Source organism: Bufo gargarizans, chromosome 5 (genome assembly GCF_014858855.1).
Source record: "Bufo gargarizans isolate SCDJY-AF-19 chromosome 5, ASM1485885v1, whole genome shotgun sequence".
Classification (NCBI taxonomy): domain Eukaryota; kingdom Metazoa; phylum Chordata; class Amphibia; order Anura; family Bufonidae; genus Bufo; species Bufo gargarizans.
The window spans coordinates 86,713,451-87,866,883 of record NC_058084.1 but is presented as its reverse complement, the minus strand read 5'-3'; the positions used below and the strand labels follow the sequence as shown (position 1 = coordinate 87,866,883).

General features: G+C 44.1%; 2 protein-coding genes and 1 long non-coding RNA gene across 4 annotated transcripts; 1 reads left to right on the top strand and 2 right to left on the bottom strand.

Annotated features, from left to right (window-relative positions):
* Positions 1–443,534: 443,534 nt before the first annotated feature.
* On the bottom strand, positions 443,535–935,671 carry CPQ (carboxypeptidase Q). Of its 2 annotated transcripts, none has more exons than XM_044293689.1 (8): positions 935,570–935,671; positions 879,438–879,891; positions 799,747–799,954; positions 769,437–769,644; positions 628,942–629,053; positions 567,425–567,516; positions 502,312–502,513; positions 443,535–443,936 (listed from the first exon to the last, which is right to left on the bottom strand). In XM_044293689.1, the coding sequence occupies exons 2-8, from the start codon at positions 879,865–879,867 to the stop codon at positions 443,776–443,778; spliced, it is 1,413 nt and encodes a 470-aa protein (XP_044149624.1). In that variant the 5' UTR covers positions 879,868–879,891; positions 935,570–935,671; the 3' UTR covers positions 443,535–443,775. The 2 variants fall into 2 exon arrangements, with proteins under 2 accessions (XP_044149624.1, XP_044149623.1); XM_044293688.1 differs by lacking the exon at positions 935,570–935,671 and adding an exon at positions 910,891–910,951.
* LOC122938282 lies at positions 860,190–865,890 on the top strand. Its single transcript, XR_006389998.1, has 3 exons — positions 860,190–860,406; positions 865,451–865,607; positions 865,732–865,890. It is a non-coding gene; the product is annotated as an uncharacterized LOC122938282 (long non-coding RNA).
* A 107,209-nt stretch (positions 935,672–1,042,880) lies between the features above and the next one.
* On the bottom strand, positions 1,042,881–1,147,051 carry SDC2 (syndecan 2). Its single transcript, XM_044293615.1, has 5 exons — positions 1,146,738–1,147,051; positions 1,050,485–1,050,593; positions 1,047,870–1,048,012; positions 1,045,860–1,045,974; positions 1,042,881–1,043,767 (listed from the first exon to the last, which is right to left on the bottom strand). The coding sequence occupies exons 1-5, from the start codon at positions 1,146,795–1,146,797 to the stop codon at positions 1,043,604–1,043,606; spliced, it is 591 nt and encodes a 196-aa protein (XP_044149550.1). The 5' UTR covers positions 1,146,798–1,147,051; the 3' UTR covers positions 1,042,881–1,043,603.
* Positions 1,147,052–1,153,433: the final 6,382 nt, after the last annotated feature.

Sequence of the window (1,153,433 nt, the reverse complement as noted above, 5' to 3'; positions counted from 1 at the left end):
TATGCGTTCCAGACTTCAGGCTGTAATTGACTGCAAAGAATTTACAACAAAGTATTAAAAAGTGAAAGTTTAAATTATGATTATTATTATGTCCCATTACTTTTGGTCCCTTAACAAGTGGGAGGCACATATGCAAACTGTTGTAATTCCTACACCGTTCACCTGATTTAGATGTAAATACCCTCAAATTAAAGCTGACAGTCTGCAGTTAAAGCACATCTTGTTTGTCTCATTTCAAATCCATTGTGATGGTGTATAGAGCCAAAAATGTTAGAATTGTGTTGATGTCCCAATATTTATGGACCTGACTGTATCACGCCTCTCTGGATCTCTCTCTCTTTATCATATTGTGTTTCAGATAACAACCACCATACCTGACAACATTTGAAGTCTTAAATCTAGTGTGAGGAACTGGACAAATCTCCTTGCATCCAATCTCCAAAACAATGAGAAGAAAGGTGGCGGCTGGTACAGAAAAACATTGATGGAACATGGCTGTAATGATAGAGGTACATTGGACATGGTTAATTTTGTAAAGGCTCTTTAACAGCTTTTATTGTACAGGGAGTGCAGAATTATTAGGCAAGTTGTATTTTTGAGGATTAATTTTATTATTGAACAACAACCATGTTCTCAATGAACCCAAAAAACTCATTAATATCAAAGCTGAATATTTTTGGAAGTAGTTTTTAGTTTGTTTTTAGTTTTAGCTATTTTAGGGGGATATCTGTGTGTGCAGGTGACTATTACTGTGCATAATTATTAGGCAACTTAACAAAAAACTAATATATACCCATTTCAATTATTTATTTTTACCAGTGAAACCAATATAACATCTCAACATTCACAAATATACATTTCTGACATTCAAAAACAAAACAAAAACAAATCAGTGACCAATATAGCCACCTTTCTTTGCAAGGACACTCAAAAGCCTGCCATCCATGGATTCTGTCAGTGTTTTGATCTGTTCACCATCAACATTGCGTGCAGCAGCAACCACAGCCTCCCAGACACTGTTCAGAGAGGTGTACTGTTTTCCCTCCTTGTAAATCTCACATTTGATGATGGACCACAGGTTCTCAATGGGGTTCAGATCAGGTGAACAAGGAGGCCATGTCATTAGATTTTCTTCTTTTATACCCTTTCTTGCCAGCCACGCTGTGGAGTACTTGGACGCGTGTGATAGGAGCATTGTCCTGCATGAAAATCATGTTTTTCTTGAAGGATGCAGACTTCTTCCTGTACCACTGCTTGAAGAAGGTGTCTTCCAGAAACTGTCAGTAGGACTGGGAGTTGAGCTTGACTTCATTCTCAACCCGAAAAAGCCCCACAAGCTCATCTTTGATGATACCAGCCCAAACCAGTACTCCACCTCCACCTTGCTGGCATCTGAGTCGGACTGGAGCTCTCTGCCCTTTACCAATCCAGCCACGGGCCCATCCATCTGGCCCATCAAGACTCACTCTCATTTCATCAGTCCATAAAACCTTAGAAAAATCAGTCTTGAGATATTTCTTGGCCCAGTCTTGACGTTTTAGCTTGTGTGTCTTGTTCAGTGGTGGTCGTCTTTCAGCCTTTCTTACCTTGGCCATGTCTCTGAGTATTGCACACCTTGTGCTTTTGGGCACTCCAGTGATGTTGCAGCTCTGAAATATGGCCAAACTGGTGGCAAGTGGCATCTTGGCAGCTGCACGCTTGACTTTTCTCAGTTCATGGGCAGTTATTTTGCGCCTTGGTTTTTCCACACTGCTTCTTGCGACCCTGTTGACTATTTTGAATGAAACGCTTGATTGTTCGATGATCACGCTTCAGAAGCTTTGCAATTTTAAGAGTGCTGCATCCCTCTGCAAGATATCTCACTATTTTTGACTTTTCTGAGCCTGTCAAGTCCTTCTTTTGACCCATTTTGCCAAAGGAAAGGAAGTTGCCTAATAATTATGCACACCTGATATAGGGTGTTGATGTCATTAGACCACACCCCTTCTCATTATTACAGAGATGCACATCACCTAATATGCTTATCTGGTAGTAGGCTTTCGAGCCTATACAGCTTGGAGTAAGACAACATGCATAAAGAGGATGATGTGGTCAAAATACTCATTTGCCTAATAATTCTGCACTCCCTGTAGGTTGGACTATGGTTGGAAGAAAAAATTGAGGATTTATTTCTTGGACAGCACAAAATTTGATTGAGGCTTGACACCTAAACCTAGTTGGTACAGTCAACAAAATATTGAATGGTCATCTGTAAGTAAGCACTCCCCTAGTGCAGGAAATACAAGAATATTAACGGTGTGGTATTCATGGTATTTCCCCCATGGTATTTCCCCCCTACTGTTCAGTAATTACCCACACTTTCATATATCACCCATATATGCCCATAAATACATATATAAGGACCCTTTCTATAAGCACAACCAAACTTGAGATAAATTTAAAGTTCTAGTCCAATTAATGCAAATATTATAGCTTTATTGTTACATTGTACTATGTAACAATAAAGCTATAATATTGTTATTAGTTGGACCAGAACTTTCATTTTTTATCATGCTCGGGTGACCCACACTTTTGCCTAAAAAATTAACAGCTACTGTGCCAATGAATAGAATCATTAAGACATGTTTTGAACAATAATTCTCAGTTCACATTTGTGGGGTTCGGAGTGTGTTCCCTTGTTCTTTCCTACACTCAAGGAACAGAAAAGACTACAGCTTATTTTCTCCTTTTAATTGTTTAACTGTTTTGTATGTAATTTTAGATCTCTCTTTTGTATTTTCTGTAAGCACGTCCCATTTCTGTAAAAGCTTGCTCCTTGTATGCACTAAAATAAACCATAGCCTTTCATACATTGTTTTACAATTTGGCTGCTGACCATTTTTTTTTCTAAGTGGTGGCCTTGTACATCTGGGTTGTGTGGACTGTATTGGGGTGTGATTAATGGTTAATGAGTGGAAAGTGGGTGGAGATAGAATAACCACTTGCAATCACACCAATGTCACGTGCTAAGACAGTGCATACATGTACAGGACAATGTTGATGTAATTTGCTGATTGCACTGATTTTATACAACAGATATGCTTCTCCAGCAAAAGTTTGGGGCTTCAAAGAACTTTTTGTGCCCACTGGCTACCCTTACTTGCCCTTCCCAATACAAGGAGCGTGTACCTAATGAATTAGCTATGTTTGTGTATATTTCTTCTACTTTCACTATAATTAACACTAAGCAGCTTGTATTATCCTGTTTTTCAGATAGATTAAATGCCCTACAGCTGCCCTATTTGGTTAATGATAAAAATGAAATGTAAAATATATTCATTGTCTCTAATTAAGTTCTCCGATCTTTGATAAAAAATCATTCTCATTACAAATTAATTCATTTTTATTCTGTTGAACTAGTGGCATTCTAGCCTAATTAGTATCCACAATGTGGTTGGTGACTGATGAAAATAAAACCTATGTCAGGATAGACTCATATTGTGAGATTTTAATTTTTTATATCATTTTAATTATATATTGTATTAATTTGTAGTAACGGTTTAAGAAAAGAAAGACAATGTGCAACCTCTGCTCTTCAACACTTTGTATTACCAGTATTACATGCTTGACCATTCATGTTTTCAGGCACCATGTAATACCTGCAGTGGCCACTGAAATCTCCAGTCATCCACAGCTTTCCTTGGTCATAACAGCTGATCACAGTTGATATTTGCGTTTCAACTATAGACCCCCAAATCAACTAGAAAAGGGGGGTTGACCAGGTAGGACATCCCCTTTAAAGCATACATTTTACAGTGCTGTTGAATCCCAAGTATCTATGTGAATATTTTCCTTCAAAGTTAAGCTGTTTGTCCAAAATTTGACAACAGAAAGTTCCCTCTCAACTTAACACTCTCACTTTACAAAAATGAGACTGCCTACTTGAATCTGTGCCATTGCTGCTGTGATCACAAGACTTTATTAGCAGTGAGTTTTCTCTACAGAGACGCAAACAGCTTGTAATGCCCTGTTTGGGTAATTTTTTCAAGTTATTTTACTTATTTCTCTATCTGCTTCTGAAGCTGACATCAGTAGGGAGGAAGTACTGCAGTTATTCACGTCGTGTTCTACTTGTAAAGAGTCAGACCTTACCCAAGATCTTTTTGGCCAGTGAGAGGTGTAAATGACTTCGCCACCACCTGCAGTCTAGCAGGGTATATCATGAAGTACTGCAGCTGTAGTTGTCGCAGCCAGCGTTTGACATCAAGAAAACGTGCTTGCTTCTTCTGGACTTCCGCAGAAAAGTCAGGAAATAGAGAGATCCGGTTTCCATTGATTGTAAGGTCAGTGCAGTCTCTAGCGCCTCTCAATATGGCATCACGGTCTCGAAAATAAAGAATTTTAAGCAGCAGAGGATGCGGCGGTGCCCCAGGTGGTGGATGGTGAAACGGAACCCGGTGCGGTCGCTCCACAGAAAAGAGTTGCGACAACTTGTCTTTGCCTATCTTCTCTGTCAGCCATTGTTCCACAAATGCAACGGTATCAGCACCTTCAGTACGTTCAGGTGCACCTATCATGCGTACATTATTCCGGCGCAGCCTGTTCTCCATATCATCAGTTTTAGAGATAAGCATGGTAACATTATAACCCGCTGCATGTCACGTTTAACCGGCGGCATCTGGTCTTCCAGGTCACTTAAGCGACCCTCCATTTCGCCTATGCGCTCTTTAACTTGCCGCATATCCTGCCTGAGTAGCCCAATGTCCTCCTTGAGGCTTCCCACATTAGTAGTGAGCGCGGCCAGTGCAAGATTGCATTGCATCACCGCTGAAAAGACATCCTTTATAGTAGGCTCAGGCGCTACAGAGGCCATCTTGCCCTTAGCATCACTGACCTCCATGTCCTCTGCTGAGGAGTCCTCATGGGACAAGGGTACAGGTAAGTTCCGACTAACAACAGCAGCCTCAGGAATCGGAGCAGGATTCATCGGCTCTGCAGTGTGAGCAAATCGCTCTAGGCGCGACGCCACGTCCAACAGTTTCACTGCCTGTCTGGCGCCATTTTGCTTTACAGGAGTGGCGCCATCACCGTCCTTCTCTTCCTTTTATTTCGCCTTTTGGCGCCTCATTATGAAACCAGAGGTAAGCGGCGCACGAGAGGACCAGCTTCAGACCGAACAGAAGCAATGAAAACCCCAGATGAGCAGGGGTAAAGGTAGTTTACAGGATTCTCAGCCGGGAACCAAGCGCTGCACGTCTGCTCACATTCCTCGTCAGCCCACACCCCAGGTGTACACGAATTACCAGTCAAAGATGGCAGTAGGATTCAAGAAGACTCAGTGGTAATCTGGAAACAGCAGGGAGGAAGTACTAGTCTGCAGTTATTCACGTTGTGTTCTACTTGTAAGGGGTCAGACCTTACCCAAAATCTTTTTGGCCAGTGAGAGGTGTACATGACTTACCACTCAAAGATGGCAGGAGAATTCAAGAAGACACAATGGTGATCTGGAAACAGCAGGGAGGAAGTACTAGTCTGCATTTATCTACATTGTGTTCTACTTGTAAGGGGTCAGACCTTACCCAAGATCTTTTTGGCCATACCTTTAGTTCTTTCATCTCCCAGCACTTCTTTCTCTTGCTTGATTGACAGGGCCAGGTAGACGATGCCTGGCCCTGTCAATAAAGCATGAGAGAAGTCTAGTTTGCATATGGATTAAAATAAAATTTTCTCATGATTGCAGGGTCAATTCTGGGTATATTATGAGGAGGCAGCCCAACCAGGCATTATGCACAGTTTAACATCTTAGTGACCAACCATATGCCTTTTTACGGCGGTCACTAAGGGGCCTTAGGCTGGGCCGCCCTAACCCTGCACTAACAGCCTGGACCTGCAGGAGTGCCGATCCGGGCTGTTTAACACTTTACATGCCAATGCCAATGGTTCCCGCCGCATGTAAAGTGCTGACAGAGCGGACTCCCATTGGCAAATGCGATCGCGGGGTGCTGATGTGTGTGAAGGCTGGCTGCGGCCTCATTTAGGCCCCAGACCAGCCTTGAGTAATTTCCAGCAGGCTGCGCCAGAGAGGTCAATGTCAGAATAGCACATTAAAATGCAATGCACTATAGGGATAATACATTGCATTTTAAAATCAATTAGAATGTTGTCTGTTATAGTCCCGTTGTGGGACTATTAAATGGTAAAAAAGTAAAATTTAAAAAACACATTTATTCAATGAAAAAAATTAAGTTTTTTTCCATTGAAAATACGCTTTTTAATGAAAAAAATTGCAAAAAAAAAATAAACTACCCCATATGTTTGGTATTGCCATGTCCTTAACGACCTGGAATACATAAATAGCATGTAAATTATCCCCTATGGTGAATGCTGAAAAAAACAAACAAAAAAAGAAAGAATGCCACCGAAAAAACGCAATAACAAGCGATCAAAAAGTGCCATGTACTCCAAAATAATACCAATGAAAAATACAAGTCGTCCCGTAAAAATCAAGCCCTCACACAACTCCATAGAAAGAAAAATAAAAAAGTTATGGGTCTTGGGAAGGGGCAATGGAAAAACTTTTTTTTCTTTTTAAAAAAAGGGGATTTTATTGCAAAAAAGTAGTAAAACGGAAAAAAAATAACTATATGTATTTGGTATTAATGTAATCATAGTGACCCAGAGAATAAAGATATTATGTTATTTATAGCGAAAAACGAACATATTGCTGTTTTTCCCATCTCCCTCCCAGAAAGAGTTAATAAAAGTTAATCAGAAAGTTATGTGTAACCCAAAATGGTGCCATTAAAAACTACAACTTGTCCTGCAAAAAACAAGCCATCATAAAGCTATATAGACAGTAAAATAAAAAAGTTATAGCTCTTGGAACGTGACAATGAAAAAAAGGAAGAAAAACGCTTGGTCAGTAAGGCCCAAAACAGGCTGGTCACTAAGGGGTTAAAAGTGAATTTGGTTCTGATAGAATCCATATAATGATTACAACAGTCTTACAAGACAGAACTGATTTGATGGTCACAGAGTCTCTTTATAGGCCAAAGGCTTGGATGTTCATGGGCATGGCCAAGCAGAGTATTTGAACGGACACATGGAGGAGAGCTCCCGCACAGCATCCTTATAATATCCTCAGCATCCTGCCCTTTTTCAGCCTTCTACCAGAGAGCCTTGATACCATCTCCGGTACCAGTATGACCTGCAAAAACTAAGAGGGAGCTCGGTAGAGAGAGCCCAGGGAGGAGAGCCTTGCTAGGCCTGTGCACCCACCTGGGAAGCATGAAGTGGAAAAAGCAGCGGAGGTGGCATCCAAACTGATGCGTTTTGCCAGGACAGCCAGCCAAGAACCTGGAGGTGAAGCTGCTACTGAGGATTGGGGGTGACAGGTGATCTTGCAAAGGACTGGCAGCTACAACATGCAGGCCCCAACCCTAAAATGGCCACTGACGCGGCAACCTCAAGCTCTCATCAGCATAGGAAGCAACCAGGGGAAAGATGAGCGGTCTCAGGATCATGCGACACAAGAGGTCAGTACTGTTGATCCTTGCCCCGCGGACCCCACTTTGAAAGATGTCCTTGCAGCGGTAAACCATTGTAATACCGCCATTTTCTCTTTGAGTAACATTATGGGGAGCCTTAAGCAAGATGTCGATATAATTAGACATGACCTCTGAGCGCATGACAGAAGTGGAAGGGAGGGTGAGCACATTGGAGGACTGTGTGCCCCCTATGAAAAGTCACATGCAAAGAGTTTTAACTAACATAGCCATGATTGCTGCAAAGTCTGACGACATTGAGAATAGAATGAGGCGCAATAATATTAGACTGATTGGGGTACCTGAGAAGGTGGAAGGATGTGACCCTAGCATGTTTTTTGAAAAATGACTGCTGGAAACTTTTAGAAAGGAGTCGCTCACCCCCCTGTTTGCAGTGGAACGTGCTCACCGAATACCCACGAGGCAGCTATCTGCTCCCCTCGACCTGTACTGATTCGGATTCTACATTACAGAGACCAGGACATTATTCTGCGTAAGGCACGTGAGAAGGGTCAGATTGCTATTGACGGCAATAACATTTCCATATTTCCAGATTTTTCAGGTCCAACGCAGAAGGGCCCAATATGTGGATGTTAAAAAACGCCTACGAGCCTTACAAGTGGAAAATTGGATTGAACTGGCACTCATATGGTTTATTGGATATAATTAAACTAAAGGTATTGTTACCTGTCACATACATTTTCAATAAAATACAATATAAATGCAATAAATCATATGTTAAAATCTTAAAACATCAAAAAGTATGGTGCAGGAACCGATGGCACCAGACGTCTCTGGACCTGTATGGTCCTAGCTGTTATGTTCAATAGACAATGGTGCCGCCGGTTTCTGCCACCCTGAATGGTATTCCCCTCAAGCAACGATTTCCATGTATTATTCCAACTTTCACAGATTTTCAAATAGAGCAATTTTCAACAGGACAGTCCACAATGCATACACGCTGTTGCAGACCAACGTTAACAGTCCGTGCTTAAAATGGTTCCTCCACGGTAACTTTCAAAAAACAATGTAACAATTTTCACAGCTGACACTGTTGCGAGCTAATTATCCGCTGTTTGTATTTGCCGGCAAAATAAGTTCTTTAGTAGAGGGCTATTAGTTAATCCGCTGTGTTTTATGTCATATAGTGCAACTTAGTAGCTCTGTTCTTTTCTCATATGGTAACAGCAGTAATAACTGTGATCGAAGTCACTTTGATTAGAGGAATGTTATACCTCCTGTGTATTTCCCCACAGGTGTGGCCTTGCCTGCGCTCTGCTCGATGGGACCAGTAGATAGTCTTTTATGCCGCTTGATGCGCCGGCGTCCCGGCTGCGGTGTTAGCGTCCCTCGTGTCTCTTCACTGCTACTTCTCACGTGATGTTCCTACGTGAGGTATGCAGCCACTTGTTTCTGAGCGCTGGCGGGATAACGTGTGGCGGGATGACGTGTCCGCTCTTTTCCAATAGGTATCCAGGAAGTCCTTCTCTTTACGAAAAAAGTGCACTTTTGCTCCAAATGGGATTCGGGGTCTTTAGTCCAGGATATTACCTAGATGCTCACCAAACGCGTTTCGGGGAGACGCTCTCCCCTTCCTCAGTGGTATCGCCCCGATTCCATTGTACATGTGTTTTATAGTTGCTGTCGGTATTTTTGAAAATCCATTTCGGATCCCAGTTGAATCTAAAATCTGGTCTGGATCTCCAAAATTGCATGTTATTCGTCTTTATTGCGGTCTCAGTTGAAATTGTGATGTGGTTTTTTCACACTGCGTTTTTTCTATATGTGTATAGGACAACACATTATAATACATTGTTTTTATATTTGTACCATTTACCAATACTAAAATTCATGTTCTTCACATGAACAGATCATGTGAGACCATGTATATATATTATTATATTAAAAATCACTATAAAAATATAAATATAACTATTGTGCAGGTCAGAAGTTTCAACGGATCCTTCATATTAATATAAATACATATACAGGTCCTTCTAAAAAAATTAGCATATTGTGATAAAAGTTCATTATTTTCTGTAATTTACTGATAAACATTAGACTTTCATATATTTTTGATTCATTACACACAACTGAAGTAGTTCAAGCCTTTTATTGTTTTAATATTAATGATTTTGGCATACAGCTCATGAAAACCCAAAATTCCTATCTAAAAAAATTAGCATATCATGAAAAGGTTCTCTAAACGAGCTATTAACCTAATCATTGGAATCAACTAATTAACTCTAAACACCTGCAAAAGATTCCTGAGGCTTTTAAAAACTCCCAGCCTGGTTCATTACTAAAAACCGCAATCATGGGTAAGACTGCCGACCTGACTGCTGTCCAGAAGGCCATCATTGACACCCTCAAGCAAGAGGGTAAGACACAGAAAGAAATTTCTGAACGAATAGGCTGTTTCCAGAGTGCTGTATCAAGGCACCTCAGTGGGAAGTCTGTGGGAAGGAAAAAGTGTGGCAGAAAACGCTGCACAACGAGAAGAGGTGACCGGACCCTGAGGAAGATTGTGGAGAAGGACCGATTCCAGACCTTGGGGGACCTGCGGAAGCAGTGGACTGAGTCTGGAGTAGAAACATCCAGAGCCACCGTGTACAGGCGTGTGCAGGAAATGGGCTACAGGTGCCGCATTCCCCAGGTCAAGCCACTTTTGAACCAGAAACAGCGGCAGAAGCGTCTGACCTGGGCTACAGAGAAGCAGCACTGGACTGTTGCTCAGTGGTCCAAAGTACTTTTTTCGGATGAAAGCAAATTTTGCATGTCATTCGGAAATCAAGGTGCCAGAGTCTGGAGGAAGACTGGGGAGAGGGAAATGCCAAAATGCCTGAAGTCCAGTGTCAAGTACCCACAGTCAGTGATGGTCTGGGGTGCCATGTCAGCTGCTGGTGTTAGGTCCACTGTGTTTTATCAAGGGCAGGGTCAATGCAGCTAGCTATCAGGAGATTTTGGAGCACTTCATGCTTCCATCTGCTGAAAAGCTTTATGGAGATAAAGATGTCATTTTTCAGCACGACCTGGCACCTGCTCACAGTGCCAAAACCACTGGTAAATGGTTTACTGACCATGGTATTACTGGGCTCAATTGGCCTGCCAACTCTCCTGACCTGAACCCCATGGAGAATCTGTGGGATATTGGGAAGAGAAAGTTGAGAGACGCAAGACCCAACACTCTGGATGAGCTTAAGGCCGCTATCAAAGCATCCTGGGCCTCCGTAACACCTCAACAGTGCCACAGGCTGATTGCCTCCATGCCACGCCGCATTGAAGCCGTCATTTCTGCAAAAGGATTCCCGACCAAGTATTGAGTGCATAACTGAACATAATTATTTGAAGGTTGACTTTTTTTGTATTAAAAACACTTTTCTTTTATTTGGTCGGATGAAATATGCAAATTTTTTTAGATAGGAAATTTGGGTTTTCATGAGCTGTATGCCAAAATCATCAATATTAAAACAATAAAAGGCTTGAACTACTTCAGTTGTGTGTAATGAATCTAAAATATATGAAAGTCTAATGTTTATCAGTACATTACAGAATATAATGAACTTTATCACAATATGCTGTATTAGGATACATCCGAAGGTATCAATTTTTGCGCTGATTCCTTTTTCTCATGCTGTAGATTTTTTATGGGACCTCTTATTCGGGCATTTTTACCAATACTTTTGCAGATAGTTTTTGAATTATAGAAAATGGAGCCTTACAAGTGCCCTATTCCATGTTTTATCCAGCAAGGCTCCGAGTGGCAGCTAAAGGGTCTACACATTTCTTTGATTCACCAGTAGAGGCAGCGTTTTGGCTAGACACTTATGAGGCCCAGTTAAGGCAGGAGGCACAGTGAAGAGTGACCCCCGGCTGGGAGGCCTGGAAAACGGTATTACCTGGAGAGTCAAGTAAAGAGGACTATTATGTTTATGGCTCTGTTTAAAATGTAGATGTTTTCTATATTTCATATTTAGTGACAGGGTGCCTATTGTATGTTCGCTATAGTGCAGGGAGAAGTGATAACAAGAAAGCTAGGCCGTATCTTAGGTCTTATATAAGTTCACGTTGCCCACGGCTGCTGGGTATATTTTAGTTCTGCAGCCGTAATCCCCATGTTACAGTAGGGAATGTGTTTATTTGCTTGTATTTTGGTTGTATTTTGTTTTGGGGAACCGCACCATAACCGCACCACTCTTTTATTCTGCTATACTGGGATATTCATCTGCTACAAGTTAGAGAAGGGAAATGATATACGGAGTAGAAAGTCTGTTATCTGGGGACCAGCAGATCTTATCTCTAGATTTTGATGATAAGGGTTAATGTATTAGCCTGGAATGTGAGGGGCCTTAGGTCAACCAGCCATTATCTGCCTGTCGGAAACACATCTGACATTGCTCCTGGATGGGGCATGCATACCACTCTACGTATTCTACTCACGCCAGGGGGTCAGTGTGCTTGTACATAAGCAGATCCCCTTTCAGTGTTATAAGAACAGTATAGACCCCTATGGTCGTTATGTATGCCTACACTGCACTATATTTCACTGAAATTTATTCCCCCTCTGTACACGGGAGAGGTACTGAATCACGTGCTAACCTTTGTGGCTGTGTCTCCGTGTGCCCCCGCACTTATTGTTGGAGACTTCAACATGGTGCTTGACTCTAACATTGATAGGCACCGTGGGGTTGCTAATTCGGAGGAGGTGTTGTCAAATATGGCGAAAGTTCTCATGGAAACAGCGCTCAGTGACATCTGGAGGGTTCGTAACCGTAATGTCAAACAATTCTCCTGCTATTCTAGTTCCCATAACACATTGTCCCGAATTGACCTAGCAGTGGGTAACCAACAGATGCAGCGGCTTGTACGTACAGTTGAGTATATGCCCAGAAGTATTTCTGATCATTCCCCTATCAGGGTCAAGCTAAGCTTTGGCCCTAAATCAGCGAGAGGTAGAGGCCTCTGGAAGTTAAACCCATTCTGGCTGACACTACTATAAGACTCTGTGGGTGTACTGGCAGAGAAGCAGGAATTTATGTAATTTAATATTGGACCTACATCTCGGACTCTAGTTTGGGATACCTTTAAAGCTTTTGTTAGGGGGATATTCATTAAACATATTCAAGGCCACAAGTGAACCGGTCTAACTGGACCGAGGCACAACAGACCTACAGGGATCATCTGTTGGAGGTAGCAGATGGTAAAAGGCTTTTTTGGAAACAGAAATACTTTGAGGAGGGAAAAAGCGCAGGACACATGCTAGCCACCATTATCAGGACCCAACAGGATGCTTCCTACATAGGGTGTATCCAAGACTTGGAGGGTTGTTTGGTAACGGCAAGCCCAGACATCCTTAAGATATTTAGTGACTACTATAAACGACTATATTCCTCTAGGCTTCAGCATAGTGAAGGAGAGATTCAGAGTTTTCTTGCCTCTGTACGGCTGCCAGTATTGACAGCAGAGCAGAGAGCGGGTCTTGAAGAATCTCTAAGCTTAGAAGAACTTGAGGAGGCTGTGCAGGGGCTCCCAAATGAGAAGGCTCCTGGGGCAGATGGCCTACCAGGGGAATTCCTAATGAAATATAGGGACTTCTTGTTACCACAACTTTTGGTAGTCTTTGAACAGGCAGAATTGCTAGGCAGACTACCCAATTCCATGGAAGAGGCCATAATAATAGTGCTGCCTAAATCTGGTAAGGACTCTACATGCCCATATCTCTACTATGTACAGATGTTAAACTTTTGGCCAATATTTTGGCTAATAGATTAATGAAGGTCGTCCTTAGCTTGGTTCATAGTGATCAGACTGGCTTTATGCCGGGTAAGTCTACCGCAATTAACATTAAGAGACTGTATCTCAATCGGCAGATGTCTAGGACCTGAAGTGGGGGGGGGGGGGGGGGGGGTCACACAGTTTTTTCACTAGACACTGTGAAGGCTTTTGACAGCATTGAGTGGAAGTTCTTGTGGGGGGTGCTGGCAGCCATGGGCTTCTTTCCCAGATTTATATCCTGGGTACAGTTGCTGTATTGCTGACCGAGGGCCTGTATACGGACGAATGGGTTGTTGTCTGATGCATTCGCTTTGGGGAGGTGCACACGTCAGGGTTGTCCCTTGTCACCCCTGCTCTTTGCGTTGGCTATAGAGCCCCTGGCTCAGATGATATGCATGGATCCTGGGGTGATAGGTCTAAAACACAGAAGCATAGAGGAGAAAATCACGCTTTACGCAGATGACATGCTGAAATTTTTGGGTAAGGTAGAACATTCTCTGCCCTATGTCATGAAACTGAGGATTTTGGCACATATTCTGGTTTAACCATAAATTGGGACAAATCAGTGATGCTCCCTTCGGAACCTGTGACAGCTTCATTTATGGATAAAATGGCCCCCCTGCAAATGGCTACATCAGGGGTGCAGGTGTCATAATTACATTAATCTACTTGATAAGAGCGCTAAGAAGGTGACCAGTTGGTGTAAGCTAGCACTCTCAGTTATTGGGCGAGTCAACTTAGTTAAGATGGTGTTGATGCCACAATTTCTTTATATACTACACAATAGCCCTGAATGGATACCAATGCTCCACTTTTATAAAATCCAGGGTTTGTTTCGATCCCTAATATGGAACAAGCAGTCTCAGAGAATCCGCTTAGAAACCCTACAAAGAGATAAGGGCAATGGGGGGTTGGCAATCCCCAACACATGGCTGTACTTTCTGGCGGCACAAGCCCAACAATGTAAAACACGGGGTCTAATGGGCAATTTGGGTCTGTGGGTGCGCTGGTATCTTACTTAATGGGAGGGAAGCCACCAAGGTATATACTGGAGCTTGGCTCCATTATATGTCCCCCAAACAATGTCCTGAGTGTGCATCTATTCTGTAAAATTTTGCAGAAGCTGAGAGATATTACTAAACTTTCGGGATACAGCACCCTTACCCCACTCTGGAACAATCATAATTTGCCAGAGCTAAAGGGATTAGCTGGTTTCGGTACATGGGAGAGCAAGGGCATATACTAGGTGTCACAATTGTACACAAATGGCACACTTAAAAGCTGTGAACAAATAAAAGCAGAGTTTGGCCTTCCGAACTCTTTCTTTTTACAGTATTTACAACTTCGATATGCTCTAGCAACACAGAGCAAGAAAACTGATCTTACTATACATACTTCTATGGTGGCGGAGCAGATTAGAAGTGGGGGAGGGAATAAGAGGTTGATCTTTTTTATAAACTATTGCTTTCATTTTATCAGAAATGTATTCCATTGTCCGTAAGAGAGAAGTGGTCTCGGGATATGGGTCCCTTAACAGATTCACAGTGGTCGGAGGTGCTATCTATGGGTCCCTCATTGTCACTGTGTGAGGCACACAGACTCTCACGACTATATTTGATACATAGGGTCTATAGGACACCCATGTTCCTTCATAGGTTGGGTATACGTGACACGTCTAATTGCCCGAAATGTGGTATTCCTGACACACATCTACGTCATATGTTCTGGGAATGTACCACTCTAGGTTCTTTCTGGCGTGCAGTACTGGGTGTTATTTTTTAGGTATATAGAATTAGACTCACTGCTGAACCTGTATATTGGGCCTACTGCAGGATGACTCAGCAGAGGGACCCAACATTGGTATAAGTAGATTACTTGGTTTTGGAAGTAGATTACTATATCAAGCCAGGAAACTTATAGCCAAATACTGGATCAGCACCACCGTACCAACCAAAGAGGATTTCATTGCACGTATAAATGTGATTATTGGGCTAGAGAGGGGAGTGTATTATTAGAGAGGCACTATTAAAAAGTTTGACTCTATATGGGGACCGTGGATCACAACACCGGGATTGCCCTCCAGGCGCCTATTATCTCGTTAATTGGGAAGGGGTATTGCTTGATAAAGACAAGGTGGGGACAGTTTAGCTTTGTTGGACCTTTAGGATTTACTTGTGATAAGAAATGTATCATTACAGGTCGGGGAGGGAGAGAGTCATGGCACAAGTGCGCTAAGGGGTTGGGTTAGGTAATTGGGGTATGTTTTGTTTATGATTGTGGATGTACCCAATGTGGGTCTTTATTTGCCTTTGCACATGAATCTGTGTTATCTTTGTTTATGTATAAAAGCCAAAGAAAATCAATAAAAAATTATGGCTTGGCTTAGCCTATCCGGTGACAAACTCTAGTCTTCACAGTACACCCAGCTCAATGGGTGTTAAAATATTTGCCCTGGAGTCTCCCTCTAGTGGCAGTGATGAAGATGACTTATAGGCTGTAGGTACTCTCCATGTGGCGCTCACTCTCTTCACCGGTATGACCACAGGTAAATCTTTTCCATGGGGCACAGATACATGCTCACAATCCTCCAGTGTAACTCTCTTTCAGCACCTATTTGTCCACAATTACTGTCTCTACTTAGCACAGTCTTGTATGCCAATCTCTATGTAGACATTACTCACTGGCTGGTCTGTTCCTCCAGACCAGGTCTATTAAAGGTCCTCTGTATGCGTGTGAGTGTGAAGGCTAGGAAGTGCCCCTGCTCAACAATTCCCTCTGAAGTGGGCATTACTGCTCCGACCTTTATCTAGGTCCCAAGGGTGGTGCTCCAATTTGCAAGAGTTATTCACCCTTACTTGCTAGCTAACTACAAATCAGTACAACAGATGCTCTCTATACAAGGACCTGAGGCATTTTCTAAGTGTTTTCTACATGCTCAGTCCTTCTAAATATCACTATTTATCAACTCGAGGAACATGCTACACAGGATGGAAACAGGGGTGTAGCTAAAAGACCCTGGTGCAAGAGTTCAGTTTGGGCCTACCTTCCCTTAGTGCTTTGTACTGGAGCTCCACTGGACCGTGAATAAGAATAAAAATATTCTTATTTATTATGTCTTATATGTGAGCACCACTACAAATTTGGTTTGTTGCAACTTTTACTCTGGTTTTATTACCACAAAAATATTTTCATTATTTTCACTTATACTCCCTTTTAGACTTGATAAAGGGGTCCGTAGTACCCCGAAACGCGTTGTCTCCCAATAAACCTTATCTATATATTTAACACCTTGTTGTGATCTTGCGTCTTGTGTCCACACGCTCACTTGACTTTCACGGTCCAGTGGAGCTCCAGTACAATTGATTATCCGGTCAGCGGTCTTGCCCCCGCCAAAGGAGTCTTCGGACGGAATCGGCAACACCAACCAGTAACCTGTAATTTCTCCAGCTGGCCTTCATTAGAGTTGCACCCAAGACTGGTGCAACCTAAACAGGTGAGCATAATTAACTCACCCTTGTTTGAAGGACACCATATATCTGACATACTCACCCTATGAATGCCATTATCTCCTTGTGGCCATCACTTGCTCAGTGCTTTGTGGCAAGGAGCAGGGGTCTATCTAGTATTTCTTTTGCCAGAAGCAAAAATTGAAATGGCACACCATGCCATACCCCTTCCCTCCAGCCCTACTGTTAAAGACATACTTGGAAAACATTACAGTTCTACACCAGCACCACATACCTCTTACATCCAGTGATGTCTCCTCTGATGTAGACATTCTCTTTCTTCATCTTCTCAATCAGACCAGACTGCTATGATGATTTCTTTCAGGCATGTCTTGTCTTTGCAGAGTTTGAGAAACAGACATCTTAGTTTCCTACTTTTCTATCATTCTCCCACCTTCTCAACACCTCATCCTGCCACCCCCAATACTGTACCCACTGTGCTACCCAATACTATAATGCAGTCCGTCTGAAAATACTAGTACCATAGAGATAGCAGGGGTGTGGAAATCGTATCGCCCGACGCCCGGGACATGCAGTTCCGAGTGCCGGGCAGGTGGTTTGTCGGGTAGCTTAGCCCTGCTGCGGGCAAATAGCATGGCTGAGATGGCTTTGTGGAGCAGTGGATGCAGTGGATCGGCGACAAGCTGGGGGCGTGGAGCGGCAGTGACTAGAGTTGAGTGAACCAGGTCAGAGGTATTACCATGGTGATGGGAACGCTTAAAGTTAAAATATACCATCGGATTGGAGAAAACTCAGATCCGATGGTATATTCTAAACCCGAGGTGTTCCCATGGTGATGAAGACGCACCTCTGACAGGGCGCTACCATCCGCGGCAGCTGAGGGGTTAATTGCGCGGACGGCAGCTCCCTGTCAGAGGTCAGGTGCCGGGAATGTTTCTACAATGTTTGCATTGGTGGGCAATGCGCTCCCCCCCTCGGTATTAAAATCATTGGTGGGCAGTGCGGCCCCCACCCGGTATTAAAATCATTGGTGGGCAGTGCGCCCCCCCTTCCCAGTATTAAAATCATTGGTGGGCAGTGCGCCCTCCGCTCTCCATCATTGGTGGCAGCGGCAGTTCCGATCGGAGTCCCAGCAGTGTAATGGCACTGGCTACTAAAGTCCTGTCTGCCATGGTCAGTTACTCAGCAGCATTATTCTTACATGCGCTGTGGCCGCCCGGCGCTCCTTCTTGTAACTCACAGGTCTGTGCGGCGCATTGCTATAAGCATGACGGTGGTATTTGTTATCAGCCGTCCGACCCCTAGCCCTACTCCATTCTTTTCCCTCCAGTCCCCATATCTTAACTCCAAACAACTGCAAATACCCCACTGGGTAAGCCATCTTGCCTCCAGCCATTGCCCACCAGCTCAGAAGCACCACTGAATGGCCACTTTTAAATCAGTCACCACTGGGAGTCCAGCCCCAACCATGGAGCCCTCCCAGCATCCTACTCTGTGAATCTGACCAACTTCAAGGACCTCCCCCCGCCACCGACGCGCCGACTTGACTGCCTTAAGTCTGCGCGTTCCTCCACAAACGCAAGGCTACCTCAATCCCCTCCTGGATTGCTAAACTCCACATGTCCAGGCCAACCGCATTTAAATGCACACCGTCCGCCCGCCAAAACCCCCCTACACCCTTTTCAAGTTCTATATGCCTCACTGCCACTGCCCCATTCCTTGCCATGAACCTGCCCATTGCCCTATTTACCTTAATACGGGCCCTGTTCACACCCACCACTGAACGTGCATCCTTCCAAACCATCCTCGGAACTATATCCGACCAGACCGTCACCATCCGCTGGAACAAAGTCCATATCCGCAGCAAATCAAATTTAATACCCTGCAACAACTCGTGGAACGGCCGCGCCACCAAGTCATTACCGCCCACATGCAGAACCAACACTTCGGGTGCCCTATCCTGCCTCACAAACCTGTGAATCTCTGGCAACACCCCTGCCCAAACCATACCTCTCCGCCCTAGCCACCTCACCACCGCCACGGACCTCGAGCACTTCAGCTGCTGACCATCCGGCCGAACCGCTGCCCGGACAGCCCCCCAAAAGACATAAGAATGCCCGAGGATCCAAACTAGGGCCGGCACTGCATCTGCAACGAAAAACAAAAATCCAAGAACAAACAGTAATGACATTGCATATATACCGCCTTCCTATCCATCCACCTTCCCCCCCCGGCCGTTCCCCTATAAACTGTGCAAATGAATGTACGATCTGAACTGCATAGATTCCCACCGCCCAATCCTTTTTATAATCTCGTCTCCCAACCCCCACCTCGCTGCTTCCGTTGCCGCCCCAATCCTAAAAGAATGACTCGAGTACCCGTCCGGCCCCAAACCCAACCGAACCAGACATTTCGAAAAAACCGCCGCAAACTGAAAACACGACAAAAAGGAATCATCCCCATGCATCCCTCTCGCTCCTTTTGCCTCCCCAGTAGTCACGTAAACTCAGCACCGGGCACATGGCGCAATCCGGGACCCCAAACAACACTACTCTCCGCCCCGTCGTTCAGCATCCGTCTTAGACCGACGAATAACGAACTCCAGCCTGTCCTGGAACAGCTCCACATCCGCCCTCTGTAGCCTTACGCACCGACGGACTAACCAACTCCCCTACCCACCAATGAAAACGCCAAACGGAACAACCGGACCTCTGAAGCAGAACTACACACCACTCCCAGCTGCTCCCCTAGTTTCAACAACAACCCGAAGGACACAGGTCTCCTGTTGTCTCCCCCCCGTACTCGCCCTGCGCCACCCCTTCAACGCCCGCATTACAAAAAATGATTTAGTCACATCGGGCCGTTGTCAGCATTTAAACCCGAACGCCAATCCGGCCATACAACTATTCATCTTTGCCACGGACCAACCTTCCTCTCTACAGTGACCCACAAACAACAGCATCGGGACCTCTAGCTCCCCCTCCCCAACCCCCAACTTACTGCACCAATCCTCCCAGTACCGCCACGATTTCAGATACAACTCCCACGTCCTAGGCGCCAGCGATGCCTGAATGAGACTTGCTACCGTTCTTCCAGTACCTCCCATAGACAACTCGGGCATTCCCTCCCAAACTCCTCCGCGCCTGGAGCCAACTGCCGGAAACGGTCCCACTGTGAACGAGAAAGAGCGTCAGCTATGCCATTATCCACTCCAGGAACATGAACTGCTACCACCCACGCATTGATCAACAGACACTCCAACACCAACCGCTGCAACAACCGCACCACCAACCCTGACGATGCTGACAAACCATTTATCGCCTGCACCACACCCAGGTTATCACAGTGAAACCGTACCTTTCTATCCCGAAACACCTCCCCCCACAACACCACCGCCGCCACAATTGGGAACAGTTCCAACAAAGCCACGTTCTTCACCCAACCTCTTTCCACCCAGCTGTCCGGCCACCGCCCCGCACACCACTGCCCCCGGCAATAGACCCCAAACCCCTCGCTCCCCGCTGCATCCGAAAACAACTCAAAATCAAACAAATTCACCACATCCCCCATAAATAGAGAGCGACCGTTATAACGTTCTAAAAAGGAACCCCACACTCTCAAGTCCGCTCTCAACTCCTTACCTAAACGCACATAGTGATGTGGTGAGACCACCCCCGCCGTCGCCATAGCCAACCTCCTACAGAACACCCTCCCCATAGGCATAATCCGACACGCAAAATTGAGTTTACCGAGCAGCGACTGAAGCTCCCGCAACTGCAGTTTCTTCAAACGACACGCCCTCGCAACTTCCCCCTTTAAATCCCCCAACTTATCTAAGGGCAACCTACATTCCATCCTATCCGTGTCAATCACTATACCTAAAAAACTCAACTCTGTGACCGGCCCAACCGTCTTATCCGTGGCCAACGGTACATCGAAAGCCCCAAACAACGACTCCAAGGTATGCAACAACAAGGCGCACACCCTAGAACTAGACGGACCAATACATAGGAAATCGTCTAGGTAATGAATAATAGACTCACAACCCGACCAATCCGCCACCGCCCATTCTAAAAATGAGCTAAACGCTTCAAAATTCGCGCAGGACAGGTAACAGCCCATAGGCAAGCACCTATCCACAAAAAACTCCCCCTCCCAAAAACACCCCAACAAGTGCAAACTATCCGGGTGAACCGGCAGCAACCTGAACGCAGCCTCGATGTCAGTCTTTGCTAATAGCGCCCCCCTCCCAAACTTCTTAACCCACTGCACTGCCGCATCAAATGAAGTATAAACCACCGAACATAAGGCAAGGTCTATACCGTCATTGACCGACGAGCCCTTCGGAAAAGACAGATGATAAATAAGCCTAAACTTATTCATCTCCTTCTTCGGAACCACCCCCAACGGTGACACCCGTAAATTCGGCAATGGCGGGGCCGAAAAGGGGCCCGCCATCCTGCCTAGACTGACCTCCTTGCTAAGTTTCTCAGCCACCACCTCTGGATGTTCCAACGCTGACCTCAAATTTTTCCTAACCAAAACCGCTTCCCCCTGAACAAACAGGATCCGAAACCCAACTGAAAAACCTTCCCGCAATAGAACTGCCGCCTCCCTATCCGGATATCTGTCTAGAAACGGGCCCATCCTTCCCAGACGTACCAGCATCTCCACCTTTGCTATTGAAATCCCCCCCTCTGTCTGTTACCACTAAAGCACCGCACCGCACCGTGTGAACCTCCGCACTCGTGTTTAAACGTACACTTTGCTCCGAATTTACATGTTCCGTCATTAAATGCGAAACAAAGCCCCTTTGCTGAAGCTGCCGCAACATTGGGCTGCCCACTGCCTCCTGCCTCCCCCCGAAAGTACTGGCCCTGTCTTACCGGCGCGGTAACCTTTAACCACAAAGCTATATCCTTGTGATCCCACTTAATTTCGGGCCGGAACTGCCGGAACTGCTCGTCGTACCGCAGCCACGCTATCCCCCCATACACCCTGTACGCCTCTCCAACTGCATCCAAATAGCAAAACAACGCCGAACAGCACTCCGGCGCCTTCTCCCCAATCACACTCGCTAATATCGCGAATGCCTGCAGCCAGTTTGCAAATGTCCGCGGTATCAGGCAGTACCTTCGCTTCTCCTCCTCCTCCTTCTTACCCTCATCCCGTCTCGCCCTATCCAGGTTAAATTTGTCTAAGGGAGTCAAAGAAAAAATCTCTACGTACTCCCCCTCCAAATCTTTTCCCTCACCTCCTGCTTCAAAATGGGCCCTCAAAGAAAACATATACCTCCCCCTTGCCCTATCGTCCATCCGAACCATCTCCTCCTCAACCGCGCCCCCCGCCTGCGTCTGCACCGACGCCACCGCAGACCCCACACCCGAACTGGCCCCCCCAACCGCACTCGCTCCCCCAGAGGGCCCGGACACCCCCCACGCTGGTAACGGAGACGCCCCCCCATACCCCATCCCGCCAACAAACCCACCAACCCCCCTAACAATTGCCCCAAACCCCTGCTAACATCTACTGGGGACCCCCCAACACCCCCAACAAACTGCGCTAACGTTCCCCAAGAGGCCTCACCTGGCTGCCTGGGTGCTGTGTCCCTACCAGCCGTAGATCCGGACTCCCGCTGATCATTCCTTCGCGTCACCACCTCTTCCTACAGTCTCCTAGCCAGGCCCAGGCTAGAGACGTCCGGACATCCATCTTCCCGGGCTGCAGGAGATTGGGCGGAGCATCCTCTTCCTGGAACTGCGATTACCGCAGACAGGGGCCTGCCACCGGACACCATTTCGGCTGCAGCAGCCCCGTTCCTCCCGATGTCCTGTACCTGCCGGGGGGTCACAGCCTCCGATCCCGGGCTGGCAACCCCGCACCTGGCCACCTCGCAGGCTCTGCCTACTAGTCGGATTCCTCCCACGCCCGGGAGTAACGGAGGAAGCGTTCCCCGCCGTCCCCCAGCGTGGAGGGTCCCTTGAGGGGCTCCGTTTGCGGTGCTGAGCCTTGGCAGGGGGCTGAGCCGACTAAGAAGCCAGCGGGCTGTAGCGCGCCGGCGGCCTGGCCTGCCCCGGCCGGTTTAACACTGGCTGAGGCCCAGCCGGAGCCTCAGCCGCCCCCTGGAGCATCTGCTGCACCTGCGCCTGGATCCAGTCAATGCCGCAGACCTCCGCTGCTGCCCTCAACCGAGCGATGGTCTCCACCAGCTGTTCCATGATGGTCCCCAGCTCAAATTCACAGGTACCAGCTCTTTCCAGGATCCTACAAAATGGCCCCCGTTCTTCCCTCAGCTACCCTATTTAACCCCATAACCACACCCCTACACTCAAACCACCCAATCCCCCACTTTCTCCAATTCCTCCTCCCATCCCCTCTAAACTCCACCTAACCTACTAACTGGGGTCTCCCTAAACCTAAACCAAACCCCCGTCATGATGCCGTCCCCTAAGGCTACGCCCCTCAGTCCGGCCATAACTTAAGCAATGCGCCGCACAGACCTGTGAGTTACAAGAAGAAGGAGCGCCGGACGGCCACAGCGCATGTAAGTACAATGTTGCTGAGTAACTGACCAATGATTTTAATACCGGGGAGGGGGGGAGGGTTCACTGCCCACCAATGATTTTAATACCGGGTGGGGGTGGGGGGCGCACTGCCCCCCATTGCAAACATTGTAGAAACATTCCCGGCACCCGAGCTGTGATCACTTTAAGGCCTCATTCACACCAGGCAGTGCATTCCGGCCTGATTCTGTCCAAATTGCACTGCATCCCATTGCAGCCGGCTAACTATATTGTGGGGCAGGAGGGGATGTAGTGGTCTGTTAAAGTGATTGGCACCATAACCATGCCCAACGGCTGCAATGCGATAGGCTGCACAGGATTGCAAGCAGCATTTTGACCGGACCTCAGGCATAATTGTGCCTTGCGATCCCGTGCATCAGATCGCCTACGGTGCCATTCACTTCAATGGATCGTCACGCCACAACATAGTGAGCCGGCCGCGATGTAGTGCATTCTGGACAGAATCATCTGGTGTGAACGAGGACTAAACTTAGAGTCATTTCACACCACAAAGACTGGAACGCAAGCCAGCCACCTCCCTGCATAAGGAAGCGTGGCAGTGCATTGAAATATGGTTTTGATTTAAAATTATTTTTTGTATCAGGACAAGTATTTTTTTTTTTATTTCCACACCCCTGGATAGTGCCCCTTCAATAATTATTGGCACACAGAAATAAGTAGATTATTGGTCCTAAATAATAAGTAGATAAGTAGATTCCCCGATAGTTCTCCCCCCCCCCCCCCCCCCCCATAGTGGTCCAACATCTTGGTGCCAAATAAACAATAAACTCAAATACTTACCTCCTTGCAGCTGTCATTGATGTGGTGCAGGCCACATGCAGCAGCTGTACACTGCCCGGCTCAGGCGGCACTATGATGAATAGGCCTGAAGCCTATTAGAGGGGAAGACATCGCTCCCGTGCCCCGCCGCAGCATTCAACTGTATCATCCGTCTGAGTACGTTGATGCATAACTGGTGGTGTGCCACTGGCAAGGGGGGCCATGTGGGCTCCGCTGGCTTAGGCACTCAGGTGCAATTGTGACTGCTGTGAGCCCTATAGTTATGCCACTGGAAGGAAATGTTCTAGGCAGGACCCTCATGCTGATCCCTGACTTGCTCCTGAATTGCGGCCAGCATGGCAATGAACCCCTTACTTGCCAACAAGTTAAAGTACAGTTTCTCAATATACACAGTGTGATGCACATCAAATACAGTGTGGTTTCACACACATATTGGTAACGTCCATTGGCATTCTGTCTTAGGGTGTATCGCTCACACAACCACAATCCCATTTTCACAGGCCACCTGTTAAATCACCACAAACAGCATACATCATCTACATGGAATCTGTACTCAGGGCGTTTAACACCCAGAGTTGCATGCATTACTTATCACCCTGGCGTCTCACAATGGCATCTTTCTGTTATTTCTCCTGGAAATGCATGAATAAATTGATGTCTGGGTGCTACTATCCTTGTCACTAGAGATGAGCAAAGTTTAGAAAAATTCGATCTGGCAACTTTGCCAAAGTTAGCCATGAAATTTGATTTGTTCAAAATTAATTAGTCACAAACCACTATAAATCAGGTATACCAGGGTTACGCTGCCTTAGGGTATGGCCACATGGTGCGGTTGTGCTGCGGACGGGTTGCGGCCATACTGCGGTGAAGAACCACATGGCCAATTAGTCCTCAGATGCCTTTCATTTAATAATGAAGACCACACTGTATAGTCCTTCTTCATTGTTCATGGCCGTGCGGCACCTTTAAACAGGGGCTGTTGCAGGCTATGGCTGGTTAGATGGGGGCACAATATGCATATTATTGCTGTTCTTGCCTACAGGTTATTTGACAGTAAACACAGAATATTAATCAACTCTGGCATACCCACTACTCAAACCCGAGCTCCCTCCTGCACTACAGGTGGGAGCCCTTCTTCTGCCATCTGCTTTCCTCCTTTTCCACATCATCTAATATCAATGAGAATTTGTCATCAGGAACATCCAGCTCCTCCTCTCTCTTCATTTTGCTGACTTTTCTAGGACTCGGTGACTTTGACGGATGATTTGGAAGAAGTAAAGCCAGCAAAAGATGAGGATGGTCATCATTAAGACCTGGCCCCCTAAGGGGTGCAGACTGGATGGTATTGGTTGGCACGCTGGCACCAGAATAATAACGGCCTCCGTCTTATTGGTATTGAATTACATTTATGGCTGATGTAGGAATAAGTAAATGTAGGAATAAATAAAACTGATGCAACATAACTCTCCCTGCAGTCTCTCTAAACTCTCCCTCTCCAATATTCTTCTATTAATCGGTTTCAGCAGCACTGTCCTTAGTGAATGAGCGCTTGCCATATCTCTCCCTATGCTCAGCTCACAGGATAATGGCGGGGACTGTGAGGGATGAGGGTTTTATAGGCTGAGACATTACAGGGGATGGCTATCTACTGATTTGCTGGCTGCTGGGTTATCTCGCGTTCCTGGGCTTCTTACTTTTACTTTGTAACATGTGCAGCCACCATGTTAGGAAAACTGATTTGTTAATACAAAGCGCGATGGAATTCGGATTAGTTGCAAAGTTTTCCTAAACTTTGGACCGAATTCCGCTTCGAAAGCTTTGCTTTGCTTAACACTACTTGTCACTATCAGCTTCATTTGACAGTGTCAGAAAGTCGCCATTGACAAGGGACCATCAAGTTGTCAATCTCTTTATACATTTCCAGGATGAATAACAGAGAAACAGTACAATAGCAGAGTTGCAGCACAAGATGCTCCAGCAGAGGCGTTCAAGTATTTACTAAGAACAGACATGTCATTATAGCCCGCAGATCCTCTTTAAATACATAGCAAAAAATACTTTTTGTGAGTTTGTGCTGTCACAGTTGTCTCTGGCATGGTTAGGACGTTAGTGTCCTCTGGCTATCTTCTCATGTACAGATCTCACTGTGTCCTACTGGGCACATCTTTCGGCAGGTAAATGCCGCTAATGATTTCGGTCTAAATTATACTGATGTGGTATTTCCCTTTTATCCTTTTTGACTGTAATGCTATCAGAAATGCTTTATCTTTTATTGCTGTGCACGTTTGGGCCCTTCTGCATAAAACATGGCATTTCCATTAGATTTATTTTAAACTTTAAAGTGGTTTTCTGAAATTATTTTGTTTTTCGACATCCATCATAATGCTTCGAGAAAGCTTGAATTTTTCACTTCAGTTTAGCAAACACCATCAATAACTAGAAATTAAGTGGTTTTATAAAGCTGTATTCTGGCAGGTGAACGAATATCAAACTGGTCTTCCTCTTCTTCGAGGCGATGGTATTCTTTAAAATTAACTTTAATGCAAGGGTGATAAGTTAGATTGAGATTCCTCTGAGAAGCACATATGTCAGGTTAACCTGGTCTAGATGCTTTCAGCTTTTGATATGATTATTCCATCTTACTTCACCTTTTTAGCAACTCAGAATTTAACAAAAAGTTTCCTTAAAGGGGTTGTTCGGGTTCAGGGGCCTTTCTTCTGGCCTCCCGACATTACCGGACTTGCAGAGAGAAGCATACTTACCTGCTCCCCACTGGTAGGGTCTCTCTGAGGTCCTCCAGTCAATGCTCTTAAGCATCCCGTTTGATGGGGGTTAAGTGGGCGCTGCAGCCAATGACTGGCTGCAGCAGTGGTGTGTCCACCATGTGTCACATGACCCTGTGAAGTGATGCGTGGATGATACATAACCACTGGGCCAGTCACTGGCTGCAGTGGCCATGTGATCCCTGGTAAACCAGATTTTTAGGAGCAGGGACCAGGGTGAGTCAGCGGCTGCTGGGGACCAAGGGAGGTGGAACCCAGTGGCAAGGAGCAGGTAAGTGTGCTTCTCCTCATAGGTCCAGCAACATGGGGCAGGCTGAAAGGCGTCCTGAACCTAAAAAAAGACACATTATATTCGGTAAGGGGGCAGCAAGTGGAGCTGTTAAAACGGGATGTCTCCCACCACATAGGGGTGAAGCGTAGCTGCTGTAACGGATAATTGCATTCCCAGAATCTGAAATCCAGCACCTAGATGGCACTTTTGCGCAACAAAGGCAGTACTCTATGAAGACAGAGTACAGGACAATACGGCCATCCCACAGTAAAGTCACTGCTAATGCAAGAAGAGAGCAGGGGCCCTGATAATAAGGAATGTAGGGAGCCATCTTGAAGGAGAAGGGCACTTTCATTGGTAGAGCTTGCACCACCCTCTTGCTGGGTATATAGGCCATTAGGCCTACTGCAGTGGGTGCTGCAGCAGGAGAGATGTTGACAGTGTCTTCTCCAGCCATAAGGGAACAGACACAGAGGACACTGTTCCCCATGAATGTGATGTAGTAGAACGAAATTCCTCCGCCAGGGTTGCACTGAAGTAAGGCCTGAGTGGTTAATGAACTTTACAAGGCCATAGTGTGGAGGCCTGATGTAGAGTCTCTGGCTACAGACAAGTTGCAGCGGTTACCATGGGTGTGATGAATGTAAGGTGGCTGTAAGAAAAAGATAGAAATGGTCCAGAGTGCTGCTGCTGATCCTGCTGAAGAATCTACTGCATTTGTGATGATTAATCATATGTCATATGAGAAGAGCTGGGTCACCTGAGAGTGAAGAGGCAGTGGGAAAGGGGTTAGGGAATGGCCACACGGTCAGGTTTCTGCATACAGTTTTGGAAGCCAAAACCAGCAGTGAAGTTATATCTGTCCTTTATACTTTCTCTCCTTTCATGATAAAGTCTTGATTTTAACTTCCAAAACTGTATGCAGAAACATGACCATGTGGCCATACTCTAAATGTTGCCAGACTGAGGAGAAGACGGAGCCTCTCAGTGAGAACTGCTAAGCTTGCTGAGCCCTTTTAAGAGACTTGCAACCATTAAGAGTATTGTGCCTTTAAGAGACTCTAAATATCTGTTGTTATGCAACATTGCAAATAGTGTGCCCTCCTGAGGAGTAATTATATGTATATACTTGTATAGGAAAGCTGTATCGTTTTGCTGCAGAGTATTTGCGTGTCCCCGTCTGCGATTTATTTAGCACCATCAAAACAACCTGCATCCCCTAGTCGTTACAGGCAGAGCAAAACTGACAGAATAGTAGCCATCATACTTAAAGCCATGTTAGAGTATAAACAAACTGTTTACACTGCACAGTTTCCTGGCTGTGGTGTCTTCTTCTGTGCACCAGTCCTGGACTCATCATTGGTGGCAGCGCCATAGTTGTAGTTCCACCCTTGCCTTCCTACACGTACACCGCCCGAATGGCCGAAAGCTGAGCAAAATCGATTGAAGCCAAAGGGGAACAGTAGTCAAGTGAGCGGTACTGCTCCCTTATTTCGCGATTGGTAATGGTTTCGCCAACCAGACCCCACCAATTAAAACTTCTGCCATATCAGTATTCCTGAAATGGTGGTAAAAATACTCACCTCATCCATTTGCTCACAAAGGTGCCGTTGCAGCCATCTCGATTGAAGAAAATGCGCCAAATCTCTTGCATGCTGACGTGTGACGTGATGACGTTAACCCTGAAAGGCCTCAATGTGAGATGTCAGATGCCGCAATCAGTGTTGAATGCGGCATCTGAGGGGTTCAATTGCTGTTCCCCATCATTGCGCTTGCTGCATACAATGGAATGTGATTCATGACAAGTAATTAGTAACAAATCGAATTTCATTGTGATCTTCGGCAAATCAGCCGAATCGTATTTTTGATAACTTCGCTCATCTCTTGTAAGCACCTTTCCATACTGTGAGGCAGTGACAGGCCTCATATATAAAGGACGGTATGTATCTCCGAGAATAGTGCAAAAAAACTATTAAGGAGATGCATATCGAGGTTTGCTGTGGTGCACCAGAGACGTGCCACCAAGGTACCCGGCCTTGGTGGAGTAAAAGCCTTTAGCTTGTGCGTCCACTAGAAGAGATAGTGGACGCTCTTGTTAACTAGCATTGCTGGTTTCAGCTAATCCGGGCCTGGCTTTTACTGGGAGTAAGCAAAGAGATGGGTGGGTGCTTACTCCCCACTGTCCACTCCGGGTTTTGTCCACGATTGTGTTTAAAAGTGAGCAGCAGGAAGCAGGGTGTGTCTGTGGAGTGAGAGGCTGCAGATCACACACTGCAAGGCACGTGTGAAGGAAACACTGACCTGTGGACTGATTACCTGACCTGGCTGTGATCCGGCTGTAACTGGACTGTAAGTTGGCTGGAGCAATAAACAGTGTTAAAGAGACTTTGTTGTGTCCCTGCCTTTCTTCAAAACTGGTCCCACGGTATTGCAATACATTTTAGTTAGATGATGGAAGAAGATGATCTACATAATTACTAAATCGGTAGCCAATCCTTTAGAGCATCTGTGGAGTTATATAATGTAACGGCACCGTTTCAGCAGACAAGGGGTTAAGATCCGTTTAGGCGATATGCCCCTTTCCGAGAGACAGGCACAGCTACTGCAGAACACCAACCTCCCGAACTGGATACAAAATAGCACTCCAAACTGGAACCTCACAAATAGCTGCCGGCAGACGAACAGGAAAAGCGTATCCGTCAGCTTACACTCCTGGCAATCAGTCTCCAACAGCATACAGGGAATCCCCCCAATAACGAGACAAGGCTCCGTCTTGAGGGTCAGCAGTGATCTGACTGTACTTCAAGTACAGCCTCTTTTATTGATAAAAAAACAAACATAGTACTGCCCACAGGGTTTTGAAATCCAACCAATCAGTAATTCACAACACACACAATGTAAATACAGCAACCAATCGTTCCCGCCCCCTAGAGGACCAGAAGGGAGACTGCGACACAGGACAGATACAACATATCCCCACAATGCATCATGGTTTCCTCCTCTCTGTCCCGGAGACAACCGAAGCAATCCAATTATCTCTCAGGACAAAGGGAGATCACCAATACACATGTGGAGACAACAGGATAGACATCACCATTTACACACACAATGGCACACCCCCACAGCAAACACAGACATTTAACATATCCCCAGATAGCTCAAGTCTGAGTGCATATCATTAGGTGAATGGCACTCAGAATACACGAATACAATACTATTAGCTATCTGGGTGCCCTCACATAACATACAATTTAACCGAACGCATAATAACATAAAATACAATTGCAACACGCCAGACCTGCAGGGGATGACGAAGTGAGGTCACAGTTATGGGCAATCGAGGGTACTCACTATATTTGAAGAACCCTGGGCAGGCGCGTGGCAGTGAAGGAGAGGTAGACACAGTTCCTCTGGGGCACGCTCTGTAGATAGGGACCAGGCCTGATGGTAGTTGAGGTGCCCTGGATGTTACAGGTATTTTGTGTGCCTGGGGCAAGGTCCCTGTGGTATTCGTGACGCCAGTGCCTTTGGCCGGTGGCACGCCGGTTGGTGGTTGGAAAGATGAAGGTACACAAGTATGCAGTGAACCAAACTTAAACTTTACTGGACAATCCAACTTTGTACAGCAGGGAGTAGTATAGTCTCTGTATTACAGTTCCACAAAAGGGGCTTATTCACAAATATGGCAGGCAATAGTCATGCAAGTTACACTGAGGGTAAATTCCACAAGCACTCAGCAGCAGGTTGTACTTTTCCTAGAATCACTGTACAATGTCCTTTCTAGAACTCCTGCTCTGGCTTTATATCTCCCAAGGCCCGGATGCCTAAAAGGGTGGCTTATATCCTTGGTTACTTTCTTCCTCAGGTATTATACTGCTTGCTATGATTCCTAAGTTCCTCTGCCTATCAGGGTCACTTCGCTTACCCTGGGATGCCTCCTCCTATCAGGTGGGTAACTGTTGGTTTCTCCCAGGAGGTTGAATCCTGCAACTGGGGTATCTCTTCAGAGCTAACTTAGGCTCTCTTGTTCTTCAGGCAGGCTGGAGCTTCTCAACAGCCTCCTGGACATCACTAGCAGCCAGGGCTATCCAGCTGCATGTCAGGAGCAGGCTTCTTAACCTCTGTCTTCTCAGACTCCTGACTCTGCACTCCCTCTCTCTGTCTGGGCCTGGACATTTATACTAGGGGCTCCCTATCTCCCTCTAGTGTCTGGGATGTCTAACTACACCCAACTAGGCCTGCTGCTGCATTAGACAGGGGTACATTGCATCTAACAACACAGTAAAACATACATTAAATGCAGAATAAAATATGACATTTCTGTTCCTTGTAAGTAAGAGTAATGCGCACACCAATTGACCCTTGTGTAGTGCCCACCCATACCTAGTGGGACACTACATACCCCCACGCTATAACGTTGCCCGTCCTCGGCGCAACATGGAGGGTCCCTGCACAGCTGGATACTGCACCTGTAATGAGGACAATAAAGCAAAGCAGGAAAACACATCTACATTTGCAAAATATACATTATATGTATACATATATTAGGCAGTTCCACTGGAATAGGAGCAAGTAATGGTGAAAAGGGGCGTCGTTCTCTTCTCTCAGGATAAAACAGTGGGAACAGGGGCGCTGACCTGGCACAGCGTACCAATAAATACCAGGATAGTCCATATAATACTTTTTTAAGTGCAAATTGTCCATGATAGAACAGTTGTAGTCCATGGGAAATGTAAACATTAAATAACAGTTCTTTGGAGGCTCAAAGCATTTAAAATGAGTCCGTACCCAGGTTCTTTTCTTTTCGTTCATTCCACAGCTAAGTAGAGATATAGGCAGAGGCGACCATAAAGGGCAGTAAGAATCACAGAGGCTCGCACGGGGTGGAGTCCATCTCTGGGCACAATACTTTAAAATAGTAGCAAAATCTCAGAGGCTCATGTGCATTTGAGTCTATCCCTGGGCCCAATTCTTTTAAACTCCAGTTGCATAATAAAATAGCAGCACATAAAATAGTCCACATTATTTAAATGGCCTACACATCAAAGTAGTGCTGTAATACCCTTAATCAACCTGAAAAGGGGGTTAAAGGGTTAAAAGGTGCAACATGGAAACAGGCACAACTGGGTTTTCACTCTGAGAAAGCAGGCAGGAGGTCCTGTAAACAAGATGGCCTTGCTGCACGTGGTACTTCAGTGGCTTGCCGCCTTCCACTGAGCCGTGGGCAACTGGCAGCAGCAACAGAGGGCCAAAACAATGAAGGACTCCTGTCCTGAAAGGGTTAACTCTTCTTTTAGGATCCCTTGGCAAAACAAGCAAACATCAAGGGCCTAGCAGGCCAATTCACAGGGGCATATCATATCCACTTTGCATTTCAGTGGTGCTCCCTGGCTCCATTTGTATATTGGGCCTGTACTGAGGTTCAATCGATGGATGTGCCCACAACACCGTATTGGGGGGCAACTGAAGCATAAACGGACCCCTAATAGGTATAGGCCCCATAGGCCTAGGGGTCATCACAGTCGCTGACCTCACCGGAGCAGGCATGACAATCGTAGGCTGCTGCACTGGCCTGGGTACCGCTGCTGCAAGCGGTCCGGTGGGTTCTGGGACGACTGGCTCTGTGCGCCGGTGCACAGCGTAAGAGGATCCCACCGCAGGTGCCGGTACTAAGGAGGGACGACTGGCAGGGACAGATACTCTCACCTTAGACCCGGAGACGTCCGAGTCCTTACGTTGTAGGCCAGGTGGAGTCCGGATCCTGGCGGTGGCAGCCTGGCGTAGCTCCCGCAGTTTCAGCTCCAGCCGCACGATCTGGTCGTCCAGGCTTTCGGAGTCGGGATCGCTGGTCTCCGCTGTCGTTGTCGGCACTTGAGCGGTGGGTGGTTCGTCCTGCGCAGCCGCTGCAGGCTCAGGTGAGGCGTCCGCTTTCCTCCCTCTGCGGATATTCTCCAGGGTAGCTCTGAATCTCTCTGCATCCTGAAGCTCACGGACAGTTTTCTCCCTGCGAGGCAACTCAGGTGAGGGCCATGGGCTTACCCTCTTCTCTACCACTGTCGGCTGCCAGAACACATTCGGGCCAATGAAGGAGCCCCTTTCTTGGAAAGCATGATGGGCCGGTTCTGGAGAGCACATAGGTTCTTGCTCGCAGCCAGGGTGGTCCTCATCAAGGTCCCAGTCCTCTGTCTTCTTCTTAGGACGGGACACGGCAGTGGCGTAGGGGCCTCGCAGGCCCTCAGCAGGGGTAAATTCAACCTCCTCTCCCTCGCGGAGGTTGTGGAGACGTTCTGGGAGGTAGCTCCGCTTGACGGACCTCCTGTTGACATATAAGTCTCGTCCAGTCAGGTAGTCTTTTATGAAACCGAAGCCTCGGTCCTTGTCAAAGGCCACAACCAACCCCATCCTCCTTTCCAGGCGGGGTTGTGTGTCAGTGTGGCACTCGTGAACGGTCTTTGCCAGTTCTTCGTAGTAAATCTTAGTTTTAGTCGTCTTCTTAATTGCGGCCTCCCGGATCTCTGCCATCAATGCGGACCACTTGAACGAGGGCTGGAAGAAGTCTCTCCAGGAGCCGTAGTAGGTCTCCGGTTGCGTCCTCGGTGGCGGGCAGGCGGGTCTCTCCGGTCCCGGAGAGTAGGCCGGTGGAGCGTCCTCTTGCTCAACACCAGTCATATTCATGGTTAATAAATCAGGCGCGGACATATCATCAGGAAAGTCCTCACTCCTCAACATGCTCGATCCTTCTCTGGAGAGCGACAGGGTGGCGCCAATAAGTTCAGACAGATCCTCCCATTGCACTGGGAGGCCGCCCCCCAGGTACTCCAGTATGGGGGAGGCGGAGTCCATTACAGCAGACATGCAAATGTCCAGACAGGGCGGTGGCGCCAGCATACAGCCTTCCCGCACTTTTAGCAGAAGGCGCCAATTTTTACCGCCAATTTATGATGAAGATGACGCAGCAAACAATTTCAAGCAAGCTCAGCGGCCATCTTTGAGCAAAATAGCTGTCTATTCACTGACAGCAAGCAGTGGCTTAAATAAGCAGAAAACAGTCCATATAGCACAATCTTCACACCGCAATTATTACAGTTCACTTTGGCCCAGCAATTTTCAATAAAACAATTGGGGCATGTCACTTTAAGACAATTTTCAGCACACAGTTTTTAAATCCGCTATGGCGCAGGAATATTCGGATCCTGTTCGTGACGCCAATTTATGCAACACGCCAGACCTGCAGGGGATGACGAAGTGAGGTCACAGTTATGGGCAATCGAGGGTACTCACTATATTTGAAGAACCCTGGGCAGGCGCGTGGCAGTGAAGGAGAGGTAGACACAGTTCCTCTGGGGCACGCTCTGTAGATAGGGACCAGGCCTGATGGTAGTTGAGGTGCCCTGGATGTTACAGGTATTTTGTGTGCCTGGGGCAAGGTCCCTGTGGTATTCGTGACGCCAGTGCCTTTGGCCGGTGGCACGCCGGTTGGTGGTTGGAAAGATGAAGGTACACAAGTATGCAGTGAACCAAACGTAAACTTTACTGGACAATCCAACTTTGTACAGCAGGGAGTAGTATAGTCTCTGTATTACAGTTCCACAAAAGGGGCTTATTCACAAATATGGCAGGCAATAGTCATGCAAGTTACACTGAGGGTAAATTCCACAAGCACTCAGCAGCAGGTTGTACTTTTCCTAGAATCACTGTACAATGTCCTTTCTAGAACTCCTGCTCTGGCTTTATATCTCCCAAGGCTCGGATGCCTAAAAGGGTGGCTTATATCCTTGGTTACTTTCTTCCTCAGGTATTATACTGCTTGCTATGATTCCTAAGTTCCTCTGCCTATCAGGGTCACTTCGCTTACCCTGGGATGCCTCCTCCTATCAGGTGGGTAACTGTTGGTTTCTCCCAGGAGGTTGAATCCTGCAACTGGGGTATCTCTTCAGAGCTAACTTAGGCTCTCTTGTTCTTCAGGCAGGCTGGAGCTTCTCAACAGCCTCCTGGACATCACTAGCAGCCAGGGCTATCCAGCTGCATGTCAGGAGCAGGCTTCTTAACCTCTGTCTTCTCAGACTCCTGACTCTGCACTCCCTCTCCCTGTCTGGGCCTGGACATTTATACTAGGGGATCCCTATCTCCCTCTAGTGTCTGGGATGTCTAACTACACCCAACTAGGCCTGCTGCTGCATTAGACAGGGGTACATTGCATCTAACAACACAGTAAAACATACATTAAATGCAGAATAAAATATGACATTTCTGTTCCTTGTAAGTAAGAGTAATGCGCACACCAATTGACCCTTGTGTAGTGCCCACCCATACCTAGTGGGACACTACATAATTCTACAGACAGATTTAAGCTGTGCGGCCAGTCTGTCTTCTCCTTTAAAGTTACTATGGGCCATAATCCTGAGGCAAGAGGCTTTTAAACAGCCCCCTCCAAAACCCAGTGGCGAGGTTGGTTTCGCCACACATCTCCCCCCCCCCAGGGAAGACTAACCAGATACCTGACCTCACGCCGGTCGGTACCTGAGTTAGTCTGGCAGCCCACCCACAACAAAATACTGGACCTGCTGAATTTCGTAGCCTGTCTCTGTCCAGTGAATCCACCAAGATTATATTTGTAGCTGGTACTCCCGGTCTCTGAGTTGCTCCCTGGCTTGGAGTGGAGGTTGCTTTGTTGGCAGGGATCAGCGGTACTCTGCCCTGGTGCCAGCGTTACCACGGAAGAAGCCTGGTTGGAGTCTGGTTGTTGGAGGGGGAAACCGACTGTCTCCCCTTTGGCTAAACAGCCCTGTTGCTGGGGGACAGGACCGACTGTCCCTACCCCCTGTGCTGTAAGTGCAGAGACCACGGTCCCATCTGCACTGTTGTGGGGCTTACTGTCTCCCCCTGGTGCGTTAAGCTGCCGCTGGGAAGAGGGGGCAACGTGCTCCTCTCCCATACATACTTCCAGCCACTGGGGAGGGCGACCGACCGCCTCCGCTCCCAATATAGTGTCCTGCTGCTGGGGAAAGGAGACTGGGCTCTCTATTCCCTGTAGGACACTCTGCCGCTGGGGGACAGGACCGACTGTCTCTGCCCCCTGTAACTCCGCCTGCCGCTGGGGAATGGAGACTAGGCTCCCAATTCCCCAAAAATCATGCTGCTGCTGGGGGGCAGGAACAACTACCTCTGCCCCCTGTAACTCAGCCTGCCGCTGGGGAGGGAGGACGTTGCTCTCCTCTCCCTGCACTTCACACTGCCTTCCCGGCATATCACTCTGCTGCTGGGGGGCAGGAACAACTACTTCTGCCCCCTGTAACTCAGCCTGCCGCTGGGGAGGGAGGCCGCTGCTCTCCCCTCCCTGCACTTCACACTGCCGCTGGGGAATGAAGACTGGGCTCCCAATTCCCTGCAGGACCGGCGGAGAGACCTCGGTCCCATCTCTACCGGCCACCTGGGGTCCTTCCCAGTAACACTCTACAATATCTGCCCAGCTGAATGGGTCTGGATCTGGGTCTGTCACCTTACCGTCCTGCTGAGCCTTCTCAATGGAGTGGAAGAGATCTCGGTAGTCCTGCTCCAGTTCCCACTCCAGGGTTGCTAGGTGAGCCAGGTCTTTCTCTACTTCATGGGGGTCATCCCACTCATGCCTAGCCTCCCTCTCATAGAAAATGTCCTGAAGTCTGGACTGTGCAGGGCTCCCGAAGTCAGGCTCTGCAAAGGACTCCCATAACAAGCCAGGACCATCAAACTCCTCTCCCTCTGGCTTGTCATGCTCAGCTGTCCAGGGTATAAACTGTGCCACATACCACCAAAGCGCCTGGTAGGCATCCTCCAGCCATAGCTCCTGCCATACCCGGTGCTGTAGTTCTATCACCCATTCCTCCAGGGGCTGCTCTCCCAGGAAGGACATCCGCAGGGCCACTTGCTTCTGCAACCGCTGCTCTTCACTGGGGAGACTCTCACCTCGCTGGTATTGTACATTATCCAGGGCCTGGTACCAGATGCCTTTCCTTAATGCATCCCGGCCATCCAGGTCCTCCTCCTCGTATAACACTGCTGGTTCCATCCTGGTGCTTTTAGGGTCGCTGTACTGGGACATGCGTTGCCCTTAAATTGTAGAATCCAAAGAAATGGTGTCTCCTGTAGCTGTCCTTCTGGCTGTAGGAACGATCCCGCTGCTTGCCACCAATGTAACTGCACCGTTTCAGCAGACAAGGGGTTAAAATCCGTTCAGACGATATGCCCTTTTCCGAGAGACAGGCACAGCTACTGCAGAACACCAACCTCCCGAACTGGATACAAAATAGCACTCCAAACTGGAACCTCGCAAATAGCTGTCAGTCAGACGAACAGGAAAAGCGTATCCGTCAGCTTACACTCCTGGCAATCAGTCTCCAACAGCATACAGGGAATCCCCCCAATAACGAGACAAGGCTCCGTGTTGAGGGTCAAGCAGTGCTCTGACTGTACTTCAAGTACAGCCTCTTTTATTGATAAAAAAACAAACATAGTACTGCCCACAGGGTTTTGAAATCCAACCAAACAGTAATTCACAACACACACAATGTAAATACAGCAACTAATCGTTCCCGCCCCCTAGAGGACCAGAAGGGAGACTGCGACACAGGACAGATACAACATATCCCCACAATGCATCATGGTTTCCTCCTCTCTGTCCCGGAGACAACCGAAGCAATCCAATTATCTCTCAGGACAAAGGGAGATCACCAATACACATGTGGAGACAACAGGATAGACATCACCATTTACACACACAATGGCACACCCCCACAGCAAACACAGACATTTAACATATCCCCAGATAGCTCAAGTCTGAGTGCATATCATTAGGTGAATGGCACTCAGAATACACGAATACAATACTATTAGCTATCTGGGTGCCCTCACATAACATACAATTTAACCGAACGCATAATAACATAAAATACAATTCTACAGACAGATTTAAGCTGTGCGGCCAGTCTGTCTTCTCCTTTAAAGTTACTATGGGCCATAATCCTGAGGCAAGAGGCTTTTAAACAGCCCCCTCCAAAACCCAGTGGCGAGGTTGGTTTTGCCACATATAACTTAAAGAGTAACTAAACTTTTGATTAACTTTTTGGTAAAATGTCCCTAATGCCATAATTATTTTTGAATAAACAATTGGCTTAGCTCTCCAGATCCTCTACCACGGAGCACAGTCCACTCCCTACCACTAGAACGTTTAAAAAGCTTCCAACATCAAATACCATATGACTGGCTCACATAAATCATGCATTTATTAACTAGACATATTGCGTGCAATTCAGCATACTTTGAATACTGCAAAGGTCTGTACAGAAGTTAAAAAATATAACTAATCAATTAATATACATTCGCAATTAATGCTATAACACACAGACAATAGTACATAAAGCTTAAAATATAAAATAGGTCTTGGTCCCACCACTTCTATATCATGCGGAGCTCTCGTAAAAAGTAAAATAAAATAAAAGATGAAAAAGTAAAATAAAATAAAATGAAATTGCTTGATAGTGGTAGGGAGATGGGCATCTCCCTTACCACTATCAAGCAATTTCATTTAATTTTACTTTTTCATCTTTTATTTTTATTGTCATTTATTTTAAAAAAAATTTTTTTCCTATTTTCACAATTTTATTTTTCAACTTAGCATTTGTATACTTTTATAAACTTTTATATTATATATATTGGTATAATCTAATAATCAAAGAAAGGATATAATCGCAATGTATACGACTGTTGAGTATGAACTATGGAGAAGGTCTTGAGTCCCAACCAGAGTTTATCATGATCTTAAGTCCCACCCAGGTCTTATTACGGATCTGAAGTAAATAAAAAGGAAGCAATGATTCCCCCTTTTTTTATTTAATGCCACTGAGGAAGGAACGGTGTTCTGAAGCGCGTCTGGTGTGAGAGGATAAGCTGCAAGATATTATTTTGTACAATTTGTACCGTCTATGCATAACTCATACCTATGTATCGAGCCTCCGGAGGTTTTAGCGTGGTTATAAGTTACACCACCCATGCGTGCCAACTAAACAAGGACAATCAGGCCGAAAACATCATCGGTTAGAGATATTATATATATTACTAACCCGGATATAAACTAGCAGCGGGGGACCTCAGATTAGCCCATCAGACCCTTATCAGACCTCAGATTAGCCCATCAGACCCCCATCAGGCCTCAGATTAGCCCATCAGACCTCAGATTAGCTCATAAGACCCCCAATGGACCTCAGATTAGCCCATTAGACCCCAGATTAGCCCATCAGTACCCCCAATCAGACCTCAGATTAGCCCATAAGTACCCCCAATCAGACCTCAGATTAGCCCATCAGTACCCCCAGACCTCAGATCAGCCCATCAGTACCCCCAGACCTCAGATCAGCCCATCAGTACCCCCAGACCTCAGATCAGCCCATCAGTACCCCCAGACCTCAGATCAGCCCATCAGTACCCCCAGACCTCAGAATAGCCCATCAGACCTCAGATCTGAATAAAATAAAAAATCAATCGACTCCTCTTCAGCTGTCGCGCTCCCATCTTCCCAGCCTGCGCTGCACTGTCACATGACTGCGTGCAACGTCAGGTCCTTATGCGCGCACTACATCCTCACTGCGCCTGTGCCGAAGGAAGGAAGCCGTCAGCAGGAGCGTGTCCTTCACTCCCTGCGCCGAATATTAAGAGGGACGGCGCAGGCGCAGGATTTGCAGGGACACTGAGGAGAACTCGAAAGTCAATCAACTGGACCTGGGCGTGCCAAAGGGTGCGTAGACCGACCCTCTAGGTCAGGCATGCTCAACCTGCGGCCCTCCAGCTGTTGTAAAACTACAACTCCCACAATGCCCTGCTGTAGGCTGATAGCTGTAGGCTGTTCGGGCATGCTGGGAGTTGTAGTTTTGCAACAGCTGGAGGGCCGCAGGTTGAGCATGCCTGCTCTAGGTGCTGAAGCAACGCCCCACTAGCACCTAGAGGCTCATTAGCATATTTTAAAAGTCTTTATTTTAAGAGAACGGCGGCAGGCAGGGAGTTATAAAGCACACTGTTATGTACTGCTGACATTAGCACATCGCTACATAACATTATTTCTCATGACAGAAACCCTTTAATTCTGGCATAGCACATGGGTACCCTGTAACCATGTGCTATGCCAGGATTAGCTAAGCAGAGCGGGCCCCTGTCTGTGCCTGCTTCGCTAAGCTAAAAGCTGACATGCAGGACTTTTAGTTTAGCGAACCAGACTACTAATTTCCTCCAGTAAACTCAAGTTTTGACTCATAGATGGACCTGAAATATCTAAGAGAAGGTTAGACTTGGTGTTGTTTTTATCTCTTTGGTACATAGTGAGTGGCTCTGAAGCTCCGAGTACTTTCTCAAGACAATTTTTACCTGTCGGAATAAGTGGTGCATGGGTTTTATATCCAGGATGATATGATGACATTGATAATTCTGCCACCAATTCAGCTCCATTTATATGCGAATTATTCCATAAAACCATAGAGATAATTTATAACTTGTCTGCTTCTAATATAACGTTGGATCCCTAACAATCAGATATTGGAGGGTACGATTTCTCCTTATGGATAGCGTCTAGCAGGCATAAGGAGTCTTATAGGCCATGTATTTCTCCTCTGTGAAAAAATGTATGCAAATTAGCTCTCCTACCAAAAAATAAAAAGGTTCAATTTTCTTTTCTTTTTGAAAAGAGGCTATTTGCATAGTCAAGGCTGGCGTCAGCACTCGGCATACCCGAGAAAGTGCCGGGGCCCACAGCCCAGCTGCCAGAGGCCAGAAGCAATGAGCGCTTCCATCAATACAGATGGAAGCGCTCATTGCTGGAGCGCAGGGAGCTGATGTCCTGTCACTCACCACTCAGCTCCCTGCGCTCCTCCCCTCCTTCAGGCCAGCAGCGCACAGAATGGTGAAGCAGGAAGACTTCTCCTGCTCCACCATTCAGCCTGCAGACACAGATCGCGCTGCTGGCCTGTGTGGGCGGAGCCTTCACCCCGGTAATCTGCACAAGCTCTGCCCACACAGTGCAGCAGTGCGATCTGTGCCTGCAGGGAAGATAGGACTGTGAGCTTCAGGAACGGGACAAGTTGAGAGGTTACTGTGTTTTTTTGTTTTTAATACAGATGGGGCATAGAGGAGTTTATTACTATGGAGGTGGCACAGAGGACTTTATTACTATGGAGGGGGCACAGGGGTATTTATTATTATGGAGGGGGCACAGCGGTCATTACTAACCTGGAGTGGGCACAGTGGGCATTATTAATGTGAATGGGGCACAGTGGGCATTTCTACTATGGAGGGGGCACAGAGCCAGAGGACATTATTACAATGAAGGGGGCACAGTGGGCATTATTACTGTGAATGGGGCACAGTGGGCATTATTACTGTGAATGGGGAACAGTGGGCATTATTACTGTGAAGGGGGCACAATGGGGATTATTACTATGAAGGAGGCACAATGGGGATTATTACTGTGAAGGGGACACAGATAGGGCATTACAACTGTGAAAGGGGCACAGAGAGGGCAAAACTACTGTGAGAGGGCACAATGTGGGCATAACTTCTGTGAGAGGGCACAATGTGGGCATAACTACTGTGAGGGGGCACACATCTGTACAAAACTACTATGAAGGTTGTACAATGAGGACAATACTACTGTTTCAAATCTGTTTGACCACAGCACTCTTCCTTAACGCCTTAAGGACTCAGCCCGATTTTACCTTAAGGACTTGGCCATTTTTTGCAAATATGACCAGTGTCACTTTAAGTGCTGATAACTTTAAAACGCTTTGACTTATCCAAGCCATTCTGAGATTGTTTTTTTGTCACATATTGTACTTCATTACACTGGTAAAATGAAGTAAAAAAAAATCATTTTTTTTATAAAAAAATACCAAATTCACCCAAAAAAATAAAAAAATTGCAAATTTCCAAGTTTCAATTTCTCTACTTCTATAATACATAGTAATACCTCCAAAAATAGTTATTACTTTACATTCCCCATATGTCTACCTCATGTTTGAATCATTTTGGGAATGATATTTTAATTTTTGGGGATGTTACAAGGCTTAGAAGTTTAGAAGCAAATCTTGAAATTTTTCAGAAATTAAAAAAAAAACTATTTTTAGGGAACAGTTCACGTCTGAAGTCACTTTGCGAGGCTTACATAATAGAAACCAACCAAAAATGACCCCATTCTATAACTACACCCCTCAAGGTATTCAAAATGTCTATAACCCTTTAAGTGTTCCACAAGAATTAATGGAAAATAGAGATACAATTTCAAAATTTCACTTTTTTGGCAGATTTTCCACTTTAATAATTTTTTTCCACTTACAAAGTAATGGTGAACAGCCAAAAAAAACTCAATATTTATGGCCCTGATTCTGTAGTTTACAGAAACACCCCCATATATGGTCGTAAACCGCTGTACGGGCACACGGTAGGGCGCAGAAGGAAAGGAATGCCATATGGTTTTTGGAAGGCAGGTTTTGCTGGACTGTTTTTTGACACCATGTCCCATTTGAAGCCCCCCTGATGCACCCCTAGAGTAGAAACTCCATAAAAGTGACCCCATCTAAGAAACTACACCCCTCAAGGTATTCAAAACTGATTTTACAAACGTCATTAACACTTTAAGTGTTCAACAAGAATTAATGGAAAATAGAGATCCAATTTCAAAATTTCACTTCTTGGGCAAATTTTCCATTTTAATCCATTTTTCCCAGTAACCAAGCAAGGGTTAACAGCCAAACAAAACTCAATATTTATGGCCCTGATTCTGTAGTTTACAGAAACACCCCATATGTGGTCGTAAACTGCTGTACGGGCACACGGCAGGGCGGTTTTTGGAAGGCAGATTTTGCTGGACTGTTTTTTTTACACCATGTCCCATTTGAAGCCCCCCTGATGCACCCCTAGAGTAGAAACTCCAAAAAAGTGACCCCATTTTAGAAACTACGAGATAGGGTGGCAGTATTGTTGGTACTAGTTTAGGGTACATATGATTTTTGGTTGCTCTATATTACGCTTTTTGTGAGGCAAGGTAACAAGAAATAGCTGTTTTGGCACCATTTTTATTTTTTGTTATTTACAACATTCATCTGACAGGTTAGATCATGTGTTATTTATATAGACCAGGTTGTCACGGATGCGGCGATACCTAATATGTATACTTATTTTTATTAATGTAAGTTTTACACAATGATTTATTTTTTTAAACAAAAAAAATCATGTTTTATTGTTTCCATAGTCTGAGAGCCATAATTTTTTCAGTTTTTGGGCGATTACCTTGGGTAGGGTATGATTTTTGCTTGATGAGATGACGGTTTTATTGGCACTATTTTGGGGTGCGTGTGACTTTTTTATCGCTTGCTATTACACTTTTTGTGATGTATGGTGACAAAAAATAGCTTTTTTTACACCGTTTTTAGTTTCATTTTTTACGGTATTCACCTGAGGGGTTAGGTCATGTGATATTTTTATAGAGCAAGTTATTACGGATGCTGCAATACCTAATATGTATACTTTTTTTATTTATGTAAGTTTTACACAATGATTTCATTTTTGAAGCAAAAAAACCCATTATTTTTTCAGTTTTTGGGGGATTACCTTGGGTGGAGTATGATTTTTGCGGGATGAGGTGACTGTTTTATTGGCACTATTTTGGGGTGCATGTGACTTTTTGATCGCTTGCTATTACACTTTTTGTGATGTAAGGTGACAAAAAATGGTTTGTTTAGCACAGTTTTTATTTTTTTTATTTTTTACGGTGTTCATCTGAGGGGTTAGGTGATGTTATATTTTTATAGAGCTGGTCGATACGGATGCGGCGATACCTAATATGTATACCTTTTTTTTATTTATGTAAGTTTTACGCAATAATATCAATTTTGAAACAAAAAAAATCATGTTTTAGTGTCTCCATATTCTGAGAGCCATATTTTTTTCAGTTTTTGGGCGATTATCTTAGGTAGGGTCTCATTTTTTGCAGGATGAGATGACGGTTTGATTGGCCCTATTTTGGGGTGCATATTACTTTTTGATCGCTTGATATTACACTTTTTGTGATGTAAGGTGACAAAAAATGGTTTATTTAGCACAGTTTTTATTTTTATTTTTTACGGTGTTCATCTGAGGGGTTAGGTCATGTGATATTTTTATATAGCCGGTCGATACGGACGCGGCGAGACCTAATATGTATACTTTTTTTTATTTATGTAAGTTTTACACAATAACAGCTTTTTTAAAACAAAAAAATTATGTTTTAGTGTCTCCATATTTTGAGCCATAGTTTTTTTATTTTTTGGGCGATTGTCTCAGGTAGGGGCTAATTTTTTGTGGGATGAGGTGACGGTTAGATTGGTACTATTTTGGTGGTCAAACGCCTTTTTGATCGCTTGCTGTTGTACTTTTTGTGATGTAAGGTGACAAAGAATGGTTTATTTAGCACAGTTTATATTTTTTATTTTTTACGGTGTTCATCTGAGGGGTTAGGTCATGTGATATGTTTATAGAGCCAGTCAATTCGGACGCAGTGATACCTAATATGTATAAAAAAAATTTTACCATTTTTTTTTTTACTTTATTTGGGGAATATGACGTTTTTGTTTATTTTTACTTTTTTTGGGGAAAACTTTTTTTCCCTTTATTTTTTGTCCCACTTTGGGACTTGAACTTTTGGGGGTCTAATCCTTTACAATGCATTCTAATACTTCTGTATTGGAATGCATTGGCTGTATGAGTAAGGCCCCATGCACACGGCCGTTGTTCACAGCCGTGTGCGGGCCGTGGAACCGCGGCCTGGATCCCTCCTGAGAGCAGGAGCGCACGGCGTCACTGGTTGCTATGACGCCGTGCGCCCCCTGCTGCCGGCACAGTACAGTAATACACTGGTATAGATCGTACCAGTGTATTACTGTGCTGTGCCGGCAGCAGGGAGCGCACGGCATCATAGCAACCAGTGACGCCGTGCGCTCCTGCTCTCAGGAGGGATCCAGGCCGCGGTTCCACGGCCCGCACACGGCTGTGAACAACGGCCGTGTGCATGGGGCCTAATACTGTGTGTATTACTCATACAGCTTCCGGCCTGTGAGATCCAGGGGGCTGGATCTCACAGGGTCATCACCGGAAGGCAGTGTGATGCCTTCCTTAGGCATCGCGCTGCCTTCCATGCCATCGGGTCCCCCTCACAGCCGCATGGGGACCCGATGGCACCGACACACGCAGCCGCAAACCGCACGTAAAGCCGCAAACCGCAGGTCTGAATTGACCTGCGGTTTGCGGCGATCGCCGACACGGGGGGTCACGGGACCCCCCCGGCGTTGTGACAGGATGCCCTCTGAATGATTTCAGCGGACATCCTGTTCCTATTAACCCCCGCCGCAATTTAGGTTTAAAGTTATGACGTACCGGTACGTCATGGGTCCTTAAGGACTATGGAAACATGTTGTACCGGTACGTCATAAGTCCTTAAGGGGTTAACCTGTCAGAATTGGGTGCACGTCCGGGTTTAATTCTTAGCTCCGCCTCAAGAACTGTATACGTCGTGTAGATTTAGACAGCACTCCAACAGCAGTTATGATGCTTAGTGAATTTTATTTCATATTATTTCAGCCGGGAACAGTGGTACACCAGAAGCAACATTTTGGGCTAATATAAGCCCTTCATCAGGCAGAAGGATGCAACCGGCGCTGGTTGCATCCTTCATGTGGTCACGATTCCGCCTGATGAAGGGCTTATATTAGCCGAGATGAAGGGCTTATATTAGAACAGAGAAAAGGACCTGCCCTGGGTTCCAAACACCGTAGGCATGCCACTGAAGCAGGGAACTATTTGCTTGCCAATTCACCATTGAGCCGCCAGCGCTCCACAGCAAGCAGCAGCAGGGGCAGCAGAAGGGGGCACATCTGGGCACATATCTTGGCATATGAACAGTAAGAGGGCACATATCTAGGCATATCTACTGTGAAGGGGGCACACATCTTGGCATATCAACTGTGAGGGGGCACATATTTTGGGATATCTACTGTGAGGGGGCACTTATTTTGGGATATCTACTGTGAAGGGGCACATATCTTGGCATATCTACTATGAAGGGGGCATATCTTGGCATATCTACTGTGAGGCATATATCTGTGAGTAGACCTGAGGGACTGAAATACTGAGTAGAAAATAAAAGTAGGCACATAAGGACTGATTCACATATATCCGCTCTGTAGCATGCTCTGTGTAAGGTATTTAATCTATAATACATGCAGTTTTCTTGCCTCGTGTGTTGTGCAAAATGCCACAAGGGGGCCCACTGAGACTTTATCACCCAACATGAACCTGGAGCCGGCCCTGTGCATAGTATTCACAGTTATGTGTCGTTCACCTCAACAGGCAGATTATATATACATGCATGATGATTTCATCAGTAGTTGTCCATGGCAATTTCTGAGGTGCTTAAATGGGTTGTCCCATAAAAAATATTCTACATTTTTCAAACCAGCACCTGGTTCTGAATACATTTATAATTGCATGTAATTACAAATTTTGTATAGTCCCAGAGCTACTCAATAAAATGTATCTGTATAGCGCCACCTGCTGCTTGCTCTTTTCCTTATTCCTCTGTCCACTTTGCTGAGGTGGACGCACATGCCCATTTCCATCCTTCAATTGCCACCAGCCAGATCTACTGTTGAAGATGTGACAGTTACAAGGACACCCCTTGAGCTGTGAGATTGAAATAAATCTAGCAGAACAATTGGAGCTATGAGTGGGGAGATCTCTGGATCAATGTGAGGTACAGGGCTGGTTCAAGCTTTATTAGAAAGAGGATGTATGATGTATGAGTTTCCTTTTTTACAATAATCATGGGATAACCCCTTTAAAGATGTTTTTAGTAATACTGATATTTTAGAAAATGCCCGCAGCCTGCCCCTTGAAGAAGATTCATACTTACCTGCTTCCCATCGCTCTGGTCCTCTGCACTGCTTCTGCTGTCTCCATCTTCTGGTTGCCACACTGTTTCCTTCTGGCAGTACATGGACATGGTCATATGCACCACTCCAGCCAATGACTGGCTTCAGCAGTGACGTGCTTTGCGGCCACATCATAGCTGAAGCCAGTCAATGGCTGGTGTAGGGCATCTGACCATGCCCATGTACTGCCGGAAGAAAACAGTGTGGCAACCAAAAGATGAAGACAGTGGAGGACCGAAGTGGCAGACAGCAGGTAAGTAGGTAAGTATGAATCTTCTGTTTCATGCGGCAGGCTGTGGGCACTTGCTTAACAAATCTGTATTACCAGAAAACCCTTAGAATTCCAGATTCCACAGCAGGTAATCCTGAAAAACACTATGTTTGTCAGTGAGAATTGAACGCCTGCTGTATTTTTCATCAGTCTCTTTGGTGCCAGTAGATTACTTGTGTATCCGCAAAGCTTGTAGCGGTGGCCAGCTCCAGCAGACTGATGACATCATGCAGCAGTAGGTAGTCAGTGTGCATTGCTAGAATTTCATTTTTTTTATCCTGCAGTCAACATGATAATAAAGCCAGTTCTTACTGGCCAGTTAACCCTTACCTCTATTGAACTTGCAGTGAACAGGGTCATTTTAGTTTATTCATAAAAATATCAAATGCCTACAGCATGTTGCCATACTTACTTAGAACTGAACAAAACTTTAAGTTGCTCTTTAGAATGTAAGACTTCATCACTGGTTGAAATTAATTTCTTGCTATAGATAATAATTGTAACAGCGGCTGCTGTGCGCCGCTGTTTCCTTGCTTTCCACTGCGGTCCCAGGCGCCATGCTCAGTGGTGATCTGTGGCCAGAGCTTCCCATTTACCACTGCAGCTCTGGGCTCTGTTTGTGTAGGTGATGTGGTTCTGAGGATCTGTTCCACAGTTTCATCTCAGCCCTGGGCACAGCATGCTTGCTGACGTTTTTTTTTGCAGCACTTCCTTAAGTGCCGGCGCACGTCACTTCCTTGGTTTTATGGGATAGATCATGTGACCTCGCTGACCAATCCTAGCCCTCATGTGCATATATAAGTGGCTAAGCCCCTTTCCCAGATGCCTCAGTGTCAATGTCCTTGTGCTCTGCTTAGGTTCCTGATAACCACTTGTGTTCCTGACTCGTACCTGTGTTCCTGGATTCTGTTACTCGTCTGATCCCTGCCAGCTTGCCTTGACTCTCCTGTTGCTGATCTGGATTGCCTGACCTGTACCTGTGCCACCTGCCCTGACCTTTTGCCTGTCTGACTATGCCTCTGCCTCATCCTTCGGTCTTGCACTGTTGCTTCTGGTAACGACTCTGCCTGCCTGACTATGCCTGTCATTCTGGTACCTTTCTCAGGTATCTCCTGGTCCGCCTGGACCAGCTGCCACTGATTGGGGGATTGCTCTGGAGTAGCCTCTGGCAACTACCCCAACCTACCCTCCTCAAGAGGTAGCGACCTGGTGTTCCCCTCCGAAAAGCCTATCCCCACCATCAGGGGTATTGTGAAGAATCGAGGGGTTCACTTAGACAATGCCCTCAGAGGAGGTAGGACACAAGTTTCACACCCGCTGGTTTGTGACAATAATGAATACATAGCCTATTCAAAGTATAACCTAATACAGTGAGCCCATGAGGAGCCGGTTGAGAGGATTGGAGTGGTAGTAGCCTTGATGAGGTGCTGCTGCACAGTGTACTCCTTCGGGCTGTTGCTCCCTGGGGGCTGGTGCTGTGGAAAGGTAGTCTCTCTTTATTTAATGCAAAATATAACTTGTAACACATCCAGCAGTATTAAGTACAAAGTGCAGTTTCTGGCACCATATGAGGAGGTATGGTGGCTGGTTATGTGGCAATTAAATGGCATTTGCAGGCACTTGTGGATATAGATCTCTATTGTGTGATACAAGCTTGAAGTTGGTATGGACGAATAATTGTTCTAGGTGATGGGTGTCTAACCAGTTTTCCCTCACCAGCAGCAGGGTCTGTGACGCTATGGTTTTGCTGATCGTTTGTAATCTAGTACCCATCCTCCATTGTGCTGACAAGACCACATTCCTGAGTGATCTCAGAGACATGGGTTCTGCACTGGAGGAGAGGCTAAAAGGTTTAAAATCTGGGACACACATACATGTGAAATTTTCAGAATAAATTTGGTAAATGTGCTCCGCATAGAAACTGCATTTCACATTGGGTGAAGCAATTCAAAACCACTGGCTGTTTGTCTTCGGAAAAGTCCAGACCGCCTAAAAACTCTGAAATAGACAGCAAACAGAATTCAAGTCGTGTAAAATCAAAGTCCTAGAAAGTCGACCAGGCTGACTGGTATGGAGCTACAAATGCCACAAACCACAATATGGCTGAATATTGAAGCATGACCACCGCTGCTGGATTGCAAGGTGTTTATAACCATGGAAACAAGAAGTGTACAGTTGTGGTCAAAAGTTTTGAGAATTACATAAATATTGGAAATTGGAAAAGTTGCTGCTTAAGTTTTTATAATAGCAATTTGCATATATTCCAGAATGTTATGAAGAGTGATCAGATGAATTGCATAGTCCTTCTTTGCCATGAAAATTAACTTAATCCCAAAAAAACCTTTCTACTGCATTTCATTTCTGTCATTAAAGGACCTGCTGAGATCATTTCAGTAATCGTCTTGTTAACTCAGGTGAGAATGTTGACGAGCACAAGGCTGGAGATCATTATGTCAGGCTGATTGGGTTAAAATGGCACACTTGACCTGTTAAAAGGAGGGTGATGCTTGAAATCTTTCATTGTTAACCATGGCAAAGAAACGCGTGCAGCCATCATTGCGTTGCATAAAAATTGCTTCACAGGCAAGGATATTGTGCCTACTAAGATTGCACCTCAATCAACAATTTATGGGATCATTAGGAAACTTCAAGGAAAGAGGTTCAATTCTTGTTAAGAAGGCTTCAGGGCATCCAAGAAATTCCAGCAAGCGCCAGGATCGTCTCCTAAAGAGGATTCAGTTGCGGGATCGGAGTGCCACCAGTGCAGAGCTTGCTCAGGAATGGCAGCAGGCAGGTGTGAGCGCATATCTGCACGCACAGTGAGGCGAAGACTTTTGGAAGATGGCCTGGTGTCAAGAAGGGCAGCAAAGAAGCAACTTCTCTCCAAAAAAAACATCAGGGACAGATTGATCTTCTGCAGAAAATATGGTGAATGGACTGCTGAGGAGTCATATTCTCCGATGAAGCCTCTTTCCGATTGTTTGGGGCATCAGGAAAAAGGCTTGTCCGGAGAAGAATAGGTGAGCGCTACCATCAGTCCTGTGTCATGCCTACAGTAAAGCATCCTGAGACCATTCATGTGTGGGGTTGCTTCTCATCCAAGGGAGTGGGCTCACTCACAATTTTGCCCCAAAACACAACCATGAATAAAGAATTACCATTCTTTATTCATGGCTGTGTTTTGGGCCAAAACACCCTCCAACAGCAACTTCTTCCAACAATCCAACAACAGTTTGGTGAAGAACAATGCATTTTCCAGCACGATGGAGCACCGTGCCATAAGGCAAAAGTGATAACTAAGTGGCTCGGGGACCAAAACGTTGATATTTTGGGTCCATGGCCTGGAAACTCCCCAGATCTTAATCCCATTGAGAACTTGTGGTCAATCCTCAAGAGGCGGGTGGACAAACAAAAACCCATTAATTCTGACAAACTCCAAGAAGTGATTATGAAATAATGGGTTGCTATCAGTCAGGAATTGGCCCAGAAGTTGATTGAGAGCATGCCCAGCCGAATTGCAGAGGTCCTGAAAAAGAAGGGGCCAACACTGCAAATACTGACTCTTTGCATAAATGTAATGTAATTGTCGATAAAAGCCTTTGAAACGTATGAAGTGTGTGTAATTATATTTCACTACATCACAGAAACAACTGAAACAAAGATCTAAAAACAGTTTAGCAGCAAACTTTGTGAAAACTAATATTTGTGTAATTCTCAAAACTTTTGGCCACGACTGTATAACGTGATAGAATAATTACTCAAGCCAGCAATATGGACAATCACAATACTTTAGTAAGTGTCTTGTATTAACTTTGTTTACATGATAAATGCCATTTCCTGAAGTGAGACTATCCCTTTAACCACTTCCCATCTGGGCCATTTACCCCCTTCCTGACCGAGCCATTTTTTGCAAATCTGACATGTGTCACTGTGTGTGGTAATAACTTTGGAACGCTTTTGCTTATCCAAGCCATTCTGCGATTATTTTCTCATGACACATTGTACTTCATGGTAGTCATAAATTTGAGTCAATATATTTTACCTTAATATATGAAAAAAATCCCCAAGTTACCCCAAAAATTTTAAATTTCACAATTTTTAACATTTCAATTTCACTGCTTTTAAAACAGAAAGTGATACCTCATAAAATATTTATTACTTAACATTCCCCATATGTCTATTTTATGTTGGCATAATTTTGTAAATGCCATTTTTTTTTTTTAGGACATTACAAGGCTTAGAATTTTAGAAGCAATTCTTAAATTTTTTAAGAATATTTCCAAAACCCACTTTTTAAGGATCAGTTTAGGTCTTTGTAGTGGAAACCCACCATAAATGACCCCATTGTAGAAACTACACCCCTCAAGTTATTCATAACTTATTTTACAAACTTTGTTAACCCTTTAGGTGTTTCACAAGAATTAAAGGAAAATGGAGATTACATTTCAAAATTTAACTTTTTGGGCAAATTTTCAATTTTAATCAATTTTTTCTTTAACACATCAAGGGTTCACAGCCAAACAAAACATAATATTTATTTAACACCCCACATGTGGTCGTAAACTGATGTAAGGGCACACTGCAGGGCTCAGAAGAAAAGGAGCACCATATGGTTTTTGGAAGGCAGATTTTGCTGAGCTGGTTTTTAGATGCCATGTCCCATTTGAAGCTCCCCTGATGCACCCTTACAGTAGAAACTCCCCCAAAAAGTTACTCCATTTTGGAAACTAGGGGATAAGGTGCCAGTTTTATTGGTACAATTTTGGGGTACATATGATTTTTAATTGCTCTATATTATGTTTTTTGAGAGGAAAGGTTTTGGCACCGTTTTAATTTTTAATTTTTTACAACATTCATCTGACAGGGTAGATCAAGTACTATTTTTATAGAGCAGGTTGTTACGGACCAATGATATCAAATATGTCTACTTTCTTTGTTTGTTTGTTTCAGTTTTACATAATAAAGCATTTAAAAAAAAATATTATGTTTTTGTGTCTCTATTTTCTGAACGCCATATTTTTTTATTTTTCTTCAGATTTTCTTGTGCAGGGGCTTGTTTTTTGCAGGAAGAGTTGACATTTTTATTGGTACCATATTTTGGTACATATGATTTTTTGGATCATTCATTATAACACGTTATTGGGCAAGGTGGCCAAAAAATTGGTTGTTTTAGCACATTTTTTTTTTTACAGCATTCACCTGAGGGGTTAGGTCATGTGACATTTTTATAGAGCAGATTGTTACGGATGTGGAAATACCTAATATGCATACTTTTTCTCATTTATTTAAGTTTTACACAATAATAGCATTTTTTAAACCCAAAAAAAATGTTTTAGTGTCTCCATAGTCTGAGAGCCATAGCTTTTTATTTTTTGACCGATTGTCTTAGTATGTCTTTTTTTATTGCTTTATCTGATGTTAGGTGACCAAAAATGGCTTTTTTGGCACTGTTTTAATAAAAAAATAATTATGGTGTTTATCTAAGGGGTTAGGTTGTGTGATATTTTTATAGAGCAGGTTGTTATGGACGCGGCAATTCCTAATATGTCTACTTTTTATTTATTTCACTTTAACACAATAATAAGAGTTTTGAAGCAAAATAAATCATATTTTAGTGCCTCCATTGTCTGAGAGTCATAGTTTTTTTAATTTGTCTTAGGTAGGGGCTACGTTTTTGCAGGAGGAGGTGACAGTTTGATTGGTACTATTTTGGGGGGCATACACCTTTTTGATCGCTTGGTGTTGCAATTTTTGTGGTGCAATGGCTTTTTTAGCACAGTTTTTATTTTTTTATTTTTTACGGTGTACACCTGAGGGGTTAGGTCATGTGATATTTTTATAAAGCTGGTTGTTACGGACACGGCGATACCTAATATGTATACTTTTTTTATTTTATTCACTAATAGCATTTTTGAAACAAAAATATTGATGTTTTAATGTCTCCATGTTCTGAGAGTTACAGTTTATTTTTATTTTTTAAGCGATTTTCTTATGTAGGGGCTCATTTTTTGTGGGATGAGGTGATGGTTTCATTGGTACCATTTTGTGGGACATACACCTTTTTGATCACTTGGTGTAAGATGACAAAAATGGCTTTTTTTGACACAGTTTTTTTTTCTGTATGCTGTTTATCGGAAAGGGTGGATCATGTGATATATTTATAGATCTAGCCATCATGGACGCGGCAATACCAAATATGTCTATTTTATTTTTTTATTTTCTATTTAAAAAATAATTATTATTACTTAATTGGGGATTTTTTTTTTTACATGTAAAACCTTTTTTTTTATAAAACACTTTATTTATTTTTTTATTTTACACTTTGCGTCCCCCATAAGGTCATACAAGACCTCTGGGGGACATTTAGCGTCACTTTTTTATTTTTCCACTATTGATTTCTCCTGTAAATGGGGCGCGGAAATACAGCCCCCAAAGAGGCTGTACAGCAGAATACTGCGCTGTACAGCCTCAGTGCAGGGCTGATCGAGGTCTGTGAAAGACCCTATAGCTCCTGCACTCTCCCGATCTATGTGGTCACATGACCACAGGGACGGGATAGGAAGCGCGTAGTGTTGAGCGCTGTGTATGCAGCAATCTAGAAGGCAGGGACACCTGGGAACTGTCCCTGCCTTCTCCCTGGGGTGCCCTGCTGTCACTGACAGCGGGCCCCTGACACAGCAGCTGCACGACTAGTGTGCAGCTGCTATCTCTGAATGGATGTTTCAGAACGTCCATTCAGAGATAGACAACCACTACCCAGATGTTTATAGTCAACGGGCAGATCTGAAGTGATTAATAGTAGTATATCTTAGGGCGGTCATCACCCTAATGTGAATAATATTACTTAGTTTCCATTCAGTAGAGCAAAGTATCTGTATTATTGATGCTGTATATTACCTCGTAACTAGGCAAAATTATTGAGCTGCTAGAAAGTCTACTTTATTGTATAAGCCCAATTGATATCACTAATGTAATTCCAATGGGCTAAATACTGTTCTTATATTATAAGAGCCTGCAATGAAAACTGCTACATGATAGACGGTCATCATTAACTATTGATATCGACTAGCCACAGAGACTAATGTAAGTAATATACTTAACAACTTGACTGTGTGTCATGGATCAGCGGCTGTGAACCCACTGTGCCACTGACTGGCTATACTCTGGAGGGGAGTGTTTAGGCAACTACCTGGTTTTCACTAGAGCATCTGGTGTTAAGGACAGCCGTTAGAGTAGTTGCCAGGGACTACTCCAGAGCAATCCCCAAGTCAGTGGCAGCTGGTTCGGGGTGTACCAGGAGATACCTGAGTAGGTATCAGAAGTACAAGCATAACCAGCCGGGCAGAGATGTTACCAAGAGCAACGGCTCAGGACCGAAGGATGAGGCAGAGACGTAGTCAGACCTGCAATAGGTCAGGGCAGGCGGCACAGGTACAGATCATTCCGGTTCGGCAACAGGAGAGTCAAAGTAAGCAGGCAGGGATCAGACGATAAGCAGAGTCCAGGAACGAAGTACAAATTAGGAACACAAGTGGTTATCAGGCTCTTTAGCAAAAGAAAAGGACCTTGACACTGAGGCATCTGGGAAAGGGGGCTGAACCACTTAAGAACATGCAAGAGAGCCAGGGTTGGTCAGCGAGGTCACCTGACCTAACCCAGCCAGCCCAGGGAGTGTTCAGAGAAGAGATGAGCGAATCGAATCCCACAAAGTGGAATTCGATCCAAATTTCAGGATAAATTCGATTTGCCAAGAAGCTGAATTTCCTCGTGCTTCGATTTAACCTGAAATCGTATAAAAAACTAAAAAATTCCAACTTGCCTCCTCCATTTGCTCGCGACGGGCCACCAGCCTCCATCTTGCTTGAAGATCTCAGCCAAAATCCTGTGCGGCGCGAGATTACATCATCATGCTGGCCCACCACGCCAGCTGGCGTGATGACGTAATCTTGCGCCGCACAGGATTTCGGCCGAGATCTTCAAGCAAGATGGCGGCGTCTGGCCCATCGCGAGCAAATGGAGGCGGTAAGTTTGATAAAAAAACTGTATTATTAATTTTACACTCAGATGCCGCGATCATGTATAAATGTGGCATCTGAGGGGTACAATGACGGAGGCCGCGCTATCGCAGCTCCATGTCCTTGCACACTCTACTTACAAAAAAATGTGCTTTGTGATGAAGTAATTCGTCACTAAGCAAATTTTTTTGTGAAATTCGGTGAATCAGCCAAATCGAACTTTTAAGAAATTCACTCATTTCTAGTTCAGAGCATAGAAAGGACAAGATGAAACTTAAGATTCACTCTGGATATACAGTATAGCAAGAATAGCTAATACCATGTTCCTATTTTTATTACAATGCATAGGGAGCACCAGTCCAATAGCTCAATGCACCTTATTTCTTGGTAGGCCTTCATCTCCTTAGAGGATGCTTTGAGTCCTTCTCTACCTGGGTACTCGGAGTCCTCAGATGCCTCCATCCAATATTCCTATTTACCTACTCTCCGGCCCTAGTGCTTGTTCCTGTTCTTCATGTGATTTTCTTGTGTTTGACATGGCTTTGCCTTGACTATGCTTGATCTGATTTATCTATGTACCGAACCTGAACCTGACCAGGTCTCCTGATACCAATTAATGGCCCTGCTCACCTGTTTACCTGTTCAACTCAGTAGTGGCACTGGTTATGTATGGTCCCATTTTGCTCTCAAACAACTTCAGCAAGTAAACCAACTTCTCGGTCTAGTCTGTACAATCCTGTTACTTTCTGTGCCTGCTACACAGCTCTACTCCATGTCACTCAGAGATGTCACCTAACTTTTGACTACGCTAGCCAGGAACTGACATCCAGGAACACTCCTAGACTTATTGTCTACCAAGTGTTACACTATGCCAGGGCAGTAGGGCACATGTTTGGCAGAGCCAATGGCAAAGGGAGGACATTAACTACAAGGAAAAAAAGAAGGTGTGTGGGGTTTTGGGTCCAAGTTCGAGGCTTGGGGCTCACTATCCATATTGGGTCCTGAATTTTGGCATCTGAAGTAGTGATCATGCGCATTCAGGAACATTAGGTTGGGGGTGTTTGGCAGCAGGTTCTAAAGTATATAAAGAGGCAGGGAATATGTCTGAAAATGTTGCTAGAAAATTCTTCCTGATATAATTATTGAAAGTAGGCAGGTAGGCCAATGTTACATTTTATTAAATTCATACCACCATAAATTCTTCTCAGTTTTATTTATCTTAATGGATTGCTTCCATCTTTAGAGCTATTCTGTATCTAGAGTGTGCAAAATCCTCTCTTCTTTGTGTTTTGTGGTCAGTGTTAATATTCCGTTTGCTTACAAGGACTATCCAAAAGAATTGATTTCTGTTCTAAATATCCTGTGGAATACATCTACAGGGAACACAGTGGTCTACAACATAATCCTCACTTGTGTTATCCTGGAGGCCTGGGCCCAATGCTATTTAGTTTGGACAGTAAAGCGTTCTTCAAATTGACAGTTTTACTGGTGCATCTTTCCAAGCTGCTCAGTCCATACACAGATTTTATATATATGCTTTTTTATTGAACGCAGGAAACTGTTTGCAATGCAAATGTAAAACTGCTAATAAAGTTTCGGAATGTTCAACTGTAAAGTTAGGAAATTAATCTGTTCCTTCTTTATTGCTTCACAGGAAGAAATAGCCGCATCCAGATATCATTATTGCCAAAACTGGTGATTCAGTCCGAGGCTCCTTCCAAAGCCTGAATATGCTAAAGAGCTTTATCCCGACTCTTTACTCCACATTACTGTTCATATTCAGAGATGTGTAATATTCTGATCCTGGTTCCTCTGCACATCATGACAGATTCACAATGTTTCTATTCTGTACCAGTGATCCTTTAAATCCTCACATGCTTATTTATTGGTCCATGTTCACAATAGGTTTCTCGTTTTGGGACAGTGAAGGGTCTGTGTCCTTCTTTGTGCCTTTAAGCCAAGCAAAACCTTGGCTAAATCTTTTGTCTCCGTCTAATATATAAAGCTGAGGTTATGTGTGTGTGTATGTATGTATGTATGTCCGCTAAAGGAATCTGCATCGTCGCATTTACAATTACAAATTTTGGCACACAGGTACATCAGGTGCTCGGTAAGGTTTGAGACCGGGTCTCAGCTGTCTAGCACGTACCGTTCCTGAGAAATTCACAAAAAATGAATTAGCCAATAGAAGCCTGGTCACATGACCCTTATCAGCCAATAGAAGCTTGCAGGCCCTTAGTCTCCACATACACACAGTTTTACACCAGGTTTCCATAACAACCCAGCCATTTTTCTTCACTGCTGTAGGTCAGCTTTAAAGGGGCAGGGCGCTGTAGATGACACTGTTAAGACAGACTTAAAAACACCGCCCCCAGGTCCCACTAAGCCACACCCACTCCACAGCTGATGGGGATTGAAATATCCGGCCCTGTGCCGGATGGAGGACAGGGAGTCTGAAAGCCAGACTGTCTGGCCTAAAACCGGACCTCTGGCCACCCAAGGGGCAAGCTGCTGTGGAGGTCACAGTTAAGGGGACGGTCCACTATGGAGGTCAGTGTTAAGGGGATGGGGTGTTGTGGAAATCACTGTTAAGGAGATGGGGTACTGTGGAGGTCTCTAATAAAGAGGCGACTGCTGCGGAGGTCACTGTTAAAGGTGACGAGATATTGTGGCATGGAGACCCTATGTTCGTCTGGATGAGCCCTTACTTTGAGGCAGTTGCTATGCAAATGCCTTCCATCTAAATTTGCTTCTATTCTGGTATCAGTTTGCTTAGTTTGGCATTTGTTGGGAGGGTTTTTTGATTGCTAAATGTCTTTAGTTTCTGTGCCTCTTTGTTAGGTATACAGTAGCGATAGCTCTGGCAAGTTTGTCTCCAAAGTCTTGGATCCTAGTCCATTGGCTTTGATTGAGTGTCACGAACCAGTGGGTGTGAACCCACTGTGCCACGTGTCCTACCACCTCTAAGGGCGTTGTCTAAGTGAACTCCTCATCCTTCGCAGTACCCCTGATGGTGGGGGATAGACTTTCCCGGGAAGAACCACAGGTCACTGAGGAAGATTAGCACTCAAGTGCAAGGTACCAGAGGTACAGACGTAGTCAGCAGCAGGGCTGTGGAGTCGGAGTTGAGGAGTCGGAGTCAATTTTGGGTACCTAGAGTCGGAGTCGGAGTTGGCAAAAAATGAACCGACTCCGACTCCTACTAAATTTAAATTGGAATAAAAAAAAAAAAAAAAAGCAAGTTTAAATGTCCGAATTCATAAACAGTTATAATTAATGACTTCTCTACTGTAAGAATAAAGGCCAATGCATGCAGTGCCTCACGTAACCGCAAAACAAACGCGTTCAGTGATGTGAAGAAGCATGCTTCACTATATGGCACGCAATGCACAATTAGGAGTGGCAATACATATACTTTCCATTGTGTTGTGTTCTGATGTTACAGGGAACACAATGCCCATGGTTTACCTAGCCTCTCACTGATAAGGGATTAAGTAAATATGTGTTTTGCAGGACTAGAGACACTTGTATAAGTGAAGGGAATGGAGGGTCAATAGTTCAAGACTGAAGCTGTAAACCATGGATGTCAAACTCATGGCCCTCCAGATGTTGCAAAACTACAACTCCCATCATTCCCTGATAGCTGTAGTATGCCCAGGCATGATGGGAGTTGTAGTTTTGCAACAGCTGGAGGGCCACGAGTTTGACATCCCTGCTGTAAACCATTGGAAAAACTGCTGTCATTCAGCTAAGGCTATAAAACGTGTAAACTCAGAATGTTATCTTAAACTTTAAACATGACTATGGGATTCTTCTAGGGAAATCATGTTTTAAAATAAATGTCCCTTCTTGGATCCTCCCACTGCCCTGTCTTCAGCAGAAGATCAGCACACAAAGGAGAAGGCAGCAGCTTCTGCCCAACTACCTCTCTGTGCTAGAAGAGCTTAGAAGAACTTCTTTCTTTCCTTCAAGGAATGTATAAAATACATTCGCATATTAAATACAGAGGAGTCGGAGTCGGAAGTACAAAAAACTGAGGAGTCGGAGCATTTATCTACCGACTCCACAGCCCTGGTCAGCAGGCCAAGTCACAACCAGAAGCAGCAGTGCAGCACCAAAGGATAAGGTACATTCATCACTCTTTATCTGTAGGCCATAGCTGTCTGTTCCATTTTCTGACTCTATCTTTCTGATACGTTGCCACCCTCATTCAGTTTTCTGTTATCTATCAGATTAATCTGATACATCTTTTGTATGTCTTTCCTGCCGACCGCCTGGTTGTTATGTAATTTTGGTCAACGCAAGTCATAGGGACATCTGAGTATCAAAAGTCATAGACAGGACTTGGGAAAAGGAACTACTGTAGGTGGTCAAGTTCTGTAGTCTTGCAATCAACCAGTGCCTTACACTTTAAATGCCTGTGCGAAAATATTTTCATATTCACTACCATTTACGCCTGTTTCCAGATATAAATGATGTCTGAAATCTACGGCAGTCAGCAGTAAAGGCCCTTTCAGCCAATCACTAGCCTTAGCAGTGATTGACCAGTGATTGAGTGGCTCTTTCTTGCCTTTTCTTGTTGACCCGGAAATGGAGAGCAACAGGGGCCAGAGCAGCTTGGGAATAGCAGCAGCAGGGGATCGGTGGAGGTGAGTAATCTTAAAATTGTCTGGTCCTTTTTTAATTTTTTTTTAAAGTTTATCCCTTGAAAACTCCTTTAATATATAATCAGTAAGAAGGAAGCTTCTAAACACCCCTAGTGCCAAATGAAGGAGACAGAATTTTATCATTTGACTTTATGGTTACACAGGGGCTTTGTATTTGGAAATCAGAGCTCTGAAGCTCTAAAGATAGTACCTTCACTTATAACCTTTTTTTTTTCAAAAGTAAATTGTTGGAGAACTTCGTCATGCCTGAGAACTTTGCCTGATTCTTTTAACTAACGTTGACCAGCCATTAGGAAGTAGGGACCTGAGTGCTAGGCACAGTTCCTGGGCGTACGTATGAACAAGGTTCCATCCACATCTGCATTTGGTAAATCTGTTAGTCTGTTCTGGCAGTACTGTATCTGGCATAGCCAGACACCACTATGGCCCACAGGATCCCTGTTTACTATAATAGGATCCGTCAGCATGCAGCACTATTTTTCCGGCAGAAATCCGGCATTCATGCCAGAAAGCTGCCGGAAACCTAACGGATCCCATTATAGTGAATGGGGAACCAGTGTGTCCTGGCAGTGTCTGGCTGTGCCGGATAAAGTAATTTCAGTAGTCTGCTCCTCTGCCGGAACAGACTATCAGATTTACTGAATGCTGATGTGAACCTACGCTAAGGAAGTGATCATTCCCTTGTGTAGCTCTGTGGAAGATTTTGAACAGCTAATTCTAGAACAGAAAACGAGTGGTTAAATAATATGAGCACCATATCGCTTGTCTTGACTTCACTTCATTTGTTTGCTATCATGATGGCATCGGAGGTGCACTTAAAGAAATTAATGACCACCAAATTTTGGATCTAAGAACAACTTGGTGTTTAAGTAATGATCTAAGCTGTTGACCTCAAATCATTCCCCTATAGTATATCAAGAGGATCGTTTGTGTTTACCGACTCTTTTAACTATTAGATATTACTGGAAGTGAAACAACATGGAAGTGTTTGCTCTTTAAGTTCATTTTGAGGAGTGGTGAGCACAAGGCTGTTTTATGTACGCTGCTGTTTTCATCACTGGATGTTTGTACATAATCACCCGCTCTCTGCTGCCGGGAAAAGGGGCCTTTCTTCTCTGAGTGGTTGCTTTGGCATCGTTACTGACCCGCTTCTCTTACAGTAAATAGCAGGAATGTGGAAATGCCACATTTACAAACCCCCATTTAAGAAAGAAACGGCAACAGATTTTTATATTTTTTTATATTTTGTGTAAGTAAATTAAACCGAAGAAAATATATGAATGATGTTTATTATGTTAACAAAATATCTCATGTGGAGGAGCGAACGTGGAATACTAACATAAAAATAAACCTTGCAGGTTAGGGAAAATTGCCTAAGGAGTTTAGCCCACATATGCTATATTTACCGTATGTACTGTATGTATATATATATTATATATATATATATATATATTTATATACACACCTTTGTACAGTATGCAGTTTTCTATGATTTCTTGTAAAACACTTGTTTATAGCTGAAAGTGAATCATGTTATTTAATGTCATTTTGAATTACAAAATTCTGTGCTGATTGATTTTTTAATACACCTTTATAGCAATCAAAGCTCAATTTTTAGATACAGAGCTCTAAAGTATCAAAATCTAGGTGGTCATTTATTAACGGTTAGTTGCGCCACAATCTGTGACTTCTCCCCGCTCATGCCAGGTCTAAAAAAGTGATTGTGGCGTGGGGAAGGGGATGGCCCAGCACACCCATCTCATTAATCATTATTCCTGATTTAGGTGTAGAAAATGGTCTGCAGTAAATGTAAGCCAGCTAGGAAGCTGTCTTACATTAAGAAGTTGGATACGCCTAAGTTACATAGAAACCGGCGCCTCTTCATAACTTCAGCGATCCACCGGCAGAGCAGGGGCTTTAAAATGTCTAAAACGCTGGTCTTAAAGGGTAACTGTCATATTTTTATTTATTTGCTAATTTATTAGATCTAGGCATGTATACTTGAGTTAGCCTGTCAATGATTGTCAAAAGATCTGTAATTACCTTATAATAACAGCTTTCATTAACCACCTCCGGACCGCATAACGCAGATCTGCGGTCCGGAGGCGGCAGCACTGCGCAGAGTGACGCATATACGCGTCATCTCGCGAGAGCCGTGACTTCCTGTGAACGCGCGCACACAGGCGCGCGCGTTCACAGGAACGGAAGGTAAGAGACAGGATCTCCAGCCTGCCAGCGGCGATCGTTCGCTGGCAGGCTGGAGATGTGATTTTTTAACCCCTAACAGGTATATTAGACGCTGTTTTGATAACAGCGTCTAATATACCTGCTACCTGGTCCTCTGGTGGTCCCTTTTGTTTGGATTGACCACCAGAGGACACAGGTAGCTGTGTAAAGTACCACAAAACACTACACTACACTACACTACACCCCCCCCTGTCACTTATTAACCCCTTATGAACCCCTGATCACCCCATATAGACTCCCTGATCACCCCCCTGTCATTGATCACCCCCCTGTCAGGCTCCGTTCAGACGTCCGTATGATTTTTACGGATCCACGGATACATGGATCAGATCCGCAAAACACATAAAACACATACGGACGTCTGAATGGAGCCTTACAGGGGGGTGATCAATGACAGGCGGGTGATCACCCATATAGACTCCCTGATCACCCCCCTGTCATTGATCACCCCCCTGTCATTGATCACCCCCCTGTAAGGTTCCTTTCAGACGTCCATATGATTTTTACGGATCCACGGATACATGGATCGGATCCGCAAAACACATACGGACGTCTGAATGGAGCCTTACAGGGGGGTGATCAATGACAGGCGGGTGATCACCCATATAGATTCCCTGATCACCCTCCTGTCATTGATCACCCCCCTGTCATTGATCACCCCCCTGTCAGGCTCCATTCAGACGTCCGTATGATTTTTACGGATCCACGGATACATGGATCGGATCCGCAAAACACATACGGACGTCTGAATGGAGCCTTACAGGGGGGTGATCAATGACAGGGGGGTGATCACCTCATATACACTCCCTGATCACCCCCTGTCATTGATCACCCCCCTGTCATTGATCACCCCCCTGTAAGGCTCCATTCAGACGTCCGTATGATTTTTACGGATCCACGGATACATGGATCGGATCCGCAAAACACATACGGACGTCTGAATGGAGCCTTACAGGGGGGTGATCAATGACAGGGGGGTGATCACCTCATATATACTCCCTGATCACCCCCTGTCATTGATCACCCCCCTGTCAGGCTCCGTTCAGACGTCCGTATGATTTTTACGGATCCACGGATACATGGATCGGATCCGCAAAACACATACGGACGTCTGAATGGAGCCTTACAGGGGGGTGATCAATGACAGGGGGGTGATCACCCCATACACCCCTGTCATTGATCACCCCCTGTAAGGCTCCATTTAGACATTTTTTTTGGCACAAGTTAGCGGAAATAGATATTTTATTTTTATTTTATTTTTCTTACAAAGTCTCATATTCCACTAACTTGTGTCAAAAAATCAAATCTCACATGAACTTTTGGGCCCCTAAAATGCCAGGGCAGTATAAATACCCCACATGTGACCCCATTTTGGAAAGAAGACACCCCAAGGTATTCCGTGAGGGGCATATTGAGTCCATGAAAGATTGAAATTTTTGTCCCAAGTTAGCGGAAAGGGAGACTTTGTGAGAAAATACAAAAAAAAATCAATTTCCGCTAACTTGTGCCAAAAAAGAAAAATTTCTATGAACTCTCCAGGCCCCTCATTGAATACCTTGGGGTGTCTTCTTTCTAAAGTGGGGTCACATGTGGGGTATTTATACTGCCCTGGCTTTTTAGGCGCCCGAAAGCGTGAGAAGAAGTCTGGGATCCAAATGTCTAAAAATGCCCTCCTAAAAGGAATTTGGGCCGCTTTGCGCATCTAGGCTGCAAAAAAGTGTCACACTTCTGGTATCGCCGTACTCAGGAGAAGTTGGGCAATGTGTTTTGGGGTGTCATTTTACATATACCCATGCTGGGTGAGAGAAATATCTTGGTCAAATGCCAACTTTGTATAAAAAAATTGGAAAAGTTGTGTTTTGCCAAGATATTTCTCTCACCCAGCATGGGTATATGTAAAATGACACCCCAAAACACATTCCCCAACTTCTCCTGAGTACGGCGATACCAGATGTGTGACACTTTTTTGCTGCCTAGGTGGGCAAAGGGGCACACATTCCAAAGAGCACCTTTAGGATTTCACAGGTCATTTTTTACACATTTTGATTTCAAACTACTTCGCACACATTAGGGCCCCTAGAATGCCAGGGCAGTATAACTACCCCACAAGTGAACCCATTTTGGAAAGAAGACACCCCAAGGTATTCCGTGAGGGGCATGGCGAGTTCCTAGAAATTTTTATCTTTTGTCACAAGTTAGCGGAAAATGATGATTTTTTTTTCTTTTTTTTTCTTACAAAGTCTCATATTCCACTAACTTGTGACAAAAAATAAAAAATTCTAGGAACTCGCCATGCCCCTCATGGAATACCCTGAGGTGTCTTCTTCCCAAAATGGTGTCACTTGTGGGGTAGTTATACTGCCCTGGCAATTTAGGGGCCCATATGCGTGAGAAGTAGTTTGAAATCAAAATCTGTAAAAAATGGCCGGTGAAATCCTAAAGGTGCTCTTTGGAATGTGTGCCCCTTTGCCCACCTAGGCTGCAAAAAAGTGTCACACATCTGGTATCGCCGTACTCAGGAGAAGTTGGGGAATGTGTTTTGGGGTGTCATTTAACATATACCCATGCTGGGTGAGAGAAATATCTTGGCAAAAGACAACATTTCCCATTTTTTATACAAAGTTGGCATTTGACCAAGATATTTATCTCACCCAGCATGGGTATATGTAAAATGACACCCCAAAACACATTCCCCAACTTCTCCTGAGTACGGCGATACCAGATGTGTGACACTTTTTGCCGCCTAGGTGGGCAAAGGGGCCCACATTCCAAAGAGCACCTTTCAGATTTCACCGGTCATTTTTTACACATTTTGATTTCAAACTACTTCGCACACATATGGGCCCCTAGAATGCCAGGGCAGTATAACTACCCCACAAGTGACCCCATTTTGTAAAGAAGACACCTCAGGGTATTCCGTGAGGGGCATGGCGAGTTCCTAGAATTTTTTATTTTTGTCACAAGTTAGTGGAATATGAGACTTTGTAAGAAAAAAATAAAATAAAAAATAAATCATCATTTTCCGCTAACTTGTGACAAAAAATAAAAAGTTCTATGAACTCACTATGCCCATCAGTGAATACCTTAGGGTGTCTACTTTCCGAAATGGGGTCATTTGTGGGGTGTTTGTACTGTCTGGGCATTGTAGAACCTCAGGAAACATGACAGGTGCTCAGAAAGTCAGAGCTGTTTCAAAAAGCGGAAATTCACATTTTTGTACCATAGTTTGTAAACGCTATAACTTTTACCCAAACCATTTTTTTTTTACCGAAACTTTTTTTTTTATCAAAGACATGTAGAACAATAAATTTAGCGAAAAATATATATATGGATGTCGTTTTTTTGCAAAATTTGCAAAATTTTACAACTTAAAGTGAAAAATGTCCTTTTTTTTGCAAAAAAATCGTTAAATTTTGAATAATAACAAAAAAAGTAAAAATGTCAGCAGCAATGAAATACCACCAAATGAATTCTCTATTAGTGAAAAGAAAAGGAGGTAAAATTCATTTGGGTGGTAAGTTGCATGACCGAGCAATAAACGGTGAAAGTAGTGTAGTGCAGAATTGTAAAAAGTGGCCTGGTCATTAAGTGGGTTTTAGCTAGCGGGGTTGAAGTGGTTAATGTCCCCTGTACCTTTCCACTGCTCCCTTAACCCCTTAAGGTCCCGCGCCGTACATGTACATCACTGGTGGACGTGACATATGGACTAGTGTTGATCGAGCACCATAGTGCTCGGGTGCTCCGGCCGAACACATTGGGATGCTCGGGTGCTCTACTGAGCACAATGGAAGTCAATGGGAGAACCCGAGCAACAAACCAGGCACCCCCTGCTCTGAAGAGGGGAGGGTGCCTGGTTTATAGGAAAAGGTCAGAAATTGATGGAAACACCGCCAAAATGGTTCAGGAACAGCATTGGGAGGATGTCTGGATGCGGCTTGGACTCCCAAGTCGCTGCTGGGAACGATGTTGTCCAAGTAGTACGCCACTTTTACAGACTGACAATAATACGCACCAAACCAAAAATAAAAATCGATTTTAGAGGAAAAATTGTTAGGAAACATTCGTTCCTGTATATTTACTTGTATATAAAGTGCAAGTGCTGCCAAAAATTACAAGGAAGAGGCACTCCGATACAACCTGTATATCACATAAAGGAGGGCCTCATTCACATTGTGGTACAATTGTTCAGGTAGTGGGACTTCTACACTCATAAAGCCTATGCACTAAGTGAAAGGGCTGCCAATTACAAGGAACCGGCACTCCAATACACCCTTTGTTACACATAAAGGAGGGCATCATACACAGCCTTGAAAAATTATGATTGATGGCCTGCTGGTGACACTCAAAAACATTTGGAGCAAGGACCTGCTGATCTGACCATCTAAAACATTATGGGTGAGGGCCTGCTGCCGCTATGGTGACTCTAGATAACCTGGGCCCGATCGCACGTCCCCGTGACGGCGACGATCCATTCGGATGTCTGCCCTTTCAACTTACGCTACCACTTCCAAGCAAGGAGTATGGTTGCAAAGCTGAAACTTAAAGGAATTGACGGAAGGTCACCACCAGGAGAGGAGCCTGCGGCTTAATTTGACTCAACAAGGGAAACCTCACCCGGTTGAGGGTTGACACAGAAAGGATTGACAGATTGATAACTCTATCTTGATTCTGTGGGAGGGGGGGAAGGGTGCATGGACGTTCTTATTTGGTGGAGCGATTTGTCTGGTTAATTCCGATAACGAACGAGACTCCTCCGTGATAACTAGTTACCCGACCCCCGGCGGTGAGGATTGTGTTGACCAGACTCTTGGATAGTGAGACTGGACTTGTAGGTGAGGGCCTGCTGGTGATCTGACCCTCTAAAAAACTATATGCGAGGGCCTGCAGGTGAGCTGACCCTGTAAAACATTATATGCATGGGCCTGCAGGTGAGCTGACCTTGTAAAAGATTGTAGGTGAGGGCCTGCTGTTGAGCTGACCCTGTAAAACATTATATGCAAGGGCCTGCTGGTGAGATGACCCTGTAAAAATTTTAGTTGAGGGCCTGCAGGTGAGCTGACCCTCTAAAAAATTATATGCAAGGGCCTGCAGCTGAGCTGACCCTGTAAAACATTATATGCGAAGGGCATATATGCGAGGGCATTATATGCGACGAATAAGCATGTTGATATGATGGAAGAGGAGAAGGAGGATGAGAAAAGGAAGATTCAACCATATACCCTTGTTTGTGGTAGAAGGGGTGCATGGGAATACAGTGTATTCAGTACATTATAAACAACACAGTGCCTTTATGTTCATCAGCTTCCCTCTGGTGGAGTCGATAAGTCATGGTCAATCCAGGCCTTGTTTATTTTGATAAGAATCAACCTGTCAGCATTTTCAGTTGACAGGCGGATACGCTTATCTGTTATAATGCTCCCAGCAGTACTAAATACCCGCTCAGACAAAATGCTGGCGGCAGGACAGGCCAGCACCTCCAAGGCATAGAGCGCCAGTTCGTGCCACGTGTCTAGCTTGAACACCCAGTAGTTGCAAGGCACTGAGGGATCATTGAGGATGCTGTCATGGTCTGCTATGTACTCCTTCACCATCTTCCAAAATATTTCCCTCCTTGTGACACTAGGCCGTGCATCAGGGTGAGGGTGCTGGCGGGGTTTCATGAAACTGTCCCAAGCTTTGGAGAGTGTTGCCCTGCCTCTGTTGGAACTGCTGTGTGTTCCCCTTGTCTCCCCTCCTTGGTTGGCCAAGGAACTACCGACTCTGCCACCAGCGTTGTCTGATGGAAATTTTTTAGCAATTTTTCAACAAGGATCTTCTGGTATTGCACCGTTTTGCTCGTCTACACCACAGGAATGAGAGATGAGAAGTTCTCTTTGTAGCAGGGGCCGAGAAGGATGAACAACCAGTAATGTGTGTTGTCTAAAATGCATATAATGCGCGAGGCGTGGGAAAGGCAGCCTAACATGAAGACAGCCATGTGTGCCAGAGTACCAACAGGCAAGACTTCACTGTCGTCATCAGGAGATCACTCTCAATCTCCTCATCCTCCTCTTATGCCCACCCACGCTAAACAGATGGAATTAAACTCCCATGGGTACTTCCCTCTGGAGCCGAGGCAACCGTATCCTGCTCCTCCTCCTCTTCATCGTCTAATTCACGCTGAGAAGACGAACTGAGGGTGGTCTGGCTATCACCCTGTGTAATGTCTTCCCCCATTCCATATGCAAAGCATCATCCTTAATTGTGAGCAGCAAGCGTTTGAGTAGACACAGAAGTGGGATGGTTACGCTGCTAATAGCGTTATCGCCACTCACCATCTGTGTTGATTCCTCAGTTTCTTAAAACCTCACAGAGGTCAGACATCCATGCCCATTCCTCGCTTGTGACTAGCGGAAGCTGAATGGAAAGGTGACGACTATGTTGCAGCTGGTATTCCACTAATGCCCTCTGCTGCTCACAAAGCCTGGCCAACATGTGGAACGTCAAGTTCCAGCGCGTGCTTACGTCGCACAACAGCTGGTGAGCTGGCAATTTCAAGTGCTGCTGCAGCGTTGACAGACCGGCTGAAGCTGTCAATGACTTGCGGAAATGTGCACACACGCAGCGCACCATCACCAGTAGCTCAGGCAAATTGGGGTAGGTTTTGAGAAACCGCTAAACCACTAAGTTTAAGATGTGTGCTAAGCATGGGATGTGTGTGAGCTTGCCGAGCTCCAAAGCCGCCACCAAGTTACAGCCATTATCACACACAACCATGCCTGGTTCTACGTTGAGTGGCGAGAGCCACAGCTCAGTCTGGTTTCTTAACCCCTGCCACAGCTCTGTGGCGATGTTCTGTTTGTCCCCTAATCATATCAGCTTCAGCACGGCCTGTTGCCGCTTCCCCACTGCAGTGCTACACTGCTTCCAGCTACTGACTGATGACTGACTGGTGCTGCACGCGGATAATTCGTAGGTGGAAGTGGAGGAGGAAGCGGAGGAGGAGAAGTGTGGGTTGGAGACACTAACGTAGGTGCTGGTGGAAACCCTGATCGACAAAGGGCTCGCAATCCTTTGCATCGATAGCACCTGTGCCATCCTAGGGTACGACTTGCTCCCGGCCTCCACAACATTCACCCAGTGTGCCGTCAGGGAAATGTAGCGTCCCTGGCCGAATGCACTTGTCCATGTGTCCGTGGTTAAGTGGACCTTCCCAGTAACTGCGTTAGACAGAGCACGTGTGATGTTACCGGACACATGTTGGTGTAAGGCGGGCACGGCACACCTTGAAAAATGGTGGCGGCTGGGGACTGCGTAACACGGGACGGCCGCCGACATGAGGCTGTGTAAGACCTCAGTGTCCACAAGCCTAAATGGAAACATTTCCAGGGCCAGTAATTTGGAAAGCTGCGCATTTAGTGCTATGGCCTGTGGGTGGGTGGCTGGGTATTTGGGCTTGCGTTCAAATGCCTTGGGTAAGGACATTTGTACGCTGCGCTAGAACACGGAAATGAATGTGGTCGCTGATGGTGCTTGCAAAGGCAGGGCAGGAAGCATCTGGGCCTGCGCCTTCGACAGGGGATTGGCCAGCACGTAACACAGGGGAAGAGGAGGCAGTGGTGTGACCCACAGACACAGATTGTGGACCCAGGGGTTCGTCCCACTTATTACGCTGCTTGGATGCCATGTGGCAGATCATGTTTGTGGTGGTGAGGTTGCTAGTGTTCACACCCCGGCTCATTTTGGTACGGCACAGGTTGCAAACTACTATTCTTTTGTTGTCCGCACTTTCCTCAAAAAAGCGCCATACTGCGAAACACCTACCCTTTGGCAAGGGAGATTTACGCAAGGGGATGCTCCGTGGAACAGTTACAAGCCTGTTTGGTGTGGCCCGCCTTCTCCCTTTTGCCACCCTACTGCCTCTTCCAGCCTGTTGCGGTGCTGCAGATCCCTTCCTCTCTGTATTGCTGTCCTTGCTCGGCTTTCCACCTTACCAGGTTGGGTTCATCATCCACCACCTCCTCTTCCACTTCCTCACTCTGCTTATCCTCCTGACTTGTTGACCTAACCACTACCTCAGTGATTGATAACTGTGTCTCATCCTCTTCATCAACCTCTTGAGACAGTAATTGCCGTTGAGTTATTAGCAACTGTGTCTCATCATCATCCACCTCATTAAACAGTAATTGCCGTTCCCCACATTCATCTTCTTGTGATTGTGGATGCTTAAGAGTTTAGGAATCAGGGCACAAGATCTGTCCCTGTTCAAGTGTGCTTGGCGAGAGGGCCAAATCAAGGAATGGCGCTGAAAAGAGCTCCTCGGAATATCCGAGTGTGGGATCACTTGTTTGCCCAGACTCTCCATGGTGGGAATAAGGAGGATCAGGGTGAGGATTGGGTTGAGCAGACTCTTGGCTACTGAGACTGGACTTAGTGGAAGACAGGGTGGTGCTTAACCGACTGGAAGCATTATCTGCTGCAATCCAACCGACCATCTGGTCGCACTGGTCTGACTTCAAGAGTGGTGTCTTGCGCTGCCCTGCAAACTGGATCATGAAGCTAGGTATCGTGGATGATTGTTTTTCTTGTGCTCTGGCAGCAGGCACAGTTTTACCGTGCCCAGGGCCACGGCCTCTGCATGCACACAGCATCACGGCCACTGCCCCGTCCCATACTGTTCGCCTTCTTCATATTAAATGTTATATATGATTGAAAGTCTGTCACACATACAGTAGTGTAGGATTCGGAAGTGTATGCGCAAACAAATTTAAAAAGGTATTTGGGATATGGAAACGTCACACAGGAGATATCCCGCAGATAATGTCAATGCTGTCACCAGCGGCTAATGAAAAATTACAGGGAATGCCACAGGTATTTGGGATGAGGAAACGTTATACAGGAGAGGTACCACCGGTAATGTCACTGTCTGCATCGTCTACGCAAAAAAGTACACTGTAAGTCACAAATAAATTTTAGACGCGCACACGTTACACTGCAGATCTGGCGCTGGTAATGTCACTGTCCGCAGCAGACACCGTCTACGGAAAAAGTACACTGTATGTCACAGATAAATTTTTGAAGTGCACCCATTACACTGCAGATGTGGCGCTGGTCATGTCACTGTCCGCAGCAGACACTGTCTACAGAAAAAGTACACTGTATTTCACAGATAAATTTTAGAAGCGCACACATTACACTACAGATGTGGCGCTGGTAATGTCACTGTCTGCAGCAGACACCGTCTACGTAAAAAGTACACTGTATGTCACAGATACATTTTAGAAGCGCACATGTTACACTACAGATGTGGCGCTGGTAATGTCACTGTCCGCAGCAGACACTGTCTACGGAAAAAGTACACTGTATGTCACAGATAAATTTTTTAAACGCACACGTTACACTGTAGATGTGGCACAGCTAATGTCACTGTCTGCAGCAGACACCGTCTACGAAAAAAGTACACTGTATATCACAGATAAATTTTAGAAGCGCACAAGTTACACTGCAGGTGTGGTGTTGGTAATGTCACTGTCCATAGCGGACACCGTCTATTGAAAAAGTATGAAAGGAAGTTTGGCCGGCACACGCTGGGGTGCACACCGCACGGGATAGGATAATTACCACGTGTAGTAGAAAGAAAATCCCAGCAGACGTGTCTTCAATGCTTGTGAAGTTTTATTGCATATAACAATATGTCCGTAGAAAGGACGCGTTTCGGCTCAATTGCCTTTCTCAACATCTGTTGAGAAAGGCAATTGAGCCGAAACGCGTCCTTTCTACGGACATATTGTTATATGCAATAAAACTTCACAAGCATTGAAGACACGTCTGCTGGGATTTTCTTTCTACTACATATTGAAAAAGTACACTGTATGTCACAGATATTATTTGGATGCGCATACTTTAGCTGCGCCACATCTCCTGTTTAATGTCACTGTCCGCAGTGGACACCATCTACGGAAAAAGTACACTGGATGTCAGATATTTTTGGGATGCGCACACTTTACACAGGAAATGTGGCGCAGCTAATTTCACTGTCTGCAGCGGACACCGTCTATGGAAAAAGGACACTGGATGTCAAAGATATTTTTTGGATGCGCACACTTTACACAGGATCTGTGGCGGAGCTAATGTCACCGTCCGTAGCGGACACCGTCTACGGAAAAAGTACACTGGATGTCAGATATTTTTTGGATGCGCACACTTTACACTGGAGATGTGGCGCAGCTAATGTCACTGTCCGCAGCGGACACAGTCTACGGAAAAAGTACACTGTATGTCACAGATATTTTTGGGATGCACACACTTTACACAGGAGATGTGGCGCAGCTAATGTCGCTGTCTGCAGCAGCCTAACTATTGTACGCTATTTAGTGCAGGATGAGCTAAAAATAGATATTGCTGCCACACACAATAGTCCTTAGAAGGACTTTTGGGTCTGTAAAGTTTTAGCTATTTAGTGCAGGTTGCGCTAAAAATTTAGATATTGCTGCCAGACGCAATAGTCCTTAAAAGGACTTTTGGGTCTCTGAAACATTTTGATGGTAATAATATTCTTAAATTACTCCCTACACTGTCTGTCCCTTCCTTAGCACAGCTCTCCCTGACTAAGAATGAGCCGAACATGCTTCATCGGGTGCTATATAGGAGCAGCCAATCACTGTAATGCCATCAGCCAACATGGCTACGGCATTACAGTGAGGGCAGTACTTACCTGCACGTTTATTGGATGCGTAGCCGAATACCGTCATGTGCCGAGCATCGAGATGCTCGAGCCGAACAGGTCTTCGGCCGAACATGCTCAATCATCATTATTAAGGACCAGCGCCATACATGTATGGAAGGCTGATCAGGCGGGTGTAGGTGCCACTGACAGCCGGACCCCTGCTGCATACTGCATGCTGAAAATACCGATGTCAGCGCATTAACCCCGTGTATGCCGCTGTCAAAGCTGACAGCAGTATGCACGGGGTTTGCGGAGGTACGCGTGCCCTCCGCTTCCCCAACGGGTCCCCCCGCTGCAGTGACGGGGACCCGATGGCCGAGAAGGCAGCCCGATGCCTTCAATAGGCATCGGGGCTTGCCTTCTACGGAAACCTGTGAGATCCAGCATTACAATATACAATATACAACGCATTACAATATAAAAATAAAAAGTAAAAAAAATTTGTTTTCCATAATAAAAAATAAAGTGTCAAGTAAAAAAAAAAAAAAATCCCCTTTCCCAAAATAAAACATAAAATGAAAAAAAAATATATATATATATATAGAAAAACAGACATTTGGTATCGCCGCGTCCGTAACGACTGGCTATATAAAAATATCACATGACCTAACCCCTCAGATGAAGACTGTAAAAAAAAAGTAATAAACACTGTGCCAATTTTTTTTGTTATCTTACATCACTAAAAATGCAATACCAAGCAATCAAAAAGGCGTATGCCCCCCAAAATAGTACCAATCTAACTGTCACATCATCCCACAAAAAATGAGCACTTACCTAAGACAATCGCCCCAAAAATAAATAAACTATGGCTCTCAGACTATGGGGATACTAAAACATGATTTTTTTTGTTTCAAAAATATTTTTACTGTTAAATGTAAAAAAATAAATAAAAGTAGACATATTAGGTGCTCTATAAAAATATCACATGACCTAACCCCTCAGGTGAACACCATAAGAAAAAAGATATATAATAAAAACGGTGTCAAAAAAGCTATTTTTTGTCACCTTACATCACAAAAAGTGAGCGATCAAAAAGTCATATGCACCCCAAAATAGTGCCAATCAAACCATCATCTCATGCCGCAAAAAATGAGACTCTACCTAAGACAATCGCCCAAAAAAAACTGTGGCTCGGATGTGGACCAGAACAACGGTCGTGTGCATGAGGCCTTATCCAGTGAAATCTGCCCTCCAAAAACCATATGGTGTTCCTTTCCTTCTGTGCCCTGCCGTGTGCCCGTACAGCAGTTTAGGATCACATATCTAAACTACAGAATCAGGGCAATAAATATTGAGTTTTGTTTGGCTGTTAACCCTTGCTTTGTTACTGGAAAAAATAGATTAAAATGGAAAATCTGCCAAAAACTGTGACATTCTGAAATTGCATCTACAGTTTCCTTAAACTTTTGTGGAACACCTAAAGGGTTAACAAAGTTTGTAAAATCAGTTTTGAATACCTTGAGGGTTGTATTTTCTAAAATGTAGTCATTTTGGGTGGTTTCTATTATGTAAGCCTCACAAAGTGACTTCAGACCTGAACTGGTCCTTAAAAATTGGGTTTTGGAAATTTTCGGAAAAATTTCAAGATTTGCTTCTAAACTTCTAAGCCTTCTAACGTCCCCAAAAAATAAAATGGCATTCACAAAATGATCCAAACATAAATTAGACATATGGGAAATATAAAGTAATAACTATTATATGAGGTATCACTATCTGTTTTAAAAGCAGAGAAATTGAAATTTGGAAAGTTGCAAATTATTCAAATTTTTTAGTAAATTTGGAATCTTTTTTTTTTTAAATAAAAATGAAAAATATTGACTGAAATTTTCCACTATCATAAAGTACAATGTGTCACGAGAAAACAGTCTCAGAATGGCTTGGATAAGTAAAAGCATTCCAAAGTTATTACCACATAAAGTAACACATATCAAATTTTCCAAAAAACTGCCTTTCTCCTTAAGGTGAAGGGGTTAAAAGACCGTTACTAGGACTTGTTTGTCTCCCAACTTAATGTAAACAGAAGACGGAGGGGCAGTTCTTTCACACTGCATGCCTGTATTAGGCTTCAGAGTGGCTTCAGAGTCAGCAGGTGTGTCTCTTAGTAATCCAATCAGATTGTCTGGCAGGGAGCTGCTGACTACAGCAAGCGTGTATGGGAAGTGAGGGAAGCAGAGAAAATCGTAAAAAGTGTGAGATCACTTGTTCGGCGCTGCTAGCATATGGATAAGTCCTCGGGATTAATAATATTCTTTTATTGAATTCAAGTCAACGCGTTTCAAGGGCGGAACGCCCCCTTCGTCAGGACAATTTACAGAATACAAGTTTGCTCAGTGCTAGGCGGGTTAATCTAGGGAGGTTCAAAGGCAGGAGCGGGCGTGTTTAGCATAATGAGGCTCCTTGTCTGTGGACCTCATTACCATAACCCGTCAATTACCCTCTATTATACTGATTGGGGAGTGAGATAAACATATGTACTAAGTGTTGCACATCGAGGAATACATGGTATTTTGTTTTATTCCAAGCTTCAGGGGTGCTGCAACGAGCGCTTCATCTCCTATCTCTACCCATCTATTAAAGGGCTTCTGTCACCCCACTGTGCCGAATCCACACAGGCGCGCGATTTTTGAAATGGAGGAGATCCCGGCTGGCCCTGTCAATCAACACGACGAGGGGGCGGATTTCTGCAGCAGCTATCAGCAAGTAGCCGCCCTACTTGCTGGTAGAGACCGAATTTACATATATTAAAACTTAGTTTTTTGCAGAAACTGCTGGATCAAAGTAAGTAACACAATTATATTGTCATATATCGCAATATAACTAATTTCACTAGCCCAAAAAAAAAAAATCACTTTAGTGGGGTGACAGAAGCCCTTTAAAACTGATGTCTCCTCCACAGCGCTGGCCTCCCAGCGGCATCGCACACACACAGTTACTTTGTGTAGCTGCGAAGCTGCTTTATGTCCATTCACACTCCCTGCATGAGCCTGTGTGCGGCGATCTTGTGAGGTCCCAGCGCCGCGAGGTGTCCCGACTCGCAGCATCGCAGCGCACACAGCGCACACAGCGCAGAAGCCACTCGCGTCAGTTCCCGTTCCCTGCACGGGCGCGTTTGCGGTGATCCTGTGAGGTGTGGGACCCGTCTGCGCCCGAAGGTAAAATTCATATCTCTGGCAATATTTAGCCATTTCGCGGCACAGTTCTTATGTGTGTCATGAATCTGGGTGCGATTAAAATTAAGCTCCGGTCAATTCTGTATAGCAACATCAGAGGACAGAGCTAATACAAGGCATTAAATAAATTCTTAAAATTATAACTAAATTAGAAACATCTGCTGTACAATGAATAAATAAATAGATAAATCGCAACAGTAGTGATAATATGTAGATGAATCGCTATACAGCTCCGTAATAGTGACACAAATCAAGTACATGAATTGCCAGAGGATAGAGCTAATAAAAGACATTGAATAAATAGTTAAAATTATTGCTAAAGTAGAAACATCTGATGTACAATAAATAAATAGATAAATCGCAGCAGTAATAAAAATATATAGATGAATCACTATACAGCTCTGTAATAGTGACACAAATCAAATACATGAACTGGTGTATGAAGAGCAGAAGTAAGGTGGGCTTATGTCATATTTTTAGGGAAGTATGGCACCGTTTATAGCAGGCATCCTTAAACTGCGGCCCTCCAGCTGTTGTAAAACTACAACTCCCACAATGCCCTGCTGTAGGCTGATACCTGTAGGCTGTTCGGGCATGCTGGGAGTTGTAGTTTTGCAACAACTGGAGGGCCGCAGTTTGAGGATGCCTAGTTTATAGCGATATTAGTAGCGGTTCATTATAAAAGGACAAAGGTGTGTTTGTTTGTTTTTTGTTTTGTTTTTCTCCCCCCATTATCTTTTTTTTTTTCTACTTTCTTTATTATATTTCAAATCTTAACAACAATAAAATAGAAACATATAGATCTTTACATTTTTTTTTCCCAAACAAAAATAACCTCCCAATCACCTCCCATGGTGCATCCTCCGTCTCCACCCCGTAACACGACGGGGGAGAGGTGAAGAGGACTAGAGAGCTAGAGAGAGCGGAGGAATCTCTAGGGTCTCCAATCTCCCGAAATTATAAGCAATTTTGTCTCGCTATTTCTTTGCTTGTATAAAGTGTATTCATATCTCTTATTAGTGTTTATCATATTTAACCAAATATTCATACTAGGAGCATCTCGTGAAAACCAAGATCGTGCTATTAACAATCTGGCCAAAAACATTATCTTATAAAGAAGTTTTTTTTTATCCTGCTGGCATCCCACCTTGGCAAGATTACCCAATACCCAACATTCAGCAGTAAAGGGTATCCGTACACTCAGCTTTCCCTCTATGTATTCATGAATAGTCCCCTAGTACTGTTTCAGCTCTCAACAAGACCAAAAAAATATGCAAACAATCCGCATCAGTTATATCACACCTCGGGCAGTTGGAATCACATCTAATACCACATCTCCTAAGCCAAAGAGGTGTAACATAGAGTCTATGCAAAAAATTAAACTGCACCACAACATGATTGAAATTATGTGAAACCACTTTTAAATCCTGAAATACCTCTTCCCTGTCATCCAAAGAAGTCATTGCACATTATTTTTGCCAAGCCCTCTGTCCTGGAGAAAGAGTATCTAGGAATCGTGCTCTAATTATATTTCTGTAAAGTTGGGAAATCTTCATCTTATGCCCCAAGTTCCCTATCAACTCATTAAAGGGACACTGACAGGCCCAATAACCATAATTAGCTGTACATATGCATGCACAGGTCTTCTAATGTGCATTAAAAACATATAAGTATAACTCCTGTCCACATTATGAATACAGTAAACTCATGTTTTATAACCTGAAGTAATCGCTGTTCTTTCTGCCCAAGGGCCGGGGTTTCAGCTCCACTTGCGCCCAGCCAGCATCAGCCCAACTGCCGTTTTGAAGTGCCGCCCAGCTCATCAATATTCACTTCGCTGTGCGGCTTCTGCTGTCCCCGACCTTCCGAGATCCGGCGCATGCCCAATAGAAAGCTATGGGCATCGTACTCACTTTCAGCTTCTGCGCATGCGCCCGGCACCCATAGCTTTCTATTGGGCATGCGCCGGATCTCGGAAGGTCGGGGACAGCAGAAGCCGCCCAGCGAAGTGAAGATTGATGAGCTGGGCAGCGCTTCAAAACGGCGGTTGGGCTGATGCTGGCTGGGCGCAAGTGGAGCTGAAACGCCGCCCCTTGGGCAGAAAGAAAAGCGATTACTTCAGGTTATAAAACATCAGTTTGCAGTATTCATAAGGTGGACAGGGGGTATACTTATATGATTTTAATACACATTAGAAGACCTGTGCATGCATATATATAGCTAATTATGGTTATTGGGCCTGTCAGTGTCCCTTTAAGCTGTGTAGAATGGTGTATTTCAAGCCTATCTTTTTTTTTAAATACTTAAAAGTGCCGATCTTAACTGTAAGTAACGAAACCATGTTAATTTCTGTGTTCTTTCTTTTTGTGATAATACCGTAAATGAAACTATATCGACGTTATCTACTACCTGTGTGACGTATAATATATAACTTTTTTGCCAATATGAATCTCTACCTAATTCAACTAAAGTTTGAAAGTGCCTATTGTACCACAAAGGAGTGCAACCTATTGAACCCTTCAATCCAAACCAAAATCGAATACAATACCATGACTTCATAAAAAGGTTCCTGGCGGATTTAAATTCCTTATCGGAGTTGGTCAATTGATCTGACTCCAACAACGAAAAAAATTATCATATGGGGATTTATTCAGTAAATACCTAAATAGCGGGCTATCATTCCATTCCCAAAAAAAGCAAAGCTGAATAGCTAAGAAATATCCCTTGAAGCAGGGGAGATTAAGTCCTCCCCTCTCCAAGGGTTTATACCAATGCTCTAGTTTAAAGGGAACCTGTCATGTGGATATTTGATTATAATCTAACTAATTATATACAATCATTAACTACTAAAAAGTACCTTAGATGTATTCACTTACTATTGTGACAGATGGTTACCTCATAATATCACACAAAGATGCCGCATGCTAATGAGCTGATTCGAGTCCGGCGTGATGTCATTGAGTCCAGCGTATATTTAATTCAGAGCTATAGCCACTCCCCTGCCCACCTGCTGCTGATTCATATGGAAACAAACTGTCATTCAGCAGCAGGTGGGCGGAGAGAGTCAGAAGCTCATAAATATTCATGACTCATCATTATCAGCTCAAGCTTTTCAATACAAGATGTTGGCAGATTGACTGGGTCAATTAAAGAAAGTGACCCAGCATTTTGCTAAAAGAATCAGTCACTTATTTATTGTGCCCTTAGTTAGGACACCATAAAACTGGTGACGGGTTCCCTTTAAGTCTGACACGTTAATAATTCTCTCTATTAATTTAAAGAACCTATCCCCGATCCAAACTGGAGAATTCCTAAAGAGATAAAGTAGCTGGGGGAGAATCACCATCTTGACTAAAGATATTCTATCGGCCTTTGATAGCGATAAGCGAAGCCATGTTGTTATTTTAGACCTCAACCTATTTTAGATTCAGCGGGATAAAATCTTCCACCCTTGGAGAGATTGTAATACCTAAATACTGAAAGGACTTTTAACGTAGGGATTGCAGATTTATCTAAGGAGTCATAGAAAAACTTCTTGTAAGATTGCCATTTATATTCAATCTTGCAGTGGGAGATCTATACAGAAGTTTGATCATATTGCTAAATCTGGGGCTGAAGCCCATCTTCAGAAACACTCTCCAAAGGAACCCCCACTCAACCCTATCAAAGGCCTTAGAGGCATCAATAGACAATATGGAACGAGAAGACCCTCCGGAAGACTGCAGGTTGGCAAAAAGCCGATGGAGATTGTAATAGGTCCCTTTATTAGGCATAAAGCCATTTTGGTCTGGGTGTATAATTGATGTCATAACGTTGGACAACCTCCGCGCCAAACTTTTAGCTAGAAGTTTAACATCTGTATTAAGGAGAGAGATAGGTCTATATGACCCCAAATCGTTGGGATCTTTACCCTTCTTTAATATCACTGTAATCACCGCCTCTGTCATTGTTTCTGGAAGATCTCCCTCCTTTATTGAATCAGAGAGTGTTCTCCACAAATAGGGAAGAATCACCTCCCTATATTTACGATAAAACTCATATGGGAGTCCATCCAGTCCAGGGGAGGAATTACCTGAACAGGGGTCCATTGCTTCCTCTATCTCCTGAAGAGACACATCCATCTCCAAGCGTTCTTTTTGATCATCTGTAAGCGCTGGAAGGGAAATAGAATCCAAATATGAGTCCATCGTTTCCTCTGAGAGAACACTCTCTGATTTATACAATTGAGAGAAGTGATCTATAAATATTTCTATTATTCCCTCCTGATCTTCAATAATTGTCCCATCCGGGGCACGAATACTACGAATCTCTTTTTTTGGATCCTGACTAGCTATTACCCTGGCCAGCATCTTCCCAGGACGTCCTGCCTCAGAAAAATATTTTTGTCCTCTAAAAAATAACCTCTGATGCGCTTTATCCAGAAGGAAATCAGAGAAGGCCTGACTGTGTCACCACCAGATCTCTGAGAAGTTCTGATAGAAGTTTTTCAGTACCTTCTGCATGATCTTCTTTTGTTTTGCTTTCGCTTTGACATCTCTCCTCCCTCTCCCAGCTGTCATCTATTAGCAGTGTTTGCCTCCCTATATATCTCCTCCCATACTGCCTCACTTTGCGGTTTATATTACTTCCTGGATTGTGTTCTCTGCTTGAAGTTGCTACAGCTGGTTCTTCAGATAAGTTTATTTCTGTATTTGTTGTTTTCCTGTTGGCTTGATTCTAGGTGACCCTGACTCCCTCCGTATTAAGTGGAGGGAGACGGTGGTCGTGTCCCCTCACTATTCTAGGGTTTGCAGGTGTCACTCAGTCTAGGTACGTGGACATGCAACTTTCTATCACTGAGATCTTTGAATGGGCTGAGAAGACAGGGAGAGCTTCAGGGCTTTAATAGAGCTCACCCTTTTGTTCCCTAGTTTTGGATCAAGCCAGTCGGATCCTTATTTGTAACTTCTTGTTTTCTGCTACACCATTCGTGACATTATAAACCGCCAAAACCATCTTAAGCATGGATCCGGTTTTAGCCTTGACCGACCGCATGCAGGGTCTTTCACTGGAGGTCGCAGAGCTCCGTAAAACTGTATCTCAGTTTCAGGTGACCGGTTCTGCTTGCGTTCATGGAGTTTGTTCTGAGCCTAAGATCTCGCTTCCGGATACCTTCTCTGGGGGTAGTGAGAATTTTGTTCGGTTTAAAGAGGCTTGCAAACTCCATTTTCGCCTACTTCCCCATTCCTCTGGTGATGTGGAGCAGAGGGTGGGGATCATCATCTCACTGCTCAGGGATAACGCTCAGTCTTGGGCCTTTTCGCTGCCGGTGGGGGCACGGCCCCTCCGATCAGTGGATGATTTTTTTGTAGCCCTGGGTCAGATATATGATGATTCATATCGTATTGCTCTGGCTGAATCTAAACTGTGTCTTTTATGCCAGGGTAAACAGCCCGCAGAGATATACTGTTCAGAATTTCGGAGATGGGCAGCTGATACTGGTTGGAATGATGCTGCACTCCGAAGTCAATTTTGCCATGGTCTTTCAGAGGGATTGAAAGATGCATTTGCCTTTCATGAGAGACCTACCTCCTTGGAGTCTGCCATGTCTCGGGCCGTTCGTATTGACAGGCGTCTTAGAGAGAGAGGAGAGATCACTCCTTCCTGTCATACTCAGTCCAAGGACAGTGCGGCGGTCTCATTCAGTGCACAGGGGTCTCAGTCGCTCTCAATCCCCTCTGAGCAGGAGCCCATGCAGCTGGGTTTGCTTGCCTCTGACAATAGAGGATTCAGCTCTCAGAGGAGCATTTGTTTCTGTTGTGGAGGTATAAATCATTTGGCAAATGTTTGTCCCTCTAAGAGATTCAGGCAGTTTTTTGACAATAATAAAGAAACAAAAAGAAAAAAGTCCTCTAAAAACATTCCATCTGTTACTATTGGCAAGGTTGATGAGGAAATTGAAGGTTTTCCGTTTGCTTGTAGTTCCCGTTTTGTCCTACCTGCCAGGGTGGTGCTAGAGAGCAAGAACATTTTTTGTGAGATTTTTGTAGATAGTGGAGCAGCTGTCAATCTCATTGATAATCAATTTGCTATAACACATGGTTTCCAGGTATGCACTTTGGGAAAGGACATTCCTGTTTTTGCTATTGATTCCGCTCCACTTTCTCAAAAATCGTTAAAAGGCATAGTTCACAATATCCGTTTGATTGTGAGTGATGCTCATGTTGAGGACGTGTCATGTTTCGTCCTAAGCGGGTTACCTACTCCTCTAGTATTGGGGCTACCCTGGCTCACTAAACATAACCCCACCATTGATTGGCAAGCGAGGCAAATAAATGGTTGGAGTGACTTTTGCAGAGAGAATTGCCTCTCGACATCTGTTTCAGAGGTTTCTACTAAGACTGTACCATCTTTTCTCTCTGAATTTTCGGATGTGTTTTCTGAGAGTGGTGTTCAGGAGCTGCCCCCTCACAGGGAGTACGATTGCCCTATTAATCTCATCCCAGGCGCCAAGCTGCCTAAATCTCATTTATACAATCTCTCCCAACATGAAAGGGTCGCTATGCATACTTATATCTCTGAGAGCCTGAGAAAGGGACACATACGTCCCTCGAAGTCACCTGTTGCCGCTGTTTTTTGTTAAGAAAAAAGATGGTTCTTTAAGACCATGTCTGGATTTCAGGGAGCTGAACAGTATCACAATTCGTGACCCTTATCCGCTTCCTCTGATCCCGGACCTGTTTAACTATATTGTTGGGGCTAAAGTTTTTTCCAAGTTGGATTTAAGAGGGGCATACAACCTGGTCAGGGTCAGAGAAGGAGACGAATGGAAGACGGCCTTCAAATACCCCTGAGGGCCATTTTGAGAATTTGGTTATGCCTTTTGGTTTGATGAATGCTCCAGCCGTCTTCCAGCATTTTGTGAACAGCATTTTTTATCATTTAATGGGGAAATTTGTACTAGTGTATCTAGATGACATTTAGATTATTTTCTCCTGATTTCAAAACTCATAAGGACCACCTACGTCAGGTCTTGCTCATTCTGCGGGAGAATAAATTGTATGCTAAACTGGAAAAATGTGTGTTTGCGGTTCCAGAAATTCAATTTCTGGGGTTTCTTCTCTCCGCTTCTGGTTTTCGCATGGACCCCTAGAAGGTCCGCGCTGTGCTTGAGTGGGAGCTTCCTGAGAATCAGAAGGCGCTGATGCACTTTTTGGGTTTTGCCAATTATTACAGGAAGTTCATTTTGAATTATTCCTCTGTTGTTAAGCCACTCATTGATATGACTAGAAAGGGGGTAGATTTTTCCTCCTGGTCGGTAGAGGCGCGTAAGGCCTTTTCTAGTATCAAGGAGAGTTTTGCTTCCGCTCCCATCTTGGTACAACCTGATATCTCTCTGCCCTTCATAGTTGAGGTGGACACTTCTGAGGTGGGTGTGGGTGCGGTCTTGTCTCAGGTTCCCTCTCCTGCCAAATGGCGACCGTGTGCCTTTTTCTCGAAGAAACTCTCCTCCGCAGAGAGAAATTACGATGTGGGAGATAGGGAGTTGTTGGCCATCAAGTTAGCTTTTGAGGAATGGCGCCATTGGCTAGAGGGAGACAGACACCCTATTACCGTGTTTACCGACCATAAGAATCTGGCCTACTTGGAGTCAGCCAAGCGTCTGCACCCGAGACAGGCCAGATGGTCTTTGTTCTTTTCAAGGTTTAATTTTGTTGTCACGTTCCGCCCTGGGGTTAAGAATGTGAAGGCGGATGCCCTGTCACGTTGTTTTCCGGGGGGGGGGGGGACTTTGAAGACCCGGATCCCATTTTGGCTGAAGGGGTGGTTGTGTCTGCTCTTTATCCTGAATTAGAGGCAGAGGCTCAGGCAGCCCAGGCAGAGGCTCCTGATCTTTGTCCTCCTGGGAGGTTGTTTGTGCCTCTCGCTTTACGACACAAGGTTTTTAAGGAGCACCACGATACTGTCCTTGCTGGGCACCCGGGGAGTAGAGCCACAGTAAATCTCATTGCTCGGAGATTCTGGTGGCCGGCTCTTCGTAAGTCGGTTGAGGGTTTTGTGGCAGCCTGCTAGACCTGCTCTCGTGCCAAAGTCCCTCATTCACGGCCATCGGGTCCTCTCCTTCCGTTACCCATTCCTTCCCGTCCTTGGACACATCTGTCCATGGATTTCATTATGGACCTGCTTCGTTCCGCGGGGAAGACTGTGATTCTGGTGGTGGTGGACCGTTTTAGCAAAATGGCGCATTTTGTTCCTTTTCCTGGGCTGCCCAATGCTAAAACGCTGGCGCAGGCATTTATTGATCACATTGTCAAACTGCATGGTATCCCTTCAGACATAGTCTCTGATAGGGGCACGCAGTTTGTTTCCAGATTCTGGAAGGCCTTCTGTTCTCGCTTGGGGGTTCGGTTGTCATTCTCTTCTGCTTTCCACCCGCAGTCGAATGGCCAGACAGAGCGCGTCAATCAGAATCTGGAGACATATCTGCGCTGTTTTGTGGCGGAGAATCAGGAGGATTTGTGTTCTTTTCTCTCCCTTGCTGAGTTTGCTTTAAATAACCGTTGCCAGGAGTCCTCTGATAAGTGACAATTTTTTGGTGCATATGGGTTTCATCCGCAGTTTGGGACATTCTCTGGAGAGGGGGCTTCTGGTTTACCTGATGAGGAGAGATTCTCCTCGTCTTTGTCATCTATTTGGCAAAAGGTTCAGGATAATCTAAAGAGCATGAGTGAGAGATATAAGCGTGTGGCGGATAAGAGACGTGTGCCTGGTCCGGACCTGAATGTTGGTGATCTGGTGTGGTTGTCTACTAAGAATATCAAATTGAAGGTTCCCTCCTGGAAGTTGGGTCCTAAGTTTATTGGGCCTTACAAAATATTGTCCGTCATCAATCCCGTTGCCTACCGTCTTGATCTTCCTCAGACTTGGAAGATCCATAATGTTTTTCACAAGTCCCTATAAAAACCTTATGTCCAACCCACTGTACCCTCCTCTTTGCCTCCTCTTCCGATTGTGGTTGATGGTAACCTTGAATTTCAGGTCTCTAGGATTGTGGACTCTCGTATTGTCCGCGGTTCTCTTCAGTACCTCGTTCATTGGGAGGGTTATGGTCCTGAGGAGAGGATGTGGGTTCCAGTGGTGGACATTAAGGCCGCTCGTCTTCTCAGGGCATTCCATAGGTCCCATCCTGAGAAGGTGGGCTCTGAGTGTCCGGAGTCCACTCGTAGAGGGAGGGGTACTGTCACCGCCAGATCTCTGAGAAGTTATGATAGACGTTCTTCAGTACCTCCTGCATGATCTTTTGTTTTGCTTTCGCTTTGACATCTCTCCTCCCTCTCCCAGCTGTCATCTATTAGCAGTGATTGCCTCCCTATATATCTCCTCCCATACTGCCTAACTTTGCGGTTTATATTACTTCCTGGATTGTGTTCTCTGCTTGAAGTTGCTACAGCTGGTTCTTCAGATAAGTTTATTTCTGTATTTGTTGTTTTCCTGTTGGCTTGATTCTAGGTGACCCTGACTCCCTCCGTATTAAGTGCAGGGAGCCGGTGGTCGTGTCCCCTCACTATTCTAGGGTTTGCAGGTGTCACTCAGTCTAGGTACGTGGACATGCAACTTTCTATCACTGAGATCTTTGCATGGGCTGAGAAGACAGGGAGAGCTTCAGTTCTTTAATAGGGCTCACCCTTTTGTTCCTTAGTTTTGGATCAAGCCAGTCGGATCCTTATTTGTAACTTCTTGTTTTATGCTACACCATCCGTGACAGACTGGTTCTTTGCATAGTTTCTCTAGCTTCCTCTGTTTTTAACCTAATAAAGCCAGCCATTCCAACCGCGGCTGCTTCCTCCAATTCTTTCTCCCTCCTTGAATAACGCTTAGTTAGATCAGCAATTGTACTAATAAAAATCCCTCTCATAACCGCTTTAAACGCGTCCCAAACAAATTGAGATTTGGCTGAAAAAATATTTTTATCCCAATACGAAATAATGTCCTTTTTTATCTGTTTATGGTTGTCAATTATTAATATCCAATGGGGATTCAGTCTAAATGGGGGTTTCAGTCTAACATTATTCCTCACCGTACATAGCTCTATAAAAAAGGGAACATGATCAGATACGGACCTGGTCTCATATTTCATCCGTTTAATACAATTCAAGTATCCTTTATTTATCAAGGCCAGATCAATTCTAGACATAGAATTTCCCGATTTACTAACACAGGAGTAGGCTCTTTTTCCTTTGGATGGGTATTCCCAGACATCCACGAGGCCCACCTCTTGGCAAAACCGAGCCAAGGGGGACCCCTGGGATGGGGAATAACCATTCGCCCCCCTAGAAATCCTATCAGCCTCAGGATTCATAACACAATTTAAATCCCCATTGACCACTACCATACATTGCAGCCACTGACCCACAAAAACCATCAAAGAAGTAATTATTTGCATAGAAAAAGGAGGATGGATATAAATAAAGGCCAAAATACATAACTTGCCATCTAACCTACCATGGAGAAAGACATATCTCCCCCGTCTATCAACAGAAGATGCCAAACAAATAAAATTTATCGGTTTATAAATTAAAACAGTAACTCCTCTAGAGTAACTGGTATATGTAGAATTGTAGACCTGGGTGGCCCACCTCCCCCCTAGACATAAGATCGTCTCCTGTGTAAAGTGGGTTTCTACTAGGCTAACTATAGCTGGCAAGTGTCTCCGTATCAAATCCAGAACCACCTGCCTTTTTTTCTTCTCCCAAAGACCACCCATTCCATGTTAATATTCTTGTAGTCATTATTTAATAATGGAACTTCCAGTTAATAGAGTCCCTGACATCCCTCCGCTCCCCACCTCTAAAGAAAAAGGACACACCATAGCCCACCCTCCCCCATTACTCCCCCCCTCCCCCTCCCCCCAACCCCAAATTCCCCTTGATCTGTAACAAAAAGTAACAGACCTCTTAACTGGGATCGTCCCTTCCCCACTCCCTCAACCGAACCTCCCTCAGTCAATAAAAAACATTATTTTTTATTTTTTTTAACATTTTTCCTCTCTATCCAATCAGTGGCCGTATCTGGAGTATCAAAAAAACAACACAGTTTCTTTAAACACAATCCTTAATTTGGCTGGATACAAAAAGGAGTATTTAATATCCATGCCCTGAAGGCGTTTTTTAACGAAGGTTATCTTGAACCTCTTTGGAAAAATTAGGAAAAAAATGGAGTTTAGCCCCATTATACGAAATCGGATGGGAATCCCGTGCTCGCCTAAGGATCATATCTCTATCACAGGCAGCTCACATCTTATTAATTACAGTCCTTGGCGGCCTCCCCGGAGTAGGTTTTCCACCAGGGATTCAATGGACTCTTTCAATTAGAAACAATGGTGAAAAATGTTCCTTCCCAAAATTATCCAAGATTATGGATTGTAGAGTTCCTACTAAATCTTTTTGATCTGAAGATTCTGGTAGGCCAATAATTTGGACATTGCATCTTCTTGACTGACCTTCTAAATCCACCTTTTTTTTTTTTTCAGGTGATAATAATTTTTTTATATTATATTCTCCTCTTTTAATATTTTCACCTCTTTCTCTGTGTCGTTCACTGTGTTTTCTAATACTTTAATTTTATCACAAATCTTTATCAAATCATCTTTTATGAGGAGGACATCTGTCTGTACTGAGCCCAATTGAACCGCGATATTTTGTATCGCCTTTCCGTTATTTTTAACAATAGATAGAATCTCTTCTATTGGGGAGGAGTCATCTATAAGCATCTCCCCATCACCGATATGGGGGTCCCCCTCAGGTGCCTCCTCCGATCTATGTCCAGGGGTATTTTTTCTTAGATTGATGTCCTGCCTCCCTTTTGGACCCAACTTAGAACTCAAATTTGGTGATCTCAAAAATTTATCAATTCTGGAGGACTCTATTTGTTTCTGTCCTGCCTTAAACTAAGTCAGGTCCGTTGAACGTCTGTTCTGTTTAGGGGCCATTTTGTTTTTTATCAATCTTTTGTGTTTTTCCACTTTTTTTTTCTAGTCTCCTTTGAATAGTCTTTTTTTTTTTTTATATACTCTTCGGTCTCTCTCCTCACCGCCCATCCTTTTTTTATTTTTTTATTTTTTTTTACTTCTCCCTTGTCTTCTCTGGTCCTTTTTTGTTTGTTTGTTTGTTTTTGTTTTTCTTCCTTTTCAGTTGTTTTCAGCCTTTTATTATTATTTTTTTTCCTTCCCCTATCCCAGTCTAAGTTTTAATATCTCCTTTTTTTTTTCTCCCTCTCTTCTTCCCTCTTACCGGCCCTCAGGCTTTAACAGAAGGAGTTAGTATTATAATTAATAAAAATTTTTTTTAAAAAGGGGGTTAAGGGGTTTAGAACTAAAGTTCAGTGGGGTCAGGAATAGTTTAGTAGGGCTAGGTGAGGCAGCGAGACACCAGGAGAAACAAGAAACGCAGCAAAAGAGGAATCCAGACCAAGAGAAAATAACAGGGGTAGATCTCACCAATCCGGGGTCTTCAAAGAGTGTCCCACTAGGATTTCAGCCCACAGACCAAGTCCAAAATATACAGCAGGACAGCTACACGCCCAGAGGAACGGGACCAACGATGGAGCAGTCAGAAGCAGCTATGCAGGCAGGATCAAATTTGGACGGGTGACGTAGCAGGAAAGAACAGCCGCCAAAGTTCAGAAAACATCCCATTCACTAAGGGGTCCCGCCCAGGAGACACACGAGTGGAGCACCACCGAACACAGACGGCGGCGCCTCTACCCCTCACACAGACAAGTACAGTGGAAGCTCTGCAGGAAACGGCAACAGCAGGGTAGCGGTCGGTTGGGCAACTCGCACTGCTACAATCAGACGCAGCATCCACTCAAGCTGCGGAGGAGATCCGGCGTTTGGAGGAGGGGCGAAGAGCACAACGCTACCACCTCACGTCATCGCGTCCCTCTTCCTGAAAGACGATCTAGATTGTATCTTTCATTATACACATCATGGGTATCTCCTCGCACACACACACATGCATATACCATATTTACTGCATACGTGTATGAGGAGGCACCCATACATACACAAATGTGCAGATACAAAGATCTAGACTGAATGGAAACCAATAATAATGATGCTGAATCGAATAATTAACACATATGGCATAGATAAGGCTGAATTTCTCTAAGAGGGTGTTATATGAGGGTATTATATACATATTCATATGTATATGATTGTATATTGTTATCCATATTGTGAGACAGTGACAGGTCTCACGCAGGTTGGAGGCAAGGAAGGGGTGGATAGTGCGGTCCACACCCCTGTTCCACCACAGGTGAGACATGCTGGAGGTAATCAGCCTGGCATAAGGCACCTCCCAGAGTGTCAGAAAGGGGGGAGTGTGTTGCCTGTAGACAGACGCCTGGAGGCTCTGTCTGTGTGGTCTCAGCTGGGCTAGGGTGAGGGACCACGAGGCTAAGTGACAGCCTGGAATTTGGGGGACACAGTGACTCCTGCAGTACAAGGGCCACGAGGTCAGAGTCGGGAGGACTGCTGGACCACAATCCCCCCCAAAGGGACTTACATTTGCTACAGCCTGGAGGCTGCTGGGCTAGCTGAGAAAGCTGCATGTTATAACTGTGTCTGAACAGCACTCTATAGGTGAGTCAGGGATTCTGCACTATGTTTAGTTAGAGCCCAGCCGGGCAGGTATTTGTTTTGTATTATGTTTGTTTTGCTAAGGCGCCAAATAAAAGCGAAGTTTGGACCTTAAACTTGGTGTCTGGCAAAGATATTTGTGTGAATGACCCCCGGAGAAGAGCTAACCCCCTACAATATGTATCTAGTTGCATCTTAATGATTCTTCATATATGGAATGAACATAACGGACTGCCATGGTGTAATAAATATATATATTTTATTTAATATTATTTGTATTATCCTTATAATCATAAAATGGTCTCGCTGATTTAGTTCAGACCTCGTGGGCTCAGTGTATCTAGTTGGTACATCCAATAGACTTCTCTTTTTTTGTAGTTTTTCAAAGCGATTCAATGGGTTCTCTGGTATGAAGTCAATGGGGGTGATTCTTATCCCATGGTTATCTTTTTCTGGGGTGGACGCGCAATGTCTAGGGACCCCATGCTTCAGGTATTGTCTACGAATGTTATACCTGTGCTGGTTAACCCGGCAGTGGAGGGCTTGTGTAGTGCGGCCTACATATTGTAGGCCGCATCCACATTCGATAAGATAAATCACATAGGTGGAGTGGCATGTGAGATGGTATTTTATTGGGAATGTTGTGCCATTATAGTTCGAAGTAAAGGAGGTTTGTTTGTATGTCATGATTTTACAACACAAGCAATTCTTGGCTACGCATTTATAGCTCCCTTTTTCCATACACCGACTCTGTCTGCTTTCCCCTGTTGCTCGGGTATGTTGTTTGGCTTTGCTCGGGGTTAATATATTCTTTATGGTGGGTGTTGCATCTATATGTGATTTTCGGTATACTGGAAAGGTGTTTAGCTATGTGTGGATCTTGTAGGAGGATATGCCAGTGTTTTTTAAGAATTTTTTGTATCCGTCTATTAGATGTATTATACTGTGTAATAGGCCGGACTGTTTCTGTTGATTCTTGAGGTTTGGTAATAGTTGCTAGGCACTCCTCCTGTGATTCTAGGCTACTCTTTTTTTATGGCGTTTTTCACGAGTTGTTTTGGGTAACCTTTGTCTTTAAACCTTTTTTTCCAAGATCTTTGTCTGTAATTTAAAATCCTCATTTTTTGTGCAATTTTGTCTGATCCTTTTACATTGGTTATAGGGTAGATTTTGTAGCCACTTTTTATGGTGGAAGCTTGAATAATGAATATAACTGTTGGTATCTACTGTTTTAAAATAAGTTTTTGTGGTCAGCTGGGATTCCAGCAGAAGATGATGATATCCAAAAATTCTATTTTGACTTTGTTATAATTCGAGGTCAAGGAAATTCCCCAGTCTGTTTCGTTCGAAGAGTCACAAAAGGTTTTTGCTATTTCTTAATCCCTGTCCCAGATGATGAACAGATCATCAATATACCTCTTATAGTATACAATCTGTTTCTGGAAAACGGGGTGGTTAGAGATGAATTTTTCATCAAATTTCCCCATAAACAAATTCGCAAAAGCCAGCGCTACCCGTGTCCCCATAGCGGTCCCCTTGCATTGATGATTGACCGTATTATTATATATAAAATAGTTGTTTTGGAGTATAAAACGTAGGCTCTCGAGGAGAAATTCTATTTGAGGGGATGTTAGTGTAGCATCATTTCGCATATGCCAGCAGCGCCGAACAAGTGGTCTCACACTTTTTACAATTTTCTCTGCTAACCTTTCTCCTGGAACTCTTGGAATTGAGACAGGAAGAGACCTAGAAAGCAGCACGGCATTTCCTGATGCTGGTGGGGATAGATACCAGCTAAGGCATATACAGCTGTTGTGACTCCTCACAACAACATCCGGTAAGCGCAATATGCACCATACAACTGTATTATTAATAAGGCGGTACCGCACATGAGGCGCTGTGTTTTTTGTCTCTCTTGTTTGAGAAATGGAGGAAAACAGTTTTGGCCTCAGAATACTGGCAGAGTAGCCATCTTGAGAAGGTCCTCATATTGTAAATGTTTAAACAGCCGTAACTAAGGGAAAAACTCAAGGAAAACAGTGGTATGTGAAGAAACTAATGCTGCGGCAGTAACATATGCTAAAATAGATTTTTTGATAAAAACATGACAGTTACCCTTTAACCACTTCAGCCCCGCTAGCTGAAACCCCCTTCATGACCAGAGCACTTTTTACACTTCGGCACTACACTACTTTCACCGTTTATCGCTCGGTCATGCAACTTACCACCCAAATGAATTTTACCTCCTTTTCTTCTCACTAATAGAGCTTTCATTTGGTGGTATTTTATTGCTGCTGACATTTTTACTTTTTTTGTTATTAATTGAAATGTAACGATTTTTTTGCAAAAAAATGACATTTTTCACTTTCAGCTGTAAAATTTTGCAAAAAAAACGACATCCATATATAAATTTTTCGCTAAATTTATTGTTCTACATGTCTTTGATAAAAAAAAAATGTTTGGGCAAAAAAAAAAAAATGGTTTGGGTAAAAGTTATAGCGTTTACAAACTATGGTACAAAAATGTGAATTTCCGCTTTTTGAAGCAGCTCTGACTTTCTGAGCACCTGTCATGTTTCCTGAGGTTCTACAATGCCCAGACAGTAGAAAAACCCCACAAATGACCCCATTTCGGAAAGTAGACACCCTAAGGTATTCGCTGATGGGCATAGTGAGTTCATAGAACTTTTTATTTTTTGTCACAAGTTAGCGGAAAATGATGATGATTTTTTATTTTTATTTTTTTCTTACAAAGTCTCATATTCCACTAACTTGCGACAAAAAATAAAAAATTCTAGGAACTCGCCATGCCCCTCACGAAATACCTTGGGGTGTCTTCTTTCCAAAATGGGGTCACTTGTGGGGTAGTTATACTGCCCTGGCAATTTAGGGGCCCAAATGTGTGAGAAGAACTTTGCAATCAAAATGTGTAAAAAATGACCGGTGAAATCCGAAAGGTGCACTTTGGAATATGTGCCCCTTTGCCCACCTTGGCAGCAAAAAAGTGTGACACATCTGGTATCGCCGTACTCAGGAGAAGTTGGGGAATGTGTTTTGGGGTGTCATTTTACATATACCCATGCTGGGTGAGAGAATTATCTTGGCAAAAGACAACTTTTCCAATTTTTTTATACAAAGTTGGCATTTGACCAAGATATTTTTCTCACCCAGCATGGGTATATGTAAAATGACACCCCAAAACACATTCCCCAACTTCTCCTGAGTACGGCAATACCAGATGTGTGACACTTTTTTTCAGCCAAGGTGGGCAAAGGGGCACATATTCCAAAGTGCACCTTTCGGATTTCGCAGGCCATTTTTTACACATTTTGATTGCAAAGTACTTCTTACACATTTGGGCCCCTAAATTGCCAGGGCAGTATAACTACGCTACAAGTGACCCCATTTTGGAAAGTAGACACCCCAAGGTATTCCGTGAGGGGCACGGCGAGTTCCTAGAATTTTTTATTTTTTGTCGCAAGTTAGTGGAATATGAGACTTTGTAAGGAAAAAAGAAAAAAAATGAAAAATCATCATTTTCCGCTAACTTGTGACAAAAAATAAAAAATTCTAGGAACTCGCCGTGCCCCTCACGGAATACCTTGGGGTGTCTTCTTTCCAAAATGGGGTCACTTGTGGCGTAGTTATACTGCCCTGGCAATTTAGGGGCCCAAATGTGTAAGAAGTACCTTGCAATCAAAATCTGTAAAAAATGACCGGTGAAATCCGAAAGGTGCACTTTGGAATATGTGCCCCTTTGCCCACCTTGGCAGCAAAAAAGTGTGACACATCTGGTATCGCCGTACTCAGGAGAAGTTGGGGAATGTGTTTTGGGGTGTCATTTCACATATAACCATGCTGGGTGAGAGAAATATCTCGGCAAAAGACAACTTTTCCCATTTTTTTATACAAAGTTGGCATTTGACCAAGATATTTTTCTCACCCAGCATGGGTATATGTAAAATGACACCCCAAAACACATTGCTCAACTTCTCCTGAGTACGGCGATACCAGATGTGTCACACTTTTTTGCAGCCTAGATGCGCAAAGGTGCCCAAATTCCTTTTAGGAGGGCATTTTTAGACATTTGGATCCCAGACTTCTTCTCACACTTTCGGGCCCCTAAAAAGCCAGGGCAGTATAAATACCCCACATGTGACCCCATTTTGGAAAGTAGACACCCCAAGGTATTCCGTGAGGGGCATGGCGAGTTCATAGATATTTTATTTTTTTTGCATAAGTTAGCGGATATTGATTTTTTTTGTTTTTTTTTCACAAAGTCTCACTTTCCGCTAACGTAGGACAAAAATTTCAATCTTTCATGGACTCAATATGCCTCTCACGGAATACCTTGGGGTGTCTTCTTTCCGAAATGGGGTCACATGTGGGGTATTTATACTGCCCTGGATTTTTAGGGGCCCTAAAGCGTGAAAAGAAGTCAGGAATATAAATGTCTAAAAATGTTTACGCATTTGGATTCCGTGAGGGGTATGGTGAGTTCATGTGAGATTTTATTTTTTGACACAAGTTAGTGGAATATGAGACTTAGTAAGAAAAAACAAAAACAAAAACAAACAAAAAATTTCCGCTAACTTGGGCCAAAAGAAATTCTGAATGGAGCCTTACAGGGGGGGGGGGGGGTGATCAATGACAGGGGGGTGATCAATGACAGGGGAGTGATCAATGACAGGGGGGTGATCACCCATATAGACTCCCGGATCACCCCCCTGTCATTGATCACCCCCCTGTAAGGCTCCATTCAGACGTCCGTATGATTTTTACGGATCTATGGATACATGGATCGGATCCGCAAAACACATGCGGATGTCTGAATGGAGCCTTACAGGGGGGTTATCAATGACAGGGGGTGATCAGGGTGATCACCCCCCTGTCACTGATCACCCCCCCTGTAAGGCTCCATTCAGACGTCCGTATGATTTTTACGGATCCATGGATACATGGATCGGATCCGCAAAACACATGCGGACGTCTGAATGGAGCCTTACAGGGGGGTTATCAATGACAGGGGGGTGATCAATGACAGGGGGGTGATCAGGGAGTGTATATGGGTGATCACCCGCCTGTCATTGATCACCCCCCTGTAAGGCTCCATTCAGACGTCCGCATGTGTTTTGCGGATCCGATCCATGTATCCATGGATCCGTAAAAATCATGCGGACGTCTGAATGGAGCCTTACAGGGGGGTGATCAATGACAGGGGGTGATCAGGGATGTATATGGGTAATCACCCGCCTGTCATTGATCACCCCCCTGTAAGGCTCCATTCAGACGTCCGCATGTGTTTTGCGGATCCGATCCATGTATCCATGGATCCGTAAAAATCATACGGACGTCTGAATGGAGCCTTACAGGGGGGTGATCAATGACAGGGGGGTGATCAATGACAGGGGGTGATCAGGGAGTGTATATGGGTGATCACCCGCCTGTCATTGATCACCCCCCTGTAAGGCTCCATTCAGACGTCCGCATGTGTTTTGCGGATCCGATCCATGTATCCGTGGATCCGTAAAAATCATACGGACGTCTGAACGGAGCCTGACAGGGGGGTGATCAATGACAGGGGGTGATCAGGGAGTTTATATGGGGTGATCATGGGTTTATAAAGGGTTAATAAGTGACGGGGGGGGGGGTGTAGTGTAGTGTAGTGTTTGGTGCGACTTTACTGAGCTACCTGAGTCCTCTGGTGGTCGATCCTAACAAAAGGGACCACCAGAGGACCAGTTAGCAGGTATATTAGACGCTGTTATCAAAACAGTGTCTAATATACCTGTTAGGGGTTAAAAAAATCAGATCTCCAGCCTGCCAGCGAACGATCGCCGCTGGCAGGCTGGAGATCCACTCGCTTACCTTCCGTTCCTGTGAGCGCGCGCGCCTGTGTGCGCGCGTTCACAGGAAATCCCGGCCCTCGCGAGATGACGCGCATATGCGTCGTCGTGCGCAGGGCTGCCGCCTCCGGACCGCACATCTGCGTTAGGCGGTCCGGAGGCGGTTAATAAATGACCCCTCTAGTACCTGCAGCCACCACTAGGGGGAGCCTAGAAACATATGCCCTGATTTATCATGCCTTCTCTCCAGAATTCTGATTTCAAAAAGTCACAAAATGGGACCTTTGCAACCTTTTTTTTTTTCCACCTCTGAGATCAATATCTATTAGGGGACGTTCACATGGCGGTTCTATAAGCAGAATTTTTGCGTGGACAGCTACGCCGAAAACCTGCCGACAGGACATCCTCTCTGCCTACCATACATCTCCATGAAAGGCAGCGCTGAGGATCGCGGAGCAGTGGCTTGCAGCCACAGCCGCTCAGAGAAGGCTTCTTTACAGCAAAACATAAAAATGCTGCAAAAAAATTCAACTAAAAATGCAAAAGTGCACAAAACACCACAAAAAAATATGTGTGCACACTTTAAATATGCCATCAGTATGAAATGCCCCTTTAAAGGGTTTTTACCATCACATACAATGGGGGCATATCCCTAAGATATGCCCCCCATTGTCTGATAGGTGCAGGTCCCAGAACAGAGCGGGGAAATGAATGGGGGGCGCACTGGGCATGGGCAGCCGCCCTTCATTCATTTCAATGGGGCAGCCGAAAATAGCCAACAGCTATTTCCGTATGCCCCATAGAAATGAATGGGAGCAGGGGCCGCGCATGTGCTGTGCGCTCCCATTCACTTATATGGGAGCAGCGGGGAGCAGCGCTTAGTGGTGAACGGACCTTCAGCCACAGCTCCGTTCTCCTTGTTGGTGCGGGTCCCAGAGGTGGGCACACACCTATCAGACAATGGGGGCATATCCTAGCGATATGCCCCCATTGTATGTGATGGGAATACCCCTTTTAAGCTGCTCCCCAAGAGTGTCTGCAGACAGCCAGAATTTTATCATTTACTTTACAACTCTGTATCACAGGCTACTGAAATAAAGAGATTTAAAAAAAACTGCACACAAGTTTAAATATGTTAAATGGGGTTTTCTGGTTTGCAGCAATATAATTATATATGAAGGTCGCTGTAATTATGTACTGTATTTCTTTTACCTTTATTGCTCCTATCTCCTGTTCTGGGCTGTAGTCACAGGACCGTGTCCATGCAGTTCTTTCTTATTTCCTGTGATGTCATGTCCATGGGTGTGTCAGTGATAGGGTAGTGTCTATGTAACAAGCTGGGTGGGAGGAGCTATAAACTAGCTAGGTTTTGTTAGGGCCAAATGAGAGACATAGAGTGGTCAGAAGACAAGCCAGGGTCAGAGGAACGCGCAATCCAATACGCACAGGAACCAGGAACACAGCTAGTGAGTCAAAGACTATCACTGGTATATGGCCAGGAAGGAGTTTAGATAGAGCACCGAGTCCCTGGATCAGAACCCGATAGGACATGACTCGGCGCTCCATTAGTCAGAACACTAGCACACAGGAACAGAGCAGCTGAGCAATCAGCCCACTGCTAGTCTCCTTCAGCACACGGCCGCTGTGGGGAGAAAGAGCATTGCATCCTGTTGCTAAGGACGCTGGCATGGCTTAGCAGTATGTCTCTCCCAGCGCAGTCGCACCGAAGCTGGAGTCCGGACAAGTAAGTTTGTGACAGCTGCATTTACAACTCTGCAGGCTTCAGAACTAAAATCTCTATTGCGGATTCAATATCTCCTTCTGAGTTTGCTTGGGTGATTTGAAGTTTAAGGCCTTGTTCACACTTCAGTGTTTAGTCAGTGATTTCCATCAGTGATTTGTGAGCCAAAACCAGGTGCAACTCTAATCACAGAACAGGAGCAGATCTTTCCCTTCTACCTCATGTCTGTGGAGGCTCCACTTCTGGTTTTGGCTCACAAATCACTGATGGAAATCACTGACCAAACACTGAAGTGTGAACGAGGCCTAAGTGGTGTAGTCTTTATACAGGTGCTGGACAGTGATTTGATGTAGGAAAAACTAACTGTCTCATTGCAGTATAAGAGCTTGGCTAAACTGAAAGAGCGAGATAATTAGTACAGGGTATTGCACTAATTGCACTTGGTGTTGCACTTGGTTAACTATTTTCCACAGTTGCCCAGAGTTTTGGTCTATGCTAAGTAGAATAGAATGCATGATAGTTTAATTTCCATTCATTATATTCAGTGCATTAAAGGTGTGGAAAACGTGGCTATTATACCTGGGCACCTTAAGATAAGACTGAGAGTTAAACGAAGAGTTCCTGACTGTACACTACCGTACAGTACACCGTACCTCTGCTATAGTAATTACTGTTTTGTGTAATTGTTCATTGAGTGTCAGTCAGATCTCTCCAAAAATAAAGTGTGGACTCATTACTTCCCACTCACACGCTGTTAATTGGCACTGACAGCATTCACGTAGGATTGGCATAAAGAATGGGATATTTAGAAAATGCGACACAAGACTTAATTCAAAGTTTGGGGACATTTTTTCTTAAAGTGTTTAAAATAAAAACTAGTTACAAAGAAAGAGTACACAGTACATAATCTTACTAAATGTTAACTGAACCTGCTCGACTAGATAACCATCTAATGTATGTGAGAGGCTCCCATCTCTCGCCCAACGGCAGATGTCAGGGGAGATAAGGATCAGGCAGTTGGATTTCAACATGTCCAATCCTTTTGTCCTTAGAGGGATAAGCTTCTGACAGAGGTGTCTTTACTGAGACCTCATGCACATAGCTATATGGCACCTATGGCTGGCTTTGGACCCATAATGAACCATCTTATGGCTCCATTTTTACATGCAGGCACATAGATGCTTGTTCTTTTGGATTTGCTATGGAGGAAAGTTGACTAGTCGGCCTAGAGAACTGATACTGAGCCAATTAGGCTTCTGGCTTCAGAGTCTAATTAGAGGGCTTTAGGTGAGAGACTTAAGTCAGGCACTAACTCTTGGCCAGTGATTTTGTATGTGTCCTGGCTCCCTTTATTCCTACTGTGCTTAGTACTCATTACCTATTCTTCCTTAGATATGCTCCATCTACAGACTGTGGCTTGGCTCCTGATCAACCTGTTGTCTACTGATTTGGCTTCTACTCACTCTTTAGGTTTTGACCCTGGCTAGCTAATTACTCTTTTATTTCCCTTTTGTCAGCAGTATGGTCTGGCTACTTGTGAGCTCGCACTTGTTTTATGTCACCTTACTCCATAGAGGTAACCTTGGGTCCCTTGCAGCCAAGTACATCCAGCCTTGCGGTGGGCTCTGGTGAACACTTAGGGGGTTGCCTTAGATTCTATTAACCGGAGAGGTTCAGGAAGATTGGTAGCAGTTTTGAGTTTCCTGGTTGGGGTTCCAGATGGTTACCTTTTGTGGTTTACCTTACATGAAATGATCTTTGAGTGCCTACAGGTCCATACAGAGATTGCTGCGTGCACAGATATGGTACACGAATTCCTATATATTACAGGCTTCTAGAGAATCCATGTGCCACCACATGGTGTCTCAAGAGTTACACTCTTCTACCTTCACAATATAGCATGCAATTCTGCATGCCAAGCTTTTTTTGGCAAATCCATCATCTGTAAGAAAGTAGCACATCTTCTAATAACCTTCGCTAATGTACTAGTAATGGTGATTGTTATAATTACTACACATTTATCAGTATCATAGATAGTGGAGAACATAATGTGTGGCGCTTTCTCCAGTTTCTGATAAACCTGAATATAACAATCCTCGGCCATTTCATAATTTCCAGGAAGATAATTCATCTGCACCAGCATAGATAGGAAGTAACCACTAAAAACTGTCAACATTTATCTTGTACTTTTGAAATGCAAATGACATGTCATTGATGGAGTTAATTAATTAAATTTATTTAACAGACAACCTGCAGGTAATGTGTCTCTTAATGCTAATTTAATAGCCTAAATTAATGTCAAAGTTTAATTTTGTGCCAAAGCACTTTATTTCCCTTGCGTCCTTTCTTGTTTTTTCGACGATTGTTGTTGTTATAGTTTATTTTATAAACCTCAAACATTTAAAAACTTCAAAAATGTATTTCCTGCTCGTAGATTGAGGACAGAGAAGCTGTAAACTTAGCATTCCCGTACTATGTCCTATGGAACGGCGAGACCTCCATTTGATGCTATACAATGCTCTATCAGGTGCCTCATGTATGGAGCTAGAAGTAATGTTTTTAAAAGTAGATACCTCTGTATACAAGCCACCAAGTACTACAGGCCATCATTGTTTCTCTGTTGCACTAGTTCAGAGGCTGTGCCTATGAAATGATAGGCATTCAAAGGACAGCTGCCCATTGCCACCGAAGCCCTGCTCTTCCCTGTGGACACAAATGCCATGCTATTCGCCATGCTGCTGTCTCCATGCTTCTGCCTAGTACTCTCTGTCTCCTTAGGACCTCAAAGTGCCAGTGTGCAACCTTCCAAATCCTTCCCCAGCCAATGGCCAAAGCTCCCTGAGTATTTAAGGCATGCTCTCCATGCAGAAGGTGCCTGAGCATTAGGTTCCATGCTGACAAGCCAAGGTGTTTGATAGTCTAGCGCTTTTGTGATTTACCTGTATTTATTTACTTGCGTTATTACCTGCCTGTGTTCCTGTCATACTTCAAGTTCTGTTTCCATCCTGCCTGTGTGCTCCTACACTTCCAGTCGCAGTTATGTTCTTAAGTTGACCCTGTCCTGTGTCCTCATTCATCTACACTACCAGTGTGCAGTCCAGATCTAGTAACCTGCATCTAAGTATAAGTGACTGCGTTTTCTGTATCCTGAGCTCCCAGTGCCTGCATCGGAATCCCTGATGCCAACGGGTCAGCTGCCAACTACACCAGGACTATCCCTGGAGGTAGAGGTTTGGTTGCTTCCCTGCAGTGAAGGTCAGATCCCTGTACAGAGTTAAAGGGTGAATACCAGGGGAGCGCCAGAATAATGCCCTTAGGGTTAGCCCTACACAAAATTAGTTGGCACAGTGGGTCCACAATTACTGTCCCATAACAACTATTACAGCCCCATACTAAACAGAACCATAATACATCTATGTTCATGTGACCAAATCAGGTAAGTCCACATGTAGCGACTTTTTTCCTCTACAGGATTAGTTACAAATCAGCAACAAATCTTTGGCAAAATATGTATGCAAATTTTACTACAAATTTTCTCTTGTATTCACCTTATGCATTTCAGAGATAAAAAAAAAAACAAACATGCAATTTCCACAAAAGAATGAGCATACCGTGCAGCTGAAAATCTGCAGGGTGCTCTGATTTCTTGCATCATTTTCTGCTATGTGTGGATGGAGTTTTCTAAGGCTACATTAAGATGACTGTGAAAAATGTCAGTTTTAGTAAAGAACTTCACATCGCCATTTTTAGACACTGTAGAAGTCAGTGGGGTTATTCACGTGGCTGTTTTTTTTTATGGCCCAGTGAATAGCTGCCATAAAAAAATAGAACATCCTATTTTTGGCCGTTTTCACTGCCAGACGGACCCCATTAAAATCAATGGACTATTTTTAACGGCCATTTAGACAGGAGTCCAAAGGGTCTTTCATAGGTTAAAGTCGTCAGTTAATAGCTAGCGTTTCCAGAGGATGCTATGGCCAGCCAGATATTTTACCATTTTACATATTGCAGGGGAAATTAAGTATTGCATGGTGGTCATTTGCTATAGATGTATAAAGGGTCTGTGACTTGTCAGTGACCCTCTGCTCTGGCTCACAGAATGGGGACCCTCCGTTATAACCATATGCTTTAACAATGACAAGGGTTCTGATTGGACAGAATGTGCTGTCTCAACAGCCTGAAACATAATGCGAGTGTAAAGCAAATATATACTGATATATATACACACTGTGTACACATATATATATATATATATATGTATATATATATATATATACAGACGTGGACAAAATTGTTGGTACCCTTTGGTCAATGAAAGAAAAAGTCACAATGGTCACAGAAATAACTTTAATCTGACAAAAGTAATAATAAATTAAAATTCTATAAATGTTAACCAATGAAAGTCAGACATTGTTTTTCAACCATGCTTCAACAGAATTATGTAAAAAAATAAACTCATGAAACAGGCATGGACAAAAATGATGGTACCCCTAGAAAACACAGAACATAATGTGACCAAAGGGACATGTTAATTCAAGGTGTGTCCACTAATTAGCATCACAGGTGTCTACAACCTTGTAATCAGCCATTGGGCCTATATATATGGCTCCAGGTAATCACTGTGTTGTTTGGTGATATGGTGTGTACCACACTCGACATGGACCAGAGGAAGCAAAGGAAAGAGCTGTCTCAAGAGATCAGAAAGAAAATTATAGACAAGCATGTTAAAGGTAAAGGCTATAAGACCATCTCCAAGCAACTAGATGTTCCTGTGAGTACAGTTGCACATATTATTCATAAGTTTAAGATCCATGGGACTGTAGCCAACCTCCCTGGACGTGGCCGCAGGAGGAAAATTGATGACAAATCTAAGAGACGGATAATCCGAATGGTAACAAAAGAGCCTAGAAAGACTTCTAAAGAGATTCAAGGTGAACTTCATGCTCAAGGAACATCAGTGTCAGATCGCACCATCCGTCGTTGTTTGAGCCAAAGTGGACTACATGGGAGACGACCAAGGAGGACACCATTGTTGAAAACGAATCATAAAAAAGCAAGACTGGAATATGCCAAACTACATGTTGACAAGCCACAAAGCTTCTGGGAGAATGTCCTGTGGACAGATGAGACAAAAATCGAAGTTTTTGCCAAGGCACATCAGCTGTATGTTCACAGACGAAAAAATGAAGCATATCAAGAAAAGAACACTGTCCCTACTGTGAAACATGGAGGAGGCTCTGTTATGTTCTGGGGCTGCTTTGCTGCGTCTGGCACAGGGTGTCTTGAATCTGTGCAGGGTACAATGAAATCTCAAGACTATCAAGGAATTCTAGAGAGAAATGTACTAGCCAGTGTCAGAAAGCTTGGTCTCAGTCGCAGGTCATGGGTCTTGCAACAGGACAATGACCCAAAACACACCGCTAAAAACACCCAAGAATGGCTAAGAGGAAAAAATTGGACTATTCTAAAGTGGCCTTCTATGAGCCCTGACCTCAATCCTATTGAGCATCTTTGGAAGGAGCTGAAACATGCAGTCTGGAAAAGGCACCCTTCAAACCGGACACAACTGGAGCAGTTTGCTCATGAGGAGTGGGCCAAAATACCTGCTGAGAGGTGCAGATGTCTCATTGACAGTTACAGGAAGCGTTTGATTGCAGTGATTGCCTCAAAAGGTTGCGCAACAAAATATTAAGTTAGGGGTACCATCATTTTTGTCCATGCCTGTTTCATGAGTTTATTTTTTTACATAATTCTGTTGAAGCATGGTTGAAAAACAATGTCTGACTTTCATTGGTTAACATTTATAGAATTTTAATTTATTATTACTTTTGTCAGATTAAAGTTATTTCTGTGACCATTGTGACTTTTTCTTTCATTGACCAAAGGGTACCAACAATTTTGTCCACGTCTGTATATATATATATATATACAGGTCCTTCTAAAAAAAATTAGCATATTGTGATAAAGTTCATTATTTTCTGTAATGTACTGATAAACATTAGACTTTCATATATTTTAGATTCATTACACACCAACTGAAGTAGTTCAAGCCTTTTATTGTTTTAATATTGATGATTTTGGCATACAGCTCATGAAAACCCAAAATTCCTATCTCAAAAATTAGCATATTTCATCCGACCAATAAAAGAAAAGTGTTTTTAATACAAAAAAAGTCAACCTTCAAATAATTATGTTCAGTTATGCACTCAATACTTGGTCGGGAATCCTTTTGCAGAAATGACTGCTTCAATGCGGCGTGGCATGGAGGCAATCAGCCTGTGGCACTGCTGAGGTGTTATGGAGGCCCAGGATGCTTCCATAGCGGTCTTAAGCTCATCCAGAGTGTTGGGTCTTGCGTCTCTCAACTTTCTCTTCCCAATATCCCACAGATTCTCTATGGGGTTCAGGTCAGGAGAGTTGGCAGGCCAATTGACCACAGTAATACCATGGTCAGTAAACCATTTACCAGTGGTTTTGGCACTGTGAGCAGGTGCCAGGTCGTGCTGAAAAATGAAATCTTCATCTCCATAAAGCTTTTCAACAGATGGAAGCATGAAGTGCTCCAAAATCTCCTGATAGCTAGCTGCATTGACCCTGCCCTTGATAAAACACAGTGGACCAACACCAGCAGCTGACATGGCACCCCAGACCATCACTGACTGTGGGTACTTGACACTGGACTTCAGGCATTTTGGCATTTCCCTCTCCCCAGTCTTCCTCCAGACTCTGGCACCTTGATTTCCGAATGACATGCAAAATTTGCTTTCATCCGAAAAAAGTACTTTGGACCACTGAGCAACAGTCCAGTGCTGCTTCTCTGTAGCCCAGGTCAGGCGCTTCTGCCGCAGTTTCTGGTTCAAAAGTGGCTTGACCTGGGGAATGCGGCACCTGTTGCCCATTTCCTGCACACGCCTGTACACGGTGGCTCTGGATGTTTCTACTCCAGACTCAGTCCACTGCTTCCGCAGGTCCCCCAAGGTCTGGAATCGGTCCTTGTCCACAATCTTCCTCAGGGTCCGGTCACCTCTTCTCGTTGTGCAGCGTTTTCTGCCACACTTTTTCCTTCCCACAGACTTCCCACGGAGGTGCCTTGATACAGCACTCTGGGAACAGCCTATTCGTTCAGAAATTTCTTTCTGTGTCTTACCCTCTTGCTTGAGGGTGTCAATGATGGCCTTCTGGACAGCAGTCAGGTCGGCAGTCTTACCCATGATTGCGGTTTTGAGTAATGAACCAGGCTGGGAGCCTCTTTTAAAAGCCTCAGGATTCTCAGGAATCTTTTGCAGGTGTTTAGAGTTAATTAGTTGATTCAGATGATTAGGTTAATAGCTCGTTTAGAGAACCTTTTCATGATATGCTAATTTTTTGAGATAGGAATTTTGGGTTTTCATGAGCTGTATGCCAAAATCATCAATATTAAAACAATAAAAGGCTTGAACTACTTCAGTTGTGTGTAATGGATCTAAAATATATGAAAGTCTAATGTTTATCAGTACATTACAGAAAATAATGAACTTTTATCACAATATGCTAATTTTTTTAGAAGGACCTGTATATATAGTTGTTGATGCCATGATGCTATGAATTAATCCCAACCACTTGCGATTTTACCACAAAATGCAGCATTTTGTGATGGATTTTATTGGCACACCACTATACCCACGCCTTCAAACCACTACATGCGGTTGTATTTGCTTGGACACTTGCTTATTTTCTATCCTGTGAGATATACTGTATATTTGCCTATCATTTTCCTTCACATGCATACATTTAGAGGTGTAATCAAAAAAGCACCTATTAAATCATATTTTTAGGTTAAACATATTTTTTTTTACCATTTTTGCTGATTTTTTTTTTCCTTTTAAATTCCCATGTCTCTATATTTAAAAGTCCTAAAATTATGATTTTTTTTTAACTGCCCAATAATTCTAATAATAATATATTGAGACTTCCTGTTCTGTAGACTTCCCTTTTCATTGGCCCTCACAGGCAGGATTGAAATGGCAGATAACACAGCTTATCTACTCCCCCTACCTGCCCAATGACCTCTGTACAGGTCATAGAGCATGTCTAGAATACTCTCCTAGAGAAGTCAATGAGTAATCTCCTGTCTGTGGTGTCTATGTCCCATGTTGCTGCTGTAAAACATATCGCAAAATACTGTTAACAGCAGCTCAGGCAGGATGGCCGCCTCTATAATCATGTCTGGGAACAAAAAGAAAAAAAAATCAAACATTAAAAAATCTAACTGATTAGGGAAAAAGGTTATGTGTCACTATCTGGTTTTAATTGGCAGAAAAGATTATAGGTGACCCATTCCCTTTATCAGTGGAGATGTTATCATCACTTGGTGCTAGAACATGATATCCTTGTCCACTTAGTTCAATGCTGCATTTATTGAAGGTACCACGTGCTCCAGCAGTTCTTACCTTGGTTGAGGAAACATCTACCACAAAATTCCCATTCATTGAGGCATGTCAGCAATTAAGCCTGGCAGGCAAGGCCATGGCCTATTTGATCTAGACCTATTATAAAAATTGAGGCTTTAGACCATACTGTCGGCCAAAAGAACTTACCCATGCACACTGTGAAATGTTTTCAGTGTGCTTTTTGTCCATGTCAGTAGCTCTTTTGAAGATATTCCAAAAATATAAGTTTTGTAAAAGCTACAGTTTGTTCTGCTTCTATTGCAGTATCCTTGGGTGGCCTTGGTTTGCACCTGTGAAAGGCAGCCCCCTCCTCTTGATTCTGTTATTTTGGGAAGCTGGAATTATGTCTTTGTTTAAATTCTTTTCCAGCCCATGGGCAGCCATCTGCCAGTGACTGAAGAGGAATTTCTCCTATGGGCAGACTGGCTTATTTCCATTATTTTGAATGTACGTATTGTGCTTATGTATGTACTCGCCTTTACATCACTGCCTAGGCACAACACAATGTAATGCAGAAATCAGAGCTGGGGTGTTGTCATTTGATTGGTGATTTGCAATGAAAGTGTAATATTAGAAGGCATGCTCTGTGTATTGCATTTTCTTTTAGGCCCCTTTCACACGGGCGAGTTTTCCGTGCGGGTGCAAAGCGTGAAGTGAACGCATTGCACCTGCACTGAATCCTGACCCATTCATTTCTATGGGGCTGTGCACATGAGCTGTGATTTTCACGCCTCACTTGTGCGTTGAGTGAAAATCGCAGCATGCTCTATATTGTGCGATTTTCACGCGACGCAGGCCCCATAGAAGTGAATGGGGTGCGTGAAAATCGCATAGCATCCGCAAGCAAGTGCGGATGCGGTGCGATTTTTCACGCATGGTTGCTAGGTGACAGTCTATTCACTGTATTATTTTCCCTTATAACATGGTTATAAGGGAAAATAATAGCATTCTGAATACAGAATGCATAGTAAACTAGCGCTGGAAGGGTTAAAACAAAATAAAAAATGGTTTAACTCACCTTAGTCCACTTGATCGCGGCCCGGCATCTGTCATTTGTTGATTAGGACCTGTGGTGAGCATTGCAATAATTACAGGACCTTTGACGTCACTCCGGTCATCACATGGTATACGTCACATGATCTTTTACCATGGTGACATACCATGTGATGACCGGAGTGACGTCATCAAAGGTCCTGTAATTATTGCAATGCTCACCACAGGTCCTAATCAACAAATGACAGATGCCGGGCCGCGATCAAGTGGACTAAGGTGAGTTAAACCATTTTTTATTTTGTTTTAACCCTTCCAGCGCTAGTTTACTATGCATTCTGTATTCAGAATGCTATTATTTTCCCTTATAACCATGTTATAAGGGAAAATAATACAATCTTCAGAACATCAATCCCAAGCCCGAACTTCTGTGAAGAAGTTCAGGTTTGGGTACCAAACATGCGCGATTTTTCTCATGCGAGCGCAAAACGCATGACAATGTTTTGCACTCGCGCAGAAAAATCGCGCATTTTCCCGCAACGCACATGCCTCTTATCCGGGCCAAAAATATGACGCACGTGTGAAAGAGGCCTTAAAGAAATGGCACAGTGGCACGCTATGATACTTCCTATTTTCCCTGATATTGTTCTCTTTCAAATTGCAATCCCTAATGTAACAATTACAAACATATGTCTCCTGTATTCTCCTTTTTATCTTCTGGGAGGTCGTTTCTTTTCCTCCTTTTACTTCTTATCCTAGCTGACCTTTGAGAACAATAAGCAGGGGTGCACCACCAATGAGGCCAGGTGAGGCGATTGCCTCGGGCAGCACCAGGTAGGGGCAAGAAGGGGGGAGCGGAAGGGACATGGGCAATGAGTGCTTTTCCATGCCTAGGTTGGCATGGAAAAAAAAAATCCCCTTACTGAAATTGTTAGTAGGCAAAAATGAATCGTCTTGGTTAAGTGAAAGTTGTCCGAGTGCTAAGACCACCAAGCGCTAGAAGAAGAAGATGCGCCCCCACATAGTGCTCTTTCTCGTCGCTGCTGATGGGCTAGATGGGCTGGAAAGTTTTTGAGCCAGTCTCCAGTCCATCAACTGCAGCGAGAAGTCGAGGAGAGCTATTATCAGAGAGTACTTCTTTGTCCTTGTTCTAGCAATGATGGGTTTCAAAACTCAGACCCCCACCGATCAAAACCTTTGATAGTGTATGTCACTATGACATATCAAAAGTTTTGCTAAAGTGCAGATATACTTTAAAGGGCATCTGTCAGCAGATTTGTACCTATGACACTGGCTGACCTGTTACATGTGCACTTGGCAGCTAAAGGCATCCAAGTTGGTCCATGTTCATATGTGTCCGCATTGCTGTGAAAAATAAAGTTTTAATATGTGCAAATGAGCCCCTAGAAGCTCATTTGCACATATCATGACTTAATAAAATACAATGTTTTATATGGGTATTATGTGAGCTCCATTTTTTGTCTTAGTTGTTCTGTATACTCGGGAGCTCGTATCGGGTTATTTGATTAGGTGTACCCTTTTTCAGCCACAATAATTATTAATACACTAAGTTTTGGCAATAGGGACATCTATGGTCGGTTTTGGTATTGACTTACTTGTTCTAATGTTGGATATCTTCTTAGATCCTCTTCAAAACTTTCTGAGATAACTTGGCCAAAACAGTCGTGGTGTTGTGGTAGTGGGTGTGGAACCACTACATTAAACAATGGATTTGACTTATGGCTAAACCTAATGGGTAATCCTGGTGGTTCCCTGGTTTTCACCCTTTAACCCCTATACAGTGATCTGGACTTCTCTGCAGGGACAGCACCAGGCCTCTACCTCTTGGCGTAGTCTCCATGTGGTTGTCTCCTGACCAACAGGGATCAGAGATGCCGTTTCAGAGAACCGAGGGGTCAGGGACAGGCCGAGGTCAGATTTGTGTAATACAGTAAATGGTCCAAAGTCAGGGCAGGCAGCAAATGGTTCATACGGCAATCAGGAATCAGGGAGTGGTTTCTTCATGGGCAAGCTAAAAATAATGCTCAGGCACCCTCCCAATTCTCTGAGAACAGATAATGGAGTAAATGTTATCTGCAGTCACGTAACACAGTGAATATTGTGTTATTTGGGGTGTTACATAGGACTGCAGGGAACATCTACAACTGCGCTTACAGCTCGCGCATGTGCAGTAGGTTAAATGAAGCTGAAGCCGGCAGAGGGATTGCAGACCGCTCAGGTGCTCAAGTGACATCTTTTTGCGTCTGCGCGAGACTACAGTGCAGGGTCTGCTTGACGTCAGAGGAGCTGGGAGTGGACTTCAGGATGAGGGGAGGTGCGGGGTTCACTCAGATTAGGGGCCACTGGGCTCCACTAACCATTAGTACAGCCCCTTGGGCTCTTTTCACAGGTAATTAGCATAAATATAAAATCGTTTTTTTTAAGATGAACAACAGCATTTATATGTCAGACACAGGTATAATTCTAACATACTGAAGGAGACCTCAGTGAACCTGTTGGCAGCGTAAAAAAAAAATCATGCGGACAGAATCCCTTTTAGAGGCGTACAGTGTACACCTCTTAATAAATTAGGTGCCTCTTTTGGCAGTCTATGCAACTAACTGCAAAACAATGGCAGCTATGAGCTCTGCCAAATTGTGCTCTGCTAACAAGGGTACTGTCACAGATGAGATCCGAAATTCTCTCTCCTACTCCCATCAGAAACACACATGTAAAATCTCATTCATTTTGATGGTAGTGTATAATGCTTTGGCCTTTTCACACAAAAACCTGCATGGAAAAATTTGCGTAATCTGCAACGTGTGCAGTTACCCTACTGCAGTAACATCAGTCACTTATGTAAGTTTCCAACCCAACTGGCCACCAGTGAGCAATAAAGTGAATTTCATACACAAATCACGGCCAAAAAGATAGGGAATTAGGCGTTTAAGAAAATATGTTTTTGATTTCACTGCCTAGGGAAACGCTAAAATAAAACTATTGGTATTCAATTAAAATCTATAAAGGGGTAGGGAAATTTCAAGTGAGCTTCAGTCAAAATTGGTAAGTGCGGTGACTGAAGTCAGTATAATGACAGCACCACCCAAGCCAATATCAGGTGCTCGACGTGACTCAGTTAAGCCTCATTCACACGTCAGTGTTTCACGGACAGCACAAGTCCCTATTCATTTTAATGTGTGTATTCACACATCAGTGTTTTAGCACGGTCCGTGGGTCTGTTTTTTTTTTTTTTTTAAGCACGGATGCATGCTCTATTTTGTCCGTGTTCACAGATCCATCACGCCCATTATGGTCTATGGGTCTGTGAAAACCACGGCTGCCATCCGTGTTGCATCCATTTTTCACGGATAATTAAGAAGAGATTCTTAGAAAATAATTTTTCAGCTGTTTAGTGTCAGTGAAACACGGATTCAACACGGACAGTAAAAAACGGACACACGGACCCAACACGGATCCTTCATGGACAGCTTCACGGATGCATCACTGACCACCTACTCACGGATTTGAGCACGGACATGGACGTGTGAATGAGGCTTTAGGCCTGGTGTGTTTTGCGGTCCGCAAATCGCGTATCCGCAAAACACGGATGGCGTCCGTGCGCGTTCCGCAATTTGCGGGAATGGCACAGACAGCCTTCAATATAAATGCCTGTTCTTGTCCGCTATTTTTTTAGCCGGGCCACGGAACAGAGCAACTCCGTGTGTGATGTCCGCATCTTTTGCGGCCCCATTGAAGTTAATGTGGCCGCATCCGAGCCGCAAAAACTGCGGCTCGGATGCGGACCAAAACAACGGCCGTGTGCATGAGGCCTTACTCACACCAGGCACCCTGTATATAGAGGCTATAAATTGATAAAGGGGTATGTCCTTGCAGTTTGGCTGCCGCCAACAACCAGTTGCAGTGATCAAAGGTTCAGGAACTGAGCACAAATATATATTTTCTGTTGAGAGACTAATTTTTTGCTACCTCACTCCTCTCAGTGCTAATCTTATACCCTAGCCTTATGTGTATTATCACCTCCGTCCACATACTGTCACCTGAGTAAATATGTAAAATGTAATCACCTAAGTCCATTCAGGTCTCTTATTCAGCCTTCAGGGGGCTGTGTGGCTGCTGCAGTCAGTGCTCACTGCTTAGGCTTCAGTTTTAGGCTAGTCAGGGCCCAGGAGCAGGAGGTGGTGGTAGCGCTCACAGGGCAGTACAGTAGTCACAGCACTCCTGCCCCCTCCTGGCGACACAGCTGGTGCCTGTCACTGCTGAAGTGTGTGTGAGCGGAATGGTGGAACAGTAGTTCCCACTCACTGCTGCTCCACCATCTTAAAGGGTTGTATCACTTAAGCAAATGACATTTACCATGTAGAGAAAGTTAATACAAGGCACTTACTAATGTATTGTGATAGTCCATATTGCTTCCTTTGCAAGCTTGATTATTTTTTTACTACTAAGAGCACTATGGGGGTCCTTTTACTACTGAGGGGTCTGTAGATAGCGTTATTACCACTGGGGGGACAATAGGGGGCCTTATTTCTACTGGGGGCTCTGTAAGGGCATTATTAATACTGGAAGCTCTTCTACTAATAGAGGCACTCTTGGGAAGCATTATCACTGTTGGGTCCAATAGGTGGCAGTATTACTAATGAGGGCATTCTAGAAGGGAATTACTATTGATGGGACTATGAGGAGCACTATTACTATGGGGAAGATTATCTGTAGGGCACTCATTTTTCTTCAGGATAGTATTTGGGGGTACAGAAAAGTGAGGAAGCTAAGATGTCCGTGTGTCACACTCTGCAGAGACGAGGCGGCTGAGAGAAGTTGTCCGGACGGAAAGGAGAAGATGATGACAGAGAAGATCTACATCAGAGGAGACATCACCTGGGAGGCCCGGGATGTGAGAGGTATGTGCTGCTGTATAGCAAGTACAGCAAAATGTCTTCAGTGCTAGTGTTTGCAGGGGAGGGGTGGGTTGCGCTTGTTCAACTAAGAGAATTGGGCAATATGCATTGGTGTTTGGGCCCTGAATCTTTTGAGACCCTAGCAACGCCCCTGACAATGACGTCATCACAGGTCCTTCAGCTTTTGCAGTGTAGCAAATTCAGAGCAGGGCCTAATCAGTAGTCATTGCTGTTGTGTCTGTAACTCTCTTGTTCTCCCTATCAACCCTTGGCAGAGCACCACAACTGCACCACCCCTTTTCAGGGGTGACCAGGGAGGAGAAAGTGAGGGGAAAAAAATGAAAAACTCTCTCTGGTGCTGCCCCCTCTGCTGGGATGCGCCCTAGGCATGTGCCCTTAGGTGCCTAATTGTAAAAATATGACCCTGACTACAGCAACTTCATTCTGAGCATCGTAGAAACCCCTTTTAGTGACCCCCTTGAAAAGAGTTGGTTTGGCTGAGATTGCCCCATAGAATAGGAGAAAATTATTCAACAGAGATGGAAAGTTGCAGAATAATTTCTGTGAACACTCCAGTATATTAACCTGGTAATCACTGTTTGTATAAGTATGATGTTCGGGGCACTAAGCAGCGTGTACCAACACAAGGCAATAAGTGAGCGATTTAGAAGGATATGTATCTGTTTGCTGAGTAGATATGAGGTCAGTATTTAGGTTACTGGAACCTGCTTATTATAATAATTGTGACGGGAGAATACAATCTCTGTGCTGTAGAATCGTTTCTGAAGAAAATTAGTATTTTTCCCATTTCCTTATCTTCGCCTGCCCTCATTATATGGCATTATTACTGTGCCTTTTATCTACTTGAAAAGTAATTTAAAAGTCCTTAGAGATTCAGATGTTGTACATCAGTGTCAGCCGGGGATTTATTGTTATGTAAAGAAATTATGTATATAAATATTTACTGAATGTCTGATAGGAACTTTCGGGTATGATAAGCTTTAGAAACAGCTTTGGCATTACATATACACACGTGGACGAAATTGTTCTCACCCTTCCGTTAAAGAAAGAAAATCCCACAATGGTCACTGATATGAACTTGAAACTGACAAAAGTAATAATAAATGAAAATTCACTGAAAATCAGATAATGAAAATCAGACATTGCTTTTGAATTGTGGTTCAACAGAATAATTTATACAAACTAATGAAACTGACCTGGACAAAAAAACGATAGTGCCCTTAAAAGGGTTCTCCGGGAATTAAGAAAATGAAAATACCTAAATATTACTTTATTATAAATATATTCCCAAATACCTTTCATTAGTTATAATGGCTTGTTTCGTCTAGGGAGTGATCATTAGGAGAAATAAAATGGCCGCCGTCCTATTAGTTCACACAAAACCTGTCCTAATCACACAGAAGGACAAGTTACTTCACAACACTGAGCTAAAGAGCTGCCTCATCCTCCTCTCTGCTCCACTTGTCAGGGATTATGATCCTGAATACAGCTAATACGATCTTCAACTGAATATCTGTAGGAATGGAGTTCAAGAGGAGACATGAAATAGAGAGAGAGGAGGTGGGAGTGTGGCTAATGAGCAGCAGCACTTGTATTTAGTCTCAATTACCACAGCCCCACATCACCACAGGCTGTCCTGTCCATCCTGTCTGTACTTTATGTCTCCTCATCAACTCCAGTCCTACAGAAATTCAGCTGAAGATCTTATCATCTGTATTCAGGATCATAACCCCTGACAAATAGAGCAGAGAAGAGAATCAGGCGGCTCTTTAGCTCAGTGTTGTGAAGTAACTTGTCATGCTGTGTGATTAGGACAGGTTTTGTGTGCACTAATAGGACGGTGGCCATTTTATTTCTTCTAATAATTGCTCCCTAGACAAAACAAGCCATTATAAGTAATGAACGGTATTTGGGAATAAATTTATAATAAAGTAATATTTAAGTATTTTCATTTTCTTAAATCCTGGAGAACCCCCTTTAACTTCATATTTTGTTGCACAAGCTTTTGAGGCAATCACTGCAATCAAGCGATCAATTTCTGTAGCTCTCAATGAGACTTCTGCACCTGACCACAGGTATTTTGGTCCACTCCTCGTAAGCAAACTTCTCCGGCTGTCTCAGTTTTCCTCGTCAGTTATCTTCTATTAAGTCCACTAGACAGTGATGGATGGTGCGACCTGACACTGATGTAACTTGACTTTTGAGTTCACCTCTAATCTCTTTGGAAGTTGTTCTTTGGTTACCATTTGTATTATCCGTCTCTTCAATTTGTCATCAATTTTCCCTTTGCGGCTATGCCCATTTTTTGGCCGGAGAGAAAACCGTAGCATGCTGCGATTTTATCTCTGTCCTGATCAGTCAAAAAGACCGAACTGAAGACATCCTGATGCATCCTGAATGGAATGCTCTCTATTCAGAGAGCATTTCAGAATGCATTCAGAATGCATGGGGATAAAACCTAATCAGTTCTTTTTCAGTATAGAGCCCGTAGGATGGAACTCTATGCCGGAAAAGAAAAACGCTAGTGTGAAAGTACCCTTAGCTTTCTTTGGTCCATGTTCGGTGTGGTACACACCATGATACCAAACCATACAGTGACTACTTTTCACCCTTTAAATAGGCAGACTGACTGATTACAAGTTTAAAGACACATGTGATACTGACTCTGAGCCCAGTCACGCCCACTGTGAAGGAACCCAGCACCGCCTAGCATCCTCCGAATGTCCTCCTTGCTCACCGATGTCACAAAGCTAGAACGCCGTAATCTCACGATGCGCGAGCTAGCGCATGCGCAGTTCGTTCTCTGAGGCTGATGCCAGCACAGGGAAGGAACACTATGCCGACCCTGTGCATGCGCTAGCTTGCGCATCGTGAGATTACGGCGCTCTAGCTTTGTGACGTCGGGGAGCAAGGAGGAGATTCAGAGTATGCGGGAAGGTGCTGGAATCCTTTACAGTGGGCGTGGCTAGGCTCTGGAAATGTTAGTAGCCTCATTTAAATATATATAGCTATGTGTAATGGATATTGCGGATGTACTAGCGGCAATCTAGCAGCCCATGTCCTCAGCTCTATACCCAAAATCCAGATGACAGGTTCCCTTTAGGTATCTAGGCCTAAATAATATTTGTGTGGACCAATAAATTTAAAACAACATTGTAACATAGTTTATAAGGCTGAAAAAGGACATCTGCCCATCCAGTTCGCCCTGTTATCCTGCAAATTGATCCAGAGGAAGGCAAAAAAAAAAAAAAACTGAGGTAGAAGTCAATTTTCCCAACTTAAAGGGGTTGTCCCACTTTGCTAATTCATCCTGAGCTGCAGTCACTCTGCTGGTAACTTCCTGCTTTGTGCAGATAAGGCTGGGCGGGCTTAGGCAGCTAGAGTGAAGGACGGCCACGCCTCCTTATGACATCACACTGAGAGCTGATTCCTACGTGCTCGTTCATGTGAAAAGTATGACTCACCAGTTTGGCTGGCACCAGGAAGTGTCTGTGAAGCTCATCTCTCCTGCTGTGGACTCACATCAATCCGTGGAGCAATGGTCAGTGATTTTATTGACTACCATTTAGATGACCTGAATACTAACTACACATAAAAGTTTTCATATCTATTCCAAAGCCTATCTGTGCAGCATAAACTGTAATTTACTGCAGCCCAAATGCATGTCTGCTAGTATCCATATGATTATTTTTTTAGTCTCCTATAAAAAAAAAAAACACTGAACAGCACAGATGCAGATTTGTTACCATTAGAGCTGTACTACATTAGAGTAATAACGTGCATATTCAACTCAGCCACATATCAGTGTATTACCCTATCTCTCCACCATTCTTTATATGCCATATATTGATAATCCCCACCTCACCAATCACTAAGAATGTACCAGCGCATACCTAGCACTGCTACATATGCATTTTATGTCAGTCCTACACTTGTAATATCTCACCACCATTCTTTATATGACATATATTGAGAATTCCCACCTCACCAATCACTAAGAATGTACCAGCGCATACCTAGCTCTGCTACATATGCATTTTATGTCAGTCCTACACCTGTAATATCTCTCCACCATTCTTTATATGACATATATTGAGAATTCCCACCTCACCAATCACTAAGAATGTGCCAGCGCATAGAGTTGCCCCCAGGTGTCCATACATAGCATAGAGTTGCCCCCAGGTGTCCATTTATAGCATAGAGTTGCCCCCAGGTGTCCATAGATAGCATAGAGTTGCCCCCAGGTGTCCATAGATAGCATAGAGTTGCCCCCAGGTGTCCATACATAGCATAGAGTTGCCCCCAGGTGTCCATACATAGCATACAGTTGCCCCCAGGTGTCCATACATAGCATACAGTTGCCCCCAGGTGTCCATATATAGCATACAGTTGCCCCCAGGTGTCCATATATAGCATAGAGTTGCCCCCAGGTGTCCATACATAGCATAGAGTTGCCCCCAGGTGTCCATACATAGCATAGAGTTGCCCCCAGGTGTCCATACATAGCATAGAGTTGCCCCCAGGTGTCCATATATAGCATAGAGTTGCCCCCAGGTGTCCATACATAGCATAGAGTTGCACCCAGGTGTCCATACATAGCATAGAGTTGCCCCCAGGTGTCCATATATAGCATAGAGTTGCCCCCAGGTGTTGCCCAGTATTCAATAATCGTTGGTGGATTAGTGGGCCAGTAGATATTATACTTACCTTTTAGGAAATAGTATCCCGTTCCTCTGACGTCCGTCCGCTCACTCCGCTCACTCGCCCGAACTGTTCGGATGCCCACGCATGCGCAGCTCTATCTCAGACGCGCTGGATATACTGCGCATGCGCGGACGTGCGCGTTCTCGTAATACTGAAGAGGCTGGCCGATGAATGTCTTCGGCTGTGGTGCGCAGGCGCGGCATATGGATGCGGCCGGCGAGATGAGGCCGTATCCATGGGAGACAATAATAAACAAAGGGTTCTCATAGAACCTTTTTTAGGACGAATGCGAACTTTTTGAAAATGACATATATAGGAGGATATGTTCAGTGGGGGGAAATGAATTAGTTAAACCCTATTTAATGAAGTGGGACAACCCCTTTAAGGTTGAAAGAAATTCCTTCCCGACAATCAGACAATCAGAATAACTCCCTGGATCAACGATCTATCTCTAGTAACTATAGCCTGTAATATTATTACACTTCAGAAATACATCCAGGCCCCTCTTGAACTCTTTTAGTGAACTCGCCATCACCACCTCCTCAGGCTGAGAGTTCCATAGTCTCACTGCTCTTACCATAAAGAATCCTCATTTTTGTTTTTGCACAAACCTTCTTTCCTCTAGACGCAGAGGATGTCCCCTCGTCACTGTCCTGGGGATAAATAGATGATGGGAGAGATCTCTGTACTGACCCCTGATATAGTTTTTCATAGTTATTAGATCTCGCCTCAGTCGTCTTTTTTAGGGAATAACCCTAATTTTGATAATGTTTCTGGGTATTGTAGTCCCCCCATTCCAGTTATTACTTTAGTTGCCCTCCTCTGATCCCTCTCCAGCTCTGCTATGTCTGCCCTGTTCACAGGAGCCCAGAACTGTACACAGTACTTCATGTGTGGTCTGACTAGTGATTTGTAAAGTGGTAGGACTATGTTCTTATCATGGGCATCTATGCCCCTTTTGATGCAACCCAGCTGTCTGACACTGGTTTCTACAGCTCAGTTTGCTGTTCACTAAAATTTCTAGGTCCTTTTCCATGTCAATGTTACCCAGTGTTTTACCATTTAGTATGTACTGGTGACTTGCATTATTCCTTCCCATGTGCTTAATCTTACATTTGTCAGTGTTAGACCTCACCTGCCCAAGCCTCTAATCTATCCAGATCCCTCTGTAGTAGTATACTGTCCTGTTCCGTGTTAATTACTTTACACAGTTTAGTGTCATCTGCAAAGATTTATATTTTACTGTGCAAGCCTTCTACAAGATCATTAATAAATATATTGAAGAGAATAGGGCCCAATACTGACCCCTGAGGTACCCCACTAGTGACAGTGACCCAATCTGAGTGTGTACCATTAATAACTACCCTCTGTTTTCTATCACTGAGCCAGTTACTTACCCACATACAGACATTTTCTCCCAGTCCAAGCATTCTCATTTTATATACTAACCTTTCATGCGGTACCGTGTCAAATGCTTTGGAGAAGTCCAGATATACGACATCCATTAATTCGCCACTGTCAAGTAAGTCTAGAACTTACCTCCTCATAGAAACTGATTAAATTTGTTTGACATGACCGATCCCTCATGAAGCCATGCTGATATGGCATTATTTTCTTATTTTCATTGAGGTACTCCAAGATAGCATCTCTTAGAAAACCTTCAAACAGTTTACCCATGGCAGATATTAAACTTACCGACCTATAGTTTCCGGGCTCTGTTTTTGGACACTTTTGGAACATTGGCACCACATTTGCTATGCACCAATCCTGTGGAACACTCCCTGTCAGTATAATCCTAAATATCAGAAATAAGGATCTGGCTATGACATTCCTTACTGTAATTCTCTTAGGATAAGGGGGTGTATGCCATCTGGTTCCGGTGATTTGTCTATTTTAATCTTTTTAAGACGCTACTATACTTCCTGGGTCACACAGGGCACTTTTAATGGGGAATTTACTTTTACATTCTGCATTTTCCTCAGTGAATACATGGAGAAAAAAATATTTAAAAGCTTTGCTTTCTCCTCAACGCTTTCTGCAACTCTTTAGAGGACCGACACCTTCAGATTTATACTTTTTACCATTTATATAATCAATGAAAATTTTAGGGTTACTTTTGCTCTCTTTGGCAATTAATCTCTCGATCTCTAGTTTGCTGCTTTTATTTGTTTTTTACATATTCTATTTTTTTCTTATAGTTTTTCAGTGCTTCCTCGCTACGCTCCTGTTTTAGTGATTTAAATGCATTATTTTTTGTCATTTATTGCTTTCTTTACAGTTCTATTTATCCACATAGTTTTTTGTCTTGTTCCTTAATCTTTTATTCCCATAAGGTATGTACCTCTCACAATTAGATTTTAGGATGCTTTTAAAAATATCCGATTTTGTGGCTGTATTTTTATTTTTGAGGACTTTGTCCCAGTTAGTTAGGCTTTTGGCCTCTCTCTTAGTTGGCTAAATTTAGCTTTTTTTAAGTTTGGTATTTTTGTTCCTTCCTGAAGAATCACTCCTTTTGAATGACAATTGGAAAGTTATTACTTTATGTTCATTTCCCAGGTGTCCCCCAACCTGCACATCTGTTGTTCTATCAGGTCTTTTGGATAATACTAAGTCCAGTATGGCTGTCCCTCTAGTCGGGTCCCGAACCAGTTGGGAAAGGTAATTGTCTTTGGTTATTGCCAAGAACCTGTTTCCTTTATGAGATGTACAGGTTTCAGTTTCCCAGTCTATATCTGGGTAGTTGAAGTCCCTCATAATAACGACCTCATTATGATCTGCCGCCTCGTCTATCTCGTTTAGTAGTAGATTTTCTGTGGACTCTGGTATATTAGGTGGTTTATAATAAACTCCTATTAGTATTTTATTATTGTTTTTGCCTCTATGTATTTCTACCCACAGTAGACTCCACATGTTCATGTCCCTCACTTATATCTTCTCAGACTGTGGTCTTTAGTCAGGACTTTACATACAGGCAGAACCCTTCCCCCTCTCTGGTTTTGGCGATCCTTTCTAAACAGACTGTAACCCTGTACCTTAACTGCCCAGTCATAGCTATCATCCAGCCATGTCTCAGTTATTCCCACTATGTCATAGTCCTCCTCACACATCACTAATTCCAGTTCACCAGTATTATTAGTCAGGCTTATGGCATTAGTATACATACAATTAAGAGGTTTATGTATATTTTTTACCCTACACCTTTCCTTATGAACTGTTCTAGTCCCTCCTTCCATTCTTCCCCCAGTCCCATTACCTTTCCCCCGGTCTCTATCTGCACTATCTTCCCATCCTATAACGTAATTACCCTTCCCACCAGTCCCTAGTTTAAACACTCCTCCAACCTTCTAACTATCTACTCCCCCAACACAGCTGCCCCTTCCCCATTGAGGTGCAGCCCATCCCTACGATGGAACATGTAGCTGACAGAGAAGTCGGCCCAGTTCTCCAGGAACCCAAACCCCTCATTCCTACACCAGTGCTTGAGCCACTTGTTAAGCTCCCTAATCTCCCGCTGCCTTTCTTGTGTGGCTCATGGTACAGGTAGTATTTCGGAAAACACTACTTTTGAGGTCCTTGCCCTAAGCTTGTGACCAAAAGCCCTAAAATCATTTTTAAGGATGATCCACCTACCTCTAACTTTGTCATGGGTTCCGATATGGACCATGACTGCTGGATCTTCTCCACCCCCTCCCAGTAATCTTTCAACCTGATCCGCGATGTGTTGAACTCGAGGGCCAGGAAGACAACACACCGTTCGATGATCCCGGTCTTTTTGACAGATAGCCCTATCTGTACCCTTAATAATTGAGTCTCCCACTACCAGCACCTGTCTGGCCTGCCCTGCTCTCCCCATCCCCTGCTTACTGGAGCTGACATTCCCCTGACTGGCAGAGGAAGGGTCCGGCTGAATCGGTGCTCTCCTTGAACTGACATCCCCCTCATCTGCCAACCTTACAAACTTGTTGGGGTGTGTCTGTTCAGCGATAGCCTCCCTGGCACTCTTCCCTCTACCCCGCTTTCTGTTATCCAGCTAGCTACCTCACTTTCCTGAGCCTACTCGCTACCACTTTCCTCCACATCTACCCTATAGAGTGCTTGCTTAGTGAGCAGCAAACTTTTCCAAATTGTCAACGCTTTTCAATGTTGAAACTCGCCCGGTTAGTGTCAGGAAGCAGGGGGTGTTACCCCTACTCTAGGACCACGGGCACGGCGCAGGGCACGGGTTCCCCTTCAGCTCGGTAGAACACCTGGTGCCCGAGGTGCGGGTGCACGGCGTGTGCGCAGTACACAGGCTGCTCGCACATTTCCGGGTGCATAGAGTTCCTGCATTATCCGGCTGTCAGGTGTGAGCCTTGCTGAGGGAGATTCCCAGTACACACCTTCCACCTTCCTCGCCTGCCATTGGTTCCTGGGGAGGGTGGTTCCTACCTTCCCTGGCTATAAAGACCTGGCCTGAGCTCTGGTTCATTGCTGAGTTATTCCACCTTATGGTGAACACCTAGCCTCCCTGCAGATCCTTCTATTGCCTGTTGTTTCTTTGTATCCTTCCCGGCTACTGACCCCTGGACTGTCTTCCGCCTTGAACCTTCGCTGCCTGCCTCGACCCGGATTGGACATTGACTACCCCTCTTGGATTATCCCTAAACTTGTACCGCATTCTGGGCTGTCAGCTGCTTACTGCCAGTGGGTTCCTCATCCCACTACTGGCTCCCTGGGAGGTTCTGACATAATAACTCAGCCTTCACCATGGAACCCGCAAAAGCAGTGGATCCCATGACGGCCATGACCCAGCAACTTAACCTCATGACGCAGGCCTTTCAGGAGATGCAAGCGAGTCATGAGCACCTGCTGCAGAGGGTTGCCACACAGGAGCAGCGCATCGCAGAGCGCACCTGCGCTACCACCCTCGCCTCCCCCTACGCCGGCGCGCACCCTGGAAGTGGTCTCTAGCGAGCCGTCAGTCAGCCTCCCTGAGCGGTTTTCAGGAGATCGGAGGAAGTACCGCTCCTTCATCATCTCCTGCGAGCTGTTGTTTTCCCTGAAGCCACGTACATATGCCACGGACTTCGTCAAGGTACGCACGGCAATTTCCTTGCTCTCAGGGCCTCCCCAGACCTGGGCGCACCAACTCCTACTAGCCGATGACCCAGTGCTGGCATCTTGGAAGTCCTTTGCCGCAGCTATGCAAAGACTTTATGATGACCCCCTGCGTTCTTCAACCGCCAGGGGTACCTTGCGCACCCTCCGCCAGGGCAGACGTCCAGTGGAGGATTACATCATGGAATTCCGTGAGGTAGCCCCGGATACGGGCTTGAACGAGGTGGCCTTGATTGACCAATTCCGCATCGGTTTGTCCGAGCAGCTCAAGGATGAGCTCGCCCGCATTGGGGTGCCGGGCTCCTTGGGGGGCCTGATGGACTCAGTAACCCACCTGGATCGCCGCTTCCGGGAAAGACGACAGGAGCGACAACAGACCCCGCCTCTAATGGAGCGCCGGTCGGAACCCTTAAGGCTTCCTGTTCCTGTGGCAGCAGACGGTAACCAGGAGGAGCCGATGCAGATCGGGGCTGTTCGGGGTCCCCTGTCCACGGTGGAGAGAACCAGGAGAAGAACCTTGCATCTGTGTTTATATTGTGCAAAACCGGGCCATTTCCTGAAGGACTGTCCCATCAAACCTCCCGAAGGTAGGCCGGAGACACCCACGGTATGCATTAACCTACCTATGTATAACAACTCGTCTCATCTCACCATCCCTGTTTCCCTGCAGCTGGGCAACAACAATATTGATCTCTCTGCCATCATTGATTCGGGCGCAAGCAGCTGTTTTATGGACAAGGATCTGGCTTCCCAACTAGGCATCCCGTTGCGCCCTAAGAAGAACCCATCCCAGCTGCATCTGGTGGATGGCAGCACCCTAAAGACGGGACCTATCGCCATGGAATCACATCCCTTGTTCCTCCGCATCGGCCTTTACCATTCCTGAGAAGATCGTGTGGGACATCGTGCCTTCCCCCTTGTTTCCAGTCATTTTAGGCATCCCCTGGCTTAGGAGACACAACCCCACGATTAACTGGACCTCTGGCTCCATCACCTTCACGCCCCCCTCCGGTTCTCCTGTTCACGCGTCTCCGGCTCCAAGCCCTCCTGCGGTTCTGGGCACCGTTGAACACAGACTACCTGACAAATATCGGGACTATGCAGACGTTTTTGAAAAAAAAGGAGCAGACGCCTTGCCGCCACACAGGCCTTATGATTGCCCCATTGACCTGCTCCCTGGAGCCCCACTGCCGTACGGGCGCTTGTACAATCTGTCCGAACCCGAGACCAGGGCCCTGAAGGACTACATAGAGGAGAGCCTAGCGAAGGGGTTCATCCGTCCCTCGACCTCTCCAGTTGGGGCCGGCATCTTCTTTGTGGGGAAAAAAGATGGGGGTCTCCGGCCCTGTGTCGATTACCGGGCCCTGAACGACATCACCAAGAAAAACCGGTACCCACTCCCTCTCATTCCCGACTTGCTGGACAGAGTCAAGGATGCCCGTTTCTTCACCAAGATCGACCTCCGTGGGGCCTACAATCTGATTCGTGTCAGGGAGGGGGATGAGTGGAAGACAGCATTCCGCTCACGGTTTGGGCACTACGAGTACCTTGTCATGCCCTTCGGGCTCTGTAACGCCCCTGCCACATTTCAGTGCTTCATCAATGACGTCTTCCGTGACCTGTTGGATACCCATGTTGTGGTATATCTGGACGATATCCTTGTCTTCTCCAGATCACTGCCACAACACGAACGGCATGTCAAATCGGTGCTCCAGCGTCTGCGGACCCACAGTCTCTATGGCAAGCTTGAAAAAAGCACCTTCGAAGTCTCGTCCATTGAGTTCCTGGGCTACATCCTATCCCCAGGTCGAGTGGAGATGGACCCCAGGAAGATCCAGGCCGTCCAGAATTGGCCTGTCCCCCGCAATCGGCGGATGGTGCAGCAGTTCATTGGTTTTGCCAATTTTTACCGCCGATTCATTCGGAACTTTTCAGCGATCTGCGCTCCCATCACTGCTCTGACCAGGAGCAACACCCTGTTTGAATGGACCCCGAAGGTCCAACAGGCATTCCAGCACCTTAAGAGGCTGTTCACACAGGCACCTATACTGGTACAACCGGACGCCTCTTGCCCGTTTTTTCTGGAGACCGATGCCTCCGAGGGGGCTATCGGGGCTGTTCTCTCCCAGGTCCAAGGGGAGAAGCAGCTTCTCCATCCCGTTGCCTTTTATTCCCGCAAACTCACCGGGGCCGAACGCAACTATGATGTGGGTGAGAGGGAGCTGCTCGCCATCAAGGACGCCCTGGAGGAATGGAGACATTTGCTGGAAGGAGCCGAAAACCCTGTGGTGGTGTACACCGACCATCGCAACCTCGAATATCTCCGCAGTGCCAAGCGACTGCGTCCTCGACAAGCCAGGTGGGCTCTCTTTTTCTCCCGTTTTCGCCTCCAGATTACCTATCGACCGGGATCCAAGAACGGCAAGGCTGATGCCTTGTCCCGTATGTGCTCCTCCGAGGCCGATCCTGCACCTCCGGAACCGATCCTGCCAGCCGCATACTTTCTAGCCACCCAACACTCCTTGATCGAGAGGATCCGACGGGCCAGCATGCCAGCTCCAGAGGAGGCAGCCCATCTGCCAATGAAGCAGGGGCTTTGTTACCACCAACAGTGGATCTACGTCCCAGTCTCCCAGCGACTGCCTGTACTACAGCATCACCATGACCACCCCACAGCAGGCCACCGAGGTAGGCGCAACACCATGGAATGCATCCTACGTCAGTTTTGGTGGCCCTCTTTGGCAGCCGACGTACGCTCCTTCATAGAGTCTTGTTCCGTGTGTGCACTCTACAAACGTCCCACCTCAAAACCTGTTGGGTTATTACAGCCTCTGCCAGTGCCAACCCTTCCATGGCGCAACATAGCCATGGATTTCATTGTGGACTTACCGCCTTCACAAGCCTGTACCACCATCATGGTGGTGGTGGACAGATGTACCAAGATGTCCCACTTCATTCCGACCTCCGGTCTCCCGACGGCCCAAAAAACCTCAGAGTTGTTCCTCCAACACGTGTTCCGGTTGCACGGGCTCCCTGATTCCATCGTCTCAGACCGGGGCTCACAATTCACCTCCCGCTTTTGGACCCAGTTTTGCCGTAGCCTTCATATCACTCGCAGCCTGTCTTCTGCCTATCACCCCCAGTCCAATGGGCAGACCGAAAGGACCAACCAAACTCTCGAACAGTTCCTTCGCTGTTACACATCCCATCTACAAGACGACTGGGTGAGCCATCTCCCCTTCGCGGAATTTTCCTTCAACAATCAGCTTCATTCCTCCACCGGGCTCTCACCATTCTATGCCAACTATGGCTATCATCCCGCAACTCTCCCGGATCTCCCCCTTGATGTCCCAGTGCCTGAAGTGGCTCAACGGCTCCGGCTCCTACGAGAACTGAGGCGGACCCTAACGCAACAACTCCAGGCCGCTCAGCAGCGGCACAAGATGCAGGCAGACCGTAGACGCACAGAATTCCCCAGGTACAAAGACGGGGACAAGGTGTGGCTTTCCACACAGCACCTCAAGCTGTCCTGTCCCTCCCGAAAACTGGGACCCCGTTACCTTGGTCCCTTTGAGATCGTGAGTATGGTCAACAACGTTGCAGCCAAGCTCCAGTTGCCTACTTCCCTGGGAATCCACCCGGTATTCCACGTGTCCTTGTTGAAACCACACCGTGCCAACCCATTCCCGGACCGGGCACCTGCTCCACCACCTCCCATCCAGGTGAATAACGATGATGAGTATGAAGTCCAGGAGATCCTGGACTCCCGCCGCCGGCGTGGGGTCCTGGAGTATCTCATCCACTGGAAGGGGTACGGTCCCGAGGAGCGTTCCTGGGAGCCCTTGGGGAATGTCCATGCGGCCGCCAAGGTGCGGGCGTTCCATCGGGCTCACCCCGAGAGGCCTTCCCAGGGTCGCGTCCGGAGGCCGCTCCTTGGTGGGGGGCTCTGTCAGGAAGCAGGGGGTGTTACCCCTACTCTGGGACCACGGGCACGGCGCAGGGCACGGGTTCCCCTTCAGCTCGGTAGAACACCTGGTGCCCGAGGTGCGGGTGCACGGCGTGTGCGCAGTACACAGGCTGCTCGCACATTTCCGGGTGCATAGAGTTCCTGCATTATCCGGCTGTCAGGTGTGAGCCTTGCTGAGGGAGATTCCCAGTACACACCTTCCACCTTCCTCGCCTGCCATTGGTTCCTGGGGAGGGTGGTTCCTACCTTCCCTGGCTATAAAGACCTGGCCTGAGCTCTGGTTCATTGCTGAGTTATTCCACCTTATGGTGAACACCTAGCCTCCCTGCAGATCCTTCTATTGCCTGTTGTTTCTTTGTATCCTTCCCGGCTACTGACCCCTGGACTGTCTTCCGCCTTGAACCTTCGCTGCCTGCCTCGACCCGGATTGGACATTGACTACCCCTCTTGGATTATCCCTAAACTTGTACCGCATTCTGGGCTGTCAGCTGCTTACTGCCAGTGGGTTCCTCATCCCACTACTGGCTCCCTGGGAGGTTCTGACAGTTAGATACACGATGTGCTATTCCAAGCAGGAAATTTGCTCACATTTTGAACAAAGATATGCACCCTTAAATGGCTGTTCCAGGACTGCATACATTAGACAAGATGTGCACTGGACTGCGCTGTCAATAATGGAACACATACTAAATGGGGAATACACAAGAAAAGAGAACAAAATCATATATAGTGCAGTGATAAGAATCTAACTTACTGTAGGCCCCTCCTAAAGTCCCTGAATCTCAAGTCACGTAATCTAAAGTCACACACTTAATACAAACACACACTTGAAATCAAACACGCGAACGCTCACAAACACGCGTTGTTTGTCTGCTTGTATAAGTGTAGCTCTCAAAACAGACAGATTTTTTTCCCCTAAAAAGATAGCTTCTGTAAATAGTGCTATTTAATAAACTGCCAGTGTGTCAGAGTAAAACATGGCTGCTTGTAAAGAGGGAGTGTGTCTGTATTTCATGATGCCCATAGTTTGGTTTCGATTTCACTAGACGGGAAGTTGAAATTTAACCTTTTTTTCTGTCCATTAACACAGCTCATATATCCCCTACTTACAGTATTTAAAATGGTATTTACAATGGTATAAGAAAGGCAGAATAATGTAGGTCTTTCCATAATTCAGGAGCAAGGGAGCTCTTCCTACATGTCCCTTAGGGCCCACCACACGACCGTTTGCACTCTGAGACATATGGTCCGTGAGAGGGCCATATGTCCCGGAGTAGCATTGAGCATGTGCACGGGAGAGCACAGCAGCATAGGTTACTATGACATTGTGCGTGGGACTACTGTCCTGCACTCATAAAACATATGAGTGCAGGACAGTAGTCTCACGGGCTGCCTGACGTGCACAGCATCATAGTAACCTATGATGAAGTGCGCTCCTGTGCACACAATTAATGGACTGTATGCCTCGGAGGGCTTCCCGTCGTGTGCATGGGCACTTAAATGCACCCTTATAAATTCTGTATGTTTTAGTACACACCCAAAAACACAAACCTGTTCCTTAAAGGGGTTTTCCAGTTTGCATCAACATTCTTTAAAATAATCATTATGAAGGTCGCTGTAGTTTTGTAATTTATTTATTTTGCATTTATTGGTGCTATCTTTGGTTCTGGGCTGTGGTCACATGACCTTGTCCATGCAGCTCTTTCTTATTTTTTGTGATGTCATGCCCATGAATGTGTTAAAGCAGCAACAGGGGCAGTGTTAGGGGAGGGTCTATGTAACTAGCTTGTTGGAAGAAGCTGTAAATGAGCTGGGCATTGTTATGGGTGATGCTGGAGCTGTGGCAGAGAAGAAGGGCAGCACCGGTCTGGTTGGCTACAGCAACAGGAAGTGCTACATAGAGGATGTAATAAACCAGTAATTTGTTTACATGGTGAAAACAGGTCAGGACAGTCTAAATAGATTAAGAACAGTATGGGGAAGATGTATATGAGGTAAACCACTGCCAGAGCTTATCTGTTAAAAACCATAGTAATCCTGGAAAACTCCTTTAATATCCCTGTATGCCTTTTCCTCCCTTGCTATTTCCTCTTTTCGTAACACAAGATTGATCAGGCCAGTTCCAAAAATAAGAATACCTAATCCAGCTGGTGCAGATAAAACAGCCCTGGCAGAGTTGTATGAGGTTCTCATGGTTCGTGTAGTATGGAACTCTTGACAGAGCCCCCTTAAGAAACCTATTCATAAACTAATACCCTTAAATTCAATGACCCAAAGCAATTATTGTTTGAAGTTATTTTTGTTAATGACATCTATCAGCAGGATCAATCCTATTAAACCAGTCATACCTCATAGTTTCTGTTGATTAAAATGATAATTTCGTAGCCCAAATCCTAACTGGTATTTCAGAGATATCTCACTTTTAATTAATGTACTAATAAGGGCTTCAGTGGGGAAAACCTGAAGGGGATGCGCTGTGCATGCGGCGATCACTACCTTTATGGCTCATGTGTGAGGTTACAGGGCCAAACAACAGCACAATGATTATACTTGGCAATGTCAGTCAAGGGAACAGGGTGTGACTAAGTAGGGAAGTAGAGAAGATGTTAGGGGATAGAGGGCACATCGCTCTTATCAACCCTAGCAGGCAGTATGCTTAGGTTAACACAGCTAACCTCTTTATAGGTGGTTACTGAATTATAGGATGAACCTATTCCACCCCCCCCCCCCCCCCCACGCCCAGATTCTTTATGAATTTCACAAAAATTCATGAATCAAAGACTATTGCAATTCATTTCGGATGAATCGCATACTGTGTAGTTTAAAAAATGTTACTACAAAAATTGCATTTTATACACGTGTTACTGAACACATAGTTCAAAGACATTATATTACAAATATTGCATTATTACCAAAGTAAATTGTCAATACCAGTGTGCAGTATGTTTGTAGAAAGTGAGGGACCTTGCATTACAGAAAACATACTTGGAATTTTGCTATTTCCTTTTTATAATGTGTGTAACAAACCTATGACTTTCCATTTATAGGAAACCTCATAATAAAATGTCTGGAAAATGCAAGTGTGCGAAATTAAAGACCCAAGACTCATCATCCAAGAGTCAGAATGTGAGTAGTAGCAGCAGTAGGAGCACCAGCCATCTGGCCAGTAATAGTAGTAGGGCACAGTTCTTCTTCTGGTAGGCTCTGCATTATTATTGAGGACAAAGAGGATGAGATTGCGGCCAAGGTGGCTCGCTACTCCTCTTAGTCATATCAGGATGATGTGGATGTCACTTCTGAGCCTGAGACTGTGCCTTGGAGCCAGGGTCACATCAGTTCTTCTACTCCTCCACCTTGCAACCCCAGAGAAGCCTTTCAGTTGCACTCGCTCTGTCTTCAATGCCCCCTCTTAGCGGGTGCATTATTTTTTCCTAAGAAGAGGCAACAAAACCCCATATGCTATGGAAGATACTCAAGACAGTCCCCCTGTTGATGACGTGTGAGAACAGTCAGCAATTAGGCTGCCATGAGGAAGCAGTTAAGGCAGAGTCAGAGGACCCCATCTCCTATCTATCTATCTATCTATCTATCTATCTATCTATCTAGTACCTCGCCATCTACAGTATCTATGTACCTTCAGGATCTAATATCTATCTATCTATCTGCAGTGTCCCACTACTCTCGTGGGTACTGCAAAGTTGTTGTGTTATGCTTTGTATGCTTTACATAACTTGTCTTATGCTGCAATGCATCTTTATGCATAATCCCTGCCTACAGGTGTATTAGATTGCATTACACTGAGCCTACCACTAGGGGCAGATAACACATCCTATATATATATAGCCCAGCTCAGGCCTAGTTAGTCAGTCTAGAGTGGTATTCCAGTTCAGTTTGAGTCTGCAGTCTTTATCTCTCAGACAGTTTTCAGCCCAGAGCTGAAGTGGGCCACATACTCAGCAGTATATTAATTCAGAAAACACTAAAGAAGCAGACCCCCAAAGGGTTACGGCCATCGCTATACGCGCCTTAGGACCTTTGGAGTTGCAAGTGAAGGATTTACCAGCAGCCTTACTAACCTGCACTGGGATAACATAAAAATCTATATCATTTAATAGCTTGAGAGACAGACATCACACCTGTCAGCAGTGGACCTGTTGCAGCTTTACCTCTGTCCATCTTAAAGAGACTGTTTTCTATATGGATGTAACTGTCACTAGGAGCAACGTTCAGTAAAAGTTATGTTGTATTGCACCATCCTTGCCTCAGTCTCCAGTTCCTCAGTTAACACTACAATAAATGGTTGTACCACCATAAAAGGTACTGGCGTCACGAGTTTAAGGGACCTTGCCATAGGCACATTAATACAGACCATCAAGGGCACCTCGAACCACCTTACACCAGAGGGTGCCCCAGAGAATTCTTGTGCCGTTCTCCTTATCACGTATGCGAGCCTGCCCAGGGACGATGTAACCGTGAGTAACCAGAACTGTATTTACCTCGGTCCACCTTTTGCTCACACCGTGACCTCACATGTAATTCCCCTGTTGGTCTGGCATACTGCATAATAAATTTTGGCGTCACACGAACAGGATTCAATACATTTGTTTATGCCTTTAATGAACTGTATGAACAGCATTTGCAAAACCCTGCATCATTATAGACTGAATATTGTGAATGAGCCCCAACTGTTTATTGCTTTTATTGGGCCAAAAGACTGTTTAGGCTGCTTATATACTGTCTGCATGTATTGCACTACACTTCTACTACAAAACCGCATCTTTAAAATCGCAAAATTGTGGATTTTTCAAGAGTCAATAGTGCTGCTTGCTTTATTTGAATGGACTGTTTTGCACTTAAAATGGCCGCCTAAAGGACTTGTAGTTTGCTGCGACATCACAGAGCAGCCTGGCGGGAAAAACTAAGTCACACCCCCTCTCAGAGCAGACAAAGTTGGTGCACCGCCCCATATGCAAAGAAATAAGTGCCGCCTACCACTCCTGTAGCGGTCCGGGGACACCGGGCTGTATGCAAAGTGTAGCACCGCCCCTTCTGGCTGTGGATAGCGGTGAAGAGAGACACCACGCACGGGACTTGTAACATAATAACATAGTACATAAGGCCGAAAAAAGACATTTGTCCATCCAGTTCGGCCTGTCATCCTGCAAGTTGATCCAGAGGAAGGCAAAAAAACCCTGTGAGGTAGAAGCCAATCTTCCTCACTTCAGGGGAATAAAAATTCCTTCCCGACTCCAATCAGGCAATCAGAATAAATCCCTGGATCAACGACCCCTCTCTAGTAGCTATATCCTGTAATATTATTACGCTCCAGAAATACATCCAGACCCCTCTTGAATTCCTATATTATACTCACCATCACCACCTCCTCAGGCAGAGAGTTCCATAGTCTCACTGCTCTTACCGTAAAGTATCCTCTTCTATGTTTGTGTACAAACCTTCTTTCCTCCAGACGCAGAGAATGTCCCCTCGTCACAGTCACAGTCCTGGGGATAAATAGCTGATGGAAGAGATCTCTGTACTGACTTCTGATATATTTATACATAGTAATTAGATCTCCCCTCAGTCGTCTTTTTTCTAAAGTGAATAACCCTAATTTTGATAATCTGTCAGGGTACTGTAGTTGCCCCATTCCAGTTATTACTTTAGATGCCCTCCTCTGGACCTTCTCCAGCTCTGCTATGTCTGCCTTGTTCACAGGAGCCCAGAACTGTACACAGTCCTCCATGTGTGGTCTGACTAATGATTTGTAAAGTGGTAGGACTATGTTCTCATCACGGGCATCTATGCCCCTTTTGATGCAACCCATTATCTTATTGGCCTTGGCAGCAGCTGCCTGACACTGGTTTTTGCAGCTTAGTTTGCTGTTTATTAAAATTCCTAGGTCCTTTTCCATGTCAGTGTTACCCAGTGTTTTACCATTTAGTATGTACGGGTGACTTGCATTATTCCTTCCCATGTGCATAACTTTACATTTGTCAGTGTTAAACCTCATCTGCCACTTATCTGCCCAAGCCTCCAATCTATCCAGATCCCTATGTAGTAGTATACTGTCCTCTTCAGTGTTAATTACTTTACACAGCTTAGTGTCATCTGCGAAAATTGATATTTTACTATGCAAGCCTTCTACAAGATCATTAATAAATATATTGAAGAGAATAGGGCCCAATACTGACCCCTGAGGTACCCCACTAGTGACAGTGACCCAATCTGAGTATGTACCGTTAATAACCACCCTCTGTTTTCTATCACTGAGCCAGTTACTTACCCACATACAGACGTTTTCTCCCAGTCCGAGCATTCTCATTTTATATACTAACCTTTTATGTGGTACAGTGTCAAATGCTTTGGAGAAGTCCAGATACACGACATCCAACGTGTGTGATGTACTCTCGCGGATCACGATATATGGCAGGCGAGCGAGAGAGAGGAGGACAGTCGCAGTTATCAGCCAACCTCCACGGGATAAACGCAAGTACAGGCCCCGACCTTACAACTCAGCCTGTGAAAGTCCCCCATCAGTAACAAGGAGGCATTTAGTAAGACATTTTCTCAATTGTATCTCCGGCCTGCATCGCTCGTCTTAAAGGGCCATATACCCGCAACGGTTGCCCATAGCAACCCCATTCAAAAAGGGTATAAAGTCAAATTTAGCCTGCAGCATTTAAATAAACTGTCATTATCATGTCTGCTCAGGAAGAATCCGCGCAGCCTGACCTCAACGGATCCCCTGTAGCAGCTGCAGCTGGCTCCAGTACACCGCCAGCCGCTGCAGCAGCCAGCATGATGCCACTAACAATGCCCTACTACTTTGGGGCCCCTTGGTTCCCCCGATACTCTGGGGAAGCTCACACCCTAAGACTTTAAAGAGAAAATGTGTGCAAAATGGCAAATGGAGATACTTCTGTATAAGGAAATACTTCTAGCGCAACTTGAGGTGAAGTCCTGGCCTAGCTCTGAAAGGAGAACACTGGGACATATCTTTGAGAGACTCTACACCACCTTCAAACCCAAGACCGTGTCAGATGTCAAAATGAGGTTCTTCAGCACGAAACAACAAGCCGGTGAGTCACTCAGAGACATTGCATTGTCTTTACAAGAAGCCCTTAGAGCTGTGGTTCAGGTAGACCCCCATGAGGCAGAGAACCAAGACAAAACTTTAAAAGAACAATTCATTGAAGTCGTTAACACTGATAACCTAAAAAGCCAATTGAGAATGTTAGCTGCACAACACCCAAGTGTCACCTTCCTAGACTTTAAAGAGCAATCCATTAGCATTCTGGGAAAGAGTCCACAGCCAGAGCCTGCTAAAATTGCTGAAACTCTTGTCCACACGCCTGCTACCCCTTGCAAGTGTTGTCCGGTAGCCAGCCAGGCAGCTCAAACTCCAGTCCCTGATGCCATAGCAGCCTTGACAGAACAGGTTAACTTCTTGACAAAAAACCTGGAGAAAGTGTGTCAGAAATTAGAACAGTGGGAGAAGCCTTTATTATTGGAGGATGAGACACCTGTATGAAAAGAACTTTTCCCTCCTGACTACAAAGATATATATCCCAGAAGTCCTGGCGGGCGCCCAAATGACCACTCCAACGCCCGCAGGTGACCTATTTGCACCTACTGTCATAAGATAGGGCATACGGAACCAATGTGCTGGCAGTTAAAAGAGAGACCCTTGAGGCTAAGGACCGCCCCTCGAGAGGTAAACCAGTAGGTATCCCAACTGGATGCCCAGATACGTAGGATCCCGTCCGGGAGTAGCAAGCCGAATTAACGGAATTCCCTTTGTCGCCCCCTACTGGACACCGGATCTCAGGTCACTACCATCCTACGGCCTGCATTTGATAAATACTGGGACCAGAGCCAACTTACGCAACCACCAGAATCCTGGTTGGATCTTACAGCCAGCAACGGGAAACCTGTGTCACTTCATGGTTATTGAGAGCCAACTCTGCAAGTAGGAGAAACCACCCTACCTTGACAGAGTATTATTGTTCTACAAGATGGAGACAAAGGAGGCTCTGCAGTGATCCTAGGAATGAATGTCCTTAGGAATTGTTACACTGAGATGCTCGAGGCATTACGCCAATCTATGCCTACTGGTTCACCTGCCTCCAAAAGGGTCATACAACAGACCATCCGTGTGCTAAGCACACAACAGAGATTCACCAATGAGAAAGGGGAAATCTGCTGTGTCCGCATCCGAGGTAACCAGCCTGTGATCCTTAAACCAAATACCGAGACACTCATATGGTGCCATGCCACCCTGGGAATTCAAGGTCAAGACTACCAAGCCATGGTAGAGCTCTTCGCGTTAGATGATCATCCCTTAGTCAGAGCTGCAAGGAGCTTAGTGACTGTTTCCCAAGGTAGAGTGCCTGTCCGTCTCATAAACCTGAATGATCACCACGGTACCCTCACTAAACATTATCCTGTTGCTCAGTTATTGCAAATCTCTTTCCAGGATGTTATCAGCGTGCCTACAATTAAAGTAGAACAATCTGTGCAGGGCTCCAGTACTCCAGAACATGCCCCGTCTGCCCCATGGTGGAAAGAACTTAACGTAGGAGAAAGCTCTACGCCTAAAAAACGAATTGAACATCGTGAAGGAACATCATCAAGCCTTCAGTAAGCACTCTACTGATTATGAAGAAGTCCATGGGATCAAACACACTATCCCTACCGGCTCTCACCCTCCAATAAAAGTAAAGGTACCGGCCTATACCAACAATGATGTACCAATCTGTGAAACAAATGATCCGAGAGATGAAGGATTCCAATATTATCCAAGACAGCCATAGTCCATGGGCTGCACCCCTAGTTCTTGTCCGGAAAAAGGATGGCAATATCAGGTTCTGTGTGGATTACAGAATTTTTTTTATCAAATTACCCACAAGGATGCCTATCCCTTACCCAGAATTGAAGAATCCCTGACAGCACTGGGGTCATCAGTCTATTTCTCTACCCTTGATCTGACCAGTGGATACTGGCAAGTACCCATGGCTCCTGAAGACCGAGAGAAAACAGCTTTTACCACCCCCATTTGTCTATTTGAGTTTAATTACATGCCCTTTGGACTTTGTAATGCACCAGGAACATTTTTAACGACTAATGGAACGCTGTTTAGGCCATAGAAACTTTGAGACTGTCCTACTCTATCTGGACAATGTCATTATTTATTCCAAATCCTACAAAGACCACTTGAAACACCTTGCAGAAGTCTTCCAAGTCCTCATTAAACATGGACTTAAGATCAAACCATCTAAGTGCTACCTGCTGAAGCCAGAAGTCAAGTACCTGGGACATGTCAGTGCAGAAGGTGTTAAAGAGGACCTTTCACTACAATAAAAAATCTAAACTAAGCATACAGACATGGAGAGCGGCACCCAGGGATCTCCCTGCACTTACTATTATCCCTGGGCGCTGCTCCGTTCTCCCGGTATAGGCTCCGGTATCTTCAGATTTACCCGCCTTGCTAACTACAACTTCACTGTAAAATACAGAACGGGCAAGTCCAACGAGAATGCAGATGCCTTATCTCGCCTGCCTACCAAGGGAGATCCTACTGCACATGTAGATGTCTGGGAAGAAGTGGAGATTTTCCTAATTTATACAAAAACTTCGCACAACAAAGCATCCTCTCCATCAAAAACAAAAGAGTCCTAAATCTACAGAACAATCCAGAATCTCAAATTGAAAAGGAGAGATGGATCAAAATTCTGTCAGAAAGTAGAGTAATCAGGGAACTACATGACTTCCTCACCAGTGGAAGAACACCTGAGAGATTCCGCAGAAGAAATGCAGACCCAGAACTGTTGAAGCTGTGGAGACACCGGAAACAACTCTTCCTGCAGAAGGGCCTACTATTTAGAAGAAGCCTGGATCCAGTTACCTATGACAAGGTATACCAAATCCTAATACCCCTCTGGGATGCAAGCATCATTCTCGAGATGTACCATGACAAATCAGGACACTTTGGCGTGCAGAAGACAGAAACTACCGTCCGTAGACGATTCTATTGGATTGGAATGCGAGGAGACATTAAGAAGTGGTGTCGAGAGTGTTCCGCCTGTGCTATTGGACGAGGTGAAAAGCATGACCAAAAAGCACCCTTACATCCTATTTTAAGCCAGACACCGCTAGAGATCGTTGCAATTGACCATGTGAAGCTAGAACCAAGTCGCTGAGGCTATACGTACGCTATGACCATCATTGACCACTACACCAAATTCATTGTAGCCGTACCTGTTAAGGACTTGACCTCTAAAACAACTGCAGATGCCTTCTGGAAACATCTCCTGTACCATACGGATGTCCAGAGAAAATTCTTACAGATCAAGGCTCTGCCTTTGAGTCGCAACTCTTCAAAGAACTGTGTTCACTTCACAATTGCCAGAAAATCAGAACGACAGCTTACCATCCCTAAGATAATGGACTTTGTGAAAAAATGAACCAGACCCTAATAGAAATGCTTAGAGCTGTGCCACCTGCTACCAGGAATGATTGGCCTACTCTTCTACCTCAATTGATGTATACCTATAATAATACCATTCACTGTTCCACGGGGTATACACCTTACTATCTCATGTTTGGCCGACAAGGTAAACTACCTGCTGACCATACTTTGTCAGTACGTACAAGTGCCTGATGCCATCAATCCATTGCCGAAAAACTGATTGGGTGAGCGAGCACCAAAGACGTCTAGCTGATGCACAAGAAATTGTTCACCACTGCATGGAACATGCTCATAAAAATAGCAAAAAGATTATGACTAATCTGCCAAAGCAGAGCCTCTTGAAATTGGTGATTTCAAGAGGCACCAGCAAGTTGGACAGTAAGTGGGAAAGAGATCCTTACATTATTTCAGCTATCCCCAATTCAGCAACTGACACCTATGAGATCACCAGAGAAAACAAATTGCCTCAAATAGTACATCGCAATCGCTTGAAAGATACTCCAAGGGGAATCCTTCCAGATGAGACTGTTACAGAGGAACATCAGCCTCCAATTCAAGTGCCTGAACTACCAGTTAAGTCTGTAGAGCCTATGCAAACTGTTGAAAAACTAATGACGGAAGCAGATCCTCTAAAATGGTTCCTTACACCATGGTTAAACATGGCTGTACCTGCTCCAGTCAGTACAGTGTCACGTCAGCCAGTGGAGCCATCTCAGGAAGAAGTTTCAGTAGTGCAAGAAATTCCAGATGTACCAAGTCCCCTTCAGAAGAAGGACCGCCACTACGCAGATCCAGTCAGATTACAAAGGGACAACCACCTGCCTGTTATAGGGAGTATTTACTTCAGAATCAGTGGAGAATGCTTCCAGCCATCCCAGTTTAATGTGGATTACAATTTTGCTTCTTGGTGAGACTACAGAGCCTGAGTAAGAGACTTCTTGACTCTGATTATTTGCTTTACTCCAAGGACTCTCTACAGTCTTCTTTGTTTTGTTGTCGCAACGTTCAAGCCTTTGCCCGGAAATAGACTCAAACATACCTGAGCCTCTGTGTTCATCATCTTTACTTTTCCTATGCTCAGGGAACGGACTCATGCCCTGTGAGCCTCCTGATTTTCACCCATGTTCATTATTTCCCCCATTATGGGCTATTCTGGTGTATAATTGTTCTGCTGTGCCAGGTCAGCGCCCCTGGTCATTAGTCTCCAGAGAGAAGAAACAACGCCCCTTTTCACTTGTTTATTACCATTTTTGATGTTTGCCTGATATTTACAATTGTGCCTAACCAATTGCTTTTCAGTCTCAAGAAATATAATTGTTATGGGTTATGGTACTGTTCTTCATGCCTGCAGGATTTTTCTCTTTTTGTATTTTTCAGGAGACCATCATCTTCGTGTCGAGGTCTACACGGGTTAAACAAGGGGGTATGCAGTGTCCCACTACCCTCGTGGGTACTGCAAAGTTGTTGTGTTATGCTTTGTATGCTTTACATAACCTGTCTTATGCTGCAATGCATCTTTATGCATAATCCCTGCCTACAGGTGTATTAGATTTCATTACACTGAGCCTACCACTAGGGGGAGATAACACATCCTATATATATAGCCCAGATCAGGCCTAGTTAGTCAGTCTAGAGTGGCATTCCAGTTCAGTCTGAGTCTGCAGTCTTTATCTCTCAGACAGTTTTCAGCCCAGAGCTGAAGTGGGCCACATACTCAGCAGTATATTAATTCAGAAAACACTAAAGAAGCAGACCCAGCAGCCTCCAGCAGCCTCACTAACCTGCACTGGGATAAGAGGGACCAGCATAAAAGTCCTCCACTAGTAAGCATAAAAATCTATATAATTTAATAGCTTGAGAGACAGACATCACACCTGTCAGCAGTGGACCTGTTGCAGCTTTACCTCTGTCCATCTTAAAGAGACTGTTTTCTATATGGATGTAACTGTTACTAGGAGCAACGTTCAGTAAAAGTTATAAGTTGGATTGCACCATCCTTGCCTCAGTCTCCAGTTCCTCAGTTAACACTACAGTAAATAGTTATACCACCATAAAAGGTACTGGCGTCACGACTTCAAGGGACCTTGCCATAGGCACATTAATACAAACCACCAAGGGCACCTCGAACCACCATCTGGCCTGTGTCCCTTACACCAGAGTGTGCCCCAGAGAATTCTTGTGCGGTTCTCCTTATCACGTATGCGAGCCTGCCCAGGGACGACGTAACCGTGAGTAACCAGAACTGTATTTACCATGACCACCTATTGCTCACACCACGACCTCACATGTAATTCCCCTGTTGGTCTGGCATACTGCATACCTATCTATTTATTTATATATCAACTATTTTTATCAATTATTTGATATATTATCTATCTGTCCATCTGAAACCATTGGTAATTATACAACAGACATTTGGAAATACTTCAGCATGACTTTCTTTCTATGGACAGACCATGCAGACAGCAGAGTTTACATCATGTAGAGTGTTATTACAGGTCATCTGGACTGGTAATAACTGCTATATATACGATTCTTTCATTCGCAGCAATTAAATTTTTTTGGAGTTTTAAGCACCAATAATCCCATTGCCTCTTTCTTCATGTTAACAGCTTCCAGATGTGTGTTCTTTGGATAGTATTTTTGTTCCAGAGAGTGGAATCAGCCTACGTTCAGACCCCAGATGTGCTGTGAGTTCTTCCCTGCACACATCTGGTCTCTGACATACAATACAATACGTCATTGCAACGTGGCAGGCTAGGAAGCGTATTGACTAGTGTTGATCGAGCACCAAAATACTCGTGTGCTCGGGTGCTCTGGCCAAACACATCGGAATGCTAATGGAAGTCAATGGGAGAACCCGAGCATTAAACTAGGCACCCCCTGCTCTGAAGAGGGGAGCGTGCCTGGTTCATAGGAAAAGGTCAGAAATTGACGGAAATACCACCGAAATGGTTCGGGAACAGCATGGGGAGGATGTCTGGATGCATCTTGGACTGGTAGGTTGCTGCTGGGAACGATGTTGTCCGAGTAGTACGCCACTTTTACAGACTGACAATGATACGCACAAAACCAAAGATAAAATCGATTTTAGAGGAAACATTCTTTCCTTTATATTTACTTGTATATAAAGTGCAAGTGCTGCCAAAAATTACTAGAAAGAGGCACTCCAATACAACCTGTATATCACATAAAGGAGGGCCTCATTCACATTGCGGTACAATTATTGATTTAGGAGGACTCCTACACTCATAAAGCCTATGCACTAAGTGAAAGGGCTGCCAAAAATTACAAGGAATTGGCACTCCAATACATCCTTTGTTAAACATAAAGGAGGGCTTCATACGCAGCCTTGAAAAATTATGATTGATAGCCTGCTGGTGACCCATAAAAACATTATGGAGCAAGGGCCTGCTGATCGGACCATCTAAAACATTATGGGCGAGGGCCTGCTGCCACTTTGGTGACTCTAGATAACCTGGGGCCGATCGCACGTCCCCGTGACGGCGACGATCCATTCGGATGTCTGCCCTATCAATTTTCGATGTTATTTTTAGCTCAAACTATGGTGACCATGGGTAACAGTAAATCAGTGTTCGATTCTGGAGAGGGAGCCTGAGAAACGGCTACTTCTACCACATCCAAGCAAGGCAGCATGCGTGCAAATTACCTATTAGGCATAATTAGGTGAGGGCCTGTAGGTGAGCTGACCCTGTAAAAGATTTTAGGTGCGGGCCTGAAGGTGAGCTGACCCTGTAAAAGGTTGTAGGTAAGGGCCTACAGGTGAGCTGACCCTCTAAAACATTATATGTGAGGGCCTGCAGATGAGCGGACCCTGTAAAAGATTATAGGTGAAGACCTGCTGGTGAGCTGACCCTGTAAAAAATTATATGTGAGGGCCTGCTGGTGAGCTAACCCTGTAAAACATTATATGCTAATGCCTGCTGGTCAACTGACCCTGTAAAAGATTTGAGGTGCGGGCCTGCTAGTGAGCCGACCCTGTAAAAGATTTTATGTGCGGCCTGCTGGTGAGCTGACCCTGTAAAAATTTATATGCGAGGGCCTGCTGGTCAGCTGACTCTGTAAAACATTGTAGGTGAGGGCCTGCTGGTGAGCTGGCCCTCTAAAAAATTATATAAGAGGGCCGGCAGCTGAGCTGACCCTGTAAAACATTATATGAGAAGGGCATAAATGCGAGGGCATTATATGCGACGAATAAGCATGTTGATTTGATGGAAGAGGAGAAGAAGGATGAGAAAATAAAGATTCAACCATATACCCTTGTTTGTGGTGGAAGGGGTGCATAGGAATACAATGTATTCAGTACATTACAAACAAAACATTTAAAGTGCCTTTATGTTCAGCCGCTTTCCTCTGGTGGAGTCGAGAAGTCATGGTCAATCCAGGCCTTGTTCATTTTTATAAGAGTCAACCTGTCAGCATTTTCAGTTGACAGGCTTATACGCTTATCTATTATAATGCCACCAGCAGCACAAAATACCAGCTCGGACAAAACACTGGCGGCAGGGCAGGCCAGCACCTCCAAGGCGTAGAGCGCCAGTTCGAGCCACGTGTCCAGCTTGAACACCCAGTAGTTGTAAGGCACAGAGGGATCATTGAGGATGCTGACATGGTCTGCTATGTACTTCTTCACCATCTTCCAAAATTTTTCCCTTCTTGTAACACTAGACCACGCATCAGGGTGAGGGTGCTGGCGGGGTGTCATGAAACTGTCCCATGCTTTGGAGAGTGTTGCCCTGCCTCCTTTGGAACTGCTGTGTGTTCCCCTTGTCTCCCCTACTCGGTTGGCCAAGGAACTACGAACTCTGCCGCCAGCGTTGTCAGATGGAAATTTTTGGAGCAATTTTTCAACAAGGATCTTCTGGTATTGCACCGTTTTGCTCTTCCTCTCCACCAGAGGAATGAGAGATGAGAAGCTCTCTTTGTAGCAGGGGTCGAGAAGGGTGATCAACCAATAATCCGTGTTGTCTAAAATGCGTATAACGCGCACGTCGCGGGAAAGGCAGCCTAACATGAAGTCAGCCATGTTTGCTAGAGTACCAACAGGCAAGACTTCGCTGACGTCATCAGGAGGATCACTCTCAATTTCCTCATCCTCTTCCTCCTCTTCTGCCCACCCACGCTGAACAGATGGAATTAAACTTCCATGGGTATTACCCTCTGTAGCAGAGGAAACCGTCTCCTGCTCCTCCTCCTCTTTATCGTCCAATTTGCGCTGTCTAATGTCTTCCCCCATTCCCACCTCTTCCACATGCAAAGCGTCGGCCTTAATTGTGAGCAGCGAGCGTTTGAGTAGACACAGAAGTGGGCTGGTGACGCTTATAATAGCGTTATCGCCACTCACCATCTGTGTTGATTCCTCAAAGTTTCTTAAAACCTCACAGAGGTCAGACATCCATGCCCACTCCTCGCTTGTGAATAGCGGATGCTGACTGCAAAGGCGACGACCATGTTGCAGCTGGTATTCCACTACTGCCCTCTGCTGCTCACATAGCCTGGCCAACATGTGGACCGTTGAGTTCCAGCGCGTGCTCACGTCGCATAACAGCTGGCAATTTCAAGCACTGCTGCAGCATTGACAGACCGACTGAAGCTGTTGATGACTTTCAGAAATGTGCACACACGCGGCGCACCTTCACCAGTAGCTCAGGCAAATTGGGGTAGGTTTTGAGAAACCACTGAACCACTAAGTTTAAGACATGGGCTAGGCATGGGATGTGTGTGAGCTTGCCAAGCTCCAAAGCCGCCACCAAGTTACAGCCATTATCAGACACAACCATGCCTGGTTCTAGGTTGAGTGGCGAGAGTCTCAGTCTCAGTCTGGTCTCTTATCCCCTGCCACAGCTCTGCGGTGGTGTGCTGCTTGTCCCCTAAGCATATCAGCTTCAGCCCGGCCTGTTGCTGCTTCCCCACTACAGCTACCAACTGATGACTGACTGATGCTGCACATGGGTAATTTGGAGGTGGAAGTGGAGGAGGAGGCGGAGGAAGAGAAGTGGGGGTTGGAGCCACAAACGTAGATGATGGCGGAATCCCGGATGGAATTAGGGCCCACAATCCTTGGCGTTGGTAGCACCTGTGCAATTCCAGGGTACAACTCACTGCTGGCCTCCACAGCATTCACCCAGTGTGCCGTCAGGGAAATGTAGCGTCCCTGGCCGAATGCACTTGTCCATGTGTCTGTGGTTAAGTGGACATTCCCAGTAACTGCGTTGGTCAGGGCACGTGTGATGTTACGGACACATGTTGGTGTAAGGCAGGCACGGTCCACCTTGAAAATTAGTGGCGGCTGGGGACTGCGCAACGCGGGACGACTGCCGACATCAGGCTGCGGAAGGCCTCAGTGTCCACAAGTCTAAATGGCAACATTTCCAGGGCCAGTAATTTGGAAATCTGCGCATTTAGTGCTATGACCTATGGGTGGGCGGCTGGGTATTTGCGCTTGAGTTCAAATGCCTAGGGTAAGGACATTTGGACGCTGCGCTGAGACACGGAAGTGGATGTGGTCGCTGATGGTACTTGCGAAGGTCCAGGTGCAGGGTGTGATGCATCCAGGCCTGCGCCTTCCACAGGGGATTGGCCAGCACGTAACACAGAGAAAGATGAGGCAAGGGTGTGACCCGCAGACACAGATTGTGGACCCAGGCGTTCGTCCCATTTATTATGGTGCTTGTGCGGTACGCAGCCCTGCAGGGTATTGCGATGGTGAGTTCACGGTTACTTAGGCAAACGAGGGTTGCTCTGGGTTACTCACAGTTCTTGAAAGACCCTGGGCAGGCGTACAGCAGTGATGGAGAGGCTGGCACAGGGGACCTCTGGGGCACTCTCTATGTATAGGGACCTGGCCTGATGGTAGATGAGGTGCCCTGGATGTTGCAGGTGATTAATGTGCCGGTTGTAAGATCCCTTTAAGATTTGTGACGCCAGTGCCGGTAACGGTGGCACACTGATTTGTAATAGGAATAATGTTGTGGTGAACCAAAACTTCCTTTTACTGGAAACAGTCAATTATGTACAGTCTGGGTTCAGTTCCACATGGCAGTAGCAATAATAAGCAGACTTTATATATGGCGGCACAATGTTCTTGCAAGATACTCAGAGGGTTAAAACAACTTACAGACCAGGCTGCACTTTTCCTCAGAATCCTGTCTGTCTTTATCCCAAGGCCCGTATGCCCTATTGATGGCTTTATTCTTGGTCACCAAAACGTCAGGTATATATCCTTGCATTAAGTAAGATCCTTCTGCCCTTCAGCCCTCAGGTTGGCTGGTTACACTTCTATAGTGATGTCCCGAACTATTCGCCGGCGAATAGTTCCCGGCGAACATAGCTTGTTCGTGTTCGCCGCTGCGGGCGAACATATGTGATGTTCGGTCCGCCCCCTATACATCATCATTGAGTAAACTTTTACCCTCTACCTCACAGTCAGCAGACACATTCCAGCCAATCAGCAGCAGACCCTCCCTCCCAGACCCTCCCACCTCCAGGACAGCATCTATTTTAGATTCATTCGGAATCTGCTTTCACAGAGAGAGGAGGGAGAGTGTAGCTGCTGCTGATTCAATAGGGAAAGCATTAGCTAGGGCATTGTTCTGTGTCCACAGACTCATCTGCTGTAAGGACAGCATCCAGACAGAACCCCAAAAAGCCCTTTTCAGGGCTGGTACATCAGTCTGCTTTTTTTTTTTTTCATATATATATATTGCAGTTGCCTGGCTGCCCGTGTGTGAGAGGCTGCAGGCTCAGTCATAGACAGCACTGTGTGCACAGTGCACACCATTCATACAGGGTGTGACAGAAAATACCTTGCAGATAAAAAAAAAAATTCTATTTAATATTTTTCTGTGATCTAATCACATTTGCAAGCCCGTGTGTGTCAGGCGCCCACACATACTGTATTGTGGCCACTGGCTAGTGGCTGGCTAGGCCTGCACTCTTACCATTACAGGGTGTCATTCAGTCAAATACCTTGCAGAAAAAAAAAAATTATTTAAAATTTAACTGTGATCTAATCACATTAGCAAGCCCGTGTGTGTCAGGCGCCCACACATACTCTATTGTGTCCACTGGTTAGTGGCTGGTTCGGCCTGCACTCATACCGTTACAGGGTGTCATTCGCCCAAATACCTTTCAGAAAAAAAAATTATATTTAAAATTTAACTGTGATCTACAAACCGGATTCCCAAAAAGTTGGGACACTATACAAATCGTGAATAAAAACTGAATGCAATGATGTGAAGGTGCCAACTTCTAATATTTTATTCAGAATAGAACATAAATCACGGAACAAAAGTTTAAACTGAGAAAATGTACCATTTTAAGGGAAAAATATGTTGAATCTGATTTTCATGGTGTCAAATCCCCAAAAAGTTGGGACAAGGCCATTTTCACCACTGTGTGGCATCTCCCCTTCTTCTTACAACACTCAACAGACGTCTGGGGACCGAGGAGACCAGTTTCTCAAGTTTAGAAATAGGAATGCTCTCCCATTCTTGTCTAATACAGGCCTCTAACTGTTCAATCGTCTTGGGCCTTCTTTGTTGCACCTTCCTCTTTATGATGCGCCAAATGTTCTCTATAGGTGAAAGATCTGGACTGCAGACTGGCCATTTCAGTACCCGGATCCTTCTCCTACGCAGCCATGATGTTGTGATTAATGCAGAATGTGGTCTGGCATTATCTTGTTGAAAAATGCAGGGTCTTCCCTGAAAGAGATGACGTCTGGATGGGAGCATATGTTGTTCTAGAACCTGAATATATTTTTCTGCATTGATGGTGCCTTTCCAGACATGCAAGCTGCCCATGCCACACTCACTCATGCAACCCCATACCATCAGAGATGCAGGCTTCTGAACTGAGCGTTGATAACAACTTGGGTTGTCCTTGTCCTCTTTGGTCCGGATGACATGGCGTCCCAGATTTCCAAAAAGAACTTTGAATCGTGACTCGTCTGACCACAGAACAGTCTTCCATTTTGCCACACTTCATTTTAAATGATCCCTGGCCCAGTGAAAACGTCTGAGCTTGTGGATCTTGCTTAGAAATGGCTTCTTCTTTGCACTGTAGAGTTTCAGCTGGCAACGGCGGATGGCACGGTGGATTGTGTTCACTGACAATGGTTTCTGGAAGCATTCCTGAGCCCATTCTGTGATTTCCTTTACAGTAGCATTCCTGTTTGTGGTGCAGTGTCGTTTAAGGGCCCGGAGATCACAGGCATCCAGTATGGTTTTATGGCCTTGACCCTTACGCACAGAGATTTTTCCAGATTCTCTGAATCTTCGGATGATGTTATGCACAGTTGATGATGATAGATGCAAAGTCTTTGCAATTTTTCGCTGGGTAACACCTTTCTGATATTTCTCCACTATCTTTCTGCGCGACATTGTGGGAATTGGTGATCCTCTACCTATCTTGGCTTCTGAGAGACACTGCCACTCTGAGGAGCTCTTTTTATACCCAATCATGTTGCCAATTGACCTAATTAGTGTTAATTGGTCTTCCAGCTCTTCGTTTTGCTCAAATTTACTTTTTCCAGCCTCTTATTGCTACTTGTCCCAACTTTTTGGGGATTTGTTGACACCGTGAAAATTTGAATCAACGTATTTTTCCTTTAAAATTATACATTTACTCGGATTAAACGTTTGATCTGTCATCTACGTTCTATTACAAATAAAATATTGACATTTGCCATCTCCACATCATTGCATTCAGTTTTTATTCACAATTTGTTCAACTTTGTTCAACAATGTGTCCCAACTTTTTGGGAATCCGGTTTGTAATCACATTTGCAAGCCCGTGTGTGTCAGGCCCCCACACATTCTGTATTGTGTCCACTGGCTAGTGGCTCGGCCTGCACTCATACAGTTACAGGGTGTCATTCGCCCAAATACCTTTCAGAAAAAAAAAATATATTTAAAATTTAACTGTGATCTAATTACATTTGCAAGCCCAAGTGTGTCAGGCCCCCACACATACTGTATTGTGTCCACTGGCCAGTGGCTGGTTCGGCCTGCACTCATACCGTTACAGGGTGTCATTCGCCCAAATACCTTTCAGAAAAAAAATTATATTTAAAATTTAACTGTGATCTAATCACATTTGCAAGCCCGTGTGTGTCAGGCCCCCACACATACTGTATTGTGTCCACTGGCTAGTGGCTAGGCCTGCACTCATACCGTTACAGGGTGTCATTCACCCAAATACCTTTCAGAAAAAAAAAATCTATTTTAAATTTAACTGTGATCTAATCACATTTGCAAGCCCGTGTGTGTCAGCCAGGCCCACACAGACTGTACTGTGCCCACTGCCCACCACTTATATAGAGTGGCACAGTACCTTGCACGCATAGTAACACTTAGGGTCCATTCACACGTCCATTGTTTCTTTCCTGATCTGTTCCGTTTTTTGCTGAACAGATCTGGACCAGATCTGTACCCATTTATTTTCAATGGGTCCTGAAAAAAAATCAGACATTGTGCTGTCCGATTTTTTTCAGGACCCATTGAAAATAAATGGGTCCAGATCTGGTCAGCAAAAAACGGAACAGATCAGGAAAGAAACAACGGACGTGTGAATGGACCCTTATGCTGTGATTTCCACTGGCCCTGGAATAATGCCCAGTGTTCAGAGGCCACATACCCTGAACCCCAAAAATTCTGAGAAAATAGTTGACTGGCTTACACAGGACACCCAACCTTAAACAGCTTCCGCTAAGAACCTTGACGCACCATCCTCCTCCAGCTCAGCTTTGGTCACCACTCTCCCGCCCGCCGCCACCACCACAGTCGCTTCACTTGATCCCTCAGAGGAGTTATTTACACATCAGTTGGATGAAATTAGTGATGCGCAACCATTATTGCCAGGGGATGTAGATAACAGGGATATGTCTCAGTCAGGCAGCATTACACACATGGACGTACAGTGTGATGATGATGATGATGTTGTACCCGCTGCTGCTTCCTTTGCTGAGGTGTCAGATACAAGTGAAGTGGTTGATGATGACGATGTGTCCGTGGATGCCACGTGGGTGCCTGCTCGAAGAGAAGAAGAAGAGGGGGAAAGTTCAGAAGGGGAGACAGAGAGAAGGAGGAGACGAGTTGGAAGCAGGGGAGGTCGTCGCAAGGAGCTAGTGGCACAGTCAGACAGCATGTATCGGCACCCGGGGTCAGCCACACAGCACGCCAATCAACGCATGCTGTTGCCACCACCAGAATGCCGTCATTGCAAAGCTCAGCAGTGTGGCATTTTTTTTGTGTGTCTGCCTCTGACAACAGCGATGCCATTTGCAACCTGTGCCAAAAGAAACTGAGTTGTGGGAAATCCAACACCCACCTAGGTACAACTGCTTTGCGAAGGCACATGATCGCACATCACAAACGCCTATGGGATTAACACATGATGACAAGTAGAAGCAGCACACAAGCTCAAAGCCACCATCCTCCTCCTGGTCCAGCATCTTCAGCCACGTCAACCACTGCTGTCCTCCTTGCCCCCTCTCAACCACCCGCCACTCCGCCTCTCACCTTGAGCAGTTTCATCTCATTTGCCCACAGTCAGGTGTCTGTTAAGGAAATGTTTGAGCGTAAGAAGCCAATGTCACAGAGTCACCCCCTTGCCCGGCGTCTGACAGCTGGCTTAACCGAACTCTTAGCCCGCCAGCTTTTACCATACCAGCTGGTGGAGTCTGAGGCCTTCAAAAAATTTGTCGCTATTGGGACACCACAGTGGAAAGTACCCGGACAAATTTTTTTTTCTAATAAGGCAATACCAAACCTCTACTCGGTGATTGAAAAGGAAGTCATGGCATCTCTGGCAAACAGTGTTGGGGCAAGGGTCCATCTGACCACTGATACCTGGTCTGCAAAGCACGGTCAGGGCAGGTATATCACCTACACTGCGCATTGGGTCAACCTGCTGACGGCTGCCAAGCATGGAATGCGTGGCTCTGCAGCGGAGTTGGTGACACCGCCACGACCTGCAGGCAGGCCTACTGCCACCTCCTCTACTCCTCCTACTCCATCCTCTTCCATAACCTCCTCGGCTGAGTCCTCTTCTGCTGCGGCGTCTGGCTGCACATCAACTGAACCCCCCAGCTCCCCAGGGGCTATTCCACATCCCGGATACGACAGTGTCACGCTGTCTTGGGGTTGACTTGCCTGAAAGCAGAGAGCCACACCAGACCAGCACTCCTGTCCGCCCTGAACGCACAGGTGGATCAGTGGCTGACCCCGCACCAACTGGAGATCGGCAAAGTGGTGTGTGACAATGGAAGCAATTTGTTGGTGGCATTGAATTTGGCAAGTTGTCACATGTGCCGTGCATGGCACATGTGTTGAATCTCATCGTACAACGCTTTGTGTCTAAGTACCCAGGCTTACAGGACGTCCTCAAGCAGGCCAGGAAGGTGTGTGGCCATTTCAGGCGTTCCTACACGGCCATGGCGCACTTTGCAGACATTCAGCGCCGAAACAACATGCCAGTGAGGCGCTTGATTTGCGACAGCCCGACACGTTGGAATTCAACACTCCTAATGTTCGACCGCCTGCTCCAACAAGAAAAAGCCGTCAACGAGTATTTGTATGACCGGGGTGCTAGGACAGCCTCTGCGGAGCTGGGAATTTTTTTACCACGTTACTGGACGCTCATGCGCAATGCCTGTAGGCTCATGCGTCCTTTTGAGGAGGTGACAAACCTAGTCAGTCACACCGAAGGCACCATCAGCGACCTCATCCCATTTGTTTTCTTCCTGGAGCGTGCCCTGCGAAGAGTGCTGGATCAGGCTGTAGATGACTGTGAAGAGGAAGAGGAAGAGTTTTGGTCACCACCAGAAACAGCCTTGTCATCATCGCTTGCATGACCTGCGGAGACGCTGCAAGAGGAGTATGAGGAAGAGGAGTCAGAGGAGGAATGTGGCTTTGATGAGGAGGAAGACCAACCACAGCAGGCATCCCAGGGTGCTTGTTGTTGTCACCTATCTGGGACACGTGGTGTTGTACGTGGCTGGGGGGAAGAACAGACTGTCAATGACATCAGTGAGGAGGAGGAACGGGAAATGAGTAGCTCGGCATCCAACCTTGTGCAAATGGGGTCTTTCATGCTGTCATGTCTGTTGAGGGACCCTCGTATAAAAAGGATGAAGGAGAACGACCTGTACTGGGTGGCCACGCTACTAGACCCCCGGTATAAGCAGAAAGTGGCGGAAATGTTACCAAATTACCGGAAGTCAGAAAGGATGCAGCAGTTCAAAACCAAACTAAAAAATATGCTTTACACAGCTTATAAGGGGGATATCACAGCACAACAGGAATCTAACTGGGGAAGAGGTCAAAGTAATCCTGCTCCTACCACGACCACGGCAAGGACAGGACGCTTTATAGATGTATTGTTGATGGAGGACATGCAGAGCTTTTTCAGTCCTACACATCGCCACAGCCCTTCGGGATCCAGCCTTAGAGAACGACTCGACCGACAGGTGGCAGACTACCTCGCCTTAACTGCAGATATCGACACTCTGAAGAGCGATGAACCCCTTGACTACTGGGTGTCAATTCCCCTTTCGTGATCGTTACCTTGTTGTGGTGAAGGGGCTTGCGTATCACAAGGAAGCGATCATCACCTCTATGAGTGTGTTGGCAATGTTGCCACACCCCAGATGATAAGGCCGTTGCTTCATTATGATCAGACCAAAAGCGATCGGGACGGTTGGATGTTTTTTCATAGAAAAAACTTAAATTTTTTTAATTATCTTTTTTTAACTTGTATGGGTGGGTTTTTAATACATAAAATAAAAAAATCATAATAAAGTCTCTTAATAGTTTATTAGAAATAATGCAGACAATTTAAAAAATCCCCAACAATTCCAATACAAATCAAGCTCAGAACTAAATTTTTCCAGGATGTCGTAATGGTTCGTTAATTCAACAATGGTTAATCAATTCGACACACGTCCCCGGATAGGGGACGTAACAGGGTACAGGGATTAAACTGATAGGAATAGGACTAGTTAAGACACCACTCATATAGGGTGTCACAGCACATTGCTCCGTGCACGCGCAGTGCCACTTGGGAGTAAGAGGACCGACCAAGCTGCTTTTTCCATCTCCCGGTTCCTAAAATCAATTCAGTTTGGTTTATCAGAGTTTGGTCTGTCACTGTGAAGGCAGTCGAAGATACCCGGCCTAAATTTTTTTTCACAAAAGGCAATCCCACCCTGATATGGGATGTAACAGGGATTAAACTGATGAGAATAGTACTACAGAAAATAGCACTCATATCGGGTGTGACAGTAAATTGCACGGCGCAGACACAGTGACCGTGGTGTAGATTCAAACAAAGGGGAGGGAGCCAGCAATTTTTTAACCATCTCCCCGTTCGAAAAATCTATTTAATAAATGGACCCCAGATTGGGGACATAACAGGGATTAAACTGATGAGAAGAGAGAACTACAGGAAATACCACTCATATCGGGTGGGACAGTAAATTGCACGGCGCAGACGCAGTGACCGTGGCGTGGATTCAAACAAAGGGGAGGGAGCCAGCAATTTTTTAACCATCTCCCCGTTCGAAAAATCTATTTAATAAATGGACCCCAGATTGGGATGTAACAGGGATTAAACTGATGAGAAGAGAGAACTACAGGAAATACCACTCATATCGGGTGGGACAGTAAATTGCACGGCGCAGACGCAGTGACCGTGGCGTGGATTCAAACAAAGGGGAGGGAGCCAGCAATTTTTTAACCATCTCCCTGTTCGAAAAATCTATTTAATAAATGGACCCCAGATTGGGGACGTAACAGGGATTAAACTGATGAGAAGAGAGAACTACAGGAAATACCACTCATATCGGGTGGGACAGTAAATTGCACGGCGCAGACGTAGTGACCGTGGCGTGGATTCAAACAAAGGGGAGGGAGCCAGCAATTTTTTAACCATCTCCCCGTTCGAAAAATCTATTTAATAAATGGACCCCAGATTGGGGACGTAACAGGGATTAAACTGACGAGAAGAGAGAACTATAGAAAATAGCACTCATATCGGGTGGGACAGTAAATTGCACGGCACAGACGCAGTGACCGTGGATTCAAACAAAGGGGAGGGAGCCAGCGTTTTTTTAACCATCTCCCCATTCGAAAAATCAATTCAATTCACCTTTCCGGGACCCTTGGTGTTGTACGTGGCTGGGTGGAGGAAGAAACCTTCAATGACATCAACAGGACATGGCTAGCTTGGTACCCAACCTTGTGCAAATGGGAAGTTTGCGGTTGGGCAAATGGACTGTTTGCGGTGGTTTGCGGTGCATTAAAAGGGGAGTTTGGTCTGTCAATGTCTGTGAAGCGGGCGTAACCCTTACACTACCTGATCAATACAACATCATACCTGATCGTATACATGCACTGGATGTTTTTTTTTTTTTATAATTGTTTATTTTAATGACTTTTGTCAATAAAAAGTAATACAGGCACAATGTTATATTGCATATCATCAATATCAAGAGTGTACATAGATACTGAGAACATATATTTTCATCAAATGCCAATGATCACAGTGAGAACTGGTACCTGAGAGACATAGGATAAAGACAAAGACACGACACACGAGGACCAAAAGAAAAAAAGGGAGAATACTGATATCCAGAGGACCCTTATTGTAGACGATCAAAAGTGTCATCCCAGGTCTGCCACACTTTTGTAAATCTATCAACTGAGTTAGTAATGCAAGCAGTAAGATATTCCATTTTCCTAACCTCCATCACACTGTGAACTAGGTCCCTTCGGGTAGGCGCTTCCGCCTTTAACCAATGACCTGCAATTAGGCGTCTTGCCGCCGTTAACACTTGGAGGACCAGAAGCAAAAGATGCTTTTTTAATGACATTTTGGGCATATTCAATAAGTAAAAGAAAGATGTGAAAGGAAATTGAATTGCGAGGAGTTGAAAGAGAACCGAGCCCACCATTCTCCAAAAGGGTTCGATCACTGGACACTCCCAAAAAATATGTATATGGGACCCTTCACCTATCATACATCTCCAACATTTACCAGAGATATCTGGGTTGAAATGTTTCAGTAGCTGTGGTGTATGATACCAAAACATTAGCACTTTATATGTATTTTCCCTATGTGTAATACATGAGGACGACTTTGCTGCTCGTTCCCATATCTGCGTCCATTCTGCTTGTGTTATATGGAAGCCAAGGATTGCTTCCCATTTAGTCATATAGGAGTGAATAATAGAGGAGGATGATAGGATAAGATAAATATCCGAGATGAGACCTCGTGTAGTAACTGTTAGCCTACATAGCTTCTCAAATGGTGTAGGGGTTGACACTTTCATTGAGTGAAAGAGGTCTGAAAAAAAAGTGGCTCATCTGCATGTATTGGAACCTAGAAGACTCCGGTAGTTGATGCAGGGATCGTATCTCATCAAATGTGAAAAAACCCAGAGTCCTATAGTTTACAACATCTGCAAATCGGAACAGTTTTTTGGGAAACCATACCTTAAGGAAGGTTGAATGCATTCCAATCGGGAATAATGGGTTAGACAAAAAAGAGATCATTGAGGATTTTTCCGACGCCAATGAAAATAATCTGTTACACTTCAGCCATATGTTGCAGGTAAAAGACATGGGGCCTAATAGATCTGGTCTAAGCGAAGGCTGCAGGGGACACCAGATGAGTGAATTTGGATGTACAGGGGCTATCCACAACTTCTCTATTTCCATCCATCTGGAATATGCATATATATTAGACCAAGCTGGCACTCTCCTGAGGTGTGTGGCCCAATAATATTTTTTAATATCTGGGACTGCTAACCCTCCCCGAGTTTTCGGTGACATTAAGATTGAGCAAGCAATGCAATGCCTCTTCCCATTCCAGATGAACTTGAGCATACATGACTGGAAGTTGCGCAACTCCTTCTCCGGAACAGGGATTGGGAGGGTTTCAAACAAATATAATAATTTAGGCAAAATATTCATTTTGACTGACGCTATGCGGCCCAATAGAGAAATGGGAAGAGGCATCCACTTAATCAGCAAGGTTTTGAGTTCTCGAAACATAGATGGGAAATTTTGAGCGTACAACGAGGAGTATGTAGGGGTCAATTTAACCCCTAGATACCTTAGCGACGTTTCCTTCCATTGAAATTGAAAGCTAGATTTTAAAGTGGCCAAACTATCAGATGGAAGGTTTAGGGGGAGAGCTTCCGTTTTTGTGGTATTAATTTTGTATCCAGACAGTCTGCCATAGGTCTCTAGTAATTTAAAAAGGTTGGGAAGTGAGGTATGCAAGTCAGTTAGTGTTAGCAAAATATCGTCTACAAACAGTGAGAGTTTGAAGTCTACTGTGTTCACTTTGATCCCATGGATATCAGGGTGAGAACGTATGGCCGCTGCCAAGGGTTCTATGCATAAAACAAAAAGCAAAGGGGATAGCGGACACCCTTGACGCGTACCGTTTTTTATGGGGAAAGGTAAAGAATGGGCATGCTTCATCTTCACCGTCGCTGTAGGATTGGCATAAAGGACATGGAGGGCTGAAAGGAAGGGGCCACTCAAACCAAAGGCCTTCAGGGTAGAGAACATAAAAGGCCAACCCAAGCGATCAAACGCTTTCTCCGCGTCTAGACTTAGCAATAGAGCTTTAACCTGGCACTTATGTACGATGTCAATCAGATCAATGGTCCGCCTAGTATTATCTCCACCCTGCCGATCTCGGACAAAGCCCACCTGATCCTTATGGATCAATTGAGGTAGCCAATCCGAAAGTCGATTAGCCAAAGTTTTAGTGAAAATTTTCAAATCAGGTCTTTGCCTGGTTTAGGTATTAAGGTTACATAGGAGTGTAACATTGAAGTGGGTATTGGAGATCCTTGCAGAAAAGAGTTAAACAGCAGTGTCATATGTGGTAGTATAATGTCAGAGAATGTTGAGTAATAAATATATGGCAAACCGTCTGGACCGGGGGCCTTATTATTGGGCAATTGTTTCAGCACCTCCTGCAACTCTTCTACAGTTATAGGGGTATTCAATGAGGTAAGAGCGTCTCCCGATAACTGGGGAAGATTACATTTAGAAAGAAAGGAGTCCAAAAGGAGTCGACTTCGCTCCGGGTCAGATGGAAGTTGTTGGGGGATAGAGTAGAGCGTTCTATAATAGTCATGAAACAATTTAGAGATCACGTCAGGGTCATATACTATTGCACCATCTCTTCGCCTCATAGCGGTTGGAGTATTTGCAGTGCTAGATTCCCGAAGCTGCCGAGCCAGAAGGGTATGTGGCTTATTCCCCCACATATAAAATCTCTGTCTCGAGTATAATAGTTTTTTCTCAGTCTTGTAAAACATTAGTTCCCTCAATCTGGCACGTAGGATAGTAATACGTCTAAGCAGAGGTCGCGAGCATCGGGATTCCAGCAGTCGCTCTAAGTCCTTCAGCTGTGAGGTGATAATGTGTTGCTGTAAAGCGCAGTCTTTTTTTAGTCGGGTTCCCATAGCTATACAAGTGCCTCTAAAGACCGCCTTGTGTGCTTCCCATATCATGGGAATAGGGGGACCTGAGGATTGGTTTAAAGTGAAATATTCTATAAGGCTATCACGAAGCTCTTGTCTGAGCGGCAGTTGATGCAAAAGGGATTCATTGAGCCGCCAATGGCAAACCCTAGAGTGATATCCCAAAGTTTTAATAGTAACTGAAATAGGAGCATGGTCAGACCATGTTATAGGTCCAATGTCAGCATCAGCAAGCATCCTCAAAATTGGGATATTGCCAAAAAAATAATCTATGCGGGTATGCGTATTATGCGGATGGGAGAAAAACGAAAATGTTTTTGCAGTAGGATAATTAATCCTCCACAGATCGTATAATTCGAATTTCCGTATGAGGCGCCTAAAACGGCGCGCGTTTCGACATTGATCTCTGGTGGATGGTCTATTCTGGAGAGTCAATCTGTCCATGCGTTCTGAAAAAGAGAGATTAAAATCTCCCCCTATTAGTAACGCCGCCGGAAGCAACTTAGATAATTTCGAAAAAACCTTATTAAGGAAGGGGATTTGAGCAGTGTTTGGAGCATATAGATTGCACAATACATGTGGACTGCCATTGAGTGTAGCCTTCAGTATAATATACCTGCCAGCAGGATCTATGATGGAGGCTTCCACCTGTAAGGGGCAATCAGCTGATAAAAGAATAGCTACCCCTGCCGACTTCCTCCCTGATGTGGCGGAAAATATACGGGGGTATAAGTGTTGCGCAAATTTGAAAGAACCCTGTTGATCAAAGTGAGTCTCCTGCAAGAAAATTATGTCAGCCTTTTGAGACCTGCACTCAGCGAGCGCCAAGCGTCTCTTCACGTTAGAATTAAGGCCTTTCACATTAAGCGAAACATATTTAATCATCTGTAAAACATGGGGTAAATATACTTGCTATGTGATTGTCGCAGATCATTTTCAAGGCGGGTGGTCGGATGAGAACACTGTAGTGCACTCGTTCACTTGAGAGTCGGACTCTGGGGACCTGAATATGAAGAATACAAAAAAGAGGACACAAGAGGGAGAGGGGGGAGACACAAGACCACACAAACATGGAAGAAACACCGTATAGTATTTGAACATTGGATGATAGCACCCAGATACAGATCAGTAAGAAACAACTAGCAATAATAATGTCGGCAAACTGCCATCCCTCTATCCCACCCAATAAAGGCAGGAGAGAGAGGGTGAAACCACTGGTCTGCTTAGGGGAAGCATGACTGGACTGGCACAGGATAGGCCAGTTTTCAGAGCTTATAAGAACTAGGAGAAACCAAAGAATTGAACAGAAAATCAATTCTATCATCGTCAAATCAGACATACTGAACTAAAGGGCCGCCGAATCAAGGCAAGCAAAAAACAAAACACAACAGGAGATATAAATTGAGCAGATGATGTCCACGCAGCATTCAAGTGGGATCATCTTGTGGTTCACGTGAAGGGGTCCCTCCAGCAGGGGACGATCTTCTTCTCTTTTGCCTGACCGGTTGCCAGATCGGACCCAGGGCAGGCTGCGGATCTGGTAGTTCCCAGTCCATGATAGATGGAATTTCAATGCCCAAAGCTGCACAAAAATCAGGGAGATCTGCATGTTGGCGTAGAATGGAGGACCTGCCATTTTTTGTAACTATCAATGCGAACGGAAATCCCCATCTATAAGGCATCTTCTTTTCCCTCAGCAGTTGTAGTAGAGGCTGTAAAATTCTTCTTTTCTGGAGTGTCCACCAGGAGAGATCTTGGTACAGGTGAACAGAGACGCCATGAAAGTCAATGGAGCGCAATTCCCTAGCTTTAGACATGATGCACTCCTTCAACTGGAAGTCATGTACACAGCAGATGACATCTCTGGGCTGTGAGGAGGAGGACTTTGGACGTAGTGCTCTATGAGCTCGGTCTAGCTTAATAGGCTGGGGTGGCTGAGTGCCTAGCAGAGTGTTGAAAAGGTCGGACAGCAGCTCCTGCAAATTTTCCTCAGCAGTAGGCTCAGGCAGACCCCGTATACGTATATTATTTCTGCGTCCTCTATTGTCCAAGTCTTCTAAGTGGCGCGCATTATCTCTAATGACTTGAGATTGAGAAGCAATAATAGATTGCAGATGCGCTACACTTTTACGGGTGTCATCATGATCCAATTCAATAGTGTCCATGCGATCTGCTAAATGCTTCAGATCCTGCCTCAAAGATGAGATTTTTGATTTACAGGCATTTCTGACTTCCGTAACCAGCATTTTGAAATCTTCCTTGGTAGGTAAGTGCTGTAAAGTCTGCTGAAGAATCACAGAGCCCTGGGTGGGTTGCAAAGAATCTTCCTCACCCTCATCCATATATTCAGACCCCTGCTCCCAGACAGCAGCTTCTCCTTCTTCTGCACCTTTCTGGTGCCTTAGGCTAGGGGGATCATCAGCGGAATCGGCCCATTCCCGTCGCTTCTGGGACGGAGTAGTCAGATGCTTGGCTTGCTTAGCAGCCGATTTGGGTGGCATAGTGGCGATTGTGTCCCCAACTAAATGCTGCTCTACTCCCGCTTCAGTGAATCTCAAAAATGTCCCCTTTACACTGCTGGGTATGAAGGTCTTTGCCGCTGGGGATAGGGAGGAGGAGGTAAGCTTTAAAGCGGTATCGCCGCTGGTACCTGGCAGCCGCGTGTGCGCACTCGACTCTTCACTGCTGGACGCGCCTGAGGCCTGAGGTAGAAGCAGGCCGCGATCAGCCGAGCTCGTGCATGGTGGCCGATTCAGGTAGGAGTCGAGCGTCTTGTTTACCCAGGCGGACGTTCGGGTAAAACTGGAGGGCTTGAGAGGCAATTTCTTCCCCATATGCTGCGCTGGCGTGGCAGGAGAATCTCCTTCAGTAGCTAATGGCGGCGGAGCTCTGTCTTCATGCGGCCATTCCGGAAGACGTCCAGGCCACGCCCCCAAGACGTCCAGGCCACGCCCCCCTGCACTGGATGTTTTAAACCACGTTGTTAAAAAAAAAATGGATTGTTAGGTGACTTATGCCCTTTATGGATTAAAATCCAACTCTGCGTCAACTATGTAATTTTCCATGGGAGTTTTGCCATGGATCCCCCTCCGGCATGCCACAGTCCAGGTGTTAGTCCCCTTGAAACAACTTTTCCATCCCTATTGTGGCCAGAAAGAGTCCCTGTGGGTTTTAAAATTCGCCCGTTCGCAAACATTTGGGAAAATTTGCGTTCGCTGTTCGCGAACGGAAAATTTTATGTTCGCGACATCTCTACACTTCTACTCTGCTATGCACTTTGGTTGTGGGAACTTTCTTAGGGGGTAACTTCTTCCCCTGGAGGCAACTTGAAGCTTGAGCTGTCTAGCTGCATGTCAGGGGGTGGTCCTCAGCTCCTCTCTGCTGAAGTACACACTCTCTTCTGTCTTTACACAGACCCCTGACTACACAGACCCCCTTCCCTGAACAGGACTTGACTATTTATACTAGGGGTTCCCTAGCTCCCTCTACTGTCTAGGAGGAGGAACTACACCCTAACAGGGCTGATACACACATAACAGGAAAAAATACACATAAAAGCATAGCAATAAACATTAAAATGGACTGTTAAATACAATGCCACTGTTCCACAGGAGGTGGAGAACAACGTGGCCTAATTGACCCTTGTGTAGTGCCCACATTTACCTAGTGGGACACTACACTTGGATGCGATATGGCGGATCATGTTTGTGGTGGTGAGGTTGCTAGTGTTCACGCCCAGGCTCATTTTGGTATGGCACAGGTTGCAAACTACTATTATTTTGTCGTCCGCACTTTCCTCAAAAAAGCGCCATACTGCGGAACACCTACCCCTTGGCAAGGGAGATTTCCGCAAGGGGGTGCTCCGTGGAACAGTTGCGGGCCTGTATGTTGTGTCCCGCCTTCTCCCTTTTGCCACCCCACTGCCTCTTCCAGCCTGTTGTGGTGCTGCAGATCCCTTCCTCTCTGTACTGCTGTCCTCATTAGGCTTTCCACCTTCCCAGGTTGGGTCAGTGAATTCATCGTCAACCACCTCCACTTCCTCACTCTGCTCATCCTCCTGACTTGTTGACTTAACCACTACCTCAGTGATTGACAACTGTATCTCATCCTCTTCATCAACCTCTTGAGACAGTAATTGCCGTTGAGTTATTGGCAACTGTGTCTCATCATCATCCACCTCATTAAACAGTAATTGCCGTTCCCCACCGTCATCTTCTTGTGATTTTGGATGCTCAAGAGTTTGGGAATCAGGGCACAAGATCTGTCCCTGTTCAAGCATGCTTGGCGTGAGGGCCAAATCAAGGAATGGCACTGAAAAGAGCTCCTTGGAATATCCGAGTGTGGGATCACTTATTTGCCCAGACTCTCCATGGTGGGAGGAAGGAGGATCAGGGTGAGGATTGGGTTGAGCAGACTCTTGGTCGTACTGGTCTGACTTCAAGAGTGGTGTCCTGCGCCGCCCTGCAAACTGGGACATGAAGTTAAGTATCGTGCATGATTGTTTTCCTTGTGCTCTGGCAGCAGGCACAGTTTCACCGTGCCCAGGGCCACGGCCTCTGCATGCACCTTCACCATCACGGCCACTGCCTTGTCCCTTACTGCTCGCCTTTTCATATCAAATGTTATATATGATTGAAAGTCTGTCACACATACAGTAGAGTAGGATTTGGAAGTGTATGCGCAAACAAATTTAAAAAGGTATTTGGGATGTGGAAACGTCACACAGGAGATATCCCGCGGATAATGTCAATGCTGTCACCAGCGGCTAATGAAAAATTACAGGGAATGTCATAGGTATTTGGGATGAGGAAATGTTATACAGGAGAGGTACCACCAGTAATGTCATTGTCCGCAGGGTCTAAGCAAAAAAGTACACTGTATGTCACAGATACATTTTTGAAGTGCACACGTTACACTGCAGATGTGGAACTGATAATGTCACTGTCAGAAGCAGACACCGTCTATTGACAAAGTACACTGGATGTCACAGATTTTTTTTTGGGATGCGCACACTTTACACAGGAGATGTGGCGCAGTTAATGTCGCTGTCTGCAGCGGCATAACTATTGTAGGCTATTTAGCGCAGGATGCGCTAAAAATAGATATTGCTGACACACACAATAGTCCTTAGAAGGACTTTTGGGTCTGTAAAGTATTAGAAATTTAGTGCAGGTTACGCTAAAAACATAGATTGCTGCTGCCACACACAATAGTCCTTAACCACCTCCGGACCGCCTAACGCACATGTGCGTTCCGGAGGTGGCAGGCTGGCGCACAGTCACGCATATATGCGTCATCTCGCGAGACGCGAGATTTCCTGTGAACGCGCGCACACAGGCGCGCGCGCTCACAGGAACGGAAGGTAAGCGAGTGGATCTCCAGCATGCCAGCGGCGATCGTTCGCTGGCAGGCTGGAGATCCGAATTTTTTAACCCCTAACAGGTATATTAGACGCTGTTTTCATAACAGCGTCTAATATACCTCCTACCTGGTCCTCTGGTGGTCCCTTTTGTTAGGATCGATCACCAGAGGACTCAGGTAGGTCAGTATAGTCGCACCAAACACCACACTACACTACACCCCCCCCCCGTCACTTATTAACCCCTTATAAACCCCTGATCACCCATGATCACCCCATATAAACTCCCTGATCACTCCCCTGTCATTGATCACCGCCCTGTCATTGATCACCGCCCTGTCAGGCTCCGTTCAGACGTCCGTATGATTTTTACGGATCCACGGATACATGGATCGGATCCGCAAAAAGCATACGGACGTCTGAATGGAGCCTTACAGGGGGGTGATCAATGACAGGCGGGTGATCACCCATATACACTCCCTGATCACCCCCCTGTCATTGATCACCGCCCTGTCATTGATCACCCCCCTGTCATTGATCACCCCCCTGTCAGGCTCCATTCAGACGTCCGCATGATTTTTACGGATCCATGGATACATGGATCGGATCCGCAAAACACATGCGGACGTCTGAATGGAGCCTTACAGGGGGTGATCAATGACAGGCGGGTGATCACCCATATACACTCCCTGATCACCCCCCTGTCATTGATAACCCCCCTGTAAGGCTCCATTCAGACGTCCGCATGCGTTCTGTGGATCCGATACATGTATCCATGGATCCGTAAAAAATCATGCGGATGTCTGAATGGAGCCTTACAGGGGGGGTGATCAGTGACAGGGGGGTGATCACCCTGATTACCCTGATCACCCCCTGTCATTGATAACCCCCCTGTAAGGCTCCATTCAGACGTCCGCATGCGTTCTGTGGATCCGATACATGTATCCATGGATCTGTAAAAAATCATGCGGATGTCTGAATGGAGCCTGACAGGGGGGGTGATCAGTGACAGGGGGGTGATCACCCTGATTACCCTGATCACCCCCTGTCATTGATAACCCCCCTGTAAGGCTCCATTCAGACGTCCGCATGCGTTCTGTGGATCCGATACATGTATCCATGGATCCGTAAAAAATCATGCGGATGTCTGAATGGAGCCTTACAGGGGGGGTGATCAGTGACAGGGGGGTGATCACCCTGATTACCCATATCACCCCCTGTCATTGATAACCCCCCTGTAAGGCTCCATTCAGACGTCCGCATGCGTTCTGTGGATCCGATACATGTATCCATGGATCCGTAAAAAATCATGCGGATGTCTGAATGGAGCCTTACAGGGGGGGTGATCAATGACAGGGGGTGATCAGGGAGTCTATATGGGTGATCACCCCCCTGTCATTGATCACCCCCCTGTCATTGATCACCCCCCTGTCATTGATCACCCCCCCCCCCCCCCCCCCCCTGGTAAGGCTCCATTCAGACATTTTTTTTGGCACAAGTTAGCGGAAATTTTTTGTTTGTTTTTGTTTTTGTTTTTTCTTACAAAGTCTCATATTCCACTAACTTGTGTCAAAAAATAAAATCTCACATGGACGCACCATACCCCTCACGGAATCCAAATGCGTAAACATTTTTAGACATTTATATTCAGACTTCTTCTCACGCTTTAGGGCCCCTAAAAAGCCAGGGCAGTATAAATACCCCACATGTGACCCCATTTCGGAAAGAAGACACCCCAAGGTATTCCGTGAGGGGCATATTGAGCCCATGAAAGATTGAAATTTTTGTCCTAAGTTAGCGGAAAGTGAGACTTTGTGAGAAAAAAACAAAAAAAAAATCAATATCCGCTAACTTATGCAAAAAAAAAAAAATTCTAGGAACTCGCCATGCCCCTCATTGAATACCTTGGGGTGTCTTCTTTCCAAAGTGGGGTCACATGTGGGGTATTTATACTGCCCTGGCTTTTTAGGGGCCCGAAAGTGTGAGAAGAAGTCTGGGATCCAAATGTCTAAAAATGCCCTCCTAGAAGGAATTTGGGCCCCTTTGCGCATCTAGGCTGCAAAAAAGTGTCACACATGTGGTATCGCCGTACTCAGGAGAAGTTGGGGAATGTGTTTTGGGGTGTCATTTTACATATACCCATGCTGGGTGACATAAATATCTTGGTCAAATGCCAACTTTGTATAAAAAAATGGGAAAAGTTGTCTTTTGCCAAGATATTTCTCTCACCCAGCATGGGTATATGTAAAATGACTCCCCAAAACACATTGCCCAACTTCTCCTGAGTACGGCGATACCAGATGTGTCACACTTTTTTGCTGCCAAGATGGGCAAAGGGGCACACATTCCAAAGTGCACCTTTCGGATTTTGCAGGCCATTTTTTACACATTTTGATTGCAAGGTACTTCTTACACATTTGGGCCCCTAAATTGCCAGGGCAGTATAACTACGCCACAAGTGACCCCATTTTGGAAAGAAGACACCCCAAGGTATTCCGTGAGGGGCACGGAGAGTTCCTAGAATTTTTTATTTTTTGTCACAAGTTAGCGGAAAATGATGATTTTTCTTTTTTTTTCTTTTTTCCTTACAAAGTCTCATATTCCACTAACTTGCGACAAAAAATAAAAAATTCTAGGAACTCGCCATGCCCCTCACGGAATACCTTGGGGTGTCTTCTTTCCAAAATGGGGTCACTTGTGGCGTAGTTATACTGCCCTGGCAATTTAGGGGCCCAAATGTGTGAGAAGAACTTTGCAATCAAAATGTGTAAAAAATGCCCTGCAAAATCCGAAAGGTGCACTTTGGAATATGTGCCCCTTTGCCCACCTTGGCTGCAAAAAAGTGTCACACATCTGGTATCGCCGTACTCAGGAGAAGTTGGGGAATGTGTTTTGGGGTGTCATTTTACATATACCCATGCTGGGTGAGAAAAATATCTTGGTCAAATGCCAACTTTGTCTAAAAAAATGGGAAAAGTTGTCTTTGCCAAGATATTTCTCTCACCCAGCATGGGTATATGTAAAATGACACCCCAAAACACATTCCCCAACTTCTCCTGAGTACGGCGATACCAGATGTGTGACACTTTTTTGATGCCAAGGTGGGCAAAGGGGCACATATTCCAAAGTGCACCTTTCGGATTTCACCGGTCATTTTTTTACAGATTTTGATTGCAAAGTACTTCTCACACATTTGGGCCCCTAAATTGCCAGGGCAGTATAACTACGCCACAAGTGACCCCATTTTGGAAAGAAGACACCCCAAGGTATTCCGTGAGGGGCATGGCGAGTTCCTAGAATTTTTTATTTTTGGTCGCAAGTAAGTGGAATATGAGACTTTGTAAGGAAAAAAGAGAAAAAAAAAAATCATCATTTTCCGCTAACTTGTGACAAAAAATAAAAAATTCTAGGAACTCGCCGTGCCCCTCACGGAATACCTTGGGGTGTCTTCTTTCCAAAATGGGGTCACTTGTGGCGTAGTTATACTGCCCTGGCAATTTAGGGGCCCAAATGTGTGAGAAGTACCTTGCAATCAAAATGTGTAAAAAATGGCCTGCAAAATCTGAAAGGTGCACTTTGGAATATGTGCCCCTTTGCCCACCTTGGCAGCAAAAAAGTGTGACACATCTGGTATCGCCGTACTCAGGAGAAGTTGGGGAATGTGTTTTGGGGTGCCATTTTACATATAACCATGCTGGATGAGAGAAATATCTTGGCAAAAGACAACTTTTCCCATTTTTTTATACAAAGTTGGCATTTGACCAAGATATTTTTCTCACCCAGCATGGGTATATGTAAAATGACACCCCAAAACACATTCCCCAACTTCTCCTGAGTACGGCGATACCAGATGTGTGACACTTTTTTGCTGCCAAGGTGGGCAAAGGGGCACATATTCCAAAGTGCACCTTTTGGATTTCACCGGTCATTTTTTACACATTTTGATTGCAAAGTTCTTCTCACACATTTGGGCCCCTAAATTGCCAGGGCAGTATAACTACGCCACAAGTGACCCCATTTTGGAAAGAAGACACCCCAAGGTATTCCGTGAGGGGCATGGCGAGTTCCTAGAATTTTTTATTTTTTGTCGCAAGTTAGTGGAATATGAGACTTTGTAAGAAAAAATAAATAAATAAAAATCATCATCATTTTCCGCTAACTTGTGACAAAAAATAAAAAGTTCTATGAACTCACTATGCCCATCAGCGAATACCTTAGGGTGTCTACTTTCCGAAATGGGGTCATTTGTGGGGGTTTTCTACTGTTTGGGCATTGTAGAACCTCAGGAATCATGACAGGTGCTCAGAAAGTCAGAGCTGTTTCAAAAAGCGGCAATTCACATTTTTGTACCATAGTTTGTAAATGCTATAACTTTTACCCAAACCATTTTTTTTTTTGCCCAAACATTTTTTTTTTATCAAAGACATGTAGAACAATAAATTTGGCGAAAAATGTATATATGGATGTCGTTTTTTTTGCAAAATTTTACAGCTGAAAGTGAAAAATGACATTTTTTTGCAAAAAAATCGTTACATTTTGATTAATAACAAAAAAAGTAAAAATGCCAGCAGCAATGAAATACCACCAAATGAAAGCTCCATTAGTGAGAAGAAAAGGAGGTAAAATTCATTTGTATGGTAAGTTGCATGACCGAGCGATAAACGGTGAAAGTAGTGTAGTGCCGAAGTGTAAAAAGTGCTCTGGTCATGAAGGGGGTTTTACCTAGCGGGGCTGAAGTGGTTAAAAAGACTTTTGGGTCTCTGAAAAGTTTTGGTGGTAAAAATATTCTTAAATCACTCCCTACACTGTCTGTCCATTCCTCAGCACAGCTCTCCCTGACTAAGAATGAGCCAAACATGCCGGCCAGCCAATCACTGTAATGCCAGCAGCAAACATGGCTTCGGCATTACAGTGAGGGCAGTACTTACCTGCACGTTTATTGGCTGCATAGCGGCCAAGAAACATGCGGGGCGGAGACTCAAGCACATGCAGTATTTGGCCGAATACCGCCATGTGCCGAGCACCGAGATGCTTGAGCCGAACTGGTGGTCGGCCGAGCATGCACGATCATCACTAGTATTGACGGATTGCCAGGTTCTAATCATCAACAGTCTTCCATCTGGTCCCCTAGGGGAGTGTCCACCAGATGGGGACCTGCATAAATACGGGCGGGTAGCCCTCAATAAAAAGTTCCTGTTTTACCCTTTACCATGTTGAGGCTGGTGTTTGGGTAACTGATCGACACTGGGGGATTGCTATACGCTGGAGATTTGCTGTACTCCTCTGGCATAACTACTAGCTCTTTTAAGAGCTGTTCCTGCTCTCTGGATGTAGGAGAAGTTCACCCACTGGAGCCTGGAGCCTTGTCGTAGGTCCAGGGTGGGTAGGAGACGGTGAGACCTCAACCAAGCTTCGGCGGTTCGTGGGGTCTGCAGTGCGTACGGTGTCAAGTGGAGTGCTTGTAGTCCTCGGGAAGCACTAGGAGCATCATTCGACGGAGGTACCCGGTCGGGGTACCAGGAGATCCGTTACAGGGCTTAAGTAAAGATAATCAAGAATAAGAAGGTTGGAGATTAAGTTAAAGGAGGGAAAAGGGAACTTTAGCAGTCAAAGTTTATGTGGAGTCAGGTGCTCAATGTGCTGGATAATTATTGCAGTATATGTATTACAAGTGTATATAGTCTCCTTATTCTGACCAGGCATATTGTAATTGTATTGTAATACAGTAAATTGGGCCAATAAATTGCACAACTCCAGCTGTTTAGATTCACGTTAAAGGGAATACTTAAAAAAATGCAGCAGAATGGTTTAAAAAAAAAAAGCAAAGAATCACTTATTTCACTACTGTTCCGACGCTGCTCAAGTTCCCACTGTTCTTGACTTCCTGGTCCAAGGTTCGAAACACAGGAAATGGCTTGGACTGACTATTCAGCCAATTACTAGTTGAGGTGTGTCACCAGTGTGGCCAGTGATTAGCTAAGTGGACAGTTCAAGCAATTTCCCGTGTGTTGATTTAGTGCCCTGGAACAGGGGCACTTTGAAGTCTGGACATTTGTGGACATTTGCTGGTTTCCCCTATGCAAAGCAATCAACGCCATACTTAATTTCACTGTAAAGGGTTAACTTGCACTGACGTACTGCTTAATACTGAGGAACTGCATTTTGTATGTACAGGTCCTTCTAAAAAAAATTAGCATATTGTGATAAAGTTCATTATTTTCTGTAATGTACTGATAAACATTAGACTTTCATATATTTTAGATTCATTACACACAACTGAAGTAGTTCAAGCCTTTTATTGTTTTAATATTGATGATTTTGGCATACAGCTCATGAAAACCCAAAATTCCTATCTGAAAAAATTTGCATATTTCATCCGACCAATAAAAGAAAAGTGTTTTTAATACAAAAAAAGTCAACCTTCAAATAATTATGTTTAGTTATGCACTCAATACTTGGTCGGGAATCCTTTTGCAGAAATGACTGCTTCAATGCGGCGTGGCATGGAGGCAATCAGCCTGTGGCACTGCTGAGGTGTTATGGAGGCCCAGGATGCTTCGATAGCGGCCTTAAGCTCATCCAGAGTGTTGGTTCTTGCGTCTCTCAACTTTCTCTTCCCAATATCCCACAGATTCTCTATGGGGTTCAGGTCAGGAGAGTTGGCAGGCCAATTGAGCACAGTAATACCATGGTCAGTAAACCATTTACCAGTGGTTTTGGCACTGTGAGCAGGTGCCAGGTCGTGCTGAAAAATGAAATCTTCATCTCCATAAAGCTTTTCAGCAGATGGAAGCATGAAGTGCTCCAAAATCTCCTGATAGCTAGCTGCATTGACCCTGCCCTTGATAAAACACAGTGGACCAACACCAGCAGCTGACATGGCACCCCAGACCATCACTGACTGTGGGTACTTGACACTGGACTTCAGGCATTTTGGCATTTCCCTCTCCCCAGTCTTCCTCCAGACTCTGGCACCTTGATTTCCGAATGACATGCAAAATTTTCTTTCATCCGAAAAAAGTACTTTGGACCACTGAGCAACAGTCCAGTGCTGCTTCTGCCGCTGTTTCTGGTTCAAAAGTGGCTTGACCTGGGGAATGCGGCACCTGTAGCCCATTTCCTGCACACGCCTGTACACGGTGGCTCTGGATGTTTCTACTCCAGACTCAGTCCACTGCTTCTGCAGGTCCCCCAAGGTCTGGAATCGGTCCTTCTCCACAATCTTCCTCAGGGTCCGGTCACCTCTTCTCGTTGTGCAGCGTTTTCTGCCACACTTTTTCCTTCCCACAGACTTCCCACTGAGGTGCCTTGATACAGCACTCTGGGAACAGCCTATTCGTTCAGAAATTTCTTTCTGTGTCTTACCCTCTTGCTTGAGGGTGTCAATGATGGCATTCTGGACAGCAGTCAGGTCGGCAGTCTTACCCATGATTGCGGTTTTGAGTAATGAACCAGGCTGGGAGTTTTTAAAAGCCTCAGGAATCTTTTGCAGGTGTTTAGAGTTAATTAGTTGATTCAGATTATTAGGTTAATAGCTCGTTTAGAGAACCTTTTCATGATATGCTAATTTTTTTAGATAGGAATTTTGGGTTTTCATGAGCTGTATGCCAAAATCATCAATATTAAAACAATAAAAGGCTTGAACTACTTCAGTTGTGTGTAATGAATCTAAAATATATGAAAGTCTAATGTTTATCAGTACATTACAGAAAATAATGAACTTTATCACAATTTTTTTTTAGAAGGACCTGTATGTTGTGATATATATCCTGTTCATGTGCACTGTATTTACACAGCATTGTGGAAACGGTTAATGAATACTGAGAGACTTTTGGGACTTTGAATGAGAAGCTGGTAATTTTCCACTGCTGTAATAGGGTTTAAAGAAGAGCATGGTTTGGAGGAAAAAAGCCATAGCAATGTGCACCTGCATAGAGGGCTGTGCTGACTGATCCCCCGACATTTTTTTCTTTGTAGTATATATTGGAGGCATGGCGATCTCCATGCAGTCATGCACACCTGACCAGTTAGTCTGCCCTAGAGGCTGGTTTTAAAGTCAGTATAAAACTGAGTCTGCTTATATAGCACCTACCAGTAGCCATTTAGCTCCAGGAGAAGTATATAGTGGGCTCAGCATGCATGTTGGTACTTGCATCCCTGGATCCGATGAAAGCTGTAATGGCACCGGATGGGGTTAAAAGCAGAGTGTTCTTGGCGTGCATGCTGTACCTGCGCTCCCTGTACTTTGTGTGGCTGTTATGGCCCATAACAGGTAGGAACTAGTGTTAGGGACCACTCATGGAGGCGACCTTGACGTGGTGAGTGGCTTATTACGCTTTGGCCAAAATGTACACCAATGCCTCATTCAACATCCAGCATAGAGGCAGGGCAGAGTGCTGGTTGCAGAGTGCGATTGCATTTGTGTTTTTGCGTTTTGTATCTGTATTTCGCCATAGCGATGTGCACCTGCATACAGGGCTGTGCTGACTGAACCCCCCACAAAAAGCCAAACTTGTTTACCACCAAAAATAGAGATACTGACCTTTTGGATGTCTGGTTTAGCTCTGTTATTATGTCTGAAAACCAGTTTTTGTCCCGAAAAACTGCTGTGTCGGTGCCATTGAGTATCATTGAAGCTCTCATGTAAGTCTGTGTCAGACAGGAGTTTTAACATTGTAACTGTTTATGCTGAGTTTCTCCAGTCCACCCCATCCACTAGAAGGTTCTAGTTCAGCCAGAAACTGTATATAAGGAGAGCAGTCAGTGCTCCTAGTCTGCTACAGTTAGGGAACAGTGCTTAGAAGAGGAAATTCTGCCAAACTATTGAGTGACCAGAAGAAGACGCTGAGACAGGGATACTCTGCCACAAACCCTGGATCACCAGCCTTTGGCCAGGGTACCATCCTTCTGAGAGCTAGAGGGACAGCTAGCTCAAGCCTTTACTCAGCACCAAACCGTTCTTCTGCCAGGGAGAAGACTGGAGAAGCCAGACCTATGCCTCGCCTGTATTGTTTTGCACCTGAATTCCTGCAGTCAAGAGGCATACTGGCTTACTACAGACCCTGACTCTCTGGACCTAATTCCCATTGGGTTGTAACAAGCCTTACCATCCTTTCCAGAGAGCAGCAACATGTGGTGACACTTCGAAGGTGACTAGGGGACCCAGCATAGCATTGGGGCCACCTCAAACCTGGCCACTGCATTTAGCCTAAGAGCAGGATGTTAAAAAAAAGCTGGGACTGGAGCAGCAGTGGGACTCCAGTGGTGAGGGATCGGTGAGGTAAGTAAAGATTTTTATTTTTAACCCATTCTATACCCCTTTAAAAAAAAAGTATTCCCTCGAAATCCCCTTTAAAATTATACAGTAGTAACAAGTAGCTGGTTTATCCATACAGTAAGGCTGGGGCTACATCTTTGGCCGTCACACATGCCACATTTCCACAGATCAGTGTAGCACTACCTGGTTTAAAACTAATGAAACTGAGTGGGGACTTGTGACCTGCAACTTACAACACAATACTTGTAAGAAATCCACCAAATGCAGGTTGCTATGCATCCAAACCCACCCTGTAGGTTTAGTTTAAAGGAGATTTTCGAGAATTTTATACTGATGATCTATCCACTGGATAGGTCATTAGTATATGATCGGTGGAGGTTCAACACCCGATACCCCCACCAATCAGCTGTTTTAGAAGGCATCGGCATTCGCAGTAGCACCATGGCATCACAGCTTAGTCTAGGTCATGTGACGTCACGTTCATCAGTCACATAGCTTAGGCGCAGCTTAGCCCCATTCACTTCAATGGGGCTGACCTACGATAGCAAGCACAGCCATTATACAATGTATAGAGCTGTGCTTGGTGAGCTGAGAGAAGGCCGCAGGACTATTTCATATTGCTAGAATATGCCATCAATTTAAGATAGGTGCAGATCCCACCTCTTGGACCTGCACCTTTCTCTAGAAAGGGGATTCCAATGCAAAGGAGAGTGCACCACACATGCCCAGTGTGCTATTCATTCACTTCTATGGAAGTTTTGAAAACAGCCGAGCATGCACTCATCTATTTCCGGAAACCCCATAGAAGTGCATGGAGGACGCACTGCATAAGAGCAGCCACCTCTCCATTCACCTCTATGGGAGTTGCAGAAAAAGCTCGGCCAGCGCTTTTCAATACTCCTTTAGAAATGAGTGGAGGATAGGCGTCTTTGTTCACTTTGGGGACTCCGTTCTAGAGATAGGTGTGGGTCCTAGAGGTAGGACCCACAACTATCTGACATTGGTGGAATACTGTTTGGATATATCACCAATGTGTGAGATGGGCCAAACCCTTTAAAGCCTGTTTCAGTCTTGACTATTCAGCAAGAGGTGCTGTCACACCTATGACAGGTCTTAGAAGGTCTGAAAAATTATCTGCACATTAGTGATCTGACAGCCACTTTTGGTTTCACTTTGTCTGTGTGTTGCTGGTATGTCCACACCTCCTGTTCAGGTGTGGATCAAGTGACCTTTACCTATCCCTATTTAGTCTGACTTTACCCATCACTCCTTGCTCTGGATAGCTTCATTTGGTTTTGATAGAGCTGGAGTGTGGTTCTTGTTGAAGTCCTGTTCATCCATCATCCTCAGGAGTTAAGTGTTCCGCTTGTTGTGTTTTGTATTCCCCCCGCTGGTTGATTACTAGGCCTCAGCTAGACGCTGGTTCCTTCACCAGGGAAGGAACTGGTTGTCTCTGCCCTGTTATTACCTTTAGGGCATCCGAGGGTCACCAGGGTTTTCTAGGTTCCTGTGTATGGGCATCTCTACCATCGAGAGGTGCCCATAAGGATAGGAGTTAGGGCCAGGAGCAGGGTTTTATAGGTGGTGACCCTTTTTCTTCCCTAGGGATGAGGCCTAGTGTCTTTCCCCTTCCTTCTTGTTGTCTTTTGGTGTTCTCCCCTACTACATCCGTGACAGGTGCACCGCCAATTAGGCGAGGTGAGGCGATTGCCTCAGATGTCTCTACCCCAGAGACAAGTAGAGGTTGGCAGCAGGGCTGTGGCATAAGAGTGCTTCCATTATGGAAGCACAGGTCTCTCTATATTCAACTGCATCATAGTAATCAGGATGATAATACAGTTGAATGCAGTGAAGGGGCATGGGAACAATGTCTCCCTTCCCCATTCCCTGTCCCAAATTTGGCAGCACTGTCCCTGATTTTCAGAGACAGTTCCGTCAAATTAGCGATGTCCCGAGAGGAAAATGGGTGGGCTAACGCAAACCCTGCCCATACGTGGGTGTTCCCAGGGGAGGGGCTTAAATGCCCCGATTTTACCAACTGAAATGTTGGTAAGTATTCTTAGAAAACTAAGACGTCTTATTGTCATACTCTGCACAGACAAGACACGGCTGTAAGAAGTTGGTGGTCTGGTCCAAATGGAGAAGATGAAGAAGGAGAACATCTACATCAGAGGAGTCGTCACTGCATGTAAGAGGTATGTGTACTAGGGCTCATTCACACGACCCTGTGGTCATCATGCCTGTATTGAGGACCGTAAATAGCGGTCCACAATGCACCGGCACCAACCATGTGAACTTCGTGCTGCAGTGCGGACCCATTGACTTGACATGCACTATCTTTGGAGGTGCGGAGTCACAGATCTGTAAGTGTTTCCATGAGCTTTTAATCCATGCATCCGCTCAACAAAGATAGCACATGTCCCATCTTTTGTGGCATTTTGTGGATCGCAAATCCATTCAAGTCAAAGGGGCTGCCTCCGCAGCACGGAGTTCACACGGCTGGTGCTCGTGTATTGCGGACCCACTGTTTGCGGTCCACAACAGCCATACAGTTGTGTGATTGAGCCATTACCCTGTATGTTTTGTAGCGCTGTATATGAAATGTTCAGAGGGAAGGGGTTAGGTTGAGAATTTGGCATGGGGGGAGGGTGCGGTTTTCGCCTCAGGCAACAGAAACGCAGGGTGCACCCCTTTATTCAGCCTCCATCAAATGGCAACTTTCAAGGTGCCACATATTAAAATGCATTTACCGGGATCAGACCAAATGGCTTGTTCACTGGACATCAATCCTTTTATTTAGCAATGGGCAGATGTTCAAAGATGGCTGATTGGTTCCTGTGGATCAGTGGAAATTTCTTATAAATAACCAAGTGAGTATGATAATATTTGTATGCCTAAATATGAAACATGAATCATGTAATGACATCTTGCATAATGCCTTATGGTTTCATTGAGATAAATTCATTGAGATAAATTCCACTAAGGATTTGCATATTCTCGAACAAGCAGGAAGGAAACACCGTATCACAAGACAAATGGAAAACAATTAGAGAAGCTGGATCATATTCTACATCTCTAACAATTGCACATGGTGCATTATTAATAACATGAATGACACAGTTTAACCATGCACAGCAACATATCAGGATTCAACAGTTCTACATACTGCAGCATCAAAATAATCAGCCAAATTTACAATGGAAACAATTAGCCACTGCATACATTAGCGCTATCCACTCACATTACAGCCTATTCTGTAGTGACAATAATTTCATATCTCACCTAACTCATGGTCAAATGAAATAGTCAAAATTATAAGCCACTTCACGATCATATCAAGTTTTAAAAAAAATGGCCAAATAATTGCCCCCTTGGCAACATAAACACCTTTCATTATTTTCGTTTTTAATACCCTGCCTTCCAACAGCCTGTTATGGTGGCAGTTTGTGCCCACCACCACTCCTCACTTGCTGGTGGGCACGGCTTCAGCCGCTCCATAGCTGAAGGGCTCTGACGTTTCAGTCCCTCTGGATTCTTCTTCTCCCTGCCTGATGGTCCTGGCTGCAGGGGCGTAGCTATAGCAGGTGCAGAGGTTGCAGTCGCTTATGGGCCCAGGAGCCTAAGGGGGCCCAAAAACCCTGGTGCTGCATAAGAAGACTCTGGCTAGAGGGAAGGGGTTTAGTCAAGAATTTGCCATGGGGGTTGGGGGTGCAGTTTACGTTTTTGCCTCAGGCAGCAGGAAGGCTATGTGGTTCCCTGCCCCGGCCACAAAGCACTGAGGGAAGGGAGGCCCAAGCTAAACTCTTGCACCCAGGGCCCATGAGCCTTTAACTAAGCCTCTTATTGTCAGGGCCCCCTCAACAGTAGTTTACAATGATGATATAAATAATTAGGGCTCATGCACACGACCGTATGTATTTTGCGGTCTGCAAAAAACAGATCCGCAAAAAATACGGATAATGTCCGGGTGCATTTCGTATTTTGCAGAACGAAACAGCTGGCCCCTAATAGAACAGTACTATCCTTGTCCATAATGTGGACAATAATAGGACATGTTCTATTTTTTTGCGAAACGGAAACACGGACATATGGAAACGGAATGCACATGGAGTAACTTCCATTTTTTTGGGTTCCGTATACGGTCCGCAAAAAAAACACGGAACGGAACGGACGCGGAAAGAAAATATATTCGTGTGCATGAGCCCTTAAACTGTAGGAAATGGACAAAGCAGCTATTGGGCCTTGTTTGAGAGAGCTTTCTTGACTAGCCACAGGAGTGGGAGTTGCACGGGAGGAGAGGTTTGAGAAGAAGTTTCTGGGGGCTGGGGGCCCGTTAAAAAATTTGCTGTAGGGCCCAGTTATTTCTAGTTATGCCACTGCCTGGCTGCCAGAGTAGCAATGCTCCTTCCATTCAGATGATGGCCTGCTTCCTACCAGCATGCCTCTCTCTGCCTGTAGGGTGTGCACACATGATTCCTCTGGCTCTTAAGGGGTCAGCGCATCTGCAGTCCCTTATCTTTCCCAGCCAATGGCTGGTTACCCTGGGGTATTTTAAGCATCTTACCCTATGGGAAGGTGGATGAGCAATAGGTTCCAGTTCGCTAGTTTCCTGCTGAGGTATGAGTGCTTATTTGCCTGTACCATGTACCTGACCTTTGACTCTTTTTGGGTGTCAGAGGGAGCCCCTTCCTCTAAATGACCACTTAATTGTCTCCAATCATGGTCACTAGTGATAGATGAACATCGGCCGAGACGATTCGCGAACGCGATCAAATGTTCGCGAACCGCAAGTTCGCTGCGGGCCCTATTCACTTTAATGGCAGGTGAACCTGAAAAACTTTCAGGTCATATTTGCAGCCTTCAAATACTTACTAGAAGTGCACAAATCATTCCACAACATGGACAGTGACATACCAGAGGGGGAACAATGGCAAAAATTCCCACAAAAAAAATGTATTTTAATCAGGGGCCATTTGTATGCGTCTTAAAGGGAAACTGTCAAAAATGTGCCCTGCTGGAGCCTAGAAATTTTTTATTTTAGACCACGGGAGTACAGGCCCCAAACATTAGGCTTTCACTGGACAGAAAACATCAGATGATTATGTGGTTGGAGGTATATTAGACGGTGGATGGATATCAATTTTACTGCAGGCCAGTGGACACAGGCCCCAAAAATTATTCATTCACTGTACAGAAAATAACAATTGATAATGTGGCTGGAGGTACATTAGGCGGTCACAGTATAACAATTTTACTGTTGGCCAGTTAGATTAAAGGCTTAAAAAATTATGCATTCACCGGACAGAACAGAAAAGATCAAGTGATTATGTGGCTGGAGGTATATTAGACGGTCAATGGATATCAATTTTACTGCAGGCCAGTGGACTACAGGCCCCAAAAATTATTAATTCACCGGACAAAAAACATCAAGTGATTATGTGGCTGGAGGTATACAGGGAGTGCAGAATTATTAGGCAAGTTGTATTTTTGAGGATTAATTTTATTATTGAACAACAACCATGTTCTCAATGAACCCAAAAAACTCATTAATATCAAAGCTGAATATTTTTGGAAGTAGTTTTTAGTTTGTTTTTAGTTTTAGCTATTTTAGGGGGATATCTGTGTGTGCAGGTGACTATTACTGTGCATAATTATTAGGCAACTTAACAAAAAACAAATATATACCCATTTCAATTATTTATTTTTACCAGTGAAACCAATATAACATCTCAACATTCACAAATATACATTTCTGACATTCAAAAACAAAACAAAAACAAATCAGTGACCAATATAGCCACCTTTCTTTGCAAGGACACTCAAAAGCCTGCCATCCATGGATTCTGTCAGTGTTTTGATCTGTTCACCATCAACATTGCGTGCAGCAGCAACCACAGCCTCCCAGACACTGTTCAGAGAGGTGTACTGTTTTCCCTCCTTGTAAATCTCACATTTGATGATGGACCACAGGTTCTCAATGGGGTTCAGATCAGGTGAACAAGGAGGCCATGTCATTAGATTTTCTTCTTTTATACCCTTTCTTGCCAGCCACGCTGTGGAGTACTTGGACGCGTGTGATGGAGCATTGTCCTGCATGAAAATCATGTTTTTCTTGAAGGATGCAGACTTCTTCCTGTACCACTGCTTGAAGAAGGTGTCTTCCAGAAACTGGCAGTAGGACTGGGAGTTGAGCTTGACTCCCTCGTCAACCCGAAAAGGCACCACAAGCTCATCTTTGATGATACCAGCCCAAACCAGTACTCCACCTCCACCTTGCTGGCGTCTGAGTCGGACTGGAGCTCTCTGCCCTTTACCAATCCAGCCACGGGCCCATCCATCTGGCCCATCAAGACTCACTCTCATTTCATCAGTCCATAAAACCTTAGAAAAATCAGTCTTGAGATATTTCTTGGCCCAGTCTTGACGTTTCAGCTTGTGTGTCTTGTTCAGTGGTGGTCGTCTTTCAGCCTTTCTTACCTTGGCCATGTCTCTGAGTATTGCACACCTTGTGCTTTTGGGCACTCCAGTGATGTTGCAGCTCTGAAATATGGCCAAACTGGTGGCAAGTGGCATCTTGGCAGCTGCACGCTTGACTTTTCTCAGTTCATGGGCAGTTATTTTGCGCCTTGGTTTTTCCACACGCTTCTTGCGACCCTGTTGACTATTTTGAATGAAACGCTTGATTGTTCGATGATCACGCTTCAGAAGCTTTGCAATTTTAAGAGTGCTGCATCCCTCTGCAAGATATCTCACTATTTTTGACTTTTCTGAGCCTGTCAAGTCCTTCTTTTGACTCATTTTGCCAAAGGAAAGGAAGTTGCCTAATAATTATGCACACCTGATATAGGGTGTTGATGTCATTAGACCACACCCCTTCTCATTACAGAGATGCACATCACCTAATATGCTTAATTGGTAGTAGGCTTTCGAGCCTATACAGCTTGGAGTAAGACAACATGCATAAAGAGGATCATGTGGTCAAAATACTCATTTGCCTAATAATTCTGCACTCCCTGTATTAGATGGTCATTGGATATCAATTTTAATGCAGGCCAGTGGAGTACAGGCCCCAAACATTATGCATTCACCGTACAGAAAACATCAAGTGATTATGTGGCTGGAGGTATATGGATATCAATTTTACTGCAGGCCAGTGGACTACAGGCCCCAAAAATTATTCATTCACCGGACAGAAAACATCAAGTGATTATGTGGCTGGAGTTATATTAGATGGTCATTGGATAACAATTTTACTTCAGGCCAGTAGAGTACAGGCCCCCAAAAATTATTCATTCAATGTACAGAAAAGAACAAGTGTTTATGTGGCTGGAGGTATATTAGACTGTCATTGGATATCAACTTTAATGCAGACCAGTACAAATACATGTCAAATACATATGTTTAAATTAACTAAAAATATAAAATTGGATTAAAAACATGGCTAACAAAACCCCCCCTATTGAAAAAAACCAAAATGATAATAGTTGAAATTAGATAACACACGGTCATCACAGGTGTTGATTTCCTCCCTGGCCCCAAACATTAGGCATTCACCAGACAGAAAAGGCCTTTTATGCTACTGTATTTACATAACACAGGAACCATTATTTGTTCTATGTGGTGGCGGATATGTGTGCGCTGGCATGAGGAAATTCAATTAAACGTGGTCGTCAAAGGTGTTGAATTCCTCCGAGATCCATGCCTCATTCATTTTTAGAAATGTGAGGTAGTCCACGATCCCCCCTGCTGCGCTGAACGTCCTTTCGGACAGGACACTCGACAAGGGGCGAGCCAAGAGTTCCATGGAAATTGTGCCAGCTCTGGCCACAGGTCAAGCCTGCACACCCAGTAGTCAAGGGATTCCTCACTTTTTAGAGCGTCCACATCGGCCGTTAACCCGATGTAATCGGACACCTGTCGGTCTAGGCATTCCCTAAGGCTGGATCCGGAGGCCAGCTGTCGATGGGTTGGCTGCAAAAATGATCTCATATCCGAAGGGACCAACACTTCTTCAATCCGCCCTCTTCTTGCATGCGCTGTAGGATTGGTACCCGCAACTGTTTCTCTGTGGGTGGAAATTCCCTTGCCAGCGCCCGCAACAGCAGAATGCAGCATCTTTCGAAGCAAGGCCTTGAAATGCTGCATTCTGACAGCCCTCTGTGATGCTGGTAACATATCCGCCATTTTGTATTTGTACCGGGAGTCTAAGTACGTTGCCACCCAGTACTGTTCCTTGCCCTTTATGCTTTTTATACGGGGTCCCTCTTCAAACACTGGAGCATGAAGGCCCCCATTCTCACTAAATTGGAAGCGGTGGAGCGGCCTGGCTCCTGCTCATGTCCCAGGAGAATGTCGTCCTCAGTCTCCTCCCCCCAGCCACGGACAACACCAGGAATCCCATAAAAGTTTAAAGCCTGCTCTTTTTGCTCCTCCTCCTCCTCCTCCCATCCTCCTCGAACTCCTCTTCAGACTCCTGCTAACTTGTCTCAGATCGAGTAGCCCCCCTCAGGAATTCATTTAGCATTGCGACTTCCTCATCTTCCTGCTCCTGCTCCTCGACAGCTTGATCAATGACACGACGCAATGCATGCTCCAGAAAGAAGGTGTAAGGTACGATGTCATTGATGGCACCCTGGCTGCGACTGACCAGTTTGGTGATCTCATCAAATGGGCGCAGAAGTCTGCATGTGTCGCGCATGAGCAGCCTCTGGCACGGTGAAAAAAAAACAAGCTCCCCAGAACCTGTCCTGCCGCAGAGTTTGTACATGTATTCATTAATTGCACGTTTCTGCTGGAGCAGCCTATCAAGCATATACAAGGTGCAGTTCCAGCGCGTTGGGCAGTCACAAATCAGATGTCAGCAAGGCAAGCCATGGCCGTGTAAGATCTTTTAAAATAGTCAGAGATTTTCCTGGCCTACCGCAAGACGTCCTGGACCCCGGGGTATTTGGCAACGAATCGCTGCACGACTAAGTTCAGGACGTGTGCCATGCACGGCACATTTGTAATTTTGCCCTGTTTCAGCACTCTCAGCAGATTGGCACTGTTGTCGCACACCACTTTACCAACTGTCAAATTGAGCGGTGTTAGCCACTAATCGTCCTGTGACCGCAGAGCTGAAAGATGTGCAGGAACGGTGTGGTTCTTGGCTTCCAGACACAACAGGCACAGCATGGCAATGTCTCACCTGGCACGTCGAATAGGTTCTGGGGTGCAGCGGAAGAGGCGGTAGCAGTGGAAAAGGAGGAGTCAGCCGAGGAGGAGACGGAGGATGAAGTAGGAGGAGGAGAAGAAGAGGCAGGCCTGCATGCAATCCGTGGCGGTAACACCAAATCCACACAGGTGTCCCACGGGTTGCATGCTTGACAGCCGTCAGAAGGTTCACCCAGTGGGGAGTAAAAAGTTATGTACCTTTGCTGCCCTTGTTTGCTAGACCACGTGTCTGTGGTCAGATGTATCTTAGCACCGACACTGTGTGCCAGAGATACATTCACTTGCCGCTGAACATGGCCATAAAGCTCTGGGATGCCCTTCTGGGAGAAATATTTACTTCCGGGGACCTTCCATTGCGGTGTGCCAATGGCCACAAATTTTCTAAAGGCCTCCGAATCCACCAGTTTATATGGCAGTAGTTGGTGGGCTAGCAGTTCTGACAAGCTGGCGGTCAGCCGTTGGGCAAGAGAGTTATCTGGCGTCATCAACTTTTTACGTTTGAACATTTGGGCCACGGAAGCCTGCCTTTTTCCAGATGAACGTGACGATGGAGGCTTTGTAGGTTCTGATGGTGTTGCTCCCACTGGGCTCGGTGATGGGAGGCAAGGAACCTTCTTAAGGAGGTCGTCCCTAGGTGAGTGTTGGGCTTACCGCGACTTATGAGTTGACAGCACAGGCTGCAGATGGCAACACTATTCTCAGCAGCTCACACTTTTTTTAAAAAGCCCACACTGGAATCCTGGGAGCGCCAGATGTGACCATGCATGGTGGATGGCTCGCTCCAAATACATTTGCAGTCTGCTTTTTGCCTCCTGTGCCCTGCGAGCTCTGCCTGCTTCTCCTCCTTCTCCTCCCTATCTGCTGCTCCATCTCTTCCTCTGAACTCCCCTCCTCTTCCTCTCTTGTGGGCACCCATGTGACGTCCATCAACACGTCATCATCGTCACCTTTACCACCACTGACATTAGAGATCTCGGAGTAGGCAGCAACAGCGGGGACCACCCTCCTTGGGCTGATCTGGGTACTGTCGTCAAACCGCTGGGTGGTGGCCATTTCTACCTCCTCTTCCTCATTCGATGCCAAGAATGGGTGCGCATCGGTGAGGTATGGGAATGGATGGGAAAATAATTCCTCTGACTCGAGTGGAGGGGCTATGGTGGGGGTGTTGGTGTCTTTGGGGGTGCACACAGCAGAGAGTGAGGAGGCTGCTGATACAGAGGATGAGGAGGGTGCAGAAGCGGAAGGCTGAGTGAGCCACTCAAACAACTCTGGTGCGTCCTTTGACGTAATCGCATGCACCTTCTCCAACTTCCCACTTAGGCTCCGGCCTGGTGCACCTGCCCGACCCCTACCACCCCTGCGGAATGGACTGTCTCTTCATCTGCCTGTCATTTTCAAATTGACTCTGTGACAAAGTCCCTATAGAGGAGCAGTATTTGTGGAAGCAGGTATATCGCAAGTCTCATTCAATATTTGGTGGAAGCCGGTATATCAATCCCCTCTATCAGTATTTTGTGGAAAAGGTATATAGAACCCAATAATGAGTATTTGCTGGAAGCCGGTAAATCAAACCCCTTAATCAATATTTGGTGGAAACTGGTGTATCGCAGGCCTCAATCAATATTTGTTGGAAGCAGGTATATCAATACCCTCTATCAGTATTTTGTGGAAACAGGTATTTGGAACCCAATAATGAGTATTTGCTGGAAGCTGGTATATCAAACCCCTTAATCAATATTTGGTGGAAGCTGGTGTATCGCAGGCCTCAATCTATATTTGGTGGAAGCAGTTATAGCGCACCCCTTAATCAGTTTTTTGGGAGGCAACAGGTATATCACACCAGTTGCAATTAGTTATTTGAATAGCGTTTGTCACTCCTATATAGCTTCGGTATCTCAGCAGAACCTCACACAACTGCTGCACAATAGAAATGCACTATAATATACTGTACTCTCTATGTTAGAAGGTATATTATAGGTATATCACACCCCTCTATAATTTTTTTGGGGGGAGAGGGGGGGGCAACAGATATATCACACCAGTTGTGATTACTTATTCCAACAGCATTTGTCCCTCTATCTAGCTGCGGTATCTCAGCAGCACCGCACACAACTGCTGCACAATACAAATGCACAATAATATGCTTTCTATGTTAGAAGGTATATTATAAATATATCACACCCCTCAATCAGATTTTTTTTGGGGGGCAAACAGGTATATAACACCAGTTGCAATTAGTTTTTCCAGTAGTGTTTGTCTCTCTATCTAGCTGCGGTATCTCAGCAGAACCGCACACAACTGCTGCACAATACAAATGCACTATAATATACTTTCTATGTTAATCACACCCCTCTGTATGTCCCACCTATCGATAGCACACCTATACCAATCCTTAAAAGGACTTTTGTGGCCCTATTAGCCAGCGTTTGGTGTCCCTAACAGTCTGTCCCTGCTCCACACAGCAACCTCTCCCTACACTAACAAAAAACAGAATGTAAAATGTAAAATTTATACAGTAGGGGGGGTGTCCATGTGCTGAAACATCTCATTTGGCTGTTCTGTTCCACCTGATGGATGTGTCATGGGTCAAAGTTCTGCACAATGCAAAGAATATGGCGCTGGTGGACATCTCCATATGTTCGCCTGTTCTGCAAACCGCAAATGAGGAAAGTTCGCCGCGAAACGACCGCCGTGCGAACCGCAAGGCCATCTCTATGGTCACTACCAGTGGATGTACAACAGATGTTGCAAAGGGTTGGCTAAATGGTTATCTAGTCCTCCAGGACTACAAAATAGTGGGGTTTCCAACTCCTAGCAACCTTAGTGATCAGCTGAATGGAGAGGCCACAGCAGATAGCACACCGTGCCCTCAAAAAGATAGAACATGTCCTATTCCTGTCCGTACAGGCCTTTTTACAATAGTACAGGATGTGCGGAAAAGAAAAGTGCAGTTTCCGCAGAATGAGCTGCAGTTTGTGGACTGCAACAAACATGGTTGTGTGCATGATTCCTTATTCGGGGGGGTCGCAAAGGGGCAGTATCTGGAGTTTCCGCAGTATGATCCAGTTTGTGGACTGCAACATACATATGGTTGTGTGCATGAGGCCTTATTCCGAGTTTTTCTATAAGGCCCTTTTAATTCTCTAAATATCCCTCTCCAGATAAATCAGCCACACAATCAAAAATACAAATGGCGGTCCAGGAAATGTGGCCATTTCTAGTTGTGCCCCTGATAGTTTAACTTTTTTGTCATGGTTTGCATTTGCTGGAGTACATTAAACCATCAAGTTGGAACTGTTAATATTTTGTTGAGGGCTTTTCTATGTATCACAGGCAATGCTGCGGGAGATTAGCCGTCTATCTCCCTGATCTGGAGTGCAGATTATCTTGAGTTCTCTCAGATCACACTGATAACATTATCAAAATTGTTTATTTGCTTTTAGCGTCTTAAGGGAAAATATAATCTCTTCATCGTCACTTCAGTGCTTTCTATCTGATTCTTAGAGTTGTTTCTCCTCTTAGATGAAAATATTGATGGCAGTCTTTGAAGCACTCATTAAAAGGATGTCATACAAAATTCTCTACAGCTGTGTGAACTGAATCAGATTTCAATGCCTGCTTTATTTCCATAAGAGGATAAGAAATGGCATAAAAGATTGACTGTCAATATGGAACTGAAATAAACAGCTTATGTGTAAATTAGCAGCATAGTTATGCAATTTAGTAATTACATTAGTATCCTTTTTTATTTAAAGGGAACCTGTTACGTTGAACGTGGTGTCTGAGCTGAAGGCAGAATGTTATAGAGCAGGAGGAGCTGAGTAGACTGATATATAGTTTTATGGGAAAAACCTGAGTATAGTCTGTTTTTCATTCATTTAAATACCTGCTCATTCTGGGCTTTGAAGTAAAGAAGGTGGTCCTATCAGTGATTGACAGCCTTCGATCTATGACTGTGTATACAGACATAGCTGTCAATCACTGTGGCAGGCGCAGCACTATGAAGTGCCTTTTGCGCTGTGGCATTAGAAGAATTCTGATATCTTTGACTTTTTAGTCTAACCAGACTGTCTATTACTCTGTAATTCCTCTATCGCAGTTCTATGGAAATAGTAAGTTTAAAGAGCACACCAAATGCTTGAAATAACTTCCTTAATAACTTCAACTTTTCTTCATATACAATACTGCCGCCTCCGCAGCAGATAGTCCATGTACATAACACGTGTTGAAAAGGTTTTAAAAAATGACGGTATGCATAAAATGGTGGTTCAACTGTTCAATCTTGTCATTCAACATAAAATGGTGAATATATTTCTCTTTTCAGTATCTGTACTCTCACTTTAACCCCTTAAGGACTCAGCCCTATTTCACCTTAAGGACTTGGCCATTTTTTGCAAATCTGACCAGTGTCCCTTTAAGTGCTCATAACTTTAAAACACTTTGACTTATCCAGGCCATTCTGAGATTGTTTTTTCGTCACATATTGTACTTCATGACACTGGTAAAATGAAGTCAAAAAAATTATTTTTTTTGCATAAAAAAATACCTAATTTACAAAAAATTTGGAAAAATTTGCAAATTTCAAAGTTTCAGTTTCTCTACTTCTGTAATACATAGTAATACCCCCAAAAATTGTAATGACTTTACATTCCCCATATGTCTACTTCAGGTTGGAATTATTTTGGGAATGATATTTTATTTTTTGGGGATGTTACAAGGTTTAGAACTTTAGAAGCAAATATTGAAATTTTTCAGAAATTTACAAAAACCCAATTTTTAGGGACCACTACAGCTCTGAAGTCACTTTGCGAGGCTTACATAATAGAAACCACCCAAAAATGACCCCATTCTATAAACTACACCCCTCAAGGTATTCAAAACTGATTTTACAAACTTTGTTAACCCTTTAGGTGTTGCACAAGAGTTATTGGCAAATGGGGATGAAATTTGAGAATTTCATTTTTTTGCCTAATTTTCCATTTTAACCCATTTTTTCCACTAACAAAGCAAGGGTTAATAGCCAAACAAGACTGTATCTTTATTGCCCTGACTCTGCCGTTTACAGAAACACCCCATATGTGGCCGTAAACTACTGTACGGCCACACAGCAGAGCGTAGAGTGAAAGGTGTGCCGTTTGGTTTTTGGAAGCCAAATTTTGCTGGACTGGTTTTTTGACACCATGTCCCATTTGAAGCCCCCTGATGCACCCCTAGAGTAGAAACTCCATAAAAGTGACCCTATCTAAGAAACTACACCCCTCAAGGTATTCAAAACTGATTTTAAAAACTTTGTTAACCCTTTAGGTGTTGCACAAGATATAATGGAAAATAGAGATACAATTTCAAAATTTCACTTTTTTGGCAGATTTTCCATTTTAATATATTTTTTCAAGTAACAAAGCAAGGGTTAACAGCCAAACAAAACTCATTATTTATGGCCCTAATTCTGTAGTTTACAGAAACACCCCATATGTGGTCGTAAACTGCTGTACGGGCACACGGCAGGGCGCAGAAGGAAAGGAATGCCATACGGTTTTTGGAAGGCAGATTTTGCTGGACTGGTTTTTTGACACCATGTCCCATTTGAAGCCCCCCTGATGCACCCCTAGAGTAGAAACTCCATAAAAGTGACCCCATCTAAGAAACTACACCCCTCAAGGTATTCAAAACTGATTTTAAAAACTTTGTTAACCCTTTAGGTGTTGCACAAGATATAATGGAAAATAGAGATACAATTTCAAAATTTCACTTTTTTGGCAGATTTTCCATTTTAATATATTTTTTCAAGTAACAAAGCAAGGGTTAACAGCCAAACAAAACTCATTATTTATGGCCCTAATTCTGTAGTTTACAGAAACACCCCATATGTGGTCGTAAACTGCTGTACGGGCACACGGCAGGGCGCAGAAGGAAAGGAATGCCATACGGTTTTTGGAAGGCAGATTTTGCTGGACTGGTTTTTTTACACCATGTCCCATTTGAAGCCCCCTGATGCACCCCTAGAGTAGAAACTCCAAAAAAGTGACCCCATTTTAGAAACTACGGGATAAGGTGGCAGTTTTCTTGGTACTAGTTTAGGGTACATATGATTTTTGGTTGCTCTATATTACACTTTTTGTGCGGCAAGGTAACAAGAAATAGCTTTTTTGGCACCGTTTTTTTTTTTTGTTATTTACAACATTCATCTGAAAGGTTAGATCATGTGGTAATTTTATAGAGCAGGTTCTCACGGACGCGGCGATACCTAATATGTATACTTTTTTTTATTTATGTAAGTTTTACACAATGATTTCATTGTTAAAACAAAAAAAGTTTTAGTTTCTCCATAGTCTAAGAGCCATAGTTTTTTCAGTTTTTGGGCGATTATCTTATGTAGGGTCTCATTTTTTGCGGGATGAGATGGCTGTCTTATTGGCACTATTTTGGGGTGCATATGAATTTTTGATCGCTTGCTATTGCACTTTTTGTGACGTAAGATGACAAAAAATTGCTTTTTTTAAACCGTTTTTATTTTTATTTTTTTACGGTGGTCACCTGAGGGGTTAACTCATGTGATATTTTTATAGAGCCGGTCGATACGGACGAGGAGATACCTAATATGTATACTTTTTTTTATTTATGTAAGTTTTACACAATGATTTAATTTTTGAAACAAAAAAAATGATGTTTTAGTGTTTCCATAGTCTAAGAGCCATAGTTTTTTCAGTTTTTGGGCGATAATCTTGGGTAGGGTCTCATTTTTTGCGGGATGAGATGCCGGTTTGATTGGCACTATTTTGGCGTACATGCGACTTTTTTGATCACTTTTATTACCTTTTTTGGGAAGTAAGGTGGGCAAAATTTAAATTTTCTCATAGTTTTTATTTTTTTATTTTTATGGCGTTCACCGTGCGGGGAAAGTAACATGACCGTTTTATAGATCAGGTCGTTACGGACGCGGCGATACCAAACATGTGTAGGGAATTTTATTTTTTTCATTTTTAATTAGTGATAAATGTGTTTTTTGATTTTCACTTTTTTTTCACTTTTTCTTACTTTTTTTTTGACCCAGACCCACTTGGTTCTTGAAGATCCAGTGGGTCTGGTGTCTGCATAATACAGTACAGAACCTATATATGTTTCTGTACTGTATTTTACTTACACTGAACAGATCTATGCTTTCAGCACAGATCTGTTCAGCACCATGGACAGCAGGACGCCTGAGCAGGCGTCCTGTTGCCATGGGAACCTTCCCCGTCTGCCACAACTTCGCAGACGGGGAAGGGTAAGGACTGGGGCTTCGGGGGGCTGTCTGGGGGCTCTCTCCCTCTCCCATCGGGGGGCTGCAAAGGCACAGCAGCCCCCCGATGGGAGAGGGAGGGAGCCGCATCTTACTGTTAACTCTTTCCATACAGCGGTCCGTACGGACCGCTGTATGGAAAGGGTTAAACAGCTGACATCCATTCACAGATGTCAGCCGTTTATACCAGGGTGCCAGCAATGTGCTGGCACCCTGGTATACCCACTAGAAGCCAACGATTATTCGGCGGGAGGCGGGCGGGGGATCGCGATCCCGCCTGCCGCACCGCCCGCCTCCCGCACCGCCCACACCGCCCGCAACACCCCCCCTGCACCTCCCACCAGGCTAAAATCATGCAGGGGTGCAGGGGGGGTGATCACTATAGATTTGTGCCACACTAAAGTTTCTGATCGCCGCGGTCAGGGACCGCGGCGATCAGAACCAGCAGAAATAGCAACAAACCGCAGGTCTGAATTGACCTGCGGTTTGCTGCGATCGCCGATACGGGGGGGTCACATGACCCCCCCAGGCGTTGTGACAGGATGCCGGCTGAATGATTTCAGCCGGCATCCTGTGCGGATTAACCCCTGGGGCGCCACAATCTCAATTTAAACTCATGACGTACCGGTACGTCATGGGTCCTTAAGGACTCGGGAAACATGCCGTACCGGTACGTCATGGGTCCCTAAGGGGTTAAGTTATTTAAGCACTTTATGATCTCTCTGAGAGATATATCTGATGTTAACCAATAGTTCACTTGCTCTACTTGGTTTGCAGTTTGCTCTATACAATTGCTTATGATCTGGTATGAGCAGTTCGCATTTACATAGTAACATAGTACATAAGGCCAAAAAAAGACATCTGTCCATCCAGTTCGGCCTGTTATCCTGCAAGTTGATCCAGAGAAAGGAAATAAATAAATAAATAAAATTTGTGTGCAATTTGTTTGGATTGTATGATTGTATGGCTCAGTAGTTCATTTGTATGGTGGAACTGTAAGTAAGCATACACATAATCAGTTCAGTATACAGTTCTAATCACTATATTAACAGTAGGAACATTATATAACTGTTTTAAATACCTATTTTGGCCTCTCTGCTTCCATAAACACAGCTCTTAGTGGAGTGAATGTCTGTTCAGCTCCTCTCCTCTGGTGTAATAATTCTAAATTGGTCAAAACTCTTGTGTGTAAGGCTGGCTGTGATTGGTCAAAACTCCTGCCCAGCAACAACAGTATAACTCTATGCTTTCTGTTGTTTCTGCTGCTTCATTGAGCTTACCTTAGTTTTATGACATCCAAACATGAAGTCACTGTAAATAACTCTGCTTTTGTCTTTAACACACAAACATAGGAACTGTATTAAGGATATTGGCATGTTTAGCTGTATAATTGTTGCTGCCAACAATTCCAGTCCACGTTTGTTCACGTGTAAACCTATCATGGTGTGTCACCCATGAAGGTACTACTGAACAGTTGAGACGTGTTGTCCCTGCACATAAGTGGCCACGTACTAGGAACATGGTGTACTGTGGGTCATAAAATAAATAACAAATAAAAATAATTAACTCTTACCCAGCCAACACCCTAGTGCCATGATAAGGTAGTGACATATTTATTTCTGTTATAAACCGGATACACAACAGTAAAACTGTTCCTTTGCTCCTAGTACCTTCATGGGTGACACACCATGATAGGTTTACACATGAACAAACGTGGACAGGAATTATATCCCTGAGTTGTTGGCAGCAACAATTAAAAGTGGATAGTTCAATATATGAGAAGCCAATATATTTCATATCTCACTGAACTCTGAAAGTTTTAATATTAGGTGTTCCTTTATAGAATTAGTGAATCACGATTTTAATATTGAATGAATAAAGATATACTTTTATATTAGTTACAGACCCCTAAAGGGATTTTTCGGTCCGTTGACCGCACATTACATTGATTACGACATCCCAAGGGTCCCTATTAGGGCTTGTGATTGGACTCACTATCAACAGTCCAACACCAAATTCCTTCAGCGGGGACATTTCATGTGATATGACAGATAGGTGCTCCCATTCATTGGCTGTTTCACAGGTAGCTATGAGATCTCAATCTAGAGGTATATCTTATTTTGTATGAGCTAGAGGTAGATCTAATGTGAAGTTTGAATGAATTCCTCTAACTCTCAGTCCTTTGACCCTTTGACTGTTCACTACTGTGTCTCTCCCCGTCATTGTGGAGAGTTTGAGCTTCACTGGTTCTGTAGCCACTTGTACTTTCTTGCAGATTTCTTGATCAATGAAGGTAACGTCACTCTTGGCATCCAGTAGCGCATAGGCGTATACCTTCTTGTTCCTCCTTTTAGAATTTGAAATGCAAACTGGTACAACCATTAATGTGCCGTTACTTTCTCCTTCCCTCACTCTGCAAGAGAATACCGATACTTTCTTTCCTTCCTCAGTATCTATAAGTATTGAGGATTTATCTTTCTTTGGACGTTCTTCATCTAGTGGTGTAGGATGGTGTCCTTTGCAAATGCTGCATGTGGCCTTTTTCTTACACTCCTTAGTAACATGGCCTTTTCTTAGACATCCGAAACACAGTTGGTTATTCAGTACAATTTTTTTTCTTCTGGGGACTTCTCCTTCAATTGTTAGCACTTGTGTATGGAGTGGTTCTCTCCACAGAACATACACTTGAAGGTAGTCTGAAGATTTGTCGGTTCTGTGTCACGCATACTGTCACGGCAGAGAGTAGGGGAAACCCCCACCGTGCGGTGTCAAAGGATAAAAGGGAATCAGCCTGGTCAAAAGGAGTAATAAGGGAGCAGGTCACCTCCTACAACATCCCTAACCCTACTCCTCACCGTATGAGCGGACCCCGATGGTAGAACGACTGATACTTTGGATTCCTATAGACCCTAAGTTGCCCTGGTAATCCCTCACCAAGGAGCAGGGAAGAGACGACCTGTTCATCCCAGTCATGGAGGAACAGGAGTCTCTATCTGAGGCCAGGCTGCAAGGAGAGGGGAACACATACAGCATATGGAGATGGCAGGTAAGCGAAACCATAACACACTTACCTGCCACAGACACACTGACTGGAACCCGTGCTGGTGTCCACACCAACATCAAAGGACACAGCACACACCACAAACCACACAGGGACCCAGGACACCCATAGCTGCAATAAATATAAGACAGGGGAATGTCTAGTAAACATGACACCAAACACCACAAGACATGTAACACCAAACTAGACATTCAAACACCCTGCACATAACCCACTCCATACAAATAGGGACAGGAAGGGAAGGAGACACCGGGATGACATAGAACATCTATGACCACAAGGGTGGCCCTCACTGGACAGATGGAACAAGCCAGGAACCGTGAACCACCAGCATACACCAAGGCTGGAGGAACCCCCAGCAACAGGCTTCCAGCAGAGACTAAATAGCCCTAGCAGCCACACCCACAAACACATAAACCCAGTGTTCACAAAACACTAGTAAGGGAGTTAACCCTTCCAACACCAGACAGAGGAAGGAAGCCACTTAAAGGGGGAAGTGCACACACAAGCATACCAATCCACATGTTACCACCAGCAACAGCATGCGTTGCAACCATGTCCCGGCAATCACCCAGAAGGCAGAGACAATGCCACCGCATGCTCTCACAGCAACACGTTGCAGCGGGCAACTGCAAGTGTGGCAACAGTGTCACAGCATAAACCAAAGGCCGTGACATTCTGTCTCTCTACTGATCCTAGTAGTAACTTTGAACTTGCTCTTGTAGGTATCTGGACCTTTAGCTGGTGTGTTGGTTGCAAAGCTAGTTGCTCTTGCATGTCTTATCTCTCTTGCAGGCCTTTCTTCTAAGGATTTTAAGATGTAAGATGATGCTACTGGATTACATGCTATCCGTGCTTCCTCATTGACAAACTCTGAGAACTCTTTTAAACTTGGGACGTTCTTACATAGATCTAACTTTTTATTCACATAGCGATTCCATCTAGAATCTACTTCTTCAGCTAGCTTAGTTAGCATCCTGTGGTTTTCTAGTCATTCAGTACTTCCAGTCCTTGAACATGAGGGATGGCATTGCTGCATGCTTGCAGGAAGTCACCATACTTTTGGAGTTTGAAGTGTTCTTTAGGACCTATTTTAGGCCAGTTATTCAGTCTCTCTCTAAAGGCTCTTTATACTAAGAAAGAATGACCATATCTTGCATTCAATTTTTCCCAAGCTTGCTTGTAGGCTTCTTCATCTCTTCTATAAAAGTTACCTTCAAGAACTTCCTTGGCTTCCCCACTAACATATCTCTGAAGGTAGAATAACTTGTCAACTGGACTGAAGCAATGATTCTCAATGATCATTTCAAAACTTGCCTTCCACTCTATAAACTTCAGTACGTCTCCTGAAAATACAGTAAGTTCCGGAACGGGAAGTCTAGCAAGGACTGTTCTCTGTGGTCTTTCTGGGACAATGGTTGTAACATTCTCCTGACCGTTGCAGTGACATCTAGGAATAGAATCATCCAGTTCTGTTTTCTCATTTAGTTCTGAATTAGGGGAGTCCTCTTCTTAATTTTTTCTGTTAGAGTTAGAAGGTAAGTTCACACACCTTTTTCCTAACACTGGACTAGGTCTCTCTTTGTCTTTCTGAGCAGGGATGGAAGGATAATGACTTATTTCCTCACTCAGTGCTGGAGATTTCCCTCCATTCTCCTGTGCGTATGGAGGAAAATAGGAGTCAGTTTCTTCAATTAGTACAGATTTGAACCTAAGACTACTCTGATTCATATCCTCTTTGTGTACTCTAAGTCTGGCTTCTATGATCTTAACTTCTATTTGCCTTTCTAGACTTTTCATCTGTTAGTGCTGTGCCTCGATTTCAGCCTTCTTTTCAGCCACCAGTTGGCGCTGAGCCTCGATGGCAGCTTCCATCTCAATTTCTGCTCTCTTGACAGCAAGTTTTTTAGCAAATTCTTTTCTTTTGGCTGAAGCACTTCTGCTAGCGAAGAAAGTCCCACTTGTAATTGTGGTACCACCTAAGGACCTAGCATGGTCTCTCATAAAGAACTCGTTCATTCTCCTTCTTGCCTTAACGTCATCATAGTTTTCTACAGATGATAGTTCTCTCATAAGCTTTATTAAATCTTTAGTGAACGCAGTACATGTGTCCATGTTCTTTACAATGTCCTGGGAAGGTGTCGTAAGCGACCACAGGTTGACATATGTTGCCATAAGCTCTGATTCAGATTCTTATGCCGTCTCTACCAAATCACTCAAGTTTTATACTTTATTATTTTAACTTTCCACAAATGCCTTTAATGTATAATTTCGACTTCTCATACATCCTGGCAAACTTTTTTCCTTTTAATGCTGCTTCTTGCTCCAAATTTTCCAGCATCTTTGAGGTCGGTTTTCTGGCACGTGATGAACGTCTTAGTTCATCTGCTTGGGCGATATTTGTTTGAGGCAAGACTAATGCTGCATCAGACTCTTCTAACGCAGACAGGTTCTCTTGCTCTTCAACCTCTACTCTATCTATCTTTGTATCCTATAATAGTGGCATGGTAATACTAGGCTCAGACATTTTATTTTAAATGCTATAATAATCAATATGAATATTAAAAGACCTTTCACTTTAAATGCAATACTGACAAAATGCATAAATAAATTACTTTCACTTTAAATGCAATAGCAATAGATGCAGGCAATAAATGACTTTCACTTTAAATACTTTAGAGTCCATATACTACAAACTGTTCTTTGTTTTTACTTTAAAGTCTCTTATTTCTGAACAGAATAAAATGTCACTTTATGCCAAAGCCTATATGCAATGATAAGTAATAAAAGGAAAGCTCTGACATTATTCTGAAGAGCAGGAACAAATGTCAGTCTTAAAGGAGACGTGTCTTTTCTTGATATGATGCGATGCTCTGTGCAGACTTGTGATGCGCTGGCTTGGATACGCTGCTTGCAGGCTTTGGGCCTAGTGATGGGAAACTAGCTGGCTGCAGTTCGTAGTCTCTCCATGGATAGCAGTGCGGGCACTCTAGCTCTGGACTATGGCCTCCCACCACGTCTCTCTTTCTCTCTCTAGGGATCGCAGGAGGGTTGTTGCTCTTTCCTTGACTATTTTGCCTTTGCCGTTCTGCAACTTTAAGAGTCGGCTGCAGTTTGACTAATGCACACATTCTATGGCCTCTATGATAGCTCCGCTGAGGTGTCTTTACTTACTCACTCAGGGGACAATTGCTGTGCGGCGGTATATGCTGCCGCTCTGCTGCTCCAATGCGCTCTTTACTGTGCAAGTTGAGGAGCGCTATCACTTTGCCCTCTGAGGGTAATAGTTCCACTGTGGCAGGTGCAGCACTATGAAGTGCCTTTTGCACTGTGGCATTAGAAGAATTCTGATAATCGCTGACTTTTTAGTCTAACCATACTGTCTAATACCCCGTAATTCCTCTAGCGCTGTTCTTTGGAAACAGTGGGTTTAAAGAGCACACCAAATGCTTGAAATAACTTCTTTATTAACTTAAACTTTTCTTCATATATAGGTAATATGTGGCGCACAGGACTGACAAAATCTCTGGTGGAGGTGCTCACAGTACAAGAGGAATCACCCTTCCTCTCAAGATATAATAAATAGAAAATAGAAAATACTGGGCACTCTCACTAGCTGTGAAACCACATCGTTTAATGAGATAATGTTTAAAATAACAGTAATGGATACAATATCAAACTATAGTAGCAGTATATTAAAATATGGATACAATATCTAACTATAACACTCTGTATGCCGATATATTATATAAAATGCATACAACACTTAAAATGACACATAAATCATACAGTGGAAAATCCTGAATTTTGACTTTAAAAGCAGTATAATACCGCCAGATGGTTGGGTTGTAGGTGTCCTAAAATGTTCACAAAGTCTGTGGAAAAGTGCAGCAGTGCAATCTCTTTGAGATATGCGATCCTAATGTTAAAACCTCTTGCTATCAGAGGATATCAGTTGGTGATTTAGTTACAGTGATGGGTATGCGGCGTCCCGCTGTACTCACTGTTTGATTCAAGTTAAGTTGCTTTTCTTTAGTTGCTTTATCTTGCTGGTGTTCCGGTACACTGGATGTCTGTGTCTGGTCCTCACTCGTGCTTTTCTTGTTCCTCACGATCCCTTGTGACTGCCGCTCCGTAGATGTAAGAGCCGGCACTCCGCGCTTGGACTTTGTTTGCACGTGTGTTTGATATCTCGTGCTTCTATGTCCAAGTCCTCTGTAGATACGCGTCCTGGGATATACGTGGGCACTGGAGGTATCACCGCAAGTAAAACTGACGTCCGTCAGGGGGTCTTTTTGCACCAAACGCGTTTCGGGGTGTTAATACCCCTTCCTCAGTGGTAATGACTCCCCCTTGTAGCCTTCCTTATAAAGTCTTTTCTTAATTGGATTTTGCAAACCTGCTGTGCAGCTTAGTTTTTTTCTTTTTTTCCCCAAATCCTGGTTTGGATTCCCAGTGGCTATTTGCTTACACATCCATCTAAATTAGCAGCGTTATAACATTATATTCTGTGACTTCTACATTTCATTATAATATATACCAATAGTTACAAAGTTAAAAAGACATACAAAATTCATGTTACCAATAAATATATATATATATATATATATATATAAAGAGATATATACTAAATGACAGATCCGCTGGTAGTCTCATCAGTGTGTGATCAAGAGGTAACCGCACCCTTGGTAAAAACCTGCGTTATTCATGCGGCCTTATACTTTATATTTTTATGTAGTCTGCCCTTCTCAGAGATATTTCTATAATACCTTCTCTTCCTCTTTCTCAATATATGGGAATCCACATGTGCGAAAACACATAGCCCTTCATAATTATTGTTAGATCTTTTTCATTCATATTTTCTACATGTTTTCAGTCTTGGTTTTGCCATATATGTTGCATAGGGGAGAGGTATGTATATGGATACGCGGTTCATATATGAATTAGGCGGATCATGAACAAGAAGGATCGGTGGATGTCAAGCACGGAGACAAGGGAAAGGGAAAATAAAGACACAAATAAACACATTAATTTTGATATTCCAATACATAATAGATTTGAGATACTTGAAGAAAGGGAGCCTTTTTTAGATCGTACTCCCCCACATCATCGTACTCGCACGAGACACACATCACCCCCAAGAAGAGCACAGAGAACATATCACAACCCTCCAGTAGATCACCAATACAATTTGAGGGACAGACCCCACACACAATGGACACAGCAGGAGTACAGGATCCCGAGAATAGGGAAGCAACATCACCACAATCCCAAACAACACAATCACAACACGCAATACAGAAGATACCACGAAGAAAGGGAAAGACAAGAAGAGGAAGGGGAAAGAGAGAAACACTATCACAACTAACAGATACACAAGTAGAGAATGATGCCATTATAAATCTAAGCTCTACTGTTCTAACGGATGTAGAAGTCGACTTCTAAATAAAGGTTTAAAATTAGCTCCAACTGAAAAATTAAACAAATTTGCAACTTTTATTGGGGTTGAAAAATTTATAAGACAATTATGTCTAAAGAAATATTTAGCGAAAAACCCTATTGCGGGGGAATCAGAAGTTAAAACTCAACATGATAAATATATCCATACCACTTTAAAAAAACGCTCAAAGAAATACCCTAGAAACGAAATCAGCCAGGAAATGGCAACGTTTAGGGAAAATGTGGAGAGTGATTTACGCAAAATTAAAGACACCAACAAATATAAAAGGCAAAATTTATCGAAAGGGGAGATTGCTATTCTAAAACAACTACAGAAAGATAACAACATCATCATTCGCCCCGCTGATAAAGGGGGGTCAATAGTAGTACAAAATGTAGAAAAATACAATTCAGAATGCATGAGACAATTGTCAGATATTAGAACATATCAAAAAATATTGAAAGATCCCACAAATGAGTTTTATATGGAGCTTTTTAACCTATGTGAAGATGGAAGAGATAAAGGCATTTTAAATGAGGATGAATATAACTTCATTTTAAACAAACACCCAAGAATCCCAGTTTTTTATTGCATACCAAAGATTCATAAGGATGGGAAAAATCCACCAGGGCGTCCAATTGTGTCAGGAATAGACTCATTAACATGTAACCTGTCAAAATATATTGACACACTACTACAACCAAAAGTTAAAAAGATACCCTCATATACAAAAGATTCTACAGAAATAATTCGAACGATTGAGAATTTGAAATTTGAGGAAGGATGGTGGATGTGTACATTAGATGTACAGTCATTGTACACAATAATTAGACATGATCAAGGTAAAGAAGCCGTGAGCACCCAACTAAGAAAAGAAGGTAGCCTAAAGGATGAACAAGTTGATTTTTTAAATAAGGGGATAGATTTTATATTGACACACAACTATTTTTATTATGAAGGAAATTTTTATTTACAGACCCAGGGCACGGCGATGGGCACCAGGTTCGCCCCCAGTTATGCCAATCTGTTTATGGCAGAGTGGGAGGATCGGACTATTGCCCCCCGACTGGGGACGGACCTGGTGCTCTGGAAAAGATATATTGACGACGTGTTTTTTATTTGGAAATCGGGGAGAGATAATTTGGAATTTTTTTTAAAAGATATAAATATTAACGATTTGAATTTGAATTTTACCCACAGTATTAATCAGGAGACTTTGGAGTTTTTAGATTAAAAAATATATGTTGAAGATAATATACTAAAAAGCTGCACATATATAAAACCTGCCACAAGGAATAGCTACATCCTGTACAGTAGCTGTCATCTCCCCAACTGGTTGATGAATATCCCACAAGGGCAATTTCGAAGAATAAAGCGCAACTGTACAGTAGATGAGCAATTTGAAAAAGAAGCGATAAAAATGCTTTTAGAGAAAAAGATTACCCGGAAGACTTAATAAAGGGATCCCTGGAGAAAGTAAGAAGAATGAACAGAGAGGAATTCTTTGAAACTAAAATAAGGGAGGGGAAAGAAGTTAAATCTGATCAAATAAGAATAATTTTGCCATTTAACAATGAATATAAAAAGATTCAGGGGATACTATGCAAACATTGGCATATTTTAAAAAAGGATAAAACTATAGGTCCCCTAATCTCAACTAGTCCCTGCATTTCGTTTACTAAAGCCCGAAACTTGGCAAATATTGTGGCACCTACAGTTAAAAGGGATAATAACAAGAAAAGTGTACCCACTGTACAAAGTTGGATTAATATGGAGGGATTCTATAGGTGCGGACACTGTGGAAATTGCAAAATCACTACATTCCCACGAAAGATAGGAGAGATTATATCAACAACGAATAAACATAAACATGTAATAAAAGACTTCATAACATGCAGCTCCGAAAATGTAATATATATTATAGAATGCCCATGTGGGAAACAGTATGTGGGGAGGACAAAAAGAACCCTAAGGAAACGCATCTCGGAACACATAGCAAATATCAAAAAAGGTCTAGAAACACATGTCCTGTCAAAACATTTTAAAACAATACATAATCAAAATCCATCGGGCATGAAATTTGTTGCAATAGATAAGGTTACTAAAGAATGGAGGGGGGGAGACCACATAGGTAAAATGTCGAGGCTGGAGACGCAGAGAATATATGAACTGAATACACTCATACCAGGCGGACTGAACGCAGAGTTCGAATTATTTGGATTCCTGTGAGATAGGTGGGTGCCCGCCGCTGGGGGCCGGACCCCTTCCAGTAACTATATGTCTGGGGGGGTCCGACCCTTTGCGGTGGACATCCACCGGTCCTTCTTGTTCATGATCCGCCTAATTCATATATGAACCGCGTATCCATATACATACCTCTCCCCTATGCAACATATATGGCAAAACCAAGACTGAAAACATGTAGAAAATATGAATGAAAAAGATCTAACAATAATTATGAAGGGCTATGTGTTTTCGCACATGTGGATTCCCATATATTGAGAAAGAGGAAGAGAAGGTATTATAGAAATATCTCTGAGAACACAAAAAGTAGATTTTTATAAATTAGCCCACGAATTTAACTGGATTGATGTTTGGCGCCTCCAGAACCCGGATGAAAATATGTATTCCTGCTACTCCAAAACACACCAAACCTGGTCTAGAATAGATATGGCCTTGGGAAATAAAAATTTGATGTCCTATAATAGGATTAAAATAAAGTATCTCCCTATGGCTCTATCAGATCATAATGCCGTGGTATTGGAACTAGATTTGAATAAAAAGAAGGCCTCACTACCGTTTAAGCTTAACCCCCATTGGTTACCAATGATTCCAGATAAAGAAAGTATAATGGAAGAATTAAATTTTTTTTTTAGGGAAAACAACTACTCCGCAAGTAGGTTAATTGTCTGGGATACGGCTAAAGCATATCTAAGAGGATTGCTTTGTAAAAAAGTGAACCACTGGAAAAAAACTACTAGGGAAATGGGGATTGCTTTGGAAAAAAAAATCCAGGAATTAGCTATAACATGTATGAGATATCCCACTGACTATAATAAGAAAATATGGGAGGAAGAACAGGAAAAGCTAAAGGTATATCATATGGAGAGAAGTAGGAAAGAATTAATTTTTCAAGGGATCCGGTTGGCCACAGAGGGAGAAAAAGTTGGTAAAATCTTGGCAAATATAGCAAGAAATCAAAGAGAGAAATCCTGGATAGGGGTGATTAAAGATAAAATGGGTGAGACAATTAATACACCAGAAGGAGTTAAAGAGGTGTTTTTAAAATATTTCCAGGAGGTATACAAGTCTAGGGCACAATATTCAAAACAAGAATTAGACTCGTATTTAGAACATATCCCTCTTAGGGAGATATCCCAGGCCCAAAAAGTATTTCTAGAAAAATAAATATCAATTGCAGAAATAAATAAGGTCTTGGGGCAGGTAAAATCTGAAAAAGCACCAGGATGTGATGGGCTCCCTTTTGAAATTTATAAAACCTTCTCCCAGGTTGAGGCTAAAAAAATTGGGGACCTACCAGACTCTATGAAAGAGGCAATTATAACATTAATTCCAAAAAAGGGCAAAGAACAACTAGACCCGGGATCATATAGGCCAATATCACTTTTAAATACCGATGTTAAAATTCTGGCAAAAGTTTTGGCCGATAGACTTTCGAGGGTGGTTAAGGGTATAATAAACTTAGATCAAACAGGTTTTATACCGGGTAGAACGATATACTCAAATATAAGAAGGTTGTATTTAAATATTGAAGCTAATAGAATAGAAGCGGGGGAGAAAGCCATACTATCATTGGATGCCCAAAAGGCATTCGACTGTATTGAATGGGAATATTTATGGGCAGTATTAAAAAGGGTCGGTATAGGGGAAGGATTTATAAGATGGATACAATTAATATATAAGGATCCGCGGGCTAGAGTGATGGTGGATGGGAGCTTGTCCCTGCCCCTTGCCCTATATCGGGGCACTAGGCAGGGATGCCCTCTCTCTCCACTATTATTCGCTATCGCGATCGAACCTATGGCATGTATAATAAGAAACGATAGGGAAATTATAGGCTTTCACTATGAGGGTGGGGAGGAAAAATTGTTAATGTACGCGGATGATATTTTATTATTTTTGCACAATACTGGAGACCAGTTTAATAGAGTTATAGATATAATAGATAAGTTTGGTTGTTTTTCTGGTTTAAATATTAATTGGGGGAAATCATATATGTTGATGTTGGGAGATGCACAACCACAGGGGTTTCTAAAGGTGCAGGTGTTAGGAAAACAAGAAAATTTTAAATATTTGGGGATACAAATCTCCGGAAACATAGGAGAATATGAAAAATTAAATGTACTTCCCCTAATAAAAGAACTTAGGGCCAAAATACATGTCTGGCGTAAATTACCAATTTCAATACAGGGTCGGATAAACTTAATAAAAATGGTTTTTCTCCCCAAAATACTATATGTCCTTCAAAATGCCCCAGTCAGGTTGTCGCAGGATACCTTTAGATTGCTTGATAGGTTAATGGGAGATTTTCTTTGGAAAGGTAAGATTCCCAGAATAAAGAGAGAGATACTTCAACTCCCAGTGAGAGAAGGTGGACTTGCAGTTCCGAATTGGTTTTTCTATTATATAATTACACGATATGGTCAAATAAAGAGTAGTTTGGATGGGTTGGTGGGTAGTCAGGTAGTAAATAGATTGGGATGGAAAGAAGAATGGAACTTTTTAGAGGTGTTGGAATCGGGTACACTGGGAGGAAAAAATACAGGAAATAGAGTTTTAGACTTAATGGAATATATATGGGTGGAGATTAAAAAAATACTAGAGATTAAAGGGTTTTTGCAATATACACCTATATGGAAAAATATTAACCTTAAGGAACTGCAGGGGATTAAAATGTATATCGACTGGGAGAAAAAGGGGATGAAATACTTAAACCAGATATTTGAACAGGGTAAATTGAAAGACTTTAATACAATGGTCAGAGAGTTTGGTATACCGTATAGGGACATATATAAATACTTTCAGCTTAGGAATGCCTTGAGGTTAGTTATGCAAGAGGATAAATATAAGATGGAAAGATCCGAGATATTACACAAATTTACTAATCTGGGTGAAAGAAGAGGAATAACGGCAAAAAGATATAAGATACTGATGGGGGGAAAAAAGAAACGGGTTACAATATTAGCTAGGAAAAAATGGGAGAACGAACTGGAATTTTTTACGGAAGAAAAATGGAACGATGCATTAAAGAACTATTCTCGAGTTTCAAATAGGGGTTCACATAAGATTTCACAATTTTTTGTGGTTCATAGGTTGCATAGATCCCCATGGATATTAAAAAGAATGGGCGTTAGATCCTCGGATGATTGTATAAAATGTGGGGGAGAGAGAGCTGACTTAATGCATTGCTTCTGGAGATGCCCCAGATTGTTTAGATATTGGACAGAAATAACAGATACTATATATCGAATCTTGAAGGTTCAAATATCAGAGGATCCGACGACGTGTGTTCTGGGGGCAATCGAACATCTGGGTTTAAATAGAGATATAAGTATGGTCCTTAGTAAGGTTTTATTTCAAGCTAGACTCTTAATACTCAAGAAATGGGTAGGGGTTGACCCTCCAACAGTTCGGCAGTGGAGAAAAGCAGTAGAGGACATGATTAAAGAAGAACGGGTGATGGAGGGCCATAGTAGAAAAGGAAAAATTACAGATGAAATATGGAAGTGCTGGTTACTTTAGGGCTGGATAGATAGTTTTTTTTTTTTTTTTTTGTTTTTTTTCCACGTCTCCCCCTCCCCCACGTCTTTGGGGGGAAGGTAAATTGGAGAGTAAAAATAGTTGGGTATGTATAGGATAATATACGTTAAATTGAATTATGGATAGTCTTAAAAAATATGTCTTTAATTCGATAGTATTAAAATGATAGGCTCAACAAATTAACTGTGTAATGACACAAACCTCTCCAGGAGGACAACAAGAAAAATAAATTGCCTGCCAACTATAGTGAACTGGTCAGGTATGGAAAAATGTGGAGCCAGGAGGTGTGAACGCTGGCCCACTCGGAGGAGTGAGTTGGAGAAAAATAAGGAGATAGATATAAGAAGAGGGAGACAGGTGCTGGGTCTCAACCCCTACAGTTATCCCTATGTTCATGGATGTATAACTCCTACCGTCTGACCCTAGATGGCCCTCAGACCTAAATGTTTGACTGCCCAGCTTCGTCGGAAGTAGAAAGGACCAGTCACTTCTAGGAAATCAGATACAATAAATGAAAAAGAAAATGGATTGTCCCTACGCGTTTCACTGGCTTGCGCCAGATCGTCAGGGGACTCAGATATCACCAGGACCTCGGATGAATAGTGACAGGTAATATGCGCCTGTCTCAGCTTTCAATATTACGCTGCAGCAGCAACAGACTTAATCCTATGTATGACAGGCAGTACTTAGCTTTGCTCGGTTATTCAGCTCTGGTCCAGGGTCCGCACCTAACCTGCGTGTGGCAGTGGCAGCGGATGTATCGCGCTAGCGTCCTTTTAAAGACGCGCGCGTCCTCAAGACTCCTCCCCCCCAGGTACCATGTGATCGATCACGTGTCTGTGACGTATCCGGTCGCGTCACTCGTTGTCGTCACGTGATCGAGGGCGGTATCAGGCCGTCCATGCTAATGCGGCCATCTCACTCTTAGGTGATTGGTCGCATGGCAGGAGGGGGAAGAGTCCCCAGGTGGAGTCTATTCGTGGCTATGTGGAGGTGAGCCTCTCCCACTCCCCACCATAGACCCTATTCCTGACTAGTCAGGTAAAGGTGCGTCACTCCCTATTGTCATGGGAGGCGCTACCAAAGGTATTTAGGGCAAGTTAAATGTGTAACAGTCTGGATGGCCAATTGTAGGTGGTATAGAAGTGAATGACCAAAGAACATTGAACATTAAAAACACAAATAGAGTGTGGACATGAACAGATAAATAAATACCTGTATATATAAAACAGCTCCTCAGCTGTATTCAAGTGTCATAATATTTATAATAATGAATACATCAAAAAATGACGCACAATAGGGAGATCAAAAATCGCATCTGGGATACAAATTGAAATTGATGTACATATGAGCAAAGTATAGATGTGTACATACAACATAACGTCCAAATGTGTACGCGCAAAGTAACGCCCAGACGGACGGATCTCCGTAGTATGGCGTAATAGATGTATAAAAATGACAATGTGTGAGAGTATGTCATGTCATGAAAATAAAGCAATATGTCATGGAAATAAAGCACCCACTAAGTATAGATTTTTAAATTCCATGAAATAAGGAGTATGTCATGGAAATAAGGCACCCACTAAGTATAGATATTTAAATTCCATGTGATATGCCAAGCTCATAGAGGAGATCTTGTGGGTTTGTCTAAAGGGGATACAGGGATACAGTGGATAGTGAGGATGCAGGCTAGTGTGTGGATCTAGATTCCTCAATGAACGAGCTAAATGAAAGCTGCTCATTGAGGCCTGTAGGATGAACCGTTTTAAGCTCAAAAATCCACCACGTCTCTCGCTGTAATATCCTCCTGTCCCAGTTGCCCCCTCTCTTCAATGGGGGGATGGATTCAATACCCATAAAGGTAATGCCTTTAAAGCTACCACTATGGCTAATTTCGACATGTTTGGCGAGTGGGGTGTCCCTTTTGTTCCTGATGTCTCCGAGATGCTCACCCACTCTCCTACGAAGCTCCCTTGTGGTTTTACCCACGTATTCTAGTCCACAATGGCAAGTGGCCTTGTAGATAACTCCCTTAGATCTACAATTCAGGAATTTCTTGATACTGTAGACCTTATTCGTAATGTTACTTTTGAAGGTACATCCTTTTTTGATGTACGGGCAGGCCACGCAACCACTGCAGCGAAAGCAACCCACCTGCGGTTTTAACCAGCCTTCTTTTCGGTCGTCGGTCTCGTTACGTGACAGACTTATACGCAGCCACTTCAGCGAGACCGACGACCGAAAAGAAGGCTGGTTAAAACCGCAGGTGGGTTGCTTTCGCTGCAGTGGTTGCGTGGCCTGCCCGTACATCAAAAAAGGATGTACCTTCAAAAGTAACATTACGAATAAGGTCTACAGTATCAAGAAATTCCTGAATTGTAGATCTAAGGGAGTTATCTACAAGGCCACTTGCCATTGTGGACTAGAATACGTGGGTAAAACCACAAGGGAGCTTCGTAGGAGAGTGGGTGAGCATCTCGGAGACATCAGGAACAAAAGGGACACCCCACTCGCCAAACATGTCGAAATTAGCCATAGTGGTAGCTTTAAAGGCATTACCTTTATGGGTATTGAATCCATCCCCCCATTGAGAGGGGGCAACTGGGACAGGAGGATATTACAGCGAGAGACGTGGTGGATTTTTGAGCTTAAAACGGTTCATCCTACAGGCCTCAATGAGCAGCTTTCATTTAGCTCGTTCATTGAGGAATCTAGATCCACACACTAGCCTGCATCCTCACTATCCACTGTATCCCTGTATCCCCTTTAGACAAACCCACAAGATCTCCTCTATGAGCTTGGCATATCACATGGAATTTAAATATCTATACTTAGTGGGTGCCTTATTTCCATGACATACTCCTTATTTCATGGAATTTAAAAATCTATACTTAGTGGGTGCTTTATTTCCATGACATATTGCTTTATTTTCATGACATGACATACTCTCACACATTGTCATTTTTATACATCTATTACGCCATACTACGGAGATCCGTCCGTCTGGGCGTTACTTTGCGCGTACACATTTGGACGTTATGTTGTATGTACACATCTATACTTTGCTCATATGTACATCAATTTCAATTTGTATCCCAGATGCGATTTTTGATCTCCCTATTGTGCGTCATTTTTTGATGTATTCATTATTATAAATATTATGACACTTGAATACAGCTGAGGAGCTGTTTTATATATACAGGTATTTATTTATCTGTTCATGTCCACACTCTATTTGTGTTTTTAATGTTCAATGTTCTTTGGTCATTCACTTCTATACCACCTACAATTGGCCATCCAGACTGTTACACATTTAACTTGCCCTAAATACCTTTGGTAGCGCCTCCCATGACAATAGGGAGTGACGCACCTTTACCTGACTAGTCAGGAATAGGGTCTATGGTGGGGAGTGGGAGAGGCTCACCTCCACATAGCCACGAATAGACTCCACCTGGGGACTCTTCCCCCTCCTGCCATGCGACCAATCACCTAAGAGTGAGATGGCCGCATTAGCATGGACGGCCTGATACCGCCCTCGATCACGTGACGACAACGAGTGACGCGACCGGATACGTCACAGACACGTGATCGATCACATGGTACCTGGGGGGGAGGAGTCTTGAGGACGCGCGCGTCTTTAAAAGGACGCTAGCGCGATACATCCGCTGCCACTGCCACACGCAGGTTAGGTGCGGACCCTGGACCAGAGCTGAATAACCGAGCAAAGCTAAGTACTGCCTGTCATACATAGGATTAAGTCTGTTGCTGCTGCAGCGTAATATTGAAAGCTGAGACAGGCGCATATTACCTGTCACTATTCATCCGAGGTCCTGGTGATATCTGAGTCCCCTGACGATCTGGCGCAAGCCAGTGAAACGCGTAGGGACAATCCATTTTCTTTTTCATTTATTGTATCTGATTTCCTAGAAGTGACTGGTCCTTTCTACTTCCGACGAAGCTGGGCAGTCAAACATTTAGGTCTGAGGGCCATCTAGGGTCAGACGGTAGGAGTTATACATCCATGAACATAGGGATAACTGTAGGGGTTGAGACCCAGCACCTGTCTCCCTCTTCTTATATCTATCTCCTTATTTTTCTCCAACTCACTCCTCCGAGTGGGCCAGCGTTCACACCTCCTGGCTCCACATTTTTCCATACCTGACCAGTTCACTATAGTTGGCAGGCAATTTATTTTTCTTGTTGTCCTCCTGGAGAGGTTTGTGTCATTACACAGTTAATTTGTTGAGCCTATCATTTTAATACTATCGAATTAAAGACATATTTTTTAAGACTATCCATAATTCAATTTAACGTATATACACTTTGGGCGTCATTACATACAAGTGTGACCAGCTTCCTATTATAGGTTGTGTACATCAACTATGTATAGGATAAGAATGGAATGTTTTTCCTTTCCTTTTTTTTTCATCTTTTTCTGACGGCTGTAAATAAAAAGTTGTAAATTTTATCCAATCTATAGATGGATATTTTTGAGACGATGGTAACAAAGGGATATTTGTAAAGGGGAAAAGGGGGGAGGGTGGAAGAAGGGGAAAGGAAAAATAAATATACCCATATATTGTTATTATATATAGTACCTTATATTGTTATTATAAATAGTGATGCACTTGGGCGGGGTGGGGGTTGGGGGGGTGGTAGGGGTAAAAAGTTAATTTGAATGATTATTGTACGACCTGTTGGACGGTCAGATACTGTATATTTAATGTGTTTTGTATAACAATAAAGAAATATTAAAAAAAAAAAAAAAAAAAAGAGAAGGGCAGACTACATAAAAATATAAAGTATAAGGCCGCATGAATAACGCAGGTTTTTACCAAGGGTGCGGTTACCTCTTGATCACACACTGATGAGACTACCAGCGGATCTGTCATTTAGTATATATCTCTTTATATATATATATTTATTGGTAACATGAATTTTGTATGTCTTTTTAACTTTGTAACTATTGGTATAAATTATAATGAAATGTAGAAGTCACAGAATATAATGTTATAACGCTGCTAATTTAGATGGATGTGTAAGCAAATAGCCACTGGGAATCCAAACCAGGATTTGGGGAAAAAAAGAAAAAAACTAAGCTGCACAGCAGGTTTGCAAAATCCAATTAAGAAAAGACTTTATAAGGAAGGCTACAAGGGGGGGTCATTACCACTGAGGAAGGGGTATTAACACCCCGAAACGCGTTTGGTGCAAAAAGACCCCCTGACGGACGTCAGTTTTACTTGCGGTGATACCTCCAGTGCCCACGTATATCCCAGGACGCGTATCTACAGAGGACTTGGACATAGAAGCACGAGATATCAAACACACGTGCAAACAAAGTCCAAGCGCGGAGTGCCGGCTCTTACATCTACGGAGCGGCAGTCACAAGGGATCGTGAGGAACAAGAAAAGCACGAGTGAGGACCAGACACAGACATCCAGTGTACCGGAACACCAGCAAGATAAAGCAACTAAAGAAAAGCAACTTAACTTGAATCAAACAGTGAGTACAGCGGGACGCCGCATACCCATCACTGTAACTAAATCACCAACTGATATCCTCTGATAGCAAGAGGTTTTAACATTAGGATCGCATATCTCAAAGAGATTGCACTGCTGCACTTTTCCACAGACTTTGTGAACATTTTAGGACACCTACAACCCAACCATCTGGCGGTATTATACTGCTTTTAAAGTCAAAATTCAGGATTTTCCACTGTATGATTTATGTGTCATTTTAAGTGTTGTATGCATTTTATATAATATATCGGCATACAGAGTGTTATAGTTAGATATTGTATCCATATTTTAATATACTGCTACTATAGTTAGATATTGTATCCATTTTAATATACTGTTATTTTAAACATTATCTCATTAAACGATGTGGTTTCACAGCTAGTGAGAGTGCCCAGTATTTTCTATTTTCTTTTCTTCATATATAACACTGCCGCCTCCGCAGCAGATAGTCCATGTACATAACACGTTTTGAAAAGGTATCACAAAATGGCGGTATGCATAAGATGGTGGTTCAATTGTTCAATCTTATCATTCAACATAAAATGGTGGATATATTACTTTCTTCAGTATCTGTACTCTCTCTTTAAGTTATTTAAGCACTTTATGATCTCTCTGAGAGGTACATCTGAAGTTAACCAATAGTTTACTTGCTCTACTTGGTTTGCTCTATACAATTGCTTATGATCTGGTATGAGCAGTTCGCATTTGTATGCAATTAGTTTGAATTGTATGATTGTTTGGCTCAGTAGTTGGTTTGTGTGGTGGAACTGTAAGTAAACATACATATCACCAGTTCAGCATACAGTTCTAATTACTATATTAACAGTAGGAACATTATATAACTGTTTTAACTAGGGATGAACGAACCCGAACTGTATAGTTCGGGTTCGTACCGAATTTTGGGGTGTCCGTGACACAGACCCGAACCCGAATATTTTAGTAAAAGTCCGGGTTCGGGTTCGGTGTTCGGCACTTTCTTGGCGCTTTTTGAAAGGCTGCAAAGCAGCCAATCAACAAGCGTCATACTACTTGCCCCAAGAGGCCGTCACAGCCATGCCTACTATTGGCATGGCTGTGATTGGCCAGTGCAGCATGTGAACCAGCCTCTATTTAAGCTGGAGTCACATAGCGCCGCCCGTCACTCTGCTCTGATGAGTGTAGGGAGAGGTTGCAGCTGCGATGTTAGGGCGAGATGAGGCAGTGATTAACTCCTCCAAAAGACTTCATTCAGTGATCGATCTGCAGCTGTGGATAATTGAACTGCTGCTATTCAATTGCTCACTGTTTTTAGGCTGCCCAGAGTGTTTTTCATTCACTTTTTTCTGGGGTGATCGGCGGCCATTTTGTGTTTTGTGGTGCGCCAGCACACGCTGCCACCAAGTACATTTAACCCTCAATAGTGTGGTTATTTTTTGGCTATATCCTACATCAGGGTCAAGCTGTCACCAAGTGCATTTAACCATCAATAGTGTGGTTATTTTTTGGCTATATCCTACATCAGGGGCAAGCTGTCACCAAGTGCATTTAACCATCAATAGTGTGGTTATTTTTTGGCTATATCCTACATCAGGGGCTTGGCTGTGCTTGCTATTTTATTGAGGGGTGAAATAAAATTGCCAAAATAGCAGTACCCTAAATCTGGTGTTTCAGCTGTGGCTAGCCAATTGTAATACCGTCTGCTGTCTGGCAAAGGATATATTTTTGTTCAGGGTTGAAATACAATTCCCAACTTAGCAATTTCCTAAATTAGTCGTTTCTGCTGTATCAGGGCTACTTTAAATCTATTCATTAAAAGGGTATATAAGATTCAAGGTGCAGATAGGGTCATTCTCAATAACTTTACACACACGCTACTGTGCAATTCCAAGTCTAATTCTGTCCGTAAACGTATACCTGTCACCCAGCGCCTAAATACTAGGCCTCAAATTTATATTCAGCTAAATCTGTCGTTACTGCTGTGCCTTTATTAGCGTAATACGGTACCTAAATAGATAGCCAGATAGTGTTAGGTGTCTGTAAAAAAAGGTCTGAATTTGAATTCAATACATTGGGCCAAATAATATTTTTCTTATTGTGGTGAACGGTAACAATGAGGAAAACATCTAGTAAGGGACGCGGACATGGTCGTGGTGGTGTTAGTGGACCCTCTGGTGCTGGGAGAGGACGTGGCCGTTCTGCCACAGCCACACGTCCTAGTGTACCAACTACCTCAGGTCCCAGTAGCCGCCATAATTTACAGCGATATTTGGTGGGGCCCAATGCCGTTCTAAGGATGGTAAGGCCTGAGCAGGTACAGGCATTAGTCAATTGGGTGGCCGACAGTGGATCCAGCACGTTCACATTATCTCCCACCCAGTCTTCTGCAGAAAGCGCACAGATGGCGCCTGAAAACCAAGCCCATCAGTCTGTCACATCACCCCCATGCATACCAGGGAAACTGGTGAGCCTCAAGTTATGCAGCAGTCTCTTATGCTGTTTGAAGACTCCGCTGGCAGGGTTTCCCAAGGGCATCCACCTAGCCCTTCCTTAGCGGTGGAAGACATAGAATGCACTGACGCACAACCACTTATGTTTCCTGATGATGAGGACATGGGAATACCACCTCAGCATGTCTCTGATGATGACGAAACACAGGTGCCAACTGCTGCGTCTTTCTGCAGTGTGCAGACTGAACAGGAGGTCAGGGATCAAGACTGGGTGGAAGACGATGCAGGGGACGATGAGGTCCTAGACCCCACATGGAATGAAGGTCGTGCCACTGACTTTCACAGTTCGGAGGAAGAGGCAGTGGTGAGACCGAGCCAACAGCGTAGCAAAAGAGGGAGCAGTGGGCAAAAGCACCCGCCGCCAAGAGACTCCGCCTGCTACTGACCGCCGCCATCTGGGACCGAGCACCCCAAAGGCAGCTTCAAGGAGTTCCCTGGCATGGCACTTCTTCAAACAATGTGCTGATGACAAGACCCGAGTGGTTTGCACGCTGTGCCATCAGAGCCTGAAGCGAGGCATTAACGTTCTGAACCTTAGCACAACCTGCATGACCAGGCACCTGCATGCAAAGCATGAACTGCAGTGGAGTAAACACCTTAAAAACAAGGAAGTCACTCAGGCTCCCCCTGCTACCTCTTCTGCTGCTGCCGCCTCGGCCTCTTCTGCTGCTGCCGCCGCCGCCTCGGCCTCTTACTCCGCCTCTGGAGGAACGTTGGCACCTGCCGCCCAGCAAACATGGGATGTACCACCAACACCAGCACCTGCGTCACCAAGCATCTCAACCATGTCACACGGCAGCGTTCAGCTCTCCATCTCACAAACATTTGAGAGAAAGCGTAAATTTTCACCTAGCCATCCTCGATCCCTGGCCCTTAATGCCAGCATTTCTAAACTACTGGCCTATGAAATGCTGTCATTTAGGCTGGTGGACACAGACAGCTTCAAACAGCTCATGTCGCTTGCTGTCCCACAGTATGTTGTTCCCAGCCGGCACTACTTCTCCAAGAGAGCCGTGCCTTCCCTGCACAACCAAGTATCCGATAAAATCAAGTGTGCACTGCGCACCGCCATCTGTGGCAAGGTCCACCTAACCACAGATACGTGGACCAGTAAGCACGGTCAGGGATGCTATATCTCCCTAACTGCACACTGGGTAAATGTAGTGGCGGCTGGGCCCCAGGCGGAGAGCTGTTTGGCGCACGTCCTTCCGCCGCCAAGGATCGCAGGGCAAGATTCTTTGCCTCCTGTTGCCACCTCCTCCTACTCAGCTTCCTCCTCCTCTTCTTCCACCTGCTCATCCAGTCAGCCACACACCTTCACCACAGCCTGGGGTAAACATCAGCAGGCCATTCTGAAACTCATATGTTTGGGGGACAGGCCCCACACCGCACAGGAGTTGTGGCGGGGTATAGAACAACAGATCGACGAGTGGTTGCTGCCGGTGAGCCTCAAGCCCGGCCTGGTGGTGTGCGATAATGGGCGAAATCTCGTTGCAGCTCTGGGAATAGCCGGTTTGACGCACATCCCTTGCCTGGCGCATGTGCTGAATTTGGTGGTGCAGAAGTTCATTCACAACTACCCCGACATGTCAGAGCTGCTGCATAAAGTGCGGGCCGTCTGTTCGCGCTTCCGGCGTTCACATCCTGCTGTTGCTCGCCTGTCTGCGCTACAGCGTAACTTCGGCCTTCCCGCTCACCGCCTTATATGTGACGTGCCCACCAGGTGGAACTCCACCTTGAACATGCTGGACAGACTGTGCGAGCAGCAGCAAGCCATAGTGGAGTTTCAGCTGCAGCACGCACGGGTCAGTCGCACTGCGGAACAGCACCACTTCACCACCAATGACTGGGCCTCCATGCGAGACCTGTGTGCCCTGTTGCGCTGTTTCGAGTACTCCACCAACATGGCCAGTGGCGATGACGCCGTTATCAGCGTTACAATACCACTTCTATGTCTCCTTGAGAAAACACTTAGGACGATGATGGAAGAGGAGGTGGCCCAGGAGGAGGAGGAGGAGGAGGAGGAGGAAGAGGGGTCATTTTTAGCACGTTCAGGCCAGTCTCTTCGAAGTGACTCAGAGGGAGGTTTTTTGCAACAGCAGAGGCCAGGTACAAATGTGGCGAGCCAGGGCCCACTACTGGAGGACGAGGAGGACGAGGATGAGGTGGAGGAGGATGAGGATGAAGCATGGTCACAGCGTGGTGGCACCCAACGCAGCTCGGGCCCATCACTGGTGCGTGGCTGGGGGGAAACGCAGGACGATGACGATACGCCTCCCACAGAGGACAGCTTGTCCTTACCTCTGGGCAGCCTGGCACACATGAGCGACTACATGCTGCAGTGCCTGCGCAACGACAGCAGAGTTGCCCACATTTTAACGTGTGCGGACTACTGGGTTGCCACCCTGCTGGATCCACGGTACAAAGACAATGTGCCCACCTTACTTCCTGCACTGGAGCGTGATAGGAAGATGCGCAAGTACAAGCGCACGTTGGTAGACGTGCTACTGAGAGCATTCCCAAATGTCACAGGGGAACAAGTGGAAGCCCAAGGCCAAGGCAGAGGAGGAGCAAGAGGTTGCCAAGGCAGCTGTGTCACGGCCAGCTCCTCTGAGGGCAGGGTTAGCATGGCAGAGATGTGGAAAGGTTTTGTCAACACGCCCAGGGCCGTTTGAAGGAATTTGGGGGCCCCAAGCAAAATAGACATGGAGGCCCCCCCCCCCTCCACACCTTACGCACGCAAAGCCTACAGGAACCACAGTATAGCCATACAGTTTAAGTTCACCCACACTTTATATAAATAAAAAAGGAGGTTTACAGTGCAAATACTGCTGTTGCATTTAATGTGCATGAAATTTGAACAGTGCCATCCACAGATCCCCCTCCATCTAAACAGTGCCATCCACAGATCCCCCTAAACAGTGTCATCCACAGATCTCCCCCCTAAACAGTGCCATCCACAGATCCCCCCTAAACAGTGCCATCCACAGATCCCCCCCTCCCCTAAACAGTGCCATCCACAGATCCCCCTAAACAGTGCCATCCACAGATCCCCCCCTAAACAGTGCCATCCACAGATCCCCCCTAAACAATGCCATCCACAGATCCCCCTAAACAGTGCCTTCCACAGATCCCCCCTCCCCTAAACAGTGCCATCCACAGATCCCTTCTCCCCTAAACAGTGCCATCCACAGATCCCCCCTCCCCTAAACAGGGTCATCTACAGATCTCCCCCCTAAACAGTGCCATCCACAGATCTCCCCCCTAAACAGTGCCATCCACAGATCCCCCTACAGTGCCATCCACAGATCCCCCTCCCCTAAACAGTACCATCCACAGATCTCCCCCCTAAACAGTGCCATCCACAGATCTCCCCCCTAAACAGTGCCATCCACAGATCCCTCCTCCCCTAAACAGTGCCATCCACAGGGGGGATCTGTGGATGGCACTGTTTAGGGGGGAGATTTGTGGATGGCACTGTTTAGGGGAGGGGGATCTGTGGATGGCACTGTAGGGGGACCTGTGGATGGCACTGCCATCCACAGATCCCCCTACAGTGCCATCCACAGATCCCCCTCCTTGACGCTCACAGCAGTATATTTATAAACTAACTAATCAGTAACTACTTTAACTTTAATCATTGCTCATTGCTGAGCTCTTTACCTGGATTATTTGGATATCTTACTTTGTCTTAGCTCCGGTAATAGCAGGCAGTGCGGGGGGCGGCGCTCACTCACTGACGTCACGCGCCTGCGCCGCCTAGTGGGAGGAGCAGGCGCGTGACGTCGGTCAGTGAGTGAGCGCCGCCCCCCGCACTGCCTGCTATTACCGGAGCTAAGACAAAGTAAGATATCCAAATAATCCAGGTAAAGAGCTCAGCAATGAGCAATGATTAAAGTTAAAGTAGTTACTGATTAGTTAGTTTATAAATATGCTGCTGTGAGCGGCGTGGCCCTGTATATTCTAACCCCCAGGCAAGCGTCCCCGTCACCATGGGAACGCCTGGGGGTTAAAATATACCATCGGATTTGAGTTTTTACGATCTCACTGAGCTCGTAAAACTCAGATCCGATGGTATATTCTAACCCGCAGGCAAACGTCCCCGTCACCATGGGAACGCCTGGGGGTTAGAATATACCATCGGGCACCGGCTCTGCTTGGCCCCGGGCCAGCTCGGGGCCCCAACCAGCTCGGGGCCCCAAGCAATTGCTTGTTTTGCCTGTTGGGTAGCGACGGGCCTGAACACGCCACAGCTAACTGCACCACCACCTGATACGCAACGTGTTAGCAGGAGGCAACATTTCACTAACATGGTGGAACAGTACGTGTGCACACCCCTCCACGTACTGACTGATGGTTCGGCCCCATTCAACTTCTGGGTCTCTAAATTGTCCACGTGGTCAGAGCTAGCCTTTTATGCCTTGGAGGTGCTGGCCTGCCCGGCGGCCAGCGTTTTGTCTGAACGTGTATTCAGCACGGCAGGGGGCGTCATTACAGACAAACGCAGCCGCCTGTCTACAGCCAATGTGGACAAGCTGACGTTCATAAAAATGAACCAGGCATGAATCCCACAGGACCTGTCCATCCCTTGTGCAGATTAGACATTAACTACCTCCCCTTAACCATATATTATTGTACTCCAGGGCACTTCCTCATTCAATCCTATTTTTATTTTCATTTTACCATTATATTGCGGGGCAACCCAAAGTTGAATGAACCTCTCCTCTGCCTGGGTGCCGGGGCCTAAATATATGACAATGGACTGTTCCAATGTTGGGTGACGTGAAGCCTGATTCTCTGCTATGACATGCAGACTGATTCTCTGCTGACATGAAGACTGATTCTCTGTTACGGGACCTCTCTCCTCTGCCTGGGTGCCTGGGCCTAAATATCTGACAATGGACTGTTCCAGTCAGGGCCGGCTCCAGGTTCATGTGGGCCCTTGGGCGATAAATCCCAGTGGGCCCCCATGAGGCATTTTTTTACATTGACATGTCCCCCTGTGGCTCCCACACGGTATAATGACTACTAGTGGCCCTTCACACAGTATAATGACTACTAGTGGCCCTTCACACAGTATAATGAACCCCCATTTCCCCCCCCCCCACTGTATAATGACCACCTGTGACCCTGCATTCAGAATAATAACCCCCAGTCGCCCCCATTCAGAATAATGACCCCCAGTAGCCCCCACACTGAAGGAATACTGTATGGAGGGGGCTCTGGGGGTCATTATACTGAATGGAGGGTCATTGGTGATCATTATACTAAATGGGGGACACTGGGGGTCATTATACTATGTAAAGGGCCCTCACAGTATAATGACCCCACAGTGACCCTCCATTCAGAATAATGACCCCCAGTCGCCCCCACACTGGGGGTTATACTGTATGGAGGGGGCACGAGGGGTTATTATATTAAATGGGGGCTCTGGTGGTCATTATGCTAAATGGAGGGTCAATGGGGATCATTATACTAAATGGGGGGCACTGGGAGTCATTATACTGTGTAAGGGGCCCTCACAGTGTGATGAATGACCCCCCAGTGGCCCCCTCACATACCTATCATTGCAGGGGAGCAGGGAGCCGGCGGTCCTGTCATTCACTAACCGCAGCTCATCTCCCTGCGCTCCTTCTCAGTGTGGCGTGGCGTGGCCCTACCCTACCGATACCGAACAGACTGGACTGAGCCTGACCTAGTGGTGACGGTGTGTAGCAGGTTAACTTAATAATAATAAGGTACAACTTACAAGTAGTGACTGAGTGGACTGACTAAGTCTCTTTCTATTCTAACTAGAGAGATTAGATCTGACTCTGACTGAGTCTGAGAGGAGAGCTGGCTGGCGGCTGCCCCAGAATCTTCCTGATTTAAAAGTTAAAGGGGTTCTGCACTTTAATTTAATTGATGATCTATACTCTGGAAAGATCATCAGCTTCTGATCGGCGGGGGTCAGACACCCGGGACCCCCGCCGATCAGCTGCTTGAGAAGGCACCGGCGCTCCAGCAGCGCCGCAGCCTTCTCACTGTTTACCGCCAGCCCACTGACGTCACGACTAGTATCAACTAGCGTAGGAGTGGCTAAGCTCCATTCAAGTGAACAGAGCTTAGCCGCGCTCAGGCTAGTTGATACTAGTCGTGATGTCAGTCAGTGGGCCGGCGGTAAACAGCTAGAGACGCCACTGAGGGGAGGCCGCCATGTACTGACAGAGCGCTACCTGGTCCTGGTGGTCAGGGATGAGGATTATGTTTACCAAGGATCATTTTCTACTGGGAAATACAGGGCACAGTATAATACACTAGAATCTATATAATATAGATATTAGCCCTACCCCCGAATAATAATACAATTAGGGGGTCATTTATTATATAGAAATACGTCTATATTAGGCGTATTGTGGCGCAAAGGTCCTTAGCACCGCACTCTGTATCTTTTCCCGCTCATGCCAGGTATAAAAAAAAGTGGTGTGGGCATGGAAGGGGATACAGTTATGGCCATGCAGTTATTGGATACCACCGCCATATAGTGATAACACCGCCATACAATGATAAAACCACCATACAGTGACCGGATAAAAGGGTATAAGAGGGCACAGTACAGGGAATGACTATGGGCACTGGACAGGGTGTGGTAAGAGGGCACAATGCAGGGTATAAAGGGGCACAGTACGGGGTGGGGGGCACAGTCACATGACCCTGTGACGTTAGAAGGTCCTTATGGTGAATGCGGTTCAGATGCCACCATAATGAGAGGCAGAGGAGTGAGACAGGGGCCCTGGATGGACAGGAGGGGTGGACACAGCAAGTAGGTTAAAGGGGCTCTGAGGGGGATTCATACAAGAAGTAGGGGCAGGAGGTCTGTGCAGGGCAGCAATAGGAGATAGGAGGGTGAAACAGGAGCTCTGGATACATGAGGGAGGAAAGGAGACAGCAGGGGCCCCATGAGGATGAGATAGGACAGGATATGGGGTGGGGGGCAGATGTGGGGGGGGGCAGGTATCATGGAGGCAAACTGCTTAATGAAACAGTAATACAACTAAATAGAATGAAGCAGCAGCAGATCGAAGAAGTCCCCCCCCCTTCTGTCCCACAGACAAGAGACAGTCACAGTGCAGACTCACTCACAGACTGTCTTCACACTTCTCTGCTCCAGCCCTGCGGTCTCTCTCCTCAGGCAGCATGTGTCCTGTGTAGAGGGGGCGTGTTCTGTGTAGAGGGGGCGTGTCCTGTGTAGAGGGGGCGTGTTCTGAGTCTCTGCAGCTCAGAGGGCCCACCAGGGGGGTACTGCGTAAGTGAAGTGACAGCAGTGAGAGCTTCCATCTGTATTGATGGAAGTGCTCATAGCAGCTCAGTGGGCCCCCCCAGGAGCATTGGGCCCCGGCACTTGCCCGGGGATGCCGGGTTATGACGCCGGCCCTGGTTCCAGTGTTGGGTGACGTGAAGCATGATTCTCTGCTATGACATGAAGACTGATTCTCTGCTGACATGAAGCCAGATTCTCTGTTACGGGACCTCTCTCCTCTGCCTGGGTGCCTGGGCCTAAATATCTGACAATGCACTGTTCCAGTGTTGGGTGACGTGAAGCCTGATTCTCTGCTATGACATGCAGACTGATTCTCTGCTGACATGAAGCCAGATTCTCTGTTATGGGACCTCTCTCCTCTGCCTGGGTGCCGGGGCCTAAATATATGACAATGGACTGTTACAGTGGTGGGTGACGTGAAGCCTGATTCTCTGCTATGACATGAAGACTGATTCTCTGCTGACATGAAGCCAGATTCTCTGTTATGGGACCTCTCTCCTCTGCCTGGGTCTAAATATCTGACAATAGTCTGTTACAATGGTGGGTGATGTGAAGCCAGATTCTCTGCTATAGGACCTCTCTCCAATTGATATTGGTTAATTTTAATTTATTTTATTTTTATTTTAATTCATTTCCCTATCCACATTTGTTTGCAGGGGATTTACCTACATTTTGCAGCCCTCTAGCTCTTTCCTGGGCTGTTTTACAGCCTTTTTAGTGCCGAAAAGTTCGGGTCCCCATTGACTTCAATGGGGTTCGGGACGAAGTTCGGGTCGGGTTCGGATCCCGAACCCGAACATTTCCGGGAAGTTCGGCCGAACTTCTCGAACCCGAACATCTAGGTGTTCGCTCAACTCTAGTTTTAACCCCTTCAGGACACAGCCTTATTTCACATTAAGGACCAGGCCATTTTTTGCAAATCTGACCAGTGTCACTTTAAGTGGTGATAACTTTAAAACGCTTTGACTTATCCAGGCCATTCTGAAATTGTTTTTTCATCACATATTGTATCATTTTTATTTATTAAAAATACCAAATTTGCCAAAAATCTCAATTTCTCTACTTCTATAATACATAGTAATACCTACAAAAATAGTTATTACTTTACATTCCCCATATGTCTACTTCATGTTAGGATCATTTTGGGAATAACATTTTATTTTTAGGGGACGTTACAAGGCTTAGAAGTTTAGAAGTAAATCTTGAAATTTCTCAGAAATTTTCAAAAACCAACTTTTTAAGGACCAGTTCAGGTCTGAAGTCACTTTGTGAGGCTTACATAATAGAAACCACCCATAAATGACCCCATTCTAGAAACTAAACCCCCAAGGTATTCAAAACTGATTTTACAAACGTTGTTAACCCTTTAGGTGTTCCACAAGAATTAATGGAAAATAGAGATACAATTTCAAAATTTCACTTTTTTGGCAGAATTTTCATTTTAATATTTTTTTTCCAGTTAAAAAGAAAGGATTAACAGCCAAACAAAACTCAATATTTATGGCCCTGATTCTGTATTTTACAGAAACACCCCATATGTGGTCGTAAACTGCTGTACGGGCACACAGCAGGGCGCAGAAGGAAAGGAACGCCATACATTTTTTGGAAGGCAGATTTTGCTGGACTGTTTTTTTGAACACCATGTCCCATTTGAAGCCCCCCGATGCACATCTAGAGTAGAAACTCCATAAAAGTGACCCCATCTAAGAAACTACACCCCTCAAGGTATTCAAAACTGATTTTAAAAACGTTGTTAACCCTTTAGGTGTTTCACAAGAATTAATGGAAAATAGAGATAAAATTTAAAATTGTCACTTTTTTGGCAGATTTTCCATTTTAATATTTTTTTCCAGTTACAAAGTAAGGGTTAACAGCCAAACAAAACTCAATACTTATGGCCCTGATTCTGTAGCTTTTTTACACCGTTTTTATTTTTATTTTTTTACGGTGTTCACCTGAGGGGTTAGGTCATGTGATATTTTTATAGAGTAACTTATTACGGACGCGGCGAAACCTAATATGTATCCTTTTTTTTATTTCTGTAAGTTTTACACAATGATTTCATTTTTGAAACAAAAAAAATCATGTTTTAGTGTTTCCATAATCTGAGATCCATAGATTTTTCAGTTTTTGGGCGATTATATTGGGTAGGGTATGATTTTGGCGGGATGAGATGACGGTTTGATTGGCACTATTTTGGGGTGCATATGACTTTTTGATCGCTTGCTATTACACTTTTTGTGATGTAAGGTGACAAAAAATGGTTTATTTAGCACAGTTTTTATTTTTTATTTTTTACGGTGTTCATCTGAGGGGTTAGGTGTCACTGCCACTTCTGTGAGAAGGTCTGTTAGATGTTCTTCTCTACCTGCATGACGTTGTTTTGGTTTCATTTTGTCAACTCCTTTCCTTCTCCCAGCTGTCACCTATTTATACTAATTGTCTCCCTTTTATATTCCCTCCCATACTGCCTCACTTTGCGGTTTATACTTCTTCCTGGATTGTGTTCACTGCTGGATGCTGCTTCTGCTTATTCCTCAGATAAGTCTGTTTCCTTTATTTGTGTTTCCTTGCTGGCTTGATTCTAGGTGACCCTGACTCTGTCCGTATTAAGTGCAGGGAGCCGGTGGTTGTGTCCCCTCACTATTATAGGGTTTTCAGGTGTCACATAGTATTAGGTACGCGGAAATGCAATCGTCTACCATAAAGACCTTTGCATGGGCATAGCAGTCAGGGAGAGCTCTAGGGGTTTTATAGGGCTCACCCATATGCTCCTTAGTTTGGGATCAAGCCAGTCGGATGTTTATTTATAAGTACCAAAAAAAATGATGTTTTAGTTCTGAGCCATAGTTTTTTTATTTTGTGGGCGATTTTCTCAGATAGGGGCTCATTTTTTGTGGGATTAGGTGACGGTTAGATTGGTGCCATTTTGGTGGCCGTACGCCTTTTTGATCACTTGCTGTTGTACTTTTTGTGATGTAAGGTGACAAAAAAAAGGTTTATTTATCACAGTTTTTATTTTTTACGGTGTTCATCTGAGGGGTTAGGTCATGTGATATGTTTATAGAGCCGGTCTATATGCACGCGGCGATACCTAATATGTCCCCCCTATTTTTTACCAGTTTTTTATAACCTTATTTGGGAAAAATTACGTTTTTGCTTATTTTTACTTGAAACTTTAAATTTTTTGGGGGGAAACCTTATTTTTTCAACTTTTTTCCACTTTATTTTTTGTCCCACTTTGGGACTTCAACTTTTGGGGGTCTAATCCGTTACAATGCATTTCAATACTTCTGTATTGGAATGCATTGGCTGTATGAGTATTACTGTGTGTATTACTCATACAGCTTCCGGCCTGTGAGATCCAGGGGGCTGGATCTCACAGGCTCGTTACCTGAAGGCAGCGCCGATACCTCAGGAAGGCATCGCACTGCCTTCCATGCCATCGGGTCCCCCCTACAGCCCCATGGGGACCCGATGGCGCCTCCGCCCGCACAAAAAAAAGCCGCAAACCGCAGGGCTGAATTGACCTGCGGTTTGCGTTGTTCGCCGTCATGGGACCTCCCCATGCATATAGCCGAGGTGCCTGCTCAATGATTTGAGCAGGCACCGGCTTCCGATCACCGCCCGCCGGTGATCGGAAATACACAGGACGTACCGGTACACCTGTGTCCTTAAGTACCAGGACATCAGGGCATACCTGTACGCCCTGTGTCCTAAAGTTAAATAAATACCTATTTTGGCCTCTCTGCTTCCATAAAACACAGCTCTTAGTGGAATGAATGTCTGTTCAGCTCCTCTCCTCTGGTGTAATGATTCTAGCAGCTCCAGCTAGGGGAATTTCCCACACAGGCTGTGTGCGAGGCTGGCAGTGATTGGTCCAAACTCTTGCTGTGTGTGAGGCTGGCTGTTATTGGTCAAAACTCCTGCCCAGCAACAACAGTTTAACTCTATGCTTTCTGTTGTTTCTGCTGTGTCATTGAGCTTACCTTACATTATGTTATGAATCTTAAAGGCATATTATCTTTTCTGCTTCTTCGAACACAATATATAACAGTTTTATGACATCCAAATATGAAATCGCTGTAAATAACTCTGATTTTGTCTTTAACACACAAACATATTGTATTAAGGTTATTGGCAGGTTTAGCTGTATAAACATATAAGCTATATTAGCAACCTAGGACAGGTCTTAGCTGGCCAGCTACAATCACTGATAGGACCAAATCCTGGACTTCAAAGCACAGAGAGCAGAAATTTAAATTCATATAATACAACTCATTGTTATGGCAGTTGGTAGGGAAGACACAGACAGTGAGCCCTAACTGGAACCCCGCCCACTTTCTCTGGGAAGACACTCTGGGATAGCGAAAGGAAAGTTTAGAATAGGGTGAGCCACCGATAAGTTTGGGGCGATTCCTCCGCTTTTAGGCAGGGTATACTAATACATTTAGAAGAATTCCCAAAACCCAGCCTAAAAAAGCGAAAATATCATCTGACGGCAATGTGGTACCTGGCATCTGTTTTTCCAGACCTTAGACATTGGAACCACCATGCCTTATTGCTACTCAGTCAAGATAACTGTGAGTGCCCACAAATGTGGCATAATTCCAGTGAAATCTAAATATTTACCGAACCTCTCTCTTCCTGAACTTGTATTTGAGATTATCCCTAGAGTGAATAATACTTTTCATTGATATATGTTTGTTGTTTTTCTAGTGGGACTTATCTTAACAGCATTAAGTAAAAGTTATGTTTTAAGTAGATTTATTCTACAGTGAAAAAAAACACTTTCCCTGCGTACTTGCAGTGCAAGCCCTAGACAGCTAGTCCGCAACTGGTCAATGTTCCCTATCCTACTAAGGTGCAAGACAAAATACAGAGACAAAACTACACAAAAGCAGAGTCATACAGGAATGGGCTGGAACCAGGAGAAAGATACAGTATCAAATCAAGAGAAAGAGGATAGTCAAATAGTCATGACTCGGCCCTCCATTAATCAGAAGACTAGCACAGAGGAATAGATCAGCTGAGAAATCAACCCACTGCTAGTCTGATCCAGGACATACCTGCTGTGGGGAGAAGGAGCTTTGTAGCTCATCGCAGGGGTGTGGCCCGGCAGCTCGTCTCACCTGGCGAGGCTGCTTCCGAAGCCAGAGACCACAGCGCTGCAGCCCGAACATGTTCGTGACACTTAAAGGGGTTGTCCGAGTTATGAAAAAAAATAATATAGCACTGAAAGTCTGATATGTAACTGAGCTAAGCAAGTTTTATGTAAAAAATATATATAATTTTCCTTATTTCCCTGGTTCTTTTCTGGCCCTTTGTTTACATGCAATAAAAACAATCTCTGCTCCTCCCCCTGCTCTGCTAAGGGAGTGGATACAAGAGCTGCCCTGAGTGACATGTCTGACTGCTGGGAGACTCTGCAGCATGTTGTATGTGTAGGACTAAAAGTCCAAGCTGTACAATGACACTGCTAAGGGAGTGAATACAAGAGCTGCCCTGAGTGACATGTCTGCCTGCTGGGAGACTCTGCAGCATGTTGTATGTGTAGGACTAAAAGTCCAAGCTGTATAATGACACTGCTAAGGGAGTGAATACACGTGCTGCCCTGAGTGATATGTCTGCCTGCTGGGAGACTCTGCAGCATGTTGTATGTGTAGGACTACAAGTCCTAGCTGTACAATGACACTGCTAAGGGAGTGAATACAAGTGCTGCCCTGACTGATATGTCTGCCTGCTGGGAGACTCTGCAGCATGTTGTATCTGTAGGACTACAAGTCCTAGCTGTACAATGACACTGCTAAGGGAGTGGATACAAGAGCTGCCCTGAGTGATATGTCTGCCTGCTGGGAGACTCTGCAGCATGTTGTATGTGTAGGACTACATGTCCCACCTGTATAATGACACTGCTAATACACACAGGATCTTCCCCCTACCTTCTTGTGTAATGCTCTCTCTAGTATGTCAGCTCCAGTGCCCAGAATTGTCTCCTCGATCACTGCCTGCAGAGCTGTGCAGCTGAAGGGGTTAAGAATCCTAGCAGAGAGTAGACGGCAGTGAAGGGAGGGGGGCAGCACAGTGACGTTACAGGATGTAAAGAACCTTTATCAGAGCAGAGAGAGAAGCTGACATCACAGGTCATGTGACCCTCAGTGAAATCTGAGAAACCAGCCACTGGAGATAAAGTGAGTGAATTGGAAAGCTGTTACATTTGCTTAGTTAGGAACATAGAAAGAACAAAAAAATAACTCGGATAACCCCTTTAATCTTTTGCCATAAAACTATCAATCTGCTCAGCTTCTCCAGCTCTATAACATGCTGCCTGCAGATTAGTTTTCAATTTCATGGTGACAGGTTCCCTTTTAAGGGGTTGTCCACTTTGGATAAAACATTTTTGTTAGAACAGTTCCCCAAAAAATAAGCTGATCAAAAGGTGTCCCACTGAAAAATCCCTAACAATCAGCTTAGAGAGAAAACTCAACTCTGATAATTCGGTTTTTCTACAGAGCCACCACAGGAGAAATTAAGTCTTAATTGAAATCTGTCTCATGAATCGGGACCTCCGTTAATGAACATAGAATCTCCTTACTTGAAAATAGTTTCTTCTTTTTTTTTTATTGGAATAACCGCTTGAGAACGTAATAACATAAAGGCCCAGGACCATTGATGGTTTAAAGCTGGCTTTAGGCAGATATTCCAGGTAGCAATTATGAATCTTTTTTTACGTTGAAATACATATTTGTCTCAGATGAGTTTAAGGAGACCTTAAAAGTCAGTGTTATGGGACTTTAGGTGTATACACAGTCACAGTTACTAGCAGGTATCGGGTCCTATCCACAGATATGATGATTGTACCAATCCAGATAATGAAATAAGCACAAAATACTGATTAAGTTACACCAATACTCACCGAAAAGGGAACTAAATACTTAACATTATGAGAGCGCCACCTGCTGTTTCTATTGAGCTGCATTTGTGTTTACCTCAGTAAATGTGCTAAGGTGGACACACATACTCATCCTTGCCCTTCTCTCTGCTCCTTCAAGTAGGCATAAGGATCCCTGATGTGGTGACTCTGCTGCTTCTGAAGCTGCAGTGTCGTCTTTGCTTCTCAGAGGAGATGCTGAGGAAGTGCAATTGCAGTGACACCGTCCTACTCTATTATTACTTGCTTGGCATGTCCTCTGAGAAGAAAAAAATGAGCATGTCCACCTTGGCACATTTACTGAGGTGGACACAGAAAAATTGTTTATTAGAAACAACAGTTGGCACTAGACTAACATTATCCCTGGAATATCTGAGGATATACATTAAGCATATTTTTTTAATTAGAGTTTTTGTCTTCTTCTGGTTCAACTTTTCATGATAATAAACAGAACTTGATGGGCATATGTTTTTAAGTCTTATAAATTACTTTATGGTGCCCATGGAAGAGGTAGAATTACCTCAGTAATATGGCATTTGATGCTATGATTTTTGCATAAATCCGTGAGATAAAATCTTCTCATTCCTTTGTGGAAAATCAGAGGCACACCTGCCTATAAGGCATTAAGGCTGGTTTAGATGAGCCGATGGAGCAGCCGATTGTTGGGAAGGAAGCGTTCGTTCCTGACAGTCGGCTGCCGCTCGGTGAAGGAGACTGCTGCATTTACATACAGCAATCTCCTTCACAGTATGAGGATGAGGGATATCTATTGTGATCCCTCGTCCCCTTAAAGAATCATAGTTTTTTGACAGCTCCCTGTTTAGACAGCACGATCTGCTGCCCAGAAACTATGATCGGTGGTGCCTGCACGAACGACAGGATCACCCCATGAACGAGTGTTTTGCTCGTTCATCAGGTGATCATCGGCACATTTTAGATTATTGGGAATGAGCATTCTCAGAAACTTTCCAGATAATCTAGATGATTATTTGTTCATCTAAATCCACCTTTACAGTCTATAAGGCACCATATTATGGATACATATAGCTTGGAGCCTAATTTTTATTTTATTTTTTTGATTGAAGCACCCTTACCATTACACCTTTTACATACATGGTACTATGACACAATTTATGCTGTGGGGTAGCACCCAATAAATACTCACTGTCACCATTCCAAGTACACAGCACATTATACAGTACAGGCTAGCCTACACTATACAACATACTGCATGCTACACTAACATTCCTATGTACAACCAAAAAAAAGGGAACCGTTACCCACAATGAGCTCCAGGACATGAAGAGGGGAAGAGGGGGAAGGGACATGAAGAGGGGAAGAGGGGGAAGAGGGAAGTGCTTCACAAGCCCGAAGCTTTATTGAAGGATGGACACATTGGGAGAGAGGGGCTGGGTAGAAGGAGAGGGTTTAAATCATCAGCAGGTCTCAGATGTTGTAGTTCTTTAGCAGGCTATGAATTAGCCTGCGGCAGTCCTGCACGGACATAGTCACTCTCCAGAGGATGAGGCAGTTCCTGGCCAGCAAAATAGCATCCTTAAAACAGTTCATAAGTCGCTAGGCCTCCTAGATAGCGCCTTCGGTGTGAATCCCAGGAAAGAGTCTGTAGAGCACTGACGAATGCTAAAGTCTGCTCCTGGGGACTGAGTCCTCGAGTTCATGTTCCAAGGCTCCAACAGTCCTTGTGCAAAGGGCCTATTGGAGCCTAATACCACTCTAAATTTTCATCTTGCTGGCACTGCATCTGCCTTTTATTCTTTATCCAGTTCTGTTGCTCTTTTTTTCCTGGCACATAGTTGAATTATATACAGCAATGCAGTTATATTGATGCAAAACTAATAGCACACACTGGGCCAGATTTATCATGACTCTGAAAGCTCACTCCACTTTAACATATGGCTAAAGTCAGTTTTAACCAAGTCAGATTTATGATCGGCCCTTTAAGACTGTAATAAATGTGGTTTGACGGTAGCAGTTTATCCGTCAGTAAGCAGCTTTACAAAAGTCGCACATCTTTACAAAAAAGTCGCACGTTTTTATGAAAAAGTCGCATGTTCTATAAAAAAAAGTCTCATAAGATAAGCATGGTCCTCACTGGAGTGAAATTGCAACTTTTTTGCGACTTTTTAAATAGTCCCAATAGTAAATCTTGTTAAAAATTTAGAAAGGCTCCACCAGAGGAACACTATAGGGAAACAGACACCCCAGCCAAAGATTCCTTGGTCATTTACCCTATCCAAGGAACCACATCTACCATTAGAGTCACACAAAGAGGTAATATTAGCAACACACAAGTTAGACCCAATATTGAATATGCAGCTGAAAATCTTCACAGCACAAGCCCAGATACACAATCCTTTCACACAATTGAACACAATTACACGAAAAAGAGAACACGAAGAAGTAGAACTAAACGAGGGTCCACAGGTAAAAATAGTGAAGTCACAGGAGACAATATAATTAACTTGAGCACAAGGGAATTAACCCCTTCACAAAAGTCATTACTGTCAAAAGGTCTAAAATTTGCCCCTAGTGCCAAGCTCAATAATTCGATTTGTATATTGGAATCAAAAAATACATCAAAAAATTATGTTGTAAAAAAATTATTTTTTGAAAAACAGTCAATTCCAATCTGAAGAAGTGACAACTAAGTATCAGCATGTTGATGTGAGACTTCAATCTAGGATGTATCCCAAACAAGAATTAAGTAATGAAATGGCTACATTTAGAGAAGCAGTTGAGGCAGATATAAGGAAACTTAATCCAAAACAGAAGGGAAACATAAACCTTTCCCAACAAGAAATACAGGCAATAAAGCAACTACAGAAAGATCTTGAGATCACAATACGCCCAGCCGATAAGGGAGGGGCGATTGTGATCTTAGACACCAAAGCATACAATAAGGAGTGTTTGAGACAGTTGTCTGATATTACAACCTATATCCAACTATATGAGGACCCTTTAATCCCATATTTCAAACAACTGTCATCATTGTGCAATAAAGCAAAAGAAACAGGGATTCTGAATGATACAGAATGTAATTTTATTTTGGGTACACAAAAAAGATTACCCATTTTCTATTGTATCCCCAAGATACATAAGGATTCGGTCAACCCTCCTGGAAGGCCGATTGTCTCTGGCATAGGATCATTAACATCCAACCTGTCTCAGTATTTAGACAGGTTTTTAGAACCCTATGTCAGAGACACTCCTTCGTATCTTGGGGATACCTCTACAGTAGTGACACTATTGGAAAATATGTACTGTCACCCGGATTGGATGCTTGCTACATTGGACGTGAGTTCTTTGTATACAAGCATCAATCACGATCAAGGCATACAGGCAGTGTCAAAAATTCTGTCCCAAAAAGGGAATCTGACAATTGAACAACTCCAATTTATACTGGATGGGATCAATTTTGTGCTTAATCATAATTATTTCCAATTTGGGTCCAATTATTATTTACAGACTACTGGCACCGCCATGGGTACCAGGTTCGCTCCGTGTTATGCCAACTTATTCATGGCAGCTTGGGAACAAGATACCATCACCCCAAAACTTGGAGCGGACCTGGTTTTTATGGCGGCGCTATATAGATGACATTTTGATAGTCTGGAGGGGATCCCACTCAGCATTGTCACAATTTATAAATGACATCAACATCAATGAGTTGAATCTGAAATTTACAGCCAATATTGATCCACATACAGTAGATTTTCTGGACTTGCACATTGAAAAGAAACAGGAAACTTTTGCCTGTAGTACATATCAAAAGAATGTGGCCAAAAACAGCTTCATTCTGAACACAAGCTGTCATCTTCCAAGGTGGCTCTTGAATGTACCTTTTAGTCAATTTAGGCGCCTAAGAAGAAACTGCACAGCAAATGAGCAATTTGAGGTAGAGGCACAAAACATGAAAGCACAATTTTTGCTAAAAGAGTATCCCAATAAGCTACTAGTGAATTAAATCCAAAGGGTGAGAGAATTGGATAGAGCTTCGTTCTTTAAACCTAAAGAAGTACCCATTATTACACAAGAACAAGACATTACAGCTAAAATAATTTTACCATACAATAAAGATCACAAGATGGTAAGTAGTATTGTTCATAAACATTGGCATCTATTGAAGGATGATAAAATGTTGGGTTCTAGACTTCCGGTACATCCTCCAATAGTCTACACCCGGGCCCCTAATTTGGGACTCCAAGTGGCTCCTACCATAAGGAAGAACCAAACTAAATCAATGATGACCCCATGGTTTAACCTAAAAGGTTTCTTCAAGTGTGGTTGTCAAAATTGCAGACAAACACACTTTGACAGAAACATAAAACAAATAACATCAACTTCCAACAATTTCAAATGGGAAATCAAAGAAATTCTGTCATGCAATAGCAAAGCTGTCATTTACATTATTCAATGCCCATGCCCAAAGCAGTACATTGGACGCACAAAAAGGGTATTCAAGACCAGAACATATCAATAATATTAAGAAACAATCTGAAACGCATCCCCTATCCAAACATTTTAAACTACACCATGCAGGTGACCCCAGCAAAATGAGTTTTATGGCCATACAATCGGTCAAACAAGACTGGAGAGGAGGAGATTTTGTAGCCAAAATGTCCAGACAGGAGTCCAAGAAAATATTCGAGTTTGAGTCCTTGATGCCTCTAGGTCTCAATTCGGAGATAGAAATCTTCGGGTTCCTGTAGGTGAGATGGGCGGGAAGGGTTGGTTTACACGGGGAGTCGATGCCGGGCTGTTTTTCAGCGCACTGACTCCTCCTGCATCCCTTCCCTTCTCCCCCCTTTTGCCACACTCCAGCATGTGATATACAGACGTGGACAAAATTGTTGGTACCCTTTGGTCAATGAAAGAAAAAGTCACAATGGTCACAGAAATAACTTTAATCTGACAAAAGTAATAATAAATTAAAATTCTATAAATGTTAACCAATGAAAGTCAGACATTGTTTTTCAACCATGCTTCAACAGAATTATGTAAAAAAATAAACTCATGAAACAGGCATGGACAAAAATGATGGTACCCCTAACTTAATATTTTGTTGCGCAACCTTTTGAGGCAATCACTGCAATCAAACGCTTCCTGTAACTGTCAATGAGACATCTGCACCTCTCAGCAGGTATTTTGGCCCACTCCTCATGAGCAAACTGCTCCAGTTGTGTCCGGTTTGAAGGGTGCCTTTTCCAGACTGCATGTTTCAGCTCCTTCCAAAGATGCTCAATAGGATTGAGGTCAGGGCTCATAGAAGGCCACTTTAGAATAGTCCAATTTTTTCCTCTTAGCCATTCTTGGGTGTTTTTAGCGGTGTGTTTTGGGTCATTGTCCTGTTGCAAGACCCATGACCTGCGACTGAGACCAAGCTTTCTGACACTGGCTAGTACATTTCTCTCTAGAATTCCTTGATAGTCTTGAGATTTCATTGTACCCTGCACAGATTCAAGACACCCTGTGCCAGACGCAGCAAAGCAGCCCCAGAACATAACAGAGCCTCCTCCATGTTTCACAGTAGGGACAGTGTTCTTTTCTTGATATGCTTCATTTTTTCGTCTGTGAACATACAGCTGATGTGCCTTGGCAAAAACTTCGATTTTTGTCTCATCTGTCCACAGGACATTCTCCCAGAAGCTTTGTGGCTTGTCAACATGTAGTTTGGCATATTCCAGTCTTGCTTTTTTATGATTCGTTTTCAACAATGGTGTCCTCCTTGGTCGTCTCCCATGTAGTCCACTTTGGCTCAAACAACGACGGATGGTGCGATCTGACACTGATGTTCCTTGAGCATGAAGTTCACCTTGAATCTCTTTAGAAGTCTTTCTAGGCTCTTTTGTTACCATTCGGATTATCCGTCTCTTAGATTTGTCATCAATTTTCCTCCTGCGGCCACGTCCAGGGAGGTTGGCTACAGTCCCATGGATCTTAAACTTATGAATAATATGTGCAACTGTACTCACAGGAACATCTAGTTGCTTGGAGATGGTCTTATAGCCTTTACCTTTAACATGCTTGTCTATAATTTTCTTTCTGATCTCTTGAGACAGCTCTTTCCTTTGCTTCCTCTGGTCCATGTCGAGTGTGGTACACACCATATCACCAAACAACACAGTGATTACCTGGAGCCATATATATAGGCCCAATGGCTGATTACAAGGTTGTAGACACCTGTGATGCTAATTAGTGGACACACCTTGAATTAACATGTCCCTTTGGTCACATTATGTTCTGTGTTTTCTAGGGGTACCATCATTTTTGTCCATGCCTGTTTCATGAGTTTATTTTTTTACATAATTCTGTTGAAGCATGGTTGAAAAACAATGTCTGACTTTCATTGGTTAACATTTATAGAATTTTAATTTATTATTACTTTTGTCAGATTAAAGTTATTTCTGTGACCATTGTGACTTTTTCTTTCATTGACCAAAGGGTACCAACAATTTTGTCCACGTCTGTATCTATTTTAATTTTTTAAGTTTTTGTTTTTAACATGTATCTGTACAATGTGACATTGTAAGGTTTATGATACAATGTATTGGTGTTTAACATTGATTATTCATGTATTTAAACCAATGCATATAGGGTGAGGATTGGGATTGTGCAGCCAGCATAGTCCACAATCCGATCCACATCTTATATCAAACCCCAATGGGGTATTTAAAGACATGACTTATGTCCCCATTCAGCATTCTACATTTATCTACTGAGGAAGGAACTTGATTCCGAAACGCGTCTAGTGTGTACTAAGACCTGGCTATTAGTGCGTTTTTTATAAATGTGCAAGAAGAGAACTTTTTCCAATTCTTTTCAACTCTTTTTAATTATTGGAAGATGTCTTATACCACTTTAGAAAACTCCATCTACTAACCATCGACAAGATGGACTAAATTTATGTTGATATATTACCAAGCAAACTCTGCTGCATCTACTTCCGCTGATCTAACAAGCTCAAGCAACCACAAACTCAGCTGTACTAACTCCCGTTAACCCGACGGCTCCAAGCGCCTACGTCATTCAACCAGCAAACCAACATCCAGCCGGTCACGTGGGACGCTGTGAGAACGGGTCGGAAGTTCGCTCTGCAGGAAAAGTAAGTGGAGCATCACTGATCGGAAGCGGTGCAATTACTATTGCCAAACGACATCTGAGCATAGAGTTTTCTTTGTAGGAGACGGCGGCAAGGACACTGTCTAACAAACTGGTAAATCAGCATATAACCCTACGGACATTCGAGTGGTTTAATTGAATAACTCTTGCAGCCACACTTTAGCCATAAGGTCTTATTTATTTTGGAGTACTCCAGTCAGTTAGGTGTGTGCGTGAGCTCCGCACTTTATATACCTATCTTACACATTTATGTATTGTTGCTGATATGTTGACATTAAGTTAGCTTTGTTTTATTTAGTGAATTAATAAATTTTATATGCAAAAATACTGTGAGCCAGCCTATATTATTATTGATTTATTCCAATAGTAAATCTGTCTAGAGATCTATTTACATAAGAAAACACGCCCACTTTCAGAAAACTGGCGAGCATAGTGCAGAGCAGAAAAAAGTCGCAAATTTGTGCGCAGTTTGTTTTAGCGTTTGGGACTTTTTTGGGGACTTTTTCACTCCATTATTCTGACCTGAGCTAATGATAAATCTGGCCCAATGTATTTATCACAATGCAAACACAAAAAAGACAGCAGCAGGTGCTGAAAATCAAATATTTTTTTTCAATGTAAATTAACTTTTGAAGCTTATCTCAGCCTAATAAATCACATGTAAATACTTTCATAAAAAAGAACTCAATTAACATTGAAATTTAATTATCACACAGTAGAAAGCATAAAAAAAAAAAAAAGCCCTACAAGGTCACGATAGACTCTTAATGTAAAATGTGTTTATTAAAAATTCAAACTGGCTATTGTAGAACATATTTTATTAGAAAATTATTGAAGAAATTATTTAAAAGTAGGTTAAAATTTTGTACTGAAGAAAACTTGAATAATTTACAACTTTTTTAGGGGGTGGGGGATGGCAAAAAATAGTAAACTCATTGTTTTGGGGAATCTTTTTACAACATTTGCCTTGTGTAAATAATACGTTATCTTTATTCTACAAATTATTATGGTTGTGTGGTACCATATATGCATTTTTTATGCTTTAGTATTGTAACTAGGGATGACCTAATCGACTTCAGATGAAAAATCCAAAGTCAATTCACATAAAACTTTGTTTCAATACTGTACGGATCGAGCGCACCGTAAAGAGCATTAAAATTTATTGAAAAACAAAAAATGCCCAATTTTAGGGCCCTCAGGATAATTTCACAAGTACTCAATTCAGTCAGTGGACCGACAAAAATCCCTGTAGGGGTCCTAAACTAAATAACTTTATTGTAACATATCTAAAATCTAAAGACCTACAGGGATAGGTTAAAACTATCAGGAATGAGAGGGGGGTGACGGTTCCTCACTTGCAAATGGTGCCACATCACACTTTATGGACCATTTGGTTATTTTATGGGCGCAGAGCCTGTCACAGAACTGAGGATAGCTAGACTGCACCTAATGGTTTATTAATGAACTCTCAGTCTCGCGCAGCAGTACCACACATGTAAACTACACCTGATCCTTAATGTAGTCTAGCAATCCTCAGTTTTGTGACAGGCTCTGCGCCCATAAAATAACCAAATGGTCCCCAAAGTGTGAGGTGGCACCAATTGCAAGTGAGGAACCGTCACCCCCCCCCCCCCCCTCTCATTCCTGATAGTTTTAACCTATCCCTGTAGGTTTTTAGATTTTAGATATGTTACAATAAAGTTATTTAGTTTAGGACCCCTACAGGGATTTTTGTCAGAAATTGATTGATACTGTAAAAAAAAATCATTTCCCGAACTCGGGTTGGGTACCAAGTGGTACCTTGGAACCGGACCTACAGCAGTGAAGAAAAATGGCTGGTGTAAAACTGTATGTGGAGACTAAGGGCCTGCAAGCTTCTATTGGCTGATAAGGGCCTTGTGACCAAGCTTCTATTGGCTAATTCATTTTTGGGAATATCTCACAAACAGTACGTGCTAGAGAACTGAGACCGGGTCTAAAATCTTCCAGGACACCTGATGTACCTGTATGCTAAATTTCATGATTGTAAATGCGACGGTGCGGATTCCTTTAGTGGACATATATACACTCAGCTTTATATATTAGATATATAAAATTACAGGGAGTCTGTCAACAAGTGCACAATGGGTAGTTCTGAGCCCAGCAAATGCTCAGACTCTCTTCACTAAATCCTGCTTGGTGCCTCCCCATTGGTCTTGATTGATAGTTCCAGTGCTGACTAACATGGACATTCTACTGCACTGAAGTCATGACCAAGGAGGAGCCATGGGGCAGGGTTTAGTGAGGGGAGCCTGAGCAGGCATAAGACTACCCATTAGGCATTTAACAACTCATTTGCATATCAGATCAAATTTAATTTTCTTGGCAATAGAATTTTTTTTTCAGTTTTCGATGGGTTTTCACATGCATGAAGGAAAATCGAAGAAAACATTTACTAGCAACCGTTTTTCATGCAAACCTTATTCATTTCTATAGGGCCAGAGCACAATATAGAACATGCTGTGATTTTTCCTAAAAGCAAAAATGATTAGTGAAAAACATTGCTCATGTGCACAAACCCATTTAAATAAATGGGTCAGGATTCAGTCTGGATGGTATCCATTCACAACATACATTGCATGTGGATGGAAAACTCGCTTGTGTGAAACAGGCCTAACACCTCTGATTAAATAACACAGAATCCACCATTCACAATAGGTGATATCACAGCTCACCAGCTCCCTCCTGACCTCTGTAGGCAATTAGTCATTGAGTCAGCTCCACCAGCAGTCTGTCCTAGAATGTAAGCAGGACAGTTTGCCTCCACTTGAAGAGCCGCCTAGAGGAGTGAGGGGGCGAGGCCTCACCACACACATTACTGTGCACTACAATAGATGGTAATCATGTCATCCTGCCTATGATATGCAATCGTGGCTGAGCAGCCTGACAGGAAAACTCACCAATATGTAGCATATGCAAGAGCTAGAGCATCTTGTGTAGTGAGGCATCGCCCTGTCACCCCGTGTGGCAGCTCTGCAAGTGGTGGCAGCCAGTCCTGCTAACATTCTAGGACAGGTTGCTTGCAGACATTTTAAATAATTCAGGGAGAGACGCTTTAAGTCTATGTGTTATGTATTTCATGTGTAACAGAAACTACAACTCTGTGATGAATCCACCACATGATGGGCACCAGAATCTGAAATCTGCACTGGAACTTCCAACACAAATGTGAACAGAACATTAGCAGCTTGAAGTACATGACCTCATTCTTGTCTGATCACTACTGTTGTCAATGATAGGCTAGCCTTAAAAGGATTTTCCTATGGGAAAATATAGTGGTAGTGGGGTCAGAGGGTAATAAAAATAATAAAAGAACTGATATACACCAATATCATGCCACTTTCATTCTAATTACCTTGGTCCCCACTGGTCTCTACTTTCTGGTCCCTTCTTGATACTGTCACAGTGTGGCTCACTGTGACACGGGTTGCCGTATTTGCTCACTTTGGTTGCTCTGGTGTACTGGCTACGGTGGATGCCCTGTATGCTGCTTGCCATGGGCTCCGTGTAGTTGTGGAAGGCTGTGTGTGAACTGCTCCTTGTGTATGTATGCTCCCCTCCCTGTTGTCTCGGTACTTGTGGGGCTAATCTTCTGTTCTGGTTGTGTCTGCTAGGTGTCAGATGACCTCGTTATAGTAACATAGTAACATTGTAACATAGTTTATAAGGCCGAAAAAAGACATTTGTCCATCCAGTTCAGAGTGTTATCCTGCAAGTTGATCCAGAGGAAGGCAAAAAAATAAATAAACTGTGAGTTAGAAGCTGATTTTCTAATCAGTCAATCATAATAACTACCTGGATCAACGACCCATCTCTAGTAGCTATAGCCTGTAATATTATTACCCTCCAGAAATACATCAGCTGACTATAAACGCTGTAGCTTTTCAGGAAAGCCGTATCTAGGGTATTCCTGCACTCTCTCTGTGTATCAGTCTCAAAGGAGAACTGGATCAAAATCCTGCTCCCTAACACTCTTGGAGCAAGAGCTCCAAACTGTGCTTCCTTCCTCCCTCACTGTCCTATCTAGAACTTCACTTCCTGGCAGGAAGGAGGACCAGCCCTTTCCTACCAAGAGGGGAGGAACAAGGTGGTTAACCCTGCCCCTGCCAACCATACCATTTCAGGTTGGTGTACATAACAATGCATAACAAAACCAAACAAATGCAGATACCCCCAGGTCTGGGGTACGGCACATCTTAGACCAAATTGGTTATATTTAGTGGTTCCACTATCTTGGTGCATTAAAAAAAAACAGCAAGCTTTTGAAAGATATGCAGCAACAACTTTGGATGGCTGAGTGGCACGGCATATATATTTGGGTATTTATTTAAACAAAATAAGGTAACCGAACTGCCACTGATTCTGGATCATTATAAGCACATGTTCATTATGACACACCTTCCAAACTGCAACACACTACACTGTTCCTCACTTAAAAATGATTTCTCTCTGAGACACGAAAATAGAATTTTTTATTTATCAAATAAAACAAAAATAGACTGGTGCATTTGTAGCTGTCTAACTTCGGAATAGCAATAATAAAAAAATTGCATCAGAAAGACGTTATTGGATTGGAAGTTCAGCATATAGGTTATTATGAATGAGGCATTTTCTTCTCACAATTTATAATCTTCCCGCTGATTTTTCTCACTTATTTTGTGGAGCCGTACAAGTTCTTTCACTCATTCACAGCACGTCATGTTTAGCCAAGCATAACCAATTCCTGATCTAAAAAACATTCATGTTTTATCCCAGCTCTCCCACAGAACTTTCACAGAATTAAAAGAACCAAGTGTTTAGTGGTAAAATAATACAGTTGTTACAGCGTGATAACATAACTGGACCTCCAGAGGGACTGCAAATCACTTCAATAGTTCTGCTGAAGAAAGCACAAAGACAGAAATTAGTGGGATACGACCAGTGTAGGACTGGGGTGCCTAGGGCCCACCAGTAAAATTCATTCTGGGGGCCCACTTCACAGACACATGCAAATATTATCACAGCGGCGAACAGCAGCAAGACGTTACAAGGTCATTCATTATAAGGGGTCCCTGCCGCGACTTCAAGAAGATAGGCGCCTACCTAGGAAACGAGGATACTGGTTGGCCTGCCTCAGTGTCTAGAAGTCATCTCAGCCACCCGATGCAACTATGATAATCTGTTAAATAATCTACCCAGTTTGTTATATGGACAGAGGCTGGTTAAAATACTAGTCTATGTATATGTAGTGTAGTCAGTCTACTGAGCCACATGCCACATGTGCAGGGGGTGGGAGACTAGGGGTCCACCTTGCTCACGAGCCCACCGGGGGATTCACCTGTACCCATGTGGGCTAGTCCGAGCCTGGATATGACTCTTCTGCAGTCATGGGTGCACAGTCACTAGCAGATATATCAAATAGCAATATCATAGGTATATGGGTTGCAGTGGTAGACGTTGTCCCTACGTCACATATAAATACCCTAGTATTATAAGATACACCTCTGGTAACAACCATTTGGAAGTCCTACAAAACAAACATAGCTATCTGATTCATATCTACCAATGTCTGAATCTAAAATAGTGGGATATTTTAAATACCGCACCTTTTAATGCAAATTATCTGAAATGCTACCCCTCTGTGGGAGGATACCTCAGAGATTGCCAATAATGGTGCTCAGCCATCTCCGGAAATCCCAGAGATCAGATACAGCGATAGTGCACATCTTTAACTCGTCACTCATTTATTTTGGAGTATGGGCCCCTTGTCCTAATGATCAATGTAGGTCCCAGTGGTCTAACCCACATTAATCTACTGATCTAATAGTTATCTCAATCTTGTGGATTCCCCTTAAAAGATTTTCTCAGGAAATTTCATTTTTGCACTCATTTATGTTTAACGTTCCTCTGCCAATGCGAAGTTGTAGGGACCTCACGGATAGAAGCTCCTGACATTTGTTGTGATTGTGGGAGACAGGTTGTTTTGATGCCTCAAAAAATAAAGTTAGGAAGGAGGCGTGTATTTAAACAAATTAAGATTTTATTTTATTTTATTTTTTACAGTGGGTACATATACATATTTGGTTGTTATGGACACAATGGGCACTAAGCATAACAGTTGCAGTCACTCAAAGAGGGCAAGACACTTGGTAGTAGTTTTCACAGAGAGGCACAGTTCTTGCAGCCCAATGCAGTCCACATAATACACTGAACCCTGGTTCAGGGTTGATGTTTAGGCCTTTAAGGGCACTACATCTACCAGCTCTGCTCTGTGGCACCTGTTCCCTGGAAGCTGACTATGGCATCCTGTGGGCAAACTGGAAGTTCCTTACCAGCCCCTTACCATTCCAGATGCTTCAGTCTATGCTTCTGCAGGCTACACTATCACGCATTGCCTCATGTGGCCGTTGGCTGATCACCACCACCCTGGTGACCACCACTATTCATTCAAGTCAGGGACCTTCCTTCAGGCCTAATCTACAGACTTCTGGGTTTAGTATGAGTCCTAATTGTCAACTCACCCCTGGAAGAGGAATTCATTCCACCCCTGGTGCTTCTACACCACTTTCTCATCAGTTGTAAGTTCTCTGATGCACGCCTTTCAGCAGCAGGCCCCAACTAGTGCTCACTCCCAGCATGGGCAGTGAGTACATGCTATATGGATCACTGGGTGACCCTACTCCTCATGGCATTGGGCCAAGCTTCTTATCGGGCCACTTCTTCTTACTTTTCAGAGCTGTGACACCAGTTAGCATGTCACTACTTAAATCAGCAATAAGGGCTGGCTCTTCCCTGCTCAGCGACCAGCATAGAGCTGAGCAGGCTTCCCCGTGGTGCAACAGCACTGTTCATACTCTTCAAGGGGCCAGACACATCCAAGTTCATAGTGCCACAGCAGCCATGCCACTCAAAATCATGATAAGTGTGGCACTTTTAACATCACTCTTATACTTTTTATTGCAATGATATCACAAAATGTGATATGAAAACAGTGCTCAGTAATCCTTCAGTCAAAGAGCCCATTTATTAACTAAATAAGCCTGAAAGGGGTTGTCTCACTTCAGCAAATGGCATTTATCATGCGGACAAAGTTAATACAAGGCACTTCCTAATGTATTATGATTGTCCATATTGCCTCCTTTGCTGGCTTGATTCATTTTTCCATCACATTATACACTGCTCATATCTAGAGGTTACGACCACCCTGCAATCCAGCAGCAGTGACTATGCTTGCATACTCCCGCAGTCTTGGCCACCAGAGAGGCTGGTGCTTTTTCCTATAGTGTGCAAAAGCATGTAACCCCTAGATACAAGCAGTGTATAATGTGATGGAAAAATGAATCCAGCAGCAAAGGAGGCAATGTGGACAATCTCAATACATTAGTAAATGCCTTGTATTAACTTTATCTACATGATAAATGCAATTTGTGGAAGTGAGACCATCCCTTTAATATAAGTTATGATATAAGTTAACCATACACTTATCAAAGCCAGCTGAACCCATCGGTGAGATTGTCCAACGAGGTCATGTATTTAGCGGCTTTCTGGATGAAACCTTGTGTCAGGGTAATGAAGGATCAGGCATATTGGATTTCAACATTTGCTTTGTTTTGGTACGAGATAGACCACTGTCTAAGTTAGCGGCTTCTTAGGCCTCTTTCACACGAGCATGACGGATTCGGTCCGGATGCGTTCAGGGAAACTCGCACCATTTTGCAAGCAAGTTCAGTCAGTTTTGTCTGCGATTGCGTTCAGTTGTTCATTTTTTTCCGCGCAGGTGCAATGCACTTTGATACGTTTTTCACACACGTGATAAAAAACTGAAGGTTTACAAACAACATCTCTTAGCAGACATCAGGGAAAAACGTATTGCATACGCACTTACTTACGTATGCAATGCGTTTTTCACTGAACCCCCATTCACTTCTATGGGGCCAAGGCTGTGTGAAAAATGCAGAATATAGAACATGCTGCGTTTTTCATGCAACGCAGAACTGATGCATAAAAAAAAACCTCTCATGTACACAGACCCATTGAAATAAATGGGTCCGGATTCAGTGCAGGTGCTATGCGTTCACGTCACGCATTGCACCCACGCAGAACACTCGCTCATATGAAATAATAGGCAAGCTAATCCATGCTGAGTGTGCATATTTATGGGGACAAAACCCTAATCCAGGCCATTGAACCTCTGAGCTTTGTAGTCTGGATTTGTGTCCCTTTAACTGTAGACCAGCATGAATCCAATACATCAGTATGGTAAGGTCAAAAAATGTCCAAAAAAAGAGACTGCATTAATCTTGCCTAATGCACTTTTATTCTTCTTCAGCGCCAGTATCCTTTTCATTTAACAAGTGAGACTGATTGTTCATTTTATGAACGGAAAAAAATAATGATGATGAAACTGCACATTGGTTTGTCTTTCCTGGCACAATTTATGTGACATTAGAGGTCCATTTCCAGTGCTCAGCATTGCCCGGGAGCCCCATTTTGTCAAGAGTCTTTATTACACTGCCTTTTCGAACACATTAAGACAACTCTAAAGCAGCATTAAACCCACTTTAGGAACTTTCTGAGCATCGTAAGTAAGGACGTAGTTAACAAAGCCTCTCATATTGTAGATATTAATGTCACTCAAAGTTCAATGTCTAGGATGGATTTTCCAAAGGATGTATTAATATATTAAAATAAATCAAGATGGAATGGTATGTGTATAAACAAAAAGATATTATTATGGCTTTTAAAGCGCAATGCATAATCATACATAGTCATTACTATATAGAAAGAGCACAAAGCAGAAACATTATTGGGAAGTGATAGGTTCTTTATTTCGGATTCCAAGTTTGGTAGGCATATTTAGAGTTTTGCTTGAAGATATTCCTAGCACATACGCAGTGAGCCCCAGAGAAGCTGGTGCAGAGGATGGGAGTGGTAGTGATAAAGTCTTGTGTCATGGTGTACTCCCTCTGGCAGTTGCTCCCTGGGGATCGGTGCAGTGGAAATGTAGTTTCAAGAATGAGGCCAGAAATGAACATATAACAGTCTTTTTTACTAAGTGCAAAATATTACTTCTGGTACATCCAGTAGCAGCAGATTCAAAGTGCAGTTCAGTTGTTGGCACTGGTAAAGCAGGTATGGAGGCAGGTTGGATGAGTGTAACTTGGCACTTGTAGATATAGGTGTCCATTGTCAGGTCTAGATTTGAACTTTAATGGGCTTAGTAGTACTTTTGGGTGATGGGTGTCTGAGTTGTAATCCCTCACCTTGCAGCAGTGTCTCTTATGCAGGTTTTAGCTGTTTACTCTTGTCGCTCAAGTGTTTTCTTGAGACTCAAATTGGTCTCTCTGGATAATCTTAACCAGGAGCAGGAGCTCTCACACGTGCTTCCTCTTCTCCCTAAATCTACACAGCAACTTCCCCTCCTGGCAAAAAGGAGGACCAGCCTACTCCTACCAAGATGGGAGGAACCAGATGGTTATCCATGTTCCTGCCAAAAATATCTCTTCCTGGAAATATATACGGCCAAAACATAAAATATATACATTATAATACTAAATAACAAACAATTTGCAGATGCTTGTAGGTCTGGGGTACGTCACATAAACTAGACAGCTCCATAGACCACTACAGAGTGTTCTTGTAGCATCCACTGAGAAGGTTTATATCAGTATACATTTTGTTACTGTAAAGGAAAGCGCAATCATGTAGTACCTTCTTAAACATAGAAGCCTATGGATCACGTTTGCCATTGTATGGTTTAGAGTATACATTGAGGCCTTATGCTTGTAAAATACATTGGGAGATCCGCCCAATTTAGACCCTAAGAGTAATGTGAACAGAGCGTAACACTCTCAAACTTTTGCATGCCTCTTGTTGCGCTAATGTCTCATCAGATATGGACAACTAAGAAGAGAGCAAGATTGTCATCAATATAAGGAATCAGATGCCAAAGTAGAGCCAAGAAAAATCAAATAAATTGTTAATAGTCTCAGTTTCCGGATCATAAGTGACACCAAGTCCATGTGACTGCTATAGGGACTAGGGGAAGGGGGAACCCAGTGTGGAACTCTTTCTTCTGTTCCTGACATAAAAACACTGCATTTTCATTCACTTGGGGGAGCTCAATGCAAATAGATTTATAAAGCTTCCATTGCAGTCATACTGCACAAATTCCTATGCATTGAGCTCCCCCTAGTGGTGGCTTCAGGCAGACAGTATTATAATACACTGAGGAAAGCCACAGATGTAGAGCTGTATGGGGATATTTATCGGTGTATTTATGCATACTTGCCAACATTTTAGTTGGTAAATTCGGGGCATGTAAACAGCACCCTGGGAACCCCAATTTGGGTGGAACTTACATTAGCCTGGGACAGCTTGACTTTGCTGTCTCTGCACAGCACAGTTGGAAACCACGTTTATGCCATGCATCTGGTGTAAGTGTGTTAAAAAAAATGGTGTTTAGAATAAACACCATATTTATGAACCAGATGGAGGGTGACTTTTTTTTAATCACAATTTTTATTAATTAGAAGTTCATCTGCTTGATAAAGCAAAAAAGAGTAAAGTCATCTAAAATCTAAATGCTTTGTCTCCCACATTACCTACAAGTGTTTGACAAATGCAAACTGGGAAACTTGGTGGGGCAAGGGGAGCCCTTGTTATATTTTGCTAGGGGATCTTGTGAAATCTGTGTATGCCCCTGTCTGGATGGATTCATCCTATTTTACCAGAGTCACTTTCAATCCACTGATCATCATTGCTGCTCATCAGAAGAATGTATGGTTGGTAAGACTGTGCCATAGCAAATAGTGATTCACATTCCAGTGTACATTACAGCGTCTGCCAAGACCTTGAGCAGTTTGATGTTTGTTGTATTATCCTGATACCATCGTCAATGCCTTTCACAGTATAATTAAGCAGCACTAATGCTTGGTTTTGGCAAGCAACAATTTAGTCTCTTTGTTGTCATGCTGTCAGTTACATCTCCCAGTTATGTAAAATAATCAACTTAAATCTAAAAGTTCGACATTGCACTAAATGCCACCTCATGCATATAATACACATCTATTCTAAAGGGAAGGTAAACCTGTGATTTTAATATATTGTGTTAAAACAAAGGCTTCCCTGCTTCGCTTCTCACTACATGGGTTTGGTTCAGTTGGGGAATGAGTGATCTGGCACATAAGAGAGGAGATCTAACATGTACTTTATCCCGTACTAATCCTAAATTACAGCCTGCAACCCACAGCAGCAGTCACTGTTCGTGGTTGTTTTTCGAGACAGTCAGCAAACTTGCAGACAAGTTTGCTAAAAGCTTTCTGGAGTTCCTATATTGCAAGTGGGAAACGAATGTTTCACTAGAGTGACCACACAAAGAAGAGCTGTATATAGGTGGACTGGTATGAATTCATAGAAGAACTGATGAATGGACAGTGGAGAGATCTGACATATACAAGCTTGAATTTGAGTGCTCTAGCACCTCAAGCTGGCCATACACATCTGTGAACTTTCGTCATACACATTTTGGTCTACATAAGACCAAACGTGTTAAATGAAACTAGGCGACAGATGAAAGATCTTTCTAGGAACGTTCTTTCAAAGAAAGATAATTCGTGAACTAAATATCTTTTGTCCGACTATTGGCCGGAAATATTAACTTCTTTTCAGGTTGTCTTTTATAGATCAGCTAAAATGATCATTCGTTGCTAAACTTCCCTCGACGAACATTTGTTTTGGCTGAAATATTCCGTTTTGATCAGTTTTAAGAGTAGTGTGTATAGCCATATTAAGGGAGCTGGTGAAGGAGCATTATGGCTCAATAAACCGGTGATTAAGCACTGGTGGAGAACATAATATAGATGGGAAACGGGTGGTCTTGTGTAAAGGAGCCTAAGAAGGTCATCTGGAAAAGGATTGGTCTGACATGTGGGAGAGCTGGGGAAGGAATGATCTGGCACTCGTTCAGAAGTTACTAAAAGAGGCAAGGAATGGTGACATCCATACTAGAGGAAAGTAGGTGCTTATCGCCTTAACGCTGAAGTCAAATTTGTGAATCTTACAGGAGACCATGTGTAGATTACAATCATTATCCAGAGATTCCCAGACACTCTCTGTGGGAAAAGTGTATCCATCTGTGGAAAATGCTTCTCTACTAGGGCGCTGCTATATGCATCTTCCATAAAAGATGACATCAACTAGTTTAAAAAAGTGGCTATATTGTAAACTGGTTTATTTGAATGAAAACCATAAAACTATAAAACATAGAGGCTACGCCTTTTGAGACTGGACCAATGCCTTCATTAGGCCAATATTTTGAATACATGTGCCAACAGGTTGACATACATCATGTGACCATGGTGGCAATCTGCCATGAAGATGTCACCATTGAACAAACTGACATATTGACATGGAGGCCAGTCTTGAGATGCTTTGCCAACTCAAATATTTGTAGCATTAGCTTTCTTATATATTTTCTCTTTGTTACAAGGATCTTACATTTAAACTCATCCATGATCCTCGTTTCCACTCATCCATCATCTAAGGTCTATGTTTTTTTTGTTTTTTTGGGGGGTGTGGTGGGAGGGGATTTTGCCTATTTTGGCTCTTGCTTTCTATTTGATGATTTTAAATATGACATTTTCTTTGCAGCTCTGCCTGTAGTTCAGCATCTGATGTACTTGTACTCGTACTGTACATCTTGGACGTCTGCTTCTTTCTGGATTTTTTCACTTCATTGGGACCAGTGGACTCAATGTTTAAATGGCCCATCAATCTACTCAGAGCTTGTGCACGTTATATTTCCACTGCATGTTAGACTACTGCCTGCTGTTATCATTGGACACACAGGCTTGCATTCAACAAGTTTCTGTGTGAAACAACTTCATAGGTGTATTATTACACATGCTGATCGAGCCTCAGGTAATGCTCCCAGTTTTTGCTTATTGCCAAGACGCACATGGACTGCATATTTGTTTCGAGGGTGGCCTGGCAATTAACATGACCTGAGTTATCTTTAAATAGGGTGGTATTCTGCTGGACTTTTTAGGCCTATATTTGTGGTTTAAACCAACGTCCATCTGTGGATCCAGTGGTATTGTGGTGGGCCAGGCTTACCTTGAGTGGACCAGTTTGTGTGAAATGTTCAGTTTTTTGTCTGAGACATGGAATATCCTTAATTACACAAAACAATAATAGACTGATGTTCTTTTAAAGAATGCTGTTTAGTTTTGCCCATTTGTACCCCTAGACTTAAAGGGGTTGTCTCACTTCAGCAAATAGCATTTATCATGTAGAGAAAGTTAATATAAGCCACTTACTAATGTATTGTGATTGTCCATATTGCTTTCTTTGCTCTCTTTCTTTTTCTTTTTCCAATCACATTACATACTTTCTCTACATAATAAATGCTATTTGCTTAAGTAAGACAACCTCTTTAAAGGTGGTCATACATATTAGACTTACAACTTTCACACTTTTACCAGCCAACCAATTAATGTGTATAAAAGGTTCGGTCAATGTCCATTTGGCATATGTTAGGGGTAAAAAAGGATCGACATGCCCAATATTTTGTTCTCAAGAGAGATACGCGACTGCCAGGCATCAAGCAGGCAGTGCATGTGCAGTTCATAAGGAATAGCTGTTGGCCAAACAAAAGTTTAGCTGCCAGCTATTGAAAGTGTATGGGCACCATTAAACTTTGTAAAAAGCCAATGTACTGCATACCCAACAACCCAAGGAAAGGCAATTTATGTATTTTATCATGGGTTTAATAATGGGTTGATGTTTTGCTAACACAATTATCAGGATTTCTCTAATGACTATTCAGCATTTAAATATGAGCAAGGGCTCTTTCACACGAGCTTGTCCCTTGCGGGAATCACGCTTCGTGAGAGAGAGGGGTCATACTGTCTGGACTACGGAAGCGCCTGGCATTATCATGACTGACATAAAGCTGTCAGTATGATTCTATTACAGAAAGGTCAGACTGAGGCACACAGCACAAATCATGATAATGCCGTGCTCTTCTGTAGTACAGACTGCACTATCCCTCCCTCACACAGGACAGGATTCCCGCAAGGGACACGCTTGTGTGAAAGAGCCCTAACGCTGTTTAACAAGGCTGAAATACTAGAAGAGGGTTGTTCCATTAATTATTTCATATAAAAAGTTCTGAGAGGCTTTTAGTAGCTGTGTTAGCCATTTCCAGTGTTTCTAGTGTGTTTTGTCCTTGGAAATGCTGCTCATCTGTACTGTGGGGAATGGCTTCTGAACAGAATCAGTCTCCTTCCCCCTCTGGCAGCAGACAATATAGTTACCGTACTTCTTACTTCCCCTGCAGAAGGAGTCTACCCCTTCCCTGTAAGTGAGTGGAATAATAAAAAAAAAGTGATTTTCCAGAAAATATACCTTGAGGGTCTGTCCTTAGTATAGGCCTTCAATGAGTTATCAGTGAGGGTCTGACTACACTACCTCCATCAGCTTTGTACATGTGATTGTGCCTGGTTTTGCAGACCAGCTCAGTTTACTTGAATTTAATCTAATGGCAGGAGCTTCATTTTATTATCATGGCGGGGTTAAAGGGTAGGCAAAAGTGGATGACCACTTAGGGTCCCACCTAGTTACAGATGTCGGGGTGCAATTTTATTTACAAAAAATTGTGCCACTCAAGTTTTTAACCAATGAGTTTTTCCACCAGTCATTCAGTGATGGAGGCACACGTTAGAACAGGAAGTTCGGGGAGCAGTGAGCATGGCGGCCATTACTAACCACTTCTCACTTCCCAGTCTTCTTCTGCTCTGAGTGCTGAAGCTGCACTCGATCCTGAGGTTGTAGGCATTGCAGCTCCTAAACCAAAAGTGCGGTGACATCCAAACCAGAAGTGCAAGGGGCCCAATATGGTGAAGTGGTGTCTGGAGCATAAAAAGAATTAAAAAAAGGTGAGCAATTTATTTTTACCAGAATTTTCCTGAATTTAGTTCAGTGGGATCTGATCTGTGACCTGCATTTATTCTTTTCTGGGGGTTTATATTAATTTGGGGGTGTGATTGGGGATCTATTTTAAATTGGGGTCTGTCCAGGGGTCTGCATTAGTTTTGAGGTCTGGTGAGAGGGCTAGTATTAATTTTTGGGTTTAGTCTAGGGTGTCTATTAATTTTGGGTTCTGGTCTGATGTGAGTATTAATTATGAGGTATGATCTGGTGGTCTGTATTCATTTTGTGGTCTGCATTAATTTGGGGTCTAAATTTTTTTTATTTTTGCTTAACTGCTTAAAATAATAGAAAAAGCCATACGCATCTCACCAATGTCCTATCACACCGGTTCCAATATTTCCTAGGTCCAGGTCTGTACTTCCAACATGAACATTTGACCTCTTTCGCCAGTTAGTGTTTGCAGTGGTCACATGTCAGGATCTTATCACTGGATGAGGAAGAACAGAGACCAGTGACTGGCAGAATTTAGGGATTATATTATTTTTAACATTTCAGGATCATTTAAATGGCTGAACAACCCATTAATTGGTTCTGATCTGGAATCCTTTATGGCATCTGGTCTGAAGTTTGATCCCTGAAATTTACTTTGGGGCCCAGCATGTTCAAGGTATGCACATGCCTTCTACTTTATCTGCATGGGCACTTTTATTTTGGCATTATAGCGTTTGAGGTTATTGGGCAGCACAGTAGGTACAGTGATGGGTGCACTTGGGTCAGCAGCAGGTACTGTATTGGTGGGAGCAGCAGGATCACAATGTTAAATTGGTCAGCAGGATAAAGTATCTCTCTTGTTTTAGAGGGCAGCAGACACAAAGTGCCGAAATCAGAGGTATACCATGAATCATCTGGGGGACCAATGCAAAATTTGTAACCCACAGGTCAACTAACACTTCTGCAGTCCCCTAGCCAAAGATGTCAGGTCAATATACATTTGCAGCCTTCAGGAAAAGTTTTCATGGAGGACTGGGCCGAAGTAAAGGAAAGTGTTAAATCAGAGGAGTCACTGGATAAATATTTATGTATTCTGCTGAAACGACATCTTTTAAAACGTGTTTAAATCTCTTTACTGTGACAAGTAATGTCATTTTGAATTGTTTTCCAAGTTAGGCGTGCAGACTCTTTTATCTCAGAGAATTTCTTTAAAGGCTATGTACACCCTTGGAGGCAATTTTTGTTCATTATTGCATTCTACTCATTTTTGGCTAAAAATCATATTTTCATTTGGCCTTTATTAAAAAAAAAATTGAGCCATTCTATCACAAAGGGTTAATAACCCTCATCTCTAAACTACTGAGAGGTCATAAACGCTTATTTAAGCCACATTCTTATCAGTAAGATAAAGATTGAGCTATATGAGTGTTAATAATAGCAGAGAATAGAGATAAGGAGCCCATCAGCTCCCTGTCTGTTGGAAGAGAGAGAAAATCTAGAAGCTGCTACTAGAGCATCTTGGCTCTGTACAGAAAAAAGGGCTCCATATTGTTAATAAAGACCAATTAAAAAAATGATTTTTAGTTCAAAATAAGTACAATGCAATAATAAAAAAAATTGCCCCCAAAGGTGTACATAGCCTTTAATGAATAAAGTTCCAAATGTATAACTTTACCTTCTCTCATCCTAAATGCAGGTCAAGAAAGATCATGTCCACTCAGGTTTTCCTGCCATTCTCTGGTGATCTCATCCCAGCATCAGGACTTTTTTTTGGCAGTACCAATAATTCTGAACTATCAGGTTGCAGACTACCTGAACTTTAATTCCCTCAAATGACTCTTGGTTGAATGACTAATATTACTGATTTGGACCTGTCTTCTTTTCGTTTCTCATCCGTAATTTTAGCGGCGTAGAAAAAAAACTTTTATGTGCTTTTTTTCACACAAGACATTTAGGGCTCATGCACACGACCAAATGCTGGCAGGGCACCGACTGTGGGGCAGCCGCATGTGGATTGCGGACCCATTCACTTGAATGGGGCCCACGATCCGCATCCAACGGTCGGCACCACAAAAAAAAAATATGCATGCGGAGGCGTGGCCAGAAACACCACGGAAGCACTCCGTAGTGCTTCCGATCTGTGCTTCTGCACTGCATCTACGGGTTGTGCGGGGTGCACACGGCTGGTGCCCCGTGTATTGCGGACCCGCCGTATTCAATGGGCGTGTGCATGAGCCCTTAGGCTAAGGCTTTCATAAACAGACTAAAATTATAGTAAATGTAACGTGTTCAAATAAGAAATATTGAACAGGTCCTTGCCCCCCCAATTGCTGGCAAGAAGGGAGCTTTTGAACAAATATGCATGTATTGACATAAGATACGGCAATTCACATTAAGAAATATTGAATATATAGTTATGAATTGCATTTAGTTTTGGCATTTCCATTGCTTAGGTCAATGTCATTGGCAGAGCTCGTTTTGTCATTTGGCCCTCTCATTGCAATATAAAAAAGGAACACATTTTTTCGCTAGGAGCTCTTTATTGTATAAAATGGCTGAAAATTTACCAGATGTGCTTCATATACATACACAAAATGCATACTTGGCCGCACTCGTAGAGCATTCAGGAGGCTCTTGGAAAAAGGGAAGACCTCTTGCACTACTGGGAGTGTTGGCAAATCTCCCGTTACCACAGAAACATCCCAGCATCTTCCAGACAGCAGCCAAGACTGCAGAGAACAATTAGCACCAATAGGTTAACCCACGCCCTGCCGCTTCCCATAATAACTACACATGTAAGGTGCAGGCCACGTGCGGAAGAATATGTGCAGTGTGTTAAAGGAAATATTAATAATTAATATTTTGTGTTAATATTCATAATTAATATTCATAAATAGAAGTAAGTCGTCTATTGATAACTCTGCCTATTTATGCAATAAATACTAATAACTATCTTCCTTGTTGCTCTACCTTTCTAAACTACGTGCGCTATGTTATGGCGGCGACTACAAAAGACTACAAAACTGTATTTTAATCAATAAAGGAATTTATTTAACAAATACACATCTACAGTCTATAAATTCTACTATATGTATATATATTTATATCAATGGTTATAAATATATATACATATAGACATACACCGCAATACAGTAACACTAAAATACACCTAAACTACGCTAACACAACACACTCCCAACTACAATTCCACCCCACGAGCTATCTAAATAACACACACACTATTATTTAGCAGCTCCCACCCACCTGGCTACACACTGTCCCTACGGAAAACAAGGGGTTAAATGCAATCAGGGCTTGTAGGAGTGGTCCTGCAAGGGTGGCAAATGCGTTGGTGGTTATTGATCAGGGCAATGCATTAATATTGCAGGGGTTAATGCAATGCCAGGAATTGTAGGGGTTAATGTGTGGTAGTGGGCTGGATATGGAAGCAGTGAAGAGGTGAGGTATAGGGTATGGATTGGTGGTTCAGGGGTTTGTTGGTCTAGGGGGCAAAGGGTTACTCAGCCAGTCCAGGGGTTCTCCAGGAGTTAATTGCTCATAGTAGGGGATGATCCTCGCTTGTAGATACTCGTCTTGCAGGGGTTGATTCTTAATTGGGGCTGCTCAGCTCAATTGCAGAGCGCAGAGCTGCCGGACTATTTAAATCTGGCGGCTCTCGCTCCTTAGAGGCCCGCGCTGCAGGCAAGTCCACGTGGGCTGGTGCTGTGATATGATGTCACCGCACCAGCCCGCTTCCAGGCGGGGGATGCTTTGATCCTATATCTATAATATATTATACACACACACACACACACACATATATCACTGGGCCCACATACACCCACAAGGGACACATGGGCAAATACTGGGCCCATACAAATATATACACAGGGGATATATGTGTATATATAATGTAACATATATCCCCACTAGCCATTCAGGGCTAATATATATGTATATATGCATATTCTAATAGAGACATACAGTATATACATACAGTACATATCTAAATCTCCCCCTTCCCTCTACACAGTGTCTGGATTTTAGGTAAGACTTTACTGCAGACACCTGGCCGCAATGACGGGGAACGGCAATCATGCCGAACCCCGTCATTTTACCCCTCAGCTGCTATAATCAGTGCTGATCGCGGCACCTGTGAGGCAAGGCAAAGGGATGCGCCTCCCTCTGCCTTCTGATCGAAGCACCAGCAGTGAAATCGCGGGGCTCTGATCGTTTATCATAGCAACCTGCATGCTTGTGAAGCCTTCCAGGCCTGCCGTGGTATGCTCCCTGCTGCTGTGTGCAAAAATCACAACGCAGCAGGGAGCATGTGAAAATCCTATTCACCCCAATAGATCTTTATTAGGGTAAATAAGACAAGGGATCAAAAGATCCCAGATTCTAGCCCCCTAAGGGGGATAATAATTATTAACTAAAAAGTAATTTTTTTTTTTTAAATATTAGAAGTTTAAATCGCCCTCCTTTCCCTATTTTAGGCTACTTTCACACTCGCGTTTGGTGTGGATCCATCATGGATCTGCACAGATGGATACGTTCACATAATACAACCGCCTGCATCCGTTCAGGACGGATCCGTTTGTATTATCTGTAACATAGCCAAGACGGATCCGTCATGAACACCATTGAAAGTCAATAGAGGACGGATCCGTTTTCTCTTGTGCCAGATTGTGTCATAGAAAATGGATCCGTCCCCATTGACTTACATTGTGCGTCAGGATGGATCCGTTTGGCTCAGTTTCATCAGGCGGACACCAAAAAGCTGCAAGCAGCGTTTTGGTGTCCGCCTCCAAAGCGGAATGGAGACGGAACGGAGGAAAACTCCTAAGGCTACTTTCACACCAGAGTTTTTGCTGGATCCGGCAGGGTTCAGCAAAAAACGCTTCCATTACTGATAATACAACCATCTGCATCCGTTATGAACGGATCCGGTTGTATTATTTTTAACATACCCAAGATGGTCAGATGGATACGTTCACATAATACAACCGCCTGCATCCGTTCAGGACGGATCCGTTTGTATTATCTGTAACATAGCCAAGACGGATCCGTCATGAACACCATTGAAAGTCAATAGAGGACGGATCCGTTTTCTCTTGTGCCAGATTGTGTCATAGAAAATGGATCCGTCCCCATTGACTTACATTGTGCGTCAGGATGGATCCGTTTGGCTCAGTTTCATCAGGCGGACACCAAAAAGCTGCAAGCAGCGTTTTGGTGTCCGCCTCCAAAGCGGAATGGAGACGGAACGGAGGAAAACTGATGCATTCTGAGCGGATCCTTTTCCATTCAGAATGCATTAAGGCAAAACTGATCCGTTTTGGACCGCTTGTGAGAGCCCTGAGCGGATCTCACAAACGGAAAGCCAAAACGCCAGTGTGACAGTATCCTTACATACCAAAATATATTAACAATAAAAAAATAAACATATCAGGATCCGCATCTGAAATCGTTTGAACAAGCTCCATGCCGTAAAGGAAAAAAATATATATGTATTTGCCATTTTTTTGTCACCAGAAAAAAAAAATTGAATAACAGTGAACAAAAAGTCGTACGTACTGTACCACAAAAATGGTGCTAATAAAAACTACGTCTCGCACTGCAAAAAACAAACCCTCACACAGCTCTGTAGATGGAAATATAAAAAAGTTATGGCTGTCAGAAAATGGCAATGTAAAAGTAAAAAAGTTATGGCTATTGAAACGTGGGGAGGAAAAAGGGAAAATGCAAAACCAAAAATGGGATTGGAACTTAAGGGATTAAACAACTAAATAACTGACTAAGGCTACTTTCACACCAGAGTTTTTGCTGGATCCGGCAGGGTTCAGCAAAAAACGCTTCCATTACTGATAATACAACCATCTGCATCCGTTATGAACGGATCCGGTTGTATTATTTTTAACATACCCAAGATGGTCAATGGGGACGGATCCATTTTCTATTGTGTCAGAAAAAACGGATCCGTCCCCATTGACTTGCATTGTCCCCATTGTCTTGCTCCGCATCTCAGGACAGAAAGAAAACCGCAGTTTGCTCTCTGGTATGAGAACGGAACTGAATGCATTTTGGAGCATTCTGTTCTGTTCAGTTAGATTTTGTCCCCATTGTCAATGAATAGGGACAAAACGAAGCGTTTTTTCCAGTATTGAGACCCTATGACGGCTCTCAATACCGGAAAATATTAATGTTAGTGTGAAAGTAGCCTAACTTTAGGGGGAAGGAAATGACGCTTGGTTCCTCTTCCTATACTGTGAGAACGTCCCGCTCCAGGAAAGGCTATACTCAACTAGAGTTGAGCGAACACCTGGATGTTCGGGTTCGAGAAGTTCGGCCGAACATCCCGGAAATGTTCGGGTTCGGGATCCGAACCCGATCCGAACTTCGTCCCGAACCCGAACCCCATTGAAGTCAATGGGGACCCGAACTTTTCGGCACTAAAACGGCTGTAAAACAGCCCAGGAAAGGGCTAGAGGGCTGCAAAAGGCAGCAACATGTAGGTAAATCCCCTGCAAACAAATGTGGATAGGGAAATTAATTAAAATAAAAATTAAATAAATAAAAATTAACCAAAATCAATTGGAGAGAGGTTCCATAGCAGAGAATCTGGCTTCCCGTCACCCACCACTGGAACAGTCCATTCTCAGATATTTAGGCCCCGGCACCCAGGCAGAGGAGAGAGGTCCCGTAACAGACAATCTGGCTTCATGTCAGCAGAGAATCAGTCTTCATATCATAGCAGAGAATCTGGCTTCCCGTTACCCACCACTGGAACAGTCCATTCTCAGATATTTAGGCCCCGGCACCCAGGCAGAGGAGAGAGGTCCCGTAACAGACAATCTGGCTTCATGTCAGCAGAGAATCAGTCTTCATATCATAGCAGAGAATCAGGCTTCACGTCAGCCACCACTGCAACAGTCCATTGTCATAAATTCAGGCCCAGCACCCAGGCAGAGGAGAGAGGTCCCGTAACAGACAATCTGGCTTCATGTCAGCAGAGAATCAGTCTGCATGTCATAGCAGAGAATGAGGCTTCACGTCACCCACCACTGCAACAGTCCATTTTCATAAATTTAGGCCCAGCACCCAGGCAGAGGAGAGAGGTCCCGTAACAGAGGATCTGGCTTCATGTCACCAGAGAATCAGTCTGCATGTCATAGCAGAGAATCAGGCTTCACGTCACCCACCACTGCAACAGTCCATTTTCATAAATTTAGGCCCAGCACCCAGGCAGAGGAGAGAGGTCCCGTAACAGAGGATCTGGCTTCATGTCACCAGAGAATCAGTCTGCATGTCATAGCAGAGAATCAGGCTTCACGTCAGCCACCACTGCAACAATCCATTGGCATATATTTAGGCCTAGCACACAGGCAGAGGAGAGAGGTCCCGTAACAGACAATCTGGCTTCATGTCAGCAGAGAATCAGTCTTCATATCATAGCAGAGAATCAGGCTTCACGTCAGCCACCAATGCAACAGTCCATTGTCAGATATTTAGGCCCAGCACCCAGGCAGAGGAGAGAGGTCCCGTAACAGAGGATCTGGCTTCATGTCACCAGAGAATCAGTCTGCATGTCATAGCAGAGAATCAGGCTTCACGTCAGCCACCACTGCAACAATCCATTGGCATATATTTAGGCCTAGCACACAGGCAGAGGAGAGAGGTCCCGTAACAGACAATCTGGCTTCATGTCAGCAGAGAATCAGTCTGCATGTCATAGCAGAGAATGAGGCTTCACGTCAACCACCACTGCAACAGTCCATTTTCATAAATTTAGGCCCAGCACCCAGGCAGAGGAGAGAGGTCCCGTAACAGAGGATCTGGCTTCATGTCACCAGAGAATCAGTCTGCATGTCATAGCAGAGAATCAGGCTTCACGTCACCCACCACTGCAACAGTCCATTTTCATATATTTAGGCCCAGCACCCAGGCAGAGGAGAGAGGTCCCGTAACAGAGGATCTGGCTTCATGTCACCAGAGAATCAGTCTGCATGTCATAGCAGAGAATCAGGCTTCACGTCAGCCACCACTGCAACAATCCATTGGCATATATTTAGGCCTAGCACACAGGCAGAGGAGAGAGGTCCCGTAACAGACAATCTGGCTTCATGTCAGCAGAGAATCAGTCTTCATATCATAGCAGAGAATCAGGCTTCACGTCAGCCACCAATGCAACAGTCCATTGTCAGATATTTAGGCCCAGCACCCAGGCAGAGGAGAGAGGTCCCGTAACAGAGGATCTGGCTTCATGTCAGCAGAGAATCAGTCTTCATGTCATAGCAGAGAATCAGGCTTCACGTCACCCACCACTGTAAGAGTCCATTTTCATAAATTTAGGCCCAGCACCCAGGCAGAGGAGAGAGGTCCCGTAACAGACGATCTGGCTTCATGTCAGCAGAGAATCAGTCTGCATGTCATAGCAGAGAATGAGGCTTCACGTCACCCACCACTGCAACAGTCCATTTTCATAAATTTAGGCCCAGCACCCAGGCAGAGGAGAGAGGTCCCGCAACAGAGGATCTGGCTTCATGTCAGCAGAGAATCAGTCTGCATGTCATAGCAGAGAATCAGGCTTCACGTCAGCCACCACTGCAACAGTCCATTGTCATAAATTCAGGCCCAGCACCCAGGCAGAGGAGAGAGGTCCCGTAACAGACAATCTGGCTTCATGTCACCAGAGAATCAGTCTGCATGTCATAGCAGAGAATGAGGCTTCACGTCAGCCACCACTGCAACAATCCATTGGCATATATTTAGGCCTAGCACACAGGCAGAGGAGAGGTTCATTCAACTTTGGGTAGCCTTGCAATATAATGGTAAAATGAAAATAAAAATAGGATTGAATGAGGAAGTGCCCTGGAGTCCAATAATATATGGTTATGGGGAGGTAGTTAATGTCTAATCTGGACAAGGGACGGACAGGTCCTGTGGGATCCATGCCTGGTTCATTTTTATGAACGTCAGCTTGTCCACATTGGCTGTAGACAGGCGGCTGCGTTTGTCTGTAATGACGCCCCCTGCCGTGCTGAATACACGTTCAGACAAAACGCTGGCTGCCGGGCAGGCCAGCACCTCCAAGGCATAAAAGGCTAGCTCTGGCCACGTGGACAATTTAGAGACCCAGAAGTTGAATGGGGCCGAACCATCAGTCAGTACGTGGAGGGGTGTGCACACGTACTGTTCCACCATGTTAGTGAAATGTTGCCTCCTGCTAACACGTTGCGTATCAGGTGGTGGTGCAGTTAGCTGTGGCGTGTTGACAAAAGTTTTCCACATCTCTGCCATGCTAACCCTGCCCTCAGAGGAGCTGGCCGTGACACAGCTGCCTTGGCGACCTCTTGCTCCTCCTCTGCCTTGGCCTTGGGCTTCCACTTGTTCCCCTGTGACATTTGGGAATGCTCTCAGTAGCGCGTCTACCAACGTGCGCTTGTACTCGCGCATCTTCCTATCACGCTCCAGTGCAGGAAGTAAGGTGGGCACATTGTCTTTGTAGCGTGGATCCAGCAGGGTGGCAACCCAGTAGTCCGCACAGGTTAAAATGTGGGCAACTCTGCTGTCGTTGCGCAGGCACTGCAGCATGTAGTCGCTCATGTGTGCCAGGCTGCCCAGGGGTAAGGACAAGCTGTCCTCTGTGGGAGGCGTATCGTCATCGTTCTGCCTTTCCCCCCAGCCACGCACCAGTGATGGACCCGAGCTGCGTTGGGTGCCACCCCGCTGTGACCATGCTTCATCCTCATCCTCCTCCACCTCCTCCTCATCCTCGTCCTCCTCGTCCTCCAGTAGTGGGCCCTGGCTGGCCACATTTGTACCTGGCCTCTGCTGTTGCCAAAAACCTCCCTCTGAGTCACTTCGAAGAGACTGGCCTGAAAGTGCTAAAAATGACCCCTCTTCCTCCTCCTCCTCCTCCTCCTCCTGGGCCACCTCCTCTTCCATCATCGCCCTAAGTGTTTTCTCAAGGAGACATAGAAGTGGTATTGTAACGCTGATAACGGTGTCATCGCCACTGGCCATGTTGGTGGAGTACTCGAAACAGCGCAACAGGGCACACAGGTCTCGCATGGAGGCCCAGTCATTGGTGGTGAAGTGGTGCTGTTCTGTAGTGCGACTGACCCGTGCGTGCTGCAGCTGAAACTCCACTATGGCCTGCTGCTGCTCGCACAGTCTGTCCAGCATGTGCAAGGTGGAGTTCCACCTGGTGGGCACGTCGCATATGAGGCGGTGAGCGGGAAGGCCGAAGTTACGCTGTAGCGCAGACAGGCGAGCAGCGGCAGGATGTGAACGCCGGAAGCGCGAACAGACGGCCCGCACTTTATGCAGCAGCTCTGACATGTCGGGGTAGTTGTGAATGAACTTCTGCACCACCAAATTCAGCACATGCGCCAAGCAAGGGATGTGCGTCAAATTGGCTAGTCCCAGAGCTGCAACGAGATTTCGCCCATTATCACACACCACCAGGCCGGGCTTGAGGCTCACCGGCAGCAACCACTCGTCGGTCTGTTGTTCAATACCCCGCCACAACTCCTGTGCGGTGTGGGGCCTGTCCCCCAAACATATGAGTTTCAGAATGGCCTGCTGACGTTTACCCCGGGCTGTGCTGAAGTTGGTGGTGAAGGTGTGTGGCTGACTGGATGAGCAGGTGGAAGAAGAGGAGGAGGAAGCCGAGAAGGAGGAGGTGGCAACAGGAGGCAAAGAATGTTTCCCTGCGATCCTTGGCGGCGGAAGGACGTGCGCCAAACAGCTCTCCGCCTGGGGCCCAGCTGCCACTACATTTACCCAGTGTGCAGTTAGGGAGATATAGCGTCCCTGGCCGTGCTTACTGGTCCACGTATCTGTGGTTAGGTGGACCTTGCTACAGATGGCGTTGCGCAGTGCACACTTGATTTTATCGGATACTTGGTTGTGCAGGGAAGGCACGGCTCTCTTGGAGAAGTAGTGCCGGCTGGGAACAACATACTGTGGGACAGCAAGCGACATGAGCTGTTTGAAGCTGTCTGTGTCCACCAGCCTAAATGACAGCATTTCATAGGCCAGTAGTTTAGAAATGCTGGCATTCAGGGCCAGGGATCGAGGGTGGCTAGGTGGGAATTTACGCTTTCTATCAAATGTTTGTGAGATGGAGAGCTGAACGCTGGCGTGTGACATGGTTGAGACGCTTGGTGACGGAGGTGGTGGTGGTGGTGTTGGTGGTACATCCCCTGTTTGCTGGGCGGCAGGTGCCAACGTTCCTCCAGAGGCGGAGGAAGAGGCCGAGGCGGCAGCAGCAGAATAGGCCGAGGCGGCAGCAGCAGAAGAGGTAGCAGGGGGAGCCTGAGTGACTTCCTTGGTTTTAAGGTGTTTACTCCACTGCAGTTCATGCTTTGCATGCAGGTGCCTGGTCATGCAGGTTGTGCTCAGGTTCAGAACGTTAATGCCTCGCTTCAGGCTCTGATGGCACAGCGTGCAAACCACTCGGGTCTTGTCGTCAGCACATTGTTTGAAGAAGTGCCATGCCAGGGAACTCCTTGAAGCTGCCTTTGGGGTGCTCGGTCCCAGATGGCGGCGGTCAGTAGCAGGCGGAGTCTCTTGGCGGCGGGTGTTCTGCTTTTGCCCACTGCTCCCTCTTTTGCTACGCTGTTGGCTCGGTCTCACCACTGCCTCTTCCTCCGAACTGTGAAAGTCAGTGGCACGACCTTCATTCCATGTGGGGTCTAGGACCTCATCGTCCCCTGCATCGTCTTCCACCCAGTCTTGATCCCTGACCTCCTGTTCAGTCTGCACACTGCAGAAAGACGCAGCAGTTGGCACCTGTGTTTCGTCATCATCAGAGACATGCTGAGGTGGTATTCCCATGTCCTCATCATCAGGAAACATAAGTGGTTGTGCGTCAGTGCATTCTATGTCTTTCACCGCTGGGGAAGGGCTAGGTGGATGCCCTTGGAAAACCCTGCCAGCGGAGTCTTCAAACAGCATAAGAGACTGCTGCATAACTTGAGGCTGAGACAGTTTCCCTGGTATGCATGGGGGTGATGTGACAGACTGATGGGGTTGGTTTTCAGGCGCCATCTGTGCGCTTTCTGCAGAAGACTGGGTGGGAGATAATGTGAACGTGCTGGATCCACTGTCGGCCACCCAATTGACTAATGCCTGTACCTGCTCAGGCCTTACCATCCTTAGAACGGCATTGGGCCCCACCATATATCGCTGTAAATTCTGGCGGCTACTGGGACCTGAGGTAGTTGGTACACTAGGACGTGTGGATGTGGCAGAACGGCCACGTCCTCTCCCAGCACCAGAGGGTCCACTAACACCACCACGACCATGTCCACGTCCGCGTCCCTTACTAGATGTTTTTCTCATTGTTATGGTTCACCACAACAACAAATATATTATTTGGCCCAATGTATTGTATTCAAATTCAGCGGGATATAAATTTGAGGCCTAGTATTTAGGCGCTGGGTGACCGGTATGGATTTAGTGACAGAATTAGACTTGGAAATGCACAGAAGCGTGTGTGTGAAGTTATTCTGAATGACCCAATGTGCACCTTGAATATTATATACCCTTTTAGGGATAGATTTCAAATAGCTCTGATATAGCAGAAACCACTAAATTATGAAATTGCTAAATTGGGAATTGTATTTCAACCCAGAACAAAAAATGTGCTTTGACGGACACTAAATATCTTGCCCAGCTACAACAGGACAGCGGTAACGAGAGATTTAGCAGGATATAAATTTGAGGCCTAGTATTTAGGCGCTGGGTGACAGGTATGGGTTTAGTGACAGAATTAGACTTGAAAATACACAGTAGCGGGTGTGTGTGAAGTTATTCTGAATGACCCAATGTGCACCTTGAATATTATATACCCTTTTAGGGATAGATTTCAAATAGCTCTGATATAGCAGAAACCACTAAATTATGAAATTGCTAAATTGGGAATTGTACTTCAACCCAGAACAAAAAATGTGCTTTGACGGACACTAAATATCTTTCCAAGCAACAACAGTACAGCGGTAACGAGAGATTTAGCAGGATATAAATTTGAGGCCTAGTATTTAGGCGCTGGGTGACAGGTATGGGTTTAGTGACAGAATTAGACTTGGAAATACACAGTAGCGGGTGTGTGTGAAGTTATTCTGAATGACCCAATGTGCACCTTGAATATTATATACCCTTTTAGGGATAGATTTCAAATAGCTCTGATATAGCAGAAACCACTAAATTATGAAATTGCTAAATTGGGAATTGTACTTCAACCCAGAACAAAAAATGTGCTTTGACGGACACTAAATAACTTTCCCAGCTACAACAGGACAGCGGTAACGAGAGATTTAGCGGGATATAAATTTGAGGCCTAGTATTTAGGCGCTGGGTGACAGGTATGGGTTTAGTGACAGAATTAGACTTGGAAATACACAGTAGCGGGTGTGTGTGAAGTTATTCTGAATGACCCTATGTGCACCTTCAATATGATCTACCCTTTTAGGGATAGATTTCAAATAGCTCTGATATAGCAGAAACCACTAAATTATGAAATTGCTAAATTGGGAATTGTATTTCAACCCAGAAGAAAAAATGTGCTTTGACGGACACTAAATAACTTTCCCAGCTACAACAGGACAGCGGTAACGAGAGATTTAGCAGGATATAAATTTGAGGCCTAGTATTTAGGCGCTGGGTGACAGGTATGGGTTTAGTGACAGAATTAGACTTGAAAATACACAGTAGCGGGTGTGTGTGAAGTTATTCTGAATGACCCAATGTGCACCTTGAATATTATATACCCTTTTAGGGATAGATTTCAAATAGCTCTGATATAGCAGAAACCACTAAATTATGAAATTGCTAAATTGGGAATTGTACTTCAACCCAGAACAAAAAATGTGCTTTGACGGACACTAAATATCTTTCCAAGCAACAACAGTACAGCGGTAACGAGAGATTTAGCAGGATATAAATTTGAGGCCTAGTATTTAGGCGCTGGGTGACAGGTATGGGTTTAGTGACAGAATTAGACTTGGAAATACACAGTAGCGGGTGTGTGTGAAGTTATTCTGAATGACCCAATGTGCACCTTGAATATTATATACCCTTTTAGGGATAGATTTCAAATAGCTCTGATATAGCAGAAACCACTAAATTATGAAATTGCTAAATTGGGAATTGTACTTCAACCCAGAACAAAAAATGTGCTTTGACGGACACTAAATAACTTTCCCAGCTACAACAGGACAGCGGTAACGAGAGATTTAGCGGGATATAAATTTGAGGCCTAGTATTTAGGCGCTGGGTGACAGGTATGGGTTTAGTGACAGAATTAGACTTGGAAATACACAGTAGCGGGTGTGTGTGAAGTTATTCTGAATGACCCTATGTGCACCTTCAATATGATCTACCCTTTTAGGGATAGATTTCAAATAGCTCTGATATAGCAGAAACCACTAAATTATGAAATTGCTAAATTGGGAATTGTATTTCAACCCAGAAGAAAAAATGTGCTTTGACGGACACTAAATAACTTTCCCAGCTACAACAGGACAGCGGTAACGAGAGATTTAGCAGGATATAAATTTGAGGCCTAGTATTTAGGCGCTGGGTGACAGGTATGGGTTTAGTGACAGAATTAGACTTGAAAATACACAGTAGCGGGTGTGTGTGAAGTTATTCTGAATGACCCAATGTGCACCTTGAATATTATATACCCTTTTAGGGATAGATTTCAAATAGCTCTGATATAGCAGAAACCACTAAATTATGAAATTGCTAAATTGGGAATTGTACTTCAACCCAGAACAAAAAATGTGCTTTGACGGACACTAAATAACTTTCCCAGCTACAACAGGACAGCGGTAACGAGAGATTTAGCAGGATATAAATTTGAGGCCTAGTATTTAGGCGCTGGGTGACCGGTATGGGTTTAGTGACAGAATTAGACTTGAAAATACACAGTAGCGGGTGTGTGTGAAGTTATTCTGAATGACCCAATGTGCACCTTGAATATTATATACCCTTTTAGGTATAGATTTCAAATAGCTCTGATATAGCAGAAACCACTAAATTATGAAATTGCTAAATTGGGAATTGTACTTCAACCCAGAACAAAAAATGTGCTTTGACGGACACTAAATAACTTTCCCAGCTACAACAGGACAGCGGTAACGAGAGATTTAGCAGGATATAAATTTGAGGCCTAGTATTTAGGCGCTGGGTGACAGGTATGGGTTTAGTGACAGAATTAGACTTGAAAATACACAGTAGCGGGTGTGTGTGAAGTTATTCTGAATGACCCAATGTGCACCTTGAATATTATATACCCTTTTAGGGATAGATTTCAAATAGCTCTGATATAGCAGAAACCACTAAATTATGAAATTGCTAAATTGGGAATTGTACTTCAACCCAGAACAAAAAATGTGCTTTGACGGACACTAAATAACTTTCCCAGCTACAACAGGACAGCGGTAACGAGAGATTTAGCGGGATATAAATTTGAGGCCTAGTATTTAGGCGCTGGGTGACCGGTATGGATTTAGTGACAGAATTAGACTGGGATATGGCCAAAAAATAACCACACTATTGCTGGTTAAATGCACTTGGTGACGGGCGCAGCTTGCCCCTGATGTAGTATATGGCCAAAAAATGAACAGACTATTGCTGGTTAAATGCACTTGGTGTCACAGCTTGACCAACCACACTACTGAGGGTTAAATGCACTTGGTGACGGGCGCAGCTTGCCCCTGATGTAGTATATGGCCAAAAAATAAACAGACTATTGCTGGTTAAATGCACTTGGTGTGACAGCTTCACCCTGATGTAGGCTTTAGCCAGAAAACAACCACACCATTGAGGGTTAAATGCACTTGGTGACAGGCGCAGCTTGCCCCTGATTTTGTATATGGCCAAAAAATGAACAGACTATTGCTGGTTAAATGCACTTGGTGTGACAGCTTCACCCTGATGTAGGCTTTAGCCAAAAAACAACCACACCATTGAGGGTTAAATGCACTTGGTGACAGGCGCAGCTTGCCCCTGATTTTGTATATGGCCAAAAAATGAACAGACTATTGCTGGTTAAATGCACTTGGTGTGACAGCTTCACCCTGATGTAGGCTTTAGCCAAAAAACAACCACACCATTGAGGGTTAAATGCACTTGGTGACAGGCGCAGCTTGCCCCTGATTTTGTATATGGCCAAAAAATGAACAGACTATTGCTGGTTAAATGCACTTGGTGTGACAGCTTCACCCTGATGTAGGCTTTAGCCAAAAAACAACCACACCATTGAGGGTTAAATGCACTTGGTGACAGGCGCAGCTTGCCCCTGATTTTGTATATGGCCAAAAAATGAACAGACTATTGCTGGTTAAATGCACTTGGTGTGACAGCTTCACCCTGATGTAGGCTTTAGCCAAAAAACAACCACACCATTGAGGGTTAAATGCACTTGGTCGCAGCTTGTGCTGGCGCACCACAAGACACAAAATGGCCGCCGATCACCCCAGAAAAATGTGACTGACAAACGGTCTGGGCAGCCTAAAAACAGTGAGCAATTGAGGATCAGCAGCTCAATGATCCACAGCTGCAGATCGATCAGTTAATCAAGTCCTTTGGAGGAGTTAATCTGCCTAATCTCGCCCTACTGTCGCAGCCGCAACCTCTCCCTACGCTAATCAGAGCAGAGTGACGGGCGGCGCTATGTGACTCCAGCTTAAATAGAGGCTGGGTCACATGGTGCTCTGGCCAATCACAGCCATGCCAATAGTAGGCATGGCTGTGATGGCCTCTTGGGGCAAGTAGTATGACGCTTGTTGATTGGCTGCTTTGCAGCCTTTCAAAAAGCGCCAAGAAAGCGTCACAAAAGCGCCAAGAAAGCGACGAACACCGAACCCGAACCCGGACTTTTACGAAAATGTCCGGGTTCGGGTCCGTGTCACGGACACCCCAAAATTCGGTACGAACCCGAACTATACAGTTCGAGTTCGCTCATCCCTATACTCAACATCTGTTACCTACACACCCATGTCACTATGGCTGATGGCCCTATGGTCCTCTTGGAATTCCCTGGTCCCTGTCGCTGGCAGTGAGTAAACATTGGAAGTTCCTAAAGCGGCAGCCGAAGAAAGAGGCTCAACCACAGGTACCAGCCCCTTTTAATACTTCACTAAAGGGAGGGTAGGAGGAAGCTACCAAGTAAGGCTGGGTTCACATCACATTTTATGCCTCCGTTTGATGTATACATAAGAAAAAAAAAATACAAAAACGCAGCACACCACGTTCTTGTATTCTGCACAATCCGGTAAAAAAAAGTATTTATTTATTTAGTTATTTTTTACAATGGAACTCTATGGTGAACGGATGCCACTGTATGGCATCAGTCTAAGGCTACTTTCACACTAGCGGCAAGAAACTCCGGCAGGCTGTTCCGGCGGGTGAACAACCTGTCGGATCCGTGCTGCCGCTAGTGCACGCGTGCCCCCGGCTACCGCTTCGGCCCCATTAACTATAATGGGGGCAAGCCGGCGTTCCAGCGGCAGCATGGCAAACATGCTGAGAGGCAGCTGGAATAAAACGACGACATGTTGGAGTTCCTTGCCGCTAGTGTGAAACTAGCCTAAGCCGTTTAACGTATATGTTTTTTGTATGCGTTGGATGGGAAAAACATGGTGTGAACCCAGCCTAACATGTACAAAAACCGTATACGTTAACGGATGCCTCAGACTGATGCCATACAATGGCATCCGTTCACCATAGAGTTCCATTGTAAAAAAACAGACAAAACAAAAAACCAGATATGTTAACACATACGTTTTTTTACCGGACTCTGCAGGATACAAAAGGGTGGTGTGCTACGCTTTTGTATATTTTTTTTTTACAACATGATGTAAACCCACCCTTAGTCTGCCACAGACAAACAAGGGGGCAGACATATGCCAGGGGTGGGATTAAAATTTTCAACAGGTTCCCTTCTCAACGGCAGACATGCGCCATCAAGACACACGTTTACATATACATACACCATTCATATGCGACACATACACATAAATACACCATATACTGTACATGGTACACATACATAAATACACCATATATACACTACACACACATAGCACCCAACTAAGGAGCTAAACTATCAGCCGTGCGCGAAACAATAGAAGTGAACATCTCCAGCTGCCCTGTCGCCGCCAGAGCACCGGATCGGGACTCAGCCGTTAACACGGTTCTCCGATTCAGTTGTAATTTTAACAACTGGATCTGGAGACCTGGAGGGAACTGGCTGAATCCCATAGCTGGGTATATGCAATCCACACAGCCCAACACCTCTGTGGGATATCATTTCATCTTTTACAACAGTTTCCTGGTGTAGACGAGCTCTGAAATCTACGTCGGCCAGGTCCTGGGTTCGATTTCCGTTGAGGTGCACAGACTGCCAGATGCTGTGGTTTATGACGAGGCATATGCGTATTTCGCTGGGCTGTGATAAACCTCCCCCATTAATTTTTGGGAGCACATCATACTTAAAGCGGTCTTCTGATGACTATTGCACTAGGGTCATGTTTATGCATGCAAGCGGGTTCCCAACTCGTAAAAATAGGCAACTTTTTTCCTGTGTTCGTGATTTTCTGGAGGCTGGTGGTACCAGACTAGATTCTCATCATTTTACAGCTGACAGTACATGCTGGTAATGAGTTCTTATCAGTATACTGAGCTTTAGACATTTATACTCTATCATTCCTTACCATTTTCCAATTTGTCTGTAAAAAATGTTGGCTGTCTGGGAATTTGAAATAAGTTGTCCAGTAAAAAGAAACATTCTGGTTGGCAACCCTGGCTAGCACCCCACTACTTCCATGGCAGCCACACATAGGCCATACATTAGTCTCCACCGGCAGTCAATGGGCAGATATATTGGAGATTGTTTTTTGGTTCCTTATCTTTTATTTCTTAATGATATGTTGGAGGTGATATTGCAAGCAGGAAACGTACAGATTTAGTTATTTATAGGCTTCAGTTTTGTGAAAGCCAATTATATTTATTTTTACCCAGAGAGACTTCAAAGGTCATAGAATATATTTAAGTGAATGTATTACCTTTTTTTCCTTTAAAACCATTTCCATATCTGTCTTATTTTCTGATTGTACATTTTCTTTGATCTTATTTTCTGTACGTGATTACAGGACGACCATCTTGCTTAAGCTGTTGTGACCAACATTTAGAGGTATGCTTTACATCAGCCACTATGGACCATAGGCATAACAGACAGGAGAAATTAATTGACTTCAAGAGACTGTTCTAGGCATGCTCTGTGACGAGTGCAAAGATGAGGAAATATATAAGCTGTTACCATCACCTATGGTGAATGGTGGACTGTGTGTTATATATCGGTGGTATCTTATTGTAATCTTGTCTTTGATGATAATGAGATGACTGCTGAAAAGTGATCCCTAAAGTATATTGACAAATTAAATTAAAAATAACCTCAGCAAGTATTCCTCAAAAATATGTTTAAGACTACATTCAGACTGCCCTAAGTGTTTTGCAAACCGCACATGGCCGGCACTATGATAGAAATGCCTATTCTTGTCTGCGATTTCAGACAAGAATAGGACATGCTCTATCTTTTTTTGCGGGGCCACGGAACGGAACTGTGGATGTGGACAGCACACAGTGTGCAGTCTGCATGCGGCCCCATTTGAATGAATGGGTCCACACACGTTCCGCTAAATTGCGGAACAGATGCAGATCCATTCATATGGTCATCTGAATGAGCCCTAAAGGGGATGTGCATCTTTGCAAGGGATTTGGCAACCTCCCCTTCTTGGGCAGACCTGTGAAGGGATGTATAATTACCCGCTTCCGGCTCTTTCTCCTTCTCTACCCAATCTTGGCTTCTCTGCTGCACTCCCAGGATTTAAGCTTCCGATTTGAAGCTGCTGAAGCCAATTGTTGGCCACAGTGGTGACCTGCTCCCTTTGCATCATGACAAACGGTCATGTGATGCAAGTTGAGTAGTTCACCATTGTTGCCAGCAGTTGGCTGCAGCAGCATCAAGAATGAAGTTTACACCCTGGGAGACTTCAAAGAAAACACACTAAACTTTGTGGAACTATAGACCCTAGTATACATAGAGAACACACTCAACTAGAACACGATTTGAACAAATGAAAGGAAATGCACATGGCAAACACTGTACACAAGCAATAGCAAGGCCTATATATATATATATATATATATATATATACAGTACAGACCAAAAGTTTGGACACACCTTCTCATTCAAAGAGTTTTCTTTATTTTCATGACTATGAAAATTGTAGATTCACACTGAAGGCATCAAAACTATGAATTAACACATGTGGAATTATATACATAGCAAAAAAGTGTGAAACAACTGAAAATATGTAATATTCTAGGTTCTTCAAAGTAGCCACCTTTTTGCTTTGATTACTGCTTTGCACACTCTTGGCATTCTCTTGTTGAGCTTCAAGAGGTAGTCACCTGAAATGGTTTTCACTTCACAGGTGTGCCCTGTCAGGTATAATAAGTGGGTTTTCTTGCCTTATAAATGGGGTTGGGACCATCAGTTGCGTTGTGGAGAAGTCAGGTGGATACACAGCAGCTGATAGTCCTACTGAATAGACTGTTAGAATTTGTATTATGGCAAGAAAAAAGCAGCTAAGTAAAGAAAAATGAGTGGCCATCATTACTTTAAGAAATGAAGGTCAGTTAGTCCGAAAAATTGGGAAAACTTTGAAAGTGTCCCCAAGTGCAGTCACAAAAACCATCAAGCGCTACAAAGAAACTGGCTCACATGCGGACCGCCCCAGGAAAGGAAGACCAAGAGTCACCTCTGCTGCGGAAGATAAGTTCATCCGAGTCACCAGCCTCAGAAATCGCAGGTTAACAGAAGCTCAGATTAGAGACCAGGTCAATGCCACACAGAGTTCTAGCAGCAGACACATCTCTAGAACAACTGTTAAGAGGAGACTCTTGTGTGAATCAGGCCTTCATGGTAGAATATCTCCTAGGAAACCACTGCTAAGGACAGGCAACAAGCAGAAGAGACTTGTTTGGGCTAAAGAACACAAGGAATGGACATTAGACCAGGGGAAATCTGTGCTTTGGTCTGACGAGTCCAAATTTGAGATCTTTGGTTCCAACCACCGTGTCTTTGTGTGACGCAGAAAAGGTGAACGGATGGACTCTACATGCCTGGTTCCCACCGTGAAGCATGAAGGAGGAGGTGTGATGGTGTGGGGGTGCTTTGCTGGTGACACTGTTGGGGATTTATTCAAAATTGAAGGCATACTGAACCAGCATGGCTACCACAGCATCTTGCAGCGGCATGCTATTCCATCCGGTTTTTATTTAGTTGGACCATCATTTATTTTTCAACAGGACAATGACCCCAAACACACCTCCAGGCTGTGTAATGTCTATTTGACCATGAAGGAGAGTGATGGGGTGCTGCGCCAGATGACCTGGCCTCCACAGTCACCGGACCTGAACCCAATCGAGATGGTTTGGGGTGAGCTGGACCGCAGAGTGAAGGCAAAAGGGCCAACAAGTGCTAAGTATCTCTGGGAACTCCTTCAAGACTGTTGGAAGACCATTTCAGGTGACTACATCTTGAAGCTCATCAAGAGAATGCCAAGAGTGTGCAAAGCAGTAATCAAAGCAAAAGGTGACCACTTTGAAGAACCTAGAATATGACATATTTTCAGTTGTTTCACACTTTTTTGTTATGTATATAATTCCACATGTGTTAATTCATAGTTTTGATGCCTTCAGTGTGAATCTACAATTTCCATAGTCATGAAAATAAAGAAAACTCTTTGAATGAGAAGGTGTGTCCAAACTTTAGATCTCTACTGTATATATAAAGGCTCAACCATCAGCAACTCCACCCTAATTAGCCAGGCAAAGCTAGTCGATCACCAAACCCACTATACAAGGCAGTTGCATAGTAACTGCCCAAATGAAATTATTAACTAAGTGAACATAAAGCAACAGCAAAATCCCTGTTGCCCGTAACAGTTACAAGTTACAGACAGAGCCTGGCTGATGCTACATCATTCCTGGGACCTAGTGGTCATTTACCAATTCTAGTCAAAAGCTGTGGGAAGCAATGCACTCCACAAATATCTGTTGCTAGGCATACACTATACCTTGTCTTGGGAACTGGCTATACTATAAATTATAGGAGGATGAAAATTCTAGACTGGTACTGTACTATGTATCAATGTGACAATTACACAGGCAATGAGTTATATCGCTAGTGCCACCTATTGAAAGGAGCTACCTGTGAGTCCCTTGTCATAACTACACGGGAAAATTAGTTTTCAGTTAAAGAATACGTTCAATCAATATATTCCCCATATTATTTCATGACAAGTTTACTTTATGCAAGAAGATAAAATTAAATTATTTTTATATATATATATATATATATATATATATATATATATAGATATAGATATATAGATATACTGTAGATATATAATAAAAAAAAAACAAACGTAATTCTTTGTAAACAATGTAAGGATATGTGATTACAATACAACTGCTCACAAGAACGCAGTAGTTCTAGACGTCAGATACAGTCTAGCGAGTGCCTAATGTTCCTCTTATACTATAAATGATGATTGATTGGTGTGTTCTTTTCTGAAGATTTGCAGTCTGAAAAACCTATTTATATGGCTTTTGGGGTAAATGAGAAATGAGTCCTAGCGAGAATTCAGCAATGATTTGATATTTCATTCCGGTTAGCAGTAGAATATTTTATGGACTGGCTGAGAAGCTGAATCATTTTTCTCTTGTCTTCTGCGCCACCATTAAAATAAATGTACTGGAATGAATGTGATCGTCTTCATAGAAGGAGGTAAAATTACCCCCAGGATCAAAGGGTTAAGAAGTATAATGTTCTTTTGATGTTATACTGGTGTACCTAATATTGCTTCATCTTCTTTGCCATAAAACCTTCAGGGGTTACGTTCTCATGTTGTTTGTGATATGTCGTGGCTACAGATCTCATAACGTTCGCCAGACAGCTGAAATATAAAGGTGACATCGATTCTGTGCAGTCTATTAAAATTAGGACTTGTTGTCTCTCTCTTAAAGTTTTTGAATCATAAGAAAATTGATGTAGTCATAAAATCTTCCTAATAATCCATTTTCTTTAGAAAATACAAGTTTTTACAGTGTTGGAAAGAAAAACTGCTGGCATTCAAACTTGAAAATAATGGGACACGTTTATCAATAAAACCAGTCTATTAATAAGTTCATGCTTATTGTACTTGTTTTTGTGCTTCTTTTGTTTTATGCATCTTTTAGATGTACAGCGCCTTGGATCTAATGGTGCTTTAAAATAAATAATAATAATGATATTTGTACATTGTAGGTCTCCATCTTTTTTACCAAACTGAGGGGCACATATATTAACCCCTTCCCGACATATAACGTAACAGTACGTCATGGCGGCAAGTGACTTGCCGAATTTTGCCGTACTATTACATCATGGTGATCAGGCGGGCACCGGAGCGGTGCGTGTCCGATCACTGCAGGGGCCCAGCAGTCCCTGAGCTGACCGCGGCATAGAAGGCGCATGTGGCGGTTAAGGGAGCCCATCGGGTCCCCGCACTGCTGTGGCTGGACCCGATGGGTGACAAGGCAGCCCGGTGCCATGCACAGGCTTCCCAATGCTTTGCACAGCATCGGGACCTGCCTTCTACTGGGGCCGAGGAGATCCATCCCCAGGCTGCGTCTTCTAGGCAACCTGTTAGTGTAATACACTAACAGGCAATGCATTACAATACAGATGTATTGTAATGCATTGCAGGGGGGATCAGACCCCCAAAAGTTAAAGTAAAAAAAAAAAAAACGTATAAAAAAAAGAAAAGAAAACACTCCTTCCCCCTGATTTTATAATAAAAAATAGAAAAAAAAGGAAAAAACACACACATTAGGTATCACCATGTCCATAACGACCGGCTCTATAAATATATGACATGATCCACCCTGTCCAATAAACACCATTAAAAAAACGTGCCAAATAAATGCCATTTTTGTCACAAAAACTGCCACACCAAGTGATCAAAAAGACATATGTTCCGCAAAAGGGCACCAATAAAACCATCATCTCATTCTGCAAAAAATAAGCCTCCATATAAGAAAATCGTGCAAAAAAAATATAAAAAAACTATAGCTTTCAGACTATGGAGACACTAAAACATCATATTTTTTTTTCCAAAAATGCTATTATTGTGTAAAACTTAAATAAATAAGAAAAAGTATACTTATTAGGTATTGCTACATCCGTAACGATCTGCTCTATAAAAATGTCACATGACCTAACCCCTCAGGTGAACGCTGTAAAAATAAATAAATAAAAACTATGCCAAAACAACCAATTTTTTGGTCACCTTGCCCCATAAAGTGTAATAATGAATGAGTAAAAAAAATCATATGTACCCAAAAATGGTACCAATAAAACCATCAACTCTTCCTGCAAAAAATAAGCTCCTGCACAAGACGATCGGCAGAAAACTAAAAAAATATGGCGTTCAGAAAATGGGGACACAAAAACATAATTTTGTTTTCAAAAATGCTTTATTATGTAAAACTGAAAAAAACGAAGAAAGTAGACATATTTTATATCATTGCGTTCGTAACAACCTGCTCTATAAAAGTAGCACATGATCTACCCTGTCAGATAAATGTTGTAAAAAATAAAAACGATGCCAAAACAGCCATTTTTTGGTTACCTTGCCTCACAAAAAAACTTAATATAGAGCAATTAAAAATCATATGTACCCCAAAATAGTACCAATAAAACTGGCACCTTATGCCCTAGTTTCCAAAATGGGTTCACTTTTTGGGAGTTTCTACTGTAACGGTACATCAGGCTTCAAATGGGACAGGGCATCTAAAAACCAGTCGAGCAAAATCTGCCTTCCAGAAACCATATGGAGCTCCTTTTTTTCTGTGCCCTGCCATGTGCCCTTACATCAGTTTACAACTAGAGATGAGTGATATGGTAAAAACAGAGTTGCTTAATGGATTCCGTTAACATGGACCATAACCCAATTCTATGATGGAATGCATAACGTAATGCCTTTAAAGGCATTCCATTATTCATTCCATCATAATAGAAGTTTATTGCCTGCATAACGGATTCGTCCCGTTTCCGTTATGTGGGGGAGTCCTCTCCTGCATAACAGAAACGGGACGTATCCGTTATGCAGCCCATAGACTTCTATTATGACGGAATAAATAATGGAATGCGTCTAAAGGTATTCCGTTATGCATTCTGTCATAGAATTGCGTTATGGTCCATAGTAAAGGAATCCATAACGCAACTCTGTTTTTACCACCAAACGAAGCGTGAATACATTTTATAACATGAAATTCGCTCATCTCTATTTACAACCACATGTAGGGTGTTTCTGTAAACCGCTGAATTAGAGTAATAAATATTGAGTTTTGGTTGGCTGTTAACCCTCGATGTGTTAAAGAAAAAAAATGGATTAAAATGGAAAATCTGACAAAAAAGTGAAATTTTGAAATGTAATCTCCATTTTCCTTTAATTCTTGTGGAACACCTAAAGGGTTGACAAAGTTTGTAAAATTGGTTTTGAGTAACTTGAGGGGTGTAGTTTCTACAATGGGGTCATTTATAGGGGGTTTCCACGATGTAAGCCCCACAAAGTGACTTCAGACCTGAACTGGTCCTTAAAAAGTGGAATTTGGAAATTTTTAAAAACATTTTAAGAATTGCTTCGAAAATTCTAAGCCTTCTAACGTCCTAAAAAAATAAAATGACATTTACAAAATGATGCCAACATAAAGTAGACATATGGGGAATGTTAAGTAATAAATATTTTATGAGGTATCACTTTCTGTTTTAAAAGCAGAGAAATGTAAATTTAGAAAATTGTGAATTTTTCTAAATGTTTGTTAAATTTTTTATTTTTTTTCATGAATAAAGGTGAAATATATTGACTCCAATTTATGACTATCATGAAGTACAATGTGTCACGAGAAAAACAGTCTCAGAATGGCTTGGATAAATAAAAGTCTTCCAAAGTTATCACCACATAAAGTAACACATGTCAGATTAGCAAAAAATTTACTGGGCAGGAGGAAAAAAACTGGCCTGGGGTAGAAGGGGTTAAGACCAGTGTTTCAGACGCCAGTCTTAATAAAGGCCGAAAGGTGGCGGTGGATCCACCGAAGTCATGAAGAGACGCCGGCGTCTACATAACTTCGGAGTATCCAGCGCCAGTTCAAAATATAAGACAGCTTCCTAGCTGTCTTACATTTAGACCTTTTTTTACGCCTAAAAACAGGCATAAAAATTGTAAATCAGACAGGCCTACTCGCCTGTTCCCTTTTCCAGCCACTCCCACTTATTTGAACCTGGCGTGAATGGGGAAAAGTTGCAGATCTGTGCCTGAAATACGCCTAATTTAGGCGTATTTCAGATTAGTAAATGACCCCCTTGAAAACCGATCTTCTTCTTGCAATCCCCCATTCCCTTAAAGAAGCACTCCGTTTTCTTGTTTTTTCTTTGCCTATATAGCGCAGGGTAGACCATTATAAAAGGATATAAAGGATACGATAGGCTCATGTGTATGCCTTGTGTATACCTGTTTTATTTGATGTGTAATTTGTGGGTTGTCACTTATAGTTTTGCTAATGAATCCTACATTTACCACCATGTCTGCAGAAACAGAAGGGGTAGAGTCTCATCACACCACACTGCTCTGTGTAACATAGTAACATAGTACATAAGGCCGAAAAAAGACATTTGTCCATCCAGTTCGGCCTGTCATCCTGCAAGTTGATCCAGAGGAAGGCAAAAAACAAACTGTGAAGTGGAAGCCAATTTTCCCCACTTTAGAGGAATAAAAAATTCCTTCCCGACTCCAATCAGGCAATCAGAATAACTCCCTAGATCAACGACCCCTCTCTAGTAGCTATAGCCTGTAATATTATTACACTCCAGAAATACATCCAGGCCCCTCTTGAATTCCTTTATTGTACTCACCATCACCACCTCCTCAGGCAGAGAGCTCCATAGTCTCACTGCTCTTACCGTAAAGAATCCTCTTCTATGTTTATGTACAAACCTTCTTTCCTCCAGACTGCAGAGGATGTCCCCTCGTCACAGTCCTGGGGATAAATAGATGATGGGATAGATCTCTGTACTGACCCCAGATATATTTATACATAGTAATTAGATCTCCCCTCAGTCGTTTTTTTTTTCTAAAGTGAATAACCCTAATTTTAATTATCTGTACCGTAGTTGCCCCATTCCAGTTATTACTTTAGTTGCCCTCCTCTGGACCTTCTCCAGCTCTGCTATGTCTGCCTTGTTCACAGGAGCCCAGAACTGTACACAGTACTCAATGTGTGGTCTGACTAGCGATTTGTAAAGTGGTAGGACTATGCTCCTATCACAGACATCTATGCCCCTTTTGATGCAACACATTATCTTATTGGCCTTGGCAGCAGCTGCCTGACACTGGTTTTTGCAGCTTAGTTTGCTGTTCACTAAAATTCCTAGGTCCTTTTCCATGTCAGTGTTACCCAGTGTTTTACCATTTAGTATGTACGGGTGACTTGCATTATTCCTTCCCATGTGCATAACCTTTGTCAGTGTTAAACCTCATCTGCCACTTATCTGCCCAAGCCTCCAATCTATCCAGATGCCTCTGTAGTAGTATACTGTCCTCTTCAGTGTAAATTACTTTACACAGTTTAGTGTCACCTGCGAAATTTTTTATTTTACTATGCAAGCCTTCTACAAGATCATTAATAAATATATTGAAGAGAATAGGGCCCAATACTGACCCCTGAGGTACCCCACTAGTGACAGTGACCCAATCTGAGTGTGTACCGTTAATAACCATCCTCTGTTTTCTATCACTCAGCCAGTTACTTACCCACATACAGACGTTTTCTCCCAGTCCGAGCATTCTCATTTTATATACTAACCTTTTATGTGGTACAGTGTCAAATGCTTTGGAGAAGTCCAGATATACGACATCCATTGATTCGTCGCTGTCAAGTCTAGAACTTACCTCCTCATAGAAACTGATTAGTTTGGCATGACCGATTCCCTAATGAAGCCATGCTGATATGGCGTTATTTGCATATTTCCGTTGAGATGCTCTAACATAGCATCTCTCAGAAAACCTTCAAACAGTTTACCCACTACAGATGTTAAACTTACCGGCCTATAGTTTCCAGGCTCTGTTTTTGGACCCTTTTTGAATATTGGCACCACATTTGCTGTGAAGATACGAGATGTGCAGCACCTGAAACTACGGATACTGGAGGCCTGTGCTAGCATTTCTCCTGCAGTGTTGCTATCAGTGTGTGAATGGTGGGAGAAGAGGGTTGCATTGACAATCCAACTCAATGGGTAGCACATTGAACACATTTTATAAGTGGGCAGAAACTTGTAAATAACTCATGAAAGAATAAATTTACGTTAAAACCAAGCACATCATTGTTTTTCTTGTGAAATTCCCAATAAGTTTGATGGGTCACATGACCCTCTTCCTATCGAAAAAACAAAAGTTGGATTCAAAATGGCCAACTTCAAAATGCCCGCCATGGTCACTACCCATCTTGAAAAGTTTCCCCCCTCACATATACTAATGTGCCACAAACAGGAAGCTACTATCACCAACCATTCCCATTTTATTAAGGTGTATCCATATAAATGGCCCACCCTGTACTTCTTCCTGGGTCAGACAGGACACTTTTAATGGGGAATTTATTTTTACATTCTGCATTTCATCTAACAGTTTATTTTCCTCAGTGAATACATTGGAGAAAAAAATATTTAACAGCTTTACTTTCTCCTCGTCGCTCTCTGCGACTCCCCCCTCATTACTCTTTAAAGGGCTGACACCTTCAGATTTATACTTTTTAACATTTATATAATTGAAGAACATTTTAGGGTTAGTTTTACTCTCTTTGGCAATCGATCTCTCGGTCTCTAGTTTGGCCGCATTTATTTGTTTTTGACATGTTCTATTTTTTTCCTATTTTTTTCCATAGTTTTTCAGTGCTTCCTTGCTACTCTCCTGTTTTAGTGATTTATATGCTTTTTTTGTAATTTATTGCTTTCTTTACAGTTCTATTTATCCATATTGGTTTCTTTTTGTTCCTTAACCTTTTATTCCTATATGGTATGTATCTCTCACAATGAGATTTTAGGATGCTTTTAAAGATATCCCGTTTTGTGGCTGTATTTTTATTTTTTAGGACTTTGTCCCAGTTAGTTAGGCCTATGGCCTCTCTTAGTTGGCTACATTTAGCTTTTTTTTTTTTTAAGTTTGGTATTTTTGTTCCTCCCTGTAGAAACGCTCTTTTGAATGATAATTGGAAGGTTATTACTTTATGATCACTATTTCCCAGATGTCCCTCAACCTGCACGTCTGTTGTTCTGTCAGGCCTATGGGTAATACTAAGTCCAGTATGGCCATCCCTCTAGTCGGGTCCTTAACCAGTTGGGAGAGGTAATTGTCTTTGGTTATTGCCAAGAACCTGTTTCCTTTATGGGATGTACAGCTTTCAGTTTCCCAGTCTATATCTGGGTAGTTGAAGTCATCCATAATAACCACCTCATTTTGATTTTCTGCCTTGTCTATCTCGTTTAGTAGTAGATTTTCTGTGGTATATTAGGTGGTTTATAGTAAACTCCTGTTAGTAATTTATTATTGTTTTTAACTCCATGTATCTCTACCCACAGTGACTCCACATGTCCATGTCCCTCACTTATATCTTCACGGAGTGTGGGCTTTAGACAGGACTTTACATAAAGGCAGACCCCTCCCCCTCTCCGGTTTTGACGGTCCTTTAACAAACAGACTGTACAGACTGTAGCCCGGTACATTAACTGCCCAGTCATAGCTATCATCCAGCCATGTCTCAGTTATTCCCACTATGTCATACTCCTCCTCACACATCACTAATTCCAGTTCCCCAGTTTTATTAGTCAGGCTTCTGGCATTAGTATACATACATTTGAGAGGTTTATGTATATTTTTTACCCTACACCTTTCCTTCTGAACTGTTCTAGTTCCTCCTTCCATTCCTCCTCCAGTCCCACTACCTTGCCCCCGGTCTCTATCTGCACTATTTTCCCCTCCTATAACGTAATTACCCTCCCCCAGTCCCTAGTTTAAACACTCCTCCAACCTTCTAGCCATCTTTCTCCCCAACACAGCTGCCCCTTCCCCATTGAGGTGCCACCCGTCCCTACGATAGAGTCTGTAGCCGATAGAGAAGTCGGCCCAGTTCTCCAGGAACCTAAACCCCTCCTTCCTACACCAGTTCTTGAGCCACTTGTTAATCTCCCTAATCTCCCGCTGCCTTTCTTGTGTGGCCCGTGGTACAGGCAGTATTTCGGAAAATACTACCTTTGAGGTCCTTGTCCTAAGCTTTTGACCTAAATCCCTGAAATAGTTTTTAAGGACTCTCCACCTACCTCTAACTTTGTCATTGGTGGTGTCAGAAGTGGGATCCGAACCCACGCCTCCAGTGTAAGGGCAAACAGATTAGAGACGCTGCTGCTATCCTCTCTCTATGTTTTCCTTTGTGATGCAGCTTCAGCCTGTCTGCCCTCTTTGTCCTGACATCTCTCTCTAACTTGTCAGCTCTTACATGCAGGAGGCAGGGGGACCAATGTGAAGCTACATCTCATAGACTACACTGGGGAGTCAGCACACACAGATAGTACAGGTAGGCAGTGTGAGTCAGGAGGCTTATATAACTGCAGCTAATCACTGTATACACTCCCCTACTATATATCTGCATTCCTGGTACTTTAGAGGGAGACATTATATCTTGAACAGAATACAGAGATATACAGAGGAGTGTGGGGAGGGGGAGAGCTACCAGGAAGGATCTGATTGGTGATGATGTCATCCTGTAATTTATATGACGTCAACCACAGGGAGAGACGGAGCTCCTGTTTACACATTACAGCAAGTAGTCAGACTTGAGATCACAGGACCAGTTTGCTATAACAAAAATGTTCAAAATGTATAGATGCAATGAGTTAAGGTGTAACAAATTACACTGCTAGAATACTGGTGGTGACTTAGTAATATTTATGAAATAAAAAAGAAGATTGCTTCTTTAATTACTTTAGATGCCGTTCTTTGGATCCACTCTAGTTTAGCAAATGCCAATGAACCCTTGAGGCTGATTTATTTGGGTACAGGAGGAACTAAGTTGTCCAAGGATCTTGTGTTTAACCAGTACTGAGATGAATATAGATGGTATAAAAAAATTGGAATACTGGAATACCGCTGGGACCCACACCTATATCGAGAACAGGGCCCCGCAAGTAAAGGAGGGCGCACTGCGCATGCGCAGCCGCCCTCCATTCATTTTCAATGGGGCCGGCAAAAATAGCAGCGTTTTTTGTGGTCAGTGTTTTGGTCAGTGTTTCACAGCACCGTTTTATTTTCGGTTCTTCTGATCCATCAGAAGAGCAGAAAAAAAAAATATGGATTCTGTAGTTCAGGAATCTGTTATGCACATTTTTCATCCATTTTAGCCATTTCTGTGTAAAATAACAGATTTCAGCTAGAAATGACTTAAACAGATGCAAAATATGCATAACAGAAGCCTAATATACAGGATACTTTTTTCTGCTCTTCTGATGGACCAGAAGATCGCAAAACGAAACGGTGATGTGAACCCAGCTTCACTGATGCTCAAAATAACAGATCCTATTTTTTTTGTTATTCTGACGGATTAGAAGAACGGAAAACAAAACGCTGATGTGAGCTCAGCCCTAGAGTCATGCACACAAAGGGCCTGTGTGGCCTGTACCCAAACAACGGGTCCGCAATATACAGGCACTGGCCATGTGCGTATTGACTTGCCGGAGTGAAGGCACGGAGCTGAAGCCCGCAGAAGCACTACGGAGCACTTCCATGGGATTTTGGTCCATGCCTCCGACATGTCCTTTTTTTTTTTGCTGCGCAGATCGTTCATTGCAGACCGTAATTTGCAGTCCACAGCACGGGCATGGGGCACACACGTTCGTGTGCAAGAGCCCTTATTAGTTTTTTCCTCATGTGTGTGAAAAACACATGCAATCCGGATACGATATGGACGGAAAAAACGCACACACTGAACGCAGTCACAGAAAAAATCTACTGAACTCGTGTGCAAAACCATCAGTTTTTTCCTGAACATATCCTGACACAATCCGTTTCGCTCGTGTGAAAGATGCCTAAATTCAGTGTGCAGGTAGCCTATAGGGTAGAGCAAAGTATTTCCAAAGCTGCTGCGCATTATGCATAATTTCTAAAATGTTAAATGCTGCACTAATATATAGTACATTCAGAACTAATAGAAACATGTATAATATAAAGAGGCATTGCTTTAAGATACTGAACCCATCCACGCCTCGTTTCTTGTTGTGCATGGACTGTGCTTATTGTTTTTGCCTGAGGTGTTATATGCAGTATCTGAGGTTTTTCCATTGTTCCGTATCTGAGTTTTTTTTTCTCTCTGATTTAAGTCCTCCTGCGTTCTGTTATTGCACAAAACATATCCGTATGGTTTCCATCTTTGATCCGTTTTTTGCAGATCGTATACAGAAACAATAACTTATTAATCACCATACACATGAGCAATATGGGCTGGACATAGCATTTTTACAGTATGGATCCGCAAAATACGGATGAAATACGGAAGTGTTCCGTGTGCATTCCGTATTTTTGGCAGACCCATTGACTTGAATCGTGATTTGCGGACAATAATAGGACATGCACAATTTTGCAGAATGGCCATGCAGACAAACAGAAACGGAATGCACACGGAGTAAGGCCTCTTGCACATGATCATATGGCTTTTTCAGTATTTTGTGGTCCACAAAAAACGGATCCGCAAAAAATACGGATGACGTCCGTGTGCATTCCATTTTTTTCGGCACATAACAGCTGGCCCCTGATAGAACAGTAGTATCCTTGTCCGTTTCGTTATGCAGACAATAATAGGACATGTTTTATCTTTGAACGGAACGGAAAATGGAAATACGGAAACGGAAGGCATACGGAGTACCTTCCGTTTTTTTTGCGGATCCATTGAAATTATTGGTTCTGTATATGGTCCGTATTAAAGAACGAAAAAAACGGAACGTAAACGGAAAAAAAAACGTTCGTGTGCAAGAGGCCTTAGGCGAGAATTCTGCACTGAATTTGGACCCATTCACTTCAATGGGGCTGTGCAGATGAGCGGTGATTTTCATGCATCACTTGTGCGTTGCGTGAAAATCGCAGCATGCTCTATATTCTGCGCTTTTCACTCAACGCAGGCCCCATAGAAGTGAATGGGGCTGCATGAAAATCGCAAGCATCTGCAAGCAAGTGCGGATGCCGTGCAATTTTCACGCATTGGTTGCTAGGAGATAAGCGACCACACACCGCATTAAAGTCTATTCACTGTATTATTTTCCCTTATAACATTGTTATAAGGGAAAATAATAGCATTCCTAATACAGAATGCTTAGGGCTCTTTCACACCTGCGTTCTTGTCTTCCGGCATAGAGTTCCGTCGTCGGGGCTCTATGCCGGAAGAATCCTGATCAGTTTTATCCTAATGCATTCTGAATGGAGAGAAATCCGTTCAGGATGCATCAGGATGTCTTCAGTTCCGGACCGGAACGTTTTTTGGCCGGAGAAAATACCGCAGCATGCTGCGCCTTTTGCTCCGGCCAAAAATCCTGAAGACTTGCCGCAAGGCCGGATCCAGAATTAATGCCCATTGAAAGGCATTGATCCGGACCCGACCTTAAGCTAAACGTTGTTTCGGCGCATTGCCGGATACGACGTTTAGCTTTTTCTGAATGGTTACCATGGCTGCCGGGACGCTAAAGTCCTGGCAGCCATGGTAAAGTGTAGTGGAGAGCGGTGGAGCAGCATACTTACAGTCCGTGCGGCTCCCCGGGGCGCTCCAGAGTGACGTCAGGGCGCCCCAAGCGCATGGATCACGTGATCGCATGGCACGTCATCCATGCGCGTGGGGCGCTCTGACGTCATTCTGGAGCGCCCCGGGAGCCGCACGGACTGTAAGTATACCGCTCCCCCGCTCCCCACTACTACTATGGCAACCAGGACTTTAATTGCGTCCTGGCTGCCATAGTAACACTGAAAGCATTTTGAAGACGGATCCGTCTTCAAATGCTTTCAGTTCACTTGCGTTTTTCCGGATCCGGCGTTTAATTCCGGCAAGTGGAGTACACGCCAGATCCGGACAACGCAAGTGTGAAAGAGGCCTTACTAAAATGTGCCTTGAGGGGTTAAAAAATAAATAAAAAAATAACTCACCTCATCCACTTGATCGCGCAGCCGGCATCGTCTTCTTTCTTCTTCTTTCAGGACCTGCAAAAGGACCTTTGATGAGGTAATCGCGCTCACAACATGGAAAACCGTTTATTTAAAGTAAAGATGCCATTGAACAGACTATACCTTCCACAGGGAGAGATGAGCGGCGTCTATGTGCGATCTATGTGTGTGGGGGGTTTCACGGTTATTAGGGATGAGCGAATTTTCGGTTATGAAATTCGTTTGCGATTCGTTTACTGGTAAAAGTTGAATTGCGTTATGGATTCCGTTACCACGGATCATAACCCAATTCTATGATGGAATGTATAACAGAATGGCTTTAGAGACATTCCGTTATTCATTCCGTCATAATAGAAGTCTATGGGCTGCAAAACGGATCCGCCCCATTTCCGTTATACAGGAGAGGACTCCCCTGCATGACGAAAACGGTGAAGATGGCGATATATGGTCAGTGGTAATAAGGTTCAGGTTGGTATGGCTTTACATTATACCATCTGACCCATAACCACCCGGGCCCTGGAGGAGTTTTTGACATTTCCCTTAGACTATAATGGGGTCCGTTATGTTTCTGCTCAGAAGATGATTTTAAAGCGGAGACAAAAGTCCTGCATGTACAACTTTTGTCTCCGCTTTAAAATCATCTTCTGAGTGGAAACATAACGGACCCCATTATAGTCTATGGGGTCCGTAGGCTCCGTTTGGCTCAGTTATGTGCCTTCTTCGCCCTTTTCGTTCTCCTGCTTCTAAACGGAGCAGGAGAATGGAAAGGCTGAACGCTGATGTGAACGAAGCCTTAGGAAAGTGAGTGAGTCTTCCTCTGCATGAGGGAGGTTGTGTGGTGAGAGACTCGCCCCTGCCAGGTGAGCTTTGCTTAAGAAACTAGCCAGGAAGAAGTTCCTAGGAGCACAGATAAGTGAGACAGACAAAGAGAAAGATTGCAACTGACTAAGCAGAGTTGTGAAAGCTAATTCAAGGAAGATTGCCTGCCATATGTACACTAAAGCCTGCTGGACAAGACTCTGTAAACCGTTTTGAAGACAAGTTTATTCAAGTAAAGTTGCGTTTGCATCTTCTAACAAAGTCTGGACTCAATTCATTCCATCACCATCCAAGTTCAACTACCCTTTGCTCTGCTTAGAACGGCCACGTCTGGGATCTCAAAGGATATTCCAGGTAGGAGCATCGTAACACAAGCATCTAACATCTGCAGGGACACTGTAGACCGCACTACACTGCTCTGGAATTCCTACCCCTGGTTATATCACCATCACACTACTTAAAGGGGACACCGCGTCCTCGTTGCTGGAAGGCAACTGGTGTCACGTTAAACTATATCACAGAGGAACATATCATCGCAAATACCTCTTAGAGGGCAACCCCAGATGCAGAACGGGCGTTACAATTGGCACCATTCTACCGGCCGGGCGTCGCACATAGTCCTAAGGGCTCAGTTATGTGCCTTCTCAGTCCTTTCCGTTCTCCTGCTCCTAAACGAAGCAGGAGAACGGAATGGCTGAACAGTGATGTGAACAATCCTAACTTTATTATTTACATGCCTAAACAAAAGCAGGGAGTAGGCATGGTAATGCCACTCGGGGCGTTACATATGCACCACTTCTCATTGCTATGTAACCAGAGTGTCCTTCGTTTCACAATTGCTTGTGCTATATTGCTCTTATACATCAATGTATTTTTCCTCTCTAATCTCCTCTTATTCTTGTCTCATCGACTGTATATCTACGGCACCATTGTCAGGACTGTCACTATAATTCATTCATTTCATTAATACAAAGAACATTTTTAGGAGAAAAGATATAATTATTATTTTAATATTTAAGTGAGACTAAATCACCTCCCTTCAGCAGAATTAGATTTAGCACATCTGCAGGTTTCACAAAAACACCTCATGGTTCATAGGGCTCATGTACTAAGACGTACAGAGCAAAGACAAACCAACTGCTCGTCCAATCTGGTGATCTTACTTTAGGAAAAAAAGTGATGTTCTGCAGCTATTTATGAGTGAATACTCCATCCGGTGTTGTCATCTTCTATGTGTGGTGGGGATTCTTAACATTATAGTAAATGCACCACGTATCATGACGCCCTACTAAGGGAATCTGTCAGGAGTTTTATTCTGCTGGGTTCTAACAGCTCAAGTGCATGCCAACAGGTCCTGATATTCATGAGCTTCTGACTTTCTCCACCCGTATACCACTGATTGACAGTTTTTTCCAACTGAATTAGCAGCAGAGGGTGGAGAAAGTCATGAGCTTATGAAGATTCAGGACTCATTGACAAGATTTGAATACAAGATTTTATCAAAAGGACTGGGACAATTAAACGCTTCCTTACCGGGTGGTTTTCTGTTTTTGTGCTTTCATTTTTCACTCCCAGCCTTCCCAGAGCCATAACTTTTTTATTTTTTCATTAAAATAGCCATAGAATGGCTTGTTTTTTTGCGAGACAAGTTGTAGAAGGAAGCTGGAAAAAAATTCCAAATGGGGTGGAAAAAACACAATTCCATCATAGTTTTATGGGTTTTGTTTTTATGGTGTTCTCTGTGTGGTAAAACTAATTTTTCCTAAGTTTTAATACAGATTTTTTTTTAATGACATATTCTGACCCCATAGGTTTTTCTTAGTTATGTCTACGGAGATGTGTGAGGGTTCATATTTTTTGGAATGATCTATTTGGGACAATAGTTTTTATTGATACTGTTTTGTGGTGCACATTTGCAGTGATCCTCTGAGGAGCCAGTGCAGAGGATAGGAGTGGTAATGGCACTGATGAGATGTTGTATCACGGTATACTCCATCAGGTCATTGCTCCCTGGAGATTGGTGCAATGGAAAGGTGGTATGAAGAATGTGGCCAGAAGTAAAGCAAACTATAACATGTAGCACATCCAACAGTATTAAGTACAAAGTGTAGTTTCTGGCACCAGATGAGGAGGTATGGCGGCTGGTTGGATGGAAATTTAATGGCACTAGGAGACACTTGTGGATATAGGTATCCACTGTCAGATTCAGAATTGATGTTTGTGGCTTGGTGGTTATTATCCGAGTAATGGGTGTGTGAGCCGTAGTCCCTCACCTGCAGCAATGTCTGTAAAGCTTAAATTGTGCTTATCACTCTGCTGTCTTGTCACACTGATACTTTCACAGAGCAGTGTTCTTGATTTAGATGATCTCTTTGGAGTGATGGTTTCACAGGAGAATTGGATATGGTTCCTAGGAGTAGGAGCTCTAGCAAGTGCTTGTTTCCTTTCCCTTCACTGTCTGAACTGGAACTCCTCCTCCTGGTAGGACGTAGGACCAGACCTCTCCTACCAAGTGAGGACAAACAGGGTGGTTAGCCCTATTCCTGTCAATGACTGCCAACCATTAAATCCTCTCGCTGAAATAAATGGCCAATACATAACATTACATGACACATACGACACATTTTAGCGAAAAAATTTTGTGGGAGGTGAAGCAACAAAAAATGACGAGTTGGCCATTTTGCCTTTTTTTCCATTATGCCAATTACAGTATGGGATAGATATTTTTATATTTTAATAGTACAGACATTTGCGGACGCAGTAGTGCCCAAGATGTTTTTTTTTTTAATTGTTTATTTTTATTCTGGGGAAAGGGGAGTAATTAGAATTTTTATATTTGATATATTAATTCATATTTTTAAAACCTTTTTTATTTAATTTAACTTTTTAAAGTCACTCTATGCAAAAATAAGAAGCAAATCATTAAATTGCTTCTGCAATCGATTGTATTGGTAAAGCAATTCAGTGTCACCACTGAGGCTAGTCATTGGCTACAGCAGCGCACATGGCCTTATCAATGTAGGAAGATTACATGTGGGGACCAGAAGGACAGTGAAGACACTCCCGGATTTACAGATCTAGAACTGAAAGGTAGGGAACAGTTAACTATAAATCCCTTCACAGGTCCAGCTGGATGGGGGAAATAAAATAAAATAAAAAAATGGAAAACCCCTTTAAGACTAAATGGCTCAATACCAATCAGGTGGTCTACCAGAGATGGAATAAGGGCCCCCACCAACCTTAAAGGGGTATCCGTTCTCAGTGTAGACAATGGGGGCATATCCTAGTGATATGCCCCCATTGTCTGAGATGGAAAAACCCCTTTAAGGCCCCTTCAGCCACTATTCCTTCCCTATAATTGCCTGCTCATCAGAGGAAGTGAAAGCTGCATTTACATGCAGCAATTGATCATCTCCATAGAGAATCATTGTTTCTGGGCATTAGATCCCTGTTTACGCAGGACTATCTGCTGCCCAAAAACAATCATTGTGGTGTCCGCATCAAGGATGCCTTCAAGCAATGAACCAGTGTTTGCCTGTTCATTGGGAGACACCTTTACAGATGCCAAATATGGGGAATGAGAGTTCCTCATAATCGGCCTGATATTCTGCCCATGTAAAGGGGCTTGTAATCCATCTTAGCAGTGTATTCAGCTACAAAATTTACAGAATCAAGCTTCATTTCCAGTGTAGCCAGATAAAATCTTTAATTTCTACATCATAATGCCATCCATCTTTCATTCGGATCGCAAAATTAAAGAGCATCTGTCAGCAGTTTTGTCCCTATGACACCGGCTGACCTGTTACATGTGCACTTGGCAGCTGAAGGCATCTGTGTTGGTCCCATGTTCATATGTGCCCGCATTGCCGAGAAAAATGATGTTTTAATATATGCAAATGAGCCTCTAGGAGCAACGGGGGCGTTGTCATTACACTTAGAGGCTCTGCTTTCTCTGCAGCTGCCGCGCCCTCTGCGATTTGATTGACAGGGCCAGGTGTGATCACTTTTTCACTACCTGGCCCTGTAAATCAAAGTGCAGAAGGCATGGCAGTTGCAGAGAGAGCAGAGCCTCTAGGTTGCTCCTAGAGGCTCATTTGCATATATTAAAACGTTACTTTTTTCAGAAATGTGGGCACATATGAACATGGGACCAACACAGATGCCTTCAGCTGCCAAGTGCACATGTAACAGGTCAGTCAGTTTCATAGGGACAAAACTGCTGACAGATTCCCTTTAAACTTTCCATTCTGTATTATAATGCCAACTTATCGCTATATTAAGTACAGTAAAGTTACTGGAATTTATCGCCTAGGGGGAGTTGTTCGGTCCTAATTAAACCCGGGATGTAATTGGCTCACTAAAGCAAGAAATGATTCATACCGTTCCGTTGTGTTTCCTTTCTCTTTCTGTGTAACTGGTAATCTGTTTCCCAGTGTGTAATACTGAACTGTTCTGAGAACCAAAACATACATCAAGCCATTTGGGCCATTGGCAGTGACCCCGCTGTCAGGTTTGTATTCCTGTACGAAAACAAATTGCACATTCCCTGGAGGCCTGAGACGCGAGATAGCCTTCAGAATTACAGTCAGCCCACTTACTTCTGTCAGCTTATTTAATGTCCCCAAGACATTTTTTTTTTTCCTCTCCATTTGCTTCGCAAAATGCCAAACCTGTTTTCAGTTGTAAACAATGAGCTTAGCAGGTGGACAGGGTAACATTTGCATTTGCGGATTATAAATGCCACAGGTAACTAGAAAGTACATAAAACCTTAATAATGCGAGCAGCAGAAAAACAAAGTACAAAAATAGGCACGGCTAGAAAGTTGACAAACTCAAAATGTAAATGCAAGTCGATTGCTGGAGAGCACTTTATTCATCTACCGCATCCGTACTTGGGTGTGGATTTACTTTTCAGCCTAACTCTTTATTATTTGCAGTAAAATAATTTTTACGATTTTCTATTTATATGACTTCGCAGTGCATTTAATTACTGAGCAGATTTCATTCTCTTGGCTTTTATAGGCAGTGGAAATAGAGGAGCTCAAGGAAGAATTTCTTAATGAGAAAAGTAGATGCAGGTTGGTATTTTTAAAATTAAAGAGGACCTTTCACCACTCCTGACAGGCCTGTTTTAATAGCTTCATGCATTCCCCATGTAGTAACAATTCTGGAGCATCTATTCTTAAGGCTCTATGTTGTCCCATTCCTTTATTATTTCTACTAGAAGTTATAAATGAATTGTTAGCAGTCTGCAATAAGGGTACAGAGGGGAGGTAACCAGTTGGAGATGTGTATCTGCAGAGTCTGAAAACGACAGCACGAATTGGATAGAGTGAGTCTATGCAGCTACTCACCTCCAACTGGTAACCACCGCTCTGTACCCTTACTGCAGACTGCTAGCAATTCATTCACAACTTCTAGTTGAAATAATAGAGGAATAGTACACCATATAGTTATAAGAATAGATGCTCCAGAATTGTTATTCCACATAGATGTCTACAGAACCTGTTCTATTAACCCTTTCTACCCTGGGCCAGTTGTCACCTTCCTGCCCAGGCCATTTTTTTGCAAATGTGTCGCTTTATGTGGTAACTTTAAAATGCTTTTACTTATCCAGGCCATTCTGAGATAGTTTTTTTGTCACATATTGTACTTCATGATAAAGTGATAAAATTGGGTCAAAAAATAAAAATGTTATTTATTAAAAAAATTACCAAATTTACAAACAATTTGGAAAAATTTCCAAATTTCAATTTCTCAACTTTTATAATAGATAGTAATAACTTCAAAAATAGCTATTACTTTACATTCCCCATATGTCCACTTCATGTTTGGATCATTTTGTGAATGCCATTTTATTGTTTTGGGACGTTAGAAGGCTTAGAAATTTAGAAGTAAATCTTGACATTTTTCAGAAAATTTCCAAAACCCACTTTTCAAGGACCAGTTCAGGTCTGAAGTCACTTTGTGAGTCTTACATAATAGAAACCACCCATAAATGGCCCCATTTTAGAAACAACACCCCCCAAGGTATTCAAAACTGATTTTACAAACTTTCTTAACCCTTTAGGTGTTCCACAAGATCTAATGGAATTATTTTTATTTTTTGGACGGTATTCACCTAAGGGGTCATGTGATATATTTATACATTTTTTTAACTTTATTTTGGGGAAAAAACTTTTTTTTTTTACTTGAAACTTTTAATTTTTTTGTAAAACGTTATTTATTTTTTACTTTTTTTTTTAACTTTATTTTTTGTCCCACTCTGGGACTCCAACTTTTGGGGGTCTGATCCCCTTTATAATGCATCGCAATACTTCTGTATTGTGATGCACTGGCTATAAGTGTATTACCAGAGTAATACACTTACAGCCTGCTTCCTGTGAGATCCAGGAGACTGGATCTCACAGGCTTTCCCGGAAGGTAGCCACGATGCCTAAGGAAGGCATCGGGCTGCCTTCCCTGCTGACGGGTCCCCATCACAGCAGCGCGGGGACCCGATGGATACTCTGATCCCAGCATGGACATCGCACGTGCCGTGGTCATCAAGGGTTACTGCGCCGGCATTGGTGTTTTCACCGATGCTGGCGCATACAGCAAAGGTCCGGCGCTGGGAGGCAAGTCATGTCCCGCTGTGCCGTACTATTATGGCACTGGGCGGGAAGGGGTTAAATGCTTATACAAGTAGAGTGCCCGACACAATGGAGATGGTGTCAGCAGTAAGTTTGTGTTGACGTCACTGATTATTTTGCCCTTCCTCTGATCCGTCAGAACAATAACCCACAAAAAAACGGATCCTGTCTATGGAGCATCCGCCTTCTCTCGTCAGCATTTAGTCAGTAATCCATCAGTATTGCTAATGCAATAAAAAACAGGAGTGGATCCAAAACAGAGATAACACATGAACGGAATAGTTGCATGTCTTTTGCGTTTTGTACTCACTCCTGCTTTTGGCTACCAATTCATAAGCCAATTCTGATGGGACCATACAGGCCTTACAGCTGATACACAGAGAAGGATCCGTTGTGCGTCTCATTTTTCCTTCCTTCTGACAGATCAGAAGATGGGTCAAATAAATGATGATGTCAGCCAAGCCAAAAAGGCCCTATGACATAGTGGTGAGGTGGACGCAGCATGAGTAAACCACAGAGTGGCCCAATTACAGAGTCTGGAGGTGGTGGCCGCCTCAGGAGGCCACAGAGTGGCATAATGACAAAGTGTGGAGGTGGCGGCAGCATCAGGAGGCCACAGAGTGGCACAATGACATAGTGTGGAGGTGGCGGCAGCATCAGGAGGCCACAAAGCAGCAAGGTGACATATTGTGGAGGTAGAAGCAGCATCAGGAGACCACAGAGTGGCAAGGTGACTGTCACAAATAAAGTGGAAGGGAGGGACACATAACTAGGCCTCAAGGCTAGGGAGAGGAAAAAGGTCACCTCCTAGGAAGCCCCTAAACCTGGCCCTGACTCCTGTCAGTATGTATAGACCCTGAAGGTGGGAAAATACATATGTCGTAACCTAGACCCTAGGATCCCTGAAAAGCCCTAGGTAGTGGCAGGGGATGAGACTACTGGTTCCTTCCCAAGTGAACGAACCAGTGTCTCCCCGAGGCCTAGTAACAACAAGCACAGGGGAACAACCAAATACAAAGAGCAGTCCAACTTATTTTATAGAAATGGATGATCAGGTACACAGGTAAGGTCCACACACCAACTCTTCCAAATCCAAGCAGAGAATATCAACTGCATGGTATGAAGTGTGAGACCAAACTAAGTAGGGAATGCAGTAATGACCATGGGCTGCACCTGACAAGAGGTGTGGTCATTACCAAACCACAACACTGAGAATCAAGAGACTGTCAGTTAACCTCACGTGCAGTCAGTCTCTCTGATCTTCTAACCTCTGTCACAGAAGGTACCGTGACAGTGACAGTGTGGAGGTGGCAGCAGCATGAGGAGGCCACAGAGTGGCACAATGACAGAGTGTGGAGGTGGCAGCAGCATGAGGAGGCCACAGAGTGGCAAGGTGACATAGTGTGGAGGTGACATCAGCATCAGGAGGCCACAGAGTGGCACAATGACAGAGTGTGGATGTGACAGCAGCATGAGGAGACCACATGGTGGCAAGGTGACATAGGGTGGAGGTGGCACAGCATCAGGAGACCACAGAGTGGCAAGGTGACATAGTGTTGAGGTGGCGGCAGCATCAGGAGGCCACAGAGTAGCAAGGTGACATATTTTGGAGGTAGCAGCAGCAGCAGGAGACCACAGAGTGGCAAGGTGACTGTCACGAATATAGTGGAAGGGAGGGACACATAACTAGGCCTCAAGGCTAGGGAGAGGAAAAAGGTCACTTCCTAGGAAGCCCCTAAACCTGGCCCTGACTCCTGTCAGTATGTATAGACCCTGAAGGTGGGAAAATACATATGTCGTAACCTAGACCCTAGGATCCCTGAAATGCCCTAGGTAGTGGCAGGGGATGAGACTACTGGTTCCTTCCCAAGTGAACGAACCAGTGTCTCCCCGAGGCCTAGTAACAACAAGCACAGGGGAACAACCAAATACAAAGAGCAGTCCAACTTATTTTATAGAAATGGATGATCAGGTACACAGGTAAGGTCCACACACCAACTCTTCCAAATCCAAGCAGAGAATATCAACCGCATGGTATGAAGTGTGAGACCAAACTAAGTAGGGAATGCAGTAATGACAGTGACAGTGTGGAGGTGGCAGTAGCAGCATGAGGAGGCCACAGAGTGGCAAGGTGACATAGTGTTGAGGTAGCAGCAGCATTAGGACACCACAGAGTGGCAGAGTGACATAGTGTGGAGGTGGCGGCAGCATCAGGAGGCCACAGAGTGGCAAGGTGATATATTGTGGAGGTGGCGGCAGCATGAGGAGGCCACATAGTGGCACAATGACAGAGTGTGGAGGTGGCAGCAGCATGAGGAGGCCACAGAGTGACAAGGTGACATAATGTTGAGGTGGCGGCAGCATCAGGAGGCTACATAGTGGCAAGGAGACATATTGTGGAGGTAGCAGCAGCATCAGGAGACCACAGAGTGTCAAGGTGACATAGTGTGGAGGTGGCAGCAGCAGCAGGAGGCCACAGAGTGGCAAGGTGACGTATTGTGGAGGTAGCAGCAGCATCAGGAGACCACAGAGTGTCAAGGTGACAGTGTGGAGGTAGCAGCAGCAGCATGAGGAGGCCACAGAGTGGCAAGATGACATAATGTTGAGATAGCAGCAGCATCAGGACACCACAGAGTAGCAAGGTGACATATTGTGGAGATAGCAGCAGCATCAAGAGACCACAGAGTGTCAAGGTGACAGTGTGGAGGTGGCAGCAGCAGCATGAGGAGATCACAGAGTGGCAAGGTGACATAGTGTTAAGGTAGCAGCAGCATTAGGACACCACAGAGTGGCTAGGTGACATAGTGTAGAGGTGGCAGCAGTATCAGGGGGCCACAGATTGGAAAGGTGACATAGTGTGGAGGTGGGTGGCAATACCAGTACCAACTGAAAATGGTGGGTGAAAAAAGGAGCACTTGGCATCAGATGTGTGGCATCAGGTAAGTGACAGCATCAGAATAGTAGCTGAGGCAGGTAGCCAGAAATAACCAGTCTCTTTTGTCAAAGTGTTGGTGTGGCACCATGGTTGATCTAGTCTGCTGCATCAGGCATTGGTGGGTGGAAATTCTGATCCACGCCTGATTCATCTTGACAAATGTCAGTTTTTCCACATTTAGGGTGGACAGGCAAATTCTCCTTGGGGTAACTATGGCCACAATACTGGCTGGGTAGGACAGCTTTTTCAGGGCAAACTTGGCCAGTTGCGGCCACAAATCCAGTTTGGCTGCCCAGTAGTCCAGCAGATCTTCAATAACGGCTGGCAGGGTGCACTCCAAGTTTGGTACCACCTGCTGGTTCCGGTTCTGCTCGATTTCCAGTTGTAGCGGAGAAAGCCAGGATTCGATTTCTTACTGAAGGACATGGAGCAGTTCCTCCCCTGTGTGACTCTGTTCGACCAGGCAAACCAGGTGCAGAATAGGCTGAGAGTGATGAGAGGGTTCGCAAATGGCTTGCATACACTACATGCCTCCAACATAATTCTTGGATCTCTACATGAAAATAATGTATTTGCTGTAAATTGCGAGAGGGGCATAGCTGGAGACATTGACTTCACAAGAGATACAGAGCAGCAGAGTTCAGCGACCTAAATTTGCTTCCAGCTGTTTACTGCTCCTGAATTAAAATGAGGGCAACCAGCTTCAGCTTCCTCTGATGTGTATGCCTACGGAGTCCATTTGTTATGGCTTTGCACAGGGAGCAAGATTGTTACGCACAATTTTGATGGAACTCCTGATCTTAAGAAACTGGACTTGGACTCCAAAGCAGAGACTCTCTTGTCATGTCTTGTGTGCTGTGGAGTTCGAATGCAGACAAAGCAGATAAAAACACATGAATGTTTTCAACTTACTGAAGCTGCTCGATTTAATTGTGAATAGATGGTAAAGGCAAAGTCTGCTGGTGTGTTGTCATCAGCGTCTTCATTATGTTTACTGCAAGACCCATGATGAAATAATTCAGTCTATACCGCAAAAGGAGGTGTACAATCACCCATAAATTTTCCTGAAAAAAGGCTGTGTCACATAAAAAATTTCACCGCAAAAGGGGATTTAACACATATAACTGCACCACTGAACAGCAAATAGGCCCTTATTTTTTAAACTTTTACACTACAGAAGGCCTTTCAACATATACGTGCAATGCTGATCACCAAATATATTTTTCATTTGCCTACAGAGTCCTTTTTGTATGGCTTTGCACAGGGAGCAAGACTGTTAAGCACAATTCTGATGGAACTCCTGATCTTAAGAAACTGGACTTGGACTCCAAATCAGAGGCTCTCCTGTCGTGTCTTGTGTGCTGTGGAGATCGAATGCAGACGGAGCAGATAAAAGCACATGAATGTTTTCAACTTACTGAAGCTGCTTGATTTAATTGTGAATAGATGATAAAGGCAAAGTCTGCTGGTGTGTTGTCATCAGCGTCTTCATTACGTTTACTGCAGGACCCATGATGACATAATTCAGTCCATACCGCAAAAAGGAAATGTACAATCACCAATAATTTTCCCGAAAAAAGGCTGTCACATAAAAAATTTCACCGCAAAAGGGGATTTACCACATATAACTGCACTGCTGAACAGCAAATAGGCCCTTATTTTATTTTAAAATTTTTTTACACTACAGAAGGCCTTTCAACATATACGTGCAATGCTGATCACCGAATACATTTTTCTTTTGCCTACGGAGTCCTTTTCGTATGGCTTTGCACAGGGAGCAAGACTGTTACGCACAATTCTGATGAAACTCCTGATCTTAAGAAACATGACTTGGACTCCAAAGCAGAGGCTCTCCTGTCGTGTCTTGTGTGCTGTGGAGATCGAGTGCAGATGGAGCAGATAATAACACATGAATGTTTTCAACTGAAGCTGCTCGATGTAATTGTGAATAGATGGTAAAGGCAAAGTCTGCTAGTGTGTTTTTATCAGCATCTTCAATATGTTTACTGCAGGACCCATGATGATATAATTCAGTCCATACCACAAAAGGAGGTGTACAATCACCCATACATTTTCCCAAAAAAACCTTTGTCACATAAAGAATTTCACCACTCTCCATACAGCAAAAGGAGGTCTATAATCACCCATAAATTTTCCCGAAAAAAGCCTATGTCACATGAAAAATTTCACTGCAAAAAGGGCTTTACCACATATAACTGCACTGCTGAACAGCAAATAGGCCCTTATTTTTTTCAACTTTTACACTACACAAGGACTTTTAACATATATGTGCAAAGCTGATCGACAAATAAATTTTTCTTTTGCCTACCGAGTCCTTTTGTTTTAGCTTTGCACAGGGAGCAAGACTGTTACGCACAATTTTCATGGAACTGCTGATCTTAATAAACTGGACTTGGACTCCAAAGCAGAGGCTTTCCTGTCGTGTCTTGTGTGCTGTGGAGATCAAATACAGACGGAGCAGATAAAAACACGTGAATTTTTTCAACTAAGGCTACTTTCACACTAGCGTTCGTCGGTCCGCTCGTGAGCTCCGTTTGAAGGGGCTCACGAGCGGACCCGAACGCAGCCGTCCAGCCCTGATGCAGTCTGAATGGAGCGGATCCGCTCAGACTGCATCAGTCTGGCGGCGTTCAGCCTCCGCTCCGCTCGCCTCCGCACGGACAGGCGGACAGCTGAACGCTGCTTGCAGCGTTCGGGTGTCCGCCTGGCCGTGCGGATCCGTGCGGATCCGTCCAGACTTACAATGTAAGTCAATGGGGACGGATCCGTTTGAAGATGCCACAATATGGCTCAATCTTCAGGCGGATCCGTCCCCCATTGACTTTACATTGAAAGTCTGGACGGATCCGTACGAGGCTATTTTCACACTTAGCTGTTATATGCTAAAATAATGCAGACGGATCCGTTCTGAACGGAGCCTCCGTCTGCATTATTATGATCGGATCCGTTCAGAACGCATTCCGATCGAACGCTAGTGTGAAAGTAGCCTTACTGAAGCTGCTCGATTTAATTGTGAATTGATGGTAAAGGCAAAGTCTGCTGGTGTGTTGTCATCAGCGTCTTCATTATGATAACTGCAGGACCCATGATGAAATAATTCAGTCCATACCGCAAAAGGAGGTGTACAATCACCCATACATTTTTTTTTCTTTTGCCTACGGAGTCCTTTTCGTATGTCTTTGCACAGGAAACAAGATTGTTACGCACAATTCTGATGGAACTCATGATCTTAAGAAACTAGACTTGGACTCTAAAGCAGAGGCTCTCCTGTCGTGCCTTGTGTGCTGTGGAGATCGAATGCAGACAGAGCAGATAAAAACACATGAATGTTTTCAACTTAATGAAGCTGCTCAACTTAATTTTGAAAAGATGGTAAAGGCAAAGTCTGCTGGTATGTTGTCATCAGCGTCTTCATTATGTTTACTGCAGGACCCATGATGACATAATTCGGTCCATACCACAAAAGGAGGTGTACAATCACCCATACATTTTCCTGAAAAAAGCCTGTGTCACATAAAGAATTTCACCACTAAGTAATTCGGTCCATACCGCAAAAGAAGGTGTACAATCACCCATACATTTTCCCGAAAAAAGCCTGTGTCACATCAGAAATTTCACAGCAAAAAGGACTTTACCACATATAACTGCACTGCTGAACAGCAAATAGGCCCTTATTTTTTTCAACTTTTACACTACACAAGGCCTTTCAACATATACTTGCAACGCTGATCGACAAATACATTTTTCTTCAGTTTACATAGTCCTTTTGTTATAGGTTTGCACAGGGAGCAATACTGTTAAACACAATTTTGATGCAACTCCTGATCTTAAGAAACTAGACTTGGACTCCAAAGCAGAGGCTCTCCTGTCGTGTCTTGTGTGCTGTGTAGATCGAATACAGACAAAGCAGATAAAAACACATGAATGTTTTCAACTTACTGAAGCTGCTTGATTTAATTGTGAATAGATGGTAAAGGCAAAATCTGCTGGTGTGTTGTTATCAGCGTCTTCAATATGTTTACTGCAGGACCCATGATGATATAATTCAGTCCATACCACAAAAGGAGGTGTACAATCACCCATAACTTTTCCCCAAAAAACCTGTGTCACATAAAGAATTTCACCACTAAGTAATTCGGTCCATATCGCAAAAGGTAGTGTACAATCACACATAAATTTTCCAGAAAAAAGCCTGTGTCACATCAAAAATTTCTTAGCAAAAAGGGCTTTACAACATATAACTGCACCGCTGAACAGCAAATAGGTCCTTATTTTTTTGAACTTTTACACTACACAAGGCCTTTCAACATATACGTGCAATGCTGATTGACAAATATTTTTTCTTTTGCCTACAGAGTCCTTTTGTTATAGCTTTGCACAGGGAGCAAGACTGTTACGCACAATTTTGATGGAAATCCTGATCTTAAGAATCCGGACTTGGACGCCTGCAGTGCGGGAAGGCGGGAACAAGCGTGCTGGGTTTAAATAACCCGGCAGCGCTGCGCTACACAGTAAACCCCCACCGCCCCAGAATAGGAGAACACAGGCTGTGCTCTGGAAGAGGCAGCGCTGCGCTACAGATCTACAGAACCCACACACTCCCTGGAAGAAAGAGTGCAGGCAGCCATGCGCCGGGCTGCGCTGCGCTAGCATAGTGAAGACGCGACCTGAAGAGAGTGCAGGCAGCGCTCAGAGGCAGTGACCACCTGATCCGCCTAGAAGGAAGCACAGGCACCTTGGACGACGAGCATAGGGGCGAGGATCATCCCCTGGAAATGAGCAGTGTTAACCCCTTAAGGCTGGCTTAGTATAACCCCTATACCACCAACAAATTAACCCTGGATAATCCCTGCTGCCCACTGCCACCAATCACCTGTAATAAATCCCCAGCCCAGAGTCCCCTATAACCCTGCATAACAAAAAAGTGTGAAACAACTGAAAATATGTCATATTCTAGGTTCTTCAAAGTAGCCACCTTTTGCTTTGATTACTGCTTTGCACACTCTTGGCATTCTCTTGATGAACTTCAAGAGGTAGTCACTTCACAGGTGTGCCCTGTCAGGTTTAATAAGTGGGATTTCTTGCCTTATAAAATCAGCTAAGTAAAGAAAAACTAGTGGCCATCATTACTTTAAGAAATGAAGGTCAGTCAGTCCGAAAAATTGGGAAAACTTTGAAAGTGTCCCCAAGTGCAGTCCCAAAAACCATCAAGCGCTACAAAGAAACTGGCTCACATACGGACCGCCCCAGGAAAGGAAGACCAAGAGTCACCTCTGCTGCGGAGGATAAGTTCATCCGAGTCACCAGCCTCATAAATCGCAGGTTAACAGCAGCTCAGATTAGAGACCAGGTCAATGCCACACAGAGTTCTAGCAGCAGACACATCTCTAGAACAACTGTTAAGAGTAGACTGTGTGAATCAGGCCTTCATGGTAGAATATCTGCTAGGAAACCGCTGCTAAGGACAGGCAACAAGCAGAAGAGACTTGTTTGGGCTAAAGAACACAAGGAATGGACATTAGACCAGTGGAAATCTGTGCTTTAGTCGGATGAGTCCAAATTTGAGATCTTTGGTTACAACCACCGTGTCTTTGTGCGACGCAGAAAAGGTGAACGGATGGACTCTACATGCCTGGTTCCCACCGTGAAGCATGGAGGAGGAGGTGTGATGGTGTGGGGGTGCTTTGCTGGTGACACTGTTGTGGATTTATTCAAAATTGAAGGCATACTGTACCAGCATGGCTACCACAGCATCTTGCAGCGGCATGCAATTCCATCCGGTTTGCGTTTAGTTGGACCATCATTTATTTTTCAACAGGACAATGACCCCAAACACACCTCCAGGCTATGTAAGGGCTATTTGACCATGAAGGAGAGTGATGCGGTGCTGCGTCAGATGACCTGGCCTCCACAGTCACCGAACCTGAACCCAATCAAGATGGTTTGGGGTGAGCTGGACCGCAGAGTGAAGGCAAAAGGGCCAACAAGTGCTAAGCATCTCTGGGAACTCCTTCAAGACTGTTGGAAGACCATTTCAGGTGACTACCTCTTGAAGCTCATCAAGAGAATGCCAAGAGTGTGCAAAGCAGTAATCAAAGCAAAAGGTGGCTACTTTGAAGAACGTAGAATATGACATATTTTCAGTTGTTTCGCACTTTTTTGTTATGTATATAATTCCACATGTGTTAATTCATAGTTTTGATGCCTTCAGTGTGAATCTACAATTTCCATAGTCATGAAAATAAAGAAAACTCTTTGAATAAGAAGGTGTGTCCAAACTTTTGGTCTGTACTGTATATTTATAACCGTTGATCTATAAATATATATAGATATAGCATAATAGACTGTATTTGTATTGTTCAATAAATATTTCTTTATACATAACATACAGTGTATATTGTTTTTCGTGACCGCCGTATCAGGGGCGGACACAGACAGCAGAGGGCCCCTGTGCAAAGAATGTGCCTGGGCCCCCCCAAGCCAAATTTGCAACCTAACCTATTCCGTCCTAACATTACTTATAGCAATACAAAATATACAGGGTAAGGCTACTTTCACACCTGCGGCACTACGCTCCGGCCACCTGATCCCACAGAAAATGCAAGGAGTCGGCCGGACACAAACCACAGCATGCAGCAGTTTGTGTCCCACAGATTCTCAGCATTTTTGCAAGATTGTGGCCGGATCTCTGCCATACCCCATTATAGTCAATGGGGCCGACGGGATTTCTGTCTGCATCCAACAGTGCTGGATCCAGTGAATTCCAGCCGGCTGTTCTCTGCTGGAACAGCCTGCCAGAATCACTAATGCAGATGTGAAAGTAGCCTAATACAGGTCCACATACCTCTTCCTTCCAGTGACATCTCCTTTGATGTAGATGTTCTCTGTCCTCATCTTCTCCTTTCAGACCAGACCTCCATGATGATTTCTTTCAGCCATCTCTTCTCTCTGAAGAGTTTGACAGACATCTTAGTTTCCTACTTTTCCATCATCCTCCTACGTTCTGAACACCCCGTCCTGCCACCCCCAATACTGTGCCCGCTGTGCTCCTTATACAAGTTACACACAGATAGTTCCCCTTCAATATTGGCACACAGTGTCCTGAAAAATAACTGTGCCCAGGAAACAGTGTCCCTGACACTAATAGTGTAAACATAATGTTCCCCAAAAATAATTGTGCTAAGCTGATACCGTGCCAGGGTGCCCCCCACAGAATACTGCTCCCCAAAGTCCCACCAATAGAAATAATTATCTACCAGACAACACGTATAAGTAATAATTTCCCACTGTGTCCCAGAAGTAATAATGCACCCATAGTGCTCATACTAGTATTTATATTCCTCATAGTCCCGCAAATGTAATAAAGACCACCATAATGCCACCGGTAGTAATAATTCTCTTCATAATGTGTTACAGTAAAAATAAAAATGCCCTGTTGAGTGGCAGTATAAAAAATACCTCCTCCCCTGTAGAGCCTATGTCCCCATAGTACCGTCATAATGTGTGCCAATGCCCCCTACTGTGTGCCCAAAAAACCCTCTTAGTGCCCCAAGTTGAGACAAGGTCCCCATAGTGCCCTATAATTTGCGCCAGTATAAAATACTCCTATATTGTGCCCCCCCTTATCCCCATTGTGCCTGACAATGTGCCAGTATACAATTCCCCCATAATGTGTGCCAGTATAATTCCCCTATATAATGACCCCAATAGTGATCCTCTCCCATTTTCTCCATAGTGCCCCCCATGTGTATATAAGATAGGGTCCCCAGTAGATGCCCCCATAGTGCTCCCCTTTCTCCATAGTGCCCCCCATGTGTGCTAGTATATAAGATAAGGTCCTCAAAGTGCTCCTCCCCTCCATAGTGCCCCCATGTCTGCCAGTATATAAGATAGACCCCCCATATCAGTTGCTCATTCAGGCCCCCCCCCCCATATGTCACTTGCTAAGGACCCCCACCTCCCATATCAGTTGTTTATTTAGGCCCCCCATATGTCAGTTGCCCAGGACCCCCCATATCAGTTGCTCAGGAGGACCCCCCCAATATCAGTTGTTTTTTTATTCAGGCCCGCCCCCATATGTCAGTTGCTCAGGTCCCCCCCACATATGCTCATTCAGGCCCCCCAAATGTCACTTGCTCAGGAACCCCAGAGTCAGGCACCCCAATATGCTCATTCTGGCCCCCCATATTGATGTGACAGACCCCCAGGGCCCCATCAGACCTCAGATCAGACTAAAAATAAATAATTAAAAGTTACCTCTCCTGCTCTGTTGCTCTCCATGTCTTGATGTTAGTGCCTGCCCTGCTGGTCTCCAACAGCCCGCGCTGCACTGTAACGTGACCTGACTGCGTACAGCAGTCAGGCTGGAAGAGACCAAGGAGGAAGCGGAGCCGGAGGGGTAAGTAAGCACCGATCTCTTGCATACTAGTGAGCACTTCCAAAAGTGCTCACTAGTATGAATGGGCTCCCTCATACGCCAGGCCCCTGTGCAGCTGAACCGGCTGCACCGGCTTATGTCCACCCCTGGCCGTAGTATAGTAGTAGTAAGTTGCACGTAGTTCAGTGTAGTGTATAGGCAACAGAGGTAGCTAGTTAGTTAGACAATTAGCTATTTAAGAGAGTATTCCTTTTATAGTATAAATAGGAGGAGTCATCACTAGACAACTCACGCCTATTTATGAATATAAATTATTGAGATTACCCTAAATTTCAATAATTAATATTTCCCTTTACATTGGCGAGCCAGGCCCACTGCTAAGAGTTTGTTTTCTGTGTTTGGTTTTGGTGAGGAAAATCGCTTTTGCTGTGAACTAGTCAGATGAGAGGGACGCGGTCAGTGGATTCTGAGCGTCCAGGGCCTGATAGTTCGGATAGGTAAAGCGGTTTTCTCAATCAGAACTAGACACAGGGCAATATCTACAGCAGAGAACCTAAAATCTTTCTAATCTTTTGTGTATTAACGATTTTCTGATTGCCTTGCATGCCCACTGAACACTGGACAGAAGTCGTCACATACGTCACTGAAGAGAGGACCATCACTGTTGGAGCTGAACAGAGAAGTCCGGCTGGTCGGGAGAAGGTGTTCCGGATATTAAAGGACCTCCTCCACGCAGCACACAAGGGACAACAAAGGACAGCACCAAGGAAGATGGCCTCTCATCAAAACGTAAGTATGGACTTCTCCACACTACACCACCTAGCTAAGCACAGCACTTTTAACCCCATCCTCCCCAACACTTACAAGTCAGCAAAAATGCTGTGGTCCGATTTGTTAGGACAGGCTTGTAGTTACGACAAGCTAAGTGTTAACAAACAGACGGTGTTGAACAAGGCCACCAAACGGCTTCAGATGCTAGCCAAACTTGTTTGTACATTTGAGGTTAGCATCTGCAAGTCAAAGGAAGTTGCCCTGGTATCTCGGTCAACGGAGACAATTCCTCCGACCATTCCCTGCCAATGCTGTGCCAGTAATTTGGACCAGATTTCGACATTGCAGGCACAGCTGGCGGAGAATGTACAGTCTACCGTTAACCGAGATGCGCAGGTGGCTAGGATAGAGTCACAGTTAGTAGAGCTGCAGAGGCAGAAGGAGAAAATTGAGGCTAAGTTGACTCAGTCTAAGGCTACATGGACATGACCGTTGTGTGTTTTGCGGTCCGCAAATTGCGGATCCGCAAAACACGAATGGCGTCCATGTGCATTCCGCATTTTGCGGAACGGCATGGACAGCCATTGATATAACTATAAACTGACAAGAATAGGACAGATTATATCTTTTTTGGGCGGGGCCACGGAACGGTGCAACGGATGCGGACAGCACACGGAGTGCTGTCTGCATCTTTTGCGGCCCCATTGAAGTGAATGGGTCCACATCAGAGCCGCAAAACTGCGTTTCGGATGCAGACAAAAACAATGGCCGTGTGTATGAGTCCTTATGCTGAGATTAAGGCTTTCAAGGAGCGGACTGCCTCTACTGAGGTGACGGTAGCCAAATTGAAGGCTGAGGTTGCTGTAAGGTCCCAGCTAAGGTCTGGCATGCAACAGGTGCCGGCCCTTTCTTTTTCGGTAAAGTCAGGGCCGGAATCTCCCAAAACTTTGCCCTGTCCAGGGCAAAAAGGGGGGGGGGGGTAGTCTGTGACTGGTCAAATCAGACAAAGCCTGTCCAGACTAACAGAGATTTTTCCCTGACTTTGGGAAAAAGAAATGTTGTGAAGAGTGCGTCGCTGAGGATGGAACAATTCAGGAAATGGGAGCACGATTGCAGTGTAGACGGACCTAAGCCATACAGGCAAACATTAGATATTTTGCATTTGGTGGCTTAGGTCATATAACGAAGCACTGCAAAACAGGTAAGAGCAAAACACAAAAGACAGGAAGCCAGGTCAGGTGCTTCAGGTGTGGGAACAAATGACACATTGCAAGGAATTGCCCTTGTGCAAGTAATTGCATTGTGTCAAGCAGTAGTAGCCAGGTAACAAATTGTGCAGTGGGGTCTAGTCAGCTTGGCCATAAAGGCGTTACATCTCAGCGGCATACGCCTCACCAGGTGCTGAGGGGTCAGAATGGCCAAGCTAGGCTAGGCAACATTCGACACACCTGTACTATTTGTTACAACATTTGTTCCCTGTGGATGTCCATGTTATCTGTTTTTGTTATCTGTTTGTATGTTTTTCTTGATGTTGATGGTGGTAGTCCTGTCCACGACTGTGTTACAACCTGCTGATTTTTGTAGTTTACATTCCTTGCTGTGAGTCTAGTCACTGCTGTTTCTGATTCATTCTTGTGTCCCCTTTGAGTAAAACTGTGTTATACTGTGGATCGAGAAAGTTGTTGGATTGCGGAACGGGTGACATTGGAACACGGTTTAGTGGGTTGTCACGATTAGCAACCAAGGTTTCTGATCGATACAGGTAACACTGTTTTGCTCAAGGTTTTCGGTAGTGCTGTGTTATACTGGAGACTGGGGCGGACAGACAACATTGGTGTAATGTTGTGCTGCACTTTTAATTCGAGTCGGATCATGTAACACAGCTCTGATTGGGATTGGACACAGAGTGATTGGCAGCAGAGTGTGGACTGTGTTTTTGTGTTGTAGAGTCCTGAAGAGTCAGGGCGGATACACAGCTGATAGTCCTACTGAATAGACTGTTAGAATTTGTATTATGGCAAGAAAAAAACAGCTAAGTAAAGAAAAACGAGTGGCCATCATTACTTTAAGAAATGAAGGTCAGTCAGTCCGAAAAATTGGGAAAACTTTGAAAGTGTCCACAAGTGCAGTCACAAAAACCATCAAGCCCTACAAAGAAACTGGCTCACATGCGGACCGCCCCAGGAAAGCAAGACCAAGAGTCACCTCTGCTGCGGAGGATAAGTTCATCCGAGTCACCAGCCTCAGAAATCGCAAGTTAACAGCAGCTCAGATTAGAGACCAGGTCAATGCCACACAGAGTTCTAGCAGCAGACACATCTCTAGAACTGTTAAGAGGAGACTGTGTAAATCAGGCCTTCGTGGTAGAATATCTGCTAGGAAACCACTGCTACGGACAGGCAACAAGCAGAAGAGACTTGTTTGGGATAAAGAACACAAGGAATGGACATTAGACCAGTGGAAATCTGTGCTTTGGTCTGATGAGTCCAAATTTGAGATCTTTGGTTCCAACCACGTGTCTTTGTGCGATGCAGAAAAGGTGAACGGATGGACTCTACATGCCTGGTTCCCACCGTGAAGCATGGAGGAAGAGGTGTGATGGTGTGGGGGTGCTTTGCTGGTGACACTGTTGGGGATTTATTCAAAATTAAAGGCATACTGAACGAGCATGGCTACCACAGCATCTTGCAGCGGCATGCTATGCCATCCGGTTTGCGTTTAGTTGGACCATCATTTATTTTTCAACAGGACAATGACCCCAAACACACCTCCAGGCTGTGTAAGGGCTATTTGACCATGAAGGAGAGTGATGGGGTGCTGCGCCAGATGACCTGGCCTCCACAGTCACCGGACCTAAACCCAATCGAGATGGTTTGGGGTGAGCTGGACCGCAAAGTGAAGGCAAAAGGGCCAACATGTGCTAAGCATCTCTGGGAACTCCTTCAAGACTGTTGGACTACCTCTTGAAGCTCATCAAGAGAATGCTAAGAGTGTGCAAAGCAGTAATCAAATCAAAAGGTGGCTACTTTGAAGAACCTAGAATATGACATATTTTCAGTTGTTTCACACTTTTTTGTTATGTATATAATTCCACATGTGTTAATTCATAGTTTTGATGCCTTCAGTGTGAATCTACATTTTTCATAGTCATGAAAATAAAGAAAACTCTTTGAATGAGAAGGTGTGTCCAAACTTTTGGTCGTACTGTGTATATATATATATATATATATATATATATATAGTGTATATATCATACATATATATATATATATATATTTATTAATTATGGATATATTATTTGTAAGCGTTGGTGGTATAGTGCGTCTAAATATACTTTTTGTAAATAATGGCTCCCTATTTCGTTGGTGGTTGTAGTGGCTGCATGCTTATTAGGCAAATACTTACCTGAATCAAGCATCAAGCGACGTCACCGGACTGTCCGCCTCCTTACCAGCGATGCCGGCATCTTCTCTTCCGGGTTTAAGGCTGACGTCATTGGCGCAGGTGCACTGAGGAAGAAGCAGCCAAGTGAGCGTCCTTCTCTCAGAGCACCTGCGCCGAATGAGGACCGGTACGGCGCAGGCGCGGGATTTCAGCTTCCAACAGGGCCAGCGGAAGGAGAAGAGCGCTCGCTGGCCCTGTCAATCAAGTGGAGGAGGGGACGTTTTTTTAGACCGAGGATGCGGCGGCTACCAGCAAGTAACCGCCCAACTTGCTGGTAGTGAAGAAATTTGCATATCACAAAAGTACTATTTTTAAAGAATTTAAAGCACAGTGTCACGGGTAGAGTCACGGGAATCAAGATAGAGCGTAGGTGCACCCCTTGAGCTGCCACCAGGTCCCCTGTCCCTGCCTACTTGCACCACCCGCCCTAGGTGACGGAGCGCAACTGGGTGACAGTCCCTAACCTACTAAGTGCAAGCAGAGAGAAAGAGACAGCAGGGAAGAGGACAGCCACTGAGAAGTTACACTAAGCGGACAAGAGGTAGAACAAAAACGGAAGGCGAGGCTGGTCAACTAGCCGAGGTCAGTCCAGGAGGTCACGTCAGAACAAGGAAAGAGGCAAAGACAAAGCCGTAAACAAGCCGAGGGCAAAATCCGAGAGGTAGCGACAAGGTACAGGGAGCAGACAGAAGAGGTGTCAAGAGGTGGATCATGGTTCAATTCCAGAGGTAACTAAATAACAATAAAGTACACAGCCTATAAGACGAAAATCACAGGCCACCTGTAGCCAGCAGGCCGCCTGTATTTATAGTGGGGAGTGAGGGTCATGTGACGTGGCCAGCGTCACATGACCGACAGCCAGACAAGTCGAGCACCGAGTGATCAGCTCGGTGCTCAAGGCAGACCTAGGAGCAGGGAGCCTCCCAGCTAGCAAAGCCACCCTAGGAACGAGGCCAAACACAAATCCTCGCTCCCGAAGCTAAGCAGCAGGTCTGCGGCTGATGGGAGACCGAGTGCGCCTTTCGGCGCCCCGTTACACACAGCCAGAGGAAGAGGGGTATATATGGATTATGCGTACATTAGCAATTATATTAAGTCCAATACTGAAAATTGCTGTTTGGGGGGGGTGACAGAAGCCCTTTATGGAATATATGGATGTGTTCCCCTCATCTGACCCCGAGAGTCTACCGCCCCATAGGTCTTACGATTGGGCAATTGAATTGGTAGAGGGTGCCAGGTTTCCCAAGGGACGCATCTATAATCTTTCTAGGCCTGAACACAAAGCCATGGAGAAGAGTCTCAGTAAGGGGCACATTAGGCCTTCTGTATCTTCTATGGGTTCGGGATTTTTCTTTGTCAAAAAGAAGGATGGAGGCCTCAGACCTTGTATCGATTATCGGGAATTAAATAAGATTACGATTAAGAATCAATACTCCCTCCCGTTGATTCTCGATTTGTTTAATCAAGTGCAGGGGGCTTCCTGGTTCTCTAAAATTGATTTGAAGGGGGCATATAACTTAATTCGAATCAAGGAGGTAGATGAGTGGAAGATAGCTTTCAATACTCCAACTGCACATTTCGAATATCTTGTAATGCCTTTTGGACTCAGCAATGCGCCGGTGGTGTTCCAAAATTTTATGAATGATATTTTTAGAGAATTCTTGGGTAAATTTGTGATTGTTTACCTTGGAGAAATGTATTTTTAGGGTACAAGAGATATTATAACTCGGGTACCTTCTCACTCCTCACTCTTTAAAATGGATCCTAGCAAGGTCCTAGCAATTATGGATTGGGTAAGGCCATTGTCCTTAAAGGCCTTACAACGTTTTTTGGGATTCGCTAATTATTACCGTAGATTTATAAACAATTTTTCGGTAAACCCTTGACCGCCCTCACCCAAAAAGGGGCGGACGTGGATAACTGGTCTGTTGAAGCTACTGAAGCATTTGAAACTCTAAAATTATGACGTGGGGAATCGGTAATTGCTAGCCATTAAATGGGCGTTTGAAGAGTGGAGGCATTTTCTTGAAGGGGCGAAACATTGTGTCACCGATCACAAAAATATAATGTTTCTTGAGTCTGCTAAGAGGTTGAATCCCCGTCAAGCCAGATGGACGTTGTTTTTTACACGTTTTAATTTCTCCATCACTTTCAGGCCAGGAAGTAAGAAGGTGAAGGCCGATGCCTTATCTCTGATTTTTTGTGCATTTCAGCCTACGGAGGCACCGCCTGAAACCATACTGCCAGCTAAGGTCTTTTTAGCAGCCTTGTCCCAAGATCTTACGGCTCTTATTAAGGCAGAACAACATCTGGCCCCGGCACCCACACCAACAGATAAGTTGTTTGTCCCCGAACAATTCCGTCTCCAGCTGTTGGGTGAGTGTCATGATTCTGTTTTGTGTGAACATCCTGGTATTGAGAGTACTAAAGAGCTGGTATCAAGGTCGTACTGGTGGCCCACCCTATTCAAAGATGTCAAGGCCTATGTGTCGGCCTGCGAGGTTTGTGCCAAGTCTAAAACCCCTAGAACTTGCCCTGCTGGTGAGTTGCAACCCCTACCCATTCCCAGTAGACCCTGGTCCCATATTTCTATGGATTTTATCATGGAACTGCCACCTGCGGAGGGTAAAACTGTGGTTTGGGTAATGGTCAATAGGTTCAGCAAGATTTTTCTTTTTCCTAAGCTTTCCCATGTTAAGACTCTGGCCACTGTATTTGTAGAACAAATTGTACGTTTTCATGGTATTCCCGAGAACATTGTGTCTGATAGGGAGGTCCAGTTTGTGTCTAGGTTTTGGAGACCTTTCTGTCAGAGGTGCCAAATTTCATTGTCTTTCTATAATATAACAAATAATGGTCCCTGTCTTAGGTAAATAAAGTGGCATTATAGGTCTTTTCTGTCCGGTGAATGCCTAATGTTTGGGACCTCGGAGGAATTCAACACCTGTTATCGAATTTCAACTATTATCATTTGTTTTTTTTTCCAAGAGGGGGGATTTCGTTATCCATGTTTTTAATCCAATTTTATATTTTTTGTTCTTTTAAACATATGTATTTGACATCTATTTATACTGGCCTGCAGTAAAATTGATATCTAATGACCGTCTAATATACCTCCAGACACATAATTACTTGTTCTTTTCTGTCCGGTGAATGCCTAATGTTTGGGGCCTGTACTACACTGGCCTGCAGTAAAATTGATATTGAATGGCCGTCTAATATACCTCCAGCCACATAATCACTTGAATACATAATTTTTGGGGCCTGCAATCTAATTGTTAAACAGTAAAATTGTTATATGGTGACCACCTAATTTACCTCTAGCCACATTCTCAATTGTGCTTTTCTGTACGGTGAATAAACAATGTTTGGGGCCTGTAGTCCACTGGCCTGCAGTAAAATTGATATCCATTGACCGTCTAATATACCTCCGGCCACATAATCACTTGATCTTTTATGTACGGTGAATGCATAATGTTTGGGGCCTGTATTACACTGGCCTGCAGTAAAATTGATATAGAATGGCCGTCTAATATACCTCCAGCCACATAATCATTTGAATACATAATTTTTGGGGCCTGTAATCTAACTGGCCAACAGTAAATTTGTTATACGGTGACCGCCTAATTTACCTCCAGCCACATAATTACTTGTTCTTTTCTGTCCGGTGAATTCCTAATGTTTGGGACCTCGGAGGAATTCAACACCTGTTGACGACGACCATGTGTTATTGAATTTAAACTATTATCATTTGAGTTTTTTTCAAGAGGGGGGATTTCGTTAGCCATGTTTTTAATCCAATTATATATTTTTTGTTCTTTTACACATGTGTATTTGACATCTATTTGTACTGGCCTGCAGTAAAATTGATATCCAATGACCTGTCTAATATACCATCAGCCACCTAATCACTTGATAGTCTCTGCCTAATTTTTGGGGCCTGTACCCCCGTGGCCTAAAATAAAAAATTTCTAGGCTCCAGCAGGCCACATTTTGACAGTTTCCCTTTAAGATGCATAAAAATGGCCCCTGATTAAAATACCTATTTTTTGTGGAAATTTTTGCCATTAACCCCTTAGGGACGCATGACATACCGGTACAGCATGTTTCCCGAGTCCTTAAGGACCCATGACGTACCGGTATGTCATGAGTTTAAAATGAGATTGTGGCGCTGCGGGGGTTAATCCAAACAGGATGCCGGCTGAAATCATTCAGCCGGCATCCTGTCACAACGCCAGAGGGGGGGTCATGCGGGGATCAAACTTTAAAATGCCCCAAATAAAGTTTTATTCACCCCCCCCCCCTGGAAATTGAAATTTTGCCCACCTCACTTCCCAAAAAAGGTAATAAAAGTGATCAAAAAAGTCGCATGTACGCCAAAATAGTACCAATCAAACAATCATCTCATCCCGCAAAAAATCATACCCTACCCAAGATAATCGCCCAAAAATTAAAAAAACTATGGCTCTTAGACTATGGAAACACTAAAACATGATTTTTTTGGTTTCAAAAATGAAATCATTGTGTAAAACTTAAATAAATAAAAAAAAGTATACATATTAGGTATCGCCGCGTCCGTATCGACCGGCTCTATAAAAATATCACATGACCTTACGTCACAAAAAGTGCAATAGCAAGCGATCAAAAAGTCATATGCACCCCAAAATAGTGCCAATCAAACCGTCATCTCATCCCGCAAAAAAATGAGACCCTACTTAAAGGGACACTCACAGGCCCAATAACCATAATTAGCTGTACATATCCATGCACAGGTCTTCTAATGTGCATTAAAAACATATAAGTATCTCCCCTGTCCACATTATGAATACAGTTAACTCACGTTTTATAACCTGAACTAATCGCTGTTCTTTCTGCCTAAGGGGCGGGGTTTCAGCTTCTCTTGCGCCCAGCCAGCATCAGCCCAACCGCCGTTTTTGAAGCGCCGCCCAGCTCATCAATATTCACTTAGCTGGGCGGCTTATGCAGTCCCCGGCCTTCCGAGATCCGGCGCATGCCCAATAGAATGCTATGGGTGCCGGGCGCATGCGCAGAAGCTGAAAGCGAGTCCGATGCCCATAGCTTTCTATTGGGCATGCGATGGATCTCGGAAGGTCGGGGACTGCAGAAGCCGCCCAGCTCATCAATATTCACTTAGCTGGGCAGCTTCTGAAACGCTTCTGAAAGCGCTTCAAAAACGGCGGTTGGGCTGATGCTGGCTGGGCGCAAGAGAAGCTGAAACCCCGCCCCTTGGCTCCTCCACCCTCACCTACATACCTTAAATATCGTGCAGCTCCTCCTCCACTCCTCTTTTAGTGCCTTCAGGACTAGGAGGGGGGAAGTTAAACTGCAATGGTTACTGCCACGAGCCACATGGGGGGCAGTGTGTGAAACAGAACTAGATGGTGATTCCAGTCACAGGGAGGGAAGAAGGAGAGTTTAAGTACAGGAGCTTTATGTTGGGGCCCTGAGTATTGAGTACAGTGCGTCTATGTAGGATGAGGGTGAGACTTGTACCTTCATCCTCAGATTCCTCAACAATATAATTTCAGCTGTACAGTGTTTGTTGGGAGTGGCCTATTAAATGTAGGAGGGGCGTATAACAACGGGCGTGGCCAAAAATTGCACAGCGCACCGCGCTTGGCAATTTTATTTTTTTCCTCGGGCTCCCCCTAAATTTCGGGGTGCTCTCCTGCACATGACTCCATCTGGAAGTTTAGAGGCCGGGACCAAAAGATCATGCACTGGAGCAAAGGAGCCAATAGTGGGCAGCGGGGAGCAGGTGAGCCTGAATTTTTGATTAGGTACAACACACTGCTGGGGCTAGTTAAAAACAAGCATAAGGCTAGACAACCCCTTTAAACCAGCGAATGTCAGGGATCAGACACAGCGCATGTAAGATGTGCTTATTTTGTCAGATTTCATGACCGCTAGGCAGGTAATTCTCTATTCTAGCAGAATGATAGCAATCATCGCACATTCTTCCTCATCTTGACAGCTCACAAGATAAACTCGTCAGGAGGAGATTTGCAAATACTTTCCCATGAAATTATAACTCAAGTTGGCAACAGTGCTGGCTTTCAAAGGGCTACGCATGGCATGGAAACAATCCGTAGCAGAAAAGTATGTTTTCACTCCTCGCTAGCTTTTACGTTCTAACCATCCAAACAAACTAAGTCCTCATTATCACTTGCATTTCTCAGTGTGTGCTTCACATCGTCCCCGGGGATTCCCAGTACATTCTGTATAATTCAGTGCAGAGCAGAAAAATACACAGACCCCCGGTTACATCCCCATATCCCTATTACTATTATCCACTACCATACAACCAGAAAACCATTGATGACACAAGTCACCCTCTATATAGACTCTATGCAATATACGGTACTTTTTATATTCCTTACATATAGTAGCTCTACACTCCTCTGCTATCATTTGTATTAAGTGTAAGGTTCTGAGTGCACATAATAACCATATTGTAGGGCCAATCTATTGTATTGGAGATCTCATTCGGATGAATTACTTCAGTAATGGGAATTTTAGAAGGGAATTTATGGAAAGGTAACCAAACGAATCTATCAAAGTGTAACTGTTTTGCTAGTTTATTAGATTAATTAATGTTCATTAATGTCCCCTGTCCCTTTCCACTGGTTCCTTAAAAGACCATTGCTATGACTTGTCTTTCTCCTGCTAATTGTAAACAGAAGACAGAGGGGCGGTCCTCCACACTGCATGCCTGCATTAGTTTTCAGAGTGAGGAGGCGTGTCTTTCAGTAATCCAATCTGATTGGCTGGCAGGAAGCTGCAGGCTAGAGCAAGTGTGTATGTGACCTGAGGAAAGGTAGTTTTGGCCTCAGAGAGCTGGCAGAGGACCCATTCTGAGAAGATCCTCATATTGTAGGGGTTAAAGCAGCCGTAACTAAGGGAAAACCCAAGGAAAACAGTGGTATGTGAAGAAACTAAAGATTGCTGTATGCATAATGCTGCACTAAGAGTAACATATGCCAAAACATATTTTTTTTATGAAAAACACTTTAAAACATATCAAAACATTGGAGAAAAGGAGGTGATGGCCAGCCTATGACTTTTTGAAATCTTGTCACAAAAAATGAAACTTTAAGCCTAAAAAATTGAGTCTGTCACCAGGAATTCCACTGGTAAACCAGTAAACCATGCACACTGCCTTGTAGGGCTTGCTCAACTGAATGTAATGATACCACTTTTCACTTTGAGATCTGTGGCATTATTCTGGAGAAAAAGTACTTTCAACCCATGTACAAATGAGCAGTTAAGTACTCCAAGGGCAGGTCCAAACCACTCTGTGCACCCTTGTCCCCCTACTTCCTCTTCTAACACATCCCCCTCCTTCTCAATTGACAGGGCCAGGTTCCTGCACAGTCGTCCTTGCCTGGCCCTGTCAATCTACTTGAAATATGACCTCTAAAGACAGACACAGAACGTATGAATAGAAGTTTTTCTCTGCATACTTCATAAGCCTTCAGTGTTGCTCCATTTTATTAGACAATAGTACTGATCCTGCAGTCCTCAACACACATTTTGGTTCTGTTCACACTCAACATGTATAGGGTCTACAAGGTTTAAGGTTGAACGTCTTGAATCTTCGACTTTAAGAATAGCCCTGCAGAGCACTACCATCAAAATTCCTGAAACCACCGATGATGCCAAAACTGATAAAGTGAATAGAGCTTTACTGTAAAGGTCACCTCCAATTGGCATTCACTCGTATTGAGCTCCGAATCAGGGTCAAATAAAATAGGAATACTAGATCTGAAAAACATATAACTGAATTATACAGTATGTCCTGGCCCTGGAAATCGTTGAGAAATCAGTTGACTAAGATAATGTGTTTTTTTATTACCATCAAGTGATGAAAGATCTTTATGGAAAATTAATCTCCTGTTTCTAGCACATTCACAATAACTGAAAGTTGTCAGACATTAATGAAAGCCTCGAATGCTGGGGCAAATTTTAATAAACCATCAGATTGCATTCAATTACATAGAAAATAAGATTCATGTTGTTTTATATTTATTTTATTCATTTTCTATTAATAAACATAAAATACTTTTATTGGATAGTCACACTCATCAGCCATTTCTAGGGTAATGACTATAGTGGCTCTGTTAACAGGTCGCTAGGGCAGGGATCAGCAACCTTTGGCACTCCAGCTGCTGTGAAACTACAACTCCCTCCCTGGCTGTTCTTCTAACTCCCACAGAAGTGAATGAAGCATTTTGGGAGTAGTAGTTTCTGAACAGCTGGAGTGCCAGAGTTTGCTGATCCCTGCTCTAGGGGATGTAGTCCTGGGAATGGGCAAGGCTTGACCTCGACATGGCTTTGCCTTAATTGTTCATTCTATCTTTCACTGGACATAAAGAGTATTTGGAGGTGCACCTGCTAATACGGGGGGGGGGGGGGGGGAAGGATTCTGCATTATAGGGAAGCCACAGGGAAAGCACATTTCTGAGCTTTATAGGCATGAACCAGTCTACTGCTTGCTGGCTGGCACCATGGGCAAGGAGAGTGAAATTAGATTCCCTACTGTTTACATCACTTCTGCTGTATGCAGGGGCGGATTGGCCATAGACCCTACAGGGAAATTTCCCGGTGGGCCGATGCCCCAGGTGGCCACCCAAGTCCTCCTCTATGCAACTGACCAGGTACCTAATGACCTCTCAACAGTAATTAACGCTGTGAGAATCACCCAGCCAGCGACCACACATGTCCTCCTGAATTCAACTGCTGTGGCCCGCACCTCACCTCCTAAGCCCCCTGCTCCATAGACAACTGGAGGAAGAGGACAGAAGATGGTAGCTATTGATGGCCACCACAGAGGACCAGCTTTTGGGGCAGTATATTGTGCTACACTGTGTGATTTGGTTCTGCTGGGATTATATTTTGCACTATGGTATTGTTGATCCTGCCTACTTGTGTTGACCAATATTCTGTTAATTTGGACCTGTCTATAAAATAGGGCCACTTATTTTTTTCTTCCCAGGGCCACTTTAAGTACCCAGTCCGCCCCTGGCTGTGAGGTAGATGCAGTGGCATGGAAAGACCGGTTGGCCCCTGAGCAACAGTTAAATAGGGCCCATTCTTGGTGCTGATTCAGGTCACCATGCTATCCAGGACAGGCTAGTGCTTGTTGATCCTCCTGTCCCTCTTTTGCAGAAAAAAGGTAGAGTTGAAACAAATGGGAGCCATTGGGGTTTTTGGGTTAAAATGCTTTGTAACTCTTCTTCTAACTAGTCTACATTGTGAACCTATTTACAAAGTGTCTTCTACAAATGAGAAGCGTTCTCTCATAAACAGAAGGTAAAAAACGACAGACAAAGGCCTCATGTATACGACCGTTGCCAGGCCGTGCCCGTATTACAGCCCGCAGTGCATCTGCAATATATGGGCCCCAGACATTAGTGCAATGCATCACAGATGCGGACCCATTTACTTGAATGGGTCTGCAATGTGGAAGGTGCGGATCGGAGGCACAGAACCCCACGGAACCATTATTTTTTTGCAGCGTGGTTTGGATCCACTGTGGTAAACGCAAGAATGCTGCCCATTGGTCCCCAATGTATGGAATGGCCGTGTGCATGAGGCCATAGGCTGATTTACCATGAGGTGGACTTCGTTCACATTACCGGATTTACCAAACTGAGATCTGTTCCTTCAGAGAAGCAGACTACCGAAGTTACTGTATCCAGCATGGATGGACACTGTTGAGCACCACCGAATCCCAATTCACTATTATGGGATCTTGCATGTTTCTGGCACAAATGCCGGATTTCTACCAGGGAAATATCGCTGCATGCTTCATATTTTTTTTACAGCAAAAAGCCAGCATTCTTGCTGGAAACCCGACAGATCCCATTATAGTGAATAAGAATCCTGCTGGATATGGTAATTCCCCTAGTCTGCTCCTGTGCCAGAACACACTACTGGAATACAGTGCCGCAGATGTGAAACTACCTTTAGGCCTCATGCACACGACTGTGCTGTTTTTTGCAGTCCGCAAACCTTGGATCCGCAAAAAACACAAGCTGCCCGTGAGCGGCTGCCCATTATAGACATGCCTATTCTTGTCCGCAAAACGGACAAGAATAGGACATGCTATTTTTTTGCAGGGCCTCAGAATGGAACAACGAATGCGGACAGCACACAGAGTGCTGTCCGCATCTTTTGCGGCCCCATTGAAGTGAATGGGTCCTCATCTGAGCCTCAAAAACTGCGGCTCGGATGCGGACCATAACTACGGTCGTGTGCATGAGGCCTTAGACACAGTAGACCTGTTGACAGATGCACCAGAATTATCACAGTGGCTTAGGTTGTATGATATATCTTGCACATTTGAGGCTGCCTTTCCAAAAGTTTAAGTCAGCTTTTAGTTGTCTTGCTTTTTTTTCCTTTTTTTTTATGGCAGATATTTTGCCGCCAAAAAAGCTTCATTTTTAGACAATTTTTTTTTTTTTTTAGTGTGTGGGGAAAAACACTATATGTGACTAAATACGCCAAAATCGTAGACAAAATTGAGGAGCAGATACTTTACTGAATCTGGGCCTTTACATGATCCATTAATGTGCTTTATTTATTTTAGATTATAGAAAACCTGTAGGGATATATGTGCAGTACCTGCAATTGTTATTTTATTGTACAGTTTATAGTTATGTATTGTTATTTTATATTTTGGCTGTAATTTCCAGTAAGGATATGATTGGTAAAAGGTTGGCAGGAACAGAGTTTACCACCCTGTTCTTCCGCTCTTGGTCGGAGTGAGCTGGTCCTCCTTCCTGCTAGGGTGGGAGTTGCTATGTAGATTTCAGGATTAAAGGAAGCACACTGCATAGCTCCTGCTCCTGGTAAAGATTCTTGAGTGAGCTTCAAGAAAACACTTGAGAGACAAGACAGGAGAGTAAACAGCTAAGGCTACTTTCGTCATAGGATCTCAATAGCGGAAGAAAACGCTTCCGTTTTGTCCCCATTCATTGTCAATGGGGACAAAACTGAACTAAACGAAACAGAATGCACCAAAATGCATTCCGTTCCATTTGGTTGCGCTCCCATCGCAGACAGAATAATGCTGCAAGCAGCGTTTTTCTGTCTGCGATGCGGTGTGGAGCACAATGTACAGTAAGTCAATGGGGTCGGATCAGTTTTCGCGGACACAATAGAAAACGTATCTGCCCCCATTGACTTTCAATGGTGTTCATGATGGATCCGTCACGGCTATAGAAGACATAATACAACCGGATCCGTTCATGACGGATGCATGCAGTTGTATTATGGTAATGGAAGCGTTTTTGCAGATCCATGATGGATCCTCAAAAAACGCTAGTGTGAAAGTAGCCTAAAACATGTGTTACAGAGGAGGAGTGGACTGGTCGTGCTTCCTGCCAGGAGGAGGGTTTCCTGGGCAGATTCTGAGAAGAGAGAAGGTACATTGCAGAGCTCCTGGTTAAGGTACTCCAGAGAGACCAGCTTGAATTATCCTCAAGCAAATACTTGAGAGAAAAGACAGCAGAGTGAACAGCTGAAAACTTGCACAATAGACAATGTCGTAAAGCAAGGGACTACGACTCAGACACCCATCACCCAAGACTACTACTTGGCCAGTGAAAGGGAACCTGTCACCTGGAAAACACATATTAAACCAACCACAGTAGAGAGGAGGTGTAAGAGGCATGCTTATCATGTCTTGAAGCAAGGAGGCCGCTGCCCCCTTGACTTCAAGCCTGACTTGGAGAAGGAGCCAACAGACATTAAAACTGAGAGGAGACAGAATGAGGAAAATTATGATTAGCAACACACTGGGGGATACAAACCGGATTCCAAAAAAGTTGGGACACTAAACAAATTGTGAATAAAAACTGAATGCAATGATGTGGAGATGGCAAATGTCAATATTTTATTTGTAATAGAACGTAGATGACAGATCAAACGTTTAATCCGAGTAAATGTATCATTTTAAAGGAAAAATACGTTGATTCAAATTTTCACGGTGTCAACAAATCCCCAAAAAGTTAGGACAAGTAGCAATAAGGCTGGAAAAAGTAAATTTGAGCATAACGAAGAGCTGGAAGACCAATTAACACTAATTAGGTCAATTGGCAACATGATTGGGTATAAAAAGAGCTTCTCAGAGTGGCAGTGTCTCTCAGAAGCCAAGATGGGTAGAGGATCACCAATTCCCACAATATTGTGCAGAAAGATAGTGGAGCAATATCAGAAAGGTGTTACCCAGCGAAAAATTGCAAAGACTTTGCATCTATCATCATCAACTGTGCATAACATCATCCGAAGATTCAGAGAATCTGGAACAATCTCTGTGCGTAAGGGTCAAGGCCGTAAAACCATACTGGATGCCCGTGATCTCCGGGCCCTTAAACGACACTGCACCACAAACAGGAATGCTACTGTAAAGGAAATCACAGAATGGGCTCAGGAATACTTCCAGAAACCAGTGAACACAATCCACCGTGCCATCCGCCGTTGCCAGCTGAAACTCTACAGTGCAAAGAAGAAGCCATTTCTAAGCAAGATCCACAAGCTCAGGCGTTTTCACTGGGCCAGGGATCATTTAAAATGGAGTGTAGCAAAATGGAAGACTGTTCTGTGGTCAGACGAGTCACGATTCAAAGTTCTTTTTTGAAATCTGGGACGCCATGTCACCCGGACCAAAGAGGACAAGGACAACCCAAGTTGTTATCAACGCTCAGTTCAGAAGCCTGCATCTCTGATGGTATGGGGTTGCATGAGTGCGTGTGGCATGGGCAGCTTGCATGTCTGGAAAGGCACCATCAATGCAGAAAAATATATTCAGGTTCTAGAACAACATATGCTCCCATCCAGACGTCATCTCTTTTAGGGAAGACCCTGCATTTTTCAACAAGATAATGCCAGACCACATTCTGCATCAATCACAACATCATGGCTGCGTAGGAGAAGGATCCGGGTACTGAAATGGCCAGTCTGCAGTCCAGATCTTTCACCTATAGAGAACATTTGGCGCATCATAAAGAGGAAGGTGCAACAAAGAAGGCCCAAGACGATTGAACAGTTAGAGGCCTGTATTAGACCAGAATGGGAGAGCATTCCTATTTCTAAACTTGAGAAACTGGTCTCCTTGGTCCCCAGACGTCTTTTGAGTGTTGTAAGAAGAAGAGGAGATGCCACACAGTGGTGAAAATGGCCTTGTCCCAACTTTTTGGGGATTTGTTGACACCATGAAATTCTGATTCAACACATTTTTCCCTTAAAATGGTAAATTTTCTCAGTTTAAACTTTTGTTCCGTGATTTATGTTTTATTCTGAATAAAATATTAGAAGTTGGCACCTCCACATCATTGCATGTCCCAACTTTTTGGGAATCCGGTTTGTACATTAAGGTACTGTGGTTGGTTTAATATGTGTTTTCCAGGTGACAGGTTCCCTTTAAAGCTAAAGTCTAGACTGTATAGTGGACCTCTAAATTCACAAGTGCTAAATTGCAGCCATCCAGCAGCATCCATACTTCCATACTGGTGCCAGAAACTGCACTTTGAATCCGCTGCTATTGGATGTACCAAAAGCTATATTTTGCACTTATTAAAAAGAGACTCTTGTAGGTTTATTTCTGGCCTCATTTCCACTGTACGGATCCCCAGGGTAAATGGCCTAAGAGAGTACACCGTGACACAACACTTCATCAGGGCCACTACCACTCCTATCCTCTGCACCAGCTTCTCAGGTGCTCACTGCATATGTATCCCTTCTCATTATAATTACAGGATAATACATGAGCTTGAAAACTGTATAGGCCCACTCCACCTAAGCTGTAAAGGGAATTTGTACCTCTGTCGTGTGAACGTCCGTATGTCTTGGTACGTCCGTGACAGGTATTTGGCTTTATTGGGGTGGTATAATGTACCACAATATGGTATTGCTAGCCCCGCCTACTTGTGTTGGCCCTGCCTTCCATCAATTTGGACCCGACTACAAAATGCGCACTTTTAATATTTTTTTCTAGGGCCACTTTAAGTTCCCAGTCCACCCCTGGCTCTATTTATATGAAAGCTGCACTACACAGACTGAGTAGGCCTAGCTCTGAAGAGCTTGAACATGGAGGTTTTCACTGTAGCACAGCTAAGAACAGACCCCCGTTCCCCGTGCCTTGACTAACCAGGGTCTGTACCCAGGTCCAGCTCGTGGCAATCTAGCAGAGTAACCCAAGGTGTTAACCATTAGTTGTCCATACAATGCTATTAAGTACACAAATATAACAAATCCCAACATTTAACTTAGCAATATATAACATCAGTTAACCCAGTTAATCAGCATTATCCCTCCTCCGCCAAACTTTACAGTTGTTATAATGCAGTCAGGCACATAACGTTCTGGTGGCGTTCACCAAACCCAGACTTGTCCATCAGACTGCCAGATAGTTAAGCATGATTCAAACAACACAACACATTTCCACTGCTTCGGATAGAGTGGCCACTGGCTTCACCCCAGAAAGCCGGACCTCACCGGCCAAGCCCTCCTCCATTAAGCCTCACACCCCATCACCGGGCCGGGAAGAAAAGGGGGGGAGGAGAGGGAAGAACTTCTTGAATGGAAGGTGAGCTGGGGGCATCCGGGGTGCTTCTCTCCCCCTCAGCCAGCCGCAGGGAGCCATGTCCGCGGCTCTAGTGACTGACTGGGGGTGAGAGAAGCCTCAGTCACTTGCTGCAGCTCACGCTCAGACAGCGCAGTGCTGCTGTCAGAGCGTGAGCTACTGAAAGGGTGGACAACCCTGTGTCCGTCCAGGCCCTGCGCCAGACGGAGGACAGGGTTCTAGAAAACCGGACTGTCCGGCCTAAAACCTGACGTCTGGCCACCCTAGCTCCGGAGCAGGTTTGACTAGCCCACCAGAATACCAGAGGTTCCTCCACTGGGCCCAGGCTTTAATACTATAGTGGGCCCTAAATATAATTAAATAAACATTTGGCTGCTATTTGAGCCAATCACTTCCCACTAGGGTCTATTTCTTTGATTCAAAACTTGTTACACTCTATTGATGATATAGGATCCAGGCCCAGAGAATAATTTCTTCTGGTGGGTCAAAGGAACCCCAGTCTGACACTGCTCCATAGTCCAGTGGTTATGTGTTTTACACCACTCCATTCGACACTTGGCATTGTGCTTGGAGATGTATGGTTTGCATGCAGGTGCTTGGCCATGGACACCCATGCCATGAAGCTCCTGGCACAACACAGTTTTGGTGCTGATGTTAATGCTAGAGGAGGTTTGGACTCTGCAGTTATGGAGTGAACAGGGCATTGGTGACTTTTATGCACTAAGATCCTCAGCACTTGACATCACCACCCTGTAATGTTATTTGGTCCCAACTTTGTGGCTAAGTTGCTGTGGTTCCAAAACACTTCCACTTTGCAATAATACCACTCACAGTTGATAATCGAATATCTAGGTAGAGAGAAATTTCATGAGCTGACTTGTTGCAGTGGTGACATCCTATTACAGGACCAATCTGGAATTTATTGAGCTCTTTAGAACATGCCATTCATGCACACATGTTTATTAAGGCAGACTGCAGGAGCTGGATTTTATACACCTGTGGCAATGGGACTGAAGGAAACACCTGATTTCAATGTTTAAGAGGTGTGCCTCAATACTTTTATCTATACAGGGTACATTGCATAGCCCCTACTGCAATCTGGTGGTCTTTAAGTTGCAAATGCTACATATAAATGACATATCAACATCAATTATAATTACTGTTATTTCGCAGCTGCTTTACATGCAATGGAGATTTTACCAGTTGCCTTTTGTAAGAGAGATGATAAAAACTCACATTTGCTATCTTACATCTGCATTAGGTATGCACAGAGACAAAGGGCAGTTCATCCTGAAAGAGCACAGTGTAAGGAATCTATTAAAATGTATAATCACTGAACAAGTCTATAAACCTGGAAAGGAATGAGATTGCGACAGTGAACAGATTAGAGCGCAGGGAAATACATTGTCCAACCAAAGAAATAAATGGAAGTCTTATCTTAAATATTGGTTATCTTCTTTTTTTTTTTTTTCACATACTGTATATTCCTCTCCGGTATGGTTATCCATAGCCCTGGAGTTAGATTTGTGACGGATCTGGGCTGCACACATCTAACTTCCATTTTCTAATATGAATTACCATTTCATAGAAGACTTGTTTGCTATCAGATTGTTCTGCAATGTACAATACTATTATAATTACTCTCAGTAAATGAGTCTGCCTTATCCAGACACCTGCACACAAAGGCAGGACAATGACTAATGTGATAATCGTGATCAGATAGGAAGCACTCGGTCACAGAAGTGTCCTTTAATACAGACTTGAAGTTCAGTCCCATGTAAACGACATTATATGTTATTAATTAAACTGTATTTGCAATCAACAGCATCTAAAAGAGTTTTATTACATAATAGAATAATTAACTAAATTCAGTGTTAACCCATCAATACCAGAGACTCAGGTTTTTAATTTAAAAGAAAATAGGAAGGGTGGCTCACTTGCCCACTACCAGGATGCAGGTGCTCTAATCAGTATGATTCACCCACACATACCGTAAATAGAAGTAAATGATCGGCACTCTCTCTGGAGTCACACTGGAACATATATTAAAAAATATTCTTTATTGAGCCAACTAAAAAATATTTATATAATACTAAGAATATAATATAAAAAAATAAGATCAAAATGCATTCAATTAGAGTGGAGACCGCAGTTCAAAACACAATAAAAAAAATTATAATAAAAGGAGATAACCATATATGCATATATGTGTACACAATTATAATGCCGATGGTATACAGGTGATGATAAAAAGCTTACACAAAAAAATAACAATAATGTACACTCACCTAAAGAATTATTAGGAACACAATACTAATACGGTGTTAGACCCTCTTTTGCCTTCAGAACTGCCTTAATTCTACGTGGCATTGATTCAACAAGGTGCTGATAGCATTCTTTAGAAATGTTGGCCCATATTGATAGGATAGCATCTTGCAGTTGATGGAGATTTGAGGGATGCACATCCAGGGCATGAAGCTCCCGTTCCACCACATCCCAAAGATGCTCTATTGGGTTGAGATCTGGTGACTGTGGGGGCCATTTTAGTACAGTGAACTCATTGTCATGTTCAAGAAACCATTTTTCCAGTCTTCAACAGTCCAATTTTGGTGAGCTCGTGCAAATTGTAGCCTCTTTTTCCTATTTGTAGTGGAGATGAGTGGTACCTGGTGGGGTCTTCTGCTGTTGTAGCCCATCTGCCTCAAGGTTGTGCGTGTTGTGGCTTCACAAATGCTTTGCTGCATACCTCGGTTGTAACGAGTGGTTATTTCAGTCAACGTTGCTCTTCTATCAGCTTGAATCAGTCGGCCCATTCTCCTCTGACCTTTAGCATCAACAAGGCATTTTCACCTCAGGACTGCCGCATACTGGATGTTTTTCCCTTTTCACACCATTCTTTGTAAACCCTAGAAATGGTTGTGCGTGAAAATCCCAGTAACTGAGCAGATTGTGAAATACTCAGACCGGCCCGTCTGGCACCAACAACCATGCCACGCTCAAAATTGCTTAAATCACCTTTCTTTCCAATTCTGACATTCAGTTTGGAGTTCAGGAGATTGTAATGACCAGGATCACAACCCTACATGCATTGAAGCAACTGCCATGTGATTGGTTGACTAGATAATCGCATTAATGAGAAATAGAACACGTGTTCCTAATAATTCTTTAGGTTAGTGTATATGAATATTGTGAGGATTTGCTCTGGTAGGCAGGGTAAGCGGACGCAGTACAGAGGCAAAACAAGTTCGGAAATCAAAATGTCAGTGTTTATTCACACAAAAGGCAAAAGAAAAACGACTCATTACAGTCTTGGTGTTAATTCACACAATGAAAAAGTCCAAAGAACAGACACGTCACCTTGCTAGCCGTTTTATCCCCAGCAGTCCACAGTAGAGATGTCGCGAACATAAAATTTTCAGTTCGCGAACGGCGAACTGCGAATTTCTTTAAATATTCGCGAACGGGCGAACCGGGTGAACCGCCATAGACTTAAATAGGCAGGCGAATTTTAAAACCCACAGGGACTCTTTCTAGCCACAGTAGTGATGGAAAAGTTGTTTCAAGGGGACTAACACCTGGACTGTGGCATGCCGGAGGGGGATCCATGGCAAAACTTCCATGGAAAATTATATAGTTGACGCAGAGTTGGGTTTTAATCCATAAAGGGCATAAATCACCTAACAATCCTAAAATTTTTTTGAACAACGTGGTTTAAAACATCCAGTGTGTGTATACGATCAGGTATGATGTTGTATCGATCAGGTAGTGTAAGGGTTACAATGTAAAGAAATGTGGATGGGCACTCATATATGAAGATATAGGATGCAATTTATTCAAACAGATACTGTATCACAATAAAATACACTGAATTAAAAATATATATAAAATATATATAAAAAAAACAAATAAAATTTGATATCCTTTGGGTGGAGATGAAATAGCACAAAAATCCTCACTTAGTTTTCCCCATATATTTCTGTGATTCACAGAGAGGGGGGGAGGACAGTGGTGCAATTAGTCTCAATTCAAGACAAATGTTATTCTTCCAAAGTTAATCGACTGATTCTAAAAAATGGCATAAACATCCAATTCATAAGAACATATTAAATATTACATAAATGTCCTATATTCAAATATAACAATGCACACAAGTGCTGTGTTGCCACTGATTAGTATTGGTTATTTCACAGGTAGCGTTCCACATATGTAACTTTTCCTTTGTAATTGATATTCTTTTGCAAAGTGTGTCCAATCTCTGTTACATCCGCAGAGTGATATTGCAATTCAACCTAATGAAGGTTGCTAGCATGGAAAAGTCCTTAGCGTGTTACTAAGTGTAGTTTGTTGTTTCTCCTCAACATAGCATGATGTTTTGCCTCATAAGATTTTTACCCAGAATCTGGGCTTACCTTTGCCTTGCTCTTTGTTTGAGGGGACTTGCGAATGAGTTACTGCTCCGTGTTGAGGGCCGGCGTCCCGGCTATGGAGTTTCTCGCGTCCCTCGTGTGCTTCCCAGCTGGTTTCAAGGGCTGGCTCGATACAAGAATTCCGTACTTGCAGCTTTAGGCGCAGGTCAATGACATAATGAGGTCTTTCTAAAGTAGCAGGAGACTTTTTTTTCTTCTTCTTTATAGTGCACTTATGTCTGTAGGAAACGGGGTATTTGTCCAAGATTTCACACCAGACGCGTTTCGGGGAGACGCTTTCCCCTTCTTCAGTGGTATACCCCGATTCTGTGAGTCAATGTAATTTATACTGAATCTAGGTCCTATTCAAAACCTGGTCTGGACCCAGAATTCCACCAAAAAGCCAATCTGGCCCAAGATTTTAGATCCCATTCTTATCTCTATAACTTGCTTGCGTTTTCAATGCGGTTTTCTTTCATAGGGATGCGTTTTCTCTGTTATATTTGCAATATTGTGTTTATATTTTAATCCACTTATAATTAATTGAATAGGACATTTCGTTCTTAAGATATAGTTCTTAATATATTGTTATATGATATAAATATACAATAAATGAATCTAAAAAGGTTGGAACGTGTATATATAAAAATACATATAGAATCACATAAAAATACATATGGAAAATGTATATAATGTATACATATACAGGCTAATTGCAAATTTCTACAGTTTCTAGATGTGGAAGATGATTTTCTTATAAATGGATCTTTTCTGAATCAATTTCATCAAAAACGCATCTGCGTTTTTGTTGCGTTTTCTTCAAATCGCTTGTGTTTTTATCTCCTATTGGTGTTTTTTCATGGAAATATCTTAAATGGTTGAGAGAATGTTCAAAAAAATGTTTCTCATAGGAGATGTATGAAATTTCTTAAATGATTCCTTAGGTGATTCCTTAAATAATGTAGAGAGTGGGGGGCCCCTGACACAACTGAGATTGTGGGCATTTTAGAGGACCTGGATGTCCATAACCATTGGATTATGGGTACATTGGACGTCCAGTCCCTCTATACTATCATTGACCATGATCAGGGCATTACAGCCCTGAGAGAACAACTATCCGGGAATAAATTGTGGAATAAGGATCAAATTGAATACCTATTAGAGGGAGTGAATCACATCTTGCACCGTAATTATTTTCTCTTCTTGGATAAATTCTATGTACAGAGGAGAGGAACCGCCATGGGTACCAGGTTCGCCCCCAGTTATGCCAACTTGTTTTTGGCACATTGGGAGGCTAGTAACATCGACCTCGAACTGGGGGCGGACCTGGTCCTATGGCGGTGATACATAGATGATATTATATTCATTTGGGGTGGAACCAAAGAAAATCTAGATACATTCCTAAACAAAATTAATGACAATGTGAACAATTTGAAATTCACCTAGAATATTGGAAATGAGAAGGTAGAATTTTTGGATATCGAGATCACACGGAGAGAGAATAGATACGTGTGCAATACTTTCCAGAAACCAACAGCTAAAAATGGATACATTCCTTTCTCAAGTTGCCACTTGCCAAAGTGGCTAACGAATGTTCCTTTCGGACAATTTCGCCGTATAAAACAGAACTGCACGGAAGATAAAAAATTTGAGGAAGAGGCCAATGTCATGAGAAATCAATTTAAAGAGAAAGATTACCCAGAATCCATTATAGATGAAGCCTTGGTGAAGGTAAAAAGCCTAGATAGAAAAACCTTCTTTAAACCATTACAAAAATCAAGGGAGGAAGAAAATTTGGGCTTTCGTATTATTTTGCCATACAATACCCAGGCAAGGCAGATTGAATACATTGTAAAATCCCATTGGCATCATCTACATAATGATAAAACCATAGGGTCACTTCTGCCCCCAATACCTAAAATAATATATTCAAAGGCTCCAAATTTGGGAATACAGATAGCATCATCAATAAAATAAAAATCTAAAAAAGGTCTCATAACGAATTGGCTTCAACCAAAAGGCTTCTTTAGATGTGGGAGATGCTTCTGATGCAAAAGAACCAAATTCCCAAGGAAAACAACATCAGTTACCTCCACACAAAATTCTCACTTTATGAATATTAAACATTTCCTCACTTGTGACTCCTCCAATGTTATATACCTGATCCAGTGCCCATGTCGGAGACAATGCATAGGTAGGACCAAGCGAGCCTTGAAAGTTAGGATAGCAGAGCACCTGAACAACATCACTAACACTATGACAAACACTCGCTGTCCAAGCATTTCAAGGCCGTACACAAACAGGATCCTAGGGGTCTCTCCTTCATGGAGCTGGAAAAGGTGGATAAACATTGGCGAGGAGGAAACCAAATTGAAAGACTATCAAGGGCGGAATCTAGGAAAATGTATGAGTTCGGCAGTTTATTGCCGAGAGGATTAAATGCAGAACTTGAGATATTTGGGCTTATATGAAGATAGGGTGGTCCGTGTGGGTGTCGATGCAGAGTTGCATGTCGGGCTGTTATTCCAGCACGGCAACTCTTCCTCTACCCCACAGGGGCCCCCTGCTCTCTACATTATTTAAGGAATCACCTAAGGAATCATTTAAGAAATTTCATACATCTCCTATGAGAAACATTTTTTTGAACTTTCTCTCAAACATTTAAGATATTTCCATGAAAAAACATCAATAGGAGATAAAAACGCAAGCGATTTGAAGAAAACGCAACAAAAACACAGATGCGTTTTTTGATGAAATTGATTCAGAAAAGATCCATTTATAAGAAAATCATCTTCCACATCTAGAAACTGTAGAAATTTGCAATTAGCCTGTATATGTATACATTATATACATTTTCCATATGTATTTTTATGTGATTCTATATGTATTTTTATATATACACGTTCCAACCTTTTTAGATTCATTTATTGTATATTTATATCATATAACAATATATTAAGAACTATATCTTAAGAACGAAATGTCCTATTCAATTAATTATAAGTGGATCAAAATATAAACACAATATTGCAAATATAACAGAGAAAACGCATCCCTATGAAAGAAAACCGCATTGAAAACGCAAGCAAGTTATAGAGATAAGAATGGGATCTAAAATCTTGGGCCAGATTGGCTTTTTGGTGGAATTCTGGGTCCAGACCAGGTTTTGAATAGGACCAGGGGCGTAACTATAGGGGGTGCAGAGGTAGCAGTCACTACCGGGCCCAGGAGCCTGAGGGGGCCCAAAGACCCATGTGCTGCATAAGAAGACACACAAAGCACTGAGGGAAGGGGGGCCCAAGCCTAACTCTTGCACCAGGGCCCATGAGCCTTTAGCTACGCCCCTGAATAGGACCTAGATTCAGTATAAATTACATTGACTCACAGAATCGGGGTATACCACTGAAGAAGGGGAAAGCGTCTCCCCGAAACGCGTCTGGTGTGAAATCTTGGACAAATACCCAGTTTCCTACAGACAAAAGTGCACTATAAAGAAGAAGAAAAAAAAGTCTCCTGCTACTTTAGAAAGACCTCATTACGTCATTGACCTGCGCCTACAGCTGCAAGTACGGAATTCTTGTATCGAGCCAGCCCTTGAAACCAGCTGGGAAGCACACGAGGGACGCGAGAAACTCCATAGCCGGGACGCCAGCCCTCAACACGGAGCAGTAACTCATTCGCAAGTCCCCTCAAACAAAGAGCAAGGCAAAGGTAAGCCCAGATTCTGGGTAAAAATCTTATGAGGCAAAACATCATGCTATGTTAAGGAGAAACAACAAACTACACTTAGTAACACGCTAAGGACTTTTCCATGCTAGCAACCTTCATTAGGTTGAATTGCAATATCACTCTGCGGATGTAACAGAGATTGGACACACTTTGCAAAAGAATATCAATTACAAAGGAAAAGTTACATATGTGGAACGCTACCTGTGAAATAACCAATACTAATCAGTGGCAACACAGCACTTGTGTGCATTGTTATATTTGAATATAGGACATTTATGTAATATTTAATATGTTCTTATGAATTGGATGTTTATGCCATTTTTTAGAATCAATCGATTAACTTTGGAAGAATAACATTTGTCTTGAATTAAGACTAATTGCACCACTGTCCCCGTCCCCCCCCCTCTCTGTGAATCACAGAAATATATGGGGAAAACTAAGTGAGGATTTTTGTGCTATTTCATCTCCACCCAAAGGATATCAAATTTTATTTGTTTTTTTTATATATATTTTATATATATTTTTAATTCATTGTATTTTATTGTGATTCAGTATCTGTTTGAATAAATTGCATCCTATATCTTCATATATGAGTGCCCATCCACATTTCTTTACATTTTAATCCAATTTTGAGGGGTGTCTCAAATTTTGGGTGGTGCACCAGCCCTGAGAGAGCAGAGGTGAGCGGATCTCTGAAAAAAACTTTTTTCAATTTTGAGTGTAAGGGTTACGCCCGCTTCACAGACATTGACAGACCAAACTCTCCTTTTAATGCACCGCAAACAACCGCAAACAGTCCATTTGCCCAACCGCAAACTCCCCATTTGCACAAGGTTGGATACCAAGCTAGCCATGTCCTGTTGATGTCATTGAAGGTTTATTCCTCCACCCAGCCACGTACAACACCAAGGGTCCCCGAAAGGTGAATTGAATTGATTTTTAGAACGGGGAGATGGTTAAAAAAACGCTGGCTCCCTCCCCTTTGTTTGAATCCACGGTCACTGCGTCTGCGCCGTGCAATTTACTCTCACACCCGATATGAGTGTTATTTTCTGTAGTTCTCTTCTCATCAGTTTATTCCCTGTTACGTCCCCAATCTGGAGTCCATTTATTGAATTGATTTTTTCGAACGGGAGAGATGGTTAAAAAAAAATGCTAGCTCCCTCCCCTTTGTTTTAATCCACGGTCACTGCGTCTGCGCCGTGCAATTTACTGTCACACCCCATATGAGTGGTATTTTCTGTAGTACTATTCTCATCAGTTTAATCCCTGTTACGTCCCCTATCAAGACGTGTATTGAATGGATTTTAGACAACCGCAAACAGTTGTCAAAAGTTGACAAACTCCTTGCAGAAATGTGATTTATCTGTGTGCGTCCTTCTTGTTACTTCCAATTTGGGGCACGGCGCGTGCGTGTCACCACCAGACATTTGAGAAGCTCTGACAGATGTCTTTCAGAACCTCCTCCTTGAGCTTCCTTTTGTTTTGCTTTCATTTTCTCATCTCGTTAGCCTCTCTCAGCTGTCATGTAGTTGCACTGATTGCATCCCTTTAAATCCCTTCCCAGACTGCTTCACTTTGCGGTTTATATTCCTTCCTGGAGTGTGTGCATGCTGATTCTACTTCTGAGTCTTTTACAGTTAAGTTTTGTTTATTCATTTGTGTTTTTCTGTTTGCTGGATCCCAGGTGACCCTGACTCCCTCCGTATCAAGTGTAGGGAGCCGGTGGTCGTGTCCCCTCACTATTATAGGGTGTTCAGGTGTTATACAGTCGAGGTACGAAGATATGCGATCATCTACCATTGGTATTTTTGCATAGGCTGAGCAGTCAGGGAGAGTGCCAGGTCTGATGCAGGGCTCTCCCTTTTGTTCTTTAGTTTTGGATCCAGTCAGTCGGATATTCATTTTGTGTCTTCTAGTTTCCTGTACACCTTCCGTGACAGTGCGCCGTGCAATGTACTCTTCCACACGGTATGAGTGGTGTGTTAACTAGTACTATTCTTATCAGTTTAATCCCTGTTACGTCCCCTAGCCGGGGACTTGTATTGAATTGATTTTAGGAGATGGAAAAAGCAGCTTGGTCGGTCCTCTTACTCCCAAGTTGGGGCACTGCGCGTGCACGGAGCAATGTGCTGTGACACCCTATATGAGTGGTGTCTTAACTAGTACTGTTCCTATCAGTTTAATCCCTGTTACGTCCCATATCAGGGATTGCCTTTTGTGAAAAAAAATTTAGGGCGGGTACCTTCGACTGCCTTCACAGTGACAGACCAAACTCTGATACACCAAACTGAATTGATTTTAGGAACCGGGAGATGGAAAAAGCAGCTTGGTCAGTCCTCTTACTCCCAAGTTGGGGCACTGCGCGTGCACGGAGCAATGTGCTGTGACACTCTTAATGAGTGGTGTCTTAACTAGTACTATTCCTATCAGTTTAATCCCTGTTACGTCCCCTGTCCAGGGACGTGTGTTGAATCAATTAACCATTGTCGAATTAACGAACCATTACGACATCCTGAAATAATTTAGTTCTGAGCTCTGTACTTGCTTTGTATTGGAATTGATGGGGATTTTTTGAATTGTCTGCATTATTTCTAATAAACTATTAGGAGACCTTTTTTATGTATTAAAAACCCATACAACTTAAAAAAAAAAAAAAAGAAGATTTATGTTTTTTCTATAAAAAATTATCCAGCCGATCGCTTTTGGTCTGATCATAATGAAACAACGGCCTTGTCATCTGGGGTGTGGCAACATTGCCAACACACTCATAGAGGTGATGATCGCTTCATTGTGATACCCAAGCCCCTTCACCACAACAAGGTAACGATCACGAAGGGGAATTGACACTTGTATTGTTTTGTTTTTGCAGCCATAGTGCAGCACCAGAGGACAAAAAAATTAGGCATGTACACATGCCCGAAAAATAATGGTATTGTTGCAGCCGCTGTTGTAGCAGCGGCCGGAAAAATTGATGTTTTCCAGGCAGAAAGGTGACTAAAACATTGCGGCTTGAACCCTAGTTGGTGGCGGAGAATTCACGAAAGTCATCCGGTATGCAGACATTAAATACAGCAGCGTGGGGACCATTTTGAGGCCAAGGCATGTCATCAGGCCTTTTGTTATTCAACGTATCCCCCACTGTCAGTCCCTTCGGGATCCATGCCTCATTCATCTTAATGAAGGTGAGGTAATCAACACTTTTTTGACCGAGGCGACTTCTCTTGTCAGTGACAATGCCTCCTGCTGCACTGAAGGTCCTTTCTGACAGGACACTTGAAGCGGGGCAGGCCAGAAGTTCTATCGCAAACTAGGATAGCTCAGGCTACAGGTCAAGCCTGCACACCCAGTAGTCAAGGGGTTCATCGCTCCTCAGAGTGTCGATATCTGCGGTTAAGGCGAGGTAGTCTGCCACCTGTCGGTCGAGTCGTTCTCTAAGGCTGGATCCAGAAGGGCTGTGGCGATGTGTAGGACTGAAAAAGCTCTGCATGTCCTCCATCAACAACACATCTGTAAAGCGTTCTGTCCTTGCCGCCGTGGTCGTGGTAGGAGGAGGATTACTTTCACCTCTTCCCCAGTTAGATTCCCGTTGTGCTGTGACATACCCCTTAAAGGCTGTGTAAAGCATATTTTTTTAGTTTGGTTTTGAACTGCTGCATCCTTTCCAACTTTCGGTAATTTGGTAACATTTCCGCCACTTTCTGCTTATACCGGGGGTCTAGTAGCGTGGCCACCCAGTACAGGTCGTTCTCCTTCATCCTTTTTATACGAGGGTCCTTCAACAGACATGACAGTATGAAAGACTCCATTTGCACAAGGTTTGATGCCGAGCTACTCATTTCCCGTTCCTCGTCCGCACTGATGTCATTGACGGTCTGTTCTTCCCCCTAACCACGTAAAACACCACGGGTCCCAGATAGGTGACAACAACGAGCACCCTGGGATGCCTGCTGTGGTTGGTCTTCCTCCTCCTCAAAGCCACATTTCTCCTCTGACTCCTCTTCCTCATACTCCTCTTCCAGCGTTGCCGCAGGTCCAGCAAGCGATGATGATAAGGCTGTTTCTGGTGGTGATGGTGACCACAACTCTTCCTCTTCACGCTCATCTACAGCCTGATCCAGCAATCTTTGCAGGGCACCCTCCAGGAAGAAAACAAATGGGATGAGATCGCTGATGGTGCCTTCGGTGCAACTGACTAGGTTTGTCACCTCCTCAAAAGGACGCATGAGCCTACAGGCATTGCGCATGAGCGTCCAGTAACATGGCAAAAAAATTCCCAGCTCCGCAGAGGCTGCCCTAGCACCCCGGTCATACAAATACTCATTGACGGCTTTTTCTTTTTGGAGCAGGCGGTCGAACATTAGGAGTGTTGAATTCCAACGTGTCGGGCTGTCGCAAATCAAGCGCCTCACTGGCATGTTGTTTTGCCGCTGAATATCGGAAAAGTGCACCATGGCCGTGTAGGAACGCCTTAAATGGCCACACACCTTCCTGGCCTGCTTGAGGACGTCCTGTAAGCCTGGGTACTTAGACACAAAGCGTTGTACGATGAGATTCAACACATGTGCCATGCACGGCACATGTGACAACTTGCCCAAATTCAATGCCGCCAACAAATTGCCTCCATTGTCACACACCACTTTGCCGATCTCCAGTTGGTGGGGGTCAGCCACTGATCCACCTGTGCATTCAGGGCGGACAGGAGTGCTGGTCCGGTGTGGCTCCCTGCTTTCAGGCAAGTCAACCCCAAGACATCGTGACACTGTCGTATCCGGGATGTGGAATAGCCCCTGGGGAGCTGGGGGGATTCAGTTGATGTGCAGCCAGACGCCGCAGCAGAAGAGGACTCAGCCGAGGAGGTTATCAAAGAGGATGGAGTAGAAGAAGTAGAGGGAGGTGGCAGTAGGCTTGCCTGCAAGTCGTGGCGGTGTCACCAACTCCGCTGCATAGCCACGCAATCCATGCTTGTCAGCCGTCAGCAGGTTGACCCAATGTGCAGTGTACGTGATATACCTGCCCTGACCGTGCTTTGCAGACCAGGTATCAGTGGTCAGATGGACCCTTGCCCCAACACTGTATGCCAGAGATGCCATGACTTCTTTTTCAATAACAGAGTAGAGGTTTGGTATTGCCTTTTTTGAAAAAAAAAATTGTCCGGGTACCTTCCACTGTGCTGTCCCATTAGCGACAAATTTTTTGAAGGCCTCGGACTCCACCAGCTGGTATGGTAAAAGCTGGTGGGCTAAGAGTTCCGTCAAGCCAGCTGTCAGACGCCGGGCAAGGGGGTGACTCTGTGACATTGGCTTCTTACGCTCAAACATTTCCTTGACAGACACCTGACTGTGGGCAGATGAGATGGAACTGCTGAAGGTGAGAGGCGGAGTGGGGGGTGGTTGAGAGGGGGCTGAAGATGCTGGACCAGGAGGAGGATGGTGGCTTTGAGTTTGTGTGCTGCTTGTACTCATGTGTTGATCCCATTGGCGTTTTTGATGTGAGATCATGTGCCTTCGCAAAGCAGTTGTACCGAGGTGGGTGTTGGACTTCCCACGACTCAGTTTCTTTTGGCACAGGTTGCAAATGGCATTGCTGTTATCAGAGGCAGACACACAAAAAAAATGCCACACTGCTGAGCTTTGCAATGACGGCATTCTTGTGGTGGCAACGGCATGCGTTGATTGGCGTGCTGTTTGGCTGACCCCGGGTGTCGATACATGCTGTCTGACTGTGCCACTAGCTCCTTGCGACGACCTCCCCCTGCTTCCAACTCGTCTCCTCCTTCTCTCTGTCTCCCCTTCTGAACTTCCCCCTCTTCTTCTTCTCTTCGAGCAGGCACCCACGGACACATCGTCATCTTCACTTGTATCTGACACCTCAGCAAAAGAAGCAGCAGCGGGTACAACATCATCATCATCATCACACTGTACGCCCATGTGTGTAATCCTGCCTGACTGAGACATATCCCTGTTATCTACATCCTCTGGCAATAATGGTTGCGCATCACTAATTTCATCCAACTGATGTGTAAATAACTCCTCTGATGGATCAAGTGAAGCAGCTGTGGTGGTAGTGGTGGTGGTGGCGGCGGCGGCGGGCGGGAGAGTGGTAACTTGAGAGCAGGTGACCGAAGCTGAGCTGGAAGAGGATGGTGCAACAAGGTTCTTAGCGGAAGCTGTTAAAGATTGGGTGTCCTGTGTAAGCCAGTCAACTATGTCCTATGTGGAAATCACGGCACCGCGACCACGACGGCCCCTGCGGGGTGGCCTGCCTCTGTCTGTACTTTTTTTTAGATAAGTGGTACTATGCGTGCAAGGTACTGTGCCACCCTATATAAGTGGTGGGCAGTGGGCACAGTACAGTCTGTGTGGGCCTGACACACATTGGCTTAGAGAACAGTCGTTCTCTAAGGCTGGATCCAGAAGGGCTGTGGCGATGTGTAGGACTGAAAAAGCTCTGCATGTCCTCCATCAACAACACATCTGTAAAGCGTTCTGTCCTTGCCGCCGTGGTCGTGGTAGGAGGAGGATTACTTTCACCTCTTCCCCAGTTAGATTCCCGTTGTGCTGTGACATACCCCTTATAAGCTGTGTAAAGCATATTTTTTTAGTTTGGTTTTGAACTGCTGCATCCTTTCCAACTTTCGGTAATTTGGTAACATTTCCGCCACTTTCTGCTTATACCGGGGGTCTAGTAGCGTGGCCACCCAGTACAGGTCGTTCTCCTTCATCCTTTTTATACGAGGGTCCTTCAACAGACATGACAGTATGAAAGACTCCATTTGCACAAGGTTTGATGCCGAGCTACTCATTTCCCGTTCCTCGTCCGCACTGATGTCATTGACGGTCTGTTCTTCCCCCTAACCACGTAAAACACCACGGGTCCCAGATAGGTGACAACAACGAGCACCCTGGGATGCCTGCTGTGGTTGGTCTTCCTCCTCCTCAAAGCCACATTTCTCCTCTGACTCCTCTTCCTCATACTCCTCTTCCAGCGTTGCCGCAGGTCCAGCAAGCGATGATGATAAGGCTGTTTCTGGTGGTGATGGTGACCACAACTCTTCCTCTTCACGCTCATCTACAGCCTGATCCAGCAATCTTTGCAGGGCACCCTCCAGGAAGAAAACAAATGGGATGAGATCGCTGATGGTGCCTTCGGTGCAACTGACTAGGTTTGTCACCTCCTTAAAAGGACGCATGAGCCTACAGGCATTGCGCATGAGCGTCCAGTAACATGGCAAAAAAATTCCCAGCTCCGCAGAGGCTGCCCTAGCACCCCGGTCATACAAATACTCGTTGACGGCTTTTTCTTTTTGGAGCAGGCGGTCGAACATTAGGAGTGTTGAATTCCAACGTGTCGGGCTGTCGCAAATCAAGCGCCTCACTGGCATGTTGTTTTGCCGCTGAATATCGGAAAAGTGCACCATGGCCGTGTAGGAACACCTTAAATGGCCACACACCTTCCTGGCCTGCTTGAGGACGTCCTGTAAGCCTGGGTACTTAGACACAAAGCGTTGTACGATGAGATTCAACACATGTGCCATGCACGGCACATGTGACAACTTGCCCAAATTCAATGCCGCCAACAAATTGCCTCCATTGTCACACACCACTTTGCCGATCTCCAGTTGGTGGGGGTCAGCCACTGATCCACCTGTGCATTCAGGGCGGACAGGAGTGCTGGTCCGGTGTGGCTCCCTGCTTTCAGGCAAGTCAACCCCAAGACATCGTGACACTGTCGTATCCGGGATGTGGAATAGCCCCTGGGGAGCTGGGGGGATTCAGTTGATGTGCAGCCAGACGCCGCAGCAGAAGAGGACTCAGCCGAGGAGGTTATCAAAGAGGATGGAGTAGGAGGAGTAGAGGGAGGTGGCAGTAGGCTTGCCTGCAAGTCGTGGCGGTGTCACCAACTCCGCTGCATAGCCACGCAATCCATGCTTGTCAGCCGTCAGCAGGTTGACCCAATGTGCAGTGTACGTGATATACCTGCCCTGACCGTGCTTTGCAGACCAGGTATCAGTGGTCAGATGGACCCTTGCCCCAACACTGTATGCCAGAGATGCCATGACTTCTTTTTCAATAACAGAGTAGAGGTTTGGTATTGCCTTTTTTGAAAAAAAAAATTGTCCGGGTACCTTCCACTGTGCTGTCCCATTAGCGAGAAATTTTTTGAAGGCCTCGGACTCCACCAGCTGGTATGGTAAAAGCTGGTGGGCTAAGAGTTCCGTCAAGCCAGCTGTCAGACGCCGGGCAAGGGGGTGACTCTGTGACATTGGCTTCTTACGCTCAAACATTTCCTTGACAGACACCTGACTGTGGGCAGATGAGATGGAACTGCTGAAGGTGAGAGGCGGAGTGGCGGGTGGTTGAGAGGGGGCTGAAGATGCTGGACCAGGAGGAGGATGGTGGCTTTGAGTTTGTGTGCTGCTTGTACTCATGTGTTGATCCCATTGGCGTTTTTGATGTGAGATCATGTGCCTTCGCAAAGCAGTTGTACCGAGGTGGGTGTTGGACTTCCCACGATTCAGTTTCTTTTGGCACAGGTTGCAAATGGCATTGCTGTTATCAGAGGCAGACACACAAAAAAAATGCCACACTGCTGAGCTTTGCAATGACGGCATTCTTGTGGTGGCAACGGCATGCGTTGATTGGCGTGCTGTCTGGCTGACCCCGGGTGTCGATACATGCTGTCTGACTGTGCCACTAGCTCCTTGCGACGACCTCCCCCTGCTTCCAACTCGTCTCCTCCTTCTCTCTGTCTCCCCTTCTGAACTTCCCCCTCTTCTTCTTCTCTTCGAGCAGGCACCCACGGACACATCGTCATCTTCACTTGTATCTGACACCTCAGCAAAAGAAGCAGCAGCGGGTACAACATCATCATCATCATCACACTGTACGCCCATGTGTGTAATCCTGCCTGACTGAGACATATCCCTGTTATCTACATCCTCTGGCAATAATGGTTGCGCATCACTAATTTCATCCAACTGATGTGTAAATAACTCCTCTGACGGATCAAGTGAAGCGGCTGTGGTGGTAGTGGTGGTGGTGGCGGCGGCGGCGGGCGGGAGAGTGGTAACTTGAGAGCAGGTGACCGAAGCTGAGCTGGAGGAGGATGGTGCAACAAGGTTCTTAGCGGAAGCTGTTAAAGATTGGGTGTCCTGTGTAAGCCAGTCAACTATGTCCTATGTGAAAATCACGGCACCGCGACCACGACGGCCCCTGCGGGGTGGCCTGCCTCTGTCTGTACTTTTTTTTAGATAAGTGGTACTATGCGTGCAAGGTACTGTGCCACCCTATATAAGTGGTGGGCAGTGGGCACAGTACAGTCTGTGTGGGCCTGACACACACTGGCTTGCAACTGCGATTATATCACAGAGAAAAAATAACTTGACTGGCCTGTTGAAAAGGTCAAACATTGAAACATTGTAGGACAGCTACCTTACATCTGGTGGTACTAGAGGCACAGATTTATTTTCTTTTTAGAAAGAGATCTAATTTGCATACCCTTTTCTCAGAGAAGCATTGCATGGTCTTTAAGACTTCTCATGCCTACAAGGCACTCTGAAAGTGAGCAATTGTAACCCCTCCCAGATCTATAAGGATCGCTATTATGTTCTTTTAACAGCTGTTTCAGGAAAAGGATTGCAATACCTCCATAACAACAGCTACAGAGTTTCCAATCATTTTGTACCAGATCAGCCAAAAAAAACTCTCCATGACCTTACATTTCACAGCTGCTCTAATGTCTTCTTTGTAATGCAGGAGTACTGCAGTGTATATCAGAGATAAACTCTGGGACTAAAAATAAGTAAGAAAAATTTGAATGTTTAAATATTGTGACACAGTGAGAGGTTGTGTCTGGCAAGGCAGGTATTTTCCTCCCAGCATGTGCGGCTGGGCTGGTTTCCAGCCAGGTAAGGTCAAATACCGGACCAGAGTTTAAGTGCCAGTCCGGGTTTTGGAAGCACCTGGCTGTCCTTAAATAGGCAGCTGGGCTCAGCAGAGATGTCTCAGTTTTTTGGATCTGAGGCTTTGTGCAGTGCTAGAGGGCTGAGAGCCGCATGCTGAAGAAACAGGCACCCTAAAGCCTGCTGTGGACTACTGGAGGCAGAACTGCCAGCAAGGTGACTTGTGTTACATGAACTTGCCATTGTGTGAATTAACACCAAAAATGCTAAGTTACATGCTGTTTTGTGCAATTGCCTCAAGTGTGAATAAACACTGACGTTTTGAGTTAGGAACTTGTATTTTGCCTCTGTACTGAGCCCGCTTACCCTATCTATCAGAGAGAAACCCCACAATTGGTGGAGGATGCGGACACAAGCAGTGAGGCTGGCGTAAATGACGATATTTGTGTTTTCTGCATTTTTTCCAGCATGGTTGTTAATGTTGAGCGAACATGCTTGGCCGAATACCAGTTCGACTCGAGCATCGTTATGCTCGGCACATGGCGGTACTTGGTCGAGTACCGCTTGTGCTCGAGTGCAATGCTCGACTCTCCTCCCCGCACGTTTCATGACTGCTAAGCAGCCAATAAATGTGCAGGTAAGTATTGCCCTCACTGTAATGCCAGTAGCCATGTTGGCTACTGGCATTACAGTGATTGGCAGTCCAGGACGCGTTATCGGGTGATGTGGCGCGGACACTTAAATTATCTGCGCCACAACTCCTGTTTAAAGTGTGCACTTCCATAAAATACCAGTGACATCTAGTGCACTTTTTCTGTAGACGGTGTCCCCTGCGGACAGTAAAATTATCTGCGCCACATCTCCTGTTTAAAGTGTGTGCATCCCTAAAATATCATGTTTGTCATGAGGAAGGACCCATATACCTCAGAGGTCTGAAACGCGTAGATTGTTTCATGTACACCTGTACGGATTTTACTTCGCTGGAATAAAGTTATTATACTTCATCTGAAGAGTGCCGGATTTTTCTCTTTCTTATATTGGACTTTACCGCACCCAGGGGCGGCATCCGTGCACCTCAGGTGATTCTACCATTGCTGGTGAGAGCTGCCTTAAAATTTTCAAAAATATCAGTGACATCCAGTGCACTTTTTCGTAGACTGTGTCCGCTGCGGACAGTTAAGTTATCCGGTCCACATCTCCTTTTTAAAGTGTGCACATCCCTAAAATATCAGTGACATCCCGTACACTTTTTACGTAGACAGTTTCCCCTGCAGACAGGAAAATTATCTGCACCACATCTCCTGTTTAAAGTGTGTGCACCCTAAAATATTGTGATTGATATAGTAAAATGCCTATTTCTCTTATACTTTTATACTTTTTGTACTTTATATATGTGTTTTATATCGTGTTAAATCCCTTACTCAAAAATAGCCACTATGCAACGCTCCCCCTCCCATCAAGAAAAGGAATGTGAGATCAAGGTGGAGCCTTCATCCGGAGACAACCCCCAAGAGGAAACACAGTCTTGGAGAAAGTTTTACCTTATAAGGACATGACCAATCAGAAGCTTACAAGTAGCCTTTGTACATGACATCCGCTGCTTGTATGTTTAAATCCCCTCTGCCCCAACACATTAAAGAAAGGAAGTTCATAGACTGAACATGGTGTCAGTGTGAATTCTTCTGATGTATGCATCCTTAACAAAATAGCAAATATTTCAGCGAATATTTGTCTGGATCCATTTCAGCTGGCGCCCAACGTGGGGCTCTAAGTTGTGAACCAACGAACAGCGAATGAATGGACGCAGGAGTGGACTAACGCGAACAGGACAGAGACCGATCACCTCTGTGGGATATGGTAAGACTTGTTTTCTTTCTTATCCTGACTTCCAGGTGATCACTATATAGATCTATGTGTTTTTTTACTCATTATAAAAGTATATTATAAGTATATCACACCCCTCTGTGTATTACACCTATCGATAGCACACCTATACCAGTCCTTATAAGGTAGGGGGTATGTCCATGTGCGGAAACGCTTCAATTGGATTTTGGAATTCAATGGATGTTTCATGGGTCAAAGTTCTTCACAATGTAAAAGAATATGGCTGGTGCGAATATCTCCATATGTTCGCATGTTCGGCGAATCGCGAACACACAAAGTTTGCCGCGAAACGACTGCCAGGTGAACTGCAAGGCCATCTCTAGTCCTAAATGTCTTTGTGGGTTAATGTGTGGTAATGTGTGAGCCTAGTGAGAGAGAGAGAGAGAGAGAGAGGGAGGTGAGTGAAGAAACTTTGAGATTTGCATTAGAAATAGGATTATATGGTGAGATTGTGATGTGTGTGCTGACCAGTACAGGTTATCAGTTTTTTTGTTGTTGTTTTAACTTCTTTGTTTTTGTGTAGCTTTTATGCTACTGTGATTTTGTAAGAGGTGATTTTGGTTTGTAGAGGCAGCATTTTGTTTTAGTGTTTGTACAGAAGAGACAGCATTTAGAGAAGATTTTTATACTGTTAGCCTGTAAATCACCCCCAGAGTGGAGGTTTGTTCTGGTTTCGGGGGTGGGGCACAGGGTATAGAGAAACAGTTTTGCTTAATTTGGTTTGTCTATTGCTGAAATCATCTTTGTCTTCCTTTGTGTGTCAAGCCATGTGGTTTTGTCGGCCATGATTGATTTCCTTTGTGTGAAGACCATGTGGCTTTGGCAGACATCTTGGTTAAATAACCATGCAGAGAAAAATGGAAAAGGCGGCACTCACAGATGTTGATAAAACGATTTTTTATTCATTCATTAAAATCTTTGGGCAGGAGCATACGGTGCTATGAGACACAGAAAAGGTTCACGGCGACGGCAGTTTCGCACTGGTTTGCGGTTTGTCTGGCCACAATGCGAAAACTAGCGCGAAACGGCCGTCGCCACAAACCTTTTCTGTGTCTCATAGCACCGTATGCTCCTGCCTGAAGATTTTAATGAATAAATAAAGAATCGTTTATCAACACTGGTGAGTGCCGCCTTTTCCATTTTTCTCCGCATGGTTATTTCACTTGATTTTGTGGCTGCGCACCACCTTGTGTGTTTAAAGGGACAGGTAGTTGAGGACCCAGTGCACTCGTTAGTGACACCTGGCAGTGCCGCCTGATTTAGATTTAACAAAAATTATTGTGGGATTAAAACTTGTATGCTGTCTTGTTATAAGAATTTGATTGATCACAGATTGAAGATCGGGCGGCGTTGGAAAAAATATCATAACACAAACAGAGATCATCAGCGATTCTGGTTGTGGTGTGTCTGTTTCCAGGAAAGCTGTGATTGTGCTGCAAGTTTTAGGATGAAACAAAGAAAACTGTGTGGGATGGAACTCATAAATTATTTAGTGGAATGTGAATGGGTGTGGCTCTGAGTTGTAGTTGAGTCGAATATATGTGAAGACTGATGGATGCTTAGCAGGGTTGTGTGTGTGTGTGCAGTATAAGTGCGTGGTCTGAGCTGTTTGTCGAAATGACTAAATGATACTGCAGCAAGAAATGCACAAATGAAAATGTGAATGTGTATGGAGAACGGTATTTGTTTTTATAATATGCGCATTAGGGGATTTATTAAATTTTATTTTTTTTCTTGAAAGATTTTAGGTTTTTATTGGTGCCAACATTTTTAAAGGGAACCTGTCACCAGTTTTATGGTGTCCTAACTAAGGGCAACATAAATAAGTGATAATGATGAGTCATGAATATTCATGAGCTCCTGACTCTCCCCGCCCACCTGCTGCTGAATGACAGTTTGTTTCCATAGGAATCAGCAGCAGATGGGCAGGGGAGTGGTTACAGCTCTGAATTAAATATACGCTGGACTCAATGACATCACGCCGGACTCGAATCAGCTCATTAGCATGCGGCATGCGGCATCTTTGTGTCTATATTATGAGGTAACTATCTGTCACACCAGTAAGTGAATACATCTAAGGTACTCTTTAGTAGTTAATGATTGTATATAATTAGTTAGATTATAATCAAATATCCACATGACAGGTTCCCTTTAAATGAGCACTACATTTTTTTTAATTTAAATTCAATTCAACGCTTCGCATGGGCCTTTTATGTGTTCATGTCTGTGTTGTCGGATCTGTTAGTTTTTTCAAAGTTTGTAGTTACGTGTTATACGTTAAATGTCCTGTTCACACCAAAGATCTGTTCTCATGAACAGTTGAGCCAATACTGATTAAAAGAGGGAGGATTACACCGTCCAACCGGAAGGGGTGGACTTAGATGACTTAGGAGGAGGGCAAGGAGAAAGCGGAGAACAAGGCGAAATCCAGTTTCAAATTTTCCAGGTAGTCAGTAAGAAATGACCATTTAACATGACACAAAAATATGATTGTCAAAGCATTGATAGGTATGAAAACAAGGGTTTGGCAAATATTCCTGGTGTACCACTCAATAATCCTTCTTCTGAGTATTTTGTAGATGGCTCAAGATCATGGGACAAGGACCAAGGAAGATTTATCACCGGTTTGCCGTAGTCCAAAATGGTGAGGCAGTGATACGGAAACCACTCCCTTCTAGTTGCTTGCCACAAGATGTGGAGCTGAAGGCTATCACTGCAATTGGTAATCTGCATGAGGGAAAAGAGGTGAACATCCATATGGACCCAGGGTATGCGTTTGGTGTAACACATCATTTTGGAGCCATTTGGTGGAGCTGCAGTTTCTGGAGCTCTGTAGGTGTGTGGGAGTGTCTGAGTGTATTGTACGTGGTTATTTTTACAAAACCCTGTGGGTGGTAACCTTGTTGGAAGATGTGTATAAATCAATGCTTGTGTGTTCAAATAAAGGTTCCTGCTTTACCCCTTCATGAAGTTTTGGCTCATGTTTGGGGAATGGGATAACTACACTCTTGGCAATTGCTATATCACAATACTCCCCTGAGTATAAGCTCTTGTAAGAGCTTTTTCATGGTTCCTGCTCTCTGGATTTAGGAGAGGTTCACCCACTGGAAGCTGAAGCCCGGTCTTGGGTCCAGTGTGGGTGGAGAACGGTGAGACCCCAACCAAGCTGCGGCGGTTCGTGGGGTCTGTGGTGGTTATGGTGTCAAGTTGAGTGCTTGGAGCCCTCGGGAAGCACTAGGAGCATCGATCTACGGAGGTACCCGGTCGGGGTGCCAGGAGATCCGTTACATTGGTGGCAGCAGTGGGATGGCGTCCTAGTGAGAGGAGAAGCAGCTCGGAGACACTGTTCGTGGATTTACAAAATTGAGGGCAATGCTAGTATCCATACAGCGCCCCTGGCTACAGCAGGATGGAATCGGCTAGTCTTCAAACAGCGTTTGGCTAGACAACGCTTAACAGGCACTCTGGTGGTATGTGAGTCGGCACTCCCCCTGGATTGCTGAGCACGACAGACCCGAGGGTGAGGGTCATGATGGCCCTGGCCTGTTGTTTAAGGCCTTTGCAGAACCGGAGTTCGGTGATGCTGGAGAGTCCCGGTTCTGGGATATCTATGACTACAGGGAGGCTATGCATGATTGGGCTACAGCAAGAGAGGTGAGACAAGACCTGACATCTCTAGTGACAAAGGAGTGGGAGCTGGAGCAGGATTACCAATACCTCTTCAGCTCAATTTGGTCCCAATAAACACTGCCAGAGAGCTGGGTGGCAATCCCAGATCTACAACCCTACAGCTGGGAAGACCCGACTGAAGTATCCCCTGCTTCAGTACCAGCTACAGAGGTAGGGGACCTCATAGACTGGTCCTGGGGGGAAACTCATATGGCAGGTGGAGATGGGCCCGAGATCTCTCCACCAGCCCTACAGGGATGCTGGGCAGTCGGCCCAGATCCCCAACAGCAGCCGGAGTTTCAGGGAGTAGGGACAGTTGGTCCTGCTCCCCAGCGGCAGTGTACTTTGAAGAGAGAGGAGACAACCGGTATATCTCCCCAACCACAGGGGGACAACACCCCTAACTCTAATGGTGCAGATGGGACCGCAGTCTCTGCACCAGGCCGACCGGGATGCTGGACGGCCAGTACAGATTCCCCACCAACCCCGCAGGAAAGCCAGGAGGAGGTAAGCGATCCCTCCTCTACACAGCTGATCTGCAACAAGGTCCTGAGGTTGGATTCCCTGACCCCATCCCAGCAGAAGAGCTGGCATCTGGGCAGAGCGCCGCTGGCCTCTGCCCTAACTTTCCCTTTGTCACCGGGCAGGACTATACCCCGGTTGCTCCAGCAGAAGAGCTGGCAACGGGGCAGAGCACAGTTGGCCTCTGCCCTCATTTGTCCCCCTGTCCCAGGCTTGTCTATCTGCAGGTTCCCCCAGCTGAAGCGCTGGCACCAGGGCAGGGTACCGCCGGTCTCTGCTCACTCAGCGACCCACAAAGCCAAGAGACCAGTGCCCATCACAGCCATAGTGAAGCCATGGGACCGAAACAAGCTACAAAATTGCCCGGGTGCAGTAACCAAATGTTGGGGGGGGGGGACTGCACTGCGGATTGTATATTATTGTGGGGGGGCTGCCTTGTTGATTGTAATTTACTGTGGGTGGGTGACTCGACTAACTCAGGCACTGACCGACAGAAGGTCAGCTACCTGGTTAGTCTCCCCCCGAATGGGAAGATAAATGTAATGGATCTCCTGGCACCCCGACCGGGTACCTCCGTCGATGGATGCTCCTAGTGCTTCCCGAGGGCTCCAGCACTCAACTTGACACCATAACCACCACAGAACCTGCCGCAGCTTGGTTGGGGTCTCACCGTCCTCCACCCACGCTGGACCCAAGACCGGGCTTCAGCTTCCAGTGGGTGAACCTCTCCTAAATCCAGAGAGCAGGAACCATGAAAAAGCTCTTACAAGAGCTTATACTCAGGGGAGTATTGTGATATAGCAATCCCCAAGAGTGTAGTTATCCCATTTTCACAAACATGAGCCAAAACTTCATGAAGGGGTAAAGCAGGAACCTTTATTTGAACACACAAGCATTGATTTATACACATCTTCCAACAAGGTTACCACCCACAGGGTTTTGTGAAAACAGCCAATAACCACGTACAATACACTCAGACACTCCCACACAAAATCCTCCCCTCTGCCTGTGATACAATTACCTCACACTGGGTTGATGCAATCATCACAGGCAGGAGAATACACAATAGTCTTCTGTCCTGGAGACAACTGAGATGTAATTCAATTATCTCTCAGGACAAAGGGACATCGCCAATACACACAGAGAGACAATGGAACAGACCCCACTACTCAATGTATACAATGTCCCACCCTTTGCAATAGACATTTAACATCCCAAAATGGCACGAATTAGACCAGGGGTTCAAGTTAGTACAAGTCCTTTGTGAACAAAGGAAGCCTGGCTGATGAGAGGGCCCGTAATCCAGGGGCAGGAGGCGGGCAAACAGCCCCCTCCAAAACACCGTGGCAAAGTGGCTTTCGCCACAAAGCCTATATAGAATGCTGAGGCTGCATGGCAGCTATTGGACTGATATTAAATAAAAGGGCAGCTGTGGTGAAGGTGTCAACACACACCAAAGAGCAGACCCTCTGAAACTCTGATGAATGCAGTGTCAGATCAGGCGGCCAGAAAGACAGCATTACTCCCCTTGATGGTGGCTGCCCCATCGGCCGTGCCTGCAGTAGAAGTAGAACTGCTATGGACCCTCCAGAACCATACATCCCCTCATAAATAAGAGGTATGGATGGAGGGAGGTGCCATACAAGGAGAAGGAGAGTCCTGGTGTATACACACTAAGGTTTGTCTGCCCTGTTGTTTGTTTTCCATGATGGCTGTCCTGTCCCAGTCAGTGGTCCATAACTTCAGGTACAGAACTAGTTTTCCCTAGGGTTTCAGAATGCAGCAAGAAAAAGTTGTACAGGGATGGCTTACATGTGTAAGGCATAACCCTGGAAAGCCTACCCGAGTACCCAGGAAGAGCACCACGAGAACAGGTACCCCGTTTCAGAGATTGCATGTGGACTACATACAGCTCCCTAAGGTGGGTAATGCCGTGCATGTCTTGGTCTGAGTAGACATGTGCTCTGGATGGCCTACCCCGTGAAGAATCAGACTGCAAGTACAAGGGTGTAACGACAAGGGGGTAAAGACTCACTTTAAAAATAGAGAATTGTCGACCTGTATGTTCTTATTCTATGTTGTGAAATAATAAAAATAATTTTAAAACAAACAAAAATAGAGAATCCCAGCCCCGCAGGTGATGCAGGTATTTATTGGGTAGGCAGAACTGTACTTTCTGGATCTGCATCTCGAGGAAGACTACAACTAAAAGATATGTATAAATCATCGGAACCAGTAGTCAATCCCCTCAGACCCTCCATTCGTACCATACAAGACATGGTGGCAATAGCAAATCCCACCTTCGAGGACACTATAGCTGCAGAAACAGGTTTTTCTGATTGATACCAACCTATGGCTTGAGTGGATGAGATTCAGTGCCAGCCAACACAACAGAAGTAATTGCTATGTCTGTGGTAGTGCTAGGCCACATTTAGGGACAATTCCTCTCCAGATCCCACAGAACAATGAGAAATGCATCCTTAGTTTGTACACTAACACAACTACCAACCGATCCACATGTGAAAAATGGAAAAAGGAGTATCCCATAGTTACCCAAACTCCAAATCTAGGCGAAGGCATCACCATTTACCCAGGAAATTATACCTGTTACACAAACTACGAGGGTAAAGGGAGATTCCTGGGTAACTTCATAGGAGGCTATTGTTCAACTTATAGAAGTGTTTCTGGGAATAAAGCACAGAACCAGAACCAGTCCCTTGGTGATGTGTATTATATCTGTGGGGATAAAAAAAATAATAATAAAATTAGAACAAGGCTAGAGGGAACCTGGACTGGTGAATGTGCCCTGGCAAAGGCTATCATGCCTCTCCATATCTTGTTATACAAACTAAAAAGACAGGGTGGCATTAGCAGGAGGTGCTCAAACCCACATGCAGTAGTGCATATATACAGGGGAGCAAATCCTGCACTTGTGGCCCGTTGCTAATGGCGATCCCCAGCAAAATGCATACGGTGGAGGATGCCCGCGGCGAACCACAAGTACCACAATAGACATCTCACACAAGGTAGCAAGTGTGGATGTCATAATGAATATAACAATATAACAAAACAATAGCAAAGACAGGTGCACTCTGCAGTCTCACTAAACCCTCAAACTGATTTTAAAATTGAGAGATTAGTCAACATGTCCTACGGTGTAGAACATGTCTAAGCCTGGGCACCACGCCAAGGTTTCTCAAGTAGCCCGGGACCTAACACTCTCCTACCTGAGCCGTATGGGCAATACCAGGAGCCAGTGGGCAAATTACAGGAGCATGAGGCCGACTCACAAACAGCTCACCAGTTACCTCCAGCATGTAGCCATGCTTGCAATGGGAGGAGGGAGGAGTCTGCGAGTCCCACTCAAGACTGGCTGATATGGCCCAGGCCTCACAGGTGCACCTAAATGTGGCCTGTAGATGGAAAACAGGCACATTTAAATTGGAGTTTATACACCTCCAGGAATCTATATATACAAACTAAAAAGACAGGATGGCATTAGCAGGAGGTGCTCAAACCCACATGCAGTCGTGCATATATACAAGGGAGCAAATCCTGCACTTGTGGCCCGTTGCTAATGGCGATCCCCAGCAAAATGCATACGGTGGAGGATGCCTGCGGAAAACCACAAGTACAACAATAGACATCTCACACAAGGTAGCAAGTGCGGATGTCATAATCAATATAACAATATAACAAAACAATAGCAAAGACAGGTGCACTCTGCAGTCTCACTAAACCCTCAAACTGATTTTAAAATTGAGAGATTAGTCAACATGTCCTACGGTGTAGAACATGTCTAAGCCTGGGCACCACGCCAAGGTTTCTCAAGTAGCCCGGGACCTAACACTCTCCTACCTGAGCCGTATGGGCAATACCAGGAGCCAGTGGGCAAATTACAAGAGCATGAGGCCGACTCACAAACAGCTCACCAGTTACCTCCAGCATGTAGCCATGCTTGCAATGGGAGGAGGGAGGAGTCTGCGAGTCCCACTCAAGACTGGCTGATATTGCCCAGGCCTCACAGGTGCACCTACATGTGGCCTGTAGATGGAAAACAGGCCATCTACAGGCCACATTTAGGTGCACCTGTGAGGCCTGGGCCATATCAGCCAGTCTTGAGTGGGACTCGCAGACTCCTCCCTCCTCCCATTGCAAGCATTGCTACATGCTGGAGGTAACTGGTGAGCTGTTTGTTAGTCGGCCTCATGCGCCTGTAATTTGCCCACTGGCTCCAGGTATTGCCCATACGGCTCAGGTAGGAGAGTGTTAGGTCCCGGGCTACTTGAGAAACCTTGGCGTGGTGCCCAGGCTTAGACATGTTCTACACCGTAGGACATGTTGACTAATCTCTCAATTTTAAAATCAGTTTGAGGGTTTAGTGAGACTGCAGATTGCACCTGTCTTTGCTATTGTTTTGTTATACTCTCCATATCTTGGCAGAAAACGCCCCTGAGTTACACTCCAACTCAGCACCCCGACCTTCCTGAATCAAAAAGACAGAGATTTCTACAGGTCCTTCTAAAAAAATTTGCATATTGTGATAAAGTTCATTATTTTCTGTAATGTACTGATAAACATTAGACTTTCATATATTTTAGATTCATTACACACAACTGAAGTAGTTCAAGCCTTTTATTGTTTTAATATTGATGATTTTGGCATACAGCTCATGAAAACCCAAAATTCCTATCTAAAAATATTAGCATATTTCATCCGACCAATAAAAAAAAGTGTTTTTAATACAAAAAAAGTAAACCTTCAAATAATTATGTTCAGTTATGCACTCAATACTTGGTCGGGAATCCTTTTGCAGAAATGACTGCTTCAATGCGGCGTGGCATGGAGGCAATCAGCCTGTGGCACTGCTGAGGTGTTATGGAGGCCCAGGATGCTTCGATAGCGGCCTTAAGCTCATCCAGAGTGTTGGGTCTTGCGTCTCTCAACTTTCTCTTCCCAATATCGCACAGATTCTCTATGGGGTTCAGGTCAGGAGAGTTGGCAGGCCAATTGAGCACAGTAATACCATGGTCAGTAAACCATTTACCAGTGGTTTTGGCACTGTGAGCAGGTGCCAGGTCGTGCTGAAAAATGAAATCCTCATCTCCATAAAGCTTTTCAGCAGATGGAAGCATGAAGTGCTCCAAAATCTCCTGATAGCTAGCTGCATTGACCCTGCCCTTGATAAAACAGTGGACCAACACCAGCAGCTGACATGGCACCCCAGACCATCACTGACTGTGGGTACTTGACACTGGACTTCAGGCATTTTGGCATTTCCCTCTCCCCAGTCTTCCTCCAGACTCTGGCACCTTGATTTCCGAATGACATGCAAAATTTGCTTTCATCCGAAAAAAGTACTTTGGACCGCTGAGCAACAGTCCAGTGCTGCTTCTCTGTAGCCCAGGTCAGGCGCTTCTGCCGCTGTTTCTGGTTCAAAAGTGGCTTGACCTGGGGAATGCGGCACCTGTAGCCCATTTCCTGCACACGGTGGCTCTGGATGTTTCTACTCCAGACTCAGTCCACTGCTTCCGCAGGTCCCCCAAGGTCTGGAATCGGTCCTTCTCCACAATCTTCCTCAGGGTCCGGTCACCTCTTCTCGTTGTGCAGTGTTTTCTGCCACACTTTTTCCTTCCCACAGACTTCCCACTGAGGTGCCTTGATACAGCACTCTGGGAACAGCCTATTCGTTCAGAAATTTCTTTCTGTGTCTTACCCTCTTGCTTGAGTGTGACAATGATGGCCTTCTGGACAGCAGTCAGGTCGGCAGTCTTACCCATGATTGCGGTTTTGAGTAATGAACCAGGCTGGGAGTTTTTAAAAGCCTCAGGAATCTTTTGCAGGTGTTTAGAGTTAATTAGTTGATTCAGATGATTAGGTTAATAGCTCGTTTAGAGAACCTTTTCATGATATGCTAATTTTTAGAGATAGGAATTTGGGGTTTTCGTGAGCTGTATGCCAAAATCATCAATATTAAAACAATAAAAGGCTTGAACTACTTCAGTTGTGTGTAATGAATCTAAAATATATGAAAGTCTAATGTTTATCAGTACATTACAGAAAATAATAAACTTTATCACAATATGCTAATTATTTTAGAAGGACCTGTATGTGGCAGAAACACTCCATTGCAGTCCCTCCCTGTGAAGTATAATGCCATTAGGAACAGCATCTGAATGCCTTATCACAAAGTCTGTGGCAAGGGGGGGAATAGCCATCGCCTGTCACAAAAGAGTTGCAAGGTGCAAAAGGCCAGATGAGTTAGGCTCTCAGGGACAGAAGGGTAAAATAGTCATTTTAAGGGGGGACTGTGAAGGATATAGTAAAATGCCCATTTCTTTTATACTTTTTGTACTTTATATATGTGCTTTATATTGTGTTAAATCCCTTACTCAAAAATAGCCACTATGCAACGCTCCCCCTCCCATCAAGAAAAGGAATGTGAGATCAAGGTGGAGCCTTCATCCGGAGAAAACCCCCAAGAAGAAACACAGTCTTGGAGAAAGTTTTACATGACCAATCAGAAGCTTACAAGTAGCCTTTGCACACGACATCAGCTGCTTGTATATTTAAACTCCCTCTGCCCCGACACATTAAAGAAAGGAAGTTAATAGACTGAACATGGTGTCAGTGTGAATTCTTCTGATGCATGCATCCTTAACAATATAGCTAATCAGGACAGGGGCAGATATTCAGCAGACATTTGTCTGGATCCATTTCAATATCAGTGACATCCAGTGTACTTTTTCCATAGATGGTGTCCTTTGCGGACAGTTAAATTATCCGCGCCACATCTCCTGTTTAAAGTGTGCGCATCCCTAAAATATCAGTGACATCCAGTGCACTTTTTCCGTAGACGGTGTCCTCTGCAGTTAAATTATCTGCGCCACATCTCCTGTTTAAAGTGTGCGCATCCCTAAAATATCAGTGACATCCAGTACACTTTTTCCATAGACACTGCGAACTGTGACATTACCTGTGGTACCTGTCCTGTATAATGTTTCTATCACAAATACCTTTGTAAAAAATTTTGCACATACACTTCCAAATCCTATGCTACTGTACGTATGACGTACTTTCAAGCATATATCCCATTTAAAATTAAAAAGGCGAGCAGTAAGCAACAGGGAAGTGGCCGTGATGCTTGATGCTGCACACAGAGTGCGGAGAAACAGTGCCTACCAAAGCACAAGAAAAACAATTATCCAAGATATCTAGCTGAATGTCCCAGTTTCCAGAGCGGCACAGGACACCACTCTTGAAGTCAGACCAGTGAGACCAGGTGGTTGGTTGTTTTCCAGCAGATAATGCTTCCAGTCGGTTAAGCACCACCCTGTCCTCCACCAAGTCCAGTCTCAGTAGCCAGAAGTCTGGTCAACACAATCCTCACCCTGATCCACCTTCCTCCCACCATTTACAGTCTCGCTAAACAAGTGATCCCACACTTGGATATTCTGAGGACCTTTTTTCATCGCCATTACTTGATTTGGCCCCTTCGTCAAGCACGCTTGAAGAGGGACATGGGATCTTGTCCCCTGATTCCCAACCTCTTGAACATCCACAGTCACAAGAACATGATGAAAGGGAACAGCAATTAGTGTTTAATGAGGTGGATGATGATGAGACACAGTTGCCAATGAGTCAACCGCAATTACTGTCTCAAGAGGTTGATGAAGAGGATGAAACACAGTTGTCAATCACTGAGGTTGTGCTAAGGTCAACAAATCAGGAGGATGATCAGAGTGAGGAAGTGGAAGAGGAGGTGGTGGACGATGAGGTCACTGACCCAACCTGGGAAGGTGGAAAGGCGCGCGAGGACAGCAGTACAGTCAGGGAGGGATCTGCAGCACAGGCTGGAAGAGGCAGTGGGGTGGCAAAAAAAGGGAGAAGGCGGGCCACACCACACAGGGCCGCAACTGTTCTACGGAGCAACCCCTTGCCAAAACCTCCCTTGCCAAGGGGTAGATGTTCTGCAGTATGGCGCTTTTTTTTAGAAAAGTGCGGACGAAAAAAGAATAGTAGTTTGCCACCTGTGCCATACGAAAATGAGCTGGGGCTTGAACACTATAAACCTCACCACAACCAGCATGATCCGCCACATGGCATCCAAGCACCGTAATAAGTGGGACGAACGCCTGGGTCCACAATCTGTGTCTGCAGGTCACACCACTGCCTTATCTTCCTCTGTGTTACGTGCTGGTCAATCCCCTGTCAAAGGCGCAGGACTGGATGCATCCCACCCTGCACCTTGACCTTTGCAAGCACTTCCATGTCCCAGCGCAGTGAACAAATGTCCTTACCCCAGGCATTTGAACGCATGCGCAAATACCCAGCCACCCACCCACAGGCCATAGCACTAAATGCGCAGCTTTCCAAATTACTGGCCCTGGAAATGTTTCCATTTAGGCTTGTGGACACTGAGGCCTTCCGCAGCCTGATGTTGGCGGACTTCCCTCGTTACGCAGTCCCCAGCTGCCACTATTTTTCAAGGTGTGCCATGCCCGCCTTACACCAACATGTGTCCCGTAACATCACACTTGCCCTGACCAATGCAGTTACTGGGAAGGTCCACTTAACCACGGACACATGGACAAGTGCATTCAGCCAGGGATGCAACATTTCCCTGACGGCACACTGGGTGAATGTTGTGGAGGCCGGGAGCGTGTCGCACCCTGGGATAGCACAGGTGCTACTGGCGCCAAGAATTGCGGGCCCTATGTTAGTGGCTCCAACACCCACTTCTCCTCCTCATCCTCCACTTCCACCTCCAAATTATCTGCGTGCAGCACCAGTCAGTCATCAATTGGTAGCTGGAAGCAGTGTAGCACTGCAGTGGGGAAGCGGCAACAGGCCGAGCTGAAACTGATATGCTTAGTGGACATACAGCTCACCGCCGCAGAGCTGTGGCAGGAGTTAAGAGACCAGACTGAGCTGCGGCTCTCACCACTCAACCTAGAACCAGGCATGGTTGTGTCTGATAATGGCCGTAACTTGGTGGAGGCTTTGGAGCTCGGCAAGCTCAGACACATCCCATGCCTAGCCCACGTGTTCAACCTTGTGGTTCAGCGGTTTCTCCAAACCTACCCCAATTTGCCTGAGCTACTGGTGAAGGTGCGCCGTGTGTGTGCACATTTCCGCAAGTCATTAATAGCTTCAGCCGGTCTGTCAACGCTGCAGCAACGCTTGAAATTGCCAGCTCACCGGCTGTTGTGTGACTTGAGCACACACTGGAACTCCACGTTCCACATGTTAGCCAGGCTTTGTGAGCAGCAGACAGCAGTAGTGGAATACCAGCTGCAACATGGTCGTCGCCTTTCCAGTCAGCTTCTGCTATTCACAAGCGAGGAGTGGGCATGGATGTCTGACCTATGTGAGGTTTTAAGAAACTTTGAGGAATCAACACAGATGGTGAGCGGCGATAACGCTATTATCAGCGTAACCATCCTACTTCTGTGTCTACTCAAACGCTCGCTGCTCACAATTAAGGATGACGCTTTGCATGTGGATGAGGTGGAAATGGGGGAAGACATTACACAGGGTGATAGCCAGACCCCCCTCAGTTCGTCTTCTCAGTGCGAATTGGACAATGAAGAGGAGGAGGAGGAGGAGCAGGAGACGGTTGCCTCCGCTACAGGGGATAGTACCCATGGAAGTTTAATTCCCTCTGTTCTGCGGGTGGGCAGAAGAGGAGGAAGAGGATGAGGAGAATGAGAGTGATCCTCCTGATGACGACAGAGAAGTCTTGCCTGTTGGTACTCTGGCACACATGGCTGACTTCAAGTTAGGCTGCCTTTCCCGCGACCCGCGTGTTATACGCATTTTACACAACACGGATTACTGGTTGTTCACCCTTCTCGACCACCGCTGCAAAGGGAACTTCTCATCTCTTATTCCTCTGGTGGAGAGGACGAGCAAAACGGTGCAATACTAGAAGGTCCTTGTTGAAAAATAGCTAAAAAAAATTCGATCTGACAACGCTGGCAGCAGACTTTGTAGTTCCTTGGCCAACCGAGGAGGGGAGACAAGGGGAACACACAGCAGTTCCAACAGAGGCAGGGCAACACTCTCCAAAGCCTGGGACAGTTTCATGACACCCTGCCAGCACCCTTACCCTGATGCGTGGCCTAGTGTCACAAGGAGGCAAACATTTTGGAAGATGGTGGAGTACATAGCAGACCGTGTCAGCGTCCTTAAAGATCCCTCAGTGCCTTACAATTACTGGGTGTCCAAGCTGGACACGTGGCACGAACTGGCGCTCTACGCCTTGGAGGTGCTGGCCTGCCCTGCCGCTAGCGTTTTGTCTTAGTGGGTATTTAGTGCTGCTGGTGGCATTATAACAGATAAGCGTATCCGCCTGTCAACTGAAAATTACTCTTATAGAAATTAACAAGGCCTGGATTGACCATGATTTCTCAACTCCACCAGAGGAAAGCTGCTGAAAATAAAGGCACTTTAAATGTGTTTATAATGTACTGAATACACTGTATTCCCATGCACCCCTTTCACCACAAACAAGGGTAATATGTTTGAATCTTCCTTTTCTCATCCTCCTGCTCCTCTTTCATCATATCAACATGCTTTTTCGTCGCATATATGCCCTTCGCATATAATGTTTTATAGGGTCAGCTCACATGCAGACCCTCGCATATAATTTTTTAGAGGGTCAGCTCAACTGCATGCCCTCGCATATAATTTTTTAGTGAGTCAGCTCACTTTCAAGCCCTCAAATATAATTTTTTTGAGCATCAGCTCACCAGCAGGCCTTCACCTACAATATTTTACTGGGTCATCTCACCAGCAAGCCCGCACATAAAATCTTTTACAGGGTCAGCTCACCAGCAGGCCCGCACCTCAAATCTTTTGCAGGGTCAGCTCACCAGCAGGCCCGCACCTCAAATCTTTTACAGGGTCAGCTCAACTGAAGGCCTTCACATTTAATTTTTTAGAGGGTCAGCTCACCTGCAGGCCCACACATAAAATCTTTTACAGGGTCAGCTTACCAGCAGGCCCGCGCCTCAAAATTTTTACAGGGTCAGCTCACCTTAAGACCCAGGACGATCAAGCGGCCGACTACCAAAAAGTAAAGGGTGAGATTTTGGCAAGACTGGGGGTGAATGTGTTGGTCCGGACCCAGCGTGTACATCAGTGGGGGTTTAAGCCGGCTGAGCCTGCGAGGACCCAGTATTATGACTTACTCCACCTCTTGCAAAAGTGGCTACAGCCTGATGTGCTGAGTCCCACGGCTATGCTGGATAGACTATTGGCTGATATGTTCTGGAGGGCTCTGCCACCCCCTCTCCAGCACTGGATCGGCCAGGTGTAGACCTAGAAACCCCCTAGAAATGGTGGACCGCTACAAGGCTACTAAGACTGTTACAGGGAGTTCTTTTGGGAGGGGGACAGTCAAACACCTATAAATCTCAATGCCAGACCCCGCGACTTGTACCAACCAAACCCACCCGGGGTGTACCCTCTATGGACCTGGCTCCGATAGTCTGCTGGGGGTGTCAGGAGCCGGGCCATGTAAGAGCTGACTGTCCCCATCAGGTGGAACCCATGGATACTAACTATGGTTACCGTCAGTCACTATATGCCAGGAAGCTGTGTGCAGCAGATATCCCCAAAACTCTAAACCACCTGTGCCAGGTCGAGGTAGGAGACACTCCAGCGGAGGCTCTGCTGGACTCGGGGAGTCTGATGTTCCTTGTAAGGCCTCCTCTGGTACGGTCAGCAGAGTATACTGTCAGGGTCATGTGCATCCATGGAGACTTAAAAGACTATCCCACAGCCCTGGTATCTCTAATCACAGAGGCTGGCAGATGGACTCACGAAGTGGCAGTTGCCCCAAATTTACACTACAAACTTATAATTGGGAGAGACTTCCCTGGCTTCCCGGCACTGTGGCCTGCTATGAGAGTGACTGATACCCATGAGACAGGGTACTGTCAGGTGCCCTTAACGGAGGCTGCCAAAGAGAAAACTGCCTTCAGGAGCTGTATCAATATAAGGTCTTACCCTTCGGTCTGCATGGCGCCCCCACCACTTTTCAGCGACTAATGGACATTGTGCTTCATCCACATCGTCGGTACGCTTCGGCTTATTTGGACGATATTGTCATCCACAGTACAGACTGGGAAAGTCACCTACCCAAAGTGCAGGCTGTAGTGGACTCCCTTCGGAAAGCTGGCCTAACCGCTAACCCCAAAAAATGTGCAATAGGGTTAGAAGAGACTAAGTACCTGGGGTATGTCATTGGGCGCAGAATCATGAAACCCCATGTGAACAAAATAGAGGCGATATGGAGATGGCCCTGACCTGTCACCACTAGGCAAATAAAGTCATTCCTGGGACAGGTGGGATATTACATGAGGTAAGTTCCCTACTTTGCTACTCTAGCCGCACCCTTGACGGGGCTCTTTAAGGGACGAAAATCAGTGATGGTTCACTGGGATGATTGGGCAGAAGAGGCTTTCTCCGCTTTGAAGTCGGCCCTGTGTGGGTCACCAGTTTTGGTGACACTCGACTTCAAGAGGGAGTTCATGGTACAAACGGATGCCTGCGAAGTAGGCCTCGGTGCTGTACTATCTCAGGAAGTCAATGGGGAGGAGCATCCCGTTATCTTCCTAAGCTGCAAGCTCACCCCAGCCGAAACCAGGTACAGTATATTGGAGAGAGAGTGCCTGGCTATCAAGTGGGCACTCAAGTCTCTCCGCTACTATTTGTTGGGGAGAAAGTTCCGCCTGGTGACCGACTTCTCCCCTCTCAAGTGGATGAGCCAGACCAAAGACAGGAATGCTCAGGTCACCAGATGGTTTTTGTCCCTGCAGAACTTTAAGTTCTCGGTAGAACACAGAGCAGGCTGGTTGCAGGGAAACACGGATGCCGTGTCCCGGATGCATTGTCTGGCGTGTGTCTACCCCCTCAGGGTTGAACAAAGGGGGGGTATGTTACACAGTGAGGGGTTATGTCTGGCATCACAGGTTTTTTACTCCTAGCATGTGCAACTGGGATGGTTTCCAGCCAGGTGAGGTCAAATACCGGACCTGGAGTTTAACCCCTTAAGCAGGCTCGGACTGGCCCACAGGGTTACAGGGGAATCCCCCTGTGGGCCCATGAGCAAGGTGGGCCCCTAGTCTCCCATCCCCTGCATAAGTGGCACATAACACATTAGATTTACTGTGCTACATACATATATTCAATGTACAACAACCAGCCTATGTTCATATAAAAAACTTGTTAAATTATTTATTATATTCGAATGTATGGTACGGTGGGCCCCCAAAATACATTTTTACTGGTGGGCCCTAGGTACCCCAGTCCGACACTGCCCGTAAGGACTCAGCCCTATTTCACCTTAAAGACTTGGCCATTTTTTGCAAATCTGACCAGTGTCACTTTAAGTGCTGATAACTTTAAAATGCTTTTACTTACCCAGGCCGTTCTGAGATTGTTTTTTCGTCACATATTGTACTTCATGACACTGCTAAAATTGGGTCAAAAAGGTTAATTTTTTTGCATTAAAAAAATACAACATTTACCAAAAATTTGGAAAAATTTGCAAATTTCAAAGTTTCAGTTTCTCTACTTCTGTAATACATAGTAATACCCCCAAAAATTGTAATGACTTTACATTCCCCATATGTCTACTTCATGTTTGTATCATTTTGGGAACTATATTTTATTTTTTGGGGATGTTACATAGCTTAGAAGTTTAGAAGCAAATTTTGAAATTTTTCAGAAATTTTCCAAATCCCACTTTTTATGGACCAGTTCAGGTCTGAAGTCACTTTGTGAGGCTTACGTAATAGAAACCACCGAAAAATGACCCCATTTTAGAAACTACACCCACCCCTCAAGGTATTCAAAACTGGGTTTACAAACTTTGTTAACCCTTTAGGTGTTCCACAAGAGTTAATGGCAGATGGAGAAACAATTTTGAAATTTCAATTTTTGGGAAAATTTTCCATTTTAACACATTTTTTCCAGTAATAAAGTAAGGGTTAACTGCCAAACAAAACTCAATATGGGATGCCCTGATTCTGTAGTTTGCAAAAACACCCCATATGTGGTCATAAACTACTGTTTGGCCAAACGGGAGGACATAGAAGGAGGGGAACGCCAAATGGTTTTTGCAAGGCAGATTTTGCAAGACTGGTTTTGTTTATACCATGTCCCATTTCAAGCCCCCCGTTGCACCCGTAGAATAGAAAATTCAAAAAAGTGACTCCATCTAAGAAAGTACACCCCTCAAGGTATTCAAAACTGGGTTTACTAACTTTGTTAACCCTTTAGGTGCTCCAAAAGAGTTAATGGTAGATGGAGAAACAATTTTGAAATTTCAATTTTTATTGGAAAATTTTCCATTTTAACCCATTTTTTCCAGTAATAAAGTAAGCGTTAACTGCCAAACAAAACTCAATATGGGTTGCCCTGATTCTGTAGTTTGCAAAAACACCCCATATGTGGTCCTAAACTATTGTTTGGCCAAACAGTAGGATATAGAAGGAGGGGAACGCCATATGGGTTTTGTTAGGCAGATTTTGCAGGACTGGTTTTGTTTATACCATGTCCCATTTCAAGCCCCTCGTTGCACCCCTAGAATAGAAATTTCAAAAAAGTGACTCCATCTAAGAAAGTTCACCCCTCAAGGTATTCAAAACTGGGTTTACAAACTTTGTTAACCCTTTAGGTGTTCCACAATAGCTAATGGCAGATGAAGAAACAATTTTGGAATTTCTATTTTTCTGAAAATTTTCCATTTTAACCCTTACTTTATTACTGGAATAAATGGGTTAACAGCCAAACAAAACTCAATATGGGTTGCCCTGATTCTGTAGTTTGCAGAAACACCTCATATGTGGTTGTAAAGTACTATTTGGCTAAACGGCAGGACATAGAAGAAGGGGAACGCCATATGGTTTTTGGAAGGCAGATTTTGCTGGACTGGTTTATTTACACCATGTACCCTTTCAAGCCCCTTGATGCACCCCTATAGTAGAAACTCCATATAAGTGACCCCATCTAGGAAACTACGGGATAAGGTGGTTGTTGTTTTGGGACTATTTTAGGGTAAATATGATTTTTGGTTGCGCTATATTACACTTTATTGAGGCAAGGTAACAAAAAAAATTTAATTCTAAAATTGTTTCTACATTCGCTATTTAGTTTTGTGGAACACCTAAAGGGTTAACAAAGTTTGTAAACTAACTTTTGAATACCTTGAGGGGTGTAGTTTCTTAGATGGGGTCACTTTTTTGGAGTTTCTAGTCTAGGCTACATCAGGAGGGGCTTCTGATGGGACATGGTGTAAATAACCCAGTCCATCAAAATCTGCCTTCCAGAAACCATATGGAGTTCCCTTCATTCTATGCCCTGCGTGTGGCTATATAGCCATTTTTCTGCAAACTACAGAATCAGGGCAATAAATATTTAGTTTTGTTTGGCTGTTAACTCTTGCTTTATTACCGGAAAAAAAGGATTCAAATGGAAATTTTATTTTATATTTTTAACGCTGTTCATCCGAGGGGTTTGGTCAAATGTTATTTTTATAGGGCAGATTCTTACGGACGTGGCGATACCTAATATGTCTACATTTTAAAATGTATTTAGATTTTACACTATATTATCATTTTAGGAACCAAAACAATTTTTTTAGTATCTCCATAGCCTGGGAGCTACAGTTTTTTTTTTGGGCGACTATCTAATGTAGGGGCTAATTTTTTTGCGGGATGAGATGGCGGTTTTATTGGCACTAATTGGGGGTGCATATGACATTTTGATCGCTCGCTATTACACTTTTTGTGAAGTTAGGTGACAAAAATAATTGCCGGTGCTCTCTCACTGACGCCAGGCGTCTGCTCCTCCCACTAGGCGGTGCAGGCTTGTGACGTCAGTGAGTGAGCACCGCCCACACTGCCTGGAGGCTAGAGCTGACTAGCTGAGTAAAACTAGAGAGAGAGACTCTCTGACTGGGTAAGACTAGGTCACTATCACTATGAGCAAATTAAGTTAAAGTTACTAGGATTACAGTTTAAAATAATGTACAGTTTACACTCCTGTGAGTGGAGGGGGATCTGTGGTGGATGGCACTGTTATGGGGAGTGCTGGGGGATCTGTGGATGGCACTGTTATGGGGAGGGGGATCTGTGGATGGCACTGTTATGGGGAGGGGGATCTGTGGATGGCACTGTTATGGGAGGGGGATCTGTGGATGGCACTGTTATGGGAGGGGGATCTGTGGATGGCACTGTTATGGGGAGGGGGATCTGTGGATGGCACTGTTATGGGGAGGGGGATCTGTGGATTGCACTGTTATGGGGAGGGGGGATCTGTGGATGGCACTGTTATGGGAGGGGGATCTGTGGATGGCACTGTTATGGGGAGGGGGATCTGTGGATGGCACTGTTATGGGGAGGGGGATCTGTGGATGGCACTGTTATGGGGAGGGGGATCTGTGGATTGCACTGTTATGGGGAGGGGGGGGATCTGTGGATGGCACTGTTAAGGGGGATCTGTGGATGGCACTGTTATGGGAGGGAGATCTGTGGATGGCACTGTTATGGGGAGAGGGATCTGTGGGGTTGCCCAGACTGCTAGGCCCTTCACTGTAGTTATTAACCCCATTCACCAGTCCCCCATTCACTGAGGGGAGACCGCTGAAAGGGGTTAATAACTACTGTGAAGGGGCCCCCCACACTTTTGGTGGTGATGGGGGCGTGGCTTCATGGGATGGGGGCGTGGTTTCACGTGGGCTCATGCCCCGGATGTCTTCAGACCCTAGCAACGCCCCTGGTTCGTCCCTTCTTTCCAGTATGGGGGACCACACCTGGAAAATGTTGGCCAGGGACGATCTGGGCGCCTCCAATTCCCGAGGTACTCCGGCCTGCTCTTTCCCGGTCCGAAAAGATCAGGTCCTTGAGGACTGCCTCATAGAATTGGAGGAATGTCCCTGTGCTGCCAGTGCTTCGGGATAGTACAAAAGAGTTGTACATGGCAACCTGCACCAAGTAGACCGCAACTTTTTTGTACCATGCCCGGGTTTTGCGCATGGCAATATATGGCTTGAGGACTTGATCAGAGAGATCAACTCCTCCCATATACCGATTGTAGTCGACGATACAATCGGGCTTGAGGACCGTTGCCGCGGTACCTCGCACAGAGAAGGGGGTGGTGCTGTTACCTTGGATTTTGGACAGTATAAGGACATCCCTCTTGTCCTTATACCTGACCAGCAACAGGTTTCCACTGGTAAGGGCACAGGTCTCACCCCTGGGGATAGGTACCTGGAGGGGGTAGGTAGGGAGGCCACGTTGATTTTTTCGCGCGGTCCCACAAGCGAACGTGGATCTGGCGGCAAGGGACCTGAACAAGGGAATGCTGGTATAAAAGTTATCCACGTACAAGTGGTAACGGTTATCCAGCAGTGGGTACATAAGGTCCCACACGAGTTTCCCGCTAACACCCAGAGTGGGGGGACATTCTGGGGGTTGAATACAGGAATCTCGCCCCTCGTACACACAAAATTTGTAAGTGTACCCTGAGGTACTCTCACAAATTTTGTACATTTTCACGCCATACCTCGCCCGCTTAGTGGGAATGTATTGGCGGAAACTGAGTCTCCCCTTGAACGCAATGAGTGACTCATCAACTGCGACCTCCCTTCCAGGTACGTAGGCCTGCACAAATTTGGCCCCGAAGTGATCGGCCGTATCTTATACAGACGGTCATGGCAGGATTACCTCGGGGGAAGGGGGGACATGCTGCATTATCTGAATAATGCAGACATTTCCGAATGGCCTCAAACCGGGCACATATCATGGCCATACTGTAGACTGGGGTCTGGTAGAGGACGTCCCCACTCCAGTATTGCCTGACACTAGGTTTTTGTACTAGACCCATGTGCAGCACGAGGCCCCAAAATGTCCTCATCTCGGCTGCACTGACCGGCATCCAGCCACCGGGTCTAGCCAAAAAGGAGCCCGGGTGCTGAGCAACGAACTGTTGGGCGTACAGGTTCGTCTGCTCCACCATCAGATTCACAAATGGGTTACTGAAATATGGGTTACTGCAAGTGGCAGGGGGGGTCTAGGGTCTCAAAGCTGAAAAAAATTAAAGTTTAGATAAAAGTGTTTTTTATTTATTTTTTCCTAACTAACTTTTCCCTTCTATCCCTGCCTAACGGTGCCTCTCCCTCACTTACCCTAACCTACCTGGAGGGTGATGGGTGCCGATGGGGGATCGCAGGAGCCTGGTGAGGACGGTGCTGCAGGGTGCAGGTGCTGAACAGGAAGAGGAGGGGAGAGAGGAGCGCTGAAAGTTTGAATCTCGCGCCTCTCTCCCTGCACCAAACAGCACCCTGGACAGCAGGCATCAGCACTACGGCCAGCACCGCCTCTCCCAAATGCATGGACTGTGATTGGTGGTGTGTAATCACACCACCGATCACAGTCTTTTTCCGGTTCATCGGGTCACCGGAGACCCGAATGGACCGGAAACGCAGCAAACCGCAGGTCTGAATTGACCTGCGGCTTTCTGCGATCGCCGATGCAGGGGGATCACATGACCCCCCAGGCGTTGTGACAAGATGTCCGCTGAATGATTAACCCCCGCCGCGCTGCAATCATGATTTAAAGTTAGGACGTACTGGTACGCCCCCTGGGTCCTTAAGGGGTTAAGTGCCTGTCCGGAATTTGGCAACACCTGGCTGTCCTTAAATAGGCAGCTGGGCTCAGCAGAGATGTCTCTGTCTTTGGGATCTGAAGCTGGAGGGATGAGAGCCGCATGCTGAAGAAACAGGCCCCCTAAAGCCTGCTGTGGACTACTGGAGGAAGAACTGCCAGCAAGGTGACTTGTGTTACATGAACTTTCCATTGTGTGTGAATTAACACCAAGACTGCAAAGTTACGTGCTGTTTTGTACAATTGCCTCAAGTGTGAATAAACACTGACGTTTTGAGTTAAGAACTTGTCTGTACTGCGCCCGCTTACCCTATCCACCAGAGCAAAACCCCACTATAAATATATATATATACATATATACTTAGCAAATATTTTTTAAATTTGATCATTTACCTTCCTCAGAAATGTAATTAGTAAGACCTACAGTATGTACCCCAAAATGGTCGCAATGAAATCTACAAACAGTCTTACAAAAAAACAAAGATAAAAAAGTTATTGTTCCCAGAATGTGGTAAATAGAAAAGCAAATAATTTTTAAGTCTTTTTATTGTGCAATAGTAGTAAAACAATAAAAACTGTACTAATTTGGTATTGTAATTGCTTTAACCATAAATTTAACCTGTCATTTATACTACACAGTGAGCACTGCAAAAATGAAACACTAAAAAACAGTGCTGCTGTCATTTTCCACCTCCAAAAAGCATTTGTAAAAGATTCTCAATTAATTATGTGTGCTTAAAAATTGTGCTATTATAAAAATCAAGTGTCCTGCAAAAACAAGGCCTAATACAGCTAAGTTAATGCAAAAAATAAATATGATATGGCTCTTAGGATACAATGATAAAAAAATAAAATAAAAATCACTTGGCTGAAGTTAGTAATGTGTGTACAGTTTGTGGTATAAATTGAGCCAAAATGTGGTTTAACAGGAAGGGACCGTAGCCTAATGTGCCACATATTGCACCAAAATTGTGTCACAATTCTGGCATGAAATTCTGTCTCAAAGTAAGGCTACTTTCACACTCGCGTTTGGTGCGTATCCGTCATGGATCTGCACAGATGAATTTCTATTGTGCCAGATTGTGTCATAGAAAACGGATCCGTCCCCATTGACTTACATTGTGTGTCAGGACGGATCCGTTTGGCTCAGTTTCGTCAGACTGACACCAAAACGCTGCAAGCAATGTTTTAGTGTCCGCCTCCAGAGCAGAATGGAGACTGAACGGAGGCAAACTGATGCATTCTGAGCGGATCCTTTTCCATTCAGAATGCAATAGGGCAAAACTGATCCGTTTTGGACCGCTTGTGAGAGCCCTGAGCGGATCTCACAAACGAAAAGCCAAAACACAAGTGTAAAAGTAGCCTAAGCCAACCACTATTTGGTATACAGTTAGACAAAAATGTCTATTCCTGCAGCAGAATTATCATCCAACCTGAGCTACTGTGATACATTTAGTGCAGATCTATACAGCCAGCAGGGTGGATTGGCAATATACCTCATCGATAAGATTCCCGGTGGGCCGAATGCCTCCAGTGTGCTGTGGGCCGCGCCCTTAGTACATCTGTCCATCCAGTTCGGCCTGATATCCTGCAAGTTGATCCAGAGGAAGGCATAAAAAAAAAACACTGTGAGGTAGAAGCCAATTTTCCTCACTTTAGGGGAAAACATTCCTTCCCGACTCCAATCAGGCAATCAGAATAACTCCCTGGATCAACGACCCCTCTCTAATAACTCTAACCTGTAATATTATTACACTCCAGAAATACATCCAGGCCCCTCTTGAACGCTTTTAGTGAACTCACCATCACCACCTCCTCAGGCAGAGAGTTCCATAGTCTCACTGCTCTTACTGTAAAGAATCCTCTTTTGTTTGTGTAGAAACCTCCTTTCCTCCAGACGCAGAGGATGTCCCCTCGTCACAGTCACAGTCCTGGGGATAAATAGATGATGTGAGAGATCTCTGTACTGACCCGATATATTTATACATACAGGGAGTGCAGAATTATTAGGCAAATGAGTATTTTGACCACATCATCCTCTTTATGCATGTTGTCTTACTCCAAGCTGTATAGGCTCGAAAGCCTACTACCAATTAAGCATATTAGGTGATGTGCATCTCTGTAATGAGAAGGGGTGTGATCTAATGACATCAACACCCTATATCAGGTGTGCATAATTATTAGGCAACTTCCTTTCCTTTGGCAAAATGGGTCAAAAGAAGGACTTGACAGGCTCAGAAAAGTCAAAAATAGTTAGATATCTTGCAGAGGGATGCAGCACTCTTAAAATTGCAAAGCTTCTGAAGCGTGATCATCGAACAATCAAGCGTTTCATTCAAAATAGTCAACAGGGTCGCAAGAAGCGTGTGGAAAAACCAAGGCGCAAAATAACTGCCCATGAACTGAGAAAAGTCAAGCGTGCAGCTGCCAAGATGCCACTTGCCACCAGTTTGGCCATATTTCAGAGCTGCAACATCACTGGAGTGCCTAAAAGCACAAGGTGTGCAATACTCAGAGACATGGCCAAGGTAAGAAAGGCTGAAAGACGACCACCACTGGACAAGACACACAAGCTGAAACGTCAAGACTGGGCCAAGAAATATGTTGAGATGTTATATTGGTTTCACTGGTAAAAATAAATAATTAAAATGGGTATATATTTGTTTTTTGTTAAGTTGCCTAATAATTATGCACAGTAATAGTCACCTGCACACACAGATATCCCCCTAAAATAGCTAAAACTAAAAACAAACTAAAAACTATTTCCAAAAATATTCAGCTTTGATATTAATGAGTTTTTTGGGTTCATTGAGAACATGGTTGTTCAATAATAAAATTAATCCTCAAAAATACAACTTGCCTAATAATTCTGCACTCCCTGTAGTTATTAGATCTCCCCCGAGTCATCTTTTTTCCAAAGTGAGTAACCCTAATTTTGATAATCTTTCTGGGTACTGTAGTCCACCCATTCCGTTATTACTTTAGTTGCCCTCCTCTGAACCCTCTCCAGCTCTGCTATGTCTGCCTTGTTGACAGGAGCCCAGAACTGTACACAGTACTCCATGTGTGGTCTGACTAGTGATTAGTAAGGACTATGTTCTCATCACAGGCATCTATGCCCCTTTTGATGCAACCCATTATCTTAGAGGCCTTGGCAGCAGCTGACTGACACTGGTTTCTACAGCTTAGTTTGCTGTTCACTAAAATTTCTAGGTCCTTTTCCATGTCAGTGTTACCCAGTGTTTTACCATTTAGTATGTACAGGTGACTTGCATTATTCCTTTCCATGTGCATACATTTGTCAGTGTTAAACCTCATCTGCCACTTCTCTTCCCAAGCCTCCAATCTATCCAGATCCATCTGTAGCAGTATACTGTCCTCTTCAGTGTTAATTACTTTACACAGTTTAGTGTCATCTGCAAAAATTGATATTTTACTGTGCAAGCCTTCTACAAGATCATTAATATATTGAAGAGAATAAGGACCAATACTGACCCCTGTTGTATCCCACTAGTAACAGTGACCCAATCTGAGTGTGTACCGTTAATAACCACCCTCTTTTCTATCACTGAGCCAGTTACTTACCCACATACAGACATTTTCTCCCAGTCAAATAATTCTTATTTTATATACTAACCTTTTATGTGGTACAGTGTCAAATGCTTTGGAGAAGTCCAGATATATGACATCCATGATTCGCAGCGGTCAAAGTCTAGAACTTACCTCATCATAGAAACTAATTAAATTAGTTTGACATGACCGATCCCTCATTAAGCCATGCTGAAATGGCGTTATTTGCTTATTTTCATTGAGGTACTCCAAACCTTCAAACTGTTTACCCACAACAGATGTTAAAATTACCGGCCTATAGTTTCCGGGCTCTGTTTTTGGACCCTTTTTGAATATTGGCACCATATTTGCTATGTGCCAATCCTGTGGAACACTCCCTGTCAGTATAGAGTCATTAAATATCAGAAATAAGGGTTTGGCTATGACATTACTCAATTATCTTAGGACACGGGGTGTATGCCATCTGGTTCCGGTTATTTGTCTATTTTAATCTTTTTAAGACGCCGCTGTACTTCTTTCTGGGTCAGACAGGACACTTTTAATTTGGAATTTACTTTTACATTCTGCATTTCATGTGACAGTTTATTTTCTTCAGTGAATACAGTGGAGAAAAAAAATATTTAATAGCTTTGCTTTCTCCACATCGCTCTCTGCAACTCCCCTCTCATCACCCCCTTCATGTCAAATATTGTGGCATGATAATTATGTTGCATCAGGCCCTGCTCCGATGTCATTATCATGATGCCAGCCCTGCTCCTAACAGTGTGCGACCAGTACTGCTTGCCATCAGGTCCACTGACTCCCAGCAGAGACCAGTACTGCCTTCCATCAGGTCCATTGACTCCCAGCAGCCAGGTACAAGTCACAAGTCAGCTCTCTCTGGGTACCAAAGGACTGCAGGCTCCTCCCACTCCCAGCATCAGCGTGCCACTGATGATAGTCTCCATACCTACTCCTGCATATAAGGGCCCTAGGTGAGCATTACTTTTTTTTTTATGTTGAAACTATAGGAGGGGCACTAAGGGAGCAACATTACTTTGATGGGGCAGCACTACTGTAAGGGGGCATAACTACTATGTGGGGGCGCAATGGGGGCATATATTGTGTGGGAGCAGAAAGGGGGCTCCTACTTGGTTTGGCTCCACCTTTTACCAGTTTGTCCCTGTCTACAACATGGGGCAAAATTTTACGCATTTTTTCCAGGGCCCCTTTGAGTTCCTATTACATCCCTAACTGTCTACGTGTATGCCATCTATAGGATAAGTAAATGTGTCCTCAATGTGTCCTCAAGGTCCAAAATTACTGGCATCGAGTTCAACATTTTATACTTATAAAATTCAGCTTATCCAGAGAAAGATATAAAGCAACAGTGAATGGCATAGATAGAGCATTTGCCACAGAGGTGTAAAATTCCTTAAGGTTTATGCTTTATGATGTTTTCTTGCATTTGTATAAATTGTTGCATAGAAATTAATATGTTTGTTCTAAGGCCCATATTATATACTGTCTCCTGCCACAGAAGGCCCGATTCAGGTTTACCAAAGAGGTCAGTGGTTAAATGGGTTTTCCGTGATTTTAGAACTGATGACCTATCCTCAGGATGGGTCATCAGTATCTGATCGGTGGGGGTCCGACACCTGGGACCACTGTCGATCAGCTCTTTTAAGAAGGCACCAGTGCTCACAGGAGAGCAGCGCGGTACTGTGCATTGTATAGTGGCAGTGCTTGGTATCGAGTTCAGCCCCATTCACTTCAATTGTCGTCCAAGATGACAATCTTCAAAGACCAACCTTGATAGAACAGCCATTGTAAGAAACAGTAGGTGCGAACCCACTGTGTATGCTAACTAGTTTGCCTTTGGGGTAAACCTAAGGGTGTTGTCCTGGTGTTTCCCTGGTTTTCACCAGGGATGTGGACTTTACTGCAGGGAACCAACCAGGTGTAGTTGGATGCTGACCAACGGGGGTCAGAGACACTGGTGCGAAGCACCAATGAACCAGGCAAAAGGCATTGTCTGAATACAGTCCAAGGTTAGGGGAGGCTGAGTATGTGTGTAATCCAGATAGAAGTTCCAAGGTCTGGCAGTAATGGTATTTACATTACAGCTAATTATGATTATTGATCGCTTTGATCATGATGTTCAAATTATCATTCTATACTAACACTGCTTGTTACAGAAACATATGTTCCGTTCCTCATTCACTTCACACTTGTTTTTTTTTTACCTGAAGAAACTCAAATTAGAGAAAGCTAGGGGCGGACTGGGAATTTAAAGTGGCCCCGGAAAAAAGGAACTAAAAGTGGCCCCATGTTGTAGGCGGGTCCAAATTGACAGAAGGCAAGACAACAGTTGTAGGCGGGGCCAGCAATACTGTAGTGCAGGACCAAATACCACCCCAATAGAACCAAGTACCACAGTGCAGCACAAAATACTGCCACAGCAGAACTAACTACCACAGTGCAGCAATATATTTCTGCCCACCCCACAGTATGAAGCTGTGCCTAATGCTCCTACATTAATTAATGCTGAGAGCATCAGATCTTTATGTACATTGCTGACGGCTAAGAAGAGGGATTAAGTGGACCCGAGCATGGGCCCACCAGGAAATTTCCCTGTAGGGTCTATAGCCAATCCACCTATGGAGAAAGCATGTTTTACACTTAATGTGTATTAAACTAATGATGTAAAATACATTATTTAAGTCAACCCATGTCTTATGTTTTGGAAGGAATACTATGCTTCTTAGCCTGCCAGGAAAATGTGACTCATAGTGGCAAGAAGCTAAAGATATCAGCTCATTTACAGCATCGTACACCAAAACCTCCTTAGAATAAAAAAATGTGTTTTTTTTAAATTAATTATTACCTTTTTCTACTTATTTTTCTTTAGTCAGCACCTCCCTAACGGCACATTGTCATGTGTGGCTTTTTCACCAGTCCAGGCTGATGGAGGTTTGCAGCGAAACGGAAAAGACTGTATCTTGTTTGGCAATCAGACACAGAACAGAGCTAGGGAGTCTGAAGACAGCTGCCTCTCCAACTAACTGGACCCAAATTAAGAAAATGTCCTGCCAAAATGTTGAATTCCTTCAGTTGTGCCAAACAGTGATATTCAAATATATCATGTACACCTGCACTTAGTCTAAACATACTGTACACTGGAAGAAAATATGGGAAAAAGACCTAGTAATCCCAGTGGTACAAAAATATCAAAAACATTTTGATAACAAAATCTTTTTTTGCATATAATGTGCATATAGTATAAACCAAAGAACGGAATTAGCCACTAGATGCACTTTTCATCAGACTTGTATTACTGACATATCCCTACATTCCTTGGAGAGACCAGCACTAGGATAATAATTAGAGTAATCGGATTAGTTACAAATTTCCCAAAAGTTTAGGATTTCAGGCAATCTGAAACTTCCGGGATTCATCTTTCACAAATCATTCAAAATGGAGGCTGCCATTTTACAGATCAAAAGACAGAGAAGAAGGATCACATGACCTTAGGCGGTGGACATTTTGACATTACTAATGCAGTCTCGGCTTTGAAGAACTTCAAAGGAGTTGGCTACAGCCCTAGGGGACCTCAGAATTCCATACAGATCTTTTCAGGACAATTGGGGCACTTTTGATTAGGACCAAATTGAATCTGATAGCCAATTTGATCTAATCAAACCCAAAATGTATATCGGGAAATGTTCTCATCTTTATTAGTGATTTGAAATATGTAGGTTCTGAACAAAATATATTTTTTAGATTATTATTATTATTGCATTGGAATATTGTATGGCAAATATCTCACAACCCTTTCCAGACCTCCGCTGTACATGTGCAGCGGATGTCCGGTCTTTAAAGTGTAACTGTCATATTTTTTTTGTATTTGCTAGTTTATTAGAGCTAGACATATATACCTGATTTAGTCTGTCAGTGATTGTTTACCTTACCTTATAATAACAGCCTTCATTAATGTCCTCTGTCCCTTTCCACTGGCTTGTCTGTCTTCCTTTTAGTGTAAACAGAAGACAGAGGGGCGGTTCTCCACACTGCATGCCTGCATTAGGTTTCAGAGTGAGGAGGTCTGATCTGGCTGGCAGGAAGCTTCTGGCTACAGCAATTGTGTATGTGAAGTGAGGGAGTTTTGGCCTCAGAGGCAGTTTTGGCCTCAGAGAACTGGCAGAGGAGCCATCTTGAGAAGATCCTCATATTGTAAGGTTTAAAACAGCTGTAACTAAGGGAGTAACTCAAGGAGAATAGTGGTATGTGAAAAAAACTAAAGATTGCTCCATGCATAATGCTGCAGCAGCAGTAACATATGCAAACATTTTTATTTTGTTATGAAAACATGACAGTTACACTTTAAAAATGGCACCTGCTCTTGTGCGCTGCAGGCATTATAACCACTGGGTTTCTGCTGTTTTAAAACGCACACACCCAGGGTTAATGTCTGTGATTGGCGATAACGTTAATTGCAAACATTTAACCCTCAGATGCTGTGAGACAGCTTTCCCCAAGACTGTTGCACAAGAGGCGCAAATGGCTTCCCTGTGCTGAGATTGGGGAAGCCATTTGTAGGTGGTGGTGGCGTGGAGACTGCTTAAGGCTACCATGCCTACCACAGCGGCAGTGCAGAAGTATACTGAATCTCCCAAAAGCTGCATTCTTAAATAAATACAGTCTATGGGAGAATCAATCTAATGATCACATGTTAAAAACCCTTATGGGTAATGTGAAAAAAGTTTTAAAAAAAGTTTTTAAAAATGTAAAAAAAAAAAATTATACAAATTCAAACAACCCCCTTTCCCCATATTAAAAATAAACCCAAAAAGTCATGAACATTAAAATATGACTATTATAATATGAATGTATTTATCAAGTAGGGTGAACTCCGTAACGGAAAAAGAAAATCAAAATAGCAGATTTGATGGGTTTTTTGTCGCTTCTCCTCCCCCAAAAAAATTATAAAAAGTGATCAAAAAGTCATACACACTCCAAAATGGTATCAGTAAAACTATAGCTTGCCCCATAAAAAATAAGCCCTCCCTCAGCTCCATAGACATAACTATGAAAAAGTTATGGGGGGTCAGAATATGGCAGTCCAAAGGGATTTTTTTTTCAGTATGGAAAAAAAAAACTACGGTATATAAATGTGGTATCACTGTAATCATAGTGACCTGGAAAATGAACTTAACGGGTCAGTTTTACCACATAGAGAACTTGGTAGTAACCCATATAACTGGTATAATTGCATTTTTTTCCAGATCTACCGCATTTGGAATTTTTTTCAGCTTCCCACTACATTGTATGCATTTTTAAATTGTGCTATTAGAAAGTACAACTTGTCTTGGGGAAAAAAAAATACCTCAAACAGCTATGTGAATGGAAAAATAAAAAAGTTATGGCCACGAGAAAGCAGGGATTAAAAACTAAAAAGCAAAAACAGAAAATCACAAAGGTCCTAAAGGGGTCCTTTGATGAAGCAGCAGCTTATTGGTGCAGAGATGCAGAGCTAACCATTGAGCCATCATGTTGTAATCATTCCCCTTTTTTGCATAAGCAGGGAGAATCTCCTCTCACACATAAACTGTTAAATATTGTATTTCAGAAGATATGTGCTGCGTGACATTAAGCAGGACAGATTCAAGCACTTTTGCCAATCTTATTCATAAATAACCAAAGTGCAGATATCTGAGGCAATGATGTCACTTTCAAGTCACTGATCCAAGACAAAATACGCCCAGCGATGGGAAATATTAACAGGATGTCTGAAATGCTACAGGGTCAGTGTAGGAGAGCCTGACAGCATGTCCATGATAGCCGTGCGGAGGCTAAGATTAAGTCAGCGGTATTGCTTAAAGGGAATGTGTCACCTATCATTTTTTCTGCCAGTTAAAGCCAGATAGCGATACAGATGCTGTTTTCTAATGTTTTTATTTTCTGATTGTAGATTTTTTTAATTCTGTTTCCTGAAAATGATTATGGGGGCAGCCATCTTGCCTGAGCTGTTAACAGTATTTAGAGAAATTCTTTACAGGAACCGCCATGGGCCATAGAGGAGACCCCACTGACTTTTATGGGAGAGTTTTTGTGGCATGCTCTATAACCTGTGTAGAGGTCATTGTACCAGGAAGGAGTAGATATCATCTATTGTGAATGGTAGATCCTGTCATGTCCTGCTATGCCAACCAGTCAAGCCAAAGCAGGTCGACCTATTAGTGAGGCTAGAAGGCGCGCCAATCAAGTTCCTGGCTCAGCATCCCATCCCAGAGCTAGACAGGGGATTTAAATCTGCTTCTCAGCCATTGCTAGCTAGTGGTGATTGCATATGTATCAACACTCAGTGTAGATCTCTGTGCTTTGTACATTAGCTGTAGACCTACTCGTTTACCCTCTGTGTACTGACCATGGCTAGTTTCTGGATTAATCTCTTGTCTGGTGAATTGGCTTCTTTTGGTCCTCCTGATATACTGAACCACGGCTAGTTTCTAGATTAACCACTCATCACCTGAATTGACTTTTTCTGATTCTCCTGGTAATATGACCGGGGCTAGTTAACCCTTTGTCTGCTGTGTGGGCTTGGTTCTGACCCTGCTTGTCTACCACTATTTGCACCCCAGTGCTTCCAGTGAGCTTGTTCCAGTTTCCTGCTACCTTACTCTGCAGACAAAACCTGGGTCTCTAGCAGCCAAGTCCATCCAACTCTGGTAGCCTTAGCTTCCTACCACATGGAGTGGTTAGGAAAGACTGGTAGCAGTCTATGAGTTTGCTTAGGCTGTTGCTCTGGACAGTGACCTTCCTTACAACTTAGTGGCCAGTTTGAAAATTGCAGGATTTTTTTTAAATATAGATAGTGGCATGGAATATAAAAAATAACTATCAAAATATTCTTGAAAAATATGTTTAACATAAAAATTTGATTTAAACAATAGATCATTTTCTGATAACACATTCCCTTTAATTCTGCTGCACTGGTCTGACCCATTGAATGGATGGATAAACCCTGATAAGAAAGAAAAAAAAAACCTTGATGTGTAGGAAAAGAGCTTACTATAACATATGCTGGGATGAAGTGATAATTTAGGCAATGTATAGACTGCACATCTGTATGTACTCCTCTATTACAAGGATGTGCAATATCAGCTGCCACTTCTCCAATACACTCTTGGATTCTAGGAGAAATATAGTATTCCATGCACCCTACAGTCAGTGTCATGTACGGTCATTATTGTTCCTTATGGATGGTGTACCAACACCGCAGTTGTCATGCTCTGCTTATAAGCAGATGACAGATCTGTCAAATGTCTATTTACAGCTGTGGCAGCTGACAGTCAGACTCTTGATAATAACTCTATAGAGAATTCTTCCACCCATTTTGTCCAGTGAAACCATGAACCAGCAGGTAATGATCGATCATGCAGCTGTAACCTGGAAAGATGATCACATAGGGGAGAATTGTCCTGATTTCCCTAGGTGGGACTCAAAAGCGCATCCCAGAACATAAACAACAAAAATCCACTGAAGACTTTACCAGATACTTCCTGTCACCGACCAGACTCCACGCTAATAAACTTCTGTCCAGACAGTGCTGTTAAAAATGTTCACATCAAGAAGGAATCTCATCATAACATGATTTCATTGAAATTACCGTCTGCAAGTATTTTGAAGGAATATCGTGATTATATTCGTAAAGGGGGTTGGTCGCTTTAAGAGCATTTTCACAAATACAACAGTATTATAAGGCACTTACTACTATATTATTACAAGGAGATCAATGCTGATGTCTCCTTTGAAATGTCCTGCCCATTTTTTGAACATCGACTGCATGGTAATCTGGTCCTAAACATAAATGTTGATTGAGTGGGGCATGACCCAAGACACCAGTTGTAGCTTTACGCAACAACATTGCGCACTGCAATGTGCAAGCGCACGTATTAAAAAAATATTGCAATGTGCAAGCGCACGTATTAAAAAAATATTCTAAACTTTTTATTTTCTTATTGTATATTTTTTTAAATGTTATCTTCTGTACATGATTATGGGGCAGCCATCTTGCATCATCTGCTAACTGCATTTAGGAATATGCATTACCGCAACCACATCAATCATACAAACTAAGGGCTCATGCACACGAACGTATTTTGTTTCTGTGTCCGTTCAGTTTTTTTTGCGAACAGGATGCTGACCCATTAATTTCAATGGGTCCTCTAAAAATGCAGACAGCACACAGTGTGCTGTCCGCATCCGTATGTCTGTTTCGTAGCCCCTCAAAAAAGATAGAACATGTCCTATTCTTGTCTGTTTTGTGGACAAGAATAGGCAATGTTACAATGGATCCCGCAAAAAATGGACGCAATATGGATGTTACACAGACGTCATCTGGATTTTTTGCAGATCCATGTTTTGCGGACTACAAAATACATACAGTTGTGGGCATGAGCTCAAGGATGAGTGAGCTCCTTGAAATGTTCCATTTACCGAATTTGAAAAAGATTTGATTCGTACCTGTATAATTTGTCATGAAAATTGGTATATAACACCCTCTAGTCTCCTAGGACTCCGATTTTTTTTTCAGGACAACTTGGTCCGTTTTGATGTCACAACGCCCCCAGCTGCACGGAAAGCACTCTCTAGAGGCTCGGCAAGAGAGAGAGAAAGCATATTATGTCAATTTGGGTTACTGTTACAGTCTACCTGCCAGAAGCTCCTAAAGTCAGGGAACGCAGTATGCGTCTGGGAAAAGCCACAGAGGAAAAAGAGAGACAATGCAGCAGCACTCTGCAAATCAGACAAAGTACAACAATCTGCAGAGAAAAAAGGGGGTCAGTCAGCACATCCCAAAGCGCAGGTGCACGTTGCTATGGCTGAGAACAAGACTGTTAAACAAAACAAGGAATGCAACAGCTCACTGCAAACCAAATAAAGTACAAAATTGCATCATAATATCAAATGCTGAACTAATAAGTTAGAGATATTTGGCAAATCGTTTTGTACAAAATTATTTGAGCCCGTCTGCCGACCGTCAAGGCAATCTCTAGTTAGACGGGTTCCTAACACTAAATATATCTGTTATGTGCCATAGCAGCTATCATACAATTCAGAAAGTGCAGGTTCCACTTACATGCTGGATCCGCCTGAATTTCCGTCATTTTCGGTGCCAAAATGGCCTCCACTATATCCAGGGAAAGCAGTCACCAGCATGCACGCCGGGCCCACTCCACACCACCCCCGGCGCCACATGGTCACCAAGGACTGCAATGAGAGTCCACACACTATCTCTCTCCTGGTGCCATGTGGCTTCAGTGAGTGATGGGGAGTGGGCCAGGCTATATACTAACACTAATTAAAATCAACCTGCGGGACAAACGAGCTGGTCAGGAGTGCACGACTAAAGAGGCAGCCACACCTCCAGCACAAACTGCAGAGAAAAAAGGGGGTCAGTCAGCACATCCCAAAGCGCAGGGGCACGTTGCTATGGCTGAGAACAAGACTGTTAAACAAAACAAGGAATGCAACAGCTCACTGCAAACCAAATAAAGTACAAAATTGCATCATAATATCAAATGCTGAACTAATAAGTTAGAGATATTTGGCAAATCGTTTTGTACAAAATTATTTGAGCCCGTCTGCCGACCGTCAAGGCAATCTCTAGTTAGACGGGTTCCTAACACTAAATATATCTGTTATGTGCCATAGCAGCTATCATACAATTCAGAAAGTGCAGGTTCCACTTACATGCTGGATCCGCCTGAATTTCCGTAATTTTCGGTGCCAAAATGGCCTCCACTATATCCAGGGAAAGCAGTCACCAGCATGCACGCCGGGCCCACTCCACACCACCCCCGGCGCCACATGGTCACCAAGGACTGCAATGAGAGTCCACACACTATCTCTCTCCTGGTGCCATGTGGCTTCAGTGAGTGATGGGGAGTGGGCCAGGCTATATACTAACACTAATTAAAATCAACCTGCGGGACAAACGAGCTGGTCAGGAGTGCACGACTAAAGAGGCAGCCACACCTCCAGCACAAACTGCAGAGAAAAAAGGGGGTCAGTCAGCACATCCCAAAGCGCAGGGGCACGTTGCTATGGCTGAGAACAAGACTGTTAAACAAAACAAGGAATGCAACAGCTCACTGCAAACCAAATAAAGTACAAAATTGCATCATAATATCAAATGCTGAACTAATAAGTTAGAGATATTTGGCAAATCGTTTTGTACAAAATTATTTGAGCCCGTCTGCCGACCGTCAAGGCAATCTCTAGTTAGACGGGTTCCTAACACTAAATATATCTGTTATGTGCCATAGCAGCTATCATACAATTCAGAAAGTGCAGGTTCCACTTACATGCTGGATCCGCCTGAATTTCCGTCATTTTCGGTGCCAAAATGGCCTCCACTATATCCAGGGAAAGCAGTCACCAGCATGCACGCCGGGCCCACTCCACACCACCCCCGGCGCCACATGGTCACCAAGGACTGCAATGAGAGTCTAACTTATTAGTTCAGCATTTGATATTATGATGCAATTTTGTACTTTATTTGGTTTGCAGTGAGCTGTTGCATTCCTTGTTTTGTTTAAAAGTACAACAATGCTTACAAAAATTATTGTGCTAATACTACGCTTATTTATAAAAGCGAGATGCTTGGACAATGGATTTTGTACAAAACCATCTAAGCCCGTCTGCAGAACGTCAAGGCGATCTCTGTTAGACGGGTCCTAACACTAAATACTACCTGTTATGCGCCATAATGACTGCCATAAAATTCAGGGAGTGTTGGACCCACATGCATGTTGGATCCACTCTGCCTTTTTCCATTTTTTGTGCCAAAATGGCCTCCATTGCAAGGGATGCAGGTACCAACATGCATGCTGAGCACACTCTATACCCTTCCTGGTGCTAGACAGCTTCCAATGAATGTAGTGAGAGCAGGCTACAGTTTTATACTGAAAGTAATTAAAATCAGCCTATGGGGCAGACAGGCTAATCAGGAGTGCACGACTCGCTGGAGTGCCACATCTCCAGCATTGTAAATCTGCAAAAAAACAAAGGGGGTCAGTCAGCACCTCCCAGTGCGCAGGTGCACGCTGCCATGGCAAAGACCTAGAGGAAAGAAAGAGACAATGCAGCAGCACTCTGCAAATCAGACAAAGTACAACAATGCTTACAAAAATTATTGTGCTAATACTACGCTTATTTATAAAAGGTCCAACACTCCCTGAATTTTATGGCGGTCATTATGGCGCATAACAGGTAGTATTTAGTGTTAGGACCCGTCTAACAGAGATCGCCTTGACGTTCGGCAGACGGGCTTAAATGGTTTTGTACAAAATGCATTGTCCAAGCATCTCGCTTTTATAAATAAGCGTAGTATTAGCACAATAAGTTTTGTAAGCATTGTTGTACTTTGTCTGATTTGCAGAGTGCTGCTGCATTGTCTCTTTCCTCTAGGTCTTTGCCATGGTAGCGTGCACCTGCGCACTGGGAGGTGCTGACTGACCCCCTTTCTTTTTTTGCAGAATTACAATGCTGGAGATGTGGCACTCCAGCGAGTCGTGCACTCCTGATTAGCCTGTCTGCCCCATAGGCTGATTTTAATTACTTTCAGTATAAAGCTGTAGCCTGCTCTCACTACATTCATTGGAAGCTGTCTAGCACCAGGAAGGGTATAGAGTGGGCTCAGCATGCATTTTGATACCTGCATCCCTTGCAATGGAGGCCATTTTGGCACAAAAAATGGAAAAAGGCAGAGTGGATCCAACATGCATGTGGGTCCAACACTCCCTGAATTTTATGGCAGTCATTATGGCGCATAACAGGTAGTATTTAGTGTTAGGACCCGTCTAACAGAGATCGCCTTGACGTTCGTCAGACGGGCTTAGATGGTTTTGTACAAAATGCATTGTCCAAGCATCTCGCTTTTATAAATAAATAAGCGTAGTATTAGCACAATAATTTTTGTAAGCATTGTTGTACTTTGTCTTATTTGCAGAGTGCTGCTGCATTGTCTCTTTCTTTCCTCTAGGTCTTTGCCATGGCAGCGTGCACCTGCGCACTGGGAGGTGCTGACTGACCCCCTTTCTTTTTTTGGGAAAAGCCACAGTCATTTAGAGAACGAGACAACAGTTTTTTTTAAAAAAAATGGACAGCTGGCCAAAAGGACGAATATCATACAGCAAAATGAAATTTGAATAAAGGTGCTGAAGTGCAACACATTACTGTAACAACAAGACAATTTATACTTTTGCTTGCCTGGACAAGAGTCCAACACACCACACAGGCTAGAAACATAAAATATGAGTTAAAGCACAGTGTGCATATTTGCAGAAAGATGAAACAATTTATACTTTTGCTTGCCTGGCCATGAGTCCAACACACTACATAGGCCAGAAAAATGTAATTTTGGAGAAGGCACGGAAGTGCGCCACAATTCCCACAACTAAGTGGTACAGCAGCAACTGCACTGTAAGCAACTTGGCCTCATGATGGAGCCGAGGACAAGGAGGAGTAGCCTGTGCTGGAGTAGATGTGACTGATGATGACAATGACACTGTACTGCTTGAGGATTCAAGCTGGCTAACACAAAGAAGACCGGGAAAAGAAGAACAGACTTGTTCTGATTCGGAATACTGGCCAGTTCTGTTTTCCCACCAGGTCTTTCCCACAGTGATAAAACCTTATGTGCTGCAATAGAGCCCTAGCACGTTTTGAGCTTGCACCCACAGTATCAGCAGCATCACCAGTTCCGGAGCTGACCACTAGCACGTTTTTAGCCTGCACCCATAGTATCAGTGCCATCACCAGTTCCGGAGCTGACCACAACAGAAGCAGATCTGGCCCTGCCAATTTTTTGGGGAGTTATGACCATATGCTGCCTCTGCTCTTTATTGCCGCTTCAGCCACCACCCTTCTCCTCTGATGTCACCTCCTTCTCAGCACCCTGAACCTCCTCCCAAGTCTGGTCCAACACATAATTATCATTATAGTCCCCATGCTCCCCGCCACTTTTATCAGACTATGATATGTCATTGTGGGTCCCCAGTTTCCTATAAATGAAAAGTGTTGGGTTTCATAAATGAAAAGTCATGGGTTTGGTACACGAAGATTATTGAATGGTACTAGCAAAATTGCAAGTATTTTTTCTGCAATTCAAACACAGAGGTGCAATTAAATGTCCCAAATCCCTTCTCTTCCACACACTGCATGTCACCTATTCTCTCCCTATAATTTTCTTATACTGTCCCTAGCTCAGTGTTTCAGTCTGTAGAAGCAGAGCCAGAGAGCAAAGCCTCCTGCCAGATTGCAAGGATCATTGCAGAATGACGTTGCCCCGTGATTTGCTGATCTAGGCTGTCAGTCTGTGAGCCGATAGGTCAAGCCCTCTCCCCCACGTCCTCCCAGTCTCATGTGAGCATCCTTCTTCTTCCTTCCTTGTAATATTTCCCCACCAATTCTGACAGTAAAGTGGCACTGCCGCCGTAGTATGCAATTCGTCCAAAACAAATCAGAAAAACTTCGGACAACTTTTTGTGAAATTCGTAAGAAACCCAGTTTGCTCATTATTAAAACAAACCTCTAGAAGTTAGTCCATTGACACACAGGTGAATATAATACAAAGATAAAAACGGTAATCAGATATATTGGCAAAGAAAGTATTTTTAATAGAGGAGTTGCCTGTTTTGGACAGTTTCTTATTAGAAGGGCTACCAAAATAAGCAGATGACAAGTTGTCTCCCAGCTGGGTAGCCACTATTATAATCAGCCTCTCTGTATTTTCATCTCACTGTTTGTTCATTTGTTTTGATATCTCGTCATCTTTCTTGTGTGTTATTTTGTATATTGTCTAGGGGTGCAGAGTAGGTTTGTGCTCTAAAAATGAAAATTATGGGGGACATATATTATCCAGATATATGCTTCTGCATCTAGGCGGGAGATTTCTCTGCTTTTAGGCAGGGCCTAACAGACTAATAGGGACAAATCTCCTAATACCCTTTCTATATTTAAAGAGGGGTTATGAAAATTGCTATATCTAAATCTCTTTGGACCCTGTCTACAGCGGACGACTCAGCAATCAAGCTCCACAGATCCAAATGGAATTACCATCAAATACGCCTTCCTTTTCAAGACCCAGAGCCACCACATCAGTCTGAATGAAGTGTACATCTAACCGTGAGTGGTCAAAAATACAGTGTCAAAAAAATACATTATTGCATGTTGAATGTGGTGCCCTGTACCTATATACATATGTAACTTTCCAGATAACCAATGCAGTTATTGCAGTCATCTACATTATTTATCTTTTTGGGGGACTTATTTTTAGAAAGTAAAAATATAAAAGTAAAGTTTTAAGTAGGCTAAATTTTCAGTGATAAATAGATATCTGAAGATATATACCTACACTTAAATGCATTAAATTACTCCTGTGAATTACTAGTGTAGCTCTTCTATAGTCTTTTACAAATATACCTTTCTGGGCTAATCCTCTTTTCTAACCAAAGAACACATTTTTATATATATGCTAATTAGGGGGAATGAGCCCAAAGGACTGTACTTAATCGGTGCTGGAGCCCAGCCACTTCATTTAGAATGGAGCCCCACTCCTTCCCTTCTCTTCTTCTCTCCACCTCCTAGCCTCGACGACATCTTCATGAGTCCACTGGAAATCTCGCATATGTGCACTATCTGTTAGCTGCTTACACAGGGGCTTCAATAACCGAAAGGAATAGTGCTGACACGTGTAGTTCAGTTATTGAAGCTGCTACTCGAAGCAGGTAACAGACCGCGTAGGCACACACATAAAGGAGGTGTGGCCTTGTAAAATATTTTCAGTGTCCTCATGATGAGGTCACCAAGGCTGGGAGGTGGAGAGAAAGTGAGATGAGGAGTGAGGCTCCAACACCAATAAGTATAGCCCCTTGGGTTCTTTTCACCGAATTAGCATATTTATTTTTAAAAAATAGTGTTAGCACATAAAGGAAAGGTACAGTATATTTTTAAAGGACTATAGGGGAGTTACACTGCCATCCGAACAGTTACAAGTGGTCCTGGTTGGTGAAAGACTCCCTTTAAGTCTGATACTGACTGTTGTTTTTTCCCTCTGATCCTGTTAGTTCTCTGTGCTCAGAACTGTGCTGCATTTCTGTTGGACCTTCCTGTGCACTGACTTTTTCTCTGTATTAACTCCTCAGCTACTGAATTGGCTTTAACTGTCTCTCCTAGTAAACTGTTTAGGGCTTGTCTCTGGATTAACCTCTTGCCTACTGATTTGGCTTTAACTGTCTCTCCTAGTAAACAGATTAGGGCTTGTCTCTGGAAAAAACTCTTTGTCCACTGATTTGGCTCCCACTGACTTTTCTGGCTTAGGCTAGTTTCACATTAGCGCTTAGTATGTGGCAGGCTGATTAAACATCACTGCCTGGCCCCATGCCGGATACTACACTCTAGTGTGAAACTAGCCTTAGACTACATCTTGTACATACTTCTCTCCTGCTACTCCTTAACATCAGACAGGTCTTCTAACAGTGAGCTTGCACCTGTTTTCTGCTGCCTTACTATAGAGACATAACTTGGCTCCCTAGTAGTTCAATCAGCCTTGTGGCACAGTTTCTGAACACCTAGGGGAAGCCTTAGCCTCTACTAACCAGAAGATAGATAGCATATTTAGAGTTTTCTGGTGGTGGTTCCAGATGGTGACCCTGTATTGTTCCTCACCTTGGCTTCTTTACATTATTATGTAATATATAGACACACCCGGTCCTCCAAAGAGGTAACAGGCTAAGGCTAGTTTCACATCTGCGGCAGGCTGATCCAGCAGAAGACAGTTTGCTGGAGTTCTCAGGGTCCAGCATTCCCAGATACTACCGCCTGCCGGACCTCATTGACTATAATCGGGTCTGCCAGAGAACTGGCCGCTACCTTGCAAATATGCAGCTAATAGGTCAAACAAAACACCATGCACGCAACATTTTTTTGTCCAGCCAATTCACGGCATTCTCTGCTGGAACAGTGAGCCTGAACAGCCGGCAACAGATGTGAAAGTAGCCTAATTAAAAATACTTTCTTCTAAACTAGACACCTCTTTTAATTAGAGGATTGTTCTATGCTTTCTTATAAAAGGTCGAATTAAGTTTCTTGGTTCCTTGTTCTTAAATTCTAAATAAAGAAATGACTGAAATGGGGGACGAATGATCAGTAACACATTATAATATTGTAATAACAGGGTAGGTTAGAAATAGCACTCTCTGCTCAATGACATGAAGTAAATGATCAAAAGTATCGAGCCCATAATGTGCTAGGACACTTTTTCAGCGTAGTTAATATTAATTATACATCTTGAAAAGGTCCAATAGCTGCTAATTGTACTCAGGAAAAGATAGGAGAAAAAGGTAAATGATTCACCAAGCCAAAAGAGGAAGCAACCTATGAATTTTTTGACATACCATTGACTTCAAAGAGTTCTGTGAGAAATGACTCTTAATTATCTGTTCCAAAAGCTAAATTATTCATGTAAAAAGAAATGGTGGAGTGGGGATGTGCCTGCCCTTAATCCATTCTCAATACACCGGGATGTCATTTCCTTGTTAAATGTCCTCTTATAGCATTAGCATTCAGGGCTCAGATCCAGCTAATGATTTGGCTGACAACGATGACCTTGTTAAGTTAAAAGTGAAATATTTTAGGTAAATATTTTCCCCGATTTTTCCCATTAAACTCATCTAGCTTAACCGTGACTTTCAACATATTTGGAGATGTCATTTGGGATTTAGCCTGAATGTGTCTTAAACCTGGAGCATTAACTATTGCATAGCAGAAGAGTTCTGTGATGTACAGAACATACAAGAACGCAGCTGCTTCTAGAAAAATAGGGGAGTAAAAAACTCATATCTAGGATTTCTTCTGTTACAGGAAGTATTAAGGGTTAAGAGCCCACCACCCTTGTGGCTCAAAGGTAACAAATGTCTAAACTGGAAGTGCTCATGCATTTGACCTTTTTACCAATCCTATTTACTCATAATCCACCTCCATGTGCCTCTCTAGGTTTAAATGGAATCCATGAGAACTACAATTGTGGCTCATTCCACCTGAAAAACATACAGTGGATATAAAAAGTCTACACACCCCTGTAAAAATGTCAGGTTTCTGTGATGTAAAAAAAAAATGATACAAAGATAAATCATTTCAGAACTTTTTCCACCTTTAATGTGACCTATAAACTGCACAACTCAATTGAAAAACAAACTGAAATCTTTTAGGTAGAGGGAAGAAAAAATATAAAAATAAAATAATATGGTTGCATAAGTGTGCACACTCTTAAACTAATACTTTGTTGAAGCACCTTTTGACTTTATTACAGCACTCAGTCTTTTGGGTATTAGTCTATCAGCATGGCACATTTTGACTTGGCAAGATTTGCCCACTATTCTTTGCACAGATTTTCAATCGGATTCAGGTCTGGGCTCTGGCTGGGCCATTCCAAAACTTTAATCTTCTTCTAGTGAAGCCATTCCTTTGTTGATTTGGATGTATGATTTGGGTCGTTGTCATGCTGAAAGATTAACCACTTCAGCCCCGCTAGGTGAAACCCCCTTCATGACCAGAGCACTTTTTACACTTCGGCACTACACTACTTTCACTGTTTATCGCTCGGTCATGCAACTTACCATACAAATTAATTTTACCTCCTTTTCTTCTCACTAATAGAGCTTTCATTTGGTGGTATTTCATTGCTGCTGGCATTTTTACTTTTTTTGTTATTAATCAAAATGTAACGATTTTTTTGCAAAAAAATGACATTTTTCACTTTCAGCTGTAAAATTTTGCAAAAAAAACGACATCCATATATAAATTTTTCGCCAAATTTATCGTTCTACATGTCTTTGATAAAAAAAAAATGTTTGGGCAAAAAAAAAATGGTTTGGGTAAAAGTTATAGCATTTACAAACTATGGTACAAAAATGTGAATTTCCGCTTTTTGAAACAGCTCTGACTTTCTGAGCACCTGTCATGATTCCTGAGGTTCTACAATGCCCAAACAGTAGAAAACCCCCACAAATGACCCCATTTCGGAAAGTAGACACCCTAAGGTATTCGCTGATGGGCATAGTGAGTTCATAGAACTTTTTATTTTTTGTCACAAGTTAGCGGAAAATGATGATGATTTTATTTTTTTATTTTTTCTTACAAAGTCTCATATTCCACTAACTTGCGACAAAAAATAAAAAAGGAACTCACCATGCCCCTCACAGAATACCTTGGGGTGTCTTCTTTCCAAAATGGGGTCACTTGTGGGGTAGTTATACTGCCCTGGCAATTTAGGGGCCCAAATGTGTGAGAAGAACTTTGCAATCAAAATGTGTAAAAAATGACCGGTGAAATCCAAAAGGTGCACTTTGGAATATGTGCCCCTTTGCCCACCTTGGCAGCAAAAAAGTGTGACACATCTGGTATCGCCGTACTCAGGAGAAGTTGGGGAATGTGTTTTGGGGTGTCATTTTACATATACCCATGCTGGGTGAGAAAAATATCTTGGTCAAATGCCAACTTTGTATAAAAAAATGGGAAAAGTTGTCTTTTGCCAAGATATTTCTCTCATCCAGCATGGGTATATGTAAAATGACACCCCAAAACACATTCCCCAACTTCTCCTGAGTACGGCGATACCAGATGTGTCACACTTTTTTGCTGCCAAGGTGGGCAAAGGGGCACATATTCCAAAGTGCACCTTTCAGATTTTGCAGGCCATTTTTTACACATTTTGATTGCAAGGTACTTCTCACACATTTGGGCCCCTAAATTGCCAGGGCAGTATAACTACGCCACAAGTGACCCCATTTTGGAAAGAAGACACCCCAAGGTATTCCGTGAGGGGCACTGCGAGTTCCTAGAATTTTTTATTTTTTGTCACAAGTTAGCGGAAAATGATGATTTTTTTTTTTCTCTTTTTTCCTTACAAAGTCTCATATTCCACTAACTTGCGACAAAAAATAAAAAATTCTAGGAACTCGCCATGCCCCTCACGGAATACCTTGGGGTGTCTTCTTTCCAAAATGGGGTCACTTGTGGCGTAGTTATACTGCCCTGGCAATTTAGGGGCCCAAATGTGTGAGAAGTAACTTTGCAATCAAAATCTGTAAAAAATGACCGGTGAAATCCGAAAGGTGCACTTTGGAATATGTGCCCCTTTGCCCACCTTGGCATCAAAAAAGTGTCACACATCTGGTATCGCCGTACTCAGGAGAAGTTGGGGAATGTGTTTTGGGGTGTCATTTTACATATACCCATGCTGGGTGAGAGAAATATCTTGGCAAAAGACAACTTTTCCCATTTTTTTATACAAAGTTGGCATTTGACCAAGATATTTTTCTCACCCAGCATGGGTATATGTAAAATGACACCCCGAAACACATTCCCCAACTTCTCCTGAGTACGGCGATACCAGATGTGTGACACTTTTTTGCAGCCTAGATGCGCAAAGGGGCCCAAATTCCTTTTAGGAGGGCATTTTTAGACATTTGGATCCCAGACTTCTTCTCACGCTTTAGGGCCCCTAAAAAGCCAGGGCAGTATAAATACCCCACATGTGACCCCACTTTGGAAAGAAGACACCCCAAGGTATCCAATGAGGGGCCTGGCAAGTTCATAGAATTTTTTTTTTTTTGCATAAGTTAGCGGAAATTGATTATTTATTTTTTTTCTCACAAAGTCTCACTTTCCGCTAACTTAGGACAAAAATTTAAATCTTTCATGGACTCAATATGCCCCTCAGCAAATACCTTGGGGTGTCTTCTTTCCAAAATGGGGTCAGTTGTGGGGTGTTTGTACTGCCCTGGCATTTGAGGGTCTCCGCAATCATTACATGTATGGCCAGCATTAGGAGTTTCTGCTATTCTCCTTATATTGAGCATACAGGTAATGAGATTTTTTTTTCCGTTCAGCCTCTGGGCTGAAAGAAAAAAATGAACGGCACAGATTTCTTCATTCGCATCGATCAATGTGGATGAAAAAATCTCTGCCCAAAAAAAAATAATGGAGGGGAAAGGCGTCTGCCAGGACATAGGAGCTCCGCCCTACATCCATACCCACTTAGCTCGTATGCCCTGGCAAACCAGATTTCTCCATTCACATCAATCGATGTGGATGAATAAATCATTGCCGGGATTTTTTATTTTTTTATATATATATATATATACAAAGTGCTTGCCAAAGCATAGGAACGCCGCCTCCTCCTCAGCTCGTATGCCTCGGCAAACGTATCTGTCACTGCAGAGGAGAAAATCCCGTCTTGCAGCGCCGCATACACCGACTTGCGTGTAATCTGACAGCAGCGCAATGCTTCTGTCAGAATGCACATCGGTGCTGCAGCTAGTCAATCGGTTGGTCCACCTGGAAGGTAAAAAAGAAAAAAAAAAAAAAAGAAAAAACCAGGCCGCAACGCAATAATTTTATTAACTTTGCAACAGAACATATAAACTTTAACTTTTTTAACTGAACATTAACGTGTTTGCTTACTGGTGTGTTTGTTTTTTTTGTTTTTTTACCTTTATAGAACAAACCTCTCCTTCCCCATGGGTCAATGTGCAAAGCGCAAATCGCCCAAAGATGTGGCGAAGTGCGTTATGCACTTTGTCCCATGTGAAAGGAGACGTTTGCAGCAGCAGTGAGTGAGTGAATGGGCCCTAATAGCCCTGTGTGCCTGTCCTGGTGAGATGATCCCTATGCTAATAGTGTACCTGTGAGTGGTACTTCCGGAAACACTCTCCAAAGCATAGGGCAGGGTGGTCCGGACAGTCAGGACAGAAATAGCGGGTGTCACGCCTTATTCCACTCCTGCTACAGACACGACATCTTTTTCGGGGTGACGGTTGGGTTGAGGTACCAGGAACGACATTGGGGAAATGTCGCTCGTGTAGACGGCTAACTACACTGGTGGTTGGGGCCACGGAACCTCCTGGATACAGGAGGTTCTCGATGATCTCTTCCTGAAATTTGAGGAAGGATCCAGTTCTCCCAGCCTTACTGTAGAGAACAAAACTATTGTACAGAGCCAATTGAATTAAATATACAGACACCTTCTTATACCAGCGTCTGGTGCGTCGGGAAACTAAATACGGAGACAACATCTGGTCATTGAAGTCGACCCCTCCCATGTGGAGGTTATAGTCGTGGACTGAGAGGGGCTTTTCAATGACACAGGGTTGCTCGCTCAATTTGTATTGTCGTGTCTGCGTGAATGGAGGAGAGCATGTAAACGTCACGCTTGTCTCTCCATTTCACCGCGAGCAGTTCTTCGTTACACAGTGCGGCCCTCTGCCCCCTTGCAAGACGGGTGGTAACGAGCCGTTGGGGGAAGCCCGCGCGACTAGTTCGCGCGGTACCACAGGCGCCAATCCGTTCTAGAAACAAATGCCTAAAGAGGGCCACACTTGTGTAAAAATTGTCCACATAAAGATGGTACCCCTTGCCGAATAAGGGTGACACCAAGTCCCAAACTGTCTTCCCACTGCTCCCCAGGTAGTCAGGGCAACCGACCGGCTCCAGGGTCTGATCTTTTCCCTCATAGACCCGAAATTTGTGGGTATAGCCTGTGGCCCTTTCACAGAGCTTATACAATTTGACCCCATACCGGGCGCGCTTGCTTGGGATGTATTGTTTGAAGCCAAGGCGCCCGGTAAAATGTATCAGGGACTCGTCTATGCAGATGTTTTGCTCTGGGGTATAAATATCTGCAAATTTCTGGTTGAAATGGTCTATGAAGGGCCGAATTTTGTGGAGCCGGTCAAAAGCAGGGTGGCCCCTGGGACGGGAGGCGGTGTTGTCACTAAAGTGCAGGAACCGCAGGATGGCCTCAAAACGTGCCCTGGACATGGCAGCAGAGAACATGGGCATGTGATGAATCGGGTTCGTGGACCAATATGACCGCAATTCATGCTTTTTTGTCAGGCCCATGTTGAGGAGGAGGCCCAGAAAAGTTTTAAGTTCGGAAACTTGGACTGGTTTCCACCGGAAAGGCTGGGCATAAAAGCTTCCCGGGTTAGCGGTGATAAATTGTGTGGCATACCTGTTTGTTTCGGCCACAACTATGTCTAAAAGCTCCGCAGTCAAGAACAGCTCAAAAAATCCCAGGGCCGAACCGATCTGAGCCGTCTCAACCCGAACTCCAGACTGGGCAGTGAAAGGGAAAACTACAGGTGCGGCTGAAGTTGGGGACTGCCAATCAGGGTTTGCCAGCACCTCTGGGATTCTAGGGGCTCTACGGGCACGTCTTTGCGGTGGCTGCGACGGGGTCACTACTGCACGTGCCACCGTACCAGCTTCAACTGCCCTTCTGGTGCTCGCTACTTCACCAGGTTGTACGGCAGTGCTGGTACTAGGTCCAGGGAGGGCTGGGCTGCTGGTGTATGCCTCACCACGTAATCCGACAGCACCAGCCCCACTCTGCTGCTCTTGAAGCGGATCTAGCGACACGGGGCCGGGTACGCCTGGTGCTATCAGGGACCTCAGCCTCCTCGTCCGAACTTTGGGTCAGAGAGCCACTGCTTTCTACAGGTTCGTATTCTGACCCGCTGGATTCATCAGATGAGGGTTCCCACCCCTCATCCGACTGGGTCAGAAGCCTGTAGGCCTCCTCAGAAGAATACCCCCTGTTAGACATGTGGGCAACTAAATTTAGGGGTATTCCCTGAGACTACCCAAGAAAAAAAAAGCAAGCCTGTCTTACAAAGGCGAGGCTAGCGAAGTACCGGAGGCCGCTGCGGTTGATAAAAAATATCAAAACTGATTTTTTTATCGCCGCAGTGCGTGTAAAGTGAATGTGCAGTGATCAAAAAAAAATTTTTTTTTTGTCACTGCGGTGGGGCGGGTGTGGGCGAACGCACGTGTGGGCGACCGATCAGGCCTGATCGGGCAAACACTGCGTTTTGGGTGGAGGGCGAACTAAAGTGACACTAATACAATTATAGATCTGACCGTGATCAGTTTTGATCACTTCCAGATACTATAAAAGTACAAATGCTGATTAGCGATACGCTAATCAGCGAATAACGGACTGCGGTGCGGTGGGCTGGGCGCTAACTGATCGCTAACTACCTAACCAAGGGACCTAAACTATACCTAAAACCTAACGGTCAATAACAGTGAAAAAAAAAAGTGACAGTTTGCACTGATCACTTTTTTCTTTTCACTTGTGATTGACAGGGGTGGTCAAAGGGGTGATCAAAGGGTTAATTGGGGTTCAGGGGGGTGATCAGGGGCTATAGTGTAGTGTTTGGTGTACTCACTGTGAAGCCTGCTCCTCTGCTGGATCCAACCGACGAAAAGAACCAGCAGAGGAGCAGGCAGCCATATATCAGATCATATTTACTAATATGATCTGATATCTGGCACTTTGATTGGATTTTTTAAAAATCAGCAACCTGCCAGCCACGATCATTGGCTGGCAGGTTGCTGACAAAATACTTCTCGATGAAATGCCGGCGCGAACTGCGCACGCACGGGCGCATACTCGCGTCATCTCGCGTCTCGCGAGATTACGCGTATATGCGTGACTGTGCGCAGCGCTGCCACCTCCGGACCGCACATCTGCGTTAGGCGGTCCGGAGGTGGTTAAGTTCCTCTTCATGTTCAGCTTTCTAGCAGAAGCCTAAAGGTTTTGTGCCAATATTGACTGGTATTTGGAACTGTTAATAATTCCCTCTAGCTTAACTAAGGCCCCAGTTCCAGCTGAAGAAAAACAGCCCCAAAGCATGATGCTGCCACCCCCATGCTTCACTGTGGGGATGGTGTTCTTTTGGTGATGTGCAGTGTTGTTTTTGTGCGAAAAATATATTTTGGAATTATGGCCAAAAAGTTCAACCTTGGTTTCATCAGACCATAACACCTTTTCCCACTTGTTTTTGGGAGACTTCAGATGTGCTTTTGCAAAATGTAGCCTGGCTTGGATGTTTTTCTTCGTTAGAAAAGGCTTTCGTCTTGCCACTCTACCCCATAGCCCAGACATATGAAGAATACGGGAGATTGTTGTCACATGTACCACCCAGCCAGTACTTGTCAGATATTCCTGCAGCTCCTTTAACCCTTTCATGACCAAAGGTCATTGATGCCCCAGTGTCCAGGTCAAAATTTACAAATCTGACATGCGTCACTTTAAGTGGTAATAGCTTTGGAACACTTTTACTTATCCACGCCATTCTGAGATAGTTTTCTCGTGACACATTGTACTTCATGACAGTCATAAATTTGAGTCAATATATATCACCTTTATTTATGAAAAAATCCCAAATTTACCCCAAAATTTTAAAAATGTGCAATTTTCTAAATTTCAATTTCTCTGCTTCTAAAACAGAAAGTGATACCTCATAAAATATTTATTGCATAACATTCCCCATATGTCTACTTTATGTTGCCATCATTTTGGAAATGTTATTTTATTTTTTTAGGACGTTACAAGGCTTAGAAGTTTAGAAGCAATTCTTAAAATTTTTAAGAAAATTTCCAAAACCCACTTTTTAAGGACTAGTTCAGGTCTGAAGTCACTTTGTGGGGCTTGCATAGTGGAAACCCCCCATAAATGACCCTATTGTAGAAACTACACCCCTCAAGTTACTTAAAACCAATTTTACAAACGTTATTAACCCTTTAGGTGTTCCACAAGAATTTCTTAATTTCACTTTTTTAGCAGATTTTCTATTTTATTACATTTTTTTCTTTAACACATTAAGGGTTAACAGCCAAACAAAACTCAATATTTATTACTCTGATTCTGCGGTTTACAGAAACACCCCACATGTGGTTGTAAACTGATGTAAGGGCGCACGGCAGGGCGCAGAAAGAAAGGAACACCGTATGGTTTTTGGAAGGCAGATTTTGCTGGATTGGTTTTCTGAACGCCATATGTTTTTTACTTTTCTACCGATCGTCTTGTGCAGGGGCTCATTTTTTGCAGAAAGAGTTGAGGTTTTTATTGGTACCATTTTTGGGTACATAGGATTTTTTGATCATTCATTATTACACTTTATGGGACAAGGTGGCCCAAAAAATGGGCTGTTTTGGAACAGTTTTTTTTTTTTTTTTTTTTACAGCGTTCATCTGAGGGGTTAGGTCATGTGACAGTTTTATGGAGCAGATCATTACGGACGTGGCAATACCCAATATGTATACTTTTTCTTATTTATTTAAGTTTTACACAACAATAGAATTTCTGAAACCAAAAAAATGATGTTTTAGTGTCTCCATAGTCTGAGAGCCATAGCTTTTTAATTTTTTGGGCGATTGTCTTAAATATGGGCTCATTTTTTGCAGGATGAGGTAACGGTTTGATTGGTACTATTTTGGGGTATATTTGCCTTTTTGATCGCTTGGTGTTGCACTTTTTCTGATGTAAGGTAACAAAAATGGCTTATTTTTTTACACCGTTTTTATTTTTTTATGGAGTTTATTGGACGGGGTTGATGATGTGATATATTTATAGAGATGGTCGTTATGGACACGGTGACACCTAATATATGTGTTTTTTTGTGGGGTTTTTTATAGGAAAAGGAAATTAATTTTTTACATTTTTATTTATTTATTTTTACTTTTATTATTTTCACATTTTTTTTATCAGTTCCCTCTTGGATCTTGAAGATCCAGTGGGGCTGATGGTTGTACTATACTTTGCAATGCTCTTGCATTGCAAAGTATAATACAATCAGATGCCTGTAGGTGGCAGCACTGGACGCCTATACCATGGCAACCGGACGCCTTTGCAGCAGCCCTGATGGCTGAGAGAGAGGGAGACCCCTCAATCTATTAACCCCATGGATGTCGCTACTGTGGCATCTATGGGGTTACAGCAGTGTCAGCATAGAGCTGACACAGGCTGCTGATGGCGACGGCTCAGGAATGGAGCCGCCGCCATCACACACACAAGGGGGACCGCATCGGGGGCAGGGGACAGCGGACAGGGGGCAGCGCTGGAAACGGGGGAGGGTGCAGCATTTTACTTACAGATCGGGGCAGGAGGGGGCGGACTGCATCGGGTGGGCAGGATAAGCAGATTGACATAAAGGGGGCACAGATCGGGGCGGACCGCATCGGGGGCAGGACAAGAACAAGGAGGGGGCTTCAAGGGGGCACAGATTGGGGGCTTCAGGACACCGATTTCAGGCTCTGATCTGATCAGGCATTTTAACACTGCACAGACTAACCAATCGGATCGATTGCCGGCAAGGGGCCACTCTGATTGGTCCCTTGCCGGCATTACGGCACTGTATGCTGTCCGTGACAGCATACAGGGCAGAGGCAGAAGCTTTAATCCAAGCGCTTTGCAGCGCTTGGATTAAAGAGCTGCCAGAACGTATATATACGTGGTAGCTGCACGGGGTATGTGCAGCTATCACGTATATATACAGACGTGAAGGGGTTAATGTTGCTGTAGGCCTCTTGGTAGCCTCCCAGACCAGTTTTCTTCTTGTCTTTTCATAAATTTTGGAGGGACGTCCAGTTCTTGGTAATGTCACTGTTGTGCCATATTTTCTCCACTTGATGATGACTGTCTTCACTAATGCCTTGGAAATTCTTTTGTACCCTTCTCCTGACTGATAGCTTTTAACAATGAGATCCCTCTCATGCTTTGGAAGCTCTCTGTGGACCATGGCTTTTGCTGTGGGATGCGACTAAGAAAATTCAGGAAAGAGCAACTAGAGCAGCTGAACTTTATTTTGGGTTAATCAGAGGCTCTTTAAATGATGGCAGGTGTATGCTGACTCCTATTTAACATGTGTGTGGCACTATATAAAGAGGGCACATTGCATGTAGTAATATACAGTACCTTGCAAAAGTATTCACCCCCTTGACTTTTTCGTGTTTTGGTGCCTCACAACCTGGAATTAACATGGATTATTTGAGAATTTGCATCATTTAATTTACAGAACATGCCCAAAACTTGGAAGTTATTTTTTTATTTATTGTGAAGCAAACAACAAATAGGACAAAATAACAGTAAAAGTCAATGTGCATAACTATTCACCTTTCACGGCAATCACAGCTCCAAGTCGCTTTGGATAAGTCTCTACGAACTTGCCACATCTTACCACTGGGATTTTTACCCATTCCTCCAGCTTCTTCAAGTTGGATGGTTTGCGCTTGTGAACAGCAATCTTTAAGTTTGACCACAGATTTTCTATTGGATTGAGATCTGGGCTTTGACTAGGCCATTCCAACACATTTACATGTTTCCCCTTAAACCACTCAAGTATTGCTTTACCAGTGTATTTGGGGTAATTGTCCTGCTGGAAGGTGAACCTCCATCCTAGCCGCAAAAATTGCGGATCCGCAATACACCCGGCCGGCACCCCCATAGAAATGCCTATTCTTGTCCGCAATTGCGGACAAGAATAGGACATGTTCTATTTTTTTCCGGAGCCACGGACCGGAAGATCGGCGGCGCGCTCCAGAAATGCGGATGTGGACAGCACATTGTGTGCTGTCTGCATCCATTCAATCCCCATAGAGCATGAATGGGTCTGCACCTGTTCTGCAATTTGCGGAACAGATGCGGACCCATTATTACGGACGTGTGAATGGAGCCTAAGACGCACCTAGAATTTTGAGAAGGAAAATAAGAAAAAAAAAATATTTTCCATCAGACCTCAGATAAGAACCTCATCGGACCCCCAAATCAGACCTTCATTCTTCATCAGACCTCAAATCAGACCCCCAAGCTCCATCAGCCCCAGATCAGACCCCTCAACTTCCATCAGCCTCCCAGCCTCCATCAGTTTCAGATAAGACCCCCCAGCCTCCATCAGCCTCAGATCAGACAACCATCACATCCCCCAGCCTCCATCAGTTTCAGATAAGACCCCCCAGCCTCCATCAGCCTCAGATGAGACAACTATCACACCCCCCAGCCTCCTTTAGCCTCAGATCAGCCACCATCAGACCCACCAGCCAAGATCATACTCAAATGAGACCCCCAATCAGCCTCAGATCAGACCCAATAACTCAGATCGGACCACTTAGCCCCCATCAGACTCAGATCAGACCCCCAATCAGACCCTATAAGCCCCAGAATGCACTCCTCAGCCTCCCATCAGACCCCCAGCTCCCATCAGCCTCTGATTGGACCCCCCAGCCCCCATCAGCCTCAGATCAGTCCCTATCAGACCCCCAATCAGACCCTATCAGCCTCAGATTGCACCCCCTAGCCCCACTCAGCCTCAGATCGGACCCCCCCCCCAGCCCCAATCAGAATCAGATTAGCCCTTATCAAACTCAGATCAGACCCCCAATCAGACCCTATTAGCCTTAGATCAGTCCCCATCAGAGTCAGATAAGACCCCATGAGACTCAGACCGGACCCCACAGCAGCACTGCCCTCACCTCCCCTTGCCTCCCACATGCTAATAACTGCTTTGATAATGGAAGAGGTCATTAGCCTTCAGACTATAAGACACACTGCCATTTTCCCCACTTTTTTGGGGGGGGAATTGCATATTATAGGCTGAAAAATACGGTATGTATCATGCTTTCTTCTGGTGCTGTATTTATGTAAAGGGCTTGGTTCTAGTGTAGTATTTATGTATGAACTTGGTCTGGTGCTGTATATATCTACCGTTCTTGGTTATGGTGCTGTATATATGTACCATGCTTGGTTCTGGTGCTGTATTTATATAATGAGCTTATTATGGCACAGTATCTATACTACTAATGTATCTTAAACAGAGTAACCATATCCTATTCTGTGAGCAGTCCCATCAAAAATGCAAGCAATAAAGAGGTAGTATGTGTATGGGGCACAAATAGTCGTATTAATAATCATTTTGTCCCGATATAGTTTAGATCGGGCCTCGTAAAGGTTGTTTAAATGAGCACTGATTAACTTGTTTTATTGACTGTGGCTGTGCAGTGGGCTTACCTACAGTCCTTATTAAGACCAGACCATGGGGTTATCGTAGAACATTGCTCCAGTTGACAGACCTGGCTCGGCTGAGTTCACATACTCGCATCTGCCACATCCAGACATCTGTTAAAGGGTTGTAGAAATTTACTCATTGCAGTTTTTATGCTTACAAACACCCGCCGTCTCTTTTCACTTCAGAAGGTAAGAGTAAGAAATACGACATAGCCATACTATGGGATGTTTCAACACAGTTGCAGGCCAAAATCTCAACGCAAAATGAAATTGTTTGGGACCTTTGGCTGACTTTTGGTCAGTTCGAATCCAGTCATTACAATATGTACAACTCAAACCAAAGCAATCTATACTGATGCAATGCGACAGGTTTGTAATTCTCATGCATTATGGCGCTCATGGTTCATAGGGGATCAATAAACCCCAGAATAGTGCTGAAGAAAAATTGCAATCGCACAGCCTAAAGTTTAGTCACCAGTAAAATCTATTATATAATAAAACTATAAAATGATTGACTAAATGTAATCAGTCCTACAAAGCTCTAATCCACTCCCTTGTGGGACTCCCTACGGTTCCTTGGAATCTGGTCAGGGATTCTTAAGAAGACAGCAACACCATGAGCTGTGACTTTTATAGTGGAGATGGCAAGACGATTCCAGCCTCCTCCGAGATGCTTTGAAGGGGGCACACAAAGCAGACAACAGATATATAGTAAACCCAATCACATACATTTTTCAAGGTTTCTGTTGCTCTCTTGCTGTCATTCAATGGGAATTTTCATTGTTGACTTCCAGTGGATAGGACTATGCCCCGACCAGGCCTGGGACTTGTTACAATATGTGCTTCAGAAGAAGTAACAAGTTTGTCCATTAAATGATCATATCTTTACCCAGTGGACTTAAACAACGAAGATCCATTTTGAATGACGACAAGCAGAGATCTTGAAAACTACAAGATTTTTTTTTTTACAGAAGCTATATTGGAAGATTGTATAACTTTTATTTATACATAGAATAACATCTAAGTGGAATACCCCTTTAAGTACCAATAGAAGGCTCCACCAGCTCATGTTTCCGTGTTCTTCCCATACTTTGATTAATTCCCATTGGGCTCTCCATCTACTTCTCCTTCCATACCTCATCTGTAGAATAGCTTTTGGAGTAGATTGAATACATTTGAAGCTTTATTTTCCACCACAGAGTAAGAGCACATTTAGTGCTGTGTTTATGTTATTACGTGGAACCCCTTAAATTATGTGGTCTTTTTTTATATCGACAAAATAGCAGATGCGTCTCCCCTAATACTGTGCGACCTATGAAACTACACCATGTCTGGGCTGGGCTCATACATCCCAAAATTTTAATCCCCTTTCGTGGGACATTTAAAAGGGTATTCCAGTTATGGAAAGTTATCCCCTATCCAAAGGACAGGGGATTACTATCAGATCGGTGGGAGGGTCCTACTGCTGGGACCCCCACCAATCACAAGAACAGGGGGCCCCGTACCCTATAAAGCTCCCCTGAAATAGACAGAGTGGCAGGTTAGAAAAGCGCGCCGCCACTCCATATATTGCTATGGAAGCGCTGGAGATAGATAGTACAGAAATGAATGGGAGGGCAAGCATGCTTTTCCGACCAGCCATTCCGTACATTTCAGTGGGGCTGCATCGGGTATGGGGACCTCATTCTCCTGATTGGTGGGGGTCTCTGCAATAGGACCCCCATGATCTGTGGATAAGGGATAACTTTATTTCAAAGGAGCGCCGATGTCTTCTTAAACAGCTGATACGCAGGGGTCCCAGGTGTCGGACCCCCACGATCAGATACTGATGACCTATCCTGAAGATAGTTCATCAGTATCAAAATCTCCGAAAACCCCTTTATGTCCCCAATTCATTGAGATTGAACCAAACTTCTTATAACCTCACCAACAAGCTGATTTTGCCATAGTAATATGACATATAATAGTATAAAACGGCGGCTGTTAAAGTGAAGGTGTTCCTGAAAAAGAGACAATGCTTGTTAGCGACTCTCTGTTCTGGCCCATAGAGGTGCCCAAGTAGGGCATATGGGCAGGGGACTTTATGAGGCATGCTCTTTAACGGGTGGGGTGCCACAGATTGCAGACCATTTGGTTAGAAACTGGGGGGGGGAGTCGCAGATTCAGTCACAAAGGGGATTTGCAGTCGAATCTGCAATTTTTCCCTGCTTACTCCAGATTATGGGCGGGCTGGCCGGTCCCTCTTATAATTTTCTATTCCTGTTTTAGGTATAGAAAACTATCTAAATCTATGCCAGCAACGGAGCTGGCATAGATTTAGGCCGGATGTGCATGCGCCTAAGTTATGTAGAGGCTGGCGCAGGTTGGGGGCCACTGGTCTAGAAACCCAATGATCCAGCGGCAATGAAGTTACTAATGAGAGGAATGTATTTGTCATTGCTGCCTGCACCGAGTGCCTGGGACAGCAGCTGGCTGACGGCAAGACGGCTGAAACAATCGTTTCAAAGGCTCCAGGAAAGATAGAATTTTTATGAGGCAAATGTGTAATTCTTTGGGACTCCCAATGCAGCAAATCTGTTTTACATTTCCACTCGTTATTTATATCTGAATAAAACCTATTTTTGGCCCTGGGCGACATTCCTCATGTGCCGCAACATAAAGATGTTAGGTCTCTCACAGAAAGGAAATGGGATTACGTGAGTCAGTATTAAGGATCAGGGATGTCATACATACAAATCGGCTGCTTGCGGGCGCTGATAATAATGCTCCTGCGGAAATATTCAGCTCTGGAGTAGCACTCTTTGGACACATGTGAGATAAAAATTAGAAACCAGCGCATTCAATTAGCCGTAAGCTACAGCTATAAAATCACCATCACAAAATGAAGTCGACATTAAAGGGGCTCTCCGGGAATGATTTAAAATGGCCACAAGCAACCTTTCCTAGAATGTGAGAAGGACTGGTTGCCACCAGTTGCAGAGCTGCTTAAGGCAAGTGAGGGGAAGTGGCCTCAATACATACTGATGATGTTTTGTCCCAGGCCCCAAATGTACTACCCACCAGAGATATACAACTGTATCACCGTTCTCAGGATGGCGACACAATTGAATCACTGTGGCAGAACATGGGAGCCAATTGCTCCCTGTCCTGCTGTTCTCTCTCATAGGCCGCAGGCAACTAGGCCTGAGGCCTAGGAGAAGTAGTATAGTGCAGGTGGCGCAATGACATCATCAGTCTTGACGCAGGCACCGGGTTGACTTCAACGCGAGCGCCTAAGAAGCTGTGAGCTCATCACGGCTTCACTGACAGCGGTCGGAAATCAGGTGAGTATTTATTTATTTTTTCCTTAAGCATGGGGGCATTATAAGATCTGGGGCACTACAGGAGGCCACTTCAAGGTCTAGGGGCACTACAGGGGGACAAATTAATGACTGGGGGCACTACAGGGGGGCAGATTAAGGACTTGGGCACTACAAGGGGGCTCTAAAAAGACCGGGGACAGTACAGGGGACAGTTTAAGGACTATTTGCACTACAGGGGGGCACTATAAAGACTGTCCACACTACAGGGGGGCACTATAAGGACTGTGGGCACTTCATAGGGCAGTTTAAGGATTGGGGGAACTACAGGGGCACTATAAGGACTGTGGAAACTACAGGGGGTTACTATAAAGACTGTTGGCACTACAGGGGTGAGTTTAAGGTCTGGGGCACTATAAAGAATGGGGACACTATAGGGGGTCTGTAAGGACCATGGGCACTATGTGGACAGTTTAAGCAATGGGGTCACTACAGGGGGGGCATTATAAGGACTGTGCACACCATATGGGGTACTATAAGGTTTTTGGGCACTAGAAGGTCTGAAGACACTATAGGGGGCAGTTTAAGGAATGTGTGCACTACAGGGGGGGTACTATGGGGTCTGTTGGCACTGTAAGGTCTGAGGCACTATAGGGGCATTTTAACTATTGGGTGCAATCTAGGGGGCATTTCAATTACTAGGGCACTATAAGGGGCATTATTACTAGTGGGGGCACTCTCAAGGGGAGCCCTTTAGGGGTGTCTTACTAATACGTGGGGTGCTATAGAGTTGCCTTATTACTACTGGGTGCACAATAGTGGGCATTATTATTTGGCACAATATAGGAGCACTACTAATGGGCACACTTGGGGAGTATTATCATTATTGGGGGTACTGTTACTAATGAGGGCACTTTGGGACAGATTTATTGCTGTTGGTGGGACTTTTGAATTCCTACAGGGGGGACTATTTGTGTGGCAGTATAGTATTTAGGGACATTGGGGAGTACAGCGGGCACAGTATTCGTGACAGCAGCAGCATGACATTGTTGTGGCATCAGCGTCGGGCAGATAATGATAGAAAAGTGAGGAACCTAAGATGTCTGTGTTTCAAACTCTGTAGAGACGACATGGCTGAAAGAAGTTGTCTGGGCCGAATGGAGAAGATGATGAAAGATAACATCTATATCAGGGGAGACGTCACCTGAGAGGCACTGGATGTGAGAGATGTGGTGCTGTACAGTCCTATATGTTTGATGCAGCAAGTAAATTGGGGCTTGGGCACCAGATCTTTTGAGACTCTAGCAACGCCATTGTCACAACGGACTATTTCCAGAACTATATCTTACATTGGAAAATGCTTGCTACCCACAGTGGTGAGAAGTGATACTGCAAAAACATATATATTTTGAGATACTTTACTTCCCCTTTAAATGAGTTAAAAGTAAAGTCTTCTCTTACTGCATCCATCTATTTTATCTTAACTGGAAACTTCAACAGATTTCGGCAGCAAACCCAAACATTGACATCCACAAATTATGTAAACTACTGGACCGATTTAAGAGTAGGTCCACCATAAATATCCAACTATAGACTAAACACAATATCAGCTGTCAGGAGAATACAAAACCCATTAGGGCTCCGCAATCTTTCACAGCACGTGAATATTACACTATGGGTTTCTCATGAAACTTTGAGAAAGTAGCAGGTTGGCACCTAGCTTTCAATTATTTATGCATGCAGTCATCAGCTTGAAGGATTTTTATTTTCTGCTGGTTTTACACTGTAAATGGGTTCTCCGGTACTCTGCAGCAGAATGAAAGTGTGGCTTGTAATATATGGCTTATTTTGCTTGCGCTGCGATGATGTAAATGTTTTCCAGTTGTTAGTCATGACTTCAGAATGACAAACGGACAGTGTCTGGGACATCACTCATCCTGGACATGCTCTTTGCTTTTGCTGTAAGGCATAATGTACTTGTATTTGATTTACTACACCTACACTGCACTTAAGGCAGGAAATAGTATTTACATATAGCACATCACATTCTTAACCTACAGGCTGACAGGTATGATGTGTATAGTAAAGGGTTGACTGGTCATCCGTGTGTGGACTGAACCATTATTATAGTTATGGATGGTTGACCTGTTGTAGGTATATGGAAATTGTTTAGTTCACCACCCTGCAACTTTTTCACGTTCTGTGAATCCTACAAAAGTTCTATGAAAAGATGTTATCAAATTTTTAAGAAAAACCTTTTGATATGGAGGTCATTGGTGGCCAGCTGGGCACCAGGAGAGGTAGAATATTGAGTGAGTTCAGTATATACAGGCGAGACTGCCTTTCATAAATTAGTTGGAGACTGGTTGGCACCAAAAGAGGTAGGATTTAGCGTAGGTTCCCATCCAAAAGAGGTCACCTTGCAGTGGTGGATAGGCACAAATTATTTTTATCAAAATATTGATTATCAATATAGTGAGTATAGCATTAGTTTATATATTCTGTGTATATTAAGTGCTGATGCACTGTGTTTGATTTGGTATTTTCAGCCATGGTGACGCAGACTTGTGCATTATGATGCCTTTGCTTTTTGTCTTTGCAAAGACCTCTACTAGAGTTAAGCGAACCTGAACTGTAAAGTTTGGGTTCGTACTGAACTTTAGGATTTTTGGAACCCGGACCCGAACTTTTCAGTAAAAGTTTGTGTTTGGGTTCAGTTTTAGGCGAGTTAATAGCGCTTTTTGAAAGGCTGCAGATCATCCAATCAACAAGCATTTAACTTGTCTGCCCTTAGAAGTCATCACAGCCATGCATACTAATGGCATGGCTGTGATTGGCCAATGCAGCATGTGACCCAGTCTCTATATAAGCTGGAGTCACATAGCGCTGCACGTCACTCTGCTCTGATTAGTGTAGGGGTAGGATGCTGCTGCTGTGATGGAGAGAATAGGAAAGAATCTTTAATCTGAAGTGCTTGTTAACTCAGCGATCTACCTAGATTTTGTTTTGTGGGTGCAGTGCACAATCTTTTTACCCTGCCCTTAGCCCAGTGACACAGAAAAATAACTTTTATCCGTCTGTTAGTAAGGTGGGTAGCGGCAGCCATTTTATGCAAGTGCGTTTGTGACAGTCAAATAGAAGCTTCAAATACTGCAATTATTTTCTGGGTTTAAAAAAATAACCCATTTTTGGCAAGACCCTACATCTGTGGCCTTTGCAGCATTTGTCATTGTTAAAAACAAGCTTGAAATACTGCAATAATTTTCAGGGTTTAAAAAAGCACCCATTTTTGGGCAAAATACCAAATTTTACAGCCCTTGCTGCATCTGTCAGTGTGAAATACAAGTGTTAGATACTGCTGTCATATTATGTTATTAAAAAAACACCCATTTAGGGCAAAATCCTAATTTTGCGGCATTTGCTGCATCTGTTATTGTTAAATACAAGCTTGAAAAACTGCAATAATTTTCTGGGTTTAAAAAAGCGCCCCTTTTTGGCAATATCATACATCTGGGGCCTATGCAGCATTTGTCAGTGTGAAATTTAAGCTTGAAATACTGCTGTTATCTTATGTTATTAAAAAAACACCCATTTTGGGCAAAATACTAAATTTGCAGCCTTTGCTGCATCTGTCAGTGTGAAATACATGCGTTAGATACTGCTGTTATATTGTGTTATAAAAAAACACCCATTTTGGGACAAATACTAAATTTGCGGCTTTTGCTGCATCTGTCAGTGTGAAATACACACGTTAGATACTGCTGTTATATTCTGTTATTAAAAAAACACCCATTTTGGGAAAAATACTAAATTTGCAGCCTTTGCTGCATCTGTCAGTGTGAAATATACACGTTAGATACTGCTGTTATATTCTGGGCAAGATCCATTTTGGGCAAGATCCTAAATTTGCGGAGAATGAGGAGAGCGTCGAATAAGGGACGTGGCCCCGGTCGTGGTGCTGCTGGTGGAGCTCCTGTTGAAGGAGAGGACGTGGTCGATCTGTCCCAGCTACATGCACAAGTTAAACACCTTCCTCAGGTGCGAGTAGGCGACAGAACCTGCAGCGTTATTTAGTCGGGCCTAATGCGGCTCTACGAATGGTGAGGCCAGAACAAGTACAGGCAATAGTAGATTGGGTTGCTGACAGTGCCTCCAGTTCCTTCATATTGTCTCCCACCCAGTCTCCTGCTGAAAGATCAGAGTTAGCACCTGCAGCCGATGTCCATCAGTCTTTCACCTCACCCCCTTTTAAATCAGCCAAGCAGTCTGAGCCCCAAGTCATGCAGCAGTCTTTTCTGCTTTTTGATGACTCTGCTAGCAGGGTTTCCTAGGACCATCCACCTAGCTCTACCCCAGAAGTGGAAGAGATTGAGTGCACCGATGCCCAACTACTTATGTTTCAAGATGAGTACAAGGGAGGACCATCGCAGCACGTATCGGATGATGACGAAACAGAGGTGCCAACTGCTGGGGCTTTCGAAAGTGTGCAGACCGACAAGGAGGGCAGGGGTGAAGACTGGGTGGAAGATGATGTGGAGGACGATGAGGTCCTCTACCCCACATGGAATCAAGGTCATGCGAGGGGCCTGTGTAGTTTGGAAGAAGAGGCGGTGGTCGACCAGAGCCACTAGCGAGTGGTTTGCACACTGTGCAATCAGAGGCATAAACTTTCTCAACCTGAGCACAACCTGCATGACCAGGCATCTAAATGCAAAGCACCAGAGCTGCAGTGGAGTAGACACCTCAAAAACAAAGAAATGTCTCAGGCTCCTCCTGCTTCCTCTTCTGCTGCAGTCACGGCCTCTTCATCCACCTCTGGAGTGACAGTGGCACCTGCCATCCCACAAACAAAGGATCTGCCAGCAACACCACCACCTGGGTCACCAAGCATCTCCACAATGTCCCACGGAATCATTCAGCTCTCCATCTCACAAACACTGGAGCGGAAGAGAAGTACCCCCCTACCCCTGAAATCCCTGGCCCTGAATTCCAGCATTTCTAAATTACTGGCCTTTGAAATGCTGTCATTCCGTCTGGTGGAGAGGGAGAGTTTTAAAAGCATTATGGAGGTGGCTGTCCCACAGTACGTCATGCCCGGCCACCACTACTTTTCCAGACGAGCCATCCCTTCCCTGCACAACCAAGTGGGGGACAAAATCAGGTGTGCCCTGCGCAACGCCATCTGTGGCAAAGTCCACCTAACTACGGATACGTGGACCAGTAAGCACGGTCAGGGAAGTTATATCTCCATAACAGCACACTGGGTAAATGCAGTGGCGGCTGGGCCTGAGGCGGATAGCAGTTTGGCACATGTCCTTCCACCACCAAGGATTGCAGGGCGCTTCAGTTTGTCTCCTGTTGCTTCCTCCTCCTACTCCGCTTCCTCATCCTCTACCGCCTCCTCATCCAGTCAGCGCAACATCTTCACCACCAACATCAGCACAGCCAGGGGTAAAAGACAGCAGGCATGTGTTTGGGGGACAAACCCCAAACCGCACAGGATCTGTGGACGGGCATGGAACAACAAACCGATGAGAGGTTGCTGCCAGTGAGCCTCAAGCCCGGCCTTGTGGTGTGCGATAATGGGTGAAATCTCGTAGGAGCTCTGGGACTAGCCGGTTTGACGCACATCCCTTGCCTGGTGCATGTGCTGAATTTGGTGGTGCAGAGGATCCTTAAAAATTACCCCGATATTTCAAAGCTGCTGCAGAAAGTGCGGGCCGTATGTGCGCGCTTTCGGCGTTCTCACCGTGCTGCTGCTCGCCTATCAGTGCTGCAGCGTAACTTCGGCCTTCCCGCTCACCGCATCATATGCGACGTGCCCACAAGGTGGAACTCCACCTTGCACATGCTGGCCAGACTGTGCGAGCAGCAGCAGGCAATAGTGGAGTTTCAGCTGCAGCAAGCACGGGTGAGTCGCTCGGCGGAACAGCACCATTTCACCACTAATGACTGGGCCTCCATGCGAGACCTGTGTTCCTTGTTGCGCTGTTTCGAGTACTCCACCAACATAGCCAGTGCCGATAACGCCATTCTCAGCGTTACTATCCCACTTATACGCCTCCTTGAAAAAACACTGCTGGCAATGATGGAAGAGGATGTGGTACAGGAGGAGGAGGAGGAGGAAGAGGGATAATTTCATAGGGTTTCCGGCCAGTAATTCACAAGTGGCTCCGAGGGTGGGTTCCTGGCACCTAAAAACACCAGGTACACAATTGTCCAGCCAGGGCACAGTTCTGGAGGACGATGAGGTGGAGGATAAGGAGGAGGAGATGGAGGAGGAGGAACCGTGTTCACAGCAGGGTGGCACCCAAACCAGCTCATGGCCATCACTGGTGCATGGCTGGGGGGGGTTACAGAGGACACAGACGATACACCTCCCACAGAGGACAGCTTGTCGTTGCCTCTGGGCAGCCTGGCACACATGAGCAATTACATGCTGCAGTGTCTCCGCAACGACCGCCGAGTTGCCCACATTCTAACTTGTGCTGATTACTGGGTGGCCATGCTGCTGGATCCCCATTACAAGGACAACGTACCGTCCTTAATTCCGTCACTGGAGCGTGATCATAAGGTGCGCGAGAACAAGCGCACGCTGGTAGACACGCTGCTGGTGGCATTCCCACCTGACAGCGGGGGCACAGTGGAAGCACAAGGCGAAGGCAGAGGAGCAGGAAGAGGTCGCCAATGCAGCTGGGGCACCACCAGCACCTCAGAAGGTAGGGTTAGCATGGCCGAAATGTGGAAAAGCTTTGTCAGCACGCCACAACAACCAGCACCACCAGCTGATATGGAACATCTTAGCAGAAGGCAGGATTTCACCAACATAGTGTAGCAGTATCTGTGCACACACCTACACGTACTGAATGACGGGTCTGCCCCCTTCAACTTCTGGGTCTCCAATTTGGGCACATGGTCTGAGCTTGCCCTTTACGCCTTGGAGGTGCTGGCCTGCCCTGCAGCCAGTGTATTGTCTGAACGTTTGTTTAGCATGGCTGGAGGGGGTTATAACAGGTTATATTTCCCAATGTTTTAGGGTGTACCTGAATTTAAACAAAAACAAATAAAAAATAAAACCAAAAAGCAGTGTAGGCTACCGCCTCATCCTCCACCGCCGCTTCCACCGCCTCCTCAACCTTCTACTCCATATGGACCTCGTCCTCTAAGATCAAGATTAGAATTTTTTATTTTTATGTATTTTATGTTATTTTTAGTAATTTCCCTATTTGCAGCCCTCTAGCCCTTTCCATGACTTTTTTTACTGCCTTTTTAGTGCTCCAAAGTTCGGGTCCCCATTGACTTCAATGGCGTTCAGGGTCAACTTTTTTGTGAAGTTTGGACGAACCCGTCGAACCCGAACATCCAGATGTCCGCTCAACTCTAACCTCCACCAATCGCTAGAATGAGGAGAGAGACACACTCACATATCATTCTCTTTATCTCCTCATTGCAGGATCTGGAATCGAGACAGCCCTAAGACTTTCTATTGAGACCGCCTTCTGCAACGAGAAGAGAAAGAAAGAGCTATTTTAAACAAAGGGCCAGATCAGAACTAGGGAAATGAGTAAATATATATTTATATTTATTTATTGCCTAAAACTTGTTTAACTGTATATATTCCTGACGATCTGATTTACAGTGCTGTATTTTTTTGTTGTTTACATAACTCAGACAACCCCTTTAAAAGAGCTCTGGGGATATGGCCACTTTTTTATTATTTTTTATTATTCATTTTGCACTATTCTACTGTAACTAGGGCATCCAAAGAAGCACCATTTACAGGGACATTGTACACGGGCAGAACTTCTGTCTTAAAGCCGAGCCCCACGTGCCATACATGTACGGTCCTAAGTTGTTATCAGGTTAAGAAGTTGTCTGAAACAAAAACTTCTTTGTTGCCCATAGCAACCAATCACAGCGCAGGGGACTTAAAGTGGCCCTAGAAAAAGAACCTAAAAACAGCTCCATGTTATAGGCGGGTCTAAATTGGCGGGGCAACACAAGTAGGCTGCATCAGCAATAGCATAGCACACAATACTGTCCCATCAGAACCATATACCACAGTGTAGCACAATATATTGCCCCAAAAGCTATGCCTATATGGTAGCCATAAATAGATGCCATTTTCTGTCCTCCTCTAGTTGTCTGATTAGAATATGGTGCAGGCTTAGGAGGTGAGATGCGGACCACAGCCGTTGAATTCAGGAGGACATATGAGATAGCTGGCCATGTACATGAGTACCCGATTCTCACAGCTTTAATTATTTCTGAGAGCCAATCCAGCTTGTGGGCTGGTTCAACAATGAGATGTGGCACTCACAGTCCTCCACTAGACCCCGGTGTATGGGAATCGACCAAAACTCAGCCTCCTTGTTCCAAGACAGTATCGGTGGTGCTCAGCCCTATATAGAGTATGATGATACAGGTACGACCATGTAGAGAAATGAAGAAGGGCAGCACTCCCCAATGTACAAACTTTGACTGTTGCTTTATTCAAGACGTTGCAAAAGGCTTCGTCAGGCTGCTACGTCAGAGCGCAGATGCGCTCCACCTTCTTAAGCCGTGGGATCGATGCATTACCTGGGTGACCAGTGACGCTGCCACGCCACTCCCCGAAGAGATTTAAAAAGATAAGGTATACAGAAACAACAACACATAAAGAAACAGCTTTGCAGAGACTTTTCAAAGAAACATGCTTAAATCAATTCTGTTGTTGAGGCCCAATTCAGCCGCCACTTGGGTGCGGAGTATCCACCTCGCCTCCCGCTATAGGAGAAGCCGATGTCTATCACCCCCCTGCAGCGGTGGTTGCACCACCTCTAATCCTGAAAAAGACAGGGAACTAATATCCCCGCCATGTACCTTTCTGAAATGCTCTATTACCCTGGGGCAACCTTTACCAGAGGTTACAGAGTTAATGTGTTCTCTTATGCGCTCGTATAAGCATCTAATTGTCTTGCCGATATAAAATCGGGCAGATTTGTAGTTTAAAGGATAAACCACAAATGTACTTCTGCAATTAATAAAACTCTGCACCCCGTGGTGTACCCCTGCAAAATCAATAAATTTTTTGCAAGAATTGTATTTACATTGGGAACAATTCCCACATCTGAAGTTCCCTTCTGGTCGACTAATTGTCAGCCACTGACTAGACCGAATGGGAACCAGCCTACTCCTTACAAGTTTATCTCTCAATGTATGGCTCCTTCTGAAGGAGACTAGTGGTCTTTGCTCAGTTACCTCACTCAGGGTACTATCTCTTTTTAGTATGTCCCAGTTCCTAAAAATCGCAGAACGGATCTGGTCGGCCATTGGGCTGAACCTAAAAGAGAAGGCAAATCTGCCTGTACTTCTGTCACCATGACCCGACCCAGGCATCTCCACCATTTTTCTAGGTTCCCTATTCTTTTGGCAGTAAATCCCTTTAAGAGAATTTTTTCTAAACCCTTTCCATGTCTCTGCTGACTTCACTCTCTGGGTATCCTCTTGCCACCAACCGTTGTTTTAACTCTAACGCCTGCCGTCCATATCCCTCTAACTCACTGTTAATCCTGCGTAGTCTAATAAATTGTCCGTACGGCAACGATTTCTTGACAGTTCCGGGTTGGAAGCAGTCATGGCGGAGCAAGGAGTTGGTCGCCGTGGACTTGCGAAAGCCCTCCGTGACCAACCCATCACCCCTAGCCATGACAACCACATCCAGGAACTCCAACCGTGCCCCCTCAAAATTAAGGTTGAATCTCATCCCCATATCATTCGTATTTAAGTACCGGACAACTCTTCACACTGTACCTTCGTTCCAGACCAAACAATGAAGTCATCATCAACAAAACGTAAGAAAACTTTTAAGTACTTTAAAAAACGTATTAGACACGGAAAACACGAATCTGTCTTCCAGTCTCGCAAGCTACATGTTGGCAAATGTACATGAGACGGGGGTACCCACTGCCGTGCCCAGCTTCTGTCTAAACCACTCACTGACGAACTGGAAGACATTATTCGCAAGTATGAAGTTCAAAGCCCCACAGACAAAATCACAGAAGAGGTCACTCCTCCCCACATTCTGTAGGATGACTCGGATCACCTTCACACCCGCATGATGGGGGATGCGGGTGTAGAGGCTCTCCACATCGAGGGACACCAGCTGGTAGTCTTCTTGCCAATGTACTTCACCCAGGGACAACAAAAAATCATTGGTGTCCCTGAGGTAGGCAGGAGCACTGGGAAGTAATGGTCTGAGGAGCCAATCAATGTATTTTGATAAAGGCTCAGTCACCGAGCCAATCCCTGGGACGATGGGACGTCCCGGGGGTTGGCTCGGTGACTTATGGATCTTGGGGAGGAAGTACCAGCAGGGTCTAGAGGGGAATGTGGGTACAAGTTTGTCCACCATGTTGTCACCTAGGAAACCCTTTGCCACATACCTGAGAACAAAACTTTCAAGCTGGCGCCTGATTATCAAGATGGGGTCCCCCCGTATCACTTCATAAGTGTCAACATCCCGTAGTTGACTAAGGGCTTCATTGATGTAATACACCCTCGACATAAGTACCACATTGCAGTGTGTGCATGCTGGATGCTACTACTGATTCTTCTACAGATAAGTTTGTTCATTCATTTGTGTTTTCCTGTTTTCTGGATCCTAGGTGACCCTTACTCCCTCCGTATTAAGTGTAGGGAGCCAGCGGTCATGTCCCCTCACTATTATAGGGTGTTCAGGTGTCATACAGTCGAGGAACGAGGGTATGCAATCATCTACCATAGATATTTTTGCATAGGCTGAGCAGTAAGGGAGAGAGCTAGGGCTGTTACAGGGCTTACCTTTTGGATCCAGTCAGTTGGATCTTCATTTTGTGTCTTCTAGTTTTCTGTACACCTTCCGTGACATTATAAACCGCCAAAACCGTCTCAAGCATGGATCCGGTTTCACTTTTGACTGAACGCATGCAGGGTATTTCATTGGAGGTAGCAGATCTCCGTAAAACTGTATATCAGTTTCAGGTGACCGGTTCAGCTTGCGTTCATGGAGTTTGTTCTGAGCCTAAGATCTCGCTCCCGGATACGTTCTCCGGGGGTAGTGAGAATTTTGTTCGTTTTAGAGAGGCTTGCAAACTAAATTTTTGCCTACTTCCCCATTCCTCTGGTGATGAGGAGCAGAGGGTGGGGATCATCATCTCGCTGCTCAGGTATAACGCTCAGTCTTGGGCCTTTTCGCTGCCGGTGGGGGCACTGCCCCTCTGTTCAGTGGATGAATTTTTTTTAGCCCTGGGTCAGATATATGATGATCCGGACCGTATTGCTCTGGCTGAGTCTAGACTACATCTTTTATGCCAGGGTAAACAGTCCGCAGAGATATACTGTTCAGAATTTCGGAGATGGGCAGCGGATACTGGTTGGAATGATGCTGCACTCCGAAGTCAATTTTGCCATGGTCTTTCAGAGGGATTGAAAGATGCATTTGCCTTTCATGAGAGACCTACCTCCTTGGACTCTGCCATGTCTCGGGCCGTTCGTATTGACAGGCGTCTTAGAGAGAGAGGAGAGATCTCTTCTTCCTGTCATACTCAGTCCAAGGACAGTGCGGCGGTCTCATTCAGTGTGCAGGGGTCTCAGTCTCTCTCAATCCCCTCTGAGCAGGAGCCCATGCACCTGGGTTTGCTTGCCTCTGACAATAGAAGATCTAGCTCTCAGAGGAGGGTTTGTTTCTGTTGTGGAGGTATAAATCATTTGGCAAATGTTTGTCCCTCTAGGAGATCCAGTCAGTTTTTTGAGAGTAATAAAGAAACAAAAAGAAAAAAATCCTCTAAAAACGTTCCACCAGCAGTCGAATGGCCAGACGGAGCGCGTCAATCAGACTCTGGAGACATATCTGCGCTGTTTTGTGGCGGAGAATCAGGAGGATTGGTGTTCTTTTTTGTCCCTTGCTGAGTTTGCTTTAAATAACCGTCGTCAGGAGTCCTCTGATAAGTCACCATTTTTTGGTGCATATGGGTTTCATCCGCAGTTTGGGACATTCTCTGGAGAGGGGTCTTCTGGTTTACCTGATGAGGACAGATTCTCCTCGTCTTTGTCATCTATTTGGCAAAAGATTCAGGATAATTTAAAGAGCATGAGTGAGAGATATAAGCGTGTGGCGGATAAGAGACGTGTGCCTGGTCCGGACCTGAATGTTGGTGATCTGGTGTGGTTGTCTACTAAGAATATCAAATTGAAGGTTCCCTCCTGGAAGTTGGGTCCTAAGTTTATTGGGCCTTACAAAATCTTGTCCGTCATCAATCCTGTTGCCTACCGTCTTGATCTTCCTTAGACTTGGAAGATCCATAATGTTTTTCATAAGTCCCTATTAAAACCTTATGTCCAACCCATTGTACCCTCCTCATTGCCTCCTCCTCCGATTGTGGTTGATGGTAATCTTGAATTTTAGGTCTCTAGGATTGTGGATTCTCGTGTTGTCCGCGGTTCTTTCCAGTACCTCGTTCATTGGGAGGGTTATGGTCCTGAGGAGAGGATGTGGGTCCCAGTGACGGACATTAAGGCCACTCGTCTCATCAAGGCTTTCCATAGGCCCCATCCTGAGAAGGTGGGCTCTGAGTGTCCGGAGTCCACTCGTAGATAGAGGGGTACTGTCACCACCAGACATCTGAGAAGCTCTGACAGACGTTCTTCAGAACCTCATGCTTGAGGTTCTGTTTTGCTTTCGTTTTGTCATCTCATTTCCCTCTCTCAGCTGTCATCTAGTTGCACTGATTGCATCCCTTTAAATACCCTCCCATACTGCATCACTTTGCGGTTTATACAACTTCCTGGAGTGTGTGCATGCTGGATGCTACTACTGATTCTTCTACAGATAAGTTTGTTCATTCATTTGTGTTTTCCTGTTTGCTGGATCCTAGGTGACCCTGACTCCCTCCGTATTAAGTGTAGGGAGCCGGTGGTCGTGTCCCCTCACTATTATAGGGTGGTCATGTGTCATACAGTCGAGGAACGAGGGTATGCAATCATCTACCATAGAGATTTTTGCATAGGCTGAACAGTAAGGGAGAGAGCTAGGGCTGTTACAGGGCTTACCTTTTGGTTCCTTAGTTTTGGATCCAGTCAGTCGGATCTTCATTTTGTGCTTTCTAGTTTTCTGTACACCTTCCGTGACAGTTTCACTACAATATTATCCTGTGCACAAAGCCAGTCTAGAGCCTGTCGCTCCTCACTACTGACATTGTCCTGTGCTCTAGGATACACAATAGCACGCACATCCCTCTTCACCTGGGGGGGGCAAAATGTGGACCTGATCCCACCTGTAAAGGTGGTCTCACCCTCTGCTACTGATTCTTCAGTCACCAGACTGCCTTCAGAAAGGAAATAGTATATAAGTGTACAGGGTGATATATCTACAGTGTTGAGCAGAGTTAATCACTTGCAATATAGACCCAAAGGATGAGATAAGGAAAAAAGAGCGCCAAACCCCGTTCTAGAACACAATTGTAAAGGAAATAGGAAGCACCACTTGCAGTGATGGCGACTATATGACACTGAATGTATACATAACAATGGCGTGAAGTACAGATGGTAAGTACTCAAGATAAAGAACCGTGAACACAGACACAGCTATAGAGAAAAACACGAATAAAACCATATAAAAATAATAATATAAATGGTATAGTTAGTAATGATCAAAACAAAAATAACGTTAAGTGCCCCTCAGGACAATTTCACACAAGTAGCACTCACTTCACTGGAGGGTAGTCATCAGGATAAGCACATGACACCTGTGACTTGAACCCCCCGGCCAGGATCGCACGTAGAGTCATAGTGATGGAAGGCAGCAAGAATCCAGTGCTTCTGATCGATCTTTAATACACATATGTGGCTCAACGCATTTCGGGGATACCAATTCCCCTTCTTCAGGAGCATTACATAACCAAATGACAATGAGACAAAGGAATTTATGCCTTAATAACCCTGAAAAGGGCGCGTTTTTCGAAAGACTGGAAGTGGTATGACCACATTTCCGGTATTTGGAACGCATGTGCGTTCCACATGGTAGTTACAAATAAAACTTCTAAGAAAATGGTAACATAACAACAAATGATAGAATATATAATGAAGTAGGCCAATTCATAAATAGAACGAACTAAAAAGATGCATTCGGGGTTACCCTTTGTCTAAAAACTATGTCTAACAACTTTAGGGTATCGGACCGGAATTGCCCCTGACTTCCGCTCCGTGGAGCGCAAGCGATGCGCTCCACTGGGGGCGAGAGCCAGGGCTCACGGTGAGTGGCAACAGGAGCCACACAACCTAATCAGTGTATCCGTTAATGGGGGTTACTTGCCAGTGTGAATCCTTGCGCCAGGCCAGGTTGTGTTGGACCGGAAGTGTTCCCGACTTCCGCTCTGTGGAGCGCACCTGATGGGCTCCAACAGAGACAAGAGCCAGGGTTTCCGGTTCGTAACGTCGGGGCTCTGGTGGCACGCACCGTGCGGTTCAAGGAAAACCCGCGATAGTTTACATTTAATGCCTAATGAGAACAAGGGGCATATAGGAATATCAATAGCAAGCAGACAGAACAAAATTATATAATATACAATAAACAGACAATTAATTATGGACAAACAATGGGACGTGATAATATGCATATATAGTAGTATAAAGGTATAAAGAAATTATTTAAAAAAAAATATATATATATATAAATATATAGTGTATATATAATGCATAAATATATATATATATATAAACATATATAGACAAAAATAGAATAAAAATTAAAATAATAATAAAAAAATAATAAAATAAAAATCTGTATATATAGATTCCATTCATATTATGTAATTCATGATTAAATAGAATATAATTTGTGTTTAAATAGAAAACGAATAATGAATAAATAGTAATAGATAAATAATAACTGGAAATGGATGATAAAATAGGTTAAGTAGTGGGAATCAGATACCAATGAGTAAATGAATAAAAATAGGTTAAATAGTAGAAATCAAATACCAATGAATAAAACTACATATAAAAGAATAGACTTGAGTCACATGATCATTTCCTTGCAACAGAATGGCACTCCACCTTAGGTACTTGCACCTACTGTAGGTGATAGGTCTGGATAACGGGCACAATGTATTGATACTGAAAATTTGAAAAATGTGAGGGTATAGTATAGCCCTAACAGCTATCTTGACTGTAAGAGCTGTCATCATTACCGTTGGAAAAATAACATTCCATACGGTCAAATGCGTAGAATACAGAGGAATTGATCATGTGACTCAAGTCTATTCTTTTATATGTAGTTTTATTCATTGGTATTTGATTTCTACTATTTAACCTATTTTTATTCATTTACTCATTGGTATCTGATTCCCACTACTTAACCGATTTTATCATCCATTTCCAGTTATTATTTATCTATTACTATTTATTAATTATTAATTTTCTATTTAAACACGAATTATATTCTATTTAATCATGAATTACATAATATGAATGGAATCTATATATACAGATTTTTATTTTATTATTTTTTTATTATTATTTTAATTTTTATTCTATTTTTGTCTATATATGTTTATATATATATATATATTTATGCATTATATATACACTATATATTTATATATATATATATTTTTTTTTAAATAATTTCTTTATACCTTTATACTACTATATATGCATATTATCACGTCCCATTGTTTGTCCATAATTAATTGTCTGTTTATTGTATATTATATAATTTTGTTCTGTGCCCCTTGTTCTCATTAGGCATTAAATGTAAACTATCGCAGGTTTTCCTTGAACCGGACGGTGCGTGCCACCAGACCCCCGACGTTACGGAACGGAAACCCTGGCTCCTGTCTCTGTTGGAGCGCATCAGGTGCGCTCCACAGAGCGGAAGTCGGGAACACTTCCGGTTCAACACGACCTGGCCTGGCGCAAGGATTCACACTGGCAAGTAACCCCCATTAACGGATACACTGATTAGGTTGTGTGGCTCCTGTTGCCACTCACCGTAAGCCCTGGCTCTCGCCCCCGTGGAGCGCATCGCTTGTGCTCAACGGAGCGGAAGTCAGGGGCACTTCCAGTCCGATACCCTACCCTAAAGTTGTTAGACATAGTTTTTAGACAAAGGGTAACCCTGAATGCATGTTTTTAGTTCGTTCTATTTATAAATTGGCCTACTTCATTATATATTCTATCATTTGTTGTTATGTTACCATTTTCTTAGATGTTTTATTTGTAATTACCACGTGGAACGCACATGAGTTCCAAATACCGCAAATGTGGTCATACCACTTCCGGTCTTTCGAAAAACGTGCCCTTTTCAGGGTTATTAAGGTATAAATTCCTTTGTCTCATTGTCATTTGGTTATGTAATGCTCCTGAAGAAGGGGGAATTGGTATCCCCGAAACGCGTTGAGCCACATATGTGTATTAAAGGTGATTGATCAGAAGTAGTGTTGAGCGAACTTGTGTTTTAAGTTCGGCGTCTAAAGTTCGGGTTCAGGTTATCGAAGTATCCCGTTATGGATTCGGCTACCACGGACCATAACGGAATTTAGAATCCATAACGGGATACTTCGATAACCTGAACTCGAACTTTAGACGCCGAACTTAAAACACAAGTTCGCTCAACACTAATCAAAAGCACTGGATTCTTGCTACCTTCCATCACTACGACTCTACATGCGATCCTGGCCGGGGGGTTCAAGTCACAGGTGTCATGTGCTTATCCTGATGACTACCCTCCAGTGAAGTGAGTGCTACTTGTGTGAAATTGTCCTGAGGGGCACTTCACGTTATTTTTGTTTTGATCATTACTAACTATACCATTTATATTATTATTTTTATATGGTTTTATTTGTGTTTTTCTCTATAGCTGTGTCTGTGTTCACGGTTCTTTATCTTGAGTACTTACCATCTGTACTTCACGCCATTGTCTTATGATACATTCAGTGTCATATAGTCGCCATCCCAGGAGTGGTGCTTCCTATTTCCTTTACAATTGTGTTCTAGAACGGGGTTTGGCGCTTTTTTTCCTTATCTTATCCTTGGGGTCTATATTGCAAGTGATTGACTCTGCTCAACACTGTAGATATATCACCCTGTACACTTATATACTATTCTGTTAAGTCTCTGTAGTCACAAACACTTTGTTGAGCTGCCTCACCCTCCCTTTTCTTTCCCTTTTATGCACGATCCTAACCACCCCTGTCGGCGCCCAGAGTTTTTCATTCCTTTGGGATATGTTGGGATCCCTAAGGGTCTGAATTAACTTCCGCTTCTTTTTTTTCTGTTCTATATTCAGAAAGGAAATCCAGGCATTTTACTTCAGTTTCATTAAACTTGGTAGATATAAAAAAAAAGCCATGGGGTCGGGGCAAAGTGGCAGCTGCCCCTCTGCCCTGGGGGTTGCCCCCTGAGGTGTGTTTTTGAACATGTTGTGCAAATACAATTTTCTGACAGCCTTAAAGAGGTCAAGCTGTACCCGAGCCCCCTGCTTAGGGCTCGCGTACAGCCCGGGGGCAGCTCACGCCCCGTCAAATTAACCACCAAGTTCTCATCAGTGGACTGTGTGTCACGGGAGGAAGAAATAACTATTTCCTCCAAGACACTCATTTCCTTGTGCGTCCCGATTTTCTGATTTCTTTTTGCCTTGGCTCCTTCTGACGCATTTTCTAAAGGGCTGCTCTCTGCCCTATTGGAATTGGGTTTAGGCTGATTCTATTCATCTGACAGACTTGAATCGGACTCACTTGTCCAATAGTCACTCTTTTGCCAACGTCCAAATCGCCTTCTCTGTTGTCTTTTTTGCCATTACTCCAATCAAATATGCGACCAGATTCATAATCTTGCTTATCCCTGACAAATTTGTCTTTTATCCTCTCTTTAATCTCTGCTTGTATCCCCACCAATTTTTTATTTAACTTTTTGCCTGTGGGCTGGACTTACATAAGTCCCACACATTTTCAGTCTGGGACAGCCTGAATTTGCAGGCACCATTCTTAAAAATTAAGGAAAGTCCCTGCAAATTCAGGACTGTTGACAACTATGTGACCACTGCCCGCATCTGAATTTCTACAATTGCCTACAATTGGCAAATGATCATCAGAACTGGACAATGAAACAACAGAAGGAGGTGGCCTGATCTGATGAATCATGCGAACAGCCGGGGGCATGTATGTAGCTTGGCCATTGGGGAAGAAAGAGCAATAGGATGCATTATGGGAAGAATACAGTGGTGGAGGCAGTGTGGTGATCTTGGCAGTGTTCTGCTGGAAACCTTGGGTCCTGGTATTCACGTGGATGTTACTGTGATATGTACCATGTGATGGCAGTGGTCCACTGATTAGGGGGTTAAAGTGTTTTTTGTGCAACGCTTGTTTGTATGTTGTAAACAGATTTAACACAGCGCAGTTAGAAAATGTCACTAAGAGAGGCTGTTCCACCCTCCTGAGAGTGTCTTAGTTTGGCTAATACACTAAGTATAGTCTGAGACAGTGAAGAGTAAACAGCCCTGTGAGAGAAGCAAAATGTAGAGACAGCTTTACATCAGTTTAAGTGGATAGAAAGTGCAAAAGACATATTTGTAGGGATGAGCGAACTCGAACTGTATAGTTCGGGTTCGTACCGAATTTTGGGGTGTCCGTGACACGGACCCGAACCCGGACATTTTCGTAAAAGTCCGGGTTCGGGTTCGGTGTTCGTCGCTTTCTTCGCGCTTTTGTGACGCTTTCTTGGCGCTTTTTGAAAGGCTGCAAAGCAGCCAATCAACAAGCGTCATACTACTTGCCCCAAGAGGCCATCACAGCCATGCCTACTATTGGCATGGCTGTGATTGGCCAGAGCACCATGTGACCCAGCCTCTATTTAAGCTGGAGTCACATAGCGCCGCCCGTCACTCTGCTCTGATTAGCGTAGGGAGAGGTTGCGGCTGCGACAGTAGGGCGAGATTAGGCAGATTAACTCCTCCAAAGGACTTGATTAACTGATCGATCTGCAGCTGTGGATCATTGAGCTGCTGATCCTCAATTGCTCACTGTTTTTAGGCTGCCCAGACCGTTTGTCAGTCACATTTTTCTGGGGTGATCGGCGGCCATTTTGTGTCTTGTGGTGCGCCAGCACAAGCTGCGACCAAGTGCATTTAACCCTCAATGGTGTGGTTGTTTTTTGGCTAAAGCCTACATCAGGGTGAAGCTGTCACACCAAGTGCATTTAACCAGCAATAGTCTGTTTATTTTTTGGCCATATACTACATCAGGGGCAAGCTGCGCCTGTCACCAAGTGCATTTAACCCTCAATGGTGCGTTTGTTTTTTGGCTAAAGCCTACATCAGGGTGAAGCTGTCACACCAAGTGCATTTAACCAGCAATAGTCTGTTTATTTTTTGGCCATATACTACATCAGGGGCAAGCTGCGCCCGTCACCAAGTGCATTTAACCCTCAGTAGTGTGGTTGGTCAAGCTATCACACCAAGTGCATTTAACCAGCAATAGTCTGTTCATTTTTTGGCCATATACTAAATCAGGGGCAAGCTGCGCCCGTCACCAAGTGCATTTAACCAGCAATAGTCTGTTCATTTTTTGGCCATATACTACATCAGGGGCAAGCTGCGCCCGTCACCAAGTGCATTTAACCCTCAGTAGTGTGGTTGGTCAAGCTGTGACACCAAGTGCATTTAACCAGCAATAGTCTGTTCATTTTTTGGCCATATACTACATCAGGGGCAAGCTGCGCCCATCACCAAGTGCATTTAACCAGCAATAGTGTGGTTATTTTTTGGCCATATCCCAGTCTAATTCTGTCACTAAATCCATACCGGTCACCCAGCGCCTAAATACTAGGCCTCAAATTTATATCCCGCTAAATCTCTCGTTACCGCTGTCCTGTTGTGGCTGGGAAAGTTATTTAGTGTCCGTCAAAGCACATTTTTTGTTCTGGGTTGAAATACAATTCCCAATTTAGCAATTTAAAAATTTAGTGGTTTCTGCTGTATCAGAGCTATTTGAAATCTATCCCTAAAAGGGTATATAATATTCAAGGTGCACATAGGGTCATTCAGAATAACTTCACACACCCGCTACTGTGCATTTCCAAGTCTAATTCTGTCACTAAACCCATACCTGTCACCCAGCGCCTAAATACTAGGCCTCAAATTCATATCCAGCTAAATCTGTCGTTAGTGCTGTAGCTGGGCGAGTTATTTAGTGTCCGTTCAAGCACATTTCTTGTTCTGGGTTGAAATACAATTCCCAATTTAGCAATTTCATAATTTAGTGGTTTCTGCTATATCAGAGCTATTTGAAATCTATCCCTAAAAGGGTAGATCATATTGAAGGTGCACATAGGGACATTCAGAATAACTTCACACACCCGCTACTGTGCATTTCCAAGTCTAATTCTGTCACTAAACCCATACCTGTCACCCAGCGCCTAAATACTAGGCCTCAAATTTATATCCAGCTAAATCTGTCCTTAGTGCTGTAGCTGGGCGAGTTATTTAGTGTCCGTTCAAGCACATTTCTTGTTCTGGGTTGAAATACAATTCCCAATTTAGCAATTTCATAATTTAGTGGTTTCTGCTATATCAGAGCTATTTGAAATCTATCCCTAAAAGGGTATATAATATTCAAGGTGCACATTGGGTCATTCAGAATAACTTCACACACACCCGCTACTGTGTATTTCCAAGTCTAATTCTGTCACTAAACCCATACCTGTCACCCAGCGCCTAAATACTAGGCCTCAAATTTATATCCTGCTAAATCTCTCGTTACGCTGTCCTGTTGTGGCTGGGAAAGTTATTTAGTGTCCGTCAAGCACATTTTTTGTTCTGGGTTGAAATACAATTCCCAATTTAGCAATTTCATAATTTAGTGGTTTCTGCTATATCAGAGCTATTTGAAATCTATCCCTAAAAGGGTATATAATATTCAAGGTGCACATTGGGTCATTCAGAATAACTTCACACACACCCGCTACTGTGTATTTCTAAGTCTAATTCTGTCACTAAACCCATACCTGTCACCCAGCGCCTAAATACTAGGCCTCAAATTTATATCCTGCTAAATCTCTCGTTAACGCTGTCCTGTTGTGGCTGGGAAAGTTATTTAGTGTCCGTCAAAGCACATTTTTTGTTCTGGGTTGAAATACAATTCCCAATTTAGCAATTTCATAATTTAGTGGTTTCTGCTATATCAGAGCTATTTGAAATCTATCCCTAAAAGGGTATATAATATTCAAGGTGCACATTGGGTCATTCAGAATAACTTCACACACACCCGCTACTGTGTATTTCTAAGTCTAATTCTGTCACTAAACCCATACCTGTCACCCAGCGCCTAAATACTAGGCCTCAAATTTATATCCTGCTAAATCTCTCGTTAACGCTGTCCTGTTGTGGCTGGGAAAGTTATTTAGTGTCCGTCAAAGCACATTTTTTGTTCTGGGTTGAAATACAATTCCCAATTTAGCAATTTCATAATTTAGTGGTTTCTGCTATATCAGAGCTATTTGAAATCTATCCCTAAAAGGGTATATAATATTCAAGGTGCACATTGGGTCATTCAGAATAACTTCACACACACCCGCTACTGTGTATTTCTAAGTCTAATTCTGTCACTAAACCCATACCTGTCACCCAGCGCCTAAATACTAGGCCTCAAATTTATATCCTGCTAAATCTCTCGTTAACGCTGTCCTGTTGTGGCTGGGAAAGTTATTTAGTGTCCGTCAAAGCACATTTTTTGTTCTGGGTTGAAATACAATTCCCAATTTAGCAATTTCATAATTTAGTGGTTTCTGCTATATCAGAGCTATTTGAAATCTATCCCTAAAAGGGTATATAATATTCAAGGTGCACATTGGGTCATTCAGAATAACTTCACACACACCCGCTACTGTGTATTTCTAAGTCTAATTCTGTCACTAAACCCATACCTGTCACCCAGCGCCTAAATACTAGGCCTCAAATTTATATCCTGCTAAATCTCTCGTTAACGCTGTCCTGTTGTGGCTGGGAAAGTTATTTAGTGTCCGTCAAAGCACATTTTTTGTTCTGGGTTGAAATACAATTCCCAATTTAGCAATTTCATAATTTAGTGGTTTCTGCTATATCAGAGCTATTTGAAATCTATCCCTAAAAGGGTATATAATATTCAAGGTGCACATTGGGTCATTCAGAATAACTTCACACACACACGCTACTGTGCATTTCCAAGTCTAATTCTGTCACTAAATCCATACCGGTCACCCAGCGCCTAAATACTAGGCCTCAAATTTATATCCTGCTAAATCTCTCGTTAACGCTGTCCTGTTGTGGCTGGGAAAGTTATTTAGTGTCCGTCAAAGCACATTTTTTGTTCTGGGTTGAAATACAATTCCCAATTTAGCAATTTCATAATTTAGTGGTTTCTGCTATATCAGAGCTATTTGAAATCTATCCCTAAAAGGGTATATAATATTCAAGGTGCACATTGGGTCATTCAGAATAACTTCACACACACACGCTTCTGTGCATTTCCAAGTCTAATTCTGTCACTAAATCCATACCGGTCACCCAGCGCCTAAATACTAGGCCTCAAATTTATATCCCGCTGAATTTGAATACAATACATTGGGCCAAATAATATATTTGTTGTTGTGGTGAACCATAACAATGAGAAAAACATCTAGTAAGGGACGCGGACGTGGACATGGTCGTGGTGGTGTTAGTGGACCCTCTGGTGCTGGGAGAGGACGTGGCCGTTCTGCCACATCCACACGTCCTAGTGTACCAACTACCTCAGGTCCCAGTAGCCGCCAGAATTTACAGCGATATATGGTGGGGCCCAATGCCGTTCTAAGGATGGTAAGGCCTGAGCAGGTACAGGCATTAGTCAATTGGGTGGCCGACAGTGGATCCAGCACGTTCACATTATCTCCCACCCAGTCTTCTGCAGAAAGCGCACAGATGGCGCCTGAAAACCAACCCCATCAGTCTGTCACATCACCCCCATGCATACCAGGGAAACTGTCTCAGCCTCAAGTTATGCAGCAGTCTCTTATGCTGTTTGAAGACTCCGCTGGCAGGGTTTCCCAAGGGCATCCACCTAGCCCTTCCCCAGCGGTGAAAGACATAGAATGCACTGACGCACAACCACTTATGTTTCCTGATGATGAGGACATGGGAATACCACCTCAGCATGTCTCTGATGATGACGAAACACAGGTGCCAACTGCTGCGTCTTTCTGCAGTGTGCAGACTGAACAGGAGGTCAGGGATCAAGACTGGGTGGAAGACGATGCAGGGGACGATGAGGTCCTAGACCCCACATGGAATGAAGGTCGTGCCACTGACTTTCACAGTTCGGAGGAAGAGGCAGTGGTGAGACCGAGCCAACAGCGTAGCAAAAGAGGGAGCAGTGGGCAAAAGCAGAACACCCGCCGCCAAGAGACTCCGCCTGCTACTGACCGCCGCCATCTGGGACCGAGCACCCCAAAGGCAGCTTCAAGGAGTTCCCTGGCATGGCACTTCTTCAAACAATGTGCTGACGACAAGACCCGAGTGGTTTGCACGCTGTGCCATCAGAGCCTGAAGCGAGGCATTAACGTTCTGAACCTGAGCACAACCTGCATGACCAGGCACCTGCATGCAAAGCATGAACTGCAGTGGAGTAAACACCTTAAAACCAAGGAAGTCACTCAGGCTCCCCCTGCTACCTCTTCTGCTGCTGCCGCCTCGGCCTATTCTGCTGCTGCCGCCTCGGCCTCTTCCTCCGCCTCTGGAGGAACGTTGGCACCTGCCGCCCAGCAAACAGGGGATGTACCACCAACACCACCACCACCACCTCCGTCACCAAGCGTCTCAACCATGTCACACGCCAGCGTTCAGCTCTCCATCTCACAAACATTTGATAGAAAGCGTAAATTCCCACCTAGCCACCCTCGATCCCTGGCCCTGAATGCCAGCATTTCTAAACTACTGGCCTATGAAATGCTGTCATTTAGGCTGGTGGACACAGACAGCTTCAAACAGCTCATGTCGCTTGCTGTCCCACAGTATGTTGTTCCCAGCCGGCACTACTTCTCCAAGAGAGCCGTGCCTTCCCTGCACAACCAAGTATCCGATAAAATCAAGTGTGCACTGCGCAACGCCATCTGTAGCAAGGTCCACCTAACCACAGATACGTGGACCAGTAAGCACGGCCAGGGACGCTATATCTCCCTAACTGCACACTGGGTAAATGTAGTGGCAGCTGGGCCCCAGGCGGAGAGCTGTTTGGCGCACGTCCTTCCGCCGCCAAGGATCGCAGGGCAACATTCTTTGCCTCCTGTTGCCACCTCCTCCTTCTCGGCTTCCTCCTCCTCTTCTTCCACCTGCTCATCCAGTCAGCCACACACCTTCACCACCAACTTCAGCACAGCCCGGGGTAAACGTCAGCAGGCCATTCTAAAACTCATATGTTTGGGGGACAGGCCCCACACCGCACAGGAGTTGTGGCGGGGTATTGAACAACAGACCAACGAGTGGTTGCTGCCGGTGAGCCTCAAGCCCGGCCTGGTGGTGTGTGATAATGGGCGAAATCTCGTTGCAGCTCTGGGACTAGCCAATTTGACGCACATCCCTTGCTTGGCGCATGTGCTGAATTTGGTGGTGCAGAAGTTCATTCACAACTACCCCGACATGTCAGAGCTGCTGCATAAAGTGCGGGCCGTCTGTTCGAGCTTCCGGCGTTCACATCCTGCTGCTGCTCGCCTGTCTGCGCTACAGCGTAACTTCGGCCTTCCCGCTCACCGCCTCATATGCGACGTGCCCACCAGGTGGAACTCCACCTTGCACATGCTGGACAGACTGTGCGAGCAGCAGCAGGCCATAGTGGAGTTTCAGCTGCAGCACGCACGGGTCAGTCGCACTACAGAACAGCACCACTTCACCACCAATGACTGGGCCTCCATGCGAGACCTGTGTGCCCTGTTGCGCTGTTTCGAGTACTCCACCAACATGGCCAGTGGCGATGACACCGTTATCAGCGTTACAATACCACTTCTATGTCTCCTTGAGAAAACACTTAGGGCGATGATGGAAGAGGAGGTGGCCCAGGAGGAGGAGGAGGAGGAGGAAGAGGGGTCATTTTTAGCACTTTCAGGCCAGTCTCTTCGAAGTGACTCAGAGGGAGGTTTTTGGCAACAGCAGAGGCCAGGTACAAATGTGGCCAGCCAGGGCCCACTACTGGAGGACGAGGAGGACGAGGATGAGGAGGAGGTGGAGGAGGATGAGGATGAAGCATGGTCACAGCGGGGTGGCACCCAACGCAGCTCGGGTCCATCACTGGTGCGTGGCTGGGGGGAAAGGCAGGACGATGACGATACGCCTCCCACAGAGGACAGCTTGTCCTTACCCCTGGGCAGCCTGGCACACATGAGCGACTACATGCTGCAGTGCCTGCGCAACGACAGCAGAGTTGCCCACATTTTAACCTGTGCGGACTACTGGGTTGCCACCCTGCTGGATCCACGCTACAAAGACAATGTGCCCACCTTACTTCCTGCACTGGAGCGTGATAGGAAGATGCGCGAGTACAAGCGCACGTTGGTAGACGCGCTACTGAGAGCATTCCCAAATGTCACAGGGGAACAAGTGGAAGCCCAAGGCCAAGGCAGAGGAGGAGCAAGAGGTCGCCAAGGAAGCTGTGTCACGGCCAGCTCCTCTGAGGGCAGGGTTAGCATGGCAGAGATGTGGAAAACTTTTGTCAACACGCCACAGCTAACTGCACCACCACCTGATACGCAACGTGTTAGCAGGAGGCAACATTTCACTAACATGGTGGAACAGTACGTGTGCACACCCCTCCACGTACTGACTGATGGTTCGGCCCCATTCAACTTCTGGGTCTCTAAATTGTCCACATGGCCAGAGCTAGCCTTTTATGCCTTGGAGGTGCTGGCCTGCCCGGCAGCCAGCGTTTTGTCTGAACGTGTATTCAGCACGGCAGGGGGCGTCATTACAGACAAACGCAGCCGCCTGTCTACAGCCAATGTGGACAAGCTGACGTTCATAAAAATGAACCAGGCATGGATCCCACAGGACCTGTCCGTCCCTTGTCCAGATTAGACATTAACTACCTCCCCATAACCATATATTATTGGACTCCAGGGCACTTCCTCATTCAATCCTATTTTTATTTTCATTTTACCATTATATTGCGAGGCTACCCAAAGTTGAATGAACCTCTCCTCTGCCTGTGTGCTAGGCCTAAATATATGCCAATGGACTGTTGCAGTGGTGGCTGACATGAAGCCTGATTCTCTGCTATGACATGCAGACTAATTCTCTGCTGACATGAAGCCAGATTGTCTGTTACGGGACCTCTCTCCTCTGCCTGGGTGCTGGGCCTAAATTTATGACAATGGACTGTTGCAGTGGTGGCTGACGTGAAGCCTGATTCTCTGCTATGACATGCAGACTAATTCTCTGCTGACATGAAGCCAGATCCTCTGTTACGGGACCTCTCTCCTCTGCCTGGGTGCTGGGCCTAAATATATGCCAATGGACTGTTGCAGTGGTGGCTGACGTGAAGCCTCACTCTCTGCTATGACATGCAGACTAATTCTCTGCTGACATGAAGACAGATTCTCTGTTACGGGACCTCCCTCCTCTGCCTGGGTGCTGGGCCTAAATATATGCCAATGGACTGTTGCAGTGGTGGCTGACGTGAAGCCTCATTCTCTGCTATGACATGCAGACTAATTCTCTGCTGACATGAAGACAGATTCTCTGTTACGGGACCTCTCTCCTCTGCCTGTGTGTGTGCTGGGCCTAAATATATGCCAATGGACTGTTGCAGTGGTGGCTGACGTGAAGCCTCATTCTCTGCTATGACATGCAGACTAATTCTCTGCTGACATGAAGACAGATTCTCTGTTACGGGACCTCTCTCCTCTGCCTGGGTGCCGGGGCCTAAATATCTGAGAATGGACTGTTCCAGTGGTGGGTGACGGGAAGCCAGATTCTCTGCTATGGAACCTCTCTCCAATTGATTTTGGTTAATTTTTATTTATTTAATTTTTATTTTAATTCATTTCCCTATCCACATTTGTTTGCAGGGGATTTACCTACATGTTGCTGCCTTTTGCAGCCCTCTAGCTCTTTCCTGGGCTGTTTTACAGCCTTTTTAGTGCCGAAAAGTTCGGGTCCCCATTGACTTCAATGGGGTTCGGGTTCGGGACGAAGTTCGGATCGGGTTCGGATCCCGAACCCGAACATTTCCGGGATGTTCGGCCGAACTTCTCGAACCCGAACATCCAGGTGTTCGCTCAACTCTACATATTTGTGGAGCATATCAATGTTAAAAGGTGGTGTATGCAGATGTTCTGTGAAGATAATCTGTCTTATTGACTTTTGGACTCTGTAGATAACTTGTCCAGGAGATGTAAGAAATACTTTAGAGGCAAACTGGATCTGCTAAAGACTACAATCCCTCAGAGGAATCCTGTAGTACTGTTTACTGTGAGTACAGTAACCTGAAAAGGGGACAGAACTTAGGCCTGTTGCACCCAAACGTTGTGTGCCCTTGGCCGTATTGCGGCCTGCATACGGTGGGTCCACAATACAAGGGCACCAGCCTGTGTGTGCTCCGCATCACGGATGCGGACCCATTAACTTGAATGGGTCCGCAATCACAGAGATGCAGAACGGAAGCACGGATCGGAACCCCAAAGAAGAACTACAGACTGCTTCCATGGTGTTTCTGTCCATGCCTCTGCGCTGCAAAAAAATAGAACTCGTTTTATTTTTTTGTGGTGCGGACGGATCACTGACCCATTCAAAATTAATGGGTCTCGATCCCTCCCGGCCGCACGGAATGGACCCACAATGGCCGTGAGCAAGAGGCCTTAGGGTCCATTCAGACGTCCGCAAAATGAGTCTGCAATTTTGCGGAACGGGTGCAGACCCATTCAATTTCAATGGGTCTGGAAAAGATACGGACAGCACACAGTGTGCTGTCCACATCCGCACTTCCATTCCGCGGCCGTGCAAAAAAATAGAAAATGTCCTATTCTTGTCCGCAGACACAGACAAGGACGAGTGAATGGACCCTAAGTCGGAGAGGGGGACTGCCCCATGGTTGTACAGAGAACGTGTGTGTGCTGGAAGCTGCAAGAGATGGCGTACCCCTATTAGGGCTTCAACTATCGACTATTTTTGTCGAGTATTCTATTGATTAATCCAACAATTAATCGAGTACTCTAATAACAAAAAACTAATTAAAAGAACATTTTTCTTTATAAAAACTGATCAGCTGCCCCCTCAGTGCCATCAGCCGCCACCTCAGTGCCAACAGCCGCCCCCCCCCCTGTGCCACCAGCTTGCTCCCCAAGTGTCACCATCTCCCCATCCTAGCCATGCCCCCAGTGCCTGTACTTACCTTTCCTGTAGGGGCGCCACTCCACAGCTCCTCCAACTTCTCGTCTTGATGTCACAAAGCGTCAGGTCATGACCTGACGATGTGTCAGGATACAGTACAGTGAAGCGCGGTGCGGGCCAGCGGGTGACCACGGAGTGGTGAGTAATAACAAGCGCTTCACTCCTGCTCTGTGGTCACATGACACATACAAATCCTCGATGCAAAAAATTAGCATTGAGGATTTCTTTGTGTCGAATTACTAGATTTAATCAAGTAATTGTTTCCGCCCTAGCCCCTATTTCTGGATGCTAAAGCTACAGCAGAAAGGCAATGTGAGGAAGTTTGCTTCAGAGAAAGATCTGGGCCTTTCAACTACCTTTGCAGCTGTAAGCGCTATAAAATCTGTGAAATTGCAGAATTGTGGAAGGTCTGCCAGTCCATGCATGCTGAGAACTGTGACTGCTGTAATTGAACTTTATCTACCAGTAAGGAACCATCTATCTGTTAAACCTGCCTCATTAATGCTTAAACCTCAGTGAACCCTGCCTTGCACCTAAGAATTCATCACCACCAAGGGCACCCGAACCATCACCAGGCAGAAGAACCCCAGAAGCCTGTGTGCCCTGAAGGGAAGAAAAGGTGAGCCCTTCCCATCACTGCACAGCCCAGGGGATTGTCAGAGTGAGTAACTACTACCTATTCCTACTACTACTATCCTCTCCCCTCTCCTGGGCCTACTGCACAGAAACCTAAATATTGTGCAAACCGCATACCTCCCTTCATGGCAGTGGTATTGTCTAATGGCAGTGGTCTCTTTCAGCAGGATAACGCCCCTGCAAATATTCTTCATGAATGACTGAGGAGCATGGCAAAGAGATCAAGGTGTTGACTAATTCCTCAGGTCTCTGTTGGATCAAGCATCCGTGGGATGGGCTGGTAAAACAAACTTGATCCATGGAGGCCACACCTCATAACTTATAGGGCTAAATGACCTGCTGCTAATGTCTTGATGGCACAGAACATTTTCAGAGATCTTGTAGACTCCATACCTCGATCAAAGTTCTTTCTGCAGCACAAGGGGAGATCTATAGGCAAGTGTTTTTAATGGTATGGCTAACTGCTATGAGAGCACATTAAAAGGGGGGTCCAGGACTTTGAGATTGATGGTTTATACTTTTTTTGTTTTTGCCATAAAAATAACTTCATATAAATGAAACAATCATTTACATGTACCCAAAAATGACACCTAAGGCCTGTTTCACACTGCTGGCAGTAGTTCTAGCAGAGAACAGTCCGGAACTCTCTGGTTACGACATTGCCGGATGTTACCGGAATGCATACAGCTATTTTTGTCTGGCTGCATCCTGGCATATTTGCCAAACTACGTTATAGTCAATGAGGCCAGCCGGCATTCTGTTAACATCGGGAAATGCCGGGTCCAGAGAGCTCGGGCAGACTGTGGTCTGCCAGAACTACTGCAGGCAATGTGAAACAGGAACAAAAATTGTACACCCCCTCGCAGAAAAATCTTATACAGCAAGAAGACAAAAAAAAGGAATTACTGTTGAAATGTAGGTAGATGGAAACTAAAAACATTCCATTCTTCAAGACCAAGATTGTCCACTTCCTGAAAAGGATACTGTATAGTTATAGTTTTGTGGGCACCTTATAAGGGTTGTGGCTCCTAGTTCTAGCTGTGAAGCCAGGTATGGCTGATCTATGTCCTGTCCATAGGACATCTGTGTAATTACTGTACTGTACTGCTGTAGTTCCACACATCATCTCTTGCTTTGATGATATCTTTCTCGAGAAAGTCACTTCCTCTAGTATCTAAAAACCTTTCAGCAGAAACATTTTCCAGCATGTACTCAACAACTGTAGGATAAGAGAAGCCTGCACTGGCCAAGGATTCTTTCTTCTGTGCTGAATTCCATACCGTGGTTCCAAGAAAATCCCAGAACATTTCACTTGGCTCTTTCTATTCAAGGAGTCTAAGCAGTCAAACAGACTCTTATCTCATAAGCAGCTGCAGGACTGGCAACAGGCAGAGGCTCAGAAGACCAGAGGAAGCACTTGCCTGTCTCTAGTACTGTATTTCCAGTGCAATTCGCACACAGTACTATTAAATTCATTCATTATTAACTAGCGCCACAGAAAAAATAATCATGGTAAGATAAAAGGGCAGAACTTATCATACAATGGTCTAGTCCCTGCACTGGCAGTGGATGCGCCTAGTTTATGATGAGGTGCATCCTCCGGTATTCCATACGTCTGGAATTAAATCTACAGAAGCTCAGGGCTACCATAAAACTGGTGTAAAGGAAGATAAATTCGCTGGGCCGCTGGTGAAAGTGGCGAGTGAATGGGCCTGGACTGCAGTCTGCAATACTAAGCACAACCGCTATACATTGTATGCTTGGTAATCTGAGCTCCACAGCCTCTTCAAACAGCTGATTGGCGGGGGTGACGGGGGTTGGACCCTCTCTGATCAGATAGTGATGACCTATCCTGAGGGTAAGTGGTCAATATTCTACTCCCAGAAAACCCCTTTAAACCAAATTGAACTATATTCGGTAATATTAAGGCAAATGCGGATTACATACAATTTTTTCTGACAGATTTTTATGCAGAGAAATCTCAGCGTAGTACAGTACTAGCAATTTGAAAGACATTTGCCAAATCTCATGTTCACTTTGAATATTTTTTACATACGGAAATTGATCTGCAGTGTGTATTTTGAAATCCGCGGCATGTTAGTTGTTTCTGCAGATTTTTACTGCAAATTTCGTCCTTTTCAATGCAAAGGATGGGATCATCGCAACTCAATAAGACTTAGTGGCTGGGAGCCAATTTCATGCCAGATGTTTTCTATTTTCTCTGTGAAGCAGGTGGCCAGATCTTCAGCACAGTGGTCTGTGATAGGCTCCTGCACTTTACAACTGAGGAGGGAGTGAAAAGTGTCAACGTTTTTTTGGGTTGTTGGACAGTGAGGAGATTAGGGTGATGAAGTAGGTCTGTTTGGCGAGGTGGAGTTATAGGTTCTTAGCATAAATTTGTAATGGAGGAAATTTTCTGGTGTGCGAGCTTTTCTCCATAGGTGTTCGGCACTCCTATTGACACAGTAGCAAATAAAAAGACTTTCTTACATCAGAAAAATGATGTAGGGGGAACGATAAATTCCCCCAAGTATTTTTGGAAAGTTCCAAGTGACATTCTGGAATTTTATACTCTTTGTCCCCTTGTGTTATGTCTGTGCTTTTTACTAGTTTGTATCAGGGCGAGTTCACAAATCAGTGAATTTTTCTGCATAAAAATCTGCAACAAATCTGTAATGATATCCACTTATGTTGCATGCCAGTTTCATTCTATATTCTGGCGTGGGCTGTGCCATGGATTTCTCTCATGGTATGAAGTAAATGGTGAAACTTCACACCATTTCCAAAACAGATAGGGCATACTTGGGCACACCCGTCCCACATCGCACCCTCTTTTCAGGAAAGTGGTGAGAACGGCGTACAAATGCCACTTGAATCTGCTGCCATGTGAGTAAAACTAACATTGTACTGTGCTTTGTTGCAGAATTTCGCTTTCTCCAGCGTTGCTCCAGGAGTGCCCAACACCTATGTAGAAAAACTCGCACACCAGAAAATTTCCTCCATTACAAATTCATGCTAAGAACCTATAACTCCACCTCACCAAACAGACCTACTTCATCACCCTAATCTCCTCACTGTCCAACAACCCAAAAAAAACTCTGACACTTTTCACTCCCTCCTCAGTTCTAAAGTGCAGGCGCCTATCACAGACCACTGTGCTGAAGATCTGGCCACCTGGTTCACAGAGAAAATAGAAAACATCTGGCATGATTGATTTGCGATGCTCTCATCCTTTGCATTGAAAAGGACGAAATTTGCAGTAAAAATCTGCAGAAACAACTAACATGCTGCGGATTTCAAAATACACACCGCAGATCAATTTCCGTATGTAAAAAATATTCAAAGTGAACATGAGATTTGGCAAATATGTCTTTCAAATTGCTAGTACTGTACTACGCTGAGATTTATCTGCATAAAAATCTGTCTGAAAAAATTGTATGTAATCCGCATTTGCCTTAATATTACCGAATATAGTTCAATTTGGTTTAAAGTGGTTTACTGGGAGTAGAATATTGACTACTTACCCTCAGGATAGGTCATCACTATCTGATCAGTGAGGGTCCAACCCCCGTCACCCCCGCCAATCAGCTGTTTGAAGAGGCTGTGGAGCTCAGATTACCAAGCATACAATGTATAGCGGTTGTGCTTGGTATTGCAGACTGCAGCCCAGGCCCATTCACTAGAATGAGACTGAGCTACAACTAGGCCATGTGACCAATGAACATGACGTCTCTTTCCTGGAAAGATGCCACAGCGCTCCCCGATCGCATGTCCTGTACGTGTTATCCGTCTTTTTTTTTTGTGTGTGTGGCATGGCCTGACCACAGTTTAAAGAGGACCTGTAACCTCTCCTGACAGGTGTGTTTTAGTACATGGATTCCCATTGTAATTAAAATCCCTGCACAGTTTGACACTATTCAGTCAGTGCTGCCAGTGTCAGACTGTGCAGGGACACACTGCCAACTCTAAAACCCAAATGTATCTTTATTTCAGACTGCTGGCTGACTTCTAGTAGGAATAATATAATAATGACACAATAAAAAGCCATAAGAATAGATGCTCAATTGTTATTTCATGGGGAATGCAGGTAGTTATGCAATGATGGACAGAACACACGGCCGGGGGTCCCTTAGAGTGAAAGTTTTTGTTGTGACTCCAGATGCAGTGAAGCAACAAGGGACAGAATCCCCTTAAGTAGATGTGTTGGTGATTGGTACCCAGGGTAGGAATGCCAGAGTGGTGTAGGGTGGCCTAATGTCCCTTAATGGTGTTGAACTTGTCACGGTGCTCCTACCTGGATACACTGGAGCCCAAGCATGGCCGTCCATTGCAGAAAAATGGGTGGTTGAATGGTGGGATACAGAAATAAATTGGAGTCCATACTTGGTATAACGCTGAACAACAGCTTTACTTGAATAAACTTCCATCAGAGTAACAATCTTTCAACTTTGTCTTGATTACCAGCAGGCTTTGGCATGAATTCTGGCAGTCAAACACACTCGGCTCTGATACATCAGTTGCTCTCTGGCTGTGCTGTGTAGACAGGATTACATGGGAACTTTCCCTTTTTTATGTACTTAGCCTTCTGTAGTCTGACTCTCTATCTTTTTTTTATCCAGGGAACTTTTACTCCTGGCTCCTGAGGCTTGTAGCTTGGGCCTCCAGGTCCAGCAGAGCTGATGGTGCTGGGACAAGGGCCTGCTTCCTTCCCCTTAGTGGGGGTACTCTCAACTGACCTTCACTAACTAAAACTCCTCCCTCTCTAGAGAGGGCCAGATAGGAAAGAAAAGCTCCATTCCAGGTAAACTAGCTCTGCCATTACTGCCGCCATCTGCTGGTGACCAGGTCCATTACATCAAACATAACAGCTAAATAAAAATAAATATACACATTTTGTAGGACCTGGAAATAAGTGCATAGATGACGTTATATCAGCCATAAAAGCTAGTAGAGAGACGTAAAAGGTGGTAATGCACCTCTGGGGCGTTACATTTCCCAGCACTTGAGTCAAGCCGCCCTCGGCTTGTGCTTAGGGTATATATATATATATAATGTATATGCTCTCAGGGTACCTGGAAAAATACAACGTGCTGCACGAAAATACACACATACCTGGACTAACATAGAAGACGGCTACCTACAGGCTCCTGACTGAGAAGGGTGTCTTTCAACGGTTTTCCCTCTCGCAGCGAACTGAACCAATAAGTACTCTATAAGTACTACTTTACTGCTCTAAGAGCTCAACACTCCGTGACGTGGCCATAGTCATATATGGAGCATGGGGGGGGGGGGGGTGTCATATACTGTAATCCCTCCACATTCTTTGATACGCCTGCAAACAGAAGGGTGGCTTCATCCTGTAATCCCTTCCAAGCACCAAAGTCTGAAAATAGCTTTTCGCACGGTCACCTTGATGACTAAACTGGTAGCTAAACACACATCTTCCTTAAGGCAGGACCCCTTGCCTTAGGACACACTAAACAAGGAGGAGTAGCCGGTTCTCTCTCCATACACATAATAGCAGCAGGATCACCCTTCACGATCTTAGACCTGCTTGTGACGTATGTTAACGTCCTCAGAGGCAGTCCATAATAACTAAGCAATGACATAAGGTGCTGACTATCTGGTTAACTGGATAATTACACAAAGGTCTATACAAAAGTGCACCTGCGGCACCTGAAAAAGAATACGCACAATGGGCAATAGACTTGAACATTGCTGAAACTTAAAAGGTTAGTGCAAATATTTAATGCAGGCACATTTTTGATGCAAGAAGATAATGCAATAATTAAGTGTAATAATAAAATCACATTAGAGTCTCTTCTCTTCATGCTTGAAGGTAAAGTGCACTGAACTGGAACTTTAAGTGCAACAAACTCTCCTAAGTCCAAAAGACTAATTTGTAATCCATAGGAAATAATTAATTGAAATCCCAATGAGGCATTAATTGTAATCCATGGGAAACAATGTAATTTGTGATCCAAATAAGGTAGTAAAAGTCACTTGTAACCCACATAAGGCAATAATGTAATTTGTAATCCACATATGTAGCAATATAATATAGCAGCACAGGTCATGAGAACCGTTAAGCAAAGAGGCTCCCAAATAACCTGAAAAGGGAGGAAAAAAAGGGAAAAATTGGCACTGTTAGACGCAACTGGGATTTTTGGTAGCTGGGGGGTGTCCTAACTCACATAGCCATCCGGGTGAGGGCTAAGAACAAGGGTAACCTGAAACATAGATAAAATGCCAACAGGCCCTCACCCTTCAGGTCCAGTCCACAAAGTGGCCTGTTAAATGGCAAAGGTGAGGTTCTTTAGAGAAAGGACCGGACGTCCTCCTCGCTGCCGATCCTGACCTTCTATATTCCACCTTGGCTTGAGTGGTGGAGTGCCACTGCCCCCTTGTGGCTGAACTTGGTATCGACCGGTTCGTGACACTTTTCCCAGAAGCTGTCATCTTCTGCTTCATAGGTGCGGCTGCTCTGGCCATCCCAAAGGGGTCCAGTACTCCGGCTGTAGGGGCGCCGGCAAATAGTCCTCTTCTCTGGGGGGCGAATCCTGTGCTGCTGCCCTCTTCATAGGTGCCTCCACATTTCATGGTAGCTGGTAGTTAATTACCGTCGGGCTTATGGTTACTGACGTGGTGGACATGCATGCCTGCGGAGCAAGGGGTGTTGGGGGCGCTGAAAGTCCGAGGATGAGTGGCTCTGGCTCTAGTTGGGGGTCTATCCTGAAAGCGGAGCACTCCATAAGCTGTTTCTTGCAGGCAGAGCACTCTACCGGTGGCACTAGGATCGTCCGGCCATTCTTCAGGTGCGGTCAAAGGCACTAGGGTTTTGGCAAACAGACCATGGGGGTGTATTCCACGATGTCCCCAGGTAAAGGTTATGGCGGGCTTGTGGCAAGTAAGGACGCTTTACAGAGAGTCTGGTAAAGTAGAGCTCCCGGTCAGTCTTATTATCTTGGACGAATCAAGACCCCAGTTCTACAGAAAACCATACTATGCCTCCGCTTCTCCTCTCTGGGGTACCTGGGCTGTGGCCTGTCCCAGACCCTGATAGCCCAGTCTTCCACAGCCTTGTGGTACTCCCACATGTTACGGGCATGGGCAGTAATCTCCCTGGGAACCATGGGATTAAGTCCCTCAAATGAACCATGTTTTCTGGGTGGTGTAGTGGAAACTCTGACTGCCATCTCCGCGCCACCTGGCACGGGGAATGCCCTTGGCCTCTCTAGTGGGGTTCACTGTACCTGCGATACGTAGATTTCTTCCAGCGGAGACTTCGACTCTGGGGTCCTCATCTCCCCACACCAAGCCTCCCCAGTCCGGCTGTCAAGGGCGCGCCATGTAGCCTTCTCTAACGCCGACACAGACAGGAAATGAAGGAGGAGCTTCCACTTTCTTTCTTCACACAGTAACATCGCTCCCAGTAGGCAGGGCTAGACTTTCCTGCTCTAACTGGGGGCGTTCCTGGATTTTCCCACTTTAGTTGGGCAAGAAGACACTGCGCCATCAAAGTCAAAGGTGGCTGATTAACTCTTCAGATGCCGGTGGCATGGTTCTGCGCTTGCTGCTCCGCAATAAACGCATTAAAGTCATTTTTAAAGGTAGTTTTGTAAATCCAATAGGTTAGACAGTTCATGGGCACACAGACTGACCCCGTCTGGATCCTGTTTGTGATGCCAAAATGCAATGGCGGACAGGACACGCGGCCGGGGGTCCCTTAAAGTGAAAGTTTTTGTGAAGCAACAAGAGACAGAGTCACCTTAAGTAGATGATGTTGGTGGTTGGTACTCAGGGTAGGAATGCCAGAGTGGTGTAGGGTAGACTAATGTCCCTTAATGGTGTTGAACTTCTCAAGGTGCTCCTACACTGGAACCCCAAGCGTGGCCGTCCATTGCAGAAAAAGGGGTGGTTGAATGGTGGGATGAAGAAATAAATTGGAGTATAATGTTGAACAACAGCTTAACTTGAATAAACTTCCATCAGATAAACAGGTCCTGTTTAACTGACCTGAAGTCACAGCATCATAATGAAGTATGATGCTGTGAGTTCGGGTCAGCTGGACCCACAGTTGGTTTAGAAGACTCATTATCATCTACCCTATCAGATAATTCTGAGTTAACAAAATAAAGTTTCTCTTTTGGGGCCACTATCACATAACTGGAGCAGAGATTGGAGGCAAAAAGTGTTTCTCTTTCTGGAGCCAAGACATCTGTGGTTATATGGGCAGTGCGTTTTTCCCCCTTGTGGTGGCACCGCAGGGAAAAGGTTAGTTTACTGAAGGCGTTCCAGCAGAGATCAGTACAAGAACCATAAGGCCAGACACACAAAAGCGAGTTCAATGCCAGGAACTAGCAATGTGTGTCAGTGTGAGGTCTGACCTCCTCTCCTCCGACAGCGTTATGTCAGTGTAATTCAATAGATTCCAGGACTGTCAGGGTCACACAGCATTATAAATCATTACAATGCTGTCAGAGGAGCAGAGTTCAGAACAGGACCTCTCACCAAAACACACGCTGCAGGTTTCTCGCACTGAACTCGCTCGTGTGTGTCTGATCTAAAGCTCATATGATCATGGTAGATACCAGAGGAGGACAGGGACTTGGGTTGGTAACTACTGACAGTGTCGGACTGGGGTGCTGAGGGCCCACTCTGCAGCTACATGCAACTACTACCTGCTCACAAAGTGGTGCGGCAGCAAAAAAAATCTCAGGATAATTGGTTATGGGGGACCCAGGCAACAACTTCAAGAAGGTAAATACCTGGGTAAAGAGGATACTAGTTGGCCTACCTGTATATTTAGAAGTCATCTTCACCACTGGATGCCATATAATAAGGAACTCGGTACTTTTTATATAATTTATCTACTCAGTTTTTTACATGGATATAGGGCTGGTGAAGATGCCTCCAGGACTGGGGGCCCAGCTTTGTCAGGGGCCCACCAGGGTATACACCTATTCTCCTGCGGGCCAGTCCGAGCCTGAGCTTGGGCCGGAAACCCAACAGAGAGAATGTCTAGGACCCTAAACCAATAGACAGTAGAAACTGGATCAGCAGGACCATTAAATGTCAAAAGCTACTGAGACACTAATAAAATTGTCATTAATGATAGCAATGATAGCGAGTCATGAGGGCAGTGCTCTGAGACAATCTCCTCTCTTTTGGCAAAATATCTCTGGTAGATAAGAGTCCATGTGACATCACAAAAGCATTCCTCACAACTTTTTAGATGGTCAAAGAGGGACACTTACGGTTCATTGTGTGAAATATCCAATTTTTCCTGCATATCTATACACTTCAATAGTTTTCTCTTACGAAATAGCTCAAAAATAATCGGAATGTAGAACTTTCTAAAACACCAACTGCATTAAATAATGAAATTATACACAAGGCAGGCTCTAATATACAGAGAGGAACCAGACAAACACTTTCTGGTTCAATGTTGTGAATGTAATAATGAAAATCTGTACATCAGATCAAAAAGAGGGGCATTTAAAGAGCTAAGAGGGACTTGGGTCAAAAAGAGGCACTGTCCCTCCAAAAGAGGGACACTTGGGAGGTCTGCATAAGGGACCTCAGCTGCCTGTGTCCAGCCCTGATATGTTCTTCATCTATTTTCTAAAATGTTACTGGAGTAAAGGTCTTTGGGAGCAATATGAAAGTACAGGACCTACATAATGGGGGAGATTTATCAAAAAGGAACACTGCTTAGTGGCCCATAGTAACCAGATCAGATACAACTTGTCATTTAACAAAGGAGCTGTTGTGCAACTAAGGCAGTTTTCCTTACACCAGTTTAATAAATCTCCCCCACAGTGCACTATAGAAGGCACCGCAATTACTCTGTGGCTATGATAATTATAGCTTAATTCTGCATTCATGAACATTAATCTGAGCAATCAATTATTGATATGAAGACTCTGAATATCAAATTCTTACCATAGGGCTCCAATGAATCGTTATAATCGAATGTGCTTATTCCACGCACCATCTATTAACGTCAGCTGCTGGTGTTAAAGCCTGTGGCAATAATACAGAGTTAATTTGTTATGCCGCTCCGTTCTAGGTGTCATATTGATATAAGTGGCATTGGCTTATATGACACTACTTATAAAGAGACACACGCTTCCTTTACAGATGTATGCAGATTCTGTAGTAGAGCCTGGAATTGGTACTACTTATAGAGGAAAAGGTCTATAATCACAGATACAGATGGATCCTCCCTTAAAGGGGTATTTCCATCTCAACCATTCGGGGAAGCCATGGGTGGCTGGAGTAAGCCGACTGAGCTACGCTGTTTCCATAACTGACTCTTTCTGTAGCGATCATTCAGGGGTAGACTGGCCATAGACCCTACAGGGAAATTTCCTGGTGGGCCGATGCCCAGGGGGCTGCCCAAGCCCTTGTCATAGCTGCCAGCCAGGAACATAAAGATCTGATGCTCTCAGCATTAATCAATATAGAAGGCCACAGGTGCCCTCCTGAATTCAACTGTATTGATGTCTTCAGGACGATGATCCCGCTTCATACAGTGCAGCGAGTGGAAGTATTTTGTGCTGCACTGTGGTATTACCCTGATAACAATGGGGTCCAGGTGGTCGCCAGATATAGATTCGAGAAATCTGTTACAGATGTTCCACCAGTCGTGTTGTGACACTGATATATATGTACTGTATTTTAGTCAGTCACTGGTACGTCGGTACATAATATTCATAGGGCATCGTAGGGAAAAGGTATATACATAGTCCAGGATAAAGTCCTCGAATGTCTAGACCGCAGTAGGGTTCACAGCTATCCAGATATCATCAAATAATCAGATGTAGCAAGGGTAACACACACACTCTTAACTCAAGTTTCTTAACTCATCGCGTTATCTTGAAACAAAAGCCATTGAAAAGCAATTGCTTAACGCATTTAGTTAAGATAACATGTCTCATAAAGCATGTGTGTTAACCCTGCTACATCCATAGGTCCATGTGTCTACAGAACAGCATAGATTCACAGCTGTCTAGACGTCATCCGGTACATCAGGTCCGACGCATTTCTTCCCAGATCAGTACTCTGGGGTTCATCAGGGACTCATGAGTAAGAAAATGGACATCAGGTCTACTGGGGAAATAGACCAGATATATCCCTCCATATTAATCAATATCTGCAGTTATAACGCCAGTATGTCCAGGATTTAGTGTTCAGTGGCCGCTAGGGTGCATCATTTGGATATTACACTTAAGGGTTATATGATATTAACTCCCAGTGGTGAAGACGTCACATCCTATGACACTATATACTATAGCCCTGCAGGATAGTCAGGGCAAAAAGCAAAAATACACAGACCAGGGCACGCACCCCGAGATGACAATGCAGCTGCTGGCAGGTGTCTAATAACTAGTGAAAGTAGGCTCAACGATACATCTCTGTGTTCTATGCTCCTAGGCTTACAGAGACACAGACCAGGCAGTCAGGTAGGTTTCAGCACTTATCTTCTTGGCCCCTTCATAGGGGTAGTGGTCTGTTGAATGAAGACTCCTAGTTCATACCTCCCAACCGACCCGGATCTGGCGGGACTGTCCCATATTTTAGTGGCTGTCCTGCGGTCCCAGTACGGGTGAGCTATGTCCCGCTCTCAGGCAGCTGTCTCTGCTTCCATAGGACGCTGTACATAGTGTTCCTCTTTTCAAAATTTGGGAGGTATGGCCTACATCATGGGGGTCCTAGAATCATAGACAGGTTGTTGTGCTTTTCCGGATGAGGAGAGCACAGTATGGCAGCTTGTCATATGGAAGCAAGTTGTTAGGAGGATGTGTAAGGCAATCCCAGCCCAGGATGCTCTCCAGTCCAGTGGTGCAATGAAGCCTGAGCAACACAAGGACATAGCAGAGCTGAAGTGCACCCAGAACAACAGAGTTAAATTTGTACAGCAGACTTGAGTTTGCCACCTGGGTCAAATGGCCAGCAGTGACTGCTGTGAGAGGGGAGGAGGAGCAGCCCTGGGACATTTGATTGGCTGACAGTACACAACACAGCTCTTACATCACGTCAGGAAATGCTCAAGTGGGATTTACAGACACCAGCAGAGGAAAGGGAGGCACACATTTCTGGTTGCACAACAGTGATTCAAGGAAACTAATAGTTTTTCGAATGATTTACTTCAAAGAAAAAAAAAAATCTTTCATACATTGTCAGTTATACATTCACATATTTCTATAACATAATGCTATTTTCATTTTATTTATTTTATTACATCCCTGATGATGTCAGCTTTGCTCCTGGTCAGCCTGTTTGCCTCATAGGCTGATTTTAATTAGCATGAGTATAAAGCTTAGTTTGCTCAGCATGCATGTTGGTACTTGTAGACCAGCATGCAGGCGGAACCTATACCCCCTGAACTTCATGGTCGCTGTCATGGCACTTAACAGGTTATACTTAGTGTTAGGTTCCCGTCTTACAGAGATCGCCTTGACGTGCGGCAGACGGACTCAAATAATTCTGTACAAAATGATTTGCCAAGCATCTCTAATTTATAAGCATAGCATAAGCAATGTAATTCATTTTTGTACTTTATTTGGTTTGCAGAGAGCTGTTGCACTGTATGTTATGTTTTCAGCTATGGCGAAGTGCGCCTGCCCACTGGAATGTGCTGACTGACCCCCTTTTTTCTTAGCTTTGCTCAGTCACGTCAGGGTTATGACCGTTGAATAAAAGGGAACCTGTTATCAGAATTGACCAACAGCAATAATTACATATTCCTATTATTCATCCTCACATCATTCATAAACTGGCCTTAAAGGGGTTGTCTGGGCTTTTAATATTGATGATATATCCTCAGGTCATCAATCCTCAATCAGCTAATGAGGAGATGGCGCGCGCAGTGTGCACGTGCCGCCTCCTGTCTCTCTTCCTGTTTGTTGCTGTTTTGCCATAGACAGCAGCAGTAAGCAGGAAGAGAGACTGGAGATGGGTGTGCAGTCTGCTCATACAGTTGATCGGCGGGGGTGTTGGGTGTGAGACCCCCGAATATCTGATATTAATAACCTGGACAACCCCTTTAAGCTCAAAAGTATTGCCTTTACGTCAAAAATCAAAATGTACCCGACATCATCTAGGAATCTCATAGAGTCCCTGGGGTTTTGTGCTGGATGAGGCGCTAATCTCCCTCTCACAGACCACCCCTTGCCCTCCTGACGTCAGCGCCTGGCCAAGTGTAGAAGACCTCCTTGCGCTGCCACGATCCAGACATGCTCAGTGAGTGGAGGTGTATACACCTCAGCTTCAATCTGCAGCGGGCGCCTCCCCCCAGTGCCCTTTAAGAGGTAAAAAAAAGTGCTTGTTTTCGTGACGCCAGTTGCAGTGAAGCAACAAGGGCACAAGGCCCCTTTTACTAATACTGTGGATGGTACCCAGGTGTAGGAATACCAGACTGGTGTAGGGTAGCCTAAATGTCCCTTAATGTTGGTGCACGTGTCACGGTGCTCCTACCTGGATATACTGGACCCTAGGCGTTGGCTCCGCAAAAAATGAAAAGGGGGGTGTTGATGAAGAAATAAATGGAGTCCAGACTTGGTGATGAAGTTGATAACAGATTTACTTGAATAAACGTTTCTCCAAACAGACTTTGTCTTGGTTCCAGCAGGCTTTGGCATTAACTGTGACAGGCAAACTCCTCTCAACTATGTCTGTTGCTCTCTGGCTCTGCTGTGCTGACAGGATTGCTGTATAATTTAGCTTTCTCTGGGTGCTGCAACTTCTCTCTTGTAGTCTGAATTCTGCTACACCTGGCTCCTGAGGCTCTAAGCTTCTGCCTCCATATCCAGCTGGGCTGAAGGTGCTCCAGCTGGCTTGGGCAATGCACATCCAGCAGGGACGCGCACCTGCTGCACACCCTCCCTTGGCAGAGGGTAAACTAAACCCTTCCCTTAGCAGGGGGTAAGCTAGACTTTCTAGAAATGGTCTCCACCCTTCCTGCAGCAAGCGGGAGAACGCCCACCACACCACAGAGGTACCTGTAGCTCTGCTATTTATGCTGCCACCTGCTGTTGAACCAGGTATATTACATTTAAACCGTTACATAATAAGAAATATGAATACACATTTTGCAGGACCTAGAAATTAATACATAGGATGACACGTGGTTAATTATAGGAGATAGTGGCGGGGTTCAAAAGTGGTAATGCCACTTCCAGTAGGTAATTCGCTCTAGGTCAATTCTGATGACAGGTTCCCTTAGTGCTTAGGCTCAGGCTATTGCTCCTTCTATGCCTGTGTCCTTCACCATGCTTTACAGTGCAGCTTTACTTGTTCAGGTTGTTCACTATGGATGAACAAAATCCTACACTTCGCAATAACATATTTGCCAACTAAGCCAAATCAGATTTTCAGAGACAGTTATAGCAAATTCGTGCTGTCCCGGGCTGAAAACAAGCGGAGGTAACTCAGGTGTTTCCAGGTAGAGCTGGGGCATTCCCACGGGCAGGGCTTACATGCCCCGATTTTACCAACTGAAAAGTCGGTAAGTCCCATAAAGACAATACCAAATTTACGCAGAGGTGACAGCAAGGGTATGACAATGATAACATACAAGCAAATTAAAAGGGTATTCCCAATAACCTGAGCAAGTATTGGCCATTTTATACAGGAATGTGGGAGCAGGAAATGTACTGGTACATAATTAGGCAATTATTTTTTTATAGCTCTGGGTGATAACCCTTGTCGGTGCCATAACGGCGGCCATATTGATTGCCATTCAGGTCTCTCACAAACTCAAGGAGTTCAGAATATTTTAGTCATAATGATTTTAGCTGCAGGGAAGTTGTAGTATTACCTGCTGTCATTCAAATTAATGTCTGACCATGCAGTTCACGGAGCTCCAAACCTATCAGAGCAACAACCATTGTTTGTTAGCGGCTGTTCTCTAGCTCATAGAAGGGGGGCCTGAGCTGCATCTTCTTGTTTACAATGTATTTATGGCCTTAAAAAGCAGATGAATAGGGGCTGTCTCTTGTCCTTGTGAGGTAACCCTGTTAAAAATTTTCTTCCAGTAAAAACAACTTTTCATAAATTAAGGCCCCCTGCACACGGCCGTGTTTCACAGCCGTGTGCGGGCCGTGGAACCGCGGCCTGGATCCCTCCTGAGAGCTGGAGCGCACGGCGTCACTGGTTGCTATGACGCCGTGCGCTCCCTGCTGCCGCCGCAATACAGTAATACACTGGTATGATCTATACCAGTGTATTACTGTACTGTGCCGGCAGCAGGGAGCGCACGGCGTCATAGCAACCAGTGACGCTGTGCGCTCCTGCTCTCAGGAGGGATCCAGGCCGCGGTTCCACGGCCCGCACACGGCTGTGAAACACGGCCGTGTGCAGGGGGCCTTAGGGTTCAAGTCAGGGATGCTCAACCTGCGGCCCTCCAGCTGTTGCAAAACTACAACTCCCAGCATGCCCTAATAGCTGTAGGCTGTCCAGGCATGCTGGGAATTGTAGTTTGGCAACAGCTGGAGGGCCGCAGGTTGGGCATCCCTGGTTTAAGTGAATATAAGAAACTCTGTAATATATTTCAGTAGAGGAAAAAACCCTCTTTCTTCACGGCTGAGATGCTTTTCAGCTTTACTTAGAAGCCAGGTTACTGTACCCCATAGAAATATATGAAGAGGGGAGAGGGACAAAGAAGCAGTCGCTATGGTGTCTCTCATACAAAGCACACAATAAAAACAAGAGTCCATTCTCCTTATATCTCCCTAGCACAGCAGTATTGAGGATATTATACAGCAGCACTGAGCAGTGTTGCTGTGAATCCAGCACTGGGTGAGATAGAACACGTGTTAGAGACTTCCGAAGTCTCTTTGTGTATGTCTGTTCCTCTCTCTTACTTTACAGCTGCTTCTTCTTTTCCATACTTTCCCCTATCTATAGACTTCTATGGATAGCGTTTAACTTTAAAGGGGTATTCCCATCTGAGACGATGGGGGCATATCGCTAGGATTCATTTCTATTCATTTCTTAGCTAGTATAGGCGGTTCATTAGAAATGCATGGAGGGCGGCTGCGCATGTGCACTGTGCCCACCGCCACTTTCAGGGCTCCATTCTCAGTGAAAACCGGGGTTCTCCAGCCACCATTTTCCCCGCTCTGTTCTCGATATAGGTGCAGGTCCCAGAGGAGGGTCCCGCACCTATCAGACAAAGGGGGGCATATCCTAGCAATATGTCCCCATTGTCTTAGATGGGAAAAACCCTTTAAGCTAGAAAGTACCCTGCTCTATGGAGATGGATTTTATAATTGAATGCAGAGTCAGTGACCAATTTAGGAGATGGGTGGAAAGGAGGCTGAGAAATGGAGAAAGACATTTTCTCAAATAAGATACGCTGTAAACTTTTTTTATTAACTTTTTTCACTTGTACTACTGAATTATGGAAAGTTGTTTATAATCAGAAATGCACTTTAATTGTGTAAACTAATTATAATTTTTTGCTAATTATTGACACTTGTATGTAATCCGACTCATGCAATACCTAATCTATGCTGAATATATTATCTGCTTAACAGCAGAAAGGTGCTAAGAGATAGAAAATAGGATTCACACCATTCTTTAAGCTCCTTGCTGCGCTCTATTGTATATGCATAGAATTCAATGAAAGGAGGCATTTGGTATAAGATAGCAGGTTCAATGCTATAACCTGCAATCCTTCACAGTACTAATAATGAAATGTCAGCTTAACTTAGATTGAAAATAAGTGTAAATAAAGAAAGATTGTACATAATGATCTACACAAGGTTCATAGGAAGGACTGGCATCAAACTAGCAAAAAACTGAATTACTGTAAGCAAAAAAACTGGGACAAAATATCATGCATGAGTAGTGTTGATCACGAATATTCAAATTTTTATCGCAAATATAGGTACTTCGAAAATTCGCGAATATTTAGAATATAGTTATATATATTCAGAATTTCGAATATTCAAATTTTTTTATTTTTTATTTTATTTTTCGATTTATTTTTATTTTTTAATCAGTACACATAATCCCTTCCTGCTTCTAGCTTGTGGGCCAATAAGAAGGCTGCAATATACTTGACTTTAGGAGTAGTAGTGTTTGCGAATTTTGCTCTATATTCGTTTTTTCGAATATTCTTGTTTTAGAATATTACGAATATTCGAAAAAACAAAGTTATAGCAATATAGCGAATATTTGAAAAAAACAGATATAGAGCAATTTAGCTAATATAGTGCTATAATCTTTTTTTTTTATAGTTGTAATTTTTTTCCAATCTGAACTTCAGATGAGAAAAAAAATTACAACTATTAGACAAAGAAGATTATAGCACTATATTAGCTAAATTGCTCTATATTCGATTTTTTTTGAATATTCGCTATATTGCTATATATTCTTGTTTTAGAATATAACAAATATTTGAAAAAACAAAGTTATAGCAATATACAGACGTGGACAAAATTGTTGGTACCCTTTGGTCAATGAAAGAAAAAGTCACAATGGTCACAGAAATAACTTTAATCTGACAAAAGTAATAATAAATTAAAATTCTATAAATGTTAACCAATGAAAGTCAGACATTGTTTTTCAACCATGCTTCAACAGAATTATGTAAAAAAATAAACTCATGAAACAGGCATGGACAAAAATGATGGTACCCCTAACTTAATATTTTGTTGCGCAACCTTTTGAGGCAATCACTGCAATCAAACGCTTCCTGTAACTGTCAATGAGACATCTGCACCTCTCAGCAGGTATTTTGGCCCACTCCTCATGAGCAAACTGCTCCAGTTGTGTCCGGTTTGAAGGGTGCCTTTTCCAGACTGCATGTTTCAGCTCCTTCCAAAGATGCTCAATAGGATTGAGGTCAGGGCTCATAGAAGGCCACTTTAGAATAGTCCAATTTTTTCCTCTTAGCCATTCTTGGGTGTTTTTAGCGGTGTGTTTTGGGTCATTGTCCTGTTGCAAGACCCATGACCTGCGACTGAGACCAAGCTTTCTGACACTGGCTAGTACATTTCTCTCTAGAATTCCTTGATAGTCTTGAGATTTCATTGTACCCTGCACAGATTCAAGACACCCTGTGCCAGACGCAGCAAAGCAGCCCCAGAACATAACAGAGCCTCCTCCATGTTTCACAGTAGGGACAGTGTTCTTTTCTTGATATGCTTCATTTTTTCGTCTGTGAACATACAGCTGATGTGCCTTGGCAAAAACTTCGATTTTTGTCTCATCTGTCCACAGGACATTCTCCCAGAAGCTTTGTGGCTTGTCAACATGTAGTTTGGCATATTCCAGTCTTGCTTTTTTATGATTCGTTTTCAACAATGGTGTCCTCCTTGGTCGTCTCCCATGTAGTCCACTTTGGCTCAAACAACGACGGATGGTGCGATCTGACACTGATGTTCCTTGAGCATGAAGTTCACCTTGAATCTCTTTAGAAGTCTTTCTAGGCTCTTTTGTTACCATTCGGATTATCCGTCTCTTAGATTTGTCATCAATTTTCCTCCTGCGGCCACGTCCAGGGAGGTTGGCTACAGTCCCATGGATCTTAAACTTATGAATAATATGTGCAACTGTACTCACAGGAACATCTAGTTGCTTGGAGATGGTCTTATAGCCTTTACCTTTAACATGCTTGTCTATAATTTTCTTTCTGATCTCTTGAGACAGCTCTTTCCTTTGCTTCCTCTGGTCCATGTCGAGTGTGGTACACACCATATCACCAAACAACACAGTGATTACCTGGAGCCATATATATAGGCCCAATGGCTGATTACAAGGTTGTAGACACCTGTGATGCTAATTAGTGGACACACCTTGAATTAACATGTCCCTTTGGTCACATTATGTTCTGTGTTTTCTAGGGGTACCATCATTTTTGTCCATGCCTGTTTCATGAGTTTATTTTTTTACATAATTCTGTTGAAGCATGGTTGAAAAACAATGTCTGACTTTCATTGGTTAACATTTATAGAATTTTAATTTATTATTACTTTTGTCAGATTAAAGTTATTTCTGTGACCATTGTGACTTTTTCTTTCATTGACCAAAGGGTACCAACAATTTTGTCCACGTCTGTAGCGAATATTCGAAAAAAAATCGAATATAGAGCAATTTAGCTAATACAGTGCTATAACCTTCTTTGTCTGTCTAATAGTTGTAAAATTCACAATAAAAATTCGAATCCGAAAATTCGCATATTACACAATCATTACCTTGCCGATTTTTTGAGTAAAAAAAACCCCCGTGAATTTTCGAATATTCGACGAATATTCTAAAAAATATCGCGAATTCGAATATGACCCTTGCCGCTCATCACTATGCATGAGTAGATAATTCTAATATACGGATGTAGTAGGGTTAAGACTCATGCTTTATGAGATGTGTTAACTAAACACGTTAAGCAATTGCTTTTCAATGGCTTTTGTTTCAAGATAACGCAATGAGATAATGCAATTTGAGTTAAGGGTTTGAGTGTTACCCCTGCTACATGTGTACTATACTAACATAAGGAGTAGACCTGATACTAGTTCACTATACTATGAGTAAACATTAAAACACTGTAGTAATATCAAGGTTTGGATAAAGTAAATCTAATTAGCCCCTAATACATTATAGTAATACAATAAGAGTAGATAATACACAATAGTAATATAAAATGATTACATGCGATACTAATACACTATAGTAATTTAATAAGAGTAGATACTAATACTGTAGTAATATAAAATTAATACATACTAATATTAAGCTTTTAGGAAGATGCACAATAAGTAAAATCACATGAGAAATAATCAAATATTATCTAATGAAATAAAATATACATCATATGAGCATGCTGAGAATATATGAGGCAAGAGATGAGCGAATGTCTTCATGGTCCTCAGTGTGGGATGCCCTTCACATCTCTTACTTCTCATCATCTTGGCAACATTTCCTCCAAGTCAGCAACTACGTAAGCAACGACGGTCCAGATGGCTGCACAGAGGTTCATCCAGATGGGGTTCTGGACTGTCATCGTGTCTCCTTCCGAGTGATGGAACCAGAAATATTTGCTTATGTCATCAAGAAGACTTGCCCCTAGGACGTAGATTATATAAGGTTAGGTCATGGTTTTCAGTTGTAATACCGTAAAGCTTTAGATAGCTCACATGCTTTGGAGAAAGTTTTTGAAAACTCACAGTAACCCCAAAACAATGCCAACCACAGTGTGCTTATAACAGTTACAGTTTTAGTATCCCGATAGCTATAGCCGCCAAAGTGGCCCCTAACAGTATCAGCTACTGAACCCTCATAACAGGAGCAGCTGCAGTGCTCCATAATTGAAATAAGGTCAACCCAAAATAGTTCTTTCCACAGTGTCCCCAGAACAGTAGCAGTCTTTTCACTCCCATAGTTTTAATAATAGTAGCAACCAGAGTGGTTCAGTAACAGTAGTAGCAACAAGAAGCAATAGTACAATAAACTTAGCGTTCTGTGCTCCTGTGTCACTCTCCCCCTCATTAAAGGGGTTCTCCGGGAACAGAAAAATAAAGATAAACATACCAACACACAACTCGGCTGTTCCACAATCACTTAGGGTAATTTCACACTTGCGGCAGGACGGATCCGACAGACTGTTCACCATGTCGGATCCGTACTGCGGCTATTTCGCCTTGCCGCCGCTCCGTCCCCATTGACTATAATGGGGACAGGGGCCGAGCTCCGGCGCAGCAAGGCGGTGCAAGGCGAAAGCTGCCGGACTAAAAAGCCTGACATGCAGTAATTTTAGTCCGGCGGCCTTTCACCGTGCTGCGCCGGAGCTCCGCCCCCGTCCCCATTATAGTCAATGGGGACAGAGCGGCGGTCCAGCGGCACGGCGAAATAGCCGCAGGACGGATCTGACATGGTGCAGCCGCAGTCCCTGCCTCCAAAATCTTGTCAAGCTGCTTGTCAGCCCGAACAGGAAGGAAGTAGCGGCATGCAGTATTATGCCCTCCTTCCCCATGCAGGTCTCGAGAGGCATTCAACCTATCCGACTGCCATTATAGGACAGGTTTCTGACACAGGATGACATTTGAGTTCCCCTCATAAAAAAAAAATGCTTTGGTTGCTTATTAAAGTTATTCAAGGGTTTTAGTGCTGGCCCAATTTTTATATTTCCAGACAACCCCCTTTAAGAGTAGGTTTAAATATGATCGCCAATCTGCTCATAGAAAAATAGAACTCATAGTGCAGAAGTGAACCCAGCCTGTTTGTGAGCTTTATGAATCATATTGACGTAGCTGATTATTGGGGTACTAGAGGGGACATTACATATCTTGCAGCGCTAGGCTGCTTGAGTAGCTCCCATTCACTGCTATGGCAGTTAGGGATACAGAGGAACGCAGCCGGCTCAGATGTTTCCGTATCTCCAGCCAACCCTGGCCGGCGCTTACTCTGATTCTGAGATGAGAATAGCCCTTTAATACTAATTTTATGATAGCATTATTTAGACGTTGGACATCACCGCTATTAGATTGTGTCTGAAGATGTTATTTGGTCACTGTATGTTAGTATTATTTGAGCACTATATGTGGCAGTATATTATATATACAGTATATACACAGTCTTATGTGGCTGACATATGGCAATATTATTTGAGCACATACCATTCCACACTTCTTTGTATTGTTATTTGTATACTATTTGACAGCATATGGTCCCAACAGAATCTACTACATCCGACACCATCCTTCATAAGGCCATCCCTATTCAAGACTATTTGCAGAATTGCTTTTTTTTTTTCTAGATGCACCGATGCAACAAAAATATTGGTTGCAAAAGTATGTCTACCCTTTAAAGAACATCTCCACCTCCATAATCCTCTATTTTCGCCCTGGGACTTATTTACAGATCAATCAAATATCAATTAGACAAAGCCTTCTTCACTACTGAAGAGATTCATCTGAGGTTTCACGAGTGAATGATGTGTCCATTTAATTTAAGTATAAACTATAGTCTCCTCATGTGGACATCCCATTGAGGCAAGACAAAAGAACGAGAGGTCTGATTTCACAGAGTATTTCTTCCCCTTTAGAAAACCTCAATTACTTACATTCCCCTACTTTGCTCTGTGAGCTGAATTTACATTTTGATTTCTTTTCCGAGAACTCGCCATCTCCACTCTTATCCTGTGATAATAATTACTTTGCCACCAATAGAAACCATACAGTACCTTAGGTAAAGTGGCAGTTAATTAAACTTGAACACCCACTTCAAAGTTTAATGAATTATCTAGTAAAGGTCTTATGTAATATAATACCGACTGTAATCACAGTGGCTTAAAGAAAACTCATTTATATTGACCCTGATTGAAAAAAAACCCCGACATTTATTAAATATGACAGCTTGAAATATATTTCTGTAAGAATAGGAAGATGGGGAAACTTTGTACAATGCAAGGCAGAAGGGAATTAGATTGGAACTGTAGGCGTGGAAATAAAGTGAGCTCTGCAATGGGGACGCAGGAAATAGAGGTTATTAAAACGGTGACTTTTAGCAAAAAGAAGAGCTTGTGGATAGACTTATGTGCCAAACAGTATAAGGGCTCATGCACATAAACGTATCTTTTTCCGCATCCGATTCACATTTTGAGTTGGATGCGGACCCATTCACTTCAATGGGGCTGCAAGAGATGAGTGTGCTGTCGGCATCCGTATGCCCGTTCCGTGGCACCCACAAATAAAATAGATCATGTTTTACGGACAAGGACAGGACTGTTCTATATGGGGCAGGACGTTCTGCTCCCCAAAAAATGTGGAATGCACAATTTGTAGGCTACAGTCATGTTCATGAGCCCTAACCCAGAGGGCCAATGACAGTGGTTTATGCAGTTATATCATTATGGAATCCGAAGGGTATGCGTTTCTATTAGGATAAATTTATCCTTTCACCACCTGCACAGCCGGAATTTGTGCATCCTACATATTAATGCAAAATATGTAGCAAGGTCCCTTACCTACCATATGCAATTTATAATACTGATGTCCAGGACGTACACAGACCTCATAGGGGTTATAGCAAAACTTTGGGGATCATTTATGAATAGATAGATGCCAATTTTTGTTGTATATCTGTCGCAGATTCGGTCACAATTCGGTCAGGGATTTGCGGCCGAATCTGCAATTTCTTTCCCATCCACTCCACGTACTCCAGTTCTGAAAAAAGGGGCATGGCGTGGGGGGCCGGCCAGCCTGTATTATTTATCATTTTCTACACCAGTTTTAGGGTACTTTCACACTAGCGGCAGGATGGATCTGACAGGCTGTTTACCCTGCCGACGCTCTGTCCCCATTGACTATAATGGGGACGGGGACGGAGCTCCGGCGCAGCACGGCAGTGCGCGGCAAGAGGCAGCCAAACTAAAAGTACTGCATGTCCGACTTTTAAGTCTGGCGGCCTCTTGCCGTGCACTGCCGTGCTGCGCCGGAGCTCCGGCCCCGTCCCCATTATAGTCAATGGGGAGAAAGTGGCGGTCCGGCGAAATAGCGGCAGGACGGATCCGACAGGGTGAACAGCCTGTCGGATCAGTCCTGCCGCTAGTGTGAAAGTAGCCTTAGGCATATAAAATTATCTAAATTTATGCCAGCAAGGGAGCTGGCGTAGATTCAGGCAGGCACCTCTACATAACTTAGGGGCATCAAGTGCCACTGCAGGCGTCTAAAATGCCGGTCTTAAAGGGCTTCTGTCACCCCACGAAACCGTTTAATTTTTTTTGGGTTTACTTATAATCCCTATAGTGCGATTTCTGCATACATAAGCTAAATAATCATTTCGGTTCAGTAGAATTAGTTAAAAACGTAATTTTAAAATATGCAAATTACCTTGCTACCAGCAAGTAGGGCGGCTACTTACTGGTAGCAGCCGCATTCTCCGATCCTAAAGACGCTCCCTCCGCATGTTGATTGACAGGGCCAGGGAACGGGATCGTTCTCTGCTGGCCCTGTTTGAATTCAAAATCTCGCGCCTGCGTCCGTACCTATCTTCAATCGGCGCAGGCGCACTGAGAGGCGGCCGCTCGCTTCGGCCGCTCCATCCTCAATGCGCCAGCGCCGATGATGTCACATCTACACCCGGCGCATGCACATTGAGGATGGAGTGGCGGCCTGCCTCTCAGTGCGCCTGCGCCGATTGAAGACAGGTACGGCGCAGGCGCGAGATTTTGAATTCAAACAGGGCCAGCAGAGAACGATCCTATAACTTTTACCCAAACCATTTTTTTTTACCCAAACATTTTTTTTTATCAAAGACATGTAGAACAATAAATTTAGAGAAAAACATATATAGATGTCGTTTTTTTTGAAAAAAATTACAACTGAAAGAGAAAAATGTCATTTTTTGGCAAAAATTTTGTTAAATTTCGATTAATAACAAAAAAAGTAAAATGTCAGCAGCAATGAAATACCACCAAATGAAAGCTCTATTAGTGAGAAGAAAAGGAGGTAAAATTCATGTGTTTAAGCTAGGGGAGCTGAGGTGGTTAATATCACACAAAATTGCAAGCTTTCAAGACTACTCACAAAAATACATGAAATAGTAAAGCAGATGAGACAACTGATGTAAAGCGGATCAATATAAGTGGAGGTTAAAACAAACATTTGCAGCAGTAAATTGTTGTAGCAGCTATAGATAAGGAGTGGGAACATTTAATTTTTCCCTGATATATATCCAGTCCATTAATGCACTAAACACAGGAGGTCTGGGAGCTCATGACAACCTTAACACTCATAAGGAATGAATGTGTCGCATGGATTGATGTCCTTCTACATCTCTTAAAGGGGTTGTGTTATCTTAGACATTAGTGGCATATTGCCAGACTATGCCACTAATGTAAGGTGGGTCCTCCTTCTGGGGCTCACGGTTATAATAATAATAATAAATAATAATAAAATGTATTTATATAGCGCTACCATTTTCCGCAGCGCTTTACAAAATCATAGGGTTCATGTACGAAACAAAACTAACTGGCTAATATACAACTGAAACACTAGGAGCAGGGCTCCAGATGGCGACCTAGAATTTACAAATGACGACAAGACTTTTTAGTCTTGTCGCCATTTGCGACTAGACCTGCCGCCGCAGCTCTGCCGTTGAACAGCAGCGGGGCACAGGAGATGATAGTTCTCTGCCCCGCCGCCGATGTTCTCAGCAGCGCAGTGGAGGAGTCTCTCCCTCCCCCCTGTGCTGCTGCCGCCGCCAACGCCAATAAGAAGAGAGACGGGAGGAGGAGGGGGAGGGGCTGTGGCCACTGCGCCACCGATGAAGATAACTGACCTGTTAATACAAATACAGGAGGCGGGTGCCGGAATCAAATAGCCGGCACCCGACCTCTGACAGGGAGCTGCGATCAGCTGTACCTGAGGGGTTAACTGCCGCTGATCGCAGATCCCTGTCAGAGGTCGGGTGCCGGCTATTTGATTCCGGCTCCCGCCTCCTGTATTTGTATTAACAGGTCAGTTATCTTAATTGGTGGCGCAGTGCGCCCCCCCCAACCCCAGTATAAGAAACATTGGTGGCACAGTGGGAAGTGCCAATGAGGGTTAAAAAAATAAATAAAAATTAACTCACCTCCTCCAATTGATCGCATAGCTGCCGGTCACCAATGTATATTATATTGAGGGGGGCACACTGCGCCACCAATGTTTATTATACTGGGGTGTTGAGGGGGCGCACTGCGCCACTAATGTTTATTATATTGGGGGGGCGCACTGCGCCACCAATGTTTATTATACTGGGGTGTATATAATGTTTATTATATTGACCTTCTACTAAGCATTCTGTATTAAAGAATGCTATTTTCCCTTATAACCATGTTATAAGGGAAAATAATACAGTGAATAGACTGTCACCTAGCAACCATACGTGAAAATCGCACCGCATCCGCACTTGCTTGTGGATGCTTGTGATTTTCACGCAGCCCCATTAACTTCTATGGGGCCTGCGTTGCATGAAAAACGCACAAAATAGAGCATGCTGCGATTTTCACGCAACGCACAAGTGATGAGTGAAAATCACTGCTCATGTGCACAGCCCCATAGAAGTGAATGTGTCCGGATTTAGTGCGGGTGCATTCCGGTATTTTGAATGCCGGATCTGGCACTAATACATTCCTATGGGGAAAAATGCTGGATCCGGCGTTCAGGCAAATCTTCAGTTTTTTTTCGCCGGAGATAAAACCGTAGCATGCTGCGGTTTTATATTTTGCCTCAAAATGACTGAACTGAAGACATCCTGATGCATCCTGAACGGATTACTCTCCATTCAGAATGCATGGGGATGAAACTGATCAGTTCTTTTCTGGTATTGAGCCCCTAGGACGGAACTCTATGCCGGAAAAGAAAAACGCTAGTGTGAAAGTACCCTAAAATATAAAGTTTAAATCCCCCCTTTCCCAATTTTACATATAAAATATATAAACAATAAATAAATAAACATATTACATATTTTGCTTTTCCCCCGCTGCTAGATGGTTAGGATTGTCTCGTTGAATACGAGAGGTCTACGTGAGAGAGTAAAGAGATATGCTATCCTTGAGTGGATGAAGAGGTTCCTGCCAGCCATCATCTGCTTACAGGAGACACATTTGGATAAGAAATCTTTAAGATGGTTGGAGAAGAGATGGATAGGGGAAAGTTACCATTCCGTATATACCACTTATTCAAGAGGGGTCTCAATTTTGATTCATAAAATTAAATTTGAGTGTCTGGCATGTGAGGCCGATGAGCATGGCAGGTACCTCTTTCTAGATTGTAATATAGAAGGGGTTAAAATGGTAATTGCAAATATTTATATTCCTCCACCATATAAGTCAGATGTTTTGTATCAATTGTATGGATTTATGTTGAATAGACAGGAATCGATAATGATTGCGATAGGAGATTATAACGCAGTAATGGATCCACTCAGGGATAGAACGTCTAGCAGGGGGGGAAGAACACAAAAAGTAGATTTTTATAAACTAGCCCATGAATTTAACTGGATTGACGTTTGGCGCCTCCAGAACCCGGATGAAATCATGTATTCTTGTTATTCCAAAACACATCAAACTTGGTCTAGAATAGATATGGCCCTGGGAAATAAAAATTTGATGTCTTACAATAGGATTAAAATAAAGTACTTGCCCATGGCCCTATCAGACCATAATGCAGTGGTAATGGAACTAGATCTGAATAAAAAGAAGGCTTTACCACCTTTTAAGTTCAACCCCCATTGGTTACCAATGATTCCAGATAAAGAAAGTATAACGGAAGAATTAAATTTTTTTTTTAGGGAGAATAATTATTCCGCGAGTAGGTTAATTGTTTGGGACACTGCTAAAGCATATTTAAGGGGATTTCTCTTTAAAAAAGTGAAGTACTGGAAAAAAATTACTAGGGAAAGGGGGACTGTACTGGAAAAAAAAGTTCAAGAAGCAGGAATAACATGTATAAGACACCCCACTGATTATAACAAGAAAATATGGGAGGAAGAACAGGAAAAGTTAAAGGTATATCAAATGGAGAGAAGTAGGAAAGAATTACTCTTTCAAGGGGTTTGGTTAGCCACAGAGAGAGAAATTCTGGATTGGGGCGATTAAAGATAAAATGGGTGAAATAATTAATACACCTGAAGGAGTTAAAGAAGTATTCCTGGAGTATTTCCAGGAGGTATATAAGTCCAAGGTACAATACTCAAAACAAGAACTAGATTTATATTTAGACCAGATTCCTCTTAGGGAGATATCCCAGGCCCAGAAAGAATTTTTAGAAAAAGAAATATCAATCGCGGAAATAAATAAGGTTTTGGGGCAGGTAAAATCTGAAAAAGCACCAGGATGTGATGGGCTTCCTTTTGAAATATATAAAACTTTCTCCCAGGTGTTAGTACCCGAATTAAAAACAACACTAGATGAGGCCAAAAAAATCGGGGATCTACCAGATTCTATGAAAGAGGCAATTATTACGCTAATTCCAAAAAAGGGCAAAGAACAACTAGACCCTGGATCATACAGGCCAATATCACGTTTAAACACGGATGTTAAAATTTTGGCAAAAGTTTTGGCCGATAGGCTATCAAAGGTGGTTAAAGGTGTAATAAATGAAGATCAAACAGGCTTTATACCTGGTAGAACGATATATTCAAATATAAGAAGGTTGTTTTTAAATATCGAAGCCAATAGAACAGAAGCGGGGGAGAAAGCGGTACTATCACTGGACGCCCAAAAGGCTTTCGATTGTATTGAATGGGAATATTTATGGGCAGTATTAAAAAGGGTCGGTATAGGGGAAGGATTTATAAGGTGGATACAGTTAATATACCACAATCCTCGGGCTAGAGTGATGGTGGACGGGAGCTTGTCCCTGCCCCTTGCCCTATATCGGGGCACTAGGCAGGGATGCCCTCTCTCTCCACTATTATTCGCTATTGCGATTGAACCTTTGGCATGCATAATAAGAAATGACAGGGAGATTAAAGGTTTTCACTATGAGGGTGGGGAGGAAAAATTGTTAATGTATGTGGATGACATTTTGTTATTTATGCACAATATTGGGGATCAGTTTAATAGAGTTATAGACATAATAGATAAGTTTGGTTGTTTTTCTGGATTAAATATTAATTGGGGGAAATCACATATGTTGATGTTGGGAGATGTACAACCCTAGGGGGATTTAAAGGTGCAGGTGCTTGGAAAACAAGGAAACTTTAAATATTTAGGGATACAAATTTCTGGAAATATATATAATAGAATATGAAAAATGTAATGTACTTCCCCTTTTAAAAGAACTTAGGGCCAAAATACATGTTTGGCGTAGATTACCAATTTCAATACAGGGTCGTGTAAACTTAATAAAAATGGTTTTCCTCCCTAAAATACTGTATGTTCTTCAAAATGCCCCAGTTAGGCTGCCGCAGGGTACTTTTAGACTACTTGATAGTTTAATGGAAGATTTCCTTTGGAAAGGTACGATTCCCAGAATAAAGAGAGAGATACTCCAGCTCCCAGTGAGAGAAAGTGGATTAGCAGTTCCAAATTGTTTTTTTTTATTATATAATTACACAATATGGTCATATAAAAGGCAGTTTAGATGGTTTAGTGGGTAGGCAGGTAGTAAATAGATTGGGGTGGAAAGAAGAATGGAATTTTTTAGAGGTGCTGGAGTCAGGTACACTGGGGAGAAATAGCATTGGAAATAGAGTTTTAAATTTATTGGAATACATATGGGTGGAAATTAAAAAAATACTAGAGATTAAAGGGTTTTTGCACTATACACCTATTTGGAAAAATATTAACCTTAAGGAACTGCAAGGGATTAAGACGTATATAGACTGGGAAAAAAATGGGATGAAATATTTAAACCAGATATTTGAACAGGGTGAAATGAAAGACTTCAACACAATGGTTAGAGAGTTTGGTATACCGCAAAGGGACATATATAAATATTTCCAGCTTAGGAATGCATTGGGGACAGTTATGCAAGAGGATAAATATAAGATGGAAAGATCTGAATTATTGCACAAATTTACCAACGCGGATGAAAGAGGAGGAATAACGGCAAAAAGATACAAGATTTTGATGGAGGGAAAAAAGAAACGGGTTATAATACTTGCCAGGAAAAAATGGGAAAATGAACTTCAATTTTTTACAGAAGAAAAATGGAACGATGCTTTAAAAAATTATTCTGGAGTTTCAAATAGGGGCTCACATAAGATCTCACAATTTTTTGTAGTTCATAGGTTGCATCGATCCCCATGGATACTGAAAAGAATGGGTGTTAGAGCTTCGGATGATTGCACAAAATGTGGGGGAGAGAATGCTGATTTAATACATTGTTTCTGGAGATGCCCAAGACTGTTCAGATATTGGACAGAAATAACAGATACTGTATACCGAATTTTGAAGGTTCAAATATCAGAAGATCCCATGACTTGTATTTTGGGGGCAACCGAACATTTGAGCCTAAATAGAGATACACGAATGGTCTTGAGTAAAGTGCTATTTCAAGCTAGACTCCTAATACTTAAGAAATGGGTAGGGGCTGACCCTCCAACAGCTCGGCAGTGGAGAAAAGCAGTTGATAATCTGATTAAAGAAGAACGGGTGATGGAGGGCCATAGTAGAAAAGAAAAAACTGTTGATGAAATATGGAAGTGGTTACTTTAGGGCTGGATAGATTGAGGATTTTTTTTTTTTTTTTTTTTACTACACGTCCCCCTCTCCCTCCCCCATAAGGGTGGTAGGTGGGTGGGTAAATGGGGAGGGAAAATATTTGTCTATGTATAGAAAAAAATTAGAATGTTTCCTTTTTAATGGTTTAAAAAATTTAACTTTTTTCTATTGATGATGAAACTTGAGATGATGGAAATAAAGAGATATTTAGAATTAAAAAAAACATAGCGCTGCGTCAGAAAAGTCCAAACTATTAAATTATTAAAAATATCTCCTATGCGGTGAGCATTTGCCATTTTTTAGTCACCTTGTCACCCCAAAAAATAGAATAGGACTGTTCTATTATGGGCCGAACGTTTCATAAAATGCGAAATGCACGCAGCTTTTTTTGGTGTTTTATTTTTTTCCGCGGTATTGAGTTTACAATACTTTTTTATGGTGACGAAAGCGAATCAAAATTTTGGTATTAAAACCCCCCTACGCCGATCTGATCGGCGTAGCGTTGTCACGATACCAAAATCTTGATTCTTTTTGATTTGGCTCCTAAATTTTTCAGTTTAGGAGCCAATGGCTACTAGTATTTTTTTTAGTCTGGAGCACTGAGGAGTCAGGGCCCTGCTTGCAAGAGCTTACAATATATGAGGAATTGGGGGTGACACATAAGGTAGGATTTGAGCCATTTTTGAACTGACAGGAGTGGTGCCAGACGATCTGCTTCGGGTTTCGGACTACTAGAGGTTCGAGTTCAGGACAGAGGAGTTGGTGGGGGGAGGTTTAGGTAGCTTGATAAGCCTGCCTGAAAAGATGTGTTTTTAAGGCACGTTTGAAGGTAGAGAAGTTGTGAATTGACCTAGTATTCGGGGCAGAGTATTCCAGAGAGTAGGTGCAGCTCGTGGAGAGCTTTGTGGGTGAGGGTGAGAAGTTTGAACTGTATTCTGTGGTGGATGGGCAACCAGTGAAGTGACTGGCACAGATTAGTAGCATCAGTATAGCGGTTGGATGGATAGATGAGGGGGGAGAGTTTAGTGAGAGGGAGACCAATTAGTGATGCGTTGCAGGAGTCAAGGCGAGAATGAATCAAGGCAAAAACATTTTTGCAGTTTCCACCGTAAGAAAAGGGCGGATTCTGGCGATATCCTTGAGGTGCAGACGACAAGAGTGTGTAAGTGATTGAATATGGGGAACAAAGGAAAGATGTGGCCCCAAGACAACGGGCATGTTGCAAAGGAGTTATGATAGTGCTGCAGACCGAAATTGAAATATCAAGTTTAGGTGGGTTAGTAGATGGGGGAAAGACAAGAAGTTCAGTTTTTGAGAGGTTCAGTTTTAGATACAGAGAGGACATGATGTTAGAGACAGCTGTCAAATTATTACTGGTGTTTTGGAGTAAAGCAGGGGTGATGTCAGGGGATGAAGTGTATAGTTGGGTGTCATCAGCATAGAGATGGTATTGACAGCTAAATCTACTGATTGTCTGTCCGATGGGGGTTGTATAGAGGGAGAAAAGGAGAGGACCTAGTACTGAGCCCTGAGGAACGCCAACATCAAGAGGAAGAGAAGAAGAAGAAGAGCAAGCGAATGATACACTAAAGGAGCGACCAGAGAGATATGAAGAGAACCAAGAGAGAGCAGTGTCCTTAAGGCCAATTGAATGGAGCATGGTGAGGAGTTTATGGTCTACGGTATCAAACGCTGCAGAGAGATCCAGCAGAATCAATAGTGAATAGTCACCATTTCTTTGTGCTGTTAGGAGATCGTTAGACACTCTAATAAGGGCAGTTTCTGTAGAGTGAAGAGGGCAAAAGGTAGATTGTAAGGGGTCAAGAAGAGAGATTGCAGAGACATAGCTTATTAAGTGAGAGTAGACAAGATGTTAGAGGTTAGAAACAGGTCTGTAGTTAGCAGCACAGGTCGGGTTAAGAGATGGTCTCTTTAGTACTGGGGTGATAATAGAGTGTTTAATAGAGGAGGGAAAGATACCAGAAGAGAGAGAGAGGTTAAAAATTGTGGTTAGGTGAGTGATGACAGCCAGGGAGAGGGACTGGAGGAGGTGTGATGGAATAGGATCACTGCTACAGGTTGTGGGTCGAGAAGAAGAGAGAAGCCTGGAGAATTCTTCCTCTGTTATAGGGTCAAAAGAGGAGAGAGAGCATGTGGAGGAATCGGAGGGAGGAGGATTGAAATTATTTGGGGACTAGGAGATTATTTCCTGCCGGATACTGCCAATCTTGTCTCTGAAGTAAGTGGCGATGCCATCAGCGCAGAGGTCAGTGACAGGTTCTGGAACTTTAGGGCTTAGAAGGGAATGAAAAGTGTCAAAGAGTCGTTTTGGGTTATTTGAGAGTGATAAGATAAGAGAGGTGAAGTACTTTTGTTTGGCAATGTTGAGAGCCGAATTATATTTTGAGCATAAATTTATAATGGAGGAAGTCTGCTGATATTCGCAATTTTCTCCATAAGCGTTCTGCACATCTGCAGCAGCGCTGTAGAAAACGTGTTTCAGGTGTGTGCCAGGGTTGCCGTGTTCTGTGTCGAGAGGGACGGATTGATATTGGAGCAACTTCATCTAGAGTGGTTTTGAGGGTCTGGTTGTAATGATTGCCAGCCAAGTCTGGACAGGGGAAGGAAGAGATTGGGGTAAGAGCTAATTGTAGGGTGCTAATAAGTTGCTGGCAGTTAATGGTAAGTAGGGTTTTGTAAATGTGAAAAGTATGATTGCCATGAGAAAAGTGAGAGGTCTTTATGGTAAATGAAAGAAGATTGTGGTCAGAAAGTGGGAAGGATAAGTTACTAAAGTTTGAGACTGAGCAATGACAGAAGAAGACTAGATCAAGTATATTGCCCTCCAGAATGGGTCTCATTTTTTTGTGAGATGAGATGACGGTTTGATTGGTATTATTTTGGGGGGCATACGCCTTTTTGATCGCTTGGTGTTGCAATTTTGATGGTGTTTATCGGACAGGGTGAATCATGTGATATATTTATAGAGCCGGTCGTTACGGACGCGTCAATACCTAATATGTGTGTTCTTTTCTTTTTCAATTTTTTATTATAAAATCAGGAGAAAAGGGGCGTTTTTCTTTTTTTACTTGAAACTTTATTTTTTTAATTGAAAACACTGTTTTTTACTTAATTTTTTAGTTTATTTCTGACTTTAAATAACTTTTGGCTGTATTATCCCCTCTGCAATGCATTACAATACATCTTCAAAGACAAAGCAAATACTGCAGCGCTCACCTGTGTAGTCTGTTAAGGGAGGCACGGATGAAAGACCTGGAGAGGGTCAGACAAATCCCAAAAAGCAGCAGATCCAGCAGATCCAGAATTCTTTGTTTATAGCAGATAAAATCCAAACATCAGTGTAGTCTACGCGTTTCTGACCCTAGACATGTTGGTCCTTCATCATGCTGCTTTTTGGGATTACAATACATCTGTATTGTAATGCATTGCCTGTTACACAGAGTAATACACTAACAGGTTGCCTAGGAGACCCAGCCTGGGGCTGGATCTCCTGGGCACCCGTAGAAGGAAGGTCCCGATGCTGTGCAAGGCATTGGGCAGTCTCTGAATGGCATCGGGCTGCCTTCTCACCCATCGGTTCCCCGCCACAGCAGCGTGGGGAGCCGATGGGCTCCCTCACTCGCAGCAAACCACTTATATGTCACGGTCAGCGCTGACCGCGGCATAGAAGTGGTTAATGCACCGGCTGTAGCGCTGTCCAATCGCAGCACAGAAAGTCACAGCCAGGGAGAAGGTAATTTTTTTTCTCCCTGGCTGTGACGTTCTGCCCTGCGATTGGACGGCGCTACAAGGAACGCCCACAGAGAAAAGCTGATGTCTCCTCCCTGGTGTTCCGATGCTGTTACTTAGCATACAGCATGGAAGAATGTAACGGGGGCCACAGCGGCGCAACAGAGCAGCGACCAGAAATAATAGTAAGTGCAGGGACATCCCCCATGTATGCTCTACATGTCCTGCTACTTAACTACAGAGGGGAGTTTTATTCAAATTTATATTGCTGAAACGTAAATATTGTGGAATATTAATTATATGCCAGAAACGATCAAAAATCTGGAACTTAGTAACTACCATGGAAAGCTATATATCAAATGTCAGAAAAAGTGGGCCGCATTCTTCTAAGGAAAGAGACTATGGCATCTTCAAAACGTGTCTAAAAAGACAGTGGTCTGTATAGTACTTATATCGCTCCCATGTTTCTACAGCAACACTACAAAAGCATATTTTTACCACAGAACTGTTATCGTTCATCTCTGAAGCTGGCATCTCGAAGATTACAGAGCTCATGAGTGAAGTCCATGAAGACCGGAGTGGATGCATTACAGAAAGACATTCGAAAGTGGGTGAGACCAAATCTTATTGCTCGCATTTCAGATCATGTGCATAGCACAAGGGATATCCTGGCTAATATTCTTACTGTCCAGAAAAATTCTGTACAAATGATGGTGGTTATTGAAGGTGCACACTCAGATTGGGTCACCGTCACTAGTGGGGTACCACTGGGGTCTTTATTGGGTCCTATTCTCTTAAATATATTTATTAATGATCTTGTAGAAGGCTTGGACAGTAAAAATCTATTTTCAGAGATGACACTAAACTGTGTAAAGTAATTAACACTGAAGATGACAGTATACTACTACAGAGTGATCTGGATAGACTGGAGGCTTGGGCAGATAAGTGGCAGATGAGGGTTAATACTGACAAATGTAAGGTTATGCACATGGGAAGGAATAATACAAGTCACCCGTACATACTAAATGGTAAAACACTGGGTAACACTGACATGGAAAAGGACCTAGGAATTTTAGTGAACAGCAAACTAAGCTGTAGAAACCAGTGTCAGGAAGCTGCCAAGACCAATAAGATAATGGGTTGCATCAAAAGGGGCATAGATGCCTGTGATGATAACATAGTCCTGCCACTTTACAAATCACTAGTCAGACCACACATGGAGTACTGTGTACAGTTCTGGGCTCCAGTGAACAAAGCAGACATAGCAGAGCTGGAGAGAGTTCAGAGGAGGGAAACTGAAGTAATAACTGGAATAGGTGGACTACAGTACCCTGACAGATTATCAACATTAGGGTTATTTAGATTAGTAAAAAGACGACTGAGGGGAGATCTAATAAATATGTATAAATATATCAGGGGTCAGTACAGAGATCTCTCATCTATTTATCCCCCGGACTGTGACGAGGGGACATCCTCTGCGTCTAGAGGAAAGAAGGTTTGTACACAAACATAGAAGAGGAGTCTTTACGGTAAGAGCAGTGAGACTATGGAACTCTCTGCCTGAGGAGGTGGTGATGATGAGTACAATAAAGGAATTCAAGAGGGGCCTGGATGTATTTCTGGAGTGTAATAATATTACAGGCTATAGCTACTAGAGAGGGGTCATTGATCCAGGGAGTTATTTTGATAGCCTGATTGGAGTCAGGAAGGAATTTTTTTTCTCCCAAAATGAGGAAAATTGGCTACTACCTCATGAGAGTTTTTTTATGCGCCTTCCTCTGGATAAACTTGCAGGATAACAGGCCGAACTGGATGGATGTCTTTTTTCAGCTTTATAAACTACCTTATTTTTCGCCCCATAAGACGCACTTTTTCTCCCCCCAAAATGGGGGAAAATGCTGGCAGTTTTACATCGCTGGTTGCGATGCACGGTATGCGAGAGCGGGGGGAGGGACTAGGAGGAGGAGCTGGGGGCCGGCAATAGCAGCGGGGCGGTGCAGTCAGTGTACTATAGCCCCGCCCCGCCGCTCCGGTATACTAATATAAAATGTCTTATTTAATTAATAGTTATTAAACATGCCCCCTCACTCCTAATAGTACCTTACATCCTAACCGCTTCAGTAGAATGCAGGCCGGGCGGGCGGCAGCGTAACTCCCTGATGTCACGTGCCTGCGCCGCCTACTTTATGAATGAAGCAGGCGGCGCAGGCAAGTGACGACAGTGAGTGACGCCCGCCCGGCCTGCCTGCGTTGTACTGAAGCGGTTAGGATGTACGGTACTATTAGGAGTTGGGGGGCATGTGTAATAACTTTTAATTGAATAAGACATCATATTAGTATACTGGAGCGGCGGGGGGGGGGGGGGCTGTGGATGACATTTTTATGGGGGACATCTGTGGATGGCACTGTTATGGGCTGGGGGGGTCTGTGGATGGCACTGTTATGGGCTGGTGGGTCTGTGGATGGCACTGTTATGGGTTGGGGGGTCTGTGGATGGCACATATATAACAGTGCCACCCACAGATCCCCCCTGTAACAGTGCCACCCACAGATCCCCCTGTAACAGTGCCACCCACAGATCCCCCCCTGTAACAGTGCCACCCACAGATCCCCCCCTGTAACAGTGCCACCCACAGATCCCCCCTGTAACAGTGCCACCCACAGATCCCCCCTGTAACAGTGCCATCCACAGATCCCCCCTGTAACAGTGCCATCCACAGATCCCCCCTGTAACAGTGCCATCCACAGATCCCCCCTGTAACAGTGCCATCCACAGATCCCCCCTGTAACAGTGCCAGCCAGATCCCCCTGTAACAGTGCCAGCCACAGATCCCCCCGTAACAGTGCAAGCCACAGATCCCCCCGTAACAGTGTCCGCCATCCACAGATCCCCCCATAACAGTGTCCGTCATCCACAGATCCACCCCATAACAGTGTCCGTCATCCACAGATCCCCCCATAACAGTGTCCGTCATCCACAGATCCCCCCATAACAGTGTCCGTCATCCACAGATCCCCAGTAATAGTGCCATCCACAGACCACCATTAGTTCAAAACCTACCAAAAGCACACCTTTTGGTTAAAAAAATGTTTTTCTTATTTTCCTCCCCAAAAACCTAGGTCTTATGGGCCGGTGCGTCTTATAGGGCGAAAAATACGGTATGTTCTTATGTAACTATGATACACCTTTTATAACAAAGATGCAGCCAGTTATAATAGTGCTATATGTCCACATTTATTATACTGCTCTGTATATGTGAAATTATTAGAAACTATTCAGTACACCAGCTAATACTGTACATAGAGTGGCCCATAATCATTGAACATTTCTGTATAAAACAGAATTACTGGAAACATTTCACAAGATATAAGTTGACATACAGGTTAAACTCGAAAAATTAGAATATCGTGCAAAGTTCATTTATTTCAGTAATGCAACTTAAAAGGTGAAACTAACATATGAGACTCATTACATGCAAAGCGAGATATTTAAAGCCTTTATTTGGTATAATTTGGATGATTATGGCTTACAGCTTATGAAACACCAAAAGTCTCAATTTTGCGGTACCCTTTGCTCAGGGGGTATGAATTAATTAGCTGACTGGAGTGTGACACTTTGAGCCTAGACTATTGAACCTTTTCACAAAACTCTAATTTTAAGCTGCATTAATGCAATTCCTTTTAAAGGTAGTCTTTCACCTAAAATGACCATTATATACCACAAACATCATGATATCCATTACATTCCGCATATTATAATATTACCTTTCATATTGCTGTTCATCGCCTATTTTCTCTTAAAAACAAATTTCTTCCATATGCTAATTCGGTTTTGAAGGTGCCCAGGGGCGGCGTTTATGCGGCCAGTGCCCAGGCCCCACGGCGCAGTTCAAATCAATTCCATCCTCCTGTCATTGACAAATCCGGCGCCTGCGCTGTTCAACATAATCCTCACGCCTGCGCACTCCATTACCCACAAGGGCAGAGGCAGCAGAGCTTTTAATGAGCATGCGCCGGCCCGTACCTCCTGATCTAGCCGGCTGAAGTAAACTGCCGCAAGGTCGGGATGTACGGGCCGGTGCATACGCATTAAACGCTCTGCTGCCTCTGCCCTAGTGTGTAATGGAGTGCGCAGGCGCGAGGATTATGTTGAACGGCGCAGGTGCCGGATTTGTCAATGATGGGAGGATGGAATCTGAAGAACCTAGGGCGGGGCAGTTGTAAGGGGAGGGGTTTCATTTGAACAGCGCTGTGGGGCCTAGGCACCGGCCGCATAAACGCCGCCCCTGGGCACCTTCAGAACATAATTAGCACATGGAATAAAATAGGCGATGGTATAACAAAAACAAAGACAGGTGCACTCTGTGGTCTTACTAAGCCCTCAAACTGGTGTTAAAATTGAGAGATTAGCCAACATGTCCTACGTGAGGACATGTCTGAGCCCGAGCACCGCGCCAAGGTTTCTCAAGTAGCTCGGGACCTAATGCTAAACCTACCTGGGCCGTGTGGGCAATACCAGGAGCCAGTGGGCGAATTACAGGAGCGCAAGGTCCGACTCAAAGCAATCTCCCAGTAACCTCCAGCATGTAACCATGCATACAATGGGAGGAGGCAGAGAGCTCTGAGCCCCACACAAGACTGGCTGATATAGCCCGGGCCTCACATGTGCACTAGAATGCTGCCTGTGGATGGAAATAAAGTCACATTCAGACTAGGAGTTTCTACACCTCCAAAAAATTCAAAATACAAACTACAAATTGGCGTGGTATTAAAAAGCAGGAAGTGCTCAACCCCATATGCAGTGGTGCATCTATACTGGGGGGGCAGATCCTGCACTTGTGGTCCGCTGCTAATGGCAATCCCCAGCAAAAATGCATACAATGGAGGATGCCTGCAGCGGACCACAAGTACCACAATGGACATCCTACACAGGATAGCAAATGTGTGGATGTGATAAACAGTATAAATAATATAACAAAAACTATTCGCCCACTGGCTCCTGGTATTACCCACACGGCCCAGGTAGGTTTAGCGTTAGGTCCAGAGCTACTTGAGAAACCTTGGCGCGGTGCTCGGGCTCGGGCTCAGACATGTCTTCACGTAGGACATGTTGGCTAATCTCTCAATTTTAACACCAGTTTGAGGGCTTAGTAAGACCGCAGAGTGCACCTGTCTTTGTTTTTGTTATATTATTTATACTGTTTATCACATCCACACATTTGCTATCCTGTGTAGGATGTCCATTGTGGTACTTGTGGTCCGCTGCAGGCATCCTCCATTGTATGCATTTTTGCTGGGGATTGCCATTAGCAGCGGACCACAAGTGCAGGATCTGCCCCCCCAGTATAGATGCACCACTGCATATGGGGTTGAGCACTTCCTGCTTTTTAATACCACGCCAATTTGTAGTTTGTATTTTGAATTTTTTGGAGGTGTAGAAACTCCTAGTCTGAATGTGCCTTTATTTCCATCTACAGGCAGCATTCTGGTGCACATGTGAGGCCCGGGCTATATCAGCCAGTCTTGTGTGGGGCTCAGAGCTCTCTGCCTCCTCCAATTGTATGCATGGTCACATGCTGGAGGTTACTGGGAGATTGCTTTGAGTCGGACCTTGCGCTCCTGTAATTCACCCACTGGCTCCTGGTATTGCCCACACGGCCCAGGTAGGTTTAGCGTTAGGTCCCGAGCTACTTGAGAAACCTTGGTGCGGTGCTCGGGCTCAGACATGTCCTCACGTAGGACATGTTGGCTAATCTCTCAATTTTAACACCAGTTTGAGGGCTTAGTAAGACTGCAGAGTGCACCTGTCTTTGTTATATTATTTATACTGTTTATCACATCCACACATTTGCTATCCTGTGTAGGATGTCCATTGTGGTACTTGTGGTCCGCTGCAGACATCCTCCATTGTATGCATTTTTGCTGGGGATTGCCATTAGCAGCGGACCACAAGTGCAGGATCTGCCCCCCCCCCCCCCCCCCCCCCCGGTATAGATGCACCACTGCATATGGGGTTGAGCACTTCCTGCTTTTTAATACCACGCCAATTTGTAGTTTGAAAATAGGTGATGGACAGCAATATGAAAGGTAAGATTATAATATGGGGAATGTAATGGATATCATGATGTTTGTGGTGTATAATTGTCATTTTAGGTGAAAGACTCCCTTTAATTTGCATTACTCAAATACATAGACTTTTGACGATATTCTAATTTTTCGAGTTTCACCTGTATATTAACACAGCTATCACTAGGGTACGGCAGTTAGCTAGATCTATATCAGATATACACTGCCTGTCCCAAAAATCGCCACCTGGATTTAACTAAGCAAATAGTTATGAGCCTCCTATTGGATAATTACTGCATGGGCGATTATCTTTCAGCTGCCAATAAGTTATTTAACCCCAACTGGTGCAATGAGTTGCTTCTCATTTCTTAAACAACCATGTCGAAAGACACATCTCGTGGTCATGGAAAAGATGTAGTCTGTTTGAGAAGTATCAAATCATTGGCATGCATCAAGCAGAGAAAACATCTAAGGAGATTGCAGAAACTAATAAAATTGGGTTAAGAACTGTTCAACGCATTATTAAAAACTGGAAGGATAGTGGGGACCCATCGTATTCGAGGAAGAAATGTGGCAGGGGAAAAAATCCTGAATGATCGTGATCGGCGATCAGTTAAACGTTTGGTGAAATCAAATCGAAGAAAAACAACATTAGAACTCAGGGCTATGTTTAATAGTGAAAGTAAGAGCATTTCCACATGCACAATGCGAAAGGAACTCAAGGGATTGGGACTGAACAGCTGTGTAGCCATAATAAAACTACTAATCAGTGAGCAAACCAGAAAAAAGGCTTCAATTTTCTAGGGAGCATAAAGATTGGACTCTGGAGCAATGGAAGCAGGTCATGTGGTCTGATGAGTCCAGATTTACCCTGTTCCAGAGTGATGGGCGCATCAGGATAAGAAGAGAGGCAGATGAAGTAATGCACCCATCATGCCCAGTGCCTACTGTACAAGCCTGTGGGGGCAGTGCTATGATCTGGGGTTGCTGCAGTTGGTCAGGTCTATGTTCAGCAACAGTATGTGCTCCAAGAATGAGGTCAGCTGACTACCTGAACATACTGAATGACCAGGTTATTCCATCAATGGATTTTTTCTTTCCTGATGGCACGGGCATATTCCAAGATGACAATGCCAGGATTCATAGGGCTCAAATTGTGAAAGAGTGGTTCAGGGAGCACGAGACATCATTTTCACACATGGATTGGCCACCACAGAGTCCAAAACCTTAACCCCATTGAGAATCTTTGGGATGTGCTGGAGAAGGCTTTGCACAGCAGTCAGACTCTACCATCATCAATGCAAGATCTTGGTGAAAAAGTAATGCAAAACTGGATGGAAATAAATCTTGTGACATTGCAGAAGCTTATCGAAACAATGCCACAGCGAATGCGTGCCGTAATCAAAGCTAAAGGCTTTTTTTTGGTGGCGACTTTTTTTTGGGACAGGCAGTGTATATTTAATGATAATTATTAATTACTGTACTTTATGCTGATTTTATAGTACATTAAATTTTCATTTTATCTGTATTACTATTCATTTTATTTAGGCAGTAGGCTGAACCCGGACATATCCCCTTTTTCACCTAGACACCCCCTCTGAGTTGAGCATCAAAGCATTTCATGCTCCGATGCTCTCCCTTGCCCTGCACTGCATCGCGCAGAGCAAGGGCTGTTTTGTTTATATTTTTAAACTGCTAGGAGGAGGCTTCCGCCTAGCAGTGTTTCCGGTTATGTAACTGGCAGTAATGGGTGGGCTTTAAGGCTGCCCTAGTCTGTTTTACAGGCTAGGGCAGCACGAAAGCTCGCCCATTAATGGTGACATCACCGGGCTCACTGCTAGGTGGAAGCCTCCACCTAGCATTCCCATAGTGAGAGCCGATAAGTCACTGGATCTGCTGACAAAGCCCTTGCCCAGCTCCGATGTTCAACTCATAGGGGCTGCCTGGCTGAACAAAGGGGTAATTTCCAGGTTCAGCTCTGACCCCGCACAATCCCTTTAAATGTAACTTGACGTATAAAAGTGTCAGGTTACATTAAGATCTGCTAGCTCCCCCTGGTGCTCCAGATCGCTGTGACCATGCTGTTACTATACCGCTGTTGTCACAGTGAAGACCCCGGCGACCAATCAAAGTGGTATGTAGTCTGTCTGTCACAGTGATCGATAGTAAAAAAAAAATAAAAAAAAGAATTACAAGTAGTTACAAAAGTATTCAGCGCCAGGTGCTGGTTTGAGAAATGTAGAATATGTTTTGTGACACAATCCTTTTACATAGTTATTTGCGGTTAGATAGGCTTATTGCTAAAACTGAAAAAGTTGGTCTGGTAAGGAAAAGGAGTAACACTCTGGTAATGAAGTGTGACCTTGAGAGTCTATTTCTTTAGTTATATAAAGTTTGTGAAGGTTGTTTGTAGACAGAAGTGACTTTGTATGATGGATTTACACAGGGAGAGGACCAGCCGATTATTGGGAAGGAAGCGTTCCTTCCCGACTACTGGCTGCCTGTTCAATAGGGTTGAAGGGTAAATACAAAAGGGTTGTATTTACATGCAGTGATCACCTCCACAGTATGAGAACGAGAGATTGCTCTTCCTCATACAGCTGCATTGTTTCTGGGAAGCAGAGTGCTTAGATAGGACAATCTCCTGCCCAGAAACGGTGATTGCTGGTGCCTGCAGAAACGACGTTTCAGTCGTTCATCGGGTTATCAGCTGCACTTTTAAACGGGCAGACTGTCGGGAATGAGTGTTCGTAGGAACGTTCATCTACGATAATCTGCCCAACTGTCAGACTGTGGAAACCCGCCATTACAAACTCCCCTACCTATAAAAAGTGCTACTTATAGAAAAAGTATCTCAGGTAAACGGCTGTTACATCACAACTGTGTTTTCATTATCTAACGGCTGTGATATCAGTTTTGGTCAGGTAAGCTACATCACAATTGTTTCCATCAGCTAAGTTACGGACCAGTAGCATCACAAGTGAGTTTCAGACTGGATAACATGAAGTGACAAGACTGACTCAGGTGAGCTACTGTGACATGACATCTAGTTTTAGTCAGATGAATGACTGTGATACCATAACAGTGCTTTCAGTCAGACAAGAAGCTGTGCCATCATAATTCTCCTTTTGTCACATAAGCATGTGGGACATTGCTGTGACATCACATCACGTTTTCTGTCTGGTAAGGCTACTTTCCGTCATGGGCTCTCACAAGCGGTCCAAAACGGATCAGTTTTGCCCTAATGCATTCTGAATGGAAAAGGATCCGCTCAGAATGCATCAGTTTGCCTCCGTTCAGTCACCATTCCGCTTTGGAGGCGGACACCGTTTTGCTGTTCGCTTGACGAAACTGAGCCAAACGGATCCGTCCTGGCACACAATGTAAGTCAATGGGGACGGAGCCGTTTTCTCTGACACAATCTGGCACAATAGAAAACGGATCTGTCTCCCATTGACTTTCAATGGTGTTCATGACGGATCCAACTTGTCTATGTTACAGATAATACAAATGGATCCGTTCATGATGGATGCATGCAGTTGTATTATTGTAACGGATCGGTTTTTGCAGATCCATGATGGATCCGCCCAAAACGCGAGTGTGAAAGTAGCCTAAACTACTGTGACATCACAATGAGTTTGTTCAGGGATGATCATATTATATGGACCATCAAAATAGCTGCTGGAAATTAAGGAGAGCATGTACTGTTCTTGCGCAAGGGGCGTCTGTTTTTGGTGCCTGGTCCCTAACATGGAGACACGTTGATATGTACAGGAGCTATAAACACAAAACAGATGGACACTTTTCAGTTTAGATATGTCCTTGAGTCATAAAAGTAATAAGATTTAAAAAATTAGATTCGGATGCTTCGCTAAATTTTTTCAAGAAATTTGCTTCGTTCTGAATTAGTTTGCGTGCTAAATCAGCTACATCCCGGCCTTGCATAACTAGTCCTTTCTGGTAGTGAAACAGTTACAGTGGCAGATATACACCCCAATAACAGCAGAATTAGACAGCTTATTCACCCCAATTTGAGAATCAAGAAATAATAGAATTGCTTATCTATTGAACAAGAAGGACACTGTTTAATTAGATAGCTCTGTGCCCTAAACAAGGATTGATGCAAACTGCAGCTTCAGATGACAGACCCTGCACTGTCCCTACGATCTCCCTACATTGTCCCTGCACTCTCCCTATCCAATATTCCACAATTAAAAGCTTTTACAACACTGTCCATAGTGCTTGTCACGTCTCTCCTTAACCTCAGTTTACAGTGAAATGGCGGAGACAGCACAGGATGAGGCTTTTAAATGGCTGTGAGATCACAGGGGCTGGCTAGCTGCTGATTGGCTGTCTGCACGGCATTATGGGTGATCTCGCATTCCCAGGCTTCTTACTTTCACTTTGTAACATGTGTAGCCACCATTATAGGAAAAAATGATTTGTTTCCACGAAGCGTGAGGAAATTTGGATTTGTTGCGAATCAAATTTTTCCAAAACTTCTGATCAAATTCCACGGATGTTTCGATTCTCTCAACACTAGTAATAATAATAGAATGTCTTTCATCATGTCACTTGCTTAAATATTCTCGATGTTCTATTCATCACATATCATTTAAACACGACAGGCATGGAGAAAACCATGGCCATTCTTTCTTTTTGCCATGCTGGCTTGGATTACGTTTATGAGTGGATATTATTGCTTGCTCTGAAGGTTATCACTGCTGAACGACGCTTGCAAGTTCTGAATCACCGCTATATTACAAAGAAATTGTATTCTAATGGAAGAAGACTGGATCCAGGCTAGATGAAGATGAGATCTCTTGACAAAAGCCATTCCATTCACATTGTTTCCGATACATATTAAAAGATATGTGAACGAGGAACCATCCTGTGAGTCGCTCTTCATGTCAGGCTGGTGACATAAAGGTCATGCATTGTAAGGGGATATCGCCAGAGCATTATCAGCTAATTTCCAATCATGTCTTCCTCTTTTCTATCAGGTGAATGTTTTTTAGAATAGGTTTTTATAAAGAAGTGAATTGAAAAGGTCACACGTTTGTAAAGCACAAAATATGTAAAATCCCATCTTATATTGGTTGTTGCTTGAAATATTAGGAATCTGGGTTGCTGGTGACTAAATATAAAGTCCAGTTATTAGTCATTACCGTCCGTCTGAACTTACAGGCGTTGTCCTATCTGCAAATTAAGCTGTCCAGACACCGGCTGATTGATGCTGGTCTGGTTTTGCTAATCTCCAGACATCAGCTAAAGGGAGAACACTATGGCCGCTCTGCAACAGAAATGTATTAGTATGTGGTCACCCATTCATTATCGTTGGTAGGATGGAGTTAGCTGAGGCTCTCCAAATGGGCTCATATAAAATATAACCTGCAAGGGTGAGGGGTGGCCAAATAATATCCATACGCCTTGAGTTGGGCTTTCCCACTAGGGTAAATAGCACTGTGAAATGGCGCAGTGTAAACTCACTACTCCTCCATATGTCTTCTACGTTTGGAATGTTAGCTGCTGATGATGACCACTGATGGCAACCCCTTCTCTATCCTTGACCCTCGCCAGTGGCTCTGTGGATGTGAAAGCACGCACCACTACTAGGTTCCCTATGCAGTTGAAGGACCATGCATCTGCCGTGAAAAAATTTATGCAGAGACTGAGGCGGCACAATAACGTCATTATGTCCACCCCGGCAAAGACGCAAGTCGCGCATTGCTTTCATGGTCACCAGGGGAAGACTGGGAACTCAAAGTGACCCCGGAAAAAAACATAGAAGTGGCCTCATATTGTAGAAAGAGCTAAACTGACAGAATGTGTGGCCAAGCCAAGTTGGCAGGGTTTTTTGAGGGGCAATCTGTTTTTTTATTGATACCATTTTGGACTGTAAAGAGAGAAAATGGTAGCTGTGCTCACCTGTGTTAATTCTCAAGGGAAGCATAGACTGTGCTAGGAACAAAGCACGATGCACGGCGAAAAACAAAAAAAGTGGGGAAAAAAGAAGGGGAAATCCAGCTTTGAAAAAAAAGGCGACAGCCTTTATTCGATGTGCTAGATAAAATCCAATTCATCACGTCTATGCGTTTTGGATCGTACAATCGTGATCCCTACTCATAATCATGAGTAAGGATCACGGTTGTATGATCCGTAACGCGTAGATGTGGTGTCTGAATTGGATTTTATCTAGCACATCGAATAAAGGCTGTCACCTTTTTTTGGAAGCTGGATTTCCTTTTTTTGCTTTTCATTTTGGAATGTATATGCCTTTTCGATGATTTTTTTAATTCAGTTGTTTTGGGAGATAAAGCGACAAAAAAGGGGTGAATCTGCAATTTTGTTTTTTCCATTATGGAATAAATACATTTATATTTTAATAGTAAGGGCATTTTGTGCGCAACAAGGGAGGGCCTATGACAATTTACTCACACCGATGACAGACAGTCAGACACTATTTCCTGTGATGAGTACAAATTATTAAATTTTACTTAAAATAAGCAAGTTCCATTTAAAGGGCATCAGTCCACTCCAAAACACCTCCTAAACTAGACTAAGAAGTGTATAGGGTATGTGGTGCTGAGTCCGGTTATGTCATTTTTATCTTCATACTGACTTGCATTCTGACACTGTGCTCCAACAAACAGCAGTAAAATTAATTGAGAGGACTCCTCTTTGAGTCCTCTCCATTATGCGTGTGAGCACAGCAGTCCTCTCAATGGTTTGTGGGAGCACAGTGTCAGAATGCAAGTCAGTATAAAGATAAACATTACATAACCAGACTCTGCATCACTTACACCACTTACTATAGTTTTTTTTTTTTTTTTTGGGAGAGGAAAGATTCCCTTTAACCACTGATAAAATGTCTTACATGGGATCCTATATACACCTCCTTGGTTGAACTTGATGAACTTATGTCTTTTTTCAACCGGATTAACTATGTAACTATGCTATAATGTTCGGGTTGCTATAGTGCTTTATATATTGCCCCCACTCTCTGCATGGCAGCTGTATACGCGTACACTGCGTCCTATAGCGTTGTATGTACATGTGGGATAACTGGGATTTTCTATGCTTGTGTCCTCGATCGTCATCTCTCAGCTCTGACCTGCGCTAAATTACCAAGTAAATTACTGGAGTACCGGTAACTTGCGACTGCATCATGTTTTACATATTTTTTAAAGCACAATTTTCTTATCAAGAATGTAAATTACATGTTCCTTCTTTGCCGTAATTAGCGAGACACTATTCATGCATAATTTAGTCTTTAAATAAATTATAGGCAGAGGGCTGGATAATTGGAATGACCAAGCCGCAATGAATCAACTTTACACAGTATTTTTTAGCTTGTTATTAGAAATTAAGTCTTTTTTTTTGCTATTTAATGAGATGAATTATTATGGTCACATAGTCCGGGAAGACAATATATCACTTCTTTGGCAGACACGGTGCTGGCCTCCATCTTAGGGGGCCAAAAGTAGACTTTTTGCTAAACTTTATTATGGAGATTTATCAGACGTGGGATGTTGATACTGTGGGAGCTAATAAATCAGATTTCAGTATAGTGCAAGTAGGTAACAGATAATACATCAAATATCAGGTGTAAATACATACTCCGTGCTCATGAGAAGCATTCGCCATGGTTCAGGGAGTCATTTGCAGTAAGTCAGGTATCAATAATTTGGATATTTGCATATTATTCCATCCAAAGAGGTTTATTTTAACCATTTTATAACCAAGGGGTTTGGGATTTGATGCCTACAGCAACATTTTACCTTTTGGGAAAAAAAAAAATGTCCCCCAAGTTCTGTTTTATGGTTGCTGGTTAACCACCTCCCGACCGCCTAACGCAGATATGCGTCCGGGAGGTGGTTGCTTTACTCCTCCTGGACGCATATACGCGTCATCTCGCGAGACGCGAGATTTCCTGTGAACGCGCGCACACAGGCGCGCGCGCTCACAGGAACGGAAGGTAAGCGAGTGGATCTCCAGCCTGCCAGCGGCGATCGCTCGCTGGCAGGCTGGAGATCCGAATTTTTTAACCCCTAACAGGTATATTAGACGCTGTTTTCATAACAGTGTCTAATATACCTCCTACCTGGTCCTCTGGTGGTCCCTTTTGTTAGGATCGACCACCAGAGGACACAGGTAGGTCAGTAAAGTCGCACCAAACACTACACTACACTACACCCCCCCCCCCCCCGTCACTTATTAACCCTTTATGAACCCCTGATCACCCATGATCACCCCATATAAACTCCCTGATCACCCCCCTGTCATTGATCACCCCCCTGTCATTGATCACCCCCCTGTCAGGCTCCGTTCAGACGTCCGTATGATTTTTACAGATCCACGGATACATGGATCGGATCCGCAAAACGCATACGGACGTCTGAATGGAGCCTTACAGGGGGGTGATCAATGACAGGCGGGTGATCACCCATATACACTCCCTGTCATTGATCACCCCCCTGTCATTGATCACCCCCCTGTAAGGCTCCATTCAGACGTCCGCATGATTTTTACGGATCCATGGATACATGGATCGGATCCGCAAAACACATGCGGACGTCTGAATGGAGCCTTACAGGGGGGTGATCAATGACAGGCGGGTGATCACCCATATACACTCCCTGATCACCCCCCTGTCATTGATCACCCCCCTGTAAGGCTCCATTCAGACGTCCGCATGTGTTTTGTGGATCCGATCCATGGATCCATGGATCCGTAAAAATCATGCGGACATCTGAATGGAGCCTTACAGGGGGGGTGATCAGTAACAGGGGGGTGATCACCCTGATCACCCCCTGTCATTGATAACCCCCCTGTAAGGCTCCATTCAGACGTCCGCATGTGTTTTGTGGATCCGATCCATGTATCCATGGATCCGTAAAAATCATGCGGACATCTGAATGGAGCCTTACAGGGGGGGGGGTGATCAGTGATAGGGGGTGATCACCCTGATCACCCCCCTGTCATTGATCACCCCCCTGTAAGGCTCCATTCAGACGTCCGCATGTGTTTTGTGGATCCGATCCATGTATCCATGGATCCGTAAAAATCATGCGGACATCTGAATGGAGCCTTACAGGGGGGGTGATCAGTGACAGGGGGGTGATCACCCTGACCACCCCCTGTCATTGATCACCCCCCTGTAAGACTCCATTCAGACGTCCGCATGTGTTTTGTGGATCCGATCCATGTATCCATGGATCCGTAAAAATCATGCGGACATCTGAATGGAGCCTTACAGGGGGGGGGGGTGATCAGTGATAGGGGGGTGATCACCCCCTGTCATTGATCACCCCCCTGTAAGGCTCCATTCAGACGTCCGCATGTGTTTTGTGGATCCGATCCATGTATCCATGGATCCGTAAAAATCATGCAGACGTCTGAATGGAGCCTTACAGGGGGGGTGATCAGTGACAGGGGGGTGATCAGGGAGTCTATATGGGTGATCATCCCCCTGTCATTGATCACCCCCCTGTCATTGATCACCCCCCTGTAAGGCTCCATTCAGACGTCCGCATGTGTTTTGCGGATCCGATCCATGGATCCGTAAAAATTATACAGACGTCTGAATGGAGCCTTACCAGGGGGGTGATCAATGACAGGGGGGTGATCAGGGAGTCTATATGGGTGATCACCCCCCTGTCATTGATCACCCCCTGTCATTGATCACCCCCCCTGTAAGGCTCCATTCAGAATTTTTTTTGGCCCAAGTTAGCGGAAATTTTTTGTTTGTTTTTGTTTTTTCTTACTAAGTCTCATATTCCACTAACTTATGTCAAAAAATAAAATCTCACATGGACGCACCATACCCCTCACGGAATCCAAATGCGTAAACATTTTTAGACATTTATATTCCAGACTTCTTCTCACGCTTTAGGGCCCCTAAAAAGCCAGGGCAGTATAAATACCCCACATGTGACCCCATTTCGGAAAGAAGACACCCCAAGGTATTCCGTGAGGGGCATATTGAGTCCATGAAAGATTGAAATTTTTGTCCTAAGTTAGCGGAAAGTGAGACTTTGTGAGGAAAAAAAAAAAAAAAACAATATCCGCTAACTTATGCAAAAAAAAAAAAAATTCTAGGAACTCGCCAGGCCCCTCATTGAATACCTTGGGGTGTCTTCTTTCCAAAGTGGGGTCACATGTGGGGTATTTATACTGCCCTGGCTTTTTAGGGGCCCGAAAGTGTGAGAAGAAGTCTGGGATCCAAATGTCTAAAAATGCCCTCCTAAAAGGAATTTGGGCCCCTTTGCGCATCTAGGCTGCAAAAAAGTGTCACACATGTGGTATCGCCGTACTCAGGAGAAGTTGGGGAATGTGTTTTAGGGTGTCATTTTACATATACCCATGCTGGGTGAGAAAAATATCTTGGTCAAATGCCAACTTTGTATAAAAAAATGGGAAAAGTTATCTTTTGCCAAGATATTTCTCTCACCCAGCATGGTTATATGTAAAATGGCACCCCAAAACACATTCCCCAACTTCTCCTGAGTACGGCGATACCAGATGTGTGACACTTTTTTGCAGCCAAGGTGGGCAAAGGGGCACATATTCCAAAGTGCACCTTTCAGATTTCACAGGCCATTTTTTACAGATTTTGATTGCAAGGTACTTCTTACACATTTGGGCCCCTAAATTGCCAGGGCAGTATAACTACGCCACAAGTGAACCCATTTTGGAAAGAAGACACCCCAAGGTATTCCGTGAGGGGCACGGCGAGTTCCTAGAATTTTTTATTTTTTGTCACAAGTTAGCGGAAAATGATGATTTTTCTTTTTTTTTCTTTTTTCCTTACAAAGTCTCATATTCCACTAACTTGCGACAAAAAATAAAAAATTCTAGGAACTCGCCGTGCCCCTCACGGAATACCTTGGGGTGTCTTCTTTCCAAAATGGGGTCACTTGTGGGGTAGTTATACTGCCCTGGCAATTTAGGGGCCCAAATGTGTGAGAAGAACTTTGCAATCGAAATGTGTAAAAAATGACCGGTGAAATCCGAAAGGTGCACTTTGGAATATGTGCCCCTTTGCCCACCTTGGCTGCAAAAAAGTGTCACACATGTGGTATCGCCGTACTCAGGAGAAGTTGGGGAATGTGTTTTGGGGTGTCATTTTACATATACCCATGCTGGGTGAGAGAAATATCTTGGCAAAAGACAACTTTTCCAATTTTTTTATACAAAGTTGGCATTTGACCAAGATATTTTTCTCACCCAGCATGGGTATATGTAAAATGACACCCCAAAACACATTCCCCAACTTCTCCTGAGTACGGCGATACCACATGTGTGACACTTTTTTGCAGCCAAGGTGGGCAAAGGGGCACATATTCCAAAGTGCACCTTTCGGATTTCACCGGTCATTTTTTACACATTTTGATTGCAAAGTTCTTCTCACACATTTGGCCCCTAAATTGCCAGGGCAGTATAACTACCCCACAAGTGACCCCATTTTGGAAAGAAGACACCCCAAGGTATTCCGTGAGGGGCATGGCGAGTTCCTAGAATTTTTTATTTTTTGTCGCAAGTTAGTGGAATATGAGACTTTGTAAGAAAAAAATAAAAATAAAAAATCATCATCATTTTCCGCTAACTTGTGACAAAAAATAAAAAGTTCTATGAACTCACTATGCCCATCAGCGAATACCTTAGGGTGTCTACTTTCCGAAATGGGGTCATTTGTGGGGGTTTTCTACTGTTTGGGCATTGTAGAACCTCAGGAAACATGACAGGTGCTCAGAAAGTCAGAGCTGTTTCAAAAAGCGGAAATTCACATTTTTGTACCATAGTTTGTAAACGCTATAACTTTTACCCAAACCATTTTTTTTTTGCCCAAACATTTTTTTTTATCAAAGACATGTAGAACTATAAAGTTAGCGAAAAATTTATATATGGATGTCGTTTTTTTTTTTGCAAAATTTTACAGCTGAAAGTGAAAAATTTCATTTTTTTGCAAAAAAATCGTTACATTTCGATTAATAACAAAAAAAGTAAAAATGTCAGCAGCAATAAAATACCACCAAATGAAAGCTCTATTAGTGAGAAGAAAAGGAGGTAAAATTCATTTGGGTGGTAAGTTGCATGACCGAGCGATAAACGGTGAAAGTAGTGTAGTGCAGAAGTGTAAAAAGTGGCCTGGTCATGAAGGGGGTTTCAGCTAGCGGGGCTGAAGTGGTTAAATCAATAATGATTAGTATCAATTAGTGATGAGTGAACCTCCTGAAATTTTATTCTGTTTCGATTTGGCCAGATCGGTCCAGCCGATCTGATTCGGAACTGAATAAATTCAACCTGAATTAAAAGTGCTCCAAATGTCCTGACTGTATGCAACTTTTTACCAGCTCTTTAAAAGGGTTTTCCAAGACTTTAATACTGATGACCTATCTTCTGGATAGGTCATAAGTATCTCATCGGTGGGGGTCAGACACCCGGGACCCCTGTCGATTAGCTGTTTGATATAGCAGAGGTGCTCCTGTGAGCACCGTGGCCTTCTCTCAGCTCACCAAGCACAGCTCCATACATAGTATAGCGGCTGTGCTTGGTATCATGTTCATCCCCATTCATTTATATGGGGCTAAGCTGCTCCTAGGCCATGTGAGCGATGAATGTGATGTCACATGACCTAAGAAAAGCGGAGAGAAGGCCATAGTGCTACTGCAAGCCCCGCTGCCTTCTCAAACAGCTGATCCGTCACCTAGTACCTCCCACCGATCAGATACTGATGACCTATCCAGAGGATAGATCGTCAGTATTAAACTCTCGGAAAACCCCTTTAAAACCAAGACAGCATTAATAATATTAAAGTGACAGATATGGCTATGAGTAAATTTTTTTTTTTTTATAAATGCCAGAAAATTTGTTGAAAATTTGGGACAAATTTGATTTATTTAGAATTAATTTGCTCATCTCTAGTGTAATGCCACAAATAAGATGTCTCCATATTACTGAAATCAAAGTTCTACATGTATTCCCCGAACGCATTCGCTTTAGAGGTGAAGACATTTTTACCTACTTATCGCAGGACGATACCGTCACAGATAACCCAGTTTTTTCAGTTCTAAGTACCTGAATACAGCAACCTGGATCTCTGCTTCGTTAATTCCTAGGATGAAATGAAGGGTTGTGGACTGGTACCTTGTGCACACTATAAGAAAACCTCACTTTAGGTGTACAAATGTGTCCTTCCTTACCTTTTTTCATGGCTCATTGTATACCCTGAGTTGTGTGACGGGAGATGAGCAGCTTTTTAATTGGTCCAGAGAAGCCCCCAATTAAAGCATGTTCAGCCTCACTGCAGAGCTGATCTGGGTCTGCTAAGACCCAGCAGCTTATGAAGATACCCGGCCCTCAGCAATTGCATGATAGTTAGGACTAGTGGCTGAGCAATTGCATGATAGCTAGGACTAGAGGAGGAAGCGTTATTGTTGTTTCCTGATCTGTATATACAGCGCTCATTTTGCGCTGTGTATACAGTGATGGAGAAAGAAGGAATAGTAAAAACCTGCCATCAGGGCCTTCTCTATGGAAAGCACTGCTGTTACTGACTGCAGGCTCCCTGCTCTCCATGTAGCTGCTATCTCTGCAAGGATGTTCAGGTATGTCCTTGCAGAGATAAATGGCAATCGCCCAGATGTTTATAGTCAAGATGGTTCACAAGTGGATAATCATGATTTTGGGATATTATGTCATGCGTTGTCTATCGTATATGTGTTTATGTGCAGCCACCCAGTGGTTGGGCTGTGTATTACAGTCTGTCAAGGTTTTGCTACCATGTAGCAATATTGTGCTAAGTTTCTTTCATGAGAAACTGAGTTTGTATTGCTTATCTATCTCTCTGTACTAAGATGGTTACAGTATGTAATTTTGGGGCACCCCTTGTACCAGGAATGGACATACAGTACCAGGCAGCATATGCAGCTGGAAATGGCCCCATTACTGGCAAACTAATATATTAATGATTTGCTGATCCACAACAAGCTCCTCACGTTCATCAGTAGGACGTTAGGACTCTCTATACTGGACCCTTGCTATGCTTGTCCACCATGCTTTGCCCATATCGCCTATTACACTGGACATGAGAGATTCAGATCACATATTATACAGTAGATAAAGGAAAGAGTATCGTGTGATTACTTTTATCAGAAAAAAACAGAGAGAATAAGAAATATTTGATTTCTATTTAATCTCTGGCTGAATATTTGCCTGTGAACAGCTGGGGACGTAATAACTTTCAGACTGAGTAAATATCATAGTTCTACATGGATCTACTTGGAACTTGGAACAGTGTTAAAATGCTAATAAAATATCAGCTGACATTTAAATACTATTTTTAATCACAAATTAAATGCTGTTTTTCTAAAGAACCCTTAAATAGAGGCGCGGTGAAATCATAGATATAAAATAACAAAAAATGTCCCGGCACATAAATACCCTTATTTATTCGCCGAAGCGGAACAGTTACAAAAACAACTCTTGCTTTGGAGGACCTGGCGCATCTGTGTATTACATGGGCAGCTCACTCATTAGAATGGGCACAATGTCATTCCTAGTTTCCCCTGTGGGGGCGCTGCAGAATAATTGAACACTTGTTGTATTCCATTAGGGTGCAGTCACTCATTCTGGTTTTTTTATGCAGTTTTTGAAGCCAAAACCAGGAGTGGATTCAAAAGTCGTATCTGATCGTAATACAGTAATACTTTTTATAAAAATTTTTATGATCCACTACTGATTTTGGCTTCAAAAACTGCATCAAAAAACCTCATCGCGAGGGGCGTGGCTAACTGCCGGCATGAGCGGTCGCATCTGATCTGAGCTCCGGCTCCCGCTAAGCATCCTGACTAATCCTGAGCATTGACACAGTCTGCAAACTTACAGAATTGTCGGGTGACACAACGAGACCCCATAGAGTCCCTGCAAATCTTTATTATGGGTCCCAGCAAAGCTCAAGCGGCGGCTGACCGCCTGAAGGAATATGCGCGCCAAGACTCCCAGCATGGCGCCGCAACGTCCAGCACGCCCCGCACTCAACACACTCGCGGCCAGGCGGCACAGCAGGCGATTGATGAGGAGCATGATACCCCAGAGCTCTCGCCGAAGGAGGCACATGAACAGCTTTTGACAGCGATTCTGGCCTGTCAGACCTCCCTCACCACCAAGATTGACGAGGTGCGTGTGGATGTGGGCCTTCTTAGACAAGATGTCCAGCAGCTCAGGGAGCGTGTGAAGGGAGCGGAGGAGAGGATCTCTGACTTGGAGGATCTCACCCGCCCCATGCCAGCCAAGATTCATGCCCTGGAAGACTCGGTCTCCTTGTGGAGGCAAAAGTGTGATGACCTGGAGAACCGGGCCAGGAGAAATAATGTGCGCATCTTGGGCCTGCCGGAGCGCTCGGAAGGGTCTGATCCTGCCACTTTCCTAGAAGCCTGGTTTAAATCTACCTTCCCAGAGGCTGCCTTCTCCATGGCGTATGCAGTAGAGAGGGCCCACAGGGTCCCGGCTCGCCCACCGCCACCTGGAGCTCCACCTAGACCGCTACTGGCACGTATGCTGAACTGGAAGGATCGCGACCTTATCCTTACGCAGGCGAGGAAGAAGCAGACCATCATGTATGAGAACACCAAAGTGTCCCTGTTTCCAGATTTCTCCGCGGAGCTTCAGAAAAGGCGTGCGACCTTTGTCTCTGTCAAGAGAAGGCTTCGGGACATGAACTTACCTTACTCCATGGCGTACCCAGCCAGGCTGAGAGTGGTGGATGGGGAGAAATCGTTTTTCTTTACTGACCCTAGAGAAGCGGATGATTGGGTCGCACGGAAATCGCGCAGAGTGGCGCCATCTTGAGGTGCAGTATGGCTGACTCCTTTACTCTCTGTTTCCCGCTTTTTCCCTGTTCCGGGACTTTATCAGCGGATCCTGTTGCTCTCTGAGGGTGGTGTGTGGATACTTACGTTTGTGGACATGTTCTAGTCCTGGACTTTGCAGCGCCCGTGACACCCATCCCGGAGTGAGTTTTGCTTTTGCCTGATTTTGTCACGTGTTATGTGTCATTATGCTATACAATATTAGGGGGGCTGGTCAGATACCTGCATGGTTTTACTACCATCTTGTACTATGCGGGTCCCTGACTTTGCTGCCACGGGGACAACAAGTTCCCATTCTGGGCGAAATGTATGTCACTGCATTATTTGTTCTTGGCATGTCTTGTTTTGCCTTATGTTTGTATACTTAGTTTGGGCATTAAGTGGTACACCATTTAGTACAATTAGTAGAGGAGGTGCGATTGGTGAAGTGGTGGGAGGAGACTATTCGACTTTGCAGCGGGAGGGTGGATCCGTGTTGATATGTGATGTGCGGATGCTATGGCCGCCCTGACCTTAATGTCCTGGAACGTGAGAGGGCTTGGGGATGCGGGTAAGAGGCTGTCTGTTTTTACACATGTCCGTCGCTATGCTCCTCACATACTCAGTCTTCAGGAGACCCACTTGACACCTGATACTGACGCTAGGCTGCGGAAACCGTGGGTTCAATGTGCTTATCATTCATATGGTTCCTCTCACTCCAGGGGCGTGTCTTTATTAATCAATCGTTCTGTTAGATGGGAGCTACACACAACTGTGAGCGACACGGAGGGTAGATATGTGTTTGCTTATGCGCATGTGAATGGCGCTCCGTTTGTGATCCTGAGCGTTTACTGTCCCCCTCCAGCTGACCTAACCATACTACAGACTGCACTCCTGTTTGCAGCTCAATTTCCGCATGCCAAGCTTTTGTGTGTGGGGGACATTAATATGGTCATGGATTCACGGAAGGACCGCTTCCATGCTTCCCCGGCCTCGCCGGCTCGTAGTCACCCTACTTTGCTGGCGGCTTGGGCTGGAGAGGTGGGCTGGCTGGACTTATGGAGGGAGAAACATCCAGACCTGATAGAATACTCCTGTTTTACTCCTTCCCAGGGAGCCTTGTCCAGAATAGACTACATGTTCGGTTCCCCTGATGCTTACTTGGAGATATCTGACGTCTTTTATGGCCCTCAAAATGTGTCTGACCATGCGCCCCTGATTGCGCAGTTTAATGTTGCACAGGGAACGGTCTCCCGTTTGAAAATGAGAATTCACCCATTTTGGTTGACCCTATTGAAGGAACAGGATAGGATACCGGACCAATTGCAGGTCTTCCTGGGAGTGCATGATGCTGAGACGAATGCTCTCCTTCTTTGGGAAACAATGAAGGCATATTTGAGGGGATGTCTTAAATCTTCGATTTCATTCATCAAGAGGGATACTAGGAAACAAGAGGACTCCCTCAATGCTTGCGTTAGGGAAGCTGAAGCTAGGTTCCTGTCAGACCCTTCGGAGACACATAGGCAGGATTGGCTGTTGAAAGGCAGGATGTACTTAGTCCATCTGCATGAAAAGAGTAGTCGCAGGCTATTCTTTTATAAGCAGCAGGCCTTTGAGGTAGGAAATAAGGCGGGAAGGCTTCTGGCTCAAATAGTGCATAGAAACACCTCTGCACCACCGGTTTTGCGTATTCAGGCGCTGGATGGAGTGATTAAAGACTCTGTGTCAGACATAGTGGCTTGTTTTGCTGAGTTCTATCGTGAGTTATATCAATCACGAGTGTCCTACACTGAGACTGAACTTGAGCATTACCTGGATGAGATTTCTTGTCCGTCACTCTCAATGGAAGACAGCAACCTACTTGGAGGAGGACATAACTCTGGAGGAGATTCAAGCCGCAATTGCTGGTTTGGCAAATGGGAAGTCTCCTGGTCCTGACGGGCTGCCTCTGGAGGTATACTCCAGGTATGTTGACATCCTTGGTCCTCAACTGAGAGAGATGTTAAGGGAAGCTTGGCGTCTTGGTACACTTCCGGACTCCCTATATGAAGCATCCATAGTAGTGATTCTCAAACCAGATAAGGAGCCGACGGACTGTGCTTCCTATCGGCCGATATCTTTGCTGAATCTGGATTACAAAATTCTGACAAAGATTTTGGCCAATAGGTTGAACAAAGTGGTTTCTAGCATAATACACTGCGATCAGACTGGGTTCATACCCGGGAGATCCACTTCTAGTAACATCCGCAGAGCGCAAATCATAGCCCAACTTGGAGCCTGCCAGGGGAGACAATGGGCGATGGCCTCGCTAGATACAGCCAAGGCCTTCGATTCGCTGGAGTGGCCGTACCTGCTGAGGGTGTTGGGGAGATTTGGCTTCGGTCCTAAGTTCTTACAATGGATTCGGATACTATACAATAATCCGAGAGCTAGTATTTTGGTCAATGGCACGGCCTCCCCTTGCTTCCCATTGCAGAGGGGTACGAGGCAGGGTTGTCCTCTTTCTGCCCTCTTATTTGCAATTGCCATTGAACACCTGGCCTTACGTATCCGCCTTGACTCATCATTCAAGGGGGTTGGTTTGGGGGGGAGAGAGGACAGAGTGGGTCTGTATGCAGACGACCTCATACTATACATGAGTGACATGGATACCTCCCTACCTCGAGCTATTCACGATTATAGAGCAATTCAGCCATTTCTCTGGGTTGCACATTAATTGGGCTAAGTCTGCCCTGATGCCTTTATGGCGTTCCGATTGGCCTGCAGTTCACCATAACCTGAGGGTGGTGGACCACTTTAAATATCTGGGGATTATCATTACCAGAGTACCAGGTGACTCTTACTCCAGGAACGTTGCCCCACTAGAGGCCGTATTCACTGAGAAGTTCAAGGTGTGGAAAACCCTCCCGCTGTCTGTTATGGGCAGGATCAATCTGATCAAAATGGTCTTGTTGCCTAAAGGGCTGTACATTCTGGGACACGCATGCACCCCTATACCACGGAATCTATTGGACCGGCTCCACTCCTCAATGACTCAGTTCCTATGGGGCAGAGCCAGGCACAAACTTGCCTTGAACACATTACAGCGACCTAGGTCACAGGGGGGGGCGTCGCTGCCGAACTTCCATTTGTATTTTTTGGCAGGACAGCTAAAGTTTTTGGCTGGGTGGGTTAATGGGAAGCCCTTGCAAAATATGGACTATTATCTGCAGCAGCACTTGGACATGTCTAACTTGTGGCCAGTGCTGGAGAAGGCTAGCTCCTTGTCGAGACGGTTACTACCGGTACACAGGTTGGCACAGCAAGTCTGGAGGGATGCTAAATTGAGGCAGTATCAGGACTGGGCCGACACCATACCTCTGTGGGATAACTCCTTATTCCCCCATTTGCAAGGGATTGCAGGTACGCATGCATGGGCAGAAGCCGGTGTTGTAGCTTTGCGGGATTTGTACAGTGGAGGCGTCCTACGCTCATTCTCTCAAATCCAGGAGCAATATGGTTTGGCACGCACCCAATTCTTTAAATATCTACAGATTAGGCATGCTCTGCAGGAGCAATTTAGAGATAGAAACAGGGCCATATCTTCTTACCCCCTCATAGGAGTTATTAAATCTCAGGGACCCCGGGGCGTAGTGTCTGTGCTCTACACCCATCTCCTAGAAAATCACATGTCCGCACAACCTATACTTGCTGAGGCACGGTGGAAAGGGAATATCCCGCTTCTTTCGGCGGAGGATTGGTCGGAGGCGTTAGAGGCGGTAACCAGGGTATCTCCCTCGATCAATAACAGGTTGATCCAGTTATTTATGCTGCACCGCAGCTATTTGACCCCCACTAGATTGCATAGGATGGGGAGACTTCCCCATTCCAACTGTTTGAGGTGCTCTCACAATAACGCGGATTTTTGGCATATGATGTGGGAATGCATTCACATTAAGTCATATTGGCAGGCAGTACTGGGTGTGCTCTCCTCTTTGGGCCTAGGTCCTGTCCCGCTCTGCCCTAAGGTGTGTCTGTTGGGTATCCTAGACAATGATGGCTGGACTCATTATAACAAGATATTCCTGAGTGAATCTTTGTTCTTGGCCCGTAAGGTTATTGCCCTCAAATGGATGGCGGATGATTTCCCAACTTTGGGGATATGGAAAAGGTTGGTTAATCAGGTGATCCCCTTTAAGAAAGTGATATTTGTCAATAGAAAATGTCCAGATAAGTTCCAGAAAGTGTGGGGACTGTGGTGTGACTCGCACTTAACAACCTCAATGGGGTCTGCGGTCTCAGTCGGTCCTGGACAGGATCGGTTTTGAAAAATTTTTTCTTTTTCTGTTCTGCCCTATTTGATCTATGGTATCTATGCTGTGTAAGCCCTGAAATGATGTACCCTCTCTGTGTTTGAGTAATTGTGGATGTATAAATCACTGTCTTTACGTGTGACCAGACCTGTACTATGTTTTTGTATCCTCTATGCAATTGTACCACTGATGTGCCTTGTTACTCTTGTTTCAATAAAACGAGTTTAAAAAAAAAAAAAAAAACCTCATCGCGTGGCAGCATCCTTAGTCCTGTTTAACACTTACGGCAGGAGTTCCAGCAGAAAACAGCCTGCCAGAGCTCTCTGGATCCGGCACTGCCAGAACTTACTATAATGCCTGCAGGCCTCATTGACTATAACAGGGTCTGGTGGAGATCCGGCTGCTGCCCAGTAATTATGCTGGGATTTGGCCAGAAAGATACCCTTTTTGTGCAGCAGTATTTGTCTGGCTCAATCCCAACATAATTGCCAGATAGCGGGCAGTTCTCCGTTGGACCCCGTTATAGTCAATGAGGCCAGTGGGCATTCCAGTAACGTCTGGCAATGCCAAATCCAGAGAGCTCTGGCAGGCTGTTCTCTCCTGTAACTCCTGTCGTGAGTGTGAAACAGGCCTTAGAGAGGAATTTTGGGGTCAGAGGAACCTAACAAGAAGGGATTGTTCAAAGTGAATAACCCCTTCAAACCGAGGGATTACTACATTTTATCTGAAATGTTAGCCATGGTTATAAAGTCGGTACCTTGTTAACTGCAACTCTAGAATTCTTCATTAACCCTTTCCCATTCTGAGCCAATAAAGTACATCACCGTAGGAAAGCAGATAATGTTATCGACGTACTGTTATGACGGAGCTGTGCCTATGCTATGCTGTGGTTGCTGGCTGCATTACATAGCTGGCACTCAACTATAATGGACAGTATAATAAAATGGCACTTACCACTTCTATAGAGAGATACAGTAAAAAAAAAAAAATAGACTGTTTGGCCTATTTAGAGTGCAAAAATTGACATTTTCCACCAGAAAAGAATTATTTTTTAAAACTCAATATTCATAGATTTTTTTTTATTTATTATTATTATTTTGGCTTTTTTTTTTTTTTGTGCTAATTTCAGCAGTACTATGAGCATTGAAGACTAAATATAAAATATTGTCCTTAAGCAGCAGTCAACTCAGATAGATAACGTTTCTCAGTGGAGAGCAAAGTACTCTCAATTTATGACTGCTGCACAGGGAAGGGATTATCTGCAGGGTAATCCTCATTAGAATAGTAGGTGGAGGACTGGAATGAATGACAGTTCTGTTGTTTTGCCTAGATAAAGAAGCAAACAGAGGCGCATTACATTGGTTGGTGTCATGTCAGAAGCCCTGACTAGCCATACTACTAGGATAACAAAGGTGATACATGTTGTTCTAATTGAGTTACCACCCTTCACTCCTCCCTGGTCTGACTGATGGTCTGACAGAGTATTAAAAATGCTTCCCATCAAGACAACTTATCCCCTATCTACAGGATAAGGGATAAATATCTGACTGGCAGGGGTCTAACCAATGGGGCACACACTAATCAAGTGAATGGTGGCCTGTGCTCTCCGTTTCAATGGAGTGGCTGCAGCAGACCATTCAACTATATGGAACTGCTGGAGATAACTGATTACAAGTGCTTGGCTACCTCTGGAAGCCCCATAGCATTAGTCATTCAAATGGGGAAGCACGGGCCATCATTGTCATGATCAGTAGGGAGCCAGTAGTCGGACCACCGCTGATCAGACATTTATTCCCCATCCCGTGGATAAGGGGTAAATTGTCTTAATGGAACAACCTCTATAAGTGAGCTCCTCTGCCATGCTAAAATGTCCAAAAAAGAGGAAATTAAAGACTTAGGACAGCAATTAGAATACATGCACCCAATTTTAATAAAATAAAAAAATGCATAGTGTATATACAGGTCCTTCTCAAAAAATTAGCATATTGTGATAAAGTTCATTATTTTCTGTAATGTACTGATAAACATTAGACTTTCATATATTTTAGATTCATTACACACCAACTGAAGTAGTTCAAGCCTTTTATTGTTTTAATATTGATGATTTTGGCATACAGCTCATGAAAACCCCAAATTCCTATCTAAAAAAATTAGCATATCATGAAAAGGTTCTCTAAACTAGCTATTAACCTAATCATCTAAATCAACTAATTTACTCTAAACACCTGCAAAAGATTCCTGAGGCTTTTAAAAACTCCCAGCCTGGTTCATTACTCAAAACCGCAATCATGGGTAAGACTGCCTACCTGACAGCTGTCCAGAAGGCCATCATTGACACCCTCAAGCAAGAGGGTAAGACACAGAAAGACATTTCTGAAGGAATAGGCTGTTCCCAGAGTGCTGTATCAAGGCACCTCAGTGGGAAGTCTGTGGGAAGGAAAAAGTGTGGCAGAAAAAGCTGCACAACGAGAAGAGGTGACCGGACCCTGAGGAAGATTGTGGAGAAGGAACGATTCCAGACCTTGGGGACCTGCGGAAGCAGTGGACTGAGTCTGGAGAAGAAACATCCAGAGCCACCGTGTACAGGCGTGTGCAGGAAATGGGCTACAGGTGCCGCATTCCCCAGGTCAAGCCACTTTTGAACCAGAAACAGCGGCAGAAGCGCCTGACCTGGGCTACAGAGAAGCAGCACTGGACTGTTGCATGTCATTCGGAAATCAAGGTGCCAGAGTCTGGAGGAAGACTGGGGAGAGGGAAATGCCAAAATGCCTGAAGTCCAGTGTCAAGTACCCACAGTCAGTGATGGTCTGGGGTGCCATGTCAGCTGCTGGTGTTGGTCCACTGTGTTTTATCAAGGGCAGGGTCAATGCAGCTAGCTATCAGGAGATTTTGGAGCACTTCATGCTTCCATCTGCTGAAAAGCTTTATGGAGATGAAGATTTCATTTTTCAGCACGACCTGGCACCTGCTCACAGTGCCAAAACCACTGGTAAATGGTTTACTGACCATGGTATTACTGTGCTCAATTGGCCTGCCAACTCTCCTGACCTGAACCCCATAGAGAATCTGTGGGATATTGGGAAGAGAAAGTTGAGAGACGCAAGACCCAACACTCTGGATGAGCTTAAGGCCGCTATCAAAGCATCCTGGGCCTCCATAACACCTCAGCAGTGCCACAGGCTGATTGCCTCCATGCCACGCCGCATTGAAGCAGTCATTTCTGCAAAAGGATTCCTGACCAAGTATTGAGTGCATAACTGAACATAATTATTTGAAGGTTGACTTTTTTTGTATTAAAAACACTTTTCTTTTATTAGTCGGATGAAATATGCTAATCTTTTGAGATGGGAAATTTGGGTTTTCATGAGCTGTATGCCAAAATCATCAATATTAAAACAATAAAAGGCTTGAACTACTTTAGTTGGCGTGTAATGAATCTAAAATATATGAAAGTCTAATGTTTATCAGTACATTACAGAAAATAATGAACTTTATCACAATATGCTAATTTTTTGAGAAGGACCTGTATATTATTAATATGTGAAATTATATATATTAATATGTGAAAAAATTTGATGGAAGTGTACCTTTAGAGAAGATTAAAACAGAGGATGTAAATGATTACACGACAGTATAAGGGCCCTTGCACACGACCATATGCCCTCCGAGACATATGTCCCGGAGCGGCATTGATCATGCGCACGGGAGCACACAGCATCATAGATTACAATGATGCTGTGCATATCGGGCAGCCTGCGGGACTATTGTCCCGCACTCATAAGATCATATGAGTGTGGGACAATAGCCCCGTAAGCGGCCTGACGTCCATGGCATCATTGTAATCTATGATGCTGTGTACTCCCGTGCGCACGATCAATGCTGCTCCGGGACATATGGCCCGCTAACGGACTGTATGTCTCGGAGGGCATACGGTCGTGTGCAAGGGTCCTAAGAAACAAGACACAGATGTAGCAGGTAGTTCCTGGTGCATTAACACACAAACTTATTGAACTGGCTTAGTTTAACAATGTGCGAGCTTGTTAAACTGTCGGGTTAATGCATTAACCCCCTGATGTTGTCGCTTGCTAGATCTGTACCTTCTCTCCCCTAGCTATTAGAGCAATAATACGACGGGTAAATAGGGCTTTGTATAGGCACAATGTTGTCTAAAAATGTTTGTCCTTTCTATTATTGTTGATTATTATTCTATTGTATTAATATAACTGCTCCAAATTACAAGGCAGCAACAAAGTTTAAAAAGTGAAGCTGATGAATCCATAAATACTGTTTTTAAATGTACTAAATTTTGCACGTTACATTATCACAGTCGGAGAGGCCTGAATATAGCGGTAATTGACCATTAGCAGGCTTTCTCTCAATTAACTGCTGGATGCTGTAGAAGCTAAAGACATGGTTTACCGTAATTCAGAATTGCTAGAAAATGTATAAAATACAGACTTGCCTTAGTTCAGACGTGCAGACACGAACCTATAAATTATACAGAAGTGGCTCTCTTTGGCTACTACTTACTGTAAGTGCATATCCTTTTGTCTTGGTTGCTCTTTAGCTCAGCTACATTAGGATGCAGCTATGATCACTGGATGCTTTAGGAGATTAAATTAGTCCCAATTTCATTGTGAAGACTAACTGGACAGTGCCAGACTCTTTAGGGACACACCCTACGGACAAGGGGAATGTTTACCATAGTTATCAATTCATTTATACACTTCCGAGAGTTATAATAGAGCAAACCTGCTAAGAGACACATCACTGCTGAAGTCAGTCACTGGCTGCCGTGGCCACATGACCACTGAAGCAATCAATATCTGTCGCATGGACAAACCCTTTAAGGGTTGTTTATATAAATCTGGAAGACCCATTTAAGTAACAGCTTGAAGAGAACCCCACTTTGTGAGTACTGACAATTAGATTAGTAATGCTCAATTTAATGTATTCACTTCTGTAACCACGAGGAACAAAATATTTTTGGAATAAAAATAACGGTTTTGACTGCAGATCCATTATGACTTGTCGACAAGCATTTTTCTAATTATAAAACTGTCAGAAATAAATGGAAGAACTTTCTCTAGAAATAGCTTTAATTAGAAAAAATAAAGTGAAAAAAATACAACCTTTAATTAAGTTTACTATTCTTTCTTTTGACATTATATTATACAATCGAAAACAGAACATTTGCACTGCTTATAGAAAGTGCTAATGAATATGTCATGGCTTCAGGAATGTACCGACATGGTCGAGGGAACAGAGAGTTCTAGAACAGTGATGGGCTTGCGGTTCGCGTCAAACTTTGCCAGTTCGCGATCCGACGAACATGCGAACATATGGCGATGTCCGTGCGCGGCATATTCTTTTGCATTGCGCCAAATTTTGACCCATGTGCAATGCGAGTTCTGCCTGCTTCTCCTCCTTTTCCTCCCCATCTGCTGCTCCGTCTCTCCCTCTGAACGCTCCTCCTCTTTCACAAAATAGTGATAGAGGTTTTCCATATACCTGAGTCCACAAAATACAGATTGCGGGTTTTGATATACCTACTTCAACTAACAACTGATTGAGGCCTGCCATATATCAGCTTCCACAAAATAGTGGTAGAGGTTTACCATATATCTGTGTCCACAAAATTGAGATTGCAGGTTTTGATATATCTGCTTCAACTAACAACTGATTGAGGTCTGCCATATATCATCTTCCACAAAATAGTGATAGAGGTTTTCAATATACCTGCGTCCACAAAATTACTGCTTGAGGGTGATATACCAGCTTCAACTAACAACTGATTGAGGCCTGCCATATATCAGCTTCCACAAATACTGCTCTTCTCTAGGGACTTTGGCACAGGGTCATTTTGAAAATGACAGGCAGAGGAAGAGGCAGGCCATTCCACAGTATTAGGGGTCTGGCAGGTGCACCAGGTGGGAGCCTAAGTGGGAAACTGGAGATTATGTCAAAGGACGCACTGGAGATTATGTCAAAGGAGTTGGTTGAGTGGCTCACTCAGCCTTCCGCTTCTGCGCCCTCCTCATCCTCTGTATCTGCACCCTCCTCACTCTCTGCTGTGTGCACCCCTAAAGACACCACCACCATAGCCCCTTCACTCAAGTCAGAGGAATTATTTTCCCATCCATTCCCAGACCTTACCGATGTGCAGCCATTTTTGGTATCGGATGAGGAAGAGAAGGTAGCAACGGCCGCCACCCAGCGGTCTGACGACAGTACCCAGATCAGCCAAAGGAGGCTGGTCCCCGCTGCCTACTCTGAGATCTCTAATGTCAGTGGTGGTGAAGGTGACGATGATGACGTATCGATGGACGTCACGTGGGTACCCACAAGAGAGAAAGAGGAGGGGAGTTCAGAGGGAGAGACAGAGCAGCAGATAGGGAGGAGAAGCAGGCAGAACTCGCAGTGCACAGGAGGCAAAAAGCAGACTGCAAATGTATCTGGAGTGAGCCATCCACCATGCACGGTCACATCTCACGCTCCCAGGACACTGGCACATGGCTCCGCAGTGTGGGCTTTTTTAACGTGTCAGCCTCTAACAATAGTGTTGCCATCTGCAGCCTGTGCTGTCAACGCATAAGTCGCGGTAAGCCCAACACTCACCTAGAGACAACCGTCTTAAAAAGACACCTGGCCTCCCATCACCGAGCCAAGTGGGAGCAACGCCATCATAACCCACAAAGCCACACTCCCGGCTCTCCACGTCCTGCCTCTTCTCCTCCCATTTGTCCTCCACCTTCCACCGTGCCGTTGTCGCGTTCATCTGGCACACGGCAGGCTTCGGTGGCCCAAATGTTCGAGTGTAAAAAGAATGATGACGCCGGATCATCCGCTGCATAAATGTGCCGTTAACGACTACCTGTACGAACTCTGCGGCAGGACAGGTTCTGGGGAGCTTGTTTTTTTTTTTACGCACCAGTGGCTGCTCATGCACGACGCATGCAGACTTCAGCGGCCATTTGATGAGATCACCAAACTGGTCAGTTTCAACCAGGGCGCCATCAGTGACATCGTACCTTACGCCTTCTTTCTGGAGCGTGCATTGCTTTGTGTCATTGATCAAACCGTCGAGGAGCAGAAAGATGAGGAAGTCGCAATGCTGAATGGATTCCCAGGGGGGGCTAATCCATCTGTGACAAGTCAGCAGGAGTCTGAAGAGGAGTCAGAGGAAAATGGTGGCTGGGGGGAGGAGGAGCAAGCTTTAAACTTTTATGGCATCCCTGGTGTTATCCGTGGCTGGGGGGAGGAGACCAAGGACGACATTCTCCTAGGCGATGAGCAGGAGCCAGGGCGCTCCACCGCTTCCAATTTAGTGCAAATGGAGGCCTTCATGCTCCAGTGTTTGAAGTGGACCTGTACTGGGTGGCAATGTACTTAGACCCCCGGTACAAACAAAAAATGGCAGACATGTTACCAGCATCACAGAGGGCTGTCAGAATGCAGCATTTCTAGGCCTTGCTGCGAGAGATGCTGCATTCTGCTGTTGCGGGCACTGGCAGAGGAACTTCCACCCACAGCGAAACAGGTGCGGGTACCAATCCTACCGCGCCTACAAAAAGAGGGTGGTTTGAAGATGTGTTGGTCACTTCGGATATGAGATCATTCTTGCAGTCAACCCATCGCCACCGCCCATCGGATACAGCCTTAGGGAATGCCTAGACCGACAGGTGTCCGACTACATCGGGTTAACGGCCGATGTGGACGCTCTCTGAACCCCTTGACTACTGGGTGTGCAGGCTTGACCTGTGGCCAGAGCTGGCACAATTTGCCATGGAACTCTTGGCTTGCCCCTCGTCGAGTGTCCTGTTTGAAAGGACGTTCAGCGCAGCAGGGGGGGATCGTGACCGATAAGCGCACTCGCCTAGCTCACGACAGTGTGGACTATCTCACATTTTTAAAAATGAATGAGGCATGGATCTCGGAGGAATTTAACACCTGTGATGACCACGTGTAATTGAATTTCTTCATGCCAGCCCACACATATCTGCCACCACCCAGAACAAAGAATGGTCCTTGCCTTATGTATATACAGCGGCATAAAAGGCCTTTTATGTCAGGTGAATGCCTAAATTTTGGGGCCTGTACTAGCCGACAGTTACATATTTATCCTGTGACCGCCTAATGTACCTCCAGCCACAGAATCCAAAGTTCTTTGCTGTCAGGTGAATGCCTATTGGCAAATTTTTGTGGCCTGTACTGGCCGACAATTACATTTTTATCCTGTGACTGCCGAATATGCCTCGAGCCACATAATCCAAAGTTCTGTGCTGTCAGGTGAATGCCTATTGGGTAATTTTTGGGGCCTGTACTGGCCGACGGTTACATTTTTTATCTCTAGCCACATAATCACACCCTTGGTAGCGCCGTGTCAGTACATGGCGGCTTCCCCTCTCAGTCACACTGCTCCGCTGTGTACTGGTGCCTATTATGACACTAGGGCTGTGTTTACATCCTATTTTTGCCATCCATTTAATGCATACCAAAAATATATGTATTAACAGATCCCTCAGACTGATGCTGTACAGTGGCGTCCATTCACCATAGAGTTCCATGGTAGAAAAAAAAATGACATTAACATTAACGTATGCATTTTTTTAATGGACTCTGCAGGATACAAAAATGTGGAGTGCTGCACATTTGTATACATCAAGCCGATAGGAAATAAAATCCTCCTAGGCTCCAGCAGGGCACATTTTTGAGAGTTTCCTTTTAAGATGCATAAAAATGGCCCCTGATTAAAATACATATTTTTTGTGGGAATTTTTTTCAATGATCCCCCTCTGGTATATCACTTTCCATGTTGTGTGACTATTTGTGTACTTGTAGGAAGTGTTTCCTGGCTGAAGGTTTTTCAGGTTCACCCGCCATTAAAGTGAATGGGGCCCGCCGCGAATGCGCGGTTCGCGAACATTTGATCGTGAACGCGCCTTCGTTAATCATCCCGGCCGATGTTCGTCCATCACTATTCTAGAACTCTAAACCTATTTAATTAACTCTTTAAGGCAAACAGTTATGATAGCTTTTCCCTCATTTAATAATGACCTGTCCACTAGATAGGTCATCAGTATCTAATCAGTGGGACCCCCGCCGATCAGCTGTTTAAGAAGGCACCATTGCTCGCAGTAGCACCGTGGCCTTCTCCAGATTTTCCTAGGCCATGTGATGTCATGTTCATCAGTCACATGGCCTAAGCGCATCTCAGTCCCACTGAAGTGAATAGGACTGAGCTGGGATATCGAGCACAGCCGCTATACAATGTACCACACTATTCTTGTTAAGCAGAGAGAAGGCTACAGCGCAACTGTTAGGTGGGGGACCCGCTCGTCGGACACCAACTGATCAGATAGTGATTAACTATCCAGAGGATATCCTGGAAATATTTTTTTCCTCACTGTGTTTTTATTTCATTTGACGAAAAGCCTTTCTTAAAAGGATTGTGGCAAGTTTGCAAACTACCCCCTATCCAAGTGAACTCGTTGCCTATAGCAACAAGTCACATTCTAGCTCTAATTTGTCTGAGTTTTTAAAATAAAAGTTTGCACAATGGCTGTGTTTCTTTGTACACTGTGAAAGAGCAGGTATTTTTGGGGCTTCTCTAATGTCTTCCTAAGCCATATTATTTCCTGTTTCAGCTGCACAGATAGATGCATTTCACTCAGCAGCAGGGGGTGTATCCCTTCTGTGGAATCTGCTAGTGTACTGCTGTAATGTCCTTTCCCTTACTCCCCACTATGTTTGTTTTCAGCTCCAGAGCTCACTGAACAGATAAGGAGGGGAAATCACATTTACAGACACACAGGAGTCTCCTGTGATCTTCAAAAGCTGTGTAGAAGCAGTTGCTATATCAGGCTTAGGATCTCAGCTAGCTGTGACATTCCCCCACTTTCTCTCTGCTACCTTCTGTATCTCTGTTTCTAGGGGCAGATCTTGCCTAACAGGCAGTGGACTAAAAATTAGGTGGAAGTGAGACCCCTAGTGGCCATGACTTTCTTCAGGCACATTTTTTAAATGAAGTGATTTAGAAACTTGCTAGTTACCCCATTCTCTATTAAATAAAATGAAATTGTGTGAATGTACCGTGACTAAGTGCAAACTAGGGAGCGTCCTTAAAAGGTGCTGGGAGGTTGGTTCTAAATTATTTCGTACATTTCTTTGAGACAGTTTTAATACATTTCCTCATGTGTTACTTATTTATACCACTTTAAGGGTTATATATGGGTGGTCATTTTTCCAATAAAAAGACTGCTAGGACCAGAGATTTTAGGATATAGAACTGAGTCCAATGTAACACACCAAGCCAAAAATGTCAAAATGTTATAATTCAAAAACTTCTTTAACATCTAACATAGATTATTTCTGAATATATTCAATCCTAAGAAACTCTACTGCGATTTCTTAAAAAATAAAAAAATGGAGGACCATATAATTTCATACATGAACCCATCTGACCTGTTAGGAATCCCCGGCTATTTTTATACATTGGCCCAGGAGAGATTAATATAAAACCTAAAGCTTAGAGGAGATTTTCTTTATTCTCTGGGAAAATAATCCAAACTGTTATTAAAGAGAAACTCACATACACTGGCAAATGAGACAAATGATATCTGAATGATACAAAATGCTCTTGGATTCGACTCCTAGAAACAAATTCACCCAAAACTGCACCTTCTACAGCAAATTTACCATTTTAATATTAGTGTCCATAACCTGGTACCCTCATGACTAGAGATGAGCGAATTTCATATTTTGAAATTTGTTCACGCTTCATTTACTGGTAAAAGGTGAAATGCGTTATGGATTCCGTTACCACGGACCATAACGCAATTCTATGACGGAATGCATAACAAAATGCCTTTAGAGGCATTCCGTTATTCATTCCGTCATAATAGAAGTCTATGGGCTGCAAAACTGATCCGTCCCGTTTCCGTTATGCAGGGGAGTCCAAAATATTATAGGAGGCATTATAACTACTGAGGACAGGGTTTTATTACTACTGTGAGCATTTTAGGGGGCCTTTTTACTAACAGGAGCACTTTAAGAGGTCTTATTACTACTAGGAGAATTTTAGGGGGCCTTATTACTGCTGGGGGCACGTTGAGTAGCTTTATCACTACTGAGAGAACTATGGGGTGTTATTACTACTGGTGGTACTATGGGGAGTTTGATTATTGGGCAAAATATGGAAGGCTCGACTACTAATGGAGGCACTCTCAGGGAACATATTTACTGTAGGGGATTTTAGTAATGAGGGCACTCTGTGAAAGACTTACTATTGGTGGGACTTTTGGGAGCACTATTTATATGTGATGGACTGTTTGTATGGTACTGTTATTTCTTAGTATTTAGGGGCAATGGGGAGCATGAAGGGCAAAGTTTTGGGGGTAGCAGCAAGATATCACTGTTGGGGCACCAGGATAGGGGATGATGGAAAGGTGAGGCAAACTCTGCAGAGACGAGACATAGCTGAAAGATGTCATCATGGCGGTCTGTTCCCAATGGAGGGAAGAGAAAATCTACATTAGAGGAGATGTCACTGGATATATTAGGTATGTAGAGCTGTATAGTGTTTAGTAGCGCTAAATGTAATGTTCATCCAAATATGCCCAAACATATTTCACATTCACCACACAGCAAGTGGGCCTGTCTGTTTTAAAATGCCAGGGCTCAATTTCATTCCCAGCCTGGCCTTGATCAAATCATTGGGGGTCCGACTCCCAGCCCCCTTCAGCTGTTTGAAGGGACGCAGCGCTCTCAAGCACAGCACTGTTAATGGTATAGAGGCTGTGCTTGGTAGGTTGAGTTACCAATAAACATTGTGACTGACATTACATCAGTGGCCTAGGACGAGGCCACGGCACTTGCAGATTTTTTTTATTATTGCATTATACTCCTTTTGAGCTAAAAATAATTTTAACCACTGTCTTTGTGCAGTCTTGAGTTTATCTAGTAGCAGGATCTGAATTTTTACTGTGTTCCGTCAGACAGATCAGCTGACGGCTCCTTATCTCTGATCTTATAAACATACGTTATAGCTCAATTCTTACTTTACTGATGAGAATTTGGCTTAAGGCACATTTACATGCCCAGATGAGCAGCAGATTGTCAGGAAGTAAGAGTCCTTCCAGGCAGTCGGCTGCTCATTCAGTGCAGGTGAAGTGCTGCATTTACATGCAGCGATTACCTCCACAGTATGAGGATGAGGGATCACTATTGCGATAGCTCATCCTTATACAGCTGCATTGTTTCTAGGCAGCAGATTGCTGTTTAGACAGCACAATCTGCTGCCCGCACAAACAATAGTTTCACCAAATGAACAAGCATTTTGCTTGTTCATCAGGTGATCTGCTGCACCTTTACATGGTCAGATTGTCAGGAACGAGCGTTCGTAGGAACATTTGTTCCCATTAATCTACCCGATTATCTACACGTGTAAATCCACCTTTAAGTAAGTGTTTATGACCTTTTAGTGATTTAGAGCAGTGTTTTCCAACCAGTGTGCCTCCAGCTGTTGCAAAACTACAACTCCCAGCATGCCTGGACAGTCTTTGGTTGTGCAGGCATGCTGGGAGTTGTAGTTTTGCAACAGCTGGAGGCACACTGGTTGGGAAACACTGATTTAGAGATAAGGTCTATTAGATGACCAGCACAAGGTGAAAGTAAAAAGTACCAGTCACACAGCTAGAAAAACAGTTAACACTTTGTGACAGAATGGCTGAATATTCTTAATAAACATCAATTGAAAAAATGATTTTTAGCCCAAAATGTGTAAAATGCAATCATAAAAAAATTGCCACCAAGGTGCACATGGCCATTAAAGACACATGAGTTGGGTTAGCAGCCAAACCAGAAACAGCCATCTGTATAGAACACTGTTTCAGCCTCGCTGCGCCACATCAGTACAGAGAAGGCGTCTGGTTAGCTGTGTGAAATGCCATATGCACTTCCTCTCAGAAGATATTAAAGCTTGGAAATGCTCTTTAAAAAAAATGTGTATTTCATGCAGATGTTTTCTGGATTTCTTCTAAGCCTTTCAAAAACAGACCAAAAAATTGCACTGACAAGCCTGACGCATTTCATGGTTTTAGAAGGGATTATTTTAATTACTGCTGGGCCAGTGCCTACATATGGGTAAGCATCCATAGTAAACACTAAAACAACAAAGGAAGTTATAATTTTTATGGAAATCACAGATGAAAAAAGTTTTCCTTGATCCAAAGGCTTTTTGGAACAATTAGAATATTTTTCTTGCAAAATGAACTTACAAGACCAATGCAGTTCTGTATGGAAATTCCCATATGATTTCCATTTGAATTTATGCATAACAATAACAATAATCTGCCAAATCATAGAAACAAAGGACATCATACAGATGTTTGTTAGCAACCATATTTGTCATTTTTACAATTTTATTTTACCTCCAAGTTTACACCATTCATATCAGTTCCTGCTCTAATGGGGTTCACAATCTAATATCTCAAACACACACCTGGGCCAATTTCGTAGGAGAAGTGCATCATCAGTGATTGGTTTACATGGTGAAAACAGGTCAGGAGAGTCAAAATTGAAAAAAAAAAAATCATGGGGAAGATGTACATGAGGTAACAACTACATGAGCATATCTGTTAACCAGTTCAAGACCGGTCCATTTAGGGCTCTTTCACACGAGCAGATGCCATGTGGGTAATCTGCTGCGTGAGCCCTGCTCTGGACAGCAGAGACACGGAGCATTAACATGACTTTATCTCACTGTGATTTTGTAGTAAAAAGATCACAGAGAGGCACGGAGCATTATCAGTCATGTTACTGCTCCGTGTCTCTGTGTCCGGAGCGGGGCTTGGCTCTCTTTCACGCAGCGGATTACCTGCACAGCATCCGCTCTTGTGAAAGAGTGTTTACCCCCTTCCTGACTAGGCACATTTTCAGGTTTTTTTTTTAGCACGAGACTTAACTGAAAGCCCTAACTTTTTTTTCTATTCAGTTATGTTAATAAGTTTGGTGGTACACAAGGCTTTATTTTTATATAATCTTTATTTTAGTATTTTTGTTTTTATTTTTTATAACTAGTAAAATGTTGAAAAAAAGAAAATAGTCTGGTTTTCAACATTTTTTTGGGTTAATGGCACCGCGTGCAACTAAAAATGTTTTTTTTTTTATTATTTATTATTATGTTCCCTTCCCTGGTTATAGTTGCCAGGGGCCGGTCTAGAATAGTGGTGGTGGCATGTGGTGGCATTTTTTTTATAATTTCTTTGTAAATGTATTTTTATTTGGTAATTTTTGTCTCTGATCTGGGTCTGCCAAGATCCAGCAGCTCATGTAGACACCCAGCCCCTGGCGAACACATGACCTTTGGGATCAGAGCAGGAAGTGGCAAAGGGGAGCTCAAAGAGGGTGAAAACAATACAATTCTGTATGGAAAATCTTGCTGTCATTGCTGACAATTAGTGTGCAGCTGCAATCTCAGCAAAGACATTTAGAAACATCTGTGCAGAGTTAACACTGACTACATGGACTTACAGTATATAGTCAACGGGCAGTCGGCAAGAAGTTAAAAACCACAGTGATCCTAGAGGCCCCTTTCAATATGCAAATGGCCATCATGTGTCCATTGTTTTGTATTGGGAAATAAAACTCCGTAATAGAAAATACACCTAATTCCTATGCAATAAATATTTACTGTATTGCACGTACTCTGCCTGCGCCGAGTTCGGCCTGTTTATCTGATTTTATGCACTCTGCCTACCCTGACCTCAGCCTGTCTCTGACTACAGTTTTGCTTAGACTAAACTTCAGCAGCACTTGAACAGAGATGACACCACGAGGTAGCAGTCTAGTTGTTCCCCTGCAGCTAAGTCCAGATCCCTGTTTAAGGGTTAAAGGGTAAATAAAAGGGGAGGCACTTACATAATGTCCTTGGGAGTAGCCCCAGGCCAAATCTGTTCAAGTGACACAGTGGATCCACACCAGCTTTGTAACTCCTACACAAGGGCATATTATGTAGTAGCTATAATATGGCACCCAAAGTACCTCTGGTGGTGTCCGATTGTATATGTGCCCTCTGATGTCTAAATTAATTTATCCAGTGGAGAATAATTCTGTAACCATATGCCAGAACATAGAGTGCCTAAGGCTCTGTAGTAAGAAGTTACTGGGATTCTATTTTCCTCCCTACAGCACGAAGCCTGAAGAAGAAACTTAAAGGGGTTGTCCGGGTTCAGAGTTCATTTTCACCCCAGCAGCCCCCCTGACATGAGCAGTTCATGTTCTGATGCTCTCCTTTGCCCTGCGCTAAATTGCGCAGGGCAAAGGCATTTTTAGGAGTTCCGGTGATGTACCGGGGCTCTCCATGGGGCTGCCAGGAACCCCGGTGACGTCACCGGCACTTATGGGCGGGATTTAGCTCTGCCCTAGCCAGTAAAACGGCAGTGGGTTATTGAAAACAAAAGAGCCCGTCGCGCAGGGCACGGGAGCGCATCGGAGCATGAGATGCTCCGATGCTAGCCTCAGGGGGGCTGCCTGGGTGAAAATAAGAGTATGTCCGGGTTCAGCTCTGAACCCGGACAACCCCTTTAATGAAGGAAATACAATATAGATTTGTCTTAGATAAAAAGTATTTTCTCCTGTAGATGCTCCTTCTTGGGCATAAGACATTTCTTCAATTCACACTTTAGACGTTTTTTCTATTATGTGAAGTGTGTGAAGTGTTCTCTTCGCTGCCTTATTGTTCTATAACGATGATGCCGCGTGTTTTGTGGCGTCAATCAAACAGCTCCATAACGTAGACTCTCTGCGATGAGATAGTTGCGAATGTGACAACATATTTATTGGAAGACTGCACTTTGTGTTCCCATCTGTCAGTCACGTGCCGTCCTATTTTACTGCGGAGCGGAATGCACTGACCCTATCATTCTTTGAAATAATCTTTAATTATACCTCATAAAACTTGGCAGAAAATAGTCTCTGTGGGCAAGAAGACTACTTAGACAGTGGTATAAAAAGGAGTTATTTTCTGCTACATTAAACTAATGCAAATGGCTTAATATGAACATAAAATTACAGATTTGAGGCTAAGAATGCAAATATACATTTCTTGCATAGCTGCTGAGATATGTCACTTGTTTTCACTAACGTTCATGAATTGCAATTTAATTGACAAGCTAATGTTGCGGATTTCATGTGCTCCTTCAGTTTTCCTTCTCAGAAGTTAAAATTGATCATTAGTTAAATCTTAACCCAGGCTCATCTTGTAACTGGGTGCCCTGGTGGTTGCAATTTATGGTGCCACAACACCACTCTTGGGGGTAACTAAGGGTACTGGATGCCAGGTAGTGCACAAATAAACCACTCTATCTTGCAAATAGTGCAAATATGAATGTCTCTGATCATTTGGAATCCATTGGGTCTGATAAAATTTCTCTTCCCTCTGAATGAATTGAAGACTGTTTGGCAATGTTTGTACTTGAGTAGTTAGGCCTCTTTCACATGGGCGTAACGTGTGAGGGCTGGATAGGATGCAGGTACGTCGTGGGAAAATGCGCGATTTTTCAGCACGAGTGAAAAGCGTTTTAATGCATTTTGCACGCGTGTGAGAAAAATCGGCATGTTTGGTACCCAGACCCGAACCCGGACTTCTTCACAGAAGTTCGGGTTTGTGTTAGGTGTTCTGTAGATTTTATTATTTTCCCTTATAACATGGTTATAAGGGAAAATAATAGCATTCTTAATACAGAATGCTTAGTAAAATGTCCATTGAGGGGTTAAAAATAATAAACAAATTTAACTCACCCCATCCACTTGGTCGCGTAGCAGATCTCCTCTTCTTTCTTCAGGACGTGGGTAAAGGACCTTTGATGACGTCACTGTGCTCCTCACATGGTCCATCACCATGGTGATGGATCATGTGATGGACCACGTGATGAGCGCAGTGACGTCACCAAAGGTCCTTTACCCAGGCCCTGAAGAAAGAAGAGGAGATCCACTACGCGACCAAGTGGATGGGGTGAGTTAAATTTGTTTATTATTTTTTAACCCCTCCATCCCGTATTAAGAATGTTATTATTTTCTCTTATAACCATGTTATAAGGGAAAATAATAAAGATCGGGTCCCTATCCCGATCATCTCCTTAGCAACCATGTGTGAAAATCACACCGCATCCGCACTTGCTTGCGATTTTCACGCAGCCCCATTCACTTCTATGGGGCCTGCGTTGCGTGAAAAATGCACAATATAGAGCATGCTGCAATTTTCACACAACGCACAAGTGATGCGTGAAAATCACTGCTCATGTGCACAGCAGCATAGAAATGAATGGGTCAGGATTCAGTGCGGGTGCAATGCGTTCACTTCACACATTGGACCCGCGCGGAAATCTCACCCGTGTGAAAGAGGCCTTAAACTGTGTCCCTGTTATTTGTCTTAACTGTTTATTTGAGACCTTGTATATTTCTGTGGGATGAAATGAAACAATTGGTGTAGAAATGTTTGTGGAAGGCTACAATGAGCAAAGAAGACAGGTCTGGAATGTGTACCAGGTATTGTCTCATTTAGTAGAAGACCTCTAAATGAACAAGGACTTGGTTGGAAATGTGTGTGTAGGAGAGTTAGCATTATCTGCATAGTTTGTCTAGGAATACTGACTTATTGCGGATCTGAGAATTGGTCACTCCAAGGTCCAAAATAATACCAGAAAACTAAGATATGCATAGTGACAATTGGATTGTGTAATCTAGCTACATTCCATTAGGGGTTGCAGCTCTTTGGTTAAAACAGTATTAAAGCTGGACTGTTTCAGCAAGCCATCGGAGTTCATCTATGAGATAGACGTATCTGCTTAGAAAATTGTTGTTCCCAATAGAGTCTCTGGTAGTCTCATTGAACGGACTCCCCAGCTGATGTGTGTTGCCATCAGAGGATGTTAACTCAATTGGTGATGTAAGTACGCGTACCTTCACTCTGGATGCAGTTAGGACTCTAGATGAAGTGTGGTTGTAAGTGTGTAATTAGGAGTTGTGTTATCTTTTGTCTAACCCCTTATTGTTTGTAAGTTTTCCCTTTGGTGTTGATTGTATTTACCTAATTTTGCTAAAAAGGACATATATTTGCCTAATCATCCTTATTCCCTTAATAAATGTACTTAATTGTTTTACCATTCTTAAAGTGGTGTGGGTTGTCTCTCTTTAAAGAGTATCTGAACCTGAAATGGTGTATTTGTTAGCAAGTTACCTTATGTGTTAGCAATACAGTGTGAGAACAACTAGCTACTACTATATGACCACTGTGCTATCAGAACCAAGGTATGAAGACTTCTGCTTACCTGGGACACCAGCTTCCATCCAAAAACTAATGTCGGTTCCATCAGCATTGTCATAAAGTTTGGTTATGTTGATGGGTTCCAGTAGCTGCATAATGTCGGACATTATGGCCCGAGCCTGTGGCTTGCCAGAAAACTGCATACCCAGTGGCATAAAGGTACCCGAGTCTGCTTCCATGACAAGGTCCATGTTGGCAATGTCTTTCTGGTAATAAAAGGAATATAAAAGATTAACACAATCTGTGTATTATTTAAAGGACTTGTCTTCTTACATCATGAGAACAGGGGACTCCACATTTCTCCGTTTGAATGGAACAGTGATCATGCATGCATGCTACCGCACCATTCACACAGGGAAAACATGGGCCCCCCTTCCCCAAATCAATTGATAAGCGTTTTTAATGGGACAGTCCAAGCAGACAATTAGATCATATCCTAGAAAATGTCATCAGAAGACTTTAGCCCTGAATCAAGAACTTGGGGTCCAGAGTTGTACAGACAGCTTGTGATTGCCTATACAAACACTCACATTGGCAGTTTACTCTGTGGAAGACCTAAGGACACTGATCTCTATGTTACACAGCCAACATACATTGGGGGAGATTCAACATGAAGGGAATTTTTTTTAAAACCGTTTTTCTTGAGTTTGCATTGCCATAATTTGCACCAAATATATCAAACTTTGAAAATTGTTTGATATCTTTTTTGTACTTTTTAAAACATCGCATTTGATAAATCTGGCGTAACTTCCTTGCCTAGCTAACCACACTCACTTTCACACCCACCATAAAGGTTTTCTGTATTCTGGTTGTTACAAGTTACTACTAGATAGGTGGGGGTGCTACCGCTGGGACCCCACCAATCATAAGAACAGGGACCCCTACCTTTTGGAGCCCTGTGAAATTAATAGAGCGGCAAATCATGCATGCAAACTGCCATTTCATTCATCTGTATGGGAGTTCTGATAATAGCCAAGTGCTATACTCGGCTCTCTTCAGAAGTTTCTTCCAAAAAATCAAGGGTATTAGGGACAACCAACGGCTGACCTGATCACCACGCAGGGGAGCCATGCCGACCACAGGAGCATATCGCTCCCAGGGAAAAGCCTTTCAGATGCTGTGGTCACATTTGACCTTGACATCTAAGGGGTTACCGTACATTTCTGTGATCGGCGTTATTGCCAAATGAAGACATTAGCCCCAGGTCTGTGAAACAGCAGGCACCATCTTTAACCCTTCAGGACCGGGTAATTTCCAGTTTTTGCATTTTAGTTTTTTATTCCCTGCTTTCCCAGAGCCATAACTATTTTACTTTTCTATTGACATAGCCATATGAGGGCTAGTTTTTTGTGGGACAAGTTGTACTTTAGAAAAACATATGGAAGCAAACCTTAGAACACAAAAATCTTTAATATTATTGATATCATTAAAATGACCATGCTGGTCAATCAATACTCAAACCACCCTATTCAGGATAAAATAAGGGACCAGGGGATGGGTTATGTGAGGAAAACAATCGTTTGGGAACACCACTTTCCCTATTGAGATCCTGATTGGTCCTCAGCCCGGAGGAGTCACCTAAAGGTGCATAACATTAGATTCCACACAAAAAATATATTAACCCTTTGACAACATGCACCATACATGCATGGCATAGGTCATCTCTTTGAAGTGGCATCAGTTTAAAGATGGCTGTGTTTCACAGAGCACCTGGAGTTAATGTGTGTGATTAGCGATAATAGAGGTCACAGACATCTAACCTCTCAAATGCCATTGTTAATAGCGATCGGGAGAGCCGTTCATTCCTTGTGATAGCCTCAATCACAGCAGTAGTTCCTATGGAGGCCTGCAGGTGGCAGGGTTCTATAGGAACATAGAGCAACTCCTATAGGCAGCAATGATAATTCATTGCAGTCTATAGGACATGCACAATAAAAATCACTTGTTAGAGTCCCATAAGGGGACTTAAAATATGTTTAAAAAATAAATATGTTGTTAAAAATAAAAACAAACAATAGAAACAAAATAAAATTTGCACCACCATTCCCCTACAATGCCTGTATTATTAAAATATAAACAAATTTATCCCATATGAGCGGTGTCATGGAACAAAATTCAAAAGTGCTCAAGGTTCAACTTGTACTTTGGGGGGAAAAAAGGAGAAGGTGTCAGAAGCTGCTCACTGTCCGGAGTCTGCTAATGACATGGAAGTCCTAATCCTCTATTATTACCCTCTCCACTTCCCTGGCATCCACCTATAGTGCTTTTCGCCGTGATTGCTCCTCTAACCTATCCTTACTAGAAGAATAAAATCCTCTATATGTCATGTCAGTCTGTAATTTGCAGCCAGAACTCTACATCATGTCTCAGTTCATACATGAATTACACTTTCCACTGAAGATGATGACGATATATCCGATCCGGTCTGCATGCTGACTTATAACTGTATCATTTAACTAGTAAAAATAAATAGCATTTCACTATTTCACTACTTCTATGTAATTAGTAAGATGTATAAAAGAGATTTTCTGTACTATATGGATTGTCTGGTTTATAAAAACTCATTTTCAAATATCTTTTGAGAAAGTCCCTCATTTGTGAATAGCATTTCTAGCTCTGGAGGACCCAGTACATGCAGGCATTACATGAAGGACCCACTGATTTTTTCATTTTTTTCTTTTCAAATCTCTCTTTATTCAAAGAGAGAACAATATAAACGAACAAGGCATGTCAAATTAAAATAACGTGTCAGTACGGTCAAAAAGCAATTATATAGTGGATATCAAGTGTACAATAAATTGCTAAATAATCTGCAGGCAGCATGTTATAGAGCAGGAGGAGATGAGCAGATTGATGTATAGTTTTATGGGAAAAGATTCAGTAAAACTTGTATTTCATTCATCCTATCAGTGATTGACAGCCTTCCCTCCATGAGGAGGCGGTCCTATCAGTGATTGACAGCCTTTCCTCTATGAGGAGACGGTCCTATCAGTGATTGACAACCTTCCCTCTATGAGGAGGCGGTCCTATCAGTGATTGACAGCCTTCCCTCTATGAGGAGACGGTCCTACCAGTGATTGACAGCCTTCCCTCTATGAGACGGTCCTATCAGTGATTGACAGCCTTCCCTCTATGAGGATACGGTCATATCAGTGATTGACAGCCTTCCCTCTATAACTGTGTATACAGAGATAGCTGTCAATCAGTGATAGAACCAAATCTTGGACTTCAAAGCCCAGAATGAGCAGGAATTTAGATAAAGGAAATACAAGTTATACTGAATGTTTTCCTACAAAACTAAATATCAATTAGTGTTGAGCGTGAATATTCGAATAGCGAATATTTTTTGCGAATTTCGCAACTTCGAAAATTCGCAAATATTTTGAATATAGTGCTATATATTCGTTATAGCGAATATTCTGCATTTTTTTTCCATCTGAACAGTGAACACATGATTCCTCCCTGCTTCTTGCTTGTGGGCCAATGAGTCATCGGCCCACAAGTAACTTAAGCAGGAAGGAATCATGACTTCAGATGGAAAAAAATGACGAATATTCTAAAAAACAAATATATAGCACTATAGTGAATATATTTGTTTTTTAGAATATGCATCTTTTTTTTATCCTGTACAGTTGTTCCGGTGTTCCGTGATATTTCACCAACCCGTGAAATTTCCCTACCCTCATCACTTCCTGTTGTGACGCGGCCGCACCGGATATGACGTTCCCAGCTTTGGAAGGAGGTGTGCCGAGCCGCGCAGGCGCACAATGACGGGGTAGGGAAATTTCACACCAGAGTTGGGAGAAGGGGCCACCTAATGCGCTTGCGCCTTACCTCTCAGCTGGACACCGGTCGACACTGCGAATGTGCCGGAAGCCTCACCAGCGGTTAGAAGGTAGGGAAAAATTACGGGCCAGTGCGCAGGCGCGGTTAACTACTCTAGTCAGGATACACCGTGCGTGCGTACCAGCGGACAGGGCGATCTCTTATACCGAACATCCATCCGATCACCGTGCCTGCGCAGTGTGAGGGTAGGGAGATCTGATGGCCATTTGAGCTTAGGTGGCCCCTTTTCCCCAACTCTGGTGTGAAATTTCCCTAGCCCGTCGTTGTGCACCTGCACGGCACACCTCCTTTCAAAGCTGGGAACGTCATATCCGATGCTGCCGCATCACAACAGGAAGTGACAAAGGTAGGGAAATTTCACGGGTAGGGAAATATCACGGAACACCGGCAAACTCCTCCCTGACAAGCGTCCCCGTCACCAAGGGAACGCCTGGTGGTTAGAATATACCATCGGATCTGAGTTTTCACGATCTGGAGTATGCCAAAGTGAAACAACTGTACAGGTAGAAAAAAATGACGAATATTCGAAAAAACAAATATATAGCACTATATCGAATATAGTGCTATATAATTTTTTATATATATTTGTTTTCAGAATATTTGCGAATATATAACGAATATTCTACAATTTTTTTTTTAAATATCACGAATACGAATATGGCCCCTGCCGTTCATCACTAATATTAATCTGCTCGGCTCATCCTGCTCTGAAGCATGCTGCCTGCATCTCTGATATCATTTCAACCTCACAGGTTCTCTTTAAAGCTCCATTAATTCCATCTACATATATAATATAAGACAACTGCAATAAGCATGAAAAAGACAAGTTACAAACTGGGGCAGACGGAAGGGTGACCCTGCCTGTGAGGGCTTACAATCTACAAGGGATGGGAGATACAGTAGGTGAGGGTAAAGCTGGTCATACGGAAGTAAAGTGGCAGCAGGGTTACTGTAGGTTTTAGGCTTGTCTGAAGAGGTGGGTCTCCAGGTTTCCATGGTAGATGAACGTCTTATACGTTGGAGTACAGATTTCCAGAGTATGGGAGATGTACGGAAGAAATCTTGGAGGCAATTGTGGGAAGAGCAGATAACAGGAGAGTAGAGAAGGAGGTCTTGTGAGGATCGGAGATTATGGGGTGGAAAGATAACGGGAGATCCGGTCCCAGACACATGAAGGGGACAAGTTGTGCACGGCATTGTATGTCAATGTGTTTTTGTACTGGATTTGCATAATTACATTTAGGTTGGTAAAACTGAGACATTAAAAAACTCTGTCCCCAGAAGGCCCAACTCCACCCCGAAACACTTATTTGTGGATGCGGTTATCATTAGTCCCTGCTCATATTCGGCCTAGGACAGCCCAAATTTGCCGGGAATGTCTCTGAAAACCAGGTTCAGTCCCTGCAATTTCGGATGAGAGGGCAACTATGGATTCACTGGGCAATGGGGAACCAGTGAAGGGGTTGGCAGAGAAAAGAAGCAGAGGAGTAACAGGGGGAAGAGGTGGAGTAGTCAGGCAGAGTTGAGTTTAGCAGTTTTTGTCCTACAGGGTAAAAAGGCAATCCTAAAAAAATTGCCCCTTAAGGTGTTCATACCCTTTAACACCACTATTCCACCGCTATCTGTTAACATCAATGCAATGGGCACTGCAGGGACATGTCACTATAACAAGTCATTAAGCTATATGGGGTTCCCCCATTCATTTCTGCTGCATTATGGCCTCAGTAGAGATACTGGGGGGATTTTATTAAAAAGCACATGTCAGCAGAGCCAACATAAAGCAAATATACTGCTTGAAAAGTTGATCCTGCTGATTAAAATGATACCTAGTTGCAGCGTTCCCAAGAAGAAAAAAATGTATTTATGCAAATGAGGGTTTCAGTGCACTGAAGGGTAGGGACAAGTTTCGTGATGCACATCAGCTTCTCAGCTTTCCAGTGCTGGCAATGCCCAGGCTTGGACTGGCCCATAGGGGTACAGGTGAATCCCTCGGTGAGCCCCTAGTCTCCTACCCCCTGCACAGGTGGCAGATAACACAGTAGACTTACTGCACTACACATATATTCAGTGTACAGCACCTCAACCAGCCGATGTTCATATAAAAAACTTGATAGATTATTAAAGAAGCTCCCCAGTGTATTATTATAGACTCGATCAGAGCTGAGATGACTTCTAGGTATAGAGGAAAGCTGCCAGTGTCCTCTTCTCCCCAGGACCTACCTTCTCAGAGTCACTGCAGGGGCCCCCACATTCAATCATCTGGTAGCGTCTTCCTGCTGTGTGAGCAGGTAATATAGGAATGTATCCGTACAATGACCCCCAAAAATAATTTTACTGGTGGGCCCTAGGCACCCCAGTCCGACACTCGGTCATGTCCCTCGGTGCAAATGAGGCCCTCAACTGCTGCACAAGACAGGCATCATTTTAACACTACCAGGCAGTATACCTGGGATAAAAGGGTTGATCCTGCAAGATACGGTAGGTGCTCTTTTAGTGCTCTTTCACACCTGCGTTCTTGTCTTCCGGCATAGAGTTCCGTCGTCGGGGCTCTATGCCGGAAGAATCCTGATCAGGATTATCCTAATGCATTCTGAATGGAGTGAAATCCGTTCAGGATGCATCAGGATGTCTTCAGTTCCGGATCGGAACATTTTTTGGGCGGAGAAAATACCGCAGCATGCTGCGCTTTTTGCTCCGACCAAAAATCCTGAACACTTGCCGCAAGGCTGGATCCGGTATTAATGCCCATTGAAAGGCATTAATCCGGATCTGGCCTTAAGCTAAACGTCGCTTCGGCGCATTGCCGGATCCGACGTTTAGCTTTTTCTCAATGGTTACCATGGCTGCCAGGACGCTAAAGTCCTGGCAGCCATGGTAAAGTGTCGCGGGGAGCGGGGGAGCAGCATACTTACTATCCGTGCGGCTCCCGGGGCGCTCCAGAGTGACGTCAGGGCACCCCATGCGCATGGATGACGTGATCGCATGGCACGTCATCTATGCGCGTGGGGCGCTCTGACGTCATTCTGGAGCGCCCCGGGAGCCGCACGGACTGTAAGTATACCGCTCCCCCGCTCCCCACTACTACTATGGCAACCAGGACTTTAATAGCGTCCTGGCTGCCATAGTAACACTGAACGCATTTTGAAGACGGATCCGTCTTCAAATGCTTTCAGTTCACTTGCGTTTTTCTGGATCCGGCGTGTAATTCCGGCAAATGGAGTACACGCCGGATCCGGACAACGCAAGTGTGAAAGAGGCCTTAGACTAGCATTTCAAACGGCAGTAAGATAACCAAATGTGGTACATCTTTGGGCTGTCCATGTGCCAAAGAAGCAAATCTAGGCCAGCTATAATCTGAAGCTCCACAGGAGGCCACATCCCTCCCACTAGGTCTACCCAATTTTTTCAAGCATAAAATTGAAAGAAATGAAATTTTTGTGCAAAATGCTGCTGTACATGACCAAAGAGGTTTTCAAACTTTAATGAAAAACTCACAAATAATTTGCAGGTCCAAACATATATTGTATTTCTTCCCAATTGTTGCCTGTAATGTTCCTATTTATAATGTAGCAGCATACGTTTGCATTTAATATGGAGCCACCCACATATTACAATCACATTCCTGGTAAAATAACAGCTCCCATACCTGGCAAACCACTGGAATCGTTTAATATAAAATGATTCTACATATTTATTAGAGAATGAATGGGAAACAAGTGTAATAATAAAGTATACCGTATGTAAGAAACATTTAAATACTAACCACACTGCAGAGACTAGGTATAGGGCTAATTTCACACTTGCATTGTTAATTCTGGTTTTCAGATCCAGCAGAGGATCTTAAAAGTGGAATTAAACAGACTGTGCTGTTTATACATCAGGATGCATCAGTTTCAGACAGATCCAGTTGTATTAAATCAAAACTGAAAAAAAAACAGATGTGGTATGAAAATCATTGTAAGGCCTCTTGCACACAACTGTATGTGTTTTCCGTATTTTGCGGAACATAACAGCTGGCCCTTCATAGAACAGTACTATCCTTGTCCGTAATGCGGACAATAATAGGACATGTTCTATTTTTTTAGCGGAACGGAAATAAGGACATACAGAAACGGAATGCACACGGAATAACGTAGTTTTTTTTTTCCAGACCCATTGAAGTGAATGGCTCCGCATACGGTCCGCAAAAAAAACGGAACGGACACGGAAAGAAAATACATTCATGTGCAAAAGGCCTAAGTCAAGCGGCACCGTAAATTTTTTTTTTCTTAGGTGGCATCATTCACTTACATTGACTTTCATGCCAGATCCGGTTTGTTCCATTTCGCAAACTGGATACAAAACTGCAGCTTTTAGTGTTTTGTGTCCGCCACCAAAATGGAACGGATTCATACTTATGCATCCTGATCTGTTTTCTCCCTATTTACAATGAATGGGGACAAAACAGAATTGTTTAATTCCGGTTTTGAGATCTTCTGCTGGATCTCAAAACCGGAATTGAAAACGCAGATGTGAAAGTAACCTAGCACGAGCTGAGCTCAGGCCGAGGCAGGGAGGTGTATGGCTACAGAAGGTGGCCTACATCTTTATTTTGCTATGGGTTTCCACCTCATTAGTAGAGTACAGCAAAATATACTAAATGACTATAACTAACAATTTGGGGTGTACTATCTCTCCTTGAGAAGAGTGCCTTAATCAGCATGAGGAGAATTCTGGGAAGAAAGGGATATAAATGAGCTCTTAGCAAACTCTGCCTCTGATGCCACCCGATGTAAGGCAGCTATCCTATAAGTCAGTGTTCCACCCTTTAACCCCTTAGGGACCGGGCTAATTTTCACCTTAAGGCTGGGTTCACACCTGAGCGTTTTACAGCGCGTTCCTACGCGCTGTAAAACGCACAACAGGCAAGAACCAATGATTCCCTATGGGAATGGTTCTCACCTGGGCGTTTTACAGCACGTACGATCGCGCTGTAAAACGCCCGACGCTCAAACAAGTGCTTGAGCTTTTTTTTGGGCGTTTGTCGCGCGTTCCCACACATAGAAATTCGGGAACGCGCGACAATGTGTAAACGCCAGTCTCTGTATGCGCGATTGTAAACGCCCGTACAATCGCGCATACAGAGTGCTCGTTTCAGAACGCTCAGGTCTGAACCCAGCGTAAGAACCAGACAATTTTTTGCAAATCTGACCAGTGTCAATTTATGTAGTGATAACTTTAAAACGCTTTGACTTATCCAGGCCCTTCTGATATAGTTTTTTCGTCACATATTGTACTTCATGACACTGGTAAAATGAAGTTAAAAAAAAATAATTTTTATTTATAAAAAAATACCAAATTTACCAAAATTTAGGAAAAATTTGCAAATTTCCAAGTTTCAATTTCTCTACTTCTATAAAACATAGTAATATCTACAAAAATAGTTATTACTTTACATTACCCATATGTCTACTTCATGTTTGGATCATTTTGGGAATGCCATTTTAGTTTTTGGGGACGTTACAAAGCTTAGAAGTTTATAAGCAAATCTTGACATTTTTCAGAAATTTTCAAAAACCCAATTTTTAGGGACCAGTTCAGGTCTGAAGTTACTTTGTGAGGCTTACATGATAGAAACCACCCAAAAATGACCCCATTCTAGGAACGACACCCCTCAAAGTATTCAAAACAGATTTTACAAACGTCGTTAACCCTTTAGGTGTTCCACAAGAGTTAATGGCAAATGGAGATAACATTTCAGATATTCGATTTTTTGGCAAATTTTCCATTTTAATCAATTTTTTCCAGTTACAAAGCAAGGGTTAACAGCCAAATAAAATGCTACATTTACTGCCCCGATTCTGTAGTTTGCAGAAACACCCCATATTAGCCGTAAACTACTGTACGGGCACACAGTAGAGCGTAGAGGGAAAAGTGCGCCGTGTGGTTTTTGGAAGGCAGATTTTGCTGGACTGTCCCATTTGAAGCCCCCCTGATGCACCCCTAGAGTAGAAACTCTATAAAAGTGACCCCTTTTTGGAAACTACAGGATAAGGGGGCAGTTTTGTTGGGACTATTTTTAGGGTACATATGATTTTTGGTTTATCTATATTACATTTTTGTGAGGCAATTTTACCAAAAATAGAAATTCTGAAATTTCATCTCCATTTGCCATATACTGTTGAGGAACACCTAAAGGGTTAATTTAATACCTTGAGGGGTGTAGTTTCTTAGATGGGGTCGCTTTTTTGGAGTTTCTACTCTAGGGGTGCATCAGGGGGGCTTCAAATGGGACATGGTGCCAAAAAAAAAAAGGCCAGCAAAATCTGCCTTCCAGAAACCATACGGCGTTCCTTTCCTTCTGCGCCCTGCCACTTGGTCATACAGCAGTTCACGACCACATATGAAGAGCTTCTGTAAACTGCAGAATCAAGGTAATAAATATAAAGTTTTGTTTGGCTGTTAACCCTTGCTTTGTTACTGGAAAAAAAACTGATTAAAATGGAAAATTTGCCCAAAAATTGCTGTTTTGGCAATGTTTTTATTAAATTTTTTTGACCGTGTTCATCTGAGGGGTTAGGTCATGGGGTATTTTTATAAAGCAGATTCTTACGGACGCGGCGTCAACTAATATGTCTACTTTTTATTTATTTATTTATGTTTTACACTATATTATCTTAGTTTTTAGCCGATTATCTTAGGTAGGGGCTCATTTTTTGCCAGATGAGAGGATGGTTTTATTGGCACTATTTTGGGGGGCATATGACTTTTTGATCGATCGCTTGCTATTATAAAAAAATACCTTTTCTTGCACTGTTTTTATTTTATTTTTTTGATCGTGTTCATCTGAGGGGTTAGGTCATGGGGTATTTTTATAGAGCAGATTCTTACGGACGTGGCGATACCTAATATGTCTACTTTTTTTATTTTTACTAAATAATATTTTTTTAAACAATTCTTGTTTTCTTTTAGTGTCTTAAGTCTGAGAACCATAGTTTTTTTTATCCGATTGTCAGTGGCTAAATTGGGGAGGGGAGTATAAATTTAGTACTCCATGGAATTGTGGTACTCCCTGAAGCAACCGTCAATGCAGAGGCCCGGATGATCGAGGCACGTGTCACAATGAGTGGTGGTGTCCTTCCGTATCCCCCTCCTGTGACACACTCTGCACTTTTTACCTGAAGTACTGGCAACGGGTGCCGCTACGACTGGCAACGGAGTGGCGGGTGAGGACAAGCCAGCGACCCTGGCCTCCACTGACTCCAATCTGGATTGTACCCCGGACACGGAGGAGGTAAGGCTGTTCAGCATGACATGGAGCTGAGTTAGTGAGGTTTGAACTGTGGCCATGGAGACCTCTTGCTGAGACGGTTCTGCGGGGTTGGACACCAATAGCCTATACAACTCTGCTTTCCGGGCCCCAGCCGGGAAAGGAACGCCTCTCTTGGCTAACTCAGACATGAGTTTAGGCACAGTCCAACTACGCAGAGAAGGAATACTGCCGGATTCCGATGCCCTAGAACCCAGATCTTCGCCAGAGGCATCCACAATGTCTGAGCCGTGAGACATGATCGTACTGTGAAATAAGCAAAATGACGGACCGTCACTAACACTATTAGGTGCCAAGATAGACTAACACCCGTGCTCCGACCACCACCGCCACTGCAGAAATCAACATGCAAGAAAATTGACCCTGGTGACCACCTGAGGTAAGAAAAAGAGGGAGGACGTATGATAGTGGATGAATTAGGAGCAAAAACCTTACCAAACCAGACAAGACGCTGTTATGAGAAGAACGCAAGGGATCGACCGTAGAAGTAAACCTGTACGTATGAATGAACAAAATAAGATATTTTTTTTTTTTCTTTCAGCCAGTATACAGATGACCCAGACTGGGCGGCGAGGCACGACTGCCTGCTTGCTGAAGTAAACGCGGGGTTGGCCGAATGGCTGACGAGCCTGTGCCAGAAACAAGGGGCTGGCAAAAACGTGAATACCAGCACCTGAAAACTGCCCAGCTGTGGTGGAACCATGCGTATGATGCCATGCAATGTGCCGGGTCTGGCGTGCCCCGTTTATTGAACGCTTGTAACCGGGGGTGTGTGCCCCCAACAACTCCTCACCACCACACTGCATGGCATGGACCCCCCCCCCCTCTTTTTTTAACCCTACCTAACTGACAGCACGGCGGCCCGTGCCAGACTTTTACCCCCCCCAAAACCATGTTTTTTTTTCTTTTTTTTCTTCACAACCAGGCCCAAGATGCTACGATGACAGCCCCCTGGAGATGGCTACGTACAGGTGAAACCTGTGGTGCTGTGCGATTCCCACCGGACACCATACTACACCTGCCCTGGCCTTTGTCAAACTATACACCAGCGCCACAACAGGGTATATGCACCCAAAGCAAGTCACATGATACAATTGGTAAAACACATGGTACAAAAGGTGCTCTGTCATGTGACACCACAATCATTATAATGAATCCATTTGTCACAAAAACTCCATGGTTGTGCAACATCACTGAATACAGTGCAGACAGAAGTGTTACGGATAAGCATTGCCAGTGCCTCACTAAACACATGAGCCGGCTGAAAAAGCTCCCGACTGCGAACTGCTATGCTCACATCCCCCCCCCCCTCCACCCCTCTCCCGTGCCGTCGGTCACTTATACTCAGAACCACAACCAGACCTGGAAGGAAAGAAAACCCTGGAAACGAAATCGGAGTCCCGCTGACTCCTGCAACCTAAGTGCAAGTCACGTGGGAGCGGGACGTGCTGCCAGACTGCCGCTCCGGTGTGGGGATGTCCCTTTCTTACCTCAGAGGGACCGACCCCACCGACCGGACTGATCGAACCGATGCTGCGCTGAGGCAGCAGCTACTCACCCGCCGCACCAGGACGCAGGACCGCCGGAGGGAGCGCGAACCGGAAGTGACGTCGTGCGGCCTAGGGAACGCTGATGCTGTCCGCTGTAACCAGGAATATCGCTGCCGTCCGGTGCCACCTGAGGAGCTATGAGACAGATATAGGCCAGGACGCCCCTCCCACAAATACAGGCCAATAAATCGGCCTTGCTACTTGTCTATGTGAATGCTATATATCGACGAGTCCAAAGATGTCACATTTCAGGCCCGTGTGGTTTTTCCAGTTTTTTAAATTATGGCTTTATTGAGGGCTTTATCGATTGATCCCAGGAAGGGCTCACTTCAACTCTAGAAATTACCTATTTGCTATCAATAAAAGAGTTGGTGCATTCTGTACATTTACACGACCATATGTATTTTGATGTCCACAAAATATGGATTCGTAAAATACAGATGACATCCACGTGGATCTGTTTTCATTTTTGGACCCTGGTATGTGGTCAGCATTTGTGGGCAAAAATAGGGCATATTCTTTAGCAAAATGGACATATGGATGTGGAAACCACACGGAAGACATCCTTATGCTTTCTATGTCCGTTCCGCAAAAGACAGAACATGTCCTATTCTTGGCATACCACGGACCCATTGAAGTCAACAAAAAAAAACAAAAAACAATGCCACACAGACGTCATCATCTGTATTTTGCAGATCTACGTTTTGCAGACAACAAAATACATACAGTCGTGTGAATGTCCCCTAAAGGTGAGCAGAATTTACTGAAACCTCCAGTATTTAGGAAACCATGACACACAACAGACACCAATGGTCCGCCATGGACTGATTGACCTGTAATAGAGTTCAGCTGAGGTGTCCACTGTTTTGGCAGTAAAATATAAGCTACATGCAGTGTTTTTTATTTATTTTTTGCAATGGAATTTGATATTGATGTGAACAGCACCTTACAAAGGTGTCAGAGACAATTCTTTTTTTAGGGGTATTCCCATCTGGGCCAGGATATGTCATCAATGTAAGATAGGTGCGGGTCCCATATCTGGGACCTGCTCCTATCTAGAGAACGGGGCGAAGCGAAGGAGAGCATAATGTTCATGCGCGGTGTGCTCTCCAGTCATCACTACGGAAATTACGAAATTTGTTGAGTGAGTGCACTTGGCTTTTTTTTGGGGGGGGGAAGTGCCATAGAAGTGAACGGAGGGGGGCCGTGAATGCACACCTGCTCTTTTTTCACTTCAGGGGGCCCAATCTGGAGATAGGAGCGGGTCCTAGATGTGGTACTCGCACGAACATTGGTGACATATCCTAGCGATGTGCCATCAATGTCCCAGATGGAAATACCCCTTTAAGTAAAAATAAATAAATTAGGACCTCCAGATAATGTTTCAGGGACCCTCTCTTCTGCACATCTTTTTAAACTAGGTAAATTTGTGGAACGGGGGCCATACATGTAAGAAGACTTACTGTATGGGAGGGCAGATCTCCCAGACATGATGCATATGATGAAAAGGCCCTACATGATTGTTGTTCAGAGGAACTGCCCATTCCCATAGATAATCTGTGGTCCCCTTAAAAATGTTCTCTCTGTTTATAAGTCTTTTTGCCCAGACACATGTAAATTTTATTAAGCAGAATCATAATCCATAGTTTAGGCAGTCAACAGCAGTTTTATAATAAAAGTGAAGGTGATTGCAAGCAACAGTTCACAAAAATAAATCAGCCTTGCTTGGAAAGACAAAAAACCTGTCAATAAGGCTACATTCACACGACCGTATGTGTTTTGCTGATCCGCAAATTGCGGATCAGCAAAACACGGATAGCGGCCGTGTGAATGTAGTCGGCCCTATGATAGAAATGCCTATTCTTGTCCGCGATTGCGGACAACAGGACGTGCTCCATCTTTTTTGCTGAACGGATGCGAAGCCAAAAATACGGTCGTGTGAATGCACCCTAAATCTGTTCCATTAACAATGCACGTGTTTTGCATGACAGAATAAAGGATCGTTTTCTAACATAGTATAAAGACAGTGAACCCGTCCTACATATATTTGTAATATTGGCAGAAACAAAAAGGCAATTACTCATTATCTGTAATTAGGACACTGGATGCAGCGACAGGTTTTCTGATTCTGTCTTCTGAAACCTCCACGTAACCAACACAAAATTAAACTATAGTTCAAGTATGCAGTTACAGTGCCAAAAAGTCATTCTTGGCAAGTGTTTATGGAGCACAATTAAATGTTTGCAAAGGGCATAAGTCAGAGGGCTAAGACCTGAGCTATCTATCAAAGAGAGCTACCAAAAGCATTACATAAAAGCCTGCTCCGCTTTACTTTACAGAGCCGAGAAAATTTAAAAAATTAAATTTTTAGTACATAAAAAAAACTAAAACAAAGGGGGTCATTTACTATTCTAAAATACGCCTAAATTAAATCTGCGATTCCGCCCCGCTCACGCTAGGTCGAAAATTGTGGGCTTGGCTTGGTAGAGGAAGGGGACGGGCTGGTAGATGTAAGACATATAGGAAGTTGTCTTACATTTAGAACAGGCACTGGATGCGCCAAAGTTACGGACAGGTGTGCGCCTCTTCATAACTTTGGCGGATCCACCGCCAGCACAGGGCCTTTATTAAGACCGGCGTCTAAAACCCCAGTCTTAATGAATTTGCCTCAAAATTACAGTGGGATGTGAAAGTTTGGGCAACCTTGTTAATCGTCATGATTTTCCTGTATAAATCGTTGGTTGTTATGATAAATAATGTCAGTTAAATATATCATATAGGAGACACACACAGTGATATTTGAGAAGTGAAATAAAGTGTATTGGATTTACAGAAAGTGTGCTATAATTGTTTAAATAAAATTAGGCAGGTGCATAAATTTGGGCACCACAAAAAAGAAATGAAATCAATATTTAGTAGATCCTCCTTTTGCAGAAATTACAGCCTCTAAACGCTTCCTGTAGGTTCCAATGAGAGTCTGGATTCTGGTTGAAGGTATTTTGGACCATTCCTCTTTACAAAACATCTTTAGTTCATTCAGGTTTGATGGCTTCCGAGCATGGACAGCTCTCTTTAAGTCACACCCCAGATTTTCAATTATATTCAGGTCTGGGCACTGAGATGGCCATTCCAGAACGTTGTACTTGTTCCTCTGCATGAATGCCTTAGTGGATTTTGAGCAGTGTTTAGGGTCGTTGTCTTGTTGAAAGATCCAGCCCCGACGCAGCTTCAGCTTTGTCACTGATTCCTGGACATTGGTCTCCAGAATCTGCTGATACTGAGTGGAATCCATGCGTCCCTCAACTTTGACAAAATTCCCAGTCCCTGCACTGGCCACACAGCCCCACAGCATGATGGAACCACCACTATATTTTAGTGTAGGTAGCAGGTGTTTTTCTTGGAATGCCGTGTTCTTTTTCCTCCATGTATAACGCCCCTTGTTATGACCAAATAACTAAATTTTAGTTTCATCAGTCCACAGCACCTTATTCCAAAATGAAGCTGGCTTGTCCAAATGTGCTTTAACCCACCTCAAGCGGCACTTTTTGTGCTGTGGGCGGAGAAAAGGCTTCCTCTGCATCACTCTTGCATACAGCATCTCCTTGTGTAAAGTGCGCCGAATGGTTGAACGATGCACAGTGACTCCATCTGCAGCAAGATGATGTTGTAGGTCTTTGGTGCTGGTCTGTGGGTTGACTCTGACTATTCTCACCATTCGTCGCTTCTGTCTATCCGAGATTTTTCTTGGTCTGCCACTTCGAGCCTTAACTTGAACTGAGCCTGTGGTCTTCCATTTCCTCAATATGTTCCTAACTGTGGAAACAGACAGCGGAAATCTCTGAGACAGCTTTCTGTATCCTTCCCCTAAACCATGATGGTGAACAATCTTTGTCTTCAGGTAATTTGAGAGTTGTTTTGAGACCCCCATGTTGCTACTCTTCAGAGAAAATTAAAAGAGGAGGGAAACTTACAATTGACCCCCTTAAATACTCTTTCTCATAATTGGATTCACCTGTGTATGTAGGTCAGGGGTCACTGAGCTTACCAGGCCGATTTGAGTTCCAATAATTAGTTCTAAAGGTTTTGGAATCAATAAAATGACAACAGTGCCCAAATTTATGCACCTGCCTGATTTTGTTTAAACAATTATAGCACACTTTCTGTAAATCCAATAAACTTCATTTCACTTCTCAAATATCACTGTGTGTGTCTCCTATATGATATATTTAACTGACATTTTTTATCCTAACAACCAACGATTTATACAGGAAAATCATGACGATTAACAAGGTTGCCCAAACTTTCGCATCCCACTGTACTACTTTGGGAGCTGAGATTTAGTATCCTCACACTACTGCCAGGCTCTGATGACCAGATGTCCACTTCTCATTTCAGTTGTCCTCATGAAGCCCTTAGGAGAAATGGATCATTCCATTCGTGCCACAATTGTGGTGGGAAAACAAGTCGCAAACTGGCACTTGCCATTTTGAGCACAAAAAATTTGCTAATTTAAGAAAGTGGGCACAGTTAGCCATGGTAATTAGGTGATGACCAAATGTATTTACAGTTTTTGGTGACTTGGAGCCACACAATGCCCCTATGACACATGAATAAGGGATCATGCCTATGAGCGTACTTGCTCAGTGCCCATGCTGAGGACCACAAATTGTAGTTCGCAATGCACGGGCACCGGCCATGTGTACTACACTTGCAGATGCGAACCCATTGAATTGAATGGGTCTGGGATCTGCAACATATGGCCAAAGATAGAACCTGCTCCATCTTTTTGGATACACAGATCAGAAGCCCACGGAAGCTTTCGACCTGTGCCTACCCTCCGCAAAAAGATAGATGAAGCCCTATCTTCGGTCGTATCTAGCGGATGCAGACCCATTAAAGTCAATGGGTTCGCATCCGTGATACCGAGTGCACGGAGCCAGTACGCTTGTGGGAATGAGCCCTAAAGCATTGAGAAGAATTCTGAGATTGTTGAAATATTGCATGTCTGTACTGAGATATGACCACTTGGAAAAAAAGTCCCAAAGCTTGAGGGTCCAATCAGACGGAGAGATTCTGATGACATCATGAACACCAGTGTGGTGTTTTCATCTTGTGTAGGTACAAATCACCAAAATCATATCCGTGTGTTAATTACTAAATTTGAAAAGTCTTAGTGACCCTATAACACTGCCAACCACAGTGCTTGGCACGGGGCCGCTAGTCAGATGGGTCCAAGTCATTCTGTGAACCCTTGCTCCTTCTGGCTCCTCTGCCATCTGCTCCCTCTGGGACTGGTTTCCTGCATATTATTCTGATCTGGCTCTGTCAATCAAGAAGAGGCCGTGACTAGAAGAGGATGCAGGAGGAGCAAGGGTGCACAAAGTGGCTTGGGTCCGCCCTTGGTGCACTTAACTGCTCATTTGTATATAAAGTAAAAGTACGGTAATTTTTCTCCAGAAAGAAGCAAAGGATTGCCAAGTAAAAGGTATCATTACAATGAGCTGACCTTAGCCCTACAAATCGTTTACCAATGGATTTCCATGGGAGAGACTGCCTTTAAACATAACACTTTTGTCTGGAGGAGTAACACTATTCATGCCCCCTCCAACAAAAGTAAAATTTCTCCTTTTCTTTGGTAGTTCTTTTTCAAGGGCCCATTAATATTGAAAGCAAGCTACCAAGATTAGCAGGTAGAGGGATATATTTTTTGCATTTCCTTCTGGAAAACATGCAAAACCATCATCGACATTATTTTGACAAGCACAGATTAAGAGGGCCATTAAGGCTTATCAAAAATAGGCTTGGATGGTTTTTCACTCTTGTAAGTAGTTCAAGTAAAATAAGATTACTTTTCAAACATCTTATAAATGGATTGACTGATGGTCCAGCTGCTTCTAATGAATCTTGCCTAATGCATTTATAAATTTAGATCTTTCAGCATTGAAACGACTGCTGGCACTTCGTATACTATTGGCCGAGAAGACGGTTTTATGCATTTGTGGCTTTTAGCTTCTGCTTTTTTTTCCCAGGGTCTGGTTTAATGGCCTAAACATTCCAAGCCACCCAGCACCCAACTAATTCAACATCTGGTGAGTGCCAAGAAAAACCTCAAAACATTAATATCTATAGCTTGGTTGGCAGATATGAGCAAATGTACAGAATACAGTTCAGAATGGAAACATTTGTAATGAACTTGGAAACAAGTGAAAAATGTAAACAATGTTACTAAAATGTAATATCAGGATGGATAATGTGGCCTAAAGAGAACCATTGATGTTCATGCTATTATGCTTAAAGGGGTTTTTCAGGTTACTGATGACTTATCCTTATCCTATCTCCACCGATATAAGATCAGTGGGGGTTCAACGTCTTATACCCCCACCGATCAGCTGTTTGATGAGGCTGCGGCGCTCCCGCCGCCTCAACACAGCTTTTCAAGCACAGCGCCATACATTATATTAGGGGTACTCAACTAGTTTTATTAAAGGTCCACATACCTGGGTCTGCAGTCAGGTGGAGGTCCGAGTTGAATGCCAACAGTAAAGATGAACGCCCCCATTAGTGCCCCCAGTAAGAATAACGCCCCCATTAGTGCCTCTAGTAAGAATAATGCCCCCATTAGTGCCCCCAGTAAGAATAATGCCCCCATTAGTGCCCCCAGTAAAAATAATGCCCCCATTAGTGTCCCCAGTAAGAATAATGCCCCCATTAGTGCCCCCAGTAAGAATAATGCTCCCATTAGTGTCCCCAGTAAGAATAATGCATCCATCTCCGGTTCCCTACAGCGCGAGCAAATGGAGGAGGTGACTGTTTTTTGGGGGTTTTTTTTATTAACACAAGTGGCGGTGGAGTTAAAGGCTGCACTAATGAGCGCTACGTGATGGAAGCGCTCATTAGTCACAGTCTGTATAGGAAAATACTGGCAATTAATATTACCGGTAGAAAAAATTACTAGAACCGGCAGGGCCACTAAAATACCGGCCTTGCCGGTGAGCTACTGGCCGGGTGGCAACCCTAGCCGCAGAACAGACATGTATTTTTGTTCCACATCCATAGGATGCGGACCCCTCCATTTCAATGGGGCCACAAAAGATGCAGACAATACACAGTGTGCTCTCTGCATCTTTTGAGCCCCATTGAACTGAAGGGGTCCGCATACAATCCACCAATAATGGGTATTGGATGTGGAACAAAAATACCATGGTGTGAAAGGAGTCTTAGCTTTATTTCACCATTAGGCTTCTTTTACACTTGCGTTTTTGCTGGATCCGGCAGGGCTTAGCAAAAACGCTTCCGTTACTGATAATACAACAATGTGCATCCGTTAGGAACGGATCCGGTTGTATTATCTTTCTGTTTCTGACCTATCTTTAACATAGCCCAGACGGATCTGTCATGAACTCCACTGAAAGTCAATAGGGGACGGATCCGTTTTCTATTGTGTCAGATTGTGTCAGAGAAAACGTATCTGTCCCCATTGACTTGCATTGTGGGTCATGCCGGATCAGTTTTGCTCCGCATCACATGACTGAAAGAAAACCACATGCTGCGGTTTGCTCTCCGGTATGAGAACGCAACCAAACGGGACGGAGTGCATTTTGGAGCATTCCATTCTGTTCAGTTACGCTTTGTTCCCATTGACAATGAATGGGGACAGAATGGAAGCGTTTCTCTGGTATTGAGAGCCTATGATGGATCTCAATACTGGAAAAGAGAAACGCTAGTGTGAAAGTAGACTTAAAGTAGAAAGTAGCGGCACAGGCAAGATGGGAACATGCCATTGACACTGTGGAGTCCTTTCCCGCAGTCAGTGATGCTTTCCCGCCCTGTCTGTACCCCTAATTCCCCTCCAGCAACACCCCACCCAAGTTGATTTTACCTTGATTTTTTCAACCCCCGCGGCTGCGGAGTGGGAGGGGCGCAAGTGTCCCTTGGAGCTTGAAAGCTCCCTTACATGCAGCTGCTGCAGGAGAGGAGGGACTGAGCGCGCTGAGGGAGGAAGCTTCGTCCACGTGCAGGCGCCGGATGAAAGCACTGAGAGAGACAAGTTCTGGTGCCTGCAGCGCGCGCTCATCCCCCTCCATCCAGTGCCTGCAAGGGGAGAAGCTTGTGCCCCAGCTCTTTCCGGCGCACTATCAAATAAGGAAGCAGCCTAAAGTGCTGCTTCCTATGGAAGAGGGGTATCAGGGGTCCGGACAGCTGGCGTCTGCGGTCCGTACTTGGTCCGCGATCCACCAGTTGAGTACCCCTGCATTATATAGTGGCTGTGCTTGGCATTAATTTTAATGGGGCTGAGCTGTGCCTAGGTCATGTGACTGATAAACATGATGTCACTGGCCTAGGAAGAGGCTGTGGTTCTCAACAGAGTGCCACGGCCTCTTCAAACAACTGATTAGTGGGGCTGCCAGGAGTCAGACCCCACCGATCTGATGTTGATGAAGATAGGTCATCAATATTAAACTGGACAACCCCTTTAAACTTAGTTTCCTACTGGCAATGGGTCATGTCCCAGTGCTGCCAGTGTCAGACTGTGTAAGGAACCCATACATGAAATAGGGTCAGGGGCGTACTGGCTATAAAAATGAGAAGAAAGGATCACAGCGGCTGACCCTCACTCCGTATGGAAAAGGTGCTCACCCTCCGGTCCTACCCTCAGGACCTGAATAGAAGTGCAAGTGTAAATGGGAATTGAGGAGGCACACTCAAACGGGAATCACTGATTGGATGATACAAAATATTTTAATACTTTAAAAACACTCCCTTAAAATACATATAAAATACATATAAAAATATACATCCGTAGTCAATATAATGTAAAATGTAAAACACTCCTACACAATGACTTATATGCAGCAGTAACAAAGTCCCAATCCACTATTCATATATTGATATTATCAACAGAGTCCCGATATATTATATTCCTTGCATGGCCCAGTAGCCAAATCCCAACGGAACGATGTTGTAGTGGTGGCACTGTGGCCTGGTGAGTGGTGTCTGTGACACTGTGGCACTACGGCCTAATGAATGGTGTCTCTGACACTATGGCAAATCCTGATAGCCCAAAAACTTGTAATAATATCCCGTAATGTCCAGAAATGTTAGCGCTTTAAAGGTGTATGACAGTGATTGGACTGACAGTCCGATTTACTTACAGGCTCTTGTGGTTTGTATTGCTTCAGTGTGAACCCGGTCTAAACCCAGTCTTACCCTTCTTCACTGCCTGCCTGCAGCACTGGTTTCTCCGGCGGCCGTACACGCGCAGCATCCCGCGTAATGTGTTTGGCCGTGCGTGGCGTCCCACGTGACCAAGTTGTCTAGGGTACCGGATAGACGCTGGGTTGACGTCACTGTTATGCGACTCGTACTCCGATGTCAGGAGTAGTTCTTATGCACCTTTGTACTTTGTTGTCCGGCTTCTTTATTCTCTTTGTGAATCCTCGCTCACTCTGCAGTACCAGACGCGACTGAGGAAGGGGCGTAAGACCCATTTACACGCGTACTGGCTATAGACTCTACAGGTAAATTTCCTGGTGGGCCGCGTCCAGGGGAGCCAACCAAGCCCTCCCCACAGTGGCTGGCTGGGTAGATAATGATCTGATGCTCTCAGCAGTAATTAACGCTGAGACCATCAGGTACTTATGTACCTGGCCGATGGTCGCAGGTGCCCTCCTACATTCAATTGTATGGCTGTCCTCAGGACGTTGATGCAGTTGAATACTGTGGGAATCCATGGCTCCCTGCCCGGTTGTTCACCCTCAAAGGCCATATTCCAATATATGAGGCAGTGTACAAATGGCGCAGGGACACAGGCCTCTCAGGCCACAGGCTAGAAAAGGCCTATGGCCTGCACTAGAGACTGCGACATGGAATGGTACTCAGGTATTTTTCTTTTTTCCTTGGCTACTTGGGGAGCATACTAGTGGGACACTATAGGGGTCATTATTAGGGGAAGTCTAGGCAGCATGCTGAAGGTAGGGCTGGCTTGGTGCTAATATTAGCTCCATATCTTAGAGATAATTAGAGGAGGAGGACAGAATGTGGCAGCTATTAATGGCCACCACAGAGGGACAGTTTCTGGGGCGGTATCTAGTGCTGCACTGTGGTATGTGGTTCTGCTGGGACAATATTTTGTGCTGCACTATGGTATTGCAGACCTCTGCCCACTTGTGTTGGTCCTGACTACTTGAGTTACCCTGTCTTCTGTGAATATGGACCGATCTACAACATGGGGCCACTTTTAGTTTTTTCTAGGGCTATTTTAAAGGGGTTTTCTCATCTCAGACAATAGGGGCATATCGCTAGGATATGCCCCCATTGTCTTATAGGTGCGGGTCCCACTGCTGGGACCCACACCTATATTGAAAACGGAGCCCCGAAAGTGAAGGAGGGCGCACTGCGCATGCGCAGCCGCCCTCTATTCATTTCTATGGGGCCGCTATTGCCGTCTGCCCCATAGAAATTAATGGGAGCATGGGCCGCGCATGCGCGGCACACTCCCATTCACTTCTATGGGAGAGGCAGGGATTAGCGTTTGGTGGTGGATGGACCCCGCAAAATCTGGGGTCCTTCAGTCACAGCGCTCCCCGCTCCGTTCTCGATATAGGTGCGGGTCCCAGCGGCGGGACCCCCACCTATCAGACAATGGGGGCATATCCTAGCGATATGCCCCCATTGTCTAAGATGGGAATACCCTTTTAAGTTCCCAGTCTGCCCCTGAATAGGGTGCATGTTCCCAGGGGACTGACCACTCTCCAATTCAAAGCAGAAAGTAGAGAGGCAAATCAGAGTTTTGTTTTAGGGTACTTTCACACTAGCGTTTTTCTTTTCCAGCATAGAGTAGGGGCTCTAGGGGCTCTATACCGGAAAATAACTGATCAGTTTTATCCTAATGCATTCTGAATGGAGAGTGATCCGTTCAGGATGCATCAGGAAAATGTCAGTCTTTTTGACTGTTCAGGACGGAGATAATACCGCAACATGATACGGTTTTATCTCCGGCCCAAAATAGGAACACTTGCCGGAATGCCAGATCCGGCATTTTTTTTACATACAAATGTATTAGTGCCGGATCCGGCACTCAAAACACCGCAATGCCGGACCCGTCGGAAAGACGGATCCGGCATTTCAATACATTTGTAAGACGGATCAGTCTTAAAATGCCATCAGTTCCTCTGCAGCAAGTGTGAAAGTAGCCTAATCTGTCATTTTTATTTGACACTTTTGGGTTCATATGCAATAAATACACTGCTTTGAACATCAAAGGAATTTCTTGTACAACGTTTTGGGTGGTCAACCCTTCATCGGGCCATAATAAATGTATAGGGAAACCAACCCTATTGACAAAGGGAGTGGTAATGCCCAGTTGTCATTTTATGCATGCATTCCCAGAAGAAATAACAAAGGAATGTCCTAATGCAGAATCATAGGAAAAGGTGCTCCAGGATTGTTAATTCATGGGAAATACAAGGATTTACTAACGCTAGGGTTCAGACCTGAGCGTACTGAACGTACGCTCTGTATGCGCGATCGTACGGGCGTTTGCAATCGCGCATACAGAGACAAGCGAACGCCCATTGTCGCGCGTTCCCGCTGAAGTCTATGTACAGGAACGTGCAACAAGACGCCCCAAAGAAGCTGCTGTACTTCTTGGGGTGTCTGGCGTTTTACAGCGCGATCGTACACGCTGTAAAACGCTCAGCTGAGAACCATTCCCATAGGGAATCATTGGTTCTTGCCTGTTGAGCGTTTGAACGCTCAGGTCTGAACCCAGCCTTAAACAGACAAGAGATGCCAGAGAAAGTAAATCCCATGCAGTCAAAAATATAGGGGGTCATTTACCCGTGTCATTTATCATTTTCTACACTTGTTTTAGTCGTAGAAAATAGTCTAAAAGAAGCTGTTTTACATTTAGACTGTCGCTGGATACGCCAAAGTTATGCAGAGGCCAGCGCCTCTATATAACTTCGGCAGATCCACCGCCAGTGCAGGGGTTATTAAGACCGGTGTCCAAAACGCTGGTCTTAATAAATGACCCTCATAATCTATAAATGATGTATTTTCCAAATGATAATTAGAGTAGTCCATATAACAAGACCTTCAATCAGAAATCCACCCAGTGACGTACCTCCAATGGAAACAGACTGCTTATGGAGCCTGGCGCTGAACTCCTTCTATCCTCGACATTAAAACCCTGCATTTTCATTTAGACACCACTAGGTGGAGCTCAGTACAAAGAGATATTTACAACTTCCATTGCAGTCAATGGTAACTGTATAAATTACCATGCACTGAGCTCCCCCCAGGGGTGGCTTCAGGCAGTTTTATAATAAATTAAGGGAAGCCGCAAATATAGAGCTGTATGGAGGAGATTTATCAGAGTATTTATGCCATTTTTCTGCTGTAAATACATTGAGAAATATGTTGTTCAGATTTAGCACTATAATTATGAAGCCCCTGTTCCACTTTTTCTGATAAAGAAATCGGATAAAGTGGGATAGGCAGAGGACGGCTTGTTTTTTATTCCATTTTTTTTCTTTTCTTAAAGAGGTTGTCCCATTACATGAAATAATTCCTTCCCTATCCACAGGATATGTGTCTGATCGATGAGTGTTGGGGGCCTGTGTTCCCCGTTTGGAGCGACAGACACACATTCAGCGCTATGGGATTACCACATGGGAGTGTTTGCACGGGTACTGGGAAACTTGGAGCACTGAGGAAGGTCAAACCCACTGACCATGAAGGTAATAAATAGCCCCCCTGTGTATACTGTAAGCCTTGTACCCAATATCTATCAATATCTAAACATAATCATGGTGATCGTGTTGTACATTGTGCAGTCCCTGGTTGCACATGAACTAGTGGTGCAGTGTCCACTACCCGGTAACCCTGGGTGGGGTGTAGTGGCTATCCTGTGACTATAACTAGCTCAAAATTAAATAAGTGTGAAAAAAGAGTTCAGTTATTTCTGTACTCATTTCTTATATTTATAGACTGAAGACTGGCAGAGTGCCAGTAGAGACAAAAATAAAACTATGAAGTGGTGGAATAGTCTGGATCGTGTCTTAAGGGAGACAGCAAGTAACAAAATAATATAAAGGATTAGAATTAAAGGGGTTGGCCACTTTCTGGCTGCTTGTGACCAATCTGTATGTAAGATGACTATATGAAAATTGGCAATATATCCTTTCTTGATATTAGTTACCATTTGCTATATTTCATAGGCCATGGCCACTTGTCTTTCTGTGCTGTCCACATAGAGGTCCTGTCTATAAGATGGCCGCTGATGGAGGGTCAAGTGACCAGGCAAATCACCCCCATGTGATGTCTCCTGCATTCAAATACACTGTATCTGCCCTAAACTCCCAAAATTGCAAGTGCAGATTGCAGATGCAGTGTATTTGAACAGAGGAGACATCACATGGAGGTGATTTGCCTGGTCACATGATCCTCCATCAGCGGCCATTTTTTGGACAAAGACTTGGCAAACAAGGGAGCATACTTTCTGAAATATGGAAAATGGTGCAGAATTTCAACAAAGGCTATATTGGTAAGTGCCATATAATCCACTTACAAACACATTGATCAACAATAACCAGAAAGTGGTCAACCCCTTTAAGTACATGAAACACTGTTCGTAATTAATTATCACTAGGGGTCAAAAAATTACTTTTGCCTTTAAGGGATTGTCTAAACTAGAGACTCAGGGGGTCATTTACTAAGCTGAAATACACCTTAGGCCTCTTTCACACTTGCGTTGTCCGGATCCGGCGTGTACTCCACTTGCCGGAATTACACGCCGGATACGGAAAAACGCAAGTGAACTGAAAGCATTTGAAGACGGATCCGTCTTCAAAATGCGTTCAGTGTTACTATGGCAGCCAGGACGCTATTAAAGTCCTGGTTGCCATAGTAGTAGTGGGGAGCGGGGGAGCAGTATACTTACAGTCCGTGCAGCTCCCGGGGCGCTCCAGAATGACGTCAGAGCACCCCATGCGCATGGATGACGTGCCATGTGATCGCGTGATCCATGCGCTTGGGGTGCCCTGACGTCACTCTGGAGCGCGCCGGGAGCCGCACGGACGGTAAGTATGCTGCTCCCCCGCTCCCCACTACACTTTACCATGGCTGCCAGGACTTTAGCGTCCCGGCAGCCATGGTAACCATTGAGAAAAAGCTAAACGTCGGATCCGGCAATGCGCCGAAACAACGTTTAGCTTAAGGCCGGATCCGGATCAATGCCTTTCAATGGGCATTAATTCCGGATCCGGCCTTGCGGCAAGTCTTCAGGATTTTTGGCCGGAGCAAAAAGCGCAGCATGCTGCGGTATTTTCTCCAGCCAAAAAACGTTCCGTTCCGGAACTGAAGACATCCTGATGCATCCTGAACGGATTTCTATCCATTCAGAATGCATGGGGATAAAACTGATCAGGATTCTTCCGGCATAGAGCCCCGACGACGGAACTCTATGCCGGAAGAAAAGAACGCAAGTGTGAAAGAGCCCTAAGGGTACTTTCACACTAGCGTTTTTCTTTTCCGGCGCTGAGTTCCGTCCTAGGGGCTCAAATCCAGAAAATAACTGATCAGTTTTATCCTAATGCATTCTGAATGGAGAGCAATCCGTTCAGGATGCATCAGGATGTCTTCAGTTCAGTCTTTTTGACTGATCAGGCTTTTCAGAAAACCGTAGCATGTTGTATTTTTACCTCCGGACAAAAATCCTGAACACTTTGACTGAACGCCGGATCCGGCCTTTTTCCCATTGACTTGCATTAATGCCGGATACGGTGCGGTGTGTTCGGTGAAACCGGATCCGGCTTTTGCATGTTAAACCAGAAAAATGTGAAAAAAAAGTTCAAGATCAAAATCCTGATCAGGATTCAAATGTAATCCTTTTTTTACACGTTTTTCCGGATCCGGCGGGCAGTTCCGGTGTCGGAATTGAACACCGGATTTAAACAACGCTAGTGTGAAAGTAGCCTTAATTTGGCGCATTTCAGGTGCAGATGGCAGCCCAACGATTAAGTTGCTCCACTATCTGCGACTTTTTCCCGCTCACGCCAGTTCTAAAATTGTAGGCATGGTGTGGGCGGGGAAGAGGACAGGATGGCAAGCCCGTCTTATTCACCATTTTCTACACCTGATTTAGGTGTAGAAAATGGGTCTAAATGTAAGACCGCGAGGAAGCTGCCAACTGTCGCTGGATACGCTTAAGTTATGGAAAGTCCGGCGCCTCTTCATAACTTTGGCGGATCCTCTACCAGCTATGGGGCTTTAATAAGACCGGCATCTAAAACGCTGGTCTTAATAAATATGCCCCTCAGTTTTTATGAAGCTTATTAGAGATTTTTTTTAAAATAGGTCATCATTATCAGATCGTTGGGCGTCCGACTCCCGGGACTCCTGTCGATCAGCTGTTAGGAGAAGCTGGGCGCTCCTTGGCCTCATCCTATGTCATGTTACATCACTGTACATTGGTCACATGGCCTACTTCAAGCTCATCCCCATTGAAGTGAATGAGGCTGAGCTGCAATACCAAGCACAGCCACTATACTATGAACTCCCAGGAACATCTCATCAGCGAGGGTGCCCCAACTCAAACCCCTGCCGATGCGATAATAATGACCTATCCGGAGGATAACTTCAAGGTGAGCCACCTTACAACAGACAGGCAAAAATGACATGTCCCCGTTATCCTGTGGGTCCGTTTTATAATGTTGATATCAAATTAATAAACAGTAGTTATTCTTATGTTTTATTACATCTAAAAAAATATAATAAAAAAATAAAGTATATTACAAAAATGATCAGAATCAATGCACCTACATATTACATTACAAAAATAAAGAAGACAGTTATACTTTATTGTTAAGGGGTTGTTACAATAAAAATATTCTACAGTTTTCAAAATGGTATCTGGAACTGAATACTTTTGTAATTGCATGTAATTAAATATTTAGCATAGCCACTGAGTTATTCAACAAAATGTATCTGTATAGCGCCACCTGCTGTGTTTTTTTTCTTATTTCTTTGATCTCCTCACTGAGAAGGTTGCACATGCTCAGTTTCATCTTTCACCTGCCTCCTGAGCTGTGATAAGGAGAGCCGAGACACGCCCCCCTGAGCTGTGATAGGGAGAGCATGGACACGCCCCATGAGCTGCAGCAGAAAGGACACTCCCCTGAGCTGTCAGCTTGATATACATCTAGCAGAGCAATGAATGGGGAGATCTCTGGTTCCATGTGAGGTACAGGGCTGGTTCCAGCTTTGTTAGAAATAAATTGTCATGTACATTATGATTTCTGATTTTCATTTTTTACATTAGTCATGGGATAACCCCTTTAATCGTGTGGGAGAAATAATTTTCATTTTGAATAGCTTGAACCTTTATGCGTGCGGTAATACCAATTACAGTATGTTTCTGTTTATATTGTTTCGATTTTCACACCATAATTGTGAAAAGTTTGGTGTTTTAAATCTACAGGGTGGGCCATTTATATGGATACACCTTAATAAAATGGGAATGGTTGGTGATATTAACTTCCTGTTTGTGGCACATTAGTATATGTGAGGGGGGAAACTTTTCAAGATGGGTGGTGACCATGGCGGCCATTTTGAAGTCAGCCATTTTGAATCCAACCTTTGTTTTTTCAATAGGAAGAGGGTCATGTGACACATCAAACTTATTGGGAATTTTACAATAAAAACAATGGTGTGCTTGGTTTTAACGTAACTTTATTCTTTCATGAGTTATTTACAAGTTTCTGACCACTTATAAAATGTGTTCAATGTGCTGCCCATTGTGTTGGATTGTCAATGCAACCCTCTTCTCCCACTCTTCACACACTGATAGCAACACTGCAGGAGAAAAGCTAGCACAGGCTTCCAGTATCCGTAGTTTCAGGTGCTGCACATCTCGTATCTTCACAGCATATGCTGTGCAGCAACTGAAACTTGTAAATAACTTATAATAGAATAAAGTTACGTAAAAAACAAACACACCATTGTTTTTCTTGTGAAATTCCCAATAAGTTTGATGTGTCACATGACCCTCTTCCTATTGAAAAAACAAAAGTTTCCCCCCTCACATATACTAATGTGCCACAAACAGGAAGTTAATATCACCAAGCATTCCCATTTTATTAAGGTGTATCCATATAAATGGCCCTGTACATATATATATATATATATATATATATATATATTTGTTCCTTAAAAGTTGCTATGGTTAATCTCAGTATAACACAGCTTCCCGCATACGTTCTCCTGCGCAGTTTGTGTATCTCCCATTTACTAAAATGGGAAACAGCATATTACCGACCAACTTGTTTCTGGAAACCTATCCGCCAGGGGCTGGCGCTTAGTCCTATTTCGGGGTGGAAATGGTGAGACGGGACAACCCCTTTAAAAGCAGAAAGAAATTAAAAAAACACAAAGGCAACATTTCAGAGCTGATTCAGGAGCCTGTGAGGTATTTGGAAATCAGAAATCTTGAAGTAACCTTCTAAGAGTTTCCAGGAATGCCTCCAATCCAATAGTCTATCTAAAGGTCCTATTATACGGAGCGAATATCGTACAGATTCTCCTCCATGCGAGTGAAAATGAACTAAAATCGTGTTATGTAATAAGTATTAATGATTCAAAGATGAGCGACAAATCACTTGCTTCTCCTCCATCATGATCTTTCAGCATGCTAAAAAATTGAGATGAGCGAATTATTGAAAAGTTAGATCCGGCTGATTCGCTGAATTTTACCCAAAAATTTGCTTTGTGACGAATTTCTTTGTCACGAAGCGCATTTTTTTGTAAATAGCGGGGTGCAATGACAGGGAGCTGCGATAGTGCTGCTTCCCATCATTGTACCCCTCAGATGGTGACGTCATCTGTCACCACGCACGCGATCTTCAATCAAGATGGGGGCTGGCGGCCCGTCGCGAGCAAATTGAGGCGGTAAGTTAGAATTTTTTTGTTTTTTACACTATTTCAGGTTAAATCGATTCGCTACCAGGAAGCATGAGAAAATTGGGCTTCAAGGCGAATCTAATTTATCCTGAAATTCGGATCGAATTCCACTTTGTGGGATTCAATTTGCTCATCTCTACTAAAAAATTCTCACGCCTCGTTAATAGATCCGTTTGTCTAATATGGAGTCAGTCTACTCGCTAACGATCTCTTTGACCAAGCGTCTGTCCCCCATCTTTACATGTAATAACATTGAATGATTTAAAAGCGAACGAGTAACGACCGCAAATACGAAAGAGTATCTATGTGTATAATAAGCAAAATTATCTTTGTTAACGAGTCGCTACATCTTCGATCGTTTATCGTGGTCGGTATGACATCTGCTGGTGTAATAGTACCTTAAGACATCTAATTCAACATTCTAGTCTGAAGACTAATCTGGCGACTCTTAAATAAGCAGAGCAGTCGTATAACATAGTGCGGTATTATCACCTGGATACAGTATATCCTGTTTATTATGCAGGATCACAAGATTTCTCTAAATTACTCATTCAGAAGTGGCAAACAGTCGCTATAGCTTGACCTTTGCCAAGAATAATTAACAGGGTCTGCGTGCACAGATTATCCCGGTGTGACATTAGACAGTCAGTGCCCTAAGAAAAAGATGACATCGGGGAAGGAGGGGGAAGCTTAATTACGTGACTCACCGTTGCTGCTACTGGAGCTGTCAGTAGGTGGATTACACAAACACATAATAAAAACGACAGTACATCTGTCCAGGGTTTAGTGTGATATTTGGCAAACGCTTGCACTTAAAACTCTGGGAGATTAAAAGGTATAAGAAGCCATGTGAGTAGTCAGAGTCATGACAACATAATGACTAATAACTTCTAGGAATGTTTTCTCCAGTTATCTAAAAGTATGTAAGGCGGTTAGATCACTCTAGAATTGTAGAATAATATCCACATATGAACAACACATCTTTTTTTAGATCAATCAGTGTTTATTTCTGAGCTCCAATTTCCCTGCAGAGAGTGAAATGATAAAATTCATACCACCACTAGGGGGAGCTTAAGAACTTGGTGAATACAGTTCTATGACTGAGTTTAATTAATTAACATTAGGCGGAAAACTTTCCCCTAGCGGAGGCTGAAGACAACTCCATTTCATCATTGAGAGTGTACCTGTTACTTTCAAAAAAACTTTTTATATGCAGTGGCGCAAGGTTTTGATTGGTGGGGGGTCCAAATGCTGAGACCACCATTGATCTCTAAAGCAAGGAGAAAGAAGCACTCACATAGAGTGCTGTCTCTCCTCGCTGCTGAAGACAGCCCAATAGAAAATCTATAGGCCTGTCTCCAGTTCATCTCAGGCAGCGCTCTATCAGTCAAATGGAGCCCCAACCTCTATATAGTAATATAAATAACACAGGTGGATATTTGTTTTAAAGGGATTGTCCAATGAAAAATATTCTACATTTTTCAAACCACCATTTGGATCCGAATACTTTTCTATTGCATGTAATAAAAAATTTAGTATAGTCACTGAACAATAAAATATATTTGGATGGCGCCACCTGCTGTTTGCTCTTTTTCTAATTTCTCTGTCCTGCTCACTGAGATGGAAGCACACGCTCAGTTCTATCCTCCAACTGCCACCAGCTGCAGCAGAAGGGCACACACCTTAGCTGTCAGCCTGAAATAAATCTAGCAGAGCAAGTGGAGCAATGAATGGGAAGATCTCTGGATCCATGTGTGGTACAGAGTTGGCTCTAAGTTTGTTAGAAAGAGATTGGCATGTACTATATGATGTCCGATTCTCATTTTTTACATTAATTATGGGTTAACCCCTTTAAGGTTAGAAGCAGTTCACTGTTCATTGCCTTTATCCACAGAAGACAGAAGTATAAATGCAGATAAACATGGTTCTAGAATTTTGTCTAGCATCTTTGAGAAGAAGGTGGACCACCTATGTCCATGTGCTTGTAAGTGAACACACCCACACCATGTTAGCCACAACAAAGAGCCACTTCAAGAGTGTCTCCTAGTCTGGCAGAACAATAAAAGTTGCCCCTGTGGTTCCAAATTCCCTTCCCCAGAACACAAGCGATAACCAGACCTGTCACTGTTACAGTAGGGATGGCAAACTCAAGCTCAAAGATGCTTGACAGAAGACATCCAAACCAGAACCCAGTCATAAGGAATGGACTCCAAACAAAGGTTTTATTTGACCTATTTCAGGATAGGTCATCATCATATGGTGGGGTTCGACCACGGCACCCCCAGACGATCAGCTCTGAACTGCGCCTAGGCCATGTGACTGATAAATGTGATGTCACTGGCCTAGGAAGAGGCCGCGGCGCTGACCGGAGGGATGCCGTCTCCTCAAACAGCTGATCAGTGGAGGTGTCGGGAGTCAGGCCCCCTCCAATAAGATATGGATGACCTATCCAGGGGACAGGCCATCAATATAAACATCCCCTTTAAATCTTCATTCACACAGTATACACAGATAAAAGGTGATGCAACTGAGCAGAAAATACATAAATAAATTGATCAATCATTTCACTGTCTGGAAGATCACCTATAGGCGGAAGAGATTTTAGACAGCTATCGACTTGATGCTTAGGACAAGTGCAGCCCCTAAGTGGTATGCAAGATGGTGAAAATAAGTCTCAGAAGCCCAGAATTTCCCTACCGGACCAACAGGTAGCTCTCACCTTTACTAGCGTCATATGGCATGATACCTACATGGGAGTTGTGCCAGGAGGAAACCTTTGTTGCCCAGCATCAAGACTAGAGGTTTCCCATGAACTCCTAATAAAAAGATGGCATTTTTCTACAAGTATCTGACATAAACTCTAAAGCTTGGTGGAGAAAAAGAAAGCTATGGTTTGGGGTTGCTTTGCTTTTTTAACCTCTTTGCACTATATGGTGGATATATCTGTCATATGCAACTGAGTATACGTGGATTGTGCAAAGAAACTCTACAGCTTGTCCTTCAAAAAAACAACCCTCACAGAAATGAAAATATTAAAAAGTTAAGGATTTTTTTTTGTTTATTTTTACATAGGTTTACATAATAAAAAATTATTTTAAAAAATCACTAATTTGGTATCATATTATTCATACTGACCTGCAGAATAAGCTCAACACAAACAAAAGCCAAAAAACAATGTCAGCATTGTGTTTTTTATTTTCAATTTCACCCCACAAAGATTTTTTTTTCCATGTTGCAATAAATGTTATAGTATATTAAATGGTGCCATTAAAAATACTTGTCCTGCAAAAAACAAGCTCTCATATGCTCATATGTGAACAAAAAATGAAAAAGCCATGGCTCTCAGAAGCAGGAGGAAAAAAAACACATAATTCAAGTCTTTACACTACGTGCAGAATTATTAGGCAAATGAGTATTTTGACCACATCATCCTCTTTATGCATGTTGTCTTACTCCAAGCTGTATAGGCTCGAAAGCCTACTACCAATTAAGCATATTAGGTGATGGTCATCTCTGTAATGAGAAGGGGTGTGGTCTAATGACATCAACACCCTATATCAGGTGTGCATAATTATTAGGCAACTTCCTTTCCTTTGGCAAAATGGGTCAAAAGAAGGACTTGACAGGCTCAGAAAAGTCAAAAATAGTGAGATATCTTGCAGAGGGATGCAGCACTCTTAAAATTGCAAAGCTTCTGAAGCGTGATCATTGAACAATCAAGCGTTTCATTCAAAATAGTCAACAGGGTCGCAAGAAGCGTGTGGAAAAACCAAGGCGCAAAATAACTGCCCATGAACTGAGAAAAGTCAAGCGTGCAGCTGCCAAGATGCCACTTGCCACCAGTTTGGCCATATTTCAGAGCTGCAACATCACTGGAGTGCCCAAAAGCACAAGGTGTGCAATACTCAGAGACATGGCCAAGGTAAGAAAGGCTGAAAGACGACCACCACTGAACAAGACACACAAGCTGAAACGTCAAGACTGGGCCAAGAAATATCTCAAGACTGATTTTTCTAAGGTTTTATGGACTGATGAAATGAGAGTGAGTCTTGATGGGCCAGATGGCTGGATTGGTAAAGGGCAGAGAGCTCCAGTCCGACTCAGACGCCAGCAAGGTGGAGGTGGAGTACTGGTTTGGGCTGGTATCATCAAAGATGAGCTTGTGGGGCCTTTTTGGGTTGAGGATGGAGTCAAGCTCAACTCCCAGTCCTACTGCCAGTTTCTGGAAGACACCTTCTTCAAGCAGTGGTACAGGAAGAAGTCTGCAAGGTAAGAAAAACATGATTTTCATGCAGGACAATGCTCCATCACACGCGTCCAAGTACTCCACAGCGTGGCTGGCAAGAAAGGGTATAAAAGAAGAAAATCTAATGACATGGCCTCTTTGTTCACCTGATCTGAACCCCATTGAGAACCTGTGGTCCATCATCAAATGTGAGATTTACAAGGAGGGAAACAGTACACCTCTCTGAACAGTGTCTGGGAGGCTGTGGTTGCTGCTGCACGCAATGTTGATGGTGAACAGATCAAAACACTGACAGAATCCATGGATGGCAGGCTTTTGAGTGTCCTTGCAAAGAAAGGTGGCTATATTGGTCACTGATTTGTTTTTGTTTTGTTTTTGAATGTCAGAAATGTATATTTTTGAATGTTGAGATGTTATATTGGTTTCACTGGTAAAAATAAATAATTGAAATGGGTATATATTAGTTTTTTGTTAAGTTGCCTAATAATTATGCACAGTAATAGTCACCTGCACACACAGATATCCCCCTAAAATAGTTAAAACTAAAAACAAACTAAAAACTACTTCCAAAAATATTCAGCTTTGATATTAATGAGTTTTTTGGGTTTATTGAGAACATAGTTGTTGTTCAATAATAAAATTAATCCTCAAAAATACAACTTGCCTAATAATTCTGCACTCCCTGTAAGGGGCTAAAGGGGTCTGAGACTTATTTATTGATGAACTACCCTCAAAATAGGCAGTCATTACAAGATCAGTTGGGGTCAAACTCTCGGCAACCCCCCACCGATCAGCAGTTGTCACAAGCTCTGGCACTGGAACCAGGCACCAATGCTGATCACAGACGCTCTCCATCCAATCTGACTGAGCTTGAGATATTTTGCAAAGAAGAACGGACAAACATTTCAGCCTCTAGATGTGCAAAGCTGGTAGAGACATATCCCCAAAGACTTGCAGCTGTAATTGCAGTGAATGATGGTCCTGCAAAGAATTGATTCAGGGGGACTGAATACAAATGCACGCCACACTTTCCACATTTTTATTTCGATTTTTTTTTTTTTAAACCATGTATCATTTTCTTTTCACTTTACACATACCTGATACTTTGTATTGGTCTATCACATAAAATACCAATAAAATACATTTAAGTTTGTGGGTGTAAAGTTAATTAAAAAGTGGAAAAGTTCAGGGGCACGGTGTCTACCTATCTAATATAATATCTATCCATCTATCGATTTCATATCTATCTATCTAACCTTATCTATCATATATATATATATACAGACGTGGACAAAATTGTTGGTACCCTTTGGTCAATGAAAGAAAAAGTCACAATGGTCACAGAAATAACTTTAATCTGACAAAAGTAATAATAAATTAAAATTCTATAAATGTTAACCAATGAAAGTCAGACATTGTTTTTCAACCATGCTTCAACAGAATTATGTAAAAAAATAAACTCATGAAACAGGCATGGACAAAAATGATGGTACCCCTAGAAAACACAGAACATAATGTGACCAAAGGGACATGTTAATTCAAGGTGTGTCCACTAATTAGCATCACAGGTGTCTACAACCTTGTAATCAGCCATTGGGCCTATATATATGGCTCCAGGTAATCACTGTGTTGTTTGGTGATATGGTGTGTACCACACTCGACATGGACCAGAGGAAGCAAAGGAAAGAGCTGTCTCAAGAGATCAGAAAGAAAATTATAGACAAGCATGTTAAAGGTAAAGGCTATAAGACCATCTCCAAGCAACTAGATGTTCCTGTGAGTACAGTTGCACATATTATTCATAAGTTTAAGATCCATGGGACTGTAGCCAACCTCCCTGGACGTGGCCGCAGGAGGAAAATTGATGACAAATCTAAGAGACGGATAATCCGAATGGTAACAAAAGAGCCTAGAAAGACTTCTAAAGAGATTCAAGGTGAACTTCATGCTCAAGGAACATCAGTGTCAGATCGCACCATCCGTCGTTGTTTGAGCCAAAGTGGACTACATGGGAGACGACCAAGGAGGACACCATTGTTGAAAACGAATCATAAAAAAGCAAGACTGGAATATGCCAAACTACATGTTGACAAGCCACAAAGCTTCTGGGAGAATGTCCTGTGGACAGATGAGACAAAAATCGAAGTTTTTGCCAAGGCACATCAGCTGTATGTTCACAGACGAAAAAATGAAGCATATCAAGAAAAGAACACTGTCCCTACTGTGAAACATGGAGGAGGCTCTGTTATGTTCTGGGGCTGCTTTGCTGCGTCTGGCACAGGGTGTCTTGAATCTGTGCAGGGTACAATGAAATCTCAAGACTATCAAGGAATTCTAGAGAGAAATGTACTAGCCAGTGTCAGAAAGCTTGGTCTCAGTCGCAGGTCATGGGTCTTGCAACAGGACAATGACCCAAAACACACCGCTAAAAACACCCAAGAATGGCTAAGAGGAAAAAATTGGACTATTCTAAAGTGGCCTTCTATGAGCCCTGACCTCAATCCTATTGAGCATCTTTGGAAGGAGCTGAAACATGCAGTCTGGAAAAGGCACCCTTCAAACCGGACACAACTGGAGCAGTTTGCTCATGAGGAGTGGGCCAAAATACCTGCTGAGAGGTGCAGATGTCTCATTGACAGTTACAGGAAGCGTTTGATTGCAGTGATTGCCTCAAAAGGTTGCGCAACAAAATATTAAGTTAGGGGTACCATCATTTTTGTCCATGCCTGTTTCATGAGTTTATTTTTTTACATAATTCTGTTGAAGCATGGTTGAAAAACAATGTCTGACTTTCATTGGTTAACATTTATAGAATTTTAATTTATTATTACTTTTGTCAGATTAAAGTTATTTCTGTGACCATTGTGACTTTTTCTTTCATTGACCAAAGGGTACCAACAATTTTGTCCACGTCTGTATATATATATATATATATATATATATCTTATATAATATCTATCTAGCCATCTATCTACCAGGATTTCGATCACAGAACAGCACTGCAGGTGCAGGTCTGAACAGAATAAAACCAATATGAACTGAAGGTATAAATCACCAGGCACCGCCGTCTTCCCTCACAGCAGTCTCATAATGAAACACTCCACAAACTCTTTTCCTGCATAGGTCACTACCATAAAACTTTAAGCGGTTGAAGTTAATTCAAAATTATGTAACATCAACCAAAATTTAAGAAATCTGAACACACTCGACAGGGCCTAACCGAAAATAACTGCGAAGTGTCAGGCGGCTCTTATGTATAAATATTTCTAGTTGGATAAATCTCTGACCTCCAAACAAATCTGTTTTGGGAGTTAAAAGCAGAATTAATAAAGTACCTTTAACTCCTTCCTGCACAGCACTTCATATATGACATATTGAGCAGGTAGTTAGTATTGTGTATAGTACAGGGGGGGGGGGGCCCACGAAAAAGTAGCCCACCGCCAGTCGAACCAGACTCTAAATTCAAAGTTTAGCTAATGGTTTTGTTCTTGTTGGGAAAGGTCTCTTGCATTTCCTTAATCACTGCAATCACTACTCACTGTTCCAGGGAGAACACCAGCTATCTGACACAATAGGCCACTTTTAACACACTGAATAATGAATAAGTCTTAGTTGCCCCTAGCAACCAATAAGAGCTTAGTTTTCAGTTCCTACAGGGCTCTGAAAAAATGAAAGCTGATTTCTGATTGGTTGCTATGGACAACGAAGACAGATTTACTATTAGGCAGTTTGATTTGGAGATATTAGAGGGGGGCTATATTTTTGTGGGCCACCCTGTATTATAAAATAACAATAACTTTTAGAAAGACAGGTGCACTTTGCGGTCCTACTAAAGCCTCATACTGATGTAAAACTGAGAGATTAGCCAACATATCCTACTGTGGTGGACATGTCTGAGTAATTTGCCCACTGGCTCCTGCTATTGCCCATACGGCACAGGTAGGTTTAGCGTTGGGTCCCGAATAGGGTGGCCACTGGCTTCACCCTAGAAAGCCGGACCGGCCCAAACCACACCCACAACGCCCCTAAACCACTCCCACAATGGCCTAAACCACGCCCCAAACCACATAAAGCCACGCCCCATGCCAGTGAAGCCACGCCCCCACCTTCGGCTGGAAAACACGGGGGAGGAGAGGGAAGAAGTTTGTGAATGGAAGGTGAGCGGACGTCTGGCCACCCTAGTCCCGAACTACTTGAGAAACCATGGCGCGGTCACATCCGCACATTTGCTATCCAGTGTAAGATGTCTATTGTGATACTTGTGGTCCACTGCGGGCATCCTCCATTGTATGCATTTTTGCTGGGGATTGCCATTGGCAGCGGACCACAAGTGCAGGATTTGCCCCCCCCCCCCTTCCCCCGGTATAGATGCGCCACTGCATATGGGGTTGAGCACTTCCTGCTTTTCATTACCACGCCAATGTGTAGTTTACACCCTGTATTATAGTATTGTATCAGCATGCTCCTCGGATTCCACCATGAATACTGACAGGCACACAGGGAGTTTTCACAACTAATGGGTTGTTATGGCAGCTGGGAGTCATAAGGCATAGTTGCCAACTGTTCTGAATATAGCGGGACTGTCATTTTCAGAGACAGTCCAGGCAAATTTGCGCTGTCCTGTGCCAAAAATGGGGACCCATGTGTTGCCTGTCAGTCAGGGCGTTCCAATGAGAAGGTGCTTAGAAGCCACGATTTTAACAACTGAAACATTGGTAAGTATGCTAAGGGTAGGTTCACACATCCATTTAACTGATCCAGCAGGCTGCTCCGGCAGAGAACAGCCTGACGCAGTTCACTGGAGACTGCTATCCACTGCTGAACCCCATTGACGATAATGGGATCCGGGCAGTTTCCAGCACAAGTGCCGGGTTTCGGACAGACAAAAACCGCTGTATGCACCGTTTTTTGTCTGTCCGGTTTCCGGCTCCCACGTCGGAAAGCAGCCAGATCCCATAATAGTTAATAAGGTCTGGCAGTGAACGCCATTAGTTAAATAGAAATATGCATCTACCCTTACAATGGCCCACAGGTCTGCCACGTACAAGAGCCTATTAAACCAATGTTCTATGAAAAAGATTATTGAAATTTTTTTATTTTTTTTTACCTGTTTGCTATTGCAATGTGCATAAGAACCTGCACTTTAGTTATCCCACAAGGTGAACGTCATAATAAAAAACCCAGAAATATAAAGTAATCAAAAAGTTATATGTACCCCATAATGGTACAAAAGCTATAACTTGCCACACAAAAAAAAAGTCTTCTTACAGCTCTGTCAAATCAAATCAAAAACGTTACGGGTACTGGTATATGGCAACACAAAAACAAATTATTTACTCAAAAATGCTTTTTCAAAAAACATTAAAAATTATAAATTGGGAATCGTAATTTTAACAACCGAAATTGTAATTATACTAGGCAGTAAAGACTATTAATACATTAATAAATGAATCAAAATAGTAAAGCTCTATTTATAGATGAAAAGGGTAGTCGTAGAATTATTAAGTCAATATCACTGAAATACGACTACCTAAAATTTAACATTTATTTAGGTCAATTAAAATTCCCTGAATGAGGGACACCTTGTACCACAACACACAAAAATACATACAGTACAATAAACACACGAACGAGCAAGATCGGACAGGTAGATTAGTATGAGAGGAAGAAAGGGGGGGAACGCGTCAGGGCAACCCGTGCCATAACACACTCAATCCCTACAATATCCCTTTAAAACTTCTCCTCAGCCCGGAGATGTGTCTTGATGGTAGGCACACTCCGTCCCCGTACCTATACTGTCTATCCTTAAATTGCCCTTTATACACTATCCCATATGGATATCCGGGTAATAGTGTATAAGAAAAAAGATATCGCTTGGATAATCACGTGTCCCGACGCGTTTCCCCCCTTCCTCTCATTAAGGGGTTCATCAGGGGACAAAAACAGTGTCCATCGAACATATAAAGTGTTCAACAGTCGTCTGATAGATATCAGCCGAAAACGAATCTTAAATCTGGAGGCCACAAAACAAAAGACCAAAGGGCCAAAAAACTGACAATAGAGGGAGTCAGTACATAGTTATGTATAGATACACAGACTTATATTCCAGTAAAGAGTATACTTAGCTGGCACAGCTCCAAGTCAGCAGGTCCAGATACACCTGTTGTGTTGTGAGGCCTCCAGGGGGCAAGATGTGATGTAGCTCCAATATGTATGGAGTTCCCACTGAAACTATATAGCCATGTGGGGTTAGTCCCAACCATGGGGGACCAATCAGTGATAGTGGTAATGATCATGTGGTACTCTAAAGAGGAGGAGCCACTCTAATGTGCCGAAACTATTGATCAAAACTATAGATAGGGATCAGGCATAGATCGATTGCCGCCAGACTTTAATAAGCTATTTAGGTTATCTCAAAATATGTGCATCTACTGTAAAGTGGGGCGTACCAGCCGTCCGGGATACTAGTGGAACGCACGCCAAATGGTAACATGGCTGTGCGTTCCAACTTAAACCAATGGGGACGTCACCGGAAGTGCGTCACCGGAAGTATGTGAATGGAGCGCACGCCACAAGGGATGACCGTGCGCTCCCCCAGCGGCCAGTAAAAAGTCGCCGCCAGCAAATGGTGGAGATAAAAAGATAAACAATGTATCCCCCCATTAGGTAGGACGTACAGCCTGTAGGACGTACCGCCCGTCCGGGATGACAGTTGGAACGCACGCCAAATGGTAAAATGGCCGTGCGTTCCAATTCCAACCAATGGGGACGAAACCGGAAGTAGCTTGATGGAGCGCACGCCACCGAAAAGATATCGTGCGCTCCACCAGCGGCCAATCAGGAGCCTCCGCCGTCCAGGAGGATAAACCCTATCTCCCCTCATTGGATGAACAGGCCCTGCAGGGGCGCAAAAACCACTGTGCTATATGATGAAAACGAACTCCAGAGTATTTAAAAAAAGATATAAGTCGCAATCGAGAATACATGATTAAGGGCCTCCTAAACCATAGATAAATATAATTAAAAGGACGGTCATAGAGGTATGTATCCGCCAGACAATTATTATACCAGGTGATTATTAAACCTATCTATCACAGAGTGTGGAGGGCGGTCCGTAAATCCTAAAGTACATTGCGATAGGAGTTCATCAATAATTATAATTCGACACCAATCATTATACTACACTTATTGTCCACCGGTCCCTTATTACGATCTTTTTGGGGAACTACCACATGATAATAAATAACGGTGTAATGTCAATTAATGTTATGTTCTTGGCACAAGCCAGATATGGCATAAGATAAAAAATGGGTAATAGATATATGTCACCCCTAAGATAAACACAAAAGTGACACTTTGCGTGTCGATGATAATTCTATCCCTTATATTAGGATCAAGTGCATAGGAGTATGCTGAGTGTTTCCAATAGTGTCTGTCTAGACTCAAAAATTGCCAGTCTAGAGAAAACATGTAAATACAAGTTTTTCATTCAAACCCCTAGGGGACTGGGATCGCAACCGATGAATCCATTCGGCTTCCTTCTGTAGGATCTTGCGGTCCCAGTCCCCTCTCCTAGGGGATGGTCTAACGATCTCCAGAGCTGCGAATTTAAGTGATTTTGGATCCCCATTGTGGCATTCCCAGATATGATTGGCCACAGGGGTTTCTTTGCGCTTTTTAATATCATTAATATGTTCCAGGATACGTCTACGGAATTCTCTGAAGGTTTTTCCCACGTAGTCAAGAGGGCATGTACATTGCGCCAGATAGATCACTCCTTTGCTCCTACAATTCGAGAAATCTCTGATGACATAGTTCGTGCCAGTCGCCGAACAAATATTAATTTTTGTGTTATTGATATAACTACATGCCATACATGCCCCGCAACGAAATGTTCCCAAGGGCTTACGGTCCAGCCACGTGCCCTCAGGGGTTGGTCTTACATAGTGGCTGTGTACCAGGCGGTCCCGGAGACTACGACCCCGCCTGAATGTAATGCTTGGACGTGCAGGAAGCACGTCAGCGACACCAGGGTCCATCAAAAGGATGGGCCAATATTTAGTGATGATTTTGCGGATCTCCCTATTCCTAGTGTCATAGGTAGAAATGATCCTCATAATGTCATCATCCTTATTGTTTAATTCCCTGGGTACTAATAAAGTCTCGCGATCCCTAGAAACTGCACTCTGGAATGCTCCCCGGAGTACGTTCTGTGGGTAACACCTCGTTTTAAAACGTTCTTGTAGTTTTCTTGATTCTTGGTAGAAACTATCGTGACTAGAGCAATTTCTTTTCATACGCAAGTACTGTCCTCGTGGAATGCCTTTTTTCAGACTCATGGGGTGATAGCTCTCCCAGTGAAGGAGGCTATTCGTGGCAGTTTCTTTTCTAAAAGTGGTGGTAACCAGTTTGTCACCGTTTTTGGTAATTCTAATATCCAAAAAGGTGAGAGATTCATGGTGGAATTCAGATGTGAATGCCAGACCTAGGTCGTTGGTATTAAGTGCTTTTACAAAAAGCATGAATTCCTCCTCATTACCATTCCATATTATAAACACATCATCGATGTATCTTGTCCATAATGTGATCTTCTCTGCCCACCATGTCTGTAAGTCTGGGAAAACCACTTTGTCCTCCCACCAGCCCAGGAAGAGATTAGCATACGACGGGGCACATGAACTCCCCATCGCTGTCCCCCTGAGCTGGTGGAAGAAACGCGTATCAAAAAGAAAAAAGTTATGCGTGAGAACGAATTCCAAAAGCGTCAGAACAAAAGCATTATGGGGTCTATGTGAGACAGCTCTGGTTTTCAGGAAGTCGGACACCGCCATCAGACCCTTATCATGAGGAATACAACTATATAAGGATTCTACGTCTATGCTTGCCAACGAGCATGATGTTTCGATACTAATAGATTCAATCTTTCGTAGAAAATCCATTGAATCACGAGTGTACGAAGGGAGAGCTGATACAAAGCCCTTAAGTACACGGTCGATATAAATCCCGCTATTTTGTGTTACCGAGCCTACCCCAGATACAATCGGGCGTCCCTTTAGTGGGGAAGTCCCTTTGTGGATTTTTGGTAAACCATAAAATGTGGCAATCTGGGGTGTGCTCGGCAACAGAAAGCGGTATTCCACATCAGAGATGACCTTTTTAAAGAGGCCATCCTTCAAGATATTTTCCAATTCATTCAGGAAAATGTCTGTGGGATCCGAGGGCATATTTCGGTAACAACTGCGATCATTCAATAGGCGTTCACACATATGTTTATACTCTACGTGACCCATAATCACTAGATTTCCCCCCTAGTGATTATGGGTCACGTAGAGTATAAACATATGTGTGAACGCCTATTGAATGATCGCAGTTGTTACCGAATTCTGCCCTCGGATCCCACAGACATTTTCCTGAATGAATTGGAAAATATCTTGAAGGATGGCCTCTTTAAAAAGGTCATCTCTGATGTGGAATACCGCTTTCTGTTGCCGAGCACACCCCAGATTGCCACATTTTATGGTTTACCAAAAATCCACAAAGGGACTTCCCCACTAAAGGGACGCCCGATTGTATCTGGGGTAGGCTCGGTAACACAAAATAGCGGGATTTATATCGACCGTGTACTTAAGGGCTTTGTATCAGCTCTCCCTTCGTACACTCGTGATTCAATGGATTTTCTACAAAAGATTGAATCTATTAGTATCGAAACATCATGCTCGTTGGCAAGCATAGACGTAGAATCCTTATATAGTTGTATTCCTCATGATAAGGGTCTGATGGCGGTGTCCGACTTCCTGAAAACCAGAGCTGTCTCACATAGACCCCATAATGCTTTTGTTCTGACGCTTTTGGAATTCGTTCTCACGCATAACTTTTTTCTTTTTGATACGCGTTTCTTCCACCAGCTCAGGGGGACAGCGATGGGGAGTTCATGTGCCCCGTCGTATGCTAATCTCTTCCTGGGCTGGTGGGAGGACAAAGTGGTTTTCCCAGACTTACAGACATGGTGGGCAGAGAAGATCACATTATGGACAAGATACATCGATGATGTGTTTATAATATGGAATGGTAATGAGGAGGAATTCATGCTTTTTGTAAAAGCACTTAATACCAACGACCTAGGTCTGGCATTCACATCTGAATTCCACCATGAATCTCTCACCTTTTTGGATATTAGAATTACCAAAAACGGTGACAAACTGGTTACCACCACTTTTAGAAAAGAAACTGCCACGAATAGCCTCCTTCACTGGGAGAGCTATCACCCCATGAGTCTGAAAAAAGGCATTCCACGAGGACAGTACTTGCGTATGAAAAGAAATTGCTCTAGTCACGATAGTTTCTACCAAGAATCAAGAAAACTACAAGAACGTTTTAAAACGAGGTGTTACCCACAGAACGTACTCCGGGGAGCATTCCAGAGTGCAGTTTCTAGGGATCGCGAGACTTTATTAGTACCCAGGGAATTAAACAATAAGGATGATGACATTATGAGGATCATTTCTACCTATGACACTAGGAATAGGGAGATCCGCAAAATCATCACTAAATATTGGCCCATCCTTTTGATGGACCCTGGTGTCGCTGACGTGCTTCCTGCACGTCCAAGCATTACATTCAGGCGGGGTCGTAGTCTCCGGGACCGCCTGGTACACAGCCACTATGTAAGACCAACCCCTGAGGGCACGTGGCTGGACCGTAAGCCCTTGGGAACATTTCGTTGCGGGGCATATATGGCATGTAGTTATATCAATAACACAAAAATTAATATTTGTTCGGCGACTGGCACGAACTATGTCATCAGAGATTTCTCGAATTGTAGGAGCAAAGGAGTGATCTATCTGGCGCAATGTACATGCCCTCTTGACTACGTGGGAAAAACCTTCAGAGAATTCCGTAGACGTATCCTGGAACATATTAATGATATTAAAAAGCGCAAAGAAACCCCTGTGGCCAATCATATCTGGGAATGCCACAATGGGGATCCAAAATCACTTAAATTCGCAGCTCTGGAGATCGTTAGACCATCCCCTAGGAGAGGGGACTGGGACCGCAAGATCCTACAGAAGGAAGCCGAATGGATTCATCGGTTGCGATCCCAGTCCCCTAGGGGTTTGAATGAAAAACTTGTATTTACATGTTTTCTCTAGACTGGCAATTTTTGAGTCTAGACAGACACTATTGGAAACACTCAGCATACTCCTATGCACTTGATCCTAATATAAGGGATAGAATTATCATCGACACGCAAAGTGTCACTTTTGTGTTTATCTTAGGGGTGACATATATCTATTACCCATTTTTTATCTTATGCCATATCTGGCTTGTGCCAAGAACATAACATTAATTGACATTACACCGTTATTTATTATCATGTGGTAGTTCCCCAAAAAGATCGTAATAAGGGACCGGTGGACAATAAGTGTAGTATAATGATTGGTGTCGAATTATAATTATTGATGAACTCCTATCGCAATGTACTTTAGGATTTACGGACCGCACTCCACACTCTGTGATAGATAGGTTTAATAATCACCTGGTATAATAATTGTCTGGCGGATACATACCTCTATGACCGTCCTTTTAATTATATTTATCTATGGTTTAGGAGGCCCTTAATCATGTATTCTCGATTGCGACTTATATCTTTTTTTAAATACTCTGGAGTTCGTTTTCATCATATAGCACAGTGGTTTTTGCGCCCCTGCAGGGCCTGTTCATCCAATGAGGGGAGATAGGGTTTATCCTCCTGGACGGCGGAGGCTCCTGATTGGCCGCTGGTGGAGCGCACGATATCTTTTCGGTGGCGTGCGCTCCATCAAGCTACTTCCGGTTTCGTCCCCATTGGTTGGAATTGGAACGCACGGCCATTTTACCATTTGGCGTGCGTTCCAACTGTCATCCCGGACGGGCGGTACGTCCTACAGGCTGTACGTCCTACCTAATGGGGGGATACATTGTTTATCTTTTTATCTCCACCATTTGCTGGCGGCGACTTTTTACTGGCCGCTGGGGGAGCGCACGGTCATCCCTTGTGGCGTGCGCTCCATTCACATACTTCCGGTGACGCACTTCCGGTGACGTCCCCATTGGTTTAAGTTGGAACGCACAGCCATGTTACCATTTGGCGTGCGTTCCACTAGTATCCCGGACGGCTGGTACGCCCCACTTTACAGTAGATGCACATATTTTGAGATAACCTATATAGCTTATTAAAGTCTGGCGGCAATCGATCTATGCCTGATCCCTATCTATAGTTTTGATCAATAGTTTCGGCACATTAGAGTGGCTCCTCCTCTTTAGAGTACCACATGATCATTACCACTATCACTGATTGGTCCCCCATGGTTGGGACTAACCCCACATGGCTATATAGTTTCAGTGGGAACTCCATACATATTGGAGCTACATCACATCTTGCCCCCTGGAGGCCTCACAACACAACAGGTGTATCTGGACCTGCTGACTTGGAGCTGTGCCAGCTAAGTATACTCTTTACTGGAATATAAGTCTGTGTATCTATACATAACTATGTACGGACTCCCTCTATTGTCAGTTTTTTGGCCCTTTGGTCTTTTGTTTTGTGGCCTCCAGATTTAAGATTCGTTTTCGGCTGATATCTATCAGACGACTGTTGAACACTTTATATGTTCGATGGACACTGTTTTTGTCCCCTGATGAACCCCTTAATGAGAGGAAGGGGGGAAACGCGTCGGGACACGTGATTATCCAAGCAATATCTTTTTTCTTATACACTATTACCCGGATATCCATATGGGATAGTGTATAAAGGGCAATTTAAGGATAGACAGTATAGGTACGGGGACGGAGTGTGCCTACCATCAAGACACATCTCCGGGCTGAGGAGAAGTTTTAAAGGGATATTGTAGGGATTGAGTGTGTTATGGCACGGGTTGCCCTGACGCGTTCCCCCCCTTTCTTCCTCTCATACTAATCTACCTGTCCGATCTTGCTCGTTCGTGTGTTTATTGTACTGTATGTATTTTTGTGTGTTGTGGTACAAGGTGTCCCTCATTAATAAATGAATACCTTTTATTCATAAAAATACAGTACATGTCACCCATTGTTATTCACCCATTGTTATTGAATAAAAAATATGAATTTATTAATGTATTAATTTTGATGCTTTTGGAAAAGCATTTTTGAGGAAATAATTTGTTTTCGTGTTGCCATGTTCCAGTACCCATAACATTTATAATTTTGACATAGCTGTTAGAAAGCTTTAACCCATTCAGGACACAGCCATTTTTCACCTTCAGGACCCAATTTTGCAAATCTGACATGTGTCAATTTATGTGGTAACTAGACATTAAGCCCGTTACAATAACGGGCGCTAGAACACTGTTATGGAGGGGTACCTGTGGAAGACACTGTTATGGGGGGTACCTGTGGATGACACTGTTATGGGGGGTACCTGTGGATGACACTGTTATGGGGGGTACCTGTGGATGACACTGTTATGGGGGGTACCTGTGGAAGACACTGTTATGGGGGGTACCTGTGGAAGACACTGTTATGGGGGGTACCTGTGGATGACACTGTTATGGGGGGTACCTGTGGATGACACTGTTATGGGGGGTACCTGTGGATGACACTGTTATGGGGGGGTACCTGTGGATGACACTGTTATGGGGGGGTACCTGTGGATGACACTGTTATGGGGGGGTACCTGTGGATGACACTGTTATGGGGGGGTACCTGTGGATGACACTGTTATGGGGGGGTACCTGTGGATGACACTGTTATGGGGGGGTACCTGTGGATGACACTGTTATGGGGGGTACCTGTGGATGACACTGTTATGGGGGGTACCTGTGGATGACACTGTTATGGGGGGTACCTGTGGATGACACTGTTATGGGGGGTAACTGTGGATGACACTGTTATGGGGGTGTACCTGTGGATGACACTGTTATGGGGGGTACCTGTGGATGACACTGTTATGGGGGGGTACCTGTGGATGACACTGTTATGGGGGGTACCTGTGGATGACACTGTTATGGGGGGGTACCTGTGGATGACACTGTTATGGGGGGTGTACCTGTGGATGACACTGTTATGGGGGGTAACTGTGGATGACACTGTTATGGGGGGGGGGTACCTGTGGATGACACTGTTATGGGGGGTACCTGTGGATGACACTGTTATGGGGGGGGGTACCTGTGGATGACACTGTTATGGGGGGTACCTGTGGGTGACACTGTTATGAGGGGTACCTGTGGATGACAATGTTATGGGGGGGGGTACCTGTGGATGACACTGTTATGGGGAGGTACCTGTGAATGACACTGTTATGGGGGGGTACCTGTGAAGGACACTGTTATGGGGGGGTACCTGTGAATGACACTGTTATGGGGGGGTACCTGTGGATGACACTGTTATGGGGGGTACCTGTGGATGACACTGTTATGGGGGGGTACCTGTGGATGACACTTATGGGGGGGGTACCTGTGGATGACACTTATGGGGGGGTACCTGTGGATGACACTTATGGGGGGGTACCTGTGGATGACACTTATGGGGGGGTACCTGTGGATGACACTGTTATGGGGGGGGGGGTACCTGTGAATGACACTTATGGGGGGGTACCTGTGGATGACACTTATGGGGGGGTACCTGTGGATGACACTTATGGGGGGGTACCTGTGGATGACACGTACCTGTGGATGACACTGTTATGGGGGGGTACCTGTGGATGACACTGTTATGGGGGGGTACCTGTGAATGACACTGTTATGGGGGGGTACCTGTGGATGACACTGTTATGGGGGGGGGGGGGCATCTGTGGATGACACTGTTATGGGGGGGCAGCCTGTGTGTGTGTGTGTCCGTCCGCTGCGCACTTCTATAATCGGCATCCACGCACGGACACCAGCCCTGAGCACGTATACAGGGCTTTTATTAGTATAGATATATATCCTCTATAATAAAGTCCCTGTGTGCATGTGCGACCGTGCGTGTGTGACGATAAGTGCGCATGCGCGGCGGCCAATCAACACACGGCGCTCCGCACGCACCGCCCACCCCTACGCATCGGCCAGTTGCTGTGCCCAGCTCCACCGTGCCTCCTCCTCCCCCTCCGGTTTCCTCTGCAGCTGACTGACACCCCGGGATCTGGGCCCGGCAACTGCCGCCTGCCACAACGTATCCTTCACCAACACCCTTATGCACTGCCCACACCTGCACACCGGGCAGAGAGTGGCCCGTACCTGTTGCAGCATTGCATACTGGAGTTCATAAAACTCCCAAAGAGCCTGGGAGGACAAAGCTGGGAGCACTGGGGATGGGGACCTCCTATTCTGGACTCCGGGTATCTGTCAGCACAGGGGGCACATGTTAGTCTCCGCAGCGGCCGCATCCTACTCGCTCCTATCTCACCCTAACCCCGTCCACCAAAGTCAGGAAATGGCCGCACAGTAGCATGTGAGGGAAGCTATCACAGGCAGAGAGCATTACACATGTATTACACTCCAACCCCCATCATTACACTACAACCCTCATTGGAGTGTAATGATGGGGATTGGAGTGTAATGTGTGTAATGATGGGGGTTGGAGTGTAATATGTGTGTAATGATGGGGGTTGGAGTGTACTATGTGAATAATGTTGGGGATCCTGGGGTGTAAGGCGTCTACAGATGAAGCTGGAGGGGGAGGAGGAGTCACGGCGGAGCTGGGCGCAGGTGCGGGCGGCGTGTGGAGCGCTGTAAGCTGATAGGTCCCCGCGCCACGCATGGCCAGTATAACAAATGGCGCACACACACACACACTCACGGACACAGGGCACTCACACAGGGATTTTATTATATTATGTAGGATTACACTCCAGCCCCATCACATAAAATCGTCTGTGTGCCATTTGTTATAGTGAGCATGCAGGGACCCATCAGCAGCCCCCTCTGGTAACTCAAACCCACCCCCCCCCCTCCCCAGTAATAATCATTGGTGGCAGTAGCCACAGGGTCCCCCTCCTTCCCCCATCATTGGTGGCAGTGGCCAAAGGGTCCCCCTCCTGCCCCATCATTGGTGGCAGTGGGCAGTTCCGATCGGAGTCCCAGCAGTGTAATACTGAGGCTCCGATCGGTTACCATGGCAGCCAGAAGTCACGCTACTGAAGTCCTGGCTGCCATGATATGTTAGTGAGCAGCATTATACTCACGTGCGCCATGGCCGCCGGGCGCTCCTTCTTCTCATAGGTCTGTGCGGCGCATTGCTAATGCTATAAGCATTAGCAATGCGCCGCACAGACAGAAGAAGGATCGACCGGCGGCCACGTCGCATGTGAGTTTAATGCTGCTCTCTGCTCACTAACATACCATGGCAGCTAGGACTTCAGTAGCGTGACTCCTGGCTGCCATGGTAACCGATCGGAGCCCCAGCATTAGGCCTCATGCACACGACAGTATTTTTTCAAGGTCCGCAAAACGGGATTCCGTTGGTCCGTGACCGTTTTTTCGTCCGTGGGTCTTCCTTGATTTTTGGAGGATCCACGGACATGAAAAAAAAGTCGTTTTGGTGTCCGCCTGGCCGTGCAGAGCCAAACGGATCAGTCTTGAATTACAATGCAAGTCAATGGGGAAGGATCCGTTTGACGTTGACACAATATGGTGCAATTGCAAACGGATCCGTCCCCATTGACTTTCAATGTAAAGTCAGGAGTCCCTTTTATACCATCGGATCAGAGTTTTCTCCAATCCGATGGTATATTTTAACTTGAAGCGTCCCCATCACCATGTTAGAATATACCATCGGATTTGAGTTACATCGTGAAAACTCATATCCGACAGTATATTCTAACACAGAGGCGTTCCCATGGTGATGGGGACGCTTCTAGTTAGAATATACTACAAACTGTGTACATGACTGCCCCCTGCTGCCTGGCAGCACCCGATCTCTTACAGGGGGCTATGATACGCACAATTAACCCCTCAGGTGCCGCACCTGAAGGGGTAAATTGTGCGTATCTTATCCCCCTGTAAGAGATCGGGGGCTGCCAGGCAGCAGGGGGCAGTCATGTACACAGTTTGTAGTATATTCTAACTAGAAGCGTCCCCATTCAGTTTGAATATCATTGAAGCGTCCCCTCCCTTTTCACTAGAAGCGTCCCCTCCCTTTCCAGTTTGAATATCATTGGTGGCCAATGCGGCCCCCCCTCCCTCCCTCTATTGTATTATCATTAGTGGCACAGTGTGCGGCCCCCCTCCCTCCCTCTATTGTATTTAACTCATCGGTGGCACAGTGTGCGGCCCCCCCTCTATTGTATTAAACTCATTGGTGGCACAGTGTGCGGCCCCCCCGGCCCCCCTCCCTCTATTGTATTTATATCATTGGTAGCACAGTGTGCAGCCTCCCCCCCCGCCCCCGATCATTGGTGGCAGCGGAGAGTTCCGATCGAAGTCCCAGTTTAATCGCTGGGGCTCCAATAGGTAACCATGGCAACCAGGATGCTACTGCAGTCCTGGTTGCCATGGTTACTTAGCAATATTAGAAGCATCATACTTACCTGCTGGCTGCTGCGATGTCTGTGACCGGCGGGGAGCTCCTCCTACTGGTAAGTGACAGGTCTGTGCGGTGCATTGCTTAATGATCTGTCACTTACCAGTAGGAGGAGCTCCCGGCCGGTCACAGACAGCGCAGCAGCCAGCAGGTAAGTATGATGCTTCTCCGCTGCCACCAATGATCGGGAAGGGGGGGGGGGAAGGCCGCACACTGTGCCACCAATGAGTTAAATACAATAGAGGGAGGGAGGGGGGCCGCACACTGTGCCACCAATGAGTTAAATACAGTAGAGGGAGGGGGGGGGGGCGCACGCGCGTCGAAAAAGCTTGGCGAAACGCGCGTCAGGGGTCCGCTCACCAGGGATTGAAGGTTTGTTTCCCAGTACTTGTTATGCGTCATCTATATGTGCTGGCTTAGTTTGTGTTGACGTGATATGTAGTTGATGCAGGTTATATACCATGACATCCTTAGTGGATGTGGGACTCATATACTGCTCCTACTGTTTGGCTCACATCCCTTTACAAACATGCCAGCACCTGCATTCTGATTCTAGCCTGTGTCTCCTCTGAGCCGATGTTGAGATCATTTCTCTTGTTAATTTGGGCTGATTGGAGACAAGGGCTTTGGGCTCATATAACATTCCTTGTGTATCCATGGTGGGGCGTTGTTCTGTAGCGCCACCACAATACTGCACTTTATATTATATTCATTATTAATTGTAATTGTGTCGTTTTTTAAGTGACATATCAATAAAATATTTATATTTCATATATATGTGTGTTCGTTATTGGTTATCAATTAGTTAAATACAGTAGAGGGAGGGAGGGGGGGGGGGGGGCGCACTGGCCACCAGTGATATAAATACAATAGAGGGAGGGAGGGGGGGCCGCACTGGCCACCAATGAAATTGAAACTGGGGAGGGAGGGTGGTCTGCCCCCTGCTGCCTGGCAACCCCGGATCTCTTACAGGGGGCTATGATACACACAATTAACCCCTTCAGGTGCGGCATCTGAGGGGTTAATTGTACGGATCACAGCCCCCTGTAAGAGATCGGGTGCTGCCAGGCAGCAGGGGGCAGTCATATACACAATTCGTAGTATATTCTAACTAGAAGCGTCCCCATCACTATGGGAATGCTTCTGTGTTAGAATATACTGTCGGATCTGAGTTTTCATGAATGGGTCCGTGAACCGTTGTCCGTCAAAAAAATAGGACAGGTCCTATTTTTTTGACAGACAGGATACACGGATCACGGATGCGGCTGCAAAACGGTGCATTTTCCGGTTTTTCCACGGACCCATTGAAAGTCAATGGGTCCGCGAAAAAAAAAGGAAAACGGCACAACGGCCACGGATGCACACAACGGTCGTATGCATGAGGCCTTACACTGCTGGGACTCTGATCAGAACTGCCCACTGATATGGCCTCTCACCTCCACTCACAGAGACTGCCGCCGGACTCACATGTATGGGCGCTGAAGGCGGTGTCCGTACGTGCGTGCCGATTGGCCAGCGAGCCGCGCATGCGCACTTAACAAATCGGCACACACGCACGGACACCACGTACACAGGGCTTTTATTAGTATAGATAACTTTAAAACGCTTTTACTTATCCAGGCCATTCTGAGACTGTTTTCTCGTCACATATTGTACTTCATGACAGTGGTATATTTGAGTCAAAATATTTCAGCATTATTTATAAAGAAAAATACCAAATTTACAAAAAATTTGGAAAAATTAGCAATTTTCTAAATTTCTATTTCTCTGCTTTTAAAACAGATACCGTAGTGATACCTCCTAAAAAAAGTTATTACTTTACATTTCCCATATGTTTACTTCATCTTTTGATCATTTTGTAAATTATATTTTCTTTTTTTGGGACGTTAGAAGGCTTAGAAGTTTAGAAGCAAATCTTGAAATTTTTCGGAAAATTTCCAAAACCCACTTTTTAAGGACCAGTTCAAGTATGAAGTCACTTTGTGAAGCTTACATAAAAGAAACCACCCATAAATAGCCCTATGTTATAAACGACACCCCTCAAGGTACTTAAAACTGATTTTACAAACTTTGTTAACCCTTTAGGTGTTCAACAAGAATTAAGGAAAATGTAGATAAAATTTCAGAATTTCACTTTTTGGGCAGATTTTCCATTTAATACATTTTTTCCAGTAACAAAGCAAGTGTTAACAGCCAAACAAAACTCAATATTTATTGCCCTGATTCTGTAGTTTACAGAAACACCCCATATGTGATCGTAAAAAGGTGACCCCATTTTGAAAAATACACCCCTCAAGGTATTCAAACCTGATTTTAGAAACTTCAGTAACCCTTTAGGTGTTCCACAAGAATTAAAGGAAAATGTAGATGACATTTCAGAATTTCACTTTTTGGCAGATTTTCCATTTTAATCCATTTTTTCCAGTAACAAAGCAAGGGTTAACAGCCAAACAAAGCCTGAGGCCTCATGCACACGACCGTTGTGTGCATCCGTGTCCGTTGTTCAGTTTTCCGTGATTTTCTGCAGACCCATTGACTTTCAATGCGTCAGTTGAAAACTCAGAAAATGCACCGTTGTTCATCCGCGTCCATGATCCGCGTTTCCTGTCCTATTTTTTTTGACGGACAACGGTTTGCGGACCCATTCAAGTCAATAGGTCTGTGAAAAAACACGGATGCACACAAGATTGTCATCCGTGTCCGTAGGCTACTTTCACACGGACAGATCGCAGATCCATCTGCATTAAAGCTTTTTTCAGAGCTGAGTTTTCACTTTGTGAAAACTTAGATCCGACAGTATATTCTAACACAGAGGCGTTCCCATAGTGTTGGGGACGCTTCAAGTTAGAATATACTAAGAACTGTGTACATGACTGCCCCCTGCTGCCTGGCAGCACCCGATCTCTTACAGGGGGCTGTGATCCGCACAATTAACCCCTCAGGTGCCGCACCTGAAGGGTTAATTGTGCGTATCATAGCCCCTGTAAGAGATCAGGTGCTGCCAGGCAGCAGGGGGCAGACCCCCCTCCCTCCCTCCCCAGTTTTAAATTCATTGGTGGCCAGTGCGGCCCCCCTCCCCTCCCCTGTATTATCTTCATTGGTGGCCAGTGCGGCCTCCCCTCTCCCCCCCTCCTAATTAAAATCCCCCCTCCCATATACTATGGCCCCAGTTGTGCCCCCATCTTTATATTATGTCCCAGTTGTGCCCTCATACATATACTATGACCCCAGATGTGTCCCTATACATATATTATGGCCCCAGTTGTGCCCCCACAGATATATTATGGCCCCAGCTGGTGGCAGCGGAGAGTTCCGATCGGAGTCCCAGTTTAATCGCTGGGGCTCCGATCGGTAACAATGGCCCAGCGATTAAACTGGGACTCCGATCGGAACTCTCCGCTGCCACCAACTGGGGCCATAATATATCTATGGGGGCACAACTGGGGCCATCGTATATGTATGGGGGCACAACTGGGACCGTAATATATGTATGGGGGCACAACTGGGGCCGTAATATATGTATGGGGGCACAACTGGGGCCGTAATATATGTATGGGGGCACAACTGGGGCCGTAATATATGTATGGGGGCACAACTGGGTCCGTAATATATGTATGGGGGCACAACTGGGGCCGTAATATATGTATGGGGGCACAACTGGGGCCGTAATATATGTATGGGGGCACAACTGGGGCCGTAATATATGTATAGGGGCACAACTGGGGCCGTAATATATGTATGGGGGCACAACTGGGGCCGTAATATATGTATGAGGGCACAACTGGGGCCATAATATAAAGATGGGGGCACAACTGGGGCCATAGTATATGGGGGGGATTTTAATTAGGAGGGGAGGGGGGAGGCCGCACTGGCCACCAATGAATGTAATACAGGGGAGGGAGGGGGGCTGCACTGGCCACCAATGAATTTAAAACTGGGGAGGGAGGGGGGTCTGCAGAGGGCAGTCATGTACACAGTTCTTAGTATATTCTAACTTGAAGCGTCCCCATCACTATGGGAACGCCTCTGTGTTAGAATATACTGTCGGATCTGAGTTTTCACGATATAACTCAAATCCGATGGTATATTCTAACATAGAGGCATTCCCATGGTGATGGGGACACTTCAAGTTAAAATATACCCTGACTTTACATTGAAAGTCAATGGGGGACGGATCCGTTTGCTATTGTGTCAACGTCAAACGGATCCGTCCCCATTGACTTGCATTGTAAGTCAGGACGGATCCGTTTGGCTCCGCACGGCCAGGCGGACACCAAAACAACTTTTTTTTTAACTTTCCTTCATGTCTGGTGATCCTCCAAAATTCACGGAAGACACACGGAAAAAAAAACGGACAGGGATCACGGAACAACGGAACCCTGTTTTGCGGAACGTGAAAAAAAACTGTCGTGTGAATGAGGCCTTATTCTGTAGTTTACAGACACACCCCATTTGTAATCGTAAACAGCTGTAAGGGCAAATGGCAGGGCGCAGAAGGAAAGGAACGCCATATGGTTTTTGGAGGGCAGATTTAACTGGGATAATTTTAAGTTGCCATTTCACATTTGACACCCCTAGAGTAGAAACTCCCCAAAAATGACCCCATTTTGGAAACTACAGGATAAGGTGGCAGTTTTGTTGGTACTATTTTAGGGTACGTATGATTTTTGGTTGCTCTATATTACACTTTTTGTGAGGCAAGGTAACAAAAAATAGCTGTCTTGGCACCGTTTTTATTTTTTGTTATTTACAATGTTTATCTGACAGGTTAGATCATGTGGTATTTTTATAGAGCAGGTTGTTATAGACACAACAATACCAAATATGACTAACTTTTTTGTTTGTTTGTTTCAGTTTTACATAATAAAGCATTTTTGAAAAATCAGATTGGGATCAGATTGACCGGACAATCATATTCTCGATGGGGAGGCAGCTCCAGAACTCCACCCTTCGAGAATACGTCCGCAAAATCAGAGAGAAACTGAGGTAGGACCGTAGTTGACACCCCTGAGATAGAAGCACAAAGACAGTTGTCCAAACAAAATTCACTCCAGCTACAGATTTGTCTTGTTTGCCAGTCAATAGTAGGGTTATGCTTTATCAACCAAGGTAAACCCAGAACCATCGGAGCAGGCAAGCCCTTCATAACAAAACAAGAAATGGACTCAACATGTAAATCATCCACCCTTAACTGAATGTCATGAACGATATGAGTAAGACTCTTTTGTGAGAGAGGGGAGGAATTAATAGCAAACACAGGTATCTCTTTATCTAAAGTGCTAGTTTTAAAACCAAGATTTTGGAGAAACTGAAAATCAATAAGGTTTTCCCCCGCACCACTGTCAACAAATACCTCAAAATCCAAATTTCCTGAGTCTAGCGCCACCATGACAGGCAGGAGGAAACTGGTATTGCAAGGAGAATGCATATTTGCTTGCTCAGACTCCCCCATTCACACTACCAAGAGTCAGGGAAGTCATTTTTTTTCTCTTTATGTGAATACCTCCGTAGTTTTTAATTACCGCTTTGAGGTTTAACAAAAGGACACACACAAACAAAATTACCTTCTTTTCCACAGAAGTAACATAGCTTATTCAGCTTCCTAAAATCCCTATCACCGGAGCGAAATTAAACCTGGCCCAACTGCATAGGCTCCTCTCCTGCCCCAGATTCAAAAGTCATATTACCCCGGGGACTAGGTAGGACGGATCCACATACCGACGGGACACCCCGCTCGAGAGGAAACTTATACCTCTCTCTAAGACGTCTATCAAGCCGCACTGCCAAAGACATGGCCGTCTCCAAAGAATCGGGATACTCATGAAAAGCAAGGGCATCTTTCAACCTCTCGGCCCTTGACAAAATTGACTCCGGAGTGCAGGTTCATTCCACCCAGAGTCAGTTGCCCATCTTCTAAATTCTGCACAATACGACTCCGTAGTACGTTCTCCCTGTAACAAACTGCGTAGCTTAGATTCAGCCATAGAGAACCGGTCTGGGTCATCATAAGTCAAGCCCAAGGCTCTAAAAAATTAATCCACCGACTGGAGGGATGGTGAACCAAGTCGGCAGAGAAAAAGCCCAGGACTGCACATCCCCTTTGAGCAGAGATATAATGATCCCCACTCTTTGATTCTCGTCACCAGATAACATCGGCTGCAGATGAAAATACAACCTGCAGGACTCCCTGAACCAAATAAAGTCATCACCACCCCCTGAGAACCTATCGGGGAGAGCGACTTTAGGCTCTAAGCAGATCTGATTTCCTCCAACGGCGCCAGACGCCAGAGCATTCTGACACCGTGCAACAGAACAGCGGAGATCAGCAACCTCCAGCAATAATCCCTGCATGCGATCAACCAAGGCATTCATAGCCTCCATTTCGCATTATGACCGTTTTTTTGGCGGGTTATAATGTCACGATAGGTAGGTAAGCGAGGAAATAACCAAACACAGGAAAACAAACAGAACAAATGACTAGGCCCAAAAGCTAGGGAGAAAATTGTCACCTTCTAACGATCCCTAAAAGATTTCCCTAAACTGCTGTGCCCATGTGCATACCCTAATGGTGGATATGCACATGCCCTTGTGCCTAAACCTAAACACCCTGGGCAAATCCCAAGCAGCAGGGAAAAGGGAAGAGGCAACCTGCTTCTTCAAACCAGGAGGAAGCAAGCGTCTCCCTAGAGACCTAGATAAAACACAAAAAGGGAAATAAAGGAAAGGACTTATCTTGAGCAGAGCTGGAGCAGACAATCCACCATAAATCAAGAGCTCCCAGGAAAGAACTATAACCTGCACAGGCCACTGGGGGAGGAGTAATAAGTAGCCTCACTAAGAATGAAACCCAGTACACCTGAGGGAAGGTGGATCCAGCTCAAACCCAAATCAAAACAAAAAGAGAAGTCAGACATGTGCAGCTAGTCTGACAGACCTCAGCACATTCACAGGGCAAGGCGTGACAATGTCTCAATAGCTAAAGTGTCTGGTCAGCCTTAGGCTGGGTTCACATCTGCCCTTTCAACTCAGGTAGACAAAGAATACTATGTAGATGCAGCATTTTTTGTCCATTCGAAAGCTGGCATATATGACGGAAAGTGTCCAGACCCCCAACCCCCCCCCCCCCCCCTCGGATCTAAATACAGTAAATAGGGATATGGAGGTGCGCGGTGGTATCCGGCTATGCCAGATACGCTGAACTCCGGGAGTTTGTGCCTTTGCTGGAACAGACTGCCAGAGTTAAAAGCGCAGATGTGAACCCAGTCTTGGCCCTCTTTTACACCCAACCAGTTATTTTGACTGCTATTCTTACTGCTCTTCTGATATCAGCAAAAAAAAAACACTCATAACATCTCTGGTGTTAGCTGAAGATAGGCATGATGAAAGCTCTTTCCTACCCTGACTGAGTAGAATTCAAGTCACCAGTTCTGCAATAGACCACACGCCAATTAACCATCAAAATACAAAATAGGTCATGGATATGTCTTTGGACAGTGTGATTGTCACGGCTGAGTCACGGTCTTGTTGTTGTGTGCCGTGACACATTAGCCATGCATGCTGGTTGCCAGGGGCAACGCGTTGTGGTGCAGCATGTTTATGCTTATCCTTCTTTTGGTTTTTTCCCTGTCTGGTACTGGAGGGGTAAACTTCCTGGCTAGGTGTGTTCTGGGTGTGGCCTCTTGGCTCTTCTTAATCTGGTGCTGTGAGCGTGAGGTCAGTAGTTATCCAGCCTTGGTGTGTGCTGGAGCTATGCTCCTGCCCTGGATATTCTATCCTTCCAGTGTGAGGTCCACCTAGTTAGACATCGAGGTCTTCCGATGTCATCCTTATGTATTTTCCCCTTCCTTCCCTTGTATATGTTTGGTGAGGGTTTATGTACAGGGTGTGTTGTTATGTCTAGTGTTGTGTTCCATGTCTGGTCTGTTTGGTGTGTTGTCCAGCATGGTTGCTAGACATTCCCCTGTCAGTGAGCAGCTCTGCCTGGGGCCACCATGCATTCTGTCTGCATGGGGGTCCAGGTAGTCTTGGTGCTGAAGTTCCACCCTGTTGTTGAGGCAGGTAAGTGCTTGTTGTTCCGGTGTGTTGTCATATCACTGGGTTCTTACCTGCTGACCCAGTTGCTGCTCAATGTCTTCCCTTACCTTTGCTGCTTGGCTTGTGAGACTCCTGTTCATCTGCGTTCTGGAGGTACAGGTTGTCCCTAGCTCCTAATCTTTATTCCGAAATCATCAGGGCGACTCAGGGTCCGAGGTTCCTGTGTATGAGCCCACCTACCATCTGGGTCTGCTCTTATGGTTAGGAGTCTGGGCCAGGATTAGGGCGGCTTAGGACGTGACTTGCTCCCTTTTCCTGATGTCCAGGCCTAGCTGCTTCTCCGTTTACCCGCGCTATACGGTGGGGAATTTCCCCCACTCCCCATCATGACAACCATAGGCTCATTGTGTCGCTATGTTTATGCCATTGTGTCCCCACAGTAGTCTCCAACATCATCTACTGTTGGTCTGATTCCAAACCTTAATTGTAAAATCATTAACCAGAAGTAAAGTCATGCAAATCAAAGATCACAGTTGTCAAAGTTCATGTTCTCATAACAGACTGTTACGATCTGTGGATGTGCATCAATTGTGCCAACCACCAGGCTTTGTAGGCTGTTGATTTACGGGTTTTAGAGACACCAGAGTGGAGGACCAGAGGAAACAGGCTAACTTGTAGTCAGAGACAAGCTGAGGTTTAAATTCCAGGAGGACAACTGTTAGTATACCGACAGGTAAATGGATCATTGCTCAGATAGCAAGGTAAAGCAGGACCTGTAGAAGCATATAGCAGGACCTGTATTGATCAGCCAAAAAGTGAGTGGGATAAGCAGGTATTTATAGGGGAGCTAATGAGCTAGTTAGTAAGTAGCTGGACAGCAACATACAGAGCAAGGAGAGAAATGGTATATCCCATGCAGTGCTGAACCTGAGGTGAGAGACACTTAACTAAGTTCCTGTTCACACAAACACGGGACAGACACATAGCCGACTCAGGCCACTAGCGTAACACAGACAAATATAGGCCGGGTAGCAAGCCCAAAATATACAAACTACCTAGCCTCAAAATCCTCCATAAATTTATTGGAACCAAAGAACATTTTTTCTTTAGCCTGAACGTTCTGAGAAGGTTTAAATAATCTAAGGTACTCAGACATGGACTGAGCACCAATGGCCGACATCTGCTGGCCCTTCTAAGAGGCTGCTCTGTGTGCATCACTATGGAGAACATCATTGTTGGTTGGTGTAAGAACTGTAAACATTTTTGTACTGGTCATTTAGGGAACCATCAGATCAATGACTATATCATGCAACTCTGTAGGCACATGAACAGGAGATGATGAGTTCTAAAAAATAATAATCATGGAATCTTGTCAAAAGGGAATTGCTAAGGAAGAATAAAGTGCAATGTTTGCTTTAGAGCTTATGCTTTGAGCACGACTCTGGAGATGTTAGACCTTCTGTATATCACATTGTTAGTCTCTTCTCTTAGCGCTGTGTGAGCTCTTATAAACAGTCTGTGATTTAGAACAGAAAACCATTTGCAGTTTCATTTCTATGTACATCATGTTTCTTAGAAACAGCAAGTCTCTCTGTAACTGCACTTTGGCGAGGAACAACGGGGCAATGACACCACCCAAAATGTGCAGCCAACAACATTCCTACATGGGAAACAAATCCGACACAGCTTTATGCCTTCTTCATGACATTACTCATCTCAGCTTATTTAATTAGTTATTATTTGGGGAAAATTCCAGGTAAAATGTAGATTAAAATTACAACTGGGTGACTTGTCATTTTAATAACTCCACTGAGCTGGCATACCAACATTTTACCAATTTACAGCTCAATCAAGTCAAAGGCTACTGTAACAAGACAGGTAATACAAATCTCCATTACTTTCAATATTTTTGAAGACCATTTTTATCTTGAAGGTCAACTAATTCTTTAAAGGGCATCTGTCACCAGGTTTATGAGCATTAATCCAGCAGACATGCAAGATGTGCACTTGTCAGCTGAATGTAATTCTTTCATTCCCATTACTTTATGTGGGTTCAATGTGTAGAAAAACAATATTTTGTAATATGTAAATGAGCATGTGGGTGCAACAAAGGTGGTGTCATTCCACCCAGAGGCTACACTCCTGCCCACTTTGCCCCAATCCCACCGTTAGGAATGACATGCCAGGTACTTAGTTCGGTGAGCTACATCCCTGTACAGTGCCCGTGCCAAACGTGCTCCCACAAGACTTTAGGGCTCTTTAAGGTGACATCACCGAGACATAATTCACCTAGTACCTTGCGGCTCTCAGTAGTCACCAGCAGCATCAGCATGGTCCACCAGAGTACCAAAGGATCCTCTGATGGGTGCATCCTCTGTTACAATTTTGGTCTCCAAAGTCTTAGCAGAAGACAACCCCTTTAGGAGATGACTTTGGAGCCCATCACTGAGGACTGTTTATATCAGACTCAGACTCCTACTTACCTTAGTCTTCTGGGTAAGAAGGATCAAGGGAATCCTTTATTCTAGAGACTGGTCAAGATAGGTGATTGCATTTCCCGGGAAAGCCCTCTATAGGGATTTTCTAGGTTCAATATATTGCTAGTCTATATTCAGGATAGGCCATCAATATCAGATCAGTGTGGACCCGACTGTCACCATTCCTACTGATCGGTTGTTTAAAGGGGCTGTAGCACTGCTCAATCTTCACCTTTTACTTCGGTGTGTCTACCTACACACCGTAGTGGCGGTATGGGTATAGGGTATTGCAGCTTCTTTTGTTCGCTTCAATAGGGTAAAGCTTCAAAATTCTGCACCACCTCTTTAAATTAGACAGTGTACAGATAGACTGACTGAGGTAAGCAATGAAGAAGCAGGGGTCCCTTCATCTAGCTGATTGGAGGGAGTGCAAAGAGTCACACCCCTCCGATTTGATACTGATGGCTTTTCTCATTATCCGGACCCTAGTGAGAGAGCAAATAGTCAGAGCGCCCTCCCCTGATAAACCATCAGTATCCTGAACCTTTATGTAAGATATCCAAAACGGAACCCTATTAGCATTGCATAGATATAAACATGCTATGTACTGTGCATTTCAAGTGTCAATGTATCACTTAAAGGGCTTCTGTCACCCCACTAAAGTCATATTTTTTTTTTTTGGGCTAGTTACATTCCTTATAGTGCGATATCTGAAAATATAATGGTGTCACTTACTTTCATTCAGCCGTTTCTTATAAAAACGAAGTTTTATAATATGTAAATCAGGTCTCTACCAGCAAGTAGGGCATCTACTTGCTGGTAGCTGCCGCTAGAAACCGCCCCCTCGTCGTGTTGATTGACAGGGCCAGCCGCGATCTCCTTCCTCCGGCCGGCCCTGTCAGCATTTTAAAAATCGCGCTCCTCTGTTCATTCGGCGCAGGCGCTCTGAGATGAGGAGGCTCGTCTCCTCAGAACTCCCTCAGTGCGCCTGCACCGATGACGTCTTCTCTTTCGGTGATGTCATCGGCGCAGGCGCACTGATGGAGTTCTGAGGAGACGAGCCTCCTCATCTCAGAGCGCCTGCGCCGAATGAACAGAGGCGCGCGATTTTTAAAATGCTGACAGGGCCGGCCGGAGGAAGAGATCGCGGCTGGCCCTGTCAATCAACACGACGAGGGGGCGGTTTCTAGCGGCAGCTACCAGCAAGTAGATGCCCTACTTGCTGGTAGAGACCTGATTTACATATTATAAAACTTCGTTTTTATAAGAAACGGCTGAATGAAAGTAAGTAACACCATTATATTTTCAGATATCGCACTATAAGGAATGTAACTAGCCGCAAAAAAAAAAAAAATGACTTTAGTGGGGTGACAGAAGCCCTTTAAATTACCTGTGCAAGTGGGCAAAGGACCCTATAATTGTATGTGATTATTGAAAACCATTAGGGCAAATTTTGCTGCATGATTTTCACTCAAAGCCAAAAGTGGATTCACAAGGAACAGAATAGCATGTTTCATGCAAGCATATAAAAAACATGCTTGTGTCAGTACATAGGCTGCTCATATCCCATTAAAGAGGTTTTCCAAGTGTTTATACGGATGATCTATCCTCAGGATAGGTCATAAGTGAATAATGGGGTCCAACTCCTGGCACCCCTGCTGATCAGCACCGGAGTGCGTCAGCCTCTTCCTAGGTCAATGATGCCACAGTCATCGGTCACATGGCCTTGACACAGCTCAGTCCCATTCAAATGGATGGGGATGAGCTGCAATGCCAATCACAGCTGCTATCCAATGGACAGCACTGTGCTTGGCAAGCCGCAAGGAGGGCGTGGTGGTCACTGGAACGACGGGGTCTCCTGAGACAGATGGTTGGTGGAGGTGCCATGAATCAGACCCTCACCGATCAGATATTGATGACATATCCTGGGAACAGGTCATCCGTATTAAACACTCAGACAACCCCTTTAATAATAATGTTTATCCATAGCTGTTCATTGGGGGCTTTCAGAGCTAGAATGTGAATATTCAATAAACGTCATATAACATGTAAGGTAATATACTCTTTCATTGCAGAAACTCCATCGCAGGCAACAAATGTTTAACCAAATTTTAAAAATTTTATAGAAAATTCACAAACAGCACATTGTCACACAGCAAAACTGTACAGACATGACCCCTTACCTTGTGCATATCATAATACTGACTCGCGCCAACTCCTCCTTGTTCTTCTCCAGTCCATAGTACCAGGCGAATTGTTCTTTTAGGACGTAGACCTAAGAAATGAAAGAAATACTGGATTTATAACCATCATCTTTGGAACATGAACCTGGGGTGATACTGACAGCTGTATGGCTCCTCGAAGACAAATGCTAGTGATAGGAACAATATGCAACACAAGCAGGACATCATTTGGAAGTATGAAAGTACACTGTAAAGAAAAGGACAAGGTCGAAGACAACTCGGGTATGAGTTTGTGATGCACAATATTGAGTCTGATGTATCATAAGATTTGCATGGACTGGTGGTTTGCCATGTGCAACTGTGGCTACGTTCAATAGGGCCCAAGGTCAAAGATAAGGCAGATATGTCAATTCTTCCAGGAAGCATCAAGGTTTTGGGCTCCCTCTCCTGGGCGCCTGGACACAGGCCTCCCCTGCACACCAGCAAGACAACAAACCAGGACACATGACTGGTTTGTAAAGCAAGGAAACGGGGCAAAATAGGTAATAAAATCATATTATATATATATATGTTAGTGTGGCCAGGACATGTTTAATGGAATATAAATGCTTATACCTTGAAAACCCCTTTATTGATATCCATGTCCCCAGGACAATTCAGCAGCTGTCACAGTGCTAGCGATACAAAGGATCTATTAGTTCCCTGTCCTACTATTGCCAATTTTTGTCTTGCAGGCAGCAGAATGATGTCATCGGGTCACCTATGACGTCCTGCAGGAACAGGCCTGAACAGATCAGGATGAAAATATGGTATCGGGGACAGTGAGTATCTCTATACAGAGTGTGTGAAGACAGAATGTATGGCTCTATATACAGGGGGCACAAAATGTGTGGCTCTATATACAGGGGCAAACAGAGCATGAGGCACAGGGCATAGAACATATGGCACTTTATATAGGGGCACAGTATGTGGCACTATATTGAGGGAGTAAAGAATATGTTGCACTATATACAGTCAGAGCAGAACATATGGCACTATATACAGGAGGTAAAGAACATATGCCACTAAGTATAGGGGGCACAGAAATGAATGATGCTTAGCTTCTAGGTTGATAATGTGTGATGTATAGGGCCTAGGCTAATAATGTGTGATGTGTAGGGCCTAGGCTAATAATGTGTAATGTATAGGGCAGTGATGGCGAACCTATGGCACGGGTGCCAGAGGCGGCACTCAGAGCCCTCTCTGTGGGCACCCGTGCCTTGGAAAAAGTCTATGGCATACTAATATGCTTTAGACTTTTCCTGCCATTCATCAGCACAGGACGCACTATGAACAGCACAGGCAGCGCACTGAATGTAGGCTATTAAGCTATTATAGCTAAATGATAAAGTACATGGAAGATATACTATATTGGTATTCAGGTTAAACTGCTGTGTTGGCACTTTGCGATAAATAAGTGGGTATTTAGTTTCAGTTTGGGCACTCGGTCTCTAAAAGGTTCACCATCACTGGTATAGGGCCTAGGCTAATAATGTGTGATGTGTAGGGCCTAGGCTAATAATGTGTGATGTACAGGGCCTAGGCTAATAATGTGTGATGTACAGGGCCTAGGCTAATAATGTGTGATGTGTAGGGCCTAGGCTAATAATGTGTGATGTACAGGGCCTAGGCTAATAATGTGTGATGTACAGGGCCTAGGCTAATAATGTGTGATGTACAGGGCCTAGGCTAATAATGTGTAAAGTACAGGGTAAGGAAATACAGTTTGCATCAAATCAGAAGTGCAAAGAGCAGCAGGTGCAATAAAAACATTTTATATAAAGATAAGGATAGTGTAGAAAGTAGGAATATTTATGTATAGATTATGTACAAATAAGTTAAGAATACAGGTGTTTATATTGCTATATAGAGAGCAAATATACAGATGTACGATGGACAAATATACAGATGTACTGATGTATACATATATACAGTGTGACACAGCGAGAGGTTTTGTCTGGGAAAACAGGTATTTTCCTCAAAGCATGTACTGCTGGGCTGATTTACAGCCAGGTGAGGTCAAACACCGGATAGGATTTTAAGTGCCGGTCGGGTTTTGGAAGCACCTGGCTGTCCTTAAATAGGCAGCTGGCCTCAGAAGCCAGGTCTGTGTTGGGATCTGGGAGCCTTGTGTCTGGATGAAGGCTTGCTACCTGTTTGGCATGAAAACAGGTTGGTGCTGCTATGGTCAAGGTCTCTTTGAGGTAGAATTGCTGCATGGTGTGAATTACCACCAGCACCGCAAGGTGACTTTTTGCTGGTTTATGACAGCTTGTTTTGTCACTTGCCTAAAGTGTGAATAAAACAGTGAACGGTTTGATCCAAAGAACTTGTTGTTGCCTCTATACTGCGTCCGCTAATCCTGTCTACCAGAGCGACACCCCACAACAGATAAACTGTTCTATTGCTATACAGACGGCGAATACACAGATGTACTATGAACAAGTATACAGATGTACTATGAACAGTTATACAGATGTGCTACATATACAAATTTACAGATGTATAGTAAACAGATCTGCAGAGTGCTATGAATATAGCTCCAGAAGTGGCGCTATGGACAGACTGTAATAGTGAACAATGTAGTGTAAGTACGTACTATAGCAGAGACTTATGCTATGACAGTGTCCCAAATATAGCAGTATCCATTATGAACATACCGTGAATGTTGAGAATGAATGAATGAAAGTCATGATCATGGTCATAGAAAGGGATGGAGGGAGGAGGAGTGTAGAGGGTTAAGTGAGTATGGATGTGTAATGACCGGCAACACACACAGGGAGGAAAACAGGGAAAGCCCTGCACAAGGGAGAGGGAAAGGTGGTGACCCCTAACTCACCTTGCAGCTGGTACCTGCCTGCCCTGTCGTCCCTAGACGGGTTCCTCACCCGTGCGGCGATCACGTGCCTAAACCCTGGCTTTCCCTGAAATGAGCCCTAGATAATGAACGGGCCGGTGGGATCGCTAGTCCTCACCACTGCACTAAGAGGGAAACACCAGGGAGAGGACAGACAAACACAGACAAACACAAACACCCAGGTGGACGGCAACAATTGTCCACAAAGGTCCAACAGGGATCCGGAGGGTAGCGTTCTAAGGCAACACTCAGAGAACGCAGCAACACAGCTCCAGTGGGTCAGAATAGATGTCCAGGCAGGAAGCTCTATATCTGGCAACCAGAGAAGTGTGAGAGGGGAATATAAGGAGGATTGGGAGTGCTGGACAAGGAACAGCTGAGAGAAGGAGCTACGGATCCCTGAGTGAGCCAAAAGGGTTTGTAAAGCAAACCCAGAAAGCTACAATAAGGAAACTTCCCTATCTGACATAGAGCGTGCAGCCAACCGCTGCGACCTCCTGACCCCGGGTACAACGGAGTCAGGCGTGGCTCTTGACACCCTCGTGACAGTACCCCCCTCTCTACGAGGGGCCTCCGGACACTCAGGACCAGGTCTCTCAGGATGAGAGGCATGAAAAATCCGGACTAGCCTGTCGGCGTTTACCTCAGATGCAGGAACCCACATTCTTTCCTCGGGACCGTAACCTCTCCAGTGCACCAGATATTGGAGAGAGCGGCGGACCCGACGAGAATTAACAATTTTGGATATCTGAAATTCCAAACTACCATCCACGACAACAGGAGGGGGTGGCAGCGGTGACGGTTCTAGAGGTGGAACATATTTTTTGAGTAACGACTTATGAAAGACATTATGGATTTTAAAAGTCTGAGGTAGCTCCAGGCGAAAAGCCACGGGGTTAATGATGGCTACAATCTTGTAAGGACCAATAAACCTAGGACCCAGTTTCCAAGAGGGAACCTTCAACTTGATATTCCTTGTAGACAGCCACACATAGTCATTCACTCCTAGGTCCGGACCTGGCGACCGTCTCTTATCAGCCATGCATTTGTATTTACCTCCCATATTTTTCAAGTTAGCTTGCACCTTCTGCCATACTGATGAAAGAGATGACGAAAACCGTTCCTCTTCGGGAACCCCAGAAGACCCCCCCTCTTTGAAAGTACAGAATTGGGGATGAAAACCATATGCACCAAGAAAAGGTGACTTGCCAGTGGATTCCTGACGGCGATTATTTATGGCAAACTCAGCTAACGGTAAATATGACGACCACAACTCTTGGTTTTCAGACACAAAACATCTTAGATATGTCTCCAGGTTTTGGTTGGTACGCTCAGTCTGTCCATTCGACTGAGGATGGAAAGCTGAGGAAAAGGACAAGTGAACCCCTAAACGGGAACAAAAAGCTTTCCAAAATTTAGAAATAAACTGGGTTCCCCGGTCCGAAACAACATCGGAGGGGACCCCGTGAAGCTTCACGATCTCACTGACGAATACCTGAGCAAGAGTTTTAGCATTAGGTAGTGCGGGTAACGCAATAAAGTGTGCCATTTTGCTAAACCTGTCCACTACTACCAAAATCACTGTTTTACCCGCAGACAAAGGTAAGTCAGTGATAAAATCCATAGACAGATGTGTCCATGGTCTATTGGGAATGACGAGTGGTAATAGAGACCCTGCAGGACGTGTATGTGAAACTTTTGCGCGCGCACAGGTAGAACAAGAAGACACAAAATCCAATACATCCTGACGCAACCTTGGCCACCAAAAACGACAAAACAATAGCTCTAAGGTTGCTTTACTACCCGGGTGCCCAGCAAGTGCCGAATTATGATGTTCCTTTAATAATTCGAGACGTAGGTTCAACGGTACAAACAACTTCTCTGAAGGGCAAGAGACCGGGGCGTCCCCCTGGGCCTCTAACACCTTCCCCTCCAAGGCAGAGTGTACCGCAGAGACAACTACTCCTCTTTGTAGAATGGGTACCGGATCACTCACATTACCCCCTCCAGGGAAACAACGAGATAGTGCATCAGCCTTGGTATTCTTTACCCCAGGACGATAGGTAATCACAAAGTTAAACCTGGTAAAAAATAGCGACCACCTAGCCTGTCTAGGGGTGAGACGCTTAGCTGATTCGAGGTACAGCAGATTTTTGTGGTCCGTAAACACAGTGACGGGGTGGACTGCCCCCTCTAAAAAGTGACGCCACTCCTCAAACGCAAGTTTAATAGCTAACAGTTCCCTATTGCCAATATCGTAGTTCTGTTCCGCTGCAGATAGTTTTTTAGAAAAGAAAGCACAAGGACGCCATTTGCCAGGAGACGGACCCTGAGACAGCACAGCCCCCACTCCCACCTCTGATGCATCGACTTCAACAATAAAAGGCTGAGAGACATCAGGTTGGACTAGTACAGGTGCTGAGGTAAACCTCTCTTTTAGAGAGGAAAAAGCAACTTTAGCGGCGTCAGACCATTTAGAAAAATCAGTCCCCTTCCTAGTCATGTCAGTAAGGGGTTTTACGATCACCGAATAATTTTTAATGAATTTCCTATAGAAATTCGCAAAGCCCAAGAACCGTTGTAGTGCTTTGAGGTTCTCAGGAAGATCCCAATCCAAAATTGCCTGGACCTTCCTAGGATCCATACGGAAACCTGACGCAGATAAATAATAACCTAGGAATTGTATCTCCTGAACGGCAAAAACACATTTTTCAATTTTAGCATATAATTCATTCGTCCGTAGGACCTGTAGTACTTGTCTGACATGCTCCTCATGTGTTTTCAGATCAGACGAATAAATTAAGATATCATCTAGGTATATTACCACAAACCTGCCGATTAGATGACTAAAAATGTCATTAACGAAATGTTGAAAGACGGCAGGAGCATTGGTCAGACCGAAAGGCATAACTAGATTTTCATAATGCCCCTCAGGGGTGTTAAAAGCTGTCTTCCACTCATCCCCCTCCTTGATACGAATCAGATTGTAGGCCCCCCTAAGATCGAGTTTGGAGAACCACCTAGCACCCGCAATCTGGTTAAACAGGTCAGGAATGAGAGGAAGAGGGTATGGGTCTCGGATGGTTATCCGATTTAATTCACGAAAATCTAGGCAAGGACGCAGGCCCCCATCTTTCTTTTTAACAAAGAAAAACCCTGCAGCCACGGGTGAAGAAGAGGGTCTGATGTGTCCCTTAGCCAAACTCTCGGAGATATAATCCTTCATGGCTTGTCTCTCTGGACCTGAAAGATTATATAACCTGGTCTTGGGTAATTTTGCACCGGGAATGAGGTTAACCGGGCAATCATAAGGACGATGAGGTGGTAACTTCTGACAACCCTTTTCAGAAAAAACGTCCTCAAAGTCCGAAACAAATGTAGGTAGGGTAGTTATGGAGGCGACTAAGCAATTGCTATTTAAGCAATTTTCTCTGCACGGCTCACTCCACTCCAATATCTCCCTGGCCTGCCAATCCACCACTGGATTGTGCGCTACCAACCAGGGTAGGCCCAGCACCACCGGAGTGGGAAGCCCCTCCAGAACATAACATGAAAGCATCTCGTTATGGTGGTCCCCTACCCGAAGGTGTAAATTATGAACGATGTGGGTGAGGTTTCTCTGAGACAGAGGAGCAGAATCTATAGCAAATATGGGAATAGGTCTCTGTAACGTACAGAGAGACAAACCCATAGTGCGGGCAAAATGGGCATCTATCAAATTTACCCCTGCTCCACTGTCTAGAAAGAAAGAAACAGTCTCTGTCTTATCACCAAAAACAATAACCGCTGGCAACAAAAATTGCGATGTACGTATGGAGGAAACGTATACTCCCCGGCTGACATCCTCCACACAGCCTGGGGTTAGTAGTTTTCCGACGGTTTTTTTGTTTCTGAGGAAAGAAGGACAGACGTTAATGAAATGACCCCTCTCCCCACAAAAAAAACAACCCCCACGCCTACGGCGAACCTCAGGAGGACGGACCTGACGAGTAGTTCCTCCTAGCTGCATAGGCTCGTCTAAGTCCGTACAGACTAACTGCTGCTTGGGAGGGGTTATCAATGGCTCCGGTTTTTTCAACCTGTCCCTAAGGCGTCTATCTATACGGATAGAAAGGGACATAACTGCATCAAGGGAAAAGGGGGTCTCATACAATGCAAGCGCATCCTTAACCCTTTCGGATAACCCAGAGCAGAACTGACTCCTGAGAGCCGGGTCGTTCCATTGGGTATCCGTAGCCCACCTACGGAAGTCAGAGCAATACTCCTCTACCGGCCGCTCTCCTTGTAGGAGTCTCCGTAATTTTGATTCAGCCAGTGCGACTCGGTCAGGGTCGTCATATATGAGACCCAAGGCCCCGAAAAACTCATCCACTGACCGAAGAGCCTGGGAATCAGTAGGTAAAGAGAACGCCCAGGACTGCGGGTCCCCCTGCAGCAGGGAAATAACAACACCCACCCGCTGTTCTTCATTACCAGAGGAGTAAGGACGCAGTTTAAAGTATAGTTTACAGGCCTCACGGAACGTCAAAAACTTGTCCCTTCCCCCAGAAAATCTGTCAGGGAGAGGGACCTTGGGTTCCGCAACAACCTGGTTACCAGTAGCAACCGCTGGGCTTGCGGTCTGTTGTAATTGCTGCTGTTGCTGGAGGACCGACGCCTTCAATCCTGCCACCTCCAAAGACAGGCCATGAAATTGTTCGGACAGAGCAGCAATTGGATCCATACTGGATTCTAAGTAGGTAAAAATTATTTTTTTTTTTTTTTTTTTTTTTTTTTTTTTTACCTACACAAAAATAAGGGCCAGATATAATGTAATGACCGGCACACACACAGGGAGGAAAACAGGGAAAGCCCTGCACAAGGGAGAGGGAAAGGTGGTGACCCCTAACTCACCTTGCAGCTGGTACCTGCCTGCCCTGTCGTCCCTAGACGGGTTCCTCACCCGTGCGGCGATCACGTGCCTAAACCCTGGCTTTCCCTGAAATGAGCCCTAGATAATGAACGGGCCGGTGGGATCGCTAGTCCTCACCACTGCACTAAGAGGGAAACACCAGGGAGAGGACAGACAAACACAGACAAACACAAACACCCAGGTGGACGGCAACAATTGTCCACAAAGGTCCAACAGGGATCCGGAGGGTAGCGTTCTAAGGCAACACTCAGAGAACGCAGCAACACAGCTCCAGTGGGTCAGAATAGATGTCCAGGCAGGAAGCTCTATATCTGGCAACCAGAGAAGTGTGAGAGGGGAATATAAGGAGGATTGGGAGTGCTGGACAAGGAACAGCTGAGAGAAGGAGCTACGGATCCCTGAGTGAGCCAAAAGGGTTTGTAAAGCAAACCCAGAAAGCTACAATAAGGAAACTTCCCTATCTGACATAGAGCGTGCAGCCAACCGCTGCGACCTCCTGACCCCGGGTACAACGGAGTCAGGCGTGGCTCTTGACACCCTCGTGACAGGATGATAGGGTTCAGCAGGGAACTGAGTTCAGTAGGGTGACAGCTGTGTGGAAGAAACTGTTTCTAAACCTGCTGGCTTTAGTCTGAAGGTTCCTGTGGCGCTTTCTTGAAGGAAGTAACGAAGAGTTTATTGGCAGGATGAGAGGAATCCCTAAGAATGATGCATGCCCTAATGATGTGTGATGTGTAGGGCCTAAGCTGATCATGAGTGATGTGTAGGGCCTAGGCTGGTCATGAGTGATGTGTAGGGCCTAGGCTGATTATGAGTGATGTGTAGGGCCTAGACTTATCATGAGTAATGTGTAGGGCCTAAGCTGATCATGAACGATGTATAGGGCCTAGGCTAATGATGTGTAGGGCCTAGGCTAATGTATAGTGATGTGTAGGGCCTAAGCTGATAATGAGCAATGTATAGGGCCTAGGCTAATGATGTGTGATGTGTAGGGCCTAGGCTGATCATAAGTGATGTGTAGGGCCGAGGCTGGTAATAAGTGGTGTATAGGGCCGAGGCTGGTAATGAGTGATGGGTAGTGCCTAGGCTAATCATGAGTGATGGGTAGTGCCAAGGCTAATCATGAGTGATGTACAGGGCCTAGGCTAATGATTTGTGATGTGTAGGGCCTAGGCTGATAATGAGTGATGTATAGGGCTTAGGCTAATGATGTGTAGGGCCTAGGCTGATCATGAGTGATGTGTAGGGCCTAGACTGATACACAGGGTCTAGGATGATGATGTGTGATATGTAAGGCCAGGGATAACAGTGTGTGGGACCAGTAATATGCAAAGTGTACTTATTGTACATATAGAGTTTACCTACAAAGCTACAAGCAGTGCATGTAAAAGCCCCAGTAAAAAGGACGAGTGATATGAGACTACAGCCACGTTTACGTGGAAATATTACAGAGGCTTTTACTCCTCTGTACCCCAAACACTCTGCTGAAATACAATATATAATAATGAGATCCCCATGTGTGTCTACAGTGAAAGGAATTATGATTGCAAAGGAAAAATGTCCGCCCTTTGCCCCTTCACAATGGTATGTAAAGAATGGCATATAATAGCAAGACCGTTTCTACATTTTCTTTTAACAAGGCCATTTCGTATGTGATGTCTTCAAGGCACCACTGATGGTTTCTATCGGGGTGACAGGTCAATTTTAATTAATACAATGACATAGTTGGATAGTCTATCTTATATCATAGTGTGTTGCTTTATACAATATATACAAAGCCGGAAGATGCTGAGGTCGACCAAAGTGCAAGAATAAAGGAGGGAGGCATAGTGAATATCCTGCTATAAATCATACCAGATATCTGTCTATGCTGTGTAGTAAGCTATCCCTACAGACATAACATATAGAATAACACTAGATTGGAAGTGGTGCCGTATAAATCTTCAGGTCTCAAAACTGCTATATAATAGACGCCATTGCTCCTAAGACACTCTAATGACTGATGAAAGGTATTCCTTCGCTTCAAGCCCATGCTGGAAATGAAGACATACCTAAGTTGTCTTAGAGCTTGCTATAAGAAATTGCCGCACATTCCTGGGCAGGCTACCCTGCAGCGCGCTATATGTCAGCTACTGTGAAACAGGCTAGTACATGCACAATAAAATGAGCAATAGGTTTGCAGTAGTGTTATATTGTCCTCATCCTCGGTCCTGCGGACGGTACATGGATTAATGAGCACACAGGGAGAGGCTGTTTATGACCCTAGGATTCAATGTGGTATTGTCTATCACCATGGCAAAGAAATGCTGCTATTATATGCACAATACATACTTGTAAATGAGCCACACAAGGAAAGTAAGTGTAATGCTGTATAATATCAGTATGTATCATTATCTCCATCCTAAATCATTGCTTCTTAAAGGGGTTGTCTGTTTAATATTGATGACCTATCCTCAAGATAGGTCATCAGTATCTGATAAGTGGGCATCCGACTCCCGGCACCCCTGCCGATCAGCTGTTTGAAGAGGCCAGTGCGAGGCGTAGCTTCTTCCTAGGCCATGTTATGTCACATTCATCGGACACGCGGCCTACGTACAGCTCAGTCCCATTCAAGTGAATGTGCCTTGACTGCAATACCAGCACAGCTGATAAGTAATGGACGGCGCTATGCTTGGTAAGTTGCGAGGAGGCCACAGCTCTCACTGGAGCACTGCTGCTTCTTCAAACAGCTGATCAGTAGGGAGCCAGGTGACAGACCCCCACCAACCAGATATTTATGCCCTTCCCTGAGGATGGGTCATCAGTATTAAACTTTCAGATAACCCCTTTAAAAGGGAATTTATTGCCTAATTTAAAAAACTTTTTTTTTTTGCTTTTTAAGACACACCTGGCCATAAGACTCACCTAGGTTTTAGAGGATGAAAATAAGAAAAACATATTTTTCATTAGACCCCCAATCCTCATCAGACCTAAGATCAGACCCCCAATCTTCATCAGACCTCAGATCAGACATAAAATAAATGAAAGAACTTACCTCTCCTGCTCCGAATGGCGCCACCACTCGGGAGATCCAGCACGCTCTTCCAGCAGAGTTGGACTGTGACCTGACATTGCACAGCAGCAGGTCATAGTACATTACGTTCTGACCCTGTAAGCCAGGGGTGGGGAACCTCCGGCCCACGGGTCGCATACGGGATAATTTCATGTGGCCCCCGGCCCCCTGCCAGAACATATTGTGAAAATGCTAATGACTGCTCCCATTATGGAAGCGGTCATTATCATGTCGGACGCAAGGTAAGTGAGAACAGAACTGCACTGGTTGGCCTCACCTTTCCTGGCTTTCTTCCAGCCCCGCACTGTGTCCTGACACATACAGTGTCAGGAAGTAGTGCACGTAGATGCGCACTATGACCTGATGCTGTGCGCTGTTAGGTCACAGTACATAGCGGCGGGAAGACAACCAGGGAGGGTAAGTGAATCTGCCAAGAGGCAGCGCCACCCGGAGCTGGAGAGGTAAGTTTATTTATTTATTTTAAATGTCTGATCTGAGGTCTGATTGGGGCTGATCTGAGGTGGGGGGTGTCTGATCTGAGGCTGGGGGTCTGATAGGGGTCTGATCTGAGGCTGGGGGACCTATTGGGGGTTTGATCTGAGTCTGGGAGGATGATCTGAGGCTGGGGGGTCTCATCTGAGGCTGGGAGGTCTGATCGGGGTGTGATCTGAAACTGGGGGTCTGATGTAAGGCTAAGGAGGGTCTGATCTGAGGATGGGGGGTCTGATCTGAGGCTGGGCGTCTGATCTGGGTCTGATCTGAGGCTGGGGATCTGATGGGAGTCTGATCTGAATCTAGGGAGGGTCTGATTGGGGTCTAATCTGAGGCTGGGAGGTCTGATGGGAGTCACATTTGAGGCTGGGGGGTCTTATAGGAGGCTGATTTGAGGCTGATGGAGGTCGGGGAAGATCTGAGGCTGAGAAAGGGACAAACGCAGGGACAGTTGTGAAGAAAGATGCAGAGACAGTGGCAGGGTGAGTGAAAACTGGGTGAACCCCTCTCTGGACCCCCCTGGGCTGAGTTTGGCTGCCATTAATGCCAAATAAAGAACTAAATGTGTAACATTCTGAACTTAAAAATTAGATGATGTGTGGTCAAAATGGCGCCTATACTATATGTAATATATATAGTGCAGGCGCCATTTTGTGCTGCAAAAATACAGTGCTCTAGATTTTTTAAAATTGAAGCGCAATTACTGTAAATTACCCCTAAGTCAATTATATGTTTGACCAAATACAGAAGTCAAATTTTTAAGCTGAGAATTTTGTATGGCCCGCGAATGATGTTACAAATATCCAAATGGCCCTCGGCAGCAAAAAGGTTCCTGACTGCTGCTGTAAGCAGTCAGGACACAGCACAGTGGGTACCAGCAGAAGACCAGGGAGTGGAAGTATTATCAGCACCAGGAGCACTATATTCACTACTCCCCTGTGTACTAATAAGTGCTTCCATAATGAAAGAGCTCCTTAGTATTCACTTCATAAAAAATAATTCCACTTTTCCCCACTTTGGGGTAAAAAATTAAAGAATTATGTGATCCCATCTTATGTGCTTTCAGCTTTATGATAGTGGAGTTACCATTCACTGTAATCCTGCCCCCTAATAAGGTGACTTCTGATCCTGTCCCCGAAGTACAAAGCTGAAAAAAGAAAAGACGTGTCCAATCTATTGTGTGAGAATTCTGCACCAAATAGGAGGGGCTAAAAGGTTTAAACTCTGTGACACACATACATTCGGGAGACTCCACCTAGAACTTCATCCTTGGTAGGATGTAAGTATTGATTTACCCTATCTCTTGTACTCCATGTGGTGTCGGTCATGTGTTATAATGTGATAGACAGACATGTGTTATAGCATGATCGCAGAGTATCATCCCATATTGCATATTTAGGCTTTTTATTATTTAGTATGCAATTTATCTGTGTTATCTTATATTTAATCACACTTCATAATTATATTTATTCACTTAGCCTGCGTAAGCTAATTGATTCTCAAATCTTTTGAATTCACGTTTTGAAACAAAAGTAAAAAACCACTTTAAGAACTAAAAGCGAAGAACTCCTTAGGGTACTTTCACACTAGCGTTATTCTTTTCCGGTATTGAAATCCGTTAAGGCCCCTTTCACACGGGCGAGTATTCCGCGCGGATGCGATGCGTGAGGTGAACGGATTGCACCCGCACTGAATCCCGACCCATTCATTTCTATGGGGCTGTTCACATGAGCGGTGATTTTCACGCATCACTTGTGCGTTGCGTGAAAATCGCAGCATGCTCTATATTCTGCGTTTTTCACGTAACGCAGGCCACATAGAAATGAATGGGGTTGCATGAAAATCGCAAGCATCCGCAAGCAAGTGCGGATGCGGTGCGATTTTCACGCACGGTTGCTAGGAGACGATCGGGATGGAGACCCGATCGTTATTATTTTCCCTTATAACATGGTTATAAGGGAAAATAATATCATTCTGAATAAAGAATGCATAGTAAAATAGCGCTGGAGGGGTTAAAAAAAAATTATTATAATTTAACTCACCTTAATCCACTTGATCGCGCAGCTGGCATCTCCTTCTGTCTTCATCTTAGCTGTGTGCAGTAACAGGACCTGTGGTGACGTCACTCCGGTCATCACATGATCTTTTACCATGGTGATGGATCATGTGATGGACCATGTGATGACCAGAGTGACGTCATCACAGGTCCTGTTACTGCACACAGCTAAGATGAAGACAGAAGGAGATGCCGGCTGCGCGATCAAGTGGATTAAGGTGAGTTAAATTATTATTATTATTTTTTTAACCCCTCCAGCGCTATTTTACTATGCATTCTGTATTCAGAATGCTATTATTTTCGGTTATAAGGGAAAATAATACAATCTACAGAACACCGATCCCAAGCCTGAACTTCTGTGAAGAAGTTCGGGTTTGGGTACCAAACATGCGCGATTTTTCTCACGCGAGTGCAAAACGCATTACAATGTTTTGCACTCGCGCTGAAAAATCGTGAGTGTTCCCACAACGCACCGGCACATTTTCCCGCAACGCCCGTGTGAAACCAGCCTAAAGGGTCTCAATACCGGAAAAAAACGCATCTGTTTTGTCCTAATGCATTCTGAATGGAAATCAATCCGTTCAGTATGCATCAGGATGTCTTCCGTTCCGTCCCTTGTACGGTGTTTGACTGGACAAAATACCTAAGCATGCTGCAATATTTTTTACGGCCAAAATCACGGAACAATAGCGCACTTGCTGGATCCGGCATTAATTTCCATAGAGATGTATTAATGCTGGATCCGGTACCAAGTGTTTCCAAAAATTCGGCATCGCCGGATCCGGTTCTCCGGTCTGCGCATGCTCCGGGACATAGGATGAGTTATTTTTGCTTTTGATCTTTAAATACCAGTCCGTTATTCCGGATGTTACCGGATGAGATGGATCCGGTATTTCACCGGATCTGTCTAACGGATCCGGAAAAAACAGCTTTCCGTTTGTACATGGCTTGCCGGATCCGGCAGGCAGTTCCGTTGCTGGAACTGCCTGTCGGAATCAAAAAATGCTAGTGGGAACATTTATAGCATATCCACTAGCATGTTAAACATTTATAGCATATCCACTGGTTATGCTATAAATGTTTCATAGGTGCATCTTTACACCAGCAATCTTCCAATGCCTGTCTCTCCTGTTGTTCTGGGCTGTTTTTAACAACTCCTAAAGAAATGACTGGAGAGAACCGCACATGCTTGGACACCCCAGGCACAGGGTCTGGGGGTTCCCATCTACAAAGTAGGTGCAGATCTCAGAAGTGGACCTATGGATATGGTATAAATGTCAAGATGAGAATAGCTAATTAAAGCATTCATCCAGCTTTTGGGCATTTTTTGCCTGTCCCCAATTTTTGCAATTTGAGCTGTTGAAAAAAACATACTCACCTACCTCCCATTACTCCATTCTGGCTTCCTTCGCTGTTTTTCCAGTCCCCATCATGTAAATTTCCAGGCAGATAGGTTCAAGTCCTACAAAAGCCAGTTTCCATATCTTGATATTTTGATGGCTGTATATACAGTAGGTCAGAATACTAGCTGTAACAGGGACTGCTGTGCGCCGCTGTTCCCCTGCTTACCGCCATGGTCCTGGGCGCCCTGTTCAGCGGTGATCTGCTGCTTGTGCTTCCCATTCACCGCTGCAGTCCTGAGCTCTGTCTGTGTAAGTACAGTTGTTTGCTTTCAGCCCTGGTCACAGCATGCTTGCTGTTTGTTCCCTGCAGCACTTCCTTAAGGGATGTAAATCACTTCCTGTGCTTTATGGGTTAGATTACGTGACCTTGCTGACCAATCCTAGCCCTCTTGCACCTATATAAGTGGCTCAGCCCCCTTCCCAGATGCCTCAGGGTCAAGGTCCTTGCATCCTGCTAAGGTTACTGTTATCTCTGCTTGTGTTCCTGTGTACCTGACTTGTGCTTGTGTTTCTGGACTCCGCTACCTGTTTGATTCCTGCTTGCTTTGACTCTCCTGTTTCCGAACCGGATTGCCTGACCTGTACCGCCTGCCCTGACCTATTCCCTGTGAGTTCGCCTCTGCCTCATCCTTCGGTCCTGCACTGTTGCTCCTGGTTACGACTCGGCCAGCTGACTACGTCTGTACCTCTTTTACCTTGCTCAGGTACCTCCAGGTCTGCCTGGACTAGCTGCCTCGTGTGCCAATCATCCTCAAGAGGCAGTGACCTGGTGTTCCCCTCGGGAAAGTTTATCCCCACCATCAGGGGTACTGTGAAGATCGAGGGGTTCACTTAGACAATGCCCTTAGAGGAGTTAGGACACGTGGCACAGTGGGTTCACACCCGTTGGTTCGAGACACTAGCTCTCCAACACCCTGATATGAGGACTAGTATATGGAAATGACCATATTAAAGTTTTTTTTTTTTCAAACAAACCCACCATTCATCTCCACCGAGTCTACCAAATGAAAAACAATAGTGACCTAACAAATGATGTAGAAAATGAATACTATTACATTTCATTTTAGGTTCCTGCCCCGAGATAATATGTAATGTAACCACATCTGCAAGCTATTACAAGCAGTAATTTTTAATATAGTAAAAGGAAATGTTCGTATATTAAATCATTCATTCTTAAATGCAGCGAGAGTTAAAGATGGATCCAAAAAATGTAACAATTCCTGAATTGTAAACAGATTTTTAACGTATTAACCGCTTAAGGACCAAGCCTATTTTTAATTTTTCTGTCACAGCATTCCGATAGTCATAACTTTTTTAATATTCCATCAATGTAGCCAGCGCTCAGACCCCCACTGATCTAAACTTTTGATATGTCGCTATGATATATGAAAAGCTTTTTGAAAAGTTAGTGACCCTTTAAATAAAGTAAAATAAAGTTTAATCAGGTTTCTTAAAAAATAAAGATTCTCATTGAAGGAGGGCATATTTTGTAGGATGTTTTATTTTTCATTGGCACCATTTTGGTGTGTTAATTTCATTACTGTTTTTCCTAACTGTAACTCAGCGCTGTTTTTTTTTAACCCATTGAAAGTGTGCGCCTCCTCATAAATTAGGAGCATCCTCTGGCAGCGTTGGGGCTATTAGAGACTGGAGTAAAACACAAGTCTCTGATAAATCAACCCCATATGTAAAATAAAAAAAAGACATGGGTACATAGAGGAAAGAGATAGGAGACGAGAGCTTGTAAATTTACGATGTGGAGAGTCTGTTGCTAGAGATGGATTTTACTTAATAGGCAGTAGACAGCAAGTTCGACATAAGGGAGAAACCCCGAGGCTGGCACTTTGGAGCAATTTTTTAGACAGAAAATGTCAGTTTCAGTAAATCAAGTAAAAGATTTTGACGGACATTACACTATCTATTTTGATGAACTATTACTTTGCATAAGTTTGTTGAAACAAGATCGACCATTTAATAAAACCATTTTGTGGTATATAGTGATTATTAACTTTTATTAGTTTGCAGGGAAGAAGGGATAGAAAAAAAGCAATTCCGCTGTAGTTTTTTTTTAATTTGTTTACATTGTTCACTGTGCAGGGTAGATAATACAGTATGTTAACTTTATTGCACGCGTTATTAGGACTGCGGTGATAACATATAGTATCTGTGTATTTGTGTGTTGCAAAATACTAAGACCCCCACTAATCTAAACTCTATGACATACCCATTTTTTTATTTTATTTTTAAACTCAGTGACCCTTTAAATAAAGTTTAATCAGGTTTATTAAAAAGAGGTTATCTGGAAAATAATAATAATGAACTATCCTCCAGGTCCCAGTCCTGGTACCCCCACCATCAGCTGTTCCAGGGAGCCACCACACACCCACCAGAGCTCTGATGAGCACAGCCAGCTCCCTGCATCTCTCCGAGCACAGCACTGTACATAGTACAATGGCTGTGCTTGGTATTGCAGCAGCTCAGCCCCATTCACTTGTATAGGACTGAGATGCAACTAGGCCATATAAACAATGTGCGGTGATGTCATATGGCCTAGGAAAAGGCCACATCGCTAATGGAGAGCCGGCTTCTTCTTTCAGCTGATCAGCGTGGTCCTAGGTGTTTGAACCTCACCGATATGATATTGATGACTGAATAGTCATCAATATTAACCTCTTAGTGACCACCCCTATGTGTTTTTACGGCGGTCACTAAGGGGCCTTAGGCTGGGCCGCCACTTTTTCACATTAGAGCAGCGGCCCTGCGCTAACAGCCCGGACCGGCAGGAGTGCCGACCTGGGCTGTTTGACACTTTACATGCCGTGTGCAATGGCGCCTGCCGCATGTAAAGTGCTGACAGAGGGAGCGGACTCCATCTCTCTCCCATCGGCATCCCGCAAATGCGATTGAGGGGTGCCGATGTGTGTGTGAAGGCTGCCTGAGGTCTGATGTAGGCCCCAGACCAGCCTTCAGTAATTTCCAGCAGGCTGCGCCTCTCCGGCGCAGCCTGCTGGTCAATGTTAGAATAGCAATGCAATGCACTATATCAGTGATGGCGAACCTTTTAAAGGCCGAGTGCCCAAACTGCAACCCAAAACCCACTTATTTATTGCAAAATGCCACTTTCTTTGTATCCCTGGTGTCATCATGGACTTTATTTGCTTCTAAAGAGAACATCTAGGGACTATATTCTATATAAAAATCAAATAAAAGTTAAGTTTTAAATATAAATCACCATTCTCATTCTCCTTACAAAAAGTGCCAACAAAGCAATTTAACCTGAATACTTCAGTCCAATACAGTATATCCTCTATGTACTTTATCATTTAGCTATAATATCCTGCCTACATTCAGTGTGCTGCCTGTGCTGTTCATAGTGCGCCCTGCGCTGATGAATGTCAGGAAAAGTCTAAAGCATATCGGTACACCATAGACTTTTTCCAGAGTGCGGGTGCCCACAGAGAGGGCTCTGAGTGCTGCCTCTGGCACCCGTGCCATAGGTTCGCCATCACTGCACTATATGAATACTGCATTGCATTTTAAAAGCAATCAAAAAGCTGTCTGTTCTAGTCCCCTTGTGGGACTATTAAGTGGTAAAAAAAAAAAGAGTTTAAAAAACTAATTTATTCAATAAAAAAATCCCATAAAAAAATCCCATAAAAAAATTACGTTTTCCATTGAAAATACCCTATTCAATAAAAAAAATTGCAAAAAAATATCTACCCCATATGTTTGGTATTGTCTTGTCCGTAACGACCTGGATTACATAAATATCATGTAAATTATCCCCTACGGTGAACGCCGAAAAAAAAAAAGAAAAAAAAAAGACAGAATTGCTAATTTCTTAGTTGCCACCAAAAAAACAAGCGATTAAAAAGCGCCATTTACTCCAAAATCATACCAATGAAAAACACAAGTCGGCCCGCAAAAGTCATGCCCTCACACAACTCCATAGAAAGAAAAAAAAAAGAGTTATGGGTCTTGGAAAGTAGCAATGCAAAAGCATTTTTTTCTTTAAAAAAAGAAAAGGGGGTTTTATTTAAAAAAAAGTAGTAAAATGTAAAAAAACTTTATGTATTTGGTATCACTGTAATCGTACTGACCCAGAGAATAAAGGTATTATGTTATTTATACTGAAAAATGAACGCCGTAAAATTTAAAACACAGTGGCAGTATTGCTGTTTTTCCCATCTCCCTCCCAGAAAGAGTTAATCAAAGTTAATCAGAAAGTTATGTGTACCCCAAAATGGATCCATTAAAAACCACAACTTGTCCCGCAAAAAACAAGCCCTCATAAAGCTATATAGATGGAAAAAAAAAAAAGTTATAGCTCTTGGAACGCGACAATGAAAAAAGGAAGAAAAACTCTTGGTCAGTAAGGCCCAAAACAGGCTGGTCACTAAGGCGTTAAGAGATAACCCCTTTAAAAAATAAAGATTCTCATTGAAATAAAAAAAGTAATTTTTAACCTAAGTAGTGTTTTTATTTTCAAAAGTTAGTGACCCTTTAATGATTTTTTAAGCCCTACTAAGGGACTCCAGAAACTAACCACCTTGATCACTTCAACAATGCTTTAGTGTACTCCTGAGAATAGGTTATCAATATAGAGGAAAAGCTCTTTCAATCAATATGCCAGATTATGGGACCTTTAGGATTGAAGGTCCCCATGTGATTCTTCGGCATCTGAAGGAACGGTATATATTTATGATACTTTTTTTGCATCGAGGCCATCATGTGACTTTAATTGCTTTCTATAGGAAAGGCAATTGAGACTATTAAAAAGAGTAACCATATGCTCGAGCTGATTACGATGAAATAGGATGAGTTCCATGTACATTTTGTGAGATTTTCGAGAAATTGTGCAACATATATAAAAAATGGCTAAAAAATTGTTAAAGTGTAAAACGACTCGAGCCACATTCATGAATGGCCAAGGAACACAGCGGCCGTGTGGTAATTTGCAAACAAGGTCATCCCAGGTTGTAAGTTGGTAACACTATACTGTGATTAGGAATGTAAAGTCTGAAATGTATGAACACGTCTCACAATATGCTTTTAATTAAGAAAGACTAAAGCTTCAAAACTGTATGAAAACAGGTCTTCCTGTGGAATAAAGTACCGTAGGCGATTATAGTAACACAATTATTATTTTTTATGAAAGCACCATTCATTCCATAGCGCTGTACATATGAAATGCTTCAAAATGACCAATAGCAGGCAACTGTCTATTACCCGGACAGTTATTATGCATTCCACAACTTCTACGAGAAAGATTAGTCAAGAGAATATATCTTAGACATCAATACCTAGAAACCGGGCTACTACTCACCCCCTCATAAAAATAAATCAGGTTAGTCAGACAACTTTTGTCCTTGGTAAACCCATGTTGGATATCACTTATAATATTATTAACAGTCACAAACTCCTGTATATAGTCCTTTAAGAGTCCTTCATGCATTTTTCCCACAACAGAAGTTAAGCTTACTGGTCTATAATTACCCGTAGACTAGGACCTCTAGCCCTTTCTGAATATGGGCACATTTACCTTGCGCTAGTTACTTGTCACTGTACCAGTCCCCAGAGAAAATTATGAAAAGGGAATTCTTTAAGAACTCTTGGGTGTAATCCCTCTAGACCCGGAGCCTTGTTCACATTTACCTTGTGTAAGGGATTGTCTCTTTTCAGGGGGTCACACTCACAGATATCTCACCAGACAACGGATTTTCATGTCCAAACTGTGCATTTATTTTGACAGTCTTCTTATAAAGGATAGTCCAGTTATACATCACTGGGTGGAGTGAGGTTCCCGCACCGCCAACACTCAAAACACAAATAAACTCCTGCCCGTCTAGGCGCTAACTAAACAAAATACGTCCCTACCTCACTCATAAAGCTCAGTTCACACATGGACATTATATGCAGCTTTCCTCAGCCAACATCAATACTGCGGCCTCAAGGCTGTGGCAACTCCAGTACCTTTTGGGGGAGTGTGGCCCAGTAGTCCTCCAGACGCTGGCCATGCAACCCTCGTTCTCTAGGTGTCACTAGGTCCTCCAAACCTCAGGCTATTCAAAGCCTTGTGGCCCCTCAGTCCTCCTGACTGAGACCACACACAGAGCCTCTGCTTCACAAAACAGTCTTGCTCTCCCTCCTCAGACTGACCTACTCTGAGGCGCTTTATGCAAGCCTGATTACAGCAGGCCTCACATGCGATCACCTCAGGTAGAAAGGAAAACCCATACTGGAAGGGTGTGGACTGGAAACTCCCTTTACCAAGTCTAGCCACCAGTCCAAGTAAAATCCAGCCCAGAAAATGTATACAAAAATGTCTCAGCAAACTATGCTTTGCTGAGACTACTGCCACTCTCTGGATTTTATCTGTCTCACATATCTGAGATACCTGAAGTGGGACAACACACCTTCCAGCACTGTTCACATTACCACACTTGTTTAACCACCTCCCGACCGCCTAACGCAGGGATGCGTCCTGCGGGCGGCCGGGTTATTCCTCCTTGTCGCGAGACGCGAGATGACGCGCATATCCGGCCTGCACATGCGCAGCGCGGGTCGGCAAAAGGCGCAGAAGGAGTTGGTCACCAGCCTGCGAGCCAATGATCAGCGCTGGCAGGTTGGCGACTTTTAAAATAACGAACCACTAGCCATATAACACATGATATTTATAAATATAATGTGTTAAATGGCTTCTGTGCTCTCTGCTGGGTCCTTTTCGTCGGTTGGTCCCAGCAGAGGAGCACAGATCACAGTGAGTACACCAAGCACAACACATTTAGCCCCAGATCACCCCCCCCATCACCCCAATCAACCCCTTGATCACGCCTGTCAATCACTAGTGAAAGGGAAAAAAGTGATCAGTGTAAACTGCCACTTTTTTTTTCACCAGTATTGACTGTTAGGTTTAGGTTAGTTTAGGCCCTTTTGGTAGGTAGTTAGCTTCAGTTAGCGCCCAGCCCACCGCACCGCAGTCATTGATTCACTGATTAGCGTATCGCTAATCAGCATTGGTACTTTATAGTATCTGTAAGTGATCAGAACTGATCACAGTCAGATCTATAATAGTATTAGTGTCACCTTAGCTCGCCCTCCACCCAAAACGCAGTGTTTGCCTGATCAGGCCTGATCGGTCGCCCACACGTGTGTTCACCCACGCCCGCCTCGCCGCAGTGACAAAAAATATATATATTTTTTTAACACTGCACAATCACTACACAAGCGCTGCGGCGATAAAAAAATCAGTTTTGATATTTTTTTATCAATCGCAGCGGCTTCCTGTACTTCGCTTTTTTTTTTTTTACCTTCTAGGTGGACCAAGTGATCGACTAGCTGCAGCACTGATGTGCATTCTGACAGAAGCATTGCGCTGCTGTCAGATTACACAAAAGTCGGTGTATGCGGCGCTGCAAGACGAGATTTCTCCTCTGCAGTAAAAAAGATACATTTGCCGAGGCATATGAGCTGAGGGGCAGTGTTCATATGCTTTGGCAAACACTTCATATATAAAAAATAAAATTCCGGCAATGATTTATTCATCCACATCGATTTGATGTGAATGGAGAAATCAGGTTTGCCAGGGCATATGAGCTGAGTGAGTTTGGATGTTAGGCGGAGCTCCTATGTCCTGGCAGACGCCTTTCCCCTCCTTTTTATTTTTATTTTTAACATTTTTGGGCAGAGATTTTTTCATCCACATTGATCGATGCGAATGAAGAAATCTGTGCCGTTCATTTTTTCTTTCAGCCCGGAGGCTAAACGGAAAAAAAAATCTCATTACCCGTATGCTCAATATAATGAGAATACCAGAAACTCCTAATGCTGGCCATACATGTAATGATTGCGGAGACCTTCAAATGCCAGGGCAGTACAAACACCCCACAAATGACTCCATTTTGGAAAGAAGACACCCCAAGGTATTCGCTGAGGGGCATATTGAGTCCATGAAAGATTGAACTTTCATGGACTTTACATTCCTAATCACAGTATAGTGTTACCAACTTACAACCTGGGATGACCTTGTCACAAGTTAGCGGAAAGGGAGACTTTGTGATAAAAAAGAAAAAAAAACTTCCGCTAACTTGTGCCAAAAAAATAAATAAAAAAATTCTATGAACTCGCCATGCCCCTCACGGAATACCTTGGGGTGTCTTCTTTCCAAAATGGGGTCACATGTGGGGTATTTATACTGCCCTGGCATTTTAGGGGCCCTAAAGCGCGAGAAGAAGTCTGGAATCCAAATGCCTAAAAATGCCCTCCTAAAAGGTACTCATTGGAATTTGGGCCCCTTTGTGCACCTAGGCTGCAAAAAAGTGTCACACATGTGGTATCGCCGTACTCAGGAGAAGTAGGGCAATGTGTTTTGGGGTGTATTTCTACATATACCCATGCTGGGTGAGATAAATATCTCTGTAAAATGACAACTTTGTATAAAAAAATTGGAAAAGTTGTCTTTTACAGAGATATTTATCTCACCCAGCATGGGTATATGTAAAAATACACCCCAAAACACATTGCCCTACTTCTTCTGAGTACTAAGATACCACATGTGTGACACTTTTTTGCAGCCTAGGTGCGCAAAGGGGCTCAAATTCCAATGAGTACATTTAGGATTTCACAGGGCATTTTTACGCATTTGGATTCCAAACTACTTCTCACGCTTTAGGGCCCCTAAAATGCAAGGGCAGTATAAATCCCCCACAAGTGACCCCACTTTAGAAAGAAGACACCCCAAGGTATTCCGTGAGGGGTATGGTGAGTTCATGTAGAATTTTATTTTTTGTCACAAGTTAGTGGAATATGTGACTTTGTAAGAAAAAAAAAAAATTCAATTTCCGCTAAGTTGTGACAAAAAATAAAAACTTCCATGAACTCACTATGCCCATCAGCGAATACCTTAGGGTGTCTACTTTCCGAAATGGGGTCATTTGTGTGGTGTTTCTACTGCCTGAGCATTGTAGAACCTCAGGAAACATGACAGGTGCTCAGAAAGTCAAAGTGCGTAAATTAATTTTTTTGCACCATAGTTGTAAACGCTATAACTTTTACCCAAACCAATAAATATACACTTATTGCATTTTTTTTATCAAAGACATGTAGAGAAAAATTTATATAGAAATGTAGTTTTATTTGAAACATTTTACAACAGAAAGTGAAAAATAACATTTTTTTTGCAAAAATTTCGGTCATTTTTGATTAATATCAAAAAAAGTTAATTTTCTTATCATTATCCCATTACTGTGAAATAACTGTGTGCATTATCACTTTGCATAGGGGAGATCAACATAATCATACCATCAAACCTCATTACTTGCAGTTGAAGGTGGTCATTGTAGAATGGGACCCCTACTGACCATACACCCTACAGGGAAATTTTTTGGGACGCCCAAGAACTCCTCATGGCCAGGTATATAAAGACCTGACACCCAGTCTCTCAATGTTAGTTAACACTGGAATCATCAAGTACTTATGTACTGGGCCGGTGGCCACAGGACCCCCTCCTGAATTCAATTGTATCACCGTCCTCAGGATGGTGATACAGTTGAATACTGCAGAAGGACATGGGAGTCAAGGGTTCCCTGCCTAACTATTAACCCTTATAGGCCACAGACCAATAAATAAGGCAGTGTACAAATGCCATAAGGGTGCAGGTGTCTCTGGCTGTAGGCTGAAAAAGGCTTGTGGATGCATGGCACAGGACTCATATATTTTTTTCTTTCCTCAGTAACTAAGGGAGCATTTATAATATTGGGAACAATATAGAGGCATTACTAGTGGGGCCACAATAAGGGAATTATAATTGCTGGAGGCACTATATGGCATTATTATTTTTACTGGTGGCACTATTACTACTAAGGCCACTGTAGTGGGGCATTATTAGTATTGAGGGGACTATTTTTTCTGCAATATCGTATTCGGGGGATTGGTGAGCAAAACTTAAGCATGCTGAAGGTAGGGCAAGTTTGGTGCCGTAGCCTGCGTCTCACCTCCTAAGCAACCTGTTCCATATCAATCAGAGGCAACTGGCGTAGGAAAGAACATGGCAGATGATACTGACAACCTCAGGAGGGCAGCTTCTGGGATGGCATTTTGTGCTGCACTGTGGTATTTGTTGCTGGTGGGATGGCATTTTGTGCTGCACTATGGCATTGATGACCCCTTCCTAATTGTGTTGGCCTGCCTTTAGTCAATTTGGAACCACCTATTCTTTCCAGGCCACCCGTGAGTGATGACGATCTATGTACAGCACTGCAGAACATGTTAGTGCTATATAAGCAACAGAATTTTTTTTTTTTTTTAAAGTCACGCAGCAGTCCCTGTTTAGCTTGTGTACAATAGATTAATAAGAAAAAAAATACAGTGTCCGTCAGTGTGATCATTGTAGATTGCTACTTTAGCCAGAAAGTATTTCATCCTCTCTATTTGTGCTGCAAAGCACAGAGAAAATCATCATACTTAATCCAGCAAGACTGAGATCCCTGAGGAGTCTCTTTTATAATACAGTACATTTAGAGCATGCACAGCAGCTGGACACATAGACAAGAGGCGCAGGGCATAATAGATATGAAGGCTGCTAAACAACACAGGGAACGCTGAGGACAGCAACTATAGGAACAGCTGCAGACGTAGTGCGCATACAAGCGGGCAAGTAACACAGCATATGCTGCTGTATATGTGGCAGGGACATGCTAAGATCCATGGCAGACAACCGATGGCAGACAGATGTTTGCCAATACTTAGAGTCTGAATATCACCGCTTAGTAATCCACAATAGCCCAGACGAAGCAACGCTGGTACTTCTCAAATGTGTACATAGTCATAAGCAGCATGAAAAACGGACAAGTTAGAACATGTTCTATTTTTTCATGTCCGTTATTCACTGGCCGTCAAAAAAAAACTGTTGTGTGAATAACCCCATAGTCTCCCATTGGTCTTAAAACAGACATGTGATGGCTGTACATCACATGTCATGTGCATGTGGGCTAAGGCTCCCAGCGCTGTACATGTACGGTGCTGGGAGGGTCTTTATACATGGCACCCGCTCGCGCATGCAGGGGGCACCATAGACGGCAGGTCTCTGCTGTTTCAGACAGCAGAGGCCCATGGGTAACGTGCGACCATAGCATCTAAATAGCAAAAATCCAGAAGCATGCACTTCCGGGTTAAGACCGGCATCCCCATGTCACGCATTCTAATACGCTGAGTCTATCTGAAGGGACCCAGCGTGTTAGAACTGCAGTTCCTATTTTGGCCATCAGGAAGCAGGTCAACATAGGATATTTGCAAAATAAACTTATACTGCCATTAAATGGGAACACAGTATATAATTTGTCATCAATCTGAGTACTGTATTTTGTATCCTCCTTTGGGACTATAACAAGTAAAAAAAAAAAAAAAAAGTAAAAAAATAACAAAATATAAAAATATATAAAAATTTTAATTCCCCCCCCCCTGTTTTTCCTAGAATAAAAAGTACAGAAACAATAAACAGTATAAACATCATGGGCATCGCCACATCCAAAAATGCCCATACTACTAAAATATTCAAATATTTATCCCATATGGTGAATGGCGTAATGGAAAAAAGTATCAAAATGGCGATTCACCATTTTTTCATTGCTTCGCTTACCCAAAAATTGAATAAAATGTGATCAAAAAGTCACACACACTCAAAAATGGTATCCATTAAATCTACCGTTCATCCCGCAAAAAATGAACCCCCTCACAGCTCAGTAGAGATAATAAAAAAAGGGGTCAGAATACGGCGATGTTAAAATATAATTTTTTAATCAAAGTTTTTATTATTTTTTCAGTATTCAAACACAAAAAACCTATACATATGTAGTAATAGTATCATTGTAATGGTACTGACCCAGAGAATGAAGGGCACTGGTCAGTTTTTCCGCATAGAGAACACCATAGGGACTAAACCTATTTTTTCACCCCATTTGGAATGTTTTTCTGCTTCCCACTACATTATATCAAAAATTAAATCATGGCTTTAAAAAGTACAACTTATCCCGCAAAAAACAAGCCCTCATACTGCTATGTGAATCAAAAACTAAAAAAGTTATGGCTCTGGGAAAACAGGGAAGAAAAACAAAAATGCTAAAAAACCTCCGGTATGCAAGGGATTAAACAAAATTCTGATGCTAAAGGAAGTGGGGTCATTTTTAAAGAATAATGCATCTAAGTACTTCCAAATCTATGATAGGGATGTGGTCAAGCAGATGCTGTATTACATGGTTATCATTCCCAAAAAGCATTGCTTCTGGGGGCTGGACTCCATGTACCCTCGTTCTGGTCTATGACATGTGTGTGATGCCTTCAAGCAATCTACATATCAATCAAAAACTACCAAATGTTTTGGAAATTATGCCTCTTCACATTATGGATGGTGGCCATATTTAAACATTTTTTGGCAAGTAATAAATCTTTCTATCATTGCCTATAGGCTTCTAAATGAGATACACAAGATTGGTTTGATATCCGTGACTGTGTGAGGCCGCCACGTCTGTAATGCAAATGCCAAATCATTTTGAAAAAATCCCTTAAAGTTGGATAAAAAAGAACAAGTTGATGCAGGGCGGTGGGATGGAGAAATAAGCTATTGTTCGAAGGAGAAAACACATATTGGATTGTTTAGTCCAAGACGTGAACAATCTCCTCACGTATGGCCAGTTAATGAGAATCAGACAACGTTCCTAGTTGTATTCTTCCTGTGGATCGAGTGGTGTGTTTGCTTTCGTTAATAGTATAATATAGTGCAGGCACAACAGACGGCAGTTACATTGCTATAGATCTCTGACACCTGACTGTAACCGGTCAGTAAATTTTTCATATGCCTGTCTTCAGTTGTAAACAAAATGTTTGCAAACCCCATGTAAGTGAGTCCATGTCGGCATCATAATTAAACTGTTATGCTGGCGGCTCATGTCCGCCGCTGACATGCAACCATAGGTATCGCTCCATTCTCCCTGTGTGTATTGGGACTAGTGCTCAGTGAACTTCCTTTCAGAGTTCCTTCCTGTGCGAGTTAATCCTTTCCTCCTGCCCCTGTCCAGGTGCTGGTTAAGTTGCTGATCAGCCTCCCTATCTACCTGAGCTGTGAATCCACCTCCGCGCCTGAGCTTTGAGGTTGTCTACTTGCTAGTAACCAGTGAAGGTAATCTCTTGTCTGAATACTCGTGTGCCGAACCCTGTCTGACTACCGATTCTGCTCCTTGCCGCCTGCCCCGACCCTGGAACTGTGACCTGGATCACACTACTACTCTGCCTTACCAGACCTTGGAATTGCTATTTGGAACATGCAAGTACTCAGTCTGCCCTGATTTTGGGCTGTTTTTATACTACGCTTTTTGCCTTGTTTCTTTGCATTGGTGTCTCACCGCAGGTCAGCTGCCAACTTCACCAGGACTACTCCAAAAGCTAGTGGCCTGGTTGGTTCCTTACGGTAAAATCCAGATCTCTATATAGCAGTTAAGGGTCCATTCACACATCAGTATTTTATAATCCACATCTGTTCCGCAAATTTGACATGCGGAGTGCATCAATATTTTATCCACAATTGCGGATTCATTTCAAGGAAATTGCAGAAACACGGATCCGCAAAAAAGGAACGAAAATCTCGAAAAGAAAAATACTGAAGTTTGAATGGACCGTTAAGGAACCACCAGGACAAGGCTCTTAGGTTTAGCTCACAGTTAAACTGGTTAGTTGGCACAGTGGGTGCACACCCGCTGACCGTTACATGACCCATGGTGGATAAAATTGGTTGATGGCTTAGGATGAGGTTAGGGGGGAATGAATGGTGAATAGTTACATTAGGAGAATTCATAAGCCACCCTAAAAAATATGTTTTTAGCGAGTGCCTAAAACTCTGTATGTTGGGATTAACTTAACTCCTTGCAGAAGGGCATGCCAGATGATTGGAGAACTCTTGGAGACTGTAGTGAGAGGTTTGGATTAAATTGGATATTACAAGATGAGAATGAATCAGGGCAACAATGAGTTGTTGTTTTTTTCCAGTGCCACACACAGAGAAATATGCGGTGAATGAAAGTTAGTATATGGAGGATAGACAGTCAGCAGACAGTTGGTGTTCTGTTGTATGGCTGGGATGAATGGTTTAGTTCGGTGTGATCAGCATAGAGCCGAGAATGAAAACCAAATCTACCATTAGTCTTTCCAATATGGACTGTGTAGAGAGAAAAGAGGAGAGGAGCTAGGACAGAAACATGAGGAAAACTAACAGCAAGAGGAAGAGGAGGTTGAGTAGATCCAGCAATGACAACCTGAAAGAGCGGCCAGAGCTATAGTAAGAAAACTAGGAGAGATCAGTGGCCTTGAGACCAATACATTGGAGCATGCTGAGCAGGATTTGGTGATCAAGAGTGTCAAATGCTGCAAAGAGATTCAGATGAATGAGTAGACAGTGGTGATCATTGCATTTGGCTGTCAGGAGGTCATGTGTCACTTTGGTAAGGGTAGTTTCTGTAGACTGTATATTTTAATGGGTCAAGGAGATAGCTAGCAGAGAGATAGCAGATGAGGTGAGAATAGACAAAGTGTTCCAGAGGTTTACAGATAAAAGAGAGATTAGAGATAAGCAGGAGTGTACTGGCCATAGACCCCCTAGGAAAATTTCCCGGTGGGCCAAAGCCCACTGGGCCATGCAAGGCTTACTCATGGACGCCAGTCAGGGACATAAATAGCTGATTTTCTCAGCATTAATTAATGTAGGAGCACTTATGCACCTAGCAAGTGACCTCCTGAATTCAGCAGTACTGCTGTTCACATGACGATGATTCAATTTCATACTGTGGAGCAAGTATCTGGTTCTGCTGAGGCAGTATTTTGTTCTGCACTGTGGTATTTCTGGCCCCGCTTACTTCTGTTGTCAATGCCTACATGTGTTGGCCCTGCCTACTTCTGCTGAACCGCCTTCTGTCAGATTGGACCCACCTATAAAATGGGTGACTCTTAGGTATTTTTCAGGGGCACTATATGTTCCCAGTCCGCCCCTGGAGATAAGTCTGTACCTAGTTCTGCAGGACGAGTCAGTAACAGGTTTATTACAGAATGATTGAAAGAGAAGGGGAAGATACCAAAAGAGATTGAGGTTAAAAATTTGACTTGGGTGAGTAGTGACAGCTGGGGAGGGAGACTGGAAAAGGTGTGAGGGAAAGGGTTAGTAGTGCAGGTAGTAGGTCGAGAAAAAGAGAGGAGCCTGGAGACTTCTTTTTCTGTGATTGGATCAAATGTATAACAGAGAACCAGAGGAGGGGGAGAAGGGAAGGGGATCAATAATGCTTGGAGATTGGGAGATAATTTCACACTGGATGTCTTCAATTTTCTCTTTGAAGTAGGTGGCCAGATCTTCAGTGCAGAGGTCTGTAATAGGCTTGGAGGGAGGAAAAGTGTCAGAGTTTTTGGATTATTGGATAGTGTACAGATGAGAGGTGAAGTAGGTGTATTTGGCGAGGAGGAAGGAATAGATCCTAGTACCACGGTTGCTCTTCTCTGTTGGGAGATTCTGATCGTAGGGGCGCTACTTCATCCAGGGTGCTTCTGAGGGTATCACTGTAGTTTCTTGTAGCCAGATCAGGACAGGAGAAGGAAGAGATAATGTAGAGTGTCTATAATTTATTTGGGTCAATGGCATGTAGATTTAGAAGTGCGATAAGTAGGAGTGTGATTATAGCTTGCTGCTTTACCAAGAGCTGATCTACAAGAGCATTGGAGATATTCAGGAGATACTCAGGATGTAATCTGGAAGTGGATACAATCTAAACAAGTAAGATTTGTTTGTTTAAAATATTTCCCCTCTTTACAATGGCAGACCTGGTTCTGTGCAGGAATTGTTGTGCTTTTCTTTCAGGTTCCACTCTTCAGAGGTTTGGATACTGTCTGATCTGTAGACAGCTCTCCATAATGCAGCAGGAAATTACCTTTTTGAAATATGAGATTTTTAAATTAACCACTAAACAAACTCAGGCTGAGAACATTGCAATGCCACTGCCACAGAGGCCCCCTAGAAATGGAAGATGGGTTACTGTAGGTTCTGGTAGACTGAGAGTTGTGGATAAAAGGCATGTCCCACAGTCTGTGGCTCTCCATAATTCATTTGCAGCACTTTCAGAGTGCAAGAGCAACATGGAGGATGTCTCAAGCACAGTGGGTGAGAAACAATCATCTCCCATGCCTAAAGTATGTAAGACTGCAGCCAAAGACAAAAAAGGGAAGGTGAGGATTGATAGTAAGCAGATGTTGGTGGGCGATTCCATCATAAGAGGTGTGAAGTTTGAGGAGAATGGTGTTGTGAGATGTCTCCCTAGTGCTACCGCTAGCAGGGATAGACGACGGATCCTTTATATTGTTAGGCAAGCAAAGCAGGAAAGGGAAGTGGATGTTATTCTCCATCTTGGGACAAACAATCTGGCTTGCAATGAGGTTTCAAAGGTGAAATAAGCTTTTCACACACTTGGAAAGGATATACGGGAGGTTGCATCAACTGTTTCATTCTCTGCAGTTTTGCCTGTGCATAACCTTCAGCATGACAGGAAGATGCGCATTAAGGAATTCAATGTATGGCTTGGTGAATGGTGTCTGAACCAAGGGTTTGGCTTTGTGTCTCATGTTAGCTCTTGTTGGAATGGAAAAGAACTGTACAAGAAAGATGGTTTGCATCTTTCTCTCAAGGGAATGAATGTCCTCGGTGAACAGTTCCAAGTATTTGCTAAGAAGCATTTAAACTAGGAAAGGGGGGCAAAAGAGTGACAATCCAGCAGTCCAACTGCCCCCCGGAACAATGCCAGAAGAGGCCAGTAGCACAAAGGTTAAGAAATGACAAGCTCAGAGTCTTGTCTACAAATGCTCGCAGTCTAGGGAATAAGATCAATGAACTTGAGGCTATAATGGCATCTGAGAATATAGATGTAGTGGCTGTTACTGAGACGTGGTTCAAGGGGGGTAACGAATGGGATATATCAATACCAGGGTTCTCTCTATACAGGAAAGACAGAGAAGGCAAGAAGGGGGAGGGGTGGCCCTGTATGTGAAAGATAGCATAAAATCTAATTTTAACAAGTTAGCGAGAACAATTTAGAGTCAGTTTGGGTTACCTTGCAGCCTGATAACCATAAGGTAACTCGTGTAGGTGTGATATATAGACCACCTAGCCAAGTCAAAGAATTAGATGATCTACTAGTTGAGGAAATAGCTAAAATGACATTGAAGGGGGACGTTATCCTTATGGCAGACTTCAATCTTCCAGATGTAAACTGGAAAACCAAAATAGCTAGTTCTGCCAGGAGTACAGATATTTTAAATTCCCTACTGGGATTATCTCTACAGCAAGTAGTGGAGGAGCCAACCCGGAAGGAGGCCATTTTAGATTTAGTATTCACAAATGGGAATTTGGCATCTGATATTACTTGTAGGGGAAAGCTTGGGATCTAGTGATCACCAGTCAGTGTGGTTTACTATAAGTACAGTGACACCACTGAAAAACCAAAGTTTTAGTTTTTAGAAAAACTGACTTTTCTAAAATGAGATTAGTGGTATACGAGTCCCTATCACACTGGAACAGTTTCATTGGAGTCCAGGAGAAATGGGACTACTTAAAAGTGGCAGTATTGAAGGCAACAGATAATTGCATTAGGCTTGTCAGTAAAAGCAAAAAAAGGAAGAGACCACTGTGGTACTCAGCAGAAGTGGCCAAAATCATTAAAAACAAAAAGATGGCATTTAGGAATTATAAAAAAAAAAAAAAAAAGCGAGGATGACAGACAAATTTATAAGATTCAGCAGAGGAGAGGCCAAACAAGTTATAAGAGCTTCTAAAGCACAGGCAGAAGAGGAATTAGCTCAGTCAGGGAAAAAAGGCGATAAGGCATTCTTCAGATACATAAATGAAAAAAGGAAACTAAAACAAGGAATTGCCAAATTAAAAACAAAAGGAGGAAGGTATATGGAAGAAGATAAAGAACTAGCTGACTGCCTCAATGAATACTTCTGTTCAGTTTTTACAAAGGAAAATTAAGGAGAAGGACCTCAGTTAGGAAAGAAGACTAATGAATCTTTTGATGCATGTGTCTTTACAGAGGAAGAGGTTCTAAGTCAACTGTCTAAAATTAATACAAATAAGTCACAGGGGCCTGATGGGATACACCCAAAGCTATTAAAAGAGCTCAGCGGTGAACTAGCAAAACCATTAACAGATTTATTTAACCAATCACTGGCAACAGGAGTCGTCCCAGAAGATTGGAAATTAGAAAATGTTGTGCCCATTCACAGGAAAGGTAGTAGGGAGGAATCGGGCAACTATAGGCCAGTAAGCCTGACATCAATAGTGGGGAAATTAATGGAAACCATTCTTAAGGAGAGGATTGTGGAACATCTAAAATCCCATGGATTGAAAGATGAAAAACAGCATGGGTTTACTTCAGGGAGATCATGTCAAACTAATCTTATTGATTTTTTTGATTGTGTGACTAAAATAATAGACGAAGGAGGTGCAGTAGACATCGCTTATCTAGACTTTAGTAAGGCTTTTGATACTGTCCCACATAGAAGGCTTATCAATAAAGTGCAGTATTTGGACTCCCATATTGTTGAATGGATTAGGCAGTGGCTAAGGGACAGGCAACAGAGGGTTGGAGTCAATGGAGTATATTCAGACCAAGGTCTTGTTACCAGTGGGGTACCTCAGGGATCTGTTTTGGGACCCATATTGTTTAATATCTTTATCAGTGAAATTGCAGAAGGCCTCGATGGTAAGGTGTGTCGTTTTGCTGATGACACAAAGATTTGTAACAGGGTTGATGTTCCTGGAGGGATACACCAAATTGAAAAGGATTTAGGAAAACTAGAGGAATGGTCAAAAATCTGGCAACTAAAATTGAATGTTGATAAGTGCAAGATAATGCACCTGCGACGTAAAAACCCAAGAGCAGAATATAAAATCAGTGATACAGTCCTAACCTCAGTATCTGAGGAAAGGGATTTAGGGATCATCATTTCAGAAGACTTAAAGGTAGGCAGACAATGTCATAGAGCAGCAGGAAATGCTAGCAGAATGCTTGGGTGTATAGGGAGAGGCATTACCAGTAGAAAGAGGGAGGTGCTCATGCCGCTCTACAGAGCACTAGTGAGACCTAATTTGGAGTATTGTGCTCAGTACTGGAGACCATATCTCCAGAAGGATATTGATACTTTGGAGAGAGTTCAGTGAAGAGCTACTAAACTGGTACATGGATTGCAGGATAAAACTTACCAGGAAAGATTAAAGGACCTTAACATGTATAGCTTGGAAGAAAGACGAGACAGAGGGGATATGATAGAAACTTTTAAATACATAAAGGGAATCAACAAGGTAAAAGAGGAGAGAATATTTAAAAGAAGAAAAACTGCTACAAGAGGACATAGTTTTAAATTAGAGGGGCAAAGGTTTAAAAGTAATATCAGGAAGTATTACTTTACTGAGAGAGTAGTGGATGCATGGAATAGCCTTCCTGCAGAAGTGGTAGCTGCAAATACAGTGAAGGAGTTTAAGCATGCATGGGATAGGCATAAGGCCATCCTTCATATAAGATAGGGCCAGGGGCTATTCATAGTATTTAGTATATTGGGCAGACTAGATGGGCCAAATGGACCTTATCTGCCGACACATTCTATGTTTCTATGTGATGGGATAGATGAGGATTTGTGACAGTGAAAGAGAAAAAGTTGTGGTCAGAGAGCAGGAAAGGATAGTTTGTGAAGTTAGAAACAGAGCAGAGACGAGAGAAAACCAGGTGTGTTACTGTCTTTATGCATCTGAGACTAAATGAGAAAATCTCATTTATGGGATTTTAGAGGGGATGATCACATCACATATTATCTATTGCTATAAGTTTCTAAAAATTCCAACACATTTTCAAATTACATGGGCAGGGTAGATTTGTTATATTTTTTTTTTGGGGGGGGGGGGGGGTGATAGTAGGGGGCTTTTAAAGACTTTTTTGGGTGTGCGGGTGTTTTTTTTTTTAGTGAAGTTGTATGTGTGGGGTGGTTTTCTTTTTTTGAGGGTGGGTTTTGAGGTGGTTTCCTTTTCGGTGGGTTTTGCCCACTTACGCCTTCACCTTTAGTTACAGGAGTAACGTGTGGTTTCTTCCTCACTTCTGTTTGGGCCCCTCTCTTTGGGGGATTTTCTCCATAATTTCATAATTTTTTACTTTTATCATTATCAATATATATTTTCACAGGTTTTCTGTTTATTACAGTGGCACTTATTTGAGCACAGCCATGATTTTGGGAGACTCATAATTTACCTGTCGGGTTAGCACAGAAATTCTCCTGAGAATGTGAAAGACATCACTCTCCTTCAAGAAAAGCACTACTCTACTACAAGAATGTGATGAAGAACAGCTCTCTTCAGAGTGTATGTTGTGGGGCTTTTTTCATTACTATTACAAGTGGGTTTGCCATATTTGTCGTTTTAAGTCCCAGGCAGTACATGTGTAAATAAGTAATATGAGTATATTTAAATACTTTATAAAAAAAAATTAAAAATCTAATACTTTACTGTTTGATAATTAATTCACCACCATTTTTTAATATATTTTGGTATGAGTATATTGATAGGTTGCTCAATATTTGATTACACGCTTTTCATTCACGATCATGATTTTGGTGGTATTTGTTTCACAGCTGTGGATACAGTTGCTATTAGTATTATTATTTTTTACAATTCTTTTATGTTTAATTATTTTATTTTATGTTTTTAATATATAACTCCTGAGGAAACTAGTATTTAACAATGATATTCATAGAACAGAAAATGTGCGCGTTTTAGCCTCGACTCCTTATCATATTGTATGGTATATACTTGTCTTTTACATTTGATATCATGTATGTTATTTTTCAGGATTTATTTTTTTACTCATGGTTTGTCTGTGCACCATCATTATTCTTATTGATAATTAGGTATTGTATGCAATAAACTTCTTGTGCTGTTGGTGACTTTAATAAAGATTGTCATAGTTTAATAAATGTTTGGATGTGCAACTTTTGATGTACCCCTCTTTTTTTTTATATCCTTTATGCATTGGGTACGGTAATGTGAGTCTAAAGGTCTCTGGCATAGTGAGTTTTGAAGGGACAATAATTGCAGTCAGATGCTCCAATCAGCTTGAGATACCAAAACTCAACCCAGCCTTACATATCAGAAAACAGTTGGCCAAACGCTCGTTTATATGACAGCCATCTCTCTCGATCCTTCCATATGCATGCATACTCCATTCAGCCCAAAGGCATACACAGATCTCATAAAGTCTCATTGCAAAACTTTACTATAGGGGTCTCCCTGTCTCATCCAGTTTTCCAATATGTGGGTCTCAAACACTCCCAGGCAATGCAAAATGTAAAGTGTGACTCCCTAGATTTTTTACAAATTATTTTTTGAATTAGGTGAATGAAATTTTTAAATTGAAAAAATTGTAAATAAAAAGTCACCCTCTGCCTCTTTATCCAACTTCTGCCAGTAAAAAGAGGAAGCTGTAAATTTCTTTGCACTGACATCCCCTTGGTGGGGGCTGATGGAAATAGTCATTGTTTTATTTCAGGAACAGAAAAAGTAGTTCAGTGCTGGACTCCCCTCTCTCGGGCCCCATAGCAGTCATGTGGTCTACCTCCATGGAAGGTATGAAACTGGCTTGGCAAACAATGCACTTGTGAATGAGAGGGGGAGAAAACTGGTGGCAGATAGTGATGAGCGGGAGGTGCCATATTCGATTTCGCGATATTTCGCAAATATTCGAATGAATATTCGTGTTATATTTGTCGAAATCGAATATTCATAATTATTCCAATTATCACGAATAATATGCGATTTAATTAATCGCGTATTGCGATTATTTCTTTTGATAGTATAAGGCAACGTTCCTATGCTAATTGACTATGGCTTGGCTAATATGTGTATTTTACGAAATTTCGTAATATTGCTCTAACTTCGTCTTTTAGAATATTACGAATATTCTAAAAGACGAAGTTAGAGCAATATTACGAAATTTCATAAAATACACATACAGATTGTAATTTAGCTAATATAGTGCTATAATCCTTTTTTTTTTCTAACATCTTTTTTTTGCCTCTTCTGAACTTAAGTTTTGTAAAATATGAACACTATTAAAAAAATTACTATAGCAGTATATTAGCTAATTTACAATCTATGTGTATTTTACGAAATTTCATAATATTGCTCTAACTTCGTCTTTTAGAATATTCGTTATATTGCTCTAACTTCGTCTTTTAGAATATTACGAATATTCTAAAAGACGAAGTTAGAGCAATATTAAGAATATACGTAAAAAGTTGAAATCGCAATGCGATTAATATAACTCGAAGTAATCGCATGGCGATTTCAACTTAGCACTGCTATATTCCATATTAGGCTAGAATTAACGAATATGGAATATAGCAGTGTCAAGTTGAAATCGCAATTCGATTATAATAACTTGAATTAATCGGATTGCAATTTCAACTTAACACTGCTATATTCCATATTCGTTAATTCTAGCCTAATATGGAATATAGCAGTGCTAAGTTGAAATCGCCATGCGATTACTTCGAGTTATATTAATCGCATTGCGATTTCAACTTTTTACGTATATTCTTAATATTGCTCTAACTTCGTCTTTTAGAATATTCGTAATATTCTAAAAGACGAAGTTAGAGCAATATAACGAATATTCTAAAAGACGAAGTTAGAGCAATATTATGAAATTTCGTAAAATACACATAGATTGTAAATTAGCTAATATACTGCTATAGTAATTTTTTTAATAGTGTTCATATTTTACAAAACTTAAGTTCACTAATATACTGTACAAAATGACTTTTCATTAGAGTACTAATTAAAATTCTATTAGAAATGTACTCAGGACCTGGGGTCCACAGAGTAAAGGAAGAAGGTCACCTTGGAGGAAGGAGGTTACGTCAGAGTACCAAATGTTATAGAACAACCATATGCGATGTAGAGTACGCTGAACTCTCAACCAATAAAAGCACTTAAGGGATGACTGGGAAAATATCACCAAGTCTGGATGGACTGAGGTACAGCCTTAATAATAATTTTTTTAAAAGTTAACCAACTGCCAGGGCCACTATCTAGACTGCATACACTGGAACAGAAACCAGAAAATGCAGAAAGCTCCAATTACAACCCTTTAATGAAACCGCCAGTAATATTTTTTTCTAGCTAGCATAACGCACTTTCAAAAATATTGTTCATTCTGAAACATGAATACTAATGAATGCAGAAAGAGGAGTTGATACAAAGCTCACAGACACTGGCACAGAATATCCTCTTTGAAGAACCTTTCTTTGCAATGTTCTTCCTCTAAGTGAACATTCGAAAACCTATTATTTAGAGAATGATTTCCATTAATTGAATGTTAGAGAGAGCATAGAAAATAAGAACAGAGCAGAAACCATTAATGGCAAAGTTTTGACAAGCATTGTATAAGTATAAATTATACTGCAAAACAAACAATAAGATGAAGGGAGGAAGAAATTACAGAAGGCGATGTACAAGTTAACACAAAAACAGCCCCTAAAAAATACCATCAACCACAAGTATTTTAAAAAGATTGTAACTGGAGAATAAACATCAAGAAGCTGATCTGAAAACTGTTTAAAAGCAATGTCTGTATTTCCATGTGACCATCTACCTACAAGGATTGTAGTGTAACTACTATCATGCTCAAAGATACAATGTTATTGTTACGGACAGTGTTCGTGGACCTACGGTGCAAACTAACAAATTTGATTAGGGCTAAACCTAAGGGAATTGTCCGAGTGGTTCCCACCCTTTAACCCCTCTACAGGGATCTGGCCTTCACTGCAATGAACCAACCAGGTTGCTATCTCCTGGAGTAGTCCTAGTGTAGTTGGCAGCTGACCCAAGAAGCTCAGAGACACCAGTGCAAACCATGGAGGGCTCAGGGAGGGCTTGTAGTAAGGAAAGAAACAGAGATCAGGACAGGCAGAGTCTTCACAAATCCGTAAGTCAACTCCAAGATCAGGGCAGGAAGCACTAAGTCAAAACAGAACAGGGTAATGTTAAGATAGGCAACAGAGTATCAGAGACATATTGGCTGGTCAACTAGACACTTAGGAACCTAAGAGCTCAGGCACCACCCACTGGGGGAAGGTGCCCTAAATAAACACTAATGTCCAGCCATTGGCTGGAGGTAACTTAGGTGCACATGCTGACCCTTTAAGAGCTGGGTAGCGCATGCACCCTAGTGACAGGCCAGGAGGCCTTGACAGAGAAGCACAGGCAGAGGCCTGCAGAAGACACATGGAGCGCCGGCGGCCATGGATGCCACTGGTGAGTAGCAGAGGGTGAGGGCACCCCAGCCACTGGTCCAGTAACAGCAGGATGAGTGATATAGCGCCATTGCCAAAGATTTATTTAAACATTTGATGGCATCCTCTAGGTAATGTTTGCCAGTGAGGTGGACCTGATTGTTGAGATACCATCCTTGAATAGGTGTTGCATGCCTCAAAGTATTCTGGATTCAGGAAGGCAGCCTCAATGTCCCAGTACACAACAGTACAATCCCAACAGAAGCAATTAAAGAGCCCATCATCAAGGAAAACAAGTTAATTTGTGGCAGAAGAGGCAAAACCTAGAGATGGTAAGAATTGTGTTGACTGGGGACTCTATTGGCTGGCACCACAAGTACCATGGCTTAACAGAGATGGCTGTCATAACTTTTTTTTATTTTTTTTCCTCCATGCCTTCCAAAAGCCATAACACCATAACCTTTTTAATTTTACTATTCATACAACAGTTTGAGGGCATGTCATTTGCTGGACAAGTTGGACAGTTTAATGGTACCATTTAATTTATAATACCATATCTTGTATTAAACAATGGGGAAAAAAATTATTACAGCAATATTAAAGGGGTTCTGCAGTTTGTTTAAACTGATAATCTATCCTCTAGATAGATCATCAGCATCTGATCGGCAGGTGTCCGTCACCCGAGACCCCCACCGATCAGCTGTTTGAGAAGCTCCAGCAGCGCCGCTCACTGTTTACCGCTGGCCCAGTGACGTCACGACTAGTATCAATGGCCTGGACGGGGCTAAGCTCTGTTCACTTGAATGAAGCTTAGCCCCGCCCAGGCCAGTTGATACTAGTCGTGACGTCACTGGGCCAGCGGTAAACAGTGAGAAGGCTGTGGCGCTGCTGGAGCACAGCTGCCTTCTCAAACAGCTGATTGGCGGGGGTCCCCGATGTCGGACCCCCGCCGATCAGATGCTGATGATCTATCCAGAGGATAGTTCATCAGTTTATCAAACTGCAAAACCCCTTTAACTTTATATAGTTTTTCTCCTGTTTACTATTTTTTTAAAAAAGTTAAAATGTTTGACTAATTAAGGTGATCAAGCAAAATTTATTTTATATGTTGATAGTTCAGCCACTTTTGGACATGGGGATACCTATTATGCTTATTTTGTTATTGTTTATTTACTTTATCGTGTAATTTTAACACTTTTTTTATCATTTGAAAAACGATTTCTAGGGGACTATCCTTTGATTGCTTATACTATACTATAGTATTTCATTTTAAGGTGCTTGTGATTTCTTTATATTAAGCCTTGCCACAGGCAGGGTTTAATAGGAATGCTCACATGGCAAGCCTGCCATGTAAGTATTCTGGTGGACTGATGGTATAGTTGGCTTTCACTAAGGAGGTCAACCACTGGGAAGGCCAACGTTTAGTTCATTTGATGCCTTCGCCATCTGCACAACCACCATAGAAGGCATTCCATGTACCTGGTAAACAGTAAAGGGGACATAGTGCTCACTGAAGCACTTTGGCCCCTTTAATCAGGTAACAGTTGGTGTGTCGGGCAACCACTGATTTGATGGTCTATCCTAAGGATAGGTAATCAATATGTAAATCCCTGAAACCCCCTTCACTCTAACTTACCTTGGACTAGCAGGCACCTGCTCATTTAGGAAGCCTTCTGGAACATATAGGGATTCGTTCATTTGGCTATAAGAGCATCTGGAACATGCAATCGAGTCTGCGAGCTGAGATGCGTCACACCCCTATTATAGACAGCTTCAAACTGCTACCATAAAATTAGAAGTTCAGAATTCTCTTAAGTGCCATTGTCTACATCACCAGTTTCACCAGGAGGCTATTTTTTCAATCTTTAATTCGACCTACTGTATTTGTCAACATGAGGTACGCCACTGCCGCAATCACATTTCTGTAATGACCGACGTCACGCACAGGGAGGAAAACAGGGAAAGCCCTGCCCAAGGGAGAGGGAAAGGTGGTGACCCCTAACTCACCTTGCGGCTGGCACCTGACTGCCCTGACGTCCCTAGACGGGTTCCTCACCCGTGCGGCGATCACGTGCCTAAACCCTGGCTTTCCCTGAAATGAGCCCTAGATAGTGAACGGGCCGGTGGGATCGCTAGTCCGCACCGCTGACGCTAAGAGGGAAACACCAGGGAGAGGACAGACAAATACAGACAAACACACACACCCAGGTGGGCGACCACAGCAGTCCACAAAGGTCCAACAGGGATCCGGAGAGTAGCGTTCTGAATCAACAATCCGAAAATGCAGCAACACAGCTCCAGTGGGTCAGAATAGATGTCCAGGCAGGAAGCTCTATCTCTGGCAACCAGAGAAGTGTGAGAGAGGAATATAAGGAGGTTTGGGAGTGCTGGACAAGGAACAGCTGAGGAGAAGGAGCTACGGATCCCTGAGTGAGCCAAAAGGGTTTGCAAAGCAAACCCAGAAAGCTACCATAAGGAAAACAGCCCTATCTTAAATAGAGCGTGCAGCCAACCGCTGCGACTTCCTGACCCCGGGTATAACGGAGTCAGGCGTGGTTCTCGATACCTTCGTGACAGTACCCCCCTCTCTACGAGGGGCCTCCGGACACTCAGGACCAGGTCTCTCAGGATGAGAGGCATGAAAAGCCCGAACTAACCTGTCGGCGTTTACCTCAGACGCAGGAACCCACATTCTTTCCTCGGGACCGTAACCTCTCCAATGCACCAGATATTGAAGAGAGCGGCGGACCCGACGAGTTGGATATCTGAAATTCTAGATTACCATCCACGACAACAGGAGGGGGTGGCAGCGGTGATGGTTCTAGAGGTGGAACATATTTTTTGAGTAACGACTTATGAAAAACATTATGAATTTTAAAAGTCTGAGGTAACTCCAGGCGAAAAGCCACGGGGTTGATGATGGCTACAATTTTGTAAGGGCCAATAAACCTAGGACCCAGTTTCCAAGAGGGAACCTTCAATTTAATATTCCTAGTAGACAACCACACATAGTCATTCACTCCTAGGTCCGGACCTGGCGACCGTTTCTTATCGGCCATGCATTTGTATTTACCTCCCATATTTTTCAAGTTAGCTTGCACCTTTTGCCATACCGATGAAAGATATGACGAAAAACGTTCCTCTTCGGGAACCCCAGAAGACCCCCCTCTTTGAAAGTACAGAATTGGGGATGAAAACCATATGCAGCAAGAAATGGTGACTTGCCAGTGGATTCCTGACGACGATTATTTATGGCAAACTCAGCTAACGGTAAATATGATGACCACAACTCTTGGTTTTCAGACACAAAACATCTTAGATATGTCTCAAGGTTTTGGTTGGTACACTCAGTCTGTCCATTCGACTGAGGATGGAAAGCTGATGAAAACGACAAGTGTACCCCCAAACGGGAACAAAAAGCTTTCCAAAATTTAGAAATAAACTGGGTACCCCGATCCGAAACAACATCGGAAGGGACCCCGTGAAGCTTCACGATTTCACTGATGAATACCTGAGCAAGAGTCTTAGCATTAGGTAGTGCGGGTAACGCAATGAAGTGTACCATTTTGCTAAACCTGTCCACTACTACCAAAATAACTGTTTTACCCGCAGACAAAGGTAAGTCAGTGATAAAATCCATTGACAGATGTGTCCATGGTCTATTGGGAATGACGAGTGGTAATAGAGACCCTGCAGGACGTGTATGTGAAACTTTTGCGCGCGCACAGGTAGAACAAGAAGACACAAAATCCAATACATCCTGACGCAACCTTGGCCACCAAAAACGACGAGACAATAGCTCCAAGGTTGCTTTACTACCCGGGTGCCCAGCAAGTGCCGAATTATGATGTTCCTTTAATAATTCGAAACGTAGGTTCAACGGTACAAACAATTTCTCTGAGGGGCAAGAGACCGGGGCGTCCCCCTGGGCCTCTAACACCTTCCCCTCCAAAACAGAGTGTACCGCAGAGACAACCACTCCTCTTTGTAGAATGGGCACGGAATCACTCACATTACCCCCTCCAGGGAAACAACGAGATAGTGCATCAGCCTTGGTGTTCTTTGCCCCAGGACGATAGGTAATCACAAAGTTAAACCTGGTAAAAAATAGCGACCACCTAGCCTTTCTAGGGGTGAGACGCTTAGCTGATTCAAGGTACAGGAGATTTTTGTGGTCCGTAATCACAGTGACGGGGTGGACTGCCCCCTCTAAGAAGTGACGCCACTCCTCAAACGCAAGTTTAATAGCTAATAGTTCCCTATTGCCAATATCGTAGTTCTTTTCTGCTGCTGATAGTTTTTTAGAAAAGAAAGCACAAGGACGCCATTTGCCAGGAGACGGACCCTGAGACAGCACCGCCCCTACTCCCACCTCTGACGCATCGACTTCAACAATAAAAGGCTGAGAGACATCAGGTTGGACTAGTACAGGTGCTGAGGTAAACCTCTCTTTTAGAGAGGAAAAAGCAACTTTAGCGGCGTCAGACCATTTAGAAAAATCAGTCCCCTTCCTAGTCATGTCAGTAAGCGGTTTTACAATAAGTGAATAATTTTTAATGAATTTCCTATAGACATTCGCGAAGCCCAAGAACCGTTGTAGTGCTTTGAGGTTCTCAGGAAGATCCCAATCTAAAATTGCCTGGACCTTCCTAGGATCCATACGGAAACCTGAAGCAGATAAAAAATAACCCAGGAATTGTATCTCCTGAACGGCGAAAACACATTTTTCAATCTTAGCATATAATTCATTCGTCCGTAGGACCTGCAGTACTTGTCTGACATGCACCTCATGTGTTTTCAGATCAGACGAATAAATTAAAATATCATCTAGGTATATTACCACAAACCTGCCGATTAGATGACTAAAAATGTCATTAACGAAATGTTGAAAGACGGCAGGAGCATTGGTCAGACCGAAAGGCATAACTAGATTTTCATAATGCCCCTCAGGGGTGTTAAACGCTGTCTTCCACTCATCCCCCTCCTTAATACGAATCAGATTGTAGGCCCCACTAAGATCAAGTTTGGAGAACCACTTAGCACCCGCAATCTGGTTAAACAGGTCAGGAATGAGAGGAAGAGGGTATGGGTCTCGGATGGTTATCTGATTTAATTCGCGAAAATCTAGGCAAGGACGCAGGCCCCCATCTTTCTTTTTAACGAAGAAAAACCCTGCAGCCACGGGTGAAGAAGAGGGTCTGATGTGTCCCTTAGCCAAGCTCTCGGAGATATAATCTTTCATGGCTTGTCTCTCTGGACCCGAAAGATTATATAACCTGGTCTTGGGTAATTTTGCGCCGGGAATAAGGTTAACCGGGCAATCATAAGGACGATGAGGTGGTAACTTCTGACAACCCTTTTCAGAAAAAACATCCTCAAAATCCGAAATAAATGTAGGTAGGGTAGTTATGGAGGCGACTAAGCAATTGCTATTTAAGCAATTTTCTCTGCACTGCCCACTCCACTCCAATATCTCCCTGGCCTGCCAATCCACTACTGGATTGTGCGCTACCAACCAGGGAAGGCCCAGCACTACCGGAGTGGGAAGCCCCTACAGAACATAACCTGAAAGCATCTCGTTATGGTGGTCCCCTACCCGAAGGTGTAAATTATGAACAATGTGGGTGAGGTTTCTCTGAGACAGGGGAGCAGAATCAATAGCGAATATGGGAATGGGTCTCTGTAACGTACAGAGAGACAAACCCAAAGTGCGGGCAAAATGGGCATCTATCAAATTTACCCCTGCTCCACTGTCTAGAAAGAAAGAAATAGTCTCCGTCTTATCACCAAAAATAATAACCGCTGGCAACACAAATTGCGATGTACGTATGGAGGAGACGTATACCCCCCGACTGACATCCTCCACACAGCCTGGGGTTAGTAGTTTTTCCGACGGTCTTTTGTTTCTGAGGAAAGAAGGACAGACATTAATGAAATGACCCCTCTCCCCACAAAAAAAACAAACCCCACGCCTACGGCGAGCCTCAGGAGGACGGACCTGACGAGTAGTTCCTCCTAGCTGCCTAGGCTCGTCTAAGTCCGTACAGACTAACTGCTGCTTGGGAGGGGTTACCAATTTCTCCGGTTCTTTCAACCTGTCCCTAAGGCGTCTCTCTATACGGATAGAGAGGGACATAACCGCATCAAGGGAAAAGGGGGTCTCATATAATGCAAGCGCATCCTTAACCCTTTCGGATAACCCAGAGCAGAACTGACTCCTGAGAGCCGGGTCGTTCCATTGGGTATCCGTAGCCCACCTACGGAATTCAGAGCAATACTCCTCTACCGGCCGCTCTCCTTGTAAGAGTCTCCGTAATCTTGATTCAGCCAGTGCTACACGGTCAGGGTCGTCATATATGAGACCCAAGGCCCCGAAAAACTCATCCACTGACCGAAGAGCCTGGGAATCAGTAGGTAAAGAGAACGCCCAGGACTGCGGGTCCCCCTGCAGCAGGGAAATAACAACCCCCACCCGCTGTTCTTCATTACCAGAGGAGTAAGGGCGCAGCTTAAAATATAATTTACAGGCCTCACGGAATGTCAAAAACTTGTCCCTTCCCCCAGAAAATCTGTCAGGGAGAGGAACCTTGGGTTCCGCAACAACCTGGTTACCAGTAGCAACCGCTGGGCTTGCGGTCAGTTGTAATTGCTGCTGTTGCTGGAGGACCGACGCCTTCAATCCTACCACCTCCAAAGACAGGCCATGAAATTGTTTGGACAGAGCAGCAATTTGATCCATACTGGATTCTAAGTAGGTAAAAAAAAATATATATTTTTTTTTACCTACACAAAATAAGGGCCAGAGATAATGTAATGACCGACGTCACGCACAGGGAGGAAAACAGGGAAAGCCCTGCCCAAGGGAGAGGGAAAGGTGGTGACCCCTAACTCACCTTACGGCTGGCACCTGACTGCCCTGACGTCCCTAGACGGGTTTCTCACCCGTGCGGCGATCACGTGCCTAAACCCTGGCTTTCCCTGAAATGAGCCCTAGATAGTGAACGGGCCGGTGGGATCGCTAGTCCGCACCACTGACGCCAAGAGGGAAACACCAGGGAGAGGACAGACAAATACAGACAAACACACACACCCAGGTGGGCGACCACAGCAGTCCACAAAGGTCCAACAGGGATCCGGAGAGTAGCGTTCTGAATCAACAATCCGAGAATGCAGCAACACAGCTCCAGTGGGTCAGAATAGATGTCCAGGCAGGAAGCTCTATCTCTGGCAACCAGAGAAGTGTGAGAGAGGAATATAAGGAGGTTTGGGAGTGCTGGACAAGGAACAGCTGAGGAGAAGGAGCTACGGATCCCTGAGTGAGCCAAAAGGGTTTGCAAAGCAAACCCAGAAAGCTACCATAAGGAAAACAGCCCTATCTTAAATAGAGCGTGCAGCCAACCGCTGCGACTTCCTGACCCCGGGTATAACGGAGTCAGGCGTGGTTCTCGATACCCTCGTGACAATTTCAGTTCCTTCACGGCCTTCTTGGTTTGTATGCAAGGGGAAGGAATTCATGCACTGAGGCAGGAACACTCACACGTGAGAGTCATGGACCTGACCTGAGAAGAATGAAACTTCTCTGGGGGTTTCATTCATTACAATGGAAGTAATAGTCAGGCAGAACATGGTTCTAATATTATAATGTTTTACTAGGATACATTTTATTATTTTAAATACCAGTATTTTTATTTTTGCAAAAAGGGCAATGCACTTGCCATATGATAGCACACATAAAATATATCTGTGTGTGGATGTATCACTAAAAGAAACAAGGCGGGCACTTACTAAGTTGATAATAAATAAGGAATGATAGCTCTATTATGATGAGCGTAAGGAGATGAACAGGGAGCACATAGTAAAGATGGATAGGTGGCTGGTTGCTTGATTGTCTGATTGACATACCCTCCCTCCACCTCTGTAATAGAGCATCAAGCTGGATAGACAGCAATAACCAATAGGCAATCATGCCAACTTTGATGTACAGTATTAAAGGAAGCGTCTTCACTGATGTGACAGAGGTCAAAAGCTGAAAGATAGTGGAATAAATAAGGATCAGAAATATATGAAGAAGAATGAGACATTTCCTTGGGAGGAGTGCTGAGAAGAAGGTTACATATTTGAAAGCCTTCTAGAGGTTACGGCTGTGTAAAAAAAAAAAAAGAATGTAGTGTCTTATATACAAATCATGTAGTAAATGGGACTGTGTTTATGAGCAGAGGAAGGTTAATATCAAAAAGACTTTCTGTTACCAAGGAAAGGTGAATATTGGTAGCAATTATGACCCAGCAGAGATGACACAGGCAGGTTACTGCAAATATCACAAGGAGTATATCGACTGTAGCCACATGGTAAGCTGAGTCTCGTATTATACTAAGAATTAACAATAAAGGGGTACTCCCATGATGGTGGCACATGATGAGGTCCAAAAACTACCATCTGCCAACCCCTGGGGTGTCTATTCACTTGAATGGATCTACATTGCACTCTCCTGCACAGCTAGGAGCATCAGTGCATAGGGAATGGTTGTTGGACATGCAATGGGTGGAGAGGGTGGTCCTGTGATTTCAAATGGTGGTTAGCATGTACAACAGGATAAATGCATAGATTAATACATAAGCAGAAATAGAAGATTGTGCAAAGCTTTACATCCTAATATATAATGGATGCCGTACCTGGCACTTATGCCACCCTCCTACTGATACTTGTACAGAGGAGGGATATAATCTTCAGTTGGGTTCCTTATGTCTTGTTTGGTAACACTGTTATATCTGTGGAGAGAAGAAGCCCCAAACCAGCTTATAATGAACAAAGGAGATTGGTCTTATTTGACATGTACCGGTAGTCTACCGCTTGAAGGTTACCTTCAGGTGCAGAATGTTGAACCGCAATTTTTCATCTAAATATAAAGAAAGTAGTATCTTCTGTAACATACTTTTTCACTGAGGGGTTTCCGGTCTATTAGCAATGAGGTATCAATGATGTTTTTTGAAGACCATTTGTGACCTCTAGGTGTTAATCATGAAGAATATTTAGGAGGGGCTTTTGTCTCACCACGATAACTCCATTATAGATTGAAGATTGTCACGTGGCTACAGAAAGCAGGACTACATGTTCCCACCACAGGCAAAATGTAGTATTACATATTCGCAATTTAGTTATATCAATAGGCCTGATGCAGACATGTCGAAAGGGACTGTCTTCAGGGGACTAACCTGTTAACCGAAAATGGGTCCTGTGAAAACAATTATGTGAAATTAAATAAAATGTCATACTCACTTTAACAATCCTCTGAAGCTCCCGTTATGACTCCTCTTGAATCCCTATCAGTCTCTACTTCCTGGCCCCTTTTGAGACAGGGAATGGGATTGCTCAGCCAATAATTAATTAACTACAGCAGTGACCAACCTCAGATAGTCAAATTTTTGTGTCAAGATGAAGGAGGAAGTCATGACCAGTGGGGAACCGGTAAGGTGACTACTGACTTATTTTATACCATTCTGAGCCTTTAAAAAAATATTTGTAATATGTTAGATAAGCTTTTAGGATACATATCTTGGTTGAGTCACAGTTGTAAATAAAAATGTTCAAGTCACATTTGTTACCGATAGAACCTCTATGCAGACATTTACATTAGACTAAGAACAGTTAGTTGTCTCCCGTATCCTATTCCATTTTATTAAGAATTTCTGTCAACGGGTTTAAGTAATATATGACGGGTACAAGGGACAGCAGACAATTTATCTGAATCAATATGTGAAGGAAACAGTCAACTGTAAAGAATCATAAAGTGCTGTGTGACTGGAAAAGTTCTCCATCACATAGGTCACTAGAGAAGTCTGAACATATTGAATCTGCGATCCTACTAGTCTGTCGAAATAACAGAAGTGTGTGTTATCTTAACTCTTCTAGCCAAGGGAAGGTATTTCTGGAATTATTTGCACATCTTTGATGTTGAAAAGCCTACTGCCAGCACAAACGTTCATGGTTTATATATAGATGAGAGTGAAAAAGTCACTATATAAGAAGCACTCTCCAGGTTCAAAGGAGCCCAGTGGAATCTCTAGGGAAAACTAGATAAAATGTTGTGTATCCTTCATGAAGCACAGCAATAGAGGATGATGGCATTTAAAATGAACCAATCAACTTTCTATCTTTTTCCTTAAATAGCATCCACAACAGTGGTTTTGATGCCATGTGATATATATTCAGTAGTTGCCACCAATTTGAACAGATTAATTAAACCTGGGCAGTAAAAGATAAATGAAAACAGGGCATCGTGGTCTCCAAGCCTCTTTACTCATTCTCAGAACAGATGTGATGAAGCTTTGTATGAAGACTGAATAAATGGACTTACTGAAGTCCATCAAAAAACAAAGATTTGCAAAGGTGTTGGTATAGTGCAGTGGTGGCGAACTTACGGCACTGGTGCCAGAGGCGGCACTCAGAGCCCTGTCTGTGAGCACCCGCACTCTGGAAAAAGTCTAAGGCATACCAATATGCATTAGACTTTACCCGCCATTCATCAGCGCAGGGCGCACTATGTACAGCACAAGCAGGGCACTAAATGTAGGCAGGTTATTATAGCCAAATGATAAAGTACATAGAAGATGTACTATATTGGACTGCAGTATTCAGGGTAAATTGCCGTGTTGGCACTTTGCGATAAATAAGTGGGTTTTTGGTTGAAGTTTGGCACTCGGTTTCTAAAAGGTTCACCATCACTGGTATAGTGTATCTCCAGTAGGACAGTAAGTGCTCACCCAGTAAGTCAAGTCCCATCCTAGCCTTGAAAAATAAGAATCGGTGACCATATACCTGTAAATAAAACCATCAGCCTTTGTATTTGTGCTCATGTCAGGAGGTTCTAATGCTCTTGGTCTCATCTTCCTACATGTCCACAATTCTGAAAAATACTTGTACTTCATTGTATCTCAAGACTCACTCATTTTCTTTGCCTGCCACATTCCCACCGCTTTGACTAACAAGACCAGGCAGCGTAGAGGTAATTGTGCCTGGCCCTTAAATCTCATGGCTGGGCAGTACATGGCTGGAGATTGCCAGGCAGATTTACAGTACACATTCCATCTGACTGGCAATCTCCAGCAATGTACAGTCACGAGATTAAAGGGCCAGGGTCCATTACCCCTACACTACATGGCTCGGTCAGTCAAAATGGTGGGGACGTAGCTAGCAAAGAAAATGAGTGAAGCCTCGGGTGCAATGAGGTGCAACAGCAATGTCCTCCTTGCACCTAGGGAATAATATACATACCATTAAAAAGCTTATTTCTCAGAATTGGAGGCACTTTAAGGCTGTCTGATCCTTACATTCTTGAGGAATCTGGCAGCGGCTTCCTCACTGAGAACAAATGCTTGCTCAGGCAACACAACTTTGCTGGATAATATGCAATGACTGAGGTGGTGTAGAAGATGGGTAGTGGCCCTGATGAGATGTGTCACGGTGCACTACCTCTGGCTGTTGCTCCATGGGAAACGGTGCAGTTTAAAGGTTAAGAGCCAAGCCAAAAGTAAAAGAAAAAAGATGTCTTTGCAAAAGATAACTTGTAGTACATCCAGCAGTAGTTGGTACAAACTTCTATTTCTGTTCCCAGATGATGAGGTATGGTGGCTGGATAAAGGGCAATTTATGGCACCTCTGATATACTGGCGCTTGTGGCTATAGGTGTCCACTATGTAATGCAGGCTTTAAATTGTCATGGATATTATTTATGTGGTGGGTGGTTAGCCCTGTCCCTGCCAAGTATACCTCTTCATGCTGGTGTACTTATACGTAACATTTGCAGATACCCCCAGGCCTGGGGTACTGAAAATAGACTGAACAGGATGGAGGTAGTGGGATGGAGGTAGTGGGAAGACCAAGGGTGCACAGAGTGGCTTGCGCTCGCCCTCGGTGCACTTATCTTCTCATTTGCATATAGCGTAAAAGTACTTTTTTTTTTACAAAATGAAGCAACGGATCTCCAAATGAAAGGTATTACCATTCAGCTGAGCTAGACCCGCATTACATTGTGCCTGGTTTTCCAATGAATCTCCTGGTAACAGACCGCCCTAATGTTTCCATAGAAAAAAAGTTGAACAGATTAAGTTCAGAGTGTAATATTTGTTAAAAAATGTAGTTTTACATAGGATTAATCAGATTCCAGCACACAAATATTAGATCACAAGCACAGAGCGTTTCCCAAGAACCTCAAGACTTATTTTCTAAGGCTTTTTAAACTATGGAAAGTTTTTGCTGATAATGTGAAAACTGAGTGGGAAGTAATCTAATGTTTCCTATTATGTCATCCCTTCCTTCTAAAGCTCATATATGAACATATATGGGAAATATCCTAATATTTCCATGAGTTTGTCTCTCAGACCCTTCTTTTCAGCAATGAAGTTGTGGAACTTATGTTTCATATTCTCACTAATTATCTAACATGTTTATGCACTGTAGAAAAGTCAAGATTCTGCACATTTTTCAAAAAATTTTTAATTTGGATCCGATTTCATTCTACCTGAATTAAATATGATCCAATTCTACTGATTCGGAATTCATCCCCCATTTTCCAAAAATATTCAGATATTAATAAAACCAGAATTTTTGGTGATTCATTTCAGGTGATAGAGAGAGAGGGAGAGAGCATCCGTGTGACAGACTGAACCGTCACTGGGGCTGCTGGAGAAGCCTGAGGGCCAGCCTCCTTCCTACGGACTATGGACCCAGAACTATGGAGACCCCCTCAGACCTTTTGGGGTTACAAGAAACTATGAACCCGGATTTATGTGTGGAATTTATATGCCACATATCTCCTATTGCCCATTAAAGGTGCATGGTGTGGATTCAGCAACACAAATAGGGCTAACTCTGCACTGAGAATCCCACCGATTGCGTTAGTGATGGGATTAAGATAGCTATAAGAGCATGGGGGTCTGCCCCAGGTGCCCGCTCTCAGGGAGGTGCCAGAAGCAATGAGCGCTTCCATCAATACAGATGTAAGCACTCATTGCTGGAGCGCTGGGAGCTGATGTCCTGTCACTCACCTCCCGCGCTGCTCCCCTCCTTCAGGCTGCCAGCACTCTGAATGGTGAAGCAGGAAGACTTCTCCCTGCGATCTGTGCCTGCAGGGAAGAGAGGTATGTGAGTGTCAGGAATGGGACAAGGTGAGTAGTCTGGTTTTGTTTTGTTTGTTTTTTTAATACAGACGGGGCACAGAGGTCTTTATTACTATGGAGGGGGCACAGAGGGCATTTCTACTATGGAGGAGGCACAGAAGGCATTACTACTCTGGAGGGGGCACAGAGGGCATTACTAATGTAACGGGGGCACAATGGACATTTCTACTATGGAGGAGGCACAGAGCCAGAGGGCATTACTACAATTAAGGGGGCACAGAGGGCATTATTACTGTGAAGGGGCACAATAGGGATTTCTACTATGGAGGGGGCACAGAGGGCATTACTAATACAGTGGGCATTACTACTATTAAGGGGGCACAATGGGCATTATTACTGTGAAGGGGCACTGAGGGCATTACTACAAACCGGATTCCAAAAAAGTTGGGACACTATACAAATCGTGAATAAAAACTGAATGCAATGATGTGGAGGTGCCAACTTCTAATATTTTATTCAGAATAGAACATAAATCACGGAATAAAAGTTTAAACTGAGAAAATGTACCATTTTAAGGGAAAAATATGTTGAATCAGAATTTCATGGTGTCAACAAATCCCCAAAAAGTTGGGACAAGGCCATTTTCACCACTGTGTGGCATCTCCCCTTCTTCTTACAACACTCAACAGACGTCTGGGGACCGAGGAGACCAGTTTCTCAAGTTTAGAAATAGGAATGCACTCCCATTCTTGTCTAATACAGGCCTCTAACTGTTCAATCGTCTTGGGCCTTCTTTGTTGCACCTTCCTCTTTATGATGCGCCAAATGTGCTCTATAGGTGAAAGATCTGGACTGCAGACTGGCCATTTCAGTACCCGGATCCTTCTCCTACGCAGCCATGATGTTGTGATTGATGCAGAATGTGGTCTGGCATTATCTTGTTGAAAAATGCAGGGTCTTCCCTGAAAGAGATGACGTCTGGATGGGAGCATATGTTGTTCTAGAACCTGAATATATTTTTCTGCATTGATGGTGCCTTTCCAGACATGCAAGCTGCCCATGCCACACGCACTCATGCAACCCCATACCATCAGAGATGCAGGCTTCTGAACTGAGCGTTGATAACAACTTGGGTTGTCCTTGTCCTCTTTGGTCCGGATGACATGGCGTCCCAGATTTCCAAAAATAACTTCGAATCGTGACTCGTCTGACCACAGAACAGTCTTCCATTTTGCCACACTCCATTTTAAATGATCCCTGGCCCAGTGAAAACGCCTGAGCTTGTGGATCTTGCTTAGAAATGGCTTCTTCTTTGCACTGTAGAGTTTCAGCTGGCAACGGCGGACGGCACGGTGGATTGTGTTCACTGACAATGGTTTCTGGAAGTATTCCTGAGCCCATTCTGTGATTTCCTTTACAGTAGCATTCCTGTTTGTGGTGCAGTGTCGTTTAAGGGCCCTGAGATCACGGGCATCCAGTATGGTTTTACGGCCTTGACCCTTACGCACAGAGATTGTTCCAGATTCTCTGAATCTTCGGATGATGTTTTGCACAGTTGATGATGATAGATGCAAAGTCTTTGCAATTTTTCGCTGGGTAACACCTTTCTGATATTGCTCCACTATCTTTCTGCGCAACATTGTGGGAATTGGTAATCCTCTACCCATCTTGGCTTCTGAGAGACACTGCCACTCTGAGAAGCTCTTTTTATACCCAATCATGTTGCCAATTGACCTAATTAGTGTTAATTGATCTTCCAGCTCTTCGTTATGCTCAAATTTACTTTTTCCAGCCTCTTATTGCTACTTGTCCCAACTTTTTGGGGATTTGTTGAGAACCGTGAAAATTTGAATAAACGTATTTTTCCTTTAAAATGATACATTTACTCGGATTAAGCGTTTGATCTGTCATCTACGTTCTATTACAAATAAAATATTGACATTTGCCATCTCCACATCATTGCATTCAGTTTTTATTCACAATTTGTTTAGTGTCCCAACTTTTTGGAATCCGGTTTGTACTATTAAGGGGGCACAATGGGCATTATTACTATAAAGGTGGCACAATATGGATTATTACTATGAAGGGGACACAATGGGGATTATTACTATGAAGGGGGCACCATGGGGATTATCACTACGGTATGAAGGGGGCACTATGGGGATTATTACTGTGAAGGGGGCACAAAGAGGAAATTACAACTGTGGAAGGGGCACAGAGAGGGCATAACTACTGTGAGAGGGCACAATGTGGGCATAACTAATGTGAGGGGGCACACATCTGTACAAAACTACTGTGAAGGTTGTACAGTGAGGGTAATACTACTGTGAGAGGGTACATTTAAAAAAAAAAGTATTGTGTGTGGGGGGGTGCCAGAGAAAGGACACGCCCCGGGTGCATGCAACTGAATCTGCATGTTTCTGCAATGCATAAACATGCTAGATAACTACTCAGAATATGAAGAAGAAGTTCCACTTATTTACATCTGAAGAAGGACTTTATCTTGACAGACTGTGGTGTCATTCCTTCTTTCTGGATTTCCAGACAGAATTTTTGTTAAGAATACAGATGACAAAGGGTAAAAATAACAATCATTACTCACCTCCACTGCTGCATTTCTGACCCTGCTCCAGTCTTGTTGCTTCACACTTTCTGTCCCAGCTAGAAACCCTGGAACCTGGAATTGCCAGGAACATACTGCTTAGCCAATCACAGACTAAGGCAGAATTCCAACAGGTAACAGCAACATAACCAATGGCAGCAGCAGGGAATTCAGTGGAGGTGAGTAATGATTCTTTTAAATTTTTAACACCTTCTGAACCATATTCTTAAACAAAAAAATCTCACTGGAAAATCCATTTATCTCCTATGTAGCAATATGCTTCAAAGTGGGAAATTGATGGAGGAAACAGAAAAAAAGTGAATATACATTATATAAACGGTGATATGAAGCAAATTAAAGGGGATGTTCATTATCACATTTCCTGTTTTATGCCACTGCAACTCTGTGACAAATCTACAGTGGATGCCCTCAGCCCAGATTAGCAGTTGAGTACAGTGCGAATTCTGTCTAAAAAAAATATATAATCCACAACAAAGTACAGTACAATTCATATTAGTAGTGTTCAGTTCTTGCGGATAACGGACTGGAAAAGTCACTATAGATTTTCAAATCCATCCCTAGTATCCAGTTAATTTGATCCTTTACATTGCACTAAAGTCTCCTCTGAAGCTGATCAAAAGGTTTCCTGCTGCCGGGACCTGCAACGGTCAAGTGTTCAGTAGCACAGCAGCACCACCGCAGGGGAAATGAAGAACTATAGCGTTCCCTTTAATAGAAATGGGCTGTCCATTTGGACAGGGTGATTCCTACAGACTGAGTGATATTCAATGTATCTATTCTCTTCTCTAAGTGATAAATGAGATGCTGAAAAGGGGACTTCCTCAGTTGGGTAAAGGTAATGTCACCTGTTCTCTGGTACCATCATTAAGGGCATCATAAACTGATGATCGATACCGTTAGAAAAACAATGGGACACTTGCTTAAATTGAATCAGCCATAATCGGTAGTGCTGGGTCTAGGCCAGGGATGGCCAACCCGAGGCTCTCCAGCTGTTGCAAAACTACAACTCCCAGCATGCCCAGACTGTTAGTACTGAAGGCACTATAAGGGGTAATGTTATTACTTGGTGGCATTGTTATTGCTGGAGGCACTGTAGTGGGCATTATTAATACTGGGAGCACTATAAGGGGATTGTTATTCCTGAGGGCATTACATATGTTTATATGAGTATAAACATGGGACGAATGGAGAAGATGAGGAAAGAGAACAGCAACATCAGAGGAGACGGCACTGAATGTAATAAATATGTAATGCTGTATTCTCCTGTATGTTTGGTAGTGCTTAAAAACAAGGCAACATCCTGTTGATTGGGCTTCCTTGGTGCTGTGCGCCATGTTTCTCCTGCTCAGCCCCCTCCTCGTTACCTTAATTACAGACAAATGGAGGAAGAGTAAATAAAAATTTGGCATCTGCCACTGGCAACCAAAGAGGGGCAACTTTCGGGGGAGTTTTTATTTTTTTTGCTTCTTTTTTGTACTACTGGGACAGTATTTTGTCTGCCGGGGCAGTATTTTGTGTTCCGCTGTGATATTTGGTGCTGAAGGGCAATATTTTTGCACCACATTGTGGTATTTGGTTGTGCTAGAGCAGTATATTGTGCTGGACTAAAGTATTGCCTACTTGGGTTGGCCCCCTACAACATGGAAACACTTCTACTTTTTTTTACAGGGACATTTTAAATTCCCAATTTTCTAAGTACAATAATTCAGTACAGATTAAAGCAAAATTTCCTAGAAATTTGCTAAGGGGATCTATCACCATTTTTCTAAGGGGCTGCCCCCAGATAGGGAACAATAAACTCAGAATTTTATAACAGGGTATTTGACAATCAGAAACTGCTGATGAAACCCGTACTAGGTTGTACGCCTTCCGATGCCGTCCACGTTTGTTAAAAGGTGAATGGTGTTATTTATCAACATATTTCTACTTAATTAGGGCAATTAGTGTGGCTTCAAAGACATCCATCCCAACACTCATTTGTGTAATAAATTACTATGAATTTTAATAATGTATGCATCCATATTTAGCAGGAAACATGAGTCGAAGCATTGCGTGCCAAGGATTAAAATAAAAATGAACATCTGGATTTACAAGCAGTTTTACCACTTTCAGTGCATTATTGAAGCCATATGATAGAGGCATCAATATAGGACATTTTCAGAAAATTGGTAAAAAATAAATAAATAATAATTTCTGCTCCATAAGACACATTTTCCCCCCCAAATGTGGGGGGAAATGGCAGTGAGTCTTATGAAGTGAATACTAGTGAGTGCTTCCATTAGGGAACCGCTCACTAGTATACAGTAGGACCAGACAGCGGGCTTTACTCACTGCTACCTCATCTTCTTCCAGCGCCGCGCTGTGTCCTGAATGCGTACAGTGTAGGACGTAGTACACTATGACCTGACGCTGTGCAACATCAGGTCACAACGCAAAGCTGCAGGAAGAGCGCACTGGATCTCCAGAGTGGCAGCCGCTATCCAGAGCAGGAGAGGTAAGTTTTTTTATATCTTTTATGTCTGATCTAAGGTCAGATAAAGATTGAAGGTCTGATTTGGGGGTCTGATCTGAGGTTGTATGGTGATTGGGGGTCTGATTTGAGGTCTGATGAAGATTGGAGGTCTGATCTGAAGTCTGATGAGGATTGGGGGTCTGTTGTAGGGTCTGATAAAGATTGGTGGTCTGATTTGAGGTCTGATGAAGATTGGAGGTCTGATATGGGGTCTGATCTGAGGTCTAATGAGGATTGGGTGTCTGATCAATATTTTTTTTTCTTATTTTCCTCCTCAAAGACCTAGGTGCGTCTTATAGTCAGGTGCATCTTATAGAGTTAAAGATATGGTAGGTTTCTTAGCTTCATGCAGTCACACACAAATACCAAGGTCAACTCCACTGAAATCCAGATCTATATGTGTTCTGGAGTCTGAGAATGGATGTTCATACTTCTTACTCTGAACAATATATTAGTTCAGTAAGGATAGTTTTGCACATTTGAAAATGTACACAATTTTCATAAAAGCAATGGCAAAAATGCCACATCTTTGGAAAACTGTTGCATAATAGACATGTGCAGGAACTGCTGGTCAGTTCTACAGAGTCAGTGTCACTACGTGTGCCTCTACATACTGCTTTGTAGGGCACCATATTATAGAATTACTCTCCTAGAACTATATATATATATATTTATTACAGTATCCAATAAAGCATGTTATAACGTTTTGTTGCAAAAATTCAACATAAAAAGCCTCTGTATGAAACTGGAGGCATCCAGAGGTACAGTCAGGTTTGGACTGGCCCACAGGGGTACAGGTGAATCCCCTGGTGGGCCCATGAGCAACATACAACAGCAATGCTTTCAGGAAAGAAACCCTGTAAATGCAGCCTACGAGGACCATTGACCAATTCCGTATGTATCCAACAGAAAAATATTGTGGAGTGTTCCTTTAGACTCCATATGTGTAGAGGTCTGTAACCTAGTCTGTGCTTTAGCACACGGAGGCTGTACAGCCACATACCGGGGAGCACTGCGGCCTTTGTGCACTGCTGTAGATGCTGCCTTTACAAGGCTCTGTCTTCTTGTGCTTTGCCCTTAGACATGGAGGAAGGAGAAGAATGCAAGTAGAGAGCTACAGAAAGTGGCTGATACCGGATGATACATTTTGTGCCTCTTTAAACAGTTTTGTCTAACTTTAAATCACCTACTGGCTGGCTTACTTTGTGCCAAAGTTTTGGCACACCTTAAAGAGGACCTGTAACTACTCCTGACATGTCTGTTTTAGTAACTACCGTACCTGCATCCTCCTTGTCTTAACATCTGGAGCATCTGTTCTTCTAACTCTATGTTGTGCCATTCCTTAATTATTCCATCTAAAAGCTATGAATGAATTACTAGCAGCTTGCAGTGAAGGTCCAGATGGGTGTTACCAGTTGGGGGGGTGTCCGTGCACAGTCTGACAATATTCAATCAGCGCTGCAGCTTGTACCGCTCATCTGGACCTTCACTGCAGACTGCTGAAGGAAGGAATAACAGAGGAATAGCCCGGCATAGGGTCAGAAGAACAGATGCTTCAGAACTGTTATTACAAGAGGAATGCAAGCAGCTGCTAAAACAGATGTGTCAGGAAAGGATATGTAAAGAGGACCTCTTACCACTCCTGGCATGCCTGTTTAACCCCTCCAGGACCGGGCCATTTTCTGTTTTTCCGTTTTCATTTTTTAATCCCTGTCTTCCCAGATCCATAACTTTTTTATTTTTCTATTCACATAGCTGTATGAGGGCTTGTTTACTGCACGACAAGTTGTACTTTCTAGTGGCACCATTTATAGTTGCATACAATGTAGTGGGAAGTGGGAAAAGTTCCAAATGGCGTGGATTTATATAAAAAAATAACACAATTCCTCCACAGTTTTATGGGTTTCGTTTTTACGGCATTACATATACGGTAAAACTGACCTGTTACTTCCATTCTCCGGGTCAGTATGATTACCACATATGAATTGTTTTTCTTGCATTTCAATATTGAAAATAATAAAAACTTTGGGGGAAAAAATTGTGTGTGAGGGTGCATTTGTTTGGGGGATGATCAGTAGTTTTTATTCATACAATTTTTGAGTACGTGTGACGTTTTGATGAACTTTTTCATACATAATTTTTTTTTTACACTTCCTAACAGTTCCCCCAGGGAACTTGAACAAGCAATCGTTAGATGGATTGGAATCTATGAGAATTTTACTGCTTTCAGGCAGGCTCTCCATAGGAACCTATGTGCGGCAGCCTCGGATCATTCAGGAGGACAGAGGCTGCCGCACACACCATCTGGTTCCCCCCCCCCCCCATCCTCACTAGGGGTGGCCGGTGCACGGCTGGGAGGCACGCTCCTGGTTTTTGAGCTCCCACGTGCCGTGGTCACATTTGACATACATTAGCCCTGGGTGTCTGCTGTTTAAAACAGCAGGTACCCGGCGGCTATGGTGCCTGCTGCGCTCGCGAATGGGCACCATCTTTAAATACCCGACTGGTGACATAAATTTTGAGCAGTTGGGAAGGGGTTAGTTAACTATTTGCATCCCCCTTGTCATAATAATTCATCCCAGTAGAGGTTACAGGTCCTCTTTAAAGGGGTTTTCCAGTATTTTGATATTGATGGCCGATCCTCAGGATAAGTCTTCAATATCTGATCGGCGTGCGTCTGACGACCCTCACCCCTGGAACTACAAGGCTTGTGTAGTGGACCACCACCCACTACTAGTTGTGTAGTTTCAGGGGCTACTTCCAGCGCTAAAGCTATTCCTGAACAGCTGATTAATGGGTGAGGGTGCGAGGCGTCAGACGACAGCCAATCAAATATTCATGGCCTATCCTGAGGACAGGGCATCAGTATCAAAATAATGGAAAATCCCTTTAAGCCATGACCTGTTCACACTAAACCATGCCCCTTTCCCGCTAATGCTAGGGATACATTGCCATTTTGCCTGTTCCAGCATAAATCCTGGCTGTCGGCTGGACAAAAATAGCTGCATGTACTGGTATTTGTCAGGATAAAAGCCGGCATTTGTGCCTGAAACCGGCCAGATCACTGTCAGATGCTATTATAGTCAATAGTGCCTAGCTGTGTCCGGCAATGTTCTCTGCCAGAACAGTCTGCCGGATTTCAAAACGCTACTGTGAACTTAGCGTTAGTCACTCCCCCAGTGTTAAAAGTGTCTACAACGCATAACAAGTGTGCTGAAAATCGTAGCTTAGCAAATCTCCCACTTTGTGTTGTTGCGGAGAACAGGGCAGGGGTGCACCACAAATGAGGCAAGGTGAGGTGATCGCCTCAGGCAGCACCAGGTAGGGGCAAGAGGGGGGCAACGGAAGGGCCATGGACAATTAGCGCTTTCATTGTGGAAACGCTCATCTCTACATATTCCACTGCCTCCCTGTAGTCAGGACAGCAATACAGTTGAATGCTGCGACAGGGAAGCACCAAACTGGGAACAGTATTAGAGGAGGCAGTATGGGGTGTTCAAAAGGTGGGAAGGAGGATTGAAAAGTAGTTGTCAAACTCTGCAGAGACAAGAGATGGCTGAAAGAAATAATCATGGCGGTCTGGTCTGAATGGAGAAGATAAAGAAAGAGAACGTCTACATCAGAGGACACGTCACTGGATGTAAGAGGTACATATGTGGTACTGTATTACCCTGTATGTTCTGTAGCACTGTATGTAATGTTTTCCACCAAGTATGTCTGTAATGGAAGGGGTTAGGTTAAGATATTGGCACGGGGGAAGGGGGGCCGTTTCAGTTTTCGCATCAGGCAGCAGAAAGGCTAAGTGCCCCCCTGGAACAGCGTACCCCAAAAAACACAGAAATGGGGCTATGTTGACTGAAATTAAAGAATGCACATAGGCAACTCTTTTCCCTACAGTTGAAAATGGGACACCAATCCAAATTTATACAAGGGTCAACCACTGTATCACCACTATTACACGATACTCATTAGATCAATAAGGAAATGTCAGAAGACTATCAAAGGAACAGTAAAAACTAAAAACACAAAAAACACGTCTCTCAGCAGCTCTAATGACTGAAAGCTAAATTCAGCGCAGGCGCGATGTTTAAATATTTACCAAGATCTTTAATGAGCGACAGCGCTTCCCATGAGATAAAGGCTCCACCACCATCATCCATGGCTCCTTGCCCAACATCCCAGCTGTCCAGATGTCCGCTGACAATCACAACCTGCAACGAGGAACAAACAGATGAGAAAGCGCTTTCCAAGTTTCGCTTCTATCATTCCTTCATTAATTCTACATGCACAAGTATAAGGGATACATTTCTAGCATTATCTTTGGAGACCTTACAACGTGTTGTACAAGATTCCTGGCAGTAAAAGTGCGAGGCTGTGTCATAACGGGATGACATGTTCATTCTGGAATGGGAACAGATATTGCAAGAGCCGGAAACTAAGTCTCTCAATGTGGGTGTAATTCCTAATAGGGCTGTGAAAGCCATTTGGACACAAAGTTTCGGCGAGGAACTTCATGAGATCATGAAATAACTTCACTTTTTTTTTTTTACCAGAAAAGACTGACCTATTTTTGGAAATGCTGCTATATATTGCTAAGACCTTAAGTAGCCAGGGTCTTTTTTTGGGATTTTTGCAGAGACCCTTTGTCTGACATGAGTTATACTGTAGCACTGATCATTTTCCAAAAAGTCCACCCTTACTTTTACTGCACAGACAAGAGGAGCAAGGTAGGCAATTCGTACAGTTCCATAAGAAACATACGTACAATTCCATAGCACCTCTTTACTCAATGCAGGTTTAATTAAATCAGTTTGTAATTAGATTACCAATATAATTAATGGGCCATTGAGTTTTCCCCAAAAAAACTTTTTTTTCTTTTTACACAATGGAACACTATGGTAATGGATGCCTCTGTATGGCATCTATCTGAGGCATCCGTTAACGTATACGTTTTTTAAAAAATATGTTAAAAGTATGACAAAAACGTGATGCGGTGAGCGGTTGTATTAACCAAAGCATCTAAGGGGTTAAACTGTCGGGATGGGAGTTATCACCATGACGCACTATTACGGCACAGAGTTAAAACAACTTTCTAATATACAACTATTTATAATTATGATCACAGACCTTTATAATATCCGTGCATTTTTCCCTAAAGAGAAAAAAAATGGTACAGTCCATTTAGCCATGGTCAATGCATCCATAGAAGAGCTAGATAGGACTAAACATGGCGTCAAGTGAGCCAGGGGTGCACCTAACCATTATGCGGCCTGAGGCAAAAATTTAAATGGTAAATTTTTATATGGTACAATACTGGCTACTGGCACATGATTGGGGGGCCATCTATGGGGGGTACTTGTTGCTGGCACATGATTGGGGGGCACTTGTTACTGGCACATGATTCGGGGGCCATCTATGGAGGGCACTTCTTACTGGCACATGATTGGGGGGCCATCTATGGGAGGCACTTCTCACTAGCACATGATTGGGGGGCATCTATGGGGGCAAATCTTACTGGCACATTATTGGGGGGCACTGTGGGGGCATTTATGGGGGCACTTCTTACTGGCACATTATTGGGGAAATTTTTACTGGCACATTGGGTGGGACTATGGGGGCACTTCTTACTAGCACATTATTGGGGCATCTACTGAGGCCACAAAGAAGGAGTATATTATATGGGGGGCTCTGCATAGGGGCATTTTATAATGGGGCACATTTTGGTGGGTACTATGGGGAAGGGGAGAGACGTGTACTATGGGGTCATCTACGGGGGCACTAAAAAGGGGTATTTTATACTTGCAAATTATGGGGGAAACTGAGGATATCTACTGGGGCACTATATATGGGGCATTTTATACTGGTACATTATGGGGGGCACTAGGAGGAAGCGGGGAGAGGAGCACTATGGGGGTATTTTATACTGGCACATTATGGGGGCACTATGGGGACATTAGCTCAACTGGGGGCATTATGGTGGGCTTTATTACTACTGGGGGTCTAGGGGGAACATAATTACTAGTATGGGCACTATGGGAGCATTATTACCTCTGGGGCACAGTGGGGACATGTTGGGGGCACTGTAGGAGCACTATTACTACCATGTGTGCTCTAGCAATTATTCCTATTGGTGGGACTTTTGGGAGCACTATTACTGTGGGGGCACCTTGGCACAGTATCAGCTTACCACAATTTTTTGGGGGGACGTTATGTTTACACTATTAGTGTCAGGGGCACTATTTGCTGGGAGCAGTTATTTTAGGGCACTGTGTGCCGATAATTATTAAAGGGCACTATCTGCATGGTACTACTATTATCAGGGGGTTTATCTGTTTCTGCAGTATAATATTGGGGAGCACAGCAGGCAGAGTATTGGGGATGGTAGGATGATTTGTCCAGAAGATGGGAGAATGATGGAAAAGTAGTAAACTAAGATTTTTTTTGTCAAACTGCAGAGACGAGAAATGGCTGAAAAATGGTGGTCTGGTCTGAAGGTCTGAAAGGAGAAGATGAGGAAACATCTACATCAAAGGAGACGTCACTGGGTGTAAGAGGTAAGGGGCGCTGTATTACCCTGTATGTTCTGTAGTGATGGGAGGGTGGATATAGAATTTGGCCCACCCTGCCGCGTCCTGGCCCCAGACTTCAGGTCACACTGTGCGTGTTCTGAAATCTGGGGGCTCACACCCATCTACTACATTATCTGTACACAGAGTTATCACCGTGTTATCTGTGGTGTTACATAGGACTGCAGGTGATATCTACTACATTATCTGTAAAAAGGGGCATGGCCACAGGTGGGGGGGCGCAATACTTGGCTTGACCTGGGTGCTGACAACCCACGTTACGCCACTGGGTTGAGCAGCTATGACGAATGAGCCTCTCTTTCTATAGAGGACCCAACATCTGTGCATTACATGGATCATTAATAATGTAATCCTTTCCCCTGTGAGTGGCGCTGCAGAGGTACTGAACGCTCCCTGCATTACAACTGATCACTGGGGGTCTTAGCTCCGGGACATCTTGCGGAATATGAATTGCCCAAGCAGGCAACCCCATAGACCAGGCATGCTCAACCTGCAGCCCTCCAGCTGTTGTAAAACTATAACTCCCAGCATGCCAGAACAGCTTACAGCTATCAGCCTACAGCAGGGCATGGTGGGAGTTGTAGTTTCACAACAGCCGGAGGGCTGCAGGTTGAGCGTGCCTGTCATAGACAATGCTGTATTATTAAGGGGATCTTCCCCTGACAGGGTTATGTGGGGGCGAATACAGATGTAGCAGGGTTAACACACAAACTCTTATTTCTTAACTCATCGCGTTATCTTGAAACACAAGCCATTGAAAAGCAATTAAAGGTGTTTGCTTAACGCACTTAGTTTAGATAACACGTCTCAGAAAGGCCTCTTGCACACGACCGTTGTTCGGGTCCGCAGGTGCGGACCCCATCACTTCAATGGGGCCGCAAAAGATGCGGACAGCACTCCCTGTGCTGTCAGCATCCCTTGTTCCGTTGCGTGGCCCCGCAAAAAAAATACAGCATGTCCTATTCTTGTCCGTTTTGCGGACAAGAATAGGCATTTCTACAATAGGCCGTCTGTTCTGCAAATTGCGGAAGGCACACGGACGGCTTCCGTTTTTTGCTGACCGCGAAAAACGGAACGGTCGTGTGCATGTAGCCAAAGTATGTGTTTTATCTCTACTACATCTGGGAAAGACATACTTTAGCATATTCTGGGTGCTAAAACGTGTCCGTTCTACCCACTGACACCAAGTGCGTCGCACACACTGGTTAGCCTGTCTTCTGATTCGCCTCACGCCTCAGAACTGAAGGTCTAGTCACGGGCTGTGTTGCCTCTTTATATCAATTTAGCAATGGTTTACTCTGGCCCGGCTCCATAGCTGAAGCATCCGTGTCTCCGAGTGCTGAATTAAAGGCCTGTTCGGCCACAAATGAGCGTGAAAGCTTGTTTTGCCGCCGTATATTTCCTGCTTAATAGTTTCTGTATGTGAGACAAGGCTAATATTGGTTTTCCACTAACCTGATTTTCGCCATGAGGAAGCCATTAAGGCAGATTTATGACTTTATGTTTATTACATATTCCACGGTTCAGCAATAAGGGTAGAGATAATATAGGAGGAATTGTAATCTGTGCAGAGCGCTGCGGTATATGTTGGGACTATATAATCACCGGGAAATACAGGTAGATTATGAATCTTTTTAAAAAGAAAAACCTCATTGCAACCAACAGGGGCAGTTTGGGGCTTTAAAGGGGTTATCCAGCCCAGTAATGCCCCCGAGAATGTCCGGGCAGAGCATACAGGTTATACTTACCCTGCTCCCCGGCACCTGTCTCGCTGCATCTCCCCGTCGCGCGGATCAAAACATCTGGCAACGCAGGGGAAGGGGGATTTGGGGGGCGGACCGCGATGGTAAACGAGCCTTCCTGTGCACGACGCTAGAAAAGCTTGTTCCCGTCACGGCCTGCTATTGGCTGCCCACCCCCCCCCTTCCCGTTGATGGATGTTTTGGTCCGCACGACGGACACATGCAGCGGCGGCCATGCAGGCATCAGGAGCAACGTGGATGCCAGGGAGCGGGGTAAGTATAACCTGTATGTGGTGCCCGGGCATTTTGGGGTGCATTATAGGGGTTGGATTAACCCTTTAACAAGGACCTGTAACCTCTCCCTCCTTGTAACTTCTGGAGCATCTATTCTTATCATTCTATGACATACAACATTCCTTTATTATTCCTGCTAGAAGTTATGACTGAATTATCATATCTCCCAACTTTTGAAAATCTCAAAGAAGGACAATACATGTGGCACACATCATGGCAGTTTTTATTTTCCATATTAGGCCACGCCTCTAACTCCGCCCACAGCATAATTACTGACTTGGTTACGACTGCAGCAGCCGGGATCGGTTAGGGGAGTGTAAGTTCTTTTATTTATTTACAGCATGTGCAGCCCCTGGGACAATTCTTTTCTTGCGCTTCAATAACCATTTAAATATTAGCACATAAATCATCAGGTTATAGATATTTTAAGGTCCAAATTGCACAAAATAATGAAGTTCTGGCCTAATATACAGGTAGAAACCATACAGACAGACACTTTAGTAAGGAGCAATTTAGTAAATATATTAATGCACATTTATGCATTACCATATTTTTCGCCCTATAAGACGCACCAGCCCATAAGACGCATCTAGGTTTTTGAGGAGGAAAATAAGAAAATAATTTTTTTTAACCAAAAGGTGTGCTTTTGGTGGGTTTGAACTAATGGCGGTCTGTGCATGACACTATTATGGGGGATCTGTGGATGATGCACTGTTATGGGGCGGGGGATTTGTGGATGGCACTGTTATGGGGGAGCTGTGGGTGGCATTATAATGGGGGGAGCTGTGGGTGGCATTATAATGGGGGGAGCTGTGGGTGGCATTATGATGGGGGGGTCTGTGGATGGCATTATGATGGGGGGGATCTGTGGGTGGCATTATGATGGTGGGGGGGATCTGTGGATGGCATTATGACAGTGGGGGGGATCTGTGCATGGCATTATGATGGTGGGGGGATCTGTGGATGGTATTTTGACGGTGGGGGGGATCTGTGGATGGCATTATGACGGTGGGGGGGATCTGTGGATGTCACTGTTATGAGGTAGTGGATCTGTGGATGACACTGCTATATGTGTAATCCACAGATCCCCCCCCATAACAGTCCCATCCACAGATCCCCCCCCCCATCATAATGCCATCCACAGATCCCCCCCCCCCCATCATTATCCCATCCACAGATTCCTAGGGAGGGACTGTAGTAGGCCGGGAGAGTGGCGGGCCGTGCAGGCACTGTACTCTGGCCCCGCCGCTCAGTATGTACTGTATTATACGTAGTGTTAATCATCATATCTAAACTGCGCTCCCCCTGCTCCCCATCTGTACCGTACTTACCGGTACACACATGTCACGCTCCTGTAGTAAGCACTAGCAGCTAGCAGGCAGGCCGGGCGGCCGTAACTCACTGAGGTCATGTGCCTGCTCCGTCTACTTTATGAATGAAGCAAGCGGAGCAGGCACGTGACCTCATTGAGTTATGACCGCCCGGCCTGCCTGCTAGCTGCTAGTGCTTACTACAGGAGCGTGACATGTACCGGTAAGTACGGTACAGATGGGGAGCAGGGGGAGCGCAGTTTAGATCTGATGATTAACACTACGTATAATACAGTACATACTGAGCGGCGGGGCCAGAGTACAGTGCCTGCACGGCCCACCGCTCTCCCCGCCTACTACAGACCCTCCTCACTAATGAATCGCAGACTGCGATGTAAATTGCCAGAATTCGCCCCATAAGACGCAGGGGCACTTTTCCCTCACTTTTGGGGGGGGGGGAAGTGCGTCTTATGGGGCAAAAAATACGGTAATTCCCCAGGTCAAAAAGAGGGACATTTATGGATCAAAGAGGGACAGAGGTACTTGGGTCAAAAAGAGGGACTGTCCCTCCAAAAGAGAGACACTTGGGAGGCAGTTTTCAATGAAGGTGGAGATGGGTGTTCCAGTTGGGGGGGGGGGGGGGGGTGTCCCTGCACAGTCTGACATTGGCAGCACTAATTGGACAGTGTCAGAATGTGCAGGGACAAACCCCCAATGGGTAACACCCAGATGGGCCTTCATTGCAAACTGCTAGCAATTTGTGAATGACTTCTAACAGGAATAATAAAGAAATGGCCCATCATAGACTCATAAGAACAGATGCTCCAGAATTGTTAGTACATGGGGGATGCATGTAGTTACTAAAACAGACATGTCAGGAGAGATTACAGGCCTTTAAAGCATACTTGCCAACTCTCCTGGAAAAAGAGGAGACCTCCCAGACTTCTGGAAGAACTGGCAAATGTCCACCACAGATCATGGCAGGTGCTTTCCCCTAGAAAGAAGCTGTAACTGTTTGTTGTCCTAGGATGCTGTGTCATTAGAGACAGTCCTGGCACCCATACATGCTCTGAAGGGGTGTGACGGGGCACAAAAAGGGGGATATGTATTTGATAGTATAACGCATGGTCCAAATGCTATACAAATACAATGGATCAAATTAAAGCGGTTGTCCAACGCAAAATATTCAGCAGTTTTCAAACCAGCCCCTGGATCTGAATACTTTTGTAATTGCATGTAATGTATTATAGCTACTGAGTTATTCACTGAAATCTATCTGCTCCCTGAGACGGAACTGCTGCAGCAGAACGGACACGCCCCCTGAGAAAGGACACGCCCCTGAGCTGCTGACTTGAAATAAATGTAGCAGAACCATTGGAGCAATGAATGTTGAGATCTCTGGGTCCATGTGAGGTACAGGGCTGGCTCTAGTTTTGTTAAAAAGAGGTTGTTTTGTTAATTTTAATTTTTTACATCATTTATGGGTTAACCCTTTTAAAGTAGAGGGACGTCTTCAGATCGATGCTGCTTTGGCTATTACTAGATCACCACATGTCTTGCCCCTGACCCCTGGCAATCATCCAAATATGCTGAAGGGAGGGGGAAGGGGGGGGAGTAACTTGCCAGACATACTACACAACTCTATAGCTACGACCTCCTGCAAACCGCAGATCTGCAAAATATGGATACCGGTCACATGCATCCCATAATTTCTGCTGGCCCCATTGTCATAATGCCTATTCTTGTCTGCAAAATGGGCAATAACAGGACATGTTCTGTTTTCTTTGAGGTACATACGGATGCAGATTGCACACGGTGTGCTGTCCGCATTTTTTGTGGCCCAATTTAAATGAATGGGTCTGCAAAAAAACGCGTCCGTGTGCATAAGGCCTAAATGGCATCCTTTCAGATGACTGACCATCAAGGTCACAGCTTGAGTCCGCTAGACCAGCTCTCCATCTGGCTCATAGATGGTTCTGGGTAGGCGATTTCCATTCTGACATCCATTTTTTTTTCTAATAACATATTAATAGCAGTTGTCTTCATGAAACAAACCATTTCCAATCTTCTGCATAAAAAAAATCTAAAAAATAGACTTCTAGCAGACAAAAACGACATATTAGTTACGACTGTGAGAGAATTTACATATTTTGCTCATTTATGGTTTAATACCCAGATATATGAAAGCAGTAAATCCAAGCAAGTTGGGAAAATAGTCATTAAGATGACAGAGAATGAGATCCAAAATGTTTCACTTTACGGCTAATTCCATGTGACTAATTAAAGTGTACCTTTCAGCTTTACCGAAGGACGTTACGTGTGAATTATTACATCACCGCAGCTGTTGTTTCATCTAGTAATAAAAGAGAGATGGCGGAACGCAATAACTTCTCAGCGTCGTGAAGAATAGTAAGAAAAAAATAAGAAAGTCTTTGGAGACAAAGCAGGGGCAGATGACTTCCCGTTGCCTTATTCATTTCACGGGCAATCAGACAGAGCAGGATTCACGGCTCCTGACGCCAAAAGCCACTACAGAATCATCAAAAGGTGAATCCAGACTGTGTGCACAAAAACAGCTCCTTCCACAACTGTTTTCGAGAGGCAACAGCATTTATGAATCCTCTGCCACTAATACTGGCGCCTCTGTTTTTCTCTCCCTCTGGCAACAACCCAACGACTTCAGGGATGAAGAACACAGTTGTGTCTTTTAGAACATTTCATTCCCGAAACACGGAGGCCTCTCTGTGCATTAAGCTAAACAGCGACATGCTTCAAAGACTCGAGAAGTCCAGGCGTCTTCTCGTCACACCATGGAACGCCGCGGCACCATGAGCGGTGGTTTGTACCTGCGCTGCTATCTGTGTACAAAGTCAAACCTGTTTCCAGAGGCTCGGAGGAAACCATCGGATTAGTAACAGGAAAAGAGGGCATTGAAGGTCATCATTAAAGCGGTTGCATCACGAAACATCTTCTACATTTTTCAAACCAGCACCTGGATCTGTATACTTTTGTAATTTCATGTACCGTATTTTTTCGCATGTACTGTAAAACGCACAGGCTCATAAGTCGCACCTAGGTTTTAGAGGAGGACAATAAGAAAAAAATATTTTTCATTAAACCTCAGCTCAGACCCCCAATGTTAATCAGACCTCAGTTGACAGCCCCAATCAGACCCCAATGTTAATAAGACCCCAATAAGATCTCATATCAGACCCCCCAATAAGACCCCAACTCAGCCCCCAATGTGAATTACTCCCAATCAGACCTCAGATAAGGCTACTTTCACACCTGCGTTTAGGTGCGGATCCGTCTGGTATCTGCACAGACGGATCCGCACCTATAATGCAAACGATTGTATCCGTTCAGAACGGATCCGTTTGTATTACCATGAAAAAAATATGCAAAGGATCGGTTTTGACTTACATTGAAAGTCAATGAGAGGCGGATCCATTTTTTATTTGCACCATATTGTGTCAGTAAAAACGGATCCATCCCCATTGACTTACATTGTAAGTCAGGACGGATCCGTTTGGCTCAGTTTCGTCAGACGGACATCAAAACGCTGCAGGCAACGCTTTGTTATCCGCCTCCAGAGCGGAATGGAGGCTGATCGAAGGCAAACTGGTGCATTCTAAGCAGATCCTTATCCATTCAGAATGCATTGGGGCTGAACTGATCCGTTTTGGGCCGCTTGTGAGAGCCCTGAAACGGATCTAACAGGCAGACCCAGAAACGGCAGTGTGAAAGTAGCCTAAGAGCCCCATCAGGCCCGACTGCCTCATGTATGCCGCCCCCAGCCTCATGTATGCCGCCCCCAGCCTCATGTATGCCTCCCCAGGCCTCATGTATGCCGCCCCAGGCCTCATGTATGCCGCCCCCAGCCTCATGTATGCCGCCCCCAGCCTCATGTATGCCTCCCCAGGCCTCATGTATGCCGCCCCAGGCCTCATGTATGCCGTCCCAGGCCTCATGTATGCCGCCCCAGGCCTCATGTATGCCGCCCCAGTCCTCATGTATTCGGCACCCAGCCTCATGTATGCCGCCCCAGCCTCATGTATGCCGCCCCAGGCCTCATATATGCCGCCCCAGGCCTCGTGTATGCCGCCCCAGGCCTCGTGTATGCCGCCCCAGGCCTCGTGTATGCCGCACTAGGCCTCATGTATGCCGCCCCAGGCCTCATGTATGCCGCCCCAGGCCTCATGTATGCCGCCCCAGGCCTCATGTATTCAGCACCCAGCCTCATGTATGCCGCCCCTGGCCTCATGTATGCCGCCCCAGGCCTCATGTATGCCGCCCCAGGCCTCATGTATGCCGCCCCAGTCCTCATGTATTCGGCACCCAGCCTCATGTATGCCGCCCCAGCCTCATGTATGCCGCCCCAGGCCTCATATATGCCGCCCCAGGCCTCGTGTATGCCGCCCCAGGCCTCGTGTATGCCGCCCCAGGCCTCGTGTATGCCGCACCAGGCCTCGTGTATGCCGCCCCAGGCCTCGTGTATGCCGCCCCAGGCCTCCTGTATGCCGCCCCAGGCCTCATGTATGCCGCCCCAGGCCTCATGTATGCCGCCCCAGGCCTCATGTATGCCGCCCCAGGCCTCATGTATTCAGCACCCAGCCTCATGTATGCCGCCCCTGGCCTCATGTATGCCGCCCCTGGCCTCATGTATGCCGCCCCAGGCCTCATGTATGTCGCCCCAGGCCTCATGTATGTCGCCCCAGGCCTCATATATGCCGCCCCAGGCCTCATGTATGCCGCCCCAGGCCTCAGGTATGACGCCCCAGGCCTCATGTATGTCGCCCCAGGCCTCATGTATGCCGCCCCAGGCCTCATGTATGTCGCCCCAGGCCTCATGTATGTCGCCCCAGGCCTCATGTATGTCGCCCCAGGCCTCATATATGCCGCCCCAGGCCTCATGTATGCCGCCCCATGCCTCAGGTATGCCGCCCCAGGCCTCATGTATGCAGCCCCCGGCCTCATGTATTCAGCACCCAGCCTCATGTAAAATAAAAAAAAAAATATAAAAAAAACCTCTCCTGCTCCAGACGCCGCTGCTCCTCACATCCAGAGCTCTTCCTGCTGTGCCGTGAACCAACGCGCACAGCGTGAGGTCACAGATCACCCTCATGCTGTGCGCAGCTACAGCACAGCCGACGGCAGAGGACCAGGAAGTGGTACGTACAGAGCCTTCACTGCTTCCCGATCCTCCGGTTCCATAATGGAGGCGCTAATTAGTACTCGCTCCATAAGATGGAGGGACATTTTTCACCTTTTGGGGGGAAAAATTGCGTCTTATGAGGCGAAAAATATGGGAATCAAAAACTTATTTATTTAAACTTATTTAAATTATAGCCACTGAGTTATTCACTGAAATCTATCTGTATAGCGCCGCCTGCTGTTTAAGAATAATATTTATTTATATAGCGCCACCATATTCCACAGTGCTTTACACATTCAGAGGGTTCATGTACAAAACAAAATACATCACAATGTAACTGGCTAGTATACAACTGAAACACTAGGAGTCAGGGCCCTGCTCACAAGATCTTACAATCTGTTTGTTCTTTTCTTAATTTTTTGTCCGTCTCACTGAGCTGGTCGCACATGCTCAGTTTAAATCTTCAACTATAACCGGCCATATGTACTCTTAGAAGCTGTGGCAGTTATAGGGCGAGAGCTGCAGGAGAAAGGACATGCCCCTGGAATACCAAGGTGAAGATAAACTAGCAATGAATGGGGAGATCTCTGGACCCATGTGAGGTACAGGGCTGGTTCTAGCTTTGTTACAAAGAGATTGTAATGTCTATATGATGTCAGATTTTTATTGTTTACATCAGTCATGGCATAACCCCTTTAAAGGGCAAAACTGCAGGTCCAAATAATGATATTTCAATGTTCTAGAGCAGGGGTCCCCAACCACTGGGCCGCGGAGCAGTGCTGGGCCATAGATCATCTGGTACTAATCTGCAGGGAGCGCCGGAGTTGAATGGCGGGGACAGGAACTATTGGCTCCTGTGGCCCGCCATTTAGCCTCATAGGCTAAAAAGCCGCTAGGCCTGAGGACAAGAAATAGAAAACATGGAATAACTTTAAAAAGTTATTATTCCTAATCTCCTGCTCTCTCACCATCTGCTGATGATTGGCAGTTCTCTCCTAGAGGGAAATAGAGAAAACTAGGTAGAAGACTGCCAGTCATCAGCAGGTGGGCAGGAGAGCAGGAATACATGGATAACCAGGACTCTTCTCAGGTGGCCGGGACTCTTTTCCAGGCCCAGTCTGCAACGATTGTGATGTTGGTTTTCGGCAACCACTTACTTTTAACTTTTAAATGACAGAGCGCTGAAATCAACTCACCTGTCTGTACTTTATTCTGCCGTTAGTATGGGCAACACAAAGTTGATGACAGGTTCCCTTTAAGTTCCTCCTGGTCACTGGTGCTTGTGAAGTCCCTTGGCTAGACTCAGCTCTAATCTTCACTAGACTTGCTTTATATTCGTACATAGAGTCACTTGTCTGTGCTGGGCTGCTGTGACTACTTGGTCTGTCCTCTCCAGGCTTGATCAGGGCCCAGAGGAAAGAAAGGCAGCTACATCTTGGACTTTTTCTGTTCACCTCCTCCATTAACTTCCTTCTCCTCTCTCTCTCTCAACTTGTACAAACTTTATTAACAAACCCCAGACTATATATAATATGTAGGGCCAGCACCACCTAGGGGCGAATAGATGTAATGACAATGCCAGCCTGATATTAGGAAATACAATACATTAAACATGACAGTTAGCAGCAAAAGTTTAAAGTGCCCACATATCGTATAGCACATAGTGGGACACTGCATCTCTCCTATCTATATTGTATCTTTATTTCTCATATCTATCTATACCTGTCTGTCTATTATTAATCTACTAATTATCTGATATCTATCTAATCTATTGTATCTATCCATCATCTATCTATATCGTATCTTTCTTTCTCATAGCTATCTATAACTGTATGTCTATTATCTATCTACTAATTATCTATCTGATATCTATCTAATCTATCATATTTATCTATCATCTATCTATCTACAGTATATCGTATCTTTCGTTCTCATATCTATCTATATCTGTCTATTATCTATCTATTGTATCTCTGTATCGTATCTATCTAATCGTCTATCTATCTACACAACGTTGTATCATCTATTCATATATCTATTTAACCACCTATGTATCTCTCTAGCTAGTTATCATGTCTATCCAATTATTTATTTTTTAATTCAGTTTTATTGGCAGGACTAAATACATATTAGCATTGCCAAAGCAAGTGGGAAATAATAAGGTAGGAATGGGGAATTGGGATGGGGACACGTCTAGGGTGGGGGTATCTGAGTCCATGGGATATCAGGCTCCTCTCAGTCTATGGCAGGCACTGACATATTGTGCTACTATGGTCGCTGTGTTCTCCTGTTCCCCCAGCAGTAGTGAAGTCCTCCATGGAAGTGAAGTCTGGGAAGATCAGACAGTCTCCTGAAGTAAACATCCCTCACTGCTGAGTATTTGGGCACCACAGCAGAAAGTGGACCTCATCCTCCACAGCCTCCTGGTCTCACTGCTGGCACTGTCTGCTCTCTCTGGGCATGTAGCTCTGTCGTTGCCGCCCGGATTTAATGAGCAGGCTGTGGGCACTCAGTCTGTACCGGCTCAGGATCTGTTGGTCTATGGGGTTTGGTAGTTTATCCAGATATGGGACCACTTTGTACTCCCTCTGAAGGCTCTGGTATATTGTCAGTGTCTGTGATGTTCTTATGTCATTCCTCCCAATGCTAATATATTCCTGTTTGCTCTTGTGTCTTGTCTTCTGGATTTCCACCTTTTGTCAAGCTGTACGTGTTGGTGGCTTGGTTATGGCTGGGTATGGGTTACTTGGTTACAGGGTGCTTCGTTTTTCTTGGGCTTCTTGGTGTAGCAAGGCTTTGTGATGGTAGGAGCTGGGACTACTGCTATGTAAATAGGCTCTGAATGATAGCGCCCTCTTATGGAACAATTCACTGGAAAAAATATGTCTATAATTGGTAGGTAATATAAAGTATCACTGAAAAGAAAAAAACTACTTTTAGGGTCCATTCACACGTCCGTTGTTTCTTTCCTGATCTGTTCAGTTTTTTGCGGAACAGATCTGGACCGGTTCTGTACCCATTCATTTTCAATGGGTCCTGAAAAAAATCGGACAGCTCAATGTCTGATTTTTTTTCAGGACCCATTGAAAATGAATGGGTCCAGATCTGTTCCGCAAAAAACGGAACAGATCAGGAAAGAAACAACGGACGTGTGAATGGACCCTTAAAATGTAACGTTTTCCAAATATTTTAGTGTATATTTATTAAAAGTTACATTTTAAGAGTAGTTTTTTTTCTTTTCAGTGACACCGTCTCATGAACAGCACAATAAAGTGGGAATCTGCACTGCTCTGCCCAACAAGGTGCTGTTAGAGGTGCTCTGATGAACCTGGAGAAGGTGTTTGAAGAATTGTAGGTGGAATATTTCTGTTGGCCCAGAGTCCCACTTTGACCAATCTGGGAATGTATCTGGTCCCCAGACTTAGCTGCCATACAGGAGGATTAGGGAGATGTATGTATGATGCTATCAAAGATTTAAAATCAGTGAACCATTTAGTCCCTGGTTCATTGAGATGATACAGATGCCTTCTGATGGCATTGAAAGTTTTGCACGCCTTGTCTTGCAGTATTTCTATGGTTTGCTTGAAACTCCCTGATTGGCTCATTTCTAGTCCCAGGGTGGTGTACCTGTCGGTTTCTGTAAGTGGACAGTTGTTTAGAAGAAAGGGTGGATGCCTGGCTGTTTGTTTGTTTTGTCTCTCTTCTGGAAAAGGGAATCTCTATATCTATCTACCATATTTTTTGCCCTATAAGACGCAACTAGATTTTAGAGGGTGAAAATGGTAAAGAAAAAATATTATAACAAAAGGTGTGTTATAACTTTTAATAAAATAACAGACCAATATTTTAATATTAATAAGGGGATCACTTTATTAGGGGGAGGGGTCACTTTATTCGGGGGGGGGGGGACCATTGTGAGGGCACTTTATTGGGGAGGTCACTTTATTGGGGAGGTCACTTTATTGGGGGGGTGACTTTATTAGGGGGGGGTCACTAGGGTTACCTTAGAGAATCTTTCTGTCAGGGCACAGCTCTGCACTTAGCCAGGAGCAGGCAGTGTGACGACTGAGAGGCGGAGCAGGAATGTGTGACAGGGAAGTCTGCTCCGCCCCTCATCTGCCTGCTCCTGCGCTCCTCAACTTTCCTCCCCCTCCCTTCTCCATAACAGCGCTTTGCGCGGGCCGATCTTTACCACCCAGCACTTGCTGAGGCCGGCAGGTCCCTTTCACAGACAGCCCGCAGAGGCAACCAGCCCCTGCATCCCAGCAGCGCCCGGTACCTGCCACTGAATACCTGCAGCGTGTCCGGCTCTTTCGGCACGCACCAAGCACTAGCAGCGCGGCCGGCCCTTTGATCATCGCAGCGCATGTTTCAACCCTATATTCACCCCATAAGACGCACCAACTCCCCCCCCCCCCATTTTGGGGCAAAAAAAAGTGCATCTTATAGGGTGAAAAATACGGTATCTATCTATTCACATATTTATTAAATCACCTATTTATCTATTTAGCTAGCTATCCTATCTATCCAATTATATATCTATCTATTGATCAAACAATCAATCAATCTATCTAATATCTATCAATCTATCTGATCGATCTTCTATTTATCTATATATTTATCTAGTTCACTATATTTCCAGGAGTTGGGATTGTTCCTACAGCCGCTGGCACCTGTCCCGTTTTGTTTTTGCGGTGCTGCCTATGCTTCTTTTGTCTTTCTATATATATATATATATATATCTATCTAACTATCTAACTATCTATCCATCCTATCTCATATCTATCTATCCATCCTATCTCATATCTATCTATCTAACTATCTATCCATCCTATCTCATATCTATCTATCCATCCTATCTCATATCTATCTATCCATCCTATCTCATATCTATCTATCTAACTATCTATCCATCCTATCTCATATCTATCTATCCATCCTATCTCATATCTATCTATCCATCCTATCTCATATCTATCTATCTAACTATCTATCCATCCTATCTCATATCTATCTATCCATCCTATCTCATATCTATCTATCCATCCTATCTCATATCTATCTATCTAACTATCTATCCATCCTATCTCATATCTATCTATCCATCCTATCTCATATCTATCTATCCATCCTATCTCATATCTATCTATCCATCCTATCTCATATCTATCTATCCATCCATTCACCTTTCTATCTTTCTATTTCTGTATGTCTGTCCACTTATCTATCTATATAAGTTTAAACAAAAATAAAAAAACTAAATTGTATAAATGATTATTCTGTGTGACGAGTGAGAGGCATTGTGTGTCTTTTCTACATTTGTGTCGCCTCCCTCCACTAGGCCTATAATTATAATCAGCCCTGGAAAACAGCTATACATTTTATTTCCTGAGCTAAATGTGACATTATTCGTATAAGAAGTGATCATGTATGTAATTGAAAACCCCAAGAATTAGCGGATGATTTTTCCTGCATGCGGCTTTTGAGAGATTATTGTTATTTATATGACATTGGCGTATTCCACGTACAGTTGTAAATCTGCAAATGTAAAGTGAATATGATTAACAATACAGCGCAATTAGACAGCAGGGGCGCAGGCTTGGCTCCCTACTAACGGCATTCTTCAGTGAACAGCAAAAGTTTCCAATGTCTGCAAATACATTTACAGAAGCTATAGGGTGATAAAAATGTAGCAATACTTTAAAGAGGACCTTCCCTATTCAGCTGTTTGCATAGACACAACGCTGTAGATCAGCTGATTAACACGCTGTTTTTCCGAGGCTTCAAATTATAATTTTTCCTAATATGCAATTAGGCATTTGGTGACAGACTCCTTCTAATGTACATATGGAGCACACAGAAGAGTTAAAGGGACAATCCAACCATAAACATACAGTTAGTCCATGGATGTTAATAGCTGGAATAGCTCTTAAATATCCCACCTGGACATTCATAGCATAGCCACAGAATATACCATAAATGTCCGATACATGTGGGTCCTACCTCATCTCGAGAACAGGACACCATTTTATGCTTACTCAGCTACTATCTTTAGTGCTGCATATATGCTGATAATAAATAGAATAGATGGCAGCTCACCCTACACAACTGGTGGGCCTAGGTGCTCTTGTGCCAGGTCTGCCCCTTGAATCATTAGAAGGTATATATTAGATGAGTATATGGAGTGGTACAGGCACTCTATCACCTGAAGCTGCAGATAAGGATTTCTATAGGTAGTTGCTAATGTTGCAGAAATGCAGTGTTTTAATAGAGTGTGCGCTGAGACATATGTATGAAGCTTCGAAACGCGTCTGGCCTACTGCATTATCCTCAGAGAAACCGTATCATACCACACAAACTTTAAGGGTTTAGCGGTACCAACTGACAGCGTGCCAAAAACATTTGAATTCCGTCCGAAACACCGGTCATGTGGGACACCACGTGACCCGCTGGCAGACACGTGACTCACTACCCGGAAGCAAGCCGCAGCCTACAGAACTAACTCCAGGCCGGGACAGAGAACATCACCCCAGCACGCTGACCCACAAGAGGGAAAGAGACGCCGGGGATACGGTAAATGGTCTGAAACTACGAGACCAGGTGAAATACTTTTTTACACACTAAAAGGCTCTCCCAAACCACAACAGATCCAAATAAGCAAAGTGGATCACAGGGGATACACCTTGTGTAAACACCCAGAGAGTGGAACTCACCCCACCTCCCACAGCTGGTACCTCTACATAGGAGATTTACTGGGATACTATATATGAATGAACTACACCTACAGGACTATATATACCCATTCATCTGCAATCGGACTATTTTTAATTTTTTAACCATTTTTTATCCTTTCCAACCCCTTAATTTTTAACCTATTTTGAGGAATTCATGCGAATTATATGTCCTATTAACTAAATAAATATATTTTATCATACATATGTCTCAGCGCACACTCTATTAAAACACTGCATTTCTGCAACATTAACATCTACCTATAGAAATACTTCTCTGCAGCTTCAGGTAATAGAGTGCCTGTACCACTCCATATACTCACCTAATATATGCTGATAACTTTCCGTTTGCGGTGGTACGAGATGGGGCCCCGTTCCTGATGTAGGAGTTGTCTATGGAGATGGGTACCACAATTATCACACATTTATGGCATATCCTGTGGATGTTCCATAAATGTCCAGATGTCATTCTGGGTAGGATACAAGATAGAAAAACACACAGAAAACCACAAAACAAGCGTCTAGGCCAGAAGCTGGGAATAAAGGTCACCTCCTGACAATTCCCTACCAGCTCTCCCTGGACTTCTGTGCCCACGTTCAGACCCTAAAGGTGGGAATCAACGTGCCACCATGCCTAAGGCTGTAGATTCCCTAAAGTCCCTAAGATGGTGGAAAGGGGGAAAGAGGCAGCCTGCTTCCTCTGGACCTGGAGGAGGCAGGTGTCTCTCTAACAGCCTAGACAGAACACAAAAAGGAAAACAAAAACCAACTTATCTTGTAGCTGAGCAGAAACAGCAAATCCACCTTTCCTCAGAGCAAGATAGATGCTATAACCCACACAGGACACTGGTAAGGGGCGTAATTTAAACTCACACAAACGACCCCACCCAGTGCACCTGAAGGGAGGCGGATACAGCTCAACTCCAAACCTAAAACAAACAAAAAACTACATGCCAGGAGCCGGTCTGAAATCAAATGCAGTCACCGGGAGCAGGCAGTTCCGAAAACAGCCCGATGAAGGCCCCCGGCGGCTGTTCTTGGAACTGCCTGCTCCCGGTGACTGCATTTGATTTCAGACCAGCTCCCAGCACAGGCACAGGCAAGGGCTTACCTGTGCATTGCTGGACAGGTGAGTCTACCTTACTAAAGATAGCAGTCCGCATGTGTTCGCTGGCAACACTGCGAACTGACCATCACTGCTCAGGACCACATAAACATGTATTTATCCAGCTAGTAGATCAAGTGGTCCGGTTCATGTGATCGCGCTGCCAAAAAAAGTAGTCGTCGTATGGGTAGCTAGCTAAGACAGTTAGTTTCATTGGGATTTGACCTTATGAAGGGAATGTCCGCTCCTGAAATACCTTGTTCCAATAAAATGAACCTTCTTAGCAAGCTACCCATTTGACATCTACTTCTTTGGCAGCACGATCACACGAACCGGACCACTTGATCTACTAGTTCACTGGTGTGAGGAACTTGACCATTGTAGCAGCCTTATACATGCTCTTCATAGTGTTGTGCCAATTGTACAACCATTTAAGGTGAGGACTGAATTGTCTTGCTCTATGTAATTGTCTTGCTCTATGTTGAACACTAGGATGTACTGCACTAGGAGCGTAGTGTCCCTCTTTTCTCTATGCTTTCTTCCAAAAACAGCACACAGGTTCAAAAAATGTGTGTTATTGCAGCTCAGACCCATTCATTACAACGGAGCTGAGCTAGAATACCAGACCCAACCCATATATAGGTGTAGAACTGCTTGTTAAAGGACACAGCCATGTTTTCTAACAACCCCTTTACAAAGGAATTGTCCCTGTGGCTCCAGATATGGCTGTGTCAATGTTTTTAGGGAATCTTCACGTTTGTTCAGAGACAGAGGTCACAATAACGCCTGTACAAGCGTCTATGACGCTTGTTCAGGCCATTTTACTCCCTGGAAAAAGTCTAAGGCGTACCAATACGCCCTAGACTTTTCCCCCACATTTATCAGTGCAGTGAGCGCTGTGAACGGTACAGGCAGCGCAGCGATGTTGCCTGTGACTGAAGTAACCAATGACAAAGCTCCTTAGAGCAAGGAGCTTTGTTACTGGTTGGGCATACAGGTCGGGTCAGGCAGAGAAAGCTGGCGGGAGCTGGGAGGAGAAGGGGCCGGCTCCTGAGGATGGATGTAGTAAGGAGAGTAGGGCACGCTGCCCAAAGACCTTCGCAAACATGACAGGGCCGCTGGAGAGCTAACAAGCCGTGGACTCATGTGACTGGTCCCCGGTCTGAGAGAAGAACTGCCCCCGGACCTGTGTCCTCCCCGACCCCTAGGTGGAGCGGGCTGGGGGTGTGGGAGAGTTGTGGCAGTGAAAAGCTCAGTCTGTCAGTCTTCAAGTGAGTGATTCCCCCCTCCCCCAATCATGGTTCTGTCCAGTCTTCCAGTTCTCTGCTCACCCTCCTCCTGTCACCCCACTAGTAACCCTGCTCCTCCCCACTAGTGACTCGGCTCCCCCCTCCTCCTGTCACCCCACTAGTGACCCTGCTCCCCCCTCCTCCTGTCACCCCACTAGTAACCCTGCTCCCCCCACCAGTGACCCTGCTTCCCCTCCTCCTGTCACCCTACTGGTGACCCTGCTCCCCCCTCCTCCTGTCCCCCCACTGGTGACCCTGCTCCCCCCTCCTCCTGTCACCCCACTGGTGTCCCTGCTCCCCCCTCCTGTCACCCATTGGTGACCCTGCTCCCCCCACCAATGACCCTGCTCCCCCTCCTCCTGTCACCCCACTAGTGACCCTATTCCCCCTTCTCCTGTCACCTCACTAATAACCCTGCTCCCCCCACCAGTGACCCTGTTCCCCATCCTTCTGTCACCCCACTAGTGACCCTGCTCCCCCATTCTCCTGTCACCCTATTGGTGACCCTGCTCCCCCCATCCTCCTGTCACCCCACTGGTGACCCTGCTCCCTCCTTCTCCTGTCTCCCCACAGGGAAGAAGCCGAACAGACTCTGCCGACTATGATGGTATCCATTCAGTTTCCGTTCAGGATCCTGTCTTTTTACCGGACCAAAAAGTCCTGATATGAGGCTTTTTTGTCTGGTCTTTCAACAGAATCTGCAACAGAGGCTCCAAACGCAGCCTCCAACGCAGATGTGAGCGTGTGAAGGCCTATGCATTATGTATTTTAATTACCGCAACTTTCGTACTCCTCCTCGGGTAAAAATACTCCTCAAAAATGGTCAGAGGAGTATTTTTACTCTTCTGGAAAAAACTTAGTGCGACCTCTGTTCAGAGATGTAACTAGGTGGAGCTGGCGGCCATGTCTCTAGATAACGACACGAACAAGTCCCTCTGCCTTGGCTAAGGTATCTACTGTAGACTAGAACACAGAACTGAATCTTTCCCCTGGGTGAAGTAAAGCCTAGCTAGTTCTTTGAGATTCTGATATTAATGACCTACCCTCAGTATAGCTCATCAATATCTGATTAGTGGGGGTCCTACTCCAGGGCTCCCTCCTCCCTATTAGCTGTTTGAAGAGGTCAGTGACATCACGTTCATCAGTCAATGGCCTAGGTGCAGCTCAGTCCCGTTCAAGAGAATGGGACTGAGCTGCAATACCAAGCATGGCCACAATCCAATGGACGGCGCTGTGTTTGGTAAGCTGCTAGAAGGCCACGGTTCTAACCAGAGTGCTGCGGCCTCCTCAAACAGCTGACCTGCATAGTTGCCTGGTGTCGGACCCCTGCTGATCTGAAATTAACCAATTCTGAGGATGTCATCAATATTAAAATCTCAGGAAAAACCCTTTTAGTTCTTATGTACACGACTGTATTTTTGGTCCGTGTCCGATTCACGTTTTTGCAGATCGCACGAGGACCCATTCATTTCTATGGGTCCGCAAAAAAATAAAATAAAAATGGCTGTTAGCATCCATGCAGACAGGCGACAAATTTTTGAACCTGTCCTATTCTTGTCCATTTTGCAGACAAGAAAAGGTTTTTTTACAGTGGATCCCACGAAAACTGCAGGGTACATATGGACCGCAAAGGAGTCTTTAAAAGGTACCAAATTGCTTGTATAAAGGTGTTTTTGATTGCGCCAGAGGTGCAGCTTTCTGATGCAATTCTACCAGTCATTTAGAGCAGGAAAGGATGCCAATTATAACCCTGCAATAGATCAGGGTAGAAAAAAGGAAGAAAATAAATCTAATAACTATGAGATACAAAAGTTCACAGAGTAACAATGTGCATGTCAAAATAATTCTACTAATGAGCGAAGTGGCAAGCTGGAGAAGACAAGAGAAATTCTTACCACTGGTGGAACATGCCCGCGGCAAGGAAATGAGACCTCAGAACTGTCATTTACTGGGCATCGAGAGACAAAACTTCTCATTTACAAGTAAAAGTGAACACGTTTCCTTAAATCTGCCATGTGTCAGGCAATAAGGGGAAGGGGGGAAGGGGGGGGGGAAGTAGCTCTAGGACTAAATTATAAATCCAGCACAGTCTAAGTGAATGGAGCAGGTGCACAGAGACGGTGACATTCCCACATGGGGTCTGCCCACCTACTTCCTCCTGAGGAAACAGGACCAAAAGATGAGCAGCAGGGACCTGGAGACCATAACCCACCCCATAATAACTGCCTGGTCAGGGGACTGGGTACATTTAACTAGAAGTGGCGAAAAATGTCCATGAAGTTTTTGGGCTAAGAATACTTTTGAACGAATGGCAACAAATCACCTAAACAAATATTAAAAATAAAGAGCACATGTCAGTATGATCAACCCCATCAACCTGCTGATTAAAAGCATACCTTTCTAATGCAGATGTGCTTCATTAGGAGAGAAAGCCTCATGCAAATGGATACTTCAGGGGACCGAGGGCATGTCCGAATCATTCTGTACATCAGCTTTTACCTCTCCTTCTTGATTTGCAGGAGCAGGTTCCTGCATAGTCATCTCACCTGACCCTTGTCAGTTAAGATGGAGAGGGAGACAGAGGAAACAGGAAGAGGAAGGGTGCACAGAGTGCCTTGGGCCCGCCCTCGGTGCACCGAACTGCTCACATGCATATTATTTATTTCTTCATTTTACTCAGTTATATAGCGCTGACATAGTCCGCAGTCTTTTACAGCGTCATGTCTTTGAATTAAAAGGAAAGAAACTGGAGTAAACCAACGCAAAAACAGGAAGAACATACAAACTCCATGCAGATGTTCTTGGTTGGATTCGAACCTTGGACCCCAGGCACCAGTTCTAATAACTGAGCCGCCATGCTGCATATGTTTTCTCCAGAATGAAGCAATTAAAATGTAGAAGGAAAGTATGGTTTTAATCAGCAGGGACAGCCCTACCAGTCAGTGTGCCTGGTGTATTAGGGTTGATTCTGCTGACAGATACTCAAGACAGGGGTGCACAACCTTTTTTCCGCGTTGTCACATCGCACTATTTCAAGCGGCCGCAAAAAAAAAAAAGTTAATCAGCGCTTGATTGCATCAGCCTGTTACACAGGCTAATACAATGTGACTGGGGAGGAATGATCACTACCGCAGTCATTCCTCCCTCATTCACGTCTATCGGTTATCGGTAGCACATTCCTGATTACACGGTGAGATGGGCCGACGATAATTGTACATCTTTCATCCTGATAAAATAGGCAAATCAACCGACAAACGAGTGATTCCTTATTTATCGGCTGATCAGCGGCACAGTTATACTGGCCAGATATCAGGAATGAATGAATATGAATCTTTATGTAAAAAACTATATATATATATATTGGCGTTGTGAGACAGTGACAGGTCTCACGCAGGTTGGAGGTAAGGAAGGGGTGGATAGTGCGGTCCACACCCCTGTTCCACCTCAGGTGAGAGAAGCTGGAGGTAATCAGCCTGGCATAAGGCACCTCCCAGAGTGTCAGAAAGGTGGGAGTGTGTTGCCTGTGGACAGAGGCCTGGAGGCTCTGTGTGGTCCAAGCCAGGAGGGCTGACAGACCACGATTCCCCAAGAGACACTGGACTGGAGGCAGTGGGCGTACTGTGCTCTGTACAGCCAGGAGGCTGTGGGACATTGGCTCAGAAAGCCGCACGTGTTCACAGGGTGTGAACAGGGCCCTAGGTGAGTCAGGGATCCATTTGTTAAGTTAGAGCCTGGACGGGCAAGTGTTTATTATTTTGTTGTTGCTGGTGTTGCACAATAAATGCACTGTTTGGACATTATATCCGTGTCTGGTGAAGTAACCTGTGAGAATGACCCCCTAAGAAGAGCTAATCCCCCACAAATGGTGTCGGATGCGGGCAAGCGTCCCTGCTGAAAGGAGATAACTGGTTGCTAGGGGCAACGGCAAGAGCAGGTGCTGCTGAATTCTGCTATGTTGCAAAGGAAATTGCTGTGTGGATTTAAAGGGCCAGCAGCCCTGGGAAAGAAACTTTAATGTCTGCAATGAAAAGAGACTGTGAATGCTGAAATTGTCTCTTGAGAGTGAGACACCTGGAGGCCTGGTCTCTGTTAGTGGACTTGTTGCTGAAAATTTTTCTGGTGCCTGGGCTGTCTGTTGCTATGGGGTGGATGGAGGATCTCACCGAGCAGCTGAGGCAGGCCAATCTGGAGGCTACCCAAAGGCACTTGAAGTGGCAGCAGGAGCATGAAAAACTCATGGAGGATTATGAAAGGCAAAGAGAACTCCTAACCCAAAGTGTTTCCCAGGGTAACAGCTGTGCTGATGCTTTGAGGACGCCATTGCAGTGGGCCCTGGAGAAAAAACCTGAAAAGCTGAGTGGACAATGTGTAAAAGTCCAAAGTGTCGGTGATGCGGCTGAAAAAACTGTAAAAAAGGTGATGTGTGCCGTTGCCAAGGACAACCGTCGGGAAGAAAAAGATGTCCGGAGGAGTTGTGATGCGGGTGCTAGGTGCAACCAACCACGACGGCAGGCAGCTGTCCTGCAACAAAGAGAGCGCTGCTGGAGATGCCGTCAAGTCACAAAGTGTGAACCTGATTGTCCTATGGTCAGAAGTCAGGTAACCAGGAATCAAAGGCAGGAGGTTCCTAATGTCCAGGAGGAGGACGGTGACCTTGGGGAAGATGTTCCTGGCTCTCCCTCATCGCCTAAGGCTGCCGAACCAGTGACGTCTGTGGGTAAGACTGTTCCGTGTTTTTCTGGTGTAAAAGACAAAGTGACAGTGAGCACGGTTCTGGAGACTGAGCCGCAAATGATAGATGTGTGGGACAGTCATGCGGATAATAAGGACTATCCGGTGGTTCTCACTCAGTGTGAGACTCCAGTGAGAACTGGGTATTGTGGACCTGATGTTATAAATATGTTCATATATGATGTGATGTTGGGCTGGGATATTGTGTCGTTGTTGTGGGGTAAGGTAGACACTTCTGCAGATAGTGAGGAAACTCCTGCAGAACCTGTACTTGTCCCTTTAAGTGAAGGTCTAAGGGAGCTGCACTTTGACCTGCATGGGGAAAGAATATTGACCATTGAAAACAATGGTGCTGGTAAAGTGCAAAGTGATGGTGACAAGAGTGTGGAAATGCATAAGGACAGTGATGCACCTTTTCCGTTGCAGGTTGTGGTCAGGGGAGAAGCGCCCCCTGGTGGTAAAAATGTAAATGATAATGAAACTTTATTTTCTGCATCTGCTATGTTTCATGAAGTGCTATATGACTTGATCAAAAGGTTTGAAGACATGCATATAAGTAGTGTGGAGCAAAGCCCAGCTCCAGCTCAGTGTTTGAAGGTGCAGGAAAATAGGATGGGGTTAGAGGGTGTACCGCACGGACCAGAGGTGGAAATGCAGTCTCCACAATGTTGGTTGGTTACTAAGGAAGTGTCCCAGGTGGGGAATAGCTCAGCAGTGCCCCTAGAGGTCAGAATTAATAATGACACGAGCGGTATAGGTGACGTATGTGCTGTGACTGATAGCAACCCAGAGAGTGAAACAAAGGTGGTTACTAGTAGCAACCAGACAGTTATATCTGACGAGATGGGAAAAAAGTCGGGTGACATCAGCCTAGTGTCTGAGGCCCATGTCCAGGCAGTTATAGATGACCTGACCCGACAGTACAGCTGCAAACAGGAGAAGTGTGACTGGCTCCTAGCTGAAGAGAAATACATTTCGGCTCGATATGGTGAAAAACGTGACCAAACAGAGACTGATGCTTGGGAAAAGGAGACCAAGGCCCTCTCCTTGGCTAGAGCCCTGGAAGAAGCGCTTGAGGAGCATGCTGAATTTGAGAGGCTGAACAAGCAACTCCGAGCAGAGACTGAAAATCTCATGAGCTTAAAAGATGAGTTTGAGAAATCTAAGGGTACTCTCGAGCAGCAGGGAGAAGGTGAGAAACCTGAAGAGGAGAGTTCTCTGCAAGACGTCATGAAGCCAGAGCCTGTTAAAAATGGTACTGGAGATGGTGGCGCTGTGGTGCTGGCTGTGGCAGAGAAGATGGAAGATGCTTCTGCTGAACCAGTTGATGGGGCTGATGTGGATGCCGAAGACCACAGACCCGTGGGAGCGTGTAGCCCAGGCTTGGAAGATGTCCCCTCTGCATACAAGGCCTTCCAAATAGCCAGCAGCATGCTGGGGAAGAAATACGAGGAGGTGAACGATCAGTTTTTGGATCCGGGCTATTACGATGGGCTGTATGTCCTGACTCCTCCCCAAAAGGAGAACAGTGTCCTGGGTGAGCCTCTGGAGAAAATGACAGAAGACGAGGAGTCTGCTAAAGACCCTGGTGCCTCCTGCCTTGGTGAGAAAGAGGGGGAGGAGTTAACAGGGCAAGTGTATGGTGCCATGTCTGAGAAGGATGAGAAGGCGGTCAAAGAGACTGGAGACTTCGAGAAGACAAAGGCTGAAAAAGTTAAGGCCGATGTGTTGGTTGACATGAAGTCCCCAGGTGCTGCAGAGACCAAAGTTAAGCCAAAGGGAGCCGCGGCCAAAGTGGAAAAAGCCGCTAGAGAAGCAGAGGTCTCTGAAACTGCCATCGTAGCTGGGGTAACTACTGCAGGAAAGAAGGAAGAAGTGACCCAGATGCACGTAAAAGAAGCAAAGGAGAAAGTGTCGGGACATGACCATGACTGGGAACGGTTCAGGCAAGAACTGCAGCAGTCCAAGAAAGGACATGAGGCCTTTAGGCAGATTAGATTGGGCAAGAGGCTGGTTTGGGTGATAAACCAAGCGCTGTTGTCCTGGGTCTGGCAGAACAAAGGGAAGGTACGTGTCACCGAGGTTCCTGGCCTCGGTGAAATAAGAACCGGTAAATTTATATGTCAGCGGCAGCTAGTGCTCGCTGACACTGGGTTACTTAGTGTGGCTGTAAAGCCAAGCTGGGCCGGTTCTTATTGGGAGCAGCCAAAGAGCAGGGTGGGTGGCTGTTCCCCACGTCCAGGCCTGGATGCCCTCTCGCCAGCCTCCCGTGGTTATGCAGGTGTTCACCCTCACAGGCTTGAACAAAGGGGGGGGATATGTGAGACAGTGACAGGTCTCACGCAGGTTGGAGGTAAGGAAGGGGTGGATAGTGCGGTCCACACCCCTGTTCCACCTCAGGTGAGAGAAGCTGGAGGTAATCAGCCTGGCATAAGGCACCTCCCAGAGTGTCAGAAAGGGGGGAGTGTGTTGCCTGTGGACAGAGGCCTGGAGGCTCTGTGTGGTCCAAGCCAGGAGGGCTGACAGACCACGATTCCCCAAGAGACACTGGACTGGAGGCAGTGGGCGTACTGTGCTCTGTACAGCCAGGAGGCTGTGGGACATTGGCTCAGAAAGCCGCACGTGTTCACAGGGTGTGAACAGGGCCCTAGGTGAGTCAGGGATCCATTTGTTAAGTTAGAGCCTGGACGGGCAAGTGTTTATTATTTTGTTGTTGCTGGTGTTGCACAATAAATGCACTGTTTGGACATTATATCCGTGTCTGGTGAAGTAACCTGTGAGAATGACCCCCTAAGAAGAGCTAATCCCCCACAGCGTACATAGAGAAGTAAGGTCCCCATAGCAAAAATCAAACCAGGCCCCCAACACAGGACAGAAGGGTTTCCGCCTAAACCCCTTTCAATGACCCTCTTCAGAGGATAGAGTCCTGACCAAGTTTTCAGCCCCAGTAGAAAAGGAGACGATCCCAACTAGGCCCCCCTCTTGCCCTGGGCCCCATAGCAGTCACATGGTCTGCTGCTATCGTAGTTAAGCCCCTGTGTGTGTGTATATATATATATATATATATATATATATATATACAGTACAGACCAAAAGTTTGGACACACCTTCTCATTCATGACTATGAAAATTGTAGATTCACACTGAAGGCATCAAAACTATGAATTAACACTTGTGGAATTATATACATAACAAAAAAGTGTGAAACAACTGAAAATATGTCATATTCTAGGTTCTTCAATGTAGCCACCTTTTGCTTTGATTACTGCTTTCCACACTCTTGGCATTCTCTTGATGAGCTTCAAGAGGTAGTCACCTGAAATGGTCTTCCAACAGTCTTGAAGGAGTTCCCAGAGATGCTTAGCACTTGTTGGCCCTTTTGCCTTCACTCTGCGGTCCAGCTCACCCCAAACCATCTCGATTGGGTTCAGGTCCGGTGACTGTGGAGGCCAGGTCATCTGGCACAGCGCCCCATTACTCTCCTTCATGGTCAAATAGCCCTTACACAGTCTGGAGGTGTGTTTGGGGTCATTGTCCTGTTGAAAAATAAATGATGGTCTAACTAAACGCAAAGCGGATGCAATCGCATGCCGCTGCAAGATGCTGTGGTAACCATGCTGGTTCAGTATGCCTTCAATTTTGAATAAATCCCCAACAGTGTCACCAGCAAAGCACCCCCACACCATCACACCTCCTCCTCCATGCTTCACGGTGGGAACCAGGCATGTAGAGTCCATCCGTTCACCTTTTCCGCGTCGCACAAAGACACGGTGTTTGGAACCAAAGATCTCAAATTTGGACTCATCAGACCAAAGCACAGATTTCCACTGGTCTAATGTCCACTCCTTGTGTTCTTTAGCCCAAACAAGTCTCTTCTGCTTGTTGCCTGTCCTTAGCAGAGGTTTCCTAGCAGATATTCTACCATGAAGGCCTGATTCACACAGTCTCCTATTAACAGTTGTTCTAGAGATGTGTCTGCTGCTAGAACTCTGTGTGGCATTGACCTGGTCTCTAATCTGAGCTGCTGTTAACCTGCGATTTCTGAGGCTGGTGACTCGGATGAACTTATCCTCCGCAGCAGAGGTGACTCTTGGTCTTCCGTTCCTGAGGCGGTCCGCATGTGAGCCAGTTTCTTTGTAGCGCTTCATTTCTTAAAGTAATGATGGCCACTTGTTTTTCTTTACTTAGCTGCTTTTTTCTTGCCATAATACAAATTCTAACAGTCTATTCAGTAGGACTATCAGCTGTGTAGCCACCTGACTTCTCCACTACGCAACTGATGGTCCCAACCCCATTTATAAGGCAAGAAATCCCACTTATTAAACCTGACAGGGCACACCTGTGAAGTGAAAACCATTTCAGGTGACTACCTCTTGAAGCTCATCAAGAGAATGCCAAGAGTGTGCAAAGCAGTAATCAAAGCAAAAGGTGGCTACTTTGAAGAACCTAGAATATGACATATTTTCAGTTGTTTCACACTTTTTTGTTATGTATATAATTCCACAAGTGTTAATTCATAGTTTTGATGCCTTCAGTGTGAATCTACAATTTTCATAGTCATGAAAATAAAGAAAAATCTTTGAATGAGAAGGTGTGTCCAAACTTTTGGTCTGTACTGTATATATATATATATATATATTTATTAGTTGTGCTGTCACATCAGAATGTGCTGAAAATACTATGGTACAGAATTTATAGTTCAGATGGGAGCTAAGCTTTTCTTTTCTCCTATGCCGACCTCTCACATAGGAAGAGGAAATTACATGGCTGCTGGCTGCTGGTAGGTCAGATAAACGAGGACTCCAGCACTTAGGAAATGGGCAGAACATAAGTATGTATTGAGGCATTGAATGAAACTTTGGCAGGGGTGGACTGGGAACATTAAAGTGGCCGTGGGAAAAAATCTAAAGGTAGCCCTAATGTTGTAAGTGGGTCCAAATTGACAGAAGGTGGGACAATACAAGTAGATAGGACCAATACAAGTTGGCAGGGTCAGGAATACCATCATGGAGCACAGAATACCATCCCACTTTACCAAATCCCACACAGTGCAGCACAAAATACCTTCCTGGAAGCCATATGTGATGGCCATCAACAGCTGTTCTGTCCGCCTCCTATTATTTCTAATATGGATATGGAGCAGAGGGCTTAGGAGGTGAGATGTAGACCACAACATCAAGCCAGCCCTACCTTCTTCATGCTGTCTGGACTTCCTGTAATAACGACCATTATAGTGCGTTGTGCAGTGGACAGAGTTGGTTCCTGCAGCACTGCTCTCTTTCGAAGTGTAGGAGGGCGTTGGACCTCTGCCGATCCGATACTGATGGCCCATCCTGAGGAGCCTCATGTCAGTACATATCTATTTTACAGGAATGCATTACACCACATAAAGTAAGCAGTGTGAATCTGCCTGCTGGCAGAAGTGACAAGGTTCCCCCAGCTTCCCCCCCAGTGCCACCAGCTTGCTCCCCAGTGTCACCAGCTGCCCCCTCAGTGCCACCAGCTGCCCCTTCAGTGCCACCAACTTCTCTCCCAGTGCCACCATCTCCCCCTCCTAGCCATGACCCCAGCGACAGTACTTACCTTTCCTGTAGGGGCACCGCCCCACAGCTCCTCCATCTTCTTCTCTGCGCGCTGCACTGTCGTCCTGACGTCACACAGCATCGGGTCATAGTGCACGCTTACGTGCACTATGACCTGACGATGTGTCAGGAAGAAAGTGCAGGGCTGTGCGGGCCTGGAGGGTGACCACGGAGTGGTAAGTAATAGCAAGCGCTTCACTCCTTCTCCGTGGTCACATGACACAAATGAATCCTCGATGCAAAAAATTTGCATCAAGGATTTTTATGTGTGAAATTACTCAATTCAATCGAGTAATCGTTTCAGCCCTATTGGGGAGTGGACAATTCCAGCCTTTCCAGCCAAACCCGGAAGTGGATAGCAGACGGGACCAGAGCAAAGTTGGGATGGCAGAAGTGAGCAGAGTAATGTTTACTTTTAATTTTCAGTAATCTTGGTCTTTTTTTTTTTTTTTTTTTCAAAAATTGCTTTCCAGGCAACCCTGGTAATGCCTGACAAGATTTGCCTGACTTTGAAGCAATAAGTACTTATTGTGGGGGGTTTTTGTATTGTAAAATCAAATATATTAGTATTATTTTTCAAGCAGCCTTCATGTCTCACCTTCACTTGCTTCTCGAGAGAACATGAAAGACAAATGATGGAAAGTAGATAGATTGTGGTTTGGGATGTAGGCTTTAAGACAGGGGTGTAAAAGGGATGTTAAATAAAAGACTCAGTGATGTGTGAGTTGCTGGCACCACTAGAAAGAACGCACACAATGGGTGCACTCTCAACACATGGGGGCTGTTTGGTTTTTGTTTCAGACGTAGTGAACACTGAAGTCAATGACTTGAAGATTTCATTAGTTTGTTTTGATGGATAAACCCAGTGATAATAGATCTGGATATGACTGAACTACACATTAATGAAGATTAATGTAAAGCTAAAAGATGTCACCACAATCATGATGTGAACGTACTGAAGTGCATAAATATCATAAAATATCCTACTATATAAATCAGAATGAGTACATCCTTGGTTAATATTGCCTTATGGCTCAATTTTCACATGGTCGATGGACAAGAGAACGGGTAATACCATCATCACTCTGACCTCCTCCCCTGCCCGCAATGTTTCAGGGGATTCCGCATCCTTACTCACAGAAAGAGAGCAGAGTCCTCTGAGAAGCTCCATGGCATGGAAGAGATCGGCGTGATGTTGGACTCAACATCCCTCATGTTTTGTCAGGTTTCAATTCGAACATGGAATCTTTCGCAAGTTAATAAATGGAATAAAGGTGATTCACCCATGATTTGTGAGTATAAGATTAATTGCTCACCAGAGAATCCTGAAGAACATGAGATAACTCTTTTATGAGTCTACATACATTGAAAGCCCCTAAATGCAGCCACTGGCTCCTTTGCAACAGTCTCTACGACTCACCAGCCTCCGCGTCTCTCTCTTTCTCCAAGTCACTTCTCTGAGAGCTTTCAGCTCCAGAACGCATCTCACAGGCTTCGATCCTCCTTAGGCATTAGTCACTCTCCTGGCTTCTCTCTCTTAGGGCTCATGCACACGAATGTTCCCTGTTCCCGTTCGTGTGCACGCCGTTTGCGGATGCAGACCCATTCACTTGAATGGGTCTGCGATCAGCAAGAGACAGTCCGCACCTCTAAAAAATAGGACATGTTCTATTTTTTTGCAGTGCGGAGACACGGACCGAAATCACATGGAAGTGATTTGTGGTGCTTCTGTGGGCATTCGATCTGTGCCCCTGTTTCTTATGTTGCGGATCCATTCAAGTCAATTCTGTATGCGGGCCATAATACGGCATGGGACACACATGGTCATGTGCATGAGCCCTTTAGGTCTTCATCCAATCCACATTTTTTGTGGGTCAGATGCGGACAATTTGTGGACCACAAAACAGCCAACAATCATGTGCATGAGCCCTTACCCCACTGGAGGACTACTTGGTGGCTGACTAAACCTAGACCTCCGCTCAATCCCCAGAAGGTTTTACTGCCTCTCATGTTATCACTGTGAACATACTTTCTAAAGGCAGGAAAGCAGTTATATGGATGCATCTCAATCCCACCTACAGATGATGCACACTCCCGATGCTGCAACTTCAATCACTAGTGGAGTAACTAAGAATGACTGGGCCCCAGAGAAAAGTTTGACTCTTGTGGCTAGTCAAAATCGCTCTCTCAGACCAAGTGAGGCAACGTCTCCACCTGTTTCCTATACGTATATACTGTAAACCATGTCACTCTATATAATGTCATAGTATAATACTGTTAAGGGGACCCTGACAATAAAATATTTCAGTCTGCCTCCCGGGTGGGCCCCTTCTGAGTTCGGGCCTTGTAGCAGCCGCTTCCACTATAGCTATGCCCCTATCAGCACAAAGCACCAATTAATAGACCTTCTACAGTAATTGTTGACTCCTCCTCCTGATGGATGGCATCAAGTAACAATGTTCCTGGTGTCATTACCTAAAAAAGGAATGGCGACACCACAAAGACAATGTTTTCCTGCTCCTAGTACACATGCCAGAGGGTGTCACGGCAATAAACAATACAGTACTAAACAATATACCATCATCACATGATGAAAGGCAGCCCAAGTTGTTTCTACCATGTTGATCCTGTAGAACAAGAAGTCGGGAGAAGTGGAGACAACAGCAGAGGTCAATCAGCACAACTGGTCGTTTAGGTGTGTACTGGCTGTTTATTATATTATCCCGCTTTGACAATGTTTTAATTAAAATTGTACTGTTGGAATATCCCTTTATGGGTAGGTTTTTATATGAGGTAAAGGTATTCCGGTAGTCTGTTTTGGCAGAGGAACAGAATGCCACAGTTACTGTATCCAGCATTGCCTGATACTGCCATGCCGAATCACCATTGATTATAATGGGATGTCTTTCCGGCATAAAGGTCAGCTTTTGGCCAGCATTTATGCCGGAAAACCGTCAGACACCATTACAGTCAATGGAGATCTGGCAGTGTGCAGCGATATCCGGCTATGCTAGATACGGCAACTCCAATAGTATGTTCTTCCACCAGAACAGACTACCAGATTACCTTTACGGCAGATATGAACGTAGCCTAAGTTTGGTAAATATCTATTTATGAGTTGACTCCAGCTGTTGTATTTCTAAAAGATATAGCAGCCTTCAACTCAAGATAAGAATTTACAAAATTCAAGGCTGGATTTACACTGGGAGAACAAGTTGCAGTTAAAAAAATAAAAATATATATATCATTTTCCACATATATTTTTTATAAGTGAAGTCTTTCATGTGTTTTGCTGCATTTTTTTTTGTTAATTATGTACAGATATACTGTGTTTTTGCCATGTTTTCACATTTCTGCTGATTCTGTTTGCTGGTCATCTTTTTGCATTGTCATGTGTATTGCTTTACTAGTCAGCCACAGCCTGGACTATAACCAAGTAAGCTTGCCTATCTACATCCTAGCTGTTGGAGCCCTCCTGATGACCTCCAGTGGAGACTGAACAATGTGGACAACTATGCCTTCTGTCCTGCACATTTATAGTCTGTAGATTGAATGCAACTTTCTCTGCTGAGGGGCAACTAAAAACTGACCAAGATGCTCCCCTTTCATGTATTTAAAGGGTTTTTCTTAAGCAAGTAGCATTTATCATGTAGACTAAATTAATTCAAGCCACTTACTAATGTATTGTGATTGTCCATATTGCTTCTTTGCTTGCTTGATTAATTTTTCCATCATATTATACACTTCTTGTTTCCTTGGTTACGACCACCCTGTGATCCAACAGTGGTGGACGTGGTTGCAAACTTATAGACAGACACACACTTGTAGACTTGTACCAACAGATACTAACCCCACTGGAGCTAATATGGCTGATAGAAAGTACTTGCTTTTTGTGTAAGAACCTGAAGGCAACAGTCTGGACCATAAGCAGCTGTGCTTTCTAGAGATAGACTACACACTGCAACTACAAGTATTCAGAAGATTTATCAATTGTTCATTTTGATTAGAAGAATGCTTTATTATGGGATACCACTCTGCTGGGATCAGAGAAATCACTTGTAATCTGTGGGAATGCTATGCTGGGTCCCCCGGACACCTGTCGAGGTGTCACCACATGTCGCTGCTCTCCAAAAGGGATGGTAAGCCAGTGTGCTTCTTTATTGAAGGAATTTAGGTACAAAACAATAGAGGCGAGGCATTGGGCTGGTTTCTCCAGTCTCCTCCCTGGCAGAAGAAGGGTTTGATGCTGAGGAAAGTCCTGAGCTAGATATCCCTCTCTCTCTCTTCAGAAGGCTGGTACCCTGGTCCAGGGCTGGTTATCTAGGTCTGTGGCAGCATATCCTTGTCTCAGCGTCTTTTTCTGGTCACTCAGTAGTCTGGCAGAGTCTCCTCCCTGACAGAAGAAGGGTTTGATGTTGAGGAAAGGCCTGAGCTAGCTGTCCCTCTCTCTCTCTCAAAAGGCTGGCACCCTGGTCAAGGGCCCACGGTCTGTAGCTCAGTAGTCCGGGCGGCTCCTTGGTCACAGGGCTAGTGACCTATGGTCTGTGGCTCAGCGCACCTATCTCAGCGTTTTCTTCTGGTCACTCATGCAGGCTGGCATGAGTCTCCCCTCCAAGCACTGGTCCCTAAATGCGGCACACTAGAGGCTTTGACTGCTCTCCTTATATACCGTTTTTGCTAGACTAGAGCCTTCTAGTGGGAGGGATGGAGTGGAGAAACTCTGCACAAACAAATACATTGTTTCTACTCCTGTCTGGTATAGACTTACATTTGAGCTTCAATGATACTCAATGGCAATGACACAGCAGTTTTTCCAGACAAAAACAAGTTTCCAGACATAACAACATAGCTAAAACCAGATATTTAAAAGGTCAAACTGTCTGCTTTTGGTGATAATCAAGTCTGGGTTTTTCACTCCAAAATATGGTGGTAAACAAGTCTGGGTTTTCCCTCCAAAACATGGTCTTCTTTAAACCCTATGGCAGCTGTGGAAAGTTACCAGCTTCTCAATCAAAGTCTTAACAGTCTCTCAGTATTCATTAACCCTTTTCACAGAGCGATGTAAATACAGTGATAATGAACAGGATATATATCACTACATACAGTTGCAAGAAAAAGTATGTGAATCCTTTGGAATTATATGGGTTTCTGCACAAATTGGTCATAAAACTTGATCTGATCTTCATCTAAGTCACAACAATAGACAATCACAGTCTGCTTAAACTAATAACACACAAAGAATTAAATGTTACCATGTTTTTATTGAACACACCAAGTAAACATTCACAGTGCAGGTGGAAAAAGTATGTGAAACCCTAGACTAATGACATCTCCAAGAGCTAATTGGAGTGAGGTGTCAGCCAACTGGAGTCCAATCAATGAGATGAGATTGGAGGTGTTGGTTACAGCTTCCCTGCCCTATAAAAAAACACACACCAGTTCTGGATTTGCTTTTCACAAGAAGCATTGCCTGATGTGAATGATGCCTCGCACAAAAGAGCTCTCAGAAGACCTATGATTAAGAATTGTTGACTTGCATAAAGCTGGAAAGGGTTATAAAAGTATCTCCAAAAGCCTTGCTGTTCATCAGTCCACGGTAAGACAAATTGTCTATAAATGGAGAAAGTTCAGCACTGCTGCTACTTTCCCTAGGAGTGGCCGTCCTGTAAAGATGACTGCAAGAGCACAGCGCAGACTGCTCAATGAGGTGAACAAGAATCCTAGAGTGTCAGCTAAAGACTTACAAAAGTCTCTGGCATATGCTAACATCCCTGTTAGCGAATCTACGATACGTAAAAGACTAAACAAGAATGGATTTCATGGGAGGATACCACAGAGGAAGCCACTGCTATCCAAAAAAAACATTACTGCACGTTTACAGTTTGCACAAGAGCACCTGGATGTTCCACAACAGTACTGGCAAAATATTCTGTGGAGAGATAAAACCAAAGTGGAGTTGTTTGGAAGAAACACACAGCACTATGTGTGGAGAAAAAGAGGCACAGCACACCAACATCAAAACCTCATCCCAACTGCAAGTATGGTAGTGCGGCATCATGGTTTGGGGCTGCTTTGCTGCGTCAGGGCCTGGACGGATTGCTATCATCAAAGGAAAAATGAATTCCCAAGTTTATCAAGACATTTTGCAGGAGAACTTAAGGCCATCTGTCCACCAGCTGAAGCCCAACAGAAGATGGGTGTCGCAACAGGACAACAAACCAAAGCATAGAAGTAAATCAAAAACAGAATGGCTTAAACAGAAGAAAATACGCCTTCTGGAGTGGCCCAGTCAGAGTCCTGACCTCAACCCGATTGAGATGCTGTGGCATGACCACAAGAAAGCGATTCACACCAGACATCCCAAGAATATTGCTGAACTGAAACAGTTCCGTAAAGAGGAATGGTCAAGAATTACTCCTGACCGTTGTGCACGTCTGATCTGCAACTACAGGAAACGTTTGGTTGAAGTTATTGCTGCCAAAGGAGGTTCAACCAGTTATTAAATCCAAGGGTTCACATACTTTTTCCACCTGCACTGTGAATGTTTTCATGCTGTGTTCAATAAAAACATGGTAACATGTAATTCTTTGTGTGTTATTAGTTTAAGCAGACTGTGATTGTCTATTGTGACTTAGATGAAGATCAGATCACATTTTATGACTAATTTGTGCAGAAATCCATATAATTCCAAAGGGTTCACATACTTTTTGTTGCAACTGTGTGTATACATATATATATATATATATATATATATATATATATATAATGCAGTAACACAGTAATAAACAGTATAAGTTAACCCTTTCAAGAGAAATAAAGTAAGAAGTTTTAACTTTGCATAGGGGATATAGGAAAATGTCCATAAATGCCCAAAAGTCAAAGTATTCCCTGCTCCAGGGCACTACATCTACACCACACAACCTCTTAAAATAACAAGAATAATGGGCAAATGTCTCAGTCAGAAAAAATACCATTCTCACGGCAGCTTATGCACCATTATTTTCCATTATCTCCACTTCTGCTGTGTTGAAGTGTGTGTTCATGCATTTATTTTTAACCCATCCTACAGACGTTTTTTCAAGGCATTTGTGGGATTGTCTGAGTGCGAATGCCAGTCACGACTGAGAATACACTGAAGAGGAATGCATCTTAGATACTGTTTTTTTATAACTCTGAGATACTGGACTCAGCCCAATCATCTCCACAGTTACCAAAAGCCATTCTGATTAGATGGTCATACACAATGAAAGAGAGTGTACTCTTCTGTTACATCCAATGAAAACACCGAAGTAGCCCCCTAAGCAGCGTAAGCTTTTCTTTCAGAGAGCCAGGATCACTTCTGAATTACATGACTAAATCACTTCACTCATGTCGTCCTAATACATCAACCTGACACAGTTCCATTATTAATACACAACGGCTGACTACGGGTGGATGGGTCATTCTTGGCTCAAGTTAAAAGCCTAGATCTTTACGCATTGTATTACTGCCTGGATAGCTGCTGACATTTTCAGAAGTTATCCATTTAATGTCTTTCTTCAGAATCCGAGATTGTGCTTTAAATCCTACCACTGTACAAAAAAAAAAAAAAAAAAAGTGTCTCCAATTACAAAACACAGAACTTGGAAAACAAGCCAAGGGAGTTTGGTTAATGGTGTGTGAGCAATCACCCAGAACCACCAGCACATGACAAGATTGGCGTCCACCACCACATCTCTGCCAGATGTTCCCAAGTTGCTTTTATGGTGGTGAATTAAAGGTGTTAAAGGGATAGTTCCTCAAGAACTTTTTCTACTCAATCCATTAAGCCATGCCCTTTTAGACACAAGTCCTGATTCAAAAGGCCATCCAATTTAGTGGACGAATGCCATTCTTTGTGGATGTTCGTATGGCGTCCATGTGCATCTGTTTGTTTTTTTGCGCACCCATATGCTTGAATGAAAGAGTCACAAAATAGACAAGGATAGTGCATGTTGTAAGTTTATTGGCATAGACCAATAGTAACCACTGACAGGACCTGTGTGTAGTCCAATGCAGAAACAGAACACAGACTTAGAATGCTCTTATTTGAATGAGGCCTTATCTTGATGGCCACACTGGTAATGATGGCCCAATGTCTGCTATATTTCAAGTCTTCCTCATTTATTATTCAACCTCTGGCTATCTGTCACGGATGGTGTAACAGAAAACAAGAAGTTACAAATAAGGATCCGACTGGCTTGATCCGAAACTAAGGAACAAAAGGGTGAACCCTATTCAAGCCCTGAAACTCTCCCTGTCTTCTCAGCCCATGCCAACATCTCTATGATAGAAAATTGCATGCCCTCGTGCCTCGACTGTATGACACCTGAACACCCTATAATAGTGAGGGGACACGACCACCGGCTCCCTACACTCAATACGGAGATAGTCAGGGTCACCTAGGATCAAGCAAACAGAAAAACACAAATCAATGAACAGACATCTGTAGAAGCAATAGTTGTAGCATCCAGCATGTACACACTCCAGGAAGGAATATAAACCGCAAAGTGATGCAGTATGGGAGGGGATTTAAAGGGATGCAATCAGTGCAACTAGATGACAGCTGAGAGAGGGAAACGAGATGATAAAACGAAAGCAAAACAAAAGAACCTCAAGCAGGAGGTTCTAAAGAACGTCTGTCAGAGCTTCTCAGATGTCTGACGGTGACACTATCCCTGTCGCACTCCACCAGTCCTCCACCTCTTAGATGCTAAAAAGCCAATTGTAATACCATTGGTGATCTTCCTATCCTGTTAGACTCCAGTTAGTGGTTGTTGCACCCAAGGTGTAGGAAAAGCAATATCATTCCCACCACAACTCAGCAATGCAAACTCAGATTCTCTAGAACATACATTAAAAAGGCCATGAAAAGCACTCATGCACATGGAAAAACCACGTGCACAGATTCTGCATGCTTTCATAAGTTTTCTCTGTAATGTGCAGTCCTGTAACCACTCTACAAACAATACTTCTAGATATGGGACACGCACAAAATCTATGGACTCACGAATTTCCTCTTGAAGATTTTCTCTAGAAAATGTTTTTTTTTCAAAACTATATAAAGGACAATAAAAATACATTAAAATAGAATAATAATATAAAATAAAATTACGCCATAAAATCCCCACAGCGAAAATACCAGATGCACTCGCACGTATATTCCCCAGTATATGTAGTTCAGTTTTGTGGTCTTTAACCTTGCGGTCTTCTTGATATTACACAATTTTTCAGGGGTTAAGAAACTTGCCAATATCAACCCACATAAAAAAGTTTGATTCAAACAGTCTGTTGCCAACTATCCCACATCCAATTTTACCATGTGGAAATTGGATTAGACATCCTCCTTGCTGCACCTTATCTATGTCAAGAACACGCTCACCGTTCCATCAGGTAAGTAATAGAATAGTTTACTTACAGTCTGCGTCTGTCTGTCTCCAATTGTGGCGTCCCACATGGACAGAAGAACAGACTCACCTATACCCCGTTCTGCGTTGGTCCAGAATGAGCCCACATATTTTATTTGTATCCCCCATCAGATTTGTTGAACCGAGGTATGCAATACAACTGTATGCCTAAATAACCACTGTGAGGTTTAATCAATTTGCTCACTCACACCCATATGCCCAGAATCCCTCGTGCATGCTGCTGTTATTAAGCCACACCTCAGCACCCGCCCAATTCTTATCCATATACACCCAATCCCACCTAGCCCCCTTTGGACCTCCTTAAACAATAATAGCAGCCCTTGGTGCCCCCCATACAGTAAGAATGAGACCTTACTGCTCCCATACACACACACCGTATGGATGTCCCCTTAGTGCCTCCCCACACAGTAGTGAATGTCCTTTAGTGCCCCTTCACTGATGTCCCTGGACAATCTATTGCAGGCATGTCCAAACTACGGCCCTCCAGCTGTTGCAAAACTACAACTCCCAGCATGCCCTAATAGCTGTAAGCTATCCAGGCATGCTGGGAGTTGTAGTTTTGGAACAGCTGGAGGGCCGCAGTTTGGACATGCCTGATCTATTGGGTCTCAGGAGCAAATTAGTGCTGGATCCTTTGGTCTAACAAGACAGAACATTTTGGCAGGAAGTTGAAGGAACTAGGAAATGGGGCTCTATTTTATTCTTTTCTATGGGATCCTATCCATTTCTGACCTGTTTCATGTGCGCTGGGTGATCGTTCCATGAGATGAGCCAAATGTTTTTTGTGCAACAAACTTAGCAGCTGAAGTCCCAAAAATGTAAACTGTCTCTAAGGAGGGCTTTTATTTGTTACAGCTAATGACCCTTTAAAGCTCTTAGAGGTACTAATCCACTTATATTCGGCTGTATGAGAAAATTGCCAATTATCACTATGACATTTCATTTTTGCACATTGAAACCAGGATTCACTTAAACATACTTGGAAGGTAATTTTATTCTTAATTAAGAATAATTATGGTGGACTCTTTTTTTTTTATTTGTTAAATGTATGCATGAGCAAATTAATTAATATGGCTCTTATAAGTAAAATCTATTCACCGCAGTGTGATAACTAGAAAATTACATCCGAAAATATAATGCTTTTTTCAGCATAAACACCGTAAGAGGTGTTACAAATGGCACAATCTGTGCCAATCATTGTTAGTGGAGGCACCAGCTGGGCAATCCAGACTTGACCGAATCAACTGATGATCGTTCTCTATTCACATGCATTTATGTCCGAAATAAAATTTTTGACAGATATACCGTATTTTTCGCTTTATAAGACACACTTTTTTCCCCCAAAAGTGGGGGGAAAATGGCTGTGCGACTCATAAAGCGGATACTTCGCTGGCCGCTATGCTGCACAGCGCGACCAGCGAAGTATCAGTGTGGAGGGAGGAGGCGGGGACACTCATGGCAGGGCCCGGTGCAGTGACTCTAATACTCTAATACACCGGGCCCCGCAACTGTTAAGTACATTCAATCCGATCCATATCTTAATGTATACCACACTGTTCTGTACTTACTGTAGTACTGTATGTATAGCATTAGGACGGCGCAGACCGGCAGCTCCCTCGGTCATGCGCCGCCTGCCCCAGCTCCCTCCTCATGCACCGCCTGCCTGTTCATTCATAAAGTGAGATAAGCAGACAGGCGGCGCATGACCGAGGGAGCTGCGGCAAGCGGGGCAGGCGGCGCATGACCAAGGGATCTGCCGGTCTGCGCTGTCTTAATGCTATATATAATCCCCCATCAGTGTCATCCACAGATCCCCCATCAGTGTCATCCACAGATCCCCCATCAGTGTCATCCACAGATCCCCCATCAGTGTCATCCACAGATCCCCCATCAGTGTCATCCACAGATCCCCCATCAGTGTCATCCACAGATCCCCCATCAGTGTCATCCACAGATCCCCCATCAGTGTTATCCACAGATCCCCCCATAACAGTGCATCATCCACAGATCCCCCCATAACAGTGCGTCATCCACAGATCCCCCCATAACAGTGCGTCATCCACAGATCCGCAATAATAGTGTCATCCACAGATCTCTCATAACAGTGCCGCATCCACAGACCACCATTAGTTCAAAACCTACCAAAAGCACACCTCTTGGTTCAATATATTTTTTTCTTATTTTCCTCCTCAAAAACCTAGGTGCGTCTTATCATCAGGTGCATCTTATAAAGAGAAAAATACGGTAATTATAAATTAGACAGTTTTGATAAATAAAAGCACAATGAATGCTCTCTGCTGTTTGGCTATATTCACACTTGAATCAGAGCCTCTGCAATTCTTTTCAGGTCATTGCAACACTATTCTAGCAGTCAAAGTCAGTAGGATCTGTTAAGCACCATTGATGTCCATAGAACCAGCACTTTTCACCAGTGACATCACGACTAGTATCACTGGCCCTGGAGTGCCGCTGCCTTCTCAAACAGCTGATCGGCGGGGGTCCCGGCTGTAGGACACCCGCTGTTCGAATGCTGATGATCTATCCAGAAGAACTGTTGAACCCCTTCAAGCCTTGAACTTAAGAATTCTGGCTTCAAAAGTCACAAAATTAGGCTTTGAACTTTTATTTGCACAAAAAATATGGACATTTCCAATTTTTTCCACCACTCCTGGTTTACAACTTGGGTAGGTGTAAAGCAAGGTTTTAATTGGCCCTTCCCCTTTAATTTCTTTGTAATGTAAATGGTTAGAGATGTCCAATACCTCGCCACATTCCTGGAGTATGAAGTAAGTGAAGTGTACCTGCATACTGACCTTTAGGATGGGGCTAGGAGGGGCCACAGGACTAGAAAACACTTAGTTTTGTAACAGAGTTCAGCTCCACTGAAGACATCATCGGGGTAAGATGTCTTGCTACTATTACCGCTCTATATCATATGGGCGTCGGCCAAGTGCCACGTTGGGCACTGGTCAACAGGCGCTAGCTCATTTGTTTACACAACTTTCGGTGACTTACTTTACTTTATCTTTGTATATCATAGTTTAGTAAACTCTTTATGCACTGAAGTGTTGTTAAGGCTTCATTCACATCAGCGTTCAGCGTTTCCGTTCTCCTACTCCGTTAGAGGGGCAGGAAAAACAGAAAGGACGAATTCGGCACATAACTGAGCCGAACGGACCCTACAGACCCCATAGACCCCCATAGACTATAATGGGGTCCGTTTACGCTCAGAAAATGATTTTGGAGCGGAGACAAAAGTAGTGCATGCAGGATTTTTATCTCCACTTCAAAAATCTCCTCTGGGCGGAAACCTAACGGACCCCATTATAGTCTATGGGGTCCGTAGGCTCCGTTCGGCTCAGTTATATGCCGAATCCGTCCTTTTCATTTTTTCCTGCCCCTATAACGAAGTAGGAGAACGGAAAGGCTGAATGCTGATGTGAACTTAGCCTTAGTTTTTTTATTTTTTTTTGCTGAACTTCAGATCTCATGATAATACAGTAGGAAAGTGGCACGGTTAGCCTATCCAACTGATTTTAGCCAGATTTATCAACAGAGACTTTAAAATTTCACTAAAATTGCAGCAATCTTACTCTAATTAAGGGGTGGCATAGAGAATGAATTAAGATCTGAAGACAGAAGTTTTAGACTTAAAGGTGCACCAAATATATCAAACAATGTACGATATTTGATACATTTGGCACAAATTATGACGGCCCAGGTTTCTACTAAATGGACTGCAAAAATTTCCCTCATCATAAATTTCCCCATAGATTCTTCCTTTCTAGAATCCCTGTTATTGGCCACTACCCCCACGGAGAACTTTCCAGGGGTTTTCTGAATTACTATAACTATAGTAAATATCAATTTGAAACTAAACTAATTCTTTACGAATTTCCCCAAAACTTTGGTTTCCAATTAGTATGACGTTTTTGGAATTCCTTCCAACAGAACAGGTCAAAATAGCATCTGCCAGCTTATATACAGTATCAGAATCTAGGGTAGATGAGAAGATTAAGAAGGAGGATCGTATGATCTATCCTGGCGGGCTTTCCCGTAATGTCTTGCTGTCAGCCTCAGCCAATCATCAGGGACTATAGCTGTGATATCAGTGGATGTGTCATAAGAGCCCAGGCGGGATCTGTCATACTTTTCTGGGTTCGTATATTGGAAAGATAGCACGTCGGTTAGCTGAAAGAGATCTTAAAACACAAAATGCAGCTAGCTGGATTTTATAATGGACAGAGACAGTTTGGAATCTGAGTGTTATTGTGCAACTTAAGCTGCCTCAGAAATGCTGGCACCCATTTAACTGAGAGCTACAGCATTTACAGATACAGCGCTCAAATTATTATTAATGTGAATAATCCCAACATCCCAATTTTCATCACATAAATCACAATTACAGACCGCCAGGGAGGCGGTCAGCTGTTTTACTGGATGCTGCTTCACAGTTCTGTCTTGCAATTATAGTGGATTTCATCCAACTGCCAATTTTTTTTTAAAGTTAATTTAAAAAAATTCATCATTTTATCAAAGTGTGCCTGCAGCCTGATGTATAGTTTTAGTGTGTCATACTGAATGTTACAGGCAGGGAGTGTGCCAAACAACAGTTTTGACTTTAGGCTAGTTCTGAGGGCGTTATCCTGGCCGTTCCCTGGTTTTCATCCTTTAACCCTTATACAGGGATCTGGCCTTCACCACAGGGGAGTCAATAGGCCTTTACTTCTTGGAATATTTCAGATGTGGTTGGCTGATGACCCTCAGGGTCAGCATATGGAACAGGCATGGGTCAGGTCAGATGGCAGACAGTCAGGATCCCGGAAACAGGCAGAAGTCACTACACAGGGAATTAATCCTTGCAGTGCTGCAAGGAAAGTTGTCTTCACTGACCTCTCCTAAGAGACAACACCCCTGCTAATAATTTCAGATAGTGGTCCTGTTGATGAGTTGTATGAGAACAGTCAGCATTTGGACTGCCACGAGGAGGCAATTCAGAAATGGAGGAGGACATGATGACTGAAATGTATAGCTGTGTATAGCTGTGTTGGTGGTGGTAGTAGTGACACTTGTAGCCATGATGGTGGTAGTGGTAGGGGGACAGGTAGCCATGGTGGTAGTGGCGCTCAGGACCAATACAGAAGTAGGAATCATCAAGGGGCAAGGAGCCCAAGACAGTTTGAGAAAAGTATTAGGGATGATGACGACGATGATGACTGTGTGTAGGATAGAATCTGTGAACCCATTTAGGGTGACAAGAAGGTTATTACATAAGAGGAAGAGGGTGGTGATAAAGAGTGGAGATGACACACGGCCAACACATCAAAAAAAAAAAAAAAACTCCCAGAAGCAGATCCGCTTCTACTGTGGTCAGCTCAGGAGCAGGGGATGCCGCTGCTGTTGTTGGTGTAGGTTCAAAAGCTGTCAGACCTAGGGCAAGCGCAGGTGGTGGTTGCTCTGTGAGGGCATCTCTCATGGGGAAATTATTCTCTATATTGTCAGCAGCTCCTTCAGCAAATGAAGCACAATCAAAATTCCCCAGGGTGTGAGCAAGATTGCCCTCTTCCTCCCTGTCATCACTGAAGTAGCCAGGCCACATCCGTAAGTAGTACAACGTTGCTGTTTTCATAATCAACATCAAAATCATCAACTACTGCTTCTCCTGCTCCGACTACTCTTCTCCACCTCTACTCCACTGCCAGTCACCATAACAGAATGCATGGGCAGGAAACAACAATATGCTGACGCTTATACTACCCCATTATGCTTTATACTGTGCTGTTGCCACTACTTATACTACCCCTACACAGCCGCACATTTCCTGCCTCGGTCAACATGATACATACTGTGCTGCTGCTGCCACCAATACAATTTTAGGAGCATACAATCTACCCATAGCCATATATGGCACCATGGGCGTAACTACAGGGGGTGCAGAGGCAGCAGTCGCTACTGGGCCCAGGAGCCTGAGGAGACCTAAAGACCCTTGTGCCACATAAAAAGACACCGGTATTATACAAAGTGCATGCTGGGAGGGCTCGGTTATAGATTGTGCACTGGAGCCCAGAATCTTCAAGTTACACCTCTGGCTGGAGGGAAGATCAAGTATTTTTGCCTCAAGCAGCAGGAAGGCTTTTTTTCTCCTCCCCCTTGCAACAAAGCACTGACAGAAGGGGGCCCCAAGCTGAACTCTTGCACCAGGGCCCATGAGCCTTTAGCTACGATCCTGTATGACGCTGTGTCTTGAGGTTAAGGACCTAGAAGACCCCAAGACTTTTCAGGACCGAATCGAATCTGACAGCCAAATAGAATTGGAACCAAAATGAACTTCAGGAAATTTGTGTATCTTTACCAGCAAACAATTTTCTTTGCATCTAAATATTAGGAGGAGAAGCACTTCTGTGTCATTCTGCTAACTCCTTTGCTAAGGTCACTTTCATAGTATTAGGTCAGCATTTTGCATCAGTATTTGTAAGGCAAAAATAGGAGTGGAATCTGCAGAGGAAAAGTGTAAAGGAAGAATTTGTACTTTTCTGTGGTCAGGACCCTCTTCTGATTTTGGCTTACAAATAATGATGAAAGATACGAAACAATACTAACTATGAAGTACCATATTACTTATAAGAAAGACGTACTATATGTAGTATTATGTGGAAACAGTATGGAGGTATTATTTGGACATTGTATGCTTATAAATGACTGTTTTGTGTGGGCATGGTATGAAAGAATCATTTGGCAGCATTACATATTATGAGGAAATGAGACCAAAATGTAGCTTGTTGCCGAGAGATATATAAGATAGTTTTATAGATAGATTAGACAGACAGGCTGACATAATGTAAGAAATTAGGCAGTTCTCCAAAGTTTTTGAATAAAATCCTTTTAAGATGGTATACGAATGAGCTGTTAGAAAGCTCTGCCTCTACTGCTACCAGATGTAAGGCAGCTATCCTATAAGTCACTGACTCCTTAAAAATAGACCTTGAGACATGACTTGGATAATAAATAAGCCAGCATCTCATCTGCACACAGATGTTTCAGGTGATTGTCCCTCATCAGTTCACAGCAGAGAGAACTGGCTTAACTGAGTGAGAGGCTTAGGTGAGGATCTGAGGGATACTATATTTCTTTATGGAGTGTTGCCTGGCCTACAAGACTCCTCAAGCCGTTTAGGGGTTCTCCATAATATAGTATCACCCCCCCCACACACACACACATACAAATAAAATCCTTTTATTCACTCACGTGCAATGCGAATAGCGAATAAAGGGAAATGCATATTTGTTTCACCACATCTTTCGGAGTGCTGCCTCATTTCATGGAAGGTATCTAGCAGGACATTGGCCTTGAGTTTTGGAGTGATAGATAGATAATATCACAATACTTTAGGTTGCCCTGCCCTTTACAATACAGTAGCATGCTCATGCTTTTCTCATATATCTATATAAGTTATATATATATATATATATATATGTAATATATGAGTAATCTCGCACCAATGGTGCTGAATTCATCAGTTCAGGCAGCTCTGCCAAACTGCTCTGCTAATTCTTTTCTCCGTATGGTTAGAGCAAGTCATCACGTCTCTGTTTGCCACATACTTATATTTATGCAATTCTGTCTATGTGAATTTAATCTTAAGCAAATATCTGTATTGCAACAAACTAGGAATTTAAACTTGATGGTTAATGCGTTAAGTAAAAAATGACACAAAAACACCTTAATAAAAACTTATTGACTTTGAAAAATGACACAAAAAAGTTAACTAACGCTTTCAATTTATTTCAACGGCTTTTATCAAACGATGGCAGGAGATTACACTAGCACTTGTGTTATCAGAGTCAATTTCAGCTCGGCTACATCTGTAATGTAGAGCATGTGCTGAGTAAGGGTCCATTTAGGGCCGGTGTCAGCACCCGGCATACCCAGACAAATGCCGGGGCCCACTGCTCCAGCAGGGAACTATTCGCTCCCCGCTCCACCATTGAACCGCCGGAGCTCCACATCAGCAGCACGATGTCCTCACACATCGTCCTGTGTGGAAGGAGGAGCGGGGCAGGCGGGAATTATCCTCTGCTCCTCCTACACAGCAGCGCCATGTGTCACAGTATCCTGCTGCTGATGGGGAGCACAGATCATGCGAAGGGGCACATCCACTGTGAAGGGGCACATCTGGGCATTACTACTGTGAGGGTACACATATCTTGCATAACTACTGTAAAAGGGACACAGTGTGGGCATAACTACTGTGAAGGAGCACATCTGGGTATTACTACTGTGTGCTGGCACAAAGGGGGAATAATTACATCCTGGCTCTCAGCCAATAGTAGCTGGCGGCTCTGTGATCTGTAATAAAGCCACTAGGTGCCAGAGCGGAGTGTGAGCAGCCAGTCAGAGGAGGCATCATAAGCAAAAAGTGGGGCTGTCAGGACTTGAACCCAGGGACTCCTGTGTCCCAGGCTGCAGCTATTCAGCTTTCTGGACAGCTCCTGTGCTGAACTGAAGCCTAGTTCCCTGTGCCTCTAGTTTCAGTTCCCGCCTCCCTGGTTTGCTCCACCCTGTTCCCCGATTGAACATCCAATTTAAACCCAGCCTTGCACTTCCTGCCTTGCGAGATTATTGTGCTCTCAGCCTGTAATCTAGGCTCTACTGCGAATACTAATGCTCATCTTGTGCCTCGACCACTGGCTTCCTCCTGACTACGTTATCGGCCTTGCAATTACCCCAAGTAGTTGCAATAAAAGATTACGAACCAGACCCGGACCGTTACAGGGGCAGTGTGTCTGTGGGGCAAAATGCCCCCAGCTCAGCAACCCTCTCCCAGTTTGCAGTATATTCAATGTCTGTAATATCTCTTTAGAGGGTTTACAGTTAATAACGGAATATTGTGAGTAGACCTGAGGGACTGAAAAACTGGATAGGAAAAAAAAAAAGTTGGCGCATAATGACTGATTCACATATATCCGCTCTGTAGCATGCTCTGTGGGGGCCAACTGAAACTTTATCGCCCAAGGGCCCACATGAACCTAGAGCCAGGCCTGGGTGCATTTACACCAGCAGATTATCTGCCAGATTTTCTGACCAATCAGTGGTCAGTTGGCGGTTTGCACACACATATCTTTTGTTAGACGCACCAACTATTGGTCTGATTGGATAGAAATTGGTCAGATAATCTGTTGGTGAAAATGCACCCTAAAAGTCCCTTTACAGAAGGACAATATTACAGCAGATTGTCAGGAGGGAAGCGTTCCTTCCCGACAATCTGCTGGTCATTAGCGGAGGAGACTGGTACATTTAGATGCAGGAATCTCCTCCAGAGTATGGGGAGGAGCGATCGCTAATGCCATCGCTCTTCCCCATACTGGCTAGTTGTTTCCCGGCAGGAGAGTATGTTTACATATACTGCCGGCAAACGATCATTTTTTCGTGCGCACAAATGGTCGGATAACCCGATGAATGTGTCCCTCTTTGTTTGTTTACAAAGTTGGGAGGATTATAGGTGGCCATACACCTTAGGGTACATATGCACATAACCGCCCAGTGTTTTGCACTCCACAAATTGCAGATCTGCAAAACACGGATGCCTGCCGTGTTCATTCCGCAATTTCTGGAAAGGAAAGGGCCACCCATTCTAGAAATGCCTATTCTTGTCCGCAGACACGCCACGTATAGAGTGGGCTCACTGAGCAGCCAGCTCCACACATTACCTCAACCACTATGACATACAGGTATGTGTCACGGTGGTTGAAGAGGTTAATACATTCAGCGGAAAAGCATTGTTTGCTGTTACTGTCCCCATCTAGGACTCTTCTCCCTATTTACATACATACAGTATATACACAATGTCGGACTGGGGTACTTAGGGCCCACCAGTGTAACTGATTCTGGGGGCCCACCTTAGAGCTCCTGCACACAAACTTATTTTTTTTTCCATGTCCGTACCGTTCCCTTCACTTTAATGGGGCAAAAAAAAAAAAACATTTTTCCAGTCTTCAACAGTCCAATTTTGGTGAGCTTGTGCAAATTGTAGCCTCTTTTTCCTATTTGTAGTGGAGATGAGTGGTACCCGGTGGGGTCTTCTGCTGTTGTAGCCCATCCGCCTCAAGGCTGTGCATGTTGTGGCTTCACAATTGCTTTGCTGCATACCTCGGTTGTAACGAGTGGTTATTTCAGTCAACGTGGCTCTTCTATCAGCTTGAATCAGTCGGCCCATTCTCCTCTGACCTCTAGCATCAACAAGGCATTTTCACCCACAGGACTGCCGCATACTGGATGTTTTTCCCATTTCACACCATTCTTTGTAAACGCTAGAAATGGTTGTGCGTGAAAATCCCAGTAACTGAGCAGATTGTGAAATACTCAGACCGGCCCGTCTGGCACCAACAACCATGCCACGCTCAAAATTGCTTAAATCACCTTTCTTTCCCATTCTGACATTCAGTTTGGAGTTCAGGAGATTGTCTTGACCAGGACCACAACCCTACATGCATTGAAGCAACTGCCATGGGATTGGCAGAGAACCTGGTGTTATTACTGGAAAACCGTGTGTGCTGATAATGACTGCGTATGATGAAGTGACAAAAAGAGCTGATCTGTTGGGTGCTTTTAGGCAATGACCTGTTCTCCAGCATGATCTGAGCCCCAACTTCAGTGCCAAACTCAAGCACAATGGGTAACCTATCTAATATCCAAATTTTCTGTCTGTTTCTCTATCTAATATCTATCTCATATCTTATCTAATATCTATCTCATACAGGGAGTGCAGAATTATTAGGCAAGTTGTATTTTTGAGGATTAATTTTATTATTGAACAACAACCATGTTCTCAATGAACCCAAAAAACTCATTAATATCAAAGCTGAATATTTTTGGAAGTAGTTTTTAGTTTGTTTTTAGTTTTAGCTATTTTAGGGGGATATCTGTGTGTGCAGGTGACTATTACTGTGCATAATTATTAGGCAACTTAACAAAAAACAAATATATACCCATTTCAATTATTTATTTTTACCAGTGAAACCAATATAACATCTCAACATTCACAAATATACATTTCTGACATTCAAAAACAAAACAAAAACAAATCAGTGACCAATATAGCCACCTTTCTTTGCAAGGACACTCAAAAGCCTGCCATCCATGGATTCTGTCAGTGTTTTGATCTGTTCACCATCAACATTGCGTGCAGCAGCAACCACAGCCTCCCAGACACTGTTCAGAGAGGTGTACTGTTTTCCCTCCTTGTAAATCTCACATTTGATGATGGACCACAGGTTCTCAATGGGGTTCAGATCAGGTGAACAAGGAGGCCATGTCATTAGATTTTCTTCTTTTATACCCTTTCTTGCCAGCCACGCTGTGGAGTATTTGGACGCGTGTGATGGAGCATTGTCCTGCATGAAAATCATGTTTTTCTTGAAGGATGCAGACTTCTTCCTGTACCACTGCTTGAAGAAGGTGTCTTCCAGAAACTGGCAGTAGGACTGGGAGTTGAGCTTGACTCCATCCTCAACCCGAAAAGGCCCCACAAGCTCATCTATGATGATACCAGCCCAAACCAGTACTCCACCTCCACCTTGCTGGCGTCTGAGTCGGACTGGAGCTCTCTGCCCTTTACCAATCCAGCCACGGGCCCATCCATCTGGCCCATCAAGACTCACTCTCATTTCATCAGTCCATAAAACCTTAGAAAAAGTCTTGAGATATTTCTTGGCCCAGTCTTGACGTTTCAGCTTGTGTGTCTTGTTCAGTGGTGGTCGTCTTTCAGCCTTTGTTACCTTGGCCATGTCTCTGAGTATTGCACACCTTGTGCTTTTGGGCACTCCAGTGATGTTGCAGCTCTGAAATATGGCCAAACTGGTGGCAAGTGGCATCTTGGCAGCTGCACGCTTGACTTTTCTCAGTTCATGGGCAGTTATTTTGCGCCTTGGTTTTTCCACACGCTTCTTGCGACCCTGTTGACCATTTTGAATGAAACGCTTGATTGTTCGATGATCACGCTTCAGAAGCTTTGCAATTTTAAGAGTGCTGCATCCCTCTGCAATATAGCTCACTATTTTTGACTTTTCTGAGCCTGTCAAGTCCTTCTTTTGACCCATTTTGCCAAAGGAAAGGAAGTTGCCTAATAATTATGCACACCTGATATAGGGTGTTGATGTCATTAGACCACACCATTTCTCATTACAGAGATGCACATCACCTAATATGCTTAATTGGTAGTAGGCTTTCGAGCCTATACAGCTTGGAGTAAGACAACATGCATAAAGAGGATGATGTGGTCAAAATACTCATTTGCCTAATAATTCTACACTCCCTGTATCTCCTATCTATGTATATCTATCTATGTATCTAAAGCTACTTTCATATTAGCGGCAGCCTTCTTCCAGCGGGTGAACAGCCTGCCGAATCTGTTCTGCCTCTAGTGCACGCGTGCTGCCGGAAGTCAGAAATTCAGTTCAAATACAAATCAGCTTTCCCATTGCCAAAGCAAGTGGGAAATAATAAGGTAGGGTTGGCGGATGGGGACACATCCAGGGTGGAGATATTGGGTAGGGTGGGGAATGAGGATAGGGACACATCCAGGGCTAGGAGTCCATGGGGTATCAGGCTTCTCTTAGTCTATGGTAGGCACTGACATATTATGCTATTACGGCCACTGTGTTCTCCTCTTCTCCCAGCATATGGAGTTTCTCTTCCTCTTCCATGTAGCTGAAGTCTGGGAAGAAATCAGTCTTCTGAAGTTAGTGTCCCTCACTGCTGAGTACTTGGGGCACCACAGCAGGAAGTGGAGCTCATCGTCCATGGCCTCCTGGTTGCACTGCTGGCACAGTCTGCTGTCCCTGGGCATGTACCTCTGTCGGTGCTGACAGGATTTGATGAGCAGGCTGCGGGTGCTCAGTCTGTACCGGCTCAGGATCTGTCAGTCTCTGGGATTGGGGAGTTTCTTCAGATATGGGGTCTGTACTCCTTCAGCAGGATCTGGTAGATTGTCAGCTTCTGTGATGTTCTTTTGTCATTCTTCCAGATGCTGATATACTTCTCATTGCTCTTGTGTATTGTCTTCTGGATTTCCCTGTCAGGATGTACTAGTTGTTGGCTTGGTGAGGTTGAGTTTGGGTGACTTGTTCTGGGGTGCTTCTTTTTTGGGGGCTTCTTGGTGCAGCAAAGCTTTGTCGTGGTAGGAGCTGGGACTGCTACTATGTAGATGGGTTCTGAATGATAACGCCCTCTTCTGGACAGCAAGGTATAGTGGGAATCTGCCCAGCTCTGCTCTACAGGCACTGTTAGAGGTGCTCTGATGAACCTGGAGAAGGTGGTCATAGAATTCTAGGTGGAATATTTCTGTTTGCCCAGAGTCCCACTTTGAGCAGTCTGGGCCCCAGACTTCGCTGCCATATAGGAGGACTGGGGGGCAATGATGCTACCAAAGATTTTAAGCCAGGTGGTCATTGATACTTGGGATGAAACAGATGCCTTTTGATGGCATAGATGGTTTTGCACGCCTTGTCTTTCAGAGTCTCTATGGCTTGCTTATAGCTCCCTGACTGGCTAATTTCTATTCCCAGGTACGTGTACCTGGCAGTTTTTGAAAGTGAACAGTTGTTTAGCAGAAAGGGAGGATGCCTGGCTGATTTCTGGTTTCTCTTCTGGAAAACCATGATGTTCGTTTTCTTTGGATTGATAGGCAATGCCCACGTGGTGCTGAATTTCTCCAGAATTTCCAGGTTATCTGGGAGACCTTTCTCAGTTGGCGACAGTAGCAGAAGGTCATCTGCATAAAGCAGATATTTCATCCAGGATTAATTGAGGGTGAGACCAGGTGCTGAAGAGGACTCCAGAGCCACGGCTTGCTCACTGATTTAGAGTAGATGTTGAAGAAGGTTGGACTGAGGCTGCAGCCCTGTCTGACTCCTTGGATCTGCTGGAAATAAGATGTTCTCTTCCCATTTACTTTCACTCTGCATCTGTTCTCAGTGTACCGATGTAGTAGAGTTAACACTCATGCTTTCTGAGATTTCTGAGATGTGTTATTTAAACTAAGCAAACACCTTCAATTGCTTTTCAATGGCTTTTGTTCCAAGATAACACGATGATTTAAGAAATTTGAGTTAAGAGTTTGAGTGTTAACCCTGCTACATCTGTAGGAGCTTCTGATGACATATGTTTTTCCTCATATTCTCCTTTACAGAAGTTTCAAGAATAGGTCTGGGTGCCACAGTGAGTCAAAGGCCTTCTTAAAATGCACAAAGCAGGCATACATCTTTCTATGCTTTGTATTGTGGACATGGCTTTTGATGAGGCTGTACAGGGTGTGGATGTGGTCCGTGGTGCAGTAGTTTGGCATGAAACCTGCTTGACTTCTGTTGTTGGCTGAGGAAACTGAGGATCATCTTATTCAGGATGCTGCTGAAGAGTTCCCCAGGTTGCTGCTGACACATAACTCTCGATAGCTGGCCGGTTCGTCTCTGCTCGTGTGTATGGGGGTGATGATTCCCTGTTTCCAGCTCTGGGGGAAGTAGCCTGCACTCAGCACAATATTGAAGAGTTTTACTTTTGTGGCCAGGAAGGAACTTTTTTTTTTTTTTACTGTTTATCAATTAGATCTTCTAGGTCAGGCATGCTCAACCTGCGGCCCTCCAGCTGTTGCAAAACTACAACTCCCAGCATGCTCGAACAGCCTACAGCTATCAGCCTACAGCAGGGCATTGTGGGAGTTGTAGTTTTACAACAGCTGGAGGGCCACAGGTTGAGCGTCCCTGCTCTATGTTATCTCCTGCAGCGTGATTGGTGTATCCAGAGGGTTTTGGAAATATTTGATTTTTTCCTCCATATCCTTCAGTTTTTGTTCTGGGCTTTGGTCCTCCCTCGGAATGTCTTTGTAAAGGTGCTTGAAGTACTGGAGCCAGATGTTGCCATTTTGGATGTGGAAGTTGGTTATCTTACTGTTTTTGTCCATGTGGTTCCATAGTTCCCAGAAGGAGTTGTCCTAGAGAGCGCCTTGAAGTTGAGAAAGCTTGGTTGAGATGTAGCCTTGCTTTTTCTTTCTGATGATTTTGAATTGCCTTTGTATGTTGTTGCAGGTTTCCCTCAGAATGGGATTGTTTGGGTCTTGTTCTCAGCGGCTTCCTAATTATCTACAGTATCTATCTAACTATCTATACAAGAGATGAAAAGCACCACAGTAAGCAAGTATACAGGAGTGCCAACGGCTGTAGAGGTGATCCACCAACCATGTACTAGATAAAAAGCGAACTCCACGGCACTTCCAAAGAATGTGTACATTTATTAATAAACTTACACATTATTTAGAAGTGCCTTGGAGTTCGCTTTTTATCTATCTATCTGATATCGACCTCTCTATCAAATATATTATGCATACTGGCAATCTTCTTTGAGAAGACCCACCTTCTAAAACAGTTTTCAATGCAATCTGAGTGGCCCTCTTAAAGGGACTCTGTCACCAGTTTCTAACCCCCCCTTTTAAAACTATTGTTCTCTCCATGGTGCCCTTGTCATTACAAAGCTGTTGTTATAAGATAAATCCGCCGTGTAGTTTTGATAAAAATCGCTTTTATCTAACCTGCCAATCTTCTTGATAAGGTGCCCAGGGCGTTTCTGAAGGTCTGAATCTGCCGCTCTCCACCGCCGCCGTTGGTGCCCAGCTCCTCCCATGATCCTTTCAGCGCCACCTCGATGCGCACTTCGCTCCACGAGGCAGAATCTAAAAGTACGCACGGGCGCATCAGGCACAGGCCTGTGCGCACGCGCGGGATCTTTGAAAAGGAGGAGGGGGCACTGAGGAGAGCCGGAGGCGGATTTCATTACATCGAGGTGGCGCTGAAAGGATCATGGGAGGAGCTGGGCACCAACGGCGGCGGCGGAGAGCGGCAGATTCAGACCTTCAGAAACGCCCTGGGCACTTTATCAAGAAGATTGGCAGGTTAGATAAAAGCGATTTTTATCAAAACTACACGGCGGATTTATCTTATAACAACAGCTTTGTAATGACAAGGGCACCATGGAGAGAACAATAGTTTTAAAAGGGGGGGTTAGAAACTGGTGACAGAGTCCCTTTAACTATTTTTCTCGAAAACGGACTATTCAATTTTGCTTTGCAGTTTTAGAGTTCATTTACTAGAGCACATGGCCAATTAACTAAGGCCAGTTTCATAAATCAATGTATCTGCTGTGGAATTTCAGCTGTGGAATCCACTGAAAAAATTCCTCAACAAAGTACAATGTAAGTCAATAATTTTTTAACTAACCCCATTCATTATAAAGAAAAATCTTCTGCAGATTGCAGACATGTTACAGATTTTCATATCTACAGCATGCCCGATTTATTGCAGACATGCAATGTAGCGTGTTAAACTCACAGCAAAGTCCACGTGTAACATGAAGATTTTGTCAAACATTTTGGTGAGGATTTCAAAGGCTTACAAAATAACATGGTGAGTCACTGTCTACTTCATCATGTTCCTGGCATCAGCAGAGAATGCATCCTTCTTACTTGTATGTAAAGATTGGGGAGGGAAAGGGTCGTTACAAACTCCTACAGATCTCCATGATGATATCCTTTAGGGGAAATGTTGTTGTCCCCATTTCAAAGGCCTCTATGTATGATAAGGAGAATCCACTAGATCTACAGCAAAGAAGCTTTCACCCTTGTCATTATTGTTCTTTACGATAAGAGCAGTAAAGCCTGTATTACGCTGGCCGATGGTTGGCCAGATTATTGCTAATGAGCATTTGTAGGAAAGCTTTTTAGTTTGTGTGAGGAATATGGATTAATATTTACTGTCAGCCATGTCCTCACACCCACCATTTGCTGAAAGATGGCAGAGGAAATAAAGCTCCACAGGGGGGCCCTGCTTCAAAGCCGCAGCCAGATAGCAGGCCACATTTGTTACATTTCACACCTCCAGTCAGACAGCAAGGATCCTGCAGGAAAACCCCCAGCAGGAGGTATCAGCCCTTGCCAGGATCAATGATACCTCCCAGACATTTTGGCACCTACATTTCATAAGGGATTATGAATCGCCCGGCCATCGCAGGTGCAAAACGGGTGCATATTTGTGTCTCGTGGCCACAATGAAAATGCCCATGGTCTTTGTTTGAGGGTGGGATGCCGGGGAAGGGAGATATCCATATCTCCCCACAGAAATCCAATAGTAGCACCATGTTTGGACTCTAGTTGTAGCCGGAACCCAGGTGGATCTGTTAGTCCTAGAACCATCTCCCTGTGACTTTCTGGACTAAAGGGTTTTGTGGGTCATTTGCAGCCAGTCCAGCAAAGGGTTGTGGACCCCTCCCAAAGGCCGGGAGGGGCTGGCTACAGGTTAACAGGCTTGTGCCAGCAAGCGGGCGGGTCTTTTCTCTGAAAGGGGGTCACATCTTGCAATGTGTTTGGAGGGACCTGCAACCAGCTGACATCACTGCCTCCGATGTGAATACAGCTAAGAACTCATCACTACCCAAAGGACTCATATCTGGTAAACTGACTTATTGCTCTGCTCAAACCTGTTGTACATATATAACCCGTATCTGTAACCTCAGACCACTGTATATATTCTCTGTGTATATTGTGTTATATCTAGTGTGCCCTTAAGGCGATTAAATATATAATTTAATCTTGTGCTGTCTTGTATCTCGATCACGAATCCCCAAGTCCGTGTTTTGGCCTAGTTATAAGCTACCGCAGGTTGGTTTATCACCCTATATAATCTGTGTAAACTGTACCAAGCTGACCGTACCTGCTCCTCTGGAGGGCGTAACGTCACACTTTGGTAACCCATGACCATACCGCGTCTCGTGAGCTCGACGTAGGTGACGTCAAGCATGCACAAGCTGTGGCATTAGTCACAGTGAGGATCTGGCAGTGTAATACTGCCGCCGATTACCCAAAGAACGAGCAAACTCTTGTTCATTGGGCAATCCGGATTTTTAAGCATGCTTAAAAATCATCGATTGAGCTGTGTAATCAATCACGCTCTGCTGTCGGCAAACAATGATTCTGTTTGGGGACAAGCCATGGCATTAGGGATCGCTCCTCCCCATACTGTGGAGGAGATCGCTGCATGTAATAGCAGCGGTCTCCTCCACTAACGAAAAGGTGATTGCCAGGAAGGAACGCTTTCTTCCTGACAATCGCCTGCTAAATCTTTTAATGTAATACAGCCCTAAGACTATGCATGAAAACATATTTGATCTTCAATGGCTTTTAGTTTGGCGATTGCCCTAATGAGATTTTTTCCCCTCCTCTGGATCAACGCTGTTAAACTAGATGAACTTCTGTCTGATTTTCAACCTATTTAATGATAGTAGAAATGCCAATTAAATGTTGCCACTTTGCAGAATACACTATTTAATGAAAGAAGACAAGTCCTAAAACGTACTCTGCAAGCACAGATATTCTATAGCACGCTGGCAAATGCTCAATGCATAAGTAAAGTGTAATAAATTAACATTGTCTGGTAACATTATGCCAACATATGGCTTGGCACAGCGAGAAGTGTTGCTTTTCGCATCACAGAAAATGTTCTGCTGTAGTCATTCAATACAAGACTATTTTTAGTCTCTCTCTGTATAACACATTACATTATTAATATATGCTACAGCTACTGAGTACCTCTGACTTTTGATTTAATTACATTAAGCTGGTAGACATACCATGTATTGTAATGCACTGGGTAAAAAACAACCAAAAAAACAGAAACACGACTTTTCTGAGAAATATTCTGCACACTATAAGTGAGAGCAATTAAAGGGGTTGTCCGGGTTCAGAACTGAACCCGGACATACCCTTATTTTCACCCCGGCAGCACTCCTGAGCCTGGCATCGGAGCATCTCATGCTCCGATGCGCTCCCGTGCCCCGCGCTAGATCGCGCAGGGCACAGGCTCTTGTGTTTACAATAACACACTGCCGGGCGGTAACTTCCGCCCAGCAGTGTGTTCGGTGACGTCACCGGCTCTGAGGGGCGGGCTTTGGCTCTGCCCTAGCCGTTTTACTGGCTAGGGCAGAGCCAAATCCCGCCCATCAGTGCCGGTGACGTCACCGGGGTTCCTGTCAGCCCCATAGAGAGCCCGGTACGTCACCGGAACTCAGAAAAATGCCTTTGCCCTGCGCGATTTAGCGCAGGGCAAAGGAGAGCATCGGAGCATGAACTGCTCCGATGCTCATGTCAGGGGGGCTGCCTGGGTGAAAATGGAGGGCTGTCCAGGTTCAGCTCTGAACCTGGACAACCCCTTTAACTATGCAGGTCTTGGACGTACAGGTTGACAAATGAAGCTATGCTGCAGGTTGACTTCACAGCAGGTGCATGGGGCGCCAATGTGCAGGGAAAGAGAGTGAAGGGACCACATTGCTGACCCTTTCATTCTCAGGATCAGTGGGGGTCCTAGAGGTTGGATAATAGCAATATGCCATCAATTTATGAGATGGGAATGTCCCTTTAAATTATCTAAACATTTTAACTAATAAGAAAGCAGCTTAGAAACAGTCTTATTGTCCCAGCTGATGCTATAGATCAGTGGTGGCGAACCTATGGCGTGTTATGAACAGCACAGGCAGCGCATTGAATGTAGGCAGGCTATTATAGCTAAATGATATAGTACATGGAAGATATACTATATGGGTATTCAGGTTAAATTGCCATGTTGGCACTTTGTGATAAATACGTGGGTTTTGGGATGCAGTTTGGGCACTTGGTCTCTAAAAGGTTCACCATCACTGCTATAGATGTATATAAAGAAAGTTACAAAATGTATATGCACAAAATGACTACTGGATTCTGATCCTTCAGATGTAGAATTGACTAGAAAATCTGATAGAAAAGATTACATAATTTCACAATAAGTCCCAGGATGTTGATAAACTAGGGGTTGTTTAGGCAAGGGGTCCCATATGTCACAGTGTAGAGGGAGGGGAGGAACACCAGAATGACAACTGAAGGAAAATGACCAGGAACTAGGCCTCAAGGCTAGGGAAAGGGTGACCACCTACGGAAACCCTAAACGTAGCCCTGACTCCTGTCAGTATGAATAGACCCTGAAGGTGGGAATATTAATACACTGGAAACCTAGGCCCTAGTAACCATGAAAACCCCTTAGGATTAGTGACAGGGTCTGAGACTACTGGTTCCTTCCCAGATGAAAGAACCAGCGTCTCCCTGAGGCCTTGTAAACAACGATCAAATAGGAACCACTAAATACCAAGAGAAGTACACTTATCTTTAATAGAAAATGGATGAGCAGGAACTCAGATGAAGACCACACACCAGCTCTTCCAACTCCAGGCAGAGAATATCAACCATATGGTATGAAGTGTGAATCCAGACTAAAGAGAGGAGCAGTAATGACCACAAGCTACATCTGAAACAAGAGGTGTGGTCATTACCAACAACAACACTGCAACAAGTGAATACAGATAGGCTGTCAGATGACCTAACGTCCAGCCAGTCTGTCAGGAATTGGAAGACATTTAGCAGGTAAGTGAAGGTGCTGCTACCTGGATAATTTTAAAAAGTGTTGGACAGCACCCTTAATATGAGAGAATAGTTACTTTATTTATTTATAAAATGGTATCCATACCATTTTCTAATATATATGGGAAACACTAAACATGGAGAACTCTCCCTCATGCCTCTCATAATGTAATCAATGCTGGGGAACATATATACAGTCATGTGAAAAAATTAGGACACCCTTTGAAAGCATGTGGTTTTTTGTAACATTTTTAATAAAAGGTTATTTCATCTCCGTTTCAACAATACAGAGAGATTAAAGTAATCCAACTAAACAAAGAAAACTGAAGAAAAGTCTTTTCAAGATCTTCTGTAAATGTCATTCTACAAAAATGCCTATTCTAACTGAGGAAAAAGATAGGACACCCTCACATGTATTCCCTCTTAAATTGGCTCAGATCTCACACAGGTATATCACACCAGGTGCACATAATTAGTAGATCGTTACTCTGCATGTTGAATGAGGCTTGCCCTATTTAAACCTCAGACATTTAGTTTGGTGTGCTCCTGACTGTTGAAGTGAGAGTGAGCACCATGGTGAGAGCAAAAGAGCTGTCAGAGGACTTCAGAAAAAAGATTGTAGCAGCCTATGAGTCTGGGAAGGGATTTAAAAAGATCTCAAAAGATTTTGAAATCAGCCATTCCACTGTCCGGAAGATAGTCTACAAGTGGAGGGCTCTCAAAACAACTGCCAACATGCCCAAGTTCACCCCAAGAGCAGACCGCAAGATGCTAAAAGAGGTCTCCAAAAACCCTAAAGTGTCATCTCGAGAACTACAGCAGGCTCTGGCTACTGTTGATGTAGAAGTACATGCCTCTACAATCAGAAAGAGACTGTACAAGTTTAACTTGCATGGGAGGTGTGCAAGGAGGAAACCTTTGCTTTCCAAGAGAAACATCGAGGCCAGACTGACATTTGCCAGAGATAAAGTTGACAAAGACCAGGACTTCTGGAATAATGTTCTTTGGACAGATGAGTCCAAAATTGAATTATTTGGACACAACAGCAGAGGACATGTTTGGCGTAAACCAAACACAGCATTCCAAGAAAAGAACCTCATACCAACTGTGAAGCATGGAGGTGGAAGTGTCATGGTTTGGGGCTGCTTTGCTGCAGCAGGACCTGGTCAGCTCACCATCATAGAATCCACGATGAATTCTACTGTGTATCAGAAGGTGCTTGAAGAACATGTGAGACCATCAGTTAGAAAATTAAAGCTGAAGCGGAACTGGACCATGCAACATGACAATGACCCAAAACATACTAGTAAATCAACCAAAGATTGGCTGAAAAAGAAGAAATGGAGAGTCCTGGAATGGCCAAGTCAAAGTCCAGATTTGAATCCCATTGAGATGCTGTGGGGTGACTTGAAAAGGGCTGTACGTGCAAGAAACCCCTCAAACATCTCACAGCTGAAAAAGTTCAGCATTGAGGAGTGGGGTAAAATTTCCTCAGACCGATGTCGAAGACTGGTAGATGGCTACAAGAACCGTCTCACTGCAGTTATTTCAGCCAAAGGAGGTAACACTCGCTATTAGGGGCAAGGGTGTCCTATCTTTTTCCTCAGTTAGAATAGGCATTTTTGTAGAATGACATTTACAGAAGATCTTGAAAAGACTTTTCTTCAGTTTTCTTTGTTTAGTTGGATTACTTTAATCTCTCTGTATTGTTGAAACGGAGATGAAATAACCTTTTATTAAAAATGTTACAAAAAACCACATGCTTTCAAAGGGTGTCCTAATTTTTTCACATGACTGTAACTCCTCTCTATGTGTCTTAGAAGATCAGACACGTCCCCCCCTTCCTCCTTCTCACAGTCTTGTTTCTTGCTCTGAGAGAACTGGCTGCAGCAGGAGCCTCCCGACCAACGCCTTGTCTGCAATAGGAGTCAAAGAACCTATAACTGTGACCCTATGTCGAAACCCTTCTTCTGGTCATCTGCCAGAGATATGGAAGGGACATGAAGGAAACTAACCCCTGTCTTCTATGCAGGATTTCTATAAGAGTTTCATGAGCACTGCAGCCTGAAAAGCTGGTGGCAGGTTTATCTCTTGTTCATTTTATCATTCATTTCTATGTTTAGTGCTCCTTTAAAACACTGCTCCCTAACCTTTCTTATACTAGTGCAGTAGACCCTCGGTGAAATTGACTGGTTTGGCCCATGCATAAGGCCTGTGTAACTCACCATGGGCTACCTGAATAGGACTAAACATGACATCAGTCCTGTGGCCCCCGCCATTTCGTTACTAACAGGGATAACTAACATAAGCATCTACAGTACATCGGATCAATTGGCACTGGCATGATGTTTGGTCCTATGTATCAACCTGGGATATGCAGCCATGGCCTTTTCCATTTGACTGTGCAGAGACAGAGGTCTTCTGCACTGGTATAAGAGGTAACGTAACAGTATATTGCACTCATGTTTAAAATTATATGGTTTGCTGTTGTATACATAAATAAAAAATAAAAAACTGAATATCCCTTTAAACTACTGTGATAAGAACAACCCTTGTAGATATGTCCTATTGAACATTGGGAATATTAACATCATTGGCATCCTTCTTTGCATGCTGGAGTGAAGAGCCCCTGACTCGCAGCAGCTCTCGCTCTGGCATGATCAACCCATCTATGTACGGTATTCCATGGATGGACAAACATTTATGGCAGCAGCCCTATAAAAAAAATCAACTCTTTCCCAGTAGTCTCAGAAGCCAGACCAATAACAAGCAGCTGTCATGTTAAAGGGGTTGTCTATAATAAGACAGCCCCTTTCATGTCAGGTCTTGGTTGGAGAGCTACTCAAGTAGTATCCAATGCATGTGTTTTTTTTTTCTTGACTAAATGGCTTAGAAACTGTATGATATTTTCTGGTAAGCCTTCACATTATATGCAGATTGTTCCTAGAAACTTTTTTTGTGCTATGTTGGTCATTGTGATCTCATACTTGGAATATCTATCCATGTAGATGGTCACTGCTTGATGTAGGTCCTTTTAATATGGCACCAGATTCTCGATGGAAAAAAATAAAGAACAGTCTGGACTTCGTAAAACACGATCTACCACCTGAAAATCTCCTACCACATGAATACTGAGCACAGTGGAAACCAGTGTAATTATATTTTTCAACCAACCATAATGATATTTTTACAGCACTTCAGGAATCTGATGATGTCATTATACATTGAAGCCTATAGTTTGCGGTCTTCCTTTCAGCCCTGGTTAACAGTTTCACGTGGTAAAAATAATAATAATATTACTTATCCTATGCTTTCCTGGCATGGAAATCATTCTTTGAATAATCAGGCAGAGATCTCATATTCTCATGGATGAAATGTGGTTAAATGTGTTTTTCCAGACATTTCCCATGGAATCGGGACTGATGACGTGCATGGATGAAAAACACTGCAAACTTCACACATTGACTTATTACTGGGGATTATGCTTTAACTATGTATCATCCATGTCCTACTTTCATTTTTAGTGTGCGATTGTATAGCTGTACATGCATTGATGTCAAATATGTTGTAATAGTATAGGTACAGAGGAAGCCTTCTACCAGCTCAGGCACCGTATCCCAGTCGGTGGTGTGAACCATTAATGGACTTGTTTCTTCCCCAAATTTTGGACTGTATAACACAGCCCGATGTGGCAGACGATTGCCGGGAGGGAAGCGCTCCCTTCAGGCAATCGCCTGTGCGCTAGCGGAGGAGACCACAGCTATTACATGCAACGATCTCCTCCATAGTATGGGGAACAGTGATCGCTATGCCATCACTTGTCCCCATGCTGTATAAAATATTTGGATTGCCCAATTTGCTCGTTCATTGGGCAATCGGTGGCAGTATTACACTGCAAGATGATCGCTAACGCGTGTTCATGCGAATGCTTGTAAAGGTCTCTTTACACGGGACGATGTACAAGCGGATTGTCGGAAAGGAAGCATTCCTTCCCGAGAATCTGCTGATCGCTAACAGAGAAGACCGGTGCAGATCTCCTCCAGCTCCTCCACAGTATGGTGAGGAGCAATCGCTAATGCCATCGCTCTTCCCCCTACTGTCTCGTTGGCGCGATATGCCACTGGGAAATGATAATCTTTTGTGCTGCACAAAAGATCCAATCACCCGATCAATGAGCGTTTTGCTCGTTCATTGGGTAATCGGGGGTGCATTTACACTGTTAGCTATAATCTGTTCAATTGTCGGCTCATGTAAAGGGCCCTTTAGTGATCATCTGCTGAATAATTAGCAGGTGTAATACAGGCTGTAGGTTTTTCCTTTGTTTTCAAACACCTGCCTGCTGAAGGGATCGTTTAAAAAAAAAACTGTCAGACAAACCCCTTTAAGTGCATTCATGCACAATACACACATTTGCTGGGTGAAAGTTTCTCAGTTCTAAAAATATTCACAATCCAAATGACGAGGAATAAAGGGAATGAAAACAAAGAAGATACATGTAGAGAAGACTGAAAAATGAGCCCACTGTCTGCTGCACCGCTGAGGAACCGCACTGACCTTTGGTATAAAGAAAACATTTGCTGTGATGAGGCAGATCCACGGCTCGCATGGGGATTGTAATCATGTGAAGAATGTGCTCTAATAATAAACAGAATAATCACATAGGTAGAAGAGAAAACAGCCATGTGCCGGGGCAATTAGCCTGGCTAGAAGTCTGCACAGCGTGGTATCCGTTACATTGATGTCTGTCAGGAAATTCCCGTCTGAGCATTGGTGCCGTCACAATATTTTATGAGAATATCCACCAGTCCACAAATACTTGAGTAATTACAGGCACAATCCATCAAAAAGGGCCAAATAACCAATCCAAATACAGTATAATAAAACTTGGTGGCAGGGTTATATCAAGTCTTTACACAGAATCAAAAGTCTTAAAGGGGTGGTCTCAGTTTAGCAAATGGCATTTATCATGTTGACAAGGTTAATACAAGGCATTTATTTATTTTATGCACTTATATAGCGCTACTATATTCCGCAGCACTTTACAGACTTTAGCATTGGGCTCACAATCTAAGTTCCCTATCAGTATGTCTTTGGAGTGTGGGAGGAAACCGGAGAACCGGAGGAAACCCATGCATACATATTGTGTTCAATATAATAGCAGTCAGACATCACTAACCTGATCAAATTATATTTCTACATGGCAAATAATTTACCAGCAGGTGTAGTAGAGTAATAGAAACCCAACAGACCCAACAGTCATGACATGCATGCAGTGTGGAGTTCAATGAGTGAGGTCATTCATTCTTTGAAAAACAGGTGGCAATTATTGCCCTTATTTAAGGAAGGAAGGAAGCAAATGTTGTACAAGCTGGTTACAGTGCATTTCTCTCTGAAATTCTGAGGAAAATGGGTCGTTCCAGACATTGTTCAGAAGAACAGCGTACCTTGATTAAAAAGTTGATTGGAGAGGGGAAAACATATAAAGAAGTGCAGAAAATGATAGGCTGCTCAGCTAAAATGAGCGCAAATGCTTTAAAATGGCAACCAAAACCTGAAAGACGTGGAAGAAAGAGAAAAACTACCATTCGAATAGATAGAAGAATAGCCAAAATGGCAAGGACTCGGCCAACAATCAGCTCCAGGAAGATCAAAGAAGGTCTAAAGTTAGCTGTGAGTACTGTTACAATTAGAAGAGGTCTATGTGAAGCCAAGCTATCTGCAATAAGCCCCCGCAAAGTCCCACTGATGAAAAATAGACATGTGCTGAAGAGGTTACAATTTGCCAAAGAGCCCATTGACCGGCCTAAAGAGAAACAGCGCAACATTTTGTGGACTGATGAAAGTAAGATTGTTCTTTTTGGGTCTAGTGGCCGAAGACAGTTTGTCAGACGACCCCCAAACACTGAATTCAAGCCACAGTACAGTGTGAAGACAGTGAAGCATGGTGGTGCAAGCATCATGATATAGGGATGTTTCTCATACTACGGTGTTGGGCCTATTTATCACATACCAGGGACCATGGATCAGTTTGAATACATCAGAATACTTGAAGAGGTCATGCTGCCTTATGCTGAAGAGGGAATGCCCTTGAAATGGGTGTTCCAACAAGACAACGACCCCAAACACACCAGTAAACCTGCAACATCTTGGTTCCAGACCAACAAGATTGACGTTGCCCAATCTCCGGATCTTAATCCAATAGAAAACTTGTGGGGTGACATCAAAAATGCAGTTTCTGAGGCAAAACCAAGAAATAGAGAAGAACTGTGGAATGTAGTCCAATCATCCTGGGCTGGAATACCTGTTCACAGGGGCCAGAAGTCGGTTGACTCCATGTAACACAGATGTCCAGCAGTTCTCAGAGACAGCGGTTATACAACTAAATATTAGTTAGTGATTCAAAGGAAAGCAAAATCTTCAACCATTTTTCAGCTTATATAGTGAATGTTTGAGTTTGTAAAGAAGAATACAAACACTGCTATTTTTTTGAACAGTCTAATATTCACTTTTCTTCAATTTTTTTAAAGGAACAAAACAAATTTTATATATTTTTTTTCTTCATGTTTTGATTTGGAATAGAATGTGTAGTGTTCCCAATGCATTTGTGTGTATGGAAATAAAAGCTATTAGAAGGATTTTGAACTTTATTCACTTTTTTTAACACAACTTTTCAAATTCCATGCAGTTGTTGTCTTAGGTTGGATTCGAACCTAGGACCCCCAGCGCTGCAAGGCACCAGTGCTGCCCACAACTTACTAATGTATTGTGATTATCCATATTGCCTCCTTTGCTGGCTGGATTCATTTTCCCATCACATTATACACTGCTTATATCCTGGGGTTACGACCACCGCCACAGCAGAGATATGAGGTGGCCCCCAGAGAGGTCGTCACTTTTCCCTATAGTGTGCGAAGCACGACTGCTGGATTGCATGGTGGTCATAACCATGGAAACAAGAAATGTATAATGTGATGGAAAAATGAATCCAGCCAAAGGAGACAATATGGAGAATCACAATACATTAGTAAGTGCCTTGTATTAACTTTCTCAACATGAAAAATGCCACTTGCTGAAGTGATACAACCCCTTTAAAGGGATTGTCCAAAATGGTATTTTTTGTGTTTAAGGACCACCCCCACCAGATCTGTGAAGGGAAGCAATCTTTGCTGTTCCCTGCTGCTCAGTTCTGGCTTCGTTGGTGCCCAGCTGTCTTTACTGTGCTTTGGTGCCTGCATGTAAACCTCCGGCACAGACAGGGGTCATGTGCGCTGCTACAGCCAATGACTGTCCACATCAGTGACATGCCATTAGAAGATATGTCAACCCCTGAAGCCAGTTACTGGCTGCAGTGGTGCACATGTGCCGACTGAAACACAGTGAAGACAGCCAGGAACTGACTGGGGGGGGAGAGCAGATGAGTATGTTTTCCTTCACAGGGAAGGGGTGATATTTAAAAGAAAAAGGAAATACTGGACAATCCCTTTAAGGCTCTGCTACACATGGTATAAACACTGCAGAATTTCTGCTTACAGTACTAGAAAAAATAAATAAATCTCATCCACACACACTGCTTAGAGTGTCCGCAGTGCAATCTGCACATGAATTAACTTATGGTGCGGATATAAAATGTTTGTGTATATCCACTATCTATGTACAGCGTTCGATGGAAATTAGTATTGCAGTGAGTGGTGGGTAAATGCATCCAGTTCTTCAAATGGCATCTGTCAGCAGTTTTGTACCTGTGACACTGGCTGACCTGTTACATGTGCACTTTGCAGCTGAACACATCTGTGTTGGTCCCATGTTCATATGTGTCCGAATTGCTGAGAAATAAGTTTACATATATGCAAATGAGCCTCTAAGAGCAATGGGAGCGTGGCCCTTAGATCTAGAGGCTCAGCTCTCTGCATTTGCCGAACCCTACTCTGATTGAGAGGATCAGGTGCTGTCAATTAAAGAGGAGAGGCATGGCAGAGAGAGCTGAGCCTCCAGGCCTAATGGCAACGCCCATTCTTTTTTAAAATCTCATGTTCTTAGCTGGTACTGCATTATGCTGCATATTTTCCACATGAAAATCTGTGCGTAGTGTGCAGCGGGTGCATATATCCTAACGCAACAGGGGAATATGCAAAACAAAAAATGTGTAGTGTGGAGTAGAGATGAGTGAACCACTCAAGATTCGGTTCAGTTTGGTTTTGGGACATCTTTTGAGAAAGTTCGGTTCATAGATTCGGACTGAACCAAAGTTGCTCCAATTACCCTGAAAATTTGTATAAAACACCATATAGTCTCTTTTCATTCATTTTTTTTTGGAATTTTTGTCACTCACCCCTCCACAAGCTCTCGAACACAATGACAGCAATTGTAAATTATTTCTGAGTGACACTGACATACATAGCTATGAGTAAACCCATGTACACAGAGCGTGCTTAAAAACACACACGTCAGCACGCGTGTTATGCTTTTTCCTATTCCAAAGCTTCCACAATTGTCCATTATAGGGGGCAGATGATGTTTATCGCATATGGTGCTATGGGCACTATTCCAGTCTGTCTGCCCAGAAATCCATGAGGTCAAGGAATAGGCTATGCACAGAGACTGGCCAGAGTTTAGGTAGGCCTATACCTGAGTGTTGAGGCTGGAGCTGTCGGCTTGCTGACTGACCTCAGCGTGGTGCAGCGAGTGGAAAAACTGAAATGGCGGCTGATGCTGTGGTTTCTGCTGCTCGTAGAGGCGGGGGGGGGGTGACTCTGCGGGAGGCGGATGGGGGTCTCCCTTTCAGACAAGCTGGCGGCAGGCGTCTGCTCGCCGTAAGCTGCAGCAAGCTGCGTACATAGGGGAAAATGTATCATGAGGAGAATATTTGAAGTCAGTTTTGCTTTAGTCTGGGTTGGAGTACTTTGTGCCACATTTATCAAATGACATAGGTTGTTTAATAAAGTTGGCTTGTCCTTAAACCTAGCACTTCGGTCTATAAAAGCTACTCCACTTTTTCTACTCCACCCTCCTCCTAGAGTTAGATTGCGCCTTTTTTGCAATTTAAAAAAAAAGTCACAATGATAAATCTGGAGTGAAACTCATTAAGATATCTAACCACACCCATTTTTCCACCCATAATACAAAACTGTAGTAAGTGGTGCAAAAAGCGCTTAAATTTTGCGCATGCGAATGCAAAAAAGTTGCAAAAGCCCTATTACGTGACTTTTTGGAGTAACGGTATGATAAATCAGGGCCATAGTGTTTCCTGGTAATGATGTAATTTGTTCTCCCTTTCTGCAAGAGGAAAGCAGTTCCCCATTTTGCTCTGATAGCGAGGGTCTAAAAGCATTTCTATCCAGTAATCATCGGGCTGCTTGATGTCAACGATACGCAAGTCACTGTGTAAGCAAGCATACAGGTCACCGATTCTGGCCAGCATGCCCGAAGAGCCAGTTCTTTCCAGCTCCGACCCCCACTGAGAAGTATCTTGGCCGGTGCCATCCTCATCGTCTTCTTGCTCCTCCACCTCCTACTTTTGCAATGGCAGACTCCCTCTGCGTGTTCCCAACAGCTAAAGGGCGGACAGCAAGACTTTTTGATCGCTTGCTAATTACACTTTTTGTGATGTAAGGTGACAAAAAATTGCTTTTTTTACACTGTTTTTATTTTAATTTTTTTACAGGTGTTCATCTGAGGGGTTAGGTCATGTGATATTTTTTAGAGCAGGTTATTACGGACGTGGCAATATCTAATATGTAGACATTTTATTTATTTATGTAAGTTTTACACAATAACAGCTTTAAAAAAATATAAATAATTATGTTCTCGTGTCTCCATATTCTGAGCAATAGTTTTTTTTATTTTTTGGGCGATTGTCTAAGGTAGGGGCTCATTTTTTGCTGGCTGCCACAGCAGCGCGGGGACCGATGGATAAGGTGAGGGAGCACAAACCTCCCATATGCCACGGTCAGCGCTGACCGCAGCATATGAGGGGTTAATCCACCGACATCGGCATCATCACCGATGCTGGTGGATGCAGCAGGGATCTGGTTGTCAGTAACAGCCGGATCTCTGCTGCTGATCGCGGGACTGCACGTGGGGTAAGAGAAGGATCGCAGGACAAGAATGCATGTCCTCTAGCGCTAAGTGCCATCAATTTAGGACGAGCATTCTCGTCCTGGGTCGTTAAGGTGTTAAAAACTATTTCCCCACTTAGGGGCTAGAACCTGTGATATTTTAATCCCTTCTCCTATTCACCCTAATAGAGATCTATTAGGTTGAAAAGGACTTCACACTCTCCCTGCTGCCCTGTGCATAGTGCACACAGCAGCAGGGAGATTACCATGGCAGCCTGGGCTTCAGCAGCGTCCTGGCTGCCTTGGTAACCAATCAGAGCCCCAGAATTACACTGCTGGGGCTCCAATCACAACTGCCACTGTACCACCAATGAAGAGGGGAGAGGGGACCCTGTGGCCACTGCCACCAATGATTTAATACTGGGGGGATGGGGCGTGTGCACTGCGCCACCAATGACTTTAATACTGAGAGGGGGGCACACTGCGCCAACAATGTTTTTAATACTGGAGGGGGTGCACTGCGCTACCAATGATAATTAACCTTTAATACAGATACAGGAGGCGGGTGCTGGCCTCTATGACAGGGGGCTGTGATCAGTAGCAGTTAACCCCTCAGGTATTGGCTATGTGATTCTGCCGCCAGCACCCGCATCCTGTATCTGTATTAAAGGTTAATTATCATTGGTGGTACAGTGGCCAGGTCGGGTACCTGCTATGCTGGCTGCTTCACTCTGGGGCTCAGGCTGATGCTGGGGAGGACACAAAACACTCGGAGGAGGAGGCTGCCGCTACTGTTCACTTACCTCCCCGTCCAGCCTCTGCTTTTGTCACAACCAGACAGCTGAGAAGCTCTGACAGAAGCCTTTCAGAACCTCCTCCTTGAGTTCTCTTTGTTGTGATATTCAGTTCCTCATCTCGTTAGCCTCTCTCAGCTGTCATGAAGTTGGACTAATTGCATCCCTTTAAATTCCGCCCCATAATGCATTACTGGGCGGCTTATACTTCTTCCTGGAGTGTGTGTGCATGCTCATCCTGTTTTCCTGTCTGCTACAAAGTTAAGTGCTGTACATTTATCTGTTATTTTCTGTTTGCTGGATCCCAGGTGACCCTGACTCCCTCCGTGTCTGGTGTAGGGAGCCGGTGGTCGTGTCCCCTCACTATTGTAGGGTGTTCAGGGGTAATATAGTCGAGGTACGTGGCTATGCAACCATCCACCTCTGGGATCTTTGCATAGGCTGAGCAGCTAGGGAAAGTTCGAGGTCTTGTGCAGGGGTCTCCCCTTGGTTCCTTATCTTTGGATCCAGTGAGTTATATATGCATGTTGCTTTGTCTTGTTTCCTGTACACCGTCCGTGACAGCTTTACTTAGCCACACATTCGATGGTGGCAGTGGTGCGGGCAGCTTCAGAGCCCGATCACTTTATTGGGCTCAGCGGTGGCCGCGTCTTAGGAGGGAGGGAGGCAGTAGCGCAGCCTAGTATCGAAAAAATAAACATCCCGGTACTGAATCGATACTGGCATAAAAGTATCGATTGGGTTTGGGAATTTCGATACCCGAAACAACCCAAGTTCTTACTAGTAATCTCTATGCTATGCTAGATTGATGGTATAACACTTGTAGATTTTTTGCTTATTTCATCCCCACTCCCCACAAAAATAAAAATAAAAAGCTGTGAAAATGGGGAAAAAAAGTTAAAGGTGTTATCCGGGTTCAGAGCTGAACCCGGACATACTTCCATTTTCACCCAGGCAGCCCCCTTACCTTGAGCATCGGAGCAGTTTGCTCCGATGCTCTTATTGCCCTGCGCTAAACCGAGCAGGGCAAAGGCATTTTTGGGAGATCCGGTGATGTACTGGGCTCTCCATGGGGCTGCCAGGAAGCCTGGTGACGTGACTGGCATTGATGAGCAGGCTTTAGCGCTGCCCTAGCCAGTAAAATGGCTAGGGCGGCGCTAAAGCACGCCCATCAGAGCCGGTGAAGTCACCGAACACATTGCCGGGCGGAAGCTTCCGCCCGGCAGTGTGTGATTGTAAACAAAAGAGCCCTTGCCCTGCGCATGAACTGCTCCGATGCTCAAGTCAGGGGGGCTGCTGGGGTGAAATTATGGTTTTGTTCGGGTTCAGCTCTGAATCCGGACAACCCCTTTAAAGGATGTCCCTGCAGGTAGCTGCTTTTGAGATTTGCAGCAGCTGTAGTTCTGCTAGAAGGCACAGCTAGCCTCAGCTCCTCACTTCTCACTCTCTGGCTGACAGTTTTCCTGCCTGTCCCTATTCTAAACACATGATTCTTCTTCTTCTTTGTAATTCTATCCTTTCCCTTCACTGTCCCTGGCAGTAGAATACATTTGATTGATTTCTGACTGTCCCTGATTCCCTAAGATGTTTTTTCTGGCAGACGCTGTAAGACCCAACCACTCTCATTCACAGCCCAGCACAGAATGACGTTCTGTTCGGGCACCTCCCTGCCTGCTGCAGCACTGATTGGCTCATCCATGCTGTCTGTTGGCCTGGGAACCACCAATCAGGGCAAGCCCTCCCCTCCACTCCCTCTCAGGGTCATGTGATAACGTAGTCCCTAGTGCTTTTTTTCCTGGCCGACGTGCACTAAAATGGCGCTACACAGCGTTTTAGTGAATTTGTCTGAAATGAACCTGAAAAGGTTCGGGTTTGTCTGCCTTTTGAAAAATAGCAAAGTTTGAACCAACCCAGTTGAGAGAGAGAGAGAGAAAGACCTAGGGGTACTAAAATTGGTATAGAGTTTGCATTGTTGTGTATTTTACCGTTTGTTTCTGGCTGTAGTTACCAGTAAAGAATGGATGGCATAGGTTGGCAAAGAACAGGGCTAACCATCCCTGTCGTCGTCCTCCCGCTCTTGGTAGGAGGCTGGTCCTCCTCCCTTCCAGGAGGGTGTGTTGCTGAGAGGAGAGGACGCATTCTGCAGTGGTCCTGATACAGATTTCTCCGGGGAGAACGACTCCAAATGTCCCCAAGTAAAGCCTTGAGATTCCAGACAGCAGTGTGAACTGCTACATCAGCATCTATAGACACTGCTGTATAGGTTGGGAAGGCAGCCAAGCCAGTCATCACCAAACAACCCCTAGGTCAGCATCACCTAGATGCTGAATTGTGACCTGCCTCCATATCCCTGCTGGTGCCAGAGAAGGTTTGCACTATATGTATTTCCAGTTCTACGTTGCACTTAGTAAAAAGGACTTTGTTACGTTTAACTCTGGCCTCATTCTTCAGTACTATATTTCCACTGCACCGATCAATAGGGAGCAACGGCCTGATGGAGTACACAGTGACATGGCACTTCATCAGGGCCACTACCACTCCTATCCTCTACACTGGCTATCATAAGCTGGAGGATCCTACCTGCTCTCCGTAAAGCAGGTTCCATTCAGATAAAGGCCCTATACCGATCCTGCAAATAACTGCATTAGATAGAATTAATCATTTTACTCTGTAGACAAGTGGTGAAATTTCAGCTTCACTGGAAGATATCCGCCTGTATATTAGATAAAGCAATATTGGTTACACTTATGCACAACATAGAAAAGACTCTGTCTAATGCAGATTTCATTATTTCCTGGATTGAAAGCATTTCTGTGGAATTAACTGATTAAAACACACTAAAGCTCAATGAGGTTTCCTTACTCCCAAAATTAGACAAACTAAAGTCAATCCTGATTTCCAGCTCCTGAGGACCTGCACATACAGGTTTTAACCCCGTATTAGAGAGGTAGTCTCCACTAAAGCCCAGTTTCACATGAGCATATTGGGTCTGGGAAAAATTCTCTCCTGTGACCCAAAGTCACGTTATCCTAATGATGCTGTGAGTTCATTCCCGACCGCAGGTCTACATAATGCTGTGAGGTTACAGAAGAATAGAGCCGAGGTCAGGCAGCATCATAAGTCAGAGCAGCAGTGGTCCGGGGAATGCAGCCATCACACAAAGCGGGTTTCTGGACTGATGTTCATGTGAAATTAGCCAAAAGCATTGCTATAAGAACTACAGGTGAAACTCGAAAAATTAGAATATTGTGCAAAGTTCATTTATTTCAGAAATGCAAATTAAAAGGTGAAACTTATATATGAGACTCATTACATGCAAAGCGAGATATTTCAAGCCTTTATTTGGTATAATTTGGATGATTATGGCTTACAGCTTATGAAACCCCAAAGTCACAATCTCAGGTACCCTTTGCTCAGGGGGTATGGATTAATCAGCTGACTAGAGTGTGACACTTTGAGCCTAGAATATTGAACCTTTTCACAAAATTCTAATTTTAAGCTGCACTAATGCAATTCCTTTTCATTTGCATTAGGCTACATGCACACGAACGTTGTTTGTTTCCGTGTCCGTTCCTTTTTTTTGCGGATAGGATGCGGACCCATTCATTTCAATGGGTCCGCCAGAAATGCGGACAGCAAACCGTGTGCTGTCCGCATGAGTATGTCCGTTCCGTAGCCCCGCAAGAAAGATAGGACATGTCCTATTCTTGTCCATTTTAGGCATTGTTACAATGGATCCGCAAAAAAATATATATATACACTACGTGCAGAATTATTAGGCAAATGAGTATTTTGACCACATCATCCTCTTTATGCATGTTGTCTTACTCCAAGCTGTATAGGCTCGAAAGCCTACTACCAATTAAGCATATTAGGTGATGTGCATCTCTGTAATGAGAAGGGGTGTGGTCTAATGACATCAACACCCTATATCAGGTGTGCATAATTATTAGGCAACTTCCTTTCCTTTGGCGAAAATGGGTCAAAAGAAGGACTTGACAGGCTCAGAAAAGTCAAAAATAGTGAGATATCTTGCAGAGGGATGCAGCACTCTTAAAATTGCAAAGCTTCTGAAGCGTGATCATCGAACAATCAAGCGTTTCATTCAAAATAGTCAACAGGGTCGCAAGAAGCGTGTGGAAAAACCAAGGCGCAAAATAACTGCCCATGAACTGAGAAAAGTCAAGCGTGCAGCTGCCAAGATGCCACTTGCCACCAGTTTGGCCATATTTCAGAGCTGCAACATCACTGGAGTGCCCTAAAAGCACAAGGTGTGCAATACTCAGAGACATGGCCAAGGTAAGAAAGGCTGAAAGACGACCACCACTGAACAAGACACACAAGCTGAAACGTCAAGACTGGGCCAAGAAATATCTCAAGACTGATTTTTCTAAGGTTTTATGGACTGATGAAATGAGAGTGAGTCTTGATGGGCCAGATGGCTGGATTGGTAAAGGGCAGAGAGCTCCAGTCCGACTCAGACAGCCAGCAAGGTGGAGGTGGAGTACTGGTTTGGGCTGGTATCATCAAAGATGAGCTTGTGGGGCCTTTTTGGGTTGAGGATGGAGTCAAGCTCAACTCCCAGTCCTACTGCCAGTTTCTGGAAGACACCTTCTTCAAGCAGTGGTACAGGAAGAAGTCTGCAAGGTAAGAAAAACATGATTTTCATGCAGGACAATGCTCCATCACACGCGTCCAAGTACTCCACAACGTGGCTGGCAAGAAAGGGTATAAAAGAAGAAAATCTAATGACATGGCCTCCTTGTTCACCTGATCTGAACCCCATTGAGAACCTGTGGTCCATCTTCAAATGTGAGATTTACAAGGAGGGAAAACAGTACACCTCTCTGAACAGTGTCTGGGAGGCTGTGGTTGCTGCTGCACGCAATGTTGATGGTGAACAGATCAAAACACTGACAGAATCCATGGATGGCAGGCTTTTGAGTGTCCTTGCAAAGAAAGGTGGCTATATTGGTCACTGATTTGTTTTTGTTTTGTTTTTGAATGTCAGAAATGTATATTTGTGAATGTTGAGATGTTATATTGGTTTCACTGGTAAAAATAAATAATTGAAATGGGTATATATTTGTTTTTTGTTAAGTTGCCTAATAATTATGAACAGTAATAGTCACCTGCACACACAGATATCCCCCTAAAATAGCTAAAACTAAAAACAAACTAAAAACTACTTCCAAAAATATTCAGCTTTGATATTAATGAGTTTTTTGGGTTCATTGAGAACATGGTTGTTGTTCAATAATAAAATTAATCCTCAAAAATACAACTTGCCTAATAATTCTGCACTCCCTGTAGGACATGTCCTATTCTTGTCTGTTTTAGGCATTGTTACAATGGATCCGCAAAAAAAAAATGGCATACGGATGTCATCCTTTTTTTTTTGCGGACCGCAAAACACATATGTTCGTGTGCATGTAGCCTTACTGAAATAAATGGACTTTTGCACGATATTCACATTTTTCGAGTTTCACCTGTATATAGCGGTACACCAGAGTAGCTATGGCTCTGTAGTGCACAGGGCCGGCCTTACATTGTATAATGCCCTGTGTGATACCTTCGGTGCCCTCCTATACGGAGTACTGCCATACAGTGTGCCAAAATACCAATACTATATAGTACAGTGACATCAACACCATAAAATGCAGAAAAAAATATGCTGTACAGCGAGTGTCAGGGGTGTTAGAAAGGGAAGGGGGGGCAATCCGGGTGCCCTTGATGCAGAGGGTTGAGGGGGCACCCGAGCAGTTGATTGTGAAGGTGAAGCAGTTCGCTCATTAGCTGCAGGATGGCACAAGAATCCGTCAGTCCAGAAGTTTAAAGGAACAGAAGACTGCTGAGATGAGACAGAACAGAGTGGCCGGGAGCAGACAAGTATGAGTTTTTCAACAGGTACAACATGGTGCAAGGGACTGTTAAAAAAAAACTAAAAACTGTCCATTAAGCTGGACAACCCTTTCAAAGAGTGCCTAAACTTTCAGGACAAGCTGTCGTGTGTGTACACACGAGTTATAACATTGTGTCTGACATTATATGACTATTATATGGCATTTAGCAGTTTTCTCCTTTGCATGCTGCAATTGTAATTCTCAGTTGTCTCTGAGCTGGTGAGTGCAGACAGGATGTCCATAGAAGACACATGGAGATTCTGCATCCCAACGCTCTCTCTCTCTCACTCAGAATCAGCATATAGCCTACCTCCCAAAAGCAGAAAGAGGGACAATATGTGCGGCACGGGTAGAGATTACATTTTTTCATGCTAGGCCACGGCCACTAACTCCGCCCAAAACTCTAGAACAAGGTATTCTCTGATAAGATATATTACTAAGTTTCTTGCATTCACCTGAGCTATTGATTTATTCAAAGTTGTGTAAAAGTAAAGTGACAATTTCACTGGCAGAGACCTAGACCTTAGGCTACTTTCACACTCGCGTTTGGTGCGGATCCGTCATGTATCTGCACAGACGGATCCGCACCGATAATACAACCACATGCATCCGTTCAGAACGGATCCGTTTGTATTATCTTTAACATTGGCCAAACGTATCCGTCTTAAACACCATTGAGGTCAATGGGGGGTGGATCCGTTTTGCATTGTGTAAGTCAAAACGGATCCAACCCCATTGACTTACATTGTGTGTCAGGACGGATCCGTTTGGCTCAGTTTCGTCAGACGGACAGCAAAGTGCTGCAAGCAGCGCCTGAACTGCCTGAATGGAGGCAAACTGATGCATTCTGAGCGGATCCTTTTCCACTCAGAATGCATTAGGGCAAAACTGATCCGTTTTGGACCGCTTGTGAGAACCCTGAACGGATCTCACAAATGGAAAGCCAAAATGCCAGTGTGAAAGTAGCCTTAGTAATAGACCTTATTTTGAAACCTTATAATGATTGACTGCAGATGCTTTTTCACATGATCTGCCACCAGCTCATTAAAGATAATTTAATATACAGAGAACATATGACACACGGTAAGGAAAAAAGTCCAGGCAGAGAAAGACGTCATCTTAGGGTACTTTAACATTAGGGTTTTTCTTTTACGGCATTTTTCGGGATGACACCGGAGAGACGGATCCGGTATTTCAATGCATTTGTCAGACAGATCTGGATCCGTCTGACAAATGCCATCCGTTTGCGTCCGGATTGGCGGATCTGGCAGGCAGTTCCGGTGACGGAACTGCCTGCCGGAATCCTCTGCCACAAGTGTGAAAGTAGCCTTACTAAACCATCCACGTAACTGTGAAATGTGCAGATGTGGAGGTGATTAGTAGGCATCCCCTCCACTCCTATAATGATAATTTCTTATGTCCTGATCATTATCTCATGAGACTCTGGATTATAGTATGTGCCGTACAGAACGTCTATATATAAGAAGTCTAGTTAAAGTTCTATAACAAGAGAAGACACGCACAACCATGGTGATCCACACCAAGCTTTGCTCTTCACTAGGCTGTAAGTCGTCCATGGAGTTAGGAAGCAAGAAAAGGTCCAGTTGAGCCATAACTTTTTAATCTTTCCATTCCTGTAACCATTTCATTTACCAGATCTTGTATTGAAGAAAAGGAAAACATTTCTTTGTGGGATTAATTTGAAAAAAAATAAAAAATAAATACAGCACAATGCCACCATTGTTTTCTGGGGTTTAGTTTTATGGCATTCACTGTGAGCTAAAAATAACATGACAACCATATTCTGTGGGTCAGTATGATTATGGCAATATCAAATTCATACACTTTTTATGCTTTACTACTTCACAGAAAGCTAAAATCTGATTTTTTTTAATTAAATTCTGTTTTGAATAGTCATATTCTGACACCTACAGGGCTAAGGCTACTTTCACATTAGCGACAGCCTTCTCGGGCAGGCTGTTCACCCGCTCTGTGCTGCTGCTAGTGCACGCATACTGCCGGAAGTCCGCTCCGGCCCCACTGACTATAACAGGGGCAATCTCCGGAGGTCTGGCAGCAGCACGGCAAACATGCAGAGAGGCAGTCGGAATAAAACTACAACATGAACAGCCTGCCGGAGAAGGCTGCCGCTAATGTGAAAGTAGTCTAACTGAAGGACAAATCAGAATTTATTTTTTTTTGGTCACCTTTCCCACAAAAAAAATAAATAAAAAAAATTAAGAAAAAGACATCAAGAAGTACATATATGACTATGGGCAAGGTGACCAAAAAAAAAAAAAAAAGTAACAATTTAGTGCACTTTTATGAATACCCCAGTTGTTAGCATCACCTCCTAACCTAGCAGAGGAGTATATTTGCTTTGTTGCTGCTAATGCTGTTTCTCCCTTATTGACTTCATGTTAAGTTGGAGAAGTGGTACCTTGGAACCGAACCCGAGTTCGGGAAATAGTTTTTTACAGTAGAAATCAATTTATGAAGTTATTACGCAAAGTCTAGCGAGACTTCACAAAATAATAACTTCGGCTCATCAGAGCCAATACACTCTAATACTGTACGGAGCAAATTTTATGCAAATCGACTTTGGATGTTTCATCCGAAGTCGAGTCGCTCATCCCTACATTTAATGTCCTGGAATTCACCAGGATGTGGAATGTATTGTCTTCTCATGTGAAGCCTGAAGCAGTCACACTGTCACGAGGGTGTCAAGAGCCACGCCTGACTCCGTTGTACCCGGGGTCAGGAGGTCGCAGCGGTTGGCTGCACGCTCTATGTCAGATAGGGAAGTTTCCTTATTGTAGCTTTCTGGGTTTGCTTTGCAAACCCTTTTGGCTCACTCAGGGATCCGTAGCTCCTTCTCTCAGCTGTTCCTTGTCCAGCACTCCCAATCCTCCTTATATTCCCCTCTCACACTTCTCTGGTTGCCAGATATAGAGCTTCCTGCCTGGACATCTATTCTGACCCACTGGAGCTGTGTTGCTGCGTTCTCTGAGTGTTGCCTTAGAACGCTACCCTCCGGATCCCTGTTGGACCTTTGTGCACAATTGTTGCCGTCCACCTGGGTGTTTGTGTTTGTCTGTGTTTGTCTGTCCTCTCCCTGGTGTTTCCCTCTTAGTGCAGTGGTGAGGACTAGCGATCCCACCGGCCCGTTCATTATCTAGGGCTCATTTCAGGGAAAGCCAGGGTTTAGGCACGTGATCGCCGCACGGGTGAGGAACCCGTCTAGGGACGTCAGGGCAGGCAGGTGCCAGCTGCAAGGTGAGTTAGGGGTCACCACCTTTCCCTCTCCCTTGGGCAGGGCTTTCCCTGTTTTCCTCCCTGTGCGTGTTGCTGGTCATTACACACACACACTGTTTAGGGCCATGGGAAGATCCCCTTTAGTAGTTGTGGATTATTATACGCAAAGACAAGAGGTAGTCATTTTCAATAAAGCAACTTCATCAACTGCAATTGAGGGGTTGGAGCAAATCTTTGCGCCTCATGGTTTGCCTAAACTGATTGTAAGTGATAATTGCCAGTTTACTTCCAAAGAATGTAAGGATTACGAAGTGAAATGGCATTGTACATCATCATACAACCCCATAGTGGCCACCAGATAATGAGGAAGTGGAATGCCAGAAACTTTCCGATTCACTCAATTGGAGGAAGAGACTGGAAAATGGAACTGTGGTATTTTCTTTTGGCTTATTGTACAACTCCTCAATCCACAACATGAGCAGATCCTGGCCACAAATTGAGTACAAAATGACTAGACATGGCGGTTCCGACTCCTACTTATCTTGAGAATTTTAGGACAGTTGATGAAGAAAGGAAGATTTATGGTGAGCAGTATGTGAACCGTTGACATCACAGTCAGCATAGTGTTCTACAACAAACACCTCCTACTGAGCCTGAACCCCAAAAAAAAACGATGTACTCAAGTGATTCTGGAGGATTGAGATGGAAGGACAATAGTATGGAATTCATCTTTTTGTAAAGGAATTTCTTGAGCCAGAAAGTCAAGTGATAGAAGATTTTTTAACCAGCAGAAAGTGGCAGCGGCAATCCTGGTACTTATGACACCAACCCACAAACGTCCACATCTGAACCACCAAAAGTTAAGTAAGCAAAAGAAAACTACCTGTATGCCTTATAATCAATGGTCAGATTTACTGAGGTGCGATGTTTGCGTCAATGGCATGTTATTTTTGAATTACAACATCCTGTGCATATTTTCCCACAGGCTTCTCTATCGGGGGGGAAAGGCAAGAAAAACACTGTGTGACCAAAAAAACAACCCCCTTCAAAACACTGGGGAATTCAGAAATTTTTTACAAGTAAAAAAAAAAAATGAAAAAAAACCATTAAACAAAAAGACTGTGGCCTTTATGAACTATGGCGTGAATCCCATTGATGCGCTGAATACTGAACGGCAAGGCGCAGGCGCGAGATTTACCATGCACTCAGGGCCGGCAGGAGGATGCGAACGCTGCCTGGCCCTGTCCATCAAGACTTGGAGGGAGGAGACAGAGGTGGGAGAACGGAGCCTCTAGGAGCAGGAGCTACACTAATTTACATATTATAAAAGTTACAGTTATGGAGTAACGGGGCATGGACAATAGTAGGAATATGCTAGTCAGGTTCAGCTGACATTAGCACATCGCTGTCAGACAGTTTAATTTTGGTATTTCTGGTGACAGAAACCATTTAATATTGCAAACACAATAGAGATTCTGGAAAATCAATTACCAGCAGACATTATTAAAAGCCGTTTCCTTTACTGGATCCATCTCGGAGATGTACAGGAGGTTTTAGTATCAGTGTCACTAGAGTCTCCTCTAACGTCCACGTCCGGTGGAAAGTGTTGACACTACTATTACAGGACTACCTGAAGATGTTTACCCAGTGCACAGATTTCAAGCCGAAATTGTGTTCATGATATGTGGTTGAAAGGGGATAGTTTTTAAGAAATCCTATGTTCCGTTTTTTTGGGGGGTTTTTTCACAAGTGCAATGCCACTACTAACTCAGTGTTGATTATTCTCAAAGTAAATTTTTACTCCCATTATTTTATAGAAAGCTTCATATTTACTGTTTCCCCACAAACTACCAGAGATGATACAATTTTGGTTGCCTACAGCTACCACTAGGGGGAGTGCAGGAGCTTACAGCGTATACATTACCTATATAATGCTATGTCTAGCTAGGGCAATAAGGGTATAAATACAGTGTGAGTATCAGAGAGTGTAAACTGATTAAGACGCCACCTAAATACGCTACCGTCCTCGTTGTTCACCATCCTAGATGTTGGTGCACACAAAATATAGGCTTCTCAAGGACCTGTGGAAGGATGGCAATTTCAGCAGTATTTACCCTTCTGTCGCACCACCGATTCTGCAATCTCAGCTGTAATCATGTGCATAATGCACATACAGGCAGAAACAGGACTGCATCTGGTCGAGGCTTCAGTGGAAGAGTCTGCAGCTAGTCGGGCAGAGACATGATCACAGTCGCAGAATGGGTGGCATGACGGAAGGGTAAGTACTGCTAAACCTCTCTACTTTCCACAGGAAGGAAGAGAATTTAGGTAAAACCCTGGAGAACTCCTTAATCTTCCTTGCAGGATCACCTACTAATAAAAGCTTATCACTTGGGCTTCTGGCAATAAAGTTACTTCCTCCTCAATCTGGTAACATGCTCATTCACCACCAGGTGAAATGTCACACGCAAATTACTGGAAAATCCTACAGAAATCCTAAACAAAATAAACGTGATAACTTAGAGGCTACCCTGCTTGCTGATGGTTTTCCAATAGCAAAAACATAATTTGCTACATGCAGAGTGAAAATAGCAAAAAAAACTATAACAATGCTTGATAGACAATACTGTCCAAAGGTGGAACTTTACTTCAGTGCTGCATTTCAGACGATCCTCTGCACTGCACCATAACAGGAACAAAAAAAGAAAGAAAGCGAAGACGTGAAAAGAGCAGAAGTCACTGGATATTTTATGTGTACTCGTTTGTGCTCAAACCTCAGATCCGGTAGTAAATCACCTACTCTGTGCAGAGTGGAAGTGAAAATATACTGTCATATGATTTACAGGTATAGGTCTGAGTGGATGCTCCTTATTAGGGAAGTGCACAGCTGGAAAAACTCCATATATCTTTCTTTGCTTTTTTTTCTCTTTTGGACTTTTTTTTATTGAATTTAGAAGAAAAAGATAGAGAACTGAACTGAATAGAACAAAAAACAACAAAAGACAACAAAGAAGAGGGAAAAAAAAGAGCTACACGGTGAACTGCATTTATATGAGATTCTCAAATTACTTTACAGGCAAAAAAAAATAGAAATAAATATCAACTCTTTAGAAAATTCACATTTAGTCTCAAAAACAGTCTCTTTCACACGACCGTTTTTTCCCCCCGTTTACAGGCCGTTTTTTGCGTTCCGTATATGGTCTGTAAATGCTTCCGCAAAAAAAACAGAATGTACTCCGTATGCATTCCTTTTCTGTATTTCCGTTTTTCTGTTCCGTTGAACTATAGAACATGTCCTATTATTGCCCGCAAATCACATTCCGTGGCTCCATTCAAGTCAATGGGTCCGCAAAAAAAATGGAACACATACAGAAAGGCATCCGTATGTCTTCTGTATCCGTTCCATTTTTGCGGAACCATCTATTGAAAATGTTATGCCCAGCCCAATTTTTTTCTATGTAATTACTGTATACTTTATATGCCATACGGAAAAACAGAACGGAAAAACAGAACAGAAACAGAAACAAAAAACGTAACGGATCCGTGAAAAACGGACCGCAAAACACTGAAAAAGTCATACGGTCGTGTGAAAGAGGCCTAAATTGTAGGATGTGAACAGCGGCAGTGAGGGAACAGAGAAGGTAAATATATTAAAGGGGTTGTGTCATTTCAAAAAATAGCATTTATCATGTAGAGAAAGTTAATACAAGGCTCTTACTAATGTATTGTTATTCTCCATATTGCCTCCTTTGCTGGCTGGATTAATTTTTCCATCACATTATACACTGCCCGTTTTCATGGTTACGACCAGCCTGCAATCCATCAGTGGTGGTCGTGCTTGCACACTATAGGAAAAAGTAGCAGCCTATGTGCAGTCCCACGGTCCCGGCCACTAGAGAGGCCAGCACTTTTGACTAAAGTGTGCAAGCACGGCCACCACTGATGGATTGCAGGGTGGTTGTAACCATGAAACGAGCCATGTATAATGTGATGGGAAAATGAATCAAGCCAGCAAAGGAAACAATATGGAGAATAACAATACATTAGTAAGTGTCTGGTATTAACTTTCTCTACATGATAAATGCTATTTGCTGAAGTGGCACAACCCCTTTAAGGGTGGGTTCACACAGGTTTTTGTGGAAGTTTTTTGAGCCCAAGTCAGAGGTAGATTCAGCAGGTATATGTCTTTTCTTTACATTTTCTCTTTCCCTTTCAACCCATTTCTTGATACGAGTTAAAAAACTGCCACAAAAACCTATGTGTGAACTCATCCTAAAGCCTCATGCATGTATGTATTTTGGGGTCAGCAAACCGTGGTTCCTCAAAATACGTATACCGTCCATGTGCCATCCTTATTTTTTGAAGACCCATTGACTGCAATGGAACTGTGGACCACATTTCATGGACCAGAATAAGGCATGTTCTATAATCCGTGGAACGGACACACAGATCCAGACAGCTGTCTGCATCCATATGTCCGTTCTACAAATTAAAGAACATGCCTTATGCTGGTTTGCAAAATGAGGTCCACTAACCTATTGAAGTCAATAGGTTGGCAAAATAAATGCGGATGGCACACAGTGTGCATGTAGCCTAAAGAGGTTTTCCAGGATAAAAGAAAAATAACTAAATAGGAAAAAAAGTGATAAAAAAAATATTACTCACCTGTTAAAGGGGTATTCTCATCTTAGACAATAGGGGCATATCGCTAGGATATGCCCCCAATGTCTGATAGGTGTGGGTCCCACCGCTGGGACCCGCACCTATATTGAGAACGGAGAGGGGAGCGCTGTGGCTGGAGAACCCCAGATTTCCCGGGCTTCGTCCACCACCAAGCGCTAATCCCCGCCACAGAAGTGAATGGGCCATGCGTGGCCCATGCTCCTATTCATTTCTATGGGGCAGACGGCAATAGCCGAGCCAGTGCTCGGCTATTTTCGGCGGCCCCATAGAAATGAATGGAGGGCAGCTGCGCATGCGCAGTGCGCTCTCCTTTACTTTTGGGGCTCCGTTCTTGATATAGGTGTGGGTCCCAGTGGTGGGACCCACACCTATAAGACAATGGGGGCATATCCTAGCGATCTCCTGTTTGAAGAGGCTGCAGCGTTCTGGTGAACATCAAGGTCTCCTTGCAGCTTACCAAGCACAGTGCCATCCACTGTATAGTGGCTGTGCTCAGTATTGCAGCCCAGGCCCTTTATCTTCAATGGGACTGAGCTGCACATAGGTCAACTGACCAATGATCATGACGTAACTGGCCGAGGAAGACAACAGAGTGGCGCAACCTCTTTGACCAGCTGATTGGTGGGATTGCCGGGAGTCGGACTATACCTATCTAACATAGATGACCTATCCTGAGGATATGCTATCAAAATGTCTTTACTCCCATAAAACCCCTTTAAATTTTCCCCTATGCCAGTGGCAATGCTCCAGTGGTTTCCTCCAGTCTTTGTTTACTTTGCTGCAGTGATGACGTGCCATCCACCCATTGGACCGCTACAGCCAATCACTGGCCACAGCAGTCGAGTGCCGTGCATGTTAGGCATCACTGCTGAGGCCAGCGATTGGCTGCCATGGTCACGTGGATGTACGGCACGTCATTACTGCGGCAAAGTAAAGAAAGACTAGTGGAGACCGCCAGAGCATTGCCAAAGGAGCAGTACGTGATATAACAAGTGAAAAGTTTTTTATTTTATCACCTTTCCTATGGTTAGGCTAAAATTAAAAACTCCCCAAAGTCTCTTTAAGGAATGAAAACTTAGAAAGAAAAAAAAACCTTCCTTTTTTTCATTGAAAATGCAGGCTGATACATGGGGGTCACTACTACTGTGGTTTATAAAATAAAAGGAAGTTGCGGTTGTCACCTCAGTGGGAAATTATCCTGCACAGGGAAAAGTAAGTATGGAGTAAGGTATGTATTTATGACTGTCGAGGTGATTGGGAAGATAAGGGAAAAAAAAAAAAATTGGAGGATTATTGTCTATAGCTTAGCATCGTGAAATGTACTGCTCTACAGACGTTAATACTAGCTGCATATGAAGAGCGCCTAGAAACACTATGATTAAACCAGGCAAATGTCACGGAGCCGCCTGCAAGAATGACAGCACCTCAGCACCGCTCGCTTCGCGGATTATGCAGCAAAACAAATCAGTGCTGCCATACGAAGGTTTACTTTTCTGAGAGGTGTTCTGTTCATTAAATATACATTCCTGCTGGAAGAATACGTCGAAGAAATGTCATGTTGTATGTGTAAGTCAAGCTCCGTTGCAGAGTAGGTGAATAGAGCCTGACATACAAAGCAAATCATGGTATAGTTTCAAAAGACGGGCACACAAAGCCTGCCATCCTCATGTCACCATGTACACATTACGGGTTTTCTTTGTACCGTCTCCATGAACCATCACAACTTGGTACACAAGACGTCAGCCTTAAAACCTGAAAGACTCAGCGCCTCAATCATGTCTTCTACCCATAAAGGTTTCTTTCACATGAGCGGATGCCGTGCGGGTAATCTGCTGCGTGAAAGAGAGCCAAGCCCCGTTCCGGAAAGCAGAGACACGGAGCATTAACATGATTGATAACGCTCCGTGCCTCTCTGTGAGATAAAGTTGTCACTGTGATTTTGTAGTAAAAAGATCACAGAGAGGCACGGAACATTATCAGTCATGTCAATGCTCCGTGTCTCTGCTGTCCGAAACGGGGCTTGGCTCTCTTTCACGCAGCGGATTACCCGCACGGCATCCGCTTGTGTGAAAGAGCCTTAATACTCACAGCTTCCTTGTTCATTTTTTTTATTTTTATTCTCAAGAACACTTGAAGTACACAAGTCAAAACAGCAACCACTTAGAAGGGGCCGGAAAGCAAGTGAAAGTCAAACTAGGAACATGGCGTTTCTCAGTGAACTGTAAAATAATCTTACGAAATCACTGAACACCAAAGGACTTTCTGTCTACCCTGAGCTCTGACAAATATTTGGGTAAGGGTTTTTGGGAAATTGATCCTGGCAGCCAGCCCTGACAGTAGACAGTATTTAACCCAATGAAACTTCAGTAAGTTCAGGAAAAACACATCGACTTAAAACTAAAAAAGAAGGGAGAACTTTCTGCTGGCTCACAAACCATAAAGGCCCAGACATACTAATGTGTCTGCACCAGAGATTTGTCTAAACAAATGTGGCGAAATATGCTGCAATCTGGCGTGTCTAGGGTTTCTACACTTTTTTGCCAACATGCTTGAAAACGGGGCAGGCTTATAGCAAAGTGGGGGGATCTTTGCGGGGAAGGGAAGGGAGGCTTATCATGAAGTGCGGGGGATCTTTGCGGGGAAGGTATGGGACTTAAAAAGGCACCATTTGGCGTCTGTCTAAGTTTATGCCATTTGTAGGATTAGTAAATCTATGCCAAAGTCTAGAGTGAAAACAATGGTCCTACATTTTTCTGGGGTCTAGTGAAGGCAATGGATTATCTTGCATGGTCTCCATTTGGATGCAGATAGAGGTGGCTCATCTTTAAGATCAGTCTGACCAGTAGGCACTGGAGCACTTACTTTTTCATCCAGGTACATATGCTGATCTATAAGTCTTGATGCTATACAACATCTGGCGCCAGAGAATATCAGCTGCCATACATCATCTATCTGCTCAGTGGCAGAATTAAAGTAAAGCCCCCTGATGATGAACTAGCCATTAGAGCAACTGACAGTGAAACATTTTGGGACAAGAGAGGATTTTATGTAGGGGCAAATGGGGTGACCCTCACCACAGTGGCGGAACTTCCTCTAGTTAGACAATGTATAATAGATAACATTGCAAGGGACAATCCCATCCACAAGTGCCTATCCATGGAAGATGCTGTCCTCGAACTAAGGGAAGGAGACCTCAGACTGTGACCAAAACAGTGGGTCTATATAAGCAAGAAAAATATCCTATAGATTAGCCATTGAAAGGACCTCGTAAAACAGGGTAAGAATCCGACAGATTAGCCACAGGAAGGACCTGTGGGACTTAGGGCACCTTTACATTGGTAGATTTATCAGACTATTGTTGGTTACAAGACGCTTGGGGACATACCACTGCTGAGGCCAGTTATTAGCTGCAGTGGCACAACTGACCCCATCTGTGTAGAAAGTTTACATTCGGGGACTGAAAGTGCACTCAAGACAGCTGAGGTGCCAGAGAGCATGAACAAGAGGGATGGAGCAGATAAGTATTGTTCCCTTTACAGGGTCTGCTGGGTAGAGGAGGGATTAAAAAAAAAAAATTTGCAGACAGCACCTTTAAGAAACAACTCAACTTTACGTTGCCAAAGAAGTCATCAATTCGACAATCTTTCCAGTGAAATGCTGATTTAATAAGCCTATGTGCCGTCTGGTAATTTATGCCTCAAATTATTCTTTGTACAAATCCCTAGAGTTGATAGCAACCCCATGCATTGAAACCTTGACGGATGGGGTTCAGCTAAAACATGTAGTAGCTTTGGTATCTTATACGGTATTATACTTATACTGCAAATGCGGTATTAGAGGTAGGGGCTGTTAACAACCATGCTGCACTTATGTACATTTAAATGAGGAATATGGACTCAATAACCATCCTCGACTCTCCATAAGGTCACATAGGCAGGTACTGAGTGGTGGAACTGATGGAGAGGGCAGCTGACAGTCCGTATACAGCAGATGATAACGGTCATTTCTACAGATGTACAAAAGACTGAAGAGCTATGAGCTATCAGTCCCTGTTGAAAGATATCAAGTCTGATGTTTTAGACCCAATACTCCCCAACCTGTGGCTCTTAAGCACTCTGCTCTAAATGAATGTGTTTACTTGGTTAAGAAAGGCATCCTTAGATTCTTTATCATAGCAATGCACCAAATCATACCTTGAGCGTGGCGCTCAACAGAAAGCCTTCTTAGTGTTACTTGGGTGGGGGCTCTAGATTGTCTGGCGCGCCTAGAGGAGTTGGGTGCCGAAGACCAGGGATCTGGCGTGGCACATTCTAGACAATGGGAAACCTGGTACCAGTTCCGGGCATCAGCAACTTTTTCAGGTTGGTTGACCTCAGGTACTTTTACTTAACATACTCATATTAGTTTTACTGCTATAAAATCTTGTCTGGATTACTAGTACTCTCTCTCTCTCCTTCCTTCCTTCCTTCCCCCTCCTTCCCCTTGTCCTCCTGTCCTGTCTTCCCCCCTCTCTCCATTCATCTTTGAATTGATGATTGCTGAATTTATATTTGTATGGAGTTATGATACTTGAATACGTAATTATCCTGTGACTCATTATGTCTATGCTTCTGTGGTTTTCAATAAAAACAAATTGAACCATAAATGAATGTGCTTAAAGGGGTTGTCTGGGTTCAGAGCTGAACCTGAACACAACCCAATCAGCACTCATTCTCCATGAATGATAGGAGTATCAGAACTTTTTACGTTCTGATGCTCCCCCTTGCCCTGCGCTGAATCGTGCAGGGCAAGGTAATGTTCTTGAGATCCAGTGATGTACCGGGCTCTCCATGGGTAAGCTAGGCGGAGGCTTCCGCCGAGCAGTGAGCCCAGTGATGTCACCGGCAGTAATGGGCGGTCTTTAGCTCTGCTCTAGCCTGTTTTTACAGGCTAGAGCAGAGCTAAAGACCACCCATTAGAGCCGGTGATGTCACCAGGACCACTGCTAGGCGGAAGCTTCCGCCTATCAGTATCGAAATGTAAACAAACAGCCCTTGCCCTGCACGATTCAGCACAAGGCAAGGGGGAGCATCGGAGCGTAAAAAGCTCCAATGCTCCACTCATTAAAGGTGCTTATGAAAAAAATGTCTACTTTTAGGATAGTTAAGTAAGAAAAATGATATAAGCTTGAAAATATCGTAACTGAAATTATATAACACATCACTAAATGGGATTTGCAGAACTAGAGTTTTCGTCCCCATAAATAGTGACATGTCTACCCATGGGTTGTGCGACTTCGTGTCGCAAAAAAGTTACGCACCGTTTTTTATAATGATACTTAAAGGTGTCGCACTGTCACAAAAAATACATCAAAGCTGGATTTTTGTGCGTCTGTCGCATCACAGTCGCAGCATGTCGCATTTCACAGTGCAACACCATTAACAATCATTACAAAAAATGTTGCTCGACATGTCGGAGTGTAGTTGTACCCTTTTTGTCACGCAACTTATAATAGCCCCAGCCTTAGACCCACACCTGGTTTTGGCTCAAATACACTTATGAAAATCACTGACCAATTCACTTAAGTGTGAACTAGGGCTCAGACCAAGGATCACAGTTGTGTAAGGTCAAACCTAAAATATCTAGCCATTTCATGTAAGAGCTAAAATGTAAAAAAATGAAAATTTCATATGAGTATTAAGAGGGTGTACAAATTTTTTTTTTCTACACTTATTTACATTTTTGTGTGTGGGGGGGTTCTCCAGACCTGGCAATGTCTGTTCAGTGAAGACCAGGGAGTGTTGGTAGAACTGGATACTTAATAATATTGCAGTCTAGCTTCCCAGAATTCATTCTTAGACAATAGCTACATTTGAACTTTTCCTGGCTTGGTCTTCAAATCTTTCCCTCTAACTTCATGTCCCTTTTAGTTAGTACAAGGGTATCTTCAGACGAAACATGAAGACTTCCCCTTCACATACTTTATAATGAATATTGCTAAATCTATTGGGTGGCTGCCTAATAACCAGGTTGCTAGAGGTGACCACACTGGTCTCCAGGATCTTGGGTTGACCATCATGGTGTGCTATGTAAGTCCTGGTTGCTTGTAGCACTGATGTGTCATCAGCAATTCTTCCTTCTCTTTTTGGGCGGAGTAGGGTCACTGGTCCCTAATGTTTACAGGGATATTTCCTTGTTGGATATGTATGGCGTTTTGACAGAATAGGACACCAATATGTTATCTGCGAGGGTCCTGTGACGGCTGTTTGCCAATTCAATGCGGCTACCAGCGGCCATTATTATTACGGCCAATGGAAAGGTGACTAGCCGGCTATTTCCATTTCAGTTTACTGGAGTTACAAAAAGGCCACCTTAACCACTTCAACCCAGCTAGCTGAAACCCCCTTCATGACCAGAGCACTTTTTACACTTCTGCACTACACTACGTTTATCGCTCGGTCATGCAACTTACCACCCAAATGAATTTTACCTCCTTTTCTTCTCACTAATAGAGCTTTCATTTGGTGGTATTTCATTGCTGCTGGCATTTTTACTTTTTTTGTTATTAATCAAAATGTAACGATTTTTTTGACATTTTTCACTTTCAGCTGTAAAGTTTTGCAAAAAAAAACGACATCCATATATAAATTTTTCGCCAAATTTATTGTTCCACATGTCTTTGATAAAAAAAAAAATGTTTGGGCAAAAAAAATAATGGTTTGGGTAAAAGTTATAGCGTTTACACACTATGGTACAAAAATGTGAATTTCCGCTTTTTGAAGGAGCTCTGACTTTCTGAGCACCTGTCATGTTTCCTGAGGTTCTACAATGCCCAGACAGTAGAAAACCCCCACAAATGACCCCATTTTGGAAAGTAGACACCCTAAGGTATTCGCTGATGGGCATAGTGAGTTCATAGAACTTTTTATTTTTTGTCACAAGTTAGCGGAAAATGATGATTATTTTTTATTTTATTTTTTTTCTTACAAAGTCTCATATTCCACTAACTTGCGACAAAAAATAAAAAATTCTAGGAACTCACCATGCCCCTCACAGAATACCTTGGGGTGTCTTCTTTCCAAAATGGGGTCACTTGTGGCATAGTTATACTGCCCTGGCAATTTAGGGGCCTAAATGTGTGAGAAGTACTTTGCAATCAAAATCTGAAAAAAATGACCGGTGAAATCCGAAAGGTGCACTTTGGAATGTGGGTCCCTTTGCCCACCTAGGCTGCAAAAAAGTGTGACACATCTGGTATCGCCGTACTCAGGAGAAGTTGGGGAATGTGTTTTGGGGTATCATTTTACATATACCCATGCTGGGTGAGAGAAATATCTTGGCAAAAGACAACTTTTCCCATTTTTTTATACAAAGTTGGCATTTGACCAAGATATTTTTCTCACCCAGCATGGTTATATGTAAAATGACACCCCAAAACACATTCCCCAACTTCTCCTGAGTACGGCGATACCAGATGTGTCACACTTTTTTGCAGCCAAGGTGGGCAAAGGGGCACATATTCCAAAGTGCACCTTTCGGATTTCACTGGTCATTTTTTACACATTTTGATTGCAAAGTACTTCTCACACATATGGGCCCCTAAATTGCCACGGCAGTATAACTACGCCACAAGTGACCCCATTTTGGAAAGAAGACACCTCAAGGTATTCCGTGAGGGGCACGGCGAGTTCCTTGAATTTTTTTTTTTTTGTCACAAGTTAGTGGAAAATGATAATTTTTTTTTTTTTCTCTTTTTTCCTTACAAAGTCTCATATTCCACTAACTTGCGACAAAAAATAAAAAATTCTAGGAACTCGCCATGCCCCTTACGGAATACCTTGGGGTGTCTTCTTTCCAAAATGGGGTCACTTGTGGCGTAGTTATACTGCCCTGGCAATTTAGGGGCCCATATGTGTGAGAAGTACTTTGCAATCAAAATCTGTAAAAAATGACCGGTGAAATCCGAAAGGTGCACTTTGGAATATGTGCCCCTTTGCCCACCTTGGATCCGATCCATGGATCCGTAAAACACATGCGGACGTCTGAATGGAGCCTTACAGGGGGGTGATCAATGACAGGGGGTGATTGATCAGGGAGTGTATATGGGTGATCACCCCTCTGTCATTGATCACCCCCCTGTAAGGCTCCATTCAGACGCCCGCATGTGTTTTGCGGATCCGATCCATGTATCCATGGATCCGTAAAAATCATGCGGACGTCTGAATGGAGCCTTACAGGGGGGTGATCAATGACAGGGGGTGATCAAGGAGTGTATATGGGTGATCACCCCTCTGTCATTGATCACCCCCCTGTAAGGCTCCATTCAGACGTCCGCATGTGTTTTGCGGATCCGATCCATGTATCCATGGATCCGTAAAAATCATACGGATGTTTGAATGGAGCCTTACAGGGGGGTGATCAATGACAGGGGGTGATCAGGGAGTGTATATGGGTGATCACCCCTCTGTCATTGATCACCCCCCTGTAAGGCTCCATTCAGACGTCCGCATGTGTTTTGAGGATCCGATCCATGTATCCATGGATCCGTAAAAATCATACGGATGTTTGAATGGAGCCTTACAGGGGGGTGATCAATGACAGGGGGGTGATCAATGTCAGGGGGGTGATCAATGTCAGGGGGGTGATCAGGGAGTCTATATGGGGTGATCAGTGGTTCATAAAGGGTTAATAAGTGACAGGGGGGGGGTGTAGTGTAGTGTAGTGGTGTTTGGTGCTACTTTAGTGAGCTGCCTGAGTCCTCTGGTGGTCGATCTAAACAAAAGGGACCACCAGAGGACCAGGTAGCAGGTATATTAGACGCTGTTATCAAAACAGCGTCTAATATACCTGTTAGGGGTTAAAAAAATCACATCTCCAGCCTGCCAGCGAGCGATCGCCGCTGGCAGGCTGGAGATCCACTCTCTTACCTTCCGTTCCTGTGAGCGCGCGCGCCTGTGTGCGCGCGTTCACAGGAAATCTCGGCTCTCGCGGGAGGACGCGTATATGCGTCCACCCAGAAGAGCAGGGCCGCCGGCAGGACGCAATCCTGCGTACGGTGGTCCTGAGGCGGTTAAAAACATATGGCTGCTTTAGAAAATGGATTCTATGAGATCTTCTGCATTCCCTCATTTTTTGGATTTGCCTCACAAATAACTACTTCTTAAACAGTAGATGATTGAACGATCAGCTGATCACCTAAAGTCCTGGACGATCAACAGTTCTAAGTGCAGGGAAATATAGTATTACATGCTGGACATTCAAATCAATGGCTGATCATATAATACACTCTTCAACATTGAAATTGCAAGACCAAGAAGAAAAAGTTGTGGAATTATGGAAATCACTGGCTCGATAGAGTTGTTAATGATATGCAAATGATAAAAAAAAAGGGGAAAAAATATTCAAAACATCTTGATTTATCCAGTACTAAGTATGAGCCTTGGTATGGATTTAATTAGTTAATTCTCGTTGTCCGAGGAATGTTCTGTCACACTGATTGCATTTGGGCATGCAAATCATCAAGATCCATTGCTGGCTGCTCCCTTTGTAATTGCCAACCAATGATGTCCCAGTTGTACTCAATGGAAGGCAAGTTGGAGAGCCTGCAGGCCACGGTAGCAAATTAAAGCAAGCAGGCTGCTCACAGTGGCACAAGCAACATGTAGCCTGGGGCTGTCGTGTTGAAAAACAGCTCCTGGGACACTTTGTAGAAATAACCGTACTACTGGTTCCACTACCAAATCAACATGATGCCGAGCTGTTAGTGTATCTGAAATGAAGACTAGAGGGGTCTGGCTACCGTACAGTATGCCAACCCACACAATAATCCCAGGAGTAGGACCGGTGTTATGTGACTTTTGAAGCACTCATCAGGGCATTGCCCACATGGTCTCCAAACCAATCTTTGGCTATCCAGACAAAAGCGGACTCAATGCTGAAGAGGTTAAACCTCCACTCCAGCCTCCACTGTCGTCTTTTTGTACACCATGATAAAATTTGAGAGCAGTGGAGTGAGGACAATGAAATACCTGTAGCTGGGTTTCCATATGCCTTAATTATAGTATATTGTTGTAGCACTATAGCCCCTAAGATAATGCTCTCTCTCTTTTCCAGAATAAAAAAATATGGTAATAGGGAGAAAACCTTAAAGGTTGTCCAGCATTTTAATATTGATGGCCTATCCTCGTCATCATGAGATAGGCGGAGGTCTGATCCGATAATGATCAGCTATTTAGTTGTAGCTCTGGCGCCAAAGCTCTGCCCATTGTTTAGTGGGCTAACTGGTAACAGCTGCTCCGATTGGAGTCAATGGGAGCAGTGATGCAGTTACCAGCTACATCTACCACACAATGGATGAAGCTGATTGGCAAGGATGCGGGATGATTGACACCCATCAATTTGGTATTGATTGTCTATCCTGAGGATTGCCTATCAATGCCCCTTTAATGGGGTTTTCCAGGAAGAAAAACTTATGTCACAAAGGGACTAAATAATGTAAAAAATTATGAAGAATAATCACCTCCACCAATACCTCACTGCTGCCAATCCATGGTGGTCAGGTCCTTGTTGCTCTCCACTTCCTATCCCGACTCAACATGCCAGAAATGTCACAAAAAAGTCCCACTCCAGCAATCACTTGGTGAAGAGGTCAACGCTAAGACCGGTAATTGGCTGAGTGGTTCTTTCTTGGCATTTCTAGTGTGCTGGATTGGTGGAGGAAGTGTCGAACAGCGGGCAGTGGTGGGAAATCGGTTGAGGTGAATAATACTTCTCTGTTATCTTTAACATTGTTCCATTATTTAAATAAAAGTTTGTGCCTGATAATAGTTAAATGTATTGGAAAACTTCATTAGCTGTGGAATTTCTGGTGTCCTGCCTTTCGCATTTTATTTGTCGATTAAATGAACGACAAACTAACAAGACTATGGACAGGTTCTTCATTACAGCGGCAGCAGGAGGCATAGCCAAACAATGACTCATGTGAAGATATAACGTATGAAAGACACATGGGACCGAAAAAAATGACAGTGGCGGGGGGACCGCTGATTAACTGCCTAATAATCATGTACTTCAGTACTGGCTATTGTCAAAGCACATCTAAAAATATCTCCCGAGAATATGCAATAAGTGAATAACAATGCAATAGTGAGATGCCCCAGCAGCTTTAAGAAGCCGAGACTGTTTAAATTTGTGCTGTTTCGACTAAAACATTTATTTTAGAATGTCTAATTATTCTCTTACGAAAGCAAAATGTCTGGGATGTTGTCTTTGTAAAGAAACATTCAGATGAATCATGGCGCTTCAAAAGGTTCTGGATGAATGTACTCATCAGGATATACCCTTGGGGTGGAAAACAAAAGAGAGACATATAAGAACTAATATGTCTTAAGAAAATAAAATAACTGGAGGAATGCAAAAGAAGGTACAGGCGTTTTATGTGGGAGTGAAAGAGAATGAAAACATAATTTACTTCCATACTCTTAACTAGTCAAGGGAAATGACTGTTCCGCAACACAACCTACTGCACCGAGCATTTTGATTTTACAACATAGTAGTATATTATACACTACCCACAAAAAGTTAGGAATATTTGGCTGGTGGGTGAAATTTTAGGATGAACCTAAAACTTTAACCTTTACACGTGAACTTAATGTGACCTTCTCTAAACTTTTGAATGCACATGTCCAGCTGTTCAGTTTCAGTACTTTTTGCACAACTTGTTGTTCTCTTATGGTTCAATTAGAATTGGCATTTAAACAGTCCGACTCATCATGCTGTTCACATTTTGACATCATGAGACCAAGATGACTCCTAACAGTTGATCAACAGTACCTTGCCATTGTGAGGCTTTACGCAGGATGTTCTTAGACAGAAGTGGCCACTGAGCTTAGAGTGTCACAAAGTGTCATCAGCAGGTTGCAACAGAGATACTGAGGGACTGGAAGAGTCACAGAAAGGCATAGAAGTGGACGTCCTTTGGCCACATCCCAAGACTGATGACCTCTTCATTGTGAACTATGTCCTGCAGAACCAGATGATGAATGCCACACAACTCCAGGCACATTTAAAAGAGAGGCGAGACCATTCAAAACCGTTTACATCAACGTGGCCTGCAAGGGTATTTGACAACCCCGCCAGGCACAGACGTCATCATATTGCATGGGCCAGGGAACATCTACGCTGGACGAGGGACCAGTGAGCCTCAGTGCTGTTCACTAATGAAAGTCGATTCACACTGAGTAGAAATGATGGCCGCCAACGAGTTTGGAAATGTCAGAGAGAGCTATGCCTCAGCCACTGTTGTCACCAGATGAGCCTGTGGTGGTGGTGGTGTTACAGTGTGGGCAGGTGTGTCTAGTCAATACAGAACTTCCCTACACTTTGTGAATGGTACATTGACAAGCCCATACTACATGAATAACATCATTATTCCAGTGATTGTGCCTCTGCATGAACACAGGCCTAATTTCATCTTCAAAGACAATGCGCCAGCTCATCCAGGCTTCATCATTAGGGAATGACTGCTGGAGATTGAGGTACCTCCAATGGAGTGGCCTGCACTTTCTCCAGACCTGAATCTCATTGAAAACCTATGGGATCAGCTGAGACGCTGTGTAGAGGCTCGTAACCCTGTATACCAGAACCTTAATGACCTGAGGGCTGCCCTTCAAGAAGAGGGTATGCCATGCCTCAGCACACAATAAGTCCGCTTGTGAAGAGCATAAAACGTTGTTGTCAAGCTGTAATTGATGCTCAAGGCCACGACAAGTTGTTAAGACATTGACATTTTTTGTGGGGGTATACCCGCCACTGGTGTTTCACAAAATTTTCACAAAATTGTTTGAGATGAGGAAATAACCATTGCATGCTTCTACTTAGGGTACTTTCACACTTGCGTTGTTTGATTCCGGCAGGCAGTTCCGTTGCCTGAACTGACTGCCTGATCAGGCAAACTGTATGCAAACGGATGTCATTATTTCTGACTGATCAGGCATTTTTCTGACTGATCAGGATCCTGATCAGTCAGAAAAATGCCTGATCAGTCAGAAAAATGCATTGCAATACCGGATCCGTTTTTCCGGTGTCATCAGGCAAAACGGATCCGTTTTTTTCATTTTTTTCATTTTTAAAGGTCTGCGCATGCGCAGACCGGAATGACGGATCCGGCATTCCGGTATTTTGAATGCCGGATCCGGCACTAATACATTCCTATGGAAAAAAATGCCTGATCCGGCATTCAGGCAAGTCTTCAGTTTTTTTCGCCGGAGATAAAACCGTAGCATGCTACGGTTTTCTCTTTTGCCTGATCAGTCAAAACGACTGAACTGAAGACATCCTGATGCAAACTGAACGGATTACTCTCCATTCAGAATGCATGGGGATATGCCTGATCAGTTCTTTTCCGGTATAGAGCCCCTGTGACGGAACTCTATGCCGGAAAAGAAAAACGCAAGTGTGAAAGTACCCTTAAATGCCCTACTTTTGTGAGTAGTGTATGTATGTGTTATATTATAGAAACAATGCATTCTGAAAGTATTTTACCCTTTCACCTTTTTCATATTTTATGTTGCAAACTTGTGCTAAAATAAAATAAAAAAATAAAAAAACCTCAATCTTCACAAAATTCTGCACTCAATACACCCTAATGAAAACGTGAAAACAGAATGTTGGGAAATCTTTGCAAATTTATTGAAATGGAATTAGCATTGACATAACGGTGAGTCACACAAACCCTGAGGTCAGTACTATGCGATCTGGCACCATTTGTGTGGAGATGAGCTTACCCTTTATTGCTAGTGTCCCACAATAAATATAATAAAATTCTATCTCTAGTGCTACTGCACCTTACAGCCAAGGCAACAGGGCATATTGGCGAGTCTCCGAGTAGATGTTCTTAGCATAACCTTATTAACCCCTGGAAACATCTGCTGTACATGTATAGCAGAAGTTTGGGTTTTAAACATGACAGCTGCACAGCTCCTATAGAGTAGACACCTGCCAGCAGTGTCCATGATAAAAGATAATCATTAACATCAGGGTGGATAAAAAAAAAATATGTATATTTTGTAATATTAAATGCTTTTTGAGGAAAATATATTACCATACAAAGGTTATTCCATCATGAAATAAAGATTCGTTTTTTAATTATGTAGAATAAGGCTGTATATGTTTAATTTTGTTGGTAAATAAATTCCATTAATCCATTCACAATGTCATGCTCTTCCAGAGGTTTTTGTAAGATTATTGGGCCGTTTCTCTGCCTACAAGATATTATCACAGATGCTTGGTTTACTTTTGCAGTTCTCAAAACTGAATTTGACTCAGCAGAGATCACATGCCTCTTCTTCACAGCAAAAATGTTATAACATGAACAGAGTTGAGAAAAAGACCTTAATCCTAACTACTACAAACCTATGAATACAGAATCAACCTAATCAAACTAATATGAAAAGTTGTTATTCAAAAAATCTTCATCTACTTGCATATTATAAGTTATACCAGCAAGAATTAGTTTTTATGTAGAAAACTATGATTTAAATCACGCCTTACTGACTAGTGATTTAAATCGTGATTTAAATCAGTTTGATTTAAATCAAATCCACCCTGATTTACATTTTAAACACTCAGATGCTGTGGTTAAATGTGAACATGGTATCTGAAAGGTTATCTATTCAAAGTGGCCTGCTGCCGGTGGCTGAATGGCATTCCCGACACGAGATCATGGGAGCCGTTTAGATGCTATGGTAGCTGAGAGCCATCTCAGAATGCATCTAGGACTAGCATTATTATTAATCCCTGCCGTAGGGACAGAAAACAATTTTGCCATAGACTGCAATAGATTGCATGTTCAAGTCCCCTAGGGGGACTAAAATTAAAATGTTAAAAAAGCTATTAAAAATTTAAAACTGAAAATAAAATTTCAAATTACCCCTATGAAAATATATTAGTATTTATTCAATATGGTGAACTCAATGCCAAAAAATAAATAAAAAATAAAAATGGTTGAATTGTAGTTTTTAGTTGCTCTGCCTCCCCCCAAAAATAGTATAAAAAATAATCAAAAAGTCATGCATAACCCAAAGTGGTATCAATAAAATCTACACATCCCTCACACAGCTCCTTAAATGAAAAGGTTATGGGGATTATCGGGTGATGCAAAGCTTTCTTTTTAAAGTTTTTTTATTTTTAAAAAACATTAAAACATAACAAAAGCTGCATACATTTGGTATCACTGTAAATATGAAACCCATAAAACAATGCCGGAATTGTAGTCTCTTTTTAAAATCCGCCCCATCAATAAAAATTTTCGAGCTCCCAGTGTATTGAATAGAGATAAGCGAAGTTTTGATAAATTCAGTTCGGCAACTTTGCTAAAGTTCACCAAGAAACTTGATTTGAAACTTGATTTGTTACAAATTAATTAATCAAGAATCGCTATAAATCAGGTACACCCAGGCCACTCTGTCTTAGGTTATGTCCTAGTCCTTAAGGGGGTTATCTAGAAATTTGATCTTGATGGCCTATCTTCAGGATAGACCATCAATATCAAATTGGCGGGTGTCCAACTCCCAGCACCCCCACTGGTCAGCTGTTTGATGAGGGTTTAATGAAGGTAATGTGCTCACCGGAGCTCTAGTGAGCCCTGTGGTCTCTTCACAGCACACCAAACACAGTGCCGTACATTGTATAGTGACTGTAAGTGGTATTTTAGAAATGATTCACTTGAATGGGATAGACCTGCACCTAAGCCACATGACCTATGTACAGTGACATCACACGGCCTAGGAAGAGGTCTAAGTGCTCATGGAGTGCCGTAGCCTTTTCGACTAGTGGATCATCAGGGATCCCAAGAGTTGAACCCGCTGATCTGATATTGATGACCTATTACGAAGATAGGCCATCAATATCAATTTCCTTGATAACTCCTTCAAGGAGAAAGGAAACAATCCCATATAGTTATCAGCAATATTTTCCTACTTCCATGGGGGGATCTAATGCAAATTCAGAAGGCATAGAGCTACATTGTATTCTTGTAGGACTTAGACCTTTCTGTGACCATTTCTATACATGTAACTACATGTACGCCATCCATAGTCATGCAAACAATAGCTATGACAAAAATATGTATTAATAACTGCAGTACAGTTAATGTATGTGGCAGAACGACGATTTCAAGAATTTGTCCCTGAAAACATTTTCTTTTTTTTTTTTTCAAAAAGTGTCCTTAACCTCAATTCATTTTCTGTTGACATTTTAAATGAAAATGTGTTGCACATAAATATATGGTATGCAAAAAATGTTCTCTAATAAAAAATAAAAAAGGCAGTACTATCATAATGGGGTAGGTAGTGTTGTGCGGCTCCTCATTGATATACTATTTCAACAGTCAAGTGTCCAAGGAAATTATTTTTAAAGGTTGGCAGCTACATAAATGGAGAGCATACGGCTTGGCAATACGTAGCAGCTCTATAATTCATTGCCACTAAGTTGTGAATTTAAGTGACAAGGCATGGCCTTTACTGTATAAATAAATCCATCATTTTAAGTTGAGAATACAATGGGCTGTCAGTAACCCATCAAGATACAAACATTTACTTCTGTCATTTCAAAATGTTTTTGATGTATCGCAAATCCATAATTTTCCTTCTACTCACTGAAGTGTCTTTAGGCTGTTACAATTAGCAAGATTTTATTTTATTTTTTTATTTAATGTAAAAAGAGCTCACTGACTTCAGTTTCCGCAGCCTGAGACAAATTGTGCTGTGACTTCCCGCTGGGAGAGAGGAAGAAAGAGCTGTAGCAAAGATCAAAAATTCAGAAATACTAGTAAATGTAATACTTAGGAGGTGATACAACTCTGTTCATATAAAAGCCACTATGAATAGAATAGAGGTCCATATAATAAATGGACAGCTCTAGTCCTGAGAGATGATGCTCGTTAGTAAATCTTCAAAGTAGCAAATATCATGAAGGGAATTCCAGAGCTACAAAGAGCGTCTCTCACTGTAGAACCCAGCACTTCTATGTATTACACATGTAGCCTAAAGATTTTATTAAGAACTGTGTAATGCTGAGATTTGAGGTGGTTTCACACATAAGACATAATTTGCTCCTGGGGTCCCCAACAGTCTATAGAAGTATTTTTCAACAAAAAATATAGATATCAAATAACCCCCTGTCCGAGCTCCATTATCTCACTAAAATCAAGATATTATTTCATATCCTATTGTGTGCCACCACTTTAGCATGTAAGCAAATAACAATAACCCCTTAACACAAAATGACATAGCTGTACATAATTTCACAAGCTGACCCGCTCAGTGGTCACTTGGCCTAGGAAAAGCTGAGAGAGGGCCTTCTCAAACAGCTGATCGGTGGGGGTCTCGGACTGATCCAGAGGATATGTCGTTACTATGAAAATCTCAGAAAACCCCTTTAACCACTTCAGCCCCGCTAGGTGAAACCCCCTTCATGACCAGAGCACTTTTTACACTTCGGCACTACACTCCTTTCACCGTTTATCGCTCGGTCATGCAACTTACCACCCAAATGAATTTTACCTCCTTTTCTTCTCACTAATGGAGCTTTCATTTGGTGGTATTTTATTGCTGCTGACATTTTTACTTTTTTTGTTATTAATCAAAATGTAACGATTTTTTTGCAAAAAAATGACATTTTTCACTTTCAGCTGTAAAATTTTGCAAAAAAAACGACATCCATATATACATTTTTCGCCAAATTTATTGTTCTACATGTCTTTGATAAAAAAAAAATGTTTGGGCAAAAAAAAATATAGTTTGGGTAAAAGTTATAGCATTTACAAACTATGGTACAAAAATGTGAATTTCCGCTTTTTGAAACAGCTCTGACTTTCTGAGCACCTGTCATGATTCCTGAGGATCTACAATGCCCAAACAGTAGAAAACCCCCACAAATGACCCCATTTCGGAAAGTAGACACCCTAAGGTATTCGCTGATGGGCATAGTGAGTTCATAGAACTTTTTATTTTTTGTCACAAGTTAGCAGAAAATGATGATGATTTTATTTATTTATTTTTTTCTTACAAAGTCTCATATTCCACTAACTTGCGACAAAAAAAAAAAAAAAAGGAACTCGCCATGCCCCTCACGGAATACCTTGGGGTGTCTTCTTTCCAAAATGGGGTCACTTGTGGCGTAGTTATACTGCCCTGGCAATTTAGGGGCCCAAATGTGTGAGAAGAACTTTGCAATCAAAATGTGTAAAAAATGACCGGTGAAATCCAAAAGGTGCACTTTGGAATATGTGCCCCTTTGCCCACCTTGGCAGCAAAAAAGTGTGGTATCGCCGTACTCAGGAGAAGTTGGGGAATGTGTTTTGGGGTGTCATTTTACATATACCCATGCTGGGTGAGAAAAATATCTTGGTCAAATGCCAACTTTGTATAAAAAAATGGGAAAAGTTGTCTTTTGCCAAGATATTTCTCTCATCCAGCATGGGTATATGTAAAATGACACCCCAAAACACATTCCCCAACTTCTCCTGAGTACGGCGATACCAGATGTGTCACACTTTTTTGCTGCCAAGGTGGGCAAAGGGGCACATATTCCAAAGTGCACCTTTTGGATTTCACCGGTCATTTTTTACACATTTTGATTGCAAAGTTCTTCTCACACATTTGGGCCCCTAAATTGCCAGGGCAGTATAACTACGCCACAAGTGACCCCATTTTGGAAAGAAGACACCCCAAGGTATTCCGTGAGGGGCATGGCGAGTTCCTAGAATTTTTTATTTTTTGTCACAAGTTAGCGGAAAATGATGATTTTTTTTTTTCTCTTTTTTCCTTACAAAGTCTCATATTCCACTAACTTGCGACAAAAAATAAAAAATTCTAGGAACTCGCCATGCCCCTCACGGAATACCTTGGGGTGTCTTCTTTCCAAAATGGGGTCACTTGTGGCGTAGTTATACTGCCCTGGCAATTTAGGGGCCCAAATGTGTGAGAAGTACCTTGCAATCAAAATGTGTAAAAAATGGCCTGCAAAATCTGAAAGGTGCACTTTGGAATATGTGCCCCTTTGCCCACCTTGGCAGCAAAAAAGTGTGACACATCTGGTATCGCCGTACTCAGGAGAAGTTGGGGAATGTGTTTTGGGGTGTCATTTTACATATACCCATGCTGGGTGAGAGAAATATCTTGGCAAAAGACAACTTTTCCCATTTTTTTATACAAAGTTGGCATTTGACCAAGATATTTTTCTCACCCAGCATGGGTATATGTAAAATGACACCCCAAAACACATTCCCCAACTTCTCCTGAGTATGGCGATACCAGATGTGTGACACTTTTTTGCAGCCTAGATGCGCAAAGGGGCCCAAATTCCTTTTAGGAGAGCATTTTTAGACATTTGGATCCCAGACTTCTTCTCACACTTTCGGGCCCCTAAAAAGCCAGGGCAGTATAAATACCCCACATGTGACCCCACTTTGGAAAGAAGACACCCCAAGGTATTCAATGAGGGGCCTGGCGAGTTCCTAGAAATTTCACTCGAAAAAGTCTCACTTTCCGCTAACTTAGGACAAAAATTTCAATCTTTCATGGACTCAATATGCCCCTCAGCGAATACCTTGGGGTGTCTTCTTTCCGAAATGGGGTCACATGTGGGGTATTTATACTGCCCTGGCTTTTTAGGGGCCCTAAAGCGTGAGAAGAAGTCTGGAATATAAATGTCTAAAAATGTTTACGCATTTGGATTCCGTGAGGGGTATGGTGAGTTTATGTGAGATTTTATTTTTTGACACAAGTTAGTAGAATATGAGACTTAGTAAGAAAAAAATAAATAAATAAATTCCCGCTAACTTGTGCCAAAAAAAATGTCTGAATGGAGCCTTACAGGGGGGGGGGGGTGATCAATGACAGGGGGGTGATCAATGACAGGGGGGTAATCACCCATATAGACTCCCGGATCACCCCCCTGTCATTGATCACCCCCCTGGTAAGGCTTCATTCAGACGTCCGTATAATTTTTACGGATCCATGGATCGGATCCGCAAAACACATGCGGACGTCTGAATGGAGCCTTACAGGGGGGTTATCAATGACAGGGGGTGATCAGGGTGATCACCCCCCTGTCACTGATCACCCCCCCTGTAAGGCTCCATTCAGACATCCGCATGATTTTTTACGGATCCATGGATACATGGATCGGATCCACAAAACACATGCGGACGTCTGAATGGAGCCTTACAGGGGGGTTATCAATGACAGGGGGTGATCAGGGTGATCACCCCCCTGTCACTGATCACCCCCCCTGTAAGGCTCCATTCAGACATCCGCATGATTTTTTACGGATCCATGGATACATGGATCGGATCCACAAAACACATGCGGACGTCTGAATGGAGCCTTACAGGGGGGTTATCAATGACAGGGGGTGATCAGGGTGATCACCCCCCTGTCACTGATCACCCCCCCTGTAAGGCTCCATTCAGACATCCGCATGATTTTTTACGGATCCATGGATACATGGATCGGATCCACAAAACACATGCGGACGTCTGAATGGAGCCTTACAGGGGGGTTATCAATGACAGGGGGTGATCAGGGAGTGTATATGGGTGATCACCCGCCTGTCATTGATCACCCCCTGTAAGGCTCCATTCAAACGTCCGCATGTGTTTTGCGGATCCGATCCATGTATCCATGGATCCGTAAAAATCATGCGGACGTCTGAATGGAGCCTTACAGGGGGGTGATCAATGACAGGGGGGTGATCAATGACAGGGGGTGATCAGGGAGTGTATATGGGTGATCACCCGCCTGTCATTGATCACCCCCCTGTAAGGCTCCATTTAGACGTCCGTATGCGTTTTGCGGATCCGATCCATGTATCCGTGGATCCGTAAAAATCATACGGACGTCTGAACGGAGCCTGACAGGGGGGTGATCAATGACAGGGCGGTGATCAATGACAGGGGGGTGATCAGGGAGTTTATATGGGGTGATCATGGGTGATCAGGGGTTTATAAGGGGTTAATAAGTGACGGGGGGGGGTGTAGTGTAGTGTGGTGTTTGGTGCGACTGTACTGACCTACCTGAGTCCTCTGGTGGTCGATCCTAACAAAAGGGACCACCAGAGGACCAGGTAGGAGGTATATTAGACGCTGTTATGAAAACAGCGTCTAATATACCTGTTAGGGGTTAAAAAATTTGGATCTCCAGCCTGCCAGCGAGCGATCGCCGCTGGCAGGCTGGAGATCCACTCGCTTACCTTCCGTTCCTGTGAGCGCGCGCGCCTGTGTGCGCGCGTTCACAGGAAATCCCGGCCCTCGCGAGATGACGCATATATGCGTGACTCTGCGCAGGGCCGCCACCTCCGGACCGCACATCTACGTTAGGCGGTCCGGAGGTGGTTAAGTGCTATTGAAAAATACAACTTGCCCAGCAAAAAATAAGTCCTCATATGGCTCTGTTTTCTAATATAGGATACAGCAATTTAAGCGCCATTGAAAAATACAACTAGCCAAATTTAAGTATGGCTCTTGGAAGGCAGGGAGGAAATATAAAAAAAAATTGGCAGGTCCTTAAGGGGTTAAAGTATACAGCAAATGATAGAATATGGTGTTTGGTAAGCTGAAAAGCTTTGCAAAAAATAAGAATCAAAAGAACTCCTTTTAGTTCCTCAATAGTTCGTTAAAAGACACAAGTGTATAAGAAGTACACAAAAGGAAAACTTTCCACACCCTTGATTCCTATTCGCAAATCACTCTTTCTTGTCTAAAAGAGCAGATAAGTGTTTTGCTCTAATGATTGCTCTTACTGAATGCTGCACTAATGGCTGCAGTATATTCATTAGACGCTCCCTGCTGTGACAACATTTAATTAAACATCTCCGTGAATACACCTTTCTGCAGAAAACCAAAACGTAAAGTACAACTACACAACTCTAAAAATGCTATAAATTATAATACATCTAAATACACCGTACACTTAATACCTTTACTGGAAACAAAGAACATGCAGGGCCCTCGCTCCTCCTGTACCAGTATTTAACTCGTCTTGTTCATGCATAGTGCGATTGTCTGTATTATGTATGTGCACCCCTTCTTATATGTACAGCGCTATGGAATAAATGGCGCTTTAATAATAAATTATTATTATACAAAACTAAAAATTGTCCCCAGCCCCATTGTCAGTGGTGAGGTGGCTGAAGAATCATGGTCGCCCTGCATAGAAATAAATCATTGTAACCATACAGAGTATGAAAATGTAATACTGTGTAGGTAAAGATGGGTTTATATTGCGCTGCCCGGACGAGAAGTTGCAAAGCTTCCAGATAGAAATGAATAGAGAACAAACTTTATTCAGACAATATGATTCACGAATGGAGTGTTCTTCTCTACAAGTTACTGGACCTGAGGAAAAGAAGAATCCGTTCTTGAAACGCGTTGTATCAATAAAGTTTGTTCTCCGTTCACATCTATCTGGAATCTTTGAGACTCCTGGTCCTGGCAGCACAATGTAAACCCTCCTTTACCTATTGCATCTTCAATCAAGTGTGTCCACCAGTGTCCTGAGAACTAGATCCTCAGAGGAATGCAGCAGCCTCATCGTTGCCACGACTGACTAGGTATGGCCATCGAAGAACTATACCCAGGGGAGTCGTTAGGTCAAAACATTCGGGGCTTGAGCCCCGGATGCTTTGACCAGTGCCCCGAATGTTATGCTGGCAGGGCCGGCCGCTCTGACTCTCCTGTGTTGCGCTGCGCAGCGCTACTCTACACTGGACCCGCCATCCTAATCCGTATCCTGCAGTAACTAAACTTTAAATCAGCGTTCATCTCAATACTATATTACACACTCAGCTACGGAAACATGCAGTGCGGGCGGTGCTCGCTCACTGACATCACGCACCTGCTCCTCCCACTAGGCAGCGCAGGCGCGTGACGTCAGTGAGTGAGCGCCGCCCGCACTGCCTGTTACTGGAGCTGAGTGTGTAAGTCAAGATAGTAATGAGATCATCGCTGATTTAAAGTCAAGTTACTGCAGGATACAGATTACTGAGGGGATGATCTGTGGGGTTGCCCAGACAGCTAGGCCCTTCACAGTAGTTATTAACCCCTTTCAGCAGTCCACCATTCACTGAAGAGGGGACTGCTGAAAAGGGGTTAATAACTACTGTGAAGGGGAGGCTTCTGAAAGGGGTTAATAACTACTGTGAAGGGGGGGGCTTCTGAAACAGGTTAATATCTACTGTGAAGGCTCCCCCCAGGTGATAGGGGCGTGGCTTCATGGGGTGTGGCGTGGCTTCACGGGTGCGCGATACAGTGGGCTTGTGCCCCGGATGTTTTCAAACCCTAGCAACGCCCCTGCCTATACCGAAATGAACGGAGACTAAACAGGTTTTACATCACAAAATATATATATCCTTTATTTAAATACAAGTTACATAGATAAAAAAGAGAACATGATACATCAGATAAAAATAGTGGACTACACCTGAGGAGGTATTCACAAAATATACGTATAGAGGAAAAATCTAAAAGTCATATAGGCTGGCCCAATTTATAAGTGCATATATGCCAGTGATAAATGTATATGCATATATATGTGTATATATATATATATATATATATATATATATATATATGTGTGTGTGTGTGTGACACCCAGCAATACTAAAGTGCATGTTATCTAATATAGCTATGTCTCCATATCAAATAGCAGTACGCCAGTAACATAAATGGGACTACCTAAATCCTCCAAATAAATATGCTGGGGAACACACACATAAAGAGCCTGGACTAAAAAATAGCACAAATACACCACTAAGTGTTTAAACCTCATACATAAAGTCACAATAATATCACATATCGATCATAAGGATATCCACCTCAGGAGAGCCACCTTCCTCTGGGGGGGGCACCCACACACACTTAGTGCTATTTTTTAGTCCAGGCTCTTTATGTGTGTGTTCCCCAGCATATTTATTTGGAAGATTTAGGTAGTCCCATTTATGTTACTGGCGTACTGCTATTTGATATGGAGACATAGCTATATTAGATAACATGCACTTTAGTATGGCTGGGTATATATACATGCATGTACATTTATCACTGGCATATACAGTCATGTGAAAAAATTAGGACACCCTTTGAAAGCATGTGGTTTTTTGTAACATTTTTAATAAAAGGTTATTTCATCTCCGTTTCAACAATACAGAGAGATTAAAGTAATCCGACTAAACAAAGAAAACTGAAGAAAAGTCTTTTCAAGATCTTCTGTAAATGTCATTCTACAAAAATGCCTATTCTAACTGAGGAAAAAGATAGGACACCCTTGCCCCTAATAGCGAGTGTTACCTCCTTTGGCTGAAATAACTGCAGTGAGACGGTTCTTGTAGCCATCTACCAGTCTTCGACATCGGTCTGAGGAAATTTTACCCCACTCCTCAATGCAGAACTTTTTCAGCTGTGAGATGTTTGAGGGGTTTCTTGCACGTACAGCCCTTTTCAAGTCACCCCACAGCATCTCAATGGGATTCAAATCTGGACTTTGACTTGGCCATTCCAGGACTCTCCATTTCTTCTTTTTCAGCCAATCTTTGGTTGATTTACTAGTATGTTTTGGGTCATTGTCATGTTGCATGGTCCAGTTCCGCTTCAGCTTTAATTTTCTAACTGATGGTCTCACATGTTCTTCAAGCACCTTCTGATACACAGTAGAATTCATCGTGGATTCTATGATGGTGAGCTGACCAGGTCCTGCTGCAGCAAAGCAGCCCCAAACCATGACACTTCCACCTCCATGCTTCACAGTTGGTATGAGGTTCTTTTCTTGGAATGCTGTGTTTGGTTTACGCCAAACATGTCCTCTGCTGTTGTGTCCAAATAATTCAATTTTGGACTCATCTGTCCAAAGAACATAATTCCAGAAGTCCTGGTCTTTGTCAACTTTATCTCTGGCAAATGTCAGTCTGGCCTCGATGTTTCTCTTGGAAAGCAAAGGTTTCCTCCTTGCACACCTCCCATGCAAGTTAAACTTGTACAGTCTCTTTCTGATTGTAGAGGCATGTACTTCTACATCAACAGTAGCCAGAGCCTGCTGTAGTTCTCGAGATGACACTTTAGGGTTTTTGGAGACCTCTTTTAGCATCTTGCGGTCTGCTCTTGGGGTGAACTTGCTGGGGCGACCAGTCCTGGGCATGTTGGCAGTTGTTTTGAAAGCCCTCCACTTGTAGACTATCTTCCGGACAGTGGAATGGCTGATTTCAAAATCTTTTGAGATCTTTTTAAATCCCTTCCCAGACTCATAGGCTGCTACAATCTTTTTTCTTAAGTCCTCTGACAGCTCTTTTGCTCTCACCATGGTGCTCACTCTCACTTCAACAGTCAGGAGCACACCAAACTAAATGTCTGAGGTTTAAATAGGGCAAGCCTCATTCAACATGCAGAGTAACGATCTACTAATTATGTGCACCTGGTGTGATATACCTGTGTGAGATCTGAGCCAATTTAAGAGGGAATACATGTGAGGGTGTCCTATCTTTTTCCTCAGTTAGAATAGGCATTTTTGTAGAATGACATTTACAGAAGATCTTGAAAAGACTTTTCTTCAGTTTTCTTTGTTTAGTTGGATTACTTTAATCTCTCTGTATTGTTGAAACGGAGATGAAATAACCTTTTATTAAAAATGTTACAAAAAACCACATGCTTTCAAAGGGTGTCCTAATTTTTTCACATGACTGTATGCACCTATACGTATATTTTGTGAATACCTCCTCAGGTGTAGTCCACTATTTTTATCTGATGTATCATGTTCTCTTTTTTTATCTATGTAACGTGTATTTAAATAAAGTATATATATTTTTTTTATATAAAACCTGTTCAGTCTCCGGTTTTGTTTCGGTATAGGTGTATTTATGTATGCTGAGTGGATTTTTTCTTTAGGGTCTCACTTTATCATAGTGCCTAAACCCATTGTTTGTGGGCCTATGTGTACTTTATGCTTTGTAGCCTGTGCATATTAATCATGGCCATCGAAGAGTAAGGCTACATATGCATTAAAACTATCCAGCAGGTTGTTCCGGCAGAGAAACATTCTGCTGGCGTTTATCACTCCTGGCAAAGCCTGATAGGGCCGAAGCCCCAGACCCCATTGACTATAATGTGACAAGCAAGGATCTGGCCTATTTCCGGCATTAGTGCTAAGAATTGGGCACACAAAAACTGGTGCTTGCACTAGTGGTGGGAACCTTGTCACAGCGTGGAGAAACAGAAGGGTAGGGTTCAGGTAAGTGTGACTTTTCTGTGTATCAAGGCAAGCTGTGGGCATTAGATAAAAATGTAATTATTCCTGGAGAACCCCTTTTAGCACTAATTTACATATTGTCTAAAAAATTATTCCTGCTAAATGTCACAATGGATCAGGAGAAGAAAGCTATGGTTTTATTCAGCTGGGGCATCCCAACCAGGCATTATGCCTGGCTTGATAAGGTTGATGCTGCTGCCAGTTGCGGCGTGAGAAATGCACAGTATGCATCAGGTAGTCGGAGATGCAGTGCAGCCATCTTGGATGACAGAAGATGAGCCTGGGAACTGGCAGATCCGCAGCTGAAAAGGTGAAAAGTAGGGCACCAGATATGTGATCCTGCTGACGAAATGCTTAAAAAAAGAAACTGGGAACTGGGAACAGGCATCAGACCGACAGAATTTTTTACATCTATGGCCAGTTTGGAGGGAGCAGATATCAAACGCTATTAGGGCTTCCTTGGAGATGCAGAAATAGCAGAATATAAACATGTAATTTTGTCCCTCCATCTTTCCCGGTTTTCCACTGTGTATGTTCTAAATTATGTGTTACAATGACACTCCCTAGAACAGCTGGGTCACTTTTGATCACATCCACATGCGGAAACTGCTGAGGAGACCAAGGAAATCACTAATTCTCCATTATTAGATATTGCCTTTCAGATGGTGACCTCACTGCACGTGTGGAAGAAACAGAAAGCCCACTGGACAGTATGTATTCAAAGCATCTCAACTTTTCTAGAGGTCATGTAAAAATATAGTCCACGTGAGAAACTAGCAAATGTTATAGAGCTTCACAGATCACACGTCGCCACTCGCTTGAAATGTCCCCAAAAACTGTGCAAAAAGTGAGCAGAGAAGACAGAAATCAAAAGAGTAGGAAAGCCTGTGATGTACAGTCATGTAAACATCACATTCTCTGGCCAGAGCTCAAAGCCGAACCAGCAATGACACTTATGTAAAAATGGAAGCAAAATTATACGTCTGTGGTCATGTCGAGGACAGCAGTCTCCAGATTTTAAGGGAAGTTTATATCAGGTCTTGGGAGCTTGTTTTATGGTTTCTGTTGAACTTCTTTATAAAGAAGGGGGTTCTCAAACTTTCTTACCACACAGAAACCTAAAACTGATACAGGAGGAACCCTATGAAGTAAGCTGATGCTGGAAGGTTGCACATAAAGGGGCTTATACTTTCTTGAGGAGGTTGGCTCAAGATTAAAACTTATCACCTATTCACAGGATAGTTGATACATTTCTGATTAGTGGTGACCCAACTGCTAGGACCTCAACTGAAAAGGAGTCCCTTGTGTGAAAGAAGTAGCAGTTGAGCTTGAGTGCCATTGCTACATCCATTTCTATGGGGCATCCGGAAAAAGCCAAGAGCTCTACTGGGAGCTATCTCCGCCAGTCCCATACAGTTGAAAGGTTCTTTAAACTTAAAGGGATTGTCATACCTGGACATTTATGGCATATCGTGAAGATATGTTATAAATGTCCAATGAGTGAAGATCCCACCTCTGAGACCTACACCCATCTCAAGAACAGGGCCCTGCTGTGAAAGGAGAGCATTATGTGCATGTGCAGCTCTCTCTGCTGGACTTCTGAAAATAGCTGAGAGGCTTGGTTATTTTTGGAATTCCCACAGCAGTGAATGAAGAGGTGGTCACGTATGCCTGGCTTTCTCCATTCAGTGCTATGAGATTTCTTGCTTGCCTATTATCGTTAGTCCCATAGTGAAGGGTAAGGACGTTGCACATGCACAGATTGCTCTCCAATCATGGTAGGGCACCATTCTCAGGATAGGAATGGTCCCCAAAGATGGAACCTGCACCTAATGGACATCTAAGGCATATTCCATTGATAAACTGAAAATGTCCAGATGGGAATGTCCCTATAAAGTGTACCCCTGATTATAAATAACTTTGTATAAATTAACAGCGTAAGCAAAGTTCTGAAACTTTCGGTACCAAAGTCGACTTTTAAAAAGGTTTTCAAGTTTAATAATCAAATGTAGTTTTTCCCCAAAGTCTCACAAGACAGTTCACCTTGCCGGATCCCATATTATATTTAAATGTTGTACTTTTGGGGTAATTTATCAAACTGGTGTAAAGTAGAACTGGCTTAGTTGCCCATAGCAGCCAATCGGATTCCTCCTTTCATTTTTGACAGCTCTTTTGGAAATCCAGTTCTACTTTACACCAGTTTGATAAATGACCCCAATTATTTCACAATTTTTTCAGCTATAGTACCTGGGGCATTGGGGGGCACAATGGGCACATTATTGGGGTGGCAGCAGGATGACACTGTGGGGACACCAGGATGGGGAGGTTGATGTTAGAACCGAGAAATCTAACGTGTCTGTATTAGAAACTCTGTAGAGACGAGATGCGGCTGAAAGAATTTGTCATGGTGGACTAACGGAGGAGAAGAGGAAAGAGAAGGTCTACATGACAGGAGATGTCCCTGGATGTAAGTGGTATGTGGTCAAGTATTGGGGGGGGGGGGGGGGTTGCCAGAGAAATGACCCGCCCCGGGTGCCAAACACCCTAGGCACGCCAATGCACGGTGATCTTGGTCCCAAGACACTTGTTGCGGTATTGGTGCTAGCATAGAAATAAAAGAGGTTACTGCTGGTTTTATTGTGATTCTGGGGGTCCCTGTTATGGCAAAAGTGCAAGTCGCGCTGAAACCCCATTCATTTCTATGCTAGCACTGCTACACTGTGATCCATGACTGACAAAGACAAAGAATGCCATGTAGTATAAGGGCTCATGCACGGAAGTTACATTTTGTTTCCGTATGTCCGCATGTCCGTTCTGCAAAAAAAATTAAAATAAATAGAACATGTCCTATTCTTGTCCTCATAATGGACATGTTCTATTAGGGGCCTGCTGTTCCGTTCCACAAAATACGGAATGCACATGGACGTCATCCGTATTTTTTGCAGATCCTTGTTTTGCGGACCGAAAAATACATACGGTCGTGTGCATGACCCTTAAGGCTGGGTTCACATGTCAGTTATTTCCATCAGTTATTGTGCGGGGCAAAAACACAGAACAGGAGGAAATCTTTCCATAAGGCCGAATGCACACGGCCGTGAGCGGTCCGTGGTATCCCGGCCTGGCATCCTGCTGACAGCAGGAGCGCACGGCGTCATTGGTTGCTCTGACTCCGTGCGCTTCATGCCGCCATTGCACTACAGTAATACACTCGTATGAGCTATATGAGTGTATTACTGTAGTGCAGCGGCTGCATGAAGCGCACGGAGTCAGAGCAACCAATGACGCCGTGCGCTCCTGCTGTCAGCAGGATGCCGGGCCGGGATACCACGGCCAGCTCACGTCCTTGTGCATTCGGCCTAATATCTTATCTCCGAGTAGGCTTCACTACTGGTTTTGGCTCACAATAACTCATGGAAATAACTGACCAAATAACTGCAGATAACACTTACCATGGCCTTGCCATGACGAACAGCACAGCCACGGCCAATTAGGAAAGATTGGATAAGATTTGAAAGTAATGATCATCGGTCGTAAAACACTACAGATCTGACCGATTAGATCTGCAATATGTATGGTACACATATAGTATAATATGTATGGTATAAACTGGAATATATATGGTTTATAGTGGAATATGTACAGTATTTAGTATATGTACGGTATAGAGTATAATATGTACAGTATATAATATGCATGGTATATAGTGTAATACATATAGTATATAGTGTAATATGGATGGTATATAGTATAATACGTATAGTATATAGTGTAATATGTATGGTATGTACTATAATATGTATGGTATATGTATGGCATATAGTATAATATGTATGGTATATAGTATGTGTACAGTATATCATATAATATGTATGGTATATAGTATAATATTCCTAATATATAGTATAATAGACTATGACTATAATCTGAATACTAGTATTTTCCAGAGTAAACAAACAGTCCATGTTGTGTCGGCTGTCTCTAGCGAATTACCACAGCAGTAAATAATTATATATGATTACACAGATATTGTATTACTAATTGCCTCTATTTAGAACAGGCCGATGAATCCCTATAAATTTTTCCTAATTGCCCGAGATGGCATCAGCATTGTGATCCACGGCACAGTCTTCTAGCCCTGCCACCTCACTCCAATTGTTCTGAATTTTATTTTAATCCGGAGGTTTTGTTATTCAAATCACTTGTCAGCTGTATATTTTCTCGAATCCTGCCGCGTGCGATAAATGTGGGTGGTCTACTTAGTAATGCCCCCATGGGAATTGTAATGATTGCAATCTTGATTCATAAATTGTAAGATCTATCTCCGTAATTGCACCAGAAACTATCTGCCATTAATCTCTACATAAAGACAGTTGAATTCCAGAAATGTGGCAGAAATAGAAACGATTTCCTATTAATATTTCAGTATTGTATCTCTGCTTTGCCTTGGATATTAAAAATGATCGTTCTTTATATGAGAAAGTCAACACGTGTGAATATATTGCTGGACTGCTTAAAAGCAATAAAGTCAGTTTTCTCAGTGTGGTCGCGAACTATTAGTCCTTAGACTAAATTATTTCTCCATTAGGCCTCTTGCACACGGCCGTATGTATTTTGCAGTCTACAAAAAAGGATCCGTAAAAAATACCGATGACGTCCGTGCGCATTCTGTATTTTGCAGGAACGGAACAGCTGGCCCTAATAGAACAGTACTATCCTTGTCCGTTAGGGTCCATTCACTATGTCCGCATCCGTTCCGCAATTTATGCGGAACAGGTGCGGACCCATTCATTTTCAATGGGGCCGGAATGTGCTGTCCACATTCGCATTTGCGGATCTGCACTTCCGGATCCGCACTTCCGCAAGTGCGGACAAGAAAAGGCATTTTCTATGAGAGTGCCGGCGATGTGCGGTCCACAAAATGCGGAATGCACATTGCTGGTGTCAGTGTTTTGCGGAATGAATCGACCCTTATGCGAACAATAATAGGACAAGTTTTATCTTTTAGCAGAACAGATATACGGAAACGGAAATGAATGGTTCCGCATACGGTCCGCAAAAAAAAACTTAACGGACACGGAAAGAAAATACGTTCATGTGTAAGAGGCCTTACATTGAAACATGCAGTATATATGGATTGGTGTTCTGCAATCTACAGTTCAGTTGATTAAATGGAAAAAAAAATGACATGTTCCCGGTATACTTTTTTACAAATTTTTTCATATTATCCTGCCGAGTAGGGATAGAATGGAGCTGAAATGCAGTACCAGAACAGCCCATGGGTAAGAGTAGTGCTTTTTCTGGAAGAAATCAGCCAAGGTTTTCCATTCTTGACTTGTGAGGGCTCCCTAGCCTGCCATAGCAAACTAGTCACTACACAGTGTATTTCTGGCGCTAACTTCTGGCATCTGATCGGCAGGGGTATGGGGTATCAGATCACCACCAACCAAGTAGTGATGACCTATCCTCCATTCTAGTTTTTTTTTTTTTATCCACATGTACTCCCAGGTACTTATAGGTCTTATCAATTTCCACATCTTGTTCTTCAACAGTCACAGCCTTATTCCTCTACCTATCAAAGTTCACTTTGAGTTCCTTTGTTTTGGCTGCATTGAGGACTATGCCATTTATCTGACACCATTTCACCAAGTCCTCCTCTAATTTCCTATATTCAAAATCACAAACTCCTGTAACACAACCAACTACTACAAAATCATCCAGGAACTTCTGCAGGTGACAGAGCCCGATGTTGTAGTTCAAGAAGCACTCCCATAAAAAAATGATTTTCTGACGTGTTAGAAAAGTGCCTGACGTAAACTGTAGTGAAGGTAATCTTGTTACTAGTGACTGTATTTGTGAGTTATAACCTCCCTTCTCATCCTCAGCTGTGTCATGTTACCAGCACTCAGACTTTCCAAATAACACTATGGGAGCCTCAACGTCAGTCTCATAGGAATGAATAGAAAAGTAACTGACTTCCTGTCCTGTGTCAGGTGAAGATCAGAGTGTTGGTCACATGACACAGCTGAGGCTGAGAAGGGAGGTTATAACTCGCAAATACAGTGACTGGTTAGATTACCTTCACCACCTTACATCATGTACCTTTCTAATGGGTCAGAGAATAACAAATTGTGAGTGTGCTTCTTTAAAATCTACAGTGTACAAAGAAAACAAAAAAGGAGACAGTATGGTTCCCTGTAGAGCTCCAGTACTACAAAGCTGGGTCTCAGAAATGCATGTTCTCCAGAGAACAAAATGGGGCCTATTAACTATATAATCAACGATCCAATTTATTGTAGTCACTATCATCCCATCAAATCCAGCTTATCACTTTTCACAATTTATACTACCAACAATGCCCAGCAGAACATGTAACCAGCTGTGTTGTAAAGGTATTTTATACAGACGAGAAAACCCGGTGAAGTTCGGGTTCGCCAGGTTTGGCCGAACGTCAGGTCAAAGTTGGGGTACGGGACCTGAACTTGACCAGAACACTGAACCCCATTGAAGTCAATGGGGAACACGATCTTCACTTTATTATTTTCCATTATAACATGGTTATAGCAGAAAATAATAGCATTCTTAAGATAGAATGCTAAAGAAAATGGCCATTGAGGGGTTAAAAATAAAAATAACTCACCTCATTAACTTGATCGCGCAGCCGGTATCCGCTTCTTTCTTCAGGACCTGCAAAAGGACCTGTGATCACGTCACCGCGCTCACCACGTGGTGACGACATCGCAGGTCCTGCTGAATTAAGCAGCAGGACCTGCGATGACGTCAACGCGTTTTACCACGTGGTGAGCGGGGTGACGTCATCGCAGGTCCTGCGATGGCAGTGTAAAGGTACCGCCGATTACTTAATGAACGAGCAAAACACTTGTTTATGTAGGCACTTTAATCTGCGTTTTGCCGGCAGTAGAATGTGATGGCAAACAATGAGACTGTATGTGGACTAGCAATGGCATTAGCAATCGCTCCTCCCCGTACTGTGGAGGAGATCGCTGCATGTAAATGCAGCAGTCTCCTCCACAGATGAGCAGGCGATTGTCTGCAAGGAACGCTTCCTTCTCGATAATTGCTTGCTAAATGATCCTGTCCAAAGGAGACCTTAACACTACAATGACCACATTGAAATTCCCCTGGCAGATACTATGGCCTTAACCTAAACGGCGCTAAGGTTCCTCAGCAGGACTTCCAACTCTCACATCAACCAATCCTGTGGGGCACCTGCACATGTGATAAAAGTTTCATCAGAACTGATTCAAGCAGAAAGAGGGGCAAGGAGAGATTGTTGGAGGGGAAAGTGAAAAGTGAGCTAGCAGGCTCGTAGACACGGTGACCGGTGACGGAGCTGCAGCTCTACTGTATACTGTACGTTACATGGCAGACAATGAAAACAACAAGCGCGTGCATTATTTTTATTGGAGGTTCTCTGAGCATGGATATTGATGGAGTCCATTTATGAATACGGACTGCACGGAACTGCCTTTCAGTTCAAAATTTAAAAACAATATTTTATTTTGTTCGCACGTACAGTAAGATGGGATCAGTGTCCCTCAGGACCCAAAGTCTGAACTGCTCTTTATTCTGTGCCACAAGGGGACAACAGCTTTCATTAATTGTCATCTGTTTATTCTATGATTTGATGGTTCATAAAATATTGAGTACATACCGTAGCCTAGGAAACGTGCTTATTACCCCGCTTTCCGCGATTCCCCACAGCGCCTGCAGTCAGTGGGTGTGCCTGATTTGTGTCAGTGTTCCTGACTAATTTGCAATAATGAATAAATGTATAATCTGAGGTAATCAACCACTGGGATTTGGGTAAACGTGTGTTATGTATTTACAGGGCTCGGTAACTATGACAGATCCTTCCACATGGAAATTGTCACTCATTCTACCAAACAGAAGGAAAGTGTCATGTCTTCGCTGCAAGAATTACATAGACTTTGTTGGTTCTTATGAAAAATGAAGCACATTGCAAGAATAATTAAAATGAGTCTAACGAGAGATGTATCAGCGAAAGACGAGAGCGTATATCTGCATGGGCTTTCTCCTGCCAGAGTACTAAGTGCTTTGGGTGACATGATGATTAACTCTCTTGTTCTGAAGGACTGGGGCCTTGGGCGTGCTTTCAACCATCTGCAAGGGATTTGTATGTGTCCCCCTCATGTTCATATGGTATTCTTGTAGCAACTTTACTGTCTTCCCAGTAACCAGAAACATAATGACAAGTTAACTGACTTTCTCTTAAATTGGCCATGGTGTGCTATCATGTGTCTGTACTACAGGATTAGATTGCAAGCTCCGCAGAGACTGCAGAGTTGACACAATTGCACAACGCTGCATAATATGTTAATTTAATATACTGTATGTATATTTGGGTGTATATGCATATGCACTCCTCAACACTGAAATTGCAACACCAAGAAGAACAAGCTGTAAGGTTAGGAAAATCATGGAAGTAGCAGGTGTCACCAAGATCTGCAGATGGTCACATTTTCAAGCGCCTAGCTCCAATCTGTGGTATGCGGGAGGGGCATAAAAGCCAGCAGAGTTTTTTAACCACATGAAACCTCAAAAACTGTCGCGTGGGATGATTGCATGATGCCTCCTGTTAGTTGACGTGCCAGTTATCACCACTTGTCGCAAATTGAGAAGTACAGAATCCTTGAATTGAGAGACCTTGTCACTCCAGCAGATCGCTAGTTGCCTAGGATGAAATGTCAGCACTGTTCAACGTTATGTGTCCCGTGGTCGGGAGGACAATGACGAACTGGAACGACAGCACGAGGTGCACAGAGGTGAACCTCTGCACGGACAGATCATCTGTAGTCATTCATTCTGTACTGTAAGTGAAATTGGATCTTCACAAACTATCAGAAGGTACCGTATTTGCACATTAGGCTAAGAGCCAGATGTCCAGCTACAGGTGCTCCATTGACCTCACACCATTGCTCTCAAAGGCTATCATGGTGCACAGCAAGACAGCAATGAAGGGTGGAATGGAGGTCTATCCTCTTCATCGATAACGCCTGCTTTTGTCTCAGAAGCAATGAACCAGATATTGGTCTGGAGACCATGTAGGCAACGTCATGAAAAGGAACACCACATGGTCCTACTCCTGGCAATATGGTGTGGGGTGGCAAAATATATGGTTGGTGGACCCCTCTAGTCTTCATTTCAGATAAACTAACAGCTTAGCATTACATGAATTTTGTCAGGAAACCAGTGGTATGGCCATTTCTTCAAAGTGTCCCAGAGCCATTTTTCAATAGGCAACGCCATGTTGCATGTGGCTCGTGCTACTGTGAGCAGACTGTGTGGCCTAAACATGCTACTATGACCTGCAGCATCTGCAGACTTGTCTCATATCGAGCACATCTGGGACGTCTTCGGTCGGTAATAACTTCATTGATAGCATGCCAAGGCATGTAAGTGAGTATATTTCTACACATGGCGCTCATACTCGATACTGAATGAATCAAGATACTTTGATTATTTTTCTTTACATTTTTCTATCCCTTGCATATCCGTAACATATCTATCGATCCTGTGATTTTCATAATTCCAAGACTATTCCTTCTTGGTGTGGCAAGTTCAATGTTGAGGAGTGTATGTTGGCAGGAACCGAACATTAGCAACAATGTGGAAATTGAAGTTTGGTCACATTAGTGTTGTATACCACGTGGACTTTTTTACATATTTATGCAGGAGCAGCTGTTTTGAACAATAAACACATTATTTTGTTAGTATCTGTTTCTTCTTCACTAGGACCTTGCACAATCAGAAATAAAGTCTAAGTTCAGGCATCTCCAATATGCAGCAGCCGGTACAATGGAGACTGAAGACAGAAAAGTGTACAGTAGGATGTTGGAGAGGACCAGACAGTTGTCAAGAGATTTCATAAGTCAAAACCTGATTGAGCAGACCTGCGTCAATGAGCGGGCAAGATGGACAAGCAAGGAGCCGGAGTGTGATAGACAGCTGGAAATGATATTTAGGATGATGGAGGACATTTATCATCCCCTGCATGCCAGTAAGTCACAAAGTTTGGTGAATGCCAGCACTGCAGAAAATTTCAAAAAGTGGGAGTATTGGGGCAGGGAGTGGGCGTTGCAGGAGAAGCTATAGCTTGCCAAGTACATTTATCATAATCGGTAGGGATGAGCGAAACGAGCTTCAGATCCAAGACCCGAAGTTGCTTCGCTAAAAACTTCGTTTTAATGCTGTACTGAGATCCGTCTCTGTACAGCATTAAAATGTATGGGATCCGGCGAGGCGAACTTATGACCGAAGTCTCTCTCTGGCATTTGATTATTAAACTTGAAACCCATTTTGAAACAGGTATCCGAAGTCGGATTCGGTACAGACTGGTACCTTGGTATCGAAGCCGACTCTGGAACCAAGTTTTAAAATGATTTTCAAGTTGAAAAATCAAATCCTAAAGTTATTGCCTTGACGGAGCCCATACATTTTGATACTGTATAGAGGCGAATCTCAGTACAGCGTTAAAACAAAGTTTTCAGTGAAGCGACTTCTGACCTAGGATCGGAGCTCTTGCTTTGCTCATCCCTAATCATCTGGCACAGGAAGCTGTCATAGCATATCGTGGAAATCTACACCCACTCCCTTACATCTGTGCTAGTTATTTCCGTGAGAGGAGCAGAACGACGGAAATAAGGGAAGTGCCAGATTCAGAAAGTACCTGAAACAAACAGAGCCGAACAGATCCCTTTGACTCTAATGGGGTCCATTCGGCTTCCATTTGGGTATCCACTTATTTTTATTTTTTTGCAGAAATAAGTAATGCGTGGAGGACTTTTTTGTCCGCTCTTTTTGCCAGAATCTATGACGGAGGCATCCAACACATATGTGAATGTGGCTGTACCGGCATAGATTTCCATTTAGGCGCATGGATCTGCACAGGTGAATCACAATTATAAACAGGTGTGCACCTAATCATTGAGGCGCATCGGATACCAGTGGGGTTAGATTAAATGGGTTTTCCAGGCTCCTGACATTACTCCAGATTGGTTATCAATATCCAGTTCGTCGGGGGTCTGCACCTTGCACTCCCACCAAACAGTTGTACTCTGTAGTCTCTGGTGCCGGAACTAGCAGGAACCACAGCTCCATTCAAAGTGCAGTCAGGTAACTACAGATCAGCTCCCATTCACTGCACTGGGAGATGAGGAGTAGTACCCCGCATGGGTCCTGATCCTTTCAGAGTGCTGACGTCAGAGGCTGTGGGGTGTCACACTGCCACTGATAGAACATGGATGGTCAATCCTGAGGAGATTGTATTTATTGTCACCTACATCTTGGTAAATTACTCATTGGGTAGAGATGGTAGAGAGTGCGACTACAGGATCAGACTACAGAGAGGTTGTTTGAAGTCTGTTACAATGGAGACACAGATGTCTGTATAGGAGCTGTACATACGACATGATAAGAGATTTTTAATTAGAAAAGTTCTCTACAATATAACTTTTTCTATTTAGCCCTCTTATTGTCAAAGAAGAAAACAGCTTTGTAATACTGGTTATACAAATGGAAACTCTAGATGTTTATGTAAACTAAAAGACAATGGTACCAATTATCATGTAGAAAGTAATTAGAGCAAGCTCTCCGCACTAATGGGGAAAATGGAAGTAACCTGGATGCCAAGAGTTTGAGATGATGTAGAAGTCTTCAGATGTATTATATGTTACATAGTTGAAAAAAGACATGCTGTACGTCCATCACGTTCAACCAAGTGGTGGCATTGAGAATGTTTCCCTTCTTAATAAAAGCAAGATGCTTATCAGAACTTTTTATTTCAATAAAGCAACAGAAAAAAAAGTCATGTTAAAACATTACGGAGTATGGGAGGTCAACACATAAAAGTGCGGTATTTAAGAGCTGGGAATTCAACAGCTGCAACAAATCAGGGTCAAAAACGACTTTTTCCAGTGTTTTATAAACCTGCAGTAAAAACAGGAATACTTCACTGAGGAACTCAAACTTCCAGCTTGGGTCAGCATCTTACTATGAATGCGGTCCTATACTGAGGATCAGGTTCATTCTAATAGCCGTCACTCTTGAAATTGGGGACCAAGAAAAAAAGAAAAAAAAACACATTTGTCTAGAAGGAACAACTGGCTAATAAAATACTCTATCTGGGGCCACTATACAGCGGTGCTCACCTACTTGAGAAGTTGTCGGAACCCTTTTGAGCATTGGTCCCGTATCGGATGCGGCCAATCACTGGACTCAGCGGTCACATCTGCTTGACAGAACATCACCGCTAGTGACATGCTAGTGAAGTGCCATTCAAGCATGTGTGACCGCTGAGCAGGCCTGGCTTGGGAATCTAGCCGAAGGGCCGTTGTACTGGGTCTCAAAGTGGACTGCTTTGGCGCCACTGCCAAGCAGAAGTGGGAAGTGTACGTGTGGTCACTAGACCGGGGCACAACAAGATAATTAAAGTGGCTGTACAAGTTATGAAAAAATGTGGTCAAAACGCAGGAACTGTAATGACACCAATAACAAACGTCCATTGGCCCCCGCCGCTTGCAGCACTTCCTCCATTCCTGCTCCAGCAGTGAGGTGCCCATATACACACATGATGCTGCAGACAGTCACTGGCTCCAGACCGCCGAGGTGAGTGATTGGCTACTGGGGCCATGTGTATACGGCAGCGTCATCACCGCTGCAGCTAAGAAAACAATGACCAGAAGAGGGCTGAGGGACACTGGACGTGGCGGGGTCCAATGAGCGAGTATGGGTTTTCTTTTGTCATGCTTTTACAGTCCCTGGCTTTTCCCACGTATTCATGTGAATTAGACGACTCCTTTTTACAAGGTCCTTGTACTTTTGTGGGGATTGTGCACATTACATTCATGATCCACGCTTAGCATGTACCGTGGGAACAGCATCTGTCACACACGTTAATCATATCCATAGAGCTCTACTCACCCAACGGAGGACCACAAGAGTACAATCTGGACCTCTGTTCAGGCAGCTGTATGTCAGTATACCTTTTTAAAAGGGAACCTCTCATCAACTTTGTGACGGCAGAATAAAGCACAGACAGGTGAGTTGATTTCAGCGGTCTGTCATTTAAAAGTTAAAAGTAAGTGGTTGCCGAGAATCAACATCACAATGGTTGCAGACTGGGCCTGGAAAAGAGTCCCGGCCAGCTGAGAAGAGTCCTGGTTACTCATGAATTCCTGCTCTCCTGCCCACCTGATGACTGACAGTCTTCTACCTGGTTTTCTCCCTTTCTCTCTAGGAGAGAACTGCCAGTCATCAGCGGATCGGGGAGAGCAGGAGATTAGGAATAACCAGGACTCTTCTCAGGTAGATGTGACTCTTTTCAAGGCCTGGGCTGCAATGATTATGATGCTGGTTCTCAGCGACCACTTACTTTTAGCTGATGAGTGACACACCGCTGACATCAGCATTTCTGTCACTATTTTATGCTGCCCTCAGTGAGGTCAGCATAAAGTTGATGGCAGGTTCCCTTTAACAATAGGAGCCTATGGATGGCTTACCCGCCCTATGCCTGTACATCGTAGCATTCTGTCGGAAGTACAGGTCGGGAGCTTTTGGCAGAATATATGTAAAACAGAAGCGGTGGTGTGAACAGGTCCTCAGACTACTGCAGATTGTTACTTTATGCAGTGAACTAACTTTAATCTCTCATTGGAACTCCTATATAAGCACAACGGAAAACTGGGCCCCATATAGCGATCTTCTTCGCATCAGAATACTGCTGCGGTAGTGTACTCTTGTTCCTTCTTGTTTTGATGGTATGGTTTACACTACTGGGTGAATCAGTTCGTACCGCTACGTATGAGACTGATTCGTTCATCACAGTAATTAACCTGTTGTAGAGGGTCTGTCTCTTTACTGCCATTAAATTTCATTGTTCACTATATGATCAAAATAAAATGGTTGCTGGTCTCCAGAAAAAAAAAATCTTAATCTTGCACATGCGCCGTTACCATGAGTAGCAGCGTATGCACGAATATACTAAAAAAAAAAAAAAGAAAGAAATTGAACCTGGGACTGTGCTGCACACCACAATTAGTTACGAATCCGGGTTTGGATGCGAGACTACGATTTTCTCGCGAGACCAGCAACCATTTTATTTTTATCACATAGTGAACAATCCAATTTAAGGACAGTAGAGGGACAGTCCCTCTACAACAGGTTATTTTACTGTGAAGAACAAATCGGATTCGTATGCAACAGTACAATCCGATTCGCTCATCACTAGTTTACACGTTTAAGGGAATGAAGAGTGAAATAACCAAATACAGCTACATTCACTACATATTGCAAGCTATTATTTTTCTGTGTGAGGGGTGATATTGTTTGTGGGCTGGTGGGTTTTGAGTGGCAGGGCTGTTTCCAGCACCAGTCCAGCCCTGCCACCAAGCATAGCGTCGTTCATCATAGGGTAATCTGTGCATGGTTTTGCAGACCAGGCCCATTTACCTGAATGAGACTGACCAATGCTTATGCCAAGTGACTGATGAATGTGACATCACGGTCCTAGGAGGAGCCCACACAACGCTCACCATAGCAGCATGACCTCTTCAAACAGCTGACTGGTGGGGGTGCTAGGAGTCGGACCCCCACGATCAGATATTGAAGACCTGTCCTGGGGTTGGGCATCAATATTTACCCATAAAAAACCCTTTAAGGTGGCCATAAATATAAGAATACTGGCAGCCACTGGCGCAACAATAGGGGTCGCAGCAGTGACGATTGCGACCGGGCTCCTAAGCAGTGCATCTTATAAAGGGAGTACTAGCGAGCGCTTTTATAATAGAAGTGCTCACTAGTCTTCAGGAGGAGGGGGAGAGAAGCGCTGTGAGCGCTGTACAGTACTTACCCCTCCTCCTGCTCGCTCTTCTCAGGGCCCGCGCTGCTGTGTCCTGGCTGCGTGCAGCGTCAGAATATACAGAGCGCACTCTGACCTGACGCTGCAGGAGGTCAGGAGACTGCAGCGCGGCCCCTGAGAAGAGAAGACAGCCAGGACAAGGAGAGTGCTGGCAGGAGAGGTAAGTTACTTTGTTATTTTACAGTCTGATCTGAAGTCTGATATGGAGGTCTAATGGGGGGATCTGGAGAGGTCTAATGGGGGTCTGGAGTGTGACTGGGGGTGTCTGGAGGTGTGTCTGGAGGTCTGAAGGTCTGGCTGGGGGAGTCTGGAGAGGTCTGACTGGGGGGTCTGGAGGTCTGAAGGTCTGGCTAGTGGGGTCTGGCGAGGTCTGCCTGGGGGGGGGGGGCTGGCGAGGTCTGACTGGGGGGTCTGGAGAGGTCTGACTGGGGGGTCTGGAGAGGTCCCTGGAGAGGTCTGACTGGGGGGTCTGGAGGTCTAATTGGTGTCTGATTGGGGGTCTAGAGGTCTAATGGGGGTCTGGAGGTCTAATGGGGGTCTGATTGGGGGTATAGAGGTCTAATGGGGGTCTGGAGGTTTGATTGAGGGTCTGGAGGTCAGATATGGAGCTCTAGTGGGAGTCTGGAGGTCTAATGGGGGTTTAGAGGTCTGATATGGGGGTCTTATCTGAGGTTTGATATTGGGTCGGGGTCTTACATGGAAGTCTAATGGGGGTCTGATATGACGTCTAAAACTGGGGTCTTATATAGGGTCTGACATAGAGGTCTAAAGGGGGTTTGGTCTGAGATGGGGGATCTCATTTAGGGTTTTATATGGGGGTCTGATCTGAAAGGAAGGGGGGATTTTTTTTTTACTAGCGCACAATATAAAGGGGTGTTTTTGTACTGACGCACGATCTGTGTGGTACCAGTATTTTCAGGGAGCCGTTTCTGCAGGAAAGTATTCGGGAGCACAGTGGGCACAGTATTTGGGGTGGCAGGATGGGGGTGTTGTGAAGGTGAGGAGGAGGATGGAAAAGTAGGAAAGTAAGATGTTTGTTTGTTTAACTCTGCAGAGATGAGGCGGGCTGAAAGAAGTCACCATGGTGGTCTGGTCTGACAGGAGAAGAAGAGGAAAGAGAATATCTACATCAGAGAAGTCATTGGATGTAAGAGGTAAATATGTGGCGCTGTATTACCCTGTATGTTCTGTAGCGCTGTATGTAATGTTTTCCAAATATGGGTACTTTCACACTAGCATTTACATTTTCCGGTATTGAGTTTGGCCAGAGAAAATACCGCAGCAACACTTGCCGGAATGCCGGATCCGGCATCATTTTCCATTGAAATACATTAATGCCGGACCTTTAAAATTGCAAAAAAATATAAATAGCGGATCCGTTTTTCCAGATGACACCGGAGAGACGGGTCCAGTGTTTCAATGCATTTGTTAGACGGATCCGCATCCGGATCCATCTACAAATGCTATCCGTTTGCACACGGCGACGGAACTGCCTGCCGGATCTTCACAACGCAAGTGTGAAAGTACCCTATGTCTTTAAAAGGGTTGTCAGCTTTTTTTTTTTTGTATGAGTGCTGCCTTCTCTGCTCTGTTTACCTGCTCATCACTGCAAATGCTACGACGAGTAGGTGAACAGAACAGAGAAAGCAGCTCTCATATGAGCGCTGCCCTCTCTTCAAATAGCTGATCTTCGGGGTGCCGGAGGACACCGGCTGATCTGATATTGATGACCTATCCTGAGGATAGGTAATCAGTAGTAAAAAGAGGACAACCCCTTTAACAGTAGGACTGGAGGGAAGGGTGGGGGGGGCATTTCAAAATTTGCCTCGGGCAGCAGAAAAGCTAGGTGCACCAGCGCTGAGTGAAGGGGGGGCCCAAGCTGAACTCTTGCACCAGGGCCCATGAGCCTTTAGCTACGCACCTGCTGGCAGCCAATCAATCGTACGTTCATGGATAAAATAGAGACATCTAAACTGAACCGGTATACTAGGGAGACAGTCTTAAAGGGGTTGTCCAGACTTTTTCTATTGATGACCTATCCTCAGGTTAAGTCATCAATATCAGCTCGGCGGAGGTCCGACATCCAGCAGCCCCCGCCGATCAGCTGTATGAGGAGACGGCGCACGCAGTGCGCACGTGCCATCTCCAGTCTTTTTTCCTGTTCACTGCTGCTGTCTATGGCAAAGACCATAGACCGCAGCAGCAGACAGGAAGAGAGACAGCACCTACTTGTGCCGTCTCCTCATACAGATGATCGGTGGGGTTGCCGGATGTTGGGCCTCCGCCGATCTGATATCGATAACTAGAGTAGAGCGAATCAAATCCAACTAAGTGGAATTCGATCCGAATTTCAGGATAAATTCGATTTGCCGCGAAACTGAATTTCCTCATGCTTCATGGTAGTGAATCGATTTAACCTGAAATAGTGTAAAAAAAAATAAAAAAAATCATACATCCACCATGTGCTCGCGACGGGCCGGCCACGCCATCTAGACTGAAGATATCAGCCGAAATTCCGTGCGTGGTGACGTATGACGTCATCACGCCAGCCGGCATGATGTCACCTCGAGCAAGATGGCGGCAGCCGGCCTGTCGTGAACAAATGGAGGTGGTAAGTATGATTTACATTTTTTTATGTTAATTTTAATTTCATTTTTACTCTCAGATGCCACGATCAAGTATGAACGCGACATCTGAGGGGTTCAATGACGGGGAGCGGCGCTATCACAGCTTCCTGTCATTGCACCCACTAATTACAAAAAAAAAATGCTCTTCGTGACAAAGTAATTCGTCACAAAGCAATTTTTTTTTGTAAAATTCGGCGAAGCAGCCGAATCAAATTTTTAAGAAATTCGCTCATCTCTAATGATGACCTATCCTGAGAATAGGTCATCATAGTAAAAGCCCGGACAACCCCTTTAAAAAAGAAAATGGTTACGAAAAGTGGTGAACGATCGTCTGTAAGCGCTTGATCCTGCCACAAAAATATAGTTTTACTTAAAAATAAATAAATAAAAATATTCAACATAACTGATCACCTTTTTGTCACTGGCCTTCACATAAAAACAAAGATTAGCCACAATGGTCGAAATCAGTCATTCCAGCCAACTTACGCTTTGCGGAAAATGCTTAGCATGGAGGAGTTCATGCAGTTTTCTTATTTATAGACTGAGATGTTTGCCTCGTAGATTACACATCAAATCGCCTATCATTTATCATGGATCCGATTTTGGCTCCTCAGAATATGGTTAAGACAAGAGTAACGTCATCCAGTCAAGACCGCGCAGAGCTCCAGTTACTTAAGAGAAAAGCGCTCTGCAGAGTAAGGAAACATCCTCGATGACCCGAGTCCAACCGTGCATTTTCTCCTTCAGAAATGCCATCATCAGACGTGGAGGGAAAAAATAATAAAAAAAAAAGCTGTAAAACAGAGTCCATGAAAAAAACATCCTAGAGGGATGTATCAAAACCAAGAAAGAGGAAGCCTGGAAAAAAAATCCTTTCAAATGATCTGTGATGCTTGACTTCTTTGTTCTCTTAAAAACCACTTTAAAACGGAAGCTTCAATGGATATTCTGATACGTAGGTTGAGGAACGCAGCTCTTTGAGCCGGCAGGACGTGGCGGGATAAAAGTGCATGGGGGCCGCCGCGTTCACTTCAATCCTGCGTACCATTAAAGGAAAATGAAGAAAATCCTCAACTGGTCCACTTCACGTCTCATAAGCTCTGGATGCCTGGCAGGCGTTATAATGGCGGCATATCATTTCCTTGGGGAACTAATACTATATAAACGGAAAGGCTACTGTACCACAAAGCCCCGATCCTAGTCATGATGTGAGGACAAGGCAACAGCATACAGACGAGCGCTCGCCTCTGCTGACATGAACGTTTTAGAAAAATTTAAAAATAATAACATCTCTTCTTGGAAGTCTACATTGTGCAGTTCCTCCGTTATCCCTCCTAGAAATGTATGAATAAATAGACAACTGGGTGTTACCAGTTGGGGGCGTGTCTCTATGCATTCTGACATTGTCCAATCAGTGCTGCCAGGGTCAGGACACCACCTTTTCACTAGGGAATAGTAAGCAGCACCATGACTAGTGGAGTGCAGCGCACGGCAGGGTGATAACGTTTGTTCCTGCATACTGACATTCAGTGGCATACCTTCAATGGAGGAAGACCACACAACTACAGGGCCTGGCATAGGAGGGGGGGGCTGCCACTGAATATCTTCTTATCTTCCCAATGTAAAAACAATGCATTTTCATGCAGCCACCACCAGGGGGAGCCCAGTGCAAATAGATGATTACAACTTCCATTTTAGTCAATTGTAACTGCATAAATGCCTATGCTCTGAGCTCCCCCTAGTGGTGGCTGCAGACAGCCAACTTTGCAATAGAAAGGAAGAAGGAGATTTAAGTATTTATAGCACTTGTCTGGCATGAATATATTGGTGTGTGCTTTGCATTGTGCATTGCCTGAGAGTGACTGACGCATGCGTAATGGGGAACTAGGCCCATACTAAGTTTTGCAATGGAGCCCTATGAGCGCTGTGTATGTCCCTGCTGACACTGATGAAACAGGGATATGTAAAAAAAAAGAACAACTATCTTTTGCGGATTGCGGACCCATTCAATTCAATAAACCCAGTGCAATACAGGAATCTTACGGTCGGTGCCTGTGCATTGCCACGGGCACGGAGCCCTTACGGTTGTGTGAACGAGCTCTTAGGCTGTAGTACTGCACTTGGCACACACAGAAACATGGATCTCAATATGCAGAGTCCTCAAAAATGATATGCCATTGATGTCCTATTAACCCCTTAGCGAATAATCACATATGTGTACGTCTTTAGGCGTAAAGGGTTGTATGGAGTCAGCTGTTGCATTGAGCCAGCTCCATACATGGCGGGTACCAACTGTATAATACAGCAGGCACCTGGCCGCAATGACCGGGAACTGGGATGACACTGAACAAGGTAATTTGACCCCTCAGATGCCACATGCAATAGTAATGGCAGCTTTTCTGGGGTTAGGCAAAGGGAGGCGGCTTTCAATCAGAGCAAAATCACGTGGCTCCAGACGGTTACCATGATGGGTTTGCTAAAGGTTCTCAGGTCTGAACTATTAAAATCTAAAAATATTTTTCCTACACGGTGTACGCTGTAACAGAAAAAAAATAGCACTCAATTTTCCTTTTGCAACACCAAGCGTTAAAAAAGGTGTATGCCCCCCCCCCCCCCAAATAGTACCAATAAAGCAGTCGCCTCAACCCGCAAAAAATGAGCCCCTACATAAAACAATCGGGCAAAAAATAAATAAATAATAATATAGCTCTCAGAATATGGAGACACAAAAACATGATTTTTTTTGTTTAAAAAATGATTTTTTCGTGTTAAAAGTGAAAAAAAAAAAAGGTTGACATATTAGGTCTTGCCGTGTCTGTAACAATCAGGTCTATTAAAATATCACATGATCTAACCCCTCAGATGAACATCGAAAAAAATACAAAAATAAAAACTGTAAGACCAAGCGATCAAAAAGTCATACACACCCTAAAATAGTACATAAAATGAGACCCTACCTAAGACAATTGCCCAAAAAATTTAAAAAAAACTATGGCTCTCAGAATATGGAGAGACTAAAACATAAGTTTTTTGTTTCAAAAATGCTTTTATTGTGTAAAACAAATTAAAAAAGTATACGTATTAGGTACTGCCACGTCCGTAACAACCTGCTGTATAAAAATATCACATGATCTAAGGGTACTTTCACATTAGCGTTAAAGTTTTCCGGTATTGAGTTCCGTCATAGGGGCTCAATACCGTAAAAAAAACTCTTCAATTTTATCCGAATGCATTCTGACTGGAGAGCAATCCATTGAAATGTATTAATGCCAGATCCGGTACCAAGTGTTCCGGAAAAACTAATCCAGCTTCCCGGTCTGTGAAAAAGATAAATACCGGATCCGTTTTTCCGGATGACACTGGAGAGACGGATCCGGTATTGCAATGCATTTGTCAGACGGATCCGCATGATATCCGTTTGCATACGGATTTCCGGATCTAGCAGGCAGTTCCGGCAACGGATTCTTCTAACGCTAGTGTGAAAGTACCCTAACCCTAAAACCTAAAAAACAAACAGTGTCAAAAAAGCTATACATCACAAAAAGTTATTACCACAAAGTTCCCGAAGGGGTAAATGGTGCCATTAAAAAATATTTGTCCCACAAAAAATAAGCCCTCATATGGCGATGTGAACGAAAAGTTAAAAAAGTTTAAAAAGTTATGGCTTTTGTAATGTGGGGAGGAAAAAAACGAAAATGGGAAAAACTAAAAAGGGCAGGTCTTTAAGGGGTTAACCACATCATGACTAGGTTAAGTCAATTTCTTGTTCTCTGTCAGAACTCTTCAAGATGTGCATGATGAAGTCATAAGTGAGGCTGGTGTGACAGAGATAAAGACACAGGACATTCCCTGCGTCCACGTACGTCCAGGGAAGAGAAGCTGGGAGCGCTATTCTCAGAACCGAATGTAATTCTAAAGTGTTCTCACATAATGTTTGCACTTCTGCCCAGTGTCCCTGTAATTCACTGGATCTTGCTGGGAAGAAGACTACATTTTAGGTAAGTGCGGTGATTAAGAAATAGCCACGAGAGACGTAAATGTACAACACAAAATAAAAACGACAAAGTAGAAAAATATCCTCCAAGAACCTGAAAAGGGGAAGGCACTGGACCTCAATTGTTTCCTATATGGTGGCAAATGTAGACCGTTCTATATCAATTTCTCACCATTCTGAAGATGTTTGTTTGAAAGTGAATGGTAGCACCGCAAAAAAACGGATGATATCCGTGTGCATTCCGTATTTTGCGGAACGAACAGCTGGCCCCTAATAGAACAGTACTATCCTTGTCAGTAATGCGGACAATACTAGGACATGTTCTATTTTTCAGAATGGAAATACAGACATACGGAATGAAATGCACACGGAGTAACTTCAGTTTTTTTTTACACATTTAAATAAATGGTTCCGTATACAGTCCGTAAAAAAAAAAATGGAACGGACACGGAAAGAAAAAGCCTTAGGCCCCTTTCACACGGGCGAGATTTCCAGGCGGGTGCAATGCGTGAGGTGAACGCATTGCGCCCGCACTGAATCCGAACCCATTCATTTCTATGGGGCTGTGCACATGAGCGGTGATTTTCACGCATCACTTGTGCGTTGCGTGAAAATCGCAGCATGCTCCTCTTTGTGCGTTTTCCATGCAACGCAGGCCCCATAGAAGTGAATGGGGCTGCGTGAAAATCGCAAGTGCGATTTTCACGCACAGTTGCTAGGAGACGATCGGGATGGGGACCCGATTATTATTATTTTCCCTTATAACATGGTTATAAGGGAAAATAATAGCATTCCTAATAGAGAATGCATAGTACAAAAGGGCTGCAGGGGTTAAAAAAGAAAATAATAATTTAACTCACCTTAATCCACTTGCTCGCGCAGCCGGCATCTCTTCTGTCTTCATATTTGCTGTGCACAGGAAAAGGACATGTGGTGACGTCACTGCGGTCATCACATGGCCTGTCACATGATCCATCACCATGGTAAAAGATCATGTGATGGACCATGTGATGAGCGCAGTGACGTCATCAAAGGTCCTATTCCTCAAAGAAGAAGACAGAAGAGAAGCCGGGCTGCGCGAGCAAGTGGATTAAGGTGAGTTAAATAAAAAAAATGTAACCCCTCCAGCCCTATTGTACTATGCATTCTGTATTAGGAATGCTAATTTTTTCCCTTATAACCATGTTATAAGGGAAAATAATAAAATTTACACAACACCTAACCCAAACCCGAACTTCTGTGAAGAAGTCCGGGTTCGGGTCTGGGTACCAAACATGACGATTTTTCTCACGCGTGTGCAAAACGCATTACAATGTTTTTGCGCATTTTCCTGCAACGCACCCGAATCTCATCCGGGCCAAAAACATCACGCCCGTGTGAAAGAAGCCTTAATGAGAGAAACCCCATTTAACATTCCTTATCGTATCTTAGATCCCTGCTTGTTTTCAGTTTAAGGGTTTTTCCAGTACTTAGATACTGATACAGAATACTCAGGATAGGTCATAAATATCAGATCGTGGGGGTCCAACATCCCCACCAATCAATTGACATCTGTCAATGCCAGAAACTATGCAATGGATAGAGCTGGAAGAAGAAGGTCCTGTCCACTGTGAAGTTTCCGGTGCAGATGTACGGTTGTTGCACAAAAAATATTCTACAGTTTCCAAACCAGCACCTGGATCCAAATTCTTTTATAATTGCATGTAGTTAAAAATTACTAAGCTAATCAATAAAACATATAGTGCCAACTGCTGTTTTTTTTGTTTGTTTTTTTATTTCTTTGTCTGGTTCGCCGAGATGGCCGCACATGCTCAGTTTCATCCTTCAACTTCCTTCTGAGCTGTGATAGGGAGAGCATGGACACACCTCCTGAGTTGTGATAGGGAGAGCATGGACACACCTCCTGAGTTGTGATAGGGAGAGCATGGACACACCCCTTTAGCTATAGCAGAAAAGACACACCACTTGAGCTGTCAGCTTGATATAAATCTAGCAGAGCAATGAATGTGGAGATCTCTGGATCCATGTGAGGTACAGGGCTGATTCTAGCTTTGTTAGAAAGGTATTGTCATGTCCTATAGGATGTCTGATTGTCATTTTTTCACATTAGTCATGGGATAACCACTTTAAATGGGAGCTGAGCAGCAGTACCCCAGCAGGAGCACTACAGAGTGGACTGTTTTTTCTATTCTTAAAAGCTAACACACATTACTGGTGTCTGTATAATCATATATTGTGCCTGTGAATAAAGCAGTAATATATATATATTATCTTTCTGAGCAGATCTCAATGTGGTAAAGCTATAGTACATAGTGTATATGATATGTTGATGCTAGGACACATCTCTGCCCTCAGCATGCTGATGTCTAGCCCTGTCAATCAAGGGGAGAGGGGAGTGTGCAGAGCACATGGGGTGTTACAAACTAGTGCTCAAAGAGTTCAGCCCCGCCTTCTGGTGCTCCAACTGGCTTGTTTGCATTTGAATAAAAACAGAGATATCTCTGTAGCTATTTAGCATACAGACAAAAGAAAGGTATTGTTTTAATCAGCATGATGAGCCCGGCAGTATGTCTGCATCAATAGGGTTGATCAGAGAGACAGAGCCCCTTTAAAGTGTACCGTAACTGTCATATTTTTATTTTTTGCTAATATGTAGGGAACATTTATCTAATATAGTTCATTTAGGGAAATTGAATATTTATACTAGAAAACTTGGGCAGAAATGCACCTTAGCAGCGCTCTCTCAAATTAGCATTGCTAATGGACATCCGTCTTCCTAATACAGTGCGGTACTGACTGGGAAGACGGACTGGGATGGGAGCTGCTGCCCTCACTGCTCCCTCGCAGACTGGGGACTGTAGAGTAACAGCTGTAGATTAAATATATACAGTATTTATACTCCTAGGTCTTTCTTACTGATCAGCGTGGCCAGCTTTGTCAGTGAGTGCCTCTCCAGTATCCCTGGTGCGCTAAGTAATTAACACGCCGCCGGGTGAGATTTCTGAGCGAGAGGTAAGCGCTCGCTATTGGCAATGTAGAGAGGCAGAGGCAAGTACTGTATATAGTGACAGTAATAAACTATAACTGTCCCTATATACTGTACAACAGCTTCCCCCTGCCTCCCTGCATTGCCAATAGTGAGCGCTTACCGCTCGCTCAGACATCTCACCTGGCAGCGGTTTAATTACTCAGGGCCAGGCGGTGTAAACGTCCTCACACCTGGTCCTGTTAAAGTGCAGAGGGCACAGGTCGGCCAGTTTCATAGGTACAGGTCTCCTGAGAGATGCCCTTTAATCTCTGCATAACTACAAATGTATATTACTTTCTAACAAGCTTTATGTTTCCCTTCCCCATCTGTTTGCTGTCAGTGAATAAAAACTGTGTTGTTTACATTCAGAGGCAGCAAATGGGTACATAGCTAGTCCTGCTCTGATCTGAGAGGTGGAAACAACTGTACCAACTCCATGCAATGCTGTGAGCGCAGATTCTACTGGTAGTTTGCTACAATGTACCAGCCGGTTTAGCACACCCAGAGATACAACGGTACGGACATTCTCACCTGAGAGTAGAAATAGCCTCAGAATGTAGACAAGTGTTCCAAACCTACCTCATTCACTGACAGCAAACATCTTGAAAATGGTGAGAAATAGAAATACAAAGTGTATTAGAAAGTTGTAGAACTTCCTACTACAGTGATTAAGCCAGAGCCATATGAAGCCAGAAATTCTCTTTAAGATGAGGGCAGACTCTAGTATAACTTTATAGCACAGTATTTATTTGCAACCGTTTATAAACTACATACATTGTTTGTCAGATCTCCTGCCGCATCTGTTACCGCATGACCTTTTTCAGGACAAGCTTTTATTACCAAGTGTTACACTGTATTTCAACTTTTACAAGTGGGAGAAAAAAATGTCTCATATAGGCGCCGGCTCCGATAGAGGAAACAGCAACATTTTTTTAATAAAGAAAGTTTTATTGATCTTCTCTCGCCGTAAAGTTTCAGCCGGTCTACAAGCAACCGAAACAATGCGGTTTATTATAAACTAGCAGAAGGACCCGGCTTCACTCGGGTGTATTTAATCTATTTCATTTCATGTTTGTGTGTGTCGTTAGAATATATCAACACTATCCACTATAACAGTGACATCTACAGTACCCTGCCCCCTTAACAGTGACCTCCACAGCCCCCACCACTTAACACTGACCCCCCCCCCCCCCCAACAGTGCCCGGCCCTTAAAATTGGACCTCCACAGCAGCCCACCCCCTTAACTTTGACCTTTACCAGTGAGTTTCACAGCACACCACCCCCTTGACAGTGACCTCCACAGGAGCCTTTACAGCAATCTGCCCCTTAACACTGACCTCCATAGCAGGCTGCCTCTAGGGTGGCCAGAGGTCCAGCTTTCAGACTCCCTGTCCTCCGTTTGATGCAGGGCCTGGACGGACACAAGGATGTCCTTTTGAACAGCTCACTCTAAGACAGCAGCACTGTGTTTGAGTGTGAGCTGCAGGGAGAAAGTCACCCTTCCTCCCACCCTATGTATTTTTAATTCTTTATTATTCAATAATACATTGAATATTTTTTGTAAAATTATATAGGGAATGGCATCTGTGTTCCCAGTATTTGTAGGTTTAGTTTTTAACATGTGGGAATGCCCTTAGCTTTAGTTGAATGAGGCTATGTGTTGCTTCTTAAACTTAGAACAAGCTCTATACCTCACATGGATCCAGAGATCTGCCCATTCATTGCTCCATGCTGGCAGCTCAGGGGGCGTGTCCTGTCTGCAGCCACTGGTCGTAGTTGAATGATGGAACTGAGCATTTATGTAAACCTCAGTGAGCTGGACAGAGAACTTAGAAAAAGGGCAAACAGCAGGTGGCGATATACAAATAATTTTTTTTGAATAGCTCAGTGGCTATACTACATTTTTTATTACATGCAGTTACAAATGTATTTAGATCCAGGAGCTGGTTTAAAAAATGTTGAATATTTTTCGTGGGACAACCCCTTTAACATTTAAAGGAGAAGATACACTTGATGATTAGTTCACACTTTGCCTTCATGCACACAACAGAGATATGTTGCAAGGTGCCTGTATGGATGGACACAGGGTCCCTGTGTCTACATACTATAAAGTTGTAGGCACCCCATGTGCCGTCATATGGTGCTGCTGCAAGGTGTTATATTACAGAGGTTTTTCCTTCTGTATGAATCAGAGGTACACCCAAGCACAGTAAGGCCTGTATAAAACACCCCGCACTCTACCAAAAACTAATAAGGACGACATATTGTACTTTGGTTATGTTTTGAATATTTTCCCTCGCAGCGTATGGGCATGCAATCCGTTTCCATTGCAGCATTGATCTGTGGACTGCTTAATTGCACTTTCTTTCCCTTTCCCTAGGGAGGAATAGTAAGATGCTTGTGCCTTTCATAATTGTGTTTAGTAATGATGGATCTTTCCCTCTATGGCTGTGTTTACACAGATAGCTGTCAATCACTGATAGGAACGCCTACTTGACTTCAGAGATCGCTGTCAATCACTGATAGAACCGCCTACTTGACTTCAGAGATCGCTGTCAATCACTGATAGGAACGCCTACTTGACTTCAGAGATCGCTGTCAATCACTGATAGAACCGCCTACTTGACTTCAGAGATCGCTGTCAATCACTGATAGGAACGCCTACTTGACTTCAGAGATCGCTGTCAATCACTGATAGGACCGCCTACTTGACTTCAGAGATCGCTGTCAATCACTGATAGGACCACGTACTTGACTTCAGAGATCGCTGTCAATCACTGATAGGACCGCCTACTTGACTTCAGAGATCGCTGTCAATCACTGACAGAACCGCCTCCTTGACTTCAGAGATCGCTGTCAATCACTGACAGAACCGCCTCCTTGACTTCAGAGATCGCTGTCAATCACTGATAGAACCGCCTCCTTGACTTCAGAGATCGCTGTCAATCACTGACAGAACCGCCTCCTTGACTTAAGAGATCACTGTCAATCACTGATAGAACCGCCTCCTTGACTTCAGAGATCGCTGTCAATCACTGATAGGACTGTCTACTTGACTTCAGAGATCGCTGTCAATCACTGATAGAACCGCCTCCTTGACTTCAGAGATCGCTGTAAATCACTGACAGAACCGCCTCCTTGACTTCAGAGATCGCTGTCAATCACTGATAGAACCGCCTCCTTGACTTCAGAGATCGCTGTCAATCACTGATAGGACCGTCTACTTGACTTCAGAGATCGCTGTCAATCACTGATAGAACCGCCTCCTTGACTTCAGAGATCGCTGTAAATCACTGACAGAACCGCCTCCTTGACTTCAGAGATCGCTGTCAATCACTGATAGAACCGCCTCCTTGACTTCAGAGATCGCTGTCAATCACTGATAGGACCGTCTACTTGACTTCAGAGATCGCTGTCAATCACTGATAGAACCGCCTTCTGGACTCCCAAGCCCAGAACGAGCAGGAATTTATATCAATAAAATACAAGTTGTACTGAATCCTTTCCCACAGAACTATATATCGATCTGCTCAGCTCCTCCTGCTATATAACATGCTACCTGTAGCATACATTGCAGTTTCATGGTGACACGTTCCTTCAGGGAAAAAATAGCAATCCGCCAGCACTCGATCCTCAGTACATGCTGCAGAGGGAAGGAGTGGACTCCACGTATGCAGTAAAACAGGCATGCTCAAGCTGCGGCCCTCCAGCTGTTGCAAAACTACAACTCCCAGCATGACCAAACAGCTTACAGCTATCAGCCTACAGCAAGGCATGGTGGGAGTTGTAGTTTTACAACAGCTGAAGGGCCGCAGGTTGAGCATCCCCGCAGTAAAGGATCCCAGCAGTTGTGTCTCGTATTGAAGAAAAGCTGCTTTATTTCACATTAGATAAGTCACATCCAAGAGACCAGGACGCGTTTCGGCAATCTGCCTTTCCTAACAGGACCTGTTGAGAAAGGCAGATTGCCGAAACGCGTCCTGATCTAATGGATGTGACTTATCGAATGTGAAATAAAGCAGATTTTCTTCAATACGATACACAACTGCTGGGATCCTTTACTGCATACGTAGGTTCCTTCAGGGGCGGATTGGCCATAGACCTTACAGGGAAATTTCCTGGTGGGCCGATGCCCAGGGGGCCGCCTGAGCCCTCCTCCCGTGGCCAGTGGAAGTTTTTTGGGGATGTATTTTGTGATGCTGGGGGGCAGTATTTTGTGATGGACTGTGGTATTTGGCGCTGTTGGGGTGGTATAATGTGCCACAATTTGGTATTGCTACCACCGCCTACTTGTGCTGGCCCTGCCTTCCATCAATTTGGACCCCAATACAAAACGGGGCAACTTTTAGTATTTTTTCCAGGATCACTTTAGATTCCCAGTCCGTCCCTGGGTTCCCTTTAAACTCCACGGACTGTTTGCGGTCAGTGCTACGCTATACCTCACCAGAACCTGCTGCTCATGGTGGACCCACCCTTCATCTTAGGACTTACTATAAACAGATGTTATATTCACATTGGACAAGTGTAAGATGCCTGCAACATTTTCTTATCAGCTAAAACACAAACTTCCTTTGCACAGAAGATGGGCGATGTGTGAGCTCGGTTCTGTATTATCTGCTTGCCTGATCACCTACCTGCTCCGGATATTTGCTCCCAACAATTTCCGCCACTGTATTGAATGAATCAGCGTCTGGATGCTGGACTGCTCCCATATAGAGATTGACAACAATTTTAACACCGCGGGATACCAGGCGAGCCATGAGTTCAGCATCTTCTACTGTGATGCAGGCAGTGGGGATCTTTTCGACACCATTCTCGTAATCCTGCCATCCGGTGTGTGGGCTGCAAAAAAATAAGAAATAAACAGTTGTTTAGTTGTACTGTAATAATAATATAATAGCACAAAAAAACGACTGCAATCTGGTGTCAAATATTCCAAAAAGCTGACAGACCAGCACAGAAGTACAAGATAATCTGAGACCTCAGATATATCCAGTGGGAAGAATCCGATATTACCATAATTTATTTTGGTTCTTGAGGTTCTGTTCTGTAATCCACAGATCATTTTATAAACTTTTTATGACCGTTCATCGATCCAGAATGCGGTATATCCTGGCACTCAGGTTTCATTAAAAAGGTATTGCGGTAATTTAAAGTACGGTAATCCCTTATCCAAAGGATAGGGGATACCTATTATATGGGTGGGGATCCAAAGAACAGGGACCCATTACCTCGCAAGGGCCCCGAAATGAATGGAACGGCGGGTCGAGCATGTGCAGTGCGGCTCCATTTGTCTTTAGGGGATTCCTGTAAATAGCGGAGTACAGTGCTCTGCTATTTCGGCAGGTCTCACAGACATGAATGGAGTGGCAGTGCACACTGCCGCTCTGTTCATTTCAGGGGCCCCTGTTCTTATTAGATCCCGTTCTTATTAGATCCCACTCTGACCTAATAGTTAGCTCCTATCCTGTAGAAAGGGAATTCATTAAAATGACTGGAATAAACCCATTAATTATTTTCAGTAGCAACCTACATTTTGCAGGTTGATCATGCTCAGTTCAGCCAGCCAGAATTGCACTTTGCACTGACGAGGAGCAAGTACCCCGAAATAACCTTTGCACCGCAATCTGCGACAGATATATCATTTGGTAAATGACCTCCTAGTTTGTGATTTTTTTAATGCAACTTTTCAGGATAATAAATCTCCCCCATAGTGTCACCAAAAAGAGAAAGTATTCATGTCTAGGACGTAGTATTGCTGTAGTGTTGCACTGCTGCTCTGTGTGTGATGACCCTGCAAGCTGGTTTAAAGAGGACCTTTCATGGGTCCAGACATTATAAACTAAGGCTACTTTCACATTAGCGTTTTTCTTTTCTGGCAAAGAGTTCCGTCACAGGGGCTTAATACCGGAAAAGAACTGATCAGGCATATCCCCATGCATTCTGAATGGAGAGTAATCCATTCAGGATGCATAAGGATGTCTTCAGTTCAGTCAATTTGACTGATCAAGCAAAAGAGAAAACCGTTTTATCTCCGGCGAAAAATAAATGAAGTCTTGCCTGAATGCCGGCATTTTTTCCCATATGCGCAGACCGAAAAAAAAGTGAAAAAAATAAATGCCGGATCTGGCATTTCAATGCATTTTTTTGACTGATCAGGCATTTTTAAGACTGATCAGGATCCTGATCAGTCTTACTAATGCCATCAGTTGGCATACGTTTTGCCGGATCCAGCAGGCAGTTCCGGCGACGTATCAGGAAACGTAGGGCATAGTGCAGGGATCTAACTGCACTTACTATTTTTTCTGGGCGCCGCTCCGTTGGCCCCGCTGTGGCCCCCGTTGTATTCTCCCGCCCTGTATGCTAATTTTAGCATTGGAACAAGGAGCAGGAGATTGCCCTGTTTCTCAATGGGCGTCTCCTTCTCCCTGGCTGTAGCGTGGTCCAATCGCGGCGGAGAGCGTCACAGCCAGAGAGAAGGTGACGCCCATGGAGAAAGACACAGCTCCTCCTTGTTCCGATGCTAAAATTAGCATACCAGGCGGGAGAATACAACAGGGGCCACAGCTGGTGAACGGAGCGGCGCCCAGAAAAAATAGTAAGTGCAGTCAGATCCCTGCACTATGCCCTACATATCCTGATACTTAGCTTATAATGTCTGGACCCATGAAAGGTCCTCTTTAAGAAATCACCCAGAAGGCAAAATAATATACATTTTCTCCCATTAAAGGGAATCTGTCAGCAGTTTTATGCTGCTAGGTTCTAACAGCTTCAGCTCATGCCGATGAGTCCTGATATTCATGAGCTCTTGGCTCCCCCACAGCAGTCAGGAGCTCATGAATATTCAGAACTCATTGGCATGCGCTGATGCTTGAATATAAGACATTAGCAAAATGTCCGGGAAAATTAAAGAAGGTGACCAAGGCATTTTGGTAAGGGGATCGGTCACTAGTTTATGTTGCCCTTAGTTAGGGCGCCCTAAAACTGGTGACAGATTCCCTTTAAAGGCCAGCTACATATTCCTTACAGTTCCTTCCACAGCAGAGACGCGGCATGAATCTATTTATGAGCCAGGAAAGAAATCAGCATAAAAGCGTTCATCCAGAAGAACGTGCATCCTCACCAAATGAGCTAAGTAAAAAAAAGAAACGGAGCAGGCACTTTTTGACTTGATATTTAGTAAGTTAATTGAAGGCAGGCATTACTCCGAGAAAATGTCATTATAAAACAGTTTACTGTAGGAGAATTCTGACTGCACTAATAAAGACAATGTGCTCCTGCAAAATAATATCCCATTAAAGCTAAATTTAATTGAAAAATTGTCAAAGCTGCAGAACACCACCCAGGCTACCTGTCTCACTGATCCACAGTCCAAGGCAGAGATGTAACCCTTTCCTGCCAAGACCATTTTTACCCTTTTGGCCAACATAATACCTGTATTATAAAATAAAATAAAAATAAAATCATATTATATACCCATATCCAATGCAAAAACGCCTCCAAACATTTTATAATCAGGGGCGCCTTCATACAATGGGGGAGCTTGACTAATCATATTGCGCCAGAATTGTGGTGTAAAGTGCACCAAAAATAACAGTGTTTTGATTTGCGCCAAACATATCAACAGTTTTCTCCTTATTTTTCGTCAAAAAGAATGAAACACGGCAGAAAAGCGTTTTGAATGTCAAAGTGGGTGGGGCTACCAAATTGGCGTATATTATGCCTCATTTATAAATATATGTTCGGCTTAACCTTTAAGAGGCATTCCGTTTTGATTAGTCATAATAGAAGTCTATGGCCAAGCATAAAACACCTTGGACACCTTGAGGGTAATTTTTTAAATTACTGCATTGCATTTTACTCATTTTGGGCCAAAAATCATGTTTTCAACACTCAATTTTAAGCAGTTTTTGTGACACATGTGGTTAAAAATCTGTCAATTTGCAGACTATTCCTCTTGAGTTCAGATCAGCTGAGGGCTCATGTAAAGCCTTATCACTGATCTCCTGACCTCATAAACTGATACGAATATGGTTTAAATGAGTGTTTATGAGGTGAGATCAGAGATCAGCCTTCACATGAGCTGTCAGCTGACCTGAACTTAGGAGTGGATTTTAACCACATGTATCACAAAAACTGGAAATGTTTAATAACAAATTAAGGCCTCATGCACACGACCGTTGTTTTATTCCGTGTCCGTTGTTCCGTTTTTCGTGATTTTCTGCGGACCCGTTGACTTTCAATTGGTTCGTTGAAAACTCGGCTAATGCACCGTTTGTCATCCGCGTGCATTAACCAGTCCATCAAAAAAATATAACCTGTCCTATTTTTTTTTACGGAAAACAATTCGCGGACCGAAACAAAAACGGAAACGGATCACGGAACAACGGAACCCCATTTTGCGAAACGGAACACAACAACGGTCGTGTGCATGAGGCCTAAGGCTACTTTCACACTCGCGTTTCGGGCAGATTCATCATGGATCTGCAAAAACGGATCCGTTACAATAATACAACCGCATGCATCAGTCATGAACGGATCCGTTTGTATTATCTGTAACATAGCCAAGACAGATTCGTCATGAACTCCATTAAAAGTCAATTGGAGACGGATCCGTTTTCTGATGTGCCAGATTGCGTCAGAGAAAACGGATCCGTCCCCATTGACTTACATTGTGTGCCTGGACTGATCCGTTTGGCTCAGTTTCGTCAGGTGGACACCAAAACGCTGCAAGCAGTTGGTGTCCGCCTCCAAAGCGGAATGGAGACTGATCAGAGGCAAACTGATGCATTCTGAGCGGATCCTTTTCCATTCAGAATGCAATAGGGCAAAACGGATCCATTTTGGACCGCTGGTGAGAGCCCTGAACGGATCTCACAGACGGAAAGTAGCCTAAAAAAATTATGTTTAGCCCAAATTGAGTAAAATGCAATCATAAACAAAATTGCCCAAAAGGTGTCTATAGCCTTTAAATCTACACCAGTTGGAGTTAAGCTGCCTATACGCCTTCAATAGCTATCTGCCAAACACTCATTCCGCTAACCGCTCTCTCTCAGACTTCCGCACAGGCAAACACAGGGCTCAAGCACACAACCGTATTTTGCATCCATGTCTGATCCAAATTTTTTTGCAGATTGCAATAAAGGTCCAGAAAAAAAACGGACGGCAGATGCATATGAACTGTGTTCTGTCTGCCTCTATACGTCCGTGCCACAAATGATAGAACATGTCCTATTCTTGTCTGTATTGTGGACGAGAATTACCATTTTTATTAATGGGAGTGAGAAAATTGCAAAATGCACACGGAAGATATCCGCGTACTGGGGATCCATGGTTTGTGGGCCACAGTACGGATACGGAAGCCTTACTCTGTTTGGTTAAGCATGTATGTGTTTTCAGTGGTAAGAGAAAGCCACTGCCAGACACCTTTGGTGGCAGCTTACGTCTCAGGAGAACGCAGCTTAGGAAGCGTGCTGGCTCTCCTTTAAAATACCAGCTGTGTATGGAAACTTTTTAGGCTACTTTCACACTAGCGTTTTTATTTTCCGGCATTGAGTTCCGTCCTAGGGGCTCTATACCTGAAAAGAACTGATCAGTTTTATCCCCATACAATCTGAATGGAGAGTAATCCGTTCAGGATGCATCAGGATGTCTTCAGTTCAGTCTTTTTGACTTTTCAGGACGGATCCGGCATTTGTTTCCATAGGAATGTATTAGTGCCGGATCCGGCATTCAAATTGCGCAGACCTTTAAAAACGTGAAAAGAAAATTGCGGATCCGGTATTGCCAGGGGTGTATCTATCACAAGGCAAACAAGGCACTTGACAATGGGGCGGCAAAATGCCTTGTTTGCTTAGTGATAGTTACACTCCAGTGACTGCTCGCTCCTCTGCCTTCAGCATCCTCCTCCTCTCGGTCTCTCTGGACCAATCCCCGCCCCTCCCTCTCCTCCAATCAGAGGCAGCATTACATGGGGGAGCGGTCACATGACCAGTGCCGGCTGCATCTTCTCATGTAAGGGGGACAGGTGGCTGCTGCAGCCAGTGAAGGGACATGATGGCTGAGGACACGCTGGCCTCCAGTCTGAACTGGTGCCTGCGGATGGAGGACCCAGGGGAGGCGGAGCGGGAGCCGCCGCACATGAGGGTCTTCAACCCGTACACCAAGTTCAAGAAGTTCAGCAGAAAGCAGATCAAGGACATGGAGGGGATATTCAGGTGGTGAGTGCCCGGAGTGCTGGGGCAGTGACCCCGGTGCCCATCACCAGTCTCTGATGCGCTGGTCACATGCAGATGGCGCTGAACTTGTGTCTGCAGGGGAGAACTAATCTCCAGTAAGCACTTGGCGTACGTGCAGCCCTATGCAAAAATTACAGGCAGTGCGCAAGGAGTGCTCAGTGACAAACTGAGCTCTGCTACATCTGTGTGTAATGGGCACATACACCCTGGATGGACATTTAGGATCCAAAGCGACTAATCAGTGCCTTGCTTTCTTCTTTTTTTTTTTAAAGTGCAACTTCTGACACACATACTTTGTATTTTACAGATTTTTATATATTTTGTATACATCTGCAAAATACTAAATATTTGTGTCAAACTAGGAATGTGCATAGTTTATTTTTTTTTAAATAACTTTTAGATGATAGACATTTTTTTTTATTTCATACATACATTTGTGATAAATCTTTTTAAGGAAAGGGTGGAGCCTAAAGAGGAAGAGGTGGGGTTTACAGAGGAAGGGGTTTGGCCTTGACAGGAAGGGGTGGGTCAAATTTATATTTATAACCGAGATACACCACTGGGTATTGCAATGCATTTTTCTGACTGATCAGGCATTTTTCAGACTGATTAGGATCCTGATAAGTTTAAAAAAGGCAGGCAGTTCAGGCAACGCAAGTGTGAAAGTACCCTTAGCAATGCTCCATGGGAAAAAAAAATATCCAAAGTATCTCCCAGGGAAAGAGAACTATGTCACTATCGCCACCTTCTGGAAGTGACTCCCTAGGAGTCAAAGTCCAACTTTATAACAAGCCTTGGAACATGACAAGGGAAAACAGCCAAGCCAAATATCCAACAAAAGAACAGCATGATGAACTTCAACTTGCCAGTTCCTTTTCTATCAGAGGGGAGTTGGGAGCTACTTATACACGTTAGATCGTCAGCCAACAATACTCATGTGTATGGGGTTGTATAGTCTATGCTCTATATGGCTGTCCCAGGGCAATTGAGAGTGACAGCATTTGCCAATGCAACCCGACTGGTACCCTAACTGTGGATCCCAAGCTGAAAATGTCTGATTTAGATAAAGATGTGAAAATATTTTAGGTCACATCACTTCATATGAAGAACATTTCACTAATGTTGTAGCACCACTGTATAAAATGCATCATGTAACACGCCCTGCAATTTGTCACAATAAAGTTCCACGAATGCGACTTTCCCTTGCTTTGCGCCAATTCTTGAGGTTTCCTTTGTTAACATTACACACTAGGCACATAAAGCATCAGATGCAACCTGACAGACTAGAGTCTATTTTCTCTCACTTTTGATGCCATGCCACCGCTTCCCTTAAAAAAAGAAATAAATGTGTGTCAACGCTGCGCTCAGCAGAATATATGTCTGAAGTGTTAATGGCACGGTCTTGCGGCACAGAAGTAAACATTTCGGCTTGTGATGCAAAGAAAACATGATGGTTTTATCGTCTTCCTGGAGATTCTGTACAAGATTGAAAAATATTACCAGATGGCTCATTAAATTATTCTGGAAGAGCCATACATTCAGGTGGAGACAACAGATCCTACAGATGACATCGATACCAGCCGGCTGGCACGTGCAGCGTGGCAATATTTTGCAAACCAAGGGAAGGTTCTAAAGTGGCTGCGCTATTTCCGTTCAGTATTCTGCCTGAAAGAAGATAATCTATAGTTATGCAAAAATACGTATATATGAACTCATCAAGTGGCAACAGGAGGAGACCCCATTTTGATATTGCTGTTTGTAAATCCCCTCTGAGCTGCCAAATAATGGGATAATAAAGTAGGCCTGTTTCACACAGGCGTTCCTCGTTCCGGCAAGGGAAAACCCTGCCGAATCCGTAACTACTGTGTACAGCTGTGCTCTGCCGGACGTCTGTCCGGCCCCATTCACTATAATGGGGACAGGTGGAGATCCGGCTGCAACACGGCGACACTCGTTATCCAGCTCCTGGGTTAAAGGTGATGTCTTGTTAGCAACAACCCCTCTCAGCTGAGCACTGTGGATCCAACTCCCGGCACGCCAACAAGAGTAAGTCTTCTTTGGCCGGACATTTCCTCTCCTGCTTTGACTGGAAGGGAAATACAATATTACATGGAGGTCAGTCATTTTTACAGAACGACTCTCCATGGCTCATAGAGGGTAGTGCCAAACAGGGCGCCGCCTTCATGAAGTCCATGTGCCCTAACAGGTCATATGGACATGGGTTGTCCTGATGAGATAACTTCTTTATGCTGATCTTTAAAAAAATAAAAATAAATCATCCAAGTCTGCCCCTTAGGCAGCTATTTTTTATTACTACAACCAAAAATAGGTGCATATTTAGAGTCTGCTCTTCCCTATGCTGCTCTCTATAAATGTTCTACCTGGACTCTTCCTGGTGTGCATGTCTCGAGTCAATAAAAAAAGTCTCCCAAAGAAGCCAACTGTGTCTCCATACGAGCCAGAAGCCAACTGTGTCTCCATACAAGCCAGAAGCCAACTGTGTCTCCATACGAGCCAGAAGCCAACTGTGTTTAAAATTTTGTAAATGCTAGTCTATGAACGATGAGTCTATGAACAATAGTTCCTAAAATTACATTTCTAGAAAGACTGTTCATCGCCTGGAGTCGTGGAGCATGTGTGGCCAGTCTGAAACACAAGGCCAATATACACTCACCTAAATAATTATTAGGAACACCATACTAATACGGTGTTGGACCCCCTTTTGCCTTCAGAACTGCCCTAATTCTACGTGGCATTGATTCAACAAGGTGGCCCATATTGATAGGATAGCATCTTGCAGTTGATGAAGATTTGAGGGATGCACATCCAGGGCACGAAGCTCCCGTTCCAACACATCCTAAAGATGCTATATTGGGTTGAGATCTGCACAGTGGTAACAAGGCATGATGGATACATGTTCTCATTCTGTTTACGCCAAATTCGGACTTTGAATGTCTCAACAGAAATCGAGACTCATCAGACCAGGCAACATTTTTCCAGTCTTCAACAGTACAATTTTGGTGAGCTCGTGCAAATTGTAGCCTCTTTTTCCTATTTGTAGTGGAGATGAGTGGTACCCGGTGGGGTCTTCTGCTGTTGTAGCCCATCCGCCTCAAGGTTGTGCGTGTTGTGGCTTCACAAATGCTTTGCTGCATACCTCGGTTGTACCGAGTGCTTATTTCAGTCAACGTTGCTCTTCTATCAGCTTGAATCAGTCGGCCCATTCTCCTCTGACCTTTAGCATCAACAAGGCATTTTCACCCACAGGACTGCCGCATACTGGATGTTTTTCCCTTTTCACACCATTCTTTGTAAACCCTAGAAATGGTTGTGCGTGAAAATCCCAGTAACTGAGCAGATTGTGAAATACTCAGACCGGCCCGTCTGGCACCAACAACCATGCCACGCTCAAAATTGCTTAAATCACCTTTCTTTCCCATTCTGACATTCAGTTTGGAGTTCAGGAGATTGTCTTGACCAGGACCACAACACTACATGCATTGAAGCAACTGCCATGTGATTGGTTGACTAGATAATCACATTATTGAGAAATAGAACAGGTGTTCCTAATAATTCTTTAGGTGAGTGTATAGTTACTGTATTGGTGTAATGATAGTTCATTAGCTGAATTGCTGTTCAAACATCATACTACTTCTATCTACGTGTATGGTAAGTTTAAAGGGGTATTATGACTGTACAAAGTAGAACTTTTTTTTTAAAACTAGTGACATGCAATAACGTCCCCAATATAAAGCTATTAACAAAAACACATTTGTAGACCATCCCACTTAGCCAGGGTTAAGACCTGTAGTTTGTAGCAATGGGCTGGTCAAGCATGTGCAGATTGTTTCCTTCTCTGTCAGGTGTATTCTGGAGGAGATGTGTGTTTCAAGCGGCTCTGCTAAGAACCTATCTGTCAGGAGGGTTACCATGTCAAACAGTCAAGCCCCAGGTGGTTGACTTATCGGTGAAGCTGGAAGCCAAGCCAATCAGGTTCTGGCTCAGTGTCCAATCCCAGAGCTAGGCAGAGAATTTAAGACTGCTACTCAGTGAGTAAGATCGCCTGTGATTGTGTGGAGTGTTCTCTGTATCTCTGTGCTTTGTACCTTAACTAAGGCTTCTTTCACACTAGCGGCAGGACGGATCAAACAGGCTGTTCACCCTGTCAGATCCATCCTGCCGCTATTTCGCCGTGCTGCCGCTCCATCCCCATTGACTATAATGGGGGATGGCGGTGGAGCTCCGGCGCAGCACGGCAGTTCGCGGTGAGAAGCCGCCAGAATAAAAAGTCGGACATGCAGTACTTTTAGTCCGGCGGCCTTTTGCCGTGCACTGTCGTGCTGCGCCAGAGCTCTGCCCCCGTCCCCATTATAGTCAATAGGGATGGAGCGACAGTCCGGCGGCACGGCGAAATAGTGGCAGGACGGATCAGACCGGGTGAACAGCCCGTCGCATCCGTTCTGCCGCTAGTGTGAAAGTAGCCTTATGACCTGCGTGTTAACCCTCTGTGTATCGACCTTGGCTTGATTTCTGGATTAACCCCTCGTCTGCAGAATTGGCTTTTACTGATTCTCTTGGTATTTTTGTGGCTAGTTTCTGGAATACCCCCTTGTCTGCTGTTTTGTCTCTATCCATGGTTCTGTGAACCCTGTTTGTCTACCACTCTTTGCATTCCGGTCATTCTAGTAGGTCTGTTTCTAGCAAGCTTGGACCAGTTTTCTGAATCCAAGGGGTACTCTTAGCTTCCTAGCAACTGAAGTGCTTAAAGGGGTTCTGTAGTTTTTTTTTTACTGATAATCTATCCTCTGGATAGATCATCAGCATCTATCCAGACCCCCTGCCGATCAGCTGTTTGAGAAGGCAGCGGCGCTGACAGTAGCACCGTGACCTTCTCGCTGTTTACCGAAGGCCTGGGCGGGGCTAAGCTCCATTCAAGTGAACAGAGCTTAGCCCTGCCCAGGCCATTGATACTAGTTGTGACGTCACTGTGCCTGTGGTAAACAGCGAGAAGGCCGCGGTGCTACTGCCGGCGCTGCTACATTCTCAAACAGCTGATCGGCAAGGGTCCCGGGAGTTGGACCCCCGCCGATCAGATGCTGATGATCTATCCAGAGGATAGATCATCAGTTTAAAAAAACTGCAGAACCCCTTTAAGCACTTCAGTTGCTAGGAAGCTAAGAGTACCCCTAGGAATCAGAACCCCTTTAAGGAAGACTGGTAGCAGTTTCTGAGTTTGCTGGCTGTGGTTTCAGATAGTGACCATAATATTTCCTCAATCAATCAATGAGCAGAGACTCACGGGTTTATGGCTGTGGGGGATTATAGGCAATAGTCTGATTGGCTGATCTAAAGTCATGTAATGGTAGCGCCAATGCCATGAGAGTTAGAGATGGAACAGGATCACAACAAGAGCAGACTGGCAGCATACAATGTTATCAGGGACCTACTGAGGTGTATTATGCATTTTACACTAAATTAAACACATTGGTGCTGTTTGTTAAGAAAAAATGGGTAACTTGAATACCCCTTTAAGTCACAGCATTGAATTTTAATTTAAATTCTATCCAGCCATTACTGGAAACACGGGTAGGTAATATGACCACTAGTATTGCCGCCCAACTTTCTTAGAAACAGATAAGATAGTTAAATAGAATTTTTAACTTGACAAAAAAGTACAGGTCTTATATTTACAAGTAATTTTTTATTGCTTCCTTGTAACAACTGTTTTCTGAAAAATTACCCTAAAATTAGACTGCTGCATCAAAGAAATTTCTCTCCAAGGATCGCTTCCTCCTTTTTCATTGGCTTCAAGTGTTTTTCTGGCACTGCATTAGAGATGCATGAACATTTGATATCGGTTAGCACATTTTATGATGCAATGAGTTCAGGAGTCATACATTTTAATTCATGCAGGAAAACGTCCATGGCAAGTTATATTTGCAAAGAAAATACAGTAATTTAATGAGGAAATTAGAAGACTCAGCTCAGGGCTCCGTTGAATGGATTGATAATATGGAGTCTATAGCTTAAAACCGGTCCATGTGCCTACATGGGCATACAGAGTTTTTTTTCTATATAACCCATGAAAAACAGTCTTGCCATATTACCAGTAAAAAAAAACTGCAGAACCCCTTTAAGCACTTCAATTGCTAGGAAGCTAAGAGTACCCCTAGGATTCAGAAAACTAGTCCAAGCTTGCTAGAAACAGACCTACTAGAATGACCGGAATGCAAAGAGTTGTAGACAAATAGGGTCCACAGAACCATGGATAGAGACAAAACAGCAGACAAGGGGGTATTCCAGAAACTAGCCACAAAAATACCAAGAGAATCAGTAAAAGCCAACAGAAGTACCATATGGCAGCAATTGGAATGCCTACAACTGCGGGAACTTTAGGACTCTGGATGCTCCAAATTTAGCCATTTGATAGGATTTTATACTGTTAAACTGGCCAACGGTCCGGTTAAGTGTCAACGCACCTGGATGACCACACTGAATATGATCTAGCCATTGTGCTTCTCATAAGAACCATAACAAAGACCCCTCTGTTGCTTGTCTGAAGAGCTGAAAGATGAACACTTTCGAACCAGCTAGTGGTCAATGTCTGGCTTTTCTAACCCTATAAAGAAAATAATAACCCCATAATTCACTCCATAGCATTTTTTTTTATACAAAGGTTCACCAACGATAATCAGGTCAGAGGGTGCCCCGATGCTAGGACCACCACCACAGTTATCTGTGGAGAAATTTGGAAGAAAGTATTCAATCCAGTTAAAGGGATTTTCAGGACATACCTACTGATGCTTAGGATAGGTCATAACTATCAGTTTGGCCCATGTCCGAATCCTGTAGCTCACACCAATCAGCTGTTTTTATGGCCTGTGGTGGCAGAACCAGACCCAGGGAAAAAACAGCTTTAGTGGCCGTTCCCGGTTACTGCAGAGCTGCTCCCATTTACAGAGCTGTGTATTTCCAGTACCACAGATCATGAAAAGAACTGATCAGTGGGGACTCTAGGAGTCAGACGCCAAGCATCTGATGACCTAAGGATGGGTCTTCAATAGGTACGTCCAAGAATTCTTGCATAGAAGCATAAAATGAGGGACTTGAATGAGGGAGCTGTCAGCTCTCCTGATATACACTCACCTAAAGAATTATTAGGAACACCATACTAATACGGTGTTGGACCCCCTTTTGCCTTCAGAACCGCCTTAATTCTACGTGGCATTGATTCAGCAAGGTGCTGATAGCATTCTTTAGAAATTTTGGCCCATATTGATAGGATAGCATCTTGCAGTTGATGGAGATTTGAGGGATGCACATCCAGGGCACGAAGCTCCCGTTCTACCACATCCCAAAGATGCTCTATTGGGTTGAGATCTGTTGACTGTGGGGGCCATTTTATTACAGTGAACTCATTGTCATGTTCAAGAAACCAATTTGAAATGATTCGAGCTTTGTGACATGGTGCATTATCCTGCTGGAAGTAGCCATCAGAGGATGGGTACATGATGGTCATGAGGGATGGCCAAATTTGGACTCTACCATTTGAATGTCTCAACAGAAATCGAGACTCATCAGACCAGGCAACATTTTTCCAGTCTTCAACAGTCCAATTTTGGTGAGCTTGTGCAAATTGTAGCCTCTTTTTCCTATTTGTAGTGGAGATGAGCGGTACCTGGTGTGGTCTTCTGCTGTTGTAGCCCATCCGCCTCAAGGTTGTGCTTGTTGTGGCTTCAAAATTCATAAGTACTTGAGGAGGTCAGATCAAGCTGTATCTGCCTTCTTGATTATCCAGAATACAATTGTCACTCAGGAGGAATAATCTTAAAACATAACATTTAATGTCTAAATTTCTAAAATCCTTGATACAATGTGCGAAAAAGAAAATTAAATATAGTGAGATGAACACGGTGCAGGGCCCTCAATGGCTATGGCCCATGGTCATCTCAGTATATTGATAAATTAAATTAAAGTGCACGGCGGCACTTAGAGGGTAAACCAGTGTGTCCTACCGGTACCCAGGATAGGTTGTCAGTTGCTTCAACACACGATGATCCAGTAAACGTTCTTCCTGTATAGATGGTCGGATGAACCAATAGGGAGATAGCAACCGGCTGACAGTTTAAGGAAATCCTATGGCTGTCTAGCCAATACCCTAGAAACTAGAAATGTGATAGCAACCTGACCACAGGGCACTCGTCCTTGAAAGGACGACCCTGTCCGGAACCTTTCCCTGATTCTATAAACTATATGTCCCTAATTTATGCATGAGCATAGTCCCTACACGCATGTTTCACTGCCAGGACATTAGGCAGTTCATCAGGAGAGATGATATAATAGTGAAACAGGTCAATCGCAGATAGAGTGGAAAAAACCTGATGACCAGAGATGACACAGTCAGTCAAAGTGGTCAGTAGGTGCACGAGGATAATCGGCTCCTATGTGCATATGCAGCTACACATATCGGTTTACTGCATTATTCCTAAACCCCTCCATCTATGGGGTAGCCCACATAGGAGCCGATTATCCTCATGCACCTACTGACCACTTTGACTGACTGTGTCATCTCTGGTCATCAGGTTTTTTCCACTCTATCTGCGATTGACCTGTTTCACTATTATATCATCTCTCCTGATGAACTGCCTAATGTCCTGGCAGTGAAACATGCGTGTAGGGACTATGCTCATGCATAAATTAGGGACATATAGTTTATAGAATCAGGGAAAGGTTCCGGACAGGGTCGTCCTTTCAAGGACGAGTGCCCTGTGGTCAGGTTGCTATCACATTTCTAGTTTCTAGGGTATTGGCTAGACAGCCATAGGATTTCCTTAGGGACCCTACACACATGTGGTAAACTGTCAGCCGGTTGCTATCTCCCTATTGGTTCATCCGACCATCTATACAGGAAGAACGTTTACTGGATCATCGTGTGTTGAAGCAACTGACAACCTATCCTGGGTACCGGTAGGACACACTGGTTTACCCTCTAAGTGCCGCCGTGCACTTTAATTTAATTTATCAATATACTGAGATGACCATGGGCCATAGCCATTGAGGGCCCTGCACCGTGTTCATCTCACTATATTTAATTTTCTTTTTCGCACATTGTATCAAGGATTTTAGAAATTTAGACATTAAATGTTATGTTTTAAGATTCTTGTTGTGGCTTCACAGATGCTTTGCTGCATACCTCGGTTGCAACGAGTGGTTATTTCAGTCAACGTTGCTCTTCTATCAGCTTGAATCAGTCGGCCCATTCTCCTCTGACCTCTAGCATCAACAAGGCATTTTCACCCACAGGGCTGCCGCATACTGGATGTTTTTCCCTTTTCACACCATTCTTTGTAAACCCTAGAAATGGTTGTGCGTGAAAATCCCAGTAACTGAGCAAATTGTGAAATACTCAGACCGGCCCGTCTGGCACCAACACCCATGCCATGCTCAAAATTGCTTAAATCACCTTTCTTTCCCATTCTGACATTCAGTTTGGAGTTCAGGAGATTGTCTTGACCAGGACCACAACCCTACATGCATTGAAGCAACTGCCATGTGATTGGTTGACTAGATAATCGCATTAATGAGAAATAGAACAGGTGTTCCTAATAATTCTTTAGGTGAGTGTATGTTTTAGTAAATACCTGTATTGCCCATGTAATAACAATTCTGGAGACTCTTTACTTAGATTTGTGTCGTCCATTTGTTATACCACCTGGAAGATTGTGTAGGGACACACCCTAATGATTTATTTCTTTTTTTTCCCCTTTAATACTCGGTCATCAATTTGCTAATTTGAATCCATATTCTACCTCTTACAATCCTGTTTGTTCTTGACCTTGTACGATATGTGAAATGAAATCTCAGACTAGCAAACAACATGTAAACAATGTCTTGCCTGCAGGACTCTACACAGCTGCTTGCATTCCTAAAAAATGCACAAACAATATATGTCCAGACGGTAAATCACCCAAAGTAAACAAGAAGACCAAACGTCTAGATCATAGGATTCAAACAACGAGTTGAAACTTAGGACAAAGCTCTTAAATTTCACCTACATTTATGGATAGCTCAGTGGTTTATAGAAGGCCCATTTTAAATTAGAGCTAAAGCACTGTGCATCGCAGCAGATATGATGGGGGTAAAGAGCAGAACTGATGCCTTTTTAGCTTTCTTTAAATAATTAGCCAATTTTTTCTTGCTGCATTTAGGATTGATCAAAATGGAGAGCAAGGAACCTGCAGGAAATTTAGACTTAGGGTCCATTCACACGTCCGTAAGTGTTATGCAGATCCGCAATTGCACTGGCAATATAATAGAAAATGCCTATTCTTGTCCGTTATTGTGGACAAGATTAGGACATGTTCTATTTTTTTGCGGAGCCGCAGACCGGTAGTTCGGGGCCACGGAACGGAAGTGTGAATACGGACAGCACATCGTGTGCTGTCCGCAACTTTTCCAGCCCCATTGAAAATGAATGGGTCCGCACCCGTTCCGCATAATTGCGGAATGGATCCGGACCATTCATAAGGACGTCTGAATGGAGCCTTAAAGAGGACCTTTCACCACTCCTGACATTCCTGTTTTAATAGCGCCATGCATTCCTGCACAATATAGGAAAAAGCGTCAGCCTCTCAGGTGGCCGGAACAATGGGAGCGCACATAGGCTGGTGCCTTTTCCTATATTGTGCAAGCACGACCACCACTGATGGATTGCAAGGTGGACGTACCCATGGTAACGAGCAGTGTATAATGTGATAGAAACATGAATCCAGCCAGCAAAGGAGCTGAACAAAATGGAGTGCTCCAAAATGCATTCTGTTCCGTTCTCATACCGGAGAGCAAACCGTAGCATGCTGCGGTTTTCTTTCCGTCCTGGAATGCGGAGCAAAACGTCATGACGCACAAACAATGCAAGTCAATGGGGACGGATCCGTTTTCTCTGACAAAATCTGACACAATAGAATATGGATCTGTTCTCCATTGACTTTCAATGGAGTTCATGACGGATCCGTCTTGGCTATGTTAAAGATAATACAACCCGATCCGTTGTATTATCAGTAATGGAAGCATTTTTGCTGAACCCTGCCGAATGCAGCAAAAACTCTGGTGTGAAAGTAGCCTTAGCCAATGGTGACAGATCTGTTTTTTCAGGATTTTTCACCCATTGACTTTCAATGTATTTAATGACGGATCAGTTTATTCCGCTTTGATTTCGCACAACTACATCCTAACAACTGCATCCTGCTGTACAAAACTGATCCGTTTATTTCCGGTATTGAGATCCTCTGCCGGATCTCAATATCTGAATTAACAACACAAGTGTGAAAGTAGCATAAAACAACCCCTCGGTGTTTATTTGCGCCATAATAAAATATGTAGGAGCTTTTACTGCACAGTCGCATACGATTCCCCGATCTGTGTTGTTCTTATGATCAATGGGCATTTATTCTTGAAGTTACAGACAGGGCCCTGTAAACTGCGTATTACAATGGCTGACCTGTGAAAACACGACTGGCGGCTTCAAGCTGGAAATACAAATGAAATGTTGTATTTTTACAGCGAGACAGATGACAGTTTATCCTATAAGTATGAAATATGCAATCATATTCTCCATATCAAAAAATTAAAATAAAAAAAGGGCCTAGAAGGGTCGCTGAGGCCTCTCAACATAAATATTTTCAGCAGCTTTTCATACGGAACAAGTCAGAATGGTTGAGTTGCTGTTATAAAGGGTAGCACGTGAATGTCATTCTTCCGTAGAGTCTGGGGATTATTTTAGACTAAAGAGCTCACTTCTACACAAAAATTAGCATTATAAAGGCTGGCATTCCTCAGAAGCAGCGCACGCACCATCTGTTCCTGTTTAGTTTCTGCATGACAGAAAACAAGTGGCACAAGGTATAAAAAAAATAAAGAATTTTCATGACGTGTGCTGTATTTTTATGACCATTTTATGGGAAAACTGGGTTCTTATGCAATATGTCCGCTGTGACCCGATCAAGTTAATTGCTATAAATAAAATGTGTTATCCGATTCATGGGGTTCTCTGGAAATGATTTAAGGAGGCTGCCTGCAACCTGTCCTAGAATGTGAGCACGACTGGTGGTCACCACTTGCAGAGGTGCCCGTGGAGATTGGGGGGGGGGGGGGTTTGAGGCCTCACTGCACACTACACTCTGGAACATGCATATACTACATATCAGGGGCGTTGCTAGGTTAAAACATTTGGGGCCTGGGCCCCTGATGTTTTGCCCCAGGCCCAGACCTGCGGTGATGTCACCATCATGTGACCAGTGCAGGAGAGGACGGCAGTGAAGAGGAGAAGTCCTGGGGGAAGAAGCTGTGGTGATGTCTGCTACATAAGGAGAGGTAAGTGAAGGGAGAGGAAAACCAATGCTGGGAGTTGTGGTTATTTAGCTGGGACTGTATATTAGGGCTGAAGGGAGTGATGTTTTTTTTTTACATGGGACTGTATGTTGAAGGCGGCTGTGGGAGGGGATTATGTTATTTAGGGTGGGTTCACATCACTGTTATGGATTCCGTTTTTGTTTTCCGTTATAAGGCATTAAAGAGGCATTCCGTCATAATAGAAGTCTATGGGAATCATAACGGAACCGTCTGGTTTCCGTTATGCAGAACGAAAACAAAAGTCCTGTCGACAGGATTTTGTTTTCGGTCTTGCATAATGGGAACCAGACGGCTAAGAGAAATTATACAGACCAAATGGAGAAGATGATGAAAGAGAAGATCTACATCAGAGGAGACGTCACCTGGGAGGCCCTGGATGTGACAGGTATGTGCTGCTGTATAGCAGGTACAGCAAAATGCGGTGTGCGGGGGGGAGGGGGGGCGACTTAGAGAACTGGACCATAGTCATTGGGGCTTGGGCCCCAGATCTTTTGAGATCCTAGCAACACCCCTGTTACATATTTTCCTGTCAGGCTGCTCAGCCATGATGGCATATCGTAGGCAAGATTGTAGTGCAATGTGTAGTCAGGTCCCACTCCCTCACCCCCTTAGGCCACCTTACACCTAACTGAAAATAGCCAAACTGTGCTATCTCGTCCACTGATTGGACAGATGACAGCACTGAGTGACTGACCGCGAGAGGTCAAGTGATTTCAAACATAGAACCTTTCATCCTTTAGAAGGCTTCTACAATATTATTGCAAACTCCTCTTTTTCATACTTCTTTTTAATTAATATAGAAATTAACATTCATGACTTTACATACTACTGAAAACCTTATAGCTGTGGCCTCCAACAGGTGAACCTCTAGCTGCTGTAAAACTGCACTTCCCAATTCTGCAGCTTTTAGGGTATGTTTTGTACTAACTTTAAAGCCACAGGTTGAGGATCATGGCTTTTGGTTCTGTTCACTTAGGGGTTTTTTGGTACCTAAGGAGGTAGAAAACTTCCAAATGTACACATGTGGACAAAATTGTTGGTACACTACAATTAGAGAAATAAAAACCAATAAGGGTCACTGAAATAACTTGAAAATGATAAAAGTAATAATAACTAAAAAGTTACTAAAAATCAGACATTGCTTTTGAATTGTTATTCAACATAATAATAAAAAATAAAAAAACTAATGAAATTGGCCTGGACAAAAATGATGGTACCCCTATAAAACATAATTTGACCATAGGGACATGTAAAACTAAGGTGTGTCCTGTAATTAGCATCACAAGTGTCTTCAAACTTGTAATCGGTCAGTCTGCCTTTTTAGAGGGTGAAAAGTAGTCACTTGTGTAAAGGAAAACTGGCCTAGTTGCCCAAAGCAACCAGATCAGATTCCGCCTTTCATTTTCCAAAGGAGCTCTGAAAAATGAAAGGTGGAATCTGATTGGTTGCTATGGGCAACTACGCCAGTTTTCCTTTACACCAGTTTTGAAAAAGCCCCCCAACTCTGCTGTTTGTTATCATGGTGTGTACCACACCTAACATCAACCAAAGAAAGGAGAGAGTTGTCTCAGGAGATAAGAAAGAAAATTATAGACACACATCTTAAGGAAAAAGGCTATAAGACTATCTACAAACAGCTTGATGTTCCTGTTACTATAGTTGCATATATTATTCAGACGTTTAAAGGTGAACAGGACTGTAGCCAACCTCCCTGGACGTGGCCACAAAAGGAAAATTGATGACAAATTGAAGAGATGGATAATACGCATGGAAACCAAAGAACAACTTCCAAAGAGATTAGAGTTGAACTCCAAAGTCAAGGTACATCAGTGTCAGGTCACACCATCCAGCACCGTCTTAGCCAAAGTGGACTTACTGGAAGACGAGTGAGGAGGAAACCACTGTTGAAAGCAAATCATAAAAAAGCGAGATTGGAATTTGCCAAATGCATATTGACAAACCACAAAGCTTCTGGGAGAATGTCCTTTGGACAGATGAGGCAAAAGTGGAGCTTTTTGGCAATTCACATCAGCTCTATGTTCACAGATGCAAAATTGAAGCAAAGAAAAGAACATAGGGGGTCATTTACTAATCTGAAATACGCCTAAATTGGGCATATTCCAGGCGCAGATAGCAGCGCAACGGTTAGTTGCAACGCTATCTGCAACTTTTCCCTGCTCACGCCAGGTCTAGAATTGTGGGCGTCGCATGGAACGGGAAGGGGACAGGCTGGTAGTTCTGTCTCATTTACCATTTTCTACGCCTGTTTTAGACATAGAAAATGGTCTAAATGTAAGACAGATAGGAAGCTGCCTTACATGTAGAACTGCAGCTGGATGTACCAAAGTTATGGAGAGGCCTGTACTTCTTTATAACTTTGGCAGATCCTCCGCCAACTATGGGCATTTAAAATGCTGGTCTTAAAGGGGTTCTCAGCACTAAGGTAAAGAGCTGCCTCATCCTCCTCTCTGCTCTACTTGTCAGGGATTAATATTCTAAATACAGATGATAAGATCTTCAACTGAATCTCTGTAGGAATGGAGTTCATGAGGAGACATGAAGTACAGAGAGGATGGACAGGACAGACTTGTGGCTGTGGTAATGGAGACTGCATACAAGTGCTGTTGCTCATTACTATACCCCCACCTCCTCTCTGTACTTCATGTCTCCTCATGAACTCCATTCCTACAAAGATTCAGTTGAAGGTTTTATCATCTGTATTGAGGATCATAATCTCAGTGTTGTGAAGTAACTTGTCCTCCTGTGTGATTAGGACTGGTTTTGTGTGTACTAATAGGACAGTGGAACTCTATGGTGACGTAAGCCACAGTATTGCATCTGTCTGTTAACATATACATTTTTTTGTGTACGTTAAACTTATGACAAAAACGTGATGTGAACCCACCCCTAAGGACACCATCATTTTTGTCCAGGACAGTTTCATTAATTTGTTTTATAAATTATTCTGTTGAACCACTATTCAAAAGCATTGGCTGATTTTCAGTAAATTTTTATTTATTATTACTTTTGTCAGTTTCAATTTATTTCAGTGACCATTGTGGGTTTTTATTTCTTCAACGGAAGGGTACCAATAATTTTGTCCACGTGTGTATACTGATGTAAGGATGTTTGGTATACTTTTTTTTTCTACTTGTATGCATATGTATGGAATAGTGCGGTCTACTAAGCTATTACATTGAAAAACAAAGTAAGCCCAGGACACCATTTTGCTATACGTTAGGTCAGTGAGGCCCTAGGCTATCAATACACTATGGATTCTTTTCCATCAGATACGCTTAACATACTGCAATTATGAAATGTAAACTGATCCCTTTCATGGACACCACCTTAAAGGTGTTTTCTAGCTTTTCGGCATTTAGTGCCTGTCAGGGGCGTAGCTAAAGGCTCATGGGCCCTGGTGCAAGAGTTAGGCTTGGGCCCCCCATCCCTCAGTGCTTTGTGTGTCTTCTTATGCAGCACAAGGGTCTTTGGGCCCCTCAGGCTCCTGGGCCCGGTAGCGACTGCTACCTCTGCACCCCCTATAGCTATGCCCCTGGTGCCTGTCCACCACAGGGTATTCAACTCAACTCATACTCACTTCCCCTTAACCGCTCTGTTCCAGCACCCTGAGGCCATTCAGTGATATTCCAGTCCTGGCCAGTAGCTTTCTGTACGGACGGGTTCCTGTGCGCCTCTACAGTCAATGGCTTACCTCAGTGGTGACATGTCCCAAAGTGGCACATGACCCAGCAGTGATGTGCTGCTTGGGGACACATCACCGCAGAGGCCAGTCAGCTGTGGCAGACATGATCCCACCCGATCCCAGCAGGTTTACAAGTCTGGACCTGAATACCATAAAGAGAGCCATCGAGCCAGAATGGAGCAGTAGAGAGCAAGTAAGGTCCATCACGCTCTGGGGGACAGGCAAGAAAAAATGGCCAAAAGCTGGACAGCTCCTTTAATTGCAGCCCTGATCTTTTATCCGACAGCCCTGTATCAATAAAAACATACGGTACTAATTATTTGTCTACTTGGGCAGTTAATGTTGGAGCTGATGATAAGACATGAAAATTTACACAAATATTGATACAAGATTCGTCTTCAGTCAACTGAGGAACGTTGGAGTAAATCACAATTATAAAAGCCTAATTGTGAGCCAGGGATGAATAATGACTCCATCGAACAAATCTATGGCCAAGAATGAATGCTCACATTTTATTGAGTCGTTAAGATCCGTTGTTTCTTAATCAATACAAGTTGTTTTATTAAACCTGCGGCTCTTTAGTTACCTTTCGGCCTATTTTGGCCTTTTTCAAACTATAACAGAGGAAAACAAAATAACATAAATAACATTCATTTTAATATACAGTGGCAGTGGTATGTTTTACACAATAACATGATATACTAAATTCATTATACAATCTCATAATTAATTGGTCAAATGACTGGAGATAAAATGCTCCAGATCTCATGATATATCAGTGATGCATCAAAGAAAAGGAATATGTGGTGTGGTAATGTGAACAGAAGAATATACGGTAAAGTCCTGGAAGGGGTGCATATCTCAACTGGGTGAAGTAAGTAAGATCCAGGATGGTGCTGGCTTCAGCAAACAAACCGTATTTTTCGCCTTATAAGACGCACCTAGGTTTTTGAGGAGGAAAATAAGAAAAAAATATTTTGAACCAAAAGGTGTGCTTTTGGTGGGTTTTGAACTAATGGTGGTCTGTGGATGACACTATTATGGGAGATCTGTGGATGACACTGTTATGGAGGGTATCTGTGGATAACGCACTGTTATGGCGGATCTGTGGATGACACTGTTATTGGGATCTGTGGATGACACTGTTATGGGGGGGGGGGATCTGTGGATGGCACTGTTATGGGGGGGGATCTGTGGATGGCACTGTTATGGGGGGGATCTGTGGATGGCACTGTTATGGGGGATCTGAGGATGGCACTGTTATGGGGGGGATTTGTGGATGGCACTGTTATGGGGGGGATCTGTGGATGGCACTGTTTTGGGGGGGATCTGTGGATGGCACTGTTATGGGGGGATCTGAGAATGGCACTGTTATGGGGGGGATTTGTGGATGGCACTGTTATGGGGGGATCTGTGGATGGCACTGTTTTGGGGGGGGGGATCTGTGGATGGCACGGTTTTGGGGGGGGATCTGTGGATGGCACTGTTATGGGGGATGTGGATGGCACTGTTATGGGGGGGGATCTGTGGATGACACTGTTATAGGGGGGGATCTGTGGATGACACATATAGCATCTTATGCTATAGTGTCATCCACAGATCCCCCCCATAACAGTGTCCCTTTGTAAATAGTGACCCAAATACAGGGGGTGGAGGCCGGCAACTGGTGTTAAAATTGCGGGGAGGCCCAGTGCAGTTACTGTACTCTATTACATCGGGCCCCGCTCACACCTGTATTCATATGTAAAGTGTGGCCAATCCATATGTAAAGTGTAGGCAAGGTAGCGGAACCCACTACTCAGTATGAAACTGCCGTTCTAGCAGGCACTGCAGGCTGGCCGTTCACTCACTTCCTCACGCATGCTCCCCCCACTTGAAATGAAAATTAAGCAAGCGGAGCATGCGCCATGAGAAAGTGAGTGACCGGCCAGCCTGCAGTGCCTGCTAGTACGGGAGTTTCATAGTGAGTAGTGGATTGCGCTACCTTGCCTACACTTTATATATGGATTGGCCACACTTTCCGTATGAATACTGGTGTGAGCGGGGCCCGGTGTAATAGAGTACAGTGACTGCACCGGGCCCCGCCACAAGTTGCCGGCCTCCAGCCCCTCCTTCCTCCCACCCTGCTGATACATCGCAGGCCGCACTGTGCAGCATCGCGGCCGGCGATGTATCAGTGTTAGCGGAGTAAAAATTTCAGCATTCGCCCCATAAGACGCACTTTTTTGGGGGGAAAAGTGGGTGTATTATGGGGCGAAAAATACGGTAGTTGCTGAAGCTATTTTCTTTAGTAGTTCATGGGCTGGATTTTATTGGACTGGGGAAGGTAGGCTTGGTAGTGGGACCTCCCCAGTCCACCCCATTCCAGGGCCTGTTATCCCCTAAGCCTGAGGGATCTCCAGGTGTCTCATCTGGAATTGTTAAGGGGAAATAAAAACCCATCCCAGGCTGTCAGTCTGGGTGAAGTGATGTCTGGAGATAAGTTCAGGAGGCTGGCTGCCATCCTGACTAAAGAAAAGCCTGACGCCCTGTGTGACCTGGGTTTAACAGGTGAGCCAGATACTGACCTGTATTAGTTAGTGCTCAGACGAGCAGGATTTGTTTTACGTTTTTGCCGAAAGTGTAAAGGCTCTTTATTTTTTGCACTACAATAAAGTGGAACCTTATTTGAAGTTTATCCTGTTGTCTGCACACAAATCTGTCTCCGCCGCCCTGCTTGAGAGCGCAATCCCTGACAGTGGTTTCAAATGAAAAGTAACACAAATTCTTAGTGGTACACAGTACCATTCCTGACTGATTCTATCTATCCATTGTAATTCATATTACATGACCTCTCTCCTGTTGTTTTTTAGTGATTGGATTTATTTGACTTACTATCTGAGGTATCTGTGCTGAGATGTATTCTGTATTACCCCTCTCCCCCCCCCCCCCTTCTGTCTTCTCTCTCCTTTTATTTCTCATCTTGCCAGCACATTACACACAATACGCCATGCCTGGTCCTGTACTTCACAAACAGCCTACAACGCTGCATACATAGGAACGGTGCGTTCCACACCATATACCTCTCAGAATTGAGACACATCCTATAGCGCATGCGCACCAAAGGTATCGGGAAGGCGCGTGCTGCTAAAGGGACGCCAGGTCTCCCCACACCTTGTCTCCTACACATCGCGGTGCGGTTGCACGCTTATCCTTCTGAGCGCATACCGTCCTTATCTTAATCTTCCCTCTGACAGCGGCACCAGGTATCCCCATATTTCCTATTTGCTAAACTCTCACTCTCTATCCTCCGATCTGGATGATATGACATAGGTTCATACAGCTATATATATCCCTGTATCTATACGGGGGACCCTCACAGGTATCTGCATCTACAAGATCCTTAACAATTGACATATAGAGTTACCACCACTGTTACTAATGGCTACTATGTGTTCCAGCGGACCAGAAACCGGAATGATACAATTATTCTATGATTTTGAGCGACTTCCGTATGAATTTGTGTTACTTTTCATTTGAAACCACATATTCCTTTTCTTTGAGGCATCCCTGATATATCATGAGATCTGGAGTATTTTATCTCCAATTAATTATGAGATTGTATGATGGATTTAGAATATCATGTTATTGTGTAAAACGTACCACTGCCATTGTATATCAAAATGAATCATGTTATTCATGTTACTCTTTTATGCTCTGTCAAAGATTGAAAAAGGCCAAAATAGACCGAAACATAACTAACCAGCCGCAGATTTAATAAAGCAACTTGTATTGATTAAGAAACAACGAATCTTGATATTTCTGGAGTTTTTCTATATACTACTGGATGGGGTTGGTTTCTATATACTATTGGATGGGGTTGGTTTCTATATACTACTGGATGGGGTTGGTTTCTATATACTACTGGATGGGGTTGGTTTCTATATACTACTGGATGGGGTTGGTTTCTACAGTATATACTACTGGATGGGGTTGGTTTCTATATACTACTGGATGGGGTTGGTTTCTATATACTACTGGATGGGGTTGGTTTCTATATACTATTCAATGGGGTTGTTTTCTATATACTATTCGATGGGGTTGGTTTCTATATACTATTGGATGGGGTTGGTTTCTATATACTACTGGATGGGGTTGGTTTCTATATACTATTCAATGGGGTTGGTTTCTATATACTACTGGATGGGGTTGGTTTCTATATACTACTGGATGGGGTTGGTTTCTATATACTACTGGATGGGGTTGGTTTCTATATACTACTGGATGGGGTTGGTTTCTATATACTATTCAATGGGGTTGTTTTCTATATACTATTCGATGGGGTTGGTTTCTATATACTATTGGATGGGGTTGGTTTCTATATACTACTGGATGGGGTTGGTTTCTATATACTATTCAATGGGGTTGGTTTCTATATACTATTGGATGGGGTTGGTTTCTATATACTATTCAATGGGGTTGTTTTCTATATACTATTCGATGGGTAGAAATCTACACACGTAAAAAGCAGTGTGCGACTAAGCAACTCTTCAATTTTAATAACTCGAATAGGGATGAGCGAATCGACTTCGGATGAAACATCCGAAGTCGATTCGCATAAAACTTTTTTTTTCAATACTGTAGGGAGCGAGCACTCCGTACAGTATTAGAATGTATTGGCTCTGATGAGCAGAAGTTATTACTTTGCGATATACCACTTGGAACCGAATCCGAGTTCAGGAAATGTTTTTTACTGTATAAATCAATTTCTGAAGTTAATTTGCAAAGTCTCGCGAGACTTCGAGAAGTAATAACTTCAGCTCATCAGAGCCAATACATTCTAATACTGTACGGAGCGCTCGCTCTGTACAGTATTGAAACTAAGTTTTATTCGCTCATCCCTAGACTCGAATCGGAAGCATAAATAGAATTTTCAGAGTTTCATTGTGTTTCAGCGTCAGCCATGAAAACAGAGTAGCTAGTTATTTCACACTTAGAAGACTGGGGTCAGGAGCAGAGGCTGCAGGGAGAAGAAGACCTTGCTAATATAACAATATAGAGTAATATGGGTTGTATCAGTTGTCCAAAGCCACCAAAGTTGAAGGGATCAGTCTAGGACAGGGGTAGGCAACTTCTGGCTCCCAGCTGTTGTGAAACTACAATTCCCAGAATGCTCCATTCATTTCTTTGAGAGTTCTTAGAAGAGCAGAGCAAGTATGCATACTGGGAGTTGTAGTTTCACAACAGCTGGGAGCCGGAGGTTGCCTACCCCTGGTCCAGGATCTAATGTTAATGGCGGCTTCCAACTATCTCTCAGTAGCAGAAGGGAAGAGAACATTTTCAATATGACCGTTGTTTTGTGTCTGCAGGAGGTAGGCCACTGTTAGAAGTATGCCATGTGTGCCAAGTTTTAAAGGGGTATTCCGGTAGGTAAAAGTTATCCCCTATTACCCTAGGGGATAGCTATCAAATCATTGGGGGTCCTACCCCTGGGATCTCCACCGATCATGAGAACGGAGGCCCTGTACCCCCTGCAGGCCCCGTGAGGCAGTGTGAGCGCTGGTGGATGAACACACCCACGGGCAAATACAAGAGTTGGTAAGCTCCAACTGGAGCTTAGAGGGCATCTGTCAGCAGATTTGTACCTATGACACTGGCTGATCTGTTACATGTGCACTTGGCAGCTGAAGGCATCCGTGTTGGTCCCATGTTCCTATGTGCCCGAATTATCTTTTTAATATATGCAGATGAGCCTGTAGGAGCTGTCATAGGCACACATGCGCAGCACTCCCACCGCAGCCACCTCGTATCTGCGCTGCAGCAGTGGCCATAACCCCTGGATATGAGCAGTGTGTAATGCGATGGAAAAATAAATCCAGCCAGGAAAGGAGGCAATATGGACAATCACAATCCATTAGCAAGTGCCTTGTATTAACTTTGTCTACAGGATAATTTCTCTTTGCTGGAGTGAGTAAACCCCTTTAAGCAGGGGCGTAGCTAAAGGCTCATGGGCCCTGGTGCAAGAGTTAGACTTGGGCCCCCCTTCCCTCAGTGCTTTGTGTTTCTTCTTATGCAGCACAAGGGTATTTGGGCCCCCTCAGGCTCCTGGGCCCGGTAGCGACTGCTACCTCTGCACCCCCTATAGCTACGCCCCTGCCTTTAAGAAATGAAACCCAAAACACTGGATCTAAAAAGACATAAAGATGAAAATTTACATTTAAGTTTAGTTATATTGTTGACTGCCTCCCTTTATGTTGCGTCATCATAAGCCTTGGCTGGTAATTGACCGTCTTTATACGTAGCTCTGCTTGTTATGCTACATTTAATCCAATGGAAATAAAAAGGTCAAATAAAAAATACAGTTATAACAATTCTGGTAAGTCCTTCAGTTTGGCTCTTGTGTAAACTTGTAATAATTTTTTATCCATTTGTTTCTTGGGGCTATTTTGTTATATAGTGAATGTCTTATTGCCTCTCTGCGTGTTGCATAATCACAATGAACACTACTTCATATAAAAGCACATAAAAAGGTTAATTAACAGATCTTTATATATAAATGCTTTCCATTTCTCGAGCACACATACATGCAAGAATCAATATCTGCTCTGCGCTTTATTCTTTAATCAAACCAAATTAAATATTTAACTGCTCTGGAGGTTCACTTTGATTTAACTAACGGCTCTTGGTAAGACTAAATAATCCAAGAAACAGAAAGTGACTAATAGTAAGACAAGACCGCATAAAATATAAGGGTTGACAAAAATACAAAAAAAAAAAAATCATATCCATCAATCTGTCAGTTGCATGCTTAATTGATATAATAGACATCTGCCATTCAGGGCTATACACAAAGTGTATAAAGTGGCAACTCCACTTTGTCGCACTAGACTATTAAAGAAGATCTGTTGTCGCTCTTGACATGTCTGCTTTATTAAATAATTCCCATGCAATAAACATTCTGGAGGATATTTTCATATAACCTTATTTTCCTCCTTTACTCACCTATTGCTACTAGAAGTCTATTAATGAATGATCATCTGGAAGTAGCCTGCACAGTCTGAGGGGACTCTCACACTAGCGTTTTTCTTTTCCGTCACAGAGTTCCATCATAGGGGCTCTATACCGGAAAAGAACTGATCAGGCATATCCCCATGCATTCTGAATGGAGAGAAATCAGGATGCATCAGGATGTCTTCAGTTCAGTCACCAAACAGCGTTTTGGACAGAGGAAATACCGGTGCTATCTCCGTCCAAAATTCCGGATCAGTTGCCGAAATACTGCATCTGGCATTAATTAACATTGAAATGTATTAGTGCCGGATCTGGCATTAAAAATACCGCAATGCCGGATCAGTCCTTCTGGATGCGTATTTTCAGGATGACATCCGGAGAGACGGATCCGTTTTTGTAATGCATTTGTAAGATGGATCCGGATCAGTCTACAAATGCTGTCCGTTTGCATGCAGATTGCCGGATCCGGCAGGCAGTTCCGGCGACGGAACTGCTTGCCGGATCACTCTGCCGCAAGTGTGAAAGTAGCCTGACACTCTCCTATCCGTGCTGCCAGTGTGGCACTGTGCAGGGACATTCCCCCACTGGTAACACCTAGCTGCAGATTTATTAACAACCTTCTAGTGGCAATAACTAAGAAACAAAACAACACAGATATAAAAACTCTCCAGAATTGTAAATGCTTTAGGATTGCAAGTAGTTACTAAAATAGACACGTCAGGAGAGGTGACAGGCCCTCTGTAAAAGTAAAAAAAAAACATGGTTCTCAATGCTATTTACATAGCGTGCCCATTGTAATACTGTATAAAGTGTATCAATGGCACCCTGCATGGTGTAGGTTTATAGCACAGCGCACAATGAATCACATTCATACACAGAAAATGTGATTCTTTCATCGCCTTGTGTTCGCTCTCCTCCCTATCTACACTTTGACACAATACTGCCTAAATTGTGATCTTCCCTGCCTGAATACTTGGATACGTTCCCCCCTCTCCACACTCTGATCTACCACTTTCAACCTTCTCCCCCTCTCTGCTGATATCTATAACACTGACAGAAGGAAGGGGGAGGCAGAAAAGACCCCCCTTATATAATGTCCTTTATTCCATGGTGACCGAGTTAGGTCCCTTTCACTCATCTTTGTCTACATCTCTGACTAGATGGACAGAGGTTCATCCATTAAGATGTCCGTGAAGGATCTGTGTTTGGTACGCGTGTCTGTTTTTTGCCCTCTGTGTGTCATCTATATTTCACGGGCACTGATAGGCTGAAAATTAATTTCCAGAGCATCTCCTAGCAATGATCCATGAAAACCATGGCCCAGATGGCATCCATGTTGTGTCTTTGGTTTTCATGGATCCATAGTCTATAATGTGCGTGAGGGATCCAAAATCACAGGCAAAAATAGTGCATGCCTCCTGGGTGTCACCGCAGATCCACCGTCCATAGAAAACCACTGATGTGTGAATACACACATTCAAGTCAATGGATACATAAGTGGTCCATGGAGACTATAACAGCACATGTCCATGATTTACTCATTTGTGAAAGAGGCCGTAGATGTGACCAGAGTCTTGTTGGGGGGAGTGACAATACAAGCCTTACCTGTTAATGGAGAAGGAGGCTATTGATCTGATTAAAGAGGCCAGAGCCCCGACTTTAGCAGCTTCGGAGGCTCCTCGTGCCCTATACTGCACGGTCTCTCCATAACTGACAAATGGCTGGTTGTAAACTACAATCTTCCCCTTGGCCTCCTCAGCTCTCCTATGCAGTTCATCAAAAGAAGACACTACGATCACTTCTGCCGTTATCCCTGCAAAGCACAAAAATAATCAGTTATACTTGGTTCAATGGAGATGTAAAGAATTTAACAAAATAAAGCACTGTGCTTTGTGAACAGAGCCACTGTGGGATCTCTCCTTCCCCTTGTAGCTATGTCTGGTCAAGACCTCGATACTGATTTCACAGAATTAGGCCTCATGCACACAACCGTATCCGCTTTTGCAAATCCGCAGAACACGGATACCAGCCATGTGCACTCAACATTTTGCGGATCGGAATATCCGCCCCTATGATAAAAATGCCTATTCTTGTCTGCAAAATGAACAAGAACAGGACATGAAGTGAATGGGTCCACATCCGACCTGCAAAAATGCAGGTACGTTCATGTGCATGAGCCCTTATATAGTAGTAAACCCTCGAGGCTGCTCAAAAAATGGAAAAACAACCTTTAGAAAATCTCAATTCAAGGTTAGACCAAACACCATCATACAGAAGAATGAAACATGCTCTTGTATTTCAGAGTATGTAGAGCGGTTCATGAGTATTAAACATCCTTAAGGGCGCATTTACATGACCGTAGTGTTTTGCAGACTCGCAAAACACGGATGCTGGCCCGTGTGCGTTCCAAAATTTGTGGACCGCACATGGCCGGTACTATCATAGAAAATGCCTCATCTTGTCCGCAATGGTGGACAAGAATAGGACATGCTCTATCTTTTTGTGCGGGCCCGCGGAACGGAGCTACAGGAGTGGACAGCACACAGTGCAGTGCCCGCATCTTTTGCAGCCCCATTCAAATGAATGGGTCTGCACCGGTGCCGCAAAATTGTGGAACGGGTACTGGACGCGCTCATACTGCCCTCCGAATAGGCCCCAAAACTGAATAATATGTACAATAACAAAATAACATTTTATTTCACTAGCCCCCAATAATAAAATCAGCAGTGAATGTAGAGCAAATATGATCTGGGATCTTGAATAAAACCAGAATTTCGCCATTTTGCACACATAGCCCAACTCCACTTCCATGATCACGTTCCAATAATATAATTATGTTACAGACTACTTTCCATACATTGATTTATCCTGTGATATTATTAGAAATATTTCTGGTTTGCCATAGGATTACGTACACATAGTGCGAATGGGCAGAAACGAATCGGTGGAACAGACTAGCATAGCCTAGTTGACATCTTAGGCCTCATGCACACGACTTAACTGTACTGTTTTGCAGTCCACAAACTGCAGATCCGCAAAACGCAGATCTCGTCCGCCTGCGTCCTGCCGTATTGTAAAAATGCCTATTCTTCTCCGCAAACCGGACTACATTAGGACATTTCTATTTTTATTTAGGGACAGACATAGGGCTTCACAGATGTGGACAGCAAACAGATTACCGGTACCTCTGTGAGCTGTCCACATTTTTTGAGGGCCCATAGAAATGAATGCAGGTGGGACGTGAACCCAAAATACAGTCGAGCGCATGAAGCCTTACTGTCATGAGCAGGTCTATTCCTCTCGTTTTGCAACTATACTTAGATACTTAGATCTAGCTCCAGTAGGAACTATATTTTTAGTCTGCATAATACAATGTTCTCCGACTGTTGCAAAACGGCAATTTCCATCATGGCCTGACAGCCTGCAGTTACATCAGGGCATGATAAGAGTCGTCATTTTGTAATTCTGGTGTAATACATTTACTCAGTGTGGACAGGCTTTTTCATCCATTAAGGTTTTCTTCCCTCATGGTTGGAATGAGGTCTAGTAATAATTAACCCCGCCAATCACTGTATGTGCTGCAATAATGAAGGCTCAGATGTCTATGAAACACGTCGGACTGCATATGAATGGAAGCGCAGCCAAGAACAGCTCATATAATACATAATAAGACGGCTGTCAACAGGCGAGGAGAAGATCTTCCAACAGGTGTCCTCTTGTATCTGCTCTGTTATTACCATGTCCTATCTGTTTGCCAGGTTAATACAAAGGAAATTAATAAGAAGACAAACTCTTCCATATTTGTAGAGGCACATCCTGTCCAAAAGGAGAAAAAAAAAGGGAAAAGAGGATACAACGGGGACATAGCCTAGCGTTATGCCCCCATTGTCTCAGATGGGGATACCCCTTTATAGGGGTTGTCCGGGTTCAGAGCTGAACCCAGACATCCCTCCATTTTCCCCCCAGCATCCCCCCTGACATGAGCAGTTCATGCTCCGATGCTCTCCTTTGCCCTGCGCTAAATAGCGCAGGGCAAAGGCATTTTTTGGAGTTCCGGTGACATACCGGGCTCTCCATGGGGCTGCCAGGAAGCCCGGTGACGTCACTGGCACTGATGGGCGGGATTTAGCACTGCCCTAGCCAGTAAAACGTCTAGGGCAGCGCTAGAGCACCGCCCATCAGAGCCGGTGACGTCACAGAACACACTGTGTGTTATGATAAACAAAAAGAGCCTGTGCCCTACGCGATTTAGCGCAGGGCAAGGGAGCGCATTGGAGCATGAGATTCTCCGATGCTATCCTCAGGGGGGCTGCCTGGGTGAAAATAAGGGTATGTCCGGGTTCACCTCTGAACCCACACAATCCCTTTAACATAATAAAACTACATATCTCTCTAAGGCTATTTTCACACTAGCGGCAGGACGGATTCGACAGGGTGAACAGCCTGTCGGATCCGTCCTGCCACTATTTCACCGTGCCACTGGACCGCCGCTCCGTCCCCATTGACTATAATGGGGATGGGGGCGGAGCTCCGGCACAGCACAGCAGTGCACGGCGAAAAGCCACCGGACTAAAAGTACTGCATATCTGGCTTTTTAGTCCAGCGGCCTCTCACCGCGAACTGCCGTGCTGCGCCAGAGCTCCGCCCCGTCCCCATTATAGTCAATAATCCGTCCTACCGCTAGTGTGAAAGTACCCTAAAACAGCACGTCTGATTGCTGCAACAGAGATGTTGTTGCATTCAGCATGATCAACCCTACCAGGCAGTTTGCCTGGCTTACTGGGATTGATTCTGCTGAGAGATGCTCTTTCATTATAGCTTTGTAACTTTACAACATAATGATAATTTTTTTCTTTATTTTTACATTTTTAAAATTGTATTTGCCATCGTTGATAAGTGTCGATCACGGTGGAACCGAAACTCTCGTACACCTTAAACAAATGTAGAAAATGTTTGGCACTTTCAGGCATTAAATTAACATAGTGAAGTCGCAGTCCCTCCAGAAACCATATTTCCATGTAACAAACCAGCCAAATCACGACAGCTCTGGCTGACAGATCCTATAACATAAATCACCGCGAACTGTAAATAGAAACTAGCAGGCGTAAATCTCACTGGAGACCCAGCGGCAGAACTATGCGGCTTGTATAACAGGTGAGAAATTGAAACAGAGATGCATTTCCCAGTCTGCCTCCTGAATGTAATCAGCGGAGAGGCTCTTGTGTTATCTCTCCGAGGACGGCTGACGCTTTACAGAACTAAAAGCATCAGGAAAAGGCCTCAAATTATGTAAAGCGAGAAATGAGCGCGTAATTTAAGCCCATATTCCCTATACGTCCTCTTTGTGGATGGTTGCACGTTTGTCTGACACGTCTACTGGAAATCGAATTAATCCTTATTGTCTTTAAAGTTTATTGTGTTACCAGTGATCCCCAGACTTTAACCCTTAGTGACCTCAATATCTTTTTGCGAAGCTTTCTTCTAGCGTGTCATCTTTTCACGGCATTTCAGAAAAAAATCATATAAAAAGTATAAAATAAATTAAAAGCAAAAAAATTCACAAAAAGGAGCCGTTCACTCAGCAGAACTTGCTAGCGTAGTACTGTATAATAGTAAAAAAACACCCCCTCCCCATATACTACAGCTGTAAACATTGCCTAGGTTAAAGGGGTTGTCCCCCAACATCAGGGAGGCTGTCTGGGTGAAATTCAGCTCTGAACCCCTACATTTCACCCAGACAGCCCCCCTGATCTTGGCATTGGAGTATTTCATGCTCCGATGCTCCCCCTTGCCCTGCGCAGGGCAAGGGCTCTTTTATTTACCATAACACACTGCCGAGCGGAGGCTTCCATCCAGCAGTGTGTTCGGGGACGTCACCGACTATGATTGGGCGGGCTTTAGCGCTGCCCTAGCCGTTTTACAGGTTAGGGCAGTGCTAAAGCTCGCCCTTCAGTATCGGTGACTTCACCGGGCTCACTGCTGGGCAGAAGACACCCTCTGGCAGCCCTATGGAGAGCCCAGTTCATCACCAGAACTCCACAAAATGCCTTTTCCCTGCGTGATTTAGCGCAGGGCAAAGGAAAGCATCGGAGCATGAACTGCTTTGAAGCTCAAGTCAGGGGGGCTGTTTCAGAAGGCAACGGCACTTGAAGTAGCTCCACAACCTTCTTCGGCTTTTCCTAGGCCAGTGAGATCATGTCCACCGGTGACATGACCTAGGCGCAGCTCAGCCCCACAGAAGTGAATGGGGCTGAGCTGCGATAATAAGCAAAGCCACTATACAAGGTACAGTGCTGTGGTTTGGGAGCAGGGAGAAGGTTGTGGCGCTACTGAGAGTAAGGGTTCCTTCAGCTGATCGGCAGGTCTCCTGGGTGCCGGACCCCACCGATCAGACACTGACAACCTATGTGGAAGATAGGTCATCAGTAAAAAAGCAAACTAAAAAAAAACTTTAAAAAAATGGAAAACCCCTTTAAATTAATAAATTACACGTTTTAATGAATCTTTTCTGATAAAACTTTATATCATTCTGCTCAGGTCTTCCTGCTCTATAACCTGCAGACTGTATTGCATTTTCATTAAGACAGGTTCCCTATCACTTTTACATTTTTCACCTTGATATATGATCCTAATTGTTTGGCAAGGTTTGGTCCCCTTGATAATTTTATTTCACAAAGATACAAGTAAAAGTTAAAAATTATAAAGTAATATTTTTAAATAGTTTATTATAAATTTCTGTTTCACAAAAATAAACTGAACCGAGCACATGTAATATATGACATAAGTAGGTCACTTGCGATATAAATACAGATGGAGCACTGAAAATGAAATGCCGCCCTCTGGATTTGTAAAGTAGCTGCAAATCTGTGTAACTTTAAAAAATCTAAAACTAAGAACTCTGCTTAAATTATTTAGCAAGTTCACATAAAGAAGACTCAAAAGAACTCATAGTCTTGCAGGAAAGTTTCATAAAGTTGTGTAATGACTAAGATGAGCAGTAGGTCTGGTTAACACACATTTTGGTCTTCAATCAGTCCAATATCAACTGAAAAGACATATATACAATGGACAATCCATCTAATTGAACATGTCTAATTTAAACAACTAACTTGCATTACAAATATTCTACATGCAGTAATTGCACGTAATTATAATTTAGCCACCGAGTTACTCAATAAAATGTATCTGTGCAGCGAAAACAGCAATTTATTTTTTTCTTATCTTTCTGTATTGTAAGGGTATTTCTAAGTATTGACTGGTTCTTTCCCCTTTAATTCTGTTTCTTTTATAGTACTTTTAATATTCTGTATAATAGAGTTTCCCTTGTAATGTAGTGGGTAAGAGACGTACCCATCCCCCATTGTGCTGAGAAGACCACATTCCTGAGTGATCTCAGAGACATGCGTGAAGCACACTGAGGGGTTGATGGGAATAACTCTGGTTTGCACACATACATTCGGGGACTCCAGCTGGAACTTCAACCCAAGTAGGATTTAGGATGTAAGTACTGATTTGCCCTATCTCTTGTATACCCTGGTGCGTCGGTCATGTGTTATAACGTGGTAGACAGCCATGTAGCATGACCGTTGGAGTCTAAACCCATACTGCGTGTTGCATATGTAGGCTAGTGATGTATTAACTTTTTTTTATTCAATATGTGATTTGTCTATGTTATCTTACATTTAATCACAATATATAAATATATTTATTCACTTAGCCTGCGTAAGCTTATTCCTTCTCAAATCTTTTGAATTCACGTTTTAAAACATTTTCTGTCCACCTCAGTAACATTAATGAGATGGTCACACATGCTCAGTTCCATTCTTTAACTGCCACCAGCTACATCTACTGTTAGAAGCTGTGACAGTTACAGGGATAGAGTTGCAAAACAAAAAGACAAGCTATCTGAGAAAGGAGACACCCCCTGAGCTGACAGCCTGAAATAAATCTAGGGGAGCAATTGGAAAAATGAATGGGGAGATCTCTTGATCTGCTTAAAACAGAGATATATAACTGGTGACACACCAGTCCTAAAACTACAGTACTGTGCAGAAGTTTTAGGCAGGAGTGTAGAAAAATGCTGCAAAGTAAGAATGCTTTCGAAAATAGACATGCTAATAGTTTATATTTTATCAATTAACTGAAAAGTGAATGAAAAAAAAAATCTAAATTAAATCAGTATTGGGTGTGATCACCCTTTGCCTTTAAAACAGCATCAGTTCTTCTAGGTTCTTCTTCTTTTTCCACACAGTTTTTGAAGGAACTCGACAGGGATGTTGTTCCAAACATTTTGGGGAACTAAGCACAAATATACGCTCGCTCAAATTTCTTCATGCAATCCCAGAAAGACTCGATAATGTTGAGATCATCACTTCCAGGGCTCCCTGTTCATCTTTACACTGAGTATAGTTCTCAGTTACATTTGCTGTATTTTTGGGGTTGTTGTCCTGCTGCAGGATAAATTAGGAGTCAATCAGACGCCTCCTTGATGTACTGCATGATGGATAAGTATCTGCCTGTATTTCTCAGCATTGGAGAGACCATACCTGAAAAATTCACAACTCCATTTGATGAAAACATAGTGCAGTAGACGAATGATGCATCTTACTTCCGTTTGAAATATTATTGGAATTTAAAAAATGATACTCTCTCTCTTGATATATATATATATATATATATATATATATATATATACACACTACGTGCAGAATTATTAGGCAAATGAGTATTTTGACCACATCATCCTCTTTATGCATGTTGTCTTACTCCAAGCTGTATAGGCTCGAAAGCCTACTACCAATTAAGCATATTAGGTGATGTGCATCTCTGTAATGAGAAGGGGTGTGGTCTAATGACATCAACACCCTATATCAGGTGTGCATAATTATTAGGCAACTTACTTTCCTTTGGCAAAATGGGTCAAAAGAAGGACTTGACAGGCTCAGAAAAGTCAAAAATAGTGAGATATCTTGCAGAGGGATGCAGCACTCTTAAAATTGCAAAGCTTCTGAAGCGTGATCATCGAACAATCAAGCGTTTCATTCAAAATAGTCAACAGGGTCGCAAGAAGCGTGTGGAAAAACCAAGGCGCAAAATAACTGCCCATGAACTGAGAAAAGTCAAGCGTGCAGCTGCCAAGATGCCACTTGCCACCAGTTTGGCCATATTTCAGAGCTGCAACATCACTGGAGTGCCCAAAAGCACAAGGTGTGCAATACTCAGAGACATGGCCAAGGTAAGAAAGGCTGAAAGACGACCACCACTGAACAAGACACACAAGCTGAAACGTCAAGACTGGGCCAAGAAATATCTCAAGACTGATTTTTCTAAGGTTTTATGGACTGATGAAATGAGAGTGAGTCTTGATGGGCCAGATGGCTGGATTGGTAAAGGGCAGAGAGCTCCAGTCCGACTCAGACACCAGCAAGGTGGAGGTGGAGTACTGGTTTGGGCTGGTATCATCAAAGATGAGCTTGTGGGGCCTTTTTGGGTTGAGGATGGAGTCAAGCTCAACTCCCAGTCCTACTGCCAGTTTCTGGAAGACACCTTCTTCAAACAGTGGTACAGGAAGAAGTCTGCAAGGTAAGAAAAACATGATTTTCATGCAGGACAATGCTCCATCACATGCGTCCAAGTACTCCACAACGTGGCTGGCAAGAAAGGGTATAAAAGAAGAAAATCTAATGACATGGCCTCCTTGTTCACCTGATCTGAACCCCATTGAGAACCTGTGGTCCATCATCAAATGTGAGATTTACAAGGAGGGAAAACAGTACTCCTCTCTGAACAGTGTCTGGGAGGCTGTGGTTGCTGCTGCACGCAATGTTGATGGTGAACAGATCAAAACACTGACAGAATCCATGGATGGCAGGCTTTTGAGTGTCCTTGCAAAGAAAGGTGGCTATATTGGTCACTGATTTGTTTTTGCTTTGTTTTTGAATGTCAGAAATGTATATTTGTGAATGTTGAGATGTTATATTGGTTTCACTGGTAAAAAAAAATAATTGAAATGGGTATATATTTGTTTTTTGTTAAGTTGCCTAATAATTATGTACAGTAATAGTCACCTGCACACACAGATATCCCCCTAAAATAGCTAAAACTAAAAACAAACTAAAAACTACTTCCAAAAATATTCAGCTTTGATATTAATGAGTTTTTTGGGTTCATTGAGAACATGGTTGTTGTTCAATAATAAAATTAATCCTCAAAAATACAACTTGCCTAATAATTCTGCACTCCCTGTATATATATATATATATATATATATATATACACACACACACACACTACTAAAATAAGTTAGGGAAATTTCTGGATGAACCTAAAAAGCACTCTAAGGCCGAATGCACACGGCCGTGTTTTCCTGACGTGAGCGGTCCACGGAAGGAGCGTACGGCGTCATTGGTTGCTATGACTCTGTGTTACCAAGGACCGCTCACAGCCGTGTGCATTCGGCCTAACCTTTACACGTGAACTTTATGTGACCTTCTCTAAACTTCTGAATGCACATGTCCAACTGTTCAATGTTTCGGTGCTTTTTGCACAACTTGCTATTCTCTAATAAGGCAAAATTCACAACAAATGTTTGATCCATGAATCGCCTAATAAATTTCCTGGTTCAATTAGAATTAGGATTTAAATATTCCTACTCATCAAGCTGTTCACATTTTGACATGAGACCCAGAGGACACCTAACGAATGATCAACAGTACCTCGCCATTGAAAGGCTTCAAGAAGGATGTTCTCAGATGGACGTGGCCACTGAGCTTAGAGTATCACAAGGTATCATCAGCAGGTTGCAACAGAGATCAGAGAGACTAGAAGAGTTACAGAAACGCATAGAATTTGACGTCCTTTGGCCACACTGATGATTGCTTCATTGTAAAAAATGCCCTGTAGAACCGGATAATAAATACCATACAAGTATAGGCACATTTAAAGGAGGCGAGAGGCACCAAGTGTCACGTCAGACCATTCGAAACTGTTTACATCAGCATGGACTGCGTGTTAGACAACCTCCAAGGGTATCTGACCACACCACCAGGCACAGGCGTCAACATCTTGCATGGGCCAGGGAGCATGTACGCTGGACGAGGGACATCGATACCTGCTGAGTAGAAATGATGGCTTCCAACGATGTTGGAGACATGGAGAGCGCTATGCATCAGCCACTGTTGTCACCAGACGAGGCTTTGGTGGTGATGTTACAGTGTGGGTAGGTGTATCTAGTCAATCGAAAACTGCCCTACACTTTGTGAATGGTACAGTGACAAACGCATACTACTTCGATAACATCATCAATCCAGTCATAGGGCCAGATTTATCATGACTCTGACAGCTCACTCCACTTTCACATATGGCTAAAGTCAGTTTTAGCCAAGTCAGATTTATGATCGGCCCTTTAAGACTGTAATAAATGTGGTTTGACGGTAGCAGTTTATCCGTCAGTAAGCAGCTTTACAAAAGTCGCACATCTTTACGAAAAAGTCGCACGTCTTTACGAAAAAGTCTCATAAGATAAGCATGGTCCTCACTGGAGTGAAATTGTGCATTTTTTTGCGACTTTTTTGCGACTTTTTAAATAGTCTCAATAGTAAATCTGTCTAGAGATTAATTTACATAAGAAAACACGCCCACTTTCAGAAAACTGGCGAGCATAGTGCAGAGCAGAAAAAAGTCGCAAATTTTTGCGCAGTTTAAGCGATTGCGCAAAAATTTGCGACTTTTTCACTCCATTATTCTGACTTGAGCTAATGATAAATCTGGCCCATTGTGTCTCTGCATGAACAACACAGGCCTAATTTCATCTTCATGGACGGCTGCTGGAGACTGGGGCACCTCAAATGGAGTGGCCTGCACTTTCTCCAGACCTGAATCCCATTGAAAACCTATGGGATCAGCTAAGTCGCTGTGTAGAGGCTCGTAACTCCGTACCTCAGAACCTCAATGACCTGAGGGCTTCCCTTCAAGAAGAGTGGGGTGCCATGCCTCAGCGGACAATAAGTCGACTTGTGAACAGCATGAGACATCACTGTCAAGCTGTAATTGATGCTCAAGACCACATGACAAATTACTGAGACACATTTACATTTTTGTAGGGGTATACCCATCACTGGTGTTGGCTTTTGTTTCAATAAATAGTTTGAGATGAGGAAATCACCATTGCATGCTTCTACTTAAATGCCGTACTCTTATGATACAGTCCTGATCAAAAGTTTAAGGCCTCTTTCACACGGGCGTCTTATTTTTGGCCCGGATAAGAGGCGGGTGCGTTGCGGGAAAATGCACGATTTTTCCACGCGAGTGCAAAACATTGTAATTCGTTTTGCACTCACGTGAGAAAAATCGCGCATGTTTGGTACCCAAACCCGGACTTCTTCACAGATGTTCGGGCTTGGGATTGATGTTCTGAAGATTGTATTATTTTCCCTTATAACATGGTTATAAGGGAAAATAATAGCATTCTGAATACAGAATGCATAGTATAATAGGGCTGGAGGGGTTAAAAAAAATAAAAAAGTTAACTCACCTTCTCCTCTTGATCGCGTAGTTCCCGTGGTGATGGAGCATGTGATCTGACGTCACCACAGGTCCTTTAGCCCACAGCTCATCATTTAAGAAGTAAAGAGACCGGGAACTACGCGATCAAGAGGAGAAGGTGAGTCAACTTTTTATTAATTTTTTTAACCCCTCCAGCACTATTATACTATGCATTCTGTATTCAGAATGCTATTATTTTCCCTTATAACCATGTTATAAGGGAAAATAATACAGTGAATAGACTGTCACCTAGAACCCATGCGTGAAAATCACACCGCATCCGCACTTGCTTGCGGATGCTTGCGATTTTCACGCACCCCATTCACTTCTATGGGGCCTGCGTCGCGTGAAAATCGCACAATATAGAGCATGCTGCGATTTTCACTCAACGCACAGGTGATGCGTGAAAAACAACGCTCATGTGCACAGCCCCATAGAAGTGAATGGGTCAGGATTCAGTGCGGGTGCAATGCTTTCAACTCACACATCGCACCCGCACGGAAAACTCGCCCGTGTGAAAGGGGCCTAAGACCACTTGAAAAATGGCAAAAAATCATATTTTACATTGTTGGATCTTAACAAGGTTCCAAGTAGAGCTTCAACATGCAACAAGAAGAAATGAGAGTGAGACAAAACATTTTTTGAGAATTCAATTAATTGAAAATAACGATTAAACTGAAACAGGCTGTTTTCCAGCTGATCCAAATTTTAGGACCACATGCCTTTAAAAGGCCAAATCTGTGCAGAGATGTGGATTCATTGTCATTTTCTGTCAGGTAGTCACACGTTGTGATGGCAAAGGCAAAAAAACTCTTTTTGAACGTGGTCGGGTTGTTGAATTGCATAAGCAGGGTCTCTCACAGCGCGCCATCGCTGCTGAGGTGGGACGCAGTAAGACAGTCATTTGGAATTTCTTAAATGATCCTGAGGGTTATGGAATAAAAAAGTCAAGTAGAAGACCCAAAGAAAAATTCATCAGCACTGAGCCGGAGGATCCAATTGGCTGTCCGTCAACATACTGGATGATACTCGACCCAAATTAAGGCCCTTACTGGTGCTGACTGCAGCCCCAGAACCATCAGACGGCATCCGAGACTGAAGGGCTTCAAAAACAAAAAACGTCTTCAAAGACCTCGTCTCCTTGAACGCCACAGAACTGCTCGTTTGGACTTTGCAAGAGAGCACCAAACATAGGACATTCAAAGGTGGAAGAAAGTTTGATTCTCTGATGAGGAAAAATTTAACCTTGATGGTCCTGATGGTTTCCAACGTTTTTGGCATGACAAGCAGATCCCACCTGAGATGTTTTCTACGCGCCACAGTGGAGGGGGCGCCATAATGGTCTGGGGTGCTTTTTCCTTCAGTGGAACAATGGAGCTTCAGGAAGTGCAGGGGCATCAAACGGCCGTTGGCTATGTTCAGATGTTGCAGAGAGCATTCCTCATGACTGAGGGCCCTCGTCTGTGTGGTAACGACTGGGTTTTTCAACAGGACAACGCTACAGTACACAATGCCCGCAGGACAAGAGACTTCTTCCAGGAGAATAACATCACTCTTTTGGCCCATCCTGCGTGTTCCCCTGATCTAAATCCAATTGAGAACCTTTGGGGATGGATGGCAAGGGAAGTTTACAAAAATGGACAACAGTTCCAGACAGTAGATGGCCTTCGTGCGGCCGTCTTCACCACTTGAAGAAATGTTCACACTCACCTCATGGAAACGCTTGCATCAAGCATGCCAAAACAAATTTTTTAAGTGATAAACAATAATGGCGGAGCTACTCATTACAGAGTTCATGTTTGGAAGTTGGATTTCTGTTTTGGGGGGCTTTCATTCTATTTTGGAGGTGTGGTCCTAAACTTTTGATCAGTTGAAAAACAGCCTGTTTCAATTTATTTGTTGTTTTAATTAAATTGAATGCTCAAAAAATGTTTTGTCTCACTCCCATTTCTTCTTGTTGCCTGTTGAAGCTCTACTTGGAACCTTGTTAAGATCCAGCCATGCTAAATATGATATAGAGGGAACTTTTTACTTTTTCCATAAATTTCTCCCAAAAGCCAGATATATCTAACTTTGTGAGTAGTGTATACATAGGGCTTAAAATACAATGTGCAAATCAGAATTTTGAAGCATTTGAAATAAAATTGCTCTGAAATGACTAGCAGCAGTATACAACTGATTTCTCTAAAGCAGCTGCAAAATCTCTGCTCAATTAAGATTGAATAGCTGTTGTATGAAATATATGAGCAATTTCCTACTAAGGAAAATTAGAAAATTGTAGCTGCAAAATCACTAGCCTACTCCCAACATGTTAGATGTAAACAACCATCTTACAATTACATATAATTACAAAATTAAAAGAAAATCCCAAAAACTAAATACTGCTAATGTGCTCAAAATTGTTCCACCTACACGTTGCAGAGTAAATTGGTGGGTCTGTACAGAGTACATTTATTGATCAGAAAAACTAAATTTGGGTGAAAGTATAGGCACAGAAAGAAAGATAATAAATATAGGAAATGTCGCACTAGATTGAGATGTGGATCCAATAGAGGTGCACCCACTAGCAGACAGCACCCAGTCTGGTATAAAATTTGTATAAAGGGATAGAAGTGGGGCACACTCAGAAAGTAGAGGGATCTTTATTGAGACACACAAAAATAATCACAATAATAACAGCTAGTGAATAATAATATCAGCATTAAAATATCAGCAATATGAGCAATAAAATTTCAACAATAAAAGAGCAGATTAATTAATCAGTATAGATGGTGTTAATAATAGAATAGTACCAATAGTAAAATGATGAGAAAAAGGAATGGGTAAAAATACATTAAATTTTGAAAGTGTTTGATAAAAATAGGATCCCAATAAATATAGGAGTTAGTCCTCAATGTTATTCCTCCGTGTGCTGAGGCTCACTCCGGTACCAGTCCTTAATACAAATATTGAAAGGTCAGGGTCCCAAGCGTATACAGCTATGTCAGTTTGTTTAGACAATGTATTTGCTGTTTATACGCACAGCGGCGTCCCGCTGTATTGAAAGCGATCGCTTAGGCTGGGCTATGCAAGTTCTTACCCGAGGGCTTTTAGTGCTGGATGATGACCCCTCCACTTGGCATGTTGTATGCAATCTCCAGTCTCAAGGGGTAATGTTCAAGTTTGAATTTGGCGCCAGTGAATTGTTTGTTCCACGTGGTTGCGGACCGTCTCACGTGCAAATATATGCGCCATTACACGTGAGACGGTCCGCAACCACGTGGAACAAACAATTCACTGGCGCCAAATTCAAACTTGAACATTACCCCTTGAGACTGGAGATTGCATACAACATGCCAAGTGGAGGGGTCATCATCCAGCACTAAAAGCCCTCGGGTAAGAACTTGCATAGCCCAGCCTAAGCGATCGCTTTCAATACAGCGGGACGCCGCTGTGCGTATAAACAGCAAATACATTGTCTAAACAAACTGACATAGCTGTATACGCTTGGGACCCTGACCTTTCAATATTTGTATTAAGGACTGGTACCGGAGTGAGCCTCAGCACACGGAGGAATAACATTGAGGACTAACTCCTATATTTATTGGGATCCTATTTTTATCAAACACTTTCAAAATTTAATGTATTTTTACCCATTCCTTTTTCTCATCATTTTACTATTGGTACTATTCTATTATTAACACCATCTATACTGATTAATTAATCTGCTCTTTTATTGTTGAAATTTTATTGCTCATATTGCTGATATTTTAATGCTGATATTATTATTCACTAGCTGTTATTATTGTGATTATTTTTGTGTGTCTCAATAAAGATCCCTCTACTTTCTGAGTGTGCCCCACTTCTATCCCTTTATACAGAAAGAAAGATGTTTGGGAGGAAAGAGACAGTTTGTCTATTTGCTAATAAAAAAAAAAACTGCAGGCAATGCCTAATGGAGATGGATTTTCCCTCTGTTGGATTTGCTCTGTATCAATTCTTATACATACGCAGGTAGAGTAGGGCCTCTTAAATGTCCACAGATGTTCTACGATGCGTCCATACAACGAAAATGTTGAATATGTCCATGCAAACGCTATTTCAAAAGTAATAAATCTCAGATTACTTAGGGTCCAGTATAAAGAAGAGATTCTGCATCCACCATCACCTCTCTATTCATAAAGAGAAAAGAAGGTCCCTAAGATTTTAAAACTATGTCAGGGAGTGGCCTTGATTAGGCTACTTTCACACTTGCGGCAGTGTGATCCGGCGGGCAGTTCCGTCGTTGGAACTGCCCGCCGGATCCGCCGATCTGCTGCTGACTGAAAGCATTTGTGGGACGGATCCGGATGCGGATCCGTCTCACAAACGCATTGCAAGAACGGATCCGTCTCTCCGCTTGTCATGCAGACAGACAGATCCGTCTTGTATTTTTTTTCACATTTTTACCGGTCTGCAGATGTGCAGGCCGGAAGGACGGATTAGCACTAATACATTCCTATGGGGAAAAATGACTGAACTGAAGACATCCTGATGTATCCTGAACGGATTACTCTCCATTCAGAATGCATGGGGAAAAAACTGATCAGTTATTTTCCGGTATAGAGCCCCTGTGACGGAACTATGCCGGAAAAGAAAAACGCTAGTGTGAAAGTAGCCTAAGGGCTCTTTCACACTTGCGTTCTTTTCTTCCGGCATAGAGTTCCGTCGTCGGGGCTCTATGCCGGAAGAATCCTGATCAGGATTATCCCCATGCATTCTGAATGGAGAGAAATCCGTTCAGGATGCATCAGGATGTCTTCAGTTCAGGACCGGAACGTTTTTTGGCCGGAGAAAATACCGCAGCATGCTACGCTTTTTGCTCCAGCCAAAAATCCTGAAGACTTGCCGCAAGGCCGGATCTGGAATAGATGCCCATTGAAAGGCATTAATCCGGTTCCGGCCTTAAGCTAAACGTCGTTTCGGCGCATTGCCGGATCCGACGTTTAGATTTTTCTGAATGGGTACCATGGCTGCCAGGACGCTAAAGTCCTGGCAGCCATGGTAAAGTGTAGTGGGGAGCAGTATACTTACCGTCCGTGCAGCTCCCGGGGCGCTCCAGAGTGATGTCAGGGTGCCCCACGCGCATGGATCACGTGATCGCATGGAAACGTAATCTGACGTCATTCTGGAGCGCACCGGGAGCCGCACGAATGGTAAGTATACCGCTCCCCCGCTCCCCACTACTACTATGGCAACCAGGACTTTAATAGCGTCCTGGGTGCCATAGTAACACTGAACGCATTTTGAAGACGGATCCGTCTTCAAATGCTTTCAGTTCACTTGCGTTTTTCCGGATCCGGCGAGTAATTCCGGCAAATGGAGTACACACCGGATCCGGACAACGCAAGTGTGAAAGAGGCCTTAGACCAACAAGTCAATATTTTCAGAACTGGTATATTGGTCAATTGGACAACCTCTTCCTAGAATGAAACAGCCCTCACTTCTCTAATGTCAAATGATGAGCTGCATAAGAAAACTGCATGTGGATGGTCAATGGAACTGAAGCATTAAAGGCTATGTACTCCTTTTTTATGACTGCATTTTACTTCTTTTGGACTAAAAAAAATTGGGCTAAAAAAAAGTTTCTGAGTTACAAGGTTTAAAAAATAGCCTATTTGCAAACCATCACCTTCTGTTTTCTTTCAATTCCTTCATGTGATGGCTCATGTGTAGCACTTATTTCCTGACCTCATAAACACTCATTATAGCTCAATTCTTATCAAACAGAAAAGAATATGGTTTAAAGGCTATGTACACCTTTGGGGGCAATTTATTTCATGATTGCATTTTACAAATTTTAGGCTTGTTTTTCAACTGGCTATTATTAAAAATATTCAGCTGTTCTTACACAAAGGGTTTACTGTCTAGCTCCGTAAATCATACTTCCACTTTGTGCCGGTCATCTAATAAACTTTGGGGCAAATTTATGAAGACCAGCGTTTTAGACGCCGGTCCAAATAAAGCCCTAAACTGGCGGTGGCCAGACCTCTCCATAACTTCGGTGCATCCAGCGCCAGTTCTAAATGTAAGACAGCTTCCTTGCTGTCTTACATTTAGACCATTTTCTATGCCTAAAACAGGCTGCCCCGTCCCCTTCCTCACCCACAATTTTAGACCTGGCGTGAGCGGGAAAAAATCACAGGGAGCAGCGCAACAAACCGTTTTCAGTATAATAAATTACCCCCTTTGTCTCTAAATTACTAAAACATCATGAACATTTATTTAAGCCACATTCTTATCAGTAAGATAAGGACTGAGCCATAATGAGTGTCTAGGACGTCAGACATAAGGAGCCATGAGCTGAGCCTGCTGCTAGAGAATCTCAAGGCTGTACAGAGAAAGGGGCTCAACATTTTTAGTAAAGACACATTGGAAACGTGATTTTTAGCTCAAAATGAGTACAATGTATTAGTTTAAAAATGTTTAAGTGTTTATGAGGTCAGGAGATCAAAGATAAGATTTGCAAATTAGCTGACAGGATTCAAAGAAAACAGAAAGTGACAGCTTACTGATTTTTAACCCCTATATCTTAGAAACGGCTGAATATTTTTAAGAAGGACAAATTGAATAAATGTTTTTAGCCAAAAATGAGTACAATGCAATCATAAAAAATGCCCTGGAAAGGTGTACATAGCCTTTAATGCTGAAGTTCCCTTGATAATCAACATGCGTCTTCCTTTGCAATAGCAGCTCATCATCAGGTATTAGAGAAACCAGACTCAAAGAGAGGGCCGTTAAATTCTAGGAAGAGGTTGTCCAGTTCAACAATATCTTGGTAATAAAATATTGACTTGTTCGAATCTAGGCCACCCAGACCCATGACACAGTTTTAGAATCTTAAAGGGTTTCTACCACTTCGCTTTCACATAATTAGCTTTCAGACACTAGCGATCCGCAAGTGTCTGCTCTGCCAAACAATCCTAATATAATAGCTTTTGGGGCAGCCGTTTCGCTAAAAAAAGAACTTATATTGATATGCTAATGACCCTCTAGGTGACCCTCTACCTTCACAAAATGTCGCCGCCCAGCGCACCCCTCCAGCCCGCCCATCTCCTCCGGAATGCGATCAAGCGGACGAATTCTCGCGCATGCGCCGTGCGCGTCTGTAATCGGCGCATGCGCAGTGAATGTCCGACCGCTTCCCTGCTCAGACATCTCCACTGCGCCTGCGCCGATGACGTCATAGTGCTCCGAGGAACAGGCGCAGTGGAGAGGTATGTGCAGAAAGCGGTCGGACATTCACTGCGCATGCGCCGAATACAGACGCGCACGGCGCATGCGCGAGAATTCATCCGCTTGATCGCATTCCGTAGGAGATGGGCGGGCTGGAGGGATGCGCTGGGCGGCGGCATCTTGTGAAGGTAGACCGATCCTCTAGGTGCTAATGACGCCCCCATGGCACCCAGAGGGTCATTAGCATATCAATATAAGTTTTTTTTTTTTGCGAAACGGCTGCCCCAAAAGCTATTATTTTAGGATTGTTTGGCAGAGCGGATCGCTAGTGTCTGACACCTAATTATGTGAAAACGAAGTGGTAGAAACCCTTTAAGGAACTTTCTTTTCCCTTTATGGTTGGAGAAGCGACGAAATATTCAGAGTCCCTTGTTTATACTGGACCATAAGCGATCTGATATGTATTACTTTTGAAATAGGGTTGCCCCGAAGTTGTCCATAGCCTTTAAACATGTGAATGTAGATGTGGCTCATAGATCGGAGTCCTGTTTGCTCTCCGTCTGTTGGTCTTGCACTTAATAAATAATTAGCAAATAATTACTTGTTCTGGTTAATGCTAGACAGCAATAACAGAGCTCTGTGTGTGGACTTCTATCTTCTTCATATCATAAAGGTAGACTATACTCCAGTATATGTACACTTTGTATAATTGCCTGCTGTCAGCAAGCATTGTAGACACCAGAGTGAAGTTATTCTTGGCATGCAGGTAAAATGTACTGATAGGTTGCAGCTGCCTGAAATGTACCTCAGGTTCAATATTCTACCTAAGGAATGTCCCAATGACAAGGTAATTCCGATGTCTGGATCTATGCCACTGGAAAGACGGCCAGATAGCGCGAAATTTCATATTCCATTAGAAACCCAATGTCCCAGCAGGCTGGCACTGCAATCTACATTTCATATCGCTTCTCCTAACAGATGAAAGAGGAATTACTGCAGTGTCTCATTTAGCCCGATCCTCAACTCTGGCACCATACGAAGAAATGTAATGACATGCAATATGTTACTGATTGCTCATCAATGGAGGGAAGGACGTTTTCTGGCATCGCTTCCTTGCATAACTGATCATCACCCTCTCATCCTTCAATAGCTGCAAAAAAATTTTTTATTATAATAAAGAAGGTCCGTTGAGCGACAGAGATATGTGAGGAATGAGCATGAAAAACAAATGAATCCAGCAGAAAAAAATCTTAAAGTTATAAAATGAAGCTCTGAAATTCCCTGGATATAAGACTACATCACTCTCCTCCTGATGGAAAGGAGAAATTAATTTTACTGCAGAAGCAAATGTTTGAAGGGGTTATCCCATGATTAAAGGGGTTCTCCAGGAATTAAGAAAATGAAAATACTTAAAGGGGTTGTCCCATGACAAACATTCTACCAGCACCTGGATCTGAATAGTTTTGCAATTGCATGTAATTAAAATTTTTGCATAGCCTCTGAGTTATTTAATAAAAATGAATCTGTATAGCGCCACCTGCTGTTTGTTATTTTTCTTATTTCTATGTCCTGCTCACTGAGATGGCCGCACATGCTCAGTTTCATCCATCAACTGCCTCCTGAGCTGTGATAGGGAGAGCACGGACACGCCCCCTGAGCTGTGATAGAGCACGGACACGCCCCCTGAGCTGTGATAGGGAGAGCATAGGCACGCCCCCTGAGCTGTGATAGGGAGAGCACGGACACGCCCCCTGAGCTGCAGCAAAAAAGACACTCCCCTTGAGCTGCCAGCTTGATATAAATCTAGCAGAGCAATGAATGGGGAGATCTCTGGATCCATGTGAGGCACAGGTTCGGTTCTAGCTTTGGTAGAAAGAGGTTGTTATTTACTAAATGAGGTCTGATTTTCAATTTATAAATTAGTCATGGGATAACTCATTTAAATATTACTTTATTATACATATATTCCCAAATACCTTTCATTTGTTATAATGGCTCGTTTTGTCTGGGGAGCGATCATTAGGAGAAATAGAATGGCCGCCGTCCTATTAGTACACACAAAACCTGTCCTAATCACACACGAGGACAAGGTACTTCACAGTACTGAGCTAAAGAGCTGCCTTAGGCCTCTTTCACACGGGCGAGATTTCCGCGCGGGTGCAATGCGTGAGGTGAACGCATTGCACCCGCACTAAATCCGGACCGATTTATTTCTATGGGGCTGTTAACATGAGCGGTGATTTTCACGCATCACTTGTGTGTTGTGTGAAAATCGCAGCATACTCTATTTTGTGCGTTTTTTACGCAACGCAGGCCCCATAGAAGTGAATGGGGCTGCGTGAAAATCGCAAGCATCTGCAAGCAAATGAGGATGAGGTGCGATTTTCATACATGGCTGCTAGGTGACGATCGGGATGGGGACCCAATTTTTATTATTTTCCCTTATAACATGGTTATAAGGGAAAATAATAGCATTCTCAATACAGAATGCTTAGTAAAATGTGGATTGAGGGATTAAAAATAAAAACTAATTAACTCACCTCCTCCTCTAGATCGCGTAGTTGCCGATCTCTTCTTACTTCTTTAATCATGAGCTGCCGGCTAAAGGACCTGTGGTAATGTCACATCACATGGTCCACCCCCCCCCCTTTTATACCACTTGTTATAATCATGCTCTATTGAAATTATGCCTTAATCATGTTGCCGTCTAATCATGTCTCACTTGTTATGAATTATGAACTGTGATTTCTCATGAATTTTACTTTAATCATGTTAGTTTTGATTCTGATGCACAATATATGCAAAGAACCCAAACCCCTCCCCTCCCCCGCAACCCCTCTTTAAATGAATTGATGTATGCGGGCATCTCTCATATATATGTCTAACCATGCTAGTAATTGATATTAACTTAGCCCTCATATATGAGCAACAGTCCTTTGAAGGATATGAATTATGAATGATTTATTGAAAAAATAGTCAAATTATGGATAAAATTCCCATCCATTAAGGAGCAATAATATAATATGTTTCATGAGAATTGAGATATATGTATATATATGAATTCCAAGTGATGTGTATATGAATTTTTTTCCTTTCTGTTTTTAATTATATTGTCCTGTGTTTATTTTTTTGCATTTATAGCTTGACAAAGGGCACCAAATGGGCCCGAAACGTTGCAGACAGCAATAAATGTCATAAAATAACTTGAGAATATACCACTGGTAAATAAAGGTTGAATTACAAACTACATCGGTGTGCTGTTTCTGAAAAAATTTATTTAAAGCTACAATCTCACTCCGCGGGTGGAAGGAGGTAACAAGAGACGAGCACCCACAAAAGCCATTCAAATTAGACGTGTGCTGAGGTGTCATTACGATTAAGAACATCACATGGTCCAGTCACATGGTCCACCGCCACATGTGATTGGACCATGTGATGAGCTCAGTGATGTCACCACAGGTCCTTTGACAGGTCCTGAAGAAAGAACAGGAGACGGGCAGCTACGCGATCAATTGGAGGAGGTGAGTTAATTTGTTTTTTTATTTTTTAACCCTCAATTGACCTTCTACTAAGCATTCTGTATTAAAGAATGCTATTATTTTCCCTTATAACCACTGTAAAGAAGTCCGGGTTCGGGTACCAAACATGCCGATTATTCTCATGCGCGTGCAAAACGCATTAAAACGCTTTGCACTCGCGGGGAAAAATTGTGCATTGTTCCCGCAATGCACCCGCATCTTTTCCCGCAACGCCCGTGTAAAAACCAGCCTTACCCTCCTCTCTGCTGTGTTTGTCAGGGACTAGGCCTAATACTACAGTAGGTGTAAATTTATGCCAGCTTTATCACAACGGCTGATGCCGGATGATAATGCTGGGGCATCTCTAGACTGTCTTGTCAACATTTAAACCAACTATTAGCTGGCTCACCCTGTGTTGGAATTTTGTCTAACTTTACACCAAAATCCTGGTGCACATAGTTACAGCCCCTTTCTCAGTAAACCATTATTGCTTTTGCAGTTGCTTCACAAATAATTCTAAACCTTGATGTGACATTATGTAACAGATAATTGCCATTCTGTGCATTTTTATAACCAAATCTAAGTGCAATCACATTAACAAATGTTGTATCTTTGCTATCACCTTTTCCCGTAGACTAGGCAAAAAAATGTGGTGCAAAGCGTGTACCCCAGTTTTAGGTGCATTTTGAGGAATAAATCTCCCCCTTTGTATTCTTGCTTTTTGTTATGTTTTTTTTTGCACACAAATGTTCCAGAAAGAAGAAAATAAATTGTGTAGCTGCAGGATATTATAGGGCATCTGTCAGCAGATCTGTCCCTATGACCTGGCTGACATGTTACATGTGCGCTTGGCAGCTGAAGGCATCTGTGTTGGTCCCATGTTCATATGTGCCCGCATTACTGAGAAAAATTATGTTTCAATATATGCAAATGAGCATCTAGGAGCAACGGGGCCGTTACCATTACACCTTTAGGCTCAGCTCTCTCTGCAACTGCTGCACCCTTTGCACTTTGATTGACAGGGCCAGGCAGTGAAAACATCATGACGCCTGGCCCTGTCAATCAAAGTGGAGAGTGCGTGTAACGGCAAAGCCCCCATTGCTCCGAGAGGTTCATTTGCAAGTGCAATGCGGGCACATATGAACATGAGACCAACACAGATGCCTTCAGCTGCCAAGCGCACATGTAACAGGTCAGCCGGTGTCATAGGCACAAATCTGCTGACAGATGCCCTTTAACGTCTTATCACAGGAGAACCTATTGAGTGGAGCAAAGGACGAGTCAATTGAGTTTATAACAGAAAAAGAGACTGCTGTTAGGTGAGCGTACAGCTAGCTGCACACTAGTGATTCTTGTATTCCATAATTCCAACCACTTAGTGCGGTCAGACACAGAACCACATGACAATTCTGTGAAAAATCTGATCTGATATGTTGGACTTCAGTTGTCAGATGCAGTCGTAACATTTGTAAAGATGTTTGTGCCAAACGGCAGATTTGCACCTTATCAATAGAAGCCCAGATCTACGCAGAAGCCCAGGTCATCATTTCGACGTTTCAACTTTTATGACAGTCTTCATAATCAACCGTGAAAAACACGTCCATTAGACCATTGAAATCCTTAGTGCATGGCCAGCTGAAAGAGGTTGTCTGGGATTTTGATACTGACGTCCGATCTGCAGGAGAGGCCATCACTATCGGATCAGCGTCTGACACCGCACACCCCACAGATCAGCTTGTACACAATGGACAGAGCTGGAGCTACAAGGTAACAGCCCCCTGCAATCTCATATTGATGACCTATCCTGAGTATATGCCATCATTATCAAAATCCTGGGTTAACCCTATATAGGCTAGGGCTGCACAGCAATCTTGTCACGCAACCAAGGTTCGCAGTGCAGCAGGGCAGCCCTAGAGATGAATGGGGTCATGGCGTGGCTCGCATGTCTACTGCTGGATTTTTGGCAATTCTGGGGTCATGGTCAACATGTCAGTCACATTGCAACCCCATTCTTTTCTATGGCTGCCCTGTTACACTGCAACTCCTGTCTCCCCCAAAATCTCTGTGTAGCCCTAGCCTAAGGCCTTATGCACACGACCGTGCTGTGTTTTGCGGTCCGCAAAACACGGATGCCGCCCGTGTGAGTTCTACAATCTGTGGAACGGAATGGGCGCTTATAGTAGAAATGCCTATTCTTGTCCCCAAAACGGAGAAGAATAGGACATGTTCTATTTTTTTTGCGGGGCCACAGTAGCCTGAAAATTTATTTATTTATATGCACTTATATATCGCTACTATATCCAGCAGCGCTTTATAGACATTAGCAACTAACTGTCCCCAGTGGGGCTCACAATTTTAGGTCCCTATCAGTATGTCTTTGGAGTGTCCCCACTCTCCCCACAAACACGGGGAGAACATACAAACTCCATGCAGATGTTGTCCTTGGTCGGATTCAAACCCAGGACCCCAGCGCTGCAAGACACTACTGCCAACTACTGAGCCACCATGCTGCCCATAAAATCTCATCAAAATCTCATGATGGGACCAGGCGCTTGCCCTGGGTGGCCAGGCTTACTGAAAAAGCCAAGCAAGCCCGTGCTTAATACTGTTACACAGTTGAGTCACATTATTATGACCAGTTTCTACCTTCGACGTCGGCAGTGTGTAGCTAATGAAGGAAGTCACATGTGGTGAGCCGGCTCGTGGGTATAGAAGGTGTGTGATAGGCTGTTTGCACATTTATCCCTCATTGCTGTCATGGATAAAAGGGTGATTTATCAAAGTTGTAAAAAAGTGATGTTCATTGGCTTTTATGCCAAAGGGTGGCAGTATTTCTGAAACTGTGTGAACTGTTCTCGCGCTGCTGTTGTGAAAGTGTATCGTGAGGGAAAAAAATAGCACCATTACGAATAAGCGACATGCCACTGATGTAGGAGGAATTTGTCGGCTACGAAGTTGCAGGAGGCCAGACGACCCCATCAGTGCTCCAGACAAAAAAAATTACCTGGTAGCCATTGGCTCCTGAACTGAAAAATTTAGGAGCCAAATCAAATTTCTAGTCGCCAAATCGAAACCGAATCAAAATTTTGGTATCGTGACAACGCTACGCCGATCAGATCGGCATAGGGTTGTTTGGATACCAAAATTTTGATTCGCTTTCTTCACCATAAAAAAGTATTGCGATACTCAATACCGCGCAAAAAAAAAAAAAAAGCTGCGTGCATTTCGCATTTTATGAAATGTTCGGCCCATAATAGAACAGTTCTATCCTATTTTTTGGGGTGACAAGGTGACTAAAAAATTGTGAATGCTCACCGCATAGGAGATATTTTTTAATAATTTAATAGTTTGGACAGCGCTATGTAATATGTTTATTTATTCTTTATATATTTTATATGTAAAATTGGGAAAGGGGGGATTTAAACTTAATATTTTAGGGTACTTTCACACTAGTGTTTTTCTTTTCCGGCATAGAGTTCCGTCCTAGAGGCTCAATATCGGAAAATAACTGATCAGGCATATCCCCATCCATTCTGAATAGAGAGCGATCCGTTCAGGATGCATCAGGATGTCTTCAGTTCAGTCATTTTGACTGATCAGGCAAAAGAGAAAACTGCAGCATGCTACGGTTTTATCTCCGGCGGAAAAAAAAATAAAGATTTGCCTGAATGCCGGATCCAGCATTTTTTCCCATAGGAATGTATTAGTGCCGGATCTGGCATTCAAAATACCGGAATGCACCCGCACTAAATCCGGACCCATTCACTTCTATGGGGCTGTGCACATGAGGGGTGAATTTCACACATCACTTGTGCGTTGCGTGAAAATCGCAGCATGCTCTATGTTGTGTGTTTTTCACGCAACGCAGGCCCCATAGAAGCTAATGGGGCTGCGTGAAAATCGCAAGCATCCACAAGCAAGTGCGGATGCGGTGCGATTTTCACACATTGTTGCTAGGATGAAAGTCTATTCACTGTATTATTTTCCCTTATAACATGGTTCTAAGGGAAAATAATAGCATTCTTTAATACAGAATGCATAGTAGAAGGTCAATATAATTAACATTGGTGGCGTAGTGCGCCCCCCCCAACACCCCAGTTTGATAAACATTGGTGGCGCCGTGCGCACCCCCCCCCCCCCAACACCCCAGTATAATAAACATTGGTGGCGCAGTGTGCCCCCCTCAATATAATAAACATTGGTGGCGCAGTGCGCACCCCCCCAGAACACCACCATGTAAAAAACATTGGGGGGCGCAGTGTGCCCCCCTCAATATAATAAACATTGGTGGCGCAGTGTGCCCCCCCCAACACCCCAGTATAATAAACATTGGTGGTGCAGTGTGCCCCCCCTCAATATAATAAACATTGGTGGCGCAGTGGGCAGTGCCAATGAGGGTTAAAATAAAAATAAAAATAAAAAAATTAACTCACCTCCTCCAATTGATCGTCTCCTGTTCTTTCTTCAGGACCTGTCAAAGGACCTGTGGTGACATCACTGTGCTCATCACATGATACATCACATGATTCATCACCATGGTAATGGACCATGTGATGAGCTCAGTGAAAGTCACCACAGGTCCTGAAGAAAGAACAGGAGACCGGCAGCTACGCGATCAACTGGAGGAGGTGAGGGGGGGGGGGCACACTGTGCCACCAATGTTTCTTATACTGGGGTGTTGGAGGGGGCACACTGTGCCACCAATGTTTCTTATACTGGGGTGTTGGGGGGGCACACTGTGCCACCAATGTTTCTTATACTGGGGTGTTGGGGGGGGCACACTGTGCCACCAATGTTTCTTATACTGGGGTGTTGGGGGGGCACACTGTGCCACCAATGTTTCTTATACTGGGGTGTTGGGGGGGCACACTATGCCACCAATGTTTCTTATACTGGGGTGTTGGGGGGCACACTGTACAGGGAGTCTAAGGAAGAATCAAATGAGTCACAAGTCGGATCTTTAGTTCTTTTCACCTGTGACTCATTCGATTCTTTCTCCCTGTACTTGTGTCAGTGACTCAGAGCTGCTAGTGCTCGCCTTGCCTTGCCTCAGCTCTGATTGGTTGGTGGGCGGGGAGGGGAGGGGCTGGCAGAAGCAGCTTCCACTCTAGGATCAGATTACACTTCTCCCGAGTCCCTCCCCTCCCTGCTGCCGGCGTCTCTGCTGTTGTGTGCTGTGTGACTCACTGACTCAGCTCTGATTGGTTGGTGGGCGGGGAGGGGAGGGGTTGGCAGAAGTAGCTTCCACTCTAGGATCAGATTACACTCCTCCCAGCCCCTCCCCTCCCTGCTGCCGGCGTCTCTGCTGTTGTGTGCTGTGACCGAGCTGACTGAGACTGAGGAGAACATCAGCGGCGGCGGGGCAGAGAACTATCAGCTCCTGTGCCCGCCGCTGTTCAGCTGCAGAGCTGCCGCGGAGGGTCTAGTCGCAAATGGCGACAAGACTAAAAAGTCTTGTCACCATTTGTAAATTCTAAGTCGCATTGGCGACCATTTTGGTCGCCATCTGGAGCCCTGCCCATACAGTGGAGCAGCTCACCAGCAAAATGAACCAGGGGCTACCAGACATGTATCTAAAACAACAGTCCAGCAAACCCCAACTGCTTATGGGGCTCCAAAGCAGACAGATGGCAGTATCAATTTTTGTGGCAGTATCGGAATTGGACGTCAGCTGATGGGTAAAGTGTTACCTTCTCTGAGGAGTCACATTTTCTGCTTCATCGAACGGATGGAGAAACAAACAACCTGCAACCATTGCTGGAAGAACACAAACTGGTGGTGGCAGCGTTATGGCTTGGGGAATGTTTTTGTGGCTTTCTCTGGGCCCACTCATCCATGTGGAAGGCACACTCAACCTATTTGGGTATGAATCCATCCTTGCAGATCACTTACACCCATGCAAGCCGATTGTCTTCCCTGGGGGCGGATGGGATCTTGTGGCAAGACAATGTGAGATGTCACAGGGGTAGAAATGTCTAAAATTGGTTGGAAGCGCATGACTTCCAAGTACTACCCTGGCCCACTAATTCCCCAGACTTGAACCCAATTGAGCATCTGTGGGACCACCTCGATCTTCATGTTCGCTCTATGGATCCCCCCCCACGCCCCCCTCCAGCATGGCTCCACATACCAGGACCTTATTCAGTCTCTCCCTGCTGTCCGTGCTGCACACGGCGGTTACTCTGCATATTCGCTGTGGTCATAATAATGGGGCTCGGCCATGTGCATCATTTTCATTACATTCAGATTTAGAATTAACCAGGACAATGAGATCTTGAATACATATTGGAGCCGCCCCAACATATAGTGGGCAGATAGTGACTCCCAGTAACCGATCTGTGATAAGACGAGGTGGAGTCACAAATCAGTAAGGCTGTAGAAAGGATTTTTGCATTTCGCTCCCATCATTTAGAAGGAAATGTTTTAAATAATGTATCATCATGGCCCATTAAGAATACAATGCAACTCATTTGACTAGTGCTCAGCTTACATTATAATGTCAAATGTAATGTGAAAATGCCTTAAAGGCAAGATATTACCATTATCTGCCAAAAGCACAAAAAGCCGCTTAGAGCCTCACATAATGTGTCATATACTTGCTTCCTCCAGGGTATTATAATCATAATACACAGCGTTGTCATGTTGTAGGACGCACAAAAACTATTTATGTAGCATTATAATGTGGGCACCAGATAGCATTCAAATGCATTTTTACTGAAAATTCTCAATGTGAAAATTCTCAATTGTCATTGTGCTAATCTAATCGTTACCGTTCCCCCTTTCCCTATATAATAATAGATATCATATTCCAAAATTTCTAAAAACGTTATAGGACCACCTTAGTGCTACAGAAAAAAGGCACAAACACAATGAATGTGTAAAATGATAGTGCAGTGTAGGGCTAAAGAGAAAATCCAGCGCAGGTGTAGAAAGAATCCAATAAAAATCAACACTTTATTTGTGATCCATTAAACACATGTCACAATCCATCGATAAAAACTAAAAACACTTAGGCCCCTTTCACACGAGCGAGTTTTCCACGTGAGTATGATGCGTGATCTGAACGCATTGCGCCCGCACTGAATCCTGACTCATTCATTTCAATAGGTCTGAGTACATGAGCGATGTTTTTCACGCATCGGTTCTGCGTTGCGCAAGAATCGCAGTGAAGGGGGCTTCAGTGAACAATGCATTGCGTCTGGATGTAACCTGGATGCGGTCAGGGAGCAATGCGTTTTTCACTGATGGTTCCTAGGAGATGATGTTTATAAACCTTCAGTTTTTTTTCACGCGCGTGAAAAACGGATCAAAACTGACTGCACCCACATGGAAGAAACTGAACAACTGGACACAATCGCAGACAAAACTGACTGAACTTGCTTGCAAAATGGTGCAATACCAAAAATGATATCGTTTTTATTATGCTTTTAAAAAATAAAAATGCACTGCATAATCTGACACCCATAAAGCCTCATGCACACGTCTGTGGAACACGGCCTGGATTTCTTCTGAGGGCAGGAGCGCACGGCGTCATTGGTTGCACCAAAAAGCATTCCGTTTTGTTTGGTTGCGTCCCCATTGCGGACAGAAAAATGCTGCAAGCAGCGTTTTTCTATCCGCGATGTGGTGCGGAGCAAGATGCGTTTTTTCTGAAACAATAGAAAACGGATCAGTCCTCCATTGACTTTCAATAGGGTTCAAGACGGATCCGTCATAGTTATAGAAGACATAATACAACCGGATCCGTTCATGACTGATACATGCGTTTGTATTATTGTGACGGAAGCATTTTTGCAGATCCACAACGGATCCGCAAAAAAATGCTAATGTGAAAGTAGCCTTACAGGATAAATATTTTTATTTACCGTATATTCTAATAGCTGGACATTTAAGGACACGGCGATCCCAATCATGCTTATAGTTTTTATTGTTCATTTTTATATGTAAAAATGGATAAAAGGGGGTGATATGAATTTTAAAAAACTTCTTATATTTTAAAAACAATTTTTAAAACATTTCTACTTCTACTTTTAGTCCGCTGGAGGTTTGAACATTAAAGTGTTAAGATTACTTATACTAGTGGTGGCACTCCGAGCCTGCACTCTGGAAAACGTCTATGATGTACCCATATACCTTAGACTTTTCCTGCCATTCAGCATTGCAGGGAGCGCTATGAACGGCACAGGCAGTGCATTGAATGAAGGCAGGTTACTATAGCTAAATGTTGGCACTTTGCGATAAATAAGTCGGTTTTGGGTGGTAGTTTGGGCAATCAGCCTCTAAACAGTTCACCACCGCTGGCTTATACCATAGACTGCCATACTTTAGAATGGCAGTCTATGATGTTTGTGAAATCTTCCTATTAAAAGGATTTTCTCTGATTTTAATACTGAAGACCTAATCCTCAGGCTAGGTCATCAGTATCTGATTGGTGGGCGTCCGACACCCGAACCCCCCGCTGATCAGGTGTTTGAGAAGGCACCGACGCTCCTGTGAGCACCACCACGGCCTTCTCTCAACTTACCAAGCACAGCACCGTGCATTGTATAGCGGCTATGCTTGTATCGCGCTCAGCCCCTTTCACTTGAATGGGGCTGAGCATCTCTTAGGCCATGTGACCGATAAATGTGTCGTCACACAGCCTAGGAAAAGCAAAGAGAAGGCCATGACGCTCACAGGAGCACCACCGCCTCATCGAACAGGTGATCAGCGGGGGTGCAGGGTGTCGGACACCTCCACTGACAGATGCTGATGACCGATCCTGAGGATAGGTCATCAGTATTAAAATCTCGGAAAAACGCTTTAAGCCGTGACACAGGCAACGCTTAATAGGAATACTTACATGGTAGATATAAGCGCTTTCCCAAGTCCACGACGATTGGAGGCCCCTCTGTCTAATCTCTCAGATGCTGCAGTCCCTATTAAATGCAGCATCTGAGTGGTTAAATGACAGAGCTCTCCAATTCTGGTTGCTTTTGGCAAGTGTCAGCTGTATAACGCAGCTGGCACTTGCAATGTATGGAGCGGGCTCAGCTTCTTAGCCCAATCTGAAAACCCCTTCTGCCATTATGAAGTACATCAACTATCTGGATGGGATCAAAATGATCCTGCTTGTTCTTTTTGTTTTCATTTTGCAATTCCACTTATTCTATTAAACTTTTATAAAATATTTTATTTGTCACATTGAGGGACTTTTACATTTTTTTCATGCATTGTAGTATTCAAGGTATTCAAGGTAAATTGCCATGTTAGCTGGTATTGTAGTACGCCGTGTTTTTTTCTGCACATAAATGCACATGCACCAAAAAACGCATAGAAAAGCACAATAAAGACAGCAAAACCGTAATAGGTTTTTGGTGCAGTTTTGATGCGGATTTCATATGAATTTTCTGCATACAAATCGGCAGTGTGTGCAGGTAGCCTAAGGCTGAGTTCACACGGGCGTGACGGATATGTTCAGGATGCGTCCCGGGTGTACTGCGGCAAACCCGCGCGAGTAGGTACCCAACTGCAGTCAGTTTTGCAATGTGTTTTGCACGCGCGTGATAAAAAACTGACTGTGGTACCCAGACCCGAACTTCTTCACTGAAGTTCAGGTTTGGGATCGGTGCTGTGTAGATGTTATTATTTTCCCTTATAACATGGTTATAAGGGAAAATAATAGCATTCTTTAATACAGAATGCTTAGTAGGTGGTCAATTGAGGGTTAAAAAATAAAAAAAATATTAACTCACCTTCTCCTCTTGATCGCGTAGCTGCCGATCTTTTCTTACTTCTTTAATCATGAGCTGCTGGCTAAAGGACCTGTGGTGACCTCAGATCACATGGTCCAATCACATCTGTGGTGACGTCAGATCACATGGTCCAATCACATGGTCCATCACCACGTGTGATTGGACCATGTGATCTGACGTCACCACAGGTCCTTTAGCCGGCAGCTCATAATTAAAGAAGAAAGGAAAGAAGCGAAGAGTACCGAAAAAGTAATAATTACATAAATATTTATTATATTATATCAAAGACATGATTAAAAACACACATACAAATGATGCCATGGAACAGGGTAGAGGGAACAGGGGAAGGAAGAAAAACGCCACCCTGGATGGACACACAGGTCACACGGTACATAATATGAAAATGGATAAGGTCATGAGAAACAATATACAAGGTACAATACCAGCTCATAGACCAAATGTAATGAGAATTGTATATAAGGTGGTATAAGGTAAGTGAAAGTCAGTGAGAGAACCGATCACAGCCATAGTGCATAGTATGCTGACCAAAAAATAGATACAAAAAGTTGTATGAGACCAGCAAAAGAATAAGGAAAGCCAAGTGAGAAGTCTCAACATTGGCAGCACGTATCCGTGGAAGGACGGCTATGACCTCAAACTTACCGAGGGTGGACCAAATGTGAACAAGGAGACCAGGATGGCGTTACCCCAACGCGTGTTTCGGCGTGCCTTCGTCACCCCCTGACGGGACTCCGATCGGAACTGCCCACTGCCACCAATGATGGGAGGGGAGGGGGAGCAATGATTAATACTGGGGAGGGAGGGGGGGCGCACTGCCCACTGCCACCAATGATGGGAGGACGACCCTGTGGCCTCCAATGATTATTATTGGGGAGGGAGGGGGCGCGCACTGCCCACTGCCACCAATGCAGAGACTGAAGAACATTCCCGGTACCCGACCTCTGATAGGACGCTGTGATCCGCTGGGGGTTAATTGTGCGGATCACAGCGTCCTCTCAGAGGTCGGGTGCCGGGAATGCGAGTCACAGAATTCCTTTCCCCCACGCCTGCCGAACTGCTAAGAGCGCCGCCGCAAGTGGCCAGCATGTATCGGGGACATTTGCACGAGTCCAAGTACTCTGCAAATGTCTAGTATCGGTTCATGCTGGGGCGGGCGGCCGCAGATTTAGCAGCGGTCAGCGCACATGACCGCTTCTATGACGCCATGAAATACCACGATATTTAGGAAACAGCGATATCGCCATATCGCCATTTTTTTTAATACCGCGGTATATCGTGATACCGGTATATTGTCCAACCCTAACTCAGCCTAAGTATTCTTCAGAATCTGCATGGTTTGGAGGATTTACACATGCGAGTGTTTGTGCGAGTTGTAACCAGAAAAGCATCTGGTTATCTGCCGCCTGAATAATGATTTTGCTCACTGATACAACAGACTGCTATGATTTAGCAAAGCAACATAATTTGAGTCTCATATTGAAGTCGCTGAAGCATTTGTTCATCTTGTAAAAGATCTGCTACTCTAAAGTGCCAGTAAACAAAGTTTGCCAAGTCAGATTCTTGCCAGAAGCAGATGGGATTCATCATTAAGGCACGTGGGGATATTTCAGAAACAAGCGATAAGCCTGATGGTCATATACATCGTGAGCACGAGGTACACCTGACTGCAGGCACAATGAAGTGTATGACTTGGGGTCTGCCGGATAATGCTGGTACTTTTATAGAATGCTCTGGCAAACTTTCAAAATGCCAGCATATCATTAAATTCTGCATCCTTTGTTCTGTCCTAGCCTGCAATATCTGGTATTATTATGCCTGAGCGACATCTGGAATCAATTTACAAAAGTTATTGTATGTGAAAAAGCAGACTGAGATGCCCCCTTTGATTAGCATTGGTTAAAAAAGTCAGAAAAAAATCCAATCTAGCATCTTTTTTACGATTTTAATTTATTCTTCTGTTTATATGACAGAATGTACTGTACCAAATGTCACCTGGAGACCATCAACTTGCAGGTGATTTTTTTCTGAATATATATATATATATATATATATATATATAGAGAGAGAGAGAGAGAGATGGATAGCACCAGGGGCGTAAGTGACTAGGCCCCACAGCAAATATTTGTAAGGGCCCCCCTCAGCGTGCTTCGCACCTCCCTCCTCCTGTGTAAACCCCACTCCTTTGGCACAGTGTAGCGGTATACTGTATATTGTGGGGCACAGTGTAGCGGTATACTGTATATTGTGGGGCACAGTGTAGCGGTATACTGTATATTGTGGGGCACAGTGTAGCGGTATACTGTATATTGTGGGGCACAGTGTAGCGGTATACTGTATATTGGGTGGCACAGTGTAGGCTATATGTGTATAACAAACATATTTCACATGAAAACTTACAGTTACTTGGCTTGGCCCTTGGGGATCTCGGACACGACTTCCACACTTTGGCCGGGGCTCGGCGGAGCTGATGTTGTGTTTTACCCTAATGAGAAAGATTTCATAATAAGGATTTGGAGAAAGGGCAGAGGGATAGCAGAGCAGGGAGAGGCTGGTGCTGCTACTAGGGGGTCATACCATGGGGGAGTAATAAAGCCCACCATAATGCCCCCCCCCCCCCCAGTAGTAATAATTCTCCTTATAATGTGACAGTGCAAAAAATACCCCCTTGTAATGCCCCCAGTTGAGCTAATGTCCCCATAGTGCCCCCATAATGTGCCAGTATAAAATACCCCTATATAGTGCCCCCAGTAAATTCCCCCATAGTGCTCCTCTCCCCCCTCCCTGCTAGTGCCCCCCATAATGTACCAGTATAAAATGCCCCATATATAGTACCCCAGTAGATACCCCTCAGTGTCCGGCCTCTGATAGGCTGCCGGCCTAGTGTCCCCCATAATGCCCCCCAAAAATGTGCCAGTAAGTGTCCCCATGGATGCCCCCCCCATCATATGCCAGTATCAAGTGCCTCTCTCCCCCCCCCCCCCACATGTCCCAGTATCATAGTGCCATCTCCCCCCTATGTGCCAGTATCAAGTGCCTCTCTCCTTCCCACCCCCCATGTGCCAGTATCATAGTGCCAACCCCCCCATGTGCCAGTATCAAGTGCCTCTCTCTTCCGCCCCATGTCCCAGTATCATAGTGCCACCCCCCCCCCCAAAAAAAAGTGGCAGTATCAAGTGCCTCTCCCCCCCCATGTGCAAGTATCATAGTGCCAAACCCACCCATGTGCCAGTATCAACTGCCAAACCCCCCCACCACCACATGCCAGTATCAAGTGCCTCTCTCTTCCCCCTCATGTCCCAGTATCATAGTGCCATCCCCCCCCCCAAAAAGTGCCAGTATCAAGTGCCTCTCTCCCCCCCATGTGCCAGTATCATAGTGCCAAACCCACCCATGTGCCAGTATCAAGTGCCAACCCCCCCACATGCCAGTATCAAGTGCCTCTCTCCTCCCCCCCCATGTCCCAGTATCATAGTGCCATCTCCCCCCCACAAAAAAGTGCCAGTATCAAGTGCTTTTCTCCCTCCCCCCTCCCCATGTGCCAGTATCAGGTGCCAACCCCTCTCCCCCCCCTTGCGCCAGTATCAGGTGCCAACTCCCCCTCCTCCCCCCATGTCCCAGTATCACAGTGCCATCTTCCCCCCCCCCCCACAAAAAAGTGCCAGTATCAAGTGCCTCTTTCCCTCCCCCCCCCCATGTGCCAGTATCAGGTGCCAACCCCCCTCCCCACCCCAGGTTCCAGTATCAGGTGCCAACCCCCCCCCCCCCAGGTGCCAGTATCAGGTGCCTCCCCCCCCCCATGTCCCAGTATCATAGTGCCATCTCCCCCCCCCCCACAAAAAAAGTGCCAGTATCAAGTGCCTCTCTCCCTCCCCCCCCCCATGTGCCAGTATCAGGTGCCAACCCCCCCTCCCCCCCAGGTGCCAGTATCAGGTGCCTCCCGCTCCCCCATGGCAGTAACAGTCGGGTATTAAAAAATAATAAACACTTCTACTTACCTCCATGTCAGCGATGCGATGCAGCCTCTTCCTGTGTCCCGCCCTGTATGTCCATATATGGAGTCAGTGCTTGTATTTCAGAAAAGTTTCTGCTGGGATTCGAGCCCACGACCTTCTGCTTCAGAGGCAAAGCATTTAACCACAAGACCATACCAGCTGCCTTGCTGCTGACTGAAACAAATATGAGACTTCTACTGTTATAGCTGGCTAAGTGTACATCTATACACATGACAGCTGCTCATATATAGAGATATAGCAGAGCTGAGTGTGTTGGGGGCAGCTGTCATGTGTATAGATGTACATTTAGCCAGCTACAACAGTAGAAGTCTCATATTTTTTCAATCAGTTCCAATGCAGCCTTTATGGCTGTGTGGGTTAATGCTTTGCCACTGATACATTGGAGGTTATGGGTTCGAATCCCAGACACACCAGGAGACAGTAAGATTAGTGAGGGGGCCTGGTGCCGGTAGTTATGCCACTGGATAGCACTCCAAAACTATAAAATATAAGAAAATGTATTCACCCATGTGGAACAAAATAGCAGCAGCGACGTTTCGGCTCATCCTATCCATAGAGCCTTCCTCAAGCAAATAACACATGTGTCTAGTGTCATATATATAGGAAAATCAATCAAAGAGTATCACAAGTGCATAAGTGATGATAATAACAAGTAATATAATAAAAACATAATTAGAGGCATATATTCCAACAGTGATCACATTATGCCATCATATAAATACTTTGATACATAAAAACATATCCATATTAAAAATGCAGTGCATCATGATGTTTATTTAATGTGTATCCTAATAAGTGCTAAATTAATAACAGGTGATGTAAATCCAAAACATCGGAGCGTGGGAGTGGACTAACAACATACCAGTCAGATGTGGAGGCCACCTCATGCATACATAACGCCGAAATCTCGGCAAGCTGTAACTAGTAGTGCACCTGCGTCAAACATCGCAAGAGTGCAAAACAGGAAACGATCATGCTGGCTCCTTCCTGAGCCTGCACACATGAGCCATGAGCCCGCAAGCGCCATGTTGGTAGTGGTATCCAAGTGATTGTAAACCAGCGCATGTGTGTATACGTACTGATCCACACAACGCCATCTTGGTAAAGGTACCTGTCACTACAATCCTTCTGAAACAGGCATATATGCACATCTTATGGTGTAAAAAGGAGCAGGAGGGAGGTGACATCTTGTCGAAGACATCAACCCTCTCCCCTATTGGACCATATCCGCATGGGAGCACAACACCTCAGTATCAAGCACGCATACCGTTTGGTCCCTTAATCAGCCCCATGGGCTGTCCCGAACGTTTCTCGGGACACCTCCAGGTCCGGGATGGATGGGGTCTCTACCGTCTCACCAGCCAACACCTCTAGGGCAAACCTATCGGGATTACACTCTATATCTGTGGCGGTGACCCCTATGGCTGGTACCCCAGCATCGGAGTCATCGGGTTCAGGACCCTGGACAGTCTCCCCCCCTAAGAGAATGCGTACCATTCTTTCACAGTGTCCAGAACATAGGTAAGTCTCTTCCCAAAATGGTGTCATAAGGGAGATGTCGCCCCACCCCGACAACATGTTGTACTTCCCTGCCTGACGCGGACAGGGTAAGCCTCGTTGTGGGATACTCCCGGAGGTCTCCATGGATACAGACTATGGCTATTTTCTGATTTCCTGGTATTTCTTCTGAAATCAGTGACTCATGCACAAGGGTTACCAGGCTCCCAGAATCCAGCAGCGCCTTGACCAGGTACCCAATAACCGAGACCTGGCACAAGGGAGGCGTATCAGCGGCCAGCAGGGGGTCATCAATACACACAGGCCGTGCATAGAACGAGGACCGGCGAGCAAACCTGCAGAAGTCATAGGGCAGTTAGCCGCGACATGTCCCGGGCCTTGGCAGCGCCAGCACCGAATCACAGTGGCCTCGCGGATCCCCGAGACTCACCTCACAGGAGTTTTGGTAGCGTTACCCCCCCATAGAAGGCCGGGCCCTTGCTCCATGCTCCCTAGGCTGGGAGGTGGGCTGGTGTGTCTCTCTTAACTGAGCAGAGTCCCGCATAAAGTCCTGGGTCGCCATATACCGCTCAACCAGGTTAACCAACTGATCAAGGTTGCCTGGGTCTCCTTGGCCCACCCAGCGCTGTATGGCCCTCGGCAGCATGCGCACAAAATGGTCAACTACCACCCACTCAATCATTTGTGAGGGACTCAAGGTCTCCGGCTGGAGCCACTTCTTCACCAGGTGCAGCAAGTCATATGCCTGAGACCTGGCTGGCTGGCCACTGGTACAACCTTTGTGCACGCACATACGTGTTAACCCCCATCCGAGCCAAGATCTCACCTTTAAGTTTCTCATAGTCCTGGGCGTCCTCACGACTGAGGTCAAAATAGGCTTTCTGGGCGTCTCCTACCAGGAATGGTGCCACCACCTCAGCCCACTGTTCAGACGGCAGGTTTTCCCGCTCTGCCTTCCTTTCAAATACCGCAAGGAATGACTCCCTGTCGTCCTCAGGACTCATTTTCCTCAACGCTGACCGGACTTTATCTCTGGCAGCAGACGGAAACGGGGTCACCGCAGGTGGGGTTCCTTGCTGGGATGCTCGTAGGGTCTCTTGCATGGCCGCCATCTGTTGAATCAACAGGCTGTTTGTCTGTTGTTGCTGGGCGTTCGCTGCTTGCTGTTGTGTATTGCACTCGGCTTGTTGGGCATTAGCCAGGACCAGCTGCTGTAGTATTGCCTCCATTTGATCTGCTGTCTTATGGTAAAAGTTAACTGGCTTTATGAAGGACATGCACAATAGTGTTTGCCTCACTGGTCACTTGCCCGCATCCAACACCACTTGTGGGGAACCGTACTCACTGGACCAGTGTACAGGGGCAGGGACACCAAAACGTTCAACAAAAGTCCTCTTTATTTAGGCTTTTTCATCAAAAGTACATCCAGATCGCAGCCGGGTCAAACAGTTGTAGCATGCTCTGACAGTGTTACCTCATACTGTCTGCCTTTCCTCCAGACTGAGACACACCTAAGATCCAGCAGCAGGATTAAATAGGATCCCTGGACATGAGCATGCCTCAAGTCCCGGACTGGAACATGGGGAACAGGCACCCACCCAACACATTGCCTATTCCCAGTAAAAGCCCGCCCTGAACTAGCTGCACCAGCTACACTATATATTTTCTGTGTCCACCAGCTAACTTAGTGGACACCTAGACTAGGGCTTTTACTCCAAGGCCGGGCAACTTGGTGGCACATTCCTGGTAAGCAACACGCTTTAGAATGCTTCCTGCAACATTATGGGTGACACATATCTCCCCTCATAGATGACTCCTGTCACTGCCTCACAATATATACACACATATATATTAGTGTTGACGGAAGCGAGCTTTGGATGCTTCATCCGAAGTCGCTTTGTTCAAAACTTCAGAATAATACTGTACGGACATTTGTCTCTGTATAGTATTAGAATGTATTGGCTGCAATGAACCGAAGTTAGTTATTCGCTAAGTCGCGCATGACTTCATTGAATAACTTTGGTAGTTGACTTTTAAAGTGGAAAGCCACTTTAAAACTTGAAAACGAATTCGGCTTCAGAGGTACTAGTCGGAACCGAAGCCAAGTTCGTTTTCAAGTATTAAAGTGGTTATTCATCATATTCAAAGTCATCTGGTACAGTATTGTTCCGAAGTTTTGAACAAAGCAACCTTGAAAGAAGCATCGGAAGCTCGTTTCACTCAACACTAATATATATATATATATATATATATATACACACACACACACACACACACACACATACTGTATATGTTTTCCATCCATGGCTATTGTGAATGCCCACAACAAAAACACAAAAACATTTAATGAGTACTGGATAAACACATGAAAACTTTAGGATTGAGGTCACACGTTGCTGCAATTTGCCCAAGAACATAGGCAATACTGCATCACTTGTTACACTTATATCATATCATACATATATATAGTGGCAACAACCACAATCTAACCTCAATGTGTGGACTTTCTCAAGGGCTACTTTCACATGGTCAGCATTTAGCCAGTATTTTGCATCTGTAAGCCAAAACTATGAACTGACTCTTCACAGAAAAAGGATGATGGAAGTATTTATGCCTCTTCTGCGTTTTACACTCCCTGAGTGGACCTCGGGAGTTTGCAGTGGTCATTACCTGCATGGGGTAAGCATCGTTCTACATTAAAGCAGCCGGTCAGATTTCACATTTTAGCCTTAAAATGAATAAAGGTTTACAACATCCTGCTTGCATAACATTATGGAAACTTCTCCAAATACATGTCTCCTGAACCTAATTCCATCACGGTGTATCATTGGTTCTCAGGGCTCGTCTATGGAAGGTTCCTACTTTTGGAAATGCTTACTTTTTAGCAAATGATTAGGTTTATGTAATATGTTTACACTGAAAAGACCAATTTCTAGCTAACAGGAAAGAAGCTTTTAGCTCGAAAATCCACCTTGAGCCGAGTTCACATCAGCGTTCAGCCTTTCCATTCTCCTGCTCCTTTATAGGAACAGGAGATCGGAAAGGACAGATTCGGCACATAACTGAGCCTAACGGAGCCTACTGACCCCATAGGACTATTATGGGGTCTGTTAGGTTGCCGCTCAGAGGAAGATTTTTGAAGCAGAGACAAAAGTCCTGCACGCACAACTTTTGTCTCCGCTTCAAAAATCTTCCTCTGAGCGGAAACCTAACGGACCCCATTATAGTCTACGGGGTCCGTAGGCTCCGTTCGACTCAGTTATGTGCCAAATCTGTCCTTTCCGTTCTCCTGCTCCTATAATGGAGCAGGAGAACTGAAAGGCTGAACACTGATGTGAACTTATACAGAAATATCAGTTAGTAAAATCTAGATAGGGTTGACTGGCCCATTTGTCACGGCAAGTGGGGATGAGAGGAACACCAAGTAAACAAACAGGTAAACAGACTAGACCCCAAAGCTAGGGAGGAGGGAATGGTAACCTTCTAATCCCTGAGCCTCTCCCTGACTGCTGACAGTATGAGCAAGTCCTGATGATGAACGAACTCATACGCTGGAACCTAAGCCCTGCTGAGACTGTAGCAAACCCTAACTTAGGGAGAGGGGAATGAGTCAGCCGGTACCTTCCACCGTGAAGGGACCAGCATGTCCCTGAGACCTAGCAGCAACACACACACAAAGGAGAAAACAGGAGGACTTAGAGGAAGTAGAGGATCCACAAACAACGACAAAGTATAGAACTCCAGAAGGAAAATATCAACCGCAAAGTCAGCAGTAAGAGACAGACTTAAATAGAGCCTAAACAAACAAAGGAAACACAGAAAGACCTGTCAGATAGACTCACGTACTGCAAGTCTATCCCATCTTCTCAGATCTCTCACAGGGCAGGCAGTGACATCATTACAGACCGGTTGGGCTCAGGACCTGATAACAGGCCCCACCCACAACAGGGTCAGAAGAGTTCTATGCACTGCCGCTCTATGGACATGCGCAGTGAGTGGAGGTTTATACATCTCGGCTTTAAGCGCTTAATAGCAATTTGCGTTACAAAAGCTCTTTTGTGGGATCGGACCAGGCAAGCTAGCCTTTGTTCCCCACAATGTGCCTTGGATGCCCATGACCCTGACCCTTGATACTGGTTGTCCTTCCTTGGACCACTCTTGGTAGATAGTAACCACCGCACTGTGGGAACACCTCACAAGACCTGCCCTTTTTGAAGATGCTCTGACCCAGTTGTCTAGACTTTATAATCTGGTGCTCAGATCCTTACTCTTGGCCTTGTTTTCTGCATCCAACACATTAACTTCAAGAACAGATTGTTCACTTGCTGCCTTATATATCCCACTATGTGACAGGCGCCATTGTCACAAGATGATGTTGGCTGATCGGTATAGCAGAAACACATTCAGTGAAGATTAAATTGCAGCTGAATTTGTATAGCGTTGTGAACAAAACTGTATATGTAATGCATGGAAAGACCAGAGCAGAACATCACAGATCTTTATTTTAATGCATGCTATGAACTCTTATAGATTAAAAAGGAAGCTCTGGAGTTACATGTCCACCACTTGATTGCCTGCCTGACATCATATACATTAAAGTTGGTCAGTGTGCCTTCCGCGGTTTATATCATCTTCTCTCAAGACTAGGGCCATAATTGCAAATGTTCTCTGACACATTGCCATCTAGTAACCCTGGCTCTCACCGCTTACATTTCTGTATTATCCATTATGATGTTATGAATGCCAACACTTTGGTAATCCATTACATTTGAAAAAAAAGCACTTTCAGAGACTCTGCAAAATAATTACACTGGAGAGAAATGTGTAATTATACCAAAGTTATAAAAAAAAACTGTATTAAATTATATTTTCACATTCCGTTTAAATGATATATTGTACATGAAAATGCAGAGACGTTCCGAGGATGTGAATAACACATCGCCACTTTATAAGAAAAGTTCAAAATTATAATGTAAGAGAACAAAACAAGACGTGCTCCTGTCAGAGGATTAAGGCAGACGTCTGCTAAGTGCTTTAGAAATCTAAATTACATTGGACATTTGTTTTGTTTGCTTCGGTGAACATGAAGATTTCACATTTCAATAAAAAAAAGCAAAAGTAAGACACACAAAGAGCATTTATGTACGGATGAGATTAATTTAACACCAGGGTAGTTTAGAAATGAAGAGGGGGGGGGGGGGGGTTCATCACTCCCCTTACTCCTCTTTGGATTTGCGACTTTTCAATGTGTTTCTAAATTTTCTGCGTTCTACTCCACCCTCGCTAAGTCTGCGAAAAGAGGACATGGCAAGGGGTTGAGAGAGGGCATTGTGAGGCAGGGCCCTGGCTAATTCATCATTATTTATGCCAGAAAATAGCATAAATAACGAATGAAATCTATGGCAGCTCCGAGCTGCCTTAGATTTAATTCCGATACACGGAGAGCCACAGGATGCATGCAACGATACCTCGTTATAAATAGTGATAAGCAAAGCGAGCTTCGGGTGTTGCTTCGTTCAAAACTTCGGATTAATACTGTACAGAGATCCATCTCCGTACAGTATAAGAGTTAGGGCTGCAGTAAATGATTATTTTAGAAATCGAGTAATCTAATAAGAAAAAATGAATAGACCATTTTCCTTTATAAAAACTCATCAGACCCCCTGCCATCAGTCCCCATCACCCTTTGTTCCCCCCTGTGCCATCAGCCGAAGTGCATCAGTTCCCCTACCCCAGTGCCATCAGCTCCACTCCCCCAGTGCCATCAGCTCTCCCTCACCCCAGTGCCTTCAGCTCCACTCCCCCAGTGCCATCAGCTCACCCCCACCCCAGTGCCATTAGCTCTGTCCCACCCCAGTGCCATCCGCTCCACTCCCCCAGTGCCTTCAGCTCTCCCTCACCCCAGTGCCTTCAGCTCCACTCCTCCAGTGCCATCAGCTCACCCCCACCCCAGTGCCATTAGCTCTATCCCACCCCAGTGCCATCAGCTCCACTCCCCCAGTGCCTTCAGCTCTGCCCACTCAGTGCCATCAGCTGACCCCCACCCCAGTGCCATCAGCTCCACTCCCCCAGTGCCTTCAGCTCTCCCTCACCCCAGTGCCTTCAGCTCCACTCCTCCAGTGCCATCAGCTCAACCCCACCCCAGTGCCATTAGCTCTGTCCCACCCCAGTGCCATCAGCTCCACTCCCCCAGTGCCTTCAGCTCTCCCCACTCAGTGCCATCAGCTGACCCCCACCCCAGTGCCATCAGCTCCACTCCCCCAGTGCCTTCAGCTCTCCCCACTCAGTGCCATCAGCTGACCCCCACCCCAGTGCCTTCAGCTCTCCCTCACCCCAGTGCCTTCAGCTCCACTCCCCCAGTGCCATCAGCTCACCCCCCACCCCAGTGCCATTAGCTCTGTCCCACCCCAGTGCCATCAGCTTAACTCCCCCAGTGCCTTCAGTTCTCCCTAATGGCACTGGAAAATCACTTTAAAACTTGGAACCGACTACCGTTCCGACTACCTCTTTGCAATAAATTGTCATACATCAGTCTACTGCTTGTTTCTTGGTATTTCCCCAATCTACTGTAGCTTCAGATTATGCCAATGTGCAGCAGAAGTAACAGCAATTAGGAGTATATTAGGGAACTGGCACAGCTTCCTGACATATAGAATTTACTCTTTTGACAAACAACTATGTCATTAGTTAAGTCAAGGTTACTTAATACTATTGTAGATACAAAAGAATTATCATTATTTTTGGAATGAACAAATGTAACTCATGAGTTAATTGAAAAACTGTGCACTGTACAGGGTTGTGGAAATCGTATCGCCCGACGCCCAGGACATGCAGTTCCGAGCGCCGGGCAGGTAGTTTGTTCAGTAGCTTAGCTCTGCTGTGGGCAAGTAGCCCTCCTTCCTACCTCTGCTGTGTTTCCTTCCTCCGCCTCCCCCACACAATCCATCGTACTACTACCCCCATCATTCTAGATAAGGTTCTGGCTGCAGAGACAGGATGGCCGCCATTTACACGCGGCTTCTATTTACACCACTGTACACTGAATAAAATAGCCCCTCCCTAACTGGTCTAGTCACATGGGCATGACGTCATCAAGGACAATTCAAGTACACTGCTCTTCTCCATTACCGAGCTCCGCCCTTTTCTGTTCTGACCATATGGCGGTGATGTCATCTCAGGTCCTTCAGCTCTTACAGCAAAACAAGAGAAGGTTGTGGTAAGTGATCACTGCTGTATCTGCAGCCTCTTCTCTCTGATATCAGCCATTATATCATATATATATATATATATATATATATATATACACACATATACAGCCTTCACTAGTTGTGGCCTCAGGATACATTCACACCGGCCCTGTATACAGAGGATATATATTATACAGCCTTCAGGACTTCATGCTCATTAAAATGGAGGGACCTGAATATGAGGAATATGACCCCAGCAGAGCTATTAAGTATTGGCTTACATCTGGCGGAACAAAGCATGTGGGTGGACATAAGATGCCTCATGAGGTTGACTCTGCTTAAAGTGTACTTGTCATAACAGAGTGGCACTGTTATTTAATTTTCCTTTATGTGTTATGTTCAGTTCAAGCTCATCTAGCATAACCAAGCATGTCCATGATGGTTCATTAGGGTGCCTCTGTTAACTTAAGTTTTTTGATAAAGTAAGCTACAGTTCTGGTTTGGAAATCTGTTCTGTTTAAGCTAAAAATCTATTTTTGGGTTTGTTTGATTGAATTACAGTACGTTTTGGGCCTGTCTTCTAAGTTGCTACCAATAAAGACCTTATTTAAATATGGTTTTGATTTAAAATGATTTTTTCTATCAGGATAAGTAGACTGTCATGAGGGACAAGTAGATCGAGCCCCCACTTTAGTCCTTCGACAAGTATTTTATTTATTTTTTATTTCCACACCCCTGACTGTAAAGTCATCATGTTCCTGAGGCATATGGAGTTAGCAAGATGTAAATTCAATATGCAAAGCCAACATTTAGTGGGTGTAACCTTCATAGTCTGGTTTGGTCATTCCAAAAATAGTCTAAGAGATTATATGTGAGAGACACTAAGTCCAGAATTTGATCCGTCAGTGCTGTTCAGAACAGAAAAGAAGATGTTCTACTAAAAAAATTATAAAAATTACAGCAATAGGAGCCTTTATGACATCCTATTCTAAATACATTGGCATTAATGTGGAGTTAGTCCTCCATTTGCAACTACAACAGATTCCACTCTTCTGGCAAGGCTTTCTAAAGATTTGGTCCTTTCATCCAGAAGAGCCTTTGTTAGGTCAGACACTGAAGTTGGATGAGAGGGTCTGGCTCGCAATCTCTATTCCACTTCATTCCAAAGGTGTTGGATGGGGGTTGAGGTCAGGGCTGTGTGCGGCCAGTCAAGTTCTACCACACCAAACTGTCACGATCCCTCAGGTGACTGATGTCAGGAAATCAAGGAGATTGGCTAAGCGTGGAGGAATCTAACAGCCTCCTTGATTTCTCTTTAAACAGTGTTGATAGGGTTAACCCCTTAAGGACGTAGGGTGAAGTTGTGGCAGACGGGGAAGGTTCCCATGGCAACAGGACGCCTTCTCAGGCATCCTGCTGTCCATGGTGCTGAACAGATCTGTGCTAAAGGCATAGATCTATTCAGACAAAGTGTAAAGTAAAATACAGTACAGTACCCTATATAGTGTACTGTACTGTATTATACAGACATCAGACCCACTGGATCTTCAAGAACCAAGTGGGTCTGGGTCCAAAAAATGAAAAAAAAAGTGAAAAAAGTTAAGATAAAAAAAAACACATTTATCACTGAATAAAAATGAAAAAATAAAATACACTACACATATTAGGTATCGCCGCGTCCGTAACGACTTGATCTATAAAACGGTCATGTTACTTTCCCCGCACGGTGAACGCCATAAAAATAAAAAATAAAAACTATGAGAAAATTGAAATTTTGTCCACCTTACTTCCCAAAAAAGGTAATAAAAGTGATCAAAAAAGTCGCATGTACGCCAAAATAGTACCAATCAAACCGTCATCTCATCCCGCAAAAATCATACCCTACCCAAGATAATTGCCGAAAAACTGAAAAAACTATGGCTCTTAGACTATGGAAACACTAAAACATGATTTTTCTTGTTTCAAAAATGAAATCATTGTGTAAAACTTACATAAATAAAAATAAAGTATACATATAGGGTATCGCCGCGTCCGTATCGACCGGCTCTATAAAAATATCACATGACCTAACCCCTCAGGTGACCACCGTAAAAAAATAAAAACGGTGCAAAAAAAGCAATTTTTTGTCATCTTACGTCACAAAAAGTGTAATAGCAAGCGATCAAAAAGTCATATGCACCCCAAAATAGTGCCAATCAAACCGTCATCTCATCCCGCAAAACATGAGACCCTACTTAAGATAATCGTCCAAAAACTGAATAAACTATGGCTCTTAGACTACGTAGACACTAAAACACTTTTTTGGTTTTAAAAATGAAGTCATTGTATAAAACTTACATAAATAAAAAAAATTGTATACATATTAGGTATCACCGCATCCGTGACAAGCTGCTCTATAAAATTACCACAGTCCAGCAAAATCTGGCTTCCAAAAACCATACGGCGCACCTTTCCCTCTACGCCCTACTGTGTGCCCGTACAGTAGTTTACGGCCACATATGGGGTGTTTCTGTAAACGTCAGAGTCAGGGCAATAAAGATACAGTCTTGTTTGGCTGTTAACCCTTGCTTTGTTAGTGGAAAAAATTGGTTAAAATTGAAAATTAGGCAAAAAAATGAAATTCTCAAATTTCATCCCCATTTGCCAATAACTCTTGTGCAACACCTAAAGGGTTAACGAAGTAAAATCAGTTTTGAATACCTTGAGGGGTGTAGTTTATAGAATGGGGACATTTTTGTGTGATTTCTATTATGCAAGCCTCGCAAAGTGACTTCAGACCTGTAGTGGTCCCTAAAAATTGGGTTTTTGTAAATTTCTGAAAAATTTCAAGATTTGCGTCTAAACTTCTAAGCATTGTAACATCCCCAAAAAATTAAATATCATTCCCAAAATAATTCAAACATGAAGTAGACATATGGGGAATGTAAAGTCATCACAATTTTTGGGAGTATTACTATGTATTACAGAAGTAGAGAAACTGAAACTTTGAAATTTGCTAATTTTTCTAAATTTTTAGTAAATTAGGTTTTTTTTTATGCAAAAAAAATATTTTTTTTTACTTCATTTTACCAGTGTCATGAAGTACAATATGTGATGAAAAAACAATCTCAGAATGGCATGGATAAGTCAAAGTGTTTTAAAGTTATGCGCACTTAAAGTGACACTGGTCAGATTTGCAAAAATGGCCAAGTCCTTAAGGTGAAATAGGGCTGAGTCCTTAAGGGGTTAATGACTGCTTCCCTTTTCTCAGCTGTTGCTCAGTGGTCATTACTTCTACCCTTTATAGTCTCACCCCACAATTCTGACTATGCGGTTAATTTGGGTTTGGCTGAGCTGGTGCGCAATCCTCTCTGGTGTTCCTGTTCTTCCATCTCTACAGAAGTTAAGTGCTGCGTTTGTTTGTATTTGTTATATTCCCTGTTGTTGTATCTGGGCCTGAGACAGAGACTTCCATTTGTCTATCTGGGGAGGAATGGGTTGTCTCTGGTCCTATACTTATTCCAGGGTCTTATAGGGAAATCAGGGCCTAGGTATCCTGCTTATGAATATTACTACCTTCAAGGTCTATTCATATTGATAGGTAGTCAGGGCCCGGATTAAGGTTGTCTAGGAGGTGACCTGTTTCTTCCCTAGTTTCCAGGTCCAGTTACTATTCCCCTTCCCTCCTGTGTTCAGTGTGGAGTTTCCCCCCCACACTGATCGTGACACAAACTCCCCCAACCATGCCTATATAAACCTTGCTTTGTGCCCTGGGGCACAGTCATGCTGGAACAGAAAAGGGCCTTCCCCAACCTGTTCCAACAAAGTTGGAATCATAGAATTGTCCAAAATGTCTTAGTATGCTGAAGCATGAAAGGGGTTGTGCAGGATTAGAAAAACATGGCTGCTTACTTTGCGAAACAGCACAATGTTTGTCCAATGGTTGTGCTCTACTGAAATGAAATAAGCTGAAACACTAAACCTAGACTCATCCATCAGACTGTCAGAGAAGTGAGATTTGTCAATCCAAAGTGCATGTTTCCACCATTCCAAAATCTAATGGCAGCGTGTTTTACAACACCTCATTTGACGCTTGGCATTGTGCTTGGTGAAGTAAAGCTTGCATGCCGATGCACAGCCATGGAAACCAATGCCTTGAAGCTCCCTGCACAACACAGTTTTTGTGCTGATGCTAATGTCAGAGGACGTTTGGACTCTGCAGTTATGGGATCAGCAGAGCGTTGCCAACTTTTATGCACCTGGTGACCTCGCTCTGTAACTATGTGTCTCCATTTTGAGGTTGTGGTTCCTCAACACTTTCATTTTCAAATTCCCTGCACTGACTTGTGGCAGCGGTGACATCCTATTACAGGACCACGCTGGAATTCAGTGAGCTCTTTACTCCAGTCTATCACAAATGTTCGTCAAGGCAGACTGCATGGTTAGGTGCTGGAGTTTATACATCCATGGTAATGAGACTGAATGAAACACCCCAATTCATTAAGATCTGCATGTGCAACATATGAACAATTTAAAAAAAGGTTTATTCCCATTTTCATCATTTCAACCTCTCATTAAATCACCCATGCTTTTACTGCCAAGATCTTAACTTCTGGCATGGTACTAGCTTCCCTAGTGCCCAATGCCGTTACAAGATTTATAAAAAAAAAAATTTAAAAAAAAGTTATGCATTATAACAAGGGCAATACGGTAAGTACCAAGGCTTTGACATGCAAAAAAAACTATTTAAAAGCAACCTGAGCAATAATATTGGGATGACTTATAGAAACAATCCCTTCTTGAAAAACTTCTGCGAATCAACTAATCGCTTCAGATCTGGACTGGTTCTGGGAAACCCTACATAGAACCTATAGACAGGAATTGTCTTGATGAGAAAATGTTTTTAATAGTCCTGAAACCAAACACACTGTGCAAGAATCCTCTCAGAACATATTGGACATGACTTAAAGGGGGTGTCTGGGTTATTAAAGGCAGCATTTGTCCTAAAATAACATATACTCACCTATTTTATTCCGCACAACTTCCAGTGCTGCTGCTCTGATCCACTTCTCCTCTGCAGTCATGAGGTCATGTTCTTGGCTGCAGCAGTGACAAGTCTGTATACCTGGACACTGCTGCAGGCCAGTGATTAGTCACATGGAGTATACAGGTCCTTCTCAAAAAATTAGCATATTGTAATAAAGTTCATTATTTTCTGTAATGTACTGATAAACATTAGACTTTCATATATTTTAGATTCATTACACACCAACTGAAGTAGTTCAAGCCTTTTATTGTTTTAATATTGATGATTTTGGCATACAGCTCATGAAAACCCAAAATTCCTATCTCAAAAAATTAGCATATTTCATCCGACCAATAAAAGAAAAGTGTTTTTAATACAAAAAAAAGTCAACCTTCAAATAATTATGTTCAGTTATGCACTCAATACTTGGTCGGGAATCCTTTTGCAGAAATGACTGCTTCAATGCGGCGTGGCATGGAGGCAATCAGCCTGTGGCACTGCTGAGGTATTATGGAGGCCCAGGATGCTTCGATAGCGGCCTTAAGCTCATCCAGAGTGTTGGGTCTTGCGTCTCTCAACTTTCTCTTCCCAATATCCCACAGATTCTCTATGGGGTTCAGGTCAGGAGAGTTGGCAGGCCAATTGAGCACAGTAATACCGATGGTCAGTAAACCATTTACCAGTGGTTTTGGCACTGTGAGCAGGTGCCAGGTCATGCTGAAAAATGAAATCTTCATCTCCATAAAGCTTTTCAGCAGATGGAAGCATGAAGTGCTCCAAAATCTCCTGATAGATAGCTGCATTGACCCTGCTCTTGATAAAACACAGTGGACCAACACCAGCAGCTGACATGGCACCCCAGACCATCACTGACTGTGGGTACTTGACACTGGACTTCAGGCATTTTGGCATTTCCCTCTCCCCAGTCTTCCTCCAGACTCTGGCACCTTGATTTCCGAATGACATGCAAAATTTGCTTTCATCCGAAAAAAGTACTTTGGACCACTGAGCAACAGTCCAGTGCTGCTTCTCTGTAGCCCAGGTCAGGCGCTTCTGCCGCTGTTTCTGGGGAATGCGGCACCTGTAGCCCATTTCCTGCACACACCTGTACACAGTGGCTCTGGATGTTTCTATTCCAGACTCAGTCCACTGCTTCCGCAGGTCCCCCAAGGTCTGGAATCGGTCCTTCTCCACAATCTTCCTCAGGGTCCGGTCACCTCTTCTCGTTGTGCAGCGTTTTCTGCCACACTTTTTCCTTCCCACAGACTTCCCACTGAGGTGCCTTGATACAGTACTCTGGGAACAGCCTATTCCTTCAGAAATGTCTTTCTGTGTCTCACCCTCTTGCTTGAGGATGTCAATGATGGCCTTCTGGACAGCAGTCAGGTCGGCAGTCTTACCCATGATTGCGGTTTTGAGTAATGAACCAGGCTGGGAGTTTTTAAAAGCCTCAGGAATCTTTTGCAGGTGTTTAGAGTTAATTAGTTGATTCAGATGATTAGGTTAATAGCTCGTTTAGAGAACCTTTTCATGATATGCTAATTTTTTGAGATAGGAATTTTGGGTTTTCATGAGCTGTATGCCAAAATCATCAATATTAAAACAATAAAAGGCTTGAACTACTTCAGTTGGTGTGTAATGAATCTAAAATATATGAAAGTCTAATGTTTATCAGTACATTACAGAAAATAATGAACTTTATCACAATATGCTAATTTTTTGAGAAGGACCTGTACAGCAGAAAGAATTGGAGCAGTCTTGCAATGGTATAACAAGAATCTTTAGGAATTACATTAGCTGTGATCTCCAGTAATAAACTTTATAAGGTTTCCAGTGCAATGTTGTAATGAGGCCAGTTGAGCACAAGGCTGCAGATCTGGACTTCCCCTATAGAAGATATTCTGTCACTGATGTACGTGAAAGAGGTCTCTGATGAGTATGAGTGGCAAACTCTTGTACAAGCAATGGGAGATAGTGAAATTGCTATAATCATTCCCATAGCAACACTATTTGCATGTAGAATTCCAGTAAGAGAAATGCAACTCAAATGAATTTAGGTAATTTATTGAATGTACTTTAAGAAATGATGAGGTCAAAGGAAAATCCTCTCTCCAGCTCTGTGACGCATGTCTGACATATAGGAAAAAACTGCAGGACACAGGAGGTGAGCTCACAGAAGAAGATAAGTAACAAGATGAATGATATAATGAATTACCGCATAGATAACTTTCTCACATCTTACCAAGCACAGCGCTGTACATTGTATAGCGACTATACTCTGTATTGCGCTCATCCCCATTGACGTCAATAGCTTGAATGGGTCCACGATCTGCAACATACGGCAAAAGATAGAACATGTCCTATGTTTAGCGATGTGAAGGCACACATCGGACACCCATTGAAACACTCGGTAGCCCTTCCGTGGTGTTCGAGTCGTTGCCTCTACACTGCAAAAGATAGGACATGTCCTATCTTTTGCTATATGTTGCAGATTGCGCCCCCATTTAAGTCAATGGGTCCGCACCACAGCACAGAGTACACACGGCCAGCATAGGTGTATTGCGGACTCGCTGTTTGCCGTCCATAACACTGGCACAGCAGCCAGATGGCCATCTGTGTGGGGCCTAAATTGGATAACTTGACCCAGATCCAGATGCAATGTGAAAGAATGTTAGTAAACAGAGGAGGACAATGCAGCAAGGACATCCCTGTTGCTCATATCAAATAATTACTTTCTATGATTTTAGGCTCTGTTCACATCTGCTTTGTGCCTTCCAATCATAAGAAAAACCACATCACAAAGCCTGTCCACAATGAATGCCAGTGACACCCAAGGGACCCAACTCACATAAAATTGTGTCTCTCAGGGTCCCATTGTGGTGATTGGTGTTCTCAGGGTTTCACCATCAAATATAACAGATCTCCAGCAGTGGGATCAGAACCTTAGAGTCCTTTTACCTAGTTTTGTGAGGGGCCTTAATGAGAGCCATTCAAGGGTAAAACAAGACGATTGGTGCCAATGTAAACTGCATGGGGGAAGAACAATCATTAGTACAATCATTCAGCCACCATACAGTTACATATTGTGGGCAGCACATCCCTGTTTACATGGAAAGATGTGTTTCCAACTTAGTGATTTTTGCATCTGCATAAAAGATCCATTTGCTTCTTTGTTGGATGTTTGGTTTGGTGTTTGGATGGGCCAATGATCGGCTAAACATTTCTGTGAATGTTTGTTCCCAATCATCAGCCCATGTAAAAGAGCCTTAATTCCATGTTACTATATGAGTAAGGGCTCGTTCACACGACGGTATGTCTTTTTCAGTATTTTGCGGACCGTTTTTCCCGGATCCGTTTTTTTTCTTTCAGTAATGTTTACGGTTCCGTTCTATTTTTCCATATGCATATACAGTATACAGCAATTACATAGAAAAAAATTGGGCTGGGCGTACATTTTTTAATAGATGGTTCCGCAAAAACTGAACGGATAAATGGGAATACAGAAACAGAATGCATACGGAGTACATTATTTTTTTTTGCAGAACCATTGAAATGAATGGTTCTGTATACGTAACGTATACGAAACGCAAAAAATGTCCCGTATACGGAACGCAAAAAACGTTTGTGTGAACGAGCTCTAACCCAGAGGGGAAAAAAAGCAATCTGATTTGAGAGCTGCACTTACACAAGCTGACAAAACAACGCGAGTTTGTGAGCGCTTGCGTGTTTGTATTAAAAGGAACCAGTCACAGGGATTTTGTGTATAGAGCTGAGGACATAGGCTGCTAGATGTCCGCTAGCACATCCGCAATACCCAGTCCCCATAGCTCTGTGTGCTTTTATTGTGCAAAAAAAACTATTTGATACATATGCAAATTAACCTGAGATGAGTCCTGTCCCTGACTCATCTCAAGTACAGGACTCATCTCGGGTTAATTTGCATATGTATCAAATCGTTTTTTTTTTACACAATAAAAGCACACAGAGCTATGGGGACTGGGTATTGTGGATGTGCTAGCAGCCATCTAGCAACCTATGTCCTCAGCTTTATACCCGGTGACAGGTACCCTTTAAGTGTGTGACTTTAGATTGCATGACTTGAGATTCAGGGACTACAGTAAGTTATATGCTTATCATTGCACAATATCGTATTTTTCTCTTTTCTTGCATAATCCCCATTTAGTATGTGTTCCATTATTGACAACGCAGTCCGGTGCACATCTTGTCTAATAACAGAAGAGGTTGATTCCAGCTTAAGCTGGAATCAACCTCTTCTGTTTTTGGACTTATCAAGCGTGGCTAGGTTCAAGCCACTTTCTTTCCGTGCTTCATGCAGGTGATCAGAGGTGAGAGCTGCTAAAATCTTTTCTCTTATCAAACATCTTGTCTAATGTATGCAGTCCTGGAACAGCCGTTTGAGGGTGCATATCTTTGTTCAAAATGTGAGAAAATGAGAGGCATTGACAATTTAGAAAAGAGTTTGCTGCTCACTGAGCAAGCACTCTATGGGATAGATGTGGGGGAGGGTGGTAGCGAGGATGCAGAAGAAAATGAGGGAGCTAGCTGGGTAACACTTAGAAAGCGGGGTAGAGGGAAGAGTTCCAGGGAGGCTATCGCTGAACGGACACACCCCAACAAGTTTGCAAGGTTGGCAGATGAGGGGGATGTCTGTTCAGGGAGAACACTGCTGCAGCCGGACCCTTCCTCTGCCAGTCAGGGGACCAGGAGAGGAGGGCAGGCCAGACAGGTGCTGGTAATGGGAGACTTAATTATTAGGGGTACAGATAGGGCTCATCGAACGGTGTGTTGTCTTCATGGAGCTCGAGTTCGGCACATCGCAGATTGGGTTGACAGATTACTGGGAGGGACTGGAGAAGATTCAGCAGTCAAGGTCCATATCGCAACCAATGACAAAGTTAGAGGTAGGTGGAGCGTCCTTAAAAATGATTTTAGGGATTTAGGTCACAAGCTTAGGCAGTGGCGGATTACAATAGGGACGTTCGGGTCGGCAGCCCCGGGCCCAGCACGGCTGGGGGGCCCAACGCTGACCCGAACTCCCACATACTGCGGCGGGGCACGGGAGCGCATAGCTCCCTGTCCCGTCGCCGATCACCGGCATTCACCGCATAGGCCTCAGGCCTTGTAGGCCTGAGGCCTATGCGGTAGTGAAATCCCGGCGCAGGCGTGCGTGATGACGTCATCGCGCGCCGGTGCCGGGACGCAGCACTGTGACGCGCCTGACTCATCCCGCCCGCCTTCCTCTGCGAGCAAGCGCCTGGCCCTGGACATAGGTGAGTATTTATTTTTTGTTCATTTTTTATTTCATTTGCCTACTTGGGGGGGACACAGGGGGACCTATTAGGGAAGATAAATCGATTACATGGGGGGGAATGTGGGGGCTGTATGGGGCCAAATTATTATGGGAGGGAATACTATGCAGGGGCAAATTACTAGATGGGGCAGTGTGGGGGCAAATTATTATGAGGGAATTCTATGTGGGGGCAAATTACTATGTGGGGGCAAATTATTATGAGATGGACTACTATGTGGGGGCAAATTACTAGATGGGGCAGTGTGGGGGAAACTTGTGTTTTGGCAAATTGCTGTGTGGGGCCAAATTATTATGGGAGGGACTACTATGTGGGGGCAAATTTCTATCTGGGGGTAGTGTGGGGGAAACTATTGTGTGGGGGTAATTGCTATGTGGGGACTATGTGGAGGCAAATTACTATGTGGGGGAAACTATTGTGTGGGGGCAGTGTGGGGGAAATTGCCATGTGGGGACAGTGTGGGGTAATTGCTATGTGGGTACAGTGTGGGGTAATTTCTATGTGGGGACAGTGTGGGGTAATTTCTATGTGGGGACAGTGTGGGGTAATTTCTATGTGGGGACAGTGTGGGGTAATTTCTATGTGGGGACAGTGTGGGGTGGACAGTGTGGGTAATTGCTATGTGGGGGCAAATTACTATGTGGGGGCAAATTACTATGTGGGGGCAGTGTGGGGAAAACTATTGTGTGGGGGCAAATTATTATGAGAGGGAATACTATGTGGGGACAAATTACTATGTGGGGGCAAATTATTATGAGAGGGACTACTATGTGGGGGCAAATTACTAGATGGGGCAGTGTGGGGGAAAATTACTAGATGGGGCAGTGTGGGAAAATTGCTATGTGGGGACAAATTACTATATGGGGCAGTGTGGGGGCAAATTACTATGTGGGGGAAACTATTGTGTGGGGGAAATTGCAATGTGGGGACAGTGTGGGGTAATTTCTATGTGGGGGCAAAATACTATGTGGGGGCAGTGTGGTGGAAATTACTATGTTGGGCAGTGTGGTGGAAATTACTATGTGGGGCAGTGTGGTGGAAATTACTATGTGGGGGCAGTGTGGTGGAAATTACTATGTGGGGGCAGTGTGGTGGAAATTACTATGTGGGGGCAGTGTGGTGGAAATTACTATGTGGGGGCAGTGTGGTGGAAATTACTATGTGGGGGCAGTGTGGTGGAAATTACTATGTGGGGGCAGTGTGGTGGAAATTACTATGTGGGGGCAGTGTGGAGGAAATTACTATGTGGGGGCAGTGTGGAGGAAATTACTATGTGGGGGCAGTGTGGAGGAAATTACTATGTGGGGGCAGTGTGGGGCAAATTACTATGTGGGGGCAGTGTGGGGCAAATTACTATGTGGGGGCAAACTACTATATGGGGGCAGTGTGGGGCAAATTACTGTGTGGGGGCAAACTACTATATGGGGGCAGTTTGGGGGAAATTACTGTGTGGGGGGAAATTACTATGGGGGGATTACTATGTGGGGGCAGTGTGGTGGAAATTACTATATGGGGGTGTTGCTATTGGGGAGGCACTATAGGGGCAATTCTATTATTTCTGGGGACACTATACAGGGATTATTGCCTGGAGCACAATAGAGGGTGGTATTATTACTGGGGGTCTCTAGGAGACATTATAGCTGCTGTGGACACTATAGGGACATTTGGGGTAATTTATCAAACTGGTGTAATGCAGAACTGGCTTAGTTGCCATAGCAGCCAATCAGATTCCACCTTTCATTTTTGACAGCTCTTTTGGAAATCCAGTTCTACTTTACACTAGTTTGATAAATTACCCCAATTATAACTATCAGGGTCACTATTTTTTCAGCAGTATAGTTCCTGGGGCATTGGGGAGCACAACGGGCACAGTATTGGGGGTGGCAGGATGACACTGTGGGGACACCAGGATGAGGAGGTTGATGGAAAAATTGAGAAATCTAACGTGTCTGTGTTACAAACTGTAGAGACGAGATGCGGCTAAAAGAATTTGCCATGGTGGTCTGGGTCAAATGGAGGAGAAGAGGAAATAGAAGGTCTACATGACAGGACATGTCACTGGATGTAACAGGTATGTGGTGCTGTATTCTCCTCCATGTCTTTTTTATTACAATTATATGTATTTTAAATTTGACAACCAAATTTTTCAGTTTAGGACCCAATTTGGGGTATTTTTTTTTTGTCTGAAGATGTCATATGGCCTAAGAAGAGACTGTGGCGCCCATGAAGCACCGCAGCCTCTTCATACAAAAACTAAACTAAAATGGAGGGGGGGGGGGGCAATTTGGGTAGACAGCCCCGGGCCTATCATGCACTTAATCCGCCCCTGAGCTTAGGAGCAAGGAGCTCAAAGGTAGTGTTTTCCGAAATACTACCTGTATCACAAGCCACACAAGAAAGGCAGCGGGAGATTAGGGAGGTAAACAAGTGGCTCAAGAACTGGTGTAGGAAAGAGGGGTTTGGGTTCCTGGAGAACTGGGCCGACTTCTCTGTTGGCTACAGGCTCTATCGTAGGGATGGGCTGCACCTCAATGGGGAAGGGGCAGCTGTATTGGGGGAAAAGATGGCTAGAAGGTTGGAGGAGTGTTTAAACCAGGAACTAGGGACTGGGGGGGGGGGGTGATTACGCTATAGGATGGGAAGATAGTGAAGATAGAGACTGGGGGGGCAAGGTAATGGGACTGGGGGATGAATGGAAGGAGGAACTAGAACAGATAAGAAGGAAAGGTGTAGGGTAAAAAAAATACATATACAGTCATGTGAAAAAATTAGGACACCCTTTGAAAGCATGTGGTTTTTTGTAACATTTTTAATAAAAGGTTATTTCATCTCCGTTTCAACAATACAGAGAGATTAAAGTAATCCGACTAAACAAAGAAAACTGAAGAAAAGTCTTTTCAAGATCTTCTGTAAATGTCATTCTACAAAAATGCCTATTCTAACTGAGGAAAAAGATAGGACACCCTTGCCCCTAATAGCAAGTGTTACCTCCTTTGGCTGAAATAACTGCAGTGAGACGGTTCTTGTAGCCATCTACCAGTCTTCGACATCGGTCTGAGGAAATTTTACCCCACTCCTCAATGCAGAACTTTTTCAGCTGTGAGATGTTTGAGGGGTTTCTTGCACGTACAGCCCTTTTCAAGTCACCCCACAGCATCTCAATGGGATTCAAATCTGGACTTTGACTTGGCCATTCCAGGACTCTCCATTTCTTCTTTTTCAGCCAATCTTTGGTTGATTTACTAGTATGTTTTGGGTCATTGTCATGTTGCATGGTCCAGTTCCGCTTTAGCTTTAATTTTCTAACTGATGGTCTCACATGTTCTTCAAGCACCTTCTGATACACAGTAGAATTCATCGTGGATTCTATGATGGTGAGCTGACCAGGTCCTGCTGCAGCAAAGCAGCCCCAAACCATGACACTTCCACCTCCATGCTTCACAGTTGGTATGAGGTTCTTTTCTTGGAATGCTGTGTTTGGTTTACGCCAAACATGTCCTCTGCTGTTGTGTCCAAATAATTCAATTTTGGACTCATCTGTCCAAAGAACATTATTCCAGAAGTCCTGGTCTTTGTCAACTTTATCTCTGGCAAATGTCAGTCTGGCCTCGATGTTTCTCTTGGAAAGCAAAGGTTTCCTCCTTGCACACCTCCCATGCAAGTTAAACTTGTACAGTCTCTTTCTGATTGTAGAGGCATGTACTTCTACATCAACAGTAGCCAGAGCCTGCTGTAGTTCTCGAGATGACACTTTAGGGTTTTTGGAGACCTCTTTTAGCATCTTGCGGTCTGCTCTTGGGGTGAACTTGCTGGGGCGACCAGTCCTGGGCATGTTGGCAGTTGTTTTGAAAGCCCTCCACTTGTAGACTATCTTCCGGACAGTGGAATGGCTGATTTCAAAATCTTTTGAGATCTTTTTAAATCCCTTCCCAGACTCATAGGCTGCTACAATCTTTTTTCTGAAGTCCTCTGACAGCTCTTTTGCTCTCACCATGGTGCTCACTCTCACTTCAACAGTCAGGAGCACACCAAACTAAATGTCTGAGGTTTAAATAGGGCAAGCCTCATTCAACATGCAGAGTAACGATCTACTAATTATGTGCACCTGGTGTGATATACCTGTGTGAGATCTGAGCCAATTTAAGAGGGAATACATGTGAGGGTGTCCTATCTTTTTCCTCAGTTAGAATAGGCATTTTTGTAGAATGACATTTACAGAAGATCTTGAAAAGACTTTTCTTCAGTTTTCTTTGTTTAGTTGGATTACTTTAATCTCTCTGTATTGTTGAAACGGAGATGAAATAACCTTTTATTAAAAATGTTACAAAAAACCACATGCTTTCAAAGGGTGTCCTAATTTTTGACTAATAAAACTGGGGAACTGGAATTAGTGATGTGTGAGGAGGACTATGACATAGTGGGAATAACTTAGATATGGCTGGATGATAGCTATAACTGGGCAGTTAATGTACAGGGTTACAGTCTGCTTAGAAAGGATCGTCAAAACCGGAGAGGGGGAGGGGTCTGTCTTTATGTAAAGTCCTGTCTAAAGCCCACAGTCCGAGAAGATATAAGTGAGGGACATGAACATGTGGAAAATCTGTAAAGAATAAATCAAGGCAACTGGACTTACTGTAGACTTCTTGAAAACGTTTCACTCGTTCTTCCAACGAGCTTTTTCAATTCTGAGTGACTGTACAAGAATTCTCTGGGAATAAATACGTAACTGAATCAACATCTGGTAATTATACCCAGCATGGGGTCAGAGGTCATTATACCCAGCATGGGGTCAAAGGTGTTGATTCCGTTATCCTAATTGGAGTCAGTAGATGATAATGACTTCCCAGAAAAAGGTGTCAAGACAGCATTGTATGTGGCAGACAATAGATGTCTAACCCCCCCCCCCCCCCCCCGCCTCTATTCAAGCTTGGCTTCTCCATTTTTACGTAGATGGCCTCCTTCACACCTCGTTTGTACCAATCGGCCTTCTTATCCAAAAGACGTACTTGACTGTCTTCAAAGGTGTGACCTGTTTCTTTTAGATGTAAACAGGTCACATTGGGGAAGGGGGGGGGGGTCGGGGGGGTTAGACATCTATTGTCTGCCACATATATTGACTCCAATTAGGATAACGGAATCAACATCTTTGACCCCATGCTGGGTATAATGACCTCTGACCCTATGCTAGGTATAATTACCAGATGTTGATTAAGTTACATATTTATTCCCAGAGAATTCTTGTAAAGTCACTCAGAATTGAGAAAGCTTGTTGGAAGAACGAGTGAAACGTTTTTAAGAAATCTACAGTCCAGTTGCCTTGATTTATTCTTTACAGATTTTCCACATGTTCATGTCCCTTACTTATATCTTCGTGGACTGTGGGGCTTTAGACAGGACTTTATATTCACAGAAGAAAATAAACTGTCAGATGAAATGCAGAATGTAAAAGTAAATTCCCCATTAAAAGTGCCCTGTCTTACCCAGGAAGAAGTACAGTGGCGTCTTAAGCCTTAAATAGACAAATCGCCAGGACCAGATGGCATACACCCCCGTATCCTAAGAGAATTAAGTAATGTCATAGCAGACCCTTATTTCTGATATTGATGAACTCTATACTGACAGGGAGTGTTCCGCAGGATTGGCGCATAGCAAATGTGGTGCCAATATTCAAAAAGGGTCCAAAAACAGTCGTAGTAAAACGTATAGTGTAAGTTGTACTTTAAGCTGCGTCCATACTCTTCTGGGGATGAGTGTCAACGAGTGGGTGATTTTCATCAGGAAGCCATTACATGTTTTGTGCTGGAGGGTCTGACTGCTCCGTTGGTTTTGGGCTTACCATGGTTAAGCAAACATAACCCGACCATCGACTGGCAAGTGAGACAGATTCTCGATTGGAGTGAATTTTGCATAGACAACTGTCTTAATACATCGTTCTCTGTGGTTACCACTAAAACTGTACCCGCGTTCATTTCAGAATTTGTCGAACCTTTTGAACCGTCCTCCTTGCATCCCGCTCCTGTCATGGTGGAGGGTAATTTAGAATTTCAGATGAACAGGATTGTGGACTTGAGTTCTCCGTAGATCTCTCCAGTATCTCATCCACTGGAAAGGGTATGGACCAGAGCAGAGGATGTGGGTTCCAGCGGTCGATGTTAATGCTAATCGTCTTGTGAAGGCCTTTCACAGAGCTCATCCTGATAAGGTTGGTCCTGGGTGCTCAGAGGTCACCCGTAAAGAGGGGGGAGGGTACTGAGGCTTGGGCAGAGAAGTGGCAGATGAGGTTTAACACTGACAAATGTGAGGTAATGCACATGGGAAGGAATAATGCAAGTCACCAGTACATACTAAATGGTAAAACACTCGGTAACACTGACATGGAAAAGGACCTAGGAATTTTAGTGAACAGCAAACTAAGCTGTAGAAACCAGTGTCAGGCAGCTGCTGCCAAGGCCAATGGGATAATGGGTTGCATCAAAAGGGGCATAGCTGCCCGTAATGAGAACATAGTCCTGCCACTTTACAAATCATTAGTCAGACCACACATGGAGTACTGTGTGCAGTTCTGGGCTCCTGTGAACTAGCCAGACATAGCAGAGCTGAAGAGGGTTCAGAGGAGGGCAAGTAAAGTAATACAGGACCCAGAAAGATTATTAAAATTAGGGTTATTCACTTTAGAAAAAAGACGACTGAGAGGAGATCTAATTACTATGTATAAATATATCAGGGGTTAGTACCGAGATCTCTCCCATCAACTATTTATCCCCAGGACTGTGACAAGGGGACATCCTCTCCGTCTGGAGGAAAAAAGGTTTGTACACAAACATAGAAGAGAATTCATTACAGTAAGAGCAGTGAGACTATGGAACTCTCTGCCTAAGGAGGCAGTGATGGTGAGTTCACTAAAAGAGTTCAAGAGGGGCCTGGATGTATTTCTGGAGTGTAATATTATTACAGGCTATAGCTACTAGAGAGGGGTCTTTGATCCAGGGAGTAATTCTGATTGCCCTTTTTGAGTCAGGTCAGGGGTGTCACGGATGAGGTATAGGAGGAAACACCAAACTAACAACCAGGAGAGAAAGGTAAAGCCACAAGGCCTCACTGCTAGGGAAAGGAAAAGATCACCGCCTAGTAACCCTACTCCTGGCCATGACTCCTAACCATATGGGCACCCCTTGAAGGTAGAAATGCCCATACCCTGGAACCTAGGACCCTGGAGACCCTAGAAAGCCCTAAAAATATTGTCAGGGCTGAGTCAACCCGTTCCTTCCTCAATGAAGGAACAGGCGTCTCCCTGTGGCCTAGTAACAAAAAGCAAGGAAGGGAAAACAAAACACAAACAAACGCGACACTTATCTTCTGTAGTGATGGAAAAGCAGGAACACCAAAGATGACCTCTCACTAGCTCTGCCAAACCCAAATAAAGCTATCTACTGCACAGTCAGAAGGGTGGGGTAACACTAAATAGGGTAGAGTAATGAGTACTAAGCTACACCTGAAACAGGGGATGAGGTCACAAACAAACACTGAATAAAGAGTAATCAAAGAGGCTGTTAGATTCCTACACGCTCCGCCAGTCTCCTTGATCTCCTGAAATAGAAAAAGGTTTTTTTTTGCCTTCCTCTGGATCCCTCTGGATCAACTTGCAGGATAACAGGCCGAACTAGATGGACAGATGTCTTTTTTCATCCTTATAAAATATGTTACTATGTTATATGTTGTGCCAAAAATATAAATGTAATATTTCTGCAAATACAGCCCCCCCCCCAAAAAAATTAAGAAAAACAACCCACTTATGAATTCAGAACTTGCATTTTAAGGTTTTGTTCTCCCTGGTTAGAATTTCAAACTTTTTGTGTGTTTCATACTTTTCTTCCTAATAGGTTTCAGCATCTGGGAATCCTGACAAATGCTCTCCTAGGTCAAGGAATGTGAACAATAGTCCTCTAGTTTCTCAGTCAAACTTTGACGATTTGGGTGTGGAAGACATTGTACCGTACCTGGAACTCGGCCCAATGTTCCATTTAACATTCTGCATTGATTTCATCAGTCCAGGATTTAATCATTTCGTTCTCTCTGTAGACTTCCTTTAAACTGATCTCATTAGTAGCAGACTTCATGTCTAAGTACAAATATGTTATTAGATCTTCATTCAAGGATGCCATTGTTAAATAACCACAACCTGATGGTTACATGTATGTCAAGTCATGTTATCGCTCAAAAAAATTATCTTGGGAACACTGTAATTCCTGGCTTAGACTTCTTTCAATGCTTGATGTATCCTTCAGGATAATTCAGTATACACGTGTAATGCTAGCCTTACGCAGAAAACGTCTTCCTCTCTGTCCCATCCCCTAGAGGACGGGGTTCATAACCAGACTGAAACAATATGCAGATGATATAACTGGATGAGATCAGTTCTTAGATGCTGACCAACCATGAGAAAACAAGGCAACATGGGAAGATTTGCACATTTCTATGATATACATGTATGGTCACCGTTCCATGAGGACAACAACTTTTCAAAAGGAGTCTTCTCTCACTGCTGCCAGTCAATGGTTATCACCATGTGAGTGGCAGTCCTTTCATCATTTCTCCTATACGTTCTTGTAATGCATTGATGTACCAGGTCCACCAAAGCAGGATCTACACAAACAACTCTCTGTTCTGACACATAGAGGGAGTCCCAAGGGGATTCCCTAATTGGGAACATGGACATGCATTGAAGTGGTGAGACAACCCCTTTAATATTAATATAAATGTTTACATATTTAAGTACAGATGCGGCAGAGCTAAACTTGATGGTTAATGCATTAAAAGGGTTGTCTCATCTCCATAATTGGATGCCATCCTGTAGAAGTGCCTCGTTTTCCTGTTAGGCCTCCCCTTTGCCCTCTTTATTTACTGCTCGTCGTCAGGGGTCATGGCCACCACTGCAATCCAGCAGCAGTGGCCACACATGCGAGATATGTGCATGCAAGGTAGTCTAGTGTCCGGGTGGGAATGTGCATAAGCATGCAAGATTTTAGCTTCTGGTCCGGCCGCTGCTCTACAGTGCCTCTGATCTCAAAGGAGGAGTAGCCCTGGAGCCGTTCTAGACTGGAACACACCGCAAAAGCAGCTGCTGAGCTCTGAAAAGCTTTTCAGGGCTTAGACAGATCACTTGCTGTAAGGCTTCGGGAGCGCGCACATGCAGGCAAGCAGCGCTATGACATTACCCCAGTGCTACTTGCCTGGCAATCAAACGAAAGGTTCCAGCCCCCTCAGCAAACAGGAAGTTTGGCGATCTAGCACTGCTGAAGAGGTAAAAGAAGGCGATGAGACAACATCTCTAAGTAAACAATGGGGAAAAAAATTTCATTGACTTTTTCTATGGATTTCAATGGCTTTTGTCACGAGGTAACACTGTGGTGTGTTATCAGAGTCAATTTTAGCTCACCTACATCTGGGAGAAGGACCACATCTGATCTGTGACACAGTCCCTAAAATCTGGCCATACATTTGATATAATGATCTGCCGCATTGCGAATGAATGATCGGCCGCAGTATGAACAATCCCACCAGCCGATCATGCCATCAACATGCAGTTTCAGCTGATAAAAGGCCAAAGTTTTTCAAACGACAGTCGGCCGACTTTAATCTTATGTGTGTGTCCACCTAAGGAGAAAACTCCAATCCACTGGGGGAGATTTATCAATGGTTTTGTGCCACTATTGTGGCATTAGCAAATAGTGTTTGCACCACAATCTGCAACTTTTTCAGCTTCTCACCACTTTGCAGATTTACTATCGCTTGCGCCAGATATTGGAGTCTATAGCAGGTCCTAGCTGGCATAGATTTAAGTTTCTGGCAAAACTTAAATCTAGGGAGATCAAACTGGTGAGATCAAATAGGGAGATCAAAACTGGTGCAAGGGAACTGAGGAACGCAAGGAACTTGATAACTTTACAGCCATCGGTAAGAAGACTACCTTCTCTACAATTTACATTAGGCACCTTTCTAACAGGCCACAGAATGAAAAATGTGTGTGAGTGTGTAAGGCCCTAGGATGGTGGGATGAAGCTACTGTTTTGGATACCAAGAGAAATAGTTCCACCCCTGACCAAAGTCTCACCCGTGAACTTGATGCTCACTGTAAAGTGATAATGGAATCATATCGGAGGAAGACTTGAATTTAGGTACAAACCTGAAAACTGTGCGTGCGGTATTGTGACAAACAGTCCTGTCCACTGTCTTCTACATTAATTAGAATACATTTACCGTTACACAATACTGAATTCTTGAACTTTGCCTTCCTATGCTGCTCGCTTGTGGAATGCTAAAATACAGCTAATTTAGAAAAACACCTAAGAAAACTTGGTGAAAGAAGACTTTCTAGAAATCCCAGCAAAACGACAAGAGCGTGTCTGACAGGTTTTACGGTTACAATATGTCACCGATAAAGGAACGATTGCAACAGGCAAACAAACAAAAGTCAGGCCACTGTCACAGCAAATATTTGTCACCTAGAAACTTTGTAAATGGTTACTAGACTCTATCAGACTGGCTCAGCATCAGCTGCACTTTTCTGTTTTCTATTTCAGTATACAAATAAAAAAAAAAGGAAAAAAGAAAAAAGTAAACTTTGCAACTGGTATATGTCGCAGACGCTATGGGCTTTCACCAGACCCCAATGACTGGGGTCCATGGGGTTTCAGTTACGTTTTTCATAATTCTGCCGGACAAAATATCACTGTAACAGCATTATTTTGCACCGCTTCTTTGCTGTGACAGACTCCTAATGGAACTTACGCCACGGACGTAAACCCAGCCGCAGGCCGTATTCACAGAACCGTGTGACGGCTGTTCCCATTTGTGCGGACCGCAAAGTGCAAAACAGCAAAACAAGGGCACCAACCGTGTGCACCCCACATCGTGTGGAGTGCGATCCAAAGCAGTGACCAGTCTCAGGAGGGACTGGCCAAGCAGGTATTTACTGTGCGTCAAGCCAGGACCAGAAGGTGGAGAGCGTTGTCACAATTGGCAGCAGTCTGAGATGCCAGTTACATGGGATTTAAAGGGATTTTCCAGTAATATTAATATATATACTCATGTATTTGCTTACCTCATGTACATCTTCCCCATGTTTTTTTTTTCTCTCCTGACCCATTTTCACCATGCAAACAAATCCCTCTGGATTGTTTCCATCCTGAACTTCCTGTTGTTGTATCCAACAATCCCATCATGCACTTCTACTTTCTCTACCACAGCTCCAGCACCGCCTGCTACAGTTACATAGACACTCCCATATCAATTTCATCGTCACTGCCCGACACGCCCATGGACATTACATCACAGGGGAAAAAAAGAGCTGCATCGGCGTGGTCATGTGACTTCAGCTCAGAAAGGAAGATAGGAGAAATAAAGGTAAAAGAAATATATTACAAAAATTACAGCAACCTTCATTATTATTTTAAAGGATGTTGATGTAAACTAGAAAATCCCTTTAAGGAAGTAGTGGTTTACACTTGTGACATCTCGCTTTTCATAGGTACAGTGCTCGATAAACATCGACTATGACTACTCACAAAATTGCTGGGATGGCAGTACAGCCCTGCGCTGTTCTTGCTGTCAAAAATGACGGAACTGTCCATGGAGGCTCCGAATGGAACCCTGAGTGGCAATGTGAACGCAGTCTTATACAGTCGAAGTTACTCAAGTATGTATGTAAATACAATTTATATGTTAAAGGGGTTCTGCACTTTGTTTAAACTGATGATCTATCCTCTGGATAGATCATCAGCATCTGATCGGCGGGGGTCCGACACCCGGGACCCCCGCCGATCAGCTGTTTGAGAAGGCAGCAGCGCTCCAGCAGCGCCGTGGCCTTCTCACTGTTTACCGCAAGCCGAGTGATGTCACGACTTGTATCAACTAGCCTGGGCCAGTCAAGTGAACGGAGCTTAGCCGCGCCCAGGCCAGTGATACAAGTCGTGACGTCACAGAGCCAGCAGTAAACAGTGAGAAGGCCGCGGCACTACTGTAGCGCCGCTGCCTTCTCAAACAGCTGATCGGCAGGGGTCCCGGGTGTCGGACCCCCGCCGATCAGATGCTGATGATCTATCCAGAGGATAGATCAGATAAAACAAAGTGCAGAACCCCTTTACCTGTAAAATAAAATCCACTGATGAACAAACCTGTTGTCTACAATAATAATGAATAATGTAAAGGATATTGCCAAAGGACACACGTCCCCATTTCTACGGTATTTGCGGCACACTTCTTGGCTATAGCATTTCAGTTTCTGATCTTTCTTTTTATTTTCCTGTCACATTTCGAGTACGTTCTGTCTGATGTCATTCCATCTAAGCGTTTACAGGGAACAAGCGTCGCAGCTCGTACATCAAGGCATCAATCTGTCTGATGGTAATTAAATGACTTGAACTACTGATCAGAATTTAAAGATGTTTTGAGTATCGTTCCTTTACGGCCACCTCACATAATTAGTTTACTATACATTTTTTAATAGTCTTTTGTCCTAATTAAAGTATTTGTTGCTTGCCACAATTAAATTTTACTTTATATTGTGTTCATTACATATGCCATAAACACTGTAATGTTTTTTTTAATTATATATCTAAAGAAAATGAGTGCTGAAGATCGGCATCTTTTACAGCACACTTGCCAGTAGAGATGAACTAATCCATTCTAAGAGAGCAAGAGCAAGAATAATAAGCGAGAGCTTTTCGGAGCAAGTGCAGCGCTTTCGATTCGGGTCAAACCAAAATCCCGGACAAGCCCCCAAAATGGTCTAAAATGTAAACAAAAATTTATGTCATACTCACCTCCTTCTCTATTCTCTGCACCGCTGGTATAGTCCTCCTGCGCTGCTCGTTTACAATCTGTGGAATGGTGCCATGTCAATATACATCATGTGACCCCTGCAGCCAATTACTGTCCTCAGAGGTCTCCTAATAAGGACAGTAATTGGATACAACAGTCACGTGCTATACAACTACACATCACTGCCAGTGTGAAGAACACAGTGACATGCAGGGGTGTGACACATCACCATTGCAGTCAGTCGCTGTCCTCAGAGGTAGGCCTCTGAGAACAATGATTGGCTGCCAGGGTCATGTGCTGATATATATATATATATATATCTACAAGTCACCACTGCAGTTTGTAAACAAGCAGGACCGGAACAGAGGTGCAGAGATCAGCTATGGAGAAAGAGGTGAATATGACATCATTTTTTATTTTAGACCCTTTGGGGGCTTGCTCGAGATTTTTGAATTATTTCAGACAATCCCTTTAATACCACATGCTGGGAATACTGTAGTGCACAAAAAGTATTTTTTTTCCCAGGAAAACTTATTGAGAATTTATATCCATAGATCACTGTGTAGAGGCCCCATGGCTTATGTAAGTTGGTCAATCAGGAAATATAATCACAAAGTACCTTCACCAGTGTAAAATGTAACCTTTACTGATGATCATTAAAAATCACCTAATTTGTGCCCTTAAAAAGCAATTAACAATGAGGCTGGGCAGGACAAGGAAAGGAATATTAACTCACCCTGACACTTGCCCTATCAAGCTATAGGCCTCGCCTAGCAAAACAAAATGGCCGCCCCAATAGGGGCGATCCCGTGTCAGAAACCTCCTGATAGGCCCTATATGTCCCTGACAAGGGATAGCTACCGCAACCCGAGAAGAGACCCAATATGACTACAGTGTCATAAGTCAATGCATGTATCAGTAAATAATAAAGTTACACTGTGCCACCAATGATAATTACCCCTTAAAACAGGAGGCGGGTACTGGCAGCAGTTCAGCGGCAGTTAACCCCTCAGGTGCGTGAAGGCCGCCAGCCTGCGCAACTGTTAGGTGCTGCTTAGTGCCGCAACGTATGCGTGGGCTGGAGGCTTCACTAAATGGTAAATGATGTCGGCAGTCCGCGCTTAAAGATCCTCCTGATACCGGCAGCCCGCGCTTACAGATCCTCCTGGTGCCAGCCTGCGCTATATCCCGATCGCCCTGCCTCCCTAAGTCCCGCCCGCCCACAGTTTCATGGCAGCTCAGGAGCCGTTGGTGAGAACTCCTGAGCTGCCGCAGCCTTCACATTTGGGGTCATTGATAATTAACGGCAATGTGTTTTTGCCGCTTGTATTTGTAATGTATTAAATGTTAGTCATCATTGGTGGCGCAGTAGCCACAGCCCCTCCCCTCCTCCGCCCCTCTGCGCTCTCATTGGTGGCAGCGGCAGCACAGGGGGAGGGAGAGAGACTGCTTCCTTCTCCCCGTGCTGCTGAGGGAACATGAGCGCGCCGAGAGCAGCGCGCTCATGCTCTCTCATACTGGGCTGTGCAGTAACACAGCCTAGTATCGATAAAAAAGTATCGACTGGGTATCGAAAGTTCGATACCCGAAACAACCCTCTCCACTCTAATGTCTGTCCTGATCGTCTCTAACACACAATCAGAACAAATGAAAAAAATCTGTAGTAGAAATGAACATTTCAAACTTTGTAACATAGTACAATAAAAAGGGCAGATTCTTAACCTGTGGAAGGTGTACCCCATCACTCCTTGTCTTCAGACAGTGCTCATATAGGCCTTTATAGGTGTGATTATAGCCTCCAAGTGACTGATTTAAAGGGGTAGTCTCACAATGACAAATTATAATCTATCCACAGTAGCAGGGGAAATCTCCAGAAGACTGGAAATATGCAAGCTATAAGAAGCGAGTTTAATTAGATCTAAGCATAGCATTGTGGATGTGCGATCCAGTTCTGTTTTTCTCCCCTTGATATATGCAAGCTATGTTTTATATTTCTGTTACACTACGTGTTTTATAATTCTACACATAAGTGGGTCGGGAAATGAGGTAATGTTTTTTTTTTTTTTTTTTTAACGAGAGGTTATACACGTTAACCCATTAGTGACTGCCATATAGTGTTTTTACAGTAGCCATTTAAGGTATTTCTTCTGGTGAGCTCCTTTTTTACAGCTATGCAGAGGGTTGGACTCTTGATACCTTTGTGGGCCCTAAAGGTCCAGGTGAAAAAAAAAATGGGGCTGCCACTAGGATATATTTCTTTGATTCAAAACCTATTAGACTTTACTGAAGATATAAGGGGGTGACTCTTGAGAATAATTTTCTCTGACAGGCCCAAGAAACTCCTGTCTGACACTGGCTAGGCGCACTGCAATTCTGGTGACAAGGCCGTTACTAAAGCCTTAGAGGTATCAGGGCACTGATCAGAGAAGTCGGTCTCCAACAGTTTCAACCCCTAGATGCCGCAGTCAGTAGTAACTGCAACAATTAAGTTGTGAGGGGGCTCTCTCTGACTGGGTATTGCTCACCAAAAAAAGTAATTCTATTTTTTTTTTTATAATTATGGCTCTTGGAAAACGTTGACACAAAAAGAATGAAGATTTTGCCATCATGGCATTTGTACTAACTAGAGATGAGCAGAGAGAGAGAGATGTCTGGGGGGAACTCTCTCAATATGGAGGGCGTCTAGTATGCGCAGTACGTGTGTGGAGTATTGTGGGCCAGGTAGCGCCCTTCTGGGTTTCTGGGAAAGATATTTAAATTTGCTTTCCTAAGCCTATCTGATGCCAGAAGATGTTAGACAATTTTTCATATATTTTTTAAAGAAGCCAAAAGGAGCCTTGCGTAGCCTACAATAGTCATAACATATTAACTGGTCTCCATAATAGAAATAGTGCCCACTCAGAGTTCCTCCAAAGGCCTCTCAACTAGAAAAGCTGTTTCTGTCTGCTTTGCTCTGAAAAAAAGCTTTTGTCCTGAAAGAGTTTGTTCCAGATGTGAGGCTGGCTTGGCTATTTTCCTAGCTTTGCTACATAAGTATGTTTAAAAGGCTAAACAATGACTGGAATGCTACATCTGTGAAAAACTCAACATTTTAAAATCCTTTTAGAAATAAATCTGAATTACATGTTTTTCACATGAAGATGTCTATCTGTCTGAAATAAATTGCTAAATATTTGGGCTAATTGTTGAAATTTAAGGGGAACTCAGCTTTTTCTACATTGATGACCTATCCTCAGGATAGTTTATTATATCAGATTGGCAGGGGCCCAATGGCCAGCACCGCTGATCAGCTCTTTCTTATTCACTTAGGTCATCACTTGAGGATAGGTCATCAAGATACTAAAAGCAGATTGAGATAAATTTCAGATGAACACCTCTCTCAATAAGACATGCAATCTCTCTCTCAAAACAAAAAAATTGGGTTAGCTAGAATCCAAACTTTTTGGGACATTTGGGACGAATTCTGAACAAGTAGAATCCATTCGCTCATCCTTAGTAACGACTCGTGGAACAAATTTAGTTCATTATTTTTATCACACAGTAAGCTCTGAAAAATAGACTTAAAAGAAATGAATAAATCAATTGAAAAAATAAAAAAGTTATGACTTTTGAAAAGCGACAATGAAAAAAATACTGAAAATAGCTTGGTCTTTAAGGTTTAGAAAAACATGTGGTATTAACAGGATAAAGGATGACATTTGAAATCATTTGTATTGATTTTTAATGTAAAAGAGCATTTTGCTGATAATCCACGCAGACTCTCCTGAAATATCATTCTGTTATCCCATTATCGTTTCATCTAACCACCTCATTTTTGAGTTGAAACCGATTTTGCAGTTTTGAAAAGTGCAGAGTCAGCCATCTGTTATCCAATACTAACTTTCTGAAATTTACTGTGTTTTGGTCTGGTCTAGAATGAGGATAAGCACTTTGTAACATATGGGGGGAAAAAAACTATTCAAGTACGTGTCCCCATATAGAGAAACAGGGGATAGGTCACCAGTAAAAATATCTTGAAAAAAATACTAGAGGCAGGGGAGTCTGGCAGGCTGTTCCGGCGGGTGAACAGCCTGTCGGATACGTCCTGCCACTAGTTCACGTGTGCCCCCGGACTGCCGCTCTGTCCCATTGACTATAATGGGGGAGGAGTTCCGGCGGCAGCAGGGCAGCGCACGGCGAGGGGCAGCCGGACTAAAAGTACTGCATGTCGTACTTTTAGCCCGGCTGCCTCTCGCCGTGTGCCCCCATAACTCCACCCCCGCCCCTATTATAGTAAATAAGGGACGGAGCAGCAGTCCGGAGGCACACGTGAACTAGCGGCAGGACGGATCCGAAAGGCTGTTTACCCACCGGAACAGCCTGCCGGACTCCCCTGCCGCTAATGTGAAAGTACCCTTACAATTGTCTCAGGTTCTGTCCATATTCACCATTTTCTTTATAATAGTTTAACGATATACAGTGATGCTTCAACTTGCAATGGCTTCATACACAACCTTAACTAAAAACTGCATTCAGATTCAAGACAGTGCCTGGATGTAGGCTAGAAGAACTGTACTGTAAATGAACTGTACTGCTTTCTACCTGTACTACATGTACTGTACTCTACCTATACTGCATGTACTGTACTGCTCTCTACCTGCACTGTACTGCTCTCTACCTGTACTACATGCACTGTACTGCTCTACTACTATATGTACTGTACTGCTCTCTACCTTACTACATGTACTGTTCTGCTCTCTATCTGTACTACATGTACATGTACTGTGCTGCTCTCTACCTGTACTGCATGTACTGTACTGCTCTCTACCTGTACTGTATGTACTGTACCGCTCTCTACCTGTACTACATGTACTGCTCTCTACCTTACTACATGTACGGTACTGCCCTCTACCTTACTACATGTTCTGTACTGCTCTCTACCTGTACTGCATGTACTGTACTGCTCTCTACCTGTACTGCATGTACTGTATGTACTGTACTGCTCTCTACCTGTACTGCTATCTACCTGTACTACATGCACTGTACTGCTCTCTACCTGTACTGCATGTACTGTACTGCTCTCTACCTGTACTGCATGTACTGTACTGTTCTCTACCTGTACTCCATGCACTGTACTGCTCTCTACCTGTACTACATGCACTGTACTGCTCTCTACCTGTACTACATGTACTGTACTGTTCTCTACCTGTACTACCTTTTACCTACTACAAATATTATAGTGTTCTCTACCAGTACATGTATTATACTCCTCTATAGTACATGTACTGTACTCTTCACATACTATATGACACATATAGTACTGATCTCTGTCTGCACTATATGTACTGTACTGCTCTCTACTCCTACCTACATGCATTATACTTCTCTATGCCAGTGCTCCATGCACTGTATTACTATGGACCTTTATAAGAATTATCTGCTCCATTATACAGAGGTCTCCTGCTCCGTACAGCATTAGAACAAAGTTTTATGCAAATCGACTTCGGATGTTTCATCCGAAGTCGATTCACTCATTCCTACTAATGATCTATCTAGAGGATAGGTCATCAGTATTAAAGTCTCGGAAAACCCCTTTAAGGATTTGCCTGCCGAGGAAACTAGATAACATGAACAAAATGCAAAATGTGACAAATCTGTGTGAACGCTATATACAATGAACCAGGCTCTGTGACTGCAGGGTCTTCTCCACATCTGTGGCTGCAGGGACCTCTCCCCCATGTGTGAAACATAGCACCAGTAACACACGTTCCAATCAGAGCTGCAGGCTTTTGATTAGAAATTAAATCACTTTAAAAGAAGTGTCTTACTTTCGAATGTCTGCTAATCCTTTAAATCACAGAGGATTTATGGTTCCTAGAAAATACAAATCATCACAAGCACATGTGCATCTCTGCTTGGTCTGCACATCAAACAAGTATTGAAGGAGATGTATTGTGTGGTTTACTGCTAATATCTTGAGGTCTTCTAAGTAATCAAAGTGCATGTACAAAATGTGCTGCTAAAATCAAATCATATAAATCATGATTCCAATAACTGACCATGGCTTGACCATCCACCAGATAAACTAGCATATAATAAAATAAAATACAGTCTATAATATACTATAACTATGCAAAGCGACTGTAAGGTTCTGTTCACATAACGTTCTTGCTTTACGTTTGGTGCATATGGTAGAAAAACCCAATATATGCAACTGTATATAATATATTATAGATCTACGGTATGTGTCACCTACAGGCTTCCATGCTAAGGAAACGCATGCTTCTTTACAAGAAGCCCCTGTGTTAAAGTGTTGTCGACTATGCTTTTCAATACAAATGAAGAAAAATTGTGTGGGTGCACACCCAAAGGGGTACTCTTTTGGCGATAACAGACATTTAGCCCTTCAGATGCTGAGCCAAGATGAGGTAAGCCATTCCTTGGTGGTGATAGGCAGGAGCCTGTACAAGGTCTATCGAAGGTATATTACAATGTAGGCCTGCAGGTGGCAGTAATGCGTTGGAACACACTGAATTTCCCATACACTAATGTGGTAAATCACAATAATGTATGGGAAAAGCAAACAAATGATTAAAAAGGTTTTCTGAGATTTTTTTTTTACTGATGAACTATCCTTTTCATCAGTAAATGATAACCCTCACTGATCAGATACGGAAGACCTATTCAGAGGATAGGTTACCAGTATAACAATCCTGGAAAACCCTTTTAATCATAAAGTTAAAAAGGTTTTAAAAAATATAAAAAAATATAAAAAATAAAAAATGCTCAAACTATTAAAATATAAACGTATTTCTCACATATGGTGAACGCTGTAACGGAAAAAAATAAATCAAAATGCAGATTCGATGTTCTTTAGTCATTTCACCTTTCCTAAAAAATTTAATGAAAAGTGATGAAAAAGTCATACACACCCCAAAATGGCATCAATGAAAACTAGAGATCACTTCAAAAAAATGCCTCACTCACATCTGTAGGTGCAAATATAAACAAGTTAATGGGGTCAGAATATGGCAATGAAAAGAAAGCATTTATTTTTACAAAGTTTCTTCTAAGCATTAAAACACAAGAAAAACTATATAAATGTGGTATCGCTGTAATCATACCGACCCAGAGAATGAAGGGCACAGGTCAGTTTTACCAAATAGGGATTTCCACAAAAACGAAACCCATAAAACCAAGGCCCACATATTTTTTTCCAATTCCATAATTTAAAAAAATAAAATAATTCTAGCTTCCAACTACATTATAAACAATATTAAATGGTGCCATTACAAAGTAAAACTTATCCTACAAAAAAAAAAAAAAAAAAAAAACACGGTTTTAAACCGCTATATGGACAGAAAAATAAAATAGTGCTCTGGAAAGCAAAAATGGAAAATCGCCAAGTCCTCAAAGAGTTAATGCGAAAGGAAGAAAAGTCACGTACGGCTTGCGATGTGCAACACAAAATCTGACACGTCTGGACTGTCGCTGTGCAGTCGCAGCATGTCACGTGTTGCACTGTGAGACCACTGACAAACATTACATGACACAGGACATGTTGCCATGTAACCGAACCCTACCTCAGATCACAATACACAAATGTTCAGGCAAACACAGGATCTGGAGCAAGGGTAGGCAAAGGTGAGCCAATGATGTAAAGGACCATGGGATGTAGAGTCCCATACAGGAACACAGAAGGAGCTTTACAGGCATGACCTAGTGGGTGTTAAGAGCTTTATGCAGTCCATGCCTCAAGGGGTTTTCCAGTACTTAGGTAATGATGACGTATCCTTAGAATAGGTCATTAAAGGGTTTTCTGATTGTTTTACATTGATGACCTATCACACTGATCAGCTCTTTGACAAGGCTCCAGGGAGGGCCACCATCTTGCAGCTTAGCCATGGCCAGTGATGTCACATTCTTCAGTCACATGGCCTAAGCGCAGTGTCATTCCAGTGAACTGGGCTGAGCTGCAATACCAAGCACAGCCACTATGCAACAAACGGCACTGTGTTTGGTAAACTGCGAGGAGGCCACGGCACTCACCGAAGCTCCGTGGCTTCCTCAAACAGCTGATCGGGGAGGTGCCAGGTGTCGGACTGCCACCTATCCAGAGGATAGGGTGTCAGTATAAAACAGTCAGAAAACCCCTTTAATATCAGATCAGTGGGGTTTCTGACAACTGGCACTAACACCAATCAACTGTTGGGCAACTGCTGGTGCCGCAAACTATAGAGTGGATGTAAGGGGCCATTCTCTGTGTAGTCTTCCTCACCAGCAGACTGCAGCTCATCTCCCATTCACTTAGTGGACGGAACCTTGTACTTTCAGTTCTGTCCATTGTATAGCCTCTGGACCCAGCGGATGCCAAAAACAGCTGATCAGTAGGGGTACCAGGTGTTGGACCCCCAGCGATCCGATATTAATGACCTATACTGAGGGTAGGCCACCAATAACTAGGACTGAACCCCAGTTTAGACAGCTGGGAAGTGGGCTGCAAACAAATGTTGCCGTGTGTTTTATTGTGGATTGATTACTGTACAAAAACGCAAAGCCAAGGAGAACAGGGGAGCAGGGCACTACCTGACAGAAAACAGTCCCATGGGGCACAATATGGCCGACAGTGCTCTGCGCTAAAGAATGGAAACGGAGTATATTCAATATATTTTTTTTGAGTATTCCAAACCAGTTTACGCTGCAGGTTTCTTACAAAAATGTATTCACTGTAATGTATTTGCAATAAAATCTGCGCTTTTGTGCTATATTACAATTGACGCCTTTATTCCTTTTAATCCTAACTTTTATGTTTCAGGTCTGAATGAGGCATTGTTCCAACAACACGCAAACCAGGGTCTCACCGCTGTTATAGAAGATAATTGTCTAGTTCTACCGTATAGCAGAAAACCTAAAAACAGCAAAATGCCTCAATTCATTTAAAAGGGGTTCTCCCACTATAGAAAGTGAAGGAATACTACTAGGACATGCCATATCTTGTGGCGGTTCAACTGTCAGGACCAGGGGCATACACAGACCTCACAGGGCACCATAGTAAAATTTTGTGTGCCCCACCAAGTTTCCTAGCACATGGCAATGGGTCACACCAATTGCAACTCCCCAGATTTCTGACAAATTTATGTTTTGTTTTTTTTGGAAGAAATGTAGAAGAAATTTGAATATAAGAAAAAAAATTATATAAAAGAGTCTGCGGACATATTTCTCAATGTATTCACACCAGACAACTGGCATAAATACATTGATAAATCTCCCCATGCAGATCTATGTCTCTACTGCTTCTCTCATACACTGTATTATGAAAGTGTCTGCCTGAAGCCACCACTAGTGGGAGCTCAGTACACAGGAATGTATACAGCTATTACTAAAGGCAATGGCAGATGTACCATTTCTTTACACTGAACTTCCCTCAGTGGTGGCTGCATAAAAATAGAGGGTTTACATGTTGGGAACAGAAGAAGAAGTTCCCTGCTGGGCCTCACAGCAGTCAGGTGGTCTGTATCTATGGAAGGTGGGCCAGAATGAAGGAGTAGTAGTGCTGTCCCTTCTTCATAGTGTCTCCCTGCACAGCAACACTCCATTGTAGTCAATCAGGGGGATTCGGCGGTATTCGGCTATGCCAGATACAGTATGCTCCAGTAATCTCCTCCTCTGCCAGAACAGACTACCAGAGTGCGTGTCACAAACTGAACCTACCCTAAGTTTTTCATGTGTGCTTTTTTTCCATTTTTCAGCTAGCGTACATTTATCCCCTATCTTGTGGATAGCTACGTAAGTGCTGTTTATGGTAAAACCGTTTTAATGGCGGAATATGGAATATATTTCACAAAAGCTGATAAAACACAAACATATACGGTATTACAATAAAGATTCATAACACAACCCAGCATACATCTTATACAATACTGCACCGAGAAGAACACTGCTTGTGGCTTGCTTTGGTTTTGTCACCTAAACTTGAGCTCAGTCTAAATTAGCTGCCAGGGGAGCAAGTGCCGCCTGTCTTCTGTGAACGCTCAAATGATTTAGAAACACTCGTCACCCCCAACGGGTTCTTATTGTCATCCTTTCTTTATCGTCTGTTTTTATTTCTAACGTGCTTTCTTCACATACGTGCCCGGCTGAAGCCTCGACAATACATTTTACAGTTTCACACTTTTGTACTGGTAACAATAGGCAGAGCAGTTACCTGATTTGCCCTTTTTAATTACTATACTTTTATTTTTCACATGCTATTTACCCAGGAAAAATGTTTGCTTTAATGTTAGACATTCAGCGCCTAAAAATAAAATACTACGCCCTCAAATGATTCATTACACGTTCACATTTTAAGGCCTCTGTGTCAGTTGAGGAATTGGGAAGGAAGCCTGCAGAGTCTCCGCATGGTCCCAGCCAGGAGAGCTGGGGCGCCACAAGGCTGAGTAAAGCCTGATTTTGGGGGGCCCGGTGACGGCTGGATAAGAGGGGTGTCTCGTGGTCAGAGTTAGGAGGACTGTTGGACCGTATCCCCCAAGGTATATCATGGTGACAGTCAGGAGGACTGATGGACCGAGACCCCAATCTGTCATGTTGGTCACAGCCAGGAGGCTGCTGGACCGTATGGCTATGTGAAGCGACCTATAGTGAGATAGGCAAGTGTGGTATTAGTGAGAGCCTAGACGGGCAAGGTTTGTTTATTTTTGTGGTGTGACACTGGAACTGTGTTAACCGTGCCAAGTGATGCCAAACTTGGAAGTTTGATGTGCTGTGTGACACATAAAGCACCGTTTGAGGTTAAAAAAACCTGTTTGATAAAAAGTCTGTCATCACCACCCCAAGCAGAGAGAGCGATCCTTACAATATACAAGCTATCTGAAAAGAAGCCCCCGCAAAGTCCCACATGTGCTGAAGAATTTACAATTTGCCAAAGAGCACATTGACTGGCCTAAAGAGGCATTTTGTGGACTGATGAAGCTAAGATTGTTCTTTTTGGGTCTAGTGGCCGGAGACAGTTTGTCAGACGACCCCCAAACACTGAATTCAAGCCGCAGTACACTGTGAAGACAGTGAAGCATGGTGGCGCAAGCATCATGATATGGGGATGTTTCTCATACTACGGTGTTGGGCCTATTTATCGCATACCAGGGATCATGGATCAGTTTGACTACATCAGAATACTTGAAGAGGTCATGCTGCCTTATGCTGAAGAGGAAATGCCCTTGAAATGGGTGTTCCAACAAGACAACGACCCCAAACACACCAGTAAACACGCAACATCTTGGTTCCAGACCAACAAGATTGACGTTATGGAGTGGCCAGCCCAATCCCCGGATCTTAATTCAATAGTAAACTTGTGGGTGACATAAAAAATGCAGTTTCTGAGGCAAAACCAAGAAATAGAGAAGAACTGTGGAATGTAGTCCAATCATCCTGGGCTGGAATACCTGGTCACAGGGGCCAGAAGTCGGTTGACTCCATGCAACACAGATGTCCAGCAGTTCTCAGAAACAGTGGTTATACAACAAAATATTAGTTAGTGATTCAAAGGAAAGCAAAATCTTCAAACATTTTTCAGTTTATATAGTGCTATTTTTTTTAAAAGTCTAATATTCACTTTACTTCAATTTTTTTAGAGGAACAACACAAATTTGATATATTTTTCTTCATGTTTTGATTTGGAATAAAATGTGTAGTGTTCCCAATGCATTTGTGTGTATGGAAATAAAAGCTATTAGAAGGATATATATATACATACACACAGTACAGACCAAAAGTTTGGACACACCGTCTCATTCTAAGAGTTTTCTTTATTTTTATGACTATGAAAATTGTAGATTCGCACTGAAGGCATCAAAACTATGAATTAACACATGTGGAATTATATACATAACAAAAAAGTGTGAAACAACTGAAAATATGTCATATTCTAGGTTTTTCAAAGTAGCCACCTTTTGCTTTGATTACTGCTTTGCACACTCTTGGCATTCTCTTGATGAGCTTCAAGAGGTAGTCACCTGAAATGGTCTTCACTTCACAGGTGTGCCCTGTCATGTTTAATAAGTGGGATTTCTATATATATATTTCTATATATATTATGTATATAGTTCCACATGTGTTTATTTTTTTTTAATTTAATTATCTTTATTAATTAATATATCAAAACATTACAAATAGAAGAAAGGATACAATTTCTCCCCAACCCCAATTCCCTAAGAAACCCTCCCCTCCCCCCCCCCCTACCTGTGGTGCGTCAAAATAAAGACCTTTATAAATAAAAAATAAAAAAATAAAAAAATAGTTTTGATGCCTTCAGTGTGAATCTACAATTTTCATAGTCATGAAAATAAAGAAAACTCTTTGAATGAGAAGGTGTGTCCAAACTTTTGGTCTGACACACACACACAGACACAGGGGTTTTTCCAGTAACAACTTGTACTGTACCTTCGTCTGGGGTTCCAACGCTGCCTCCCAGTCCCAGTATTGCCAGATTTTTCCTCCGTGGTTGGATCATCATAGCCGACTCCTTTCCACGTTCCCAGTGTGGGATTTTTACGGCTTCTAGTGACACGTTCTGCAGTTTGTCGTCTTGTAGGGCTTTATACATGTACTTGATTGCATTCTGGAGGTTATCGGAACCACTGATTCTGTTTCCAATGGTGTCAACAAATAGAGCTAGCCTTTCATAGGATCTGTTCTGAGCGCTGCCATAAACGGCACGGTTAATAATGGATTTAGCGATATCTTTATAGCCAGCAACCTCCGCCTTTCTCTGTTCTAATTTCCGGGGACTGATATTTTGTTGACTGCTGATCTCTACACATATTAAGAGAACATAGAGCATAAGCACACTTGTCCATACAGAAGGCTTCATTTTACTTCTTTTTAGAAGGCGTTCCTGTGGGATAAAGAAGAAAAGCAGAATTTGCTAGAATTAGTCTCGAATACATATATAATGCTAAAAATCTGCAATAGATACCAAGATCCCCAAGGTGGGGGGGGGGGGGGGTTGTTGTTCAAGCTTTAAATTAACATTATGGCAGCTGCTTATGGTATAAAATAGCACGTTTGCATCTAACGCCTCTTCAAAAACAAAGGTTCTGCTTTAGAGCAATGAAGCCATGAGATGTCAATCACTGGCTGCAATGTGCTGTACTCCAGAGAGCAACATCGCTCGACCAGTGGCTCTTCCGGGTGATGTCTACATACTTGCCTCACCAGTAGGCCAAGATACAAAAATATTTCAGTAGAAGACAGTACTGTGCTCTAGTTATTCCAGCCAAATGTGGACCATGTACAATTCCACATGACGTTTTGACTTCTTTTTATAGTACTTTTCCAAGCCAAACCATATGCCACTCCTGTATACAGGATTTAAAGGGGTTTTCCAAGATTTTTTTTTTTTACTGATGACCTCTCTTCTGGAGAGGTCATCAGCATCTGATCAGTGGGGGTTTCACCTCAGGACCCCCACAAATCAGCTGTTTGCGAAGGCACCGGGGCTCTCAGTAGCTCACCAGGCACAGCGCCATACATTGTACAGCAGTTGTGTCTGGTATCACAGCTCAGTCCCATTCACTTGAATGGCGCTGAGCTGCGGCTAGGCCATGCGACTGATAAGCGTGACGTCACATGGCCTAGGCAAAGCTGTGAGAAGGTTGCCCCACTACTGTGAGCACCGGTGCCTTCTCAAATAGCTGATCGGTGGGGGTCCTGGGTGTCAGAACCCCACCAGATACTGATAACCTATCCAAAGGATAGGTCATCAGTTAAAAAATCCTGGAAAATCCTTTTAAAGCCCAATTACATTTACAGCCCCTTTTTTAAACTACATGCACACTTGCCTGTCAGTGTGGAGGGGCTAATCAATGGCTTCGTTGCATGTCCTGAACGTTGCAGCATGTTGGTGATGTAAACAGGGACAGGCAGGGCACCATGGACTGAACAACTGCTGTAACAGAATCTTTAAAGGGGTTGTTCATCTTCAGAGGCCTTTCTGCCAGATCCGCCCCACATCTCCAGACCTGCAGAGGTAAGCATGCTTAACTGCTCTCCGCCAATGAGTTCCGACTCCTTAGGTGCCCTGCTGCTGCCGCACTCTGGTCTCCGCGAGTCAACAGCTGGCTTCAGCGTGTCACGCGGCCACTTCAGTGACATGTCCCCTATACATATGTCACGTCACTGGGTCACGTAACCCAAATGGGGGGCACATCCCCTCTGCAGCCAGCCATTGGTATTGGACACCAGTTATGATGTGTGCTGCAGTAAGCGTGTAAACCTACGTTTACATCTGCACTAGTTATTTTACTTATTGCATCCGGGACTTCGCTGATATGAATGAAGCCGAGCGGACCCCTTTGACTATAATGGGTTATCTTCAGATGTCTGCTTTTATTGCAGGACTTTTTTGGCGGAATCTTCAACAGAGGCCCCAACACTGAGTCTCCTATGCAGATGTGAACAAGCCCTAACATTGCTCTGACAAGGTGGAGTAAAAAGTGGGGACACAGTGAACCGATGCCAAAACTTCTTGGCGTGTAATAATTGGCATCTCCAGATCTAACAACTTTGGGCCACATTTATTAAGACCGACATTTTAGACGCCGGTCTTAATAAAGCCCCACAGCTGGTGGAGGATAAGCCAAAGTTATTTAGAGGTGCCCATCTCTCCATAACTTCGGCGCCAGTTCTAATTGTAAGACAGCTTCCTAACTGGCTTACATTTAGACCTTTTTCTACGCCTGAAACAGAAGCAAAAAATGGTAAATGAGACGGGCCGGCCGCCCCGTTCCCCGCCACCTGCTTTTGAAATAAGCCTACTGGCTGCTCTCCATCGTATGCCACATCACGGAATTATTTTTCCCCAGAAGCATTGCTTTTACGGAGAGTACTCAATATGGTGACCTTTGGAGGCACCATACATGGGCACACATAAGGCTCATGGCTCTGTGTTATGGAGCTGCAGGGACTCCAAGGCTCCAAGTACATGGACTAAAACAAAATAATCACAAAACACACAACTATTATACCCAACAGTGCCAAAGGATATATTACATACGTCGTCCATAGTGTTGGAACAATTCCTGACTCAAAGCTTCATGATTAAAAAATAGAGGGAAGCGCTGCCGGTAAATGGCAGCATCACGTCAAGATGTCTGAACCACAGAAGTCTGACAAGGTCACTCATGCTACACATACAGGCCTCCAGGTTGTCAGGCTATGACTAAGGCTACTTTCACACTTGCATTGTGTTTTTTTCGGTATTGAGATCCGGCAGAGGATTCCGTTTTTTTGACCAAACACAAAACCACCAACTTTTTTTTGTACAGTCTTAAAAACGGAACAAAACAGATCCGCCACTGAAAACAATGAAAGTCAATGGTGATGGATCAGTTTTTTTAGGAGACAAAAAAAAAACGGATCCGCCACCCATTGACTTTTAATGTATTTAGTGCCAGATTCGGGTTTTTTTCTGTTTTGATTTCACACAACCGCATCCTAATGGAACGTATGCATCCTGATGTGCTAAATCAAAACGGATCCGCAATACCGAAATTACAAACCCAAGCGTGAAAGTAGCCTAAACAGCAAGTAGGAAATAACACAGAGGCTGAACCTACCGGAAAATAAACCCAACGTTTTTCTGTTTCTCCCCTCGGGAAGAATTTCTAACGTTACTGAGAAATAACTTTATTCAAAAGTAAATACAAGTTTGTGGCTGAAGTTTGTTCCTGACATCTCGACTGCATTTGAAGAGAAGATTCTATGTTTCTCTGTGCACAGATCTAATAGAAGACGGTCTGTATCTGTATACTCAGCAACAACATCTCATGAGAGCAGACTATCATTAGCGCTTGCAACCTGCAACTTCCAATTCCGGATGCCACCGTATTTTCTACACTTACCGATTGCCAAATGTGGAAAAACAAGCCATCGGATTTCTTGTAGGGTTTGATTTCAAAAATGCTAAAATGCTGGCTATGACACAAGTATGAAGGACAAAATAGGGTTTTTATTTCAATCTTTCCATCAAGTGTATTTTTCGCATTTGACATATTCTTTCTTTATGCAGCAATGTTTCTTCTGCTTTTTTTTTTTTTCAATTTCTCCAATGTATTCATTCGAGCAAATTCGCACATCAGTGTTTGATCAATGATTTCCTACAAACCAGATGCGGGTCAATAGCGCAGAACAGCCCATCTCATCTCTGTGGAGGCTCCACTCCTGGTTTTGGCTTACAAACAGACCAAACACTGACCACGTTCACACAGTCCGTATCTGATCAGTATTTTTATCAGTATTTGGCTACATGCACACCAACGTATTTTGTTTCCGCGTCCGTGCCGTTTTTTATTTGCAAATAGGATGCGGACCCATTCATTTCTATGGAGCTGATAAAAAATGCTCATAGTCAACCGTTTCATTTCCGTTTCCGTTGTCCGTGGTTACATTCCGCCCCAAAAATATAGAGCATGTCCTATTTTTGTCTGTTTTGCAGACAAGGATAGGCCTATACAATGGATCCACAAAAAAAAAAAAAACAGATGCCATACGGACGTCATCCTTTTTTTGGGCGGACCGCAAAACACATACGGTCATGTGCATGTAGCCTTTGTGAGCAAAAACCAGTGGATCTGAAACACAGAATCTTTCCATAGGGTTACATGCACACGAACGTTGTCCGTTTCCATGTCCGTTCATTTTTTTTTGCGGATAGGATGCGAACCCATTCATTTCAATGAGTCTGCAAAAAATGCGGACAGTACACAGGTGTGCTGTCTACATCAGTATGTCCGTTCCGTAGCCCTGCAAAAAAAAAATAGAACATGTCGTATTCTTGTCCATTTTAGGCATTGTTACAATGGATGGCATACGGATGTCATGGCAACTTGCGGACTGCAAAACACATACGGTCGTGTGCATGTAGCCTTATACTTTTTTCCTGCAGATCAAACAGGTTTCGGCTTACCAGTACTTATGCAAAAATACTGACAGTGGGAAAGTGGCCTAAGGACTAGTTCACACATAGGTGCTTTGGTCAGCGAGTTCCACCAGTGATTGTGAGACAAGACAAGAAGTGGAGGCTTCACAGGCATCATGGAAAGATTTGCACCTGTTCTGTGTTTCTGACCAGTATCTTTTTTGGCCGCAATCATAGGGTTGAGATGCAATACCACAAACAAACTTGCGGCACTGTTTTTGGAATAAAGCAGCCCTCTTTTTCTAAGCCTTTATATCCCCTTTAAAGGGGTTCTGTCACAAAGCATATTCTGCATTTTTCAAACCAGCTCCTGGATCTGAATACTTTTGCAATTGCATGTAATTAAAAATGTAGTTTAGCCAGTGAGCTACTCAATAAAATAGATCTGTATAGCGCCACCTGCTGGTTTCTTTTGTACATCTCACTGAGCTGGTTGACTGCCATCAGTTTAAATCTTCAATTGCCACCAGTCCTGTGTTCTGTTACAAACAGTGGCAGTTAGAGGGAGAGAGCTGCAGCAGAAAGGACACTCCCCTGAGCTGCCGGGCTGCATATAATCTAGCAGAGCAATTGGAGCAGTGAATGTGGAGATCTCTGGAGCCATGTATTGTCATGTATGCAATGAAATGCCCCAATGTCTAATAAGTTTGGGTCCCACCTCTGGGACCCGCGCCTATACTTAGAATGGAGCCTGCGAAGTGAATGTAGCGGTGGCCATGCTTGCACCATACGCTTCCCATTCATTTCAAAGGGACTTCCAAAAATAGCCGAGCTCAGTTGCTCGGCTATTTTCGGCGCCCCCATAGGAATGAATGGAGGGTGGCTGCGCATGCTTGGGGCACGCTCCGCCACTTTACGGGCTCCGTTCTAAGGGTAGGTGCGGGCCCCAGAGGTGGGACAACCACTTTTAGCTAAGACCTGAGAAAGACATTCTACCTGGCATCCCTGTATCCCAAGCTTTAGCAGCAAGCCAGCATATCCCTTGCAAGTCTCAAAGACTAGGATAAAGCTGGCTATACATGTCAGACAGTATCCAGGGGCTAGCCAAAAGGTCCAGCGCCATAAATGTTAAAAACTGAATTTTATTTCCTCAGTTAAAATCCACACAATGTCGCTTCCTGTTGACGCGTTTCGAGCCTACGTTAAGGTTCAGTTTATTTGCATTGGCCTAGTGGACATCCTGCTGAAGAGTCGCTGTCAGGGAGGTTATACACTCATTGGTGTACACATTAATGAATTTAATTCTGAAGTATTTATGTCTAGTCAGGGTACTCAGGGATCGCACACACATTTCCCATATTTACAGGCCGAGCATCTGTCGTCTACCTCCAAAATCAGGAAACCGATTCTTTGTAAATAAATGCAGTGGGAAGATAATCTGCTGATCCGCACATATTCTCCCAGTTAGATATTAATCAGACTTAGTGAAAGAAAACAACTGAACCAGATAGACAAACTGTAACAGGAGGGTAACGCTTATTTGAAGTATTTAATCATTGAATACAAAACAGCTGCTACATCAGCAAGGGACTGGCAAACCGAAATAGCAAACAGTCGACGCGTTTTACTTTGGGATACAGCACAGGTACAAAAGTTTTAGACAAGTGTGGAAAAAATGCTGCAAGGTAAGAATGCTATCAAAAGTAGAAGCGTTACCCGTTCATGTTTTATCAATGAATATAAATATATAATGCAAAGTGAATGAACGAAAGAGAATTCTCAATCCAATCAATATTTAATGTGACCCCCTTGGTCTTCAAAACACCACCAGTTCTTCTAGGTACACCTGCACACAGTTTTTGAAGGAACTCAGCAGGAAGGGTGTTCCAAACATCTCGGAGAACGTACCACAGATCTTCTGTGCATGTAGGCTTGCTGAAAATCCTTCTGTCTCTTCATGTAATCCCAGACAGACTCTCGATGATGGCGAGATCAGGGCTCTCAGGAGGCCAAAGCTTTACTTCTAGGATTCCTTGTTCTTTTTTTACGTTGAAGATAGTTCTTAATGACATTGGCTGTATGTTTGGGGTTGTTGTCCTGCTGCAGAATCAATTTGGAACCAAATCAGAAGTCTCCCTGATGGATAAGTATCTGTCTGTATTTCTCAGCATTGGGGACATTAATCCTGACCAAATCCCCAACTCCTTTTAATGATATGCAGCCCCAAACTTGCAATGAACCGCCACTAATGTGAAAGAAATTAAGTGCTTAGTGTAACAAACAGCTACACTGCTGTGAAAAAGTATAAGCCCCCTTACATATTTCTTTTGTTTTTGCACATTTGTCACACTTAAAATGTTTGAAATGATCAAAAAATTTAAATATCGGACAAAAGTAACAAAACGTTTCTAAATGATTATTTAACTGATTAAGGAAAAAAGCAATCCAAAACCAAACTGGCCCTATGCAAAAAAATAATAATTGCCACCCCCATGAATTAACTATGATTAACCAACGTTTTTGAAAAGCGGAGTTCAATTTCACTAGCCACACTCAAGCCTGATTACTGCCAGACCTGTAGAATCAAGAAATTATTTAAATAGGACCTGACTACACGAAGTAGGCTAAAAGACCTCAAAAAGCAACATATCATGAACAGTTAAGAAAGAAAGTGGCATCAATCAGTCTGGAAAAGGTTACAAAGCCATTTCTAAGGCATTGGGACTATTATACACAAATGGAGAAAGCATGGAACAGTGGTGAACCTTCCCAGCAGTGGCCGAAATACAAAAGTTAGAGCACATTGATGTCTCATCCAGGGGGTCATAAAAGAACCCAGAACATCTAAAGCACTGCAGGTCTCACTTGTCTCAGTTAAGGTCCGTGTTCATGATTCAACAATAAAAAAGCCCATGGTAGTCATGGGAGAGTTGAAGGCAAAAACCACTGCCAAAAAGAACACAAAGGCCCGTCTCATGTTTACTAAAAAATATCTTGATAACCCCCAAGCTTTTTGGGAAAATATTCTGTGGACGAGACGAGACAAAAGTGGGACTTTTGGAACAAAGGTACATACACTATAGGTAGGACCGTACGACATGCAGTTAAAAAGACACATGTATGACCTGTGACATTAAACTGTCTTCCACAACCTCAGGTTTGTAGCAGAGTTTGGCTGTTTCTCACCTAGTTTTAAGCCACCTGCACAGATGCTTCTGTTTTAGTCAATGACTGTTTCTCAACCTAAATATGGAAGTGAAGATCATTAACACCTGTTTGGTGTAAATGGTTAGTCATACACCTGACTATAATCCCCAAAAAATCTGAGACTTTGTGCAAGCGTACCTAGAAAATTGATGCAGTTTTGAATGCAAAGGGTGGCCACAGAAAATATTAATATGATATACATTTCTCTTTTGTTCATTAACATTTTGTTAATTGATAAAAATAAACTATGTTTGAAAGCATTCTTACTTTGCAGCATTTTTCAACACTAGCCTAAAACTTTTGACCAGTACTGCATATATACAACACAATTCATTACATAATGCTATACTGCGAAGTTCCTAAAAATTTTATAAACATATGCTAAAGACTGCAAATAAACAGAGACTTTTTTTTTGGGAGGGTGGGGGCAAATCCTACTGGGCAGACCTGAAAAGGGGAGCCCAGCGGGGCAGATGAGGCCATAGGGTGAAGGAGGTAAGTATACCTTCATTCACAGGTCTGCCTAAGAGGAGGGGGGTTGCCAAACTCCCACCGCAAAGGTACACAATCCTTTTAACACTTTCTACCCAGGGTAATTTTCCATTTTTGTGCTTCCATTTTTAACTCTTGGACTTCCCGAAGCCATCATTTATGTATTTTGCTTCTTTGAAGGACATATTATGCTTTCTAAAGGCACTATTAACTCTCGCATAAAATGTAGTGGGAGTTTGGAAAAAAATCCAAATGGATTGGAAATGGGGAAAAAAATGCAATTCCACCACAGTTTTATTTTTTCGAGTCAAAAAAATGCGTTTTGATGTTGATGTTGCTGAAGTAATGAAGATTATTGCATACACCCAGATGGATGCGGTCCCTCTATACTTTACTTGGTAAGTAAACCCTTGTAGGATTCCGGAACAGTGTGGGTTGCATCTTTATTTCTTCCTTGAAGAAGTCATGCGATTGTTGATTGTGCCGTAGACTACAGTTCTTGTCTCACAATGTGAAATGGTGTCTGCAAGACACCATACTTTCTCTTCATAGAGCTGGTGCCTCCACAGCGTTATATTGTCAAAGTGCTAAACAAAGCCTGCATGGTGCAATACTGGAGCCATATAATACCAAATGCGGTTTGCTTTCCATTATGGAATGCGGAGCAAAACGGATCCGTCCTGGCACACAATGCAAGTCAACGGGGATGGATCCGTTTTCTCTGACACTATCCGACACAATAGGAATCGGATCCGTCCCCCATTGACTTTCATTGGAGTTCATGACGGATCTATCTTGGGTATGTTACAGATAGTACAACAATCTACATCCGTTATGAAACGATCCGGTTGTATTATCAGTAACAGATCCAGCAAAAACGCTGGTGTGAAAGTAGCCTAAGACTGTGTCTGGAGAACGCCATACTTTGCCCTAAAAAGCCATTGTCCTCACAGTCTAATGTTGTGCCCGGAGCTAAAAGGGACCCACATACTGCCATAAAAGATCCATATAGTGCCAAACATTTCCCAGATACAATGCATTATAGTGACCTGCCCACATACAGTATAAAAGCCTATGGAATATAAAGAAAAGGGATTTAATAAAAAAAAAAAGTCAAACACAGACCCATTAAGCTTTGTTTCACATTATCCTAATCTCTACAGCTACAGCGTTATCGTGATAATGCTTTTAGATCTTCTCTCATGGTACTGAGAAAATGAAAATGCTCACTAAATTCGAAATTCCTTCCCACTTTAATCTACAGCTCTTAAGTCAATTCTCAATTAATTTTAATGAAATAGAGCCACACAAAAATCCTAGAAAATGCACAGATTTCTCATGTAAGGCTAGTTTCACACTACTGTCCAAAACCTCCGGCAGGCTGTTCCAGCAGAGGTTTTTTTTTTGTTTTTTTTTTGTTTTTTTTTTGAAACATTGGTTCTCTATTAAATACCATCAATGACACAAATGTTGATACACAGAATTCACATGTAATGGTATTGGTTTTACATTAATATACAACAATGTAAAAGAGAATAAGGCTACATACACACGACCGTTGTGTGTTTTGCAGTCCGCAATTTGCAGAACGGGCCGGACAGCCTTTAATATAACTGCCTATTCTTGTCCGCAAAGCGCGGACAAAAATAGGACATGTTATTTTATTTTTTTGCGGGGCCACGGAACGGAGCAACGGATGCAGGCCATGGTGATGGATCATGTGATGGACCATGTGATGGACCATGTGATGAACGCAGTGACGTCATCAAAGGTCCTATTGCTCACAGATGAAGACAGAAGAGATGCCGGCTGTGCGAACAAGTGGATTAAGGTGAATTAAATTATATATTTTATTTTTTTAACCCTTCCAGCCCTATTTTACTTACATTATTTTCCCTTATAACCATGTTATAAGGGAAAATAATTCAATCTACACTACAACTAACCCAAACCTGAACTTCAGTGGAGAAGTTCGGGTCTGGGTACCACAGTCGGTTTTTTATCACTCACATGCAGAACACATTGAACCCGCGCGATAAAAACTAAACATCTGAACGCAATCGCAGTCAAAACTGACTGCAATTGCGTACCTACTCGCGCGGGTTTGTCGCAATGCACCGGGACGCATCCGGACACGCTCGTGTGAAAGAGGCCTTAGTGGTGGATCAATCATACATATTATTAAACCTGAAGAATTTACAGAAATATAGCACCTGTTGGTGACTGCATTATAATTTAGATGCTATAAGTCCCTCAGTTGCCGCTAGCAACCACTAGTAGCTACCAAGATATTTGGCCTCACTGTCAATTTTAAAACAAATTATTATTTATTTATTTTTTAACTTCTTCAGTATAAATTAAGTTATAATAAAGATATTTAATTTTATTTTGTCACATTACTAGTTAGAGACCCCTAAAAGGATTTTGTTCTGGTCTAATGACCGTTTAGTATACCGAAATAGTCTTATACCACAAAATGGAGTTGTCACGATCAGTGTGGGGGAAAAACTTCACACTAAACACAGGAGGGAAGGGGAACAGTAACTGAGCCTGGAAACTAGGGAAGGAACAGGTCACCTCCTAAACAACCCTAATCCGGGCCCTAACTACCTATCAATATGAATAGACCTTGAAGGTAGGAATATTCATATGCTGTATACCTAGGCCCTTATATCCCTATAAGGCCCTGGAATGAGGTTAGGACCAGAGACAACCCATTCCTCTCCAGATGGACGAATGGAAGTCTCTGTCTCAGGCCCAGAAACAAACAACAGGGAATATAACAAACACAAAACAATAAGAAAAGACGAGACTTATCTGAAAGTAGAAAACTGGCCACTCCAGAAGCACCACAGAGTACAACTGTCCAGCTAGTTAGAAGGCAGGAAGAAAATCTATAAACCGCACCTCCAAGAGTGAGAAGCGGCTACTTATGGAAAAGGTAAATTACCAAGAAGCAACACCTGAAGCAAGGGGTGTGGCATTCACCAAAACACAGACACAACAAGATCCACAGTGAACTTGTCAATTTAACCCACGAGTTGCCAGTCTCTCCGATCTCCTGGTACCTGCCACAGGAACGTCCGTGACAGGAGGTTCAAGTGACTAATTACATGAAACTAGCTGGGCGACAACTCTGGAGCAAGCTGTGAAGGTGGGCATATTGCCTATTGCTCTGTTTATCCATAAAAAGTACGAATTTGTAACAGGAAAGTGTAACTCATCTGAAATCGCTTATTTGCTAGAACGGTATGTAAACTTTTGCAGGTCATGGACAGTGTTTGCAGGCAGAAGCAATGTGATGCAGAGTAACAGATATTTATTTCCATGATTACACTAAGCTGGAATGAGAAAAATGGCCGCGTAAAGGGTGAAATTGGAGCACAGATACTCTGACCACATTTATGTGAATTCCTAAACTGTGAGGCCACAGGATTACAGTCTATAAAACGGAAAAGTGATTACAACCTAGGGCCTTATATAATGGGATATATTCCCTCCAGCAGCGTATATTCTGTTAATATCAATTTACCTCGGCAAGAATGTTGTAGATGAGACTGCGTTTTCTATCTGATACTACAGAGATTTAAGGGGCTTAGAGATGTATATAAAAATACGTGTATGTAACCCAGGAGCCTTCAGCCTGGCTCTCGTTGCTTTAATTCATCTCTGGGATTACGAGCACAAATAATATTGCTTTAGGACAGGGATGCCCAACCTGCGGCCCTCCAGCTGTTGCAAAACTACAACTTCTAGACAGGCTACAGCTATCAGGGCATGGGTCATGTACAAGGACATATTACAGATCATCATTCTATGAAAAAGGAACCCTGGAAAATCTATGGGTCGTCTATTATACTTATGCGTCTCGATGATATTAATGCAAACTGTCTCATCTGATCCTTCCACATGTCCCCTCCTTCCTTTTCGCAGACTAGAATGAAATAGTGGACAGATGAAAGGAGCTATGACTGCAAGATCAGACCACACAGTTTATTTGTGGTCTGTTACCATGGAAAAACATAGGTCTGGATAGAAGTTGGACACAAAACAGTATGATATTTTTTATAAAGACTATTTGAAAAGGTGCTTTATATTGTAATGGCTGCAATTATAAGCTCATGCAACCATTTTTGTTCACCCGAAAATCGGCACTCATTCCGGAAAGTGGGCCGATCCTATTATAGTCTATTGCTGGATCTAGTGAACTCCGGCAGGCTATTCTCTGTCAGAACAGCCTGCCGGATCAGGGTACTGGAGATGTGAAGTTACGCCGACACAAACAACGATCATGACAAAGAAGCAGAGAACTTTAATGTGCATAAGTATTCACCCCTGAAAGTCAATACTTTGAGGAGCCACATCTTTATGCAATTACAGATGCAAGTCTCTTGGGGTATGTATCTATCAGTTTAGGACATCTAGACACTGGGATTTTTGCCCATTCTTCCAGACAAAACAGTTAGATGGGGTTGCATTGGTGTACAGCAGTCATCAAGTGATGCCACAGATTCTCCATTGGATTGAGGCCTTGGCTTTGACCTGGTCATTCCAAAGCAGTTTTCCCTTATACCCGTCCAGTTTAGCGTTAGCAGCATGTTTAGGATCATTGTCCTGCTGGAAGGTGAACCTTCATCCCACTCACTGACAGGCTGAAACAGGTTTTCCTCAAGAATTGCACTGCATTTACTGTCATCCATCTGTCCTTCAGTCTTGGCCAGTTTTCCAGCCCCTGATAATGAAAATACCATGCTGCTAATACCATGCTTCACTGAGGGAATAGTGCTTTCAGGGTGATGGGAAGTATTTTGATTCCCATGATGGCCAAAAAAGTAAAAAGTAAAATGTTAGTCTCATCTGCCCAGAGAACCTTCTTCCATGTGTTTGGGGAGTCTGGTACATGCTGGTTGGTGAACCCCAAACATGTTTTCTTATGTTTTTCTTTAAGCAATGGATTTTTTTTTCTGGACACTTCTATAGACAGAAATCTCCATTGTGGAGTGTACGGCTTATAGTGGTCCTATGGACAGATACTTCCATCTACGCTGTTGGTTGTTAGGCTTATAGTGGTCCTATGGACAGATACTTCCATCCCTGCTCCCTGGAGCTCCTTCAGCCTTATTGTTGGCGTCTTTACTAAGGCTCTGATTAATATCCTCCTTGCCCAGACTGTGAGATTTTTGTGGATGGCCTTCTCTTATGTTATAATGGATTTTATGGTGCACAATCAGATGTGCTAAGTTTGTGATTTTTCCTTTTTATAACCAAACTGTGATATACAATTCTCCACAACTGTCTGGAGGCTCCTTGGTCTTCATGTTGCTAGATTAGTAGTGTTCCAGACTCAGGGGCCTTTCAGAAAAGGTGAATTTATACTCTCATCATGTGACAGATCATGTGATACTCTGATTGTACACAGGGGAACCTTAATGAACTAATTATGTGACCTCTGAAGTAAACTGTCCGGACCACACTTTTTTTTTAGGGGTATCACAGTAAAGGGGGTGAATTTTTTTGCAAAAAGTTTTAGGCTTTTATTTATTCATTTAAACAATGTATTTTTTTATTATTCTACTTGAACAATATTTACTCTGGAGTGATAGCGGGTAGGTATAGAACCATGACCGAGTTGTAGAACTTTTATTTGATATTTTTTTGCGAAATATCAAATAAAAGTTCTACTGTTCTACAAACTGGTCATGGTTCTGTGCCAGCCTGCTATCATTTCAGAGTGAGACCCAACTGGTGCGCTCATTCTTGCGCTACAGTTCTATTACTCCTTTGGCGGACCGGCCTCTGCCCCTGAAAATCTAAGATAGCATTGGCTGCACCGACCCTTGGTCTTGCTACCCAACCCATATTGGTGTTGTGCCCACTTTGCACAACGGTTACAGATATGGCTGAGTAGAATGTGCAAGTACTTGACAGAAGAGGACAATTCAAAGACTTTTTCAAATTCAGAGACAACCTAGTTTTAAATGCTATAAACACATCTGCTCTCATTTGTCTTATCTTCTATTTTTTAGGGTGGGGCCTAATCTGACTTTGGCCATGGTGTGCCATATTTTTTATGTACACCAATGACTGACAGCAACCAGAGAATTGAAAATCATGGAGTATATTGAAAAATTGAAATCACAGGAGGCACCTGAAAAGAGTTTACAATATGGTAAGAGGTAGTCCAAACTGTCAAATTCCTTTAAAAAGTATCAGTAAATTGGCAACAACTTTGTTGGATATTACATTTATCTGGTCTTGCCTTGTAGTCAAGTACATAAGAAACCAAAATCAGGATACATAGACTAAGTAGGACATACATTACATGCAGGACTGGTAGAACATATAGACTAAGAAGGCCATAGATTACATGCAGGACTGGTAGAACATATAGACTAAGGAGGCCATACATTACATGCAGGACTGGTAGAACATATAAGGAGGCCATACATTACATGCAGGACTGGTAGAACATATAGACTAAGGAGGCCATACACTACATACAGGACTGGTAGAACATATAGACTAAGGAGGTCATACATTACATACAGGACTGGTAGAACATATAGACTAAGGAGGCCAGACATTACATACAGGACTGGTAGAACATATAGACTAAGGAGGCCATACATTACATGCAGGACTGGTAGAACATATAGACTAAGGAGGCCATACATTACATGCAGGACTGGAAGAACATATAAGGAGGCCATACATTACATACAGGACTGGTAGAACATATAGACTAAGGAGGCCATACATTACATACAGGACTAGTAGAACATATAGACTAAGGAGGCCATACATTACATGCAGGACTGTGTAATGTTCTGAAGCGAGGTTGGGCAGTGTGGTGGTGACACAGATGCAACAGTCCCAATGCAGTAACATATTTATTTATTTTAGCTCCACAGGGATTCAGCAAGACAACAGAAATAAAACCAAAAACACATTTGCCTGGTTCGGCTAAACAGAAATAACACCAAAACGCATTCACCTGGCTCGGCTGGTATAATGACTGAGGCCTCTGCCTCACGCTCCCAGGGTATGGTAACACTCGGCTCTGTTACCCACCTGTAGACTGCTGGTTCCCTCAGACTTTTATGTACCAGTAAGGAGGGACTCTTTTCTAGGCTGAACGGGCTGAGTCTTTGCCACTCTCTGTAATGGAGTGGGAGTGGTGAATCCCACCACCACCTATTCACCAACCAAGCTGGCCCTGATTTTACCATTTCCCAACAGTTCAGAAACTAGGCTCCTGAACAAAACAACATTATCCGGCTTTTAATATCTCGCCCAGCTTAACTTTCCGGGCGAGATATACACTCCCTCCAATACAATTCCTGCTGAATCCCTACAACTGGTAGAACATATAGACTAAGGAGGCCATACATTACATGCAGAACTGGCCAACCATCTACAATGTATGGGGGTGGCCTGATTTCTCAGTTGGCAGGTGCCTGGGAAAAGAAGGGTTGGGCATGTTGGATTTCAACATGACCAATAAATACACTGCTGCCAGAGGTATCTGGAAGGGGCTTATTCTCCCAAATTGTTGAGAATACAGGCTGAAGGTGTGTGTTTGCACATATGTGAAAGGGGGTTACTGGGAGATTAGATTTCAGCCAACTGAAGTATAAGACCAGCCGTAAACTTAGCGCCCTCATCCTGGTCCAAATTACCTGAAAGATCATTTCCTCTCAAAGAAATAAAATCATAAAGGACTAAAAATTCACAAAAGGTGTTGTCTAACTTTTTTCAAACCCCCTCCTTCAGAGTGGCTGGGCCCACAGTGGTGATCAAACTTACCTGGTGCCTGGTAAAAAAGGCATGTCCAAAAACAGCACTAGACCTTGATTCACGCTGCATTTTAATACCACAAACCATACCTTTGGAGGAAAGCAGCCATTTTTTTCTAATACCGTACAACCATTTTAAAGTTGCAGAATTTAACACTGGGTAACAACTTCTATAGCTATCATGACATCTACCATGTGACTCAGACCCGCTGTCTGCTCCCTGCTTCAGCCGATCTCCAGCGCTCCCCAGCAGTCCACACATTGCGCTACTGGCTATGAGAGGAGCGGTGCAGGCAGGAATCAGCCTCCTGTGCAGCCAGCAGCACAATGTGTGTATGTGAGTACGTCGTGCTGCTGTGGGTGGGAACGCAGGATGTGCCGATCAGCAGGGAAATAGGGAAGTATTTGTGTTTTATTTTTGTTTTTATGGAGCTGGAGAGGACACTGGGGCAAAAGGGTGGAAGAAGGAAGATATAACTACAGTGAAGGAGCACAAACTTGGGCATAACTACTGTGAAGGTGCACAATGGTGGATATAATTTATTTGAAGAGTCACAAAGGTTGGCATAACTACTGTGAAGGGGCACAAAGGTGGGCATGGGCCACAGGGAGGACACTCCATGTGGAGGGAGCACAATGTGGGTTAACTACTGTGATGGGGCCACAAGGTGGGCATAACAACTGTGGAGGGGCCACAAGGTGGGCATAACTACTGTGAAGGGGGCACATTGTGGGTTAACTGCTGTGAAGGGGCCACAAGGAGGACATAACTACTGTGTGGGCACGTCTGTTGTAAAGGGGGCACAATGTGGGCACTAGTAATGTGAGGGGGCACACTGTGGGCATAACTACAGTGAGGGGGCACAATATGGGCATATATCCTGAATCCTTGCCCCGGGTGCTGGAAAGCCTAGTTACACCTCTGATGTGAGTTGTCACCTAAGTTTCCTGCCATACTGATCAGTAAGTACTGAAGTGCAGGGGGTCATCAGAAGATGAAACAACAGGTCAATAAATGATTTATTTTCACCGGTGATTGCTTATTTCTATATTATTCCAGTGTAAATTACCGTTAATACAGAAATTTCGAGGCATTTTTGATAAATGGTAGGACATTAGCTCAGACATCCAGCAGATTGTTCCTTTAAATCAGCCTAACACTACTAATAATGTTAAACTCTAAAATGTTCCATTTAGCGTTCAGATTTCCCAGGATATGAAGAATGACATTAGCGCCCAGAGAGTGCGGTGACACTGCAGTGAGCGGGTTATATTGCTGGCGGATCAGGGGATCAGGGAATTATGTACACACACTTGAAGCCGTCTTAGAGTGAATGCAATTATTATCCATTATTCCTCATATAATGTAATAAATCTGACATTGAAGCTATGAAATTGTGTTATTTCAAATATGACCTCCATTTACTCTAAGCGATGGCCAAAATGACGGCAAATTGCTTCCTTTTTCCAGACTCATGATCGTCGTTGTCATTCTGATGAGTAAACCCAATATAAAAAAAGATATAAGGATAACGGGCGGCGCTCATCACGTTTTTGTCCTACGTTAAACTACATGTCAGGGAGAAAAAAAGGATGTAAAATTTAAGCTCATTACAGCAAAAAATGCATACAAAAAACTTTTTTTTTTTATAATTTTTTTTTTTTATAATTTTTTTTTTACAATGGATCCCTAGGATGATGGAAGCATCCGTATAAAGGAGTTGTCCTCGGGATAGGCTGTGTGTGTGATCAGTGGACGCTCACCACTCCCGCCGATAAGCACTTTGAAGGGGCTGTGGTGCTCTAGTGTCTAGTGTCTCCAAGCACAGCGTGGTCCACTGAATAGTGGCTCTGCTGGGTATTGCAGCTCACTCCCAGGCCATGTAATGATGAATATGACCTCACATGGCCTAGGAAGAGTCTGGGGCACTCACAGGGTTGATCTGTGAGGTGCCAGGAGTCAGACCCCCACCGATCAAATACTGATCACCTATCCTGAAGATAGGTCATCAGTATTAAAACACTCGGACAACCCCTTTAATGTATGCACCATGTGAACACAGTACAGTAAACATGGCACATAAACATGATGATAACACGGGCTTACAATAAAAATCACATACATGTGATTAATGAATAATAGAATAGCACTGAAAAATCGAAAAAGAGCCATGCTGATGAATTATACTAGGCTCCGTGGCATCTCAAAACTGCTGCGCAAAAACAGTCGGTTTTTTATCACGCGCGTGCAAAACACATTGCACCCGCGCGATAAAAACTGAACATCGGAACACAATCGCAGTCAAAACTGACTGCAATTGCATACCTAATCGCTCGGGTTTGCCGCAATACACCGGGACGCATCCGTAACCTAATCCGGACACGCCAGTGTGAACCCAGCCTTAAGGACCAGGCCATTTTTTGCAAATCTGACCAGTGTCACTTTATGTGTGAATAACTTTAAAACGCTTTGACTTACCCAGGCCATTCTGAGATTGTTTTTTCGTCACATATTGTACCTCATGACACTGGTAAAATGGAGTAGAAACTCCATAAAAGTGACCTCATCTAAGAAACTACACCCGTCAAGGTATTCAAAACTAATTTTACAAACTTTGTTAACCCTTTAGGTGTTCCATAAGCGTTATTGGCAAATGGAGATGAAATTTAAGAATTTCTATTGTTTGGCAAATTTTTAATTTTTAGCCATTATTTCCAGTAACAAAGCAAGGGTTAACAACCAAACAAAACTCAATATTTATTGCCCCGATTCTGTAGTTTGCAAAAACACCCCATATGTGGAAGGCAGATTTTGCTGGACTGGTTTATTTACACCATGTCCCATTTGAAGCACCACTAGAGTAGAAACTCCATAAAAGTGACCCCATTTTGGAAACTACGGAATAAGGTGGCAGTTTTGTTGGGACTATTTTTAGGGTACATATGATTTTTGGCTGATCTATATAAAATTTTTGTGAGGCAAGGTTACCAAAAATAGAAATTCTGAAATTTCATCTCCATTTGGGCTCATGCACACGGCCGTGCCGTTTTTTTTAGGTCCGCAAACTGCGGATCCGCAAAAAACAGAAGCCGCCCGTGTTGCCTTCCGCAATTTGCGGAACGGAAGAGGCGCCAGCAACATAGGACATGTTATATTTTTTTTAACGGGGCCGCGGAACTCATACTCCACGATACAATCGGGCTTGAGGACCGTTGCCGCGAGACCTCGCACAGGGACAGGGGTGATGCCGTTACCGTGAATTGTGGATAGTACAAGGACATCCCTCTTGTCCTTATATCTGACCAGCAACAGGTTTCCACTGGGAAGGGCATGGGTCTCACCCCTGGGGATAGGTACCTGGAGGGGGTGGGTAGGGAGGCAGCATTGATTTTTCCGCACGGTTCCACAAGCGGACGTGGATCTGGCGGCGAGGGACTGAAACAAGGGGATACTAGTATAAAAGTTATCCACGTACAGGTGGTAACCTTTATCTAGCAATGGGTGCATAAGGTCCCACACAAGTTTCCCGCTAACACCCAGAGTGGGGGGACATTCTGGGGGTTCAATACGGGAATCTCGCCCCTCGTACACATGAAACTTGTAAGTGTACCCTGAGGTACTCTCACAAAGTTTGTACAGCTTCACGCCATACCTCGCCCGCTTAGAGGGAACATGCTGGCGGAAAATGAGTCTCCCCTTGAAAGCAATGAGAGACTTATTAACTGCGACCTCCCTTCCAGGTACATAGGCCTCCAAAAATGTGGCCCCAAAGTGATCGATAACTGGGCCTGATTTTGAACAGGCGTTCATAGGCAGGATCACCTTGGGGGGGGGGACATTCTGCATTATCTGCATAATGCAGGCATTTCCGGATGGCCTCAAACCGGGTACGTGCCATGGCCATACTGTAAAGTGGGGTCTGGTAGAGGACGTCCCCACTCCAGTAATGCCTGACACTGGGTTTTTTGACTAGGCCCATGTTCAGCACGAGGCCCCAACACGTCCTCTCGACTACACTGACCGGAGTCCAGCCACCGGCCCTAGCCAAAAAGGAGCCCGGGTGTTGAGCAATGAACTGTTGGGCGAACACGTTCGTTTGCTCCACCATCAGATTCACAAAGTGGTCACTGAAAAAAGACTAAAATAGTCATTCAGTGAAGCCCACTGTGGGAATCTGGATTCCTGCTTGGCCAACAAAATCAGGAATCGCAGGCTCAAAAGGCAAGTTCACCGGTAGGGGGCTCAGGTGGACTTAACTGGTGGGCCGGAAAACTAGTACGAGCCCCAGAGCTTTTTGTACTAGTGTGGGCCACAGGGTCCCTAGCATGGCGGTCCCCTTGCTCCGCCTGGCGGCGTCTCCGCCGCCTTGGGGACTCATCATCATCGCTAGATGATGAGGACGCGGATGACAAAAGGAAAGTGGGGTCATCCTCGTCCTAACTGGGGCTCTCGGAGTCGGAGGCAAGCTGGGCGTATGCCTCCTCGGCCGAGAACATCCGGCGGGCCATAGGGGAGTGTGTGCGCGTGTGTGTGTGCGCAGAAATCTTTATTTAGTGTGAGTGTATGTGGGGGCACGGGTGTTCGCATACTTATCCCTAAAACTAACAGGGGAAAAATAAAATTAAAAAATTAAAAAAAGCAAAAAAAATGGTAAATAAATAAAAAATTAAAATTCGAACTCGCTGATCAGCCGTTAACAGTGGCCGGACGATTAGAGTGCCGGCCACAGTCGGTGTACGCAGATTTTTATTTTTTTTATGCGTGCGCCCCAAAAAATGTGTGTGTGTGGGGGGGGGGGTCAGGGGGGCAAGCTGCAGCACCCCTGGGGGGTCTAGGGTCACACAGGTGTGCTGTGGTCCCCAGACACCCGATTAGGGTGATGCAACAGTTAAAACATTTTTTTTTTCCACTAAACTTTCCCTGAATATCCCTGTCTAACCTTTCCCTAAATACCTTTTAGTGCCAGATGGCACTGTGGAGGGTCAGAAGGGGGTGCTGGGCACAGATGGGGGTTCTGGATCAGGAGATCCGATTGCAGGCTCCTCTCTCCTCGCTCTCGGACACAGAAAGGAGGAGGAGAGCTGCAATAACTTGAACCTCCCACCCGCCCTGCAGCCAATCAGAAGCAATCCTGAGAGGTGGTGTCACCATCACCTCTCAGGATCGCAGGATGGTGATTGGTGGTGTATTATCACACCACCGATCACCATCCTGTTCCGGGTTATCGGGTCACCCGTGTATCTAGAAAAGTAATGGAGTTGCGATGGATTTCAAACGTGAAAAATAGACTTGTGATTGGAGTCCAAGATATCCATGAATTTTTTAAAGTCTGTCTCTGTTCTTGACCATAGAAGTAGCACATCATCTATGAATCTGGACCAACGAGTTATGAATTTAGTCCATTGTGTCATAGAATTCAGAGAAGACCACAGTGTCCTCCCACCAGTCCAGGAGCAGATTTCCATAAGTTGGAACACATGGACTACCCATAGTGGTGCCCCTGAGCTGGTGGTAGAAGCAGTTCTCAAAAATAAAGTAGTTATGTGTAAGGACAAAGTTGAGTAGTTGCAAAACAAATAGATTGTGTTGATAAAGATCCTTTGACCTAGAGTCTAGGAAGTATTTAACTGCTGCTAGACCCTTATTATGAGGAATTGAAGTATAGAGTGCCTCAACATCGATGGAAGCAAACCAACTATCCGGTTCTATAGTGATACCTTCTAGTCGCTTTAGGAGGTCAGTTGTATCCTGCAAATATGAGGGTAATCCTACCACAAAGGGGCGGAGTATCTGATCGATGTATGTACCTGCATGGTGGGTAAGACTGTCAATCCCTGAGACAATAGGTTGTCCCTTTAAGGGACTGATCCCTTTGTGGACTTTAGGAAGCCCATAGAATGTCGCTGTCTTAGGGGATGCAGGTAACAGATATTCAAAGTCTTTGCGGTCTATACATTTATCTACCAGAGCCTGACGTAATATCAGAGATAACTCAGATGAATATTTGATAGTGGGGTCTATTTTCAATAGTTTGTAGTTCATTCTATCTGACAGAAAGGATAGGCACATCTCCCTGTATTGTTGGAGAGAGAGGATAACAATATTTCCTCCCTAGTCTGACGATTTTACTATTATATTCCGATTTTTACTCTCTCCTGTTTTTCAATAGTTCCATGTGTGCCAACTTATGCAAATTTGCTCCTGGGCTGGTGGGAGGACACTGTGGTCTTCTCTGATTCTATGACACAATGGACAAAATTCATTACTCGTTGGTCCAGATTCATAGATGATGTGCTACTTCTATGGTCAGGAACAGACACAGACTTTAAACAACTCATGGATATCTTGGACTCCAATTACATAGGTCTATTTTTCACGTTTGAAATCCATCGCGACTCCATTACTTTTCTAGATACACGCCTAGAAAGAGATGATAACAACTATATCAAAACCACTCTATTTCAGAAAGAATCATCGACAAATAGCCTCTTAAGATGGGAAAGCTTCCCATCTGTTCTGTGAAGTTTAATTAATTCAAGTTAATAGAATATAGCATCGTTGCATTCTTTATTCTTAGTATGGACGGTTTTTTGAGCCCGCTACCAGATGAGAATAGATGGCTTTTGGAAGCCTATGAGATTTTTTCGGATAAGGAATTGACTTTTGCAAATACAACTACGCCCTAAATTTTTAAAATACACATAAAGAGTATCTTAAATCATGGTGGGAGATCCAATCCCTCGATAATTATATAAAAATTTCCATCGTACCAAGTGGTTTACGCATCTATATACGACCTGCGCCACGCATCTGTACCCCTGAGTTGCTATCCAAATGGGAGACAGAGGCCATGGCAAGCTCGATACGTTTTATGCGACTTCTACTTGACCAGGAGAAAATTAACATTGAACACACTGAAAAAATGTAAAGTGACCTTAACGGAATTAGCATTAAAGTTTAAAGATCATATTGAGTTTCCCAAAAAAGAACTGGCATTGCAAAATAATATTAAGAAATTTAAAACAGCATTAGTTGAACGTAAACATAGACAGTTCATAAAAGAACTAACGGAGTTTAGGAATAATACTGCATATACATATATGTACAGCATCTAATCAAAAGGGATCGATCACGGAAGCCTCTGAGGTATCCTTTACCGACAACAATATTCAAATCAAAGAAAAAATTGGAGAGGGAGGGGTCGTACCAGAGGACGGAATAGATACCCCGGCTCAAGGTCCAACCCTAGGGGTGGCCAATATATAGGGTCTTATCCATCTAAACAATGGGCACCACAAAATACAAGTGGAGCCGTGGACAGAGTCACGACCGAGAAAACACAGGAACAGTCTGGCCAGGGGGGAAATCCACCTGTTCCCTCTGGCTCTTCTTCATAACTTCTATTTCAAATCCCCTAACTTTTTTAGGCGAGCTTCCACCAAACACGTATGCCCTGAGAGATCGACAGCAACCTGTACAAAAAACAAAAACATCAGCTTTTGAGGATTCCCTGATAATAAATCTGTCAGGAATAGTCTTGTCTAATGACGAGCTATCCATATTGAGAAAGGGGCTTACCTTCGTGCCAACCACACGTTTTAATTGTTTTGAGTGGATAAAAGATCTGTACCTCTTTACGAGGAAATTACGATGGCAAAAAATCTTTGCCACTTCAGATAAGAAGAGATGCTCTGAATTGGGCCTAGAAGTAAATGATCTAGAAGGCTTTAATAACCTAACATAACTACTGGATGAAAATGAACGTCCCACTGGACAGGGCCCATTCACCACTCTTAGGAATAAGAGCACAACAATGCCACCAAAAACATTATATGAAGCAAATATTGATTTATTTTTTAAATCAGTAACGCAGGATTTGGAGAAAATAACACCTACCTGTCTAAACAAAAACTATACTCGAGCAGAAATGAAGGCACTACAACAGCTGAGTAAAAATAGGAATATAATAGTAAAATCGTCAGACAAGGGAGGAAATATTGTTATCCTCTCTCTCCAACAATACAGGGAGATGTGCCTATCTTGCTGTCAGATAGAATGAAATACAAACGATTGAAAATAGACCCCACTATCAAATATTCATCTGAATTATCTCAGATATTACGTCAGGCTCTGGTAGATAAATGTATAGACCGCAAAGACTTTGAATATCTGTTACCTGCATCCCCTAAGACAGCGACATTCTATGGGCTTCCTAAAGTCCACAAAGGGATCAGTCCCTTAAAGGGACGACCTATTGTCTCAGGGATTGACCGTCTTACCCACCATGCAGGTACATACATCGATCAGATACTCCGCCCCTTTGTGGTAGCGTTACCCTCATATTTGCAGGATACAACTGACCTCCTAAAGCGACTAGAAGGGATCACTATAGAACCGGATAGTTGGTTTCCTTCCATCGATGTTGAGGCACTCTATACTTCAATTCCTCATAATAAGGGTCTAGCAGCAGTAAAATACTTCCTAGACTCTAGGTCAAAGGATCTTTATCAACACAATGTATTTGTTTTGCAACTACTCAACTTTGTCCTTACACATAACTACTTTGTTTTTGAGAACTGCTTCTACTAGAAAAACTAGCTCAGTCTATGAAAAAAGGGGATAAGACATTCTTCAGATATATAAATGAAAAAAGGAAATTAAAACAAGGAATAACTAAATTAAAAACAAAGGACGGGAGGTATGTAGAAGAGAATAAAGGGCTAGCCGACTGCCTTAATGAATACTTCTGTTCAGTTTTTACAAAAGAAAAAGGAGAAGGACCTCCACTAGAAAGGATGACTAATAAATCGTTTGATGCATGTGTCTTTACAGAGGAAGATGTTCTAAGTTTGCTGTCTAAGGCAACTTTCACACTAGCGTTCGATCGGATCCGTTCTGAACGGATCCGATCATAATAATGCAGACGGAGGCTCCGTTCAGAACGGATCCGTCTGCATTATTTTAGCATATAACAGCTAAGTGTGAAAATAGCCTCGTACGGATCCGTCCAGACTTTCAATGTAAAGTCAATGGGGGACGGATCCGCCTGAAGATTGAGCCATATTGTGGCATCTTCAAACGGATCCGTCCCCATTGACTTACATTGTAAGCCTGGACGGATCCGCACGCCTGCAAGCAGCGTTCAGCTGTCCGCCTGTCCGTGCGGAGGCGAGCGGAGCGGAGGCTGAACGCCGCCAGACTGATGCAGTCTGAGCGGATCCGCTCCATTCAGACTGCATCAGGGCTGGACGGCTGCGTTCGGGTCCGCTCGTGAGCCCCTTCAAACGGAGCTCACGAGCGGACCGACGAACGCTAGTGTGAAAGTAGCCTAAAGTGAAGACAAATAAGTCACAGGGGCCTGATGAGATACACCCAAAATTATTAAAAGAGCTTAGTGGTGAGCTGGCAAAACCGTTAACAGATTTTTTTAACCAATCATTAGTAACAGGAGTCGTCCCGGAAGATTGGAAATTGGCAAATGTCGTGCCCATTCACAAGAAAGGTAGTAGGGAGGAATCGGGCAACTATAGACCAGTGAGTCTGACATCAATAGTAGGCAAATTAATGGAAACCCTATTAAAGGATAGGATTGTGGAACATCTAAAATCCCATGGATTGCAAGATGAAAAACAACATGGGTTTACTTCAGGGAGATCATGTCAAACTAATCTTATCGATTTTTTTGACTGGGTGACTAAAATAATAGACGGTGGAGGTGCAGTAGACATCGCATATCTAGATTTTAGTAAGGCTTTTGACACTGTCCCACACAGAAGACTTATCAATAAACTGCAGTCATTGAGCATGGACTCCCATATTGTTGAGTGGATTAGGCAGTGGCTGAGTGACAGACAACAGAGGGTTGTAGTCAATGGAAAACATTCAAAACAAGGTCATGTTACCAGTGGGGTTCCACAGGGATCTGTACTGGGACCAATTTTGTTTAATATCTTCATAAGTGATATTTCAAAAGGCCTCGATGGTAAGGTTTGTCTTTTTGCTGATGACACAAAGATATGTAACAGGGTTGATGTTCCTGGAGGGAAACGCCAAATGGAAAAGGATTTAGGAAAACTAGAAGAATGGTCAGAACTCTGGCAACTGAAATTTTATCTGGATAAGTGCAAGATAATGCACCTGGGGCGTAAAACCCAAGGGCAGAATATAGAATATTTGACACAGTCCTGACCTCAGTATCTGAGGAAAGGGATTTAGGAGTAATTATTTCAGAAGACTTAAAGGTGGGAAGACAATGTAATAGAGCAGCACGAAATGCCAGCAGAATGCTTGGATGTATAGGGAGAGGTATAAGCAGTAGAAAGAGTGAAGTGCTTATGCCGCTGTACAGATCACTGGTGAGACCTCACCTGGAGTATTGTGCGCAGTACTGGAGGCCATATCTCCAGAAGGATATAGATACTCTAGAGAGAGTTCAGAGAAGAGCTACTAAACTAGTACATGGATTGCAGGATAAAACTTACCAGGAAAGATTAAAAGACCTTAATATGTATAGCTTGGAAGAAAGAAGAGACCGAGGGGATATGATAGAAACTTTTAAATACATAAAGGGAATCAACTCGGTAAAGGAGGAGAGCATATTTAAAAGAAGAAAAACTACCACAAGAGGACACAGTTTTAAATTAGAGGGGCAAAGGTTTAAAAGTAATATCAGGAAATATTACTTTACTGAGAGAGTAGTGGATGCATGGAATAGCCTTCCTGCAGAAGTGGTAGCTGCAAATACAGTGAAGGAGTTTAAGCATGCATGGGATAGGCATAAGGCCATGCTTCATATAAGATAGGGCCAGGGGCTATTCATAGTATTTAGTATATTGGGCAGACTAGATGGGCCAAATGGTTCTTATCTGCCGACACATTCTATGTTTCTATGTTTCTACCACCAGCTCAGGGGCACCGCTATGGGTAGTCCATGTGTGCCAACTTATGGAAATCTGCTCCTGGACTGGTGGGAGGACACTGTGGTCTTCTCTGATTCTATGACACAATGGACAAAATTAATTACTCGTTGGTCCAGATTCATAGATGACGTGCTACTTCTATGGTCAGGAACAGAGACAGACTTTAAACAATTCATGGATATCTTGGACTCCAATCACATAGGTCTATTTTTCACGTTTGAAATCCATTGCGACTCCATTACTTTTCTAGATACACGCCTAGAATGATAACATGATAACAACTATATCATGATATATATATAGATGATAACAACTATATCAAAACCACTCTATTTCGGAAAGAAACATCGACAAATAGCCTCTTAAGATGGGAAAGCTTCCATCCTAAGAAGCATCTAAGTTATTTAGCCACTTTAAACAAAAAAAGAGGTTATCCAAATCCATGCCTATATGAAGCATGGAGCTGGGCCAGTTCCAAAGATCGTTCCGCTTTACTCCAACCGCAGTTGAAAGAAAGTACACGCGAAACAATTAGGATAATTGGCACATATGACACCAAGTCTCACCAGGTCCGGGAAATATTAGATCGCTATTAGTCTTTAATCAAGACAGACCCAGATTTGGCAGGAATGTTACCTGATAGTCCGGCCATCACTTACAGACGTGGACGGAGCATAGGAGATACTTTAGTTTATAGTCATCTGAAAACCTCCTAAATGAACACGTGGCTATCTAATAGAAAAGTAGGAACATTTAAATGTGGCAAATATAAGGCGTGTACATTCATATCCACAGGCAAGACATTTACTAATAGTCTTGAAAACAAAACCTACTATGCCCGCAGCTTCGCAAACTGCAACACCACTGGAGCAATTTACTTGGCTTAATGCGACTGCGGCTTAAAATATGTGGGCTAAACGTGTCAGGCGTTTAAGAAAATAATTTTGGAACACATTGGAGACATCCGCAACAGACTGGACAAACCTGTGCCTAGACATATCTAGCGATGGGCACGCAAGTATAGTGAAAACCCGGCTGCATTGTGCACCAGGTTTCAACCCCACATCTTCTCGGCATCAGTGATTTTCATTATACACTATCATGATCCATTTAATCGATCTGCTTGCACATGCTTTAAGGGGAGGTGATTTATGAGGTATAGGTCATCTGTATTTAATTAATTGTATTGTATATCCTAAATGAGAAACAGGCACAGGATGTGACTTATGACATATGGGGCACTTCTATTATACTAACTGTTACCCTAGTTCAGGTTACAAACGGGACTTGGGTTAATATTTTAGACACTTGCCTGTCCGCAATTGATATCATTTTGACAATTATTATTGTGCTCCTTGTATCTGCAATTATTGACTCTTTTTATGTTTTTGTCATATTTTGAGGTGAAGGTGATAGGCTTTTTTTTTCTGGTATATGATTTCTTTTGTCCCCTGATGAGCCCCAAATCAATCGGCCGAAACGCGGTTAAAGGACACCTTGTAATTCCATGATTGGTATGTACTTCTCTATACTTTTGTTTTCTCTTTATATAATCTCGTTACACTTATTGGGGCACTAATATTGTTTATTTATTTTTTCCGGTAACTTATATTAGTGTAGGAATACAGATATCCAGGCCACCAACTTATTATGTTGGAATTTATCCCATTGTCAAGGACACCCTAGGGTCACCAGGAGACACGAGATCGCCCCCAATCAGGGCGGCTATTCCGTTGGTAAGCAGGGCCTTAAATATAGGGACACAAATAGGGATATCGCCCCACACTCTATGCATATTGTTGGTTCATTAGACCCACCTACAACCATATGATAACGGAATATATTGACAGTTTTTGCTTTATTTTTGAATATCACTATTATATATATTTTGGTCATTAGTATTAAACTAGATATTAAAGGTTATGTTTTAAAGTAGTGGTCTTCAGTGATTCCTACAATTAAATTATCCAGATTTTCTTTTTAAATGATACATTAATAGTCTCTATATAACATTCTGCACACAGGTCAGACTGCAGCGTCAATGTGACGGCTTCACTTTACACTTGACACCAAGGGAATGTATACAAAACGGCCCTATGTTGTAGCACTGACAGGGGAACTTTTGCTGGAATAATTATGGGGCCACTTTGGGTGGGGCAATTGCAGGAGCACTGTGCCTATAACTACGAGAGGCTCTATTATGTGGGCACTACTGATTGTACAGATACATAGTACAGTCCTGGCCAAAAGTTTTGAGAATGACACAAATATTAGTTTTCACAAAGTTTGCTGCTAAACTGCTTTTAGATCTTTGTTTCAGTTGTTTCTGTGATGTAGTGAAATATAATTACACGCACTTCATACGTTTCAAAGGCTTTTATCGACAATTACATGACATTTATGCAAAGAGTCAGTATTTGCAGTGTTGGCCCTTCTTTTTTCAGGACCTCTGCAATTCGACTGGGCATGCTCTCAATCAACTTCTGGGCCAATTCCTGACTGATAGCAACCCATTCTTTCATAATCACTTCTTGGAGTTTGTCAGAATTAGTGGGTTTTTGTTTGTCCACCCGCCTCTTGAGGATTGACCACAAGTTCCCAATGGGATTAAGATCTGGGAAGTTTCCAGGCCATGGACCCAAAATGTCAACTTTTTGGTCCCCGAGCCACTTAGTTATCACCTTTGCCTTATGGCACGGTGCTCCATCGTGCTGGAAAATGCATTGTTCTTCACCAAACTGTTGTTGGATTTTTGGAAGAAGTTGCTGATAGAGGGTGTTTGGGTACCATTCTTTATTCATGGCTGTGTTTTTGGGCAAAATTGTGAGAGTGAGCCCACTCCCTTGGATGAGAAGCAACCCCACACATGAATGGTCTCAGGATGCTTTACTGTTGGCATGACACAGGACTGATGGTAGCGCTCACCTTTTCTTCTCCAGACAAGCCTTTTTCGTGATGCCCCAAACAATCGGAAAGAGGCTTCATCAGAGAATATGACTTTGCCCCAGTCCTCAGCAGTCCATTCACCATATTTTGTGCAGAAGATCAATTTGTCCCTGATGGTTTTTTTTGGAGAGAAGTGGCTTCTTTGCTGCCCTTCTTGACACCAGGCCATCTTCCAAAAGTCTTCGCCTCACTGTGCGTGCAGATGCGCTCACACCTGCCTGCTGCCATTCCTGAGCAAGCTCTGCACTGGTGGCACTCCGATCCCGCAGCTGAATCCTCTTTAGGAGACAATCCTGGCGCTTGCTGGACTTTCTTGGACGCCCTGAAGCCTTCTTAAGAATTGAACCTCTTTCCTTGAAGTTCTTGATGATCCTATAAATTGTTGATTGAGGTACAATCTTAGTAGCCACAATATCCTTGCCTGTGAAGCCATTTTTATGCAACGCAATGATGGCTGCACGCGTTTCTTTGCAGGTTACCATGGTTAACAATGGAAGAACAATGATTTCAAGCATCACCCTCCTTTTAACAGGTCAAGTTTGCCATTTTAACCCAATCAGCCTGACATAATGATCTCCAGCCTTGTGCTCGTCAACATTCTCACCTGAGTTAACAAGACGATTACTGAAATGACCTCAGCAGGTCCTTTAATGACAGCAATGAAATGCAGTGGAAACTTTTTTTTGGGGATAAAGTTAATTTTCATGGCAAAGATGGACTATGCAATTCATCTGATCACTCTTCATAACATTCTGGAGTATATCCAAACTGCTATTATAAAAACTTAAGCAGCAACTTTTCCAATTTCCAATATTTATGTAATTCTCAGCACTTTTGGCCACGACTGTACATACATATAATTGTGGCTGTTATGTAGATAATTTATCGTCTTGTGTGTGCACTGTATGGGTCTATTTAGGTACTACTATATAGGTACATATAATGCTCACCACTGTATGAAGATATTATCACAGCACATATGCTGGTAATATGTGAGGTACAGGGCTGACTGTAGCTTTGTTACAAAGAGATGGTCATGTACTATATGATGTCTGATTTTAATTTTTACATCAGCCTTGGCATAACCCCTTTAATGGGGTTGTTCACCCCTGGGGACCTTTTCTACAGACCACCACCCAGTGTTTCTGGACCTGCGGTGGCAATCATAATCACATGATCCCCAACACTGGGTTCCAGCTCCATCCCTGCCCCACTGGCTCTACAGGTCCCGGGACTCCCCACGTCACAGCATCTGGCTTGACATGTCACTGGGTCAATTGACACATGGGTTACCAAAGGTTGACGCAGGGAGATCTGAAACCTGCAGAGGCGGTGGGGCAGCAATGGAGGAGGAACCCAGTAGCGGGGATCAGGTAAGTATGATTACCGCTGTGAGTCTGGCCGCACTGATGAGTCTGTAGAAAAGGTCCCCGGGTGAACAACCCCTTTAAGTCTCTGTCTTTTTTTTTCATAAAGGGGAAAAAGTGTGGTGGTACGAATAGTAAATCCGGCATCAACCATGTATGGCAGGTCAAAAGGTATAAAAAGCGGTGTTTCAGTCCATTTTGCTTTTGTAATCCTAACCATGAACAAGCCTACACGTCAATGTACTTACAACAATGGGAGTGATTCTCCTCATATACAATTCTTCCTACGTTTTCCTGTATCAATTCCAGTCCGTGCATTGCCCAATATGAGAATTCTGGCCAATAGTCGTACAAAGGCTACAAGTAAAAATACTTTCTTTGTAATAAAATTTCATCAGTATGAAGAAATCATTCTGGCGCAATATATGAAACTAATCTAAAACGGGATGTATGAGTCTATAACAAAGGGTCTGTTTAACCGTTTCAGCCCCAGGCCATTTTCGGTTTTTGTTTTTCGCTCCCTGCCTTCCTGGAGTCATAACTTTTTTTTTGTTTTCTGTTCACATATGAGGGTTTATTTTTTGTGTCACAGTTTAATATTGTATGCAGTGTAGTGGGACGCTGGAAAGAAATTTCAAATGGGGTGGAATTGGAAAAAATTATATGATTCCACCATAGTTTTATGGATTACATTTTTACAGCTTTCCCTTTTCAATAAAACTGACACCAACCTTCATTTTCTGGGTCAGTATGATTATAGCAATATAATATGTGTACAGTTTTTCTTGTGTTTCAATACTAAACCTAAATTTTTATATAGTTTACGGAGCTCTGTGGGGCTCATTTTTTGCAGGAAGATTTTATTTTATTTTTTTAAATGATACCATTTTGGAATGTGTATGAATTATGATCACTTTTTATTTGGTTGGGACATGAAGCGACCCAAAAAAAAGGCAAATTGGGCTTTTTTTTTTTTTTCTGTTTCGGTGTTCACTGTATGGGATAAATACGTTTATATTTTAATAGTACGGGTGTTTTGGGACATGGCATTGCCAATGATCTTTATTTTTTTATTGGTTTGGAGCATGTCTCTCCCCTGACAGATGATGTCGAGGGATACAAGGATCAGGCGAAATGAATATTTTCAGCAATCCTTTTGTTCTCCAGGGATCAGCAACCTGCGGCTCTTCAGCTGTTGTGAAACTACAATTCCCAGCATGCTCCATTCATTTCTATGAGAGTTCTTAGAAGAGCAGAGCAAGTATGCATACTGGGAGTTGTAGTTTCACAACAGCTGGAGAGCCAGAGGTTGCCTACCCCTGTCCTAGGAGATAAGCCATCACCAGAAGTGTCTGGCAGTAACGCTGAAACATAGAAACATAGAATGTGTCGGCAGATAAGAACCATTTGGCCCATCTAGTCTGCCCAATATATCTGAATCCTATGAATAGTCCCTGGCCCTATCTTATATGAAGGATAGCCTTATGCCTATCCCATGCATGCTTAAACTCCTTCACTGTATTTGCCACTACCACTTCTGCAGGAAGGCTATTCCATGCATCCACTACTCTCTCAGTAAAGTAATACTTCCTGATATTACTTTTAAACCTTTGCCCCTCTAATTTAAAACTGTGTCCTCTTGTGGTAGTCTTTCTTCTTTTAAATATGCTCTCCTCCTTTACCGAGTTGATTCCCTTTATGTATTTAAAAGTTTCTATCATATCCCCTCGGTCTCTTCTTTCTTCCAAGCTATACATATTAAGGTCTTTTAACCTTTCCTGGTAAGTTTTATCCTGCAATCCATGGACCAGTTTAGTAGCTCTTCTCTGAACTCTCTCTAGAGTATCTATATCCTTCTGGAGATATGGCCTCCAGTACTGCGCACAATACTCCAAGTGAGGTCTCACCAGTGATCTGTACAGCGGCATAAGCACTTCACTCTTTCTACTGCTTATACCTCTTCCTATACATCCAAGCATTCTGCTGGCATTTCGTGCTGCTTTATTACATTGTCTTCCCACCTTTAAGTCTTCTGAAATAATTACTCCTAAATCCCTTTCCTCAGATACTGAGGTCAGGACTGTGTCAAATATTCTATATTCTGCCCTTGGGTTTTTACGCCCCAGGTGCATTATCTTTCCCTTTTTCCACATTAAATTTCAGTTGCCAGAGTTCTGACCATTCTTCTAGTTTTCCTAAATCCTTTTCCATTTGGCGTTTCCCTCCAGGAACATCAACCCTGTTACATATCTTTGTGTCATCAGCAAAAAGACAAACCTTACCATCGAGGCCTTTTGCAATATCACTTATGAAGATATTAAACAAAATTGGTCCCAGTACAGATCCCTGTGGAATCCCACTGGTAACATGACCTTGTTTTGAATGTTCTCCATTGACTACAACCCTCTGTTGTCTGTCACTCAGCCACTGCCTAATCCACTCAACAATATGGGAGTCCATGCTCAATGACTGCAGTTTATTGATAAGTCTTCTATGTGGGACAGTGTCAAAAGCCTTACTAAAATCTAGATATGCGATGTCTACTGCACCTCCACCGTCTATTATTTTAGTCACCCAGTCAAAAAAATCTATAAGATTTGTTTGACATGATCTCCCTGAAGTAAACCCATGCTGTTTTTCATCTTGCAATCCATGGGATTTTAGATGTTCCACAATCCTATCCTTTAATAGGGTTTCCATTAATTTGCCTACTATTGATGTCAGACTCACTGGTCTATAGTTGCTCGATTCCTCCTTACTACCTTTCTTGTGAATGGGCACGACATTTGCCAATTTCCAATCTTCCGGGACGACTCCTGTTACTAATGATTGGTTAAATAAATCTGTTAACGGTTTTGCCAGCTCACCACTAAGCTCTTTTAATAATTTTGGGTGTATCTCATCAGGCCCCTGTGACTTATTTGTCTTCACTTTAGACAGCAAACTTAGAACATCTTCCTCTGTAAAGACACATGCATCAAACGATTTAATAGTCATCCTTTCTAGTGGAGGTCCTTCTCCTTTTTCTTTTGTAAAAACTGAACAGAAGTATTCATTAAGGCAGTCGGCTAGCCCTTTATTCTCTTCTACATACCTTCCGTCCTTTATTTTTAATTTAGTTATTCCTTGTTTTAATTTCCTTTTTTCATTTATATATCTGAAGAATGTCTTATCCCCTTTTTTCATAGACTGAGCTAGTTTTTCTTCTGCCTGAGCTTTAGAAGTTCTTATAACTTGCTTGGCCTCTTTCTGCCTAATCTTGTAGAGTTCCTTATCTTCATTGCTCTGGGTTTTTTTATAATTACAAAATGCTAGCTTTTTATTTTTAATGATTTGGGCCACTTCTGCTGAGTACCACAGTGGTCTCTTCCTTTTTTTGCTTTTACTGACAAGTCTAATGCAATTTTCTGTTGCCTTCAATAATGCACCTTTTAAGTAGTCCCATTTCTCCTGGACTCCATGTAATCCGTTCCAGTCTGATAAGGACTCATTTATGACTAATTTCATTTTTGAAAAGTCTGTTTTTCTAAAATCTAAAACTTTTGTTTTTGTGTGGTGGGACTCTTTCACAGTTCTTATATTAAACCACACTGACTGGTGATCACTAGATCCCAAGGTTTCGCCGACAATGACATCATATACCGAATCCCCATTTGTGAATATCAAATCCAAAATGGCCTCCCTCCGGGTTGGCTCCTCAACCATTTGTTGTAGGGATAACCCCAGTAGGGAATTTAGAATATCTGTACTCCTGGTAGAACTTGCTATTTTGGTTTTCCAGTTTATATCTGGAAGATTGAAATCTCCCATAATGATAACTTCTCCTTTCATTGTCATTTTAGCTATTTCTTCAACTAGTAGATCATCTAGTTCTTTAACTTGATCAGGTGGTCTATATATCACACCTACACGAGTTACTGCATGATTAGCAAACTGCAACGTAACCCAAACTGACTCTATGTTGGCCTCACCAACTTGTATTAGGTTAGATTTAATGCTATCTTTCACATACAGGGCCACTCCTCCTCCTTTCTTGCCTTCTCTGTCTCTTCTGTATAAAGAGTACCCTGGTATGGTTATGTCCCAGTCATTTCTTTCATTAAACCATGTCTCCGTAACAGCCACTAAATCTACATTCTCAGATGCCATTATTGACCCAAGTTCATTGATTTTTTTACCTAAACTGCGAGCATTTGTAGAGAGGACTCGGAGCTTATTTCTTACCCTCTGTGCTTCTGACCTGTTCTGGCATTGTTTCGGGGGGCAATTGGACTCTTTTATTTTCACTCTTTTGCCCCCCCTTCCTAGTTTAAATACTCTATCGCAAATTCTTGGAGTTGTTCACTAAGTACATTTGTTCCTTTGAGAGAAAGATGCAAACCATCTTTTTTGTACAGTTCCTTTCTATTCCAAGTAGAGCTATTATGAGAAACAAAGCCAAATCCTTGCTCTTGACACCATTTACCAAGCCATGTGTTGAACTCCTTTATGCGCCTCTGCCTATCATTCTGAACATTATGCACAGGCAGAACTTCAGAAAATGAAATGGTGGATGCAAAATCCTGTACGTCATTACCAAGTGTGATAAAAGATTTTTTCACCTCTGACACTTCATTGCAAGCCAGGTCATTTGTCCCTAGATGGACAAGAACATCCACGTCCCCTTCCTGCTTTGCTTGCTTAACAATATTAATAATACGTCTTCTATCTCTTCTAGCAGTAGCCCCAGGGAGACATCTCACAAAACCATTTTCTTTAGGTTGTTGTCATGGTCTTACCTTCTTACTGTTCTCCTTCGTTTGACATGTGCTGGCGGCCATCTTGGTTTCTGGGTTTCTTGTAGCCTCCCACCCTGCGGCTTCTCCTTCCCACTGGGAGGAGCTGGATGCCTAGCTCATATATATAGGAGGTCTGTGGCTTCAGTTCCTTGCTTGGTCCTCCTGTGTTCACATGCTTCTAAGACTGCTGCTGCTTCTGGTTCCTGATCCTGGCCTCGTCTGACTACCCAGTTGGTTCCTGATCCTGGCTTCGTCTGACTACCCTGCTGGTTCCTGATCCAGGCTTCGTCTGACTACCCTTCTGGTTCCTGACCTCTGGCTACGCAAGACCCTGCTTCGGTTTAGCCATCCGTTTGGACTTTTGCTTACAGCTTGATTTTCAATAAAGCCTTCTTATTTCCACTTATCTCTGTTGTACGTCTGGTTCATGGTTCCATGACAGTTGTTAAGCCTCACTGCAGAGCTGATCTGAGTCTGCTTAGACCCAGCATCTCAAGCCCCTGGCAATTACACGGTCACTAGGACAGGAGAAGGAAATGGGACTGCCGCTTCCTGATCTGTATATACAGTGCTTATTGAGCTCTGTGTATACAGCAATGGAGCCCGTCACTGACTACAGTCTTCCTGCACCTGCACTATTAGTGTGTAGCTTTCAAGAACATCCTTGCAGAGTTAAATTCGGAACACATTGACGTTCATAGTCAACACAGTGTATAGAAGTGGTTAAAGGGTTTGTCTCAATAAAGACAACCACTTTTATATTGCCACTGTTCCAGAGATAATCATGGTTTGGCCTATGGCACCTTCAGCAAACAGATGATTTCCAGGGGGAAAATGCCGTACTACGGTATATACAGACCATTCAGATGAACAGCTACCCTTATAATAAATTGACGCCTTGAGTCTACCAACAGAGGCCATTCTCTGAGGCCATTCTCTTGAGTCTACCAACAGAGGCCATTGGTCCCTTTAAAAGGAGTTTGGTGCTTATACAGCATGTCATCATGACCAACCCTATACAGCCTGGTAGGGTTGATAATAGTAACTAAAATGAGCCCTTTCTCACTGCAATCAATATTGTCGATGCACAGAGATTCTCACTTTTAGTTTTATGCAAATGAGATGCTCAAAGCACTGAAGAGCTGGCCTAGCCCATTAGAGGACCACTTCACCTCTGCATCTCACTGTTGCCACTCTCCCTTCCAGTGAGATTGACAGGGCCAGACATCCGCACTGCTTCGATCCCTGGCCCTGAAATCTCGTGCATGCTTCAGCAGCAGTACCACTGGCTCATGTAGGAGGGGACAACCACTCTCAATCTTCACTGCACAGATGCATGTATAAGATTTCAGGGGTGGACATCGGAGCAGTGAGAATCCCTGGCTCTGTCACTCTCATTGGGAGGAGGAGAGGCAGCAGAGAGAGGCAGAGGTAAAATGGTGCTCCAAGGGGATAGGGTAGCCCCTCAGTGCTCCGACCACCTCATTAACATACAACTAAAAACTAGATTACACTTACCAGTAATTTCCTTTTCATGAATCCTCCACAACAGCATACCATGAGAGATGACCCTCCTCCAACCAGATAGGGACAGGAAGTTTAAAAGTAAGTCCTCCTCCATCTCATCTTCAGTGTCTTTCTGGACTGAAGCCTAGAGAGCCTTATCATTCACCCCACAACCAAACTTATCTATAAATACCTACTCTAGTTCATAGGTGAACAAGCATGTATAATATCATATATAAATACCGGTAAGTGTAATCCAGTTTTTCCATTTCATCCTCCACGGCGGCATACCATGAGACGTAACAGATAAAGTTAACTAGGAAGGGACAATAGCCTGCAGCACTCTTCGGTCGAAGGCTAAATCCTGCCCAGAACGAACATCTACCCATAAGTGTTTGATAAAGGTATGTGGAGACGCCCATGTGGCTGCTCCACAAATTTGTGCAACCGAAGCATCAGCTTTTTCAGCCCATGAAGCTGCCACTGATCGTATTCAGAATAAATTGTCGTGTTGGCACTCTGCGATAAATAAGTGGGTTATGGATTGCAGTTTGCTGCATAAAATGCCGCCTTTTGACGGTGACAGGTTCCCTTTAAGAATATAAAAACAATGAAAGTAAGAGATGTACAAATGCCCTACACCGTAAACTGGTGTTAGTCGCAGCTCTCAGCAAGTGCTGGGCATCACTTAGTGTAATCCCTCCATTACTAGGCATCTCCTATATGAGCTGTTTGTTTTATTGTTTCCCACAGAAACTGGGTTAGCGTCTTTACGTGGGAATTCGGCAGCTGTCAACCTCCGAGTCTGCGCTGGTAAGATATGAACTCGAAGCGAAGACTAAAATGTAATGTCAATAAAACAAATGCAGATACAAGGCGCATAACTTCGCTGGCACCGTGTGACGCTGCTGCTGCGGGGAAGGAGATAAGCGTCTGCACACACAGAATTCCCCACAAGCACATGGGGTCCTGCAAGAGCAAAAAGGGGGGGGGGGGCTCTGAGAACAACAGACTTGGCATGAAGGACGTTACAAGGCGACGTCTTCTGTTCTCGCAGAAGGAGGACGGATCTACTTTGAGTCACAGTCACATTTGTTTCTCTGATTCATCGGCTTCTTGTAGTTATTACTGGCAATGTCTGATCATACAGCAGGAAATTACTTGTAAATGAGTAATGAAGAGAGCCATGTCTAGATATGGGAAGGCGTAGATCAAACTACAGCAGCCTTCAAGCTCTCAAGATGTTGTCGGACTACAACCCTCATGGGACTGCTCTCAGCCAGAAGAATCAACATGGTAGAAAATAACTAACTAAAGTATAGAACAATAAAAACAAATAAAAGATTAGAGATGAGACAAATCGATTTGGCTCATTAACCAGGGTTCTCCACCAGCGAGGGGCTGTCCCCAGAGGTGAAGAAGCGCCCACCTGCAGTATGATTGACAGGGCCAGACATCTAGCTTGGCCTTGTCAATCTTCTACCTGCGATGCTGCTCGGAGTAGTGGTAGAAGCATAGAAGCGCTCTTTTGGCTGCCGGGTAGCAGCGCACAAGCAGCTTGCTGCACCCGAAGCAAAATCGATACTTCTACGCAGGTACGTAGAAGGTTGACAAGGCCAAGCTAGATGTCCGGCGAAACTAAGTGACAGCCCCTCACAGGTGAAGATGAACAAATCAATTCATCGCATCTGTAGATAACATGTAAATGTGATAGATATAAAGATATGAGGCTGAATTATTTTATACCCAAAAGACTCACTTTAGTGGTGGCAAACTGATCAGCAGGGCTGTCGGACCACCACCGATCAGATACTGATGACCAGGTGCGTAGCTGACGGCTCATGGGCCCTGGTGTGAGAGTTCAGCTTGGGCCTCCCTTCCCTCAGTCCTTTGTGGCCGGAGCAGGGAAACACATAGCCTTTGTGCTCCCTGAGGCAAAAATTTAAACAGCACTCCTCCCATGTCAAAATCTTGACCTAACCCCATCCCTCTAGCCAGAGGTGTAACTTGACCAACATGCACTTTCTATAATACCGGTGTCTTCTTATGTGGCCCAAGGGTCTTTGGGCCCCCTCAGGCTCCTGGGCCCGGTAGCGACTGCTACCTCTGCACCCCCTATAGCTACGCCCCTGCTGATGACCTATTCGGAGGATCGTAAAACCCCTTTAACCTCAGGTATGCTTAAAAGGGTTTTCTGAATAGGTCATCAGTATCCGATTGGTGGGTGTCTGACACCCGAGACACCCGTCAATCAGCTGTTTGAGAAGGCAGCAGTGCTCACCGTAGTGCCACGGCCTTCTCTCTGCTCACCAAGCACAGAGCCGTACATTGTATAGCGGTTGTGCTTGGCATCACAGCTCAGCCTCATTCACTTCTATGTGGCTGAGCTGCGCCTAGGCCATGTGACCAATGAATGTGTCATCACTTGGCCTAGGGAAAGCTGAGAGAAGGCAGCGGCACTCGCAGCTTGCACTATACAATGTACAGCACTGTGCTTGGTGAAAGACGGCTGTGGTGCTACTGTGAGCACTGCTGCCTTTTCAAACAGCTGATTGGCGGGAGGCGCGAGAGTTGGACCCTCACCGATCAGATAGTCATAGATATCAGATATTTACGTATCGGAAATCTATTACTTTTATTCTCCCTTGACTGGAGTAGTTTTTACTGATTCTTTAAGCCTATTTTCAGACGTAAACATAAGTAAATTTGTCAGGGCCGATGTCCTGGCCCTGGTCTCGCCACATCCCCACTGCTCCTTTGCCACCCCATGGGGCGAGCACAGCACAAAAACAGGGTCTTGTGACATTTTTTTACCGCTAAAACTGGTGTGTTGCACTTTGTAAATGACCCCCAACATTTAAACTGCCCCATGAAGAAAATGAAAAAAAAATACACACGTTTTTTCCTATTACCCCCAAAAAATAATAAATATTAATAAATAAGACCTAGGTACCCCAAAAAATGGTATACCGTACCAATGAAAACTACATCTCGCCCACAAGAAAAAGAAGCCCCCATACGGCTAAAACAACGCAAAAATGAATATGATCTGGTTCTTCGAATGCAGCGACATAACGAGGTGTTATTGTGCAAAAGTTGTAAAAAAAAATAAAAATACATAAAACTAGGCATATTTGGTATCGCCGTGATCTTACTGACCGACAGAATAACTGTAACATGCTAGTTATGCCGCACAGTGAACATCGTAAAGTACGGTAAAAGTGCAAAAGCAATGGCTGCTTTTGTTTCTCATTATCAACCCGAAGAAGGAAAAAAGAAAATAAAAGTTAATAAGTTACATGCACCTCAAATTGGTATCACCAAAAAATAAAATTCACCCTGCAAAAAGCAAGCCCTCATACTGCTACATCAGTAGGAAAAAAAAAAAAGTCATAGCCAGAAAAAAAAAAATACTAAGAGACAAAATTTTGCGCAACCTACATGCCCAGTGGATAGTTGCGCAAATCAAGTATAAATTACTAAGTAGGCGAAAAGTAAGGTAGAGCATAAAAAATAATTTCAAGTAACAATGAAAATCCAGTTTTGGTTAGCTGTTCTTCTCGCTTCCTACTGCCGAGAGGCTCCTAAGCATCAAGAGTGAATAAACCCTCACTAATCTGCACAAGAAACACCAATGACTTGTAGGACATTGCGATTTCTCTAACGACGCCTTCACACGCAGCAGATTTTGTGGCAGAAAATTCTGCAACTGAAAATCTGTTCAATTCACCTTAATGGGGCTTGCATTCCATGTGCTTTTTTCCCCATTCAAATGAATAGAACAGGTTTTCAGTCGTGGAATTTTCTGCCACAATCTGCAGTGTGTGAAGGTGCCCTAAGGCTAGTTTCATGTCTGTGGCAGGGAACTCCGGCAGGCTATTCCGATATTCCTGGAGTTCCTCAGATACGAAATTGCCGGATACTACCACCTTCCTGACGAAACCCATTGACTATAATGGGGACTAGCAGAGATCTGGCTGCTACCCGGCAAATATGCACGCAGTTGTATGCCAGACCTGCTGGCCCGAACACCCGGCCCAATTAACCTATTCATTTTGAAACAAGATACAAAAGGTTTTTATCACTTACCAACCGCTAAGTAACACACTGAAGCAGTGCCACAATTCACTGCTGGTTTAACATGCAGTGTTCAGGGAGAGAATATATATGAGTGGACGGGGCAGTGGGTAGTGGTTACTTCTTCTTGGACACTTGGCTGCCCATGAACCCACTTGAAGGAGCATGACAGCAAAAACACTAGACCTCAAGAGCCGCCCTGCAGTGCAGAACAGAGTCATAGGACTGTAAAATAACCTGATTTTAATTAAAGTATAGATTTACCTTAGAAGAACTTACATTGAACTATCAGGTAGTCACATAGAGCACCTTGCTAATATGACGTGGCAGAGGAATCTAAACTCCATGTTTTGCTTCACTGCTAACGAAACAGCGATCTCCAGGATGGCAGCCAGTAATCCGCTAATGCATTCCAGAAGCCTTGGAAAAGCATTATCCAGTACTATCTGAACAACCCAAAGGTGTACGTAAAAAAAACTGTAAGACTATGTTCAAATGTGTCAGATTTGACACAGATTTCAGTGCAGATTACGTGCTGTTATAAGCTTCAAATACGACCAACATCCACATTCCATGCATGTCCGAACCCCAAACGCATGAAACGGGATTTATATGCAAAGACTTTTTGAGCCGCCACAAAAATCTGTATTTATTTTTTGTGGATTTGATGCACTCCAGATTTCTACTGCGGATTTTAATTCGATATGTGAGCATATACTAAGAGCACTTTCAGTGTGGAAAACACGCTCCATGTGGAAACGTGATTTCCTTTAACAGGACAGGGCGGCATTATAATGATATATAACACTGTGTGTCTCTGCCCGACTTTCCAACTACTAAATTAGACTGAAGGCTTCATGTCAGTACAATTCAGTAGATGCCAGGTCGGGCAGAGACGCACAGCATTATAAATCAGTATAATGCCGCCCGGTCCTGTGAAATGAGCAGTGTCCATAATGGGAAATCAAGCTCCCACACAGAGCATGTTTTTCACACTGGACACTCTCATCTGAAAGTGTCCTAAAGGTTAAATAATTAAAGCATAACATGTAATATACCTCAAATCATTAAGTGTACAAAGACCTATCACTGATTATGAACCCTTTGCAGTAGCCCAGGGAAAACCCTCAGAGGTACAGTGCTGGAGAAACCTCCCATAAACTAATGCTTTAATCTTATATAACCTTCCTAATACAATTAAAGGAGTTCTCTGCTTTGGACAATCCCTACTTGTCAGATGGGTCCCCTCAGAGTATGCTGACCACACACTATTCCTCAAGCTGGGACTAGGGGTGGGCGATATGGCCTAAAATCTATATTGCGATATAATTTTAAGCACGTGCGATATGCGATATATATCGCAATATATTGTTTTCTATATTGGGGGGTGTTTAAACTTTTTTACTTTTTATTTATTAGCCTCCTTAAGGGCTAGAACCCTTGTCATATTCACCCTAATAGAGCTCTATTAGGGTGAATAGGACTTTACACTCTCCCTGCTGCCCTGTGCATAGTGCACACAACAGCAGGGAGCTGAGTCCCCTCCCCTAAATAGTGCCATCCACAGATCCCCTCCCCTAATCAGTGCCATCCACAGATCCCCCTCCCCTAATCAGTGCCATCCACAGATCCCCCTCCCATAACAGAGCCATCCACAGATCCACCTCCCCTAAATAGTGCTATCCACAGATCCCCCTCCCCTAAATAGTTCCATCCACAGATCCCCCTCCCCTAAATAGTGCCATCCACAGATCCCCCTCCCCTAAATAGTGCCATCCACAGATCCCCCTCCCCTAATCAGTGCCATCCACAGATCCCCCTCCCATAACAGAGGCATCCACAGATCCCCCTCCCCTAATCAGTGCCATCCACAGATCCCCCTCCCCTAAATAGTGCCATCCACAGATCCCCCTCCCCTAATCAGTGCCATCCACAGATCCCCCTCCCCTAATCAGTGCCATCCACAGATCTCCCTCCCCTAATCAGTGCCTTCCACAGATCCCCCTCCCCTAATCAGTGCCATCCACAGATCTCCCTCCCCTAATCAGTGCCATCCACAGATCCCCCTCCCCTAATCAGTGCCATCCACAGATCCCCCTCCCCTAAACAGTGCCATCCACAGATCCCCCCTCCCCTAAACAGTGACACCCATAGATCCCCCTCCCCTAATCAGTGCCATCCACAGATCCCCCTCCCCTAATCAGTGCCATCCACAGATCCCCCTCCCCTAAACAGTGACACCCACAGATCCCCCTCCCCTAAACAGTGACACCCACAGATCCCCCTCACCTAAACAGTGACACCCACAGATCCCCCTCCCCGACACTTACAGGAATACATTTATAAACTAAACAGTAACTTTAATCAGCGACTCTTTACTTGTATACCTTACTCTGTCTTAGCTCCGGTAACAGCAGGCAGTGCGGGTGGGCGGCGCTTACTCACTGACGTCACGCACCCGCGCCGCCTAGTGGGAGGAGCAGGCGCGTGACGTCAGTGAGTGAGCGTCGTCCGCCCACACTGCCTGCTGTTACCGGAGCTAAGACAGAGTACGGTATACAAGTAAAGAGTCGCTGATTAAAGTTAAAGTTACTGTTTAGTTTATAAATGTATTCCTGTGAGCGGCGTGACCATGTATATTCTAACCCCTAGGCAAGCGTCCCTGTCATCATGGGAACGCCTGGGGGGTAAAATATACCATCGGATTTGAGTTTTCACGATCTCACTGAGATCGTGAAAACTCAATGATTTACTGTCAGTCCCTCCCCTTCTACTCTTCCTCTGTTCTCATTGGTGGTCAGCGGCAGCCGTGCACAGTGGGGAGGGAGGGACTCCCTCCTTCTCCACTGTGCCGGCTCAGGAGAACATGGTGCGCGCAGAGAGCGCGATCATATCGCGGTCCGGCGATATAGGCGATATGCTCAAAATCCATATCGTGGCACAAATTTATATCGCATATCGCCTATATCGTCTATATCGCCCACCCCTAGCTGGGACCTTTGGCAATCAGCTATAATTTGGTGGTAGGTTTTAAAATTTCCTGCAGCACCATCAGAGGGGAAATTAAGGATTACACAGTACCCACTCAGGATAGGCCATCAATATCTGATCGCGGAGGGCATAACAACCAGCACCATCTCAGATCAGTTGTTCTGCAGTAGCTCCGGTGCCGGAATTACACAGATCTGTCCACTGTGTGATGGATGGAGATGATTACTTCAGTGCTGCTTCCATTGAAGTGCAGAAGTTACCAGCTCCGTCCAGTACAGAGCTGTGCAGTCCCGGCACCAGAACACCTAATTGGCGGATGTGCTAGGTGTCAGCATCCCGCTGATCAGATATTGATGGCCTATCCTGAGGATAGGCCACCAATAATAAAGGGGTTTTGTCATTTCCTATTGATATGCCCCCAATGTCTGATAGGTGTGGGTCTCACCCTGGGGACCCGCACCTATCTCTAAATTGGAGCCCGCAAAAAGAAGCAGAGCAGACTGCACATGCGTGGCTGCCCTCCAATCATTTCTATGGGACTGCCGGAAATAGCCGAGCGCTGACTTGGCTATGTCCGTCAGCCCCATAAAAGTTATTGGAGCGGTGGATGCGCTTGCGTGGTGTGCTTACCATTCAGGTCAATGGGACTTCGGAAAAAAGTTAAGCGACTATTTTTGACACTCCCATAGAAATGAATGGAGGGTGGCCGTGCATGTGCAGTCCACTCCTCCGTCTCTTGTCGGACTCCTTTTTAGACATAGGTGCGGGTCCCAGAGGTGGGACCCGCACCTATTAGACACTGGGGACATATCCTAGTGATATGCCACCAGTGTCGGAGATGGGCCGACCCCTTTAATATCTTAGACAACCCTGTTAATACTGATCATAGTTTAGCAATTCAAGAGAGAGACCCAGCATCTTACTCAGGGTCTCTGTCACCAGATTATGCTGCCCTCAGATAGGACAGTAAAAAACTGGTGACAGATTCCCTTTAAGGCTACTTTCACACTAGTATTTTAAATTCCGCTATTGAGATCCGTCATAGGATCTCAATAGCGGAAGAAAACGCTTCAGTTTTGTCCCCATTCATTGTCAATAGGGACAAAACTGAACTGAACAAAATGGAATGCACCAAAATGCATTCCGTTACGTTTGGTTGCGTCCCCATCGCAGACAGAATAATGCTACAAGCAGCGTTTTTCTGTCCACGATGTGGTGCGGAGCAAGACAGATCCGTCCTGACACACAGTGTCAATCAATGGGGACGGATCCATTTTCTCTGACACAATAGAAAACGGATCCGTCCCCTATTGACTTTCAATGGTGCTCAAGACGGATCAGTCATGGCTATATAAGACATAATACAACCGAATCTGTTCATGACGGATGCATGTGGGTGTTTTATTGTAACGGAATCTATGATGGATCCGCAAAAAACGCTAATGTGAAAGTAGCCTAAGTTCAATATCAGACAAGAAAAGCTTCCTCTCAACGCTTTTCAAGATCACTCTTCGTAGAAGCCGTCATTATGTTAGAGTCTACGAAGGATGGGCCTTCGTTGCAGATTCCATCAAAAGGAGGGGACAAAATAGTCCTCCACGCAGGACTGTTTGGTTCCATTAGTCTCATTTATGTGCAAAATGTGAAAGCGGCCTTCAGTGGTATCCTGGGTAGTTTACACAACAGTGCAGTTCCTACTGTAACTAAGAATGTGAAGTTGCAAATATTACCAGCCATTTTGTTGAAGCCTCTAGGCACCTGGCCACTAGTGATGAGTGGCAGGGGTCATATTCAAATTCGTGATATTTCGCAAAATATTTTGTAGAATATTCGTCATATATTCAGATATTCGTTCAAAAACAAATATATATAACTATAGAATATAGTGCTATATATTTGTTTTTACGAATATTCGTTATTTTTTTTCATCTGAACACGACTTAAGCAGGGAGGAATCATGACTTCAGATGGAGAAAAAAATGACGAATATATAGCACTATATTCAATATAGTGCTATATATATTCGTTTTTATTTGAATATTCGTCATTTTTTTCCATCTGAAGTGAACACATGATTCCTACCTGCTTCTTACTTGTGGGCCAATGACGTAATTGGCCAACAAGCAAGAAGCAGGGAGGAATCGTGTTCAGATGGAAAAAATGATGAATATTCAAAATAACGAATATATTGCACTATATTTTAAATATTTGCGAATTCTTGAAGTGCCGATATTCGCTAATAAAATTTGTTATTCGAATAATCGCGCTCAACACTACTGGTCACTCAGCTCGTAGGAACTAAAATGTTATTATAGCTTTTGTTCAATAAATGACCTGTGATTTACAGCTGGTGTTCTGTTCCAATGTCCCATAACCTGTGGCTGTCAGGACATGATAAGAGGATTGTAGTTTTTCAACAGCTGAAGAGCCTCAAATGCATCCTGGGAGAGAGCAGTGCGAACTAGTGTTGAGCGAACTTGTGTTTTAAGTTCGGCGTCTAGAGTTCGGGTTCAGGTTATCGAAGAATCTCGTTATGGATTTTAAATTCCGTTATGGATTCCGCTTCCACGGACCATAACGGAATTTAAAATCGATAACGAGATTCTTCGATAACCCGAACTTTAGACGCCGAACTTAAAACACAAGTTCGCTCAACACTAGTGCTAACTATGCACATCAGGATTTGTCATCTTAGGAAGGAACAACCAAAAAAAAAAAAAAGTGTCATTTTAAGAGAATCTTTTATAGCTGGAAACATACTGTAATAACTGAGTTTAGCCTGTTTATTCCATGCTACTGTGCATTCAATTGATTCCAACCACAATATGCAGCTGAACATGTATTTTATAGAAAACACAGGCTGATAATATTTCAACACAGATGTTGCTTCAGATTGTGCTGGGATTTCCCACTGTGGTAGATGGATTCAGAGTCTGAACCTTTACTGAATACATTTTTCATTCTGAAATGCTGGTTAACAATAAATACTGATGATTTTGCACAGAGTGAGAGTGATTGATTTATATATTTTAGTTTTCTGGAGGTCAGTATTTCTATTTACAACCCTATTTTGCCATCAATGTATGTAGGAGAAGTCCCTGATAAGGGTGAGTGACAATCTCCTGTACAAGCAATGGAAGATAGAAAACTCACTATAATCATTCCCCTAGCGACATCAGTCATATGCAGAATTCCAGTGAGGGAGATGCAATGTAGGGCTGGAGTCAGCACCTGGCATACCTGGTCAAGTGCCGGAGCCTACTGTTCCTTAGAGGGCCGACTCCGGCAGTTGTGGTCCCTTTAAATATCACCCTGTCCCTGCCTAGTATCGAGGAACGCGGAGCGTGCTGCTCTCAGCGCGCCACCAATAAGTAGAGAGTGGGCGGAGGAGGGGAGGGGCTGTGGCAACTGTGCCACCAATGATAATAAACCTTTAATACAGATACAAGAGGCGGGTGCGGCAGAATCACATAGCTGGCACCCGACCTCTGACAGGGAGCTGCGATCAGCGGCAGTTAACTCTTTAGGTGCGGCACCCAAGGGGTTAACTGTCGCTAATCGCAGCTTCCTGTCAGAGGTTGGGTGCCGGCTATGTGACTCTAATGCACCCGCCTCCTGTATCTGTATTAAATGTTAATTATCATAGGTGGCGCAGTGCACCCTCCCCCCATCCCAGTATTAAAATCATTGGTGGCAGTGGCCTCAGGGTTACCTCCCTGCTTCCTAATTGGTGGCAGTGACAGCTTCTGATGGCAGCTGTGTAATCCTGGGGCTCCGATCGGTTACCATGGCAGCCAGGATGCTACTGAAGCCCTGGCTGCCATGGTAATCTCCCTGCTGCTGTGTGTACTAGGCATAGGGCAGCAGGGAGAGTGTAAGGTCCTATTAACCCTAATAGATCTCTATTAGGGTCAAATCAATAGGACAAGAGATGAAAAGATTACAGGTTCTAGCCCCTAAGGGGGAAATAGTTATTAAATAAAACAAACGCGTGATTCGACATATTTTTTACTCAACTTGTCCCCCCCCAAAAAAAGGTAGGACTGTTCGATTATGGGCCGGACGTTCCATAAAATGAGGAATACACGCGGCTTTTTTGGTGTTTTAATTTTTTCCGCGTGGTATCGAGTATCGCAATACTTTTTTACGGTATAGAAATCGAATCAAAATTTTGGTATTGTGACAACCCTAGTCTGCTGCAGCCTGCCCTGCTGTGCTCCAAATTAAAATATCATCACATTGATATTTATTGGGCATTGGGGGCACAGGGGCAGGCAGCAGCATAGTGCTATCAGCGTCCATATTGAAATGTATTTTCATATTCAATGTCTGTTTCTATTTAGAGGGTGTACAGTAAAAATGGAATACTGAGTAGACCTGAGGGATTAAAAAGTAGGGGTATAAGGATTGATTCACATATATCCGCTCTGTAGCATGTTCTGTCTATTGTATTTGGCAACATCTATAACACATGCAGCTTCAATGCCGTGTCTGTTGTGGAAAATGCCACAAAGGGGCCCACTTAGGCTTTATCACCCAAGGGCCCACGTGAACCTGAAGCCAGCCCTGATGGAATGTACTTTGAAAAATGATGATGATAGAGGTCAAAGGAAAATACTCTATCCAGCAATGTGATGCATGTCTGACAAACAGGAAGAGACTGCAGGACATAGGATATGAGCTCACAGAAGAGGAGGGGTTACAGACTGACATAATGAATTACAACTATAGATAACTTCATAAAACCAAATATAACAATGGCCACTAGATGGCAGCAAATAACACTAAGTATAGTGGAAAGCAACAATAACAATGGCCAATATCTTTTCAAACAAAGTATTCTCAATGGTCACTTTAGGTGAACCTCAACAAATGTGCAAATTACTTTAAATGAAACAGTCACTGTACTTTCACAGGATTTTATTTTATTTAATAGAGAATAGTGCAACTAGACAATTTCTAAATCACTTCATAAAAAAAAAATATGCCTGCATCCACCTGTAAAATAGTTGTTAGGTCATGGCCACTAGAATTCTCACTTCTACCTAATTTGAAGTCCACTGTCTGTTGTCAGGCAAGATCCATACCTAGTAACAGAAATACAAAAGATGTGAGAGACAAAGTGGGGGGTGTCAGAGCCAGCTGAGATCCTGAGCCTGATAAAAGAACTGCTTATACACTGCTTCTGAAGATTACAGGAGCATCTTGCCTTTCAGTAAGTGTGATCCCCCCTTATCTGTTCTGTAAGCACGGGGGCTGAGAACATAGTGGGAAGTAAGAGAAAGGATGTCACAGAAGTACTGTGCTAGCAGATTCCACAGAAAGGAGACAGAACACTGCTTACGAAAGAAATGCATCTAGCTGTGCAGCTAATTAAGGGAATAATTAGGCCGAAAAAGACATCAGGGAAGCCTAAAAAAAAAAAATGCTACTTCACAGTTCTGATTGTACAAAGAAGCATGGCCATTATGCAAACTTATGCTTTAAATATTTTGACATTATTCACTCTAAAAACATTTTTGAAATCCCTTCTAGCAATTTTGCTGTCCTCTCACTGTTTCTAAGTGAATTATATCCTTAGCAGCAGAGAGAAAGCTAGACGGACTCAAGTGGATATGTCTTTCTTCATTGGCTTGCTCCGGAGCTCAGTGAGATTCTGCTTATGTGCAGAGGCCCCTCCTCCATCAAGCGCTTAGGGCTGGAAGGCGATCAACTCCTAATCATCTCAGACACTGGAGAGAAGAAATAAACTGATCCCTAACATTTAGAATCCCTCCCTCGAGTATGCTATTGTGTCCCCAGCCTCACACACACCAAAAGAAGTATGATCACTTAAAAGGGTTTTCCGAGACTTTTATACTGATGACCTATATTCTGGGTAGGTCATCAGTATCTGGTCGGTTGAATTCCAACACCCGGGACCCCCGCCGATCAACTGTTTTGGGAAGGCACCAGTGCTCCAGTGAGCACTGCGGCCTTCTCTCTGCTCCCAAACACAGTGCCATACATTGTATAGAGGCGGTGCTTGGTATTGCACTCCTCCCCATTCACTTGAATGGGGATGAGCTGCTCCTAGACCACGTGACCGATGAACGTGTCGCTCACGGCCGAGGAAAAGCAGAGAGAAGGCTGCGGCGCTCACAGGAGTCTTCTCAAATCGGTGGGGTCCGACACCCCGGAACCCTGCCGATAAATTACTGATGACCTATCCAGAGGATAGGTCATCAGTATAAAAATCTCTGAAGACCCCTTTAAGCTAATCATAACTTTGAAAGGCACTGGAGGGAAGAAATGCACTATGAGCCATGTGTGCCTGGGAGTCTCTCTCTGCTTTCCTCAGTCTGGTTACAAGTTTATAAAGGAAAGTCTAGACCAGTATAGTACTGGCAGACTGCCTGCATGTGGACACGCCCCAGAGCTCTAAGAGGACAGCACAATGCTGCTTTACAACAGCAGAGCAGTTAAAGGGTAACTGTTATGTTTTCATCAAAAAATCAATTTTAGCACATGTTACTGCTACTGCAGCATTATGCATAAAGCAATATTTAGTTTCTTCACATACCACTGTTTTCCTTGAGTTTCTCCCTTAGTTACGGCTGTTTAAACATTTACAATATGAGGACCTTCTCAAGATGGCTCATCTGCCAGTTCTCTGAGGCCAAAACTGCTTTCCCTCACTTCCCATACACACTTGCTGTAGCCAGCAGCTGCCTGCCAGCCAATCAGATTGGATTACTGAGAGACACGCCTCCTCACTCCTTAGCCTAATGCAGGCATGCAGTGTGAAGGACCGCTCCTCTGTCTTCCTGTCTTCTTAGCCAGAGACAGACAAGCCATAGCAACTGTCTTTTAAAGGAGCAGTGGAAAGGGACAGAGGACATTAATAAAAGCTGTTATTATAAGGTAACTACAGATCTTTTGACAATCATTGACAGACCAAGGCTACTTTCACACTGGCGTTTTGGCTTTCCGTTTGTGAGATCTGTCATGGGCTCTCACAAGCGGTCCAAAACGGATTAGTTTTGCCCTAATGCATTCTAAATGGAAAAGGATCCGCTCAGAATGCATCAGTTTGCCTCCGTTCCGTCTCCATTCCGCTCTGGAGACGGACACCAAAACGTTGCCTGCAGCATTTTGCTGTCCCCTTGACGAAACTGTCCCAAACGGATGCGTCCTGGCACACAATGTAAGTCAATGGGGACGGATCCATTGTCTCTGACAATAGTCCAGTGACTTTCAATGGAGTTCATGACGGATCCGTCTTGGCTATGTTACAGATAATACAAACGGATCCGTTCATGACGGATGCATGCGGTTGTATTATTGTAACGGATCCGTTTTTGCAGATCCATGACGGATCTGCCCAAAACGCCAGTGTGAAAGTAGCCTAACTCAGGAATACATGCCTACCTCTAATAAACTAGCAAAAAAATATATATATATATATGAGTTACCCTTTAACAGCCAAAACCACAGCATCTGAGTGCTTGGGAAGGCTCGGACATAATCCAAACCACGTCCCCAGCCAGGACATGGATTTTTTAAATAAACAGTTGAAAACTCAGTTACCCTCTAATACAATAATGACTTCTAATTGAATGCATAGCTTGGACAGCACAAACCCCTTTAGGGGGTTCAATAACTTTTATCCTCTAACAGCTACAAACAGAAGGTGTCCGGGATTCTACTTTTGTATCGTCCATACTGGCTTCTAAAATTTCAGCCTACAGAATGTAATAGTCTTGCTTGGAAGATATACTAGGTGGAATTTCAAGCTCTAGTAAGAAAGCAGATGGGATCTTAAAGCAAATTGCCAAATCGACAATAGACAAAGAGGAGCTCTGAGGACCGCGTTTAAGCTCATCTGCCAAATTGTTCTTTAAATTTTTGTCTGAAAGTATTTTTCCTGAATAGACCATTATGACTATTGCTCTCAAAACGCGTTTGCACCACATGATTGCAATAAGGCCTCATTAGCTGCAAACCACAACTTCTTTCACATGAAAATAAGGGCCTTCAGACTTTCATTAGAGAGAATTCTTGAGAGCGAGGCTCGGGGAAATGAAAGCAATGTGATGTTTCCTCGTAACAGACCCTGTGATCATCTATCATGAGCTCCTAATGTTACAGTCTAATAGAGACTGCGGCCACGTAGCCCATGTCACGTCATCACTAGCGCTGCAACCATCTTTGGATGATAAGGCTTTTTTGTAGTAGGCTACTTTACACAACTAATGGTTTAATCTTCAAAAAAAAATAATCAAAGCCATTCAAATGTACTGCATTTTCCTTTTCAGGAACTCAAATTCAGAAGCAACTGGAGGAGCAGCAGGGGGTCAGTTTAGGGGAGTAAGGCCAGGGACTTAGCGGCGGATTATATTGTCACATGGGCATTAAAAAGTCACAAAGTCTGGTATCTTTTTTTTAATACCATTTTTGAGTTAGTAAATTACCCCCCAACTGAGTGAATGGACCCTGAGCTGCAGTTACCTGGCGCGGCCACTACACTTTATATGGAGCCAGAAGCACATCTCCATTCAAAGTGCTTGTTCTAGTGTCAGAGGCAGCAGAAAACAGACGATCAGCGGGGGTGCCGGGTGTCGTAAGCCCACCCATCTGAGGATAGGTCATCAATATGTGGAGCCTGGAAAGCCCCTTTAGAGGTTATCCGACTAATTACACTTATTCCCTCTCCACAGGATAGTAGATAAGTGTCTGATCGCCAAGGGTCCATCCGCTGGGGCCCGCAGCAATCACAAGAATGGGGGGGTTAAAGGTGGATCACGAGAATGAAGTGAACTACAAAGCATCAATGACCACTTTGCCTTAGGCCAGTTTGCAGTCTAGGAAAAGAAGACTGTGTGACGGCCATATTTCCTGGACCGAGGCTCTCCTGGCCTGACTTCAGTAGACTCGTCACTCCGCACACGCTCATGTGAAATAGGCTTTTACAGGGGTCTTCCAATTACAACGCGTTATTCTCTATCTATTGGGACGCCCACCGGACATGAGAACAGGGGACCCATGTCCCCCATTTGAATGAAGCGATGGTCAAGAGGAGTTCTCCAAGATGGAGGAACCTTATTGAGATGTAAAAAAATAAAATAAAATAAAAAGTCTCTCCGGTCTAAGTCCAGCACTGAGCTCACAGATGAAGCTGAAGTCTGATGCGTCATCTGCTTGCCAACAAATCATACCAGCCAAGTTAAGCCACATCCCAAAGGTTGTGGGAGCATGGTTTAACAATGTGGCTCACAGTATTAATGCCACCATTAGTGCCCCCCATAATTGATAATGTCCCCATTAGTGCCCCCAGTAATAGTAATGCCTCCATTAGTGCCCCCCAGAATTAATAATGCTCCCATTAGTGACCCCAAATAATATTAATGCCCCCAGTAGTGCTCCCCAGTAATAGTAATGCACCCATTTGTGCCCCCCATAATAGTAATGCTCCCATTGGTGCCCCCCAGTAATAGTAATTCCCCCATAATTGCCCCCCCAGTAATAGTAATTCCCCTATAAGTGCCCCTCCAGTAATAGTAATTCCCCCATAAGTGCCCCCCAGTAATAGTTATGCCTCCATTAGTGCCCGCCCCCCCCCCCCCCCGACACTTCTCTATGCAAAAAAATAAAATAAAAATAAACTCACCTCCTCCATTTGCTTGAGTCGTGGCGAACACTGGCTGCTGACTGAAAGCTCAGGACAGGACCTGCACTCCATGTGATGACGTCTCGCAGGTCCTGTCCTGCACATACAGTCAGCAGCCAGTGTTCGCCGCGACTCAAGCAAATGGAGGAGGCGAGTTTATTTTTTTTTCTTCTTAACACAAAAGAGGGAAGTGGGAATTAGACACGTAATTTTTGAGGCTTTTTATTATTTATAAACAGTGGGAATTAAAGGCTGTGCTAATGAGCGCTCCACAATGGAAGCACTAATTAGTAACAGTCCTATTTAGAAAAATTCCGGCAATTTTTATTTTCCGGTAGAAAAAATAATAATTACCGGCATCAGCAGGGGCACTAAATTACCAGCTTGGCCGGTGAGATGGCCTCAGCGGTGGTAGCGGTCCTGAATATGTCACTTCTGAGGCCATTGATTAGCATGTAGATGACACGTAACCCTGGGTTCACACCTGAGCGTTCTGAAAGGGGCGCTCTGTATGCGCGATTGTACCGGCATTTACAATCGCGCATACAGAGACAGGCGAACACACATTGTCGCGTGTTCCCGAATATCTATGTGCGGGAACGCGCGACAAAACGCCCCAAAAAAGATCAAGAACTTGTTTGAGCTTCGGGCGTTTTACAGCGCGATCGTACGCGCTGTAAAACGCCCAGGTGAGAACCATTCCCATAGGGAAGCATTGGTTTCTCCTTGTTGAGCGTTTTACAGCGCGTAGGAACGCGCTGTAAAACGCTCAGGTGTGAACCCAGGGTAAGACTTCCGATCCTGCAAGTGGTGGAGTAGAGGGGACTAGAGATTAAAGGGAGTCTTTCACCTAAACTGACCATTATAGAACACTAACACCATGATCTGCATTGTAGTCCCCATATTGGAATGCTACTTGCCGTATAGCTGTCCCTCGCTTATTTTCGCTAAAAAAAACACTTTTATTCGATATGTTAATTAGGTTCTGAAGGTGCCCAGGGGCGGCGTTCATGCGGCCGGTGCCCAGGCCCCTAGTCGCTTTTCTTATGAAACCCCTCCCCTTTCATCCCTCTGGCCCGCCCTAGGTTCTTCAGAAATCCAGCGCCAGCGCTGTTCATAAGATTCGCAGCGCCTGCGCACTTCATTCCCTATTATGGGCAGAGGCACAATAGCGTTTAATGCGCATGTGCCGGCCCGTATATCTAGCTGGCCTTGTGCCTCTGCCCATAATGGGGAATGAAGTGCGCAGGCGCGGCGAATCTTATGAACAGCGCTGGTGCTGGATTTCTGAAGAACCTAGGGCGGGCCAGAGGGGTGAAAGGGGAGGGGTTTCATATGAAGAGCAACAAGGGGCCTGGGCACCGGCCGCATGAACGCCGCCCCTGGGCACCTTCAGAACCTAATTAACATATGGAATAAAAGTGTTTTTTAGCGAAAATAAGCAACGGACAGCTATATGGTAAGAAGCATTCCAATATGGGGACTACAACGCAGATCATGGTGTTAGTGTTCTATAATGGTCAGTTTAGGTGAAAGACTCCCTTTAAAGTGGAGCAGTCGGGCACATCCTCGACCGTCGCTCCTTTAATTTGGGGGAGGGGGCACAGTATCCCCGTTCTCGTGATTGGTAGGGATCTCCATGAATCTAACAGATCCCCTGTCGATAACGTTCTGTAGCTGAATTATCCCTTTAAGCCAATGTTAGCCATATTTTACTTTCAGTCATTATTATATTATCTCAGACATTTCAGTCTATGCAAACACAAGTGAAAGCAAATCTTCCCTACACACTATGGAAGCTCATACTTTAAGAGGAACATAGGCAATTCATCACAAGTTCCAGAAGGAACCCTGCCCCCCACAGCAACCATAACAAAACCTACAACCAATCACCCAAATTATAACCAGTTCACCCAGGAAACTTACCAACTATCAAAGATGCATTCAAGCGTCCCTCTGCCACAAGAGGCCGAACACTGCGCAACTCTCCTGTCTCCACTGCCGAGAGCGTTTGCAGACTGCTCCTCCGATACGTTTTGGACTACAGGAAAATGGCTGACACTTCAGCTTTTAAAACACAATGCTGAAGACACTTTCTTGCTGCATCAGTATACAAAGGTATCTCCCTTTTACTTAAAAACTCGCTGATTTACTTCCTGAAACAGCACGAGTTGGGGGGAGGGTGTCTGTTTCAGTCAAATGAAGTGCTTAATAATAGTGGCTCGCTGGTATACAGAGTAGATGGTGTTATGTTTTTGAGTGTGAGAAATAATAGAATTGTTTTCTTTGAACACCCCTGTGATAAAATGGTATGATCCAGAGTCTCAACGTTCAAAGGCACCTATCTGACAAGTGTGGTTGGGGTACATTTAACAAAACTTGTGCAAAGTAAAACTGGCTTAGTTGTCCATAGCAACCAAACAGATTCCACCTTTCATTTTCCGAGTTCCTTTGGAAAATGAAAGGATCAATCTGATTGGTTGCGATGGGCAACTAAGTCACTTTCCCTTTGCTTTCCTTTGATCTCCCAAATTGTGTGGGACCCGCACCTATCAGACAATGGGGGCATATTCTAGCGATATGCCCCCATTGTCTGAAATGACACAACCCCCTTTAACAGATCTCACCCACCTGCTGTGATGTTGTGAAAAAGCTTTCAACCTTGGAAATGCCGGACTGCAAATGTAGCCATTGATTTTAATGTGTTCACATATCAGTAGATTTTTTACTGACCGCGGATCACTGAAAAATACACGAAGACCTACACTGCTTTAGTCCACGAGGAGGACCAAACACATCCCAATGAAGTCTATAAGGCTACATGCACACGACTGTATGTGTTTTGCCGTCCGCAAATTGCAGATCCGCTAAAAAAGCGGATGACGTTCCGTATGGCATCCTTTTTTTTGCGGATCCGTTGTAATAATGCTTATCCTTGTCCGTGGGGCAACGGAACGGACATACTCATGCAGACAGCACACGTTTTTTGCGGACCCATTGAAATTAATGGGTCCACATCCTATCCGCAAAAAAAACGGAACGGACACGGAAACAAACTAAGTTTGTGTACATGTAGCCTAAGGCCTCATGCACACGACCGTTTTTGTGGTCCACATCCGAGCCGCATTTTTTGCGTACCCATTCACTTCAATGGGGCTGCAAAAGATGCGGACAGCACTCCGTGTGCTGTCCATATCCGTTGCTCCGTTCCGTGGCCCCGCAAAAAAAAATATAGCATGTCCTATTCTTGTCCGTTTTGCGGACAAGAATAGGCATTTCTACAATGGGCCGCCTGTTCCATTCCGCAAAAAACGGCACGGTCATGTACATGAGGCCTAAGGCCTCATGCACACGACCATTGTTGTGTTCCGTTCCGCAAAATGGGATTCCGTTGTTCCGTGTCCGTTTTTGTTTCCGTGTGTCTTCCTTTATTTTTGGAGGATCATCAGACATGAAGGAAAGTAAAAAAAAGTCTGTCAAGTTTGCCATGCAAATGATAGGAAAAAAACGGATGCTGACACGCGGATGACAATCTTGTGTGCCTCCGCATTTTTTCACGGACCCATTGACTTCAATGGGTCCGCGAACCGTTTTCCGTGAAAAAAATAGGACAGGTTATATTTTTTTGACGGACTGGAACCACGGATCACGGACGCGGTTGACAAACGGTGCATTAGCCGAGTTTTCAATGGGTCTGCAGAAAATCACGAAAAACAGAACAACGGATACGGAATGAAACAACGGGCCGTGAGCGGTCCGTGGTAACACGGCCTGGATTCCGGCTGCGAGCAGGAGCGCACAGCGTCGCTGGTTGCTATGACGCCGTGCCCTTCATGCAGCCGCTGTACTATAGTAATACACTCTTAGGGCTGTTTCACACGAGCGGATGCTGTGTGCGTGACATCCGCTCCGTGAAAGAGTGCCACGACCCGATGCAGACTGCAGCGGCACGGAGCAGTAACATGACTGATAATGCTCCGTGCCTCTCTGTGAGATAAAGTTGTCACTGTGATTTTGTAGTAAAGAGATCACAGAGAGGCACGGAGCGTTATCAGTCATGTTACTGCTCCGTGCTTCTGCAGTCTGCATTGGGTCTTGGCACTCTTTCACGGAGAGGATGTCACGCACGGCATCCGCCCCTGTGTGAAACAGCCCTTATAGTGTATTACTGTAGTCCAGCGGCGGCATGAAGCGCACGGCGTCATAGCAACCAATGACGCCGTGCGCTCCTGCTCTCAACAGCCGTAGGCCTCATGCACACGACCGTTGTGTGCATCCGTGTCCGTTGTTCCGTTTTCCGTGATTTTCTGCGGACCCATTGACTTTCAATGGGTCCGTTGAAAGCTCGGAAAATGCACCGTTTGTCAACCGCGTCCGTGATCCGTGTTTCCTGTCCGTCAAAAAAATAGGACCTGTCCTATTTTTTTGACGGACAACGGTTCGCGCACCCATTTAAGTCAATGGGCACATAAAATTCTCATCCGTGATCCGTGTCCATAGGCTACTTTCGCACAGACCGATCCGCAGATCCGTCTGCATAACAGCTTTTCAGATCAGAGTTTTTTACATCCGACAGTATATTCTAACACAGAGGCGTTCCCATGGTGATGGGGACGCTTCAAGTTAGAATATACTAAGAACTGTGGACATAAATGCCCCCTGCTGCCTGGCAGCACCCGATCTCTTACAGGGGGCTGTGATCCGCACAATTAACCCCTCAGGTAATCTCCCTCCCCAGTTTTAAATTCATTGGTGGCCAGTGCGGCCCCCCCCCCTCCCTCCCTCCCTCCCAAGTATTAAATTCATTGGTGGCCAGTGCGGCCCCCCCTCCCTCCCTCCCCTGTATTAAATTCATTGGTGGCCAGTGCGGCCTCCCCTCTCCCCCCGCCTAATTAAAATCACCCCCCCCATCATTGATGGCAGCGGAGAGTTCCGATCCAAGTCCCAGTTTAATCGCTGGGGCTCCGATTGGTTACCATGGCAACCAGGACGCTACTGCAGTTCTGGCTGCCATGGTTACTTAGCAATTTTAGAAGCATTATACTTACCTGCGCTGTCTGTGACCGGCCGGGCGCTCCTCTTACTGGTAAGTGACAGGTCTGTGCTATAAGCAATGCGCCACACAGACCTTTCACTTACCAGTAGGAGGAGCGCCCGGCCGGTCACAGACAGCGCAAGTAAGTATAATGCTTCTAAAATTGCTAAGTAACCATGGCAGCCAGGGCTGCAGTAGCGTCCTGGTTGCCATGGTAACCGATCGGAGCCCCAGCGATTAAACTGGGACTCCGATCGGAACTCTCCAATGCCACCAATGATGGGGGGGGGGGTGATTTTAATTAGGGGGGGGGGAGAGGGGAGGCCGCACTGGCCACCAATGAATTTAATACAGGGAAGGGAGGGAGGGGCCGCACTGGCCACCAATGAATTTAAAACTGGGGAGGGAGGGGGGTCTGCCCCCTGCTGCCTGGCAGCACCTGATCTCTTACAGGGGACTATGATACGCACAATTAACCCCTCAGGTGCTGCCAGGCAGCAGGGGGCAGTCATGTACACAGTTCTTAGCATATTCTAACTTGAAGCGTCCCCATCACTATGGGAACGCCTCTGTGTTAGAATATACTGTCGGATCTGAGTTTTCCCGATCTAACTCAAATCCGATGGCTAAAGACCCCGACTGACGAAGCTGAGGCGAAACGCGCGTCGGGGTCTTTTGCCTGTCCTGTGCCTGTTGTCTCTGCCCTCAATCATGTCTCATGGTATGTTGTGATTTTCCATCGGATATCCACGAATGAGTTTTTTGCTTACAGCCTCCATTTGAAGGTCTGGTGCATGGGGTCTCATTTATTTTGAGGATCCCATATGGACATTACCTTATGCCTATATTTCCACTTGTGTAACATTAGTATCCAGCGCTTGAGACTCATCCTGCAGTTAAGGTGATGATCACAGTTATTATTATTTTTTAGTGGTTTGTATTTTATAACCCTCCTTTTTTCTGTGAATCACCATACTGCATACTCTATACACTCCTGACATGTGCTCCATCTTTTGGCGGGTTATGAAGACACCGGCCGGGGGACTGTGGCATCTGGGGTTTTCTGCTGACTCTTCAAACCTTTTTTTGTTATCTTAAATATCCCAATAACTATGAATTGTTTAAATATATTGGGCATTCATTTGTTGTTTGTCAGACAACACTTTAGGTTCATATAGTTGTTTTCTTGTTTGCCCTAGATTATGACATTATAAGGGAGGCTTTTTTCTTGTTTGGTTACAAGTTTAAGAAAGTGTCTGCGCAGGGGCGGATTGGCCATAGACCTTACAGGGAAATTTCCCAGTGGGTCAATGCCCAGTGGAAGTTTTTGGGGATGTATTTTGTGCTGCTGGCGGTATTTTGTGATGAACTTTGGTATTTGGCTCTGTTGGGTGGCACAATGTGCCACAATATGGTATTCCTGGCCCTGCCTTCCATCAGTTTGGACCCAACTACAAAACGGGGCCACTTTTTGTATTTTTTCCAGGGCCACTTTAAGTTCCCAGTCCGCCCCTGTGTCTGCGCCTAGAATCTGTCTAAACGGTGGCTCAATTTGGAACAGTTTGGTGCAATTAAGGTTTCTCCCATTTTTTCCATATTGCTCAAATGTGGTGAAACTAACTTAGTGGGACTTGGGCGTGGCCTAAGATGAACCTGCATCAAAATTGAGGCACAATTCTGGGGATCATTTACTTATATCGCTATGCCAGTTCTTGACATAAAAAAAGTCACAAGATCCCTTTTTGCAACTTTTTAAACAACCCATGCGACAATATTTGGTCTCATTGGTGTTCTTGCCACTTGAGAGTGATGGGGGTCGGGACATCAGGGCCGGCAAATTTATTAACATTTACTGCTGGAAACAGGAGTAAAAGAGGAGTAAAAGCTGCTCCAGTCAGCGGCTGGCATAGTTTTTACTCCAGTCGCACAGACTGCCGGAGGTGCATCAAATTTATGATGAGGCCTGTGCTAAAGGCGCTAAATTAGGCACTTTCCCCAGCAGCGCAGGGGCCATTAAAGGGAAACGTAAAAAGTTGGTAAATGACCCCCCACTGTCTCATAATTAGCCAACCAATAGTTGGTATATAGTCGGAGAAAAGTGTCCGTCCCTGCACCACAGTTATCCTCCAGCCAGAGCCCCTGAGATAAATCTGCTGTAGGTCTAGACAGCCTGGGGACATTGGCTAAAGCTTGTATGCCACAACTGTAGTGTAAAAAAGTCATAAGCTATGGCGTAAGCCATATTTTCTCCATAATTTGAGACTTTTTAAGTTTCATGACACTTTTCTGAAGTGGCAAGAAAAGTGGTGGTGCTTAGAGAGGAGGCTGGGCTGCCTCCTGCTAAGGCTACAGGCAGGGCTCCCTAGGAATATCGTGAAACCTCCGTTGGCTCCAATGTTAAATCATTGCAGTCTATAGGAGAAAGAATCAGACGATCAAATGTTAAAGGGAACCTGTCACCGGGATTTTGTGTATAGAGTTGAGGACATAGGTTGCTAGATGGCCCCTAGCACATCTGCAGTATCCAGTCCCCATAGCTCTGTGTGCTTTTATTGTGTAAAAAACCCAATTTTATACATATGCAAATTACCCTGAGATGTGTCCTGTCCCTGACTCATCTCAGGGACAGGACTCATCTCAGGTTAATTTGCATATGTATCAAATCATTTTTTTACACAATAAAAGCACACAGACCTATGGGGACTGGGTATTGCGGATGTGCTAGCGGCCATCTAGCAACCCATGTCCTCAGCTCTATACACAAAATCCCGGTGACAGGTTCCCTTTAAAGTCCCCCAGCTTGACTTTAAATAAGTGGGGGGAAAAAAGAAGAGAAAAGTTTATTCACATAAAAAAATTTAAATCACCTCCTTTCTCCATATTAAAAGTAAATAAACATTAAAATAAAGATTATTGGCATCGCCACATCCCAAAACCGTCATACATATTTGTCCAGTGCAATGAACGCCTAAACGGAAAAAGTTGAAATGGCCGATTCACAGTTTTTTTTTCCATTACTTCACACACCAACCCCCCCCCCCCCCCCCAAATTATTATTTTTTTCAAATGACAATGCAAAGAAAAAAATCACTATTAAATGTGGTATCGCTGTAATCGTACAGAAAATGAAGGTAAACCCATAAAACTATGGCAGAATTGTTTTATTTATTTTTTTGAGTTTCTCCCTCATTTGGAATTTTTTTTTTCAGCTTCCCACTACAATAACGTCTTATGCAATATTAAGTAGTGGCACTAAAAAGTATAACTTCTAAGTACAAAACAAGCCCTCATACAGTTATGTGAACAGAAAAAATAAAAACAGTTATTGGTCTAGTTGGGAGTAAAAAACAAAAACGGAAAATCGCGGGGTCCTTAAAGGGCTATAACAAGTTATTCCCTATGGATTTCTATGGGAGCACAGGAGATGGCCGAGTACAGCTCTCTAGCAGTGTATACTTTGTCAATCTCAGCTCAATCACAGTGTGGGAGATTTATCATAACTGGTGAAAAGGAAAACTGACAAACAAACAAAGGAAATATGAAAATGAAAGGTGGAATCTGATTGTTTGCTATGGACAACTAAGCCAATTTTTCTTTACTCCAGTTTTGATAAATCTCCCCCATTAAGTTTTCCAGATGTTTTTATTTCATATTCCGCTAGTGTATTATATTCTGATTACTTAAGTTTTACTGAATCTTTTTCCATAAAACTACAGTGAGGAACAGAGGTATTTGAACACCCTGCGATTTTGCAAGTTCTCCCACTTAGAAATCATGGAGGGTCTGAAATTCACATTGTAGGTGCTCTGAGAGACAGAATATAAAAAAAATATTCAGTAAATCACATTGTATGATTTTTAAAGAATCTATTTGTCTTGCACTGCTGAACATAAGTATTTGAACACCTGAGAAACAGCAAGAATTCTGTCTCTCAAAGACTTGTTACTGTGCCTTTAAAAAGTCCACCTCTACCCCACAGTCAGTCAGACGCCAACTATTACCATGGGCAAGACCAAAGAGCTGTCAAAAGACACGAGAGACAAAGATGTGGACCTCCACAAGGCTGGAAAGGGCTACGGGGCAATTGCCAAGCAGCTTGGTGAAAATAGATCAACTGTTGGAGCAATTGTTAGAAAATGGAAGAGGCTAAAGACGACTGTCAGTCTCCCTCGGACTGTTGCTCCATGCAAGATCTCACCTTGTGGGGTATCACTGATGATAAAAAAGGTGAGGAATCAGCCCAGAACTACAAGGGAGGAGCTGGTCTGGTCAAGGACATGAAGAGAGCTGGGACCACAGTTTCAAAGGTCACTGTCGGTAGAACACTATGCCGTCATGGTTTCAAATCATGCATTGCACGGAAGGTTCCCCTGCTCAAGTCATCACATGTCCACGCCCGTCTGAAGTTTGCCAATGACCATCTGGATGATCCAGAGGAGGCATGGGAGAAAGTCATGTGGTTTTTGGTCTAAACTTCACTTGTCGTGTTTGGAGGAAAAAGAAGGATGAGTTGCATCCCAAGAACACCATCCCTACTGTAAAGCATGGGGGTGGTAACATCGTGCTTTGGGGGTGCTTTTCTACGAAGGGACAGGACGACTGCACTGTATTAGGAGAGGATGAATGGGGCCAATTAGGTCTCCTGCACACGACCGTTTTGTTTTCCCGTTTACTGGCCGTTTTTTGCGTTCCGTATACGGAACCATTCACTTCAATGGTTCCGCAAAAAAAAGGAATGTACTCCGTATGCATTTCGTTTCCGTATTTCCATTTTTCTGTTCCGTTTAAAGATAGAACATGTCCTATTATTGCCCCCAAATCACGTTTCGTGGCTCCATTCAAGTCAATGGGTCCGCAAAAAAAATGGAACACATACGGAAATGCATCCGTATGTCTGCTGTTTCTGTTCCATTTTTTGCAGAACCATCTATTGAAAATGTTATGCCCAGCCCAATTTTTTCTATGTAATTCCTGTATACTGTATATGCCATACGGAAAAAATGGACCGGAAAAACGGAACAGAAATGGAAACAACGGAAACAAAAAACAGAACAACGGATCCGTGAAAAACGGACCGCAAAACACTGAAAAAGCCATACGGTCGTGTGCAGGAGGCCTTATTGTGAGATTTTGAGCAACAACCTCCTTCCCTCAGTCAGAGCATTGAAGATGGGTCGTGGCTGGGTCCTCCAACATGATAACAACCTGAAGCACACAGCCAGGATAACCAAGGAGTGGCTCCGTAAGAAGCATATCAAGGTTCTGGAGTGGCCTAGCCAGTCTCCAGACCTAAATCCAATAGAACCAGTGGCGTACACACAATCCATGGGGCCCCAGTGCGAAACTGATCCATGAGGCCCCCTCCCCGTCGACGCCCCCCCACCTGCCTTCACCCCCCGCCGCGCGCACGTGTATGTATGTGTGTGTATATATATATATATATATATATATATAATAGACTGTATATCACTATATACAAGAGGATGATATACGGTATAACATCTTCTTGTATATAGTGATATAGTGGACCACGCTGATGATATAACCTGGGTATCTCCTGTATATAATTATATATGTACAGCTGGTATACATTATACATCTTGTATACACTACGTGCAGAATTATTAGGCAAATGAGTATTTTGACCACATCATCCTCTTTATGCATGTTGTCTTACTCCAAGCTGTATAGGCTCGAAAGCCTACTACCAATTAAGCATATTAGGTGATGTGCATCTCTGTAATGAGAAGGGGTGTGGTCTAATGACATCAACACCCTATATCAGGTGTGCATAATTATTAGGCAACTTCCTTTCCTTTGGCAAAATGGGTCAAAAGAAGGACTTGACAGGCTCAGAAGAGTAAAAAATAGTGAGATATCTTGCAGAGGGATGCAGCACTCTTAAAATTGCAAAGCTTCCGAAGCGTGATCATCGAACAATCAAGCATTTCATTCAAAATAGTCAACAGGGTTGCAAGAAGCGTGTGGAAAAACCAAGGCGCAAAATAACTTCCCATGAACTGAGAAAAGTCAAGCGTGCAGCTGCCAAGATGCCACTTGCCACCAGTTTGTCTATATTTCAGAGCTGCAACATCACTGGAGTGCCCAAAAGCACAAGGTGTGCAATACTCAGAGACATGGCCAAGGTAAGAAAGGCTGAAAGACGACCACCACTGAACAAGGCACACAAGCTGAAACGTCAAGACTGGGCCAAGAAATATCTCAAGACTGATTTTTCTAAGGTTTTATGGACTGATGAAATGAGAGTGAGTCTTGATGGGCCAGATGGCTGGATTGGTAAAGGGCAGAGAGCTCCAGTCCGACTCAGACGCCAGCAAGGTGGAGGTGGAGTACTGGTTTGGGCTGGTATCATCAAAGATGAGCTTGTGGGGCCTTTTTGGGTTGAGGATGGAGTCAAGCTCAACTCCCAGTCCTACTGCCAGTTTCTGGAAGACACCTTCTTCAAGCAGTGGTACAGGAAGAAGTCTGCAAGGTAAGAAAAACATGATTTTCATGCAGGACAATGCTCCATCACACGCGTCCAAGTACTCCACAACGTGGCTGGCAAGAAAGGGTATAAAAGAAGAAAATCTAATGACATGGCCTCCTTGTTCACCTGATCTGAACCCCATTGAGAACCTGTGGTCCATCATCAAATGTGAGATTTACAAGGAGGGAAAACAGTACACCTCTCTGAACAGTGTCTGGGAGGCTGTGGTTGCTGCTGCACGCAATGTTGATGGTGAACAGATCAAAACACTGACAGAATCCATGGATGGCAGGCTTTTGAGTGTCCTTGCAAAGAAAGGTGGCTATATTGGTCACTGAATTGTTTTTGTTTTGTTTTTGAATGTCAGAAATGTATATTTGTGAATGTTGAGATGTTATATTGGTTTCACTGGTAAAAATAAATAATTGAAATGGGTATATATTTGTTTTTTGTTAAGTTGCCTAATAATTATGTACAGTAATAGTCACCTGCACACACAGATATCCCCCTAAAATAGCTAAAACTAAAAGCAAACTAAAAACTACTTCCAAAAATATTCAGCTTTGATATTAATGAGTTTTTTGGGATTATTGAGAACATGGTTGTTGTTCAATAATAAAATTAATCCTCAAAAATACAACTTGCCTAATAATTCTGCACTCCCTGTATAGTGATATGGAGCATGCTGGTATTACCTGGTATCTCCTTATATGATTATATATGTACAGATGGTATAAGTTATACATATTAATATACCAGAAGATGTATAACTTATACCAGGCCAGCTCACATATAATAATATACAGAACATACCAAGGCCAGATAGTAACAATTACCTGCTGGGCTGGCTCAGGCTGAAAGCTGCTGAATCGACCTGCTGAAAGTCAGTGGCAACAGGCAAGGGTGAATGCTAGAGGCTGGCTGGGCTCAGTGTGGGCTCTGGCTGTATGAATAAGTGCTGCTCCTGGGCCTGGTTCAGGCTGGCAGAAATGTCTGGCAGAGAGAGAATGAGGCAAGGTGGGGTGACTGACTGTAGTACAGAGTCAGACTACTGGGCAAGTGGATAGTGGCAGACTAGCAGTGGCTCCCGCGCTCCTCTGTTCCCAACTTCCTGCCGGACCTGCAGCGCTGATAACTTTGTTACATCACGTAAGCGCGCAGTGTGATCCGGACATGCTGCCAGGCCCTGCCCCCTGCCATTGGTACTTTAAGTGACCATGCCTGAGCAGGACCCGCCATCCCATCATCCATAACAACAAAAAAGAGGGACTTCTGGACATCCGTCCTGGCCTTGCGCCGGACCAGGAGTCTAATAACCGGACGTCTGGTCATCCTAAGAGCAGCAATGGCAGAGAGACTGAAGCCAGCAGCAACCATTTCAGTCAGATTAGAGCCAAAGCTGCAGAGTGGCTGTAATATGACTAAAATGGCTGCTGCTGGCCTCAGTGAGTCTCTCTGCCACTGCAGAGAGACCTCATATCAGCCAACTCAGCCCCCATCAGACCTCAGATCAGCCCAAAGACCTCAGATCAGCCCAAAGACCCCCATTCAGCCCCTATCAGACCTCAGATCAGCCCAAAGACCCCCACTCAGCCCCCATCAGACCTCAGATTAGCCCAAAGGCCCCCATCAGACCCCCACTCAGCCCCCATTAGACTGCAGATCAGCCAAAAGACCCACAGTCAGCCCCCATCAGACCTCAGATCAGCCCAAAGACCCACACTCAGCCACCATCAGACCTCAGATCAGCCCAAAGGCTCCCATCATCATCAGACCCCCACTCAGCCCCATCTGACCTCAGATCAGCGCAAAGACCCCCAGTAAGCCCCCATCAGACCTCAGATCAGCCCAAAGACCCCCATGAGACTCCCACTCAGCCCCATCAGACCCTTAGATCAGCCCAAAGACTCCCACTCAGCCCCCATCAGAACTCAGATTACCTCAAAGACCCCCAGGTCCCCTAGTCAGCCCCCATCAGACCTCAGATCAGCCCAAAGACCCCCATGAGACCCCCACTCAGCCCCATCAGACCTCAGATCAGCCCAAAGACCCCCAGTCAGCCCCCATCAGACCTCAGATCAGCCCAAAGACCCCCACTAAGCCCCCATAAGACCTCAGATCAGCCCAAAGACCCCTACTCAGCCCCCATCTGCTCACATCAATCAGCGGCGGCAGCGCAGAGTGATCCCCATTCCCCTAGGCCCCAATACTTACCTGTTCTGCGCCACAGGGATACTCTTCCTCTTCGGGCCTCCGGCAGAAGTCGCGCTCTGCATCTCTGTATGTCTTCCCAGCCAGCGCTGCACTGTCATCTGACAGCGTGCAGCATCATAGTGCGCGCACCTTGTCCTGGCGCTGTACACGCTCAGGACAGTGAAGCGCGACCGGGGAGGGTAAGTATAATAAAGGGGCGGGCATGAGGAGCTCTGGGCGGCGGGCCCGGCCCCCGGGTACACACAGCAATACAGCAGGGCGGGGCCAGGAGAGTGCCGAGCCTGGTCGCAACAGCGACCCCTGTATGTACGCCACTGAATAGAACATTTTTGGAGGGAGCTGTGTGGAGGAGCGGGCCAAAATCCCTGTGGCAGTGTGTGCAAACCTGGTCAAGAACTACAGCAAATGTTTGACCTCTATAATTGCAAACAAAGTCTTCTGTACCAAATATTAAAATCGCAGGGTGTTCAAATACCTCTGTTCCTCACTGTATATATCAATAGAGATGTCGCGAACATAAAACTTTCCGTTCGCGGACGGCGACCGCGAATTTCCGCAAAGGTTTACGAACGTGCGAACCGCCATAGACTTCAATAGACAGGCGAATTTTAAAACCCACAGGGACTTTTTCTGGCCACAATAGTGATGGCAAAGTTGTTTCAAGGGGACTAACACCTGGACTGTGGCATGCCGGAGGGGGATCCATGGCAAAACTCCCATGGAAAATTACGTAGTTGACGCAGAGTGTGGTAAGTTGAATTCGCAATGCGATTAATATAACCTGCATTAATCGCAATGCGATTACAACTTAGATCTGAGTTCCTAATGGTTGTATTGCTAGAATTGATGAATATAGCACTATATTCTCAATCTTCATTATATTCTAGCAATACAACCATTAGGAACCCAGCTCTAAGTTGAATTCGAAATGCGATTAATATAACCTGTATTAATCGCATTGCTGATTACAACTTAGATCTGAGTTCCTAATGGTTGTATTGCTAGAATTGACGAACATGTCTATATATCTGAATATATACTCATTTGTCAACTTCACAGTGACAGACCAAACTCTGACAGACCAAACCCCCCTGTTTAACGCACTGCAAACAACCACAAACAGTCCATTTGCACAACCGCAAACTCCCCATTTGCACAAGGTTGGATACCAAGCTATCCATGTCCCGTTCCTTGTCCTCACTGACGTCATTGAAGGACTCTTCCTCCACCCAGCCACGTACAACACTAAGGGTCCCCGAAAGGTGACAACAAGCCCCCTGGGACGCCTGCTGTGGTTGGTCTTCCACCTCCTCAAAGCCACCTTCCTCCTCTGACTCCTCTTCTTCAGACTCCTCTCTCTGCATTGCCTCTCTCTGCGTTATTATAAGGTGTGTTAAGTAGTACTATTCCTATCAGTTTAATCCCTGTTACGTCCCCTATCAGGGGCGTGTATATGGCATCGATTTTAGGAACCGGAAGATGTAAAAAGATGCTTGGTCGGTCCTCCTACTTCAAATTTGGGGCACTGCGCGTGCAATCGAATGTGCCACCAGATATGAGCGGTGTGTAAAGTAGTACTATTCTTATCAGTTCAATCCCTGTTACGTCCCCTATCAGGGGACGTGTATATGGCATCGATTTTAGGAATCAGGAGATGGAAAAAAATGCTTGGTCGGTCCTTCTAATTTAAATTTGGGGCACTGCGCGTGCAATCGAATATGCCACCAGATAGGAGTGGTGTGTTAAGTAGTACTATTCTTATCAGTTTAATCCCTGTTACGTCCCCTATCAGGGGACGTGTATGGAATCGATTTTAGACAACCACAAATAGTTGTCAATAGTTGACACACTCATGACATAAATTTTATACCTCTATGCGTCAATCTTGGTGTAGTGATGAATGTGTTCGTGCGCACGTTTGGGAGATTGCAGGCGATGGGGTTTTTTCAAAGCCTATGGTCATGCTGAGGTAGTTCAGTGACCCAGAAAACAATGATTCTGCAGTGTGGGCCCATTGTTGGCCTAGTAGGCTTTAATGATCACCTTAGATGATCACAAAGAAATGTTTTTTCTATGCAAAAGTATCCAGCCGATCGCTTTTGGTCTGTTCACAATGAAGCAACGACATTATCATCTGGGGTGTGCCAACATTGCCATTGCCAACACACTCATAGAGGTGGTCGTTTCGTTGTGATACGCAAGCCCCTTCACCACAACAAGGTAACGATCACAAAGGGGAATTGACACATGTATGTGCCTTTTTTTTTTGTTTGGTTTTTGAAGCCACAGTGCCGCACCAGAGGCCAGAAAAATTAGGCATGTACACATGCCTGAAAAATTAGGTATTGTTGCAGCCGCTGCTGCACAGAAAAATTGATGTTTGTTTCCCAGGCAGAAAGTGCCCTAAAACATTGCGGCTTGAACTCTAGTTGGTAGCGGATAAGTCACGCAAGTCATCTGGCATTCAGAGATAAAATACAGCAGCGTTTTTAGCCCAAGGAAGCTCATCTCATCACCAGGCCTTTTTTAGTCGAATGTATCGCCCACTCATTCCTCATTCATCTTAATAAAGGTGAGGTAATCTAGACTTTTTTGACCTAGGCGACTTCAGTGACAATACCTCCTGCTGCACTGAAGGTCCTTTCTGACAGGACACTTGAAGCGGGGCAGGCCAGAAGTTCTATCGCAAATTGGGATAGCTCAGGCCACAGGTCAAGCCTGCAAACCCAGTAGTCAAGGGGTTTATCGCTCCTCAGAGTGTCGATATCTGCAGTTAAGGCGAGGTAGTCTGCTACCTGTCGGTCGAGTCGTTCTCTGAGGGTGGATCCAGAAAGGCTGTGGCGATGCATAGGAGTTAAAAAGCTCTGCATGTTCTCCATCAACAACACGTCTGTAAAGCGTACTGTCCTTGCCGGCGTGGTTGTGGTAGGAAGAGGATTACTTTCACCTCTTCCCCTGTTAGATTCCCGTTGTGCTGTGACATCACCCTTTTACGCTGTGTAAAGCATACTTTTTAATTTATTGTGGAACTGCTGCATCCTTTCCGACTTGCGGTAATTCGGTAACATTTCAGGCACTTTCTGCTTATACCGGGGGTCTAGTAGTGTGGACACCCAGTACAGGTCGTTCTCCTTCAGCCTTTTTATATGAGGGTCCCTCAACAGACACGACAGCATGAAAGAACCCATTTGCACAAGGTTGGATGCCGAGCTACTCATGTCCCGTTCCTCGTCCTCAGTGATCTCACTGAAGGTATGTTCTTCCCCCCAGCCATGTACAACACCACGGGTACCAGATGGGTGACAACGAGCACCCTGGGATGCCTGTTGTGATTGGTCTTCCTCCTCCTCCTCAAAGCCACATTCCTCCTCTGACTCCTCTTCCTCACACTCCTCTTCCGGCATTGCCGCAGGTCCAGCAAGCAATGCTGATAAGGCTGTTTCTGGTGGTGATGGGGACCACAACTCTTCCTTTTCACACTCATCTACGGCCTGATCCAGCACTCTTCGCAGGGCACACTCCAGGAAGAAAATAAATGGGATGATGTTGCTGATGGTGCCTTCAGTGCGACTGACTAGGTTTGTCACCTCCTCAAAAGGACGCATGAGCCTACAGGCATTGCGCATGAGCGTCCAGTAACGTGGCAAAAAAATTCCCAGCTCCGCAGAGGCTGTCCTAGCACCCCGGTCATACAAATACTTATTGACGGCTTTTTCTTGTTGGAGCAGGTGGTCGAACAATAGGAGTGTTGAATTCCAACGTGTCGGGCTGTCGCAAATCAAGCGCCTCACTGGCATGTTGTTTCGGCGCTGAATGTCTGAAAAGTGCGCCATGGCCGTGTAGGAATGCCGGAAATGGCCACACACCTTCCTGGCCTGCTTGAGGACGTCCTGTAAGCCTGGGTACTTATGCACAAAGCGTTGTATGATCAGATTACACACATGTGCCATGCACAAAACTTGCCAAAATTCAGCAATGCCGCTAACAAATTGCTTCCGTTGTCACACACCACTTTGCCGACCTCCAGCCACTGATCCACCTGTGCGTTCAGGGCGGACAGGAGTGCTGGTCCGGTGTGACTCTCTGCTTTCAGGCAAGTCAACCCCAAGACGGCGTGACACTGTCGTATCCGGGATGTGGAATAGCCCCTGGGGAGCTAAGAGGGTGCTGTTGATGTGGAGCAAGATGCAGCAGCAGAAGAGGACTCAGCCGGGGAGGTTATGGAAGAGGATGGAGTAGGAGGAGTAGAGGAGGTGGCAGCAGGCCTGCCTGCAAGTCGTGGCGGTGTCACCAACTCCTCTGCAGAGACACGCATTCCATGCTTGGCAGCCGTGAGCAGGTTTACCCAATGGCGGGTGGTTGAGAGGGGGCAAGGAGGACAGCAGTGGTTGACGTGGCTGAATATTCTGGACCAGGAGGAGGATGGTGGCTTTGAGTTTGTGTGCTGCTTTTACTCATGTGTTGATCCCATAGGTGTTTGTGATGTGCCTTCGCAAAACAGTTGTACCTAGGTGGGTGTTGGATTTCCCACTACTCAGTTTCTTTTGGCACAGGTTGCAAATGGCATCGCTGTTATCAGAGGCAGACACACAAAAAAAATGCCCCACTGCTGAGTTTTGCAATGACGGCATTCTGGTGTTGGCAACAGCATGCGTTGATTGGCGTGCTGTCTGGCTGACCCCGGGTGCCGATACATGCTGTCTGACTGTGCCACTAGCTCCTTGCAAAACCTCCCCCTGCTTCCAACTCGTCTCGTCCTCCTCTCTGTCTCCCCATCTGAACTTTCCCCCTGTTCTTCTTCTCTTCAAGCGGGCACCCACGTGACATCCACGGACACATCGTCATCATCAACCGCTTCACTTGTATCTGACAACTCAGCAAAGGAAGCAGCAGCGGGTACAACATCAAGCATCATCACACCGTACGTCCATCTGTGTAATGCTGCCTGACTGAGACATATCCCTGTTATCTACATCCTCTTGCAATAATGGTTGCGCATCACTCATTTCTTCCAACTGATGTGTAAATAACTCCTCTGACAGATCAAGTGAAGCGGCTGTGGTGCTAGTGTTGCTGGTGGCGGCAGGCGGGTGAGTGGTAACTTTAGAGGTGTCTAAAGCTGAGCTGGAGGAGGATGGTGCGTCAAGGAAGCTGTAGAAGATTGGGTGTCCTGTGTTAGCCAGTCAACTATGTCCTCAGAACTTTTCGAGTTCAGGGTACGTGGCCTCTGAACACTGGGCATTATTCTAGGGCCAAAGGGAATCACAGCACCACGACCACGACGGCCCCTGCGGGGTGGCCTGCCTCTGCCTGTCATTTTTTTTAGATGAGTTAAGTTGTACTATGCGTGCAAGCTACTGTGACACCAGATATGAATGGCGCTGATGTGACACTATGCACTGGCACTGGGCCTTAGACACACAAACACGTGTGTAACTGACTGCTAGTTATTTAGTCAAAAATGTTGTTTTTCTTTAAATATAATCGAATGTGACACCAGATATTAATAGCGCTGAAGTGACACTATGCACTGCACTGGGCCGTAGACACACAAACACGTGTGTAACTGACTGCTAGTTATTCAGTCAAAAATGTTGTTTTTCTTTAAATATAATCGAATGTGACACCAGATATGAATGGCGCTGAAGTGACACTATGCACTGGCACTGGGCCTTAGACACACAAACACGTGTGTAACTGACTGCTAGTTATTCAGTCAAAAATTTTGTTTTTCTTTAAATGTAATTGAATGTGACACCAGATATAAGTTGCGCTGGTGACACTATGGACTTGCAGGGCTGTGAGCCTGACACACACGCTGGCAGGCAGGCAGGCAACTGCAATTTGATTACACAGGAGAAAAAAAAAAAAAAGCAGACAGATGTTCTAGCCCTAAAAAGGGCTTTTTGGGGTGCTGTCCTTACAGCAGAGATCAGATGAGTCTTTCAGGACTGTAGTGGACACTGAATACACTGGCCTAGCTATCGATTTCCCTATTAAATCAGCAGCTACACTGTCCCTCCTCTCACTAAGAATGCAGCTTCCGAATGAATCTAAAATGGATGCTGTCCAGGAGGTGGGAGGGTCTGGGAGGGAGGGTCTGCTGCTGATTGGCTGGAATGTGTCTGCTGACTGTGAGGTACAGGGTCATTAGGAACCCAGCTCTAAGTTGAAATCGCAATGTGATTAATATAACCTGTATTAATCGCATTGCGATTACAACTTAGATCTGAGTTCCTAATGGTTGTATTGCTAGAATTGACGAATATAACGAATATAGCACTATATTCTCAATCTTCGTTATATTCAAGCAATACAACAACCATTAGGAACCCAGCTCTAAGTTGAATTCGCAATGCGATTAATATAACCTGTATTAATCGCATTGCGATTACAACTTTGCCAAATTTGTGATACTGCAGCTTCCGAATGAATCTAAAATAGATGCTGTCCAGGAGGTGGGAGGGTCTGGGAGGGAGGGTCTGCTGCTGATTGGCTGGAATGTGTCTGCTGACTGTGAGGTACAGAGTCAAAGTATACACAATGATGACGAATAGGGGGCGGATCGAACATTGCATATGTTTGCCCGTTGCGGCGAACGCGAACAAGCTATGTTCGCCGGCGAATAGTTCGGGACATCTCTATATATCAATCTGCTCAGCTACTCCTGCTCCATAACATGCTGCCTGCAAATCGGACAGCAAAATGACAGGTTCCATTGCAAATATTACTCAAATTGAGATATATTATATAATAATATATAAAATATAGAATGCTGATATACAATAAATATATATATAATAAAATCTTGATGGTAAGAGATTGTGTCCAAAATGTTTGCAGACTGCATCAGCTGGAGCTAAGACCTCTACCATGTACAGAACAGATATGTCCACTGATCTCATGCACTAAGCGACAGACGAGCTTTCTACCATGTCGTTCGCTGTACTCTTGCTGATTACATTAGCCTCAGTTTATGGCTTGAAGCATAGGCTTTCACCTAATCGCCACTTTCCCGGCAAGGCTGGCCACATGGTTTCCTTCATTGGATAAATCCAATCCATTTGACCCTGCGTCTCGCACTGATTTAATTTAGCACGGACAATGGGCATAACATTAATGTCTATCACATTGGTATTTTTACGATCGTCACCAGTCCTGCAAATAATCTAATAGGAGAATAATATATTTTAAAGGCAGCGGTTTTATAACTATATTAGAGGTCAATTATTTCCCAATATGTTTTTATTTTATTCTGTGAGTCTTTAGGAAGAGAGATTAGTCCTGGGTAACAGTCTCCAGTCTCTAAGGCAACCTATTTGGATTTATAGCCTTTTCTGTCATGATCACAGCTTTGTAGTTGTCATCTATTGAGTCGTGCATGGCTCCTTAATGTCTCTGTAGGCACTCTGTGTGCCTCCATACGGCACCATATTATAAAGATATTGGGACTGATAGAGTAATAGTGCTGCTCAAAGTCCCAACCAATAGTAATAATTCTCTCCCAGAGTACCCTTGTTAGAAAATGTGCCCTCTGCAGTGCCTCCAGTAGTGATAATGCTCCCTATTAGTAGCAGTGCCCTCCTTATTGTGCATAATATTAATAATGATAATACCCCTATAGTGCCCCCAGTATAGTTCCCGCCAGTAGTAATAAGACCATGTATAGTACCCACAGTATTTATAATGGCCCCCTGTAGTGCCCCCAGTATTTATAATGACCCCCTGTAGTGCCCTCAGTATTTATAATGGCTCACAGTAGTGCCCCCAGTATTTATAATGGCCCCCAATAGTGCCCCAGTATTTATAATGGCCCCCATTAGTGCCCCAGTATTTATAATGGTCCCCTATGTAGTGCCCCCAATATTTATAATGGCTCCCAGTAATGCCTCAGTATTTATAATGGTTCACTATAGTGTCACAATATTTATAATGGCTCCCAGTAGTGCCCCCAGTATTTATAATGGCCCCAATAGTGCCCCAGTGCTTATAATGCCCCCATGTTGCGCCCCCAGTATTTGTAATGGCCTCCTGTAGTGCCCCAGTATTTATATTGGACCCCCTGTATTGACCCCAGTTTTTATAATGGCCCCTAGTAGTGCACTGGCCCTGGCTATTTTGCCCCCCCCCCCCCCCCATTGTATGCCCCAAGTTTTTATAATGGCCCCCCTTTAGTGTACCCAGGTTTTACAATAGCATCCAGTAGTGCCTTAATATTTATAATATACCCCCTTTAGTGCTCCCAGTATTTATAATGACCCCCCTGTAGTGCCCCCAGTATATTAAATGGCCCCCAGTAGTGTTCCCAGTATTTATAATGGCCACAGTGGTGCCCCCAGTATTTATAATGGCCACCATGTAGTGTCCCCATTATTTATAATGGTCTCCAGTACTAACCCCGGTATTTATAATGGACTGCTCCCTTCCTATGGATATGGCTCCTTGGACTGTGCAGCTTTATCCACTCTATGCAGACTGAGGCCTGCTCCTTGCCTGCGCTGCCAGTAGGGTGCACATGCTGCCAATGGCTCTTAAGTTGCCAGTGTGTGTACCTTAATCTTCCTCAGCCTATGGCTGTCTGCACCTGGATATTTAATGCACCTTACTCTGTGGGGGGTTGCCTGAGCAATAGGTGTCTAGTTTCCTGCAAATGTGCTCTGTTTGTCTTGCTCCCTTTTCCATCTACCAATTTCGGCCTGTCTCTGGATTGATCTGAAAGGTAGTTGCCTTGTGGTTGCCCTGCAGTGGAGTAGAGATACCTGTATTGGGGTTAAATCAAGGGGGCTACTGCTTTGTAACAGAAACCCATTGTTAACATTGCTTCTAGGAAAGAAGTCATCTATAATACATACAGGTGAAACTTGAAAAATTTGAATATCGTGCAAAGTTAATTTATTTCAGAAATGCAGCTTAAAAGGTGAAACTAACAGATGAGACTCATTACATGCAAAGCGAGATATTTCAAGCCTTTATTTGTTACAATTTGGATGATTATGGCTTATAGCTTATGAAAACCCCAAAGTCACAATCTCAGGTACCCTTTACTCAGGGGGTATGGATTAATTATGTAAAATACAAGAAAAAGAACTGGATCGCACATCCTCAAAACTATGCTTTTATCTAACTGCTTCTCAGCAGGATTAACATAGCTTCTCAGCAGGATTTACCTACCCCTATGCTGCATGCTGTACATGAGGCATTAGTATACAATTTGATCAAAAAGCATAGGCCCACTCACCGTGACAAGGTTGCCTCTTTGAATGGGACCCTACTCTAAATTTGGCGCAGCGCTGCGCGGCGACCACCCACGCCGCAGCACCACCCCAGCAGGCAGCAGGACCCAGCAGCCAAACAGTGTCCCCCATTGTCTGGCAAAAGCCACCCTGGCACTGGGCCCCATCAACCCACCAGGACAAAACCAAAGGAACAATGGCCGCCACGCAGCACTGCACCATGTGAACAGGCGTGTGTCAAGGAACCATGAACCAGACGTACAACAAGAGATGAGTGGAAATAAGAAGGCTTTATTGAAAATAAAGCTGTAAGGCAAAAGTCCAAACGGATGGCTAAACCGAAGCAGGGTCTTGCGAAACCAGAGATCAGGAACCAGAAGGGTAATCAGATGAAGCCAGGATCAGGAACCAACAGGGTAGTCAGATGAAGCCAGGATCAGGAATCAGCAGGGTAGTCAGACGAAGCCAGGATCAGGAACCAGAAGCAGCAGCAGTCTTAGGAGCATGTGAGCACAGGAGGACCAAGCAGGGAACTGAAGCCACAGACCTCCTATATATATGAGCTAGGCATCCAGCTCCTCCCAGTGGGAAGGAGGAGCCGCAGGGTGGGAGGCTACAAGAAACCCAGAAACCAAGATGGCCGCCAGCACATGTCAAACGAAGGAGAACAGCAAGGAGGTAAGACCATGACAGTACCTCCTCCTCAAGGGCCCCTCCTCCGCGGAGTAAGGAACGGTTTCTGAGGGAAGCGTGCGTGGAAGGCTCGGAGCAAGGCAGGAGCATGGACATCTGCGGAGGGAACCCAGGAACGCTCCTCTGGACCATAACCACGCCAATGGACCAAAAACTGCACCCGGCCGCGGACCAGGCGTGAGTCCAGGATATTGCTCACCTCATACTCCTCACGATTGCCCACTTGGACCGGACGAGGCCGAGGAATCGAGGAAGTGAAACGATTACACACCAGTGGCTTCAAGAGGGAGACATGAAACACGTTGGAGATCCGCATGCCAGGAGGAAGCGCAAGGGCATAGGCTACCGGGTTTACCCTGCGAAGCACTCGGAAGGGACCAACAAAGCGAGGCGCCAGCTTGGGAGTGGGCACTCGAAGGTTGAGGTTGCGGGTGGACAACCATACGCGGTCTCCGATCTGGTAGGAAGGAGCGGGCGCTCGTCTGCGATCAGCCTGGAGTCTCTGGCGCTGCGCAGAGACCTCAAGGGACCTCTGGATCTGTACTCAAGAAGCACGTAGGACGGAAAGGTGATCCTCCACAGCCGGAATATCCTGGGGAGAGAATACCTCCGGTAACACGGCAGGTTGGAACCCATAATTGGCCATGAAGGGAGACGTCCCAGAGGAAGAGTTCACCGCCGTGTTCCTGGCAAACTCAGCCCAAGGCAGGAGGTCAACCCAATTGTCTTGGTGATCGGAGACATAGCAACGAAGGAATTGCTCCAAGGCCTGATTGGATCATTCTGTGGCCCCATTGGACTGAGGGTGGTAGGCCGATGAGAAAGAGAGATGAATCCCCAACTGGGAGCAAAAGGCGCGCCAGAACCTGGACACAAACTGACTCCCCCGATCCGACACAATCTCCTTGGGCAAACCGTGCAACCGGAAGACCTCCCTGGCAAAAATCGAGGCCAACTCTTGTGCAGAGGGTAACTTCTTGAGAGGTACTGTCACGACCCTTGGTCATGGTCGTGACTCCTTGGGTGCCGCATGCTGTTGCCCGCGGTTTGGGAGTTCGTCAACCGCAGCTGGGGCACTTAGTTGTTTGCCTCAGGTGCGGTTGCCGCGGACAACAAGTGTGCGTGCGGTTGCCCTTGGCAACGGGTTTTGTGTGAATGCCCGTTTGTATGTCTGTGTGCACTTTGTGTTTGTTGTGCACGAGGTGATGTTTTATATGCACCTGGACTCCTCCCTTCACCTGCGGTTGTCCACGGCAATGTCTGGCGATGTTTGCATGCTGTGGAAGTGTCTCGGCCTGTTGGCTGTTCTGGAGGACACGGTTGCCACGCATGCCGTTGCCGTCGGAGACAGGTGAGTGAGGTTGTGTGCTTTCTCCTTTATGTGACTTTCCCTTCTGTGTTGCTGGAAGGGTTAACTCCCTTCCCAGTGTGTGTGACTTCACTGGGTGTGTGCTGATCGTTGGGTGGGGCCTCTTGGCCTATAAAGCCTCAGTCCCTGGCTGGGCTCAGTAGGTTGCTCTCAGCCATGCTGGCTGGAGCAGCCTCCTGTCTCCTCCATCTGCCTGGTGGGGACCATCCTTCTGGTCATAAACCATTGTCAGTTAATACTATGTTTCACGGTGTTATCTAGGTGTGTGTGGGGTTATCTTGTTAGTGCAGCTTATGGTTTCCTGGTTTCCTGTGTAATGTCTGGTGTGTGCTGTGTCCTTTATGTTGCTGTGGACATCAGCACTTGTTCATGGGTTCCAGGTTTGTGTGTCTGTGGCAGGTAAGTGCAGGACTAGTCTCACTTACCTGTCATTTCCATATGTCTGTTGATGTTCCCCCTGTGTTGCTTGGCCGTTGAGACCCCTGCTCCTCCGTGCCTAGGAGGAGTAGGGCGTCTGACTCTGTCCCCTAGTACAGGGCCGACTTGAGGGCTCGTAGGGACTGTAAGGTTCCGGCGTATGAGTCCTCCTACCATCAAGGTCGGCTCATACTGATAGGAGACAGGGTCAGCGTTAGGGACGCAATAGGAGGTGACCTGCTCCCTAACTCTGTGGTCCCGGCCAAGGGGTAACCCCACCATCTCCTGGCACCGCACGGCTGGGGGTTTCCCCCACAACCAGCCGTGACAGGTACACAGTGGCACATTTTGGAAAACCGATCCACTATCATGAGAATGACCGTATGGCCTCGGGATGCAGGGAGGTCCACAATGAAATCCATCCCCAGGTGTGACCATGGACGCTCCCCGGTGGCTATGGGTTGCAAAAGGCCCAACGGAAGGTGCCGAGGGGACTTACTCTGGGCACAAACGGAGCATGCCGCTACATATGCGGCGATGTCGGAACGTAGAGAAGGCCACCAGAACAGACGTGAAACAGCCCAGGACAGCTGATTCTTTCCAGGATGCCCCGCGGCCTTGGAGTTATGGTAGGTTCGCAACAACCGAGTGCGCAACTCCTCAGGCACAAAACACCTGCCGTTGGGTCTCCCAGAGGGAGCACCAGATTGAGCCGCCAAAATCTGCTCACCCAGGGGAGAGGTCAGGCTGGTGCGAATGGCGGCCAGGATCTGATTCGGAGGTATGACCGAAGTCGGAATCGACTCCTCCCCGGACAGCTCGGAGTACTGCCGTGATAAGGCACACAAAAAAGAAAAAATGTAGCAGCACTACAAAAAATGGTGATTTCCTTACTGTGGTGGTGCTCGCCGTGTCAGAAGCCAGTCCTATGCCTCTCCAAATCCAGGTAAAGTTGAAATAAAAACAGCAGCACTCTCCAGCCTTGATCCTTTATACTTTATTTTCACCAAGACAAATGCGACGTTTCGATCAGTGTGATCTTTCTCAAGCAATCTAACATTGTGAACTCAAAATCAAATACTTATACCCTACTGAGCTGGTCATCTGACCTAATCAATTATGCAAATACATTATTAAAAACAACTGTGCATACCACCCCCACTGTTATTCATCTGACAGCGGGGTTAACCTGATCCACCATATTTAAACTTTATCAAATTGTGCATATAAAACTCCATCAACTTACTATGGTGTGAAGTGTGAACCTGGGGAATCCGCCACTGTAGCAATCATAATTATACAAAGAGCCGATCGTCTTATTTACTCCGGCGTCTCTCAATCTCCAGAGCGCCTGCGTCTGTGTGTCGCGCTCATGACGTCGGTCTCAGGACGCCCAGCCAGTGCCATGGAGACCGGGCGCTTCTCATTCCCGTCACCGCCAGGGCAGAGCACGCATGCGCACCTAGTCTCAGCGGCGACGGGATTCAGCGTCCAGTCTCACGTCACCGCGTAGCGTCCCCAGATCCGTCGCCATAGAGATCCCAAACATCATATCCTATGTGGATTTCACAGACCAGACCAGGCTTTCATATTTGTCATTTGTATGTGTTCACCAATCGTAAGGGGCAAATCAGTCCAAATTTATTAAAGTTAGGGGTTGTTTATATATCGATGTTAGTTTGGTTTGAGGGGGCTATAGGTGGCAACGTACCAGGTGTCCACTACTCAACCATATCTTAAGATTAGAGTACCCAGTCATTAAGTTTAGCCTCATGTTGATTAATCCAGGGTCCACAAACACATATACCAAGAGTGACACTACTCAATCCAGTACAATAGGGGTAGTAATCGCCCCTGTCATGGAGTGTGTTTGTGTCCACCCTCGCCAGACTGACATGATGGTACTAATGGCAGTGCGTCTTCCCCTATTACTGGGGTCAACGATTGTAGCCATAGTCCACCCCACATATTTTTTCAAGGAGGTATATCCTCCAAACTGGAGGGACAACCGTCCTATGAAACCAACCATTCAGACTCACATAGTCGGATAATAGGTATCCCCGTCTCCGGGTATACATCCATATTTCCGACCACTGAGTCATCTCAAACACTTCAACCCCCTCCATTATATACAAATATCATACGGCTGTTCCGCAGAAACTGTGCACCTTATTCTCCCATACATGGAAAAGTAGTGTAACCAGCACATTGTCATTTGATATATCCAACTTGACAAAATTTGTCCCCTCCCTAGGCGAACACAAGAATAACAAAAATTATAATAACTGGATTACCGTTAGATTGTATTTGTTCTGTCACTTCAGTTTGCGTCCCCAGGTCACTCCCACACACACAGTTATCTATAAATAGAAGACAGAGAGATTGTGTACATATGAAAACACATAGATTATATAAAACTATTATAAAAAGCACAACCTATCAGGTTGGGTACCAACTTCATTAAAAAAATGATTAAACTTAGATGGAGTATAGTATTAATCAACAAGTGTGGAGGCAACTTGACTCCGCAAAGTCAGTAAAGTGAGCCGATCCTAAACTCCCTGTTGAGGCCTTTTGGTTCGAGTGTTTGTAACTCGTAAATCCACCTCAACTCCATTCTTTTTAGGAGCTTCTCCCTATCTCCCCCTCTTCTCTGGGGTGGAACTCCATCAATAATGCGGAAGCGTAATTGCGAAACATTGTGGTTATATTTGAGGAAATGTTCTGGAACAGGTAACTCTGTCTTGGATTTATCAGTCTCCTTCACTCCTCGTAACAGTTTACGTATGTCATACCGATGTTGATTTACCCTTTTTCTAAATTCCTGAGTGGTCTCTCCCACATAGAGAAGTCCACAGGGGCATTGCAGTACGTAAATTACGTACTCAGATCTACATGTGTAGAAATTTTCAATTTGGTAAGTTTTCCCTGTCCTGGGATGTGAGAAGCAACTTCCCTTTAAAATCCCATTACAATTACAACATCCCAGGCAGGGAAAACAACCCTTTCTCTGTACTAAGGGTGGACTACGTTGTTTCGTGTCGGCATTAACCAACTTGTCCCCTATACTGCGTGGTCTTCTATACGACATAAGGGGTGTATTTTGAAATGCCTCAATTTCGGGAAAAGACTCAGCGAGAATGTGCCAATTACTTCTGAGAACACGTGTAATAGATTTACTGGCCATTGTATGTGTTGACACAAAGGGAACCCTCTTATTTTCCTCTCTTTGTTCCTTTTTCTTCAAGAGGTCCTCCCTTCTAAATTGTTTTACTCTTTGTTTGTGTCTCAGCACCATGGGCCTCGGATAACCTCTCTCATAAAATTTATTGCACATCTCGCTGAGTCTTATTTCCGATTGGACATTATCCGAAACAATTCTTTTAACCCTGAGCAACTGGCTATACGGCAGTGACTCTTTCATAAATCCAGGGTGATCACTCTGGAATAACAACATGTTGTTTTTGTCCGTAGGCTTTACAAACAAATCGGTATACAGTCTTCCATCTACACAATAGACTGTCGTGTCCAAGAACTGTAAATTGGTTTGAGAGTACACAACTGTAAACTGTAATTCTGTGTGGACCGAATTGATTTCCTCCTGGAACTTAAGTAAGTTCTCAAGGGATCCAGTCCAGACAAAAAATATATCGTCTATATACCTCATCCAGCCCTTCACCGAAGTAAAGTGGCTGGATGGGTATATAGAACATTCCTCAAACCTGTTCATGTATATGTTCGCATAAGTGGGGGCCACATTGGACCCCATTGCGGTCCCCCGCTGCTGTACATAATAGGTATCCTCAAAGAGGAAGTAGTTACATGTCAGGACTATCTCCAAAAGGGAAAGGATGAACCTAGCAATCTCCGATTTAATCTCACCTCTGGTGAGGGTCCACTCTACCGAATCTAATCCTTTGATGTGGTCGATACTCGTATAGAGACCGACCACATCAAAGGAAACAAGGTATTGTCCTTCCTCAACCTGTAAAGTTTGCAATTTCTTGAGGAAGTCTGTAGTGTCTTTTACATATGACTTAGCGGACATGGCATAGTCTCTGAGATATCTGTCTAGAAACATAGCTGCAGGGGAGAAGATTGAGTCTATCCCAGAGACTATGGGGCGCCCAGGGGGATCAAGCAGACTCTTATGAATTTTGGGCAATATGTATAGGAGTGGTGTTACCGGTTTGTCCACCAATAAGTATTCATGGAGCTTCTCATCTATTATGTCTGATGCAAAGGCATCGTCTATTAACAGTTTGAGTCTCCTTTGAATGGCAAATTTTGGGTCGGCATCCAGTGCCCGGTATACCACACTATCCCCCAATTGCCGCTGTATCTCAGCTAGATACTTATTGGTGTCCATAATCACCGTAGCTCCTCCCTTGTCGGCTTTCTTTATTGTGATCTCTTTTCTATTACTGAGCTCCCTCAGTGCTCTTTTTTCTCCCTGTGTCAAATTATTCTGATTACCATGTCTGTTACAGTTGTTCTTAATTTTCTCAATACCTTTTTTCACTAGATCAATATATGTGTTTACTGCATCTTTCATCACCGGTGGTTGGAAATCGCTATGTAAAAACAGACCCATCTCTCCTACTGATAGGAGACAGGGTCAGCGTTAGGGACGCAATAGGAGGTGACCTGCTCCCTAACTCTGTGGTCCCGGCCAAGGGGTAACCCCACCATCTCCTGGCACCGCACGGCTGGGGGTTTCCCCCACAACCAGCCGTGACAGGTACACAGTGGCACATTTTGGAAAACCGATCCACTATCATGAGAATGACCGTATGGCCTCGGGATGCAGGGAGGTCCACAATGAAATCCATCCCCAGGTGTGACCATGGACGCTCCCCGGTGGCTATGGGTTGCAAAAGGCCCAACGGAAGGTGCCGAGGGGACTTACTCTGGGCACAAACGGAGCATGCCGCTACATATGCGGCGATGTCGGAACGTAGAGAAGGCCACCAGAACAGACGTGAAACAGCCCAGGACAGCTGATTCTTTCCAGGATGCCCCGCGGCCTTGGAGTTATGGTAGGTTCGCAACAACCGAGTGCGCAACTCCTCAGGCACAAAACACCTGCCGTTGGGTCTCCCAGAGGGAGCACCAGATTGAGCCGCCAAAATCTGCTCACCCAGGGGAGAGGTCAGGCTGGTGCGAATGGCGGCCAGGATCTGATTCGGAGGTATGACCGAAGTCGGAATCGACTCCTCCCCGGACAGCTCGGAGTACTGCCGTGATAAGGCATCCGCTCTGATGTTCTTGGAACCGGGTAGGTAGGAGACCACGTAATTAAAACGTGACAAGAACAGAGCCCATCTGGCCTGACGTGGTGTCAATCTCTTGGCCTCAGAGAGGTAGGTCAGATTCTTGTGGTCCGTCAGGATGAGAACCGGAACCACCGAGCCCTCGAGCAAGTGCCTCCATTCTTTAAGGGCCTGCACGATGGCCAATAACTCCCTGTCACCAATCTGATAGTTGCACTCCGCGGAAGACAGTTTCCGGGAGTAAAACCCACAAGGAAGCAGAGGACCCTCTGGTGTTCTACGCTGAGACAGGAGGGCGCCTACTCCCGTCTCAGACGCGTCCACCTCGAGGACAAACGGCAACACAGGGTTGGGATGCGACAGAATCGGAGCCGACACAAAGGCGGACTTTAGAGCCTCAAAAGCTCGGATGGCCTCGGGCGGCCAGACCTGGGGATTACTGCCCTTCCTGGTCAGATCCGTGAGAGGCTTGGCTAGCATGGAAAAGTCCCTGATGAACTTCCGATAATAATTGGCGAAGCCCAAAAAGCGCTGCAGGGCACGAAGACCACTGGGCTGGGGCCACTGTAAGACAGCCGAAACCTTCTCAGGATCCATGGAGAACCCCTCAGCGGAAATGATGTAACCTAAGAAGGTTACCTGGGATCGGTGAAATTCGCATTTCTCAAGCTTACCGAACAGCTTGTTCTCTCGTAACCGTTGCAACACTCGTCTGACATCCAGAATGTGGGCCTCCATGGATTCAGAATATACCAAGATGTCATCCAAATAGACCACCACACACTGCTGCAACAGGTCACGGAAAACATCGTTGATGAATTCCTGGAAGACTGCGGGCGCATTGCACAACCCAAAAGGCATAACCAAGGATTCATAATGACCGGTCCTGGTGTTAAACGCGGTCTTCCACTCATCGCCCGCCTTGATCCTTACCAGGTTATATGCCGCCCTCAGGTCGAGTTTGGTAAAGACCGTGGCCCCTTTGAGGCGATCGAACAGCTCGGAAATCAAGGGTATCGGGTAAGCGTTCTTGATCGTGATGCGATTGAGACCCCTGTAATCGATGCAAGGCCTCAACTCACCGCCCTTCTTTTTCACAAAGAAAAATCCAGCCCCTGCCGGGGATGAGGATTTGCGAATGTGTCCGCGTGAAAGCGCCTCCCTCACGTACTCCTCCATGGCCTCATTCTCCACTACCGACAGTGGATAGACTTTGCCACGAGGAGGAACGGCACCAGATTGTAATGGCACAATCGTATGGGCGGTGCGGAGGTAGGGCAACCGCACGCACCTTATCGAATACATCCCGGTACTCCTCGTATTCAGGAGGCAACAGAGAGTCCGAGGAAGTACACAGCAACTTGACAGGCCCATGGATGCAACTAGCCCCACACTGCGGTGACCACGAGAGGATCTCGGCCGATTTCCAATCGAAAGTCGGATTATGCTTCTGGAGCCAGGGGTACCCCAAGACCACCGAGTAGTGTGGAGACGAAATAACCTGGAGACAGACCGACTCTCTGTGAACGGCACCAATGGCCATCCCCACTGGAAGGGTCTCATGAGTCACGTGTGGCGGCAGAAGGGGTCTGCCGTCTATCGCCTCAAGAGCCAGTGGGGAACCTCGAGGCTGCAGAGGAATGGAATTGGCGGCAGCGAACACACTATCAATGAACAAACCACCAGCACCAGAGTCCACCAACGCCTGGGTCGTCACCGAGCCCCCGACCCAGGAGAGGACAACAGTAATCAGTGGTTTGTCAACACGGGAAACCGGGGACGAGGAGACTCCACCCAAGATCTGCCCCCGACAGGATCTCAGGTGCGAGCGTTTCCCGGACGGTTCGGGCATGCCAACCGAAAATGCCCACCGAGACCACAGAACATGCATCGGCCCTCGCGTCTCCGGAGTACCCTCTCCCCCTCGGACAGGCGAGCAAACCCCAGCTGCATGGGTTCACCCCCAGACAAGTCATCCCCAGGAGGCGTGGGAGGAGAGGGAGGCACGGGTGGGACAGCAAACGTAGGCGCCAATCTATTAGAAGGCCTCCGCAGGCTCTCCTGAAAGGAAGGTCTCTCCCGGAGTCTGGTGTCAATCAAAATCAGGAAAGAAATAAGAGACTCGAGCTCCACAGGTAGGTCCTTAGCTGCAACCTCATCCTTCAAGGCATCCGAGAGACCATGAGAGAAAGCAGCGACCAGAGCCTCATTATTCCAGCCCACCTCTGCTGCCAGGGTACGAAACTCAATGGCGTATTCAGCTACGGATCGTGAACCCTGTCTGATGGACATAAGGAGCTTCGCAGCAGAGGCAGCACGAGCTGGCACATCGAATACCTTCCGAAGAGAAGCAACAAAACCGGAAAACTCGGCAACCACCGGATTGTTGTTCTCCCATAAAGGGCTGGCCCAGGCCAAGGCCTTGTCCGAGAGCAGCGAGATCAAGAAGCCCACCTTTGATCTCTCAGTAGGAAAGGCATGTGGCAGCAACTCGAAGTAAATGCCCACCTGGTTAAGGAAACCTCGGCACTGAGTTGGCTCTCCCCCAAAGCGCTGTGGAAGGGGGGCAGAACCGGTCATACCCCGAAACACCGCAGGCGCAGCAACAGGTGTCGGGGTAGACTCTGGCGCAACAACCGGAGCGGCAGTAGGAGCGGGCCCAGGAGCGACAACCGACCCATCGGCAACGGAAGCTAAATGAGCCGTGCGTTCAAGCAGGGTTTGCAACGCCACAGCGAACCGACCCAACAGGTGATCCTGCTGATCAAGTCTGGCAACCAGCGTAGGTAGCGAGGATGGCCCTGTACCGTCAGAATTCATGGCTTGGTCCTAATGTCAAGGAACCATGAACCAGACGTACAACAAGAGATGAGTGGAAATAAGAAGGCTTTATTGAAAATAAAGCTGTAAGGCAAAAGTCCAAACGGATGGCTAAACCGAAGCAGGGTCTTGCGAAACCAGAGATCAGGAACCAGAAGGGTAGTCAGATGAAGCCAGGATCAGGAACCAACAGGGTAGTCAGACGAAGCCAGGATCAGGAATCAGCAGGGTAGTCAGACGAAGCCAGGATCAGGAACCAGAAGCAGCAGCAGTCTTAGAAGCATGTGAGCACAGGAGGACCAAGCAGGGAACTGAAGCCACAGACCTCCTATATATATGAGCTAGGCATCCAGCTCCTCCCAGTGGGAAGGAGGAGCCGCAGGGTGGGAGGCTACAAGAAACCCAGAAACCAAGATGGCCGCCAGCACATGTCAAACGAAGGAGAACAGCAAGGAGGTAAGACCATGACAGCGTGTAACTCACCTTATCACATACTCTCAGGAACTCAAACTGAGAGGTAGGAATTTATACCCTTATGCAAACTCCTGCTAATTAAAAACACCTGGGCCGAATGGGGCGGATTGCTGATACCAGAGGGGGAAAAGAGCACAGACTCTACAATACATGTAAAATACAAGAAAAAGAACTGGATTGCACATCCTCATATTACTATGCTTTTATCTAACTGCTTCTCATCATAATTAACATCGCTTTTCAGCGCGATTTATCGTATACCTACCCTTATGTTGCATGCGTACATGAGGCATTAGTATACAATTTTATCAAAAAGCATAGGCCCACTCACCGCGACAAGGTTGCCAGACAATGGGGGCGCTGTTTGGCTGCTGGGTCCTGCTGCCTGCTGGGGCAGTACTGCGGCGTCGGTGGTCGCCGTGCAGCACTGCGCCAAATTTAGAGTAGGGTCCCATTCAAAGAGGCAACCTTGTCGCGGTGAGTGGGCCTATGCTTTTTGATCAAATTGTATACTAATGCCTCATGTACGCATGCAGCATAGGGGTAGGTATACGATAAATCGTGCTGAAAAGCGATGTTAATTATGCTGAGAAGCAGTTATTAGATAAAAGCATAGTTTTGAGGATGTGCGATCCAGTTATTTTTCTTGTATTTTACAGCTATGGATTAATTAGCTGACTAGAGTGTGACACTTTGAGCCTAGAATATTGAACCTTTTCACAATATTCTAATTTCAAGTTGCATTAATGCAATTCCTTTTAAGTTGCATTACTGAAATAAATGGACTTTTGCACAATATTCAAATTTTTCGAGTCTTACCTGTAGTTGCCCACGGTCCAAAATTGCTCGGATTGTCCCTAATTGTCAGGGACAATTCAGGCAAATGATTTTCCTGGCATGAAAATGGGAAGGGTTTAAGTAAACCTTGACCAGAAAGGGGTGTCCTTGTGCTGGTCTAGACAAGCAAGGGGGCAAGGCCAAGAATTTACCAGTATAAATGTTGGTAAGTGTTGTAATAGGGTATCTGATGGAGAATACCACAACTTCTTTTCTGTCAGATTTCACAAGTATTGTGCCAGGCACATGACGCTTAAAGGGATTGTCCAACAAAATGGAAACATGTCATGTCCTTGGCTACAACGGTGGCATGTCCATATACTAGACATGACTGCTGCAAGCCAATCACTATTGTCACGAGGGTGTCACGACCTATCGCTGACCCTGTTGTGCCTGGGGTCAGAAGGTCGCAGAGGGTGGCTACTCACTCGGTTTCAAGAGATCGCTCCATGACCTAGTGGGAATGGATTCTGGTCCAGGTTTTCCTGCTTAGGTTTGCGATCCTTTTTGTCCCATTTAGGAATCTGTAGCTTTTCCTTTCAGATGTTCTCTGTCAGCCACTCCCAGCTACTATATATTCTCCCTTTCTGCTTCCCTTGTTGCCAGATCTAGACCTTCTTTCCAGATCTTCTATTCTGACCTCTGGTGGAGTTGGAGTTGCTCTGAGGGTGTTGGAACTGGTGCTGTCGGATCTCCGGTTCTCTCCTGTTTGTTGTCTCCCTTCGGGTATTGTTGATTGTGTTTGTGTTGTTTGTCCTTTCCCTGTTGTTACCCTAGGTGTCAGGGGTGAGGATTAGTGCTCCCACCGCCCTATTTACTACCTAAGGCTTATTGGGTCCCTACTGGCACATAATCGGTGTACGGGTTAGCAGCCCGTCTAGGGACGTCAGGGCAGTCAGGTGCCAGTGCTAGGTAAGTTAGGGCTCACCATTCTTCCTTCTTCCTAGTGAAAGGGTACTCTCCTTCCCTCCCTTCTGCCCCGCACGTCTGTTACTTGCCATATCAGACGTGATAGCTATACAGCACAAGACCACTGAGGCCAGTTATTGGCTGCAGCAATCATGAGCGGTACATGTGCACATTACTGCTGCAGTCAAAGCCTGCCGTGGAGAATAGAATGGTAGCACTAGAACAGAGGATGTTTGAATCGGTGAGTATATGTTATTTCATTATTTTAAAACCTTCTCTGCCCTTTTCCATGTTTTTAACCCCTTTAAAGCTAGATACATTTCAGTAGACACTCCAAGCGACCATATGTGTTTCTCCAGCATGTCCTTTGTTCCCTTTGGGTCCTAATACCTGTACTTCTCAATGAGACATTCATGATTTTTGTGATTGCATGCATCTTGGTTGACTCCTTTCCCTTCCACAGTTCCAAATATAACTTTATTTTCCAATGAACTGGGTCTTCTCAAAAAATGTGTCAAACAAGATAGTTTCCTTGACTTGTAAGTTTCTTGTGGAATAATAGTCTTGACTTGATCATGGATACGCCTGTTTGTTTTCTTTACGGTCAGTGAAATTCTTAAGAATCTTCCCTAACATCAAGGAGCAAATGTATAATGTAAAATGGTAACTACACGAGCAAATCTATTCTAAATTAAATTTGTCTCAAATTTCCTAAAAATTGGGATTCCAGACAAACCTGATTCTTTTGTAATTGGATTTGGACAAATCTCTGAAAATGACGACCACCATTTTACAGGGCAGAAGAGAAAGAAGGTGTCTTCCACCAAAATGAGATTATGTTTATAAACAGGCTGATTGTTACCACCAGCCACCCCATAGTCATATATGTCACTTTGTCATTACTAATATTGTCTTGGAGTCAGGGGACTTGAAAAGAATTGGCCACTGTCCTAGGAAACCCCGATATCAGAAATGTGATGTGAACATAACCTAAAATGACAAGTAATCAAAACAGATGAAGTGAGACTCCTGCCCATAAAAGTTTACTGTCTAAAGGTAGGGCCACACAGAGGTTTGATGCAATATCATTTGGAATATGCAATATGGACAATCACAATACCTTAGTAAGTGCCTTGTTCGTGGGTATGCTCAGAAGGCAAGGAGCGCCATATGGTTTTTGGAGGGTAGATTTTGGAATGCTCTTTGGGAGACATGTTGCATTTGAAGAGACCCTGAGGTACCTCTACAGTGGAAACCCCCAAAAGGTGACCACATTTTGGAAACTTCAACACCCAAGGAATTTTTAAGGGGTGTAGTGAGCACTTTGGCCCAACAGGCGTTTTATCGAGTTTAAAAAAACTTTGTTGTAAAAAATTACATTTCTTTTTTTACAAGAAAATGGTGCTTTAGACACAAACTTTTTTTTTTACAAACAAGAAAATGGTGCTTTAGACACAAACTTTTTTTTTTACAAGGGATAACAGGAGAACATCACCCCACAATTCGCTATCCATTTTCTCCAGAATACAGTAACACCCCATTTGTGGTCGTAAACTACTGTTTGGGGACATGCCAGGGTTTAGAAGGGAAGGATCGGCATCTGGATTTTCTAACATGGAATATTCTGAAATCATTTTTATGAGCCATAACATTGCTTTTTATCTAATTTTTTGGGAGGTGAGGTAGGCAAAAATTGAAATTCTATCAAGGTTTTTTATCTTTATTTTTTATGAGGTTCACCCTGTAGTATAAATGATAAGATAACTTTATTCTGCAGGTTGATACAATTATGGTGATACCAAATTTATATACTTGTTTTCATCTTTTACTACTTTTGCATAATAAAATCATTTTTATGAAAAATATGTTATAATTTGCATCGCCATGTACTAACATCCATAACATTTTTATTTTTCTGCCAATGTAGATGTCTAAGGGCTTGCCTTTTGCAGACAGACTGTACTTTTTATTGGTAGCATTTTAGGGTACATAAGACTTTTTGCTAACTTGATATTATGTTTTTTGGGAGGCAAGGTGATAAAAAAAAGCAGTTTTGGCATAATTTTTATTTATTATTTTTATACAGCTGGTCGTTACTGACACAATACCAAATATGTCTATTTTTTTAAGTTTTACACAATAAGAGAATTTTTGAACAAAAAAAGTTTTTTGTGTTGCCGTTTAGTTAGAGCCATATTTTTTTTTTTTTTTTTTATGATGGTCTTCTGAGGGCTTGTTTTTTGCAAGATAAGGTGATGTTTTCATTGGTAACATTTTGGTGTACATATTACTTTTTGATTGCTTGATATTATGTTTTTGGGAGGTGAGGTGACTAAAAAAATAGCTATTTTGCCATAATAGTTTTTTTTTACGCTGTTCACTTGATGGAATACATCATGTGATATTTTTTATAGAGCTGGTAATTAAGGATGCAGCAATGCCAAATATATTTATTTTTTGAGTTTTTTCTATTCTTAACTTTTTGTAAATGGCTTAATTCTGAAAAAAAGTGCTGTCACGGACGTTCCTGTGGCAGGTACCAGGAGATCGGAGAGACTGGCAACTCGTGGGTTAAATTGACAAGTTCACTGTGGATCTTATTGTGTCTGTGTTTTGGTGAATGCCACGCCCTTTGCTTCAGGTGTTGCTTGTTGGTAATTTACCTTTCCCATAAGTAGCCGCTTCTCACTCTGTGAGGTGCGGTTTATAGATTTTCTTCCTGCCTTCTAACAAGCTGCTCTGTTGTACTCTGTGGTGCTTCTGGAGTTGCCAGTTTTCTACTTTCAGATAAGTCTTGTCTTTTCTTATTGTTTTGTGTTTGTTATATTCCCTGTTGTTTGTATCTGGGCCTGAGACATCCATTGGGTTGTCTCTGGTCCTAACCTCATTCCAGGGCCTTATAGGGATATAAGGGCCTAGGTATACAGCATATGAATATTCCTACCTTCAAGGTCTATTCATATTGATAGGTAGTTAGGGCCCGGATTAGGGTTGTTTAGGAGGTGACCTATTCCTTCCCGAGTTCCCAGGCTCAGTTACTGTTCCCCTTCCCCTTAGTGTGGAGTTTTTCCCCACACTGATCGTGACAAGTGCTTTCTTAAATATAAAACTTATATATTTTTTTTTTATAAAACACTTTTTTTGTTTTATTTTTTTACTTTTTCTTTACATTTTGTGTCCCACATTTTTTTTTACTATTGATTTCTCCTGTAGCTGAGACTGACATAGTAGCCCCAGTTACAAGGGGAATACAGCCTCCAGAGAGGCTATACAGCCTTAGTGCAGGGCTTATCGTGGTCTATGGAAGACCCGACAGCTCCATGGTCTATGGAAGACCCGACAGCTCCAGTTAAACAGGTCTTGAGACATGACTTAGATAATAATTAAGCCAGCACCTTGTCTGCAGACAGCTGTTTCAGGGTGATTGCCCTTAATTAATGCAGAGCAGAGAGTGCTGGCTCAACTGGGTGAGAGGCCTAGGTTAGGATTCGTGGGATACTATATCTCATAATGCAAAGCACCTGCCAGGCAACACTCCTCTGGAATTCTGTGAAGGCATGCAAATGATCTCTTAGCAAGCCCCGCCTCTGGTAGCATTAGAGACTGAGCTAGCTAAAAGCTTATTTGCATACCCTCTTCCTGAAGTGGCCCAGAGCAGGGACTACAACCTGCTACAGTCTTTAATGGTTAACAATTAATGTTATCTGTGGATTTATTTCAGGTTCTTTACACTGTCCATTCATAATTTTGCTATGAAACTGTTATGTTCATGTAATGTGCCTTGTTCACCAGCACATTACATGAACATAACACTAATAATAGTCCTGAGGAAGGGAGCTGTTTGACCTTGAAACGCGTTGACCATAAATAAATTATTATCTACCTTTACCAATACTTACCTGGTACTGCATCCCTGCTGACAGCACCTATACAGAGGTTCCAACTTTTCTTTTATTCTTCTCACTGACCACTTGTTTACCAGCAGGTGGCAGTGTAACTGGCAGACAGGGAGATAGAGATCTTTAGATAGAATGGAAATTACCATTCCATTCTCCCCCCTTTTGGGCAGAAGTGGGCTAGTCCTGTTTCCTACCAAGGTAGGGGTTGCAGGAAGCTATGCTCAGTTCTAAGTCTAGTCCAATTTATATTTGATTGTGGAGCTGAGAAGACGAGAGATGGCACAGTGAGGGCAATGGCTTCCCTCCTGCAGCAGGAGTCTCCGAAGGGAAGGAGCTCATAGAGCACCATAACTCCTTAGAGATACAGATAAAGTATCACGAGGGCATCAACAGTCAAAGGCACCCCACTCAAAGGCATAAGAAAGATAAAGCAAGGTATCAAAGTATGCCTGCCAGTTTATCCCAAAATCTGCTGGAGCCAAGAAAAAGACTGCTTATTCTCTGGATGCAAGTTTATTCAAGTTAAGCTGTTGAACTTCATAAAGTCTGGACTCAAATTCTCCACCTCCTACAACTCTCCTCTTATTCCCTGAATAAGTGCCTAGTAGTACTTTGTCTATATGATAAGGGCTCATTCAGACGACTGTATCTGTTTTAGCGGTCCGAAAATTGTGGATCTGCAAAACACGGATACCGGAGATGTGTGCTTTGCATTTTGTAGAACGGAATGGCCAGCCCTAAGAATGAAATGCCTATTCTTGTCCGCAATTAAGGAACGTGTTTTTTTTTCTTGTGAGGCCACGGAATGGATGTCTGAATGCAGAGAGCACACTGTGTGCTCTCCGCATCTTTTGTGGCCCGATTGAAATGAATGGCTCTACATCCGTTCTGCAAAATTGCGGAACAGAAGCAGACACAAATATACAGTCGTGTGAATAACTAATGCCATTTGCTAAAGTAGGACAGCTCCTTTAAAAAAAAAAAAAACTCCTGTTTTTATTTTCTGATTGTGATTTTTTTTATTCTGCTTTCTGAACATGATTATGGGGGCGGCCATCTTGCCTGAACGCTTAACAGCATTTAAAAAAATTGCTTTACGGCAGCTTCATGGGCCATAGACACAATGGTCAGGGGGGAACCTCATTAACTTCTATGGGAGAGTTTTCTAGGCATGATCTGTGACCTGTGCAGAAGTGATTGTACAAGGAAAGAATAGATACGCTCTGACAATCACCTATTGTAACTGGAGGAACCTGTCTTATCTATACACAGAGGTGATATCATTACAGGCAGGATTAGAATGAGTAAAATTGTAAGCGACAGCGATTAGAATGAGTTAACTGCAGTAAAGTAATCTGTACAAACCAAGAAGTGGCGCCAATAATTAGACATTATGCAAAAACTGCAGTATTTTATGGTTTTAATTTAAATATAAAAAGTGACATGGGAAAAAAATAAAAATAAACATAATCCAAAATGACTTAAAAATATGTTAAACATAAAAAAGTGATTTAAACAGCATGTCATTTTCTGATGACACATTCCCTTTAAGGACAGATATTACGTATTCTCTTTTTGAATTCACTCCTGGTTTTGGTCTCTGAAACTTCATCAGGAAACCTGAACGCGTGGCTGCAGCCTCAAAGTCCTGTAAGACATAATTATTAGCACTTGCATTTGACACGGTCCTGTGGTTATAAAAGCCCCATCTACTGCAGCTGAACAAAGTTATTCCAAACAAAGTAGTAGGATGCGGCACAATTTCCAGTGTGAAAGAACGAGATGGAGTCTAAATGATGCATCAAGCCATAATATGTAGCTATATTGTGTCTTCGGAGAAGAAAAATGTGGACACTGCTATGTGCACTGTTCAGTCTAACGGGTTGTGACAAGTACCTGAAAACCAGCGGAACACCGCCAGGTACATCACTCTGCCTATTCTAATGGAGTACAATATTACTGTAACTTGGGTCATATAGTTAAAGGGAATCTGTCACCATAAAAAGTGCAATCTGCGGGCAGCATGTTATAGAGCAGGAGGAGCTGAGCAGACTGATATCTACTTTTGTGGGAAAAGATTTAATAAAACTTGCATTTTATTCATTTAAATATCTGCTCTTTCTGTGTGTAAGAGTCCAGTGGGTGGTCCTATCAGTGACAGCTGTTTCTCTGTGCGCAGTCATGCAGAGTTAGCAGTCAGTCACTGATAAGGTGCAGAATCTGGCAGAATAAAACTTCATAGTCACACTACTCCTGATGACAAAAGCTCCAAAAAAGATATGTTTGTCCTGCTTTCAACAAGCCCTATCTACTGCTGTCAGCAGTTTATCATGGTCAAAATTGCTGACAGACTCCCTGTAACACTGATTATTAATGGCCACGCAGTTTTGGGATTGAAACAGCAGATTTTTGGCAAAATCCAGCAGCCAGCCAACCTGCAGTCAATATACCTTTGCATATTTCACATAATAGTAATCCTTATGTTAGTTACATTTGGGTTATTGTGAGGCATACAAGGGGGTTACTTACAATTAAGTTTAGGCACATGGTGTTAAAGGGGTAGTTAGAGTTAATAAAAAACTTCCCAAAAGCCACTAAATGTCATAAATAAATAATGAGCCTGCAGCTCTGGTCCTACTCACATTTTGTGTACAAGCATGCAGCAGGGACGTAGTGGTAGACAGCTCATGACTGATGCAGCCAATCGCTGGCCTCAGTGGCTTTCTGCCATATTCCACTAAGGATACTGACTGCCTGCAGTGGTCACATGCCGTACACCTCTACGTCAACCTTACACACAAGAACCACGAGGAGGACCAGAGCTGCAGACTGAAAGTGGAGGGGGAGTAAAAGGTGACAACAGGCTCATTATATAATTTATGACATTTAGTGGCTTTTAATACATTTTTAACTAACTTAGACTCCCCCCTTTAGTTTAGTAACTCCAATGGGGTAATTTACTATAGCTTTATGCCAGTTTTCTGGTGTGAAATAACAAATTGTGTAGCATATATTCTTTTGCAACAAAATGTATAACTTTTTAGCTTTTTCCAATACCCTCTTTTTTCTAAAAAGTGAGCTCGATGGCCCAACTCATTTACACCAGAAATATAGTCCAGCTCCTGACTGGAGCAGATATCAGGTCTGGTGCAGGGACAGCAGAAGATGTGACTAATTTATTAAGAGGCAAAATGCAGGTCTTAGTAAATGACTCCCCGTTGTAGAAGTGCATCTGTCAGCAGATTTGTCCCTATGACACTGGCTGACCTGTTACATGTGCGCTTGGCAGCTGAAGGCATCTGTGTTGGTCCCATGTTCTTATGTGTCCACATTGCTGAGAAAAGAAATGTTTTAATATATGCAAATGAGCCTCTAGGAGCATCGGGGGTGTTGCCGTTACACCTAGAGGCTCCGCTCTCTCTGCAACTGCAGCGCCCTCTCCTCTTTGATTGATAGGGCCAGGTGTGATGACGTTTTCACTGCCTAGCCATGTTGCTCCTAGAGACTCATTTGCATATATTAAACCATCATTTTTCTCAGCAATGTGGACACATATGAACACGGGACCAACACAGATGCCTTCAGCTACTAAGCGCACATGTAACAGGTCAGCCGGTGTCATAGGGACAAATCTGCTGACAGATGTCCTTTATATTAACCCCAAAGTGCCTCATGTACTTCAAATCGGGCTTGATGCCCAATTCATAGAAACATAGAAGAATGACAGTAGAAAAAGACCACCTGATCCTTCTTCTGCCCTTAAGTTATTTCCTTTATATATTAATATATTTTTCCTCTTAGGATAGATAAAGATCTTCAGTGCGTTTCTGCTTCCAAATCGGAAAAAAAACTGCAATTTCTAATGCCGGTTTTGCTGCACATCTTAACTCTTCATTTAAAAAGGGTAAAATCCACAGCTAAAACCACAAACATAATTGACATTCTGCTGATTTCTAAATCTTCACGGCAGATCAATTTCCGAGCAGAAAACATCCGCAAAGCGTACATGAGATTTAATCTCCTAAACTTTGCTGGTACTGTACTACTCTGTGGTTTGTCCGCATGGGATTCCGAATGGTAAAATAAACACAATAAAAACATACGTATCCCGCTACGTGTGCAGCCACCCTTCCTTTTGAGGTTGCAGTGATGAAGAATCCTCTGGCACAGACATGAGATTGCGCTACGACGGTATTGCGCTATTGTTGTCGGTGCAGTCCTACTTTATTACAGAGGTATGTTAATGATGTCTCTCTCCCCGTTCTCCTCCTTCCCTTCTCAGGTTTTCAGTGGTGGTTGTGTCAAAGAAGGAGGAGCGCCTCTCAGCTGTGATATGTGATCTTTTAGTTTGGTGCAGCGAGCCCTTAAGGACCCGGAGTGGAGGATGTGAGTAGTAGTGGCTCTGACTATAGGATGTGCCACAGTGATTTCCCTTAGGCTGTCGCTCTCTAGAACTGGTGCAGTGAGCGGAGGGTGCACCCTTTTTTTCCATGGGGCAGTCATTGTAGTTGGAGATCCCATCTGATGGTAGCTTGGGGTGCCCTTCATGTTGGTAGTTGTGCAAGGCAGGGCTTGTAGAGTGCAATGGCCAGAGTATAGTCAGGAAAGCAGGCCATAGGTAGAAGAATAAACGTCTCTTTTTACTTGGGTACAAAATAGGAGCTGTTGCACATCCAACAATAATCTGTACACGGTGCAAATCCATCTCCCAGATGGCGAGGTATGGAGTCTGGCACAGTGGCAAATAATAGCACTCTTGGTATGCTGTCTTGCTAAAGTCTCTCTCTCTAGAATATCTGGCTAGAAATTGTCATCTGGCTATTATGGCTGTAGTGTCCACTGCGGGATACAGGTCTTCAGGTTAAGGCCTCATGCACAGGGCCGTCCAGAGTTGCGGTGCGGAACGGAGGCACGGAACCCCATAGAAACAAGAGTGCTTCCGAGGTGTTTTTGTCCGTGCCTCCGCACCGCAAAAAAAATAGAACATGTACTATTTTTTTGCAGTGCAGACAGATCACGGACCCATTGCAGTCCCCAATGCACGGAACGGCCGCACAACGGCCGTGTGCATGAGGCCTAAGTCTGATGGGTGTCTTAAAGGAAACTTGTCATCAACTTCATGCTGATCTCACTGAGGGCAGCATAACATAGTGACAGACATGCTGATGTCAGCGCTGTGTCACTCAGGAGCTAAAAGTAAGTGGTTGCTGAGAACCAGCATCATATTCATTGCAGCCCAGGCCTTGAGAAGAGTCACATCTACCTGAGAAGAGTCCTGGTTATCCATAATCTCCTGCTCTCTCCCCATCTGCTGATGACTGGCAGTTCACTTCTAGAAAGAAAGGAAGGAAACTAGGTAGAAGACGGTCAGCCATCAGCAGGTGGGCAGGAGAGCAGGAATTCATGAATAACCAGGACTCTTCTCAGGTGGCCGTGACTCTTTTCCAGGCCCAGTCTGCAAGGATTGTGATGTTGGTTTTCGGCAACCACTTACTTTTAACTTTTAAATGACAGAGCGCTGAAATCTCCTGTCTCTACTTTATTCTGGCCTTAGTATGGGCAGCATAAAGTTGATGACAGGTTCCCTTTAACTGCAATCCCTCACAAGCAGCAAAGTCTGTATAGCTGTAATTGCAGGTTACCTTGCTGACTCCTATCCTTTAGCTATGCAGCTTCTGAATTCTTGCATTTCATTCTCTCTTTCTTGCTGTAGCAGATGCAATAACTTTCACAGAGATCTGTTAGTCTCTGAATTCTGAGGCCTAAGGAGACGGAGCACATGGACCTGCTTCCTCATTCCTCACTGACCAGGCTAGAACTCCCTTTTCTAGACAGGAATTTAGACCAGCCCTCTCCTGCAAGAAGTGGAGAAACAGGATGCTTAACCCTGTCCTTGCCAACCATACCAGGTCATGTTGGTGTACATAAATACCCTGGGGTACTGTACTTGTGAAAGAATTTTGAATGCAACCTGAGATTTGTGTGTGCAGATAGGACATGTGATACAAACCACCAAATTTGTAGATAATGTCCTCATCGGTATAGACATAAAAGGTAAATACCCTGTGTGCTCCTGGCACAATATAACAACAAGCTCCTCCGAACCGCATAGACAAAGTTATGTAGTGTGTGCTTCTTTAATGCTGATAAGAATCCTGAATAATAAACTGAATCACTTTTCAAGTCCCAAGCAGTTTGATTTTCACGGCCTAATCCCTTTCATGCTGGCTGCATTTACGATATTTCCTGAAAAATCTACGATAAGCGTCTATAATAGCCGCTTGCCAGCTCCAGTGTCTGGAAATATTAGAGGATGAATTTTGTTCCGCGCAGTTCTCTGCCTGTTGGTAAGAGAAAATCTCTTATCTCCTGCTCACTTCAATTTATATTATTTGAAAGTCGGCTTAAGTAAGTCGTTTTATATTGCCTGTATCATGCAGAGTGGACTTCAATCAGATGAACAACGAAATTAAAGGTCAAATGGTAATGTGTCCATTGAGGAAGAAAAAAAAAGGGAAATGTTGTCCTGCGGTTTCTTAGAGCAAATTAGAAACGGTTATGGGCGATGACGATTTGTAACTGTGGAAATGATAAAATCGTGCGCCGGTTCTGCAAGACTGATGTCACCGATAGCTCGTCTGTATAGCATTGTAAATGTAGAAAATGAAATGAAAATCTGCCTTATCATTCTGTATTTCAGAATTTGCAGAATGCAAGTTTTCCATAATAAAGGTAGAGAAGCGGTATTATTTCTCATAGCCTTATTATTACACTAATATAGAACCTCCGTTTTTCTGCGGTTTTACAGGATTAAAATGGAAATGGCTCCTATGTCCTCGCAGCTCCGTGACCTGTATAACAGCATGCAGCCTATGGCACGTAGCCTGGGGCTTTCTATCATTTAGAAACTCGAGTGGGAAAATATATATTTTTATATAATGTGTTTAGTTTAAAGTGATTCTTTCAACTTTTACAGCATGTAACCGATGGCAATGCTATGTAGTGCTGTCTACTGTGATTAAAACTATACCCAGAGTTCAAAAGAAGTATGTGACGTTGCTGAGGAGGGGGCAGACTATAAGACGAGGTACGGAGAACAAGCGAAGGGGCAGTTTTGGGTACTGGGAACAAGTGAAGGAGGTTGGCTTTGAGGAGAGGTGTGCTTCGGCTCCTTGAACTATTGGTGACGCCCCTTTGGGCACTTAGACCTCATTTGCATACCAAAGTTAATTTACTAGCGTTTTGAAAGATCACTATCCCAGACAAAAAAAGATATCTTTTTAATCATGTCAGCACTAGATAGCATTGCATACAGTAGAAGTAGGTGATCGATTCCCTTTAAAATGTAACTGTCATATACAGTTGCAAGAAAAAGTATGTAAACCCGTTGGAATGATATGGATTTCCTCACAAATTAGTCATAAAATGTGATCTGATCTTCATCTAAGACAACAATAGACAATCACAGTCTGCTTAAACTAATAACACACAAAGAGTTAAATGTTGCCATGTTTTTATTGAACACACCATGTAAACATTCACAGTGCAGGTGGAAAAAGTATGTGAACCCTTGGATTTAATAACTGGTTGAACCTCCTTTGGCAGCAATAACTTCAACCAAACGTTTCCTGTAGTTGCAGATCAGATGTGCACAACGGTCAGGAGTAATTCTTGACCATTCCTCTTTACAGAACTGTTTCAGTACAGCAATATTCTTGGGATGTCCGGTGTGAATCGCTTTCTTGAGGTCATGACACAGCATCTCAATCGGGTTAAGGTCAGGACTCTGACTGGGCCACTCCAGAAGGCGTATTTTCTTCTGTTTAAGCCATTCTGTTGTTGATTTACTTCTATGCTTTGGGTCGTTGTCCTGTTGCCACACCCATCTTCTGTCGAGCTTCGGCTGGTGGACAGATGGCCTGAAGTTCTCCTGCAAAATGTCTTGATAAACTTGGGAATTCATTTTTCCTTCGATGATAGCAATCCGTCCAGGCCCTGACGAAGCAAAGCAGCCCCCAACCATGATGCCCCCACCACCATACTTCACAGTTGGGATGAGGTTTTGATGTTGGTGTGCTGTGCCTCTTTTTCTCCACACATAGGGCCAGATTTATCATTAGCTCAAGTCAGAATAATGGAGTGAAAGTCGCAAAAAAATGCGCAAACGCTAAAACTGCGCACAAATTTGCGACTTTTTCTGCTCTGCACTATGCTCTCCAGTTTTCTGAAAGTGGGCGTGTTTTCTTATGTAAATTAATCTCTAGACAGATTTACTATTGGGACTATTTAAAAAGTCACAAAAAAATGCGCAATTTCACTCCAGTGAGGACCATGCTTATCTTATGAGACTTTTTGATAGAACATGTGACTTTTTCATAAAAACGTTTTCGTAAAGATGTGCGACTTTTGTAAAGCTGCTTACTGACGGATAAACTGCTACCGTCAAACCACATTTATTACAGTCTTAAAGGGCCGATCATAAATCTGACTTGGTTAAAACTGATTTTAGTCATATGTGAAAGTGGAGTGAGCTGTCAGAGTAAGGATAAATCTGGCCCATAGTGATGTGTGTTTCTTCCAAACAACTAAACTTTTTTTTTCATCTGTCCCCAGAATATTTTGCCAGTACTGCTGTGGGACATCCAGGTGCTTTTGTGCAAACTGTAAACGTGCAGCAATGTTTTTTTTCGGACAGCAGTGAGTTCCTCTGTGGTATCCTCCCATAAAATCCATTGTTTAATATTTTACGTATCGTAAATTCGCTAACAGGGATGTTAGCATATGCCAGAGACTTTTGTAAGTCTTTAGTTGACACTCTAGGATTCTTCTTCAACTCATTGAGCAGTCTGCGCTGTTCTCTTGCAGTCATCTTTATAGGACGGCCACTCCTAGGGAGAGTAGCAGCAGTGCTGAACTTTCTCCATTTATAGACAATTTGTCTTACCGTGGACTGATGAACAGCAAGGCTTTTGGAGATACTTTTTATAACTCTTTCCAGCTTTATGCAAGTCAACAATTCTTAATCGTAGGTCTTCTGAGAGCTCTTTTGTGCGAGGCATCATTCACATCAGGTAATGCTTCTTGTAAAAAGCAAACCCAGAACTGGTGTGTGTTTTTTATAGGGCAGGGCAGCTGTAACCAACACCTCCAATCTCATCTCATTGATTGGACTCCAGTTGGCTGACACCTCACTCCAATTAGCTCTTGGAGATGTCATTAGTCTAGGGGTTTACATACTTTGTCCACCTGCACTGTGAATGTTTGCATCGTGTGTTCAATAAAAGCATGATAACGTTTAATTCTTTGTGTGTTATTAGTTTAAGCAGACTGTGATTGTCTATTGTTGTGACTTAGATGAAGATCAGATCACATTTTGTGACCAATTTGTGCAGAAATCCATATCATTCCAAAGGGTTCACATACTTTTTCTTGCACCTGTATATATATATATATATTTTGTTTTTTGTTTTGTTAGTTTATTAGAGCTAGGCATGTATACCTGAGATTGCCAAAAGATCTGCAATTGCCTTATAATAACAGCTTTTATTAATGTCCCCTATCCTTTTCCTCTGGTCCCTTAAAAGACCATTGCTATGGCTTGTCTGTCTTCTCTTTAGTGTAAACAGAAGACAGAGGGGCGGTCCTTCACACTGCATGCCTGCATTAGGGCTTCAGAGTGAGGAGGCGTGTCTCTCAGTAATCAAATCTGATTGGCTGGCAGGAAGCTGCTGGCTAAAGCAAGTGTGTGTGAGAAGTGAGGAAAGGCAATTTTGGCCTCAGAGAACTGACAGAGGAGCCATTTTTATATGATCCTCATATTGGTTCAAAGCAGCCGTAACTAAGGGAAAAGCTCAAGGAAAACAGTGCTATGTACAGAAACTAAAGATTGCTTTATGCATAATGCTGCAGCAGCAGTAACATATGCTAAAATAGATTTTTGATTTTAAAAAAAACATGACAGTTACACTTTAAGATCTATCTACTTCTTGGGTGCACTGATGGTTAACCTGTGCTAGTCTTTTCTGAAATTGTCTGTAGATAATTCCCTAGTACACTTCTCATAATCTGTAAGGGTTGGCAACCCCTACAATCAATTTGCAGGGGCTGATGGGTTATAGAGGGAGCCCCATGATATCTAAGGGATATCAGAATTATCTCCTATGTTGACTATTAAAAGGAGAAGCCTGGCTGTCATTAGACAGCGGGAAAATTGTATATTTGGCAAATTTTGGCACAGGACACCCGTACTGAGCTTCCAGTGCAATGCTATAAAGAGGCTTATGCATTGAAGTAAGGCCCCTTTGTGGCTGCAGTACAAAAGGCATATTGGCAGTCACTAAGGGGTTAAATGGGACCCGTCCCCTCTCCTGACATGTCTGTTGAATTAACTACATGCATTCCTCATTCTCTTATTCCTGCTTGTTGGTTATGTATAAAGGTCCAGATGGGTATTACCAGTTGGGAAGTGTCCCTGCACATTGTCACACTGACAGTACTGATTAAATAATGTTAGACTGTGCAGGGACACTGTCAGCATCCGTATGTCTATCCTGCATGTTCTATTTTTGTCTGCATTATGGAAAAGTGCCCTCAGTGCTTTGTGTGTCTTCTTATGCAGCACAAGGGTCTTCGGGCCCCCTCAGGCTCCTGGGCCCGGTAGCGACTGCTACCTCTGAACCCCCTATAGCTACGCCCTGCTACATAGTACTATGATGAGCCCCTTACTCTTGATAATTGTTTCTAATTCTTAATCTTCTTTCTATATCTGCCTCTGCTCTCGCTGACAGCTAGCAGTTTCCCCCACAAATAAATTCGAATAAATTCAGAGAGCATTCTTTATGAAAAAATTGTGGCCTGCTTTTAGAATGTTCCACTAAACAGACAGGTTCTGTGCAAAGGACTCTGCCGTGTGTATGATTCCTAAGGGTAAATTCACATGCTGCGGAATTACTGCAAGTTGTTGCACTGAAAATGTACAGTTTGCAGTTCAGGACCTTACGGCGGAAGTCTGGGGCTTAGAAATGGCGTCCGCTCATGAGCAGATCGGGTGCCATAGTCATCGGAATTCTGCAGATACCTGGAGCTAATGTCTGCGATTGGCAAAAATGCCTGTCTCAGACGTTTAACTCGTCAGATGCTATGGTTAATTGTGACCATGGCATCTGACGTGGTCTTCCATGGGAGCACTGCGTTTCCGAGGCCCAAATGTCTTTTCCATGCAGAGATCGGGGAAGCTTTACATTCTCTCAAATATCAATCCTGGTTCTCTCTGAAGGATCCCAGCCTATTTTTAAAGGGACATAGAGAATCTCCCATACACTGCAATGCTAATCCATTGCAGTGTAAGGGAGAAGGGCTCTGTTGATCGCATATATATTTTCCCTAAGAGGACTTAAAAAAGGGTAAAAAAAAGAAGTTAAATTTTTTTTAAAATATATGTATATATAATAATTCAAATCATCTCCTTTCCCCATAATACAATTAAAAAAAAATTGATTTAAAAAAAAAAAAAGATCATTGGCATTGCTGTGTACCAAAACACCATACTATAACAATATAAACGTATTTATCCACTAGGGTGAACACTGTAACCAAAAACAAATCAAAATGGCCAATTTATTCAGAAATTGAGTTAGAACCCCATCCATATGTGGAAAAAAACATTGTGGAATAGAAGACATACAGCACGCCAGGTCTGTTCTGCAGTATGCTAGTTCTGCTGCAGATTTTTTTGTGGAATTTTCCTCTTTGCAATTCATAGACTGAAATCTGCATCTAAATCCATGGCAAAATCCATATGAAACAGATGCAAATTTTTCAGCAGATTTGACACAGAGTTGTAGAAATAATATCCAGCTTGTGGCCTAAGGCCTCTTTCACACGGGCGTCATGTTTTTTGCCCGGATAAGAGGCGGGTGCGTTGCGGGAAAATGCGCGATTTTTCCGCGCGAGTGCAAAACATTGTCATGCGTTTTGCACTCGCGTGAGAAAAATCACGCATGTTTGGTACCCAAACCTGAACTTCTTCACAGAAGTTCGGGCTTGGGATTGATGTTCTGAAGATTGTATTATTTTCCCTTATAACATGGTTATAAGGGAAAATAATAGCATTCTGACTACAGAATGCTTAGTATAATAGTGCTGGAAGGGTTAAAAATAATAAAAAAGTTAACTCACCTTCTCCTCTTGTTCGCTTAGATCCCGGTCTGTTCTTTAGCTGTGGACTGAATGACCTGAGGTGATGTCAGATCACATGCTCCAATCACATGGTCCATCACCATGGTGATGGAGCATGTGATCTGACGTCATCAAAGGTCCTTCAGCCCACAGCTAAAGAACAGACCGGGATCTAAGCGAACAAGAGGAGAAGGTGATTTAACTTTTTTATTATTTTTAACCCTTCCAGCACTATTATACTAAGCATTCTGTAGTCAGAATGCTATTATCTTCCCTTATAACCATGTTATAAGGGAAAATAATACAGTGAATAGACTGTCACCTAGAACCCATGCGTGAAAATCGCACCGCATCCGCACTTGCTTGCGGATGCATACGATTTTCACGCAACCCCATTCATTTCTATAGGGCCTGCGTTACGTGAAAAACGCACAAAGAGGAGCATGCTGCGATTTTCACGCAACGCATAAGTTATGCGTGAAAATCACCGCTCGTGTGCACAGCCCCATAGAAATGAATGGGTCAGGATTCAGTGCAGGTGCAATGCGTTCACCGCACGCATCGCACCCGCACGGAAAACTCGCCCGTGTGAAAGGGGCCTAAAAGATAGACAACCACCTCTGGTAGAGTACTTGTACGTTATGGTCAATCCTAGACAGCTACCTCCCTTTTTGTCTTTCCAGTGATGTGGCGGTCCGCCCAGAAGACAGTAATATGTAAGGCTACTTTTACACTTGCGTTTTTGCCTAATCCGGCAAGGATCAGCAAAAACGCTTCCGTTACTGATAATACAACCATCTGCATCCGTTATGAACGGATCCGGTTGTATTATCTTTAACATTTCCAAGACGGATCAGTCATGAACACCATTGACAGTCAATGGGTAACGGATCCGCTTTCTATTGTGTCAGAGAAAATGGATCTGTCCCCATTGACTTGCATTGTGAGTCGTGCCGGATCCGTTTTGCTCCGCATCCAATGACGTAAAGAAAACCGCAGCTTGCAACCAAACGGAACGGAATGCATTTTAGAGAATTCCGTTCTGTTCAGTTCCGTTTTGTCCGCATTGACAATAAATGGGGACAGAATGGAAGCGTTTTTCTCCGGTATTGAGACCCTATGACGGATCTCAATAGTGGAAAAGAGAAACGCCAAATAGAAAATAGAAAGTAGCCAAATATAGAGAGTAAAATTTAAAGGGGTTCTATAGGAATTCATAAAATAAAATTACCGGAAATACTTAAATATTACTTCATTATAAATATACTGTATTACCAAATACCTTTTATTAGTTATAATGGCTCATTTTATCTAGGGAGCGATCATTAGGAGAAGTAAAATGGCCGCCCTCCTATTAGTACACACAAAACCTTTCCTAATAACACAGGAGGACAGGTTACTTCACAACACTGAGCTAAAGAGCTGCCTTATCCTCCTCTCTGCTCTGCTTGTCAGGGATTATGATCCTAAATAGTGTTGATCGCGAAAATTCTAATCGCGATTTTTTTTTATTGCGAATATCGGCACTTCAACAACTCGCGAAGATGTAGAATATAGTGTTAAATATTCGTAATCGCGAATATTCAAGATTTTCATCAGTAACCTCCCTTCTTGCTTGTGGGCCAATGAGAAGGGTGCAATGTCTTTGTCAGACCTTAGCAACATCCCTAGCAACCAATAGGAAAGTTGCCTACCCCTTTACTATATAAGAAACTCCCCAGCAGCCATTTTCTGCAGTATTTTTGCAGTTCTGAGAGAAAGAGCGGTGACATTGCTGTGCTCTGTGCTTTCATCTGGATCCAATTCCTTATCCAATTACACAAGTCTACTTTTACACTCGCGTTTTGGCTTTCCGTTTGTGAGATCCACCAAAAATATGTGCATCATTAGTGCCAATTTGCGCAATCGCGAAAGTAATGACTGGAGATCATGAATTCTAGAATTCGCTAATTTATTGCGAATATTATGCATTTTTTTTTTAAAATATTGCGAAAAAGAATATTGCCTTTGCCGCTCATCACTAATCCTGAATACAGCTGATAGGATTTTCAGCTGAATCTCTGTAGGAATGGAGTTCATAAGGAGACATGAAGTACAGAGAGGAGGTGGGGTGTAGTAATGAGCAGCAACACTTGAATGCAGCCTCCATTATCACAGCCCCAAATTACCACAGTCTGTCTTGTCCTGTCCGTCCTCTCTGTCCTTTATGGCTCCTCATGAACTCCATTCTTACAGAGATTCAGCTGAAGATCTCATCAGCTGTATTCAGGATCATAATCCCTGACAAGTAGGAGAGGAGGATGAGGCAGCTCTTTAGCTCCGTGTTCTGAAGTAACTTGTCCTGCTGTGTGATTAGAACAGGTTTTGTGTGTACTAATTTCCACTGATGATTGCTTCCCAGACAAAATAATCCATTATAAATAACGAAAGGTATTTGGGAATGTATTTATAATAGTAAAAGTAATATTTGAGTATTTTTTGTCATTTTATTTTATGAATTCCTGGAGAACCCCTTTAATATATATGGTGTAGAATATGAAATATAGTAGAGAAGCTACTCACACATTCCCGTTAAGACATGTTCAGATGTTATCATGTCCCACTGCGGTTCACTGTGACATTTATTGCCGTGCAGGCTTGCTGCCACGCCTTTTGCGTACTGACTGCGGGTGATTCCGTGCAGGCTGGTTGATTTTGGCTGCGTGCTGGCTGCAGTATTAGTGTGAACCTGTTCGTGTATGTGTGTACCCCTTTGTGTCTGTAGTTCTGTATCTGTGTTTCCTGGTTGTCACGGGCAACACCTGATACTGCAGCCTTGCGCTGTGTTCTGGTTCCATGACCTGTGAGGGTTAATCCCCCTCAGTCGCTCTGTGGGTGTGTCCCTCACAGGTGCACTCGTTGGGTGGGTATTTCTCCCTGTGATCCGTGTGGTCCTGGGTCAGTCTTGCTTGTTCTGTTCTGTAGTCAGTTCCTTGCTTTGTCTTGTTATGCTTTGTTTTGCCCCTTGCTGCTGATCCTTGGGGTTCTGTCTGCCATGCTTTGGTAAGGTTCCGCCTTGCTCTGCATTGTTGTTTTCGTTCTGTTTTTATTCCATGTTCTGTCCATAGTCTAGCAGAGCTTTTCTGTTTCATGTCCTGTTATTGTCTGTCTGGCAGTCCTTACTGCTTCCGTTATTCCATTCATCTCTGCCTGTTGTTCTGTTTGTCCACCTGCTGAAGTGGGTTCCTGGCTTCCTCGGAGGGGGAATCGCCATCCATGTGCAGCTCTGCCTGGGGCCGCTTAGCTCTCACTGCTTGCGGCGCAGGTAACTGCTTCTGGCTCTGTCCTGTCTATTCCTGGTTTCTGTCTTGGCTGTATTTCGGTTCATGCCTGTACTTCTGTAGATACCTTCGTAGGTATCTCCCGGTACTCCTGACCAGTTGCTACTCTACAGGTGTGGCTCTGGAGGGGCACCTGGCAGCTACCCTAACGGCAAAGTCTATCCCCACCAACTGGGGCTCTAGTGAAGTCCAGGTAGCTGCTTAGTCATGCCCCTTTAGGGTACATACCGTCAGTAGCACAGTGGGTTTTCACCAGCTGATCTGTACAGTACTCTGCAGCACATCTGTCATTGTCATGTGCTTCTGTTACCTTGCATTAAAGTTTCCGTGTTCGATATCCTGTTTTGCCCGTGTCCTGCCATGCCTGTCGCCCCGGGGGTTCCTTGCGGGATCCTCGGCACGTTACATATCATAGCCCTCATCACATGAACCATATCCATTGTAGTCACTTTCTTTATGAGTAAAGTGACTGATTGCTCTGCTATAACGTGTGGTTAAGGCCAGGACTTGAGACACATTACTTTGCTCTGGAATTATTAATCTTACTCGTGTGAAGAACATCCGCGAAATGCTGACCAATCTCTATTGATCCTCTTTGAGGGATTCTTGTCGCCTTGACTTGGAGCTGATGGTTGTATCATCTACTTGAACAAATGGCTGCATTGTCTGGGGTGTATTACTCCTAGATCTGATTTATAAGAAGGAAAACGGTGACAAAAAAGACCCTAGGAAGAAACAAATACATTAAAAAAATCTCCCTCTTCTTTCTTTGTGGTGAAAATAAAATCTCCCTTTTAAGATGAATGAAGAAGCGAAGACCACGGTGACAGGAGATGACTAAGAGACTCGCATACAAGGTACAAAGTGTACTTTCAAAAAGCAATTACTGTAAAACTCACTTATTTAGAATTTGTGCCATTCCGAGCTTGGATATCTTAAAGTGTTATAGCTATATTTAAAACTATTTTAAATGTTCTAAAACGTATTTTTATAATGTGCTTTATTTATTGATGTTACTGTTTTACTGGCAAAATAAGCCCCTGAAGATCAGGGTATCTACAGTGCTTTTCACAGTTTGGAATCCATACACCAGTAGACCACTGATGTGTATGCCGCATACGGGTGCACAGATTCCACCAGCACTTGCTGCTCCTGCCTGTGCCCTCTCCGCCCAGCTAATATCTCTGCATAGCACATACAGTAGGTGCAGAAAACCCTGCACGGATGAGCTATGCCAGGCTTTAGCTGTTCAGAGCGGGCACAGGCAGGAGCAACCAGTTGTGCTGCTGCAGGTAATGAGGTTGCTGCTGTCCCTTTTCCTGCAGAACGGTGGAATCCATAGACATGTCAGCAGTGTACCACTGTATGGACTCCAAACAGTAAAAGGCGCAATAGACACCCTCAACTTTTGGCAGTAAAACAGCTAAATCAATAAATAAAGTACATTACAAAAACAAGATTTAGGGCGTTTAGAATAATTTCAAATAAAGATGTATAAAAGGTTAGGCTACTTTCACACTAGCGTTTTCAATTCCACTATTGAGATCAGTCAGTTTTGTCCCCATTCGTTGTCAATGGGGACAAAACTGAACTGAACGAAACGGAATGCACCAAAATGCAGACACAGGCTCTGCTCACCAAGCACAGCGCCATCCATTTGATTGCGGCTTTGCTTGGTATTGCAGCTCAGTCCCATTCACTTCAATAGGGCTGAGCTGTGCCTTGACCATGTGACCAATGAACGTGATGTCACATGGCCTAGAAAAAGCTGTGAGAAAGCCATGGTACTACTGTGAGCACTGGTGCCTTCTCAAACAGCTAATCAGCAGGGTTCATGGGTGTCAGACTGCCACCGATCAGATACTGATTACCTATTGAGAATAGGTCATCAGTAAAAATATCTCAGAAAACCGCTTTAAATTAATGTGTGTGGCAGGCACAGCACTATGAAGTGCCTTTTGCCCTGTGGCATTAGAAGAATTTTGATATCTCTGACTTTTAGTCTATTGCTCTGTAATTCCTCTAGCGCCGTTCTATGGAAACAGTAGATTTAAAGAGCACACTAAAAGCTTCAAATAACTTCTTTATTAGCTTCAACTTTTCTTCATATATAATACTGCTGCCTCCGCAGCAGATAGTCCATGTACATAACACGTGTTGAAAAGATATCACAAAATGGCGGTATGATTAAGCTGGTGGTTCAACTGTTCAATCTTGTCATTCAATATAAAATGGTGGATATTTTTCTCTCTTGAGTATCTGTACTCCTACTTTAAGTTATTTAAGCGCTTAATGATCTCTCTGAGAGGTATATCTAAGATTTGACCGATAGTTCTACTGATCTGTATGCAATTTGCATGGATTGCTATTTGTATGCTATTTGTAGTTTGCAATTGTAGCTTGCAATTTGTATTTGTAATTGTATGGTTGCAATTGTAGTTTGGTGTAACTGTAAGCAAACACATATATATCTAGTTCAGTATACAGTTCTAAACACAATACTAACAATATGAACATTATATAACTGTTTTAAATACCTATATTGGCCTCTTGTTCCCATAAAACTCAGCTCTCAGTGGAGTGAATGTCTCTTCAGCTCCTGTCTCTGGTGAATAATAATTCCAGCAGCTCCTGCTAGGGGAATTCCCAGACAGGCTGTCTGAGGCTGGCTGTGATTGGTGAAAATTCTTGCTGTATGAGAAGCTGGCTGTGATTGGTCTAGACTGCCCAGTAACAACAGATTAACACTATGCTTTTTGTTGTTTCTGCTGTGTCACTGAGCGTACCTTACATTAACAAATGAATCTTAAGCTGTTTGGGACACATGACGTACCGGTACAGCATGATGTCCCGGTACTTAAGGACACATGATGTACCGGTACGTCATGTGTAGTTCCGTTCACCACCGCCAGGCAGTGATCGGAAACAAGGTGCCTGCTCGAATCATTGAGCAGGCACCCGGGGACAATGCGCGGGGGGGCCCTGTGACAATTCAGACCTGCGGTTTGCGGCTTTTACTTGTTGCGGGCGGCGGTGCAATCGGGTCCCCGTGCGGCTGTAGTGGGGATTCGATGGCATGGAAGGCAGCGGCGCTGCCTTCCGGTGATGAGCCTGTGAGATCCAGCCCCCTGGATCTCACAGGCAGGAAGCTGTATGAGTAACACACACTGTATTACTCATACAGCCCATGCATTCCAATACAGAAGTATTTGAATGCATTGTAAAGGGGATTAGACCCCCAAAAGTTGAAGTCCCAAAGTGGGACAAAAAATTAAGTGAAAACAGTTGAAAAAAATTAAGTTTTCCCCTCCAAAAATTCAAAGTTTCAAGTAAAAATAAACAAAAACGTAATTTTCCCGAAATAAAGTTAAAAAAATTGGTAAAATTTAGGAAAAAAAATACATATTAGGTATCGCTGCGTCCGTATCGACCGGCTCTATAAACATATCACATGACCTAGCCCCTGAGATGAACCCCGTAAAAAAAAAAAAAAAAAAAAAAAAACTGTGCTAAATAGACTATTCTTTGGTCACCTTACATCACAAAAAGTACAACAGCAAGCGATCAAATAGGCGTAAGCCTACCAAAATAGTACCATTCTAACCGTCACCTCATCCCGCAAAAAATTAGCACAGAAATCATCCAGAAAATAAAAAACTATGGCTCAGAATATTGAGACACTAAAACATCATTTTTTTGGTTTTAAAAAAGCTGTTATTGTGTAAAACTTAAGTAAATTAAAAAAAGTATACATATTACGTATCGCCGCATCCGTAATAACCTGCTTTATAAAAATATCACGTGACCTAACCCCTCAGGTGAACACCGTAAAAAAATAAAAATGGTGTAAAAAAATGCCATTTTTTGTCACCTTACATCACAAAAAGTGTAATAGCAAGCGATCAAAAAGTCATATGCACCCCAAAATAGTGCCAATCCACCGTCATCTCATCCCGCAAAAATCATACCCTAGCAAAAATCATACCCTACCCAAGATAATCACCAAAAAACTGAAAAAACTATGGCTTTCAGACTATTGAGACACTAAAACATGATTTTTTTTAGTTTCAAAAATGAAATCATTGTGTAAAACTTACATAAATAAAAAAAGTATCCATTTTAGGTATCGCCGCGTCCGTGACAACCTGCTCTATAAAAATACCACATGATGTAACCTGTCAGATGACTGTTGCAAATAACAAAAAATTTAAACGGTGCCAAAACAGCTCTTTCTTGTTACCTTGCCAAACAAAAAGTGTAATATAGAGCAACCAAAAATCATATGTACCCTAAACTAGTAGCAACAAAACTGCCACCCTATCCCGTACTTTCTAAAATGGGGTCACTTTTTTGGAGTTTCTACTCTAGGGGTGCATCAGGGGGGCTTCAAATGGGACATGGTGTCAATAAAACCAGTCCAGCAAAATCTGGCTTCCAAAAACCGTATGGCATTCTTTTCCTTCTGCGCCCCTGCCGTGTGCCCGTACAGCAGTTTACGACCACATATGGGGTGTTTCTGTAAACTACAGAATCAGGGCCATAAATATTGACTTTTGTTTGGCTGTTAACCCTTGCTTTGTAACTGGAAAAAAATTATTAAAATGGAAAATCTACAAAAAAAGTGAAATTTTATCTCTATTTTCCATTAATTCTTGTGGAACACCTAAAGGGTTAACAAAGTTTGTAAAATCAGTTTTGAGTACCTTGAGGTTTTTTTTTTTTATTATGTAAGCCTCACTAAGTGACTTCTGACCTGAACTGGTCCTTAAAAAGTTGGTTTTTGAAAATTCCTGAGAAATTTCAAGATTTGCTTCTAAACTACTAAGCCTTGTAACGTCCCCCAAAAATAAAATGTCATTCCCAAAATGATCCTAACATGAAGTATACATATGGGGAACATAAAGTAATAACTATTTTTGTAGGTATTACTATGTATTATAGAAATAGAGAAATTGAAACTTGGAAATTTGAATTTTTTTCACATTTTTGGCAAATTTGGTATTTTTTTATAAATAAAAATTATTTTTTTCACTCCATTTTACCAGTGTCATGAAGTACAATATGTGACGAAAAAACTATCTCAGAATGGCCTGGATAAGTCAAAGCGTTTTAAAGTTATCACCACATAAATTGACACTGGTCAGATTTGCAAAAAATGGCCTGGTCCTTAAGGTGAAAATGAGCCCGGTCCCTAAGGGGGTTAAAGGCATATTATCTTTTTCTGCTTCTGTGAACACAAAATATAACAGTTATATGACACCCAAAACATGATGTCACAGTAAATAACTCTGCTTTTGTCTTTAACACATAAACATAGGAACTGTATTAAGGTTATTAGCAGGTTTAGAGGCATTGCCAACCGGACCAGGAAGGTATAAATTTTGTGGAATAGTCAAAACCCTTTGCTAATAACTTTTTCAAAAAAGGTTTGAGCTGAGGACAGCTCCACCAGGTGTTAAGTGTGGTACAGTAACTTCTCCACCACATTCACTCCAGCAGTGAACTGAGAGGAAGATTTTTTTCTTGTTTTAAATTCTTCACTGAACATCACCCCTAATTCTGTTTCCTAAGATCTAAGAAAGGCGGGAGTGGATTTTTCTAAGGTGTCTTCAATAAACAGCAGAACCTGCACTTCCAGGACCAGGTGAGGTGGTATGAAACCAGGCCATCTGTACAGTTTTTTTTTTTTTATTAAATGGGTTTTCTGGTAACTAGATATTGATGACTTATCCTCAGGATAGGTTATTGATATCCGATCAGTGGGGGTCCGACACCTTACAACCTTACTGATCAGCTATTTTGGGCAGCCATCAGCTATCGGCTCTGAAAACGATACAGTGGATGGAGGGATGGAGCCGGAAGCAGAAAATTACATCCACTGCCTAGAGGCTATAATGTAACGTGAATTCAAAAGATTTGAGAATGAATAAGTTTATGCAGGCTAAGTCAATAAATATATTTACTAAGTGTGTTTAAATATAAGATACTGAATAATAGAAAGTAAATACATCACTAGCCTAACTGGGGGTGAAGACTGCGTAGATCGTGCTATAACTCATGGATATCTACCACGTTATAACACATGACCGACTCCCCAGGGTGTACAAGAGATAGGGCAAATCAATACTTACATCCTACCTAGGATGAAGCTCTTGGTAGAATCTCCTGAATGTATGTGTGCCACAGACTTTTAACATCTTAGCCCCTCCTCCAGTGTACAGCATGCATGTCTCTGAGATCACTCAGGAATGTGGTCTTATCAGCACAGTGGGGGATGGGTGCAACATTACAAGGCACATCATTACACAGAATGGTAATAATAAAAGGGAACAGAAATAAAGGTACAGAGCCAATCAGTACTTGAAAAATACCCTTACAATACATAGGCAATGATGAGGTACTGCAACTCAGCGTCCATTCAAGTAAATGGCAGCTGAACTACAGTACAACGGTGCTGGAAATCACACAAATAGATTCCAGTATCGGCGGCTACTTCAAATAGCTGATTGATGGGGATACTGGTTGTCAGATTTCCACCAATTTGATACTGATGACCTTTCCTGAGGATAGATTATCAGTACGTAAGAAAGCTTCTTTACAGTATATTAGGAAGTGCTATGAACTAAGATTTGCAAACCACTCAAGGACTTCTTTAGTTGTTGAACTCCTTTAATTACTCCTTTGTAAGTGAGACTGATGCCCAATGTAACAAGACACACTACTGTGATCATTTAGTGGTTAATACAGCCGAGAAATGCTGCAATTTGTGTTGGTTTGGCTTTTAGGAGATTCAGGGGTCTCGTATTAATTAGTGAAAAGATCCAGCCAAGGTTCACAACTAATGATTACCAGTGTTGTAGTCTTTCAGATTGCATGCACATGTTATCACTGGATGTCTCCTTCATTAATATTAATTGGTCATTACCCAGGAAGCTTTATCTTTATTTACAGCTTGAATCATTTATATCATCTATTGATGCACATTAGTATTCCCATTGCCCAAATAAATGATGCAAATGTAATAATTATTGAGCAAAAGCAGGTATTGAGGAGTAACATTATTCAGCAGTTATAAAATGAACATCTTATAATGTCCAATCAGAGCTGTATTTGCCACTAAGCACCCAAGGGCACGTGCCTAGGGCAGCAGAATCTAGGGAGCATCTTTTCTTTCTTTCTTTCTTTCTTTCTTTCTTTCTTTCCTTCTTTCTCTTTCTTTCGTTCCTTTCCTTACTTCTTTCTTTCCTTCCTTCCTTCGTTCCTTTCTTCCCTTTTCTTCCTTTCTTCCTTTTTCTCTTTCCAAAAGTAGTTGTCACCACCTGTCCATTATGTCACCTTAGCATTGCAAGTATGTATGACTGTATCTAGTGAGTACTACAAGAGAATTTAGATTAGAACCTTCAGAATGACAGGTGCATATCCATGAAGCAAACATAATTATAAAAAACTAAATGGCTGCACACCATTATACATACAAACAATAGAGCTAAGAAATGGAGGTCATTCTAAATAAAAGTGGTACAATACCGACTATAAATGAGTCAATGGAAGCTCTTAGCGCACATATTTCATCAAACGTGTGTCGGGCCCATCTACCAGACGTCAAAGTGGCTTCCGCAGATGGGTCCCTAACACTAGTATACTGCCTCTCTTTGGACTTACCTAAGCCTACAATATTCAGGGCAGTGTGGGAACCAGCTACATAAGTACTCTGCTCAGAAGTCCCAGGTAGATGGGCGTGTTCAGTCTAAAAGAGGTGCTACCCTCAATTAATACTACAAGAAAATCTAGACTAGAACCTTCAGAATCACAGGCCTGACACACGTTTGATCAAATATGTGCGCTAAGGGCTTCCATTGACTTATTTATAGTAGGTATAATACCACTTTTATTTAGAATGATCCCCATTTCTTAGCTCTATTGTTTGTATGTATAATGGTGTGCAGCCATTTTATTTTTTATAATATTTTTTGTATCTAGTAAGTGTTCATATGCGCACTGCATGTGTGCACGTGTATGCAGTAAATGTGTGTCCTGTAAATATAATGTTCATGTGTGCATGTAAGTATAGTGTGCATAAATGAGCATGCCTATATATAGTGTGTCCCTGTATTTTTAGTGCATCATTTTTCTTTAAAACTGCTCTAGATATTGTGATATTCTCTATATAGTTATTGTGATATCTAGAACACTATGGTTATTATCATACATTTTCTGATATTGCACAACCATAGCCAACACTAATGAACAATAGTAAGATTTTACCCTGCGTAGTTCACCTACACTTTTCTAAGAGCTGACATCGGTTAGGCAATGTTAAGTAATCTTTTAGTAAAACATGCAGGTGGGACTATTTTCCTTTGCCAAAGCGTCAAAAACAACAGGTTAATAGGGGTGTCCCACAAAAAATACTTTACATATTTCAAAGCAACATCTGGTTCTGAATACTTTTGTAATTGGATGTTTTTTAAAATGTAGCATAGCCGTTGAGTTATCCAATAAAATGTAAATGTATCTATATAAAGCCATTTGTTGTTTATTCTCTTCCTTATTTCTCTGTCCACCTCGCTGAGGTGGACACCCATGCTCAGTTCCATCCTTCAGCTGCCACCAGCCCTATGTTCTGTTAGAGTTGTAAGTTACAGGGAAAGCGCTGCCAAGGATACACTCCATAAAAAAAGGACATGCCACCTGAGCTGCCAGCCTGAAGAAAATCTAATAGAGCAACTGAAGCAATGAATGGGGAAATCTCTGGATCCATCTGAAGTACAGGGCTGGTTCTAGCTTTGTTATAAAGAGATCACCATTTACTATATGATGTTTCATTTTCTTTTTTCTTTTTTTACAATACTCATGGAATAATCCCTTTTAAGAAATGTAGCAGCCAATAAAATGAGGCATACTCAATATGAGTGCCTAGGGTGGCATAAAACGTAAATACGGCCCTGACATGATAGAGGAAAGGTCAGCTCCTGCTTATTCTATGTCCATTCGAGTATGCCTTACCACCCTTGGTCCTTGATGTTCAGCATGATAGCTGTCATATAGAAACCATTCATTTAAAGGAAATGTATTAACTATATTTTTTTACTAATTAAAACCAGATAACATATATCCTATTTTTCTGTCTATCTTTATTTTCTGATTGTACATTTTATAAACTATTTCCTATACAGGATTATGGGGGCTACCATCTTGCCTAAGCTGCTGAGTTATGCTAGCGGCCTGTGCCCACCCCTGCCCCGCTTCCCGTCACTCACCTAGTGTCTTCTCTGTTGGTGGTCCAGACGTGCTTGCCCTCTTTTGCCCACCAGCAGTTGGCCCGACTGTCATCGCCCCTTGTTGTCTCCCCTGCTGCAGCCTTCCTAGGCCTCCCAGCTCTGCCTCTAGGGCACGCTCGTTCTCTGGCTCTTAAAGGGCCAGCGTGCATCTTCCTCAGCCAATGGCTGGTCACCTCAGGATATTTAAGGCACCTTCCTCTAGGAGGGGGTGCCTGAGCTTTACGTTACCTTGCTTAGTAGTTCCAAGTGAAGGTGTGCTGTTCTGTTTGTCTACCCATGTACTAATACTGACCCTCTGCTGCCTGACCTTAGCCTGTTTACCGTATTGACCCTTTGCCTCCTGCCGTGAACTTGGACTGGTTTCACTCATTCGTACAAACTCTGCCTGTTTATTAACTATGAGTATTGCCTAACTGCTCAATGCCTTGTACCTGCATTTCAGCTGCCAACCACACTGGGACTATTCCAAAATGTAGTGGCCTAGTGGCTCCCCTGCAGCGAATAACACCCTTAGGTCTAGGCTAAAGTCAAACCTGTTGGTTGACATAGTGGTTCTACACCCTGTCATGAAAGGGTAGTAAACAGTGCAGTCCTGTGCTCCACCTGCACCACTGTCCCTACCTACTGTCCTAAGTGATGGCCCACAACTGGGCAGCAGTCCCTTCTTAATTAAGTGCAAGGGCGTAAACCAAAGCAAAACAGAACGAGGAGAAAACCAGACAGGCAAAACCAGGACTGGGTCAGGATCCAAAAACATATACTAAAATACACAGAAAGGTGAAATCAGTAGATAATGACAAAGACAAAGTCAGCAGGCAAAGGTAAGGTCACAGCAAGCAGAGTCTAATACCAGGAGGTCAAGTCAGAGGCAAAATTAGTAATCAGAAGCAATCTGAAAGTCAGCAGGCAGAGGTCAGTGGTCCAGAGAAGCAAACACACAGCTAGCTAGTGAGGCAGGTATACCAATCACAGGCACCTGGGGCAGCAGCTCCCTGTTTAAATAGCCTGCTTCAGGAGTCATGTGATGCCAGCACAGAGCCTGATTGGTCCAGAATCTTATATCCCTTAGGTTTAAAAGCCACACTGTCAGCAGGGTTAGTTGCTGTAGCATCAGAGTAACGCCTGCGCCGCTGGCATATTGTGGCTGGACTCGCCACAGGAGAGCAGACAGGTGTGTGGCAAACCCACTGCCCGTAACATAGAGATGTGCTTAACAGCAGTCAAATGGACCATAGGTACAATGGACTGGAGGGGACTAACTGACTTGTATGGGAGAGTTTTCTAGACATGCTCTTTGACCTGTGCAGAGGTCATTATGCAGGGAGGGGGAATATATAAGCTGTGATTATCACTCATTGTGAATGGTGGATCCTGTGTTATCTATATATAGATATTACCTATCTAATCATGCCTGTGAGGATAATGAGATGACTGCTGTAAAAAGTTATGTACAAAACAGGGATTGTCAGCCTTTTACTAGGCTTAGTGGCCAGTGTGTATTTTTTTTAACACCATTTCAGGAAAAATTGATTGAAGCGCCAAGAAATTTGGATTCATGGCAAGTCCAATTTTTCCTGAAATTGGGATCAAATTCCAGTTTGTTAAATTCAATTCTCTCAACACTAGTAATAATATTACAGGTTATAGTTATTCGATTTCTGGAGAGGTCGTTGATCCAGGGGGTTATCCTGACTGTCTGATTGGAGTCAGGAAGAATTTTGTCCCCGTAAAATGAGGAACATTGGCTTCTACCTCAACGTTTTTTTTTTTTTTTTGCCTTCCTGTGGATCAACTTTGCAGGATACGAGGCTGAACTGGATGGACAGATGTCTTTTTTCAGTCTATGTTACTAACCCTATAACCAGATGCATATAGTTATTAGGCTCCTTTATGGTGGTGGCACACGCTAACCACTTTAGACAGGAGGATTTGGTGTTTGTTGTTTCCTCATCTTTGCATGATCCATAACTTTAAAGGGCACATTTTTTAGACGTTTTGACCCCCCCCCCCCCTCCCCACTTGGACAGAACTGCTAAGGGAAGCATACTTCTCTGCTTGTCACAGCTCCTTCACTCCTTGGCCTCGGCTGCCTTGCTTAGGTCCCCCACTGTCAACATCCACTTTGACGCAGCTGCAGCCAATCGCTGGTTGCAGTGGTGACTTGCTCCCCTTAAATCATGTGACATAGCCAAAGCCGGAGAGTGAAGGAGCCAGGACCCAGCGGTGGGAACAGGTAAGTATGCTTCCCTTTGCAAACCCCTTTAATTCCTCACATCTTTCTTTTCTAAAATTATAGGGCTTGTAGAGAGGAGATCCTTGCAAGTTCTCAGCACCTATTAAAATGACAGATGAGGCCAACCTGATTTGGACCCCTTCTTTCTAAATACGCCCCATAGCAGTCACATGGCACGGGTGTATCCAGGGGTGCACCACCAATGAGGCCAGGCGAGGCGCTCGCTTCAGGCAGAACCAGGTAGGGGCAAGAGGAGGGCAGTGGAAGGGCCATGGGCAATGAGCGCTCTCATTGAGGCAAAGGGGCTAGGTTAAGAAATTGACACGGGGGGGGGGGGGGGGGGGGCGCCGTTTTAGTTTTCGCCTCCGGCAGCAGAAAGGCTAGGTGCACCCCTGGGTTTAGCTATACAGGGTGCAGAGGCAACAGGCCTTGGTGCCAGGGAGGAGGAGGCTGAAAGGCCCTTCTGCCACACAGGAATATTAACAGCATAGCAGGTGGGGGCCCTATTACAGATATTGCATTGAGCATCAGGTTACCCCTCTGCTCATAGGCTGGCTGTATAGTTGTTTAGAAACAATAAAATGGTTGCCTATTTACAGTAATAAAACAACCTATTCTTACTTTTACCGATTTTGCTTATTCTTTGTCTATTGGAATTCTCAATATTTCTCCTACACTTCATTGCTTTCCTCCTCCAGCATCAAGAAGCTGCATTTTTTTTTACTCATTATTGACATTAAGGTGATTTTTATTTATTTATTTTGCTCTTTAAACACTTTATCCATGGCTGCCAGCATAAGGTAGATATAATTAATTTGCAGCGTTGAGCCCCAAAGGTCAGTGTCTGTGTCAGCAGATGGTTCCGTTAGCTCGGTATTTTTATTCCCAGATTAAGCCGCAGTACACATGTTGTGAAAAGATTGGGGAAGCTGAAAAATAAAAAGCTCAGCAAATATAAACTACATAAACTGTATAAAGAATAAGTCGTTTTATGGAAACTATCATGCGTCCAATAGAGTAGACACAGCTATCCCGGCTGCCATAGGAATGGAGATGTACGTTCCTAGGGTTAAAATGAATTATAAATTATTTTAAAGGGCTTCTGTCACCCCCCTAAAGTCATTTTTTTTTTTTTTTGGGCTACTTAAATTCCTTATACTGCGAAATATCAATATATAATGCTCTTACTCATTTTCGTTCAGCAGCTTCTTTAAAAAAAACTGACTTTTATAATATGAAAATCACCTCTCTACCAGCAAGTAGGGCGGCTACTTGCTGGTAGCAGTCGCATCCTCCTTTCATAAAGACTCCCCCTCCTCATGTTGATTGACAGAGCCAGCAAACATGCTCATCCTCTGGCTGGCCCTGTCTGGGTTCAAAATCTGGCGCCTGCACTGTACCAGTCTTCAGTCGGCGCAGGCGCACTGACAGGAGGACGCTCGCTCGGCCGCTCCATCCTCAATGTGCCTGCGCCGATGACGTCACATCTACACCCGGCGCAGGCGCACTGAGGAAGGAGCGGCCGAGCGAGCGTCCTCCTGTCAGTGCGCTGCGCCGACTGAAGACCGGAACAGCGCAGGCGCAAGATTTTGAATGCAAACAGGGCTAGCCAGAGGAATAGCTCGTTCGCTGACCCTGTCAATCAACATGAGGAGGGGGCGTCTTTATGAAAGGAGGACGCGGCTGCTACCAGCAAGTAGCCGCCCTACTTGCTGGTAGAGAGGTAATTTACATATTATAAAAGTAAGCTTTTTGAAGAAACTGCTGAACGAAAATGAGTAAGAGCATTATGTATTGATATATCGCAGTATAAGGAATTTAAGTAGCCCCCAAAAAAAAAAATATTACTTTAGTGGGGTGACAGAAGCCCTTTAAACCAAACTTTAAAATTCAGTTTGACTGGATTACCAGAAAATATATGTCCCAAATGCTTTTTTCTTAAAGGGGCTTTCCGAAATTATAATATAGATGACCTATCCTCAGGATAGGTTATCAATATCTGATCTGCGGGAGTCCTACTCTCAGTAACCCCTGAAGATCACCTGTTGAAGAGGCTGCAACTCTTTGGTGAGTGCTGCGGCCTCTTCCTAGGCCAGTGACGTCACGTTCCTTGGTAACATGGCCTAAGTGCAGCTCAGTCCCTTCAAGAGAATGGGGCTGAGCTGCAATACCAAGCACTGTCGATATCTAATGTACGGCGCTGTGCTTAGTAGGCTTCCAGGAGACCGAAACACTGCAGCCTCCTTAAACAGCTGATCGCCAGGAGTCAGACCCCCACCGATCAGATATTGATAACCTATGTTGAGGATAGATCATCAATATTAAACACCTGCAAAACCCCTTTAACATGGTTTATCAGATCCTTGTTGCAGGTGTGCACATGTATGTAGTAAACAATAGTCAACAATAACCAAATTCATACAAACCTTAGAGGTAGACCATGCTATGAGGCTCTTAGGGACAGTTTAGCCATGGTTATTGAGTGCAAGATAATACATGTAATAAATTCTTTATTATAATATGACAACTGTAAATTTTTTACATATAAAAGATGCAGAGGGACAAGAAAAAGAGGGAGCAGGGAGATGAAAGAACGCCACCCTGGGAGGGACACTCTGGTCTGAAATGCTAAAATGTACGAGGTCAGCGGGATATGTATATAAAGAATGGTGAATAACCTACCCACGGACCAACCAGGTGTATATGGTAAGCAGGTGGGTCAGAAGTAATAACAGAACCCAACACAAAAATAGATGTTGGCGCCCGGCCATGCAAGGGGAACCTAGCATGGAAGTAAACAATCAAGATGAAAGAGACCGGGGGATAAAAATACAGATGAAACCTCACCTCAAACAGACCAAGAGTGGACCGACCAGGATGGCGCTCCTGACGAAGGCACGCCGAAACGCACGTTGGGGCAGCGCCATCCTGGTCGGTCCACTCTTGGTCTGTTTGAGGTGAGGTTTCATCTGTATTTTTATCCCCCGGTCTCTTTCATCTTGATTGTTTACTTCCATGCTAGGTTCCCCTTGCATGGCCGGGCGCCAACATCTATTTTTGTGTTGGGTTCTGTTATTACTTCTGACCCACCTGCTTACCATATACACCTGGTTGGTCCGTGGGTAGGTTATTCACCATTCTTTACATACATACCCCACTGGCCTCATTCATTTTAGCATTTCAGACCAGAGTGTCCCTCCCAGGGTGGCGTTCTTTCATCTCCCTGCTCCCTCTTTTTCTTGTCCCTCTGAATCTTTTATAAATGTAAAAATTTTACAGTTGTCATATTATAATAAAGGATTTATTACATTTATTATCTGGCGCCTTGGCTCCTTCTTTCGCTGTTATTCTGATATGTGCACTCGGGAGCTTGTGCCGAGTTATTCTTTAGGGGTGTGATTGTGGGTATATTGGGTGGGCACGGCCCCCCCTCTTCCTTTCCCTCCCCCCTCTTTCAGCACCTCTGGGGTCGTCCCCTATTGTTTTATGGTTATTGAGTGGTAGAACCTTTGTGGGACCCCCATCTCCAGAAGAACTACATTGTAAGCAAACAATAGATGTGAAATTTGCAAATGAAAGGAGGAAGTAGAGGGAACCAAACAACAGACCCTTCTGCTCTGGGTGGCCAAACCCAGCATGATAATTAGGAAGCCATTTTGAACTTTGCAGTTGGGAGCCCTCTTCAGAATGTATGTCACTGCCCATGGCAATCAAAATCTACAGAAGTTTAGAGAAGCTCAACAGTTGGTCCTGTGAGCATCAGGGCCTCTGTTTGTGGAGTATGTATGTTGGTTTTTGATAGATAACAGGAGGAAGCTGTTCCTCAACATCCTACTGTAATATCTTTCTCCTACAATTCAGACATTTTCTGTTCCTGTAGGTGGCCACCCATTGCGCTCTTCATATGTCTTAATCATTATTTTCATATTGTTGCCAATATTTTGATCATCTGTTCATTTTCTTGGTCGTATTATGTCAATTCCTGCCGAGATATAAAAGACTGTCATTATTTGCTTCTTATTGCCGACGCCTGCACAAACAAATTTCGTACTGAGCTTTCACCTCTGTCTCCACTAAAAATGCAAATGGCTTTCTAGTATATGATAGAGATTGCCTAACGTACATTCGATAAAATGCCATTCATTTATAGGTTACAGGTTAATGTGAATTTAGTATTCTATTCAGTCAGATAGGTTGCTTTATCTGCTGTAATGCTGGCTTCTCACACTCCTATCATAGTAGGAAGCAAATAACTGCTTAAAGGGAACCTGTCATCAACGTTATGGTGTCCATACTAACGGCAGCATAAAGTAGAGACAGGTGAGTGGATTTCAGCGGTCTGTCATTTATAAGTTAAAAGTAAGTGGTTGCTGAGAACCAACATCACAGTCCTTGCAGACTGGGCCTGGAAAAGAGTCACAGCCACCTGAGAAGAGTCCTGGTTATTCATGAATTCCTGCTCTCCTGCCCACCTGCTGATGGCTGACAGTCTTCTACCTAGTTTTCTCCCTTTCCCTCTAGGAGAGATCTGCCAGTCATCAGCAGATGGGTGAGAGAGCAGGAGATTAGGAATAACCAGGACTCTTCTCTTCCTCGGCAACCACTTACTTTTAGCTCATGAGTGACACACCGCTGAAATCAGCATTTCTGTCACTATTTTATGCTGCCCTCAGTGAGGTCAGCATAACGTTGATGACAGGTTCCCTTTAACATTCAGCAATACTTTTACCATAAGATGCAGGCTACCAAATGATAAATGCTCTAACAGTTTATTTTTGAAGGACATATCCTTCTAAAAAAGTACAGCAGTAGACAAAGAGGTAAGTGGGGAGCGCTGGCTGAAGCTGGGAGTGGTAGCAGTGGCAAAGAGGGTGATTGTAGTCCTCTTGGTAGCTAATCCTTCTCTCTGGTGGTCTTTTATGCTTTAAAAGTGTAGCGATGGGAAGGGCACACCTTTTCTTCATTTTAGGGCACACTCTGGACTTTTGGGGCTCCTGTCTAGTGTTAGGTGCCCCTAATGGTAGATATGAACCCTTTTAGCAGTGAATTAACTCTTTAGCAGTGATCCACTGGGTCACCTCATAAGCATCATAATAGCAAGCAAAAGCAAGCTGATGGGGGTCCACCCCTAGTCCGACTCAGACAAAGGTAAACTAAATGGCTTTTTTAGTGTCTATACTGTAAGGACTGGGTTCCAGTGATACCAATAGAAAGAATTAACCAGATGACACTATTGTATGCATTTCTCCCAAAACTTTGGTTCTGGATGAGGAACTCGGCTGGTCCCAGCATATACGGGCAATAGGGATAGGGGAAAGTATGGGAGCGGAGGGCAATGACAACAGGAAAAGTCACTGAAAGCATACTGGGTAGGATAGGATGAAGAGATGGTTTATATCGGAGTTTATGCAGACCAGGGATCAGTAACGGAGGTCAAGCAGTATCAGGTATGAAGTACCAAGGAATAAATTGAGGACAATCAAATGAGCCTAAGGTCAGGTAACCAAGATTAATATGAGATGGGTATGCTGTGCCATGGAAGTATCTTTGTGAGCATACTCAGACAGGTCAAGTCTCAGGTAATTGTGTCCATCCAGGGAAAATCAGGATACAGCACAGAGGTAAATCAAACCGTCACAGTCAAGTTGGGAGTCTAACAAAAAGCATGAACCAAACTAGGGTATAAAACAACTACAACTGGCACTGAGGTTAGTGTATTGCCATCTTAAAATACAGTTCCTATGCATATGGAATTCCCATCATCCCCATCAACACTCCTACATCATTGTAGTGGTGACTGGAGGAATGACAAGATGATTCTCTGGTGCATATAGTTAAAGGGGTTGTTCACAAAACATATTCTACCATTTTCAACCAAGCACCTGGATCTGAATACTGAGTTATTCGATAAAATGTGTCTGTATAGCTCCACCTGGTGTTTTTTTTTCTTTTTTATTTCTCTGTCCATCTCACTGAGAAGGCCGCACATGCTCAATTACATCCTTCAACTGCCTCCTGAGCTGTTATAGGGGGCAGGGGCGTAACTTCCATAGCGGCAGACTATGCAACTGCTATGGGGCCCAGGGCAAGAGGGGTCCCAGACTTAGTTGGGATTATTTCCTCTTCTACTGGAGGTGAAAACTTGGTCAGGACTCTGCCCTCCAAAGGAACAACTTTTTAGCAAATAAGGCAGTGGAAAATGGCACAAGGGTCATTGAAAATGGTTTAGGCTGAAGCCCTTCTGTCCTGTGTGGGGGGCCTGGTTTGATCCTTGCTATGGGGCCCTTCTCTTTGTACGCCACTGATAGGGAGAGAGATGCAGCAGAATAGACCCTCCCCTTGAGCTGTCAGTTTGATATAAATCTAGCAGTGCAGTGAATGGGGGATCTCTGGGTCCATGTGAGGTACAGGGCTGGTTCTAGCGTTTTTAGAAAGAGATTGTCACGTACTATATGATGTCTGATTTTCATTTTTCACATTAATCGTGGGATAACCCCTTTAACCACTTCCAGACCGGGCCATTTACCCCCTTCCTGACCAGGCCTAATTTTGTAAATCTGATATGTGTCACTTTATGTGGTAATAACTTTGGAACGCTTTTACTTATCCAAGCCATTCTGAGATTGTTTTCTCGTGACACATTGTACTTTATGATAGTCATAAATTTGAGTCAATATATTTCACCTTTATTTATGAAAAAATCAAAAATTTACCCAAATTTCTTTTTTAAATCGCAATTTTCAATTTTTAAAACAGAAAGTGATACCTCATAAAATATTTATTACTTAACATTCCCCATATGTCTAAACTATGTTGGCATCATTTAGTACATGTCCTTTTATTTTTTTTAGGACGTTAGAAGGCTTAGAATTTTTTAGAACATTTCCAAAACCCACTTTAACCTCTTAAGGACATAGGGCGTACAGGTACGCCCTTGTGCCCTGGTACTTAAGGACACAGGGCATACATGTACGCCCTGTGTATTTCTGATCACTGCCGTGCGGCTGGCAGTGATCGGAACCCGGTGCCTGCTCAAATCATTGAGCAGGCACCTAGGCTAAATGCGCGGGGGGGGTCCCGTGACCCCCCCATGTCGGCGATCGCGGCAAACCGCAGGTCAATTCAGACCTGCGGTTTGCTGCGATTTCTGCAGTTTCTGATCCCCGCGGTCCCTGACCGCGGGGATCAGAAACTTTAGGATTCCAAAAATGTTCCTGCATCCCTCCCCCCTGCACCCCTGAGTTTTTTTGAGCACGGTGGGAGGTGCAGGGGGAGGGTTGCGGGCGGTGCGGGAGGCGGGCGGTGCGGTAGGCGGGATCGCGATCCACGGCCGCCTCCCATTGCGTAATCGTTGGTTTCTAGTGGGTATACCAGGGTGCCAGCAGATTGTTCCAGGGTGCCAGCACATCTGTGCTGCGATGTCAGCCGTTTAACCCTTTCCATACCGCGGTCCGTACGGACCGCTGTATGGAAAAGGTTAACAGCGCAGGGAGCTCCCTCCCTCTCCCATCGGGGGGCTGCTGTGCCTTTGCAGCCCCCCGAATGGAGAGGGAGAGAGCTCCCAGGCAGCCCCCCAAGCCCCGTCCTTACCCTTCCCCGTCTGCGCAGTTCTGACCATAACTGAGCAGACGGGGAAGGTTCCCATGGCAACAGGACGCCTTCTCAGGCGTCCTGCTGTCCATGGTGCTGAACAGATCTGTGCTGAAGGCATAGATCTGTTCAGACAAAGTGTAAAATAGAGTACAGTACTATATATTGTACTGTACTGTATTATACAGACATCAGACCCACTGGATCTTCAAGAACCAAGTGGGTCTGGGTCAAAAAGAAAGTGAAAAAATAAAGTAAAAATCAAAAAACACATTTATCACTGATTAAAAATAAAAAAAATGAAATTCCCTACACATGTTTGGTATCGCCGCATCCGTAACGACCTGATCTATAAAACGGTCATGTTACTTTACCCAAACGGTGAACGCCATAAAAATAAAAAATTAAAAACTATGATGAAATTGAAATTTTGCCCACCTTACTTCCCCAAAAAGTTAATAAAAGTGATCAAAAAAGTTGTATGTACTCCAAAATTGTAACAATCAAACCGTCATCTCATCCCGCAAAAATCATACCCTACCCAAGATAATCACCCCAAAACTGAAAAAAACTATGGCTCTTAGACTATGGAAACACTAAAACATGATTTTTTTTGTTTCAAAAATGAAATCATTGTGTAAAACTTACATAAATAAATAAAAGTATACATATTAGGTATCGCCGCGTCCGTATCGACCGGCTCTATAAAAATATCACATGACCTAACCCCTCAGGTGACCACCGTAAAAAAAAAAAAAACGGAGTAAAAAAAGCAATTTTTTGTCATCTTACTTCACAAAAAGTGTAACAGCAAGCGATCAAAAAGTCATATGCACCCCAAAATAGTGCCAATAAAACCGTAATCTCATCCCGCAAAAAATGAGACCCTACTTGAGATAATCGCCCAAAAACTGAAAAAACTATGGCTCTTAGACTATGGAGACACTAAAACTTTTTTTTGTTTTAAAAATTAATTCATTGTGTAAAACTTACATAAATAAAGAAAATTGTATACATATTAGGTATCGCCGCGTCCGTGACAACCTGCTCTATAAAATTACCACATGATCTAACCGGTCAGATGAAAAGCTATTTCTTGTTACCTTGCCGCACAAAAAGTGTAATATAGAGCAACCAAAAATCATATGTACCCTAAACTAGTACCAACAAAACTGCCACCTTATCCCGTAGTTTCTAAAATGGGGTCACTTTTTTGGAGTTTCTACTCTAGGGGTGCATCAGGGGGGCTTCAAATGGGACATGGTGTCAATAAAACCAGTCCAGCAAAATCTGCCTTCCAAAAACCGTATGGCATTCCTTTCCTTCTGCGCCCTGCCGTGTGCCCGTACAGCAGTTTACGACCACATATGGGGTGTTTCTGTAAACTACAGAATCAGGGCCATAAATAATGAGTTTTGTTTGGCTGTTAACCCTTGCTTTGTAACTGTAAAAAAAATATTAAAATGGAAAGTCTGCCAAAAAAGTGAAATTTTGAAATTGTATCTCTATTTTCCATTAAATCTTGTGCAACACCTAAAGGGTTAACAAACTTTGTAAAATCAGTTTTGAATACCTTGAGGGGTGTAGTTTCTTAGATGGGGTCACTTTTATGGAGTTTCTACTCTAGGGGTGCATGAGGGGGGCTTCAAATGGGACATGGTGTCAAAAAAACTGTCCAGCAAAACCTGCCTTCCAAAAACCATATGGCGCACCTTTCACTCTACGCCCCGCTGTGTGGCCGTACAGTAGTTTACGGCCACATATGGGGTGTTTTTGTAAACGGCAGAGTCAGGGCAATAAAGATACAGTCTTGTTTGGCTGTTAACTCTTGCTTTGTTAGTGGAAAAAATGGGTTAAAATGGAAAATTAGGCAAAAAAATGAAATTCTCAAATTTCATCCCCATTTGCCAATAACTCTTGTGCAACACCTAAAGGGTTAATGAAGTTTGTAAAATCAGTTTTGAATACCTTGAGGGGTGTAGTTTCTTAGATGGGGTCACTTTTATGGAGTTTCTACTCTAGGGGTGCATCAGGGGGCTTCAAATGGGACATGGTGTCAAAAAAACAGTCCAGCACAACCTGCCTTCCAAAAACCATATGGCGCACCTTTCACTCTACGCCCCGCTGTGTGGCCGTACAGTAGTTTACGGCCACATATGGGGTGTTTCTGTAAACGGCAGAGTCAGGGCAATAAAGATACAGTCTTGTTTGGCTGTTAACCCTTGCTTTGTTAGTGGAAAAAATGGGTTAAAATGGAAAATTAGCCAAAAAAATGAAATTCTCAAATTTCATCCCCATTTGCCAATAACTCTTGTGCAACACCTAAAGGGTTAACGAAGTTTGTAAAATCTGTTTTGAATACCTTGAGGGTGTAGTTTATAGAATGGGGTCATTTTTGGGTGGTTTCTATTATGTAAGCCTCGCAAAGTGACTTCAGAGCTGTAGTGGTCCCTAAAAATTGGGTTTTTGTAAATTTCTGAAAAATTTCAAGATTTGCTTCTAAACTTCTAAGCCTTGTAACATCCCCAAAAAATAAAATATCATTCCCAAAATAATTCACACATGAAGTAGACATATGGGGAATGTAAAGGCATCACAATTTTTAGGGGTATTACTATGTATTACAGAAGTAGAGAAACTGAAACTTTGAAATTTACAAATTTTTCCAAATTTTTGTTAAATTAGGTATTTTTTGGTGCAAAAAAAATATTTTTTTTAACTTCATTTTACCAGTGTCATGAAGTACAATATGTGACAAAAAAACAATCTCAGAACGGCCTGGATAAGTCAAAGCGTTTTAAAGTTATCAGCACTTAAAGTGACTCTGGTCAGATTTGCAAAAAATGGCCTGGTCCTAAGGTGTAAAAAGGCTGTGTCCTTAAGGGGTTAAGGACCAATTCAGTTTTGAAGTCACTTTCTGGGGCTTACATAATAGAACCAACATATAAATTACCCCATTTTACAAATGACACAACCACAAACTATTCAAAACTGGTTTTAGAAATGTTGTTAACCCTTTAGGTATTCCACAGGAATTAAAGCAAAATAGAGGTGAAATTTAAAAATGTCACTTTTTTGCAGATTTTCCATTTGAATCAATTTTTTCCTGGAACACATCAAGGGATAACAACAAAACAAACATCCATATTTATTACCTTGATTCTGCAGTTTGCAGAAACACCCCATATGTGGTCGTATACTGCTGTTTGGACACACAACAGGGCACAGAAGGCAAGGAGCGCCATATGGTTTTTGGAGGGCAGATTTTGCTGGAATGGTCTATGGGCACCATGTTGCATTTGAAGAGGCCCTGAGGTAACCCCACAGTGAAAACCCCCAAAAAGTAATTTTGTAAACTACACCACCCAAGGAATTTTTAAGGGGTGTAGCGAGCACTTAACTCAACAATTAAATTTTTTTTTTTCTGCAAGAAAATGGTGCTTTAGGCCCAAACTTTCTTTTTCACAAAAGATAACAGGAGAATATCCCCCCAATTTGCTACCCACTTTCTCCTGAATACAGTAACACCCCAATTGTGGTCGTAAGCTGTTATTTGGGTATACGCCAGGGCTCAAAAGGGAAGGAGCGGCATCTGGATTTTCTAAGGCTACTTTTACACTGGCGTTTCTGGGTCCGCTTGTGAGATCCTTTTCAGGGCTCTCACAAGCAGCCCAAAACGGATCAGTTCAGCCCCAATGCATTCTGAATGGATAAGGATCCGTTCAGAATGCATCAATTTGGCTGCGTTTGGTCTCCGTTGTGTTTTTTAGACGGTCACTAAAACGCAGCTTGCAGCGTTTTGGTGACCGTCTGACGATGCAGAGCCAAACTGATTCGTCCTGACTTACAATGTATGTCAATGGGGACGGATCCGTTTTTCACTGACACAATATGGTGCCATTAAAAACAGATCCGTCCCCCGTTTTTTTTTATGAATAATGCAAACGGATCCGTTCTGAACGGATACAAGCATTTGCATTATTGGTGCGAATCCGTCTGTGCAGATACAAGACGGATCCGCACCAAACGCGAGTGTGAAAGTAGCCTAACATGGAATTTTCTGTCATGGTTTTTAAGAGCAACAACTTTTTTATATTTTTGTTGAATGAGCTGTGTGAGGGCTTATTTTTTTGCGAGACAAGCTGTAGTTTTTATTGGCACAATTTTGGGGTACATTTGGGGTACATTTGGCTTTCTGGTTACTTTTTATCTCATTTTTGGGAGGTGAAGTCCCAATGAAAGCTGTTTGGCGTCATTTTTCAATTTTTTATTTTTTTACATCGTTCACTTGATGGGGTAGATCATGTGATATTTTTTTAGAGCCAATTGTTACGGATGCGGCGATACCAAATATGTCTAATTTTTATTTAAAAAATTTACATTTTACACAATAAGAACATTTTTAGAAAAAAAATCAAGCAATTTTCATAGAGCCATATTTTTATTTATTTCTGGCTATGGTCTTGTGTGGGGGCTTTTTTTGAGGAATTAGGTGACGTTTTTATTGCTACCATTTTGGGGTACATACGACTTTTTAATTGATTAACATTATGTTTTTTGGGAGGTGAGCCCACAAAAAAAAATCTGTTTTGCCGCAATGTTTATTTATTTTTTACGGTGTTCACCTGATGGGGTAGATCATATGATATTATTATTGACCTGGTCGTTGCAGACGCGGTGATAGCAAATATCTATTTTATTTTTTTTCTTCTTTTTTTAACATTTTTTAAATAACGGATTTGGGGGGAAATTTATTTTTTAAATGTTAAACTTTTTTAATTTTTAATTTTTCAAAACACTTTATTTTTTTTTATTTTTTTTTACACTTTGTGTCCCCCATAAGGTAATACAAGACCGCTGGGGGACATTTAACTTCATTATTTTTTTTTCACTATTGATTTCTCCTGTAACTGGAGCTGACATAGTAGCCCCAGTTACAGTGGAAATACACCCTCCAGAGAGGCTGTACAGCAGTATACAGTGCTGTACAGCCTCAGTGCAGGGCTGATTGTGGTCTATGGAAGACCCGACAGCTCCTGCACTTCCCCGGCCCCGGCGGACACATGACCACCGGACCGGGACAGGAAGTGGCATAGCGCTTCCTGATCTGTATACACAGCGCTCATTGAGTGCTGTGTATACAGCGATCTAGAAGGCAGGGACACCCAGGAACGGTCCCTGCCTTCTCCCTGGGGTGCCCTGCTGTCACGTTCCAGAACATCCATTCAGAGATAAACCGCCCGCCCGAGGACATTTATAGTCAATGGGTGGTCGGGAAGTGGCTAACTACATTACATATATTAGATACTGTACGTGTGGAATAAGAGTTTAACTGTCAGAGCAGAAGACAACCCCCTAGAGTCTAGACAGCTCTGCAAGTGGAGGCAACCAGTCCTGCTCACATTCTAAATCATTCCTGGAGAATCCCATTAATATGTTTGGGGTGGATACAATTTTAAATTATAATGCATATAATGTAATTTTCTTAAATTAGAGAAAAGCATTACTGTTTCTAATCTTCCCAAAAAAAAAAAAAAAAAAATCTGGTGTCAAAATATACAGCTGGGAAAGTGATGGTCGTTCCATTATGTAATCGATGCTGCGTCTGGCTTTGCTGATGAGTACAAAAAAAAAGAGATCTCGTAATGTTTTGATTCTGAATTCGGAAATTTATTAAATAAACATCATCCATCTGCAGAGCGCCCGCAAACTCGAGATGGAGAACCTGGATATTGTGCTCAATATGATATTTTCCCAGTTAACGGTTGTGGTAATAGATTTGCTCCTAATGGAGAGGCATGGGAATATTTACATTAACTTAACGATGAGGGAAGTAGGTAATTAACACGACATGCATTCAATTATCGGTAATCTTTACAGAGCACAAAGAGGTTCTTTCTAAAATGTTATATAATAAATGCTTTCATTAAGGTATGGAAAGTGCAAGAGGAAAAGATCGTAATGCAGCTGTGGATGTCTGCTCGGAACAGGAATGTTCATGGAGGCTTATGTATACTTTGATAGGTCCCAAGGATTGGGCAATTATCAGGAATGAAGAGTTGTGCCGCTAATGAAAGTCCAATGAGCAAACACTAGTTTGTCGGCTGATCGCATCTTTCATTATTCTTTGTGGGCAAGTATATGTGGCCATAAACAATGAATCTGTATGGGGATGAACGATCACAGCGTCGATCGTTCATCCTTATACTGAGGAGACGATTGCTGCGTGTAAACGCAACTCTATTGTGGCTCAACGATTGGGCAATGATCGGGAACAAATGGTTCATTCTCAACCACTGCCCTGTGCAAAAGGAACCCTACTGTCCAGGCAGATAATCCAAACCCTATCATAAAACAGGTTAAAGAGGACCTGTCCCCTCTCCTGACATGTCTGGTTTATTAACTTCACCCATGAAATAACAATCTATTCTTAAGATTCTATGATGTACTATTCTTCTATTATTCCTATTGTGAGTTTATGAATAAATTGCCAGCAGGCCGCCATGAAGGTTCAGATGGGTGTTACCAGTTGGGGGGGGGGGGGGGGGGTGTTCCTGCACAGTCTCACACTGGCAGCAATAATTGGATAGTGTCAGACCGAGCAGTGACAAACCCCCAATGTGTAACACCCAGGCCTTTATTGCAAACTGTGGGCAATCAGAAAATCCTAGCAGGAATAATACTGGAATGCTGCTACATATATTCTTAATACTCTATGATCCGGAATCGTTATTACATGGGGAATGAAGACATGTCAGGAGAGGTGATGAAATGTTGACTAGGAAGCTAACTGTATATCTATATAACTAGAATAGATAAGTGGCTGCCAATAATGTCAATGAATGCGTATCTTGCAGGCCATAATACACCTGGACAGAATGCGTTACGCTCCTGGGCTCCAATGTGGAATTTGCAATATGCTTCAGGGCCAGATGCAACTGCAACCTTTTCGTGCTGCGGTTTGTGTCCGGCCGACTCTTGGCATGTTTGCCATGCTGCGACCACATCTCCAACCTGTTCCCATTATATGTAATGGGGCCAGAGCGGACTTCCGGCAGCTCACGTGTGCAAGTGTTAGTATGGATCCGGAAGGCTGTTCCTCTGCTGGACAAGCCTAACGCCAGTGTGAGAGAAGCCTAATGCACACTATATTATCACATCTCGGGAGCAATGCACAAGGTCACGTCACAGTACTGACATAGTACACACAGTGTTACAGCACAGAAAAAACTGTACACAGTGATGTCCTAGTACAGTGGTAAAGCACATGCTCAGAAACACGTAACAGGTATATGATATCACAGCGAGCATGCTCCGTTAATTTTGAAAATTCCATAGCAATAAGTGGGGAGGACTCTGTGCATGCCTGGCCATCCCTCCATTCAATATAGCCGGGGCAGCACTCAGCTATTTTCAGAAGTCTGACCACATGCTCAGTGCATTCTCAATTCACGTCACAGCCCTGTTCTTGAAATAGGAGAAAGTCCCAGAAGTGGGGCCCTCGTCTATTGGACAGTTATGGCATATCCTATCAATATGCTATAATTGTGCAGATGGGGATATCCATTTAATGCCCACAGTGATGTCCGAGAACAGAGATATCACATTGGCACTGTGATATCTAGACAAAGTAGTAATGTTCAAAATGATGTCACGGTACAACCATAATGAGAAAATAATGTCACAACTCAGGAATACTCCACACAGTGATGTTACAGCAGCGGAGTAATGCACGCAGTTATACACCGTTGTTGCAGTACCGTCCTAACGTAGACACAGAGAAAATGGGACACCATGATGCCAAGAGAAAGATTATGCTCATAGTAATGTCACATGACAGTTATTAATGAACACAAGATGTCATAGCACTGACATAATAGACATACTGATGTCATAGCACAGACATAATGGGCATAATGATGTCATAGCAATGACATAATGGGCATTATGATGTCATATCACTGACATAATGAACACAATAATGTCATAGCACTGAAATAATGGGTATGCTGATGTCATAGCAAAGACATGCAGATGTAAAATTTGTAAATAAAAATCATGCAAATATTACTTGGCATTTATATTATTGGCGTACTCTGGGACACCAGGGCCCAGTGCAAGATCTGCACCCACCATAGTTAAAGGGGTTTTCCAAGATCTTTATACTGATGATCTATCCTCAGGACAGGTCATCAGTATCTGATCATTTGGTGTCAGATACCCGGGACCCTCGCTGATCAGCTGTTTGAGAAGACACCGGAGCTCCTGTGAGATGTTATACAATGTAAGGTGCTATGCTTGGTGAGCTGCAAGAAGGCAGCAGTGATCACAGGAGCACCAGCGCCTTCTCAGCTGATTGGTGGGGTTCTTGAGTGTCGGACCCCCACCGATCAAAAACTGATGACCTATCTGGAGGATAGGTCATCATTAGAAAAATCTCAGAAGACCCTTTTAAACCCTGTATTGGACTGGGATTCCTTGAGGTCACCAGAGGAAATAAATTTGAAGTCTCACCCTTTATCTTTACCAGTGGTTCCTAAACTGGTAGATGGGCCTCGCTGGTGAGGTGCCCCCTTGTTGTTTTAAGGCTCAGCTGAGGAGGCAGTTTTGACAGAAATAGTTAAATGCAGCACATGTCTTTCTCTGGATCCACCAATCAGTTGTTTAGTGACATCATTGACTCCTTTTGTGTTTTTTTTATACATTCTACTGGCTTTAGGGAACACAGTTTATTATAAATTGACATCATTTAAAGAAGCACTCCCACAAAAATCTACATTCTCTGACCAATTAGAAAGGTACATGATGTAAATTGTAGTGAAGGTTATCGTCTTACCAGTGACTGTATTGAGTTTCAACCTCCCTTCTGATCCTCAGCTGTGTCATGTGACCAACACTCTGATCTCCAACTGACACAGGACAGGAAGTCAGTTACTTCTCTATTCATTCCTATGAGATAGACATTGAGACTTCCATAGGAGTACATAGAGAAACTGGCTTCCTGTCCACACATAAGATGCTGTGTTATCTGGAGAGTCAGAGTACTGGTCACATGACACAGCTGAGGTTAAGCAGGGAGGTTATAACTCAACACAGTCACTGGTAAGACAATAACCTTCACTACAAATTACATCATGTACCTTTATAATTGGTTAAGAGAATGCAGATTTTGGTGGGAGTGCTTCTTTAAATGATGTCAATTTATAATATTTCACAGAAAGAGTAGGACAGCATGCAGTACTGATCTTCCTTTCAAAATTACAGCTAACCACATTAAGATCCATGATGTTAACTATTACTATTTAAATTACATTTCACCTTACCAAACATACAGGAGAATACAGCTGTACATACCTCTTACATCCAGTGATGTCTCCTCTGATTTACATATTCTCTTTCCTCATCTTCTCCATTTGGACCAGACCACCATGATGACTTCTTTCAGCCATGTCTAATCTCTGCAGAGTTTGCCGCACAGACATCTACTTTTCCATCTTGATCCCTAAGTTAGGCCCCTTTCAGACGAGCGAGTTCCACGCATCAGACTCGCAGCGTGAGTATGCGGCACCTACCGCTCTGATCTCCCAGCACTGATGGGTCGCATAGCATTATATTGATTTATGATGCTATGTAACCCTTACAGTTGTGGAGGGTATTGTATTACACTGACAGCATTATGTCAGTGTTATCCAATACATTCCAGACCTCTAAGGGTTACATAGCATCATAATTCAGTATAATTGTCATGGACGTACCGAGACATAGGGACGTTCCCGCAACAGGTGGCAGGAGATCTATGAGACTGGCAACATGTGGTTTGATCTGACATGTTTTCCTTTTGGATCAAATTACGTCTGTGTTGTTTCTTGTGCTTGCCACACCTTCTTTCCCCAGGTGTGGCTATTTATTGTTGCTTCTCCCACTTATAGCTTCTGTTGGACTTGTGGTTAGCCTGTGTTTGGTTCTCGGTTGACTTCCTGGTGCTACCAAAGCTTCATTGAAGATAAGTGTTTCCTTTTTCCTTTTGTATTTTGCTTATATATGTGTGTGTTGCCTTTTCCTGTTGTTTGTCATTAGGCCTGAGGGAGACTCCTGTTAGTCATTCCCTTTGGAGGAACAGGTAGACTCAGTCCTGACATTAGATCCAGGGTCCTTTAGGGCGAGATAGGATTCTAGGTATGAACTTGCCTACCTTTGGGGCCTGTTCATACTAGTAGTCTGTCAGGACTGGAGTTAGGGTTTTCTCTAGGAGGTGTCCATTTTCCTTCCCTAGTTTCCAGGCCTTATTCCGGTATCCCCTTTTTCCTTCCTATGCTCGGTTTTTCTTCCCACACACGAGCTTGACATGATAAACCGCTAAAACCGTCATTTTTGCTTGTTTCAATACAGCCATTCATCCTATTGCTGCACTGGCCGGACAGCTGCAGGGGCTGCCTTTGGAGGCAGCTGATCTCTGCACAACCGTCTCGCAGATCCAAAGACCACAGGCTGCTGGTCCTAGTGGTGGTGGTGGTTACCATGCCTGTCTCGCGCCTAAAGTTGTCCTCCCGGACAGATTCTCTGGGGGAAGTGATAATTTCATTTTTTTTAGGGAGGCGTGCAAATTGTATTTTAGGCTACGTTCACATCTGGGGATGAGAATCAGAGAGCTGGTGTGGTTATTTCGTTGCTTAAAAGGGACGCTCAGTCATGGGCTTTTTCTCTGCGACCAGATCGCATCCTCTCCGGTCAGTGGATTTATTTTTCAAAGTTCTGGGTCTCATCTATGATGACCCAGATCGGACCTTCCTGGCCTAGACCAAGCTAGGGTTTAGGAGGTGGGCTACGGATACTAAGTGGAATGATCCGGCTCTCCATAGTCAGTTTTGTCAGGGATTATCAAAGAGGCTGAAGGACGCTTTGGCCTTTCATGAGAATCCCAAGTCTCTGGAAGCCGCTATGTCTCTTGCAGTATGCATTGATAGACGCCTGAGAGATCTAGGGGCCCCCACTCTCAGGACGTACTATCCCATAACGTATCGTCTTCCTCTGACACTTTGGGTGAAGATACTCCTGGGTTTATGTCTGGGGATGAACCCATGCAGTTAGGGGGAGCTACTCCCGAATCCACTTTTAAGCATTCTGGTCGTAGGAAGGTAGTGTGTTTTTTCTGCGGACAGAAAGCACATTTTATCAATGTATGTCCATGCATTCAGCCTCAAAAAAAAAAAAAAAAAAGGGGGACGTTTAATTGCCATCTGACTCTTGGAGGGTTGGGAGGACAGTTAGAAATTGTGCATTTGTCTTTGCCTGGTAGTACCCAATTTCTCCTGACTGCTGAGGTGGTGCTAGAATCCAAGTCTGTGGGGATTGAGGTGTTTATAGACAGCGGGGCAGGGGTGAACCTAAATGATGCTCAGTTCGTCCATATGCACGGGTTGTCTCCAAGTGCATTAGAGAAAAACATTTCTATTTTTGCTATTGGTTCTGCACCTCTATCTTAAGTTTTATCTCAAGTGGTGCATGACATCAGATTAAGAGTGGGTGACTTTCATCAGGAATTAATCTCGTGTTTTGTGCTGGAGAGTCTACTGGCTTCGTTGGTTCTGGGTTTACCATGGTTAAGCAGGCACAATCCAACCATTGATTGGCAATTGGGGTGATTATTGCTTTGACAAATGCATTTTGTCTGAATGTCTGAATAATTTTTTTTCTGTTTTAACCACTAAAACATTATCCTCTTTTATATCTGATTTTGCCAGTGTATTTTCTGAAAGTGGATGCCAGGATTTACCTCCGCATTGGGAATATGATTGTCCTATCAACCTTATTCCCGGAGCTAGGTTGCCAAAATCTAGGCTGTTTAACCTTTCTGGACCTGAAAGAACAGCCATGAGAGAATATATTACCGAGAGTTTGGCTAAAGGACACATAAGACTTTCCAAATCTCCAGTGACAGCAGGTTTTTCTTTGTTAATAAAAGGGACGGAACTCTTAGGCCATGTCTGGATTTCTGTGAGCTCAATCGGATTACTGTCCGTGATCCTTACCCTCTTCCTTTGATTCCTAATTTGTTTAACCAGATTGTTGAAGCCAAGGTGTTCTCCAAGTTGGACTTAAGGGAGGCATATAATCTGGTCAGGATTAAGGAAGGGGATGAATGAAAGATGGCTTTTAATACCCCACATGGTCACTTTGAGAACCTGGTCATGCCTTTTGGGTTGACCAATGCTCCTGCGGTTTTCCAGCATTTTGTGAATGACATTTTTCTTCATCTGGTGGGGAGGTTTGTTGTGTATTTTGATGATATACTAATTTATTCTCCAGACGTAGAGACTCATCAGGATCATGTTAGACAGGTGTTACAGATCCTAAGAGCTAATAAATTTTATACAAAATTAGAGAAGTGTGTTTTTGCTGTACATGAGGTGCAATTCTTGGGCTACCTGCTGTCATCTTCAGGTTTTCAAATGGATCCTGAGAAAGTCCGTGCTGTATTGGACTGGTATCAAACTGAAAATCTAAAGGCTCTTATTCTGTTTTTGGGGTTCACCAACTATTGCCGAAAATTTATTTAAAACTATTTAACAATAGTAAAACCCTTAACTGACATGACTAAGAAAGGAACGAATGTCTCAGTATGGTCTGATTCAGCGTTGCGAGCCTTTTCTGTGGTTAAGGAGTGCTTCTCTTCTGTCCCTATATTGGTGCAGCCGATGTATCAGAACCTTCAATTGTGGAAGTTGGCGGGTCCGGGGAGGGAGTAGGAGCAGTTTTATTGCAGGGCCCGTCACCTGGTAAATGGTGCCCATGTGCATTTTTCTCTAAAAAGCTCTCTGCCGATGTGGGTAACAGAGATTTGCTGGCCATTAAGTTGGCTTTTGAGGAGTGGCGTCATTGGTTGGAAGGGGCGATTCATGCGATCACGGTGTTCACAGATCACAAAAATCTGGAGTCGGCTAAACGACTGAATCCGAGGCAGGCCAGATGGTCTTTGTTTTTCACTAGATTCAATTTCATTGTCACTTATCGTCCTGGGGTTAAGAATGTTAAGGCAGATGCCTTGTTACGTAGTTTTCCTGGAGGTGGTGATTTTGAAAATCCGAGTCCGATACTGTTGGAGGGGGTGGTGATATCCGCTCTATACCCTGACCTAGAGGTGAAGGTGTTAGAGGCTCAGGGAGACGTACCAGAGTCTTGCCCCTCTGGGAAATTGTTTGTTCCATCAGAATTGCGTTGTAAGGTCTTTGAGGAACATCACTGTATGGTTCTTATGGAACACCCTGGGAGTAGATCCACTGCTGACCTCATCTCTCGTAGATTCTGGTGGCCGGGGTTGAGTAAGTGTGTTGAGGACTATGTTTCGGCCTGTAGTATCTGTGCACGCGCTAAGGTGACACATACTCGACTTCCGTTGCCTCTCCTGTCCAGACCATGGACTCACTAGTCTATGGATTTTATTTTTGATCTGCCTAATTCATTTGGAAAGATCATTGATCATTTTAGTAAAATAGTGCACTTTATAGCATTGCCTGGCCTACCTAATGCTAAAACACTTGTGCAAGTGTTTGTTGACAACATTGTGAAACGTCATGGCATTCCCTCTGACGTGGTCTCGGATCGTGGAACTCAGTTTGTGTCCAGATTCTGGAAGGCGTTCTGTACTCAGCTGGGGGTACAACTGTCTTTTTCTTCTGCATTTCATCCTCAGACAAAAGGACAGACGGAGCACACTAATCAGAGCCTGGAGACTTACTTAAGATGTTTTGTCTCTGAGAACCAGGAGGAGTGGTCCTTGTTTTTGTCTTTGGCAGAGTTTGCCATAAACAATCGTAGACAGGAGTCCACTGGTAAGTCGCTGTTTTTTGGAGCATATGGGTTTCACCCGCAATTTGGGACATTCTTTGGTTCAGATACTTCCGGTATCCCCGATGAGGAATGTTTTTCGTCTTTATTGTCTTCTATATGGCGGAAAATTCTTAATAACTTGATAAATATGGGCAACAAGTATAAACGTGTGGCTGACAGCAAAGGTTTGAATGATCCAGACCAACAGTTGTGTTCAAAATAATAGCAGTCAGACATCACTAACCTGATCAATCACTGTTTTTGGTACAAATGATATTTCTACATGGCAAATAATTTACTAGCAGGTGTAGTAGAGTAATAGAAATTCAACAGACCCAACAGTCATGAAATGCATGCTGCTGATTCAGTGTAATTAAATCACTAATTGAAAGGGGTATGTTCAAAATAATAGCAGTGTGGAGTTCAATGAGTGAGGTCATTCAGGGGGCAATTATTGCCCTCATTTAAGGAAGGAAGGCATCAAATGTTGTACATGCTGGTTACAGTGCATTTCTCTCAGAAATTCTGAAGAAAATGGCTTGTTCCAGACATTGTTCAGAAGAACAGCGTACCTTGATTAAAAAATTGATTTGAGAGGGGAAAACATATAAAGAAGTCCAGAAAATGATAGGCTGCTCAGCTAAAATGACCAAAAATGCTTTAAAATGGCTACCAAAACCTGAAAGACGTGGGAGAAAGCGAAAAACTACCATTCAAATGGATAGAAGAATAGCCAAAATAGCGAGGACTCAGCCAACAATCAGCTCCAGGAAGATCAAAGAAGGTCCAAAGTTACCTGTGAGTACTGTTACAATTAGAAGACGCCTATGTGAAACCAAGCTATCTGCAAGAAGCCCCAGCAAAGTACCACTGTTGAAAAAAAGACATGTGCTGAAGAGGTTACAATTTGCCAAAAAGCACATTGACTGGCCTAAAGAGACATTTTGTGGACTGATGAAAGTAAGATTGTTCTTTTTGGGTCTAGTGGCCGGAGACAGTTTGTCAGACAACCTCTAAACAATGAATTCAAGCCACAGTACACTGTGAAGACAGTGAAGCATGGTGGAGCAAGCTTCATGATATGGGGATGTTTCTCATACAACGGTGTTGGGCCTATTTATCGCATACCAGGGACCATGGATCAGTTTGAATACATCAGAATACTTGAAGAGGTCATGCTGCCTTATGCTGGAGAGGAAATGCCCTTGAAATGGGTGTTCCAACAAGACAACGACCCCAAACACACCAGTAAACGTGCAACATCTTGGTTCCAGACCAACAAGATTGACGTTATAGAATGGTCAGCCCAATCCCCGGATCTTAATCCAATAGAAAACTTGTGGGGTGACATCAAAAATGCAGTTTCTGAGGCAAAAAAAAGTAGAGAAGAACTGTGGAATGTAGTCCAATCATCCTGGGCTGAAATACCTGCTCACAGGGGCCAGAAGTCGGTTTACTCCATGTAACACAGATGTCCAGCAGTTCTCAGAAACAGTGGTTATACAACTAAATATTAGTGAAGTGATTCAAAGAAAAGCAAAATCTTCAAACATTTTTCAGTTTATATAGTGAATGTTTGAGTTTGTAAAGAAGAATACAAACACTGCTATTTTTTTGAACAGTCTAATATTCACTTTTCTTAAAAAGAGGAACACAAAATTGATATTTTTCTTCATGTTCTGATTTGGAATAGAATGTGTAGTGTTCTGAATGCATTTGTGTGTATGGAAATAAAATCTATTACAAGAATTTTGAGCTTTATTCACTTTTTTAAACACACTGCTATTATTTTGAACACAGCTGTAAGTGTGGGTGATTTTGTGTGGCTGTCCACAAGAAATATTAAGCTATTGGGTCCAAGGTTTATTGGTCCATATAAGATTACTGCCATTATTAATCCTGTAGCCTTTCGGCTTTACCTTCCTCAGGCTCTGAAAATTCATAATGTGTTTCACAAATCTTTGTTGAAGAGATATGTTGAACCTTTGGAGTCGTCCCCCTTGCCACCCGCTCCTGTCATGGAGAATGGCAGTTTGGAATTCCAGATCGCCAAAATTATTGACTCTCGAGTTCTCCATAGATCTCTTCAGTATCTTGTTCACTGGAAGGGTTATGAACCAGAGGAGAGGATGTGGGTTCCGGCATCTGACGTAAATGCCAGTTGTTTGGTGAAAGCCTTTCACAGGTCTCATCCGTATAAGGTTGGTCCTTGGTGCCCGGAGGTACTGTCACGGACATACCGAGGCATACAGAAGTTCCTGCGACAGGTGGCAGGAGATCTGTGAGACTGGCAACACGTGGTTTGATCTGACATGTTTTCCTTTTGGATCAAATTACGTCTGTTCTTTGTTTCTGGTGCTTGCCACACCTTATTTCCCCAGGTGTGGCTATTGTGGTAATTTTACCTTGTCTATTTATTGTTGTTTCTCCAACTATGCTTTGCGGTTTATAGCTTCTGTTGGACTTGTGGTTAACCTGTGTTTGGTTCTCGGCTATTTTCCTGGCGCTACCAAAGCTTCATTGAAGATAAGTGTTTCCTTTCCCTTTTGTATTTTTTTTTTATATGTGTGTGTGTGTGTTGCCTTTCCCTGTTTGTCATTAGGCCTGAGGGAGACTCCTGTTCGTCCTTCCCTTCGGAGGAACAGGTAGACTCAGTCCTGACATTAGATCCAGGGTCCTTTAGGGCGAGATAGGATTCTAGGTATAAACTTGCCTACCTTTGGGGCCTGTTCATACTAGTAGTCTGTCAGGACTGGAGTTAGGGTTTTCTCTAGGTGTCCATTTTCCTTCCCTAGTTTCCAGGCCTTATTCCAGGATCCCCTTTTCCCTCCTATGCTTGGTGTGGTGGTTTACTCCCACACACGAGCGTGACAATAATGCTATGCGACTCGTCAGTGCGGGGAGGTCAGGACGGGAGGTGCCGCATACTCACGCTGTTAGTCCGATGCGTGGAACTCATTTATCTGAATGGGCCTAAAACAGCTAAGGAAATCAATTTTTAACTTATTGACCCAACCCAAAAATGATTAAAAGATATATAAATGATTACAACTGTAACCACATTTTAAACTTCACAAATATGGTAAAATTGTCATATTTACATAGGGTTTAAAGTACATTAGGTTGTAAATGGGGGTCCAAAGCCTTTTTCTGTGAAAAATTACTGTCACAACTTTTTAGATGTGATTTTACGTTAGTTACAGTAGTATAAATCAAAATGATGCAGTCTACTAGACAGATTGAAAGCCAGCAGTTCAATCCTGTATGTAACACTACTAAAAGCATGGCAGAGGTCATAATAATTACTTATTGCTTCACAATAGTTGTCTATCATTCAGGTCATTATACCCCCAGCTTGCCCTATGCAAATACATGTAACAGGAAACTAAGAGCTTTTAAGTATTATTTTGTGCATGTGACATATACTGGAGATCTTCAAAAGAACGAATAAGAAAATGAAAAGGAAACTTTTTTGGCCCCTTATATCAAACTGGGAATGTTCAGCTTGCATGGATGTGACGGGAATTACAAGCATCCGTCATGGAAGGGTAACAAACAATTATGCAAATTTTCTATCGTACAGGGGCCGGCTAGCAGCTATGTGACGGCGTGAGGTGGACATTGTTATCTTTTGACCCAAATTAATTTGTATCCCTCAAAACTTTTTATGCTGAAAGCACTGGCATGAAATAAAAAATAATAATTTGATATTTACTTGAGATACAAATAAAGTAACTGTACAAAAATAATCAACAACTGAAAAAAAAAAAAACAACAGAAAAACACAAACTTAATATAAATCAAAAGAACAATGACCGATCCCACTGAGTAGTTGACTGGTTGTTCAAGTGTTTAAAACCGATGACCTAACCTCAGGATAGGTCACCAATATCTGATTGGTGGGTGTCTGACTCCTAGCACCACAACTGAGCAGCTGTTGGAAAAGGCTGCTGTGCTCCGGTGAGCGCTGCAGCCTCTTCCTAGGCCAATGACGTCAGGTTCGTCAGTCAAATGGCCGTACCTAGCACAGTCGCTATACAATGGATGGCGCTGTGCTTGGTAAGCTGTGAGAAGACGACGACACTCACTGGAGTGCTGTGGCCTCTTCACTCAGCAGGGTGCTGGGGCTTCGGACCCCCACTAATCAGATACTGATGACCTATTCAGAGGAAAGAAAAACAAGAATGGCACCGGCAGCATCTCACATCATCCAATATTTTATTGCGACCTCACATATTTATACCCCACATAAAAACACACCCCTTCCAATCACTAATGTTAATCACTGTTCATTACAACCGCTTATAGCCATGTATTTATTACCTTGCACCTGGTCAGGGGCTCAGCATGGCGATGTTGATCATGTCGGCGTTGTCCCATGTGAAGTGCGCAGCCGCGCACAGCTGCACTTACTTGATCGGGTGTATCGACTGTAACCACGGCAACTGACGGCGCTCATTAGTGCGGCCAATCGGCCATCTCCAAATCCTCATGACGCACGCGATCACGTGTCATGTCCGCAGACGTCATCATAACGCGCCCTTGCGCGTCAGATGATCGCATCACGTGGACACTCACGTACGGCGTCAATACAGTGCAACATCATCAGTGCCATGGTAACGGGGACGCATCCGCAGGAACCATTCCTGTAACTCAAATAAGACAGATAAACTTAGATCCATTTATCCAATAATCGCATGGGACAGTTCCGATAGGCATCGGTAAAACAATCGCGTATTCAGCATGGCCATATAGCCTGTAAGGCATACCTCAATACATCGCATAAAGCAACCCCGATTATAATAGGGAAAAAGGTACATAATTAAACATAAATAATATGTACCTCTGTCATACATTATAGATACATTATATAAAAAACCACATTCATAGGATTATAACATATCAGTGAATTTATGAACATCTGGCTACCCCACGAGGTAGGGGATGGATCCTCAAGGATTATTTTTCATATACCATTATAAAAACAAGATGTCCCAATACCTAGAGGACATACTAGTTTCCCACCCTAGTCAATGGAAGTGACGTTAAATTCTATATTCAGGCCAAATGGTTGAAGGGACCTAAGAGTATGAATCCATTTTAGCTCCTTTCTTCTCAGGATTCTCTTTCTGTCCCCACCCGTCTCAAATATCCTACACTATCAATGGCACGAAATCTTAATTGATTTATAGAATGATTATGTTCAATAAAATGTTTTGCGACCGGTTTATCTAATGCACCCTTTCTTATTGTACTTTTGTGTTTATTAATTCTCTCTCTCAATTCCATCGTGGTCTCCCCCACGTATATCAAACTGCATGGGCACTGTATCATGTACACCACATCCGTGGATCTACATGTGTAGTGTCCTTTGATTTTAAACAGCTTGCCGCTATAAGGGTGCGCAAAACCGTCGCCTTTCATGATGCCACTGCAGTTGCAGCATGAAAGGCAAGGGAAATTGCCACTCTCCAATGGTGCCAATCTCCTCTGTCTCTCCATGTCCTTACCCCCTATATCTGCTTTTACAATTCTGTCACGTAAATTCAGACTTCGTTTGTAGGTCATCATTGGGGGAGCTGTGAATTCAATGACATTGGGCAATCCTTTATGCAAGATCTGCCATTCTTGTCTAAGGATAGCAGCAATATTTCCGCTGTCTCCTCCATAGATGGACACAAAGGGAATCCGAGGGGTATCTTGCTTATGGAGCCTCCTTGTGAAGGTGGAGCTACGTTCAGTGGTCACAATTTTCTGTTTAGTGCATTTAATCAATTTTTTAGGGTATCCTCTGTTACTAAACTTACTGCACATTTCATCTACCCTATGTTCAAACTAAGTTTCATCAGATACAATACGCCGTACCCTGAGCAATTGACTCCATGGTAGGGAGTTCACCATACTATGAGGATGGCTGCTGTCATACATCAATAAGGTATTTTTATCTGTAGGTTTTTGGAACAGATCAGTTTTGATCTTTCCCTCCTGTACAAGAATTCGGACGTCCAGGAACTGCAGTTCACTGACAGAGTGTGTCACCGTGAACTGCAGGTCCTGGACTCCAGAATTCAGGTGTGCATGGAATTCATCAAGTTCCGATGTGGTACCCGTCCAGATTAAAAAGATGTCATCGATGTAGCGCCACCAGCACAGAACTCTCTCGAAAAATCTGGAGCGATACACCAGCCGATCCTCGACCTCCGCCATAAAGATGTTTGCGTAGGTGGGGGCCACATTGGACCCCATGGCCACACCCCACTTTTGCTGGTAGAAGGTGTCCCTGAAGAGGAAATAATTCCTCCTCAGGACCACCTCCAAGAGGGCGAGGATCAGCCGGCGCGCCCCAGGAGAGAGATCCGTGCTGGCCAGGGCCACATCGACGACATTAAGACCATAGGTGTGGTCAATAGATGTATAAAGTGATACAACATCGAAACTCACCAACACAAAATCCGCCGGTATATTAAGTGACCCCAACTTAGTTAGGAAATTACCAGTATCCCTGATATAGGAGAGGGCCGTGGTCGCATGGATCCGCAAAATTTTATCGAGACAAATTTTATAGAGACAGTGTTGAAGATGGAGCCCCTGCCTGACACAATGGGTCGGCCAGGGGGATCCACCAGACTCTTGTGGATCTTTGGTAATACGTATATCACAGGGGTGACAGGGTGGCCCACTCGCAAATAGCTATTCAGATCATCATCGATGATTCCTTGACCCAGGGCTTCATCCAATATCACCCCCATGATATCCGCTATCTCCCATTTCGGATCCTTTGTTAACATCTCATACACTTCACTGTCTCCTACCTGTCTGGGGATCTCGTCAACATATTTGCAGGTATCCATCACGACCACATAACCCCCTTGTCAGCTGGTTTGATTGTCAATTTTTTATTATGTTCCAGCTCAAAAATAGCCTGTGTCTCTGCTTTAAGCAAATTATGTCTGTACACATGAGCTTCCTTGGCCCTCAATTGATCAACCCGTTTCCTAACAAATTCAATATATGTTTAGACCACATGATTATTGTGTGGTGGAACAAAATAGCTTTTGTTCCTCAATTCCAAATTTTTACATCATAAAACATTAGTGGACACATTAGATTGTGTAGCAGATACATCATTATCTTTAGCTGAGAAAAAGGCCTTCAATCTTAGACACCTGAAAAACCTCTGGAGATCTAACTCCAATTTGAACCAGTCCCGTGCCATTGTTGGGCAAAAGGTCAAGCCCCGGCTTAATACATTAATTTGTGCATCATTCAGCTGTGAAGAAGAAATGTTCACCACAAGATTTACTATTTCCGCTGGCCGCGTCTCGTGGTTCTCCCCTGCTTATACGCAGGTATCTCCGTTGATGTCGGGGGGAGGGTTTTTGTTGGATCGGTGATGTTTTCTACCGCCCCTTCCATATCCCCTTCTCCTCTTCTCCTGCTTGGGTTTAAAAAATTGGATGTACCAGACTCATCCGTTGAATCCGATTCCCCTGTGGTGAAACCAAATTTGCCCTGGTCAAAACGTTTGCCTCGTTCTCCGTCTATTAAACCTTTGGAACTATCGGAACTGTCCCATGCGATTATTGGATAAATGGATCTAAGTTGATCTGTCTTATTTGAGTTACAGGAATGGTTCCTGCGGATGCGTCCCCGTTACCATGGCACTGATGATGTTGCGCTGTATTGACGCCGTACGTGAGTGTCCATGTGATGCGATCATCTGATGCGCAAGGGCGCGTTATGATGACGTCTGCGGACATGACACGTGATCGCGTGCGTCATGAGGATTTGGAGATGGCTGATTGGCCGCACTAATGAGCGCCGTCAGTTGCCGTGGTTACGGTCGATACACCCGATCAAGTAAGTGCAGCTGTGCAAGGCTGCGCACTTCACATGGGACAACGCCAACATGATCAACATCGCCATACTGAGTCCCTAACCAGGTGCAAGGTAATAAATACATGGCTATAAGCGGTTGTAATGAACAGTGATTAACATTGGTGATTGGAAGGGGTGTGTTTTTATGTGGGGTATATATATGTGTATTGATGTTGATGTCATTAGGCTTGAGAAAGTCTGAGTTTCAGCCGAAACGTTGCTCCTGTATTTGTCTTGAGGTCGCAATAAAACATTGGATGATGTGAGATGCTGCCGGTGCCATTCTTGTTTTTCGTTCATCATATGGCCTGTTGGATCAAGGGTCAACGGTGCATCGTATTTCCACATCAACCAAAGACCGTTTTTGTGCTGCTTCTACCTACATTTTATTACTATTCAGAGGAAAGGTCGTCAGTATTAAATACTCGGAAAACCAATTTAAATGGTGACTAGAGGCCATCCCAGAGGTGTTGGGTTCCACAGGTAAGGGTCAAACTTCGTCTCCACTTAAAGGGGTTGTTCGGGTTCAGAGCTGAATCCGGACATACCCTTATTTTCACCCAGGCAGCCACCCTGATATTAGCATCGGAGCATCTCCTGCTCCGATGCGCTCCCTTGCCCTGCGCTAAATCGCGCAGGGCATGGGCTCTTTTGTTTATCATAACACACTGCTGGGCGGAAGCTTCTGCCCGGCAGTGTGTTCGGTGACGTCACCGGCTCGGATGGGTTTTACTGGCTAGGGCAGCGCTAAATCCCATCCATCAGTGCCGGTGACGTCGCCGGGTTTCCTGGCAGCCCCATGGAGAGCCCGGTACATCACCGGATCTCCAAAAAATGCCCTTTGAACTGCTCCGATGCTCAAGTCAGAGGGGCTGCCTGGGTGAAAATGGAGGTATGTACAGGTTCAGCTCTGAACCCGGACAACCACTTTAAGTGCTCATTCTTGATTCTGAAATCACTTTTTTTGGGTGTGCTATAACGTCAACATCTATAATAATGTGCAGGCTGTGTCTACAGCCTGGCCTAAGGATTAACATGCACTATGGTGTGGTTGGGCGGTATAACATGAAGTTCATGGGACCCTATGCAAAATCTACAAGGCCTCCTAAATTACAGCTGCAGGCATCTTATATAACAGAGTCCAAGTGTGATGGCGACTGATACACATCCTAGTTTTACCTCCAATGGTTGGTGCAACCAGTTGGCGATACAGCAGAGATGGGATGGAAGGGGAGGATTATAAATGAAATTTCCCTTGAAGCAATGCGCACAGATAGTGGTAGTGGTGCAGCAGCAAAAAAATGTGATCTTTATGTCTTAAAGTTCCTATAGGTACTGCATGAACAATTTCTATAGAAAATCTGTCCTGGTACCTTGTCACAGTACAATGATTAAGGTGATTGAACGTTTGGTCTGCAACCCCCCTCCCATTTTAAAAGCACCACATAAATAGCACAGAAATGCAACATGCACTTTGAAGATGCCTAGTTCTAAACCACATGGTGTGAATGTGGCTTTTAAGAATCCCATTTACTACTCTGCCTTTCTGCTCCACACTGAATGTATTCTCTATACCGAGGCCAATTACACAAGGTCATTTTTGAAGGTCCCTTACTTTCTTTGTGCAGAATAACTTAACAGACCCTCCCCAATATCTAAAAATACTTCTGGCGTATATTTTCTTGCAACATGAGCATGATATCTTTAACGTCTGCTCAGTACGTATCACCTACACTGAGGAATGTGTAACCCACTATACACATGGTCAGGAACACATATCTATGTGACCCTAGTACAAGGAGTTATGCAAAAGTAGTTTACTTTGTAGGCCCAATGCGCATGAGCGTATCCGTTTTGGCGTCCACAAATCGCGGATCCACAAAATATGAATGTGGTCCGTATTGCATCTGCATTTTTTGAGGACCCATTTTGCAGACAAGTATAGGACATGTTCTACCATTTTGTTGAACGGACATATGGATGCGGAAAGCACACAGATCATCCGCGTGCTTTCTGCATTCGTATCTCCGTTCTGCCAAAAGACAGACTATGTCGGCAAATTGCAGACCATGGACCTATTGGAAACAATGGGTCCACATATAAAACGTGGATGGCACGCAGACCGCATCTGTATTTAGCGGATCTGCGATTTGTGGACTGCAAAACGGATATGGTCATGTTTGTGGCGCCTTACTCACATCTACATACACTTTTATGATACAATAAAAAAAGATTAAATTATTCCGCCAACAGAATTGATATGGGGATTTACAAAATTATGTGCAAGTAATTGGGCATTAAATATTGTATATTCTCCGACAAAACCATCAGCCATTTCTACCTACGATACTGTGCAAATGTTTTAGGCAGGTGTTGATAAAATGCTGCAAAGAAGAAATGGTTTAAAAAAAATAGAAGTCTTAATAGTTTAAATGTAAATTTAATCTGCAGCAGTACAACAACCCCAAATATAAACCAATGTCATTAAAGGGGTTGTCCGAGTTATGAAAAAAAATATATATAGCACTGAAAATCTGATATATAACTGAGCTAAGCAAGTTTTATGCAAAAAAAAAAATATATTTTTCCTTATTTCCCTGGTTCTTTTCTGGCCATTTGTTTACATGCAATAAAAACAATCTCTGCCCCCCCCCCCCCCCCCCCCCTGCACTGCTAAGGGAGTGAATACAAGAGCTGCCCTGAGTGACATGTCTGACTGCTGGGAGACTCTGCAGCATGTTGTATGTGTAGGACTACAAGTCCCAGCTGTATAATGACACTGCTAAGGGAGTGGATACAAGAGCTGCCCTGAGTGACATGTCTGCCTGCTGGGAGACTCTGCAGCATGTTGTATGTGTAGAACTACAAGTCCCAGCTGTATAATGACACTGGTAAGGGAGGGGATACAAGAGCTGCCCTGAGTGACATGTCTGCCTGCCGGGAGACTCTGCAGCATGCTGTATGTGTAGGACTACAAGTCCTACCTGTATAATGACACTGCTAATACACACAGGATCTTTCCCCTACCTTCTTGTGTAATGTTCTCTCTAGTATGTCAGCTCCAGCGCCCAGAATTGTCCCTGCCTGCAGAGCTGTGCAGCTGAAGGGGTTAAGAATCCTAGCAGAGAGTTACAGGCTTGTAAACGACCTTTATCAGAGCAGGGAGAGAAGCTGACATCACAGGTCATGTGACCCTCTGTGACATCTGAGAAACCAGCCACTGGAGATAAAGTGAGTGAATTGGAAAGCTGTTACATTTGCTTAGTTAGGAACATAGAACGAACAAAAAATAACTCGGATAACCCCTTTAAGAACGATTTTCAACGTCAAGAAGGACAAGGAGTCCTGGAAGTGATGATATGGCCCCCAGAGAGCCCTGATCTCACCATCGTCCAGTCTGTCTGGGATTACATGAAGAGACAGAAGGATCTGAGAAAGCCTACACCCACAGAAGATCTGTGGTTAGTTCTCCAATATGTTTGAAACAACCTCCCTGCCAAGTTCCCTCAAAACCTGTGTGCAGTGTACCTAGAAGAACTGATGCTGTTCTGAAGGCAAAGGGTGGACACACCAAATATTGATTGGATTTAGATTTCTCTTTTGTTCATTCACTTTGCCTTTTGTTAATTGTTAAAAATAAACTATTAACATTGCTATTTTTGAAAGCACTCTTAGGGCTCATGCACACAAACATATTTTATTTCCGGACCGTATGCGGAACCACTCATCATTTTAATGGGTCCGCAAAAAAAAAACAAAAAAGGAAGTTACCACGGATAATACCTCAGACCCATTAAGTCTGTCGAGTTGGCAATTCCAACAACTACAACACGTTTTCACATTGCTACCTCCAGTCACTCCAGTACAAAAGAGACAGAACTGAATTTGAACAAATCTGTGAGGCGAGGGGGATCATTAGACATGCGCTGTCTCGACTATATGACCTACTCATCTCACCTTCTAACCAACCTTCTCCTAACTACATACTCAATTGGGAAAGAGACCTGGGTCTTATCTTTTCACTGGAACAGAAAGAACGTATATACACATTTACATATAAGAGCTTCATAGCCAGCAATATCCAGGAAAGGTCCTCTCCAGATGGTACAGGGTACCCTCCAAGCTACATTCCCTTTTCCCTACAGTTTCCCCACTATGTTGGCGATGTGGGAGAACTACAGCGTCGATGTTACATGTTTTTTGGGAGAAGTGTTCACCTGTGCAATATACCTGACATTACTGTTGGGCTACGTCCCATGCAGGATATATTTTTAGTTACTGTATAAAATAATGAAAAACCTAAATGTTACTCCGTGTGCATTCTGTTTCCATATATCCATTCCGCAAAAAAACAGAACATGTCCTATTATTGTCCGCATTACGGACAAGGATAGAACTGTTCTATTAGGGGCCAGCTGTTCCGTTCTGCAAAATATGGAACGTATTTTTTGCGGATCCGTGTTTTACAGACCGGAAAATACATATGGCCGTGGACATGAGCCCTTGCTTTGCAGCTTCCCCACGCCTGACTTTTGCACAGCACTCCTGGTATGGATGGTGTAAAAAATGCGAAATACAAAATGCTATGGGGTAAAAGAAATAATCCTGTATAGACAGCATAAGGGCGGTTTCACACGAGCGGATGCCGTGCGTGACATCCGCTCCGTGAATGACAGCCAAGACCCGATGCAGACTGCAGAGGCACAGAGCATTAACATGACTGATAATGCTCTGTGCCACAGTGACAACTTTATCTCACTGTGATCTCGTAGTAAAAAGGTCACAGAGAGGCACGGAGCATTATCAGTTATGTTACTGCTCCGTGCCTCTGCTGTCCGCATCGGGTCTTGGCTGTCATTCACTGAGCGGATGTCACGCACGGCATCCGCTCGTGTGAAACAGCCCTAAAGTTACACCGGCTGTCTAGACCTGAACCAGATTTATCTCAGGGGATCAGGCTGGACGATACATGTGCTGCAGGGATGGATACTTTTATCTACCTCTATACCAACTATTGGTTAGTTTACTTTGAGGCAGAATTTTATGCCAGTACTGATGGAGCAGTCATTGCACGAAATGTTGCATCTTAGGCCATGTTCCCCAGCTCATGTGGTTTTATAAATAAAAACTGCTTTGTGCAAATTTTTGCTGATATGGCTGAAGGACCTTCAGATGGTCACATGCTGCTATGTACTAGGGTCTGGTGTCTGTTATCAGGGGTCTATGGTCTGAATCTATTAATGGAGTTTGCTCTGGGTCAGTATTTAACGTTTTTTTTCCCCAGGATTTTAATATTGATGACCTATCCTCAGGACCCCTGCTAATCTGATTCTGATGACCAATTCTGAGGATAGGTCAGGATTTTAAAAATCCTGGAAAGGTTCTAAAAATGTTTTAGGTGTATTCCCCGGATCTATATGTAGGGGTCTGAATGTAAGTTGGCAGTCTTGTTTGGGTCACTAGCAGGTTGGTAGTGGGTAACGGGTGGTCAAGTTTTGGGAACAGCCTGGGATCTGCTTACATCATCACTGGCTGTACAATTGTTATTCCTACTGGAAATGTATGAATAAATAGACAACTGGTGATTATAATTCCTTTCATTAAGGCCCCATTCCCACGACTGTATTGTCGTAGTGCCCATGTTGCAGACTGCAAAACACAGGCACCAGCTGTGTGAACTCTGTGCTGCGGTGTGGACCCATTGACTTGAATGGGTCCGCAATCTGCACGATACGGCAAAAGATGGGACATGTCCTACAATCAGGTCCATAAATATTGGGACATCGACACAATTGTAACATTTTTGGCTCTATAGACCACCACAATGGATTTGAAATGAAACAAACAAGATGTGCTTTAACTGCAGACTGTCAGCTTTAATTTGAGGGCATTTACATCCAAATCAGGTGAACGGTGTAGAAATTACAACAGTTTGTATATGTGCTGACCACTTGTTAAGGAACCAAAAGTAATGGGACAATTGGCTTCTCAGCTGTTCCATGGCCAGGTGTGTGTTATTCCCTCATTATCCCAATTACAATGAGCAGATAAAAGGTCCAGAGTTCATTTCAAGTGTGCTATTTGCATTTGGAATCTGTTGCTGTCAACTCTCAAGATGAGATCCAAAGAGCTGTCACTATCAGTGAAGCAAGCCATCATTAGGCTGAAAAAACAAAACAAACCCATCAGAGAGATAGCAAAAACATTAGATGTGGCCAAAACAACTGTTTGGAACATTCTTAAAAAGAAGGAACGGACCGGTGAGCTCAGCAACACCAAAAGACCTGGAAGACCACGGAAAAAAAACTGTGGTGGATGACCGAAGAATTCTTTCTCTGGTGAAGAAAACACCCTTCACAACAGTTGGCCAGAGCAAGAACACTCTCCAGGAGGTAGGTGTATGTGGGTCAAAGTCAACAATGAAGAGAAGACTTCACCAGAGTGAATACAGAGGGTTCACTACAAGATGTAAACCATTGGTGAGCCTTAAAAGCAGGAAGGCCAGATTAGAGTTTGCCAAACGACATCTTAAAATGCCTTCACAGTTCTGGAACAACATCTTATGGACAGATGAGACCAAGATACAATTGTACCAAAGTTATGGGAAGAGAAGAGTATGGAGAAGGAAAGGAACTGCTCATAATCCTAAGCATACCACCTCATCAGTAAAGCATGGTGGTGGTGGTGTCATGGCGTGGGCATGTATGGCTATCAATGGAACTGGTTCTCTTGTATTTATTGATGATGTGACTGCTGACAAAAGCAGCAGGATGAATTCTGAAGTGTTTCGGGCAATATTATCTGCTCATATTCAGCCAAATGCTCCAGAACTCGTTGGACAGCGCTTCACAGTGCAGATGGACAATGACCCAAAGCATACTGAAAAAGCAACCAAAGAGATTTTAAGGGAAAGAAGTGGAATGTTATGCAATGGCCAAGTCAATCACCTGACCTGAATCCGATTGAGCATGCATTTCACTTGCTGAAGACAAAACTGAAGGGAAAATGCCCAAAGAACAAGCAGGAACTGAAGAGAGTTGCAGTAGAGGCCTGGCAGAGCATCACCAGGGATGAAACCCAGCATCTGGTGATGTCTATGCGTTCCAGACTTCAGGCTGTAATTGACTGCAAAGGATTTGCAACCAAGTATTAAAAAGTGAAAGTTTGGTCTCTTAACAAGTGGGAGGTACATATGCAAACTGTTGTAATTCCTACACCGTTCACCTGATTTGGATATAAATACCCTCAAATTAAAGCTGACAGTCTGCAGCTAAAGCACATCTTGTTTGTTTAATTTCAAATCCATTGTGGTGGTGTATAGAGCCAAAAATTTTAGAATTGTCGATGTCCCAATATTTATGGACCTGACTGTATGTTTTGCAGTGTGGCGGGACGGCCCTGAAAGCCCATATAATCACTTCAGAGTGTTTCTGTAGGCTTCCGATCCTTGCCTCCGCTCCAAAAACGATAGGACATGACCTTTTACAGCATCTTGCGAATCACGTACCCAAGTCAATGGGTTCACATCCACTGTAAGGAGTTCACAAGGCCAGTGCCCATGTATTGCAGACCTGCTGTGTTTGCTGTCTGCAACCATGCGGTCGTGTGACTGAGCCCTAACTAGGTCTGTCTCTAAGTCTACACAGTCTAAGGGCTCATGTACACGGCTGTGCACGAGGCCCGATATCAGTGGTTGGACAGAGTCAGAAAGAAGAACTGGAAGCAGCGCAATAGTCCCACAAAAAGGTAACGGCAATGCAATATCGTGTCCTCATCTATTACGCGGCAATGAAAAGCAAAAGTAGTAGGATGTCAGCATGCCAAAAATGTAATTTATTCAGGCAAGGAATATAAAAAACGGTGACGTTTCAGCTTACACAAGCCTTTTGTGTAAACTGACGTGTTTTTTTTTTTTTTTTTCTGTATTCCTTGGCATGCCAACAATTTTCTTTTTTTTAGAGCAGAGACTGTATAAGAATGTGTAGGGACATATCCACATATCTCATTTGCCAGTTAGATGGTAGCGCCCAATTGCTGATTTACTGATATATTTGCAGGAGGAGTAACAGAAGAACACCACGATGCACAGTTTTATGATGCTCTAGAATCGTTATTTGATGGAAAAATGCAAGTAACAGGTTGATCCTGCTGATTAAAATGATACCTTCCTTCTTGAAATTGGCTGTGACATTCCCGAGAGAAAAAAACCCAAAAACTTATTCTTTAAGCCAATGAGGGCTTCAGTGCACCGGGGGCGTGGCCAGCACTGGAAAGCTGAGGTGCACTGAAGCCCTCATTTGCATAATGAGTGCACTCCCTAAAGGAACGCTACAGACGATTTTCACAAGAAAGGTATCATTTTAATCAGCAGATCCTGGGGGGGGGGGGGGGGGGAAAGACATTCTGCCTGCCAACCAGAGTGTGCACTTGTCCTTTAGAAGGATGGTTTAAAGGGATTTTTCATTTGAAGTTGCATGCTTTCTGTATTTCAGATGGAAAGAATTCTTACCTAAGATTCAGCGGGAAGTTGAAAATCCCATTTAAATTTCAGCAGGATCAACCCTGTTAACTGAGTATAGAGACTCATAGGGATGATCCACCCCTATGAGTCTCTATACTCAGTTAACAGGGTTGATCCTGCTGAAATTTAAATGGGATTTTCAACTTCCCGCTGAATCTTAGGTAAGAATTCTTTCCATCTGAAATACAGAAAGCATGCAACTTCAAATGAAAAATCCCTTTAAACCATCCTTCTAAAGGACAAGTGCACACTCTGGTTGGCAGGCAGAATGTCTTCCCCCCCCCTTCCAGAGCCCACAGTCCATTGATTATTATGTTTTTCGGCACAGGACTGTTTTTTTTTTTTGTTCCATCACAGCCTTCATCATCTCACATTGTAAAAGAATGAGAAAAATGTAGGCATCTATCAGCGGTGCGTATGAAATATTAGCAGGGGCATGGCAGACTTTGTCTTGGCAATATCAAGAATGTTCGGGTTGAAAGAAAGGCATAATGTTTAATAAAACCGCTTCCTCGTCTGTGTTATTAGACCGCTTGTATTTCACTGGATCAGCTGGAAGTAGTCGTCTTCTTCAGTATTGCACTCTACTTGATTTTACCGATTACTGTAATGACGGCGCGGTATACATGCCGCCATAATTCACTGCAGGGGACGGGTGCAGGGTTTTCATGTGGAGAGCAACCACCTCTGCAGATGTGAACTGTCCCCATCCGTGGAATGACAGACACCATGGGGGGAAAGTATCATTCCCTTTGCGCCAAAAGTCTTGGGGAAAACTTTTTGCAACTTTTTGAGATTTTTTTTTTACGCTGCTCTCAGCACTTTGGGAAAGAGCGCATGGTTGACTTTGGCTATGTTACTTAGGTGCAGGGAAAATGGATCAACCATGACTTCAAAAATAGCCACAGAACAAGCTCCAATCTTGGGACCTCTACACAAATATTTTTTATCTGGATTACCGTAGTTTTTTTTTTAATGGAGAAAGCAGAACCTGTAGTGATACACGTTGGGTTTGCTCTCCAATATGGCAACCATTCCTAGCAATTTGATAATATGCATGGTTCTTTGTTTCACATCCCCTTATTCTCTTTTGATGCTGCATTATTACTCAGTCACAGACAATAATGCCCTATAGTAATAGATGCAAACATAACATATGGACTAAGCCCTCACTCTAGTAATAAAATCTGAGACGCTTAGCCAATACATTTGATCAAAATACATCTGTGCCCACCTACCAAGCGTCAAGGTGGTCTCCGTTCAGGCAGGTCCTACGCAAAACCTACCTAAGCCATTATGCGTCTATGTTCAGGAGCGCAGACCCTGCACATATAGTGTGTTGCTCCTAGTTACCTCTATGTGCACCAGCTGCCTGGAGCAGAACAGTCTGCTGTGAAACGAGCAATGGCGGGAGAGTGGAAGCTGGGTGAACCCCTCTGGGATGAGCTTGGCTGCCATTAATGCCAAATAAAAAACTATATATATATATTAGTGAAGGCGCCATTTTGTGCTGCAAGAATACAATGCTAGAGTTTTTTTCATTCATTCTGTCTGTTAGCGCCAAAGCAGTTTGGTGAAATATAAACCTTAAAAAGTCCTGCAAGTTACTGCATAAATGTATTCCTTGGAATGTAAAAGTACAGTAACCCTCTGTTGGTGCATGTCCGTTATTCCTGAGTATATAGCGTGCTGGGATTTTGTACAGCGCGCAAACAATGTTACAAATATCCTAATGGCCCTACTCAGCAGAAAGGTTCCCCACCCCAGACTTATAGGGTAGCTACCTTACATCTGGTGGCATAGCTTTCTTTTCGTAATGCCATATTTATTTGAACGGGGTAGAAAGCAAATGGATTTCTGCAAACCCCCCATTCAGGTGAATGGAAATAGGTCGCAGAATATTCTGCAACAAAATCTGCACCCTTAGATTTGTAAAGGGGCAGGACTATGTTCTCATCACGGGCATCTATGCCCCTTTTGATGCACCCCATAATCTTATGAGCCTTGGCAGTAGCTGCCCGACACTGGCTGCTACAAGATTACTGTCCACTAAAGGACTTCCTAAAAAGTTCTTTTCCATGTCAGTGTTACCCAGTGTTTTACCATTTAGTATGTACGGGTGACTTGCATTATTCCTTCCCATGGGCATAACCTTATTTTTGTCAGTGTTAAACCTCATCTGCCATTTCTCTTCCCAGATCTCCACCACAGGTATGGAACGTGAAAGTGGGATATTTGTGTCTAATGTCTTCCCTTTGCGCAACAGATATCTTCTCAGTGGTAAATATCGGATGTGTAGCTGACTTGCATAAAGCATGAACTGTACAGCTTTGTTGCTTTTGAAGGGAGGAGGACCAGACCTACTGCTTGTACAGGGGTCCTTTGCCAACAGTGTCCTCAAATGCTCAGATCCTCATTTTCTCACCAACCTAGTAGTAGAATATTATTATTATTTTTTTACTCCAAAGCTGAATAATGACCTGATTGATGATTTGAAGTCTTACATTTTCGCTAAAAGCCTGTAAAAGCAACAAGAGTCAAAAACCAGCAGTTCAAGGATGTAATTCCAAAGCCGTGAGATGAGAAATGATGACACAGGAGCCACTATTAGGCCACATGTTTTTATTTAGTAGTGTTTATGTTCCCAAGTTACACTTTAGGTCTATTGATGTAAGACTACAAAAATTACCATTAATTTTTTTTTCTGTGCTTATAAAATACCAACATTTTTTTTTGTTTACTGTCATACACTCTGTAACACAGTCTGCAACAATTTACATGGAATCATAGGCACTTCAAAGGCTTAAAAAGACTTTACAACTTAAATGCATGGTGAAAACGACAAAAATTGCTCTGGAAACTCCCAGGTCGTACCTTCAGAAAAAGAAACATGGGAAGGAGTTTGTACAGTGGCCATGAACTTCTGAAACGTCGTCACAATACTGTTATAGTCTTTGGATTTGGCTCATCCCCATTGTCCATACCAGGATTAAGCATCCTGTGGCTCTCCGACTCCTGAAGAGCCTCCTACTGTCTCATTACATATGTAATACATTTGTCGCCAGAGTCACCCGCACATCATTATATGCAATGTATGACTGGCCTGCTCCTGTACAGGAGGTGGTAAAGGTGCATCCGCTCCTAAAATGAAACCAACATCATTTCTAAGGCTTGTGCTTTAACTGGAGAGAATATGTTTCCAATTCAGATTCTTTTTTTTTCTTGCACCAAATACAACCCTTAATATTATAATACGTTCTGACCTCAAACGCAGTGGAGATTTGCAGCAATTAATCTTTGCCAGTCAGAAGGCATAAAAAAAAATAAAAAAATAAAAGTCCTGTACCTCTCTGAAACCTACGCTCCGGTCATGTCTAGAATCATTTCTGCATTAGAGCTGCACACTTAAAGGGGTTGGCTCATCTAACACATTAATGGCATCAACATCAGAAAGGTGCTGGTCCTACCTCTGGGATCCACCCTCCTCTCCAGAGTGGGGCTACCAAAGTGAGGGTGCGCAGCGTGCTCTCCATTCATGGCTATAGGAGTTCTGAAAATAGCCAAGTGAGCATGCATGGCTATTTTTTTACTTCCCATAGCAGCGAATGGAGAGTGCACCGAGCAAGCGTGGCCACCGAACCATTCACAGCTATGGGAGTGCTCTAATTGTCAAGTCGGTGCTCGCCTATTTTCTGAGCTCCCATAGCGGTGAACAGAGGGTGGCTGTTCTCTGTTCCATTTGGGGGCCCTGTTCTGGAGATAGGAGTGAGATCTGCTTCTATCTGATATTGATAGCCTATCCTAGCGAAATGCCATCAATGTGTGACATGAGCCAATCCCTTAAACACTAACACCCCAATGCAAAATAAAAAAAGCACATAAGCTAAAAATTCTAGGTTTTTACACTGTAATAAAAAAAATACAGTCAAAGTCTGGAAGCTGGGGCCTACTACAAGGGGTTCTGGCACCATGTAAATGCTCTGCCATAGAAGAGTTTGTAGAAACCTTTCAGTCACAACCAAAAGGGACAGATAAATGGCCAGAAGCCAGATCCCCTTCATGCAGCTCCCAAATGCTGAACCTCCCGGGAATAGGCAGTGTCTAAAAACTTAGGACAAGATTAAAATAAATGCAGTAAAGCAGTACAAAATTAAAAAAAGAAAAGAAATTAAAAAAATGCCAAACCATGCAACTCTAAATTAACTATAGCTAGCCTGCACAATGTATACACAAATAAGAGAAACTATTACTTGCTCCTGTACTGACAAAAAATTAACATTTTCAGGAGGCAACTATCGGGGCTGCAGAAAAAGCTCCTCTCCACCTGCAAGATCTTCAAACAGTTTTTTGGTGTAAAAAGAAAAGAAAAGATGGAGAATGTATCAGATTCTCTCCCGTAAACCTTACATATAACTCAAGATTCCCAAAATAACCAAAAAAACTAATCTCACTTAGGAGAAAATGCACCTTTAAAAGAGTAGCTTACTACTTTAAGTAACAGCTTGTAAATAGATATTCCGTTTCTCCTTTAACACATCAGTCAGCATAAGGCTACATTCACACAACCGTATGTGTTTTACGGTCCGCAAAAAAAAAAAAAAAATGGATGACGTTATTTTTGCAGATCCATTGTAACAATGCGTATCCTTGTCCGCAAAACGCACTAGAATAGGACAGGTTCTATTTTTTTTGTGGGGCTACGGATGCGGATAGCACACGCTGTGCTGTCTGCATTTTTTGCGGAACCATAGAAATTAATGGGTTATCATCCAATTCCGCAAAAAAACTGGAACGGACACGGAAACAAAATACGTTTGTGTGAAGGTAGCCTGAATCGGTCAGTAAGTACACTGAAAAAAAATAAAACGGAGCGGTACGGTAGTGTAAAAAAAAATTAATATCATTACACAGATTTATACAGATTTCCTTTATGTTTACATAGGAAGGGGGAAAAAAAAGTACATTTACACTATTATACTGTATATCTGAGTTCTAAGACAATTGCACCATGACAACTACTAAAGGCATTTATTTGGAAACAGATAAATTAATGAAAAAAAGAACTCAATTTTGAAAGATCCGAGACATGCTAAAAAATTTCGACAACCTTCCGTCGACTGGACGACTGAAAATGAAACCGTTTTCGTGGGTGGGTTTGTACGTTTATGCAGAAAAAGGTCTGAGTGGTGAATACCAATGGTCTTAGAAGAAAATACTCTGCCACTGTCACCCACTCAAAATGCAAGGGTTTATTTAACCTTTTTGTTTTTTTATTACTAAAGAATACATGAAAAGGAGTTTCATTTTTTTTTTAAATACAACGGGCTTTTCTCATATCATAAAGTTGCCTCCGAGGCTCTTTAATGAAAAAAAAAAAAATGAAATATTCATTATTCTATCCAAAAGCTTTATTTAAAAGAAAAAAAAAAGAAGTTCAGTGATCTCATAAAAAGAGACACTATAGTAGATTTTATGCATAGAACTCTTTAGTTGGTGCCTTTTGGTAGACAGCGCTGGATGGTTTTCGTTCTCCAAGGTCGTAGCTGCCCTCGTCCTTCTTTCTCATGCGGTAAACCAGCAGCAGGATTAAGAAAACTGCAAAGAGGAAGCCGATGCCGCCACCGGCAATGACCGCTGAAAGACAAGATTACGTGTACGTTATCTTGGAAGGGGCATTTGTCTTACAGTCAGTGCTTCAAGTGCCACTCTGAATACTGAGTAACCCTTGAAGAAGTCGAATGCACTGATTGAGGTAGCACCTTACAGAGTACAAAAGCAGCGCTGTAAGTTTAAGCAAGACTAGCAAAATACCAAAGCTCAGTTCAAATTTCAGAAAATGATGGGATGGGTTTAGGTTTAAAGGGCATCTGTCAGCAGTTTTGTACCTATGACACTGGCTGACCTGTTACATGTGCACTTGGTAGCTGAAGGCATCTGTGTTGGTCCCATGTTCATATGTGCCCACATTGCTGAGAAAAATGATGTTTTATTATATGCAAATGAGCCTCTAGGAGCAACGGGGGCGTTGCCGTTACTCCTAGAGGCTCTGCTCTCTCTGCAACTGACTCCCCACTCTGCACTCTGACAGGGCCAAGCAGTGAAAACATTATCATGCCTGGCCTTGTCAATCAAAGTGCAGAGGGTGTGGTAGTTGCAGAGAGAGCATGGCCTCTAGGTGTAACGGCAACGCCCCCGTTGCTCCTAGAGGCTCATTTGCATATAATAAAACATCATTTCTCTCAGCAATGCAGGCACATATGAACATGGGACCAACACAGATGCCTTCAGCTGCCAAGTGCACACGTAACAGGTCAGCCAGTGTCATAGGTACAAAACTGCTGACAGATGTCTTTTACGTTTTCCACATCACTAACTATTTAAAGAGATGCTGTCCCCTCTCCTGATACATCTGTTTTAGTAACTGTTTGCATCCCCATGTATAACATCCATTCTTATGACTATTATATACCAATCCTATATTATGTCTACTAAACGTTATGAATGAATTGCCTGCTGTCTGTAACGAAGGTCCAGATGGTTGTTACCAGTTGGGTGTGTGTCCCTGCACAGTCTGACATTATCCAATCAGTGCTGCCCAGGTCAGACTCTGCAGGGACACCCCCCCCCCCCTCCCCATCTAGTACCGATCTCGACCTTCATTGCAAACAGCCAGTAATACATTAATTACTTCTAGAAGGAATTATAAAGGAACATTACATCATAAAAATCACAAGAATAGATGCTCCAGAATTACTATTAAACAGGGAATGCAAGTACTTACTAAAAACAGACAGACATGTCAGTTACACTCCTCTTGAAAGGGACACTTCCATTAGAAAGGGATTTTTTTGAAATTTAATCATTTATTGAATATCTTTTTGAAATTTTTACTTTTTTCATTTCAGCCGTATGGTACCATTGAAAATGAAATGCAAAATATAATCTTTCTGTAGCAGTCAGCGTAGCGAGAAGACCACCTATTATAAGGTAGGTAATCCACTGTCAGTTTACTACAGCTGTGAGAGGAAGATGTTATCTGAAGGATAATCCTCATGATAATAGTAGATGTAGAAGTGGGATAACAGTAGGACAGAGCTGTTGTTCTCTTCACAGGGCTAGATTAAGATGCCCACAGAAGAGCACTGCATTGATTAGTGTAATGTGTGATGCTCTGATTGAGTCACTTCAGGAGGGGCTCTCGCTGGTCGCAGTGATGGTATAACTGAAAAAGTTACTCAAGACTGTCTGTTGTGCGAACATGGAGTGACAAAAAAATAAAAATATAAATACATCCAGAAAACCATCCACACTTTTTTAATTTTATTTAAAAAAGACAGAATTGATGACATATAGGTTGCTTATATGTGATTTTAAAAAAAAATGTTGATGGAAGTATCCCTTACAAAAATTCTAAAATCCTGCAGTTTTTTAGACTAATACTTCCTGTTGTGTAGAGATCACATTTCAGCAGTCATCTCATTATCAATCACCCAAGAATACAGAGAAAAATAACCCTTCAGTATAGACAGCACAGGATCCAGGTAATATCACTGCTTATATACTGGATAGTGTGCATGGAGCCTAACAATGATGAAATGAAATACCCATGACCTTTTTGTAATTCCTTTTGTTCTTTTTTTTTTTTTTTTACCATTATACAATTTGAAAAATGATAATAAAAAGGTAGTGTTATATACAGACAATTCTACCCAGCGCTAATGCTTACCTGCAAGTACTTCTGTTCTGTGGAACAGGTTCTCTGACTGCTTCTCTGTGTACACCTCCACCTCACTGACCGGGTTATGTTCCACCGTATCTTTATTACTTCTTACCACAGGATCCTAAACAAGAAATACATACGGGTGTGAAATAAGTGGCCAGCTTATAAAACCTCTTTACAAAAACATGATGGAAAACGGGGTAGACTTAAAGTCTACCGGGAAGCTCAGCCGCTTACTTTTTAACACCTCAGTAAACAGTAAAACTAAAAAAATTCCAAGGAAAAGTTCTATAGTCGAGTTCTCTGATGAGATGGAAGTCTGTTTTAAAGGGATTGTCTTATATGGACATTTATGGAATATCCAATTCTGCAATAGGCGTGGGGCCCACCTTTAGGACTCTCCTCTATCAAGAATGCATTGAGGGCATGCAGACATGACTATGCGGCTCTCAATTCACTCCTATGGAACATATGAAAATAGCCGAGTGTGCTTACTTGCTTATAGCTATATTCAGAAGTCCCGTAGCAGTAAATGGAGACAACCACACATGTGAAGCCATCTCTCTAACAGGCAGTGTGCAATGGGGCATCGATCCTAAGGTGGATAAGCCATAAATGTCCTGATGGGACAACCCCTTTTTGAAGGGGTAGTGCCAAGTTTTCTAATTTTCCCCTATCCACAGGGCAGGATATAACCAACTGATTGGTTGGGGTCCGACCGCTGGGATTCCCCCCACACAATCCTGAGAACAGGGGTCCCTTTCCCACTCCTTATGGGGTGGCAGGTCGATCCATTTATTCTTTAGAGGATTTCCAGAGACAGCGCTCCCCTACTTCCAGCGGTACCATACACAATGAATAGAGCTGGATTTGAGCATGCTCGACCTGCCCGTCCATGAGGACGGGGGAATGGGAACCCTTTTCTCAGGACTGAAGGGAATCCCTGCGATAGAACCCCCACCAATCAGTTAGTTATCACCTATCCTGTATATAAGTGATAACTTGAAAACTTGGCATAACCCCTACTATGTAATGTAGTATCTACATACTACTAAGCTGCCCCCACTTTAATACCACACACTCCTCAGGTGGAACAACAGCTGCTTCATTCTACACAGTTAGGGCATATTCACATGACTGCAGTCTATTTGCATGGTAAATAGCGGCCACCAAAAAAGACATGCGGCCAGAAATCAATGATCCGGTTTTTAATGGGCGGTTAAACAGAAGTGCACCCGTATAACAGCTGTTAGAAACAGGTACATTAGTAGCACGAAGGGATTTAAAAATATTCAACCCCCCCCCCCCCCCCATAAAACTAAAAAAAAAGGCAGCAGGACCTGAAACTCCCAGGACTGCGACATCCAGTGGCGGATTGGCCATAGACCTTTCAGGGAAATTTACCAGGAGTACGTCTGAGCTCTCCTCATGGCCGGCCAGAGGAAAATTTGGCGGATGTAATTTTTGCTGCTGGCGGTATTTTGTGATTGACTGTGGTATTTGACTCTGTTGGGGTGGTATAACGTGCCACAATATGGTATTGCTGTCCCTGCCTTCCATCATTTTGGATCTTATTACAAAAAGGGGTCCTCTTAGTATTTTTTCCAGGGTCACTTTAAGTTCCCAATCCGCTGCTGGTGACATCACATAATCACGCTGGGAGCAATAGGCCCTGCTGCCCCCTGTGTAAAGTGTGTGTTCTGGAGTAATTTTAAGACACTATCTATCCTGAGCCAAAGAAATGAATTGGTTTTTTAATGGACATAAAAAATGGACAGACAAAAAAAAAAAAAAAAAAAAAAGGCTAAGGATTCTAAATTGGACATCACTACAATAATTATATTCTAAAAAGTCTCTCATAACCAATTTTATTTTTTAACCAGAAAAAGAATATACAATAACTAATAAATAAAAGAGATGATAATAATAAAAACAACAAATAAAGATAAAGAATAATAATAATAAAAAAAAACATTGTGTGCCTCAAAATACACGTATGTGGGAGGCTGGACATACCTCTGGATTTACGTCTATGTTTGTCTGCATCTTTGGCGTAGTCTTCTCCACTACTGGAGCATCACTGGTGGGTGGACTTTCTGGAAGAGCTCTAACTGTGGTAAGCTGTGCTGCAAGGTCTTGGTCATCAATGTCTACAAGCCCTGATAAGACATTACCATGAATATTACAAATACTATGGAAATGCAGTTCTTGGTGCTTCAGTACATTGCAGACTCTGCAGAATTTGACCAGGTCCCTTCTCACCCTACTGTATGTTTTTCTAAATTAAGTTTTAATACTTCAGAGGCATTTGTCAAGGTTCTTATATTAGAGATTTGTGCAATCATTGATTATTAGACCGAAATGGCCACCAAAAAAAAAAACAAAAAAAACTTTACATGTATTCTGAGTACATTAGGTGACTATAATGCTCTGCGCTAAATCCTACTCCCTCTGGGGTTCAGAAAAACAAAAACATGTAACCAGTCTCAATTACCCGTTTCTTGAAGGCTGGAAGCAGATGTTTATGGTTGGGTTTCCACATACTGGCTGCAAAGTGGTCGAAACCTCACCCATGGTGGCCAATGAGTGCACGAGTTTGAAAGTAATACCTCCGCTAACCCGCAAATTTCTGCAGCTGTTGGCCACTGTAGGTGGGTGTCATGGCCATTAAAGGGATTCTGTCACCTCCCCTAACCCAAAAAACGATTTTAAAGCAGCCATGAAGCACAGCTTACCTTGATTAGGTTGTGCCCTTTTATCTTGTAATCCGTCCAGCAGTTTCTGCAAAAAATGACTTTTATTGATATGCAAATGAGTCCTGAATGTGCCCAGAGGGGCGTTTTGTTCCTCTTAGAGAGCCCAGTACCGCCCCTCTTACAGTGCCCAGCCCGCCTTCCTTGCACTGTCTAACCGCCCCCAGCCTGCCACAGCCTCTCCTCCCTCTCCTCCCCCTCCCTCACGCCGAACGAACTTCTCGCACAGGCGCAGTACCCACTGAGGGCTGCCCCTGTGCGATCAGCAGGAGACTGAGGGCAGGAGCTTCATCCTCGTCACTGGGCATGCGCCGAGCCCAGTGACGTCCGATGCTCGCTCTTCCCTCAGTCAGCAGGGAAGAGCGAGCATCGGACGTCACTGGGCTCGGCGCATGCCCAGTGACGAGGATGAAGCTGCCGCCCTCAGTCTCCTGCTGATCGCACAGGGGCAGCCCTCAGTGGGTACTGCGCCTGTGCGAGACTTCGTTCGGCGTGAGGGAGGGGGAGGAGAGGGAGGAGAGGCTGGGGGCGGTTAGACAGTGCAAGGAAGGCGGGCTGGGCACTGTAAGAGGGGCGGTACTGGGCTCTCTAAGAGGAACAAAACGCCCCTCTGGGCACATTCAGGACTCATTTGCATATGAATAAAAGTCGTTTTTTGCAGAAACTGCTGGACGGATTACAAGATAAAAGGGCACAACCTAATCAAGGTAAGCTGTGCTTCATGGCTGCTTTAAAATCGTTTTTTGGGTTAGGGGAGGTGACAGAATCCCTTTAAATGAAAACCCAGCCTTAAAGGCCATCATTGAAGAGGACTGATTCATTGATATCAAGGCTAAACATTTTTTGTTTAACTCCAGATATTATGATGGGGATTCATGCATGAGTTTCAACATACAAAATATTGTAAAGGTCACCACTACGTAGGTTAACTATGGTTATAGTACATTGAAAGTCCCTCATTATAAGGCAAATAGAGAGAGAACCATGTGCAGGCCAAATATGCTCTCCCTTTAACAGCCAAAGCGTTAGCATCCATTCTACATAACTAATGAACACCAAGGCTTCTTTTAGTGAATGCACAATACAAGTTGGTGTCTATCAGTATGTCCACTACCAGGTGATATACAGACCAAGCCTAAACCATGGTCCTTAAAGGGTCACTGAGCTTTGACAAAACTTTTGATATGTCAAAGCGTCCCATCAAAGATTTTGATCGGTGGGCGTCAAAGTGTTGAGACCCCCACTGATCGCCAGAACGAGAAGAGAAAGAGTGCTATTCAAGCACTGTATCTCCTCGTTCTAGTCATCAGTGGGGATTTTCGGCAATTGGACCCTCACCGATCTAAACTTTTGATATGATGCTATTTCAAAGTTTTTCTGAAAGCCAAGTGGCCATTTCTTTGGGCGAGTGATACATGAAGGACCTAGGTGATATCAGATAGTGATGGCCATCACAACTATAGTGCCACATACAATGCCTGTATCATCGGCTTCTACCATCCTCTGCTTTACCATTTCGCAGTAAAAGGCAAAACCAATATACTAGCAGATGGCAGCATCCCTACTCAGCAGTAATACTAGAGGTTTTGGTGCTTGAGGAACACTTTTGTCATGGACCATAAAATGTTAGAAAGAAGACTGGACAACTTCATGCACCGTTTCCATTGAGAGACTGACAATGGGGTTTTGGCTCTCTTGCCAACTTTTTCCATTGTGGCTCTTTGCCAGCCGTCCATTTTTCAACTAATTACAAATGAGGAAGGGGCACTGTATGGGTATGGGGCACCAAGTGACAAACATCAATGCAGATGCTCAGTAGCTAATATGGAAATCGAATTCAACATTTATTGAGCATGATTTTAAAATGTTAACAGTTACCTGAGCCAGACCCAGATGAGTAGTCATCATCATCAATTGGATATACTCCGGAGGATTCTTCAACTGAAGTGTCGATATACAAGTCTTTGTCTGATGTCGTGGCCACCATCTGTAAAATCAGAGGTGGACATTGTAACTGGTCACATTCAGCAAGCCACAGGAAAGCTTACAAATATCTTAAAGGGGTTGTATCACCTCAGATATAAACTGAATATCGCTAGGATATGCCACCAATGTCAGATATGTACGGGTTCCACCTCTGGAGGTGGGACCCGCTCTTATATCCACAACGGGACCCCGTACGCGGCTGTCCTCCATTTATATCAGAGTTACGAAAATATCCAAACGCTTGATGCGCTCTCTATTCATTTCTATGGGGCTTCCGAAAATAGCCAAGTGCGCTGGTACGGCTATTTTCGGAACTCCCATAGAAATTAATGGAGAGCACATCGTTCATTTGCAGCGTGTGCGCCTTCACTTCTGGGGCTTCACTTCAGGTTCTCTAGATGGGATGGGAACCGCACCTATCTGACATTGGTGGCATGTCCTAGCGATACTCCGCCAGTGTCTGAGGTGACACCACCCTTTTAAGAATTAATACTTGGCCTTCTTTAAAAACGAGTCAGGCAAATACACTCCTGAATGTTAATAATACTGAAGTCAGATGGAAAAATAAAGGCGTTGCTCGAGCCCCAAGGTACACGTCGTAATCATTTATCTTCTACGTGAATACATTTTGGAAACTGCTGAAGCGGAACAATATTTTATCCGTCTTCCGGTGTATTTCTGCAAGCAACAATTGCTTAGTTATTGGCACAATCAAACAAATGAATCTATAAAATGTCATGCTGTTTGACAGTACCAAAAATGATTAACACCGACAAGCCTCAGCACCTATGTAGATTTAAAGGAATAAAAAAAAAAATATCAGATTTATGTTGCTGTGAATCAATTAAGAAGCCTCTTAATCTCTGGTCTGACTGCTATAACAAGGGATAAACAAAGGCTGCACTATGCCCACAGGTGCCAATTAAAAGGGAAACTCTAGATAAAATGCAGGCTACTCCTCTGCAAAAGCACATGAAACCTGTTAGCACTTGTAAAGTTCACATACTATTCGGGCAGAAGGACTCGCCTCATTTCCTTCACAAAATCAGAAGTTTCCAAACTCAAATCAGACGGGGATCTAATCCATAGGAGCCAATAAATGCAGAGGGTCGCCGTCCATAAAGACTCGTTCCCACGGGCATTTTGATTACTGTGCTTTTTTAGGACCAACAGTGTGAAGACAGATAGAAACCATCAGAGTGGCGTAAATAAGGCTACTTCCACATCAGCAAAAACGCATCTCGGTATTAATACAACTGACTGCATCCGTTCGGAACAGATCCGGTTGTTTTATCTCTAAAATGAACAAGACTGATCCGAAAAAACGGCACCATTGATTTACATTGTGTTTCATGCCGGATCCGTCTCAATCAGTTTCCCATGACGCACACAAAAATGCTGCTTGCAGAGGTTTTGTATCCGGCATGGGAACGCCCAAAAAAACGGAACGGAATGCATTCGCTCCGATTTGTTTAGTTTTGTCCTCATTGACAATGAGTGGGGACAAAACTGAGGTGTTTTCCTCCCTATGACTGATCTCAAAACAGGAAAGGAAAATGCAGATGTGCTCAGACTACATTCACATCACATCTCCAGAGAACAACTTGTCACCGGACTTCACCGGATCCGGCATTGCTGGATTCTACGGTTCACCACTGGATCCTCATGGACTATAACAGGATCCAGCTGCGTTCCGGCATAAATCCTGGGTTCTGGCCTTAAAACTAATGCTGCAGCCCACTGGATCAAGCATGCCAGAGATGTGAAGCCTAAGGCCTCATGCACACGACCGCTGTATTGGTCCTCACCTGAGCCAGAGTTTTTGAGGCTCGGATGCGGACCCATTCACTCCAATAGTGCTGTCCGCATCAGTCCGCATCAAATATAGCATGTCCTATTCTTGTCCGTTTTGTGGACAAGAATAGGCATGTCTACAATAGGCCGCCCGTTCCGTTAATTGCGGACGGCACCCGGGAGGCTTCAGTTTTTTTGCGAATCTGCAGTTTGCGGACTGCAAAAAACGTCACGGTCGTGTACATGTAGCCTAAGTCTAAGCGACTAGTGGCTGTGGGACAGCAAGATCGCAAATGTCGTGCTGCTAATTGTACCGAATGATAGTTAATGAGGGTGCGCAGAATCGATTTTTGCTGACTGTCTTGTCGCTGCAAATTGTGGGTCACAACGCAAGATACAGCTGATAAATAAGACTGAAAAAAATGTAAAAAAAACACAGGTCCATCTAGTCCAATGTTTAATCTACCAGTGATGATCCAGAGGAAGGCACAATCCTCTATGAGGTGGTTGCTAATCGCCCCATATTAGAGGAAAAATACCTTTGCGGCTCAAAATATGGAATCGGAATAAGTCCCTGGATCATCATCTCAGAAATTGGCTGCGATGTAGTACTGCAATACTGACTACAGGCCGCCGTGCACCCCCCTTGCCTAATGCTATAAACACTAAGGAGAAGATGAGGGCCTAGCTGAAGAGCGATCATATCGCTCACCATATGTAAAACCAACAGAGAAAGACCATGTTATCTGGAGTCATCATGTACAATCATATACACCTAAATACGGCAAACAGCTGGGCCCCTCATTTCTTACCAAAGGCTCCATTTTCTAAAGATACGGCCCTGATCGCTGCAACACCTTTCCGCTATGTCCGAACCATGCAGCATTACATTCCGTGCGAAGGGAGCTAATTTCATTCAAAAATATTTTTCAATGCTAGACTTTTTTGAAAAATAAAAAACAACACATTTTGGGGAATTTCCCTAAAGATAAAGTTATCAAAATCAGCTTCATTCAGGCCCTTGTGCACTTGGCTCAGCATGGCCATGTACGTGCTCACACAGAGCTGTTGCTGTGTCCACTAGGAGAATACAGGCTGTAAGGCCCGGGGGAGGTCATTACTACTCATTACCTAGGGCGCTGCTAGACTCCAAAATCACTTGGGGTACTGGCATTATATTGATGTGGGAGGACAATACTATGTAGAGTCATAATTTTTCGCATTTTTTTTTTTTTTTTTACAGATACAGAAGTACTGTAGATACAACTGGAAGCAGCATTTACTGGCCCAGACCAAACTGGAGCATTGGCCCAGGAGAGTGAGGACATTGCTTAAAGATTTTCTAAAGTAGAGTGTATGACGGAAAGACTGAGCAAAGAAGCTTGAAAGTCATAAAAAATGTGCCCTCATTCACTTGGGGGGGGGGGGGGGCTCATTCTAGAAATAGGTGTGGGTCCTGCACCTATCGGACACTAGTGACATATTGCTAGGATATACCACCAATATGTGAGATGGTCCAGCCCCTTTAAGAAATAACACTTGAGATTGCTCGGCTGCATGTGTAATGGCAAAAAGATGAGGGTGTTGAATTTGGGCCCCCCATAGCTATTATATTATTGTTAGGTTTGGCTACCATTTGTCTGATGTGCATGACCAGCTTGGGCTACTTTCACACTCGCGGTTGGTGCGGATCCGTTCAGATAATACAACCGTCTGGATCCGTTCAGAACGGATCCGTTTGTATTATCTTTAACATAGTCAAGACGTCTTGAACACTATTGAAACACAATGGAGGACCTATCCGTTTTCTATTGCGCCAGATTGTGTCATAGAAAACAGATCCGTCCCCATTGACTTACATTGTGTGTCAGGACGGATGCGTTTGGCTCAGTTTCGTCAGACGGACACCAAAACGCTGCAGGCAGCGTTTTGGTGTCAGTTTCCAGAGCGGAATGAAGACTGATCGGAGGCAAACTGATGCATTCTGAGCGGATCCTTATCCATTCAGAATGCATTAGGGCAAAACTGATCATTTTTGGACCGCTTGTAAGAGCCCTGAAACGGATCTCACAAACAGAAACCAAAACGCCAGTGTGAAAGTAGCCTTAAAGGAGTTCTCTGCTTTGAAGAATCCCCAATTGTCCTATGACAATAAGCTGATCACAAAGTGTCCCCCAGCAGTGAGCTCTAATCTGTGAGGACACATGGGGCCAGATTTATCATGACTGACAGCTCACTCCACTTTCACATATGGCTAAAGTCAGTTTTAGCCAAGTCAGATTTATGATCGGCCCTTTAAGACTGTAATAAATGTGGTTTGACGGTAGCAGTTTATCCGTCAGTAAGCAGCTTTACAAAAGTCGCACATCTTTACGAAAAAGTCGGATGTTCTATTAAAAAGTCGCATAAGATAAGCATGGTCCTCACTAGAGTGAAATTGTGCATTTTTTGGTGACTTTTTAAATAGTCTCAATAGTAAATCTGTCTAGAGATTCAGTTACATAAGAAAACACGCCCACTTTCAGAAAACTGGCGATCATAGTGCAGAGCCAATAAAAGTCGCAGATTCTTGCGCAGTTTAAGCGATTGCGCATAAATTTGCAACTTTTTACTCCATTATTCTGACTTGAGCTACTGATCAATCTGGCCCATGGTGTTTTCATTCCTCCAACACAGGGCAAATGAAGAAGTACACGGTGATCGTTCATATCAACGTGTAATGCAGGACAGATCTTCTGGACGATGATATGCACGGCGATGTACAGAAAGAGATGGGCCCCCTTAGATATTGGGCCCTACAGCAGCTTCATAACCATTCATGCAATGAGAAATCACTGTTTTTGCAATGCTGTAGATACTTTTGCCATCAGTTTTTGCTCATATTATTTTGGTCGTTTGTAGCTGCTCTGATCACAACACTTCTCTCTGCTCCCGGGAGTACGCCAGTCCCAATTACCAACTTTCCCTTTATATTTGTCTGATGAACAAAAGCAGAACCAGCTTTTCTTCTAGATCATTGTCGGTGTAGGATTAAAGAGGTACCACAGTACCTGACAAAATGGGATTAATTACCTTCATCATCTCATTACTTCACTCCACAGACATGACCCCACCGGCGTGCCTTTATCAGACGAGGCTTTGAAAATATCAGAGAATAATACATCGCCTTCACTAGTCACTCAGCTCAAACATAAAGAGTAAAATAGAAGAGAAGACGACCTGTAGTTCTCACACTAACACCGGGTATGTCCAGTGTATGTTCAGATGATGCAAAACCATCAAAAAGAATGCTATTAGATCATTACTCCTCAATGTCATTAACCACCCATTACCACAGCCCAGTGTCGGACTTGGGTTCCTTGGGTCCACCAGAGGAAATTATTCTGGGAGGTCCAAACCCTACATCAAGGTCTAGTAAGGTTTTGACTCAAAGAAATAGAAACAAGTGACTGGCACTAAAGGCAGCCAAAAGGGGGGTTTTCTCCTGGACCTTTGCGGCCTACTATGGTATTAGAGCCTGGGCCCACCCTGCCCAAGCCAACATCTGTGGAACATGTAAGATGTGCATTCAAATGTTCGTCAAAACTATCAATTTCAGTGGTATTTGCCAATCATCTACTGTGTAAGGGAGGGGTCAAACAAAGAATAAGACACACTATTTACTAAGCCGAAGTGCCCATTCATGGGGGGATTTAGTAGAAACAGCTTTCAGTCAATCAAACTGGCTCAGCTGGAAGGAAAGAAGAGGTTAGCCAACCCTTTTGAAGTGATGGCCTATCTTCCGGTGGGGGTCTGCAATAGCTCTGGCGTTGGAACTACACAGCACCATCCATTGTGCAGTGGATGTTATTGCAGTGCTGCTTCCGTTGAAGAGCAGCGCTGATCAGCGGGAGTGCTGGGTGTTGACAACGCCAAATCGGCGCTGCTCACATTCACTTCAACGGATACAGCACTGCAATAACATCTACTGCACAATGGGTGGAGCTGTGTAATTCCAACGCCAGAGCTATTGTGGACCCCCGCTCATCAGATAGTGATGGCCTCTCCTTAGGACATCACTGGTAAAGGGTTGGTCAACCCCTTCTTTTAAGATGACTGCGGGCTGTGTTTCTACTAACTTCCCCCCATAAACGTTTATTTCGGCTTTATCAACTATGCGTGTTTTTCTATGTTTGGTGACCCCCGTACACACTACATATGCCACCACTTGTAAAGGCTTGGACAACCCCTTTAAGGCTATGGCTACCATTAGTGTGTGTGTGTGCGAAACAATTAAATGGTTGAGGGATTCTAAATTAAAATTATTCATTTGGATGTCCTTCTGACCTCATTCAGTGAAGTCTGGGGAACAGGAGACAGTGGGTCAGCACAATGGACTTCCATACTTCCCTGGACACCAGAAGTATTGGTAGGGAGGGCAATTGCCCCATTAGCTGGATGCTGATGGGGCACAGACCAGTCACGTTGCTTTACCCAGGGCATTTACAGAACTCAAGAGTATTGATGTGACAGACCCAGTACAAATTTTTCTGCAACTGCATCATAAACTGGATATTTATAAAGAGAATAGTATACATCCAACATAATCCCCAGGTCCATCATACAGTCATCGAATCCCTTATACACACATCACTGTGTTTGCCTCTGAAACTGTAAGACGTGGATCAATACTTCACGACCGTCTTCCCTGACCCTTGAAGTTTCACATGTTGCACCATTAATTCCACTGACACGCAGTGATTTACAGCTTCGTGTAATCGTGTGATCTCACACCAAACAGCTGATTTATTGCTTTACAGCGAGGTGAGAGCACAGTGATTACGCCCAGTTCATCCAATTAAAAAAAAAATAAATACAAAAACCTTACGTCATTTCTTCAGAACTACAGGGATTGAGGGATCAACAGAGACACAAAAGACAAATGAGGGTAGTGTCGCTCTTGGGTAAGAGCACTAATGGTGTACCCAGGGTGACAAAGCTATAAGACGTGCAAAAATGGCAGCTGCACCCAAGCCTCGCTCCTGAGGGGGGGCCCAAAAGTCCCTTTTAGGCTTGAGCAAATCGACCTTCGGATTATAGATCCATAGTCGATTCGTTCAAACACTTGTTTCCGTATAGCATCAAAATGTATTGGCTCCATGAAGCCAAAGTTCTTTTCGGCCGAAGTCGCGCGACACGTCTGAATTCCTACTATATTCATATCTGCGTATTGAAAAACTATTTAAAATAGGAATCCGAAGGGGACTTTGGTGCTGGCTGGTACCTCGATACCAAAGTCCACTTTGGAGTCAGATTTTAAATTGTTTTTAAATTACGTAGATAGGAATACAGTAGGAATTCACTGAAGTCTCGTGCGACTTTGGCTCCACTGAGGCAATCCATTTTACTAAAAACATCATTAAAAATGAGGTATTTGAACGAATCGACTTCAGATCTAGGATCCGAAGGTCGATTTGCTCAAGCCTAGGACTCCCCTCTGCCATATAAAAAGGCACCAGAAACGTAACTGGCACATAGCAGGTTGGAAGGGGTCGGTTAGAGATTTTGCATCGGAGGACAGAAGCTTTAGGTCACCCCTCTGCTCCTCCAGCTTGGGCACAAATTTATAACTGGTATATATGTATACTGCATCCAGAGAACGGCGGTTTAGAACATGTGGCGAGATCAACATGGGCTTCACAGCAATCTGCTTGGTTGGCTTCATACCCAGCCTGACTTTTCAAAGAGATCATTATCAGGGATTCAAGTTGCTCTGTGCCAATATACACTGTGGAACGGGGCCAAATGCCAGATATTGTCTACCGCGAGCGCACACAGGATCTCAGATGCCTGGGTTATTTATATTATATTGATATTATATATGCATATATTTGAGGTGAGATCACACAGATACATATTAAGGAGGACCCGTCACCGACATGTCTGTTCTAGTAACTACTTGCATCCCCCATGTAATAACAAATCTGGAGCATCTATTCTCATCACTCTATGATGTTCCTAGAAGTTATAATAGAATTGCTAGCAATTTATAATAAAGGTCTAGATGGTAGTTACCAGTTAAAGGAAACCTGTCATCACTTTCTAAGCCTATTTATCCACTCACTTTTCTATAAATACGTTTTAATACATTAATAATGATATTAAAATCAATTCTGAACAAGAGAAAAACCTAAAATAAATATTCCCGCCATATACGTAAATGCACCTTAGATGAGTCCTGTCTCCTCCATGCTTCAGAGACGAGTCCAGCGTTCTCTGACTCTTGGAGTGCAGCCATGCCCACAAACGAATACACACCCTCTACGATTGCTCATCTCCACCCCTTCTCTTCCAAGTCTCGCAGCTGCGCAGTATACATTATATGATCAGTAGCAGTGTTGATCGCGAATATTCTAATCGCTAAATTTTAACGCGAATATCGGCACTTCAGAATATTCTAGATTTCTTTTTCAGCAGTGAGTCAGGGGACTGGTTCTGCACATGCGCGGGATTTGGGACGTGAATTCAGGAGGAGGGTAGGATCTTTAGATTCTGTCACTCTTATAAAAGGAATGGGAAGTGATGAGGTAAGCATTTGATTTACATAACTTGAAAAAAGCTAAAGTGGACTGTAAAAGTAGTACTAGGAGGTGTTTATATAAAATTAAAAAAACACACAAAAAAAAAAAAACACCCCTAGGATGATTAGGGCGGGGGAGAACTATCTCAGGATGATGATGATTCTTATGGTTAAAAACTGGTGACAGGTTCCCTTTAAGGGCTCATGCACATGGCCGTTGCCTGGCCGTGTCCATATTGCAGCACTTGAATGGGTCTGCACGGAGGGCTTCCGTGGGGTTTCTGTCCGTGCCTCCGCACTGCAAAAAAACTGTGCATGCACTACTTTTTTTAGCGGTGCGGAGGATCCACAGACCCATTCAAGTTGAATGGGTCTGGATCAGTCTGCGGAATCCGCACGGATGTTGCCCGTGCATTGGGGAATGCAAATTGCAGTCCCCGGTGCACAGAATGGCCGATCAATGGCCGAGTGCGTGAGCCCTAGGGTTGTTTCCCTGCACAGGCTGACACTGGCAGCACTGATTGGATAATGCCTGACTGTGCAGGGACACTACCCCAACTGCTAACACCCACCTGGACCTTCATTGCAGACAGCTAGTAATTAATCAATAACTTCTAATAGGAATAATGAAGGAATGGCACAACAGTGTATCATAAGAATAGATGCTACAGAATTGATATTACATGGGGAAGGTAGTTACTACATGTCAGGAGGTGGCAGGTCCTCTTTAAGAGGTTTTCTGGAGACTATTTTTCTCTAACGGGGTTGTACGGGTTTAGAGCTGGATCCATACATGCCCTTATTTTCACCCAGGCAGCCTCCCTGACATGAGCAGTTCATGCTCCGATGCTCTCCTTTGCCCTGCGCTAAATCGCGCAGGGCAAAGGCATTTTTTGAAGATCCGGTGACGTACCGGGGCTCTCCATGGGGCTGCCAGGAAGCCCGGTGACGTCACCGGAACTGATGGGTGGGATTTAGCGCTGCCCTAGCCAGTAAAATGGCTAGGGCAGCGCTAAAGTCCACCCATCAGAGCCGGTGACGTCACGGAACACACTGCCCGGCGGAAGTTACCGCCCAGCCGTGTGTTATTGAAAACAAAAGAGCCTGTGCTCTGCGCGATTTAGCGCAGGGCACGGGAGCGCATCGGAGCATGAGATGCTCCGATGCTAGCCTCAGGGGGGGTGCCTGGGTGCCAGCTCTGAACCCGGACAACCCCTTTAAGTATTTTCCAGTGAAAGAATGTGCTTTAGTCAACAGGGTAACAGATACCGTAATGTTCAGGAGGAAAACCTTGAAATCAACCACAGCATTCATTACAATGCAGCTCAGCTGGAAATGGGTCGTTGACTTAAGCCAAGCCCTTGTTGGCATGAGGAGCTGTCTGACGATCACCTACTCTGGAGACCTCCTCATTAGCTCAGCTGAGAGCTGAATCCAGCGCAATGCTTGGCACTTCTGCACTGAAGAAGCCCCTTAAAAACAACGTGCATCTATTTATTTCAATGGGCACTCTATCAGTACTCATTTTCCCTGCCATAGCGCAGATACTACAAGGCTCTTTGCAGTTCTCCAAGTCGCAATCATTTTAATTTTGATGATCTATCCTCAGGATAAGTCATCAATATCAGATCAGCAGGGGTCAGACACCAAGCACCACCACTGATCAGCTGGTGGAAAAGGCCGTGCAAGCGCAGCCTTCCCTTCATTGTTTACCTGCTCGCCGTCGACATCGCAGTGGCGAACAGTGTAATTACAAGAAGCCGTGGGACATTTCGTTCCTATACCCTTAAATACCGCTTCTTATAATTACACCTGCTAACCGATGCAATGTCGACGGCAAGCAGGTAAACAATGAAGGGAAGGCTGTGCTGGCGCTGCACGCGGCCTTCTCTTCAACCAGCAGATCAGAGGGGGTGCCAGGTGTCAGACCCCCGTTGATCTGATACTGATGACCTATCCTGAGGATAGGTCATCAATATTAAAATCCCCCCAAACCCTTTTAATTGCAAAGGCTCCAAATGGTGAGACCCTTGTGATCAGATTTTCTCATAAGGACATGCAACCTAAGCCAGAAACGTTAAACTACTGATTCTTTCTAGCTATACCTTAAGAGTGTTGTATGGACAGATCAGGACAGTCTGTTTCTAACTGAGTAGAAGTACTTGTTAGTCAATAGCACAAGTCTCAACGGATTTCATGGCTGAAGTGACTCTACACCATGGCTTGATAACTCACTATAGAACTCTACAATTCCATGAAATTACCATTACGGGAGTGGTGACCACAAAAAAAAAAAAATTGAACTTGTGCAAAAACCCATGGGTAACATTTAGTTATATTTAGATATTCATTCTTAGGAATGGTCCAAGAAATAGTTCTGGTCCTGCCATGGGTCCCCCATCAACTTCCTTTATCTCAGTGATGCTTCATCAACTGTGGGTTTAGCCATTAAAGTTGTAAAAAAATATTATGTTTTTACATTTCATTGGGATAAGAGCTCTTATACTTCTTGTCTCTGGGCCAGAAAATCCAAATAAAGCTTCATCTCTGGAAAGGAACAGAGGGTTTCCAGTCCTGGACTTTAACTGCCAGAGGTAAAGGTGGACTCTTCTTTAATTTACATCAATGAAGACTGCATGAAATGTGTGGGGGGTGTCTACATGCAGTGACCCAATATTATAATGTGAATCTGTGGCATTATAATTAACAGGTATTGTTTATCGATCGAGAGACATTGGTGGCATGCCTTCTGACATGAAACATCTATAAAAAAAAAAAAAAAAAACATCTAGAACAGAAGACTGTAGTAGGGTCACCAAGCCCAGACCTTGCCATGCTTTGATTCCCCGTGTACTCTGTAGACACCTAGGAAGGTACATTTTATCATCTTCTCTGAATGAACCTCTGATTTATAGCTTTAACACTTGGCAGCAAACTTCTGATTAACACCCAACTTATTCAATTACAGGAGTAAAACAGCTCGAGCATGGACTATTTGTCAAACACAAGTTGATTAGGAAATCAGGACAAAACAGGAGGCCAGGAGAAAAGGGCAAAGCATTCATATGCCTGGTGGATAAAAAAAAAAAACTGTACGATTAAAAGGGTATTCCCATCTCAGACAGTGGGGGCATATCACTAGGATAGTCCCCCATTGCCTGATAGGTGCAGGTCCCACCGTTATCTTGTAAACTGAGCCGGCAAAGTTCATTTCTATAGGGCCACCAAAAATATTCAAGCGCTAGCTCAGCTTTTTCCATTTGCCCCATTGAAGAGAATGGAAGCGATGGCCACGCAAGCACAGTGTGCTCACGTTCATTTTTATGGGGCTGACTGAAATAGCCGAGCTAGAGCTCGGCTATTTTCGGTGGCCCCATAGAAATGAACGGAGGGCCGGCTTCACTTTGGGACCTGCACCTATCAGACAATGAATGCATATCCTAGTTATATGTCCCATTGTCTGAGATGGGAATACCCCTTTAAAGTAGATACTCTAAAGGCGGGGTTTACACGTCCCGATTTTACAGCCGATTGTCGGGAAAGAAGAGCTCCTTCCCAACAGTCAGCTGCTCGTTCAGCGAAGGAGACCGCTGCACTTACATGGACCTGCCGCGTGAATGATACTTACCTGAACCCCGCCACTAGATTCCAGCTCCTTCACTCCTCCGCCGGCTCTACAAAATGGCCGGCCTCCCAACCTCCGGTTTGACGAGGGTCACTTGGCCGCTGCAGTGGTGATGTCTGCCCCATGCCTGTCATGTGACATATGGGACACAGGTCACCTCTGTGGATGGTCACTGGCAGCACCGGCCACATGACCGGTGTCAAGCTGGAGGTTGACGTTGGGAGACCGGTGATCTGCAGAGGAGCCAAGGAACTGAAACCCAGCGGTAGAGATGAGGCAAGTATAAATCCCTCCCGAACTGTGACCACATTGGGGGTCAACAACCCCTTTACGATTCTGACATTTTTATTTGAACCAAAATTTGCATCAGATAGGAATTTTTACGGGAGCGAGTTAATATTTCGCAGTAAGGCAGACAAACGAGCTACAGTAAAGACCTTGCATTTTTCAGAATGGATTAACTCTCCTGCACTTGTGTTTCTCTTCCTCCATCCTGGGCGCATAACTAAAGCAACTGACACGACAACTCCGGCACGCACAACAAAAGCAGCTCACCTACCAGCCATTGTCTCCACTCTATCCTCTGGTGATTACTACTCGCCTGATAGAGGTCACATTTCAGGGCAGCCCCATGGAAACCAGTCTGCAAGGGATCGAGCCCAGGCCGAAGAAGCTTGTTTATCATTGAGATTATTCCTTTCACAACTTCATAAAGGCAGCCGAGCTTTCCTTGTAGCATCCTCTGCTTTTCAGAGCTAATTACTGACCAACTTCCGCACTGTTGACAGCAGGGGCTTACATTATTGTAACGACCAGACTATACAGACTCTTCTAGGGTTTGAGGGTTTAAAGAGTTTGGCCCACAAAAAAAATAAAAAAATTCTACATTTTTCAAACCAGCACCTGGATCTGAATACTTTAGTATTCCACCTGCTGCTTGCTCTTATTCTAATTTCTCTGCCCTGCTCACTGAAATGGAAGCACATGCTCAGTGCCATCCTTAAATAGCCATCAGGTGCAGCAGAAAGGACTCACCCCCTGAGAAAGTGCACGCCCCCGAGCTGCCAGCCTGAAATAAACCTAGCTGAGAAATTGGAGCGCTGAATGGGGCGATCTCTGGATCCATGTGAGGTACTGGGCTGGTTGCAAGTACTTATGTACTACAGGTCATCATATTTTCATTTTTTACATTAATCATGGGTTCTGGCCCCTTCGCTCTCAGGTCCCCCGCTGTCTACATCCACTTTTATGCCACTGCAGCCAATCTCTGGCCGCAGTGGTGACTTGCCCCTCTTGTGCCATGTGGGCTGATGCAAGGAGAGCAGGTCACCACTGCAGCCAGTGATGGCAAATCGAATGCTGACAGCAGGGCACATTAGCGGGGCAACAGAAGAGGGGGATCAAATTTGCTGGGACCCTGTGGCGGAGGGCAGGTAAGTATGCCTCCATTTTGCAAGTCAGGCCAGGTGGGGGGTTTGAAGAAGGAAAAAAACTAAACGAAACACAAAAGGCGGCCAACCCTTTAAAAAAAAAAAAAAAAAAAAAAAAAAATTTTGAAATTAGTTTTTAAAGCTACTCAACGTGTGTGTCATCAATCAGCAGTCATTATGGGCAGGAAATCTCCCCCTGAAAATGGTCTCTAAGGGCCTACTACATGGCCAGAAGATCGGGCAGCGTTTGTATGAACACTTATTTAGCCGATCATCAGCCCATCTAAATACCCTACTGCTCAGCCCACAAACGTGCAAATAATTATTTGATGTGGGCATAAAAAAGCTCACCGGTCAGTAGCACATCTCCCACTGTAAAGATGGAACATACTGCCGACATAATGTAAAATGTATGGGAAATATACTGCCACATAGTTTCAATTAGATCATGAAAAGGCTCCTTAAACGAGAGCTGATCGGCTTGTTTCATTGTCAATCGATGCTCGTTATAACCTTCCTAAAAGGACCCCTAGGGTGGTATTACACTGCCCTTCAGGAAGTGCGAGTGCCCATGGGTAAAAACACTGGTGCTTATTTGCACCGGCCGATTCAAACTGCATGCGGAAGGAATGATAGTTAATGCAGTTATTCCTCCCTCATTCTCTTCGAGAATCGGCAGGGCATCCCTGATTACATAGGGAGATGTGCTGCTCAAAATCGGGCATGTCGATCAATGAGCGCCTGCTCGTTTATCGGCTAGTCGATTAATCAAATCAATTTTCGGGAAAAAGCATTAGTATGAACCCTTGTTCCTGAAATTGTGCAGTGTAATAGGGCCCAATATATATTTTTCCACGTGATAATTGAGTTACTGCTCAATGTACAAGAGCGGGGCCGGCTCCAGGTTCATGTGGGCCCCCTTGAGGCATTTTTTTTTTACATTTACATGTCCCCCTGTGGCTCCCACATGGTAGAATGACCCCCACTGGCCCCTATACAGTATAATGACCCCACAGTGGCCCTCTATTCAGAATAATGACCACTAGTCGCACCCCCATTCAGAATAATGACCCCCAGTGGCCCCCACACTAGGCGTTATTCTGTATGGAGGGGGCACTGGGGGTCATTATACTGAATGGAGGGTCATTGGGGATCATTATACTAAATCAGGGGCACTGGGGGTCATTATACTGTGTAAGGAGCCCTCACAGTGTAATGACCCCCCAGTGGCCCCCTCAGATACCTATCATTGCTGGAGTGCTGGGGAGACGGCGGTCCTGTCATTCACTAACCGCAGCTCATCTCCCTGCGCTCCTTCTCTCCTCCGGCCCGCTGCAGCAGTGAGACACACGTCATGACGTCACCACTGGGCCGGGCCTGGAGGAGAGAAGGAGCTGTGCAGTGATTTAGCTAGAACTGACTGGGCCCCCCAGTGGGTTCACATCACATTTTTCCTATCGGTTTGACGTATACAAATGTGCAGCGGCCCACGTTTTTTTAATCCTGAAGAGTCCAGTAAAAAATCCATACGTTAACGTATATGTTTTTTTTTATTACAATGGAACGGACGCCACGGTACGGCATCAGTCTGAGGCATCTGTTATTAACGTATACATTTTTGGTATACATTAATCGGGTGGCAAAAATGTAATGTGAACCCAGCCAGTGTCAGAATAAGCACCAGTACACAGCGGAGCAGTGTGGTGGAGAGGGGGGCCGCCATGTACTGACAGAGCGCTACCTGGTCCTGGTGGTCAGGTGTGAGGACTGTGTCTCCCAAGGATCATTTATCTATTGGGAAATACAGGGCACAGTATAATACACTAGAATCTATATAATATAAAGATATTAGCCCTACCCCTGAATAATAATACAATTAGGGGGTCATTTATTAAATAGAAATACATCTATATTAGACTTATTTCTGACACAGATTGTGGTGCAAAGGTCCTTAGCACCGCACCCTGCAACTTTTCCTCACTCATGCCAGGTCTAAAAAAGGTGGCGTGGGAAAGGGATACAGTTATGGCCATACAGTTATTGGATTCCACCGCCATACAGTGACCAGATAATACCTCTGTACAGTGACCGGATACCACCGCCATACAGTGACCAGATAAAAGGGTATAAGGGGGAACAGTACAGGGAATGACTAGGGGCACTGTACAGGGTGTGGTAAGAGGGCACAAAGCAGGGTATAAGGGGGCACAGTCACATGACCCTGTGACTTTAGAAAGTCCTTATGGTGAATGCGGTTCAGATGCCACCATAATGAGAGGCAGAGGAGTGAGACAAGGGCCCTGGGTGGACAGAAGGGGTGGACACAGCAAGTAGGTGAAAGGGGATCTGAGGGGGGATTCATAAAAGAAGTAGGGGCAGGAGGTCTGTGCAGGGCAGCAATAGGAGATAGGAGGGTGGAACAGGAGCTCTGGATACATGAGGGAGGAAAAGAGACCACAGGGGCTCCATGAGGATGAGATAGGACAGGATATGAAGGGGGGGGGGGGGCACGTGTCATTGAGGCAAACTGCTTAATGAGGCAGTAGAACAACCAAATAGCATAAAGCTGCTGGTATACAGCATCAACTCGAAGAGTTCAGCCTGCCCACAGAGAAGAGACAGTCACAGTGCAGATTCACAGACTGTGTTCACACTTCTGCTCCAGCCCTGCGGTCTCTCTCGTCTTGTGTAGAGGGAGCGTGTCTGAAGCTCTGCAGCAGCCGGCCTCATGTGAGGGCCCACCAGAGGGGGACTGTGTAAGTGAAATGACAGCAGTGTCATTGATGGAAGTGCTCATAGCAGCTCAGTGGGCCCCACCCCCCCAGGAGCAGTGGGCCCCGGCACTTGCCCGGGTATGTCGGGTGCTGACGTCGGCCCTGTACAAGAGCTTTTAGTTACTGTAAAACACTGAAATAGTTTCAGATCCAAGAAAACAACCACACTAATCATAATGACAACCTGTTAACTTAGATATAGGTTTCTGAAAAATGGAAGGATTCTGTGCTTGGGGCTACGGAATTAGCATGAAATTGACCATATCAGGTGCGTAGGGGTATTAGAACAGATGACAAAGCTGTGAGAAAAAAATATATAAATCAGCTACATACAATACATAAAATAAAGCCAATTATTCTGTTGTTCTTTGAAACAAAACACAAGAAAAAAAAAAAGATTAAGGCTGTAATCTTACAAATTGCAAAAAAGGATGTCAAACTCTGAAAATCACCAGACAATATGAGAATGAACACACGGGTCTTCTTCAATCTGTTGCATTTCATGTGCAAAAATAATCCCATCTGATGTGAAACAAGAGTTTTTCTCCATCTCCTCACTGCTGGAGAGCAGACTCCAACCAGGAGACCAATGAAGAACGATTCCTCTCATCTTCACATCTTCTGCCGAGCGCCGCTGAGCTTGTGTTTGAAGTCACCTTTGTAACTTTTTTTTTCTGGGGGGGGGGGTTGTATAATGTTATTTGGTTTATTTGGTGACGCACATTTCTCAGACAGAGATCCTATAGTGATTCGGGAAGTAAAGGTCATCCATGTAACCATAAGGCTTTAAGGCAAGGTCTCCTATTAATGTGCACATAAAAGAGAGCTTCTCCAAGTATAATAATGTCCCTGTCAAAATAAATGACCAAAATATTCATCTCAGGCCCCTTTCACATGTCGGTGAATAACGGACACTAGGAAGATGGGTGGAGAAGGCAAGGAATAAAACTTACCCCTGGCTATCACTGTTATGGAGGCTATGTAGTTGACCCTGCTATATGGATACAGACATAACTATTTTAACCTCACGGATCCCCCGTTACTCCCGTTCCAATGTTTCTTTGCTCCTCCCCCTCGGTCTCTACTTCCTGGTCCCTCTTGAACACAGGAAATGTGACTGCCCTGCCGATCACTGGCTGAGGAGTCACTGCTGTGGCCAGCGATTGGCTGCACAGTTACATTTTCTCTGTGGAGAAAGACCAGGAAGTAGAGACCGGCAGCACTGGAACAGGAGCAGCATGGGCTCACTAAAGTATTCATTTTTTTTAATTTTTTTTATGAGGTTCTCTGGGAATAACGAGTCTTCTGTAAGTGAAGTGGCCACAAGCAGCACATTACTGCTGAAGCCAGTCACTGGTTGCAGCAGAGCATGTGACCATGCTGCGCCAGATGTAAACACTGCGGGGATCGGTACATGGACACAAGGATGGCAGCGTAAGCAGGCAAGTATGAATCTCCTGTTTAAGGCTACTTTCACACTAGCGTTTTAGTTTTCCGGTGTAGAGATCAGTCATAGGGGCTCAATACCGGCAAAAATGCTTCTGTTTAGTCCCCATTCATTGTCAATAGGGCCAAAACTGAACTGAACTGAACAGAACGGAATGCTCCAAAATGCATTCTATTCCGATTAGTTGTGTTCCCAGACCGCTACATGTTGTAGTTTGCTTTCCATCCTGGGATGCGGAGCAAAACAGATCCAGCATGATCCCCAATGCAAGTCAATGAGGACGGATCCGTTTTCTCTGACATAACAGAGTTCATGATGGATCCATCTTGGCTATGTTAAAGAGAATACAACCGGATCCGTTTATAACGAATGCAGGCGGATGTATTATCAGTAACAGAGGCGTTTTTGTTGTACCCTGCCGGATCCAGTAAAAACGCTAGTGTGAAAGTAGCCCAAGAGCTAAATGGTGGGGGTCCCAGTTGTCTGACCCCTGCAGACCTGATGTGGAGGATCCTGGCACCCTGACTGTGGGCTGTGAGAGGCAAGCACTTTATAGTCCACAAAATACTGGGTTTTGTTTTTGTGGGATTCCATTGTGTTGAAAAGCCAAGCTCAGCGATAGGCAAACTGCGGCTCTCCAGCTGTTGCAGAACTACAACTCCCAGCATGCAAAGACTGCCTACAGCTTTCAGCCTACATCAGGGCATGGTGGGAGTTGTAGTTTTGCAACAGCTGGAGAGCCGCAGTTTGCCCATCACTGGCCTAGCTGCTGCATACTGCCATAATGTATTGCAAAAGGACCACAGAAGTCTATGGGAATGTCCGGCATTTGTGTGAATAGTCTGTCAGGGGTATCCAAGAAAAACCTAATGGAATTGCATTTTTCTTCCCTTTTGCTGCTTTTCAGAAATGGCTTTAATATCTCTTTATTAATATCCGCATTACATCACACATTTCTCGTTTATTTTCGCTCGCATGCACTAGAATCTATACGATATTCGCTCTGCATTTCCAGGCCTCTAAAGAACGGGTAAATAGACCAGAAACCAGAAATATTCCCCAGGATTCCTTATCATGAAAAAATACAAACACTGAAAGAGGAAGTGGGTGTCCCTTTTTTTTTTTAGAATGCTCTAAAGATTCTTGTCCGGTTGTGGGGGCTGATCGATCTCTCTCTAGGGAAAAAAGCTCATTATTCCCTTAACCCCTTTAAGCCATTCTGACACTAACTTTTATATATTTTTTTTATTGGCTGTACTACACCTTTAATCTTTTCAAATACAAATATTTTTTAAAATACCTTTGGAGGGGGAAATTGAAAAAACATTTATTTTAAAAAAAATCTGAATAGTTCTACGCAAATATGAAACTTTTTGCAAGGCAAATGTAGACCCCCAACCACAAGTCCGATACAACTTGCACCTGTTACACAAACACCAGGAGGAAAAAAAAAAATCCATTCATCTCATCTGACAACCTGCTAATTTGCTCCAGGGAATGTCATAGCGCTCCGCCACCGAGTCCGCTGAGCGCCTTCATGAAAAGGTGTAATCTTCTTACTGATCGTCTTCTGCGTAACACCGATCAATGCTAACTAAATAATGGGAGACGGCCTTTTATAAAGCAAGCATGAGCGCAGGCCTCCCGGAGCGGCTTCATACATCCAGGACATTCGCTCAGATCCTAATGTGAGCGCTGCCTTTATCAGATTAATACATCAGAACAAATTAGGGGAAATATACTTCATTTTTAGCACAAACCATATTAGTCCACCTCTCCTGAGATGTCTGTTTTAGTAACTATTTGAATTCACCATATAACAACAATTCTGGAGCACATTTCCAGATTATTCTATGTTGTGCCGTTCCTCTATTACTCAAACTAGAAGTGTATTAATAAATGGGGGGGGGGGGGGGGGGGGCTGCACAGTCTGACACCATCTAATCAGTGCTGCCAGTGTCATACTTCTAACTGGAAATACCTAGTTGGGGATTTATTCATAAAGTTCTAATTGGAATAATAGAGGAATAGCATAGCACAGTTACATGAAAATATGCTACAGACTTGATGTTACATGGGGAACGCACACTGTTCCTAAAATAGGCAGGTCACAGAGGTGGCCTCATGCTAACGAACGTAGGGAGTCTGTACCCGTATTGTGGACAGAAAACGGCCAGTCCTCAATATACGGGCACTGGCGGCGTGCACTTTGTATCACGGATGCGGACCTAATGACTTAAATGGGTCCGCGATCCCCAAGATATAGGCGGCACTGCAAAAAAAAATAGGACATGTTCTATTTATTTTTTTGCGGAGTGGAGGCACTGAATCCCATTGAACCACTACGAATCGCATCTGTGGGATTTCGGTCTTAACTTAATGGTTTTGGCGCCCCTAGAATGTTACACGTGTCATGTGTGTGAATGTATGGGACCTTCTGTAACTATGGAGGAAAAAGTGCGCTCAACTTTTTAACCCTTATTTATTGACTGGCTGAGTATAAACCCCGTAAGTTATGGACTTCAGCGGTAACTGTATACCGGGGTTGGCAAAATTATCGGCTACGATTTTTTGGTGCAACAGTGACGTATTTCTCAAAATGGACTGTTATTTCCGGTGCCTCACTGCATATTCACAAGGCTGAAGGCACGTGGAGGAAGGAAACTAATGATGATCTGCTAACGTGGATGGGCACTTCCTAAACAGCTGCTTTTTGCATCTCGAAACTGAAGTATGAAATGCAAGGAGTCCAGGTAATTGCCCTCGTGGGGATGAAAAATACAGTCCTACTGACATGCAGGGCACAGCAGAGGTAGCAACCAATGGATTCCAGATGTTTAGGGAAAAAAAGTGACAAGCGCCATTGAATGGTATTTGCGCAGAGCTAAAGCTCCCTTATGCAGCGCCCTGACAGTGCGACGCCACATCGCTCAGGGGTGCGCTGTGGCCTTAGAGCATACTTGCCAACTTTTGAAAAGGGATGTCAAAGAGATTCTAAAGATGAGAAATGTTTCACTTATGCCTCATCCATTTATATAGGCTATGTCCCAACCTACAGGATTTGACTCATTAATCCCACCATGAATAAAGACCACACACCAAGCGCCTAAAGATACAGACCCCCCCTCCCCCCAAGACCACTATGTACAGACCCCATACCAGACTCCCTGTATACAGAATCTTGACAAGACCGTCTCCTTTTTATAGATTCCTTCAGAAGCATTTAAGGGGTTGTCCCACAAATAATATTCTACAGTTTTCAAACCAGCACCTGGACCTGAATACTGAAATGTATCTGTATAGCGCCACCTACTGTTAGTTTCTTTCTTATTTCTTTGACCTGCTGAGATGGCCGCACATGCTCAGTTTCATCCTTCAATTGCCTCCTGAGCTGTGATAGGGAGAGCATGGACACGCCTCCTGAGCTGTGATAGGGAGAGCATGGACACTCCCACTGAGCTGCAGCAGAAAGGACACTCCCCTTGAGCTGTCAGCTTGATATAAATCTAGCAGAGCAATAAATGGGGAGATCTCTGGATCCATGTGAGGTACAGGGCTGGTTCTAGCTTTGGTAGAAAGAGGTTGTCATGTTATATATGATGTCTGATTTTAGTTTTTTACATTAGTCATGGGATAACCCCTTTTAAAGGGAACCTGTCATCAATTTTATGCTGAATTCACCAAGGACAGTAAACAGTAGTGACAGATGCTCCGATGTCAGCGCTGTTTCACTCATGAGCTAAAAGTAAGTGGTTGCAGAGAACCAGCATCATATTAATTGCAGCCCAGGCCTTGAAAAGAGTCCAGTCGACCTTAAGAGAGTCCTGGTTATTCATAAGCTCCTGCTTTCCCCGCCCATCTGCTGCTGATTGACAGTCTTCTCCTTACTTTTCTCCCTAGAAGAGAACTGCCAGTCATCAGCAGATGGACGTGAGAGCAGGAGATTATGAATAACTCTGACTCTTCTCAGGTAGATTTGACTCTTTTCAAGGCCTGGGCTGCAATGATTATGATGCTGGTTCTCATGAGTGACCCATTGCTGAAATCAGCGTGTCATACCTGCTGCTCCATTCAGTTTAGGGGGACCCCGAGGGGAGAACTTCTCACATGAAGAATACCCCCTTTAGTTGAGGGAGCAGAATTGTATATATACGGTAGTATTATACACATTCAGACCAATGTCCCAAAATTGCATTTACCAATAGAACTAAAATACTAATTACAGCGGACATCACCAGTAAAATTATATTCAGTGATTAGTTATGTCTGTGTAACCTATGGGACAGGGTGCAATCTTTTTCTACTTTATGCTGCTCTAAGTGAGGACATCATAAAGTTCATGACAGGTTCCCTTTAAGTACACATTGAGTATACTTAGTGTGATTATACAGTGCATTATTGCAGTCAAAATACTTAGGGGGAGATTTATCTCCCTGTTCTACTTTTTTGGCATAAAAAAAAAGTTGCAAATACTGTATTTCGAAACAGGGGCATGAAGATGGGGCGAGGCCAGCAGGCTTATTTATGTTCAATTTAACCCAGTTTACTGCAGAAAATGAAGACAAATCTACAGCAGTTTTGAGCTGCCACAGCTCATAGATTGTAAGCTCTTGCGAGCAGGGCCCTCATTCCTCTTGTAAATATTGACTTGTCTGTTGCTATGTTATTTATGACTGTTTGTACACGACCCCCTGAACTGTAAAGCGCTGCGGAATATGTTGGCGCTTTATAAATAAAGATGATTATTATTTCATCGTGGTGCACGGACTGCTGGAGGATGCACCTAATATATGATGAGACTTGTGCCGTCTTTGAGAAATCATCCCCCTCAGAGTATATTGAGTGCAGTATGTGTCAGGAGGCCAATACTATATAAACACATCTATCCTCCTCTTCAAGATTTGGGATGAGCGCATCTATTCACCCGTTTTATCATCATTGTGTTGAATTGCAGGTCCATAGAAATACAAGAGGAAAATCTATTCACCAACTTTTTCCCACAAATTCTACAAAAGTGCATCACAAACACAGTCAATGAATTCACTGATGCACTGAATTAATCAGCTAAATGCAGATCTTGCAAGAATATTCCTCACCTTCCACCAGGAGCCCGACCCTTACGTCATACAGAATATTGTATTCTTAAGGCATGTAATACGATTTGCCTGTGTATAATGCAGCCCAGCTAAAGCAGGGAGATACAGCTAGAGGAGGGTACAGCTTCTTGTAAATGGTTAATCTGCTAGAGGAGGAGAGCTTTTTGTAAAGCGTTACAGGGGCTTTCCAACTGTTTTATACTGATGACCCATCCTCAGGATGGGGAGAAGGATCCTATCCACCAATTGCAAGAATGGAGATCTCTATGGAAGTTCCCGAAATAGCCAAGTGCTGTACTCCGCTATCTCCGGAAATCCCGTAGAGATGAATGGAGTGGCAGTGTGCATGCCCAACCTGCTGCTCCGTTCAGTTTAGGGGGACCCCGAGGGGAGAACTTCTCACATGAAGAATACCCCCTTTAGTTGGGGGAGCAGAATTGTATATATATGGTAGTATTATACACATTCAGACCAATGTCCCAAATTGCATTTACCGATCGAACTGAAATACTAAAACAGAATTACAGCGGACATCACCAGTAAAATTATATTCAGTCATTAGTTATGTCTGTGGTAACCTATGGGACAGGGTGCAATCTTTTTCTAATTTCAAGAAGAAAAAAAATGTGGGTATGGAGGGTACAGTATGGCCTCATGCACATGGGTGGTGGGTCCTTGGACACCTTGGTAGACTTCCACTCTGGAGTCTGCTACACGTTCTTGTTGCCCCCCATATATAACCGCTAAGAGTTCCTCCCTTACAGTCCACTTGAAGATGACGTCTACAGATTTAATATAGTGAACACTACAGTTTCCTATTCACCGTTGGGACCGGGCTTTGAAAGCACACGCATCTGCAGCGCTGCAATATGGGGGCTTCCGATTGACAGATGACATTTTGGAATAAAAACTGGTTTCCTTATCACAAAAAAACAGGCAGCTTAGTGTTTTCTACTGTGTGTGGTCTCACAAAGCTCTCATTGCATTATTATTATTACTACTATGCTGTTTTTATTCTATGACCACATTTTTGGGAAAAACTGCATATGGACATTTCCCATCACCACCCACCGCGGTTTACTTCATGTGGAGCTGGATAAACCTGACATTTGGCCTCTGTTATTCAGGAAAACAATAGATTAGAAACAGAGACTTCAATTATTTTCATCTGTTCAAGTAATGTAACTTTTATTTGTAGGACACCCACACATATCGGATGGTGTCCAACCATATGAAATGACCATAGGTTTCGGTGGGTGATGGGGCCGTGAATGTGCCATACAATAAGCTTACCCTGCAGTGACCCTTCTTTGAGCATTGTAAAGTGAAGGTGTAAACTCCATAGCTGGTCTACCAGGTCCATACACAGAGGTGAGGTCCTCATAATAAAGATTAAAATGAGGCCTCCTTCTTAGGCCCCTTGCAGACGAGTGTGACCGGATTAAGTCCGGATGCGTCCCGGTGTATTGTGGCAAACCCACGCGAGTAGGTACCCAATTGCAGTTAGTTTTGACAGCGATTGCGTTCCGATGTTCAGTTTTTATTGCGCGGGTGCAATGTGTTTTGCACGTGGGTGATAAAAAACCGACTGTGGTACCCAGACCCGAACTTCTTCACAGAAGTTCAGGTTTGGGTTAGTTGTAGTGTAGATTGTATTATTTCCCCTTATAACATGGTTATAAGGGAAAATAATAGCATTCTAAATACAGAATGCATAGTACAATAGGGCGGGAGGGGTTAAAAAAAAAATAAAAAATGTAACTCGCCTTAATCCACTTGATCACGCAGCAGGCATCTCTTCTGTCTTCTTTGCTGTGCACAGGAATAGGACCTTTGATGACGTCACTGTGCTCATCACATGGTCCAATCACATGGTTCATTGGCACTTGCTTGCGGATGCTTGTGATTTTCACGCGGCCCCATTCACTTCTATGGGGCTCGTGAAAAACGCAGAATATAGAGCATGCTGTGATTTTCACACAACGCACAAGTGATGCGTGAAAATCACCGCTCATGTGCACAGCCCCATAGAAATGAATGGGTCCGGATTCAGTGCGGGTGCAATGCGTTCAACTCCCGCAGGAAAATCTCGCCCGTGTGAAAGAGGCCTTATGGAGATAACACCACCACAATCATAATCACCTGGGACAGGGTGGAATTAGTGTTAGCCTTTAATCAGAACCAGTCGCTAGAAAGCAGGGAACATGGTCCCTTGGGAATGGCTTCCAGGCTTCCCCCTGATGGGACTGGATCCAGTTTCTGTTATAAACCATACAGTTCTCATACAGACCATTTAGTGGTCTGAAATTTCTCTGTTCACCTGAGATGAACACACATGCTTAGTTCCTTCAACTGCTATCAGCTGCAGCAGAAAGGACATGCTCCTGAAAAATGAAACGTGCCACGAGCTCTCTGGATCCATGTGAGGTACAGGGCTGGTTCTAGCTATGCTAGAAGTAGGTTGTCCCTGACTACACGATGACTTTTTTTTTTTTTTTTATTGATCCATGTGATAACTCCTTTAACGATGACCCACAAATTCAATACATTGCATCACGGCCTTAAAGGGGTTTTCTGAGATTTCATTACTGATGACCTATCCTCTGGATTGGTCATCAGTACCAGATTGGTGGGGGTCAGACACCCAAGACCCCGGCCGATTAGCTGTTTGAGAAGGCACCTGCGCTGGTGTGAGTGCCATGGCCTTCTCTCAGCTTTTCCTAGGCCAAGTGACATGTTCATCGGCCACATGGCCTGGGCGCAGCTCAACCCCATTTAAGTGATACCAAGCACAGTGAGGGCCGGTGCCTTCTCAAATAGCTGATCGGTGGGGGTCCCGAGGATAGGTCATCAATATTAAGATCTCGGAAAACCCTTTTAATGGTTGAGTTTTAATGCCTGGGGGCCTAGATCATTCTTAGTAGGCCATATACATGAGATAATTGCTAGGACAACCTTACTTTCGGTATGGTGGTGTCCATACTGTTCTCTGATGTCAGGAAAAGAAGGATGTGGCGGTTTTGATTTCATCTTGCCTGATGCTTTAATTCTCAGGGGAGATAAGCCACCATCAGAGGTGTCGTGCAGCTTCTCTGCTCCCCTACAGAACACATGCACGAAAACGGAACGGAATACATTGTGGCGCACTCAGTTTCGTTCAGTTCAGTTTTGTCCCCATCGACAACGAATGGGGACAAAACTGAAGCGTTTTCCTCCGGTACTGAGATCCTATGACTGATCTCAATAGTGGAAAGAGAACATGCAGGTGTGAAATTAGCCTTAGACTGTCTGGGAATTATTATTTTTTTTACTTTATTTGATACGCAAAACACAGCAGGTCTTCTATCTTCCATACTGCTACCACGTGGATACCTGTAGAAGACCTGTGTTTTTGAACACAAACTAAAAAAAAAATAATAATAATCTGCCCCCCCCCCCCCCCACATACAAAAACAGAGGGGCAGTGTAAGGAGAGGGGGTGTAGTGTTTCTCCCAAAATGAAAAGACAAACCAAAGACGCACGAATGTTTACTAGAGGCAAAGTAGGCAAGACAGAAGGGTGCTTGTTCCAATACCTCTCATGCCACCGGCGGCTCACTGTAACCATATGTGATCTAGGAGAGCGGTACGAGAACGCCTCTTGCAAAAAGCATTCCATGCATTTAACACAACATTTTTGAGGTAAGGTAAGACTGTGGCTCACTCAGATAATAGCAGAAATACTGTACGTCCGTGGTCAGGAGGAAATATCACCCAGCTACAAACGCCTCGGAGAAGGAAAGACACCTTGGCTTAGATTTGCTTTTGCTTCTTCTCTCCCTTGGAAGGAAATCAGTCTTCCCAAGCTGGCACAGGACAGATCAGCATCCATGTTTTCCAGAGTCTGTGGTATAATGATTATGGGGCCCTGCAAGGAACGTCTACGGAGTGGAAAAACAAGCTGACGTAGACTGGAAAAATGGTCAAAATCATAACAATAGTAATTCCTAGCAAAATAAGAAAAACCTGAGTACAGCTACCAGATGGCTCGCCCATCAAGGTTCTATTCAACCGTCTCAGAGAAGGCCAATTTGTGGGCCCGGATGCCACCGACAGCCGTCATGAGACTGATATGTGTGGCCCTCAGGGAAGGTAAATCCATATGTAGTAGCTGCCTCCATCAGGCGGTGTTCTGTCCAACCAGAGAGAAGAGAAGTCCTCCTTAGTTTTGAGGACATAGCAGTATCTTTCACGTATACAAACATCTTGACGTGTGCATAATTTACGTACATGAATGTACGCCCACAAAAGTCTGTGTAAAGTTATACACGTGTGTGCCCTGAATGTGATGGTCTATATCTCAGGCCCTTACAATATGCCAAGTGGACTATACATCTCAGGAAATGATGGGCGACTACCGATATTGCCTCCGTTACAGCTCTCTCAAAGGTTGTCAGACAGCTTTCCCAGAGGCTCAAATGGTAAATCTGTTTAGTTATGCAGCAGTAATGGAAATAAGTCACAATGTAACTACAAATGATCACTACGGTATATAAGCAAGCAAATGTAATAGGCAGGAATATAAAGACACAAAATGAATAAAAAATGAATTGTCTTACGGTCCATTCACATGTCCGCAATTTGCATTCCGCATCCGTTCCGCAAACTTGCGGAAGAGATGCGGACCCATTCATTTCAATGGGGAAGCAAAAGATGCGGACAGCATACTGAATGCAATTCCGTTCCGTTGCGGATACGGAAAAAAAGTAGAGCATGTCCTACTTTTGCCTGCATTGTAGTCAATGGGTCCGCAAAAATTCTGATGACATGCAGAAAGGTGCCACATGTCATCTGCAATTGCGGATCCGCAGGAAATAGAAAAAGCCCTGCGCCCTTCAGCACCAAGGAGAAATTGCAGGAGAAAGTAGTGCAAGAGATAGGCCGTAAAAAATGAGCCGATTTGATATTGAAAATCTCATTGCTTTCCACTGCATGGACCTCTGGATCAATGCAAAAGAAAGAAAAGATCCGCGAGTATATAATTTTATTAACCCTTTCAGGACCAGAGGTTTTTTTGGGGGCGTTTTTTAGTTTTGAGCTCCCTGCCTTCCCCGAGCCATAACCTTTTTACTTGTCTAGTCACATAGCCATACGAGGGCTTGTTTTCTGCGGGACAAGTTGTACTTTCCAACGCCACCTATTTAATATTGCATATGATGTAGTGGGAAAAAAAATCCAAATTGGGTGAAATTGCAAAAAATATTAATTAAAAAAAAAAAAAAAAAAAAAAAAAGCGATTCCACCACATTTTTATGACGTTCGATGTACAATAAAACTGACTGGTTACTTTTATTCTACAGGTCAGTACGAATCTGGTGATACCTTATATGTATAGTTTTTCTTGCATTTTGATAGTGATAAAAAAAAATAAAAAAAAATATATATATTTTTGTCGCCATATTTTGACGCCGATGTATGGGGGTTAATTTTTTGCAGGGCAAACTGAACGTTTTTATTGATACAATTCTGGGGTGTGTATGACTTTTTGATCACTTTTTATTAAATTTTTCGTAGAAAATAATGAGACCAAAAACGGCGAATTGGCAATTTGGACGCTTTTTTCCGTATCACTGTTTGCCGTATGGGGAATATATTTTTATACTATGGCCGTTTTCGCACATTGCGACACCCATGATGGCCATGATGTGTATTTTTTTAATTCTTGTATTTTTTGGAAAAGAGGGGGGGGGGGGGGGTGATTAGAATTTTTTTGTTTTTAATTTTATTTTATTTTTTACACTTTTTTTTCATAGTTCCCATAGCGTCCAAATTGCCTATAGGGAACTATAACATGCAATCATCTGATTGCTATCATAGACTCCAATGCAATTGCATTGAAGTCTATGATTATTTCCTATGGAGCCCTTGCCTGTAATAGGGATCCATAGGAAAGTAGTGAAATACTTTGCAGCAGCCGCCTGTCATTCACAAAGACACGGGCTGCTGCATACACGCTCCGGAGCGCGTCACAGTCTTTGAGAAAAAACTGCTCACTTTCTCCCTGGCTGTGACGCGCTCCTCTGTGATTGGACAGCGTCACAGCCGGATAGAAGAAACACCCACTGAGAAAAGCTGATGTCTCCTCCTCCCTGTTCCGATGCTATTAATTAGCATACCGGGAGCCTAAACAGAATGGGGGCTACAGTGGCGCAACGGAGGAGCATATAATGAAAAATATTAGCGATATGAAATCTAGGGGACATGTGCTACAGTGTAAGGTACCACATTTATTGAGTACAAACTGGTGAAAGGTCCTCTTTAAATTTAAATACATTTTTATATAAAATAATTGAATAATAAAATTTATTTTACAGTACAGTGGACAACCTCTCTGAAAATGCCGCTTCCCAAGCTCCGTCAAGTGAAGTGGATGATATAGACCAGTGTTTCCCAACCAGTGTGCCTCCAGCTGTTGCAAAACTACAACTCCCAGCATGCCCGCACAGCAAAGGCTGTCCAGGCATGCTGGGAGTTGTAGTTTTGCAACAGCTGGAGGCACACTGGTTGGGAAACACTGATATAGACAACTACCGTCCACTGAAGTGGATGAAACACAAGAGGAGAACAAACCCCCAGAGGCGATGGGGGAATCATCTGTTTCACAACTTCAGCAGCCTTCGGAGGAAATGGATTTAATTCCTGGAGCTGTACAGGCAAACCAGAAATCAGCCAAGAAGCAGCTGCTGCACCCGTTGGCCGTTCATCTGGCAGACGAGGCCGAAGAGTCATGATCGATTCCGGTTTAGATCTTCGAGGCCAGGTAGATATGATGGTAATGGAATATCTAAACCGGAATCGGTCTGACGCCAAGGAAGAAGCTATATTAAAAGGGCTAGCTTCTTCCTTGCGCCGTGTGCCAGATGAACGGCAAACGCGGTGCATTTCTGCTATAGCACTGCTTATTGACCCCCAGGAGCCACATCACCTGGTTGATTATCTTGAAAAATCAAGAAATACAATGCTTAATATTGTTAACCCTCCTTCATGTCATCGCCCTGATCCCCCTATAGTGAATCCCCCGGGCCCTTTCATGGGGGAATTGTTTGATCTTTAAAATAAATATTTTTGCTATTAATAAAAAATGTTGATATTGTTAATATTTTGTTAGAAATTTATTTTAAAAAGGTTTACATTTTTTTAAGTATTTTTTATTTAAAGAGGACCTTTCACTAGTTTAAAAAGTAAAAACTAACTATATCAGTGGGCAGAGCGGGGCCCAGGGGTCCCCCTGCACTTACTAGTATGTCTGGGCGCCCGGTATAGGCTCCGGTGTCTGCAGCTCCCTCTGTTGTACTGGGCGGAGTTTTTGTATTAGGGTTGTCCCTTGCTGCAGCGCTGGGACTCCCAGGCTATGAGCTGTGCGCTACGATTGGCCAGCGCTGCAGCAAGGGACAACCCTAATACAAAAACTCCGCCCAGTACAACAAAGGGAGCTGCAGACACCGGAGCCTATAGTGGGCAAACGGAGCGGCGCCCAGACATACTAGTAAGTGCAGGGGGACCCCTGGGCGCCGCTCTGCCCACTGATATAGTTAGTTTTTACTTTTTAAACTAGTGAAAGGTTCTCTTTAATATTGATGACCTATTATCTGTTTAGGTCATGATTATTAAAAAAGGCCTCATGCACACAAAATGTTGTGCATTTGCTTAGAGTTGTTGCGATACCAATTTTTTGATTCGGTTTCGATACCATGAAAAAGTATTGCGATACTCGATACCATTCGATACCACGCGAAAAAAATAAACAAAAAAAGCCACGTGCATTCCTCATTTTTAAAAATGGCGAATCGCGCAGTTTTTATTTTATTTTTTCTGTTCCGGCATTCACCACCTAGATTTTTTTTTATATATTTTAATAGTTTGGACTTTTCTGACGTGGCGATGTAATATGTTTATTATTTAAATATTTTATATGTGAAATTGGGAAAAGGGGGTGATTTATACTTCATATTTTAGTGTTTTTTGTTTGTTTTTTTTACACTTTTTATTTAATGACTATTTTCCCCTTAGGGGCTAGAACCTGGGATCTTTCATCCCTTTTCCTATTCAGCCTGATAGATCTCTATTAGGGTGAATAGGACTCCACACTGTCCCTGCTGCTCTGTGCACACAGCATCAGGGATGTTACCATGGCAACCAGGGCTTCTGTAGCGTCCTGGCTGCCATGGTAACCGATCGGAGCCCCAGGCTTACACAGCTGGGGCTCCGATCAGAAGCTGCCACTGCACCACCAATGAGGGGGGGGGGGGGGGGGGGGAAGAGGTCCCTGTGGCCACTGCCACCAATGATTTTAATACTGGGGGGTTGAGAGGGGCCGGCACACTGTGCCACCAATGATTTTAATGGGATGGGTGGGTTGAGGGGGGGGGGGGGGCAATGATAACTACCTCTTTATACAGGAGGCGGGTACTGGCAGATCAGCGGCAGTTAACTGCCGCTGATCGCAGCTCCCTGTCAGGGGCAGGGTGCTGGCAATGCGATTCTGCTGCCGGCACCCGCCTCCTGTATGTGTTAAAGACTGACTACTGTATATGAGTCCAGACTTTCACTATCAGGCCACACAGAGCGGCGCCCAGCAATGTCCCAGCACTCACCATTAGTCCTGGGCGCCGCTCCGTTCGCCTGCAGTGCTCCATTACTGTCTCCTGTCCTGCTCCACATGCTGCTGATTACTATCGGAGCGATGGGAGGAGACATCAGATTCACTAGTGGGCGTTCCTTCTCCCTGGCTGTAGCGCTGTCCAATCGCAGCGCAGGGAGAAGGAACGCCTACTAGTGAAGCTGATGTCTCCTCCCATCGCTCCGATAGTAATCAGCAGCATGTGGAGCAGGAGAGGAGACAGTAATGGGGCACTGCAGGCGAACGGAGCGGCGCCCAGGACTAATGGTGAGTGCTGGGGCATCGCTGGGCGCAGCTCTGTGTTGAAATAATCCTATCATTGGTGGCGCAGTGCGCCCGCCCCTCCTCCGCCCCTCTCTTCTCATTGCCGGCGCCGCCCCTCCTCCGCCCCTCGCTTCTCATTGCCGGCGCTGCCCCTCCTCCGCCCCTCGCTTCTCATTGCCGGCGCTGCCCCTCCTCCGCCCCTCTCTTCTCATTGCCGGCGCCGCCCCTCCTCCGCCCCTCGCTTCTCATTGCCGGCGCCGCCCCTCCTCCGCCCCTCGCTTCTCATTGCCGGCGCTGCCCCTCCTCCGCCCCTCGCTTCTCATTGCCGCCCCTCCTCCGCCCCTCGCTTCTCATTGGTGGCAGCGGCAGCAGCAGCACAGGGGGAGGGAGGACAGCTTCCTTCTCCCCGTGCTGCTGAGAGAGAACATGAGCGCGCCGATAGCAGCGCGCTCATGTTCAGAGATACTAGACTGCGCAGAAGCGCAGCCCAGTATCGAAAAAACGGAAATCCCGGTATCGTATCGATACCGGGACAAAAGTATCGATTGGGTATCGAAATTTCGATACCCGCAACAACCCTACATTTGCTCCATGCATTGGGAACCGCAGTTTTAAAAAAAAACTTTTTTTTTCGTACTCTAGCAACATCTATTGCTTCTTCCTTTTTTTATTTGCGGAAACACGGAAAGGGCGCAGATGCACTTTTTTTTTTTTTACAAAACACTGAGGGTTTTTGCGGAAATACGGATCCGCAAAAAAAATGGGACGTAAATCTGGAAAGGAAAAATACTGATATGTGAATGGACCCTTAACGGTTTCTTTAAAAATCCACTTGAAATAGCAAATCTACACAATGTGAGATGGCCGCCAAAATACATCAAGGACTCTTGTATTTTACCAGGTACAGCGTGTTCTGTTGTCATGGAAAGCGTGCTGACAACTGTGAACTGGATCAAGGTTCCTGAATCATAGAATGCACTAAACATGCAAACCCGCTGCAATAAATTTACAGCAACTATATATACACACACACACACTAGTATACATAACATTTCCTTCAAATATGAGCCCTAAAGTTGGGAAATTTATGTCTATGATGCCTCCATCTGCTGGCCAATGTAGATGCGGGTTGGTCTTTAAAGATTTATTCTAGTGAAAAAGAGAAAAAAAAGGCAATAAAAAAAATACCAAAAACCCCAGCTTATACTCACCTTTCAGATTCGCGCAGTACAGGTTCCCCACTGTGCTCCACTTCCCGCTCCTGTCTCTAGATGGCAGGAAATGGCTGCCAATGTTGTGCTGCGGCAATGACCCCTCCGTCAGTGACTGGGCCCCATTGTACGCCTGCATCCCTTTGATTTTATACAGAATACTATGCAAAATTAAAAGGGTTTAATATTGATGACCTATTCTCAGGATAGGTCCTCAATATCAGATTTTCAGGGTCCGACACTTGCCACTCCCACCAATCAACTGTATGAAGGAAAGGTGCATGCAGTGCGCGAGTGCCACCTCCCTTCTCTCTTCCTGCTGCTACAAGCAGGCATACGCGCCTTCCCTTCTTACAGCTGATCAGTGGGGGTGTTGGGCGATGGACCCCTGCCGATCTGATATTGATGAACTATCCTAAGGATGGGTAATCAATATTAAAAGCCCGAAGAATCCCTTTAATTACGACAGGCCCCAAAGGAGACATTTTAGGCCCCCGTTCCCCCCGGTGAGCGTCTCAAATACAAACTCATTCCGGCAGGAAAGGGACGATACTGTTTTGAACGACCTGCGTTTGGGCTGTGCTGCTGCGGAGGAGGGAGCTGCCATCCTTGCGCTACCATTAAGCCAGACCCGGGACTCAGATTGCAGTGCTAGCTGCTATAAACCAGGAGATAAAGCCATTAGAAACAGGTCCCAGTGAGAGCTCTATACATCTGCAGCTCTCACTCCCGACGCAATTTCTAAAGGTTGTATCTCCAGTTTTATAGCAGTAGCACTGGTTGAGAACGCAGCTCTAGCTCTATTGTAGACCAAGATAGAGCTCTAAGAAGCGGTCTCCTCCTCTTCAGCCACACATCCTGATTGAACACAGTTGTTCAAAACCTCTGAAGGGAGCCTGAACGGAGTAGCGGGGAGCAGTCGAGGGAGCCGGAACAGAGCAGAGGGGAGCAGGCGAGGATGATTATTTTCAACAGGCACAACACGCTGCTAGTGACCGTTAAAACAGTCCAAAAATCTGGACAACTCCTTTACAGGGGTATTCATCCCTAGAAGCATTACTTCTAGAGGAGAACAGATTCACAGTACAGTGCTTCACAGAGGCACTATATGGTAGCGCCTCTGCCACATACTTGTTCCCTATAGTATCATCAGGGTTACCAACCATTCAGAAATTTCTGGACAGTCTGTAAAAATAGGTGACTTTTTTCCTGTGTCTGTGAAAAATAAATATACAGATCTGTCCAAGATTTATTTTCTTGAGGATGGTGGTACTTTACTTTACTAGTTTTTGGTGGTATTTATCATCATTTTAGAGCTAAGGGTACTTTCACACTAGCGTTTTTCTTTTCCGGCATAGAGTTCCGTTCTAGGGGCTCAATACCGGAAAAGAGCTGATCAGTTTTATCCCCATGCATTGCATGCTACGGTTTTATCTCCAGCCAAAAATCCGGAACACTTGCCGGAATTTTTTTCCATAGGAATGTATTCGTGCCGGATCCGGCATTTAAAATACCGCAATGCCGGATCCATCCTTCCGGTCTGCTCTTGCGCAGACCGAAAAAAAAAGGTGAGAAAAATAAATGCATGATCCGTTTTTCCGGATGACACCGGAAAGACTGATCTGGAATTTCAATGCATTTGTAAGACGGATCAGGATCTTGATCAGCCTTACAAGTGCCATCAGTTGGCATACGTTTTGATGGAACTGCCTGCCGGATTCCTCTGCCGCTAGTGTGAAAGTACCCTTACAGTAAATGCTGGTAATGAGTTCTTATCAGTATACAGTACTGAGCTATGGACATGTATTACTTCTAATCTTTATCATTCATTATGGGGTTTCAATTAGGCCGTGAAAAAATGTGTCTGCGATTTTGGGAAAAGTGGTCCAGAAAAAAATAATAATTCTGGTTGGCAGCCCCGATTATTATCTTGAAGCATATTAATACAGAAAAAAAAGCACGGGAAGACTTCACAAGAAATCCAGAATGAAAACATTCGAGACAAAGAGAAAAATATGCAGAAAGATGGACCGCCAGATATGCCCTGAAATACTATACGTACCGACGCACTGAAAAGCAGACAAACCATCAGAAAAACATCATTGCAATCTACTATATAAATGCCATGAAACAAATATTAGTATAGTAAATTCTCTCTCGAGCAGCCTTCTCTCAGAAGTGAATACAGGCTTCCTAGTGATAGAACGGTCCAGACTACACCCACAAAAAACCTGAGCCAAAAAGGCGATTAACAAATCACTGAAAAATAAATTAATAAACCAGATCACTTGTTTCGCTGCCAAATCTTCAAGCTGCAGCGCAGAGGATGGGATTTGATGTGATCCCCAATGTTTTTAAGTTCAACGTTCTCCTGGCAGAATTACTTCCTGAAAGGAAAGCCTGTCAAGATACGGCTTGATATACAACATGCAGACGGGGGCTCCTCTTTTGTTTCTAAATTCGTTAATAAGCTGCACAAATCCTTCAGAGATGAAGTACAGAAAACGCACGTTTGCATGGCGGTATAAAAAAGAAAAAGAAAAGAAAAAGCTATTAGGAGTTCACCTGAGGGTGAGAGCATGGAGGACTGGAGAAGGCTTTATACATTATGTTGTACAAATAGGACATGAATGTTAACAATAGAGCAAATATCCGCTTTCCCCGGCTTTGACCCATCATATAAAGAATTAGTTGCCCGCGGGGGTTTTAACTCAAGGGTCCAATCATCTGTAAGAATGTTTATCTTTCTTAAAAGGCCACTAGATGCACTAAAAGAAAAAACGTCCACCGGAAAAAGGCAACTTGTAAGTATGTGCAAGGCCGGATGGTAGAAGAGGGATGTGACCTCTTATGAGCTACAGTGAATTGGCAATATTTTTGGTTCTTGACCAGAAAACATTTTTATACGTTCCTTTACCGTAAAATGACAGCATGGCGCCTACACAGTTAAAAGCAAGCTGCTTTGTTTCATTATCGCATGTCTAATGCTGGCATAGATACTGGAGGCTGGGGAATAGGAATCGAAGAGTAGAGCTGTATCTTCAAAAACAGCGCAAATCTCAAGGGAGAGAAATCCAAAGAGTCTTCAGTGCTAGACGTTCTCCTAACAGATAAAAGTTTAGGGGCTGCTTAAAGAAAGGCAATTCAATACAGCTTTGCTGTGCGTCCGCTCTCCACAATATTTCAGCTTCCACAGACTGTACTATGAGAAAACTAGTGTTACATAAAAGTCCTTGTCTGGTAGGCACCTCAACACTCAGCTCCCGATTTATCAAGGCCAGGGAGTGTTACGCTCGTCTTGATAGGGCCCGCGTTGCTGGAGGAGGCATGCAATGCATCATGAGGCTCTGGCAGACCGTGCGCCAAAATGAAATCTATGGCCGCTCGGACATGCCGTAGATTTCAGTCATTAATTAAGCAATTTTCTGACATAAATAAGGATGCAGTGGTGCCGGGGCTGATGGTCTCGCCAACACCACACCCCCTTTTCAGAAACTAGAGAGGGCAACGTAAAAAGTCCAGTTGTGACAAAAACAAAATGCAAAACTGAGGTTTTGCAATTTATTTATTTATTTTTTTATGCCAAGAAGGTGTAGGGCGAATGATAAAGATCACCCTCGAGCCTTTTTAAGTTATTTTAAAGAGGTATCCAAGTTACATTTAAAGGCTATGTACACCTTCGGGGGCATTTTTTTATTACTGCAGTCTACTCTTTTTGAGTTAAAAATCATTTTGTCAATTGGTATTTTTTTTATAATATGGAGTAATTTTTTTCTGTACAGAGCTGAGATGCTGTAGTAGCAGACTCTGGATTTTCTCTCTTTTCCGTCAGTTGGGGAGCGGAGGGCTCCTTATCTCTGATATTATAAACACTTATCATGGCTCAGTTCTTATCTTACTGATAGTAAATAAGTGATTATGACCCCTTAGTAGTTTACAGATAAAGGTTATTAGATGACTGCACAAAGTAAAAGTGAAAGTATCAGTCACACAGTTAGAAAAACAATTAACCCTTTGTGACAGAACGGCTCAATATTTTTAATAAAGGCCAATTGAAAAAAAAAAAATTTAGCCAAAAATTTGTACAATGCAATCCTAAACAAAAAATGCCTCTGAAGGTGTACATAGCCTTACCTTTGGAATTCCCATAGAAATGAATGGAGCTGTTGCACCTATGCCCAACCGGCCGCTCCTTTCATTTCAGGGGCCTGCAGGGGGTATGGGGCCCACATTCTCATAATCGGTGGGGAAACCAGTGGTAGGCCCCACCCCCAATCTAATAGTTATCCTCTATCCCGTGGAATACCCCTTTAAGCACAAACCACATGGACAATATGGGCAAGCGTTAAAGAGCGGTCAACCAAGTCTTTACTAGGCCCATCACTGGTTATTTAAAAACAAGGCATTAACTCGTGAACTGACCCACTGACATGACAAAGTACGTAATTTTTTGACCAGTCACAAAAAGTCCTTTATTCTGTAAAGCAGCGGACACCGGTTCACTCGCACAACAAGTCCTCCATTAGAGACTTTTGAAACATCGGGGAAAGTAATGATGCATGAAGTATATGCTATGACACTGAAAATGCTTACATTTTGTATCGTATTATAGTTAAAGGGAACCTGTCATCAACGTTATGGTGTCTATACTAACGGCAGAATAAAGTAGAGACAGGTGAGTTGATTTCAGAGGTCTGTCATTTATAAGTTAAGAGTAAGTGGTTGCCGAGAACCAGCATCACAATCATTGCAGACTGGGCCTGGAAAAGAGTCCCGGACACCTGAGAAGAGTCCTGGATATTCATGAAATCCTGCTCTCCTGCCCACCTGCTGATGGCTGACAGTCTTCTACCTGGTTTCCTCCCTTTCTCTCTAGGAGAGATCTGCCAATCATCAGCAGATGGTGAGAGCAGGAGATTAGGAATAACCAGGACTCCTCTCTGGTAGATTTGACTCTTTTCAAGCCCTGGGCTGCAATGATTTATGATGTTGGTTCTCAGCGACCACTTACTTTTAGCTCATGAGTGACACACCGCTGACATCAGCATTTCTGTCACTACTTTATGCTGCCCTCAGTGAGATCAGCATAAAGTTGATGGCAGGTTCCCTTTAAAGGATTTCTGTCATCAGAATTAACCCTATTAAACTAGCTGACATTAGCACATCGCTAATGTCAGCTGAACCTGACTAGCCTATTCCTACTTGAATCTATGCCCCCGTTACACCAGAAATATAACTCTTATAATATGCTAATTAGCCTATAGGAGCAGGGGGCGGGGGGCGTTGCCCCCTGCTCCTAGAAGCTCCGTTCTCCCACGCCTGGAGACGCCCGCTGCACTTCATTGACAGGGCCAGGCAGCCTTGGTCTCCTGCTGGCCCTGTCTGCCATGTATCTCGCTCCTGAGCCGTCCCGTTCAGTTTTCGGTGCAGGCGCAGTGAGAGAAGGACTGCAATCTGCAAGACCATTTGTCAGGAGCAGGCTCCGAGTGCTGCACAGTGAACAGTAAGGGCAACTATACTTCTTGTTTACTTTCAGCATTCATTTCTAGGTTCACTGGTCTTTAAAAAGGGATGTCCAACTCCACATGTTAAAGGGGTTGTCTCAACACAAACAATGGGGGCATATCGCTAGGATATGCCCCCATTGTCTTATAGGTGCGGATCCCACCATTGGAACCCGCACCTATATCGGGAATGGAGCCCTGCAAGATGGTGGCGGGAGGACTCCGGTCCGGCCACCACCAAGCGCGCTCCCCATAGAAGTGAATGGGAGCGCACCACACATGACTGGCCACTGCTCCCATTCACTTTTATGGGTCAGACAAAATAGCCGAGCGTCTGCCCGGCTATTTTCGGCAGCCCCATAGAAAATGGAACGAGGGCTGCTGCGCATGCGCCCTCCAACTCTTCCGGGGCTCCGTTCTCGATATAGGTCCGGGTCCCCTTTAAGTTCTGACATGGACACACATTCCACTGCAGCCAGTCAGTCACTGCTGGGTCACGTGCAATTTGGAGAGACGTCACTGCTGCAGTCAGTTATTGGGCGCAGCAGTGCACGTGACCCCGTCCGTGGCGAGAGTTTACATGCAGGGACCAAAACTCAGTGAAGACACAGCGATGGAACCATGGATCCAGAATACAGTGTCAGGTAGGTATTCTTTCCACAATAGGCCCAGCTGGGTGGGGGTATACAAGAAAACCACATGAAGTCGGACAACCTTTTTAATGGCGTTTTCCAGGCTCGTGACCATGCTGGGTTACCGCAGCTCAGCTCTCATTCACTCAAATGGGAGTTGAGGTGCAGTAACCCAGCACGGCCACTACTCTATGAATGGGGCCATGCATCCGTGCAAAGTGCTAGGTCGAGCACCAGAGGCTGCAGGGAACAGCTGATCAGCGGGGGTGCGGGTTGTCAGACCCTCACAGATCAGATATTAATGACCGAACCTGAGGATAGGTCATCAGGAGTCTGGAAAACCCCTTTAAAGATTAATACTGCATATACCAAACGAGCAATTCAATTTAAAACATTAACTAAACACACAGCCAAAGCCTCTAAAGTTGTCAGGAGACCAAGCTGTGCAGAGTATATCCTGCTTTCCAAAATACTAAAGGAGATATATTGTAAGAGTTCTGTACATGCATAGGTCATCAGTTACTAAGCACAGCCACTACAATGTACGGCGCTGATCAGTGGGAGTCCCAGGTGTCGGACCCCCACCGATCCAGATAGGTCATCAGTATAAAACTCCTGAAAAACCCCTTTAAAATGGGGTTTACTGGTTTGCATCAACGTACTTAAAATAATAATTTATGAAGGTCGCTTAATTATGTAATGTATTTCTTTTACCTTTATTGCGCCTATCTCCTGTTCTGGGCTGTGGTCACAGGACAGTGTCCATGCAGCTCTTTCTTACTGCCTTCCTTGATGGTATGTCCGTGGGCGTGTCAGCGATCGGGGAGAATCTGAGTAGCTTGGTCGGAGGAGCTATAAACTAGCTGGGTGTTCCTAAGGGCAGCGATAGGGGAGTGTCTATGTAACTCATTGGGTGGGAGGAGCTATAAACTAGCTAGGTGTTAGGGGCGGTGCTGGAGCTGTGGCAGAGGAAGAAGAAGTGCATCATGGGTTTGGTTGGATACAGGAACAGGAAGTGCTTCATAAAGAATGAAACAAACCAGTTTTTTTTTTTACATGGTGAAAACAGGTCAGGAGAGTCCAAATTGAAAAAAAAACTAACAAAAAAAAACCACGGGGGCATATCAGTTAAAAACCACAGTAATCCTGGAAAACTCGTTTAAATACAGGACCAATGTCTTTATTCAGTGCATAAAAAGCAGACAGAAGGATTCCTGCATGGACTACACACCATATCGAAATGTGTACGTGAACGTCCATGCCTTGAGTGAAGTTTTGATTTCCGGATTAGCGCATAAGCACTGCCGCCAATAACTCCCAGTCTTTAGCGGATTAATATCGTATCCTTTAAAGCCAGATGAGGCATCAGTGACTTGGGCTTTTCTGAAAACTTAATTTAAAAGGCCTTCCCTCTTCATAAAGAAAAACTTGCAGCACCAGATAATCGAGAATTGCCCAGCCGCCGGGAAGACAACAATAAGACTGTCTGTGTCTGGAGGAGCGCACGCTCTACGGATGCTAAGCTGGTTCCTGATCAAGCTTTTTATTGCCAATATTCCTATTCACAGATTCCTAAAATGCCAACAATTCTTTTTATTCAAGGGTAAGGAACGCGACGGCTTAGTGAATGGAAGAAACACTATATCTTAACAAAGGCAAGGATGCTTCAAGAAGCACAAGGAATTTTCATTTGCTTTATCCCGGCTTAAGAAAAGTAGTCCGATACAAAGATGGATCACAAACCGGCAGATTATCCGCTTCTTCCATGTGGCAAGCATAGAATAAAAGTGACAAACATTTGCTTTTTAGGTAAATTAACAACCGCTCCGACGACACAAGATACCTAAGGCTAATTTACAATTGGCTGAACCTGCGCTCTTACTGTACCACCCAGGGCTGATAATCAGATGTCACATATAGCCAGGGCTTTACAGGGTAATCCTTTAACACACGGCTTCTCAATCGTATCTACTGGGGCCTCACCAGACAAGAACATGGTGATGACTGGACCTCAATGGCGAAACTGTAATAGAGTACCTTTATTTCGCTTATTAAATAGTAGCCAGATACGCGCAAAAAAATAAAGTCTGATGCCGCATATAATCACTTTTAGTGAGTGTGCCTCTGCAGCTGAGCCTCACCAACAACTGGGGGGTGCCTCACCAGCCAGGCTCCTCTCATGCACTGAGAAGCACTGGCTTCATAGAACATATTGTACTTGCCTTTCCTAAAACCATTAAAGTGGTTATCCGAGGCTGGAAATGGAAGATGTCTGCTTGTGTTTTAGCTCCATTCAATGGTGCAAAAACCATGAGCAGGTCTGCGGCATGCAAACTGACAAACTGCAGTAGAAACCATGGAATATGCAATGGATTTTTGGCAGCTGTATTATTGCTGCAGCGCCCCCGACACCAAGGAGTGTCTCCTGAATTGGACCTGGATCACCTCAGTAGAATGGCTGGTGCCAAATAAATGGGTCTTCGTTAGGGCTCGTGCACAAGAATGTGTTTTTTTTTTTAAGCATTTTTTGCCGACTTCCATAACTGACACATTATCATAAGTGTGTGGTGTGGAGCCTAATGTACCCGGGTAATTGCCTTGCCGTTTATTACAGCCATTACCAGTACAAAGCATGACAAGTATATTAATAATTAAAGCGCATTAACATAGTGTGAACACAAGCCGGGACAAATGATAACCAGTCATGGCGTTAAACACAAGACCAATACGGAAGATTTTTGGGCCACCTATTTTCTTGAGAACAGGCTACATGCACACGAGCGTATGTGTTTTGCGGTCTGCAAAAGAAAAAAAAAAGAAAAAAAAAAATGCCATCCGTATTCCATCTGTTTTTTTTTTTCACGGATCCATTGCAAAAAAACATGTTCTATTCTTGTCTTCATTACAATGGATCCGTAAAAAAAAACAAAAAAACAAAACAAAACACGGATGGCATACGGATGTCATCTGTTTTCTTTGGGGGATCCACAATTTGCGAACTGCAAAACACATACGGTCGTGTGCATGTAGCCTAAATGTGCACAAATCACTGCATCCACGGCCAGCACCAAAAGAAGTTAAAGCCAAGTGCAGAGACTCAGCTACATTAGTTATTGAAAGCATAGATAGGTTTTCCTCGCACCAGAGATTGTTAGCCCCCGGGCTCTAACTGAAATAACAGTGCAGGTTTTGTTACATGGACAACGCATATTTTTTTCTAGATGCCCAAGACTGAAATACTTTAAAGGGGTTTCTCGTCATGGACAATCGTGGCATATCGCTAGGATATACGCTCATTGTCTTATAGGTGTGGGACCCGCTGCTATATCGAGAACGGAAATGCGCAGCCGTCCTCCATTAATTTTCTATGGGGCCGCCGAAAATAGCTGAGCGCTGGCTCGTCTATTTCCATCGGCCCCTTAGAAATGAATGGAAGAGGGCATGACGCTCCCATTCACTTCTATGGGGAGCCGGCTTGGTGGTGGCCGGACCAGAGTCCTCCAGCCACCACCTTGCGGGGCTCCATTCTCGATATAGGTGCGGGTCCCAGTGGTGGACCCTGCACCTATAAGACATGATGAGACAACCCCTTTAAGGAAAGGTTCTGAGGTTAATAAAGGGAAGATCTGCAGACAGAGACAAGGACCTCCTGTCTGCGGCATGTAAACGCCAAAATCACAGAATAAGGGCTCATGCACACGAACGTGTGCTGGCAGTGCCCGTATTGTGGCCCGCAAACAGCAGGTCTGTAATATACGGGCACAGGCCATGTGCGCACCGTATCACGGATGTGCACCCATTCTTCAATCAGGAAGATACGGAGCGGAAGGCCACGGAAGCACTACACAGCGCTTCTGTGGCATTTCACTCCGTGTCTCCGCACCACAAAAATATTAAATGAATGGAGAGCGGCCACGCATGCGCGGCAGCCCTCCATTCTAAGGATAGGTGTGGGTCTCAGTGGTGGGACTGCACCCATCTGAAATTGGGGGCATATCCTAGCAATATGTGCCCAATGTCCAAGATGGGAATACCCCTTTAATTAGAACAATATATAGCTGTAATCTGCTCACCCTGAATTCAATTGAGGCCTGCTGGAACAAGGAGATGTATCATTTAGGCCTGTATCACACGGTCAGTATTTAGCATCAGTATTTGTAAGCCAAAACCAGAAGTGGAACCTACAAAGAAAAGGTGTAATAGAAATATTTGTGCCTCTTCTGTGTTTTGGCTTACAAATACTGATGCAAATGTACTGCCCAAATACTGGCTGTGTGAAAGAGACCATAGAGTAGGTTCCCATCCAAAAAGAGGTCACCTTGCTGTAGTGGATGGGCACAAATCATTTTTATAGTGAATATAGCATTAGTTCATATACTCTACATTAGCAGAGATCTGTTGCATTGTGTTTGGTTTTACTTGTCTAATCCATTTAATCTTCTGCCGATGATTTAATAGGTTTCTTGAGGATAGCACACTACCCCCACAACATGGGTCAGGGGTACACCCCTACAGTGTCTTCAGTTATACCCCTACCCCACAGCTAAACAGATATCCACAGTGTGTTATGGATCAGGGGCTCCCGGGCCTACAATTTCTTAGTCAAATACAAGTAAAATCTGCTGTGTTTATAACAGATGGTTGCACCAGCTGTGAACGGTGATTTTGGTAAAGCGAAGATACACAGAACATTACATAGACAGTGATAACAACCAGAGCAGGGCCGGATTAACCCACGCACGTGTGAGAGGTGGGGGCAGGGGGCCCCTGCTTGTAGAATCAGGAGAGGGCATATGAGAACTGGATTCTTCTGCGAGAACAATGACAAGGTCATCAAGTGTTTGGCAGACTTCCACTCAACTTTGGCTGTAGTGAATGGGAGCAGAGCGCGCCCCTACATGTGCACACGAACCCCAGAGAATGTACAGGAACGCCAAGACTACGAGGGGATGCTTCAAGGAAGGGAACTGCAGAACATCAATGTGCAAAAAGTGACCAGTGAGCATGAAGATGTTCACCGATAAAAACTTCTCATGGGTTTTCTGTTAACGTAGCAGCGACAAGTACCACAGCGTTGTATAGAGACCGCCATCGCTCTTCACTGTGGAGCTTACACCGGGATTTCCCCAGGTCGTGTACAAACAATTGGCATGGACAGTAAATGGGGTCCTGGCCACCACATGCTCCATTGTGTACAACATAAAGTCCCCTCTCTATTGAAGTTTATGGGGCAGGAAAAAGTAACTTGCATGAATTTGAATGCAAAGTGCCATAAGCAGGGGTCAGGGGTGTGTAGCTATAATGGAAGTGGACCAAATTAAGAAGAGCTCCCACCCTAGAGGAGAACTGAAAGATTTTATTGTCAGGGGTCCCTCATGGACATTATATACAATGACATAACATACAGTATTTGTGGCCGGGGCTATGTGTGAAAGAACCTACTGCCCTGAAATACCCCCCAAACAGAACTGGCGGCTTGAGTTGTGGCATAACCGCTTCCGTCGAGAGTACACCTGAAAGAGGGTATACCCTATGGGAGATTGTAGAGAAATGGGGCGGGCTGGGAGGGGAACACCGCTGCCGTCCGTCGCCACATGAGGAGGTATGAGTCAGATATAGGCCAGGACGCCCCTCCCACAAATACAGGCCAATGAATCGACCTTGCTACTTGTGGCCGGGGCTATGTGTGAAAGAACCTACTGCCCTGAAATACCCCCCAAACAGAACTGGCGGCTTGAGTTGTGGCATAACCGCTTCCGTCGAGAGTACACCTGAAAGAGGCCAAAAACCCAGCATGAAAATACACACGTGTTTATTGACATATTTACAACGCCAAACTCTGAAAGGCACAATGAATCTCACTGACAGGGTTCGGAACATACCGACTGTAACAAGATGACCGCCATCGGCCCAACTTACGAATAATGTGAGCTGGCACCTGATTCCTGGAGGCGGCAGAGGCTGCTCCTATCCTGAACGAATGCCCTGACACCGTGAGGGGGTCTAAACCCAAATTGGCCGCTAGCATGCGTGCGTGCGCTATGAATTGGGATGTGGACAATGCAGCTGTCCCGAAGGGTAACAGTGGGGTGTCAGTGCCGCGACTGGCTAGTGCCTCTGACAACTCCTGCAGAACGTGGACCGGACATCGTTTGTGTGAGGTGGGGAAGAATTTGATTAAGGTAGGGGGACCTGACTGGGAAGTCTTGGTTACGGGTAAAGACAAGACGAAGCCCTCTGGGCTGGGAACCAACTGTCGGCGGGATAGGAAGGGGCCGCTAAGTGACAGTGACGTGAACTCTCCCGGCCTCATGAAGCCGTAAAAGGCCAAGTAAATGGCGGCTTTGAGCACTAAGCTTTGCAGAACCCCGAAGGGCCTGAGGTCCAACAAATCGGACATGCCTCTGAATATAGGGCCAGACACGAGCTGTCTACGGGGGGTGACACCTGGGGTACAGTTCTGTAAACCTTTCAACGTGGCCTTGACCACGTGACTGGAAAACAACGACGTTCTTTCTGGCTGAGAGCGAGACAAATGATGTTGGACCCCGGCCAGATAAGTTTTGACGGTGAGAAAGGTGCATGTGCTTGTGGCAGTACCCGATGAACGCCAATATGAAGTCTATGTGGCCCAGGCCGCCTCGGGGGTGTTCCTGCTGGAATTTGCAGTACAACCGCCAGCCAGTGTTGTACGCTCTGGTGGTATTAGCTGAGAGCGACCTGGCAAACAGCCTATGGGCCGTGTTCAGGTATTGGTTTAGCTGAGAAAGAGTGTGGCCGGACGAGGAGACGGGGTTCTCGATGTGTCGGCTTCGGGGCAAACCTGGGAAAATAAAGAGTAATTCATCTCAGCTAAAGCGTTAACTGTTACTACTTGCGCATCACATATGAGGGAACCACAGAATAAGAAGTTGTGTAGGAGCGACAACTGTACCAGACGTCTCATCAAAGACATGACTAGCTGAGATCTGGATTTGCCACTGTCAAGGATGGCCAGGGAGGAGGGACTAGCAGAAGTGAAGACCACGGTGCGGCCTGTCCACTGGTTACCCCAAACGCGAGCCGCCGCCACTACGGGATACAAGTCCCTAGCCTCCGTCGTCTGGGAAATTCCCGTGGTCTCGCACACTTCCTCCGGCCATGCCCCGTTCAGCCAATGGGGGCCAAAAATAGCAGCGAAACCAGTGCTGATCCCGCTGCTGGAGAATACGACAGGGGAGCTATGCGAGACCGCCAGGACAAACATGGACACGCCATTCCAGTGACACAAGAAGTGGTCCCACATGCTCAAGTCTGCTTGCGCTTGACTGTCCAGGAATACTGGGCTATCCTGACAGGGAGCTGCTGAGAGGAGTGGTAATAATCTGGCTACAAACGACCTACCCTGGGGAATGACGCGCATGGCAAAATTTAACATGCCTAACAATGATTGTAGTTCCACCTTGGTGGTGACCCTCCCAGTGACGAAACTGCGAATGACTGCCCGGACCCTAGCCAACTTGTCTTCTGGCAACTTGGCTGACATGCTCTCTGTGTCCAGCACGATGCCCAGGAAAGTGATGGTGGTCGCAGGACCATCCACCTTCTTGGAAGGAACGGGAACCCCTAGCTGGGCGAAACACGCTAACAAGCTCTGAAGATCATGAGGCGAGCCCTGTGGAGATTCGATCAGCAAAAAATCGTCCAGGTAATGTATCACGTGTTCGCAACAAAACCTGTTCTCGAGTATCCAGTGCAAGGCTTTCGCCAGCTGATCGAAAATCCAAGGGCTGCTACGGGATCCGAAAGTCAATTTAGTTGCAAAATAGTAAAGGGAATTCCACTTGATCCCGTGCCACCGCCAAAGTTCTGGCCTGATTGGCATCAACTTGAAGGCGTCTGATATGTCCGCTTTGGACAAGATCGCCCCAAGGCCTGTGGCAAGGATGAGTGCAACGGCTTGATCGATGGAGGCGTACACCATGCTGACCTCCTCCGCTGGAATGAGTGAATTCATACTGGGAGTGGATAACCCGTGAGGCGCTGACAGATCGAATATCAATCTCTCTTTGTGGCTGAACTTTCCCGTGACCACCCCTATGGGGCTGACCCTCCAGCGTTCGAATGGGGATGACGAGAAGGGGCCGATGATGTATCCCTTGTCTAGCTCCAACTGGAGAAGTCTATCTATGGACCCGGGGTTGAGGGATGCGGACTGCAAGTTCCTACACTCATGGGTGTGGTCCGGTAACGCCACCAGACCTGTGTGGAAACCATGGGTGAAACCTGACACCAGAAAGTCGCAGAAGGAGTCGTCCTCGTGCCCCTGTAAGTACAACTCCAAGAGGTCTACATTTACCACGCTCATGCAATGTTTATCGGTTTTTAATGAGCAGGCAACTTTCGGATGGGCTCGGAAACAGTTGGCGCAAATGTGCAACAGACGGCACTGACTATAATTGCAAGTGGCAAAATTGTAGTTGTTGCAGATTTGCGACCTGCCCAGATACTTGATCGGCCGGCCGAGTTTATCGACCGCAGAATTCTGCTGGATGCCAGCCGATGGACCAGGAATAGGAGGAGAAGGATTGGACCTCGGGGCACTCGCGGCATTATGACACCATTCTCCAGTATGATAGATAGACTGGCATGAAGAGCATGCCGGTGCTTTAAGCCCAGCGAAATGCCTACAGAATATTTCTGTGTCAATGTTGGCCCAGTTAGTAGTAAACTGGAACTGACTGAGCGCAGCTGCGGCTTTAGCAGAAAAAGAGCAATGGTAGTCATAGAACCCGAAGCCTCCGTACTTGTAGCCCAACTCCGTGACCCTGAAGAGATACAGGTCCAACTCTTCTCTCCTATCTGGTCGTACCGAACAGATGATATCTCGGTAAAGACTAAAGGCAAGCACAAACTCCGGAATCGTCAACTTTCTGCTGAGCCTAAGATCACGTCCCTTCAGGACAACAGAAACATCGCCGCACGCAATGACCCTATTGTCCGACAAGTCACGAGTGGCAATCAGGAGGGAGGCCAGGTTCACATCTCTGCCATCGAGGATGTCCTTCTTGATGTTAGCCGGAATGAAATGAGCTGGAGTGACGTTGGGCACCGTAACAAAGTTACCTGAAGTACTGGCAACGGGTGCCGCTACGACTGGCAACAGAGTGGCGGGTGAGGATAAGCCAGCGACCCTGGCCTCCACCGACTCCAATCTGGATTGTACCCCGGACACGGAGGAGGTAAGGCTGTTCAGCATGACATGGAGCTGAGTTAACGAGGTCTGAACGGTGGCCATAGAGACCTCTTGCTGGGCAGGTTCTGCGGGGTTGGACACCAGTAGCCTATATAATTCTGCCTTCCGGGCACCGGCCGGGAAAGGAATGCCTCTTTTGGCTAATTCAGACATGAGTTTAGGCACAGTCCAATTACGCAGAGATGGAATACTGCCGGATTCCGATGCCCTAGAACCCAGGTCTTCGCCAGAGGCATCCACAATATCTGACCCGTGAGACATGACCGGACTGTTGAAACAAGCAAAATGACGAACCGTCACTAACACTATTGAGTGCCAAGATTGACTAACACCCGTGCTTTGACCACCACTGCAGAAATCAACATGCAAGAAATTGACCCTGGTGACCACCTGAGGTAAGGAAAAAGAGAAGACGTGTGACAGTGGATGAATTTGGAGCAAAGACCTTACCGAAACAGGACAAGATGCTGTTATGAGAAGAACGCAAGGGATCGACCGTGGAAGTATACCTGTACGCATGAATGAACAAAATAAGGTGTTTTTTTTTTTTTTTTTGCGCCAGCGTACAGATGACCCAGACTGGGTGACGAGGCACGACTGCCTGCTTGCTGGGATAAATCGCGGAGCTGGCTGAATGGCTGACGAGCCTGCGCCAGAAACGTGCGGCTATCTGGATGTAGACAAAGGTGAATACAGGCAGCTGAATCCGCCCAACTATGACGGAACCATGAATTAAATGCCATGCAATGTGCTGGGTCTGGCGTGCCCTGCTTGTCAAAACGTTTTTTTCTTTTTTTTTTTTATATATGGGGGCTTGTAACTGGGGGTACGTCCCCCCAACAACTCACCACCACCACACTGCATGGCATAGAACCCCCCCCCCCCCCTCCTCCTACCTAACTGACAGCACGGCGGCCCGTGCCAGACTTTACCCCCCACAAAACAATGTCTGCCCTTTTTTTTTTTTCTCAAGGTAAACCTTTACACAAGCCAGGCCCAAGACAACACAATGACAGACCTGTGTAATCTTACGCCGGCTGTTGGTGCACAGCAGGTAGTCACTGAAGATATGGCTTTAGGCTGTGATGCTTGTTCACCCCTGCTGTCGTTTTGGGAACTGGAACAATATGAAATTCCTGTTTCCTTCTTTTTTGTTGAAGTGAACATTGTGAAATCTGCGTTTCTGTAAGATTTCTAACAGTCACAATGCTACAACTGCCCTGTTGTCACAGCATCACTGAATACACATAACCAGGCTAAAATGTTTCCCGTGCTGCCTGCGCACAGCTGTAATCAGCCTCCCCCCTCCCCTCTCCCGTACCACCGGTAACATTTACCCTGAGAAAACAAATTATGACCTGGACGGAGGAAACCATTGAAAGAAAGCTGACTCCTGCTACCTGCGTGCAAGTCACGTGGGAGCGGGGCGTGCTGCCAGACTGCCGTTCCGGTGTGGGGATGTCCCTCTCTTACCTTAGAGGGACACGACCCCACCGACCGGACTAGACGAGCCGACGCTGCGCTGAGGCAGCAGCTACTTACCCGCCGCACGAGGAGGACCAGGACCGCCGGAGGGAGCGCGAACCGGAAGTGACGTTGTGCTACCTGGGAAACGCTGACGCCGTCTGCTGTACCAGGAACACCGCTGCCGTCCGTCGCCACATGAGGAGGTATGAGTCAGATATAGGCCAGGACGCCCCTCCCACAAATACAGGCCAATGAATCGGCCTTGCTACATACGTGTAGGAAACAGACGGAGCGGCCGCTTGGCCCGAGAGAGCGATCTTGAATGGCCATTTCACCCCTTTAAATGCCTCCGATGGCAGTCCATGCACTATCATTTTCAGAAACTGGCAAGGAAAGCGTAAAAACCCTATTGGAGACTAGATTTAGCTACAATGGTGTTTTAAATGTTGTACCGGGTTTAGTGAGTTTTTAACACCAAAAACACATACTCCATGTTTTCTAGAACAAAGAAACGTCTTTGCTCAATGAAGTATATTACAGAAATCATCAAAGGAGTTTTCCAAGACTTTAGAACTGATGACCTATCCTCTAGATCAGGCATGCTCAACCTGCGGCCCTCCAGGTGTTGCAAAACTTCAACTCCCACAATGCCTTGCTGTAGGCTGTTCAGGTATGCTGGGAGTTGTAGTTTTGCAACACCTGGAGGGCCGTATGTTGATCATCCCTGCTCTAGATAGTTCATCAGTATCTGATCGGTGGGGGTCTGACACCCGGGACCCCCTCCAATCAGCTGTTTGAGAAGGCACCAGCGCTGGCAGTAGTGCCACAGCCTTCTCTCACCTTTCCCTAGGCCACTGATGATACGTTCATCTTTCATGTTGCCTAGGAGCAGCTCAGCTCCATTGAAGTAAATGGGGCCGAGCATGATCGCAGGCACAACCGCTATATAATGTATGGCGCTGTGCCTGGCGAGAAGGAAAAGGCTGCATCCCTCACAGGAACGCCGCTGCCTTATCAAACAGCTGATCAGCGGGGGTCCCAGATGTCGGACCCCTACCGATCAGACACTGACAACCTATCCTGAGAATAGGTCCTCAATTCTAAAGTCTTGGAAAACTCTTTTAACACCCCAGTCCCTACAATATATTGAGAATAACCAGGCAGCTACACTAACATTTATGTGGGCTGTAGACCTGATGCAAAAGTTTTCCTTTAAAGGGAACCTGCCATCAACTTCATGCTGATCTCACTGAGGGCAGCATAAAGTAGTGACAGAAATGCTGATGTCAGCGATGTGTCACTCAGGAGCTAAAAGTAAGTGGTTGCTGAGAACCAGCATCATAATCACTGCAGCCCAGGCCTTGAAAAGAGTCACATCTACCTGAGAAGAGTCCTGGTTATTATAATCTCCTGCTCTCCCACCATCTGCTGATGATTGGCAGTTCTCTTCTAGAGAGAAAGAGAGAAAACTAGGTAGAAGACTGTCAGCCATCAGCAGGTGGGCAGGAGAGCAGGAATTAATGACTATCCAGGACTCTTCTCAGGTGGCCGGGACTCTTTTCCAGGACCAGTCTGCAATGATCGTGATGTTGGTTCTCGGCAACCACTTACTTTTAAATGACAGACCGCTGAAATCAACTCACCTGTCTGTACTTTATGCTGCCATTAGTATGGACACCATAACGGTGATGACAGGTTCCCTTTAAAGAAAAAACAGCACTTTCTCCTGACATGTCTGTTTTAGTAAATACTCGTATTCCCTGTGTAATAAATTCTGGAGCATCCCCCCCCCCCCCCCCCCCTAACTCTGCATTGTGGTGTACCTCTGTTATTCCTCCTGAATATTTATGAATAGAGTTCTGGATGTTTCTCTACACAGTCTGGAGCAGTCGGCACTCGCGGGACTGTAATGACACGCCCCCGACACGCCCAGTTGTCAAATTATTTTATTCAATAACTTCTAGGAGTAACAGAATAATGGCACAATGCAGAGTTAAATGAAAAGATTTTCCCGAATTAGACACCATTTCTCTTTAAGGGGGGGGGGGGGGGGGGGGCGCCAGCGCAGCCTTCCCTTCATTGTTTACCTGCTCGCCATCGTCATCGCAGCGGTGAGCAGGTGTAATTATAAGAAGCCGTCCCATTCATTCACTTCTAGGAGACGGCTCCTTCCTATACACTTGAATACTGCAGAGCCGTCCCATAGAAGTGAATGAGACGGCACCTGCTCACCGCTGCGATGTCGACGGCCAAACAGCGCAGCCTTCTCTTCAACCAGGTTATCGGTGAGGGCGATGGGTGTCGGACCCCCGCCGATCTGATATTGATGATGGCACTCCAGCTGTTGTGAAACTACAACAATAAATGGAGCATGCTGGGAATTGTACTTTCACAACAGTGCCAGAGGTCCATCCCTGACCTATGCTGAGAACACGTCATCAGTATTAAAATCACGGAAAACCCCTTTAAAGGGTCCATTTACACGTCTGTAGAATGGGTCCACATCTGTTCCACAATTCTGCAGAACGGGTGAGGACCCATTCATTCTCAATGGGGACGGAATGGATGCGGACAGCACACATTGTGTCCGCATCCGAATTTCTGGTCCGAGGCTCTGTACTTCCGGTCCACGGCTCCCGAAAAAGAAAAAAAAGCGGATAAGAATAGGCATTTCTATTGGGGTGCCGACCCGGTGTATTGCAGACAATACACTACGGACGTGTGAATGGACGCTTAGCGGGCCTTTTCCATTCACACAAACCAGTATGCGACTTGTATACGCGAGCAGCCGGCAAATACCGTGCAGCATAGAAAGAATGTTTTATTCAGTTTGTTGCTCGCGTTCGGTGAAGATGTATAAATGCTCTATAAATAACGGAGCGTCTGGCTCCCTCGCAGGCCAGGCCTCAGGGGATTCGGGAAACGCTGAACAATAGGAGTTGACAGAGAAACTAGGCCATAAAAGTAGACAAGTACTACAACCCGGAGCCGGGGCTGTGTGTCACCCCAAAGGAACAAGCAGAACTCCAATCCTTCATATTGATCACAAATGCAGAGCCTATATAGCGAGACAACCCCCCCCCCCACTACTGACGTGACTGCGCCTAATGGTCTTATCTGTGATTAGTACCTAGCGGTATTACTTATATTTCCTAAAATACTACACAATACTGCTATTAAAGAGGATGTGCCACAAAACATATTCTACATTTTTCAAACCAGCACCCAGATCTGAATACTTTTGTAATTTCAGGTGATTAAAAATTTAGCATAGCCGCTGAGCTGCATCTGAATAGCGCCACCTGCCGTTTGTTCTTTTTTTTTATTTTTTTTGTCCGTCTCACTGATCTGGTCGAACGTGCTCAGTTTAAATCGTTAACTGTCACCGGACATATGTTCTGTTAAAGGCTATGGCAGATACAGGGAGAGAGCTGCAGCAGAAAGGACACCCCCACCCCCCCTGAGCTGCCGGGCTGAAGGTAATCTAGCAGAGCAATTAATGTACAAATCCGTGGATCCATGTGAGGTGCAGGGCTGGTTCTAGCTTTGTTAGAGATCATGTACTGTATATGATTTTCACTTTTTACATCAAAATTTATCAAACTGGTGCAAAGTAAAAATGTTTTAGGGTACCTTTACACTTGCAGCAGAGGATTCCGGCAGGCAGTTCTGTCACTGGAATCCGGACGCAAACAGATGGCATTTGTCAGGCGGATCAGTCTGACAAATACATTGAAATACCGGATTCGTCACTCCGGTGTCACCCGGAGATCCAAAAAAAAAAAAACTAAAAACACATACTGGAATTTGGTTTTGAGCAAAATCCCAATAAAAATTCCTTCCTCTCCTGTGACATGAACATTTCCCGTCCAATGCAACAAAACACGGCGGCTTAAAGGGAACCGGTCACCATGTCACATATAAAACTGAATGGAACTTAAGGGCTCATGCACACGACTGTTGTTTTGCGGTCCGTTTTTCACGGATACGTTGTTCCGTATCTGAGGTTTTTTTTTTCTCCGATTTAAGTACTCTTATTCCACAAAACATATCCGTATGGTTTCCGTATCTGATCCGTTTTTTGAGGATCGGAAACGGAAACAGTAACTTATTAAATCACCAAACACATAAGCTATATGGGCTGGACATAGCATTTGTACAGTATGAATCCACAAAATATGGATGACATACGGATGTGTTCAGTGTAGAGTTGTTGCAAAACCAAATTTTTGATTTGATTTCGATACCATAAAAAAGTATTGCGATACTCGATACCATGCGAAAAAAATAAAACAAAAAAGCCAAAAAAAATTGAAATCGCACAGTTTTTTTGTTTTTTTCCTGTTCCGGCGTTCACCACAGATTTTTTTTATATTTTAATAGTTTGGACTTTTCGGACGTGGCGATATGTGATATGTTTATTCATTTATTGTTTATATGTAAAATTGGGAAAGGGGGTGATTTATACTTAATATTTTGGTGTGTTTTTTTACTTTTTATTTAATAAATCTATTTCCCCCTTAAGGGCTAGAACCTGGGATCTTTTAATCCCTTCTCCTATTCACCCTAATAGATCTCTATTAGAGTGAATAGGACCTCACACTCTCCCTGCTGCTCTGTGCATAGTGCATAGTGCACATAGCATCAGGGATGCTACCATGGCAGCCAGGGCTTCAGTAGCATCCTGGCTGCCATAGTAACCGATCGGAGCCCCAGGATTACACTGCTGGGGCTCCGATCAGAAACTGCCACTGCCACCAATGAGGGGACCACTGTCACCAATGAATATAACAATGGGGTGGGGACCCTGTGGCCACTGCCACCAATGAGAAGGGGAGGGGACCCTGTGGCCACTGCCACCAATGAGGAGGGAGGCGGGCGCACTGCGCCACTAATGATAATTAACCTTTAATACAGGAGGTGGGTACTGGCAGCAAATCAGTGGCAGTTAACCTCTCAGGTGCCGCACCTGAGGGGTTAACTGCCACTGATCGCAGCTCCCTATCAGAGGCAGGGTGCCGGCAATGTGATTCTGCTGCCGGCACCCGCCTCCTGTATTAAAAGTTAAAGACGACCTTTCATGAGCAGGCTCCTGGGTGTTCCTTCTCCCTGGCTGTGACGTTCTGCGCTGAGACTGGACAGCGCTACAGCAGGGAGAAGGAACACCCAGGAGAGAAGCTGATGTCTCCTGCCCATTGCGCCGATAGTAGTAATTAGCATACGGAGCAGGAGACAGTAATGGGGGCACAGCGGGCAGCGCAGGAATAATAGTAAGTGCAGGGAGACCCCTGGGTGCCGCTCTATGGAGCCTGGTAACTTAAAGTCCGGGCCCATTTAAAATCCTCCTATCATTGGTGGCGCAGTGCGCCCACCCCTCTCTCTTTACTGGTGGCAGCGGCAGCACAGGTGGAGGGAGAGACCGCTTCCTTCTCCCCTGTGCTGCTGAGGGAACATGAGCGCACTCACAGCAGCGCGCTCATGTTTTGTGATACTAGACTGCGCAGCAGCGCAGCCCAGTATTGAAAAAAAATGGACAAAAGTATCGATTGGGTATCAAAATTTCGATACCCGCAACAACCCTAGTTCCATGTGCGTTCCGCATTTTTTGCGGACCCATTGACTTGAATGGGGCCTCAGACCGTGATTTGCGGACAATAATAGGACATGCACAACTTTTTTGCGGAATGGAAATACGGAAATTGAATGCACACAGAGTACCTTCCATTGTTTTTGCGGACCCACTGAAGTGAATGGTGCCGCAAAAAAAAAAACGGAATGGACACAGAAAGAAAATACGCTGATATATATGGTGACAGAACTCATACACACAAACGTATTTCTTTCTGTGTCCACTCCGGACCTTATGTGGAACTGTTTATTTAAAAGTGTCCGCAAAAAAAACGGAAGTTACTCTGTGTGCATTCCATTTCTGTATGTCCGTTCCGGAAAAGAATAGAACATGTCATATTATTGTCTGCATTACGGACAAGGATAGTACTGTTCCATTAGGGGCCGGTTGTTCTGTTCCATTAGGGGCCGGTTGTTCTGTTCCAGAAAATACGGAATGTACGCGGACGTCATCCGTATTTTTCGCGGACCACAAAATACATACGGTCTTGTGCATGAGCCCTTAAAGATTTTTTTTTTTGCCGTGATTAAAAATGTTACTCGTGTACAGAAAGGCCGTTGTCTCCTCGCAGTGACAGCCTGGTTAGCCATACGTAGCCGTGGAAAAATTACGAATGTAAAAATGCAAATGTTCAAACTCCCTATAAAACCCCTTGTCTATCGGATCAGCCAGGAGTGCACTATATGCATAAGACACATAACCCATCTCACTGCAGGTCACCATTGATGCATTTGCAACCATTTTGGTGCCAAAAAACTGGCAACCTAAAGAATCTTGAATGGCGCAAGACTGAAACTGCGGATAGGACGTCAAACCAGCGCCATCAAAAGACGAGAAACTTTTCTGCTTTTGCTCTCCCTCCTCTGGCGACAGTCCAGAGGAAGCCACATTCACACAACCGCATTTTTGGTCTGCATCCGATTTGCGTTTTTTGGGGATTGGACGTCGATCCTTTCATTTCAATGGGGCCAGAAAAAAAACAAAAAAAACAACGAAGACAGCACACCGTGTGCCGGCCACATCCATACATCTGTTCCGCAGCACCGCAAAAAAATAATAACAGAACATGTCCTATACTTGTCCATTTTTCAGACAAGAATAGGTATTGTTACAATGGATGCAGAAAAATAAAAAAAATGCAAGCAACACAGATGTCACACGGAAACCATCCGTATTTTTTGAGGATATGCGTTTTGCAAACCGCAAAAAAAGTGCTCGTTTTTCGCAGCTTGCTGAAAGTCCTGCAGGCTTAGAATTTTATATATCTGTTTATTTTTTTTACGTCTTTGAGGTTTAGTTCCCCTTTAAAATCCAAGGTGAGAAAGCAAAACTTACTTGGGTGCCAGCCCTCCCTGAAAGGATGGTGGCAAGGAATCTGCCTCAAGAAAGAGCCGACCGCTGGATCGGCTCCCATCTTCTGGTAAACCTTACAGGAATCCCTTTGATCGGCATCCCAATATTAACGAATGATCTCACCCGTTACAGCGATGATGATAGACACAGATCCCACCATCCTCCATGCTTCTCAGACCAAGGAACGTACACACGTCACACACTTTGGGAGGAACTTGACAAGTGACGTTATGAAATCAGTTTTGATCCGAGTTTGCGAACGTTGCACCAAATTTATTAAATAGTGCACGTTGTTAGAGAAATTTAGCGCATCTCTAAAATAGGGCTTTTTTTTTTCCTGGGAGGCAAATACAGATGACCTATCCTCAAACCACAGTGCCGTACATTGTATAGTGGCCATGTTTGGTACTACAGCCTCCAGTGATGGCTAACCTTGGCACTTCCAGCTGTGGTAAAACTACAATTCCCAAGATGCCCCCCTTGCTTGGCTGCTCTCAGAACTCTGTAGAAATAAATGGAGCATGCTGGGAGTCGTAGTTTCACCACAGCTGGAATGCCAAGGTTAGCCATCACTGGCCTAGGCCCTGTCACATGAATGGGACCAAGATGCGCCTAGGCCATGTGACTGATGAAAGTGACATCCCTGGCCTAAGGAGAGACAGGAGCGCCACAGCTTCTTTAAACTGCTGATTGTTAGGGGGGGCAGGAGTCAGACCACCACGGATTTGATATCCAGAGGACAGGACGTCAATATTCTACTCCTGGTAAACCCCTTTAACGGGGGTTCAGACCTGAGCGTTCTGAAACGAGCGCTCTGTATGCGCGATTGTACGGGCGTTTACAATCGCGCATACAGAGACAGGCGTGCACACATTGTCGCGCGTTACCGAATATCTATGTGCGGGAACGCGCGACAAACGCCCAAAAAAAAGCTCAAGAACTTGTTTGAGCGTCAGGCGTTTTACAGCGCGATCGTACGCGTTGTAAAACGCCCAGGTGAGAACCATTCCCATAGGGAATCATTGGTTTCTCCGTGTTGAGCGTTTTACAGCGCGTAGGAACGCGCTGTAAAACGCTCAGGTCTGAACTTAGGGTAAAGCAAACACTTTGGTCTAGAAAAGCTACTCCATTTCTTTTAATTTAATTTTTTTATATATCCCAAACCTAATGTTTTTGAAACTTTTCACAAGTGATAATTCTGAAGTCAAAAGTAACTTAAAAATGGCAAAAAGCCGCAATTTTTGTACAAAACGAGCATGCTCCAAGAGCGGCCACGAAAAATATGCAGTTCTGGCCCTGCAGCGCTTGCAGGATCGCTGCGCAGACTCTTAAAAGAAGAGATTGGCAGGGTGCCAAGGGTCAGACCCCCACAGGTCTAATGCCGATGGTCTGTTTAGGGGGCTAGGTCATCAATTATGGATTAACCCTTTAATGGGGGGGGGGGGGGGGGAGCTGTGCTGCAATAATAGTGGCAACCATATTTAATGGCATCCGTGTTGTGTCTTTGGTTTCCATGAACAGAGACTATAATGTGCGTGAGGAATAAGACGTGCCTCCGTGGTGTCACCACAGACCCGTCGTCCGTGACAAACCACCGATGTGTGAATACACACGTTAAAGGTTATGTACACCTTTGGAGGAATTTTATTATTAGTATTGCTGCATTGCACTCATTTTGAGCTAAAAATCATTTTTCCAATTGGTCTTTATTAAAAATTTGAAGCCCTTTTTTCCCGCACACCACACGATTACTAAAAGCGTCCTTAGCTGAGGCTTCAATCTGTTCCTGTCAGATAAAAGATAAAGCGTTTACCTGGAGATCCACGTTATTAGGAGCACGGGAGTCCACTCCAGGATCCCTCAGCTCTAATCAGGCTTTTAATTACTTGACAAAGCTCTTCACAGAATCAAAGGGCAGCAGACATCGGAAAACATTTTACAAAAGACGTACCCGTATAGCAGAGCTGAACCCGTTCCATTGCCCTTCTGTGTTTTTCCTGTTCGGCTGGTGCCCGAGTTTACAACGGACTAAACATTGACCTATTCGACTGAAGGGGACTATCACTGGTCAGATGGCCGTTTACACACACCAAGTAGTGGTCTGATTGGACAGAAATTGGTCAGATAATCTGTTGGTGTAAAGGACTGACCAAACAATCATTCGGGGGAAATCCATCCCCTCCCCCCCCCCCCCCCCCCCATCCCAGATAGAGAGGAGGAAAGCCTCTGCCAGACCTCTCCTTCTCTCCCCAAGAACAAAAGGATGGGCAGACCCTCTTGTCCTTAGGGAGATAAAGTGCCCACCAGGAATCTGAGAGCGGCTTCCTCCCCTCTCCCAATTTACCCACATGCATGCCTGGCCAAGCCAAGTGTGCATGTGTACGGATCCTTATCTCTCCAACATCTGGCAGCGCAGGAAAGCCAGGAGGCCCCAACACACATTAATATTTGACGATCCTGCCGAAATCTGTATACTATATGCAGATTTGACTTTATAGTCTATAAGGATAAGGATAGGGGCAGGGACAGTGTTATTTACAACAACAACAAAAAATAGTGGACAGGTGGCTCACTTTGGTTCACCACACCTGGTGCTCAGGTTCAAGAGAAACACCCCTAGTTCCGAGTTTGAAATTTTTTGAAGAGATGGAACCGGCACTCAGAACAGTTGAAAATCACGTGGAAATGGAATAACTCAAATGAATTGCACTACATAGGCATGTATACATATAGATAAAAATATATTAACCTCCTCCCGTCACACTAACGCCGAAAGGCGTCATCTCTGCGGCGCTCCCAGGTCACACTAACGCCAATAGGCGTCATCTCGCGAGACGCGAGATTTCCTGTGAACGCGCGCACACAGGCGCGCGCGCTCACAGGAACGGAAGGTAAGCGAGTGGATCTCCAGCATGCCAGCGGCGATCGTTCGCTGGCAGGCTGGAGATCCGAATTTTTTAACCCCTAACAGGTATATTAGACGCTGTTTTCATAACAGCGTCTAATATACCTCCTACCTGGTCCTCTGGTGGTCCCTTTTGTTAGGATCGACCACCAGAGGACACAGGTAGGTCAGTAAAGTCGCACCAAACACTACACTACACTACACACACCCCCCCGTCACTTATTAACCCCTTATAAACCCCTGATCACCCATGATCACCCCATATAAACTCCCTGATCACCCCCCTGTCATTGATCACCCCCCTGTCAGGCTCCGTTCAGACGTCCGTATGATTTTTACGGATCCACGGATACATGGATCGGATCCGCAAAAAGCATACGGACGTCTGAATGGAGCCTTACAGGGGGGTGATCAATGACAGGCGGGTGATCACCTATATACACTCCCTGATCACCCCCTGTCATTGATCACCCCCCTGTCATTGATCACTCCCCTGTAAGGCTCCATTCAGACGTCCGCATGATTTTTACGGATCCATGGATACATGGATCGGATCCGCAAAACACATGCGGACGTCTGAATGGAGCCTTACAGGGGGTGATCAATGACATGCGGGTGATCACCCATATACACTCCCTGATCACCCCCCTGTCATTGATAACCCCCCTGTAAGGCTCCATTCAGACGTCCGCATGCGTTTTGTGGATCCGATCCATGTATCCATGGATCCGTAAAAAATCATGCGGATGTCTGAATGGAGCCTTACAGGGGGGGTGATCAGTGACAGGGGGGTGATCACCCTGATCACCCCCTGTCATTGATAACCCCCCTGTAAGGCTCCATTCAGACGTCAGCATGCGTTTTGTGGATCCGATCCATGGATCCGTAAAAAATCATGCGGATGTCTGAATGGAGCCTTACAGGGGGGGTGATCAGTGACAGGGGGGTGATTACCCTGATCACCCCCTGTCATTGATAACCCCCCTGTAAGGCTCCATTCAGACGTCCGCATGCGTTTTGTGGATCCGATCCATGTATCCATGGATCCGTAAAAAATCATGCGGATGTCTGAATGGAGCCTTACAGGGGGGGTGATCAGTGACAGGGGAGTGATCACCCTGATTACCCTGATCACCCCTGTCATTGATAACCCCCCTGTAAGGCTCCATTCAGACGTCCGCATGCGTTTTGTGGATCCGATCCATGTATCCATGGATCCGTAAAAAATCATGCAGATGTCTGAATGGAGCCTTACAGGGGGGGTGATCAATGACAGGGGGGTGATCAGGGAGTCTATATGGGTGATCCCCCCCCTGTCATTGATCCCCCCCCTGTCATTGATCACACCCCTGTCATTGATCACACCCCTGTCATTGATCACCCCCCCCCTGGTAAGGCTCCATTCAGACATTTTTTTTTGGCACAAGTTAGCGGAAATTTTTTGTTTGTTTTTGTTTTTTCTTACTAAGTCTCATATTCCACTAACTTGTGTCAAAAAATAAAATCTCACATGGACGCACCATACCCCTCACGGAATCCAAATGCGTAAACATTTTTAGACATTTATATTCCAGACTTCTTCTCACGCTTTAGGGCCCCTAAAAAGCCAGGGCAGTATAAATACCCCACATGTGACCCCATTTCGGAAAGAAGACACCCCAAGGTATTCCGTGAGGGGCATATTGAGCCCATGAAAGATTGAAATTTTTGTCCTAAGTTAGCGGAAAGTGAGACTTTGTGAGAAAAAAACAAAAAAAAAATCAATATCCGCTAACTTATGCAAAAAAAAAAAAAATTCTAGGAACTCGCCATGCCCCTCATTGAATACCTTGGGGTGTCTTCTTTCCAAAGTGGGGTCACATGTGGGGTATTTATACTGCCCTGGCTTTTTAGGGGCCCGAAAGTGTGAGAAGAAGTCTGGGATCCAAATGTCTAAAAATGCCCTCCTAAAAGGAATTTGGGCCCCTTTGCGCATCTAGGCTGCAAAAAAGTGTCACACATGTGGTATCGCCGTACTCAGGAGAAGTTGGGGAATGTGTTTTGGGGTGTCATTTTACATATACCCATGCTGGGTGAGAAAAATATCTTGGTCAAATGCCAACTTTGTATAAAAAAATTGGAAAAGTTGTCTTTTGCCAAGATATTTCTCTCACCCAGCATGGGTATATGTAAAATGACACCCCAAAACACATTGCCCAACTTCTCCTGAGTACGGCGATACCAGATGTGTGACACTTTTTTGCAGCCAAGGTGGGCAAAGGGGCACACATTCCAAAGAGCACCTTTCGGATTTCGCAGGCCATTTTTTACACATTTTGATTGCAAGGTACTTCTTACACATTTGGGCCCCTAAATTGCCAGGGCAGTATAACTACGCCACAAGTGACCCCATTTTGGAAAGAAGACACCCCAAGGTATTCCGTGAGGGGCACGGCGAGTTCCTAGAATTTTTTATTTTTTGTCACAAGTTAGCGGAAAATGATGATTTTTCATTTTTTTTCTTTTTTCCTTACAAAGTCTCATATTCCACTAACTTGCGACAAAAAATAAAAAATTCTAGGAACTCGCCATGCCCCTCACGGAATACCTTGGGGTGTCTTCTTTCCAAAATAGGGTCACTTGTGGCGTAGTTATACTGCCCTGGCAATTTAGGGGCCCAAATGTGTGAGAATAACTTTGCAATCAAAATGTGTAAAAAATGGCCTGCGAAATCCGAAAGGTGCACTTTGGAATATGTGCCCCTTTGCCCACCTTGGCAGCAAAAAAGTGTGACACATCTGGTATCGCCGTACTCAGGAGAAGTTGGGGAATGTGTTTTGGGGTGCCATTTTACATATACCCATGCTGGGTGAGAGAAATATCTTGGCAAAAGACAACTTTTCCCATTTTTTTATACAAAGTTGGCATTTGACCAAGATATTTTTCTCACCCAGCATGGGTATATGTAAAATGACACCCCAAAACACATTCCCCAACTTCTCCTGAGTACGGCGATACCAGATGTGTCACACTTTTTTGCTGCCAAGGTGGGCAAAGGGGCACATATTCCAAAGTGCACCTTTTGGATTTCACCGGTCATTTTTTACACATTTTGATTGCAAAGTTCTTCTCACACATTTGGGCCCCTAAATTGCCAGGGCAGTATAACTACCCCACAAGTGACCCCATTTTGGAAAGAAGACACCCCAAGGTATTCCGTGAGGGGCATGGCAAGTTTTTAGAATTTTTTATTTTTTGTCGCAAGTTAGTGGAATATGAGACTTTGTAAGAAAAAATAAAAAAAATAAAATCATCATCATTTTCCGCTAACTTGTGACAAAAAATAAAAAGTTCTATGAACTCACTATGCCCATCAGTGAATACCTTAGGGTGTCTACTTTCCGAAATGGGGTCATTTGTGGGGTTTTTCTACTGTTTGGGCATTGTAGAACCTCAGGAAACATGACAAGTGCTCAGAAAGTCAGAGCTGCTTCAAAAAGCGGAAATTCAAATTTTTGTACCATAGTTTGTAAATGCTATAACTTTTACCCAAACCATTTTTTTTTTTTGCCCAAACATTTTTTTTTTATCAAAGACATGTAGAACAATAAATTTGGCGAAAAATGTATATATGGATGTCGTTTTTTTTGCAAAATTTTACAGCTGAAAGTGAAAAATGTCATTTTTTTGCAAAAAAATCGTTAAATTTCGATTAATAACAAAAAAAGTAAAAATGTCAGCGGCAATGAAATACCACCAAATGAAAGCTCTATTAGTGAGAAGAAAAGGAGGTAAAATTCATTTGGGTGGTAAGTTGCATGACCGAGCAATAAACCGCTAAAGTTGTGGAGTGCCGATTTGTAAAAAAGGGCCTGGTCACTAGGGGGGTATAAACCTGTGGTCCTTAAGTGGTTAAAAGTACATAAAAAACAACAATAAAAAAAAAACTATGTATAGAAGGCGTATGGATGTCACTATATTCACGTCAATGTAGATATATCACATTCAGGATTTGCTGTATCAAACAAGCTGCACCCGTATCCTCCCTGTAGGGATGACTCTTTATATACCCATCTGACGAGATGACACAGGTCCTCTAGTATCTTCCTATCATAGCAAGTGATGGCATCGCACTATCACTTCATAGGTAACAGCGGGGGTCCTGTGGTCACCAGACCCCCATCGATCTGACGGGACAGCAAGCAATCAACAAAAATCTGTGAGGAAACCTGACATGGAGCATTCCAGTCTGCTGCAGCGCCATCACAGAGGAAATATGAATATTTTTTGAAGGGGGTGGGGGTGGGGGGACAACAAGACGTGGGTGAGGAAACTGACAGTAGTTTAGGCATCTGCTGGCGGTTATAAATGTCAGAGCCCTTTACCTGCAGATCTTTTCCATACATATCTCCACGACTGTCCGTGTGATAACCACGTGTCCACTAATACGCTGTCAAGGACGGGGTCAGCTGGGGCTGTCAATCTAACTTCACGCTGAAGCTCCAGCTTGGTATGCCCTCTATGAATAGCAATCTAATGGTCGTTTAATAAGCTTCAATGAAACGGGCACGCGATACACGTTATTTCATGAGTCCGGTAAATTCCACGTGTTAATTAGTTTCCGAGTAGGAGCCACCAATCTAAGTCACGCGCTTATCCCTCTGAGGCCTACAGAGGATCGGCCATCGATCCTGATGTGTCGGCTTTTAGCATAGACTTGCATTCCCCATAAATTACACATTTTGGAGTAGTGTCTAAAATTACTCTGCGTTTTGCCACTCCTCTGTTATTCCTCCTGGTAACATAAGACTAAATTGATAACTGGGCATTACCATTTGGATGAGACCACATGATGCACCCTCGAGAGCAGGCTCCAATTAAAGAAGCCCTCCCACAAACATTTTTATTCTCTGACCTGCTAGATGGGTAAATTATGCAAATTGGTGTGAAGGTAATTTTCTTATCAGTGACTGTATTTGTGAGTAGTGTTGAGTGAACTTGTGTTTTAAGTTCGGCGTCTAAAGTTCGGGTTATCGAAGAATCGCGTTATGGATTCCGCTACCACGGACCATAACTTGGTCCAGGGTAGCGGAATCCATAACGCGATTCTTCGATAACCTGATCCCGAACTTTAGACGCCAAACTTAAAACACAAGTTCGCTCAACACTATTTGTGAGTTATCCCCTCCCTTCTGATCCTCAGCTGTGTCATGTGACCATCACTTTGACTCTCCAAATAACACAGCATCTTATGTGTGGACAGAAAGCCAGTTTCTCTATGTTATCCCTATGGGAGCCTCAATGTCAGTCTCCTAGGCATGAATAGAGAAGTAACGGACTTCCTGTCCTGTGTCAGTCGGAGAGGCACAGTGTGGGTCACATGACACAGCTGAGGATCAGAAGCGAGATTATAACTCAGAAGTACAGTAAGAAGATTACTTCACCACAGTTTACATCAGAGATGCTCAACCTGTGGCCCTCCAGCTTTTGCAAAACTACAACTCTATTAGGGCAAAACCTACAGCTATTAGGGCATGCTGGGACTTGTAGTTTTGCAACAGCTGAAGGGCCACAGATTAAGCATCCCAGGTTTATATCATGCATCTTTCTAACAGGTCAGAGAATAAAAAGTACTACTTTAACTAATTTTACACTAGTTTCACACTAGTGGCAAGGGAGTCCGACCAGCAGGCTGTTTCGGTGGGTGAACAGCCTGTCGAATCCGTCCTGCTGCTAGTTCACATCTGCCCCGAGACTGCATGTCGTACTTTTAGTCTGGCTGCCTCTCGCCGTGCGCTGCCATGCTGCCGCCTGAACTCCGCCCCCATTATAGTCAATAGGGGACGGAGCGGCAGTCCGGGGGCACACGTGAACTAGCAGCAGGACGGATGCAACAGGCTGCTCACCCGCCGGTACAGCCTGCTGGACTCCCCTGCCGCTAATGTGAAAGTACCATTAATCAACCTTCATTGTTAGTGGCCGTACGGTTTTACATGTGCCAAACAGCCGTTAACAATGAAGACCAACTAAACAATGCACAACCCCAATTAGTTGATTGGAGCCTGCTCGGCTCGTATGCCCGCAACACAGTGTAGTCGTACCTTTCTCTTATACAGGGTGTGTCCCTATTTACTTTACAGCTAATGCCACACGGCGTCTTACGCAGCCTTATTCTACATAATTAAAAAACTAATCTTTATTTCATGATGGAATAACCTTTGGATGGTAATATATTTTCCTCAAAAAGCATTTTAGATAAAAATAAATAAAAAAAATCCGATTAAAAATACAATTTTTTTTTTTTTTTTTTAAATCATTGATTTTTATCCACCCTGGCCAGGCGCGATGACGTTTTCACTGTCTGGCCCTGTCAAAGCACAGCAGTTGCGGGGAGACCAGAGCCTCTAGGTGTAACAGCACCGCCCCCGTTGCTCCTAGAGGCTAATTTGCATATAATAAAACATCATTTTTCTCAGCAATGCAGGGCACATATGAACATGGGACCAACACAGATGCCTTCAGCTGCCAAGCGCACATGTAACAGGTCAGCCAGTGTCATAGGTGCAAATCTGCTGACAGATGCCCTTTAAGGGGAATGACCAGAAGGGACCAGTATGGCGCACAGGCAGCAGAAATCTGCAATTATCCCAGCAGACAGACATTCACAGTGACGTATTATGGCATCTCATGAATGCAACCGATTTACCACAAACATATTCCCTAGGACGTATCTCATGTTAAAAAGGTAAAAAATAAATAAAAACTATTTGTGGATTCCTGGCAGGATGTGGTGCACTGCCTCAGCCATTATTCCAGAGGAGGAGAAAATGTTCATATTTAGCTTTTTTTTGTTTTTACTCTAAAGTGAACACATTCGTGACATTGGGGAGCACTGACCTGACCATAAGACGCAGTTCTCTTCCTAGTCTCAGATGGCTACTGGTGTTGTGCAAGATCTGAACTAACACGGCCGTCCACCTCACATACACAACTGAAGGCATTTACAGTAGGGCTTATTTAAAAGGGCTTTTCCAAGAAATGTTTACTGATGACCTACCCTTTGGATGGGTCATCAGAATCTGATTGGTGGTCCGACAGCCAGGCCCCCCACCGATCAGCTGTGTGAGAAGGCACCGGCACCGCGGCCTTCTCCCTGTTCACCAAGCGCAGCTCCGTACATTGTATAGCGGCCGCGCTAGGTTTTGCAGCTCCGTCCCATTTACGTCAATGGCACTGAACTGCTTCTAGGCCGCGTTACTGATGAACGTGTCGTCACTAGACTAGAGAAAGCTGTGAGAAGGCTGCGGTGCTACTGCGAGCGCTGGTGCCTTCACAAACAGTTGAACGGCAGGGGTCCCGTGTGTCGGACCCCCACCGATCAGATACCGACGGCCTATCACTAAAAAAATCTCGGAAAACCCCTTTAAGTATCATTTATCATGTCTAAGGGTACTTTCACACTTGCGTTGCAAGGATCCAGCAGGCGGTTCCGTAGCTAGAACTGCCTGCCGGATCCGGAAATCCATATGCAAATGGTTATAAATTTTTAGACGGATCCGGATGCAGATCCGTCTGGCAAATGCATTGAAATTCTGGATCCGTCTCTCCGGTGTCATCCTGAAAACAGATCCGGTATTTTATTTTTTCACATTTTAAAAAGGTCTGCGCATGCGCAGACCGGGAAACCGGATTCAACACTTGGTACCTACCAGATCCGGAAAGTGTTCCGGAATTTTGGCTGGAGAAAATACCGCAGCGTGGGACGGAACGGAAGACATCCTGAACGGATTGTTCTCTATTCAGAATGCATTAGGACAAATCTGAAGCGTTTTTTTCCGGTATTGAGCCCCTAGGACAGAACTCAATACCGGAAAAGAATAACGCTAGTGTGAAAGTACCCTAAGATGCAAAAACCTCCTCAGCTGCAGAGCTCAATCACCTAAGGCCTCATGCACACGACTGTTTGGGTCCATGTCCAATACGCATTTTTTTTCCAAGGATCCCAAAAGGAACCCAATTTGTTTCTATGGCTTCGAAAATTAAAATGTGGCATGCAATACTAATCAAAAATAAAAAAACAGGACATTACGGGGAAGGTTTATCATCCCACTACAAGTTTTTCTGCCTACAAAACCCTGTTTTTGCAACCTTTGTGACCAAATGTAGTCACAGTTGTTTTTTTTCCCGTTTTCTGAAAACAGGTGTGACAAGGGGCGGGGATACGAGCCCCAAAACATTTAACATTTACATCAGGCAATAGCGTACATGATGAAATCTACGTAGCTGGTGTACATTTTGCGCAGGGACTGCCAGAGGATGCCTTTAACTGATGATGAAGCCTGCGCCGATCTTGATAAATCAGGGCCAATATATCAATTTCAGGCAAATGTAGTACACAATGCTGAATAATACCGCCACATCACATACCGCCCCACGCCACACGTACTCTCTGTAAACATTGATAGGCCGACCATGCATGTTTAGGAAAAAAAACGCTACCAGACGCCACCAGCAGCAGCCACCGTCTACCTGGGAATTTAAAGAAATTGGGCAGATTTTGTTGTAGAAATTTTCGGAGACTGAAAATCACTTCTATCCAGGGGCTCGTGGATGTTTCACGCAAGCACATGGATTACTGCAAGCCCCATTCAGGGGAATGGAACGGATTTTTTCAGTTTCAGAAAATTTCGGCAACAAAATCTGCCACATGTGAAGGCACCCTGAGGCTCCATTCACACGTCCGCAATTGTGGTCCGCATCCGTTCCGCAATTGTGCGGACCCATTCATTCTCTATAGGGACGGAATGGATGAGGACAGCACACAGTGTGCTGTTCGCATCGGCATTTCCGGAGCGCGCCACCGATCTTCCAGTCCACGGCTCCGGAAAAAAAATAAACATGTCCTATTCTTGTCTGCAATTGCGGATGGGGGTGCTGCAATGCACTACGGACGTGTGAATGGACCCTAAAAGGAATAAAAGAAAATTAAAAAAGGAAAACGTAACATAATCTCCTTATGGGTCTTTGTTATTTGCTTTTGTTTTATGAGACATCACAACTGCAGACCATGAAAAATACAAGAGAAAAGCAATGTATTGTTCTCTCAGGCTGCAGGCAGGACTTCTCCCCCCTCTCATGCTAGTGATCGTGAGCCAGGAAGTATAGGGGGAGGGGCTGGGTTTAGTCTGGGTCTACAATGGTAAGATATGGACAGTGCTGCCACCAAACACAGGAAGGGGTGACATTTGCTGTTGAAATTCTGGACAAATCCACGATTATTACACATTCAAATGTATTTATTTTTATACATTTTCAAAAATCCTTCCACATGTATAGTAAGGCAAGCTGCTACAGATCTGCAAATCCAGTGTGTGAACAGACCCTAAATAATGGATACTATAGAATGCTGGAATGGGACGCCCCCCCCCCCTCCCCCACTCTACACTTATGATCAGTAATGCACAATTTACTAATTACTCCTTCCGTACCACAGATTGGGAGCAGAAGCCGCTGGGGTCAATACGGTCATTTTTTATTTATTTTTTCAGAAGAAATAGTATCTGGCGTCTGACAGATGTCAATATCACACAGGTCTGGCGGGGACACCTGTTTAACTCCGGGTAATTCATTTGCTATGTGACACTAGGGGCTTAATCATTGCTGGTAACAGAATCCACGTGATCGATTAAAGCCGCTCATAATATTACGCCAACTTCGGCAATGAAGATTTGTTTCGGCGGCTTGGAGAGTCATATGTATGGGATATTATTAGCTCGGTGCAATAGAAAGCTGAAGTGTATAAATGGGCAATAAGGAGGCACAAGACGGCAATGTGCGCCTCTGGCAGTGATACATTAAGCAATATCCTTCCACAATGGACTCCGCAGCCCATCACACCTGGGAGCAGGCGAGCGCTGCCCATTTATAAGCCTGACACACTCTTAATCCACCGCCTCAATAAATCTAAGCACAAAATTTCATCTCAAAGTCCAGGAAAACCCACTGCCAGACGCTCGGCGCTGGACTTTATATTGCTTGGTAAGACTGCAAATAACTCGATAGATATGGGTGGGGCGTGGGGGAAATCTGCAAAAACATCAGGTTCAATGTCTTCTGAAAAACTACAGGGGAGATGTATTTAGGGGCATCTGTAAGAATATATGTCCCTATGACACCGGCTGACCTGTTCCACGTGCGCTCGGCAGCTGAAGGCATCTGTGTTGGTCCCATGTTCATATGTGCCCGCATGAAAAATTAGGTTTAGATATATGCAAATGAGCCTCTAGGAGCAACGGGGGCGTTGACGTTACACCTAGAGGCTCTGCTGTCTCTTCGGGCTCATGCACACGAACGCATTTTGTTTCCGTGTCTATTCCTTTTTTTTTTTTATGCGGAACCATTCACTTCAATGGGGCCGTAAAAATACAGAAATGACTTCCGTTTGTCTGTTTCGCAAAAAAATAGAACATGTCTTATAATTGTCCACATTACGGACAAGGATAGGACTGTTCTATTAGGGGCCAGCTGTTTCGTTTCGCAAAATACGGAATGCACGCGGACGTCATCCGTATTTTTTGCGCACCGTAAAATACATACGGTCATGTGCATGAGCCCTTAGGCTACTTTCACATCAGCGTCTTTGCTGGATCTGGCAGGGCTCAGCAAAAACACTTCCGATACTGATAATACAACCTATCTGCATCCGTGATGAACGGATCCGGTTGTATTATCTTTAACATTGCCAAGACGGATCCATCATGAGCTCCATTGAAAGTCAATGGGGGACGGATGCGTTTTCTATTGTGCCAAATTGTGTCAGAGAAAACCTGAGAGGAACCTCAGCGATCAGTTGATCAGGCGGAAATGATAGATTTACAGTTGGCTACTTATTTCCCCTACAGTGGCCACTACAGGCGAAGTGTAGTATTACATGCAGCTGTTCAGATGACTAGATGTCCATACTAAACATGGACAACTTGGTTCTGACAGAATGAGGCTACTTTCACACTAGCGTTTCTATTTTCTGGTATTGGGATCCGTCATAGGGTCTTAATACTGGAGAAAAACGCTTCCGTTTTGTCCCCATTCATTGTCAATGCTTCAAACTGCAGTTTTTTTTCCGTCCTGGGATGCGGAGCAAGACAGATCAGTCCCCATTGACTTGCATTGTGGGTCATGACAGATCCGTCTTGCTCTGCATCCCAGGACGGAAAGAAAACTGCAGCTTGCACCATTGACAATGAATGGAGACCAAACGGAAGCGTTTTTCTCCAGTATTGAGACCCTATGACAGATCTCAATACTGGAAAATAGAAACGCTAGTGTGAAAGTAGCCTCACTCTGTCAGAACCAAGTTGTCCATGTTTGGTATGGACATCTAGTCATCTAAACAGCTGCATGTAATACTACACTTCCCCTGTAGTGGCCACTGTAGGGGAAAGGAGTAGTCAACTGTAACTCCCTCATTCCCGCCTGATCAACTGATCGCTGAGGTTCCTCTCATATTAAAAGGAGTTGTCTTTGATGCGATTCCCCTTATATTAAAAGGTGTTGTCCGGCCATATATACTGATGACCTATCGTCAGGATAGGTTCTCCATATTTGACCGGCGGGGGTTCAACACACAGCACCAGAAGATAGGTTATCAGTAAAAAAAAAAAAAAAAAAAAAAATCTTGGTAAACCCTTTTAGGGCTCATCAAAGTTCTTTCAGCTTTTTAGTCCTCCCGTGCCAAGCAATGCATACTCCTGAGCAGCCTTGAATACACAGGACATGTTGAGGCGATGGCTATAAAAACAGAGACGATGCACAGGGAAGACGTCAGTTCTGCGCTCATCGACTGCGCAGGATGCCACCACGGCTGAGATACCATGGGCTTCAGACATGACCAGCTTTGGAAATCCAGTCCACGGGGTCTAAAATAGCATCTTTTTCCTGTCAACCCATCAGCTGGTGGGAAGCAAAGGTCACAAGGAGGAACATGCAGCCGCACCAGGATCCCTGCGCTGTTCCACTATGGCTGGGATCACTTAACATGTAAATCCCCTTCCACGTGAAGGCGCGGCGACATAGCACAACACGCCGTTCCTACGTCACTGGCAACACACCATCCTCTACACTTATAAACAATGCTTTCCCAGCCATGGGCGATGATGGGGCTGCGTGCACCGACATGTTGGTTTATAGAACTCCTACGTATTCCTAATTCCACATATTCCGTAACATTTCGTGTGTGAACAGTCACTCCCACCGGCTTTATCTCATATCGTCATCAAATCCTGTCCACTGTCTGCTCAGCACCGGCCCACCGGGGGGAAAGTTAGAAAAGGGTAAGGCAACCTAGGCATGGGGCGGATTTATATGCAGAAAATCCGCACGAAGAACCAGCACTATTGCAGTTTTGTGTGTGGATGTTGACAACCCCATTAAAGTCTAAAGGGAAACCCCCGATATACAACGGCGCTTGACAGTTTGTGAATTTTCTATATTTGACCTAAAACTACATCAGATTTTCAAACAGGTCCGGAATACCCCTTTAACCTTGGCAGAGAGGTGGCACAGGATGCCAGGATGTAGAACACGTCGTCGCTGCCTCCACTTTGCCCGGCCATATTGTGTTACAGTCTGATCTCGGCCCGGCTTTTAGGCTTTCATCTCCGTATTACTGGTGACAGTGGGGAAGGTGCCGGGTGAGTGGTCCCGATTCCTAAAATAGCAGGGATATATTTGGAAAAAGGACTGTACGCAGGGGGCACGAATGTGACCCCAGTGAAAGCCAGACATGACAGGGCACACATGGATGGAGGCAGCGTTCAGCAGGCGGCCGGGATCTGGATCCCCTGATAAAAGCCGCCGCACATTTTCATCTTATAACATGTCCGAGAGGGAATTGCATCTTCTCTTCCACGCGGCTTGAGGCGACAGAACAGAAAGCAGAGAGAGGAGTAAGGTGACAATGTGACACAGGAGCCGTGAGCAGAGGCGGCAGGTGGGCAGCTCGCTCATTGATCCTCCATAATCCCTGAATAGATCTCCTCCCGGCAACAAGAACGATTCGGGAAAAACTATCACAAAGTGCTGATCAGATGGCAAAGCGCATCCGTAGTGTATATGGCAACTGAATGGTGGGGAGGGGGGGGGGATATTATGTTCATAGAGGCTTTTAAGGGCTACATGCACACGTTCAGGATTTATGTGCAGAGGATCCGCACTGAAATCCGCAGGTGTTCGCAGGCAAATCTGTGCGGTCAAACCACATTAATTGATACGGATTTGCGTGCGGATTCGGTGTGGATTTCACAAAGTGAATGAAGAAAATCCGGTCAGGAAAAAATAAAATAAATTCAATTGACATGCTGCGGATTTAAAAATCCGCACCGCAGGTCAAAATCCGCGCGGAAAAAATCTGCCTCATGTGCATTGAGAATTTCAAATTCTCAACGAATACAATGTACATGAAAATCGGCGCGGAAAATCCACACGCAATCCTGATCATGTGCATGTAGCCTTAAGGCTACTTTCACACTAGCGTTTTTTTGCGGATCCGTCATGGATCTGCAAAAACACTTCCATTACAATGATACAACCGCATGCATCCGTCATGAACGGATCCGGTTGTATTATGTCTTCTATAGCCATGACGGATCCGTCTTGAACACCATTAAAAGTCAATGGGGACGGATGCGTTTTCTATTGTGTCAGAGTTTGGCTCCGCACCACATGGTGGACAGAAAAACGCTGCATGCAGTGTTTTGGTGTCCACCTCCAGAGCGGAATGGTGACGGAACGGAGGCAAACTGATGCATTCTGAGCGGATCCTTTTCCATTCAGAAGGCATTAGGGCAAAACTGATCCGTTTTGAACCGCTTGCGAGAGCCCCGAACAGACCCACAATGCAAGTCAATAGGGAAGGATCCGTTTTCTGAATCTGACACATTAGAAAACGGATCCGTCCCCCATTGACTTTCAATGGAGTTAATGACGGGTCTGTCTTGGCTATGTTAAAGATAATACAACCGGATCCGTTCATAACGGATACAGACGGTTGTATTATCAGTAACGGAAGCGGTTTTGTCGACATGTCGGCAGCACACGTGCACTAGCGGCAGCACGGATCCGGCAGGCTGTTCACCCGCCGGAACAGCCTGCTGGAAAAAGCCAACGCTAGAGTGAAAGTTGCCTTAGGCTTCTGAGTGAGGAGGCGTGTCTCTCAGTAAACCAATCTGATTGGCTGGCAGGAAGCCGTGTATGTGAAATGAAGGAAGGCAGTTTTGGCCTCAGAGAACTGGCAGAGGAGTCATCTTGAGAAGATCCTCATATTGTAGGGGTTAAAACAGCCGTAACTAAGGGAAAAACCCAAGGAAAACAGTGGTATGTAAAGAAACTAAAGATTGCTATATGCATAATGCTGCAGCAGCAGTAACATATGCTAAAATGTATTTTTGATGAAAACATGACAGTGACACTTTAAAAGGAGCCCGTCACCAGTGACCTCCCTATCCAGACATAGGGTTCTCCTGATTAAAATGCAGTTTTTTTTGTTGATCCGAGGCTTCGTTATAGAGTTATAAAACATTTTACAGATATCTAAAGGAGCTGACAAAAGAAAGGGGTGGAGCTTGGGTGCAACATTGACACCATCATTGCACCAAAGGACTAATTTACATATTAGGAAAAAGTATCATAACTCGGGAACACATACTCAGATCAATAAAAGAAAAACAGCTTTCTAATCAGGTAAACCGCAGCTATCCTCTGGACAGGTCATCAGTATGTGATGGGTGGGGGGTCCGACACGCAATACTGACCAGATGTTTGCAGAGTCTGCGGTGCACCAGAAATGCTACAAACTCCTCATAGCACAGCGCCATACACTGTATAGTGGCTGTGCTTGGTATTGCAGCCCAGACACATTCATGTGATCGATGAACATAATGTCACTGACGTGAAAGGCTGTGGAACTCAGCGGAGCACCATGGCCTCTACAAACAGCTGACAAGGTGCGTCAATATTCTTCTCCTGGAAAACTCCCTTTAAATCCACAGAGATCTAATACTTGCCACAACCGTTAGAGATACAGTTACATGGTGTGTTCAATGAAAACATGGTAACATTTAATTCTTTGCGTGTTATTAGGTTAAGCAGACTGCGATTGTCTATTGTTGTGACTTAGATGAAGATCAATCACATTTTATGTGCAGAAATCCATATCATTCCAAAGGGTTCACATACTTTTTATTGCAACATTATATATATATTAGTTTTTTTTCTTACGAGTTAGGATTCAGTTTTTTGACCTTATTGAAAGAGGTTTTGCTTCCGAGATTAGTGATTAACTACATCAGTGGTGACGTGTCACTTTTGCTTCAGAGATGACATGGTCACTGGCTGCAGCGCTGCACAAGGCCATGTTCATTCCCCGTCCAGAAAAAAAAAAAAAAAAACACAAGCTGGGGACCAGGAGAAGAAGAAAAGGAAGCCAATCCGGAGGACAGGAGTGGCGGGGAGCAGGTAAGCATCAACCTTTTGGGATGGGATGCAGAATATTCCCAGAAAAACACTTTAAGGAAAAAAAAATGACATGTGCCAAAATCTGCAGAGGCCACAAATTAATTACCGATACCTCCTGTTTACTTCGAGATACCCAGGCAGTTAGAATTTAGCGAAGTGGATGGGGCCTAGATAACAGTCTGCTATTGCTGGCCGAGCAGGTGAGGAGGTGGCTTCTGCAGCCAACTATCTTACAGCCAGACACAGAATTCTGAAAAAGAGGGAGCGGAAAATTCTAATCCACAGAGACACGTATAGAAGAATTCTTTATATATTTCTACCCGTTTTGCTTGTGATAGACAGATTTTTCACGTTTAGAGTTCCTTTAAAGGGGTTATCCATCCCATGATTAATGTATAAAATGAAAAGCAGACTAGGGTTGTCACGATACCCAAATTTTGATTAAATTTCGATACCATAAAAATGTATTGCGATACTCGATACCACGCGAAAAAAATAAAAACGCATTTTATGGACAAGACAAAAAACATGGCGAATCGCCCTTTTTTTTTTTCTGTTACAGCGTTCACCACATAGGAGATATTTTCGGACGTGGCGATATGTAATATATGTTTATTTATTGTTTATATATTTTATATGTAATATTGGGAATGGGGGGTGATTTATACTTTTTATTTAATAACTATTTCCCCCCTTAGGGGCTAGAACCTGTCCTATTCACCCAAATAGAGATCTATTAGATCTATGTTTTTATTACTTGGGGGGGGGGGGGGGGGGTATTTGAAGATAACTAACGTTTAATACAAATACAGGCGGCGGGTGCCAGCGGCAGAATCACACAGGGGGCACCCGACCTATGACAGGGAGCTGCCATCAGCGGCAGTTAACCCCTCGGGGCACCTCCACTCTCATTGGTGGCAGTGGCACAGTGGGGAGGGAGAGACTCGCTCCTTCTCCCCTGTGGTGCTGAGGGAACATGGCGTGCACTGAGAGCAGCGCGCGCCACGTTCTCTGATACTAGGCTGTGCAGTAGTGCAGCCTAGTATCGGTAAAAGGCAAATCTTGGTATCTAATCGATACCGGTACAAAAGTATTGATAATTCGATACCCGGTGCAACCCTAAATTAGATATCATATAATACATGACCATCTCTTTCTAACAAAGCTAGAACCAGCCCTGTACCTCACATGGATCCAGAGATCTCCACATTCATTGCTCTGCTAGATTTCAAGCTAGCAACTCAGCTAAAGCGTTTTCCCCATCACAACTCAGTGGGCATGCCCTCTCAGGGGTAGTTTCCTTTCTGCCGCAGCGCTCTATGACAAATAAGGGGCATGTCCTTTCAGGTTCAGCTCTCTTTCTGCAACTGTCACAGCTTCTAACAGAAGATACAGCTGGTAGTAGGTGAAGAATGGAACTGAGCATGTGCGTCCACCTCAGGACAGTGGACAGAGAAATAGCAAAAAGAACAAACAGCAGGTGGCGCTGTACAAATTTTGTTGAACAACTCAGTGGCAATATAAAAAAAATTATTACATGCAATTACAAAAGTATTCTGACCCTGGTGCTCCATTGAAAAATGTAGAAACCCTTTATAAAGGTCACTAGCTTTGCAAAAAACGTTTGATAGGCCATAGAGACATATCAAAGATTTAGATTGGTGGGGGGTCTGAGTGCTGAGAGCCACACCGATCTCTAGAACAAGGGGAGAGAAGCACGAGCACATCGCACGCCCTCTCCTCGCTGCACAAGAAGTCTATGGGCCAGCCTTGATTCCGTCCTAAGCAGCGAGGAGAGCGGGCGCGACATGCGTGTGCTCCACCGCCCCTCATTCTAGGGATTGGTGGGGGTCTCAATGCTCAGACTCCCAGCGATATAAACTTTTGATACATCTCTATGACATATCAAAAGTTTATTTGAAAAGTTAGTGATGCTTTAAGTCCCGGATAGTGACAGAGCAGGGGAACTATACGAGGGTTGGGATAGCGAGAGATCAGGGCGGCTATAAGATAGGCAGGATAATGCCAGACAGCTATACATGAGGTAGGAGAGTGGCAGACCAGGGCAGCTATACAGACGGTACAATAGTGACAGACCAGGGCAGCTATACAGGTGGCAGGATAATCGGCAGACCAGGGCAGCTATACAGGTGGCAGGATAATCGGCAGACCAGGGCAGCTATACAGGTGGCAGGATAATCGGCAGACCAGGGCAGCTATACAGACGGTACAATAGTGACAGACCAGGGCAGCTATACAGGTGGCAGGATAATCGGCAGACCAGGGCAGCTATACAGGTGGCAGGATAATCGACAGACCAGGGCAGCTATACAGGTGGCAGGATAATCGCAGACCAGGGCAGCTATACAGGTGGCAGGATAATCGGCAGACCAGGGCAGCTATACAGGTGGCAGGATAATCGGCAGACCAGGGCAGCTATACAGGTGGCAGGATAATCGGCAGACCAGGGCAGCTATACAGACAGTACAATAGTGACAGACCAGGGCAGCTATACAGGTGGCAGGATAATCGGCAGACCAGGGCGGCTATACAGACAGTACAATAGTGACAGACCAGGGCAGCTATACAGGTGGCAGGATAATCGGCAGACCAGGGCGGCTATACAGACAGTACAATAGTGACAGACCAGGGCAGCTATACAGGTGGCAGGATAATCGGCAGACCAGGGCAGCTATACAGGCGGTAGAATATCGGCAGACAAGGGCAGCTATACAAGGGTAGGAGGCGACATACTGGGGCAGCTATTCAAGGGGTGGCAATAATAGTAAATACATGAAATTGTCTGACCTAAAATGAGCCGTTGGGGCACTTGAACATCTAAGTCTAGTTCTCAGATAGGCCCAGAATAGGCTTGTGTACTTTAAGGTTTTTGTGCTGTACAAGCTGCTCCACCCCGCAGGGAACACCGTGCTACCTGTCCTAAAGAAATTAATCACCAAGTCCTACCGACGACAGGCCGCGTGCAGAGCCCTTGCATCAGGCTAGGCCTAGACAATAAATGACTAGAGCAAATAAAGCAGGCTGCTACGAACTGAACGCAGAATATCCGCTTGCATCCAGAAACATAGTAAAAACACTTTGAAATGGAGGAGGAAAAAAACCGATTCTGTGCTCTATTACAAAGACAACAAGCAAGTACGGCATTCCACTGATGACATCTCCTATTCAGAGCGTTTGATATTCATACACACAACTGCATGGAAACTACAGAGCAGTACATTCCCACCGCCACACCAGGCATGGCGACACGTAAGAAACAGAAAAAACAACTCACGCCTCGTACTCACAGCGCAATCTACAAACGCCTCATACGCAGGCTTCCACAAACATCTCCCGCCAGATCCCCCCTAGAATGAAAGACGTGGGTGAGCATACTCTTAGGCCTCGTGCAATTCTGTTGTGTTTTTTTGCAAATGTTACGTTTTACTACGTATATGATTTTTTTTGGTAGCATTGAAAACTTTCCTCTCCGATGTCGCCTCCTCTGTAGATCTCCATTAATAGTCTGTGATTTTCAAAAGGAAACCGTGGAGCCAAAAACACACTGCAAGAAGAGAAAGATGCCCCTACAATAAACAAAAAAGAAAACGCATAATACCCGTAGACGTACAGCCAGCATCTGGGACGGCATTATTTGTCTCCAAAAACAAAATCTCAGCTCAAAACTCAAACATGTGCAAAAATACTGGGTTACCAACCTAGAAACTGTATTTGAGTTTATGTGCTGCGTTTCTGTAACTTTTTTTTTTTCCTAACGTATAGGTCAAACGGAGGCATAAAACGTGACATGAACCCACCCTCAGGCGGCAACATCTTTCCAAGCAAGTAGGAATAAAAGGGGGTCAAATACAAAGCCCGGCATTTTTCACCAGCCTTTGTTTCCTCTCTAATTTATGACGAGGCGCCTGACTGGAGTCGTTTTCTCTCCGCTTTTACTTCTGTTTCCAGGTGTAAAAGATAGTAAATGGGTCGGGCACGATGTCCTGGCCCCGCCGAGACCCCCCCCCCCCCAACAAAATAATGTTGCACAGGTGTTTAAAAATACGCAAAACTGGGTTTTGTGATTTTTTTCTATGCCAAAAACCGGTATATCGCTCATCGTAGATGACCCCCAAAGTGTAGAAACCCTATTTGTGCCGCCAGTTAGATTCTAGGTGCAGACACCTTAGTAAATCTGGGCCAAGGTGTCCAAAATAATTTTGACAAACTGCGACAGACACCTTTAAAGATGATGGATGCCTCACTGAAAACCTACGGATCTGTTACCAGATGTGCCTGAAAAAAAGAAAAATGGGGTGTTTAAGAATGATGGCCAAACGTGATGTGAACAGGCCCCGAGGCCTCCACCGACAGGTCTATATGCATACATTCATAAGTCATTTTTATATAGCTATTCCGAGGCGGTTAAAATGTGATCAACATCTCTAGGACGTGAGGAGGAGGAGGACTATCGGAAGCTGCAGGCACACAGATACACAAAGATACCGCACTAGAGGTGCGCTATAACCGCCGGCGAGACATAAAGCACCAGATATGCCAGCCACCATGGTGATATATGAAAAGCCTCGAGCAACCTATTAACTGTACTGTGAATATTGGTAAAAGAAGTACAGAGACATAGCAGGACAGTCGTCACATATGTGAAGTGTAGTGCGGTATAGCGAGTGCACTGCAACAACCCTAATTCTGGAAGTCACTTGTGACCACGTGTCACACGGATGTCTAGGTGCCCATAAACATAACCAAAACTGACCAACTAGCGGATGTGTTTGGGGGTGCACCAACCCTCCCCTGCCGGATGATGTTGAGGAAAAGAAGGAATCTCAACATGCCTGACACTAGATAAGCCCCTTCTCATTGAGAACACACGCATGCTTGCCAGAGCCAAGTATGCGGGTCAGAGGAGGGCAGGGAGGGGGGGGGGGGGGGGGGAGTGAACTATTTCAAAAGCTATATTATGTCCCCTAGCTGCCTCATACACACACATGATCAGCTTGTCCCAGCAGGTATGTCAGGGACCAGCAACCTTCAGCACTCCGGCTGCTGTGAAACTACAACTCCCATCATGCACACTTACTCGGCTGTTCTTAAAACTCTCAGACGTGAAAGGAGGACTCTGGGAGTTGTAGTTTCAGAACAGCTGGAGCGCTGAAGGTTGTTGATCTCTGATGGACGTGCTTTAAATGAAGAGAGGGGAAAGCCACGGACGCGTCTTATTCCCCGAGAGAACAAAAGGATACGGCGTTGAAATTCACGGCTTCTGATCCCCCTCTTTCCCAACTTAATACTACTATTACTACTGTCAGGAGAGAGTGAGGAGCTCCCCATACACATTAGATTGTCGGGCGCCCTCTGCTGAAAACGCGGTTTTGGCCCAACAATAATGTGTATGGGGAGGGGGGGGGGGGGGGGCATTTAGGCTAAGGAGTCCAGTTGCAACCTCGACCTTTGCACCCCCAGAATTACGCCTCCGGCGACAACCCCTATGGAAATGATGATTGCCACCAGTTAACATTTCTAACAACTTGACAGAAGAGGACTGTAAGAAATGGCGACCGCTGTAATCTAACTGCAGCCGGGATCCTACAGCCTGACAACGGCGGTCACCAACTGGGTGACGGCAGAAAGTGAATGCAACCTGAGTTATGAAGAATACCATTCAGCGTATAGGCGAGAATCCCAGCAGAGGCAGCACATGAATACCAACAGCGATCACTCCATCCGCAAACATAAAACAGAGCCCTGTACTGATCCAATACCGCCAACGCCGAGCCCGCCACAACTGCCTTTACATGTAATAAAACTTTAATCAGTGACATTCTTTCTTTTGATGGAAATAAACATTTATTTATATTTACTCGCTGCCAAAGTCAAATTTTCATTTCCAGCCGTAAGTGATGACGTCATCGAGCCATCCCCATGAATAGATTATAGGCTTGTGTTTTCCGCTGCTTATTATTTCACCTCAGCTTCTATCCAGGTGTCACTGGCTCAGGAGTTCATGGGTTAACGGTAGTACAGCTAAAATGCTAATTACAGTCTCGCCTGAGGCAGTGCAGCGGGTCACGTTCAATACCATGCACCCCCCACCACCAAAGGTGACCATGCATGGACAGCCGAAGGGTGAGGAGATGCAAAGGGCATTGCTAGTAAACCCCACCATTACTCCTCTGTCAGGTGTGAGATTTCTCACATGATGTAAAGCTGGGGCTTTACTGCAGGACGTTTTACGATTTTTGGTTCGCGGTGGAGGTAACCTTCAAATCGCAGAGTGACCCCCATCCAGTTCAATGGCTGCACGACTAAACAGCGATCTATGGTCGCAGCCACTTGGAACCTAAACAGAGTTCGGTAAAAAGGTTTTTAACAGTAGAAATTAATTTCTGAAGTTATTACTCAAAGTCTCGCAAGACTTTGCAAAGTAATACATATGGCTCATAGGAGCCAATACATTCTAATACTGTACACAGCGCTCGCTCCGTACAGTTTTATGCAAATCGACTTCGGATGTTTCATCTGAAGTCGATTCGCTCATCCCTACTAAAGACGTTGTGTAAGGTTAGAAAAACATGGCTGCTTTCTTATAGACACAGCGCCACCCTAGCCCATGGGTTACATGTGGTACTGCATCTTTGAATAGTATGCAAGACTCAGAGCCAAGGTCAGTCATTTTCAGCTCTATACTCACCTGTTCCCATACATAGGGAGGACTCTTGCAAACAAAATTACGGGGATGTCTATGAGGAGTCCAATCTATGTATCCCCCAGTCAGCGGCGGGGGGCGAGTACAGAGATAAAAGGTTACCGACCTGAGCTCAGCAGTACTGTAGTTAAAGGGGTTGTCTGGGATGACACAGCCCCTTTAAGGGCTCATGCACACGACCGTATTTATTTTGCAGTCCGCAAACAATATAGATGACATCCGTGTGCATTCCGTATTTTGCGGAACGGAACAGCCGGCCCCTAATAGAACTGTACTAACCTTGTCCGTAATGCGGACAATAATAGGACATGTTCTATTTTTTTGCGGAACGGAAATACGGACATATATACGGAAACTGAATGCACATGGAGTATCTTCCGGTTTTTTTTTGCGGACCCATTGACATGAATGGTTCCGTAAAAAAAACAAAAAAAACGGAACGGACATAGAAAGAAAATTCAACTCCCAGCATGCATACTCGCTCTGCTCTTCTCAGAACTGTCATAGAACTATATGGAGCATGCTGGGAATTGTAGTTTCACAACAGCTGGATTGCTGCAGGTTGCCCACCTCTATAGGGCGTTACCAGTCTGACGTTATACAATCAGTGCTGCCAGTATTAGACTGTCGAGGGCCCCCCCCCCCCCCCCTGGTTGCACCCATTTAGACCCTCACTGTAAATTGCTAGTAATGTATTCATAACTTCTAGTAGGAATAATAAAGGAATGGTACATCATACAGCAGGGATACTCAACCTGCGGCCCTCCAGCTGTTCTAAAGCTACAACTCCCACCGTGCCCTGGTGTAGGCTGTCCAGGCATGCTGGGAGTTGTAGTTTTGCAACAGTTCCCACAGGTTGGGCATCCCTGTCATACAGTAATAAGAATAGATTCTCCAGAGTTGCTATTACATGGGGGGATGCAGGTAGTTACTAAAACAGACATGTCAGGGGAGGTGACAGCTACTTTTTAAACGACTACAGCTATGCTGCAATACCTTATGCATCCTCTGGACAAGAGCGGCGCTGTTTCAGGAAGCAAGCAGTTTTTTTTAGTCTTAAACCACCCTGGGCCCAAGACAAAACAAACATCTCAATTTCATCTTCTGACCCCAGGGAAGGAAGCAGTGAATAGGAGAAAATACTTTGTTCACTAAGTGAAGAAGGGGGGAGAGGGAGAAAAGTGCCAAGATATACGGGGGATTCTCCCAAACAGCCCCTATGGCCTGCAGGAATTTGCCTTCTATCCATCATTCCTTTATGGCTGGAATTTACCACCTCCCATCAGCCAGACAGCTAAGAAAATAGGAGCCTGGACTCACGGTGTGACTTCAGCCGTAGGGCCACCCCTCCCCGGTGACATCACCGACATCTGGATCACATACATCTGCAGGACCAAGAAACCTTTGAAGCAGCAAAGGACAAAAACAGGGCACTGGAATGACAAGCGATCATAAGGTAAATCTCCGGGATAAAAGCCGCGTGAAGCCGACATGAAAGTACAGGTAATTGCTGGGTGCAATGAATAATCTGACACGGACTGTCCTCTTACGGTGTACTCCACTAATACCTGCAAAAATACTTTGAGTACTAAGGGTACTTTCACACTAGCGTTTTTGTTTTCCGGTATTGAGTTCCGTCCTAGGGTCTCAATACCGGAAAATAACTGATCAGTTTTATCGTAATGCATTCTGAATGGAGAGCAATCTGTTCAGGATGCATCAGTTCAGTCCCTCTTATGTTTTTTTGGACGGAGAAAATAGCGCAGCATGCTGCAGTTCTCTGTCCGGCCAAAAACCCTGAACACTTGCCGGAATGCCGGATCCGGCATTAATTTCCATTGAAGTGTATTAGTGCCGGATCTGGCATTAAAATTGCCGCATTGACGGATCTGTTCTTCCGGTCCTCGCATGCGCAGACCATTAAATCTGTGCAAAAAATATATACAGGATCCGTTTTTCCGGGTGACACCGGAGAGACGGATCCGGTATTTCAATGCATTTGTCAGATGAATTCGCCTGACAAATGCCATCGGTTTGCGTCCGGATTGCCAGATCCGGCAAGAAGTTCCGGCTACGGAACTGCCTGCCGGAATCCTATGCCGCAAGTGTGAAAGTAAGCTTACTAGGACCTTTTGTCAGTTTCCAAAAAAACTGTGTTTTAAAAGGGGTTGTGCATCTTTTGCCATCTCCCCCTCTCGGTCAGATCTTACCTGCTTCCCAGCGCTCCCTCCCCGCACCTTCTCTACCCCGGCCTCGACTGATCCCCCTGCGCTCCCAGGATGCAAGCTTCCGTTTTTGACGCTGCTGCGGCCAATCGCTGGCGGCAGTGGTGACCTGCTCCCTTTGCGTCATGACAAATGGTCACGTGATGCAAGGAGAGCAAGTTACCTCTGCAGCGGCAAGAAAATAAAGGTTTACATCGTTTGAGAGAAGAAGGGAGCCAGGTAAGTATGCTTCCCTTCGCAGGTCTGAAGAGGAAGGGTTTGCAATTTACAGCATCATTACGATGCAGCGAGTTCATTTCAGAGGAGCGGCGTTTAGTCCGAGAAATACTGCTTACAGACGGCGCGTTTCTTCAGGACTGAATACGCTCATCTGAAACTGGCCTTACTGATGGACTTCATGCAGAGCCTTGTGCCAGGAGCCTACAGCTGTAGAAAAGTTTCTCATGAGGCTCATGCACACGAACGTGTGCCAGCCGTGCCCGTATTGTGGCCCGCAAATAGCAGGTTCGCAATATACAGGCACCGGGCATGTGCGCACCATATCACGGATGCGGACCCATTTACTTGAATGGGTCTGCAATTCGGAAGATGCAGCGTGGCATGGAGGCACGGGTTGGAAGCCCACAGAAGCACTACGGAGTACTTCTGTGGGTTTTAAGTCCACGCCTCTGCACTGCAAAAAAGTAGTGCATGCATTACTTTTTTGCGGTGCGGACCCCATCCAAGTGGATGGGTCTGTGTCCGCAGATGGCGGGCACACGGTCAGTGCCTGTGCACTGCAGACTGATATTTGCGGTCCACAGCACGGGCACAGCCAGTACATGGTTGTGTGCATGAAGCCTAAAGGGTCCATTCACACTACCGTGTACATTTTGCAGACCACAAACTGCGGATCCACAAAACAAAGACACCGGCCGTGTGCACCCCAAATAGCAGACACATTGACTTCAATTGGTCTGCGATCCGCAAGATGCGGCAAAGAATACGACATGACTAGGGATGAGCAAATTGACTTCGGAGGAAACATCCGAAGTCGATTCGCATAAAGCTTTGCTTCAATAGAATGTATTGGCTCCGATGAGCCGAAGTACCACTTTGAACCGAACCAGAGTTCGGGAAATGTTTTTTTACAGTATAAATAAATCTCTGAAGTCATAAGTAATAACTTTGGCTCATTGGAGCCAATACATTATAATACTGTACGCAGCGCTCGCTCTGTACAGTATTGAAACAACGTTTTATGCATCCGAAGTCAATTCGCTCATCCCTAGACATGACCTATCGATTGAGATGAAGCCACACAGAACCAGGAAGAGCTCTGTGAATGGACCCTAAGGGTCCGTTCACACGTCCATAGTGTATTGCGGATCCGCAATACACCCGGCCGGCACCCCCATAGAACTGCCTATTGTTGTCTGCGGACAAAAACAGGACATGTTCTATTTTTTTCCAGAGCTGTGCTCCGGAAATGTGCATTAATTCCGTCCCCATAGAGAATGAATGGGTCTGCACCCGTTCCGTAATTTGCGGACCCATTATACAGACATGTGAATGGAGCCTAACAGAGCAGAATTGCCACATCTGTATGCAAGAATTCATTGTGGCTCTGCAGTACAGAACTGCAGGCGCTGTCAGCGTAACCCCCCCCGATTAACTCTCTAAGCTCTCCCCTTAGTGATCAAGCAGACAGCTGATGAGGCTGCCCGATCATAGAGAGAACTGTGTGACTGCGTGGCTGCACAGTCCTCTCTATCCCCTACCTGCGCACACCTCTAGAATCAGCTTTGTCCCTATGACACTGGCTGACCTGTTCCATGTGCACTTGGCAGCTGAAGGCATCTGTGGTGTTCCCATGTTTCTATGTGACCGCATTGCTGAGAAAAATAATGTTTTAATATATATACACTGTAATTGAGCATCTAGGTGCAACGGGGGCGTTGCTCTTACACCTAGAGGCTCCGCTCTCCACTTTGACTGACAGGGCCAGGCAGGCGTGATCGCATTCACACTAAATGCTGATCTCGGTGATCACCGCTTCATTAGACCGATGGTAATGCAAACCGTCTGAGGCGACGTTGACCGAGAGGACCTGCTACACTAATCTGGCCCCAACGGCTGAGCTGCCCCTGAACAGATGTCAAAGCCCTGTATTTAACCGCTCGCAATAATGGGAGCTTTGTTTCTCAAGCATCAGAAATATTAAAATTGTAAAAACAGCAAAAACCACAAAGACAGAAAAAAAAAAAAAAACTGCAAGTCAAACAAAAACCATGTCAAGTAAATTGTATACAAAAAAGGGCAGCTAATTCTAAAGTCTACAAATGTCGGTACCCTTAAAGAGGAAACGTCCCGTCCGTTTTTGTAACCACGTGCATTTCCCCATCGATTCTTACGAGTCTATGCTGTGCCCTTCTTCTCTTCTCCCTGCCAGAAGTTTACGAATAAGGCCTGGGCTGCAATAAAATTTTTTGTAGAGCGACAAATTGATTTTAACTATTGAACTATGGCCGCTGTCCAAATGAATGCATTGAGGTCCAGCTGGGCGTTACCAGTTGGGGGTGATCCTGCACAATCTGACACTGGCAGCACTGACGGGATAATCTCAAACTGTGTAGCCCCCCCTCACCCCCACTGGTAGCACCCAGTTGTACCTTTAGGCTATGTTCACATTTTCGTAAGGCCTCATGCACATGACCGTTGTTGGTTTCAGTTTCCGTTCCGGCGATTTTAGCGTTTCTAATGCGGACCCGTTCATTTCTATGGAGCCGTTAAAAATGCAGATAGTCCACCGTTTCTTATCCGCGTCCGTGGTTCCAGTCCGTCAAAAAAATATAACCTGTCCTATTCTTGTCCGCGAAAAACAGTTAGCGGACCCATTCAAGTCAATTGGACCGCCAAAACTGCAGATGCACAACCGTCTGCTGTTATCCGCATCTGATTTTGTAGAATCAGTTGCCTGGTGACCAGCATATATGGGTGGGGGATATTAAAAATCACTTTTTTTACCTTTCTTTTTTGGGCAGTCCGCCCAAAAAAAAAAAAAAAAAAAAAAAACGGAAGACACACGGAAACAAAAACGGCAACGGAACAACGGATCCCCAATTTGCGGACCGCAAAAAAACCTGTCGTGTGCATGAGGCCTTAAGGAGATCCGGCTGCCTGACCCAGCACAAATGCCGGCCGGACAAAAAAATAAAATAAAAATGTTGCATGCAATGGTTTCTGTTCGGCTGAAACCCAGCATTTATGCTGGAAAGCGGTCGGATCACCACTGGACCTCATTGTAGTCAATGGGAATCCAGCGGTGAAGTAGGGGATCGGGATCGCCTAACGGAGATGTGACCGAGGCCTTATTTGTAAACTTCTAGCAGGAATAACAGAGGGACGTCATAACACAGAGCCATCAGAACAGATGCAGAATACAATTATTCAGTATGGTAGAAATGTCAGGAGAGGCGAAAGGTCCTCTTAAAGTCTCAGGTTATGATACTGATAAACCAGTAGGGGCTCATTCAGATGACCGTATGAATGGATCCACATCCGTTCCGCAATTTTGTCGAACGGGCGGAGACCCATTCATTTCAAAAGGACTGCAGGAGATGCGCATAGCACACGGTGTACTGTCCGCATCCATTACTTCCATTCCACAGCCCCGCAATCACGGACAAGAATAGTAATTTCTATCATAGGGCCGGCCATGTGCGGACCGCAAAACACTACGGCATCTGAATGAGCCCTAAAATGCACTAAAGAGCTGCGCACTGCGAATACACCCCATCAGATTTTGCGAGGCCAAATGGATTCTGCCTTCGGCCTAATTCACATTTCCTTGTGCGTTTGACATCCATGAAAAAAATCTGCTTGTGTTCCATCTATGAAGGATCCGTGTTTGGTCCGTGTGTCGGTTTTTCACCCTCCGTGTCCCCTCCGTATTCCACGGACACCGCTAGGCTGAAAGTTAATTTCCAGCTCATTCAAGTACTGAACCTTGAAAATCGATGGGTACGTGCGCTGTCCGCGGAAAATGCAGACAGCACACGTCAGCGGAAAAACAGAAATGTGAACAAGGCCTTACAATCAGATAAGGCAAGTAACCAAAAGTGATCCCAGAGGCCTCCGCATACATCAGGAGTGTAAGTCATCGGGGCCTGGAGAGCAGATGTTTTTGTTCAGGGTCTCATTTTCCCTCAATTGCTTCTAGAACTTAAAAAAAATATATAAATCTCTGCCCTTGGAGTCACAGAACGGGGGGGGGTGCCCCCCCCCCCATACTCCGGAATGCGGAGATCCTTATCACCTCTTGCTTTCTATTATTACAAGAATACGGTGTCATGGAGGAGATCGGCTGTGTGCACCATGGGAAATAGAGAACCGGCTCCCTACTGCCACCTATTGGAAGGGGCTCTCCAGCAATGCTCCACTGTCTTCCAATAGGTGGCAGTAGTGAGACGGATCTCTTTCTCTGGGAGATCCCTCTTGGCATAAAAAATAAAAATAGAAAAAGTAACAAAGTTAGGCTAGTTTTCCAATAGCACTAGGGATCCCTCTTTGCGTTCTGGCATTGCCGGAAGCTTGAACGTCTCCATCCGGCCCCATTAACTATGATGGTGACCGGCGGAGATCCAGCTGGAAAATTTGCAGAGAATCAGCCGAAAGAAAACAGCTTCGCGGCCGGAACTCTGCCGCTTTCCATTATAGAAAACAATAGGGGACGACCCCGGGGGTGCTGAAAGGTGGGGGGGGGGGGGGGGGGAAGGAACAGGGGGGGCCCGTGCCCACCCAATATACCCACAATCACACCCCTAAAAAATAACTCGGCACAAGCTCCCGAGTGCACATATCAGAATAAACAGCGAAAAAAGGAGCCAAGGCGCCAGATAATAAATGTAATAAATACTTTATTGTAATATGACAACTGCAAAATTTGTTACAAATAGAAGATGCAGGGGGACAAGAAAAAGAGGGAGCAGGGAGATGAAAGAACGCCACCCTGGTCTGAAATGCTAAAATGTATGAGGCCAGCGGGGTATGTATGTAAAGAATGGTGAATAACCTACCCGCGGACCAACCAGGTATACATGGTAAACAGGTGGGTCGGAAGTAATAACAGAACCCAACACAAAGATAAATGATGCCCCCGGCCATGCAAGGAGAACCTAGCATGGAGGTGAACAATCAAAATGAAAGAGACCGGGGGTGGACCGACCAGGATGACGCTACCCGCTTTCCATTATAGTTAAATGGGCCAAAACGGAGACGTTCAAGCTTCCCTGTTCCCTGCTGGATGCCTAGCTCTAGTGTGAAACTAGGCTTACAAAACTTCCGCTTTAGGCCTCATGCACACGACCGTTGTGCGTTTTGTGGTCCGCAAATTGCGGATCCACAAAACACGATTGGCATCCATGTGCGTTTCGCAATTTGCGGAACGGCACGGACAGCCATTAAAACGGACAAGAATAGGACAGGTTATATTTTTTTGGCGGACCACGGAAAGGAGCAACAGATGCGGACAGCACACGGAGTGCTGTCCGCATATTTTGCGGCCCCGTTGAAGTGAATGGGTCCGCATCAAAGCCGCAAAAACTTCGGCTCAGATGCGGACCAAAACAACGGTCGTGCGACGTTCACATCTAGCCTTAAAGCAGTTCCAGCAGAGGAGCAGACGATCAGACTTACCATATTCAGCTTAGCCGAACACCGCCAGATCTCCAACTATAATGGGATCCGTTGGGGATACGGCCTAAATACATGCAGCAGCCTTTTTCCAGCCGGCATTTATACTGGAAACACACCGGATCCCACTATAGTAAACAAGGATCTGGCGGTGCCCAGCCGTGAGCGATACGGTAACTGCAGTAGACAGCATGGACTACCGGATTTACCTGCAGTCATATTTATAAAATATAAAAAAAATATATAAAAATCTGTAATTTCCTTTTATCCAACCATCAAAGATCAAATATTGGTTGCAAACATGGAGAGCCAGGGTCCATACAGAAAAACTCTGGCGTTCACAAGGTCATTGTTCTACACCAATATATGCTGCATTAAAAATGTACCTTGTGTTGTTCTCAATATGGCTGTCTGAATCAGGCCTAAGGCTGAAATCACGCATGCAGTTATTGTGGCAGTATGCCATGGATTGATCTAGAACAGGGGTAGGCAACCTCCGGCACTCCAGCTGTTGTGAAACTACAACTCTCAGCATGCATATAACCTCTACTCTTCCCAGAAGTCTCATAGAAATTAGAGGAGCATGCTGGGTATAGCTTCTCCGCATCACTCAGTGGACGTTTTGATCAAAATGCATTGGCCCACCCACCACGTCACGGTGGCCTCTTATGAGTGGGTCCCTGATAGCAGGGGTGTTGTGGGGCTGCTGGGTCTCGCCACCTACAGGTGCTGGTGTTGCAGCGGCGATCATCATGTGGCACCGGGCCAAGTTAGAGTAAGGATCCACTCATAAGAGGTCACCTTGACGTGGTGGGTGGGCTTATGCATTTTGATCAAAACGTCTACTAAGGAGAGATTTATGGTCTCCCTGTGCTACTTTTTTTTTTAGGTGTAAAACAGTCACTAACAAGGTGTCGTGAGCGGTGTTTCTACGCCAGTTTTTGATAAATCTCTGCCTAAGTGCCTCAATAGCTGCTGAGAAGCAATAGATCAGAGCTCGGCATGTGGGTGTGCGAGACATGCCTTTTTTTTTTTTTACACTACAGATTGGCAGCTTTCAATGCATTTATTTTAATTTTTTTTTAATCCAGAACAGGATTCAGGGGAATAGGGAATCCAAGAGCAAGAACTTGTAATGGATTTGAGGATTTTTTCCAGATCAAATCTGCAGTTCCTCCAGGAAAATCCGCATCAAATCGTGCAAATTGCTTGCAGAGTCGATGTGGAAAATTTGTGTAGATTTTTAAATTTGCTGCGGATTTTCCATACGAATGGCAGTGCTGCTGAAAGCCAATGGACTCTGCAACAAAACTTGACACACTGGTGTAAAGTAGAACTGGCTTAGTTGCCCATAGCAACCAATTAGATTGACTCTTTCATTTTCCATAGGAGCTGTAAAAAAAGTAAGGTGGAATCTGATTGGCTGCTATGGGCACCTAAGCCAGTTCCACTTTACACCAGTTTTGATAAATCTCCCCCACCGAGTATGAAAACATGTACAAATCTCATGCTCTTTGCCGTTACTGGAATCCGCTGCGGATTTTCCGTTGGGACATCCGGACGAAAAATCTGCAGCAAATCCGTGACATGTGAACGAGCCCTTCTACTCCTTCCTGTTTGATCCACTTCTGGCTTTGGCTGCATGTATTCACACAGTGCGGTCCCTTGGGAAACCCCATCCCATGACCAAAAATACACCCTTGGGCCTCATGCACACATACGCGTGGTGTCCATGCTGCAGACCGCAAATAGCGATCTGTGTGTCCGCTGTCTGCGGACGCAGACCCACCCACTTGAATGGGGTCCGCCATCTGCACCGCACGGACAAAAACCCCACAGAAGCACAACCTGCCTCCGTTCCGCACCGCACCTTCTGGATTGCACACCCATTCAAGTCAATTCGTGACGTCATTCACGCAGCCGATGCCCGTATATTGCGGACCCGCAATACGGGCACGAACCTGTCAGAGTCGTGTGCATGAGGCCTTAAAAACGTTTTTCGGAGATCCTAAAAATGTTGGCTAGTAGAAGGCAATGGCATAAAATAAGGTCAGTATTAGGGCTCATGCACACAAACGTATCTTTCCGTGTCCTTTAAGGTTTTTTTTTGCGGGACCGTATGCAGAATTATTCATTTCAATGGGTCCGCAAAAAAACAAAACAAAAAAAAAAAACGGAAGTTACTCTGTGTGCTTTCCGTATGTCTGTTCCACAAAAAAATAGAACATGTCCTATTATGGTCCGCTTTACTGACAAGGATAGTACTGTTCTATGAGGGCCAGCTGCTACGTTCCACAAAATACAGAATGCACACGGACATCATCCTTATTTTTTGCGCACCGCAAAATACATACGGTCGTGTGAACAACCCAAACTCCTATTAACAGAAGCCTGGCTGTCTCCATCATAACGGCCACCTCTGCATTCAATCACAGCCGCCTGGACGTACACGGGGACCACCGTTCTGCAGGTCCAGAGGTGGGACCTTCAGCAGACATTTATGGCATACCCCGCAGAGCTGATGGAGATATCCCCTTGACGTTTCGATGCGTTTCCCTCCCCCACATTCTGATTAATTCCCTTTTGATCACGTTGGTCCTTGGGTTTCCCAATGCAGTTTTCGAGTTGTAGTTTCAGTCTGACACTGATCCGCATTTTTTACAGATCGGATGCGGACACGTTCATTTCAATGGGGCCATAAAAGATGCAAACAGCACAATGTGTACAGTCCACATCCGTATGTCGTCCGCAGCCCCGCAAGAAAGATAGAACATGTCCTAATAGGCATTTGAAACATACTGCAGGACCCGTAAAAGGGAAAATGCGGGATGCACACGGCCGCTATCCCCGTTTTTCAGACCGGTGCAAAAAACGGATACGGTCATATGCATGAGGACTAATAAAAGAAGTGGATCAGCACTCACTGATTGATGCTAATAAATCTTTTTATTGCCATAAACAAAACACAGGCAGATGTGACGCGTTTTGGCTAAACAGCAGTTTTTTTAAAACAAGCATGTATCTGTTCTTAAAGGGGTTTTCTCACTTCAGCAAGTGGCGTTTATCATGTAGAGAAAGTTAATACAAGGCACTTACTAATGTATTGTGATTGTCCATATTGCTTCCTTTGCTGGCTGGATTCATTTTTCATCACATTATACGCTATACGTTTCCATGGTTATGACCACCCTGCAATCCAGCAGCAATGGTCGTGCTTGCACATTATAGAAAAAAAAAAGAGTCGGCCTCTGCGAGGACTGTGGGAGCGCACATAGGCTGGTGCTTTCTTTCTATAGTGTGCAAGCACGTCCACTGCTGCTGGGCTGCAGGGTGGTCGTAACCATGGAAATGAGCAGTCTATAATGTGATGGAAAAATGAATCCAGCCGGCAAAGGAGGCAATATGGATAATCACAATACATTAGTAAGTGCCTTGTATTAGCTTTCTCTACATGATAAATGCCATTTGCTGTAGTGACACAGCCCCTTTAATACTTACTCTGCCTTTATGATCCACAATAGGGATGAGCGAATCTATTTGTCTAATCCACCAGAGCTCTTCACCTGTCCCCGCTGGTGATAAAGCTCCCCCTGCCGCTTGATTGGAAGGGCCCGACATCTCGCCCGTGGCCCTGACAACCTTGTGCCTGCGCTACTGCTTCTGGATCAGCAACTGTTCAAGAACTGCTACCCCGAGGTGTAGCAGCACATGCACAGTGGAAGCAGAGCCTCTGCGCTTGCACCACTAACCAGAGCAGCAGCGCAGGCGCTAGATGTCCCGCCTCGTCATTCAAGCGGCACAGGGAGATTCTTCACCAGCCCCTCACAGGCGAAGAACTCTGGATGATGAGACACATTGATTCCTAGGAATTGATTCGCACATCCCTAATCCACATCTAGCAAAACAAAAAACAACAAAAAGATAATGCATTAAAAAAAAACGCTAAAAATATCAAATCTGCTGCAGACTATGTAGGCACCATACAGACGACTCCTCCACACCGCAGAGGATACACGTTCAGGATCCCGCACGACCCGCACATCGAATCTCTTTAGTATTACAGCTGGAAAAAGAAGGAGCGGAGTTTGGCGCGTTTCACGAGCACTCTGCAGTCTAGACAGTCTGCACTCCGGGGCAGGACCCTGCCATCAACATTCATGTGAAATCCCTGTTTTTCTTTCCTATAAACCCTTAGGTTCAGGAAAAAAATAAAAAATAAAAAAAAATTATATATATATATAATTATTATTCCACAAAGATTTAGGTCAGTCGGAAAAGAATTTTCCCAACTGCTCCGGAGGCTTGAATCACTAAAAACATCAAAAAAATTAAAAATAAAATTTTTTAATGTATACATTCCTCCGGTAAGCACTGACCAGGGCAGCGGTGATCAAACCTGCAGGAAAAAACCCACCCAAAACATTACCAGCACAATACACTGTAGCAGATCCCCCCCTCCCCTCCACACTATAGACTAGGACTCTCCCAACAAGTCTCGGAGTGCCCCCCCCCCCCCCCGCTCTGCAGGCTCTGTCAACAAAAGGGGGGAGTCAGGCGAGGATGAAGCTCCAGCAGGAAGTGGAGGAGGGGCGCTGGATATCATAAACACAGCTGAAGCACTGGGGGGGCGTCAATTAATAAGTTACCAAAACTTTAGTGACTCTGAAAGTGACCCCCCACCACCGCCATGAAACGCGTGAGTGCAGGATCCACATCTGGAAGGTTTACATCCTAATGTAATTTCTGCATTTCATTTCGGGGAGCAATGCCTCACCGCCGCTATACGGATTACGTCGATTTGTGGTGCCCCCACTATACAACCCCCACGATAAAGAACTATGAACACAGCCTATTATCGCTACAAGCTGGACAAATAATCGCTCCACGTAAACGAGTCTCTAGGGCAGAGATTCAAGTGCCCCCCAACGTTCTGATCGTAGAGCTATTAAAAGCATGAGGACATGACGGGGTCCTATCCCAACGGTACAGGCTGTAGACCAGGAGACCCAGGGACCACTGGGGGTCTCGGCTCCACATAGTGTTCCAGTGTGAACTTTATATTGTTATTACGGAGCATGGGGGGGGGGGGAATAAAACGATGGGAGAATCGCAGGATCCCACAGTCCGTTAGCGCTCCGCGGACCAGCAGACGAGATTACGGATCATTAGCCTTTTTGGACAAGTCTGTATTTAGTAACGAGACGGGAATTAGCCTAATTACAGCTATTGTCCCCGTCCCTCTCCTCCGGCTGACGCAGCGTAATCACTTTCACTGGCCGGCGGCGTTGGTCACTGACGTAACGATTTTCACCCTGACGACGACTGTGACGTATAACGATCAGCGACATTCCACTGAAGGATCCCAAAAAGTGATCGGACGTCGGCCATTAGATCCTAGATATCGAGTCCAAAACGATTCAGATGCAAAAATAAAAAAAATATAGTCAGAAGATCCCAAGCTTATCACGTGTGATAATGTAAAAGTGATCAATTACATCGCAGAGAAATGATCCCAAGGAGAAGAAAAAGATCCCAGGCTGATCAGATGTGATCATGTGAAACTAGATCCCAGATAAATGATACCAAAACAATGGGACGCAAAAGAAAAAGAAAAAATCCCAAAGCCGATCAGATGTGACAGTGTAAAAGTGATCAATTATATCCCAGAAAAATAATCCCAAGAAGACAACCCCAGGCTGATCGGATGTGAAAACGTGAAAGTGACCAGTCAACTAGATCCCAGATAACTGATCCCAAGCCGATCAGACGTGACAGTGTAAAAGTGATCAATTAGATCCCTGGTAAACGATCAGATGCAAAAAATAAATAAAAAATAATATAATAATAAATATATAAAAATTTAAATAAAACTACCGGTAAATAAATAAGATTCCCAAGCTGACGAGATGCAACGTGTGAAATCTTGCTGTCAAAATGATCATTAGATCCCAGATCATCGACGCAGGGTTAGAAAACCCAGCAGTGCGATCCCAAAATCAATCCGCTGCGAAAACACGAATCCCCTGATGTCAAAACACTCAGATTCGACCAAGTCAATGATCCCAAACCGATCGAGACTGATATACGGTCCCAAATAATCCAATTAAACCCCTGCGACCCATCAGGAAAAGGGATCGCCCACATTTTATTAAAACTTTTTCTCTCTCAACAATCCCATTCACACCATGCACTCCCCAGTGTTAAAGTGACACCAACCTAAAAAAATAAAACACCGTCTTCCAACACAATTGTTACCAACAGCAGAGAGAAAAATAAAAATAAGAAAAAAAAAAAGTTGCAGGAAACTTTTTACCAAATCACAGCTACACAACTGCAACCTGTGGGAAACTACAACTCCCAGCATGCCCAGGGTGCAGAGCCACCAATGTCACTGGAAATCACCGGAGCCCAAAATATATCTCAATCCCATAAAAAGCAAATGCCACCTACCGTCTCCCCCGACACCAGGGCCAGCGAGGCGACGCCGAGTAGTATCCACATAGTCCTCATGACTTAAGGCTGCGCGGTGACACCACAGGAACTTCTGCCGCTCTCCCACTTGTTGCTCCAGGAATCCCCGGCAGTTACCGCAGTGTCCGGCTCCGCCGCTTTGGCTGTGTGCAGAGCAGTAGCTGTGATAGCGCTCTTATGTGGCCGCTCTCCCCCCTCCGGTGTGCAGGCTGCAGAGTGACGCTCCGGCTCCGAGAACAGCTCCGTCCCTCCCTCAGTCTCCTCAGCAATGAGCTGGAGTAGTGCGACTCCTAGGAGACCCAGGAGAATGCGCGCACTGTGGATTGGCAGCCGCGCGGCGCAGGAAGTGACATTCCTCCAGGATCCTCCTCCTCCCGCAGTCTCCGCCGCCCGGGGCCCCTCACCTTCCCTCCTCCTGGAGTCTCCGCCGCCCGGGGCCCCTCACCTTCCCTCCGTCCCGCAGTCTCCGGGGCCCCTCACCTTCCCTCCGTCCCGCAGTCTCCGGGGCTCCTCACCTTCCCTCCGTCCCGCAGTCTCCGGGGCTCCTCACCTTCCCTCCGTCCCGCAGTCTCCGGGGCTCCTCACCTTCCCTCCGTCCCGCAGTCTCCGGGGCTCCTCACCTTCCCTCCGTCCCGCAGTCTCCGGGGCTCCTCACCTTCCCTCCGTCCCGCAGTCTCCGGGGCTCCTCACCTTCCCTCCGTCCCGCAGTCTCCGGGGCTCCTCACCTTCCCTCCGTCCCGCAGTCTCCGGGGCTCCTCACCTTCCCTCCGTCCCGCAGTCTCCGGGGCTCCTCACCTTCCCTCCGTCCCGCAGTCTCCGGGGCTCCTCACCTTCCCTCCGTCCCGCAGTCTCCGGGGCCCCTCACCTTCCCTCCGTCCCGCAGTCTCCGGGGCTCCTCACCTTCCCTCCGTCCCGCAGTCTCCGGGGCTCCTCACCTTCCCTCCGTCCTGCAGTTCACACGGGCAGTGACATGAGGTGTAATAGAGGGAAGACGTCACCGATATCAGGCTCGTCTTATAGACAGCAGCTAGGATTTATCACACTGCAGGGGAAAAGTCGCATAAATAACGCACCGTGGGAACCTGTCACCTCAAAAACACATATAAAACCGCCATCATTACCTTCCAGTCGCCCCCAGTGTGTTTCATTCCTCCATCGGTCGCTCTATACTTGATAAAAACGCTTTTTTTGACCACCTCAGCCCCCCTAGCTTAAACCCCCTACCTTCGTTCACATCACCGTTCTGGCTTTCCGTTCTCCTCCGTCTAGGAGCAGGAGAACGGAAAGGACGGAAAAGTCACATATCTGACGTCAAACGGAGCCCTTAGGACCCCATAGATTATAATGGGGTCCGTTATGTTTCCGCTCAGAAGATGATTTTTAAGCGGAGACAAAAGTTGTGCGTGCAGGAGTTTTTTTCTTCGCTTAAAAATCATCTGAGCGGAAACATAACGGACCCCATTATAATCTATGGGGTCCTAAGGGCTCCGTTTGACTTAGTTTGGCGTCAGTTATGTGACTTTTCCATCCTTTCCGTTCTCCTGCCCCTAAACGGAAAGGCTGAACGGTGATGTGAACGAAGCCTTCATGACCAGGCCACTTTTTACACTTCTGCACTACACTCCTTTCACCGTTTATCGCTCGGTCATGCAACTTACCAGCCACATTAATTTTACCTCCTTTTCTTCTCACTAATAGAGCTTTCATTTGGTGGTATTTCATTGCTGCTGACATTTTTAAATTTTTTGTTATTAATCGAAATTTACTGAGATTTTTGCAAAAAAATTACATTTTTCACTTTCAGTTATAATTTTTTTTAAAAAACAACATCTATATATAAATTTTTCTCTAAATTTATTGTTCTACATGTCTTTGATAAAAAAAAATGTTTGGGTAAAAGTTATGTCGTTTACAAACTATGGTACAAAAATGTGAATTTCCGCTTTTTGAAGCAGCTCTGACTTTCTGAGCACCTGTCATGTTTCCTGAGGTTCTACAATGGCCAGACAGTACAAACACCCCACAAATGACCCCATTTCGGAAAGTAGACACCCTAAGGTATTCACTGATGGGCATAGTGAGTTCATAGAACTTTTAATTTTTTTGTCACAAGTTAGCGGAAAATGATGATTTATTTTTTCCTTACAAAGTCTCATATTCCACTAACTTGTGACAAAAAATAAAAACTTCCATGAACTCACTATGCCCATAACGAAATACCTTGGGGTGTCTTCTGGGGGGTGACCCCATTTTGGAAAGACCCCATTTTGAAAAAATGAATCTAGCCAGCGAAGGAGACAATATGGACAATCACAATACATTAGTAAGTGCCTTGTATTAAAGGGGTTATTCCCATCTGCGACTATGGAGGCATATCACACCACTGGGACCCGTACCTGTATCGAGAACGGAGCGGGGAAGGTGGTGGCTGGAGGACCGGCCACCACCAAGCGCTCTCCCCTTGAAGTTAATGGGAGTGCGCCACGCTTGCACGGCCACTGCTCCCATTCATTTCTATAGGGGGTGACGAGAATTTTTGGCAGCCCCATAGAAATGAATGAAGGGCGGCTGCCCATGCAGTGTGCCCGCCGTAACTTTCTGGGCTCCGTTTTCAGTGTAGAGGTAGAACCCGCACCTATCCTAGCGATATGTCCCTTTAAAGACCTTGCTTATGCACCCAATGTCTGATAGGTGCGGGTCCCACCTCTGGAGTCCAAACCTATCTTTAGAACGGAGCCTATAAAGCGCATAAGGGCTGGTAACTCACCGGCTAAGCCGGTATTTTAGTCCACCGGCCGATGACGGTAATTTTTTTTCTACCAGCAATAATAATTTCCTATAATATTCCTATATGGACTGTTACTAATGAGCGCTTCCATTCCACAGCCACCTCCCCCGCCAGGGTCAGGACCTGCACTCCAGCGTGATGACGTTTTACAGCATTGACTGGAAGCAGCATGAGCTGCAAAACCTCATCAGGCTGAATCGCAGTTCCAGTCAGCAGCGAGTGTTCACCACAGCGCGATCAAATGGAGGAGGGGGCATTACTATTAAAGGGGGCATTACCATTAACGGGGGCACTATTAATTCTGGGAGGCACTAATTGGGGCGTTAATATTACTGAGGGGCACTAATGGGGGCATTACTATTACCTGGGGCATTACTATTACCAGGGGCACTAATGGGTGCATTACTATTACTGGGGCACTATTAATTCTTGGAGGCGCTAATTGGGGCATTAATATTACTGAGGGGCATCAGTGGGGGCTTTACTATTACTGGGGGCACTAATGGGGGCATTACTGTTACCGGGGGCACTAAAGGGGGCATTATTTATGACATAGTGACTTAATGCCCCATGTTAAGCCACGCCCCCACAACTACACCCCCTTTGGGCAGTGGCTTAACTTATTTCGTTGAGAAAGGTGGCAATCCTAGTGGCCACCCTCCATTCATTTCTGCCAAAAATAGCCAAGTGGTGCTCTTGGCTATTTTCCGAAGTCCCATTGAAATGAATGAGAGGCACAAGAGCGGCCACAGCTCCAGTCACTCCTATGGGGCTAACGGAAATAGCTGAGCCAGTACGCGGCTATTTTTGGCCCTCCCATTCGGAATCTGCATAGTTTTTTTATTTCCCTGACGTGTTTCTTAACGCTGTTTTAGGGCTCATGCACATGACCATTGTTGTTTTGCGGTCCGCAAATTGCTGATCTGCAAAACACTGATAACCCGCCGTGTGCGTTCTACATTTCGCAGAACGGCCCCTAATAGAACAGTACTATCCTTGTCCGTAATTCGGACAATAAAAGGAAAAGTTCTATTTTTCAGAGGAATGGCCATGCGGACATGCGACACGAAAAAAGATAAGTTCATGTGCATGAGCCCTTAACATGCAGATTCCCCACTGAGATCAGTGAGGAAGTTCTGTATGCATTTTGGTGTGGACTCTGCGCCATAAATTCACATGTAGAACTTCGCCATTGCTTTCAATGGGGAATCTGCATGTGAATGCAAGTAGCTGTCACCCCCAACCCCAGAATTGCAAAAGAATACAGCAGGGTTGGATTTCTTCATGATTCTTGGGGCGTGGTCACGGCAGATCCTACACAACTATCCCTGGTCATGTGACAGGTGTAGCCCCAGCCAAAAAATCACGTGCGATCTGCAACACAAAATCCTTCCAGTTTGCAAAACGGTTGCCGATTGTCTGTCAATTTCAGGACAGTCAGTAAAAAGAGGACGCTTGTTTGCAGCGCTCCTGGATGTTTATAAGCCTGGAGGAACTGGTGCAGATTCTCACTCTAAGGGCTCATTCACACGGCCGTAGCTTTTGTCTGCATCCAATACAGAGCCATTCATCTGAAAGGGGCCGCAAAAGATGCGGTTGGCGCACCGGGTGCTGTCCACATCCGTAAGTTCGTTCAGCAGCCCTAAGGGCTCATGCACATATATGCATTTTGCGGAACGGAAGGGCCGGCCCCTAATAGAACAGTCCTATCCTTGTCCGTAACGCGGGCAATAAAAGAACATTTTCTATTCTTTTGCGGAACGGACATACGGAAACGGAATGCACACGGAGTAACTTCCTTTTTCTTGTGGACCCAGTGAAATGAATGGTTCCTCATATGGTCATCAAAAAAATAAAAATACGGAACGGACACGGAAAGAAAATAAGTTTGTGTGCGTGAGCCCTAAGGGTGATTGTAGAGCTGCAACGAGTAATAAAGTTACTTGACACAGAAAAATCCTCGATGCAAATCTTTTGCATTGAGGATTCATTTGTGTCATGTGACCACAGAGCGTGAGTAAAGTGCTTGCTATTACTCACCGCTCCGTGGTCACCCGCCAGCCCACATCACGCTGCACTGGATCCTGACACATCGTCAGGACATAGTGTACGTAAGTGTGCTGTGTGACGTCAGGAGGACAGTGCAGAAGATGGAAGATCTGTGCAGTGTCAGCGGCGCCTCCTACAGGAAAGGTAAGTATTTCACTGTGACTGATGGCTAGGAGCGGAGATGAGGAAGCTTTCGAGAAAGAAAGTGCCCTCCTTTTTCGGAGGTTCCTGGCTAGGGGGTACCTGAACAAAAGCCTTTTTAAGGCATACAACAGAGCAAAGAAAGCAGATAGGAGTGCTCTGCTTAGTAGCAGGATGAATCGGGAAGAAAAATCGACCATACGTTGTATTGGTACTTTTGATGTTCAACACGAACGAGTATATAGAATTTTTGAGCGGTACTGGCATATTCTGAAAACAGATGAAGATCTAAGAGAAGTAATCCCCCCTAATCCGGCAATAACGTATAGACGAGGGAAAACCTGAAAGCCATGTTAGTACATTGCCATTTCCGGCAAGAGAAGACACCAGTCACCACTTGGTTGAGTACTAAGGGGTCGTATCCCTGTAGAGAATGTATTTATTCTAGGTATATGACACCCCTAAAGGAATTTACCAATCCAGTAGATGGTAAACGTTACCAGATAAGAGAGTATATTAATTGCAAGACCACAGGAGTGGTATATGCAATAAAGTGTGACTGCCCTAAGAAAGAGACTTTCCGGACATTTTAGCAAAATTAATACAGGGGCAGATACAACACTCTCTAGACATATGATAGAACAACATGAAAGCAATGTGACCAAACTCAAAGTCTGGGGGATTCAGAAGATCAAAAAAGGACCCAGACAAGGAGATATTGATAGAAGACTCTTACAAGAGGAAACCCGCTGGATCTATTGCTTGCAAAGTTTAGGCCCTAAAGGCCTTAGTGAAGGGTTCACTTACTCTTCATTTATTTAAAAGGTTCCTAATGCCCAATACATATATATGACAGCAGGGCCGGCACTTCCATAGAGGCAAGGGGGGCAATTGCCCCCGAGTACTTAGGGCCGGCCCGCAACTAACCAGTCATCTGTATTTCCGTCCTCAGGACAACGATACAGATGGCTGTGCAGCAGGGGAGGGAGAGGTGTGTCCCTTCCTCTGATAGGCTGCAGGCACTGGGCCGGCAGCCTATCAGAGGGCGGCGCAATGACGTCATCGCGCCGCCTGAGCCGTACAGCGCGGGACACAGGCCGGAAGAGGCCTGCATCACATCGCTGCCAAGGAGGTAAGTATAAGTTGTTTTTTTTTGTCAATACTGGCACAGGATGAGGGGCTCTGGCTACTGGCACATGATCAGGGGGGGGCTATAGCTACTGGCACATTATAGGGGGGCCTATGGCTACTGGCACATTATAGGGGTCCTATGGCTACTGGCACATGTTGATGGGGGGCTCAGGCTACTGGCATATGATAAGGGGGGCTCTGGCTACTGGCACATGATAGGGGGCTCTGGCTACTGGCACATTATAGGGGGGCCCTATGGCTACTGGCACATGATAGGGGGACCTATGGCTACTGGCACATGTTGATGGGGGGCTTAAGCTACTGGCACATGATAGGAGGGCCTATGGCTACTGGCACATGATGGGGGAGGCTCAGGCTACTGGCACATGATAGGGGGGCCTATGGCTACTGGCACATGTTGATGGGGGGGCTAAGGCTACTGGCACATGATAGGGGGCTCTGGCTACTGGCACATGATATAGGGGGGGGGGCTCTGGCTACTGGCACATGATATAGGGGGCTCTGGCTACTGACACATGATATAGGGGGGCTCTGGCTACTGGCAC

Bases quoted from the DNA above. Each gene is read 5' to 3' on its own strand.
- CPQ (XM_044293688.1), bottom strand. From the start codon at position 910,914: ATGAGGAGAATCACTCCCATTGTT. The intron at 879,892-910,890 runs GTAAGTACATTG...TTTATCCCACAG, and splicing joins GGAGAATCACTCCCATTGTT to GAACGCCTTCTAAAAAGAAG. The intron at 629,054-769,436 runs GTAGGTGATCAG...TCCTCGTTGCAG, and splicing joins GGAGCAAATATCCGGAGCAG to GTTGTGATTGTCAGCGGACA.
- SDC2 (XM_044293615.1), bottom strand. From the start codon at position 1,146,797: ATGAGGACTATGTGGATACTACTCGGCGTCGCCTCGCTGGCCCTGGTG. The intron at 1,048,013-1,050,484 runs GTAACTGTTAAC...ATGTCTTATCAG, and splicing joins CTCATCTGGGTCTGGCTCAG to GGCTTGTAGACATTGATGAC. The intron at 1,045,975-1,047,869 runs GTATGTCCAGCC...TTTCTTGTTTAG, and splicing joins ACATAGACGTAAATCCAGAG to GATCCTGTGGTAAGAAGTAA.